Source organism: Muscardinus avellanarius (assembly GCF_963383645.1).
Source record: "Muscardinus avellanarius genome assembly, chromosome: 9".
In the NCBI taxonomy this organism is placed as follows: domain Eukaryota; kingdom Metazoa; phylum Chordata; class Mammalia; order Rodentia; family Gliridae; genus Muscardinus; species Muscardinus avellanarius.
The window spans coordinates 53237967-54391399 of NC_137795.1; the positions used below are offsets into that span (position 1 = coordinate 53237967).

The 1153433-nt window shown below is 35.6% G+C and overlaps 3 protein-coding genes and 1 pseudogene across 14 annotated transcripts in view; 1 reads left to right on the forward strand and 3 right to left on the reverse strand.

The window, feature by feature from the left end:
- Positions 1-71686, reverse strand: part of LOC308266790 (cadherin-related family member 3-like) — a gene marked incomplete at both ends in the record, with an annotated part of 136443 nt that extends 64757 nt beyond the window's left edge. The window contains 13 exons of the mRNA XM_080701189.1: positions 2136-2292; positions 4862-5042; positions 9414-9559; positions 10219-10331; positions 13937-14028; positions 18282-18464; positions 20441-20586; positions 22798-22901; positions 24643-24765; positions 26319-26413; positions 32863-33033; positions 38721-38888; positions 71617-71686. Of these exons, the coding sequence (XP_080557315.1) occupies positions 2136-2292; positions 4862-5042; positions 9414-9559; positions 10219-10331; positions 13937-14028; positions 18282-18464; positions 20441-20586; positions 22798-22901; positions 24643-24765; positions 26319-26413; positions 32863-33033; positions 38721-38888; positions 71617-71686 (1749 nt within the window). The remainder of the gene's footprint in view (positions 1-2135; positions 2293-4861; positions 5043-9413; positions 9560-10218; positions 10332-13936; positions 14029-18281; positions 18465-20440; positions 20587-22797; positions 22902-24642; positions 24766-26318; positions 26414-32862; positions 33034-38720; positions 38889-71616) is intronic.
- An 86063-nt stretch (positions 71687-157749) lies between these two features.
- HGF (hepatocyte growth factor) lies at positions 157750-234193 on the reverse strand (the record flags this gene model as incomplete). 2 transcript variants are annotated; one of them, XM_080701119.1, is made up of 18 exons in its annotated part: positions 157750-157926; positions 160622-160767; positions 160894-161000; positions 161958-162104; positions 163267-163341; positions 166854-166950; positions 168116-168154; positions 175562-175695; positions 179390-179492; positions 187862-187989; positions 191101-191275; positions 207339-207457; positions 209141-209261; positions 215494-215621; positions 221232-221346; positions 223100-223212; positions 226569-226734; positions 234106-234193. In XM_080701119.1, 18 exons carry the CDS (start codon positions 234191-234193, stop codon positions 157750-157752), a joined length of 2178 nt encoding a protein of 725 aa, XP_080557245.1. The 2 variants fall into 2 exon arrangements, with proteins under 2 accessions (XP_080557245.1, XP_080557244.1); XM_080701118.1 differs by having other exon boundaries at positions 215494-215636.
- A 190288-nt stretch (positions 234194-424481) lies between these two features.
- Positions 424482-931500, reverse strand: CACNA2D1 (calcium voltage-gated channel auxiliary subunit alpha2delta 1; the record flags this gene model as incomplete). 10 transcript variants are annotated; one of them, XM_080701702.1, is made up of 40 exons in its annotated part: positions 424482-424598; positions 434468-434550; positions 434886-434995; positions 437505-437634; positions 438092-438147; positions 441320-441372; positions 441462-441614; positions 442687-442758; positions 444795-444833; positions 445210-445277; positions 446432-446518; positions 447388-447491; positions 448144-448206; positions 449210-449297; positions 450821-450918; positions 459914-459974; positions 460643-460663; positions 461880-461956; positions 468732-468793; positions 474123-474194; positions 475156-475227; positions 479715-479771; positions 482699-482773; positions 483051-483125; positions 485207-485284; positions 489509-489598; positions 490793-490842; positions 491210-491288; positions 504154-504258; positions 509974-510132; positions 539868-539967; positions 541591-541641; positions 543566-543635; positions 563990-564121; positions 598423-598552; positions 615754-615795; positions 649176-649235; positions 805266-805382; positions 827448-827529; positions 931406-931500. In XM_080701702.1, 40 exons carry the CDS (start codon positions 931498-931500, stop codon positions 424482-424484), a joined length of 3333 nt encoding a protein of 1110 aa, XP_080557828.1. The 10 variants fall into 10 exon arrangements, with proteins under 10 accessions (XP_080557828.1, XP_080557834.1, XP_080557832.1 ...); XM_080701700.1 differs by lacking the exon at positions 424482-424598 and adding an exon at positions 432566-432700; XM_080701708.1 differs by lacking the exon at positions 479715-479771 and having other exon boundaries at positions 475156-475212.
- Positions 783090-783690, forward strand: LOC308266654 (CDGSH iron-sulfur domain-containing protein 2-like; annotated as a pseudogene). The gene is made up of 2 exons: positions 783090-783191; positions 783386-783690. The product of its transcript is annotated as a CDGSH iron-sulfur domain-containing protein 2-like (transcript).
- Positions 931501-1153433: the final 221933 nt, after the last annotated feature.

Below are 1153433 nucleotides of genomic sequence, written 5' to 3' on the forward strand. Positions count from 1 at the left end.
GATTCCCCTTTTACTACAATATACATGCCAATGTATGACCATAAAAACAAATCAATTTCATTTTTACACTTAAAATTTTTATATCTAAATTATAGCCATTTGTGAATTTAAAATTCAAGCATTGTTGGGAGGCCAAATTCATTTTGTTTTTCTATTTCTCTAATAAATATTTAATTAACTAAGCATTAAAATTGTGTCAGTTTCTCTTCCCTGGTTGCTGTAGCAAGATTAGAATATTTCCACTGAACTTAATTATTCTTTGAAATTAATACTATTTGTCTAATTATAATACAGTTTGGAAAGAAGGGAAAGGGGATATATAATCAATAAATGATTTTAATTGAAATTAATATTCCATAATTTCTAGAAAAAGGTAGGTAAGTTCACCATTGGATATTCTGTTTCAATGGTTTTGATTCTACAAATTTTGTGACTGGTCAAAATTTTAGAGCAGGTCCAACACAACAATTTTTTTGTTTGTTTGTTCCTGTATGTTCTGGGGCTTGTTTTATTCTTATTAGAGGCTGTTTGAATAGGAAGAAATTTAAAAAATATTATATAGTGTCATAATGTTTACATTCCTAATTGAAAAGTTTATATTATATATTTGACATATATCATAGTACATATATTCATTATTCACAATATCAATATAATATACTGTTACAAAGATACATCTTACTATTTTTTTTTCTTGCAGTACTGAGGATTGAACCCAGGGGTATTATACCTCCGAACTACACCCCCAGCACTATTTTTTTATTCTTTATATTGTAACAGGGTCTCTCTGAGTTAGAGGCCCTCACTATGTATCTGAGGCTGTCCGCGAACTGTCTTAGCCTCCCAAAGCTGGGAGTACAAGTGTGTGCTACCACACCCGGCCCATTCTACTATCTTGTTCATATCAATACTATCTTTCAGCTGCAGTGAATTATGAAAACGTGACTCTGATGTATTTGACAGTACTTTTTCACTAAATCCTGTCGATTTTTATGCAATTATTTCACAGATTAACTTTGTTCATTTATAACTCATTTATTCAGCTATAGACAAATATATATCCAACCAGTCTAAGTATCTGTCATAGTACTGGAATAATAACATATTTTTTCTTTCACTGTCTAATTTGAAAGATATAGAGATGGTAGATGGTATTAGTGTGATGGTAGGAGTGACAGGAAAATGTTGTAAGAACCCAAGGAGAAGCACATGATCTATACCTAGGAAAGAAAAAAACTAGGGATGGCTTTCTAAAAGAAATGTCAATGTAAAGTATTTAAGATTGTGTAAAAGCATGTAGGTAAAGCGGACACAGAAAAGTGGGTGCATTTTCTGCCACAATGACAGCATGAACATCAGGATTGCGGTGCACAGCGAAAGACATCAGAGTATTTTAAAGTTGTAGAAATAATTCCACACCTGAGTCAGAGTGAGATAGCAAGTGCTAAATAAGACAGGGGTTTGTATGAAAGGCATCTTGGGTAGGAGTCTAATGTCAACTCCTTAGCATAAAAATGAAGTTAAAAAGTCCTTGTTACTTACGACTTACTCATCCAGTCCATAAGGGATTTTTCATTAGGTAATTAATTGGTCAGATAGGCAACTTTTATCACTATGTTGTCCATAATGCCTAATTTAACTTTGTCTACTCTTATAAAAAATATATGAATATAACAACATATAGTCTGACTTAGTGCTAAAAACTTGTAATAAACCTGTGTTTTCTGAATTGATAAAATATTTCAGTTTTTGTATGTTCCTGCATGCTGTAATAAAGTATTCACATTTATTTTATTTATATAGTATGTTCAATAGTTACTTAACATTTATTAAAGGTAAATTCAACACATCCCAGAGGAATTAACAGTATTTTATCACAGGACCATTTGTTCTAGGAAATTTCTAACCTTCCTAGTTCAGTGCCCAAGGTCAAAATTGCATTCCGGCATTCATCCCAAAGCAAGATATGTTGCTGGCAATTTAAGGTTCAGTTGAAAATCCAGGAACAAATTCTGCCATCAGCTATTTGAACTACTGTAGTTCATTAAGAATTTTGTAATAATAAAAATACAATGTTTTTTCTATCTAAGGTTAATCACAGGGCCACAATCTAAGAGCAGCTTTAAAATACTTACTTTTAGTTCATTGTTTGTGAGAATAAAGGTTTTGTTTGAAAAAGTATCCACAATCAAATGATAAGTTATATTGTTATTGGGAGCAGTTCCATCATTATCTGTACAACTTAGCAAGACTAGAAGAGTTTCAGGTGGGGTATTTTCAGGAAGTTCAATTCTGTCATGAGCAAAATATGAGAAAAAATGTAGAATAACAAGTTAACATAGATTGGTGCAGTTGATAAAATTAATATAAAAGACATTTCAAATTGTGCTCACATTTTAAATAATCACTTTGGCCAGTAAGAAAATCACAGTGTTGGCTAAAAATTATTATTATTATTATTTTGTGGCACTGGAGATGGAACCCAGGAACAACCAACCTCCAAGCTACACCCCCAGCCCTATTTTTTATTCTTTATTATGAAACAGAGTTTCACTGAGTTGCAGAGGACCTCACTAAGTAGCTGAGGCTATCCACGAACCTTGATCCTTCTGTCTCAGCCTCCCGAATGCTGGGATTACAAGCATGCGCCACCACGCCCAGCTGAAAAATTACTTAAAATTTGTCATCCTTGCAGAGGCCAAAGGAAATGAACTGCTATTATGTTGGGTTAACAGGCAGCAAATTTAGTAAAATATACTTATTATTGTGCCACAGATTCATGATTTTGTATTTGTAGCAATCTCCTGAAATTAGTTCAGCCCTGCTTGTTCCTCTAGGCAGATACCGTATCTTTGTCTCCAGTTTTGAAATAAGGTAATGGAGAACTGACTATTAAATTTACTTATGAGTGACCAGGGACTGTTGATTCTTACCAATATTCATATTTCCCTCCATATTTCCTGGTTTCCCTACAACTCCTGTTCTTGGATCATGCCAGGTGCACTGGGACATAAAACAGGAAGGGAAAGGCTATCAGTTCTAGGTAATGTGATTCATATTTGGAGTACCTTCCCATACTCTCTTCTTTTTCTCTATTAACTTAGGAGAAAAAGTAACAACATGACAAAGGCAGATCATTAAATTAAACTGAGGTCCGGAGTGACAGCAAGGAGTGCTGCAGTGTGCAGCCAACAGATCTGTGTGGTTCTTCTCATAAGAAGTGAAGAAATGCTTACTGGGTTTAGCCAGTTATAGTTCATTTTTTTACAGAAATTAAGTGGTGAGTATTTTGCCTAGTACAAACAACTATATTTTCCTCTGCTTTAAAGAGAATGTTTCTAATTTAATATTGAAAGTATTTAGGGATAAAAATAGTGAAATAAGAGATGAATTGTCCATTAACATGAGAAACATTCTAGAAACAATTTTTTTTTGGTGCACTGTAGTTATACATCTAAAGGAAGTACAGATGGTAGAGGCATACAGGCACACATCACTCATTTAGCCCTTCCTCACTTTCCACCTCATTCCCTCTCCCTCCCTCCTCATGTTTGACATTGATATGTAGGAACATTTTCTTCTAATATTTCCTCAACAAGACTCTAGACAAGCCGGGTGTGGTGGTGCATGCTTGTAATCTCAGGATTTGGGAGGCTGAGACCTGGAGGATTGTGTCTCGCGGACAGCCTCAGCTACTTAGTGAGACCCTCTGCAACTCAGTGAGACCCGGTTTCAAAATAAAGAATAAGAATTCTGTAGACTATCTGAAATAAAAAGTGAAGGCAAACTACGATTGAAGTGGCTGCAGAATTATTTCCGCTATTGACTTTTTAGCAGAAAAACTCTAGCAAAAAGTTTCCACACTGAAAGTTGATTCTCTTTATTTTAAATTAAATTTATATTTACCTGATACATAAAATATGAAAACTGTACATGCTTATGTGTACTATGTGATGTTCCAATACATGCATATTTATTTCTCAAACATTTGTCATTACTTTATAGTGAAATTAAAAAAAAATTCTTTGAGGTTTAAATACACCATGACTTATTATTATCCACAGTCCTTCTACTATGCCACAGTACTACCCCAAACTACTTAATTCTATCTAAGTATATAATTTAATACTCGCTGATTAACCTTTCCCCATTTGCCTTCCCCCAGTTCTCTCCCCATCCTCTGGTAACCACTAGTTGACTATTCACTTCTATGAGATCACAAAAGTTGATTTTTAATGTTCAAAGGAACAAAGGCATTATTTGTATATATGGCTTTTTTACTGTTTTATTACTATATAGTTATCAAATACATGCATTTTTCTATAAAATGTTTTAAGTAGAAGACAAAGGCAGACCACCCAAAACATTTCATAATTTATTATAAAGCATCATTTCTGCTATCAAATGAATATTCTAATTAAAAAGGAACTTTTATTACTCAATTTGAGAAAACGTCTAAATTCTACAGCATAGAATTGGCACCAGTCCCATCTAGGTGATCTTTTGGTGCTGGACATTTCTGTGGTTTCCCTCTGCTTTTATCTATATTCCAAATCTGAAATATTCTAAAATATGGCACCATGTGAACATTCAAAAAACTTCAGATTTTAGAGCACTTGAGATTTTAATTTTATTCTTTTTTGAGAACAAATAAAGAAGATGGGTGGAAAAAGAAGCTGCATATTGTCTGAAAATAAAGATGAGAGGAAAAAGAAAAAGAAGCTACATATTTTCTGAAAATAAAGTAAGGAACGAATGAAAAGGCACCGCCTCAATCCAGGCACGGTGTTGTGCTTACCTATCTCTTCTGTTCCTCTTTATGTAAAAATCTGTAGGCCACAAAATCGCTACCATAACTTACGTGTAAATGTCCTGGGAGCACTGGGGAAGATTGTCGTTCACATCTTGTAGAGTCACAGTGAGTGTACCCGTTGTTGAATGAATTCGTTCATTGTCATAGGCCCTGAAATATAATATCCAAGACTTTGGGGTGGCTGCATCTTCATAATCCAAAGGGTAGGCGGTTATGACCTCCCCTGAATCTAAAAGCCAGGCAGATGAAAATTTATTTAGCATTCATGTCATGAGTAAGTTATGAATTAAAATAATGGCTTGAATCAAATAGTCCTAGGACAAGAAAAAGGTCAGTTGCTGACGTGATAAAGTTCACCAGCTAGTCACATTTGTGATAAGTGAGAAGTGGGTGTTGGGTAAGTATCAGAGGGAGACAGAAGGCAGGCAAACTACCTAGGTCAGAAAATATTTATGGGAGGGCTATGACAGTGGTGGGGAACACACAGAGAGGTTCAGCTCTCCGTAGAACAGTGAGCACAGGAAACCCAGGGTGAAGGTTGGGGTGTGTTGGGGCCAGCAAAGTGCATGTGAGTGGAGTGGGGGACCAGTGGACAGAGAAAAAGCACAAAGACAATTGGTAATATCTTAATTGACAGTTTCCTTTGAAATCATTTTATTGTACTACATTTACATTGTGTGTAACCTTAATGTTGAATGCACTCTCTCCTTTATGTGGTAGGTAAATATAATTGATGTTCAACATCATTTTTGATGTTGGAATTTCTCTAGGCATTTTGGTTCTCTGGTTGAATACTTAGGAAAAATTAGAGGATAATATTTCCATATTGTTTCCATTTTTCTAAAATTTTATCTGTTGTCTTAATCAATGAGGTCATTTTGCTGGATATACATTTTTAACTTTCATTCTGTGTCTTCAAGTTTCCTAAATATGTTGCTTCATTAACTTGTGAAAAAATGTTATAAAATTTTCTTTGTGTGTGTGTGTGGTTTGTGGGTGGAACCCAGGGACTTTTCTACCTCTGGGCTATATCCCAGTCCTATTTTATACTTTATTTGGAAACAGGGTCTCATTAAGTTGCTAAGAGCCTCATTAAGTAGCTGAGGCTGGCCTCGAACCTGTGTGATCCTCCTATCTCAGCCTCCAAACACGGGGATTATAAGTGTGCACCACCACGCCCAGCTAAAAGGTTTTTTTTTTTCTTTTCAAATTTGATTATCAATATATTTGAAGTGGCTTTGCCTTTTGCACAGGAGCTCAAAATTTTTTAAGTTAACCTCTAACAGTTTATTAGAAGTTGCCTCACATTTAGTCATTTTGGATTAATTTTCCCAAGAATCTCATTGATCTTTGTTAATTGTAACTTCAAATCTTTTATTATAGAAATGTATCTTTTATCTTAATAATATGTATGGGAAGGGGGAAAAGGGCTTGGATCCAAAGAGAAATGTAGGAAGTGCTGTGGCATGTATATTACTATCATTCTGAACTTCATAATGATGTGTAATCACAATGTAGCAATAAAAGTAAATTTAAAAACTAAGATTAAAAAATAAATTTATTTTTGAATTAGGTGTTTGAGTATTCATTATCCTCATTGTTTTTTTTTTGTTTCCTTAAGAAATTTTAGACTACATCTTCAAGCGCTGGCACTTCTCCCTATCCTCCTAAGTTCTCATATCTATTTTTAATAAAATTATTATATTATAAATAATCACAAACTTTTATAAAATATTGTTTTTTTCTGAAAAATTGAGAATAAGTTGCTTAATGCTTTATCTCCCAATGCTTTAATGTCTATTTCCCCAAATTATATAATACAAACATCAAACTCAGGTAGTTAACTACACCTAATAATGAGAGTCTCATTCAAATTTCATTGACTGTCTCAGTTTTTTTTAGAATAAAAGGTCCAGTATGAATCACAAATCGTCATGTCTCTTTAGTCTCCCTCAGTCTGTAAAAGTTCTTCCGTATTCTCTTGCGTTTAGTGACTTTGACCTTTTTAAAGATGAAAACCCAGCAATTTTGGAGAATTTTCCTCCAATTAGATTAATCTGACGTGTGCTCATGATTGACTCAGGTTATGGAGCTTTTGATTAAATATCATAGAAGTTTTCTACATTCTGTTTACAATGCTATCAGCTTGTCTCATTACTAAAGATGTCCCTTTTAATTACGTGGCTAAGCAGGCATCTGCCCGTCCAAAGTTACTCTTTTATCCTGTGGAACTAATAAGTATTTTGTGGAGAGGTACTTAGAAACTCTGTATATATCCTGTCCCTCATTAAGCTGTCAATTTATTTATATGTTTCTGTCTCTATGGTTTTGGGATATTCTATTTTATTTGATGGGTTATAATCTACAACGATTATTATTTATTTTTATTGATATAGAGTATTTGAACATCTTTATGGATCAAGTTTGGTGATTTTGCATGAGCATACAATTTAATTACCAAATCAGGGTAATAAGCACTTCATATTCTCAAATATTATTTTATGTCTTGAAGCCTTTTGTATTCTTGTTGGGTTTTTTTTGTTTTTTTGTTTTTTGTTTTTTGTTTTTTTTTGGTGGTACTGGGGTTCCTGGAAGCCCTACTACCTCTGGGCTACATTCCCGGACCTATTTTATATTTTTATTTGGAAACAGGGTCTCTTAAGCGCGGCTGGCTTCGAACCTGCGCGATCCTCCTCTCTCTGCCTCCCAAGCATGGGGATTACAAGCTGGCCACCACGCCCAGCTTCTTCTTGGTATTTTAAAATATAACACAATGTTATAACCAGTGGTTACTCTACTGTGCTATGGGAAAACAAAACTAATTCCTCCTATCTAATTGACTTTGGGGGGGCCCCTTATCTAGCTTTTTCCATCCCTCTCTCCCTCCACCTTTCCATCTAGTGATAACTATGCTACTCTCTTCTATGAAACTGACTTTTCAGTGTCCACAAATGAGTGAGAAAGTGTGGTTCCTACCTTTCTGTGTCTGGCTTACTTACAGAAAGATATTCAGTTCCATCCATGTTGCAGCAAATGACAAGATTTCATTTTCTATTACGGCTGAATAGTATTTTATTGTACATATATGCCACATGTTCCTAATTGCCTTAATTTGTTAGTAGATGCCTTTGTTGGTTCCATATGTGATTATTTCTTTTAATATTTTAAGTGTCCTAGCATTGATTAGGGGCAACAAATTATGGGTAGTTTCTGTATATTATTGACACACCCTTATCATTCTTTGGATATGCTCTTGCCTTTTGGCTCATCAAATATTTTAACTACTGCAGTCTCAAAAAAGAGCCATTTTTCTAGGGAGATCTTGTATGAGAAACTGGTATTTAGAAGTCAGTATCTGTACTAACTAGGCATGCTCATGGCTATTGTGATATCATGCTCTTAAGATCTTTCAATGTTCATGTAGACACCGGTGCAGAACCTATTCATTTATGTTTGTGTGTTTTGTATTCACATGCAGTTACATCAATATTTAATTGTGTCATTAAATAAATGTATGAATACTAAATTAAATATTCTAAATTAATTCTGATACTTTCAATTTCAGTTCATCCCTATATGGTTCATCCTAACTTTATTTTATTATCTACATTATAACTCACATTTTCTGCAGGATAAATCAGTCTTATTTATCTTTAATATAGTTATTCTATCAACACCTTTGTATGTAACTATTCTTTTTTCTCTGCTGCCATATCTCTCTCCACATCCTCAGTTTAGGAACCCTTCTCTTTCTCTGCTTAAACCCTGACTTGCCACTCCAAGCATCCCTTCATGGGTCACCTTCCCTACCCACTCAGATTCTGACTCTCTACCTGGGGCTCTTTTTATTTTTAGGATATGACAAATTGCATTTATTCCTATCCTTTTCATGTGTGAGAAAATGGATTCCCTCTTTCTTATTTCTTGCTTCATGCCTAAGTTGCTGGAGGTATGAACTGCTGACTTTTCTCCCTGTGAAATTTATTTAGAGCTACAAATGTCCTGATTAAGCAAACTGAATTTAAGCTCAGATTTGCCACAAACATTAGCTGCATGAGTTGGGGCAAATTAAGATTCCTTTCCAGGAGTTATATGTAATATAGAGACTTTGACAATAAAATCCCCAAGAGGGTTATTGTGTATAAGCATGTGTGATACAGAATAAATATTCAATTTGTGTTAACTAGTATTCTGGTTTCCATGGGAAAATTTATTTCTCAGAGGGAAACTGTACAGTAAAATCTCAGGGAAACTGTTACGGATCTGAATTGTCTGAGAGTTTCCCGCAGCAGACAAATTCTGATGTTTTTACTGCTTTTAAAAAGTTTCAGTGGTTAAATCCTAGTACTTAAATATTTAGATTACTCATTGCTTACGTAAGGATGGGACCCTCGTCATTAACATAGACCATTTCCATACTTCTAAGAAGGAAGGAATGACTACTTTTTACATCATAGATATATGCTAAATATATGGCTAAATATTTTAAAGATTGTTTCATTCTGATAGAATGATAACAAGGCTATGAGTCTTATTTTTAGTTACAAAAAGACTTTATATTATGCTTTCTGAAATGATTAGCCACAAAACATTATTTTACCTTCATTTATAGAGAATTCTTTCTGTGCACCTATGAATTCAAAATGTACTGAGTCCCCTACATCTCTATCAGTCGCAGTTAACTTAACCAGCTTCGTTCCAACAGGCAGATTTTCATAAATATTAATAGGTGCATCTGGCATGTATCTGTGGGACAAAAGAGAAACTTTATCATTCAGTGTAAACAAAGTCTCTTCTCATCTATGTCACTCAGCAAATATCTTAGACTCCATGTGATATATATTTTGTAACAGTTTAAAACCACTGACCTGCAACAGTTTGTAAATTGTTGTATATTTCAGAAAATGTTTATGTATTATAGAATGAACTTGAATTTTTTTTCTTTACCTATACCCTTTCTCTACTTCTTCTAATGACTAGTAAATTATACTTTTTTTTTCCAGATAAGAAAATGCCAGAAACACTTGGGCATTCACTCTTTCGTCTCATATGCCTTTGTAAGTATTTCTGTCTAAGCGTGTATTTATTGCCCAGATTCTATCAGACGGCCAATGGAATTTACAACATGAACACATCAGTGTACATTTTCTATAGTACTTTTGATTATTAGAACCAAGCAGCAGGAAAAAAGGAAACTTTGCATTTTATGCCACCAAAATATTATCTCCTGTAATCTACTAAGCAAACTACAGAGTTGACTGCCTTTTGCTTTCTAAAATACTTTGAATAATTGTAAAAAATATTGAAAATAAAAATAACAGCAAAACACTGATATTTGTATTGCTTTTAAAAAGTTTCAGTGGTTAAATCCTAGTACTTAAATATTTAGATTACTCATTGCTTACGTAAGGACGGGACTCTCGTCATTAACATTCTGGATGTTTATAGTGATGATGCCAACACATGACTCCAGTGACAGCTTCTCTCTGCTCCTCACAGCAATTACTAACTGGAAATGCTAAAATACACAAGAGAAAATGGAATTTTTTTTTTCTTGAGTACTTAACATATGCGATTTTCCTTTACATAAAATATGCTTTAAAATAAAAATAAAATTTAAAAATAAAAATAAAATGTAAACAATTAGAAGCAAAAAAATGTAGACCCCTTTCAAAAATACCTTAAAATTGTTTTCTGAAAGGGATAACTCTGCACTTTCTTTTGGATTATTCAATTGATGCCACCTCCCGATTGTTATGATGGAATTGTTAGGATTCCAATTGTTATGAAGTTTAGATCATAACAATAGGAGTTTGGGTAAACTTAGACTCCTTTCTAGGAGTTCTATGTCATATAAGGACTAGAATAGCCAAATTCTGAAGGGATTATAGTATATGCAAAGTGCATATTTTTATTGTGATCTTAAACAAAAACAAAAAGTACGTTTAAGCTGGGCGTGGTGGCACAGGCTTGTAATCCCCGTGCTTGGGAGGCAGAGACAGGAGGATCTCGCAGGTTCGAAGTCAGCTGTGCTGGTTTAAGAGACCCTGTTTCCAAATAAAAATATAAAATAGGTCTGGGAGTGTAGCCCGGAGGTAGAATGGCATCCAGGAACCCCAGTACCACCAAAAAATAATAAGAATAATTTCTTATAATCATATTTCTCATTAACATGTTCAGAAAACAAGATTAAAAAAATAAAGATTATGAATCATTATAATCAATAAAAGGATTTTGCAAAGTTCCCATCATCAAGATTAAGATTCTAAAGCAATACTCTCCTATATGGCCATAAAGAACAATTAAAAAATGAATACTTAGCAATAAAATTCAAGGGACTGAGGATGTTTACACAGATGGTATGAAAGAACTGAATGGACAAAAATACAAAATCTTATTTAAGGATTGAAATGAAGTTCTAAATAAATAAGTGAACCTGCCAAGTTTATGGATGATAAAAATGCCAATTCTCTCTGGCATAATTTATAAATTCAATGCAATTAAAATCTAAATGTCAACTGGGATTTTTTCAAAAGTTAATCCTGAACATTAAATGAAAGAATTAAGGCATTTTTTTAGGAGTGAATGGAAAATAGCAAAGTCAACTATATGAGACATGATCCTATAATACCAGAATGAAAAATTAGAATCAACTAGCCAGATGTCTTGGAAAATTAGCTATTGCTTTTTATTTTGCTTTAATTCTAAAATAATGAAAAAGATTCTGCCCATAAATGTTAGCAATTTAGGGAGTCATGGTTACAGGTAAGACTTTAAAAATATTCTTGATAAATATACTATTGGAAACACTGAGAGTAAAGTTTAAAGAAACTGGAAAACATATGAAATTTAAATGGTCCCATTTCCCAGAATGATTTAGTAGAAAAAAAGATATGTTAATGTTTTTTTTTATCCCCTTATACCACTCTGTTCTTTCCAAATATTTGCAAATTTGACCAAGACAATGAGAGGAAAAAGGAGTCCAGGTGTCTACAATGAAATAAAGCCAAAGATGGATACAATTCTCCAGATAATTCAAGACTGAGACGTGCAATCTTATTCAATTGCCTGGAACATTGTCTCAGTGCTAGACTTTTTAGTATAAAGAAAATCCCTTCAACTTTTATACACACCTATAGGAACACACATAAAAATTGAAATAATGTTTCAATAAAATCTAATAAAAAAGTCAAATGAAGCAAATTAGTATCTAATTTATTTTTGTAATGCAAATTTATACTTGATTTAGGTGAATATGAAAAATCAAGTACAAAAATTTAGTAATTTTTATTTTTAATTTTGATATATTTTAATTAATTTTCATTGAAAAGTACTTAAAGGTATTTATGATTTTGACGTCTACTTTAGATTTGGTCTCACCTTAGGATTTGTTTCGTAGTCCAGAGGTTCACTGGTTTTAGAAATGACACCATTACGTGTATCCAAAGCAAAATAGTCAGTGGCGTTAGTTGAAGAATTTAATATTAAAAACTTTAAGAAACCACATAAACATGTTAATACATTATTGGAAAAGCATGAATTTTGAACTGACAGTTTTAATGCAATTATTTGGCAAGAACTACACCAAAATTAATTTTGTGAAGACAGTGCCCGTAAATAAAATCTGCACTTACTTTTAGTTCCAGACTTCAAAAACATTCTCTCACATTTTTAGCTGTGATTTTTCCATTGGTTTTTATACTTACGTACTAGAGCATTTTTGGTAAATAGCTGTCATTGGCTTCATAATTACTTTCTAGTGTTGCATTTACAACTTTTTCCAATATAAAAAAGGCACTTTTTCCAATATAAAAAAGGCACCTCTAGTATATTCAGGAAGTATAACTAAAGGAAGACTATGTACTGAATTATTTGGAAGATATCATTCGATCTCATTGTGTATTGATTTTTTGTACCAGAAATAAAAAGTACTGCTTCAGAAAAATATATCATTTTTATGGTGATCAGTATGTGCCTTTCCAGTGTTGGTCACCCATGCTTATAACTGGGCCCAGATTCAAGATTAATATTAAAGATTTTTTAAAAAAATTATAAAGAAACTAAATAATAAAATTTACATACAAATTCTAGTTTAAAGAAAAAATAAAACGTGGGAGATACGATATTCAATGCCATAACAAAAGTCATAACCGCCATTTGGATGGACATATTAACTTACTTTTGTCTGTAAAGGAACAACCAACATTGGCTCATGTTAGAATTAAAGTCCATTGAACATTCTTATAGCAGAATATCCTTTTGTTTCTTCCCTTATTATGGTTTTGGATTTGTAAAAAAAAATTATCATTTTCTGAGTTTGTTTTGTCTCTTTTTCCTAATGACTTTCACAATAAAATCTAAATATTAAAATAACATTTACAGAAAATATACATGTAAACACATAATAAAATTGAGATTTATGGAGACAACCAAATGGAGCCTCTGAGCCTGGTAAATAAGATATTTTACTTTTTCTGTATTGTCTTCTGTCCTCAGTCTAAAACTCACATGAGCAAAACACATAACTGTGCTAATCAATGCCTTGTTATAATCAGGTCACCATAAAAATCATATAGAGAGACGTAATTCTCCAGAAAGCTGGTCCTCCTAATTTTAGCTTGAACCATATTCCCAAGTCATCTTTATAAGCCAAATTTTTATAACAAGCATGAACAAATAGAAAAAAACTGATCTTGTTCTATAGAGAATTCGACTGAGTAACTAAATGAAAGACAGAATATTCTAATATATTAATATGATTTATAATTTATAACCAAGAAACCAAAATGTTTCCCTCAATGTGTAATTAGATTACAGGTCATATTATACCATAAAATTTTCTGAGGAAATACAGTGATGGATAAATTATCTTAAATTTCTTCTTTACCCCTCTTAAGCTGTAACCATTTTGTCATCTATTACTTATTAATTTTCTGTTCTTTATGAATTATTGTGAAGATATAAAATATCCTTTGTCCAAACTATGTGTATAATAAAGACAATATGGCATATTAGAATGAATAAAAGAAAACAAACAAGAAAAGGACATTCTATCACTGTGTAGAAATGTAACAGATAAATTATTTTTATCAAATTAGAAAAAAATGATAATTAAAAACTTACTTCAACTTCTTGCCCTAGATCTGGATCTCTTGAAAGAATCATATATATAGGAGCAGAAGCAGGAACATTTTCAGGAACAGACACTGAAGCACCTATATAATTACATTCATCATGAAAAATAATTTAAATACAAACATCCTTTGCTTCATACAGGTACCATAAGTCATTGTGCTATAAGAATTTCTACTTCAAGCAATTCTTTCTTTATTCTTTCTTTTACTTTTTCTTTTTTTTTTTTTTTTGAGACAAGCTCTTGTCTGGCCTTGAAGTAGGACTGTAGGCATGTGCCACTGTGCCTGACTTTCAAGCAATATTTTTTAACTATAGTTGTTTCAGAAAGAGAAGAATATTAATTCTCAATATTTATGTTTAAAAGAACCTACATAATTCAGATTCATATTTCTGAATTTAAATTCGGGGCTAGTATGTGAAATGGGATATAATTGTTCAGTATCTGGCACATTAGTGATCACTAAGGTATTTCAACTTTGAAATACCTTTTTTAATTTTAGAATTTTGCAATTTTATTCCTTTTCACTGTAATATGAAAAAATAGAACACAGACAATGAATCTTAAAGTGGTTCTTTTTTTTGCAGTACTGGAAATGGAACCCAGGGGTATTCAACCTCCGAGTTACACCCCCAGCCCTATTTTTTATTTTTTATTTTGAAACCGGATCTGAGTGAGAAAGGACCTCACTAAGTAGCTGAGGCTGTTCACGAACGGGATCCTCCAGTTTCAGCCTTCTGAATGCTGGGATTACAAGCGTGCGCCACCACACCCGGCTTAAATAAAATTTCATACATACATATCTCACAAAAGTTCAAAAAATGCTTTTCTCTTTTTCCAAACATTCATTGTTCTTTATCTTACTTTCAGTGTTATCACTGTGATTCGTGATTCTACCTCACCCCAAAATCAAATAACACAGATGCACACACATTTACAACATTGGTAGTTTCTTCATCTCTTATGAGATTCTAAAAAATGATACTCTATTTTTGTGTGTGGCACTGGAGATTGAGCTCAGACCATTCTACCTGCAAGCTATGCCCCTGGACCTATTTTTTTTAAATCTTTATTTGAAACAGGGTCTCACTAAGTTGTGGAGGGCCTCACTAAGTAATTGAGGCTAGCCGTAAAGCTGTGGTCCCCCTGTCTTAGCTTCCCAAGCACTGGGATTATAAGCATGCACCACTATGCCTGGCTGTTATCATTTTCTCAAAAAGAGGATTCTTGCTTACTGTGCACTAAGTCTTGGATATCAAAACCAGTGAATATTATATTATAATCTAGATTAGGCCGACCTACAAAACTGTTATTTCTAAGGGTGTTAGGGAACAAGTTTTGTTTGAATGAGACTTTCTTATTTTGAACCTCTGTTTCAAATTAAACATGTGCAAGTAGATTCTCCAATTTAGGTATTTCCTCTAATTATGACAATGAGATAATTAAACACAGAAAGTTAAATATCCATGTGTTAAATTAGTAACTTGAAAATCTTCTCAATACCCTTTTTGGGGTAACTTCATAGAGACCCACAGAGTTACCCTGAGTATAACAGAAGGTGATTTCCCATTTCTCTTCTGCCCCAAGGACACAACCCTCATGATGGAAAAGAGGACATCATGATCTTGACAGTGCCTTAGCAGTTTATGTTGGCCCAGCTAAGTCTGTGGTAGAAATGAGGTCACCACGACCTTCCCATGATCCATGTGTATCTTTTAGAGTTTACTATAATTTGGGGATACTCAAAGGAAATCACAAAGAACATCACATTGTTTCAAAGTGATCCAAAAGATGTTATCTTCACAAACATCAAATGTGAAAACTGGTTCACTGTTAGAGCTCACCTAGGGCACTTTTTCTTAAATTTAGCCTCTCAAAAGGGATGCTTTGACATGATTTCCTACTTTAGATAAATATGTTATTACCCATATCAGAAGTTATGTTTTGGGTGATGTTTCCAATGATGGAGATGAGTTAATGCTTGTGATAAATGGTAGATGGCAGCAGTAGACAGATATCGAGTGACGATGGGGGAGAATTCTAATGAAGTGTTTGTCCCTCATTCCACTTGCTCGGCTTTCTTTTCTACCTATTGTCTCCTACTTAATGGGGTGATTTCTCTTAATGAAAATAGGGTGAAGAAGAAAAGCAATAAAAAAGAAAAGGTAGAAGGAGTAAAAAAGGGTTTTATCATGGCAGATAGTTAAGTGGAGTTAGAAATAAATGAGAAAAGAAAGTAAAGATTAATGGAAGACCAGACATAATTGTAGAGATCCAGTTGACCCAATAAAAATTAAATTAGGACAATCTGCTTCTGATATTCAATTATGTACCAGGTCTCAGTGTATTTGAATGTTTAAAAGATTGTATTTTTAGCAAATTTTCATGAAAAACACAAACACACATAAAGGTGAGGTTGAGCAACAGTATATGAGGTTGCGATTTATGTGGCCCAAAGAAGAATACATTTCATTATTTTATGTTGTAAAGGTATACAGATTCCAACTGATAGATTATTGTTTTATGAATTGAGTAAAGAAATAAAATCTAATTCATAAAATTTTACTTCACTCCAAAAATTCCAGGACTACATGTATTTTATTTATACCCAAAACTACATATTTTAAATCTACTAATATTTATATAATTGAAAACTTATTATAAGCAAGTATTACTTTTAGGGGCTCAAGAATATCAGCTGGAATAACTACACAATATTAGATATAATGATTATTAATTAAAAGCTGAAATTTTATCACTAAAGCTATAGTTTTGAAATTGAAAAACATTAAAAACTAACAGTAGTATATGCTTTTATTTATTTATTTATTATTTTATTTATTCTTGGTAAAGAATAATTTAGTTCAATTGCTTATTTCTTGATTGAATTATTTGTTTTTTAGTGTTGAGTCTTTTATAAAATTTGTATATTCTAACTATTAATTATATATTGAAGAAAAGCTGGCAAAGATCTTCTCTCATTCTATAGTCTCATTCTTCAGACTGGATAGTTTCCTTTGATGAGTAAAGACATTTTTATTTAATGCCATTCCAATTATTAATTATTGTTTTAATTTTTCCTGAACTTTGAGGGTCTTATTGAGGATGTTTCTACCTGTAGCTATATGTTGGAGTGTTTGACATATGCCATTCTCTAATAATTGCAAAGGCTCTCATCTAATTTTCAGGTCTTTGACCCATCTCAAGTTGTGTAGAGTGAAAGGTAGGGATTTAATTCCATTTTTATCCAAATGTATAATCATTTTCCCCAACACCATTTATTAAAAAGACTACCTTTTCTCCAATTTATATGTTTGGCACCTTTGCCAAAAAATCATCTGGCAATAAGTGTGTATTTTTTTCTGCATTTTTATTCTGTTCCATTAGTCTATGTGTCTGTTTATGTGCCAATACCATGCTATTTTTATTACTATAGCTCTGTAGTATAATTTGAAGTCAGGCACTGTGATGTCTCCCACATGGTTCATATTGCTGAGAATTGATTTTGGCTATTCTGGGTCTTTTGTTTCTCCAAATGAAATTTACAGTGTTTTTTCTAGATCTGTGAAGAACAACTTTGGTATTTGATAGGGATTGCATTGACTCTGTAGATCACTTCTGGTAGAACAGACATTTTGATATTTATTCTGCTCATCCAAGAGCATGGGGGATCATTCCTTCTTCTAGGACCTTCTTTAGTTTACTTCTTTAGTGTTTTATAGACACTTCACAAAAGAAGAAATACAAATGGCCAATAGACACATAAACATATTCTACATCACTAGCAATCAGGGAGATGCGCATCAAAACTACACTAAGATTCCATTTCATTCCAACAGAATGGCAATCATGATCCATGGCATTATGGCCCAAGCTTATAATCCCAGTACTTGGGAGACTGAAACATGAGGATTACAGGTTTGTGGCCAGCCTCAGCTACTTAATGAGGTCCTCTACAACTTATTTGTTGGAAGGCCCTATTTCAAAGTAAAGAATAAAAGAAATAGAGTTGGGGGTGTAGCTTAGAGGCAGAATGCCCCTGAGTTCAATCCCCAGTACCACACACACTACACACACAAAATGGCACTCACTAAGAAGTCAAGAGCCAGCCGTGGTGAGACAGGGTCTCACTGACTTGCGCAAAGTAGCTGAGGCTGGCCTCAAACTGCAATCTTCCTGTCTCAGCCTCCCAAATGCTGGGATTATAAGCATGCGCCACCACACCTAACTTTTGCTTCTCTTTTATAAAATCAAATAGACTTGAACTATAATTCCAGTTTTTATTTGCAAACTGTATTACTGTGTCATTTCATAAATATTTATAGTAATGTTAACTTATACCTGTTGAAAAACTTGAATCACAAGAAATAGGATCATCTACATTTTCCACAAAAACTGTAAACATGTAAGTGCCAGTATTATTTCCATTATCTGTGGCCTCAATTTCCAAAGAGTAGGTTTTGGAATTATTTGGGTTGTCAAGATATAAAGGCTGAAGAAGAGTGATTATACCTGTGACTAATTTTAAAGAAATAAAATGAAGAATTACCAAACTCAAATAGTAAATTCATGTTAGTTTCCTTAAATAGATGTTTTAATTCATGAAGTAATATATTTTCCATTCATAATAAAAATCATGTTTAATAATTATCCATTAGAAATATTTCTTTAAGAGCTTCTTCTTATTTATACTTACATTTAAAAAGAATTCTACATCTAAAATTGGTTCATCATATTCTTTTCCAAGTCTCTAAATTGTCATTTATTTGTTTGCTATTTTCAAAACGTCAAACACAAATCATTATTTTTAGTACTGGGTATTGAGCCTAGGAGCGTCCTACCTCTGAGCTATATGCTCAGCCTGTTATATTATGAAACAAGGTCTCACTACCTCCCAACTACTGAGTTAAAAGTGTGCTCTACCACATCCAGTTTGTATTTTATGTCAGTTACATACTTTTGAGCCTGAATCATTTCAAAACTTTAACCATTCATTCCTTCTGTTTTTAAGTTAATCTTTTACATAAAAGATGAGAAAAGCTGGACATGATGGCACACGCTTATAATCCCGGGGTTGGGAGGCTGAGACAGAAGGATCACAGGTTTGTGGCCAGCCTCAGCTACTTAGTCAGGCACTCTGCAATTTAGTGAGACCCTTTTTCAAAAATAAAAAATAAAAAGTAGGGCTGGAGGTAGAATGCCCCTGGGTTCAATCCTTGGTGCCACAAATTAAAATAAAATAAAATAAAATAAATAAAATAAAATAAAATAAAAAGAGATGAGAAATGAGCTCAGAGGTCAAATTGGGGAAATTTTGCATTTTTTTCTCTCTCTCCCCTCCCTCTTGACTCATTAATTTGAAACTATCCTGAATATCTTCTTAATTGCCACAATTGCCTAAATTGCCATTAGCTTGTTTCTTCCCCCACTAGCATTTGCATTATGAAGGTAGATTCATCAATTTTTAACAAGTCTAAGCATTTAAGTAAGTAACCTCAAATATTGTGACAATGTATGTGTCAACTTTATAAAGTCAAACTATATTTTTCAAAATTCTATTTCTTTCATGTTTCTGGCTTTGGTGGATCACAAGGGAGAATCCTGACCAACACAGAGGATAGAAAAGTAGCAGGAAGTAATTTTCTTTCTCTCCTAAGTTTTGACTTCTCTCCTACATCACTATGGGCATAATCTAGCTGCAGCTGAGTCTGTAATTATCTGACCTATCTCTAAAATTTATTTCAGCTTTTGTGACTTCTAGAAGTGGTGTGTATATTCAGCCCTGTGGTGAAAGGCTCCAGCTTCTGTGAGATACCAACACCACCAAGGTGAGAGGCAGTAAGAATCATTGGCTATAATACATGCTTGTCAGATCCAGGTTTACTTCTGTGAGCTAGTCTACCCTATGTCTAATCATCTTCTCTTCTTGACTCTCTGCTTTGTGGGATTCAAGCTCTAGTGATATACCCAGTTACAACAGCCTGTCAGACAATGTGTAACCAGCTCCCAGATTAAATTCATGTTTCTGTTTGTCTGGTTGGATCCATGTTTAATAAAATCAGGCACTAAGACAGCCCATAAGAGAGAAATTCTTCTGACAGTAATCCAGTTCGCACTGACAAAATTCTACCCACAGTCAAGTATCCAAAATCATGAAGAAATCCAAATTTCTACACATGAAATTGAGATGACGACAGATATGACTTACGTGCCCCACAGTTTATAGGGATTTCATCAGAGCCTTTGTGCTAATTATCTCCAAAAGATGATACCCAATTACAAAAGCAAAGCTCTATGTCACTCATTATTTCATAAGAATGCCATTTAACAAGTAGGGAAACAGCATCTATAAATACCACACATTCTTGGTATGTTTCTTCTCCACAATTAATTTTGAAAGAGTAGTTTTACCAGCCCAAGTTCTAAAGAGAGTGCAGAGATTACATAATGATTATTGAACCAAAGCAAGCTACAAATATTTATCTAAAACTTACAAGGGTCCAAACCAAACATTTCCTGCTGAGTTTTAAAAGAATAAGTGATGGTGCTATCTACATCTCGATCGGTTGCTTTTACTCGTGCTATAATTTCTCCAATGGGCATATTTTCAGTCACATTAATAGAATCCAAAGGAAATGACCTATAGAAAAAAAATGATGATAAAAAACTGTTGAAGATGCAAATTTACAAATTCTTATACACATAATTATTGTTATGATAACCTGAAACTTTTATATCTGTGATGAGACCCCTCCCTCTTAAGAATGTCAATGTTCCAAAGCTCTTTGTGTGTGTGTGTGTGTGTGTGTGTGTGTGTGTGTGTGTGGTACTGTGGGTGAAATCTAGGGGCATTCTATTTCGGGGCTTTGGTTCTTCTGTCTTAGCCTCCTAGTCACTGGGATTACAACCATGCACCAACATGTCCAGATCATACATTAATTTTCCATATGGTGCATGTCCCAAAGTATTACTTATTATTCTAAATTTAATAAATCAACTGTCTTTTAAAAAATCAAGAAAATAAAATTATTAGTCTTCTATATTTTCCCAAATATTTAACTGTTACTACTTCTTATTCTGTGTGTGTGTGTGTGTGTGTGTGTGTGTGTGTGTGTGTGTGTGTGTACGGCAGATGAAACCCAGGGGCATCCTACGTTCAAGCTACAATGACAGGCCTATTTTTTATTCTTAATTTGAAACAGGATCTCACTGAGTTGCAAAGTATCTCACTAAGTAGCCGAGGCTGTCTGCAAACTGCAATTCTCCTGTCTCATCCTCCCAAATGCTGGGATTACTAGCGTGCACCACCACACTCAGCTTTACAAAGTTTTTTTTTTTTTTTTTTTTGGTGGTACTGGGGGTGGAACCCAGAGGCTTTCTACCTCCGGGCCATACTCCCAGACCTTTTTATATTTTATTTGGAAACAGGGAAACAGGGTCTCACTAAGTTGCTGAGAGCCTCACCAAGTAGCTGAGGCTGGCATCAAACCTGTGTGATCCTCCTGTCTCAGCCTCCCAAGCGCTTGGATTACAAGCGTGCACCACCACGCCTGGCTTTACAACGCTTTTTAAATGATGCAAAAATTTAGTTGTGGCACAAAGTTACTTAGTTTTCGCATATACTTTAACTTTCATAATAGTCTTTTTTATTTGTATTTTTGGTACTAAGAATTGAACCCAGGGGTATTCTACCTCTGAGCTATACTCTCAGCTTTTCTCTATTTTGAAACAGGGTCTTCCTAAGTTGCTGAGGATCTAAGTTGCTGAGGATGCCTTTCGACTTGCAATCCTTCTATCTCAGCCTTCCAAGTACTGAGATTACAGGCCTACACTAAATGGCCAGATCAATCATAGTCTTTGATATTATGTTAGATATCATGACATAAAATAAATGAAAAATGAAACAGAATAGTGTGCTTTTATTATCCCAGGCAGATAATATATGAAGTAGTTGCAAGTGGAACACAGAGACTAAATATATCCATTTTCACCTTGTTTGGTGTGATAATAGATTGTCCAAATCAAGTATTGTATTACTCTTAGATTGGAGTAGTCTATTTGATTACTATATTTTGAAGTTTAGTAAAACATCTAATTTGTATTCACAATCTGCAAATGCCATTGAATGCTACAATTATACCTCAGGAATATTAGAATTAAATAGTTCAGATATTTTAAGCTATATATATTTTATTGATGCCTTGTAGTTATACATCATAATGAAATTCAAATTGATAGACTCCTATAAGCACACAACAAATTTTGGTGTGTTTCCCTCCTACCTCCCTGTGCAAGTGAATGTGATTGGTAGTGATACATTCATATGCAAACATAACATTATTTTTTTGTGTGTGTGATACTGGCGATTGAACCAGGGGCATTTTACCACTGCTCTACATTTTATTTTTTATTTTGAAACAGGTCCTTGCTTAGTTGCCCAGGCTGGCCAAGTACCTACAATTTTTCTGCCTCAGTCTCTCAAGTTCTGAGATTCCTGGCATGTGCCACCATGCCAGCTATTATCTATATTTTATGATCCAATTTTTATTTAAAATTATTATATTTACTAAAAATCAATAAAATCATTTTTGAAAAACCTTCAGGAAAATTAAAAATAAAAAGGCACACCAAAGCCTTTTAACAACATTACTACTCTAAATATATTTGCAGTATTTTCTGATGCACATTTACTTTATTTCTGCATATGCGTTAATTATTGATGTATTGTAACAGAACTTCATAAAACACTTTCCATGTAGTTACATGATCCTTACTATCATTATTTATGATGTATATAAAAGTTCACTCTAACCATTCTTCTGTGATTACTCTTTGAAACAAGTATGCTTACTCAAATTGGGGCTTCTCATCATTGAGGTTTCTAATCTTGATAATAAGCGTCCCTTGACAGAACAGACCTGTTGTATCTGTTGCCCTCAGTGCAAGCTGGAAACCCTGGAAAAGAGTTTGTGGAAGCTTTATGATATGTTATTTGCGAATTGATAATACAGATATGCTTTTCAATATGTCCCTATTGAGCTGGGCATTTTTTCCTCCACTTATATATAGATTTTAAACTTTTCTTCCAGGTAGTTAGAGTGAATATAAATGTTTTTGTACATGCTAGATTAGTAGTAAATTTTGAAATAGCTTCAGTTTATATGCCATTAAATTTTATAAAGAAGTCTGTGGAACTTGGTTGCTTACCTAAATATAGATGCCATTGAATCCAAAGTAAGAACCAATTCTAGATTCAACCATAAACCCAAAGTAACACTATTGACAAAGCAGGCTGCTTTGTGGTAAACCCTAGAAATGAACAGGAGCTACACTTTTGGATCTAGGGCATGATGTAGTTTCTGAAGTGTAGAGAATGTCATCAGATCTCAAATATACTCCTCATCAGAATATATTTTAACTCATAAATATTTATTTGTATGAACAAGTTTCTTTTTGAAAACACAAACAAAACACCACTGAGATAGTAAGAGATTCACTACACTTTATACAAGCATTCAATAACCCCCAATAAATACTAGGCTCCATGCTGAGTGGAGGGCTGGCAATGGTTGTTCCAAACTTCACTTACAGAACATAGTAGAAATTTGGTTGAATGTGAATGAAGGCCATAACAGAAGTGAGGCAGAGAAAATCAGAGGAATAGATTCAAAAGCTTAAATACATAGCTCATATGCATGGCACCATTTTGTCCAAATACCTTTAATTGTATATTGTACTCCTAGTACTCAAATCACTTAAAAGCTATGTAGCACTGGCCTCCTTACCATCCTTCCATTTTCAGCATGTCCAAATTGAACTTTAAGAAGAATTCATTGGCTTTCTCCTACTTTTGTTCTGTCAGACTAGAAAGATTAAGATCATCTTCAACTATGATCTCTTTTTCTTCCTAAATCACCATTAAATCCTCTATTTTTATTATACTCTCTTGAATTTTCCTTTCTGTCCCTATTTTCTCAGCCACCTTATGGAGTTATTACATTTAGAGCTATTTCTGAAAATAGAAATGTTTTTACAGTAATATTGATGATAACAATAAAAACATTCATTATGTTTCAAACTTCATACCTCATTGCTGTGTGGACAGACTATCCCCATAATCACTAGCTTGTTTCTTTCCAGTCAGTTGTTCCTACTAATATGTCCTTCATTTACCACTTAAAAAAAATACCCAAAATGCTTTCTTTAAGTGATATTCTCATAGGACTCTCAGAAATTGTCTTCTTTCTTACTATGCTAAGTGAATCTATAATTCACCTATGAGATTTACACTTAAATCTTACCCTGGTTATGTGTTTTAATATTCTGAGGCAGGGACCTCCAAATAGTTTTATATGAAAAGTTCACTGTTTTAAGTTTCTTTCATTTCTTTGAAATACAGAAAATTTTAAATTTCAATGAGTAAACAATATGGTTTTTCCTCATTCAAAAGACATTTAATTTTTTTTTCTTAAATTTCTCTAGATATATCTGAAAAGTTACGACCTGATGTCTATGCATTCCTAACTATATGGTTGAATCTAGACTTTCAGTTAACTTACAAATCAAAGCAAATGCATAAATTTTATAGTCTCACAAAATATTAGCCTCTTTCAAATAACAGCATATCTAATTTTCCATAGTCTAAGATTATTTTAAAATTTTTCATTCGGTATAGAAAAATGAATCTATTAATTACATGATATCCAGCATCAAAGTCCAAGGGATCTTCACCTTTCAAGCTAACAACACCACTTACAGGATCCACTCCAAAAGAGTTTGCTCCACTCTTTGGTCCAGATAACTGTGTTTCAATGGTGTACTAGAAAATAAAATACACATGAATCACACTAAAATAGATGAAAAGCACGAAAGATTATTAAGGTACAACTATGATCTACCTGATATTAGAACTACTTACCTATTCTTATTCACAATAAAGGAAAAACAATTTGTCATTTAGCCTGTTTATATAACCAAGTATTTACTGCTTTATAATAGAATTGTTTAACACTCTATGTTTTTCTAAAGAAATTTAAAAATATTTAATTTTGATTGTATAAATTAATACAGCTCTGAAGGAGTATAACCTCATCACTGTTCAAATTGTATAAAGTGAAGCAAGAATTGTGAGTAGAGAGGATTTTCAAATATTAAGGCAACTGAATATATATATAGCTTGTGATTTATGTTTTTCATTTCACTTTTATTTGATAGCCGTTCTTAGAAGAGGTGAAAGTGAATAAATCTATTCTGAAAAGTATCTTAAACATTATTAAGAGAAGGTTTAATTACCCTCTTTAATCTAATATGCATCCTGTCTTCTACCAACATAATTATTTCTCAAAACACTGAATTTTAAAACAATCACCCACTTACCTCTCTCATGTTCCACAAATGACAGAACTGGTAATAACAATTTTTAATGGGTCACAAGTTTTTTTTTTAATCTATTGAAAAAATATCATCTAGTAGGAAAGATTTCATGTTTCTTAATTATTTCATATTGGCTACTCTACAAAAAATATTATTGAAGTATTCCACAGGAATTGTGAGAACTTTGACAATGGCATTTATATCGCTGAAGCTTAAGAAGGAAAAAAGTGTCTTATAATTGTGATAATCAAAGAAAGAAAAGATTAAGTGACTTTCCTCAGGTTTACGTCTCTGCCTAGCAGCAAAGCCATAACTTAGCCTGTCTGTGACGACCCCACCATCATTTAGTGCTCCATTACTTCATACTGTGAGTTACTAAATTAAAAGTAGTAAACTACTTCAGTACATTTTCAGAAAGAACATCTGCAGGGAAAGCATGATGATTTTTGTAGTCCAAAACACAACCAAACTCTCCAGATAGAACTTTATAGGTTATTTTTATTTTGCCAAATCACTAAGAGATTTTATAACCATGAATCAATTATGAGAACAGCATGTCTCTCTGAGTTAATCACTTATTAATTAGGGTACTGAAACATCAATACACACATATGTGAAATGCTATATAATGTATATAACATATATAATGTATAAAATAACATTCACATGTGTCATTGAAATAACTAGAAATGTAAAACAGTTCTGATTAACATCCAAAAGGCAAAGCCCCAGTTTTGCCTCACCATGGACGTCTCCATTGTAGCCCTCATTTCCATGAAAAGTAATTGTATCATTTTTCTGCATATCTCAAGAAAATATCTTCTTATAAAAATGGTATTTTCACATTAGCACAAATATTACATTAGTGTGGTTGCTGACTTCATTAGATGCTCTTTAATTATCAAATTATATTAACTATATTTGAAAGAAACCTCCATGGCATTGCTCAGCATGTCTGCGGAAGCGATATATGCATCTCCCACAAGGATGGCCACCTACCACCAGCCTGTCACCATTTGCGAAGTCCTCATCTGTGGCAATCACTCTATAAATTGACTGAAATAATGGAAAGTCCTCACCAATTTCCAAAGTAGCTGTAAAGTAAAAATCAACATATTGTATAAAAAACTGAAGCATATTAAGCATTTATTTTCTCTTTATATAATAAAAAGAATAATATTAATTTCATATTAGATTGTAGGACTCAAATATTATTTTGAGGTAAGGTAGCAGACTGTTTTATACTCATTTCTCTCTGTTGGCTTCTTGTCATCCTTCCTATCCCACAAAACACCTTTTCCTTACTTCCTAGCACTATCTGTGAAAATTACAGCTTACCCAGTTACCCTCCAACTCTCACACACCTAACTCTCCCCGCATCCTTGCCTAAGTGTAAAAAATTCATCCCATAATACAACATGGATGACACATCCTCAGTGAAGGTCCAGGTTAAATTATTTGTCTTATTGATTTCTAGTTTATTATTTGTGCATATGATGGGGTGTGTTTTCTAATGGCCTATAGGAATATAGACTTGAAATAAAGATTAATTCAAGTTGAGTAATAAGATATTTACTTTTTTATTCTTACTACATCATAAGACCAAATGTATATGTTAAGATAAAGTTAAATTTTAACAAGCTGTCTAACTAAATTTATTTTTCTAATTTAGTTACATTAAAGTGATTTGGGGATAGCTGAGGATAATATTGGCTACCTAGAACCATCTCTTCTAATATTTTCTCCAACAACAATTTAGAAAAAAGAAGAAATGACACTATCCAAAAGTCATTCTCTTACCTTAACCTGACAATAGAGAATGACCAAAAGTCATAGTAACTTTAAGTAAATTTAAAAGTAATATTAAAGAAACAATTTCAACAAATCCTAGTAAATAATTTCTCAAGTTCCATACCACTATGAGGTCTTTGTAAACACAACAGTCTTGTCCCAAGCAAGAAAGAACCCAGAAAAACTGGAGGTAAGAGCAAAAACTAAAGGTCACAACAAAACTAATATTGCTATAAAATTATCAGAAAGGCCAAGTATACCCAGCCTGGATCAAACATATTTTTCTTAAAGACAAATAAAAGAAAATATTGATTTCAGATAATAAGTATTTTAAAGAATAATGGATAGAGTAAATTTGGTATACAGGTATATAGGCATATAAAACTCTTTTTTGGCTCAAATGACCAGAACTTGGAGCTTAAAATCTTTTAAACATTTTAAACAGTTACATCAGTGTTAGATTTTGTGAAAGTATATTATAAAGAGAATTATTAGAGAAGTAACTACTGAACTCTCAATGCCCTAAAGCAAGTCTCTATTTTATTTCTCTTCAACTTTCTACAACAGTTATTTCAAGTTTTGTCTTTTAGCCCCAAACCTCTTACCACTTTCTTTCCCTTCTATCTAATTACCCAAGGGGTGGTAGGGGTAGACTTTTAGCTTACCACACAGAATAAATAGACTAGAGATAGTTGACCTTTTCTCATATGACTTACAAACCTGCTTTTATTCACACATTATTTTTTTTAAAGCAAAAGGAAAAAGTCCATTACTAAGGGTGACACTGTTCTTCGAGAGGTACCTTTGCTTGTCCTTCTTAGCTTTATCTCCTGCTTTCAATCACTCCCTCACTTTTGTCTAAATTCCCACTAGCAGTTAACATGCTCAAGTTTCTTTCATTAGGAAAAAAAAAAAATGCCCTTGACTGTAAGCACACTTTAGCTATGGTCTTGTCTTTCTTCTACCCTTCAGGATCAAGGCTTGTATATTTCTTCATATCCTTCACCATGTTTAGTCCTCTCTACAAACAGAAGGCTGTTCCTAAAATTTATTAATGACTACTATGTTGCAGACCAATGGACATTCAGTGCCCATCTTACTTGATTTCTTTTCTATATTTAAACAGTTTTTCTTCTTATCTTGGCAGAAAAAGAGCATTGCACATCTGTAGAAATTGCCCTAAATCTTTGAGTACCCCCAGAAAAATTGTCTGGGAAAATTAAAGTTGGCAAGTTTCCTGAATATCCATTAAGTTCTTGGATCAAACAAAAACTTTATTACAGCCTTTAAATCCTAACCAATAACATCTCAATAATCTCCAGTCTCCCACAGGCACCTCTCTATTTTGTCATTCATGAGTGCATACTTTATACCCAACATATGCTGGACAAAGCTAGCTAGGGAATAGAAAATAGGTGGTTGGGCCAGGCGTGGTGGCTCACGCTTGTAATCCCTGCGCTTGGGAGGCGGAGACAGGAGGATCGCGCTGGTTGGGAGCCAGCCTCGCTGGTTTAAGAGACCCTGTTTCCAAAATAAAAAATATATATAAAATGGGTCTGGGAGTGTAGCCCGGAGGTAGAAGGGCTTCCAGGAACCCCAGTACCACCAGAGAAAGAAAGAAAGAAAGAAAGAAAGAAAGAAAGAAAGAAAGAAAGAAAGAAAGAAAGAAAGAAAGAAAGAAAGAAAGAAAGAAAGAAAGAGAAAGAAAGAAAGAAAGAAAGGTAGGTGGTTGGGAGACTCAGGGCCTTTGGTGACCCTTTAAGAGTCTAAGAACCCAGGAGAGATGAGGAGAGATGGCCTGGTTTCTCACTCTTTAGACCAATATAGAAAGAAGCGGGGGAAAAAAAGAAAACTATGAACGGATTCCAGTTACTTATATAATCCATAGCTAATATTATTATAGAAAGTGAGTGTGTGTCTTGTTTGCTTTGATAAATAACTGCATATGGTTATCAAAGAACACTACCTGTAATAGTAGAACTTAGTAAAAGGTGATTTTGTATCAGCAGAATGGAGCAAATATTATATTTCTGAGTGTAATCATTGTTCCTACTATAGTTCTTAAGGAAATAAATGTGATATTTGAGCACAGTATAATAGATTTACATATGCAAAAATTCTGTTTTATTTTTGTAATCAATTTTAAAAACTAATTTGCCTTACCTAAGGAAATAAATAGTTCACTTTGTTTAACTTCAAAATAGTAAAATTTATTTTTTATATTTCTAAGGAAATATGTAGTTCACATTCATGAATTTCCAAATCAAGGGATAATAAATGAATACTATATTTTAATTGCTATAAGAAAATTCCTTTCAAACACATACCCCCAATAAACTGAAATCCACAAATCACTAATACTTTTTTGAGAAATTACATTGCAAGCATAATTTCAAAGGAGAAAAATGAAATCTTTAAGGCATTTTATTTGTTAAACATATACATTAATTAAAATTATAGATATATTATAAACATATAAAAGTTTAAAAGACATTTGAGTATATTAGACTGGACTGATGGTTTTTCATTAATTCCACCTGTGCTTTGATTCTATAGCTTTTCTACTTTCTCTTTCATGCATCTTCAACCTCCCACTCAAGTGAATTCTCTCCATTCATTTATAAAATAACACAAATGTCTCCTTGTAAAAAGTAAACCAGACACAAATCTTGAAATTCCATACAGTTCTGCCACTAATTTTAATGCAGACTTCTAAAGAAATGTTTTCTTTTTACACAATCTCGCTGATCAACCTGCTCCGTTCTGGATTTCCCCCTTATAAGACCCATAGAGTGGTCCCCAGACTCATTCGTTATCATTTTCCCCTATATCAGTAACCAAGTACAGTAGAAATTTTAATTCTCCATCCTAGTTGACTGTGGAATTCAGTCTATAAAGCACCTGGCACTCTTAGGAAAGACTCTGCCTTTACCATTCATGGCCTGCCTCCCTCCTTCATCTCCTACCACTTCAGCAGCTCTGTCTTAGTCTCTTTGGCAGGCTATGTTTCTTCCTCACGTCATTAAGTGTAGGAGTTCTTCAAGGCTTGGCCCTAGGCCCTCTTTTATTCAAATTCTCTGCTGTGATTGAGTAATTTTATCCAAATCCATGGTTTCAATTACAAAACATTTATAGTCCCAGGGAAGACCTCTGAGCTCAGCTGCTAACTGAAACTTCTCCTTTGAGATAACAAAGGCATATCAAACATGACATGTTCAAAAGTGAACTCCAGATTCTGGTCTTCACATTTGATCTATGTCTATCTTACTGGAGGACCTCCACACCAGCTATGAAATCAGAAACCTGAGGGTCCTCTCTTCTTTTGTATTTAATTAGTCATCAGATTCATTTCCTATTTAAATATTTTAAAACTATCCTTTTCTCTTTGTTGCCATCACCTTCCTGGGCCAAACTACGCAATCCCTTCCTTAAATTACTGAAATAATATACTAACTGGTCTTTCCTTTTGGTTCCATAAGTATTTAACCACTTATGAGCTGTCTAGATGTATGCCTAGTTTTGTATGCTTTATGACCTAAGAATAATCTTCACTATTTTCAATAAAATTATTAAAATGGCTTATAAGTCATTTAAGACTAATATTTTGCGGTGCCCAATTTTATATAAAATTCAGGTTTCACAAATAAAGTGTTTACAGAAAACACATATACCTACTTGTAATAGATTGTCTATTGCTGCATTATTGCTACAATGGCAGAGGTGAGTGATGGAAATAAATACCGTGCATGGTGCTCTCTTCAAATACTATAAGTTACAATCATAAGAACATTCTCAATACCATGTTATTCGTGTGTGTGTGTGTGTGTGTGTGTGTGTGTGTCAGTGTGTGTGTGCACGCGTGCTATTGGGGGTTGAAGACATATACCACCACCCCTGTTTTATTTTTTATTTTTAAACAGCATCTCCTTAGGTTGCTCACAGTCTTTCTAAGGCTGTCTTCAAACCTGCAATACTCTTATCTCAGCCTCCCAACTTCTAGGATTACAGGTGTGTGCCACCACACCCAGCTTTAAATTGTGTGTATCATATGATGGCTCTACATCTATGCTAAAAAAAAAATTATATATATATATATATATATATATATATATATATATAAATAAGACAAACACTCATCACAATATCCTCACTTAAATGGAAAGCAATGGTCAGAAAAAGTACATAACAGAACCAAAATATTTCAGGATAACATTTTATGGACAAAAATAAATGCAAATATACAATTCTGAGTGGTTTACCTGTTAGCCAAGCAGAAAAAGTCATTCACTGATATTGAGTTATTTATATTCTACCCCACAGGAGGATATTCTATCCGCTCTTTACCCACCATAAAAAACTATTCTTCTCATTAGTAAACCTGCAGTACATAATTGTAGTAATTGTTGTTACTACTATGATGCTATTAAAATGTTGTCAATAAAAATTTGTAAGTTTTATTTCCTTTCTTATATGACCACTATATAAATGATGTCCTCCATCTTGTTTTTTAGTCTGCAAAGCTTAGAGTATGCCTTGTCTAGCCCTTTACAGTGTTTTTCCCACTTTCACTTTTTTCCCTTCTGGACAGTCCCCATACTCAACCAGATGAGTCTGATTAAAACACCTTTCTGCTTAAAATACTTCAAAGGATTTCCACTACCCTTAGATAAAGGACATACATTTTTAAAACATCATTTAGTACCTTCTAGTAATCATTACTTAGTATTCTCTCCATTTCAATCATAGTAGACTTTACTTATCCTGTTATTCTTTTTTATATTTTTGGTCACCAAGCTTTATTCTGCCCTCAGGCATTTGTACATACAGTTCTTTGGGCAACACACACTGTTCCCTCTCACGCTTATTTACTTTTATCAGAGTTTACATCTAAGGTAAATAGTCAGTTTAGAGAGTTTCTCTTAAGTCTCTGGCTTGGCCAACCCCCTCACAGAAAGACACATACTATTTGCTTTCATGATATGAATGTCTCTTATTTTCATTATCATAACACAATTAAAATGTCATATTTATTTTTGTATTTGGTGGCTGTCTCCCCACTTTGTGCTTTGAACAATTAAAAGAGTATGAACCTTAAAGATATTAAGATTATTCTTTTTGGTATTTTCATAAGTAAAAATACTAATTTCTATATTAAATTATCAAAGCATCTTACTCATTTTTCTTCTGCCTTATTCTTTCACAGCAAATATTTTGAAGAGCTATTTTTGTTTATTTAAATGCATTTGCTTTCAAATTTCATATATATAAAGTTAAAATTCCTACATAGTAAAACTGTTTTCAATCTATTCCATAGAGATATTATGTTTCTATAAACATAAACATGAGCACAAATTTACATATATTTATATGAACACACATTATATATGTGTACATAATAACAAAAAAAAAATCACTGAACATTTCTACCTGAAAAAGAAGTAGTCCTATCCGGGCGTGGTGGCGCACGCTTGTAATCCCCGCGCTTGGGAGGCAGAGACAGGAGGATTGCGCAGGTTCGAAGCCAGCCGCGCGCGCTGGCTTAGGAGACCCTGTTTCCAAATAAAAATGTAAAAATGGGTCTGGGAGTGTAGCCCGGAGGTAGAAGGGCTTCCAGGAACCCCAGTACCACCAAAAAAAATAAAAAAATAAAAAATAAATAAAAAAAAATAAAAAAAAATAAAAGAAGTAGTCCTGGTGTTTTTCATTGTAGATAGCTATTGAAAGTAACACAAAGGAAAATGATATATCGTACCTGTGCCTGAAGAAAACTGAGGATCAGCAGTACAATCTGGAGGTTCAGGAGCATCAATAATATTAATGGTCAAAACACGTCTCATGGGTCCTCCAGTATCTACTATAAATAGAAACCTTATTGGGTCCATTTCATAATTAAATATTTTTGAGGAAGTGATTACCCCAGAACCTAGTAAAGAGATGATTAAAAAATTATAGTTAGCATCAAAATACAGAAACATATATTCTATATCTTGAAAGATGGTAGAATCACATATTTTAACTTTTTTGTAAGGAATTTAAATTAAAAATTTCATGATCTACCCAGAGTTATACTATTAACATGCATTATATTAATCTTGAATGAAAGAAAAATAAAACCAGGAATGAATATATTCTTTATTTTTACATTTTAGTTGCTTTGAAAAGAAACATGAGGATATGCAAATAGAGTTCCGCATGGTGGCACATGCTTGTAATCCCAGCTCTTGGGAGGCTGAGACAGGAGGATCACGTAGGTTCAAAGCCAGCTCAGCTACTTAGTGAGGCTCTCAGCAATTTAGTGAGACCTTCTTTCCAAGTAAAATATAAAATAGGTCTGGGAGTGTAGCCCCGAGTTAGAAAACTTCTGTCCCATCCCCACTACAACACACACACACACACACACACACACACACACACACACACATGCAAATGGTAGCAAAAGCTAATTGTTTTCTTTTCAAATTGTTTACTATTCAGATATATATTTTCATAAGCTGATTTTTCTCTTAAACATTCTCAATCAAAATAAGTTTCAAAGATTACAGGGAACATCAATAACAGATCATACTGTGAGCACATTCTTATCTTTTATAATTTACTCATTTATTTATGGATGTATATTGGGGATTCAACCTAAAGCTTTGCACATACTAGGTAAGAACTGTGCCACTGAGCCAAATCCTAAGTCCTTTTTTCCCCCTGTGGTATTAGGGATTGAACCAAGGGTCATTATACCACTGAACTACACCCCCAGCCCTATTTTCTTTTTATTTTGAAACAGGATCTTATCTCCTGAGACTGGCATTAAACCTATTAATCTTCCAGTCTCAGGCTTCCAAGTACTGGAATTGAAAGTATGTGGCTGGGCGTGGTGGCGCACGCTTGTAATCCCCGCGCTTGGGAGGCAGAGACAGGAGGATCACGCAGGTTCAAAGCCAGCCGCGTGCACTGGCTTAGGAGACCCTGTTTCCAAATAAAAATGTAAAAATAGGTCTGGGAGTGTAGCCCGGAGGTAGAAGGGCTTCCAGGAACCCCAGTACCACCAAAAAAAAAAAAAAAAAAGAAAGTATGTGCCAATTCCTGTCATTTTATTAATGAAGAAAAACAGTTTATTGCATATTCATAAACAAACTCATCAGCTCTATAAGTTTATCCTAAAATGATAACAAAGGTTTGGCAGAATTTTGAGCTGACACCAAGATAAACTTTAGCACCAAGAATTCTCTGTTGTCAAAGGAAGCATATTGCTTTTTACCTGAGTCTTAAAGACAGTTTATGTGAGCTAAGGAACAAAATTCAGCATTGTATTTATGCATATGAGATTTCTATGTATAATGAGATGTCTTGGTGTAATAACCTATTACAAAGCATAATGAATTTTATCCAAGAATGGGATGACAGGTGCAGGTGTGGAAAAAATGTTGCATAGAATTCTTTAAAGATAGTTGGCCAATTTCATGGGAAGTGAGATGTTCTATTAAATGTCACAAAGAAGACAGTAAAAGGAGAGGGATGTGGGGCTAATGTGGGTTTTACTGTGATAAGAAAGGATTTAAAGGCTACTTAAAATTTCATAGAAGGGAACCACCAAAGAAGAGATGTCGGGATCCAGCCCAACAGTGGTGGGGCTTGATGAGATGATGAGTACCGACGGCCCGATCACCACACGGAGCCGGGAGATATGTCAAGCAAGATCTCATTTATTTATCTCCAAGCAATCATATATATAGCACCAAACCACGAGGGGAATTCCCATGGGAAATAGCCTAGCCTATCTGGGATAAAGATCACTAGCACGTAGCTCATGGCCAATCCCAGGCCAGTACATGAGCCATTCATGTGTGCGGAAACTCCTTTAAAAGGAAAAACTGCTCAGTCTCCCCACCTATAATGAGTAGGGAAACCACGCCTCCATAGCTTCCTCCAGGTGCCATCTTACCCCTTTTCTGCTGAATCACTTTACTTAAAGTTTTGCCTTAGGCTGCAGGCCACTCAGGCCAGGGAGGCTGCATCTCCTTAGGTGCTGTATGGACACACCCCATCAAAGAGAAAATATAGGGAAAGGGGTATAATAAGTGCAAGAAGGCCACTGAAAAGGAGGTAAAATATGGACCCCAGAACAAAGATGAAACAAATGAAAGTACCCAAAAGAAAGCATACATTTTTGTGACAAGAAAGCTGACAGGTAAATTGAAAAAAAAAAAAAAATCTTAAAAAAAACAAGTAAAGAAATTACTTCCTGGCTGCTTATATTTTTTTCTGAAATATGTGACTTGATTTTATCTGACAAAAGAAAATATTTTAGGAACATGAGACATTTGAGATGAAACTGGAGAAAATTTAAAATAATCAACTTGACCAATGAGAGAGAAATCTGATTTAAAAAATTTTGAAGGATGACCAGAAAAGCATTTTGGACCACGTATAACTGAGAACCACAACTATGCTGGTTCATGTAGTTTTCTCCAACAGTATTCATTAGCCTAGGCATAGCAAGAAATATGAAAAATTATATTCCTGTCATGTTGGAGTAATCCAGGGGGAAATTCTCAAGAAGAACCATAGGCCCAATTGCCTGTGGACATTGTTAAGAAGTTGAAAGATGCAACATAATGAAGAGAAGGAAGTTAGGAGATGAATGACTGAAGGGAAAGTAAAGGGACTGGTAACCTTAGTGATAAACACAAAACAGTATAGAAGTGATAACTGAATTATAGAGCTGAAAAAAATGTAAGATCGAGATTCTGAGATGAAGAGTGCAGAAATAAATTCCTTCGGGGTGCTAATGAAGTGCTGGCTGCAGTTATGAGAATGTGTGAATGGAAGAAGAGTTTTTTTTTATTTTTTATTGGTGCATTATAGTCATACATCTTAATGGAGTACTAGATGGTAGAGGCATACATGCACACATCACCCAATTAGCCCTTATCCAATTCTGGCCCCGTTTCCTCCCCCTTTCTCCTTCTCATGTTTGGCTTAGCGATTGACTTTGATATTTTTGTTAATATACATCTTGTACATTAGGGAATTTCCAATTCAAGATGAATCAAAGACTTGGAAATTAAACCAGAGACCTTAAGGCTCCTTAAAGAAGGCATAGGTCCAACACTGCAACACATAGGCACAGGTAAAAACTTCCTCAACAAAAGCCCAAAGGCTGCTGGGTGTGGTAGCGCACGCTTGTAATCCCCGCAGTTGAAAGGCTGAGACAGGAGGATCGCACAAGTTCAAAGCCAGCCTCAGCTACTTAGGGAGAACCTTTTTCCAAATAAAATATGAAATAGGTCTGGGAGTATAGCCGGGAGGTAGAAAGCCTCTGTGTTCCATCCCCAGTACCACACACACACACACACACACACACACACACACAACCAAAGGCATAAGAAATTAAAAGGTGGATCAATATGTGGGATTGCATTAAACCGAAGAGCTTCTGTACAGCAAAAGAAACTATTAAGAATCTCACCTGAGTGGCAACAGAATGAGAGAAAATTTTTGCCCACTACTTTTCCAACAGAGAACTCCTCACTAAGAAATCAAATAATGCAATTTTTAAAAATGGGCATGTGAACTAAATAGACACTTCATGAAAGAAGAAACTGAAATGGCCTATAAATGGATGAAAATTGCTCAACATCAATAGCAATCAAAGAGATGCAAATCAAAACTACCCTGAGGTTTCACCTAACTCCAACTAACATGGCAATCATTCAAAGCACAAACAATAACAAATGCTGGTGAGGATGTAGAGAAGTGAGAACTCTAATGCACTGTAGTAGGATTGCAAATTAGTGAAATCACTTTGGAAAACAGTATGGAGGATCCTCAGAAGAATGGGAATTTACCATATGATCCAACAATACCACTTCTGAATATTTACCCCCCAAAAAAGAAGATTATTTTTTTAAGTCACAGAGATTTAGGTACAGGGTTTACATTGGATACAGTAAAGGGGCTGCTGGGAAATTCAAATAGAAGCGCTCAGAGTGATGTATGCAAGTCCCCAGAGGCTGAGGGGGGCATGATTAGTACAGTGGTAAGGAGCCAAATATCCTGAATTTCAAATGAGCAAGGAAGTTTCCAAAGTCAGTCAGAAAAGTGGTCAGGAATCAACTTCCCAGGGTGATCAGCCTCCTGACCCCCACTTCCGGACACAGTGATAGATGTGTAGGAGAAGGAGGATTTTCAGCATGAGCCATGCTGTGCCACCTCCTTCTGATGACAAAGTTTGGCCAAAGCCCAGAGGTGGTGCTCAAGAGTCTGGAGCTGTGCTCTGCCACCAGTAAAGCATTCCATGAAAGGGGTTCTGGGTGGCAAGCCAGACATAAAACTATTTCTATTTTCAAAATCATTTTAGTAAATTTATCAGTCAATATTTTGACAAGTAAATGCACACATATTTTAATAGCTACCTAAAATAGAAATAAAGCAGCTATGCCAATATACATCTCAGCTTAGGGCTAAATGAGTGATGTGTGCATAGATGTCTCTACCGTCCTGTACCTCATTAAAATGTATGATTACAATATACCAATAATAATAAAAAATAATTCCGATCAGTTAATTATGTATGTGAATGTAGAAACTGTATTGAGTAAAAAACACTGTGGTAAGAAAATTAATTGATCCTGTTTAAAAGGACATCAGGAACATCATTTGTATTTGTAACTGACCTTGTTCAGATTCTCAATCAAAAATAAGTTTTGTTTTGATTGCTGTTGTACCAAGAGACACTGTCTACCTTTTCACTGAATCTACTGAGAATCTATCCTACAAACTATCTGGCTAGGCATGGGATGCTATGAGAACAAAGCTGAATACATATTTTCTGCCTTAATCTATCCATACTTTGAGGAAAACTTTCAATTTACTTGGCAAAAATATTTTTAAATTGATTTTCTTGAAATTAGTACAAAATATATATTCTGGATCATTTTCATATATTTTTAATTTTTTTATTGGTGCATTGTAGTCATACATCTTAATGGGCTACAAGATGATCAAGGCATATGTGCACACGTCACTTATTTAGCCCTTCCCCAATTCCAACACCATTCACTTTTCTATTATTCAAAGGCTATTTTTTTCTCTGAAAAAAATTAGATAACTTGCTGGCTAACAATGGAAAAAAATGTATTTCTTCAGGAAACAACATTTGTGGCATTGTCTGGATGTCATGACTGTTAGGCATGGCAGGAAATGGGAAGTTGCTTTAGAAACTCTAACTATTGGTGTGGTGGTGCATTCCTATAATCCCAGTAGCGGGGAGATGGAGACAGGAGGATTGAAGGTTCAAGACCAGCCTCGGAAATCTAGTCAGACCTTCAGCAATTTAGTGAGACTCTTGGCAACCTAGCAAAACCCTGTTTCAAAACAAAAAATAAAAAGGGCTGGGGGAGTGGAGATAGAATGACCCAGGGTTTAATCTCAAATTATACAGAAAGAAAAGAACAAGAAGGAAAGAAAGAAAGAGAAGAAAACAAGAAATAAATTCTAGCTATCTAAAGCAAAGTTTGACCAAAAACCATATTATTTCGATGAAATTAAGGCCTAAACTTTAAAAGTAATAGACATAAGATGAATAAAAGTATATAAATGCTAAAATTCATTTACTTGGGTCAATGATAAAGTCCTTAGTTTTGTTTAGAAAGCGGTAGGCATCTGCTTTTCCAGCCACATCTTTGTCATAAACCCGACTTAGTTGTGTTCCAGGAAGCATGTTTTCAGGCAAATTCACTGGGTTAATTAATATCTGAATTTCTGCTCCACCGTAGGAAAACACTGAGAAGACAATACAGGAATACTTAAGTAGCACCAAGAAAACAAAAACTTTTTTTAAATCAGGAATTGCTTTATACGTCTGTATACGTAGATTACACTGTAGCTGAAATTATAACTGGGAAAAATGTTCCTTCTAAACTGAGTCAAGGTATATGTTTTTCAATTCATATATCAACATAGTGTTTGTTGTTGTATTATACACAACAAACTAGGAAGAAAGAACAAGTTGAGATCCCAGCTTTACCATAACTTTAGCATAAAATTTTCGATCAACATATATATTTAACAATGCCATGTAGAGTGCTTACTGTCAAAAATTAGTTGCACTAACTTCCTCTTTTAGTTTATGGAGAATTTTAAAGAATTTTGCATGTTCATTTAAGCAGTATTTTAATATAATGCTTATTGTGTTTATGTTTAAATTGCTAGTTGAACAAAATTAATGTCTTTTCTGCTTTAAAATGGTTAATTCTTTTCATTGATTTTGTTAGAAAGAAGAAGTACTGTTTTAAGTTTAGTTCTAACTTATAAATTGCATTATACTATACTGGTAGAGTGAAAACCAAAAATAGGCATATCCTGAAACTCACTCTCAGAATATATAGTATGACTAAAAGAAAATACAAACTGAAAGATATTATTTTAATACTAAGCTATTGTTATCTAATACCCAAAACAATATCCTAGTGTTAAAAGTTATATGTTAATCACTTTTAAACTCTTTATTATACAATTAAAAATATTTCAGGTAGCAAGATAAGCTACACAAAGAAAACCCTAAAGAAAAAACACTACAAGTAGAATCCTAAATAAAATAATTCTAAATTGTGTTGAGTTCTATTCTTTAATCATATACATGAGCACACACACAAAGAATGCAAGAGTAAAGTTAAGAGAGAAATATTCAATGAATTAAAAGAACGACAGTAGAGATTCCAAATTCTTGACTAACACTTAAACCTACATTTCTTAAAATCAAAGAGAACTTCAAATTTCAACAAACCTGTGCATAGTAATAAAGTCCTGAGGATGTTCATATTTAGTCTGGCTCGTTTACGGTCCATGGAAATGCCTACCAACAAATGCTCAGCTTTGGCTATTTATATAAATTGAATAGTTATATAAATTAAGCCGACAAGTCAATAAGCTCTTACTCAATATTAAAGACAATGGTGGTATTCTATTTAACTGAATGGTTACGTACATGGGTCATCTTTCAGCTTCTGTGTTTTCATACAAATCTGGTGAGATTACCAGCAAAGCCAGGATCATTATATATCAACAATCTGTCTTGAAGGTTGATGAGGGGTATCCTATGGAGAATTTTTGGCAAGAAGCCCAGGTGATTTGCTCTTTAATCCTTGTTGACCTAATAAGAAGGTGCTTTGTAAGTAGAAGAGAGTTATTTTTAATATTAATCTTGTCAGTGGAATTGATGTGAACATTAAATATCCATGGGAGTGTAGCTCAGTGGTAAAGCACTTGCCTAGTATGAACGATGCCCTGGGGCCAATTCCCAGCAGTACAAGATAAAAAAAAATAAAGTTAAATTATCTTGCCAAGACAAAGCCCTGTGGGAGCCTTACTGCTCTGCTCCCCATCAGATAAAGGCTTGCTTTCACTCTGCCATCCAATGTTGAAGGAGTGGCAGAGGCAATCCCGTGGCCCAGTCCTCAGGTACTGGCCTGCAGGCAGCAGTTGCAGTGCTCTGCCCAGCACCAGGTTTCACCTTGAGGAGGTCTGATACTAAGTTTCAGGTCTTCGGCCTGGACTTAATTCTCTCTCCCTCCCAAGCAGTAGACAGCTCTCTCCTTAGGCAGTTTAAGATTGAGAAAGGAGATGGGGACATATTTTCCTTCCTGCATCCTTCAAAGCATCTTTTTGTATTGTTCTTCTAAAATCAGACACTGTGGTCTCTTATATGATTTCCTTAGCTCTTGTGAAGGTAGTTTGGTATGTAAATATTGTTCATGTTGTTCATGTTGTTACCTGTGGGAGATGATGGCTTCACCTCCTCATTTCTAGTATGTTTGGAAAGTTTGTCATAAACATTAAAAACTCTCCTAATATAAATTAGAAATACAAAAATAAATTTCAAAATATAGTAACACTAAGCATGGTGGCACATACTTGTAATCCCAATAGTTGGGTAGTCTTTTTTTTTTTTTTCAGGTCTAGGGATGGAACCCAGAGGCATTCGACCTCTGAGCTACACTCCCTGCCCTATTTTTTATTGTTTATTTTGAAACCAGGTCTCACTGAGTTGCAGAGGGTCTCACTAAGTAGCTGAGGCTGTCTGCGAACCACAGTCCTCCGGTCTTAGCCTCCTGAATGCTGGGATTACAAGTGTGAGCCACCACTCCTGGCTTCAATAGTCTTTTTGAAAATCTGTTTTAAAATTTAAACTAATTCCTTGATTCATTGACTAGAATAATAAAGTTATGTTGGGTGAAAAAAAAACTTTCATATTTTATTCAAAATGCTAAGAAAATCAGGATGATAAGCAGCACTATCTATTTAGCATAAATTGTGCTTTAAATGTTAAGTTATAGCCAGGAATAGTGGTAAACACCTCTTATCTCAGTACTTGTGAGATGAGACAGAAAGATCAAAGGTTTGAGGCCACCTTCACCAACTTAGCAAAACCCTTAGCAACTTAACAAAACCCTCAGCAACTTAGCAAGATCTTGTTTCAAAATAAAAATAAAAATATCTGGGGATGTAATTTGGAAGTAGAATGCCCTGGGTTCGATTCCCAGTGCAAAAATAAAAAAAAAAATCCATGTTAAATTATTTTGCCATTAGAATCGCTCTACCATTGAGAACAAACCAAGATATATATGATTCAATCACAGGGCTAGAAAAATATTTTGAAGTATATTCATCCTAAATCTGTGATAGCAAAATTTACCCAAGAAGCCAGGCATGATGGTATATGATTATAATCCCAGTACTTGAGAAGATGAGATAGGAGGATCACAGGTTTACAGCCAGCCTCTACAACTTAGTGTGGCCCTCCATGACGTAGTGAGACTGTTTCAAAATAAAAGAATAAAATAGGACTGAGGGTCTAACTCAGAAGTAGAATGCCCCGGGTTCAATCCCTAGTACCACAAAACATACACACACACACACACACACACACACACACACACACACTCACACAAATTACTCCCAATCATTTCTGTAAGTAAAAATAAATTCCATTAATCATGTAATATAATCTACAAACTTTTTCTAACTCTAAAAATGAAATAGAGGTTGGATTAAATTATGCAAGTCAAATTCTATGAAATGTTTGTATTTGAAGGCTTCTGTGGGATTTCAAGTGTAAGGTAGACTCAGTGGTTGGTTAAGCTTCCTTACATTTTATCCAGGTCAGGTTCACCTTGAGTGATGTGTTAAGAGATCATTCTCCACAGGTTTCTAGCATTTCTGCATACCTTCTGAACTTGGGATTTTTGCCATTTTTGTTTTAGCTGCTCTTCAAGGATATTTGTATAACAAATGTTCTTGAGATATAGTATCTTCCCCTAGAACAAGGGGCTGATTTATTCTCTAGTAGAATTAAGTCTTCCTCAGCCAGACTTAGGGTCCCTTTTAAAGATTCCAGTTCCCTAAGTTTAAATCCACTGCACGTTCAGGCATAGGGATTTAAGACTTAACAAGTGTGAATGCATTTCCATTTCCATGAGTAATAATGTTCATTATGTCCAACCCAAGAGTCTTCTGTACTGTACCACTGTACCAGTGAACCCGAAAAATCTTCTCTCCAGTAGAAACTATGGCAAAATCCCAGATTCTTCACAGTTCTTTTTTTTTTTTTTTGGTGAGGGGGGGGGGTACTGGCAGTGGAATCCAGAGGCATTCTACCTCTGTGTGACACTGCCAACCCTATTTTTTTTTTATTGGTGGTACTGGGGTTCCTGGAAACCCTTCTACCTCTGGGCTGCACTCCCAGACCTATTTTTATATTTTTTTATTTGGAAACAGGGTCTCTTAAGCCAGCACGGCTGGCTTCGAACCTGTGCGATCCTCCTGTCTCCACCTCCCAAGCGCGGGGATTACAAGCGTGTGCCACCACGCCTGGCTAGCTCTATTTTTTTTATTCTTTATTTTGAAACAGGGTCTCCCTGAGTTACAAGGGGCCTCACTAAGTAGCTGAGTCTGGCTTCGAACCTGCGCAATCCTCCTGTCGCAGCCTCTGGACTGCTGGGATTACAAGCGTGCACCACCACGCTGGGCTTTCTTCACAGTTCTTTACCTGAGAACCCCAATGACTCTTAACAGTCACAAAAAAAAAAAACCCATCATTTTGATGCAAAACCAGAGCAATATCAAAACCTGTAGAAGAGAAGACATTTCTCATATGAGCTGCACCTTCATGCTACAAACATCAACATGTGCTAGATTTTCAAGGAAGCAATATAGTTCAGCACGTGTAATCAGAGGCACCTGAGTTGAAAGGGCTGTTTCATCTATGAGTCATTATTGTGCCTTCTCTGACATCATTTGTTATTTATAATATGTACAAAGTTACACTACGAAATACCTCAGCACCATCAAGAACGATGTATGAGGTAATATGTAAAAGGAACTCACACAGTATACAGTGCATGAGAAACAATCAACAAATATTTGATATTGCTTGCGTTACTCATTATATAACTAAAGGTCTGGAATGAAATTTTGTAGACCTTCACATTATATACCCCATGAGGCTGAGATTTCAGTATTTTCGGAAGTAACCTATTCTATTCTGAGTTCTGTTCTACATCAGCACTAGCAGTAATATTCCTACGTAATGTTATAAAACCTTCCCTGCAGAATTAAAGTATCTTTATACATGTATCTACAGGAACTTCTTATGAACAGCTGGTAACTGTAGATGATTGCCTGCATGGGATGATCCATCCTTTGCACCCATCATCAAATAGTACTAATTTATAAACCTCATTATGTCACTTTTCTTCCTACAGAAAAGAGTCTGAACTACTTAGCATGCAGAGTGTCACGTTTCACTCATTTCTTTTTCTTTCTTGTACCACAAGCCAGTAAAATTGATACTCTTTCATATTTTCAACACTTTCATTCATTTATAGATATGGTTCTGTGCCGAGAAATGCCTCTCTCACAAGGATTTTAACCATTTTTCAGGAACCAAATCAAATATCACTTCCGCAGTGAAGCCATTTATGACTTCCCCAGGATAGTAAATCTCTCCCTCCTACTACCATCCAAGAGTCTGTACACACTATTATAGCACCTATAACATGAAACAGAATGATTAGCTTGCATGAATCTTTCCCTAATGTCTAACTCATGTTTGTATTCCACTGCTTAAGACAAGGACAAGTTTACTATTTTATCTGTTTGATTTTTGACTAAACTAATGAATATGAATGTGTCTGTTATGATAATATGGAGTAAATCCTATCTTAAGAGCTTACCCTTTGAAGTATGTTTAGTCTCATCGAATCTTCTATTAAAATCACAAACTGCAGCAATCACATTCTGCCAACCACACTGTTACCTGAGTTCTTTTTGAAGTGAACCTTTCCTCTGCTTGGAACATTCTTGCCTTGAATGTTCACAGGTCTTGATCCATCAACTCCTTCAAGTTTTTTTTCTCAATTATTATTTTTCTGAGGTTAACTTGCATGATCTGATTAAAATAGCAACACTTCATTTTCCCTATTCTTGATTCATTGCCTTTTTTACATAAAACTCATCATCTTTTAATAATTATACAATATGCTGTGGTGTATAATTATTAAAGTATAGTGTGTGTTATCTGTTTGTGTTCTTGATCATGTAAACTATTTTAGGGAAGGGACATATTCTTTTTCTTCAACAAGGCTTCTCCAGTAACTGGAAGAATGCTAGGCTCGATTAATTTTTTTTGTTTAGATATTTTTATGGCGTATTGAATTGTATATGATAGTAAAATTTGTAGTAGTACATTCATACATGCACACAGAAGTATTTGGTCTGTTTCCTTTCCTGTGTTAATGTTAATATCGTGTTACTTTATGATATTTATCTGTACTACCATGATGGACACATTTTTGTTCCTTTATTCAATTTTATGATATTTATGATATGATATTTTATGATATTTACCCATACTACTGTGATGAACATATTCTTGTTCCTTTATTCATTTTTATGATATTTATGATATTTATTTATGATATTTGTGATATGATATTTTGTGATATTTATCCATATTACCACGATGGATACATTCTTGTTCCTTTATTCATTCCCTCTCCTACTACCTCTCCTAATCCCCTTCCATTATTCTCTGGTCCCTTTCCTAATTTTTGTGAAATCTCATTTCTTTCCTTTTTTCACTTTGGCTTCAACATAGGAAAAAAAAAACACACCTGTGACCCTTGCTATTGTGAGTCTGTTTTATCTCACATAGTATGATATTCTCCAGTTCCATCAATTTTCTTGCAAATGACATAATTTTGTTCTCTATGGCTGAATGAAACTCCACTGTGTAAACATATCATATTGTCTTTATTCATTTGTCTGCTGACAGACACCTAGGCTGGTTCTATAACTTGGCCATTGTGAATTATACTGCTATAAACATAGGTATGTCTGTATCACTATATAGTATGATGACTTCAATTCTTTTGAAAAGATATGAAGGAGTGTTATATCTGGTTCATATGGTGGTTCTATTCCTAGTCTTACCTAGTCTTTTGAGAAACTCCCATACTATTTCCATATTGGTTGTATTGATTTGCAGTCCCACCTACGGTTTATCAGTGTTTCTTTTCCCCATTTCTTTGCCAGCATGTATTTGTGTTAGTATAATTGATGACTGCCATTCTAACTGGATTTAGATGAAATATCAGTGTAGTTTGAGTTTGAATTTCCTGATTGCTAAAGATATTGAAAATTTCTTTATATATTTTTGATCCTTTGTATGTTTTCTTTTGAAAAGTGTCTGTTTAGTTCACTTGCCCACTTATTGTGTTATTGATTTGTTTGAATTGTTTATATATTATCAATCTTAATCCTCTACCAGAATAGCTAACAGATTTTCTTCTGTTCTGTAAACTGTTTTTTTATGCTTCTTATATTTCTTCTGTTGTACAGAAGTTTTTTAATTTGATTTAGTCTTATGTATTAAGGCTTTGTACTGTTTTTTGAACTTTAAAAGATCTAAATAATCCATCTGGTCCTGAATTTTTGTTTGTTGAAAAGATTTTTTAGCCACTATTATTCACTATTATTACCTATTATGGCCTTTTAGTTTTTTTATATCATTTCAACTTAAGTTGTATGAATCTAGAAATCTATCCATTTCTTCTAGAGTTTCCCATTAACTGGAAGACAGCTTTTTCAAATAGTTCTTAATGATCCTCTGGATTTCTTTGATATCTGTGACAATATCTCTGTTTTCATCTGTTTTTATTAATTTGGATCTTTTCTTTCTTTTGGTTAGTTTGGCTAAGAATTTATCAATCTTGTTGATCTTTTCAAAGAACCAACTTTTTGTTTCATTGACCCTTTTATTGTTTTTATTATCTCTATTTTATTAATTTTGGATTTGATCATAATTATTTTCTATATTCTGCTGGCTTTGAAGTTGGTTTGTTTCTATTTTCCTATGGTCCTTGAGATGAACATTAGGTTGTTTATTTAGCACCTGTCTGATTTTTTTTGTAGCACTCATAGCTATAAATTGTCTTTTTAGAACCACATGTACAGTGTTCCAAGGATTCTAATATGTTGTATCACCATTTTCATTTTATTCTAAGAATTTTTAATTTTTTTCTCTGATTTCTTCTTACTCACTTATGGTTCAAAAGTATATTGTTCAATCTCTATGTGTTTATATAGTTTTTGTAGTTATTTTTCCTATTGATTTTTAATTTTATTCCACTATGATCTTATAAGGTCATAAGAATTACATTGAAACATTTTTATTTGCCTACATTTGCTTTGTCACCTAAAATATATTCTACTTTGAAGAAGATTCCATAAGCAGCTGAGAAGAAAGTGAATTTGGCTATTATTAGACAGAATACTTCTTAGGGATATGTTAGTTCCATTTGATTTATAATATTTTTTAGATCTAAAGAGACTACCAAGTTTTCGTGTGAATGACCTATTTAATGAGAAAAATATGGTTAAATCACCCATTATGCTAGGTGTGGTGGCACATGCTTGTAATCCCAGTAGTTGGGAGGCTGAACCAGTAGGATTGCAGATTTGCAGCCAGCCTCAGCTACTTAGTAAGGCCCTCCACAACTTAGTGAGGACCTGTTTCAAAAATAAGAAAGAATAAAAAATAGGACTGGAGTTGTAGCTCAGAGGTAGAATGCCCCTGGATTCAATCCCCAGAGCCACAAAAAAATAAATAAAAATAATTAAATAAATAAGTCACCCATTATTGTTGCATGGGGATCTGAGTCTTTAAGTCTTATATTTATTTTATGTTAATAGGTATGCCAATGTTTAAGGCATAATTATTCAGTATTGTTTACATTGTTTCCTATTATTTATTTGCTTGTTAGATTGTCCCTAAGAGTATAAAGCAACCTTCTTTGTCTCTTCTGGTAAGTTTTGACTTGAAGTCAGCTTTGTCAGATATAAAAGTAGATATTCCTGTGTCTTTTTAGACAGTTTGCATGGAATATAATTTTTCATTCTTTCACTTTCAGCTTGTGATTGTCTTTGCCTGTAAGAAGAGTCTCTTGCTAACAGCACACAGTTAGATCTTGATTTTTAATTCACTTTCCCAGTCTATGCTTTTTAATTGGAGAATTGAGGCCATTTATATTCAGTGCTATTAGACAGATGTTTGTTTATTCCTGCCACTTTGATTTATCTGTAATGTTTCATTTAGTTCTATATTTCATTTGCTTAACTGATTCTAGGGATATTCATTAATTTGTGAGCTCTGGAGTTCACTTTTCATTTCTACTGTGTGTAGTAATTCTTTTTTTTTTTTCTTTTTCTTTTTTCTTTTTGTTTGTTTGGTTGGTTGGTTGGTTGACTGGAGATTGGGAGATTCTACTTCTGAGCTTCCAACCTTCACCTAAACCCTATTTTTAACTCTTTATTTTGAAACACTGTCTCACTAAGTAGCTGAGGCTGGCTATACTCCTGTCTCAACCTCCCAAAGTACTGGGATTACAAACATCTGTCACCATGCCTGGCTTTGTGTGTAGTAATTCTTTGAGTATTTTCTGTACTATCTGTATTTTCCCCATAAATGTTAACAATACCTTTAGCCTATGTCTCAGATCCCCCTGCAATTGCAATGATTTTTAAATTTGGTGTAATATTTTTACAGAATTCTTATATATTCCTATCAGATTTACTACATTTTTCTTTTATTTACTACTTTTTTCTTTAATACTTCTAGAATGTTCAAAGCCAACCATTTTGTATTCCAGCTCTGAGATTATGACTTCTACATGGTCTACTCTATTTGGGAGATTTTTTTTTTTCTTCCCCTCAATGCTGGGGATTGAATCCCGGTGCATTCTACATCTGAGCTACATCTACAGTCTTATTTTTTATTTTTATATTCTTTCTTGTCCTCTTGGAAAAGAAACACCAGAATTTCTGGGTCTCTGTTTGACCAATATTGAATTTCAGTGAATCCCCTTAGTTACCTGCCTTACTGAGAATCAATATTCCTACTGCTTTAACTATGAGTCTCAGAGCAACTAGAAAATACAGGCTTCTGCTACTCAGCTGTCTTTACTCTCTTAATGATTATTTGAAAGAATTACTTAAGGAGAAAAAACTATGACAAATATTTTCACATCATATTCATTCTGAATTCAATGTCCTATAAAAACTGCTTTAGAAGGCCGGGCATGGTGGCACACACTTGTAATCCTCACGTTTGGGAGATTGAGACAGGAGAATCGCACAGGTTCGAAGGCAGCCTCAGCTACTTAGTGAGGCTCTCAGCAACTTAGTGAGACACTGTTTCCAAATAAAATATAAAATAGGTCTGGGAGTATAGCCTGGAGGTAGAAAGCCTCTGGGTTCCACCCCCCAGTACCACCAAAAAGAAAAAAGAAAAAACTGATTTAGAGAAGAGTGAAAGAATTTGATTTATGATATTGAAATGAATTTTGGAATGCCTCTAACACAGATTTAATGTTCTGCCTAGGTCCTGTATGGATAGCTTGATCAATTGATTCATGGGTTCATATGTTTGTCTAATGACTATGTTATGAATATATCTATATAAAACATTTATCTAATGTATATTTATGCATCACATCTATCTATATATGTATACACATGCACATATATCACTTAGCAAATATTTGATGTGTTATCAAAGTTACTTAGGATACTTTATTAAATAACTCAAAGCCTGTAGACATCCAAATCTTACAACCCACAAGATGGTAATTTAAATATTTTTGAAAGTAGCCTATTCCATTCTGAATTTTGAGTTTAGGTAGACAGTTGTTAGATAGATATAAATTGATGCATTTGCAGCTGGGCATGGTGGCACACACTTATAATCCCAGTACTTAGGAAGCTGAGACAGAAGAATCGCACAGGTTCAAAGCCAGCCTAAGCTACTTAGTGAGGCTCCCAGCAACTTAGTGAGATCCTGTTTTCAAGTAAAATGTGGAATAGGTCTGGGAGGGTAGCCCAGAGGTAGAAGGCCCCTGGGTTCCATCCCCAGTATCACAAAATTAAATAAAATAAATTGATGCATTTGTACCAAGTTAACATCTTTATTTAACATTTAAAATTGAAATATTAGTAAGTATATAAGATATCCAAACATTAAGTCCATAACCCATCTTTTTCCTATCAGTGATTAGCTGTTGGCTTCTTTTGGAATATAATACTTTTAAAGCATCTTTGAAAGTCAAGAACTAAGATAAGCAACAGAAGGACCGGGTGAAAACAGTCAATTAATTGGTATGTTCTGGTGAGGCAGAAAAGAACAGAGAGAAGCTGGGAAGGGAAAAAAAAGAGGGTTGGCTCTGTTACTCATCCTATGAATCACTGGTTGCGTGCCTGAAAAAATACAGATCTTTCGTGAAGAACTCAAGGCCTTTTGAACCAAAGGCTTAAGTAACCCTTGGAGGAAATGATAGTTTATAATTGGTTTTTGAATTATTATTTAATCTTATAACTAGTACAAATTCCCATCCATCACATGAATTCTCTCATATGTCAAACTAACAGATATAGATAGGAGTTTAATAAGCAGCAGTCTATTTCCTGCTTGGTATGTTTATTTAGGACCACACAATTTCTTTTAGTAGGATTATAAGATCACTCAGATAGTTGCTTGTTATTTGGTTGGTCAGTGAGATTTTAATTGCCTTTTATTCTGGAGTATCCCAAAACACTTCAAAGAACTTAAAAATTATTTAAAAATTGCTCCTTACTTACCTCAGTTAGAAAAGGAATACAGTTAAGAGACTCTCTTTTTTATTTTTATTTTGTTTTCTTTTCTGACTAGTATTTATGTTGACAAATAGGGAATGAAGGGAAAAATCAAGGGCAAATGATGTTTTTTCTTCCCTTTTTGTTTTTCTAAAATGCTTTTAAACAAAGTTTCATTTTTGATGCAGTTTACAAAAGTAGCTAGGCCTTGAATTCTTAAAGTTATGAACCAGTCTATGGATCACATCCAATCAACCTTTTACAAATAAAGGTTGGGAGGGATTTTGCTGGAATTGATACAGACAGTTATAAAGACTCAAAATTAATTACACTTGTTGCTCAACTTCCTGAGAAGCCTCTTTTAAATCTTTTAATTCTTTCATGAATTTGGAAAGAATATCACATAGCTAACCTTTAATTTGTCCTTACTCTTTTTGTTTGTTTGTTTTTGGTGGTACTGGGGATTGAACCCAGGGACATTCTACCTCCCAGCTATACCCCCAGCCCGATTTTTTAAACTTTATTTTGAAACAGGGTCTCATTAAGTTACAGAGGGCCTTACTAAGTAGCTGAGGCTATTCATAAACCCGGATACTCCTGTCTCAGCTTCCCAAGTACTGGGATTACAAGCATGTGCTACCACGCCCAGCTTGTCCTTACTTTTAAATGGTTGGCATATTTACATTAATGCCAAACAGGTAATGGTCTATTCATTTTTTCTTTCTCCTTAAATCTTTACCAATGACTTCCTCACCATTCTATAGTTTTCATAATATATGCATGTTTTCTTGACATCTGCTTTTGAATTTTTTATATATACCCTGTCTTTGGGACAGACTATATGGATATTTTCTTGATATCTAATATATATATATATATATATATATATATATATATCCTAATATATATATATATCATCTAATATATATATATCATCTAATATATATATATATATATATATATAATCATCTTTGAAACAGACTTGAGCCAATACAAACAGTGTTAGTAATTTTCTTATTTTCTATTTTAAATATTGATTTATAGAGGCATTCATGTTTCTGGAATATGTACCTTTCAATTATTTTTTTTTGTTGAAGATTTAAAGAAGTTTATTAAAAAGATAGAAATACAGAAAATAGTTACAGCCCCATGCCAAAATGGTATGAGGGGAGAGGATGACCCAGGCCAACTCACCACTCCCCGTACCTTTCAATTATTTCTTTTTTTAATTTTTTTTTTCGGGTGGTACTGGCGGTAGAACCCAGAGTCTTTCTACCTCTGGGCTATACTCTCAGACCTATTTTATATTTTATTTGGAAACAGGGTCTCACTAAGTTGCTGAAAGGCCTCACTCAGTAACTGAGGCTGGCTTCAAACCTGTGTGATCCTCCTGTCTCAGCCTCCCAAGCGCTGGGATTACAAGCGTGCGCCACCATACCAGGCAGTACCTTTCAATTATTTCTGTGATTACTGGTCACCACCTTGTGTATGCCACCCTTGCATAATTATCAAGCATTATTCCCCTCTCAAAACTAATATTTTGAAGGATAAACAATAGTGTCTCACAATGAAAATATCAGTTATCAACAGATCTTAATCTTGTACTGCCTAGGTAACCTCGCTGAATTTCTACCTCATCCTAATTTTGTTTATCTTTGATGACAACAGGCCAAAAGTTCCTTCTCAGGTGGGCTAGCTAAGCAACACACCTCTGACTTCATTAAAATCGATCTACATGCTAAATAACATATACCCCTAACGCTAGCCAGATAACAGTTGCCATTATTATGACCAGAAAGGACAATAATAATAATAGTAGAGAAACAGAGGTAGCCTGAATTCCCAGGAGATTTCCACCTTTTCCAGAAAAATACATGAATATTCCTCTCATATATATATATATATATATATATATATATATATATATATAATCTTTGAAACAGACTTGAGCCAATACAAACAGCGTTAGTAATTTTCTTATTTTCTATTTTTTAAATATTTATTTATAGAGGCATTCATGTTTCTGGAATATGTACCTTTCAATTATTTTTTTGTTGAAGATTTAAAGAAGTTTATTAAAAGATAGAAATACAGAAAAATAGTTACAGCCCAGAAAAATACATGAATATTTCTCTCATTTATTATTCCAATCTTTCTCTTCATTACTTTTACTCAACCCCTAAGGGGTTGAGAAATTGATTTGTGATTTTGTCTCCTTCCTCTCCTATCCTTGGTCATGAATAAAAGTCTCCTTCACTCCCTAACTGGTGCCCAATCTTGTTATCAATCCCAAAATTTTGAGAGGAAAAATGACCTAGTTTGGGGTAAAAAAATTGGTAATATAATTTGTTTAAACATTTTATATTGATATAATATAAAAATTTCTGTACTAACTGGAAACATTTTCAATTTTTTATATTTATACCTAATTGTAAATATATATATATATATATATATATATATATGCTTACTAAGTGGACAATGTTTATTAAATCTTGAACTTGAGCAATCATGAAGAATACAGTCTTCTTATTTCCCATGTATAAATTAACGGAGGGGCAAAAGGGACAACATTTAGGCAAAAGAGATTAAAGAATAGTCAGATATATACATATTAATAATATGTTAATAAAGTAGATGTGATCATATGATTAACATTCATATTGAGCAGTGTTCATAGTTATATAAAGCATCACTATTCTCAGAAATTTAAATATTTTTTGTTTCACCACTCCCAATAGAATTTTCTACTCAAGCAATACAAAACTTCATATTTTCTCTAGTACACTCTTCTGTTTTAAACCACTCAAGTTCTGGTCACTATTTCCAAATAGTAATACCATCGCACTTATCAAAATAAAACTTAATTGTTTGGGATATCTCTCTTTTCTATAACAAGTTATGAATATTCATAACAAGGGATAATTTATTTTTGTTTTTATGCTGTGTGTCTTGTACACGATTGCAACTCAGTGAATAATGAAAAAATAAATGAATGTATGAATTATAATAATGAATGGATAACTAAATCAAGGTGTGAGTGAGCCACTAGTGGGTGATGTTCATTAAATCTCCAACTAAAGCAACCATGAGGAATGTAGTCTGTTTATTTTTCATGCATAAAGTAACCATAAAAGGGACCACATTTAGGTATTACAGATTAGAAACTCGTATTTACTTTAAGTAAAATGCCAATAATTAAAAATCTGGAAGCCGGGCTTGGTGACATGTGCTTATAATCTCAGTTCTTGGGAGGCTGGGACAGAAGATCTCAGGTTTGCAGCCAGCCTCAGCTACTTAGTGAGGCCCACTGCAAATTAGTGAGACCCTGTTTCAAAATAAAGAATCAAAACTAGGGTTGAGAGTGTAGCTTGAAGATAGAATTCCCCTGGATTCAAGCCCCAGTACCCCCCGCAAAACAAAAACAAAACAAAAAAAAAAAACCTGGAGATTTCACATAAAAATTACAGAAATCGGTTTCTACTTTACCTAAAATATCATAGATTTGGCAATATATAATATGCATTTCTACATGAAAACTCTTGGCTTAAGTTAGAAAGTATCTGCACTTTAGTCTGGTATTCAGTCCTCATTTCTACAATCTTACATATAGAAGATCTCATTCATTACTAGTGCATGAATTTTATGCCCCCAGAAATCAGTAAATTTCCTAAGAGTGCTAATCTGAAATTGTTTTAAATTAAACATCATCGTTCTCAGCAAGAAGGAATAATAGACATTTTTTAAGAAAAGAGAAGGAGTGAATAAATATGTAAAGATCAGTTACATTTAAAAAATAAAAAGAATGTAGAAGGCCTTATTTGAATCTTAAAAGAAGCAATATAAATCAGGTGTGGTAGCAGATGCCCGTAACCCAAACTAATTGGGAAGCTGAGGCAGAAGGATCTCAAACTCTAGGCCAGCCTGGGCAATTTAGTGAGACCCTGTCTCAAAATAAATGTAAAAGGACTGGGAATATAGCTAAGTGGCAGAGCTAGTAAGTGCAAGGCCCCTGGGTTCAATCTCTAGTGCTGCAAAAAATAAAAAAAGGAGGAAAAAGAGGAGGAAGAAGAGGAGAAGGAAAAGGAAGAGGAAGAAGAGAAGGAGAAGAAGAAAGAAGAAGACATGATGATGATAATGATGACGATAATGATGATTATAATAATATGCAGTGCCTAGGAGCCTGAACTTTGGATTCAGAGATCAAGGGTAAAGGGTGATGAGCTGAGTGCCAGGAGTTCTATCTGACTTGCAGGTCAAGACTAATCAAGGATTTCAGAGATTAAAACTGGGCCAATCAGGGCCCAGATGTAAGGATCAGTCTCGGCCCATATCTAAGGACCAACCAGAGGAGTGGCAAGATATATAAGCTGGCCTCCTGAAAGCAGGGAAATGGAGCAGCAGGAAGTGGAACAGAGGTCCGCAGCAGCAGAGCAGTGGTGAGTAGAATTGCCATGCCAGCAGAGCCTCACAAAGAGAAGCAGAGAGAGGAGCAGAGGCCAGCTCAGAGGAGCAGCTGTGAGCAGGAAGAGAAAGCAGCAGCGGTGGTGATAGCTTAAGGCGATGCTTTCAAAGTTGTAGCAGCCGAGGCCCAGTGCAGGCACTGGGGCGTGTGAGCCTTTGGAAAACCCTCCCCTGTGTGGGAGTCCTGCAGCCTTTTCCTGTTTCCTTCTATTAAATGTTGTACCCTGATTCATGTGTTTCAATCCAAAAGCTAAATCTTTTGGTTTTTGGAGACAAGAACTGAGGTAGGTGGCAGGTCAGGGGCTGAGACCTCCTCTTTTCACCCCAACCTGTACTGGTTTCTGTTTCAGGGTGGTATGGAATCTCCTACTAGATCTGAGAAACTGTGAAGAGCAGGCTGTGCTTGGCTCTGAGTTACTCCATGATGCACAGAACAGCTATTTTAGGCTGTGTCTACCCCGAGTTTCTCCATTGTTGTAAAGCAGTAGTTTGGCATGAGTTACTCTATTGGAGAGCAAGCTCTGAGGTAGAGTGACTCTTTAGCTTGTTAAAGTAAACAAGCACTGTCTGCCCCGCACAACCATGAGGCACAGGATGATAAATAAATTAAATGTGCTAATACATAATGCATGCCTGTGATCTTTCCAAATTATATCAGAAGGACATAGACATGTGAACATCTCAAATCATACCAAGAACACCAGAAACAGGAGCTTATTGACCACACCAGACCACTAAATGATGTAACCCCCCTCACCCCTACCATGGCCATGGCAGCATCCTGACCTCGTCACCTGGCCACTGGCCATAAGCCTTATCCAGGAAATTTGCCACAGAGACAAACCTGGGGTTCTTTGTCCCTGGGCTTCAGCTCAATGTGGGTTCTCCTGTCCTGGATGAACAGGCAAGACCCAGTCACTTCAAGCTGACACTGAAATTGCTGGCCATCTGGACCAGACTCTAGCTTGACAATTCCACAGGATTTTGGTAACACTCTTTTATCTGACCACCAACAGTGGCTCGTACCCTATCTACTCTCTGCCCTTGCGCCTGTCAATGCCTCCTGAACCTCTGTGCTGCTTTAACCCTTTCAGTAACCTAAAATAAGTATGTTGTATAAAATGCAATTTAAGTGCTATAGACTGGAAAATTAAGACTGGAGTCAAAGAAGTTGTAATTGCTTTGGTCATGACACCAAATGAACCAATAGTATTTTCAGTGAATCGCCACCAATGAAAACTGGACAGCTTGAGTTTACTGTTATTAAATAAATTCTGACATTGTGGAAAGAAACACACATGTATGGTCAATGTTAATGACATAGTGTTCTCACCGCAAATTGCCTATCTCTCTGAGGCTGAGTTCTTCATCAGAGAAATAGGAGTAATAATAATTATAACAGTTTGAATTTACCTCTTGTTTATTGTCAGCATTACAGATCACAGTTTATATGCATGCTCTGTTGAGGGTAAAGGATTTGGACTTGTCTAGACATACACAGACATTTCTAATCATCCAAAAAAACAAAAAATACCTGAGCCCTACAGAGAGAAGGAGGGCAGGCAGAAGGTGAAGAAGGTTTGAGAATATCTCTGAGAGTCAAGGAGAACACAAACAGCAGTGCTGGATACACCTCTGACAGACCCGTCCCCATTTTGCAGCACTGCTTTGTGTAAATTAATCATCTCAAAGGCTTAATCTTTCTTGCCTTTAAATGTGTATGATGTATTTAGACAGGGCAGTAGGTTGCAGATAATCCACCTAGAGATGATGGAAGATATAGTAGAAATCGGCATATAATGTGGAGATCATTTTACCCAGCAGCTGCCCAGAAGATAAAAGGTGATGTGAAGGTAGCAAATATATTCATGAGTGGCCTTGAGACACTTTCAGAAGGAAGCTTGAGGGTTACTTTACAGATAGCGCATATCCTTTGTGATAAGAAGAGGCCAAGGCCAGAAACATTTTTGTGCTATTGAACTTTCTTTTTATCCCCTCTCCTGGGTATAGCAGAGGCAAGTTTGCATCCACCAAAACCCATGTCTTGTTTTCCTGGGTACACAGCTAGAAGAGACATTTCTGAGCCTTCCTTTCATTAGGTGGGGTCAAAGGGATGTGGGAGGAAGTGCTGCCCGCAGTTCCAGGCCTGGCACATAAAAACATCCAGCATGAGCCTATAAACTCCCTCTGATGATCAAATACAGAAAAACCTTCAGTGTTCTCTGAGCCCTCCTAACTGAATTACAGGATTTTTAAAACCTGAGTCCCTGGATGATGCTAGAGAGAGCTGTCCACCACCAGAAACTACACATCAGACTTGAGTGGGAAAGAGACTTGTATTGCATTAAGCCATTGGTATTGGGGGTTACACAGCCTAACAAATAAAACTAGTCAGCCAAATATTCTGAAATGCCATCCCTTCACGTCTTTTCAAAAAGTTGGTTATTGTTCTGACTCTATGCAAATGAGGGGGAAAAAATCAAGGCCAGACTATCTGAAACCACAGGCAGTCTTTGTTCACAAGTATGTAGGTATGCGATCTGTCCCCTAGCCAATCGTTACTTCAATCCTTGCACTATCTACCTGAAAACTATCAAGAGCACTGTCTTTTTCAGTTCCCCGTCTGAAAGAAAGTAGACATGTTCTAACTTCCATTTCAGCAGTATTGTTAAAAACATCACTGCACACTCAAAAAATCTGTCCTTTTTTTTCCCCTTAAAATAGGGTGTTGACCTCAAACAAAAACGGGTTTAGGCTACATCTACATGGGTGACCATGTGTGGCATAAAATAGACTTTCCAGCATGCGCTTATTTGGCAATGACTTAAAAGTACAACCAGATGTCTGCATGGAGAATAGCTCTTTTAGCCACAAATGTTTCCAATTTAAATACATTTGTTTTGACTCTATTTTGCTGCAGATGGAAAACATCCATTTTCTTTCTTTCCAGTGGGGATAGACAGTGAACGAACATTGGCAAATCTCGTAGAGAATGATTACCAGTGTAGACAAAACTTCAGTGAAAGTCATATTTCCATAAGGAGAATTTTTAAAAGACAACTTTGCATTTTAAATATGTTGGACCTTTTAAGAATATTTTTCCCCTGTAATTTGTACCATAAGTCCTAAACATCTGTATGTGTTTGATCCTAAGGAACTATCTTACTTTTAGTGATAAGTCAAATGAATCTATTTAGAATGACAGCCTAGCTTCTGGCTATACCATCAATAGCTACTGAGAATAGATATTTAGGATGTTATCAAATGTGTGTTACGTGAAAGTGTTTTATCAAATTTGCTTGCAACTGGCAGGTTGAAACATAACAGGAATGTAAATAACATAAAAATAACTGAACAACTTTTCTTATTTTTTAAAGAGCAAAACCAATGTGTACGTGACAAAGTCTAAAATGATCTTGGCAAGGGTACACATTCTGTTTTAAGAGCCGGGGACTTATATTGTAACTCATAAAGTACAATGTTTTCTTTAACCAAATTATCCTTAACATTGGTTATTTTAGTTTAACTTCATGTTCTGTGAGAAGCTTCCCAACGATTTTACATGAATATTCCCTGTTTTAGATATTTAAATGAAGAAAAAATTCAAATACTGTTTGAGCACTAAAATTATAATTAGTATTTCCCCTCAGAAAGTACAATTTCTGTCAGCCAAAATATAACATTTCCATAGATTGTTATATACAAATGTTTTTAAATATGAGCATAGCAACATACAAATATTAATTTTAAAATATTTTAAAATATAAGTCCTTTAAAAAGGAGTTAGAAATGTTAAAATGAAGATTAATTTTATGACAGTCATTAGATTGATGCAAGAATCTTTCGAGTGTTCAATTTATGATGTCATTCTTTGAGGAAAACATTCATATCTATACTTTCAGTTTTTCCTACTAGATAGCATTAATCTGTATTGTGAGATGTCATTTGTTTATCTTTTCATTAGATTTTCTAATGAATTTTCAGTCAATTAAAATTTCAGTCAATTAAAACAATGTCATATTCTTAAGAACCACTCTACTCACTCTTCATTCAATGTATGCTATTTAATATTTTGTCACTCGGTGCTTGATCAGTTGGGACTCAGCTATAGGATGTTGTTCTTACCTGTGGGGAGAAATTTAGGTTTCTCCTAGATTCCAGTTAAAGAAAATCCTGGAGATCTCATCCCTGTTGCAATCCTCTCCAGTGGCTCTCCCAGTTTGGTACCACTGGTGAAAATTTTACTTTTACCATACTACTGAGCTTAACATGATTCTGAAAGAGTCATAGATGGTTTAGATGATGCATTAGAATTACTGTTGGCTGGAAAAAGCATAGACTAAAGAATGCTTTTTAGCAGCATAGTAAAATGGACTTTCTCAAATTATCTGATATAATCTGGAAAAAGGAAATGGCAATATTTATCTGCTTTTATTTTTCCTCAATAGCCATATTTTGTTTAATTGATAAATTTAACATACTATATATGCTGGGAGTTTCCAATGAAAGAAAAGTAAAGAAGACAATCTCTTTTTTCTACTTGAGTTAAATATTGATTATACTGCATTTAATGTAAAAATCCAATAGGTCTATATTTTTTCTAAAACATTGATTATCTTATAGTTACTATAAAGCACTGTTAGTAGCAATATTTTCTATTATAAAATATATTCCTTGTGTTCTTATTTGTTGATAACTTGAAATATCTATCTTGGGTTTAAGAATAACTTGTCCCTTTACTTAAATAATACCTATGCCTATTTAGTACATTTTATAATAAAAGAAAAAATTTTTCTCCCATATCTTGACAGTTAATTTTTTTACTTTAAATATGACAAAAATGTCAACAGGACACTTAAACAATCACCATAGAGTTATTTTTAACTGTTATTTGAAAATAAAATTTCTAAAACTAGAGGAAAAATAAATACTTAAAAATGTTTTCCAAGCCAGGTGTGGTGGCATACATTTGTAATTCCATACATTTGTAATAATTTGTACTTGGGAGACTGAGACAGGAGGATCACAGGTAAATGGCCAGCTTCAGCTACTTAGTGAAACCCTCCTCAACTAATGAGAATCTATTTCAAAATAAAGAAAAAAAGTAAGGCCGGGTGTGTAGCTCAGAGGTAGAATGTCCCCTAGGTTCAATTTCCAGTAAAACACACACACACACACACACACACACACACACACACACACATATTTCATTCAATTATCAGAATTATTGAGATTTTTAAATTAGTTTGCAAAATTGTCTTTTTACCTGGTATGGTTTATAAATCAGTTCCCAGGTGAATAATATGAATTTGCTCAAATAATTTCTCTTTTATTGTCATTGTTGTCTTACCCTATGAGATATTAAAGGTTTAAATATCTATTGAAAAGTGAGACCTTTAAAATAAATATAAAATATAAAATGTCTATCCTATTAATTAAATTTTTCTTAGAATGCTTAGTTTCACTCTGGCTAATGTAATCTAGACAGGATAAATTTTAATATTTCTGAAATTATTCATATGGCTTTTACCTACTCTCATAAAAGCATATGTGCCCTTTTTAAAATCAGAAATTTATTGGGGTCTAATTGATATTTTATAGTACCTTATAGTTATAAAATATAGTCAGACTATAAGTTTATGGTAGTTTCATTATGATCTGTAGTACAAACATTGAAAAATCCATGTTCCTTGCTTTCTGAAAGTAAAAAAGAAAATGGTTAATTTTAGGAATTTCAAATAGGAATAAATTTATGACATCATTTTACTTTACAGTACAATTTTTAAATGGTTAAGAATTGTTGTGAAAATGTATGGCAAAAAACACTACTCTAATCAATGCAGTAAACAGTAGTTTCCATTCATAAATGACAGCATGGACCAAAGGAAAGTATTAGACTCTAAATCTGGTATATGGTGACCAACAATGAGCGGTCAAATTGGAAGATCTTGACTCAGTAAAACTAAGTAACCATAGGAAGGAAGTTAAAACATACTATAAGAGTAATACAGTGTTAAACACATGAAAAACATGGTCCTATAACTTCAGAACACTTATGAAATTATTGCTATAATGCACTGAAATCCATGTAAAATTGTATTTTCTATGTAAGACTAAAGTTTTCAGGACAACGAAAAGGAAATTTCAGGAAAATGAAAATTATCAGGACCCATGAATAAAAAATATATTTTAAAAGTCCCCAAAGTAAATGAGATTTGAAAAAGGACTCAAAAGGATAATTGAAAGAGTGTAAACTTGATAAGCAACAAATGCTTAATTTATTACTAATCTTCTTAGTCATTGATTTCTATGTCTATTTACATAAATTGAGTTTTGGAGAAAATAAGACAAATCAATAAGACAAGAGCCATCTAGAAGTGAACTTAAATTTTGTCTCAGTTTTCTTATAAGTTCTTATTCAACTATACCTTTTTCACCTCTACCAACACTTCACCATTTTATTGCCCAAAATAAAAAGAACACACATTTCAAAAATATATTCTCAAATTAGTGAATATGACACTCTATTCTTGTTTAGTTGTTTGTTTGTTTGTTTGTTTGTTTGCGGTGCTGGGGTGGAACCCAGGTTTTTTTCTACCTCCTAGCTATACTCCCAGGCCTATTTTATATATTATTTGGAAACAGGGTCTTAGTTGTTGAGAGCCTCACTAAGTAGCTGAGGCTGGCTTCGAACCTGTGTGATCCTCCTGTCTCAGCCTCCCGAGCGCTGGTATTACAAGCATGCACCACCATGCCTGGCTATTCATTCTTAGTTTCTACACTAGATAGAATTATTCAACCATAAGTTTGTATCAGTTGATAATGAACATGAAAATTACTAGAAATTTATTGAAAATGGGAGCTAGATAATAATGTAATTGTTACCTGGTTTATGATGAAAATCATAACATTATGACATTAGGCCTGTTGGTGGACTACAAGTAATGGACAAAGTATTACTCCTATATTTAAATAATTTATGCTGAAAATAAATGCAAACGCTTAGAAATGAAAATTCAAATGTCAAGGAAATGTGTCCTAAAAAGCAGAAAGCATGGATGACAGTCTTGCGATAACATTAACATACCAATTTTCTACTTTGGGCAAATAATTTGATTTCTCAGTTTTTCTACTCTAAAGCAGAGATAATAAAATCTCTATCCCAAAATTTTATGTGAATTAAATGAGATAATTTATGTAAAGTTCTTATTATAAAAGTAGACAAATCTAGGTAGAAACTAGTTAACAAAGGTGGCTGATCCTCTTCACAGTAATAATGCATTTTAAATTATTTGAGTAAGTACACGCTTTGTACTGTGTAGATAAGCCTTAAAAATATGTAGCACATGATGCCATAACTATCTGCTTTTGTATTCATGTGGTTATAGATACTAAATTATGCACATAGGCCAGTGCTTGTTAGCTGAGATACACAAGCATATTCTGGATTCTTTGAGTGACTAATAATTATAAGCAAGCACAGCAACACCTTCAATGCCTCTGCTTGCACATGTGTTTATAATCTTGTTAGCACTGTTAGCAATAAAAATTATAGCACTGAACCTATTGATATGATAAAAAGCAGCTATCCCATATATGTTATTAAAGTCATGTTTAAATATTTCTATAAGTATAAAGGATAAAAACCTTTTTTCAGTGAAATTCACAGTATAAAAGGTTTAAATTTGGTGTAATTAATATGACAGTATTATAATATGTATTTTTAATGAGAAAAGAGTAGAGAAAAATGCAAAATGTTACCAATATACTTAAATGAAATGAAATAAAAATAATTTGACACTGTACTTTATAAAAGGACAGTTGTACAATAATTCAAGAAAAATAAATTGTTAGACTTTATCTACTAAATTGTATGTGGAAAATATATTTTGAGAATTAATTTATTTTTTAGCAATATATCAAATTAAATTTGTTTCCAAACCAGACGTGGTGGTGCATGCTTGTAATCCCAGCATTTGGGAGGCTGACAGGAAGATCATGGAGTGAGACCGGTACAAAATAAAGAATAAAAAATCGGGTAGGGGTGTAGCTCAGAGATAGAATGTCCCTGGATTTCATCCTCATTACCACACAAAAAAAATTAAATTAGTTTCCATTTGAATGTCTTTATTATTTATAGCTAAAAATAAGTTTTTGGTGCATAGTTATATTTAGTTATAAACATTAAGAGTTTTTGTTCTATTCTAATTATAAACAGTTTATTATTTTGTAGTACATTATGAACTGTTTTAAATTTTGTAGAGAAAACGATCATTTTATTTTATTTATGGTTCCCGCTCATCAGGAATTTAAATAGGCCACAGTGGGAATTGCTGGTTCCGCAATGGCTCAGGAGGTTCAAATGGCTGCAGGTGACTTTAATTGAGTTATGTCTAGAATCATCTGGAGGCATCTTTCTCACACATCTAGTGCTGGTAAGAATCTAACAATCTCTCATCTGGGACTATCAGCAAAAGTGTCAACATGTATCCTCTTAATGTGCTTGGGTTTTCTCAGACACAGTGGCTTCAGACTTCAGACATCATCACTCAGAAATCCCAGAGCAATTTAGCTAAGAAATAAGGTTCCCAATCTTTTGTAAGATCCACATAGCATTACTTCCACCATACAATATTGGTCAAAGCATCAGATCACACTCAGATGTAAGGCAAAAGGACTTAAACCGACTTCTTGGTGGAAGAAATGTCACTTTGTCATCTTTGTTTTAAAGTATACTAGTGTGCCCTCTAACCATAAATATATATATATATATATATATATATATATATATGTGTGTGTGTGTGTGTGTGTGTGTGTGTGTGTGTGTGTGTGTATAATCTTATTAGCTTAATATACTTATCCTCTTCCAAGGCACAGTGATCAAGCTCATGGTCAGGAATTTCATCATTTAAATCAGAACCAGATATAGATGAGATTTCTCAAATCAGTTTGTTACTAAATATTCATTTAGTTCTGACCATCTCCTACAACCACCACCACATCTGACATTCAATGGTGAAATTATGTCACAAATACTTTTTATATTGTTTTATAATAATTCCTCAAAGCATTCGGATTTGCCCGTGAATTATTTGATTAGGACCCAGGTCTTCTCACTGAAAATGATTATCCACAGAATGTGGCTCCACACAAGCTATACTTTTTCTTCTTGGTCTGTGTTCACATTTTAGTTTAATGCTTATAAAAGTTTGAAAATATAAAGACCTTGGTTTTTTTTTTTTACTATCTGTATCTCTCTCAATCCAATCTCATCTAATTTGTTAAAAACACTGTCAGTTTTTATGCTTAATTATAATTTACTTCATTAGACAAAATCCATATTCACAAATATCTTCTACTTAAGTCTTTCACTATTTTAAGTCCTAATTTAATGGGACTGTGGTAAGACAAAGCCCTTAAGGTTCTTGGAAATCCAAGCATTTAGTAGTTTCTCCAGTCTACCCTTAAGAGTCTTGGGAGAGCGAGGTGTGGGATCTCAATTAAGGTGTTCTGTTTTGTTGTTGTTGTTGTTCATTTTGTTTTGTTTTTCTCTTAAATGTAGTTTTATTTTTACCCTAAGCCATGTTTTCCTGGTGATGTTATGGGTCTGATCACTGGCTTGAGATGGTTCTTACTTTCAGACTCCATTGCCTGAGAAAAAGTTCTAAGTTCTCCAGTTTTGTTTGTTTGTTTGTTCTTTGTGGTTTTGTTTGTTTCTGTTTTCTTTTTCTTTTTTGGTCCCACTTTTGCCCGCTATGATGGTGCGCCCTTCTAATCCCAGTATTTGGAAGGTTCTCTGCAACTTAGTGAGACCCTGTTTCAAAATAAAGAATAAAACAGGATTGGGGGTCTAGATTGGAGATAGAATGTTCCTGGATTTCATTCCCAGTAAAACACACACACACACACACAAATAAAATTGAAGTTTGTTTTTTAGTTTATATTTCTATTCTAGAACTTTATTATAAGCTGGTAGAAGAAACCAAGTAATACCTTTGGCATAATGGTTAGAATTTTCTTAGCTATAATTTTTATTACTTCAGGTACATATTTTTTTAATGTTATTACATGTGCAAAGGTGCCAAATTTTCTACAATCTGACGAGAGAGTCCCCTTTCCTCCAGGTTCCAATAGCATGTTTTGCAATTATTTTCTACATTTTAAATATATATTCAAGGACTGGCAGACTTCCATATATTTGGTTCCTAAACTAGCATGTTACGTATTTTTAAATAAAACTCCCGGTTTTTTGTTCCATTATCAAATTCTAGTTTTCTATTTCTGTATAACAAGTCCCCAAATGGAAAGAAACCAACCATTTTATTTTTTCTCATTATTTTACACTTCAAATTTTTTAAATAGAGTTCAGTGGAGAAAGCTTGCCTCTGCTTCATAGTTCTTGGAACCTACCTCAGCTATAATGAAAAGAACCACAAGCAGTAACTTAAATGACTGGAGACTAGAATATCTTGAGTCTTCTATGCTTGCAAGTCTGGCACTTGACCTGGGAGGATTCAGACACTAGACATAGCTGGAATCCTTTATTTAATAGAAACGATAGACAAAAGACTCCACTTGACTTGGGCTTCATTACAACATGAAATTTTTAGGGTACTCAGACAGACGTTTTACATGATGACTCAGTTTTCTAAGAGTGTTCCAATAAGTGGTAAAACCTGTGTTAGCCATTTATATATATCTAACTTTAAAAATCACATAGAATAACTTTTATAATAGTCTTGTGGATCATGTAGTCACACGCTTGATAAAATTCAAGAAGTAAGAGGAGAATTTACTTTTCTATGGAAGAGGAGTCAAACATGATGGAACCATGTTCTATAGCCACCATAGTAATACATAAATAATAGAAAAATAATAGTAATAAACTTTATGTTTTATAATACAAAATAAAATCCTATGTGTATTCTTAAAGTACATGCTTCATATTTTTAAAAAATTATATAGATTTTTATGTGAATATCCATCTAAAGATATTTCTTTACTTTTATATATTCAATTTGGATAGATAATGCCACATACTCTCCAATACTGAATTGATAAAATTGTGAATATCTCAAGTATAGGCAATTAAATATATTTACATAGGTTATATGTAATATATATTAGTAAACTTATTAAAAACAAATAAAAATTCAAAATACTATACTCTTTTTATTAGTCTTCCTAAATAATCAAAGTACAGTCTTTTCTGCTATCTCTCTCTCTGACTTACTCAACCATTCCAGTTCTTTTATATTTCCTTCGTGCTTGAGAAAAAAAAAATAAAAAAAATAAAAAGTTGGGGACAAAAGTAAATAGGAAGTCTCATATTAATGTTTTAAATTAAAGGTTTTATTAAAGGCATCACAGAGCTAGAATTTTCAAGGCTAACCACAGAACAAGCTGGGCATGGTGGTGCTCTCTTGTAATCCCAGTACTTGGGAGTCTGAGACAGGAGAATCACAAGTTCATGGCCAGCCTCAGCAACTGGTGAGGCCCTCAGCAACTTAGACTGTTTCAAAATAAAAAATAAAATAGGGCTGGTAGTGTATCTCAGAAGTAGGATGTCCCTGGTTTCAATCCCCAGGACCACAAAATAAGCAAATACACAGAGAAGATAAAGACGCATAAAATGGCTACAATTTTACTCTCTTCTTCAAGCCATTTCTTACTCTAAAAGCTGAAGATGAAGAGTAACTGGGCAAAGATTTCAACAGAACCAGAATTTCATAAAGAGGATACTCATAAATCCAACAGGTTTTCAGATGAGACTGATGATTTACATCACAGGAAGCAGAGTATAATGAAATTTTATCAGGTTTCATCATCATCGAAGCTATATTTGAAAAGTGTTTATAAATTAAGAATGTTGTCACAAAAGAGGAAACAAAAATATTTACTGTAAAAAAGAAAATTTAAAAATGTATTAAGTAAAACAAATAAATTAATAGAGGAGATTAGGTAAAGCTGAAAAGTGACAGCAAACTGAAAAACTGAGAAGATATCTATCTAAAGTTACTAAGGTATGTAAGCATGAAATAACCCCCAAAAAGTATTATAAAAACATACATGTTTTTAAAATGTCTAATATATGTATAATTTGGTTTGTAGAAGAGGAAAATTTGATTTGGAAGAAACAATATTTGAATAAAAAATAGTGAAGATTTTCTAAGGTTGACAGAAAATAAGGCACATATTAAGGAAACACTACAAAAACATGAGTAAAGTCAATACAAAAAAACTATTACTAATGACATAATATATATTTGCCTGAAACTAAATAAAAAGTGAACATTGAACAGTAGTCAGGAAAAATATATATATTTCAGCATCCAAGGATAAAAAATGCTCTATTTACTAATTCTCCAATTAAAAAAGTGGACATCACAGAGAAATAAAATTAATGTATTTTTCAAAAGTTGTAAAAATTTCCAAACTAAAAATCTATAGCCATGAAGGTTTTATAAAATATCATAGAAGAAAAACTTCATGAATTTTTATGAAAAAAATATTTAGAAAAATAACCTTAACTACTGAAGAATAAAATAGTATATGGCCTTCATCAATATTATGAATTTCTATTTCTATTCATTGGAAGATGCCATTAGGGAAATGAAAAGACAAGCCCCAAAGATTAGAAAATGTTTTTAGTGTATACATATATAAAAGGACTTTAAGGATATTATACTATAAATATTCCTAATAGTAATTAAAAAGAAAATCAAAACAAAAAATGATTAAACATTTGAACAGATACCTTACAGAAGTGTGTGTGTGTGTGTGTGTGTGTGTGTGTGTGTGTGTGTGTGTGTGTAACTGAGGATTGAAACTAGAGGCATTCTGCTTCTTATCTACACCTCCGGCCCTATTTTTTTTTTTTTTTTTTTTTTTTTTGCGGTACTAGGAATGGAACCCAGGGGCATTCTACCTCAGAGCTATATCCCCAGCCCTACTTTTATTCTTTATTTTGAAACAGGGTCTCACTGAGTTGCAAAGGACCTCACTAAGTAGCTGAGGCTGTCTGCAAACCATGATCCTCCTGTCTCAGCCTTCCAAATGCTTGGATTACAAGTGTGTGCCGCCACACCTGGCTCGTTCCAGCCCTATTTTATTAATTTTGAAACAGGGTCTTCCTAAGGCAGAGGGTCTCACTAAGTTGCTAAAGCTGTTTGCAAACCTGTGATTCTCCTCAGTCTCCCAAATACTAGGATTATAGGCATGTGCCACCACACCTGGATGAAAAGTTCTTTTAATATTTAAAAATCCACCAATAATATTAACTGTATTAAGAAAATGTAAAAAAAAACTCTTTGAGGTGTTGAAAAATAATTTGGTAGCAATTATATGACATAAAAGTCTTTGTAAACTGTAAATATAAAGGATTTTCTACATAAAACCTATAGCAAACATAAACTTATAAAAAAAAAAGGTGAGAACTTTTCCTTTGGATGGGAAAAACTAAAATGCTATATGATATCATTATTTTTTAACATTCTACTTAAGACTTTGTCTAGTCAGTAAAAAGATGGCAAGTAAAAGATAATAATGAAAAAAGAAACCTAGTTGTCACTTATTCCAAATGAAATGAATTTTGCATGAGATAACTAAATATACCTATAGTAAACTGTTTTTAAAAAATAAGTAAATTTAACAAGTTCACATTATAGAAAAATTAATTATAATACCCTAACCCAGGAAAATTTTAAATTTAAAATTTTTTATTTGTCTTATTAAGCACTACCTATAAAAACATAAGACACCTAGGAATGGGTCTTATTAATGTTTTGCAAGATTGCACAAGAAAAATAAAAACCACCATATTTTGCATTCTAAAATCTAAGTTGAAATGCAAAAAGCTAGAACAGAAAACCTTTAAATAAAAAATGGAGGACTTATTCACTGCATATCAAGTATTACTACAAAGCTATAATAAATATAATTTTGCTTAGTGTAAAACATTAGAACCACTGTATTTGTACATTTTTATCTTTAATTTCTAATATAATAAATATTAGTGGATATGTGTTCATTAGGTAATAATTTTTTCTCTATAAAGTTAGATATATTTTGTGTATATATATACTCTAATTCAGTAAAAACTTTATTAACATAAATAGTATTTAACATGAGAGTGAAGATTTTGTCTTCAGAGATAATTATCTTTTTTCATTAACATACAGATGATTTTAGATTATAATTTTTTAATCTAGATTATCATTCTTAGAAAATGAATAAAGTATATCTAAAATTAGAAATATCAAACTTATTTCCTTTTTATTACTTCTCTTTTCCATATTTAATCATAGATGGAGATTAAAAAGCATTACTAAAGCTTTCATCATTTTTATGAGGTAATTATTTGGCTGTCTTTTAACCATTCTGTTATCTGAATAACAGCAATATAATATGGCAATGATATATTTTTTAAATACAATTTCATATTGGTAAGGCAAGCTGATCTTAAGATTTTCGGCAACAGAGATATTAGTTCAAGACAATGAAAGATTATCAACGAAATACACTAGAAATACCCTGCAAGTTTTCTAGGTTCTGGTCCAATGTATCAAACAGAATGATCTGTAGTCTTGGATATAAAAGATTGGTACTTTACTTCTAGGAATAGAGAACAAATATTTGTTCCTTCCTAAGCTATACTAGGAACTGTCCATATTTACATTAATGTTTATCAATATGACAGTGAAATAGGTGAATATTTTTCCTCTAGAATTTAACATAGAAGAGGCTGTCACCCATCATTACTCTGGCCAGAGGGCAAATATTAGCCTTTATTGTCAAAGCTGGTGTCCTTCAAATCCATCCTAAACCTATCAGTCACCAGAAGTGATTTTAAAGATGTTAGATCTCTAATCATGGCACAGTTATTATTCTCTTGCCACTGTAACAACACTCTTTAAAAAGTAACAACCTAGCTGATGCTGACTGAAAATGAAAATATTCCATAAATAAGTTAACACTGGGGATTGTTGGTGGCCCCAAAATGATCCATAAACAAAAATATATGAGAACTAGCATTCTATAAAGTATTCTCTTAGCCAAAATCCTGTCCATTTTCATATAATCACATTTCAGCAAATTCATCTTTTGGATGATCTAATTCTCTCTGGATGTAAGTGATTCTTCACTTGGGTCTCCTGATTTGGACACACTTATGAGGGTCATATAACACATTTCATTTTTAGTTTATAGGAATTTGAACAGTCAGATTGAACAACTAGAGGTTGAAATTTAAAAAAAAATAAGAAGGCTTTTCCCTTTTTTTTATACTTTTAACATTTTCTCTCAAGATCCAACATTTAACTTTCACTGAACAGCAATCTCAGAAGTATGCCTCTTAGTCAGTTCCCTAGAGAAAATGGTAAACCAATAAAAACAGAGACAGTACAATCATTTTTGGCACAAGAACATAACTTATTTGAAGACATCAGGAAGCATCAATAAAATGTAGTGATGCACAAGATAAATGGAACTGTAATACACTGTAGAGTTATAGATTAAAGAGTGTCTCTTCTCCTAATATACACGTCAATCTAACAAGGAGATGGTCTAAATCTCCCTAGTGTCTATCTGGCCATGGGGTCATCCTGGGAAGATACAGTACAGATTATATGGACATCCACAAATAGAACACTGAAAATAAACAGAGGGATTTATGTCTTCATGGATTTCAAGAGATAAAGTTTCAATTGGAGAATTATAGTGTTTAGCCTTGTAGAATGTCACAGTTTTGAGAGTTAAGAAATACCTTAGCTGAAACAGCCATTTATGAAATACTTAACTCCTTAATATAAAAAGAAAAAAGAAGGAAAGAAAACCCCAAGTATTGTCCTTTATATTTAAGAACTTAAAGTGAAAGGAAAATGAATTAGGTGCTCCAAGACAATATCTGTGTGATAAGTTGAGCCTCAAACTAATTGAGTTTTACAAAGTGAATACTCATCTCATTTATATATATATAATTTTTGGGTGGTACTGGGGGTGGAACCCAGAGGCTTTCTATCTCCGAGCTATACTCCAAGATTTATTTTATATTTTATTTAAAAACAGTGTCTCACTAAGTTGCTGAGAGCCTCACTAGTAGCTGAGGCTGTCTTCGAACCTGTGTGATCCTCCTGTCTCAGCCTCCCAAGCATGGGGATTACAAGCATGCACCATCACACCTGGCTTTAATATTTTTATTTTGAGTTTATTTTCTATTTTAAAGTTTAAATGTGAAAATATTTATTAACATTACATTTTAAAGTAGATGATTTTAATAAATATTAGTAAATCATATTCAGCAGACTTCAACTTCATTTTATTTTGAATAGTGTCACTACTCATAAAACAAATGACATAGTATCATTAAAATATATTTAATCAAAGAAATAACACTTAATAAAGTTTTTGCACTTACCAGACCATTTTTTAAAAATATAAGCTTGAGGGGAGAGATTCAAAATGGTGGCTTTGGGACACAGCACAACTCAGTAGCTGGAACAAATAAAATTCAACTACCAAGAAGGCAAAATCTAGACAAATAAATAAACAAACAAACAAGCAAACAAAGCAGCGGAAGATATTCACAAACAAAAACACAAATGGGAAACACCAGCAGAAGGACATCCAATACTCTGAATGTGAGATCCACTGCTAAGTGCCCCAGCATGTGACTGACCTGGTATGGCGGCCAGTGCCACCTCAGGTCCCTCAATTGCCAGCTTCAGCTCCACATCCCCAAGAAGTTCCAACAAGAAATCCTAGAACTTGAAATGCAGAAAGTGGTGGCAGAGCTCCAACATCTTAAGTGACCAGCACTACTTTTCAGGGACACAGAAAAAGATCCAAAAGCCTGTGTGCTCACCAGAGGTGGCACCTGCAGTGGCGTACTGTGCTCTCCAGAGACCTGGCCCACAGGACAGCAAGGTAACCATGTTGCATTACTTGTTACTTGGCAGAGAATGGCCCAGAGCAGCCGTAGAACCCTGGCAGGCTAAGACCTGGCAACCCAACCTGGAGGGATTTCAGTTAGAATCTCCAGAAACAAGGAAAGGCCCATTGAGCTTGAGGCACAGTGCCTGAACAGGGTCACAGAGGGTCACTTCAAGACTACACTGGACCCCTCTGCTCTTGCGAGTAGGGAGGTGCAGGCCCAGGGCGGGAAGGTACAGAGCACAGGGACCTGAGATCACAGAGCCCAGGGTGGAGAGTGCAGAGCCAGGGCTGGAGAGCTTGAAGCCCAGGAACTGGGGGAACAAAGCCCAGTGCTGGAGGGCATGAAGCACAGGACTGTAAAGTGCTGAGGCCAGGGTGGGGAAATACAGAACCCTGAGCTTACAGGGAACTCATTTACAGTGACAACCAACACCCTGACACCTAAGCACAAAGCTGTCAGAGGTGAGAGGATGCAAATACTCATAAAATTGGTCAAAAAGCTAACAATATGTTACAGAGTAAATGAGAAACATTGGAATATATTCCAGAATCTACCACAGTGAACATTCATGCAGATATTATATGGGCCTGGGTCCTATATATGTAAATTAGCAGGACTGCTATTTTTTTGTTTTTTGCTTTTGTTTTTCTTTCACACTGTCATTAAATCTTTTTGTTCCTTTTTGTTTTTATTCCTTTTTTCTCCTTTTTGTCTTCTGGGGTTTTTTTTTTGGTATTTGATTTATAATTGTTAATTTTTGTAACTTGTTTTGTTACTTTATGTATATTTGTTTGCTCCTTCCCCCATTCCTTTTACAAACACTCCCTCTAGCCTATCTACTCTGTTCTCTCAAAACATTTTTCCCCTTATTTTTTCTCCTTGTTTTATATTCAAGCTATTTCATCTCTCCATACCTAAATAGTCTGGACTAACTACAAGAATCCTATTATCCAACCTTCTCTCATTCTCAACTAGATACTATCTTATTATACTTAAATTCTTACTCAACTTAATCATATCATCTACTTTACTGGACTCCTGTACCCATCATCCCAGATCCTCCCCCTTACCCAACCATTGAAAAAAGCACTGCTTACCCAAGCATGAATCTGCTGACACTTCTAAATTTCTATTACTAAGATTGGATCAGACAGATTACCCACAGAATCACACACAAAAATGAAGATGCCAAAACATCAGAAAAACAAGTCCAAGAACCCTGAAAATGTGAGAGCTAGAAACATTGAGGAAATAATGTAAATCATGAATACTGACCTACAAGAAATGCAGGAAAGGAATTCTGAAACCTGATCTCCAATATGATGAAAGGCCTCATAGTAAGTATACAAGAAATGAAAGAGGAAATTGAGACATTATAAAAGAATCAGAAAGAGGCCTGGAATGAAGTGAAAGAGTGAAAGAGTCAATAAATGAAATGAAGACAGAAATAGAAAGAAATTCTGGAAGATTAGATGAAATTGAAAAAAGAACATCACTATAAGAAGACAGTTCATTCAAAACCAAAAGCACAGTAAACAGCATACAGAAGTCATTACAGCAATAAAACCTAAATATCCAACAACTATGGGACAACATGAAATGTCCTAACTTACAGAAAAAAGGCATTGAAGAAGGGATAGAGGTATAAACCAAGGGTATGTGTAATCTCTTCAGTGACATAATTTTAGAGAATTTTCCAAAAAGGGAAAGAGACATGGACATACATGTTCCGGAGACATAGAGAATGCCATTAAACAACATCAAAGAAGGCCCTCCCCATGCCATCTAGTAATCAAAACGACCAACATAGAGGCCAAGGAAAGAATCTTAAAAGCAGTAATAACAAAAGAATTGGTGACATATGGGGGAAAAACAATAAAAATTAACCCACACTTTGCAATCAAAGTCATGAATACCAGAGAGACTCGTGTGATATAATCCAGTGCCTGGAAGAAAACAATTCCTAACCAAAACTGGTATATCCAACAAAGTTATTATTCAAAATTAATGGAGAAATAAAAGTGATTCAAAATAAGCAGACTCTAAAAAAAATCCATGAATACAAAGCCAACACTAGAGAAAATACTTAAAGAAATAAACCATAAATAATAAAAAAGAAGCAAATTTCAGAACCAGAGAAGAGATGAAGTTGATCATTCAGGCAACTAACAAAGGAGAAATTACATTATATTAAACAAAATTAACACAAAATGGCATGAAACAAAAATCATTTTTCAATAATAACCCTGAAGGTCAAAGAACTTAACTCACCAAATAAAAGACAAAGACTGGTAATGTGGATTAAAAAACATAATCCAAATATATTCTGCTTGCAAGAAACTCACCTTACAGCCAAAGACATTCATAGGCTGAAAGTAAAAGGATGGAAAAAGATATATCATGTTAATAGAGACCAAAAACAGGCAATGGTAGCAATGCTGATGTCCAATAAAACAGATGTTAAGCTAAAACATCAGAAGAGACAAAGCAGAGAAATTCCTTTTATTAAAAGGAACACTTCACCAATAAGATATCATGATAGTAAATGTTTATGTCCCAAATGTGGGTGCACTCACATTTGTTAAAAGAAAAAAAAAATCCCTTCAGGACATCAGATCTCGAATAGTCCCAATTACAATAATATTAGAGACTTTAACACCCCACTCACACCACTAGATAAATCTTTAAGACAAAAGATAAGTAAAGACTCTTAAGAAGTAAAGAAAACTATAAACCAAATGGACCTAATAGACATATACAGAATATTTCAACCAGGAACAACAGAATACACATTCTTCTCAACAGCCCATGGAAGTGAGGAGACATCACCTCAGACAGTGAGGAAATTCAAAAGATTATCAGAAACTATTTTGAAAATTTATACTCCAATAGACTTGAAAACATGAAAGAAATCGATGGATTTCTAAACACTTATAACCTACCTAAGAACCAAGGGACATATCAGCCTAAACTAACTAATAGCAAGAAAAGAAATAGAAACAACAATAAAAATTCAGCCTTCAAAGAAAAGCCTAAGCCCAGGCAGATTTGGAGCAGAATTCTACAAAACTTTCAGTGAAGAACTAATACCTCACAACTGGTTCTGGAAAATTAAAAGAGATGGAATTCTCCCAAATTCCTTCTATGAGGCCAGTATTTCATTAATACAAAAATCAATTAAAGATACTTCAAGAAAAAAATGACAAAGCAATATTGTCGAAGAACATAGATGCAAAAATTCTAAATGAAATATAATTTATATGTATTGTACACCACGACCAAGTTGGTTTTATCCCAGAAAAGCAAGGATGGTTCAACATATGCATATCAACACATGTTATTCACCACATAAATAGAACTAAGAACAAAAAACACATGATCATATTAATAGATGCTGAAAAAGCATTTGACAAAATCTAATACCCATTCATGTTAAAAACACTGCAAAAATTGCAATAGAAAGAACAGAAATGTATTTCAACTTCATTAAAGCAATATACAATAAACCTGAAGCAAAGATCATATGGAATGGGGAAAAACTGAGATAATTTCCTTTAAAATAAGGAACAAGACAAGTATGACCACTATCACCACTTCTTTTCAATATAGTCTCAAAACTCTTGCCAGAGCAATAAGACAAGAGAAGGATATGAAAGGAATTCAAATAGAAAAAGAGGAATTAAAATTATTCTTTGTTTGCATATGATACGATCCTTTATCTAGAAGACCCAAAGAACTCAACCAAAAGACTACTGGAACTGATTAACCAATTCAGCAAAGTTTCAGGATACAAAGTCAATCTAAAGAAATCAGTTGCTTTTCTATATGCTAACAATGAATCCATAATAAAAGAAATAAAGAAAGCAATTTCATTCACCATAACTTCAAAACCAATAAAAATAACTAGGAAAAAACATAAAGACGTAAAAGACCTCTACAATGAAAACTATAAAACATCAAAGAAAGAAATTGAAGAAAATCTTGGAAAATGGAAAGATCTTTCATGCTCATGGATAGGCAGAATAAATATCATCAAAATGGCCATTCTGCCAAAAGTGATCTACAGATTCAATGCAATTTCTATCAAAATACCAATGACAATGCCAGGCTTGGTTGTGCACACTTGTAATCCCTGTACTTAGGAGGTGGAGACAGGAGGATCGCGCAGGTTTGAAGCCAGCCTTGCTGGCTTAAGAGACCCTGTTTCCAAATAAGAAATAGGTCTGGGAGTGTATCCCAAAGGTAAAAGGGTTTCCAGGAACCCCAGTACCACCAAATATATATATACCAATATATACCCCAGTACCACTATATATATATATATATATATATATATATATATATATATATATATATATATATATACCAATGACATTCTTCATAGACCTAGAAAAATCAGTCATGAATTTTATATGGAGAAAGAAGAACTAGGCAGGAGGCATCACAATCCCTGACTTCAAATTATACTACAGAGCAATAGTAGTAAAAAAAAAAAAAAAAAAAAAAAAAAAAACAGCATCATACTGGCACAACAACAGGCACAGAGACCAATGGAACAGAATAGAAGATACAGAAACAAACCCACACACTTATAGTCGATTGATCTTTGACAAAGGGCCAAACTCATATGCTGGAGAAAAGACAGCCTTTTCAACAAATGGTGCTGGGAGAACTGGTTATCCATTGATAGAGTGATGAAGCTAAATGCTTACCTCTGACCATGCACAGGAATCAACTCAATATGGATCAAAGACTTGGAAATTAGACCAAAGACTGTGAAGCTATTAAAGGAGGGCATAGGCTCAACACTACAACATATAGGCACAGGTAGCAACTTTCTCAACAAGACCTCCAAAGTGCAAGAAATTACAATAAAACTTAACAAATGGGATGGCATCAAACTAAAAAGTTTCTGCTCGTCAAAGGAAACCATCAAGAACCTACAGAGAAAGCCTACAAAAATGAGAAGGTAATTGCCAGCCACCACTCTGATAGAGGACTAAAATCCAGAATATACAAAGAGCTCAAAAGACTCTACACTAGCAAAACAAATAACTCAATCAAGACATGGGCAACCAAATTGAATAGACACTTCACAAAAAAAGAGATAAAAATGGCCAATAGATATATGAAAAGATGTTCAACATCATTAGCCATCAGGGAGATGCAAATCAAAACTATGATGAGATTCCATCTATCCCCAATTAGAGTGGCAAGCATAAAGAAATCAAATAACAATAAATGTTGGTGAGGGAAAGAGGAACTTTTTTACACTGTTGGTGGGAGTGCAAACTAGTTCAGCCATTATGGAGATCAGTGTGGAGATTCCTTAGAAAACTGGGAATGGATCCATCGTATGATCTGGCTATACCACTCCGGGGTCTTTCTAAAGGGTTTAAAGTCAGAGAACTACAGAAACATATACACACTCATGTTCATAGCAGCAGAATTTGTAATAGCCAAAACATGTTCCACATATAAATAAAATAAAATATGAAAAAATACTAAAAAAAAATAAAAGAGGCTGGTAAAGTATGACCTATGAAACAAATTTGATCTTGCTCCTATTTTATAAATAAAGTTTTATTGGCATATAAAAAAGAAATACATGAAGGAAAGCAATGGAAAATAAGGTTTTTTTTTTTTCATAAGATTTGTTTGTACAAACACATCTTGGCTTTCACTCCTCATTTCTAGTGGTAAGAATGTCCTCTTCTTGATGCAAGGAGAACATCTTTCTTGCAAGAAATTTACACCGTTTCTTTTCAGTAGAAGAGGGAGGTCAGAAAGCCTCTCCTGCATTTGCTTCTTCTCAATTGTGTTCAGCATGAAATAATCAATATGTGAAAGTGACACATTGAGAGTAAAATAAAATATGAAAAAATACTAAAAAAAAATAAAAGAGGCTGGTAAAGTATGACCTATGAAACAAATTTGATCTTGCTCCTATTTTATAAATAAAGTTTTATTGGCATATAAAAAAGAAATACATGAAGGAAAGCAATGGAAAATAAGGTTTTTTTTTTCATAAGATTTGTTTGTACAAACACATCTTGGCTTTCACTCCTCATTTCTAGTGGTAAGAATGTCCTCTTCTTGATGCAAGGAGAACATCTTTCTTGCAAGAAATTTACACCGTTTCTTTTCAGTAGAAGAGGGAGGTCAGAAAGCCTCTCCTGCATTTGCTTCTTCTCAATTGTGTTCAGCATGAAATAATCAATATGTGAAAGTGACACATTGAGAGTGACATTTTTAATCTTTTCAGAGCTAATAAAAAAAAACAAGAGAGGCAAAAGAATTACAGTGGTAGTTAACATCTATATTATTTATTTTAATTAGAACTTTAGATTCTAGTGTCACATTCAGCACACAAATGACAAGAATTGTAAAGATATTAGCAAAAAAGAGAGAGAGGCAAACAGGTTGGTACACATAATCCCAGTATTTTGGAGGTTGAGACATAAAGGATCACAGGTTCTCAGCCAGCCTCAGCAATTTAGTGAGACCCTTTATCAAAATAAAAAATAAAAAGGGCTTAGAGTATAGCTCAAAAGTAGAATACGCCTGGATTCAACTCCCCCTACTATCAAGAAAAAGAAAAGAGGTTTCAAGGTAGTCTTAGAATTATTAGACCTCCTGAAAAGCATAAAATAAATGAAATTGAACTTTATATAGAAAAGAGGGATAATATTTCAGTTCAAAGTGTAAAGGTCCTTAAGAAGTTTCATGCTGGTGGTCAGACTTCAAAGCCTGAGCTTTTTGTGGGGAAAGGGGAATGCATTCTGAACCAGTCAACCAGTTGGACCTGGTGTGCTTTTACTTCAGCCTCCAAAGCATGAAGTGCTCTGGAAGTAAAGGAGGCCATCTACCAAGGCATCTCTGCAAATCTGGGTGTTTCAGACTAAGGAATCTGCAACATAGACCTTGAAATAGCTCTAGAGTCTATGTTATCACATATAGGATCTTATAAAAGCAAAGACAACTTTACCCAAGTGTGAAATACAACAAACTTCTCAATCATCCATTGTAAATGTCTTCCAGATTTGATAATGGGAAACTTAGTCTTCCAACTTATATGCTCACTCATACACAATTCACTGGATCCTGCCCAGCAGTAAATACTGATGTATAACCCTCAGGGTACTCCATTAAAGAACAGGGGCACTGGAGAAATTGTCCTAAATCAAAGCAGAGGAAAACGAAAGAAACTACTTGAGTAATTAATTCAGTCCTTTATTCTCAAATATAAAAAAATAGCCTAGGATCACTAGATAGGGAAAATAAAAATTCTAAATAAAAGTGACCTGGATACAATAAACTCAGAAACAAAAATAATTCAAAGAAGAAAAAAATTATTCAAATTTTTTAATTAGTATAATCATAGATATAATTAAATTATCATTTAATATCAATATCATTTAATTTTAATTACCACTATGCTCTGGCCATTATGTTAAGTGACATAGTATTCATATATATAATTTATTATAATTATAATAAAGCTGTGACATATTATTATTCTTATATTATACAAAACTCAACACATTAAGAGTCAGTTGTTTTGTTTTGTTTTGTTTTGTTTTGTTTTTGGTGGTACTGGGGATGGAAACCAGGGGCCTTCTACCTCTGGGCTACACTCCCAGACCTATCTTAAGCCAGAGAGGCTGGCTTCGAACTTGCGTGATTCTCATATCTTTGCCTCCCAAGTGCGGGGATTACAAGCGTGCGCCACCACGCCCAGCGAGTCAGTTTGTTTTTAAAGACAAATTATTTAATAAAATTGGGCTCTTAACCTATATATATATCACATCCCTTAAACAAAATAGGCTATTTTGGAAAAATGTGCTAACAAATTATAAATATACTAGCAATTAAAAGTATGACTGCTGAAATTAAGAAAAAAATTGTAAACCGGGTGTGGTTGCACACGCTTGTAATCCCTGCATTTGGGAGGCTGAGACTGGAGGATCACTGTTCGCGGACAGCCTCAACTACTTAGTGAGGCCCTCTGCAAATCAGTGAGACCCGGTTTCAAAATAAAGAACAACAACAAAAAAATAGGGCAGGGGGTGTAGCTTGGAGGTCGAATGCCCCTGGGTTTCATCCCCAGACCCACAAAGAAAAAGAAAGAAAGAAAGGAAGAAAGAAAGAAAGAAAGAAAGAAAGAAAGAAAGAAAGAAAGAAGAAAGAAAGAAGGAAAGAAAGAAAGAAAGAAAGAAAGGTTGTATAGTAGAGTGAATCAAATAAGTGATATACAAGAAAGAATGCAATAACCCATGCAAACAAATCAGAGACAAAGACATGGAATACAGCTATGGAAGAGGCAAAGGAAAGATTAAGGAATTTCAGAGGTTCAGAGACAATGTAGGAAAAGAACATTTAAAAAAATACTTGAGAATGAGATTTACTGAAATGATCTAGTCTATAATCAGTACAATTAATAAAAGCAACCCTAACCAGCTAATTAGAAAAGTATTTTTCCAGCCCCCTCATCTGACACCCACACGCACAGTTCTCAGAATTGTTTCTTTTTTGTGTTTTCTTCCAAATATAGTATGCATATGTGTAAAAAGCTTTAAATGTGAATTGTCATTTTTCAAGAATGTTTAACTATTGAAATGAACAAAAGCTTAGGTAAGTTAAACATATAAAAAATCAAAGAAGCATAGCAATATTCTTATTAACAATACATAACTTATCAACAAAGTAACAGCCAGTTTATTTTTAAATTTAAGAAATAGCCAGTAGTGAAAGAATAACATGAAGGAGCATTTCATTATGCATCGCTTTATTTGAAAACATCAGTTCCCAAAAGATACAGACTGAATGATTCATAAGAATTTCTCAACAAAAACTTAATTTCACATAGGATTTGTGAAGGGAGGGAGAGTATTGGCAACTGAACCTAGGGGCATTTTATCTCCAAGATATACAACCAGCCCTATTTTTTGTTTTGTTTTGTTTTGCTTGTTTTGTTTTGAAACAGGGTCTGACTAGGTTACTGAAAGTCTCATTAACCTGGTGAGGCTGTCCTCATACCTGCAATCCCCCATCTCAACCTCCAAAATACTAGAATTACAGGCATGGTCCACCATGCCTAGCTAGGAATTTTTTGTAAATATAAAAGTATAAATTTTTCTGTAGGTTCAAAGTGATTTTATCCAAATGCTATTTAAGTACAGGTGAAACTAAAATAATCCCTCGTCAAAGAGAGAGTAGATACAGAGAAAGTCTCTTCTGGAAAAAAAATGGACATATCATTTTTAAAAAGAAAGGGAGTGCCAAGCGTGGTGGTGCATGCTTTTAATCCCCGTGCTTGGGAGGCGGAGACAGGAGGATCGCGTAGGTTTGAAGCCAGCCTTGCTGGCTTAAGAGACCCTGTTTCCAAATAAAAATATATAACATAGGTCTGGGAGTGTAGCCCAGAGGTAGAAGGGTTTTCAGGAACCCCAGTACCACAAAGAGAGAGAGAGAGAGAGAGAGAGAGAGAGAGAGAGAGAGAGAGAGAGAGAGAGAGAGAGAGAGAGAGAAGGTGCAGCTATAATCCTATCTACTCAAAAGTCAGAGGCAGAAGGATTTTATGTTCCAGGCAAGTCTAGTCAATTTAGCAAGACTCTGTCTAAAAAAAAGTTTTAAATGCTGAGAATGTAACTCAGTGGTAGAGTGTGCCTGGGTTCAATCCTCAGTATTGGAGAGGAAGAGGGAGAGGGAAAAGGAAAAGGGAAGAGAGAGAAGGAGAGGAGGAGGGAGAAGGAGAGGGAGAAGGAGAGGGAGAGGAGGATGAGCCAGATGGTGGCTACTGAATAAGACCCTTCATCTTCAGTCTCCATACACCAAGATAACCATCAGATTTCCTTCACAAGAGCTAAGAAAATTAGATAAGAAACAATAGTGCCTGCTTTTCATAGAGTAACATGAAAAGACTAACTGAAGAAAGCAGAAAGGAAAAAGGTACCTGTATCTCCCCTCCCACATATTCAGGCATTCCTGCATGGAAATAGTTGCTTCACACTTGGAGGAAGAAGAAGAAATGAATTCCATCCCTTAGGTTTGAAACCCAGCAGTGAGCAAAGACCCATTCTCTATTACTGGGACAATATGCACAGACTGAGCTTCTGGAACTGCCATAGGTCAGGCTGTTGAAGGCTTCTGTTAGCCCTCTTCCAATCTCACTTAGCTGGGAACAGGACACACTGGGAGGCAGGGCATGAAAACTAGCACGAGGCTTTGTCTCAGAGGCCAGTACCAAGGTGAAACTCAGCACCTGGTAGAATCTGAAGGCACGCTACACAGGCGAGAGCTCACAGACTGCCTCTAGGCCAGATCTGGGAACAGGTAGAAATCTGTGAACTGATGGCAGAAATGGGGAATTTTAGTTTGCATTATTGCCAGACTTGGAGTGGGGCTAATACACAATCTGCCCTCCTCTTTAATCTCTGGGGGTTCCTTGTGCTTAAGGGAAGTAAGGTGTCACCTAGCTTATCCTCAGTCTTGGTAGACAATGGACTGTATCTATGACCAATCCCCCTTGAGCAGCCAAGTTATCACCAGGAAGTACCTGCACATAGGGCTCTAAAACTGCCTTGGCACAAGGCAGAAACCCAAAGCATGATGGAACAGACTAATGTTTTAGATTGCAATACCACCAACTGTGGTGTGGTCCTCAGTGTACACATGGGCTATCCTTGTGCCTATGAAAGTTAGGTGATATACACAACTTAGCATTAACCTAGGTTGGTAAAGGAACTGTCTTCACCAACCCTACCTGAAACTTAGGCAGAAGTGTGGTACAAAACCCCATTCACTGGAAGTAGGAGAAAGTCGTAAGCACAAAATTTTGCCCCAGAACTTCATGCTAGGCTTGTAAAATCTACCACTGGACAAATTCTTATAGCCCTATTCCTCCTGGCCTACCTGTGAATGGAGCCTCTGAAATAGTTCCACTGCCAGGGAAATATATACAGTCCCATTGCACCAGCGTAGGTTAAAGCCAGCATCACCTATGGATGACTGTGGTGGTCTTGAGCCCTGAGTTCAGCTCAGCTCTAGGCAGCCCATAGCACTGTGGGCCTTGGTCCCTTTGTGTTGTTTTGACCTTAGAAGGTTGTAGGCCCAGAGTGTAACAGAGTTTGACAATGCTGGTGGCCAAAGATATGGCACTGGACTCTGTGGTGGGCCTGTCTACCATGACTCTGCCCAGAGCATAGCAGATTCTGAAGTATCTTTCCAGCAGAGGCCAGTAACTATGGATAAGATATATAGGCCTAACCCATCCCCAGGGAAAGGCTTTTGAAGATGGACTACTCTTTTGGGTACTCTCCTTATATATTCTTTTTTTTTTTTTTTTTTTTTTTTTTTTTTGGTGGTACTGGGGTTCCTGGAAGCCCTTCTACCTCCGGGCTACACTCACAGACCTATTTTATATTTTTGAAACAGGGTCTCTTACGCCAGCGCGGCTGGCTTCGAACCTGCGCGATCCTCCTGTCTCTGCCTCCCAAGCGCGGGGATTACAAGCGTGCGCCACCACGCCCGCCCTCTCCTTATATATTCTAAAACTTATACCAATAGTGTATTGGGGATAAAATTGGATTCGATTTTCCTCTTGTATTAAAGCAGTGATAACACATCAGTATCAAACTCTCAGTAAACCTGGACCTGGTGCCATCCAGTGTTGAAATAGTGGAAGTGACTATAGGCTCAGAGCAAAGAAAACAGCCTGCTTAAATTGCTGAAGAGACAGGCACAAACAAAACCACATAAGAACAACTGGAAGGAATGGCTAGTCCTTCAGTTTCCAAATGATGTCACATGCCAACAAGCATCAATAGCTGGCAGGAAACAATGACCTCACCTAATACTCAAAATAACATGCCAGAAACTGACCAGATACTCATCAGTATGAGAGACCCAGAAAATTTAAAACAGCTGCATTAAGGAAGCTCAATGAGCTCAAAGAAAACACGTAGAAATATTTCAATACTCTGACAGAGAAACTTAACAAAAAGATGGAAGCAATTTTCAGAAAATTAAACAGAAACTCTTGAGCTGAAAAATATACTTAGTGAAATTAAAAACACGATGGAAGGCATCAAAGGCATCAATAGCAGGATAGATCAAAGAGAAGAATTGGTGAGCTTGAAGACAAGAAATAACAACAGAATACTTCCCAAACCTACAGAAGGATACAAACACCCAGGCACAGGAAGTCAGAGATCACTAGTCAGATCTAACTCAACCAAGTCTACCCTAAGACGTCTTATAATCATGCTCTTATGAGTGAAAGGTAAAGAGAAGCTTCTCAGTGTTGGAAGAGAAACTCAGAGAGGTAACTGAATTCCCCTGACAACAGAAAACTTACAGGCCAGAAGAGAGTAGCATGAAATTTTCATAATTCTGAAAGAAAAAATACTGTCAAACAAAAATACTATACCCAGCAAAGCTGTCTTTTAGTAATTAAGAAAAGATAAAAATATTTTCAGACAAAAGCTGAGAGAATGTATTACAACCAAATTTGTTCTCCAAGAAATTAAGGCCTTCAAACCGAAGGAAAAAAGACATTAGTGAATAAGAAAAAAATAGAAGGTAAATCCTCACTGTTAAAAATTATTAGAAAAATTCAGAATGTTCAAATATCATAAGTACAGTATATAAAACATCCCTATCTTTATCATGAAGATTAATAAAATAAAACATTTAAAATAATAATGACTCAATGTATTAAGAGATAGATAATATAGAAAAATGTAAAACAGAACATTAAAAATGTTAAATATGGGGAAAATATAATGTAAGGCTAGAGTTCTTTTATTTTTCTTTTTTGGTGCATTGTAGTGATCTTAATGGGATACAAGATGATGGAAACATTCATGCACACATCACCCAATTACCCCTTACCCAATTCACACCCCATTCCCTCTCCTTCCCTCTTTCTTATGCTTGGCTTAGTGATTGACTAATATATTTGTTAAAGTACATCGTGTGCATTAAAGAATTTCCCTCTTTCCCCCTCCCATCCCCTCAGGTTCTTTATTTGCTCATCTATAGAATCTCCTTCTTCATGTAGAGTTGTGATAACCCTTTTCTCTCTAGCTTTCACATATTAAAGAGAACATTAATTTCTTATTTTTTGTGACTAATCTCACTTAGCAGAATGTCCTCCAGTTCCATCCATTTCCCTGTAAATAATGTACTTGTGTTTTTCTTTATGGCTGAGTAAAATTCCATTGTGTACATATCTCACAGTTTTGTAATCCATTCATCTGTTGATGGACATCTTGGCTAGTTCCATAGTTTGTCCATGGTGAATTGTACAGCTATGAGCATAGATATGCATGCATTAGTTTGGTAGTTTGGTTTCCTTTCTTTTGGGTAGATACCCAGAAGTGGCATTGCTGGATCATATGGTAGGTTTGTTTCCATTCTTCTGAGGATTCTCCATACTGTTTTCCAAAGTGGTTGCACTAATTTGCAATCCCACCAACAATGTTTTAGAGTTCCAACTTCTCCACATCCTTGCCAGCATTTGTTGTTATGTTTTGAATTATTGCCATTCTAGTTATTTTTAATATTAGTATAATTTCACTTGTTCTTTTGTTTTTTATTCTTATGTTAATGTCATTTTAAGTTGCTATCATTTCTTTTTTCAGTTTCCATTTTTTCCTTTTTTATTATTTTTTATTGGTGCATTATATTCTTACATAATAATGTAGATTATATTAACAATGGCATACATTCACATAATACTTGGTGTCCACCACCTCTCCATTTCCCTCCTTCTAAATACCAAGTATCCAGGTTAACAATGTTATATTCACATGTATACACATAGTCACAGGTAGCATTTTCATTAATGAACCACAGCCTTCTTCCTCCCCTACCTTTTCTCCCTGGCTTCACTGAAGAGCTCCATTATCTGAAGTCCCTCTGGTATTCCATAGCTCAAGCATATTAGAGAAAACATATGTCTCTTCTCTTTCTGTACTTGGCTAATCTCACTTAACATAATGTTTTCCAGGTCTTTCCATTTTCTTCTGAATGACATAATTTTTTCTTCTTTATTACAGAGTAGAAATTCCATTGTGTATATTCCTCCAAAGCTCAAGAAATTAAAGAAAGAATTAATAAGTAGGATGACATTAAACTAAAAAGTTTCTTCTCATTAAAAGAAAACATCAAGAATCTAAAGAGAAAGCCTACAGAATGGGAGAAGATCTTTATCAGTTATCACTCTGAAAGAGGGTTAATATACAGAATATACAAAGAGCTTAAAAGACTTTACACTAAATAACAAATAAATCAAGAAATGGGCCACTGAAATGAATAGACACTTCACAAAAGAAGAGATACAACTGACCAATAGATACATAAAAAAAATTCAACATCATTAGCAATCAGGGAGATGCAAATCAAAACTACACTGAGATTCCATCTAACCCCAATCAGAATGGCAAGCATAAAGAAGTCAAAAAAACAATAAATGTTGGAAAGAATATGGGGAAATAGGAACTCTTCTACATTGTTGGTGGGAGTGCAAACTAGTTCAGCCATTATGAAGATCAGTGTAGAAATTCTTTAAAAATTTGAAATGGATCCACCGTAGGATCGGACTATACCACTACTGAGTATCTTTTCAAAGGGGTTGAAATCAGAGAACTAGAGTAATATATGCATACCCATGTTCATAGCAGCACAACTCATAATAGCCAAACTATGGAGCCAACCTGGGTGTCCATAAACAGATGAATGGATTACAAAAACATGGGAAATACACACGATGTAGTTGCTATCATTTTAAAATAGGTTGTTAAAATCAAAAGATGACTCGTGATCACTACAAAGCAAAAGTCTATAATGGATATATATATATATATATATATATATATATATATATATCACACATTTTCTTCATTCATCTCTTGATGGACACTTGGGTTGGTTTCACAATTTAGCCATTGTAAATTGTCCTGTAAGTTTTCTCTCATATGGGAAAGACAGAAAGAAATTGAGAAACCAAATGGACTTTGAATAAATGAGGAGAAAGGCCAGTAGAATAGTAGAAGAAGACTGGTGAAAGGAGATGGGGAGGGGAAAAAGAGATGAAGAAAACAGTTCAAATAATCCTATGTGCATACATTGTCATCACTACCAATGTCAATAAATGTGCAGGAAAGATGGGGGAGTAGAGGTGGATATGGAGGTGAACACATCAAGTACTGTGTGCATTTATCTATATATCATTCTTAACCTCATTTTGGTGTACAATTACAATGTACAAATAAAAATATTTATTTAAAACACTGAATATTTTAATAGATTAAAAAAGACTCAACCATATATTGTCTACAAGAAACTCACTTCATCTCTAAGAACACACTTGGACTGGAAGTGAAAGTTTGGAATAACATTTAATGCAAGTGGAACTTAAAAGAAATCAGAAATAATCATCCTTACATCAGATACAATACATTTTAAATCAAAAGCTGTAGAGAAAATTAAAAGGTCATTATGTAATGACTAAAAGGACAATTAAACAAGAGAAAATGACAATTCTAAACAAATATGCACCCACTAGTAGAACACCAAAGTATATGAATATGGTAGTAGAAGTAGAGAGAGAGAAACAGAGAGAGAGAGAGAGAGAGATACAGAGAGAGATACAGAGAGAGAGAGAGAGAGAGAGAGAGAGAGAGAGAGAGAGAGAGAGAGAGAGAGTCCAATTCTTAATAACTGGGGAACCTTTTAACACTCAACTCTCGGCAATGAGCAGATCATTCAAACAGAAAATCTACAAAAAGCAGAGTTAAATTGCACCCTACATTAGATGGACCTAACAGATATCTACAGAACATTTTGTATAACAGCTACAAAATGTACATTTTTTTTCTCATCAGTACATGAAATCTTCTCAGGATAGATCATATTATGAGGTCATAGGACATATCTCAACAAATTTATAAAACTGAAATCATAGTAAATATATTTTATACAAGAATTCAATAAATCTAGAAATCAATAACAAGGAAAACTTTTTAAATTATACAAATACAAACTAATTAAACCACTTACTTTTTTTTTATTTTGGTTTTAATTGTACTAGGGATTGAACCCCGGTGTATTTTACCTCTGACTTACACCCCCAGTTTCCTCCTTTTTTTAAATTCTGAAACAGAGTTTCACTAAATTGTGGAAGTTCTCACTAAGTTGCTGAGGCTGGTAATAAACCTGAGATTCTCCTGTATCAGTTACCTAAATATTAGGATTACAGGCATTTGCCACTATGCCTACTTTTTTTTGAATAGTTAGTGGACCAAGAAAGAAATCAAGAAGAACATATAAAATGTCTTGAGACAATTGAAAATAAAGACACACTATTCTAAAGCCTAATGAATGTAGTAAAAGCAGTACTAAGGGGAAAATTTATAAAAATCAATGTCTATATCAGGAAATCTGAAATTCTCAAAAACCTATTATTTCATCTCAAGAAACTAGAAAAGTAAAAATAAAACATCTAAAATTAGTAGAAGAAAATAATACTAATCAGAGCCAAAGGAACAAAAAATATTTTTTTTCAATAAAACAAAGAGCTGGTTCTCTAAAAAGATAAGCAAAATAGACATACTACTACAGAGACTAAGAAAAACAGAAAACAAACCAATCAAATTAAAGATGAAAAGAGAGATATTATAGCTCACACCAAAGAAATTCAAGGAATCATTAGAAATCATTATGAGCAACTCTATTTCGACAAATCTGGTAACCTAGAAATATGGACAAATCCCTAAATATATACTTTCCCAAGACAGCATGATAAAGAAATAGTTAACCTGCAAGCAAAGACAAACTCCATGAGTATTTATTTGTGAATTAAAAATACATTCTAATGAATAGGCAAATACTCAAATATAAAACCTGTGAATAATGAAGATTGCTAGATGTGAAAAATTCATAGGTAATGTATAGAGAGAGGAAGATGCCAGGAGAGTGAGGAAGGGCTATGAAATTTGATTTCTCAGCTTAGGAGTTTTAACCTAGAGGAATTGGAGTGTACAACAAGAGCATTCAAATATTTAAACTGAATGATAAGACTGTGTTTCTGTTTTCTTTTTTTTTTAATTGGTGCATTGTAGTCATACGTCTTACTGGGGTAAAAGATGGTAGAGGCGTACATGCACACATCACTCAATTAGCCCGTAATGATCACTCTATTTGTGTTGTGTGGGGGAAGAAGGAGTGGTGAGAAAGATGTTGGAGACTTATGAGTGGGTTATAGCAGTGATCCTAGAAAAAAGTATTGAGGCCCATACTGAGGTAGTGACAGTCAGCATTATGCTAGGGGCTGGATATGGTGCCTGACTCTGTGCAAAGGATAAATTAAGAGGAAAGAAACAAAGATGATTTTTATGATAATGTTAGTACCATGAACGGAGACAAGGATCAAGGGAGACAAAAACAATTTCAAGGAGAAAAAATTAGTGGGAATTATGTTTAGCCAGGTTGAATTTTAGTTGTCAGTGAGATACACGGGTATACATTTTTAAAATTTTTAATATATAAATCATTCTCTATATGAAATTAGGTAATGGGAACAAAGCTGACTTCTGAGTTAACAAAATGTAATAAAATAAAGCTAAGAGGTTGAAGAAATTAGTAGAATATGTGAACGAAATGAATTTTCTAAAAAATGAGTAGAAAAGTGAAAAATCATGAGTATTATCATTAAAGCTAAATAAGAATGGGTTCCAACACGTATGAAGTGAATAGTAATGTTAAGTATGGCAAAAAAGTGAAATAAAATAAGCTCAGAAAGACATCCAAGAAATTTGGTAGTCAAGAAGCACCAGGAGACTCGAGTACAGACTCTCACCATAATAAGAGCCAGACTGGTGTAGACTAAGAGGGAAACATATGGGAAGAAAGTCTAGACAGTCTATTTGTGATCAAGCACATAGTTTCTGGTTTGTCAGGTTTCAAATTTCAATTCCATCATTTGAAAGCTATAGTAGTGTTTGGCAATTGATTCAATGTCTGTGTTTTTGTTTTATCATCTGCCAAATTGTCTCAATAATAGTAATTAACTATTATATTTGAGTGCTATCATAAATAATGCATGGGAGGTGATTAGAATATTACCTATCAGAGTAAGTACTTAATATATATTTAAAAAGATGCATTCCAGCCTGACGTGGTGACGCACACTTGTAATCCCCGCGCTTGGGAGGCTGAGACAGGAGGATCGCACAGGTTCGAAGCCAGCCTCAGCTACTTAGTGAGGCTCTCAGCAACTTAGTGAGACCCTGTTTCTAAATAAAATATAAAATAGGTCTCAGAATATAGCCCGGAGGTAGAAAAGCCCCTGGGTTTCACCTCCAGTACCACAAAAAAAGATGCATTCCAATAACATATTTTATAATGAGTTTACTATTAAAAGATACACAACAAACAAAAAAGATATGTTGAAATTTTATAGACTTTTACTTATTTATTCATTTATTGTTTGATGCTAGGGATCAAACCCAAACCCAGGGACATTCCACCTCTGAGCTACATTCTCTGGTCTTTTTTTTTTTTTCTTTTCTGTTTTTCTTTCTTTCTTTCTTTCTTTCTTTCTTTCTTTCTTTCTTTCTTTCTTTCTTTCTTTTTTAATAGGGTCTAAGTTGTTGAGGCTGGCCTCAAACCTATGATCCTCCTATCTCAGCATCCCAAGTACTGGGATTATAGACATGTACCACCACACCTGGTAAAACTAGAAACAATCAAAATGTTCCTCCACAGGTGAATAGTTGGGCAAATTGTAGTAACCCTTATGATAAAAATACTAAATCTGCAAGAGGAAACTTTTTTTTTTCAACACTGAGGATTGAACTCAGGATCTTGCCCATGCTAGGCAAGCATTCTACTACTCTGCTACCTCCTCATATTATTTAATTTTAAACCTATTTGCTGAAGAAGAAGGAAAGCATATCTTGTATAAACATATTTCTGATATAGTTACACTGTATACTAATTAAGATGGACAAAATAAATGTTTATGAGAATGTGAACAAAAGAAACTCTTACTCATTGTTGGTGGGAATGCAAAATGGTACAGCCACTTTTAAAGACAGTTTGGTGACTTCATAAAAATAATTTAATATACTTTTACCATGCGATCCAGTAATCACACTCCTCAGTATGTACCCAGAGGAACTGAAATCTTATTAGTACAGGAAAATTCACACACATATGTTTATAGCACTTTCATTTATAATTGCCAATATTTGGAAACAAGAAAGATTTTTTTCAGTAAGATTAAGTAAAAAAAAAACTATGGTATATCCAGACAATAGAGTATTATTCAGCTCTAAAAAAATAAGCTAAAAGTCCTTGAAGACATGGAGAAATTTTAAGAGCATATTATTAAGAAAAACAATGCCAGTCCAAAACAGCTGCACACTGTACAATTCCAACTGCATAACATCTTGGAAAAGTACAATCTCTAAAAAGAGGGAAAGGATCAGTGGTTGCCAAGGGCTGGATGGGAAGAAAGGGAAATGTATAGGCAAGTAATTTTTAGGGCAGTGAAAATACTCTGTATGATACTATAATGGATATATATCCTTTTACATTTGTCCAAAGTCATACAGTATGCAATACTGAGATTAAACCCTGTTAATATTAAACTAGAGACGGTGATTCTGATTTGTCAATAGAGGCTCATTAAGTGTAACAAATGTTCTATTCTGGTGGGAAGTATTGATAATGAGGGAGGCCAATCACATTGGGGGCAGGGCATATACAGGAAATCATTATCCACCTAAATGTATCTATGAACCTAAAATTTTCTTTAAAAAGTAAAAAAAATAAAAATTAGTGTAGCCTTGTTTACTGTTAAGTAAACAGACAGCAGAAGGTTTAATTGTGTTATATACTTCAATTTCACGGAACCAGTATTTATTTTTAGCTTTGAAATCATGTTCCCTCCCAAGAGCATTTGTATTAATTATGTATACTCAACTTTAGCAGTATCATCTTAAAATAAATTTTATACCACACAACATGAAACTTCACATCATTATGTTATTTAAACTTGATGTTTTTTAAATTTTCAAATTTAAAAGAAAGCAAGATAAATTATACTGTTGTTTTATTCGATTTTCACTAATCAAAATGTTATGTTTCAATGATTTATCCTTTAGAATCACAAAGTGTTGAAATTTTTTTAACATTGTGGGTTTTTTTGGATGCTGCCTTACCATGAAACTGCAATGTTTTAAGTGTGAAAGCATTAGAGTTTCAAGTTTGATTTGGTATGAGTATTTTCCTTTGGCAAACCTTCAGCTTCAAAGACATAGATGCCTATTTGTGGTTTCTTAGAGTTTTGAGCCTCTTTGAGGGGGAAAAAAGATTGGCATAATATGGTCAAAACTATCTTTGTGGGGTGCTGGCAGGTAGAAAGGGAAACAGACAAGAAAAGACTGAATAAACAAAAGATTCTCCAAAAATGTCCCAGGAGGAAAAAAAAAATCATTCTTTGACCATGTTAAACAAAATATCCATATTAGGTACAGTTCATACTTGACAAAACTGTGCTTAATATTTACTTTAGCTACACTTACCTTGGTATTAATCCAAGCTATTCAGTCATCTATTTCTGGAACTTACTGTTAGAGCTGTCTTTACATTAAAAAGCATCTCATCTCTCCTGAGCAGTCCAATTTTGTACCAGCAGAAACTTAAGCTCAATTTTCCTAATACATAATTAGAAGCAACACCCTTCTATTCTACATCTGTCTAGATAGATGGGATTTTTTTCATTATGGGAATCAAGATCCCCTTTATTTTTGCAGTCTAATATTTCAGTAAAAATTACTCAGGAGCTAATACGTATGATAAAGAAAATTTGTTCAAAGATTCCATTGTGGAACATTCAATCTGAAAGAGTCAGGTAAAAAATAACTATTTTTTATTATAGCAATTAATCTAGTGTTATTATTGCACATTTTTTAAAAATTTTTATTGGTGCATTGTATTCATACATCTTAATTGAGTACAAGATGGTAGAGGCATACATGCGCACAACACTCATTTAGCCATCCCCCAATTCCTACTCCATTTCCCCTTCCCTCCCTCCTTCTCATGTTTGGCCTACTGATTGACTTCGATATGTTTGTGAATGTACATCATGTACATTAGGAAATTTCCCTCTTTCCCCCCTGCCATCCCCTCGGTTAGGTCACCTTGTTTGCTCATCTATGGTTTCTACTTTCTCATCTAGAGTTTCTCCTACGACCCTTTTTCTCTCTAGCTTCTGCATATGAGGGAGAGCATCTGATTTTTACTTTTTGTGACTGACTAATCTCACTTAGCATAATCTTCTCCAGTCTCATCTATTTCCTGTAAATTTTGTAAATAAAGTAAAAACCAGAAAGAGTAGGCATGAAGGCCATATAGAATAATGATCACATAGATTACAAAATTGTGGGATATACATACAATGGAATTCTACTCAGCAATAAAGAAGAACAAAATTATGTCATTTGCAGAAAACTGAAAGGACCTGGAAAGCATTATGTTAAGTGAAATTAACCACTCACAGAAAGTAAAGGGTCATATGTTTTCTCTCATATGTGGAAGATAGGAAGTAATTGGGATACCAGAGGTTCTCCAAATAATGATGAAGAAACTTGAATGGAGCCAGGAAGGTGGTTTGAGGGAGAAGATTGAGGATCATCGAAGGAATTACTACCATCAGCTTTATGTACATATGTGAGAATACCACTGTCAATCTCATTACCCTGTATGGGGAAGGTGGGGATGGGGCGGAAGCCAGGGGAAAGCTCACCTAGTGCTGTGTGCAAGCATGTCACTGTCAACATGATTTGCATTATGATATGAGACTATAATGTACCATTAAAGTATATTAATAAAATAAGAATAATTACTTCAAGGTATTCATGAAATTGTAACAAAGCCAGTAAGTCTAGAGATAAAACTTTTCTGGTGGGAAGGGAGTTGGAATGGCATGTTGAGGTAACCATGGGATAAAGGCAGGAGTTACATCATACAAAATGCAATACTCATTAAGATATTTATTGAGTGCTAGTTTCCAGGCACTGTTCTAAATCTACTTTTAAACCCACTGAATGTTCACAATAACTATAACTATAAGTGCATTTTTATTCCAATTATATAGAGGAAGAAATTTGGCACAGAAAATAAAGGCACTTTCCCCAAATTGCGGTGTTAGCAAGCAGGAGAACTAAGATTTGAAGCGGCTCCAGAGAATATTTCTTAGCCAAGAGTTTTTCATTCTCACTGACTAGACTGCTGGGTGATGCTAAGGACTTCACATCAGCTTAAGTTTACTTCAGTGCATTTTAAAAAAAACAGCAGGAGAGGCCACTGGATACTTTCAAGGAAAGCAAACAAAATTGAGACTTTTCTTTTAAACCATACTCTTAATTGTTGATTAGTGAGTAGAGCCAATGAGCTCTATGTGGCTATCACAGTTTTCTAGAAGTGCAGAATTAGCAGCCTTGACTCAAGAAATAGTAGAGACCAGCACTATAGAAAAGTAGACTTGAGAGCTACTCATGAACTCAATTTAAAAACAGTTGGTGATTGGTTATATCTGATGATGGTGATTTATTAAAAAAAGACTTCTGGGTTATTTTCATAATCTTTGATACCTAGATTTTTACATATATATCTGTGTGTGTCTTACCCAAAAGATTATAAAAATTATATATATACATATATATATATACATATATATATATATATATATATATATATATATATATATATATATCTTACCCAAAAAAGTGAACATATTGACACATACAAATACATACAGATGTTGTCACCAGGTGGGATGGAGCATGCCTGTGTTTCCAGTACTTGGGAGGCTGAAACAAGAGGTTCATAAAAAGGGCAGGTAGGGCGTGGTGATGCACACTTGTAATCCCAACATTCGGGAAGCTGAGACTGGAGGATCGCAGTTGGCGGACAGCTTCAGCTTAGTGAGGCCCTTTGTAACTCAGTGAGACCCTGTCTCTAACTAAAGAATAAAAAAATACATCTGGGGGTGTAGCCTGGAGGTAGAATTCTCCTGGGTTTCATCCCCAGTACTGCAAAATAAATAAATAAATAAATAAATAAATAAATAAATAAATAAATAAATGGGCTAGAGGTACGGTTTGGAGTTAAAATGCTCCTGGCTTCAATCTCAAGTGCCACAAAATAACTACATAAATACATAGTTTTCATAATTCATTTGGTTAAAAACTACATAAAGCACTTACAATGGACAAATTAGGTTGAACAAGGATTCAACTTAAGAAGTAGTGCCTTAAATATTTTATGTATTATAGATTACATGGTAACATTTTTCTAGCCTAGTACTGTATATTTATAACCTGAATTGCTCAGAAAGCTACTAAGAATAGGACTCTTCTTATTTATACTGCAACTATTCTATTTCACTGGACTATAAATCCCATGTTGGTAAGTGAACTTGCCTGTTTTCATTCCTATCTCTCTAGCATTTAGAAGTCAACTCAGGCCATAGTAATACCCTACTAACATTCGTTTTAAAAAATTATGATTTTACTGGGTTTTTCTCTTGTATTTAAGCACACAAAATAGCATCTAACTCAGTCACATCTTAATTATACGTCCTGGAAGGGCCCAAAGGATAAGACATGAATACATACTTTGTATAATCTTACTGGTTGAGCTGTAATGAAGTAAATTATAATAGACAAAACTTCAGGGCTTGGGGTGTAGTTTAGTGGTAGAGCATCTTTCTGCCATGCAAAACACTTTGGATTCAATCCACAGGGAAAAAAAAGAGAAAGAGAGAGAGGTGGAGAAAGAGAGAGAGATTATTCCACTGAGAGAATGAGATTTATTCCACTGAGAATAAGTAAATAAATAAATAATAAAAAGTATAAAAATAAATGAATACATTTGAATAGAAAAAAGAATAACTATATGAAGCTTTATAAAATGTAAAAAGTAATAGCAGCTAGGAGGCATTATAAGAGATACAAAGGCAAGTAGGACTCGGGCTAAGTTGTGCAGACAAAAATTTCTCATTAGGATAAATCCCCAATTCTTCATGATTCTTTTTTTCATATAAATATACATATAAATTTCTTTTTATATTTTATATTTTTACTATTTATTTTTATGTGGATCATATTGAAAATGGCATACAATCAGACAGTGCCTGGTGCCCTCTCCCACACTTCCCTTTCTCCCTCTCCCAACAATGAGTGTCCAGGTTGACCATGCTACATTCATACTTTCATATCTTCGAATGTAGCTCCTCTATTAATCAGCCTCAGCCTTCTTCCTCTCCTACCCTTCCGTTCTAGCTTTACTGAGGTTTCCCCTCCATTATCTGGAGTCTCTCTGGTCTCTCCAATACTCCCTAATTTGGGCATATTAGAGAAAACATATGTCCCTTCTCTTTCTGTGCTTGGCTGGTCTCACTTATGTTTAATGTTCTCCAAATCTTTCCATCTTCTTGCAAATGACATAATTTTGTTCTTCTTTAGTACTGAAAAGAATTCCATTGTGTGTATTTCCTATAATTTTGTAATCCATTCATCTGTTGATGTAGACCTAGGTTGGTTCCATATTTTGGCTATTAGAATTGTGTTGCTATGAGCATGGGGATTCATATGTTACTATAGTTCTTTGATTTCAACCTCTTTCAACTCAGGAGGGGTATAGCTGGATCATATGGTAGATACATTCCCAGTTTTCTAAGGAATCTTCATACTGATCTCCATTATGGCTGAACTAGTTTGCACTCCCACCAACAGTGTAAGAGTTCCTCTTTCCTCATATCCTCACCAGCATTTGTTGTTATTTGATTTTTTTTATGCTTGCCACTCTGATTGGGGTTAGATGGAATCTCAATGTAGTTTTGATTTGCATTTCCCTGATAGCTAATGATGTTGAACATTTTTTCATGTATCTACAAAATGGTAGATCTTTATCAGCCATCACTCTGATAGAGGGCTAATATCCAGAATATACAAAGAGCTTAAAAGGCTCTACACTACCAAAACAAATTACCCGATCAAGAAATGGGCAACTGAACTGAATAGACACTTCACAAAAGAAGAGATACAAATGGCCAACAGATACATGAAAAAATTCTTCATCATTCTTAACCCAAGATATTGAATATGTAACTAGTACAGGCTAATCAGTGGTTTGTTGTTCTGGGAAGTCTAAAGAGGGAAGGTAGGCAAAAATTGTACTTGAGGACAAGCTATCCAGAAATGAAAGGGCTGAAATCACAGAGAAAACAAAATTATAAAGAGATGAACATGTAGTTGTGACTGATTTTTCTATAAGTACATCCCAATCCCCAGTCTCTATGTGGTAAGTGGTCAGGAAGACAAATTAAAGCAACAGAGCTAAGCAAACTTTAACACCCACATAGTGCTAGGAAAACAAAAACTAGAGTTAGGGGGCCTAGTAAGAAGGAAGGTACTTGGAACAAAGCCCAGGCCCTCAGCCAATATTTGTGAAGGCTCTCACAATAGGAAAAAAGGCAGACAGGATCTACCTTCACACGTATTGCAGTATAGCTTCAACTAAGTTGATGGTAATCTGCTCCTATTCTAACATTCTACCAGACCAACAAAATCTTCCATGTAACAGGACAATAGAGTCCAGAGGATAAATAAGTTCATATGCGAATTATTCAGTCAACAATACACACACATCAAGAGGATCAACCAACCATAAAAGCAGGAAAAAGAACTAAAAATAATGTTATTGGAACGCTGACCACATAGTCCAATCTTCAAATATAATTTTTGGCTTCAGACTTCCGGGAAGATGGCGACCGAGAAAAGCGGGGCTTAAGAGTCCCGCTAACAACAAATATCCATTACCACAAAATCAGCGCCTTTCAAAGCCAGAAAACAACATCACCAGAGAAACAAAAAAAATCACCAGGCTCCAGAGAGAAAGCGGACTGAGAACAGAGCCACAGAGGAGATCCTCACACCCGAGGACGCGGCAGACGCGGCAGCAGCGCCATACTGCCGGCGAATTTATGGGACGGCCACAGCAAGCCGAGGGGAGCTGCTGCGGAACAGCCAGGCGGGATTTCTCGGTGCAGAGGACATCTAAAGCTCCCAGTGTCTGAGCTCAGCACACGCTGCAGGGATTCAGAGTGGAAATCAAAACCAAGGAAAAAAAAAAAAAAAACGCCAACCCAACAGCCGAGGGCGTAGCAGCGGCGCCATATTGCCACCGGCGGCAACAGCACCGAATTCACTACAGCTACATCTGCGTACTCAAGAACAGTGAGTCAAATTGCGGGCCACAGAGGAGAAATCCCAGTACTGTACTCACTGGGACTTGACCCAGTGAGAGAGGGGCGGTGGCAGAGATATCACACCATAGGAGAACGTGCAACCTGGCACCCCCCACGGTCTAAAGCAGCCTCTATCGACTCTCTGGGTCGGAGACTCTGTGATACAACCCAGTAAAGGAGTAGTGGGGTCTGAGATACCACAGACTCGAGATCCAGAGCACCTTAAGTGAAGTCATAGTGACCCAAGGGAAGAACCCAGAGAAGGCACAAACTTCCGAAATCATGGGAAAGAGGAATAATACTGGAGCAATGAATGCTCACAACCCCACAACATCAGAACCCGATAAAACAGAAAATCAGAGATTTCTAGAAGATCAAATCAGGAAAATAACTGTAGAAATAATAGAGGTGCTTCGAAAAGAAATCAGAGAGAGCCAAAAAGAGATAAAGGATGCAATTAATGAAGTAAAGGCCTCAATTCAAAGCACAAACAACCGATTAGAACACATGGAGAACAGAATCTCGCTCTTAGAAGATGATCATTCCAAAAATGAACGCATAGTTTCTAATCTAGGAAAAAATATCCGACAGCAGGAATCTGATATTGAAGAAATATGGGCCCATTTTAAGAGAGCTAACCTAAGAATAATTGAAATAGAGGAGGGAAAAGAAAGTGAAACCAAAGGGATCAACAATCTCTTCAAGGAAGTAATAGCAGAAAATTTTCCAGACATAGAGCAAGAGGTCGATACGCAGGTCCAGGAAACTTATAGAACTCCCTTTAGACAGGATCGGAGAAGAGGATCCCCACGCCACATAATTGTCAAAATGACCAATGTGGAAGCCAAGCAGAGAATCTTAAAGGCAACAAAAGCAAAGGGCCAAGCGACATTCAGAGGCAAACCAATTAGAATCACTCCAGACTTCCCAAACCAAGTTATGAGAGCCAGAAGGGCTTGGAGTAACATATTCCCAATTTTGAAAGAAAACAACTTCCAGCCAAAAATTTCCTACCCAGCAAAACTTTCTATCAAATTAGATGGAGAAATAAGAAGCTTCCATGACAAACAGAAACTGAAGGAATTTATATCTTCAAAACCAGCGCTAGAGAAAATACTCAAAGAGATTAACTACAAAGAAGAAATAGGTAACACACATCAGAACTAGAGAAACAAGATTTTCTATCCAACAGACAACTAAGATTGGTTATCTGTGGAGATTCATTATTTATGTTAGTCTGTTACCTATCTCTAAAGGGTATTGTTTGCCTTTATTGTTGTTAATTTTTAGGATTTCTAGTTGGAATATTAATATACCTTCAGATATAGCATTTGGAAATATTTTATCCCATTCTATTAGTAACTGTTAACTCTGTTTACATTGTCTTTGGATATACAATATGTTTTTTTTTTTTAGGGAGTTTGTATACTCTTCTGTTGCCTGTGCCATTGAAATCATAACCAAGAAATCACTGCCAATTTCAATGTTGTGAGGTTTTATGACCCAGATTTTCTCCTAAAAGTTTATAGTCTTAAGATTTATATTTAGGTCTTTTATCTATTTTGAGTTAATATTTGTATATGGGATTAGGTAAGGGTCCAATTTTATTCTTTTCCATGTAATTATTATTTTTCAACAATATTTAGTTAAAAGATTATTATTTCTACCACCAAATGTTCGTGGAAACCTTGTCAAAAATAATGACAATATAGGGAAGAATTTAGGTCTAGGCTTTTATTTAACTCCAATGGTTTATATATCTGCCTTTAGAATAGTACTACACTGTTTCAATTATTGTAGCTTTATATGGTTTGAAATCAGAAAATATATATCTTCTAGCTTTGTTCTTTTTCAAGATCGATGTGGGTACCTAGAGTCCATATTCCATATTAGGATAGATTTTTTTTTCTGAAAAATAAATATATAAATATACGATAGTTTCACCTAAAAAATAGAAAAAAATAGATTCTCTGGTAAGAAAGAAAGCAAAAAGAAATATTGAAATGTTATCTTTAAGTCATCAAAAGCTTGGTATCAGACAAATGAAACTGTTATGTGAGATTATCATTTTTAATTTTGGATAAATTGCTATAATACTAGATGTCAACTACTAAGCCAAGCATAGGAGGGGGGGATAGGGAGAGAACGGGATGGGGATCGGGTGGGGGCTGACTGGGCAATGTGTGCATGTATGTCTACAAAAGTATGTATCCCACTATGATGTATGAATACAGTGCACTAATTAAAAATAAATATGAAGAAAAATAAAAATTAAAAAAAATATATATAATTTTTGGAAAAAACCTAATTTGTTCAAGGAAATTTCTGAAAAAAACTAGAAAACTTTACCTGGTAACTTCAAACTATGGAAAAGAGCCAAATTCTAAGAGAATAGGTACATTTTCTTACTTAATAGGTATAAGAGTCTCAGACAGATAGGAGTAAGAAGTTCTAATATGTCATATTCTATAAGAGGATGATAATAGTCCACAGTACTACACTGTATAATAAAAAATAGCTGAAAGTGAGAATTATTAGTGTTTTCATCACAGAAAATGAATGCATATGATGATGAATAACAAACATCCCTGAAACATCTTACTTATAGCCCAGGAGTAGTAATAGCAGCAGCAGCATTAGGTTTAGTAGTATTTGTGGTGCTAGGGATAGAATTGGGGGCATTGCACATGCTAGGCAAGTATGCTACCACAAAACTACATCTCTAGCCCAAAATATGTAATTATTATCTACCAAACTAACAAATAAAACTATTCTGAAAAATACTGAGAGTGGATATTGTGTGTTCAACACAAAATGATAACAATGTGAGGTAATATATATGTTAATAGGCTGGTTATAATTATTCTACAATGTAGATAAACTTAACATCATATTGTACATAAAATACATATAAATTAATCTAAGTTAAATAAATAATTTTTAAAAAATAAAGAAACAAATGGAAACCCTGAAATTGAAAAATCATCAATAAATGAGACTTTCACCCAAATACACAGTACAGAAAAGGATTAATAAACTGGAAATTTTGGTCAGAAATATAGTTAAAACTGAAAACAGTTGAGAAAAAATAGTAAACAAATATAAGAGTATAGAATCATACTGAAAGTGAATCATAGTGAAGATTTCTGGCATATTTGATAATTTAAATATTAGAAAAAGAAGTAATGAATAGTGGGCAGAGATAGTATTTGAAGACACTAGCCAAAAATATTTTGACAACTAAATTAGACCATCAAAAACCAATCAAGAAGTTCTACAAACATGAAACAGGATAAATTTAAGAAAGTGTTACTTAACTCTACTTAGTAAAATACTGAAAATCAAAGACTAAGAGAAAAATCTTAATAGTAAACATTTTTAGAGGGTCAATGATAAAACTGACTGATGACATTTCAGTAGAGACAATGAAAGAGAAGGGAAATTGACATTTCTAAGTGATGACATAAAATGAATGACATGCTAGAATTTTGCCTAGATTTTGACCCAGAAAGGATAAAAAGGATTTAAGGTTGGCTGTCTTGGAACAACAGTGAAATCCTCTTCAAAACTTGGTTGAGGAAACACTCTCTTAGCCCTCAGCCCCATGCCCTAATGCACCCCAAGAAGTCTCAGAAAGACTATATGAGGCTTGGTTCTGGCTCTAGACAAGGGAACACGGAATGCTTACTCATTGAGAAGTGACATTTTTATTCTGTCACCCTTTTCTTCCATAAACATAACATTCCTTCAGTTCTGTCCTAGAAAAAAAACTCTATTGGCTTCCATAGGAAACAAACCAGTGTCCTCATTGGCTAAGCTTCTCTAGAGGTGTGACTGTAGCTGGAGAAATCATAATCTCTACAGTGTCCCTAGGCATGAATGATAGAAATGGCAGATTCATTAAGTAGAATGACCGCTTAGTACCAAGTCTCACTTTTCTACAATAAGCCTCCCTGTACAATTCAACTATTCATCTTCACTTCTGCCTACATTAATTAGGCAATTCCAGAAACTCCAGCATCAGCACCAGTACAAGCTTTAGTACTCTATTTCTTGCCCACTCCAGTGCATCCATAATATGACTATTCAAAAAGACTAACTACCATCTTTTTCTGCTTTCAGCATTTTCTGCTTTCTGTATGAGAAGCTTATCAACCCCTTCAAAGAAACTAAAAAGACTTATATCAGCAGTACCCTTCAGTGTAGTGAGTGGAGGTGCCATGGATGGCTTATTGGTTATAGGGCTTAGCCATTTGGCAGCTATGATCTGCCTGTCTTGGGTGTAGAGCAGTAGTGTTTCCTACTGTAATGGGTAAAGGTGACTCGCCTTTGTTATTTGCTATACAGGATAAAGCAAATGATGAAAAAAAAAGTTTTGTGATGTACAATAAGTATTCAAAAGTCAATATTTGGCTAAAACTTGAATTTTTCAAGGATAGATACATCAGCTTCATTGACCAATTTGTCTCGGGAATTATGATCTGGTCAATGTTGAGTTAGCTTAGAAAATATTAATACATGCTTTAGCAGTAGAAATTGTGGTGTTCTATAGAAAGCTGCCTAAATTTAAAATACAGATTGCCAAATCATGTTTGAATACAACGGACAAACTCATTAGTCTGTGGATTTGGTAAACATTTTGATTCAGTTTAATAATTCTTATATAAGATACAAGAAAGCCCTTATGCCATGAAGACTCATCATACAGTTACCCTTAGCATTCTACATCCAGCAGCTTCTCTCGGCTTTTTTTTAAAAAAAGGCAAGTGAAGCCGGGCATGGTGGCGCAGGCTTGTAATCCCCGCACTTGGAAGGCAGAGACAGGAGGATCGCGCAGGTTCGAAGCCAGCCGGGCACGCTGGTTTAGGAGACCCCGTTTCCAAATAAAAATGTAAAAATAGGTCTGGGAGTGTAGCCCGGAGGTAGAAGGGCTTCCAGGAACCCCAGTAGCATCAAAAATAAATAAATAAATAAATAAATAAATAAGGCAAATGAAAATTTATGTAATACTGCTGCACTATGATACAGTATGGGTATCATTAGCAAATTAGAGAGAGAGAGAGAGAGGAGGGGGGGAGGGGGAGGGGGAGGGGGAGGGGGAGAGGGAGAGGGAGAGGGAGAGGGAGAGGGAGAGGGAGAGGGAGAGGGAGAGGGAGAGGGAGGAGGAGGAGGAAGAAGAAGAAGAAGAAGAGGAGGAAGGAGGAGGAGGAGGAGGAGGAGGAGGAGGAGGAGGAGGAGGAGGAGAGAGCGCTCCAGACAGCGTTTTCAGAAGGATGCACATTTTTTTTCCAATACAAGCTCCTTAAATGATACAGACTCTCTTGGGTCTCTTGGGATCAGTATGGAATAAGTAGTGCTAGTTAGCTATTCTTATTTTAGATACCATCTAGCACTTCATGAAAAGTTCTGTTCAAAATCTAGAGCTCTAAATTGCTCAAAAACAAAACAGGTAGATAATAAAGATACAACAGGGATTTCAGAAGCACAGAACTCTGCGTCCCTGTACTCACAAAGCCTTGCCATTTGCCAACGTGAAGCCCAAGCTCCTTCAGCACTTTCTCAGGACCCACAAAGGAACAGAAGCTTCAACTATCACGAGAATGGTTTCTTGGGACCATTCAGGCAGCTGAAGGAGCAGATGATTTCTAGGGTAATGACTGGTTTTAGATCGACAAATGAAGCTGCAGATGCCTTTGTAATCAGGATGGGAATTCTGTACCACTACTATTTGAGCATATGACTCCACATAATATCTCATTTGAAAAGAAAAATATTATGTTCACATGTATTTCCACCACTTACAAGGTAAAATATTAAAATTTTGCCCTAAATTATTTCACTACAAACTGTAGAATTGAGTACATTTTGAACCTATATATTTGACTGCTGGTGTAAAAAGTGATATTTTAAAATCTTATATAAGATCGAGAAAAAGACTAGAGAAAATTATTTTTCTGTTTAAGTGTTGTTTTGTGGTAAGCACTGGAAAGTCTGAAATGCTCTCTGATCCGGATTTGCCTTGGCAAATATCAAATTTCACTCAAATGTTGATAAAGTCTATAAAGAAAAATTTAAGTCAGAAATAAAATTGTGTAAACTGAATCAGAAACCTTCAATATGAGTTTTTAGATTTTTTGTGTGAATGAACAGAGTTAATAAAGTTTAACCATATTTCGGAATAAATGCATCATGCTTGAAGCTGACTATAGTTTTTATTTGGGCCTTTTTGAGCAAGTATCATAGCACTGTATAAAAACTAAATTTGTTCATGGTAATGTTATTCAATACTGTTTCTATGGAATATGATGAAAATATCCATATATAACATAAGGAATGATTTTACTGTCTATGCCTGAATATAAATTTTCTCTTTGACTTCAGTACAGGAATGGAATGATACATGTTCTTCCAGTGGGAGAATAGTATTTTAGCAATAGGATTTATCTTTTCTATTTAGCAGTTAAGTATTTGGGATTTCATGGAACTGTTTCAGGAAAGGATGGTGTTTTGCAAAATGGGCAGATTGGCTTTAAAGTAGGTTATTTGTAACTTTTTTAAAAAAAAGCATATAAAATTTATTACAGATGTTTTATATATTTGAAAGGAGTTATTCATCTCATTCCCTGTGTTATTAAAAAATTACCCTGTTTTAAACAGACTTCTTCTAAAGATGCTGTTCAGGCAGAGAAAAAAAAATCCTTGCAAGGAAAGCATAAAAATTTTAAAAAAAGAATAAGAAATATAAGAAAGAGCAGCAAATAGGCAAATCTGAATTAATGTTGATTCCCTAGAACAGCAATAGCCCAAGTGTGAATATATCTAACAAAAAGAACATAAAAGATAAGAAAGGAGTAAAAAAGAGATCCATGTGAACTAAGTCCATTGCATTAGCTCAAAAATGATGAAAATACAAGTATATATCACACTGTTGTAAGGTCGTATATTGTTATCCCTAAGGTAACTATCAAAACATAAAATTCAACAGTGTATAATGAATAGCTATCGAAGAGTAGAAGAATCCGGTCATTAAAAGAAAAACATTCTGAATCCCTGAGGAAGAACAAAAGAAGGGGGAAATGTAACAAAGAAGAAAAAAGTGATGTAAGGAGATTTAAAATAGTAAAGTGGTTGTGGAGGGCTAAATGTGTTTATTAATAATTGCTTTAGCAATGTGTAAATTAAAATGTCCCATAAAAAGACAGATTAACAGACTGGATTATTACATCCATGATTACATTCTGCTTTTAAGAGCTATACCTAGCCAGGTGTGGTGGCACTCGTTCGTAATCCCAGCCTATGGGAGGCAGAGACCTGAGGATCATGGTTCTTGGACAGCTTCAGCTACTTAGCAAGGCCCTTTGTGACTCAGTGAGACCCTGTTTCAAAAAACAAAATGACTAAACACTAGGGCTGGGAGTGTTGCTTGGAGGTACAATGCTCTTGGGTTCCATCCCCAGTACTGGAGAGAGAGAGAGAGAGAGAGAGAGAGAGAGTGTGTCCTTACATCTAAGGACACAGACATTTTGAACTTTAATACTTAAAAATTATTATCTCTGAATAACAAATACAAACAAGTTCATATTTGTTGAGACAAAACCAGATTTTTCTCCATTTACTCTCCTATCTGAGATATCACTGTGTCTTCACTTTATATTTTGGACTTATTCTGGAGTTCTATAGTTGCAAAAAATAGTTGCTTTAATCATTAATTTTAATATTAATTATCATTTTTAAATGTATTACCATTTTTTAATTTGTTGGGTAAGGAGTTTATGTTGTGATTATCTTATTTATCCTACTAACTCTGGAACTCCTTTAGAAGTGGGGCACATGAGAGACTCATTAAGACTCTAAAGTCCTGGAAGAGCCACAGTGATTTTCATGGACGAGAGCCCAGGCTACAGATGCTTAATGTGCTCACGTCTACCCAGGCATCGAGAATGTCTCTGGCTGAGATGAAGTGGAATAAAAAAGCAGGGAAATGAGTTTTGGATTTTAATTTCTTTCAACTTTACCTCACGTTGTCAAGAGAATTTGATTTTCTTTTCTCTTTCCGTCATTCCTACTTTAAGCTAGCAATTACAACCTTGGCCAAAGTCAGCCATTTAGGTCTCCAGAAATATTGGCCAAAAATAATTTCTAGACTTACATGTTTGTGACTGAAAAAGTTTATTAAAACAGTAATAATATCCAAAAAGTGTAGTACACAGACACATATATTTGTAGGTTTGTATAATTCTATACATTATATATTTTTCTGAAGAAGATAAAAAAATAGATATATACCACTGATGAGTCTTAATGATTATATGATAATGCTAATAACATTTTAACATTACTGGTGAGAAATGTTACTATATCAAATTGTGGTATTTGGGGTCTGTTTTCTGATAATTAAAGATATAAAACATGATTAAGCGTTACAGAAGAAATTTAAATATTTGGGGAGTACTGAACATTTTGTCTGCTAAAAACTTTTAAAAATTAATTCTGTCTCTTAGTTTTGCTTTTCTTACCTTTTTAAAATATCTACAAGCAGCTTTCCTTTCTAAAATATTGCTAAATGGACCCATTTGTTTTTCCAGTGTTTCCCTGGCACAAACTTGGAAAAAGGAAAGAAAGCTGATTAAAATTAATTTAGTAAAAACAATTCTAACAACAATAGCTACAATTTTAATAATAGTAACCTAAGTGCCAGATGCTGTCCTAAGAACTTTCAAGTGCTATTTCATCTTCAACACGCCAATGTGAGGTTTTACTCTATTACATGAGTTAAGTACTTTGCCCCAAGCCATGCAGCTGTTTCTAAGATTAGTAGTAGAGCAGAGCTAGTTTGTAAAAGACTTTTCAAATTTCAGAACCTGGCTGGGCACTTTTGACAATGTTATTACATGATTGTTTTTAAACTTTTTAATGTATTGTTACAGTAAAAAGAAAACTCTACTAGGATGATATGAATTTGAACACGGTCTAAGAAATTACTATCCTTGGGATCTTATCAAACTTTTGAATTTGATACTAACTCGTTATATACATAGTTATGTAAAAGAAGGTACCTGGGCACTGAGGATGTAGTTGGAAAAAGACAACTAGGTCTCTGCTACCCTGGAGACTACATTATAGAAGGGAAGATGTATAGTGATTAAGAAAATATAATGTTAAGAGAGATTATTTTAGCTGCTAATTGCTTCTTGGTCTCAATTTTCTTTTCTATGAATTGAGAAAAAAAATGCTACTTACTTCATGACTGCTAATGATGCTTAATAAGATAATATGTGGAAAACATTTCATGCAGTAAAAATTGCAGCTTTCTTATGGCTACAATAAAAACATGTACTTAGCTTTTGTTTGAATCTCTCTCTGTATATAGTTTCTTTTTCTGCTTGTAAAATAACACACACATACTTTAACAAGATTTAAAGAGCATAAAAGACGTTCTAAAGCATTACACAATAGGAATTTCAGTTTATCCTTGAAAATCCAGCCCACTCCCCCCATGCCTGGTAGAGTGTCCCCAGCATTAACAATATGCCGTTGTCTATTCAAAATCTTTTCCTTCATTAGTAGCTTTCAGGAATTTAAGATAAATATTTGCATAAGAAAGAGTTTTTATTGAAATGATCCCAAATCAACATATGCTTTGTCATTTGCAATATTCCCCCTAGGAAGTAGGATGAATAATAAATGGCCAGCCAGATGTTGGACTTATTTAAGTACTTAACAGAGAGTTTATATTTGAAGCATTTAGCCGTAACCAAACTTCAGCTGTGTTTTTGTCTTAAAACACATATTTTCTCTAACTTAAATACAGAGAGCTTCAAACATCTACTTTGACTCTCTCTCTCTCTCTCTCTCTCTCTCTCTCTCTCTTTCTTTTGGCTCAAGTAGAATTCAGTAGTAAGAGTGTACATAGTTAAAACATAGTAAAGAAAACTCAATAAATTTTGCTTTAACCTGACATGATAAATGATCCTGCACACAAGGAACTAACTATAGGTCAGCAGTCGGCTTAGTACATGTATGGAAGCATAAGATAAGCCTTGTAGCACCCTGTACTGGCCACAATCACACAGAATATTTTACATTTACAAATTATAAATAAGTAGGAAGTTTTACTCTGTGTGGTGTGTGTGTATGTGTGTGTGTGTGTGTGTGTGTGTGTGTGTGTGTGTGCGCGCGCGCGCGCGCGCTTTGCTGTGCTGGGGATTGAACCCAGGGGCATTCTACCTCCAAACTACACCCCCAATCCTATTTTTTTATTCCTTATTTAAGTGTGTGCTACCATGCCCAGTTTACTCTGTGTGTGTGTGTGTGTGTGTATGTGTGTGTATATATATATATACATATATATATATATATATATATATATTTTTTTTTTTTTTTTTTTTTTTTTTTTTGGTGGCACTAGCGTTTTCCTGGAAGCCCTTCTACCTTCCAGACCTATTTTATATTTTTTTAATTTGGAAACAGGGTCTCTGAATCCAGCGCAGCTGGCTTCGAACCTGCAATCTTCCTGTCTCTGCCTCCCAAGCGCCGAGATTACAAGCGTGTGCCACCACGCCCAGCTTACTGTATATTTTTTAAAATCAAATATACTGAAGGTTTTATTAACAGTAGTTTTATATCATGTAGTATGTACCAGGCCCTGTTTTAAGGACTTACAAATATTAATTCATTTAATATATTAATATAATATATATAAAAATAATTGGGAAAGTTCTAATACAATCCTTATTTCACTGATAAGGAAACGGAGGACAAAGAAATAGAATAAATTTTCCAAGAGTATGTAAATAGTAAGCTGGATTTACCACTATAAGATGAGTTTGAGTCAAAGTTCTTAACCAGCCAGGCATGGTGGAAAATGCCTATAATCCCCATATTTGGTAGTTAGAAACAGGAGGATTGCAATTTCAAGGCCAGCCTCAGCAATTTAGCAACTGTTTGAAAATTAGAAATGTTTAAAAAAGAGTTGAGAGTGAGTTGAGAGTGTACCTCAAAGGTAGAATGCACTGGGAACAACTAATACCAATACTCCATAACTTGTTCCAGGAAATTGAAAGATGGAACTCTCCCAAATTCCTTCTATGAGGCCAATATCACATTAATCCCCAAACCAAATAAAGATAATAAAAACACTTCAAGAAAGGAAAACTACAGACCAATATCCTTAATGAACATAGATGCAAAAATTCTAAACAAAATACTAGCTATACGCATTCAAAACTATATCAAGAGAATAATACACCCTGACCAAGTCAGTTTCATCCCAGAAAAACAAGGCTGGTTCAACATACGCAAATCAATGCATGTTATTCACCACATAAATAGAACCAAGAACAAAAACCACATCATCATAGCAATAGATGCTGAAAAAGCATTCGACAAAATCCAACACCCATTTATGTTAAAAAACACTGCAGAAAAAAAATTGGGATAGAAGGAATGTACTTCAACATCATTAAGGCAATATACTGTAAACCCAAAGCCAACATTATATTGAATGGGGAAAAACTGCAAGAATTTCCTCTAAAGTCAGGAACAAGACAAGGATGCCCACTATTACCACTCCTTTTCAATATAGTCCTTGAGACTCTTGCTGCAGCAATAAGACAAGAGAAGGAAATCAAAGGAATTCACATAGGAAGAGAGGAATTAAAATTATCCTTGCCGGGCATGGTGGCGCACGCTTGTAATCCCCGCGTTTGGGAGGCGGAGACAGGAGGATCGCGCAGGTTCGAAGCCAGCTGTGCTGGCGTAAGAGACCCTGTTTCAAAAATATAAAATAGGTCTGGGAGTGTAGCCTGGAGGAAGGAGGGCTTCCAGGAACCCCAGTACCACAAAAAAAAAAAAATAAATAAAATTATCCTTATTCGCAGATGACATGATCCTTTATCTGGAAGACGCAAAGAACTCAACCAAAAGACTTCTGGAGCTGATTGACAAATTCAGCAAAGTCACAGGATACAAAATCAACCTAAAGAAATCAGTGGCTTTTCTTTGCGCCAACAATGAATCCACGATGAAAGAAACAAAGAAAACAATTCCATTCACTATAACCTCAAAACTAATAAAATATCTAGGAATAAACCTAACCCAAGATGTAAAAGACCTCTACATCAAAAACTATAAAACATTAAAGAAAGAAATTGAAGAAGACCTTGGACGATGGAAAGATCTCTCGTGCTCATGGATAGGCAGAATAAACATCATCAAAAGGGCCATTCTGCCAAAAGTGATCTATAGATTCAATGCAATTCCCATTAAAATACCAGCGACATTCTTCAGAGACCTAGAAAAATCAATCATGAACTTTATATGGAGAAAGAAGAAGAAGAAGAAGAAGAAGAAGAAGAAGAAGAAGAAGAAGAAGAAGAAGGAGGAGGAGGAGGAGGAGGAGGAGGAGGAGGAGGAGGAGGAGGAGAAGGAGAGAAAGAACAAAACAGAGTTCTTATTCACAGCCCTCTGCTGCCTCTTATTTGAAAAGCATATGGACTCAAGGCGTGGTGGCTCAGTACTTGAGAGGCTGCTGAGACAGGAGGATCCCAGATTCAAGGATAACTTCAGAAATTGAGCAAGGCTCCAAGCAACTTAACAAGACCCTGTTTCAAAATAAAAAATAAAAAGGGCTAAGTGTATATCATAGAAGTAGAATACCTCTGAATTCAATCTCCAGTACCCTCCACATACACACAAAGAGAAGCATATGGACAAGGTAAATTACAGGCAGTAAAAGAGAAGTCAAAGTTGGCTATTTAATACTACAAATCCCTGAACTTTTGCTGTCCCTAACTAAAACCATTATTCCTCATGAGTATTAATATTCTGAAATAATTCTTGTATTTTTAATAGCTTTCATTTGATCTACTAGAATTCAGCATGATTATGCAAAGAAGAATGAAATATTACTTTCTAGGAAGCAAACGATATAGACACATTAATTTTAATGTTTATATATATTTTAGTCAGATATTTTCAGGAAAAAATAGGACATAAGGACTTTGCATGTAACATCAAAAACAAGATGCATTTATGAGACTTGGCGAATAACAGTTACATAGTATACAAACAACTTTCTAAAAGAAGATTGGGTGTACTTAAATATTGACCTTAAAGTTCAAGTTTTTCTTAATTTGTAGTTCATCATATTTTCCTAGTATATTTTAACTATAATTTGTAACTATCAACTAAAACATAAGAATAATTGTTTATTTTAGACAACAGAGAGTTTAGAACCTCTTGTCCATAGACTAATTAATAAAAATCTTTGGAAAAGGAGAAAAGAACCAATATCACAGAAAAGAAAGAAGGCTACTTGAGCTAATTAATAAAGAAAGGATTAACCAGGCATGGTGGCTTGCATTTGTAATCCCAGTACTTAGAAGGCTGAGACAGGAGGACAGCCTCTGCAACATGAGGCTCTCTGCAACTTAGTAAGGCCCTATTCCAAAATAAAAGAATAATACTGGGCTGAGAATATAGTTTAAAGGTAGAATATTCCTGGATTCCATCTCCAGTAGCACGCATGCGTGCGCACACACACACACACACACACACACACACACACAGGAAAAGCCAAGGCCCACTGAATAAATTACTTTTCACACTAACTCTGGATAATTTCACCAACATAAGTAGGAATGAAATTGCTTTTGATTACTAGTACATTTGCGTTATTATCACCAGTAATTTAAATAAATCATTAATAATATGTATTTACCTTTGTGAGGCCATATGTGTTGTTATGCTATATTTACATCATATATGAGTGGCCCTTAATCCAGGTCAACTACTTGTCAAAGCAAAATTTTTAGACTTGATCAAACATGATTCACATAAAGCCACAAAGGTCTTTATAGATACTTGGAAGTTGCATTTTGAGTTCTTTTTACTTAGTGTCTATACAAAATCCATTGTTTATAGCAACTGATGAATCTGCCCAACCTCCCCCTTCCCCAGTCTATTTTCTTTATTTTTTATTTATTTATTTATTTATTTTTTGGTGGTACTGGGGTTCCTGGAGGCCCTTCTATCTCCGGGCTACACTCCCAGACCTATTTTTACATTTTTATTTGGAAACAGGGTCTCCTAAGCCAGTGCGCGCGGCTAGCTTCGAACCTGTGCGATCCTCCTGTCTCTGCCTCCCAAGCGCGGGGATTACAAGCGTGCGCCACCACGCCCGGCTCTATTTTCTAAATCTGTCCCTGAGATAATCAGAAGACAGCCTACCCAAATATTGTTAGGTACATTTTCTCCTTGGAATAGCTTCCCTGAAATGGTTCTTATGACAGTATAATTATTTTTAATTACAAGAAAAGAACAATAATACATAGCATGAGGATCTTGAAAAGAATATTGTTCATTACTTTCTTTTTTATTATTTTATTGTTTTTTATTATTATTTTATTATTTTATTATTTATTGGAGTACAAGATGGTAGAGGCATACATGCACACATCACTCATCTAGCCCTTCTGAAATTCCTATCCCATTCCCTCCTTCTCTCTCATTTTCATGTTTGGCTTAGTAAGTGATTTTGCTATGTTTATGAATGTGCATCATATACATTAGGGAATTTTCCTCTTCCCCCTCCCTTCACCCCTGTTAGGTTGCCTTACTTGCTCATCTATTGTTTCTCCTTCATCTAGAGTTCCTCCTGTGTGACCCTTTCTCTCCCTAGCTTCTGCATATTAGGGAGAGCATCCAAATTTTTGTGTGTGTGACTGACTAATGTCACTTAGCATAATGTTCTCCAGTTCCACCCATTTTCCCACAAATGATGTAATTTTGTTCTTTATGGCTCAGTCAAATTCTATTGTATACACATCTCCATAGTTGTTTTTTTTTTTTTTTTGGTGGTACTGGGGTTCCTGGAAGCCCTTCTACCTCCGGGCTACACTCCCAGACCTATTTTTGCATTTTTATTTGGAAACAGGGTCTCCTAAGCCAGCGCGCGGGGCTAGCTTCGAACCTGCGTGATCCTCCTGTCTCTGCCTCCCAAGCGCAGGGATTACAAGCATGCGCCACCACACCCGGCTCCATAGTTTTATAATCCATTCATCTGTTGATGAATGTCTTGACAGGTTCCTGAATGTCAACCATAAATCCATTGTAAACAAAATCCAGAAAACACTTCCACTCAGGTTAAACACACACACACACACACACACACACACACACACACACACACACACAACTTAGGAATAAACCTAACAAAGGACTTCTAAAAAGAAAATTATAAAACATTGAAAAAAGAAATCAAAGAAGACCTTTGGGGATGGAAAAATATTCTATTTTCTTAGTAGGCAGAATATAAAAATGGCCATTTGTCCAAATGTGATCTACAGGTTCAATGCAATAGCCATAAAATTACTGGGGTCATTCCTCCCAGACATAGAAAAATCAGTGTTCGTTAATTTAAAAATCTTTTTTATTGAAACACAGATGATTTATTTTGGGGACGGGCATCATGAAGCACTGTGCCTCTTCTGAGTAACTTGACATACAAACTATGTGGCCACCTCTATTTTCTTCTTCAATTGGTTTGACTTTAAAATATAGCTGCCTCCACTTATCAAGCTAAGGTGATTCAAGGCAGAGTTCTGTACTCTAGCCTCCGTGCTGACTATTCTCTTTCTGACACTGTTTCCCCTGGAAATGCTTCCTCATATCCACCTCTAATTTGTGCTACTGTGTGCTTCAGGGCTCTCCCATAACCATTTTCATCTTTCCCTGCTCTGACCTTCAAAGGAGGACTGACTCCTCAAGACTCACTTCTCAGCTCCCCTCCTCTGGGTTTCCACTGTGCTCTGTCACTAAGAGGCACAATGGGAAGACTGGATTCCCAAGAATGGGAGAAGCCAGGGGACTTCTCCCCACATCTCACTCTTTCTCTAGAATGCAGTTAGTGGCCGCTGCCTCTACCTGGCCTTGGTTCCAGTGGTTCTGGCTCCGCGTGGAGACTCTAGCCCTCCATCCCACCAGCACACCTTCAGCACCTTTTCCTGCCACCTAAAGGATGCAGTTGCCTTCTGCTGTTGTTAATTCCTCTTACATCACCATCCCCTCTTCCCGTGCTCCCCATCCCCCGTTGGTTTATTGCCTATGTCAACAATTTTTCACTTTATTGAACGTAATTAGTATAATTTCTGTTCTGATTAAATCCTGACAGTTATCTTGTTGAACATCCTGTTATTGTCATATAAAAATCTCTTACATCTTTTTGAACTATGACAGAGTCTGTATTGGTATAGAGAGAGAGGAGAAAGGAAGATATAAAAAAATACAGAGAGAAACAGAAATCAGAGACAGAAACCAAGATTATTTAAATATCCTGAATTTATAATGGCTATAAACAGATTTCTCAGACTATCTCTTAGCACTTCATTCAAGATTTTTAATTCTGTAATCTTTAAATTCCATAATTCTTGTTGCTTCCTTCATTCTTGTTGCTTCCCTCACGTTCTTTGTAAATTATTATAATAGAATGTTAAGGTAGATTATTTAAATATCCTGAATTTATAATGGCTATAAACAGATTTCTCAGACTATCTCTTAGCACTTAATTCAAGTTTTTTTAATTCCGTAATCTTTAAATTCCATAATTCTTGTTGCTTCCTTCATTCTTGTTGCTTCCCTCAGGTTCTTTGTAAATTATTATAAAAGAATGTTAAGGTATCCGATTTATAAAAAGAAAAGATTAGGTGGTTTTTATATGACTGTGAAAAGAACAGAAATCTTTTAATACTTTCCATTTCTCATTTGGATTTATTCCAAGCATTTCTCAGTCTTGCCTAAAATAACATTTCTTACATACTCTCACATTTTGAGTCAATTCAAACATTTTGTACGAAATCTGATTTTTTTCAAAGAAAGTCACACTTGTTTTCTTTTTAATGTCATTAATATTAATCACTCCTGGAAGGCCCTGATATTAACATGTGGGGAGTCCGGTGGTGATATTATAAATCTGTTTAACCTTGTAGCAACAGAACAGCTGTCTTATTCCATATGTGCTCCAGATATTTTTCCAGAGTCCTGTAATGGGACATACTTGTATTATTATATACACACAATTTTAATGTGTTTGTTAGGAGTTTACATTTAAAAAAAAATTAAACATTCCTTCCTGGCATGCCATATGTTAAGAAAAAGACCTGTGACATAAAAGCCGTGGCTCTTCAGTAGCAGATGTATGTCATAAAGACCTTGGGTTTCCTTTTGTTAAATATTTGTGTCACATTCACACCACGCACTGAACTCTCAATAGGCAGTACTGGTTTTTCCTCCACACAGATCTTTGCTTAGTAAGCATTTGGTAGAGGCAGCTACACTCTTATTTTTTGCCAAATATTAATTATCAACATAGAAATGAGTAATTACTACCAACTAAAATTTTAAACTAAATTACTACCAACTTAAATTTGTGTGATAAAGATTCTCTCCTTTCTCAAAAGAAGGGCTAATGTTTTGCAGATTGGTAATTATTTTCACAGTTAGTAATTATGATATGTATTACATTACAATATTTCTTTTTTCATGTTTTATATGTTTTTCTCTAATTTATTTATGTTTATACAATGTTATCTGCCCATAAGATTTTGTGTAAGGGTTGGGGTATAGCTGAGTGGTAGAATACTTGCTAGCAGGCATAAGATGCAGAATTTCATCTCTAGCAATGCCAAAAAAATTTACATATTTTGGAAAAATAAAATAAGTATAAAAATAAGGAAGAAATCTTATAAAATTAAAAAATAAATTTAGAATTATAAATGGAGAAGTTTCCAATCCATTTTAACTAATTTCTAGTACTATGTGAAAATTAAGACCTAAGAAGGCAAATATTGTGTCATTTGCAGACAAAAGGATGCCAATTCATGTGTAAAAGCATATTTTTCTCCAGAATTTAACTGTGAATGTATGTATTTATTTTCCATGGTATTTAATGGCAGAGTAAACAATATCCTTAAGCACAAAGAAGATATCTTAAAATTAGTCACTATTATACCAATAATACCTGCTTAATTACAAATTAATAAAAGACATGGCACTACTGTTTAAATGCTTGATTCTTAAAAAAATAAAGGTGTTATATTAATATAGATGACTAAGACATAAAGTCTACACACTTTGCCTTTTTAACATGCCTGTAATCCCAGACATGGAAATTTTAATTACTTAAAATTTCACTAGGCCGGGCATGGTAATCACCAAAGGTAGAAGGGTTTCCAGGAAACCCAGTACCACAAAAAAAAAAAAAAAAAAAAAAAAAAAATTTACTAAGACTTAGAAATGTATTCAAGTGGGTGGTTAAAAATAACCATTAGAAGCCGGGCGTGGTGACGCATGCTTGTAATCCCAGCATTTGGGAGGCTGAGACCGGAGGATCACGGTTCGCGGACAGCTTCAGCTACTTAGTGAGGCCCTCTGCAACTCAGTGAGACCTGGTTTCAAAATAAAGAATAAAAAAAAAAATAGGGCAGGGGGTGTAGTTCGGAGGTTGAATGCCCCTGGGTTCTGTTCCTAGACCCACAAAAAAATAAAATAAATAAAATAAAATAAAAATAACCATTAGGTAATACTAAAATGGCTTACAAGAGTGTTTGCTAAGTGCTGGGTGGCAATCAAAACCTAACTGAATGCTCAGTATATTTTCTCAGATTTGTTGCCAAAGAAAAATCTATATATTCTATATTTCACAAGGAAGGAAGAGAAAGTTTTTATTATCCTTAAAATCTTAGCAATTGGCTGGGCGTGGTGGCGCACGCTTGTAATCCCCACACTTGGGAGGTGGAGACAGAAGGATCACGCAGGTTCGAAGTCAGCCTCACTGGCTTAAGAGACCCACACAAATCTTAGCAATTGAATATTTTGTTTTAAAGGCAATTCAGATTTGATATAGGCATTGGATATCTGCAGTTAGATTTAGGTCTTTATTTAGTAAAGACCTTTGGGTCCTCCTACATACTTTGAGAAAATACTTTAAACAATAGAGGTAGGACAAAGCAAAACAAAAGTTGAATAAGTGTTAGTTCTGTATAACTCTATGTAGAATAAAGAATTATACTAGGCCATTATGAATTACACACCAAGGCTCAAAGATGGGATGGTTTTATTTAAATCCACTGATTGAAATGTTGCAGAGCACATACAAGTGTAATCACTTTGATTAATCAGAACAGACCAAGATGCCTTTTCCAGTTATCGATCAGGCAACAAGCACAATCTCAACATAACTCCACTAGCTAGATGCTTTAGGTGGTACGTTATATTACACTTACATCTTTATTTAGTTCACTGGGATATTAACAATTGACAATAGAATAAATATGAAGGATGTGAGGGAGTAGTCATTTGGAAATATTGAAGGTTGGAGTTATGTCTGCATGTGATTAAAAAAAGAATATACAGAATAAAAGATAGATGGTAAGGATAAAAATTACTTAAAATTTGTGCAAAAAGACAGGGAAAGAATGAGACTATTTTATCAGCATTTAAAAATTGTCTCTATCCTCTGTTGACACTACTTCAAGAGATTTTAAGATATTATAAAAAAGCAGAAGATAATTACTAATTTATCATATTTCCAAAAGCAATTTAGGTTAAACCCAAAGATTTTCCTGTTAATTACCAAAAGGTACCTTGTTCTATTAAACTCTCCTTGTAACTGGTTTGAAAGACTCAGAGAAAATAGCTGAACACGTTTAGTTGAATAAAATTCCTCAAACTGCATTTACTTATTTGTAATTTTACTCTTAAACTATCTTTGTTGTGACAAAGTAATTTTTTATATTTCCTGCTGAGAGTATTACAATTCAAAGAACTGAAGTGAAATGTTAAGAAAAACTGAGTTCTTTATTTTTAATGGCATAATTTGAAGAAGAAAAATTCCTTAAACAACTTCAGTTGTGGCGATAGTAATTCCTAAAGACTTAGTCGAGAAATGATTCTAGCTTCCTTTTCTTCATATAAATTTAACTTCCTTGCAGTCAACTTTACTTCCACCCAACACCATGAATCAGAACTACCTTACTACTCCCTTGCTATCTGTTGTCACTAATAATTTTACTTGGGAAAAAATCACAACCATGAAATGTAAGGTTGTACTAAGAAAAAAACATTTTGAAAATTTATTTATTTATTTATTTATTTATTTATTTATTTATTTATTTATTTAGTGGTACTGGGGATGGAACCAGGAGGCATTCTACTCCGAGCAACACCCGCCGCCCTATTTTATTTTATTTTGTTTTTATTCTTCATTTTGAAACAAGATCTCACTGAGTTGCAAAGGGTAACTGAGGCTGGCTTCAAACCTGCACGATCCTCCTGTCTCTGTCTCCTAAATGCTGAGATTACAAGTGTGTGCCCCCATGCCCAGCTACATTTTGTAATTTTATTTTATTCTATTTTATTTTATCTTATTTTATTTTATTTTTTGAGGGTCCGGGAATGGAACCCAGGGGCATTTGACCTCCAAGCCACACCCCCTACCTTAGTTTTTATTCTTTATTTTGAAACAGGGTCTCACTGAGTTGCAAAGGACCTCACTAAGTAGCTGAGGCTGTCTACGAACGGCGATCCTCCAGTCTCACCCTCCCGCCACCACGCCCGGCTACATTTTGTAATTTTAAACTGGAAGTATTGCTTAGATTCATCTATCAGGTATTTCTATTCTGGGCAAACTCAGGCCCCAAGTAAAATGCAATAAAGAAGCAAACTTATATTCAAGGATTGTAATCCCCAAAGAATAAGGATAAGACATATCGATAATGACATTGACAATGAAGATTACCCCAAGAAAATCCAACACAAAAACTGCTTACACAGTACAGAATCTTTATATTTCAAATGCTTAATGCAATGCAACATTAGTTCTAAAGTAAACTTAGAAGTAAATTGAAGATAAAATGTTTCTTCAAGCCAAAGTCCAGTGAGGAAGTGCTACCGGAAGTTAAACTTGATGACGTCCTTTCTCTGAAGGTACTGAAACATAAATTCTCAGCATGTACTTGTGATCCCAGTACTTGGAAGGCTGAGACAGGAGGATCCAGGTTCCCGGCCAATCTCAGGTATTTAATGAGACCCTCTGCAACTTAGACCCTGTTTCAAAATAAAGAATAAAAAATCGGGCTGAGGATGTAGTTTGGAGGTAGAATGCCCCTGAGTTCCAACCCCAGCACCACCAAAATAAATTAATTCTAAATTCATCTTAGATATCCACTCAGTAATCATAAATAATTAGAGGAAAAGTGTGGTTGAATATATTAATAAAAGGAAAGGGGTGGTGAAAAGAGTAGTTATCAAAATTTTTTCTAAAAAGTAGTTTATTTCAGCTGGACATGGTAGCACACGTTTGTAATCCCAGTACTTGTGAGGCTGAAACAGAAGGATCACAGGTTCAAGGACAGCCATAGCAAGTAGTGAGACTCATCAACCTAGTGAGACCCTGTTTCAAAACAAAAATAAAATAGGGCTCAGGGTCTAGTGTGTAGGGTAGAATGCCCCTCAATTGGATCCTGAATACCACACACACACACACACAAAAAAAAAAAAAAAAAAAAAAATTCTCAGCATGTAGATTTATAGACATGTATGTTCTAAGTTCAAATCATGCTGTGCTTTTGAAGGCAGTTATTACTACTAATCTCATTATTATGCATGTGGAGAGGTGGGTAGCAGTATGGAACCTGAAGGGAAACACATGAAGACCTGTGTCTATGTTTATTTCTATGAATTTGAGCCTAACTATGATGTATAACTATCAAAAATGAAATACATGTTCTAGTTTAACATTTGATCTTATAATAGGATTTGGTTTATGGACATATATATTAATGAACTTTTTAAAAAAATTTATTTAACTAGGCAGAATTCTCTTTTGCTCTGAAAAAGATGAAAAGAAGGTAATTTTGCTCAGGCTTTCACTGGCCTCGATCTTCCTGTCGCAGCCTCCCCACCACCAGGATACAGGTATGTGCCACGATGCCTATATCAGACTACAATTCATAAATAAAAGTAAATAGAAATGAATAAAATAAAAATTACAAGGGATAAGTATTAAAGAAAGAAAAATAGTGTCTCTCTCTCTCTCTCTCTCTCTCTCTCTCTCTCTCTCTCTCTCTGTGTGTGTGTGTGTGTGTGTGTGAACTAGGGAAGTCTTAGCAAGAAGTTTGAGCGAGGAGGATTGCATTGAGTGATTTTTTTTTTTTAATTTGGAAAATAAACTACTGCTCATAGTATAAAAAAATTTGTTTGCTGACTTTCTCACTGCTGGTATTTTTCTTTTTCTCTTCTTTCATGTACCTTTTTCCTTTTGCATTCCCTTTTAAGAAGGAATGAGAACTTGTATTGTCTTTCTCCATTAGGAGCCAAGAATGTACCCTGAGGACTTTCTGCGGAACTCTCATTTGCTGGAACATAAGTTAAAATCTAGCAAATGGATTTATCAATGGATACAAAAATAAAATATAGATGTTTCTAAGCTTAATAGCCTGTACTAAAACATTAGCACCACTTTCTTGATCAGACTAATGGAATATACTGGACATTATTTCAATAACCAGCTTAGTAATAATGCCAAATTTCAAAGGACCTTATATTTATAACAGATAAGTGTGCACTACAGTTGCATTTGCAGTTGATTGAAAGCTACATTGGATCTTATGTCATTCTTTAGAGAGAATTTTACTTTTAGATTTATTTTTTTGGAGGGGGAAATCAAACAGCTGCTTTTAGTTTAAATAGTTTACTCTTGCTAAAAGCCATGACAATCCAGAGACATTTTTCTATCAAGGTTTATCTGCACTTGTTAAAGTTGAGATAAAAGACTGCCAAATTTTCTGCTTCAAAAGAGATAAGAACAAATGGAACCACAGACTGCTCATCTATCATTAGCATGTATGGTTTTATAGAACAAAGTAAAAATGCATCTATCTCTGCTGAGAAAGAGGATACATTTGAGTTAGATGGAAAAGGAAACATCAGATATTTAATTTCAAAAGGTATTGACACAGGTTTTGTGAGAGAATACTTCATAGCTTATAATAAAATTCTAAACAGAGTTTTTAAGTAAGTTTTGAACTTCACTAGATTCAGTTACTTTACTAGACTCAGTTGTTTTAAGGGTATGTGAAGCAAGGTGATATATATATATATATATATTTTTTTTGTACTGGGGGTTGAACCCAGAGGCATTCTATTTCCAAGCTATACCCCTACCCTGATTTTTTTATTTTTTGTTTGGAAACAGGGTCTCACTAGGTTACTGAGCACCTTGCAAAATTGCCAGGGCTGGCTTTGAACCTGCCATTCTCCTGTCTCAGCCTCCCAAGTACTGGGATTACAAGTGTGCACCACCATATCCAGTACAGGGTGAATATTTTATTTTATTTTATTTTATTATTTATTTATTTATTTATTTATTTATTTATTTATTTTTTTGGTGGTACTGGGGTTCCTGGAAGCCCTTCTACCTCCGGGCTACACTCCCAGGCCTATTTTTACATTTTTAATTGGAAACAGGGTCTCCTAAGCCAGCGCGCGTGGCTAGCTTCGAACCTGCGCGATCCTCCTGTCTCTGCCTCCCAAGCGCGGGGATTACAAGCGTGCGCCACCACGCCCGGCTAGGGTGAATATTTTAATAGTCACTCATCATTATCCTAATGCTTAGGATTGAAACACAGTGATTTTTCTATTCAAGATTTGCAAAGCTACTCTAGTTTAATTTTTTAAAATTACACCTTAACTTCACTATAATGTGTAATTGCTACATACTTTTAAAATTTAAATATTATTGATACAAGCCAGGTGTGATGGCGCACGCTTGTAATCCCAGCATTTGGGAGGCTGAGACGGGAGGATCGTGGTTCGCGTACAGCCTCAGATACTTAGTGAGGCCCTCTGCAACTGAGTGAGACCCGGTTTCAAAATAAAGAATAAAAAATAGGACTGGGAGTGTAGCTTGAAGGAAGATGCCCCTAAGTTCAATCCCTAGTATCAGAAAAAAGAATTGTACATATTAGTATGGTATCATATTATATTTTGATATATTTATACATTAAATAATTTCAAATTTAGTTAATTATGTCTTCTTAAACACAAAATTTATTTTTGGCAAAAATACTTAAAAACCTTTTTTCTAACTTTTTAAAAGCTGTACCGTACCTTGGCATTATCTATAGTTGCCCTGTTGTGAAATGGACCACTAGAACGGCTTTCCCCTATCTATTTACAAGTTAGTACCCGATAATAAACTTTTCATTCTTCTCCCCAATCTGATTCCCAGCCACTGGTAACTACCATTGTACTCTCAATGTTTATGAGGTCAACTTTCTTAGCTTCCACATATTAGCGAGACCCTGTGGTGCTTGTCCTTCTGTGCCTGGCTTATTTCACTTAATATGATGATCTCCATTTCTAAATGTGTTGTCACAAATGACAAGTTTTTATTTCGTTTTATGACCAAATAGTATTCCATTGTGTATATGAATGTAAAATATCTCTTTATCCATTTATCAGAAGATGGACATTTAGGTTGTTTTCATCTCTTCATTTCAAAAAGTATTGACACAAGTTTTGTGAAAGAGGAGAGAATACTTCATAACTAATAACATAATAAAATTCTAAACAAAGTTTTTAAGTTAGTTTCGAATTTCACCAGTCTCAATTGTTTTAAGGGTATGTGGGTTTTGGGGGATTTTGTTTTGTTTTGTTTTGACACTGTGGGATAAACCCAGAAGCATTCTATTTCCAAGCTACACCCCTACCCTGATTTTTTTATTTCTTATTTGGAAACGGGCTCACTAGGTTACTGAGGGCCTCGCTTAGTTGCCAAGGTTACCTGTGAACCTGCCATTCTCCAGTCTCTGTCTCCCAATAGTGCTGCAATGAACATGGAAGTGTGGATGTCTCTCTGATATAATGATATCATCTACTTCAGATATGTCTTTCACATACACAGTAGTGGAATTTTGGGGTCATATGGTAGTTTTATTTTTAGTATTCTGAAGAACTTCCATGCTATTTCCCATAACAAATTATTATTTACATTTCTATCAACAGTGCACAAGCATTCTCTTTTCTTAATGCCCTCACCAGAACTTCCTATCATTTGTAATTCTGAGAATAATCATTTTAATTGGGGTGAGGTGGTAACTGGTTGTGATTTTGATTTACATTTACCTGATGAATTACTGATATTGCATTTTTTAATATACTCTTTGGCCATTTGTATGTCTTCCTTTAAGAAATGTCTACTTATATTTATTGTTCAATTTCTAATTAGAATTTTTTTCTATTGAATTGAGTTCCTTATATATTCTGGAAAATAATTCTTAATGAGAAGTATAGTTTGCAAATTTTATCTTCCATTTTGTATGTTTTCTTTCACTTGGATGATTATTTCCTTTGATATGTAGAAGTTTCTTGGTTTGTTTTAATTCCATTTGTCTTTTTAAAAATTTTCTTTCCTATGATTTTGGGATTTTATCCAAATAATTCTTTCCCATTTTGATTTACTGAAACATTCCCCTAAGTTTTTTTTCTAATAGTTTCATAGTTGCAAGTCCTTTGATTAAGTATTTAATTCATTTTGAATTGGTTTCTATAACCAGTTTATAAAGAGGGGATCTAGTTTTATTCTTCTGCATATAGATAGCCAATTTTTAAAATACCATTTACTGAAGGGACCATTCTTTCTTTAAATGTGTGTTCATAACATTTCTGTCAAAAATTAGTTGGTTTTAAGCCAGATGTGGGAGTGCATGCTTTTAATTCCAGTACTTGGGAGGCTGAGACAGGAGGACCACAGGTTTGTGGCCAGCCTCAGCTACTTAATGAGACACTCCACAACTTAGTGAGATCCTTTTTCAAAATAAAGGATAAAAAAATAGGGCTGGGAGGTAGAATAGGGCTTAGGGGTAAAACTTCCCTGGGTTTAATTCCCAGGATTGCATATATATATATATATATTACACACACACACACACACACACACACACACACACACACACACACGTGCGTGTGTGTGTGTGCACATTCATGTTGGTTTTAGATGTGTGAGTTTACTTCTAGATTCCCAATTATGTGCTTGGTCTTTATTTATGTTTTTATACCAATACCATGATGCTTTAATTACTATAGTTATATAATATAGAAGTCAGATAGTATAAATCCCTCCTGCTTCATTCTTTTTACTCAAGATGGCTTTGGCTATTTGGATGGTTTATTTTGTTTTATTTTGGTTTGGTTTGGTTTGGTTTGATTTCATACAAAATTTTAGGATTTTCTATGAAGAATGTCACTGGTATTTTGATAGAGATTGCATTGGGTCTGTAGGTTTCTTTGTGTAGTATAGACATTCTAACAATATTGATTCATCCAATCCATGAAAATAGCGAATATTGTTTATACTTCTGTTACGGTTAGATATAGATGTCTCCTAGAGTTTCTATATTAATGTTCAGAGGTGATATAATCAAGTCATGAGGGTTTTAATCTCATCAATATATAAATCCATCCTAATGGATTTACTGAGTAGTAACCTAGCTGGGCGGGGTGTGGCCAGAGAAGGTGGGTCCCTGGAGATGTGGCCTTTGGGATTGTGCTTTTGTCCTTGAATGTCCTTGCTTGCCTGTACTCTCTTGCCCTGGCCTCCATGATGTGAGAGCAGTGCCTTGCTCTCTCCCCTCTCTTTGCTTTCTGTCACCATGCCTTGAGACACACAGACACTGATCTCATAAGGACTGAACCTGAAATCTACCACACAAAAAAAAAAACTATGACCAAATAAATATTCCTTCCTCTAAGCTTTTTGGTCAGACTTACTGTGTCCGGCAGTGATAATTTTTTACTGAGACAACCTCAACAGTATAATTTTTTGATAACTGTTAGCATTTATAAGCACTCACTTAAATATGAAGAAAAATAGCTATTGCAAAGAATTGTACAGATAATATAGTTTGGTTATGCTATGCACAGAGAATCAAAGGACCAAAAAAGGAAAATATTTTAAGGGAGAAGGTATACAAAGATACAAATAATACAAATGCAGTGTGATAGGGATTATGGAAGAAAAACAACAATTAAGCATTGTATGGACTAGGCAAGATCCATCCAGAGGAAAACTTTGGACCTGGGACTCGAAGGATAATTATTATTATTCCACAGAGGGAATGAGAATAGGAGAACACATTTTATGTAAGCATCATAAATAAAAACAGAATCATAAAAGGAAATTAGGAGTTTGTGAACAAAAATACAATGTGACTTGGTCACACATCATCAGTTATTGGAAAGATCTGCTAGAAAAGTTTTCTTGAACCATAAAATAAAGAGGTAGAAAGAGATCAAGAGATGTGTGTATAAAAAACTGAGATGGGTCTTACATGATGTAGTAAAATTCTTGTGTTTGTAACTGTGATCTATAAGAAATCACTGAAGACATTTAAGCTGTGAAATAATATAATGAGTTCTGTAGAGACAACTGCAGTGATATTGGGCCATATGAGAATGTAAAGGAAATGAATTACCTAAGAACAAGGTTGTGTTAATTTTACCTTCCTCTTCCTCATTTCAATCAAAGGACATTTCTGTCCTTCATGTTTCTGGGAGCAAGGAACAGCATACTCTGGTTGGACTATTGCAATGGTTCTGATGTGATTTGACTACAGTAAAATTCAGGATGAAGTTGGTTGCTTCTGTGTCAGTGTTGGAAGGTAGGGCCTTTGAGAGGAATTGATGTGTTTCTCAAGAGACTGTGTTATGTTTTTCAGGACTAAAATTCTTTTTTGCAAGAATGGGTTATCACAAAGCATCTGGCCGCCTTTACCTTCTCTTTTTTTTTTTTTTTTTCATGCAGCTACTTACTTTTCTGCTTTTCTATTCTGCATTGTAATAGCATGAGGCTCTCCCTAAAAGCCCAACAGATTAGTTGCCAAGTCTTCAGCTTTTCAGAACCCTGTGCTATATGAACCTATTTTTCTTGTAAATTACCCAGTCTCTAGTATTCTTTTAGAGCACAGAAAATGAACTAAAGCAGTTACTTACCTGTACTCATTATAATCTCATCTAGCCCTGGCTATAGTAAAATGAAGAGTGATAGGTATGTATACCTATAATAGAACATTAGAGTTTTTTTCCAGGAAAATTTTTTTTTTCAGATATTGCTGCTAGGGAATATTTTACTTGAATTACAAGCACAAAACTACTTTCAACTTTGAACAAACCTGGTGGGAATAAAACCAACCTGATGGCTTAAATTATAGATAATAATTAAAGAAAAATAATATATTGATTTCTAATAGAATTTTATCCTCATTTCCAATCTTCTTTAAGACTAGCTCCTTCCCATTTCTAACTTTTATTTATGTGATTTATGGTAGTTTGAATGTAAAAATGGCCCCAGATTTATTTTCCCCTTCCTTCTACCTGTATCCTTTTTAATGTGAATGTTTTTACTTCCTCTATCAAGAGGTGAGACTGTTCCCTACTCTTTTTATTTAGAATATCCTTATAACTTGATTTGTTCAGCAGAATGGGACAAAAGTGACTATGGGCCATTTTTGAGCCTGGATCAAGAAACCTTGCCATTGCCATCAGAACAGACCCAAGGTAGCTCACTGGAAACTCATTCAAGCTCTCAAATGGAATTTGAGAGATCATGTGCGGCTGAGCTGAAACATCCTAGGATGATGGAAGCTGACTTGCCATCAATAAATAATTATCAAGCCCAGCCAAGGTAATCCAAATCCAGCTCAGATCAGGAGGACTGCATACCTAACCATAACTTTACAAAGCAAAGGACATTTTTTTGGTGTTTTATTCCACTGATAATTTATGTCTATTTCTGTTGCAGCATTATTGTGACAGTATATAGTTGATACAATAACAAAATATATTTCTCCTTTTTTGAATAAAGTAGCTAGATTTAAGATTCTGACACAACTAAATAAATACTAATATAACTTATTAAGAAGGCATTTCGGTAGCCTAGGTGAGATTTCATAGCCTGAATCATCATAGAATGTGTAAGACTTTACCATTAAAAACAAATGAGGGAACCTAAGACTGCTCTGAAAAATAGGCTTAAAAAACAACTGCTTGGCAGGTGTGGTGGTGCATGCTTGTAATCCCAGCATTAGGGAGGCTGAGACAGAAGGATCACAGTTCACGGACAGCCTCAGCTACTTAGTGAGGACCTTTGAAACTCAATGAGACCCCATTTCAAAATAAAACACAAAGAATAGGGCTGGAGGGGTGTAGCTCGGAGGTAGAATGCCCCTGGGTTCCATCCCATCCCAGTCCTGCAAAAAAAAAAAAAAAAAAAAAAAAAAACCCTGCTAGGCAAGCAGAGTATTTCACACCTATAATTCCAGTGACTTGGCAAACTGGGGCAAGAGAATTGCAAGTTTCAGGCAAGCCTGGAAAACTTAGCACGACTCTGTCTCAAAATAAAATAAATTAATAAATAAATAGAGTCATCAATAGAGCTCAATAGTATTATGCCCTTGGCTTCAATTCTCAGTGCTACAAAAACTCTTTTGATGGTAAGGCACAAAACTTATTCTACGATTGATGTGGATTGGGAGTAAAAGGACATGATGAAAAATAATGTCAAGTTTTCAGTCTGAAAAAATTGGATATTTAATAACTAAAACAAAAAAAAAAACAGAGAAAGGGGCTGAAAAAAAGGGTAAGTATAATTTAGTTATATTTTAGCTGATATCCTAAGGAACATACAAGAGAAATCAGGAGAAGAATATACTTTAAAAAGACCATGTGTTTTGAAAACATGAGAATTAAGACAAAGAAACAAAAAATGTCCACAACTCAACAACAAAAGAGATCATAAATACAGAACTGCAGAAAATGCCAGGGGAAAGATTCAGAATTTTAATTTTTAATATAATCAATGCCATTAGAAATGGAATGAGAGAACATTTAAAGGATATGAAAGAACATAGCAATGGAGAACGCAAGGTCTTAAATAAGAACCAAAAAGAGTTCCTGATTGAAATGAAGGAGACAATAAGTGAAATAAAGTCCTAAATAGAAACCACCTCTGAAAGACTAAGCCAAATAGAAAATAAAGTCTCACTCTTAGAAAATAGCTTATTCAAAACTGATTACATAATCAACAATATACAGAAAAATATGACATAATCAGAATATTCAAGAAATATGGGGTAATATGAAATGACCTAACTTATGGGTACTAGACATTGAAAAATTCTAGAAACACAAAAGGAGATCATTAGCAACTTCTTTTAAAAAAAATCAGTGTAACTACTCAATTACTGAAAATCAAATGATATGCATGTATAGGAGACATTCAGAACAAGAATGTCAATGAGACAAGATTAAAGAAGATATAACAGTAGAATAACTTCTCCACACCATATAATAACCAAAATGACTACAGAAAAGTTAAAGAGAAAATCTGAAATTCATTTAGTGCAAAAGAACAGATGATATTCAGGAACAAAACAAGAAGAATGACTCCAGACTTCTCAATCTAAATTATGAAAACCAGGAGGGATTGGTATGATGTACTCTAGACCCTGGAAGAAGACGACTTCCAACTCAAAAGAATATTTTAATGTTTCAAGTAATTATAGAAATGTCAAATATGATGGAGTGTAAATATAAAATAACCTTAATGCAAAGGAACTACAGGATAAGACTTATTTAGAAATATAACTCATATATTTATAAATTTTAGTTATACATAACTCATTTTTTTATAAATATAACTCAAAGAATAGTATGGACTAGTAATGATTTAAAGATTCAAACTGAAGCAAGTAACTGGTCCTGATAACTATGGGAATGACTAAGTATTTTTCAAAACTTAGTCATTCCCATAAAAACTCATCAGGACTTTTTGCATATCAGTCTAATACTTACAAATGTCCTAACTTCATGCTTTTCTATATATCAACTTGCTTTAAAACTCAAACCTACCCATTCAGAAAAAAATTAAGGTCACAATCTTAGAATAATAATTCTTATGGTTTATTTTTTAAGTGGCATCTAAAGTAATCTGTATACTAGTGCCAAGTGAATAACTCAGAAAACAGTGCCCTCTATCATCAGATTAACTATACAACTTAGAGGAAAGATTTATTTTCTTATAGTTTTGGGTTCAGTCCATGTGAGGCGAGGGAGCACGGATCTCAGGGCATAGCAATGAGCATCAGAAGAAGAGGGCATGTGGTGTGCCTCTCATATCATGGAGGCTTGAACCCAAAGAGGGAGCAAGGGAAGGAGGAACCATATATAACCCCCAAGGATGCATACCCAGGAAGCCACCTTCTCCAGCCCCACTCTACAGTTCGAAGCCACCATCCAGATAAATCCATTACACTGAGTTTATCCACTGCTGGAATTACAACACTCATGATTCAATTACATCGACTCCAAAAACCATTTTATGAGCTCTTCAAGGGACCATTCTATATCTAACCACCATAAAACTGAGAGAGGAGAGAGAGAGAGAGAGAGAGAGAGAGAGAGAGAGAGAGAGAGAGAGATTCAATAATATCTGATAACTGATCAGGTGATAGAAGTAAAGCTATTTGGCATTATGTTATACATTTTTATTGGTACTGAGGTTTCCTGGAAACCCTTCAGGCTACACTACCAGACCTATTTTTATATATTTTTATTTGGAAACAGGGTCTCTTAAGACAGCAAGGCTGGCTTCAAACCTGTGCAACCCTCCTGTCTCCGTCTCCCAAGTGCAGGGATTACAAGCGTGTGCCACCACGCCCGGCATGTTATACATTTAATATGTGCTGAAAGTTATTTTAAGTGCTTTGCCAATGAGAATAGGGTGAACTGTCTTAATTTCATGGAATTATCCATATTTTATAAATGAGAAATAGGACATAAAATCTAATCAGATTGCTCAGGTTACTCAGCCCAGTAATTTTTTCTAAAAACAGCTGGGTAGAATAAAGAATTGATATTATTATAAGTAAGGTAACTGTAATTGGGCAATGGGATTTTTGTAGTGTTTGGTGGTATTAAATCCAGCAATGAACAACTATATTTGTTTCTTCTAATCAAAACTAACCTCTCTTCTACTACAATATGAATTTTACTATAGAGTTTCTCTTAAAGAGTGGCTGTAAATTGAGAATTAAGTGACAACCAGTTGAGAATAGAAGTAGTATATCATACCTCCAAGTATAAATTCTGAAGAAATTGAGCCAGAATATGTTGTGTGGGCATTCTATCTTCTGCCTATCTATTTGTATTTTTCAGGAGTTAATAAATATATACTATGTACCCACTCTGTTAAGTACAAGGGTTACAAGATAGTACAAACATCTCTCTACACTCATGGAGTTTATATTCTGTCACATAAAGAGAAATACTTGGTAAGTAAACTAGATATTTAGTGTATTTGGTGATTTTAAGTGATATGGGGAAAGAAATAAAGCAGTTAAAAATGTGTGTATGTGTGAGAGAGAGAGAGAGCGAGAGAGAGACAGAGACAGAGACACAGAGAGAGACAGAGACAGAGAGACAGAGAGAGACAGAGAGACAGAGACAGAGACAGAGAGACAGAGATAGACAGAGGAGCTTGGGATTGTAGTTTGCAATAGTATATGGATCAAGAAAAGGTCTCTTTAAGAACTTTGCATTTTTTTAACCAAGATCTAAATTAAGTTATGAAATTACTGAAGAAAATGCAGTAAGTGCAAAGAGAATAGTAAAAGAAAAGTCTCAAAATTTAGAGAGGCATGGGGGAAATATATTAAGCTAGATGAAGTAGAGAAAGGGCTGGAAAGCTTTGCCAGGGTCTACGAAGAGGAAGCAGAAAAGAACTAGCCAATGGCAACTGTCTTTTAAGTCTTAGTGACTTCATTTGCTGGTTATTGTGTTTTGTAATATGCTTGAGTTCTGGTCAGACAAATTAAAAACTAAATCCTCCTTAAGGAAAAGTTAGGGATGGTTTCAATAGAATGAGGCATGGCATGAAAAAAGGCAAAAGGATTCACCTGGAGGCAGTCTTATATTATAGATAGGCAAATGAGGGATCATTCTTCAAATCACTCCAGTTCTTGCCAGACTGTTTTCAAAGGATGGCTTTTCCACACTGGCTTATATGTGCTACCATCATATATGTGTCATCATATTCATATTGAAATAAAGCCTATACTATGCTTACATATAGCACCTATTTTCTACTACATTATGAAATAGATGAAGATAAGATATTTATTTTTAAATTTTGAGTTTTTAAATTTTAGGGGGTACACAGTGTAGCTAAGTTGTGCAGGCTGGCCTTTAACTTGAAATCCTCCTGCCTCAGCCTCCTGAATAGCTGAGATTACAGACATGAGCCACCATGTCTGGCTAGGATAAGACGTTTAAACTCGTAATAATTAATAATTACTTTCTTAGCATCTTCTTACTTAAATATAACCATATTTTAATAAAGTGCTGAGTTTCAGTTTATAGAAATCATTTGAAAAAAGCTGCTCATAAGAGGAAAATAGCTTCCAAATATAGGATATTATTGAAATGAATGGAAAGTTTCTTTTTCTGAAATCATAGAGGAGGGTACTTATAAAAATGAACCAAAAACAGCTCAAATGTCATCAAAATCCAATAAAAGAAACACTGGAATGATGCTCCAATGTAGGTTTACCCAGAACTAGGATATAATAGAGAAGATATAAATGCCATGAACTATACAAGGCTATGATTCCTTAAAAAGAAGGCAGAGGACTTTTTCTTAGGTCTTCTTATCCCCAACAAAGCCATGTGAATAATTTGGACCAGTCAATCTCTGTTGAGTTTATTGAATTGCTCTATAGTAGAAACAGACATCTACCTTGCAATCTCATCTATTTCATATCAACCCTTAAGTGAAAATAGGCTACTACAGTGGATAAACCTTGAAACAGAATTCCTATTATATGCAGGTATTGAAATCTGCCCAAAAGATGCAGATTTATTTTGATTAAAGCTGATCAATATTCTTTTCATAGATTTAGTAATTTCTTATTTTGTGGTCAGCATCGCAATCTAATCGTAAGAGAAGTAGTCTTTGGTACTTCTCACATTACCTGAGCACTTTCAGGCCAAGGGGCTAGACAGTAGAAAAGAGAAACAGAAGTCACAAACACAAATGTTATTTTTTCAGAAGTCTGTTTTATAGTATAAATAAAAATATAACTGTAATATGTTATTATAACATGTACTATGGTAAAGGAATATCTAAATTGCTATAGCAGCTGATAAAAGAAAGTGATTATTCTCTCTGAAGAAGTCTACCAGGGATCCTCAGAGGCATTAGAAATTTAATAAGATGTGATATGTGAATTTAAGGTCATCACGGAAGATGAAGCAGCATTTGAGAAGACATATGCAAAGTTGAAACACAATATGTAATATTTAGAAAATAAAAATTAGTTCTGCCAAGATACTGGAATTAGGCAAGAGGGGACAAAAGGGTTTGAGTTGCTTTTAAATATTGTTCAGATTAGATGCTTTAGGTAATTGAAGCCGTTGGAGGTTATAAGTTAGATAATTAAATGTTATATTTAGAAAGATAAATCTTTGGCCAAGATAAGACAACTACTATTCATTACAAACACTTAAGTAAGTAACATTAAAGTTTATAAAAATTAAAGAATATGTATACAAATGCATTCAAATATTATTACAAACATTTATTATCTTTGGTTAGTTTTGTTTTCTTTATAATGCTGAGGATAAAACCCAGGGCTTCCTGTATACTAGGCCAGAGCTCTACCACTGAGCAGCTAAACGTCTCCCAACCCTATCACCATTAGCCTTTAACCTTTGGAATGAGTTTTCCCTTTTGTGGGTAAAATAACCATAATATACTAACTTACATGACAGCTAAACAACATTCATACAGCACTGGACACATTGAAGATATGCAATAAACACTTTGCCACCAGTGAGTTTTTTTCAGAGGTTGGTTATGAAAAAATAATTTATACATTTAAAATTTCTAGCAAAAATCTGGCATGTGTAAGCACAATGTTTCATTTTATTTTATTTTTTAATTTTTATTTTTATGATTATGTGTGTGTGTGTGTGTGTGTGTGTGTGTGTGTGTGTGTGTATAACTGGGATCGGATCGAACCCAGGCATATGCTACCTCTACGCTACACCCACAGACCTATTTTTTATAAGTTTCATCAAGCCTCATTAAATATCACGGGCTGGCTGTGAACCTGTGATCTTCCTGTCTCAGCCTTCCAAGTTACTGGGATTACAAGTGTATACCTCTACACCTCGCTCATTTCCTTCTTTTTTTTTTTTTTTTTTTTTTTTTTGGTGGTGGTACTGGGGTTCCTGGAAGCCCTTCTACTTCCGGGCTACACTCCCAGACCTATTTTATATTTTTGAAACAGGGTCTCTTACGCCAGCGCGGCTGGCTTCGAACCTGAGCGATCTTCCTGTCTCCTGTCAGCGCGGGGATTACAAGCATGCGCCACCACGCCCGGCTGCATTTCCTTCTATTTTTAACCATAATAAGTGAACATTGATATTTTAGTTATAAAATGCAAAAAATAACTTGAAAATATCATGGACATTTGAGAATTAATTTGCATGACTAATTTAAAAAGCAGAAGTAATAAAGTATTACTATGTGATAGTAATTCATGCATAGCTTTTAAATGAATGTTGATCTCTATATATACAACTGACAGAATATTTCAATAATAAGAGACAGAAGTAGCCTATAAATGTAATAGCTGAAAGTTGTATGTGATTTAATAATGTGGAGAGTCAAAAAAGAAATTACAGAATATGTGTAGGCTGATCACATTTTACAAAAAAAAGTACATTGTTTTATAAATACAAAACTATTTCAAGGTTATATGCCAAACTGTTGTATCATCTCCTTAATAACAAGTTACTTTCAACTTTACCTTTTATTTTTCTGTATTCTTTGCATTTTTCATAGTCATAGCATGCATTACATTTGTATTATATGTACAGAGTGCTAATACATACCACAAACATATCTGACCAAGGTATTTCATTATCTCACACTAAGATAATACATAAAAGAGAGCAATAAAGCCAGGCATGGTGGCACACGCTTGTAATCCCCGCTTGGGAGGCTGAGACAAGAGAATCGCACAGGTTTGAAGCCAGCCTCAGCAACTTAGTGAGACCCTGTTTCCAAATAAAATATTAAAAAATAGGTCTTGGAGTATAGCCCGGAAGTAGAAAGCTTCTGAGTTCCACCCCCAGTTCGAGAGAGAGAGAGAGAGAGAGAGAGAGAGAGAGAGAGAGAGAGGGAGAGAGAGAGCGCCCTAGGTCACAAAAATGTGAAGGGGAGTGGCAGCTTTACTTATATGAAGATATAACTGACAGCGAGGAAGTCCAGAGAAGGTGATGAAGAGACAGACAGAGCAGGGCTCCACTTCCTCCCGCTCACCAACAAATGCAGCCCCACCCACTGCTGTGCAGGGACAGGGAGGGCACTCACTGAGGCTTAAAATTAAGTGAACAAAGATAAACATCTCCTTTTATTCCACATAAAATTAAAAGCAAAAGAGGACCGGGGACTGTGATGATAAACAGCATGAAATTAAACTCAGCACATCACACCTACAGCCACACAGGATATATTATCAGAGACTGCAGCTAAAATTAAGACAGAAAGTCTGCATAATTTTTAAATCATAAATTAAAGGTATAAGATTATGAAAGAGATTAATATGAAGTCATAAAGAATCTCATGCTAGGTTGAACAAAGTAATGTTGGCAATATGGAGGGGGGAAATTAATATGAGATCTCAGATTTCCTCTTCTAAGCACTTTGTGAACATTTTGTGTTTAAATATGTTACATTTTTTGCCTAGATAAATCCCAAGGCTGAAAGGGAACATTTGAAAAAATGCAAACTAAAATGTCCTCTAATTCAATACATGATGTATAATTTTTGTCCTAAGTTAATTCTCATTTTTCCTAAGAGCAACCATAGAACCCTTCCTGTCAAATCCTACAAGCCATATTTTTTATATTGAACATATGTACACACACATATAACACAAAGTGATAAAATTTAGTAAAAGTCATCAAGAAGACTCTGAAACTACTCCTTTGTTCATCATCTTATAGATATGATGTTACCATTTTGGTTCATTGCCATCAGTAGTTTGCTTTTTAACATTTGTTTCACACATGTTATATGTAATATACATGTTATATGTTTATGCATACATACATATATAATTACAAGCATTTACACATATAACTTCAGAAATATAACATATTTTAATAGCAACAAATAGATCTATATATCAGTACAATTAACCATTCTGAATTTGGATATTTAGGTTAATTTCGGTATTCGTGTTTTATAAAAATTCTATGATAAATACTTTTTCACTTTTCCTTTTGTATATATAATTGTTTTCTTAAGTTAGATGAGTTAGCATACTCAGCCTTCTCTCTAGAATCAATAATAATTAGAATAATAAAAAAGTCTCTGACACAACTCACCTTGGCCCAAACCCGAATTGGCCAGTGAGTGGCAAGTCAGCTCTGTCAACACCTGTTCATTTACAATTTTTGTCTGTCTGCATTTGAATTTTAGTCTTCTACATGAAACAACTATTTATTTTCTTACTCTGCAAAATTTTATGGCTTATTGTGCACTATAAGTGATCAATTGGTATGTGAGTATTTTAATATCCCTTATTTTTGGTCATATGAAATATGTTATCAAGCCAGATAGTGTGCCATGGTGATAAATAGATGAATATATTAGTAGTTGTTAAAACTGTGGCTTATTTCTCTTCACACTACATATCTATTGCACATGAAGAGGACAAGGAAAAGGCCATTGTCAGAACTAGGCTGAAACATTAGAATTGTAGATGAACTTGGAAGTCAAAGAAGATCTCTCCCCATATCTCTCTCTCTCTCTCTCTCTCTCTCTCTCTCTCTCTCTCTCTCTCTCTCTCTCTCTCTCTCTCTCTTCAAGGTGCCAGTATGCAAACACACTTATTCAAGTGTGTTTACAAACTTTTTCAAGTGTGTTTGTATACACACTTGATATTCAATATTCAAGGTGACAGTATTCACCAGCACAATATTCAAGGTGCCAGTATACAAACCACACTTTTTTCTCATACTTTGTAATTGGAGATTAAATTCACGCAAACCAGTTTTGAGTACAGTTTACTTTTATGTGTGAAGTCCTTCAGAAGTAATCATCTCTTTAATCCAGCAATTATTTTTTCTGGAGCTTTAAATATATAAAAGGAGATTTCAACTTCTTTTGTCTGGATCATCTGTTTGTTTCAATGAAATAGCTAAATTTCTTTGGAAAAATTGGGGAAATGTATTTTAAATTGTATGATTTTAACTTTGTTTTAAGGAGCATGTGATATTTATCTGGGGAGCCCTGAGGACCCTGAAAGTAACAGAGAGTTACTGTTAGAAGTTACTGTTATTCACAATGTTCCCTGGCCTTCCCTGGGGGAGGATTATACTGTCTGTCTCACTGATGCAGGCTGGGCCATGTGACTCACTCTCATCAATGAACTGTACACAAAAGTGATGTTATTGCCTCTGGGCAGCCACTTTAAGGCCGGTCTTCAATGCCAGCTGGCAATGGTCCAGTGTGAGGCGGCTCCATCAACCTGGGTGAGCAAAGCTTCCTACCAAATTACTAACTGGTCTGCAGAGCTCTCCACATCCAAACTGGCCGGGTCTACCTCCAAAGGGAAATCTGAATCTCTGCCATCACTCTCTAAACTTGTCCAGACATGTAGTCCTTCTTATTGCTCAAAAATCTTCTAAGGATGTGTCACTTCATCTCCTTTGTTCTTGTATTCCTTCCCCATAGAGCATGGCTTTTTTCCTTTTGGTGTTTTCTATCTCTACTCAAATATGATCTTCATGGAGAAAAAGCATTTCTCAGATCATAAATCTACTATGTCAGGCTCTCTCCTCTGATTTAACTATCTCCCTACTTTTATTGGTTTCATTTCTAAAATTGTTGTTGGATTTTTTTATATTTGTTTACCTATATCTTGCATGATTCATTTTTGTTATATTCTCAATGCTTAAGAAGGTACCTGATTCGGGACAACTCTTCAATAAATGTATGCAGGTTAAATTAATGAATAATATAACTTGGAGCAGGGCTGAATCTCACATTCTTGAAATAAATGTTTTATTATCTTGTTAAAATTTTATTGGCTGGGCTTGGTGGTGCACGCTTGTAATCCCAGCATTTGGTAGGCGGAAACTGTTGGATCGCGGTTTGTGGACAGTCTCAGCTACTTAGCGAGGCCCTTCACAACTCAGTGAGACTCTGTTTCAAAAAATAAAAAAGACTAAAAAATAGGACTGGGGGTGCAGCTTGGAGGTGCAATGCCCCTGGGTTCCATCCCCAGTACCGCAAAAAAAAAAAAAAAAAAAAAAAAAATCTTAAGTACCAACCAGCACAGAATGAATTAACTGCTTGAAATAAATACTTAAAAATATTTTTCAAATATTTTCAAAGTATTCTAAGTATTAAAAAGTAAGGAGGCAGCCAGGCATGGTGGTGTACGCTTATAATCCCTGTGCTTGGGAGGCAGAGACAGGAGGATCCCGCAGGTTCGAAACCAGCCTCGTTGGCTTAAGAGACCCTGTTTCCAAATAAAAAAAAATATAAAAATAGGTCTGGGAATGTAGCCCAGAGGTAGAAGGGTTCCATCCCCAGTACCACCAAAAAAAAAAAAAAAAAAAATTAAGGAGGCAAAAAACTCAAATTCACAGAAACAACATTAGCATATATGTCCAAATAGTTGTTTTAGCTCTTTCATCTCAATGTCTCAATGTTATAAAAAAATGAAAAAAAGAATGAAAATAAAGTGCAGGTCATGAAATAGCAAGATTGAAAAATCTGTTCTAAGAAGCAAAGACTAGATGTACACCACTTACTATTTATCACTATGCCTGTTCCCTTTTGTTAACTTGTTGGTAAAAATAACATATAAAGATTATTATAAGATTTTTTTTTCTGGTGGTGGTACTGGGAGTGGAATCCAGGGGCTTTCTACCTCCTAGCTATACTCCCAGACCTATTTTATATTTTATTTGGAAACAGGATCTCACTAAGTTGCTGAGAGCCTCACTAAGTAGCTGAGGCTGGCTTCGAACCTATGCAATCCTCCTGTCTCAGCCTTCCAAGCTCAGGGATTACAATCGTGTACCACCACGCCCGGCTAAGATTAAATTTGAATTACATAGTCACTTTTTAGTATAGAGTCTATCGCATGGGAGTAACTCAATAAGTAATGACCTTTTATATAATCTTAACTAAATAAGCTTCAAATTGAGAGTATATTAAGCACATTATTCACAAGTAAATTACCTCATTATAAATAAAATTGAAAGTCTATTTGATAATGAAAAATTAGTCATTAAATTAGATATACATTTCAAGAATTTGATCACTTTAGCTGGGTGTGGTGGCATATGCCTCTAATCCTAGTATTTGGCAAATTGAGATGGGGGCAGGAGGGGTCATGGGTTTGATGCCAGTGAATAGTGACTTAGCAGGACCCTATTTCAAAATAAAAATAAAATAGATATGAAGTCTTGCTCAGAGTTAGAATTACCCTGGGAAAAATCCTTAGTAAAACACACACACACACACACACACACACACACACACACACACACACAGAATTTGACCACTGTGAACTAAATTCCTCTTTTCTTATGAATATATAAAATCAATGTAAGAAATTCTATAAAATATTAACCTTGCTGAGCGTGGTGGCGCACGCTTGGGATCCCTGCGCTTGGGAGGCAGAGACAGGAGGATCATGCAGGTTCAAAGCCAGCCATGCTAGCTTAATAGACCTTGTTTCCAAATAAATTATAAAAAATAGGTCTGGTAGTGTAGCCTGGAGGTAGAAGGGTTCCATCCCCAGTATCACCAATAAAATAAAATAAAATAACTAAAATAAAATAAAATAATAACCTTTAGTGGCATTTATAATTTATAAAAATACTGCTGTTTGAATCACAGGTATATAAGTATTTTTAATTTGAATATACATAGTTGCTAGAAAATGCATAAAAGTATTATTCCAACTTTCTTTCCTGTATAAACTCCAACCATCATAATTATCTGATACATCATCAAATCACATGAGTGTTACTTGAAGTACTCATGACCAGATGTTAAGTATAGTTTTGTCTTCTTAACTTTAACAAGATATTGTTTAGTTTTTTCTTGTCTTTTTAAAAAAGCTCACTGATTGATTGCACATTTTCTTCCCACAAAGTATACAAAGTTGGTTACAACAAAAGTATACATAATAAAAATAGATATGTATTTAAATGAAATTTCAGGACTATGGTCATATGAAAACAGAAGTCAAGAAAAGAAACTTAGGGATGTGAATTTTCTTTGGCAAATATTCCCACACTCACTCTGGATCACTGGGAATATTTATTGAACTCCTTCCAAACACCTAATTGTCCCTTTATCTAGCACAACTCTATCACTTAAGTAAAGTTCTGCTGTCACTAGGTGAGTTAAATAATTGCTCTCTTCCCACCCTCACCATCTATTCCCTGCTACATGAGCAAGAGAAAACTATATGCTAGGGTTCCTTCTATAGAAAAGCAAATCTTTTCTATCAGAGTTTTCTAGTCCCCAAGCCCATTCTCGGCGTTCGGTTTAGAACCTCCTGTCCTTAGCTGGGCTCGTGGAGTCTGAGATACTGACTACATTATGGCCAATGGATCGTGGGCAGAAGCCTTGCGTAGGCTCCTGGGATGTGTTCTGAAAGGGAAGTCTCCTTCCTGCCTTCTTTCCTCATCCTGGCTGGCTGGTGACAGATGTAATGATGTGAACTTGAGAGGACAATTTGGACACAGAACAAATTTGAATGCCAACAATAATGCAATCATAAAATGGAACTCCAGATCTCTGATTTGGAGCTCCCTGAAGTTATCACGCCAACTCTGACTCTTTTCTCCAAATTGCTTTTATAGAAAAGGACGGCAAATTATTATTTTGAATTTTTGTCAATTGTAGCCATACCTAATTCTAACTGATAAACACATATCCATGGGATTTTTCTTTTATACCAATAAACAAAATACTTAATATATAAATACTTTACATTGCAAACAATAACAAAATGCACAAAGGTATAGTTTTTTTTTTAAAAAAAAACCATACAGATGATGTTAAAAACTGGCAGAAAAATTAGAGTAATCTGACTATTTCTGATTAACTAGAAATGTAATATTAAAAACACCCAAGGGCATAGTGATTTGTAAAGGCATTTATGTGTACATTGTTCTAAACTGCATTTTATGAGAGGGGAAGAAAAATATCAGTATCGATGGTCAAATGGTAAACACTTGCTTTCTCTACAGTCAGTGAGCACACTAGGCAAGTTAAGATGGGGATTGTGACACTCCAGTGACAAGAGACCAGCTGTGAGAACAATATTTAAGAAGTTTTACCTGCAACTATGTTCAAACACTACATGGACTAAACCCAGTTAACAACTGCAGAGCTGAAATCCCACTGCTTCAAGGGAAAATGGATTCTTTAAGGATACCCATGTATAAAGGAATGAAAGCTATACTTTGCTCACAGAGAATGGGGGGTGGTAAGAACTGAACAAGAAAGGAAGGTCCTAGCTGGTCAGCTGGTTAGGATAAAAGCCAAGAGAAAACTTTCTAGGATCAAACATAAAATCCAGGTTGGATTTAGCAAGCAGTGGAGAAAATGGTAGACAGAACTATTTGGGAAGAGTATTGGGGGAAGATGGAACACCATGAAAGTTAATGAGGTAGAAACAAAAATACAAATAAAAAAATCAAACAGAATACATCATTATTCTTTTAAGGAACTACCAGGCTATCTCTTTGCCCCAAGCAGATCTAACCAGGAAGGACGAGGTGCGGGACAGCAACGAGTCACTAAGGGACTTGGTCTCTTTGCTGCCACAGAAAGCCACAGGACTGCACTGTGGGCTGCCTTTTCATGTGGAGCTTTTAAATGTATCCTCCAGAAACCCCAGAGGAGGGTGGCTGGAGGGAGAACCAATTTAGATTCAGCCTTTTAAGACACAGAGGCATTGGCGAGAAGTAACAAGGGCTTCAACTAGGCTAGGAAGGCAAAAAGAAGGAATAATGATCATTTTCAAGATATACTTAGGAAGCAAAGTGAGAAGCAGCAGGAGATGCACAGCTGAGCTTTGGGGAAGTAGAAGAAGGAGATGGGCCAGAGTTCTTAGCGTGAGCACCCAGGGCTCTAGTTCTGATGATTTACAGATATGCTGCTACAACTGGAATAGAAAGGAGTACACATTAGAGAAAATCTAGGCTTAGAAAAGGAACACCTTGATCTGGCTTTGGAAAAATATGATTTGAAGTATCTATTGGATGTCCAGGTGGAGAGATGATGCATGAGTTTGTCTTTCTATGTTAACCTCGTAAGAACATTTTGGACTCCAAATATAATAAACTCCAGACATAACACTGTAAGAGAGGTCCAAAAAAGTTAGCTAACTAAAGCATAGGCCATATTAGTATGATGTTAATAAAACAGCATTTTTTCAGTTTGTCTTTACTGTTGCACACACACACACACACACACACACACACACACATAGATAAAAGTCAAGACAATACAGCTGTAGATCATTGATGACCAACCAAAGTGATAAAACTTCAAATTATTGAGATATCTTATTTCATGAGGGAAAGACATTGCAGTTTCCAGAGGGGTCGTAAGAATGAGCAAGTGTTTGTTCTGTTTTCAAACATGTGAACATCTTGAGAATGCTCATAGATAATTCAAACTGAAAAGTTAAGGTGTCTGAGAACATGGAAGCCATGTGTATAATATTGAGAACTAAAAGTACTATTTAATAAACCTTTCATCCCAACCTATAACCTTGTATTTGGGTTACACAGAGCTACAGTTTCACACTAGTCTATTAAGGACTCATCTCCCGGGTTACACAACCACAGTATACCCTTGGCCCTCTTTGAATAAGAAAGAAAAAAAAAAAACAGTTCTAAATCTGTACACAAAGCCTATCTCCTAAAGCCATTTTAAAAAATAAGTCACCTCTTGAGGTCAGAAACTTTTGCAGGTTTCTGCCTTGGTTAGCCAGGCAGTAACCCTTCCCCAGGGTTTGGAACATACAGCTCTGTGCTCATTATTCTGCTTTAGGCTACTGCTTGTTACTCACTCGTGCTCTTGCTTCTTCTTTGCTAAGCATTTTAACTCTGCTTCTGCCAACAAATCAATTTTCCAGGTTTTTCTAGGGCTTCTTCCCAGTCAGGAAGTCAAATCACAACCCAGATGAGGGAAGATGCCAAAGAAGTCCACCTTGGCTTGCTCTGTATGCGGGAATTAGCTAACACTGCACCTGGACTGGCTCTCTACCAGGCCTGAGTTTTGATGGATTTAGATCGTCTCTGTCTGTTTTATGCTCCTATAACTGAACACCTGAACCTGGATGATTTATAAAGAAGAGGAGCTTATTTATGGATTTATATTCTAAAGGGTTGAAGTCTAAGATCAAGATCAAGATATGATAAAGGTCTTTTTTATGGTTTCATAAGGTGGCAGGAGGTATCTATGATGAGAGGGTGTGAGAGAATAAAATAGAGAGAGAAGAAAAAAGAAGAGAAGAGAAGAGAAGAGAAGAGAAGAGAAGAGAAGAGAAGAGAAGAGAAGAGAAGAGAAGAGGGCCAAAGTAATTTTATATAAGGGCATTATTCTGTTCAGCCATTTATGAGGACAAAACTTTCATGACTTTATCACCTCTTGAAGGTCCCACCTCTCAACACAGGCATTAAGGATTAAGTTTCTAAGACCTGAACTTTAGGAAATACATTCAAATTATAGCAAATTGTAAGATAGATTGAGCCTCTCCTTTTCTCATGAAGTATTTAAAAATTTTGTTGATCATTCTATATATTTATTCAATGCTGAAGTTCTTACAAGATTTTTATTAAATTTCAATATTACACATTTTTCATATGTGATCTCACTTTTAAAATAATGAATACTAAAACCAAGGTTTTGAAGTTAAAAGGTTGTAGATCTTGTTTTTGAGGCTGGCTCTTTCTCCAGTTGTGTGATCCTGGAAAAATCACTATAGTTTTTGGTTCTCTATTCTGTATAAAATAAAGAGTTGATTTTTTAACATGCCTTTGCAGCTATCAAAGTTTATGATTCCTCATAATATATTGAAAAGGAACCCTATATAAAAGACAAAGGAGAAGAAACCTTAGTGGAGTGAGGAAGGGGACCTAACTGAGGGACATGGGAGGAGAAAGACAGACTTGAAGAGAGAAACACTTCGGTGGATATCATGTACATACACAGATTTATCAAAGCAAATCACAGCGTGGAACACGGGAAGGTGAAATCAGGAGGGAAAAGGAGGAGGCTGGTAACTTGGGGAGGGTTCAGCAAATGCTGTGTGCATGTATACCTCTATCACCCTGAACCTCCTCATATATCCCGATATATGATTACAACACACCAATAAAAAAGGATTATAAAATATTGAGAGGTATGTCTCTTATGCATAAAACAGCCTCTGTTATCTTCAGTGAAGGCAGGCAGCATTACTGCTTTTCATTGTTTCAGAAAAATTCTGAGGTTTGTTTTTTTTTTTTACCCATTGGGGCCCTGAAAAATTTCTATCCCTGCATGCTTTTCCACAGTTCTTGTTATTTCTGACTCACACATTTGTTGTTTCTCTTTGTCAACGGCTATATACCTCTTCTCCATCAAAGATAAAGAACCTCCCACCCTGCTAAACCAGCCCTTACCTGATAATTCTGAACTCAGTAGGAGTGAGCACTGTTAGCAGGTAATATTTCCTTTCTTCATTTTTGGAAACAAGGAGGCAATGCCCCTGTGACTGATGTTTCACAGAGCTTTGAGAAAAGCCTGCCTGAAAAGCCACGTGACCTCTGAATAGCTTCTTGCTCATATCCTGCCTAGATGATGGCAATGTTATTATTGTTTAAATAAGTTTTTCCTCCTTCCTACTGTTCTGGAAAATAATTAAATCAAATGTTCAGTAGACAGGATAGAAAAAAGGGGTCAAGCAAAGTTAATATTGAAAATATACCCCTAAATGTCTTCTTATTACAAGCTACTTGAACACTTCATTTTTTAAAAAACATGGATATAGTTGTACAACCTGGCTGTGTGAAGTTGTAATTATTTGAAGAGATAAAACAGAGCCTGGCAAATAGTAAGTGCTAAGTATTATCTATCATGATTAGGTCATCTTGAAATAAAATTAAAAACTTACTAAAGTAAGACTTTTGTCATTCTCTTACTAGCAAAAGAAAACGTTATATATCTTAATCTTTAAAATTGTTAGTGCTCTCACTGCTGAATAAAATATTTTATTACATTAAAAATAAATACATAAATCTCTCTGAATCAACCAGATAGATCAAAAGAATTAAGGGAAAGAAAAGAAGAAAGGGAAAGATTTAAAAGCTTGGTAATCTGGAAAATTTGAAGAAAGCAGAAGATTTTTAAAATAACCTTTAGCCAGGCGTGGTGGAACTTGCTTGTAATTCCAGCATTCAGGAGGCTGAGACTAGAGGATTGTGGTTCAAGGAAGCCTCAGCTACTTAATGCCCCTGGGTTCCATTTCTGGTTTTGCGAAAAAAAAAAAAAATCTCTTAACTTAGTTGAATAACTAGTAATGTGATGATAGAAGAACTCATAAGATGAAAAAAGTATATTTAAATTGCCAGAATTTAAGATTATATTAATCTTCAAAGATAAAGGTGGAATGAGGTGAAGAACTTAATAAAATACTGCAATATGTTGAAGAAGCTGTTCACACTTCTCAGGTAACACTCTTAGGTTTCTGTTTCTTGCCTGTTTCCCAGATTTCTCTGTATTTACTAGAAGAGTAAAATTCAAGCTTTAATTAATTACTATCATATTTCAAGCACCTAGCACTCTCACAGTAGGTGCTGAATAAACAAATATTGATATAAAACAGAAATGTATGACAGAAGCCAACAGAAATCACCTCCCTAGTATCACCACAAAAGGAGTTTCTCTACATATATATATATATATATATATATATATATATATATATATATATGTATTTTTTGGGGGGTGGTATTGGAATGGAACCCAGGAGATTTCTTCCTTTGGCATACACTCCCAGACCTCCTTTATATTTTATTTGGAATCAGGGTTTCACTAAGTTGCTGAGAGCCTCACTCAGTAGCTGAGGCTGGCTTCGAACCTGCACGATCCTCCTATGTCAGCCTCCCAAGTACTGGGATTATAAGCATGTGCCACCACACCCGTCTGTGTCTCATATTTAAACAGTTAAAAAATGTAGAAATCCTAATATATTTGTATTTTAGAACTAAAGGAAAAAATCTATACTCATTCTAAATATATGAGTTCCTATCCAGTACTGAAAAGTAAAATGTGCACAAATATAGACCTAGCCCATGTTCTCATGGAGCTCACAATCGAGTAGCAGAATTGACTATGCAAATAACAATTCCTTTAACTAAAATAAGTGAACTGAAATAGAAGTGTATCATCCTTTGGAATGTCACTGGGTCAGGAGGGTGGGTGGGGGATAACTGGTGACTCTCCATCTGAAAGATGAATTAAGAATTAGTCAGGCAAAAACTGTGGGTGGAGGGATTAAATGCAGAAAGCATAGCAGATTTGAAAGTTAAGGAAAGAGTTTAATCTATTCTTAGAACTGAAAGTGTTCAATGAATGTGAAACATAGGAGGCAAAAGGAAAAGAGTGATTGATGGAAGGAATAGTCAGGAGCCATTCATCGGGGCATGGTGGCCAGTGGGAAATCACTGAAGGATAAATAGAAAATGGCACAAAGTTACATTCTTTAGTGTATCCTAAAAATTGGATAATGGGGGTGTATGTGGAGGCACGGTCTTAAGATTATTGTCTCAATGAAGGCTAAAGAAAATCATGTGGTTCGAGTATGTTCAGGAGGTACAATTGAAGTCTTGGTGGTAAACTAGATGTAGGAAGAGTAACACAAATAGATAAAGGGAAATTTGATGGTTTGAGGAAAAGAGATGGATGTACCCTTCATTGAGGAAAAAGAACAGCAAGGAGGAATTGAGCTTCGGTTTATGGTACATTCAGGTTAGAAGTTGAGAATACATCTGAGCAGAGGTGGACAGGAGACAACGTGCCTTCATCTCTACCTGCTGCTTCAGTTCTTTCTCACTGAGCTGCCTTACTGAAGTCCCAGCCAAATCCAACTCTAAGATGTGGCAGTGAAAAGATGCTATAGCCTTTAACGGTAAGAAAGGTGGTGGAATATTTTAAAGAGAAACTTGTGTGTGTGTGTGTGTGTGTGTGTGTGTGTGTGTGTGTGTGTGTGTGTGATATTGGGGATTGAACCCAGTGGCATTCTACCTTCAAGTTACACCCCCAGCCCTAGTTTTTATTCACTGAAACAGGGTCTTACTAAGTTGAAGACAAAGCTTTTTGTTGTTGTTCTTTGTTTGTTTGTTTGTTTGTTTGTTTGTTTGATTACTGCTGGTCAAAAAGTACAACCATTTAGTTATAAGATGAATAAGTACTGGAGACTCAATTAATTATATAAAAATACAGTTAATGATAACACATTATAGACTTGAAATTTGTTGAGAAAAGAACTCAAGTGTTCTCATTTCAATCCCCCATCCCTCCAAATGTGGTAAGGATGTGAGGTGATGAATATGTTAAGTAGTTTGAAGACAGTAACCATTTCACAATGTGTATGTCTTTTAAATATCATGGGTAGTTAGCCAGGCGTGGTGGTGCACGCTTGTAATCCCCGTGCTTGGGAGGCGGAGACAGGAGGATCGCTCAGGTTCGTAGTCAGCCTCGCTGGCTTAAGAGACCCTGTTTCCAAATAATATAAAATAGGTCTGGGAGTGTAGCCCGGAGACAGGAACCCCAGTACCACCAAAAAAAAAAAAAAAAAAATCATGGGTAGCACTCTAAATATATACAATTGTTATCTGTCAATCAAGTCTTAATAAAGTTTGGGGGAAAGGGCATCATCAAAGAAGATTAACAAGTTAAAACAAAAGAACAAGGGAGTTGAAAGGGTAAAACAGAGCAGTGCAAATATAGAACTGCATTTATCCACAATGCTTGTTAACTGCGGGATGATTCACTTCATTTAGTTTATGAGTGGCTTTGGGAAATACAAGTAATTATGATTAAGAAAAAAGGACCTAGTAAAAGAAAAGAGTGCTGTAGATCTTTATTGCCCTTACTTTGGGGATATATAGATGTCAAATCCCATCCATTGTTTTAAATATGTGCTTTTTTTTTCTCATATGGTTTTTACTTGTCTTTCTTTCACTTAATTCTCTGCTTCCAAAAGTGGAAAGTATAGTAGATAAAGGGATATTGTGATGACAAGAAGATGGGAAAAACTAGGTAATTTGGGGAAAATATGAGTCTTATTTAGTGGTACTAAAATAAGACTATCTTGTATAACCAATTTTGCTTTTATGTTTTTTAAAAGGAGAGTTCTTGTAGGTGATACATGTATGTTAAAAATATATATGACTCATATCTTCCTAAGTATTTAAATTTTATTCAAATTGAGTAGAAAAGAGAAAAACATGTAAAAAGTTTATCTGAGAAATTTTGCCAAATAGGAAGATTTAGTGGAAGATTTTTTTATATTGGAAAAAATATTGAATATTATAAAGACAATTGAAATCTCAAACCATGTAGTTACCACTGTCTCCCATTCAAAAAGTATGTAAATGAAATTTTCTGTACTGCATTTAACAGAATTCTAATGCCTAAGGGTGAAACATAATATTGTCTTTGTAATTTTTCAAGTTCTGTAGTACAGCAACTGTAAAAAATCTGCCATATTATGTTCCTTTACAGAACTTCAGCATATACATGAACATCTGAAGGGTCTTAATTATTATGTTGCCCAATGGCTTGAATAAGGCATCTGAGTATAGTCATACTTATTCAAGCCCTGAACATTTAGTTATTCACAGTGCAGTTTTAGCTGCTTTGGAGAATTGTGTTCCATTAGAGATCAGTTTGGGTAAAGCTAAAGCCAGGGAAGAAATATTTTCTACTCTAGGAAATGTCCTTAGTTAGAGGGTTTATGGATTTTCTTGTTCATTTGTGTATTTTCCAACCTTCACAATTGAGAAGTACTACCTGGTACATGAATTATCTAACTGAAATGTTTATTTTTTTTTCTCAAATTCTTAATCAAAAGGATTTGAACATTTACTCTTAGAATAGCCTTTCAAACGGGTGGCGCACTCGGGAGGCGGAGACAGGAGGATGGCGCAGGTTCGAAGCCAGCGGCGGTGGCTTACGAGACCGTTTCCAAATAAAAAATATAAAAATAGGTGTGGGAGTGTAACCCAGAGGTAGAAGGGTTTCCAGAAACCCCAGTACCACCAAAAAAAAAAAAAAAAAAAAAAAAAAAAACCAAAAAAACCCCTTAAAATATAGAAAAATTAAAAGAAAAATCCTACCTTTTCTTTGTCTCATTTCATTGCACTATGCTACCTATGCTGATTCCTCTGTTAAGAAAATTCATAACATGAAAACCTTTTGCTAATAACAATGTTGATGTTGTAAAACTTTATAATGCACAGCAGATGACAAACCTGCATATAAGTAATGAGCAGACTAGTGTTGACTCAGAGTTTTTGCAATCACTGATGTGATCCTTTCCCCCTCAAGATTATGACATCAACTGTTCATGGAAAAACCCAGATGGGAAAATGTTCACAACATAATCTAAACCGTATTAGTTTGAAAAAGTAAACACCTTTATCCATAAGCAAACTAAAATCTAGTTGTCTTTTTATATTTTGGATTACATTTTCAAATATAAATATGCAAACTTTTAAGGTTGATAATTCTTCTCTTTTGGAGGGAATTCTTCCAAACTCACCTTCTAAGGCTAAGATTAACTTGGTACACAAAACAGATAAGGACACACAGAAAAAGAAAGTGACAAGACATTGCTTATGAACACAGATGCAAAAATACTCAACAGAATACTAGCAAACTAAATCTAACAGCAGATTTAAAAAAATCACTCACCACAATCAAGAGGAATTCATCATAAGGATGTAAGGATAGCTGAACATAGGCATATCAATAAAGGTTAACACACCTCATCAATAGAATGAAGGACAAAAGCCATATGTACATTATTAGAAGTGGAAATGGTATTTGATCAAATTTAACATTTCTCAATGATAAAAACTCTCAACAAATTAGGTATAGAAGGGATACTTCTATATAATAAAATTATATAAAATTAGGCATGGAAGGGATACTTCTATATAATAAAAGTCACAAATAAGAATCCAACAATTAACATCTTGTTGAATGGAGACAAGCTGAAAGCTTTCTATCTGAAACACAAAAAAATCCAGAAATAAATCAAAAGAGATGAAAATTTTACAATAAAAACATTGATGAAAGAAATTGAAGAGGACACAAAAAGAGATGAAAATGCATCATATGTTCATGGACTGGAACGATTATTATTAAAGTGTTCATACCATCAAAATCAACCTGTTAATTCAGTGCAGTCTATTAAATTAGCAATGATATTCTTCAATTAAATTCAATTCTGAGATTTATATTGGGACCATAAAATTTCCTGAAGAGCCAAAGCCATCTTTAGCATGAAGAACAAAAGACATTATACTATGTGACTTCATAAAATAACACAAAGCTATAATACTCAAACAGCATGGGATTGACATTAAAAAAAATAAACCAATGAGACAAAATAAATCAAAGGTGCTAAGGACATGTATTGGGAAAATAATTTTTTCATGCCTTCTTTTCCAGAACATCAAGGGATGATGGTCTACAGCCAACACATTTTGACTTCCCTATATCTCCTTTCGATCAGTCAGTATGAGACTTCCAGTCTCTGGGTAGGCAGGGCCTTTTGCCCTTTCTCAGCATTTAAGAATCTATAGACAATCGAGAGCCAACAGAATGGGAGAAGATTTTTGCCACCTACACCACTGATAGAGGACTAATAACTAGAATATACAGAGAACTCAAGAAACTTGACACTAAGAAAACAAAACATCCAATAACAAAATGGGCGAATGAACTAAATAGACACTTCACAAAAGAAGAAATTCAAATGGCCAATAAATGCATGAAAAAATGCTCAATCTCACTGGCAATCAGAGAGATGCAAATCAAACTACCCTGAGATTTCACCTAACTCCAACTAGAATGGCAATAATTCAAAACACAAACAACAACAGATGCTGGCGAGGATGTGGAGAAGTGGGAACTCTAAGACATTGTTGGTGGGATTGCAAATTAGTGCAACCACTTTGGAAAACAGTGTGGAGAATCCTCAGAAGAATGGGAACAAACCTACCATTTGATCCAGCAATACCACTGTTGGGTATCTACCCAAAAGAAAAGAAACCAAACTACCAAACTAATGCATGCATATCTATGTTCATAGCTGCACAATTCACCATAGCCAAACTATGGAACCAGCCAAGATGTCCATCAACAGATGAATAGATTACAAAACTGTGGGATATGTACACAATGGAATTTTACTCGGCCATCAAAAAAACCTCAATTACATCATTTTCAGGGAAATGGATGGAACTGAGATTAGTCAGTCACAAAAAATAAGAAATCAGATGCTTTCCCTAATATGTGAGAGTTAGGGAGAAATGGGTCATAGGAGAAACTCTTGAAAGAGGAAATCCTATAGAGGAGCAAACAAGACAACCTAAAGGAGAAGAAAGGAGGGGGGAAGAGGAAAATTTCTAAAACACACAATGGACTTAAACATATCGAAGTCAATCACTAAGCCAAGCAAGGGAGGGAGGGACGGGGAGGGAATGGGGTGGGAATTGGGTAGGGGTTAAACCAGCGATGTGTACATGTTTGTACACACAAGTTATTTACCCCAATAAGTTGTATGAATATAATGCACCAATAAAAAAATTTTTAAAAAAGAATCTATAGAATATACATTCTATAGAATATAGATTCACTCCCATCTCCAAGGATGGGGAGAGGTAGGAAAAGAGATGGGGGACAGTTGGTCAAAGAGATGGTCAACAGATTCCATGTTACAGTTATTTAGGATCAAGAAGTTCTGATGTGGTATTGTACAGTAGAATGGCTGTAGATAATGAATTTGTACTATATATTTCATAATAGAATGCTTTTATCACATAGAAATGCTAAGTGTTCGAATATATATATATATATATATATATCCTGATTTGAACATTATACAATGTATATATGAATCAAACTATCACATGATGCCCCCAAAATATGCACAATTTTAGATGTCAATTTTAAAAATAGAAAAATACTTCTTTTTCCAGATGAATCATCTAGTGAATGAAATAAACCATTTAAAAATGGCCCCATACATGAATTAACATTTAAATAATGCAGTTAAACATAAACTCTTAAACTTTCTAACTCTCAGTGAGTCACACAATTTTTACAAAATTAAGAAATATCAGAAAGGCTTGGTAGCTCATATTTATAATCTCAGTATTTGGGAGAATGAGATAAGAGGATCAAAATTTTGTGGCCAGCCTCAGCAACTTAGACCTTCCTTAATTTAGTGAGACCATGTTTCAAAATAAAAAGCAAAATAGAGATGGGGATGTAGCTCTGAGGTAGAATGCCCCTGGGTGTTCTATCCCCAGTACAACACACACATACACACACACACACACACACACACACACACACACACACGCATGCACACATGCACGCACGCACACTCTCTCTCTGCTTCTCTCTCTCTCAACATTGTTGAGCCTTAAAAAAGAATGAAATAGATAATATCAGTTATAAATTATGTTAATTACTATTATGTGTGAAGCCCTGTGGAAAATAAAGAATACACAAATATTAATAACAAGACAGTGCAGTTATCTCCACTGAGTAAAACTGGTGAAACAGTGTAAAGCAAAATGAATCCAGTGAAGTCAGATCATCATATCAAGGGGCAAGGAAGCATCAGCACTGGGGCAGGATGGGGAAGTGATGACTTCTGGGTACGGATGCTAAGGATGGAGTCTTAGAAAAAATAAGGTCACATTTGAAGGTTTTGGGTGTTCAAGAAAAGCAGGTAAACACAGGTGTGAAATTTAAACATGAAAATATGTTTACAAATGATGAAAATAAAGTTTTGAGTATTCATGGATATTTGAGAGTGATAACGTCCATAGTCAGTCTGAAGTTAGATTGCATATCAGAATCATTATTTTTATGTTGTCTAAGTTCTAAGGCATAAATGCACATATAAATAGCCTATAATCAAATACATTTTTATTATATAAAGCAAAGGTGATTTTATTTCTTTTTTGCTGGATATTTTCTATCTTGATAGATGTGCTATAGGCAATAGCATATTCTTTGTAATACCATAATCTCTGCCTCAATTGCTCCAAGTATCCTTTTTTTTTTTTTTTTTTTGGTGGTACTGGGGATGAAAACCTTCTACCTCTGGGCTACACTCCCAGACCTATTTTATATTTTTTATTTGGAAACAGGGTCTCTTAAGCCAGTGAGGCTGGCTTCGAACCACCATGATCTTCCTGTCTCCACCTCCCAAGCTTGGGGATTACAAGCATGCGCAACCACGCCCGGCACAAATATCCCTTTTATCTTGAGGTACCCTCGAATTTTACCTTTCATGAATAACATGCAATGGAGACTATTTGTATATGTAAAGAAATAATATAGGTTGTGTAGAATTTTTTTTTACGGGTCTTTAGATGGAACCCAGGGGCATTCAAACTCTAAGCTACACCCCCTGCCTATTTTTTATTCTTTATTTTGAAATAGGGTCTCACTAAATTGTAGAGGACCTAAGTAGCTGAGGCTGCCAGAAAACTGTGATCCTCCTGTGTCAACCTCCTAAATGCTGGGATTACAAGTGTGTGCCACCCACGTCCAGCTAAAATTTATAATATTTATTTTATGTGGAAGACTCATAATTTGGTTAAGAGAGGGCTGTAGATAGCTATTTTGTGATATTATAGACCAATGATAAAACAGGATGAAAAATAACTCCTGGACTAAAATATAGGAGAAATACAGACCAAAGTGCTTTTTTCCAGATCTTGCAAAATAGTGACTAATTAGGGTATCATAATAAGAGTGAATAAATAAATTTTATTTATTAAAATCAAACCCCAAATATATGCAGCTTGTTTCAGACTTCATTGAGAACTTGTTCAAAAACCACATCATAGAAATGTTTTTCTGACTGTTCTACTTTAAAGGGCAAATTTATGTTTAGAATGGAATGGAGTAGAATTTAGAAAAAAAAGAAACTTAAAAAATTAGAAAAAAAGTATAATTTAAATAATCCTACTGGCATTGTAAATGATATATATACATTCTGTTTTACTCATAATCATTCATTATGGCCTATACAACTTGATACATTATCACTTGCGATCACTATGCTAGAATAAGTAAGAGAGCTACTCTTTGGGGTGAGATAATATAATTTAATATAAGGATGTTATATAGCTCTTGTTTAGATTATTGATAATTAGTTCTTCCAATTTAAATTAAATCAATTTATATATATATCCCATTATTCAATGAATATTTTGAAAAAATATACCAAACTGATTAGATGACTAATTTAAAATCACTTTTCATTAAAAGGAAATTAGGTAACTGTTCATAATACTATTTTCTATATAGTGGCAGATTATAGCATAGCACCATTTCAGTAAATATAACAAAAGACTGTTATACGGTTGGAGAAATCAGTGTATAGAGATTGATGCTTTACTGAAGATCACTGCTACTGCCATGACAGCAGGTAGGAAAAAATAAAATTTTGTGTTAGTTCTATAAGCAAGCTATATATTTCTGGCAATAAAGTATATGTAATTTCCGTCAATAAAATCAGTGTTATTATTGTTTGTTTTCTGAATTAATGTCTTAGGATAAATGCAACCTGGCACATAATTACAAAAGAGAAGGGAAGTATTTTGATAAAATATTTTATTATTATTAAGAATAACAATATAATCGTGGTTATAAAAATAACAACTTTATTAACTACAGAAACTTTATAATACAAGTCATAACCACAGTGTTCCCTTTTTGGGTAAGCATCCAGCTATACCACTCAATAGGCAGCTTATCAATTTTCTATTTACACACAAGACAAACAATCATAATATCCACAGTATTCCATTTTCAGTTTCCTAAAGACAGAAACTTTCTGTGCAAATGGAAATGAACCTACTTAAAAGTTGTGCTGTCAAGAATTACAGGATCCAGAAAATTTTGACCATTTTGTCTTTGTACTGAATTCTTGCTTCTAAACTCAATTAAATACTGAAAGGAATTTTTCATATTTAATCACAAAAATTTATTCATTAAATTTGTTTTAGAAAGACAAATATTATATTTTACTCAAATTAATTTATTTTTCAAATGAGTTTTTCTATGACTATTAGACATAATAACCAAATTTTTGAACTTCAAAAATTTTTTTGTAGCAATTTTTTTGAACTTCAGCAAATTAATTTAAGGCTCTTTTTTTGTTTGAGAGCCTATAAAAACTTTTTACCTTGTGATCTCTGTATTGCAAAACTAGTATTTATTTTTTAAAATGTTTTGAAACAGTAAGAAAATGTCTGACAGCAATTTCCCACTTCTTGACAGTGTTCATTTCAAGAGAATGTTGTGGCTATAACATTCACGTTGTATAGTACCATTGGTACCAACAAGAAATATTCACAGGAATAAGTGAAATACAATTTTGCTACCACATGCCGTTATTGTTATTTTTCTTGCCTTCCAGTGTCTCACAGTCCCATAGTTTGAAACACTTAGATAGCAAGCAAGAGCCCATTAATACTAGAGACTGACTCAGTATGGACCATTTTACTGAGGATCCTGCCCGCAGTAAACAGGTAAAAGTCATCAAACATTTTACAATAAAATTAAAGAAGTATACAAAATGCTTATCATTCCTTCTGCACAGCAGAGGCATTATGACAAATATTTTAATTTTACATTTCTATTTCTGGTAGACATAAGAAAATGTCTACAATTATAACACCATATAAAGATTATTCAAACAGCCAAAACAAAAATAGCATTGAAAACTTTTCACTTAAAAGGCCCTTTTTTTCAATGACACAAAATAAAGTGATTTTTGGATATATTCAGGTTCTTTTCTTTCTCTTTTTCTTTTTTTTTTTTGTTTTTATTTTATTGAGAGAAAAATACCCAGAAAATAGTATCTTTCACCAGAGAATAGTGACACAATTATACCCTGTCCTACCACCTAAAATAACATGAATCTTTTCCACTTAAATTTTCTTGTCAATGCCATACATTTTATTCTATTTTAAAGGAAATCTCCCAACATGAGAATTGCTTTGTATACCAGGCTTAATGATTTATTGGCATTGTTTTTTTAACCCTTTAATAAAATGAAAAACACTGAGTTCAAAATGTCTAAAAAGTTAGCTGCATCTTGTATCTAGATAATTCCTACCTCTCTTTCCATGGAAATTCATAGAAGACATGAACAACGTATTTTTAGTGCATTTTTTAAACTATTGCAATTGTCCTAAAAGTTTTACCAATATAATTTATATGTTACTTAATAAAAATTTGGCCAGTTTAGCAAGAAGAAATTCTGAGTGCTTTAATATCTTGACAATATATACTTTTGACATTTCAATGTGTTTTTATTTAAATGGTGTAATAGATAAGGGAAAGAAAAGTACAACCAAGTTAAGATGATGTGGACTGGTGCTAGCTGGCTTTCACTTTGTTTTCACTATTTCTTGATATTAGCACCCATCTTATTACCAAAAAGTACATAGCACGATTTTCATAAACATTTCTAGATTTGCTGCCCTATCCTCTGTGGACTAAGTTCTCCAGTAAATTTATAACTTTTTTACTCCAGACTGAAAAGTACACTAGAGAGCTCGTAGTCCATTGCTTCAATTCTTGGCCATAATAATAATGATTTAAGAGAACTAAGTCAGAGAAATGGGAAATACTCAACTCAAAATATTCTAATAATTATTATTTTTAATTATTCATTTTTTACAGAAAGACTTTTATGAAAATTCAGAACCTATCTTGTTATTTTGTGTGGTTCCTTTTCTCAATAAATATGTGATTATTAACTAGTCATAACAAATAGAATAATCAATATAACTTGTCAGTTATCAGATGGAATGTAAAATTTCTTTTTTTCTTTTTTTGTAATGTAAAATTTAAATGAATATTTTCCACAGCATTAGAAAAGAGCTCTGTTAAATGAAATGAGATAAAATCAATATATCTTACTAAAGTATCTTGATAAAGTTTGATTCAGTAGATTCATCTTTACTTTTAAAAAGATAAATTTGGATATAGAGTATAGACAAAAGTCCCTCTTCTTTTTTACTTTATTTCAATAAAGCTTTAGTAAGCTAGAAGTCTTCCAAGCTGAGAAAAGTATTTTCTCTTTTTTTTTCTCCAATATATACTTTAATGCATGATTTTATGTGGGACTATTAGCAAAACTTTGGAGACATGGAAATTCTCCTCTTAAATGAATTCTTTTAAAAATTACAGAGAGTTAACTAGAAGCCAATCGCAGCAGCAAGTCTTATAATTAACCTACTTAAATACATTTTAATGGCCACAACACTTTTAAATTTCTTTAATTAGATACAAGTTTGAAAATCTAGGAAATGCTTTAGAAAAATAGACCTGCATATATTTTGCATAAATAAGTGGCCCTAAATTTAGGAGGAAAGAAATAATATAAATACACATATTACTCTCTTCCCTTTAAGAATTAGAATATGCATGAAATAACTAGGATAATAAATACATGTAAACACCTAGATTAAATGTCATATAACCCAGTGGGTCCTGACCTCACTTTAAATGCCTATCATTGGAGGTCATCTATAGATTATGTACAGAGGAGAATTGCTTCTATGTTGCATTGTGGCTTAAAATTTCTATTGGTCCTTAGAAATTTCTATTTTATTTTCTTGCAGAAGAATTACAGATACATACCTCGAAGCTATTTAGGGATTATACTAGATGCACTATGATTTAAACTGTAGTGCATGGCGCATGTGTGCCCAGGCATGTGTAATGGGTATGTGTTTTTGTTAAAAATGTGTTTATGTTACCACTATTGCAGGATACACGGCAAGAAGAAATGAATACTAACATATGGCATATGAAATGTAATATAACTTAATATCGAGTTACAATTTAGGAATGCAAGGTATAAATTGTTTTGGTGAGGTTAAAATGTTTAACTTATGTTTTATTCATCCTTAAGAAGGTAACCTTGGAAAGCAGCATAGAGGATATAATTGATCTTTTCCACTGACTCTTTTGCATCCAGCAAAATACCTTTGCATTTTTAATCCATTCAAGTATCTTCAGGAGATATGTTACTGCACTTGCATGTACCTTAATTCACTTCAACATTTACAAAATAACACTGAGAAAACAAAACAACAGAAAACACCCATATATATTAATGAGTATCTTAACAAACATGACACTCAAGTAGTTGTTTTAGGATTGTTTCAGGTAACATTTTAACTCCACATTCTCTGAAATCTTCTTGTAAAATTATCATGTATTGATGGACGCTTCAGACACACTTCAGCTATGACTGTTGTACCTTATATGTCAAAATTATCTTGTGTATCCACTTTGCATAATATGCTACTCGGACAAATATTCCGGGACGATTTGGGATGGCGCATCCACGGCCAGGAACAATGACACCAAGAACCATTCTCATTTTGTGTTGTTCACAAACAAGTGGGCCACCATAATCCCCCTGGGAAAAGACATGTAACAACACACAGTATTATTTTAGAAATAAGTAAACAGAACTTATTAACATGATCCTATGTGGATCATGTTATAGAGGGGTATAACTGCAACTTAAATAAGAATAGATAAAAATGGGTGTATTAGTCCTTTGGTTGTTTTTCTGTGGAACTAACCAAGTAATACTGGTATAAATACAAAAATTAAAGTGGTGTGTGACATGTAGATGTGACACACATATAAGAATGATTTGCTTGGGCTGAGTATATAGCTCAGTGGTAGAGCGTTTTCTCAGCATGCCTAAGGTCCTAGGTTTGACAGCCAGCAATGCAGACGGAAGGGAGGAAGGGAGGAAAAAAGGAAGGAAGGAAGGAAGGAAGGAAGGAAGGAAGGAAGGAAGGAAGGAAGGAAGGAAGGGAGGGAGGGAGGGAGGGAAAAGGAAGGAGGGAGAGAAGGAAGGAGGGAAAGGAAGGGCTTTTCCAGAGTATCTGTGTGCCTCTTAAAGGGTTCTTTAACTTTAGTGCAGAAAACAAAAAAATTCACTTAATAAAGTTAATTTTAGCCAGGCATGGCAGCGCACGCTTGTAATGCCAGCATTTGGGAGGCGGAGACCGGGGGATCACAGTTCTCAGAAAGCCTCAGCTACTTAGTGAGGCCCTTTGCAACTCAGTGAGTCCCTATTTCAAAAATAAAAGACTGAAAAACAGGGCTGGGGGTGTAGCTGGGAGGTAGAATACTCCTGGGTTCCACCCCCAGTATCACAAAAAAAAAAAAAAAAAGACTGTTTAGGACTATTTTAAATTTCCCTAAAACTGACGTGGCCAGGTAAAACTATCACACAAAATTTAGTTTTTCAATGCAGGTGGAAAGAAGAAAGCTATGGATATTCTACGATGAATAAAATTGCCGAAATATACTATCAAAGAGAATAAAAATGTTGTTCTAAGAGACTTTCTATTAATTGCCTTTGAGACAATAAAACTGATTTTAAAACAAATGCACCATTGATTCTAGATAGGAACTCTTGGAGCAATTCACTTAGACTTTCAATAAATGTGATGATCTTCCAACATATAAACATTTTAGAAATTCCTCCTTCAAGCTTCTTACAGTGGTTAAATTACTAAAGTATATATATATATATATATATATATATATATGATCTTCTAACATAAATATTTATATATAAATATTGATATTTATATATAAATATTTATATAAATTATATAAATATTTATATTTATATATTATATATAATATTTATATATAAATATTTATATGTAAATATTTATATATAAAGTATATATATATATGATCTTCTAACATAAATATTTCAGAAATTCTTCCTTCAAGCTTCTTATAGTGGTTAAACTACTAAAGTGCATATATGATGTCTGCATTTTCACACACTAGGGGATAAATATATTTTTGAGATGTTAAGTCGATTTAAAGTTATTCAGTCCTATCAGTAAAGATAAAATAACAAATGTGGGATAGGAGGACAAATACTTCAATGCTAAAGTAAGGAAATTAAGAATTTATAGTGATGAGTCAGATTAAAGGCTATGCCTGCAAGACAGCTGTTTGGGCACTGTTAGTAATGTTAGTAATGGCAAAAAGGCTAGGATAAGTACATAACTTTCTAAATAACCTCTTTGGGTCTAGCTCAAAATATCTCGGCTCACAGAATTCTTAGGGTTTTTTTTTTTTTAAAAGTATGTTTATTTTTTTTTCCTAGTACATTTTTTCCTTGTTATAATCTCCCCTTGCTATCCTTCAGTAATATTTATTTTCTGGAAAGACACCAAATCTGAATGCATTAATGAACACATAATCTATGTCTAACTATATCACTTTCAAGCAGTTCTAAGCTCTTTAACTCAGTAAATGTTTTCTCTTTAAGAAGAAAATCTCAGAACAAGGTATATAACATACTCATTTCAGTATACATGCCCATACCAAGGGCATACATTTTCTCATGTACCAAAGTACATTTCACTATTATTAAATTCATTTCCTGTTTTACTGCACAGAGTGTTCAAAATGCCATATCTCTGAAGCTGGGAGAACATGCTTCACACGCTCAAAACGCATCTAAAACAACAGTCAACAGCTTGTCTATGTAAAATGGGGATAGGAACCCTGCCAAGGTACAAGAACTCTTGCCTAAGAAATGAAAATGTCCAAGCTCTTAAATTCATAAACTCTGACCTTTAGGCTTGTTTTAATAGTATTTGTTCACACACACGCACACACACACACACACACACACACACACACACACACGTCTAACTCAAAGCACATTTAAATTTTAAAACCAGGTTCCTAATATTATTAATGGGGTTCACTTAGGGAGAATTTGGGAGGATAAGATGAATTTAGGAAAACATTACAAAAATGCAAACTATTGTGGCAAAAAAATTAAATACTTCTAATCTGTACAGCTTTCCCTTATTGTTCTGGCTATATTCGTTCATTGTTTTTTTGAGAGAAAATGTCATAGTTTGTTATGAATGAAACATATGTTGTCTCATGATTAATTAAAAGAAATGCACAAAATAATGCACAGTTATTTTTCAGTTCCTTTCCCCTAGAACAGGTTGGTATAGAATTGTATCAATTTGAGAGAAATAGACAAACATAAGACCCATGAGAAATTCTGCGATCAGTCATATACTCTTTATAAAGAACTTCCTTTTTACCTCACATGGCCCCGATCCAATCTTTTCAGCACCAGCACATATTTCAGACTCATTCAAAGTCACCTTCCCTTGATGATGCTGGCTGCATTTCTCATTCCCCATTATGTAGAGATGGGCCACTCGCAAGAGACCATCAGAGTTGATTACTGGAATGGTGCAAAAAATATACAGTTCATGAACACAGGGCAAAGCAGAGAAAAATTAAAAAATACAAAATATATATATATATATAATAAATAGGATATTGCCTCATCTTTTAAAAAGTAGCTTACATCCAGTATAGCCCCAGCCATAAACACTGCACGTGGTTTTCTCAGGAATCGTGCATCCATAGTTAGGTAAATCAATTGTACTAACAAAGTCATCCAGGACAGCAGGTCTGAAATGAGAAAACATGATAGTAAGACCTCTCAAATAAATTAAATACAACATTAATGTGTGTGTGTGTGTGTGTGTGTGTGTGTGTGTGTGTGTGATGTTGTTTAGCCCAGGGGCATTCTACCACTAAGTCACACCCCCAGTTCTATTTCATTTTTTATTTTGAAACATGGTCTCACTATGTTGCTGAAAGCCTTGCTAAGTTGATGAGGCTGACTCCAGATCTCCAATCCTCCTGTCTCAGTCTCCCAAATACGGGGATTATAGACATGAGCCACCACAGTAAGCTCAATATTAAGACTTAAAATGTAGAAAAAGAAGAAACGTTTAAGATATAAGAAATGTCTAAGATATAATGACTAAATTTGAAGTAGATATTAGAGGAGTCGTTTTATTACTAATATTGAGGAAGAAATGGTCACTATATTTGTTTAACAAATCATTATTTTGATTTTAACATCACTAAATGTCAGTTTTAAGGTATGCTAATCACACTGTAGGCCAATTTCATTTATTCATACCTGAAGATTTTGCAAGTCTGTTTTTCCACATGTGCCCACTCACATATGTGTATACACATATGATATGACACATATGTGTATGCATACTGATAAGAGGCGATAATAAATCTACAGGAGAGAGACAAAAATAGCCTTACAGCTAAAGAACAATATTCCCAATAATTCTATTCTCAGTTAAAAATACAAAATCTTCTTTTTATTTATTTATTTATTTATTTTTGGTGGTAGTGGGGGTTCCTGGAAGCCCTTCTCCTTCCGGGCTACACTCCTAGACCTATTTTATACTTTTTTTATATTTTGGAAACAGGGTCTCTTAAGCTAGCGCATCTGGCTTCGGACCTGCATGATCCTCCTGTTTCCGCCTCCCAAGCGTGGGGATTACAAGCGTGCGCCACCACGCCCAGCTAATGCAAAATCTTCTAAAGGAAGGAACTAACCTAGCAAGTTTCAGTAAGACCAGATCTGATCCTTCAGGTCCATACACCAGCTGGGAAACATTTAGAACCTGTTTGCGCTTCTCATCTCCTCTTCCATGGACATCATGAATTCCGAGCCACGCTTCATAATCTTTCAAGTCTTTGTTTCTAAATTAAAAAAAAAAAAAACATGGCAGGTAAAATAGGATTCCAAATTGTATAATATTGTACAGATGTACTGTTGTTTTAGTTTAAAAGGGTGCATCAATAACCGAAGTTTACAACTTCACTCCAAGTATGACAAAGAGCAATGTTACGAGAGATTCTAAAAATTACAAGCATATATGAGAAGAAGGAATATTAAAAATTTTGAAATTTTAAATGGCTATTTTCAAAACACTTTTGATTATACTTGGTAGAGAATCACTTGTGAAAATTCTTGGTAAAGTCCTTTACTTGAATTATAGTTTTATAGAAAATTTTGCTTTTTCTCAGTTGTGTATGTATTTGGTTTATTAATAAGGGTTGTACTTTTAACGAACAAAATCAAAGTGACCTTGGTGAGAACTGGAAGATAAGCATACCAATGCTTCCTGCTTATCTTTTCTGTAGGCTAATTTTCTTTGAAAATTACTCCCAGGATGATTCTTAGGCTGGTTCTACATACAAAAGGAGATGTGAGGATTGAAAGAAGTTCCTTGATAGTTCAGATAAAGAATTTCTATCTAGGCATAAAATGCAAGTGAGAAGTTGAGATATAACTTATTTACATAATTCAAGCAAATATTTTCCCAAATCAGAGTAATGCTGATCATGAAAAGAGGTGAATCGAAGGTAGTGCTGAATACAAAAATACCAGTGAGTCAAAGTTTCAGAGGCTACATTTTTAAAAGAAATTTATTAGTTCACTCCATGCTGGTGAAACTTTGTCAAATAACCTCACCTCTAAGCTTTTTTAAAAGCCAGGCAGAGCCCGGCGTGATGGTGCACGTTTGTAATCCCCGCGCTTGGGAAGCTGAGACAGAGGATTGCACAGGTTTGAAGCCAGCCTCAGCTACTGAGTTAGGCTCTCAGCAACTTAGTGAGACCCTGTTTCCAAATAAAATATTAAAAAATAGGATGGGAGTATAGCCCAGAGGTAGAAAGCTTCTGGGTTCCATCCCCAGTACCCCCCCCACACACACATACCATACACACACACCACACACCCACACCCACACCCACACACACACACACACACACACACACACCACACACACACAGCCAAGCAGAAAGCAAACATTTTTAAATGTTCAAAACAAATATCAATGTTTAAAAAGAAGCATTTTACCTAGCAGGAAAACACTGTCTTGCAGTAAGAACCCAACTTTCCTTTATCAAAGATCCTCCGCAGATATGTTTATTTCTGTGAGAAAAAGGAAAATGAAACAAATATTATCTCTTTAGATTGTCGACCAATTCATGCAAAACTCTTACCTCCATTTTTTTAAAATAAATGCTCTAGCCAGGCGTGGTGGCGCAGGCTTGTAATCCCCACACTTGGGAGGCTGAGACAGGAGGATCGCACGGGTTCGAAGCCAGCCTCAGCTACTTAGTGAGGCTCTTAGCAACTTAGTGAGACCCTGTTTCCAAATAAAATATAAAAAAAGGTCTGGGAGTATAGCCCGGAGGTAGAAAGCCTCTGGGTTCCACCCCCAAGTACCACCAAAAAATAAATAAATAAAATAAAATAAATGCTCTAGACATGAAAATGTAGAAATTAACTCAGTTGGTATAAAATGAGCAGTAATCCTTTTATCTGAAGCAAAGTATTTGCTGACTGTAATATTAACATTTTTCAAATGTGATTACAATTTATTAAGCTAATTTTACAATTTATATTTATATTATTTTATTTATATTTATGCATATATACATAAATTTTACACATTTAAGTATATATACATCTATCAATGTGAAATGCAAAATGTGCTACCAATATAGGATAATTAGAATTAAAAAATATACCTGTTTAAAATCCAGCATTTGATTTTAAATTGATTGATTTTGATGAGAAATGCAAACTTGAGATTTTATTTAAACACTGAAAACCATCCAGTGGTAGCAATAGTTATCAGTTTTATACTATTCTATTCTTTCCCTACCATTATTTGAAATGTTAAAATATAACTGGGTTTGGATAAATGTGTTTGTTCAGTATAAGACTATCAACATAATATTTAATTTATAAAATAAAACAATTTGCAAGACAAATAGCTAAGAAACTTAAAATATCTAGAGAATAATAAGTACTGGTGCATCTTTTTACTAATATCCCAAATATGTAAATTTTTTCTTTTTTGGTAGAAACATAGAAAAGTACTTCTTTGCACAATTAAAATTTCTAAAGATTACAGATATTCAGGGTTGTAGAGGTGATACTAGACTATTCCCAGACTAAGACCACAATTATTTATACCCTTTACCACACAGGAGGATAAGAGTATATCTTGAGTTTAAATTTCTATTCCCAGTATGTGTTTTGGAAGAATAATTAAACAGCTGTTGTTACTGAGAACTTGGATTTATTTTTTAAAAAACCATTTTTTTCTAAGAGTTTATAGTACTCTGATATGAAGAAAACAATTTCACTTGCATCCCCAAGAGTGAAGACTATCAAATGAATGATCTGGTACATCTCTCAGTTGCTAATAATAACTTCCCCCACCCTTGATTATGAGTTAGCAAGAATCAGTAATTAACTCAGAGATACGGATTTTTAGAACATTTTAAGTGATAAATAAAATTAAATATCTAACAATCATTTTCTAATAAAGAACATTTTCTATATTAATAAAATTAAACATTTTCCAAATTTTAGTCTTATAAAATCTTATATTACCCAATCACCTCCACATTCTAATTAGCTTCATAATTTTATTTTAGTACTACCTACCTAGAACTATCATGTACTATATACTAGAGCTACTGTGAAATTACTGGCATAAATGTTAAATCCAATGAATTATTTTTTTAGTTCCTTCAACCGTCTCCTATAACATTACGGTGACCAAAAGTCATATATATCAAAGAATGTAAAGTCCGTGCTTGTCAAGAATTAGTTTATTCCTAAAAGGAATTCAGTTTCAAGTCGTCTCTATTAGATTTTAATGTCACTGTGACTTTGTAGTAATACGATATATACTCGTGTTTTGTGAATATTATTTTTGAACATGTTAAAATCACTTTTGTATACATACTAATGGTCACACAGTTGAAAAATCCTATAACCTGAGACTTACTTTGCTAATAAAACAAATAAAATTTTAATAGCATTTTATTTTACTTTTTAGGTATTTTTATATACCTTTACTGGTGCACTATAATTATATATCATAGTAAAATTCCAAGTGACAAACATGCATGCAAATATACTTTATCTACTTTGGAGACTAGAGGTGAAGGGAGGAGGAGGGTTTAATCAAAGATACTCAAGTTGGGATTTGAAGAATGAGCAGGAATTTTCATATGCAAAACATGCAGGAAAAAACGTAACATGAAGTAAGAACAAGTGCACAGAGACTTGGAAGGAGAAATGTAAGTGTCTAGAAGGCAAGAGAAAATGTAGCTAGGACCAGGCACATTTTGTGTATGTTATATAATGAAGTTCTGAAAGGGATAGATAGGCAGATATCTTAGAATTCTAATGACCATACAGAACATATTTATATATTTATATATGAATGTGTATATATATATATATTTATATATGAGAAGTAATATATTTTAAGTTAAATCATATTTTCAATATTTAATTCTTATGGCATAATTACTAAGCCTAATTTTCTATTATGGTATAATGCAAAGTGACTTTATAGAGAACATGTCATTGATTCTTAGGAGCACTGAGAAACAGGCATATTAAAAATTCTTAGCCAGGTGCAGTGGTACTTGCCTGTAATCTGAATACTTAGGCTGGTGCAGGAGGATTGCAAGCTTAAGACCAGCCTTAGCAACTTAGCAATACCTTCAGCACCTTAATAAGACTGTATTTCAAAATGAAAATGGGCTAGAGGTGTAGCTTGCCAGTAGAATGCCTGTGGGTTCAATCCCTACTGCCATTAAAAAATTTTCTTAGCCCCACTGATAAATACAAAGCTGTTAAATTACTAGCTTACTAGCTATTAATTACTAGCTATTAAAGAGGTCTGTTAATCTTCCTCTTAATCAAATCTTCACTTTCTTTTTTTTTTTTTTTTTTGGTGGTACTGGAGGTGGAACCCAGGGGCTTTCTACCTCTGGGCTATACTCCCAGACCTATTTTATATTTTAGTTGGAAACAGGGTCTCACTAAATTGCTGAGAGCCTCACTAAGTAGCTGAGACTGGTTTCGAACCTGTGCGATCCTCCTGTTTTAACCTCCCAAGCGCAGGGATTACAAGCGTGCGCCACCACGCCTAGCCGAATCTTCACTTTCAAGTTTTTCATTTTTGAGAAAATAAAACCAATGATAAAATATATGATATGATTATGCATAGATGTGTTAGAAAATAAAGTCATAATATCTTGAATTAGAAATTAATAACATATGTATGATAATTACTATGGTGATATTAAGGTATAAGAAGGTTTTCTGTATGATTGCCTTTTGCTTAACCAGAACCAGACTAAATTTTAAATTTCCAAATTGTATTTGGAGCCAGGAGCAATGGCAGTTTCAAAATATTTTAAAAGGCTATCTCTGGCAAAAACAAAAAGCAACATAAAAAACAAATCCAGGGTTTACAACTTTGAAAGAATATAATCAGTCCCCGAGATGATCTCCTCTGCTGAATCTCCCGTCAAAGGTACAGTCCATGGCCATGTGTGACTTTACTGCTGGAAATCTGGCTTTACAAATAGTTTGGATATACATGATTTTTGTTTACTAATAATTACCTGTATTTCAAACTGACCATCCAACCTACATTTGTTCGTGTTGGAATCCCATTTACAACTCGCAATTGTTTTGTTTTGGCGCAAGATATTACAGGATCTGAAAATAGGACCAAACATAACATTGTGAAATAATCAATACCTCTTAGTTTTCTTAAGTGCAAACATTAGCTAGACAAATGTAACTACTGTAATTTTTTGTCAGAACATTTGGGGGGAAAACTATTATCTGACTAAAGTTTCATATTAAGCTCTTATCACTTGCAATCCACATCTTTGTTTTTGAGTGACAAAGAAACATTCATCAACTCAAGGCAGACAGAGTGTCTAGGAAAGTGACAATGGCTTTGCTCCCCATGTATTAAGAACATGTGCCTCACGTCCAACACTGATGTATTTCTCTCACAAGCTTCATCAGAAAGTGAAGCAGCACCATTCACAGTGGTTACTTCTAAATGTCAATAGCAATTAACAGCCAGAGTGAGACAAAACAAAACTTTTTGGTTATTCTGAATTTCTACATTAGGAATGTCCAGTTATTCTGAAACATTTTACCAACATTATATGAAGTTGTATCCAAATGACATTAATAGATCCAAATTATGATGTCCAAATGACATAATTCATAATTCTTTGGAGGAGATATTTGTTGTCCTGACCCTCCTCCTTGCTCTTTGACTTGTTTTTTGTACTCTTCCCTAGTCTAGAATAGATTTCCATTTGCTTCCTTAGCCTAGGGCGCAGCAGGTGGTATTTTAAAACAAAACACTTGAGAAACTTTTTTCAGGGAAGGAATATTTGAAAATCAAAAACAAGCAGCTTCTACCAGATTCTTAGACTTAGGAGCAACAGAACTTCTCGGATGGCATCATCTTTGCCTAACAGACTGTAGGGTTTGCAAAGAGCTTTAAAGATAAAGGCAAGCCGAACCATGGAATGGCTTCCCAGTCCCTGGCTTCACCCTTTCTGACTTTAGCATCCTGGTTTCATTTGGAGTGCTGTGTATATAAAAGAAGTAAACGAATATATAAGTGCTCTTTACAAAGTCATAGGAAATATCTCCCATTTTTTGAGAGTCAATTTTTCCTATTTAGGATTCAGTTGTCTTTGAGTATTTTTTGCCTACACATAGGAAAACACATGCTTAAAAATAAAAATAAATGGATTGAAGTATTTTGAATATGGATGTTATAATAATAATTTTTTTCTATGAAGAATAATAATGACATCATTTGTGACACACAGAAAATCAGATATATACTCACGGTCTAAGTTGACTATTGTAGGCGTGGTATCACCTTCACCTATAAATATAAATATTTAAATGCATACATAATTCATATATACATATTTCTCTCTATAAAACAAATCAACGCATTAAATTCAAGTATTCATGAACTAGATAATTTACTAAAATGCTTGACATTTTATTAAAAGATAAAGCATAACATTACCTTTTGAGTAACATTGTATCATCTTCTGTGAACAATATTGGGAGTGTGTGCTTATTACTGGGAGAAACATCTTATTTTATGACTATCGAGGCTCTCAGATATGTGGTTGCATGAAAATTGGCTAACTGAATTATACTGTTTTTTTTTCAAATTTTATAAGGTTTAGTTGAATTATTGATTTTAAAAATCAATACTTTCCTGAATCCAACTTATACAGGGTAAGTACATTATTTTTATAAACTGTGGAACATTTATCAAAACTGAACATGTAGCCAGGCATGGTGGTGCACACTTGTAATCCCAGTGCTTGGGAGGCTGAGACAGGAGGATCACACAAGTCCATTCATTGTTATATAAATTCTAATTTAATATTTTAGTGCCTTTAAAATTAAGAAGAAGAGCCAGGCATGGTGGCACACGCTTGTAATCCTAGCGCTTGGGAGGCTGAGACAGGACAATCACAAAGGTTTAAAGCCAGCTTCAGCTACTTAGTGAGGCTCTCAGCAACTTAGTGAGAACCTGTTTCCAAATAAAGTATAAAATAGGTCTGGGAGTATAGCCCGGAGGTAGAAAAGCCCCTGGCTTCCACCCCCAGTACCACCAAAGGAAAAAAAAAAAAAAAAAAAAAAAAAACATGTGCTAGATCTGAAACTGTAACTGATAAATGCATATATATATTTATATTTATAATAATCACTAAAAACAAATTTTCTATAACACAACCAACTTAGAAATCAAATATACAAGTATTGTCAAAAACAATAAATTTATTTTTGAAAATTTAAAAAACACATTTGTAAATGACTCATAGGTCAAAGAGGATATCACAACAGAAAGTATACACTATTTAGACCTCACAACTTTAAATGACCAACTGCAAGATGTAGCCAGTCTTTATTTCTTTCTTCCTTATTTCCTTTCTTTTTTCTTTCTCTCTCTTTCTTCCTTCCTTCTTTTTTTTTTTTTTCTGTGTATTTCTGGTTCTGGAATTGAACCCAGGGTTCAATTTCCAAAGCTAGACAAGGCTTCTACTACTGCTTTATATCCCTAGGTCCACAACCAGTCATTTTTACAGAGATTTGTGATGTCAACTGTGTTCAGCAAAAAAGAAGATACATTATGTATAAATGGGTAATGTTCAGCTCAGAGAAGTAGAAAGAGAACAGGAAAGGGAAAATACTACAAAAATTATAAAAATGTTGAAATAGAACATAAAAGCTAAAATAAGGATTCACAACAAGCAAGAAGCTGGCTCTTTGAAAATAATTTAATATAAATTTTTCCTGCATTTCACATAGTCATGTATTTCAGTTATGACTACTTTCTAATTCTAATTACTGACCTTTTAATTATTGACCTTTTAACAGCCTGGGTAAATAGTGAGATTCTCTTAATCTTTTTTTTTTTTTTTTTGGTACTGGGGAGAAACCCAGGGCCATTCTACCTCTGAGCTACACCCCCAGCCCCAATTTTTTTTCTTTATTTTGAAACAGGGTCTCACTGAGTTGCAAACGGCCTCGCTAAGTAGTAGCTGAGGCTGTCCACAAACCACATTTCTCCAATCTCAGTCTCCCAAATCCTGGGATTACAAGTGTGCGTCACTACGCCTGGCTACTTAATCATTTTAATAACATGCCTATCTGATACTACTGTTTCTAGAATGGTTATATTAATACAGAACCATGAACTGATGCTGATGGGAGGATCTCTCCGGCTCCTCATGGCATTCTCACTGGCTTTTAACTGCAAGTAACCATCCCATTCTACCGAAATATTCAACATTGTACACAACGGACCTTCCATTCATTGGGATTATTGTTCATTAGTGTCTGCTTGGGCCTTTTCTATACAGCCACCATTTTTTGTACTGTAATTTGAGCAAATCAGTGCTTCTTTTTTTTTTTTTTTAAATTTACTTATAGTTTTATGTGGTTGAGGATACTTGAGACTGCATATGCTTCAGAAACCTCTATAAGAATTATAGAAGATAGAAATTAACATCATTTATGGAAAAACAGGGATCACAAAATGTTCTGTTGCTAAAATATTTCAAAGATTGTTTTATTCCAGATGTTAGTAAAAAAAAAAAGTATAGAAAGAAAGAAAACACTAGAAACTACATATAAATTCTACCTAACTCCTCATAATTTACTCCTTTCTCATGACCTTTTTCATGGGGTTTAATTGCTGCAAAAAGAAAGGCTTAGAAGATGCTAGGATTTTGGAACTACATATGCAATAATGAATGAGACACATGACATTTCCTGAAGCTTAATGTCTAACTGTTCAAAATTGATGGCATAGAGTTCAGTCGGGCACTGTCTAAACCAAGCTGGTTGTTAATCCCTGGAAATGCTCTGAGCTCAAACCAGCAGCAAAACAATAATGGTACATGGATTCCTTTTGGAATAGATGCAAATTTGATTGTTATTTATGAGAATACTCAAGAGAATTAATACATTCTAAACAGTTTTATTTATGTCCATTTTCAAGAGTTAGGTATTTTAGAAGAATAAAAGTAATGGTGAACATATAAATTTCATTGTTGCTCTTTCCCTTTAGCTTAGTACAGGGGAAGATTGTCTAGAGGCAGTTGAGGTTAGAATTTCAATTCATGGTACAAAGTAAGATCACTAGGCATGGTGGCACTTGCCTATAATCCCAATACTTGGGAGGCAGAGACAGGAGGATCACAGGTTATAGAACAGCCTTGGTAAATAGTGAGATTCGCAGCAGCCTAATGAGATCCAGAAAGAGAGAGAAAGAGAAGGATCAAGGCAGAGTATAGTATTAGAACATCGGGGCTACTGTTTTTTTCTATTCCAGTCAATTATTTGAAAAATTTAAATTTCTAGATATTTCTTCTGTTATAATGCCAAAGAATAAACCATTCTGTCCTTCATTGCATAAGAAGTCTTCTATTTCAAAGCATCAAGTTATAAGGTCAACAAAGTGATCAGTTGATTAACATGGTACTATAAATTAAAATTTTAAACATTTGTATATATTATAAACATGGGGTTTATAATTAATAGATTATTAGGAATTTTTTTTTTTTGCAGTAACCAGAGATTGAACCCAGAAGCCTTCTACCTCCGAGCTACACCCCCAGGCCTATTTTTTTATTCTTTATTTTGAAGCAGGGTCTCACTAAGTTGCAGAAGGCCTAAGTAGCTGAGAGGCTGGCCACAAACCTATGACCCTCTTGTGTCAGCCTCCCAAGTACTGGAATTACAAGTGTGCGCCATGATACCCAGCAATAATTAGTAGTTTTAAAACAATAATGAACACTCGCTTATTTTCCTCTAATTCAATACTTCTCATGCCTTAGAAAATGCTGAAATTCCATTTAATATCAGATTTCTCACAATTCTGGGTTTCTGAGTTTTTATAAAGCACTATAGGTTCTACCAGTTATACTTTCAGCAAAACTTTGGGGATTTATTTCTAGGCTATTTCTGTTTCACTCGCAAATGCTCTTGCTTTCCCTCCTCTTCTTTTACTTTTCCATTCTCTCTACCATATTATGTCTAAAAAAATAAATGTGATATAAATCTCATTTTTATTGGTTCAGCTTACATTTTATGAAGGAAAACATGTTAGTGATAAAAGTTTTGCCTATGAAAGAGTGTGTGTGTGTGTGTGTGTGTGTGTGTGTGTGTGTGTGTATTCACACATACCCGTGCATGTCTGTGCATCTTTTTGGCCTTAGAACTAAGTGTGGGCTTTTATTGAAAACACAAATAAAGATATCTTTACTGTATTCTTAATTTTTCAAGACTATTTCAAGCTTTATGAACATCACATATTTCTCCAAGCAGATAATTGTAGTTCAATTCTTAATGTATATATTAATATATATTACCTACATAATTATATTGGTTGGCAATTGTTTATAGAAATACTTCCCTCCAATACTGGAAAGGTTTTGAGGTTAAGAAACAGTGCCTTTATTTTTGTACATAATCTTGTATACATAATAGCTGCACAAAAGTTTCAAATGAATGAATAAAAACAAAGATTAAGTTTTTGAGTGCTTATACAAAATAAAAATCATAATAAAGTTAAGAAACTTGCCCAAGGCACTTATCGAGTGAAGGAACTTGGATTCTTAGTTAATCTGATCTAAAACTCTTAACCACTATCCTCCCAGTAGCCAATACTTGAGATTTTCTTAAGACACTCTAAATGTGTGTGTGATTTGTGTGTGTGTGTTCACATACACACATACAGACATTCCTGAAATTTGTTTTAGAATATTTGATAAGCTTAAAGTATTTGTTAAATATTATTTTGTAAGTATTTTAGAAAAGCAAATAAACCATTTACATGTCTTGTGAAAGAAATGTACAGTGTGAAAATGATTAATACAGTCTCCGAGGTTAAATAAATAATAAAAACTCAAATCTTCTGAAGATAAATTTTATAAGCCTTTCACCAGGGAGAAAATATAAATAAATTCTGGCTATAAATATTAGTTAGAAAAATGACAGTGTGAAAATATTTATTGAAATTAATGTTCAGTATCCATTGAAATAAAAATGAGTTATCTGCAAGAGCATTTAATCAAATACTAGCAACACTCTAAAGTATTTCAATAGCACATTAGTGATTTATATTTCAAAATGTTAGTAGAAAATTTTAGGGGGAAACTTTAAAATTATTACAGTGCTATATCTCTTAAATTCATAAACCAAATCACAGGGCCCTGAGATCCTACAGGACTGTTTTACTCCTAATGATGCCCATGTTCTAGACTGAACTACTATGATTTTTACAAATGAGAGATTCCAAAGGGAAAAAATAGTAACCTATTTTAGAAGCCAGATCACATTTTTCACTCTTTTTAGATCACTGTATATAATATGAGTTTCCATTACTCTTAATCATGGAGACTTCACAAAAAGGTATGGTGAGGTAAAATTAATAGTTAGAAAACATAAAGCTGGATATAGCTCAGTAGTAAAGAGCTTGAATAGCATGCATAAGGCCCTGGGTTCAATCTCCAGAAACACAACACACACACACACACACACACACACACACACACACACACACACCGTTATAGAATTCTCTGGAGAAGAATATTTGTCTGTTTATTTGTTTGCTTGGTGTTAAAACTTGGAAGACATCTTTCCCAGAAGGATATATTTCAGGACCTATGCAAACCTTAATATGGGAAAAATGGCAGAACATTTAGTAAAACAGTAATGAATTTGAAAGACTATGATCACAGTTAGCGAAATAAAGATATAACAAGAATAAATACAATTTTGTTGCAAACATATAAGGTGTTAAATTATTAATTATTATAAAGAACTCCTCAGTCAATTGTAAAATAAATTGAGAAAGCCAAGTCTTAGTTATTAGTATGCTTTACTAGCAACACATTTAAGAAATTTGTATTTTTTTACTGCAATTTAATGAAACAGGACTTAGGGTGAGAAGTTAGCACTTTAATTAACATAAATTTTATAAAATAATTTATACTTTATCTACACTTTATTTTCTACACCAAACATTCTACCTTCAATCTAATCTCTCTTCTTAGAGTAGGTATTTTGCTATTCTCAAGGAATTTGCTACTGGCTTGTCTCACAAGAAAAACTCTTAAAACAAGGTTGTTGCTGGGCATGGTGGCGCACGCTTGTAATCCCCGCAGTTGGGAGGCTGAGACAGGAGGATCGTGCAGGTTCGAAGCCAGCCTCAGCTAGCTTCAAAGATCCTGTTTCCAAATAAAATATAAAATAGGTCTGAGAATGTAGCCCGGAGGTAGAAGGCCCCTGGGTTCTATCCCCAGTACCACCAAAAACAAAAACAAAAACAAAAACAAGGTTGTTAGTGAATTTATAAAAGTATGACCTTTTTTAAACAAGAAGGGAGTTTAACAGCATGGTTAGGCATGTTTGTTGTAAACACAGAGCTATAGGTACACAGTAAAATAAAATGTTTTCTTACCACTGACTGAGCTTTACAAAAACCCTTTTCTTTCAGTCACATATTGAAGACATGGTCCCATTACAATACATATTAATATATATACCTCAGTGTAGCCCAGTGGGATATTTTGCATCACTCCCTCAGGGTGGGAAACATTGGCAGTGTCTGGAGATATTTCTTATTGACATGCCAGAGGAGGAATGTTGCTACTGGCATCTAGTGGGCAGAGGCCAGAGATACTGCTAGACATCCCACAATGCACAGCAGCTTCCCACAACAAAGAAACATCTAAACCAAAATGTTAGTAGAAGACAAGCTGAAAATTCCTGATTCACATCCTTATTATTATTCCTTTGGGTACATTTTTCCAAACTGACTTCCAGCCAGGAATTTCAATTTACTCAAGGTAGCATAGAATTGAGCGTGCCTGATTATTCAAGCTTTCACTAAAGTTGATATTAACAGTCATTTTATTATTTGCCAACTTGATAAATAGAAACAATTACTCATGAATTTTCAAATTTTTCTTGCTAGTTTTTAATATCTTCGCTTATTTATTAATCATATTAAATCATGAAGATTCATTTTCTTTATCATTCTCCAGAGTTTTTATATCTTCTTCTTACTGATATACAGGTATTCTTTTATATGAAATATATGATGGGCATTCTATATAAAGTATATTAAACATGTCTTACATATTTTATATGTATCTTTCATTTGATGCATTAATACTCACTTTTAAAAATCATTTTGGATTAAGACGCCAATGCTTTTTAGTCTCGAGTTAAAATTTGAGATGGAAGCACTGTCAGGTCAGGTCTTTTCATGGGCCTTTTAGAGAACTAAGGACTTTGCTGAGAGCTATGTCATATCCAGAGACAGAACAGTCCTGGCTTGGTAGGTCTTTTTAGCCCAGCCTAATTAGAACTATGACCATTTATTGTTTCTGGGTTCCAAGTGGGAATCTTCTCAGAGAAGAAAAACTTTAAAATGTCAAAATTCATTGTTGTCTAGAAGCGAGATCTTAGCAGACATGCATGATGGAGAGAGAGAGAGAAGAGAGGAGGGAGGGAGGGAGGGAGAGAGGGAGGGAGGGAGGGAGGGAGGGAGAGAGAGAGAGAGAGAGAGAGAGAGAGAGAGAGAGAGAGAGAGAGAGGCTGTATATCTGTGTGCTGCTCTCTGGACAACATCTCCATTTTAAAATTTACTCCAGAGTACTATATAATTTACATCTCTGACAAAAAAAAATAATTTTAGTGGAGATACAGTACATTTAAAATACTTCAACTGAAAAAGATCATTAAATGTACTTACACCGAGAGATAGGGCAGTAATCCCAAGGAATGAGAGGATTCCCCGTGTAACACCAGGGGCCGTGTGCATCGTCATCCGGATTCCGGCAGTAATTCTTGTTCAGTTTACTAGCATCTGGCTCCCAGAAGATGTGACTACATGAAAACAAGATCAACATGAGAAGGTGCTTATTCTATCCAAGAGAACATTAATATTGAAAGAAGGTATAACATAGCACATTACTTTCATCATACATACAGCACAAATGTCTACTTGATGTGAATTCTAGTTACTGTATTATGGATCTGTTTTGTTGATGTTCTTACAGTTTGGAAGCACATTTTCTAACTTGTGAGTATGGAAGAGGACTCTGTGATTATTACATACAAAATAATGAAAAACTTTTATGTTTTTTATCCTATTTAATAATTACAGTGGCAAGGTAGCTATTCTGTGCATAGAAAATAGGTAAACAGCAAGTAAAACCAAGCTCAGTGGTAGAGCACTTGCCTAGAACGTGTGAGGCCCTGAGTTCAATCTCAACACCCCCCACCACAAAAATAAAAAGCAGGCAGATAACAAAGATCACACTTAGAAAATACGTAACATATAGAAGCTATTATAAAAGTATTTTTATGTTTTAGGTGCATATAGATCACCATTAACAATATTACAACAGCAAAGAAGAAAAAAATGTATGAAAGTTTGATAATAAAATGCTAATGAAATAATTAAATCTGAAAATTTCATGGGTCATATTGTTATAAAATGTAATTTTATGATAGACAACTGAATGACTTTTAAATATTCCAAGCTTATGTCTGGAAATTTATTATTAAAGAAGAGCAAAGCCAGGAGTGGAGGCACACGCTTGTAATCCCAGCATTAGGGAGGCTGAGACCGGAGGATCGCGGTTTGCGGACAGCCTCAGCTACTTAGTGAGGCCTCTGCAACTCAGTGAGACCCAGTTTCAAAGTAAAGAATAAAAAATTGCACAGAGGGTGTAGCTCAGAGGTAGAATGCCCCAGGGTTCCATCCCCAGACCCGCAAAAAAAAAAAAAAAAAAAAAAAAAAAAAGAAGAGCAAAAATTCTGTATGTCACTTTATAAGACAATGCCATTTTTAACATCAATATTTACATTTATCTCAGTAACATTAATGAAATCAAATTCTACATGGCTACTTCTGACCAAGTCATGAAACTATAACTGAACATGTTTTGTGTTATTAATTACTATGATTTTGGAAAACAATTAATGCATGATTTTATTTAAATTTGAAAGAATTTGAATGTGGAAAATTGTATTATCTTTTCATGCCCAGTGTTATGCTCCAGGCCAATTACAAATGGTTAACACATATGGTATTTACTATGTGCCACATACTGATATACTTAGAACAGTCTTGTAAGGCAGGATTTAAAGCTAGACCATATCTATTACATTTGAGAAAACTGACAACTGGAGAGGATAATTAATTATTCTAAGGCCACATAGCTTGTAAGCAATAGACCTAAGGTTGAAAACTTTCTGTATTTAGTACTCCAAATTACCATGATCCACCTTGTCTTTGCATAGTTTGTTCTTAAACCAAAATGCTAAGATGCAAATTACTCATTCATCAATGTCCTACGGATTGTTTCCAAATAACTTTTAACTACTTTCCCAAATCAAGCCTAAATTCAGTGTATTATTTATTACTGAGATTCCTAAATAAATATATCACATATTTCAAGTGGCATGCTAGTTAATATTTCACAAATAGTACTCTGAGTTATATGTATATTGGGGAGAAAGTCCATATTTGTGAAAATTTCAAGCTTCTAATGTGAAACCACCAAAGCAGTGCTGGTAAGATATGGGAACAATGAACTCTCACAAGTCCTTACAAACTGGAATCCACCTCACAACTTCCACTGACTGTTTCAAAAAATGCTTTTAAAAACAAGTGTTGGAATCACTACTTAATTTGAACCATTCATTCCTTGCTTATGATTTTTTTTTATAAATCCTTTTAACACTTAGGATAAAATTCAAATTCCTTACCTCTTCTCATGCTGCCCATGGAGAACTATTTATGGACATTGACTAAATTACCAAATTACCAGCCTTACCAAAATTCTTTCCTATTTCTAACACTCGAATTCTCAAGTCTTTTCACAAGCTGTTCTTTCCACCTGATGCTCTCTGCCCCCTGTATTTCCTCCGGTGAACTCATTCTCATCATGTCTGTTCCAGCTAATTCCCCTCCTTTAGGAAGGCTTCCTGACCTCAAAGTCTGCATTAGCATTTTTTTACATTCTCATATAATTAAATAGTCTATTTCATGATTTTTTTTATAATATGGTATAAGCATTTTCCAGTTTGCCTGTAGTCTCTAGCAGGGGGTGAGATCTGTGAGGGCAGAACACTGATGAATCTTTAAAGTCCCACAACTGCAGTGTCCAATATGGTAGTTATTACTCATAATATGGCCACTGAGAAATGGATCTGTGGCTAGTCCAAATGGAGAAGCGCTCTTTGTGTAAATATACACAAAGCTCAGGTTTTGACCATGAACCATGAAACAAAGAACACAAAAGATGTCCTAAATAAGCTTTCTATAGGATACATATTGAAATGAAAAAACTTTAGCTATATTGGATTAACTAAGATATATTAAATGTAATTTTGCCTATTTATTTTTACTGTTTTAAAGTGACTACTAGGATACAGAAAAGTACATATTTGGCTTGCATTTTTGAGCCACATTATATTTATGCACTGGTTTAGAACTATTATTTGTTGTGAAGTAAATTAATTGAAACAATATCACCCATTGTTGAATATATTTTGAAAAACAATAGTCTTTAAACTTAAACTGTAGTGAATTGACTGAACTTCCCTGAGCCCCTAAATTCTTATTCACATCTAGAAATATCTTTCACATAGAAATATGGTGGCCAAATGACAGACAACTCATATAAAGCCACCATGTTTAGGCATTTATTAAATCACTCTCATTTTATGTTTTTTAAATCTTTTAGAGCATACATTCTAGAATATTTACGAAAAGTCTGGCTTAGGTTAAAAGTATGTGTCATACTGCTTTTGTAATTTTATAAACATTAGCACTATTGCTAGGAACAAGTGGATGTTACCCTCTTTGTGTGTCCAATATACAAATCTATAAATCCCTGAAATACATAAATGTCCTTAAATTATAAATTTCTATAATTATTGCAAAATTTTATATATTAAAGATATACAAGAAAACCTATTTTTATTTATAAGTTTTTAATAGTTAAGTAGCTACTTAAGGTCTCTCTACATGATTATTTTTTGAAACTTATTAATCAGAACATAATATTCCTTCAATATCAACTATTTGAAACACCAAATATACCTCATAATTATACAGTCGTAAGTTATGTAACTTGTTGATATGATCATATGCACTGTTAAAGTCCTAACAACTATAGTGTCCAATATAGTAGTTACTAGCCATATGTTACTAGGCATATATTTTGATTCCATATTTTTCAAAAATATGGAATAATTCCATATTTTTATATGAATATGATTCCATATTTCAAAAATATGGATGCAAAATATATACCCACTTTTTGTTGATGCTCTGTATAGCACTAGTAGTACAGAACATATAGTAAATGCTCAAACGTGCTGAATTGAATTTTATATTTAGAAGTATGTTGCATATATTTAGAAGTTCTACAGAAAAATCATTCTAATTACTTTTAATAGCTTCCTATAATAAAACAATAGAGAAAAATAAGAGTGTACATATCTGAATATAGATATCTTCTGCTATTGCTACATTCTGTACATGAAAAGAAAGAAATGTACACACCGGTGTAGGTCTTCCATATTCTTGTCCCACATTGAACATGTTAGTCCTGATCTTGTTTTGGATAAACTGCCCATGTAATTTTTTCCATTCCCACGATAACAATCTAGACATAAAATTTTTTTTAAATTAATGAATATAATGGAGGATAAAGCAAAAACATTTTACTATCATGTGAAAGCATAAAAATTTAGCATAGTAATTAAACAAAGTAACCTAAAGTATAGAAAAATTAAAGACTTAAATACATTCGATTAAAATATGTCTGTTTTTTGCTGGGCGTGGTGGCACATGCTTATAATTCCCACACTTGGGAGGCGGAGACAGGAGGATTGAACGGGTTCGAAGCCAGCCGCGCTGGCTTAAGAGACCCTCTTTCCAAATAAAAAAGTATAAAATAGGTCAGAGAGTATAGCACAGAGGTAGAAGGAAACCCAGTACCACCAAAAAATAAATAAAATAAAATAAAAATGTCTATTTTCAACCTAATGTCTATTCAACTAAAATGAATATACATACAAATTAAAATAGTAAAACAGTAAGCCAAAAATCAAAGAAGTACTTTAGGCCACAAAAGGATAATTTTTAGAAATATATATACATATATTTCCTAGCATTTTCTTCTAAAAGTTGCATTCCATAGAAAAGCTATCAGAAGAATAAAATTAATCCAGTCACATTACTTGTGCTTTTGTTTTTGTCTCTTAGGACATGACATCCTGAATCATTCAAACCAGCTGTTTCACGAATGCTCATCAATTTTAATTTGTTCAATAATTTAGTCATGAATGAAATCAAGTTAAATGCAATTGAGCATTACAGAGGTGGTGTTTTGTCCTCAGAGCTTTACAGTTTATGACACATGACATCCTTGTGTTTCATCACTTCAGATGCATTTTGTCATTTTGGTTAAGTGATATAAAGGAAAACCTCTTTGTATTTAACATTAAAAACAACAAAAAAAAGTCTGCTGGTGCTTTTGAAACTGAATAAACATCCTGTTGCCAAACAAATTTTTACAGAATGGCTTAGGCATACTTGAATGGATTTTTCATGAATCCGTTACAACTGTGCTGGTTGGAAAATGTTTTTTTCTTTTTCTCTGTGTGTATACTGAGATTGAACGTTGGGGCATTCTTCCTCAAAGCTACACCTCCAGCCTTATTTTATATTTTATTTGTAAACAGAGTCTCGCTATGTTTCTGAGGCTGGCTGTCAATCTGTGATCCTCCTGTGTATCTCCAAATTAACTGAGATTACAAGCCTGCAACACACACCTGGCTGGAAAAATGGCTATTTTTCTATTTTATTTCCCTATATTTATTAGTTGGAATTCTTTTGTAAATAAGTTTTTCTTTTCTTTTACATTTAAATATTAGAAATATAAATGTATCTATTGTAGCAGAACTAGTAATATAAAAGTAGACTCACTTTTTGTTTGTTTTATTTTATTCAATGCAACATATCTATTCCTGTTATTCATTTTTAGTTCTCAAAATGCTCAATTGGCCAGTGGAAGCCACTTTTAATTCACTCCTTTGCCCCTTACCATGGCCCATAAAGTTTTATTTTTCCTTATCTTAAATTGATCAATTTGTGTTTTATTCACCACTGATAGAAGTGTTTATATTTTTTAACAAAAGATGTAATCAGAAATCAGGTTCTTTTGAAAATGTAGGTTGCTTTTTCATATATAAAACTAATAATATTCATGATTTTTAAATAACACCAAAAATACTTAAAGAGTGACTTCATCTATTAAACATTCCTATTTTATATGAATATTACTGTAGTTTTGACTGCAAGATATAAACTATAATTCTGGTTTTAAATCTATAAATGTTAATCAGCATTATTATTATTATTATCATGTATTTAAATTTGGTAAAACATAGCTTAATTTCATTGTTTCAAATTTTTATGTGATTCTAATGAATAGTTTATAAATCCTAATGAAATGGATTCAATTAATAATTTAATCATTTCTCCTGAGAATGAGTTAATACAGTTGTAAAGAAATATAATAAGTGTATTTAACTATCATATGTTCATATTCTTGGGTCATATTTGCAACACTGCTATAAGAAATTTGAGCTCAAATATAAAAACATTAAATCAAATAGAATTTAATACAGATAAAATAACAGAATATTTTCAAATTATTTTGATAATTTGATAAACATTTATAATTTAATGCTGACTCAAAAGAAAATATATCAATTAAACATTTTTCTATGGCAATACTATCTTTGTTGTTGTATTAGAAAAGTATAAACTTTTGAATGTTAGGTAGTAAATTCTTCAGATGGATTTTTACTGATGTAAATAAATGTGCAATAGTGCATTAGCATTGCTCTTTTACACATTTTTGTTTTGTCTAGCTATATTTTTTGTCTTGGTGAACAGGTCTTTCCCTCCACCAATGACAACTTATTATTTAAATATGGGCTATCAAGCAGATTTTTCTTAGCAAATTTCTTGTTTTAAAAGTCTTTGATCCGGGCATGGTGGCACACAGCATTTGGGAGGCTGAGACAGAAGAATCGTGGTTCATGGACAGCATCAGCTACTTAGTGAGGCCCTTTGCAAGTCAGTGAGACCCTGTTTCAAAATAAAGATTAAAAAAAAATAGGACTAGGGGTGTAGCTCAGAGATAGAATGCCCCTGGGTTCCATCTCCAGTACTGCAAAAAAAAAAAAAAAAAAAAAAAAAAAAGGTTTTTGGCCTAAAAGGAATGCTGTTATGATAAGACAGAGAATCCCCATACACCACACATTTTCCCTTCCTTTAACACATTACATCACTATGATAAACTTGTTACAACCTTTGAACTACTATTGATGCATTAACTGAATTCCATACTTTGTTTGAATATTTTTAGTCTCCTACCTAATATTTGTTTGTGTTCCAGGGTCCCACATGATACCATATTACCTTTACGTGTGATGTTTGGTAACTGACTCTAGATGTGACAGCTTCTCAGGATTTGTTTGTGATACTGACAGTGAAGAGAATTGGTCAGGTGCTTTGAAAAATATCACTCATTTGGGTTTGTCTCATGTTTTCCTTTTTATTAGATGTTGGTTATCAGTTCTTGAGAGGAAGATGGGTATTTTTAAGCACTTCCTAATTTCTACTCAGTTCTTGAGAGGAAGATGGGTATTTTTAAGCACTTCCTAATTTCTACTCCTCTACTCCCTTTCAATGGACATGGCTAGGCAGTGTATCCGTGTGTGTGCTTGTTTGCAGATATTCTTCATGAATAGTACTGATTCATCCAGCTTCAGTCTGCCATTGGGCTCTTCCTTTCTTCCACTCACTTTCTGTGTCTCCTTTCTCCTGATTTCAGCTAACATCAATGTTTGCTCCTTTTCTCAATTCTTCAATGCACAGGCAATAATTTCAATAATTTGCTACATGGCTGCTGCTTCCTAATACAACAGTAAATCTATAACTTTTTGCACTTTAAGTGCAAAATGCATTTACAGTTATTTTACCCATAAATATATATAAATATTACCCATAAATGTATATATCAATATACAATTGATCATTTGTTTCAAAATAATGATCTGGATTTTTTTCCTTTCTTTTTAATAACAGCTTCCATTTGATACACAGATTGATGTATGACGTGTGTGTGTGTGTGTGTGTGTGTGTGTGTGTGTGTGCACGTGCGCGCACGTGCACGTACCTGGTCACATGCATGCTACTTGGGATTGAACTCAGTCATTCTACCTCCAAACTATATCCCCAGCCTTATTTTATTTTTTATTTGGAAATAGCATCTTGCTACATGGCTGAGGCTAGCCTTGAACCTGTGATCAACCTGTCTCAGTTTCTCCAGTACGGGGATTACAAGCATATACCACCATGACTGGCTTGCTTCATTTTGATATTACTTTTTGGATCTTTAAACAATTAACATTGGTAGATTTTCAAACTCTATGAACATATGTATCAAAGAAGTGTCATTTTGGTTTTTTTCTTCTGTGACATTCCATTTCTACTCCCTATCTAACACTGCAAGAAGTGAGTTTCTTGTTTAGACCACCTGGGTTTTTTTCCCTACTTTTATCTTATTGATGGTTTATGTGTTTTGTTTGTTTGTATTGTTCCGTTTGGGTGACTTATAAGTTACATCATAGTGAGTGGATTATTTTCTTTACTTTTTAACTTTTCTGGCAAAACTAAGTAGATACACAGTGTTATGGCCAGATATAGAGTCTCCCTGCAGAGCTTATGTATTAATGTTCATGATTGATATGGCTCGGTCATGGGGGTTGTAGTCTCATCAACAGATAAATCTATTTCAATGGATTCATCTGGGTTGTGGCCAGGGCCTGTAGGGTGGGGTTGGAGAAGGTGGGTCCCCAGGGGTGTGGCTTTGGGTTTATATATAGTGCCTCCTTCCCTTGCTTGCTTTCTCTGCTTCTGGCCTCCTTGATATGAGAAGCTAGTGATCTTACCCTCTTCACTTCCTGACGCTATACCCTGAGACCCAAATGCCAGCTTCACTTGGACTGAACCCAGAATTTTCAAGGAAACCATAAACAAATAAATCTTTCTTTTTCTAAGTTGTAAGGTCAGGTGTTTTTATTATAACAGTGAGAATACTGACTGAGACGCATAATACTGATAAGACATGAATATGTGAATCTATGTGTGTATTTAAATATTCTATGTATATATTTTGTATCACATTTTATTACTGAAACAAATACTTCTATTTATAGTAGCATAAAAAACATAACTGTTTATGTATTCTTCACCCTCTTTTCTTCCTTAAATAGTCCATATACACCTAACATACTCCATATTATTTTCTGGAGAGGTTTCTTTTATGTTTTACAAGTTTGCAGTATCCCCGTGCAGACCTCTTCAACGGAACATTTGGTTTGTTTTACTATTACACATAATAGTGCCATAAAAACATTATGCACATGCTTTTGCATATTTTTAGAATACCAGAGAGTGGTATGGTTGGACCAAAACCTATAAAATTTCCATTTTTACATTTGGATTTTTATCTAGTTGGAATTTATTTTCAGATATAGAACAAGGCATGAATTTCATTTTATAATTTATTTCTAAGAGGTTGCCTTACTGAGTCATTGTTATATTTTTAAAAATTCAAATTTCATCTAGTGCCACATGTTTTCATTTTTTAATATAATAAATATACGTACTTACTTGGGTTTATTTATGGACTTTGTGTTTTATTCTAATTGTCAATTTCTTCAAGTGCTATAATGTTTAATTATAAAAGCTTTATAAAACACTTTGTGGTAGATGTGGTTTCTCTTTTAATATTTGAGCTCATAAATAAATGCTAGTGATATTTGTATATTAATTGTATATTCTTCTGCCACAATAAATTGTTATTGTTTCAATTCCATTTTCTAGGCATATTACTATAATATAATTTGCATAGAAATCTTCTACTTTGTCTTTTCCAATCAATATACTTCTCAACTAATTGCTTAGAATGTTATCTCCAATACAAACGTTAAAGAAAAAACAATGTCAAATTATATTGACATTGTTACATAGTAACAGAGATAGTAGAAATACTTGTTTTTCTTTGGACATTTGTGAAAATTCCTTTAATATTCCCTTACTTAGTGCTGATTTTTAGCTGGGCATGATAGCACATGACTGTAATCCCAAAACCTGGGAGGCTGAGACAGAAGAATCACAGGTTCCGGACTAGCCTCAGCCTCTCAGAAACCTTTTAAGATCTTGTTTCAATAAAATAAAATAAAATAAAATAAAATAAAATAAAATAAAATAAAATAAAATAAAATAGGACTGTGGTTGTAACTTGAAGGTAGGAATGCCCCTAGGTTCAATCTCCAGTACCTCCAAAAAGTAGTGATTTTATGATTGATGTTTATGCTAAATATGGATATATATGCTAAGGGAGTTTCTGTTAAATGAACATGCATGAATATGTGTACACATGCACATACATATATATCCATTCACTAAAGTATATATGCGATTTTTTATTTCGTACTCTATGGAAAAGAATAAGAGCAACATCCTTTTATATATGTGTATATAGATTTCTATATAGAGAGAGAAACAATAAGAATAATAAATATGGGTGATAGGTAAATAGATGGATAGATAACAATGCACACCAGTAAGGTGCTAGTTTCATACAATGACATAGCAGTCAATTAAAATTTCATAGCTGAATGTTGAATTAGCTAGCAGTGTTTCTTTTTTTTGCAGTACTGGGGGTGCTGGGGGTTGAACCCAGGGGCATTCTACCTCCGAGCTACACCCACATCCGTATTTTTTATACTTTTTTTTGAATCAGTGTCTCACTAAGTAGCTGAGGCTGTCCAAGAACCCATGATCCTCCTGTCTCAGCCCCCCAAATACTGAGATTGAAATCCTGCACCCCCTCACCTGGCTCTAGCAGTGTTTCTTGAGTACCAAGAAAATGTTTCTTGAGGTTTATGCTTTCTGCATAGGGTATGGCTCACAGTGTCTAACACACTTTTGAGTGTATAGATAGAATCTATTGTTAATAAATAATATATTAAAAATAAACTCAAGGGAAAATACATAATAATGTAAAAGTCATTATAAAGAGAGTGAGATTCAATTTCCACTGGGCCAATTTAAAAATCTGGGCAGGGCTGGACATGGTGGCACACTTTTGCAACTCAGTGAGACACTGTTTCAAAATAAATTATAAAAATAAGGCTGAGAGTATAGCTCGGAGGTAGAATGCCCCTGGGTTCCATTCCCAGTACCACACACACACAAAAAAAAAACCTGGGCAAATTATTTAACATTCCATAAAACTAATTTTATTCTACTATTGAATAGATTTATTACATATAAACTTTATATCTTCTTAACCTCAAAATACAAAATTATATTTTACAAAATTATATTATAAAAATTATATTTTACAAAAATTATTTTATATTTTACAAAACTTATATTTTATTAATTGATTCTTTTGTGTTTATATATATATGTATATATATATATATAGCTTAATACACACCAGAAACTTTGCAAACAATTGTTATAATTTCCTTTGATCACTTGCAAATTACCAATAATTGTTCAAGTGAAAGAGACAGGGATGCAGAAAACTCAGCTGGTATCAAATGCCCCTTAATTGTTGGTTTCCACATTATTTCCCACTGGCCTTTAAAATCTGCCAAAGAATAGTGAAATTGACTGAAAAGGGACTCATACCCTTTCCTCTACAACTCTGTTTTCACAGTTACTCATGAGCAATGGCACCACAGGAAGAGTTAAAAGATGAAAAAAGTATGCAAAAGGCAATGAATCCTTTAAGTGGAGCTTTGAGTATGCCTGGGGTTATTTTTAGGATAGTATTGGACTGACCATGACCATGACCATCATTTTTACATTTGTAAAAAGAGAATATGATTAACCATTGTCTTTCTCAATTATTTTACATTAACAAATATCTAGAGCTCAATATTATTGTAATCGTTAACAGGTTACTTTTTTTTTTTTTCTTTAGCTGACTTCAATCTGACATTTCTATCTCGCCCCGGAACAGTTTTCTTCAAAGCATCTGTGTTTGCAAGTGCAATGGTGATTTGTCCAAATCCACCACCACATCATCTCCACAAGTGACACCCAGGTAAAAGTCACCTTCATCTCTTGCTTTTAACAACTACCTCTGTAGTAATCTGGTTTTAACTTTGGTCGAGAATTCTGGCAATTTCCAAGGCAATGATCCAGTTAAATCCAATGATCCAGGAATGATCCAGTTAAAACGTTAGTAATTTCCAGAGCTCTACCACACAGTCCTTTCTCTTTCAAAGTGCAAATCCTTACTGTTCGTATAAGGTCGATGCAGTTTTAACTCAATTTCCTTCATAACCGCATCTCCTGATACTGTCCATCTTGGGCATTCTGTCCTAGCCATAGTGATATGCTTTATTTATTTATTCATTTATTTGTCTTTAAGTTGTCAGGGACTCTCTTATCCCATACAATTGCCTTTAAAGTTTCCTCCTTCTGGAATGGTCCTTACATACATATGCACATGGCACATTTTATTCTCTCACTTTTTTCCTATCCTTCATAAATATTTGCTTAACATATGAGAGCTTCCCTAACCATGAAAATATTAATAAGCAACACCTCTCTACTTCTACTCTGGGCTGAAGAGCCCTCTAGCACTTACCACAAACTTATATAAATAGCCAGGCAACCTTTTATTTTTTTCTTTCGCATGTTTTCTATCTGTTGGAAAGTAGTTCATTAGAGCCAAATAACTAATATTTGTTTATTGTTGCGTCCATGGATATGTAAAGAAAATCAAACTTCAGATTCAGTGATTCTTCTTGCTAATCAGCAAGAACAATACAACCAGATGTAGCTAGCTCTTCCGTGTAAAATGTACCCTCCATTAAGGCATTTCTCCTGAATGTAAGCATGCCCACACTGCAAAATGTCAGCTGTTACCTTGTCCACTTGACACGTCACATTTTGGAATTTGGGAGCAGTAGCCAATTCGGATGTTTGGATCAGTGGTGAAACACCAGGGTGACTCAGCCCCATCTGGATTTCGGCAATAATTTTCTCGTAGGTCCCTATGAAGAATAAAAATGATAATAACATGAATTGCCAGAGTCTGACGCTGATGAATTTAGTGCTATTACATTTCTAGAGTCCCAGAACATGTACATGGTTTGGGAGTTAGGATAGTTATGGCAATTTGGAATTTGGTATACACAACTGACAGTGCCCGAGTTGCTGAAATAAATGTTGTCAGACGTCAGCTTTCCTTCCTCCCACTGGAGTGTCACATACACATGACTGCTGCCCAAAAGAGAGTAACAGTACCGCCACATTCTTCCCTCTTGTTCTCAAGGTTTGAACTCTGGACTGCTACCCTTTCAAAAACCTGGCTGCTTATTTATTATGTTTTCGTGGAACATATGTAACATAGAAACAAATATGGGTGTTTTTTTTTTTTTTGCAGAAGAAAATTGATTTCTGGTTGCTTGCATTTATGTAAGGGAAATTCAAACTGTTCAAATATTTGCCACATAAAATGATAGTTATTTCTTCTTTGAATTTTCTACTTTTTTGACATATTTAATATCCTGCACAAATTCCTTTTAATTACAAAGTAGTTCTTTCTTGACTTAGAGATGTTACAAATATTTCTATAAAATTATGGTCTAATTATAGTAAAGAAAAGTAACTATAAAACAAGTTGTCAGAATAATAAGTACATTTTAATCAGCATTTTAATTACAAATTTAGAGTTCCTTATGAGAAAAAAAACTTACGCTGATATTCTCTGTATTTAAAAAGATTTCAGTGATTTTCAATCTTAATAAATTGCTCACATTAAATAAAATATGAAATTTGTTTACCTGAAATATGCTCTTTGATTTTAAATAAGAATACACTTTCTTTTATCAATTCCTGGATAATAATTTAACTAGATTAATATTCAATTATTGGAAACTATAGTACTTGTATCACATAGGTCTAATTAGAAGCACTATAATTTTGTTAATATCCAAGTGAACCAACAAAAGAAATTGAAATTGTTCTAAGAAAAGAGTTTGTATTTGCTTAGAAAATCAAAAATAGCTATATCCTATCAAAGTAGATCTTAAAGCAAATTGTTATTTATTAAAGGATTTGGGACAATAATTTATAATAGTTAAAAGTATTGTTTAATAAATGTTTGTATAATAACCTATATTCAAATATGTAGAATTCTTATAAAACTATTAACCAAAATAAGTGGAGAAAATCTTTATTTCCTTTAAACCAAGGTATATTTATTTTGCAAAATGTATGTTCATATAAAATATATGCATTAAGTTTTACATAAAATTTGTGCAGGTTTATCACTTTAGATAAGTACTTATATTTTTAATTTAAGGCAAAACATTGCTATCTAAGGCTGCCAAAAGTCTCAGTTGAGCCCACTTTTGGAATCTATTATCTTGAAGTACCTTTTTTAGTCAAGATTTAAATATTTTCTTTAAGTTTTTTCAATTTTCTTGAAAAATAAAATTATTTACAATTAGTAAAGTAAATTGATAATGTTGATTCATCACTAGCAGTTCACTTTCAGTATTTCAAAAACTGTCATTTGTGTAGTTTTGATATTGGGCAAATAGTGTTTAATAGAACTAGAGGCACCTAATATTCCTCTGTCTTCCAGATTATATATCGTAAATAGTAAAAAATATTCTGAGCAAAATGTTGAATCACATTTTAGTAGTATGATAACACATCTAACTCCTTGTTGTTGTTATTTGTGTTTAGCTATTTTGGCCAAATATCTAAATTAAACAATGAATGGATTAAATTCTAGTAAGATATAAAATTTTTTGATAATATTTATTAGGAAATCTACAAATTAAATTTCTACAATAATTCTCCTTTTCTTACACATGAGGTTCACTAATTATTTCCACATACACAATTTCTCATTTGGCTATTACTGGTTATTAAAAGTTAAGAAATATGAATGGTGCAGACACCATCTCCTTTGTTTCTTACAACTTATCTTTTATCATTCCCTGTGCTTTTTCTACTTTGATATTTATTTCTAAGGTGTAGAAGACATGAGTCAGGAATAAGGAATGTATTGTGAGGGAAATGAGGGAAATAAAATCAGAATCACAGCTATAAATTTTATTGTTATAAAATAATGAAAATTTGCAACACATATTTACTCTCTAAAAAAATAAATTACTGAATGACAGAATTCGTACACACACACACACACACAACTCTTCCTAGTGGATGGATCACTAGTGCTTGAAGTTCTTCATTCTGCAATGTTTGGCTATCTTATTAAAAGTCAATTACATAAAGCCAATATATGTTATTTATAGGTGCTATTTCATCAAAGCCACGGTGAATGGCATGTGTGTTATAAATTCCAAAAGCAATCATGTTCCTCCTAACAAGGTAGACAATTTAAAAACACATGGCACTGTGATGGTGCCTATCCAATGAAAGCCAAGTGGTGAAGAAAAGCCCTTGTGGGGAAGGCACTTAGCAACTGCAGATCTGATACTCCGGGCCAATCACTTCAGCTTGATTCATCTAAACAATTGTTTTACTTCTCCACTTTTCACAAAGATCCAAAAACAATTTTAAAAAATTCATTTACGTTATTAAAAAGAATCTGTTCATTAATCTGTAAGGCTGAAATTAATAAGTTTAAAAGTTGATAAAATCAAGGTGTATCTTTCTTGTAAGAAAAAAGGCTAACCCCCTAGCCTAAGCTAATAGGAAAATTTAAGACACTTTGTAATTAAAAGGAATTTGTGCAGGATATTAAATATGTCAAAAAAGTAGAAAATTCAAAGAAGAATGAAACATTCATGATTATCATTACTATTAATTGATTTATTAAATAGACATTCGAGAACAAAGCTATGAGCAGAAACAACTAAACTATATGTTTCCTAAAGTATGTCAGTTCAACCCACTGGGCCAGAATTTCATAGAACACTTTTTTAAAATGACCATTTGAGGTCAAATTCTAGACTGAAGAAAACAAAATAACTGAGTAGAGAAATAATCTCCCATTTTTACTCTTCATTATAGCTGGGCACAACAAGGTTGAGTATTACTAACACAGAAATCAGTAAAAAGGAATTGCTTTGTCTCATTTCTCCCAGTGCCTACTGAAATATATGACATTCACCTAATTTACTCACTTGCACTTAAAATTTTCAGGAGTTATGTCATGCTGGTGAGGATACTGGGAATCCCATCGCTGACACGGAATTCCATTCCAAATGGTATTGATGGTTCCCCTGTAACCTTCTCCTTGACCTTGAATGCATTCAGTTGTTTCCGTAGGGACATCAGTATCATTCACAGTACTGTGAGCTATTGGTAGAAAGACATATAAACTTAAATTAAATATTTCAACATGTCATTCGCTTCTTAGAGTCCCCTTGCATTTGTGTTACTAGGGTTTTTTTGGTTACTTATGTCTTTATAGTAATTAGCTGGAATAAGAAATTTAACTTACAATTATCTCCATTTCAATTATTCTTTCATTTCAACCCTAAATTTGCTTATTTTTATACTTTTATTAGTACATTATAATTATACATCATAATGAGGTTCAAAGTGATACAAACATCCCTGTACGTGTCACTTCATTTATTTGCTTCTGCATTCTTTAAAGGCGTTTTATTTCCATTGATCGCTATATCTTATATGTACTTAATACAACTACATATAAGTACTTATAAAGTACTATGACCTCGGAAATGATTATACAACTATCCCTAAAATCAAATTAATACATACAAAAGTAGTACTGCAATTACCAGGATTTTCTTTGATATTATATATCTTATAAGCAAATACATTAAGTTTTACTTTTTAATCAATTTGTTGGTATTAAATTAAAGCTCTAGATGAAGAAGCAAAAACCATAGATGAGCAAATAAGGACACATAACTAAGGGAGACAAGAGGGAGGAAGAGGGAAATTCCCTAATGTACATGGTGTACATTCACAAACACATCAAAGTCAATCACTAAGCCAAACATGAGAAGGAGTGAGGAGGGGAGAGAGAATGGGATGGGAATTGCCGAAGGGCTAAATGAGTGATGTGCGAATGTAGGCCTCTACCGTCTTGTACTCCATTAATATGTATGACTACAAAGCACGAATAAATAAATAAATAATTTAGTTGTTCCTAGAAAGACCTGTTTCCTGCTTTTTGTTTCCAGTCTAACTTCATTGCTTTTCATCTTTCATGAAGACCATGTAACCTTCAGCAATTAAGTTTAAAAACATTACAAAATTTAATTTCTACCACACCGGTCATTATGCATCATAATGAGGTTCAAAGTGATATAAACATCCCTATAAATGTCACTTCATTTATATTTTGTGTTTATTCATTCGCTTAATCAAAATGTATCTCAAAACATTCTAGAATAAATAAAATTCATACATCTCAGAGAATACGGTTTGAAATATTCAACGTAAATTCCTAGCTATCTGTATAATCTAAATGGTCATAAAAGATGTGTCTGGATAAAACTAATTTTAAGGCATTTAAGGCAGTTTAAGATTCAAATAAATTTATTTGGTTTATTTCATTCTTGAATGAGATATAACTCCTATATAAAAGAGAGGTGAACATGAGATATGCCTTCAAGAATTAGATATGCTTAGGAAAGTGTTCTATCTTAAACAGTGTGAATTTAGTCTAATGGCTCTTAAATTTTATTTAAATTTACTTCTCTCAAACAAATAATTGCTACACTATGCAGCTGAGTGTTTCATTTCATTAAATTCTGTGAACTGTGCTTAGGCAAACCAAGTATAGCCTAGGTGTCAAGTTATTCTATGAAACTTTGTGAATAAAAGGGAGAAAAACATATCAGTGAGCACCACCACCCCTGGAATATGGTGTGCACTAATGTCCACTCATTTCTCTTTAATTAATAACTTTATTTAACTCATTTAAACCTGCTTACACGTCACATTATCTACTCCGAAGAAGAGAAATATCGCTCAAAATAGCCGAAACTACCAAGGAATCCAATGGAGGTGAAAAATATCCAGAGATTGACCTATAAAGTGCTAATTGAGAACCGACAGTCCAGAAAAGCAATATATAATGATATCAGTAATATAGATTGATTGAGAAAGAACAAAAGTATTAGATTAGGATAAATTACTTGTAAAGAAAAAGTTGGTGCTAGTTTACAAGATCCTTTATGATTTCAATATTACCTAAAGGTTTTTGATGAAATACAAAATAAGATGGGTTTCATCAATCCTGAGGAAATATATTTCATCAAAATAATCAAGGAACTGGGCATGATGGCACACACTTTTAATCCCAGTACTTGGGAGGTTGAGACAGGAGAATCGCAGAAGTAAAAATAAGTTTGGGGGTGTAGCTCGGAGTGCCCCTGTATTCAATCCCTAGTACCGCTAAAAGAAAGAAAGAAAGAAAGAAAGAAAGAAAGAAAGAAAGAAAGAAAGAAAGAAAGAAAGAAAGAAAGACCTGTAATCCCAGAATTCAGGAGGTTGAGACTAGAGGATCAGGGTTCACAGACAGCCACAACCACTTCGTGAGGCTCTTCGTAACTCAGTGAGACCCTGTTTTAAAAAAAAATTTTAAAGACTGAAAAATACAGCAATGGGTGTAGCTCAGAGATAGAATACTCCTGGGTTCCATCCCTAGTATGCAAAAGAAAAAAAGTTAAGGTACTATATTTCTGGTGATGTACATTTTCAATGATTTGAAGAAACTGTGTAAGAAATGTTTTTGAGGGGTGATAATTCTAAAATAGGTCACATTTGTACTGATATTTCACATCCACTTATAAAGTGCTGATAAAAATGGAAGCAAAAATAAAAATGCTCAGGAATTCTTCAACTAATTAGTCTAATACTATAAAAAAATGTTTCAATCCCTGCACATTGCTATGGCTAGTTTAAGGCTTGTCTTCCCTGAGGCACAATTTGATTGTTGTGGTGCTGATGTTAGGACTGGGAACTTTTGGAGGCCATTAGGTCACAAAGATGAATTAACATGATACTCAGAAGAGTGTGTTTATGCTTTTGAGCCATTATTAGGTGCACCTTTTCCTTGTGTTTGGCCTCCTCCACATGTGCCCACTTGCTCTTCCAATATTCTATTTTGTTATAAGCAACTCCACCCAGGTTTCAATATTAGACTTCACTCAATCTTAGACTTCTAAACTCCAGAATCATGAGCCAAAATTAACCTGCATTCTTAATAAATTTTCAAATATATGGTATTTTGTTAGAGCAACAGAAAATAGACTCAGACACCAACTTCTTGGAACATGGTCTTGGATAACAAACTTGTGACTCCTGTTAGTACTTGAGAATCCTGACAGTGGAAGGAAGCTCAGAGTAGGGCAGCCAGTACAAACATACTTCCATTAATCTTTTTACAAACTTCCTTGTCTGCCTTGAGCACCTTAATTCTTTTATATCCCTGCTTGATTGTGTATGTCTCGTTTTGTTTGCTCATTACTGAACCATTCTCCTCAAGTGTACCCTGGTACTGGTACTGGGTACACTTGTACCTCAGTACCCTGGTACTGGGCACATGTAACCCAGAGACCCATCCTCCATGAACCCAGATGTCAAACAGGGCTGCCAGGGGATAGAAACAGATCCATCACATCTCTGTAAAATTAGTTCAATGCTGTTCATCCAGTATCAACATACTTTGTGCCTTGGACAATAGTATGATTTGCCAGATGTCAACCAAGACCATGAAAACAAGGAAATAATAAAATATTTGGTCATAATTGGGGATTTGGCCATTGTCCGATGGGTTTTCTAAATAGGGAAGTTTCACAGAGTTGTTTCTTCTTCTACGTGAAGGTAACTTCACATTGCAAAATGGTGCCTGGGGAGAAGGAAGGTAGTAAACATCGCCTGCAGTACTAATATAAAAATAAATATCAAATATCATTTCCAGAATGTGTTATTAGATAAGAGTGATTGGAATTTCCAAGTAATTATTTATAAAGAACTTTTGAAGTTATACTTTTCCAGAAATTATCCATGGTAGTTAAAATTCAAAGCAACATGTGGAACCTAAAATTCAAACATAAGTTTAAATGCATTTTATTGAAAGGGAGGTTATTAAGGTGAACAAAAATGTTGGATCTCATTAGGAAATCAATAACTGGCATATGCAATTAGTACTTTAAGCAACTGAGTTAGAATTAGAGGAATAATAGAATTTAGACACAAATTGAGGATATAGTCCTTATTTGAGGGCAAATCTTTAAATTTAAATTATAGGAGTCTCTGAGGCAAGAAATATCTACATTATAAAAATACTAACTCAAAGAAAAACCATTTGTTTAAAAATATTGCAAACAATATTCCAAGGTTGACTTATTCAATAAAATATTTGTCAAGTTCAAAGACTCATTAGTGTTAACTCTGTATCTCAACTTTAGAGGTTTCCAAACAGATTTAATTGAACAATATTTTACTTTTAAAAATAATAATTATAATATTTTCACCATTTGAATCCATTATGTTGAATTTTTTTTTCTAAACTTACATTAGTATATCTTAACAGCCCTAACATAAATTTATCTTAAAGAGCTACTAAATATCCACTCACATGCTAAAAACCAAAGTTTTGTGTCTAGATAAATAAATTTGGATTATTTGACATATTCTAATTTGAAAGTAGAAAGTAAAACGTTTTTGGAATTTCCAAAGGTACAGAATATAAAAGATTACTGATATGAATAAAAATATGTTATATATAAAAATAAAACTTTTCATTAGAGCTGGGCGTGGTGGCACACACTTGTAATCCTAGTGCTTGGGAGGCTGAGAAAGGAGGATCACGCAGTTTTGAAACCAGCCTCAGCTACTTAGTGAGGCTCTCAGCAACTTAGTGAGACCCTGTTTCCAAACAAAATACAAAATAGGTCTGGGAGTGTGGTCCGAAGGTAGAAAGCTTCTGGGTTCCACCCCCAGTACCACAAAAAAAATAAATAAATAAAATAAAATAAAATAAAATAAAATGAAAACTTTTCATTAGGCCTAGACAAAAATGTAAAAATTTTCAAAAATATTATTGGTTTTAATCTATTATCTTACTAAGCATCTATAACTATATAACTTGGCAATTTTACTTTTAATAAAATATATTGGAAATATTTCTCATGATTTTAACCTCATATTAGCAGATTTCAGCTAGTATTTTTCTTTAAGAACAAAGTGTCTGCTGAAATCAGTGTATATGCATTTATCTCACTTGCCATTTAGAGGCTAGAAGCAACCTAATAAATGAAAACGACAAAATTCTGGTGGCAATTTATAGAATAAATAATATGGGTAAATAAAGGTTTATTGGTGCTACTACAACTACAATATTAGTTTATTTAGTTATCTTGGTAATTTTATTTATAAATAAGAGTTACTGTGAGACTTCATGAAGATATTTAATAAATATGATCTGATGAAGACCACAGTAAATGATTTATGCATACATAGACCATATAACACTGATATAAATGTTGAGCTTTGTTGCGCACACACTTAGTATCTAGATGAAATGAATTATTCTTTAACTGCAGTAAAATGGGCTCCTCCTACACTAATGTATAAATATCACAACCTGGTACAAAAACAAAATAAAGGCTTCACAATAATTGATTCAGAAAGGGTTATTAAATATTGGGAAAGGCATTCCTTTGTACTTAATCTTTTAACATGGGAGCAGAGTAAGGGAAGGTTTTGAAGAGTCTCCAGTGGCCAAAGGAAGTGTTAAAAAAGCACAGAAACATTGCCAAGTATCAGCTGAAGCTGATCAAGTTGAGATAAAGCAACATGTTTTTAAAAATACAGCATCCCCACATACCGAAAGATTTTTGCAAGTATGTGTACGAAGTTCACACTGAAAATACCAGGAACTCTACTGAGAGTTCCTTACAAATAAAATATTTTTTCCCGGGGTTTCATTGGTGACCACACTTTGGAAGCAGATGCAAAGATATTTATATGATCCTCAGTGGCCCATGAGTGAAGGAATGTTTTCCTTTGATGATTGACACGAGGTTTTCTGTTTGGAAACACTTTAAGGAAAACAACATTTGCTATTGAAATTTTCACTGTTTTCTTGAAAATGACAATATACAATGCATGCCTCTGAGAACATTAATTTCACTTTGATGGTACAAATGTGCTGTGATCTCATTGCTATACTGTTTGAGGGTATTTTAAAGTTTGAATAGATTTTCTTGAGAGGGGAGCATTAACTGTTATTTAATTTGGGGGGGAAGTAGAACGAGATCACTAACAATAAATCTGATCAATTTTGTCTTTGAAGGGCTGGCCAAAGACCTGATGGAGGTCTGCGAATGGCAGCTTGAGAGTAGAAGTGCACATGTGTGTTACAAAGAGCCACTTCTAGGGCTTTAGAAGTTTTATATGGATGATAAGTAAATCCTCACATTTAGAGTCCTTTCCCTACCCCCAATCCTGACAAAAGAAAATTCAGATTTCCCAATAGAGATAAGCTACTGCTGTTCTTTCTTTTTTTTCCTGTAGATAAATACAAGTTATTTCACAGTCCAGTGGTAAAATATCTGATTATCACTTAGAGTTGTTCAACCCAACTCACTGCTTTTTATTCTCAGCTACTGAAGAGCAACTGAAACATAGGGTTTCCATGATGATGGTACTTGGAGACTGATAGTGTATAAAGCCACTCTCAGTACTGTGCTCTTTGGGCCACCAAGGGAAGGATCAGGCTCACTGTGAATGTAAAGAGCTTTTAGTTTTAAAATTGACATGGGAAAGTAGTAAAGACCTCCAAAGTACAAACCTCAAATTGCTTGCACGTTTGCTTTCCATGAGAAGCCAGGACTCGTATCTGAAACTTTTCCCTGGACTTTGTCCAAGTCTTTTCTAGTACAAAATGCTCAGGAGACAAGACTTTCATGAAAGGTCTTCAATCCTATAGTCCTACTCCTTAGAAGATGACTTGGAAAAGACGTCCAAGTATAAGATTTTTCCCTCGAGAAAGGGTATTGATAGCATTATTTTCTCCTGACTCAGAATATAAGATTCTTTTCTGAATCCCTATTTTGGCCTTGGATTAATTAGTAAAATTCAATGACACAAACAGCCTTCTTTAAGAAGGAAAATAATTTGTTGTAGTTATTTTGCTAGTATACATGCATGTTGATTTTTTAAGCTATATTATTTTCAAATAAAGCTAATATTTAATAAGAGGAGGATTTATGCTGGGCCTGGTGGCGCACGCTTGTAATCCCAGCATTCGGGAGGCTGAGACCGGAGAATTGCAGTTCACAGAGAGCCTCAGCTACTTAGTGAGGCCCTCTGCAACTCAGTAAGACCCGGTTTCAAAACAAAGAATAAAAAATAGGTCAAATGCTCAGAGGTCAAATGTCCCTGGATTCCACCCCCAGACCAGGAATAAAAAAAGAGGAGGATTTATTTCTGTATTTTTTAACAATAGCAACATAATCGGCATTAGTCTGCTCATGCTACTGTTACAAAATACCACAGACTTGGTAGTTTAAGCAACAATAATTTATTGTCTCACAGTTCTGGAGACTGGAAAGTTCAAGGCCAAAGTGCTAGACAATTGGATCCTAGTGAGGGCTCTTTTCCTGGATTTTAGGTATTGTCTTCTTGTCCTCACATGAAGAAACAAAAAGAAAAAGGCAGATGTCTCTTCCTCTTGCTATAAATCCATCAGTCCCTCTTAGGGCCCATCCTATAACTTTTTATAAAATTGTTTTTTAAAATACCTACATCAGGGCCGGGTGTGGTGGCACACGCTTGTAATCCCAGCGCTTGGGAGGCAGAGATAGGAGGATCGCGCAGGTTCGAAGCCAGCTGCGCGCACTGGTTTAGGAGACCCTGTTTCCACATAAAAAAGTATAAAAATAGGTCTGGGAGTGTAGCCCAGAGGTAGGAGGGTTTCCAGGAACCCCAGTACCCCCCCCACACACACACAGTAATAATAATAATAATAATAATAATAATAATAATATACCTACATCAAAATATCACTTTGGAAGGATAGGTCTTCAATTCTTGGATTTTGAAGGAGATATAAGTCATTCTATTACATATCTTGACTAGAAATTTTAGCTATAGAAGGTCTGCCTATATAATACTTCTAAATGGCTCTGGAAACCTAAGCATCTAGAATTAAAAAAAAAAATAAAAACAGGAGAAGGAAGAAGAAGAGAAACATAGAAGTAAAGCAAGATAAGACTTGTCTATTTCAGTGGTAAAAGAAACGTCATCAAGACAATGGCAGCAAATAAACATAACTAGTCCAGGAAAGAATAAAACTTAAGGACGAGTTGAGATAATGGGAGGAAAATATGAAGCAAACCTTTCTCTCATTTTTTATGTGGAAATCAAGAATTATAGAAAAAATACCAAGAAAAAAAATTAAAAATATCTGTTTTCTAGGAAGATAACATTCATTTATTCAATACGTACTCAAGTGTTAAACACCGGGGAACAAAAACAGACATGGTTCTTTTTCAGTTGGAGGTCATAAATTGTGATAGAGAGACTTATAATAAAAATAAAATGAATTAAAATAAATCAAAAATCAAAAAAATGTTCAAAAGTAAATATAAAAGGCTGGGCATGGTGGTGCAGACTTGTAATCCCAGTACTTGGGAAGCGGAGGCAGGAGGATTTCAAGTTCACAGCCAGCCTCAGCTACTTACTGAGGCCCTCTACAATTTAGTGAGACCCTGTTTCAAAATAAAGAATAAAAAATAGGGCTGGGGTATAGATCAGAAGTAGAATGCCCCTGGATTCAATTCTTAGTACTTCAAAATAAAAGTAAACATGAAATCAAGACGTGTGCTCATGAAAAAAGAGAATTATGATGGTATGAATATATAACAAGAGACTTAACCAAATCAAAATGGTCAAATTAAGAACTGATAATGAAGGCAATGATAGCTTAGCTAAAACTTAAACAATGAGTAACTGTCAGTTAGGTGAAGCAGGAAGAAAAAAAATTTGAGGCCGAAGGGATGGCAGGGAACTATAAAGGAAGTCTAATTAGAGTACATAAAAAATATGAGTTACAGGAATAAAATTATTGTGGCTGAAGCAGAGAGTAAGAAAACATGGAGAGAATGGTGGTGGTATATGAGGTCACATGTAGCTTAGAGATGCAGGAGAGGAGTACATGGTTATTTTGTTTTATCTTATTTCCATTCATTCTAAGATGAATGGAAATTATTGAAGTATCCTTAATTATGGAATGTGTGTGTCAATGCGATATGTGCTAAGAATGAGGTATGATAGCATCATATTTTTAAAACATTTTTACAGTGTAGAGAAGAGATTAGAGAGGGAAGATAGTGGATCTAGACACTACTCCCTTCAGAAGGCCATTCAAAGATTCACAATAAAAAACAATGCTCTCCTGTATATAAGAGACAGTAAGGATGTGAAATGTTATATTTGAGGGTATATACAGAAGAGCTGAAATTGACAACCCTTGGTGAGGGGTCGAATGTGAGGCATAGAGGAGAAGGAAAGGTCTGGGATTGCTCTAAACCTTTGGGTTTTAAACTAGGTAAATGATGATACCAATTGTGCAAAGAAGAATCTAAAGAGAGAATACACACTTCTGTAGGATTAAGAAAATCAGAGAAAAAGATAATGCTAGAAGAAGTCTCCAGATTGCTGGTGGTGAGAAGCTGGAAACCATTATAACACCCATCAGATATATCCTAGTTAATGAACTAGAGTGCCCCTCAGAAGGAACCATCCCAGCATTGCATCATGTGACACCTAGCAAAATACCATTCTCAGAGGGTCCGAGGTCCTCAAGATCCTTTCAGGGCCCCAGGAAGTCAAAACTACCTGTATAATAATATCAAGGCATAATTTATATGTAGTAGATTTTCCAAGTGCCATGTGACATGTACATCCCCAAAGACTAAAGCAGAAGCAAATAAAGGACCCAGTTGTCTTCTAGTAACATCTTACTAGAGGCAATTTATATCAAATTGTAAATACAATCTTACATTAAAAGATTTTGAAAAAATCCTACAATGCTACTATTTTCCCTATTTTCTGGGAGTTATAGATATTTTTATTAAAATATATTAATAGCCAATGAATCTAATATTATTATTCTTAATGAGTTAACTTTTTTTAATTTTTATTTTAAGTATTGAGTTATATAACCCATACTGAAAGTTTCAGGCACTCAATAATTTTAAAGAATATACAGGTATGTTCAGTCCAAGAAGTTTGTGAAACAATTTAAATGAACAATAAGATTTTCTAACGGACATCAGTCACAAGGGAGATTTTCAATTGCCAGATACCTATCATAGTTCACTTCAAAAAAAAGAAAAGAAAAGAAAACAAGTAGGCTTAACAAATTATTTCCCTCTAAAAACAGTTAATTAATATGTAGAACAAACTGTTATTAAAAATATGAACTTATTTACAGGGGAAATCCATGAGAAAATCATTACTTCATTGAGGCACTATTTAGAACTTTCAAATCTTGTTATGTGTTTGCAAGGTTTCTTCAAATGTCATTATATTCAAAATTTTGCTAAAAGTTTTATATAGCCAAGTATTTGTTGGCTCCTGGTATCGGAGCCGAAGTTCCCTTAGAAGAATATAGTAAGAGATCAGGCTCAGAGGCCTGTTCAACACCCAGCACAGATTTGTAGACAATGAGTGACATTTACCCTCCACTTTCAATGATGCACTGATCTTAAGATAGAAGCTTGGACACAAAATGAGAACAAACTTGGCCATTCAGCAGAAGTGGAATCAGAGCGGATTTCAAACTGGTACTGAAAAGTGTGGATATCTCAATAACAATACAGTGTTTGCTTTTGCCTTAGTCGCTCCTGTTAATGCTTTGAAATGTCAATTTTATCATAGACCTTGTTCCATCTCATTCACTTCTGTATCCCCAGCATCTGGAAAAGTTGTTGACTTGTGGTAGCTGCTCAGCAAATATTTGTTGAATGAAAGCTATGCAGAAAGGGGCAACCAACCCTCTTTTGGTCCAATATATGTTTCCTGAGATGTCTTTATGCACAAGGCTTTTGCGGTCACTATTTATTTGCTTATGAAGTTCCAAAGCCTCATACTGAAAACTAAATTTACAAGTGCTATTAACATCTCAATGTAAGTACAATTGAACATATTTTCTCCTCAAATAAACAATAACTCTAACATATGCATCTACATAATAACTTGGGATATATTTTACTATATTTTATTGTATTCAATTTGTCATGATATCCTGTACATTCTGATTCTTTAATATTGCGGATATCCTTCCTCACATTGTTTTTCAGTTTTCTGCCTTCCTTTAAACTTCATTTATTTTTTACTGATTTATATTTTATCTATTTTATGAAACCTTTCATCCCACATTCTGAAAGATTTACATATATAAAAATTAAAATTTAAAATGTCCTGTGACTCTGATGTTGAGACATAATTGCACATACCTATGCATTCACACACACACACACACACACACACACACACACACACACATAGATGTGTATATGTGTATTTGTGCATATACATGTGTATATATTGACTGGATTGAGTTATACAATTATTAGTAGTCCGTAAATAATAAAGAGCATGAATATCTGTTTAATGTATATTTTTGGTGTTACTGGGGGTGGAACTGAGGGGCTTTCTACCCCCGGGCTGTACTCCCAGACCTATTTATATTTTATTTGGAAACAGGATCTCACTAAGTTGCTGAGAGCCTCACTCAGTAGCTGAGGTTGGCTTTGATCCTCCTGTCTCAGCCTTCCAAGCCCTGGATTAAAAGCGTGCACCACCACGCCCAGCTCATGTTTAATGTATTTTTAAATATTCCTCTTCTGTAGCCCCCAAATTTTCCACATCCCAGGGCAATGTACTTTATCAATCTGCTTTTTTTTTTCTTCAGTAAAATAGTAAAGAGATATGGCAAAGAAAAGGAGGGTGTTGAACTTTTCTCACTTCTGAATAACACATGCCTCTCTGGCTGAGGACTTTGAGGGAAAAAAAATGTATGGAAGTAGAGAAGCTGGATCATGTGCCCCTTAAGCTATTCATGCCCACAGATCCCTAGAAGAGTCTGTGTCCCCTATGTGGACACTAGTTAGGAGTCCACTATTCCAAATTATATATTAGTAAGACCACCAAAAACCTTGCTTATTTTCAGTGTTTCTCATGACCACTTATTGGGCTACTCTTGGATCTTCCTTGATCTGCCTCTTCTCAATTAAATTTTTCTCATTATCCTCCATTATTCCATGATTACCCCATGTCCTACCTATATTAACTTACTCGCCATGTCTTGAGTACCAAGAGGCTGGTCTACCTGCTCCTGTCTGTGCATCTTTTCACACTTGCCTAATCATAACTATTTTGTAGAATTGAAGTGAAAATTACTAATACTAGATAGTATATGACACTCTTCTGTAGTAATGACACTTTAGATTTTCTTGTACAGTCATTATGTAGTGAAACAATAGTTTAAAAACTCCTCTTCAAGCCAGGTATGGTGGCACACACCTGTATTCTCAGTACTTGGGAACCTGAGACAGGAAAATTGTAGGTTCAAGGAGTCTTAGCAATTTAGCAAGGCCCTCAGCAACCTAGACTCTATTTCAGAAAAAAACAAACAAAAAAGAGTAGGGATATAGCTCAGAGTTAGAACGTCCCTGGGTTCTATGCCCAGTACTCAACACACACACTCCCTCTTCATCTTTCAAGGTAAGTGAGACAATTCTGTTCTCCTTTTCAAAGGTGTTGACAACCCAGAATGAGTTAAGCTGGTCTAGAGTAAGAAATAATCAGAAAGTTGGCCCAAGAATGTACTACTGCATTTAATTATCATCAGATGGTCACTTATCTGTTGCAAACAGTACAAGAGAATAGGTGTGTGACCCCTAAAATCCCTACCAACTGGCATACGCATTCTGTATGATCCCCTTCCCTGAGTGTGGATGGAACTTGTGAATATATTTAGGCAGTTACTTTTGTGATTAGATTATGCTATACAAATAAGACAGAGTGATTTTTCATATGTAATTATAGTTCCTACTGATCGATTTTAAGTCAAACAAATGGGAGACTATAATTATGGTCCCTATTGATTTTAAGTTAATCAAAAGGGAGATCAATCAGGTGAGCTCTTTAAAAGAGTTTTAGAGGTTAAAGGCTCAGGGCAGCAGGGACACTATCCCACTGGCCTTGAAGAAGTAAACTGGCATGTTGAGGAGAGGGTTGTGTCTTAAGGAATATCAGACAGAGTGAAGGCTTCATTTAGCCTTACACCCACAAGAAACTGAAATCCATCAACAACCAATGAGCTTGAAATGGAAAGCTGAGGCTTAAACGTAAACCACAGTCTGGTGAGCACCTTGACCATCACTTTAGAAGACCCTGAGCAGAGAATTCACTTGAGTCCCAACTGAATTCTTGACCCATAGAAACTAAAAGATAATAAAAGCATGTTATATTAAGCCCCTAAGTATTTGGTAACTTGTTTTGCCAGAACATAAAGCTAATATATGTTTGAAACCATCACCAAATTTCTCAGTTTTGAACAGCTGGCTTTATCACATAAGTAAGACAAAACATTTGAAAAATATCACAAAACATTAATTTTCATACTTTCTAGAATCTCTATTTTATTCATTTTAATAACTAACCTTTTGATATCTCTATTATATAAACATATATGATAGTTTGTAAACTATAAGTTGTCATTTGGTAGAATAGTTCTAAACTATTCTTAAAGCTCAGGAGATTATTTTAATTTGAAAGATAAAGTTTTGGCTCACAAAATCTACTACCATTTCTTAGAATTAACATCCTATAAACTATAAACACTGCATTCTATTTAACACAGTCATCAGAATTAGCGCATGTTACTTGAAACAGTATTCCTTCCCTCATTGGAATCACCCTTCAACTAAAATGATAGATATTTATGCAAAAACCCATCATACAATTTAAAAGAAAATTGAGCCAGGCATGGGTGTGAACATGGAAGCTAGGGAGAATTCTAAATGAAGCAGGAGATACTATAGATGAGCAAATAAGGTGACCTAACTGAGGGGATGAGAGAAGGGAAGAGGGGAATTCTCTAATGCACATGATGTACTTTAACAAACATATCAATATCAATTACTAAGCCAAACATGAGAAGGAAGAAGGGGGTGGGAATGGGGTAGGAATTGGGTAAGGGCTAATTGGGTGATGTGTGCATGTATGTCTCCACCATCTTGCATTCCATTAAGATGTATGACTACAATGCACCAATAAAAAAAATGTTAAAAATAAAATAAAAATAAAAAAGAACTGTTGCATGTTACTTACATAATTATCCATTTCCTCTTTGAACAGAAAAAAGGGACCTATTTAGTAGTTAGGTATTTAATAGCTAGAAACTGTCATATTTGTCTTATTTATTTTTTCTTCCAGTGCTTGATACCCCTCTGTGTGTGTGTGTGTGTGTGTGTGTGTGTGTGTGTGTGTGTGTATATATATATCCTTATTTAGATTTAGTAGTGGGGATTGAACCCAGGGACATTCTGCCTCCAAGCTACTTCCCCCCCCCTTTATTTATTTATTTATTTATCTTAATTTTGAAACAGAGTCTTGCTAAGTTTCTGACAGTCTCCCTTAGCTTTTGAAGCTGATCTTGAACCTGTGATCCTCCTGTCTCAGTCTCCCAAGTACTGGGATTACAGGTGTGCACCACTGAGCCAAGCACAATCTTTAAAAGAAACTACTCTAAAAATTCATTTAGAGCCAAAAAGAAGACAACACTTGGATGTCTTGCTGTTTACATGCCAGCTAAAGGGTAAATGTGAAAGTGAACGTGTGCCAGTGTTTGTTAATGTGTGTACATGTGCGTGTGTATGTGTGTGTTTATTCTGGTTTTATTCCAGACAAGATATATAAAAGTACCTTAAACACAAAAAGCAAAAGGGAAACAGCTGTTTTATTGTACCTCACTGATCTAGAATGAAGGGGAAAGATTAATGTGATTAAACAAGTCAATGAGTGGAACTAACTCAATCTATACAGAGAGATGTTGTCACAACCGTCATCTTTTATTTTAAAGGACAAAACAGATGATTCAATTTCCTTGGAACATCGTGTTTTATTCTGAAAGGCTTCCAGATTCTGCAGTCATTTCACATATGCCACACACATATCCCCTTTCTATGGTTTTACGAGCTGCCCAAAACATTCCCTTTTATTAGTATGTCTAAATGAAGAGCGATTTTAACCTGGGAGTACAATACTGGGAATAATATTAAGTTAAGCTTATTCAGAAGAATGCCCCTCATCAGGCTGCTAAAGGAAAATATGTAAATATCTTCCCAAGCCCTTATGATTGTATGTTTTACTTTGGCTGCTGGTACCTGATCTTATGTAGATGATTTATCTTTATCTCTCTATGTGCATACAATATTATGCCAACTTATAACATTATCACGTATTAATATATTTATGTACTTGTGTTCATCTGAGAGAATTTTAGATTCCACTTGAAAAAACTAAACCTCTAGTCACAAAAACATGTCTATATTTATTTATTGTTCAGTATCATTTCAAAGAAGAGTAAAAACTTGTGTTAGCCACATGAGAGAGGACCCTACACACAAGTTTAAATGCACCAAGAGTTGTGTGCATTTGTCTGACATTTTATACCTTAATGTGAAGTAAAATCAAATGCACCAAATTAAAAAATAAAAGTATGCATAAAGTAAAAAATAAGCATTTTAGCATAAATTCAGGAGAACTAGAAAAGAGCCTAAATCTAGAAAAATATTATAAGAACTGCTAAGAAACAGGTGGAAACAGAATGTAGGCCAAAGAAGAATCAGCTTTTAGAAATTAAAGATTTTAGTGAGAAGATTTTATTAGCCTCAGTTTTCTTCATTGCAGCCTCCCTCTGCCAATCACCTAAAGTGGTTCCAATCAGTTGGGATCTCATGTTATGTCTTTGGGGATAAAAGGTAGGTAAAGAATCCAGAATTAAAAGTGAAGAATCCAAGGTCTTAACTTTTACTGTCCTAATAACTGTGATACTGCACATAGCCCCTGTTATTTTTCTCCCTTTGTGGGCATTTTCTTGTCCTTAATAACAATAGAATATTTAGCCTCTTACTATATGCATGTTTTATGTGTGTACATTTATGTATGCATTCGTTTCCAAATGAGGGCTCTGAAAATTCAAAAGATGGGGTGGGATTGTGTAACACATTCTTAAAATATTAAAATGCACACATTAAAACATTAAGGAAAACAGTTGTTAGCCTGTCTCACTAATAACCACCGGCTTAGATCCAGTCTGCAAGAGGAAAAGGAAGCAATAAATTTGACCCTAACTTACCACACATTTTAATTGCGCAGTACTCCCAGGGGGTGTCAGGGTCAAGAGTATAGCACCACGGCCTCGGCTTGCCATCAGGATTGCGGCAATAATTATCATCAAAGCCCTTGTCGGGATATCTGCAAACCACACCAAGAAAAGTGTCACGTAAATCTGCCTAGAAACACCCCCCAGCCCTCAGCTCACAAAGTAACTTTCCACTGAGTATGGTGGATAATACTAGCTAAGGAAAGTGCAGGTTTTGTATCATTGGCCTTGCAAGAACTGTAGATCATAAACTACTGAATATTCTACTAAACAGTGTATCATCCTCTTTGCTAATAAGTTAGGTACATTTGGTAGCTGTCTACCAGTTAACATCCCAACTAAATTTCTTTCTCATAGAGCTCAATTAAAGACAGATTCCAAAAACATGACCCCGTGTAGAATGCTCATTAAGAAAACAGGTCCTCTTCTAGGATAGGCTCAAAGTTCAAACTGCAAGTTTGGTTTCAATAGTTCTGTTACTAATGATAGCTCAATTTTGGAAATAGAGCCTTTCTAGGTCATGCCCTCACCTCTACCAGAGCAAGAGACGAACTCCATCACACCACTTTCTCTACATCCCACCTCCCTTTAAATTAACAGAGTCCTGAATCGATGACTTGGTTTTAATTGCTACCATACCCCTTCTGCTCCTACTTAAGAGACTCATAGACTTACCTTCAAAAATAAACCAAATTTTAATTCCATTTAAAAGAACAACAACAAGCAAGAACTAACAACAAAACAACAACAAAAAAACAGAGAAAAAAATACCTTGAAACTTAGGAAGGTGGGGATTAGTTTTTCTTTGTTAGTATTTGCATTTTTTTTACTAAAATTGAGAAATTTGGGTTCATTTTAAAACTTTTATATAAAATGACAACAACAGAAAAGACAAGCCGGGCGTGGTGGTGTATGCTTGTAATCCCAGCATCCAGGAGGCTGAGACCAGAGGATCGCGGTTCGCGGACAGCCTCAGCTACTTAGTGAGACCCTGTTTCAAAATAAATAATACAAAATAGGTCAGGGGGTGTAGCTCAGAGGGCTCTGAGGTCAAATGCCTCTGGGTCCCATCCCCAGCCCACAAAAAAAAAAAAAAAAGTTTTCTATTGCTGTTGTTAACTATTTTAAATCAATTTTTTTTTCTGGAAAAAAAAAATGTAGACTTTGCCTGCCTTTTCCAAATTACCTGACTACATTGACATCTTTAAAATATACCAACATAAAGGAGCCAAGGAATTATTTGCCCCGTCTTCATTCACATACAAGAATGACTTACGTCAAGGTATCCCACATGTGACCCAGAGTATCTGAGTCTCAGGAGATGCTGCTCTAGAAGGATATTTTCTTGCTTTTAGCAATAATAATCCCTCCTCCCACAGGTCAGGCTTGTCAAAGTGGTTGTTACTGAATTGGTGTCCTTTTTTTTGCTATAAAAGACAAAGTCTCTGTACAATTTCTATATACTCTGTACCCCCACTAATGGTCTTGTTTCAAGACCTTCCTAATTTTAGGAACTGAACCTAGTTAGCCAAGACCAGTGGAAAGTATAGCCAACATTCTTATCATAAATCCCTTTGCTCTAAGACTACCTCTTCCAAACATAAGAGTTCCAGCCACATTGTCGGAAGAAGCCTAAATACTCAAGGGAGTTCAAAATCGTGTTTTTCTGCCCTATCAGTAAAAAATCATATAAAGAGAAATTTCTGTCTGTAATGGAGAAAATAGCAATAATTTGCACAGAGACTTACTGGAAGCAAGATTCGGTGGTATTTTACCTTTCAGGCAAGAATTTGTGGCGGTGCGGTGTCTGATGATCCCAGCGCTGACAAATCTTTCCTGATTCTGTATGATCCATGGGACCTCGATAGCTTTCCCCATTGCAGGTCATGCATTCAACTAGTAAAATTAAAGCATGGCACATTATTTGTTTCTGACAGAAAAATCAAGAACACCACTGTTTCATTGAAAGAACAGAAATTTGTTTAGCAAACACATTTTAGACATCCCTATGAACCATCTGAACTTCAAATCAGTGCCTAATATTCATAAATGTTGGAATGACATACATTCAATGGAACTCATTATATAGTTTAAGTGGAATTTGTGTAATTAGTGTCATACAGAATTACCATAAGGCAAGAATGTTGTCTAATTTTTCATTAACTCTCCAAAACGTACATAGAAACTGGAACTATAAGGTTGAGCCCTGGAGATTTTTCCCTTGTTGATCACAATGCAAGGATCCCAGTGTCTGTATTTTCTGCACAGTAGTGTTTCTCTCTTAGCGTGGCCCTCCAAACACATACACATTAACTCCACAATTTAAACTGAGCACATGGCATATTCCCGTGGTTAATGCTGTAATCATGAACCAATATATTTATTTATGAGAACAGCTTTGAGTAGAAATCTGGCACTCCTAAGACCACAGGTATCTTTTTCCTTAAATTCCATCTTCTTTCTGTTAGTGAACATCCATATTGTAGAGGCTGGACAGACTTACATTCTTATCTAGTTTAAGCCAGAAACTGACCTGCTATTGAACTCCTTGTACCCATCCCTTTAAAAATGTAGAAGCTAATCCAGTTATGCAGGACCTTCCTGATGATTCTGTGAGGTTAATTAATTGTTCTCTTCTGGCTGGTCTCTTATGTCACACTGAAAACTCTGAATCACATCAACTAGCTGAAAATGAGACTTCTCAAACAGGAGGTTGATTTGTAGCCCAGCAAGCATCCTGTGAAATAAATCATTGCTTGGCTCTCATAAGAATCCGGAAAGTTTCCTCAAACACATCATTTGTATCTTGTGATTACTGATCATATAACTTTAGCTGAAGTGGAAAGATACCAATGTTTAGTTTTATCCATTGGAATCTAGCCTAATGGATATTGGTAGTAATTTGGTACATAATATTAGAATCACTTTAGAACCTTTTATTTTTATAATGTAGCAGGACATTATTAGCTTTCTGAAACATATGGCCCACCTACAGGCTTGATCTACCTACTTCCTCTCACGTAGATTAATTCATGAACTAAGACAAGAGACCAATTCAACTTTTCCTCATTTGATACTGAGATTGTCCAGAATACAATCAACAAGCACCTGACCCATGAACCAGAGGGGTCCAAGAGCATATCGATAACGGTGCTCAGGTTAGCCAAGGTCACTCCTACATTGAAATGCTCAACATAGGTCATGCATCATCACATTTCAGCTTTCCATTTGAATGCGGTGCGGATTTATTTAGTTCCCTTTTTTGAAAGAATGCAAGATTTTCATCTTCAATGAAAAGGGTGCAGCATTTATCACTGCTCTTTGCTGCTTTGTACTGAATGGAAAAGTAGACTAGGAGCTATGGTCACTCATAAAAGATCAGCATCCAAATGAACAACGTCTACTCTTTTCTGGTACTCAGCAATCAGAATGTGTCTATTATATTTCCTTCAGCAAATGTGGTTTGCAATGGTATATCACCTTCTAATGAGCATGAGTAAAATATTTTTCTAGGAAGTGGTACTATGGGTATTATTATAATACCTTCTTCTTGGACTTATAGATTTTCTATTAGTTTTAAGAAAAAAATAGCTATGCAAATGAAATGGATAGTAATAAGATGATTATTTTCCAGAATGAGTGTGTGATGAATCGATACTTCTACAAGCATTAATGTGCATAAAAATCACTGTCATGTTTTGATAGAAGGCAAACTCTGATCAGTGGGTCTGGGTTGGGGAATTAATGATAAGTTCCCAGGGGATACTGATGCTGCTGGTGATTGCATTTGAGCTCAATCTGTGCAGCAGTTTGGAGAGTGTGATCTTTTCTCAAACTCAAAGTGTGTGGTGTTAATAGGTTTTCAGGAGAGACTAGATTTTACTTGGACCTTGAATTATCGATGAGAGTTAGATAAGGTATAATAAGAATTGCAATAAAATGTTACAGAAATATTAACTAGTATGCTATGTTTGTAATAAAATGAAGAGTTACAGTGTGGTTATGGGCCAATGAGGTAAAAATAATAAGTAAAAAAAGATAGTAAGCACGATGTTAGACTTTGGAAGGCAATGAAATTTATTGAAATGAGACTTAAATGTGTCCTGTGATAGAAATGAGAAATGAGATGTCAAAATATCATTACTATGTTTTTATATCTATTTTAATTATTACTTATTCTGTATTATACAGTGATTGTTACAGTGAAGAAAACAAGGCTCACACAGATTTTAGAGACTTACCTAAAATAGAATGTGTCAACCTTTAACCTGGAACAAAAGTCTTCTTACCCATATACTAGAGTTCTTTTCCATTGCTCCAAATCACCTGTTTGTCCTACATCCTTTACTTCATTTTTACAAATTTGAACTGGCCATACCTTAAGATAGACTGATAATAATTTAGGAACTTGTTATCCTTTTCTCTTTAAAAATATTTCCCATTGCCTTCTGCCTTCTTCTTTACAAAAGTAGGTTATCCTACTGACCAATTCTTACTGATTGGAGGACAGAGAAAAAGGGCTCATGGAAAGTAATTAGAATAGCTATCTCTTACAAGCAGGTAAATGGCTGAAAAGTTTGTTGTTTTAGTATTGAATCAAACTCTCAGGTCAGTCATAAAAATTACCTCAAAAAAGGCAAAACTTTGAACTCACTTTTCGCACTGGTGCAATTCTAATCATGTTATACATTTTCCTAGCTCAAAGTCAAGCATTGTAGGTGGCAACTAAGTCCATTTACTCAAGAAAACAAGAGAAAGTGTGAACTATGTAAAAGTATAAGGAGGTGAGCACTGTCCCTTCAGCTCATTATTGAACCATTACAGAAAGTTATCTTTAAAACACAAAAACAAAAGCAAAATACTGCACTGTGTCACATAGACTATATAATAGTTTCTGTTCACAAGTACAGTATGCTTAGTTCTGGCCTAAATTACAGTAGAAAACTACAAAAACTACACATAAAATATAAATGGGATCAATTTAACATCTTTATCTTACTAATTAAAATAAAAAACTGTATACTGCTCTTTTCAATATAAAATCACATATGTTGTGAATTTACAGACTAAAGCAATTACTTTAAGTATCTGAATCTATTTTCAGTCAGTGTTTATTTTATTTCAGTAAATGTAATCTCTCAGAAAAATCCATATATGAAATTACTTCAGCAAAACTGAATGATTAAATTATGAATAGTCTCACAAATGCACATTTATAAAAATAGTTTTATTTAAATCTTTGTTTTTAAAAATATTTCTCCACATAGAACATGGAATTACACACATAAAGTTATGACAGTATTATTTGGGATTTTAAGATACTTTAAAATAATGATTATGGCTTAATTAAAATGTATTTAACTGAGTATTTCACAATCATTAAAAATGACATCTGTTCCAATGACTAACTATTATTTTAAATCCCAAACAAATACTAAAGCAAGAAAATGGATTTTACATGCCTCAACTTTCTGTAGCTTTTTAATTAAGCATTACTTGGTAGTATTTTCTTTACATAATTATGCAAGGTTCTCTATTAAGTTGACAGGTGAAATTGTACATATTTTGTCATGTACAATATGATGTTTTAAAGTATGTATACATTATACATTGTAGATTGATTAAATGTAGCTAATTAACATATATTTTAGTTCACATGGTTATCATTTATGTTCTGAGAACACTTAACATCCAGTCTCTTTACATTTTCAAGAATACAATAGTTATTAACTATAGTCACCAGACTGCACGATAGATCTCTTGAATTTATTCCATCTAGCTCACTGATATATTCTAAATGTGATAAAATATTAGTAATTTTCTTTTAAATGGTTAATGTATTTCAAAGTTTTAAATTACAATAAAATAATATATCAGGTATAATTAATTTATAAACCAAAACTTTAGACAAATTTCAGATAATCATTCAGTCAAGAATTTAATATAGTTACAAAATTTCTAAATATATATGGTTGTATATATCTTTTTTAAAAAAGAAAAGTCTAAGGTCTGACCACAGGTGTCATTATTGTGTAATTTTAAATATTCAAAATGATTGGATAATTACTACCTCATTTATGCATTCTTTAAAGCCTGCCATATAATAAATTAGCATCCATAGAAATGATTTACCCATTATGCTCTTGAAGCATTCTGGATTTTGAGATTTCTTCATTATATATGTAATTTGGTAGACATATCTATATTATTTTTATTTTGTATTATCCATTTTATAAATAGCTCTTTTTCTCTACTAATATATTGACAATGCTGCTTATTTTGGATCTTCTTCATTAAAATCCTGTTAAAACATTGATCAATTAAGCTTTTATTTAAAATATTGCCATTCAATCCACAATTCCTGAAATATGTTTAGCCTACAGGGCAGGTGTGGATTCATTTTCCCCAAAGGAGGGCTATTCTGCGATTGTCAGGCCTGTAATTGCTTCCAGAAAGAGCATATCTGCAACCTCTAGTGCCACGATGACTGAAGGCCTCATGTGCCCTTAATACCAATGAGCAATTATGAAAGGATATTAGAAAGTCACATCCTAATAAGGATAACTGAAAGTATGTTTTTAAATGACTACTTTTGTAGCACTTTTTTATTCTACACCATCTACCAATCTAGTTTGATAAAAGATTCTTTGTGAAAAACAGGGGTTGAAACTCACATTCCCACAAGGACTAGGCAGGGAATATATGTGCTCAACTGCATAAAGTTTGATCAAATTACCTGCCTTTGAAAACACTTTGCCAAGTCAAATGAGACCCATAAGTAATACTCTTCCTCATCAATGACCTTCAGTCTCAGAAAACTGTGATAGTGGAGATTCCCCTAAAAGTAGCGGGGTTTTTTCATGTGTAAATGTAAGACAAATATTAATTACAAGCTTATTCATACAAAACAGACTTGTGCATAATGTTATCACAGATAAGTTTATTTTTAAAAGAAAAGAAAACAATGAAGAAGTTATAGGGAACAGATATGACATGGAACGAAAAGTAAGAATTTACAAACAGAGATGGAACTGGCTGTGGCACATGAAGTCAAGAAGTTTAAATTAACTTACAACAAAAAAAAACCACATTTACCTTTCTGGTGACAATTGGCTAACAATGACCTTTACTTGTCATGTGATAATAATCAACTTAATATTAAGAGACTATTCATAGAAAATATATTTCAAAAAATATTTGTTTAATAAACAAGTAAGATATCTTACTATAAAAATTAGACAGCTCTCCAGCAGCCCCTTCCCAAGTACTTCAAAATTCTAATAAATTTGTAAAATAACTTAATCTAGGTCTCATTTGGATTTGGGGGATTTTAGAATTTTCAATAGAATTGAAAAACCCAGCTATATTTAGAAACCAAATAACTAAGAAAAATGGCACCACATACAAGGTGTTACTGAGGTGGTTGTTCTTCCATCTGTTGGGTGTTTGATTTTTTTCACTGCAAATGTAAAGACAGTGCCCTTTTCACTCTGGGAACATGAAGAGCACAGTCATGATTTAGGGCGCCTGCCTTCTAGGCAGCGTGGGATTCTTTGCTTTGATCTCTTCACATGCTATTTTGAATGGCACTCGGTTGCAGTCTATGTGCCAAATTGTGTTCAAGTCTCATTCTCACCAAAACCTACATGGAAATTTCGAACTTCCAGTAACCCCTGCATATTCTCTTCCAGGTTCACAAACTTTGGCCATAATGCATCAGAATAGTTTTGACCCAATTTCCCCAGAAGCTTATGCTGGATAAGTAGAATTAACATTACTGATAAAGAGCTAATTTCATTCAGCTTCTTTCAGGTGCACTATGGGAGCACAGACTTGAGGTAGGAGAGCTTAAGATAGTAGGGGACTGAGCCCACTCTTATTCTCCCCAGAGAGCTGTCTCAGGCTGACATTGAATTTCAAACTAATAACTTGCTCCATTACTTTGCATTATTCTGGTGATTGTCAGATAGCCTGTAAAACATTGTATAAGAAAGCTCAAAGCATTATCTATGGTTGCATTGAACAACATGTTTATTGTAATCGATTGGTGTCTATTAGCCCTTAATGTGAGTTACAGTTCTACACACAGGGGAATAGAGTGCCCCACACGGCATTCAGGTTCATTTACCTTCTGAACACTGAGGAATGTCACAGACTTCGTAGCGTACCTCTGGGTTGCTTGTGAAACACCATGGTCCCCCTTCTTCCCCTCGAGGATTTCGACAGTAGTTTTCCTGTAGGTCTTTACCCCGATAGCTCGAAGGCAAAAAGCTAGTTTTAAAATGATAATCATTACAGTATAAGAGCATGCAACTTTATTTTTTACCTCCTTATTTTACTAATTAATTAGAAAGTATGATTTTCTTAGGAGCATAGAAACCCTTTTAGACTATCTCATATATTTTAATGTATCTTAAATTCTGCCTTTTTTTTTTTTTTTTTTTTTTGGTGGTACTGGGGATGGAACCTTTCTACCTCCAGGCTATACTCTCAGACCTATTTTATATTTTATATGGAAACAGGGTCTCTTAAGCCAGCAAGGCTGGCTTCGACCTGCGAACCTGCGCAATCCTCCTGTCTCTGCCTCCCAAGCGCGAGGATTACAAGAGCGCGGCACCACACCAGGCAAATTCTGCCATTTTTATGCATGCTTAAAATACTTGAATTTTAATAAGGTTCACCTCACTGAACATTGCTATTCAACATCAAGTGAAGAATTATTGGCCTTTAGATTTTTCCAGTGAAGAATTATTGGCCTCTAGATTTCCCCCAAAATATTGTATCATTTAATTGGTGCGGTATAAAACATAATTTCAGTGTTCTACTCAAAGGTGGCCAGTGCTTGGCAAAACCACTTGCAAGAGAGCTGAGAACTCTCTGCAGTCAGCTTTGAGATGTCACTGTACTAGTTTTCCAGGGTCGTACTTGTTTGTTTCCTTATAAAGAATATCTCCCTTGCTGCACAATTAAGCAAATTGATGCAATAGCACAAATAAAGAATCCAAAATTGAATTAAATCTGAATTCCAATTGTAGTTCTTTTTCTTACTGTGAGACCCGAGCCTCTTGGCTTACCTACACACACTTACACAGACACACACACATACATACCATCTACACACACACACACACACACACACACACACACACACACACACAACACACACACACTATAACCATAACTCGTAACATCTTATACCTTGTATGGTTGTTTTAAGAAGTTCACAGAGATGATAGAGTGATTGACAGCTAACAAATGCTATCTATGATTAGGCACACTCCATTCTGCAGTCTCTACTATATCATAATATAAAACAATTGCTTAGTATCTCCAAAAATTTTGGTAATATTCACTATGATTTGGCCTTCATGCTCCCGGAGATAGATCATAATAGTATACCATTGGGTGCTGAAACTTCAGTACATTACTATCAGTTTAAATTTTTAGCACCTTTAGTGAGATCTTTGTTACCAGCATAAGAAATTCCAACATATCAGAAAAGGCCAAAGCCTTTTTATTCTTTTTGTATTGAACTATGGCATCAGACTGAACAATGCTACACTTGTCTGCTAGACTGCACAGAAAAATATTTTAAAAAATGAATATACATCTTATGTAACACCAGTAAAAACAATTATAAAAATCATATTACATTTTCAATATTCCATTAGGTTTTTGTTAAGGATCATTATTTCTACTTTTACCCATCTCAGAGTTATACATGTACTTAAAGTCCAAGGATTCTAATCTTACTAAATTTGATTAAAATGTGTTTCTACCCAATGAAATACCTAATTAGAAATAGATATGCTAATTATCCTAAACTGAGCAGTCATTAACCCATATATGTATAAATCAAAACATCTTGCTCATCTGGGCTTGGTGGCTCACACTTGTAATTTTAGTACTTGGGAGGCTGAGACAGGAAGATCACAGGTTGCTAGACTTGGCAAGTAAGTGAAACACTCTGCAACTTAGTGAGACTCTGTTTTAAAATATGGGGGTGTAGTTAAAAGGCTGAATGTCCTTGGGTTCAATCCCCAGCACTACAAAACAAAAACAAAAACAAAAATTCATGCTCTTCCTCACAAATATGTACAGATATTATGTGTCAATCAAAAAAAAAGAAAAACAAAGACAATTTTTTTTTTAAATATGCTGCAACACAGAGTGAATACTAGCATGCACCAAGGACCATGAAACATTTTCCAACAAAATTCTTTCATTTGAACATGAAGGTACACCACAGTCAGGTCCTCAGAAAATACAAATTAGTGGTTAAATAGTTAATTCTAAGACTAATATAAGTAAATGTTTTCAAGCCACCAAATTACATAAAAACCTATGTAACACTGAAGTGTCTCTAGGTAAAGAGATTATACCTTCCTAATATTTTAAGTATGGAGAAGCAAAATTTTAAAAACTAGGTCATATGACTGACAAGCATTAGCATGTAATTAAAGCTCATAATAATTTCAAAGTTTCTAATGGTAATCAGTTTTCAAAACAAAAGAAGCATTTGCTTTTTATCATACTGTTAGCCCCATCATTCCAGAATATTATGGTATATCTGCTATTGTTTATGACATTGCCTGAAATTTATGTTATTTCATTTTTGGTACTTTTCCAAATTTTCATAGTAAATTTATAAAAAATACTTGTTCTTCTGACAGAATCAAAACTGACTTTTGCTTTATATATTTTCATGAAGTGATGTGCTAGCTAAATTTACTTACGAAAATTCTGCTGAAATTCTATATTATGAAAAAAAAGACTGGTAAGAACAAGTTATTGTTAATCACAAAACCTATATTGTTGTCTCACGTCTATCACATGATTAGTGTCCGACATATGTCCTTAGACAATCTATTCACTGAGTTTCAATTTCTTTACTTAACCGAAAAGAATTGAATGAACAAGATTATTATAGATTGCACTTTTCTGTGTCACCTTTTGTGTTTAGTTTACCGAAGAAATTAACTAGTGCTTTTAGCGCATGTTCAATACATACGTATTCAAATCTATACTTTTAGAGAAGATTTTTGTTCCACGTATACACAAAGAAAGAGAGAGAAATACATACACTCTTATACACATATACCTTTCTAGGGGTGTTTTAATGCCACATTGAAGCTTTGAAAAGTAATGAATGCATCAGTCAAAATTTAGAAGAAAAAGCACAGGTGGGAGAGATGAGTGAGAAAGTAGAAATTAAAGTGAGAAATGACCAAAAGATGAATAAAATTTTCTCACTGGAATTAATAAGATAAAAAAATATAAAGAGAAAGGATGGGCTTTCTTCCCCAATACAGAACCAATCCACATCAAATTCCTCTTTAAGCCTCAGAAGTTAAAGAACAGTCTGGTCATCTCTTCTCTTCATTCTCTGGTGTTCACATTAACTGGTTTTCCTATATCCCAGGGCATTTAGCCTGACTTCCTTAAGCATCCTATACTTGGCCAAGAGATGAAGCCCGCTCCGCGTTTTTCATGTACAGGTGTTCGTTTGACAAACAGTCATAAGAACCTATTGAGCACAAGGCCTCTGACTGTCTAAGCCATGCAATAAGCTTTTATTCACACATACTATTTTTAGTTTTCTGTCCTTCCTTTTTGTAAGGCTTTAAGAGAGATAAATGAAGAAATATTTAAAATTGGGCTATATCCAAATATACTTTGAAATATAAACTGGGTCTTCTGGGTGCTAGCCTTTCTTTTCTTTTAATATAAACTGTGTTCATAGGGAACATGATCTATTCCATCATCTGCTTTATTAATGAATACTGAGTGGCTTTTGAAGGGTATAGATGTAGATATCAGGTCACTTGATTTTGTGGCTAAGCTTCTATACTAATTTCATCATCTATCATCATCTTTTCATTAAGCCACTTATAAAATATTTCAATTTAGGGGGTCAACAATAAATCACTCCTTCAGACAGAAGCATAGTTCTTCTTCCATTTCCATAAAATCGATTTTTAGTTAACACTTAACTTAAAAGTGGTAAGCTAACATGTAGATATCCAATGAGCTGCTAATTGGTGAAAATTAAGTGTTGCTCCCTTTGAATACAAAAAAGGATTTGATTAATAATGCAGGATTCTCTCAGCCATAAACCTCTATATCACAAGGAAATATTCATTGGTAAAATAGCTGATTGGACTGGAAGCTAGTTCCCAGGGAGATCTATTTCAAATTTACTCCTCTAGCAGAGAATCACAATCATAGAGAATTTGGGTTGAAATAAGACCTCTACTAGGTCAGTGCAATGTACTCTCCCAGACTGAAGTGTATTGATTTCAAATGCTATTCCTTTGTTTGTGAAAACTTAGATCTACCTATTTAAATAAAATTTTTTCTTCCCTATACAGTCTCTTAAGAAGGGACAAAAACAGTTACATCGTTCATTTTATAATACAAAGATAATACCATGTTTCATAAGTGTTCCTATATAATTGTTGGTAACTAATTCGGGGATATTGCTTTCTGTTATTGAAATACTGTCGAGATGATCAGCTTGAACCCTTAACTAGGTTGTGTTAATTAGGCCAAGATCATAGGCTTGTATTCAGTATGGAACAACTAACTCTTTTTTTTATATGTGGGCCATTAACTTATCCTGTTTATTAAAGCAAAATCAATCCTCTTGCAAAATTATGCTAAAAAAGTGAAATGAAGTGAAAAGTGCATCTATCAAGGCAAAGATATCACTGTTATTGCAAAAAAATAAATAAATCACAGCATGTGTCCTACTGATAAGCCAAGTGGCTCATGCCTTAGGGTTGTTAAAAGCAGAAGTTAAAGAGTGAAGCTGGCTGGGCTTATATTCTGGACATACCACTTACTAGTGTTGCATGACTTTGAAACCTACCAAGTTCTTGGTGCTGAAATGTCACCATGTGCATAAAATAGAACTATAACAACTGCCCACTGTGTTGTCCTCATGAGTATTACTTGAAATAAACCAGTAAACTGCTCAGGAAACGAAATCACACAGTAAACTCAATCTCCCAATGCATTTACTAACCAAAGGAGAGCTAATTTTTAATGACTTTAGTTCCTGTTAAAATTATCTGTGTAATAAGTCTAGAAAACTGCAGCTATATTTAGTTCTCTAGGCAGTATTAGGTATATATGTTTGTCCTCCATGGTGATTAAAACTCTCAATCTAATGAGCCTATGAATATTACATTTACTGGTCTTGAAATAGTATTCATCTGTTATAAAAAAAAAAATATGCCACAGTGTAGACATTTAATTTCCAAGGAATGAGATTTCTCCAGTCTTTAGGCAACAGGAAATGGGAAAGCTGGACAGGGTAGGAGTGAGCTTCTACAAGTAGGGTGCAACTTTGGAATCATCTGGGTGGCTTAAATAAACACTGGTATCTCACCCCCCTCCCCCTTAGAGGTTCCCATTGAATTAGTTTGTGTTTCCCCTGGTGCTGGGATTCTTCCAGGATTGTAGTAGGCGATTTCAATATGCAGGCAAGTTTGGGATCTACCAAGGTTAAAGAACAATCAGCTTCTCTAAGGTCAGAGTATGATCCATTTCTGATTCATCTCAGTCAGCCTCTTTAGCTGCATAGTGTATTTTCAAAGGCACAGACAAGAAGAAAAGTATTTTTCCCTTAAATGATGTTTTCATTATTTGCTCACCAACACTAAGGCATTAAAGTAAAAAAATATTAAGCCACATTTTAATGAAAAACTTGTCATGATTTCACATAAGCCTTGGCCTCATAAAATTTAGCAAAGTTAGCTAAGATGTCACAGAACTATAAGATCACTCTAAAGGACTAAGGTGAGACTATTCGCACCCAAAAAAGAGAGAGGCTACAACCTCTGTTCTTCTTGCTGTTCTTACCTGTGCTCGTGAGGTATCATGGAATTCCAGGGCTGGCACTTGATGCCACTCTTAGTGATAGATACTGTTCCCTTGTAGTTGCCTCCTTTACCAATGATGCAGTTTCTGATGTAGTCTATGGGAGCAAGTGGAGAAAAATGTTATAATGATGTGAAACACATGCTGGATTTATTGAAGAGAAAAAATACAATAAAATTCCATTCAAACCTGTAAGTAATTAACTCTTGTAAACTATTTCAAATAACACTGGAAGTTCTCGCCTAAAGCTTCTACTGGTATTTTCAAAATAACACATTTCAGAATAATTTAAAATAAACAAACATGCAGACTATAGACTATTGAACAGTTTTAACTTTGCGAGTATATTATACATGGAAAACTACAAAGATTAGTCTCAGCTCTTAACATACATTAGTGTATATTCAGTTACCCCAGCAATTGTGATTTGCTCAAATATAGGCATAGGGAAATATTAAAAACAAAAAGTGATCATTTTTTAAAATCTCTTTTGAATTAAATGAAGACAAATTGATGTCTCTTTAATCCCTATAAAATTGTGTGGATTTTTGTATATACATGTGTGTGTCTGAAATAATTACATTAGGTTGATTATTATTTTACTACCATTTCAACTGCTCAATTATAGGTCAACTGAGTTTTAAGAAACTGTATATTCCTTGAGTGGGTGTGGTGGTGCGCACTTGTAATCCCAGTACTTGGGAGGCTGAGACAGGAGGATCACCAGATTCGAAGCCAGCCTCAGTTACTTAGTGAGGCTCTCCGCACTTAAGTGAGACCCTCTTTCCAAATTAAAATATAAAATAGTTTTGGGAGTGTACCCTGGAGGTAGAAGGCCCCTGGGTTCCATCCCTAGTACCTCAAAAAAAAAAAAAAAAAAAAAGAAAGTAAGAAAAAAGAAATTGTATATTCCTATCATGCAGTGCTTACAAACTAAAAGAAAGATTGAATAAGAATGTTCATATGTTAAATCATAAATTATATTTAGGAATTATTGGAGTTTGTAGAGATTATCTCACTTTCTACTACAAATTTGCTTTTATTTAAACATTAATTCTATCAACATGAAAATTATCTCTATATAGTGGCAAATATCAAAATTTAATAGGACACAGCATGTTTGCTTAAAAACACTACTATAAAATAAATGTTATTTTCATAAGTACAATCCACAATTTTGGATTGTGTGATTGGAGATTTGTAAAATTTATATTTATTTAACATTCTGTAATTATTTCACTTATATAATTCTGCCTTTGAACAATACAATGTGAATGCAATATCAGACCATGAGAATAGACAAATTAATAACTGTTATTGTCTCAATTTTTCTTTTAACGAATGCTTAACAATTTCATTGGCATATGGTTTTAACCCTTTTTTAAAATTTTCTTAAGGTATATGATTAAATATAGATCCAACCCATTTATTCCAAGTTCTCATATCTTATTGCCATCAGCAATCATCAATATGGCATTAGTTATTCAAAGTTATTAAAATTAAAATTCTGCAGCAAACTCAAAATTCACCACAATATATTACATTTTAACTTAATAAAATAAGGAGACACTTCTAAAATGAGCATGAAAATCATACCAGTTCCAGGAGGTAACAATTTTTTAAAAATTGAGAGAAGAAGAAATCTAGATTATTGAAAATTTGGAACATGCACTAAACTACAATACTAAAAATAGGATACTATTTTCATCAGTCTTAATGGGTGAACTAACTGCATAACAAATCAGCATAGAATAGAAAACTCAGTGGGAAAGAACACTAAGGCAGGACATTATCCATTAATTAATTTATACTTTATTTCCTTGTGCAATGTTTAGGGAGAAATCAGTTACCTTTGTTTTCATAGAGGTCGGATTCATGGCCAAACTCCTTTTTCACTCCACTTGACATGCTATTGAAAGGCAACCAAAGGCATCTCTTTCTTGCTTTATCAAAAACAAAAGCCCTGAAAAAAATATCTGAATGAAAAGAAGGAATACTACTATTTATACAGTTTAAAGATCAGTTACATGATTTACCAAGGAGAAATATATAAAAACAGAAGCATTATTGCACATGCATAACAAAAATATAAAAGATATTTGGACCTATCATTTTGATGGTCAAAAAAATGAAATTTTCACAGGTGTAGATTTTATATCAGATCAAATGCTACTTGGAATGTTCTTGTGTTATTCTAAATTATTTATAGAAAAATAAGGGCTTTAACAAGAAAAGTCAATATGCAACACAACTACCTAGATTTATTGGTTTTTTTAAGTGCCCAACAAGTTGGAATTTTTTTTGTTGTTATATAAAAATGATTGTATTTGAAATATTATGATTAGCTTCAAAAGATTAAAACTGTATAAAATATATTCTTACATGATATTTTCTAAAGTGCATTAGGCAGATCACCACCCCAGGAAATTCTCCTAGGAAAGAGAGATCTAAAATCAAGTGTTTGAAACTTTTTGTACTTAATATTACTTCTTGGTAAGTTATAAAATACTAAAGCTCATTAAGGGTTATGAAAATATTGCTATGAGAATAATCTTATTTATTCAAGTGAATGTTTTCTATATAAGTTTGTTTACATAAGTATTTTTAATTTAAAAGCTATTATTAGAGAGTATGTTTTTAATATTCAGTCTTAAAGTAGATTACCAAAGCCATGTGATCCCTACAAGTAACATTCTGATAGCTAAGAATTGTGCTGATTTTTGTTGTTGGTCACTACAGCAGTCTTATCTAAAGTAAAATGATAAATATCGGCCTAAAGTAAGTACTAAATTTTTTTAAGTAATTTTAACCAGAAAAGTGAATACAGGATTTACAGTTTGCTGATCTCATTAACCCTTTTTTCTCATTACACTAATACATTCTCTCAGAAAAATATTATTTATTATTATTTTATACTTTTGTGTGGCGTGTTCAAAGCTGTCAGATTCTATGAATCACATTTTCTTTCAAGTGTGACTGTAAGTAATTATTTCAGCCTTATTTAAATTACCATCATTTCAAAAAGAAGTCGTGTTTTCTCTATTTTCTAGTTGTTGATTTGAGGAGGGCAACTCAATGCCAGGTAATTTTTTTGACTGGATGATAAAATTTATCTTAGTCGACTTATGAACTAAGAGCTTTCTAAAGTCCTTAGAATCAGGCATTGTAGTTTTTTTCCTGCCCAACAAAGAAGAATTTAAATTCCTGGAAAATCTATAGTGTCAATACCTGCTCAAGAGGTAAGGTAAGAACGGCCCACCCCTCTCCGCTCACTTCACACGCGCTTCCACAGATCTTTATTGCTATTTTCTAAAGAAATTAGTGTGGTTTTTGTTGTTTTTTTTTTTAGTGATTATAACCCACATAATAAGTCTGGAAACAAGATTTTGTGACACAGTAAGAACCTAATTTCAGAACAATATAGCATATCCACTCACAGATGAATAATTAATGTTTTTAAAATACAGATAGGTAATATTACATGCAGTTTTCTGCATGGGTTCTATACATTTGGATACTAAATATAACGCTACAGAAACATTTTAGGAAAAAAAATGAAACTTCACATACATGGGGTATGTGAATATTTCTTCATATAGTTATGTGTCTTGTCCAGTGCAGTAAAAATCACTTCAGTCTCCAATAAATAAATGGGGAAGGTGAAAAGTGAGTGCTAGCAATACTTTTTGTGCTTGTGGACCTAAGAGAAGATGTTTTCAGGGTCTAATTAGAAATCAACAAGAAGACACAGCTCTCCCTTTGCATTCCAACCCTGAGAAAGGAAAACATGACTCCAACCTGCCCAATTGCAAAAAAGAACATCTCCATAAATCTATAGAGCTGTGATGCTAACTGAAAGTAATGTTTCCTAATTTATTTTGAACAGTCTTGAGGCTTTTATACAAAAGACAGAGAATGAAACAGAATAGTCATAGAATTATAACAGAATTATCATACGTGCAAAGTCAATTCCCACTTCCCTTGCCAGAAAGTATCTCCCTGAAAGTGATGGTTGGCTATAAAAATAGAAAGAGATAGTCTCTCTTCTGCCTAAGTCTGTTGAAGACCTCTTCTGACCGTACCCTTTCTAGCAGACCCTTAATGCTCATTTCTCTAGCACAGTCCAGATAAAATTAGGACCCTTTACCATGATGTTACTAAATCCTGTGTTCACATCACATGTCACTATTCAAATGCAATCAACTAGAATTTGAAATTTACAAAATTTTATGCGCAATCTTATTTTTAAAAGAAAGTAATAGTGAATAAAAGAATAGAAAATACAGTACTTTGGGGCTGAAAAAATATCTCCAGTTCAAGACCAGCCCTAGCCACTTAGTGAGACTCCACTTCAAAATAAAAAATAAAATAAAAAAAAAAGGACTGGGGATGTTGAATGGAGGTAGAATGTTACTGGGATAAATCCCCAGTGCCAGAAAAGAAAAGAAAAAAGAAAGAAAAGAAAAGAAAAGAAAAGAAAAGAAAAGAAAAGAAAAGAAAAGAAAGAGAACACACACATATAGTAAATGAAATAAATGGATGTTTATAAAAAAAAAACAACAAAAAAAAAAAAACAAGGAAACACATTTTCTTTGGGCAGTTTGGGAGACTTTTGAGATGAAATTATCACTTCTCAAGCCCCAAATTCTGTCTTGTCCTCTGGGATCACTGGCAAAGTAGTCAGGAATTCTTCCCTGTGAGGTCACACAGGGACTGTCAAAAGATAAGGAACTGAGCCCCTAGGGCCTCTTTGAATGGCTCCATCACTTTTCACCTGAAACTTCATCATTATTATCCCCTAACTTCTTTTAAACAGCCTCCACTGCTGACACCAATCCCTTTCCTTTTTTATCTAATTCTCTCAACACCTTTTATTTAAATCTCTAAAGACAATGATAGAAGTTGCAGTAAATATTGGCTGCTGCCCAATTTCTAGCCTGCAATTCCTCTACTCCTCTTGCAAAGGAAGAAAAAAAAATGTTTCTTCTTAGTAGAATACTTTAAAATATTGGAGAGGTAAAAGTAAATATCATTTGATTTTAATTCCTCAAACTTAATAACTTGAGAAAACAACAACAAAATCCCTAACCAAAGCCACCCTGGAGTTGAGAGGGCAGTTTTTGTACTCCCATTACAAGCCATACTTCTAACTAAGAGATAGGTCTTCTATTATAATGAGTAAAAACTAGACTCTAACTTAATTTAAAAAGCCAAGTACATCCAGTACAAAAACACACACACACACACAAAAAAACATGATTATAAGGTGGACATGCTATATTTAGGAAATTATCTTAAGAACAAAATGAAGTAACTTACTTGCAAGTGAATGGAAGACCTTTATTCCTAATACATCTGTTGGCACACTGGTCTGCTGTGTTCATTTTTTTGGATTTAATCTTCAGCATTGGGTCCTCATTAATTAGAGTCGTCTTTGCTGACTTTTTGAATTCATGCAGTGTATTTCTTCTTTTCTTCTGTCCCTCTATTAATGCAAAATTAAAAAAAAAATAAACACAGGAGAAATATTTTTTAAGTCTCACATAGAAAAAAAAAATGTGCGTAAGGATCATTTGTAAGATAATGTTTTTATCTAACTATATACTAGCTCTCCAGAGATTGAGATTGGAGTGAGGTGGGAATTAGTGGAGAGCAAGAGAAGAGTATTGTAATCAGGGAAAAATATCTTGTCATGAAGAGTCACTCATCTGCATTCTTTCAAGTGAAGAATGCATTTGAAAATTAGAAAAGAGTTCACTGTAAATAAATAAATAAACAATCCTAAATAATTATTGAAGAAACAATAAGGATACAGTTCACCTTAAATAATATTTTCCAAACAACAAGCAAGCAAATATCAGTGCCAGAAGTATACCATGTCATCCTTTATGCTTACATTTTTTTATTTCTTCCACAATTGGTTTTTATTTCAGTTAGAGTATTAATTAGAGAAGCCAGACATAGACCAGTGAGAAACTCCTCACTAAAAACTGTACAGAAGACAAATTCTTCTAACTTGCTTTTCAAATAATTTTATACTTTCCATATTTTAGCCCTTCACTTTACTACATAAATGTTTTCTGTGCTTTTGGACATTATTTCTTAGTATCAAGGAACTGTTTGTCTTGAAATCAAGCCAAATGCTATAAATCAAATGTATGTAAAATTTCATCCTTTAATGTAAGAATGTCATTTTTCTTCATGCGCATACAAGACCCCTAGATAACATGAAGCCTCCTATTAAAAACTTGAAAAACAGACTTAAAACATCCTAAAAGTCTTAATCTTATGGCTAGCTTGAGAATTCAAGAACTTGTTTCTTTATTTTCAGTTTTACCAAAGTCATCCCAACCTAACAGTGATCACCATCTTCATAATATGGACCAAAAGGTCCAACAATTATATAAGAAGTATGGAAGTGATTGCCCCTCACTGCCTCTCAATTCATTTGAGCACCCTCCTTCTCCTCCTTCTCCTCCTTCTCCTCCTACTCCTCCTACTCCTCCTTCTCCTCCTTCTCCTCCTTCTCCTCCTTCTCTTCCTTCTCCTCCTTCTCCTCCTCCTTCTCTTCCTCCTGCTCCTCCACCTCCTCCTCTTCCTCCTCCTCATTCATCTTCAATAGCAGCAGTAGTAGTAGTAGTTAGTAGTAGTAGAAGTAGTAGAAGCAGAGCTGAACACAGGGCCTTTTATCTCTAAGCTACACTCCCCACTCTTTTTATTCTTTTATTTTTGAAACAGTGTCTTGCTAGGTTGCTGAAAGCCTCACTAAGTTGCTGAGGTGGGCCTAGAACCTGTGATTAACTTGGTTCAGCCTTCCAGGTGCTGGGTTTACAGGCATGTACCATCATGCCTGGCTTCATGTGACACCCTTATCAAAAAGATAGTAATAATACATTCATTTTTAAGGTGAAGAAACAAAGACACAAGGAAAAAAATTATTGCTCAGTTAAGATCTTAAAATGAAAACCCATCTGCCTGGCTTCAGAACTACCACTCTGAATCCTTTCCCATGCCATCTATATCTAAAAATTGCTAAGAATGTATGTGGAAACATGATTTGTAAATATTTTTTGAAGATTTGGTTCAGAGCTATCAATTGAGAAACAACTTGGATAGTAGAGCACAAAATGCATTCTTGGTCTTTATATGTGGTGAAATTTGTCAAGAACAAAAAGAGTAAAACTTTTTCTGCAGAAAATTAGGAAATATGCCTAGCAGAGTAAAGTCCCAAGAATGGCATCATACCCTAAGTGTGCCAGCAACCACTGGCTCCAGTTGGTTTACTAAACATTCAGATGCTACTCATTAATGTCTATCCTAACCTGAAGTCTATAATAAATAAGAGAAACCAGGAGATATTCTCAATTTCTGGTTTTCTGTAAAATTTCAAGACAGTTTCTAAAAGACTAGTAATAATTCCTATAATGAAGTTTTCATTTTTAACTTCTCTTTTTCCATAAGATGAAATGGCTATGGTACGAAAGATATAACTTAAAGTATAAGCCAAGTGTGGTAGCACACATCTCTAATTCCAGTACATGGAAGGCTAAGATAGGAAGATCACAGATTCAAGGCCAGCCTCCATAACTTTGTGAGACCCTGTTTCAAAATAAAAAATAAAACAAAATAAAAAGGGATGGAAGTATAACTTGGAGATAGAATGCTCCTGGGTTCAGTCCCTATAAACGTGGAGCCAAATGGCTTGCTTAACTTTGGCAGACAGATGATAATTCTGGCATTATCATTGGCTTGCCAAATGACTTTGTTTAATTACCTGAAATGCTAATATACCAATTTCTCAATCTAGAAAACGAAAGTTATATTAACAACAAAGAAAAATGAGTTAAGCTATAATCATTAAGTAAATATTTGGAAATAAATTTGGATAAAAATGTTCTGCATATGCAAAATTTTAGTTTTGTTTTTGAAATTTCATTCCTTTATATCTGATAGAAGGAGAGCCCACAATTCTGCCAACAAAGAAAGACTTTTTCTTTTCAACTTTTGTTTTCTGTCACAGAATTATATTAATGGAAGATAAGTTTTTCCCCCCTTTATTTGACTATTTCTTTGGTGCTTTAAAATTTTTCTAAACACACTAATTTGATTCTTTGTACAAATGTGAACATTTCCTAGAAATAAGTAGTAGTTAATTGGTGAAGAAAAATCTATTTTAGGAAAATCTGTCCACCAAAGATTTATGCAATATGCATAAATATATATATATATATGTATATATGTTACATATATACATATATATATCAAATGATTTCTTTTAATTATAAATATGGATTAAAATTGGCCTGATGGATAATGTATTTATTATACATGCCTAAGAGAGGAGCATACAAATAAATTAAATAAGCCTAAGACTCATTCTTAATGTATTTCAACAAATACCAATTAAAATAGAACCCCTAGCCAATGCTCTAGACTCTTTTCTTAATACCATGCACTATGAATGTAAGAAAGGGTCTGTCTTCTGGAAGAAAGAGATTTCTGTGGAATTCTTGGTTGTGTTTAGTTCTACATGTTCTCAGTCTTCCTACTGAAATGTGTTACTGTGTGGCTATATATCATTAAAAAAAAAACAGTCTAATCTTGCTTGCTAATAAGTTTTCCATAAAGTAAATAAACATTTATTTGATAATAAATAGAAGTAAAAAGCTTATCTGGGGCTAGGAAGCTAATCAGGAACAGTCAGAACCAGATACCAAAAGTCCCTCCTCACTACTGACTTCTCATGACACATGAACTTTCCCCTACAAGTCAGTCATTTATATTAGGTCAGTAACTAATTACTAAAAGATTTAAACTTCAAGCTAGTTTTATGACATGTAATTTACACATTTATGAAATTAATTACCTATTCAATAAGAGAAATATTCAAAACATAAGTCATTTGAAAACAGCATCTGAAAATAAAAAAATTCTTTGGCTTAAAATAGTTTCCATTTTATCTTCCATATGTATTAACAACTGATGCTTGTTTTACTGAAAACAGTTAAAAGCCAATTTTAATTTGGGAAAAAAAACTCAAAAATATCTTTGGTTCAGACTTTCCCCTATTATTTTTGTGGGTGACAGTTGAAGTTTATAAACAACATATTGAAATGAAATCAAAGGGTGAATAATCACTGCAAATTTGTTCTTCTCTCCTGCATTTTAAATTACAACTCCTTTTTCCTTCTTCAACCAGTATGGGAAAATATTCTAGAAGCTATATTTCCTGATGAACCTGAAGTCCCTATTTTAGAACTGAAATAATTAGTATCCTAGTGAAAACCTACAAACAGAAAGCAGGGTCAAAAGTATAAAGGTGTTTGAAGAAAGACACATTTCTCCCCCTGGTCTCAGGGCCTCACACTCATTTCTCTCAGTACCTCATATATTTTCTTCTGTGTGGACTAACTATTGACTTCAAAGGAAACCATGCAAGGAAAGGATTTGCAGGGTGTAGAAAGAAGCAGGAATTTGGCTCCACACATTCTGAGAAACCTACCCACACGATTCGTGATTAACAGAAGTGGCAAGATGTTAAGATGAAAGTATACAAATAATTAATGAAAGGGAAGAACTGTAATTGGAGGTTTTAAACTCCTCAGATACAATTCCTAGTGCCCACTTATACAATCTAAGACTCAAATTTCACTAATTGACAATTATCTGTTCTTTAGAGAAGGCAACCATAAAACAAAGATGTCAAGAAGACTTCATATGTACATCAAATGTTGCTATTTGAGAATCATATCATAATCTCCTCCAAGATGTATAAGGTGAAGTGATCAGTGGGAGGCTCAGTCTCTCTCTCTCTCCCTATCTCCCTCCTTTTCCTTTCATCTGCTTCCTTGTTCTGGGTTTTATTGGTCTACAGACCCAATCCCGGGCTCTGCCTTCACTGCCCATTTTACCTGTACCTCTCCCTCCATACAATAACTGAAGCAATCACATAGAAGTACCACTTCAAATAGGATCTTGTCAATGCAAAACTGTCAGCTGCTACCCACAACCTTCCCTCTAGAGACTACGCTGTTTAGGCGGACATTCAAGGCTCCCATTCTACCCCATCTTACTTTTCCAATCACAGGCCATTCTCCCTCTCAGGCACCCAGGAGAGCTGCCACAAAAGGTTACCTTCCCTTACTGTGTGGAGATCTAGGGTAACCCTAGTACTTTCTCACCGCCATACTTTTCCCTACTTGTATTCTCCTGACTTAGGTAACAACCACATTACCACTTATCTTTTCATATTGTTGGGGGCTATATACCTCCTAAACTTGATTTGATTTACTAAGCTTGGAATGAACTATAATGTAGTTGAATCATAGTATAAAAGTATTGCTAACACAAAGGGTTTTAAAATATCTAAATCAAAAAAATTTTAGAAGTAAATCTCAGTTGATTTCACTATGGCTGGCATCATTATAAAGAACAGTTAAAAAAAATCATCTATCATACTAATAGACTTGGTAGGAATCAGAGCTTTGTCCCTTACCTGACAAAGATAATAAGATAATTGAGGTCTTTAAACCTCAATAATCAAATGATGCTAATCTTATTAGAGCTAAACAAATTTGACTTTAGAACTTGTTCCATAACAGTTGCTCTACAAATATAGGTCCCTTTCCCATTTGTGCGACAAAGACTTTTAGACATTAGGTGCTCATTTAATGCTTCTTTTGTTACAGAAGATTAGATATTTGTTCCCAGGGTAAGTGGGAATGAATAGAGGGTAACTCTGTGCTAAACAAAATAAGGAGCACTTGGGTCAATCATATTGAATATTTCCTAAGAAACTTTTTCACAAATTATTTCTATAATGCATTCTGTTTCTCATTGCTGTCAAGTGATTATAGTATCTACTGCTCTTCTAGCAATGTGTTGGTTTTTAAAAAGAACATTCAAAAGTATATCAGAAGCAAGTATCAACAACTCTAATGTTAAATTATTTATGACATAAAAAAAACTTGCCGGGCGTGGTAGTGCACACTTGTAATCCCAGCTTTTGGGAGGCTGAGACAGGATGCTCTCATTCACAGACACCCTCAGCTACTTAGTAAGCCCCTTGCAATTCAGTGAGACCCTGATTCAAAATAAAGAATAAAAAATAAGGCTGGGGATATAGCTCGACCCTGGGTTCTATCCCCAGTACCACACACACACACACACACACACACACACACACACACACACACAATTCTAAGAAGTGTATCCATGTTTTTCATTTTGGAGGCTTAAAAAAGACCTATCGAAATAAATTTGCCACCCAAACAAAGGTGTATCTTCTTTTGAGGACATTTATATGATGACCCACTTTCGGAATTATTCATAACATATATCTAATTCTCAATTGGCTTCTCCTTGCCTGGCAACACACTCGGGCTGTTTTCTCCCTACACTCAGGAAACGCAGTCATTTCAACATTAGCCAAAGTGAAATATAATTACAAATGTATACCTCCTGCCAAAACTCCGTAACGCATGCCAAAAACAAATAGACATTGTCTATGGTTGATCTACTGTTTGGGTTTTCCACACTGTGCTCTCCTTGGGTTAACTCAAACAATTTCAGGTAACTCTCTTCTACTTCAGTACAGCAATATTTTAATCTTTCAAGAGGAAAGCCATCAAAGTCCTAGCCATGATTTCAACTTTGCTCAAAAATCTCCTAAACCAGCAACATCCTAGAGAATCCATTTTGACATGACACATCTCAAGAATAATAACCTGCATGGTTTGAATTACCTTCTTTTTCACCCTTCACAAATCTTACCTACATGCTTTTAAATTGACCCTTTTCAAAAGGTGTCATTTTCCAGAAGGATCACTTCCCCAAATAGAAGAAAGCCAGGAGGGTTAAATGATTTTTCTTATCATTTGGCAAATCTGAGAATTTTTTTGACCCTTGTATTATATCAAAAACTAGATCAGGGGTCTGATAAATTTCATATTTAGCTTATCTCAGAAGACACTGCTAGTTCTGTTTTATATAGTATAAAAGGCCATGTCTGCCAGCGGGGAGTGTATTCCATTCTCTGTTGGCACCCCGGCCACCACAATGACAATATGACCAAATACAGATGTTTCCTCTTGTCCTGATAACAGGAGAAAACTTCCCAGTGCATAAAATTAGATCCCTAAACGTCTAGGCAATATGAACTCCTAAGCCTGCAAACCCAAGGGAGAAAGTGGGAGACTAAGAGCAACAATTCCACAGCTTTAATCCCTGTCACACAGCTCTTGCCTCTGCCCGGCCACTGTAGACTCAGGGGGCAGACATCCATGCCCAGAAAGAGCTCAGAAGACAGACTTTCTCTTTCATTTTTATAACATGCATAGACTCAGAGTCTAATCTTCCTCCTGCAAATGAAAATCTGTATAAGGTCATAATTGGGATCTGATTGTGGACTAGATGATGCCCATGTAGTGGACTGTCACGGGGAATATCCACTGGAAAAAGGTGGGTCTCTGGTGGACTGAACATGACTAGCCCCTCTTCAGCCCAGACTCTCCAGCTTCTCAAACTTGTACAAACCAGCAAAGTTGCAGCCAGTCTTAGCACTTCACTGCTATCCCTTAATTCACAATTGTTAAACCAAATGAGATGACACTGGGTGGGGGATTAGAAAGAGCACCTAGGGGGTGTTAATTATCATTTTAAATTCTTTTCAAACACAAAAAGAATGTCAAAAGAAAGCATAATGAGAGGATTTGAAATCCCATACCACACACTGAGTTAAGCCGGGGTGTTCGGAATAGGGCAGAGAGCCTGTTAGAGGAAAGGGGAAGGTTAGCCAGAAAGAGTTGAAATTTAATAATATTAATAATAATATAATAATAATAATGGAGAAACGAACCTGCATAGGGGATGGCGATGGGGAGCAGGAGGAGGTGTAGGAGGACGTGCTGCAGCAGCAGGACTGGCAGGAGTTTGGTCACCCACATGGTGCTGCGGGACGTGCTGGCGGTCCCAATGGAGAAGATGCCCGGGTGGAGAATCCCTTTCGGTATCAGTGCCTAGAAGAGCCAGTCCGCTCTGAGCTGCTTTTTATTGCGATGAGCTAAGTTTGTTGTGTGATTAACTGGAAAGATCTAGGTCTGAACTCCCTCTTACGGTAAGAAACTGTTTAACAACAGCCCTTTACTCTCTTCCAGCCCCCTCCTTTCCTCACTCCCCCCACCACAACACCCAACAGATCCCACCCCCCTCCACCGCACCCCCCCACCCCGTTTCAGAAAGAAACTTACAAAGAAAAGGTCACCTGGCCCGAGGCCAGCTTCAATTTGGAAGCTGGAGCTCCAGATCCTAGTGGCTCCTATCCGAGTAGGGAAGGGAGGGAGCAAGGATCAGCCCAAAAGCTAAATCAAGGCACAGGCAGAGGACCAATTCACTCAATTTAAACAGGAAAATACATGTGTTTACATATCTATTTGGGAAAAGAGGAAGGGGAAGCTGCATGAGAAGAAAGCCTTTCAGCCAAATGTGCCCTCTCTCCTAATCTGTCTAGTTTCACTGCTGGAGCAATCTAGGGATTCAAATCACTGACTCAGGTTCCCTGGGGTTTTAAAGACAGGGAGAGAAGAAGGAGGGGGACGAGGGGGCTCAGCCCTGGCTGATCCAGCCAAGGGAGAAAGAAGTTAGGTAAGAAAGGGTGTGGTGTTGTGGGTCACAAATAAAGAAGTAAAACCCAGCACTCAGACTGTCAGGTAGGAAAATTGCCCTGCCCGAGGGGCTCAGGGCAGGTAGCAGCTTTCAGACATTGTGCTAAATAAACTCCCAGGTCACTACAAATGTACCCTGAAGTACCTAAAGGAAACCTGCGGAATTTATCTGGTGATGCTCTCTCAATATGTCTAAGAGACAGCTACTGGCCATTGCCTATGCCTGATAGACAAACAAGCTATGGTTTCTTGTCCTTCCTACACACACACATCCATACATGTATTATATCTGTATGTATGCACTTTCTAAAACTAATCTCCACTGGAAATCCCTCAAGCTATTTTAATTCCTGAATACTGAATATATGTCTTTCCTCCAGCTCTCTTCTCCTGCACACACCCACCAGCTTCCCAAAGCTGAGGTATGGTGCGCTTGCATGGGGGCGGCGGGGATTCAGAAGTTATATCGCATTTCAGTGAGATTATTGCCCAGACTTCTCGTTTTATTCTGAGGATTTCACTTTGCGACTTGAGGGGGATGCTGTGATTACTTTAGGCAACAGCTTGCTTTATTTCTAATGGATTTCGAGGAACCGTTTCCTCTCTGTATCTCTGAGATGAATACCAGTGAGAATGAGCATCTCTGTGGAGAGGGGAAAGAGAAGAGAATGAAAAGTGGGAATGATTCCAGAGTAGGGTGCAGCTGTTCAGAAGGGATGGTGGGCAAAATTAAAGTCAGCAGCAGAGCAGCCTGCCCTCCACCTCCACAGACAATTCCTGTTTCTCTTCTGGCAGCTCCCTCACCTCCAGAAAAGGAGACAGGGGAGGTTGAGGAAGAGAGAGGAGAAGGAAGGAAGGAAGGGAGGGAGGGAGCAAGGAAAGAAGGAAGAAGAAAAGAAAGAAACCTTCCTAATAGATCCCCGTGGTTGTTGGATACCTAGAGAAGGGAGGGCTTAAGAGAATTCCTTTTGAAGGACCTATTTTATATGACATTATCCTATTGCTCATTCTTCTCTTTTATCAGTTTTCTCCTGATAAAAACAAAACCAAGCAAACTTAAGAATCATTTGTCAGCCTCTCTCTGGTGTTCCAAGCATCCACTTTACTTTCTTTTCCTGTCCATTATGATTTTGGGAAAAACTCAGTTTGGTGTGTTGCGGATCATGACCCCGATTTACTCCACACCATTTCTTGTGCTTTGTTGAGAATTAAAAGTGTTTTTAAAGAAGGCTAGATTTTGCCGTAAGTCAATTCTTGTAAGGAAAGAGTAAATAAAACCAGAATTTCTATTTATTTATTGTTCCTCTGTCTCAGAGAAAGTAAAATCTGGGCTCAAAGCATACTTGTAATTATTGTTATAAACTTAGGGCAAAATAAATTCAGGATAAAGGATTTAAATCAGCATCAGGGTATTGGAGAAATTTGTTTATTAGATCACAGATTTTCAAATTTTTACTGACATATTAAATATAATAAACATAACTTTAACCTATTTAAAATTATGTATTCATATAGCTTTTGAGAGAAGTTGATTTCTCTTCATTGAAATCATAGCTAATATGCACTGAGCTTTCAAGTTAAGCACTCCTTTAAAACGTCTTTCTTGCAATGAACTTAAGAATTACTCTCATTTTTATAGTTGAGAAAACTTAATTGTTTTTATTCTTAAATAAATTGCCCAAGATCCCAATAAATATGTTGAATAAAGATCCCAATTCATATCCATAATAAATATTCAGGTGTGATCATCAAATAGATTGTTCACAACCCCACTGGATGGAGTAAATGTCCTCAAGTCCCATAAGGAGAAAGAATTATGTGTTCAAGATTCTAATTGCCAGAATTAGTCTCATGGGAGAAAAGATCTCTCCAGAAGAAGGTCCGAGGAGTTCCCAGACAGAGGGGGGAACTCGACTCAGGACCAGCGGGGTCCTTAACTTACGTGATGATAAGAATTTCAGCGCGTGTCAGTAGAGGCAGACATTTATTTAGGAAAGCAAGAAATGTACATTCAAGGGAGAACGTGTATCATCTCCAGAGTGAGAGACACAGCTGTAGGGCTCCTGGTTCTTCTTTTAAAGGAAACCTGGTGAAGGGTGGGTACGGAAAAGTATGTGAGGATGACATCAGTTTGGTGATCACAAGATAGTTGATGGCCATCATCCGGATGCTTGATATTGTCTCCATCGTCTGATCAATAGATAATGCTGAAAGTTTCCTAAATTACAGGTTTCTCAATATATTGTATCTGTCTTGCTTAAAGTACTTATCGAGAGGGTCAACAGTACACAAGGTAATTATAGTTTTTGGTTAACTTTAAGATTTATAGATTTCACAGGAATTTGGGAATGATAGGCCTGGGAGAGAAAGCTTGCTTGAGGAAGGAAGTTATAAAGAACTTTAGCATAAATATTTTCATTTTAAAGTTATATTTTCCTCATCCTTTCTTTATGATGTCTCCTTTCTACCTATTTCTTTTATTTCCCTCATCCTACCTTAGACTGAACGTGTAAGAGATGCTCAATAATAATTCACAAAATAAACAGGGCGTAGCACACTTCTGTAATCCCAGCTACGCAAGAGGCTGAGGCAGGAGGATCATAAGCTTAAGGCTAGCCTGGACAACATAGTGAGACCTCACTACACAGAAAAATTAAAAATAAATAAATAAGCCAGCATATAAATAATTTAAAACATTCCAAATCTATAATGGGATATTCAAATGAAAATAAATTGATTATGTTATTATTTTACTTGTCCTGATAACATATTATCTTTGCTCTTTCTTAGTCATAACAACTTGCCTATCCCTTACTAATTATCTTTATACGCCTTAAGTGTCAATTAATCGCTTTGTATAAATCCGTAAAATATGTATGTGAAAAGATTTTGACAAAGTGAAAATTTGTATAAAGAAAATACTTTAAATGCCATAGTTTCATAAAGATTTCAACATGAGTACTCATTGCCATTTAATATAATTTCAAATCTGTCCTAATATCCCAGATCTCATATGTATCATATAATTTAGATAGACTGAATGGAAAAGTGTGCATTATTGTACTCTTGTAAAACATGCACTTGGTTAGATTCACACATACACACACATATTCTTCAAAAATTTATATTTCTCAACCACAAGTGATATTTGGTATATTGCAAATAAGCTGATCTGATTGTGATCTACACACCACTGATAAGGTTTATGCTCTTGGATTAGTCATTGTATTCATTAAGTGCCTGGGGCTGGGATATAGTTCAGTGGTAGAGCACTTGTCTCTCCTACAGTAAGCCCTGAGTTTTATATAAATAAATAAATATATATATATATATTTTTTTTTCCAGATGCTCTTCTGTTTACTGCGATTCTCCTTTAGATTTAGTTTAGTCATAGAGCTAGTTCTGAATCCCAGCCGAGATAGCAATGAACAAAAATAACTAGTCTAATAATAAATTTTCCTACCATTAGAATGAAACACTGTGTGCCAGATAGTATGCTAAACACTTCCTAAGTCTTATCTCACTCACCATTCCATTTTCACCCAGGGGAAAAGAAAGAGGCATTCATACCTAAGAGGTATATATTATCATTGTCACTAACTTACAGATAAGGAGATTGAGATTTAGTTATGGTAGTAACTCTGTTTAGGTTAAACTGTTAAGAAATGGATTCCAAGCCACCAACTGTCCAGTTACCAAGTTACAATCATTAAACACTATTGCACATTGAAAGAGATCTGGATCAAAAGATTTTCAACATTCTTTTCAGCTTTAAAATTTTATTATTCTACTTATTGGATTCTTTAGTGATCCCCATACATCTATATAACTTTTACCTTCCTCATCTAAGAAAGCACCTGTGCTGTCTTTGGTGTTACTATCTCCCCCATGCAAACACAGCTCCTCATTCATTCCCTCTTTGCTGGTTATACCTTTCAAGTGGTCATTTCTCCACCTCTAGGCTTCACTACCTAATAATTCTGTTGACTACATTTAATGTAGGAAGCAACTGCAAAATTCATTGCAATTTGAATCATACAGAAAATATGTTGTAACAGATGAAGCAGAAACAGAAAACATAGAATGCTGCAAGCATGATGGCACGTTGAGTTTTTAGAATTACTAAAACGTGAGTACAATGTTGATGCAGATATGTAGACCTGTGCTGACTAATAGGTATCCATAGTTATTTGTGGCTATGTAAATTCCAAGCTTAGTCACTAAAATGAAGAAAAATTAAAACTAAACTTCCTCCTTTGGGTTCAATAGCCTCACACATTTTTTAGTAACTCCCACAGTAGATAACGCAGACATAGAATATTTCCATCACTGCAGAAAGATCTCTCAGGTAATGTTGATGTAGTCTAAGATGATTGGTGCAAACATCACCTGAATGTGATTATGGGCTCTACCAAAGAGTCAAAGCAAGACAATGACAGTGAATGAGGTAAGAAGATATAGATATTAAATATTATCTGTATATGGGTTCCATTTTAATTCGAAGCCATACACTTCCTGTCAGTTTTTACACAAAAGGAACAAGAACAGCTTTTTCTTATTGAACAGACAGTAACAATGACAGGAGATAGCTCCTTGTTGGAAGGATAGGTCATTTGCAATACAGACACAAGTAAAATGACACATGGGAAATGATCATGAGAACATATTTTTAAATATTTTTAACAAAACACCTGTCTACTATAAAACGTGATACAATCCACATAGTCTAGACTCTGAGGATGTGGCAAGTATTTGTCTTATACATAGGACAAATGGCCCTTATTCAAACAAGTGACAGGACTTTAGGACACACTATAGTCCTAATGTAAAGTTGCTTTTTAAATTAATTCAATATTCATTAACCATTAAGGGACATTAATAGTGACTTAACTGCATCACAGACTCAGCCACTCACCCATGACTTTTGCCACACTTCCAGGAAATTTGTTGCAGAATCTGTGGTGAGATTCAGAAAAATGATAGTAAGAGTTAAATTAGATCCTCACCAGGTAGGAATTGTCCTGTGCCTAAAAATAGCAGTTATTATTTTTTCTCTAGAAATATATCATATTTACTGAAGTAGAAATAACTTTTCCACTAATATTTCTAAAGCAATAATATCATAGTACTCATTATAAGAAATAAATTCTTCTCAAACCAAAAGACAATCATGACTCGGCTTTGCCTTTGAGGAGTAGAGAAGAGATAGGCGTTGAGAACACCAGGAAATCTGAGCTGAAACTAAACTCTGATGCTGCTTTTCAGTTTTCTTTTCTGAGCCTCGAGGGACCACTCTCTGAAGCCAGGGGGCCTCGTTAACTGACACTCATCACCTTGTGCTTAGAGGACAGCTTTTATGTATTTCCAGGTGTTGGCTGCTTGGTTAAATCTGGAGTGCCCCAAGCTTATAAAGCCTGAGCAAACCACACCTGGCATGCTGGACACATGCGTAGAAGTAAAATGCATGATTTGGGGGGAGTGAACTTCTTTTCTCTGATGCTGGAATTCACCGATAAGGAGAGCATTCATGTTAAGAAGACAAAAATATTCACAATATGATCCTTTTCAATGCAACTGTTTAATCCATTCATTTTGCATCTTGAAAGCCACATAATAAAATGGAGGTTTCCTTTTTACTATATGTACATGTTGCATGTTTATTGTGGTCTTGGGGATATCTGAGGGCAACTCCTTTTACCAGATGGCACTGACTACCGGGAATTACATTTCAAACTTGGGAGGAAAAGGCTCCACCTGGTGGAGCACTGCTTGGTGTATTTGGTGGGGAGAGGGAGGCGGCGGGGATTACAATATTCTGTTTTACAGAACTCATTTGATGTATTGGCCCTTTTTTTTTTTTTTAAGAATTCTTTAAAAACCTATTTAATGCTCTGATAGTGTGGTTCCATATAACATAATAATAATTTATATCTGGTCTATAATGAGTAAGAAAGTACTGTTTAGATTCTTTAGGAAAATTAGACTTAAGTTCCTAATCTAGGACCCCACGAATTCTCATTCCAAGTAGTAGGATCTTTGGCAGACTTCTTACTTCTCTAAAGTTTAGGGATATTTGTACTCAGTGGATTCCTGGAGACATTAGAGAGCTAAGGGACTATCAAATCTACATGAAACACAGTCTTTTTTCGAGCCATGGAGACTCATATGTGAAAAGGCAAACTCATGGATCCTGAAACTGCCTACACTCTTTAATTACTTAATCTGACTACATTTATATGCTTTTACAGTTCACAGTAGTGTTAGAGAGAATATAACAAAATTGCAGAAAATGCCAAGTGCAAAGGACAAATGAAGTATATTGCTCAATGCTTTAATCTAATCCAGAAAGAAGGGAGAAAAATAACTAGAATGAGCCAAATGTTCTCACGCTGAAACTCTAAAACAGAATTATGCTTCGTATATTGGATAGGTGATGACATTAAGCAGAACACCCACTATGGAGAACATTAGATTATAGCTTCTTTTTAAAACACTTTTTTTTTTAGGACTGGAGACTTAGTTCAGCAGTAGCATTCCCATTTACCATGGGTCTGATCTTCAGTACCCCCCGTCAAAAAAAAGGGGAAAGAAGGAAAGAGATTTTTTTTTTCTTTTGCTTGGATAAAAAAAAAAACATGTTTATAGAGTTTGCTCAATCTTTTTTGCATGATTACTTCATTAATTTATTGGTTTTATATAAATAAGAGAAGCTACAGCCTTTTTATTTCTGAGTAAAGTGCAATATCTTTTTCAACTGTCTCTGACAAGTCCCCAAATCATGTGTTTATCCTAGTATTTCTTATATTTAAAGATATAATACCTTTTTTCATGTTTTCACTTTTTGGATTTTTCCTCAGTGACATCTTAACTCTCCAAAGTAGTGTTACATCTCATAATTCAGTATTAGTTTAAGTATTATCTAAAAAAAACTTTTTTGTTTTGTTTAATTTTTAATTTAAGATTTGTATACAAAATATACCTTTAATTTCCTACCACTTCACATTTCTTGTTATGAATTTATTTCCTTCCTAATGTACACAACAAAATAGAGCTAAACCCAAACCAGCTGGTTCAACTCTTAATTATACCACTTACTAATTGAGAAAAGCTGCACAGACTACTGAACTATACTCATTTGCAAAATGATTATGATAAGAGTTGCAGCAGTTATGTAGAATTATATTTATTGTATAATTACAAAAATGATTGGAGAATAGGCATGCAAAGCACTAGGGGCATATTTAGGAACACAATACAATTTTAGTTATTATTATTTTTGTTGACACTGAAACATTTAAGACATTCTTTTGTCATTTAATATCCCAAGTAGAAAACACCAAAATTAAAATGCAGAGCGAAGACATGGTCTTGGCACAATGATATTAGGAAACCCCTGAGTGTTTAACAGTTATTTAATCCAAAGTGTCTGTTAAAATCTTATAATAAATTTTAAGTGAAACCAAATATGAACTTGTTTCCCATATGTATCCATGTAACTAATGGGGAGGAGCAGAAAAAGCCACAAATCCCATTTTGTAAAATATTGCTAGTGAAAAATTATACATAAATAGAATAATTTTAAAAGGCAAAAAGTCATGAGCACATTTAACTTTGCATTGGCGTCTTTCCTAGGTAAATGTCATTAAAATTAAGTTCTTGAATTTACTTAAGAAAAATTTAACATCCAAAAACTAATAGAATTTGTATTTTTGTTCCATTCAATCAGTAAAAATAGAGTAAATACCAGCCTAGCTGGTGGCACATGCCTGTAATCCAAGTACTTGGGAAACTGAGACAGAAGGATTGCAGTTTTGAGGGCAGCTTCAGCAAGTTAGAGTGATTCTGTTTCAAAATAAAAGTAGCGGACGTGGTGGCGGACTCTTGTAATCCCAGCATTTTGGAAGGCTGAGACGCTAGGATCGCGGTTCAGCGACCTAGCATCTTAGCTACTTAGCAAGGCCTTTTGCAACTCACTGAAACCCTGTTTCAAAAATAAAAACACTGAAAAATAGGGCTGAGGGTGTAGCTCAGAGGTACAATGCCCCCTGGGTTCCCCAGTACCTCAAAAATAAATAAATAAATAAATAAATAAATAAATAAATAAATAAATAAATAAATAAATAAAAACTGGGCTGAGGGTGCAGCTTGGAGGTACAATGAACTTGGGTTCAATTCCCAGTACCAAACACACACACACACACACACACACACACACACACACACACACACGTACTAAATATCAGTATGCTTTGTCCGAAAGATTCTTTCTGACTCATTTTCTCAGTGCTAAAATGTTATCTGAATTTTTTCTCTTCTAAAAGAATTCAAACTATTCATTCATTATGTTTAAACTCACAGAGTACGTGACTGAATAGATACTGCCCACCTAATAAATTTGAACCTAGAGCGACATCTGGCATCTTAGTAGCTACCCAAAGCTATTTAGACTCTACTCTTGAATAGTAGGTTTATTCAGTTTCACATAATTATTCAAAAAATATTAAAAGATAATAAGTTCAACATTTAGTTTTATGCATACAGATAACACATATACACAATATCCACATGTGTGTACACACATGTATCAATGTATAGTAAAAACCTGTTCATCAAAACTACTACAAACTAAGGAAAGCCAGCTTAACATGTAATACTAGTTTTTAAATTTTCCTTCCTCCCTCCCTCCCTTCCTTCCTTTCTTCTTCCAGTACAGGAGTGGGGAGAGGGATTGAACCCAAAAGCCATCAACTTCTCAGCAGCACCCCTAGATCTTTATATTTAATTTTTGAAACAGGTTCTGACTAAGTTGCTGAGGATCTTATTAAGTTGCTGAGACTAACCTGGAACCTGGAATCCTCCTGTCTCCATCTCCCAAATTCTGGGATTACAGGCATATGTCCCGCACCTGCCAGAATACAAACTTTTTAAGCCACCTAAAATGTATCGCTTTAACAAAAGAAGAAATTGAAACTAAGAGCAGAGTTTATTTTTCAAGAACTCTTAAGTATTCCCATTCTCTGACACATATTTTTATACATAATTTAATACAAAACCCAAGATCCATGCCCATCGGTGCTGTTTCAAGATCGAGTTTGGCTCTAATAAATGCTATTCTAAATAGTGTATATGTTTTAGCAAAGCTTGTGGGCTATTAACATATACTGGCATTAAAATTAATTTTTACAATTATAACAACATTTAATAATATATTTATAAGCATATACTTATAAACTCTTGAAATAAGTTTACATTTATTTGGCTATAGTCAAATGATGCCTGGTATTCTAAACCTAAGTACATTTTCCTTATTTCTTCATTGCTTTATTCATCCCTCTATCCATCTATTGATTGAGACATGGAGCATTCTGCCAAGTTTTAAATATAACACAGTGATATTTTATGTTGAAGTATGCAGACAATAGCTCCCAAAGATGTCCTTGTCCTAATCTTTGGAATCTGTGGTTATGATATGTGATTACTTTGCAGAAGACACTTTGCACACATGTACTCAAGAAAGACTCTGATATGAGAGATTACCCTGGTGTGTTAGTCAATTTTCTATCTCTATAACAAAAAGACCTGTGATAATCAACTTATATAAAGTTTTATTTTTGCTGATAGTTTTGGGGGTCCCACTTTATGATTAGGCTTGACTCACTGCTTTGGGCCTGTGGCAAGGGGGCACATGACGGTGGGAGTGTGGGCAGAGCAAAGCAGCTTGCCTCATGGCCAGGAAGCAAAAGAAAGTGAAAAGGGGGCCAGGGTCCCATCTCTTCAAGAGCATATTCCTAATGACCTAAAGAGATCCCACCAGGCCACCTATTAGGTTCTATCATCTCTTCATCGTGCCAGCCTGGGGACTATGCATTTAACAGAGGGGTCTTTGGGAGATACCCCAAGTCCAAAAGACAGCACTGTGGTTATCCAGGTAGGCCTGTCGAATGAATCTTCCAGATCAAAGAATGTCTCCTATGTCCAGAGAAATCTTTGATGGCTGAGAAAGACTCAGAGGAATGGGAAGTTGCTGGTTTTGATGATGGAAAAAGGGAGCCTCAAACTAAGAAATGTGGACCTCTGGATGTTGCTGAAAACAGCCTCCAAAACTAAACACTGTCCTGAGGTCATCTTGATTTTATCCCAGTGAGACCAATGTCAGATTTTAGACTTGTGCTAAGATAATACAGTCATGGAGCTGTAAGCCAAGTTTGTAGTAGTAATTTGCTATAACGGCAATGAAAACCCAAAATATATGTATATCTTACCTCCCTGAATATATATATATATATATATATATATATATATATATATATATATATATATATATATATTTTTTTTTTTTCAGTACTGGTGATAGAACCCAAGGGCATTCTACCTCCGAGCTACAACCCCAGCCTTATTTTTTATTATTTATTTTGAAACAGGATCTCACTGATTGCAAAGGGCCTCACTAAGTAGCTGAGGCTGTCTGCAAACTGTGATCCTCCTGTCTCAGCCTCCCAAATGCTGGGAATACAAGAGTGTGCCACCACATCCAGCTTTCCCTGAGTATTTTGTAAGAATTAGGTCTGATATTTTATGTCATGTTTACAAATGACCTGTTTTACACTTAAAAGTATTTAAAGAAGTTTGACTGAATGATTGACGTAATAACTTTTTTTTAAAAAGAAACTTTGTAGAGCTTGGGTTATTCTGGCAGTCTTAACCTCATAGTGATTTTGCTTTGCCCATTGCAATGATACATTAACCGTTCTCTGAGAGAAACATTTTGCAATGTGTTGTTTATTCAAGTAATCAGGAGAAAGCCCCAAAATTACACTTGACATTGCAAGAAGATTAGCAAACAATAGTGCTATTTTGAAAGACAGAGATCTGTATCTTTGAAAAGGGAAGTTGCAAAATTGACTTTTCTGTTATCTATTCAGATTCCTTAGGAAGGAGGACTTTACAACTAGTATTATCTTCACTGAAGAGGCTTTTATAGGTCTGGCTCTTCTCCAGTCCAAGTTTATCTGATGCCCTAAGGCTTCCCAGAGCCTCCTCTGGGATGGAGATCCAAACTTCTTGTGCAAAATGTTAACTAAAAAATTGATGTAGCAGAGAGAAAAATAAAAGCCAAAGAATTTATGTAAAAGGAACAGGAAAAAGTTATTAAAACTGGACAAAGTCTGTCAAACACAAATGGATCTTGCTAAAAATCCTCGCCACATCACATCCTCTAGGACCTGTGGGTATAAAATGGGTAATTGAGTATATTTTTATTCTCTTCTTCTTTACCTTGTTGGCCCATGTCCTATGACTTGGCTGACCATTGTATTTACACATCTTACTACAAACATAAATCATATGTTAAACCCTACTCCAATTTTTGCACCTGCCAGGAAATGACATTAATAATCATTGAGTACCCAGTGTACTAATAGATATGAGGTCATTTGGAGAAATAGGATACATATTCTCCATTCAAAAGAGGAATTATCTTCTACCAATAAGCCTAGCAATAATGACCTGAGTATATCCACTAGAGATTATATATTATACATAAGAATATATATTAAAATTATTTCAATATTTTTATACTTAATTTTGCATTTCTGTTATTTGTTTTATATTTCTTGTGATTTTGTAAAAACAGATGAGTAGGTAGAACTGTTTTTTTCTCTCTTTCAAATACCCTAGTATTTACGCGTTACCATAGCTGGTCAGTAATATTTGTCCTCCAGTTATTTAGGCTTGCGTTATTATTTTACGTTATTATTTTCACGTGCAAAATTACTGGAAATGTCTTCATGGCTTTTTTTTTTTTTTGGTGATACTGGGGTTCCTGGAAACCCTTCTACTTCCAGGCTACACTCCCAGGCCTATTACATATACATATATATATATTTTTTTTTAAATTTTTTTAAACAGGGTCTCAAGCCAGCAAGGCTGGCTTCAAACCTGCACCATCCTCCTGTCTCTGCTTCCCAAGCGCGGGGATTACAAGCATGCGCCACCACGCCCAGTGTTAGAAAATGTCATTTTTATTAAAGAAAAGTACATGGGAATTCCCTGGACTATCTCCCCTATTGATTTTTCTGTACATTTTTAAAATGAACTCCAAACCATAAATAATATTAAAAAATTCTTGAAATCACTATTCTATGTACATTTTATAGGTTATACATTTAAAATATATTAAAAATATTTGTGACAAAGATAATGAATAGCTGCTATTTGTATCTCACTTAACAAACGAGATATTGAGTTTCAATACAAATATGGCATGTCTACTATTAGTCCCAAACGTTCTGCTTCTGAAGACTATAGTGTTAATCCCTAGAAGAACAAAAAATAAATGATGGCACAGAATCTAGGGATACAAATAGGGGTTTTCTTCTCATTTGAACTTGAACTGGAATTAAATGTGAACAATTAAGGGAAATGTGTCCATTACTAATAAAACAGATTTTTCTCCATCTCATAGGTAGCAGCTAGATAGTCAATTGGTGGATAAGTCAATTGACTTGGTCATTACCCAGGACGTCCCTATCCTCATACACTTTTGCATTACTTTTTTTCTTCTGAATGTAGTTACAAGTTTCTTGAATATTACAGTAAAGCATTGATTTTAGAATCCTAATTTATCCATTGCTGCTAACAATATATTCAACTACCCTTCATCCAACATCTCTTATTTCTTCAAACACGGGAAATCCACAATCATTTGAAGCGGTTCTTCCTCTCATTTACATGTTGTACTGTTAGAAAAGTCTCCTTCTCAGTGATCTGAATGTGTAGTCTGTAGCCACAGACTACACATTCCAAATGCATGAAGATGTGCATTGCATCATAAGGTGCTCCCCACACCAGTCCTTTCAACTCTTTATTCTCAGCTCATGCTTAGGTTCAAATACCCTCTTAAACGATGAGGGCTAAAGGAGACCAAAATACCAAAAACATCAAATCCACCAAGAGCGGCCCTCCAATGATCTCTATTGGCCAACTAAAAATCAAAGAGATGTAAACTGGATTTAATGCTTACAGTGCAGAGCCTGCCATCTCTTGATAGGTGATTATATATACAGAACTGGGAAAGAACGTTCTACCACACCGTATCACTTAATCCCATAACAACCCCCTGAGGTGGGTGTTGTGGGGAGTAGAGCATCCTATTTCCATCTAAATACAAATTTTCTTTCTCCACATCTTGCTCACTGTGGTCTCTCAGTGCCCACTCAGTATCACTTCTTCAGGCAGTCTCGTGAAACTTCTTTTACATACTTTGTGGGTATTTAGGAGCAATAAAATATAAAGTGTACATAAATATATTTTATAGCAGTATTAAAATGATGTAGTAAAACCATTCCCACATAATAAATCCTCATAAATGCAATAATTTTCAAGTGTTATTTTCCCATGTAATCTTTTCTTTAACTCATGTTTAGAAGGTTATGCTAGCTCATATATTTGCATATGATTTGACTATATAATATTAATAGGTAACCATTTGGTCATATAATTTTTTGCTGTTTTTCTTAGATGAAATCTACAATAATTCAGAAAGATACATATCAGTAAGTTGGAATATGAAATTTAAAATTACACAAAAGAATCCATAAATCACAAGGGAAAAGCCTTTGAAACATTTACCTACATTTAAGACCACAGATCCTTATTTTTCAACTGAAATAAAATTTAATTATAATACTATTAAGATCAAGACTAACTGTCCAATAATGTGTTTCAGATTAACTAAATGACACCTTACACTCTTTTTATATCTACTCCAGGAACCCCCTGATCTTCACAGTTCACAAAAAATATAAACAGACTTGTCAGACCTCACTAAATTTATTAAGTTTTGGCAGAATGCCTGTGCAAAAAGAAAAGGAATTATGCTTTGGAAGAGAATTTAAAATGAGTAAGAAAAATAACCTCTTGAAGTCACCCAGCAGAGCAAGCAGGTTGCAGTCACTGGTAAAATAATGAGTTCCTTTAGCATTTATCTACCATATACTTAGCCATTCTATTCTTTAAAAACAAAGTTCTAAAATGGATTTGCTACAGCTTGAATTTGTTTTACTCTGGCAGATATAATAAAAATCTCACTGGGATAAATTTGTGTCATTAAAATGAAAGAGAAAAAAAAATTCTATAAGATGGTAATGCCCTGGTGCATTAAATTTGTTTTCACCTGCATCTTGAGTTTATATAATACTTGATTAATCATCCTTGTATTATGTTGGTTAATCTAATCTTAAACATAAAATATTGGACCCTGTCTACTTCAAAATAAGTAATAAGAAATAGGTGTGAAGTGTTCTATCATATTTGTAAATATAAAATGCACTTAAAACACCATTCTTTAAATTTCAAATTTTGTATGTCATGATTTGCATTTTCTTTATTCAAAAGAAATTAAAAACATACTGATGAAATATGGACACAAATATACTTTACATATTAAAGATGAGTGCAGGTAAATCATGCATAATAAATTTACAAATCATCTTTAAAATAATTGATAATTTGGTATCATTTTTAAAAGACTTTAAAATTCTATTGCTTTATTTTAATTCTTTATTTTGAAACAGGGTTTCATTGAGTTGCAAAGGGCCTCACTAAGTAGCTGAGGCTGTGTATGAACCGTGATCCTCCTGTCTTAGCCTCCCAAGTACTGGGATCACATGCATGTGCCACCATGTCCGGCTGTATTACTTTTTATTTATAAAAATTTTGATAACTGCTGGGTGTGGTGGCGCATGCTTGTAATCCCTGCGCTTGGGAGGCAGAGAAAGGAGGATCGCGCAGGTTCGAAGCCAGCCGTGCTGGCTTAAGAGATCCTGTTTCCACATTAAAAAAAAGGTATAAAAATAGGTCTGGGAGTGTAGCCGGAAGTAGAAGGGCTTCCAGGAACCCCAGTACCACCCAAAAAAAAAAAAAAAAAAAAATTTGGTAACTATTCATTAAAACTTTTCGACAAGGTTCTGTTTTTAAAAGACAATTTCCTTAAAATTTAGCAACTCAATATATTGATTTTAAAATTAAAAATAGTTATTTATATTTGTATTGGTTCATTGTAATTATAGATCACTGAAATCCAAAGTGATACATAAATACATGCACACAGAAGTTGGTAAATTTTTCTCAGGATCCCACCCTGCTTCCACTTCCTCCTTCCCTGTACTTGTTGGTGAAATTGGTAATGACACCTTCGTGTATGGATATATGCTTATTTAAACTGTTCCTTTCATTAAGCCTCCTGTTTTCCCTCCCAACCTCCCTTCCCCAAACCCCTTTCACTATTCTACTGGTTTCTCTCTTCATTTGACTAAAGTCCCTTCCTGGGAATTGAGCCTGAAGGTACTCTAGCTCTAGCTACACCCCCGGCCCTTTTTATTTTTTAATTTGATCTTCCTAAATTGCTGAAGGGTGAGATCTCTCTAAATTGCTGAGACTGTCCTCAAACTTGCAATCCTTCTGTCTCAGCTTCTCAAGTACTGATATTACAGATATGTGCCACCACGCCCATCCTGACTGAACCCGCCCACCCCTTTTATTAAGTTTTCCTATGTTTTTTTCTAGTTTCCATATATGAGAGAAAACAACACGCCCTTGATTTTCTGAGACTGGCTGATCTCACCTAATATTTTCTAGTTCCATCTATTTTTCTACAAATAGCATAATTTTGTTATCCTTTATGGCTGAGTAAAATTCCATTGTGTGTATATACATTTTTGTTATATATCCATCTATTGATGAATACCTATGTTGGTTCCATAATTTTTCTATTGTCAATTGTGTTACTCTGAACATGATAATGAATATATCAGTAGTACTCTAACTTTAATTCTTTTGGAAAGATAATGAGGGGTAGTATAGCTAAGTCATATGGTGGTTCCATCCCTAGACTTTTGAGGACCTCCATAAATTAGTACAACCATAGTATAAGATGTTACAGAGCCCCATTTGTTGAGCGCCAAAAACTGTTACTGTGGCACAGTAAACCAGTGTGAGATTTAGCCACGGGTTCTTATTCTTGGCTATTTTAGAAAAGAATAGCCAGAACTCTACTGCTATAAAATTAAGCAATTTTATTATTACAAAGGCAGAAAGAAAGAGATAGAAAGAACTGCACTAGAGGTGCAGTGGAGTAACCTGAAAATAAGTTACTGAGGTTTTGAATATACAACAGTTTTTATAGCCGGGTGCCATGGTGCAGGCTTGCAATCCCAGTATTTGGGAGGGTGAGACAGGAGGATCACACAGGTTCAAAGCCAGCCTCAGCTACTGAGTGAGGCTGTCAGCAACTTAGTGAGACCCTGTTTTCAAATAAAGCATAAAATAGGTCTGAGAATATAGCCTAGAGGTAGAAAAGCCCCTGGGTTCCACCCCCAGTTCCACAAAACACACACACAAAAAAAGAACAGTTTTTATAAAGATACATTATCCTTCATCTTGCTCAACCAAGAATCTTCTGACCTAGGTGTAAACCTGCCCAATAACTCCATACATGTCCCTTTTTATGATTATGGGAATTATGATTATGGGGATTTCTTGCTTGGCCAAAAGCCTTCCTGCCTTGATGCAGGTGTGGGTCTTTGTTAGGACTGGGATGTTTAACAAAGTCAGGGGTCACGTGGTATCTGCCCCCCCCCCCTTGACAGAGAGGCCTGTACCCTTCTGCATCTGTACCCTCCTGCATTCGTGGGGAATTTTAACCTATCTACTACAAATTGTTTATTATGTAAACCTGTCTTTAAAATATGAGGGCCTTAGGCCTCAACTTTTCTGTGTATACTTGCTAATTACTTTTAGTGAGGGAACTCTGCATTATAACAAGCTGCCTGAGTGCCTGGCAGCAACCAGGCCCTGACGATTCTTTTATATTTGGGGAATTAATACATGTTGAAGCCATTTCCCAATACCTGGCACATATGAGAGTTCCTATTTCAACCCCACCAATAGTGTATGAGAGTTCCTACTTTGATAAAAAATAATTATCCTTAAATCTTATTAATGTTGCTTGCTATCTATGTTTATAATTAACCTAATTTCTTGCGACTGTGTTTAATATATATATAGTACCTAGTCCCAAAAATAGAAAATATGACTATTCCAGATGTACTTATTATCAAAATGAATTGTTAATGACAAAAAGGTAAATCACTTCTGAAAACAATACAGATGCATAAATTCTTTATTTTACCATAATCCTTATAACCAAAACAAAAAGGTGCTAACATTAAGATGCATTCTCTTGAATATATCAAAGCAAAACATTTTAGAATCAATAGTCAAAATGCAAAGAAATTTAGAGACTAAACTATTGAGGACTTAATTACTCCATGAGTTATAGATTGTTTTACCAAAATAAAGTTTAAATTGTAATAATTAAAATGTAATTTTATTTTCTGCCAAGATAAATAATATGTTCATTCTTGCTAATCATTTCTAGCTGTTGAACAACTATTAGTGTTATATTTATTTCCAAATAGGGCCACTGATTTCAGATGAAGATCATTTGCCATAGGCTAACTATTGTGCTCTAGTGTAAAAAAGACCATTTAACCATTCACATGCCATTCTTACACTTTTTCTGTTTTTATGCATTTATTATATTATATAAGATATGAAAAGAGACATATAAATTTTATTTTAAGAGCCTCACAATGGAAACCAAGGATGTTTCTCCTGGAAATACACTTCTGGAAGAAATAATAATGGGTTTTGGAAAGAGACAAAAAGATGTAAAATCTGGCCCACCACTTATTCACTGGCCTTGAAAATGTGGTAACTTATTTTAACCTGTTTCCTTGGCTTATAAAAAGAGAATCTATAAAATAAAAATGATGAACTTCTTGCATAAGATTTTTATGAAAAGTAAGATGTCACACAAAAGAAATGTAAGTATTTAATGGATATTACATATCATCCTGTGTCCCTTTTGATGATGTAAAATGTTTTGCTCAATTATTTTTTCTTTTCCTTATAGCCTCCATGTCAATACCTGATTCAAATCTTTCTCATTTTGCTGGAATTTTTTTTAATATGTGAATGCAGCTAAAATCTAATTTTGTATATCTGTGCCATAGGCCCTGTAGTGATTGAATTAAGACATAGGGGCGTTTGAAAGGTGATTAGGTCATGAGGGTAGCACCCTTATAAATGAGATTAATACTCTTCTGAAAGAGACCTCAGAGATTACTCTCTCTTACTTTTGCCATGTGAGCATTGAGCAGAAAGTTGCCTTCTGTGGATGGGAAAGCTGTCCCTCACCTGGCACCAAGTAGGCTGATACTTTATTCTCTGGGTTTTCAGCCTCCAGGACTGTGAGACATTTCTTTTGTTTATATTCCACTCAGTTTAGCCCTGGGTAGTGGTGCATGCTTATAGTCCCAATATATGGGAGGCTGAGACAAGAGGATTGCAGATTAGCAGCCAGCCTCAGCTCCTTAGTGAGGGCTCTACAACTTGTTTCAAAATAAAAACTTAAAAACAGGGCTAGGAATGGAGCTCAGAGATAGAATGTCCCTGAGTTCCATCCCTAGTACCACAGACACACCAAAAAAACACAAAACAAACAAACAAAATAAAACACTCAATTTAAGATATTTTATTATAGCAGCACAAACAGACTAATATCATAACTGAAAAATTTAAGATTCTTCTTCTTCTGCCTCTAGTTTTCTCATATTTAGCACAAGGAAATTCAAAAAGCAGAGCAAGGAGCCTGGATTTTTTTTTTTTTTTTTTTTTTTTTTTTTTGCCTAGGTTTGAAAAGACTGAAACAGTCATTGAGAATATGGCAAATATGGCGTTGGGTATTCAAGTTTTGATTCTTGCCCCACCACAAATAGTGGCTTGGAAATGAATGCCTACGCCCAGTATCAAGTAGGAGAATTCTAGTACCCTGTATTGAAGGGGGGGGGGCTCCTTTTTCAGTAAACTGTGATCTCCTGGAGATCAAAGCCAGGTCTCATTTAGCTCAGTATCAGTAGTGTCTAGCACAGTTTCTGGAACCTGGAAAGTGCTTAATAAGTGTGCATGTTTATTTTCACACGCTGATATAGTCTTGAGTGAATTTCCAAATTAAAGAGGGCTGTCACTGAATATGAACCATCAAAACCTCATTATACCGCCTACGTTTGAGTTTCTAAGGGCACCGAGGTTCACACGGAGAAATCTGTGACCCCTGGCACTGTGTTGCTTGAGTGGCTGGCTATTCTGAAAGGACTGCCATGGCCGAGCCAACTGGGAGAGGAGTCCTCAGCCTGGTCCTGTAAGGCCTATACCACCCATGATCGGGAGCCTGGCAGCTTCTCCTACAGACTTTGCCAACAGAATGACTATCATATCAAAGAGCAGGTCATAGTCATCAAAGATCAAGAGAAGATCTGTTTTTCAAGTTTTATTCCTTGAATTGGACGTTCTAGCTAAGACGGGGTTTTACTGTGGTCACTTTATTTGTTTGGGGGTGTTTTTGTTTTCTCCTTTTGTTTTGTTTTTCACCAAGTTCAAGGCTAGAGAAGTGTATCACCCATAAAGTAACCCCAGCACTTCATGCCAGAGGAATTTCTGACAAAATGAATGGTTTCAAATGCAATAGCTAGCTGACCAAGTTCCCAGCTTGCAATCTCCCTGGAATCTACAGTCTTGGATTAAACCACTGCACAAAGCTCCTCACTCTGATTCTTCTGCCATCTCTATTGTCCACTCCAATCCTATGAATCTTCCAGGCAGAGTTAGCTAATTTGGACAACTAGATGTGTGGTCATCCTTAAAAACTATTTTGTTCTCTTCCTTCCAAATATAATTTTTAAAGAATGTAAGTAGAAGGTAGCAAAGCCTCCTTAAAAACTCCAATTCAAAACACAGCAGAAGGAACACAGGAAGTTTGACAGAGTAATTGAAGTGATTACATGCAAAGCGCTTTCCCATAATCAGAGAGTTTCAAAGAAGGGTAGAGGGTGATTGACAGTGTTGGCCACCCTTGAAACTACCTCCTGATTGGAGGGAATAATTACAGGCAGGGAGAAAGAGACCCAGAGCTCTACATCTCTGAGGGAAGAAAGGTTATAGTGGAAAATAAAGTTTAAGAAAGATTATAGTGGAAAATAAAGTTTGGAAAGCTCATAAATCTTCTTCCTGGGGATGTGAAAGCAGGAGTCTTTGCTACACTGACCACAATAGGTTATCTTCTGCTTCTTTTTTCTTTCTTTCTTATTTCTTTACTGAGCACCTTTTCTTTTTGTTTATTCTTTCTTTCCCTTTTCTTTTTCTTCTTTTGCTCCAGATTGCCAAAGGATCAAAGGATGTGATGTTTTGAAAAGCTATCACATGAATTGTAAACCTATAAACAGTTATAAGATATCATTGTGCATACTAAGTTTTCAAGAAAGGTACTTAGGGCAATATGACAAGCTATGATTTCAGATCAAACTTGATATCTGTCTGCTGGAATGTACACTTATATCCATGTATGTGCCAACTGGAGCAGCAGGGCAATTTCAGCTAGAGCAGCCATGAGGCTTGACTCTTGAGTTGTGCAGAAATCTGGGAAAGCACTGGTAAGCCACTGGCCTAGGAGAATGTGTCCATCTCTCTCTGTAAGCTTTCGGTGTTCTGGCCCTGCAGAGCAAGCTATTTTCTTTTGTCTTTGAAATGTGTCTTTCTTTTTATCCTCAATTCTGCTCTTCCATATCATGCTTTTACCTAGAATTCTTGACCCTTTTCTTCCTTAAAAAAAAAATATTTCCAACTTGGAAAAAAAATTGACCTACATCTTTTGATTTCCCAGAATTGCCTATATAAACTACTAAAAAGTATTACTTCGTTGCATAATATTTTTATGTCACTTACCCCACCTATGAATTTCTCGTAACTCCCAAGAAGCTCATGAGCTAAGTATCTATATTGTTTGGAGTATTTATTATTAGAGCCCAGCTACTGGAGTTCATTTTAGAGGACTTGAATTCTATCTCTACCATCTATTTACCATGACCAATAAAGAAGCTCCTTACCATCTCTACATTTCATTTTCTTCGCCTATTAAGTGGCAGTCATTGTAGCAAATAGCCTAGATGGTTGTTTAAAGAGTTAAATAAAATTAGGAATGCTTAATGTTTAGCAAGGTTCTTGACACGTACTGAACACTCCATTTCAGCTACTATTACTCTTATTGGTATTATAATTATTTTCTCAGGAAAGTCTAACAAAATGGAATTCTGTTGAATAAAATACAGAATAGGTCTATGCCCCACATTCTTTCCCAATAAGAAAAATGGAAACTTTTCAGAATGTCACCCATTCGCAAGAATGCATTGCCAAAGCCAAATGGGAGAGATTTAGAAAATCTTGAATGGAACTGGCTAAGCAGAAAGTATCTTAGACTAAACAACAAGCTTGGTAATGCAGGCAAATAAGGAACTAATAGGAAAGTACTGGCTTTGAAATTCCTGGCCGGCCATGGTCAAGTTGGATGAGCAGAAAGTGATGGGGCCCAGCTGCCTTTTTCGCCCCTCTCCTTTCATTTTGCAAGCATTTTCTTAAAATAGGTTTCAGGTCAACAGCATGTAGTCTTACCTTTAAGTCTTCTGTTCCATTTTATGGTCAATTCATTTTTAAAGAACTTCAGTAGGCCCTATAAGTTAATTATGGGTGGCAGAATTTAACAGATCTAGAAAGAAATGCAGAAATTTGCATGTTTTTAGAGACACAGATGGCCAGGTCCTCTCAGTGTAGATACTGGACCGTGAGTTATGTTGTTTGTGTTATTATGGTAACAGAGTGATGAGCTGTGAAATACTGAGCACACTTTAGGTTGCTACCAAACAGAAAACAGCGTGAGATTTGCAAAATGAAGCATTTCAGAGAGTACAAACACAAAGAAGCACCTTAAAAGTATTCTTCCTTTCGGCTATATTTAGATAAGTATTTTAATCTTGTTTGATTTTTCTCATTTCAGTTGACTCAGCAATACTGTTAATTAAAAACTATAGGCCTGCTGGGTGTGGTGGCACACGCTTGTAATCCCCGCACTTGGGAGACGGATACAGGAGGATTGAGCAGATTCAAAGCCAGCCGCTCTGGCTTAAGAGACCCTGTTTCCAAATAAAAATATAAAATAGGTCTGGGAGTGTAGCCCAGAGGTAGAAGAGTTTCCAAGAACCCCAGCGCCACCAAAAAAAAACCCAAAAAACAAAAAACTATTGGCCTTTGGCCTGGCACTGTCTTCAGTGCAAAAAGTGCTACTTAATAGATAACCTATATCTTAATAATTTCATTCTATATGTGATACATAAAATAAAGACAAACTAGCCGGGCGTGGTGGCGCACGCTTGTAATCCCCGTGCTTGGGAGGCGGAGACAGGAGAATCGCGCAGGTTCGAAGCCAACCGCGCTGGCGTAAGACACCCTGTTTCAAAAATATAAAATAGATATGGGAGTGTAGCCCGGAGGTAGAAGGGCTTCCAGGAACCCCAGTACCACAAAAAAAAAAAAAAAAAGACAAACTATAGAACCCCCATCTTTAAAAAAAAAAAAAAGAGCTGTAGAAATGGTTTAATTCCCTGGAAACATTTATGATGACAAGAGTAAACACATTTTCCCAGGCTCTGTATTTACTGGATGTTATTGGGGCAGAATAGAAGAAAAAAGTAAAAGGCAGAAAATTGTTCTTCAGTTATCCTCACTATTTTTAGAAGCTAAAAAAAAATCATAGGACAGGATTAACATCATAAATTTGTTGAACTTTTTCTATGGCCCTGAACAGTATAATCCTTTGGTATGCAAAAAAATATACATATCAGCCAACAGCTATTGAGCTCTTTTTCTGTGTGCCAGAAATTGTTCAAAGTACTTCACACATTTAAGGACTCAAAAAAACATGATGAAGTATATATTATCTCCCATTTTGCATCTGAATCAACTGAGGCCAAAGGATGTTAAATGGCTTTTATAATATCACACAGCTACTAAATGGTTGTAATACGTAGTAATCTGCATCAGCAGCCAACTTTTGACCATGAAAAGAAGAGAACACTGAAATTTTTTTTGTGAAGTTCTCAGCTGTTTGGTATCAAAAAGAAATTTTCTTTGAGTTTCAACAATTCCTATTTATGTTTGAATGAAACAAAAATCATTACCAATAGACCAGATTTTTCCCCAATTTTTAAATCAATTTTACATTAGGAGTATATGCAAAAAAAAAACCCTCTTGAATTTAACACTTGGCATTTATATATGGTTGATTAAAACTTAATATTTTTTCAAATACAACAATCCAGGGAAGGGACTTTTGAGAAAGATTCTTCAGATTTCTTCCTGCTTTTTTCTCTGCACCAAAATACTTCCCAGGCAGCCAAGCATATGTTATTTGTCTACTCAACCAATTGGAAAATTGTGGCATGGAGAAGATAAGAAACTTGCCCCATATCATTACACTGGACTTTCAAATCGCTCTTAGTTCAGTCTCTTTATTCCTACCCCAGAATTCTTTCAACAGCTTCAAACTACCTTTGTCCATTAAATAGCATCTAATATTCTGGAAAAAGACCATAAGACTACTGCTGCCTTTTGGTGTTCATGTGTAATGTTTCTGATTTGCCCAGTGTGTGTCCTTCCCACCCAGCATGAAATTTCAGGTTCAAATCCAGCATCTATGAATCTTCTCCCAAGGGTGAGCTGGAAGGGCCTGGGAATTTTTCTCCCTCCAGGATGAACTTTGAGCACTAGAGGGTACGCCTTAGAGGCCCGGCAGGACCAGGCTGAGGCTCCTCTGAGAGCAGTGACCTGAGCTGGAGCCTCTGGCTTACTCTTCTTTCCTGTCTAGTCTCTACTGTTTTCCCACTTTCCCCCAGGGGTCTTCCTTGATAACTCACTTATACCTGTATTCCTGTTACAATGTCTGGTTCTGTGGAAGTTAATCTAAGACAGACCTATTTGTTTATTATTATGCGTATTGTTATTATTGTTACAGTAACTAAAATTTCACTTTCTCTACAGATCCCTTGACTGCTGTTACAATACTGCTTTCATATGTCACATCCTACCTCCTCCTGAGACCTGGACTAGGGTGGGCAGTGACTGAGCACCATCCATGCGATATAGACATTTCTAAAGTCCCTCCAAGGTCCAAAAGAGAATGACTTGTCTTTTCTAAACACTCGGATGCATTTCTGTATCTGTTAGTATACATTTCTTAAGAAACATCAGTCACCATAACTTTTTCCTCTCTTCTATGTCCTGTATTAGATTGATTAGCAAGACCTGCTCATGGATTTTGTTTGGCAAATCAAACAGAATTATTATTGCATTCCCTTTCCTTTCTGTAGGAAAACAGTATTAGTTTACATTCTTGCCATCCCTTTCTTAAGCTATTCCAACAGTGCTCTGCATTCATCTCCATTATCAATGCTCACACTTGTGTCAGCATGATCTGGAAGTATGATCCTGGCGTTTCTTTGGCTGAGGAACTCTAATGACTTGCCAGAGACTGGGACACAAGCCCTTTTTCAGGCCAGCTCGAATCAAAACCTCCAGCAGCATCTCAGGACAAATCCCTCCACACAATGCCAAAGCCAAAGGTAGTCAGGAGTGCTGGGAAGCTGCATGAGTGTCCCTGGCACTTTACACACAGTGCAACGGGGCAGTGGACAGTTCACCTGGCCTGCAGAGCACTTCTCCAGGATGATCTGGTTTCTGCTCTTTCTCTTTCTTTCTTTTTGTCTTAATTTTGCTTATTGTTTATTTGTGGTATGGGGAACTGAACCCAGGGCATTCTACTACTGAGCCATACCCCCAGCCCTTTATTTTTATTACTTTTATTTTTGAAACAGGATCTCACTAACTTGCCGAGGGCCTCACAAAGTTGCTGAGGCTGGCCTCAAACCCGTGATCCTCCTGTTTCAGACTCTCAAGTACTATGACACCCTGCTTCCTGCTCATCCTTATAATCCATCACCTCTTCCAAATTACCTTCTTTTTCTTCCCAAGAAAAAAGTCATTTTTCCCTTCTTTTTGGTAAGTGGGACTTGCACATATGCTGTCATTTGATCTGTCTTCTGTGGTTTGTCTCTCTCTAGGACTTCAGCGCCTTGAAGGCAAGGCTTTATTAATCAACCATGTTATTTTCAATGTGAGGCACATACTAGTTAAGCAAAATTTGAGAAAACACATGGCAAATTTTTAAATAAAGAGGAGTATATAATTTTAATTTTTTCAATGAATTCTGAGGCCTTCATTTATGGAATTCTGCTAAATTATGATTTTGAATTTGGAAGTTTGTCTAATCTTCATGCCAACTCCAGGAAGCCCCTTAACAAAGTCACTAATATGATTCACCCACAATCTGTTTGGATATATTTTGCATTTTACCTTTTGTTTGCGGAGATAATATTTTCTATTTTCCAGATACTATGGTAAAACAAACATATGAAGGTATTACTACCAATCTCACTATTACATACAGGGAGAGGTGGGTAGCAGGGTAGGACTAGAAGGAAATCACAAGACCTGTGCACATGTCTGTTTGTAGGACTTTGGACCTCACTAAGATGTATAATTATAATGTACCAATAAAAGTATTTTTTAAAGTGAAAAAAAAAAGAAGACAAAATTTCAGGGTATCACCCAAAACCCAAACCAGAACAAACAAAAACCTATTGGGGCACTAATCAGCTTTTACAAATACAGATGGTGCAGCAGCAAGCCAGGGGGAGCCTGTAATCCCAGTGCTTGGTAGGCTGAGGGAGGAGGGCCACAAATATGAGGTCAGCCTAGGCAATTTAGCGAGATCCTGCTTCAAAATAAAAAGGGCTGAGGCTGAACCTCAAACATAGTGTGGCTCTAGGCTCATTCCTCAGTGCCAAAATTTCCTTTAAAAAGTAGCAACAGCAAGAGAAGCAACAACCTGTGAGAGTGTGTCCATTGCAAGCCAATTACCAAGAGGGAAGATCTGTAATAATAATAATAATAATTATTATTATTATTATTATTATTGCCGTACTGAGGATAGAACGCAGGAGCATTCTACCTCTAAGCTATACCCCCAGACCTATTTTTTTATTCTTTATTTTGAAACAGGGTCTCACTGAGTTGCAAAGGGCCTCGCTAAGTAGCTGAGGCTGTCCACCAAATGCTGGGATTGCAAGTATGCACCACCACACTGGGCTCTGTAATTATATTTGAACAAACCTTTTTTGTTTTTTGGAAAGCTCTTAATATATGTTTTAGTAAACAATGCTCATCTAACTTAAATGTTAATGTGGTGTGGGGGGTGGTCACCAAGTGCTGTGTGCATGTATGTCATTGTCAACATGATTTATACTATGAGAGTATAATGCACCAATAAAAGCACATTAAAATACTAATGCAAATTTCACATGTAACTTTGCAAAGAACAAAAAGAGAATCTTCGGTGGCTAATAATTACATTAGGCTTAATCTCATTAAATATATCTCAGATGGTGACCAATGGTTAATCCAGATTTGACTCTCTAGATTTATTGTGTAATTCTAGATTAAATATCTTACTTTTTAAAAGTATCCTTTTATTAAAAATAGGTTAAACATCGTAGATTCTGCTTTGAAATTCATTTATGTACAAAATAATATAATTTTCTTCTAAATATTCTTTGTTTCAAGTAATTCTTTGATTTCACATAAAATAAAGATAGATGTATAAATTATTCTCAACTTCATTTGTATATGTGTATATAGAGTGTTTATATATAATATTATACATTATATGTATATTCAATATTAATATATAGAAAAAGAAAGACACAGGGGGAGCACAAGAGAGTGTGGGGGCAATGCTGGGGATCAATCAGCACCTTGCACAGCCTCCTAGTTACTATAAATATTGTACTATATCAGTATAATCAGTACTATAAATATTGATTTTATGTATGTGGAATTAATATGTATGTGTATGTGCATACCCATTATCTATATAGAATGTCAAATGCATAAAAAATCAAAGATTTTCAGAATTAAATGCTAACATATTTTGCCATGACTAAGATTTTCTGTAACCTTTACTCCTGATTGAGGAAAACTTTAAAATGTATGTGTTGAGAAACACATTTTTCTCTCTCTTTTTTTTTCTTTTGGGTGGTACTGGGGATGGAACCCTTCTACCTCTGGGCTACACTCCCAGACCTATTTTATATTTTATTTGGGAAGAGGGGCTCTTAAGCCAAGGAGGCTGACTTTGAACCTGCGCCATCCTCCTGTCTCCGCCTCCCAAGCGTGGGGATTACAAGCATGAGCCATCATGCCCGGCCCAAATTTTTCTCTTTTAATAAATTTTTCTGACAAATTTTGAGCTCCTTGAGTACTACTGTGGAGAAGCTTACATTTTGTTACATGAAAATGCAAACATTTTGCTGGGCGTGGTGGTGCACACTTGTAATCCCCACACTTGGGAGGCGGAGACAGGAGGATCTCACAAGTTCAAAGCCAGCTGTGCTGGCTTAAGAGACCCTGTTTCCAAATAAGAAAAAAAGTATAAAATAGGTCTGGGAGTGTAGCTCAGGGTTGAAGGGTTTCCAGGAACCCCAGTACCAAAAAAAAAAAAGACAAAAAATTTCAGGCATAATGCAGATTGTTCTGTTAAGTATATGCTATGAGACAAATGGTAGGAAATCTTGCTCTCAATAAAAGTGTAGATGTCGCTTGGAAAATGGAAGACATTAGAAAATATCTTTAACTTAGAAAAATGTGTTTATTTCTTAATAACTGGAAAAAACTAAATAGTGTTTATTTAATTCATTGTGTTATAGCCCTGTGTTGAAAGGGTTAATCATTGATTTCCTTAATTAGACAGTGGCTAAATAGAATCTTTGTACAAATTTTTAAATTCACTTAACCAAGGTGGGTTAAGAATGCTCCTCTAGCACCAAAACATAAGACCAAAATGTAAATAAAAGATCAAAGACTTCACACAGCTGGCCAGGGTGGCCTCTCAATTCACACCAGGCCTGATTGAACAGTGAGTGAAATCGTGTTTAATAGCTATGCTGAGTGTCAACGTCACCCTGGAAGCAGTGTTGGTTTGTAGATAAGGAAAGGAGAATAAGAATGGGTCATAAAGAAGGGGAGCTGATAATACCAGTAAAATTCCCAAGAAACATTTATCCAACTGGTAAGAAAAATGATTTTGGTTTTAAAACTTATTTCAGCCTTTATTAGCAGATTCATTTTGCAGACAATGGCTCTAAACTATTTCCTGTATTAGAACACAGTTTTATTTTTGAACAAAACCACAGGACATTATCAAGTAACCTTAAGTCAGATTTGACACACTGTGCACTATCACTTCCCCTCTTTCAATCAGGCATGTGAATTCCAAGTCACTTACTAGGGATCCAGAGCGAATTATGTCTTGCTTACATAAAATCGCTTTATGCATTGAGTTTTCAGTCATGGAATCATTTCAAAGAACATGGTGATAAATATGAATTGAATTTTTCCAGAATGAGATTTAGTCCACAGAGCAAAAATGGGTGGATCCCACAATTTCAGAAATAGACCATCCCCCACCTCTTCTCTTTATAATACCCTTTAAAGTCTGTCTATAATACATCTGGTGTTTGTTCTCCTAGACTGAAAATAACTAGTAGACCACCAGTAATTTAAATTGTACCCTGTTCCAAGGATATTTGACATGTGGTCCCTTTGGAAGAACTAATGCAAAAAACTGGCTTTAACCCTGGAAATAAGGTTACTATAGACTAACAGAAGGTTGCAATTAACTAATATCAAGAAGGTTAACCTGCAAATTTCTCTCTCAAATACAAACTAATCTCATTTGTAAGCCATTTTATGCAGTTACAGAGAATGAAATAGTAAGGGTTATAATGTTTAATTTTATATTTGGTTTCTTTTCTCTGAAAAGAAAAATAAGAAGGAAATGTCACATTAAGTTAATAGCTACCAGTCTACCAAAGAACACACACACACAGTGCATTTATTTAAAGCTTAAACTTTATAGATAGATGATAGACACACACACACACACACACACACACACACAGAGTTTTTAAAGACCACATTTAAAGTAAAAATGGTCTTTAAACTTCATATTTTGAAGTCTTCCTTCATCATTCTGACTATAATTTCCTAGTAGAGAAAGAAAAAAAAAAAGACTCTTTGGACAATTAGAAGGTGAAGGGTTAGAAAATTTAACCAGTTAAAGATTTTGTACATTAGGCAAGTAAAGCGCAATTCCTGAGGAGACAGGCTGCAGTGCATGCAGACAGTTACTGGAAAACATGAACTAGAAATCTGGTTTACTGATTCAAAGTCCAGAACACTTTTTTTTTTTACAATACCATAGTGTCTCTCATAAACTATTGTGCATGTAGCTCTGTAACTGACAAAAATGTGGGCATACTTAACCTAGATGGTTAAAATAGTAGCATATAAACATCCCTGACACTATTTTATATTTCTGGCATAAAAATATTTTAGAATATTTTTTAATGAAGGGGTGAAGCAAAGAAAAATTTTTCTAAATGAAGAAAGTAAATTATTTACTTGCATTTAAAAATAATAACAATCAGGTCACAAAGCACTTAACATTTTCCTGTAATATAAAGAATTATCTTAGTTTCTTGTTGACAATTTAAACAAAGTTCATGAACTTAAATAGGAAGAAACAGGCTACTATAATATCCTATTCATTATAGTGCTGTCTCTCTGTCCATGACAGTATCAGTAGAAATCGTTGTGATATTTTCTTTTTTCCTCTGTTGCTTGGGAGAACATTATAGAACCACATGCCACACTAAGAAAGGAAAATAAAATAAGTAAGACAAAACGTGAACCTCACAGAGTATTAGTTTATAGGACAAAAATACAAGAAATATATATAAAATGATAGAAATAAACATAAAATAATCTTGAGAATAAAAAGTATATTGTGAATTCTAGTCATTTACATTTATTCTTAGTGTAGCATGACCATGTTTCTTGGGTTTTTTTTGTTTGTTTGTTTGTTTGTTTTTGGCTCTTGAAGGTTGAACAATCACCTGTCTTTTAAAAGTAGATCACTCACTTATTTTCTCCATGTAAATATTAAATACTGAAACACAACCAACAACACCATTAAATCCTAAAATTATAAATACTTTTACATTTAGATAATTCTGGATTTTAAATAATATATTCAAAATAAACAAGACGGAATAAAAAATTTGACACTAAAAATGTAACTAAGTGCAGATATGGGGAAAGGGACGAGCACTTAAAGGATTTAAAATGATGTCACTAACAATAAAGTTAATAATCCACTTAAATAAACTTAGCATTTTGTAGAATTGACAATTGTAAAAAGTAAGAATATTAGAACATTTCACCTTTAAATTATGAAACTTCGGCATTTTTCTGAAAATTTATCACCACTGATGCGTCGATCATGAGAAGTACTAAAACTCAGAAAACATAATAAATACAAATAAAGCGGGGCACAGTGGTGTGCACCTAACATCTCAGTACCTGAGAGGCAGAAACAGGAAGATCGCAGGTTCAAGGCTAGAGTACAATAACTTAGGGAGCCTGTTTCAAAATAAAAACTGAAGAGGGCTGTGGGTAAACTCAGAGGTGGAATGCCTTTGGATTTAATTTCAAGTAGCACTATAAGCAGGTAAATAAAATAAAAAACTATTCAGCAACACTTTCTTCTATGATAAAGTAAATTTTCAAATAGATCTAGGCTACCTTTATTTTTGACCCAAAGTCACTCTATGTGGAATATATTAAATTGTATTCCAAGTTCTTTTCAAGGTCTGCAGAGAAGTTATCCTAGAAGTAGAAATGATAAAGTAGCAATGAAGCCAGTGAGATATTGGCATGGCTCACTGCTTCCATTTCTTGAAACATATTTTTTCTCATCTTTAAACCATGGAAACCAATAAGTATGTTGCAGCGTTCTGTTGATTCACAAATAATATATGTGAAATGTCCGATGCAGAAGGGTAGTTTAATAAATGATGGCGAATGTTATTAATGCGATTGGGGAGCATAGGCTCAACAATAGCATGGGAGAAACTTCTCAAAGAGACAAGGAAGAGAAGATGACACAATTTTGCTAGGTTTGGCTCCATTAAACATCGACTTGGCAAGAAAAAACCCTTTGTACAATTTTTTTTTTACACAGGTGCAAATGCATGATTTATGCACTTATAAATAAATCTGGCTTTACACATGGTTGACTATGTAAAATGGGAATTTTTTTTTCCCAAGGAATTTGAGATCCTGGTATGTGTGCATAAAGAAAGTGGAACTGTCGAGAACCAGTCACAATTGGTATTATGGAAAAAATGTCAAGAAAAGCTTGAAATATTCAGAAAAACAACAAAACAGGAAAGCCGCCTTTCAAGGGACAGCTTACTCACATATCTAGTATTTTAAACAGGTAAAACTCCATTTTCTCTGCTCAAATCACAGATGATGGCCTGTACTCTGGTCTACAAATCCTCTTTCCAAACATCTCAGTCTGCTAAGGAACCCAGTTTGAAACAATCTTTCTGGAAGTATTTTGATAATAAAAATATTCTAGTCAAATAGTTCATTTAAAAGTGTCCCACATTTCTTAAGAATGTATCTTCTTTGTTATTCAAAAAAGATTATGCTCTCCAATTTACTTACAAAATAACTCACCATGATGCATAGTCCCTTGATAAGAGCCTGTTATAGAGTAAATAACTGAGTTTTGGGCAACGACACCCGGTTTTGTTCTATTTACAATACAGCTGATCCTGGTTAGGTCATTTCATGTCTCTAAGCCTTGGTATTCTTAAGTGTCTAATGAACAAAATGTTCTCTATTTCAGTGGAGTGTTGTAAGTTTCCAATAAAAAATATACATCACGGCTTGAAATAATTATAATATTCATATTTTGTGCTGTAACCCTAATTTCTACAGTCAGGTTATACATTTTTCTTCCTATTCAAATTAATCACTGACTTTTTGAAAATAACTCTTTACTCATTTAAAAGAATCGAGTATTGTAGAATTTTACACTTTTAATAACAAGTATATAGTTATATTTTATTGGTAGAACTCCAATATATGACATGCAGAGGTTCTTTCCGTTGAAGCATGCTTTTTCATTTTACTGGCATCAGTAGTGCAATTAGAGTTCACAAGAACCCGGTCACTTTTCATGTACATGCTCAGGAATGCTAAAAGGAGTATGGGAGTAGACATTCACCTACTTGGTTTTTCAAAGGCCAATTAGCAGATATTGGCCAATTTTATACTCAAAGAAAACTCTGTTGTATCTTTAAATATATTTCATGGCCATAGGTTCTTTTGTTTTCTATTTGTTCTTCCAGTTATTATTATTATTATTATTATTATTATTATTATTATTAATGCATGTGGTTATCTCTTGGAATCTTTCTGAGAGCACTCAACAAGGATTTACTCAGGTGTGGTTTTGTGTTCTGAGCAGAGCCTGCTTCATGTGTTTGCAGCCTGTACAGTTTCCCAGGGCCCCATTTCCAGAGGCTCTTGGTTTACTGTTCTGGGGTGGTTCTCACCACACTTTAAATAATTTTTGAATCAGTGTATCCACGTTATTTTCACTCGGCTCCTTCCATTTTGTGGCTGGTCCTAAGGCATTCTTTCTTCCTGGGCCAATATTATGTTACTTTTCTTGTTTATTTTGTTCTGATTTTTGTTTTAGTTTTGTTTTCTTTTTTCTTGGTTTTCATCTGTTTTTGTTTGTTTGGGGTACTGGGAATTGAACAGAGGGCATTTTACCTCCAAGCTACACTTCTAGCCTTTTTTATTTTATTATTATTATTTTTATTTTGAAGCAAGGTTTTGCTAAGTTGATGAGGATCTTGCTAAATTGCTGGGATTTCAGGGGTGCACCACTCTGCCCAGCTTATTCTCTGGCTTTGATGTTTCTTCTTGTAACTCTCTACTAGTAATCTGTGGTTGCCTATCTACTTTCTAAGCCTGTGGCAATAATTTTTTTTAAATGCTCTTGTTTTATCTTTCTGCAGGATTCTGTCTTAAAGTGCTCAGACCTTTCCCTCCCTATAGAGATTTAAAGCTTGTTCTTGAGACATTCAATTTCTACATAGAACAAATTTCTAATTAAGGGTGATATTGATACAATTATCTTTCAAGTGAGGGTCACTCCAAAGTACAAATGAAAGCCATCCTTTCTCTATCCTCCCCACATGTAGCAGAATACAGCTATATATTTTTTTTCAAAATATTCACTTTCTATGGTGTTCTACCCATTATTTTATCATTAAACACTCTAGCAAGGAATTTAGAGCAAGTGTTAAACGATGTAATATACTAAGATTGATCTAGAGTAAGAAATACTTTTTTGAAGAGAAGAAATGCTTAAAGCAAGGCGGTTCAGGCATAGAAAATACCGTGGAAACTCAGGATATTTTAGCATTTATCGTGGGCATGAGAAAATGTTGGCTCCTGTGTGTACCCACACATACATATGCAGATACCTCCTTCTGCATATGTTTAATGATAGAGCAGATGCCTTGAGGAGCCTTGGAGATATATAGAAAAGGCTAGGAATGCTAAGAAAAACTATTAAAGTGAAGGCTCAATTTTCTCCGTCTTACTTTTACACTTGAAGTATTAGTATTTTAAATGCAACTTTTCCAGGATAACACCTCATTCAATGTGGCAGATATTATTTAAAATTGTAGTGAAATAATATATGAGCTATTACGTATATCATTGTTTATAAATATGGGTGATATGCTCTAGCACTTGCTTGTTCTTTTTATTATTATTATTATTTTTTTTTTTTTGGTACAGGGATTGAACCCAGGGGAGTTCTAACTCTGAGTTACAACACTAGCCCTTCTTTTATTTTTTGTTTGAAACAGGCTCTCACTAAATTGCTGTGGGTCTCACTAAATTGCTCAGGTTGTCCTCAAACTCGGGATCTTTTGTCTCGGCTTACCAAATACTGGGAATACAGGCCTGCACCACCACACCCAGTTTTAGCTTTATCTTTTAGTATACATTTCCAAAAGTAAATTCTATAACTAAAAAATACTAAATTAAAATCAGATTCTTGCCCAAAAAAAACCATTTTCATCTGAACAGCTTTAATGACCCAATGAACATCCCTAATCGTTTATATATTTGCGTGAGGCACATAAATATGCACAGCTGAAACATATATCTAAATCTCACAATTATATATTTAGATATCATGTATGTATATACATACATATGTGTGTGTGTGTATTTGTGCATTTATATATGTGTACCTCAATTATTTGTATTTGTAGTATTATGTATTTGTAGTATTTTTCCCGAGAGCGGAGAAAGACGACTCAGAGATATCATCAAATTCTAATTCTCACATGGATCTGAACTTCAAAAATATATTTTAGAAAATTGTTCCTTTCCAAGAACACAACGCACTGACAGTAAATGGGAAATAGTAGGTGGATGTGTTTAAGTTTCTTACCTTCATTACTCATATAATTCTATTATCATTTTCATGAAGAAAAATATATGACATTTAAAATTTGGAGGTATGAAAGTTCAATTTATAATCCTAGGCTGGAAATATCCCATAGATGTCAAAGAGTCTGACTGTTCTTTTAAATAAAGTTATTTTTAAAAATTACACACTGAACTTTTTACATCTAGCAAGTGGGACTAGTAGAGGATTTGAGTACTACTTTGCTTTTAGTGTATCAATATGGAGATATTTATTTAGGTACTGAGAATTGAACCCAGTGGCATTGTACCTCCCAGGAACACCCCCCAGATTTTTTTTTATTTATTTATTTTTTAAGCAGGGTCTTCCTAGGTCGCTGATAGTCTCTCTACATTGCTGAGGCTGTTTTCAAACCTGTGATCGTCTTGTCTTAGCTTCTCAAGTACTGGAATTACAACCATGTACCACAACTAGCCAGTATCTAAATTTTTGGAAAAATATATATTAGCAAGAAATTACTTATTGTCTTTGCTTTTTTATTTTTTAAAATATATGCATAGTAAAAAAAATTTAAATTATGCTATATAGATCAAAAAGGTATATTTATCAAAACTTCCAGCAAAAGCAACTTTAAATTTTCTTTGAAAGCTTTCTTATTTTTCTTAAATGATAGGGATCTTCATCTGTAGCTTCAGTTATGTAGTTCTTTTTCATATGAACTTTATACTAGAGAATAATTTTCAACATGCATTTTCAAAATGTATTTAATTTTATACCAAAGTATATTGGGAGCTCTGATTTTGCATTTATTTTTATGTTCTTTTAAATAAAGTCATTTTTAAAATGAACACTTTCCTCATCTATTTTATTTATTTATTTATTTATTTATTTATTTATTTATTTATTTTTGTAGCACCAAGGATTGAATCCAGAGGCATTCTACCTCTGAGCTACAACCCCAGATCTATTTGATTCTTTATTTCAAACAGGGTCTCACTAAGTTGTGGAAGCCTCATAAGTAGCTGACACTGGCCGCAAACCTGCAATCTCCTGTATCAGCCTCCCAAATACTAGGATTACAATCTTGTGCCACCTCCCAGCTCCACGTCTATTTCTTTTCTTTTCTTTTCTTTTTCTTTTTTTTTTTTTCTTTTTTCTTTTTTCTTTTTTTTTTTTTTTTGCGGGTCTGGGGATGGAACCCAGGGGCATTTGACCTCCAAGCTACACCCCCTGCCCCATTTTTTATTCTTTTATTTTGAAACAGGGTCTTACTAAGTTACAGAGGGCCTCACTAAGTAGTTGAGGCTGTCCACAAACCGTGATCCTCAGGTCTCAGCCTCCAGAATGCTGGGATTACAAGCGTGAGCCACCACACCCTGCTGTGCACATCTATTTTAAAACAGCTACTGAAGGTCTCCATAGGAATTAAAATCCCAAACCCTGAAGTCAGATTTAAATCTTGGTTGATCTTAACATTTGGGTGATCTTGACATCTTTCTGTTATAATTATAATTTAGTGTACCCTCCTTATAGGGAGTTTGGGAGGATTAATGAGTGTGAAATATACTGCAGAAGCCCTCAATTAAAGTCAAATATGATACTGCCACCATTGCTGTTGCTGATGCTTCCTGTATTGGACATTGATCCTGTTTGGATTGACTGTGCACCAATCTATTTCCCCTCTTGTAACAGTACATTAATAGCCCTTGGGGAAATTACCATTCCCCACGGTGTGTTGCATTGGTGCAATTGTAACTGAAGATTTCTGCTTTCCCACTAGGGAAGCCAGTGTGGTCTCTGGAGGTGCCCAACACCAGAGTCTTCTTTTCACTGCAGACGCCTATGTATCCTTCTAAGCTCAGCTCTTCTCTTCTCCCCTTCCTTCCCTTCCTTTCCCTTCCCTACCCTTCCCTTCTCTTCTTTTTTCTCTTATCCTCCTCTCCTCTCCTCTCTTCTCTACTTTCCTTTCTTTCACTCTCCCTCTCTCTCTCTTTCTCCTTTAAGTCCTAAGCATCATATAGATATTGAATCATGTTTTAAAAATATCTCTTGTTCTTTTGCTTTTTCCAAGTGGCTCTTTCTATAACTCTCTCCCTGACCATGATGAGTTTACTCCTTCCTCCTTCACCTTTCTCCTATCCTCTGGCCTGAGATCACCAGTTAAAGTGTTTCATTTTCTTCTGATAAGTTCTGTCTGGTGCAATATGCAATGTTATCAGATTATTAAGTTTCACTCTGGTTTCAGTTCAATATTCCCTCTCCCCTCAATGTGGTTAATTTGCTTAACCCTATTTATCTTGGATTCAGTAAGGTCTAGGGGGACCTAGATATTGCCATGGTGGGAGGGGTGGAGCAGAGGATGATAACAAGGGAAGGAAAGCAGCTCGATAGCTCAAGTGACTGCCCAGTAACACTGATCACAGAAGCAAGGATGAGAAAAGAATTGGATTCACACATTGAAATGCTGGTGCCTATGAGAAGCCCTAGCTCTCTGCTGTCTAGACATAAGTCACCTAGTGGTAGTTATAATCACAGGGATATTAGAAAGGTGAGATTTAGCTGAGCATGGTGGCATACACCTGTCATCCCAAGTCCTTGGGAGGCTGAGACAAGGGGATCTCAGGTTTGAGGCCAGTTTCAGCAATTCAGTGATGCCATCAGCAACTTATGGAAATCCTGTTTCAAAATAAAAAAGGCTGGGGTTGTAGTGTAGATTTAGAATAACCCCTAGCAACAAAAAGAAAAAGAAAAAAAAAAAAGAAAGAGGGAGAGACTTAATAAAGGACTATTGCCTGACAGAGGTTGTCAGGCTGTGTCAGCTACTGAGACTCTAGCTAATTTTTCTTTTTCTTCTCTCTTTTTTTTTTTTTAAGGCTCAAGCTGTTTATTCAACCTATCCTTTGATTCTAAGCTCCCTCCTATCTTTCCAGTATTTTGGCTCAAGTTACCCTGACATTGTTTCTGTTGTTTGAAACTGAGGACAAAACAAATCACTACTTTGAAGTAAAATAAGCAACTCCTAAATACTGGTACTAGATTTGTTTTCCTGGCATGCTACTGTGCTTTGCATAAGATAATTTATTCATTTCTTTTTTTCTGCATGAACATTTAGGCTAGAATTTGTTCATGACTACCAGAGGTACCTTGAAGCTAAGATTTGGAGGGGACAAAACAACACTCATTTTCTCTTGTTTTTACTTTTTGTTTTAATTTTTATTACATATTTTTCACATATTTGTTTTTTATCTCCAGTTGCTTCTATTATACTGAAATGAATGAATAAAAACAAAACTTTAAAGTATTAAACCAAGCCAAAGATAAAGACGGTGCACTTTATGTCAGATCATTAAATTATTACCCATTTCCATTTATTCTGCTATTTTCCCACACAGACACAAAAGAATTAACTGTAAAAACATAAATTTTTATTCAATGTAATAAATTAGTTTTAAAATTTCTTCTATCAGATTTCTTCTAAACCTGATATACATATTTATTATAGGCATGAGACTTCAATGTCAGTAAGCCAGATTATCATGAAAATTTGCACAATTCTTTTTTCCCTTTGATATTCAGTGTCACTAGACCCTTTTCTTTATATTTAAACTCTTCAGTGACACTCACTAATGATTAATGACCCACTGACTCGCAACATGAAAGTCACCGAAATGCCTTTTCCCTGGAGAGCAATTATTCTATGGAACAATATCCCCTACCTGGAGTATTGAAGTCCCAAAGCTTGGCTGTTAAACTTGCAGTTGTAATTCGTGAAAAAGTCCAGAATGCCAAGTTTTGAACTGCTGGAGATTTTATGCACAGTCTCATTTTACTAGAAACAACTTATTTCTTTGCTGTCTTTTCTTACAAAGATTTTGAATAAATAGCAGAAAAGGCACAAAATTTAATGAGATGTTTTTCTATTTAAGTCAAAAGAGATCTAACCAGGAATCTGTTTCTTCCAGCGTTTTTTTTTTTCTTTGTGAAATTATACTGCTGACATGAAAAAGAAATATAGAAATTCAAATGCGTGTATGTAATCAGATGTTCATCTATTTTTGATATTTCAGTGGGATAAGACTATTAAGAAGAAGATACAGCACACGCTTCAGAGTTACGTTTTGAAATAGGAAACATTTAAAAATAGAATTCTAATAAAAATTTCCTTGAAGTAAAGGCTTTCCTGTTAGCATACATCCCTTGTCTGCAGAATATTTAGCTCAGGATAAGTATATAAGTAAAGCTAAACTCAACAGACATCTAAAATCTAAAGAAGCAAGAAACCTCCTTGAGATATTTCATATTGCGGGACACCTGATCAACTTTTTCTATATGCCTATAAAAACAGTAATGCCTGTAAACTGATTCAGTCAATTAGTCGAAATGTTACTTATATGTACCTTTAACTGTGTTGATCCTATGAAAGTTACAAGTAATGTCAATCTCACTCAAGAGTATTTAATCTTATGGCAAGATAAACACACTATAGCAATTAGAACTCAATGAAGGAACAGAGCATATGATACTGATGAAAAATCATGACTTCAGAAAATGGAGAAATTATTAAGGATAGAACATAGGGGACAATGATTTTGAGCTGAGCTGAGCCTACAATTGTTACAGTTTGATAAAAAGAAACAAAGTGGAGAGAAAATGAGAACAATTCAAAGCAAAGTTTTGAAGCCAAAATAAGGTGACTTGTGAAGGAGAGTGGTTGGAAAAATGACCTCCCTTGCGTTTAGAGTGAATGCTGGACTGTCATAGAAAGTAGACTCAAATTAGAAAGACCCAGATATCCCAGAAGAAGTGTCTGAACTAGCGAATGGCTGTAAAACTGACGGGTCACTGATCTGGGGCCAGAGCGGAGGGTGATGGACTGTAGGCAAGGGAGCCCTCCTAAGACTGTCAGTAATTTACATCTAAGGTGGTGAAAGCCCAGGGTAGTGAGGTAGCTGCAGAAACAAAGCAGGGAGGGCAAAGATGTGGGAATGACAGGGCTTGGAGACAGATCGTAATTAGAAGATGAAGGAGAGGAAAGAGTAAAAGATCACTCCAAACTTTCTCATCTCATTCAGATGACTAGAAGAATAATAGCATCTGTGAAAGATAGGATGCAGTTAGGACTTAAATTAATGTGATGGAAAGACAGTGCAGTGGTGAAACTTGACAAGCAGTTATAAATATGACTCAGGAGAACTACTGAAAGTCCAAGCTATATACATACATACTTACATATATACTTGTGATATTAGATAGTCATCCAAGAATAGAGAAATGATAGGTAGGTAGGTAGATAGATAGATGATAGATAGATAGATAGATAGATAGATAGATAGATAGATAGATGCATGCATGTACAGAATTCATGAATGAATGTAATGGATTATAAAACAGGAAAGCAGGAGCCCTAAACGAATATACATTTTGACATAAGTAAAATCAAATTGCCTTACTTAGAAATCGTATTTATTCAAATTGTGCATGTCTGAGCTAGTCAATATATGCGGGTCTGTGACTTTGCACATCAATCTCCTCATCTATAAGCTGGAAATATTTGCCTTGGTCCTTCTTAACTAAAAGGAAAACCTCTAAACTTCTTAATCTGAATTATGCTTCACATTCAGAAAAAAATATATCAATCAGTCAATGAATAAAAATGTATTTTTTTATTTGATCCCTTGGAATTTCGCTATGACATATAATTGTATTACATCAATAAAATTCTTTTATTGAAGATTTAAAGAAGTTTATTAAAAGATAGAAATACAGAAAATAGAAATACAGCTCCACGCCAAAATGGCATGAGGGGGTGACTCAAAATGAATACACCCTTACATCAATAAAATTCTAAAGACAAAAACTTTTGTGTGTTTGCATGTTGTACTATCTCTTAATGATCTAAAGATAGGTGGAATATAAGCTAGGTATGGCAGTTTCTGACTCATATGCACGTTTATATTTGTTATTTATTCCTGGATACCTCAACTAGCCAGCTGTGAGACCTTCTTTCTGACTTCCCTTGTCTCTTATCCCACTGACATCCAATGTGTCTAATACAACTCACCACCAGCTTGTCCTGCTTCTCCCATTCTGGAGAGCTGGGGAGATGAGTGGAACATGGTGGTACTGATAGCTGTGTGATGAGGAACAGGACTGAGAAGAGCATGCACTTGTTCCTGGATATCAACAAGTCATCAGCAACCGAAGTATCACTTGATTCTCTTCCTGCAGTAGAGGAAATGGAAAAAGAGAAGGAAGAGGCAAAGAGGAGTTATGGAGGATAAATTACAGGGAAAGGAGAGATGAAGGACATGTTCATTTCCATCCTCTAGGAATCTTTATCATTTGGACACTTGACTCCTATTTCACAGCCATAATCGCTCATACTTGAATCCCTCGTCTCCTCTGCCCTCTTTGTTGAGCCCTTGATTTGCCTAATTTTCAAGTTTAGAGTGTTGAAGGCAGTGCTGCCAAACTAGAGAAGGAAATGCTACTTTTTATCATTACCTATCACCATCTCCTCAGACATAAAGAAATGGAATAGTAAAAAAATAAAAGAACCGTGTTTTTCTGACCCTCACACTATTATGTGATCTCCCTGGGCAGCAAATTTTACTATATATATTTTTATAAAAAATTAGTGCTGATTTCACGATGCTATATTTGATAGATTTTTCATTAGTTAAAGCTTCAGATTTCTGTTTTATATTGCTCTGTTCATAATATGTTTATTATACATTCTTAATTTTTATGTTAGATCCAGTGATTGCTATTTTCTGTTTTCTTGCTTTTAAAAGTGCTAAGCCAAAGCAGATATAGAAACATTTATTCTGGTTCCAACTCTGCCACAGTGGCCTTTGGCAAATTACATTTACTTTGGTCTTTATAAATATATTCTATCTCTGAAATTCAGTTACCTCAATGTAAACTAGAGATAATAATATTCATTGTATTGGGCTCTTATGACCATCAGGTTGGGTAATATACTTAGAACACACAATAATTATTACTGTTAGATGATAGCTTTAGGATTCTATTTTCCATCACATTTAAGGAGAAAATCACAAATATATTTGGGTACAATTTATCTTCAATAGTAGATAAGATAATGAAATTGGGACACCAAACCACATTATAAATTAAATAGTATTCTTAAATGTAGAAATCCCCAATTTATAAATATTTAAATTATTTTTGAATAGAGAAGGTATTTTAAGATGAAATATAGATGGATAAAAATGGAGTAAACAGATGTCTAGAGCCTCCTACAACTAGAACTCCATGTTCTTAGAAGAAAAAATGGTAAAGTCACCAGTACCCCTTGTGCACTCTCTATAGTCCAGAGCAGAACCTTCCCTTTTCCATTTATCACCTGCTGTATATTTAAGCATTTTGGCCTCAGTATGAAGACAGCATTCAGGGAACTGACACAGAGGAAATATTTGGTGCTTACTTTTGTGAATGTAATAGAACACAACTACATGGTTTCACTATTGTTGCAAAGAAACTTATAAGTATTTTTCATACATTTAACATTAGTTTTTATTATTATAATTATACAGATTAAAAGGAGAAATTTTAAAACTTTATAACATAAACAATAATTCACCACCAGAAATTGTCTTAAATATTTACATTTTGCACACATTTCTCTCTTTGCTCTCTCCATTTTAATACATTGGTACTTATTTTATGCATAGAAAAATTATAAGTTGCATTACATTCAGTTAAAATTTAAATAAATATTTTAATAATGGAGCTATGTAATAGTGGACATATGTATGTTTTCTTTTTTATAAATTTTACCTAAATTTTGATAAACTTATCTTTCTAGAGGAATTTCTATACTTAAAAGACAAGATACATTATTACATGTTATTTATCTGAATGTTAGTAACATCATTTTTTCCTATCCTGAAGAAAACAAATATGGTTTCCTGTTATAATTTTTGTCATAAAATATATTGTGCAAATTATTCACATTCTGCCATATATTCCGGCTACCAAAAACACTGAGGTAAAAAATTAGATTTCCTCTTTTCTAGATTTTTATATATAGACTTATCTTTATAAAATATTAATTACAGAGTCTTTACCATGTTCAGAGGTAAACACAAAAAAATCTATAAGCATTTCATTAAGGCAAAATTAGCCACCCTTCAGGGCAAGTTATTTAGTTTCCCATTGACTTAGTTGTGAAATTTAGCTAATAATTCCTTATTTGTGTGGGTGGTTGTTTTGAAGGAAGGGTGCTAGGGTTTGAACCCAGGGGCATTCTACCTCTGAGTTTTCCCCCTAGAAGTATCTTTTTTTAAATTTTTTTGAAACAGGGTCTCACTAAGTTGATAAGTCTTAATACTTGCTGAAGCCATCCTCAAAACTTCAATCCTCCTGTCTCAGCCTCTCTAGTACTGGGATTATAGACATGGGCCACCATGCCTAGCGAATAATGCCTTCTTAACAACACTGAGTTGTTAGAAGCAACCAAAAAGGCATTTCATGTGATGAGTTCACCCATGACCTAGTGTAACAGTTAAGCACCCCTATCATGCATGATACTTCCTTGGAAACTGGTGGGCAAGGGCAGGTATCCATGTTCACAAAACACACATAAGTACACACACACAGACCCTACACCACCACCCTGACCTTCCCCTTCCCTCCTTAGTGTTGAACCATGCAATAGCACAATCCTAAAAAGCCTGCAAATATTTTCCTTTAATGACTCCACAGTTTATAAAGACAAAAAAAGGTGCACGTTTACATAAACAGCAGAGGAATTGAATGAATGTTCTCTTTGGGCCTCTCACAACTTACTCTACCACTTGCAGTCATATAGTGAGGCAGGCACAAGGTCTGCCCTCTGCATTGGGTCACAGGGTGAGGCAGAGGCTCTGTCTTGGGTTCTTATCAGCTGATTATAACAGATTCCACTCAAGTCTGCTTTAGAAAGAGCAGGGATCTAATGGAAAGTCATTCTGTCTGCCATGTGTCCCTAAACATATTTAAATGAATGTTAGAGAGCGATTAGAAAGAAAAGAAATGAAAGAAGTCCAGCTTGATTGCTTCTGTGCTCTGCTGCTCTGGGATTATAGGCAGCCTGCTGGAAGGCGCCTTCATGCTCATGGGAGATGCCTTCTTAGACTTTTTAAAATACAGTTTCATCTAGAACTGAAATGAGACAAGACAGGCTTGAGACTCGACTCCCTCAGGAATTAGCACTGGGTGGGGGTGGGTAGCTTCAGATGTTGTCACATCAGAAATGCTGAAGTTAAATTAGGGAACTCAGCATGAGTTTATGACAAAAATATATCTACAATGGCACAATCTTTACACTTTGGTACTTTTCTAAAGCTGGCTTTGCCACGCAGGAAAAAAAAAAAAGTGCACTTTTAACCAAAACCAGAGCACTGTCCATTCCAGAGGAAGAGACACAGTGATAAGTGCTCTCAGAATACCCTTGGCTTCTTAGGGATATGAGAGTTAAAGATACATCATGGCGCGTGCCTGTAGTGGTCAGAGCCAGACGCTGAGCTTACCCCACCAGTCTCTCCAGATCATGTGGTCCATCCAAGCTTTGCGCTGACACAAAGATTGCTTGCTGATGCAGCAGGATTATTTTTAAGTATTATTTAATAGTCTTGAGTCCCTTGTTGAAAATAGAAAAAGAACAAGTGAGATAAAGAATTCCTCTTTTTGTCATAAGCAAGGCAATACATACCTGGAGGCTCTGACCAGCCCACCAAGTCCTGATGTATTAAAGCGCCAGGAATAAAGTTCCATCCAGACAACTGTTGTGAATTACACAAAGGCAACTTTACATCCAAAGTAGCAGCAAATTCGATATCCAAAAAAGAGTGTCTGAGCCGGGTGTGGTGGCGCACCCTTGTAATCCCAGCATTGGGAAGCTGAGACAGGAAGATTAGTGTTTTGAAGACAGCCTCACATCCTATTTAGTAAGGGCCCTTGCAACTCAGTGAGACCCTGTTTCAAAATAAAGGATAAAAAAAAATAGGGCTGGATGTGACTCTCAGAGGTAGAATGCCCTGGGTTTCATCCCCAGTACTGGGGAAAAAAAAAAAGTGTCTGTTCTAAAATTTTGTGAAGAAAATCAGTCATTGAATAAATGGGTCAACCTTGTTTGCCCTAATATCCAATGATTATTAACACTATTTATAAGTTCAATATGTGTATACAAACACAGGGAGTAGAATTATTATAGCCAGCACTGTTGGTCATTGAAAAGAAAGCTATGTTGAGGCAACATTGTGTGACTTCTAAGAGTCTTCATAATTTTACAAGTTCCTTAGGGAATTATCTGATTTTCATAAAAAGGAAGAGAAAGTTCATCTGATCCAGGTACCAGGAGTAAGATTCAGCAGACATATTAGTTTAGCTCAAAGTAAACTCTGAATAAGCCAAAATAACCAATGGTCAACTTACAACAAAAAAATGCTATTGCTCTGGAGGTTGAAATCATTATCCCATGTGATGAGCTGATTTGCTTTCTGTTGGAAATTGTCATGGGATTCAAATCATAATTTAAACTCATAAACATAAAGTCCCAATGAAACAAATGACCCATATCATCTAAGCAGAATGCCTATCTAGGTCACTGGGGAGTTTATTCTCATTATGGATTATCTAGTGATACCTGCAGATTCTGAGTAGATCATGGAAATTGTATTTTAAAAGCATACCAGACAATTGTCAACACCCCTTTGTGGTTTGGAAAAACCATCCATTATGTGCTGGCATCACTCAAGGACAACCAAATGTGTCCACTTGCACATTAAGGACACACTAGCCTCCTGATGATATTATATCTCACTCCTGTCCCCTGCACACAGCTCTATGAGCACTACCAATGAAAATCCTTCTCAAAATATCTATGGCAGAATAACTTTCTGCTATATTTTGGATAAGTGTCCTCCAAGGCCTATATGTTAAAGGCTTGGTCACCAGCCGGTGGTGCTTTTGAGAGGTACTGAAACTTCTAGAAGTAGGTTCTCAGTGGGTGCTCTTAGAGGTGATACTGGGATCCTGGCCTTTCCTCTTTCTCTCTTGTGTCTTGGCCACTACAAGGTAAGCAAGTGTCCCTTCATGCACTTCTTTCTGCCAGAATGTATGGACTCACCAGAGGCCCAAAGCAATAGGGTCAGTGGATCATAGTCTGAAATCTGACATGGTGAGCCAAAATAAACCTTTCCTCTTTATGACTTGATTATCTCAGGTATTTTGTTACAGTGACATAATGCTAAAATTGCTACACATTTTTTTTTCTAACTAATGCTTTCTTTACTTAAATCCATTATTATCTTCATTTGATATTGCTGCATCATGGTATCTGGAGCTTCTGCTTTCTTAATAGAAGATCCTCAAATAACAGTACTGCTAATAGAGCACTACTTAATATGTATAAGACCCAATACAATGAACTTTACATGTATTCTTCTCTTTTAATCTTTAAAATTGCCCTGAAAATTATCCTCATTTTGCTGGTAAAAACATTAAATTTCAGTGAAATTAATTGGCTTGCCCAAAGTAAAACTCATAGAAAAATGGTGAGAGTAGAAATAAAATATATTTGGGATTAATTTAAAAACTAATGCTAGAGCTGGGCATGGTGGCGCACGCTTGTAATCCCTGCACTTGGGAGGCGGAGACAGGAGGATTGCGCTGGTTCGAAGCCAGCCTTGCTGGCTTAAGAGACCCTGTTCCCAATTAAAAACAAATATAAAATGGGTCTGGGAGTGTAGCCCGGAGGTATAAGGGTTTCTAGGAACCCCAGTACCACTAAGACAATAAAAAATAAAAACTAATGCTATAATTTCTAAGCATATTGCCCTAAATACTAGACTTATGCCTCAACTAAAACCAGACATTCTTAACTCACTGATATAGCCTCAGTCTCTTTTTATCCTCATGTATTAGCTATCTAGAGACTTGAGATAACTGTCTAACAGTGCATTTGACTGTCTATACAAAGTATTGTCCATACAAAGTATTCAATGATTTTATTCTTTCATTAATTTATTTTAAGACAGCACATGGCAATTTTATTAGTTTACTCATACATATGTAATAGCATTAATATACTTATGAAACATGTATGAAAATGTGCTCTTTTTTCACATTAAATAGAAAACATTTAAACTCTCAATCTTAAAATACAAGAGGCCAGGATTCCTCTTTTTCATTTTCCTTTACTCCCTTCTTCACCTGTGGTAGAAAAGTAGAAGACATCGTTGGTAGAGAAGACATCTTTGGTAAGAGGAGAACAATATTAGCAAAAGCAAAGCTAATTTTGCTTTTATGATACTCTCATGGGAAACATATATAAAATATTTAAAAGCTCTTCCACAATGAATAATAAGGCATAACTACCTGCCTGCCAGGAGCACTGCCTAGAGTATCCATTACTGCAAAAACATTTTCCCTAAGGACCAAGTCATAAACTGGGGAACTTGGCAGAGAATCGGAAAAAGGTAAGGACATCATGGGAAAAAGAAAGAAGACAATGGACAAAAGACTTCAGAATATTGGAAAAGGATTCTAATTGCACTGCACATTAACATAGTAGGAAAAGAAAATAAATGTTTGGCACTATTTAACAGTCTCTAGACTTCTTTAATACTCCTTGTTATCTATAATGATGATTTTCTTCCAGTAGAAGACTATACCTAAACATCTTGCCAGATATTGAAGATATAGCTAAGAGGTTAACTTGCATTCTTCACATTTGCTTTTAGCAACTAGTCCAAGGATAAAAGTGGTATCACTAAACCTCTAATTTTGTTACGTTCTCTCCTCATAATTTTTGTTTATTTATTCATTTGTTTGCAGAACAAGGGATTGAACTCAGTGGCAATCTACCACTGAGTTGCACCTCCAGCTCTTTTTATCATTTGTTTTGAAAGAGCATCTTACTAAGTTACTGGCCTTGAGCCTACAATCCTCCTATTTTAGCCTCCCAAGTACTAGGATCATGGCCTGCACCACCACACCCAGGATCTCGTCTCTCCCACAGCCAGGATCTCATCTCTTAGTTTCCCAGAAAGTATCAATGTTACTTGGCAAATGTCCAAAGGGAAAAAAAGTTTCATTTTACTTCCTCTCTAATTTCATATTTGATTTTTCTTCCCAATTTATTCTGAAAAGTGCTCTACTTTCTTTATTCGACAAATCATAATGAATAGCTTCTATAAGTCTCAGATATAATGATCCATCTGCCTTCTAATTAAAACTTTGCCACTTAATGAATTTGTAAAAAAAAAAATACTTCACACATTGTTTGAAGTCTCTACTTTTACTCAAGGTTTTTCTTACTTTTTGCATGTCTTCATATTTTAGTCCAAAAATTAAACATCTACTTTGGTGGGTTTTTTTCTGGTTTTTTTTTTTTTTTTTTGCGTTACTGGGGATGTGGGGATGGAACCCAGGGGCATTCTACCTCCAAGCAGCACTCCCAGCCCTATTTTTTTTTATTCTTTAATTTGAAACAGGGTCTCACTGAGTTGCAAAGGGCCTCATTAAGTAGCTGAGGCTGTCCTTGAACCAAGATCCTCCTGTCTCAGCCTCCTAAATGCTGGGATTACAAGCATGAGCCACCATGCCCGGCTTGTATTTTTAAATTGAGGTTAAGATTTACCTATTAGTCTTCGTAGATCCTTCCCACTCTAATTCTTTTTCACTCTTAATAAACTCATCTATGTTTCTATAGCAAAGTTACATAAATAGATCTTTAAAATATCCATAAGAGATATTCTATTATAGCTTTCTATCTAATTTTTTGGAAAATTACTTTTTTCCTGTTTTTGTCCCTATGATTCTGGTAGAAATCACTTCAACCCCCTGCCTACAAAACAGACACATGACCCAGATCAAAGTCAATCATACTAAGCTTCTCTGGCCACAATAAATAACTTAGATGGGACTGATGATCCAAGTGGTGAAGACAAAATTCCACTTTGAAGTTGATATGACTACTTGAGAACAAAGTGTTTCTTTTCTGAGATCTCAGTTACTAAACATCATGTAACTTTGTGGGTCACTTTTGCCACTGTTTGTGGGAAGCATGTCTCAGCATGAAGTGTTTCAAGAGTCAAGAACAACCAAGAAGAGGAAGAAAATGAGTCCTAAAAGATGATTTGACCCCCTAGATCTATCTGTGTCTAAAGACACTTGTATCCTTAGATATTTTAGCTATTCTTGCTAAAATATCTATGGGCATTATTATGGTCAAACTAGTCTGGGTTGCATTGCCATCATTTACACCCAAAAGAGTCTGGATTCATACATTATGACTGTCTATTTCATAGCACAGTAATAGAAATTGCCTCTTTTACACTGAAGACTTGAAACAAAATGAGTACTTGACTTGCTTTCTGATTTAAAAAGCAGAATCAGAGCAGATCAGGGTGGCACACATCTGTAATCCCAACACTGGGATTCTGAGATAGAAAGAGAACAAGCTTGAGAACAGCCTCAGCAACATAGCAAGACCTTGTTGAAAAAACAACAAAAAAGTGTCAGGGGTATAGCGTGGAGGTAGAATTCCTCTGGTTTCACTTCCAAGTACCACAGGGGGAAAAAAAAAAAAAGGAAGAAAAGAATAAATGAAAAAGCAAATAAGCTGGGTGTGGTGGTGCACACTCTCATAATCCCAGTACTTGTGAGACTGAGACAGGAGGATTATGGTTCCAGGACAGCCTCAGCTACTTAGTGAGGCCCTCTGCAACTTAGTGAGACCTTGTTTCAAAATAAGGAATAAAAAATAGGGCTGGGGTTGTAGCTCAGAGATATAATGCCCCTGGGTTCCATCCCCAGTACCATATAAAAAAAGTAAATAAATTAAGGAATACTTGGGGGATTTCTTTCAGTACTGGTGTATTTCTTACAGTAGTCCCAGTTATATCAACAATTTGGATGAGTGTTGAGTGGGGTTATGGTCACTCAGAAATCCTTACGATGGCTTACTCAACTTGGATGGATTTAGTAAATATCTCAGGGCAATTAATACTTTTATTTACTTCTTAACACCAAATGATATCCCTCAGATCCTAAAGTTATTTTAAAAGGCATATGAGATGGCGGTTCTGTGTGTTCCCCTGGGATTGAGTTTCATGGTCTAATCAGACTCACCATTAACAATCTTCCTCTGGACAGAACGGAGCTAATAGAGTGTGATGAGAGAGTGCTGGCCTGTGGTTCAAGCTGCTCTGCAAGTCTGCACATGTGGATTCCATTTTCAGACCTATGATTGATTTACTTTCTGACTATGGCAAACCCTCCATTCTCCCATATGATGCTTATCAACAAATGGTGTCTGCTCAACTCATTTATTGAGAAAATATAACCACATTTCAGAAATTTAAAATTATTCTCCATGAATATTTTTTATTTTTACCATAATGCAGTTCTGCATTGTATGATATATTACCTGATCAACAGTTACATGAGGCAGTTATTTAATTTAATTTTGAAAATGTAATATCTACTTTTTTTTTTTTTGCAGTACTGGGTATTGAATCCAGGGGCTTTCTACCTCCAAGCTACACCCTAGACCTATTTATTTACTTGTATAAATTTTTTGACTTTTTGATAAAATAGTATTTCTATAATTATACTTCTTATATCACTTATAATATCTGCTATAAAAATGGATTTTTAAGGATGAATGGTTTTAAACACTCCCCAGGTTTTTTCCCCCTATGGATTGTGACTCAAAGAGAGATAAGTATAGAACAACTGTTTATCAATTTGACTTATTGACTTGATTTTGATAAAATAACCATCAATTTCACATTTCTTTAGAGTAAAATATATATTATATATAGTAATATATGTGTTCATATATGTATGTACAGTAAGTGTGTGCATGTATAATCTTCAAATACAAACTACTAGAAGAAGATAATATTACTTTGGTATTCAGTTTTCTTTTATAGTATATAAGTTTGTGTTACCTGTGTCGATAAATGTTCTGGGCCATGGAAACAGCTTAGAGTCTCTGAATTATTGTTATACATTAAGTCAAGAGGTAGGACAAATAATCTTGAGACATACTTTAAGTTATTTACTTACTTTAAGTTATTTACTTACTCAAAAATTGATTTTAGATGATAGAAGAAATTAAAGACATAGTCATCCATAGGTTTTCTTTATTTTTTAATATTTATTTATTTATTTATTTATTTATTGGTGGTACTGGGGTTCCTGAAAGCCCTTCTACCTCAGGGCTACACTCCCAGACCTATGTTTACATTTTTATTTGGAAACAGGGTCTCCTAAGCTAGTGCGCATGGCTGGCTTCGAACCTGCTCGATCCTCCTGTCTCTGCCTCCCAAGCGCGGGGATTACAAGCGTGCGCCACCATGCCTGGCTCTTTGTATTTTTTTTTTTTTAAATCTACCTGTTAAGGTTTAGTGGATTCGTAGTTCAAGCTATGTTGATTTACTTACTTATCTCCATGTTATGGAATACATGATATTTACCAGTATTGTCTGCTCAAGGGCTGGAAAAGAAAAGTTATCTGAGAAATTGTCCAGGCCTGGCATGTTGGAAAGTGTACTAAATCAATGTATCTGCAGCCAATTGTTCCTATGGCCAAAACTTTGTTCATTATTTCTCTTCTAGGGCAATTATTGTTATTTAAAAAATATTTAGTTATTTCTATTTTACTGTAGGGTTATCTTCCATTTCTCCTAGGTTTTTAGTTATTTACCTGTACTTTTGCAAAAATACACTAAATATTATTTAAATTACCTCTGTAGCTATACTTTTTATCCTTTGTATTTTATAATCATGTATAAATTTCTCTCATTTTATTTCTTCGTTTTAGTTATTTTATTTTAATTGGGCTTATTTATTAATATTATGGCATTTTTGATTCATTGTTTCTGCTTTAAACTATTCATTCCTCTCATCCTTCTTTCTTTAGGTTCACTTTGTGATCTAGTTCTATCTTCTGTTAAATGTTTACTTCGATCTTTTACATTTAATATGTATCAAATTAAGTAGTATTCAAGTATACTACTGTGAATTTTTAACTGAGCAAAGTTCAGATCTATTTTATATATATTATATGGAAGTAGTTTATTAACTATTACATTTTAGATATATTTACATGAATGTTCTGAGATAGAAACCAATATTTCTCAGATAAAGAAGTAAAAGTATTATAAAGCATATAAACTATTTCTGGAGGAAAATATCAAAAAACACTCTTCCATTAGCTAAAAGAAAAATTAAAAATGCATGCATGTTATGTCCATATATATAATAGCTTAATGTAAATATATATGTATATATATATATATACACACACACACACACACACAAATATGTAATTGTTGAATAGCTTTTTATTTCATTGTTTTTATCAGCTCTGTACCATACTTTGGAATGTGTTATCCAAAAAACTTTTTCTAAATATTATAAAATAATTTTTAATGACTTGGTATTTCCCCACAGATATATATATGGATCAACCTTTTTAATTATTATATATGTTCATATCCTTTTGCCTACCATATTTTTCTTGAGATAAAAGATAACTTGAGTTAATTGACTATTTTACTAATTTTGGATAGATGCATCTGTGAAAATTTGCAGCTCCTGCTTTATAAATTTGATTATTTTCTTATATTTCTCAATTATTCATTCTCCAACCCAGGCACATTGCTTTTATTCAGGCTTGATGTTAATCCTGCACTCACTGTAAATCATCTTTTCTCTAACTACTTTAAAGATATTGCCCTTTCTGTCATTATTTTAATTTTTAGATATGCATATTTTATTTTTTCTAATAACCACTTATTTGTTAGTCCTTTAATAATAAAATTTTAACCCCAAGTTATTTTCTTGCTTCTACAGTCTTTAGTTTAAATTGATGTTTTATTATCTAATTTTTCTTATTTTTATTGTTTTATTGATTTTGTATTCTTTTGCATTTCCCTTAGATGTGACAATATTTTTTAGGATCGTGTATAAATTCTACAATAAGTTTTTTTAAACCTATATAGTATTTTAAGTTCTTAAAATTATGGGATTTTTTATCTTTCTTATTTTCAGTGTAGGTAGTTATATATCAATACAACTTTTCCATCTTTATTGGAGAACCATTGGTGTCAATTTTAGAGGATGAGAGCTGATTATTGCTTTTTTGTATTTCTTTTGTATGTTTGTGATCTCATTAAATCAGAAAAAGCCTTTTCAGGGAAATGGATGGAACTGGAGAACATTATGCTAAGGGACATTAATCAGTCACAACAAATAAGAAATCGAATGTTCTCCCTGATATGCAAAAGCTAGGGAGAAAATGGCTCATAGGAAGAACTTTAGATGAAGAAGGTGCTATTATAGATGAGCAAATAAGGTGACCTAACTGAGGGCATGGGAGAGGGGAAGAGGGAAACTCTCTAATGTTCATGCTGTACATTAACGAACAACAAAATCAATCACTAAGCCAAATATGAGAAGGAGGGAAGTGAGGGGAATAGGAAGGGAATCGGATAAGGGCTAACTGGATGATGTATGCATGTATGCCTCCACCATATTGTACTGCATTAAGATGTATCACTACAATGCACCAATAAAAAGTTAAAAATTTTAAAAAACAAGCTTTTTATTTTAAAAAAAAATCAGAAAAAAGCAGTTTCCTCAGTAGAGGCTATATGTTATCATAATTCACGGATTTGATTTCTAATTTTTAAGTTTTTTTTTTGTGGTACTGGGGGTGGAACTGAGGGGCTTTCTACCCCCAGGCTGTACTCCCAGACATATTTTATATTTTATTTGGAAACAGGGTCTCATTAAGTTGCTGAGAGCCTCACTGAGTTGCTGAGGCTGGCTTCGAACCTGTGTGATCCTCCTGTCTCAGCCTTCCAAGCTTGGGGATTACAAGCATCACCACCATGCCCGGATAATTTTTTAAGTTTTATACCATCAATTTAGAGGTTTCTCTTGATCCAATAGAAGATATATTCAAAGACATTTAAATATAATTTTTTTCTTTTGGTGGTGATACTGGGGTTCCTGGAAACCCTTCTACCTCCAGGCTACACTCCCAAACCTGTTTTATACTTTTTCTTTGGAAACAGGGTCTCTTAAACCAGCAAGGCTGGCTTCAAAGCTATGTGGTTCTTCTGTCTCTGCCTCCCAAGCTCAGGGATTACAAGCGTGCGCCACCACGCCCGGCTTAAATTTAATATTAAAATTAAATCATGATGCTTCCATCTTCACTGATTCCAGAGAAGTCAAGTTCCATCCTTTTGTTAATCTCTCTCCAGCAGTAAGGAGTCCACTTCCCTCTTAGCCAAAAAAGATAAAAACATATAATATTGGTAAAGTTCAAACAGCTTTCTTTGAGGCGCTTCCTGGCACACTTGCACAGCCACAGAATAACCCGTGCAACTCATTTTCTGAGTTATACTTCCACTGAACAATATAATTTTTATTGTTATTGACCATTAATATTCAGTGTGGCCTCTGTTGCTTCTCTGTCTGCAAAAAGACAAACACATTTATCTTTAATGAAAAATTCTTATGGTGATGATGACATTTGCCTTCTCTTCCCCTTAGCTATCTGTTTGCACTTAGAATTAATTACCCTGGAAATGAGCCTTGCCAATCATTTAACCTGAAATAATCTCATTTTCCACAGCTCCATCAAAATCCTGGGAGGTAAAACTATTGAAACAAATGTCCTTAGTATCCACAATGATCGATCCACCAACATATTCATTTTCTTTTGAGAATATCTATTTTACTTTTCTTTACTCTAGGATGATGAGGGGATATTCAGGTCATTTAAAAAAATTCAACTATTTATTTTAAAATGTCTATATGCTATGATTTCTTCGAATCTAAAGACAAGGCTATTTCTTTAGCTTTTTCCTTACTCATTTGTCCTGGTCAAGCCAAAATATCATTTTAGTTCATGTGGTATTTAATTGTGAACAGCGATGGCTGGAGGATTTTAAGGGTCACTAGGTCCAGATGTTTGGTCATTAGTCACCACCATATAACCCTCCTTCAATATAATAAATATGGATAAAATAAGGAAACACTTCAGCCGTCAACAAGATTAGTGTTCAAGACTAATAGGAGCCTGATTTCTGCTTTTCAACTTTGTTAACATTTAACCCTTTGAGGGCAGAGGATTTCACTTGAAGTAAATCTCTCCTCACACACTCTGCTTTTATTTTCTGAAGTTTATATACCTTCATTAATGGCATGTCCACTCACCAACGAAGTGCAGGCATGCTTTTAAGTATTTTAATACTTTACATCACACTTCATATCTTTTTCTTAACAACATATTGGAATGTTTAAGAAGGTGTTTTTGTTGGACAGTCAGGTAATTGTCTGATAAAGTGACCTATGTCTGTGGCTAGGGATCACCCTATTTAAAAAATTTATAGTACAAAGTGGGCTGGTCTGTACTCCCCAACTCCCCCAAATAGTAAAAAGATTATTTCAAAATTTTTTTGTCTGTTTAGATTTTCTTTTTATGTTTGGTCTTCATTTAGAAGAAAAACAATATCCTATAATTTCTTTTTATCACTCATGTAGTATTTCTCACTTGTTGTAATAGAAATAAACACCTGCAACCATATGGGACAAACCTTTAGCTAGTACTTTGAGGCTTTTTTTTTAACTTCTGTAGGTTCTTCTGCAGTAAATAGGGATAAAAATAACAACAACTATGTACCATGTACAGTTGTGTGGATTTAATGAAATTATATTGGAATTCGATTAATATTAATTTTATTACTTGCATAGGTATAGGAAAATATTATAAAACATATTCTTGAAAATCAAGTACATACTTGAAAAAGTGAATGAGATTGTTGGTTACAAAGTACAAAGTAATGAGTTTTAATCCTCTTGCTAATGTAATGATCTCACCAATGGATGATTTTGCTGTTGTTCTAGCATTATGTATGCCTCTAATGTCTTATCATTTTAAATTTTATTTTTGTATGAAATTTTTAATTTTTTATTATTAAGTATCACCTTAGTTCCTATTTGGGGAAGTGTTTTTTCTGTCAAAATAGTTCTCATTCTGTGCTATTAGTAAATTACTTGAATTCTAGTTTTAACTTCAAAGTAACCATTTCAACTTGAATAAATAAAATAATGACACAGTAAAACATGTCTTGTGCTAGTATATAAAGTTTATTAGATATACATACAGAAGTATATACAGAAATATATACATTCTTATAAACATTTTTTATTCTGGTTTTATTAACATTGAAAAATAAAAATGGTATATATTCAAGGTATATGATCATTTAATAGATAGATGTATAATGATTACAATAATCAAACTAATCAACATATCCATCTCTCCATACAGTTATCCTTCATGTGTTGTGTGCGTGTGTGCGTGTGTGCGTGTGTGCGTGTGTGTGTGTGTGTGTGTGTGTGTGTGTGTGTTGGGGAACTGAGGACACTCAAAACCCACTTTCAGCAAATTTCAAGTAAGTAATACATTATTATTAATTGTGGTCACTAGGTTGTATATTAGTGCTGCATAATTTATTCATCTTCTAAATGACCATTTGTTCTTTGTTCTTTTACAATATTAGGGTTTGAACCCAGGAGCATTCTACATCTGAGCTACACCCCAGACCTTTCTTCATTTTTTTTTAAGAGGGTCTTGCTAGGTTGCTGAGAGTCTCACTAAATTGCTGTGGCTGGAATCTAACCCGTGATCCTCCTGTTTTAGCTTCCCAAGTACTGGGTTTACAGGCATGTGCCACCACCACTGAATTGTTTCCCCTATTTTTAACAGAAGAAATAAAAAAGCATACACATGTATTTATATAAATTTGCATAGTATAGGAATCCTCATAGGAGACATACAGAAGGGCAGAATCAGAGTCAAATACGTAGGTGCTGAGTCCAGCAAAGTAGCAAATTGTGGAAATGTGACAGGGCAAAGGCCTTGGGAGTGGGCAATTAACCAGGTAGATAACTGACTTGAAGAGCAGAATTAGCTTCACAAGGTTGGTTTATACAGCTTTCTCATGCTTTCTCTTCTTTCTCTTCTTGCTCTTGCTCCATACAAAGCCTATTCTGTGTTCAAATGTTGCCAGTAACACTCTTCACAGCCAATTTCCCTAGTTCTGGTAGACCCGGGATCCTGCCTTGCATTTAGTTGTTCTGACTCTTTGATCTCCTCAGCCTTTGTGTTTCAGGAACTTGATGCTTTGTCTAGAACAGACCCAATATTTGCAGCTATCCCTCAGTTTAAGTAGCTTCCCACTTTTAAGTGGGACCATAATGCCACACCACCAGGCTCTGGACTTTACAATGTGGGGCCCTTGGCAGAGCGCTTAGCCTGTGGCAAGCTGTGGCAGGCAGGGGTTTACTAAGCCAGGGAGGTGAGGGTGAGGAGCAGAAAGAAGGGTGGCGGGACTGCTGCAACTCTGCTAAGTTTTAGCCCCCAGCAGAGGGCCTGCTGGCCCTGGCAGGTACCAGGTCCAGGCCATGGTATGTCTAAGATTCGGCCTCCTGCACAATTTGTACCCTTTGACCAACATCTCCTATTTCTTTCAGGCCCCACCTCCTGAAAACCACCATATGGAGTATATTTTTGATAATGACACAATGGCACCTGTGACCTTCCTGAGTAATAATTATTAATTCTCTGTTTCTCTGCTCCAGAACTTTAAGCCTGGTCATGTGAAAATGATGGCTCTCCCAGGCCTTTGAGCCCTGCCTGTCACCAGAGCTAAGTAGCAACATTCCAGATAAAATAATGGTCCAACTAAAAGAAAGCAGTAAGTAAACAATAGATCAGCTAGTCCAGCTGAGGTGTGGAGGGTGTCTATTGACCAAATTCCAAAATAGCCTCAGAGTGCCTACTCTCATTTTGAATTTTATGGTTTTCTTGTGTTTCTTTCTCTAGTACCACTTTTTCTCTTCCCAGTCTTTCTGTAATTTATTGTTTGCTCCATAAAAATGACAATAACTATTTCGGCACAGGGCATTTATATAAATAGATAGAAAGGTAATCAATTCCTATGCCGATTATATGATCCTAAACGGCCTCATTTCTGTCTATAAGTAGCTGCATTGTTCGTTTTCTTTTTGAAATGTTTTCATATTTTAGTAATTCAATCACCTTTCAGCTTTACTTAAGCACTGAACTAAATTGTTATTTGCTTATGTATCTATAAGCTTTACTTTTAAAAATCACTTCTTAATCAAGATATACAAAATGGTTATACTTATTAAATGTGTAGTATACATGAGTATCAATTGCTCATAGCATTACACACATATATGCATATCAGTATGCAAATTAATCTCTATTAATATTTATTTGCTTTTATCAATTTAGAGAGAGATTTTTCCAAAGCCTGTATCTATCCTTGTACAGCTGGAAACATTGTCACAATTTGTGTAATGCATTGCTATGAGGCTAAAGAGAATATATCCAATTTCTTCTTCAAATGTCAACCAAATGCTTTATAGAGTTTTATTTCCTCCGTCTTCTCCTATAACCCTCTTAGTGAAATTATTAGTACAGCTGTCTGAAAGATAAGATTTAAAGACTTCAAATGTTTCCTTGGCCTTAGCATGGATGCCTCAGGAGACTTCCCATCAGATAGGTACATTGGATTAGCACAGCCTGTTTTCCTACTACATTCTTGAAACAGAACTGACAGTCTCAAAATAAGGAGGAGGTGCACTTCAGGATGTGCATGGAATTTAAATAGAAGACATATTTTCACCTTACCCATAGGAAGGAGTCCAAAATAAGTTATCTAAGAAACAATTTCATACCATTCCAATGAACGAATGGGGGTCAAATGGAATACTTAGAGGTGGCAAGCTCCTATCAAATGCAATAAATTCTTGCAAAATGAAAAGAGAGGTTTAGTGGTGAAAGAAATTAATGTATAAGATTGGTGAATCTATCAGTCCAGACATAATTCTGTGTCTAGGATGCTTGGCCTATGATAGCAATCCTGACAGCACACACTCTGACCTAGTTTTATCAGAACATATATTTCATGGAGGCCAGGTTTATCGATCTTGCCGCAGTGAGGCATCATGAAAACTAAGATGTAACCCTCAGCTCCTCAAGAAAAGTAGGTTACTGATGAATGCTACACCTTTCGTTTTTCACCAACTGAGACCTGGGGGTTTTTGTTTGTTTATTTTAACTCTGAATCGAGTGGTAGACTGGTAATACCCCAGAATTGAGAAATACAACTCTAAGTTGAAAGGTAAAAATATACCACAAATTGTACCACAAGTTAAAGGTAACATTAACTCATAAAATAATTAAGAAATAAAAGCAAATATAAATAATTATATTACATGTTCCAGTTATGTGGGGGGAGAATGAGTCTGAATATGACACATGTTATGTTTTGGATTACAAAGATCTTTTTATATAGCAAAGGAATTTTACATCATGAAAAAAAAATAGCTTTTGTAGACTGTACTTTAGCTTCTGATTTAGTGTATGTAGGCCCCAATTGAGCTAATTATATCATTCAAATGAGATACCGCTACGTACTACAAAATCAAGAAATCTCACACAACAACCTGTACATGCATTTTTCACTTCATTATTTTAATAACAAAATGTACATTTTAATACTTGTGATGCAAAAGTGTGTCTAAATATATCTTGTTAACCACTTCAGACCATATAAGAAGAAATTTATTTTAAGTTATTTCCAACTTGAGAATTTTTTTTTCAGTACTGGGGATGGAACCCAGGAGAATTCTACCCCCCGAGTGACACCCCAGCCCTATTTTTTATTCTTTATTTTGAAATAAGGTCTCACTGAGTTGCAAAGGGCCTCACTAAGTTGCTGAGGCTGTCCACAAACGGCGATCCTTCTGTCTCAGCCTCCCAAGTGCTGGGATTACAAGTGTGCACCACCACACCCAGCTGAGATTTTTTTTTTTTAAGTAACTAAAAAGCCAGGCATGGTGGTGAACACTTGCAATCCCAGTACTTGGGAGGCTGAAACAGGAAGATGGCAGGTTGTAGTCGGCCTCAGCAACTTAGTGAGGCCTTCTGCAACTTAATTGAGACCATGTTCCAAAATAAGTCTGGCGTGGTGGTGTATGCTTGTAATCCCCGTGCTTGGGAAGTGGAGACAGGAGGATCATGTAGATTCGAAGCCAGCTGCACTGGCTTAAGAGACCCAGTTTCCAAATAAAAAAATATTTTAAAAATCGGTGTCTGGGAGTGTAGCCAGGAGGTAGAAAGGTTTCCAGGAACCCCAGTACCACCAAAAAAAAAAAAAAAAAAAAAAAAAAAGAATAAAATAGGGCTGGGGGTCTATACCAATTCTATTTATCTGAAATAGAATTCTCCTGAGTTCAAAAAAGCAACAAAAGGATATAAATACCTGTATATAATACAGCATTTATTGTTTAATATAGGACATTTGATTTCTGACTTGTAGGTCACCATGTAAAGAACTAGGAAGACATCACCTTCACTCAAATATGAAAAAAGCTGAACAAATTGAAAATTAGCAATTATTCTAAGATCAGAGAATTGAGGCCACAAGTTAAACTATTACCCTGAAAACTAGAAAGATAGACAAGAAAATTCAGATAATAACAGCTTACATGGTGCAGAATCTTCCAATCAGACCAATATTGGTAGGAACATGTTAACCTATAATTGATGACTTGCTGGAGGTGCAGTGTAGACTAGCTTGAGAAAGAGCTAGAAACCCAAGGAGGGCCAGTCTTAGGGGAAACATTCACATTTCTGTGAGTTTTCCCTCACAGAATGAGATTCTCACTATAAAGATATGAGAAAAGGTACCCATTATGGGGTGGGGGAAAGGAAACCATTTTGAAATGTATCCAGAGCTCTCTGTTTCTATTAAATATTCTGGCCCCAAGAAAATTGTTTTATCAGAGACTAACTGATTGGGACTTTACCAAACCAGAGACTGGAAATACCCAGTAAAGGCTCACTAAAAGACTGAGACCTAATCATAGACCTGTAGAACAACACCCCTCCCCACTTCACCGTAACTATAGCATTTCTATGTAATAACAGAAATGTAACTAAAGGAACTGCAAAATTCAAACCTTATGTAAAAAGTCTCTAGAAAAACTTAGAAACCACATGCAAGGCAAAATTTTGAACACTAATACAATTTTAGTCCCTAACACCATAGCTACAGCAAACATAAACACAGCCTAACCCTGAGACAGAAAAACATAAAATCTTACAGTAAAGGTCGATTTACATCAGTTCCTTTTTCTTAATAATGCTGTCTGGCTTTCAACTAAAAGTTACAATACATGCTAAATGTCAAAAATCATACTCTGATGAGGCAAAGCAAGCAGGAGAAGCAAACCAGATATAGCAAAGATTTTGGAATTATTACAGTAGTAATTTAAAATAACTATGATAAATATGCTAAGAGATATAATGGAAAAAGGAGGACAATAGGAAAAATAGATGAATATGATACACAGAAAGATGGAAATTCAAAAAAAGAGTTGAAATGAAATGATAGAGATCAAAAATACTGTAACAGAAATAAAGAATGCTTTTGATAGTTTGTCAGCCGACTAGACACAGCTTTAGAAAGAATCAGTGAGCTTGAATATATGCCAATGTAAACCTTTGAAACTGAATGCAAGAAAAAAAGAATGAAGATGGCACAGTATTTCAAATAATCAGGATTATTGCAATATATATATATATATATATATATATATACACATATATATATATATACACACACACATACATACATACATATTTACAATGGGAATATAAGAGAAGAATAAAGTAGAAGGATTTTTTGAAATATTAATGGCTGAGAATTTTTCAAACTTAATAATAAACACCAAATCACAAATCCAGGAAGCTAAGAAAACACAAAGCAAAATAAATACCAAAATTCTAGATACATCATATTACATCTGTGGAGACTCAAAGGCAAAAAGAAAATCATAAAAGAAGCCATAGAAAAAAATGTTTTATCTATTGAGGGAATATATTTGCATTACAATTACACTTAGAAACTATTAAGCATGGGTTATATGCTATAATTTGGATCTCAAATGTTCCCAAAGGCCCATCTGTTAGAGGCTTGCTCCCTGACTTGGTGTATTGAGAGGTTGTGTCAACTTTAAGAAGTGAGGACTGTGGGAGGACTTGGGTCATTAGAGGCATACCCTTGAAGAGAATTGTGGAACCCTGCTACTTTCTTTCTCTTCCTGGTCATGAGGTGAACAGTTTTGACCCACCACACACTACCTATCATGATGTGTTGTCTCACCATAGGCCCAAAAGCAATGGGGCCAAAGAACTAAGCCCTTCAAAGTTGAGCCAAAATTAACCTTTTCTTTTTATACCTGATTTTCCTCAGGTATTTGTTACAGTAGCAGAAACTGACTAACACACCAGCCAAGACAAAAGAGGATGGGAAATAATATTTAAAGCATATATTTAACTCAAATAATTATCTCAATCCTATGTAGCAGATTTATATATATGTTATAATTTATACTATATGATAAAATATAATACATACAATATATTATATATTAAAATATATAATATACAAAAACTCAAAAGCCTATATTATACACAATTGTAGTTCAAAAGTGAAAGCTAAGGACTCTCTTAAACTGGGCATGGTGGGCACACTTGTAATCCCAATACTAGGGAGGCTGAGATATGAGGATAAAAGGTTCATGGCCAGTGTCAGCTACTTAATTAAGTCCTCCACAACTTAGTGAGACCCTATTTCAAAATAAAATCATAGCTGGGCATGGTGGCACACATTTGTAATCCCAGCACTTGGGAGGCTGAGATAGGAGGATCACAAAGGTTTGAAGCCAGCCTCAGCTACTTAGTGAGGCTCTCAGCAACTTAGTGAGACCCTGTTTCCAATTAAAATATAAAATAGGTATTCAAGTATAGCCCAGAGGTAGAACATCACCTGGGTTCCACCCCAGTGCCAATAAATAAATAAATAAATAAATAAATAAATAAATAAATAAATGTTCAGAAACTCAATTTTACACAAAACAGAGGGCAAGAATTAGAGAAGTAGGTAAAACTAAAAATCTTTTATTTTTTATTTTCAATCACTTTAATTCATAATAAATTGTTTAGCTTAGAATACTGGCAATAATGCATTTTATGGTTATAATAGTAATATTATTAGTAATGGAAGAGAACAATATAGCATTATTTATATTGGCTGTTCATGCATATTCCGAGCACAAAGGCAACTCTAAGTCAGTTATTTTACATGTTTTAACTCACATAATTATCACAATCCTATGTAGCAGATATTTGTATTATATAATTGATGTGAAACTATGCATAGTTTAGAAAGCCAAATTAAATTTTTCTGGATGAAAATATGAAGGCACACAGAAATTAGCTAATTCACACAACTTCTATATAGAAGATTCACAATGTTAGTGCATCTCAACCAACTTCAAATTCCTGTATGTTCTGCCACAATTTCAAGATGCTTTCTATTTATGAGCTATCTTTGAAAGAAAGACCAAGAAAAGTGGGCAAGGTGACACATGCCTGGGAGGCTGAGACAGGAGGATCACAAGTTTGAAGCCAGCCTCAGCAATCTAGCAAGATCCTGTTTCAAAATAAAAAATAAAATAGGTTTGGGTATGCAGTTCGGAGGTAGAACACTCTTGGGTTCAATCCCCAGCACCACATACATACACAGAAAGAACCAAGGAACTCATAATTGAATATTCGAAGAACATCAACTTAAAGATATCAAAATGTTAGACTGGAAGATTTATGCTCTCTGAGAGGTGTGTCTTCATTAAATCCTTAATAAATGTTTACTCACTGGGCAGAGAGCTGCCTTGAATAACACGGTCCTCTAGTATTTCTGTAACTTCTACTTCCAGATGTCATGTGATTGTTCTCATCATTTTTAAATAGTTAAAATGTTATAACTTTTGCTTTTATATTGTTTTAAAGTTTATGAGTTAGTTTTTAAAACTACCCTCATAAGTCCTAATTATGCTCTTTGATTTAAAATGTTATTTTTGCTATGGGGTAACACTGGAAATAATTGAAGTATGTCTCGTTTATTGTCTGGGTTAAATAATTTCTATTATTTTTCTTTTTTGATGGGAGGTATTATGATTTGAATTTTTTCACCTGCAACGCTGAGGAATAGTTCCAGATTGGTAGTAGAATAGCTCTCTACGTCACTAAAACAAAAATCAGCTCTCAAGTTTAAAAATCAGAAAATATCACACAATATTGCATACTTTGTGCATTTTGAAACATTGTTGAAGTTTTTTTTTTTTTTTAAACATTTTTGAAGCTCCCTAGAGCGAAGACCTCATGGGTACTGGGGTAGTCCCAACTTGATTAGGACAATGTCTCCCGCTTTCCCAGCTCTAACTCAGTCCAGAGGCAGTGGTCATTTAGCACCTGGGTATTTCTGTGGATCCCCTCCCCCCCAATTTGTTTCTGTTCCTTTCTTTCTTTGCTCTCTTGCTTTCTAATTTTGGATCTGCTTCACTCCTTTGCATGTCATGCTTGTTACCTTAGACAATAAAATGTGTCCCTACACTCTATGTCACTATGCCCCATAAAACTTTATGTCTAGAACTAATTACAATACAGCATTGTTAGACCACCCTCTCAGATCTTGATGGGTAGTCCTATGTGAAGATAATTGTATTACATTTTTTGGCATCCAAAATAAGCTTATATTAAATTCACAGTCAAGTAAAACCCTCAAGGCTAGAGACCTGCTCTCCACACAGCTGGAATTCCTTAAAAGCCACCTGCAGACTCCACAGCTCTCCACACCCTAGTGGGAGAGTTGGCGTGTTAGCTAACAGTGAGACTAAACATAAGTCACCCCTGCGATGACCCGTAGCTATGTTCTAATAACTCAGCTTCTACCTTCTTCTCACTAAACTTTTATTCTCATGACTGAGTCCCTACCTATTCACCTGGGGAGAAGCTCCTGCTTGATAATTTGCCATTTCAAGAAATGTGCCTGGTCTCTAAGCCTTAGCAGAGTAATTAATGTTGTTATTGGCTATAAAAGCAGGCTTCAATCAGGCGTGGTGGCTCATGCTTGTAATCCCAGCATTTGGGAGGCTGAGACAGGAGGATTAGCCTCACTAAGCTACTACTTAGTGAGGCCCTTTGCAACTCAGTGGAACCCTGTTTCAAAATAAAGAACAAAAAATAGGGCTGGGGGTATAGCTCAGAGATTGCATGTCCCTGGGTTCCATCCCCAGTCACACACACACACACACACACACACACACACACACACACACACACACACACACACAGAGTAAGCTTCACTGTATTTCAGAATGAATCATGTGGCTGGATTTCCCTATACCCCAGCATTGTCTTTGCTGTTCTTCCTGTTCTACCTGTTGGGTTAGAGATGCCAGCCCTAGGTCTAGCAGGCAGAGCCAGCGCAAGGTCCTAGGCACTTGCTAAGAAGCTCCATGGGACTTCTGTTAGGAAATAACATTTACTTTTGTTTTATGTAAATGGGTGATTCTTTGTACTATAACAGTTTGGCTTTTAGTTTTTACTAATGTAAGTATATAACTATTTTACATTATCATAGTGTCACATTCCCAAATTAATACAAAAATTTTATAACACTCAGGTTTCCAATTTTCTTTCCTTTCAGTTACCATCAAGTTCCATATTGTTTATTTTGGCTCTGAAGTATAGTTTATAGTCAAACTTTTTAACTGACATATGAAAATTATACATATTTATGGGAGTACCATGTGATGTGTGTGTGTGTGTGTGTGTGTGTGTGTGTGTGTGTGTGTTTTACTGGAGATTAAACCCAGAGGCATTGTACCACCCAGAAATTTGTTGTTTTTTTAAAAGATTCTAGGTTCCTGAGAGTCTCACTTAGCTGCTGGCTGGTCTTGAACTTGCAGTTCTCTGTTCCAGTCTTCCAAGTACTGGGATGACACGCATGTGCCACCTTGTCTGTTTTTCTTATTCACCACACCTGGATCCACGTGATGTTTTGATCCATGTACTTGTTGCATAATGTTCAAATCAGGATATGTAGATCTATTTCTTTAAACATTTATTATGCTTTGTAGTGAAAACTCACATTTTTAATAGCTTTTTTGAAATATATGCTACATTCTGATTATCTACAGTCACTCTGCTGTGCAATAGCTTTAGCTTTCCATTTCATATGATAAACCACTTTTCATCCTTAATATTGCCACTCAGTATATCACATATGCGCTCTAGTTTTAAAGCTTCTGAAAATCAATAGTTATCCCTTTATTATATGCAAAGTAAAGCAAAATGATAAGGTGGCTCCCTTCTATAGGCAACTTTCTGGGTGAATCTTTTTCACGATTTCTATTAGGCCCTGGTTTTAGACTTTTATACTTCTTAATGTAACATTGGTGTTTTAATAGTTGGAGAATATTCAATAAATAAATATTGTTCGTGGCCTTTAAAAATTCTGAATGAGGACATATGCCTGTAATTCCAGTACTTGGAAATGGACACAAGAGGATAGGTTTGAGGCCAGCCTCAGCAACTTAGTAAGACTTTATTTCAAAATAAATTTAGCCGGGCGTGGTGGCGCACGCTTGTAATCCCCGTGCTTGGGAGGCGGAGACAGGAGGATCGCCCAGGTTCGAAGCCAGAGACCCTGTTTCCAAATAAAAGTATAAAATAGGTCTGGGAGAGTAGCCCGGAGGTAGCAAGGGTTTCCAGGAACCCCAGCACCAAAAAAAAAAAAAAAATTTATTAAACTTTTAAAAAAATGTCTTGGAGCATAAAAAAATTAAAAAATAAATATATTAATAAATTAATAAAAATTAAAATTGAAAAAGTCTTGGGGTGTAATTCAGAGGTAGAATGCCCCTGGGTTCAACCCCCCAGTACCAAAAAATTAAAAAATAAAAATAAATAAAGTTATGAATTCTAGCCGGGCGTGGTGGCGCACCCTTATAATCCCAGCTCTTGGAAGGCAGAGACAGGAGGATCACGCTGGTTTGGAGCCAGCCTCGTTAGTTTAAGAGACCCTTTCCAAATAAAAAATATAAAAAAAATAGGTCTGGGAGTGTAGCCCAGAGGTAGAAGGGCTTCCAGGAACCCCAGTACCAAAAAAAAATTATGAATTATAATTTTTATTAAACTACAAATAGTCTAGGTAGAAATGCCAGGAATCTAATATATATGAAATAAATATTTGAGTTGTAAAATCCACAGAACTTGCAACAACTTTATGATAGTCAATAAAAAGTACCTAATTCAAATGATTCTAGAAGAAAATTTTGACAAATATTAAACTTTTCCAAAAACATGCAATGGATTTCAACCAAAGGTGACCTTTTTGTTTGTTTGCCAAGAAACATTTTTCAATGCCTTGAACTAATTTTTATTGTCAAATTTGGTCAAGGTATGGGGATTCCTGTTGACCTCCAGTAGGCTAGAATGCAGTTCCACATTCTCCTATAGGCAGGATAGCCTGACAGCAAAAAGTTTTGACTAAAAATACCTCAAAAACTTTAGCAGAAAGAAAAAATAAATAGAAGGCGTTATTTTTTTAATTTTTATTTTTTGCAGTACTGGGAATAGAATACAGGGACATTCTACCTACAAGCTACACCCCCAACCCTATTTTTTTATTCTTTATTTTGAATCAGGGTCTCACTGAGTTGCAAAGAACCTCATTAAGTAGCTGAGGCTGTCCATGAACCGCGATCCTCCTGTCTCAGCCTCCAAAATGCTGGGATTACAAGTGTGTACCACCACACTTGGCTGGTGGTATGGTTTGATATAGAATATTTCTTGAAAAGTTCATGTATTCATTTAGAGTTGATGTAATTAAGTCATGAGGGTTGCAACCTCATCAGTGGATAAATCAATTGTAATGGATTTCCTGGGTAGTGAAGTAGGCAGTTGGGGTGTGGCTAGAGGAAGCATATTACTGGGTGGTGTGGATTAGGGACTATATTTATGTCTTTGAATCTCCTCGATTACTTTCTCTTGCTTCCAGCTTCCATGATGAGAAAGTAGAGTCCCTTTCCTTCCTGCCACCATGCCCTTAGCTTGGCCAATGAGCACAGCCTCACATAGACTGAAACCCTGAACTGTTAGCAAATCTTCCTTCCTCTAAGTTGGGTGGTCAGGTTTATTGGGTCAGCGTGAGAATGCTGAGATAGTTTTATTTTTTTATTTTTGGTATATATTCAAAAACAAATACAATTTTAAAACTAAAACTACCAAAATGATTACAATAAAATTATGAACAAGACTTACAGTTACTGGTGCAAATTTAACAATAAAAAATAAGCAACTTCAATGTTCTTATTAAAGCATCATGACAAAGTCTTTATTTCAAGAATGGATGGATAATTCAATAAGAAAAAATCTGGTAATCATATATAGTTTCAAAATGAAAAAAAAACTATTTCAACATATCCCCAACAACATTCCACAAAATTCAATATCTAACCCTAATTTAAAAATAATAATACTAGACTAATAATTGAAACAATCTTTCTTAACATGGGAAAGTATATATCTTATGTTCAAAAACCAAAAATAATATTGGATAGTGAACTACTAGACACATTTCTATTAGAATTAGAAATAAGAAAACTGTGATCATCTCCAGTATATAAGTTATGCTCTATACTATAAACATAGTCAAATGACTGAAAAATTATAGATAATTTTATTAAAATTTTTTAAATAACTAACATTTGATATCAAGAATACTGAACTAATAATTGTGAGTTAAAATCATTCTATTCGCATTATTTTTAATAAGTTTACAATTTAAGCTGCCTTTTTCTTGGGATTACCTCCTCTCTCTTTAGTAACGTCCCAACATTGTCATTGCAAAATAGAGATGTCCTCTACGTGCTGCTCTCTAGATCTTTATAGTTTCTCTGGCCATTTGTTCATTTCTAAACCCATTATTTGTCTGTTTATAGATGTAGCTTATAAAGGTTCAAATGATTTGAAGTTATTCAACTAGGTGTATTGCTTTCCTACAAAGAACTAAAAATAAAAACAGATATGTGAAAGATCAAAAGAAAGTTTACTCACTAAAGCAAAGTAAAACAAACATTTTTTTTTATTCTTGGATGGGGAGATCCAATCAATAACTGTGGAAGTCTTTTCCAAGACTAATAGATACAATTCCACAATGCCGTTATCATGGCATAACGTTCAACAATGACTACTGTGGTTTATGTGAGAAACAAATCCAAAGAAACAGGATAACTATTTAGAAGAGTAATGCAGCCGGGCGTGGTGGCAAACGCTTGTAATCCCGCTTGGGAGGCAGAGACAGGAGGATCGCGCAGGTTTGAAGCCAGCCGCTCTGGCGTAAAAGACCCTATTTAAAAAATATAAAATAGGTCTGGGAGTGTAGCCCAGAGGTAGAAGGGCTTCCAGGAACCCCAGTACCACCAAAAAAAAAAAAAGTATAATGCAAAGGATCTTCCCATCAGAGAGTAAAAACACAGAAAATAAGAGCTGTTTCTAATCAGAAGAAACAAGAATAAACACATAGATGAGCAGATGAAAGTGTAGCAACAAATTCACAAATGATAACATTTTAATTGAAAACTATTAAAAATTATTCAAAAAAATGAAGCCAGTTATACTTCTATTTTACACACACACAATTGTTGAACAATAAGAGAATGTCTGTTTTTTATTATTTTTGAGGTACTGAGGATGGAACCCAGGGCATTCTACCTCTGAGCTACACCCTGAGCCCTATTTTTTATTCTTTATTTTGAAACAGGGTCTCACTAAATCTCAAATTTCTTGGTAATATCATTTACTTTTGCTTCATGAAAACACTTTTAAATAAGGCATGCTTTCTTTCATTCTATTAACTTGCTTTGGTTGGTCACAAATTCCTGGGAGATGATCAGTGGTTTTACCATTGATTCTTCACTGTCATTTCCATCATTTCCTGTAGCACGTGGCCTTTTGTTTACTTGCATGTTTTTGACTTAAAATTCTTACAAACATGATCATATATTCATATGATCAATAATATGATTATATATTCATATGATTCTTCTCATTTCACTGACTAGACTAAGAAACATGAGGGCAACTACCATAACAATTTATTTACACTTTTTTCTAGTACACTCATTATATTTCCACCTGTATACTTAAAGAGTATTAATTTCTTATACAAAAAATAATTACCGCCAGGCATAGTGGCGTACGGTTGTAATCCCTGCGCTTGGGAGGTGGAGACAGGAGGATCACGTAGGTTCGAAGCCAGCCGCGCTGGCTTAAGAGACCCTGTTTCAAAATAAAAAAGTATAAAAATAGGTCTGGGAGTGTGACCCGAAGGTAGACGGGCTTCCAGGTACCCCAGTACCACCAAAAAAAAAAAAAAAATTACCCAGATAGGAGAAATATAGTCATGAAGAAGAGAGGAGGATATAATAGAAAAATAAGAATTACAACACAGTTAATAAACTATATTGTACAGATGGAAACACACCTCTGAATTATAAAGTGGTGAGAACTAGGTATATCCTGACAATAAATCTAGAAAGTCCAGAGTATTCAGAATATCTTGGAATTATCTAATATGGTCTTTTGCATTTCCATTAATGTTATTTGATATACACATTGAATAGCACATTTTTTTTTTTTTTTTTTTTTTTTTGGTGGTACTGGGGTTCCTGGAAGCCCTTCGACCTCCTGGCTACACTCTCAGACCTATTTTATACTTTTTTATTTTTGGAAGCAGGGTCTCTTAAGCCAGCGCGGCTGGCTTCGAACCTGCGTGATCCTCCTGTCTCAGCCTCCCAAGCACGGGGATTACAAGGTGCGCCACCATGCCTGGCTTGAATAGCACATTTTAAAAAAATTCTTGAATATATGCATATATGTATATTGAATTAGTTTTCAAGTTATTCTATTTATAGTTGTTCAGGATTTTCAAAGTGTTTTTTAAAATCAAGAAATGAAATTACATATATCTGACTTACACAAAATTTAGACCATGTGGAGAATTCATATGTCTTCATTTTTTGGGGTGTGTGTGTGTGTGTATTGCTGGGGATAGAACTCAGGAGCATTCTACCTCTGAGCTATACACTCCATATTTGTGTGTGTGTATGTGTACTGGGAGTGGAACCCAGAGGCCTTCCACCTCCGGGCCATACTCCCAGACCCATTTTATATTTTATTTGGAAACAGGGTCTCACTAAGTTACTGAGAGCCTCACTAAGTAGCTGAGGCTGGCTTCGAACCCATGTGATCCACCTTTCTCAGCCTCCCAAGCACGGGGATTACAAGTGTGTGCCACCACGCCCGGCTACCCTCCATAACTATTTATTTATTTATTTATTTATTTATTTATTTATTTATTTTTGAGACAGGGTTTTTCTAAGTTGAGGAGGGCTGCTGAGATGCTGAGGCTGGACAAAACCTGTGATTCTCTTATCTCAGCCTCCCAAGTACTGGGATTACAAGTGAGTGCCACCATACTCAGCTTCATTTTTTGTTTTTTTGAGAAGCCCTACTAAATAAGACTTGCAGTTATAGAATATACTCTATACTCAGTTGAATTTTTCCCAAATCAATTTAATGGATTTTTGGAAGTAGAACAAGAATCTCATTATATAGAGAGAAGCAGCCAAACAACGGAAAGACTTTAGTCCAAAGGTGTAAAGTCATTTGCAGCATCAAAAGTATTAGCAGGGGGACAAAATGATTATTTTCAGGCTGGAGGTTCTCTCACACTTTGAAAATGTGTTCTTCACTTGTATTTCTTGTGCTCTTAGGAAACTGTAAACTTTACTAATTAAGTTTTTCATCCACTGTCAGTTCAGTAAAAAGTCAAGCTATTATGCCACTTAAATTGTAAAATGATTAAATCATACAACTTAGAAAGAATGCTTCACACATGTAATCACAAGCAATGTTTTCTCATTTCAAAATGGTTTCAGGCTATTGTATAGCTAGTCAAGATGGTCCTATCTAGTCTGTTTATTTTATTGCTTTGTTACACTTGACAATAAAGAACATACTTATTTTTTAGTAGACTTTGTGTTTATACTATGAGTATTACTGATCTTCAAAAATACTCACACTTTAATGCCTCTTTTAGGTTAATCCAAAGGACAAGAGTGTTCTGTTTGCTGTTTGGCAAAAATGGTATTTTGCTTATTTTGAAGAAACCTGTGCATTCTTTAGAGAGTGGGTTTTATTTCTGAGAAAGACTATAAATATTTAGAAAGATAATATGCATAAAAGGACTACATGAAGTATAAATTAAGCAAGAAGTTTTCTACCATCCTAATGTCTTAATTCTTATGTCTTATGCATTACACATTTTTCTCCCCTTCCTTCAGCAGAATTATATCAAACTTCCCTCCCTTCGTCTCACATAGGATCGACTTTTTACTAGTTATTAATCAATGTATCCATTTAGTTTATTTGAGATAGAGTGGGGGAACTTACCTCATATTCTAAATTTTTAACTTTCTTAGTTTTAAGTAATGGGATAAAAGCTGTCATTTCACTGATATTTTTAAAAATACAACAAATCTAGTTAAAGAATATATGATTTGATATGTTTTTCCTTTTATGGTTCTTAAATTCCTGTCCCCATTCTCACCAACCTACAAATAGACAATACCTAGATTTACAGTCGGAAACATCAGGTAATATAAAACACCCTTTGGAATCAAAGAGACCTGGGTCCTAGTCTTGATTTTGCCATTTTATGTCTGCAGGATTAGCACTTGAGCTACGTGTCTCAACATCAGTTTCTTCATCTGTCAAGTGAGCATTCATTGTTCTGAAGCTTAATATATCACCTATGGCATTTTGAATGCTCTGTATATGAGTATTTTTTCTGTAACAAGCTATTCTTTTCAGTGGGCGGCTATTTTTAAAAGTGTTCATCTTCTCTAATGGTACTTATATGATAGGAGTTATAAACCCTTTACCTTTCTGCCTCTGCAAAAGGGACCACATTATATGACAACCAAATGCTTGTAAAAGTTCAAAATGAGATAGTATTTGTTTGAGATTTTTTTGTCCTGCAGACTAATTTGGATTTTTGATGTTCTTTGATTTTGCTTGAGAGAAGATGATAACTAATAAGAGATTGAACTGTTTACAGTTTAGTTTATCCTCTGGTGTTCATTAACTTACTGTGGGCGTTGTTCTTTTAAAAGGCCAAGGTTCACGGTTCTGTTTTTTAATTGCAATTCGCTTTTTCCGACTGCTTCCAGGAGCATCGGCTTTATCTTTGCTTGTGAGATTTATAGCGCTTCCTTCCATCGTCAGTTTGCTAATAGGCAGACGTTGAACTCCCCCGAGTCAACGCTGGGAAATATGAGCAGTATGTAATTGCTACAGCTGGAATCGCATTCCGCTTCAGAAGCTTCTTAACAGCACTCTCAGATGTGTGAATATCCATTAGTGACCCAAGGGGATTACTCCCTGGCACCGAGTTTACCTTTACGAGGGGCCTGGATGATGAGACTGTCCCTTCCCATAAGCAGAAAGCCAGTCAAAGCCAAGGGTTTGGAAGTTGGTGAATTCAAAATGAAACTGTTGTGGGAACAGAAAGTGCTTGTAAAAGAAAAATATTCAAATGGAAAACCATAAAGTTTGGACTTGGGGTACGTAAGTTTAATATTTATGTTTGGTAAATACCTCACATTTTTATCAAAACATCCGAGGACACTAAGGCTCAGTAACTTGATTTGATCTTCCTGTGACTGTTTATGTGCATGAGAACTGACAGCAAGCAACACTGAACTTTCACTTCCTGTTCACTCAATCAAGGACAGCCAATGCTGGAGGATGACTCAGTTGCTCCTACAGCAACTGCCCTTTAAGGAAAAAGCTTCCTGATTTCACCATGGCTCTTTCTAAACATTTCTACTTTTCCTGCCCACCCCCAACAGTGCTTCAGCTTCTCTTTTTGCAGCAACGTCTCAAACCATGCTCCCCTAGATGGTTTAGCAATCAGAAAGTCCTTCAGCTTTCAGATTAAAGGTGAAATCTTCTCAGCAGACGTGCCTATTTTATGAAGTGGTTCAGGGATTCTCTTGCATGTACCATGCCTGAATTGTACCATTTGTACACGGAATGGAAAGAATGCTGATGTTCAAGTAAGATGTACAGTGTGAGGATAACTAAAAGTACACTGTAGGGTGACATTTATGATATCAACTAAGAGAAGAAGGAGTTCCAATAAGAATTTGAGGAGTACGTGGCTACATGGTACATCATTCACAACTTCCAGGAGGAATTTTTGCTTCTAGTAGCAATGTATTCTATTTAGTACTTGTATAACAAATATCAGATTTAATAAGTACAGCTGATCATAAGATTTAAATGAGTCTGTGATCAAATGAATGGATTGAAATAAGGACCATACAATTAGAATGAGAAATGTCCTTGGCCAAGAGTAGTGCCTTGTGTGTTTAGTGAACAGATTGGTATTCAGATTTCATCCATTAGAGCATGTTTCTAAACCCTGGCTGCACATTAGAATCACCTAGGGAGCTTTAAAAAAAATGTTGCCTGAGCCCCACCTCCAGAAAGGCTGATTTAATTGGTCTGTGGTGAGCCTAGGTATGGGTATTTGTTAAAAGCTCCCCAGATGGTTTTAATATTCAGCCAAGGTTAAGAATCACTACAGTACCATCTTGTAGGTAGGTTCTTAGAATGACTTGCAGATTATGGGAATGAGCTTTACTTTCTCTTTTCAGTCAATTAGGAGGAGGAAACTGCAAAATAGGGGGAAAGAGAAGAAATAAATATACTGTGATTCTGACACAATTATTTAACTATAGGTAATATGTATTGAGTTCTTAGTGGATATCACATATTCTATTAAGTATTGATGCTATAAATAGTGAGAATAAACAGGCTTGTGGTGTTTAGAGTCTGTTGAGAGAAAGCAGACATTAATCAAATAAAACAAATGCATATGGAATTATAACTCTCATAGAAGCCATGAAACAAAGCACTGTAAAAAATGGGTTCTTCTATATTCCTTGGGAGATATGGATTTCCCAAGAAAATAATATTTGAATTGAGGTCCCAATTACATGCAAAGGTTAGGAAATATGTAAATAGAAGACAGATGGAACTATATGTGCAAAGACCCAGAGCCTCTAAGGGCTATTTACTGAAAGTAAGATTGTCATGTTAGAGATCAAGGGGAAGGTTAGTTTGATATTTGCCCAGTGAAAAAGATGAGTCTGTTTGTGCTTGTTCATTATGTGGGAACTGCTAAGGCTTTTGATTACTATCTTAAAAGAAGATACAAATATAAAGGATTTTTAAGAAGACATGACATATTTTTAGATGTAGATTTGTACTAACCATCTAGTGAAGGAAGTGTATTGGGAGGAGATAAGAGTGGAAAAGAGAGACTAATGAGGATAGAAGCTTGCCTTACGGAAATAATAGTTCAAATGGAGAAAGGTGAATGATTCCAAATGGGGTTTTTAGGATGGCCTGTAATAGGGATGTAAATCTGTTAAAGAAGAGGACCATATTTATGGAGAAGATGACAAATGTTTTATGTACATTCTGAAATAGATTTATGTTATATTATCCAAATGGAAGTATTAAGTAGGTTGTGTTTTTTGTGGGCTTGGAGCTCAATGCAGACTATGTTAATGGAAAATACAAATTCAGAAGTCAGTTTCAAATAAAGTGAGTTAGTTAATGCCATTAAATAAAATTTTCTCTGGAGAACTTACAGAATTTAAAGAGTAGATATCCTAGGACTTGGTCTTTAAAAATATCCAGCATTTTAACAAGAATAAAATCAAGGGAAAATGTCTAAGTTTACATTAAGCTCCTCCCTTCTTATTTTCCTGAATTTATGATCAAAATACAGAATTTTAGATGAAGTTGGAATCAGTTAAATTAAAATATTGTCACTGATGTCTTTTCTCACTATCAAATAGTTTATCCAAGTATAGATTTATAGTAGTTTTATAATAGACCGATATACTGCTCAGGAAAAAATGGATGATTAAAAAGGGAACTCTTGTGCACAGGTATCAACTCAAGATGGATCAAAGACTTAGAAATTATATCAGAGACTGTGAAGTCATTAGAGGAGGGCATAGGCTCAACACTCCAACATATAGGCACAGGCAGGAACTTTCTCAATAAGACCTCCAAAGCACAGGAAATTAAAGCAAGAATTAACAAGTGGGATGGCATCAAACAAAAAAGTTTCTTCTCATCAAAGGAAACCATCAAGAATCTAAAGAGAAAGCTTAAAGAATGGGAGAAGGTCTTTACCAGCCACCACTCTGATAGAGGGCTAATATCCAGAATATACAAAGAGTTCAAAAGAATCTACACTAGCAAAACAAATAATCTAGTCAAGAAATGAGCAACTGAATAGACACTTCACAAAAAAAGAGACAAATGGCCAATAGATACATGCAAAGATGTTCAGCAGCATTCGCCATCAGGGAGATGCAAATCAAAATTATGCTGAGATTTCATCTAACCCCAATCAGAGTGGCAAGTATAAAGAATTCAAATAACAACAAGTGCTGTCGAGGATGTGGGGAAAGAGGAACTCTTTTACACCTTTGGTGTGAGTGCAAACTAGTTCAGCCGCTATGGAGATCAGTGTGGCAATTCCTTAGTAAACTGGGAATGGATCCACCATGTGATCAGGCTATACCACTCCTGGGTATCTTTCCAAAGGGGTTGAAATCAGAGAACTATAGTAGTATATACAGACCTATATTCATAGCAGCACAATTTGTAATAGCCAAAATATGGAACCGACCTAGGTCTCCGTCAACAGATGAATGGATTGCAAAATTATGGGAAATGCACACAATGGAATTCTATTCGGTAATAAAGAAGAACAAAATCGTGCCATTTGCTAGAAATTGGAAAGACCTGGAGAACATTATGTTAAGTGAGATCAACCAAGCACAGAAAGAGAAGGGACATATGTTCTCTCTAATATGCCCAAACTAGGGAGTATTAGGAATACCAGAGGGACTCCAGATAATGGAGGGGAAACCTCAGCAAAGCTAGAATGGAAGTATAGGCTGAGGTTGATTACTGGAGGAGCTACATTAAAAAATGTGTAAAAGTATGAATGTAGCATTGTCAACCTGGACACTCTTTGGCAGTGGGGGAAGGGGAAGCAGGGATGGGGGGGGAGAGGGCAATAAGCACAGTTTGAATGTATGCCATTTTCAGTATGATCCACATAAAAACAAATTAAAAAGGGAAATGAGAGACTTTAAAATTACAATAGCACACAAAATATCATGAAAATTAATATGAATCCAATATGCCATGTGCTAGTAATTATGGACCAATTGGTTCATGTAAAAAGGGGGGAAAATAAGTTATTCAAAGCAACGTTTTGTATATCATGGGGTATAAAGTAAGTAAAAGTATATCATGGGGTCTACAGTAAGTAAAAGTATATTATCTGCTTGAAAATTACTGATAGATTTTGCATGTTGTTGACACATATATATATATATATATATATATATATATATATATATATATATATGTATGTATAATGTAATGCATATGTTAAGTAGCTTGATATATTCTTCAATGTATACATATTTCAAAACATGTTATAAACCATAAAATGTACCATTTTAACAGTCAATTAACAATAAGTGGGTGTGGTGGAGCAAAACTGTAATCCTACTACTTGAGAGGCTGGGACAGGAGGATTGCAGGTTTGTGGCCAGCCTCAGTTACTAAGTGAAGTCCTCTGAAATTATAGATACCTTGTTTCAAATTAAGAATAAAAAAAATAGGGTGAAATTATAGATACCTTGTTTCAAATTAAGAATAAAAAAAATAGGGTTGTTGGTGTAGTTCAGAGGTAGAATGCCCCTAGTACTCAAACTCCAGTACCACAATAGTAAGTAAGTAAGTAAGTAAGTAAGTAAATAAATAAATAAAATTTAAAATAACTGAATATAAATCAGATATTAGTCATTAAAACAGTTAAAAATACTTTAAACTTTATTTTTAAATTTTTTTTATTGGTGCACTGTATTCAGACAATCTTAATGGAGTACAAAGTAGAAAATTTAAAATAAAAATAACATGTAAAAATCATATGCTAAAAGCAAAATACTATATACTTGCTTTAAAATGAAATATATCTGGGCATATACACATTTGGAGTAAAAATATCTAGTTATGGAACATTGTTTGAAGTAGTTTCCCAACACTGGCCCTGTTGACACTTGAGGCTGGATAACTTTTTGCCAGGGCAGACTGTCCTGTGTATCTAGGATAAGTAGCAGTACTCCTGGCCTTTACCCACTAGATACCAGTAAGACCACACACTAACCTAGGTTGTGACATCCAAAAATGTCTCCAAATAATACCAAATATCTCCTGGGGATAAAATAACCTTTGGTTAAGAAATGTATAAAAAGAAAATTCCATTTATGTAAAAATAAAATTTGGTATTCTGTTATGTGCATATGTGTGTTGATTAATTACTGGAATAAGGACAGTTTGAAGTATGTACATGAGATAATATACTTGAGGAAGTGATGTAGTGATAATGGGCAATATGGAAGCAAGGAATACAATTTTTACTTTTGGAAAGAAAACAGATAAACTGATAGGTTGACTATTGTCCATTTTCATATTATAAATACCTGCACCATGGTTGATTTTAGCTTCAATCATGTCACTGAGTCTGGAGTGTAGAATAAATTCACAAAATTGATTCTTCAAAGCTAGTTCGAGCCAGCTGTAGCCCACAACTAGATCTAATATATAACAGATGACAAAATAAAGACTCTAGAGACCATCCAACTCCCATAGTCTCATTGTTCTAGCAATTGGATCAACTGAAAGAAAACCTAGACATTCTCATGAACCCTGTGCTGTTTTAGTTCATCACACTAATAAAAGTAATGTTCACCAGTAACTCTCAAGGTGTGGTCCTGAGACTATCTCTCAGAGTATTTCTGTAGTTTTTAGAAATGCAAACCCAACAGTCTTCTCAGACCTGATGAGTTGGAAAATCTGGGATTGGAACTCAGAAGTGTGTTTTTGAGCTTTCCAAGTGATTCTGATACATACCAAAGTTTGAGAGTTATAGTCCCAGATGATGATCATGTCTTGATTTCTGAGGCATTTGGTGCTTTTCAAAGATTACCCATAGACTGTAATTCTAATAGCAGTGTAAGATTGCTTGTTAGGAATATCCACCAGATAGCTTTGTTAGATTAATCTAAGAGAAGTTTCAAATTTTAGGAATGAATTATAGTCCTGATTTATTGTGTTGATTCTGAATGTAGAAAGAAATTGTCCCAAACTAGGACCTGTAGAATAATAACTTGTTGAATAGAAAGGCTAGTCTACAGAAAGAAAATCAAAATGTTTCCAAGTTTTTCAACTTAGCTGAAGGAACAAAAACTCCAAGAAGTTACTGAGGAATCTTATGCGCAACCCTACCCTGGATTTTTCTCAATGCTATGGTTTCCTCATTTTTGCATGCACTTAAAAGTTAATATATTTTATATAACACATAGTCTCTTTCATATTTTTTTCAAGTTTTCCACTTGGAATTCAGAAATTTATTTGTCACTACATCCCCTGCAAAGCCAGGTGATGTGTCTTATATATAGTAAGTAGATAAAAATAATAACCAAAATAAGGAATCTACATGTAGAAATCTCAGAAAGGTAATTAATTTAATCAATATTTACTTTGATGTATCAGAACAATGGGAGGCACCAGATGAAAAGATAAAGAATGCAATTATAGAAATTATTTTACATTTAATGTGTAAAATTATATGCTGAAATATGTTTTTAAAATTGATTCTCTAATAGTCTCACTCTCTAAATTTTTATAGCTAGATAGAGAAAATGTTTATCTTCCTATTTGTGTGTCAAAGTGGAGAGACACTATTTTGCAAACAATAAAATAAAAGCTCCTACTTTTAATAAATACATTAAGTGAATATGTAAAACGTAAGAATAATATACTACATTTACTATCAAGAAAGAAAGAAAATAGAGGGGAAGATGAAGGAATGAATAAATGAACAAATGAATGAACAAATACATGGTGATTATAGATAAAAGTGATGTACTTACTTGGGTATAATTCCATCATTTATATTCTTCTACTTCCAATGGACTAACTTATACAGTTAGGAAAGAGTGTAGATACTAGAACAAGATGCCTGGATTGAGTCAGTTCTGCTAATCATGACTTCATAAATTTATTTCATATAGGTCTCAATGTAAAAAATATAGATGACGATAATACCACAAGGTGCTTCTCGAAAGACTAAATTTTTGACCCAAATAGAGCAGTCAGCATAAAACCAGATTATAGTTCCTGCTTCAACACTTATTGGCTGTTATTCTTATTTTACTGTAACTTTTCCCCCAACAGCCATAGTAGCCCAATTACATAAAATTTAGATAAGAAAATTCTAAGGGGTAAAAATTAAATTACTTAAAAATTAGCCAGATGAAGGAATTAAATATTTTTAGTTGTCATAATTAATTTGTGGCTATGTTTTTAAGAAATGTTCTTCTTTTAGAGAGAGATTGAAATACATGTGGAAGGAATAATATGTCTTGGATTTGTATGAAAGCAGTGTGGTTGGAAGGATTAGATGCACAAAAATGGACATGTTGACATTAGAATATATACATAAGGGTTTCACTTAACTATGCTCCTTTGTTTTGTATATATTTGAAGAATCCATAATAAAAATAACTAATAATAATAATAATAAATGAACTACCTGTTTCTGAGATTTCATTGTTTTTGCCAGTCTTTGAAAATCTTGGCTGAAGTAAGACACAAGTGCCTCACTTGTGTGCCTGACTTCAATAGTTGCCAAAATAGAGAGTTCATAGATACTGGGGAAGAATGTTTGCTTTGTTAGAACCTCTCTAGTAGTAAACAAGCATATCCCCCTACTTATATCCATAAGAAATGATTTCATAAACATTATGAAAATAGAACACATCATATATTAATGAATTAACTTTCCAGTAAATATTAATGACAATAATAATTTTGTAGCTAAACCATTCAATAATCTATTAGATAGAGAAGACTGGATAGATGGAAATGGCATATTTGCATATTAATAAGATAGCCAGGAGTAAGAAAATTTCAATATAAACTTGTATCACAGCAAAGAAAATATACCAAGTAGTGGCCGTAGGACAAATTTATCAAGATTATTATAAAAGTAAATGATTTTCCAAATTTTTACAAATTTGATCTTTGGAAAAGCTTTTTAAGTAAGATTTACTCTCTTTGAGATCCAAAAGGAATATGTATGGATTACATTGAACTTTATATAACCGAACCAAATCCTACATAAGGATTTAAGAAAGTTTTTTAATCTTCTCAAAATAAATACATCTCAATAGAAAAACACATATATTAGTTCCAATTCAAAATTAATTTTTAAATCTTTTATTGATTAGATTTTTATTATTTTTACCAAAGTAAGATTGTTCTTGAGACTTTGTAAACATTTAATGTAATTCATTGTTAAGTCTTTGCTGCTGGGAAGGAAAATGTTTAACTCTCAAGGAGTTTAATGATAAGAGAATATTGGACTTCAAAGTCACTTCTTAAAGTGACTTTGGTAACTGATGTGCTTTAAATAGACATACTCTTACAAATGTCCTAAAGGGGCCTAAAAATTTTAGCTTTATCTTTTATAAATATATGACTTTCTGACAACCAGACACTGGTAATTAATATAGATCCAATGTAAACAGGAGAAGCCATAAATCATAGTATGTTTCTTAAATGAGTTTAATATGTTTTGCATTTCAGAAAACCTGATACATGTTAATCTTTCTAAAATAAAGCAAATGAAGCCTACTCCATTGAACTTGAGGTATCTTAGCATTATTATTTGTGATGGTTGTTTAATTTGGTCATTTAAGCAAGTAAGGAGAGCCACAAGGACAATTTCCTAATTTGTGAAAGCTGTCATCTTTAGGAGAATTTATCCTAAACTATAATCTAATCCTGATAATCAGACTATAGAAAAGCAGTCATCTTCCTTTAAAAAAAGGGAAAGATTAAATCTAACAATATTGTTTTTTACAAATATTTTCCATCATGATTTTTATGAATTTATCCATACTTGTGGATAAACTTATGACATTTTTCTGTTAAAATGGCTACTTGCATACAAATTGATTTATTTGCAAAAAATATTTCAAGAAACCACAGAGAGTTATTGTTTTTTTAACCTTACATTCTCATTTTATGACAAAGAGTTTAATATCCATAGGTATTTTCCTCTAATGTTAAGGCTAATAATTTATGAGAGGAAATAAAATATGTCCAGACTCAGTCTGTAAGGAAAAAAAAGGGGGGCTTGTAGTTTTGCAATTTGGGGATGGATTTTCCTTTCTCAAACATATAAAAATCCCCTCTCAGCCCACATGGAATCATTATAAGATGTTACTCACCATTAGTGATAACCCTTGACTTTTGTCATGCTGTCAAGTGGTAGGCTAAAAAAACAAGTAGCTTATATTGTGATACGATCACATACCCTTTCCAGCTAGATTTAGACAGTATTCGTGTTAAGTTACATCCATTCATCATAATGACATGAATAAGAATGATGCCGTAAAGGAGACAAACTCCTGAACTCCAAGTCATTCTCCTTTGTTTGGATACTTTGGGATCTGGGCTCCAAATTACAGAAAAACTTCAATTTGGCTGACATACTAAGTAAAACCTGACAATATTGTAAATTTACCCACTGTCTCAAACTATACTTCAAAATTTTATTAATTATTAAACTTTATCATCTCTTTCAATGTTTTTATGCTCAAGTGATCCATGAAATCAGAGCATGCCATTATCACAGAAGGAAGTGGCAAAAAAAGACATGCAATATTTAAAAAAAATAAGTCCAAACATCTTTATTATACAAAGCCCATCCAAACTTGGAGTGCTAACCCCCAAGATATTTGTTTTACCCTTAAAAAGAGTAAATGTTAGCATATGAACACCAATCTAAATGCTGTGCAAATTTATTTAACTCTAAAAAAGATTTACATTTTATCAACCTTACCCTTTGGTGTCCTTTACACACACACACTGACAGACTTTCCTAATATGTTGACTCCTCTCTACTTTATATACCAAAGAACCATTTACTTCCATGTGGATTTTTTTTTAGAATAAAAAAAGAAGTCTGTTTTCTAAAATTTTTTAGTTCCCAAAATAGGAAGATAAAAATATAAAATATAATTTTGATGTCTTAAAATTCTGATTGAGAAATAACATTTTGAAGGCAAATGTGGTAGCTCATACCTGTAATTCCAGTACTTGGGAGGCTGAGATAAGAGGATCTCAGGTTCAAAATCCCCCCTTAGCAATTTAGCAAGTCCCTTCGCAACTTAATGACACCCTGTTTCAAAATAAACAAATTGAATAGGGCTGGGAGTGTGGCTCAGAGTTTGAAGGCTACTGGGTTCAATCTCCAGTACCACAAATATTAAAAATAGTGATAATAATAACAACAATACTGATAATTTGAAGAAATCATGCAAAAAAAGATGAAGAAAAATATCAGGAGAACCGATTAAATTTATTAATGTTGTATTATATGAGCAGACAAGTATTGTTTTGAGTTAATGAGTTATGATGACTGTAATCCAAAGAATTATTGCAGTTTTGTAAAACAATTAGCATAAGTAGGTTTAACCTCTAAATCAGTGTGATGGAGAAATTTATTCAATAGATGACTTTTTCATTTAATTAATGATCAGAGTTTAGTTTGTAATATTTTTAAAATATTTTAGCCCTATGATTATTTTTAACTATACCTCAAAGGTATGAATAAGAACTCACTGGTGATATATTTATTATGACTTATAGAGAAAGTAGGTATTCAAGCAGTCTTTTTCATAAACTATAGGATCATTCTCCTATCTAGAATATGAATATTTAGAAAACTCCCTCCCCAAGGGTATTTTATAACCCAGTCTCTGGTAAATAATCACTCTATAGATCATGAATTTTTTTTATTAGAAGTAAAACAGATAATATCTAAGTTCCAACCTAATTGAAAAATAAAACAAGGAACTATTTCCTTGCCTTAAATTTTCAAATCTCATGGAGGAAAGGAAAATTCTCATTTGTTACTTAGGCAATTTTAACAGCAAAGTCACATAGAGGGCTATGAAATTCTACTGAATATATATATATATATATATATATATATATATATATATATATATATAATTTTTGCTTGCAGTACTGGAGATGGAACTCAGGGGCATTATATCTTCGAGATATACCCCCAGTCCTATTTTTTTTTTTTTTTATTTTGAAACAGGGTCTCACTGAACAGGGTCAAAGAGCCAAGATCCTCCTGTCTCAGCCTCCCTAATGCTAAGGTTACAAGTGTGTGCCACCATGCCTGGCTCTATGATAATATATTATGACTATCATTTCTATATTGTGAATTCTAGATTAGTATTTGTAGTGGGCTAGTTTTTAGCCATACAAAATATGTCTGCATACTCTTTTAGGAATCAATGAATGTGATTATTTTTCTAGGTAAAAAAAAAAAGAGTTGGGGGAGAGGTTCAGCTATAATAGAGTTAAGAATCTCCAGACAAGACTGTCTGGATTATCAACATGAATCCTAAATCCAGCAACAAGTGTCCTTATAAAGGAAGCACATAGAAAAGCATGAAAAAATTGGAGGTAATCAAGAAAAAATAAAGTCTGAGATTATAATTCTGCAGCCACCAGCCAAGAAATGCCTGGAATCTGTGGAACCTGAAACAAACAAAGAAACAAACAAACAAACAAATAAAAACAAGGTCCTCTGAAGCCTGTGGAGGGAGATAAACTCTTCTAGCTTCTTTTTTAAATTTATTTTTAACTTTTTGTTGGTCATACATCTTAATGGAGTACACGATGGTGGAGGCATACATGCACACATCACCCAATTAGCCCTTACCCAATTCCTGCCCCCTTCCCTCCCCCTCCCTCCTTCTCATGTTTGGCTTCTCATGATTGACATTGATATGTTTGTTAATATACATTAGAGAATTTCCTTAATTACTAATTTCTTGGCTCCAAAACTATGAGAATATAAATTATATAAATCGCTGAGCATGGTAGTGCATACCTGTAATCCCAGTACTTGGTTTGCTGAGACAGAATTGCAGATTAAACGCCAGCTTCAACAACCTACCAAGACTTTCAGCAATGTAGTGAGATCTGGTTTCAAAATTAAAAAAATAAAATAGGGGTGGAGATGAAGGTCAAACATAGGATGACCTTTGGTTCTACCTTAGGTACCAAAGTAAAATCTGTAAGCCACCAACTTTGTGGCAATTAAGTATGGCAGCCCTAAGAATCTAATACAGTGCCCAGCCATATGAATTAAAGAAAATAACATTTTTCAATTGTAATTATAGACCAGTTGCTCAGCACAAGCAATAGACTTATCTTGGTCACCACTAAATATAAAATGCAAGGCATATAGTAGATGCTAATAAAAATGTGTTGACAAATAGTAGATATCTTTTCTTTTACTACCATAATTTGTATAAAATGTAAAACTAAAGGATAGAAAGTAAAACAAATATTGTCATGGGAATTCAAGTGTTTTCTTAAATATATTGAGGAAGTGCATTTTCAGTGTCTATAATGTTTCAAGTTTCTTGGAAGTATGGGATGAACAGGAATCAATAGCCTGAAAGAGAACCTTACCTGTCCATTGTGAAAATACATTGTGTGATATGTGTCTTTTTCATGAAGAGAAACTTTATTTTGAAAAGATCAGGAACTTATTATAACTTGCTTTTGTCATGAATGAAACAACACAAGAGTTAGACCCTTTCTTTTCATCCACCTTACCTGTATTAGTTTTCTAGTACCATATTAGTTTATTACCATAAACCTTGATGGCTTAAAACTTCCATTTATTGTCCCAGAATCTATGAGTTCTCTGCCTCATCAAAAAAAAAAAAAAAATCAAAGACTCCCAAAGCATATGCTTATTAAACATACCACTGTATTAATTTAAAGTTTCCATCTCCTGATGCAATTTGGCACCAAAAGTTAGTTCCCAGGTATATTTTTGAAAGGTTCCAATCCAGAGTGCCCATTGTACTCTAAACCAACTAAGCAACAGATGTGAGAATCAGATGAAACTCCATATTTTTTATTCATTTTAACTACAGCTATATAAGAAAGTGAACCTCAATCTCTAGAACAAACTATGTCATTCTATACTTCTTCCACATGATTAAAGATGCTTTACTGATTCATACATAGGTCTGGGAGTGTAGCCCGGAGGTAGAAGAGCTTCCAGAAACCCCAGTACCACCAAAAAAAAAAAAAAGAAAAAAGAAAAAAAAAGTGATCATTGTAAGTGATCATTCAGATGCCTTTTCTCCAGTAGGAGATGCTCTAGATAATTAAGAGATATAGAAACCTATAGGTAGACCACTTAGATTCTTAAGGTCTGGTCGAAGACTCAAAACCATATTAAAGTGTAGGGGGAAAATAGTGGCCACAAATGGAAGAAACACTTTCAAAAGTACTTGCAATGAGAGAAGATATAAAAGTACTTATTAAATTGGCAAATTAATTGATATTTTACTGCTCATTAGATTAGCACTTTGTTCAAATATGAATCGCAGCAGTTATAATGTTGAGATATATATATATATATATATATATATATATATATATATGTTACACTATATTATGATCCTCTTGGAATAGGGCATCACTCCTATTCATGTTTTTATTAGTTGTTATTATTATTATTATCATTATTATTATTATTATTTTGGTGGTACTGGGGTTCCTGGAAGCCCTTCTACCTCCGGGCTACACTCCCAGACCTATTTTAGTTTTGGAAACAGGGTCTCTTAAGCCAGCACGGCTGGCCTCGAACCTGCGTGATCCTCCTGTCTCCGCCTCCCAAGTGCGGGGATTACAAGCGTGCGCCACCACGCCCAGCAGTGCTCATTATTATTGATGGCTCTATGGCTACTCAGAGAGATTATATTTTGTAAGTAGGCTTAGAGAAAAAAGAAAAATCTTATCTAAAGTAATTTCAAAAGAGACTACCAGTTTTGGTGGAACTTTGTATGAAACCATTAGTAAGATGGCCTGGAGAAACACACTGATCAAGATAGATGGGCACAGACTAAATCCTATCATCCAAAGGGACGTTATCAACATAAGCTTGATTTGTATTGGTTTTGTGTTAAAGATAGTCCAATTTGAACAAGGCAAATCCAGCAACTAGAGTCATCAGGGTATCACATTGCATTGGTTAAGAGGGCATGGTTTTGATCCGGATTATTTACTCATTTTTTAAACTAGTCACCAAATGAAAGTAGAGCTAGAGAGTACAGGGACCAAAAGACAAGGACTAGCCTGCCAAGGATCCAAGTTTGGGTTTTAAGTCTAACAAAGGAATTTGAGGGCTAATTAAGAACTGTAATCAGTTAGTTGTGGGGAGTGACTGAGAAGGCAAAACTCTGCCTTAGGGGGCTTTCTCACCTCACATTCAGAGTTCAGACACAGAAACTTCTGAACACAAAGGTCTCATCAGGTATATGTAAGCATCTCAATACAAAGCTACACAGGTGGCTTGGCTTTCAGGCTAAACACAAGTGGGTATAAACTTGAAAGATGTTTTAAAGATGAATATTGAATAAAACTTATAAAAAAACTTTGGAATAGACAGTATTAGTAGTTCCTAGAAATGTATAGCTCCTTTAAGAAATGACCAAATCATTACAAATTTTTATTGTTGTATAACTTATATTATTGAAAGAGAACTGTGTTTCTTCTGTGGTCTCAGCTTTTCTTCCAGCAAGGCAAGATTCAAATATGATTAATTATGTGTTTTATTTTTCTAAGCATCTACCATATATGAACTTTTAATTTCTTACTTTGCTCTGTCATGGACTTAAAGAACTTTACTACATTTTCCCCTTACCATAGAAAAATTGTGAACAAAATGTTATGATTGTTTTATTATTAACTTCTCCAAATTTTCCTAAACTCATCTGTGTGGCACAGCCTGATCATGAATCCTACTCCTTCTCTTCCCAGGAATCCAGGAAGAATATGTTTCTAGTCTCCCTTGAAGTTAAGTCAGGGTCATGTGACTAATGTCTGGCTGCTGGAAGGTGGCTGGAACTAACATTGGACTCTCCTGAGCCTATATAGTTGCCCTCTCTCTGTTCTATTTCAACTGTTACCCTGGGGGTCATATATTCAAGATGTGTGACAGGATAGAGAAGACTCTGATCCTCACTTGCCCAACTCTTGCCAGACTCTGATGTGAGCAAGGAATAAACCCTTCCTGTGTTCAGTCATTGAATTTGCATGGGTATACACTATAAACAGATAAGAGGCAGTGAGATGAAAAATGTACTGGTACACTAAAGCCAAAAAACAAAAAAAGAAAAATGTTCTCAAATTTACAGTTGTTCTGTTTGAGCTGCAAACATTGGTTACACTAACTAAAATCACTAAAAATAGTGAATATTTTATATATTTTGTTCTTATATACAAGCTGTAAAGAATAAAAAGGCAACTTAAAGTTTTCATAAGGAAACCTGAAGCTTCATTTTATTCTAGAAATGATGAGAGAATGTCAAAGCATAATGGAATATTTACTAGCTCATGCTTCAGGAGGGAGAATTTGACCCAAATACTACTTTTAGTATCTAGAAGCCTGGTGTTTTAATGGCCAAAAGCAAAAGCAAACATAGTGCTGTGTCTGAATTCAGTGTCCACTAGAAAATGAAACTTCAAAATGAAGCTGGGACTCAAAAGGATTAGTTATTCAAGACAAACAAAAAAGAGAATCTAAAAAGTATCGCTCTTTCGCAGTGTAGTGGCTCATGCCTTTAATCTCAGCACATTGGTGGCCAAGGCAGGAGGATTTTGCAGGTTCAAGGCCAGCCACAGTAACTTGGCAAAACCCTCAGCAACCTAGTGAGACTGTGTTCCCAAATAAAAAATAATAAGGGCTGCGTTATACTCAGAGTTAGGATCCCTCTGGGATCAACCCCCAGCACACACACACACACACACACACACACACACACACACCCCTGAGCTCCCTGTCTCCTGTTATAATTATAGAAAATAAAAATCTTCCCTATGCCAGGATTTTAATTTAAAAATTTGCACATGAGAAGTAAAAACCTCATGCTCTCACACAACTCCCTGCACATGTCACTCTGAATGACTGAGTGGAGGGGCTGGCAAATAAAATTTGGAAAATCACAGTAAAAAAAAAAAAATGTCATAAGAGAAACACAGTCAGCAAGGCTCTAAGACACCTTGTCAGATCCTTCAAGCCAGTTTGTCAGAGGAGGTACACATAACAAAGTTTATTCTGTCACAGCATTAAATTTTTTTAAATTAAAAGAGTATTTTTTCTCACTAGTATTGAAAGTGTTCACTTTTAAAAGCCTAAAAAATGTTGCTGTTCTTCCTTATGGCTAAAGAGAAAAATGGATGGAACTAGACTATTTTAAACTAAGTGAGTTTGCCCCTCTCAGAGAGTCAAGGGTATGTACATTTTCTCTAATATGTGGAAGCTACAGAGAAAATAGGGAACAAACAGAACTTCCAATAAATGAGGAAAGAGAGAGGCCAGTTGAATAGTGGAAGGAGATGGAGGAGGAAAAAGACCAGGGAGAAAACAAACAAGATTTATGAATTGAAGAAAAAAGAGTATTGAGGATCAAGGAAACAGTTCAAAAAAGGTTCTGGCTGGAACTACCAATCTCTACTCATCTCGCCAACAGGTGAAAAAGAATGGGGAGTGGGGTGAGATGTGGAGAGAAATACATCATACATGATTGTATGCCTGTATCACTTTGAATCTCCCTAAGATCTTTAATTACAAATGCACCAATAAAAGTATAAATCAGATGGACTGGGGGTGTAACAACCCAAAGGTAGAATACCCTTACTTTCAAACATCAGTACCACCGGAAAAACAAAAAGGATAAACCAAAGCCTAAACAAGGAAGAACTTTTTATTTTATTTTTTTTTTGGGGGGGGGAGGATATTTTAGTTCTTTCCTAGGGCTGCCACAGCAAATTACCAAAAACTAGTTATTGAAAACAACAATAACAAAGCTAGGCGTGGTGGTGCACACTTGTAATCCCAGCATTTGGGAGGCTGTGACAGGAAGATCACGGTTCCCTGACAGCCTCAGCTACTTTGTGAGGCCCTTTGCAACTCAGTGAGACCCTGCTTCTAAAATAATGAATAAAAAATAGGGGCTGGGGGATGTAGCTCAGAGGTAGGATGCCCCTGGGTTCTATCTCCAGTACAAGAGAGAGAGAGAGAGAGAGAGAGAGAGAGAGAGAGAGAGAGAGAGAGAGAGAGAGAGAAGGGAGGAAGGAAGGAAGGAAGGAAGGAAGGAAGGAAGGAAGGAAGGAAGGAAGGAAGGGAAGAAAACAACAACAAAAATCTCACAATTTCGAAGGTAAGAATTCCAACATCAAGTTATTGAAGTTATTGGTAAGGGCCATGCTCCCTCCAAAGGAGGGAAAGAAGACTCCTTTTCCTTCCCTAGCTTCTGTTTTCAGCCCTACTCCCAGGACACACACAGTCCTTCACAGTCCTTGCTTTATGACAAATGTTAGCCTCTGCCTCTTTCTTCATACGGCATCATTGCCTATGTCTCCTCTGTGTCTCTGCAAGTCTACATTGCTTCTCCTTATAAAGACACCAGCACTGAATTTAAGGCCCACCTAATCCAGTATGACTCATCTCAACTTGACTATATCTGCAAAGGATGTGACCTCATTTCCAAATAAGGCCCTATTCACAGATACGTAGATACCTGGAGTTAGGACTTCAGCATAACTTGGGGCAGGAAGGGTATGATTCAGTCCACAATACATGAAGGACTTTAACTTATTTAGGTGGGGGAAGGAAAAGAATACAATTAAGTTCACAACGGACATACATATTTGTGATGATTCAAAAAATAGTCTCATAGTTCGCAATCGAGGATTTGTAATTATCAAGATGTAAAATGTTCATGTTCTTGTACAAAATGAGTGCGTTTTGAGATATATCTTTTCAAGTAGTAATTGGAAATAAGAAAAAATAGATACAAAGCTATAGAGTGAGATTCATATATAATAAAAGACATCCTTTAAAATGCACATTATTTATACAGTATTAAAGACTTTCAATGATCTATCAAGTTACTTTTTTGTGTATATGGTGCTGGGGGTAGAACCCAGAGACTTTCTACCTCCGGGCTATACTCCCAGACCTATTTATATTTTATTTGGAAACAGGGTCTCACTAAGTTGCTGAGAACCTCACTTAGTAGCTGAGGCTGGCTTCGAACCTGTGCAATCCTCCTGTCTCAGCCTCCCAAGCGCTGGGATTACAAGCATGTGCCATCACATCTTGGATCAAGTAACTTTTAATACATACTAAGGACTAATGAAATAGTTTTAAAATGATATACCACACTTTTCCTTCTAGGTATAATATTCATGTTAAAAGAGGTCTTTGTTGGTGCCAGAGCCTTTTATTTTTTCTTTTATATATTTTTATCAAATCTTTGCCAATGGGCATACATGTGTTATTTTTATAAATCAGAAAAGTAAATAGGATACTGTTGTTTAAAAACCACCTGCTTTTACGCACATTTTGGCTTCAGTGACCTCTCAGTCTCCAGTTACAATAAACCCTATCTGTTCATCTGTTTTTTAGTCTTTTGTTTTTCTAAATTGCAATCATGTCTTCCTTCAGGATCTTTTGATCAACACTGTTATTGTTTTTCCTGTCCTACTGAAATAATATTGTGACTGCAAACCTGATGAAGTTAATAGAAAGTGATTCTGAAAAACATGTACTTAAAAACATTTAGAATGCGACAAAAACATAACATACTCCAAAAGCATGCTGAGAAGTTCAGCTCTTTTGAGAATATGACAAAGAAGGAGAAGGAGAGGGAGATGGAGAGGGAGAAGGAGAGGGAGAGGGAGAGGGAGAGGGAGGAGAAGAAGAAGCAGCCGGGCATGGTGGTAGACGCTTGTAATCCCAGTATTTGGTAGGCTGAGACAGGAGAATCGCAGTTTCACAGCCAGCCTCAGCTACTTAGTGAGGCCCTCTGCAACTTAGTGAGACCCTGTTTCAAAATAAAGAATAAAATAGGGCTGGGGGTGTAGCTTAGAGGTAAATGCTCTTGAGCTTTATCTCCAGTAACACACACACAAACACACACACAATGTAGACACAAAACTGTTATAAAATGATAAGTATATTGTTTGTGAAAACACTCTTCATCTAATATTATTACATTATAAAATGATTACATTGAAATTATAGTTATAGAAAAGTATGTGAACTTTTTTTTTTGAGGTACTGGAGTTGGAACCCAGAGGTATTCTTCCTCTGAGTTACACCCCCAGCCCTATTTTTATTCTTTATTTTGAAACAGGGTCTCATTGAGTTGCAAAGGCCCTCACTAAGTAGCTGAGGATGTTTGTGAACCGCAGTCCTCCTGTATCAGCCTCCCAAATGCTAGGATTACAAGTGTGCGCCACCATGCCGGGACTTAGACAACTTTTGGGTACTTAAGTTGAAGAATTTTAGTGGCGTCTGAAATAGTTTCATTTTGCAGATATTGATTGTGCACAACATTACGATCCTGTCACTACTTAGACACCAGAGACTTAGCAAAGAGCAAAACAAGAAGTTTCCTGTTTCATGAAGCTCTTATTCTAGTAGAAGAGACATATCATAAACAAAATAAATAAGTAAAGAATGTAGTATATTAAAAATGATATTGCAAAATCTGGGTGTGGTGGTACATCCTTTTAATCCCAGCATTTGGGAGGCTGAAATGGGAGGATCGCAGTTTGTGGACAGCCTCAGCTACTTAGTGAGTGAGGCCCTTTGCAACTCAGTGAGACCCTGTTTGCAAATAAAAGTATAAAAAAAATCAAGCCAGGGGTATAGTTTGGAGGTAGAATGCCCCTGAATTCCATCCCCAATACCGAAAAAAAAAAAAAAAGTTATTTCAATCCAGGAGTGGTAGTGGCACACACTTGTAATCCCAGTACTTGGGAAGCTGAGACAGGAGGATTACACAGGCTCAAAGCCAGCCTCAGCTACTTAGTGATGCTCTTGGCAACTTAATGAGACCCTGTTTCCAAATATAAAATAGGTCTGGGAGTGTAGCCCGGAGGTAAAAAGCCACACACACACACACACACACACACACACACACACACACACGATATTGCAGCCAGAAGTGGTATGCATACCTATAATTCCAGTAGTTGGGAGGCTGAAACAGAAGGATTGCAAGTTTGAGGCAAGTGTATAGAGCATGTGGTATAAAACAATTTTTAGGAACTCATCAAGGACTTATTTTAACATGCCAGCATATAGCTCAGACAAAAACCTCATAAACAACTTGTTCAGACATACCAGTATATTGCTTCAGAAATATGGACACTTTGTTGTTTCTGGATGTGTCAGCACAGAGCTTAAACCAGCACTTCTGTATTGTAGTCGATAATGGACACTTGGATAATGAAATGCCTTCTCGCCTCGGATGGACTTACATCATCAGTATATTTGGACTGCTGACAGTAGTCAGACAGGTTCGATAAGCCTGAATAGGCTCACCAAAGACATTGGGAAATGCCCAGAAAGTCCTATAAAGACATTGGCCTTCCTTTGAGCGGCATACTGAGCTTTGCTTATGCCACAACAGTCTTCACCTGTGTATGACCCTTATTCAGTGACTTGGTCTGGTCCTGTCTTCTTGTTGACAGAAGATCAGTGTGACTTTTGACTGGCTCGGTGTCCCAGAGGCCAAGTCCTGCATCTCCTCTTCAGTTCTTAGTCTTTGTTTGTTAGTCCCCACTCCCTGGTTGTTTGTACTGTATTATTTTGCGGATTATTGGAAGCCTTGTAAGTTTTAGAATTTATGTGTGCTATTTAGCACCTGTATTAGACCTAAATTATTAGATTTGCTGGTGTGAAGTATATTGTTTGATGCTCATTTATTGCTAAATGGCTTTGGCAAAGTAGCCATCCAGCATCTGAACTTAGCTTAACTTTACTTGGACAATTTCCTGAGAAGTTCCTTTATGCTTTAACCTTTCAGGCTTGAATAAACCTGGTCACATTGTAGAATGACACAAATAGTGTGTGACGAGATTTACTTAGGACCATGTCGCCCTCATTGCTCACAATAGGGAGCAATTTAGCCAGACCCTCGGCATCTCAACAAGACCCCATTTCAAAATAAACAAAATAGGACTGGGGATGGAGCTCAGAGGTAGAATGCCTCTGGGTTCAATCTCCAGAAATAAATGGATAAATAAATAAGTTTTTGCTATGGAGAAAAAGGAAGCCTAAACAAGCCTTGACAAAAGAGGAGTGTTGCAGTTTTTAGTAGGATTCAGAGTCAGAGAACAGTGCTAATTATACCCCATTTGCTGATTCATATCTATTCTCCATATATATTTCTGTCCTGTTATGTGACCCCAGGAAAATGACCTATCTGCTTCATTAAGCAGGAGCTCTTGTCTGATATGAGTTGAGTTTAGAGAATAGAAATTATAGCAGAAGAAAAGTGAGAGAAGTCTGGTCATCTATTTCTTCCAACCACACACCAGGGATCAGGATCTGGCAGTGGCTGTGTTCTACCATCCTAATCATGGTTACCTTGGGCACCTTGATTAGCATGAACACAGCTCTTGCAGGTTTCTCTTAATAGTTCCCTCCCTTGCTTATGAAGCCTCTAGTCTCTTACCAGGTGAGTCTTCCCAAATTCAGCTAAGATCAATGGCATTTTATCTCAGGGCGCATACAGGCCTTTCAGTGATATTTCCCAGGTGTTCTTCCATCCTCTGTTGCTTCCCTTTATATTTTAACACCTATGGGCATCTCAGTAAACTATTGAAATACCCCTTTGAGTATAGTTTTCTGTCTGTATAGTTCCCAAACTGTTATTTTTACCCACTTTGGCCCCATGAAAGAGATCTGGGACTATTGCTGTCATATTTGATGGATGCAGAGAATCTCTGTATTAGAATAAAACAGGTCACTGCTAATGCATGGCTCTCATAGATGCCAGAATTATTCAGACTTTTACTCGTGGTGGCAAAATTTGTTGGTGGAGGGTCATGCATTTGCATAACTTGTGGGCTTTTATCACTCTGAAAACAATGACTACATTGGTGGAAGGGGGTAGGGGAAGCAAGGTGGGGGGAGAGGGCACCAAGCACAGTCTGAATATATGCCATTTTTAATATGTTCCACATAAAGTAAATAAATAAATAAAGACTAAAAAATGACATGGTGACCTAGCCTTTATTGATTAATATTATTAAAAAAGAGAGACACACACAAGTTCAAAAAAAAATTTTTTTTTTTTTTTTTTGGTGGTACTGGGGTTCCTGGAAACCCTTCTATCTCCAGGATACACTCCCAGACACATTTTATATATTTTTTATTCAGAAACAGAGCTTCGAACCTGTGTGATCCTCCTGTCTCTGCCCCCCAAGTCCGGGGATTACAAACATGTGCCACCACGCCTGGCCAGAATTCAAATTTTAAAGTATGAGTATAAACTGGCTGTCAGGGAGATGTACAAGAATTGCTTTCACCACAGAGAAGATATGGGTGAAACTACATGCCACGGCCTAATTTCTAGGGTTAAAGACTTGCATTGAGAATTAAATTAGCAATACCTTAATCTCTTCTGCCAAGAGAAGAAGGACACGGGCTTAGTAGGAATAGTACCACAACATGTGATATAGGGACGTGTGGCCAGACACAGACAAACAAGATAAACCACAGATGACTCAAGTCTTTCTTAACATTCCCAGTTAACATTAACTGCCTCCTTTTCCCTCGTATAAACTCTTGGAATCACTTCACCAGTAACATGGAGTTACAGATTCTCTTAGTTGTCACTCACACCAGTTCTTTTTTGCCTCTGGGCCTACAGGGAGATTTATATCTTAACACAGCCCAGACATAAAAGGACAAAATTGGTCCAAGTATGAGCTAGCTTAAATAGCTCTCGTGCCTATTTGCATTGTCAGGAGTTTGAGCAACATAGGCAGAAATTATTTACAAGAGAACTAGAGCAAAGCAGATAAGATGCCACTGATCTTAGCTGCATTTGGGAAGACTCACATGGTAAGAGTTTAGAATGTTGAGAATATGTAGGTCAAACATCGGGAGTAGAGTGAACAGACTACTTGGTTCATTATACAAATAAAAATTAACCTCAATGGCAAAACACTATCAGAATGAAATTCTTCCTGCACTGTTAATGTAAGGAGTGCGAAGGCCTGTGAAATGTGTGAGTAGATCTACTCTGTCAAGTTGCTCAGTCACCTCCTGCAGTGCTCCTGGGAAGGCCAAGGGATACTGTGTTTTCCAAAGCATCAGTAAAAGCTTTTTTAATTGGTCTTGTGCTGACTGTCCTCCATAGTCCAAAGATAATGGTACAAAATGATGGATGGAACTGATACCCTTATATATAATGTTTACAAGATTCCTGGACCATAGGTGCAAGAAGTAAACTTAAAGCATCAGATATATTGTGGCCATAATTATTTGAAAAATGACTGCAAAGTAGCTGGGCATGGTGATGCACACTTGCAATCCCAGTACTTGGGGGGCTGAGACAGGAGGATTACAGTTTTAAGGTCAGCCTTAGCAACTCAGTGAGACCATGTTTCAAAATAAAAATAAAATAAAACAGAGATTTGGCTATAGCTCATGAGTAAAATCTTCCTGGGTTTTATCTCTATCACTCACATACACACACACACACACACACACACACACACACACACACACACACACTCCAAGCACACGTGCGAGTGCAAGCACACACTGTGATGTTTCCAAGAGTTTTTACTATCAACGTCCATCTTAGTCTTTCTTAAATGGAGGGTTTGGTGGCAGAGATGGAAATACACAAAATTTTTGTGGGGGAGGGGAGGTTAATTGGATACTAGCTCTTCACTGAAGGTTAATCTGTGGAAATCTAAAATGTCACTAATATCCATTGACTAAAGTGGAGATGTATTGAAATGTGATGATAGAGTCCTGGACTGCCTTACATTAGAGCCAGTGACTCATGCTCTGAGACTTACTAGACTCAAGCATGAACAGTACAAATGCATTTATTTTATGTGGGAGCAAAACTCCCCCACATAATTACCTGACTACAGAAAAAAAGGTGTGATAAAAAATTCTAGTGGAAGGCTCTATAAATGTGCTGTCCATCTGAACAAGTATAATCAAAGCAACACTACACCTCTAGGAACATTACAGAGAATAAACACCATCATTAATGGCACAAATAATGTAGAATTTTTATTTCATATTCTTTCTTAGCTTGATTTTTTTTATATAGGATTGGAAGATAGGTTCTGAATAATGACTAGGAATTTTCTTAAAGATGATCAGGAGCTAATCCCAACTTCTCTCCTTGATATGATCGGAATAAATCAGTATATGATACACAGATACTGAAATATAAATCATTGTCTTTGTGATTCTCCTCAATAAAGATAAGTTGAAGTAATTTGCCCATACTGGAAAGATAGAAGAGTTTTATTTGCTGGATGCAACATTCATAACAAAGCAAGCCCAGTAGATAACTAAAGCACCCTAACATGATGTCCTTGTAAGGGACCAGCTAGATGATTGTGGTTCCTGTGAACTAAGATATAATGGAGAAGAGTTGACAGAGCCCTGAGGCAACATACATACACTATGTAACATACATACACTACACAACTAACATACACTATGACTCTTCCAATAACTTCTATTTATCTTTGTTAATAGGAATACCTCCTTTTAAACAGTCAATCTGTTTAATCATGTAAATTAGGGCTGGATTGTAGCTCACTAACAAAGCGTTTGCCTGGCAAGTACGCCTCCCTGGGTTCGATCCCCAGTCCAAAAAGACACACACACAAAAGAAGACCCCCTTTAATATCATGTAAATTATATATTGGTATAGCTATTATTTTTAAAAGAATAGATTTTGGAAGTGGGAAAGGAATTGTGCTTATTCTCTGATAATTCTGTGATTATTTCTCCTCTGTGCTCAGAGGCTCTCCTTTCCAGTGAGCATCACCTGTTCCGCTCTCCTCTTTTTTTTTTTTTTTTTTCATTAATAAGATGGGACCCAGGGTCACTGTACCTCCAAGCTCCTATTTTTTAATCTTTTTGTTTATTTGTTTAATTAATTAATTAATTAATTTTTTGTGGTACTGGGGGTGGAACCCAGAGGCTTTCTACATCCGGGCTACACTCCCAGACCCATTTTATATTTTATTTGGAAACAGGGTTTCACTAAGTAGCTGAGGCTGGCTTCAAACTTGGGTAATCCTCCTGTCTCAGCCTCCCAAGTACTGGAATTACAAACATGCGCCACCACGGCCGGCTTAATCTTTATTTTTTGAAACGGGTTCTCACTGAGTTGAAAAAGACCTCACTAAGTAGATGAGGCTGTCCACAAACCTCAGGCCTCAGGTCTCCGCCTCCCGGATGCTGGGATTACAAGCGTGCACCACCACGCCTGACTAATCCCCTCTTTTCTGTCTGAGTTCAGCTAATGTGAGACCCCAGCAGGCAATCTTAGGACATTAGGAGAAAGATACAAAGGTATCGATTCTTTTTACTCTCATCTGATGTATCAGACTTACTGCCTCTGTGAATCCAGCTGCAGTTATAAACTTCAGTGAAGTAAACTCTCTTAAAACCACAGCTCTTTGCTTTCTGAAAACAGATCTTCTCCCTCTTACATTCACATTAAAGATAATAATGGATTCTCATTGTGTCTTTCCCCAGGTGCTATGCCACCTGGCCAACGCTTCCTTTTTGCTTAAACCTCCCCATTATTTTAAAATTAATTATATTTTTAAAATATGTGTTTGTACTGCCAACCATTTTCTGCCAGAAAACTGTTGGACACACAAGGTCTTACCCAAAAAGAAAGAAGGTAATATTTGCAAAATAGTTGGGTATAGTGATGCAAATCCCAGGATTTGGGAGGCTGAGACAAAAGGACTGTAGGGTTGAGGCCAGAATAATTTAGGGGACTCTATTTCAAAATACAAAATAAAAAGGGCTGGGGGTGTAGTTCAAAGGTAGAAAAACCCCTAGGTTCAATCCCCAGTGCCACAAATAAAATAATAAAATAAAACTAAAAATAAATTTAAAATGTTCAGAGTGTAGTTCAGTGGTAGAACATGATAGCTCGTGTCCTTTTCTTCGCCCACAGGACCTCGCAGCGGGGACAGTAGGCGAAACCCGGGACCCGGAACCCGGAAGCCAGAAGCAAAGATATTGTGAGACTGCAGATGTCAGGAAAGAATGGGCATTCCCATGCTGCTAGCTCCACCCCAAGACCCCCTGCTGTGTGACTCTGCAGACTGCAAGGCTCTGCTGCTCAGTCATCAGTCCCTTCCTTCTACTTGGTCATCGGCAGATCTCACCTGAAGATGCCTATTGATTTAGTAACTTGGCTGGTATTTACCTTCTCTGCCACTCCCCCCCCCCACACACACACACTCAATTTCATTGTTACAGAACACACTTGAGTTCAGTCCCCACTATCACACAAAAATGAATAAATAACATAATTTTAAAAAAGTTCTGGAAGTGTAATTTAGTAGAACAGATTCAATCCCAAGTACCCCCACACAAAAAAATTTACAAAATATTTTAATAAAGACAGCATACAATATGGATATTCTGGGAAAAAGTATTTTCTACAGAGCTAAGAACAAATGTTAAGGCCTCAGGCAAGAATATAATGAGCTAGCTTGCTTAAGCATTAAAAAAGAAAGTGTAGCTGAAGTAGGAAAAGCAAGTGTAAAGTTGTAGGTAGTAAAGTGGCAAGAGGATAGGTTGGTTCTTACCTTTCAGTAACCCAAAAGTCAGTGTAGGAATCTGACTTTAAACAATTCAGTGCTATTGGGAGGCTTAAATTCAAAAGTGAAATGATTGAACAAGAATGCTCTGGATACTGTGCTAAAGTAGCCCTGCAGGCAAGTGTGAAAGACATAGTTACAATAATCTTGTGGTAAATTCAGGCTAAGGATGATTGTAGCTTGGATGTAAGTGGTAGCAGACTAGATAATAAGAAGTAGTCATGATTGCATGCATTTTGAAAGTAAACTCCAAAATAATTGCTTATTGGAGAGAATATATGGAAATTTAATAAGAGTCAAGAATGACTACAATAATTTCTTCCTGAGCACTAGAAAGAATAGATTTTAACTATTCTTTAAACATTAACTGAGATGCTTTTTGAATTACTCAAAAGGGCAACAGAATACTATTTTTTTTATTTATTTATTTTTTTTGCGGGTCTGGAGATGGAACCCAGGGGCATTCGACCTCTGAGCTACACCCCCTGTCCTATTTTTTATTCTTTATTTTGAAACCGGGTCTCACTGAGTTGCAGAGGGCCTCACTAAGTAGCTGAGGCTGTCCAGGAACCGCGATCCTCCAGGTCTCAACCTCCCAAATGCTGGGATTACAAGCGTGCGCCACCACGCCCTGCTATACTATTATAATCAGTACAAACCTTAATTCTTCTGCAGAAACTTGGTATTTTGATGGATATTTCTCTTGTGAGATACATAAATATATTTTATATTTTTTATCATTTTATGAAGATTCTCTAAATACCAAAGTAGTTGACATTTTCATAACTTATTCATGTTTAGTGTAAACAGAGTTTGTGTACTTTTTATAATACAGCGTAAGAGGCTGTGTAGACCAAAAGAAATTGTTTGGTAATGGCTACTTGGTCTTTAGAATCATTCATCAAAAAAAAAAAAAAAATGTTAGAAGCATTTCCCAAGACTGGCCAGGACTCTGAAGATCATAAAACATACCATCAAGAGTACTTTTTGTAAAATACAAGAAAAAAAGACTGTGTGGTTAGGGCACTGACGTCAAAGCAATGATATGTCTCATAAGAACAGATGCAAGTTTTCAAATATTTCATAATTTAAAAGCATTGTTTTCTTAGAAGTGTTTCAGATTACAGTAATTAGAATCTCATGTCTCTTTAGAAAATCCAAAGCTATTGCTGTAAATGGCTTTACAATGTGCATAGATAAAAAATGAGCATGGTCAAGGAATTGTGAAGATATCACTTAAGGCTCTGTGTTTTCTTAAAAGTTAATTGAACTTTCAAAAAGAACTATATCATTTATGCAGAGGCAACTTATGTACACTAAATATGATTTTTTAAAACAACAATTCTTCACAGGTGGACTCATCAAGGTAAGATGATGAAGTAATATAATGTTGGTTTCCATACCTTCCCATGCAGGCTTTGCTGCCACCATCATGGAGGAAGGGATGATTCCACAAAGGTTCCAGAGGCATTCCCAGTGAGGAGAAGGGGGAACACAACTCAGGATTGGTAGGATCCTCAGCTTAAATGGCACAAAAGAATTGCAATACAAATCAGTCAGAGACATGGACAGAGGTTTATGTAGGAACGCAAGAAATAAACAATCAAGGAAGCCTATGGGCCATCTTTAGAGTGGTAGCCACATTTTGAGTTTCCATGGCCCTTCTTTTAAAGGAAACTTGGTGAAGGGTAGGTGTGTGGATTTTATGAACATACTTTCCAGATCTTAGAAGAATGGCATTGGTATTTTGATAGAAATTGCATTGAGTCAATAGATCACTTTAAGGAATATGAACACTTGGACAATGTTTATTTTGTCAAAAGGAGGTTTTTCCATCTTCTATGGTCTTCTTCAATTTCTTTCTTCTGTGCTCTATAATTTTTATTGAAGAGGTCTTTTGCTTTCTTAGTCTTATTTATAAGTTTTTGTTGTTATTGTTTTTTGTGTACATCTGTGTTTGTTTGTTTGTTTGGGGCACTATTGTGAATGAAATCGTTTTCCAGATTTCCTTTTCAGTGGATTCATGGTTGGTATACAGAAAAGCTATTGGTTTTTAAGTTAATTTTATATCTGACTACTTTGCCAAAATTTTTTCTTAGTTCTAGAAATCTTATGGTTGAGTTTTTTGATCTTCTAAATATAGGATCATGTCATCTGCACAGATAATTTTATTTATTTTTTGTTTCTGTTTAGATCCCTGTAATTTCTTTTTTCTTCCTTATTTTTCTGGATAGAATGTTAAGTACTATATTGAATAGGAGTGCAATAGTGGACATCCCTGTCCTATTCCTGATTTTACAGGAAATACTGTTAGCTATTTTTCCATTTAATATCATGTTGGTTTGGGTTTATCATATAATACCTTTATGAGGTTGAGGTGAGTTTTTTCAATCCCTAATTCCTTCAGTATTTTTATCATGGATTTTTTCAAATGCTTTCTTGACATCTGTTGAGATGATCATGTGCTTTTTGTTGTTTTTTCTGTCTATGTGATTTCTATTTATTCCTTTTCTTTCTTCTATCCTATTTCATCTTTCTGCCCCCAAGACTTTGAACCCTTAATCTTAAGAGTTGGTGAGGAGCAAAGATCTTTCTCCTTATGGCTGTCTCAAATTGACAAGGGATGATGGCCCTTCCTAGCCAGGGGTCTAAAGACTCATCCTGACTGATCTAAAGGAAACATAGAGTTATTAAGATGGGTTGTAATCTTGCTATCTTGTTGGCATGGAATTATTGTAATCTGGCAGATACAAATTTTCTCACAAGATTACGGAGGCAAGGGAAAAACAATGGGAAAAGGAGAATAGGACTCATAGTTCCTCCAGTAGCTTTTAGGAATAGGAACATTTGTTTATTTATTTATTTGTTTGTGTGTTTGTCTCTTCCTCTTCCAGTTGTACTATCTGCTAGGATGGGTCAGGCTCTTGCTGACCACATGGCTTCCTTTGAAGCACTGGGGACACTCCCCTTTCCAATGACCCTTCTATTCACATGATATATACCCGTTGCTCCTAGTTTCTGGAGTCTTCATAATATCCTTGAGCAGAAGGTGAGGCTACTAAGGCTGTTCTATTTGCACTGAACTCTTATGATGCTCTACTAGGTCCTACTAGATCTTCTGCACATTCTTAGGGTCCTCAGAAAAAAAAGAAGTTCCTTATGAAAAAGAATATCCCTAAGATTTCAAGTAATTTAGGTACACTTAGGAATTTATATTATAACAATGACACAAAAGCTTGTGGAGAGTTTTAAGAGAATCTGAGGACATTCCTTAGTAGACAAATTTTAGGCAGATAACAAAACACATCTTAAGTACTCCAATTGCTGCTCTGTGAAGGTAGAGACATTTTTTTTCCAGTTAGACAGAATCTATAGGTTAGATATTTATCTTGACAAAGACCAGTGGTCAGACAAGGAGGAGGACTCTTTTCTTCCTGACTATACCTATTTAAAGTGATAAGATAGGCTAACTTATTTCCCCAAATATCAAGTACAAATAATAGAAAAAAACAATATACTTGAGTTAAGGCAAAGTTTCAAGAAGGCTGCTTAGCCAACAGTAACTGTATATGACAGAATGGTTTTGCTAGAGCATAAACCATGCAATTACACAGAGATAATTCAGAACCTATATGTACAACTAAAGCTTAGAGAGTTATAAGATTTGATGGTAAGGTATATCAGGTCTCACAATGTGCTTGTAAAAGTAGTTTTTTCTGCCTTTTACAAAATTCCTTCCAAAACGATGTCTCGGGAATATTGCAAGTTTGATGAAATGAGAAGCTACACTTGACAGTGGGAGACCAAGACCTCAAATGTCTCCTCTAGTCAAGCAGTTTATGTTCCCTCTGACCCAGAAAAGGGTATGTTGGTCTGAAGGTACTCCCTACCTTCAGTGCTTATTTATTTATTTATTTGGTGGTACTGGGATTCCTGGAAGCCCTTCTAACTCTGGGCTACACTCCCAGACTTATTTTTTATACTTTTTTTTTTTTTAAAACAGGGTCTCTTAAGTCAGCATGGCTGGCTTTGAACCTGCGTGATCCTCCTGTCTCTGCCTCCCAAGCGCAGCGCGGGGATTACAAACTTGCACCACCATGCCTGGCACCTTCAGTGCTTTATTTATTTATTTATTTATTTTGGTGGTACTGGGGGTGGAACCCAGAGGCCTTCTATGTCTGGGCTATACTCCCAGACCTATTTTATATTTTATTTGGAAACAGGGTCTCACTAAGTTGCTGAAAGCCTCACTAAGTAGCTGAGGCTGGCTTCGATCCTCCTGTCTCAGCCTCCGAAATGCTGGGATTACAAGCGTGCGCCACCATGCCTGGCAGCCTTCAGTGCTTAAAAAAAATGTAGGCTTTGGCCAAGAAAAACGGAAAGAAAAAAAAAATTAAAGGCAATCTCCTTCAAGTCCCATAGGTACTGGCTTGATTCCCTCCCACACCCCCCACTAGAGATGGAAGCAGCCAGAGGCATTCTACCTTTGAGCTACACCCCTAGCTCTATTTTTATTCTTTATTTTGAAACACTGCCTCACTGAGTTGCAAAGGGCCTCATTAAGTAGATGAGGCTGGCAGTGAACCATGATCCTCCTGTCTCAGCCTCGCAAATGCTGGGATTACAAGGGGTGCCACCATTCCCAGTTTAGTGGCTTATTTAAAATGACACTTTTTTTTCTCTTAGTCTTAAAAGGATCTGAGAAGCCAGGAGTGGTGGTGTAATCCTAGTACTTGGGAGACTGAGATAGGAAGATCACAGGATGGCAGTCGGCCTCAGCTACTGAGTGAGGCTCTCTGTGACTTAGTGAGACCTTGTTTAAAAAAAAAAAAAAAGTAGGGCTGGGGGTGTAGCTCAGTGGTAGAATGCCCATGGATTCAATCCCCAGTACTAAAAAAAAAAAAAAAAAAAAAAAAAAAAAAGAATCAGGGAGGTGGCTCCAGGGAGGTGGCTCACCCTTACATTTCAAGCATAGTTAGACAAAAGGTTTTAGCAATCATGGGCTCAGAAGCCTAAGGGACATCCTTCAGCTGCAGAGTTAGGAAAAGAAAGAAAAAGGCAAAGGGACTACTGAGCCCATGAGTAGCTTTAGGGTTCAAAGACCCTAACCAGGCCTCCAGGGGCAGCATCAGCTACTGCCCTATTGCCCACTTGAATCTACATGGCTTAGGGAGTTTCTCTGCCATGCCAAACAAATAGCCCTGGCAAAGAGGGCAGACCAAATTTATGGTCTTTTGGTCCTTGATTTCTCTCTCTCTCTCTCTCTCTCTCTCTCTCTCTCTCTCTCTCTCTCTCTCTCTCCCCCCCCCTCACACACACACACCTTCAAAGAAAGAGAGAGAAAAAAATCATTTTAGTACACTTACCAAAGTCAATGCCTCTGATATACCCATTCAGGCCACTAAGAGATGTCACTGGAGAAGGGTTACATCTGTGAAGGGTCCTGAGGAATTCCCAGTAGAAGGGAGAAGGGAACACAACTTAGGACTTGTAGGGTCCTCATCTTACGTGACACAAAAGAATTTTAGCACAAGCCAGTAAGAGACATGGACAGAGATTTATTTAGGAAATTAAGAAATATACAACCAAGGAAAAATGCTGTCCATCTCCAGAATGGGAGCTGCATGGTGGAGATTCATGGATATATATATATATATATATATATATATATATATATATATATATATATATATATATTTTGGGGGGGGGGTCTGTGAATGGAACTCAAAGGCATTTGACTTCCGAGCTACATCCCCTACCCAAATTTTTATTTTTTATTTTGAAACAGCATCTCACTGAGTTGCAGAGGGCCTCACTAAGTAGCCGAGTCTGTCCACAAACTGCGATCCTCCTGTCTCAGCTTCCCAAATGCTGGGATTACAAGTGTGCACCACCACACCCGGCTCATGGCTCTTCTTTTAAAGAAACTTGGTGAAGGGTGACTATGGGAAGGTTGTGGGGATGACATCAGTTTGGTGATCACAAGCCAGTTTATTTCTTCCTTTCTGTCTTTTTTTCATCTATTACTTTTAGTTCTTCTACCTCATAACCATTTCTTCTGAATATGATCCTTTCAGATAAATTTCTTTAAACTCCACTTCTAACTACCCAGTCGTGCTTATAAGATCTTTCATATCTCTATTCAATGCATACATTCCGTCCATGTTTATTATCACTTGTATTATAATAGTTTTTACCTTAAATTGCTCTGAGTGGTTCTGAATACCAAAAGATGTCTCTGAATGAAGCCCCTTCAGGGCTTCTTATTGTTCCAGAGATAACCCAGAGTCCTTAGACATTCCTCAGTTTTCTTCAAGGCTTTCATTTCTGACTCCTGTTTATCTTTGCTCATTCATCTACCCAACCTTTCTCTCCCTTCCCAGACCTTAAATTCCAACAACAACAACAACACCAAAAAAAAAAAAAAAAATGACAAAGCTGAAAGAAACCTCTCTGCCTTTTGCTTTACCCTACTGTCTTCTTTGAATGTTTCCTGTTCATCACATATACACTCCCTAGCCTTCGATCTTAAAACATTCTCTCCACCATTTTTCTTTTATTTATTTATTTATTTTGTCTGTATTGGGGATTGGATCCAGAGGCTCTCTTCCTCTGACCTATACTTTCACCCCTTTTTTATTTTTTATTTTAAAACAAGGTTTCACTACATTACCCAGGCTGGCCTTCTGTCTCAGCCTCTCTCTACCAGTTTTTAAACTAGAAATTGTATCCTTCAGCTGAGCATGGTGGTACACAAGTTAAATGCAAGTACTTAGGCAGCTGAAATAGGAGGATCAATGGCAAGCTCAAGGCCAGCATAAGGTAACTTAGAGAAGACACCTTGTTTAAAAATTAAATAAAACAGGGATGAAAGTATAGCTCAGTGATATTGAAATGGGGGGGGGGGTTCTTGAGAAGAAACCTGGTGTTTCATCAAAGATGAAATGGAGTTTCTTGAGAAGAAACTCGGCATTTCCTTACTGGGTTCTTGTCTATGGTGAGCGAAGAATGATACCCGCAGACCGCAGGAAGGGGAGGAAAAGGTTTATTGGAAGCAGCAGGGAATAGGGAAAAGTGGCCGAACACCCCATAGGGGCTGTCAGAACTCTGGGGTCCAGAAGCTGCCTTCAGGAAAATACTTGAGAGTAGCCCAAGCCGAATGCCTTCAGTTGCAAGCTGCTTTCTTCCAGAGTCCATGCGATCTGCCAGAAAAGAGGTTCAGGTCACCCCTAGGGGCCCTGGTCGGCCTTTATATCCAGCAGAGGCCTTCAGGTCACTACCTGAGTGTATCCCGAACTACATGCCCTCAATAGCACTCTGCCTTCTCTCAAAGTTAACGTGACCTGCGAGAGAGAAAAGCTCCCCAAAGAGGAGGGGTTACCCAGAGGGAAAAACCGTCCTGGTGGCTGGTCTAAGGTTTTATAGATGTCTGCGTGTCCTCTGTTGGTTGTGATGAGTTTGTGATCCTGGGAATTCTGGGAAGCAGCTCTCAGAATTTGCATGTCCTTTGAAGAGTCTCCTTTTAGTAGGAGTGTCAGACTTGCTCCAGTGATGTCTCCTGAGTTTGTTGATTAGTAACCAGATGGTTTTGTGAAGTTTTGGTCCTTCTTATGTCTGAACCTTGGCATCTCGCCCCTCAGGAAATTAAGGTTTTTCTACCAAGGCCTCTTCCCTATCTGCCTATTTCCTTTCTATCTCCTCATCCCCTCCTTCCAAATAGGGAACCCTAACTGCTGTTAGGTAAATGGGGCGACGACCATTCTTAGCTTCTTTCTGCTGTAAGGGGGTGTTGTGGGGCAGTGGCAGTTAGGACCCCATCGGAGGTGGGCAATCTAGATGGCCACGGTAGACTGGGGCTTGGAAATTTATGCAAGGCTTCATTTGAAGGGCCATTTATAGCTTGAAATTTTTTTTAAACGAGAGGAGATGAACTTGGTTAGCATGTTAAGAAGACATGGACCAAAGATGAGAATGACAATTAATATGATTAAAGGGCCCAGAAAGGGCAGCAGTCATGAGGTAATGGATGGAAAGATATTTTGGATCTGTTCCCATATTTGAGGTGACAGAGATTTCGCAGCTCATTCTTGTAGCCACTTAGTTTGTCTTAGAATGACCTCAGTTTTAGTTTCTACTGTTCCTGAGGAGTTTACATATGTGCAACAGGAAGTATTAGCAATAGCACAAACTCCTCCTTGGTCAGCTAGCAAATAATCGAGGGCTAGTCTGTGATCTAAAATCATGTGTGCCAATGAGTCTAAGGATCTTTGCATCTCCCTAAAATTTAGTTCAGTGTCATTGGCCACTTGAGTCACTGAGGTAGTTAAATTAGCCACTGAAGCTGTGTTTAGGGCGATTCCTGCTCCTAAACCAGCAGCAATTCTTAATTCTGCAAAAGGAATAATATTAAAGACAATGGATATCATATTTGACCACATACCTTAAAAACTGTATGTAAACCCCTGTTGCTGAACTCTAGCACTTTTCTTTTGGGAATATACAAACTTATTAGAGAGCCTTATTAGAAACCTCCACCCTGTTAATAATGCATCTTTATCATATATGCAAACATACCACAGACACTCTGTAACTTACCACAAACATTCTGCAACTTGCTTTAACTCCTTTGATTTTTTTTTTTTTATCCTGGTCCTTTCTTTCTCATTTGGGACAATCTTAGGATAAAACTTATAATCAAACATTTTACCAAACTTTATAACTTGCTTTTTCAGTCTCATAAAATGTTCTTTCTCTGTATTTACCAACATATAGACTCTCTACATTTGTCTTTTGTTGTTATATATAAGCAAACCCAAAAAAAGCATATCATTTAATGTTGTTCATATACCAGTAATTAAAAAAAAAAAACATTTAAAAGACTTAGGAGTTACTTTAAACCTTATGTAGTTAAGAGCATTTTAAACCATTGTATTTTGCATTTTAAGCATTGTACTCCCCATGAAGATTCATTATTTTCTTATGAATAAATAGCCTTGTGGGAGACAGGCAAGACCTAATATAGGGGGGAGATACTGACTGAGTGATGGGTCTATTGTTTTAGATCCCACTTGGTCTCTGGGTAGGAGAGAATTTGTAAGACATTACAAATTTCTTTGGCCTTGGGGTATTGTCAACCCCAGATACAAAATAGAAGAGACAAAGCAAGCAGAGAACTAATCCCTGTATTAAAAAAAATCAATATTTTGCCTCTCACCTCAAGAGCTACCCAGGCTTTCTCCAGCTGGTTAGAGGGCTGATCAGAGGGGCCTGGCCAAGTCTTGGACATCCTTAGTCCTCAGTCTTTGAGGGCAGCCACAAAGGTAGCTGATGACCTCACTTTGTTTCAGAGGTGAGGGCAGCATGCTTTGTAGGGGTGGCATAGACCATATGCAGACAGACTCTTTGGGTAGTCCTCAACACGACACCCAGGCACCTTTATCATACTGGCAGGTATAAGGCCTTTAGCTCCTTCCCTCTCTGTATAAGAAGCCTTTGGTATCTCTGAGGGGGCAAAGACTTATTACCCAATGCAGGGCTATTAAACGGGCCTGTCCCTGTGTCTGCATTTGTCTCCTTATTTCTGTTATTGAGACATTCCAAAGGTCAAACTTAAAAGCTGATTATTGGGAGCCTTCATTCCAGATACACAATAGGATATGTATCTCATTTTTGTTAGATCAAACATAATAGCCAGGTTTTGAATTTTATTTATATATCTATAAGGGTTTTCTGCACATTGACCCATTTTTACACTGGCCTTGCTCTGGTAGTCCATTGACCCAATTTTATACTGGACTACACTGGTAACTATAAGTCCATGTGAGCTAACAGTATTGACAAAAATCAGATAGTTTTATCTTTTAGATGACAACATTAACAATTTTATAATTTTAGAGAACAACATTAACAATGAAAATAAATGTGTTACCTGACCATCGACTGTATTTTTTTATACAATAAGACATTTATTCAGTCAGGACAAACAGATTTGTAAACCAGGTCTTAAGGCTAAGTCTCTGAATTAAAAGAAAAATATCTTATTGGTCAGTTTACATACAAATATAAAACTCATATACTTGTAACCTTTAACTTTTGAGTTTTGAAATCGTTCAGCACATTTAGATGACTCAAGATACACAACACATTTAGTTTTTAGATATACATTTATGGTCATAAGTATAGACACAATTTGTTTACTTACATCAACCCACTAACTTATCCCGTCTAATAACCAGCCAGTGCATTGAACCATCAATTTAACAAAACAAATCTTTAGAAGGACATTACAATTTAAATATCTATTACTGATGGGGTGTGTCCATACAGCGCTTAAGGAGATGCAGCCTCCCTCAGCCTGAGCGGCCTGCAGCCTAAGGCAAAACTTTAAGTAAAGTGATTCAGCAGAAAAGGGGTAAGATGGCGCCTGGAGGAAGCTACAAAGGCGTGGTTTCCCCATTCATTATGGGTGGGGAGACTGAGCAGTTTTTCCCTTTTTACCTTTAAAGGAGTTTCCGCACACATGAATGGCTCATGTACTGGCCTGGGATTGGCTGTGAGCTACGTGCTAGTGATCTTTATCCCAGATAGGCTAGGCTATTTCCCATGGGAATTCCCCTCGTGGTTTGGTGCTATATATATGATTGCTTGGAGAGAAATAAATGAGATCTTGCTTGACTTATCTCCCGGCTCCGTGTGGTGATCGGGCTGTCGTCGGTACTCATCATCCCGCCAAGCCCCGCTGCTGTCGGGCTGGATCCCGACATATTACCCGGAAGACAATAAGATGGTAGTTGTCTTAACCTGAAGAAACCAAAGTGTGTTAATTTTTCAGTGACAATTTTGGAATTTTTAACAAAATTAAACCTTTAGCAATTTAAGCCACATAAACTAAGGTGTTTTCTTTTTCTTTTTCTTTTCTACTCATTTAACAAACATTTAATAAAGTTTCTTTTAAAAACAAAAAGTTGCTGGGGATTGAGTCAGTAGCAAGAATAAGCCTTCATATGTAGGCCAAACAATAAAATATTTTTCTTTGTCTCTGAGCCGTCAGGCTAGAGATATAATTTTGCTTTAAACATTGACCTTGGTCAGACAAAGCCAACCCTTAGTCTAGTTAACACCAAGTGTTAAAACACAAACACTTGCACTTAGAAAAACTATCATAAATATTGTTATAACAGTTTAGGCTAAAGATAAAAACAAGCTGTATTAGTCCAATATTAATTACCAATTAGACAAAGGAATTTTAGTCTAAAGCCTCTATAGCTTGTAGGACTATATCTCTGTATTTAAAATTTTTATTTAAGTCAAACATAAACAATTTTTAGCAATTTTGAGTAGCATCTAAAACTGCCCTTCTCTCACTAGTTGTGAGAGTTTGATCCATTATTAATTTTACATCCCACCAGGAAAGATCAAAGGTCTGAGTAAGTTCCTGAAACTTCCCAATATATTTATCTGGATCATCTGAAAATTTTTCTAGATCAGCCTTTTCTGATCTAGGGACCCTGAGTAGGGTGGAAAGGGTGGTGCTGAAGGAACATTGGGTATATCTTTCTCCTTTTCTGGAGTTTCTGGGGGTGCTACTGGTGTTTGAGTTGTTCCAACCAGTGTATTTACATGTTGTTAATCTTCTCTTAAAGCCAGGACTAGTTGTACATAAGGCAGTTCAGCCCATTTACCCTCCTGCCTGCAAAAGGCATCTAATTGTAAAATGGTATTATAATTTGTACTTCCCTTGGGGGGGACAGCTTTCACCATCTCCCAACTGATATTGAGGCCAGGCATGGGTGAAGAAGAAGGCCAAACACTTCTTCTTCAGTGTCTGGGGATAAGGGTTTCCAGTTGCTCAGTATGCAAAAGGAGTGCTGCTACACTTCAAAGATGGGTGGTTTCCCATCTGAAAGACAGGGGGAAAAAATGGCATTCCATAATTTCTTCCACCATTCCCAAATCCCAGAGCATCCTCTGGGCTCGCATATCATTTCATGCATGGCCATAAACGAGTATGCTTTAGCCTACCGGAATCTATCCATGCTCTACCAGCATGACTGGAACTGGCATCTGTGGTAGGATGTCAGCAAGCTGGATTCAGTACCCTGACGACAGTCGGCACATGCCATGGTGCATGTACCCCTAGTGCCTGCCCGTGGGCCCTAAGTTCCCAAGAGAAATTTAGCTGAATAATCCCAGTTCCACCCTAGCTGAATAAGCCCGGAAACTTTGTTAGATGAGGAGAGGGCTCTGGAGGGAACCCTGGCGAGAGTCTGCTACATTTTGCGTCCCCAGCTTCAAAACTTTGTTCCTTCTAAAGTAAGCCCGATGTTAAAGCACATTTTAGGTTACCGATCTTTCCCTTTTTCTATTTCTTTGGAGAGGGATTTCTGATATTATCTGTGAGCTACATTTTCCTTCCAAAAGTACAAGGCATCTCCACTAGGATCTAGTAAAGGCACAACTAGTTAATCTCTGCTCGGATCGAGTATTACTGAAATTTTGAGCAGCTATAGAAAACATCCTGCAGAAAAACACTAGGAAACCGAGAGATTCACGCAATTACTCACCCTTCCGTAAATTTTTCAATGTCTTGTCCCATCTGGGTCGCCAAGATGAAACACTGGGTTTCTTCTCAAGAAACCCCCCCATTTCAACATAATTCCCTTGAGTTCAATCCCCAGTGCCCCCCACCAACCACACACAATGTTGCATCCTTTAATAAGACTTCTTTGACTGACTCCTTTTTAGGTACATCTTCTGTCACACCATGCATTTCAATGTATTAATCACTTTATTCTTCCAACTGACTGGATGTTTCTTAACTGTCCTCATTTTCATTTTATTCCCCAAACTTAGTAGTTCCCCTATTAAAAATATGAAGTTGATTCAATGAAATAAAAGTTTTTATAGAACATTTTATTTCTTTTTTGTTATCTGCAAAAATTAATAAAGTTGCTAGCACAGTAATGAATAAAAATTAATATTAACATGGGAAGGTTAAGTCTCTGTTTCCCTCTGCAGACCAGTTTTCCCAATGTAATAGCCTTAGTACAGAAGCCACAGAGATTAAATAAAAATCAAATTATTTTCTTAAATGATTCAACACCATCCTTTTCTTCAACCTCAAGTCCTTACACCACAAGTCCTTACTCAAGCCTCCTACATAGCCTACAGTTTTCTGAGTGCTAGAAGAACTTCAGTTCTTTACATGACCCAGTGCCATATTTAGTTTTTACTCAAATAACTCTCAAAGACACTAGCTGCTCTGGGCTGCCTATCTGAAACATCAGCTTTTTATACACACCTGCAGCTTTCTTTCTTTGTTTCTTTCTTCTTTCTTTCTTTTTTTCTTTTTTTTTTTTTTTTTTTAGGTACTGGGGAAGGAAACCAGGAGCATTCTACATCTGAGCTACAACCCCAACCCTATTTTTTATTCTTTATTTTGAAATAGGTCCTCACTAAGTTGCAGAGGGCCTCACTAAGTAGCTGAGGCTGTCCAGTTGCAGAGGGCCTCATTAAGTAGCTGAGGCTGTCCGCTAACCTGATCCTTCTTTCTCAGCTTCCCAAGTACTGAGATTACAAGTATGTTCTTTTATTTATTTTTTTTCATATTTATTTTTAATTGGTGCACTGTATTCATACATCATAGTGGGATACATACTTTTGTAGACATACATGCACACATTGCCCAGTCAGCCCCCACCCGATCCCCACCCCATTCTCTCCCTATCCCCCCCTCCTATGCTTGGCTTAGTAGTTGACATCTAGTATTATAGCAATTTATCCAAAATTAAAAATGATAATCTCACATAACAGTTTCATTTGTCTGATACCAAGCTTTTGATGACTTAAAGATAACATTTCAATATTTCTTTTTGCTTTCTTTCTTACCAGAGAATCAATTTTTTCTATTTTTTAGGTGAAACTATCATATATTTATATATTTATTTTTCAGAAAAAAAATCTATCCTAATATGGAATATGGATTCTAGGTACCCACAATGATCTTGAAAAAGAACAAAGCTAGAAGATATATATTTTCTGATTTCAAACCATATAAAGCTACAATAATTGAAACAGTGTAGTACTATTCTAAAGGCAGATATATAAACCATTGGAGTTAAATAAAAGCCTAGACCTAAATTCTTCCCTATATTGTCAAGTTATTTTTGACAAGGTTTCCATGAACATTTGGTGGTAGAAATAATAATCTTTTAACTAAATATTGTTGAAAAATAATAATTACATGGAAAAGAATAAAATTGGACCCTTACCTAATCCCATATACAAATATTAACTCAAAATAGATAAAAGACCTAAATATAAATCTTAAGACTACAAACTTTTAGGAGAAAATCTGGGTCATAAAACCTCACAACATTGAAATTGGCAGTGATTTCTTGGTTATGATTTCAATGGCACAGGCAACAGAAGAGTATACAAACTCCCTAAAAAATAAAAAACATATTGTATATCCAAAGACAATGTAAACAGAGTTAACAGTTACTAATAGAATGGGATAAAATATTTCCAAATGCTATATCTGAAGGTATATTAATATTCCAACTAGAAATCCTAAAAATTAAAAACAATAAAGGCAAACAATACCCTTTAGAGATAGGTAACAGACTAACATAAATAATGAATCTCCACAGATAACCAATCTTAGTTGTCTGTTGGATGGAAAATCTTGTTTCTCTAGTTCTGATGTGTGTTACCTATTTCTTCTTTGTAGTTAATCTCTTTGAGTATTTTCTCTAGTGCTGGTTTTGAAGACATAAATTCCTTCAGTTTCTGTTTGTCATGGAAGCTTCTTATTTCTCCATCTAATTTGATAGAAAGTTTTGCTGGGTAGGAAATTTTTGGCTGGAAGTTGTTTTCTTTCAAAATTGGGAATATGTTACTCCAAGCCCTTCTGGCTTTCATAACTTGGTTTGGGAAGTCTAGAGTGATTCTAATTGGTTTGCCTCTGAATGTCACTTGGCCCTTTGCTTTTGTTGCCTTTAAGATTCTCTGCTTGGCTTCCACATTGGTCATTTTGACAATTATGTGGTGTGGGGATCCTCTTCTCTGATCCTGTCTAAAGGGAGTTCTATAAGTTTCCTGGACCTGCGTATCGACCTCTTGCTCTATGTCTGGAAAATTTTCTGCTATTACTTCCTTGAAGAGATTGTTGATCCCTTTGGTTTCACTTTCTTTTTCCTCCTCTATTCCAATTATTCTTAGGTTAGCTCTCTTAAAATGGGCCCATATTTCTTCAATATCAGATTCCTGCTGTCGGATATTTTTTCCTAGATTAGAAACTATGTGTTCATTTTTGGAATGATCATCTTCTAAGAGCGAGATTCTGTTCTCCATGTGTTCTAATCGGTTGTTTGTGCTTTGAATTGAGGCCTTTACTACATTAATTGCATCCTTTATCTCTTTTTGGCTCTCTCTGAGTTCTTTTTGAAGCACCTCTATTATTTCTACAGTTATTTTCCTGATTTGATCTTCTAGAAATCTCTGATTTTCAGTTTTATCGGGTTCTGATGTTGTGGGGTTGTGAGAATTCATTGCTCCAGTATTATTTCTCTTTCCCATGATTTCAGAAGTTTGTGCCTTCTCTGGGTTCTTCCCTTGGGTCACTATGAGTCATATGGAACTATGAGTTCCATATGGGTCAGTAGTATCTCAGACCCCACTACTCCTTTACTGGGTTGTATCACAGAGTCTCCGACCCAGAGAGTCGATAGAGGCTGCTTTAGACTGTGTGGGGTGCCAGGTTGCACGTTCTCCTATGGTGTGATATCACTGCCACTGCCCCTCTCCCACTGGGTCAAGTCCCAGTGAGTACAGTACTGGGATTTCTCCGCTGTGGCCCGCAATTTGACTCACTGTTCTTGAGTACACAGATGTAGCTGTAGTGAATTCAGTGCTGCTGCCGCCAGTGGCAATATGGCGCCGCTGCTATGCCCTCGGCTGTTGGGCTGGCGTTTTTTTTTTTTTTTTTCTTGGTTTTGATTTCCACTCTGAATCCCTGCAGCGTGTGCTGAGCTCAGACACTGGGAGCTTTAGATGTCCTCTGCGCCGAGAAATCCCGCCTGGCTGTTCCGCAGTGGCTCCCCTCGGCTTGCTGTGGACATCCTGTGAATTCGCCGGTGCCTCCGGCAGTATGGCACTACTGCCGCGTCTGCCGCATCCTCGGGCGTGAGGATCTCCTCTGTGGCTCTGTTCTCAGTCCGCTTTCTCTCTGGAGCCTGGTGGTTTTTTTTGTTTCTCTGGTGATGTTGTTTTCTGGCTTTGAAAGGCGCTGATTTTGTGGTAATGGATATTTGTTGTTAGCGGGGCTCTTAAGCCCCGCTTTTCTCAGTCGCCATCTTCCCGGAAGTCTCTCAAGTATGTTCTTTTAATACCTCTTTATAATTCCTCATGCTGACTTGCAATTTTTGTTTATATTGACTCCCCTAATTAGAATATAAACTCAGAGACCAGTCATGGTGGCACACATCTGAAATCCCAGTACTTGGGAGGCTGAGACAAGAGGATCAAAGATTCAAGGCCATTTTCAGCAATGTAGTAAAAACTCTCAGCAACCTACAAAGACCCTGTTTCCAAATAAAATAGGCCTGAAAGTATAGCTCCGAGAGAGAGAATGTCCTTGGGTTCAATTCCCAGTACCACAAAATCATCATCATCATCATCATCATCATCATCATCATCATCTCAGTGACAGCAAGAAATTATCTTATTAACAACTGTATTTCTAACACCTTAATAGAGCCTCACATTTAATAGATGTTCAACAAATTACTTCTAAAAGAAAAGAGATAAATATTTTAAACTAATAATTTTGTAAAAACCACTTTAAAGCAATTGCATAGATGACTGCAGTTGCCATATACTCAATAGAATTGGGCATGCAGTCATCAGTCTTTTAATTAGACTAAAATAATAAATGAGTTAATTGTTAGATATGATGCTATACGAATAACTTTGTCAAAATTATATTTTAATATGTTATGAATACACTAAAGATTTTTATGGTTTAAACCACAATGATAGTGGCGGATTACAGACACAGGATGTTTATTAAGTACTTGAACTTTTTTCCTCAATGTTTATATTTTAACAAAGTTGTTCCTGGATATTTATTACATAAATATTTGTTGAGAATTGACCATTGTAAGCACTGTGGACATAGCAAGGACCCCAGCTGGGACAATAATGATATTTCATTCCCATCCTTGGTGGCTCAAGTGTTCACAAGTGTCTCAAACTAGCTCAGGCAGAATCTTTTGGAATAATTTTTAAACAGGCGAGGTAATCTCTTTTCTCTGTAGCTTCAGAGGTGGGAGTTATTGAGTACAGAGCTACAGATGGCTATTTCATCCACCATGTGGAGAAGCCCATCTGCAGTCAAAGATAATAAATATGAGTCACAGAAAGAAATAGACATTTGTGATAGACAAAAGCCTACAGGCATTAGCTATGTGTTCTGAACTGCTCTGACTTCGGACCCATACTTTCTGAGGTATAAATGGTCACCTCTTCCTGCTGTCCTCTGCACTACCATAACACATGCCCAGACCACTGCTAGTTATTCACTAAGCTGTTGCAAATTGGATCTATTTGACCCAAGAAGTTCTGACCAACATAATGAGTATTCATAACAGAATGCTTCGTTTTTAAAAATTGGTGTAATTGAGCCCTATATTCTATAAGACAAAGAATATAAAGATAAACTTGAACACAGAATTTGCCTTAATATATGAATTAAAAATAACATAAAGCTGGGCGTGGTGGCACACAACTTGTAATCACAGTGCTTGGGAGGCTGAGACAGGAAGATTGCACAGGTTTGAAGCCAGCCTTAGATACTGAGTGAGGCTCTCAGCAACTTAGTGAGACCCTATTTCTAGTAATATATAAAAACAGGTCTGGGAGCATAGCCTGGAGGTAGAAAGCCCCTGGATTCCATCCTCAGTACCACACACACACACACACACACACACACACACACACTCACACACACACAAATAAATAACATAGTACATGAATTAAAAGTAACAAATATTGTTATACTATTAAGGCTAATGGATGGATATTGGGAAAACAGGGAGCTGTATATATTATATATTGTAGTTTTTGTTTGTTTATCATTAGCATTTAATGTTATTTTAACTAAACAAAAATATAGAACTATTTAAAAGTTAAAACAAAGGAAGTAGACAATTACCTCTTTATTAATTTAAAGCAATGCAACCTTTTCTGAAAATGCGAAGGCTGTAAATCATAGACTGGTAAATCATAGGTGTATATTTGTTAGCCAAGCTTTTCTCTTTATACAGGGAGTAGAATGGCAATATCATTTTGATCTTTTTTAAGTTGTAACAAGTTCCCACAGAAGGCAACCTCAGAGAGGTAAGAGACATTTCTAAGACCAATTGTGAATTTAACTACAGTTGTTTTATGTATTACTATTGATGAAAGAATTTAACATTATGAAATCAGAGGTGTGTTGTCAAAAGAAAAGGAAAACATTTCTTCCTGGGAACAAGAGAAGAAACAGATAGGGTTACCCATGGCTTATATTGTATAGAGACAAATTTTGGTTGAATATCCTTTAAAAGACATCACTATAGACAGAGGGTGAGGCTGCAGTCACTGTGGCTCACCTGCGGTGTGGTTTCATTATAATTGATACCTGTAAAAACTGGTCGGCTGGACATTTGGGGTTTAGATTCTCAGGAAATACAATCAGATTTTCTGGATGTTGCAATGAATTAAATTCATGTACAGACTATAACTTTTCTTCATATCAAGCACTGATGACACATAGGTATTACTTATACCAACTTCTGATTCCACATCATGTGGACTCTTGTACCAAACAGTGATAAAATATGATAGAAATGAATAGGACTTTTTTTTTTTTGGTGGTGGTGGTACTGGGGTTCCTGGAAGCCCTTCTACCTCTGGGATACACTCCCACGGGCTACACTCCAAGACCTATTTTTTAACTTTTTTTTTTTTTTTTTTTTATGTGGAAACAGGGTCTCTTAAGCCAGAGAGGCTGGCTCCAAACAAGTGCGATTCTCCTGTCTCCGCCTCCCAAGCTTGGAGATTACAAGCATGTGCCACCACGCCTGGCGATTGAGGACTTTTAAGTCGTTCAAATTTGAGTTTTAAATGCTGATCATGCTGCTTATAAACTTTAGGACTCAGAGCAAATTATTTGCTTTATAGTTTTCCTAATAAGATTACTAATGGGTAGCCTACAGAGTTTTGTGGTGTGTGTGTGTGTGTGTGTGTGTGTGTGTGTGTGTGTGTGTGGTGTTGGGGATTGAATCTAGGATTAATCTCTCTTCAAGCTGCACCCCATCCCTATTTTACATTTTACTTGAAAACAGGCCCTCTCTAAGTTGCTGAGAGCTTCTCTAAGTTCCTGAGGCTGGCATAGAACCTGCGATCCTTGTGTTTCGTTGCTGAATTTAATCATGAAGGGTTTGGCATAATAGGCCCTAGGTAAGCTAATGTCATTGTTGTCATTACTTTATGTAAAACCCAGTTCAGTTATACTGCAAGAGCCATTACTGAATAAAAATCTCATGATAAATAGTGACATAATTAGAGCAGAATCTCCTTTAGAATTTTTCTATGAACAAATACCAGCAACAAATAGAAAAAAATCATTATTTTTGTATCTATTTTGAGAATATAGTTTACTCAGATTATTAAAGTGCTCTGTTAATTCTAGTAGAAGTATAATGAATTCATTTTGACTACAGCAAAAATTAGCATAAGTCTTAAACTCTCTGAGAAGATGCCTATGGTAGAATTATCTGAAACTGCAAAGCTAAAAATATTCATACTTCTTGGAATGCACTTAAAATGAACTGTCCACACTTTGCGTGTAGGAATTTACTAATTTTTTTCCAATGCATAACTTCCTTGAAGAAGAAAGTAACTTAGCTGTTTAAATAGTAAGAATAAAATAAATTGTTTCTTGAAGAATCAAGAAATTGTACCTTAGGTTTCTATCATGTATTTGCCATAATACAAACCTAATTCCCTGGCTTATGTGATTTTTCAATTTTTTCTAAAAGGCCACCAAGTATAATTTTGAAGGTCTAGGTCAGGGGCCATGTCAGTGACAGTTATTATCTGAAGACAATTATACAGATGACAGGCAAATGATGGAAAAATAGAGAAAACTATGTTTGTTATAGAAGACAATAGCTTTGTAGACAATTTAGGAGGTAGAATAATGTCAATGACATAATATCAAGTGAAAATAAGACATGCAGGGTAGTTTCCTTGGTGAAAGATAGAAAAAGAATGTAGAAAGTTAATATTTTGGAATAGTGGTATTAGGATAATTCTTATTTTTCTATATATTTTGCTATTATTCAGTTTTCAGAAGTTCATGTATATATTCTCCTTTAAATTAAACATTAAATTAAATAATAGCATATGGCAAATGATAGAATATGATTTTTTCTAACATTTATTTATATATATATAGAGAGAGAGAAGATAAGGTTTATGTCTTTTTTCTTTCAGCTGATACTAGCTTTTACCTATTGCAAACCAAATCTAAACAAAATAGCTGTGAAAATGTGCAATAAATGTTCATTATATAAGCAATATTAATAAGATTAAGGGTGTTTGGTCATAACCGAGGGGATTGAAATATATGACACATATTTTTCTTTTTATTCTCACATGTGTTTATTTTTTGAAATTAGTTTGATAGTTTTTGAGGTTAATGGTAGCATGTATGGACAGTTTTTAAGTGTTTAAAAAGATATACCAGAATTTTAGGCAGAGCTGTGTTCCCTGTAATGGAAATAACACAGAGAAATTTACATGCTGTCTTTTCAAGAATGTCCAGTTGCCCTCCTGCCTAAAATTAGGCTTGCTCTCCCAATCAGAAGTAAGTTAGCATGGTAATAGTCAACAGTACAAAACTATGAAAATAGAGCCCCCAATTTAAATATTTTCTGCTAAAAATATTTCCTCATGTTCAGAAGGTTTATTGTTTCGATTGTGTACACAATTTCCAGATCTTTTTGTTCAAAGCATAGGAACTGAGTCCTGTTTGTTCACTTATCAACACATTGTTCTGATGGTACTAGTGCCGTGTGTGTGTGTGTGTGTGTGTGTGTGTGTGTGTGCGCATACTTATGCCTGTGTATGTATGTTTGTGTTACTAGGGATTGAACACCTGGCCTTTCTATCTCCGAGCTATACCCTCAGCCATATTTTTGCGGGACTGGGGATAGAACCCTGGGACACTCAACCTCTGAGCTACACCCATGCCCTAATTTTTATTCTTTATTTTATTTTATTTTTATTATTTTTTGTGTGTGTGGTACTGGGGATGGAACCCAGAGGCTTTCTACCTTTGGGCTACACTCCCAGATGCATTTTATATTTTATTTGGAAACAGGGTCTCACTAAGTTGCTGAGAGCCTCACTAAGTTAGCTGAGGCTGGCTTCGAACCTGCGTGATCCTTCTGTCTCAGCCTCCTAAGCACAGGGATTACAAGTGTGCCACCATGCCCGGCTCATCTTTTAATAGTTTAACCTGTGCCATTTTACAAAATATGACAGAAAAGAGATCTATAACAAAAAAATTTACCAATTAATGGCTTACATTAAAACTAAGAGAAGACAATATTTTTTCTGAGGTAGGACAGAAGAAGTAAAATATTAGGTAGAAAGGAGACAAATTGGGAAGGAAAGGAAAATATAGTTTTAAAATCTGGGAAGCTCATATGTCTCACTCCTATAGGATGTGTCTTAGGCAGAAGCCTGCAATAGCCCACACCCTTAATCACAAGAGCCCTTAAGCCACCTAAGATTCCTGAGAAGCCTAGTAAACAAAGGATCCTAGGAGGGACAAGGTCAGATACCTCTCAGCCACCACCCATCCATTATGGGGGTGAAAGTCCAGAGCCCAATGCAGTCATGTGTCTCTAGTCACCCTACACTCTAGGACTCCTATAAAGGAAGGATCCCAAAGACCCCAGTGCCTGCCTCCATGCTATCGAGCCTCTCATGTTTCCAGATGGCCAGGGTTTCCTTTGAACCTGTATCTTTACTTTACTTGAATTAAACCCCCCACCTTTATTTCTGACTGGTCTGTGTTGAAATTATTTTCACCATGTAAGCCAAGAACTCACAGAAGTTATCGTGTTCTCCATGACATTTCCAGGTCCTCTGTGTGTGTGTGTGTGTGTGTGTGTGTGTGTGTGTGTGTGTGTGTGTTTCCTTTCTCATTAGTGCACCTATGTATGAATTCCAAACATTAATATTTAATTACACTTAATAAGCTATGGGTTGCTGGGCATGGTGGCGCACGCTTGTAATCCCAGCATTTGGGAGGCTGAGATGGGAGGATCGCAGTTCTCGGACAGCCTCAGCTACTAAGTGAGGCCCTCCGCAACTCAGTAAGACTCTGTTTCAAAATAAGGAGTAAAGAATTGGGTTGGGGTTATGGCTTGGAGGTCAAATGACCCTGGGTTCCATCCCCAGACCCGCAAAAAAAAAAAAAAAAAAAAAAAAAAGCTATGGGTTAATGAAGGAAATAACATTTATAAATTTGGCTTTTGTTATACAAATGTAATGAATAATTCGGAGGCTGAATCAAAGGAAAAGAGCAGCACTGAGTTAGATCAGGAATGGGAATTAAATGGAAGGAATAAAAGTGACCTATCAGGAGGCTATTTAATGTAATTCAGCTGGACTTCAGAAATTCTAACATAACACTGTAGGGGAAAAAAGCACAGGTCTTCTTTTAGTTCCTCCTCTCTCTCTTCCTTGCAGGAAGGATGTGGAAGAACAATAGTTATTCTTCATTGAGGAGTTACCTTCTTGGGCGCCATAAGTATATTATTCCTAGTCATCAAAAACAGTTGAAAGGAATTATCAGTCTGGCATAGTACATACTTAATATGTACCTATTATTTTTCTTATTAGTTTTAAATATTTATATAGGTTGCAATAGAAAGTTTCATGTGACATATTATATCATTTTCACCTGCCAAGTCAAAAACGTGTTTTAAACAAGTATGTTTAAAATAGGCAGTGATGTTTTAAATGTTCTCTTCAGCTCTAAAAATTGTCTTTCTGGTGGAATTTATAGGTCTTGAACAGCTCTAGTAACATTATTATGACCTGTCCTCATTTCACTTTCTCCCTAGGTCCAAGGAAATTTTTACTCCTCTATCTCAACCACAGATATTTCCTTTGCCTTTGGTCATTTTGTGAATTCTCTGTCTTCCCAATTCCCACAACAGACTTGCTTGCCAATCTAGGCCTCATATTGCTGCCTATAAATAAGAAAATATGAAGTACAAATTGAACACTCAAACAATTTTCTTTACTAAAAACCCTAGGTTTGTTAAATTAGAAGACATCAATGTTACCAAAGCAGCCACAAAGAAGATATTCATTCATAGTACTTTCAAAGACTTTTCTTTAATTCTGCAGATTTCTTTTTCATATCTATGGTCAAAAGAAGCAGAAAACTCATTTGTAATTTCCTATTTTGTCAATAGCTTTATTGAAAAAGGAGTTTCAGCTGATGCCAATATTCTGTTCACATGGACAAAGTTGTTCACAGAAAGGTCTCCACTGTCACCCTCATTGCCCCGAGGCAGCCTTAACTATAATTTTCTTCATTTAAAGACATCGACATGCTAGTCTTTCAGAAATACCGTTTTTTCCAGCATAAGAGATACTCATCCTAGCCTCTGATAGGGTTGACACAGTCAAGCTTTCTCCATCTGTTCTGGGGGAAGTCTCTGCAGGGACAGTTTTTATAATAAGGCTCTTTAGATTTCTTAGGTGATGATTTATAACCACAGACCTTCCTTTTGAATTTTTTTATTCATATCACGAGTGGTTCATAGCAGTGTTAATGTGCTTGCCCATGTTATATTTATGGTCATGTATGGCAGTACTCCTCACACTTCCTTTCCATCTGACTTTTCAACCTTCTTCATCGTCTTGGTATGTTTATTCATACCAAATTTTCCACAGATTCCTTTGAGTGTCTTTTCACTCTCATAGTTCTGGACTGTCAGAGCCAGTCTGCAAAAGAGGTCAGCCAATTTGAAACTCAGCTTCTGCAAAGTAAATCTCAAGACTATAGAGCAAGTGCTCACTGGATCAATAAATCTGTTCTCAATAAATAATGTATTCCTACTTGACCAATGAGAAAATGTTAAGAAGCGAGTCTCAACTTTCTCAACAAAAAAGGGTGTGCCATAATCTATTCCTAGGTCTTACAGATTTTTTTTCTGCTTTTCTCAGTCAGTAACTGCCATCAACAACTACAGGATATTCTTGCTTTTTCGTGTCTGAGATCATGTTTGTGACAGATGCTAACTGATCTTAGCACCCTTTCCAGCTGAAACAGAACCTAACCTTTCAATATGTCTCAAAAGACATTCAAATAGAGACACTGGCAAGTGTCTAGAGGTAATTCTCAGAGAGCTAGTTTCAATCACACACTTGAGAGTGTGCTCTCTCCTTAAAAAAAAAAAAAAGCATACCTCTATTTACCTGTAAACTGGGAGCATTTGACTAGAAAAATCTCTAGTCAAAATTTATTTATTTTTGATACTGAGGATGGATCCTAGGGCATTCCACCTCCAAACTATACTCCCAGCCCTATTTTATTTTTTATTTTGAAATAGGCTTTCACTAAGTTGCTGAGGGTCCTGCTACATTGCTGAGGCTGGCTCTGAACCTGGGTTCTCCTGTCTCAGTCTCCCAAGCACTAGAATGATAGGCATGTACCACCACTCCCAGTATTACACTGTAATCTTATAAAGATTACTAACCTATACATTACCAGAGAATGTATAATTTAGATGTACCTAAATATTTTCCATGAAAAAAATATTAGAATTACAATATGTTTACAGTACAGAAGTAGTGTTAACTCATGAACTTACATTCACGCTGTAACCTTCAGATACTTTTCCTCAGGGTGGAAATTTCTCATGCTTGATCACAGCCCAAAGATAATTTTGTCCTGGAAAACACACACCATATCTTTGTTCATCTAGAACTCCTGTCCTGTATGTGAAGAAATAGGTGGAAAAAATAAAGAAGAGCTGAAATAGTCCATGTGTCTGGTCTTTACTGAAGCATATTCTCCTGAGGAAAACCATTTGAAATATGTTTTACAAATTGCATTTTTAATGGAATGTATGTAGGATGAGGTCAGAAGAAATTCTTTAGTTATTTCTTTGAAGTCTAATGTTTTAAAAATAATGCCAATACTGATTTAGGGATCTTTCAAAATTACATAACTGTGGTTTAGTGTTTTGCTTTGTAACATAAAGGTATAATTTTTTTCTTCTTCTTCTTCTTTTGAAAGACACCAGAAAAGCACTGCTCTGAGAAATATCTTTCCCACTCCCTTGCCTTTTGGCCAAAATATGACCACATCTGTCCAGAGCTAAGGAAGCTCCAGCCACCACGTGCAGTCTCTATGCTCTCAGCCCGCAGCCCAGGAAATTACTACCTGTGTGGGCAGATCCTTAGTGTATAACTGCTGTGTTCCACAAAATTGAGGACTCAGGAAAAAAAAAAAAAGATATTTTTATTTCACATAAATACCCACCTTTTCTGAGGTTTTATAGCCAGGATAATAAACAAAGAGGAAAGTTGGCAGGGTATAGCTTTTGCAAATGAGAAAAACCAAAACCAAACCAAACCAAAACAAAACAAAACAAAACAAAACAAAAAAAAAACGAAAACAAAAAAACATAGAACACCCTTAATGACACCTTAAACTATTTTTCAGTAATAAAAATAAAATACATTCACAAAGTGAAAATTGTGCATCAGCGTTTACTCTTCTGTCACCTCAACCCTAACTGGTATAGTTATCTCCACTCTACTCTACGGATGAAGAGATCAAAGCACTGAAAAGTGAAACAAATGATGCATAATTACAGGGATTCGGCAGTGGTGTTGAGATTTGACTCGGAGGTTTCTAACTCTGGTTCAATAGCTCCTGGATGCTTCTCTTACTAAAATAGATCTATGCATAAGATTTGTACATTTCTCTAGAGTCTTCACAGCACCAGATATTACAGTATTATAATTATTGTTTTAGTTCTTTATAGCAAGAACGAAGGAGATGGGGGTAGTTTGATATCTAAAGAGAGTTAGCTTTTAGCTTTAAGCAAATAATATTTTTTTAGAAATTCTTTATATCATTCTCTCCTTTGTGACACCCCATGACTCCGTGCTTTAAAATCCAATTGGGCGACAAATGGCAAAGTCCACCACTTGCGATCTGTCACTTTTTTTTGCACCTGATCAGATAATTTACTGTAGGACATGGCAGGGCAGAAATACAGAATTTAGACATTCTCTTTGTTAAATGTCCCACAGTGCCTGATTTTCCAGGGCACATTGGAAGACTGGGTTTCAGGGGAAATGAGAGCTGCAGACCTACAGATGCCATTGAATCACCACATGTCATTATTCGTATCTCCAGGAAATGTGCCCTCCTATTTATTACTGGGGGACTGTAGAAGCAGCATCATTTAGAAATCCATATTGGCATTAATAGATGAACAGCTCAGAGGCTGAACGTGTAAATATGATGTTTTCACATCTTTCAAGTAGTTAGTATTTTAATTCCAGTCTAAATGTATGAACAATTATCAGTAGATAGTAGCTTCAGAGGTATTTCCAATGGATCTGTCTCAGTAATCTGTGAGTTACTCCCTCACCCTTCTTTACCTGGAAGTGTTCAAGTCAAGGATGGTATCCATTTTCTGGAATAGTAATAGAACATCTCTATTGAAATGAGGCATCTGGAATGAGACAACATAAGAATACTTTTGTTATTCGTATTTGTAATTCTGAGAAATTTCATTGCATTTGTATATAGATATAAAGAAGAGTTTACAGCTTAATTATGGGTTTTAAATTATCTGGAATATAATTTAAGCCTAAACCAATTTCCATATGAGCAATGCTAAATCGAATTAGGTTTTTCAAAGAAAAAAAATTCTGGCTAGATTCCCTGCAGCTAATCTATATGGTTATGCCATGTGGTTAGGAATAGGAAACACCTGTCTCCCTGCTTGCTAGCACTCACTTAACATGATCCCTGGCAAAAACAGTTTTTTCAGCCCCAGTCCAATTCACCAGAGGCCATTTCAATATAGACTATTTCAACTTGTATTACAAACCATCAGCATTTAACAATTTTCAAGCACTTTGTGGATATGAATCATTATATGGTCACCAGAGGTTTTAAAACTATTGTTCTGAGGTCTTCTGAAAGAGATCATTTGCAAATTTCAAATTCATTGGGATTTCAATACATAAAGTACCTTATTTTTACATTTTTATTGTCATAGAGAGAATATATTTCACCTTGCAAAATGGAACATGTATTTCTAGTTCTTTGTTTTTTTTTTTTAAAGGCATAAATTAAATCTATTGTAAGAGTTTTAAATGTCAGCACAATACATTTGCCTTAGGGCTTTTAGTTTCTTTTTTACCTTTTATAGTGCTTAGAAAAAGAATCCTCATATTCAATATCCCACTCAAGTTTTGGCTTTGAATTTTGCAATGCAAAGTTTGACAGTTATATCCAATACACATACCTCAGATATGCTAACAATTTCACCTTTGAAAAATGAGTATTTGGATTTTTTTAATTGCCATAGTTTCATAATTGACTGCCTAAGTTGACCAAGTAAACAATGAGTTTAGACAATTGTTTTACCTTTCCCTTGGGTTATGAGTATACTCGTTTTTAAAAGAAGGGGACTGAATAAATAGATCAAACTTATTTTACCCCAACTTAAGTGAGTTAAGAGTCAAGTGTTGACTTTAAAATAACAAATAGAACAGTATCTATTACTAGATATGAAATAATGTACATTTATTATACATTTGTAGCTAATCACTCTGTAGGGCTATTTGACCATTTGAGAGAGTTGTTTTCACCCTTGATTTCAATACAATTTTCTACCTATGCACCAGACAAAATTATTTTTGATTTCAAGTAAACACAGTGTAGCTCTGGCTTTTAATCACTATTACATAAGGTGCCTTACTATTAAATTGTAATCTGCATTGTGTCAAGCTTTATGATTGGCTCAATTTAAAATGTTAATTTGACAGACATCAGCATATTAGCACACATTCTGAATGAGAATAAAATTGTGTGTGTGTGTGTGTGTGTGTGTGTGTGTGTGTGTGTGTGTGTGTTACTGGGGATTGAACCCAGGGGCAATATACCTCCAAGCTACATGCCCAGCCTATTTTATCTTTTATTTTGAAGCATGGTCTCACTAAATTGTGGAGGGTCTCAGTAAATTACTGAGGCTGGCCTTGAGCTGTGATACTCTTGTCACAGCCTCCCAAATACTAGGATTACAGGCATGTACCACCATGCCTGGTTTAAAAATGCATGCTAATATAGAATAAAATTTGAAAATCTACGTGTAAATATTCTATTGCTCATCAATTTGTCTTTGCCTTTATTATGGGAATAGAGCTAAATATATATATATATATATATATATATATATATATATATATATATATATGTCAACCAGACAGACAATAAGGCAAATTAGGAAATTTAGGTAGATAAGAGTTAGAAATTCTGGCAGGTTGCTGTCTTCTTTAAAACTCCTCCAACCAAGCCGGGCGTGGTGGCGCATTTGGGTGGTCCCAGCATTTGGGAGGCTGAGACCTGGAGGATCGCGGTTCCTGGACAGCCTCAGCTACTTAGTGAGGCCCTCTGCAACTCAGTGAGACCCGGTTTCAAAATAAAGAATAAAACAAAATAGGGCAGGGAGTCCAGCTTGGAGGTCAAATGCCCCTGGGTTCCATCTCCAGACCCGCAAAACAAACAAACAAACAAACAAACAAAAAAACTCCTCCCACCAAGCAAAGACTTAGAGTAAGTTTGGGGACAATTAATTGTTCCAATAATAAGGCCAATTCATGGAAAAATAGAATTTCAGGATAAAAGCAGCATTGTGTCAAAAATGACTTCCAATGTGCAGTTCTCTGGGCATAAATTGTACTAGTAGAAGGTACTAGTAGAAGTGGCCAGCCACGTGTAAACTTCTTCATAAATCTCAGCCTCTCTCAATAAAGATCCTTTTCTAGACCCAGATACTTTTTTTTTTTTTTACCAGCTCTAAATGTATTGCCATTGTGGTTTTCTATTTGATTATTAATCATTTTGCTTTGCAAAACTGGGGATCAAACTCGTGGCCTCATGCATGATAAGCAAGTGCTTTACCACTGAGCTGCACTCTCAGTCCCGTGGTTTAAAAAAGTATATGATACTTGAGAGTAATATAATTACCGAGAGAAATATATTTCAGATAATATAGCTCAGGAGAATGAAAGCAAGGTTTTATCCTTATGTATAATATTTAGCAAATAGACATTTATCAGAGTTAAAATGAATTCTTGAACCACCCCATGCCTCACTATTTTAAGTGGGAGATAAAAAAGGAAGCAGGAAGAAAATAATAAAATTTTCTTATACATAAAATCTTAATCTTAGGAAGAGAAGGAAAGGAAGGAAACACATTTCTAGGGCAATTTGGATGAGATAAAATTAAAATTCTTGTTATTAGATTTGACTCATTTTTCTCTGCTAAAACTGAAAGGTTTGGACCTTCTCCCTGAGCAGAGGTTTAATAAGATTCTACCGTTACTGAGCTCTCAGTCAACGGATGGTTGTAAAGACACAGACAGATATAGCTTATATTATTAGCCTTTCCAATAGACACAGACAGATATAGCTTATATGATTAGCCTTTCCAATAGATATTTGGAGGGGGTTATTTACTGATTGATTGATTAATTTACTGTGTGTGTGTGTGTGTGTGTGTGTGTGTGTGTGTGTGTTAGTGGGGATTGAATCCAGGGGTATGCTACCTCTGAGCTATATCCCTGTTTTTATTTTTATTTTGAAACATGGTCTCACTAAGTTGCAGAAGGCCTCACTATGTTGCTGAGGCTGGCTGTGAACCTGTGATTCTCCTGTCAGGCTCCCAAGTAGTGGGATGACAGGCATGCACCATCATGTCCTGCTGGAAGGTTATTTTAGAGATACAGTAGTGATGAGCTATCTACTCTCTTTTTAAGTTATTTGGTAACTATAATTATACATAAAATTTATTGTGCTATATTTGTACAGGTATATAACATAATTTGGTCAATTTCATTCTACAGTACCTCTGCTTTTCCACCTTCTACCCTCCCCTCCAACTACTTCCTCTGCCTTTTCCTTCCATTTTTATGAGATCCCTTTTTTGTTTATTTATTTATTTATTTATTCATTTTAATTTTTTGGTGGTACTTGGGGTTCCTGGGAACCCTTCTACCTCCGGGCTACACTCCCAGACACCTATTTTTTATATTTTTATTTGGAAACAGGGTCTCTTAAGCCAGTGAGGCTAGCTTCTAACCTGAGCGGTCTTCCTGTCTCTGCCTCGCAAGCGCTGGGATTACAAACTTGTGCCACCATGCCCGGCTTAGTGTTGTGTGTGTGTGTGTGTGTGTGTGTGTGTGTGTGTGTGTGTGTGACTTAAAGCTGTGACCCAAACCAGCTGAGTCAGTATGTTAAGAATAGTCACCTACTTGCCTGGCTGGCATCCTCTGCAGGACCAAGGATGGGCAGGTGAAGAGCGAACTTCACCATCAAAATGGCTTTGACTTTGCATTTAAGGGTAGGTTTGCGAGTCTGACAAGACTGTGATGGCCAACCCTTTCACTACTCTCTCTGCAGACCAATGTGGGTTGAATAAGTCCTTCCACTCCTTCCAAAACTAACTGTCTATGTGCTGGGGCACAGAAGTGGGGAGCTGTGTAGGATGTGTCAGCTTATCCTCAAGCACTTTCTTCTTCTTTTAATTCGTTAATGCATATTTAATGACTATTAAGTCATTTTAGGGGCCCATAATTAGAACAGATAAGTATATACATATGAAGAATGGCTTTTTATTCAAAACAGTTTTGAAAATAGTTTTAAAAAATAAAGAGAGCTGGGCATGGTGGCATATTTGGGAGGCTAAGACAGGAGGATTACAGGTTTTTGGCCAGCTTCAGAAACTTGTGAGGTCCTCTGCTACTTAGTGAGACCCTGTTCCTCCAGCACTTTCTGAACTTAGGAGAGGGGGCATGGGAGCTTGGCTTTCCATTTGGCTCTGATCTGATCTAGTTTTCTGCCCCTGTCACCCACTTCTCATTCCAAAATTCAGACTGCCAGTTTGAAATGGAAGCACCATTTGTTGTTCTCTGTTTGAAGACTGAATTACCAGTCACTCTGAGCTTTCTCCAGACTGAGGCCCTGTCTCTCTTCTGTGCCCAGATTGTCTCAAGGTAAGGACACCTGTTGATCCAGTGAAAGGTAGAACCTAAGTGGTTGGTTGATCTCAGGTACTCAACAAGCAGGTACTTTAAGAACAGGGCAAACAAAAAAAGAAAAGAAAAGAAAAGAAGGAAGGAAGGAAAGAAAGAAAGAAAGAAAGAAAAACAGAGAAAGAGGTGTGAGAAACAAGTGCAAACTGCAGAAATCCTAGTTTGCTAGCTTGGGAAGTCCAAACAGAGAGACCCTTCAATCAGTACTACTCTGCTCCATTCTCCTCAGTTTAGGGATTGCTGGGTCTCTCACACTAAAGGCTCCCGGATTTTCTCCCAGCTGGGATTAGCTCTGCTTCTCTGAGCTTATTTGCTAAGACTGCAGGTAGGTTGGTCTGGTTCTGTTTTTCTTAAAGTTGGAAAAAAAACTGTCATTTGGCTTTTTGGAGTAGAACTTCCCTTCCCCCACCGAGCTGCCGCATGCCCGACAGGGCCACCATCTGTTGTCTTTATTAATTCTCTTTCTATTCTAGAAACCAGTATTTTTGGGTTCTGCCTGGTTGCTAGCTCACGGAGTTCCCTGAATGTCTTCCCACCTTGGTTTTCTGCTGTAGAAATGCGATTTTAAGTCGCTTTCTTCCGCCATTTTTTTTTCCTATTCCACTTTCAAAGTGAGGAAGTGCAAAAAAGAGACTGGACAACAAAGACCCCAATAAAAATTCAGCCCAGTCCCAGGCTCCCAGTCTCTTTTTGTCCTTCCTACTACTTTACACTTTAAGATGGTGCAAAGCAGGCTGGGCGTGGTGGTGCACGCTTGTAATCCCCGCGCTTAGGAGGCGGAGACAGGAGGATTGCAGAGGTTCGAAGCCAGCCGTGCTGGCTTAAGAGACCCTGTTTCAAAAAATATATATAAAAATAGGTCTGGGAGTGTAGCCCGGAGGTAGAAGGGCTTCCAGGAATCACAAACAAACAAACAAACAAACAAACAAAAAACCCCCCAAAAAACTTTTTTTTTTTCTGTACTGGGGATGGAACCCAGAGGCATTCTATCTCCAAGCTACACCCCAGCCCTATTTTCCATTCTTTATTTTGAAACTGTCTCATTGAGTTGCAAAGGCCCTTACTAAAGTAGTAGGTTAGGCTGCCCTCAAACCAACTGCCATCCTCCTGCCTCGGCCTCCCAAATGCTGGGATTACAAATGTGCACCACCACGCATAGCATGTACCACCACCACACCCAACTAAGAAATTCTCTGTGATACAATTTAAATGGAAGTTTAGCTGGGCATGGTGGCACGTGCTAGTAATACCAATACTTGGGAAGCTGAGAGAGGAGGATCACAGGTTAGTGGTCAGCCTCAGGCAACTTAGTGAGACCCTCTGCAACTTAGTGAAACTCCTTTTCAAAATAAAAAATAAAAATAGGGCTGAGGGTGTAGCTCAGAGGTAGAATGCCCCTGGGTTCCATCCCCAGTACCACAAAAAAATAAAAATAAAATGGAAGATTGTTTTCTGTGTAAACACTAGAGTGCATTCAACATAACTGTTTTGGTTAGTATTTTTCTCTCAGTCTTATAAGTAATATGGAGTCTCCTGAAATATTTAAAGGTTTGTTTATGTTAACTACAGGAAGAGGTAGTAGAGATAAACAATATGTCAACTTTCCAGTGTTAAAAATACGTCACCAATATAGAGAGTTTATACATCAGAGTCACCACAGGCAGGAATTTGAAAGCACCTTGGGGCCCAGAAGGCCCCTTGTGAAGAAGAATTCTGCTCAGGCATCTTAGAACTAAAGTGTAGATTTCTGTTCATCTTCTGTCCAATATAGAAAGCAGCAATACAGAATACCTTGCCAAAGATGATGTCAGCCTCAAAGACAAAAGAAAATATTTGACAGGATTTCAAAGAAATGTCTAGAGAATTCAGCTTATCTGGAGAAGTGGCTATGAGAACTCACTGTTCTCTGTTCTACTTGCTAATGCATACTTTTGTAAGTCTAGGTTTTCTACAGTCGGCTATCAAACAGAAAGTGGTCAAAACTTACTTACTTGTCAAAAAAAAATCATGTCTATTGCCACATAGAAAACTTTTCACCAATTCGCATTCTATTCATAGCCACATCAATAGTTTTTATATTCAAAGTTACCCAAAACAGAATTTAACTCTAACTTACATATCTTTAACTTAGTTATATTTTTGAGTGAAATGAAAATATATGGTAAAATAATTAATGAAAGACTTTTTTTTTTGGTGGTGGTACTGGGGTTCCTGGAAACCCTTCTACCTCCGGGCTACACTCTCAGACCTATTTTTATATTTTTTATTTGGAAACAGGGTCTCTTATGCCAGTGTGGCTAGCTTCGAACCTGCGCCATCCTCCTGTCTCCGCCTCCCAAGCGCGGGGATTACAAGCGTGCGCCACCACGCCCAGCTAATGAAAGACATTTTAAAATAGAATTTTAGAGTTTTCAGGGTTCTTTGAAGGAAATAACTTTCAATGTAATACAATAGACTTAATGTATATTTTTATGCTTTTGATCTTTTTTAAAGAGACTGGAGTTTTGGGGTACTTAGCTTTGTTGTGCATTCTTTGTGAATGTTGGCACTTTATCAAAAATTGCTGTTTTTAAAAATTATTTTATCCTCCACATACCTTCTTTTTTCTTATATTTAACTTATTTGTCCATACATTCTTCATCATATCACTACACTAAAATATTTTTTTAGATTTGTTCTCTACTTCCATGATTGCATTCATTTTACTTTACCATAAAATTCTATTTTATATATATATATGTTTTTCTATGGTAGTTGATTGATGTCTTTTAAAAAATGTCTTTAAAAATACTGGACTAAATATAGACAAATAAGATTCATCTTAAGTAGGGACAATAAGTCAATTTTTGTTGAATAAAATAATATACAGATTTAATACAGATTTAAATTAGGTTTATAAATTTTCTGTGTGCTCTGCATGACACCTGTCCTATTTTCTTATTTTTCTAACTTTCTGCATCTTTACACTTTTCCACTAGAAGTTGATTAATATTATAATGTGATTTTTAACCTGGAAATTTCAGAATATTATTAAACATAAATATTTATTTTTAAAATAAACAAAGTGCCACTTGATTTAATACCTGTGCCATATAGATAACATTATGCTTACTCTAAATATTAGGTTCCTTCAACTTTGATAATAAAATATATATATTTAAAACATTTCTTTTTATTAACATGTACTAATCACACATATTAATGGAGTTCAGTGAGCTATTTCCACATATGTATGCAGCATGCACTAATCAAATCCAAATACCCTTTATTCACCCTCACCATATAACATTGTCTTTCCAACCTATACTCATCACTATTCTACATTTAATTCAACAATTTAAAGCTTCAATCTGTAAGAGAGAACATGTGGTACTTGTCTTTACATATCTAGCTTATTTTACATACTGTATTATCCTCTAGTCAATTCATTTTGTTCCAAGTGACAATATTTAATTAATCATTATGGCTGGAAAATATTCCAATATGTATTAGGATATACATATAATATAAATTAATCCTAATATGTTAGAAAAATATATAAAGTTATTTACATTATACTCCTTTAATGTTCATCTGTTGATAGGTATCTAGACTGATTCCACATCTTAGTTATTTTGACCAATGCTTTCATAAACATGTCATACAAATATCTCTTTTGTATTTTGGTTTTGTTTTCTTTGGATATATATTCAGAAGTACGATAGCTAAATCATATTGTAGAATTTAATTTAATCTTTAAAGTGTTTATTCTGATATTGATGGCTTAAAATATAATTTTTTTACTCTGCCACCAAAATTATATTCTAACATCTTTCTTGCCAGTATGAATACTTGTTTTTCTCTTAATTGCTATCTTGCATTAACAAGAAACTGAAGCATAATTTAAATAGAAGTAGTGACAGAATATTCTTGCCCTATTTCTACACTAAGGGGATTCCACCAAGGCTTTTATCATTAGATATATTAATTCTAGGCTTTTTAAAGATGTTATTATCATATTACATATTATATTAAGCATTATATTATTATATTATGCATATGTATCAATATATTATATTATATAACAATATATTTATTATATATTATTTTTATTTATTATTTTTTGCTGGTGCATTATAGTCTCACATCATAATGTGGATCATGTTGACAATGATATATATTCACATAGTACTTGGTGCCCTTCCACCCCCCACCTCTGCTTCCCATTTTCCCTCCCTCTCAATACTGAATATCCAGGTTAACTATGTTATATTCTCATGTATACACAAATTTGAATGTAGCTTTTCCATTATTTAAACTCAGCCTTCTTCTTCCCCTACCCCTTCTTTCCGGTTTTGCTGAGGTTTCCTCTCCATTGTCTGAGTCCCGCTGGTATCCATAATACTCACTAGCCTGAGCATATTAGAGAAAACATGTCCCTTCTCTTTCTGTGCTTGGCTGATCTCACTTAACATAATGTTCTCCAGGTCTTTCCATCTTCTTTTGAGTGTCATGATTTTGTTCTTTATTGCTGAGTAGAATTCCATTGTGTGTATTTCCCATAATTTTGCAATCCATTCATCTGTTGATGCGACCTAGGTTGGTTCCATATTTTGGCTATTACAAATTGTGCTGCATGGGTATACATATGTTACTATAGTTCTTTGATTTCAACCCCTTTGGAAAGATACCCAGGAATTCCTATTTCCCCACATCCTCGACAGCATTTGTTGTCATTCGACTGTTTTATGCTTGCCATTCTAATTAGGGCTAGATTTGGAATCTCAGTGTAGTTTTGATTTACATCTCCCTGGTGGCTAATGATGTTGAACATTTTTTCATGTATCAATTGGCCATTTGTACCTCTTCTTTTGTGGAGCATCTATTTACTTCAGTTGCCCATTATTAATTGGGTTGTTTGTTTTGCCAGTGTAGTGACTTTTGAGCTCTTTGTATATTCTGGATATTAGCCCTCTATCAGAGTTGTGGCTGGTAAAGATCTCCAATTTTCTAGGCTTTCTCTTTAGGTTCTTCATGGTTTCCTTTATAAGCAGAAACCTTTTAGTTTGATCCCATCCCACTAATTAATTAATTAATTAGTTAATTTTTGCTTTAATTTTCTGTACTTTAGAGGTCTTGTTGAGGAAGTTACTGCTTGTACCTATATGTTGGAGTGTTAAGCCTATCCCCTCCTCTAATAGCTTCACAGTCTCTAGTCTGATTTCGAAGGCTTTGAGAGGTAAGGATTTAGTTCTATCTTTCTACAGATGGATAGCCAGTTCTCCCAGCACCATTTGTTGAAAAGGCTGCCTTTTCTCTAGTGTATGAATTTGGCCCCTTTGACAAAGATCAATTGACTATAAGTGTGTGGGTTTGTTTCTATATCTTCTATTCTGATCCATTGGTCTGTATGCCTATCATTGTGCCAATACCACGCTGTTTTAACTACTATTGCTCTGTAGTATAATTTGAAGTCAGGGATTATGATGTCTCCTGCATAGTTCATATTGTGGAGAATTGCTTTGGCTATTCTGAATCTTTTCTTTCTTCATATGAAATTCATGACCGATTTTTCTAGGTCTATGAAGAATATTGTCGGTATTTTTATAGGAATTGCATTGAATCTGTCGATCACTTTTGGCAAAATGGCCATTTTGATATTTATTCTGCTTATCCATGAGCAAGGGATATCTTCAATCTTCCAAGGTCTTCTTCAATTTCTTTCTTTAATGTTTTATTGTTTTTGTTGTAGAAGTCTTTTACGTCTTTGGTTTATTCCTGGGTATTTTATTGGTTTTGAGTTATTGTGAATGGAATTGTTTTCTTTATTTCTTTGATTGTGGATTCATTGTTGGCATATAGAAAAGCAATTGACTTCTATATCAGTTGATTTTGTATACGTCCACTTTCTAAATTGGTTAATCAGTTCCAGTAGTCTTTTGGATGAGCTTTTTGGGTTGTCTAGATATAGGATCATGTCATCTGCAAACATGGACAATTTTAATTCCTCTTTTTCTATTTGATTTTTTTTTTATATCCTTCTCTTGTCTTATTGCTGTGGCAAGAGTTTCGAGGACTATATTAAAAAGGAGTAGTGATAGTGGGCATCCTTGTTTTGTTCCTGGTTGTAGAGGGAATTCTTGTAGTTTTTCCCCTATTCAATATGAAGCTGGCTGTGGGCCTATTGTAGATTGCCTTTATGATATTAAGGTGTGTTTCTTCAGTTCTAATTCTCTGCAGTGCTTTTAGCATGTTGGCTTTGGGTTTATTGTATATTGCCTTAATGATGTTACGATATATTCCTTCTATTCCAATTTTCTGCAGTATTTTTATATTATATATTATAATAGGAAAAAACTAAGGAAGTTTTTTCTATTCCTAGTTTTCTCAGTTGATATTTTAAATAATCATTGCATATTTTCAAGCACCTTTGTATATAAACTGAGATCATTTTTATTTCCCATTTTTATATCTTTGTTTTTAAATATTTTATTTAAATATTTAACTGACAAAGCCTTATACATAGGCTACAATTTGTTAATGTGATCTAAGTATGCATTGTGAAATGATTACCACATTCCAGATCATTAAAACGCTCATCATATTGCATAGTTATCATTGTGTGTAAGTGTATATATGTGTTTAGTGTGTGTGCGTATGTGTAGAAAACACTTAAGATTTACTACTCTCAATATATTTCAAGCATCTGATATAGTATTATTAATTATAGTCATCTGGCTGTACATGAGATTCCTAGAAATTGGTTACCTTTTAACCAACAGTTGTGGTCTTTGGCCAGTGTCTTCCCGTTTTCTTCGCTCCTAGCAGCCACTGTTCTACCATCTGCTTCTACCTGGAAATGAGACCACACAATATTTGCTTTTCTGTTCCTGGCTTACTTCACTGAACAATCATTTATGACAATGTCCTTCAGTTTTATCTATATTGTCACAAACTATGGGATTTTTAACACTTTATAGCAGAAAAAAATTTTATTCTATCTAAACACTAAATTTTTTTATCCATTCATCTATTGAATGTCACTTAGGTTGTTAATATACCTTGGCTATTGTGAAAAACACTACAAAGAACATAAAGTATGAATATTTTTTGAGAAATTGTTTATATTTTTGGACATACATTTGGAAGTGAGATTGCTGAATTATATGATAGTTCCTCTTTTTAATTTTTTGAAGAAACTCTACACTGCTTACTATGATGGCTATCTAAATTTGTACATCCACCAATAGTGTACAGGGGTACCCTTTTATCCATACACTTTCCAACACTTAACTCATATTTTTTGTAATAAACATCCCAGGAGTTGTGAATTGTATGTCATTGTGATTTTTAATTTGTACTTTTCTGGAGATTAGTGATTTTGAGAACTTTTGTCATGTAACTGTTGACTATTTGAACATTTCTTTTGGAAAGAAAGTTTCTTTGCCCACTTTTGAATTAAATTAAATTATTATCAAATTAAATTATTTTTATTTACTGTTGAGTTCCTTACATATTTTATATTAACTCCTTATCAAATATAAGACTTAAAATTTTTTTCTTCCATTCCATAGGTAAGCTTTCATTTTGTTGTTTTCTTTGTTATGCAGAAGCTTTTTTGTTTAGTTTCATTTATTTTTACTTTTGTTGCCTATAATTTTATGCCATATACAAAAAACTCTTGCCAGGACCAATGCCATAAAGAATTTTCCCTATATTTTTCCTAGAGAACTTTAGTTTTATATCTTATATTTGTCTTTAATTAATTTCAAGATGGTTTTTGTATATGGTGCAGGATGAGTCCATTTCATCCTTTTGAGTTTGAATGTTGAATTTTCCCAAAACCACTTGTTAATGAGAGGATCGTTTCCCCAGTGTGTATTCTTGGCACTTTTTCAAAGATTAGTTGACCTTTTATGCTTAGGTTTATTTCTATGCTCTCTATTCTAGTCCACTGGTCTCTATGTCTGTCTTAATGCCAGTATTATGGTGTTTTGATTAATATTGCTTTGTATCATAGTTTGAAATCAAGCACTATGGTGCCTCTTGCTTTGTTATTTTTCCTCAAGATTGTTTTGTTTTGTTGGGGGAGGGGTATTTTTTTGGTTCCATAAGAATTTTAGGATTGCTTCTTCTATTTCTGTAAAAAATGTCATTAGGATTTTGAAAGGAATTCTATTCAATCTGCAGATTACTTTGGGTACTGTGAATATTCAACAATATTGTTACAAAAACATGGATAACCTTCCTTTAACTTGATTCTCTTTCAGTTTTCTTCAGTTACTATTTTTTCAATATACAGATAATTAACCACTTTAAAATTATATCCAGATATTATATTATTTTTATGCCTTTATAAATGGAATTGCTTTATTAGTTTCTTTATGCATAATTTGTCATTAGTATGTAGGAACACTACTAAGTTTTGTATATTGATTTTATATCCTATACCTTAGCTGAATTAATTTATTGGCTCTAAGTTTTTAATGAACTCTTTAAGATTTTCTATATGTAAGATTATGCTAAACATTTTACTTCTTTCCTTCCTATTTGTATGCTCTTAATTTATTTCTCTAATGTAATTGCTCTGGCTAGGATTCAGTATTATATTGAGTAGAATAGTGAGCGTAAACATCTCCACTATTCTTAGAGGAAAAGCTATCAACTTTCTTCAGAGTATGGTGTTTGCTGTGGGTTTGTCATACATGCCCTTTATTGTATTGAGAAACATTTTTTCAAGACCTTATTTGTAGAGAGTCTTTATCACGAAAGGATGATGAATTCTGTCAAATGCTTTTTTTTCATCAATTAAGTGATTTTTTTCTTCATTCTGCTAATGTCATCAAGCTTACTGACTCTCATATGTTGAACTAGATTAGCATCTCATGGGTAAAACCCACTCAATCATACTAAATGATCCTTGTATTGTCCTGTTGAGTTAGGGTTGCTATTCTTTTATTAAGGGTTTTGCCTGTGTTTATCAGAGATAATAGCCTGTATTTTTCTTGTAATGTCCTTACATGACTTTGATATGATGGTAATACTGGTTTCATAAAATAAGTAGGAAAATATTCTTCCTGTGAAATTTTTTGCAAGAGTTTGAGAGAATTGGTGCTAATTTTTAAATACTTAATAGAGTTCAACCTCTGTGAAGCCATCCGGTCCAAGCCTTCCACTCCCAGTTGTTGGGACCAAAAGAGAGGTTGATTACTGATTCATTCTCCTTACTCATTTTGGTCTGTTCAAATTTTCTATTCCTCATGATTTAGTTTGGGTAATGTATGTGTGTAGAAATTTACCCAATTCTTCTAGTTTATCTACTTCATTAGCATATATATTTTTTATAATAGGCTCTTATAATTCTTTGTATTTTTCTAGCACCCTCTTTTTATTTATATTATTTATTTGAATCCTCACTCTTTTTTTCTTGGTTACTCTAGTCAAAATTTTATCACTCTAAAAAATCCTCAACTGTTAATTGTGTTGACCATTTCCATTTTTTTCTTATCTCTATTTCTATGCTGATTATTGTCATGTTATTTTCTTTCTTCTTAGAAACTTTTGGCTTAGGTTGTTCTACTTTTTCTAACTGAAAGGTGAAGATAGGTTGCTTATTTGAACCGTTTTTCCTTAATACAGGTATTTATCATTATAAATTTTCTTCCTTAAATGTCTTTCACAATATCTCATAAATTTTGGTATGTTTTTAAAATTTCATCTAAAGTGAACTTTTGATTTTCTTTGACTACTTGATGATTCAGAAATGTATTCTTTAATTTCCATATATTTGTGAATTTTCTGATTCACCCAGTTATTTATTTCTAATTTTATAGCACTGTGACCAGAAATGATTCTTGAGATGATTTCAGTATTCTTAAATTTGTTAAGACTTATTTTATATCTCAAGATATGATCTATCCTGATGAATATTCAGTATAAGGTTGAAAAATTACATTTTTCTCAAGCTGAGTTCTACATATCACTTTTGGCTCCACAGATGTTTGCTGCTTCTTTATGGGTTTTCTGTCTGCATGATTTCATGATTTCATTATGAAAATTGGGATTTTAAATCCCCTTACTGTTATTATACTGCTGATACTCTCTTCATTTTTGTTAACAGTTGCTTCATATATTTAAGTGCTCCATTATTAGGGGCATAAATATTCACAATTATTATATCATTTTAATGAATTTACCCTTTATAAATATAGATACATTTTTGTCTCTTGTGGTAGATTTTGCTTGAAATTCTATTTTTTTATAACTATGCTTATTCTATTCTTTTTGGTTTACTGTTTTTATGGAATATTTAATACCTCTTCACTTTCAGTTTATTTGTATAGTTAAGGTTAAAGCAAGTCTCTCATAGACAGCATATTTTAGATCTTTTTTCTTAATATATTCAGCCATCTTGTCATTTAATGAGAAGCTTTAATTCACTTACATTTAAAGTAGGTATTGATAGGCAAGAACCTCACTATTATGATTTTGTTCATTGCTTCCTGGTTGCTGTTTCTTTGTTTCTTTTGTCCTTTTTGTCTTCTTTTTTAATGTGTTGTTTTCAGTAATTCTACGTTTTGTTTCCTTTTTTAAAAAAAATTATGTGTCTACTAGAGGGTTGGGTTTTTTTTGTAGTTACTAGCAGGACTTAAAATAATCATTTACAGTTATCTTTTTTAGGCTAATAACATAATTTTAATCCCATATGAAGACTTTACACATTTATTCATTATTTCTCCCCATACATATATTTGTGATAATGGTTTTATACTTTATGTTATTTTATGCATTAAAAACATAGATTTAATTTTTTATTTTTAGCATATATACTAGAGTTTACAATGTATGCATCACACTTTATAGTATTAGAATATTTAAAATTTGAGTATTCTAAGTTTACTTATTAGTGAGTTTATAGTTTCACACATTATGTTGTTAGATAACATCTTTGAGTTTTAACATGAAGAACTCTCCTAAGTACTTACCATAAGGCAGGTACGGTTTTGGCGAATCTCCTCACCTTTGCTGACAAATGTGTAGCTCTCTTTATTTCTGAATGACAGCACTGTTGGATATAGTATTCTTGATGGATAACTTTGAATATATTATTCCTTCTGGCAAACAAATTTTTTGTTCAGAAGTTTGCTGATAGCTGCATAGAAATTCTCTTTTGTGTGATGAATATCTTTTCTCTTGACTATCACAAGATTCTCTTTTTCTTTGATTGCTACAATTTGTTTATAAGGCATTTCAAGAGTGTCATTTTTTATTGATTTTCTTGGGATCTATTGAGATTCATGAATTTTAATGTCCAACCCATCTCCCATTCAAGATTCTTGAAGTTTGCTGCTGGTATTTCTTTAAGTAAGCTTAATTTCCTTTTCTCATTCTTTTCTTCTTCTGAAACTCACAGTCTGTATATTTGTTTGTTTGATGGTGTGCCATAGGTCTTTTATACTTTCAGAACTTATTGTTTGTTTTTTCTCTTTTTATATAACTATCTAATTTTAAATTTTCAGTCTTGAGCTCAACAATTCTCTCTTCTGGGTGACTGAATCTACTTGTTGAAGCTCTTTATTGAACTTGTTGCTTCTGTCATTGTGTTCTTGAGATACAGGGTTTCTATCTGATTATTATTTTTTTTTAAATTTTATTTTATTGGTGCACTGTATTCATACATCATAGTGGGATACAAACTTTTGTAGACATACATGCACACATCGCCCAGTCAGCCCCACCCGATCCCCACCCCATTCTCTCCCCATCCCTCCCTCCCATGCTTGGCTTAGTGGTTGACATCTAGTATTATAGCAATTTATCCAAAATTAAAAATGATAATCTCACATAACAGTTTCATTTGTCTGATACCAAGCTTTTGATGTCTTAAAGATAACATTTCAATATTTCTTTTTGCTTTCTTTCTTACCAGAGAATATTTTTTTCTTTTTTTTAGGTGAAACTATCATATATTTATTTTTCAGAAAAAAATCTATCCTGATATGGAATATGGACTCTAGATACCCAAAACAATCTCGAAGCAAAAACAAAGCTAGAAGATGTATATTTTCTGATTTCAAACCATATAAAGCTACAATAATTGAAACAGTGTAGTACTGTTCTAAAGGCAGATATATAGACCATTGGAGTTAAATACAAGCCTAGAGCTAACTTCTTCCCTATATTGTCAAGTTATTTTTGACAAGGTTTCCACGAAGATTTGGTGGTGGAAATAATAATCTTTTAACTAAATATTGTTGAAAAATAATAATTATATGGAAAAGAATAAAATTGGACCCTTACCTAATCCCACATACAAGTATTAACTCAAACTAGATAAAAGACCTAAATATAAATTTTAAGACTATAAACTTTTAGGAGAAAATCTGGGTCATAAAACCTCACAACATTGAAATTGGCAGTGATTTCTTGGATATGATTTCAATGGCACAGGCAACAGAAGAATATACAAACTCCCTAAAAAATAAAAGAAAATATTGTATATCCAAAGACAATGTAAACAGAGTTAAAAGTTACTAATAGAATTGGATAAAATATTTCCAAATGCTATATCTGAAGGTATATTAATATTCCAACTCGAAATCCTAAAAATTAACAACAATAAAGGCAAACAATACAATTTAGAGATAGGTAAAAGACTAACATAAATAATGAATCTCCACAGATAACCAATCTTAGTTGTCTGTTGGATGGAAACTCTTGTTTCTCTGGTTCTGGTGAGTGTTACCTATTTCTTCTTTGTAGTTAATCTCTTTGAGTATTTTCTCTAGCGCTGGTTTTGAAGACATAAATTCCTTCAGTTTCTGTTTGTCATGGAAGCTTCTTATTTCTCCATCTAATTTAATAGAAAGTTTTGCTGGATAGGAAATTTTTGGCTGGAAGTTGTTTTCTTTCAGAGTTTGGAATATGTTACTCCAAGCCCTTCTGGCTCTCATGACTTGGTTTGGGAAGTCTGGAGTGATTCTAATTGGTTTGCCTCTGAATGTCACTTGGCCCTTTGTTTTTGTTGCCTTTAAGATTCTCTGCTTGGCTTCCACATTGGTCATTTTGACAATTATATGGCGTGGGGATCCTCTTCTCCGATCCTGTCTAAAGGGAGTTCTATAAGTTTCCTGGATCTGTGTATCAACCTCTTGCTCTATGTTTGGAAAATTTTCTGCTATTACTTCCTTGAAGAGATTGTTGATCCCTTTGGTTTCACTTTCTTTTCCCTCCTCTATTCCAATTATTCTTAGGTTAGCTCTCTTAAGATGGGCCCATATTTCTTCAATGTCAGATTCCTGCTGTTGGATATCTTTTTCTAGATTAGAAACTATGCATTCATTTTTGGATTGCTCATCTTCTAAGAGCGAGATTCTGTTCTCCATGTGGTCTAATCGGTTGTTTGTGCTTTGAATTGAGGCCTTTACTTCATTAATTGCATCCTTTATCTCTTTTTGGCTCTCTCTGAGTTCTTTTCGAAGCACCTCTATTATTTCTACAGTTATTTTCCTGATTTGATCTTCTAGAAATCTCTGATTTTCAGTTTTATCGGGTTCTGATGTTGTGGGGTTGTGCACATTCATTACTCCAGTGTTATTCCTCTTTCCCATGATTTCGGAGGTTTGTGCCTTCTCTGGGTTCTTCCCTTGGGTCACTATGGCTTCACTTAAGGTGCTCTGGATCTCGAGTCTGTATTATCTCAGACCCTACTACTCCTTTACTGGGTTGTATCACAGAGTCTCCGACCCAGGGAATCGATAGAGGCTGCTTTAAACTAAAGGGGGTGCCAGGTTGCACGCTCTCCTATGGTGTGATATCTCTGCCACCACCACTCCCTCACTGGGTCAAGTCCCAGGAGGCACAATACTGGGATTTCTCCTCTGTGGCCCGCAATTTGACTCACTGTTCTTGAGTACGTAGATGTAGCTGTACTGGACTCGGTGAATTCACTGCTGCTGCCGCCGCTGGTGGCAATATGGCACCTCTGCCACGCCCTCGGCCATGAGGCTGGCGTATTTTTTCTTCTCTGGTTTTGATTTCCACTCTGAATCCCTGCAGCGTGTGCTGAGCTCAGCCACTTGGAGCTTTAAATGCTGTCTGCGCCGAAAGATAACACCTGACTGTTCCGCATCGGCTCACCTCGGCTTGCTGTAGCCGTCCGCTGAGTTCGCCGCTGCCGCCGGCAGTATGGCGCTGCTGCCGCGTCCTCGGGCGCGTGTGTCTCCTCTGTGGCCCTGAGCTCTGTTCTCAGTCCGCTTTCTCTCTGGAGCCTGGTGGTTTTTTTGTTTTTCTGGTGATGGTGTTTTCTGGCTATGAAAGGCGCTCTTTTTGTGGTAATGGAGAATGGTTGTTAGCGGGACTCTTAAGCCCCGCTTTTCTCGGTCGCCATCTTCCCGGAAGTCCCTCTATCTGATTATTTTTGTGGTTTTTATTTTATAATTACACTTCTAATTTCATTCATTCATTTTTTCCTCATTTTTTCTTCTCTAAGATGATTTTTAAAATTATTGCTTATATAGTTTGAAGATACCTATTTCTTTAGCGTATGTTACCTTTGGTGATGCCTTGTTTGCCTGATATAATTTTTTTTTAATTTATGCAGTCTTCTGTTGATGCCTGTGAATTTTTTTTTAGTTTTGAAACAGAATCTTGCTAGTGTGCTGAGTCTTACTCCTTGCTGAAGCTGTCCTCGAACCTACAATCCTCCTGTCTCAGCTCTCAAGCACTGGGATTACAAGTGTGTACACTATGCCAAGCGTTGTCTGTGCATTCAAAGGCTCAAACACTTCTAGTTTTTAAAGACAGGTTTTGGGGGATAAATATATTCTCCTGTTGGTTGATGAAATTGCTTTGGAGATCACTGTTGAATGAGATCCGAGCTAGTTATGTGGTTACTGCTGCGTCTACAGTGGGTTACACAATTTGCCGGCCTGTTACCAGTGGTTGGATATGAATTTCTAAATGGGTTGGGCTACCAGTGAGATAGATCTTCAAGCCTATCTCTGGGGGCACAGATGAATATGTGTCAGCTATTTAAATGTTTATTATTTTAATATGTATATAATTGATTTGAATTTCCCTAATTAAAAGTAGTACTGAATATAATTTGATAAATTTATTTTTATCTGGATAATTTTGAAGTTCTATTCAGATCTTTTGCCCACTTTTTATTTTGTTTGTTTCTCCTGAGTATTATTTTTATTTTTTATGGGTACAGTGTAATAATTCATCTTAATGAAGTCTAGTATGGTAGAGGCATACATGCACACACAGCCCTTCCCCAACTTTTACTCTATTCCCTCCCTACTCCCTCATGTTTGGCTTAGTGATTGACTTTGATATGTCTGTGAATATACATATCTATGCTTATAGCTGCACAGTTCACAATTGCCAAACTATGAAACCAGCCAAGAAGTTCCTCAACAGATGAATGGACTGCAAAACTATGGTATATGTATACGACGGAATTTTACTCAGCCATAAAGAAAAACAAAATTTTGTCATTTTCAGGGAAATGGATGGAACTGGAGAACATTATGCTAAGTGAGATAAGTCAGTCACGAAAAGTGAAAAGTCAGATGTTTCCCCTAATATTCAGAAGCTAGGGAAAAAATGAGATATAGGAGAGACTCTAGAAAAAGAAGAAGAAACCTTAGATGAATAGAGAAGATGACCTGACTGAGGGATATGGGAAGGGGGAAGAGAGAAACACCCTAATGCACATGATTGCCATTCTAATTAGGGTTAGGTGAAATCTCAGGATAGTTTTGATTTGCATCTCTCTGATTGCTAATGATGTGGATCTGTTTTTCAAACATTTATTTGGCATTTGAATTTCTTTGTGAAGTCTCTCATTCACTTGCCCATTTTTATTGGGTTATTTATTTTCTTGATGGTGAGCTGTTTTTGAGTTTCCTGTATATTCTAGATATTAGTCCTCTGTTGGAGGAGTAGCTGGCAAAAAAAACTTTTCCCATCCTGTCGGCTTTCTGTTGAGGTTCTTGATAGTTTCTTTTGCTGGACAGAAGCCCTTCAGTTTAATGCAATCTCACATATTGATGGTTCTCCTTTTAATTTTTTGTGTTTTTGGAGTATTGTTGATAATGTTTTTACCTACTGGCCCACAGCCAACATCTTATTAAATGGAGAAAAACTGTGAGAGTTTCCCCTCAAAAGAGAAACAAGGGAAGGATGTTCACTAGCACCACTTCTTTTCAATATAGTACTTGAGACTCTAACCAGAGCAATAGGCAAGAAAAGGATACCAAAGGGGCACAAACAGGAAAAGAATAACTAAAACTATTCCTATTTGCAGATGGTATTGTATTATTCTTAGAGGACCCAACAAACTCAACTAAAAGGCTTACAGAACTGATCAACAAATTCAGGAAAGTGTCTGAATTTAAGATACACACTAAATCTTAAAATATAAGAAGCTTTCCTGTGTGTCAATCATAAATCCACTAAAAAAGAAATCCAGAAAACACTTCCACTCAGGATATCATATACGCACACACACAAACATACACACACACACACACACATACACACACACACACACACACACACACACACATACACATGCACATGCATACATACATACATTACTTAGGAATAAACCTAAACAAGGAGGTAAAAGACCTCTATAAGGAAAATTATAAAGCATTGAAAAAATAAATTAAAGAAGACCTGTTAAGATTAGAAGACCTTCCATTTTCTTGAAGAGACAGAATGAATATCATCAAAATAGTCGATCTTCCAAAAGTGATCGTCAGAGTCAGCACACTACTTATTAAGTTACTAAGGTTATTCTTCACAAACATAGAAAAATCAGTCCTTAAATTCATTTGGAGCAACAACAAAAAAAAAAAACCCAGAATACCCAAAGTAGTTCTCAGCAACAAGAACCATGCAGAAGGCATAACAATACCTGATGTTTAACTGTGCTACGAAGCCATAGTAATAAAAACAATATGGTATTGGCAAAAAAACAGACACATAGACCAATGGAGCAGAATAGAAGACTCAGAAACAAATCTGCCCACTTAGAGCCAATTGATTTTTTTTACAAAGAGGCTAAAAACATACACTGGAAAGAAGACAGCCTCTTCAACAAATGATGTTGACAAAACTGGTTAATAAAATGCAGAAAAATAAAGATAAACTCCACTATCTTACCCTGCACAAGAGTCAATTCATGATGGATCAAAAACCTGAAAATTAGACCAGAGACCTTGTAGCTACTTGAAGAAGACATAGGTCCAACACTTTAAAACATGATTGAGTTTTAGAAGTTTTTTGGTTCTATATTCTAGTTCAATGCCTTTTCAAATATATAATTTGAAAACATTTCCTCCTAGTCAGTGGCTTATCTTTTCATTTTCTTGACAAGGTATTTTTTGGCATATAAATTTTTAAAAATTTTTAAGTGTCTAATGTCTACTTTTTTGATCATTTTTTCATAGATATTGCAGTTGGTACTTTCTAAAAAACAATTGCCAACAATGGGTTTTTTGTATGTTTTTAAATTTTTCTTGCCTCACTAGCTAAGACTAGCATTATGCTAGTGAATAAGAGTGGTGTGAAATGGGACAGTTTTGCCTTGTTCTAGTTACAAAGATTTTATCCAATATTCCTATGTACTTTAAGGTTTTTTGTTTTATATTTTGGTCTAGAATCAATATATTTTGTAAGGTAGGAGTTACATGCTCGGGATTATTGTTAATTCTGTCTTGTTGCATATGGACATCTAATTTTTTTAATACCATTTACTAAAAAATTATTCTGCCCCTACTGAATTGTGATGAAAATTTTGTTAAAAAGAAAACTCTTAAATATATTTGTGTGGATCTATTTCTGGGCTTCTTATTTGATTCCTTGATAAGGTTGTCTCTGCTTCCTCTAATACCACATTGTGTGGATTGCTGAAGCTTTAAGAGTCTTGTAGATGAAAAATATGGGTTCTCCAACTTTGTCCTTAATCTGAAGAATTGTTTGACAGATCTAGTTTTTTTGCCTTTGCATATAAATTTTAGAATCAGCTAATCAGCACCTACTAAATTCTTGATGTTTTTTAATTACAACTGTGCCACATACACACACACACACACACACACACACACACACACTAAGAATGTGTCTAGTTTTTTATCTAATTTTTGTGATGCATTGAAGTTATTCTGGAGACATATTCTATTTCTATAATTTATCTTTTAAAATATTTTATATTCTCAACAACATTAAAATGACAGAATTTGCAAAACTATATTAACATTTTAATGTCTAATTCATAAAAAGTGAAGATCCATATGCTAATTTTATGTCAGACTATATCTTTAAGATATGATAAATGCAATTTATCCCATAAACTGGAAAAAATGTGGACATTTAAATGCTGTCAAATTCTTCTATAATAATTTCTTCAATTAGAAAATTATTTTCCACACAGTAAGGCTTTGTATTGCATGGCTGATTCTAATGAAAGAAAATTAAATTTCACAAATTCCTGAGACTGCTATGTCTTTTTTTCTCTCTATATATTTTTTATTGGTGCATTGTAGTCATACATCAAAATGGAATACAAGACTTGTGAGGATATACAGGTCCAATTAGCCTTTATCTAATCCCCATCCCATTTCCTCGCCCTCCCTTGGTCCCATGCTTTATTTGGTGATTAACTTTGATATATTTGTTTACATACATCATGAGTTTTAAAGAGATTCCATCTTCCCCCATCTCATCTCCTCTGATTGGTCACCTTAATTGCTCCTCCATAGGGCCCTTTCTTCAACTAGATCTCCTATTAACTATTTCTTCCTAGTTTTTGCATATTAGGGAAAGCATCTGGTTTTTTATTTTCTGTGATATTTCTCTGTGTATGCCACATTGCAAGTTCTGATCCCACACTTGAAGGATCTGGCACCAGCCTGGCCACCCAGCAGACTCTAATCCCGGCCTTGCTGGTTCCAGCACCTGCCTTGCCTCATGACAGGCCCCGATCCTGGCCTCACTGGCCCCGCCACTGGCCTAACCCATCTGCAGGCTCCAATCCCAGACTCGGAGGCTTCAGCACTGACCTTGCCTCACAGCAGGCTCTGGTCGTGGCATCACTGGCCCCGGCACCGGCCTAAATACTGGGTAGGCTCTGATCCAGGCCTCGGAGGCCCTAGCACTGGCTTTGCCTCACAATGGGCTCCTATCCTGGCCTCACTGGCCCAGGAACCTGTCTAAACTCTTGGCAGGCTCCAATTCTGGCCTCAGTGGCCCCATCATCGGCCTTGCCTCATGGCAGCCTCTGATCCTGGCCTCGCTGGCCCCGGCACTGGCCTAAACACTGGGCAGGCTCCGATCCCAGCCTCGGAGGCCCGAGCACCAGCCTTGCCTCACAGTGGGCTCCAATCCTGGCCTTGCTGGCCCTGACATTGGCCTCACCCCTTGGCAGGCTCTGATCCCAGCCTCAGAGGCCCCAGCACTGGCCTTGCCTCACGGCAGGCTCCAATCCTGGCCTCGCTGGTACCTGCACTGGCCTAACCCCTCGGCAGGCTCTGATCCCGGCCTCAGAGGCCCCAGCACCAGCCTTGGCTCATGGCAAGCTTAATTCTGGCCTCGCTGGCCCCAGCACCAGCCTCACCCCTCTTCAGACTCTGATCCCGGCCTTGGAGGCCCCAGAAACAGCCTTGCCTCAGGGCAGACTCCAATTCCGGCCTTCCTAGCTCCAGCAATGGCTTCACCCCTTGGCAGGCTCCACTCCCAGCCTCAGTGGCCCCAGCACCGGCCTTGCCTCACCGCAGGCTCTAATCCCAGCCTTGCCTCATGGCAGGCTCTGATCCCAGCCTCGCTTGTCCCGGCACCGGCCTAACTCCTCGGCAGGCTCCAATCCCGGCCTCTGAAGCCCCAGCACCAGCCCTGCCTCATGGCAGGCTTTGATCCTGGCCTCACTGGCCCCAGCACTGGCCTCACCCCTAGACAGGCTCTGATCCCAGCCTCAGATGCCCAGGTACCAGCTTTGCCTCAAGGTAGGCTATGATCCCTGCCTCACTGGCCCTGGCATCTGGCTCACCCCTCAGCAGGCTCCGATCCCAGCCTCCCTGGCCCTGGCACCAGCGTAGCCTCCCGGCAGGCTCCTATCCTGGCCTCAGAGTCCCCGGCACTGGCCTTGCTGTGCATCGAGCTCTGGTCTCTGTCACTATGAGCAGGTCTTATACAGATGTACCCTTTTTTTTTTCTTTTCTTTTCATTTTTTGGTGCTACTGGGATTCCTGGAAACCCCTCTACCTCTGGGCCACACTCCCGTAGGCCTATCTCTTTTTTTATATCTATTTTTATTTGGAAATAGGGTCTCTTAAGCTAGTGAGTCTGACCTGGAACCAGCGTGATCCTCCTGTCTCAGCCTCCCAAGTGTGGTGATTACAAGGGTGCACCACCATGCCTGGCATTTTTTTTTTTTTTTAATATGAGAAAGCAGCATATGTCTTTTGCAAAAGCTGGGAACCCAAATATCTAGTGGCAATAAATTTTGTCTTCCCTCCAAAGGCAGAGGTCCACAGCTTCAGTTTGGAGAGCAGGCTCTGCTGTTCCACATGCACCCTGGCCTCCCACTCTGTGCCAAGGAGCACGGTGGCCATGACTGCTGATGACTCCCAGACCACGCAGCATATAGGCCCATCCCAGCTATGCAGGGCTCCCTCTGCTACCCCCCAAATCCTTTTGCCACTTATCATGTTGTTCAGACTTCTCAAGCATATGTGGCAGGAGCAGTCAGTCTACTTTTGGGGAGATTTCCTCAAAAGCTCAAGGTGGACTGGAATGGATCTGTCTACCCCTCCAAATTCTACCTTTGGGGCAATTTCTTCAGGAGATCAAAGTGGGTTGCATCAGATCTTTGCCTCTCAAAAATAATAGTCTCCACCTCTGATGCCGGTACCAGCGCCAGGGCCACCAGCTCTGCTGGCACCATTGCCCCGCCGCTCCACTAGCGCCGCAATGCTACCAGTGCTGCCATGCCCCAGCCTTCTACTTGGCTGAGCTCCTTCCTTACATGATATGATGTCCAGAATTCTTAAGCTTGTGCAGCAGGGTCAGTCCCCCTTTGCAGGGATTTTTTTTCCAAACATTCCAGGTGAATTGGATAGTTTGTCTGCATCTCCTGAGTCCTGGCTGCTGCCACCACCATCTTGGCCCCTCTCCAATATATTTTTTTTTTTTGAAGAGGTTGTGAGATCGAACACTCAACAGCAATGAATTTTATCTCCCTTCCAAGAATGGAGGCCCACAGCCTCTCTGCGAAGAGCAGGATCTGCTGTTAAGAGCGCACCGCAGCTCTGGCACAACATAGCAGGGCACAGCGACCGGGTGCATTGAGTTCCTACCTCCACCATGCCCGGATCATTTTACTTACAAGGTATGATGTTAAGGGTCCCCAACATGCATGGCTGTAGTGGTTTTTTCTCTAATCCCTTCTGGGATGATCTTCCAAAAATCACTTTTCTTGCATGGCTGGTGCCTCGTTGTCATCGTGCTTCTAATTCTGCCGCTATCTACTCTCTCTCTCCTGTATTCTAGATAGGAAGTCGTGACTGGAAGTGTCTACTTAAGTTGTCCCAATCTGATATTAAACTAAAATCTGGTGTCCAGGGCTTCCCTGGGGAATGCTTATCCTTTTTGGTGGCTGTGATCGCCACTGCGACTGCAGACGCCGCCATCATTTCTCCAGACTGTTACATCTTAACAGAGTCAATTATGATAATTTTATGTTTGATTCATTTTTATTGACTTTCCATTCTAATTAAATAAAATTTTATTGACATAAGTAGCTTAATTTGGGAGACTATAATGAATATCATGATCAGGCTTATAGTTTTAAGAAAATATCTTTGAAGCTGGGGATATTGAATAATGTGTGATTACAAAAAATACATTAGATAATCTTTTTTTCCAGTCTTGATAGTTTTATAAATATAATCTAGAAAGTAGAAAATGAAAAGATTCATTTCCATTTTATACATAAATTAGTAGCTGTGATTGCCTCATTTAGTTTTTCTTGAGCATCATTTGTAGGTAATTTTTTCTTTTTCTTTTTTGTGGTATTAAAAATAAAACCAAAAGATGAATCAATACATGGAATAACATGAAACTTAAGCAAAGGAAACTATCGAGAACTTCAATCCAGAGCCAACAGGATGGGAGAATATTTTGCCACCTATTCCTCTGATAGAGGACTATTATCTAGAATATACAGAAAACTCAAGAAACTCAGCACTAAGAAAACAAATAATCCAATAAAAAATGAGTAAGTGAATTAAATAGACACTTCATGAATGAAGAAATTCAAATGGCTGATAAATGCATGAAAAAACATCATTGGCATTCAAAGAGATGCAAATCAAAACTACCCTGAGATTTCACCTAACTCCAACTAGAATGATAATTCAAAACATAATCAACAATAAAGGCTGGTGAGGATGTGGAGAAGTGAGAACTCTAAAACATTGTTGGTGGGATTGCCAATTAGTGCAACCACTTCAGAAAACAGTGTGGAGGATCCTCAGAAGAATGGGGACAAACTTACCATATGATCCAGCAATACCACTTCAGGGTATCTACCTAAAAGAAGGAAACCAAACTACCAAACTAATGCATTCATATCTACGTTCACAGCTGCACAATTTACCATAGCCAAACTGTGGGACCAGCCAAGATGTCATCAACAGATGAATGGATTACAAAACTGTGGCATATGTACACAATGGAATTTTACTCAGCCATAAAGAAAAACACAAGTACATCATTTACAGGGAAATGGATAGAACTGGAGAACATTATGCTAAGTGAGATTAGTTACAAAAAATAAGAAATTGGATGCTCTACCTAATATGTGAAAGCTAGGGAGAAACTGATCATAGGAGGAACTCTAGATGAAGAAGGAGATTCCATAGATGAACAAAAAAGGCAACCTGAGGGGATGGGAAAGGGGAAGAGGAAAATCCTCTAATGCACATGAAGCATATCAAAGTCAATCACTAAGCCAAGCATGAGAAGGAGGGAGGGAGAGGGAATGGGGTGGGGAATGGGTAAGTGCAAATTGGGTGATTTGTGCATGTATTTCTCCACCATCTTGTATCCCATTAAGATGTATGAATACAACACACCAATAAAAACTTTTTTTGGAAAAAAAAGAATAAAACCCAGGAACATTCTACCTCTGAGCTACACTCCTACCACTATTTTATTCCTTTATTTTTAAACACAGCCTCACTAACTGCAGAAGGCCTCACTCAGTTGCTGAGGTTGGCCACAAACGATGATTCTCCTGCCCGAGCTGCCCAAGAACTGGTAATACAAACATGTACCACCACATTCAGCTTGCAGGTCATTTTAATCTTCCACATTTGTCACATCCATTTTATATAAAAATGTATCCAGTGTCAAAAATGCATATTTATTTGAAAAAGTAAAATTTGATCTCTTTTACCTATAACCTCATCTTTCTTTGGCTCTTATTTACTACAGAATATACTGGCTCAATGAGTAGTATAATATGCTTTTAATGACCTCATCTCAGTTCCTGTATAATTCCTCAAGGGTGATTTCTGTTCCTAACACTTCATTGCAATCACAGTCATTAGGTCAGAGGTTTGCTGTTTCATATTTACTTTGCTTAATCTCATCAGTGTCATTAACTAATAGATCAATGTTTCATCTTTCTTTTCCCTTCCCCTCTACTCTTCCTTTCTCTCTTTCTTTTTTTTAATTTTCCCTCTTCCTAATCCATTTCCCTTATCCTCTTGAGTGAGATTTCCTTCTTTATTTATGAATTACTGATTCTGGGCATGTATATAAGGTTAAAATAGTTATTCATTCTTCAGGTAACTGTATGTGAAAAACACGTACTGTGAAAAAATATTCCAGGATGTTTAAAAAATGCTTTTCATATGGCTTGAATGCCATTTCTGTATCTTAGTTGAAAAATGCCTTTCTTAAAATGAATTTTAGTGATAAATTAACCATATTCCTCAAAGGGTGTAAAATGAATGACTTCTTCTGAAACAAAAATGAATGAATACAATGCCATTGCTTGTTAATTTAATATTTTAGAGGTAATTTTTCAAACTTTTTCAGTGGCCTAGAGCCAAGTTCTGTGCTTCAGGATAGAAAATCTATTTTTTTCTAAATGAACAGTATGGACTGGCAGTTTACTTAGAGGAGATAAATGTTTAATGTGTTTTCTTTTCTATAATTATTAGTAATGATATAGATCAACTATAAAATATAAAAAGAACTCTTTTGTGAAGAATAAGCTTTGCTTCATCTCTGTAAGATAAATATGACTTGTACTCATAGAAAAACAAAATTTAAACTAAAATGTTGTACTATACCACATCAGTCTTAAAAGGCTTACTTATGTCTCAACCATATGGTTAAATTTCAGAAAAAAATAATGTCATCTAGATATATGATTTTAGAAAAAAAGGTGTTTTCATTTTCTAGCTTAAAATATTGCTATTCTGAATGTTTTTCTTCAAAGTTATGAATATACCATACATCTAACATAATACCAGTGACTTATAAAATTGTAAATGATTTAGTGTTTGAATAAATTAATTATGGGTGTCAAAATATGGAAAAAACCTACAAAGCATGTAACACACTATTAACTCATTCTTTTTTAATGCTTTAAAACAGTGCATCTAAATTATTTCCTAGGAAAACACATTATTTCAAGATAGGGAAATGAAGATCAACTAAAAAGTTTCAAGGTTTACGGATAATTCATATGTAAGAAGAGGAGATAAAGATTATACCTTTACTACAGCAAATATAAAAATGCTTACCCCAGTTTCCACTGCAGTTAAATAAAAATATTTTATCAATATTTCATTCTTTGTGGTGGTGGTATTGGGATCCTGGAAGCCCTTCTACCTCTAGGCTATACTCCCAGACCTATTTTATATTTTTATTTGGAAACGGGGTCTCTTAAGCGTGGCTGGCTTCGAACCTGCACGATCCTCCTGTCTCCACCTCTCAAGCGCAGGGATTACAAGCGTGCGCCACCACGCCCGGCAAATATTTCTGTTTTTGAATTTATAGAAAGAAAATGCATTGTTTGAAAAATTAATGGATGGAAGAAATAAGGTCAAGAAGGGGTAGGCTTTGAGCAGTGAAAGGGAGGCCTATCAAAAGAGAGAAAACTGGAAAAATATGGGCTAAATCCAAGAAACAATGCAAGTATCATGTTGTATTTAAGAACATATAATGTCAGGACAAGTAAGAGGAACAAAGTTTTTGGTCATAAATGCCTTCAATTAAAATAACTTACAGGCTTGCTTTTCATGTGTGGAATTTTAAAAGAAGGTAGAAAAATCAAGGACAACACACCACAGCTGAGACTTCTATTTATAATTTCTCTGTGACTGTATCAATATTAGACAATACATTCATTGGAAAAGTAATTCCTGCCTGGACAAATAGCCATATTTTTCTGAGATCTCTACTTTTTCTTTTGTGGTTCCTTCTACACAGCCAAAATATCATTGTTAAAATTATTTTTATTTAGCCAGGCATGGTGGCACACGCTTTTAATCACCGCACTTGGGAGGCAGAGACGGGAAGATCGCGCAGGTTGAATTCAGCTGCGCTGACTAAAGAGACCCTGTTTCCAAATAAAATTATAAAACATAGGTGTCTGAGAGTGTAGCCCGGAAGTAGAAGGGTTTCCAGGAACCCCCGTACCACCAAAAAAAATTTTTTTTATTTATCATTTTATGAAAGAAGTAATAGGTATTTGGGATATTTTTGCTTATAAACCATGAATTAGCATGTTTAATTCAAAAATAAAATTCTGAAAGAAAATGCTGTTTGTATGTGTTAACTTTCAAATTTTCATCATACTTGACATCTTCATTATAGCTTTTATTACTCATACAACAAATTTTTACGTTCCTTCATATCAATTTGTTGTTGTTGTTGTTGTTGTTGGTACTGGGGTTCCTGGTACTTGTACCTCCAGGCTACACTCCCAGACCTATTTTATACTTTTTTAAAAATTTTTATTTTTTTATTAATTTATTTTTTAAATTGGTGCATTGTAGTCATATATCAATCACACTGGAGTACAAGACTTGAGAGGATATACAAGCACACATCATCCAATTAGCCCTCCTCCAGCCCCCATCCCATTCCCTTCCCCTCCCTCCATCGCACACTTCTTTGGTGATTTACTTTGATACATTTGTTTATGTACCTCCTGCGTTTTAAAGAGGCTCCGTCCTCCAGTATTACATACCCTCTGATTGGTCACATTCATTGCTTCACTATAGGGCCCTTTCTATAGCTCAACCTCTTCCTGTTGCCCTTTTCCTCCTAGTTATTGCTGATTAAGAGAAGCGTCTGATTTATATTTTCTGTGATATTTCTCTGTGCATGCTGCTTTGCAAGTACCAATCCCACTCTTGATGGTCCCAGTAGTGGCCTGGCTATTCAGTGTACTGATCCAGACCTCGCTGGCTCAAGCAGCGGCCTTGCCTCATGGGAGGCCCCAGTTCTGGTCTCACTGGCCCCTGCACCGGTCTAACCCCTAAGCTGGCTTTGGTCCCGGCCTTAGAGGCCGCAGGAGTGGACTTGCCTCACGCCCCGCTCCGATGCTGGCCATTGGCCCCTGCACCGGCCTAACCTCTTGGCAGGATTCCAATCCCGGCCTCGTTGGCCCCAGCACCAGCCTAACCCCTCGGCAGGTTCCGTTCCCGGCCTAGGAGGCCCCAGCACTGGCCATGTCTCACAGCAGGCTCCGATGCTGGCCTCACCTCACGGCAGGCTCCGATGCCGGCCTCGCTGGCCCCAGCACCGGTCTAAGCCTTCGGCAGGTTGTTATCCTGGCCTCGGAGGCCCCAATACCGGCCTTGCCTCATGGCAGGCTCCAATGCCGGCCTCGCTGGCCCCAGCACCGGCCTAACCCCTCGGCAGGCTCTTATCCTCGGAGGTCCCAGTACCGGTCTTGCCTCACGGCAGGCTCTGATGCCGACCTCACTGGCCCCAGCACCGGCCTAACCCCTCGGCAGGCTCTTATCCCGGCCTCGGAGGCCTCAGCACCAGCCTTGCCTCATGACAGGCTCCAATGCCGGCCTCACTGGCCCCAGCTCCGGCCTCACCCCTCGGCAAGCTCCAATCCCGGCCTGGGAGGCCCCAGTACTGGCCTTGCCTCATGGCAAGCTCTGGTGCCGGCCTCGCTGGCCCCAGCACCGGCCTAACCCCTCAGCAGGCTCTGATGCCGGCCTCGCTGGCCCCAGCACCGGCCTAACCCCTCAGCAGGCTCCGGTCCCATCCTCGGAGGCCCCAGCACTGGGCTAACCCCTCGGCAGGCTATTATCCTGGCCTCGGAGGCCCCAGTACCGGCCTTGCCTCAAGGCAGGCTCCGATGCCGGCCTTGCTGGCTCCAGCACCGGCCTCACCCCTCAGCAGGTTCCGGACCCGACCTCGGAGGCCCCAGCACAAGCCTTGCCTCATGGCAGGCTCCAATGCTGGCCTCGCTGGCCCCAGCATTGGTCTAACCTCTCGGCAGGTTCCAATCCCGGCCACGGAGGCCTCAGTAGTGGCCTTGACTCACAGCAAGCTCCGATGTCGGCCACTGGCCCCGGCGCCCACCTAACCCCTCAGCAGGTTCCGATCACTGTCTCTGTGGTTATTATTTCAAAGGTTCCAGGTGTAATATATCAGATCTCTGCCTCCCCTGAGTATTGGCCACTGGCATTGCCACTGCCTCCACCATTTCAAATCCTTCCCAAGCTCTTTTTCCACTCTGAATGTTGTCCAGTGTTCCTAAGCATGCGTGATGGTAGCATTCGACATTTGGTGTAATTTCTCCAAAAAAATAAAGTTGGTAGGATCCGGTTTCTGCTTCTCCTGAATACAAGTCTCCACCACCATCGCGGAGAACTCTTTCAACACCGCATTTCTCCTTGGTCTCCGCTAAACTCTCTCCTTACAGGTGATGTCTGAGATTCTTAACAATATAGAGAAATAGCAGTCCTCTTTCACGGCGAATTTTTCCATAACTTCCAGTGCATTTAGATAAGTTTTGTCTGCATCTCCAGTGTTCTGGCATCCATAATGGCTTTCTTACCTCCTCTCCAATATTTTTCTTTTTCTTTTTCTGTTCCTTTTTTTTTTTTTTAATAAGAGAAGACAATATATGTGGTTTGAGGAGGTAGTGGGATCAGGCACTCAGTAGCACTGTAACCCTGTAGGTTTCCCCATGGGTCCAGAGTGATCTGCCCTACTCCGCCTGGGGCCCAGGGGCCCACGATCCGGGCCCCAGCTGGCGTGCACCTCGAGACCCCTGTCCGGAACCCAGGGTACTGAGCCCGGTTTCTCCAGGGGTCTGGCATGTTACACGGTCTGACATGTTACGCGCATTTCGGCCCGGGGCCCAGAGTCCCGCGACCCGGGCCCCATCTGGTGTGCCCCGCGCGCGACCCCCGCCCAGAACCCAGCTACTTACTGGGCCCGGTTTCTCCAGGGGTCTGGCGTGCTACGCGCAGTTCGGCCCGGGCCCAGGGTCCCGCGACCCAGGCCCCAGCGACCCCCGCCCAGAGCCTACTTTTTTTTTTTTTTTTTAATTTGGAAACAGGGTCTCAAGCCAGTGCGCTGGCTTTGAACCTGCGCGATCCTTCTGTCTCCACCTCCCAAGCGCGGAGATTAAAAGCATGCGCCACCATGCCCAACCATATCATTTTTAAAAAAATATTTTTATTATTTATTCTTTTTTTCAAGTGTTAAACTTTTATTTATTTGTATTAACTGTACATAAAATATTTCTTATATTAATTTTTCTTTTATACAATTTAAGTGGTGCATTATAATTATACAAGATATTGAGATTCAAACTGATACATTTCTGTTTGCACACATCATCTTGTGTGTTTCCCTCTAGATACCATCCTGCTCAAAGCCCCATCATGTATATATAGTGAGATTGGTAATGATATACTCATATACAACTTAACATTACTTGGCCTGTTTCTTTCCCATGCCTCCTTTCCCCCTTCCTTTTCTTCCCCTCCCATCTCCATCCACTATTCTGTGGTTTCTCTTCTTTATCTGAGGTCCCTTTTCTTCCCTCTACTCTCTAGCACCACATTTGAGAAGAAATATAGAACCCTAACTTTCTGAAACTGACTAATCTTGGTGGTGTCATATTCTCCTGTTTCATCCATATTCCTGAAAATAACATAATTTTGTTTTTCTCTATGGCTGAAAACTCTATTATGTGTCCATGCCATATTTATTATCCATTCATCTGTTGACCTAGTTCATGCCATAACTTAGCTATTGGAAATTGCATTGCTATAAATAGGAGTATGCAAGCATCACTATAATCCTTTAACTATTTTGTAAGGATTCTGAGGAGTGTGTAGCTGGGTTATGAGGTGGTTCCATGCCTAGTCTCTTGAGGAGCCTCTGTGCTGATCTCCATAGTCCTTGTACTAAATTACAATCCTACCTCACTCACAGTATATAATAAGAGTTCTTATTTCCCCACATACTCTCCAGAATTTGTTATTGTTTGTATTCCTAATGATTGTCATCCTAACTGGAGTTAGGTAGAATCTCAATGTTGTTTTGATTTCCATGTCTCTGATTACTAATTTGGTTTAACTTATTTCTATTTTTCTAGGACCTTGAGATGCATCATTAGATTATTTAGAATATTTCTGGGATTGTTGCTATTGTTTTTGTTGTTATATGAGTACTCAGTGCTAAATATTTTCATCTTAAATTTACCTTTATAGTGTCCCAGAAATTTGGCAGGTTGTATCTCTCTTTTCAATAAATTCCAGGCAGTTTTTAATTTCTATCCTCCTTCTTTGATCAAGTCCTCATTCAAAAGTATATTTTTAAATATGTGTGTATTATTAATTTTCCTATGGTTCTTTTATTTTCTAATTTCAGTCCTATATGATCTGAAAAGATGCAAGGAATTATAACAATTTTTTTTGAGCTTGCTAATACTCACTTTGTGGTCTATATTATGGTCAGTTTTGGAGAAGGTTCCATGAGCTGCTGAGAAGCATGTGAATTCAGCTGTTTGTTGAATGAAATAACTTCTAGATGTTCATAAGATCTATTTGATTTATAGTATTCTTTAGATCTGAAGAGTCTTTACTGATGTTTGCCTGTATCATTTGAGAGAAATATTTTAAAGACTTCCAGAATTATTGAATTGAGGTCTATGTATTAATGTCGAGTAGTGCTTGTTTTATGTATGTGATTGTACTGACATTTGAGGCAAAAATGTTTACTATCCATATATCTTCTTATTGGATTGCTCCCTTTATCAGTAAGTAGTTACTCTTTTTTGCTTCTTAAGTATTTGAGAGTAGCTACCCCTGCTTGTTTTCACTCTGCATTTGAATGGAGTAAATTCTGTAGATACAAGGTTATGATGATTTATTGTCTTCTTTTGACCCTTTTTCTCATGATTTTAGTGTTGTTATATTAGGACCACTGTTTTGGAGTTTTCCTCTTTCTATTTGTTTGAAGTATGTTTTCACTATTAGTTATGTCTTACTAATTAGTCTTGTGGTGAGGGTATATATTAGCCTCAAAGCATCTGATTCTTATAATAAAAATGTTAAATATAGTCCCCAATACTTCTTTAAAAGGGTATAGTGCATGCAAATAACAATGGTATTTTAAAAGCCTAGTCTAACACTTTTTTTTTTTTTTTTTGGTGGTACTGGGGTTTCTGGAAACCCTTCTACCTCCGGGCTACACTCCCAGACCTATTTTATATTTTTTTTATTTGGAAACGAGGTCTCTTAAGCCAGCCTGGCTGGCTTTGAACCTGTGCAATCCTCCTGTCTCCGCCTCCCAAGCGTGAAAATTACAAGCATGCACCACCACGCCCGGCAAGCCTAACACTTTTTAACATATACAAGCAATTATTTCTGTGGTCCTGGGGATGAAACCTGGGAGCATTGTATCTCTGAGTTACATCCCCAGCCCTATTTTTTATTCTTTATTTTGAAACAGGGTCTCACTAAGTTGCAAAGGGCCTCACTAAATAGCTGAGGCTGTCTGTGAACTGCGATCGTCCTGTCTCAGCCTCCCAAATGCTGGGATTACAAGCGTGTGCCAACATGCCCGGCTAAAAGTAGTTGTTAATTATCTCTACTGTTCTATGTTTCAAAAGAAAATACCATGGAATATGATACTGGGAAGGCTGAGTAGATTGAGCTGTTTAGTGTACATTAGATTGATTTTGGAGATGGAATGTAAAGGAGGGTACTTAGAAAAAAAACTGAGAGAAAAAATAACTATAATAGGGGAGGAGAGAGATACAAGGGTTAAAATGTGGGGAACAGTATTAAAGGGGGAATAGGAACTTATATGAAAGTGAAAAAGAAGGGTTGGGAGAACCTAATTAATTGATGTAATACTTAGCATTTAATGTAACTCTAATGCAATATACAATGTGAGAGGACAATAGACATTAACCAATATCAAACATCCCATGCAATTCTTATCAAACAGCAGCTAAATTTTCTTTCTGGAAATATTGAGCTACCCCACACAGTGGAGAGGGTTCTATGTTGTGAATGTCACTATTTGGAAGATCTGGATGCCCTCCTCCTCTGTCTGGCCACTTCCACTGGGTCCCATGGTAATGGTAAAGGATTATTGCTTATTTACCAGAAGACCCAAGTGCTGGTTATCCTTCTTTACCTGTCCAAATTTCATTTCTGTCTACAAGGAATCTGTTCTTTGCTCCATTCCCCAATAGTTTGCTGGGGAGAAGTGGGGGAAGGTATGTGGAATTCAGTTAATACTCTAGCCCTTCTGATCTTTGAGATTTGAGAGAGTGAAATTTCTATTTTCAAATCACTCTCAGCCCCCACCCCACCCTTTCATTCAATTTTTTTCTTTCCAGCCTTAGGCTGTCAGTTTTAAATGGATATTAATTTTATCCCAAAGAAAAGGAAAAAAAAAAACAGAAGAAAAGAAAGGAGAAAAAACTAAAAAAAGAAAATAAACACTCTGCAGGTAGTCCAGGCATGCTGCTGGTTGGCAAATTCTAAACAAAGGGCATCTTCCAGGTCTAACTAGTTCCAGATTCCAATTATTTCTGTCTGGGGACAGCTGCACTTTCTTTACACAGATATCTCAGGATTGGCTGGACTCACTCAGTTCAGGTCATCAGAGTCCCCTCTTGCCTCATATTGGAGGCAGGGTCGTCATTCTGTATTTTCTTAGGTTCCAGGAAAATTATCTTCTGAATTGTTGGGAAATTGACCACCACTCCAATCACACACACACACACACACACACACACACACACACACACACACACACTGTGCTCCTGTGACTCCAGAGCCAGTTCTTGGAGTCAAAACCTAGAGCTCTATGCCATCTGTACACCCTGCTGCCAGATTTTTGCATTATCAAAACCCCTTTCATTTTAGCTTATTTTTTAAGGGGTTCTTATTTTTTTTTTCTTTTTTGGAACCGGGGATCAACCCAGAGCGCCACACCTGCAAAGCAGGTGCTTTGCCACTGAGCTACATCCCGGGCCCCAAACCCCTTTCATTTCTAGAAATCAGAATGTGTTTTGCCTTGTTGCCACTTCTGAGTTTGCCACCAGCTTTTCCTAAGGTTTTCCACCTCAGATGAAGCTATAGAAATAATTCTCTAGTTCAATTCTGAAAGGTGTTAAAATTCTGTGTGTTCCTCTGATCTATTTTTCTCTTGTATATTAAATTTTTATGTATCGATTTACTGTACAACCCATTTATAGTAGTCTCTAGAATTTAGCTCATACAATATCACCAACACAAAATAATTTTACTTTCTCCTTTCCAATTTTGCAATTTACTTATCTTTTCCGCATTGCACTAGTTATCTATATAACATCAAAAAATATTTTTTGGTGCTGGGGATTGAACTCAGGGGCATTCTACCTCTGAGCTACATACCCAGCCCTTTTTTATTTTTTATTTTGAGAGAGGGTCTCATTAGTTTGTTAAGGCTGGCCTAAAACATGTAATCCTCATGTCTCAGCACCCTAAGTACTGGAATTATAGGTTCATGCTACTATGCCGGACTCAAAGTTACTCTTGAGTTAAAGTGTCGCAGTAACTTTCTTAGGTCATTCTGAATGTGTGTGTGTGTGTGTGTGTGTGTGTGTGTGTGTGTGTGTGTGTGTGTGTGTGTGTGGTATATTTTAGAATGATGAACAAAGTGAATGAAATACCTACAAGGTATGTGTGTGTGGGGAGAAGATGGCTTATGAGAATGGTTGGATGTGGTGCAGATAATTTATAGTAGGAGGTGTTTCCAGAAGTAGCCAAGGAAGAAGTAGCATCGTGCTCTTGCTTTTTCCTTGTTTTACCTGCCATTGTTTGGTTTTCTGTCTTTTTCCTAATCAGTTTCTGATGCTGAGGTACCTCATCTGCTATGGACCTAACCCCCCTCCACCTATACATGGTCTTCCTTTAGGACTAAGGGTCAAATGTGTTTGCCTTCTCAAATGTTAGATTTGGTTTCCATTGTCCTCTTGATTTCACTGATCACTCCTGTGAATTCTGGAGTGACCATTGTTCCCTCCCTGTGTATCTCATTGTCAGTACTAGAGCTCAAATTCCCATTGGTACTGGGTCCTAATCCAATGTCTTATGGCTTACCAATTCAAGGCTAAAAATTTAAAATGGCCACATTACCCACTAGTTTATATTTTTGACTACAAAAAATTACATAGAAGCTACAAAAATTATAAATGCTTAGATTTCAACACTAGATTTCTGATTCTATTAATTTGAGATTGGTTCTACTACTACATAGTTTGTCTGTGAGCTACTGATACTAAATGACTCAAGTAAATAGTCTGTCCCCCTTCATCTTTCTGGCTGACCTCTGACACTTCAAGGACACTAGTAAATGCATACAATACAGAGTAGCTTGGGTCTATCAAATATTTTTTGTCCATTATTCTCTGTATTACCCACCTAGTAATGTTCTGTTGCTACCCTGGCCTACCTTTTAGCCAGTTCAAGTCTGATAAGTGGTTGCCTTTTGCTCCACCTTATGTAGGTGGTGAAGAGAAAGCGTAATTCACACTTTAGTAACTTACATGGGTAGTTAGTGACAAAAATAGTGCCAGAAACCAGGTGCAATGATTTCTAGACATCTGTTATTTGCATTTTGTCTGACTGCATCTAACTTAGCTCATTATTTATTTTGATATGTTCTAGAGTATTGTCTTTCTCCACATTTGGTCCTAGTATACTCACTAAATATAGACTGGCAATTATTTACTTATTTTTGTACATATTCTCCCTTTGTATACATATCTCATTTTGGACAATGCTGAAAACATCGTGATTTATTATTCTACATAGTAACTAACATCTGGAGTTAATTAAGTCTAACTCATATACCACATGCTATAGAAGCTGGATAAAATTTTATTGAAGCTAGGCAAACATTGGTAATATAATATGTAACATGTATAGGCTCTTTATCACAACTAATTTCACATGTCTTTGTCTTTGGTGCTCTGAAAAGGCATAATCAGATGATTAGACAAATCATGTATTTTTTTTTAAAGACCGGTTTTCCTCTCATCTAGGTTTCTGCAATTACTTTTACAATAAATTACAAATTGTGAATTATTTTTATACTCTAATACTGAAAATATCTTGAAAATATAAAATAGAAAACTATGATTGAAAGTGTTACATACTGGTGTTTCTCATAAGAAATCATGCCTTTATCGTTTTTTATTTCTCTTTAAACCATAAAAAAGCAAACAAAAATTTTTCAATATATATTGTGGTTGATAAAATAAGATAATTTTCTATCTTAGAAATAATCTACCTAATGTGAAAGGACAAGTAAACCATTCATCTGTTGATGGACATCTTGGCTGGTTACATAGTTTGGCAATTGTGAATTGTGTGGCTATGAACATAGATATGCTTTCATTAGTTTGATATTTTGGTTTCTATTCTTTTGAGTAGATACCCAGAAGTGGTATTGCTAGATAAAATGATAGGTTCATTCCCATTCTTCAGAGGCTTCTCCAAACTGTTTTCCAAAGTGGCTGCAAAAATTTGCAATCCCACCAACAACTTAATAGAGTTCCCACTTCTCTACATCTTTGCCAGCATTGTTGTTGTAAGTATTTTGAACGATTGCCAATCTATTTGGAGTTAAGTGAAATCTGAGGGTACTTTTGATTTGCATCTCTCTGATTGCTAATGATGTTGAACATTTTTATCATACATTCATTGGCCATTTGGATTTCTTCTGTTGTGAAGTATCTATTTAATTCACTTGCCTATTTTTTGGTTTTTTTATTTTTTTTATTGGTGCATTGTATTCATACAACTTAATGGGGTACAAGATGTTAGAGGCATACTTGCCCATTTTTTATTGGGTTATTTGTTTTCTTGGTGATGAGTTTCTTGAGTTCTCTGTATATTATACACAATGGAATTTTATTCAGCCATAAAAAAAGAACAAAATTACATCATTTACAGGGAAATGGATGGGACTAGAGAACATTATGTTAAGTGAGATTAGTCAGTAACAAAAAGTAAAAAATAGGATGTTCTTCCTAATATGGGGAAAGTAGGGAGAAAAGGGGTCATAGGAGGAACTCTAGACTAAGTAGGAGAAACCATAGATGAGCAAATAAGGAGGCCTAACTTTAGGTGGTAGGAGGGGGAAAGAAGGAAATTTCCTAATATACATAATGTATATTCACAAACATATCAAAATCAATCACTAAGCCACACATGAGAAGGGGGAAGAAGGAGGTGGGAATTGAGGAAGGGCTAAATAAGTGATGTGTGCATGTATGCCTCTACCATCTTATACTCCATTAAGATGTATCACTATGCACCAAAAAAATGCACCAAAAAAAATTTAAAAAAGAAAGGATAAGTAAAAAATTCAAATACAGGAATTTAAAATTATTACAAGATATATTTCTATAGATTAAGGTATACTAGATGTGTACATAAAATTTTATTGTGTAGTAGTTTGATCACTAAAAATTTTAGGCAGTATCATATGTTTGGTCTAGGACAAATAATAGCAAATATGGTGACATTCAGTGTTCTACTGTCTAATATAGTTGGACTAAAATGAAAAAATAAATATAAAATATTAAGCTCCTTAAGTCCCAATCATAGGAAATCACACTCTAATGGCATTATACATGAAGGAGAGAGGTAATCTTAAACATCACAGACCGGATGCTTCCCCTAATATGAAGAAGCTAGGGAGAAAATGAGTCATAGGAAGAACTCTAGATGAAGGAGATTCTATAAATGAGCAAATAAAGTGACCTAACTGAGGGGATAGGAGAGGGGAAGAGGGAAATTCTCTAATGCAAATGATATACTTTAACAAACATATCAATGTCAATCACCAAACCAAACGTGAGAAGAGGGGAGGGGGAGGGAATGGAATAGGAATTGGGTAAGGGCTAATTGGGTGATATGCGCGTGTATGCCTCCACCATTTTGTATCCCATTAAGATGTATGACTACAATGCACCAATAAAAAAATTACAAAAAAAGTTACAGATATAAAGTAGAGAACTCCTTGAAGTACAAATTACTCAAAATGCAAATTTAGGATTAGTTCCTATTAAAATTGAACTTTCTCACATTTACCCCGGTTATTATGTGATATTATACTTTAATTTGTTTCATCCAAAATCTTGTTTGTATCTTTGCACAACAGTGACACTACCTATTTTAGTTTTTAATAAAACTATAGTTGTAGCTAAGTGCCAAGATTCTTGGCTACCACCCACACAGAGATCAGAAAATTTCTGAATAGGATGCAAAATGTGCTTGAGATGATGGAACCAGTATACTTGAAGTGGAATGGGGCAAAGTAATTCTCTTGCTAAGGATATAAAAGAATAGTCCAAACTGTATTGGAAAACAGCTGAGTTTTAGAGCTCAGACACTAAGAAGGCAACCAAACTGACAGGCAGAGCATCACCACACTCTACTTCAGAAAAAAAAAAAAAAAAAAAAAAAAAAAAAAAAACTAGATATTCTCTACAATGAAAGTAGAGACCATAAATTATTTCATCTGGGTCTATAATATTGCAGTGGAGATAGTGGTCAATATCTTGTGCTGGCCAGACACAGGAAGCTATCTTTCATCATCGCTCCTTCCTTTTATCAATAAAAGAAGCAAGAGAAGCATGCCAAGGGCCTCAGCTTTAATTCTTAATAAAGTGAGTTACTGCCGGGCGTGGTGGCACACGCTTGTAATCCCGGCGCTTGGGAGGCAGAGACAGGAGGATCGCGCAGGTTCAAAGCCAGCTGTGTGCGCTGACTTAGGAGACCCTGTTTACAAATAAAAATATAAAATAGGTCTGGGAGTGTAACCCGGAGGTAGAAGGGCTTCCAGGAACCCCAGTACCACCAAAACAAACAAACAAAAAAAAAGAAAGTGAGTTACCTTGAATAGGGCAGATAATTATTTCTGCTATCCAATAGATATTGAGCTAAAAATAATTCCAATTAGAAAGATATGTAGTTACAACGGATCAAATTGTAATTGGATTTATTTTGTAACTTCAACATTGAAGAACCTTATAAACTCTCTTAGCATTGCCCTGCTAGCTTCTCACATTCAGGATTGCCTCTGGTAGGTCTGAAATTATTATAGCCAACATTCATTTATGACTTTTTGTGCCTAAAATACTGTACTAATCACTTTGTGGTACAATTCTAAGCACTAAGACTGAAAGTTCTATTAAGCTTCAGGTACTATTCTACTGTGAGATCTGTTGTTGTTGTTGTTGTTGTTGTTGTTGTTGTTGGGTTTTGGTGGTACTGAGGATGGAACCCAGGGGCCTTCTACCTCTGAACTACACTCCCAGACCTATTTTATATTTTTATTTGGAAACAGAGTCTCTTAAGACAGCAGAGGCTGGCTTCAAACCTGCGCGATCCTCTTGTCTCAGCCTCCCAAGCACGGGGATTACAAGTGTGTGCCACCACACCCAGCTTACTGTGAGATCTTAATAAGCAAAAGAGATAACATTATTATCATTATTTTGTAGTTAAAGTAATTGAAGCATCTTAAATAAACTGCCTGAAACTCATGTTTTATAAATTGTAAAGTCTGTCTATAGAATTCATGTGCTTAAATATTACATCATACAGCTATTCAGGATGGTTGGTTTCATTGGAAGCTCTAAGTATTTTCTTTCTCTTTTTGTTTTGGTGGTACTGGGGTTCCTGGAAACTTTTCTACCTCTGGGCTATACTCCCAGACCTATTTTTATACTTTTTTATTTGGAAACAGGGTCCCTTAAGCCAGCGAGGCTGGCTTCAAACCAGCTCAATTCTCCTGTCTCTGCCTCCCAAGTATGGGGATTACAAGCGTGCGCCACCATGCCCAGCTAAGTATTTTCTTTTTAAAATTTTTTTTATTGGTGCATCGTATTTAAACATCATAATGGAGTGAAAAACTTGTGTAGACATAAATGCACACATCACCCAGCCAGCCTCCAGCCAGCCCCCACCTGTCTCCTTCCCCATCCCTCCCTTCCTTGCTTGGCTTAGTGGTTGACTATGATATGAATAAGTACATCATGTGCTTTAAAGAGTTTCCTTCTTCCTCCCTCCCATCCCCACAGTTAGGTTGCCTTATTTGCTCCTCTATAGGATCTCTTTTTTCACCTGGAGCTCCTCTTATGACCCATTTCACCTTAGCGTTCACAAATTAGGGAAAGCATCCAATTTATTTCTTTTTGCAACTGAATAATCTCGCTTAGTATAATTTTCTCCAGTTCCATGCATTTCCCTGTAATTGCTGCATTGTGTGTTTTTTATAGTTGAGTAAAATTCCATTGTGTACATATGCCACAGTTTTTATTTGTTTGTTTGTTTGTTTGTTTGTTTGTTTGTTTGTTTTTGGTGGTACTGGGGTTCCTGGAAGCCCTTCTACTTCCGGGCTACACTCCCAGACCTATTTTATATTTTTATTTGGAAACAGGGTCTCTTAAGCTAGCAGCTGGCTCTGAACCAGCGCCATCCTCCTGTCTCCGCCTCCCAAGTGCGGGGATTACAAGTGTGCACCACCACGCCCGGCGTCACATGCCACAGTTTTGTAATCCATTCATCTGTTGATGGACATCTTGGCTGGTTCCATAGTTTGGCTTTGGTAAACAGTGCACATGCATTAGTTTGGTAGTTTGGTTTCCTTTCTTTTGAGTAGATACCCAGAAGTGGTATTGCTGGATCGAATGGTAAATTTGTTTCCATTCTTCTGAGAATTCTCCATACTGTTTTTCCAAAGTGGTTGTACTAATTTGCAATCCCACCAACAATATTTTAGAGCTCCCACTTCTCCACATCCTTACCAGCATTTGTTTTTGTTTGTGTTTTGAATGGTTGCCATTTTACTGGGGGTAAGGTGAAATCTCAGGGTAGTTTTGATTTGCTTCTATCTGATTGCCAATGATGTTGAGTATTTTTTCATGCATTTATTGGCCATTTGAATTTCTTCTTTCATGAAGTGTCTATTTAGTTTGCTTGCCCATTTTTATTGGATTATTTGTTTTTTTTAGTGTTGAGTTTCTTGAGTTGTCTGTATATTCTAGATATTAGTCCTCTATCTGAGGAATAGGTGACAAAAATCTTTTCCCCTTCTGTCGGCTCTCGATTGAGGTTCTTGACAGTTTCCTTTGCTGTACAGAATCTCTTCAGTTTCATGCAATCCCACATATTGATTCACCTTTTAGTTTGTTGTGCCTTTGTGGTCTTGTTGACAAAGTTTTTATCTGTGCCTATGTGTTGAAATGTTGGACCTTTGCCCTCTTCAAGGAGCCTCAAAATCTCTGGTCTAATTTCCAAGTCTTTGATCCATCTTGAATTGACTCTTGTGCAGGGTGAGAAAGTGGGATTAATTTTCTGCATATGGTGAACCAGTTTTGCCAACACCATTTGTTGAACATGCCATCTGCAAACACAGATCATTTAACTTTTTCCCCTATTTGTACTCTTTTACTTTCCTTCTCTTGATGAAATGATCAGGCTAAGATTTCAAGAACTATATTGAATAGGTGTGGTGATTGTAGTAATTTTTGTCTTCTTCCTGATTTTAGTGGAAATTGTCCCTATTTCTTTTAAATTTAAATCAAATGTCTAACTGATTACCTTAAATTACTAACCAGATATCTAAGTTGGAACTTTTTATATTTCAAAGTGATGGTTACATTGTGGGATTTTAAATTCTACTCATTGTCTCTTATGTCAATTTTGTTTTCCATTATACATTGTCTTTCTTTTATTTTTCTCTTTCTTTTATTTTTTTTTCTTTTTCTTACATGGAACTCCTAGTACTGAAATGTTGGATGCTTAATTCTTGGGTATAAATGTCTATACTAGAATGTTTACTTTTCATTAAAGTTTTTGAGTAGTGGGATAGGTAAAATGGGAACAGACTATATTTTTGCTGAAATGACAGACTGCAAAGCTTAGTAACTTTTGAGAGTGGGGAGTGACATCTCTCCTCCACACCTCTTCACTCTGGACTACAGGCTAATAAAGCAACCAGTATCTCAAGGTTGCTGGCCTGTGATGGATGAAAGTAGGTTATGTGGTGGTGCACGCTTGTAATCCCAGCTTTCGGGAGGCTGAGACAGGAGGATCATGGTTCACGGAAAGCCTCAGCTACTTAGTGAGGCCCTCTGCAACTCAGTGAGACCCGGTTTCAAAATAAAGAATAAAAAATAGGGCAGGGGGTGTAGCTCGGAGGTCGAATGCCCCTGGGTTCCACCCCCCCCCCCCAAAAAAAAAAAGAAATGTTGCCTGAAAAGAACTCATGTCACTTTCTCTAAAAATTCACTGATCTCAACCAGTCACATGATGATATACAATGATCAGTGAATTAATTACTTTGGAAATGAATATGAATGACTTATGATTTCCCTATTCAGGACTAGTATTAGTGAATCTGTATCTGGCAGCATGTATCCCATACATACACATTCACTGAATTTCAGTCCTGTTTTTTATTTCTATACTATCTCATACCAACTCTGAGACTAAAGTTTCTCTGAGTCTCTCTTAAGTGGCTTCTAATTTGTTCTTTATAGTATATATATTTATAGTAATATATATATATATATATATATATATATATATATATATATATATATATATTATGTGTGGTACTGGGGTTCCTGGAAGCCCTTCTACCTCTGGGCTACACTCCCAGACCTATTTTTTATATTTTTATTTGGAAACAGGGTCTCTTAAGCCAGCGCGGCTGGCTTCGAACCTGCGCGATCCTCCTGTCTCTGCCTCCCAAGTGCGGGGATTACAAGGGTGTGCCACCACGCCCGGCTATAGTATATATATCTTATAACACATGCCCAGTAGGTTGTAGCTGCTTCGCTGGTCTCACCTAATGAGTTTTTCCTTTTACCTCAGTGATGCTCCCTCTCTACTTTCTGTTCTCAAATATTATACTCTTATTTTTATTTAATTCACTGTAATTATTCCAGTGGCACCTTATAAAGAATAGTGCCAAACTACAGGCACCATATATGTATAATCTGCCATCTTTAATGTAAAGTGTGAACACTTATTTTTCAATGTCATTTTTTATCTTACATTAAGATTTACCTAAGTATATGAGGAAAGTGCTTCAAGTGTTTAGATATTATCCTTTTACCATTAATCACAAATGTAGTAAAGATCTGTTAGTTCTAAATTTAATAGGAAATTATAATATAAAAATGTTAAACCTGTCAGGCATGGTGGTTCAGGCCTGTAATCACAGGATTTGAGAGGCCAAGACAGGAGGATTGCAGGTTCAAGGCAAACCTAGACAACTTAGGAAGACCCCATTTCAAAATAAAAATTACAAAGAGCTGGAGTGTATCCTGGAGGTAAAATGCCCCTAGGTTCAACCACTAGCTCCCTCCACCAAATGTTAAACACAGTGTTACGGTGGGATTACTAGTCCTCCTCAGTCATGGTAGTACACACCTATAACTCCAGTACTTGAAAGGCTGAGACAGGAGGACCGTATGTTCGAAGCCAGCCTCCTCAATTTAGTGAGGCCCTCAACAACTTAGACCCTGTTTTAACATTTTAAAAAATAATAATCCAGGCATGGTGGCACATGGTTGTAATCACAGTGCTTGGTTTATTATTTATTTATTTATTTATTTATTTATTTATTTATTTATTTATTTTTGGTGGTACTGGGAATGAAACCCAGAGGCTTTCTACCTCTGGGCTATACTCCCAGACCCATTTTGTAACATATTTGGAAACAGGGTCTCACTAAGTTGCTGAGAGCCTCACTAAGAAGCTGAGGCCGGCTTCCAACCTGTGCGATCCTCCTGTCTCAGCCTCCCAAGCACGGGGATTACAAGCGTGCGCCACCATGCCCGGCAATCCTAGTGCTTGGGAAGCTGAGACAGGAGGATCGTACAGGTTTAAAGCCAGCCTCAGCTACTTAGTGAGGCTCTCATTAACTTAATGAGACCCTGTTTCCAAATAACGTATAAAATAGGTCTGGGATATAGCCCAGAGGTAGAAAAGCCCCTATAATAATATAATAATATAATAATATAATAATATAATAAATGTGGCTGGGTTGTAGTTCTGAAGTAGAATTCCCCAGTATAAAAAAGGACTACTGGTCCTTGTCTTGAAGCTTAGAATTTACCAGGAAAGAAAAATTTATAAAAGAGGCATAGAGTTATAGAAGATAAATCTATTTTATCTGATAGATGCAGAAACATCCACAGAGGATAAGTAATATTTAAAATGAATATTCCTCTTGTTTTTTATTATGCCTTTTTCATATTCTAGTTGCTTGTTCTGCAAATAAGTCCATTGAAGCTAAGTGTAGGACATTTTGTGTGTGTGTGTGTGTGGTACTGGGTGTGAAACCCAAATGGCTTTTCTACCTCCGGGCTATACTCCCAGACCTCTTTTATAGTTTATTTGGAAACAGGGTCTCACTAAGTTGCTGAGAGCCTCACTAAGTAGCTGAGGCTGGCTTTGAACCTGTGCGATCCTCCTGTTTCAGCCTCCCAAGCGCTGGGATTACAAGCGTGCGCTACCACACCCGGCTAAGACATGTTTAATTTTTCACTCGGTATTTCAGAAAATTCCTACTTGATATTTGAGGTTTATTTCATAACTGCTATACACTGAACATGATGCCCTAAAATTGATACCCTACTCCCCCATGTGATAGTATTAGGAGGTATGGCCTTTGGAAAGTAATTGTGATTAAATGAGGTCATTTGAATGAAGCCCTGATGAGTGGGATTAGTGTATTTATAAAAGTCACTAGAGAATCTGCTTCCCTTTTCTGCTCTCTTGCCTTGTGAAGCATAATTCTTTGGTCTGCATCCCAGAAAAGGGCCCTCACTAGAACCTCAACTCTGTTTTCTACTCTTTGAAATGTGAGAAATAAATGTCTATTGTTTATAAATTACCCGTGTTATGTTAATTTGTAGTAGTGGCCCATTTTATCTAAGAAAGTGATCTAAAACCTGAGACATAGTTTTGTTATATAGAGCTTACGTAAAGAAGCAAGAAAGTTAATGTGAAAACAAACACAATTTAACAATTTCGTTAAAACATTTGTTATACGCTTTATAAGCTCAGAATTTTTTTTTTTTTTTTTTTTTTTTTTTTGTAGTGGTACTGGGGTTCCTGGAAACACTTCTACCTCCGGGCTACACTCCCAGACCTATTTTATATTTTTATTTGGAAACAGGGTCTCTTAAGCCAGTGCGGCTGGCTTTGAACCTGCACGATCCTCCAGTCTCTGCCTACCAAGCCCGGGGATTACAAGCGTGCGCCACCACGGCCAGCTATAAGTTCAGAAATTTAGGTAAATAAGATTGACATAAAAGAAATTTCATAGATTAAAACACTCGGTCTAAGTACACATTTGTTGCCAACTTTTCTTTTTTCTAATATACTATATCTAAACCTTTGACTTAAAGTGTTATTAATATGCTAACTCCAAATATCTGTATTTTTACCTTCTAAATTTTTCTGCTGACTGTAGACTTATAACTGTCCTAACCTTGTTATTCCACAGACACCTACACCAGACCTTGTCAAATAAACTCATTATTTGAGTTCAAATCCAGCCCTTCTCCTAATATTCCTTACTTAATAATGGCTTTGTCAAATGTCTAGAACCATGGTGAACATCTAGCTCAATGTATTTCAGAGACTTTATTGCCCTATAAAAGTATGGTTAATATTTGAAGACTCCTTTGATATTTATTTATTTACTTATTTTGCAGGTCTGGGGATGGAACCCAGGGGCATATGACCACCAAGCTACACATCCTGCCCTAAGTTTTATTCTTTATTTTGAAACGGGGTCTCACTGAGTTGCAGAGGGCCTCACTAAGTAGGTGAGGCATTCCATGTAACACAATCCTCTGGTCTCAGCCTTCCAAATGCTGGGATTACAAGGGTGTGCCACCACGCCCGGCTTGGTATTTATGTTTATTTTTTATTTCCTTTTGGTTTCAAGTATTTCATTCACCCTATTGGTGAGAGATGGGTTTCTACCATAGGATATGGGTATGGATGAACAGATAATACACACCATTGGACAGATGAAATTGACAGCAGCTCATAAGTCACATATACTAAAAACCTAGAAGAGAAAGATATTGTACGCCAAATGATTCCATGTGAGGCTGGTACTCAAGAACAGATCGATCAGTTAGTAGCTATGGATGCCTTTGACATAGCTAGAGGGTGGACTGCTCTCTATTTCCAGCAGGGTAGAAGGGAAGTGATTGTGTAATTCCACTAGGCTGGCAGAGAGAGAACTGAAACTATTTACTCAAAGATAGGCAGGAATGATTCCTAGTTCATCTGATAAGGGTAGACCCTAAGTCCCATGATTTATGACCTTATAAGAGACATGGAAGAACCACCACCACAACAACAACAAAAAAAAAACCCCCACAGATTTAGGAAACAAGACAGAAAGTATAAGTACAGAAGTATGATACTCCATGCCGAGGAAGGCCCAGAGCACCAGAGGCTGGAAGAGTCAAGAAAGGATTTCCTCTTTAAGGCTTTGGAGGGAGTGTAACTCTGCTGACAACTTAATTTTGGAATCTGACCTCCAAATTGTGAGAATATAAATTTCTGTTATTTTTAAGCTATGTACTTTGTGGAAATTTATGGCAGATTTAGATGACTAAGATAATATGTAATCCATCCCCTGAAACTAAGGGATAAAGCAACATTAAGAAGTTAATGTCCTTTAAGAATAACAACAAAGATTTATATACTGGTAAGGAAATGTTAGGAAGAATTTTCTTCATTGTTCTTTGGGTTAAGCTTAGTAGTTTTCTATATTTCTCTTTAATTTATCAAACACGAAGATCAGAGCATTCCTAAAGACTTTTCAATATATTATTTTTATGTACATGTTGATCTTACCATCTAGAAAGCATACTATAAAGCTTTCATAATGAATATTTAAGAAGATCTTGGAAGAAAAATAAAACAAATGACAACTTGACTCACTGATCCTTTTAAAACACTGGAATAATTGCTCACTGGTTGGAGGATAGTAGAGCTCAGAAGGTTGATGGAATTTTCTCTGTGATTACTATACAGGGAGAGATTAAGGAGGAGGTAGCACCCAAATACTCACTTGCCTAAGTTCAGTGCTTTAAATACTCCAGTGCTGTAGAATTAAGATATCCCTCATCCTAACAGTAGTGAACAATTGTTTTGATCAGTGGGCTCCAGATTCCTAACAAGTCTTCAGTACCAGTTCAGGTCCTTGCTATGCCATGAGCAAATACAGCCGGGTTTCAGACACCACAGCATTGCATTCCTTCCTTTGTATTTGCAGAAGTGACTCAGACATATTCAAATCAGGAGCAATATAGCTTATGAGGACATTTTAATTTAACGATTTAGTGTAATTTTGTACCCTAATAGTATCCTCTGGGGTAAAATGGTGCTGAGACATCTCTGTTATATGGAGATTATTAAAACATTCACTTGAAGCCAGACGTGGTGGCGCACGCTTGTAATCCCGGAGCTTGGGAGGCAGAGACAGGAGGATCGCACAGGTTCGAAGCCAGCCGCGCGCGCTGGCTTAGGAGACCCTGTTTCCAAATAAAAATGTAAAAATAGGTCTGGGAGTGTAGCCCGGAGGTAGAAGGGCTTCCAGGAACCCCAGTACCACCAAAAAAAAAAAAAAAAAGAAGAAAAGAAAAGAAAACTTTCACTTGAATATTGAGGTACACACAAAATACTTTCAGAGCAGAATTTTAATGTTTTGGGTCAACTTGAACCTATATATTGTCAAATTTAGCTTAATCATTCCCTTGTTTTTATTCATAATTTTTCTGATTCTCTGTTCTTGTCTCAGAGCATTCTTACTTCCATTAAGACACAATAAAATATATGCAGAAATATTTTACTGCATTATATAGTTAATTAGTCAACTGTAGGGCTATAGTTTAGCTTTAATCTATGTTTAAATATATAGAGAAATGTATATATACATGCACAGATTCTTGTATATAATCTGCACTTACCTGTAATCAATAATATATACTTCCTGAGATTGCTTGGCAATTGTTTTTGTTTTCTCCAATTTAAAGCCATTTAGGTGCAGTGGCATTTCATTGCAGAAAGTTCAAAATGTCAAGGCAGTAATGAACTAGTTTTCCTTAAAGAAAAAAGTTGCTACAGTTTTGCCTAATTATAGACCAGGCAGTATTTGAGATAGGTTAAATATAGTTAGAGTCAAAAATTTTCTTGCCTCGCTTGTATTGTTCATCATAACTTATTAATCATCAAATCACATTGCACCTTTCCATTCATTTTCTTTTCATTCCTATCAAGCATCTATGATGTCTTGCTCTCCATTAGCTGAGAGCCACTCAATGTCTTTCCGAAGGTTTGCTGACTTTAGGGTTTAGGAAAAGAGAAGGAATCCCCCATCAGTAACTTAGTGGTCATATATTAAATCAGACTTCCTCCTGAAACCTACTTGTGTATCCTAGCTTTATTCATTTATTTACTTATGTTGAAATCATTGTAAATTTCTTGTTTACAAATGACCCGTCTGATTTGCTATTTTGTAACTTTGGCCTGATTACCTTTTGCTGATCCCAGAATTAATTCTGATCCAATCTCTGTGACTGGATCCCTTCTTCCTATTCTAACTCCAGGATTCCAGAATAATTAAAAGTAAAACAAAAAAGTAGTACTAAATTCTTAAGTAATGAGTGAGATCGGCATAGATGCTGGTTGATAGATCCTACTAGGTTCTCCTAATCTTACATATGATTGTACTAGGTAGAATGATGCTAAATTATTAAAGTAGAAGAAGCTACCTGGAAATTAATTGGGCATCTTAACCATTAGTTAAACTGAGAAGAAAATATTATTTAAAAATCAACTAAAGCCGGACGTGGTGGCACATGCTTATAATCCCTGTTCTTGGGAGGTGGAGACAGGAGGATCTGTGCTGGCTTAAGAGACCCTGATTCCAAATAAAAAATATAAAAATAGGTTTGGGAGGGTAGCCAGGAGGTAGAAGAGTTTTCAGGAATCCCAGTACCACTAAAAAAAAATCAACTAAATGATTGACTACTAGAAGCATTCTTATTCTGACAATACTAGAGAGGGAGAGGAAAAGGGAAAGGAAAAGAGAGAATGAGACAGTGATTGTTAGATTAGGTATTTTTTTTAAAAAAAAACATTATTTATTAAATTTCTTTTATATACCTGTCATATATCATAGACAATTGATCCAAAGACATTGCAAAGGAAATGTTGTGGTGATTTATAGTTAAAGGCACTAGTGCACTGAAGTAGTAAATCAATCCCCTATCATAACACTAGTGAAACTCAAAGCTATAGTAGAAACGTTTTTAAATTTTGAAGCCCACACCTTTTTTTAAAAGTATGTCACATTTTATATCTATGTATCACACACAGATATGTTATATATTATATATAATATATACTTATATGTGTGTGTGTCAATGAGTAGTCACTGAATATTTTGAACAGAGGTGAACTGTAGAAAAATGAATGTCATGGAGGATGGAATGAAGTGCAAGAAAATCCAAAGTAGGGAAACCAGTTGGGAAACTTTTAAATAGTTGAGGCAAGAACTGCTGAAAGTCTGAAGCGAGAAAGTAGTATTGGATATGGATGCAGTGAGGAATGAAAAGTATTCAAGAGATAGATTTGTTAGCATATAATAACTTAATGACTCTAAACTTTCTAGCTTAGGTGGCTTTGCATCTCTGATGAGGTCTGAAGATGAAGAGTACAGAAAAGGGATATGTTGAAAAATGGCTGGTAGTTACTTTCGTGGTATGTTGTATATTACACACACATGGGCGCACACACACACACACACACACTTATTAAATGGTAATTGGAAATTTGGCCAGATAGCAGATAAGAAAGCAGGAATAAATCGATACCTAATAACTTAGATGAAAATAAGTAGATAACTAAATATACACCACTCCAAACATCAATATTTAAGAGATTAGGTTAGTTGGAAGATCTTGAGCAGAAGCAGAAATAAGATGAAGTAGAACAGGAGAAGAGTAGAAATAGAGAAAGATAGCAGAGCACTGAAGTGTGGGGAAGCCCAAGCTTTAGGGAGATGGAAGTTGATACAGCATTTTGAGATTGGAATGGGAAAGAAGGGGTCATCAGGAGCAGCTCTAGGAGGAAGGTAGAGATGGGATTTCGGGAGACTGAGAACTAATGTGGTGAGTGAGCACAAAAATTTTTCTACAAGGCTTGCAATAAAAGGAAACAAGTAAATGGATGAGCAATTGCATTTTTGTTGCCAGAAACACATATAGGCCCATCAGGGAAAGAAAGTTCCTTGTATACAACCCCAAGCTCGGATCTGAAGTCAAACATTGTCCCAGAGCGACCATCTCCATCTGCCTCACCCTTGTTTCATCTTTGTCTGCTGTGCTCCAGATGCCTAATTGTTTCTGACATTCGGACAAAGATACCCTAGACAGTATGAATTTTGCACTATCTTCCCCAGCTCCATCGCAAAACCCAGCTCAGCTTCCATCAGGCTTCTGCCTGCCATCAACTCTATATAACCAAGCTCTTTTATTACAAAATGCTTTATTAGAATTAATAATATAGCTTGTGCTATATTTGTGATTTTCATTGTTGTATGCCCACTTCCCAGCAGAATGAGAAATATAAAGTTCTGACAATATTTCTCACATTAGAAATCCTCTTAAAACCAAACTTCTCTAGGTATTCCTGAAATCAGCAGCATCTGAATGATGGCGCTCTTGAGGTAAGAAGTAAAGGCCCAAGCAACTTTATTAAATAGTAGTAGTAGTAGTAGCAGTAGTAGTAGTAGTAGTAGTAGTAGTAGTAGTAGTGTGTGTGTTGTATTGGGGATGGAAGCCAGGGGCTTTTTACCTCTGAGCTATATCCCCAGACCTATTTTATATTTTATTTGGAAATAGAGTCTCATTAAGTTTCTGCGAGCATCATTAAGTTTTTGAGACTGGCTTCGAACAGGCAATCCTTCTGTCTCAGCCTCCCAAGTACTAGGATTACAAGCATGCGCTACCCTGCCTAGCTCTCTTTTTGTTAATTATGTACAATTATTTATTTAGTAAAAAGAGGGAATAAAATGGATAAGAAAGATAGAGATGTCACATAACATTTCCAGACTGGGGAAATGAGATGCAGATCCAGACTGCCTAGTGGCAGAACCTGGGATTTCTACCATGTACCACATCATCTCTCTTGCCTCAATCAGATTTCTTTAAAGCCCTATAAATTCAGATGAACAAGCAATCTGAAATAACTCCTCTTTTAAGAGAGTTTTCAAAAGTTGTGATTAGCTTTCTATTTTACTAAGGAACAGCCATTATTTAATCAAATGACATATAAAGAAACCAGATTGTCAACTGATTATTACTAATTTATTTTTACTTCTGATATTATTCACCATAAGAATGAATCTGATTGACAAGGTTCTCTGATATTTATAGAAATCTGTGGGTCAACTGTATGAGACACTTGATATCATTATGACTGAAATGGGAATAGAAGTGTTTGTTAAAAGCAAGTATGCTAATAGTGGCCCCGATTATTAACCACAGTAAACGAAAACTTTACTATCAGGTATATGCAGCTATGTAGTCTACATCCAAAGAGAAAAAAAAAAAAGAAAGAATAAAACATAGCCCTGAAAATATCACAGTCAGGTTAGAATCATAGAGTATGTTAAAAAAATTCTGTTCATAAAATGTTCAACTAAGTTGAACTAATAATCAGCATGTAGATAGGGTTTTATGAATTATAATTCAGACAGCCAGGCGTGGTGGCGCACGCTTGTAATCCCCGTGCTTGGGAGGCTGAGACAGGAGGATCACACGGGTTCGAAGCCAGCCTCAGCTACTTAGTGAGGCTCTCAGCAACTTAGTGAGACCCTGTTTCCAAATAAAATATAAGAAAAAGGTCTGGGAGTATAGCCCAGAGGTAGAAAGCCTCTGGGTTCCACCCCCAGTACCACCAAAAAGAAAAAAAAGAATTATAATTCAGACATAAACTGCCTCAGAGTTTCCATGCCTACTGTATAATTCTGCCCCCAGATCGTGTACTCATGGATGTATGAAACACTCCAGATTCTGAGTTAGAGTGGAATATGGATATCAGTATTTAAAACCAGATAACAATATCTCCAATAGGATTTTCTGTTATGCAGTGTTTTATGTTTGTTTGTTTGTTTGTTTGGTACTAGAGATTGAACCTAGAAGCATTCTACCCCAACCCTATTTTTAATTTTTGAAACAGATTGTGGCTAGGTTGTTGAGAGTGTTGTTGAGAGTGTTGCTACATTGTCCTCACACTTGGATCCTCCTGTCTTAGCCTCTCACATACTGGGATTATAGGCATGAGCCACCACACCCAGCTACAGTCAGTCTTGAGAACCATTATATAGGGCACATTTATTCTTGGGCAAGAGCGTTCTTTGTTTGCATCTTCCTGTCTTTGTATTTTCAACACGGTATTTTCAAGTACTCATTCACAATATTTTTGAAGTAGTCTCTCCTCTGGAGTTTCCCTTTCTCACCTCACTCCTCTGGGGATTCTACCTTGTTCTCTAATTTGGGAGACTGTACCATTGATCTTAATGTTAAACTTCAGAACCATTAAAGTGATTTCAGCATTCTCCTCTGTTGCAATATAAAAACCTGTGAATCATGAAGTCGCCTCATTTTTCTCTTCTGTATATTTCAAAAATTGGTCCCCATTTCACTATCTACCTATTTTATGCCAGTCAACAAATTTCCTCATCTTAGCCAGTCTCTTAATTGATCTTCTTTCTTGTATGTATTTCTACTAATAGCCCATACTTTATCCTGAAACACAGTTATCACTGTACTTTGTCTGCCTAAAAAATATCTTCAGGTGGTTTGTGTGTGTGTATATGTGTGTGTGTGTGTGTGTGTGTGTGTGTGTGTGTGGTACTCGGGGTGGAAGCCAGAGGCTCTTCTACCTCCGGGCTATACTTCCAGACCTATTTTTATACTTTATTTGGAAACAGGGTCTCACTAAATTGCTGAGAGCCTCACTAAGTAGCTGAGGCTGGCTTCAAACCTGTGTGATCCTCCTGTCTCAGCCTCCCAAGCGCTGGGATTACAAGTGTGCGCCACCACGCCCGGCTTCAGGTGGTTTCTAAATATCTAAATGTCCCATATAATCTGGAGTAGTCCAGGCTCTGGTTCTGAGTCTTTCTAGCCTGTCTCCTATTCTACACACAACCCTCCAGCAGCACCCTTGTGCTGAGCTACTTCCAGTTTCTTGCATGCCTCTTCGTTCTCCCTCTCTCCTCTCTCCTCTCTCCTCTCCTTACCTGGCCAGCTTAGTCTTTCCAGGTTACACTAAAACTTGTTTCTTTTCTGCATCATAGTACTTATGATGGCATTGTAAATGCTTATTATATTATTAATATTCCCAGTCAGTATTCATAAGGGAAGTTACTGTTCTTTTTTAATCTTGTGTTAGTCTCTACTTCTAACACTTCAGATGAATAAGAAATGACTGAATGTTTTAGATGACAAATTAATTATTAGAAAATTTAGTGTGCCAGTACAGCATGATTATGATGGCCAAGAAGATGATTGTGATAATCAACCTAAATCCTAATGGACGGCATTGTTAGGTGCTTACCCAGTGCTGTGCCTTGTGCTGCATATTTTATATTAATTGTATAATAGTATATTTTATATTAATTGTATAATAGTAACTACCATGTAGTTACTATTATTACTTATATTTTAGAGGTGAGAAAACAGAAATTTGGATATACATATCCTGCATGGTTCATAGCTATCAAGTGGTTGTTGATAATCGTTGGTAGTTGTTCACAGCTAGTAAGTGTATATAAATTGTGCATGGTTCATAACTAGTAATTGTTTCGGTGGTTGAAACAATTATTATAAACTATATAGCATAACATCTTGAAGGTCATTTTTTCTTAATGAGGAAAAAATTCTAGAAAAGAGAAGTCCTTCCAAGCACAGGAAATTGGCAACCTGGATCTAATTTTACTATAACCTATACATTGTCTTTATATCAATGTGTTATGGAGCTGGTGTCTGGAACACTGTCATAAATAAAATTGCTAACTCATACAGCTGGGGTTCCTAGTCCAGTTTTGACAAAAGATGCTGGTGGCCTTGGACAAGAGTAATTTCCTCTAGGCTATAGCATGTGAAAAGTGAGCACCTTTAACTTCTTGGGCTCTGTGTTTTAGGATCTATTACCGTCTTAATTTATTTTTATCTTTAGCATTTTGTTTTCATAGAAACTTCACACTATAGAACAATGAGAACAACATTTTAAATCATTCATCCCTAACACAGAAAGTTCATGATAAACCTGCTTATTTTTAGATATCATTTTAAAGAAACTAAAAATATTTCAAGTGACCCGCAAATGGTATAGTTATGATAAAGAATTTTGAAGGAAAATTATCTATATACCCGGGGCAATTTAAACTTTGTAAATATTTTGTGAATATATTTTAGCATATTAATTATAACTCATAATCAGATGTAGGAGGCTAGGTTTATACTATGAGACTTTAGTGGCAGAAAATATAAAACATGACTTCTATTATTTGGCAAGTTACATTAATTTTCTAATTATGATTGATATAATTTCCTTTTTAAATTGAGAAAATAGTGAATTCATGCAAATATTAAATAAACAGCATTGTTGAGTTGTATATCAATTTGTAGGTACTTATATAGATGTTCTATCATGATTTAAAAATAAATAACTCCCAAAGGGAATAATTTCACAGTGAGATTTGGAAATCACTCAATTCCTTGAATTTATTAGCATCTCCTTCCAATAATTAAAAATCAGCAGTAGTGTGAAACTAGAGGTCACAGATAATGTTCCTTAGACATCTAAAATTCTAAGGCCTCACTTAGTACAATGCAAATAGAAAAGGCTTTTATACATGTATCTCTGGATATACAAACCAATATTTGAATTCCAGCTTAATAAATCTACGAAAAAAGGGCAGTAGTAGATGTTTGTTCTGATTGTTTTAAATGGTGGTGTTCTAAGGGAGGAAGAGGGGACAAAGAAACAGGCTTAATAAAGACAAATTGATGAGTAAGGTCTCTAGCAGAGAGGTGAAGGTGGGATCTAGATGACATATGGAAGAAATGAGGATCTTGGGAAGGAAAAAGTACTGAAGAGATGAATTGGTAGAGAATGAAGCCAGATGTTCAGAAAACAAATATTATATACTTTATACTCGTGTGTGTGTGTGTGTGTGTGTGTGTGTGTGTGTGTGTGGTGTTACTGGGGATTGAACACACAGGGGCATTCTACTTTCAAGCTAAACCCCCAATCCTATTTTATTTTGAAACAGCCCCCCCCCCCCCCTAGAAAGTAGGTTAATGACAGTCTCACTGCTTGTTGAAGCTGTCCTCGATCCTGTGATCTTCATGTCTCAACCTTCCAAGTACCGGAATTACAGGTGTGTGCTACCATGCCTTATTTACTTTATACTTTTAAATATGTTTTTTCCTCTAAAATGCCTTGAACAGACATGGGGGCCAGTAACTGGAGCTATAGCTCAATGGTACAGTACTTGCCCAGCATAGATAAGGCCGTGGATTTGAGCCCCAGCACTGGAAAAACAAATCCAAAATGGGGGCCAGATTATTAAGTACTCTTCCTCACCAATACTTATATAATTCATTCTGTCTCCATGTACTTATTCTTCTGTGTCTTAAGGGAGTCTCCAGGAAGAAAAAGTAAAGTAGGCTTACTTTATACTATCTTCCACATGATGTCAGCACCATTGGTTTACTAAGTTAATTTAGGGAGGTAATAGGTGGTATAAATGTGAGATAAATCTTATTCAGCTTCTCTATAAATCTCTTTATGTTATACTTGATGCCTCAGCTGTTTTTGTTTTTTGCTATAAAATAGGAGAAATGTTTTAATGTTAGGTATATAAAAGATATGCACATTTCAGAGATTCTAAGTGGCTTCTTTCAAACTACTTTCTCAAGGTCTTTAAGAAAAATAAAACCTTGTTTTTGCCCAAGAATTTTCTTTTCACAATACTATGGTCTTATTTTTAAGTTTCTAAACATTTGCCTTGATGGAGAAAGCATAGATGAGAAAGATTACTGTTACATAAAGAAATGCATTTATAATTATATAAGCATTTCATAATCCTAAATTTTATATCCATAATCCAGAATTTTCTCCACAGAAGACCTGAGTTCTTATGTTTATGACATAAGTTTCTATTTCTTGCAAAATAATCTTTAAAAAGCAAAAAACCCAAGCTGTGTGGTGACTTTAAATGATAAACTTTTATTCTGAATATACTGTTTTTGCACAAGATTTAACACAACATTTTCTGGGATTATAAATATTTTATAACAGTATTATACAAATTTTTACAAAATGTTTTCATCAGGCTAGTTAATTTCCACAAAAGTGTCAAGAGAACATAATAAAGGGGAGAAAAGAGCTATTGTTCACAAAAGCCACTTGGTCTTTTGCATGGATGCACACTGAGCATTTCGTCAAATGTATCTGTAAAAGCATGATCCAACAATTACACATCACAACAAAAAAGACAGCTTTGTCAGGTCATGCTGTAAACTCAATTGGCATCTATACAGGACAGTATCCCATTAGTCTCAGTGGAATTTCTTTGAGATAATTTTTTTTTTTATGGGCACTAGAAATAAGGTAGAAGTAACTATTGGTAAGGACTAATTCTTGAACATTAGATATTGTTGTCTTAGTGATTTGCTCTTTACAGAAATGTACCATGAACGATAACAATGTTAACATTCTGCTATAAGAAGCAACACAAGTCTAGGCAATAATAAAATATTTGGAATTGGGGAAAGTGAAAAAAATATCACAAAATTCATTTTGTCTCACTAGTCATACTCTACTCCCTTAGATAATTTTGATGTCATCTAACATCAGTGGAACAGCTTGAGAGTTTATAAATTAAGACATAGAATTTAAGCTTTGGTGAAGATGAGATAAAGATTTAAATGAGATGTAAAATACAAGGGAGCATCAAATAAGCAAGTAACACTTGGGTTGCAAAGGTCACTTAAAAGGGATACTGCCTATTTGAACCCCATAAGGCCAGTTTTAAAGGTAATAAAAGGAATATATTATATATAAGAAAACTTACAAATGGCAGCAACACTGTTTTCTTTTTTTTTCCAAGTTAAGCAATAATACCTCAAGCATTAGAAACATGAAAAAAGGTCCTACTAAAATCTTATAGGCCCAGGACCTAAAAATCTCTTCAAACAAACTTGCTAACTATGTCATGTTAAAAACCTGTTACAAATATGGACCACGATTGGTGTTTGGCAGTAATGCTGGTTGTTCAAATAAAGAGACGAGTAATGCAAAATTCTTTCCTGTTGCTCAACACCAATACAAGACTTATTTTGATTTTGCTTTCGTGACAAACTACATTGAGCTACACGAGTATAGCGAAAATTAAGTAAGTAAAAATGGTTTCAAAGTATTTTATTGACCTCTTTTAGTGTTCAGTCTTTGGAAATCGCTATTAATTACAGCATAATTTAAGTTCTTGTCAACAGAATTCACAGGAAAATAGTAAATCCGATACAACAATTTGATAAGTGTTACTGTCTTTAAAAAAAATGTGCTAAGAGCATGGAGACTAGTATCTGCCATGAAAACAACTTTTAGCCAAAGAGCATGTTCTTACCCAATTTGTAACCATGTCTTTGGTTGACATGTCATTAGATATAGAATCAAATAGGGCCCTGCCAAGAGATGCCGAGTTTAACTGTGATTAATATGACAACACAGTTGATGAAAATGTACCACGTAAATGACATTTGCTATGAAGATATAGTTAGCAGACTTCAAACATAATTTTAAGGTAGTTTGTTGTATGCTGAAAGCAATTCAATTGTTTTAATGTGCATCATTTATATATACAAACTAACAATGGTATATTTTGATAACCCACTTCCCAACACTTTCATGATTTAAAATGATCTAGCAAAAGTTAACAATAAGTTTTAAATATTTGATTAACAAACAACATGATTTAAATATATTATTTTTTTAAATTACTTTGGTGTTTTTTTTAAATGTCAATACAAGTTATGAATGGACTACAAAAATCACAACAGTGCATTAGAAATAGTAACTGATGTCAACTCTTAGAACAATAGTTGGCGAAGTGATTCTATCTTCCCTCCCCCCTATTTTAAATTAAAAAATCTTAAATAAGGAAATGTACACAAATGGTACTTAGGATATATTCATGATAGGAGGGAATTACAAATGTATGCAAGGCTAGAAACAAATATATCTTTTAAACATTACTAAAGAATTTTTTATTTTTGATATGTGGAATATATTAAAGCATGCTGGATAATGTAAATAACATTGATTTTTAAATGAAACAAAAGAAAAATTTCCAGCATATACACACACCAAATACTTGGCATGTTTGAATAAAGAAAAAAATTCATTTTACCATAAAAATATCAGCATATTTCCAGCCTTCAGTAAAATTATTCAATATTCTTAAAGTTACACATTCATTGTTTTTACCCTTTCTTCAAATACTGTTTATTTTTGAAAATAACTTTTTAAAAGCATAAATAATATTTTGCTACCATATATCTATAATGAAATATCCGATTTACTACACTAACCATTTTCACCAATGAGGCTGTATAAAAACAAATTTTATTATTCACAATCAAGTGTTCATGTGCATACATACAGATTCAAGGTTTCCTATTTGTTCAGATTACTGTAAAACCCTCATCAAATCACTTGGAAATTTTGGTCAAATGATCCTATCATTTAAAATGGGGGGACAAAAGTAGCAGCAATTTTGGGATTGTACATGCTACAATTGAAATGAACAAAGAGGAAACCTAGGATGAATCTTCTTTGAGAACATATATGTACTTTTCAAAAAATAAATGTGTTAAATCTGATTTATGTACTTAAAATATCTGTACATAGGTTTTCAGGCAAAAGCACGAATCTGTATAAAATCCATTATTTCTCATTTCACCATTTACCTAACCCAATCATTCAGCATTGACATTGCACAGTATATTCAGAGTAGTTTAACGTTTTCAAAGATGACTTAAGTGCATTTACACTGCAAGGTTCAGATTCTTACATGACAATATTGTCACTCGGTTAACTTTTCAATGGACTACACTCTACAGTAAGAGAAAAAACCGAAAAGTTAAAATAGCAGCATCATGCAAAATACCCTTGGTAACCAAAGTTTGTTTATCACAAGAAAAACATCCCCTCCCCCCAACAAGCTTGTCTTAGAGCATTTTTAAATATCTGGCTAGCACTACATAACTGTACTGTGAACAGAAGGAACATTACATCGAAGAAGTGAAGGGCTTACATTGATGAAGAAATATGTCACATAATCAGATTTTACCCTCAAGCACCTTTAGTTTGGTAGTTTCCTAGTTATTATTTTCAAACCATCAATTCATTACACCACCAAATTTTAATTGGTCATCAATTATGTTTTGTTTTTGGCAGAAGTCATTCTTCATAAGGCATTTTATTCATGACTAATTTTTGGTAAAAAAAAATAGTCATTATTTATATTTCAACAGTTTAGACCAATGTTAATTCTCTTTCTCTATAACTACGCAAAGCAGGAACTTTCGACAGAATAAAGTGAAGGCAAAAATAACTCCTTCTCCCTAGAGATTTTCTTGGTAAAATTGCAGCGAGTTGAAATTCTAGGTCAAGATCAACACATTTCTTATGATTCATAAACAATTGTATGGGGAGCCCTTTTACATATAATCACCAACAATGCAACAACAAATGCCCACGTTTTCCAATAGAGCACATATAGAATTTTGCTTTGATGTTATACATAGATGATGCAGCATTCACACAAATTTAAGGATCTGACACCCTGACATGCAGCCAGTGGGTGCCTTATGAATCTGTGCCTTACAGTTACACCATGGTATAGGCCCAGCTAATGTTCTGCTGATTGGACAGTTGAACCTATTGAAATGTAATTGAGGGCTCATGAGTTGGTGGGGTCTGGAGTTTAATTATGCAGAATTTGGTTTTGGGAGGTCACAATAGGTAGTGTCTGCTGCCAGATACCAGCCAAAGTAGTACAAACTGGACTCCAAAGATAGACCACAGGGAGGGATTTAGTCCAGAAACACCACCACAGTCAGTGTAGTCCTCCTGTTAGAAAGAAAAGAAAAGGAAAAACCTTGAAAAACATTTTGTAAGATATCTTTCAGATTAACTCACGCTTTGTCTTTTTTGTGTGTATGTGTGGGTCTGGGGTGAAACCCAGGGGCATTTGACCTCTGAGCTACACCCCCTGCCCTAGTTTTTATTCTTTATTTTGAAACCATGTCTCACTGAGTTGCAGAGGGCCTCACTAAGTAGCTAAGGCTGTCCGCGAACCGCCATCCTCCGGTCTCAGCCTCCTGAAAGCTGGGATTACAAGCGTGCGCCACCACGCCCTGCTACACTTTGACTTTTGAACTCACCTTCTAACACTGCTTTAACTGCAATTCATACAAATAACATTCACCTAGATTTTACTATTCAGAAATTTTGGACAAAATGACTTCCTAGAACCATTTTGACAAATGCTTTAAGTTTTTAGTTGTAGGTACTGATGGTTGTGAAAGAAAAATAATAATAAAAGCGGTTTTGAGCAATATACCAATTTCTAAATAAAAACATGTGCTGTAATGGTACCAAAAAGTCCCATATACTTATAAAGGCAAGAAATGAAAATAAAATATAATCATGTTTTGTAATTTTTAAGAATTATGATCTTAGTCATTTACTCCACATTTATTATATCTAGTTTTCAAGGTGAACATATAATGTATATATATGTAGCACCTGTTCCTTCATTAAGAAGAAAAGTATAATAAATACTTGAACCATAAACAATGAACAGACATTCTGAAAATATATATCCAAATTAAAAACTAAACTAGGAAGAGAGGTTTATATTGTTTAAAGAACAATGAAATATTAGCAATGAATATACCTACTTGAATTTCCTAGTGTAATAGTACCTCATTTGGTTCCCTACTAATATAAATCTTTACTTTTTATTGTTGGGTTCCATATTTTTCCCATATTTTTTAGTTCTTTTTAATGTAGTGAATTTCATTATAAATACTCATGTCTAATCATTCTCATAAACATCTTTTAAAAATTCACTAATCCAAGGATTCACTCTTCCAAGACCCTAAGCTTTCAAAATAAGAAATTTGCATTTTGTTGTTCAACAGAGGTTAACACTGGTTAATAAGCCTGCCATTTAGTAAATTAAAAAGCATTTTTTTCTTGAATTGTATTTGAAGGCAGAATAACTTCTATTTGCTAATTAGGTAAAGAGAAAGCTGAGACAAAAAAAATATCAACAAAGGAAAGTTTAGTATCCATGGTTATTTCTCAATTCTAAACAGAATCATAAAGTGCTTGATTTTTTTTTTTTTGGTCAAATGTTCTTGAAAAGTAAGCTAGCATGAGGTCCATATATAACATTCCATTCTTGAAATATTTTCTCAAATGTCTTTGGCTTATGTACACTTGCTGGTTTTCTTTGAACCCTGTGTGTGGTTAGTCTCACTCTTGACTTCACCTCTTTCTCTTTATGTTCTCTAGGTGTCTGACATTTCCAGGCATTCCTTCTCTCTTCTCTTCCTTTTTTATACTGTTTCTAGGTGGTTAAATCCAATCCTACGGCTTCAAATTTCATCTACTTACTAATAACTCACACCATTATACCTTTAGCCCTGTATTCTCCTCTGCCTTCCATATTACTGCCTCTTCTCTTGTTTGTGACATGAAAATTTCAAACTTTAGCCCCATATAACTATTCTTTTGCCTATCAGTAAAGGACACTTCTAGAATAGTAGCTCATGCCAAGACTCCAAGTCATTTGAGATTCCTTTTTCTCAACTGAATCCATCAACACACCCTCTAAATGTCCCCAAACTGATATTTATTACAATCTAAGCTCCAAGTTACCAGCACTTCTTGCCTATAATTCTGCAAATGCTACCCTACTTGTCTCACTGCTTCTACTCTGTTCTTTTACAATCCCTTCTCCAACCCAGAGATCAAATCCTTTCACACACTGTTCACAATATTTAATCATTCTCAAAGCAAAATCCAAATTCCCTACTAAGGCAATTCCCTACAAAGGCTTCAGTGGGTCTGGAACCTGGCTGCCTCCCCCCCTTCCCTCATTCTTCTCCTCCTTCATATCCCTTCATTCTACTTCAATAACACGGTCTTCTTTTCTAAGAACCCAAGTGTGGTTACTGTCTCAGGTCTTTTGCTCTTCTGTTTGTTTACATACTTTTCCCTTCAGGTAGGAGACCCAGATTAAAAAAAAAAAAAAAAACAGGTAGTAGTTACATTTAAATTTCAGATTAAAAAAATAATGTGTGTGTGTGAGGTGTGAGTGTGAGTATGTATGTGAGTGCGTGTGAAGTATATAACACCTACAAGAGTGGCATAGTTCAGAGTGCAAGTATTTGATAAATAAATAGCAGGCACTTGATGAAGTGATACACACACTAACTAATTAGAAAGGTTGCAAATATAAAATACTATGTAAAAAGCCTGTTACTTAGGCAGGACAAAGGATTGCTCCTGGCTAAGAATTAGTTTGGCTGAATGAAAAACTACCACATGTATTCAATTAATTTATGTATAAAAGATGCATTTTGTCAAGGAAATTCCTATTAATGTAAAACACATTTAATTTTTTCAGTATTGGGGATGGAACCCGGGGGCATTCCACCTCTGAGCTATATCCCAGCCCTATTTTTTATTATTTATTTTGAAACAACGTCTCACTAAGTCACACAAGGCCTCACTAAGTAGCTGAGGCTGTCTGCAAACCACCATCCTCCTGTCTCAGCCCCCCAAGTACTTGAATTACAAGCATGGGTCAACCCACCTGGCTGTAAAATGCTTTTATATATTCTAGAAAGGTATTATGGGGAAAAACGGGCTTTCTGACTCTTCAATGTTTTTGTTTGTTTGTTTGTTTTTATTTTTTGGTTCTTTTTTGGTGGGTTCCTGGAAGCCCTTCTACCTCCGGGCTACACTCCTAGACCTATTTTTATACTTTTTTATTTGGAAAGAGGGTCTCTTAAGCCAGCACGGCTGACTTTGAACCTGCGTGATCCTCCTGTCACCACCTCCCAAGTGCGGGGATTACAAGCCTGTGCCACCACGCCGGGCTCTCTTCAAAGTTTTTATTTTTATATATTTGATTTTTTTTGCAATTCCTCTGTATGATGATGAGACACACGTTTCAGTTTGGGAGATGGTAGGTTAGATAAGTTATTTGGAGTCCCTACATCTGCATGTTGATTCACAAGGAAAAAATCTGCCCCTTCAGTTTCCTGATCATGTTTTCTCAGGCTTTTTGCATGGTACAACCACATACAGTAAGACTAGAAATTATGCTGGGGAAATGAATGGTCAGATGCATTTTTAAAACATTCTAAATAAAAAATGCTTAGACTGTGGGAGAAACTTCAGCAGTTTCTTTATTAAATAGGGAGTGAAATTCCACTGGCACTATGATCACATCAGTCCATATGATTTGTAAAAGATAATTGTAGTAGAAGCCAGGATATCTAGTAGCAATATTATATGTAATTATACTAGACTACCTTCTAGGGTACGTCTCTCTGAAGATTACTAGTAATGTAACATTTGAGAAATCCTTATTCTTTTTCCTTCTCCATAACTCATTAAAAGAATAATCTATAAGACCATGCATATTAAAGGATAAAACCTCCTCAATTTACTTTTGTTAAGCAAGTAAGTATTGCTTGCTCTTCCTTCTATGTCTTTCCTCAACCAGAATCTGGCAACTAATGTACAAAGAACATAATCTTAATTTATGTAAATAATTTTTTTTTCAGTATTGAGGATGGAGCCCAGGAGCATTCTACCTCCGAGTTACATCCTCAGTCCTATTTTTATTCTTATTTTGAAACAGGGTCTCCCTAAGTTGCAAAGAGCCTCACTAAGTAGCTGAGGCTGTCCTTGAACCACCATTCTTCTGTCTCAGCCTCCCAAATACTGAAATTACAATCATGTGCCACTACACCCAGCTATGTAAATAAATTTAATATGACCTTTCCCCGAAGAAAGTGTTTTAGTTATTTGGCAAGAGTTTTTGCTCTTTCTTGTCAAAATTTTAGTTATCATTTGATTTCCTCCAAATAGCAAATCATTTCAGTAAATAATGGCTACCTTTGGAATTTAAGTCTTCTAAAGTTACCACAGCCTCAAAGAAAATTTATAATTAAAAATGTTTAGATCTGGGCGTGGTGACACATACTTGTAATCCAAGTACTTGGGAGGCTGAGACAGGAGGGTAACAGGTTTGTGGACAGCCTCAGCTACTTAGTGAGGCCTTTTGAAACTTAGACCCCATTTCAAAATAAAGAATAAGAAAAAATAGGGTTGGGTACAGTGTAGCTCAGACATAAAATGCTTCTGGGTTAAATTCCCAGTACCCCCCCCCAAAAAAAAGAGTGATGTGTGAATGTATGCCTCTACCATCTCATACTCCATTAAGATATATAACCACAATGCACTATTAAAATTTTTTTCCTAAAGATTAGGTCTTTGTATAATCTACAATAACTCTTCTAATAGAAATAATACCCCTAACAAATAAATTTCTCTCCTACATGGCATTTTAACACCTTGACTACATTAACCCATGAGATAGGCAATGTTTGGTGAACTCTTTAGGTGGAGAAAGATTAATGAACATACATACACATGGACTTATTTATGCATATTCTTTTTATGTACCCCATAACATGCTTTTGTAAACTGGGTTTATATAAAATAAGAAGCTTTCTCATTGGACAGATTATGAACTTAAATTGCTTTGTTTGATTGATCAACACATTCAGCTTTTTCCTTGGTCTTTTGTTGTTCTTTACCACTTGAGTTTTCATAAAACCCTCATCAGAAGGTATCATTTAAATACTTGTGTTTTGAGGATAGCCTCATGGAATGCAGCTCCATAACTGTATACCTAAAACCTATATTCTTTTTGGATTCTACAGGATGCAAGGTGCCTTGCTTTAGATATTCAAAAGACAGTGTGTGTGCATATCCAGCAGGCACACGTTAACTTTTTGCTGCTATTTACATGTGGCTGCGTAACTAAGGGACAAGCCTTCTGTCTTGGAAGGCAGGAGCCCAAGCACAGACCAAACATTTTGTTTGGTAGACACTGAATTTGAGCAGAGATCTCATTAAAAAAAAAAAAAAAAAAAAAAAAAAAAAAAACCTATCCCATTTTTGCTGGCTATGGAACTTACATAGGTAAAATAATTTGCATTCAATGTAGAAAAGTTGAAAAATGAGTAAAACTAAAGCTTCAGTTTTACTAGCTAATAATAAACTCTACAAACAACTTGGGTGTTGCCTTTTGGTACTATTGGTACACTCAAATACATAACATTAACAAATACATATAATTATAAGTGTCTACTTGTATTGTATATTGCATGTTATTACTAGTGTCCTTGTCTAACTTGTGTATACAGCTGTTATGTCACTTGGGGGGCATAAAAATATTGCTATTTTAAAAAATATTTTGTTTTATGGTATATTTTCATTAAACAGTGGTAGCTCAAAAAGTACTTAGGAAGCTGGGTGTGGTGGCACATGCTTGTAATCCCAGCATTCAGGAGGTGGAGACAGGAGGATACAAGTTTGTGGACAGCCTCATCTACTAAGTGAGGCTCTTTGCAACTCAGTGACACACTGTTTCAAAAGTAAAAGACTAGTCAGGCATGGTAGAACACACTTGTAATCCCAGCACTTGGGAGGCTGAGACAGGAGGATTACACACATTCCAAGCTAGCCTCAGCTACTTAGTGAGGCTCTCAGCAACTCAGTGAGACCCTGTTTCCAAATAAAAGAGAAAAGAGATCTGGGAGTGTACCCCAGAGGTAGAAAGCCCCTGGGCTCCATCCCCAGTACTACAAACAAACAAACAAACAAACAAACAAACAAATAAATAAATAAATAAATAAATATAAACTAAAAAGACTAAAAAATAGGGTAGGGGGGTGTAGCTCTGAGGTAGAATGTCCCTGGGTTCCATCCCTGGTACCACACACACACACACACACACACACACACACACACACGATACTTAGGAGACAGGCATTGTGGCATAAGCTTGTAATACCAGCATTCAGAGGACCACGGTTCATGGACAGCCTCAACTACTTAGTGAGGTCCTCTGCAATTTAGTGAGATCCTGTTTCAAAATAAAGAATAAAGCCTGGCATGGTGGCACATGCTTGTAATCCCCACGCTTGGGAGGCTGAGACAGGAGGATTGCATAGATTCGAAGCTAGCCTCAGCTACTTAGTGAGGTTCTCAGCAACTTAGTGAGACCGTTTCCAAATAAAAATATAAAATAGGGAGGATAGCCCAGAGGTAGAAAGCCCCTGAGTTCCACTCCCAGTACCACCAAAAAAATAAAAGAATAAAAATAGGGTAGGGGGTTTAGCATGGAGGTTGAATGCCCCTGGGCTCCATCACCAGACACACACACACACACACACACACACACACACACACACACTACTTAGGTATTTTAAGTCTAATTAATAACCTATGAATCTTATCTAAAATTCTGTGATTGAGAAGAGTAAGCTTTAGAATCAAAGGTGAAGAATGTTAATTTTTATAACTATTCTTTATGTATATAACATAATAATTTGGTGCCCTAATGCTCTAGAGTTTGCTCTTTTCTATTATAACTACCAATAGAGATAATTGCAGGGGCATAAAATTCCATTATGGTTTTCTTATTAAAGTGTTCAACTATGTGCTTCTTTAAGGGATTGATGGTGTCATTATTTCATATAGTTTCCTATATACCAATTTTAAGAAGGTGTGTCTGAAGAAGGATCATTAATTTTGGTCTTTTATCTTGATTATTAAAATTAGCTAGAATAACTATACTTTTTTGTCATGAAAGTCATTATTTTGTAATCCTAGAACCCATTTTGTTATTTCTGAAATGCCCTCTACTATTCTCCTTTCCTCCTTCCTCAATGGCTCATTCCATTCTTAGTCATAGCCACATCTCCATCTAGTGGTTTGCTAATCAATGAATACCTGGAGATCAATGAAGAAACCAATGCATTACAACAGATGAAACACTGAACAGAAACGAAAACCTCAAACATCTACTTAGCAACGTTGCTTCTAGGATTCAAATTTCTCAGAAGATTATTAATTATAAATTTGTTTTAGATACAGTATTAAATAAAATGAATAAACCTGTATACCTGATCTGTTCTCGTTTCAAATAATAGAAAATGACACTGATATAATTAATGGAAATAATACAATCTGATATGTGATAAAATCAGAAATAGAGATAAAATCAGATAAAATTAGAAATTAGAAATACCTATACTGAAATATTTCAATAAGAATATCAATACTTGAAGAATAAAATTCTAGAATGGTATTCAAACCTAATTTGTTAAAAAGACAAGAAAAACTAGAATAACTTTCAGAAATTCGGAAATAATGCTTGATAAAATTTAAATGGTTTATTAATTTTACATTAGTATTTTTATTTATTTTATTTATTTTAATTTATTTTTATTTTTATTTTTTTGGTGGTACTGGGGTTCCTGGAAGCCCTTCTACCTTCGGGCTACACTCCCAGACCTATTTTATATTTTTGAAACAGGGTCTCTTACGCCAGCGCGGCTGGCTTCGAACCTGCGCAATCCTCCTGTCTCCGCCTCCCAAGCGCGGGGATTACAAGCGTGCGCCACCTTGCCCGGCTACATTAGTATTTTTAAATAAATGAGGTGACTAGCTATATTACTTATTTTTCTATAGTAAAAGTAAGATATCATGAAACCTCTATACTTTTGTCCACATTGACTTAAACTTTACACAAGAAACTTACAAGAAAATGATTTTTAAATAAATATAATAAAAATCGATAGGTTCTGTTTACCATGAGGAACTTGTGTCCCATTTGAAATTAGCAATATATAAAACAACATTAGTACTGGAATTTTAATAACTTTGTTTCAAGATACTTATTATTGTGGATTTAGGAATATGGATTCTTTTCTAAAATTTCAAGCCAAAAACAAAAAGAAAGAAAAATTAGAGAAAGTGACTGACCATCCACACCACATGAAAACTTGCAGTAAAATGAAGATAGGAGCTGACATCATGGTACAGGCACGACTCGTTGTGCATATAAGTTGATCCTATTAATAACGGGCAAAGTAGCAAGTACAGGAAAAAGAAAGAAAACACAGAAAAGAAGACACACAAGATGAGATTTCATGCAATTTGCTGGCAATTAGCAGTTAATGTGAGCCTCCATCCAGAGCAGATTCACAGTGACCATTGCAAATAAGCATTACCAAAATACTCCGCCGCTAAAGGAACGGTATTAGCACACCAAGCTACTGAGCGAGAGCTGTACTTTCACACACAACCTTATATAGAGTTTGTAGCAACTCAAATTGTTGGGAATTTTTGTCATAGTTAAGTATTTTTAATGCCTTGATTAAATGATATAGCCTCCTAGGATGAGACTATATGGGGTAAGAGGCATTTTATATCATCTTTCAAGTCCATCTGAGTGAATTTAAGCTATCTTTGTGTTGCGGAAAGTTGGTGAAAAACAGTTGTTGAGTGACACTACTCTGATGAGCCACGCTATCTTTGGGGAATGATTTGACCCAGGCAAGAAGACTCCTGAAGGTGCAGTAAGTAGACAGAACAGGGGTCCTCACATCTGGATTTTATGGTAGACTTACTGGGTAAAATAAAAAAAATAACTTCGATGCAAGTTTGAACAATTTTTTTTCTGTCAAGAAGAAAAGTCAATACTCCTTAAAGAGATGGCTAGGATTTCCTACCTAACATCTATCTGGTGGTTTTAGCCCTATTCCCCGTCACTGATTTTATTTCTTCTTTGCTCCATTTTAAATTTATATTTCTAATTTCTCTCTCATATATATATATATATATATATATATATATATTGTGTATGTATATATACATACATATATGAGTAAATGAACCTATTCAAATTAAATAAATACCTCTAAAAACAGAACAATCAATGGATGTTTTGACATGTTTTTAGAATTATCCAATTCATGTTTTATTTTTGGATGCCCAATTGACATGTGAAGGCCACTTAATGCAAAGATACAGCATAAAAGTCAGAGAATTGGGGAATATTATGTTCAAAATGAGTAAATGAATAGAGATTTTTATGTGGCATTCAAGTTTTTTAATAATTAAAATAATTTTTAAAACATAAAGCTGATGTATACATGGTAAGTCAGAATAGTATGTATTAGAGAAAGACACTTGAATTGTAGGAGAATAGTGATATATCTTTAGATAACATATATTAAATATGCTTTGTAATATTTTATCAAAATAAACCTGTATACTTGATCTGTTCTCATCTCAAATGATAGAAAATGACACTCATATAATTAAGGAAATAATATAATCTTATATGCGATAAAATCAGAAACCATGTAAAAGAAAGTGAAACTATGCAATATTAGGAAAATAGCTATATAATAGGTTTTTAAATATATTGAATGAAGACTAAAACTAATAAATATTATAATAAATAACTTTTATATTCTCAGGATTAGGATATGAACAGGCAATATACATGCCATAAATAAATTATAAAATACTATGAGTTACTATTTCTAATAAGAAAATCTTTACAATCATCACATTTGTGACCCTGCATCATTAGTTAATCGATGTCGAGTTGTGTTTGAAAGTACAACTTCTGTGGGAAAGACAGAAGAAGCAGTTTTAAATTTATAAAAACCATGAAAAGTATTGAAATGAAAAAAAAGTTTATCTACTGGTGAGTACATCACATTAATGAGCAAAACTATGGTTATGACATTATGTTTGAGCTAAAATTGCAGTTTATCTCAAGTTCCTGTAGACCATTATGTTTTCATCCAGTAAAAGTGTTGCCTTACCAAGACATTGTTGTCAAAGCAGACATCAGGCCCTTTTCGGTATCTGGGTTGTTTAACCATATCACAGGGATCAGGACCATCAGCTAAAGAGACTTGTTAAGGAATATGAAGTTATTATTTTTTTTCACAAGCAAGCAAGAGATATCTATGCTATTACTCTCAACCACCATATCAAATGATGTTCTTGGGGTGTGGTGAACTAAACTATAAATTCTCCCTCTCATAGTATATGCATGACTAGCATAATCAGTTTTGACATTTGAATAGAGTTTTTTGTGAGGGGTCCTTTCCGCCTCCGCGGGGTGATCATAGAACTAATATATTTTTCTCGGTATGAACATAAACAATGTACCAAGGTTAAAAATAGATTGCTTCAAGATGATTTTCCATTGCAAACATCTCCAGTGTCAAAGGATACAAGTCTGCTCTGCTTGTATTAGCAGCCGCGTGTCACAGGGACATGTCCCTTTGCTCTCAACCATTATGAATACTAAGTTGGTGTTCATAAGCTTTTCTACATGAAAGATTCTGCAAAATAAATGTTAGAGTGTCATGTAAGATAAAAAGTATCTTTGGGGAAAAGAATGGAAATTTTCAAAGATTAGCATGTATTAAAAAGAAGGGCAAAATATGACACTGAAACAAAAAGCAATACTGTAATAAATAGTACAGCAGAATGGGTGAGATTTTACAAAGAAAGATGACCATGATTTTATTCATTACAACAAACATATTACTTCTCTCAAATAATAAGAAACAAGGCTTATTAGAATTTTTAAGTATTAGTCTTCATTTCAAAATAAGCACTATTGTTGAAACTCAGGAAAAAAGTTTTAACATGTTTAAAGACATAAAAATGCAAAAGATGCTTTATTTTGCAGATATGAACACTGTAAGAACAAAGTGGCTAAATGTCTTGTTCAGACTAAGGGCAGAATAAATTCTAGGTTGATACTGCTCAACGAGCTTTCAGTGAAGATAAAAATGTTTTCTGCAAACCGGGCGTGGTGGCGCACGCTTGTAATCCCTGCGCTTGGGAGGCAGAGACAGGAGGATTGCCGCACTGGCTGAAGAGACCCTGTTTCCAAATAAAAATATAAAAAAATAGGTCTGATAGTGTAGCCCGGAGGTAGAAGGGCTTCCAGGAACCCCAGTACTACCAAAAAACAAACAAACAAAAAAATGTTTTCTGCTTTGTTCATTATGGTAAACATTAGTTACATGAAGTTACTGAGCACTTAAAATGTAATATTTTAATTTTATTTAGTTTTAATTGAAATTTAAATAGCCACTCATGTCTGGTAACTCCTGCACTAGACAGCACAGATACAATCAGGGACTTTAAATTCCATCCCCAGTCTTAGCCACACCTTAAGCTGATCCTGTCTTCCCGTGCAACCAACAACAAAAAATGTAATTAAATTTCATAAAAAGTAATTATTTATGATCATATATTTTTTTCAAAGAAGCAGTACTGTACTTCTTTCCACCACACTCGAAATACAAGCATAAAGCAAATCAAATGGGACCATGATTCGATTAAATGTCTACATTATACTGATCTAAAACTTACAGGTTAACTTAGTGAATTAAATGTACATTGCTATTACTGGACCTCAATTAATGAAAAGTTGAAGGACACTGAAAGAAATTCCATCTGATGTTCCCACTGCACGTACCACAACTCTATTTTCTGAAGCTCGTACCTTGATATGCTCATCTCTAAATTAGACAATCTACATTATTCTGAGTCCATGTTTCTCTTCTCCCCTTTCTTCTCCTATTCATACCCTCTACCTCCTCCTTGGACAGAGTTGTTTCTGAAAGTAAGTCATAAAACATACTGACCGTGTCAATTAAAATTCATTATAGTTTTGGTTAACCCTTTCTTTTTGTTTTAACTGTAATGACTATTATGGACTATTATGGACTACTTTTCTGAATCCCCAAGCTACTATTGTAGCACTTACACAATCTCAGATTACATCACCTCCTCATGTTTCCTCTTCTCTCTGTTAACATTTCTTTTGGATTAACCTGCACCTCATCTCTAAAAATAAAGTGTCCCAGCTCTGTGTTTTGTAAGCTATGATTTGGTGTTTCATTCTCAGGGACCCTGTGGCAGGGATTATCACGTCCGCTCAACCCTTCTAACATCTCCACCTTGGCTTCTTCTCTATCCCATTACAACCAATTAAATTTTCCATTTCTTAAAAAAAATTTAAAGATGTTTTATGAATACTGACTAACATTAACCATGACCTTAGGAAATATTTTTATCCTAGTTCCTTCAGTTTCAAATCAAAGCTAACATTCAATTCTTTATGTCAGAGAAGACTAGAAGTAAAATCAAACCAAAGAATACCTCCCAGAATGTTCTTCTCTAAACTTATTTAGTTACTATATATGAAAAACTAAATAAAAAACAACCCTGTTTGGCTTAGGATTACTAAATAAAATTAATATTAGAATGAATATAATTCTTTCATATTCTCCATTATAGAAAGTTTTAAATATGGATTATTTTAAGTGAAAAATACATTGAAATATGACTAAAAATTTCTTTGCTGTACCTAAAAAGAGAAGCAATCATCTTGGTCATATCATTATCATCATTATTATTATTATTACTATTATTATTAATTATCATAAGTACTGGGGATTGAACCCAGGGGCATTTTACCTCTGAGCTAAAACCCCAGCCCTATTTTTTATTTCTTATTTTGAAACAGGGTCTCACTAAGTTGCAGAGGGCCTTACTAAGTAACTGAGGCTGTCTGAAACTGAAATCCTCCTGCCTCAACCTCCCAGGTACTAGGATTACAAGGAGATGCTGCCACACACAGCTCACATAATTATTAAAGTTAAACTAATCACAACATACCAATGCCTTAAAACTGTAATTTTAAGACTAACATTTTAAAGTTAAAACAATTCCATCTCTGAATCCAATCTCCATTATTTTCTGTAATGATTATAAAAGTCAATGAAATTTCCTAAAGAAACAGGAATACTCCAGACATAAAGGAATGAGTACCTCGAACAGTTTCCACAGTCTAATACGCCACTGAATGTTTTACTATCATTTTCAAAGAAATACTGGGTTTGTTCAGTAATGCAGCTCTGCTTTGACAGGGAAGCGGTGAAGTCCTCATCCTCCATCTCAACTGTAGGAGTCAAAACAAAGACACCACCATGAGGGGACTGGACACTATAGTCAGCCCCCTAGAGCCTTCATTTCTCACAGGACAAAATTAACATGTTAAACCTAAAGCTATGATTGGCCCATTTACTGCTGTGTAACACTCCAAAAGTCCCTAAGATGTGTTCAATAAAGACCAATAGAATAAATTAATGTAACAGCTAAAAAAACAGAGGCCAATGTGAACTAGGAAAGTTTCTGAAATATTTGATCAAATTTCAGCCTACCAAAATGTCACAGAGAAGATCTTAGTGTCTCTTTCCATCCACGTGTGTTGTCTCTTACACACACACACACACACACACACACACACACACACACACACACACACACTTTCTCTTGGAGCTGAGTGAACTAACCACATCCAGAAAGAAAAGTTTGATTGCCATTATGACAGTAACAGTATCTGAGCATTTACATACCTGCTTCAAGTAGCCGTGGAAAGGTTAAACTCAAAAGAAACTGCTGCAGAATAGACCTGCATTTTAAAATGAATAACTGCTATAAGCACAGATTTTTTCTGATAAAAATCTGAGTATTTTTATATGTAGACATACATATAAATACATACTTCCTTCTTATTGGTTTGGGAAAATTTGAGCATTTTTTTTTCATTGAAAGGTTAAGAATGTTTTTATGTATTTCTTATACAAAATACTGTAACTTCTTTTTGATCTGTAAAAGAAGTCATGAAGTCAAATGCATTTGGGACTAAGTATGGGACACGTAAGCATGAATACATGATACTGCGGTTCTAGAGAACTAGTAACTCTAAGAAAGAGCATGTTACTGTTTCAGCAGATAAGTTTTTACATACAGGATTTTCTCATTTTGTTTTTTAAAACTGGTGAAATAACAAAAACGACCTGTCCATTCTACTGGCTTGGATTTGTGAGCTAGTTACAATACAAAAATATATTTGAAATAACAGAAAATACTTTATTTTTTAGAAAAAGTAGGGGTTTCAATCTAAAATAGGTTTACTATGTTAATGAAATGATAAAATTACTTAGTTTTAGCTGGGAAAATGTCAATGTTAAATGTCATAGATCACTCAACATAGAATATGGCTGAGATAATAAAGTAGATTGGTGACAAGTAAAAAAAAAAAAAAAAAAGAGGGTGATTTAGTTCGAAGTACCCATGTTACCCCTGGGTAACATGAGGCTATAACTATCTTCTGTATTTCTATCTATTTTAATAAACTTCTTTAAAAGAAGAAGAAGGAGAAGAAGGAGAAGGAGGAGAAGAAGAAGAAGAAGAAGAAGAAGAAGAAGAAGAAGAAGAAGAAGAGGAGGAGGAGGAGGAGGAGGAGGAGGAGGAGGAGGAGGAGGAGGAGGAGGAGGAGGAGGAAGGGGAAGGGGAAAGGGAAGGGGAAGGGGAAGGGGAAGGGGAAGAAGAAGGAGGAGGAGGAGGAGGAGGAGGCAGAGATAACCAGCTGGGCTGCTGGTGCACGCTTGTAATCCCAGCATTTGGGAGGCTGAGATGGGAAGATTGAGGTTCGCAGACTGCTTCAGCTATTACAGTTACTACTTAGTGAGGCCCTTTGCAACTCAGTGAAACCTTTTGTCAAAAATAAGAAATAAGCCGGGCGTGGTGGCGCACGCTTGTAATCCCCGCGCTTGGGAGGCAGAGACAGGAGGATCATGCAGGTTCGAAGCTAGCTGCACGCGCTGGCTTAGGAAACCCTGTTTCCAAATAAAAACATAAAAATAGGTCTGGGAGTGTAGCCCAGAGGTAGAAGGACTTCCACGAACCCCAGTACCACCAATAATAATAATAATAATAATAATAATAAGGAATAAAAAATAGAGTTGGGGATGTAGCCCAGAGATAGAATGCCACTGGGTTCCATCCCCCATACCACAAAAAAGGAAAAAAGGAATGCACAATAAAGTTGTATTAATATTAGTACATTATTAATGTGAAAAAGCACATAATACACAATGTACACAGAACATGTGAATTATATTAGTTTATATTACATTTATAATTACTATATTAATTAACTGAGACATGGGGCTTGATAATAATTTATTTGCTTCCAGTGAAGCTACCAGGAAATAGTTTAAGCAGAATTTTGGCTTTGTGCACTGACAGTGAATCTGGAGGCATCTTCCTTGACTGCCTTCAGACAGAATATTCTGCATTTTCGGTTTACATGACCAAATTATTAATTATACAATTGGGGCTTTTCTTTTAAGAAGTTTGTTTTCAAGTAAGCTTGTTAAAGGCATGAAAAATAGGATAAAAATAAAAGTAGAAGATTGATGCTTCTTGCCCAATAATGATGAAAGGGTGTTCACTGGTTGACCGCCAGTGCTTGTACATGTGAGGAAATTGGCAACTAAGATTTAAAAGCGGTATTGACCTGGTGGTCTGAATAGTATGCTCTGTTGTTTAGAGAGTGGTAGCAAAGGAAATCGAATTAGAATTACAATTGAGAATATTAAGGTTAATATTCCTCTCAATTTATTGGGAATGGATAATAAGACTTTATAATCAACTAGGAAATATCATTCAGGTTTAATATGGGGGTATAGTTAGGAGGTTTGGAGGTATATAATTGTCTGGGTCTCCTAATAGATCTGCGGAGAATGAGACTAAAGTTAGAAGAAATAAAATAAAAACAAGTCTAGCATCTCTTTGACTATACAGTAGGGGTCGAATGGAATTTGATTGGAGTCAGAGGTTATTCCTGGTGGGCTGTTTGATCCTGTCTCATGAGGGACAGAAGGTGGACGATTATGAGGCCTGAGATAATAAACAGTAAGAGAAAATGGAAAGTATCAAGGTAGTTTTATCTACTGAGAATCCTCTTTGGATAGAGGATACATTCTCCTAGGCTAGTGCCAAAGTAAGGGATAGCTGTTAGGAGATTAGTAATTACTGCAAATAGTAGGAGATTTCCAATACTTCAGGTTTCAAAAAAAAAAAAAAAAGTAAGAACCATAGCAAAGGTCTCATCCTAGGTAAACGAATGAGTAGGTAAAAAAATCCTAGACTCAAGAGGTGGTTTAGAGACTTGATTAGCAAGAAATGTGATCTCCCAGAAGTTGCCCAGTGCCTCAACAGACAGTTTAAATGTTTTATTTTCATAGGTGGCAGGGCACAGGTGGGGTGAGGAAGGGAGGGAGGGCAGGACCAGTGAAAAGAAAGAACTGGATTTATTTCAGCAACCTGATACCTCTAAGACTTTGCCAATCCTTGTATTAATAGTAAAAGGTAGAAAAGTTAAGTCATCCTGTCATAAATTGGATTAATGAGGACATCTTATTTGGATATTAAAGTCCATAAATAATAACCTTCACAGATCAATATTCCTAAAATGTAAGAAATCGTGTATAATATAAAGAAAAAAATATAACTGAAGTGTTTCAAAAGAACTATATTTTAGCAAAAAAAAAGTCTCTGAAAGAGGCTAAAGTTTGCTTGAGCAAACAATTGTTTTCATATAAACAAACTGAATAATTTTAAGTTTCACATGATCATTTAAGAAATATGGATATTTCCAAAATGTGCAATAGGAAAAATAATAATGATGTTCATAATAATTGACCCATAATGAAATCCATATATTTACAAAATGCTTTCCTATTGGAAAACCCCTTTTTCTCTTTGTCAATAAAACTAAAAAAATTCGGACTTACCAGGCGGCAGCAGTAGCCCACCAGCCAATCTGTAATATGTCTGCTATCGATGGCTATCAGAAAGAAAATACAGAAGTCATTACATGGGCCGATGCTGGTGCGCCCCCTAAGAGGGACTGATGGAGCTGCGGGTAGTACTGACCACATATGCGGAGCGATGTCCTGCTCCTTGCTTTGGTGCAGCACCGGGCTCACACACTGACTGGTAATCGTAAGATTTGTTAAAAGCATAAAGTGATATGTTAACCAGGTGTCTCATCAGGCTTGGATCAATCTCTCCAAAGAATCGTCCAATCTGGTAAAGAAAAAAAAAATATAAAGTTTCAAATTTTAGATAAATATGAACATCTGAACCAGTATGGTGGAAAGAAGGAATAGAAACTGAAGTAATGCACAAGCTTAAAGACAAAAGCCAATGAGAACCCTGCATGTGGCAATGTGAAAGGACCAAAAGGACACTGGGTCTCCTCATGGCTTAGTTTCTGTCTCTGTCTGTCTGTCTGTCTCTCTCTCATTCTGTAATTCGGGATGGAATGACGCAGATTTACTAGCCATTGCGGTAAAAACAAATGCTGCAAAGAAGTTTCTTTCCTGTCAGAAGTCAATGTCAGTAAGTGAAAATTTGGGGCATATACCTTTTGTTGATGAGTTGTAACACCAAAGAATGTATTGCAAAGAGAGAGCTGGACATTTTTTTCAACCCAGAGCAAAACAAACACGTGAATATTAGAAAGTGTCTAATAATTTACCTTTTTTTCTCACCAAGGTAAAAAATATCTTAAAGTACAAATGCAGGTAACTATTCCCAGCTGACCTAGAGTCAATAAGACATTCTACGTAAAAATAAAAAAATAAAAAATAAATAAACAAATAAAAAAGAAAGCTATACCTCCTAGGTGAGTCAAATAGGGCAAAACATGGGAAATAAAAGACTTTAGTTAAAGTGTTCAGAGTTGCAGCTATATAGGCTAAAGAAACCTAGAGATCTAATGTACAACAGAGGACTGTGTTAATAACATTGCATTGTATATTGGAAATTTGCTAAGAGTATATTTACATGCTCTTATCAGGCCAAAAAACAAAATAGAATAATTTTCTATATTTCTAAAAGTTGAAAATTTAATATCCTTAACTACATATTCTAAAGGTAGCTATTGATAAGAAAAATGAAAGTCAATTAACAATCATAAAGAAAGATAGTTAGCATCCATCTCTTAGCGGTTACATTATCTTATGCATTTTAGATTTTAGTTTGTGATAGAAGTTAAACAAAGCATCAACGTTTATAATGCTTAAAGGGGTTTTGTAATGTTGATTAGGAAAATTTATATTAGAAATCCTGAGTCTGTCCTATTTCAGTTACATACCTGATTAGTATAATCGTCATGATTTGCCATCAAAAGAAATCCACCATCATCCAGAATCACACAATCCATTACCTATTAAAATAAAAATACCAATTAATACATTTTTAGGATGGTTAAGAGACTGCAATATCATTATTATATATAGATGATTAGAGCAAGAAAAATAGGAGAAAAAATCAAGTGATTATATATTCTCTTCAGCATAAATGTTTAGGAAATTCCGATCAAATTAAGGACATACATATTTTAATATCAAATCATCACCCTTGATAAACTACCACCAACTAACCATCCATTTAAGACTTACAACTTGGAAATAAATAAATATTTGGAAGAAAAAAAGACTGCCAACTTTGAGCAAATTCTAAAAACAAATCAGAAATATAATTTTGATCACTTCATGGTCATCTAAATGACCCAGAAAACTGGAGAGATGTATTTGATAATATACTTATTTTATCATCTTAAACACAAAGATTTCAAGAAGAAAACATTTAAAAATATTTTAGTGATTATTCTTCAGAAAAAAGAAAAAAGCAAGCAGCATAATATTACGACTATTTTATACTTTTGTATTAAAAATATTTGGTTGAGCCAGGCATGGTGGCTCATGCTTGTTATCCCAACATTTGGGAAACTGAGACTGGAGGATCACGGTTCACCTTAGGTATTTAGTGAGGCCCTCCGCAACTTAGTGAGACCCTGCTTCAAAATAAAGAATAAAAAATAGGGCGGGGGGGGTGTAGCTCGGAGGTTGAATGTCCCTGGGCTCCATCCCCAGATCCGAAAAAAAAAAAAAAAAAAAAAAAAATTGATTGGATAAGTAGAGATTTGGAAGCAAAAAACAAAACAAAAAATTCTTGTGGCTGAGGAAAATTAAAAACTTCATTCACCTCAAAATACAGAAAAAAATCTTACCCCATTTAAATTAGTAAATGTATGCAAAACAAGTCAATTTATTGAATAAAATACAATTAAATACATTGTTCTCAAAGTTGTAAATGTAATATGTTATATTTTCCTAATGTGGAAGCAACTTATAGAACTCTTTGCTCTAAAAATAACTACTACTGTATGTAAGATGAGTAAGCAATAAAGTAATTAAAATTATTGGCTTATAAGTTTGCAGAAGCAGGAGTGATAACTAAGTTTCCCTGTGAAATAATATACGATACACATAGAAGGACTAGAGGAGTGGAGTTCATCATCATTTACAATTATTGGAGTGATTTATCTAATATTCTACTTAGAGTATCTTCAATTTTTGAAAAGTCAATCTACATTTTCTTTTTTAACTTCTCAAACAGAAATGGAAGTAATACAAGGCAATGTATTGACAATCATACTAAATAGAATTTTATAATAAAACATGTAATTCCAGAGTTAATTTTTTCCCCATCACTATGTTGTGATCAAATCCAGAGAAAGTACAAAAGATGAGGGAAGACTGCCTTGGAAAACAAAATGAGGCTTTGGTTAGAAACTTCCCAACATGAAATACAGGGTTTCTTTTTATATAAAAAGAATCTAACACCATTGAGACTGAAGAAAATACTAGCCTATTGACATGACTTTTTAAAAATCCTTCCCTCACTAAAAGTTAAAGTGTAGGAAGTAGAGCTGGAGATGCAGCTCAGTGGTAGAGCACCTGCCTAGCATGTGTAAAATCCTGGGTTTTATCCCCAGCATTGCAAAAACATAATAGAAATATAAAATAGGAATTAAAAGTACACGAATTCAAATATAATAGTCAGTTCACATTTCCACTTTTTTTTTCTTTTTGGCAGTCCTGGGGATGGAATTCAGGGGCATTCTACCTTCAATGTACGTCCCAACCCTATTTTTTATTCTTTATTTTTGAAACAGGATCTCACTGAGTGGCAAAGGGCTTCACTAAGTAGCGGAGGCTGCCCTCAAACCTGCAATTCTCATGCTTCAGCCTCCCTCCCAAGTATTAGCATTACAAGCATGAACCATCATGCTGGGTTTCATATTTTTTAAAGCACTTGATTAAAAATTCCTGCATTATTTTATTGTTGAAGTCATAGCAAGCAACAGTAACAAAAATATTGTAGTTAAATTTGTTTTAAAAGAATTTTCTTACTTACATCACTGTTTCTTTTGCAGTCACAAACAGGGCCAGCACACTGAAAAGATAGAAATATAATAACCATATTTGTTTTTTAAGAAGTTGTATTTTAATTATATTGTTATATTAAAATTAGATATTTTGGAATAATTTATCTAGTATAAAATATGTTTAAATTGTAGTTTAGCCCATAGAAAAAGAAGTTACTTTCATGTCTGAATCAGAAAATATCAATTAATATCTCTAGTAGCATTTAAAGTTACAAATAAAAATAATATTTTTATTTATTGACTAAACAAAAAACTGAAATTCACATTTCTATTTCATTGCAGTGGCACTGAACATTTATTTTGCCATTTTATAAATTTTTCTTATTTGATTTTAAAAGTACAAAGGATAGCAGAACAATATTTCAAAAAAATAAATGATCTTACCGGATCCCTGATTGAGGTTTTGGTGAAATTCTCTATCCAGGAATTTATATCAATTTTAATTCCAACAACTGAAAGAGTAATTTGAATTAATGTAAAGGCACAATTAACTATAATACACAATTTTCTATATGACCGTTTAGATAAATTACACAATAGTAAATAAATGTTGGTTTTGAATAGGATGATTTTTTATAGAGATAGATTTCTTGGGATCATCATTAAGAAATAATGCTAACAGCTCTTAAAATATTACAAAATCTTATTTATATTCATAAAACTGTTTACAGTTTACTCATTAGTCACAACCTGGCCAATTAAATAATACTGAAAGGGAAAGCCTTATGAACATGAGATCATTCAAGGCATGTATTTTAAGAGGCTTAGCTTAACCCCACCACTGCTTGAAAACAGTGCTTATAAAATACTTGTGGAAAGAATGGGTACTGGGTAGCAAGTGGGCTGGAGAGGGGGCAAGTCAATGGGTGGCTGAGAGAATAACTGATTGGCAAATGAGCCATCCACTAAAGGAAGAAGTGAATCCATGTAGTAAAACCACAGCAGGGGTAAAACTGCTCTCAGTAGCAGAAAAACAATCTCTCTTCTTTTCCCATTTGGCCTAATGTAGGCTTAAAAAAAAAAACTTCAACACTACTGAATTGTAAAATAAAAAGGTTCATTTATAATATTCATCCTAATTCACTCCTAATTCTTACTGATTCTCAGTATTATAGTTTTTCTTTGCTTATTTGATATTTTTACCAAAAAGTCATTTTTCACATATTTTATTGCATATTTTAACGAATCCCTATCTTTTTATAAATACAAATAATATAAATATGATAAATATAAATAAACACAGTAATCTAATGTAGAGATATGCCATAATATATATCTTTCTCCAGTTATGGAAACTTAACATTTTATGTTTAAACTACTGAAAATATATATGCCCTTGGTCATATACCTTTGTATATATTTGAAAGTAGGAGAAATTTCTAGAGTAGGATGGCTAGAGCAATCTAAGATTTAAAATTCTGTACTTAAAAATTTGATGTTATACTAAATTTATTGCATAAACTTATTAAAAATACATAGACACCTATTTTTTGAAAATTTCTTAATTTTATATATAGTACCAATTTGATTTCATCCCTAATTTTATAAGTATGTAATATAAGTGTTAAATTTTGTGTTTATGTGCATAATATATATATATGCTTACCTGCGGGTTTTAGAAGTTTTCCTTGGATATATATTTCTACAGCCTTGCTTATCATAATGCCTGATTCATAGGCACCAGGTCCACTTTCTATATATATATATGTAAAAAAAAAAAGAACAAGGAAACAAACCAATCTAGATAAATCGTAATACCAAATTTCTTTTAGTTAATACAAAAGGCATGGTGTTTTTCTTTAAAATTCATGTAAGATCAATGAGAGGTGCATATTTTTTTTTCTTTAGTATTCTTTCTTTTTTTCATGATAGTTGGAATTTCTGTAAATTGTTTTATTTTCATTTAGAAATATAAACTATTCATCTTGGTTTCATTTACTTCCACAGTATGAGAAGTACACCAAACCTCTGCTTTACAGCGTTAGCTAAAATATCGGGGAGGCTATTGAAGATAAATTCCTGTGCCTTTTAAATGTCCTTAGGGAAAAGAAACCCCAAATTCTCTAAACTTTAGTTTTATCATTTCTGAAAGTGGGAGTTAAAATAAAGTATGCTCAGAGATACTGAAGGACTAAATTAGAAAATTTTTTTAGGAAAGAACCTGATAACATTTTTTAAAAGAGGGGCTATTATTTTTATAAATCTACATTGTGTAATTAATATGGATAAGATGCAATTAGTCAGCTTACTGTACTTTATTTCATTTATTAAACATTCTCCAATGTGTTCTCAGTTGTGACATGAGGGATTATCTACATATGGTTCTATTTATTATGCATGCCCACTAGCTCTCCCTAATAGGAGGACTTCTTGTGTATGCATTTACCTCTTTACCGAAATGGATGTTTCTTTTCTACTTACCTAATGCCTTGCAGTATGTATGCTTAATAATGACTATTCTGAACAGTTAACATAAAATATAGTGATTCGGGGGAGAGTAGGTAGTAGTGATCATTTGTTCAAAAAGTGCTCGAGAAAGCTCAATTTCAAAGCAATACTTACTGTTGAAGTAGGGAGCAGTGAAAACATAGTTATCATTATCCAGGCTCCTTTTGTAGAAGCTGTCCTCATATGTCTCTGGGTTTTCTTGCCAATTTTCCCCGGCCCTAAGGAGGAAGTGGCTCGTCATTTGTATTCTTTAAAGTACTTTATAATGTATTTTTCTCTTTGTGAATACACTGAGCTTTACACCAAGATACGTCTACACCTCAGGTACGGCTAAGAAAACCAGTGGTAACTGATAGCATGACTGATACTCATTAGTAAGCAGTACATCAACACTATATCATATTAAGAACTAGAAAAACTGACTCCCTGTTTTCCTCTGCTGTTTGCTAGTCAGAAAATTATGGTTAAGTCAGTTAATAGTTAAGACAATTAATATTAATAAACTCTGGTGCCCACTCAATCCTGTTCTTAAGATAAACAGCCCAGTGAAAACACTGATGTGCTACATACGTGTTGCTGATAGGTTATTATCATTCTGTTCATTTAACTCATTTGGCCTGTTTCAACCTCTCTTGAATTTCATAATAAATATATGTGACTAGCAACAAGATCACTGAAGAATCCTATGACATAATTTTTCAAGGAAATGGAAATACTTTAATTATGTAAACACTTTAAATGATGACTCCAATATAATCTACGTACAATAATCACCTTCTCTGAAGAATGGCTTCCTTATACAGCAATGTACAGATCCTTGGCACAGTATTTGGTAATGTACCTATTTTTACAGATGTTATATGAACTTACTCTTTGGGATAAACTCTGGTAATCCCACCATCAGTCACAACAAACCGCGCTTTCACTCCCTTGCTGAAATAAGACAAAAAGAGGAAAATTTATTAAACTTAAAGATTCTAATTTAGGTGTTGGTGATGTAAAAAAGAAATAAAACAAGATCTTAAAGGAAACCAAGATAAATATATCAACAGGTGCTAAAAAAAAACCTGTTTTAATAACTGGGGTGTCTACGAAATAAATACTCAAAGGAAGTAGGTTTGAGCAGGGCATCTCATAGGGAATAATGATGAAGCTGCATTTTGAAGATGTAACAGGAGTTCACAGGGATGACAGAGGAAGCAGGAAAATACCTCATGTAGAGCAAAAACTCCCTAAAAGGGAAAACTGCAAAGAGTTCTGGTATTTGGTGTAGGAAAGGCAGAAGCAGAAAAAGAGAAACAGAAACAAATCATGTTTCACATACAAGCTTCTTAAAAATAGCTCGTGAACTGTTTTTATATCCGTGCTATAGAGCTCCATCTTTATCTTGAAATTAGAACTACATGTTAGAACTAAGATTCTAGTAGGTATATACTGTATGAGGAAAGGACTGGGAGTCTCAGGTAGAAGAATGAGAAGCACTCAAGACAGAAAAACAGTTTCTGTAGTTTCTTAAAGATGTGAGTCTTTGGACCTTGACTATAAAGAAGAAAACATTCTTCAAAAGATTTAGCCTTTTGTGATTGTATAGAAATGAGGTCAAGGAGAGAACAGAAATAAGAATCATATTCCGATTTCTTAATTTCTTGATTAGATGTATGCTAGGTACTGTTAGACAGCCAGGTAAATATTCACTAGAAATCCTGCTTTGCCCCAAACATGGCTATTTAACTTCATTCATTCACACTGAAGGGTATGACTGAGTAATGATCAATATTAGTGCTAAAATACACCCACAGCTAAGAATTCAAGTAGTAATGTAAAAGGGTTTGCTTGAGAAATTATTACTAAATATAAATAATAAACTTCAAATTTATAGACCAATTATCAAAAAATTTCCCAGCAAGAAGCTAAACTAAAATGAACAAGTACTTACATATTTTTCTGCTTACTCCAGTAATTTTGGACAAGTTCATTCGTAAAGCCTGCATCCAGCAATACTCTATTAATCAAATCTGTATTACCTAACACAGAATAAAGATATGTTCAATTATATTCACATGGTTTTTTAATTAGGATGATAATGAAACAAATATATTTTGCATTCTCAAACACAATTTAGATGATATTTCAGGAATTAAAAATATGTTACATATTCAGTTACATATTCAGTTTTCTATAGGTTTGTTTTGCCTTGTTTTTTGAGATATGGGTGGAATTAGCAGCAAAAAAAGCCAATTCAAGATTGAAAAAATTGTTTTATAGAAATTAAAAAATTTAAAATTAAAACTTCAGATTAAAATATTTTCTGATCAAAAGGATACCTGAAATATGGCATGTTAAGAAACAATGAGGAACACATCCTTTACATTGGCTTTTGGTTTTGTTCTGTACATTAGTATGATGGTTCTAAACCCATGTAATATCATGGCTAAAATGGCTATAAAATCTCATAGGATTGTTAATTCTGAAAATATCAAATAAAACACTAAATAGAAGTTATTTTCCATTTTCATTGTGATTTATTTAATAAGAAAAGGTGGTTTAATTCATGCTCATTCCAAAGAGAATATAAAATAATCATGGAATAAGTATGACTTTATGAAAATATTCAATAAATACCTTTTTTATTTTAGAAGAGGCAAGGAACAGAATAATTATGAGAGACCAGCACTATTCTGAGACTGGTTTTGGGACTCTTTTCTGTAATTACAATTCTATAAACTTTCAATTCTTCACAAGATTATATAATCATCTCAAATATTTCTATTAGGTTATAGCGGAGTTAGAAAAGAGATGAAGTGAGATGAAGGAAGAGATTCAAAAACAGAGCAAAAAAGCATGGATTATACTGAAAGTATTTTGTTTAATCATATTTAATCATATTTGTATTTTCATAACAACTAGAGACAGTGAACAAAGGAGAATGATCCCAATTTTCATGGTATCTTGACAAACATTTACGATAAACATATCATTGCTAGGAGTATGAGAGTATTAGCTACTTTTGGTATTGAATTCAAAGACTATTCAACAATGTTATTTCAGTTCTCTTTTTGAAATGTCTATTGATTAGTAACAGGACACAAACGATGGCACAAAATATCAAGTAGAAGGCTCAGAGTGAGCTCACACTGAGAAAGAAGCTTTGCAATTCTGTTACGGCAAAATCATTGGAGACAAGTGCCTGTAACATTTTCAGAATGATTCTTTGAAGCTACTTGCTAATCTGTGCTTAAGTGTGTCATAATCTGTTCTTAAGAAGTCATTTCTTCTTGTATGTAATAAATATGAACTAGAAACAGCTTTATGAATATCGAATTTTCACTTTTGGTAACTAAAAAGTGCTTTACTTAAAAAAAGAGAAGGGAGGAAGGGGAGAAAAAAGATCAAATTGTTACATTTTATCATTAAATTTCATAATATATAAATAAATTAGTACCAATAAACTAATATGATTATCATATTGCCTGAAAATATGAAGCAAGCTTTGGTCACATAGGGTATAACCAGATTGAAGCAACTTTGCAAATTAATGCATACTTACATGATGGGTTGTTTGGAGTTTTTCTATCAATAAATTCATTGAAATTTAAGAGAAACTCAGTATTGTTATCTGATAGCTTAAGGTCATTGCAGTAATCTCTGAAAAATATATTTAGGACATTGGGTATTAAAATCAAAACTTTACAAGGTAATCATTGGCAGCAGAAACATTGCTTTTCTTTTTTTTCTTTTTCAATAGTTGCATTATTGCAAGCATTTGAACTTCCTGTTGCTTCTGTTTCTTCATCTCTATAATGGGACAATAGTTTGTCAATAAATGGTAAGATTATAGCTAATACATAATAATCGCTTGATCTCTGCACAGTGGCTGATCAATGAATATTAGCTTTTGTTGTTCTTATTGAACTATTACCATTGCATACCATAGATTTTGCAGTTCTCACATAGTAATTAAAACATAAATTTTAAAGTACTCATTAAGATATTAGTAAGCTCATTATTGCCAAAATTTTTTGAAATTACTGTATTTCAGGACAGTGAAAAAAGTGACATTGTTTTATATATTTGCAAGTATCTTTAATTCCTGATCAAAGTGACAGATATTCTCTGTATTCAACTAACTGCAAGGTTTTCTTTTGGTACATAAAGAAACTATATCCTGCTAGATGTAGGCAGTTAAAAGCACAGTATTATTTAAATATTCTTTTCAAATATACTGTCTATTCTTTTGATAACATACTAAAACTTGATTATTTGCAATTTCTTGATAGCTATAGAATGGAATCTAAAACACTAACAGTAAACTTTTATATTAAAAATTCAATGATTTATCTTATATCTGAATGAATCTTTTAAGCATTTATAACATCATTAATTGACTCTTTGGAAAATATGTGCAGAACTTCCAAAAAATTACACATTTCATTATACAATATTGAAAAGTTTCCTCCATTAATATTACCACTGACCTCACTGGTGAGGTAAATTTGTATTGGGAAGCTGTTTTGCTCATACTAATAAATACAACTTTCTCTACATTTTGATATTAAGCTTAAAATTTCAAATTTTGTCATTGGCAACAAGTATGGCTCACTGTTTTCTTCAAAATAAAAGTATAACTTGACTTGTTAAAAAATAGTCTCTTGATCTGTCACACCTGTTCAGGTAGAACATTTCATTAAAAATAAGGCAAAAATAAGCATTTGATTCGGCTCCCAATTTAAACAATCACACAACTGCTTTTCTTTCCAACATCCAAGTCATTCTACTCTGTCTTACAAAATGGTTTGGAAACTATGGCCAGATGTGCTTGGTACCTGGCTATAATCTTAGCTACTTAGGAACTGAGGCAGGAGGACTCTGAGTTTGAGGTATGCCTGGGACACTTAGCAAGACTCAGTTTCAAAAAGTTTTACATGACTTCACCTTACTCGTTCTTGACAGAACTAAATTTGACTTCTTCCCACAATGGCCCATGAGGTCAACCAAGCCTGGAGATAAATTGGTGCGGCGGGTCTTGGAGTGTTTGGAGAAGCACAAAGGACAATGAGAATGGCTTAGGATGCTGTTCTACCAGCATTTGGTGTTCAGAGTAGAGTTCAGGGAATACTTATTAGTAGTTCCCTGTGGAACCAGTGGGCTGCTCATATGTTGGAGGAAACTTGGGCTGCCACCAAAATCCCAATTTAATGTATCCATTAGGCACACAGTTTCTATTTAAAGGGCATTTTAAAATTACTCTTCTTTTATTTAATCTGAAACTAACTTTATCAAAAGGTATTCAGTAGAGCACGGTGGTGCACGCTTGTAATCCCAGCCTTCAAGAGGCTGAGACTGAGTTTGTGGACAGCCTTGGCTACTTAGTGAGGCCCTCCACAACTTGGTGAGACCCCGTTTCAAAAATAAAAAATAAAAAATAGGGCAGAGGGTAGAGGGTGTAGCTCAGAGGTTGAATGCCCCTGGGTTCCATCCCTAGATGTGCAAAAAAAAAAAAAAAAAAAGGTATTCAACATTATAAAGGTAAGGAAACAAATTCAGATGTTATAAGGTTTCCCCAAAGACATTTAGTATCTCCTCTTCTCTGAGGATAAGCTAGATATTTAGATCTCTAATTAGTGGGTTTTTATCATAAAAAGAGTGTGCACTTTCACTGTGACAAAATTCAAACCTCACAGCAACTAAGCAACCTAACCTATCAATAGAAAGCTTTTAGTGTTGTGATCAATCAGTTTAGACATTTTTTTTTAATCCTTGCTGGCAGGTCTGTGCTCAACTTTGAAGTAGTCTAAAGATATCATTGACCTTCTTACTGATATTTAGTAATGCCAAAGCTACAACAATGTCAAAAACTGTTAGAAGCCAGGATGACAAGTATAAATGGCGGACAGAATGGAAACATGAGGAACACTGACGGTGTGCCAGCGAGATAGGTTCCCTGGTGATAAGAATGATCCAAAGGACAGAAAACACACACACCACAGAAAGTCTGACTGTAAGAAATATCTGAGACATGAACGTGTGGCTAGACAATGCTGTTAGTTAGCCTAATGACTGTTGCTGGAGGGCTGGGAGCTGGAACGCTCAAGGTAATCTATCACCATTTCCTAGGTTCTTGTCCCAAGGAACCCACCTGTGGCAGGGGTGGCAGTGTAATGAGTGTGGTGAACAAAACTAAAAGCTTCTGAAGACCTTCCTGACACATGACTGGGTGGCAATGCTTCTCCTAAGAAGAAGAGTTACATATAGTGTACATTGATCATTAGGTAATCTTTCTTAGAGAATAATCTCTGAGAGTACATGAGGTGTCACAATGTGGACAGGTTCAGAAGCCTTTAAGTGAAAAAATAAATTTCAATTTGCTGAACATGTTCTCAAGGTCTAAAAGTCTTTTGGTCATTCTGGGTTTTTGATTGAGTGGGATTTATAAAAAAAAAAAAGGTATCGAAGCTAAAAGAACTATGGTGTGAGAAATTTGACAAATTACTGAGAGAATACTGAAGTGTGAGTTTGTTCTCATTTTGCTTGATAGATTTAAGTAGGCCATACATCATATGTAACACCTAACTATATGTTGTTAAACCTATTGCCATTTCTTTCTCAACCTAACTCATCTTTATTTCTGATTATCCAAGAAAATGGTACAACTAATTCTTACCATTCCTATGGCTGGCTGTATGTCTCTTCAATGAAGGAGTCACGCTTCATGCATCTACATTCCTGATACTTTACCTTCATAGTTTTAAAATGTAAGAAAACCGCAAACAGTGCTAATGAATCTGGATCAAACAGCTTAATTTATTTAGCAATCAACAAAACTGTTTACTGCTAAAATTTACAAGCTGTTTAAAGTGTTTTAAAATAACTACTTAAAGAGCCAGGCGTGGTGGTGCACACTTGAAATCCCAGCATTTGGGAGGCTGAGACCAGAGGATTGCGGTTCGCGGACAGCCTCAGTGAGGCCCTCCACAATTTAGTGAGACCCCGTTTCAAAATAAAGAATAAAAAATAGGGCAGAGGGTATAGCTCGGAGATTGAATGCCCCTGGTTTCCATCCCTAGACCCGCAAAAAACAAAAACAAAAACAAAAACCTACTTAAAACCCATTATTAAATAACTCCTCATATAACTGCTACTACTTCCTTCTAAAGCTTTAAATAATAGCTAATGATTATTTGCAATTCAAATTCACAGTGTACAAAGAGCTATGATAAGTAATTTGCATGGATTATCTTTTTCAATAATAATAATAACTCTATAAGGTAGATAAAATTTGGCAAAGAAATTAAGGTATACAGAACATGAGGAACAGCCACAAAAAATCAAGATCTATAAAACAAATCCAAATAGTCTCACTCTAAAGCTTGCTATATTATTCCTCATTAAAAACAGTGCCAGAACCAGGCAAGCTGGCACACACCTGTAATTCTAGGACCTGGGAGGCTGAGACAGGGGGACTGTAGGTTCCAGGACAGCCTCAGCAAGTAGTAAAACTCTATCAACCTAGCAAGGCCCTGCTTCCAAATAAAAAGTAAAATAGGGCCTGTGGGTGGGGAGAGGGTAGGTTGGAGGTAGGATGCCTGTGGGTTTAATCCCTAGTACCACATACACATACACAAAGAACAAAACAATAAAACAAAAACTGACAGAAAAATTATGTGACTATCACATATGTCTGTCATCTCTCAGTTTTTTCTTTATCCCAATTTTTCTTTCATTTTATTTTTCACTACTATCTGAATACACATTCAATACTCACTTTTTCAGGAAATCTTCCTTATAAAAATATTGTACTCAGATGTACTGGATGTTTCTTTTATATCACTTAGCATTTACATATTCAATGCATGCACTCATACCCTAGAGTAGCAAGGAAACGGGCTCAAATACCATTTTATTTAATATTCCTAAAGCTTTGAAATGGATAGTAATAATTTATTCTCAGGGTGTTTGAGCAGTAAATAAAAGAAGACATGTACAGGGATTAATACACTAATTAAGGTGGATACTCACTGGTTTGCCCTACAAGCTACATTTCTTTCCTTCTCGGGTATTTCCTCCTTACACACACTTGTGAATTCCAGTCTTCTAGTATCTGTATTGATATTAAATATGACTTAATTCACAGAAATAGTTTAAATCTAATCTCTGATGGACTAGCCAAAGCCATTGCCTATGAATTAAGAATTGGAATTGAGATCCATTTATCATCTCTGTGTGCAGCTGGACTTACACCATCTTTTCTACTTTTCTAATGGTGGAACTGTAAAAACCAGTCTTCCTAGTCTGCTGTCTAATAATAGAGGGAGGAATGGAGAAGCTTTCCATATAAAAATCAGATCTGAGAGAGACCGAATCTTGTCAACATAACAGGCCTAATTTCAAACTTATTTTCCGTATTTCCAATCTTCTTTTCTATATGAACTTTAGGAGTGCTATGTTACTCTTATGAGGAAAACTCTTTTTTAGCTAATGTTATCTTTAATACTTAAAATATAAAGGAGAATATTAATATTGAGAAAATTGTTCTTTTCAGTTCAAAGTGGTTTTAATAGTTTTAAATTGCTAAAAATACCAAAATGCAAGTTGCTCAATTATGTGTATATAAATAGTCCTAATATTATTTCAGGTATTAATGTTAGTCTTTTGATTTTTAAAAAACATTCTTCATAAACTTATAAGTCTTCCAGCCATCAAATGTTCTTTGGCACCTACAGTGAGCCAGAAAATGGATTTGATATTGGGTATTGTGAATAAAAATGAGATCTAGACAGTGCTCTGGCAAGGAAAGTGCAGGTTTCTAAGAGACAGTCAGCAAAGATATATAATCCAGTGAAGAATTCCCCAGAATAAGTTTTGGAATTTGGGAGGGTGTGGAGAAAGTATATGCATAGTACAAAATAGAAAATGGAATTAGTAGAAGGAAGATGGTGAAGAAAAACAACAACAATAAAAACAACATTTTGTAACTGAGAAAAATTTGGTATGTCTAGAATTTAGAGCAGGGGAGGGCAAAGCTTTCCTCAGAGGGCCCCGAGGTCAGTGATTAAGGCTCTGTGAGCCATAAAGTCTATGTGAAGACTGCTCAATCCTGCTTTTCTAGCAAAAGCAGCCAGAGACAAAGTCAAAACAGATGAGTGTTGTCATGCTCCAATAAAACTTTATGCAAAAAATAGGCAGCCACTGCAAAGTCTCTGGTCTTATTTCTAGACCCTTTATCCATCTTCAGGATAAAGTTAGGGTTTTTTTCTCTTGTACAAGGTGAGAAGTTAGGTTTTTTCCCATTTATCTACCTATGACTAACCAGTTTCCCAGCACTATTTGTTGGAAACACTATCATTTCTCCAGTGTGTCTTGAACCCCTTTTTCTATGATCAAGTTGTTATAGGTGTGAGGATTTGTTTCTCTGTCTTCTGTTCTACTGTTCTATATGTCTGTTTTTGTGCCAATATTGTGGTGCTGTTTTTATTAAAATATATCTTTGAAGTATAGTGTTAAGTCAGGTATTGTGATGCTTCCAGCATGGTTTTGGTTGCTATGAATTGCTTTGGATATTTTGAATCTTTTGTTTTTCCACATAAATTTTAGGATATTGGTTTTTTTTAATATTTTATTTGGAAACAGGGTCTCACTAAATTGCCGGGAGCCTTACTAAGTAGCTGAGGCTGGTTTCAAACCTGTCTCAGCAGCCTAAACTCTGGGATTACAAGCATGTGCCACCATGCCCGGCTTTTGTTTTGTTTTGTTTCTTTTCAGTGAAGAGACTTTGCAACTACAAAAAAAATAGCATAGGACCAACTCTCCAACACATAGACACTGGTAGTGACTTACTTATAAGACCCCAAATCTCAGCAAATAAAACCAAAAATCAATAAATGGCATTGCATCAGACTAAAAAAAACTGTGCAGCAAAGCAAACTATCAAGAACCTAAAAAGAAAGCCTACAAAATAGGAAAAAAATCTTTGGCAGCTACCCTTCTGGTAGAGGATTAATATCTAGAACATATAAAAAGCTTTAAAATTCAGTATTAAAAAACAAATAACCCAGTTAAAAATAGGCAATGGATCTTAATTCACTTCTCAAAAATATTAAACACAAATGACCAATAAATGTAGGGAAAATGTTTAACATCGTTAGTAATCAAGGGAATGCAAATCAAAACTACACTGAGATTCCATCTAATTTAAATTAAAATGACAATCATCAAGAAAAAATAAATGCTGGTGAGGTTGTAATGAGAAAGGAACTCTATCCTGTTGGTGGGATTACAAATTAGTACAACTGCTATGGAGATCAGTATGGAGGTCCTGGAAATAGAGAACTGGAAAAGACTAGAAATAAAAGACTGGGACTAGCCAGGCATGGTGACGCACGCTTATAATCCCAGTGTTTGGGAGGCTGAGACAGGAGGATCGCACAGGTTCGAAGCCAGCCTCAGCTACTTAGTGAGGCTCTCAGCAACTTAGTGAGACCCTGTTTCCAAATAAAATATAAAATAGGTCTGGGAGTATAGCCCGGAGGTAGAAAGCCTCTGGGTTCTACCCCTAGTACTGCAAAATAAATAAATAAATAAATAAATGAATGAATGAATGAATAAATAAATAAGTGACTGGGAATAGAGCAACCTTATGACTTAGCTATAACACTTTTGGGGATCTTCCCAAAAGCATTAAAGTCAGACTACCACAGGCACACATGCATTTCCATGTGTATAGCAACTCAATTCACAATAGCCAAACTACAGAACCAGCCTAGGCATCTAACAACAGGATTATGAAATTATGGTATATATACACACAATATTATTCTATTCATTCATAAAAATAACACAATTATGTCATTTGTAGGAAAATGGATGGAATTTCAGAATATTATGCTTAATGAAATTAACCAATCATGGAAAGGTAAAAGCCATATGTTGCCGGGCGTAGTGGCGCATGCTTGTAATTCCAGCATTCGGGAGGCTGAGACTGGAGGATTGTGGTTTGCAAACAGCCTCAGCTACTTAGTGACGCACTCCGCAACTTAGTGAGACCCTGTTTCAATAAAACAAAATAAAAAATAAAAAAAACAGGGCAAGGGGTGTAGCTCAGAGGTTAAATGCCCCTGGCTTCCATCCCCAGACCCAAAAATAAATAAATAAATAAATAAATAAATAAATAAACTATATATTTTCACTTATATGTGAAAGCTAGACATAAATGGGAAGTGAAGAACTCAGATAAATATGAGACACTAGGAAAATAGGGGAGAAAGAACCAGGAAGAAAGGAAAAGAAGAGAGAAGAGAAAGGGAAGATCTGATGAGGGTAACTATACAAATAATCCTTTGTTCATACATAAAGTTATTGTATCACACTATCTATGGAAAGGGTGGGAGTGGGGTGGGAACCAAAAGAAACACACAATGAAAGCTATTCCTGTTAGGTTTACATGTGATACTAATGTCTCATATTGAAATATGTACACAGGGAGTCTAGAATCAATACATTTGATCCTGTATGATAATGAGATGTCAATATGCCACTTTTGATGTTTATATTTGTTAGGGCCATGATGGAAGCCATTACTCTAAACTGGGGGCAGGGAATAGACGGGTGGTATGAATGTAGACCCAGATGAGAATTGAAGAGAGCCTAGGCAAGCACCCTTTGCAGCACTCTCACAAGCGTGACCAGCTGAAACAGAGCTCCTGAGTCTGTGACACACAGCCAGCGGAGGCAGAAAACCCCATCAGTGACATAAAGTAAAAGGAGGCAAGGAATGCCAAAGGGTGTACTCAGCAGTGTCCACACTGACGGCAATTCAAAGAGGAGAGTTGCTCACAGAGCCCAGAGTCAGCATTGTTAACCATCACTTCTCAAGATGGTACATGTACTCCTTTATTTTTAAAGTAGAACTAGAATTCAGAAATATGCTCATGCAGAAATAAAGAGTAAGAACAATTTTTATGAACCCTCTTTGGATTCTTAAAGTAATTTCTTTAAGACTTGTATAAGGGTAAAAATTGGCAATAAAAGCTTCTGCATCTATTTTTTCAATGATTTAGCCTGGATTCATAGAAAAATTAATTTGAATGCTATATGTCTCCTAGAAGTAGGATTAAAAGCTTTAAAAAAGCAGAAAAAAAGATTACCTTTGGATTATTGAACAGTTTCAAATAATTATAAAAAAAAATAAGAGGTAGGAGTAAAAGTTGTATATTAGAAATAGGGAAAAGAGATTATATGAGATAATTAAAATTGAGAAAATAACATTTATATGAAAAAATCATGTGAGAATATTATGCAGATAAAGACTTATATTCAGAGTACTTTATGTGTCTGTCCACACTCACAAGTATAAATTTATAACTCTTGATTACTACTGAATGGACTATTTGTTCCACAGTAGCAAAGCCTATATCTGTTTATTCACAATTGCATACCCAAGTTAGCATACTACTCAACACGTAGTCATTGTTCAGTAAGTATATGAATGAGTAAATGGATGAATAAACAGGATACTGTACACTGTTAAAGTCATTGTTTCTTTTGATTCTATAATTTGCCATATTAGTCTTAACCTCAGTTCAGAACATCTGTTGAAGGCCTTACCCAACCATAGATGTGATAAAAAAAGGACAACAAAACTAACCTTGGTGCTAAGAATGTATAGCCAGATTCTTCAAAATTATCTGGCTTCAAGGTTTCTGAATCTGTAAAGATGATATCATAGGATTAGATAAACCATACTGAGCATATGTTCTAAGATTCTATGACAGTAAGAAAGCATTATAAAAAAGAAAGCATTATAAAGACTACCTAGCAAAAAAATTAAAAATAGACCACTTATATCCTAAAGTTTAAAAAATTAAACTATAAAGGTCCTTAATGCTTCCCAACATGAATTAACTTCATTGCGATTCTGAAAGTTATATCAGACAAAATGGTATTAATTTTTACTCCATTTACTATACATATTACATCCAAATAGCTTTTAAAAAGAGATTATATCAAGTTCTCATCAGGTACTTTATTTTAAATATCAGTAGAAAATTTTATCAAAATTATGATACAGAAATAATTTTAACTATTAATGCATTTAGTGAATTAGTAGCACCATTCATATTAGGTATGAGTTAGTAGGTGAAAATATTAAAAAAGAAAACATGATTTGAAATCTAAGAAAACAATATGAAACAGGTGGCATATAAAATCACAATCTTATTCTTCTCCCTATTTTAGCACCTAAGGTTTGAGTAATCATGGATGAAAATCTAGCAAATGAGAAGCACAGAGGATAATATCCAGTAGGAGCGGAAATACCAGTGGAAATGTCAAGTGTACTTAACAGAAAGAAATTGAGCAACAAGAAAATACTTGCCCTTCATTTTGCCCTTTTTTGCTGTGAAAATCCATCAGAAAGAGAAAGCAGGGAAACAAAAAAAAAGAGGGTAAAGCAAAGGGGGTCACAAACAATATTTTATTCAATGATTTTTCTTGAATAAAAATATTGTGCATAGATCAAAGGTTCATTTATGTACAGCTGTAGTCTGGGAAAAAAAGGCACATATTTTTGAAGGCTGGAAAGTATGTCCTGTCAATTTTACTAGATTACCCTCTCTGTACTGTGGTTATTTCAAGGGTCTGTTTTGCAAAGTGGTTGATGCAGTTGCAATATCAATGTCAGCCTATTAACAGAAGCACTTACCAATCATCAAAGACTCACTAGGTACCCCTCATTTTTCAAGTGAAAAACTAGCTCATGCAAAATTGCTGGTTGTTAAAAGACCATCATATCTATCAAGTGAAGTTATAAATATACATTTATAATATGCCACAAAATACTATGAATACCCAGCCTGCAGAAAGCAAAAATGAACTGATAAAGAAATGTAGGAAACTATGGTTTACTTTAAAGTCAGATGTAAATGATGTTTTGGTTTTACTTACTCCTAACAGGAAAAATTTAGGTGGTTAATAATAATTGAAGTGTGCAAAGGATATGATGGTCATTTTACTTTACAAAGTCTAATCCCCCCAAACAAAGATTAACAATGACTTGAAATATGCACTAGTGTTAATAATTACTCCACATTCCAAAGGATGCTTATGATGCTTGAAAAGAATGAATCTATTTGAGTAACTGAGACATTAATTTGGATTATGAAAAGAAAGTTAATCGCCAAGCACAGTCTTATTCTGGCCAGATGCAAAAGAAAAAAAATAAAAGATAAGGAAAGGAAAAGCTGTACTAGCACAGTGCCATGAGTTGAGCGCATGTTGATAATTAGCATGTGAAACATTTCACACCAGCTACCAGACCCTTAAAACGACAGCAACAGAGGACACAGCACTGCAATGATTCTATGAGCACATAGCAAGGCAGGGGAGGGGGGTGGGGACTGCCAGTGAGACTGGAGTACCTGCTCATATTCTATCCATATAGAATATTTCTTGTTCCTTGCATGTTTGGAATGGGTTAGAATCATTGCTGCAGATTTGGTAATAACACCTACTAAAATATATAAGCCTTGGGTATTCCAAAATCTAGACGTATTAAACATCTGAGACTAGGAGATATAACAAATAGACCCTGACGTTGCTTTCACAGTACTTACATCTGGCCTGAGTTATTGTCTCTTCTATTTTGGCTTTTATATAGTAAAAACTGTAGGTTGGTAATACCAAGGCCAAACTGCAATAGAAACAAGAGAAGCATAAACACAAACAAACAAACAAAAATGAAACAAAACTGAAAAAAAAAAAAAAGACACATCAAGTTCATGGGAAAATCCAAAGATCTTCCTCATGGGAAGGAAAGGACATATTACTTTGACAAGAAAATGCACTCAGCAAATAGAGTACTTAATTTCAGTTTTGCCATACAGAGTTATCCAACTCTATATTGTAGGAAATCAAGAGACATGGAAAATAAGCTACGAAATGCACCTGTAGTTAGGTGAGGAAGGAACATCATGGGGTCTCAACTATTTATCAAGATTATATCAACATACTATTAATTTTGATTAAAGTAAAACATTAGGTATATTTTTAAGCAAATAGATACCATCTGGATATCTCTCCTTAATATATTTAAAGCCTTAGAATGTTTTGTTCAAGATACAATAAAAAATACCAATGAGGGAATTACTATTATTACTGTTGCAAAATCCGTAAAGTCTTTTGAAATATATTCCTTTTGGGGGTTAAATATCTACTATTTTAAAACTCTAATTCTTGGGCAAGGAATTCAGTCTGGGTTGGTGGGAAAATCCAGATCCTTTACAGCACTCATAGAGATTGTTTAGTGGTTTGTTACCCAATTGTACACTTTGGACATACGATTTGTTTCAAATTTGTTTACTGTGCATATTTCATACAGTTTGGTAGACTGTTATGTTATTAAGTACATCAGAAAACATATATTGACTTCAATAGTTTATGAGAGTCATCAAGTTATTCCAGTCTCATGGTAAATGTCTTAATTGGAGGACTGTTTCAGTTTGGCCAAAGATTTGGCTAAATCTTGGGCCAAATTCAGAATTCTCTAGACACAAAAAATGTCAAACAAGCCTGCCATTAAACCTCACATTAATGACTGAAAGAAACAGTTTTCAGGGAGGAAATCTTACTTATTTTGAAATTTCCATTTAATAAAATGTGTGATGTTTTAGATTGGTAAAAGACTCAGATTATAGCTGGGCATAGTGGTGCACGCTTGTAATCTCAGCATTTGGGAAGCTGAGAAAGGAGGATTGTGGTTTGTAGACAACCTCTGCTACTTAGCGGGGCCCTCTGCAAGGCCCTCTGAAACTCAGTGAGACTCTGTTTCAAAATAAAGAATAAAAAATAGGGCTGGGGTAGGGTGTAGCTTGGAGGTAGTATGCATCTGGGCTCCATCTCCAGTATCACACACACACACACACACACACACACACACACACACACACCCCTCAGATTATGCAGTTTCCAATAGTATGTCTGCATATTCTATTCTCAGACTGGCTAATATGCCTGTGTAGCACATAACTAATGATCCCATATTCACATTAACAGTTGTAAATGGCTTTGCTATGTTCTGAATATAGAAACTTGTGATAGGTGAAAAGATGAGAAACAATTTCTAAGAGGCCCAGTGTAACAACTTTCAAAAACAAATATTTGATTAAAATGACCATTGAGTCATTCAACATACACTTTTACTATTTACTCCAAATTTTAGTGACATAGGAAAAGGTGTGTGCTTGTGTATCCGAGCACTGAGGATCAAAATCCAAACTAAATCTCATTGTGCATCATTTATGGACAGTATAGAATAAGACAAAATATAGAATTTCAGGTTTTATTCTTTACAAATGGAAATGTTAAAAATTTGCTCTATGAGAAGGAGAAAAGCAAGGGATTTTTTCCTAAAATTTAATTATCTTTACACAGCAAAGCAGCAAAATGAGTGGATGCTTATTACCTCCAGTCCCCAAATCTTTTACCATCATTAAGTAATTCATAGGCTTTCCTTATGGGAAAAGGTCAGGGAAATAAAATGTTATGTAGATTTAATGAAGATTTCTACATTCATTTTATAGGTAACTTCAAGCTAAGGCAGAGATTAAAATTAAAATAAGCAATGCAATCAGTCTGAAAGCAAGATGACCTTTCATGATTCACTTGCCATTTGGAAAATGTAGAGCAGAATTACTGAGCATTTGAAGACTGTCTCCCACAAATTCCTCTCAAGGGAAATTAGGACACTTTTACTGCTCCATCAACATTTATTGCTAAGAGAAACTTCTAATTAAAACCAATGACATTCTATCACGTAACTGCTACAGTCTCACCCTGTAATCTTGGGTTATATCTCATCCACTTCAAAAAGCAGTGTGGAACCCATGAAGGACTCAGTTGATGTTTTTAAATTGGTATGTCCAATGTACCTTTTGCTGGCCTACAAGACTGATGCCGTTATTCATAGCTACAATTCATTCTATAGAAAAATGTAGTTCTACTTATTTCCGACTCTAGCTAAAAGCCATTTCTTCCACATATTGCTAGATAATATCTTTACCAACATTTCCAGTCAATGGTACTATCATGTACAATGTTTGCTGTCTCTCTCCATATAAAGCCAACATACCAAGACAACTTAATTTCCTTTTAGAGATTAAAATTTAATAAAGCAAGTGGCCACCAGATGGATGGTGGAGCCCATGCAATGTTTTTGTGACTCACATAAGCAAAGGTAACTGAGTTAAGCAGAATATAGCGTACTTTTCAGCTCAATCATTTATCTCCAAAGTAAACTTTTCATTAGAAAAGATAAAGCATTCTATTAAAATAATTACTACCTTTCAAAATATGGTACTTAAGTTGGATCAAGGTTTAGGGAGCTAGAAATGATCTGTTTGGAATTTGGTACCTCATTCATTACATCAAAACATATTTTTTTCTTTGATTTAAATGTGAGATTTTGTTCTCAATTGTTATTTGTGGATGTATTTGTCTAGAGATTCAGGGAAGTATTTATAGTGGAAGTAGATTTAATTTAACCCAGAGTTAGAGACTTGGAAAGAAAATGTGTGAGGAAAACATGCAAAACTGAAGGATTCTCTTCAGAAAACAATGAAGAAAGTGGTAGAAAGAACAGGGTTGGGGATGTAGCCCAGTGGTACAGCACTTGCCTAGCATACTCCAGGCCCTGCTTTAATCCCTAACACTGCAAAACAGGCTAGAAATGTGTAACATGAATCTCAGCTGTGGAAGTCTAAAATTAATGTTTTATGAATAGGGAATGACATTGAACTTGAGAAAACAATGATATACTGCCCTCACAGTATATCATTCCTGAGTCTTTGAGAAAAAGAGGTTGAGTGTAGAGGCCACTTGGGAGACAATTATGCCTTTAATCAAGGTATAATGAGAATTTTAAGTACCCTAAAAGTGGCCTAGGACTATAAAAGAGCCAATCATCACTGCTGAATCACTGTCAGGGTGAGGAGGATGCAGGGCTCCTAATGGAGATTTTGTTCATATAAACAACAAAGGTATACAGCAGATTCCCACCTGGTATGCCCAATACTTTGTTTTATAGCAAAAGCATCTCTCAAGAGAAGCCTCCCAGATATTCTTTCCATTCATATATCTTGATAACTCCTAAAATATGTCAAAATTTCGAAAAGTAATGGACTTGTGTGTGATATATCAACATTCATATTTATGTTCTCTTCTTCTATATCTTCTCTATAAGCCATTCCAAGAATAAAAGGAGACAAGGTTCTATGATAACCACATGGTAGCTCTACAAGCATCCCCATCACTCCAGGTCTCCCTAAAATGGTATCCTTATGTATGGGGAGTTAGAAAAGAAAGAAATGGCTGACTCTACCCTCAGTCTATTAATTTCATATAAATATATAATCAGAGACCTCCATGCTTGAAATATTGCAAAGGAAGTTTTGGGTGTCACTATGTGAACTTGATACGATGAGACAGAAATAAAATTGTCTTCAATTAAAAAATTCTTTGAAGCCGCACATGGTGGCGCAAGCTTGTAATCCCCATGCTTGGGAGGCTGAGACAGGAGGATCACCCTGGTTCGGAGCCAGCCTCAGCTACTTAGTGAGGCTTTCAGCAACTTAGTGAGACCCTGTTTCCAAATAAAATATAAAAAATAGGACTGGCAATATAGTCCAGAGGTAGAAAGCTTCTGGGTTCCACCCCCAGTACCACACACACACAAAAAGAATTCTTTGACAGCCGGGCGTGGTGGCGCATGCTTGTATTCCCAGCATTTGGGAGGCTAAGATAGGAGGATCGTGGTTTGTGACCAGCCTCAGCTACTTAGTAAGGCCCTTTGCAACTTAGTGAGACCCTGTTGCAAAATAAAGAATAAAAAATAGGGCTGTGGGTGTAGCTCAGAGGTAGACTGTCCATGTATTCCATCCCCAGTACTGCAAAGAAAAAAAAATTCTTTGATTTCTTCAAATTGAAATTCTTCCATTCTATACATATTTGCTAAGTGTGTGCCACTCATATGAAGCGGGCGACAATCCCTTGAACTCTCAGAACTTCCTAATGAGAGGAGATAAGTGATAATCAGTATACAATTATATATATGTTTCACATGTATGTGTTTGTGTGTCAAGTCTAATGGAGATAAGGTTATGGAAAATACCAAGCAGAGAAGGAAATGCTAGTGTGGTGAGGCCCTCCCTGTTTTAATTAGTGTTGTTGGAAAAGGATGGAAAGTAAGCAGATGTGGAGATGAGTATATGACTATCTGAGAATAGTCTGGTCACTTCAGGAACATAAGCCACGAGGCAGGAGACAGCAGTGTTTACAAGGAGTAGCAGGGAAAACAAAATGGCTTAACCAGAGGTGCCCAGTGGGGAACTGAGATAAATTCCGGTAGTTGGTCGTTAGTGAGGCCAGGTGGTTTAGGCCGTTTGGGTCATGACAGACTTTGGCTGCTATACTGACTGAGACAGCAAATTACTGGGAAGTTTTGAGCAGAGTGAAGTGGTCTAATTCAAGTATTGAGACTGTTCTTTTTATTGTGTTGAGAAACAGAAATAGAGATAAAAAGATATCCAAAGTAATAATGTAAGCAGTTACATGCTGTGGTGGGATTGCAAGTTTTCTCTGACCACTTCTATTTTTCCCAGTAAAAAGGAAGCAAAAACCTCCTCTGAGAGAAAATGGATGAGGAGTGTTAAGGGTTTGAAGAGAGAAAAGAAGTGATCAAAGTCATCGATAAGCATCATAAATTTCTTGGATCATTAGGGTCCCCTGGCATCATGAAGGCTTACTTGAAGTTCACAAAGTTAAGTAATATGTGAGTTTGCAAGTGCTTTATTTTAGCCACTTTTAGTGAAGTCCAGTGTTGGTAATGATCTGAATTTAACCAAGACTAGCATTTTCCCTAATTCGAGTGTGAGGTAGGGACTTGGTAGGCAGTGAAAAGTGATGAAAGGCTAGTTGATCTCATGTCTCAGTTGAGTCAGAGGAATGTTGTAGTTGGGCTATTGGGGGGAAGTATAAAGTTAAAATGTAGTAATCTGAAAGTTGAACAAATCTCTAAGATTATGAAAGTTTTGCCGATGACACTGTAAGAGTTGCAGAACATGACTTTGGAATAGGTGGCTAAGGTAGAGGGATAACAAGAGAGTAGAGAAGGTCAAAAAATGGGGAATCCAAGTACTAAAAAATTCATCTATATCAATATTACTTAAAGGTGTTGTCTATGAGCCACACCCACTTGCCAGCTATTACTAGCCCATGAACAGAAAAACACAGAAGTTGAGAATAAGCATTTAAAAAAAAATTGCAGCAACTTGACAGACTAACTTTATGTCTGTCATAAAATAAAAATTCTGAGCCAGGCATGTCAGGTGCACACTCATGATTCCAGTGCTTGGGAGGCTGAGACAAAAGGACTGCAAGTTCAAGGTCAGCCTCAGAAATTTAGTGAGACCCTTAGCAACTTAGTGAGATTGTTTCAAAATAAAATAAAATAAAGTGCTGGGGGTTAGCTTGGAAGTAGAATGTCCCTTGGCTCAATCTCAGTAGCCCCCCCCTCCCAAAATGATCTTGTGTTCTTAAACTCTTTTAAAATTTTACAAATAAAATTTTGTCTTGCTTTACATCAGTGTGGGCATGTTATAAATAATTTGAGTAACACTGATCTACATGACTATAGAAGAGGGTAAAATGAGGCAATCTTTCAGGAATGATAGGGGGTGACTGCTAAAATGGAGAAACAGCAGGCAGTGTAGTCTGGTGACAATGAGATTTAAAGATGGGGGTTTTCAAAAGGAAGAAAAGAAATGTCTACCAATAAGAACACACTCATATAACCCTTGGTATTATGAAGCTGCAGGAAGCAGGACCACCATGAACTCAGAGGAGAATTAAAGCAAGAAAGTAAAGAAAATGCTAAATTTGAAATCTGAAGGGTATCCTCTAAGAGATGACAAGCTGTCCAATTGTCTAAGGTCTAGCCAAAGGGATGGATCTGGACATTACTGCTTTACTATTCGGTGAGGATAAATTATACATCAGACAAGCATTTGAAGCCAGACACTATAAAGAAGAAATCAGCTTGAATTTTTAGGTTAATTTCCAACCTAAGTGTAAATAACTTAAAGAAGGCAGTTGTAATGATAACTATAAAATAATATGGGGATTTTGTCAATACTTTTTGCTAAAGTAACAAAGTACACAGATTAATATCACATATGTTTTCAATTTACATTTTATCTGGCTAGCTTCTTTCTATCTTTTCCAATTTGAAAATCAGCTCATAAGTTTAATATATTTTATGTTGGAGAACAACTTTTTATTGAAAAATATATTGAACAGGGCTTACAAAAATACAAAAAATTAATTATTTGTCCATGTAAAAACATCTATTAAAAGTTAGAAAAGGACACTGAACTGAACATTTACACAGAGCACATATAAATATAGTCAATTACCTGTAATCTGTACCATTGACAGGAGTCCATGTGTATGTTCTATTTCCTTTGTCAATATATCTCTGGAAAAAAGGTTGACATGTTTATTTCATAATACAATATTTCATATTTGTATCAACTTATATGAAGAAAGAGCAGTAACCCCCACTTATAATTCTGTAGCCATTCAGTATGCTTCTTTATACATTTATAATATATTCTACATTTGTTCTGTTATGGGTGTGAGTAAAGAAAAATTTTAGTGCAGAAATAAGTATCCACATGATTAATTTAAAGAGTTAAAGTATAAAATCATAACAGTTTAGGCCAAAGTACAATCATAAAATCTTTGAAGACATTTCCTGAAAGAATATAAATTTTAATAATGAAATGACTATGAAATTTTAGACACGGCTCAGGCATTTCCATATTGGAGTATGTTGGAGAGTTTTTGGTGATATCAAAAAGTGAATGCAATCACTGTGTCTCAATACAAATGTTTGGTTAGCACAGTACCTTTTTATTATGGTACAATTATAATAAAAAGGCTCATTAGTCAATGTCACTGGAGATTAGGAAAACACCTAAGTCCACTGGGGAAAGGAAGCACAGAGTTAAAAAACTTCATGGACATAGATTCTCTTTATATGACGCTATTGAAAATTATTAAAGACATTCTCAAGTTTTCTTCCATTAGATACAGTGATGGCACTTACACAACTTTTTTTTTTTTTTTTTGGTGGTACTGTGGTTCCTGGAAGCCCTTCTATATCTGGGCTACACTCCCAGACCTATGCTTTTTTATTTTTGGAAACAGGGTCTCTTAAGCCAGCGCCGCTGGCTTCAAACCTGCGCGATCCTCCTATCTCTGCCTCCCAAGCGAGGGGATTACAAACGTGCGCCACCACGCCCGGTTCACTTACACAACTTCTAATGTTTGCAGTTATCTCCAGCTTCATTATCTTCATTGAAAAAATAAAATTCATTGAAGTGTTACTCAGTGTTAATCACTACGCTAAGTATCTTATTGACATTTTTCTAATTTTTCTAATTTACTCAAACTCCTGGAGTAGATCTTATTTCCCATAAATTATTGATGAAATAAACCTTCAAGAGGAAGTTAGGAGTTAAATTTTCAAGGTAAAGAATGTATGAGACAGAGAAAGGCATGAAGCCAAATCCATTTTTCTAACAACTACATAATGCTGCCTCTATACGTCAAACACTCCTACTGCTCTGTGTGTATGCATGTGTGTATGTGTGTGAGTGCATGTGTGTGTGTACGTGTGTGAGGGGATCTCTAGACTAGTAAAATACCTAAAGGGTTTAGAGACAATGTTTATATATTTGCTGCTACTCGTGAAAATATTGCAGACAACATAAGATTAGGAAAATAAAGAAGTTGTTTTTCAATATTAGCAACAGAAATTATAATCTTGTTCAGTGTTCAATTTGTAACACAGTAATCAATAGGCGATTTTAAACATTGTTAGTATCTAGTGTTTTTAGTCATCAAATCTATTTTCCAACTTTATACTAATTGTGGGGATATTTTTACATTAGCTTTTTTAGAAAATTATAACAAGAATAAATATATTTAATTCCAACATTTTCAGTATATTTCTGCATGAAACAATACAAATGCATTCTTATTTTACACTGAGCATCTAGTTGTAATCAAAGGACCTACTGATGGAGTACATATAATAAACGTAAACTATTTTTATATTCAGAATAAACGTATGCAGGAAAGTTTTAACTCAGTCTCAAACTTTTTTTGGTTAGTAATATTAAAATCCATAACAATGACAGTATAAGATAATAATTTGCATACTGCATTTAATTTTTTATTTTTATCATATAATTTCTCATTTATTCCATATATTTAAATTTTGCAAATAATTGGATTCCTGAAAGACAACTGTGAAAAAACTATTTACAAATTAGCTTAAGACAGGTTTTGGTGAAAAAAATATTCAATAAATCAGACATGAAGAAAGGCACTGTAGGTTACATTTTGTGTGAGGAATTCACAATTATTTATTTATTTATTTATTTATTTATTTACAGTACTGGGGATGGAACCAAGGGTCATTGTACCTCTGAGCTACACCCGCAGCCCTATTTTTTAGTGTTTTCATTTTTGAAACAGGGTCTCACTAAATTGCAAAGGGCCTCACTAAGTAGTTGAGGCTATCCGCGATCCTCAATCCTCCAGTCTCAGCCTCCCAAATGCTGGGATTACAAGTGTAAGCCACCATGCCCGGCTAGGAATTCACAATTATTTGTGATACCTAATGCTGAACTTTTTGAGATGTGATTATCTCACAATAAACAAAAAAAATGGTATAAAAAAGCTATGTGATTTCCTGCAATGACAACAAAATATAATGAACTTCTTACTTACTGTCTGGCCTCAGTCTATGTAATTCAGCTACTGAATAAAATCAGTAACACAGTAATTTGAAGGTTAGTACATACACAAATTTATCTGTGCCAATCACAATGTTGTGCACGGGGAGGCTGAAAGAGTGGGGTGGGAGCTGGAGGAGGGTTCACCAAGTGTTGAATGTATATATGCCCTATCACACTAAACTCAACCATAATATATAATTACAATGCACCAATAAAATAAAAAAGAATAAGTTTAGGACTTATATGTTGTCATTATGGATTATACTATATAATTTTTATGAATATACCCACGATTTTAAGGATGTGTATGTTTATGTGAAAAAGTATAAAGTCACTTAGCAGATTAGGAATAAAAGTCAGTTTTTTATTTTTTGCCAATAATAAAACTACATATTTTGCATATTTTTCCAATGGCCATTTCTTTACAAATAGGGTCCTCAGGGATTGCTAGATGATGCTTCCTGTTTATTCACTTGTTCTGGGATTTACCATCTTGCCAGCACTACAATTGCACTGTATTATAAATGAGAACAGCTTAGTAAGAGCTATGGTTTATGTATTCTGGAAATACATGAAGACAATGTATTCTGATACATTAGCAATAAAATCTAGTTAGAGCCGGGCGTGGTGGCGCACGCTTGTAATCCCAGCATTTGGGAGGCTGAGACTGGAGATCACTGTTCACAGACAGACTCAGCTGCTTAGTGAAGCCCTTCAAAACTTAGTGAGACCCTGTTTCAAAATAAAGAATTAAAAAATAGGGCAGGGGGTGTAGCTGGGTACAGTGGCCCTGGGTTCTATCCTCAGACCCACACACACACACAAAAAAAAAAAAAATCTAAAAATCTAGTTAGGAGCTTGTTCAATATGATTTTGTGGGTTTGTGGTGGTGTTTGCTTGAATGAACATAGGACATATGCAGTGATATCATTGATAATTCAAATTCTTACTGAAGTAATTTTGAATGAGTAAATCTAGTTTTCGAGAAACAGCTGATACTTAGTTTGTGATTCAGGAAAACAATATTTACATCAGAATGGTATAAAATTTGTATATGAACCTTAAAAATCTTCTATACTGTCCACTAAAAGAAACAATTAGTACTTTTTGATGTTATAGAAAATTTGGTATACTCTCCACATATCCATTCATCTATCATGATAGATTTTGAATAAATATCTAAGAACTAATTACTTTTCCAAAAAAAAGAGGAAAGTAAAATAAGTTCACTCTACTTTGTGAGCATATTTTGCTTTCTGCACCTTTATACTTCTGTTTTATAGCTCTATAACTTTTACTTCTTAAGAGATGCTTACTAATGTCTTTAGGGAAAACTAATGATAGCTTTATTTTCTATCTTCTCATAGACTGACAGAGAAAAAGCTATGCTTAGATACCAAGTGCTGTGCACATGTATGTCCTATCACTCTGAACTTTATTATGATGTGAGATTACAATGCACCAATAAAAGTATATTAAAAAAAGAAACATCATGCCTAAAATATCTTTCAGTCACCATATAGAGAGCAAATACATAATTTTCAATATCTAATCTTAAAATTAAAATAATGTATGTGTACTATATTGTAATTGTGTTGATCTTCTATGAACAGTAAATATTGGCAAATAAAAAGTTGTCCTCATTCACAGAGTAAATAATAACTTTTCCTGAGATCATACACAGAAATCAGGAAGGAGGAATGGTACTGTAATTGAAGATTAGGAGCGGTATATATGCTTAATAGTACAGCTGAGCAAAAAATCCAAAACTTAAGATGGGAAAATATAGTTTGTATCAGTGAATATTAGTCAAAAATAATTTTAAAAATAAAATTAAGGAAGGAAAATATCAATATGAGTAAATAGAAAGAAAATTATTTTATAAACTGAGAAAAGATTGTGCCGGTTAAAATTTTTGGAACATAGAGAAATCACCAGAACTGTCAAATTGTTTACATCTTTCCTCCAGGGAGTGGGGGGAATAAAGAGCATGGCTCAAATCTAAGTAAATACTGAGTTGATATTTCATAAAAACTGAAACTTATATACACCTCCTCTTGTGTTCTAGCAATCGACTGAGTGATATTAAAATGAGAAAGTGTGTGCTAATGAAGGAACATATTTACAATGTAGGTCCTTCTTAGGGAAAAAGCTGTCAGGAATTTGGAAGAAAATATATGCCTAAAAAGTATGAGATTTTGGAAGAAAGAATATGTTATATACATAAAAGCTTTAATTAAATATCCAGGCACAGCTGCTTCTGAGTCACATGTATATTTGAAACACTCGAATATGTGAATGTCTGTTGTTATTTCACAAATGGGTGATTTGGATAGAAACCCCCCTCGAACACAAGAGCTCTTACATGTACACAAAAAAATAAATTTGGTAAATAATCCAGAGATTAATGGGGGCTGTCGTGTTACCACATGATTTAATTTCAAACTGAAATACAGGAAAATTATGAAATACGTAAACAGTAAACGAAGATAAATCAAGCCAGAAACAAGTAAATAAAAACTAAAAAAGACAAAACAATATATGGAACACAACAGAACATCAGCATGCATGAATCATTTAAAATGTATAGCTATTTAAATATTAACTTGAATTTTTCATTATTGCTACTGTCTAAAGCATGACATAAATTTATTTTGTGTCCTATTTCTTATAATGATAAAACATATAAGCATACCATAACTTTCAAGGATATATTTTTTAAAGAATATTTTATTAAAGACATAAAAATACATCAAGAAATCTAAAGCATTATTACATATTAAAAACGCTAAAATATCTTGGTGAAATAGTCATCCATCTTTGAAGTACCTTAAAAACTCAAGAAAATTGTTCACCAGAGACAACCTTGTTTTATAAGTATGTACTGAACTGAAAGACAAATATTTCAATAGAATATTTAAATATGGTATTCTAAGACAAACTACTAGTATCAATTATTCTTAATACATTGATTTAAGAATAAGCCTGAATTCTTACCTCATCTTGAGATTTAACCAGAGTTCTGAAAGTTTTTTCTCCACTTTCTCCGTCTATCATTTTATTTCGAATCTAAGGAAAAAAATAATGCAATTACATATTCCAAACTAATGTACCAATGTATGATTATTAAAATAATTTTCAAGGGTTTCCTCTTTTTTGTTGTTTTTTCATACTGGGGATTGAACAAAGGGCCATTCTACCTCTCAGCTCCAAGCTATACCCTTACAACTTTCTTTCTTTTTTTTTTTTTTTTTTTGGTGGTACTGGGGTTCCTGGAAGGCCTTCTACCTCCGGGTTACATTTCCAGACCTATTTTATATTTTGAAACAGGGTCTCCTAAGCCAGTGTGGCTGGCTTCGAACCTGTGCGATCCTCCTGTCTCTGCCTCCCAAGCGCGGGGATTACAAGTGTGCGCCACCACGCCCAGCTACCCTCACAACTTTCTATTTTATTTTTAAATTTTGAAACAGGGTCTTGCTAAGTTGCTGAGGCTGGCCTGCAACCTGTAGTCCTTCTGTCTCAGCTTCCCAAGTACTGAGATTGTAGGTATGTACCACTATGCCCAGCTCCATTTTTTTAATTATCAAAATGATTAACTTTCTTATTATTAAGAATGTCAGAGAAAGTGACATGATTTGGGTTTTGAAATAAATTACAAATTTTCTAAGTTGACTAAGGCATGGCAGCTCCTCTTCTCCTTTTGCTCATTATGTGGTTGGACTCCCTCTAACTTTTCTTTCAACTGTGTAGCAACATCCATCTGTATGGTTTTTATTGAAATGTGTTTATATCTATATAATTAAAATAGCTCTACTTTGAAAGGGAGTAGGAAAAATTAAAGTCACATCCAACTTAAAATATTTATGTGTTCCTCACCTGGATTTGAAAATTTTAAAGGAAAAAATAAATTGATCTTTGTGTGTAAAGTACTAAGAGACAGCCCAAGGCAATGTGGCTGCTGAACAGACACTTGCAGTGTCGAAGATGGGGCCTCTGGTGGGGCTTCCTTTGACCTACACACCACACTCACCTCTACTTTGATATCGTTCTCTAGCTCTGCGTCAAGGAAATCCAATGTGACTGGCTCCTGAGATTTGGGGTTCTACACAGAAGATAATAATGATTAAGTACATATTATATTATATAATAATTCTGTATATGGATTTGATAATTAAATATAAATTCTGTGAAAAGTACTTACCTAAGAATGCAGCAGACACATAGCAATTAATTACCAAATGAAAAAGTCATTGTGAATGTTGTATAAGACACTGCATTTATAATCACATATGCTGTGGGAATATAACTCCCAATGTTCTTTCCTTTAATTAAAATGACAGAGGTACAAAATATGGCAAAATGGCAGTTAAAAAAGAAGCAACATGTAAGCATACATGTTGAAATTTGAATAAAGAAACAAAGAAACTGCCTAAGGGAAAACACTTTTTTGTGTGTGTGTGTGTAGGTCTGGGGATGGAACCCAGGGGCATTTGACCTCCAAGCTACACCCCCTGCCCTATTTTTTATTCTGTATTTTGAAACCGGGTCTCACTGAGTTGCAGAGGGCCTCACTAAATAGCTGAGGCTGTCAGCGAACCACGATCCTCCAGGTCTCAGCCTCCCGAATGCTGGGATTACAAGTGTGCGCCACCACGCCCGGCAAGGAAAAATACTTTTCAACCCTATTGGGATTTTTCAAGAAATAGACTCTATGAGAACTCTACTTTCTTCTGAATATACGTTTAGGAAAAGAAGAAAGTTTGCTTTATATATTCAAATCTCAAAAATTTGTATTTTAATAGTTCAAACTGAGTCAAGAACTTATAAGATAAAATTTGTGATCAGTAATAAGGACTTTACTAAATATTAGCTGTGGTGATTAAAGTTCAAATAGAATAATAAGCCTAGGTCCATTAGATATTATTTCCTATACTACCATCTACTGCTCTTACTGGTATGTAATAATTAATAAAGTTCACTGTGGAGTAAGATTGATTATTTATATACTTATATTTAAATGATTAGCCAAGAAAATTTACCTCATATGACATTTTAACTTTAACAATCACTAATTTGATAAAGGTACAAAATACATTCATTTCATATAATACTTGCTAAGCAATAGAAAATGTCATGAAAGAATTTTGAAGATCACTAGAACAATAAAATCATAACATGGAATTTTATAATTGCAAAATTTTAGAAAGCAGATTTTTTACTGCTTAACACAATAAATACTACCAAAATCTGATAATTAATTAGATAGCAGTAATAAGTGCAAATTATGCTGGATTAGTGCAAATGTTGCTGGAATTTAAAAAAAAATCAGCCACCAAAAGCTGTCCAGATTACCGCTATTTTAAACGTTGTTTTTCGGAGAGTCTTTCTAGGGCTATTTTAGCAACAATCAAAATGGGTTCAAATTGAGCATATCCTCTTTAGATGTGGACTGACTGACAGTACACTGGTATACATTTATTTTATAATTATGACAAAAATTATTTCCTTCAATGGAGTAACTACATTTAATGAAAATTTTTTATTCTCATGGTTTTTAATGAATGAGCATTCTTGAAAGCAAATTGAAAAATAATATTCTTACCTATGTCTTTTTATTATTTATTATTTATGTTGCTGTATTGGGGATGGAACCCAGGGGCATCTACATCCGCGCTGCTCCCCCAGCTCTATTTTTTTTTTTTTATTGTTTATTTGAAACCAGGTCTCACTGATTTGCAAAGGGCCTCACTAAGTAGCTGAGGCTATCCGTGAACCTCCATCCTCTGGTCTCAGCCTCCCGAACTCCCGAATGCTGGGATTACAAGCATGTCTCACCACGTCTGGCTATTTTTAAATATTATTTATTTATTTATTTATTTATTTATTTATTTATTTATTTATTTATTGCAGTACTGGAGGTGGAACTCAGGGGCATTTTATCTCTGAGCTACACCCCAGCCCTATTTTTTAGTCTTTTTACTTTTTGAAACAGAGTCTCACTGAGTCACGAAAGTCGCTAAGGAGCTGAGGCTGTCTGCAAACTGAGATCCTGTGGTCTTGCTTCCCAAATGCTGGAATTACAAGTGTGCACTACCATGCCCAGCACCTCTGTCTTTTAAAATGAAAATATATTCAACTAAAAAATATCTTACTATCATCAGAAAATTCTGTAATACCAAAAATAAGTACTAGATTTTTTGAAGGTGAAAATACCATTGTTTGGAAAGCATCTTTTTGCTTTAGAAGCAAACACCCATTTGAAATGTAGTATATTATTATGAAAGTAAAAGCTAATAACAAAAACCCTTTGAATCCTTTGTTTAGAAAATGAAACCTAGAAAGCCCCTAAAAAAATGACAGTCTAATGTTTCAGAATGGCTTACTTAAATTTCCATGAAATAAAACCATCTTAACACAAACACCACCTTATCAACATTAAAAACTTAACAAACTCACTGCAACACAAAGTCAAAGGAATCAAAATGATAAAATGAAAACAGAAATAAGATTTATCTTACATGCAATGGATATTGCATAGCATGACCAGACCCAAACAGCATGCGGGGAGGAGGCATTATCAGGAAGAATTGGCAAGATGGAGATCATGTCCCAGTCCAACATACAAAGACACAGAGAAGAAAATGAAATCATGAAAGAAAAATGTCAATGCATAACTAGTATTTTTAAATGGCAATCTGGCTGACCACTTTTTAAGAAATTGCCCACAGACATAGGGACCAAAAAATTCAAAAGCCATTCTTCTTATAAGAAGACACCAAGACAGGCTTAAGAAAAGAAATCCATTTGTTCCATGGACTCTGCATGCCCATTATTTTTGCTTATTATAAATATCTACTCTTTTTCACTTGAAAATTTTGACATTATTTGTGGAAATAGAATTAAAGGCAGCATGCAATGCTAACAAATTTTAATTGAAAAATAATTAGTAGTCAATATAATTACAATATTCTGTAGTTCAAAAATGTTTCCCAAATTGAGAAGTTTCAGGTGGTTGCTAGCTTGCCATTTGGGGTTTTCTTAGAATGAAAACAAAAATAAAGCAAACCATTATTCAGATTGTTTTTAATGATAATATTACATGCAATATTCAAGTTGTCTGCAAAAATTAAAATTCCTTAAATGCACATGTCTGCACAAAGCATAATTTCAGGTAATACATAAAAAAGACACATGCAAGGAGAGCAATGAAATAATATTTCAAGAAAGGCATACACCTCATTATAATCTCTAGGAATCACAGAAGATCTGAAGACTCATGTACAATTACATGAAAGATTTCTGTAGCATTCTAGAGGGCTGAAAGGGGACTAGTGTTTCTATCAGTGTAGTGTTTCTGTACTTTAGAACAGCCTGACAAGTCTAAAAAACGATTCTGGCAGCCAAACTATAAGTTTCAGGACACACTGCCCAGAAATAATTTCTATGTTACATTTCCTAGGTAAAAATATCGGGTAGAGTAGATTAACACTGAATAGTTCAATTCTTCTACTTTACAGATGAATACACTGAAGTACTATAGAATTTATGAATGGCTCAAGAATACAAGGGTAGCTATCAGTAGAACCAGACTAGAACTCAATTTTACCAATTCACTGCTTATAATTATCTTAACATAATATTCCTTGCCTGCTATAGATTATGTCTCCAATTTATTTTAAAATCAGAAATGGTAGGCTTACATAGAACATCTTAAATAATGTTGAATTTCCTTTGAAATTCTGAAATACTCTTTTTTTTTTTATAATGAGGATTGAATTTAGGGGCATTCTATCTTCAAGCTACATCCCCAGGCCTACTTCATTTTTTATTTGAAACAGGTTCTCACTAAATTGTTGAGGGTCTTGCTAAGTTGCTGAGGCTGGCCTTTGAAATTTTGATCCTCCTTATTCAGTCTTCCAAGTACTGGAATTACACGCTTGTGCCACCATACCTAGTTGAAATTCTGAAATACTCTTAAGCTGTAAAATATATCTTCTTACACTGAGTATTTTAATGTACTTACAGGAATATTTATATGCATGATAACTTTCAAGTTTTTGCCAACAGAGAAATGATTTTGCAATGAGTTTGCACAATAATAAAAATTTGCACTATTTGTTTGCGATTTTGGACATTTTTATATAGCTAAAAAGAAACTGCTCTAACTTCTAATTTCAAACTACAGCTTTAGGAAAAAGAATGTTGGCTTAAACTTTCTCGTTCATGGAAACTGTCATATAGGAATTGTATTTTTATTTGCACTTAAAAGTCAATTTTACAGGCAAATTGTTAGGATCCCATGGATTTGACATTAATTTCATAAGATATAACAAAATTTTTAGAAGCCATCATATTATAAATATTCTGCTAAGATTAGAGCATAATTTACTTAGCCGTCTTTAGTTAGCCAATGCACACCCTCTACCATGATTAATAATAATTTTGCTCCATTTTAATGAGAAATGATACCCATTTCCATCTCATGCTCTATAAGCTTGATGCCAGGAAAGGCAGCTTTAGTCATAAGCTTGATCTCAACTCTGATTTCACAAATTTGAAAGCACTTCTAAGTCTACCTCCATTCATTACCTGAACATTGGGTCTCCTTTTTCTTAAATTAATTGTTGGTATACCTACACCAATAGGCTGAAGCAACAGAAAAATGGTAATTTATCATGCTACATATCAACATAGGTAAGGGATCTTTATTATAATCAATTTTGGTCAGCTATCTCCTCGATCAGAACAAGTCTGATATAAATCCAAGTATTTGGTAAGTACCATAGAAATCATGATGAGCAAATATGCAAAATGAAAGTTTAAATATAGCATATGTATATTGCAGTACTAGGGATGGAACCCAGGAGGATTCTACCTCCAAGCTACACCCACAGCCTTATTTTTTATTCTTTATTTTGAAACAAGGTGTCACTGAGTTGCAAAGGGCTTCACTAAGTAGCTGAGATTGTTTGCAAACCATGATCCTCCTGTCTCAGCCTCCCAATGCTGGGATTACAAGAGTGTCCTACCACACCCGACTTAAAAATATTTTTAATGGATGAAAACTGTTATCCTAGTAAGAATCACTTTTAAGAAAATGATTGCTTATATTTGCCTACACAAATATTTATTTGGGAAGTGGTAAAGACAGTTTTTCTCATACACTTCCGAATATTCTTCTGATTAAAAAAAAAAAAACAGAAACCAGAGATTAAGAAATAGAAATTGTTAAAATTTAACCAAAATATGATCAAAATATACAAAACATACATGTTGCTAATGTCTTCTCCAGATTCCTATGTTGTAATCTTCACCTCAAAGTTGATGGTATAAGGAGGTGGGAGATTTATGAAGTACTTAAGTTACGAAGTGTAGCCCTAAGGAATAGGATTAGCAAACTCTATGACAGAGGCTTGAAGGGCCCCTGGCCACTTTCTACTTCTATTGTGAAATTAGAGTAAGAAGATGCCCGTCGATGCGTGAGAAGATGGCCATCTGTGAGGAACAGGCACTCATCTACGATGCCTGAATCTTGCTCTCCCCAGCCTTGAAAATGAAAAGTAAGTTCCTGTTGTTTATATATCACATAGCAGCCTGAGTGGCCTACCATTAGAGGAAAGTGAAAATTCTTAAACATTTGGAGGTTAGTGCGTTCATTATCTAAAAGGATATCAACTATTATATATATTGAACTAATGGAAAATTCAGCCATAGCAATGTTTACTTTAAATACTAACTTCTAGAATATAGATTACACACAATTTTCTATATAGAAAATATTTATCAGAATTGATCAAAATGACATCTCTAATAAACAGACCTACTCTGGTTATTTATTTATTTATTTATTTATTTATTTATTTATTTATTTAGTGGTACTGGGGGTGGAAGCCAGGGGCTTTTCTACCTCTGGGCTATACTCCCAGACATATTTTATATTTTATTTGGAAACAGGTCCCACTAAGTTGCTGAGAGCCTCATTAAGTAGCTGAGACTGGCTTCAAATCTGTGCGATCCTCCTGTCTCTGCCTCCCAAGTGCTAGGATTATAAGCGTGCGCCACCACGCCCATCTTACGCTGGTTATTTTAATGAAACAAAATGGTAGAATGAAAAATAAATTCTGAGATATATCAATCTACATATCATGTACCATTATTCACAAGATAGATATCATAATATTGATCTTAGTGATGAGACTTCACAAGCATATTTAATTCACATGCATAAATTTCAGAAAAAAATAGTATGTTGGCTATTCAGACTTATTTTCTTTTCAGCTTTCAAAAATTATTACATTTAATACGATTTTGCACTCAACATCGATTGTTCTTAATTATTCATTTGAATACTTAAATGATAAAATATTCTGTGCGTATGTGTGTAAACACCTGTGATTGCTTGCTTGCTTCCTTTCTTTTTTTATGTGGAACTGGGGATGAAACCTGGGGCATTCAATCTACAAATGAGGCTATGTCTCACTAAACTGCTGAGGGCCTAAGTTTCCAAGGCTGGCCTTGAACCTTCAAGTAATCTTCCTGTCTCAGCCTCCCAAGTACGGGGACTGCAGGTGTGAATCACTATGCCTGACTGTTTTCTAATATATGACTAATATTAAATATTCATGACTGGGGAGAAGGAGATAGTGTACATAAATCTGTTTAATAATAACTTAAACATGTTAATAAAAGTGCAATTACTTAAAATTTTTTCTAATTTTATATCTAGATAAGTTTGTCATTAACGCCATTTTAAGCATTACTGAAAAGTAATATGATTTGGATGAGACTTTTTACGTTCGGGCTACACTCCCAGGTCTATTTTCTGTTTTATTTGGAAACAGGGTCTCACTAAGTTGCTGAGAATCTCACTAAGTAGCTGAGGCTGGCTTCGAACCTGTGCGATCCTCCTGTCTCAGCCTCCCAAGAGCTGGGATTACAAGCGTACGCCACCACGCCCGGCTTGGGTGAGGTATTTCATGAAAATATTTTGTTTCTTAGGAAAACTGACATAAAAATAAGAATGAGTTCATCCATGAATGTTATGACTTCTAGATTAACTCACTGGTTAAAAAAAATACTTATTTCTGAAGCAAATCACATTGATTTTATTTATTGAATTTCCTATCTATCTTTAAGAACCTGACCAAAAGTGAAGAGAAGAAGAATACTGAGAGATGGGTGGCAGAGATAATTACCAGAAGGGTGATGGCAAATGTGGCCTGAGTAAAAAGAAACACTGGTAATGTGTAGGCGGTCCATACCCATGTCTGGAGCAACACTGCCTTAATCAAAGTTGCAAGTGAGAGGAAGAAAAATGGGTCTCAGGAGGTGAATTAATGATGGTCTTTGAGATAAGAATATTCATTCAGCTAAATTGGTAGAAAAAAACAAAAATTCTTTCATGTTTTCACATTTTATAACCTGTGGTCTTGTCATCTAGTGAGGAAGGCACAATACAGACCCTTATTTTGTATTTAATGCTATAAAGTGAGTTTTAAAACCACAACGCCATTAAGAACTTTAATAATTAATTTTACAAAATAGTAATCACCATGAACAAATTATATACATACCTTTGGCTGAAGATTCGGATGTAATAAAACATAACCATTAGGATCGATTGCAAAATAATAGCCATTGGGACAGAGCTGAAAAGTAATCAGAATGTTTAGGTAGGAATTCCTGAGTCCCAATCAAATTCACTTTAAATTATTTGGTTAAACGAACTGACTTATAAATACACATTTTACAGCATTCTGAAGGTAACATGGTATCTCTATATTTTACTTTAAGGATGCTTTTTATCATTAAGATTTTTCAATAACGGTTGATAATTTTTGAGAATTACTTGTGTTTAATGGATGAGCTAAATTAGTACACAGTTCTAAAACCTGGAAGGTTACAAAACATTGAACTGCATCTTACTGTGAAACGTGGTGTCAGTCTTTTAATATCTTCCAAAGACACATCGACTCCCATCACTCCAAGAATCAGCTGGTTCTATAAGAAGATGGCAAAAATTTAGGGCATTTTATACCAAAACCTTGTATATTTCTATTCAATATTATATATGTTCCTCCTTTTGCTCTAGTTATCTTCGATACTAGCTTAAGCATGTGTGTAAGTGTGTGTATAGGACGAGACACTTTTTTGGTGTTAATTTATAAGGATTCTTAGCTTTGTTCTCTACAGTTTCATTATGATTACTTAACTTAAACAAAATCTTGATGACTGAAGATAAAAATAAAAATATGAAAATATTTATACCCTTTTTCTCCTAATATGCATTGAGTTGCTATCCTAGAGTCAGCAGCTGTAGCTGTGTTTACATGTACACACTGACTTTGGGGTGCACTATGAATCACAAACCACAGGAATGTCCAACTTACAGATTGATCAGTGTGGAGTAAAGAAATACAAGATTTTTGTGGGTGATAGTACCTCTGTTTACTATCATCAAAGTTTATGAGTTTATTGGTAATGAATGAATCCTCAAAACGCTGCTGCTAATTGTTGCTAGCAACTTCTAAATACCAAACAATTGGCATGATAGTTTTAGTTGTACATCCAGAAGCCTATGTAGTGAGTTGCTCTCATAATATCTAAGGGAAATAAAAAATGTAAGTTGCGACTCAGGCATGGTGGGGCATACTTGTAATCCCAGCATTCAGAAGGCTGAGACAGGAGGATTGAAGTTTGCAGACAGCCTCACCTACTTAGGCCCTTTGCAACTCAGTGAGACCCTGTTTCAAAAATAAAGAATTAAAAATAGGCTTGGGGGTATAGCTTGTAGGTAGAATGCCCCTGGGTTCCATCCCCAGTACCACAAAAAAGCAAACTGCATTAAAATTTACAGTCCAGAAATAAATTTGTTTTAAATTACAAAGCGATAAATAAAATTGTGTTTACAAATAAAATTATAAATCCCATTAATAGGTTAAACAAAAAAACCTCTTTAAGCTCTGTGTAGGTACAGAAATAGTGAGAGTTATGTCAATAGCAATGTTCTCTTATAATGAATTAATCCTACTTTGAACAAAACTCACAAATTAAACATGCTCATTAAGAGGCGATAGTGATCTTTTAAACACATATGAGAAAGAGCTTGAGAATTACTCCTTTATGAATTGCAATATTTAGAACTCAGATATTTCAAAATGATCATGGGCCACTAAAGAGAAATAACTAATGTTTTATATGCTACATTATTAAAATAAGAAATTCAACTGAGATTTTTAATAACTGAATAAACAATGTTTTAGTGCAGTAGACTTCATTAAAACAAACTACAAAAAAGTATTCCTCCAAATCAGAAAAATCACCTACATTTATAAAATAAATATTTAGTATTAAAAAATCTTAACTTCTACAGTCAAAAATTCATTCCAAATCAAGCTAAGAAATAGGTATGCAACCCTACTTATATATAAAAATTATTTTTAAAATATAAACAAAATAAATATGAGGTATTTTTAAAATAATTATCTAGAACTTTTAAGTAGGTAGCATTTTATTGCATTGACATTATTACCAGTGTTATATAAATCAAATATTATTATGAAGTTCATCAAGTATGTTTTCTGTATTTTATAAAAAATAAGAAAAGAGAAAGGACTATAAAACACATCCTTAAGTTACAAGATAACTAAACAACCACTATTTGGGAGCTGGAAGAGTAAAGACTCTATACGCGTACCTATGTACAATTGATAAATCATTATGGTTTTAGTCTTTGGGTTTTTTTCCCTGAACTCCATGGAATCTTAAATGCATTTTAAAAGTGAGTGTAAGATATTATTGGCCATTTGTCATGCAATTACTCCCAGTGTCTGACTTTGTATTCTCATCAGGTCATAATTAAGTAGCTTGAAGCTGGGTCTTGACTCTAGGGCAACAGAGAGTTTGACCTGAGTTTACTTTTTCCCAGGTGGTTATCACATAGGCAGCTGTTGCCAGTGACCTCTGGCCTCACAAGACAGTTTCGCTGTACATATTTCCTTATAGAAATATCTTGTCCACATTAAGCTTCATCATCACAGCTTATCATTTATTATTATTAACTTTATCAATTAACTTTTAACCTTTAAGTTTGTCTTATTTTCAAATTGGCCGGTTATGTTGAAGACCGGAAGAGTTCCAGTAATGACAAGTCCGAGTTCCTAAAAATAGATAGAGAGAAAAAAGCAAATGAGAGTTACAGTTTCAACTTTGCCCTACTTCTTTAGCCTTTTGTATCTAAGGCTTCACTTTGCAGTTATTTTACAAAGAGACACAAAAATGAGTAATTAATTCTTTCAAGAAAAAATCAATGAATAGCTCTCAGAAATAATAAAGACTTATGCATCCATTGAAGCATGTGATATTTAAAATAATATCAAATGAGCATTGCTAATAAATAGAATATAATCAAATTACACAAATAGACAGTAGCCTCTAAATATTTCAGTAATTCTGTCCCCTCTTTTGAGTGATAGTTCACATAAAATTAGGGCTCTCCATAAGTAGAGTAGTATTCAATTATTTTTAATGACTTTTTGTGTCTTCATTCTAATTTTGTATGACCTAAGTCAAAGGCTTCATGCAATATAACAAAATGTGTAGCTGAATAACATGATAAATAGATGAAATATGAGATTGATACTGCCTTTCTGGAATATTATACATAAATATTATGCTGATCAAAAGAAGTAATATTACTTCTAAATATCCTCTCCCAAATAGATATTTTTTGACAAAGTTAAATAAAGTAAAAAATACAACTGTAAACATCAAATATTAAAGTTTAGTCATGAAGCAGTTTTGCATAACAAAAATAATGCCACCTTATTTATAAGCATATAGATATTTCACATATTAAAAGAATCCAGTGATTATTATAAGTTAGAAGTTGCTTTTATGTAGTTGAAAACTGTGGACATAAGATATACATTTTAACCACTATTTGATGTTGAAAGTACATTTTTAACAAATTAGTCTTTAAGAAAATTTTGAATTTGTTAAATTAAAACAAATTATCAGTCATCTCTGAAAAACAACCCCAAATCCAAATTTAGAGAAATCTGTTCTAATTCTAGAAACAGCACAGCCTTATAAAGAAAACGTCTTAAATATACTGTGGCTAGCTAGATGTGGTGGCATACACTTATAATCCCAGTACTTGGGAGGCTGAGACAGGAGGATCACAGGTTTGTGACCAGCCTCAAAAAGTTATTGAGGCCATAATAAATGGCCAGGCATGGTGGCGCATGCTTGTAATCCCCGCACTTGGGAGGCTGAGACAGGAGGATTGTGCAGGTTCGAAGCCAACCTCGGCTACTTAGTGAGGCTCTCAGCAACTTAGTGAGACCCTGTTTCCAAATAAAGTATAAAATAGGTCTGGGAGTATATCCCGGAGGTAGAAAGCCTCTGGGTTCCACCCCCAGTACCACCAAAAAGAAAAAAAAGGTAAATTAACATTCCTGTTGAAAACTTTCCACCTCAATAAGGTCATATTATAAATTAATTCATGAAGCTGGTACAAAAAAAGAGGTAATTCAGTGAAAATTACTTTTAGTGAGCTTCTATTTGAATTATCACTTATATAAATAGCTTTAAAATGGTACCATGACAAAGTAGATATAGATTCATTTTTTCTTTGCATTACTTTTGCATTTGTACAGAAAGCTATCATTTGCTTTTAAAAGTGGTAATATATACCATAAAATGAAATCCTAAATTACTAACATATTAGATTTATGATAATCCTGGATAAACTCATTGGCATCCAATTTCTATTTTTTCCTAATTACAAGAAAACAAAAAAATGTACTCTATTCCCAGTGCCCTTACATGTTTCTAGACAATAAAAAGAAACAAGATTTTGGCTTCTTTGATATTTATTTGCTAGAGCCCAACTCTTTTCATATCTTTTATTTATTTAAAGAGTCTCACTTTTTCTCCCCAATAAAATGAACTCTCCATAATACTGTTCCATTCTTGTTTCTATCTTTCTATATTATCTCTCAAGGTAACCATGGTGTTATTCCTTCAACCTACCCAGAACTTCCAGAAATTTCATACTATACCTTCTTTGTGTGGTTTTGCTCCTCACATCAATTACAGAAACCATACTTGGACTCATATATTCAACTAAAGTGTCACTATTTTTAGCTACAATCCACAATACTTCCAGATATGTGACTTCTTTATTTTTCACGTTATATTTATTAAATTTTCTTCAAAATATTGTACTGTTGATTTGACCAACATACATTTTGAACCTGCTATATGCAATGATTACAAAGAGCAAGAAATATATTATGGGCCACTTATCATTCTCAAGACAGGTAAAAAGAATGCTCTCTGTGTTCACTGAACAGCCAACTTCCGTGCCCCATTTCTTCTTTTTCTTTTAACCTTTAGTTTCAGCTTGTAAACAGTACATGTAGAACCAACTTTCCTCCCAATGTCATTTGTGCTATCAGTGAGAAGCTTAATGGCAACACAGATATTCCGGTTAATGAACTTGTGGTCATAGAAAATACAACAGAGTATAATTATTGATTCCTCCTATCACACACAGTCCTGTGATGGGTTTGAAAAATGGAAACATGTGGGCTGCAGTAAGAGATGACCATGTGACCTTAAATAAATAAGTGATGTCAAGAAGGGACACTGGACTGTACTTTTAGCTAAGACTTGAGGTAAGCAAGCTCCACTTTATCTTTTTTAGCATGCAAGACTGCTGCTAATAGTGCCTATTTTTCTTCTAACTTCCTGTATATGTTTATTTTATAAGAACCGAATGATAACTAATTCCAAACGGACTGTATTTTGCCCTCTGGGTTCATCATTGCATTTAGAAAAGAAGTAACAGCACATAATTGGGCTCCAAGTAGGCCAAAGGGTATTACTGAATCAGCATTTACTCCAACATATTGTTTCAGTAAATCAATAATGAAGCTTTTAAATTAAGATTAAGCACACGGGTAAATATTAAGTCTTATAGTTACTTATAAATTTCATGTTGGGAAGGTGAAAATAATATAAAAACGGGATTTCTCAACTTTGGTCTTACTGACATCTTAGGCTGGGTGACTTTCTCTTGTATGTGTGGGAATTGGGGCTATTCTGGGCCCAGTGGAATGTTTAGCAGCATCTGGCCTCCAACTATTGGATGCCAGTAACAACCCCTTATCCCTCAGCCATGACAATGACAAATGAATATAGAAATTTCCAAATGACTTGTGAAGGGCAAAACCACCCCATTTGAGAACTTCCATTTTAAGTAGGATGAAAGACCTGTACTAAAATGTACACTGTGCAATGGATAATTTAGCACATGCATGCCATTTCACACTAGATTTGGGCACTTCAGTATTATATTTCCATAAAAATGCATGGCTCTGAGTCTAAGTCTGAGCAAGAGATTGTATATGAGGAGGTTATTGCATTTGTGATAATTTCAGTGCAGGGTTAAGATTTTTGCCTATCTAACCCAGTGTTCTCCTGAGCTTTGATGAGTCTGGCTATAGTGGTGAAGGTTGTTTGTGTTCTTACTAGTGGACCACTCCTTAAAAATACTTTGTTTAAAATCTTTGTTTATTTTTTTCAGTGCTGGGGATGGAACCCAGGGGCATTCTACCTCTGAGCTAAACCCCAGTCCTATTTTTTTTTTTTTTTTTTATTTTGAAACAGGGTCTCATTGAGTTTCAAGGGGCCTCACTAAGAAATAGCTGAGGGTATCTGCAAACTGCAATCCTCCTGTCTCAGCCTCCCAAAGGCTGGGATTACAAGTGTGTGCCACCACGCCCAACTCCCTTGTTCAAAATTTGCAGAAGTGAGTTTTCATTAATATTACAATCAGCACTATTTTTACATTAAAAATTCAAAATGTTACCAAAATGCCCATAAATTCAACATTCTAGGCTGAAAATTCTACATGCACAATGGATCAATTACAAAATAAAATAATACTTTCTGCTTCTTTATTACATACAAATCTAGGATTTTGTTGAGTAAGTTCTAACAAAAGTGCTTTCCTTTCTTTTTTTTTTTTTTTTTTTTTTTTTTTTGCGTCTGGGGATGGAACCCAGGGGCATTTGACCTCCAAGCCACACTCCCTGCCCTATTTTTTATTCTTTATTTTGAAACAGGGTCTCATTGAGTTGCAGAGGGCCTCACTAAGTAACTGAGGCTGTCCACAAACCGCGATCCTCTGGTCTCAGCCTCCCAAATACTAGGATTACAAGTGTGCACCACCACGCCCGGCTCAAAAAGTGCTTTTGATAGAAGGGATTTTAGGAAGGGTTAAATGAAGGGGAAAAATGTCACCTAGAACAAATAGAAGTCAACTGTGTGCTTTTGTTAATAACCATCTTTCATTGAACAACTAAGTCTCTTACCAGTGCATCCAAGTACACATTTGTCCACTGGACTTGCTTAGCTTTGTCACCTGCTAAAACCATTGGCCTTCCCAGAACATCCAGATATTCCTATTTGTAAAAATAAAAAAATAACAAAAATGTAGCAGTTCAAAACTAGAAATATTGTGTTTAAAAAAATTCCCACGGGGGGAAATAATCTAGATTTGAAAATGAATCTGGAAACAAACTATTAAGGAAGTGAGCATATAATAATCATCTAATTCCTGTTTTGAGTATTCCACAATTAGAACATCTACATACTTCGAGTCAACAATATTCATCTTATTTTTACATTAGACCTACCTCAGTTTTTTGCTAGTAACAATCAGAGCATTGTTCTGGAAAGGTACAGCCAATGATAACTGAAATACGTTCCTTACGAATTGCTTCATGTTGCTCTAAACTATTTAAAGCCCTGTGATTTACTGTGTGAAATTGCACAAATTTGAAATAATAAAGCAGCCACATACTTGCTTTCATATCACAGATTGTTTGGCTGACATTCAAAACTACATTTAAACATATCAAAAAATAAATGAAAGATTGTGCCAAATCTAGACATCAGACTCAAATGTAGCTGCTGTTTCATTTCAACATTCGGTGTGCTCTGTATTCACATCCTCAAAGGCCATGTTACTTATGCTAAATTTTGACTTAGTCTGCTTTGTAGATTCTCAGCTATGTTTAAAACTGAGCAATGATTTTAAACAATGTATGAATAATTTAAAATAACATATGTTAAAATTATCTCCATTACCCAATTCTACAAAAAGTTATTTCATAGACATTTTCAACTGAATGATGTTAGAAAACTCATTTTCTTGTAACTTTATTCTATATAGATAAATAGTTCTGTAGAGGTTACTCATGAATATTTAGGTCCTAACTAAAGCCTTGTATAATTTATCCAGAATAATTATTTTTTAATATTATATATGGTTAAAAACTCATTTAAATTATTTGTAATAGAATTGAGATCAGATTAAATGAGATCAGGTGACTAGTAAATTTTACTTTATTCATTTTTATGCTGTTTTTAACATCTAGGAATAATAATGTATTCTTGTTTATTTCATATTTTACCTGAGTTTTGTAAGTTTGAAAACACTTGGACTTTAATTAAATAAAATAATACATTACCATGATACAAAGCATTTTATATTGTTTTGTTTTTTGCATAGTCTTTCCATATTGAGTACATTCCAACTGGAAAAAATATCTTAAACTTTGGAAATATATTGTAAAAATTTTAAATAACCATACCTGAGTATTAATTCTTATTGCTCCAATGGAAGGAATTTCATAATAATAACCTGAAATACATACATATTTATATCCATATTATAATAAAGAAACACAAAAGTATTTTATATCATTGAAGGAGAAAGGGTTATTCTTTTTACTTTTAAATTGATCAAGTAAATAAAATATAAATACAAATTTATATATCTTTAAACATATTCTTTTATAAACTACCAATTTTATGATCAGATATCTATATTTTTATAATATAATGCTAATGTCAATATTTGTTGTATGTGTATTCTCTATTGAAAGCATGTCTAGAATCTTATTGCCCTGATTTCTATATGTTAGCAACAACTTTAAATTATTTTAAATGAAAATGTAGACCTAATGACAATGGCCAAAACATAATTTATAATAAAACAGATCTGTTACCTTTATTTTCACAAGCCATCCACTGAATTGGTCCTCTGTCATAATTATGCTGACCCACTGAAAACGTGAACACACGCACCTGGATGAATTAGCAAATATGCATCCATTAGGCTGAATAAAATTGAACTGAATGGCAAGATGAAATAGCTAAAGCAGTAACTGCCAAATTTAAATGAGCACTTGTGTATCCTGTACCATGTCCCAACCTTGAGCAGGAGTGTGACTGTGACTTTATTACTAGAAAATACATTGTTCAGGTCCACTTCAATCTCGCCTTTTTAAATTTGTCTCATGTGATTAAAATATATTACCCACATGCCCAGTCACAGCAATACCATTTCCCAGTATCACAGTTAGGTGGTGATGAAAATGTATACAAAAATATGTTCAGTTGCTTAAAGAAACTAAGTCACCACTAAGTTTTTTGTTTTGTTTTGTTTTGTTTTGTTGCTACTTTCACACCATGGAAATATATAAGACACACACATACAATTATGATGTTAGTATGTTACTCGTTTCCTAGAAATGGTGGCTATCATAGAGAAACAGGTACCCATTTTAAACTCTGAGCTTCTCTCTAATTCATGTAGAGTAACTATTTGAATTGGTGTTTTCTAATTGCTTTGTCTATTTTATCTTTTGCCCATGGTTCAGAGCACAGATCTCAGCAATTTCACATCTGTTTCTTTTTATCAGTCTTAGCCACACAAATCGCATCCTTAATAGTCCCTGTCCTCAAAGCCTACACTGGGTGTTGCTTTCTCACTTGTTATGATTTCATTCTAGCTACCCGTTAAGTCATCTTTCAGGTTTGCCTTAGCTAGTTATGGACAAGGCCATTTCGTGGACACATTTGGGTTTTAATCTCCTCAAACTCTGAGGAGAAATGACTGCATCTGGATTAAAGGCAGAAGAGCTCCCTTCCTTCTATCTCAAGGAATTCTCCTTGAACTGGGTTTAACTGACTTGACTTCAGCTGGGTCATTTTAGCAGGTTCTACATATTTCAAGGTCGTGTTACTGCTTACACTGTTGCACTTGCTCTTAAAAGAAAACGTTGACCACCCAAATTGATAATTTGATTTGATGGCCTTATCTTATTTCTCACATGAACTCAGAGCAGGGGGGACTGGATCCAAATGTTTCAGAAAGCAGTTGGGTACGTCCTTCATAACTAACGTCTGAATGCATGCTTTAACCCTTCAATTGAAGCACACCTGTGTCTACATGTTACCACTAGCTGTGTGTACTGTTACCACAACAGTACCATAGGAAAATATTTTCCATAAGATACTTTTCAGTATAATAAATTAAATAAGACTAAGTGAATTATAACTATGACCCTGGACGACAAGCACTTCTAATAACATAGAGGTTACACTTAGACACCCACTGTGTGCTCATTTCGACTGATGTTATCATTCGTATAGTCCAAATAAACATTTAACTTAGTCAAAAATAAAAAAACCACAAAAACCCAATCCAGTAAAAAAAAAAAAATGACTGGTTGCTTTATTTGTTTTACTACAAAAGTTTCACCTAGCTCTTCTGTTTGCCTACACGGAGCCTTCAGAGGTTGTCAAAATTAAGGAATTTGGAATTAGGTCTGGGTATGAATGTATATGTTCTATCACATTTAATTACAATTTTGCCTCTTTGTTCTTTTTCTCACTCACAGAAGCGCTTGGCTACTTAAATGTTAACCGATCATTTAGATGTGAGCTAATCATTAACTGATGGAATCACATGAATATTATGAATGCTTCATTTCTTTCCCTTGTCTCAATTTTCGTTTGCATTGCTACAGACATTTTAGTGATAATGTTTTCCTGAAATTTTTCTTTCAAGTTAAGAAAATCTTAAGAAACACAAATCCAACCTTCTTTTTATAATTTGTGCAACTCAACATTATATGTATCTTATCATTATAATAGTTACAAAATCTATATTTTCCTCTTGGTTTAAGTATACACAGTCATATATCAGAATTTTATAAATTATAATGGATTATCTTGTAAATATACATACATTTCCCTACCCCTGCCTCTACCTAGTACTAGGAATTGAACCCAATGCCTTTCATATGCTAGGCAAGCACTCTGTGATGGAGCTGCATCCCAAGTCCTTTCTATTTGTCAATTTTTTAAGGCAAGGTCTTATTGGGTTACCCAGGCTGGCCCTGAACTTGCACTTCTTCTCCTTAGTGAGTAGCTGGGATTACAGGCATGCATTATTATGCCGAACTCTAATCATGTTTTCAGTTGAGAAAAGTTTACTATAAGTCACGAAAAACTTGGCATTTACTGTTGTACCTTGCCATATTACAATAGAAAATCAATAAAAACATTATTTCATTCCCAGGAAACATATCATTGTCTTTGCTTTATACAAAATACTGCTAATTATGTAATAAGATTTCTAACTTCGAATCTACAAACATTTGCCCTGCACATTTTGTAGTGTATGCAGGCAGGTAACAAATTGGTGAAATTTAGAAGAAGCCCTGTGACACCAATTTTCGACTTGGAATAGTAGGTTTTATTCCTATTCTATACTATATTACTGCCACCCCGTGGAGTAGTCAGGGAACTAACTCTGAAATTTCAGATGTCCAAAGCCACAGATGACTAGTGTTCTTCTGATATTTTCTATTTCTTCAAATTTATAATTGTTGTTTATTCACAATTTTAGAGAAATAGAAACATACTGATTACTTGAAATATGCATAATTTAAAATTTAAATTAAATTATATTGTAGATTTTTTGTGTACTTGTATAGCCTAATATAGAAACAAGAAGATAAACAAAACAACTCAAAAAAGTCACAAAAGTGAAATATTTCATTCAAAATTTAAGTTATGTACAAATTATTCACTTTTGACTCAGTATCACAGCAAATTCAACTTTTGTAGAGAAAAATTATTTTACTCATGCCTAGGATCACAATTATAACCAATACTAATTCACGTAATACAGGCACACTACAAATTTTCTAAGTGAAATGTTCCCAGAAAATCAGTTAAAATCAGTTAAATTAACAATGTGAATTTAAATAGGTTCTTATTTGAAAATGTTTGCGTCTGTGAAATTTTCATCATAGGGTCACAATGCTATACACAGTCAAAAATGGCTTTGTCAGATATTTTTCACAATACTGAAGCCCAGGTCTTCAAAAAAGTGTGGAAAAGAGCACTGAATAAATGTTGAATTGGGCTCAACAAATTCCAAGATTGCATGACTTAGCAACTACTGTATGGCTTTACAAAAAATTAAAATATTTATTAATAAAAAAGTGACAAACCAAATGAATGATTTCTTTCTAGAGAGACTAAAGACGAGATTTGATGCCATCTCACTTATGTAAGTTAATTTGTTACAATATTTAGGAAGCACAGAGTCTAAAAGGGACTAGTGGTCATCTTGTACTTTGTATTTTGGGCTGTTTCATTATATTTATAGTAAATTTCTTTCTTTCTTTCTTTCTTTCTTTCTTTCTTTCTTTCTTTCTTTCTCTCTCTCTCTTTCTCTCTTTCTTTCTTTCTTTCTTTCTTTCTTTCTTTCTTTCTTTCTTTCTTTCTTTCTTTCTTTCTTTCTTTCTTTCTTTCGTACTCGGGATTGAACCCAGGGGCATTCTACTTCTAAACTATACCCCCAGCCCTAATTTTTATTCTTTATTTTGAAACAGGGTATCACTAAGTTGCAGAGGACCTCACTAAGTAGCTGAGGGTGGTCATAAACCTGTGATCCTCCTGTCTCAGCCTCCCAAGTACTGGAATTACAAATGTGCACCATCACACCCAGCTCATTATGTTTTTATTTTAGTTTGTGTAGAAATGCTCACTGAAGATGAATAAAAAAAATTTCAGGAAAAAATAAAGCTACTTAATACACTTGTATAAGTAATATGCTATGTTATTCCCAGAGAATTTAAGACGTTCTTATAATTCTTGATGCATGCTTAGACAGAAAAGCATATTCATGCGCCAGGTGTGATGGCGCACGCTTGTAATCTCCATGCTTGGGAGGCAGAGACTGGAGATTTGAAGCCAGCCGTGCTGGCTTAAGAGACCCTGTTTCCAAAAATAAAATAGGTCTGGGAGTGTAACCCGGAGGTATAAGGGCTTCCAGGAACCCCAGTACCACCAAAAATAAATAAATAAATAAATAAATAAATAAATAAATAAATAAATAAATAAATAAAAGCATATTCATTAAGGTAATAAGAATTTGGGACAAAGGTTTAATAAAATTAAATAAACTAAAAATCAGTCATTATTAGCTGTAAATTTATCTAATTTTACCTTTATTTGTATAAAAATTAATTTTCAACAGTTATTCAAAGATAATGTGAAACCTGGCTTACTTGACTAAAGAAAAACCTCATAATTAACAGAAAATATGGTTATTTAAAATGTATTACTGGTTTGTTCTATATTCTATTGGTTTCTAACATTATCCTATGTTTCTGAGTTCTGCTAACCTGTTATTTTGTTTTGTTTTGTCTTATTGGTTGAATGCTAAAATACTTTTCTTCACTTAAGAGTTTTCTAAAGTCACAGGGTCAACTTATTTTAAAAAGCCATAAGAATTTGTTTCCCAGAAGAACCCATTTACTGGAAACTGTCACCTCAACAATTATCAGTTACCCAGAGTTTAAGTTTAATTTACAACAGGCAAATCTCCAAAGAATAATGGAAGTGAGTCTGTGAAGAAAAGAAGCCAATAAAATTAAAATAAAAACTTCAGCTATTAAAAACATGTTAGAAAAATGATATCAGAGATGGGTTTATTAATCTACTTTGGAGACTAAGATTCTTGGTGTCAAGCCTATGAAAACACTAGACTGGCCTGAATATTTTAGGGGAAAATTCTACAGTGGTTTTCATAATTCACAAATGTACTCAAACCCAAAGTGTTTAAATACCCCACACCTCTAGTTTTAAGCAATAATTAAAAGTGTCTAAGTTCACCTTCCACACTTAATTTATTTTATAAAGCCCAATGATCTGAAAGGTACAAAGCTCGGATGATCCATCTTGGCCTGTTGGAGCTGGGGGGGAGCATCTCCTTGAGGGGTAGGTAAAGTCTTTCTGCCTCATTAAGAGGAAGTCTCTGGGGGGGGGCAAATGTTCCAGGGCTGCCCAAGAGAAAGACGCAGACAGATGACCACCCAGGTGTGTTCTATATGAGGCTATGAAATTTAGGTCATTAAATTCCTGAGGCTGCCACTTAGCTGGGAATTTTAATAAGTATTTTCATTCTTATTTCCACAATGGAGGCAATGATGGCTAACTATGATGCCCATGCTTTTTTTTAAAATCAAGATTCCAGTCACAAGGCATTTACATTATATAGAAAATTATAAGTGCTATTAGATATAGTACTGAAGATGGTGTTGACGATTACAGCATTATCTCCTGTAGCCAAAGTACCAGAATTTTCTATTTTGAGCATTAGCCTTTCAAAGCTCAGAAAGAACTTAAAATAACACATTTCCAGATGTGTCAGCCTTTAAGAATTCTTATTTATTTATTTATTTATTTATTTGCAGTACCAGGGATGAAACTCAGGGGTATTGTACCTGCAAGCTACATCCCCAGCCCTATATCAATTAAGAACTTGAAAACTCAGGAAGGTAATATGATTCAAACCTGAAGAAAACCTTATCTGATAAGATTACTCTTAATGTAGGAAATGGATTCTCAATATTAATTTTATACTAAGAGTAAAGAGTATAAGTAAATGCTGTTATAGACAAGGACATGCACATATGTAACAAGCATGTCTTTTAAATTGATGATACCTATACTGGGAGGGTCATGGTGATGCCAGCATAAATAATACATTTGTTTTTAGGAACCAAGATGTAGCTCCTATTCAAAAGCTGAAAATCTTAGAAAGTGCTAGAAGTGTGAAAATGTCTAAAATAAAAGCCTTTAGAAGAAGCATAGTTGCTAAATGCTATGAACTATTTAATGGGTTAAATGCCCTTCATTATCACGTGTTTGAACATTCCCTTCAAAAGAGTTCCTTTTTTACTGATGGAGAAGCCATGCTGAGAGCTCGTATGAAATGCAATGAGTTCTCTTCCCTACCATCTGCTGAAAGTCGACAGTGTTCACTCTACCCATAAAAACACAAATGTATATCCAGCCATTTTTTCATTTAGTTTTATTTATTTATTTATTTATTTATTTATTTATTTATTTATTTATTTATTTATTGTGTGTTACTGGGTGGTGGAACCCAGGGGCTTTTCTACCTCTGGGCTATACTCCCAGACCTATTTTTATACTTTATTTGGAAACAGGGTCTCACTAAGTTGCTGAGAGCCTCACTCAGTAGCTGAGGCTGGCTTCAAACCTGTGTGATCCTCCTTTCTCAGCCTCCCAAGCGCTGGGATTACAAGCGAGCGCCACCACGCTCAGCCTTAGTTTTGATTTTTATAGACTATAGGATATTTCTTCTCTCTTTTTGAGCTCTAATAATAATAAAGCAAATATTTTCTCAATTTTTCTCTAAAAGTATATTCCTTAAGCTGAGTATCATGGCACATGACTGTAATATTCTCTACTCAGGAGGCTGAAGCAGGAGGATCACAAGTTTTAGGCCAGCCTGGGCAACTTAGCGAGACCCTATCTTAAAACAATATAAAAAATACTTAGGGATTCACCTCAGGGATAGGTTATTTTTGGGTTTAATCCCTAGGACTAAAAAATAGTTTCTTTACATGTATTAAAATAATGCATATTCTTGAGCAATTATATCTTTAGCCCTATATTCTTTATACGAAAATTTCACATTTATCATGTTTTTCCCATTTTCCTGCCAATTCTGTTTGAAGTTTTCATTTTATTGATTTTGAATGCCATCTCATTTCCCTTTTCATTAGTTCTGAAAGTTAAGATTCAAAAGAACTGTTTTCTAGCTGGCTAAGCAATGTTAAGTATATATTGCTAAGCAACTCCTTTGCTGTTCTACAGAAAATCATATACATTTAATTTTGCTAGTCCTGGGAATTATCTTTCAACTCTGTGTCTGGTTTTACTTTTCTTTTTCATTTGTTTGGATTCAATGATAGAGTTCGTTTTTAGTTCTGGCACCATATTTAAGGACGGCTCGTACACATGGGTGAGCTCTAAGGAATGGCATTTTTGCAGGTACAGATTAGACAGTGAGTGTATTTTAATTTGTAACAGCTGTGTGAGGAGATTAACATGGATTCAGATTTGAAGCTGTACCTATCTATAATCAGGTAGATGAATTCCCAAGAGCAGTACATTCCACAAAAGAACTCAAACATTTTGTTCTGATTCACATGCCTTTTGGCTTCTTTAAATATAGCTGTATCTATAGCCTCTTTCATCGGATCTCCAGATACACCTCATCACACCTACCTGAGCTTCTCTGAGCAAATTTTGATCCATCTGGATGAAAAATGAATGTGAATGAAGCATTTGGCAGCCATATTAATATCATAGAAGAGGCATGGGGGAAAGCAAACTTCAGACGGTGGTTTTCAGGGTGCTTCTTTTTAAGTTCACAAAAGGTTTAAGACTTCGCCACTTTTATATATTTTTAAAATATTGTCTCCTGTGGTAAGAATACTTTAACATGAAATATACCTTTTCATCATATTTAAGTGTATTATTTTTATAAAAAACACAATGTTGCATAGCATATCTCTGGAACTTACTCATCTTGCTTAAGTGAAACTTTGTGCCGGTTGGTTAGAAACTGTCCCTTTCCCCAGTGCCTGGCGACAGCCATTCCACTCTTTGATGCTGTGAATCTACTGAATTTTTAGATATTCTATGTATTGAGAAACATATCATACTTGCTTTCTTATGAATGGCTTATTTCACTCAACATAAAGTCTTCCAGGGTCAACCCTGTTGTCACATACTACAGAATTTTCTCTTGTGTTAAGGCTGCATTACATACATTTCATTGTGCTTCCGTGTCATTCCTAGTAAATCACTACATTACATTTAAGTCATATTTCAAACCAACATAGAAGTCTTTAAGCCGTTTTGAGTTGATTTTTAAGTGTAGTGTCAGCTAAGGATCCAATTTCATTCTTTTGATATTGATATCCAATTCCTGCAACATTTACTTCAGAGGTTCTCCATTGTGTATTCTTGGCAGTGTTGTTGAAGAACAGTTGACCATAACCCATGAATTTACTTCAGGGTTCTTTATTCTGTTCCATTGGTCTAAATGTCTATAATGTTCTGTTTTCTTTATTACTGTAGCTTTGTAATATAGGAGGAAGTATGACGCTTCCAGCTTTGTTCTTTTGTCCAAGATTGAGTTGATGATTTATAGTCTTTTGTTTTTCTCTAGTAGTTTTAAATTTTTTTGTTTCTATAAAAAATGGCATTGGGATTCCGACAGAGACTGCATTCAATCTGTATTTATCTTTGAGTACTACAGACATTTTAACAATAGTAAGTTTTCTAAACCAAGAACATGAGATGACTTTTCATATGTATGTGTTTGCTTTCATTTTTTTTCTTCAAAGTTGTATAGTTTTTAGTATACAACTATTTCACCTCCTTAGTTAGCGTTATTCTTATTTTATTCTTTCTAGTACTATTGTAGATGGGATTGGTTTCCTAATTTCTTTTTCAGGTAGTTTGTTAGGATACAGAAACATAACTAATGTTTGTATGCTGACTTTCATAATTTTTTTTTTTTTTTTTTTTTTTTTGCAGGTCTGGGGATGGAACCCAGGGGCATTTGAACTCCGAGCTACACCTACTGCCCTAATTTTTTTATTCTTTATTTTGAAACAGAGTCTCACAAAGTTGTGGAGGACCTCACTAAGTAGCTGAGGCTGTCCAAGAACTGCAATCCTCCAGTCTCAGCCTCCGAATGCTGGGTTTGCAAGCATGTGCTACCACATCTGGCTTGACTTTAATAAATTTAATAATTTTTTTCTCCTTGACTCTTTAAAGTTTTGTATATACTTAAGATCATGTTGTTGCCTGGCAGGGTGGTGCATGCTTGTAATCCCAGCATTCGGGAGACAGAGACTGGAGGACCGTGGTTGGCAGACATCCTCAGCTACTTAGTGAGGCCCTTTGCAACTCAGTGAGATCCCATTTCAAAAAATAAAATGACTAAAAAAAATTAAGATCAAGTTGGTTGCAAACTGAGATAATCTCCTTCTGTTCTTGATTTATGGTTTCATTCCATTGTGGTCAGTAAAAACACTTGGCATGACTTCAATCTTCTTAAAAGATTAGATTTTTAAAATAAATGTATTTTATTATGTTTATATAGTTGAATTTTATGTTAAGCTAATTCTGTTATATTTAAATTCTTTACAACAAGGAAATAATAGATTACTAACACTATTTCAATAAGCAGAGTTTTATTGTGCCACTCCTTTATAATTATGTTTTTCTGGTAACAGAACTAATGCTTTCAAATTTTATTACATATTTTCAATTCATTTACTGTCATGTATTAAGAACTATCACTGAAGTTGGGAGTGGTGGCACATGCTTGTAATCCCAGCAATTGGGAGGCTGAGACAGGAGGATCATGCAGGTTTGGAGCCAGCCTCAGCTGGCTTAAGAGACCCTGTTTCCAAATAAAATATAAAATAGGTCTGGGAGTGTATCCTGGAGGTAGAAGGCCCCTGGGTTCCATCCCCAGTACCATCAAAAATAAAAAAATAAAAAGAACTATCAGTTAATCTGTACATGTGGCTGGAAAGCTACAGATCAAAGTTAAGTAAGTTACAGGGCCAATACTGTAGGACCTAGTATTTCAAAGAGGGCCAGAGGATAGATTCCACAGGTGGAGTTGAGAGAGGGACATGTATGGCTCTGTACAGTACACTGTGAGAAGAGTGGCCAGTGATCTGAGCAAGCCTGAGTGGGACAGGCGTATGAGGGTCAGCTTCCAGGTGATAAGGCTTGCTCTGAATTTTGAGCAATAGGAAAGAGCTATTAAATAAAACATGTACATTATATCTTAGATTAATGCATTTGCATTAGCATTCTCTTATGACTTTTTTTTTTTTGAGGTACTGGGGATTGAACCTAGGGATATTCTACCTCCAACCTGCACCCCCAGACCTATTTTTATATTCTCTCTCTCTCTCTCTCTCTCTCTCTCTCTCTCTCTCTCTCTCTCTCTCTCTCTCTCTCTCTCTCTCTCTCTCTCTCTCTCTCTCTCTCTCTTTCTTCTTTTCTCTTTTCTCTGGTGGTACTGGGGGTGGAACAAGGGGCTTTCTACCTCCGGGCTATACTCCCATACCTTTTTGAATATTTTATTTGTAAACAGGGTCTCACTAAGTTGCTGAAAGCCTCACTAAGTAGCTGAGGCTGGCTTCGAACCCGTGTGATCCTTCTGTCTCAGCCTCCCAAGCACCAGGATTACAAGCGTGCACCACCATGCGTGGCTATTATTTTTAAACAAGGCCTCACTAAGTTTCAGAGGGCCTCCTGTCTCAGCTTCACAAGTACTGGAATTACAAGCTTGTACCACCATATTCAGCTCTCATGACTTTTAATTCTGATACTTTCTAAGAAGTATTAATAGAATCAAGTTATCACTTAAAACTAGTCAGTCTGTTAATAGCTCAATTCATTTATCAATTTTCTTAAAAAGAAATAGCTCTTCTGTAATACTGTTTGAGAGAGAGAGAGAGTGTGTGTGTGTGTGTGTGTGTGTGTGTGTGTGTGTGTGTGTGTGTGTGTTTTACAGGGGATTAAACCCAGGGGCCTTTTACTTCTGACCTAAACTCCCAGGCCTATTTTTTTATTTTGAATTAGGGTCTCACTAAGTTGCTGAGGATCTACTACGTGGCTAAGGCTGGCCAAAAACCTGCAATTCTCCTGTCTCAGCCTCTCAAGTACTGGGATTACAAACATATGCCCGCTACCATGCCCAGCTTCTTCTGTACCACTTAAATCAAGAGATTAAGAAAAAAACAACAACTTAAGTTTGTATTAAACAGCATAATATTATACATAGGCAGCGTGCAAAGAGTTAAACATTAGAAAGATTTTATTAATTTGAAGTTCTACATGTGTCTATAATTTCAATTTTTTATAATTTTCGAATGAATATTGGCCAAAAAGCACCTGAATGTTTCAAAGTGTCCCCAAAATTTCATCAGTACTGTATTCCCTTATGCACAATATTTTGTCTGCTAAACCATCTGAGCATATCAATTCATATTCCATTGCTCTTTTAACATGCATAAACAATTCATGTGTGTTCCTCAAACACATGAAACAATTTTTTAGAGCTAGTGATGAGCCACATCTTTCTAAATGGTCATTTTTAAAAACTTTTTGGCATAAGAATGCCAATTTATTCTTTTTGGAGGCACATAAACAAAATATTCCTGCAGACCAAAAAAATTTGCAAATTTTAACAACCATTATCTTATCTCAACATGGGGATATAATGAAAATTTCCATCATTAGCAGAGTGAAAAGTTGGGTGCAGTGGCATAGCCCTGTAATTCTAGCTACTAAGGAGGCTGAGGCTGGAAAATCCAAGTTTGCGGCTAGCTTGAGCAACAGAGGAGACTCCAGCTCAAAAAAAAAGGCAAATCAAGTTGGCATTTTACCCTGCAGTCTTCTTATGGATAAGTGATAAATGTATAGTTTTAAATATATACATTTTTTGGAATTTATGAAACATGAAACATAGATTATCATTTCTCATTATGTTTTTTATGGATTCTGATCATTTTAGGAAACCAGGTTGAGAATTATTGTCTGACTGTACAATATGGGGAATCAATAAAAATTAAAATAAACTGTGATCCAAGTACTTCTAAAAAAGATAGTCACTGTTTTTTTCTTTTTCTTTTTCTTTTTCTTTTTGGTGGTACTGGGGTTCCTGGAAGCCCTTCTACCTCCAGGCTACACTCCCAGACCTATTTTTACATTTTATATTTGGAAACAGGGTCTCCTAAGCCAGCGCACGTGGCTGGCTTCGAACCTGCGCGGTCCTCCTGTCTCTGCCTCCCAAGCGTGGGGATTACAAGCGTGTGCCACCACGCCCGGCAATAGTCACTGTTTTGATAGAAGACAGTACTCTCAAAAAAGTAAGTTAGGTGTTCTAACTAAATAAATTGGTTGCTCAACTAGGTTCCTCTTACTACAATACTTTTCACAATAAAACAAATATTAAAATAAATATATTCCATTTATAAAACACTGATCTTCACAATCTTATTTGCTTATTGGGATAGCATTCTTTTAAAAAATTATACCTATGTAAGGATTACTATTAAATTCTGCTTTGAGACAATGGAGTTTTCCTTTCTTTTTTTGTGGTACTGGGGTTCCTGGGAGCCCTTCTACCTCTAGGCTACACTCCCAGACCTATTTTTTACATTTTTATTTGGAAACAGGGTCTCTTAAGCTAGCGCGGCTGGCTTCGAACCTGCGCGATCCTCCTGTCTCTGCTTCCCAAGCGCGGGGATTACAAGTGTGCGCCACCATGCCCGGCAAGAGACAGTGGAGTTTTCAAATGAGATGCACTTGTTTCTATTGTAAATTGCTTTTTGCAATTATAAAAATATATATCTATAGATAATACTTGGAATATTTAAGAAGTCACTGAGTATCACTAGTATTTTTAATAATTAAATGATATAATAAAGTTTTATCCAATAAAAGGTTAAGTTGTTTATCAATTCTCTTTGATTTCTTATTTATAACATTTTCTTTTACAGACACTATGCAAAAAAATTAAAAAGAAACTATAAGTCCAAGTTATTTTCTTAATATATTAGTCATGTGGTATGTGTACATCTTATGAATATAATCTCACAATCCATAATTATTGTTACTTTTCAATTGGAACTAGTGTTCTTAACTAAAAAGTCTCCCCTCACCCACCTCTACCCACTATCTGTTTAAAAACCACCTAGATATCAAAATTAAAATTCTATAAAAATACACTCACTTTTTTGTCTTTATTGTACTTGGCGAATATTTCTTGCGCTCTCTCTTCTCCTCCATCCGTGAACAACATGATTATCTTATTGCAGTTAGCTCTGGAAACATTATACTGTTAAAAAAAGAAAATAAAATTTGCCTATCACTGATAATAAAATACATTAAAAACTAACCAATATGGAAAGAACAGGAATAGATTGCAAGTAGTGAGAGAAATATCTGCTTAGTAATTATATTCTAAGAACCAGTTCCCGGGCCGGTCCAGCCCACCCCACACAGGGAAAACCCTTTAGCCCAAATGGATCTCACTACCTCCCGTCTTTATATCTCTGATAAAATGTCATCCCATTAGTGAGACTTTTCATGACAACTATATTTTGTGTTCTCTTTCGTAAACTGCATTTTTCTTCATGATATATTAGATTTTTTCATCTTGTATACATTTTATTTTTCTGTGTACTTATTGATGGCTTTTCCAACGAGTTCCATAAAAGTAGGAGATTTTATCTTTTTTGTTCAGTGTTGCTTTCTTTCATTGAAAATCAGTGTCAACCACTCAATATCTCTGTGATTGAATAGTAAGTAGATTTTAAATTGGATTCAGTAAGTGGATTTACAAGTGGGTACATGAATTTTATTCCTCTATAACTAGCAGAGACAAGAAAATAATATTAACTAAAACATTCATATCTTTTCACGTGTAATTTCCATCTATTTATAAACAATTATTTCTTTCTTCTTCAGTTATATTCAATTACTTAATTCTTACAAAATGACAAGACTCTTAACTGATACCCTAACACACAGTGATTTTTCATTCTTTTGTAATGCTGAGACCCGGTCCCAGAATATCCTTCTGTCCTCTCTCAACCTGCTATGCATATTCTATTATTAAATGAGTCAATCTCAGTGGTAAGTCCTCTTAAACTTTCAGGTCTCCAAAAGAGTTGGATGCAGGAGAAGAATAAATTAGCACTAAAGAATCATTAAAGTGAACAACTAAGTTAGACAGCTGGACTTCTTTGTGGTACGAAATTATCATTTTAAATTTTCTATTGGTAGAAAATGTATTTGCTTAAATTCTGAGAAAAATAGGTCACATTAATTTATGGATGTCCAACTTCTTTGAAGATGTCAACCTTTTAGCTCAGTACTATCCAAAAGAATTTAAAGTGAGTCTAATATGTTATTTAAATTTTTCTAATAGATACCTTAAGGAGAGTAATAAAAAGTAGATAAAGTTAATTCTAATAATATAGCTTATTTAGCCTAGACATCTAAAGTCAACATGCAATCAATATAAAAACTACTGGGATAATATGCATTATTTATTTTCATAATAAGTCTCTAGACTTTGGTGAACATTTTATACTCACACCCATCTCAAGTCAAATCAGACATTTCAAATGCTCAACAACCACATGTGTTTGTGGTTACCATAATTGGACAGCACAGTCCTGGCCTTAAATGATTAATATTTTTAAAAATCATTAATTCTCCTTTAGTGTTTAAGCTTATCAAAGTCTATATTCTCATTTTTCAAATAAGTTAAACTCTATTTTCTGGTGTAAAAGCTATTGGAGCCAACATTTTTCTCTGTTGGTGAAAAGATCCTGTTTCATATAATCTCACCCCATCGATTGAGCCATTAGGACAGTGGCAATAAAAGCTTTTAATGAAGCATCATGAAAACACAAGTATTGACTAATTCATTTGTCACACGCAAGTATGGTACTTATCTTTGAAGATAAACTGCCGGCAAATTTGATTCTATAAAATGTTACATATATCAAAATATTTTTTGAAAGGAGCCTATAATCCCTAAACTAAATTAATTTATTTGAGGATTTTTCTTTTTTATCTATGTAAAGTGGACAAATAATATTACCTAAGGAACTGCTTTGCAATAATGATTAAAAATAAAGTTTTTACCATAGGATATTGCTGAATTTTTCGAAACACTAAAAGGTATAATTATTATTATTATTGAATGTAAATGCCAGTGTAAGCTAACATAATAGTTCTAGCCGGTCATTTGCATATTTGTGGAAATAAATGATTATAACCTTTCCCAGGAGAGAGAGCTGTCAGGGCAGGAACACAAGGGAGAATATGAGAAAATACAAAAAATGTTTTGCTTCTAACATCGTTTTCCCTAGGAGTAACCATCTTGGGATTTTGTGTTAGAGTATCGTATATTGTAGCACATTTTCTGTGGGTTTCCTAATATAGAACTAATCACACAGTGACAATAATTAAGATAACTGCCTTCTAACAAATGAAGCAAAATAGTAACTTAATTTAATGACATTACAATTAGTACAGTTGGTAATTTACTTTAATGTGGTATTTTAGAAAATACTTTGTCTATTGTATCCTGTGAGGCCAATCATAGTACAGCATCTATCATGTATACAGTCAATAAAAGCTTATTTGAAAAATGCATCTCAATATATTAGATAACGTTTTATAAAATGCTACCTAAAGATTATTGCAAATACCTTAATTTAAGGTTTACTGTTTGACTTAATGATGTGTCTAAATCTATTTCATACCTTTTTAAGAGATTTTAAAGGTAAATCTCACAAAAGACAAAACAATAGGGAAGGGAATAACATGATAATAAGATATGTTAAAAAGAAATAACAAATATGCTTCAAGTTTGAATACGGTGAGCCACGATATTTGAGAAAATAATCCAAATAAAAATCTCAATACACATGAGATATGTGAAAATCAGAACAGGAGACCTAGAGAATATTTGAGAACATATTAAAAATCATTTACAACCCTGGTAGATCAATAGGAGAGAGGCAATGGGAGTTAAATTATATTTTACCCATTACTAGGAATCAACCTGGAAGTTAAAGTGGACTGTCTATTGAGATTGCCTCTGAATATTCCTTCAGGATTGAGACCTCTGATCATCTAACTATTGAAAGCTGGACAGGAAGGAATGAAGTGAGGCAAATTAGCAATATTAAGAAGAGTAATTAAAATGTAATATTTAGAAAACTCTAATCCTGACTCAGGGGAAAAATTTCTTAAAAAAGAAAATTTGTCTTCCTTGACTAGAGAACAAGCATATCTTAACCTAATGGCCAATTAAACTTAAATTTCAAAGTTTTGAGCTTTGGGATTTTATTAATCAAAATACACTATGTTACAAGCACATTTATTTGATTTATTTTGCCAAAGATAATCTCCCCTGAAAATGGCAGTGTTGAAGGTCTTCATTTTCCTGTCTCTTTACTTACTTATCTAATGGTGTCTATTAAAAAAACATGGCCTCCAGCCAGGTGTGAGAGTGAACACTTGTAACTCCAATTCTTGGTAGGCTGAGACAGGAGGATCACAGGTTTATAGCCAGCTTCAGCTACATAGTGAGGCCCTGTGCAGTGTAGTGAGACCCTGCTTCAAAATAAAGAATAAAAAATAGGGCTGGGGATGTAGCTCAGAGGTAGAATACCCCTCGGTTAAATCCCTAGTTCTGCAATAAGACAAACAAACAAACAACAACAACAAAAAACAAACAAACAAACACATGGCCTCCAACTCAACATAACTGAAAGCAAGCTATCTCTGGCCCACGCCACCTCAGTCTAGGTTCCTGTGCCACCCTCACCTAGGAGTCCAGTTCAGAAAATCTGGAGTCACCTAAACCGCCCTGTGGTTGTCACCAGCCACTCCAGCACCAGCCAGGCAGGTACCATGTCTGTCCCGCTACACCCTCTTCACTTCCGTTCCCACTCCAGCATCTCTGAAGCAGCTTCTCAACTTAGAACACTCCTGGGCCATATCATTCTCAAACCACAAGCTTTTGGTTCACTCCTCAACTCTTCACCGACTGATACTTCACGGGCTGGTCTTTCTATTCCTATCACTGTTGTGTCCCAGCCAGACCAACACACTGTTCCCTTTATCCTGAAATGATTTTCCCTCTCTCTTCTACTTACATAGATTCTACTCAATGCTGAAAATTTCATTTGGGACAAAATGGCACCCTTCCCGAACCTCCTCAAGGTACCGGAGCCTCTCCTCTCTGCCGCTTGAGCATACACATGTAAAGTCCCGACAGGCACTTTTCCATCACACTGTGAATGGTAATTCAGCACATTTTGCTGAACCTTCTTGAGAGCAGATGGTCTTTTCCCCTCCTATTCCTCTTTCCCTAACACTGTGACAGGAAATTTAGAGGTACTCAATAAATACTGGCTGAAAGAAGGCACGAATGAGTAAACCAATCAGACATCTCAAAAACAGTTCAGAATATTCACTCAGGGAGAACTCAGATTTTCAGAAAAGACTAAATGTCAGGGTTCATTTACTGAATATTTATTCAGCTCATTTATTCAGCAAAAATAGGAACAGTGAACTGACTCTAACAGATACGGACTACTCATCAGTTACAGAAATAATGGTCATGAGTCCAAGAGTGATCTGACTACAATTTGCTGTGTGCCAGGTTCTCTGGGTGATCCTACCCACAGCCCTCTGACTCGGTGCTGTAGTGACCCCCCCCCCATTTAAGGGAGGAAGGCAAAGTGTGAGCACAGAGCGGTGAGGCCCTCACTCAACCATGGGGACAATAGTGTCATAGGACAGACGAGAACTTCAACCATGGCCCTGCTTTTGCATAGCTGAACTGAATTAGAGGAGGCCTTTAAAAAGCACACAGTGTGAGACGTGCTGTGCTGCGGGCAGTGAGCGCGCAGGCCCGGCGCCTCCATGCTGACCCCAAGGGGCACAGAGGCCAATCTTCACTAGAAGGAACTTTAGCTCTAGGACTTGCCTTCCTGTTCACCTTAATGCCCACCATTTGGACTGTTTTGTTCATTTAGGAACAACAAACTTAAAGACTCAAACTAGATACTTAAACTTATTTGATGATTGAAAGGAAAGTGTCCAGATAAATACTGTAACTATAAATACTGTACCAACTGAGAGGGGGAAAATGACATCCTATGTGGGTCAACTAATTTTCACACCATTATTCAAAATTCAATCAAATGAATAGTTTACAGATGATTTTTGATGGGGACAAATAATCCTATGTTCATATATGAAATTATTAACACCAATTTTAATATAATTTATTTTGGGGGAGGGGAAAAGAACAAGGTAGGGATCTGAAGGGAAACAGACAACAAATGCTATGTGCATGTATGTGTCTTCTTTTTTTTGTGGTCCTAGAATGAAACCCAGGGGTGTTCTACTTCAGAGCTACACATTCCCCAGCCCTTTTCTATTGTCTGTCTGTCTGTCTGTCTGTCTGTATGCATGTATGTATTTAGTTGTGCTGGGGATTGAGTCCAGGGTCTTGCACATGTTAGGCAAGCGCTTTAATACAGAGTTACATAACAAGCCCTTATTTTTTTATTTTGAAACAGGTTTTTGCTAGATGGCTGAAACTAGGCTAGCCTCAAACCTGTGATAGTCCTGTCTCAGCCTCCCAAATACTGGGTTTATAGGTGTGCACTACCACATCTGGCTATACACATATGCTTTTATCACAATGAACACCATTATGATGTATAGTCATAATGCACAATTTAAAAAAATAGTTTGAATAAAATGAGGGAAGAAGAGATGTATAGGCAAAAGATATATACTATACTTACATTTTGAATTTTGACTTAAAAATAAAGAGTTCAAAGATTTCTGCTCTCTGGACATATCTGCAGTATGTATCCATTTGGTACATCTGCTTTCTAAATAAGTTAAAATAGCTCTGTTATCTAACCCCAGATAATGAAAATTGTCAGGATGCTGAAATTCAGATACAACCATTCAATGATAGAAGGAAAGGCATAGTATCACTACTTACATTAAGCAGCTGCTCAAAAGCAAAACTGAAGCCTTTTTTATAATCTGTTATTCCTTTTGCTGTGATGTTATTCACGGCATCTTTCAACACTTTCTTATTTCTTACATTCGCTTGGACAAGGTGCTGAAAGCAGCTTACGTCCTGAGCATTGCTGTTAAACTGCAAAAGAGAAAAAAATGTATAAGTGAACATTAAAACCATCCATACAATTTCACCAAATTGACCTTATTGCATGGCTTCTCCTTTCTAAAGGGAGAGTATCCTTATAACAAAACGCCCAAGACCCAAAGACCAAATAGTAGTGTCCCTGTGAGCCTCCAACTCACACTCCTAACTATGCAGGGTCACCTTCTTAAGGCTTGGTTTCCCTGCTTACACATTTGGGGTTGGAATTATATGAAGTCCTTTCCTGTTCTCTAATTTGATATCCATGTAGACCAAGAAAAAAAGAAAAGAAAAGATTCCACAATAAAAATACTCAGTTTCAGCCAAGCATGGTGGCACACACTTGTAATCCCAACATTTGAGAGGCTTACACAGGGAGAATCACAGTTTAAGGACAGCCTCAGCTACTTAGTGAGGCCCTTTGCAGCTCAGTAAGACCCTGTTTCAAAATAAAGAATAAATAATAGGGATAGGGGTGTAGCTCAAAGGTAGAAATACCTCTGCGTTCCATTCCCAGTACTGTGAAAAAAAGGGAAAAAAAACCATATTCAGTTAAAAAAAAAAAAATGGTATGAGATGCCTGCCCAGGATGGAGGGAGAAGGTAAGAACTTGTAATTTTCTCTCACCAGGAAAGTTTGGCTAGAAAAATAATCCACAGAATGACAACAATAAATAGTCATTTTGAAATGTAATAATGGGGTCCTTCCTACAGGGGACTAAAACCAGAAATCAATCTTCAAGAATCAAGAACAACTGGCAGCCTTTTAGAAAGATCATTCTACAGATTACACAAAGAGCACACAGAAATCCTGGAGGTGAGGTGAAAGGCAGGTAGTGATTTCACCAAGTCAGTAAAACTGAACTCACATGGCTCATTGCATATTTCCAAAAGAATAAAAGCAACAGGAGTCCTGCAATACAAAGGAGTCCCGCAGTACAATCCAGAACACTAAGAGGAGTGGGGGAGTCCATCATTTATTAACTCTACTTTGTGGAGGTTCTTCAGGCCCCTGGGGCTTAGACTGTCACATGTGCAAAATGAATAAAAATGTTCTTGCTAAAAGACAGGGGACTGGCAAGATAAGATGCTGAATGATATTAACAGATTGAAAATATATAACTCTATGATTTTAGTGGGTGGATCACAAGTGGTTACAGAGTCTAATAAATATAGTGCAGCATCTTTTTTTTCTCTGAAGATCACTAAGTTTAATTACAAGGTACACTGCAAAATTCATCAGTCTGCTAAGCAGAAATTCATTAGCAGCCAAGATTCTTAGTAAATGCTTTTAGACATTAAGTAAGTTAATCACACATACACACACACTCACATATATCATATATCTACAAGCAAACACTTATGTGGTGTTTACTATGGGCTGACTTGAACATTTACTCTAGAAACAGTAATAATTTCTTCTTTGCAAATGCCTTGCGAGGTAAGCATTATCATTATCCCCATTTGATCCATGGGAAACTTAAGCATAGAGAACTTAAATAACTTGTCTCTTGTTACATAATTAACAAGTGATGAGAATCAGGATTCAAACTGGCACTGTGGCATGAGTTTGTGGTTTCAACTACTGCTACTCCACCTCTCAACATGGTAAAATCAAAACTGGACATGGTGGCACACACTTGTAATCCTAGTACTTAGAAGCTGAGATGGAGGATCATAGCTTCAAGGCCAGACTCAGCAACTTAGCAGAGCCTGCAGCAACTTAATGAGACCCTGTTTCAAAATAAAATATAAAATAAAATAGGGCTCAGAGGTACAATACTCCTGGGTTCAAACCCCAGTAAAAACACACACACACACACACACACACACACACACACACACACACACACACACTTGATTAGTTCCATCAATAAATATACTAGTTTGATCTGGGAGACAATTTTTGGAAGGAATTTCCATGTTGGAGCAATAATTCGGGGACAGTACCTAAGAAATTACATTTCATTTCCTCTGAGGTTAGAAAATTTTTCCACTGAAGAACATTCCAGCCAAAATTAGATCAACACATGCAAAGGCCCTGGTGTTGAGTGTTGATGGCTTTAAGGAAACAAAGAAGTTCAGTTTTATCACATATGAGGGCCAAGGACAGGTGATCCGAGAGGCCAGCAAAGGCTAGATCATGTGGGGTCTACTGGGGATGCTAACAAAGTGGGATTTTATTTTCTGTAAAACAGAAAGTTGCTGGGAGGTTTTATGCCAAACACAAAGTAATTTAATTTAAAATTTTAAGAGATCCCCCGAGCTGCTATGTGGGAGATAGATTGGAGTTGAGCAAAATTTTAAGGAGGGAGAGAACTTAGGAGGCTTCTGCAGTCACCTCACTATGATATCTAGTGGTTTTGTTATTGGTGGAGATGGTCAAAACGGGAAGGACTCTGTCAGATACATGTTTGAGAATCAACAGGACGTAGAGGTGAACTCCACATGGGCAACAGAGTGGTTGGTATCTTGAATAATGGCCAGTTACTGATGCTGCCTCTGTTCCTCTGGAGTACTGGCTGGCTCGAGGTCATTGAGGAACAGGGAAGAGAAGCACTGAATTTGACTTCAGTTGAAATTTCTATGTATATGAGATATGTAAGTGGAGATGTCAAGAAATGCTAACATCTAAAGCAGGTTCGAAGTCAGCTGCGCTGGCTTAAGAGACTCTGTTTCCAAATAAAAAAGTATAAAAATAGGTCTGGGAGTGTAGCCTGGAAGTAGAAGGGTTTCCAGGAACCCAAGTACCACCAAGTAATAATAATAATAATAACAATAACAATAATAATAAAATAATAATAAAAGTATGATGCTCAAACAGAGTTGTGACTATAGATTTAAGAAAAAAAATAGAAGGATTTGCCATAGGTATTTGGCCCAAAGCCATGTTAGCCAAGATGACATAAAGCACGAGTGCCTGAAAGAACTAGGAGCGAGTTCCCAGGGAGACAGGAGGGAAATAATGATGTTGGACAGTCTTGGATGATGATGAGGAGGAGGAGGATGGGACAATGATGATGATGATGATGATGGTGTGTGTGTGTGTGTGTGTGTGTGTGTGTGTGAGAGAGAGAGAGAGAGAGAGAGAGAGAGAGAGAGGGAGAGGGAGAGAGACTCTCAAGAGCAAGATATTAGAGTTCAGAGCTAGAAAAGATGGAGGACTTAAAACTGTTCACTGAATCTACCCACTGAATCCACCTACACTGGGTGGGCAGTTTCTGTGGGAGGTAGAGCAAATGAATGGTGGTGACATGTTCCCAGAAAAATCTTCACAGCATCTTATCTGGAAGAAGAAGAGAGAAACTGGGTGGACCTGGGGTCAAGGAAGGCTTTTTTAAAGCAAGAAGTCACTAAAGCATGAGAGGATTGCTGGTGAAGAGAGAATGGAGAAGGAGACAGCAGGAAATAAAAAAGAGTCATGTCCAACACATTTTGGAGTAAGGAAGGAAGGATGGGATCCAGAGGGCATGCAGGAAAGTCCCTTTAGGAAAATGTAAGTCAATGTCATTACTCTAAGGAGAGTGGGAGCCGGTGTGGGTGCTGGGGAGGCTTGAAAGGGGGAGAGAGCTGCTGCCTGGGGCTCTGTCTTCTTACGCAACAATGAGAAAAGATGACTGGGTACCAAGATCTGGAGAGAAGGGAGATGGAACAGGAAGGAGAATGTCCTCTGAGGATAAATAGAAAATCTTTTCTCATTTTTACATTAAACATAACTTTCAAATATATGAGATGTATGATAATAATGTTCCAATATATTTGTTTACTGTTTTCTATACATGCAAATGTTGAAGACATAATATTTTCAGTTAAGCAACCAGGCTCACTCCCTCATCCACTGACCTTTCATTCTATCATAATTTGATCCATTTTATTCTTTCTCTAGGTACTCAAATATGAGAGGAAAAGGGAAAATAAAACACAATGAGAGATCTCCTGCACTGTTGAGTTAAAAATAGTTTGCCAATAGATTAATAAAAAATATCTCATCTTAGAGAATTATTAGAAATGGTTACAGGAAATGTTTTTAACTGATTTACTCCAACCATGAATCATCATAAAGGTACAAGTTATGCAGAAAATGAGTACTGAATAATGTATTGCTCCGGGTCTTTCATTTGGCCTTGACCTGCTTTTAACACATAAAACTAAAGCATCTCATGGAGTTCCTTTAGTACAAACTGATTAAATATAAATTCAATTCACTAAATACAAATTCAGTGGTGTATAACAGAAATATTACAATTACACTCATAATAAAACTCATAAATAATGCTGAGGACGGAATAACTTAAAAAGTATAACTCTCTATAGCAAATCTTTTAAGAAAGTGACCACAAACTTTAAAAGTTGAAAATTAAATCAGAATCTATTTCAGATGCCTTATACTAACCTGCCTTCAGAAAAAAAAACCTATACCTATATACATAACTAGGTTAATTTTCACAAACTAAAGTGAAAATTTTGGTAATATGCACCCAGATATCAAAACCACATATTAAAAACCCTTGAGCAAAAGTATAATAGTACAGCATTATAAATCTTTGAAACTGTACATGTGAATGAAATTTTCAGACAGATTTTATTATGAAAACATTTATTTGCAAGTTGTTGCAGTTTAGATCTGGAGCATATCTCAAACCCCTGTGTTGAAGACTCAGTGCCCAGGGCAGGCCTGTTTGAGTGGGGCTGGGAAAATACCTGGATCTTGAGGGCTCTGACCCTATGTGTGGGTCAAGGCATAGAGAGATTCCTAGCTGACTGTACTCCTGGGAAGGGGTGGAAACTACGGGACTTGGGACCTAGCTGAAGGGAAAGGGTCCTTAGAGGCGTGACCCTAAAGACTGTATCTTATTCCTGGTGTTTGTCTGTCTGCCCTCTGTTTCTCTCATGTGATACAGTGGTTTGAAACAAGAGCTACAGCCCAGCTCCCTTTTGACATTTTGTCTTGAAACAGGGTCTCTCTACACTGATGAGGTTGTCTGTCCTCACTGAGATCCTCTTGTCTCAGTCTTTCAAGTACTAGGATTACAGGAGTCAACGACCATGCTCAGCGCTCGCTCTGTCTCTCTGTCTCTCTGTGTCTCTCTCTCTGTCTCTTTCTCTCTCTTTCTCTCTCTCGCTTTATAACATGTACCAGTTATCTTCTCACATTTTTGTACATTTTGATATTTGTTATTGAGTTATTAGCTCACATAGCAAAAATATGTCTATTTTACCATCAGTACTTGGCATTTAATAGGTGAGCTGTAAATATTTACTGAGTACTTTATTATTTTTAATGCCTTGGATGTGAGGTTTAAGAAAATTAGCAGATAGCATAGACTTATAAATAGGTCAATTGTTTTAGCTTTCCAATATTTTGGCAATTTGTAGATTTATAAATATAAAATTTCTTTCCAAACAGACACTATTAAAATAGTAAAATGAACTGGATGTGGTGGCACACACCTGTAATCTCAGTACTCGAGAGGCTGAGACAGGAGGATCTCAGGACAGCCTCAGCAAGGTAGCAAGACTCTCAGCAACCTACTGAGAAAACTCTGTTTCAAAATAAAAAATAAAGCCAGGCGTGGTGGCGCACGCTTGTAATCCCCGCACTTGGGAGGCGGAGACAGGAGGATCACCCAGGTTCAAAGCCAGCCTTGCTGGCTTAAGAGACCCTGTTTCTCAATTCCCAATTAAAAAAAAAAAATACTATATATATATATTAGGTCTGGGAGTGTAGTCTGAAGGTAGAAGGGCTTCCAGGAACCCCAGTATCACAAAAAAATAAAATAAAATAAAAATAAAAATAAAAAGAGCTGGAGGTTTAGCTCAGGGGTAGAATGCTCCTGGGTTTAATCCCTTGCACCACACACTAAAAATAATAAATAAAAATAAAATAGTCAAATGAAGATGTATACAATAAATAGTCAAATGAAGATGTATACAACACCAATCATGGAGTCTGGAATGCAGCAGATGTTAAATAACCTGCAACTCCATCACTTAAAAATCATTCAGTAAAATACCTTAGTATGCTAATACTGAAATCAGTACACATTAGAAATTAAGGACAAAGATTCTGACAAACAAGACCAGTTTTAGTGAGCTTTAAATAAATTCACTCCTGGGATGACACTGTTTGAATAGTTCTGAGAAAACCAAGTTCAGTGGATTTAAATGCTTCCCAGCATCATCCCACCTGTATATCAATGCTCAGTGCACAAATCCAATTATAAGACAACTCAGGCCCTGGTCAATTGTCAATTTCTCAAATTGAGTAAGCTACAGTCTTGTTTTTGTTAAAGCAGTATATGACTCTGTTCTGATGTCCTCCGTTGAGTAGGAAACAATTGCCCAAATACTTCTGAGAGGGGCACTCTCCTGGACATCCCACAAGGCCCGGATGTGGACAGGGAACGACTGCCATCACCTGAGAGGCAGAGCACCTCCAAGAAGCAAGAGCTCTCTGTCTAGGAAGAGCAAGGGAAACACGGCGTGTCTTCATGAGTGTGTCTCTTTCTGAAAGGGTGAAGGGCTCAAGGAACATTAAAGCATTAAAAATTAGGGAGAAAAGAAGCCCCAAAGATATCTTCCATTTGGAACAACTGAGAAAGCGGCACGGCACACTTAACCTTTGCCCACTCAGCCTGCCTTTTTATACCTACTTCTCCCGCTCACAAAGCCTGTTTTTTGCCCCCTCCTGGATTCTAGATTCTTACAAAGGCCAGCTCACTACAGGGCACTTTGCACAACGTTTAGTAAAAAAGCAATTTTTAGGGGGCAAAATGGGTATAATTTTGCCCACATGGCTTATAATTATTTGGTTTTTGAAAAATTGTTCAGTATCAATTTATTGTTAGAGCATGCCTTAATTTCCTGTTTTTATGTCAAATATATATGATTTTAAAAAAACTGTGACTTCAAGTTATGTTGATGAACAGAGAAAACAAGTATTCAAATCCAGATCTGAGCAAGGAGTGGTGGCACACACCTGTAATTCTCATACTTGAGAGACTAAGAAAGGAGGATCACCGGTTCAAGGTCAGCCTCAACAACTGAGCAAGGCTCTTGGAAACTTAGTAAAACCCTGTTTCAGACTAAAAAATAGGATGATACTGGGGTGTATCCTGTGTTTAATATCTAGTATCTAGTACTACACAAACACACACAAAAATCCAGACATGCTTGGTTTAAAACATGAATAATGTTTTAAACTTAAAAAGTACTAGTGAGTCAGGAATGGTGTCACAGACTTATAATCCCAGTACTTGGGAGGCTGAGATAGGAGGATCATAGTTCAAGGAAAGCCTCAGCTACTTATTGAGAACCTGTTTCAAAATAAAGAATAAACATATGGCTAGGGGTATAGCTCAGAGGTAGAATGCCTCTAGATTCCATCCCAGGTATAGCAAAAAAGTATTAGTGAATTTCTTTACATAAGTTAACTATACCAAATAACATAATAAATTTATATAATTAGTTTAAATTAATGATCTAAATTTAATGTAAAATTTTGCATAAGCATATCATAGATATATATTTTGACCACCAGATGGCAGTACAGGAAAAGTGAACAAAAGCACTTCAAAGTCTTAGTTGTGTTATGCATTATATTCCTATTAAAATAATTTTTTAATTTACATTATTTTTATAGAAAATTGAAACTAAAATTTATATAAAACAAATTGATTATTATAAGATCCAATAGAAATAGCTGATAACATCTATCCATATAGATATATTGAAGATTAACTTGTTTTATCTATTATAAAATCAGTTTCCAGAAATATTGTGCCAATTTAAGTAAATCTATGCCAGTTTTACTGTGCTTTCACAAACATTAACATTTTTATTTGCTAAGCTGTAAGTAAAAAGGACATTTCAATATTGAAATTACTTGGATTTTTATTGCTAGAGAAATAAAACTTTTCAGATATTAATTTTCTTATGGTTCCGTACACTGTAAGTTATATTTTTATAGATTGTCACTTACCTTTTAATTGGAGCCTATGAACTGAATTATTTACGGTTTTAAGTGATTTTTGTATTTAAAAAACATATACTTAACCAAAGAACTACATATTAATAACCAGTATTAAAATTTCATGAGGTTTTGTTTTTGTGTTTTGAATTTTTTATATCTTGGTGTTTAGTCATGGTGAAATTTATTCTTCCCAGTATTAGGAGGCAACAAATAATTTTTTTCAAATATCCAACTTTTGTGTGTGTGTGTGTGTGTGTGTGTGTGTGTGTGTGTGGTACTGGGGATTGATCCCTGGGGCATTCTAGCTCCAAGCTACACCTCCAGCCTGATTTTTCATTCTTGTTTTGAAACAGAGTCTCCCTAAATTGTGGAGGGCCTTACTAAGTAGGTAAGGCTGGCCTTGAACCTATGATCCTCCTTTCTCAGCCTCTCAAGTACTGAGATTCAAAGCATGAGACACCACACCCAACCTCTAACTTCTCCCTTTATTAAATAATTACTGGCACATGACTGGTTCTTTATAAAAATTAAGACTTAGTGGAGGCAGGAGGAGTGTGATGGAATGTGAGAGAAATTATATCAAGAGCTGAGTACATGTATGTTTGTGTTACATTGAACGTCACTAATTGTATAACCGCAATGCAGTAATAAAATTATTTTTTAAAATTAAGATTTTTGGCATATAGCTAGAACTTCACTTCTTTTATTCTTTAAATTATTTCATGAAATCTTTTTAATATTAATAAAAATTAGTTAACCTTTAATAAGAATCACATGCGTCCCAGGATAAACAGTTGACATGCATTTTTAATATGGTTCCCTTTGGATAGATAGGCAAAGTGCCCAGTATCACACAGTCACCAAGAGTCACGGCCCGACCTCAGGTCCACAGCACCCAACACACTTTCCTCCAAGGTCTTTCATCACTTTTGACTTACATTTGAATCCTAGACAAGCAAACTGCCACATCTTGTGACAATATGTTCTCTGCCTCTGTCTTCTCTTTTTGCCCGATTAAAATTATATTTACCAATAAACTAGAAAAGGTGACATCCTCACCTGAGTCTGCTTTTTATTCCAAGAAGAATTATTTTTATTTCTACATTTTAAGTCTTCTAAATATACCTCATATATTTTCTTCTATTTCAATACAGACCCTAAATACATAATTAAAGGTGCTACTAGTTAATTCATGATTTCTGTTAATTTTGTTAATGGGATTTTAAGCTTATCAAATCCTTGACAGAGAAAACCAAGTGTGGTCACCTTCTCAGCTGGAGAGGGCATGAATATCCTCACACCAGACCTCTCCAAACTGGTCACTCTTGAGTTTAAATTGATGGTACTGCCCCCAACATTGGCTCCTGGCTCATAGTGTCCTTGGTCCATTGTATAAAAACAAAACATATTGATGAACAATTTTGACTATTCAACTCATTTTAAGAAAGCCAGGCCCTGGCCAGACCTTGCTGCTGATAAGCATCACAGACATAACTGACTCAATTACCTCCTCTAGGCTTCTGTTCCCTCTTTTTTGAAATAAAGGATTTAACTGAATCACCTGGAAAGCCATTCAAGCTCTTCCATCTCAAAAGCTAACAATCACACAAAAAATTACATACATACGGAATAATTCTGTATGTGCCAACAAAAAACAGAATCAATATTGACAAGATGGAATTCTGCCTTGTTATAATTATACTATACTCATAATTATGAAGACAAGACTTGTCTTTATACTAATGTTACAATTATAAAGGCAAATGTTTGCCTATAAATATAAGTGATCATGCACCAGAAGTTTTAATAGTTTTATTTTTAAACAAATATTACAATTAACTGGAATCATGACATACTTGAGAGTCTGTTAAAATTCTCTATATGCACTTAGAATTTTAAACAGTTGTGGGTATCTCATCTTCTACATCAAATGTAATTTGTATTTAGCTTCCCAGCTTATATACACTTGACATTTATATTTTTTCAAAAAACTTTTAATCCAACCATGGTGCAATTCTATTTCCATAGCATTTGTCCAAGTCAAAATACAGGCAGCTGTCTTTGCTGCTCCATCATTCTTAAAATATAATGGTATTATTATTTCCATTACAAATATTTTTTTTATAAGCCCTTTGGAAATTTGTTCTTTTTTTATTTTTATTTTGAAAGAGGGTCTCACTGAACTGCAAAGGGCCTTGCTAAGTAGCTGAGGCTGTCCCTGAACAGTGATCTTCCGGTCCCCGCCTCCCGAATGCTGGGATTACAAGTGTGAGCCACCATTCCGGCTTGCCTTCTGGAAATTTGAATGCTAACACCTAAAGACAAAATCTTAATGAAATAGCCACCGTGATCACATGCGATTTGATCAGTTTATCTTTAACAACAGTGAAGTGCAAACCTAATCAATATGGTCTATATTTTCATAACAGCTGAATTTGATCACTTGGAAAAATTTTCCTAGTTAAAAAACTACCACATCTCAGTCTGCTTGAACACAGAGAATGATATACACATATCAAATATGTTCACAAATTAGACATGTTGCATTAAAGATAGAGTAAAGATGATTTGGGTTATATAAGAAAATAGCATTAACTTATTGATGATTTAAATGTGTTATAAAATCTTGGAATGTACTTTTCAGCACTGTTAACATTAATAAAATAGTCAATTTAGTAATGACAACTATGTGCCCTCCGATATTCTACTGTATTGTAAGAGTTGCACAGAACGTTGTCTCTACACTTAATGAAGCATAAGTTTCTGGGGAGTAGCGTTACTATGGAGATCAGTACAGAGGTTTCTCAGATTTGTAATGAAACCACCATATGACCTGGTGTATGATACCTCTTCTGGACCTTTCTAAAGGAACTGAAATCAGAATTATAGTGATACATATATATACATGTTTATAATGGCACAATTCACCATAGCCAAGTAATGGAACCAGCCTATCAAAAAGTGAATGGATCACAAAACTGTGGTATATATGCAGGAGACAGATTTACTCAGCCACAAAGAATAACAGAATTGTGTCATTTCCAGGAAATAAATGGAATTTGAGAATATTATTCTAAATGAAATTAGCCACTCTAAAAAAATAAATAGTTGCCGGGTGTGGTGGTGCACACTTGCAATCCCAGCATTCGGAGGGCTGAGATCGGAGGATTGAGGTTCGTGGACAGCTTCAGCTACTTAGTGAGGCCCCTTGCAACTCAGTGAGACTCTGTTTCAAAAATAAAAAAAGACTAAAATAATAGGACTGGTAGTGTAACTTGGAGATACAATGCCCCTGGGTTCCACCCTCAGTACCACACACACAAAAAAAGTAAGTAAACAGTTGTATTTCTCTCATATGTGGAAGCTAGATAGAAACTGGGAAACAAGGGCAACCTCAGAGAAGCAGAGACTCCAGTAGAGTGATACAGGGAACTTAAAAGAAGAGACAGAGATGTAAAGAAAGAAACAGCTGAAATCATACTGTGTATGTATATGTATATTACATTACCAATGCAACCTTAAAGACATGTACAGGGAAGAGGAGGGAAGAGGGTGGGATCTGAGGACATGCTTCAAATGTTGTGTGCAGGTATATTCCTATCATTCTATATTTCAGTATGATGTCTAATTACAATGCTCCAACAAATACAAAATAGTAAAAAATAAATTTAAAAAAACAGCTAAGGAAAGGTACCAATGAGGATTGAAGAAATTAAGTTTGATCTAACTTGGCTCCACTGAGATCAAATACACATAATAGAAAAACAGAGTGTGATTATAAGTTAATGAAAAAAAACTAAATAAAAAGATAACTACTGATAGGTCAGATGATTAAGTAGGGAAAAATTCACAAGGGGCAAAAAACTATTTTAAAATATATTTTAAAGGATAATATAAGCATGAATCACTGAGCAAAACATTGGAATGGTGAATTAATTGTGGGGAAAAGTTAATGCCAATAGTTATATGTGAAATTTGTGAAAAAACTTATTCAGATGTTATCATGAACTTCTTTCATTCTAAACATTAAGAGGGGTACAAGATGGCGGAAAGGAGGTAAGAACCAGGTCTCAACTCCTTCATGGACAATAATCAGAATGAAAGAAAAGCTGATCAAAGAGGTGGTGAAAGAGGATAAGCGCTCACACAATACTGGAGGGTGAGGAGTTTGGAGGTACTCAGTAACTGCGGATACTGAAACATAAAACAGGAAAGAACTGGTTGACTTAGAAACAGCACCGACAGGTACAGGAGGGGCAGCAGGGTAGTGAAGGGAGAAAGTTGGGAGGCCAGACTGACAAGCTTGCCTGGGACGCAGTGGTAGAAGAGAAAGTCAGGCTGAGTTAAGTTGGTCAGAAGCTGCTGAGGCCCTACTGACCCAGAACTGCTTTGCTCTTCTCAATTTGCTGGCAGAGAGCTGTGGTGGTCAGCCATCTTGCAAAGCTTGTATCCAAGCTTATAGCTCATGAAGGAATTCAATCTCTTCAACCTCATCCCAAATAGAGATTCTAGTAGATAGCATAGGAAATGGCTTTGAAGTAAGCTGGCCCAGTTAGCTGAAATTGGAAAATTAGGAGCTGAGGTCACTGAGCCCCCCAAGTAGAGGGGGGTGGGGCAGATTTGAATGTGCAACATCTGTGGGGAATGTGGCACTTCGGGGGCAGTGGATTCTAGCAGCCCCTGAGCAACTCAGCTTAACATCTGTAGCTTTCGATGAGCAGTTATGCCAGAGGGGAGGCTTAGAGAGAGCAGCCCATCCTTCTGAGGCTGGCAGTGGCTGTGAGCACTGTTGACAGGGAGGACCGAGCCTAGAAACCTGTGAGCAGGGCTGTCTCAGGCCCCCTCTCTATGACTCTACCAAGGAGGCAGAGACTAGAGAGTAGCTACACATGGGAAGCCCACAGAGAGGGAGGGCGGGACCTGGGATCAGCATAATCCTCAGCCACCAGCTGCCACCTCATCTCCACTACCAGCACACTTGTACCCAGCCCTGAGCTCCACCCACTGGCCACAGTCTTGCAACCTGACTGGCCTCTTCATGCTGGATTCCAGGTCACCCTGTGCTTTTGCCATGTGCCACCTAGACCAAGGCACAGACACCCACCAGGGGAAGCCCTCGCCTATCTTTATAACTACAAGAGGATAGAAGTGTGTCCATTTTATACTGAGAATGAAGGCATGTAGGTTCCCGAATGTGTGTGTGAGGCCTGACAGAGAGGAGAAGCACCCCCACCAGCCGACCAGAAGCACAAATTCAAGAAAAAATGATGCAGGCCATCTCCAGAGTGAGAAATGCATTTCAAGGATTTATGACTCTTATTTTTTTATACTTATATTGGTGCATTACAGTATAATATTATAATGTAATTCATAATGATATAGTCACACACATACACTTGGTGGGCTTTTCCTGGGCTCCCTCTCCATTTCCCATTTAGGGTATTGAGATGGACATTGGTATTTTCACATAGGTATATATTGCCAATGGAAGTGTTTCCTTTATTGATCCTCTTTGCCCCTCACCTCTTTTTCTAGAACCCTTCCCTGGGTCCACTGGAGTTTCTTCTCCATTATCTGGGGGCTCTCAAGCATCCCAATTACTCCCTAGATTCCACATATGAGAGAAAACATATGCGCCTTCACTTTCTGTGACTGGCTAATCTCACTTAACATAATGTTCTCCAGGTCCCTCCATTTTCCTGCAAATGACATTATTTTATTCTTGATTGCTGAGTAGAATTCCACTGTCTGTATATCTACCTAAAATTTGGTGAAAGGTAGGTAGAGAAGGTATGTGAAGATGACATCAGTCTGGTGATCAAATGCCAATTTATGATGGGCTGGTCATTTTCAGGATCCATTATCTGATAACAGATAAATGGAAAGTTCCCTGAATTATAGTTTCTCAAGATATCATATCTGTCTTGTTAATAGTACACAGGGTGATTATAGTTTTGTTGCTGTTGTTAACTTTAAAATTTATAGATTTTTAACTAATTTGGGGCTAGTCTTGAACCGATGTTTCTCATGCCTCAGCCTCCCAACTACTGGGATTATAGGTATATGCCACTATACCTGTCGATCTATGCCCGGCACTTAAACATATTTATTTATTTATTTATTTATTTATTTATTTATTTATTTATTTTTAAATACATAGCCGGGCGTGGTGGTGCATGCTTGTAATCCCCGCGCTTAGGGGGCTGAGACAGGAGGATCGCACAGGTTCGAAGCCAGCCTCTGCTGGCTTAAAAGACCCTGTTTCCAAATTAAAAAAATATGTAAAATAGGTCTGGGAGTGTATCCCGGAGGTAGAAGGCCCCTAGGTTCCACAGAAAAAACTTTATGAAGCTCATCATATATAAGCCTCCTAGAAAATGGGGTTCAATGTTGGAACACATACCCTCTTTCATATAATTACTGCAGCGACATATCATTAATGGACTCAAACTCAAAGGAAGAGGACTGCAACCTGTAGAGAGTTCCTTAGAAGTGGTTAAAGAACTCTGTATCTTGATACAGTGGACAAAATTGCCTAGAAACACACACACACACACACACACACACACACACACACACAGAAATATGGTGAAAACTAAATATAGTGAGTTGTCCAATTAACAAAAATTTATCAATGCCAATTTCCTCCTTTGACCTTATATTGCTATTACAATAAGATGTCACCCTTGAGGGGAGTTGGGTTAAAGGGCTAGGGGACCCTAAATACTCTTTTTTGCAATATTTTATATCTATAAATATCATAAAAATAAAGTCTTATGAAAACTAAAATTAAAATTTTTTCCATATCTAAGTGCATGTTTTTTGAGTTATAATGCATATGTCAAAATTCTCTAGATGCCTTTTTAGTCTCAAAGGAATTTGTTGAAATGGAATTTTGTTTGTTTAATAATTAAGATTAAAGTATAGGCATTTAAAAAGCACTTATAATATTCATTTGTATTTTAATTTCTTTTGAATTTTTAAGCCAACTAAATACTTCAGAAAAAATATGATAATTTAATTTAAATAACTGAACAATTTTGCTCTCTCTAGAGTTCAGGCCAGCAGAGGTCATTCTCCTCACTTTCATTCAAAATTGAGTGAATAAATATAATTTGAAAAATCTTAGCCAGCAAGTACTGAAATACATGTGGTCTTTTCCAAGTTCTCCTCAGCAATTAAATCAATAACATTTTTTTTTTTTTTTTAAAAGCTCAGTTCAAGCCGGGCGTGGTGATACACTCCTGTAATCCCAGCATTCGGGAGTCTGAGACCAGAGGATCGCGGTTTGCGGTCAGCCTCAGCTACTTAGTGAGGCCCTTTGCAACTCAATGAGACCTGGTTTCAAAATAAAGAATAAAAAATAGGGCTGGGGTGTAGCTTAGAGATAAAATGCCCCTAAGTTCCATCCCCAGTACTGAAAAAAAAAAAAAAACCCAAATAACAAAAACAAAACTAAACTTCATTACCTTTCAGTTACTATAATCTCTAAATTTTTACCTTTTTAAAAAAAAAGAGTAGCCGGGCGTGGTGGCGCATGCTTGTAATCCCCGCGCTTGGGAGGCAGAGACACGAGGATCACGCAGGTTCGAAGCCAGCCGCGCTGGCGTAAGAGACCCTGTTTCAAAAATATAAAATAGGACTTCCGGGAAGATGGCGACCGAGAAAAGCGGGGCTTAAGAGCCCCGCTAACTACCAATCTCCATTACCACAAAATCAGCGCCTTTCATAGCCAGAAAACACCATCACCAGAGAAACAAAAAAATCACCAGGCTCCAGAGAGAAAGCTGACTGAGAACAGAGCTCAGAGCCACAGAGGAGCTATACCGGCCTCAAGCCCGAGAACGCGGCAGCAGCGCCATACTGCCGGCGGCAGCAGCAAATTCACCGGACGGCTACAGCAAGCCGAGGTGAGCAGCTGCGGAACAGCCAGGTGGGATTTCTCGCCGCAGGTAAAATCTAAAGCTCCCAGTGGCTGAGCTCAGCACACACCGCAGGGATTCAGGGTGGAAATCAAAACCAAGAAGAAATATGCCAGCCTCACGGCCAAGGGCATAGCAGCAGCGCCATATTGCCACCGGCGGCAGCAGCAGAGAATTCACCGAATCCAGTACAGCTACATCTGCCTACTCAAGAACAGTGAGTCAAATTGTGGACCACAGAGGAGAAATCCCAGTACTGTACTCCCTGGGACTTGACCCAGTGGGGGAGTGGAGGTGGCAGAGATATTACACCATAGGAGAACGTGCAACCTGGCACCCCCCCACAGTCTAAAGCAGCCTCTATCGACTCTCTGGGTCGGAGACTCTGTGATACAACCCAGTAAAGGAGTAGTGGGGTCTGAGATACTACTGACTCGAGACCCAGAACACCTTAAGTGAAGTCATAGTGACCCAAGGGAAGAACCCAGAGAAGGCACAAACATCCGAAATCATGGGAAAGAGGAATAATACTGGAGCAATGAATGCCCACAACCCCACAACATCAGAACCCGATAAAACAGAAAATCAGAGATTTCTAGAAGATCAAATCAGGAAAATAACTGTAGAAATAATAGAGGTGCTTCGAAAAGAACTCAGAGAGAGCCAAAAAGAGATAAAGGATGCAATTAATGAAGTAAAGGCCTCAATTCAAAGCACAAACAACCGATTAGAACACATGGAGAACAGAATCTCGCTCTTAGAAGATGATCATTCCAAAAATGAACACATAGTTTCTAATCTAGGAAAAAATATCCGACAGCAGGAATCTGATATTGAAGAAATATGGGCCCATTTTAAGAGAGCTAACCTAAGAATAATTGGAATAGAGGAGGGAAAAGAAAGTGAAACCAAAGGGATCAACAATCTCTTCAAGGAAGTAATAGCAGAAAATTTTCCAAACATAGAGCAAGAGGTTGATACACAGGTCCAGGAAACTTATAGAACTCCCTTTAGACAGGATCGGAGAAGAGGATCCCCATGCCACATAATTGTCAAAATGACCAATGTGAAAGCCAAGCAGAGAATCTTAAAAGCAACAAAAACAAAGGGCCAAGTGACATTCAGAGGCAAACCAATTAGAATCACTCCAGACTTCCCAAACCAAGTCATGAGAGCCAGAAGGGCTTGGAGTAACATATTCCAAACTCTGAAAGAAAACAACTTCCAGCCAAAAATTTCCTACCCAGCAAAACTTTCTATCAAATTAGATGGAGAAATAAGAAGCTTCCATGACAAACAGAAACTGAAGGAATTTTTGTCTTCAAAACCAGCACTAGAGAAAATACACAGAGATTAACTACAAAGAAGAAATAGGTAACACACACCAGAACCAGAGAAACAAGAGTTTCCATCCAACAGTCAATTAAGATTGTTTATCTGTGGAGATTCATTACTTATGTAGTCTTTTACCTATCTCTAAATGGTATTGTTTGCCTTTATTGTTGTTAATTTTTAGGATTTCTAGTTGGAATATTAATATACCTTCAGATATAGCATTTGGAAATATTTTATCCCATTCTATTAGTAACTGTTAACTCTGTTTACATTGTCTTTGGATATACAATATATTTTTTTTATTTTTTAGGGAGTTTGTATACTCTTCTGTTGCCTGTGCCATTGAAATCATATCCAAGAAATCACTGCCAATTTCAATGTTGTGAGGTTTTATGACCCAGATTTTCTCCTAAAAGTTTATAGTCTTAAGATTTATATTTAGGTCTTTTATCTATTTTGAGTTAATATTTGTATATGGGATTAGGTAAGGGTCCAACTTTATTCTTTTCCATGTAATTATTATGTTTCAACAATATTTAGTTAAAAGATTATTATTTCCACCACCAAATGTTCGTGGTAACCTTGTCAAAAATAACTTGACAATATAGGGAAGAATTTAGCTCTAGGCTTTTATTTAACTCCAATGGTTTATATATCTGCCTTTAGAATAGTACTACACTGTTTCAATTATTGTAGCTTTATATAGTTTGAAATCAGAAAATATATATCTTCTAGCCTTGTTCTTTTTCAAGATCATTTTGGGTATCTAGAGTCCATATTCCATATTAGGATAGATTTTTTTTTCTGAAAAATAAATATATAAATATATGATAGTTTCACCTAAAAAAATAGAAAAAAAATATTCCCTGGTAAGAAAGAAAGTAAAAAGAAATATTGAAATGTTATCTTTAAGTCATCAAAAGCTTGGTATCAGACAAATGAAACTGTTATGTGAGATTATCATTTTTAATTCTGGATAAATTGGTATAATACTAGATGTCAACCACTAAGCCAAGCATGGGAGGGAGGGATGGGGAGAGAATGGGGTGGGGATCAGGTGGGGGCTGACTGGGCGATGTGTGCATGTATGTCTACAAAAGTTTGTATCCCACTATGATGTATGAATACAGTGCACCAATTATATATATATATATATATATATATATATATATATTAGGTCTGGGAGTGTAGCCTGGATGTAGAAGGGCTTCCAGGAACCCCAATACCACCACCACCACAAAAAAAAAAGAGTATATAAGAGGAAAGGCTTTTGGTTCTTTTAGTGGCCCTAATTCCATATCTCCTTCTTGTATTTTTTTTCAAGATTTAAAGGAGTATATTAAAAAGACAGAAATACAGAAAGCAGTCCCAGCCCCATGCCATTCAGGAGTAGCATGGGGTGGGGGTTCAAATGAATTCACCCTCCTTCTTGTATTTTTTAAATTCACCACCAAAAGAAGTAAAAACTCCAAAATAAAAATACCTACAAATATTCAGAGTATTAAAAATTTCATTTAATACTGAGATTATAAAATCCAAGTCAGAGGTAAATACAAGTTATAACAAGCCCCAGACAGATGCCTGCTGAAATTGCTAAATGTCCCTCCTTAATAAGCACTACTTTCCTGATTTCCTCTTCTATAGGCCATGAAACCTGCCTGCTGCTGTGCATACAGTTAGTGTGTTAAGAACTACTGTGTAGGAATTACTTGAGGACTTGGTGATGTCCATTCTCAGTGTGTACATTTTGAATGGAGGTTGAGAGACTGCATTTCTAAATATCGCTTAAGGGAACTGCCAGACCATGCTCGGGCTGCTTGCCCACAGGCTCCAATTTAAGAAGCAAAGGTATAAAGTACAACCTTCCTGTTAATTTACATAAATGAGCTGTGGATCAACATAACGTTTTCCTGAAATCTAGATGGATGGCTCTTTTATACGAGATGAAATGAAGTTACTCTCTCCTAGATTTCATTTGTTACAAAGCTCTGTTGGCATGCTGCCTGTTTTTTATTTATTTTTCGCTCAGGCAAAAAATGGCCTGTTTTGTAAGGTGTTTTGAGTTTTGTAGGAGAGTAGAAATCCCTTCTAAGTTCAAACTGCAAAACTTACTCCTAACTGTAAAAGAGAAAAGTTGATGTCTAGAACACATCACACATATTTTAGAAGGAAAACTGAAATTTAAAGTACTTAGGAGATGAAACAAATAAAGTCATGCCTTAACTTGCCTGTACAGTATAACCCATATTTAAACAAATGCTTACTCTGATATTAGTGTTAAACAGTTAAGTCAGGAACCATGAAGGATCTGAATTTTACCCTACTTGCAAGGTAACAAATTAGCTTCCTACAGTTTCATAGATAAGTGGGGGAAAAAATGCACCCCTCTGGGTCAGAGACAAAGAGTAGTTTGTTACTCACAGCAGTGGTGGTAGCCAGGATCTTTGTTTGCACAAGATTATCAATTCCCAATGACCACAAGGAAGGACCAGGGTCACCTACCCAGCCAGGAAGGTGTGATTCAGGCAAGAAATCCTAAGTCATGATCTGTATTAAGGCTGCTGACAGCCTACCTGTCCTCCCCTAGAGACAGTATCTAAATTACTCTGCTTTACAAATCTCTTCAATGAAAGAGGAATTTCTTTCTTTACCATCTCTAGAAAGTACAAAAACCTCATCTAATTGCTTTTAATGGTTAGAATTGAAGAAATATGACATTCATGAAGAACTGTCTCTAAAACTTGTTAGAAAAAGTATAGGAAGATGATGGTAACAACAACAACAACAACAACAACAACAACAACAACAACATCAAAATAACCAGAGCAATGATTACAATGTATAAGCACTTTTCATATGATGTTTCCTTTGGTGTTCAATGACATTTTGGCATGTATGATTGAGACTATTTTATAGAAAAGAATGTGGAATTTATCAAAAGCCTTAGTTACCTAGTAGGAGGTCAGATAACTAATAGATTCAAAGGTTGTACATTATCTGTGTGTAGATCTACCAGAACATATAATAGCAGGATTGTCTGATAGGAGTGAAGAGTAGGCCATAAAGGGAGGTGAGCCTTACTAATCAAGTCAATGCAGGTAAGATGGTCATCCTATCCTGTTGCTTTTTACTCAACATAGAAAAACAAATACGGTTTCCCTAATTCATGTACTATGGAAAACAAACTGAAAGACTCTACCATCTTCACAATATCATATTCAGAGTTATTTTTCTTTATTTGGAAACATAAGTACAGACCTGTCTCACCAAGATACCTGCATCCAGGAAATCTACAATCTTGGTTGGGGTAGGGGAACAAAGTAACATGTAAGGCCAGGATTCCGGAACAGGGCTCACTTTTCCTTCCCACTTGGCTTGGGATTTCTTTACCTGCATTTATGGACTACTACTTCTAGAACTGTTGTTTAGTGACTATTATATTGGCAAAAGATAAAACTTTCTTTTCTTGTTTTAAAATGTTCTCTCCTAATATTATACTTTCAGGGATCATTTCTATAGTATGTTAAAGTGTTCTCTCCTACAAATAATTGCAAAGTATTAGATGTAATTATGTGTTTGGATTATATTTATGGACTATTTCTTTCCCTGGTGAGAAATCAAAGACAGCATTTTATAATCACCATGAACTAGAAAAGCTTCCAGGAAGAAAAGGGACTTAAAGGACCATATCATAATCATAACATTTGTATCTAAATTTTTAAGCAAGGAAACTTGGTTTGGAAGATTTTCTTCAGTTAACTTTTAACATGGTATACACAATCAGCACACATTTTCTTTTCATCCTCTCTGGGCTTGCAGTATTTCACCCCTAAAACATCAAACTTCCTCACATCCATAAACAAATTCAGCTCCCTGTGTCAACATTTGAAATTTCGCCTGTAAATCAGAACATGCTGTGATTGAATTGCTGCTCCTATCATCTACCACTTCTTCCATCAAAGCATATAACAGGATTAGTGAGAAAACAGCTACATTACCCTTGCATTTACACTTTGCCTAACAGCAGGCTTCCTTTCTGCAACAAAGAACAGCCCTGCAGACAAAGGAAACGCTTGAAAATGCTGCCACATTCATTCTGACATCTTCTGTGTGACTTAGGCATAAAGATTACTTTTTATTTTAAAAAAAAATTATACATACAAATTTAGAAATAAGAAGCTGCTTGAGCATTCTGTCTGGTGGTTTCAGGCAAACTTGGAAAAGTGTTAATGTAGATCATACTATAAGTTCCTGGGTGAGCACAGGGAGGCAGGTCCAATTATTCCCTTGGTGTCTTGCTACTTACTACGCATCCTTAAAGTTACATGAGCTCAAAGTTCTGCTGCGCTTTCCTAGTCTTTCAAACAATTTCAGAAAGAGAAATAGGAAAAAACAATGCAGGCATACTTGTGTGCACAGATGCATGCCCTATGATAACATGCGTACATTTTATTTTATTTTATTTTTAATTTTTTTGGTGGTACCGGGGATCCTGGAAGCCCTTCTACCTCCGGGCTACACTCCCAGACCCATTTTATACTTTTTCATTTGGAAAAAGGGTCTCTTAAGCCAGCAAGGCTGGCTTTGAACCTGCACGATCCTCCTGTCTCTGCCTCCCAAGCGAGGGGGTTACAAGTGTGTGCCACCATGCCCGGCCACATACGTACATTTTAAAGTTTTCTTCCCTAAGATATTTCATGCTATTAAAGTGCTGGTTTTAATTAGAAGGGTATATATGTTGAAAACAAAAATATAACTTTAAGCAAAATGCTGTATAAGAATTGTCTTTAACTGTATCAATATCAGGTCATTCAAACCCAAAATAAAGCAAAGTAGGTACCAAAAGTGATGAATTCCTTATAAATTATTTAGTCAATTTGTTGGCACCACATATTATATAAATGCAAATATAAATGGACAAAGGATGAAGTTTGATAGGAGGAAAAGATGCATGGAAAATGAAATGAGTAGACCAAAAAGATACTGTACTGAGGCAGAAATATATAATTTAGATATGGTGTTTAAGTGCTTATCTGCAAATATAAAGATAATCCAATTCATGGATGCCTTTTCAAGCCAAATTAACAAATTTCCTTAAGGAATTCCTATACAGAAGCACAAATAGCATCTTATATTTCTTCAAAAAGGAATAATTAATTTATATTTTAAGAAGCATTTCTGTTGGCTTTTATAACCCAGTTACTTTTATCTTGTATTAGAATTTATTTCAGTTTATCAGCTGTAAGTATAAAATCAGCAAACTTATTTTATATTTTATCTAGAAGATTCAGCCTCATTATTTTTAATTAAATTTACAGATATAAATGAAAATAACTATACTCTCAATTCTGTTTTCTTCCTTATAACAGTTGATAGAACTCTTTTTCTTTATCCATAAAATTAGAATATTATAGTATTGAGTATAGTATATTATTATAATATAATATGATACAGTATGTTATTCAGGAGTATTACTATTATTATATTATATTACTATTATATCTCATAGGATTGTTTTAAAAAACTAAACTAGTTATTATTGAAAAAAACAGAATAGTTTCTGCCACATAAGCTGTGTGTGTGTGTATGGTCCTATAATTACCCATCACCTAAGATGAAGTTGAAGATTAATTTACAAATAAGAAAAACTGTGAGCTGGGTGTGGTGGTACATGTTCATAATTCCAGTACTTTGGAGGCAGAGACAGGAAAACTGCAGATTCACAGCTGGTTATAGCTACTTAGGCCCTCCCAACTTAGTGAGACCTTGCTTCAAATCATGTCATTCCCAAGAAGATGGAAAGACCTGGAGAACACTGTTAGGTGAGATCAGCCAAGCACAGAAAGAGAAGGGACATATGTTTTCTCTGATATGCCCAAACTAGGGAGTGTTAGGAATACCAGAGGGACTCGATAATGGAGGGGAAACCACAGCAAAGCTAGAATGGAAGGGTAGAAGAGGAAGAAGGCTGAGGTTGATTAATGGAGGAGCTACATGTGAATATATGTAAAAGTATGAATGGTCAACCTGGATACTCATTGTTGGGAGGGGGAGTGGGAGCACCAAGCATTGTCTGAATGTATGCCATTTTCAATATAATCCATATAAAAATAAATAAAAAATAAATAAAATAAAGAATAAAAATATGGCTAGGGTATATGCAGAGCTAGAAAGCCCCCTAATCCCCCAGCTTCAAATACTAGTATTGAAAAAAAATGACTGTGAACAAACATCTACTTTGGATCTTACCTCTACCAGTTTTATGAAAGGCAAATCTATGTCTGAAATGATATGATCACTTAAAATTGTTCAGTGAGGCTTTGGTCTTAAAAATTAATGATTATTCAAAAACAATAAAATTAAGCAAAGGGTATGGCTAACAAAATATTCAGAGTACAGTTAACAAAACAAAAATCAGTCTCCTTTTCATAAATAATAGCCATAAACAACTGAAGTAATAAAAAAACCAACTAACCAAGCCTAAGAGAAGGTAGGAGCTGAGGTCAGTAATAAACTTCTCTGGGAATAAGAAATCACTGACTTCATGTTTCAAATATCTTCCTGTGATATTCGTCGTATAATTTCCATGAGTTGTGAATATTTCAATACTACTCTTTTCTGTTTTGAATATTTGAGATTTTCATAATTTTAACATGAGATATCAAGATGCATTATTTCCTGATCAAAAGCATTCCCAATTCTTCCAACTAGTAATATATTCTACTTGCCCACATATTTTTAACTTGCATGTTCAAGACACATCAAGTGAGTATACCCAAGTTAGGATTTACAAAGAGCTGTCAGTAAAGTCTGTATTAATCTGGTTCATAGAAACTACAGGGAACTTTTAAAATTGGATTTTTTAAAAAATTATGTTTCTTAAAAAGTTTTTATTCTTTAAGATAGTCTGTAAAATTTGTCAGTCACTAAGAATTCCAGTATCAAATGCCATTTAAGTTCTTTAAGTTAGGAAAAAAAAATTGATGGCCAAATACTCATTCAAAGGTTAAAACTCATTCAAAGGTTATTCAATAAGAAATTTTTCAAAACATATTTATCAACACCATTATCCAGTTTCTAACTCTGGGTAAATGCTTTATTGCCTCATCAATATTTTCATTCACACTACCCTAGTCTTTAATATCCTATGACTGTGGGAAACCCTTGGCCACCGCACATGGTGGGTTAGAAGTACCAGGGAACAACCAGGCATGGTGACGCACGCTTGTAATCCCAGCATTTGGGAGGCTGAGACCAGAGGATCGCGGTTCACGGACAGTCTCAGCTACTTAGTGAGGCCCTCTGCAACTCAGTGAGACCCTGTTTCAAAATAAAGAATAAAAAATAGGGCAGGGGGTATAGCTTGGAGGTCAAATGCCTCTGGGTTCCATCCCCAGACCCGCAAAAAAAAAAAAAAAAAAAAAAAGAAGAAGTACCAGAGAACTGATGACCTTTGGGAGCAGTCATTAGTGCTATGTTCTCCAACACATTTTTCTTTTGGATGGAATACTTGTCACTTATATACCTCTACTCGGGTCTCCAGAATTACCCAGAGGAGCAAGTTCCACTCAAAGTGTAAACTGGTTGATAATGTATCATTTACTAATTATCTTCTTTATTTTAATCTCCATAGTTCTCTAATAGTGTTTTCTTGAATTAATTTACAAATAAACTATTTATACTTAAATGCTTGATTCAGTAACTATTTTGAGGGAATGCCAATGTAATTTGAAACCACAGTGGGTACTGGTAAGCAGATCTTCAGGACAGAATTATAGACTTGATCATACACCAAGCAGATGACAACAAAGACCTCTTGGTAACCAGGTATACAAGTCAGAATTTAAGCCAAAGAAATTTCTCAGATGATGTAGCATCCCTACTGCTAAGATACTGTCTGTTGTGATCTGAACAGAGTATAGATTGAAGGAGAGCCACATCGCCTTTAAGAGATACAGGAGCAGTAGTAATCATAAAGCTAAAAGTTGGTTGGCTCAGCCAACTATGGACTGAAAACAAAGTAAGAAACCCAGAAGGCTTTGGTGGCAGTTAATAAAGAGATTCTCATTCCCTGTTGTGGAAAGGTCAACATGTACTAGAAATTAGACTCACTATTTGCTTTGAGGATGTGAATTATAAAGGAGGCTTGAGTTAATCAACATTTTTGTTGCTGTGACAAAAATGCTTGACAAACACAATTTAGAATAAAAAATATTTATTTGGAATGCACAAGTGTAAGGGTTTTAGAGGTCTATCCATAATCAGTTGGCAGCCAGAGTAGAAGGTCTCAGAGGAAGGGCCTCAAGGCATGTAAAAGGAGGAGAAAACACCCTCAGCTCAATGGTGGAAGGATTAAAGAAAAGAAGAGGAAGTAGCATACAGTCACCAAGGCCACACGCCCAGGGAGTCATGCCCTCCAGCCATGTTCTGTCTCTGAATCTGGCTGCTTTGCCCACACATGAGGTTTTGGGGAACATTTTAAAACCAAACCATAGCAAGGCCACATTCATGGCCTTGGCAGATCTCTCTGCAAAAGTCAGGGTACTAATCAGCAAGAAATGAGACCATAAATCTAGCATAAGGATATATGAATGGATGTGCTGTAGAATGGTGGACCTCTGGATTCCCCTGTGCTTTCTGGATAGATAGACATAACTCATTCCTCTTACATAAAGGTACCAGCTTATCTATTCTTAGACATGAAAAAAGACATTTGTCTTTAGTCTCCTTGATATAATTCCATCTCCTCTCATGATTCTAGGTTACAACAAGGCCAGCTCTCAACCCATCTAGAAAAGTATAGTTTTTTCTCCCTGAAAACAAAAAAAAAGAAAATATTCAACAGGACCTGCAGAGTCTATGAAGCAACAGATATATGAACATGCCAGGTAATGGGTATTAAGGGGCTCTGAGGCAAAATGCATGTGTGTTGTGAACTTGGTGTGGAGAAACTAGTAGCCTGAGATAAGAAAATACATGGGGTCTTGTGCAGTAGCAAGTGGCTTGGCTGGTTGGTGAAGGCCCCAGAGGTAACAAGATTGGAAGTCCTTTCTCAGGCAGAGTTTTAGAGAAGAAGCAGAGGTTCGACCTATAAGAGAAGGCAAGAAGTGTGCTCATATCTATGCCTCATGCCAGCATTCAATAGAGAGCATTATCAAAGAGAAAATATTCCACAATTGGATGGGTAAGATGATTTGCACACTGATAGTGAACACAGCTCTGTATGTGATTAGTGTGGGGCTTATAAGAATGACCTCAGAATGGAACAAATTAGCAGGGGCAAAAGGGAAAAGAGAGAAAGAGAGAGAGGGAGAGAGAAAAGAAAAAAGGGGGATGAAGAAGAGAAGAAAGACTAAGAAGAGAGAGGTTTGGACTGTAAGCAGGAGCTCTTTTTCACCTATTTTGATGTAGCTATTGTCATAAGTAAGAAGCCACCTCACTGGGGATAGTCAAATACAGGGTCTTCAATATGGCAATACCTCTCAAAGAAAACATGATGTCAGAAAGTACTCCACTGAATGCTCTCTCTCTAGCGAAGAAGTACATTTTGTTTTTCTTACTACTGGAGCATATTCAAGCAATGGGATTCTTTTTCATACTACCTAATTAAGCATCATTAATCTCAGAGTTTACAAGTGTTTGATTTATGATCATGAAGATATAACAGCTTCTCAAAGAAGTAACTCATTTTATAGTCAAAGAAGACCAATAATGAACACAGGACCAAAGCATCCACTCAGCCTACCACAGGCTGGATCACTAGAAGATGCCAGCCTGATGACACAGCTTCCAGTTTAGAAAAGATGATCTGTTTGGGATGTTGTCATTCTAAATGCAACCTGAGTTCTGAACTGTGGTTCTCTGTACCATGGTGCCCTCTCCTGAAGTATGTTTGTACCAGATCATGACAAAACAACAGTTAAATTTTCAAAAAGTTTTAAAGTCAATTGACCTCATACTGGTAGCTTGTAATTTTCCATCATGTATTTATATCATAAAAACTAGCAAATGCTACAAATCAAGTTTTCCCTTCTGTCCCAAGGGCTCTGCCTCCAGAAAATAGAATGAATTAGTATGAGAATCAAGGCAGGGAAGGGAAATAGGAATGACCTTGTCACCATAACTCAAAATAATCTACTTGGGGAATTTGTATTTCCTGTCCCCTCAACTTCAGACTCCGCTGGAACGTATATTCTGCTTTTCTAGCGTATGTGTTTGTGTACGTGTGGTGGTGGAGGGGTCATACGAGGGTTAGATATAGCTTCACTAAACCTAAATCTATAGTTATATACTATCTGAATGTTTTAGGTTTTTTATACCAGTAAACCAACATGAAAAAAATAAAAATTAAAAGACCTATCACAAGGGTTGTTACAATACAATGTGGGTGGGTGCGTGGGTGAATGGTAGGACGATGTAAAGAACTCAGAAGATTCATTCAAGCACTTCCATATTTGGAAATAAGTATAAATGGGCACAGCAACCACCGATTCACAGATCTCTGGGGAAACAAAAAAAAATTGGGCCATCCCACCAAGCAAGCTTCCAGTATAAGAATTGACCAAAGATATAGGAAAATTATTAGAGGAGGAAAAAGATGAAAATAAATTATGACCTTGCTTCTAATCCTCAAAGTCCACAAGCTGGTGTGCCATGATTTTCTATTTTTTAAAAGTTGTGGCCACTTTCCATCTTTAGGAATCACTGACTGGTCAGAGTGGACCCTTGCCAGCTCCTAACACCTAGCATCTTCCACTTTTTGTTTCAGTGCTCCCCCTTGTGGCCAGAGTCTTTTCTGCCCCACATGTGAGAGGCCAGTGCCTAACACCTCATTTGGTTGTGGGCAGAATAACTCTAAAGTGAATAATTTAAATGGGTTTTGAAATTTCTTAGAACAATTAAGTTCCCTTAAATTAAATAAAGATCCTTGAATGGGTTTCCTCCCTTCCCTACCTCACTCCCCACTCATTTCAATGACAGTGTTTCCTGTGATCACCTCCCAAATCAATTATTAACACTTGAATCCGTGACTGAGGGTCAGCTTCTGAAAGAAAGCTATTAACCATATTTAATATCTATTGTTTTTACATAAATTTCAGATACCAAATCTGCACTAAGTATATGTTTAAGCCTCTCTCTTGCTATGTTAAAGATAATGCTTTTTTATAGTAGTTCCAATGACTTTATAACTGATATGTTTAAATACAAATAAGGCTGAATAAGCATCTTCCTGATCATCTTATTTGAAATATTGAGCATTATGCATTTTACTTGTTTGAGTTTAACTGAAATAAGTGGTGAGCGAACACACAGGGCCAGGTTGTAAATCAGACTGCAGTGAATCAGAGAGTGGGCAGTGCCACGTTTTATGAAATAGTGTCAAGGATACAGGCAAACCAGAAGATTCTAAGATCCACATGAAGCAGACAGAAGTTCTGGGTATGAAAGATGAATGGCCCCTCAGTTCCTTTCCTTCTGTGTTGGAACATCTTTCTGGCCCTTGTGAAATGAGGCTTCTAAATAAGTTTCACAGGGTTCCTTTTGAATTTGTTTTAACTACAAAATATCTCAAAATCTATTTCTCCAGAGTGTTATCATTTGCAAGACATTTTCCAGTGATTCTTACATCACAGATATTCAGTTCTATATACTATAGCCACTCTTAGGGAGGAATATCCAACTAAAAGCATTTCAGAGAGAAATTGTTTTCCTTTTGATAAATACCATTTATGTAGTTACCTGGAGCTTCAGTTGTTAAGAGACTATACAGGGAGAACAGTCCACTGCAGAACATATGCTTTACTTTTTTCCTCCCAAGTGATTTCAGAGATAGACCCACTCTCATTTATTCAATACAAACAACCTCACCATCAGTAACTATTCCTCCCTCTATAACCACTGAAAACGTGATATGATATCTACTAGAAAATGGCCATAAAATACTTTGCCTCAATTCTACGCTTACATTCATTTCTCTTGTTGCATTTGGTTCAAAGTTCAGTAATTTTTGGCTATAAGTAAAAATTTCTAACATAATTCTGGGCACTCTCAATTGTCAATTGGTTCTTGTGCTATTAAGCAAATCATAATGCAACATGGATATCTGTCCAGGATGAAAATGAGAATTATATTGAATAGAAAATCATCATAAAATTATGCCACCAAAATGCAGCTTCCTAGGAGTTCCCAAGGTGTGAATGAATGAAGGGGGTAATGTAACCTATTTAGATTCCTCTGGGGGAAGGATAACAGCAGGAATGCTTTCCTTCATATTCATTACTTTAATTACTTTACTCAGGGGTAAACCCTTAGGAAGATAGAAAGGACCGTGACGTGGAAGTATACCAGTAACTGAGATAGGATGGCTTGCTAAGACAGTCTTTTCTTAATAGTATCAGAGATACCTCAAACTATTTAAGAAAAAAAACAAAGTGCCCAAGATGGGGGGGGGGCGCAAAATTTACAGTTTAGTTCTAGAAAACACAGTTGTCTTATACTTACTGAAGCGACATTCACAAAATCATCATCTGAGAGAGTTTCTAACATTTCGGAGACGGACGTTCGGATAAGTTTAAGTGTCAATCCACTGACACTTCCACTCCTGGGAACAGACAAACAGGTCCACACATGTTACCAGTGACTTCATCAAAAACAACGAAAGGAAATATCACTTTTTCATGAACCCAGAATCATTACATGTAATGTTCAAGTAATGCACTTGTCTTTAAAAAATCAGAAGTCTGATTTTTATGTACCAGAAATTATGAGTAATTTTGCCTTTCTTTCCTACCAATATCAGTACATATTTCTAAATGAAATTATCAAAATCACATCAAAGTAACAATTTAAAAATAAATACTCATAGCACATTCACTCATTAAGGAAATGTCAAACACCAGCTCTTAGGCACATTAGAAGCCAGGGCTTCCGAGGTTAATAGGCATAGCCATTGTTCTAGGAAGCCCAGAGCTTGACACAATTCAGCCCATAACTATGAAGCCACATAACAATTGAATAGATTCATGAATAGATTCATGGGCAAGATGCCTTGTTCTGCATCTTAAAACAGATATCCACTAAAATTTAATTTTCCTGCTTGTCTCTACATAGTCTACAAACCTCTAGGACATCCCTCTATTTGCATGGTTCCTCTATTGGCAACTAATTCCTAGCTATATACATCACAGACTTGCATAGCTTCACTTGAAGCAATGTAACAAATAAATAAAATGACCAATATACAGCCTTCTAGAAATTCTTCTTGCACGTCATTAACATGTCCCTTTTAAAAGTCTCAGTAACAACATCTGATTTAATATCTATCTGTTTTGTGCTCAAGTATCTAAAAGTTTATTGATTATTTTTGGGGGGAGGAGTGTATTGGGATAGAACCCAGGGCTGCCTGTATGCAAGGCATGAACTCTACCAAGGACCAACATCTCCAACCCCTGAGAGTTAACTGACTCATTAGTGACAAAGTAAATGATTTTATGTTTTTGGTAGCAAGACCTGCATAGTGTTAGCAACTCTACTTTAATATTGATTAAAATGTAATCCAAATGGGAAGCAAGTATGTAGAGGGTGTGTGTGTGGGGGTACTGGGGGTGGAACCCAGAGGCTTTCTACTTCCAGGCTATACTCCCAGACATATTTCATATTTTAAATGGAAACAGGGCCTCACTAAGTAGCTGAAGCTGGCTTTGAACCTTTGCGATGTTCCTGTCTCAGCCTCCCAAGTGCAGGGATTACAAGCATGCGACACCATGCCCAGCACAAGAAAGTACAGTTTTAAAAAAGCTCAAACTTTTGCCGGGCGTGGTAGCACACGCTTGTAATCCCCACGCTTGGGAGGCGAAGACAGGAGGATCGTGCAGGTTCAAAGCCAGCCACGCTGGCTTAGGAGATCCTGTTTCCAAATAAAAATGTAAAAATAGGTCTGGGAGTGTAGCCCAGAGGTAGAAGGGCTTCCAGGAACCCCAATACCACCAAAAAAAAAAAAAAAAAAAAGCTCAAACTTTAAAACTATGTCATAATTTACCACTCTGATATAAATACAGGTCTCGTTTTCAATAAAATATTTTTGCTGGTTTTGTTATTGTCTTAATGTGGCTTCTTTGATTATTCTTTTTTTCAATCTATTGTATATTTCTTATGCTACACCTATTACTGTGACTTATAAACCTCATGTTCCAAGTATGCAAATAAGTAATATTTAACTACTCACACATCAACCAGAATAAGCATGTCTTTGGGGGATGCAGCTCCTTGGATGTACCTAAAACAAATAAAACATAAATATTTTTTCTTTTTGAACATATCAAATATTGCTTTTTATAGATCCCTGAAATAAGATATTTTCCAAGCAAAGACCTACTTCCATTCAATCCCAGTAAACAATGGCCTTTTATTCACATTCTGCAATGCCAGCTTTAAAAAGCTATATTTAATATTTAGAGATGTCAAGGGCATGGTAATTAAAGTGTATTTTTCCTGATACTTATAAAAAAGAGATACATTTTTAATCCTAACAGTGAAGGAAATTAACTTCCAAAGAATACTCTTCTGAAAAATAAAATTATCCTAAACTCCAGTGGCTGACCACAAATTTTTAGTCACTCCAGTGAAAATCAGATTTTCATACCTTTAAATACAAAATGGAAACGCAAAAAAGTATAGATGGTCAAGGAACTTAAAAAAAAAAAGCTATCTACACAGGATTACACGTTTAAAGCATAGTTAAAAACCTGCACCTTTGCTTGTTTCTCTGTGAGAAAAGTAAATTGGCAAAGTTGCAAATCTATTCTTATGGGAGACAAATGTAGTTCACACCTAGCATCTAGCAGTCCTGCTTCTCAGTAAAGTAAGGAAAGAACAGGCCACTGTTTGCTTCTCAGGGCTGGCACCTAAATTCTATGCCCCTCCACCCCCATCAACCAATTTCTAAATTCAATCATGTGTTATGTCTTTGCCTACAGTCAACAACCTATGGCTGCACAGGAATACAGCAGAGAAAAATTGTCAAGAATGTTGTATGGCCGGGCGTGGTGGCCCACACTTGTAATCCCAGCATTAAGGAGGCTGAGACTGGAGGATCACAGTTCGCGGACAGCCTCAGCTACTTAGTGAGGCCCTCTGCAACTCAGTGAGACCCAGTTTCAAAATAAAGAATAAAAAATAGGGGAGGGGGTGTAGCTCAGAGGTCAAATGCTCCTGGGTTCCATCCCCAGACCCACAAAAAAAAAAAAAAAAAGAATGTTGTATGTATTAACATCGGCCACTATTATATATGGCTGGTATTCATATAAATTGCTACTGGGATATGTAATAGGGCATCTTACAAGCCTTAAACATGTGTCTTTTGAATAAACCACTATGCTGCTTAGAATGTATGTGAACCCTAATAAAAAATAATTAGAAATAATTTAAAATAATAATAATCTCAGTGTCCAATAATAGGGGATTTCCTAAATTAGTTACCATATAGTCTTCTTTTAAATGATGTTTAAGAGTCTTTTCTCATGAATGTGTACTCAAAGGTACTAGTATGATAAGAGTGGGACGCAAAGCACTATATTGTATGTAATGTGAACTCATTAAAAGAAAGATATATTCACACATTAAATATATTTTTCAAAACTCAAATAGAACACATTCAACAGTAAAAAAAAAATAGTTGTTACCCACTGAGTCCAGTTATGGATTACCAATAGTTTTTGTGTTTTATACTTGGAAAATGAGTTTCTTTAGTAATGAGGAACAAATAAAACTTTTTCCTGGAAAAAAAGAAAACCTAACCTATAAGAATATAACTAGGGGCAGCTCTTTCCTTGGGGCCAGTTCTCATTAGTTTACTGCCACAGGCAAACTATCTCCTACTCTATGTCATCTCTCTGTTAGAGCTCTACTCCAAGCAAATGTGAACCCTTCAACAGAAATCCCACCAGCTAAATGAAATTCAGAGCTAAAACTGAATATAAAACTTAAAGTTGTCCATTTGAAATGAGCTTCATAATTCAATACTATTAATCATTCCCACCTCATCACTTTAATTTAACTTTAAAAATACTTTAAAAAATATTGGAGCACTTTTCATAATTAGACAGTAGTTATACCAATAATGGAAAGATTACTATTATTTTATCAAAAATTATAATGTCTTTTTGTCCACCTCATCTTTAAGACCAGGTGAATATCCTTACCAGGGTCTTCTGCGTACATCATAAAGGTCAATCTTGTTTGGAGTTCTACTATTATCAACCCACGGAGAAGCTAAAAAAAATACAGAAATTAAGCCAATGTACTATATGTGCCCTATAAAAATAATATAAAATTAATAAAACATATAATTCCACTTATTTATACCAATGTCCAAATAGATACATGTATGCCTCTACCATCCTGTACCCCATTAAGATGTATGACTGCAATGCACCAATAAAAAAAAATTTAAAAAGGAGATAAAATGTTTTCCTCATTGTTTTCTTTTTGAGATGGAAAACAAAACAGCAGTACAAAAAAAATCAATACAAGTAAATTCTTCTTTTATTTTTTCACATTATTTCAAAAATAACCTTCAAAATAGGGGTTTTGTGGGTATTATATGTGTCTAGAGGCTACACATTTTCTTTTCTCTCTTTAAATAGAAAATTTGTCTTGATATAAAATTTATGTGCCATTAGTAGAAATTGTGCTATCAATTTTTTGATCCTAAATTTTCATTCAATGCACTCCTGCAGTCATGGTCTAAATATGATTTTTTTTAGTCCATTATGATAAAATAACACAATTTTTCATCTTCATATCCATATATTTGATAATGGGCCAACCCATGTTGAAGTTACAATTAGAAGGTTAAATTATAAAGCAACTCCATAAAAACTGCTGTCTTTAGATATATTTGAATGATATGAAGAAATCCAAATATAGAGTCAGTGCCTTGTATTAAGTTTCATTTTGTAGTAATCAGAAAAAACTTTTTAGTCTAATTGCATTGATTTTTAAATGCAATTAATTTATACTTATTCTAACTGAAGCTCACTTACTTTAATTAAATGCTTTACAAAGCTTTACTTGTATGTATACCTTATAGCTAATGCAGAAAAACAAAGGCTGATGAATTGGATGATAATTTTATACCTAAGACATTCCTCTCCTTGAAGGTGTGTAGACATATAACTCTCAGGAAAATTCCTAATTCATATGACTTATGTGCCACAATCTATTTTGCCCTTTTCTTTATTGAGCAACTATGGAAATTATAAAGAACTTTACTGAGAATAAAGTTTATTAGCCTACTGAGATAGTTCATCCAATTATAGTATGTTTAAAATATATACAATGAAGTCCCTCCTTGACTATGAAATTTCTTTCCTATTAGTGGCTATATTATAAAATGATTAATTCACTTTAAATGACTAATCACATTTACATGAAACAGTAAGTTTAAATATAGCATTCCCCTAAGAACCAATTACTGACACAGTCAATGTAACTGATATGGTAAATTTACTTAATTTTAATTCTTCCAATTTGCATTAGTAAAAACTAAGTACCAGTGGTATAAAATATCATTTTTTCTTTCATAGCACTAGAGTTAAAACATAAGTGTAATGAAGAAAATAAGAAATAAGCTGATAAAAAATCAGTTCACTTTCAACCATTCTTTTGGAATGACTCTTAAGTTAATGTTTTAGTAATAGCTCAAAATTTAAACGAATTATATTCAATACTATCTTATGTGGAATAAATATTTATTTCCTCTCAACTCCAAATGTGCCCTTTTGATTTGCTCTATGAAAATGTATCTGGACCCTTTGACTACTTTTCTTTTACCAGCCAGCACAATGTCAGGCTCTGTTAGCATAAGATACAAAACACTGAATGAGAAATGGCTGTGGCTTCCAGGCTGTGACTTGTCAGCTCAGGCTCTTGTGGTGTGTGCAGCTCTATTGGTATCTCTCCTGCAGTACACATGTCTTCTCTAGAGTTCAGCTCTGGATGTGCTGTGGTTTCCCCACTTTCCCTCTGCTCCTGCGTCTTGAACAGTCCCAGGCCCCTCCTGGCCAGCACCAGGTACAAGCATTTCTGTAGCATCTCTGCTTTCAGTGTGACATCTGGAACCCCAGAGCATGAGTTGTCAGCACATCCCATCAGGGTGGGTCACAGAGACTTCTCTGCCTTCGTGGGCCATGATCACATCCTTTAGAAGAAAGTCTGAATCTCAGGCCAAGGGAATGAGGGGACTCAGGGCTTTTCCTTGGGCACTCTACTTCAGTGTTAAGTGTGGATACCATCAGAGTTATATAATATAGTACCTGGTGTTCCTATATTATTAGAGTTCTCTGTAATTTTAGCCAATTCTAGTCATTCCCTCACTGTCTCAATCTCTGTTGTAGTTCATAATTCTTTATCTAAAAAGTAAACTTGCCCTGTTTCAAAACACTATGTTTTTTTTTCTCCCTCCCTCCCTCTCCTGATTGGAGCAAGACTAGTACAAATGTCTCAAATGTATGGAGTTGAGAGAAGTGAGATTAGTTATCATAACCAATACAACAGCATGAATTGAAAGTGGTCAGCAATTAATTTGATAAATAAATCAATGAAATGTGAACTTAAAAGTTTTTAAATTAGATTTCTGATTTCCTTATAGAACACATTCATCCAGGATGTATTTTCACTATTACAACTGCTAAATTAAATAAAACTGATATGAGTTATTATACTCCATAAAATTTATATCTTTCTTTAAAGAGAAAAATTAAAAGGCTATAATTTACATTAAGAGTCAGACCATTAAATTTTACTCATTTATCATCTTAGGTAGTTATATTTTAAAATATTAATGATCTTTTGTAAGTTTTCTGAGATATTTATTTTTAAGTAATACCCTGTGATTAAACTAAATTAAGATATTTATATTATAATAAAATTAAGCATAATTTCTTCTGTGATACCATTGTCATGAAAAATCTCATTGTGATATTTATGTAGTACACTATTTATATAAGCTCAGAATTACAGACGATCAAATAATAAAATTGCTAATAACCATATGCTGCGATTCTCTGAAGTAATCAGTTTTATAACTTGCACAGTGAAACTATGCATCCTGAAAGGAAATCAGAGCTTCTCAAATTTCCGCAAAAAGTGAAATATTCTCATTTTAGATGTCTTTTAGTGTTCCGATAAAAGTTTTGATTATAGCACAGAGGAATAGAAATAGCCCACAATGTGGCCAATTCATTGCTGAATGTCATCATTAAATATGATAATGGGCATTTGTGGGAATGTTTTTCCTCTTATCAAAAATAATTGCAGATGTGCCTTTCACCATATCTACTGGAAGACTATTCTACTTCACATGAGAGCTAGGATGTTCTATAGTGGCCACCGAGTCAGTGATTTAAGCACGTGTTTATCCATTGTCTCAGAATACTGAGTCGTGTGGTAGAGAAATACTCTTGAGAAAGTATAAATTTTAGAGCCATTTTATAGTTAACATAATCTAGGAAGAATAGGAAAGTGTGTGTTTTTCATTGTACTTGCCAGGAAATAGTAAAGCAAATAATAATGCATTGAGGATCGACTCTTGGAGGACCACTGCTTCAAGTGGGAGCTGATCACAGTTTCCATTCACAAGTTCAAATGTATTTTTTTTTTAGCACTAACAGACTTCACATTTTTAGTCTTAAAAAATAAAAAGAAGTAAATTTAATATACTAAAAAATGTTTTTAACATAACTGGGCATAGTGGCCCATGCTTGTTATCCCAGTACTTGGGAGGTTGATACACGAGGATTGCAGATTTGCGGCTGACCTCAGTAACTTAGTGAGAACCTCTGCAACTTAGTGAGACCCTGTTTCAAAATAAAGAAAAAAAAATAGGGCTGGGGGTGTAGCTCAGAGGTAAAATATCCCTGGGTTCAATCCTCAGTGGTACAATTAAAAAAAAAAGGCTTTAACAATCAATCCTGGACTTTTTCCTGGTTCTAATTGATAGATCATTACTTTAGGGTTGCCTCAGTCATCTCCTATAAGTATTAGTCTGAATTGACAAGTCAAGATGATCGATTATAATTTATTTTTAAGCAGAAATCGCATCAAATTAACAGTATTATACCAAATCAAAAATACACATCAAATTGTATAGCTTGCAAATTTTCAGAAATCTGAGTTTTGCAACCTGACTTCCATCCTAGATCAAATTTTCCCTAATTTTTAATCTGCACCATAGCACCACATTCAGTTCCAGACAGATGAGTCTCCTTACATGAGTGTAGACTATGTCTTTATACAGAGGTACCAGAAAACAACTGACTCTTTAGATTTTAAGTTATCCTGGAAATACTGAAAACATTCTATATTAGTTATGGTGATGCAAAATGCCTTAAAGTACAATCTCAAATATTCTATATCTTAGCACAGCAAATCTATTTCTCACTCATAAAAGTCTAAGGTGGGTATTATGAGTCATGAATATGAGATTCTGCTTCAAATTGTTATCAGATATCTAAAACTAGAAGAGTTTTGCCTTTGTCAATCCTTGATTTCCAAAGCAATCCAGGGCCTTGAGCATGCAGCTGCAGAAAGGAGCAAGGGAATCTGGAGAAGGCAAACCCAGGCCATGACAATCACAGGCTTAAAGTGACACTACTTTTACACATATTCTATCAGTGAGAAATAGCCCCACAGTCCTATACAGACACATAGGAGATCTAAGAAATGCTGTCCCTGGCCAGGCAGTAATTTCCAGAGGTAACTCCCCATTGAAACAGGAGGACAGAACATTGTGGGTAGCTAACACCCTTTCACACAGATGCAGACGGACAGTTTAAAAGCCAGTAAAGTCCACTAAGACATCACATTGTCTGTACTTAGCAAGCAATGTCTTCAAATAAGCCATCCCTGAGATGAGGAAGACGGGAATGAGATTCAGAATCTAGAAAATAAACAAAAGATACCTAGACTGAATTTTAAGATGAGGATCTCTTACATAAGAAATTCACTGGAAGAAGATAATTAGAAGCTAACATGCCACTGTTGTTGATGTTTGAATTATTAAAGAAACCACAAGTCATCAGAAGAAGCACTGTAATTGTTTGAACCCTAAAGCAAATTTTGGGCTTCAAACCTGCAACAGAAAACAGCAACGAGCTAGCAAAGCTATTTAGCCCCAAGCACAGCCCGTCCGTGGTGTCATGGAGCATTTAGACAAGTGAGCAATTCCCGCTGAACACTACCAAAAGCAGTCAGATGGGCTGACAGAGAAACTTGTTTTATTCAAGTCAGGAGGCCTTTGCGTTCCTTCCCTGATAGAACTGGTGAATACAATGGATCCCTGATTGCTCTGTATTTTTCAGTCTATTTTTCCCAATGGTTGTTTTTATTGTAGTTACTCAGTGCAGGAGACTGCTGTATATTATGTATTTGGGAAGGAATTGGAATGAATAAGGTAGACAAAATAGCTAGTGATCTGCTACATTTTGAGATTAAGTTAGGCAAAGTGAGGGAATTACATACGACCCGGAGATCCTGGATTTGAGCTGCTGTACTAATGTGTTGGGACTTTGGGCCATTTAGGTGGAAGAGATGAGTGTGCTTAAGAAATCGGGGAAGTTTTTGAGAAGATGTTTGAATTGCTAAAGGAATAAGCTGGACAGGGCAACAATATGCATTTCTTTTTCTAACATCAGTACCCTTCACTTATTAGTTGATGGCCCTGACAGAAACTATAACGAGTGTCTTTGCCATCACATAGAATGTGAGCAGAGTGGCCTATGTCTAAGTCATCAGCTGTACCACTCGCCTTCTATTAACTGCCCCTGTCCTTCTTCTCGTGGACTCCACTTTGGACATGCTAGTACTGAGCCAGTCCTTATAATCAGGACAAAAACCAAGAAAGAGCAGAGAAGAAGAAATTTGCACTGCCGAATTTCTTAGACCAGTTACCTTAACCAACTTGGTTCTCTATAAGGTGGAGTTTTACTTGAGAGTATAACTATATAGCCCTCTTGTAAGTAACTGAACCAATATCTTGATATGAGCCAAAACTTTTCTGTTGAATAAACCTGGGTGAAGATTTAAAGCTAGGAGGATTCACAGAAAGCAAGATCCTTGTAGTGGATTTAAAATCTGCTTCAGTGCTTTTCTTCCACTTGTAAGAGAGCTTATTTGACCCTCAGAAACAATTTATTGCTTCATAACATTTATAATGCTAGAATTAGATAGTTTTGATGTCTGCCTTATAGTTTACATTTCAGTAATGGATTTGGGAGTAACATATTGGTAAATGGCCTTAAGATAATGGACATTTCCAGAACAAGTTTATAAATGCTGAATGACTAAAGCTTTACGACTTGGAGCCACCAAAGAAATCCACAGGCAGAAGATAAAGCCAGAAGGCAGTCATTCCCACCGGGTGAATGATAATGTAATGGGGTCTATTTCACTTATTGATTAAGAGCTTGCTGCTCAACTGGCATGTGGCTTATTTTTAATATGCTTTTATTGGTGCACATAATTATACATCTTAATGAGGTGCAGAGTAAGAGAAACATACATGCACACAGCACTTGGTGTATTTTCCCCTGATCAGAGTCCACTCCTTGCCCACATGTTACTGAGACGCGTACTGATAAATTTGTATATGTACATAGCATTTTTTTGAACTGTTTCTTTTATCAAGCCTTCTTCCTACTTCCTCATCTTGCTTCCTTAATCCCCTCCCATTATTTTTTTTTTATTGGAGACTCCCCTGATTTATATGAATTTCCTTTGGTTTCAAATTTCTCTCTAGCTTACACATAAGAGGGAAACCATGCAACCCTTTACTTTCTGAGACTGGCTAATCTCACTTAGCATGTTTTTGTGTTTTATTCATTTCCCTGCAAATGACATACTTTTGTTCTTCATCACGGATGAGTAAAATTCCATTGTGTGCACATACCAGTTTCAAATTCCATTCATCTGTTTACGGATACCTACACTGGTTCCATAATTTGGCTACTGAGAAATGTGCTGCTAGAAACATAGATATGCTTGTATTACTATAATATTCTGATTTATTCTCCACCCCAGCCCCTTCCGTCCCTTCTATGGTACTGGGGATTGAATCTTGGGGTGTTCTACTTTTGAGCTATACCCCTAGCTCTATGTTTGGTTTTGGAAACAGGGTCTGTTTTTAATTACTAAGGCTGGCCATGAACCTGTGTTCCTTCTGTCTCAGTATCCAAGTACTGGGATTACAGTGGTGGACTTACAAAAGTTAAAGTGTTACATCAGCTTACTGACTGAAGAAATGAAGAGCTGGAGCCAGGAAGTCTGAGGAATTTATCTTCATGGCATGATTTGGCCATGAACTATGTTTTCTTTTCTTTCTTTTTTTTCTTTCTTTTTTTTTTTTTTTTTTTTTTTTGGTGGTACTGGGGGGTGGAACCCAGAGGCATTCTATCTCAGAGCTATACTCCCAGACCTTTTTTTATATTTTATTTGGAAACAGGGTCTCACTAAGTTGCTGAAAGCCTCACTAAGTAGCTGAGGCTGGCTTCGAACCCATGTGATCCTCCTGTTTCAGCCTCCCAAGCGCGGGGATTACAAACGTGTGCCACCACATCCGGCTTCATGAACTATGTTTTCTGATAAACACACCTAGAGTTTAGCCCTTGTGTTATTCTCTTCTGAACTCTGGGAAAAATCAGATATTTCTGAATGCAAGTACACTCTTTACCCCCTTGATGGCAAATAAATAAAACTTCATTTTTCTTTTTCTCAAAGACTTTTCTCAACTATCTGATCTGTGAGTTGCCGCAAGAGCTGAGATTTTAGCAACAATAATAGGAAAATCTATTCTCATCTCTCCTTTGAAACTGTCCTCTCTGGTTGGAGGTAGCCTAGTGTAGAACTAAAGAAGAGCATACAGTATACCTGAATGACTCACTGTATGCATGGATTTAGATAAAGTACTTAACGCTTCTCAGTTAAATGAGATTAACAATTCCACTTTCAGTAATTACTGCTATGATCCAATGAGCTATACATATATAGTTGACACATAAGAAAAACCTCATAATGTGTATTTGATGACAGTATTAATGAGTCACTAGTTACTTATTATAGACTTTTAATAATAAAAGACTTTTAAAAGTGTTCTTAGATTTTAAACACTTACACGTGTTTTTCTATGACTTGAGTTTTAATCATGTCATTTTCCCATCCTTCTCCTTCTCTGTGATGTAGACTGTTGTCATTTTCTAGGAATCCAAAAACTGACTTTAGCCCACAAAACCCTATGGAGAATACTGGGGTAAGTGAGTGGATGGGACAGACAAGATGGCTAACCCCAGGACCTAGAAAGTAGCAACTCTGTTTCCTAATATTTTTCCACCCAGCCCTCCCCCTTGCTTCATTTCATTTCACAACTAAATTTTTTGAAATTCTACTTCAACACTCTTTTGGTTCTCATACCTATCTATGATCCTTACTTGTTTATCCAGCTTCAATTAATAAATATTTATTATCCATTATAAGCATGACTCTGTTAGATGTTATGAAGTATATGAATAAGTAATGAACTATCTTTACCTACTGTTGCATATATTGTTCTACATGGAAAAAGATTGATCTAAAATAATTTCCAAAGGAAGACAAAATGTGATCACTGTTGTAAATATAGATCAAAGCCAAGTTCTCAGAGAATGAAATGAAGAAAGATTCCTCTTGGGAAAACCTTCACATGGAAGGTAGTGTTTAAATTCTATTTAGAATTACAGCTAAGATGTACACGACCTGAAATAGGTTCTAGGAACAAAACAGAGATTTAACAAGAAAGATCCAATTTATAGGAAATAAAATGCAAAGGGGAAAAAGCTACATAAGGGTATATAATGAAGGCAGAAATAGGTACTAGAAATAAAACTGGAGATGCAGGAAGAGGGAAACTCCTTAGATGATCTTAATGGCCAGCTGTCATTAAGTGGACAATATCTTGTATAATCTTACCAGAGAAATGATACTCCAACCTGTACCTCAGACTCAGATCACTTTTTAACAATCTTATTAAATCTCTTCTTGTATTCCACTGTAATACACTTATAATTTTTATAATAACATTCTCATATTATTATAATTTATAATTTTTCCGTGTCATTCATCTGTATGTCATTCATCTGTATGTATCTGCAGGAAGAGGGAAACTCCTTAGATGATCTTAATGGCCAGCTGTCATTAAGTGGACAATATCTTGTATAATCTTACCAGAGAAATGATACTCCAACCTGTACCTCAGACTCAGATCACTTTTTAACAATCTTATTAAATCTCTTCTTGTATTCCACTGTAATACACTTATAATTTTTATAAAAACATTCTCATATCATTATAATTTATAATTTTTCCATGTCATTCATCTGTATGTATCTCCAGAGAAAAATGTTCTTTCTGACATTAGAATCCTCAGTATACTTCACTTACTTCAGAAACAGGAGCATTGCATTGTCTTCATCAGTCTCCCTTTTCCCAGACTTCATGACGCTGACTTAATCAAATCACTTTTATATTTTAATTTTGTATCTAGGCAGTGAGACTCAATGTTCAGGATGCTAAGATGATATCACTCGCTAGAGAGTGGCTCTTATATCTCCATGGTAATATTCCCAGAGTTTTCTTTCACTTCTTTTAAATAAGCAATTGACAGAAACTCATATGGAGATAGATGGTATTATGACAAAGGATAAACCTCAGAGTTTTAAAATTAAAGCTCTATTCTGTGGTTTGCTGGCCATTCTGCAGATGCCAGATGGCCCAGGTAAAACATGTTCACACATATAGATGGCTAGTTTTCTGTTAGAAGAAGTAGCAGTTAAGAAGGACAAGTTGTATGGTTCCATGGAATATTCAATAAAGTAAATGGTATCCAAAGAGATTAATCATTCAGATCATCCATAGGTCACCTTTATGCGATCAGTATTAAGAGTGGATACAGTTATGAGAAGGATTTACTAGAAAATCATGTTAGATATAAATCACTTAGAGAAAAATCTAAACTCTGAAAAAGAAACAAGTCCCTATTTTTATAAGCAAGTAAGTCCAATTAGATGAGAGTAATGATATGTTTCTAAGAATAAAAACAAATTATGACTCTATGGAAGCAAACTGTTTATATAGGCCAATAAATCTTAGATGACAGTGATAATTATATATTTCTTTAAAAAGTTTACATTTCCTATTCCTAAAAAAAGTACATAAGACATCCAAATTATAGTCAAAACCTTTAAAATTTTCTTTAATCAAATACACTGAACATACAATGAATTGCAGAGCAGAGTTGATTGTATTCATCTGAAAATGAATAGCATAAGGGACGGGAATTTAGCAATACATAAAGGAAAAATGAACAGAATGAGAGATATTTTAGAAATTTAAAACAGCTTAAGTTTGTTAGCAATACTTATTTACATATTTTATATATGTGGGTTATTATTTTGAGGCAAATTACCAGCACTACCCAATTTTCATACTAGCATCCTATTTAACTAACCTAAACTGTGAACTAAATAATTCATTTCATCACTTTAGCTATGGCTGTATCCTTAGTTGACTGATAAGTGAGTAACTAGTTTAATCTTCACCAATAAAATATAAGACTCAGAGTTGAGATTATTCAAAAGGCGAAAAGCCGGGTGTGGTGGTGCACGCTTGTAATCCCAGCATTTGGGAGGCTGAGACCGGAGGATAGTGGTTCGCGGACAGCCTCAGCTACTTAGTGAGGCCCTCTGCAATTCAGTGAGACTGTTTCAAAATAAAGAATGGAAAAAAAAAGTGGGCAGGGTGTGTAGCTCGGAGGTCAGATGCCTCTGGGTTCCATCCCTAGACCCGCAAAAAAAAAAACCCACAAAAAAACCCCCAAAAAAACCGACAAAATGAATTACAGAATCATTTCTGTAAATCAGGGTTATTTGAGAAGTTCAAAATAGAATGATATTATTTGACATAGGTACATGATGTATGTACCACACACAATACTGATGGTATATAGCGGAGCAAATCACATATTCCAAATATGAACTTAGTACATAGATGTAAATAGAGCTACTTGCACCCTCCTGTTAGCACCTCATATTACTTTTCTGGTTTTTACTCCCCAAATATAAATACTTCTGATATATTATTTCAGTAAAGAGACAAACATCCTCATATCTATTCATATGCAAACTAAAAATACATAGTTTGTTTATAATTTAATATCATTAAATTTATGTAAATCCTCTGATACCTTCTGTATTAAAAATTGTTCTTTACTTCCTACTTGGTCTTTTGTTCACATCTTTGGAACTGTATATCAGATCATTATGAATATAAGTACCTCTGATCAGGCCCAAGTCTTTTTCCTTCCAATAACTATAGGATTCTGCTCTCTAAAGTGTTAATGATATTTGGATACAAGTTAAATTCCAAGCCTTTCTGATATTGAAGGCCACATGATCTGCTATTATTAAGCCTTTTAATTTTATATTACTTTTTTGTAACAATGACTCACTAGCTTTCAACAATACATGTTCATTAACTTGTTTTGTAAGGCCTTCAATTCTCTCTTTTTGCAGTACTGAGGATTGAAACAAGAACCTCATGCATGCTAGAAAAGTGCTCTCCCATTGAGCTACATTTCCCAGCTCTTTTTATTTTTTATTTTGAGGGAGGGTCTCAATAAATTGCCTGGGCTGGCTTTGAACATGTGATACTCCTGCCTTAACCTCCCAAGTATCTGGGAATATAACGGTGCCCCACCACACCTGCCCATTCACTTGATTTTCAGTCCAGAGTTAATAAACTTTTCCCATGACTATTCAATAAATACTTCTCTGTCATAACTATTGTAGGAAATCTATCTGCTTAATTTGCTTGACATTTAATCACTTTATGATCTGCATCACAATCTAAATTTCAAGATGCATAATTTCTCACACTTTAATTAGATTTAATTTTTCCAAAGAAAAAAATGTTTTAAAACACAATCTTTACATAATAACCAAGACAGAAATGTTCTTTGTTCCCTGTAGCTTCTTTCCCCTTCTTATTACAGCTTCTTTAGCTGCTTTTTAGCTGACATAGCTATTTCAAAGGAAAGTGACCTTAAGACTACTAAACTCTATCCAACATCATAAATGAAGAAATGCTTTATGTGACTTCTAGGTTGTTCCCTCAGAAAAAGGGGTGATACTGTTCTTTGTCTATCACATTTTTATCACTGTATAAATAAAATTTGACGTTGATTATTACTTTTTATGCCAATAATTGTTAAAATTTAGGATTTCTGTTCAGACTGTTTTTAGCTACCAATTATAGAAAATCCAAAAACAATTTTTTACACTACAGAAGTTTATATTTCACTCAAGTCAGTCAGTAACACATAGATTGGGGCTGGCAGGGCGCCTACACAGAAACGAGGTCCACACTACCATCTCACTTCTCTGTCATCTTCTGAGTGTGGCCTCTGCCTCAAGGCTGACCATTGTAATTTGTGCTGTTTTTTTAAAAAACAAATAAGACATGTTTATGGAATATAGTCATGGGAAAAGTTTATTAACTATGAATTGAAAATCAAGTGAATGGCCAGGTGTAGTAGGCCACCTGATTTGCTATTAATAAGCCTTTTAATTTGATACTACTTTTTCATAACAATTATATTCATGACTGGGGATTGATCACAAGGGAATTCTATCTCTGAGTTTCATCCCCAGATTTTATTTTTTTAACAGAATTTTACTATGCTACTGAGACTGGCCCTTCCTTAACCTGTGATCCACCTATTTCAGATACCCAATGTTATTTTTTTAGTTTTAAGTTTTTTGAGTTTTTTTTATATATATTCTAGATATCAATTCTCTATCTTTAGGTGTTGCTGGCAAAGATTTCTGAAAATAACTAAAGTCAAGATACTCTAGTGATAACATGCACACTCATCTTTATAGAGTGCCGTCCACAGAAGCCAAATTATGGAACAAACCCAGGTATCTGTCAATAGATGAATGGATAAAGGTAATGTACACAATAGAATTTTACTCAGTCATAAAAAAAACCAAAATATGTAATTTGCAGGAAAATGGATGCAACTGGAAATATTATGCTAAGTGAGATTAGTCAGTCTCAGAGTTAAGAGTGGTATTTTTTTTTTTTTTTACATGTAGAAGCTAAATAGAAAAGAGGAACATAAGGGATTTTAATGCAGAAGAAATGATATGTAGAGTAGTTGAAGGTAGTTAGAGGAGAGAGGGAGTACTGAAGAAGGAAACATTTTAAATAATACTATGTCAATATGAGAAGGCATTACTACCAATCTCATTAACTCACATAGGGAGGGGAATGGGATGTGCAGGGAAATACACAAAGAGGTGTATGCATGTATGTTTTAATACATTGAACCCCGATGTGATGTATTACTGCAATGTACTAATGAAATGATTTTTAAAATAATATAAATTTTATTATTGCTTAGATTTTATTTCCTTGATGGAAGAAATTATACATATCTTCATCACATTCTAGGGGTTTGAAACAGAAAAGCCACCAGGCAAGGTAGAACATGCCTGTAATCCCAGCATTTGGGAGGCTAAAACAGGAGGATTGTAGGCTTGAGCCCAGCCTTAGCAATTTAGCAAGGCCCTCAGCAACCTGGCAAGACCCAGTTTCAAATTAAAAAATAAAACAGGGCTCAAGTATAGCTCAGAGGTATAATGCACCTGGGTTCAATCCCCAGTACACATCCCCCACACACACAAAGATGCATAAATGATCACTTTCTAACAATCTAGCCATGAAGTCCTAAAATTTTTAAAGTGTAAAAAGTAAATAAAATAAAATTGGCTAGAAATCTATCACATGTGTCTTTAACGACTAAACTAAAGATGATTTTTCGGGCGACTCATCTCATATGGTATCTGATGTTTAAAACATTCTCACGCTATTTTTCCAAAAGTGGCACACAATTTAAGAACAATTGGCTACACATATGGAAGGAAAAAAAGTCACTCAACAAGTTTTGGGTTTATACTGGTTGTATTGAATTTATTCCAGCAAAATTCTAGCAGGTACAGCAACTAAGACATGACTCAGAGGTCTGTTGAATACTAGTGAAACTTATATAAGGTTCCTTTTCTTGTAATCCCATGGTTTTCTTATGAACACATGAAGTAAAGAAAGAAAGAAATGATTAATAGTTCACATATGACAGTAAATGTCATATGGGGATGAAGTAGAATCTTGCTTTATTTCCTTTGTAAATGCAACTAATTATCTAAAAAGAGTAAGTGCTGCCTACCTTGGTATTTCAATGAGCCACTGACTTCTAATTACAATCCCAATTATTGCAGTAATTGTTACAATTTCAGGAGACTCTAATAGATGAAATGAATAGTTTTACCTACAGTTTTGTACAAAGCATAAAAGTTCACAAAAATTTGATGACTGTAAAAGAAGTTTTAACAGCTTTAAAGTAAATTTATATAAATCAATTAAGAGCTCCAAAGGAAAGAACTCATAAATGGAACAATTTTTTAGTAATCACATTCATTGACTATGGCATTAGAAACTGTTTCCAGTATTTTTTAAATTATATTTTACTTATTTTAAGTAACATAGCATAACTATATATTTATGAAGTATAGTATGAGGTATTGATATATGTGTACATTGGATAATGATTAAATACTTGACATATTTAACACCATAAATATTAAACTTACTTATTTTTTTAATAAAATTTTTTATTGAACATAAATTGTATACATTTAAACTATATTTGGTGCCCTCTCCCACCTGCCCCTTTTTTTCCCTTCCCCCCTCCCACCAATGGTTGTCCAGGTTAACCATGTCATATTCATAATTTTACACATATTCAGATTTAGACCCTCATTAATCAAGATCAGCCTTCTTCCTCTCTTATCTTTCCATTCAAACTTTGCTGATATTTCCCCTCCATTATCTGGAGTCCCACTGGTATCCTCTGTGTTTCCTAGTTTGGGCATATTAGAGGAAACATATGTACCTTCTCCTTCTGTGCTTGGCTGATCTCACTTAACATAATGTTCTACAGGGCTTTCCATCTTCTTGCAAATGATATAATTTCCAAAGGGGCTGAATTCAGAGAACTACAGCAAAATACGCATACCTATGTTCATAGCAGCACAATTCGTAATAGCCAAAATATGGAACCAACCCAGATCTCCATCAACAGATGAATGGATAGCAAAACTTTGGGAAATACACACAATGGAATTCTATTCAGCCATAAAGAAGAACAAAACTTACTTATTTTCTAAGTGAAAACACTTAGAACCCTTGCTTCTAGTTACTGAAATGCCTACTATCAGATTTTAATTAGAGTCACTCTCCTGTAGAACAGTAAAATTTATCCTTCCAGTCTAATTGTAATTTTGTATCAATTGACTAATCTCTCCCTATCATTTCTTCAGCTCTACTTTTCCCAGCCTGATTACCACCCATTGTAATCTATCCACTTATGAGACTGGCTTGGATTTTTTTTTTTTTTTTTGGTACTAGGGATTGAGCTAGGCATTCAACCTCCAAGCTATACCCTTATTCCTATTTTATTTATTTTGAAACAGGGTCTCACTAAGTTGCTGAGGGTCTTGGTTAGTTGCTGAGGCTGGCTTCAAACCTGCAATCCTCCTGTCTCAGGCTCCCAAATACAGGGATCACAAGTATGCCTAGCAACATGCCTGGCAGAGTTTCAATTTTACCTATCTTTAGCTAGTCAAAAGCCAGTGGTAAGAGGAGGGCTAGTCACTCTAGTTATTTTGCAAAGCAAAGACTGTGCTCTTAGCAAATGGTAAAGGTCTAGATGCACAGTAGATAATGGTAGTGTTTACCCCAGAAATCAGATTGTTCAGCCATCTCATGCTACTGATAAATAAACAGGTTTAGAGGTATAATATAACTTGGTTAAAGTTTTAAGAGGATGTCAAAAGTAATTTTTAGATGAAGAACTCCTAGTATCACTAGTTACCTATCTTCCAAATTGGGGAGAAGAGGAAGGGGGAGGATGTGAAAAAAAAGAGACATAGAGTAAAAATAAAAAGAAAGAGAGTATTGGCATCAAGGATTTTCTTAGATTACTTGTATATACATAAATCAGATTAGAAGGCAGATTGATGTTCAGGCCAAGAACAGATACTAGAGACCTAACTTACACCAGTTAACAAACAAACTGCTGCTGAGAATGGGCTCTGGAGAGTGCCATATGGGTCGCCAGTGTTTCCATGTATCCTAAAAAATCTGATAAATAAAAATTAGGAGGATAGTCAATTATCCTTGAATTTCCCCTACATCAGGGGAATATGATAAGAAATATATTTAATGATTTTTATTCTCCTAACAATTCTACAATTTACCCAGGACAATCCCTGAGGTTTCTCAGCTGAGGTCAAGAAGAGTTTTCTGAAGTTCACTACCATATAAAATGCTAGAAGTGAGATTTAAACACTGGCTGACTCCAGAAGATAATTTCTTAACCCTTTTACAGTGTGTGGTTCCTAAGTAGAATCTAAGCAGTGAATGAGAATATTTTTTAGACTCTGTTTTACAACATTTTTTTTTTCTTTGCGGTGCCAGGGATGGAACCCAGGGGCATTCTACCTTTGAGCTACACCTCTAACCCTATTTTTTATTCTTTATTTTGAAACAGGGTCTCACTAAGTTGCAAAGGCCCTCACTAGCTAAGGCTAACAGTGAACCCCAATCCTCTTGTCTCAGCCTCCCAAATGCTTGGATTACAAGTGTGTACCCCATACCTGGTTGCAAAATATGTTTAATAACTGTAGCAATAAAAAGTCTCTTGGGAAAATTAAACAGGCAGCTGACAAGATTAGATAAAAAATTATAAAATCCTGCATTGGGGAAAACATATAAAATAGACTGATCCTCACAATTTTGTGCAGTGATGGGCAAGGTGATTTTCCTATACCACAAAAGTAGACACAGAAAATAAGACAGAATGTTGACAGTTAGCCAAAAAAAAAAAAAGAAAAGAAAAGAAAAGAAAAAAGAAAAAAGGTAGGACAACCAGTGAAATTTCAATACAAAATAAATCCAAGCATTTGTATGAGTCATACTAAATGGTTCTTCAATGTTTATCTGAGATTTAAATTTAACTGAACATCTTTTATTTCTCTGGCCGCCTAGAGGCAACCCAACTTAGATCCCAGGCCACCTCCATTCTGTGGTGTCACTGCCCAATATTATGGCTGAGTCTTGTGTAAGTCTCCTTTCATATTTCTGTTTTAGCTTCCTAGTCAGCTGTTTGTTTAATCTTAACTATGTGGGGTTTTTTCAAGTCTTAAGCTGGGTGTTGGTAAATTATTCTAGCCGACATGCACCATTGTAGAAATGCCTGGTCTTTGGGGGTTTCAAGGTGCTTTTCATCATATTATTCCACTGATCATACTAACACCTAGATGTTAAAATAAGAACTTATTAGTGTCTTTTATTTTTCAGGTTTGATGACTAGGACTCAGAAAGCTCAGGAGACATACTCAAGTCCTCACTGTCAGGAGGGAGATCCCCGCAAGAAGGCAAAGCCTCATATGTGAAAATCCAACTAGTAAACATAGCACATGCTATATTTTGTTCCTATTCAATAAAATAACAAATGATATTATCTTTTATATTTATTTTTAACCTTTGATTTAACAGACAGTAAGCAGGGATGACCCACCCTATATTAGTTTGGTTTGCATCAAGTGGTAAAAATCAGACAGAGACTTATTGTCTATTCAGAAATTAATTTTTTCACTTTAAAATATCTTTAAGCTTGTTTAAAGTGTTAAATGTGTGGAAACATTTCTGAGCATTCACAGAATCATATTATTCCACTTTTAAAATAACATTGTCTTAATGTCTTTGCTAAATAGACTCGGTTTTGTTATATTATTCTTGTAATAAAGACCAACGCAGTGAGAGAGTCACAAAGATTGAAATTGCATGAAATCTCTTTCATAACAGTAAAGAGAGCCATGTTAAAAACAAACTTCTTTCAGGCAAATGAACTGAGCCTCACAGTTATCCAGTAAGTAATTTGTCTACCGAACCCTTATTTAAAAATTACACGTTGTGCTGGGCACAGGGTTGCTTCCAAGCCATCACTCTGGAAGAGGACCACCTGGATTCAACTAAATTAAGCATCTAAATATTTTTTTTCCCCAATATGAAGTAAATGAATGTCAACACATCTGAAAATCTCTAACTAGGATTAGACATTTTATCTTCCACTTAGCACTTAAAATTAAAGAATTATAGAAGATGATTTATTTGTAAGTTAAAAAGGTAAGTGCAATTTGTAAAAATATCATCTTTGAGAACTGTTAATAACACAACCTATCTTCTCTCCTATCTCTGGACCCACACCTTCCCTCTCCTCTTTCGTCTGTACACTTCCTTTCCTCTCTTCACACATTTTCTCTCTTGTGACCTTCTTTTACTCTTTCTCTGCATCATCTGATTCTAGGCTTTTGTTTTTTCTTTGTTATTCTCATTTTCTATCACTTATTGTTTTTCTCCTTTTCACCAGTCTTCAATGAGATATTTTTTAAGTATATAGAAGCTACCTGCTGTTAATTAATATATTGCACAGAATATCAGATGTCTAATTTCTTATTTTTAAATTTGTCCTTGAAAGTGCTTTGTAAGACCTGATGTAATTTTAAGGCTCAATATATCAGGTTTATTATGCACATGAGTAGTATTGCTTTTTACTATTTTTTATAAACTAAAATCTTCAATTTTCTGATATTTAACGTGCTAATAAAGAAATAGGAGTTTTGGAAGTGTTATATTGTAGTGACAAATATTTCTGTAAGTAAAATGCTAACATCAAGACATAAACGATGTGATAATTTTGCCATGTCAAATATTAACATTAATGTTTTATTACAACTCATGTTTTCTAATATCTAATAAATTTGGTTTTCCAAAACATTGGATTTCTGGGGGAAAAAAGTAATAATTACTGATCCTACCATCTGATATTTGCAATCACACAGAAGTTATAAAGTTAATACCTAATTCGAGAACTATTCAGCCTACTCATACCCTGGTGCTTTTACTATTTGCTATTATAATACTGTTAGTTTTAAACTAATTTTCATTTCACCCCTTTTTACTACTGTGAGTTTTTATAATGAACGATTGATTCAATTTGTTAAAAATGCTTAGAAAACCCATGTCTCAAAAAGAATTCCTTGTTTAAAGCTATACTTGGGTCATTCAAGGCCAACTTCCTTCACGTGTGTCCCATAATTCAGGTCACACATTCAAGAAAGAAAACGCATTATGTTTTTCAGCTTGTTCTCCAGGGGGAGAAGTTAAACATACCAACAGAAATTTCACTTGAAGTGTTCTCAATAGGTTCTCAGAATGTACTAGTAATTAATTTTTCATTTTGTTATTGAAGTTGTTGTTTATTTCTTCTTACTTTCCTTTGTAAGAATAAAGAACATTACAAAATGTCTTATTTTAAATTAAGAAATACATTCATCTTCTCTGAATATATACTATTGCTAAGATGTCTTCACAATTATTCAACTTAATACATAAAAAAAAGCTCCATTTCTGGTACTTCATGAAAATGAGGAAAGAGACCAGCAGAGTAGTGTAAGAGATTGGGAGAGGGAGGAGGGAGAGGGAAAATGAGGCTTGAGAAAGGAAATGGACCAAATGAATGTATTACTATGAATCTCACTAGCATGTATGGGGAGGGGGCGAACAGAGGAAAATGGATTGACATGTGTGCATATATTACCATATAACTTTGAATCTCACTATAATGCATAACTGCAATGAAACAACACAAATTCAAAAAAAAAAGAAAGCTTCATTTCATTGTGATTTCATCTTATTCCCTATCATATCCATTTTAACAAATCCACATTTACTGATTTTAAAAAAAGAGCACTAATATTTTTACTATGAATTTCAAGCAGAAAACAGAAATCTACAGAAATATATTTCAATTAGCTTCTTCAAATTCTATTCACTTCTTTAATGTGAGTTACAGTTTTGTCCATACTAAGCAGCTGGTACCTTATCTCCAAATTGTCTTAGGACTCATAGTAACATCCCGTTTCAGGTACACACCTAGGAATAACTGCCCACAGTTTCACGGCATCTTGACCTAATCCCAGGTACGAACTGCTCTGGTCACTTCTTAAATGTTTCAGTTCAAAGTGATTTTGATCAATTTGAAGCCAAATATCTTTTTTTATTTTTTAATACTTTTATTGGCGCTTTATAAGTCTCGTATCAGAGTAATAGTGACATACATGCGCACAGCATGTGGTGAGCTTCCCCTTACATGATACTGAGGTTGGTATTGTCAAACCCCATCTTTATTTTTCCCCTTTTTTTGTGCTTTTACTGGTGCATTTTAGTCTCACATCATATAAATTTTGTTGACAGTTACATATATGCACATGTTCTTGGACCAAATATTTTTTTCTTTATACAAGTAGCTGATATAATCACCATCTTACAAGAGAAGGAGACAGAGTGTACAAAAGAAACACAAAAGCCAGTACTTAAAATGTTACCTGATAATGAAGGCATCATTAAATACTTACCTGGATAATACCGGGCCAGGCCAGTGGCACTGCCAAACACCTGCCACAGCAATGAAGGGTCTTCTTCTCGATTTTTTTTGAAAACTTCATCTAAGGCACTTGTCCAGTTGAGTTCATTTAACACTATTGTTGCTAACAAAAAGGAAAAAATAAATAAATTCATTCAAATTAACAATTAAAGCCGAACCTATCTTCACTTATTTATAAACTATCTTCATTTATTTATAAAATAATATTATACATCCTTGCTGTTCTACCTATAAAAGTACTTTAAATCTATGGCTATCAACATGTTTTGGACACAGAATTATTTCTCCTAATAAAATTTACATGATAGTGGTTCTACTGATATTTTGGAATTTAGGACTAGGTAATTCTTTGCTCTGGGGCTATTCTGGACATTGCAGAATACTTAGCAGTATCTCTGGTCAACTAGCTAACTGTTCCATTCCCCCAGTGGTGAAAAGCAAAGATACCAATAGATTGTCACAAAGCCCTTGGGAGCAAAATTGCACTAGACTGAGACCTACCAGGAGCTACACAGAGACATAAAGCAGGAGGAGAGTTGGGTGACAGTCCTACCCATCTTCAGAATCAGTACTGAGAAAACCTACAAACATCTGAGGGCACAGTTCAACGTCCTCTTCCACTACTAATGACACTCTGTGGTATACTAACATAAATAAGCCTACCATCAGAGTTTTTAAAAATCATTATACAATAACAAGAAAATGTATGTAGTTTGATAAAGAAAAAGTCATCAGAAGGCTTGACAATGTGTTAAAAAGATAGGAACTAGTGGATAATTTATCACTAAATTCAGGAAGGAGAGTTTTTGTTTGTTTTGTTGTCCTGTTTATTTAATTAATAATTAGAGAATAGTGCTAATAAGGTACAGGTGATTTATTTTGATACTTATTTATAATTATTGACTTCTCTTGAAAGGTATTACAATCACATATGTCAGTCACTGCAATGAAAGAAAAATCATTATAACATAGGGTACAAAATAAGTTAAAATTCTATATAATTTATAATTGTGGTTCTGCATGATAATGGCATAGTAAATTTAACACATAAAAAAGTTTAATCAACATATCATATTTTTCCTATACATAAAATGGCATAGATAATATCATGTCATTTTTGTCTTTCTATATAAAATACATTATCATGCTTCAAGTAGATTAGGCCACTCTGTATTTGCGAATCTCAAGGAGGTTACACAGAGCAAATGTTTTTAGGATAAGGACTGAAGATAATACTTTATTTTCTTCCATTTTTCCCCCTGGCACCACAGAAAATAAAGCAAACAAAACAAACATGGTTAAATTGGGCATAAACTTTTATAGAGGTAAAGGGGAAAAGTTTTTTCAAGAAAGATGCACAGAATATATGTTTTTGAGGTTTTTATTGCAGAAAAAAAACAAAAGAAAAGTGGAGAGAAGAGAAGGGAAGGGAAGGGAAGGGAAGGGAAGGGAAAGGAAGAGAAGAGAAGAGAAGAGAAGAGAAGAGAAGAGAAGAGAAGAGAAGAGAAGAGAAGAGAAGAGAAGAAAAACAAAAAACAAGGGAATTGTAAAACTGTTCTGGGACCAGCATCTTGGTGCATTTCTCATTATTGAAAACTAACAAGATTTTCATCTTTATGGATGTGATTACTTTCAGAAAGATCAGTTGTGTGTATGTGAATATTCATGAGCTGGGTCAGATCCACAGTGCCTCTGAGATACTGGAGAATTCATATTCAAGAGCATGATCCAATAAACACTAAGTGGCCAGTTATATGAAAATTTATATTCACATAGATAACCTGAGCTGATACTCATCATTCATGAATATTTATATTAATATACAAAACATCACAGAAAAAGGGAAATTGTATTTCGTTAAAAAACATTCATGTCTTTTATAGTAATATCCTACTGAACAAATAATGATGTTTACTTATGATACAGATAGACTTCATTAATCCTCAATCTATTCTATCTCTTCAATTTTCTTGTTTTTTTAATTCACATCAAGAAACAAATGGCATCTAATTAGTTTTAATAAAGTTTTGTTTTCATGGATAAATTTTTCTTTATTTGATATCTTAACAATTATTAAGTATCAAGTACTGATTGTGAGTTCTACTATTCTATGCTGGGTAAAAAAGCCAAGCTCTCAAATAACCCTATTTTCATGGCAATATATTTTATAATATAAATTTCATACAATTTGAATTTGTTTTTTAAGTAAGCCATTATTACTGTAGATTTCAAAATGTTTTTCTCAAAATATGTTCATCAAAAAATGAGCAAAGTACATAAAGAATATGCAGTCTAGCCATATGAACTAATTTTATTTTTTATTTTTTATTTTTTTATTGGTGTATTGTATTCATACTTTTTTGTTTGTGTGGTACTGGGGTTTCTGGAAGCCCTTCTACCTCCAGGCTATACTCCCAGACCTATTTTATATTTTTTTATTTTTGGAAACAGGGTCTCTTAAGCCAGCCCGGCTGGCTTCAAACCTGTGTGATCCTCCTGTCTCCACCTCTCAAGCGCGGGGATTACAAGCATGCACCACCACGCCCGGCTGTATTCATACATCTCAATGGGTGCAAGATGGTGGAGACATATATGCTATGCACACATCACCCAATTAGCCTTACCCAGTTCCCATCCCATTCCCTCCCCCTCCCTCCTATTTTGTCTTAGTGATTGATATTGATATGTTTCTTAAAGTATATCATGTGCATTAGAGATTTTCCCTCTACCCCTCCCACCCCTTCAGTTAGGGTATCTTATTTGCTCATCTATAGAAAGTTTACTCAGCATGAAAAATTGGTACTGTGTATTTATTACATTACTGAAATTTATTACCTTGATGATACTAAGTGTATGGATGTGGCAATTTTTTAGGGTATTTATTTTTTAGGGTATTTTAATAAGGACATTTAAATGCAATCATCATTTTATTAGTCACAATCTCTGAATATATAAAGCCAGAAATCGAAATAACAAGGAATTATCATGGGAATGCAAAACAAGCACAATCTCTTTAGAAGATGTTTTGATTGTATCCATCAAAACACACACAGTCTTTACTCCAACAATTTTACTTGAGGAGACTTAAACTAGACATATATGGATCTGCATTCTTTAACCAGAGAATTTTAGAGCAAAAGTCGTTCATTCAATTATGCCATTCAAGTTACTGAAGAATCAAAGGAAAATAGGATAAACAGTTGCACTAGAAATTTTTTTTCTCAAATTATACTGAAAGTAGCTAAAGATGTAAAAGAAACTGCACAAATAATCAAAGCAAACAAATAAGCAAAAATGAATGCTATTGTAGGTTCTTGGTTATTTAGCTATAGTTTCTTGAACCACATTATGAATAATCTTTGAGCAATATACATATATTATTTTGATATCTGAAACGTACAGGCTTCAATTATATTTATTTATTTGTTTGTTTGCTGGTCTGGGAATGGAACCCAGGGGCATTCGACCTCCGAGCTACACCTCCTGCACTATTTTTTTATTCTTTTATTTTGAAAAAGGGTTTCACTAAGTTGCGGAGGGCCTCACTTAGTAGCTGATGCTGTCCACGAACCGCGATCCTCCAGTCTCAGCCTCCGGAATGAATGCTGGGATTACAAGCATGCGCTACCATGCCCGGCTCAGACTTTAATTTCATATACTCTTACTGGTGCATTGTAGTCTCAGATCATGATGAAGTTCAGAGTGATAATGACATGACTTTTCTATAACTCATATAAAATTAAATAGCTCAACCAACAAACCTATAATCTCTATTTGTGAGGCTGAGACAGGAGGATCACAGGTTCAAGGTCAGTTTCAGCAACTCAGCAAGACTAAGTCCCCCCCCCAAAAAAAAAAGTTCTGGGGGTGGGGATTGTAGCTTGGAGGTAAAATTTTCCTGGATTCAATCCTCAGTACCAATAATAATAATTAAGCTAGAATTACTAAAGCTGCCAATATTGTTTTATCTCCATGCTATTAGAATACTTAGGATAAATAATCTGAAATTACTGGGTAATCTGCAGACAACTGAAATAATAACTTAGAGCACAAGACTGCCATACTGAAAGAAGTTTGTTCTTTCCTTGATATAAATTCTACTACTATCACTTTCATTATATTTACATGTATACTATCAAACACTCTCTGTTTTTAAACTTAAGTAGAGTTTCTTTTTAAATTTTTTATTGGTGCATTGTATTCATACATCTTAATGTAGTGCAAGATGGTGGAGTCATACATGCACACATCACTCATTTAGCCCTAACCCAATTCTCATCCATTCCCTCCCCCCTCCCTCCTTTTCATGTTTGACTTAGTTATTGACTTTGACATGTTTGTGAATGTACATTATCTACATTAGGAAAGAGTTTTTTAAAATGACTATTTTAGTTACAAATGGGTTTAAAAGCCAAGTGTATTAGAAAAGTTAAAAATTATTGTGAGAGATCCTTTATTTTACATCACAAAGAATTTAGGTGATTATGTCCATTCTCTATCTTCAGCAAATACTTTTAATCTCTCCCATTTTCATGACATTATAATTCTAAAAAATTCTTCTACAATGAAAAAATAAAACAAAATTTAAATTCCTAGGAAATTACATGTTTTCAGCAAATATTACTGTTTATTATTCTTTCATATAAAGAGTCTACACTAGAAAATTACAGAAATGTCATATTAACCATCAACAGGTTATTAAAAGCATTCAGTTTTTACTGCATATTTTAGACTTCAAAATGAAATCATTTCTGGGCGTGGTGGCGCACACTTGTAATCCCAGCATTCGGGAGGCTGAGACTGGAGGATCACGGTTCGTGGACAGCCTCAGCTAATTAGTGAAGGCCTCTGCAACTCTGTGAGACCCGGTTTTAAAATAAAGAATAAACAATAGGGCAGGGGTGTAGCTCAGAGGTTGAATGCCCCTGGGTTCCATCCCCTGAACCCCCCCCAAATGAAATAATTATTATAGCAAGTTACAATATTTATTTGAAAGTCCAGAGCAAGAAGACAACCTTAGAAGATAGAAAGACCTCCCATATTCTTGGATAGGCAGAACACATATCTATAAAATGGCCATACCACTAAAGCAATCTACAGATTCAACTCAATCTATATAAAAATATCAATAAAATTTTTCACAGAGCTAGAAAAAAAGTTCTAAAATTCATATGAAAAAACGAAAGACTCAAAATAGCCAAAGAAATTCTCAGCAATAAGAACCACATTGGAGGCTTCATAATGTCTGATTTTAAATTATACTATAAAATTCTAGTAATAAAAACATCATGCTATTGGCATAAAAAGAGACATATAGAACATTAAGATAAAATAGAAATAAAATAAATAAATCCTCAGTTTATAAATGGTTGATTTTCAAAAAGTATTCAAAAGTATATTGTAGAAAACTTTTTTATCAACAAGTGGTGCTGAGAAAACTTGATATCTATATATAGTAGAGTGAAATTAGGCCCCAATCTCTTGCCCTGCAATAAAGCCTACTAAAGATGAATCCAAGGCCTGGAAATTAGAAACTTTGCAATTACTAGAAGGGGGCACAGGACCAAGTCTCTAACATATAGGCAATGTCAGATACTTTTTCAATAAGACCCCCAAAGCTCAGTAAGTGGGATGGCATCAAATTGAAAAGCTTTTGCATAGCAAAGGTAACAAGCATCTGAAAAGAGAGCCTAAGGAATTAGCAGAAAATCTTTGATAGAGTCTCCTTGATAGAGGATTAATACCTAGAATATAGAAAAAATTATGAAAACTTAACACTAAAGAAATAACTAATCAAAAACTGAGCAACTGAACTGAGGATACACTTCTCAAAAGAAGAAATACAAAGGGCTAGTAAATATGTGATAAAATGTTCAACAATATCAAAAATCAGAGAAATGAAAATTAAAAACTATGCTGAAATTCTATCTGACTCCTAGGATGGGAATCATCAAAAACACAAACAATAATAATGGTTGGCAAGGAAATAAGAACTTTTATACACTGTTGGTGGGACTGTCAATTAATATAACCAATTTTGGAGATCAGTGTGAAGAGTCATAAAAGACTAGAAATGGGAATACCATATGACCCAGCTATATCACTCCTCGGTACCTTTTCAAAGTCAGAATACTATCGAGATACATGCATATTTGCATTTATATCATTTCAGTTCACAATAGCCAAATTATAGAACCAACCTAGGCGTCTTTCAGCAGATGAACGGATAAAAAAGTATGGTATATATACACAACAGAATTTTATTTGGCCATAAAGACGAACAACAAGAGTATGCCATTTTCAGGAAAATTAAATATTATGCTAAGTGAGATCTGTCAGTGGCAGAAATCAGGGGTCAAATGTTTTCTCTCATATGTGGAAACTAGATACAAAATAAAAACAAAAGAGACTTTAGATAATTGAGAAGAGTGACCAGCTGAATAGCAGAAGTCAGTGGGGGAGGACGGTGAGGAGGAGAAAAGAGAGAACTAATGAAAGAAATAGCTCAAATTATGCTATGCCCCTGCATGAAGGTCTCACTACCAAGCTCACTATTATGTTTAGGGAGGGGTGAAGAGCGAGGCAGGACCTGAAGGAAACAAACCAAGACAGGCGTGCGTGTGTTTGGATCATTTTTAACCTTACTATGATGTATAATTACAATGCACCAAGAAAAGTATTTTAAAAAATCAAAATTCGCCGGGCATGGTGGCGCTCGCTTGTAATCCCCACACTTGGGAGGCGGAGGCAGGAGGATCGCGCAGGTTAGAAGCCAGCCACGCTGGCTTAAGAGACCCTGTTTCCAAATAAAAAGTATAAAATAGGTCTGGGAGGGTAGCTCAGAGGTAGAAGGGCTTCCAGGAACCCCAGTACCACACACACACACCCACACACACCCCCCAAAAAAAATCAAAATTCAAAGTACTTTCACTACAGGGACGTCATTAAGAATTAGTAGCCAAATAATATTTAAATAGGAATTTCAAAGTAAATTGCCATTTTAAAAGAACTTCAAATAGTACTTGACTACAAACAAACCTTTTTCTATTCAGAAAAATGTATTGAATATATTTACTAATACTTATTTCTAATGGGTTTTCTGTAAATTGTTTGGCATTATTTATATTTAATATTTAAATCACATATTATATGTGATATTATATTGTAATATGCATTATATTTACAGCTGCTCTTTACCCTGGGCAAAAAGTACTGTTTTACATTCATATGAATGCAAAGTTCTTGCTTGAACCAAGATTATAAGTATCTGAATCTATTTTCACCATAGAAGATGAACTAATCAATATGAATCCAGCCTTGAACCTACAAACACGAGCCAATTGGATAAGTATCTTATGTCTACTTTAAGAGTATAATCAGTTTTAATTTTCTGTCAACTTTTACAAAATGAAGATCTTTTTCCGATAAAAAATTATATTCTGCAAAAATTCTTTTGTAAATGTCCAAGGGCAAACCTACCAAGAGCAACAAATGCTTGGAAAGCAAACCTTGACTTTAGGGCCTCTATTTTAAATGGCATAATAGGATTTCACTGATAATTGATTCAAAATGCCAAGCCTACATCTCTATCATTCATCTACTTAGTGTTCAAAAACATGGCCTTGGTATTCGGCAACTCTCTCTTTCAGAGTATTCTATTGTTCAGCCTGGCTTCTCAAGGGAAGAAAGAAAAATCCAATTTGTGACAGTACAAAAGAAGCACCTTATATTTTCTGCTAATTCTTCTAAAAGTACACGTCTCTTCTATCTATGCCTTGTTTATGACATTGAATACAGAATTATCGAGAGCCCTGAATTTAATTCTTTTCTGCACACTTCAACCCACAAAGTGATTCTTTATTGCTCCCTTTTAAGTTTGAATTAAATTTGTATTGTTTGAATGTATTCTTTTGATTTATTCAGGGTTCACGGCCTCACCATGCATTGAAGGCAAGATACCACTGTCTCAAAAAACCTCAGTATTGTAAATGTCAGCTACAGCTTTCTGTTTTTAACAGCTTGAGCTATCACTGGTATACAAAAGGTACATAAAATAAAACCTAAAATGATGTTTTCAGGCATAAATACATTGTAAAATAATCACCACAATGAAGTCAATTAATTAATGTATCTTTCATTCTAGAAAGCTACTGTTTGAGTGTTGGGGGGATTTTAAAACGATCATCTTAGTAAATTACAAGTATACAATCCTGTATTGTTAACTATGCTAACCTTGCTTATGTTAGATATCCAAAACATACTCATTTTGTACCCTTAAGTACAGCTGTCTAATGAAACAGTTATATGTTAGAATAACATATTTATGATTTACTTAATATAAAATAATTTTGATAATTTTGTTTAATACTGCAGGTTTAAATCTGTGTAAGGGAGGGGTCAGATTCTAACATTATTTTTAACAGTGTTAAATATCATACAGCAAAATAAGTAAAACAAGAGAATTGTTCACAGCACTTACACTGCTATTTTCACTTAATAATACCGCTGTTACTATATCTTTGCATTGAGATATAAACCAGCAAACTAGCATATGTTAGGTAAAGTATTGCCACTAATTACAAATAAAGTTAGAAATACAATATTTTTGAGCACTTGATGCCGGTAATATACATTATCTTGTTTATCTTTTATTATGACACTTTGAGGGGGATATTAGTATTATCGTTCTTACTTACGACAAGAATAAATACTAGAAAGTTTATTCAAAAATAACACAGCAAAAATTATACAGATCATGCTCAAGCAAGCGTGATTAGATTTGAAAATTTATATACTTATGAACTGTGTATTTCTAAACTTTGATTTCACACTGAACTCTTATTACCTCCTACATTTTTAAACCTGAAAAGGCAAAACTAAAAGTTCTTCAATTTTTATCAACTAAGAGTGATGCTCATCCCCAGGGAAGTTTGTAGCAAAGTATATAGACATTTGTCATGCTCATAACTAGTGGGATGCTATTCGCATCAAGTGGGTAGAGGGTAGAGATGCTGTAAACAACACATAATATGTAAGTTAGAACCACAACAAAGAATTATCTAGCCTAAAATGTCAGTAGTGCCAATGTGGAGAAACTCCTCTGAAATACATCTATAAACACAAGACAACAGATTCCCTTTAAAAGCATTATCAATGAACAATGTTAATAAAATATCACAGTAAAAGCATATCATTGTGGCCTACAATTGTAATCCCAGTACTTGGGAGACTGAGACAGGAGGTTCTCAGGTTCAATGACAGCCTCAGCAATTTAGTAAGACCTAGTTTAAAAAAAATTAGGGCTGGGGTATATCTTAGAGGTAGAATTTCCCTGGGTTATATCCCTAGTATTACTAAAAAGAAAAAAAATTAAAAAAAACAATATAAAACTTCTTCCAAAGTAAACATGCTTATAATCCCATTATTTGGGAGGCTGAGATGGGAGAGTTCCAGGTTCTAGGAGAGCTTCAACAACATAGCAGTCTAACAATACACTGCCTCAAAACAGAAAACAACAAAACATAAAAAGTCTGGGGGCTTTTGGTGTACAGAGGTAAAATGCCCCTGGGTTCAATTCCCTGTGCCAACAACAAACAAACAAAAATAAATAAATTTCTTCAAATGGAAAGTGATGGATTTTTAAAAAAGTATTATTTAATGATATAAGTTATGTCAGTATTTTGGTTGGAAAATGTTTCATTTTAGTTCCAGAAAATTAAATACCTTCCCTAAGAGATTAACCATAAAATATTATCTAAAAGAACAAGGATTTCAAAATAAGTTTTTAGTGTTATTAAATATCACCCCTTCTACCACTTTTATTTTTGGACAATCACAGACTATCAGAGAGTCTTTAGGATTTTTTCTTTTTAGATTCAACTCTGTTAGGTCTGTTTTGGTTTATACCTTTGATCTTAATAGCAAATGTTCGTTTCATACATAGTAAATAAGGTAGTCATTAAAAGTGTTGCATTTAACAGATGAGTTGAGCCAGATGTCATTAATTTTATTCATCAATCCTAATCTCTAAAAGAAAGATGTTAATAAGAAGAAACCCACTGGTCCAATTAAGGGCAGAAACAAAAAGAACCCACTTTAAGGACTAGACAGTGTGCATAAATATTAAAATGGGAGAATCTTTTTCAGTGGATTTGGCTAATGGAATCTCATCTAATCCCAGTGTAAATGAAAGATTAATAAGGCAGAGGGAGATGGGAAGAACAAATCTAATCTCTCTAATCATGTCTCAGGCACGGGAATCCACCCCCCCCCACCACGGCTGGGCAAACAGAAGGCTGCCCGGCACAGGAGGACCTTGATGAGGAGATAAACCTTATTCCTGCAGTTAATTTGGTACAAATATTAAAAGGCTCTTGTCCTTGTCGATTCGCTAACCCCTGTATTACTGGGATTTCTGGCCTTGCTCCCTCTTTCTTTAGTTTCCCGTAGATTGAGCACCTGGCCAATGCCCAGGACACAGCTGTTCTGTTTTAATGAAATCTGCAAATTGTGGAGCACACAGGAGGAGCTCAGGGAAAAAAAAAATCCACTTCATTATTAAAGACGGTAAGAATAATGCAAGGGAAATAGAAGACATTAGGATCAGATATCATAATTATTACTGAAGGATTTAATATCACTTTAAATAAAATGAAAATTGTTTGTAAGAATTTTTGAAGGGGATTGTAGGGATTTTGTATCATAAATTCCCTAAGAACAGAAAGCAAGGTAAAATTTTGGTTTTCTTCTTCAAGCATTTTAAGTTTTATTTTCATTTCTAATATTATCAAAACCAAATACATTAATAGCAACTTTGGTTGCCGTGAATTTCAATCACTGGCACAATATGTCACTTAATCATTTAACTGTGTTCCTATGATGTCTCTCATCTGTAAAAGAATGAACATTGCCTAGACTACACAGACTACAGGGATGGTGTGAAAGTCAATTAAGTTTATGAAATTATGAACTCAAATTAGCAAACATAACTTTAGTACAGTTCTTTCTTCAACCAACTTTAAAAAGTTGTAAGGTACACAATTTATGTCTCTTATTAAATACAGTTTATTCGTACACATTAGTATATAATTTTACCATTCTGCGTTTTCTTGTCTGTGAACAAAAACACGTTTCTCTTATATGCAGAAATTAGAAGTTAATTCTGTTTATTTTGTGTAATCACATTATTTCTTGCCCATCTTCCTGTTTTAAAGCTCTCACATTGTAACATATTCATTAGAGTCAGAGAGTTGAAATCTTTTCATTTTATTTATTTATTTTTTTGCAGTACCAGGAACTGAACCCAGAGGCATTCTACCTCCAAGCTACACCCCCAGCCTTTTTCTTTTTATTTTGAAATGAGGTCTTAGTACATCGCTGAGAGTATCACTACATTGTTGAGGATGTCCTTAGACCTGAGATCTGATTCTCCTGTCTCAACCTTCCAAGTACTGAAATTATGGGTGTGTGCCACCATGCCTGACTAATATTTTCACTTTAAATTTGGGAGCAATTATCTAATTTGTAAATATAAATAAAAAACTTGGAGTAATGACCTGAAAAAGATAATATAATTCTTGATATGACTTCATAAAATAATTTTCATTAGAAATTTCAAGATGGTAAATAAAAATATAAACACATGTGTTAAATCTCTTTCTATATATTAGGTTAATATTTCAGTATGCACACCACCTGTTAAGATTTTGAACAAATGAAAGCAGCTAAAAATGCTCGAGAGATCTTTTCTTTAAATCTTAAAAAGGAAAATAAAATGTGAGATTTAAAAAAAATGAAATTTGAAGCCAAGAAGAATGAATATGCAATTTGGGGCCAAATTTAGAGGGTTTTTTTCCCCCCGTGCATACTGTACATTTTCTTGTTAGTGGTGCCTTTTTCTTTGAGTGAATGATCATGTCAATATATGTAGTGTGAGCAAAGATTATTCTCACCACCCACCCACTCTTAGTCTGTGCATCTTTTCTGCCAAAGTAGCCCTTTGCCCTTGGAAAGTCTTTTGACTTTTGTAAACCACAATTTACTCATTTGCACAGTGGGAATGACAGTCTGCCTCACAGGGCTACTTTAAAGACTACATGTACTCCAAGCACTGCTGGCCCTTTAGTAACCGCATAGTAAATATCACCTGCCTTTATCAGTCTAATTCTTAACACCCAACATTTAAAAGATATTTTAAATTTATCTTGATGGAGCACTTCTGATTTAGCAGCTAAGAGGCTCAGATGAGTGATTAAAAACTGGCATTCTCTCCTTTCTTCAAGGAAACTCTGCCCTTCTTAGTCCAGCCCTACATTACAGTCCAACAACAATACTTAATTTTATTGTTATGAATCCCATAAAGAAAATGGAATATAGATCTTTGAAGTAGCATCCCATTGTTATAATAGATGTGTACATGTATATATATATATATATATATATTCTAATGACTGCATGACATATTCTATAACTTTTGCAAGGAGATAATTTTTAAAATGCAGTAATCTGAGAACTGAAATCAAACCACATTAGTGAATTCTGCCTTGAGTGTAACACTGACATAGAAAAACTCTTGTGGAAATAATAAAAGTGTTAAAAATTTAATGGGCATACCAGACACAATACATTGTGTATGTACACAGAAACGCATAATTACACACATACACGATCTGATTAAAGCAGAGAGCAAAAACTCTGAGAAACACAGACCAAATTAGATATGGAATATTTCTTGCCTTTCTCTGACTGTCAAACTGCATAGGGAATTTATTATCTCCATATAAATCTGGATTGCTGAATGCACGAAGAAGGATCAAAAAGTACTGGAGTTGACTAATGAGATACGGTTGAGGGAAGAGGATAACAAGGCTCCTGGGGACAAGGGCAATATTGTCAATGAAGCGCACACTGCTTGGTACTTAAGGGCGTGTGTCAACCAGTTTCAGAACAAAGAGTTGCCTGGTGATTTTAAGATGCAAAGATCAGATGCACAGAAGCACACAGGACATAGAAGTCAGCGACAATCAAGAACAGTGATCAACCTTTAGCTTAAACACCAGTAATGCTTCACAGTTCAGAAGGGAAAAAATGCATCCCAGAAGGTGTACTGCAGATTATTACATGAAAAAGTCATATTACAAAAATATGAATTATTTCTAACACTACTTTTAAGACGTGAGGCTAATACTCTTAGGATATCTTTGTTTGCACATGTATAGGCAACTGTTCATATATATATACACATACATATTTTGTCATGTATTCAGAAATACAAAAACAAAAATACACCATCAGTTTTCAGGGTGCTTATAATATAGTAAGCATGATTACAGTTATAGACATATTTAATTTGTTTAAGTCCTAGCTACTGCATTGCTCAAAATATCTCTTAATATTAGAAACATAATTCTTTTTCTATTCTACTGAATTGAGCACTTTTAAATTTTAATAAATTGCAAGTATTCCTCAAATCTATTAATTTATCAGTCAAATTGAAGAAGTTTAAATCATTCTGACATAGCTTTAAGTTATATAAGTAATCCAACAACTGGTTAAAACAAGTAGCACTTTTTAAAATGATTTCTTGGTATCTGGTGCTATGTACCAGATACTATACTAAAGAACAGCAAACAACCAGGACAGGCTATTTCTAGGTCTAATGTCCATATGCTCTTTTCTTGCTCCATAGCTCGACTCTGTCAGGGCTTCTGCAATAACTTTTAAGTAGCCTCCCAGCTTCTTATTTCAGCTTATTTTCACCCCTTCTTGCTAATGCTGCCACAGTATTCAGATGCTTTCCTTAATTACAAGTCTTGAGTTTTTCTCCCTACAAGTGGATCTCTTATGATTGGTTTCTGCCCATACGTCCAGCCTGCTATATCTTCCCTGCATAGTTAGCATGAGTTGTAATGAAAGACTTTTGCAACACATCCACAGAGGATGGGATGTTTACTCTTGCCTCCCAAGCCAATGCCTATAATGTCGTCTTTGCCTGGATTGCTTTTCCTTCTACTCCTGCTTCTTAAGCGTGTCCCTTCTTTCGTATCTCGGTTTAGCATCACCTTTACAACATGTTCTTTCCTTTTCTCCACTTTTCCACCTCTCATGTAGGAGATAATAAACTCCCTCTGCACTTTCCTATAGCTTTTGTGTCACTGTTAAAAATCCTCCCACATTTCAGGGTCCTTGTTTATTTGCATGCCTTCTCTTTATACTGTAAGTAGTTTTAAGATAGGCACAACAGGTTATAGTTCCCTGTTGCCCAAAATAAAGTAGGAGAGACAATGGAATGTGATAGACCTGCATTTCATACACACTTGTACAACCTCGAGCAAACTATACAACTGGAACTGCCTCTAGTTTTTCAGGTGTACGATGGAGAAAGATTTATTATAAATAAAGTTGTTATAATAAATGTGATCTTATACTTAAAATGCCCAAGAGGCATTCAAATAACAATACTTGTATGTTTAAGCAACATACATGTTTGATAATGAATAATAGAGTAGATGAATATACAAATTGTTACTTGCCCATGTTGGGTCATATTTTTAAGTGAGGGCTAATTTTTAGTTAATGGTGAAAATATCCTATTTTATTAATCATCTTTCTTCATGGCACATCATAGCTGAGCAAGTAAAAATGGTCCAGCATTTACTTTCCTCCCTACCAGACCATGATGATTGACCAATAGTGGGTATTTTCTTAATTGGAGAGGTTTCATCATTCTAGTACAATTTTCAGTTTTCCTTCAAGTTCTATAACATATCAACCCTTTTATTTATAGGTATTTTTAATAGTCTGGTGTAAAGAGAGTGACCCTTTGAAGGAGTAACTATATCTAAGAAGGTTTCCGTTAAGTATCTTCTGGTCTGTGTGCCTCATTTCCTATTCAGTGGGTTTCTGTACAACACATATATTCATCTGACAAAGTTTTATTGTGCATCTATTATTTGTTGGGTGCTATATTAACTTCTTGATCAAGAATAATCAAGTTTTCTCTTAAAGGGCCAGATGGTAAATATTTTAATAAGTATTCTTTGTGGTCCACATGATCTATGTCACAAATACTCTGCTGCTGTAGCAAAAACAAACACAAAAACAAAAAAACCCATGTACGGCACTTAAGCTAATGGGTGTGACCTAATTCCAATAAAACTTCTTAACAAACATAGGCGGTGGGCCACACTTTGACAACTCTTTCTTCAGAGCTACAGGGCCCCATAAATTCAGAAAGGAGTTCTAATACTCCAGTAGAGGAGAAAACAATCAGCAAATCAATAGACTATTGAAGAGCAACTCAGTGTTCTTTAAAGAATTAAAACTGGGGATGCCCTCGAATCAGACCAAGTGCTGCTTGAGTTGTCAGAATGTTCACTCTGGGAAAAAAAAAAAGTATTTCAAACTGGGATTTAAAAGACAAAGAACTATTCAGGGGAAGACCAATGTCGAGAGCATTTTATAAAAGAGTAGACACTAATGATACTGACAAGTAGAAAATGCCCAAATATCAGCATGCTGGCATTACAATCTAGTGTGATATTTCAAAGATAGATTCTCACAGTTTTCCTGCAACACCAAAATACCCAGATAGACTCATTTGGCACAAAGGAGTAGCGTGAGAGATTAAAAACGGCTTGTATATTTTTACTGTAGTAGATGTTCTTTAGAAAGGAGAGTTAACTCCAGCATTTATTTAATCATGTAAGAAAAGAAAATTGAAATCCATATCCATCTTTTCACTATCCCCTTACCATCCTTCCAAACCTCTAGTAACCTCTATTCTATTCTATTCTAAATCTTAGCTTTTTAAGCTTCCACAACATGCAGTATTTGTTTTTCTGTATTTGGTATACTTCATTAAACATACTGGATTTCAATTCAATCCATGTTGCCACAAATGACAGGCCTTCTCTTTTTATGGCTAAATAATATTTCATTTTGTATATATACATATCCTTATACATTCATATGTCTAATATTCCACAGCACAAAAGGGTAATTATAACCTATAACAGTTAATTATACCTTTCAAGATAGTTAGAAGAGTGTGAAGGTTTCCAACACAGAGAAATGATATTTGAAGAATGTGAAATAATAATTATCCTGATTTGAACATTAACACCATATACATGTATTTAATTAAAATAATGCATCCTATAAATATGCAAAACTATGTCAATCAAAATGAAATCTTTCTTTTCTCCTCAATTTTTGAAAAAGCCTTGTCTAGAATTTTGGCATTCAATTCAAATTCTGACCACTCTTAAATTACTCTAAGTTTACTAGAGAATACAAAAGGATAGGTCAAAGCATCTAAATTCAATATTGCTTTGTACCCCAGACCCTAGTAACACCACCAACCTATCAGAAGAAAAGTAAATGTTTTGAGCCCTAGGGTAGGAGTCATGGTCACAAAAGTCTTCCTTGAAGAGAAGACACACAAACTTTTATAGAAAGAGTGGAAAGGCAGTGGAGGGCTACACGGCTGAACTCATAAACTCTCTATGCAAGGCACTGAGGCAAAAATAAAAAAACAGACATAAGGCATTGCAGCAGTTGGATTATCCAAAATGGTAGGATGGAGGGAATTGAGTGACAATGATGGGGGTACAGAGATGTAGTATCATCCTAAGCACTAAACACAAAGTGATTTTATCCTGAGAATTACAGAGTCAAATGAGGCACTGTGGAATGAGACTTTTTTTTTTTTTAATGCAGGTTATGGGTAAACAAGGTAAGACAGAAGCCTGGTGCAGTCAGAATGGTGAGAGATAATAGTCTAGGCAGTTGGAGGAGACGGAAAAAAAAGGAAATAATGGGCAGGCCATGGTCACAAAAGATGGGAAAGGAGAAAAGAAGGTTGGCATTCTGCTTTGGTACCTAGGCAGTGCTATTACCCAATATATGAACAAGGAGGAGCAGTGTATATGGGGCCAACTAGAATCAATTCAAGTTTGTAAGAGGAGGTGACTGTGAGATATCAATTCAGGCAATTACCCACAGAAAATATAGTAATGGCCCTTTGAGATATCAATTAAGTACTTAGAGCAATTTAAGAGGGATCAGAATTTATTTGAATTGAATTCCAAAAGTCTAGGCAAAGATTTTTTTTAAAAATTAAGGAGGTATCAATTTAGGCAATTACAGAGAGCAAACAGTCATGACACTGTAGCTTATCTCTGAGGTCAACATGGAAGCTCAGATTTGGGACTCATTGTTTCAGTGACAGCTATTGATTGAGTGATGTTACCAATAAATAACAACAGTAGGATATATGGATCTGCAGGTATTAAGATGAGCCTTATTTATTAGAAGCACATTGCTAAAAGGAAGCCATATGTGCAGAACTTTTGTGAACAAGAACAACACTGTTCCTCATACCAAATAAGCAGTGAGTAGCATGTTTTAATATTTACAGTTTTCATTTGGCAAAAAAGGCCAAATGTGCCTTTCAAAATACAATTTTCAGATGTATATTCAAATAAACATACTGATTATAAATTCAATGCATTGGTCCATAATTCAGTCTATCAAAGAGATCATACAAAAAGATGCTGACACCAATAAAAATATTATCTTCTAATACATTTTTTTTAAATGTTGTCTTTTTCAGAGTAGTTATTGATGTAAATCAGGTACCCAGGGATACAATGCCTGCATGTTTATATGTGGAGCATTTTGACTACCACATGCTGTGAACTTGGAGAAGAAGCAATCTCCCTGTGCTGCCCTGAGAATGATTCCTGAGGAACTCCATTGAGCCTTCATGCTCATGTAGGGTCTCAAGAGACTGAAGCTTGGTGGTTTCATCATCCATCCTGTACACCATAACATTCTGCCACAATCGTCACATTCAGATTATAAACGCATTTCAAATTGCTGAACATACTTTCCTCGTCCTCACCATGTGGCTCTCCTCTGCAATTCACATGCACCTCTGATTTCTGAAATGATTTAAACCTGCATCTGGAGCTCTGAACACACAAATCCAACTGCCATTGTTCATCAAAAGACAAGAATGGCAAGGTTTAATTACTCAGAAATATATCAGGCTTTTACTCCTAAAAAAGGAAGCCTCACCTGACTTTTCAGTAAAATTTAATACCAGAACGTTTGTCATAAGATGAAAAATCGGGCACATGTTCAATAAAATTAATTTTAAGCAAATTGTTATCATTTTTTGATATAAACATGGATGGCATATTGAAATGAATTTTATCGTTCTGCCCCAAATGTTCTCTGGCTTCATACTAGTCTTACTCGTGTTTATAAAAGAAGCCTTTACTAGCCTGTCAGTTTGTGTTCCATTTCAAACTGATGGAAGCCAGCATCTCTCACAGTCTTTGTCAGTTCCTCTGGCCTTTCCAAACAAATCTGAAGCAAAGCCTCTGCGTTTCTCTGTCTGAACCAGTTGGAATTATTTTATATTCATCCTATTAATACATCAATCTTCCATTATTTTGCCTTTCTAATTGTTATTTCTAAACGCAACTATTTTGGGCTACAACCACAACCCTCAGCATTTTAAGATTTATTAGAATACTATTTTGTAATTTTTTCTATTTTTATACTTTTATGGAAGCATTATAATTATAAACCATAGTGAGATTCACAGAGACACAAAAATACATACACATCCCTTCATGCATTTCCCTCTGAATTCCACCTCACTCCTCTCTCCTACTTCCCTTATATCTTAGTGAGATTGGCAGTGTTACTGTGATATAAGGAAATAATATTTCAATTGCTTGCTTCCTCATTATCCTTTCCTCCTCTCCACTAACCTCCCCAGATCCCTCCTCTTGCACTCTTCTCATTTATCTGAAGTCTCTTTTGTTTCTTATTTTCTCTGTAGCATCAGCATATGAGAAAAAACACAGGACCTTCAACCTTCTGTGACCAGCTAATCTCAGTATAATATTTTCTAGTTCCCACTCACTCTGCAAACGGCATAAGTGTGTTCTTTATGGCTGAGTCAAAGTCCACTGTGTGTAAATACCACATTTTCTTTAATCATTCAGCTGTTGATGGACACTGTAGTTGGTTTCATGATTTGGCTTTTGTGAATTGTGTTGCATTAACATTGATATGTATGTGTCACTATAGAATTCTAATTCTTTTGTAATGACACTAAAGAGCGGTATACCTGGGCCATACGTGGTTCAATGCTTAGCATTTTGAGGAACCTCTCTCTGATCTACATAGTAGTTGTACTACTTTACAGTCCCACCAAGAGTGTATATGAGTTCCTATTTACCCACCCTCATTGGTGTTTATTATTGTGTTCTGAGGATTTGCATACCATTAAACAGAGTAGTAAGACCTTCTGTTAAAAATTGTGTGTGTGTGTGTGTGTGTGTGTGTATGTGTGCGCGCGCGCACACGCGTGCGCGCATATGTGAATGCACACACATGAAAGAATATCACTATGGGCTGAGCATATTTTATTTTTATTTATTTATTTATTTTTGGTGGTACTGGGGTTCCTGGAAGCCCTTCTATCTCCGGGCTACACTCCCAGACCTATTTTTACATTTTTATTTGGAAACAGGGTCTCCTAAGCCAGTGCCCGCGGCTGGCTTCGAACCTGCGCGATCCTCCTGTCTCTGCCTCCCAAGCGCGGGGATTACAAGCGTGCGCCACCACGCCTGGCCTTATTTAAACTGATTTATATTATAATCATAATCTCTAGGGTTTAATTAATTTATGGTATTCAATTATGACAGCTTTCTGTATACTTTGCCTAATGTTGCATTTTTTAAATTTTCAACTGCAATGGAAATGAACTGTTTGTAACATCAGCTAAGAGGCTTCTACTGAATGTATTTCCTCAAGTCCAAGGGCATATCCCATGATACTTTCTACCACTTAGAACCTATCAGTCATTTAATAGAAAATTTACTATTGGAAATCAGATAAAAATCAAAATTTATAGTCTAAAATTTATATCTTTTATCAAGCATAATAAGTTTTTCACAGGTATTGTTAATATTTGGGGACCACTATGATTTGTTCACTAAAATGAAATTTTCCTTTAAACCCATAGCTACTGCTATGCCCATTTCTAAACAAATTTCTTCTTCTGTAGTTCAAAATAAAAACAAATAAATTTGTTTACTATCAAAATATTAAGGTGTACTTTGTTCATATTGATACTTTATTTAAAATTTGAAGAAATGTACAGTTTTCTGGAATTAGTTCTACACAAATTATATTCATATATTAAGAGTTAGACACATGTACAATGATGAAAAATATAACAACGATCCAATTGTAAATTTTAAATGTCATATAAATATTTCAGGTTTCAAAATGTTTTAACCAAAATATAGTTTTGAACTACTCTTTTTATTTTGGGCCAAGGTTAATTCTAAAAGTAAGTTGTAAAGTTAAAATACTAGAAATAACAAATGTATATGCAAAACTATTAAGGAAGTCTTAGTTGGACTTAATAGGATACAATAAAACAAATTTTTATTTAAAAATTTGTTATTTTTAATTTGAGAAAGTGAGAACTTCAAATAACGAGTAGCAAATAAAATACAAAATAACTAATTTTATCCATTTAACCTGTTTCAATGAGAAAAATATTGAAAATATATTTCATTAAAAAGCTAAGGAGTAGGAAATGATCATTTTAAATTATAAATGGAAAATGGTGATATCCAAATAAATATTTAGATAATAATTATCTAGCAAAAACATTGTGCCAAGGTTGGCATTCATGAGAATATTATAATACCTCAAAATATTATAGTGAGGCTTACAGAAAATATACATACGCAATGACTGGATTGTTGTTAGGTTATTATTAAACCAATATTTCCTAGTCTTATTTTTTTTTAAAGCTTAAGAGTGGAGCTAATAAATAAAGGGGTCACAAATTATTCTGGAATATAAATGTTCTCTAGGTTATAAAAGTCCTGTGATTAATAAACTGTGAAAATTAAGTAGAAAAGCCACATCATGTATACAGAATACCATCCGCATGCAAAGTAGTTTCTTTAAAAAACACAGCCTTCTACCAGCTACTTGTGCCAGTCTCCTGGAGACTTCTACTAACACCCAAAATGGCCTTTTTACTACCAGGGTACTTCCAGATGATTAGGTGATGACCCAGAGGTATATAATGACAGCTGATAATTACAGATTTGAAAGTTTAGTAATGAAACTTTTGTCAGTCATGTCTAGTCTGGATCCATATAAAACTGAACATCCACATAGCTTCCACTTACTATCATTTACAAAGAACAAGAAAAAACAAAATATAAGAATGCAACATGATTAGCTAGGCCTTTGGTGCTACTTCAATATATTCTATAATTCAAGTAATAATTTTTAAAAGTGCATGTATTATTCATTAAAAGTTGCATAGTACTAATGACAATAAATATTAACTAAGTCCAATCTGACTGCTTGGATAGTTGATATCCTATTTTTAAAATCTGATCTTTTTATCTTAAGACAAAATAATCCTGAAATCTTTAGTCCACTTAGTCTTTCTCTTAGAATTTTAGAAATATTTTAAATGACCTTTTATCTCTATGGAGACTTCTCAGTAAGATTTCATCTATGAAGTAAAACGCTGGATGATTAATAAATTCTCATCTCAAATTCCATATCTCCATTTTCTCTCCAATTGTCAATCCCTTTTTAATTTGCTGTGAACAGTACTGTCAGTCTGTTTTGAAAGCTATTCTAATTTAAGATTTCATTATCTCTCTTCTTCAACCTTTCAATGGCCTGTCACTTGTTATACTCGTCATAAAAGCTAGCCAAGTACATTTCTAGCTCTCAATTTATAAAGCCACTGAATTGTGCACACATCCTTTTTACTTGTTCTCTTTGTATTACTTTCTAATTTCCCTTTAGGAACAAAAAAAGACTATGAATTTTTGTTTATATTCCCACTAAACAGTACAGAACATAGCAATAACGAGGCATTTTACAAAATCACTGAATATTCTAGTTTAAAAAATTCTCAGAATGATTTTTTGTAATATCGCACCTAATAAACTCTGAAAAGCACAAAAAATTAATGAGCATATTGTATAATTCTTGAGCCCCTCTTAAGGAAGGGCTTTGAAAAATATCAGTTCTGATCGATGTTTAAGAAAAAATATTTGATTTCCTTTTTGACTTTTGTGTGCACTAGACCGAGTTCTAGAAAGAACTTAAGTCACATGCATATAGGGGGAAATAGTTTCAACACAAATATAAGCCATGTATGAAATACTCTTTTTTTTCTTTTGCAGGTAATAGTGCTTGGAATTGAACCCAGGGGCATTCTACCTTTATGCTACACCTGGCCTTTTTTTTTTTTTTTTTAATTTGGAAACAGAGTCTATCTAAATTGCTGACAGCTTCACTAAATTGCTGAGACCTAAGATCATCCTGTCTCAGCTTCACAAGTACTGGGATTAAAGTTATTCTCCACCATGCCGTAAATCAATCAATTAATTAAATACACAATTGGTTTCTGGAGCAAACCATTCTTGGGATCTCTGTGGGCTCTGTCTTATATACTTAAGTGACTATGTTGTGTGGGTGCTGGAAGAGCTCTAGGGAAAACACGAGGTACTCTGAAAGCAGCAAGTATAGGGCCAGTGGCATTAATCTACTCCCAAGTAGAACTGCTAAAATTTTCAAAGCAAAGCAAAACAAGAGAAAGCCAATAACTTACAGTCACTAAAAGTGGCTCAAGTGGTACAGGGCAAGAAAATACAGGTACAAGCAAAGGTATTATACCCATTTATAAAGGTATTATGGACTATGTCTAAAATTCCCCATTATAAACATTTGATGTTTTAAGGCTATTACCCCACGCCAGTACTCACTATAAGGAGATGATTACTATCCAGACTACACTTACAAAAATAGAAAATGGAAGACACCCAAACAGAGGTACAGCTGGGTGAGATGGCACAGATCTGTAATTGTAGTACTTGAGAGAGGCTGAGACAAGAGGATTGCCAATTGGAAGACAGTCTTAACAAAGTAGTGAGACCCTCAGCTACCTAGCAAGATCCTATTATAAAAACAAGAAAAATAAATAAATAAAATTTAAAAGGGACTGAGAGTGTAGTTTAGAGGAAGAATGTTCCTGGATTCAGTTCCCATAAAACACACACACACACACACACACACACACACACACACACACACACACGTGCACGCGCACACCACCCCAGAGGTACAAAACTAAGAATCCTTTAAACATGAGCAAAAAGACCAAAAGTGCAACAGTAAATTCCAACGACCCCATAACAATGGAAGTCAATGATAGAAAGGTACAGAAAATGCCAGAAGGAGAATTCAGAATTTTGATTATTATGATCAAACAGCTTAAAAACAAAATCAAAGAGTATATACAGAAGTTATTTATTGATATCAAAATAACATGTCATTAAAGAAACTGAAACAATAAAACTCTGGAGAAATTGAAACTTTGAAAAAGAACCAAACAAAAACCCTGAGAATTAGATTTAAAATTTTACAATTATTAGAAAAGGACATAGGAGCTACTCTTTAACATATAAACACTATGGTTGAGACTTTTCAATAAGACTCCAAAGCTCCACAAATAAAACTAAAAGTCAATAAACAGGATGGCATCAAATTGAAAACCTTATCCACAGCAAAGAACACCATCAAAAGTCTTTTTACCATCATCAAACAGGGTCACACAAATTAAGCCTACACTGAGATTTCATCTCACTTCACTTAGAAGGCAATTGTCAAGAATTCAAAAAGTAATAAATGCTGGTGACATGGAGAAATAGAATTTTTATATACTACAGAGGGGCTGCCAATTAGTATAGCTGCCATGGAGACAAGTTTATGAAGGTCCCTAAAAAGACTAAGATAAAAGCACCATGTGGTCTAGCTATATTACACCTCAGCATCTTTACAAAAGAATTCAAGTGAGAATACTCTAGTGATACATGCATATCTATGGTTATAGCAGCACAACTTATAATAGCCAAGTAAGGGAATCAACCTAGGTATCTGTCAATAGATGAGTGGATAATGAAACTGCAATATATACACACAGAGGGATTTTACTCAAGAATAAAAAACAAAATTGTGTTATTTGCAGGAACTAGAGAGTATTATGCTAAGTGAGATCAGTTTGTCTCAGTCAAGAGTGAAACAAACGTTAGTTTTCTCTCATATGTAGAAGCTAGAGATAAAATAACAAAAGGGGCATCAGATAATTGAGGAGAGTCACCAGTAGAACAGTGGAAAAGGACATGGTGGGGGAGGGGAGAAATAAGAGTTGAAACTATGCAATGCTCATGTAAGAAGTCTGCCTGTTATGAAGGGTTATGCAGGGAGGGGTAAGTAGCAGCTTTGGACCCAAAGAAAAACACACCAAGGCCAGTATATATGTTTTTTTTTTTTTTTTTTTTTTTTTTTGGTACTGGGGGTGGAACCCAGAGGTCTTCTACCTCCGGGCTATACTCCCAAACCTATTTTATATTTTTATTTGGAAACAGGGTCTCACTAGGTTGCTGAGAGCCTCACAAAGTAGCTGAGGCTGGCTTCGAACCTGTGTGATCCTCCCGTCTCAGCCTCCCAAGTGCGGGGATTACAAGCATGCGCCACCATGCCCGGCCAGTGTATATGTTTGAGAGACTTTGAACCACACTATGACATATAATAATATAAAAATAATAAGTTCCAAGTTAATTTTTTTTACCATGTTGCACACCAAACCTAAGGCCTTGCACATGTTACACAAGCACTCTACTACTGAGTGTATCTTTAGTCCAATTCACTGAAAGTACAATCAGGTTTCCTATGGACAACAGAATTTCCACTGGCTACTCCTTACATATTTGCCCAAATTTGCAACTGATGAGATACAGTTTAATGAAATATGATGTAAGAAATATACAATAAAACATTAGGACTATGCAAGGTTTCAGTTCTCAGTTTTGGTGTAGTAGCATCTAACACTGGCATAAAGCATGTAGACCCAGTTCTGGCCTAAGCTACCCAACAGGTGAGGACCATCCTGTTTCTTCCCTTTCCCTGGGCATCCTCTTCCTGGATTAAAATCCACATTCCTTTTTCTTGGGTTAAAATTCACATAGTAACTAGGAAACCACCAGCCCACTGCAGGCTTCCAGGAGCTCTATCTAGGGTAGGGAATTGTCATCAAAACTAACTCAGATTTAGAAATTTGACTATTATCTGGAGATAGACATTTTATTTCTGATGTAAGATCTTTTGATTCTTTTTTCATGACTAGATTGAATCAAGCGATTTTATTATTTTAGAATCACCAAGAAATGCCGGGCGTGGTGGTGCACGCTTGTAATCCCCGCGCTTGGGAGGCGGAGACAGGAGGATCGCGCTGGCTCGGAGCCATCCTCGCTGGCTTAAGAGACCCTGTTTCCAAATTAAAAAAATATAAAATAGGTCTGGGAGTGTAGCCCGGCGGTAGAAGGGCTTCCAGGAATCCCAGTACCACCAAAAAAAAAAAAAAAAAATCACCAGAACAGCATCTCTATGCAAGGTCATCCAATGAAAAACTTTAAGAGTCTAACAAAATAGATTTGCACAAAATCATGTCATGCTTCTATAGAGAGCCATATAGAACAAAGATCATAATTATAAAATATTTCCACTTATTAATATAAAATTATATAAATAAATATTTATGTTACATGATTTTTATGTTACATGGTCACATATATATGGAAAATAACAGGTAAAACAAAAATTTTGCTTATTCCTGGCAGAATTTCTCTGAGCTTTTAAATATTAATACATCTATAAATTTTCAAAGAGGGAGCTATAAATACAATATTATACAAGTTTATTTGACCAAGAAACCATTACTTATTTGATATAATTTATTACTATGGCATAACTTAGAAAATGTGGCATGTTTTAATGAATACCTGCCAATAACATGATGTGTGATCTTAAAGATGGATGTAATGGACATATAAATATCTATATAAAAGAGCTGAGTGACCTTGCAGTAGTAGCTAATAGCTAATTTACAAATTTATTTTCAGTAAAACCTATTGTTTTATAAACATTATACATATTACTAAGAGGAACTCCTTTGTCTCACTGACCTGAATATAGAACATCTAAAAGAACTTAAATTTAGTAAGAAATACATTTAGCAGTCTAGATATTTGAGAAAAATATGTAAATACTTAGTGCATTTTTGGTTTGTGTTTGTACTGGGAATTGAACCCAGGGACATTCTACCTCCAAGCTACACCCCCAGCCCTTTTATTTATTTACTTTTGAAACAGGATGTCCCTAGGGTGCTGCATTTGCTAAGGCTGTACTTGAACCTATGATCCTCCTGTCACAGCTTCCCAAGTACTGGGGTATAAATGTGTGTCACCACACCGGCTTAATTAGAGCACACACACACACACACACACACACACACACACACACATATGAGAGAGAGAGCATATATATATAAGAGGAATACATTTCAATACATATATAGAAATATACACAAAGGATATACAAGTTTTATATTATGATTTCCAATTTATTTTAATGTACCTGTGTCAATTTCATTAAAATAGTCATAGACTTGAAATATTGGGACTTAATGGGTTAAAATATTTCTCAAGTTTCAATTAAGGAAATAGAATTCTTCACAATTTCAATCAAGGCAAGAGTATGCTAAACTGTAATCAGTTGGTAATATGTAGAGGCCAGTATTATCTGCATAGACTAGTACCAGATGTCAGAGTGACCCCAGAACCATCTTAGACACAGGGCGCTGTGATCTAAATGAGAACACAGTCCTCAAGATGTTACAATACTGTTCTGCCTTCTCTTTAAATAAAATAAACCCTTCACAAACTACCTAAATTTTAATCTCTACATCTGCAAAACGTAAATACCCTGGAGTGGCCTTATGAAGATTTATTAAATTATTCCTGATATATTATTGAATTATTCCTAACATATATTCCTACAATTGCAATTACATATCCTTTCAATTCAAGCCTCTTTATCTTTTGAGTTTGGTGAGTGACATAGAGCAAAAGAGTGTGACTTTGTCTCAAAAAAAAAAAAAAAAGAGGAGTTAAAGTGTATAAAAGGGCCCTGCAAATTCAAATTTGGTAACCATGTATTTCTAAACCATATACTGTGGTATAAAGTATGAAATGCCAACTTAACTTTTTCATGGCTTGTTTTATATCTATTTTTAAGACAATGTTTAAAGCTATAGAACTTTTTCCTGTAATAATAAATTGGTATCTTGTTAATTATAGGATATTATAACAAATATCATAGAGTTGATGGCTTCAACAAAGAAATATACTTTCTCACAGTCCCGAGGACTAGGAAGTACTAGATAAAGGTGACAGTCAATTGGATTTGTGGTGAGGGCACTTGGCCTATTGACGGCTGCCTTCGTGTGTGTGTGTGTGTGTGTGTGTGTGTGTGTGTGTGTGTGTGTGTGCATGCACACGCACACGTGTGTATATGTGTGCATGCTGAGAGAGCTTTCTCCCCCTTTTTTATAAGATCATCAACTTCTCAGGTAAGAGTCTCCTCTTTAGGAACTCACTTAACCTCAATTAATTCCTGAAATCCCCATCTCCAAATACAGTCGACTTTCAACATACAAATATTTTAGAGGATGGAACAAAATTTCAGTCCAAAACAATTTGTGAAACCTTAAAATTCTTCTAATTGTTCTATTAGTCTATATTCCTTAATTAGTTAAAAGATCACCATCTATATGATTAGAAGAGCATCGTGCCTTTGTCCTTTGGATATATATGTGGTCAAGTTTTCACCATCAGAAAATGAAAACAGTAGTGCTATCTGTGCATATGGACATATTACTGAAACATCAATAGAGAAAGATAATAAAAGTGCCAACTTTATCTTTAGAAGTAGAATTGCTTCTTTCTTCCAGAATTATTAAAATGATCAAATTATCCTAGCCTAAAACCTATGTTTTGAACCGCAGACTTGTTCTCAGTGGCCTCTTATGATGTTCTTACCATTTCACTCACTGTTCTATTTCTAATGAGGAGCGATGCTAATTATTTAAGCTAATCCTTTTATTACAATAGATGATCATTTGCTACAGAATCAATTGTACTTCTTAAGAGTGCCCTTTCTTAACACTTAATCATGCAACTAGAAACCTGACTCACATGCATGGCTTTGCAATTTCAGTATCATTTTAAAAAGAAGAAAAGCTACTTTGCTAGTATTATAACCATGATACATTTCACTGACAGTAAAATATTCCAGTTTTTAAATTCACTTAATATAAATGTCTATATCATGGAATGATGAACCCTCCATAATTGTTTTGTAAATTATCTTCTGTACAAAAGTCAAACACAAAGCTTAAGAACACTCTGTTGCTGAAAACATTTTTACTATTGTATTTTGATCTAAATAATTGTGATGAATACTAGCATAGAATATGATCACTCTGAAAAATGTCAACAGGTTGAAAGTAGATTTTCTAGGTCTTCTTGATCAGAGTATTGAGTATATTAGGAAATCTCACCTTTGTGGGCTCTGGGGATGGCTCATGTACTCAGCTCATAATAGAATGAAGAACAGTTTTAACAAGAGCAAGTCACATCTTGTAACACCTAAACCAATGTCTGAATACTTGTTTTAATTTCCAATATATTCATATAGGACCTGTCAAAACATATTTTCTTGAAATTAAATAGTCATAAAACTTAAGTTTAATATAGCATAGAGTAAAATGGTAATAGTGAATACTACTGGAAAATATTGTACCTTTGTATTCATCTTATTTTACTATTTAAAAATTTAAAAATTAGAAAATAGAAGTATTTCCTATTTGATAGATTCCTAATGCTAATTACAGATAATCCTCACTACAACCCAATGAGATATATTCGCTTCCTCTGCAGGTAAAGAAGCTTACTATGTAATTCAGAAATAAAGCCTGGATTTTTATCCACCTCTTCAAGGGTCTTATTCATGTTCATGTACAAAGCCAAATCTTCATAAAATGACTCTTTCATTTTACCAAAAAATTGCACATAATGCCTGAAATGTTAACATTTTCGAGGTTCAGATAATCTGTGTTACTATAAAATAATTAGAATTACAAGGTACAAATAATCCTTAAAGTGTCATTTTTCAAAGTCCAACTTAATTACCATATTAACTATTTAAGAAACAATGAACTTAAATAGTTCAATAATGCAAAATTAACAAAAATGGAAATTTTTGGAAGTGATAAAAATGTACCCTTCATGTCCCTTGTTTAGATTCCAAATATAATCTAACATTTTAATAGTTCCTGTGGCTGCAGTGAAGACTTATATTCTACTGTATGCTTTATAATTTTTATTGATGTGTTGGAAAGAGATGTATAGTAATGTCAATATTATACAGAGAATACTTACTAAAATATCTAAATTCCTCAAAAGTTTTTATTTCTTCCTTTAGAATTTTTGATACATAGTTTGACTTTTTACTACAGTATTTGTAATTTATCTCTATTGTTTGTCTTCTAGCATCATATAGAAATGCCAATATGTGATACAGTGACCTGGGAAGATGACATATTTGCTTTATTCTTTATTAGTTTCTTAAAAGAAACTGATAATGTACCAAAATGAATGATATCTCCTATGGTGTTTTAGTTTATAAGCTTTGAAAATTTATGAAAGTAACTTCTATTATTCATATGCTACAACTTTATGTCGTTGACAGAGGTGCTTTGAAGATTTCATTAAAATAAACATAAAACAACTGGATGCTTAATTTGCACCAATAGATATATAGTACAGCAATATTATTAGTCATCTAAAATACTCAAATATGCTGGGTGTACTCAAATATGCTGGGTGTAATGAAGTATGCCTATAATCCCAGTATGTGGAAGGCTGAGACAAGAAAGTCACAAGTTCAAGACCAGACTCAGCAACCTAGGGAGACCCGTTTCCAAACAAAACTTTTTTTTAAGAACTGGGGGTTATAGTTCAGAGATAGAATGCCCCTGGGTTCATGTCCCAGGAAAATACACACAGACACACACACACACACACACACACAAATATTATGTCATTTATCTTATCATTATATATTATTCTTTCAATAAATAACTTGCTTTAATGAGAAAATATTTTCTTCTAGATTCTTTTGTCTTTATAAGTGCGACTGGCTGATGGTTACATTTATATCTCCTTTTTCTTCTTTTCTGTGCTATGCCTTTTATTTTTATGCGTCAATTTTCATAATATTTTATTTTTTATATTTTTATATTTATATTTTATTTTTATGAGTCAATTTTCATAATAAACCACCAGTTTTTTCCACTATAATATTTTGCTATAAATTTGTATGTATTTTTATAATTTTAATCTCCATAGTTTGTAGTTCAACATATTCCTTCATCCTAATTTTCTAAGAGTCTTGAAAATTTTTCTTGTATTATTAAAAACTTGTTCTTTATGGCTGAGTAAAATTCCATTGTGTACATTTGCAGGGAAATGGATGGAACTGGAGAACATTATGCTAAGTGAGATTAGTTAGTCACAAGCAATACGAAATCTCTCTTACTTAAAAAGTAAGATGCTCTCCCTAATATGTGGACGCTAGGGAGAAAATGGTTCATAGGCAGAACTCCAGATGAAAGAGAAACCATAGATGAGCAAACAAAGCAACTTAACTGAGGAGGATGGGAAGAGAGGGAAATTCTCTAATGTTCATGATGTACATCCACAAATATATCAAAGTCAATTACTAAGCCAAGCATACAAAGAAGAGGGGGGAATGAAGAAATGGGGGAAGGGCTAATTGTGTGCACTATGCATGTATGCCTCTACCAGCTTGTACCCCATTAAGATGTATGATTATAATGCACCAATAGAAAAATTTTTTAAAAACTTTGAGTTATTGATAAAGTATTGTGTAGCACATTTTCTTTAAACTTTTAACATTTGTGCAAGAATACCAAATATCTGAAGAAAAGGTAGCTTCATCTGTCTATATACTTTATAGAGCTGTGTAGTCAGATAATCTCATTACACTGAGCTTGTCAATCTAAGTATATTTTATTCTGCAAAAGGTATTATTTACTTTGTTACTGTTGCAATGATAAAAATACAGTGAAATAACAAAATCTAAGTATAAACTATTACTTATAGCTGTATGCACTTAAGACAGGGAAAGACCTTGGAACAAATGAGTTGCTAAGACTTAGAGGCAATCATCAAGAGCTACCTACAAAATTACTGGCAAAGACTAAGCAGTCAGCTTTTGCTCCATAAGTAACTTAAAAGTATAGTTGCTGTATATTTTAATAGTAGAGAATTATACATCAAGATAAATTACAATGGCAGTATTAGTGACTAGTCATTTAGAAAAGCAAAGACTTTTAGTAAAGTATAACACTTCAAAAGCTAATACAACTCTCAAAAATTCTGTCTTATCAAAATTAATACATCTTAGTGATAATAGTATGTTCAGATTTTTATTTCTAAAATAGTAATAATAACTGCTTTGTTAACATTACAGAATACATCAAAAGACAAAATTATCTGATTCCTGAAATGTTTATAAAAATTGAGGTTTCTTTTATTATTTTTCTTTACTAATGTGTATTTTTGAACCATAATTATTATATAAATATCAACATAAATATTGATATTTAGATAATAAATATTGATATTTAGAAAACATAAATTTCTATTGAAAACAAAAATAGCTCATTCTATAAAGATATTACCTAACTGGATTTGAAATAGTACAAGAATTATAAAGGTCTCTGATTAAAAGCAAATTAGGTCAGAATATTCAGTCTATATTTATTTTCTATCCTCATAAACAGATAAATGATATTTGAAAATTAAGTATGGTTTGAGCACTCTAAAATTAAAAGTAATAAACAATAAAATTTTCAAAGTTGGAGACATTCAGATGGAGTTTTCATTAAATAGACTACTATGAAACTTTAAAGATATTATTGAGCAAAAAAAAAATCCCATTTCAATTCAAGAGACTTTTAAAAGTAATCACATTTGGAGAAGTTGAATATGAGATTTCTACTAAGAAGGTAGCTACACAATTTTCATTAAGTGTAAGAAAAGGCTGTTTGCTTCAGTTAATCCTTCAATTACAGTGTACTTTCATATTCATTAAACTCAGAAACCTAGAACAATCCTCTAAATCCGATATGTTCCAATGAACTGCCTGAAGAATACCAGTAATTATAGAATTTTCCAGATCTTGTTGACATTTCTGATTTTGTTCATTTACTCATGTAGCCCAAAAAGCTGGAGATGCATTTTAAAGGGGTACATACAGCACAGGGTGAGAAGATCACTGGAGATTTTAAAAAAGAGAGTACCAATACTAAGAAAAATAAGACTTAAAACATATTTCAACTGGTACCTTATAATATCTAAAATCATTTAAAATATGATCAAATTTCAAAATAATATTTTACGACTATTAAATTCATTCTTTGCAGATGTTTAAATTGGAAAGATAAGCATTTATACAAAGTCAAAATGCATAGGAACTGGGCATGGTATGCCTGTGATCCCAGGACTTGGGAGGAGGTAGGATCACAGAAGGATCACAGATTCACAGTTGGCCTTAGCAACTTAGTGAGGTCCTTTGCAACTTAAGAAAACTCTGCTTCAAAATAAATAAAATAGCCGGGCATGGTGACAAATGCTCGTAATCCCAGTATTAAGGAGGCTGAGACTGGAGGATCTCAGTTTTCAGATAGCTTCAGCTACTTAGGCCCTCTGCAACTTAGTGAGACACTGTTTCAAAATAAAGAATAAAAAATAGGGCTGCGGGTGTAGCTTGGAGGTCAAATATCCCTGGGTTCAATTTCCAGACCCTCAAAAAAATAAATAAATAAAATAAGCTGGGCATGGTGGCATACATTTATAATCCCAGAGTTTGGGAAGCAGAGACAGGAGGATCATGGTTCCTGGCCAGCCTTAACTACTAATGAGGCCATTTGCAACTCACTGAGACCTTGTTTTAACAATAAAAGAATAGCCAGGTGTGGTGGCTCACACTTGTAATCCCAGTGCTTGGGAGGCTGAGACAGGAGGATTGCAGGATCAAAGCCAGCCATGCTGGTTTAAGAGACCCTATTTCCACATTTAAAAAAAAAAATGTATAAAACAGGGCTGGGAATGTAGCCCATGGGAGTGTAGCTGGAGGTAGAAGGGCTTTCAGGAACCCCAGTACCACCCCAAAATTAAATAATAATAATAATAATAATAATAATAATATAATAAAATGAAAGAAAAGAATACAATAAAAAATAGGGCTGGGGGGTAGCTCAGAGGTAGAATGCCCCTGGGTTCAGTCCCCAGCACAAAAACCAAATCAGCAGCAATAGAAACCTCATAGGATATATGTATATATATGTGTGTGTGTGTGTGTGTGTGTGTGTGTGTGTGTGTGTGTATACTATATATATATATATAGTACATACACATATATGCATATATATTTTTTCTTTCTATTATATTTTGCAGTACTGTGGATTGAACCGAAGTTTTTCTATCACCCAGCTATATCTAAAGTCCTTTTATGTTTTTCTATTTTGAGATAGGATCGCATGTCTTCCTCACAGATGATCAGGCCATCCTTGGGAGAATTCTAAGTTGTTATTCTAGGGCTATGCCCTCTTCAGTGTATAGTGTCCCAGAATATCACTGCAACTTTCTCCCTGTTTCTCCCCTAAAAGTCTGATTCTTTCTGAAGTCTTCTCAAGTGCTACTTGTAGTCAACATGGTTTTCTATTTTTTTATTTTATTTATTTTCCTTTCACACAATTCTCCTACCTTCAGTCCACAAAATATTGGGTAAAGGTCTTTTTACTTATATCCTAGGGTACGGCAAAGACAGATGAACAGACATGGGCAGAAGTGGTAAGAACTAAAAAGTCTAAAATGTACAACCTCTTCCTTAACCATTTTGTATGTTGTATAAGATGTGTATGTGGAAGCATAACTGCACTATTTTTATTTCCAAAATATATCTATATATTGTTTTAAGTACTAATACCAATTGAGAAGGCAGGATTATTTTCTAAACAATATATTAACAAGAAATTTCCATGGTCACAGACTTTCCTACAATTAGTCATATAGTAAGACCATATGAACATAAACTGTTTATAAAAGTTAGAGTTCTTTTACATAAATAACTTTTCCCTTCTCCCAATCCAGAGATTAAACCCAAGGCCTCAAAAATGTTAGGCAAGTGTTTTTCTATCATTGAAATATGACCTAAGCACCTTCCCAAACCGCTATATAAGGTGAAATAAGTGTCATGCTTGCCCCTATTCTGTTTTTCAATTATGGGACGCATAAAAAGAAGAAAGCACAGTATCCCAACAGTTATTCATGTTCTTTTACTTACATCCTTCATAGATGTCAGTGGGAATGTGGACTGCTGCGTGCTGATAGGATATTTGTCGTCCAAAATTAGCATCCTCGATGAAAACAGGCTTAATTCTCTGGCTGCCTGGCTCGCTGTCATTTTTTTCAGGCTACACAAGAAAAGATAGATAATAATTTTATAACTTATGCTAATGGATATCTTCACATTCACTTCTTTATTGGTAAATGTTCTTCAAAAACATATCTAAAAGAATATTTTTTATTTGTTTGTTTATTCATGCTAGAGATTGAAAAAATGAGCCTTCTACCTCCAAGCTATACCCCCAGCCCTTTTTATCTTTTATTTTAAAACAGGGATTTACTAAATTGCCAAGGGTCTAGCTAAGCTGCTAAGAGACTGGCCTCAAACTTGCAACCTCCTGGCTCAGCTCTCAAGTACTGAGATTACTGAGCCTGGGTTTCTACAAGAATATTTTAAAAGATAGTCCAACAATGGCATTGGAAACACAAAATTCCACTGAAGTGTTAGTGTTGTTCACGTTAAATCCTCTTTATATTATTAATAGTATAAAAACTGCTCTCCTGATTTTTTTCAATTTTAGATTCATTTCAGGAATCATTCAGAGCTTTATACGTAATACATATGAAGTTGTATGTTTAGAGAATAGAATAAGTGACTGTAAATACAAGTAAATTAAAATGATCCACTTAAAATAAATTTCACCATTTATGCTACTAAATTTATACTGGGCAGTAGAGGATAATTTGACAACTAATGGTGCACATAAGACAGCAATAAGGTCACAACAGAAGATTATGTCACATTATCTTTTTTTTTACACACTTTCCATTTCATTTTCTGCTTTATAGTTAAAAGGAAGAGAGCCATTGTAACTCTAAATATAATTAAATTCTAACTTTACCAATTTGTTTCCTAAGTTGATAAATAGGATTCAATCAATAAAGATTCAAGCAAATCTTGCAGAAGTTTAAAGTTGAAAATTAATTTCCCATCTGTTATAAACATGCCCTTGAGACCCTGCTGCCCTTCTCACACCCCAAAGGAAAAATGCATCTATAATTTTTAAATGCCTATTAAGAACTTTTCAATTTCAAAAAATATCATTTTTTTGTGTATGGTACTGGGAATGGAACCCAGGGGCTTTCTACCTTCAGGCTACACTCTCAGACCAATATTAATATTTTATTTGGAAACAGGGTCTCATTAAGTTTCTGAGAGCCTCACTAAGTAGCTGAGGCTGGCTTCGAACCCGTGCATTCCTCCTGCCTCAGCCTCTCAAGAACTGGGATTACAAGTGTAAACCACAATGCCTGGCTAAAATATCCTTTTAACTCTTCTCCAAAAATTAAATCCAGACCTGCATTTTCAATTCCTTCTCTAGAGAGAATGTTTTCAATATTCCAAAAGTATTCCCCTCAAAACGAAAAAAAAAAAAATTACAACTTTTTTTTTTTTTTTGGTGGTACTGGGGGTGGAACCCAGAGTCTTTCTACCTCCGGGCTATACTCACAGACCTATTTTATATTTTATTTGGAAACAGGGTCTCACTAAGTTGCTGAAAGCCTCACTCAGTAGCTGAGGCTGGCTTCGAACCTGTGCAATCCTCCTGTCTCAGCCTCCCAAGTGCGGGGATTACAAGCATGTGCCACCATGCCTGGCAAAAATTACAACATTTTACTCTATTGGGGCACACTCACAAAAAAAAACACTTAGCAGTACAATGCAGCGAGACACATGACAAAGGGGAAAACTGAACTGAATATCCAGGAAATGTCAAGCAGCAGCTGGAAGAATATGGCAAGATCACGAGGTCAGCAGATCCACAAGGAAGTACTGGTGTCCAACTTTTCAAACAGTCTTGAAAGTTTAAATGATCAGCTAACACACACACACACACACACACACACACACACACACACACACACACACACACATGCACAGAGACTTTCTTAGAAATAATAGACATTGATATGAGCAACATGGCTCTTTGTATTTTTAACTATGGCTTCTCAAGCACCAGGCATGAGCCATTCATTAAGGAAATCAACTTACCAAATTACTTTTATAAATGGAACATTATTGAAAGAAAATATGAGCATGCTCAGTACAGAGAAAGCATTTCATGAAACTTGTGCTACAGTGAGGCACACCTGAGTGTGGGATACTTACATATAAAATGTGTTATTGGTAAAAACATTTGGGAACAAAACACTTTTATATACAGGTGAAAGACACAAATACGTAAATGTTTTGCCATTGAAAACTCAATTTATGGGAGGCAGAGACAGGAGGATCACGCAGGTTCGAAGCCAGCCACATGCGCTGGCTTAAGAGACCCTGTTTCCAAATAAAAATGTAAAAATAGGTCTGGGAGTGTAGCCCGGAGGTAGAAGGGCTTCCAGGAACCCCAGTATCACCAAAAAAGAAGAAGAAGAAGAAGAAGAAGAAGAAGAAGAAGAAGAAGAAGGAGGAGGAGGAGGAGGAGGAGGAGGAGGAGGAGGAGGAGGAGGAGGAGGAGGAGGAGAAAACTCAATTTGCAAAGCAGCAAAAAACATGTTTAAAGTCTAAACTTTGGCAAAATACCCACATGCAAGAATCACTAATCATTCTTTCTTAAAACAGAGGTAGGTGTGTACAATATGAAAAAGAAGAAAGTAGAGATATAGGAAGGAAGACGGCAAATGAAACTACAGAGCAAATTAATGCCTTACCTAGCCTTCAACACAACTGCCTTGGTTAAAATGGTTAAAAGAAAAAGAGTGAAATCTGAAGTTCTCATGCTTGAATCCAACTGTGGTTTTTTATCATGTTTAAGATTTTAACATTGATTTGTATTAATGTACAGTTGCTAAAATATATGAAATAAAAAATGTGTGCTCTCCATGGCATTTTTATGGTCTGCATTATGTTACATGAAATAGGACAGGCCCAGAGGAAGGACTGCATGCAGAATCTAGAAAAGTTGACCTCAGAGAAGTGTAGAGTAAAATGTCAGTTACCAGAATCCTAGGAGAGTCTAGGGGAAGGGATGGGAAAGGGTTGACCCAGGAGTACTAAGTTACAGTTAGATGGGAGGAAGAAGTTCTAGGGTGCTACTGTGTTGTAGGATATGCAGAGATCATGATAATGCACAGTATATGTCAAAATCAAGAGGGAAGAATTTGAAAATCACCATAAAAATAATGTTTAAAGGAAATATATTTAATTTTTTATTTTTTATTATTTTTTGTGATACCTGGGATGGAACCCAGGGGCATTCTACCTCCGAGCTATACCCCCTGCCCTAGTTTTTATTCTTTATTTTGAAGCAGGGTCTCACTAAGTTATGGAGGGCCTCAGTAAGTAGTTGAGACTCTCCACAAACCACAATCCTCCAGTATCAGCCTCCTGAATGCCACCACGCCTGGCTTATATTTTTTTTTTATTTTTTAAATTTGTTACTGGTGCATTGTAATAATACTTCTTAATGAGATAAAAAATGGTGGAGACATACATGCACACATCACCCAATTAGCTCTTACCCAATTCCCATCCCATTCCCTCCCCATGCTTGGCTTAGTGGTTGACTTTGATATATTTTAGTACCTCATGTGCTTTAGAGAGTTTCCCTCTTTTCCCTTCCCATCTCCTCAGTTAGCTCGCCTTACTGTTCCTCTATAGAATCTCTTTCTTCATCTAGAGTTCTTCCTGTTACCCATTTCTCCCTAGCTTTCACTTATTAGGGAAAGCATCTGATTTTTTATTTTTTGTGACTGACTAATCTCACTTAGCCAAGATGTTGATCAACAGATGAATGGATTATAAAACTGTGGGATATGTACACAATGGAATTTTACTCAGCCATAAAAAAAAACATAATCACATCATTTACAGAAAAATGGAGAAAACTGGAGGGCATTATGCTAAGGGAGAAATCTGATTTAAATGTGTCCGTGTATTGGAACATTACAGAATACCCCATTAACATGTGCATTTTTAAAGATTTTATCTTTTAGTTAAAAAATAAGCTTAGAGGTGGGCATGATAGTGGATGCCTGTAATTACAGTACTTGCGAAGATGAGACAGGAGGATCACAGGTTTGAGGACAGTTTCAGCAAGTAGTGATAGTCTGGTCAACCTAGTAAGACCATGTTTTGAAATAAAAAATAAAATAGGACTGCAGGGTATAGATCAGAGGTAGAATGCCCCTTCCCCTGGGTTCAGTCCCCAGTAACACACACACACACACACACACACACACACACACACACACACACACACTTAAATTTTATTTATTTTATTTTTATTTTATTTTTATTTTATGTGGCTCATATTGAAAAGCTTAATTTATTTTATAAAAATCAGACTATTTATGTAATAAAGAAGCACCATGCCATGTCTCAGGCATTCATATCAGAAATTATTCATGGTAAACTCTCTTAATCACATAATTCAATTTAATATAAAAGTAATTTATGAAGCTGTTGTAACTTAAATCCATGCTCAATTTCAGGAAATAGATTTTTTTGTTGTTGTTGTTGTTTTTCTTTTTCTTTCTTTTCTTTTTTCTTTTTTTTTTTTTTTTTGTAGTACTGGGGATTGAGCCCAGGGACATTCTACCTCTAAGCTATACCCGCAGTCCTATTTTTTATGTTTACTTTTGAAACAAGGTGTCACTAAGGACATGCACCTGTGCTCCTCCTGTTTCAGCCTCCCAAGTACTGGGATTACAAATGAGTGCCGCCCCATCTAGCTTCAACAACGTGATTTATAGCAGCTTCTTAGCAGGACTCTCTCCTGTCTCCCAAGGATGCCCCTGGCACAGAGTAGCAGAGCACAGTGACACCTATTCCAGCTGTGGACCATATTGGTGCACTGCATTTAATTCAGCTTTTAAAAAATACCAAATGTGTGGCATTGCATGTGGAACCTAAACTCACTTTTCCAGATAAGTAAAACTTTCCTTATCTGGAAAATACTAAAATAAGTGTGTGCCACAAAGGATTATTGTGAACTTTATATGCTACACAGCATATCAAGGATTTGCTGCCTAGTATAGAATGAGCATATATATGCCAGTTCTTATTATAACTCGATCCAAATGTACTGCACCCAGTATAACTAAGTGATTTATTTTAGGTACGTTAAAAAAAACTGAGTAAACTGATTATCTTACAGAAGAAATTAATATGCTATCTCTATGACATCATCTATTTGAGGACTCTATATCAACCAACATCAGAGCCTAAAATAAAAGCTACATGTTATAAGATATTTTTTTCAAAAGTATTAGAAAACAAACCTAAATCTTGGTTTTTAATAATAAGAATAGATTTTATCTTTGTTTAGTGCATATTTCTAATAGCTCATTCTAGAATCACATTTATTTTTGTAAAAAATAAAATCATGAAAGATCGGGCTTTTTAAAAAGACATTTAGATAGAACATTATGTTAGAATTAATTTTAAAATAGACAATACTCGACTTAGAATAAAATAAATGGCAACATAAATATGCAAGGAATTCAGCTGACTGGCCAAATGCCCCAGACAGGTCAAATTTTTTAAATGATCAATAAAATCAAATAAATAAATCAACTGAGTTTAATGACATGAGAACTGAGTTGAACTTCTTTCATTTGGATTTTAGTCAGAAACATAGATCTTAGAATTAGGTTAAAAAGGGTTTGTAATGATCTGCTTTCTTTTTGCTTACTTTCGGAATTAAGAAAAGAGAGCAGCTTGCAGGCACAACTTGAGCCTTCTGAGGAATTTACTTCACTAATCTTCAGGGAACTTAAAGATTTATTGGAACAGATGTCTCCAAAAACCTAAAGACCCAAATACATTTCAAAATGATGGTGCATTTAAATGTGAATTTTCGTAGATAATTATTTTATTAATAGTTTTTATTTCATTTTATCTTGACATTTACTTTTTCTTTAAAAGATCAATATATAAAACGTAAAATAACATCAAGATAAATGCCTGCAGTGTGTCTTATATATTTTTCTAATTTTGAAAAGGCTCAACTTTTTTATTTTATGTGTATTATCTTAAAGTTTTTCACATGTATAAAAGGCTTACATTCACAAAAATAAAAAAAAACCTCAATCTAATATTGCTTCATTATTGCTAACACATTTAGACATACAAAAATTTGGTGACAAAGTCATTTCATATCAACCATAAAACAATTATAATATTTTTTAGATTGCACTCATTAACATCTCTCATTGTAAACTAGAACTGGGTAATGTTCTAAATGCTTTGTGTGTGCTAACTTAATCCTCACAATAATACCATGCAATTACTACTACTATCACTAATTTACAGGTCAAATGAGTGAAAAGGAGATGGTGTGACTTTGCCAATATCACCTAGCTGGAAAAGTGCAGAGTTAGGATTCCAACCTGGGTAGCAGCAGTCCAGTGAAGCATCTCCTAGCCATCACAACCTGCTATCTTCTAGGCTTCAAAACAACATACACAGCAAGTGTAACTGCATGCCTTGTTGCTTACAGGGAGTAAAGAGCTGCATATAGACATATTTAGGAATGCAATGTCACACCTCTACATTAAAATATTTAAGCAGATAACATAAGAAGTAGTTATGGGGACTCAGTCTTTTTTCTTCCCCATATATTTAGAATATTGTTCCTACCCAGACACAGTGGCTTACACCTATAATCCAAGTACTTAGGAGGCTAAGAAAAAAAAAAAAATCACAGGTTTGATGACTGTCTCAGCAAGTAGTGAGATTCTCATCAACCAGGTAAGATTCTGTCAAAATAAAAAATATAATAGGGATAGAGGTGTAGCTTAAAGGTAGAATGCCCCAGAGTTCAAATCCCTGTGCCACAAAATAATAAAAAATTCCTATTCCCAACAAAAAGTAAATGAAAAAAATCTTAAATTGAAAATTGAAATATTATACCAATTTTAATGATGTATCCCCTTTGGACACACAAGCTAACAATTATTATATTTTCTGGTTATACATAAAATGGGACAGAACTTTAGTGACCATGGCATAATATAAGTCTGAGTTTCTCTTTGATTCACAAATAAGAATGAAAACATAGCTTTTATTGATCTAGACTTGGAACCCCAAGCCCTGATTTTTATACCACATATAATATGAAGACATATATCTAACTTTGCTACTACTTTTTAACAGAAACTAGTTTGGGATATAGGGAAACTACGTGTCTATTTTGATGTTGCTCTTAGGCCTGACAATGGCCTGGGAACCCAAGAGAAGGAGCCAAAGCAAGAGAATGAGCATATATGTCCACTGACACCACCATCTTTGGAGCCAGCCTGTTAGGTAAGCAAAACAGAACAAATGTTTATCTTTTTTTTCTATATAGCCAGCCCCTTTAATTTTTTAATATAATTTTATTGGTGAAACCACTTCAATTGACACCATGTACATAAACAAAATTATCAATACCAATCTCAATATCCTACATGGGGAGGAAGAGGGAGTAGAGTGGAATCTGGAGGAACACTCACCAATTTTTGGGTGTGTATATGTTTCCATTACACTGAACTTCACCATGATATGTGAATAAAATGCATCAATACAAATTATTTTAAAAATAAATGTCTGCTGGTATGGTGGTACATGCTTGTAATCCCAGCATTTGGGAGGCTGGGTTTGAAGGACTTTGGTTCGCGGACAGCCTCAACTATTTAGTGAGGCCTTTTGCAACTCAGTGAGACCTGTTTCAAAATAAAGAATAAAAAATAGGGCTGGGAGTGTAGCTGGGAGGGAGAATGCCCTTGGGTTCCATCCCCACCACACACACAAGTAAAAGAACCCGGGCGTGGTGGCGCACGCTTGTAATCCCAGCATTCGGGAGGCTGAGACCAGAGTATCACATTTTGCGAACAGCCTCAGCTATTACTTAGTAAGGCCCTCTGCAACTTAGTGAGTCCCTGTTTCAAAATAAAGAATAAAAAAATAGGGCAGGGGGTATAGCTCAGAGGTCGAATGCCCCTGGGTTCCCTCCCCAGACCTACAAAAAAAAAAAAAAAAAAAGAAAGAAAAAGAAAAAAACATGTTTATCCTATTAACTATTTTAACTATGGTGCACAGTTAAAAGTTAGCTTGCCATTTCTTCTCTAAGCTTTGCCTCTACCAACTTGCAACAGAGTATTTTCATATTCCCAGTGCGTGCAAAAATTTTTCTACCTAATTTGCAAATATAGTATCTTTTTAAAAAGTAAACGTGTTGTCACTAAATATATATATATATATATATATATATATATATATATATATTATTATTTCCTCATGTAAGTGGAAGTAAGGGAGTAATGGGATGCAAGAGAGACGTTAGATAATGGAGGAGAAACCCCAGTGGTGCTATGGAGGGGGTCTCGGGGAAGGTGGTGAGAGTGCGTAAATTAATGAAGGAAACACTTCCATTGGTGTTATATATACAATTTGAAGGTTTAAATGGCAATCTCAGTATCATGTATGAAGACAAGAAGGGAGCAGGGAGGGAGTCCGGGTAAGCTCATCGAGTGCTGTGTGCATGTATGGCCCTATCACTCTCAACTACATTATGATGTGAAACTACAATGCACCAATAAAAGTATATTTAAAAATAGTATTAGCATTAAAGGATACAAGTTTAGCAAGCATTACCTCAACACATACTCTTTAATACGAAAGAGACAAAAGAATAAGATCCCCTACCTCAAGTGGCTAAAAGTTGAGCAAAGAACATCAAATATGGCATGCATTAACACGCTACCACTAAAACCAGGAACGTGTTACAAGTTGCTTAGTGCAACCATTGGAAGAAATGTTGTTTGCCACCTAGGAAAATCTAAAAAGGCTTCAAGAAGAAGTTTTTCAAACTGCTTTTTTGAAGCATACTTAGCAATTGATTAAAAAATTATAGGACGTCATCATCAGATAATTAGAAGAGTGAATATGTTAACATTAACTTAGTGTGGGTTAACTAGACACAATAACAATTGGGTTAAGTTCTCAGTAAGGCTTATATCCTTCCATGAAAATGGGGGCTCACCAAATAATTTAGTCCAGTTATCCTTTCATTTTGGTTTCAAGAGGAAAATCTGTTTAAATGACCACAACCATATTTTTTAACATACCATACATTCCTCGGGGGACATTAATCCTGTTCCCATCTCAGCCACTGCTTTCACTAAATCTGGCTGTCAGTAAGTATTTATTTTATTGCCACAAGGTGAATATAAATAGAATTGATTTAAGTAGAGGAACATAGATATAAAATGTCCTTGAGGAACTATCTTAAACAAGAGTCCTTGAAGAGCTTCTATCCTTATGGCTCCCCAGAAGCAGATTCAGGTACAGCTAATAAGGAGGTGACAGTCTGAATAAATAATTGATCACCTTTAAAAACTTGTTTTACCTTCAGGTGAGGATTTATATTGGATAAAACCATTATAATGGATAAAAGCAACACTTTTACATCTCATTCTTTATATACAAATGTGAACACTTGAACATCTCATTCTTTATATACAAATGTGAACTCGGTAATAGGTTTGCAAAAATGCATATGGAAAACAGTAGAAATAGGAGGTTCTAAGTTTGGTCCTGTTTTAAATACATCCTAAACTCATGGCCTTCTTTGTTTGATTTATACAATTTATGAAAGCTACTCCTGAATCCCAAGCTCCTGTCATTGGACACTACCCAACTTTACCTATATGGAATTCCTTAGACTTCTATATTATCTTAAAACATTTTTTAATGTTGCGTAAATGTGAGAAGCCGGGGACAGTAAGACAACAGGGAGTGGTGGGATTGTGATAAGCTAGAAAATGTGCCACAACCAAAGGCATTTACACTCATTTTGTTAGCAATGTCTTAAGCACACCAAATTATATTTGCATTTGAATCTAGCCTTGCCATGTATATGTAATTTCACACTTGTTGGGAAATTTCAGCCACTTATTTTTAAATTCTACTTCTAAGCTAAACATAAGACTCTATTCTAGGCCACTCTACTAAGCAGCCAAATTAAATATTTAACTGTCTATGAGAGATTTCTTCATGGATATCCTTGAGAAATTTTTTGGTAAAAATGTTCTTGACTTTTAAAAATCTTTGCCTCGCCGGGCGTGGTGGCACGTGCTTGTAATCCCCGCTCTTGGGAGGCAGAGACAGGAGGATCGCGCAGGTTCGAAATAAATAAATATGTTTCCAAATCAAAATTTGGAAATTAAATATATTCCTTATAAAACATATTCCTTAAACTATATTCATTAAAAATATTAAATATATTCCTTATAGCCCCAGTGAAAGAGCAAGTGATTTATAAAAAGCAGACATAAAAAAAACTGCTAAAACCAAATTCTCCTTAGTTGAAATACTAACAAATTTCACAAAGTGAATAATTAATTAATTAAGTTCACAGTGAACCTTAGGAATATTCCTAAAATGCAAAAGGGGAAAAAAAGAGAAAAATTAGGGAAATAGAGATAATAAAATTTTAGGTCAAAATGCAGAGATATCAACCATGAATTATATATTTACAGATATCAGGTCAAAGTATATGTTAAAGAATCATCAGAGATTTAGGTCTGCAAAGAAATCTGTGTGTAGTGTCAATTTTGAAGTTCTATACTAGTTGAGGCAAAGATTTTTATTATTTATTTTTTATTATTATTTTTTTGTGTGTGTGGTACTGGGGTTCCTGGAAGCCCTTCTACCTCCGGGCTACACTCCCAGACCTATTTTTACATTTTTATTTGGAAACAGGGTCTCTTAAGCCAGCAGCTGGCTCCGAACCAGCGCCATCCTATCTCCGCCTCCCAAGCACAGGGATTACAAGCGTGCGCCACCATGCCCGGCAATACTATGGTATTTTACATTTACTGAGTCTTGCATAGATTCATCCATTCATTATTTTCTAGTTTATAAACTTTATTTTATTTATTATTATTTTTTTTTGTGGTACTAGGGTGGAACCCAGGGGCTTTTCTACCTCCAGGCTATACTCCCAGACCTATTTTATACTTTATTTGGAAACAGGTCTCACTAAGTTGCTGAGAGCCTAAGTAGCTGAGGCTGGCTTCAAACCTGTGCAATCCTCCTGTCTCAGCCTCTCAAGCGCTGGGATTACAAGTGTGCACTACCACACCTGGCTCTAGTTTATTAACTTTAATTAAAGACTGTTATGTCCATGTACAGATATATTTAAGAACAAACCCAATTACCATGTATAATCAAAATGCACCAATAAAAATCATTTAAAAAGACCTAATGTTAGCACTAAAAAACAGATGATACAGCAGGAATTTTAGTTTTGTTGTGTTTTTCCCAGCTGTTGTCTTTGAGCTGTCATATTTGTGATTAGAGGGTAAAGAACGATATAAACCATTTGGTATAATTTTTGGATAAAACAGGCATTGAGTAAGGGCAAGTGTTTTATTTAGGGTGTATATTTAAATTCCAATCCTTAAGATCACTGACATTCACACAGGTCTGGGCTGAGGTTGGAGTGGTGATTAAAGGGACTCCTCAAAAATGGAAATATGAGGTCAGGCGTGGTGGCGCACGCTTTTAATCCCCATGCTTGGGAGGCAGAGACAGGAAGGTCGCGCAGGTTCGAAGCCAGCTGCACGCGCTGGCTTAGGAGACCCTGTTTCCAAATAAAAATATAAAATAGGTCTGGGAGTGTAGCCCGGAGGTAGAAGGGCTTCCAGGAACCCCAGTACCACCAAAAAAAAAAAAAAAAAAAAAAATGGAAGTATGGAGACTGGAAACAGGATATTTCTTGGAATAGAACTATGAATCTGGTATTCTTAGGCTACTTTTCAGTTGCCTAAAATGAAACCACAACTTAAACCCTTTGATTAATAGGGCAAGAAAATTTTACTGGGTGATTATAATGTGCTAAGAGCTATGTCACTGCTATTAAGAGACAGAAACTGTCCTCTGGGAACTTATAATCTATGGAGGGAACCCTAGGGAATAATTTACAAAAACTAGTTGTGTCTCCATGAAGAATCTGCCATTTCATCACTAAAAATGATAACTGCTTAAGAAAATTTCTGGTAAAGTTTCTGCAAAAAGTAAGTAACTATTTGAAGATCTTGAAAGTGGAAAAGATTTATGAATATACTCTAAGAATATTATCATATTTACACATATATATTTGAGAGCAACATCTGAACTCAGATGATTATCTTGGGGAAAAGAAAATGACAGATGGAGAAGCAGTGAAAAATGAAGAAAATAATCACTATTCTACTAGTCAAAGAAACTGTAAAACAAATTATCTGCTAATGCAGAACTGGTTAAAAAAAAAAGTTAAAATAGTAACCAGAGGCTCAGCATTTATAATCTTTTGCAGAAGGTATACATTAAAATAAATGTTTTCTCTCAGATATTTATACCACTAAAATATATTAAGAATAAATTCACTAACTGATAATGTATCAATATTTAGTTCCAATACTTAGATATTAGATGTTGATGTATAAGATGGCAACAAAGATACACTCTCAAATGACCAAATGACATAGAAAAGCCAGAAGAAATAACACTGATGGTAAGCCAAATTCAAACTACAACAAAGTGATAGCATTATAATTTGAACATTTTATATGTAAAATATCAAACACTGTATAAAATTATGAATATATACTTTAGTTTATGTGCAAAAATCTTATTTTAGTCAATATTAGGATGTTAATTATTCTAATATTAATAGAAACACTTAACAGATAAGTCACCTGAATCTCTCATAGCTGATAAGAAAAGAAGCCTTGGCAAATATGATTTTCATATGTGGAATACAAAAAATATGTGGGGGCAGACTCCAGTAGTAGAAAACAATTTTAATGTGTTAAATTATCTTTTAACAGAATGTTGAGAAGTCTTTGAGGAAATAATTACTTTGGACATTAGTGACAGCAGTGGAATTTGGCTTGGTCCTTCTTGTAAATGATGTTCTACATGAATAAAAATGCATTAAAATATCTAAAACCTTGGACCATAAAGTATCAATTTTGGGTATTCTAAAATAAAGCAAAATGTCAATGAAAAATATTTTTGTGCTAAGATATTTATTTGAATGCAAACAATCAAAAGGGAAAATTAAATTTCCTAGGTAGAAACATTAATTGTATTGTATTATAGCAGCTGAAAACAATGATCTAATATATCAGCTGAAAACATTTTCACAGCACAGAAAATGATCATGCCACTTAATAATTTGGTTACTTAAAAAAATCATGAAAGTAAGTAAATATATGTGTGTGTGTGTTGATTTCAAAAAGCTTAAAATGCCCTCAGCTGGTTTAAGAGACCCCTGTCTGTAAATAAAATATAAAATAGGTCTGGGATTATAGCCCGGAGATAGAAGGCCCCTGGGTTCCATTCCCAGTACCACCCAAAAAATAAAAATAAAAAAAAAAATAAAAATTTTAAAAAATATAAAAAAGCTAAAAATGCAACAAAAATAGTACATTTACAGTAGGTAAAAGGGTAATAGTTATTTTTGCCTTCCATTGACTATTAAATTTCATAATGTTGTTGTGGTTCCTATACATGCAAGTATATTCTTTATACAGATACATATTCTCATTTGATTCCAAACAATTCAGAATTAAAATGAACTTTAGGGATCACCTTTTCAATCATATCATGTCTATGATGAAAATATAACTTTTAATTTTAATAGGTTTTAATACCTGTTAGGAACATGATTTTTTTTTTTTTTTTTTTTTGCGGGTCTGGGGATGGAACCCAGGAGCATTCGACCTCCGAGCTACACCCTCTGCCCTATTTTTTATTCTTTATTTTGAAACAGGGTCTCACTGATTTGCAAAGAATTTCACTAAGTAGCTGAGGCTGTCCGCGAACCAGGATTCTCCAGTCTCAGCCTCCCAAGTGCTGGGATTACAAGCATGCGCCACCTTGCCTGGCTAGGGACATGAATTTATCTCCAATTTCTATTCTAGTTCTCCTTAGACTATGCAACACTTATTGCAAATTGTTCTGGCACAATTATTATTTGTATATAAAGAAATAGAAAATTTTTCTTGAAATGCTTCCCATAATGTTAAAGTTTCACATTTAAAAGTTGGTATTTTGCTATTTATATGATTTTGGTAAATTTTCTAAATTTCACATTGGGCCTAAAAAAGAAAATAAATCATTGTGTAGGAATAATTACATCCCACAGTGGTATTTTACATATGTCAATAAGAAAATAGAAAAACTAAAAGAAGGGGCATGCTCAATAGCTTTATTTCCATGAATTCTTTTCTCTGTGATAGAGACTGTTATTTGAATATGTGAACTAACTCTTCTAAAGGCAAACTATGGAAGAAAATATTGAGGACAACTCAAGTGCTCCAAATATATAACTTGTGCACTTTTCCACTTGTAATGGGCATGTATGCTAACTTTGAAGCACTGTGATTGAAAGCAGGATAGTGCGTTCTAAAAAGTCATCTTTACATTTGTGTATAAGATGGTTAACATTTTAAAAAAGAAAAATGACCAATTTCTATGTAAAATAAAATTGTTCCAAATATGATAGAATTTGATACAAATAAATATACTTTTAGGGCATTTTGTGTTACCTGAGTTTGTTCTTTATATTACTCCTACATCATTAAAATGATATATGTACTCATCATAAGAAAGATATCCCTAGCAAGCCACTATATGTCTAGAAGGAAGAAAATGCCTTTAAAACCATTAGTTCTTTATCTATTAAAGGGAAAAAGTAAACCTTACTTCAATTATAGTGTTATTTTAAGAATTAAAATAATTTGTATAAAGTGGTTAGCAGTAATTCAGGCAAATTTAATGTTCAATTAACTTTGGTATTAATAAATATTAAGAGTCATGATATAATCTGGGGAGCTGTGACATTTCAGCAAAGTATATTTATTGTGATTTTTAAATACTAACTCTACTTATTTTCTTTTTTCATATTCCCCTTAAATCTTTGGAGGAAATTTTGATAGAATAGTATAGAAATGTTTTGATTCAGATTGAAAGCATGTAGATAAAAAGAAATTTTATTACATTCAATTATGTTTTGCTCCCTGGTTTTTGTTTGTTTTATTTTGTTTTGTTTTGTTTTGGTGGTACTGGGGTTCCGGGAAGCCCTTCTACCTCCGGGCTACACTCCCAGATCTATTTCATATATATATATATATATATATATATATATATATATATATATATATATATATATATATATAATTTTTTTTTTAAACAGGGGATCTTAAGCCAGCAAGGATGGCTATGAACCTTTGCGATCCTCCTGTCTCCACCTCCCAAGCGCGGGGATTACAAGCGTGCGCCACCACGCCCGGCTGCTCCCTGTTTTATATCAGGCTTTAGATGAATACTTAATGTTTAGGCGGACCTCAACAAATATCCCAAGAAAGAGAAGTAGAAAGAGATGGAATACTTCAAACTTATTCTATGAATCCAACATCACCTTGATGCCTAAAAAAATAAACATATCTTAAGGAAAAGAAATTACAGACCAATATCCTTGATGAACATAGATGTAAAAAATTTTGATAAAATAATAGCAATTCATATTCAATAACATCAAGAACACAGTACACCACAACCAAGTTAGTGTCACTCGAGGGACACAGAGTTGGTTTAACATACGGAAGTCAGTAAATGTAATCAATCCCATAAACAGAACAAAGGACTGAAGCAACCTGATCTCAATAGATGTAGAAAAAGCATCCGACAAATCCAACATCCGTTCATGCTAAAAATGTTGAATAAATTATGGGCAGAAAAAAAGCATAAAAACAATATATGATAACTCCAAAGCCAACATGATACTGAATGAGGAAAGATTCTCGATATCATTCCCATCCAATGTGGTACTTGAAATTCTAGCCAGAGCAATAAGGCAAGGGAAGAGAAGTAAAGGATACAAATGAGAAAAGAAGAAAGTGAAATGATCTTTATTTGAGGATTACATAATTCTTTACTTAGAAGATCCAAAACACTAAATTAGAAGTATTCTATGGCTGATAAATTTAGCAAAGTAGCCAGATAAAATATCAATTTACGAGTCAATTTTTTATACACGTTCATAAATCTACTAAAAATGAAAGCTAGAAAACAATACTATTTGGGGGTAAATAGTTATATGTAGATTTAATTTTTTATGCAAATGGCAAAACATGAGAATTTAAAAAATCTAGGCCATTTCCATTACTGGAAATTGGTCACTTCAGACTGTCTCTGGAACATAATTTCTTCATTCCATGCCATGTTTTCCACTACAGAAAGGCAGTCATTTCAGACCCTCTTTTCTCTGGGACATAATGCCCTTTAACACAGCCTTCTTTTATAATGGCACCCACTAACCTAAAGAAACCTCTTATACTGCTCTAAAAATTAATGTATGCTTTAGTTTAAATTTTTGAAATGTTTCCACCGTAACTGAACTGTCGCCTTTGTGTCTATCTAAACATAAGAATACTAGAAGTGACTCACTAGAGCTAAAATAATGCATGTTCTTAAATAATTTAAAAGATAAATTTGAGCCATTCACTTAAAAAGTCCCAGGGATGTGGTGAGGATTTGGCTCAATAGTAGAGCATTTGCCTAGTGTGCACAAGGCTCCAGGCTCTGTCCCCAGCCCCGCAAGGAAAAAATGGCTTATCACATAACCAGTGTTTGAAAGATTGGAACAGTAGGATTAGTTGTCACATAGCTCCTGGGATATCATTCACACTGGAGTTGAAATAAATGGATTCCCATAGTGTGTGCAATTTATACTAGACATATGTAGTGATCCTGGTTACAGAAGCCATTCAGAGATGGATGGGTTCTGATCTCTGTCTTCCAAGTTCCTAATGTAATGCAGATCATGTAATTAAATGCATTGGACTGAAGTACAGAGTGCAGTGGAAGTTTGGATCCAGCAAAACACATGGCACTTCTACGGAGGAAAAAGCCAGTAAAAAGTTGTTAAAAGTAACATAAGCAGCTGGGTGTGGTGCTGCACACCTGTAATCCTAGTACTTGGGAGGCTGAGACAGGAGAATTGCAGGTTTGAGATAAGCATCAGCAATCTAGTGAGATCCTGTTTCAAAACCAAAAATATAAAGAAGCTCTAATGTCTAGCTTGGAGGTAGAATATCTCTGGGTTCAATTCCCAGTGCTCCCCAAAGAAAAAAATGTCATATAAGCCTAAAATTGATCATTATCTTGCTATGTTTCACTAGTATTTTATATAATCTAAAAATTTTTGAAAACAGTCTGACACACTCATTTTGCTCTCTAAGACCAGTCATTCTATTATAACCAAGAATTTAATGTAAAATTTGTAATACTCACATCAAGATCATCCTTAGCATTGTAGTACACAACTTCATTGCTCTACAAAAAAAAGTAAAGAGGAGTACATTATTGATTGCAGTAAGAAAATTACTGGATCAAACACTGATTTCATGTTATGCATATTTAAAATAATAACACCTTGATAATATTCCATTCACAATATAGTCCATAGAAATCTATAAGGATTAGCCAATATTTTCTAAGAACATTTAAAACAGTATATCAGTGGTATTAGAAAGGCACATTTTGCATTGGGAAAAAGATCTTAGTATAGGACTGAAAATAAGTTGTCAAGTAAAAATATGTATCAAATGTATCAACACATGCAGGTAAACATACACAAATAGATTAAACACTAAATGGAATAACATAAGAACCAGGTAAATAAATATCTAATAAATCCTTTGTTGAACTATGATATTTTAAATATAAGTATATATAAGCATAATAATGCAATATATGATTACATATATTTTAAGTATTAAAATGATACTTGAAAGCCAGGCATGGTGGCTCACGCTTGTAATATCTGTGCTTGGGAGGCTGAGACAGGAGGATCGCGCAGGTTTGAAGCCAGGCTTAGCTGGTTTAAGAGACCCTGTTTCCAAATAAAATATGAAATAGGTCCGGGAGTGTAGCCCGGAGGTAGAAGGCTCCTGGGTTCCATCCCCAGTACCACCAAAAAAAAAAAAAAGAAGAAAAAAAATGATACTTGAAGAAATATGTTTCTATGCAATATTGGCAGAAATTTCTTTATGAGGTTCAGATGAGAAATCAAAAGCAACTGGATTCAGATAACAAAAAATCAGATTATCCAACACCCTAATATTCTCATATTCTAGCAAGGTGGTGAATTAGCATTGGCTTTTAGCAAAAATTAATTCAAACGGACAATCCTTCTAGATATCAATGTTGCTGAAAATATCATAAATATAAATTAGGGCTACAAATTGTGTTATAGAGGGAAAATGGAAAAGAACAAAATACTATCAAGGAATTTAAAATTCTTGTCTCTCAGGCCAGCCAATGCACTGTAAACTAATCTACCTACTTTTTTCTCCCTTTCCTTTCTCCTCCTGAATTGATTATAAATATAGTTCCTCTTCTATGTTGCCAGAGCTAAGTTGAATACTATGTAAAGAAGCATTTCCTCTGCCTTTTATTTTTTTAGCTTTTTTATTGATGCATTAATAGGCATAAATCTTAATGGAGTACAAGATGGTAGAGACATACATGCACACATCACTCATTTAGCCCTTCCCCAATTCCCACCCCGTTCCCTCCCCGCTCCTTCCCTCTCATGTTTGGCTTACTGGTTGACTTTGATATACTTAAACATATAAAACACTAAAATTTTATTAGAAGCAAACACAAAATACAGATTTTTAAAGGAAATTACTAAATAAATTCACTAAATAAATGCATATAAAAGTGTTTTGAAAAAAATTACTAGTTGAGATAATAGATATCATATGTAAAAAGGGATTCCATAATCATGACATTAGAAAACAGAGATAAAACTGTCACTTTTTAGAAGAATCTCACAAAGCTTTGCTATATAACTGTACTTAAAAATCTCCAGGAGGAAAACATACTTTTTTTTTTAATTAGTTGGCACAGAATTCAGCCTGTGCCTTTTCTGTTTCTTTGGAAAACACACCATTAGACTGAAGATACAAAAAATGTATGTCAATGTGATAGCCAACAAAAAAACTATATAAATATTAGAATATATAATTCATAAAACTACATGAAGTCCATGAGCTACAATTTCACTTAGAATCAATAGAACCTCGAAAAGGTATCATTTGATTTTTTAAAAAGTATCTGGAGAATCTTAACATGCAGAAAGTTCTAACTTCTGAAACATTTCATAGCATTAATTTTGTAATGAGTTAGAAATAAAATCAGAACTTATCATACATACAAAACAAAAGAATCCACCTGAGACCCAAACCTAATTACTAGTTTATTGATTTTACTGCAACTCTGTAATTTATACTTAAGAGACAATCTTCAGTTCAGAATGTGGATTCCAGCAAACATTAGCACACTGAGTAAGTTTATCCTCATTTTAGACTTCATTTTCTGCCCAAGTCTTGCTTATCTTTTCAGAATTGGAACATGTAGAAAACAAAGTGAAATGGCATTAAATTTTAACCAGTCCAACATCATCTTTATAACAGATATAGACATATTTTACACACTTATTGCTGTGCCAAGAAATATATTGCAGTATATGAGTTATAAGAGAATAAGTTAATTATATCTACTCCTATCCCCTAGGTAAAATAAATATTGGCACAAAACAACCTGTCTGTGTAGAATTACACTTGGCTCATAGTAGACTGATTAAACTGGTTAGTAAAATTTTTAATATGTTCAACCATGTAAAAAGTAATTATTAAGCCGGGCGTGGTGGTGCACGCTTGTAATCCCAGCATTTGAGAGGCTGAGACCAGAGGATCGCAGTTCATGGACAGTCTCAGCTACTTAGTGAGGCCCTCCACAATGTAGTGAGACCCTGTTTCAACATAAAAAATAAAATAAAAGTAGGGCAAGGGGTGTAGCTCAGGGATATAATGGTCCTGGGTTCTATCCCTCAGACCTGAAAAAAAAAGTAATTACTTATTAAACCTAAAGTTAAGGTTAATCCATACACTATCAGGAGAGAGTATAACTATGATAAATAACTGTGATAATAAACTTGATATAAATATTTGATATAAATTGATTATAAATTTATTTGATATAACTTGATTATAAATATTTTGATTCGAATAAGATGCATTATGCATGAAATTAAAATAAATAAAAATTAAAGTAAATATAATCTAAGTTTAAGAATATCCAAATTACTTTTTACTCTCCTACATTTTACCCCAAACCTGTTACTTAACTCCTCTTTCAGAAACAGTATATTTCTTCTAAAATTTATTGGAAAAAAATATATATATACTGATGTTTATTTAAATCTTATACATTTGCACATGCTTTCTCTATTTGGAAAGACTTAATTCCACAACTTGGCTTTCTTAATGCCAACTGAAGAAAAATGCATTTGTAGATATATGGATATATAAGTGTTATGTAAAAATATCTGGATATATATATGTGTTATATAAAATATATTAAGATATATACAGCTATGTTAAACTAGTCATAAAATACTACATGCTAAAAATTCATACTCCTTGGAACTGTCTATATATATTATAGTTTATTTGTTGCCCAAAAGATTTTTCTCCCATTCTATAAGTTGTCCCTTTATGCTCTTGATGTTTCTTTTCTACAGCAGAAGGTTTTAAATTTTATGTTATCCCATGTATTGATTCCCAATTTTATTTCCTGAGATTCAGGGATCTTATCCAGATAGTTTCTGCCAATGCCTATATGTTGGAGAGTTGGTCCTATGTTTTCTTCTAATATTGTAAAGTTTCTGATTTAATTTCCAGGTCTTTGATCCATTTTGAGTTCATTTTTGTGGAGTGAGAGAGATAGGTGTCTAGTTTTTCCCAATGCCATTTGTTGAAAATGATATATATATAATCATTATATATATAATCATATATAATCAGATATATGATTATAATGATTTTATATATATACACACACACAAATACACACACACACACATATGTATATGATGTTTGGGTGGTACTAGAGATTGAATGCAGGGGCATTCTACCTCTGAGCTAAACTCCCAGCCCTATTTTATATTTTTTATTATTTGAAACAGGGTCTCACTAAGTTGTGGCAGGCCTCATTAAGTAGCTGAGGCTGGCCTGCAAACCTGCGATCCTCCTGTCTCAGCCTTTATATTTCTATTTTAAAAGAGGTCTTTCTTAACACAATGCTCATTTTTTACATGGTCAAAATATATACAAAAACAAATATGTTTTTATGGAAAATGACAAAATGGTGAAGCACTTAATTAAATATATATACACACACAAGTTAAGAAGCTAACACAGACTTTAGAGAATATGTAACTACTTATAATCAGTGCTAGGAACATTTTTCTTTACCTCTTGTTATAAATATGCTTTCATTTACCAAACCTAAAACTTTCCATTGGTAACATGCACATTTTATTATTCTCTTATTACATGTGACTGAAAAGTTCAACTGACTAATTTGATTATGAATAGACTCATAAAATAGATAAAAATTTGAAGAAAGTGTAAATGGGTTACAAAGTCCTCCTCTATGGCAAAAAGGCACTAAATATTTGCAAGCATTCATAAAGCATTTAATTTTTATAACCATATGAGGATATTTTTTCAATCCCAGTTCATCATATTTTCTTAGAGAAAATTGTGACAATTTTTTGGAATTTTTGATTAGACAGTTTCAGAATTATTTGGCACAGAAATTATTTTAAGTATGAGTTTGAGAAAAAATTGTAATTGGGTGAAACAGCAATTCTCTTTCATATCATATTTATATTTATAGCTTTATTCCCTACTGCATAAAAATATATATTAAGATGTGTGCAGCAACATTAAACTAAATCAGTCTTCAGTAAAGCAATTGAAGTCACTGAATCACCAAAATATATCCAGAGTCAATCTTAAAAGGAATGGGATAAGGAATAATTTTCAGGAATAAAAGGCAATTTACACTAAATCAACCAAATTTTCTGTTCTGATGTTGTAGAGATGAATTTGGGATGAAAGAAACTCTGTGCTAAAAGAAAATTGGGGGAAACAATTTTATAAACACAACCAAGTGCTTTAAGGGGCGTAGACTCTGTCCCCTGCTTCCATTCCATTTGGTCTTTGTACAAGATGTATGGCTGCCAGAATCAGCAGAGGGAGGGAGCCATGTCCAACTAGCTGAGCACATTATTTGCCTGACTTTCCCCGTGCTATGTGGAACAAACTCTAATGAATAATATTTGCACAGCAACCACAAGGAGCAAGTTCTCACCCTTCAACTCATCTGTAGCAAGAAACTGATGAAACTAAGCCAAGTCTTTGGCCTGTTGTACATGAAAAGTCTCTGACCATGCTTAGATGGCATGCTCACATTAATGGAAATTCTCCCAGCTTCCAAAATATGTGAGAATTAAGTATTTTAGGTATTTCAGACATTCTTTATTGATCAGTGAGATACAGAAAGATAAAGAAGAGAAGTATTCTTAATCACTTGTATATGCTCAGTCAAAATTCCCTCCATCTTCCCTCCAAAAAATATATAGTTATACCAATATGATTTAAAGCTATAATTAAAACTCTGGCATGCAAACTAACCACCATCAGCACAGATGATAGAACAGAATCATCTTATGTCTCTATTATCCTTCTGCCTAAATATTTTAGTGAAAATTATTAAGCATCTTAGAAGGCATTTCTTATTCAAACACAGAGGCTTTCAGCAGATTGTAGGGCATTATTTGCAATATGATGGAATAGAGCCAGAAACAGCCTCAAACTGGATTCATGGATTAAACCTTTGGAGAGCTATTTTTCCTAATTTAAGCACCACCACATGACAAGAACAAATTGTTTTGTTTCTGATTTTTAACCAAGTAGTTTGGTTATTTATTATCTCCTTGAAACAAATTTGCCCAAATGGTCCCTGCTAATATAATCCTTCTGGCTACTGAAATTTAAAACCTCCCCTAGCAAGTTGAGAGATAAATTACTTTAGTCTCCTCATATCTATTGGGAGTCAAAAATTAAATCTGGGCAAAGTAGAGTATTCCATCTTAAAAATGTATATTGTGAGTGACAGTTACTTTCCTATAAAAGTTGGCCTCTGGTGATTAGTTTATGTTAAAAAGTTTAGGCCTAAGTACTAAGCTTACATGCAATTGAAACCAGAGGCATTCTACTACTGAGCTACACACTTAGTCCTTGGTTGTTGCTGTTTTGAAACAGCTACTTGCTAAGTTTATGAGCTTGACCTTGAACTTATAATCTTGCTTTCATTTCCCAAGTATTGAAATTGCAGGCAAACACCACTGTGCCCAACTCAGGACAAATAATTTATTATTTTCTTGTTAAGTTTGTCAAAACTAGATTTCTAGCTCCTTCAATTAACAGCACTTAGAGAAATACTATATGCCTTCCAATGTGTTTTCCATTTCACTCTCCTGTTACTAACAGTCAATTCTATCTGCTTGGACATTTCTGTTGAGGCATTATGAAAACATATCTGTTTCAGAAGTTGTCCTTCTATCCATTTCCTGATGCAAACTGATCCTTTTTCCTTAAGGATTTAAGGATGTCCTTAAATCTTAAATCCCTTAAAATTTTCATCATCTTTTTTTTTCTGTGTCCATCTATTTATTAATAACATTCAAGTTGTTAGCAAAGTATGATAAATATTTGTGAAATAAAAATCCAAATGTATTATGGCATAAAAATGTTGTTTAAAACTTAAAATTCTAGCAGAAGATTAAACATCAAGAAATCCAAAAGGATCAAAAATTTCTAGCTCATAAAGACAAGCCATTTTAATATTCTTCTAACATTTCTCCAATGATCTCAAAGTCAAAACTTAGCTCCAACTTAGTATTTTGTGTATAGTGTATCAGCAAGTCATTATTTCTAAAAGTACTTCTATCAATTTCATCACATCAACATTCCACTAGATTTCAGTTGCATCTTAAAATAATTAGAGCCAATCATGGTGGTGCATACCTGTAATTCTCATACTTGGGAGGCTGAGATACGAGAACCACATGTTTGAAGACATACTAGGCAAGTAGTGAGACTCTCATTAACCTGGCAAGATTCTGTTTCAAAATAAAAATACAATAGGGCTGGGGGTATGGCTTGGAGGTAGAATGACTAGGTTCAATCCCTACTACCACACACACACAAAAAAATAAAATTTAGTTATATGTTTCAATATTACAGTTTCTGTTTTAAAATATACAATTAAAATACCATTGTTAACGATGCTGTTCAATGATCTATCGGGTATAATGGAAAAATGTAATTCTATCCCATTGGTGAACTCAGGAATTTCATTCATAAGAATAAGTATGTAGTTAAGCTTTGTACCATGTCAAGCCCTTACAATGGAAACCTAAATTATCTTCCCCCCTTAACCTTGGCCTTTTTTCCCCAAAAATTTTACTGCTAAAAATAAACCAGAATTTTAGATAATATTGATCTCAATTTTGTGTATTAGAAAACTATGTCCAACAGTAGGCAATCTGAGTCTAACAGAGGTCTTTTGGTCCCAAACCAGATACTTGTCCCTCCCATCTCTCTACCCCCATATACTATTACTAATGCAGGAATGAGCAGCCTTGTGGAATCCTTAATATACTATACACAGTTTATCTAGTAATGAAAATAATGTTTACCATTTGAGATACATTTTGTGTTCTTCATTTTGTTTTATAATCTGTTAACAATGCAAACTTAATTGGATTCCAATTTCTTTACCTTAATGAAAAAACTGAAAAACAATTTTGGCCTCTGTAAGCTTACTTCTGTAAACATTTTATCATAGTTATTCCTCAGGTAATTCTCATTATATGTTCTTAATATTATAGGGTTTTGTTATTTTTTAAGTTTCATTATGATTTATGTAAAGTGAGGGTAAATAGAAGTATTACTTACTGTCCCAGCACATTAACTAAGCAACAAACTAAGCCACCAAAGAGGAGTCATCCTATCAAAAGATAGTAGCTCCAAGCTGGGTGAGTGATACATGTAAATAATCCCAGTATGTGGGAGATTGAGATAGGAGGATTTTAGGTTCAAGGCCAGCAAGAGACTCAGCCAAGTAGTGATCTTTTTAATTTTTCAAAATAAAAATAAAAAGCTAGGTTTACCTCAGAACAGTCTGAGTTCAATCTCCAGGACAAAAAAAAAAAAAAAAAGAAGAACAAGAAAAGTAATAGATTCATAGATCCACGTGTCTTTATTATGTTAAATACTTAATTGCCCAGAGGGATTCCAGCCTCAGGATGAACTATGAGGTGAGTAACACAATGGAAACAAATACTTCTAACATTCACCAAAAGAAAAATTTACTTCTACATAAAAGTATGTGCTTTTTAAAATAGGAGAGATGATAGAATTGGTCAAGTTTGAGCAGAGACTGTTTTCGTTGATACTAGCATAGTGTCTATAAAATTGAACTGCTACTGAGTAGAATGATAAATGGATAAATGAGTACCATACGCCTATAAGAAATCCTTAGAGATTCTAGATTAAAATAAAAAATGTGCCTGTTCAGAGACACGTGTATAGTCATACAAACAAAATGTTCAATACAGGCTACTTTTGCTCTTATGAGAAATTTTAAGTAGATTCTGATTTCAGAGTTCCTTGACTCTTGAACTTCAAAAAAGATCAATCCCCTTTAAACATTAAAAGCCACATCAATTTATTTCTTCATTTGATAAACTTTAATAGGAATCTGCCTATAAGCTATTCTGGTGCTCCAAATGATATTAATAAGTATAAAACTTAAATCATAGGAGAAAAGCAAAAGTAGAATATATGAAGATAAATATATTATTTTCTGCAGGCACAAAATCTCCGAGGAAACTCAAACTAGAATTGAACATTGTGTACACACATCCATAATGCAAAGAAACTTGCTCAAATCTCATTTAATCTGTAACTTCAATGAAGCTTTGGGTATAATCATCTAAAGCATTAATATTTAATCCAAAAATATTTCATTTTTGTTCTCCTTCCTATTGACTTAGACAACTCACAGATCTTCTTGACTCAGAATCAGGTTAAAAGGATTTGATCACATATATTTGAGATCTTAGCAAAAAAGTTGTATTAATTTGTCCAATGATTATTAGCACCAACTTTCCAAATTAATCATATTCCACCTCAGGAAATTATCATGCTAAAACTAAATACAAAGACTCATGGTCAATAAATTACTGAATATAAAATAATATGGCCAAAATTAGAACCTCAAAGGACAGTAAGTTGGTAAGTAGATCAATTTAACTTCTCTTTCATTGGGCATGAGAGACTACATAAGATTGAAAAGATCTGTGAGGACAAGAAATAGCCATTATGTGCTGTTTATTTATGTGCTGATAATATTTACAGATATTATCACATAAACCTGAAACAATCTTTAAGAAATGGAAGAGGTATGATCTTTAAAAATGATAAAAATCTAAAAAACATTATGCCATGTTGCTCATTGGCTCCCCACTATTTTTCTCTACTCTCTCTCCACTCCCATTATTGAGACAATAGGTCACAGCACTATAGATAAAAAGAGGTAACACTGAAACAAATACATCATTGTTTAGCTTGAATGTCATATAATACCTAAGTCCCTTTAAGATGATAGTCTTAAGAGCTAGAATTGTTAAAACAAAAGGAGAAAAAAAAATTATGGATAACTTTAAGCAGGCCCAGTGGCACACACCTAAATCCCAGTGACTCTGGAGGCTGAGGCAAAAGGATCCCAATTTCAAGGCCAGCCTGGGAAACTTAGGGACTTCCTATCTCAAAATAAAAACATGAAGAAATATGGCTCAGTGGTGAGCACCCCTAGGCTCATTCCCCAAACACATACACACACACACACACACACACACACACACACACACACACACACACACACACAATTGATAAAGCCAGGAAATTTAAACAATGAGTCACAGATAAAAAGAACTCAGGCAATGCAACAAGAAGCACTTGTCTCCATTAAAAAAGGATTGCTGAAAATTATCTGCATTGAAGTGAGAGGTAAAAAAGTTGAAGGGGAAAGCAATGTATGTATATATGGCCTGGATCATCTTATGGACAGAAAATCTAGTGGGGAAATGAAAGAGATGTGTTTGGGTTCTAGAGAAGGGCATGTGTTAGACTTTCTACTGGAACTATGAATACCTTTCTTCATCACAGACACATGCAGGGAGCTTTCCTTGTTTTAGAAAACTCCCCAGTTTTTGCACCCAACATTAACTGCTGTATGGAATAGATGAGTTGAAGCCTGATGGAAAGATCAGCTATCTCCACTTGAAGAGATATATGCTGGGGGTTCAACCCAGAGTCCAGATCTTCTCAGGTCTCAGACGTGTGTGTGTGTGTGAGAGAGAGAGAGTGTGTGTGTGTGTGTGTGTGTGTGTGTGTGTGTGTGTGTGTGTTGCTGGCGGTTGAATCCAGGGTCTTGAGCATCCTAAGCAAGCACTTTACTTCTGAGTTACATCCTCAGCTGGTCTCAGTAATCTCTACTTAATTTCCTGCCTGAGGCCTGCCAGAAGCTAGGGGCCAGTGGCTGCTGAACAAACCTGCTGCCCTCACCAGGGTTTAGGAAATATTTGCTAAATTCATTTTGTCCTCTACAAACAAGGTTCTTTCTGGACTGGTTTATCCAATTGTTATAATTTGGATTAACCAGAAACAGACATTAAGACTAGGACTTGAGCACAGGTAATTTATTTGAGGTATGACACCAAGGAACACAACTAGAGAAAGGATAAGTAGGTCATGGAGACAATCCAGAGCATGGTATGTAAAAGAAAAATGTGACTCAGTTCCCCTGGGAACCTCTATAATACTATACAGACTATTATGCATAATCTCCACATCCAAAAAAGATGAAGAGTCAAGTTTAGTATCCACCCATACCAGTTCTCACTGGTTGGGGGTGTTTATGTCTGCATTCTCACCAGCACAGAAAGCCTTCAAAGGCTAGCACTTGCAGATCTTGCAAGAGGAAACTACAGGAACTCTGCCTGCATGCCGTCTGTGTGTGCTGGGATGTGGTAGGGAAACAAGAGCATCTACTGTGGGAACACAGTGAGTGCCTTAGAAATATTTACTGAGCATAGGACTAAGCAAATGACTAAAGCAAAAATGACTATTGGTTCCGACCAGTTAGCAGTGTGACTTCCCCAAGGCTTGGGTTTCTCCTCTATTCAATGGGTTGGCTGATGAACACTGTAGAATCCCTTCACCTATAGGTAAGATGTTTCTACTGAATAACTGCCCTGTCTTAGATCACAGAAGACCACTTAATGGCTAGGTTCATCATTTATTTTCTGAAATCCTTTGATTAGTTTGCTATTTTTTTTATGTGAATGTCCAACAGAACTTGAGACATTTTCCCCTTTAAAAAAAAAAAAGACATAGCCTTTTCTTTTTATTTGAAATCTCTGACATCTTCTGTACAAGCACATAAAACTGGAAAAGAAAGAACCTATAATCATTATTTTCCCTTTGGTCTTGAAAGGTCAAGTCTAACTATATTCTTTTATCCCTGAAAAAACAATAACTGTTTTGCAGGACAGATGTTTAAGATAACATCCTTAAGTTTGTCTACATCATCTATCTCTTTGTGCCTACCAAACACAATCTGGCAGTCTCTCTGTTATGGCATATATTAAGTACCACAAATCAATTGCTGCTACTTTCCATTAACAAAATAAAATAGCACTCATTTATAGTTAACTAACATAGACATCATTACATTTTTTATTGGTATTGAGGATTGAACCCCGAGACATTCTACCCCAGAGCTACACCTCTAGTTCTACTTTATTTTTATTTTGAAACAGGGTCATGCAAGAATTATAGGCATGTATCACCATGCCGAGCTACTGTGGTTTTTTTATTATTATTATTTAACAGGGGATACACATTATGGTTAATTTGTAATGCTCTGCAAAACTAATAGATAAAATTACAAAGAAAGGAATGCTATAGAAGAAATAAATGAATATTTTAGAAGTATTCCATCCTATTTGAATAATAAATAGCTGCTTTGGAAACAAAAATTTTTAGTAGCCTCTATTTTATTAGCCTAGCTTGAGTAACTGTATCTAATTAAGTTATACTTCTAATAGGTTTTATTTATTCAAACTGTTCACTGATTTAGATCTAACTTGTTCCTAATTAAAATATGCATCTTGTAATCCCAGAATTCGGGAGGCTGAGACCAGAGATCATGGTTCGCAGACAGCCTCAGCTACTTAGCAAGGTCTTTCATAACTCAGTGAGACCATTCCAAAATAATAAAGACTAAAAAAAGGGCTGAGGTGTAGATCAGAGGTACAATGCCCCTGGATTTCATCCCCAGTACAGAAAAAAAAAGTTTATATATATTTGTTAAAATGTTAATTCCTGAAAGGAACAATCCAAAGATTCTCAACAAACTCTGAAGATTCAATGCAGTCCTAGTTAAGTTGAATACTTCATTCCATCTGTTGTCCCCTTTTTTAAGGGAGAGGCAAAAAAATTCTGTGGAACAGGCTTCATTTTAGGCATATTTTAATAAATTACTCATTCTGGTTTTCTTATTGCATTCTTTAGAATATCATCTTTCTTTTTATAGTATTAAATAAAAACCTTTATGATTAACAAAGAGTTAGACAAATTGTTTCAAAGAAAGATGGAATGGCGTAATGCAAGTGTACTAAATTTAGAATAAAAAGACCTACATCCCATTCCTTGGTCCAATTCTCAGCCTAGGGCAGTAAAGAATTAATCTCTCCAAAGTTGTTTTCTTTCTCATCAACTGGGCAAAGAACTCCAGTTTCAAAATATTGCAGTGATAATTTAATATTATGACTTACCTGAAGGAACTGCAAATTTTAAGAAAAAATATACATATCAAATTCAATGTCAAACCTTTAAAACAATTATAATCAAGGTTCTTATTAAATATTAATAATATGTTCATTTAATGTTATACAAACTGAAAAGTTGAAATAGCAAAAATTATCTGTTAAAACCGTTTTTAGCTAAGGACAAATAATAAAATTTAGATAAATTTTAAACAATAAATTGAGATTTTTAAAAAGATGAGCTGATAGCCCAAATTACGCTATTTCAATCTTAGGAAGCTGATGTATAAAAAAAAAAAATTTACAGAGACATAGAGCCAATATAGAGTCGTCTACATTTCAAACTATGATTGCAGATGTGTTGGTGAACAAAGAAACACCATCTACATGGTCATCTTTTTTATCATCCTGCCTTCTTTCTAGCACATAAGAAACCCAGGATGAAAAATATTTTACATTTAAAGAATCAAGCAATTTCAAAGGCAATATCCAGGTGAGAGGAATGAAGGGAATGTATTAGCACTTAATTAACCTTAACAGATACCAGAGAAATTTCCTCTCCACAAAATTAGAAGGCTGGGTGTGTTTTTTTTTTTTTTTTCCTCCAGTATGTTATAATTTGGACTACCTCCATGGATTTCTTGTTTAGTAAAAAAAATTAGCAGAAACTCCCAAGGGGTACACATAACAGCAGATAAAGTGAAATTATTATCTAAATTTTACATTGTTAATCTAAATGTATCAAACTGTGTCAATGGTACAGTGACATAATGATATAAACACAAAAATCAAGCCTGAAAAATATTAACATGTATCATTTGCATCATAAATACACAGTAAAGGTAAATTGGTCTAGTATTGCTTAGAGATTGCTTTATAAGAGAAATTAAGAAAAGCTCAACCTAAGATATTTAATATGAGATTATATTTTCACTTTTTAAATTAGGTTGACAGATAAATTTGTCATGTATCTCAAACATGAAATTTTGAAATATATTTACATTACAGCATGACTAAATCTAGCTAATTAATATGTTACCTTATATAGTTATGTTGTGTTAAGAACATTTAAAAATCACTTAGCATTATGCAAGAATACAATATTTAGAAAATGTTACTATTTATAATATAGGTTTGTCAGATAAAACACAGGACATTTAATTAAATGTGAATTTCAGATAATGTATTTTATCTAGTAAAAGCATGTTCAAACTTTGAACAAAAGTTTGCAAAAGACAGAATTGTTTATCTGAAATTAAAAAATAAACAGGTATCTAGTATACTATGTGTGCTGAATCTATAAACCTAAATTTAAAAAGTTAGAAGATAATATTATATCCTACACATATATATGTATGTATGTTTGTGTATACACACAAGTCTGCACACATAAGCATATATAATTATTTCTGATAGCTCTTCAAATTTAATGCTGCAGAAATTTATAGGGGGGAGAAAGGTGCTCTACCACTGTATACTAGTTTTGAAATTGAATCTGAAACAATAATCTCAAAGGAGTGATGTGAAAATTACAAACCCTTCTCTAGCCTTAAAACATAACTATTCAGAAAGGAAAAGGGTGTGTATGTGTGTGTGTGTGCGCGTGCGCGCGTGTGTTGCAAAGTTGAAATAACTTGTCCAATATGTCTAGATTCCTCAGGGATTCATGGAAACATTCAGAACTATCTAAGATAAAAATTCTGAATACTTAAAATTAGTAAGCTAAAGGCAAACTAGTTATTTATAAACAAAACAAGCAATCCTGCAAAAGCTATGTGACATATTATGTATGATTAATAGCATAAATATGTTTTTGTTCTTAGATTGCACTTCCAAATAGCAACTTTAGTTTATACACTCCTGCTTGGATTTCTGTAAGAAGATAATTGCTTAATTCACCAATGAAAGCTTCTCATTGTGCCATTTTTTCCAATCTTCATCCAAATGATGCATGGATCTAGAGTGGTATCTAAAACTGACAAATTATATAAGAGAATATGCTAGATTGTAGGATATTTACATGTATAATGTAAAATTACTTATGCCAAAACATCACATTTACAGATTCAAATGCCTTAAAGCCTTTATGTACAGATTTCACTGATGTTTATTTGATGACTCCTTGATATTTAATTGACCAGTCATTGACTTATAATTTGATTGTATGCAGAGATGTCAAGCTGAATTTGAAAAGCTCTATTATTTGTCTAAATCACTCTCTATCCACCAACCTTCATGAAACATCATTGTTCTAATATATATGGTTGCATTCTTAGAGCAAACTACAAAACCAGCTATTGAACCAAACAGAATAAATATTTCAGCAATAATAATTAAAATAAAATGCTTAGAAGGAGGAAAAAGAAACTGTTACAGAGCCTGTAATCCCATAATTAAGCATTAAATTTAGCCTTAAACTTCTTGACAGACTGGGAAAAAAGGAGATCATGATCAGTAGCATCACTGTCCTTGTCTAATGAAAAGGATAAATGAGATTTTGCCGAGAGCAATAAGCTTCTTCATGTAATCAAAGCCTGTAAAGCAGTGAAGAAACATAATGGGTGTAGAGTCAAAGGTGGTTTTCTTTTCGGCAAACACCAAAAGATTCTTCAAATAGTTCCCGCCTCTTTTTCTCCACAGACAGAATACATAATAAGTATTATATATTTGTATAAAAGGCAATAGATAATGTCTAATATCACCTTCTTTGAATTTTAAAAATATATTTGCAAGTGCAAAAATATAAGTGAGATAGTTAATAAATATGTTTTATCTGAGCAGAGTGGCACACACCTGTAATCCCAATATATGGGAGGGTAACAGAAGGACTGCAGGCTTGTCAACCTCAACAACTTAGACTCTTAGCATTTAAGCAAGACATTTTTACTGAAATAAAAAGGGCGGGGGTGAGGCTTTAAGGTAGAAAACCCCTGTTTCAATTCTTAGTACCTAAAATAAATGTATGTTTTTTTCGTGTTCAGAGGAGGAAAAAGAACCCGAACTAACCAGCACTCATGTTTCTTTCTAGCAGTAGAAGATAAAATATGCACCAAAAAATACACATGATCACATAAAACCTGAAAAGTAAAAGTGCCAAATTTAAGAAGATATAAAATGTAATTCAAATGATGAATACCAGCTGACAGTCATATGAAGTAAAACAAGGTAAAAATACTGAAAATGTGATATCCATTTATTATTTAGTAAGAGAATCTACATCATGCAATACTCATCACAAATATTAAGGTTTACGTTATTATAATATATAGAGGAAGAAAGTGAGGTTCAAGAAGATAAACCAATTTTTCAAGGGTAGTAAACATTCAAAGTTAATAAGTAAATTTCAAAAGAAATTTGAACCCTAGTCAGTCTAACTAGTCTATCTAGTTAGTCTCATAGACTTCCTCTAGAATCAATTATCCCCCATTTTCATTACTAATGCAATACTATTATACTAAGTATTTTTATATTGGGTATAAATTTATTGATAAACAATGTAAATGTTATTATGAAAATACTATATTTTTAATCTCTCAACTTCTATATAAAAATGTTCCTTCCCAATGTGCTCTGCAGGTGGTATTTTTTGCCATTAGCAAAAGAAAATTGGTTCATCAAAATTAGATTTTTTTTCGGGTCTGGGGATAGAGCCCAGGGGCATTCAACCTTTGAGCTACACCCCATAACTTATTTTTAAAATTTTTTATTTGAAACAGAGTCTCACTATATTGCGGAAGGCCCCACTAAGTAGCTGAGGCTGTCCGTGAACTGTGATCCTCAGGTCTTAGCCTCTCGAATGCTGGGATTACAGGTGTGCGCCACCACACCTGGCTCATCAAAGTTAGATTTTACTAAATGTGGTCTCTGCTTCCTCCAGGCTCCCTGACTGTTGCCAATCAGCCCAATTATAATGCTGAGGAATAAAGAAAGAAAAACAGGACAAAGAAAAGGAAAACAAAAATGAATGAAAAACTAAAATTTCACTGGCAAGAGGGAATCACTGTGCTCATTACTAGATATTTGACTAGAAAGCAACTGAAACAAACAGCTCAAAGTTGAGAAGCTCAGAGATGTAAGTCAACAAAAAAGTGCATGATTCACAACAGATGAATTATGGAACCAACCTCAACACCCAGACAGAGATGAACGCATCAAGATAGTATGTTGGACATACAATGAAATTGTACTCAACCATAAAGAAGAATAAAATTATGTCATTTGCAGAAAAATGGATGAAACTACAGAATATTATGCTAAGTGAGATTAGTCAGTCTCAGAATTTCAAGGTTTCCAGCAGGTTGGGATCCAGAAAGAAACATACCAAGTGTCATGTGTCTTTATATTTTTATTACTTTGAACTTTATTGTGATGTATAATTACAATGCACCAAAAAAGTATAAAACTAAAAATACTACTATGTATAGATAAAAACGTTCAGCATGGTATATTCACTTTGATACTCTCAAGTCATTCATTAATATTATTACGCCTTCAACTCTTAAAACACTGTATTAACTAAAATATTTTTTAAAAGATAATTGTTTAGAACTACAAAATTTTTTTTATTAATTAAGACATGGTACTAATACCAAATAATAGAAAAAAATTACTCTCAACATGTAATAATATAACATCTAATTGTTTAATTTAAAAAAATAATTTTAAATCTGTACACTCTGTGATTAATGTAATTTTCCACACTTTTGGTTTAATTCAGAAAACCCAGCTTTAAATTTACAGTCAGTCCAATAATACCTACTTAATTACTTGTTTTATTGACTTCTCCCTATTCTAAGTTTCTATTTACTATTGCTACCAGTTAGCCTAGCAGGAAGCTCTTTGTAACCAACTGCCTGGTCACAAATAAAGCCCCAGGGCACCTTGAAAGCAGTTCAAGCTAGAGTAGTGTTATAGATAAAGCCTTCCCAAGAAAGAAGGGGAAATCAATCTTGAAGCAACTCAGAACTCGGTTTTAGTTTTCTGTGTAATCAACTTTCACTCTATAGTTTCAAATAATGTAATGCTACCCTACTTCCTTTAAGAAAGAAAACCATACATCTTCCCAATTTAGATTAACCACATCTCCCTAAAACATATATAAATAATAACCAAATTTTTTAGTGTAAAATCAAACATATTTTTCTCCCCCAAAAGGATTCTTATGCACAATATAAAGTAGTGACCAAGCTACCAATCACATTTTTTTTTAAGTGAGATGAGGAAAGAGATTGAAATAGAAGGCCAAGTTGATTTCTTCCTTCCACAATTAAATGTGATTAGACTTTTTCTCAAAAGTCTGCTTAAATTTTAGTTTCCATATTATCAGATTGAGTAGCATTGACATACCTAAGTAAACATTCTAAGAAACTACACAATAAATGTCTGATACCTTTGCAATAAAAATATTTTGATGAATTTAATGTGCTCAACAGTGGCCTTGGAGTTTATATCTCCTGAATAACTTTAAAGCTCTTGGAAGATATGACTCTTTGGCATTCTCAAACACAGCTCTGAATTACAGTACAATAACCCTTGATTCTGACTTCACAAAGCTTTCAGTGTGGCCAAAGGATGCTCTTATAGCTAGACCTTGGCTTTTCTTGTCAAGGCTGTTTATTCTGAGACACAAAGTCTGGCTCAAGATCATTTATAATCATCAACTAAATATCCTTGACATTTTAAGAGTACTGAGAAAAGAAATATCACAAATAGAACATACAAAACCCCCATAACAGAGAATCTAGTCTTCTAAACTTCCAATTAGTCTCTTGAACGCATTCAGATATGGAAGGAAAAAGTGTATGACATATGTCATACTTTTATTCATTTGTGGATTAATTACCCATGCCTTCCACTATTGCTTCTTGCCACCACAAATAAAGAAAAGACCGTAAGGTAAAAGAAACCATGAGATTAAAATATAGGTTACTGAATTAATAAAATAACTATGATTCAGAGTTTCAGGGCAAAATAAAATTGAGAAACTTCTGGGAAGCCTCAGGATTAACATCTACAATATTAAAAGAACAGAAACACTGATGTCCTCTGTCAGGTTCCTTCATCTCCCTCTGGCCAAACCAATAGGCTTATGTCATCTTGAATATACAATTTGGTCATTTTCACTCAGCACAAAAAATGGAAAAATAAGTTCAGTCACAGAACCAAGTATGTACTTTAGATTTATAATAGCTTAGATGCTGAAGCCCATCCTTTCCAGAGAATAACTAGTTTTCTTAATTTCAAGACCAAATACCTTAAGAACATAAACACCATAGATATTCAAATCAAAGTGATAAATGTAAAATTTATTGGATTTCACCAATTTTTAGTGTTAATATAATGGAATTCCAATGTTAATGCAAGCACAAAAATTGCTGAAAATGTTTTCAGGATATTTCAAGAGCTTAAAATAGTGGTACAGAATATCTATCTATCTAGACATAAAACAAGAACACAATTTATCAAAATGAATATTCTTTCTGTGCTGCCCTTACTGCTTAATATTTCACATGTATGTATTCATTGTGAAAAATTTTAAAAGTATGTTTCAAAAGGGAAATAGCACTATAGCACGCCGAACTGGTCACAATGAAATATATTGATTATGTATGTGTGACAGGTATTTGCGGAAGGCAGCATATAGCATGCCTTGCATATATTACTACAAAACAAGTAGGACAAATGTAAATTAAATTGCATAAGTTTCAGTTATAGTTGTTTAGTCAGCTTTGGAATATCCTGTTGTTTTTTGGGGTTTGGGGTTTTTTGTTTGTTTGCACTGGGGTTCCTGGAAGCCCTTCTACCTCTGGGCTACACTCCCAGACCTACTTTATACTTTTTTATTTTTGGAAACAGGGTCTCTTAAGACAGCACGGCTGGCTTTGAAGCTGCGCGATCCTCCTGTCTCCCAAGCGCAGGGATTACAAGTGTGCGCCACCACGCCCAGCTCAGATTCAGTTTTAAATAAAGTGGCATTATTTACAGTTTCTTTAAGCTTGATTCTCTTCAAATACCTTCAAACACTTTACATAAATTATTTCTAATAATTAACAAAATAACTCTGTGGTTAAAACCAACATTATTCCCATTTATAAAAAAAACTATAAAGATTAAATAATGAAAAATTACACAATGGGAATAAATTATTTCTGGCCTCTCATGTGGTAATCCTATTTCTTAAAGTATGTTACATCTAAATATAATGTTTTTTAATTGCTCTATGGCCTCAAAGATAATGTCAGACAGTATTAGACAATGAAATATCCTATTGGATGAAGTGAAATCAGAAACACACTGTGCTGTGTAGTGTAATCAATGTCTCATGTGCAAATGATAACTGTAGAGCATCTATTTAAATATCACAGTATTTATTTTCAGTTCTGTGTATTGTATTAGTTTACATTAATACTTTTATTTTTTCATATTTCCTAATAAGTTGTTTAAAAGTAGAATTTAGAATAACTTGCTGATGTCTAGGAAATAAATATTTCCAGAAATACTTTTGGATATTTCCTATTTGGGTTTTTAAAATGGACTTAATTCTACTACTACCTATGTTCCTATTTTTTCTTATTAAGTTCTACCTGAAAAACATCAAAGTAAAAATAAATTCCAATAAATGAAAGCAGCAATCATCCTATTTCAACGATACAAGTCATAAACTAATCAAATTCACCACGTGTCTTACGGACTTCTCGAACACTATAAACTTGCGGGAATGCACAAAAGAGTTTATTTGTAAGGAGCTTGAGACCATTCACCTATCTGAAAGCGCTGAACTACCTTAGCATCTTCTACTAATCTGCCCTCTTCATCTTCCATCAAATCATTAATTCATTTAGAGATACAGAAACTCATGCATGGCCTTTTTTTTTTTTTTTTTGAAAGAGGAAAGAAAACCAAACAAAAAAAGAAATGCTAAAAAGTAGAATTAATACCCAGAATTCTTCACGATCTCAAAGAAATTACAGACTATTCTTTAAAATGGTAAGGGGAAAAGGCTGGGGGTGGAGGAATGAAGGAAAATAAAGCAATGGGATTTGATTTTGGAAAGCAACATCAGCAAAGAAACTGCAGAAATGTAGATATTTTTTAAAAAAGGACAGATAAAAACAAGATTAGGGGAGAAAGCTGCACAAAAACAACAAAAGCAAGGATGCATATGGAAAAAGAATTATTAAAAACAGGCTTCAAGAAATCATGCAAAATGAAATAAAAAATGGCAAAAAGATTATATAATAAAGAAGATGTCGCTAATGGAAAACAGAAAAGTGGTTTCAATCAATGCCAAGTAACATTCTTGAAGAAAGCACAAAACATACAAAAATGTATTGGAAAAGTCTCTGAAATAAAAGTTAAATATGAAGATGAGAAGCAATCAACAATTATAAGTATCATTCCTAGTTCAACTTCAAGAATGAAGGAGGCATAATTATGAGACTTGTGGAAATAATCAAGTCAATTTAAAATGGGATCTAGGGGCTGGAAATCAGCTGATATTAGACTTCTTTACCACTATCAATGACAGAAGACATTGAGGCAATGACCCCAAAATTTTAATAAAATAAAAGCAAACAAACCCAGAGTTTTAAAAATCCAAATTAAACACCCTTATATTCTCAATCATACAAGAACTTGATGAATAGAGGATCCCTCTATTATATCAAAATACTCTAAATCCAATAAAATTATGAATTCAAAAACAATAAGTCAGTAATTTGTTATTATTAATCAATATAAATTTTGTAAATTTCTCTTGAAAAAACAGATGACAATAAGTAGAAAAATTAAACATGATGCTCACAAAATATAAGATACATCTAATTGTAGAGATCTGGGAAGATCTTAAATTAATTTTTAGTTAATTATCACTTGAATTTTTAATTTAATGATTTAAAATTTTTTCAAAACAAGTAAGGCATTATTCTTTGAGCAAGCTTGATGATTGTTGATATTGTTTTGGTATCAACTAATCCCAAATAGATGTTTTTGAGTTTCTAATTGCTTCTTGTAACATTCGCTTTTATATCAAATTTACCATTTAATTTCTAATTTTCATTTTTTTAACCCAAGGCAACATACATACTAGGCTAGTACTTTAATTCTAAGATGCATCCGCAACCCATTTTATTTTATTTTATTTTATTTTATTTTATTTTACTTTTATTTTGAGACACTCTTTTATATTGAGACAGTATGAGTTGCCTAGGCTGGCCATGAACTTGTGATCCTTAGTCTCCTGAGTAGCTGGGATTATAGATGTGTGCCACTGTGCCCGACTCAGTCTCTCATTTCTAAGCTTTAGAACTGCATATGGATTCTTTTTATTCTCATAACTAATAAGTAGTCCTGTTAGTGGTGGTCATTCTTCAGTCTCAATACACATAACAGCCACACTTACACTGGTTCACTGCACAGGGATTCACAGTGTCTTGGCTCCATCCTCATAGGACCTAGTGACTAAGAATCTGGCTGGGAAGGAAGGAGGAGGAGTATGAGGGGGAAAAGAAAGCCTCCAAGTCATTCTTCTAAGATTCCCCACAAGAACTCTCCTTGCATGGGACAATCACCATATCAAATATAGAGCATTTTTTTCAGCATAGTAATGTTACTATTTTTAACATATGCATGACACACAATATTACAATTCTATCATCAATAATTTTAACATTCAACAAATACTGAATGCTCTTTTCATTACCCTGTTTCTGGACCAAAAGGTCTTCAATTAAAAAAAAAGAAAAATTTTACAACTGTTATTTTAAACCTGTGCTCATAAAAACTTCACATTTTATATAATTAATAATATAAAAGTAATATTTTGCTTTGTAAAATATACTAGTTACTTGTGTTGTCTGGATTTTATTATTGCTATGCTATTGCTACACAGACACTTTTTTCATGACAGCTTGAGGAAGGCAGCTCATTGCTTTCAAAATTCACATTTGTAGCCGGGCATGGTGGCACACACTTGTAATCCCCGTGCTTGGGAGGCGGAGACAGGAGGACTGCTCAGGTTCGAAGCCAGCCTTGCTGGCTTAAGAGACCCTGTTTCCAAACAAAAATATATTTTAAAAAAAAAAGGTGTCTCAGAGTGTAGCCTGGAGGTAGAAGGGTTTCCAGGAACCCCAGTACCACCCCCCCAAAAAAATCACATTTGTATTACCTATATGACTGTTTTGATATTTAATTTCTTGGTTTCAAATTTTAACATATGTTCATCTTAGTACTAAAGATGTTTGCATCAGAAGAAATGAAAAACTGCTTTTCTATCACAAAATTGCTTGTTGATTTAAAAAGAAACAGTATCATTCTCTTTGATTCAGCTGATAGACTAAAATCTTGTTTTCTCTGTATCTGGTGGGTTCTTACTACAGGAAAAAAAGAAGCATCTCTCCATTCTACTTTAGGATAATGGCTGGAGCCCCTGTGACAAAAAGGATAGTTAACAAAAGAAAAACACACTGATTTAGAGTTTGTGACATTGGAGCTTTTATAAAGAAATGAGAAGACAAAGTAAAACCTGAGATTTTTTTTATGGTGGGTTTGACAGAAAAGTGGAAGCTTATAGAAAAGTATGATTGGCTAATTAAGTATGATTGAATGGTAACACAATGGAGAATACCTATCAAGGCCTGTTTGTATCTTCCCTGTCCTTGATCCTTAAGAAAAATGGACGTTCCTTGTCTCTGAGATAGAAAGGGTTCCTTTCAAGTGTGTGTGTGTGTGTGTGTGTGTGTGTGTGTGTGTGTGTTTTACTGGCAGATGAACCCAGTAGTGTTCTTCCATTAAGCTGCATCTTCAACCCTTTAAATATTTTCATCTGTTTCAAGACAGTCTGACTAGGAGGCTGGCCTGGATATTAGTATTCTCCTTCAGCCTCCCTGGGACTATGAGCCTGAGCCACTATGTCCTGCCACATGAGGATATTAAGACCTGCTTTAGCAAGAAGGGGTGATCTTCCTGCCTCTGAAGTATTCTCCAATTGTTTTTGCCAAATATATTTTAAGGGCATATGTACTAAACTTTATCATTATAATTCTTTGAGTTTGTAGATACCACATAGAATAGTGGATTTTTTATTCAAAATTTGGTTAATATGTTCAAGATGGTTCTGTCTGAAGGACCAAAATGTTAAGAGTGGAGATAAAGAGAAATGAATGCTGGCATGATATGCTGGAATTGGAGCTGATGAAAAGTGCCATAACAAGATGTGGTTATGATAGAAGGAAAAATTAAAAATGACTCCTTAATTTGGGGCATACTAACTGAGGAGACAATGAGATTCCTTGAGAAAATTAACAGATGATCAGGCTGCAGGGAGAGAAAAGTAACAGTAACAATGATTGAGCTGGGTCTCACTAAGTTGTGAAGGGCCTCACTAAGTACCTGAGGCTGGCCATGAACCTGCGATCCTCCTGTCTCAGCCTCCTAAGTACTGGGATTAAAGGAGTGTGCCACCACGCATGGCTCAAAAGTTTCTATAACATCGTATCATAGTAATCAAATCCAATATTAAGATCTAGTTATATACTTTAAAATAAAACTTGTAACTGTTTACTGTATTTAGATATTCTCTAGGTTGTCTTTCTTAAGCCTCTAAGTTTAAACCAGAGACTTCTCCAGAGTTCCTTCTATTTACTTGGAGATTATATATATACTGTATTTTATATATAAACTGTATTATATATAAACTGTATTTTTAATACAAATAAAAAATAATTTTTAATAAAAATAACCCAAACTATGACATTTTTACTAAGTCCTCGTTTCCTATCAGGACTCAGCTCTCCTGACAAGCTTTTAAAGTCCACAGGTATTCCACTAGGAACTATACTCCATGGACCACATAAAAAGCCTGTTATCTCTTACATGGCTTCCCTAAAGTCCAAAGAGTTCCCGAAAAGACTATGAATGTTACCACCTATGATCCAGTTATAACATTCCTTGGCATTCCAAAAGAATTAAAGTCAGAACACTGTAAGAATATTTGCAAAGCCATGGTTATAGCAGTACAATCCACACTAATCAAGGTATGAACCAATTTAAATGTCTGTCAGTAGACGAATGGATAAAGAAAATACGGTATATACACAGAATGGAGCTTTACTAAGCATGCAGAATAAAATCATGTCATTTGGTAGAAAATGGATGGAATAGAAGTGGAGAGCATCATGTTAAGCGAAATCAGCCAGACTCAGAAAATCAAGTACCACATGTTTTATGTCATATGTGAAAACTGGGGAGGAGCCAGGGTAGCGGCGCAGGCTTGTAATCCCAGCATCTGGGAGGCTGAGACAGGAGGATCCCGGTTCGAGGATAGCCTCAGTTACTACTTAGTGAGGCCCTCTGCAACTCAGTGAGACCCTGTTTCAAAATAAAGAATAAAATAAAATAGGGCTGGAGTGTAGCTGAAAGGTAGAATACTCCTGTGTTCTATCCCCAGTACCACACACACACACACACACACAAAAAAAAAAAAAAAAAAAAAAAAACCTAGGGAGAAAAAAAGCAAAGAAAAGGGACTTTATGAAAATAAAGAAAGAGACTATTAGCATAGTGGAAGGGACTAGGGGAGAGGGAAATGGAGGGACAAAGGAAGTACGGTGAAGGAAACAGACAAAATAGTGTCATGTGCATGTATGATCATATCACTACCAATCTCACTATCATATACAGCTACAATACACCAATAAAATTAATTTTGAAAGAAAGTACTAAGTTTCAATATAGCATCAACCCTTCTGGCGAGGGGGTAAAGCTTTTGGGCCATATTTTCAACCTCTGGAACAGTCTAGCAAATCCATTAACATATCTATATCTCTACTGAACTGAAATTATTCCAGCATCTCACGTCATTCTCAGTGCAAAAATTATCTCTGGAAATAGTCTTAATTCCACAGGGTCTAGTCCTCAAGAACGTCCAATAAATGGAAATATGCATGGTTTGGCACTCTCCAACTTCCTGGGGAAAAAAATCTAGAGACCAGGCCCCTGTATTAAAATGATCACTTGTGAAGACCTCCCAATGTGCTGTGTGTGTGTGTGTGTGTGTGTGTGTGTGTGTGTGTGTGTGTGTGTACATTTAATTCAGGACAATTTATGGGACATGTAAACATATACAGAAATAGCATCTTCTTTGTTCCACCTACACTATGACAATACAAGTTTAGAGTTGGAAAATTATAAAGAATCACTTATAATGTATTCAATTGCTAGAGGTCAACTGACTGTTTCTTAAACAAGAAAAACATGTGAACAAGAGATCATGGGGACATTGAAGAGATGAGGTTAACAAAAGAAAGACTTCCATAGAAAGGTATATTTGCTCTCAGAGAAGTTTTAAATGATAAGCTGTTTTCCTCAGGAATTTTGTGCCATATAGTAATTAAAACTCACAAGGACTGGGAATAGGGTCATTTGCCCCACAGTTGCACAAAGCACACTATATCTCTAGCTCAATGAAATCTCAGTTTGGGAAGTAGCAAAAAAAAAAAAAAAAACAGTAGGAGGAGATGGCAGATGCTTACAAGATTTAGTGAATATCCATCAAGGGACTGTGCTAACCTGCTTGTGACCACCTGTGACACACCTGGGGTTTCTAGACATTCTTTTCTTGAAAGATAAATAGTGCTCATAGAAGCCAGGAAGAGGCATTGCTAAGCATGTCACATACAGACGTGCTTAGCAATGGTAGAGTGAAAAGATTTTAAAGAATTTGCTATTCAAAGGGACTATTTCACTTAAACTGAATAGCAGATTGCAAGTTATTCGCAGATCTGAGATTTGAAGTAGACTATGTAACTCTGAGCCCAGTTCTCCATAACTATGCTACTATATGGCCAAATACATTCCTCAGTACGTACGTATGCACATACATCATCCATACATTCAAATACCTAAAATGCAGTTCAAACAAATTTTTAATAACTAACATCTACAGTAATGTTTACAAGTAAAAACAGATGTCCCTATATTTACAAGGAACTGCTTTTGATTTAAAAATGATAAACTACAGACTATTGTCCGTCATGTAAAGCACAAAACTATAGGCATGTGTGTGTGTGTGTGTGTGTGTGTGTGTGTGACTATGGACTTAATTTTTATTGGTGCATTGTATTCATGCATCTTAATGGGGTACAAGATGGTGGAGGCATACAGGCACACATCACCCAATTAGCCCTTACCCAATTCTCGTCCCAAGGGCATTCTATCTCCAAGCTATCTCCTCAACCCAATTTTATTACTTATTTCGAGACAGGGTCTCATTAAGTTATGGAGGGCCTCACAAGTTACTGAGGCTGGAAGCAAACCTGCAATATTCTTGTCTCAGCCTCCCAAGTACTGGGATTACAAGCATGCACCACCATGCCGGGCAAGACAATAGCCTTCTTGGTAATACATTAATTACACTTCTCATCCCCAGGAAGTTTACATTGTAGTAGTGAAAAAATACACACACACACACACACACACACACACACACACACACACACTGCAGTATATATGAGCATTAGTGGAACATGTACAATAGCATATCCCAAACTTGCCAGTGAAAACCAAGAGAATATTGGCAAGAGAGAATAAAAATTTCTAAGCAGAGATTTTCAAAAAATTTAAAGGTCAGCCAGGCATGGTGGCACATGCTTGTAATCCCAGCGCTTGGGAGGCTGGGACAGGAGGATTGCACAGGTTCCAAGCCAGCCTCAGCTACTTAGTGAGGTTCTTAGCAACTTAGTGAGACCATGTTTGCAAATAAAAATATAAAAATAAAGGTGGGGGGAGGATATTGCCCAGAGGTAGAAAAGCCCCTGGGTTCTGCCCCCAGTACCACAAAAAAAAATCTTTTTAAGGTGAGTAAAATGATATAATTTTAGGGAATCAAGTAGTTTATTCTGTGTTGGGTTTGGAATCTCAGGATAATAGTAATAGCTGCTGAGATGCTACAATAGAAAATGATCATGAAGGGCCTGGTGTACCCTAAATATAGGCTAAATGGAGAATCATCAAATAATTTTTTGGTGGTGGAGCTAGGGATTAAATGCAGGGGCATTCTTCCTCCAAGCTATACCCACTGTCCTATTTTTTATTTGGAAACAGTCTCCCTAGCTTGCTAAGAACCTCACTAAGTTGCTAAGGCTGGCTTTGGACATAGGATCCTCTTGTCCCAGACTTTCAAGTACTGGGATTAAAGGTGTGCACCAACAGGCCAGATTCACCAAAGACTTTTAAACAAGAAGTGAAATGGATAGAAGCTTATGGAATACATTCACACTGAATTTGCATTATATATAAATTATAGTAATTTGTAATGTTTTTATATTTTTGTTCTGTTGCCCAGGAATTAATATTGTAAACTCTCATTTTAATGCTCATAGTGGTATTAAAATTTTTAATAAAATGAAGCTCAAGTTTTAAAGAAGTAATATCTGACTTTAAAACCCTCTTTGGACATCTACAATTTGGTGCCAACTGTTGGCAGTAACTAACTCCAGATTCAATATCAAGGAGGAGGAGTCTGGCTGGGCATTCTCCATGGCTGAAATTTTCATAAAATAGTCAACAATTCCAAAAAATCTCTCAATTACTTAGCTCTATTTTCATAATCTGAATCTTGGGATGCTGAGGTAGTAGAATGGTCTAGAATAACACAGACTGACACCTCTCTCTCTCTCTCTCTCTCTCTCTCTCTCTCTCTCTCTCTCTTTGCAGTACTGAGGATAGAACCCAGGGGCATTCTACTTCCGAGTGACATCCCCAATTCTGTTTTCTATTCTTTAATTTGAAACAAGGTCTCACTGAGTTGCAAAGGGAAGTAGCTAAGTAGCTGAGGCTGTCCACGAACAGTGATCCTCCTGTCTCAGCCTCCCAAATGCTGGGATTACAAGCGTGTGCCACCACGCCTCGCAGGAGTGCTGGCTCTACTTTTTAACTTTTTTTTATTCTCCCTGAATGGAGAGGGAAATGGAAAAAATTTTCCCAGCCCTCCTGATACCTAAATTTGCATTACACAGAACAAACCATCACAGTGTTTCACTAAGGAGCTCCTCTACTATCTCATACTATCCTTACTTTGGGTTTAATTTAAATCATAAAAAGTAATGTCAGAGAGCTCATTTATAAATCATAAAAGTATTAAACATGAGTCTAATGGTTTGGACTAGGTAGTTTTTAAATATCTTGCTCACTTTCAATACAAGAAACAAAAGATATGGGATATCATCCAGGATATATAATAATAAAGCCCATAGTCATTATTTTCGACTCTAGTATGTAATAATATTATTATCATATTCACTTATATTTGATCACTTACATGAAAGGACCATAAAAGAGCCTGACTCCTGTCTATTAAACTGGTTTCCCAGAATATTTAGGTAAATCACTTTTCCATTGTTGGCTCTTTTATCCATCTTGATGAGGATAGAGTCCCAAGATTCTTAAAAGAAGCAGTGATAAGGGACTGTATCTCTACTAGCAAAAATGTTGCAAAAACACTAAATATGCAAGTGGTTCAACCAGAGGTAGAAACTTAGACGATCAAGCCAGAGCTTAAAATAATTTTGATGATCTATTAAATTTGTTCATTTATTTATTAAGACACAATGCCATTTCCACAATTTTTACTCATGGAAATCAATTCTGTCATATCCAAAGACCCATACCAAGTTTTAATATAAAATCGTATTTTTCTTTACATATTACCCAAACAATTGTTTCCCCATTCCATATATACATAATTGTGCTACAATTTACAAGAATGATGCAATTTGATGAAATGAATAAGGATAGATGAAATAAATACATTTCAATGCCAATTTCACTCACATAAACACAAAATTTTAATTGTTATAATTTTAAAGAAGCATTTCAGAATATAACTTGGCAAAGTGATTTAAAAATTATAAAGTTGAAATTATACTGAATAGCTAAATTGGCCTGATTGACACTCAATAACATCCAATCTCACTCAAAGATATTGCACCTTATAATTTACTTTATGAAGCCAAAGCTAAAGCAGGCTCTTCAAATGTTTTATTTACTGGCCACTTTCTAGATGTCTGCACTCAGCCTGCCTGGTAACAAGCTGGCACTAATAAGCCATTTCATAAAGATCCCAGTTATTAAAATACAAATTAGGCACCTCTTATGTTTATACATGTGTAAGTACAATTAATATTGCGGGCTTAGTTAGAAATAAAATTGCGTTGGTTAACCAACCATAGCAATGCAATCAAATGAGATTTCAAATGCAATTGGAAAGGATCTGTTTGGTAGAAATAACAGCGACTGTTTCATGCGGAACAATTAGTTTTCCGAGCTCTTTTTCTTCTTCTCCCACCTGCCCATAATAAATAATTTGTCCCTCAGAAATGACATGAAATGTCACCTTTGACACCCCTAAGTTGCCTGGAGACCTAGAAGGCAGCTGGTAGACATAGCTTATTTACAAATATTGGTTTGAACTTGTGAATGCATCACCGCATAAATCTTAATCCATTTAGAGTGAACTCCCTTTGTTCCCTCAATTCAGTTGGGAATTCGTGGAGCCAAGGGAGAGTCTGAATTACACGAGCCCTTTGTTGTTGCCAGCACATCACTGCTTTGCCTTCAGTTCTTGTTGTTTATGAGATTTCTCTACATTACACAGTGGGGAATGTTAATCAACATTTTGCCCAAGTAATATTAATGAAACTTGTTCACTTATACTGGAGGGAAGAAGCGGAATATTTATATTTCTTTTTGAAATGTTAATGTACCTTTTAGAAAATTATTTCCGCCTTCTAACTCATCTTAGTGTTAAATTATTAAAAGATGGCATTAAAGAACCATTGCACTGGTGCAAATAGTTAAATACCTTAAAAGATGAAAGGATTATCGAGTTTAAGTGGAGGACCTTTTGCAAGATGGTAGCATTTAACTTCAAACTAAACACTTTCAAATGTTTGGTTAAAACACTTTCAATTTTGCAGCTGTTTCGTATATTCTGACAAAGTAAGGAGAGATTTAATGATGATTTTTGCTTTTCAACCACCAATATGAATTGTATTTTGGCCTTTAAGGATTTATTTAAGGAGAATATCTCTATCTATGGGGAAAAAGCTATATCTAAGGGGGGGAAGCACTATATATTTCATTAAAAAATGGAGAAAGATTATTATATTTTTGTGTTTTTTGAGCCTTCAGATGAGGCCATTTTTATTCAGGTTCTGTTCTCCAAACACAAAACCATCATTACCTCAATGTTCTATCACCCCATTGTATTTCAAAGGACAGAGTTATTATGAGGAGTACGTATGGCTGATATGTTAAGAGATGAAAAAATCAACTCGTAATGTGTAAACTGTGGCAAAGATATATCTTGTGAACATCGACAGTCTTCAAAAAAGAGAATGCAGAAAAAATGAATTGATGAGGCTCTAAATTGCTCTAACTTCTTTTCCCTTAAAAAAATCTCTTTTGATGTCAAGCAATATATTCATACGTCCAAAATAAACTGTAAGGTAACCTAGAGGGAAATTTAAAAAAAAAATTTTTCATGAATTCTCCCATATGGTGACCACTATTTTCTCAGAACATCTCACACTTGCTGGGTAAACTATTTATTTTCTATTTGCCCATTTAAGATCACTAATGACATTTCTGTCATTGTAGCTCCAATTTGTACTCTTGCGTGACTTTCTAGAAGAATAGCTACTTAAACATATCCTCTGAGAGAATGTATAATAAGGGTTGTATTTCAAGGAAGTTTTTTCCTTGACATTTTGATATCAAACAAATAAAAACATAGCTTAAAATTGTTTTTGCATCATAATCTAATTGCCTTCTTTGTTCTTGGAAATAAATGAAGTAGAATGAAAGAATGTCTTACAATTAATGATGGCTTAAGTTCAATAAAGTATGTAATAGCTAACATGCATTGAGTTTTGTATTATAAATAATGGTCACTTATTCCCTCTATTAAGGGGAAAAAAATCACTCGCAAAATGTTGACTTAGTCTTAAAGAGCTCAATACTAAAGAGTTTACAAGATATCTAGGAAATGAAACGTTATTATGAAAAGAAATGCAATAAAAAAGGCATGAGTATAATACTACTTTTCAAATTACTCTTTTATAATGATTAGCCAAAATATCACCTAATGATTTTAATAAAAAATCAGGAATTTTTTGAATAGAAAATATATAACCTATATTTGTGAGGCTGATTTTGTATAATTCGAATGCTCTTTTGAGTCCTGCTAACTACTGAAGATTCAAACTAAAGCACCAACAATTATCCAATATTAACACTATGCAGAAAAGAAATATTTTGACATTTATACTTCACAGTGCTTTAACCATACAACTTCTATGAAAGGAGGGGGGAATAATTTTCATTTAGTATTAGTTAACCAAAATAATATTTATATGAACAGACTAATTTTATTTTTATTTAGACAGATTATTAATCTATTTGGATAATTTTTTGTCTATTTGAGAAACAAAATGTCAAATTTATTTTCCTTACAGATAAAAGCAAATAACTAAATTATAAACCCCTACACTGGGTAAACAAACAATATGACTCTATATTCAAGGACGTATGTGCTTTAGTTAATCACTGATTATTTTTCCTTTATATGTTTTGGTTGACTGACTGACCTTTATTAATCTCACTGTGATAAAAAAAAAATCATGGTGAAAACAGTACTAACAAGACACCTGAAATTCAGGCAATATGATCGATTTACTGGAAGGACTGAACAAATTGACAGCTGTCAAATAGAGACAAAAGTCATAAAGACTAGGAAATATAAATTAGTGAAAAATATAGTAAAAAGTGAATCATATCAGAGCATTAATCATGGAAGATTAGCTAACTATTTAAGTGAATGAAATATTTTGTGTACTTTCCTTTGATATACAAAAAAAATCAAAAGTTAATTCCTAAACCTTAGTTTAGCATTCTATCAAAGCACAACTTAGTTAATGTTAAATTTGACACTTTTGTTTTATAAGATACTAGAAAGTGCATTCAAGTTGTCATATTCTAATCCTTATAAAACACTTCTGTTTTATAAGATACTAGAAAGTACATTCAAGTTGTCATATTCTAATCCTATTATAAATAGGGTGTGAGGGCTGGGGGAGAGTTATATTCCCAAAATGAGCTGTCAAGAATTTTTTAGCAATCAGGAAAAAAAACCCAAACATTTCCACTGTAAATGAAATAGTTCAAATATATAACTAAAGTACTTTAGCTGACCATTAAGGACAGATTTTTTCACTGTTTCCTTTTGCTGTAAGAGGGTAGCCAGATGCTGTAGACCAAGCCCATCAGAAGGAGAATTTCTGCTATTTGTATAATTTAACTAGTATCCCTTGGAACACAAGTGTATAAGGAAAAAAATGCATGCAAAACTTAATGCCAGCTGGCACTTCTAAAAGTAGGCCAGAGTAGAACTGTACTTGTAGCCAAAGTGAAGCAAATTAAACTTCAAGAGGTTTAATATATTCATCCTCACTTTAAACACTGCCCACCATCAAGGTGACTGTAAGAGGCATACTGCTTCTCAAAGTAGTTAAGCACAACTTGTTTTAAAAGTAGGGTATTCATATTACCTGTAATGATTATTCAAATATTGTAATTTAATGCTATTTTGAATACATCTTATAAATACCTTTAGGTATGGAAGAATATTTTAAAGAAATTTTGTTTAATATAAAATTCAGCAAAAACATTTCTAACTCTATTAACCCTGAATATCCAAAAGCATTTTAAAAAGAGAAGAACAAAGTCTGGCTCTTTTCTGGTCCTATGACACCATAAAATTACTACAGATATTTTAACATTATCATAGTTATCCAAACACAAAATGTCATTTGACATAAATCAAGTAGTTATAAATCGTCCTTACTGCAAAATCCTCCCTCCACTGGTGAGCTGCTTGAACTTTCTCCGCTTCCAAAGCCAGGCGCTGAAAAAGAAACAGTAAATCTTAGAATTTAAATGACCACATGAAAATGCAATTGCTGTATAAAGTACTTGGGTTTTCTGATCAATTATGTGGGCATTAAAAAAAATCAAAAGAGACGCCTTATTTATGATTCATAAATTCTAAATCATTTGGTAATTTACTCTACTAAAGTAGGGCTACGTGTATTTACTATTTGGCATTAAATAGCATACTATTTTTCTGAAACACCATGGCATTTACTACCTCCACTGTCATCAGCAGAAACGTCTCTGGCAGTGCTTTCACTGACTATTATTTCAGTTTTTAGAAAAAGTTAGAGCTGGGTGTGGTGGCACATGCTTGTAATCCCAGCAATTGGCAGGCTGAGCCAGGAGGAACGTGGTTCATGGACACCCTCAGCTACTTAGTGAAGCCCTCCACAACTCAGTGAGACCCTGTTTCAGAATAAAGAAAATTGGGCAGGGAGTGTAGCTCGAAGGTCAAATGCCTCTGGGTTCCATCCTCAGACCCACAAAAAAAGAAAAAAGAAAAAGAAAAAGAAAAGAAAAGAAAAAGTTAGAATGAAGAAGGTAAACCAGACGTGGTGGTGTACACTTATAATCTCATCATTTGGGAGGCTGAGACCGGAGTATCGCGGTTCACAGACAGCCTTAGCTACTTAGTGAGGCCCTCTGCAACTCAGTGAGACTCTGTTTCAAAATAAAAAATAAGAAATTGGGCAGGGGGTGTAGCTCAGAGGTCAAATGCCTCTGGGTTCCACCATCCCCAGACCTGCAAAAAAAAAAAAAAAAAAAAAAAAAAAGAAGGTATATTAATTTTTGTAGAATCCTGTTTTTAATAAATACCTTTATAGATGCATTTCAATATGTGGAAAGAAAATGGCATTAAGGAATGAATAAGTATTTGCTAAGTGCTATACTAAGCATCTTTTTTCCCCATTACTGGGCATGTGAACCCAGGAACAATCTACCTCTGAGCTACCTCCTCAGCCATTTCTTTTAAATTGTATTTTGAGACAAGTTGTTCTTAAATTGCCTGGATTGGCCTCAAACCTGGTTTCCTCCTACCTCAGCCTCCCAAGTAGCCAGGATTATAGGCAAACACTGTGCCAAGACAATACCACCTTCTTAATAGCATATTTTGTTCTTACAAAAAGCCACAAAAAACATACTAATGTCCTTTTTGCCAAGTACATTCTCACTCGTTTTAGAAGTGTGAGCACAACCCTCCAGGATCTACACACATGACAGTGACTGTGTTCCACATTCACTCTACTGGGCTACAGTGCTTGGAGAATTCTGGGCTGACATTTTCCTGGGCACATTCATGATGTATTCCATTAGGTTCAGCTGGAGATAATGTGTCCAGTGTTCAATGGTTATTTTAGAGGTAAATTTTGTCCAGTCTCCAGTACTTTAGACTTTTCTCTTTGCACCTCTGTTTCACTCTCACATTCTCATGTGAAAAGCCTTTATAAAGAATAACATTTAGTGAGTAAGAACAGAGTGGGAAATCAGGCCACCAGAGTTTAAATACCACCAGCCCCTGCTACCTAGTAGCTGTATAGCTATGGTAAAAGTTAAGTTTCTTTCCCATTTTTCCATTTTTCTTATGTGAATAATGTGAAAGCCAGCCCCCAAGATCGAGACTATATATATATATATATATATATATATATATATATATATATAATTTTTTTTTTTTGGTGGTACTGGGCTTCCTGAAAGCCCTTCTCCCTCTGGGCTACACTCCCAGACCTTTTTTATTTATTTGGAAACAGGGTCTCTTAAAGCCAGCGAAGCTGACCACGAACCTGTGGGATCCTCCTGTCTCCACCTCCCAAGCGCGCGGATTACAAGTGTGCGCCACCACGCCCGGTGAGTTACTATATATTGAACAGTACCTGGCACACAATAAGCAATACTCATGTAAGCTATGGGCTTTGAAGAGCAGTTATGGTTGTGATTGTTCCCTGTATCCCCTAGAGAAGATTGCTCTATGCCAAGTTTAGCTGGGGCCTGTGCCACACAGCTGGAAGACAGTGGCAGAAACAGTAGAAACAACATATGTAAATGCAGAAAACTTATTAAGAGACAGCAATTGTTAGGCTGGGTTTTGAAGGCACATAAATCTCACTGTGGTTTATGATCACTCATTGTGAATCTTCTTCGTGTGAACTCTTCAGCGGAAGTCTCATCCACGCTGGATAATACAAACACCCCTTCAGGCCAGTTTTTATATTACTGTAATGATTTCTATCCCTGAAATTTAAAACTATAATCTGTTCATTTTTCTAAGTTACTGCATATGTCTTCTCACCAATGATTATATAATATCATCAAATGAGGAATTCCTATTTGAAAACTCCTTAGGTGAAATGAAAGAAAAATTATCCAGACTGTCCCTAAATGTCAATGGTTTGGGCTCTTTGTTGATAGGCAGAAATGGAAGAGAAAGGAGTTAATAAATGTGAGAGATTGTACCAAGGAAGAGGTACCAGAGAAGGGAGTTTCTCTGCCCCTATTAAAAAAAAAAAAAAAAAAAAAAAAAAAACCTACCCTAAACAGAGCAAAACAAAAATACAAGTGTAAACATTTTGGTAACACTGTAATACTTTCACAAACTCAACATAAAAATGTAGTAAAAAAGATAATAAATAAAAAGAGAAAACAGTGAAAATGGAAGCAATTTTATAGGAAAATTTTAGTATGACAAGAAAAAATGAGGAAATAAACATGAAGGCATATTTTTCACAAAATTCAGAATGCATGTTTTCCTTCATTGGTAAATAGCAGTATTTGAGCAACTAAACTTTTAGATGTATGGGATAATTATTATACTTTAATAATTTTAAACAGATTTAAACAAAACCCATTTTTAGGTTAAGAAAAAATGAAATTTTAAATGCATTTCTCTCTTTGAGAGAAATATTATGATTTTCCTTCCACAATACACAGAGGGACAGTGCTGTCCCAGCAAACAAAATTCAATGATGGATGTTTAACCACAGAGACAGGCATGTTTTCAAGAAAGCAGCTACAACTCTCCCAGGCCCTATCCTCCTCTGGAAAAAGGGCATGAGAAAGTGAAAGTTGACTAATCAGACACAGACTCACAAGGTCTATGAATATGAACACAACCCATGATTAGTAAGCTATGATTTGAGTCCTAAATGTCTACCTGGATCTCAAGTGTAGAAGGACCTTTCTCAAGGCAGCACTGTTCAGAGCCTTTGGGAGGTCGCTGCAAGTTGCTGACTCTGACCTTGTGAATGGACTGATCCACTTATGGTTTCATAGCTCACTGCATTTGCAAGAATGGGCTTTGTTATGAAAGTGAGTCTCTCTGTTTGCTTCTGGCTACCAAGTGGCTAAAGCAGCCTTCACCACACATACCCAACACACATGCGCTCCTACCATGAAGTCCTACCTTGTTACAGGCTCACAAAGACGAGGCCAAGGGACTGATCTGATAGTTTTGAACCCAACCATCTATACAAACGTCTTTCCACCTTTTGTTTTTCTCAAATATTTTGCCACAGCAATGAAAATCATATTAAAACAATATGCCATAAAGACAGTAACCATCAGAGTTAAATATTTCCGGAGACGAGGAATAACAATGACAACAGAAAAGGAATCTACTGGGGGAATGGAGTCCAAATCAGTTTTATTTTTATGATATATATCATAGATTATATATAAATGTAATTTATATATTTTAATTTATGATTTATATAATATATACATGATATATATAAATATATATTTGATTATATATGCTACACCCCCAGCTGGATATTTTATTCTTTATTTTGAAACAGGGTATCACTAAGTTTCAGAAGACTTCACTAAGTAGCTGATGCCATGAACCCCAATCCTTCTGTCTCAGCCTCCCAAGTACTAGGATGACAAGCATGTGCCACCACGCCTGGCTTATGTATGTGTGTGTATATATATATATATATATGCTAAATTTATGAAGTAAATGCCATGTGTTATATCATTCTGAAAAAATTTAGAAACCTAGAGACATAAAGGTGTATGCATTAAAAAAATTTTAAAGGTTGGTTTGATAAGTGAAAGTTGTGAAATTTTATATTCCCTATTTGGAAATCTAGAAATAAAGCTTTCTGACCCCAAAGCTTAGATTCATTCCATAAAAACCACTCTAGTTCTTAAAAGAGTCCATCAAAAGTGATAGCATTAGACATTTACAAATATATATAAAAACAGTAGTATTGATGACCAAACACTGGTAGAAATCTATTTTAGCTTAATAAAAGATTTGGAAACCAAGTTTTTAAGGTTCTAATGAGGAAAACAAAACAACCACCAAAAAAATATTGGATAGTATGTGACTTTGGAAATTGTTTTTACAAAGCTCCTTCCTCAAATCCTGAGAGATTATTGATAACCAGTGAAAAGGCTTTTGATATGCAGTGGTCTGTAGAAAAAAAGGAAAGAAAATAGAAGCAGCTTATCAGATGATAGAAAGATCAGCGCCCTGGAAGGTCTATTCATCCTCGACCTTCAATTTTTGTCATGTCTTTTTCTTTTCCACTAGCATTGAGTTTTGTCAGGTGCTCGGAAATCTAATAAAAGTGATATAATTATGCAGTGCATAAATATATAATTCTACCATTCTAATCAATGTTTCTCTTAGAAACAGACATTTTTGAAACCTGTAAATAATTTACTTCCTAGGCTATAAATTACAGGTTAGGATTTTTCAGGTTTCTGATGTATTTAATTAAAAGAAATTTCCTTTTGATAGTTTTGAAAGAATACTGTCAGAGATCATATAACAGTTTCCTGAGACTCCAATAATGTTTATACTCATAATTTAAGTATTAAGTATTGACTTAGAGACACAATTTAAACACATTCCAAAACAATTAATTTGGCTAATATGTGTCAAAATTGTTCTTCTTCTCAATAAGGAGTAATAGATGTACATAAGACTCAACCAAGTAAAACAAGCCTGCATGTGTTAATGTGATTAATGTTCAACCCTTTCACACCTAATAAGGATTAGCAAATTACTATATTCTGCCTATGTTGACAATCTAATTATCACTCTAATGAGTTTTAACATTTTTCATCAAAAGGTTCTTAACATATCAAAAGAATGAGGAAGATACTCATTTAAATGGCCTCACAATACCTACTGATAACTCCAAATTTAGGTGAATGAACACACCTCTGTGTTCTAAAAAGAATGTACAGAGCCAGGCATGGTGTGCATGCTTGTAATCCCAGCATTCTGGAGGTGGAGACCATGGGATCCTGGTTCACAAACAGCCTCATCTACTTACCAAGGCCCCTCACAATTCAGTGACACCCTGTTTCTTGTTTCCTTTTCTTTTTTCTTTCTTTTTCTTTTTTTTTTTTTTTTTTTTTTTTTTTTGCAGCAATAGGGATAGAATCCAAGGATATTGTACCTCTGAGCTACACCCCCAGGTCCTATTTTTTTAGTCTTTCATTTGTTGAAAAGGTCTCACTGAGTTGCGAAGGGCATTGTTAAGTAGCTGAGGCTGTTCCTGAAAGGCGATCCTCTGGTCTCTGCCACCTGAATGCTGGGATTACAAGCATGAGCCACCACACCTGGCCCTAACACCCTATTTAAAAAAAAAAAAAAAAAAAAAAAAAAAAAAGACTAAAAAATAGGGTTGGGGTGTAACTCAAAGGTAGAATGCCCCGGGGTTCCATCTCAAGAAGCTCAAAAAATAAATAAATAAAAAGAATGTACAGGTACTATCAACTACTTTGGAGCTATGGAGCTACTTCTTCTGAATCAGCCATATCAGGTTCCCAATCATGATGTTGCTTCACATTAACTATGGAATTTTAGGCAATAAATTGAAATTTTTTCAACATTTAGGATACTACCTTACATATTTTCTATTTGGTATGCTAAACATATCTATTTTAAAAGCTTTTCTTCCATTTGAACTTTACATCCATGACTTCATAGAAGAGAGGACAACTATAATCATAGATGGCCCCTTCAACATGGAAATATGAATAAGATGGATGAAATTCTTTAGCGGTCCCTATATTTTCTCTGAATTTCATCTTGCAGAAAGGATTCCTGTCTGTAGACCCATGTGGTGAGTTAAAATATATACAATTCTGGAAATAGCTTAATATAGCAGTCAATGTGAGCTGAATTTTATTTTATTCTATGTTTACCATAGAGAGAATAAAAAGAGTGGATCATTGTGTTCTGCTCTCGCACCTTATTTCCTAGAGGATCATGGTGAGGAGCGATAGTGAGCCGTGACATTTCTACAGCATTTCTGATGCTGACAAGGCAGTCTTGAAGACCTCAATAGACATAATACCTCCATGAATATTCAGCATCATATTCCATAAAGGAAATATGCATCTCTCTCTCACTAACTTTAAACATTGCAACCGCTTTAAATTTATACATACATGTGTCCAGTAGACTTTTTCCTAATCTTTCTAGCAATTTATTATATACTAATGAACAAAGACTTTACCATGAAAATACATATCAGTGTACAGAAATTGCTGTATATTTTAAATCACATCTGTTAAGCTTATATTTTGTTTACAGTGTTTGTAAATAAATATTGATAGTATTTCAAAAAAAGCTCTACTGGTTAAGGAAGCCGGATTGGAAATTGGGACTTAAGGTTAAAAAGTTACAAAATGTGAATGGCCTAACCAGGATGAGTTAAATTTGATACCTTTCAACATACTAACTAGATAAATAAATATGCATCTTGATGGAGGAAAAGGTTGCCAGAGAAGGTGATGTGCTACTCCTGAGCCAGGCAATTCAGGGAGACCATTCTTACCAACAACTAAGCATAGTGTGTGCGTGCTTACATTTAATACTGAAACATTCACTTGTAATTAAAGTAAAACCACAAACACATTTTAATCTGTACAAGGCGCAGTGTAAGGACACAGACTGAATTTTTGATGGTTTATCACTTTCTTGCAGTTGATTTCCTTCCAGGTTATGTGAGCTAAAACTCTCATAAACAATATTTTTTCTTCCTGTGTAAACTTTTAGAAAGCATAATATATGCAAAATGTATAAATACAACTTGCTAAAATCAAGCCAGTTGTGATTTATATTTCTATTTGTGGCCAAGTAAAAAAAAAATAAAACTTTTGGAACATGGCCCTTGGATCCTACTATGTAGACTTCAGCCTGGATCTTGCCATATTCAATAAATGCTTTTGAAATTAACCACAAAGCTTCAAGTCTAATCTTCAGAGATGTAATTAGCACCCCCTCCCCCCCAAAAAATTGGCAGAGTCTTGGAATACAGAAGCCTACTAGAGTAGAGGATATATCATCTAGTGAGAAGAGCAAAACCACTCTCAAGGTGGTTGTGAGAGTAAATAATACACAATAGATAATTACCATCACCTATCTTTGGTTCTATGGAACAGATTAATCAAATAAATGATTGTTCAACTGAATGTAATTTCCACATCAGTGCTAGGCTTTGCCACCTGCAAAGAATCTCCTGATAATTTGTTGAACAAACAAGGACATCAACAAATCTCTCAGCCCCGCCACCACCCAAAGATCCTGATGCTATACCTAATGTCTGTCATTCTTGCAGATCTCCAGGTTGAAAGTAGCACATTTCCTAAGACTGAACCTTAAAAATGCTGTCCTAGAGACTAATACTGTAGAAGTATTAAACTTAAGAATTCAGTTACTCTTTGAGAAACCCTGTTCTAAATAGAAATACAATTTGAAAGAAGAAAAGTATCCCCCTGCCCTTCACTGGTGCCAGTTTACAGGCTCATGACACTTAGAAAAATATGGATGAAAATGTGGAAATAATCATTAGCAGTGTTTGCAACTTTGTCTCAAAATTTATAGCTAGGTTCATGATATCATCACTGTTCACGTTCCTGTTCATTATCAGGATATTTTGAGGGATGTTCTTATTATTTTCTGAACAACAAAGTTGTCTTCCTACAGAACAAGCATATTGCCTGATTAAAAAAAAAAAAAATCACCCAACTCTTAGACACTGCTAAATTAACTCAGAAATTAGTGGAATTTAAGCTAGGTGTGGTTGCACATGCCCCAGTACTTGGGAGGCTAAAACAGGAGGATCATAGGTTCAAAGCCAGCCTCAGAGACTTAGTGAGGCCCTCAGAAAATTAGCAAGACACTTTAAAAAAAAAAAAATGCAACTGAGCCAGGCATGGTGGCACATGTTTGTAATCCCAGGGCTTGGGAGGCGGAGACAGGAGGATTGTGCAGGTTTGAAACCAGCCTCTCTGGCTTAAGAGACCCTGTTTCCAAATAAAAATATAAAATAGGTCTGGAAGTATAGTCCAGAGGTAGAAGGGTTCCCAGGAACCCCAGTACCCCCCCCACACACACACACAACTGAGGTGGAGATTGGAAGTAGAATGTCCCTAGGTTCAATCTCAGGTAAGGGAAAAAAGGAAGGAAGGAAGGAACATAGATTAGTAGAATTTGGGGACATGGAAGGGATCCAGGTTAGTGCATGAAATTCTTCTACCTTATGATTTTAGAATTAATCTATAATTGGTTACTTATTCTTTAAGTATTGAACCCTTAAAATTCAGACATCAATGGTGGTGAGATCATTGTACAGAAGAGCAAATTTGAACAATGGAGAGGAACAGGAAGAGAGAATATGTATTTATTAAAACCAGACTGGTGCTTAGCCCTGCTGATAATCTACTCTGGAGTCTTCCACAGTTGAGATATAATAGCGAACTGTTTACACTGAGAGATCCTGCACTCAGTGAATGCAAACAATACATCCTTAGTTACTATATCCTGCTAATTCCAAGGGCGATTTTCATTAATTTTTAGACAATTCATTGAAAAAAAAAAACCCTGAATTTAAGTTGCTTTAAGTTGGTTTTATTTCACTTTGTGACATCTCCTCTATGTGTTTAGAAGTTATTTTTTATGACTATGAGTAATTAAGAAATAGTAAAAACAGCTCTTCCACTGAGTAGGTTTAGGACCAGTGGCAAATCAAATAACTTCCACTTCAATTTTTCAACTATAAAACAAAGATTATAACAGTGAATATAGTGTGTTATATTTCAAGAGTTAAATACAATACGATTTGTGTTTATTGAGTAATAAACACAAGCTATTACATGTTAAAAACTGAGGTTCAGAGAAATTATGAAACCTTTATGTTATAATTAATAATATGATGAAATCTTAAAGCTATTATTACCAGGAAATATTACAACCATTTCCAAAGGGGAGCAACAGTCATCTTAAATCCTTTCTGGAATAAAGAAAATTATTAAGGAAGGCAGATCTTTGCAGAAAACAGAAGCTTTAGAAATAGTTTGGCTATTCTACCCTGAATCACTCCCACTTTCAATCACCATGTTGGAAGGTAATTCTCCACAGGTCTCTCATACTTAGGTATGTTATGTGAATAGACAGACAACTACACACACACACACACACACACACACACACACACACACACACACACACACGATTGCTGAGCATTCTACCTTTGAGCTATATGTCCAGCTCCTTTTATTATTTATTTATTTATTTATTTATTTATTTATTTATTTATTTAGCTAGCAGTACTGGGGTGGAAGCCAGGGGCAATCTATCTCCGAGCTACAACCCGAGCCCTATTTTTTATTCTTTATGTTGAAACAGGGTCTCACTGAATTGCAATGGGTCTAACTATCTGAAGCTGTCAGCAAACCACGATCCTCCTATCTCAGCCTCCCAAATGCTGGGATTATAAGTGTGTACCACCACACCCAGCTTTGTTTTTATTTTGAAACAGGGTCTAAGTTGCTAAGGATCTCTCTAAGTTGCTGAATCTGGCCTCTAACTAGTGATCCATCTTAGCCTCCCATGCACTGGGATTATAGGCATGTGCCCCTGTACCTGGACAGAGACTATCTTTTTAAAGATATGTGTATAGGAAAGTCATTTGGAAGAGAGACCTAGCCTCTCCCTCCAAGTGGAGGACAGATCTCTGTATTGTCTAGAAAAGATAAAAGTAATCTTTGGGGGCAATTTATATAGGTATGCTGTAAGGCCCCTTAAAAGATCTGGGGTCTTGCTGGGTGTGATGGTGTATGCCTACCATCCCAGTACTTGGGAGGCTGAGATAGGAAGATTACAGACTCAAGACTAGCTTCACCAACTTAGTGAGGCCCTCAGAAAATCAGTGAGACTCAATTTCAAAATAAAAAAAAAATAAGGCGTGGGTTGTAGCTCAGAGGTAGATGTCCCTTAGTTCAATCCTCAGTAACACACACACACACACACACACACACACACACACACACACACACACAAACACCAGGGTTCCCAGGCTGAGGTTTTCTAGGCTATGACACATACTCACTGTGTGTGAATTAGCCAGTTAGGCTACTTAGCATCACTCTCATAGGTGTGAGAGTCAGAGAACAAATGAACTCTGAAGCTCAAGGTGCCTGTTGTGCTGGGAATCATAAAGTTATTTGTGTCTGACTCAGAAACACTTCTGCATCCATTAAATTGTGGTTGGCCAGTTGACTAGCTTGCCAATAAAAAAAAAGAAAAAAAATCTGAAAGTCTACTTGTCTTGACACAGTATCTTGAGATTTTTATAATGAATGCTTTCCCTCTGATTTGGTCTTGCTGCCTCTTTCTTGAGAGTAGCCATAAACCAAGATAGCTCCTCTCCAGGAGAGCCCTGACCCGTGAGAAAGGAGTTGAGATGCTGCTTCTCAGTAGGGTGGGAATATACATAAAACAGAAGCTATTTATTACTAAAAGATCCAACAGAGGTTAGGGCTGCCTACAAGAAGCCAACAAGATATCAAGAGGAGATGGAGAGCTCAACTCAACCATCAGGAGAGAAGAAAGGTGTCCTGAGGGACCACACTTTGATAAAGGTTCAGGGGCATCAGCCCTTAGCTTTCCAGTGAGGACTATGGATTAGCTTGTTTGAAGAAAACTCACAAGAAGGAAGTGAGGTGTCATTTATATGACCCTGGTGTTGACAATTAGATTTATTATGACCAGTAGCTGTGGGATGTATTGAGTTTTTAGGTCAGGAAAATGAGAAATAACTGGGCCCTATTGCAAAGAAACACACAGGGAAGGTTTGTCACTAGGCCAAAGGAACAGACCAGGACTGAGTTAGAAACTACTATGTCAAACCTAAAAATGGTGCCAAGGGAGTAAGCATATTAAATTGTGATACATTTGGCTCTGATTTGCTTGTCTAAAGCACAGAGTCATCTTCCTATCTATGCCCTCACCATCAATTAAAGGACACCCTCTTATCTTGTCTTTGGAAGTTCCTTACTGACCATGCATTTTGCACCTAAGAATCTTGGTATCTCTACACAGTGCTTCTCAGACTAGCTGGAAAACATCAACATTGTAATTTTCTAAACATGAAAAAATTTCTAAACCTACCCTAGACCAAAAAAAAAAAAAATATATATATATATATATATATATATATATATATATATATATATATATATATAATTTTTTTTTTCATTTGCAGATCTGGGGATGAAACCCAGGGGCATTCGACCTCCAAGTTACACACCCTGCACTTTTTAAAAAAAAATTATTCTTTATTTTGAAACAGGGTCTTAGAAACGATTCAGATGGGCCCTATCAATCTATGGGCTAGACAAACTCCAAGGATTTCCGATAAGCTCTAAAGAAAGTGAATAAACCCTAGACCTATAACACTGTTCAAGCAGAAGTTTTATATCATATTATCAGCAAGCTTTCATAGCTGGGGGAAATTTAAAAAGCAACTACAAGCTATTTGTTTTAAAGTTCTTCTTTTGAAAAATAAACTTGGTAAATAAGATATAATGGAGTTGAAGAGGTAAGACAGAAGCTACTTGTTGGGTGGGTACCAATTCAGAAATATATTCATAATTTAAAATCTTATTGATTATTATGATTTGATGCACTTCATCTCTGAGACAATTAACTCTGGTTTGAAATGGTAAAATAATTTAAATAAGTTATATTTTGCTTCATAGGCAAGATATGTAGAACAGCATAATATGCAACAATCACATTGGGACCTACAGAGATATTGTTGAATCTTCAATATTATAAGAAGCACAGTTAGCACAAGTAAAATATCATTTTATAATTATCTTTTATTTAATATATGCATACATCTAAATTTACATATGTATATATGAAATGAAAGATAAATGAAAACAGTGGTAAGCAGGAAGAAGAGGAATAGCCCATCAAATTATTTGGCTAGCTATAGTAAAAAAAAAAAAAAAAAACCTAACTTAAATGGCTTATCCTATCAGAAAAGGACCATTTCTTTTCTCATATAATGTATTTTCCAGTTTTAATCACTAGGATGTTTATCACTAAAATTCCTCTTTGATGGTTCAAGAATTTTTAATCATCTAAATTATTAACTTTCAAATATACTGACAAAGAGACACTCTATCATTTTCCACTGATAAGGAGATACCCGCAGACATCAACTGGTACACAGAAATTTAAAAAGCTATAACAATCCAATAACCTCCTCACAGTACTTGATAACTAAAAATATAACATTCATTCAGCTATTCTGAACATGATTCTCAAGTTGTTTGAATTGTTAAAATTTTGTGCAGGGTTTGGTCAAACATTCAAAAAACACACACACATTGTCGTATAATACACACACACACACACACACACACACACACACACACACACACACACTGACTTTGAAAATACTAGACAACAGCTGGGCATCTTGATGTAAGCATGCTTGTAATACCAGTACTAGAGAGGCTAAGACAGGAAGATTAAAGATTTGAGGACAGTCTCAGCAAGTAGTAAGTCTCTCATCAACCTACTGAAACCTTGTTTCAAAATAAAAATAAAAGATAGGGCTGAGGGGGTAATTTGAAGGTGGAGTCCTGGGGCTCAATCCCGAGTACTTAAAAATAAAGGGAGAGAAAATATGGGGACAGAACCCTTCTATTTCTTCATCTGTAAATTGAAGTCAGTAACACAGATTTCTTTTTGTTTCTTAGAAATTAAGTAAAATATTTGTAAAGCAAAAAGCAGTAACATTGTAGTGAACATTAGCTATAATGAATTAAGGAGCAGGAAAGGCCAAAAGGATCCCTTTATCTTGGTGAAGTTACACAGGCAAACAGACATACATCACTGTGGTCTAAAGACATGAAAGTGTTCCCAAAATTCTGTCAAACTGTTTCAGCCACCTTCCAAGTTTAAATTTGTACAATAATCGGCATCTCCAGAGCTCTTCCTACCATCTCCTACCCTTTGTCTCCATTACCTCAGGCTGCTCTTTGGCTGGAAGCTATTTATCATTCCTGCCTTGCTATTTTAATTTCTTTTTGCTTTTAAATAATTTACCTTTGAGTTTAATTAACTCACATAGGCTGCTGATTTGAAGAGTGGGCTGTCTTAAAAAAAGAAAAGTGTGATCTTTGACAGGCACATTTTCTGTTTTGCTAATGTTGCTATGGAAACACTTTTCCCCCTTATTGTTAATACATGGGAGGGTGAATATATCACATTCTGAGTAGCTAAAGTGTGTACTATGTGTCCCTCACACTGTATAATCTTTCCTCCTAGGAGTTGAAAAAAATATGATGGTGTGAAAATCAATCAATCAAACTAGTAAAATATGCAATTTACTAAGATTTTCAAATATAAGAAAAATTTGCTACTAATCAGGAAAAAAAAATGTCATTCTTGTTTTTTCTTTTCTGGAGAATTTTTTTTTCAGTACTGGGTTGGAACCCAGGGACATTATACCTCCGAGATACATCCTCCAGCCCGAATTTTAAATTCTTTATTTTAAAACAGGATCTCACTAAGTTGTGGAAGGCCTCACTAAGTAGCTGTGAGGCTGGCCATGAACCTGTGATTCTCCCGTCTCAGCTTCCCAAGTACTGGGATTATAAGCCACCACGCCCGCCCGGCTGGAGAAAGTATTTTTAAATACTGTAAACTATCCAGTAGATTTTTCCAACTTCATTTTCACTGGAACAATATGACCATTATTTCTTTTATTCTCAAGTAAGTTTTTGTTTTTTTGTGGTACTGGGGGTGGAACACAGGGGCTTTTTTCTACGTATGAGCTATACCCCCAGACCTATTTTTATTATACTTTATTTGGAAACAGAGACTCACTAAGTTGCTGAGAGCCTCACCAAGTAACTGAGGCTGGCTTTGAACTTGTGGGTTCCTCTGTCTAAGCCTCGTAAGTGCTAGGATTACAAGCATGCTCACCACACCCGGCTTTCAAGTAAGTTTTAATAAATTCAGTAAAACGTCGAATAGCTAACATTATGAAAGATTCCCTTAATATTTTTCATACTATTACCCCATGACTATCTGCTCACATTTCTTATATATGACTTCTAAGCAGTGACAAAATTTTAAGCTCTTGACTCTCAAATGCAAAATTCAGTAAGGCTTCTTTCTGGGCTTTTTAAAGAAAAATTCAGATACTATGCCCATTACACAATATACATTATATATTAAAATATTAATAGGTAAAATGTGTGTAGTACTTTATAATTTATGAACTTTCTTTTACATATGGTATCTTAGTTGACCATTACAATTACAAACACACACACACACACAGACATACACACACACACAGACACACACACACACACACACACACACACACACACACAATAATAATAATAAGTCTTTACTAAGAACCTTTCAGGAACTATCACATGTATCTTTCCTACAAATTTAATATACCATTGGTTCCCTTTTTGTGGGGAGCCATTAAGTACTTCCCCATGTCCTTGGCCATTGTGGGGAACCATTAAGGTCTTCCCTTTATCTTTACTAAAAGAGTACTTCTAACTGTCTGGCCAAGAGTCAACAAGGTGTGTTGTCATGCAATTAAGATTCTCTCAGAACAATTGATGCTTTTGTTCTGTCTGCTAGATAAGATTAGGTTTGTATTGTACCAGGGTATTGTTTGACTTGCCTGTGATATATGTACTTTGGACTTGTCTTACTTGTATTCCTGTGTAAACCTAAACTAGAAACTATAAATAACCACAAGAGAATAAACCCAGGGTTGGCCCAGTAGAGACTGTGGCCCTCCCATGCTTGCATTCTTTAATCTTCACTTCTCCCTTTGGAACAGAACTTTTGCCTGCTGGCTACAGCACCTTTTTTTTTTTTTTTTTTTTTTTTTTTTTTTTTTTTTTTGGTGGTACTGGGGTTCCTGGAAGCCCTTCTACCTCTGGGCTACATTCCCAAACCTATTTTTTTGTATTTGGAAACAGGGTCTCTTAAGCCAGCGCGGCTGTCTTCGAACCTGCGCATCCTCCTGTCTCCGCCTCCCAAGCGCGGGGATTACAAGCCTGCGCCACCACGCCCGGCCCCAGCACCTTTTTAAATCTTGGTACTAAGAAATGAACCCAGTGGCATTCAATCTCTGAGCTATACTCCCAGACCTATTTACTTACTTACTTATTCATTTATTTTGAAACAGGTTCTCAGTAAGTTGCTAAAGTGGCCTCAAGCCTCTGGTCCTCCTATCTCAGCCTCCCAAGTACTAGGATTAGAAAAGTGTACCATCCCCACCACCACCACACCAGTCCATCAATTTTACAGACGAATAAGCAGAAGTTAGAAAATTTAAGTCCCCCTAAATCACAGGCTACTCAGTGGTAGAGAATCTGGAATTTGAATTTGTAATTTCAGCATTTGGGAGGCTGAGACAGGAGGATTCTGCAGGTTCAAAGCCAGCCTCAGCTATGTAGTGAGGACCTTTGCAACTCAGTGAGACCCTGTATCAAAATAAAGAATAAAAAATAGGGCTGGGGGTGTTACTCGGAAGTAGAATGCTTCTGGGTCCATCCTCAGTACTGCAAAAATAAATAAGTGAATAAAGAAGTAGCTGGGCATGGTGGCACACGCTTGTAATTCCAGCACTTGGGAGGCTGAGACAAGAGGATCAGGGTTCGTGGCCAACATCAGCTACTTAGTGAGACCCTCCACAGCTTAGTGAGACACAGTTTCAAAATAAAGAATAAAATCAGTTGGGGATATAGCTCAGAGGTAATATGCCCATAGGTTCAATCTTCAGTACTGGAAAAGAAAAAAAAAGTATTGTGGGAATTTGGTACAATGTCTACCTTCTACATAAACAGTAAATTAAGTTTTTAACAATCAACAAATTTCAACCCTGTGAAAGGAATGTTTGGGCTATAGTATTCCAGTTTTATTTAATGCAAAAGCAGAGGTTTAATGAGATTATTCAATGGGTAAGCAGAGTAATAGAGACTCATGGGTAGTGAATGCTCCAGAGAGATTTAGCAAGCTGCACATGTGTATAATTTTTTCCCTGCTTGGTCAACAATGTTCTAAATTTCTCCACCTAAGATCTGCTCGTTTGAGTTAAATTTGCAATATCTCTTACAGAGTGTTCATAAATAAAAACATTTATACATAATCACCAGGAAGAATATTCGTACCACCAACTGTACTGTGAGTGAGTGCACCGCATTGTTTTTAGAGAGGAGACAAGATGCTAGAAAATGAAAAACTACACAAGGGTTTAAAAGCAAAGAAGAAAAAAAATGGTGATTTTAGAATAAGAGGGATCAACTAAATGTGGCCAGTCTGGATAGCAGAGGAAACAGGAGAGTAGCAGAACACTACTGAGAATAAGAGGATTACGAACAGGGATACAAGAAAAAAATGAAATTGCACAAAAGATGTTTCTGGATGAAAAATTCATCCAGAATTTGATTTATTGAGTTGTTATTGAGCTCCTTCTGGGCTAGCTGATAAAAATACATAGATGAAAACAAGAAAAACAGTTGCATCACAGCCACTTGTAACTTTCCTTTAGGAAGAATGCAAACTTTTTTAAGTCATTAATTAGAGGGCTACATTAAATACTGAAACAAAAAAACTACAGAATTTATTACAGATATATTTCAAAAATAAATTATTTCCTATGAGCTATCATTGCAAATAATTTAGCTAAGTTTATGTCGCCTTTGAAAAAAATCTCCATCTTAGATTTGGCTCTCAAACCATATAATGTTCAATCATGAGAAATGACCATTTTTGGAGTCTTTAGTGGACGGCTTTTAAGAGTCAGAGACACAGAATTTTATAATTGAAAGTAAACAATATAAGGGGCTAAATGATACTGTTATTCATCTCCACAGATAATCGTCTCCAGGGCAAGGTTGTATTGCTCTTGTTCTTTGCATGAAAAATTCACTTTATCAATTAGTTTTTCTTTAGCTGGAATGTGAGCCAATGTTTAATTGCTTCATATCCATAATTGTATTAACTATGAATAAACTGTTTTACAAAAAATCTGTTCTATGGCACAAAGGAGATTAATTACTAAAAGACAATAATAATCCTTTGCTATCAATCAAGCATGCAGGAAAGCATGACTACCTAATGAGGATTCGGCTTCATTAACTTTCCTCAGATCTCATTTGTAATATGAAACACCACCATATATTCAATTCCCAGAAAGATAAATTTAATCAACCTGATAGAGTGAGGATTTGTTTACACCACCCCTCTCTATGACCCTCTTTTGCAATCTCATGTTCATTGCAAACTGAAAGACTATCCCATCAAATATTCTCTGGCAATGCAATGGCCATTCTCCATAAAATAAAAAAATCCTCCCAATGTCCTTAAATCCATCACCATTTCCTCTTAGCATTATAAAAATATATATATATATATGTAGCCAGGTATGGTGGTGCATGCTTGTAATCCCAGCATTGGGAGGCTGAGACAGGAGGATCCCGATTTGCTGCCAGACTTTGCTATTTAGTGAGGCCCTCCACAACTTAGTGAGACCCTGTTTCCAAATAAGAATAAAAATAAAATAGGGATGGGGGAGTAGCTCAAAGGTAGAATGCCTCTGGGTTCCATCCCCATTGCCACAAAAAAAATTTATATAAATATATATAAAATAATATATATATATAATTTTGTATAAATATATATAATTTTATATAAATATATATATTTACATATATTTACACACACACACACATATATATATATATATATATATATATATATATATATATATATTCCTCTAAGATTAGCAATTGGAAAGGATCTTAGAAGTCCTTGAGCCCTTTACTCTCATTTTACAGTTTTACAGTATGGCTAAGTAGATTATATAAAGAACCTGTCTGGGTACTGACAAGTCAATAAGGCAACAGAAAAATCTTATTCTTAGAAAACAAATAATGCTATTGAACAATATCAAAAAATCAAAGCCTACATTCCATTGTATGCACAGGTAAACAACCAACATTTAGTCAATATACTATTAATAGGAGCCACAATAAACATTACACTCATAAAGATAAAAGTTCTATGTACAACTCCAGGAACTTTGTGATCTCTAAAGACTAGCTTTTCTTTCCTCATCCCAATCTCTACAAAATCTTCATATTATATAATTACTTAATAGGGACTTATAAAGAAAAACCAGAGTAAGAAGTTCAAAATTCATTAATTAGAAAATGGGTGCTTATTACACATTTATTTATTAACAGTATATTTTATACATTTTAAGATACATTTTTGCATCTGTCTAATGTAAGTATTCTCACATGCATGTTTATTTAAATATAGTTATCATTTATTTCTAGTCTGGAAGATCGTTTTTTCAAAAGCTATTAGTTTAAAAGTGTTTTTGCGGTATTAGCTTTCTGATAAAAGCTTTGAGAGCTTCCCAAAGCAATCTGGATTTATCAAGCTGCTTTTCAGCAAAAAGAAGGTGTTTAATTAGGTTGTCTCACACTTCCTCTAAACCTGAAAACCTAATCACCACCTTCTAACTCAAAGAACACAAGTAAGTTGCTTTGAATATTATGCTGTATAAAACCTTTGGTTTTTCCCTTCCACTCATTTTCACCTTCTATCAGGGAAGACTATGACTTTGAAAGTGTTTTGTGTTTTTTTTAATCAAAGAAAATTTTAAAGAAAAAATCAGAATCACAACATGAATAAGCCCTTAATTTCCTTCTCTTGTTAATGAGGCAGATGGATGTACATGAATGTGTGTTTACATGCATGCCTGTTTCTGTGCTATAAACTTCAAGCACAACTAGACTTTTGAAAACAGCAAAGAAAAGGCAAAATTATTTGCAACACTAAGGTATACATTTCAAAGAAATAGGTTGCAACATAAAACTCTAATCAGATCTGCTTTTCTCTTAATTAGAACTCATATTTATCTTAGAAATACAAAGAACGATTATCATTATCTACTAAGGCTGTACACACCATGCCTCTCCAAAAAAAAATTCTCACCAAGTACTACAGGGAACTTCTTAAAGCCATAATGCCAGAAAATCATGTATTTGAAAATTATATTTTACTCTTCTTTTTCTCTCTCTACTTTAATCATGCTATAAGTTATGTAACTTTAGGAACCAAGATAGAGTCCTTCCTTCAAAAATTTTACAATTTAGTTCAGAAAAAAAGAGAAGGAAAAAATTTAAACAACATAACTTTGTATCCTAAACTCATTTAATAGTAATAAGATAGCTAAAAGAAAATAAGATAGATATGTTCTACATTTAGTCATGTAGAACTCTTAGGTAAATTCCTAACACTGTCAACAGTATTACTTGTGTCATGTTAAAAAAAAAATAGAAACTCAGAATAGGCCCCAATTCACCCAGATAAATAAAAACAGGAAATATGCATGCATAAATGACAGAAAGTTCAGCTCATCTCCAAAGATGGGAAACAATCTAAAAAAAAAAAAAAAAAAAAAAAAATGAAGGCCTCACAGAAAAGAAAGACTGACGAAGGGTTGGTCTTCATTCCCAAATCCAAATGAAAGCTGGAGACTTTTTATTTAAACTTTAACTTTATAAGTACTGAAGTGTGTAATGAAAGCCAATAATATACAGGTTTGAATATTGTCTTAATTTTATTATTTTTTATATGTTTTGGCATCAAATTATAGGAATCGCAAGCTAATAATAACTTAGTCCCAGAAGCCCATTCGTTTGTTAGTAAACTGCTAATACAAAGTAAAAGCAATTGTTAGTTTGAGCCAGTCTACTTACAGCGTAAGCCCTTTGTACTCTGGTTGTACAAAGCTGTCCCCATGACAGAGGTTACATTCTGCTATCCAAGCATTGCTTATTAAAATGATGGCACTACCCAGAAAATGAAAATAAATAAATGAATAAGTAAATAAATAAATGATGGAGAGTCCGTATGGAAGAAGCAAAATGTAGAAAGCTGGTGCAACGTAAAATAATTGCTACCAATAATGAATTTCTTTCCAAAGAAAGTAAATTCTATTAAATGCAAGCCCATCTTGTTTAGCTGTGCATTGATTTGAACTTACACAAGTTTGTGAACCAAGTTAGGATAACTCAAAAATTTGTGAAACAAGTTAAAGAAAACAGAATTATTCTACACTAGGGGAAATGACATTACATGTCATGGGGCTGGCATATTCTGGTTTTCTCCAGTCATATTTTGGAGTCAAATGTCCTGAATTCCCACAGAAGACATCAAGGTGGCAGGAATAAGTAGAATAAATGGAGTAAGAAGGCAGTGGGAATTTCTCATCTTTGAGGGAGTTTTGAAAAAAGAAAAACTTAAATATTTGAGAAGTTTAATTTTCAATTTAATGTTACTTTTTTTTGGCAGAGTGCTTTTTAAATCTTTCCCAACAATCTTTGCTATTACACTCATAATCACTTTGGGACACAAAGGAAGTATACAGTTTCTTTTGGACCACTAAAGCATATAATAAAGAGATCACAAGCGAGAAAGCAATGGTTTGACACAGAAATCGCATTATTATACTTTTTTTTTTTTTTTTTTTTTTTTTTGCGGGTCTGGGGATGGAACCCAGGAGCATTCTACCTCCGAGCTACACCCCCCGCCCTATTTTTTATTCTTTATTTTGAAACCGGGTCTCACTGAATTGCAGCAGGCTTCACTAAGTAGCTGAGGCTGCCTGCGAACTGGGATCCTCTGGCCTCAGAATGCTGGGATTACAAGCGTGCGCCACCACACTTGGCTGTTTATTATACTTTTTAAAAGCCAAAAAATCACGAGGAAGGACTTTCTAAGTGAAATGTTGAATGCTGAGTTTGAGATCTGTGGATGTGTTGGAATCTAGAAATCTATTTAGCAATCTCCATAGTTTGGGATGAATAACTTGATCTTAAGGAAAAGAAGGTATTGATTTGGTACTCATATACTTCAATATAAAAATCTTTAATTTCACCATAAATAAAAAGAATATAAGAAGAACAACAAAATGTCAAAGGTAATTTTTTTTAAATATGTTTTTGTCAGGATGGAATTTTTGTTTAAGGATGGATTTTTTGTAAGAAAGAACACAACCAGTAAAGAAAACAGAAAGTAAAAACTCAAGATGCTTCAGATTTGGTTCAATAAGTAATAAGTCAGGAGGAGAAATAAAAATGAAGAAGGACAAGTATTAAATAAACTTTCTTTTTTGAAGGGCAGAGGCAGCTGCCTAGCAAATTGCCTTATCTCTTTAATAGGCTGCATTGATTTTATATTGATTTTCAAATGCTAATAACTTGAACAGTCATTCCTTTTAATTTTTGCAACATGTGATATGTATCCTACACACACACACACACACACACACACACACATGCACACAAACATACACACACACACACACACACACACGATTTTCTGTCTATAACTTTTGATTATGACTTCAGAAAGTATTCTTCTCTTGTACAATAGAATCTATTCTGTCCTATATAGAAAATATATATTGGTTAATGCTATTTGATCATACTATTTGAAACAAAAAGTTATTATATCAAGGTCACCTTAAAATCAGTTAACTTGGAATTAGTTCCCATTGGTTCTGATGAGGTAGGATAGAAAAAATAAAGTTTTAGATAGAAAGGACATGAAATTGGGAAGGAAAGGACAACATAGTTTTAGGGTGTATCTTAGAGGCTTAGATGAGCCAACACTTTTAATCACCATGGCCTCTTTCCTCACCTGAGATTCCTAGTAAACAAAGGGTCCAGGAGGAGGAGGATACCACCACCCATCAGACCTACCCATTGCCAGGGGAACCTGAGGACTAAGAGGAAGCCCAGACCTCCACAGTGGGACCCTACCCACCAGCTCAAGGGAGTTCTATAAAAGAACTGAAAAAGCCACAAAGACTCCTTTTATTCTTTTTGCTGGTTTTTGTTGTTGTGTCTTGTTTTACTTTTTGTTCTTGCTTTGGCTTGGACACCCTCCATCCCTGAAGATGGCCTCCCTTTCCCCTTGATTCCCTCATTTTTCTAATTAAAACCTCTTCCTTTATCTCTGACTGGCATGTGTTGAAATTTTTTCACCACAGAAGTCAGGAACCCACAGAAGTCATTGTGTTTTCTGATGATAGTTCTAATTCATAACCCACCCCAGCCCCTTGATATATTTTGGGCCAAACCCTACTAGTGAGTGGTGGGGTTGATCTCAAGAAACTGTGCAAAGGTTCTGGTTAGATGTGCACTGAGAACTGTATTTTACAAGAGCTTTAACCCCTCATAATTCAAAATAGTCAATGAGGACAAACAGGTGGAAGAAATGCTTAAATTATATCAGTACTAGGCACAGCTAGAAATTTTTCTGAAATAACTCCAAACAATACACATTTATACATTATTCTTATTACAATGGCCACATGACAATAGAAAATTAATCTATTCTACCATGTGTGTCCAAAATAGTCCTAGGCAAACTGACAAATATCTGAGATATTTTAATAGTTTTTTGGAATTAACAATAATTACTCTCATAGACTGCCAAGTCTTTTGAGATTCGTGGGTTTATAGAAATATTTTTAAGTAAAAAATAATTTAGCATGAACACAAATGAAATGTCACATTTATATAGTAGAATTTAAAAAGTCTAAGCAAACATTTATTACCCTTAAACACACCATAATCTATGGAAATATGCTATATTAAAGTAATTAACCATTTTCTGAATAATTTTGCAATGTTTTGGAAACCTTACAAACTCAATATTATTTAGTTGAGTTTCTTTCCCAAAAGTCCATACAAAACTCAATATTTGAATAGTAAGACTTATTAAGAACAAATGTATCTAACATGCTGGGCAGTTATAGTTGATATGTTTTAACTTTATCCTTCATTAGCTTTTTTATAACTTGAAAGTGCATTTGCCACTACTGAGGTAAATAATACATATGTATATATACATATATATATATATCATTGCTATCATAAAATAATATCTATAACATCAGTGCTTTCAAAATGTTCTCCTTATGTATTATATATTAGCAACTTTTTGTCATCAGATTGTTTAATAAAGGAATACATATGCATAACTTTTCATAGTCACTGTAATCTCACTATAATAATTGTGTCACCCAAAGTTTAAGGCTACAAACACTTTAACATATAGAAACAAGAAATACCTAAAGGTCAGAAAACATTAACGAGAATCAATAAATGGGATAGCATCAACTTAAAAACTTCTACATAACAAATGAAAACAATGGTGTTGGCAGAAAGCCTGCATAATGGGAGAAAGTCGTTGTCAACAAAGGATTAATATTCTGAATACATAAAGAACTAAAAAACTCAACACACACACTCCAAGGAAAACAAATAACTAAATCAGATGAACTGAACAACTGAACGGACACTTCTCAAAAGGTATACAAATGACCAACAATTATATTAAAAAAAATATTCTATATCCTTAACCATCAGGGAAATGCCACTCACTTTAGTTAGAATGGCATTCATCAAGAATATAAATAACAATAAATGCCAGTGAGGATGAGGGACAAAGAAACTCTTATACACTGTTGGTGAAATTGTAAATTCCTACAACCACTATGGAAATCAGTATGATGGTTTTGAGGAAACGTCTGGGAATGGAACCACCATATGACCTAGCTCTACCACTCCTCGGTATTTATTCAAATGAATCGGAGTCAGCAGACTATCGTGATATGTGCATAGCCATTTTCAGCACAGCACAGTTTCCAATAGCAAGGTTATGACACCAGCCTGTGTTCATTATGAGATAAAAAGAAAATGTGGCATAAACACACACACGCACAAGAGAATTTTATTCAGCCATACAAAGAATACAATTATGTCATTTACAAGAAAAGGACGGAATTATAACACATCATGTTAAGTGAAATAAGCCACACTCAGAAAGACAGGTATCACAGGTTTCCTCTCATATTTGAAGCCCAGAGGCAATAAATAAATAAACAAACAAACAAACAGCATGAAGTACTGGGGGCATGGTGTTGCATGCCTAAAATCTCAATACATGGGAGGCTGAGATAGAAGGATCTCAGATTCAAGGCCAGTATCAGCAGCATAGGTAGATCCCCAACAACTTAGAGAGACCCTATTTCAAAATAAAGCTGAGGGTGGGGTGTAGCTCCAAAGTAGAATGTGCCTGGGTTCAACCCCAGTGCCAAAAAAAGGAAGAAAGAAAGAAAGAAAGAAAGAAAGAAAGAAAGAGAGAGAGAGAGAGAGAGAGAGAAAGAAAGAAAGAAAGAAAGAAAGAAAGAAAGAAAGAAAGAAAGAAAGACAGACATTAGGAGGAAAGTAGAAGGGAGACCATCATCGAAGTGGGTCAGAAGGAGGTAGGAAGCAAGGGTATGGAGAGGTATTGGGAAATGAAATTGGTCACATTAGGTTACATGTAGACACAAATATGCCACAACGAGTTCTATTATTCTATATAGTTAATGTGCTCCAATATAAAAGTAATAAAAAATGTATAAGGTTACATTGTTGTTCTGGTAACAAATCCAATTAAGTGAAGTAGTTATTGTTGAATTAAATTTCTAAAACTAACAACCTTATTAAAGTAAGATTTGAAAGTAGCTTCTAAAGGCAATACTTATCTAAACACAAGTTGGTATCAGTCACTGGAAGAGTCTGAATCATCCTTCCATGCTCCAAAGAGTTGGGCTAACAATCATCATGAGGTGCCCCTGGAAGTCAAGTCAAGGCACAAGAGAACCTTGATTGTCTCAAGTTGGCCCTTAAATATAACACTTCATTTTGCTTTATGCCAAAAACAACAAATAAATTTCTGGAGAGTATGGAAAAGATGTCATTAGTTCTTCTGCTGGAACAGCAAAGCAATCATCTTTCCATAATTTGTGGATATATACATATATGCACATGGGAACACTACACAAGAGGGGAGGTAACTACCTGGTATAAATCATACCCACTTTTATTTAGCTCTTTATTTTTAATTTTAATAACTTTATTGGTACATTGCAATTATGAGATTAAAGGGGCACATTTATATATGCCCACATCACCTAGTGTATTTCCCTCTAGATCCCAACCCACTCCCGCAACCTCCCTTCCCATACCTGTGAGTGAGATTGGTCTCAATACCTTCACATTATTTGATCTGTTTTATTCCTCAAGCCTCCTAAATCTTTGTCTTCAAATGAATTCTAGCTATTAAGCAAAAGTTATAGCAGAAACATTTAACTCTTAACAAGTGGAGAGGGTAAATAAATATTTTATTTATTTATTTATTTATTTATTTATTTATTTATTTATTGTGGTACTGGGGGTGGAACCCAGAGGCTTTCAACCTCCAGGCTATACTCCCAGCCCTATTTTATATTTTATTTTTGAAACAGGGTCTCACTAAGTTGCTGAGGCTGGGTTCGAACCTGTGCGGTCCTCCTGTCTCCACCTCCCAGCGCGGGGATTACAAGTGTGTGCCACCACTGCCGGCTCGTATTGTATTTTTAGTTGATAAATATTATGTTTTAATGAAAACATTAAGTCTGAAAACATGTTCAGACATTGGGAAAAGGCATCCATAACAACAACATTGGGCAAAGAGCAAAGGCAGAAAAGAGAATAGAGAGGAAAACATTTCCTGTGAGGGAGGACTGAAAACCCCATGATAAAAAATAACACTCGAGTATATTATATCCATAAAGGTACCTGATTATGAGGGATAAGCGGTGGCATGGTTTCCATTTTACCAGCATAACAAGAGGGAGAGTCCAAGTAGTCAAATGATGGCAATCATAAGTGCACGGGCAGCACTGTGAATTACATATTCATACCCTCCCATAAAATGTTTTGTCTGCATTTTTTTATATTTTCAGTTCCTGACTTACACTTTAAGTTTTTTTAATTAAATTTTATCTTATTTCAATGATTTTATTAACAGCTTAACCTATAGGCTATTCAAGACACTGCATTTAGGGTCAAGGATGCAGATATAAAAAGAATGTGTGTGCTGAAGAATTACATGATCTCATAAGGAAAACCAATAAGACCACCAACCACAATTTGGATTGGTGAGTGGCCTGGGGGAGTACGTGCTGCACTGTAAGAACACATAAGGAACACCTAATGTAAAATTGGGGTGTTTGTGACAATTAGGGGAATTTCTACTGAAAACTCTTCCCTGAACAGTATATTAGGATTTAATAGGTTAATGGTTTCCCTTCTATTTTCATAGTTCATTAGTTGACCCATTCACAGATTTGTTTGATTTAAAGAACCAGAGAAAATAGTTGATGAAAAGGAATGACAAAAAAAACAGAGTCAGAAAAAAAGAGATAAATTAGAGAAAATTATTACATTTAGGGAAACAGTCTCATTTGCCTGAGTCAAAAATAAAGAAGATGGATGAAGATGATTCAGGGAGGAGAATAGATTGAGCAAAGAAACTGACAATATTCTCACCTTTATAGTCTCTTAATAAATATAGTTGCTTACAAATGAAAGGAGCTATGGGAGAATAGAAAGAAAATACTACAGATTTGAAATAATACATATTTTAGAGAACTGAGTTAGGGCATTCTCTGCATATAAACAGATTTCAAAACTCCCATTTTTGAGAAAAATATTCTTTTATCATTTATTTTTATAATTTTATTGATGCATTATAGACTCACATCATAATGTAGTTCACGGTGAAAGTGACATATATACACACACCACTTGGTAAGCTTTCCTCCACTCCTTCCTCCCTCTCCCCTTCTCAAATACAGGGTATTGAGGTTGATATTAATATTCTCACATATGTATATAATGTCAGTATAAGTGATTCCTTCATTGACTCTCCCACTCCCCACTCTTTCCCCTATACCACCTCAATGGTTTCACACGCACAAATAACTTATTTTATTCTATGAATTTTTTAATATATCAAAGTATTGAACAATACCAAATTGATGAAAAATTGTTAGTTTAAGCACTTAAATTGTCCAATAAATTCTTTGATTAATGCAGGAAAGAAAATAGGTTACTTCTTTAGGGATTAGAATATACAAAGAAAATCTTTTTTAAGGATACTTCATTTAAAATATTATTGTAAAAATACAGTATTTGGGAATGTTCATACACAAAGTCTCAGACTTCAAAGTAATTTATAAGCTGAATGGGACATTTTCATCCTTTTCTTATCAATAGTTCTCTGAATAATATATATGATCTCTTAGGAGCCTGAGAATAAATTTGTAAAACAAACTAATTTTTCTGATTCAAGAATTTAGAAATCTTTAAAATCATGTATGTGTCACAACTTTGTAAACCATAAATCACAACATAAATGTAATATACTATACTTCGGACTTGAATTGACAGGCATACAATTTTCTAATATGTGAGGAAAAATATAAAACTACAAATGGTTCTTTTATGGTGCTGTAGAAATTACTTTTAATATACTGTAATACATTCTAAGCACTTTAGAAATTTAAAAGGCTTTGTTAACCCCAATGATTCTTCTTCACAATTTCCGCTATGTAGGATGTAGCATAGGCACAGCACAACAAACTAGAAACTATCTTTCAGAAAAATTAAACATACAACTCTACAATTAACTTTAATACAACATTTAGAAAAGAAAGAAACCTTTTATCCTTCTAATATCTTTTTAAAACTATATTTATATATTTGGATATATATACTAGCATGTGTTTATAATTATATTTAACTTAACCTTATACTGTTAGTGATAGTATTTACAAATGTGCAGATCTGTATATGATACATTATATAGACATATTATACACATACACACTATATATCTTTCCCCATATATGTGAGTTTTTGCTTATAATATGTACTATATATACTTATATCATGTATAGTTCAAATATATTTATATACTCATACTTACACACACGCACAAGGGAGGCGAAAGAGAGGATGAAGTGTGAGATTAAAAAGAAGGAAAAGATATGCAGCACTTTTTTTCCGCATGTTGATACTTTTATTAAAATTTCAGGGTCTATGCTGAATCCAGGGTACAGAGAGAGGATTCCAGTCCCTGTCCTCAATGAATTCATTATCTATTGAGCATCTCATTTATTTCCATATTCCCAGTATGAAAATAACAATAAATGGTTATTTTTTTGTAAACAAGGCTTGGTGCCTATCAAATTTTCTAAGGTCTTCTTTGATTTCTTTTTTCAATGTTTTATAATTTTCCTTGTAGAGAACCTTTAACCTCATTGGTTAGGTTTATTCCTAAATATTTTAATTTTTTCGGGGGGATATAATGAATGGAAGTGTTTTCTGGATTTCTTTTTCAGTAGATTTTTTTTGTGTGTGTGGTGGTACTGGGGTTCCTGGAAACCCTTCTAACTCCAGCTACACTCCCAGACCTATTTTTACACTTTTTTATTTGGAAACAGGGTCTCTTAAGGCAGCCCGCTGGCTTCAAACCTGCGCAATCCTCCTGTCTCCGCCTCCCAAGCACGGGGATTACAAGCGTGTGCCACCACCTCCGGCTAAAAGCTTATTTTTTTCAGATTGATTTTGTATCTAGACACTTTGCTGAATTTGTTTATTAGTTCTATAAACTTTGGCTGAGTTTTTGGTCCTCGAAGTATAATATCATGCCATCTACACATAGGGAACGATTCAGTTTTTCTTTACCTATTTTTACTCCTTTAATTTCCTTTTCTTGCCTTATTGCTTTAGCTACTCTAAACTATTATATAGAAAAGGAGTGGTGATAGTGAAAATCCTTCTCTTGTTCCTGTTTTTAGGCAAAATTCTCACAGTTTTTCTCCATTTAATATGATGTTGGCTGTGAGCCTATAGGTAAAAACTTTTTCAACAAGACAACAGAGGCACAAGAAATTAAAATAAAGAGAAATAAATGGGATTGCACTAAACTGAAGAGCTTCTCTGCAGCAAAGAAATATCAAGAAAGCCAACTTAAGTCAGTCAATAAAGCATTATGCTTTGTGAAAAAGAGATATTTTATTTATTTTTATTTTTTTATTTTAAAAAAATTTTTTTGCAGTTCTGGGGATGGAACCAAGGGGGATTCAACCTCCAAGCTACACCTCCTGCCCTATTTTTTATTCTTTATTTTGAAACAGGGTCTCACTAAGTTATGGAGGACCTCACTAAGTTTTAGCTGAGGCTGTCCGCAAACCGCTATCCTGTGGTCTCAGCCTTCCCAGTGCTGGGATTACAAGTGTGTGCTACCACGCCCAGTTTGAGATTATTTAAATTCATATGTATTGTATGATTTTATTTTGTGAAGTATAAAAATAAGAAAAATAAATCTAGTGGGCAGAAATCAGAATATTGCTTGCCTAGAGTTGGAGACAAACTATAGCTATATTCTTCAGCAGAGAAAAATGTCACAACATAGACACTGGCATACACACACACACACACATATATGTATTCCAACAACTGCAGGAAAATATGGCACAGAAATCACTGATATCTGCTTAATCATATTTCCTTATAGATCCAAATAGAATGAATACATAAACTAGCAAAAAAAGGTTATACAAACAGAAATTAGAGTGAAAATACTTATGCCCCAAACACTAAATATATAATTTTCATTGAAATTTTTATAAATACATATGTATTCATGTATCATAAATATTAGCTATGATATGATAATAAAAATTTTTAATTTTTGCTTTTAAATCATTATCTGTTATCTTTTCTTTAAGTAATATGCATTTATTTTCATTAAAAAGATGTTCATATCATAAAAAAGCAATAAGTATAGCAATTGAGTCAAGCCTTATTACTTATTCTTTGCAGTTAATCTCTTGGAGTATTTTTCCTAGTACTGGTTCTATTAAGAACCTCAACAGAGAGTCAACAAAATTGAAGGACATTTTTGCCAACTATAGAGGATTAATATCTAGAATATAAAGTGAACCCAAGAACTCAGCACTAAGAAAACAAAGAAATGAATAAAAAAAGTGGGCAAGTGAACTAGACACTTCACAAAAGAAGAAATTCAAATGCTCAATAAACATATGAAAAAATGCTTATCATTAGCAATTAGAAAGATGCAAATCAAAACTACCCTGAGATTTCACCTAACTTCAACTAGAATGGCAATCATTCAAAACACAAACAACAAATGCTGGTGAGGATGTGGAGAAGTGGGAACTTTAGTACATTGCTGATGGGATTGCAAAGTAGTGCAACCACTTTGGAAAATAACATGGTGGATCCTCAGAAGAATGGGAATGAACCTACCATATGATCCAGCAATACCACTTCTGGGTATCTACCCAAAAATACCAAACTAATGCATTCGCATATCTATGTTCACAGCTTCACAATTCACATTGCCAAACTATAGAACCAACCAAGATATCCATCAAAAGTTGAATAGATTACAAAACTATGGGATACATACACAATGAAATTTTACTCCACCATGAAGAAGAACAAAATTGTGTCATCTGCAGGGAAGAGGATGAAACTGAAGAACATTATGCTAAGTGAGATTTGTCATGCAAAAAAAGTAAAAAAATCGATTGCTTTCCCTAATATGTGAAAGCAAGGAAGAAAATTAGTCATAAGAGGAACTCTAGATGAAGAAGGAGAAACCATAGATGAGCAAATTAGGCGACCTTACTGAGGAGGATGGGAGGAACGAAGAGGGAAATTCTCTAATGTAAACGATGTACACATTTATATTTACATCATTTGTTACATATATTATGTTCACAAACATATCAATCACTAAGCCAAACATGAGGAGGGAATGGAGAGGGGATTGGGAAAGGGCTAAATGAGTGATGTATGTATGCCTCTACCGTCTTGTACCCCGTTAAGATGCATGACTACAATGCACCAAAACAATAAATAAATAAATAAACTTTAAATGCCATTATTTTGACCCTTCAATATCTTATTGTTTTTGTTATTAAGTACTACTAATGTAGGAGCATACCCTGTTTACAGATCATTTTTCACTTATGAAATACATTTCTGGAAGAGTGTAAACACTAAATTGGCTAAAAGACATTCTAGGAAGAATGATATGTGTAAAACCACAGAGTGATTTAGAAATGGGAAAGCTCTGACTGAAGTCAGTATACAGTAAGAAAAACAATGAGATAAAGAGCTTTCTAAGATGAGAGCAACTGGGACTGGAAAAATGACATTATATGTGCATACATGCATATGCATGTATGTTATGCATGAGTAGTAGAGATGTGCAGTTTTAAAAGAATCTCAAAGTGTACAGGGCCAATAATTATTCAAGTATCTCTATTTCTAGGAGACACCATTCACTTCCAGTGTTCCTTGTCATCCACTCAAAAAAGCTGCATGCGCGCCCAATGGATGCCAGGCCTTGGGAGTGATGCTTATGGAGAAGCAATGTCACGGGCTCACCACCAATGTAATCTTTCAGGTCAAGAATGGTTATGACTCAATTAGCTTAGCTTACAAGGACATCTGAGAAGAAGTAAGATAATGACAATCACTTTTATAGTATATGTAATTTCAAATAATGGATTTCCCTTTTAAAAGTACTTTTTTGGGGGGGTGGTACTGGGGTTCCTGGAAACCCGTCTACTTCCGGGCTACACTCCCAGACCTATTTTATATTTTTATTTGGAAACAGGGTCTCTTAAGCCAGTGTGGCTGGCTTTGAACCTACGGGATTCTCCTGTTTCTGCCTCCCAAGCGAGGGGATTACAAGCATGTGCCACCACGCCCGGCTTAAACGTACTTTTTAAATAGATCCACCGAAATATAAATTCAAGCAATATAATGGGTAATTGTTGCTACTTTGAGGCATTGAAAAGCTTAACCAAGGAGCAATGATACTATCTAAAGTAATTCCCATTAAAAAATCAAGACTGACCGAATCAATTTGCTCTAGTCATTTTCATCATTATACTTTTACATATGCCTTCCCCAATTTTTTTTCAGTCTGATAAATGTACAACAGTAAAAATTACTTTTAAAAGAGCAGCTTATTAAATTTGAAGAAAGAAAATCTACATAGAATGCTTTTATCTGGAAATTTCTCATTAATAGATAAAAGAAAATTTGTTTCTGAAGTATGTGGTATTTCGATTAATCATAACTTTAAACCATATACTTAATAAAATGACATCAATGTGGATTTTATGGTGTTTTTCAGTTCATGATATTAAATTCCAGTCTATTATTTCCAAACTATATTACTAGTTCGATGTGAATGAACTAACTGTATTTAGGCTATAGTTATCATATAGCTACCATTTGTTAGAAGATGACTACTGTGTGTGTGTGTGTGTGTGTGTGTGTGTGAGAGAGAGAGAGAGAGAGAGAGAGAGAGAGAGAGAGAGAGAGAGAGAGAGATTGTTTTTATATTGAAAAATAGTGTTAGCCAGGCATGGTGGTGCACACCTGTAATCCCCGCGCTTGGGAGGTGGAGACAGGAGGATCATGCAGGTTCAAAGCCAGCTGCGTTGGCTTAAGAGACCCTATTTCCAAATAAAAATATAAAATAGGTCTGGGAGTGTAGCCCGGAGGTAGAAGGGCTTCCAGGAACCCGAGTACCACCAAAAAAAAAAAAAATATAGTGTTAAAAATGGACAATTTTTTCATGAATGAGGAAGGCAAAAGAGCCAAGTATACCATAACCATTAAGTCAAAGATTTATGTTATACTAATTATAATAACTCAGCAAATAACTATTTTATTTTATTGTACTTTACAATTTGTCAAATGGTAGCAATAATAATCTTGTTAAAATATTCAATAAACAAAGTTGGATACCTGGATACTTAGAAAACAAAAAATATTAGCTCCATTCAAATCAAATATTTAATGTATTCTATAAAATATGCAAATTTAATTTCAAAAAGTGCAGTTTCTATTCTGTTTCTTTAGGCAAAGCCTGAGGCTTATTATCTCTTTCCTAGGTCCCAGAATAGCAGGAGGTAACCATAACATTTGGTGATAAGATTTAATAGCAGGATACCAAATTTAAAAGATGATAATGTTTCAATAGTGACATTACTAACTTGGAAAAAATAACAGTGAATAGTGTACATTGAAATGTATAGAACTATATACATCTGTTCTTATGGGTGCTATGGATAAACATCAAAACAAGAATAAGGAATTATAATCATTTATTTATGGTTCTACTAGTCTTATTTGTAATATTCTTTAGAGAATAAATGTTTTTCTAACCATAGAACTATAGACTTGTTAATAAAAACAAATGAAAACAAAAAATGAAATATACTGGCTGAAATTTAAACATTTATAAAATTATGAGACCTTCCTTTTCTAACAGGTCTGGTGACTATATTTGTTCTCCACAGAGGTATTATTGGATTTCTGGGTGGAACATAGCCTTCACTGAGAGGACCAAAGCACATTTTTGACAACTCCCATGGTAGAAAGGAAGAGAGAATAGAAAGCTGGGAGATTTTGCATCAGTCCCTGGACAAGAATACAATACAAGGTCTCTGAAAGCAGCAGGCAGAATCAGCATACCTGGTGCTATTCCAGCAGTTCTGTGATTCAAGGCAAATTACTGTTCTTCCCTGCCTCCTTTAATTCCTTTGTAGGGTGCATTTAACAATAGTTGCCCTCAAGCATCTCAAAATCACTGTGTCGGTCAAAGGAGACAGTGAGGATAAAAAAAAAAAACCTACAAATTACAAGGGCTGCCCCAAATTATAACATTTTATTTAATTTACAAATGATCCACTGGGTACTTTTCAGAGACATAGTTTAAGTTAAAAAAAAAAAAGAACTGTGTGTTTGTCTAATTTGGACACAGTGTACTAATTTGGAGACTGGTTTTTTCAATTACAAGGCCAGAAGCAGTTCTCATCTTTGACCCTGTGCTGTAGCCTTAATGAGGCTGCAGAGTCACCTGCTGGTAGCTCCTCAGCTAAAGCAAAAGCAGCTGGTACTTGCAAGAAATTTAATAACCCCTTCAAGGTCTATTTTGAAAACTCCAGTCTGCTTTTAGTAGCAGCAACATTATATATGACTATTTAAATTTACTTCTATAGATTTAGGAAGTTTTAGATATTTCCATGTCATAGGTTGTTTTCAGTGTTTCTACACATATATACAAAAAGGCACATGTTATATTGACAGGCAGGGCATATTTCAGCACAAAACCAACTCTTTTCTTCATAACTGAAGTTAAAGATCATCTCTTGCCCTCCTAAGAGGTGTATAAAGCTATCTACCTTTTAATGGGAAATAACAACATGTCACATTCTGACTTGTTATGAACTTTTGCCAAATACCTATAGGGCATGAAAATGTGGCTGTCACTTTTTACAAAAAAAAAAAAAAATGGTGCTTCTATAATAGACTGATAGAATTCAATCCATGTTAATAATGCAATGATTATAACGAACAACTCTGTTTTAGATTAGATCTTTATAGGCCGGGCGTGGTGGCGCACGCTTGTAATCCCCGCGCTTGGAAGGCGGAGACAGGAGGATCGCGCTGGTTCGGAGCCAGCCTTGCTGGTTTAAGAGACTCAGTTTCCACATAAAAATGTTAAAAAATAGGTCTGGGAGTGTAGCCCATGGGAGTGTATACCAGAGGTAGAAGGGCTTCCAGGAATCCCAGTACCACCAAAAAAAAAAAAAAAAGATTAGACCCTTATAATAGTTTTTTAAATTTTTAAATGTTTAGTAAGGATACATTTTACATATGTGTGTGTGTGTAAATATATATACACAATATAAATACAGAATAGTACTTGGACTCTATTTTTGACATGAGGTTTTATTTTACAGTATTAATGACTTCATATCATTCGTAATTTATCATAAAACTATAGGACTTTTATTAATATAGGCTAACTGTTCACTTTATTTTTTTGTTTGCTATTTCTGTATCACACAGGTTACATGCAAATAGTTTGAATTCAAACATAAAATTATAATTAGATTAACACTTCTATGCTCACTTTCCAGGTGTCTCATGGTAAAAATTATATTTTTGAACAAAAATTTGATCATTTAAAATGAGTAACCTATTATTAATCAGATGCTAAATCTATTAGTCAAACTTCCTTCAAATTTTTTCTGCAACTGTTATTTTTCTTAAATGAACTACTGAAATCATCCAGCATCCTCATTATCCAGTTGTATCAGCCCTACTATATCAATTTTCAGTTAGATAGGAGAAGTAAATTCAAGCGATCTATTGCAAAAATTGTTGACTATGGCAAAAAAAATGCACTCTCAAAATTTGTGAAGACAGTAAAATTTAAGTGTTATCATTACAAAAAATAAGAATGTGAATCAATGCATGTTTATTAGCTTGATTTAACCATTTCACACTATATACATATTTCAAAACAGCATATACATGATAAATATGTACAAATTTGTTATTAATAATTTCTAAATCCAACTTATAAACAACAATGAGCCCCAAAAGTTGCCTTACAAAAGTAATTCCTATAATTTTCATCAGTGAAGCAACTTCAGTATCAATCACACACATATGTGTGCATATACACACACACATCCACATACACCTTTAAAAGAATGCCTACAGAGTGCATTTCAATCAAATATATCTGGGGAAAATTAAATCGGGAAAAGGAGAGGCCCTTGCTGGATTCTCAGCACACAGCAAATTGTCCCTGCTGCTACTTTTGATTCTGTGAAAGCTGTCATAAATCTTTGTCCACTGATTCACTTGCATTTGGCATAGAGGTTGGCAGATTATTTATCGAAGAGATTTCTGTCAGACTGGGATTAAGATGTCCTAAAACTTCCCATGTGGGCAATTCATCACAACACCATTTAGAGAGTGAAAAGAGAGTCACAATAGACCTTGGTAGCAAAGTGGAAGTGAGTGATAGGTGAACCACAGCCCCCAGCTTGATCTAAAGAAAGCAGACAACATATACCAAGGGTGTCAATCAAACTGCCTCATAAGCTGCCTCATGAATACGAAATAGGGAACAAACAGATTGGTTTTTCTTTCCTTGTTCCCAACAGTTATAAGAAGATGGATTCCAACGCTAATGAGCTTGTTTCTGTATATATGCCAGGAAAGTATATATGCCAGGAAAGTTCTATCTCAAATTCTCTCTTATAGTCAAAGAAACAAAAACAGGCATTATTTCTGAAATAATGGGGGTTGTAAAATGTTTTACTGTTGCCAAATTGCTCCCTACATAGCCAGTGGCACATTTTTGCATTTTTGAATCCAATAAATGTTGCTTCTTTGTTTCTGTGAATTAGTAAACTCAAGTGTATTTCTTATACTTTCAGACCCACATTTACAACAGTACCTAAAAACATCTCTAGTGTAAGTGTGAATTTTAAATCGTCATGTTACACTTAAATTTTAAAAAAATTAAAAAGAGCTGCTAGCTATAAGCAAAATGTTACTGTGCACCAAAATTCTTGGTGGAAACCAGCAATGAATAAGTTAGCAAAAATTTCTGAACCAAAAAATAAAATCAATTCCTTTCATAGATGCTAATGTAAACAAAATTACAGTACCCAAGAACAGCACCTAGCAAAATGGCATGCATATTCAAGTATTTCATAAATAAATGAATTGAGGACGTAAGTAATAATAGATTCATTTTTGTTCTGTAAGGATAATCTAGAACTGTAATTCTAGTGTTCCTCGAAGGATTCCTCATATGCTTTATTTATTGCCTCTGATATATTATAGATATGCTCAAAGAAGTCACTATAGAAGGAATAAATATCTTTGGAAAATAACCTTTCAATTTTCAAGTCTCCTGAACTGTTTCTAAAATGGTGCTTTCCTTATAAGATGTGAGTTGAAACTCTCTCTGCCAGGCCAGAGAATTACAGGAGTAGTAAATTTTTACCTCGACCTGTGATTTTAGTAATAAGGTATTGTAATGTAGAAAGAGAGTTTAGATTATTGGATAACTCTGTGAGGTCAAGGCACTAGGTAGGAGTTACTAGAAATAGAACTGTGTTCATGGGTAGAAGGAAAACAATCAGATTAGGATGTAGAAGATGGATTTCTGCATACCTATGACTATCAGACAGCTCAGAATAAGTATCAAGGGACTTCAAATGTGCACATCCTCTGAGCTCAGTTCTCTCTGTTTCTAGGGATCATCCTAATTAGGTAAAGAAAAAAATCTACTGCAAAGACATTCAACAGAATTGTTTCAGCATTCTCTTATTGTTTACTTCTTTCCTATTATAATTTCTTTCTGTCTATCCTGGGGATTGAACCCAGGGGTGTTCTATCTCTGAGCTATACCACCAGCTCTTTAAAAAAAAAAAAAAAAAATCTCCCTTGTTTTTTTTTTGCAGAGGGCCCTGTTAAGTTGCTGAGGCTGGCTACAAACCTATAATCCTCTTTCTAGTCTCCCAATTACTGGGATTACATTACAGGCATGTGCCACCACACCCAGCTTCCTATTACAATTTAAAACTGTAAACACTTTGAAATAATATGTTTCCAATACATGTTTATATAATTAATAGTATAAGTAGCTATGTATTAGAATTAGTAAAATGGTAATGGTAATCATAATAGATTAAAGTACTGAAGCTTTTCTATATCCTAGGGGCACTGTGCTAAGAGCTTTAGCAATTTTTATTTATTTATTTTTTATTTTTTTTTGTGTGTGTGTATGTGTGTGTGTGTGTGTGTGTGTGGTACTGGGGATGAAACCCAGTGGCATTCTACCTCTAAGCTACACCTCCAGCCCCATTTATTCTTTATTTTCAAACAGGGTCTCCCTGAGTTGCAAAGGGCCTCACTAAGTAGCTGAAACTGTCCACAAACGGCTCTCCTCCTGTCTCAGCCTCCCAAATGCTGGGATTATAGGCATGCGCCACCATGCCTGGCTGATAGAAAGTCTATTATATAGACTGTACAAAATACTTTCATTTGTTTTTGTTTTCTGCCTATACAACATCTCTTTTTTGATAATACCATCACAATTTTTATTATAAGACTCCTTCTAGAAGTCCATTATTCAATCTGCTTTGAAACAGGACTATTTAACTAACAAGACACATAACCAGGACTAATCAACACACCATCACCCTGATGACAATGATGCGTACTGGAATAGACAAGGCCTCAAGAAAGTTTGTCATATCTATCAAATAAAAACAGAGAATTCTTAGTTAAATTTAAATTTCAGATATAAAATAAGTCATGCTTAACATGATATGTAATGCCTAGGTCGCACTTAAAAAGTATGATTTAGAAATTTCAATAATATCAAGTGCTAAGACTCAATCCTGGTCTTATACTAAACCATGAGACAAGAGGCACTTTGATTTTCCCTGTAATTAATAACTGTGTAGAATATAAACCTATGGTGTTACTGGGCCCATCTTTTGTTCAACACGGGGAAATGTTGCTGGGGAATTAAGCCTTCACAGAGAATAGCAGAGCCAGGGTCTTCATGACTTCATCTGGACTCCTGGATCCATCATGACCAAATCATTGGGCTTTACAATTTGTCTGAATTGGTAAAACTCAAAAGTACATCTTTAATTGAAATGTAATTTTTTGTTTATATCACATAGACTGGATATATACTGATCTAATATGTCATTATTATCCCCATAAATCAAAAAACAGGCATAATTTTGATAGGTTTCAGAGAAAATATGTGCTAGATTTGGAATTTAAAACAAGAAAATCTGGGTATAATATTTCAGCTTTTAAACAATGTTCTGGACTGTTTCTTTTTTTTTAAAAAAATAACATGATAAATAGTTTCTTGGAAAAATATTTACACACACAAACTCAAGGATAGATACCCCTTGAGAAACCAGTCCTTTTTAGCTGGCAGAGCAAATAAATAGTCCCTTGGGTATATACATGAGTCATATATCTAGATCATTACACCATCAATTAATATAGAAGAAACTCAGCTCTCCTTCCTCACTTGTTTGTATTTCTATATTTTCTTGCTCCAAACCACACAGATTTGAATTAAAAGCTCACTATAAAAAACATAATATAAAACAAAATCTGTTTTCCATTAAACTTCCCTTTGATTACAATTGTTGAAGAATACTCCTTAAAAACACTCATTTGATCATGTCATTCTTCTGCTTACAGGCAAAGTATATGTTTCCTATGCTGACATGTAAGAGTTTCCATTTTCTGACCATTGTCTACCCTTTTGTCCCCATCTTTTGTCATTCTCTGTTGCATTCATTGATTGCTTATACTGAAATTCTCGTGCACGTGTACATGACCCACACAATTATTTGTTTGCTAGACTGGTTGGTTGATTTTGCCTCAAAATAGCCTGTACCCTTCTTTTTACCTGAAATGCCCTACTCACTTCTCTACCTGTCTTAGTCGGCTCTGGCTGTTATAACAAAATACCATTAACTGTGCAGTTCTTAAGCAAGCGAAATCGATTTCTCACCATTCTGGAGGCTGGAAGCCCATGACCCAGGCTCCCGCAGTTTCAGTGTCTGAAGCCCTGCTTTCGCCTTTCCGGTTCATGGGTGGGGCCTTCCCAACTGTCCTTATGTTAAAAATAGACTTGCTCACTCTCTAGAGTTTATAAGGGCACTGATTCCAGTGAGGAGAATTCAGCATCTTGGGACCTAGTCACTTCTTCGAGGCCTTGCCTCCTAACATCATCACATTGAGGTTTAGGATATTAAAGTATACATCGGAAGGGGTGCGTTAAGTATTCAGTCCATCGCAGCACTGGCATAATTCCTATAGACATTTGCAAAGAAAACTCATCTCTCTCCTCTGAGAAAGCTTTCTTTGATTAGTTTATTATCAACCTACATTGGTAAAATACCACTTTTCTGTTTGTGATAGAAGAGATGCTTCCATGCTATATTGCACCTCCTCATTAAGTGGTCCTTGCATTCAGGACAAGCAGCTATCTTCGGCTGAGGGCCATCAGAGGTGACTTCCCAGAACTGAGAGAAAAAGGGCTTTAGTACTCCTGGGTGCTCTGAGTGGGGGACATAGCAACCAGTACCCAATTTGGAGGTTCTGAGAGTCTGAAATTAAAGTATATTATTACAAATCACACAAAATATTCTGTAATTTATACTAGTAGGCATGTTTTAAATAAAAAGCAGCACAAGTGTTTGCAGTAAATCCTTAGAAACAATGGCTTCTGTTCATAATATATAAAGATTACTCCCTGTGGCAAATATCAAGAAAATCATTTAACACTTAAATTTCCTAGTATGCCTTTGAGCCCTAGAAGGGTTTATATACCACCAAAGGGTTTAACAAACATAAAATATCCTAAAAATAGACTAAGTCCTTTCAACTATGTCAACTGTCTATTTCTTTTGGAGAAATACTAACAAAAAGAAAAATCACTTAAGTCAGCATTCCAAAGAACAATTAATTTAAAGACAATTTTACAAAAGCAGTTATTTATATATCAGAACCATAGGAGTAAACAAGAAATCTTATAATTTCATTTCAAATTTGTCAAGAATCTGATCTGTTATTTCATTTCTCATTTCTTAAAGAAAAATAAAATATGTTCTTCAGAAACTTACAACATGATTGCACATTAAATGATACTATCCAATATATAATATAATTAAACTCTATTGTGATTATTTTATAAGTTAATTTATACCTATTTACAATTTTTTTCTATTAAACATTTTCATTTATTTATTATATCCTGACATGATAGGCATTTAAAATAAATTTCATTAATATTATTTCTTTTCAATCCAAAATTAACTTAATAATGTAATTTAATTTCTTTAAATTACATTATATTTTTTCTTGATTATGATTTTTTCTTTTATACCAAAATATCCTTGACTGCAAACATTTTCTTAAAGAATAATTCTAAAATTTTTTCACCTAAAAAGGAAATTTTTCTAATTAGTTCTACTAAAAGTTTTGTATCGTGTTCTTAAGTAAAAGCATTTACTCTATAGAGGATTGCGGTTCGCGGACAGCCTCAGCTACTTAGTGAGGCCTCTGCAACTCAGTGAGACCCAGTTTCAAAATAAAGAAAAAATAGGGCAGGGGGTGTAGCTCGGAGGTCAAATGCCCCTGGGTTTCATCCCCAGACCCGCAAAAAAAAAAAAAAAAAAAAAAAAAAATCAATCAGAAATTTAATAATAACATAAATACAATACATCTTAATTGTACCTGGAAACTAACTTAGTCAAAATCCATTTTGCCTCAAATTAATATTTGTTTATTTAGTTCACTTTTTCATTTTATGATAGATTTCTTGACCAAATTTTCTGATGCCAAAACTATGGCTCTTCTATGTGCTGTATTGCTATAAAGAGATATTGTCTACCCAAAAGAAAAGAAACCAAACTACCAAACTAATCCATGTGTATCTATGTTCATAGCTGCACAATTCACCATAGCCAAACTATGGAACCAGCCAAGATGTCCATCAACAGACGAATGGATTACAAAACTGTGGGATATGTACACAATGGAATTTTACTCAGCCATCAAAAAAAACTCAGTTACATCATTTTCAGGGAAATGGATGGAACTGGAGGACATTATGCTAAGTGAGATTAGTCAGGCACAAAAAATAAGAAATCAGATGCTTTCCCTAATATGTGAGAGTTAGGGAGAAATGGGTCATACTTTTAACTCTGTTTACATTGTCTTTGGATATACAATATTTTTTTTATTTTTTAGGGAGTTTATTTACCCTTTTGTTGCCTGTGCAATTGAAATCATATCCAAGAAATCACTTCCAATTTCAATGTTGTGAGGTTTTATAACCCAGATTTTCTTCTAAAAGCTTATAGTATTAAGATTTATATTTAGGTCTTTTATCTATTTTGAGTTAATATTTGTATATGTGTTAGGTAACGGTCCAATTTTATTCTTTTTCATTTATTATTATTTTTCAACAATATTTGGTTAAAAGACTAGTATTTCCTCCACCAAAACTTCATGGAAACCTTGTCAAAAATAACTTGTCAATGTTTGGAAGAATTTATCTCTAGGCTTTTATTTAGCTCCAATGGTTTATATATCTGCCTTTAGAACAGTACTACACTGTTTCAATTATTGTAGCTTTATATGGTTTGAAATCAGAAAATATACATCTTCTAGCTTTGTTCTTCTTTGAGATTGTTTTGGGTATCTAGAGTCCATATTCCATATCAGGATAGATTTTTTCTGAAAAATAAATTAATAAATGTATGATAGTTTTACCTAAAAAAAAAAAAAAGAAAAAAATATTCTCTGGTAAGAAAGAAAGCAAAAAGAAATATTGAAATGTTATCTTTAAGTCATCAAGAGTTTGGTACCAGACAAATGAAACTGTTATGTGAGATTATCAATGTTAATATTGTATAAATTGCTATAATACTAGATGTCAACTACTAAGCCAAGCATGGGAAGGAGGGATGGGGAGGGAATGGGGTGGGGATTGGGTAGGGGCTAACTGGGCGATATGTGCATGTATGTCTACAAAAGTATTTTCTTTATACCACTATGATGTATGAATACATTGCACCAATAAAAAATAAATTAAAAAAAAAAGAGATATTGTACCATGGCCTTTAAATATAGATCTCTTTATCTATACAGTTGTGTAGTTTCAAATATACTAATTTACCACAGAGAGATACTATTAAATGACAAGTATATATTTTAAATTATCTAAAAGGAGCTGGGTGTGGTGGTGCACACTTGTAATCCCTGCACTTGGGAGGTAGAGACAAGAGGATCGCGCAGGTTCGAAGACAGCCTCGATGGCTTAAGAGACCCTGTTTCCAAATAAAAAATATAAAAATAGGTCTGGGAGTGTAGCCTGGAGGTAGAAGGGTTTCCAGGAATCCCAGTACCACCAAAAAAAAAAAGAAAGAAAGAAAATTATCTCAAAGGAGCAGTGTGACAGAAAAGACGTTTTCATTAATAGTATGTCAGTCCGAGATCAATTTGAGGAATTCCAAGTATATTTAAAAAATCCAATAATAAGGTCACAAAGAAACCAAAAAGAAGCAATAAAACAGAGAAAGTAAACTATTTTCTTATCTTGAACAAAAGGTCTGTCTTTGTAAAGTCCTGTTGTGTTAAATTTCTGTGATAGCATACTTTAAAAAAAAAGACTGCTTTAAGCCTTCCATCCTCCTCACATTGAATCTTTTTTATTTCAAATATTCCTTATATTGTTTAAATTCTGCACCACACACACAAAAATCCTTCAAGACAGAATAATAACCGTAGAATATGAAGCAGTTTATCAAAATCAATTTGGCTTGCTACATATTCATGAGATATTTCATTGTAAATATTCCAAACAAAAATCAAACTGCTAATTTATTCTTCTTTATATAAGACATTCTGGAGCATAAAGCATCACAATAATATGACAGTTTACTCCTAAGAATGGCTTTGTCTCATCAAGTGTTTCAGCTATCCAAAGACGTAGCCACGTTAAGCTACTAGAGCACAATGAACTCAAAAGTAGAAAAGAAAAAAAAGACATAGCCAGGATAGCTCCACATATTAATAACTAAAAAGGAGAAAAGAACAACTATTAAATATATCTGATGAGCAAAAAATATACCTAGCAACTTTCCCCTCCGGTACTAGGTATTAAACCCAGGGTCTTCTGCATGTCTCGCAAGCACTTGACCATCAAGCTGTAGTCCAAGCCCTAAAATCTCAACTTCTTGATTTTCAAATTGATGTAAATGAATATTATTCAAAGGAAAAAGGGAAGAACTAAAAAACATTAAAAAAAAAAGCTTAGGGAATCTTCCCAGTAATGAATTTTTCATTAGGTATTCTTTTTTATTTCAAACCAGTGTAGAATTATCTTACAGTCATGGCCTTTATACAGTCTTTATACAGTACCATTTCCTTTCGCTTGATGGTTTCATGACACCTGCCCATCTTCATTAAAAACAAAAGCTTGGGATCTTTTTATTCATATCATCTGTCTGACTGGCCTAGTATATAAATGATTGTTAAATGGTAAGAAAAAGAAAATAATAAATAAAATGAGAAAAATAAGCTGAGAGCTATTAAAATTCAGAATAATGTAGGAGCAACATTAGTAAGTACTCTTTTGCTTTTAAAGGTATTTTTCAAATGTTTCCTCATCATTGATGTCACCATGACCATTATCAGTCAACATGGCTAACCTGTATTAAGAATTTTTTTAACATGGGAAAAACTACCCCAGACCTTCACCAAGAATAGCATATTGAATTCTCAGAATAACACTTTCACATGTGTACTCTTTTAATCCTTACCCAAGATAAAAGAAAACAGATGCATAAAGAAGCTTATGCTCTTGTTCAAGTTCACATGACTAATAAGCAATAGTAAACCTAGAATAAATAGAAAGCATTTTCCTCCAAATTTTGAATTATTAAGTCTGAAAATACTGCTTCCTTAGTAAATAGTAAAGTAATATGCAGGTTTTATTCTAGATTGTTTTCTACTTGGTCATATTTCTTGGTAAAAATAATGATGCCTTATTATAAAATAAAATCATAGGATATAACATGCATTTAAAGATCTTTCCAGTTGTAAATTTATTAATTACCAGGAATAAAACATAAACCAAATAAAATTATTTCATTTCTGATTGTGTGTGTGTGTGTGTGTGTGTGTGTGTGTGTGTGTGTGTGTGTGTGTGTGGTACTGGGGTTCCTGGAAGCCCTTCTACCTCCGGGCTACACTCCCAGATCTATATTTTTATATTTTTTTATTTGGAAACAGGGTCTCTTAAGCCAGTGCGGCTGGCTTCGAACCTGAGCAATCCTTCTATCTCCGCCTCCCAAGTGCGGGGATTACAAGTGTGCGCTACCACGCCTGGCTCATTTCTGATATTGAAGCAAAATTTTCTTTTTCTCTAGAAGAACAGAGAAATAGTCACAACACATCTCAGTCTTACATGTATTCTGTCTTTTGATAGGATGTGTTGCATTTTTTCGAGAAATTTTAGGTAATCCATACAGTTTATATTATGTGAGGAGCTAAGGAAATTTTTGAACAGTAGTATATTTTGCATTATGTTAAGAAATATCTAATATTATAAAAATAAAAAATTAACCTATAGTTCAAAGTAAAGAGTATGAGTAGGAAGGTTTTACCCAAATGTTTTTCATGGGATTCTCCATTTCAGGGCAGCTTCTTTCCTCTATTGTGTGATGCAAAAAGTATTTGTAAATTATAAAAATTTATCAAAAAAGATGTTATAAAAATTTATTAAATTGAGCTGGGCTGTGGTGGCACATGTTTGTAATCCCAGTACTTGGGAGGCTGAGACAGGAGGATTGTGGTTCGCAGTCAGCCTCAGCAACTTAGTGAGGCCCTTTGCAACTCAGTGAGACCCTGTTTCAAAATAAAGAATAAAAAATAAGGCTGAGAGTGTAGCTCAGAGGTAGAATGCTCCTGGATTCAATCCCCAGTACTGCAAACAAAAAAATTATTAAATTGTAAAATGATAATGTAGTCTAAGGAATTTCAATTATCTAAGGTAGTTACTTATATACTTGTGAAAAAATATTAGAAATGTTTTGGGGATCCTAAAGCCTTATGAGACCAATAGTCTTCATTCACATGGATCAAAGCAAATTGGTCAAAATTCTATGACTATGAAGCAATTTGACAGCCTTTAATTCTGATAACAATATTATAATATATCATATTTTATAAAATTTGTATATATCTTTAAATTTTCAAATAAGCATACTTGAAAGAATATGTAATTATTTTTTGAGTTTCTGGATCACAATCGGCCCTTTCTAACTCCACAATTCTCTAATTACAATATTAACAAGAATCCTAATCTTTAAGTTTTCCAATATTTTTGCTGCTTATATGTAACCTTTAAACATAAATCAATTAAAAAACCATCCACTATGTCTTGTATTTCTTTTTAAACAAAAATTATACCTATCAGTTTAGGTTATATTAATCATTAATGACTATAGAAATATTTTAAAGACATTCATTTTCACTGAATAATAAGACCTGTTTCAAACTTTCCCATTAAAAATTTTTATAAATGAAAAAACTGCCAGAGAAGTGAACAAGGTAATTTTAAGTCTATGCATGCTTAAACAAAAATTACAAGCTTGATTCTCCATTTTAACTATATTTTAATTAAGAAGGATCTAAGCAATTTTCTCATCTATGCCTTCTGATTTAATTTTTTCTTATCTTGATGAGAAGAAAATGTAAATATCTGTAATTAGTGGAACCTAGCAAACAGTAGAATATTCATGCAAAATGTTTTAGAGGTGTAAAAAAGTCTACAGGTTGTCAGTTAAATATGTAGGATGTTTATAAAGTTATTATTTTATCCTTTTATGATAAAATTATTATTGTATGTTCATTAATTTTTTTCTTTAAAATCAGAAAGCATATCTTTTGAAAATAGCAAAAGTCACAGTTATTAGTAGAAAACCCTGCATAAGACAAGGAGTGGCAACACTTTTGTTTCCACTTGATAATAGAAGAAAGAGAGCACAGCACTAATTCTGTCAATATCTGTATATCTGGAAAAATTCAAGCATCTGTTCTTGATCAATATAAAGAAGAATCTGAAAGTAAAATATTTTTGAGCCGGGTGTGGTGGCTCACACTTGTAATCCCCACGTATGGGAGGCGGAGACAGGAGGACTGCACAGGTTTGAAGCCAGCCAAGCTGGCTTAAGAGACCCTGTTCCAAATAAAAATATAAAATAGGTCTGGGAGTGTAGCCCGGAGATAGAAGGGCTTCCAGGAACCCCAGTACCACCAAATATATATATATATATATATATATATATATATACATATATATATATATATATATATATATATGTATTTTTTTTGAGAACTTCATTACACAGGTCTGATGAAAGCCAACAGAACAACAGAACTTATTTTTTAAAATCTACAAGATGCAGATTTTATAATCAAATATCAGTATGGCTCTAGTTCAAAAAATTAGTTGCCTGAGTTTAGATGGGTTTTACTGTGTTTAGTTGAAATCAATGCTTATATAATTGCCATGAGCAAAAATTTTGTTACACCTGAATTTCTCAAATGTTTTAATCTCATGACCCACTTAAATTTTTTAATTACTAAGAACCCTAAAAATCCTTTGTGTGTTGCCAGGCATGGTGGTGCAAGCTTGTAATCCCAGCATTTGGCAAGCTGAGACCAGAGGATCGCAGTCCTTGGACAGCCTCAGCTACTTAGGGAGGCCCTTTGAAACTCAGTGAGACCCTGTTTCAGAAATAAAAAATACTAAAAACTAGGGCTAAGGGTGTAGCTTGGATGTACAATGCCTCTGGGTTCCATCACCAGTAACACACAACACACACACACACACACACACACACACACTCCTTTGTAATGTTTGGTTTAAACCTATGAATGATTAATAAATTTTAAGCTGAGAAATTTAAGCTAGTATTTATTGATTTAATAAAAATAACACAATTACATGGTTAGTGACATAGTTTAGTGAAAATTCAAATTTAAAAGAGAAAATACTAATGAAGGGAGTGGCAGAAATATTTCAATGGCCTTTATAAATAATTGTAGATAATCTATTGTGGTACTACACTAAAACTTACCAAATGGAAATTTCTACTTTTCCATAGGCTACTTCAATGTGGAATCCAAGACTATATCAATGAACCTGCCACTCTTTGTTACATGAAAACTCAATGGTCTATCTTGTACACAAAGTATAACTTGTATTACTAATTTTTCCCTCACAGATTTTTAACACTGCTTTGAAAAACTGAGATTTTCCTAGGACACACTTTGAGAGCCACTGTACAATCAGTCACTAATTTGCCCCCACCCCACAAAACAAATAATAGAAACTGTATCATTGTACCTATCTGACAGTTAATAGAAAAGCAGAACTTCAGCAAAATTAAGTAACTAACCCAAAGAAGCAAAGTACTAATCCCATCAGAATCAACATAGGAATGTCCACAAGCAACATCACAACTAAAATAATCCTCACAACATTCATTTCCTTGTAGGGTTCATAAAATCATTCTGATCTACTGTTGCCATGTGTAAAATGATTTGTTACGATTCACAGAGCATTTTTTCCTGTCATGTTAGGAAAGGGAAGAAATAAGACAGAATCTATTTCCCAGTCAGCCCATACTCAAGAGTTCCTATGGGTCTGAAGAGACACAGTTCCCTGTCTTAACAGAAACTGTGTGAACTGTTCCTGTTCATCAATCATGGAGTGGCTGTTTACTTGTCTTCAGGTCACATTTCTCTCCACATGGCATCTAGGTCTTTCCCCTCAGCAAAGCTCAAATGTGCAATGACAGATGAAATTTCTGCTCCTATTTGGATGTGAAATTTAAACTTGAGTTGGGATGTCACATTGTTGGAAAACAAACTTATACCACTAATGGGGCACATATTTTATGCTTGATTAGTTTGCTTAATTGCCCCAAAATATACCATCTATTTAATGGCCAGGACATAAAGGTAATCCCTAAAACTATATAAATAATTGGTCTCTTAATGTAACACATAAATTTTATCCAAGCAATCTTCTACATTGTTGGAAAACAAAGGTCAAATATAAAACATATGCTAAAATAATAGAAATATCAGGAGAATTTATAGGGAACAGTAAGAATCCTGAGCAGACATATTTATTTGACAAAGAATATATGCTACAGACTTTGCTGATCATGGAATTAAATTACTCTGGGTGTAGCAAGAAAATCAGAAGATAAAACAGAAAAGTACAAATTAAAAACTAGCTTTATTGACCTCACAAAATTAGTCAAATGATTTAACTTGTCTATTTCAACACACTCATTATAAAAGTAATCTAATTAATCACTTAGATTTTTCTGCTGGGTCAAGTTCATTAAATCTGGTGTTAAATCTGAGATTCCTGGACCATCAACAAAAACAGGATTCAGAAGCTCCATTAATCATTATAAATTATATGCAAAAACATTGTGCAGACATTTAATATTAATTTTACTGAGAGAAAAATTTCAAGGCGATCCATGACTAATACACATTAAGAAAAGCCTTTTCAATATAATCCGTTTGAATGATTATACTTGATATTTATATATTTTATGTGCATACATTCTATTAAAGAAACACTCTTAATACCTAAAATCATGCCTTTTTTTTTTTTTTTTTTTGAGGACACGACCATCCAATTGCATAAAGGAATGCCTATCCATTTATTTTGTTGACTTTGGTAATATGTTGAGTAAAGAAGGGCATTGTTTTTTACTTTTATTTTCTTTTTAAAAATGTAATTTCTTTCTTTTTTCCCCCCCGAGTACCAGAGATTGAACCCAGTGGCATGCTACTGCTGTATTACACCCCAGGCCTTTTCTTATTTCAAGACATGGTCTCTCTAAGCTACCCAGGCTGAACTCGAATTTGTGATCCTCCTTGTTTCAACTCCCCAAGTTACTGGCATTACAAGCATGCACCCTCAACAAGAATGCACTCCCGAGACACCTGGTCTTAAGGAAATTTCTAAAATGGAGTCAGTGACTTACTCATCATTTTCAGTGTAAATATAGACTTACCACAGGACTATGCAGGAAAATTAAGTGCTATAATATTTTAGTAATATCTTTCTGATTCATTTAATAACACCTATTCTAAAACCATAGAGTCCATGTTAGGAAACCCAAAGTAATTATACTTCAGTGATTTTATGTGTTAGTTCATATTTTAGATAATTGTTTGTTTATTAGATCTTCAATCCATCTTAGACATGCTTTGCAAAGCACAGGTGAGTAACAATTTCATTTGTAGTGAAGTAACTTTCTAAAGCCAAAGACTCACTGATTCACAAAAGAACTAACAGAGAAAAAAAGCACCTCTAGCTCCCTTAGACCCCCAAAGCTCCCTCTGAGGCTCCAAGGGCCCAACTTATCATTCCAGGGCTGCCTCGCACTCTGCTATGCATTTCACACATATTTTCTCATTTGTCCTCACAGCAGCCCTTTAAGGTAAAGATTGAACAGAGGCTACATTTCAGATGAGATGAGCAGTTATTACCTAGACCTGCTTTCTGGGATGAACTGTTTTCCTGTTGCCAATCCATTCCAGAGAAAGAAAAGAACTGGTTTAACTTCTCAGGCAGGTGCTCAGGCTCTGAGACATTCTGTCATTCTGCTGGCATATGGGCTCTTCAGGGGATCAATTAAAAAGCAATTGAGGTATACAACCATGGGAGTAGGCTTCCTGAGTACAGAAGATAAAGATGCTCGCTCAGCCACCCATTATATTAGAAATTAGAACAGATCCATGGATGCAAAAGGCATTGCAATCTAATGGGAGAAGAAATAAATACTACGGAATTCAGAAGAGCTTGATCCTATACTGTTAGAAATAGAAAACCTCTTAGCTGACTCCATTAAGGGCCAAATCATAAAATTGTATACTTGATTATACCGGGATATTGTCAACATTTCCTTTTAAAAGAAGAATCACTTGATTTGAGTCCTGCTCCCAGTTTCACTTATAGTATGAAAACTGTTTGGGAAGCCCTACTCTTGCATTTATATAAAATAGATAAAAGAATTCTTATCTGCAGAAAGAAAATATAAAAACTTATACTACCTTGATATTAAACACTAAAAAATCTTGGCTACAGATTAGTAAAATTGAAGGGTTCATTAAAATGACAATTTAGACTACAGGATATCAAAAGTTGAAATATAAGAAAGCAAAATGAAAGCAAATTTATTCATTCTAACTGAGTTTGAGACTCTGTCTGAAAGACCATGATACAGGCTTGGAGGAGTTGCAAATGAGTCAGCTGAAACTATTCTCCTGGCTTTAAGTGGCTCACAGAGAATAAAGAAGAGGCTTTGAGAGAGGAGATACACAAGTGCAACTGACATCCAAAAGGAAAAGACATTGTATCAATGACACGGTTGAGAGTTGGGTATTGATTCTGCAGGAGGCTCAAGTATAGGTGTTCATCTCGACAATGATGAAACGGATCTAAGTGGATCTATGTATTAGATTCGTGATTGATTTAGCCAATTTTAAAATTACAGACCTATCAGTAATAGTGAGGAGTTTTGGCTTTGTGAATAAATGCATTACTACAATGCAGAAGGGAAATCCATTAGAATAGTCTAGTCTAATAAAAAATATTCCACGATATCAGTATTAGCCTAGTTGTTAAGAGCAGTAATTCTGAACATGAATTGACCAGCTTCTGCTCTGTCATTTATTCCAGGTCTATGATTCTTTGAAACTTTGAAGCCAGAGAGACTTGGGACTTAGATTTCTTTGAATGTGATTAAATTATCTTTTTCTCCTTTTTTTGTTTGTTTTGTTTTGCAGAACTGAGGATGAAACCCAGGGGCATTCTACTTCCAAGCTACACGTCGGCCTTATTTTGTCATTCTTTATTTTGAAACAGGGTCTCAGAGTTGCAAGGGCCTCAGGAAGTAGCTGAGGCTGGTTGTGAACCACGATCCTCCTGTCTCAGCCTCCCAAATGCTAAGATTACATGCATGAATCTCAACTTGGCTTTTTTTTCGGGGGCGGGGTATTGAGAATCAAATCCAGGGCCTTACACATGCTAAGCACATGCTCTACCACTAATCTTTTCCCCTTATATTTATTTTTTCATTTTAAAAATAAACTGGTGAATATGCAGATATATACAGATATATTTATATATGAATATGCAGATATATATAAATATATATACATACTCCCAGTATGCAGCACTCAGACACATTATTTCAACAGGGCATTCAAATTAAGTGGGATAAAGGGTATACATATAGCTTCCCCTGTTTTTCCTCTGCCAGAGTAGAAATATGTGCAAGGCAGATTTCTGCAATGGGCCCCAAGAGTGTGGGTAGGGCCAGTAACTATGTGGGATATCACTTGAGTATGCTGGATACCACTCATGTTTTATTATAATCGTCCCCCTTTATCCATGGGGGTAGGTTCCAAGACTCCCAATGGATGCCAGATATGGTAGAAAGTACTGAGCTCTATATGCTATGTTATTTTCCTGTGTGTACATACCTATGACAAAATTTAATTTATAAATTAGGTACAGTAATATATTAACAATAACTCATAATTCCAGCACTTGGGAAGCTAAAACTAAGAATCTCAGGTTTGAGACCAGCTTCAGCAACTTAGTGACATCCTCAGCATCTCAGCAAGACCCTGTTTTAAAATAAGAAATAAAAAAGGGTTGGGAGTGTTGCTTGGGTGTTGCTCAATCTCCAGTACACAGACAAAAAATGAATAATTGCTAATAAGAAAAAAGAACAATTGAACAGTCTACTGTAATAAAATTGTCAGCATCACTACTATTATGCTTTGTACCATTATTATGTAAAATAAGGGTTACCTGAGAAGGAGCACTGAGAGACTATGACAGTTAATCTGATAACTTTCATGGCTACTAATAGACTATTGGTCAAGTAGAGTATCTAACATGGATACACTGGACAGAGATGATTCAAATCCCAGAAAGGATGGAGTAAGACAGCATAGAAGTTCACCACATTCTTCAGAACAGCACAAAATTTAATTTGCATGAATTATTTATTTCTGGAATTTTTCATTGAATATTTCTGAACTAGAGCTGATCATAGGGCACCTGAAACCACAGAAAGCAAAACTGGGAACCATGAACATAGCAAAAGTGAAGGGATTTGGGGTGAAGCCAGCCTAATCATGTGCGTACATTTAAAGAAGATCTGATAATCAGACATTTGTATAGCAAACTTTCTCTTAGTGACTTTGAAGAAGCAAATCACCCTGAGTTTTATAGCTGCAAAAAAATAAATTATTCCAACAACCTGCAAACCTGGAAGAGGACCCCAAACTTGATGAGATGATAAGATGCTGCCTGGTAAAACCTGAACAGAAGCCTAGAGAGGTAGGGCCAAATGCATTACCTACAAAAAACTATTAGGTAATAAATGTGCACTGTTGTAAGGCCACAACATTGTAGTATTTGGTTATTCATCATAGAAAATTAATACAAGGTCAGATGAAGTCTTGTTAGCAATCACTAACAAAAACAATTTAGTTCTTAGATTATTTCTGAATTTTGGAATTATAATTAAGGACTTGAGTACCTATAATTATATGTTAGATAAAGTAATTAACACATTAGTTGTTATGCACAAATTATTTACATGCTATGAGTTTTGATTTCCTCATCTATGAAACAAAGATAGTAACACCTACCTCACAGGATGTTGATGAAAATTTAATAAAATAGCATATACACTTGATATCATACTTGGAATTGACATCACATAAGAAACATTAATATGAGTCTTAACTTCATATCATTTTATCTAAACCAGGAATCTCAACACTAGCCATACACCAAAATCACATGAGGATCTTTAAGATTAGCGAGGCTGCTCCAATTCCATTTCACTTATACTGAGATGTACAGTGGTAGATCCAGTCCATGACAGTTTTGTTTATTTATTTAGTTGCTTATTTATTATTCATGGTACTGAGGATTGAAACCAGGGGTGCTCTACTTCTGAGCTATATCTCCAGTTTTGTTTTATATTTTTTAAATATATTTTGGTACTAAAGATTGAATCCAAGCCAGGTGTGGCAGTGCTTGCTTGTAATCCCCGCGTTTGGGAGGCTGAGACAGGAGGACTGCAGTTCAAGGACAGTCTCAGTTACTTAGTGAGGCCCTCTGCAACTTATTGAGACCCTGTTTCAAAATAAAGAATAAAAAATAGAGCTGAGAGTGTAGCTTGGAGGTTGAATGCCCCTGGGTTCCATCACCAGCACTAGGAAAAAAAAAAAAGATTGAATCCAAGGGTGCTCTACCTCTGAGCCACACCTCCAGTCCTATTTTATTTTATATTTTAGTTTAGTTTAGTTTTTGAAGCAGAGCCTTGCTGAGTTTCTGAAGCTGGCCTCAAATTTGCAAATCTTCCTTCTCAGCCTCCCAAATAACAGAATTACAGGCATATACCATCATATCTAGCATCCGTCTAGCAATTTTTAAAGCCTCTTAAAGAGTAGTCTCTCTGACTGAGAACTACTATTCTAAATACAACGTCACAGAAAGTCCTAGCTTTGGGTAGGGAGTGTTCAACAAGGGGGTATTTTTGAACAAATTCACCCTCAAGTAGTAGTATGCCCTAATTGTTTAACTAGATAATATACCTCCCACATTACATGAATAGTCATCCTTATAAATCCCTCTTACTTTAGTTTGGTAGGTATGGGCTTAGATTGATTTAGTAGGTCATTTCTTGTAGTTGAATTAATATTGGAAGAAATGACAAATTACAACTACAACCTCCAGAACACAAAAGACCGATCTTAGATCCCAGATGCACCGAATGTCTGGCCCTTACAGAGCATATCACTCTCTGTGTGCCCTGGCTAATGACTCCATTTCCACATGGTTCCTAAAATGAATAGACTGAATATGGACTGTGGTCAGACTACGTGTCACATTGAACTGACTGACTAGGAAGCAACCAACCTGTGAAGCCATTTTGTATGGTTTGTAGTTGGGAACTAAAAATAGTGCTACTATGAACATTCTAGTGCACGTGTTTTGGTGATTTTGTTTCCCCAGGACATGCATCGAAAAGTGGAACTAGTAGTATCATAGTAAGTGCACATGCTACATTTTGAAAGATGCAAACATTAGTCTTGACTTAAAAACAAAAATCATAAGAACCATGTATGCACGTCCAACTAAAATTAAAGAAGGAATTTAGTATCCAAATAAGTACAACCCAAAGCGTGCACATTGTGAGGCTTTTTTTTTTTTTTTTTTGGTGGTACTGGGGATCAAATCCAGGGCCTTGTGCATGCTAGGCACACTCTCTCACCCTGAGCTACATCCCCAGCCTTCCAAATCTTGTGTTTTCTTTCAGCTAATGCTATTGCAAGACTGTATTAAAAAATTTTACTATACTGCACATGTTTTGCTAGTTTTCTTTCTTCTAGAAATATACAGACTAGTTTATATGAATTAATTTACATCTTATATATACATTCATATGCTTTCTGAAAATACCAGTATAATAAAAGCATCCTTCACTTTCTTTTTACATGGTTTAAAAAAAGGAGAGAAGCTGGCATCTTAGGAAGGCCTAGAGTAAGAAGGACAAGCTTCTCCTTACATAAGCTGCTTGAGGCAGGGACAGGTCAAACTCATCCATAAATTCCTGAATGTGTACCTCTGCTACATAAAAGGCTCTGGCTGAATGTTTGTGGAATAAATGAATCCTCAGAAAGCCATGTCAGCAAATGTTCCTCTCCAGATGTTCTTTTACTGAGTTGGTAGAACACTGGATAAAATTCAGGAAATCACCCATCTGAGCCCTCCTTTGGTTGTTAGCACTCTTTGCTTTAGAACTCAGCACTGGTAATCTGACCACAGGTCCATGGGAGGCCAGAAAGGGCTTGAATTTAAAAAGAAAAGACAGCAAATGCTTACATTTTGCCCTAGGAACACAAATTGCTCACCTAAGCGCCTCATAAGAGCCATCTAACCCCAAGGTAGGATGGAGAGTAAACCTGCTCCTTGATGAATGCAGCTCAAGGATTAGTCAGTCACAAAAAAATAAGAAATCAGATGCTTTCCCTAATAGGTGAGAGCTAAGGAGAAATGGGTCATGGGGGAACTCTAGATGAAAAAGGAAATCCTATAGAGCAGCAAACAAGACAACCTAAGTGAGGGGATGGGAGGGGGAGAAGGAAATTCTCTAAAACACACAATGTACTTAAACATATCAAGTCAACCACAAAGCCAAGCATGGGAAGGAGGGATGGGGAGGGAATGGGGTGGGAATTGGGTAGGGGTTAAATGGGTGATGTGTACATTGTGTATGGCCACACACGTTTTATACTCCAATATGATGTATGACTATATTGCACCAATAAAAATTAAAAAAAAAAAAAAGAATGTAGCTCAAGTAGTTCCTGAGAAGAAGCAACAGTTAACAAAGGTGATGTTTGGGTCAATTTTCAAATACATGTTTTGGAGAGAACCAAACAAAGAATTCCAAGGCAAAGCCCTCATCTTTGTAAAATTTTAATATATTGTCCCCTTCAAAAAAAAAATAAATAACATTGGCCGGGCATGGTGGCGCACGCTTGTAATCCCCGCGCTTGGGAGGAGGAGACAGGAGGATCACGCAAATTTGAACTCAGCTGCGCTGGCTTAAGAGACCCTGTTTCCAAATAAAAGATATAAAATAGGTCTGGGAGTGTAGCCCAGAAGTAGAAGGGTTTCCAGGAAACCCCAGTACCACCAAAAAAAAAAAAAAAAAAATCACATTGCATTTTAAGTAGAAATCAGTGCCAGAAGGAAAATGTTCCAGTTCTGATTACAAAAAAAGAGTAATTGTCCATATATTTATTATGAATTCTATTTTTCTTAGTGAAAAGAAAAAAACTATAACAATATTAAAGAAACATTATCACCTAGATTCTATCACCTTAGCTCAAGAGATATTTATATTTTTCCTAGTTCTTGTAGACTCTATTCAAATATACATTTCTAATAAATCATGGTATTCATACACTCTTCAAAATTTACTTTTCCTCATGTACCATGATCCACAGTATAACAAAGTCTTCATAATATTAGATTTTAAATTACATAATAATCTGGTCACTAGATCAATTATAATTCTAACTACTTTATTAATGTGTGACTTTTAGATGACAGATAATTTTTTACTCTTTGCTTTGGCTTTTAGCATTTTTCCTTTTTAGCATTCTTACTTGTATTGCTGGGTATATTTTAAATTAGATACCCAGTAATAACAGTATAAAGCTAAATAGTATGTACATATTTCTCGATTATAAAACAAATTACTTTCCTAAAAAAAATTTCCATGTATACAAATTTAAATGGCCACGATATTAAAATTGAGAGCAAATAGAATCCCCAATTAGGATACTATCCTTATTTTACCCATACCCATATCATATTGATGAATACCATATACAAAATAAAGATTACTCTAGCTAATGCTTTTCATAAAAGGATGCATATTTTAAAATAACAGGTTTTAACAAGGAAAAAGTAATTAAAAAGAACAAGTGTTTCCACTTTCAGATTGCCAGTAAGTTAGAAAATTTGCAAATTTTCTATAGTAAATTAAGAAAATTCCTCATGAGGAAAGAAAAGAGATTAATTTTTATTGAAAATACATCATGAGCCATACTTTGTGCCTCTCCAGTGTCATATTTGATACTGTAAAATAACACTTATTGTACCCATTTTTACAAATTAAAAATATAATATTAAGACTGGCTCAAGGTAACATAGATTCTGGGTAAAAGGAATCTGAGGTACCTGTATAATTAAGTATATTCTTGAGAATTTTATTTTATTTTAACATATCAATATTGTCACAACGTGAATATTTTGATGTTGTACAGGCATTACCATATATTATTTTGCTTTTCAAAATTAGTCTGTTGATGAAAATAGTATACATGCATATAAGCAGTAAACTTTAGCAAGATAAATGTATTCATACGATTCACTCATCAAAAAATAGAAATATCCCAGAAATGTCCTCTAGTGCTTTACGTTTTAACACCAAAGACTAAGTTTGCCTTCACAGACATTTAACTTAGCAAAGCACGAGCAATTCTGTGTGACCTTCATTCATTTAATTTCTGGTAACTCATTTTTTTCCAGAAGATAGAAGCTCATCCATACCATGAGATCAAGTTGAAGGAACCTGAAGAGAACAGTAATGTGGGATTGGCACCAGTTGGCACAGCCTAGAAATACCTGCCACTGACACACACTGCGCTTACAACAACGTTGTTTCCTCTCTGCTCTTACAACCATATCAAAACCAAAAGATTGTGTTGCACTGAAACTCACAGACAGTAGTTGCATTCATATAAGAGGATCTATTTCTGCTTAGTTCACTACCATCTGTTTTTATTTGTAGAAGCCAAAAGACTTATACATAAAACAATCTTATATAATTTGTCACATACTAATTTAGAGAGCAATTAACCCAAATGCTGATTATCTTTTCTAAGTATATAGGGTTGTCTTGATAAGGTAAGATGCAAAGCCTCAAATGCAATATTTTTCAGTATAAATCTTTTAAAATATTATCACAATTGAACAACTGACAAGAACAACTGCATATTCCATATATAGTGCAATTTTAATTTTTAAAATTATTTAGGTGATGTATTAACATGAGACTTGTACAGCACCATGTGGTATTTTGGCACATGTACAAATTGTGTAATATTTAAATCAGGATAAACATATGTATGTCCTTATGCATTTATCATTGCTTTCTGATGAAAGTACTTAATATCTTATCTTTTCAGCTTTTTGAAATATACTGTATATTATTACCTATGCTAAACTGTGCTAAAGCATACCAAAATTTCTTACTTCAATCTAATGATAACTTCGTGCCCATTGATCAAACTTTCTCCATTGCTCTCTCCTGTAATAAATTATTAATTGAAATATATGCATTCAGAAATATACCTCCTATCAATTTCTTTGATTCTTATTAGAATATAAAATACATACTGAACAAGAGGGAAAATTAAAAATGTATTTTCATTAGTGTTTAGTTTCTATGAAATAGCTGCATATGCTTCCCCTAATAGAAAGTCAAATGAATCATGGGAGGAACTAGAAAACTACTTGAATAAAATATTTGAAATTAAATAATATTAAAAATGCACAGATATGCTATTTAACAACTTCCTATCTAAGAAGTTGTAAGTATTAGATTATATATAATAAAGATTCAGTATTATAAAACATCATATTATTTTGTGTGTATTATGCTAGGGATGGACCCTGGAGCCCCATGCATGAAAAGAAAGCATTCTTAAGCCAGGTGTGGTGGTACATGCTTGTAATCCCAGCATTCCTGAGGCTGAGACCCTGAGTATCTAGGATCTTGGTTTGTGGACAGCCTCAGCTACTTAGTGAGGCCCTCTGCAACTCAATGGTTTCAAAATAAAGAATAAAAAATAGGGCAGGGGTGTAGCTCAGAGGTCGAATGCCCCTGGGTTCCATCCCCAGAACCCCCCCCCAAAAAAAGAAAGCATTCTACCTGTAAGGTAGTTCCTCAACCCACAAAATACTTCTTTTTTACTATCTTATTAATATCCCTAAACTAAAACATCATAAAGGATGGAGTACAAAATGTAATAATTACCCAATTTGTTTGCATAAGCCAAAATAGTTATGCTAATTAGTCAATCAACTGAATTTTGAAGCCACAGCCTTAGAATTTTCAAGAACATCATTAACACACACACACACACACACACACACACACACACACACACACACACACACAATTCTGCAATCTTAAGAATTTTACATTATTTGACCACAAGGGGGCCATAACTATCTTCACATTTTTAGGCAAGCCAGGTAGCAAAACTGAAAATGCAATGAATCAATCCTTTATAATCAAGTTGTTAACATGAAGAAATATTTATTAATACAAAACTCTGATTTTTAAATGAAATGAATAGGGAACACATTTGTCTGTCCCATGCATGTCACATATTTGAGAAAGGATACTTTTTCCTTGTATGATCTCATAAAACAGGCACATCCCTGCACTTTGGGAATCTATTATAATAGACTTATACTTTAAACAGAGTTATTTAATACGATGGTTGGGGAGAATTACTAATAAAGCCACTAGTGTTCAGGTGCTGCAATTTCTCACTTGGCAAATAATGAGAGCATCTCTCCTCTATTCTAAATTAACCCAGTGACCTGAGGTGAAGCTTGAGAACGAGTAAGATTACCAAAACATGCTCCCCAGGCTCCACGAACAAACTAAAAGAAGAAAATGTTTAACAAGGGGATGCTAAGAATCTGTTCCTTTGTTTTTTTGTATTTTTTAATTAAAATTACACAACAGATGGAGTGGTAAGCTATATAAGGCAACTAAACATTTTGCTCAAATATTCTCTCTGGTACAATCAGCAAAGTCTACTCCTCTGCAGATAAAAATGTTATAATCCTCCTCTCCTAAAGGACACACTCCACAGCAGTGCTACTGTAAAGCAGAACTAACCCAACTGTCCCAGCAGGGGCGCTATGAAATACTTTATTTAATACTTTCAAATATGCCATCCAGTACACTCACTACAGGCAAACACTTCTATTGAAGGGAGGGGAAGCTCTTTGCTGGGCAAAAGAAGCAGATGAATCCCTGGGTCTAAGATCCTTTTGCATTGCCAGTAATTCATTCCACTCTCACACATCACTTCAAGTGTTGTTATACCAAGAAGTACCAATAAAAGTAGTAACAATGGAGACACAAAGGAGAAAACTTCATGTAAGAAACACTATAAACAGTGCTACCTTCACACACCAGGTTAGCAATACCAATGTCAATATATGTGAAGGGAGGAGAAAAAAGGTGGGTTCCAGGGGGAAACACACCAGGTGCTGTGTGTGTATGTTTCTATTACGCTGAACCTCATTATCATGTCTAATTACAATGCACCAATAGAAAAAATGTGGAACTATGCAAATATTCACCCTTTTGAAACTATTAACAAAAGTTGTGTATACAACTCTTCTACCTTTAAAATTTCAAACCATGTCTTTTATATGAATTCTCATGATTTTGTAATGTCTTGATTTTACCCAAGTTCTTCTGGAGTTTGCCTCAAATTCCAAACACCACTGCTTAACTACCCTGCTGGTTGGGTGTTTAGGTTTAAAGAGATAGTATTCGGACAAGTCAATGGGCAGTAAAAAAGGACACAGAAATGGCCTGCGTGTACTACTAGAACTTTTGCATGTGTGGCCCCAATGATGTCTTCATACTAAAAAAGTGGCACCAACAGGACTCATCCCCCTCTCTGTCCCATGGAGCTGTACTTACCACCTGCCCTATGTATGGATGACTATGTGCCAGAAACTGTGGAAGACCTTTATATCAGTTAAACCTATTAAGCCTTCCAATAACCATACATGAAAGGCTAACAATTGAACAGAGAGAACTGAGGGGGCCAACTTTGCCAACAATCTCAGGTAGCAGGAGGCTAACAAAAGACACTTGTCAAGAGAATTCACAATGTAAGAAGAGGCAACAGAGAAGAGAGGGTTGGCTTCATTAGAAACTTCTACCAACTTACCAATAAATATCAAATTGTAGGATGTGAAACCCAACTTCCTAAGCAAAAGTTATTTTCTACCCAGACTTTAAGAGGCCCTGGATGCATTCTGTTTCATAATAGTGTTGGCTCATTCCCTTGCAATAGAAAATGGATACAGGGTGATTGTAAGAGCCAGCCTGCATTAAAAACAGTGTTGACCAATAGTATACAGTGGCCTGGGGAGTCCAAACTGGCACTTGCTCTTGGCGTGTGTAAGGAATGAACAGCAGCTTTCCTACTTGTTTTTCAAAAGACCTTCAACAAGTTGCACTTGACATTCACAAAAGAGCACATTCTCTGTGATAATGCTATTTTTCTCTTTAGTTTGAAATTAAATGTGACATTCATAATTTAATCTCTTTACCCGCCAATTGTAAAGCAAGAAAATTGACTTAGAGTAAGGATTTTCTTCACTGATTTAAATTAGAATGGGGAATTCAACCAAAGCTATTAAGAGCTTTTGTCCTTTCTTTTTAGTAGTGTTATTACATTGGGATTTTCCTAAAAGTATCCAACTTGATTATTTAACAAAAGAGAAGGAGAAAAGCAGTACTTTAAGCTATTTGATTGATATGTTCTCAACAATGATATGCCCTCACATATAGTAGTTTCATGTCATAAAACTAATGTACCATCCACTCTAAGTGATTTTATTCTCAATTTTAAATGTTTATATTGAGGAACAAACTAAAACAATTAATAACCCAGTCAGCATGAACTTGTTAACAGTGATCTGTTTTCTCATCATTGGTTAAATCCCTTTACATTTCTAAACAGATATATATATATAGATAGATAGATAGATAGATAGATAATTTGTAATCATACATCACACTGGAATACAAGACTTGAGAGGATATACAAGCACATATCATCCAATAAGCCCTCATCCAATCCCCATCCCATTCCCTCCCCCTCCCTTGATCCCATGCTTAAGTGGTGATTATCTTTGATATAATTGTTTACGCACCTCATGAGTTTTAAAGGGATTCCATCCTCCCCCATCCCCTCCCCACCAATCCAATGCTCTTTGCTCTAATGTTTCCACTTAAATCAGATACTATCCATGTTAATAATAAAAATTATTGCACTAGTTCCATGTCACTGTGGTAATAATGAACATATTTTAAAGTGTCTTTTTCCATTACTATACTTATCAAACACATAGAAATTAAATAAAAACAGAGAAATAGAAAAAAGAAATAGAAAAAAAATGGGTTCTAAAAACCTAAAAACAAGGTTTTCACATCCCTACTCCTAAATAAAATTCAAAACACTAATACTATTGGTAAGCCTCCCCCTGCCCCTAAATCTTACCATTCAGAGTAAAGTCAGGAGATAAACAGCAAATCTAATTAACAATTCTAAAGCTAGATCATTAAATTTTTTCCAAGCACAAGATATCAGAGTTACTGGCAAAAATAAACCTACATACAGAACTGGTGTACTTCTATCTTGTGATTTAGGTTGATTTATGTCCCACCCCATTTTTCTTCTGTGACTTTATTCTACTCTGCTATTAGGCATGACTAGTTTTCCCCAAGCCTTACATATTTAAGTAATTCATATATTTTACATTCAAATTATGAACAATTTTTACTTGTTACTATTTTGATCTCCTAATGGAATTATTTTCTAAATCCAAACGACAGACTGCAACTAAAACAAACATTAAATATAAGGCAATTTACAAACACATGGCAGAGAGCTTTCAAAGAACCAAGTTGCAATATGCTGCACCCCGTAAGTGTGCTTACAGGATTTATTGAATTCCTCACAGCACTATGTGTTGGATATTCCTCTTGATGTTTTGTCAGTATCTCAACATGAATCCGACACAGAAGTACTAAATCATTAAACACAGCACTAGTAACATGTGTACGACTGGCTGCTTACCTAGAAACTAAAGATGTGAAATAAAAAATAAAGAACTATTAAGCAGAGTTAGGATGATATAAGCATTGTTTGTCATTACTCTTGTTACAGCTACTTATATACTGACATTTTTTCACAAGGAACTTCATAGATAACCTGATTTTGCTCTCTCAACCACTTACTAATTTCACACATAGTATGTACTAGCTCCTTTTGTACATGAGGAAATTGAAAAGTGGAGGCCCTGAAATTTTGTCACATAGAAAATCACATGACAAGTTTCATACTGAGAAGGGAATGGCATACAAATTGTCTGTGTTCTCAACTAGTGTCCAACTACTGCATCCATGTTCAACTACATGTGACAAACTCACCCTTTCTCATGCTGTCAGCAGCACGTGAATGCAACTAACCTTTTGAATATGTTCTCATTTCTGAAGCCTCAAATCACATTAAATCCAATCTTAAAGTAAACTTAAAAGAACAGAAAAACTACATCATACCATTGGGCATACGCAAATACACAAGAGAGCCATTAATCAGTCACATTAGGGATAGTCCTAAGCAAATGAGGTCTCAAGTGAAAATATCCAGACCAAAGTCACTGAACTTGAAAACGCCTAAGATTCCCAAGGGTTCAACACAAATGAGGGCTACAGGCTGGAGCTTCACTAAAAACATCACAAATGTAAGAATATACAACAGCCAGAGAGGAGCACATTCAGCCTTCTCTAAGGTGATTTCCAAAACCTTTGCAAACCTTTCCTATCATAAATGTTTATGGAGTCTGTCCTAGAAAAGACCTCTCAATATTCATGGACTAGAAAAATAAATGACAATCTACTATAAAATTAATAGTTCTTTGAAAAGATTTGTTTCTAATTTATCAGAAAATAATGGACACATGTGAAACACACTGGTACACACAGGTGTGTCGTCTCCTGTCCATGGCTTTTCCCTGATGCACAGGAACCAGGTCCAAGGCTCCAAGGTTCATACGCCCACTAGTCTTAAATACACATTTCATTTTTTTTCCTATAGCCTATCTTTTATAATTTGTTAATCACTAAGAATATGATATTTTCGGTGAATTTATATTTCTATTGCATATAAAGCAGTGGAGCTTTGTATTAAGTTTAATTTAATTTTTAAAAAATATATTTATGGCAAATTGAGGAAGCATCTAACATAGCTTAAGATAATTGCTAACAACCTCAGGAAGAAGTTTAACTGTTTTTATACTAGCCATCAGAAAATGTCTATCAAGTGGTTTCATAAATAATCTCTCTATATTCTAGATCATACATAACACAGAGTCTTGATAATTTTTAACAAAGGGCCAATGGCTATGGGTCTTTAATGTTGCAAGTCCTTGTACCTTAAAACTCTTCTTGATTTTGGCCTCAGTCCTCTACAGGTTTCACTCACAAAATGAAAATTTTTAAAAACCAATGCTATCTATTCAAATTCTCTTTATAGCTGTCTTTTTCAAGATAAATTGAAAACTCTTTGATATGGTATTGTTGCTACAAAATAGAAGGAGAGATCATTTCTTCTTTTTTTGTAGAGTTTCTCTAGGCCACCAAATTACTTTTGTCTGTCTCAGCCTCCTTAGTACTAGGACTACAGGTGTGTGTTACCACACCAGGCTTCATTGCTATCTTTATGCCTACTCTAGCATAGATATTCATTAAATGTTTAATGAATGTAAAACTTTCATTGCATAATGTCATACATAGAGTTGGAATATGATTAATCTATGTGGACAGGTTAGATGCCACCTGAAGATAAACGTGGCAATCAAATTCCTTCATCTTTTATTCTTTTTTTTTTTTTTTTTTTTTTTTTTGTGGTACTGGGATTCCTGAAAGCCCTTCTACCGCCGGACTACACTCCCAGACCTATTTTTACATTTTTATTTGGAAACAGGGTCTCCTAAGCCAGCATGCGCGGCTGGCTTCAAACCTGCGCAATCCTCCTGTCTCTGCCTCCCAAGCACGGGGATTACAAGCGTGCGCCACCACGCCTGGCCCTTCATGTTTTATTCTAAAAACTAATCACTGTATCTGAAACACAAAAGATGTGCAAAAGCAATCTCTGCTATAAAGAAGAAAGGCACTCAATTACTGATATTTTGTGGTGTGGACATTCTGAGGTAAGCAGAAGACTAGTAAGTCATATATCCCACAGATAAAAAGAAAATGGCAACATGATAAAAACTCTAGTAATAATCATGATTATTTTTACAATAATATTTTAGTTAAATCTATCTCTTTTTTGCCCTACTCTTTTTAAGAGAAACAGAGTAGTATTCTAAAGATACTATTTTGGATAGGAAAATAAAAATACTGGTGAGTATGTTGCTAGTGAAGAGCTGGATTGCACTGGCCCTAAATGACAAGGACTTCATCAAGTGAAGCTAGGTGTTGGTCAAACAAGATAAATTCATAGTACTTTCTAAATTTATAATGTATTTAGATTATTCTTCTAAAAATAATCAAACCTATATGAAAGTACCATAGGAAATTATAAGGTTAACTAAAGATAACAATTATTCAATTAACTAGTATTTGGGGGTGGTAACTCTGTATTGAATCCAGGGGTAGTCTACATTCATGCTATATCCAAAGCCCTATTTTATTTATTTTTTTTAATCAATTTTCACTAATGTGTTGAGGTCCTCACTAGGTTACTAAGGCTGACCTCAAACTTGTTAGCCACCTGTTTCAGCCTCCCAAGTGTATCGCAACACCTGGCTAATGACTACTATTTTAATATTCAGCAGATCTCACATCCCCTCAAAACCCTTACTGCTATAATAATGCCTCTCTTAGTTCTTTCAAGTTTATTCTTATTAGTAAAAATAGTAGCTAAAAGTAATATTACTGCTTATTGTATTTATTATAGTAAATTTTTATTCTCCTTAAAGAACACTCATGTAGCCCCCAGGCTTTTTATTAAGAGATAAAGAGTAGTTTTCCCAATATCTAACATGAAGGTATCAAAGTCTATATCATTAAAGTCCTGGCAGAGTTTCCACAGTGGTAATATAGCAGAAGCCTAAATTATTATATAGCTTTGTCTTTTTTTTATTATATTAGAAGCAAATTGCATTTTCCTTTCTAGTAACTTACTTCCTAAAAGGTAGGAGGGCCAGACTGGAAGTAATTAGCTTATCTTAATTAGCTTATCTGCAGGATGTACTAGATCTTATCTATGAGAATCTGATGTGTACACACACATACCCCAAACCAACACCACAATGGGTCTAGTTTTCTGTTTCTTTACACATGTATAAAAGCTCAGCCCCTCCATGTTCATTCTATGGTTCATGGTAAAAAGATAAAAAAAATAAGAATATAAAAGGCATAACTATATAGATAGTTGTGATATGTGAATAGCTAAGCAAACCTTAGCTATGAATTGACATTGCAAATAAAGATAGCAGCTAAGTATGGTGGCATGCACATGTAATCCTAGTATTTGGGAGGTTGAGACAGGAGAATCACAAGTTCAAGGACAGCCACAACAATTTGGTGAGACTCTCAGCAACCTAGTGAGACATAGTTTCAAAACCAAAATAAAGAGGGCAGGGGTATAGCTCAGAGGTAGAATACCCCTGGGTTCCATTCCCAGTACCACAAAAATAAATAAACAAATAAAAAAGTGAAAATAGTGCTGAGTTGACTGTGCTGAGGAATAAACACGATTTATAATTTTAGGCTCTCCTGATAATTTATGGACTTAAAGAATCCTCCATGCCGGGTGTGGTGGCGCACACTTGTAATCCCCGTGCTTGGGAGGCAGAGACAGGAGGATTGTGCAGGTTCAAAGCCAGCCTCGCTGGCTTAAGAGACCGTTTCCAAATAAAAATATAAAAATAGGTGTCTGTGAGTGTAGCCCAGAGGTAAAAGGGTTCCCAGGAACCCCAGTACCACCAAAAAAAAAAAAAAAAAAAGAATCCTCCACTTTGAAGTCTTACAGACTAGGGTTATATCCCACTCCCAGCACTCATACACCAGCTGTACCACTCAGGCAAATCTATTACTGACCATGAGTCTTTGTTTCTTCCTCAGTTAAACTGGAATGACACCACTGACCTCCTGAGTTAATTTTGATTATTAAAGCAACTGACATCTCTGGAAGCAACAGGCTCTCAATATATGTTATATCTCTCTACCTTCTTCAACCTCCAGATTTAATATAGACAAATTCAGGAGAAGTCCAAGTTTAAATGTTGGCATCAGTCTATATCTGAGTTTAAGAAACTACTAATCTCCTCATGGGAACATAAAACATGCAATGAATTATAAAATTTCAAAGTTAAGAGGCAATTACAAAGGTAGCACCGACCTGGTAGTATAAACATATCAACAAATCCTCACAAACCACATTTTCTATTTTCTGTTGCCTTATATATCATCGATATATCAATAAATTTGCTTTATAAAATTTTTAAGGCACTCTTAGATTTTTATTTAAAAGGTGTTTTAAAGTATAAATATCCAAAATGTAAAAATCAGAATTAAATTGAGATTAGATTAACCTTGTGATTTAAATCAGTCTTTAAAACCCCTTTTAAGTTGGTCTGAGGTCTCAATTTGACCAGTTGTGTTCTAGAACTGATATTAGTCATGTACGCATTAAAATAATTTTTCAGATTTTCTTAGAATTACCTTGTTTATGAATCAGACACTAAGGAAGATTTATTAATGGTTTACAAAATATAGATTCTTATTCAAATAAAACCACATCTTCATATTTTAATATTTGACCTGAATAAATGTTTTGCTATTCTATACCATGTCTTTCTCTATGTAAAATAAAGTAACTACAGAGAGCATCATGCTAATTTGGACTTTATTTTTCATTGATTAAGGGACTTCAGGACCTCCAAAGAATTGTATTTCAGATGTGCTTAAGGTCAGACAGCTGAAGAAACATCAATACTCTACAACAAAATTCCAGACATCCTGGGAATACTTACCTTAGGACTTTGGAATCAGTCTGAGGATTTTTGACAAAAGGGGTCTCTGGAGATCTGCTTATACCCTGGCAAGCTCACTTTTCAAATCCTAATCCCCTAGTAATTCTAGAGTGCTTGCTGGGGAGGGGTGGGTATTATAGACAATGGAAGAGAAGAGAGGGAAAAACTAGGTCAGGAGAGCTAATGCTTACCCACATTATTTATATAGAATTAATCTCAACGTTTAGGACAAATATAGTAATGTCAACAGCATACATTTAAGATAATATCCAGCTAGTAGCAGAAATATATGCTGCTATTGTTATTCCTATAGGAGTAAGCCTACCTCACTATTCACAGGATTGTCCTACTGGAAAACTCTGAGTATAGGAGAAAGTATAACTTTCTGGGCCACAGAACAGAACTATGATAGCGCCTCCTCAAGGGCATTTAATCCAGCTAATATTGAACTTCTAAAAGCATTCTCCAAAAACTTCCCAATTGCTTTGCCTATAGAAGGAGGATAAAATCTGTCACCAAAAGAATGTTATGAGACTGAATAAGAAAAGAAAGGTGAAAATGTTTAATATCGTGCATGATGAGTTGGATTAGGCATTAATTGATATTATATGAATATCATTAAACTGCCAGTAAATGAATTTTACTGCCAAGAGTAGAACGTAGTAGCATAGGGCAGTGTATAATATACTAAAATAATCCAAAATATGAAATGCTTTAATCAATTATCTAACTGATCTGAGACATTATTATCCCCATCAGATTATATTAAATGATGTAAAACTGAAAAAAAAAATTAAACAAAGCCAACTACATGCAGTAGCTACAGGTATCATAAGCAATTCTCAGACTGTGAGAATTCACATGTCACTTGTCAAATATTCAAATTCAGTATAACTGTTTCATTTTTCTTTTAAATAAATAATTTTATTTGTAGTTAAGTTATTGATATTCATTTCTACTAGTGACAGTTTTTAGCTGCATCTTTTCAAATAAAGACTACATTTTTTCCCCTCTACTCTAATAGCATTCAGTATTGGACATGGGAAGACCATTCCTCTGTCCAAAACAAAAGCTCTCATTCAGCAAAGAGTAACAGGAAATAGATTTTGACTGTATAATACAGAAAAAATCCTTCTTATTTTTTGTTTTCTATATATTATGCACATCTACGAGTTTCAAGTGAATTTAATAAGTCCAGCTCATTTTGAATTTATTACAGAAATAAAACTTTATAAAAGCAAAAGAATATTTTTCTATATTTCATATAACCTAAGACTATCCCTTATTTAGTATCATGACTAAACCCATATTTAGTATCATGACAAGGAAAAGTTCATTGTACCATAAAATATCCATTTTGTTTTAAAGCCCCAAATCAAGATTCAAGAAGACTTGTTAAGTATTCAAAAGTTGTACATCAGCTGGGCGTGGTGGCACATGCTTGTAATCCCAGCATTTGGGAGGCTGAGACCCGAAAATCGCTGGTTCATGGACAGCCTCGGCTACTTAGTGAGGCCCTCCACAATCAATGAGACCCTGTTTCAAAATAAAGAATAAAAAACTGGGGGTATAGTTTGGAGGTCAAATCCCTCTGAGTTCCAACCCCAGACGTGCAAAAAAAAAAAAAATTGTACATCTAACCTTGACTAGTTATGATACCACAATATTTTGGTATATCTTAAGCATGTATTTTTACTTCAAATATCAATTTAAATTTTGCATCAAAGCATTTAAAATTGAGCTGTTTTGGTATTTGCTTATAGTGAAATCATCTTTAAAGATAGTATATGAAACTAGACTTTCTTAAATCTTTATCTCTTTTTTTTTTTAAATTATCCCCATCTCACTATGCCTTCACCATCCCCCTCCACAAGCACCAATACAAAGCAACTTTTAAGCCTGGCACAGTGGCACATGCCCATAATCTCAGTACCTGGGAGACTAAGACAGGAGACTGAGGGTCCAGGCCAGAAAACAGTTATTTAGGGAGTCCCTATTTCAAAATAAAAATAAAAAAAACACCAACCCTAGGCAAAATCTCCAGTTCTATTAAAAAAAAAAAACTTTTGTTTGTTTACAATAAGAGTACTAGCTGATTTTAGTGATAGATCCCATAAAAAATTCAATTCTGTAGTAGAGTTTATGCTTGGTAAAGTTTAGTGGTTTTTTGTTTTTATTTATGTTTTCTGGTACTGCTGATGAAACCCAGGGGCATTCTATCTCTGAGCTACACTCCCAGCTCTATTTTTTATTCTTTATTTTGAGACAAGGTCTCACTAAATTGTAGAGGGCCTCACTAAGTAGCTGAGGCTGTCTGCAATCCCACAATCTTCCTGAATCAGCCTCCCAAACACCGGGATTACAAGTGTGTGCTACCACGCTCAGCTCCTGGTAAACATTTTTAAAAGATGTTTTACCTATGATTGAGTCATATCTTTTCCTATAATGGGGAAAATAAATCCTCAATTAGAAGAACTGATTTGCTATGCAAATATTTCTTCATTATTTTCCATAGTTATTAGTATATTTTCCATAGTTATTTCCATTATTAGTATCAAATTATTATCAAAACAGTCAATAATTCCTAAATATTTACTATTTTACAAGCAATTTGGTAAGTGCTTGACAAACATTGTCTTTTTAAATCCAATCCCCACAACAAAGGAAGGCATATGCACCTGGAGGCCAGGTAGCTTGTCCACTCTGACACCTCACTACAGAGTATAGCCAGAGGAAACCCCACAAAGACAGACTTCAAGTCCCTTATTTTTCTCCTTTATTCTCTATAGGTTCAAATAGTGGAGTCACAGAATTATTTACATTCAGCTCTAGCTTTTTAATTTTTAAAAATGGATAATGGTTCTTATATTTAAAGGTCGAAATTTCCATTTTCAAAGGTGACCCAAAATCTCATACTGGCTTCCTTAGTGGAACAGGAACCAAAGACTTTTTAAGGATTTTCAGGACTAAGCTCAATGTTTTTTTAACCAGGCTAATTTAGAGGTACAAGCCTTTTCAAACTTTACTTTGATTTGTATCCTTAAATGAGAGGGGAAAGAGATTTCATTCATTAATTAATGTGCACATTAATGAGATCATTTATGTATTTTATTACTTTTTCAAAGGCACTGGGTTTCTCAAGGGAAAATGTTTCACAGAAACAAAGTATGCCCTTGTTATTAAAATTGCCATTTCTATCTCAATGGATAAATACTTAATATGTATATTCATTTATTAGAATTTTAATCAGCTTTACGTTCATATCCTTCATGATACTAAAGGACAAATTATCCATATCTGCCCAGAAATCTTCATAGTTATCCAAAAGATTTATACAATCCCATAAGACAAAAGGAAGAAAGTGAACTTGAGAGGGAAAGAAATCTAAAATATTAATCATAGTTGCATCTTAAGACAGTCTTAACAAGTCTATTCTTATGAGCAAACTGAATGTTTAGGTTTAGTATAATTTTCTAAAGTAAATCAAATAACACTAGCCTTTGTTAAACTGAATTAAGTAATGACAAATGCTTAAAACCTATGTGGAACTAACACCATGACCAAATACCTTGACATCAGAAGAAATAAAAAAAGAAATGAAAAAGAAAGAGAAAACTAAAAACAGTATAAGCCTAGCATGGGCCCATGTTTGTAATCTAAGTACTTGGGAGGAGACTGAGACAGGAGGATCACAGGCTCGAGGGCAGCCCCAGCAAGTAGTGAGACTCTCATCAACCCAGCGAGACTCTGTTTCAAAATAAAAATAAAATAGGGCTGGAGTATAGTTCAGAGGTAGGATGTCCCCTCGGATGAACCTCCAGGACCACAACAAAGAAAAAGGGAAAAAAAAACAAGGTAATAAGATCAGATGAAAGAATATTATTCTTAAGAATCCAGTTCATTACTTAGAAACCCTTGATCAAGTGTCCTCTTTTATATTTTCTCCATAGAGACTAAGGCTTAAATTATTTTAATGTATTTCCATATCCTTCATCTTATTTGATCTTCATAAGTACACTGCGAGTGGCTTCCATATATTTTCCTTTCATCATACAAAAGGAACTTACTTTTACACAGTGTCTTATATGGAAGTGGGTGGCAGTACAGCCAGCGGTCAGCCATTGTATTAATTTGTTTTAAAGTATATGCTTACCTTAAGCATATGTGCATATGTGTGTGTGCGAATACCGAGATCTCATTATTGCTATTATGCATCTACTCCTTTATATAAGAATCTTCTGGGTCATCTCTTTTCCTTTAAGTTTTATTTACATATGAGACATATACGATGTGGAAATTGGAGACAAAAATATTCAGTAAAATTCAAATGCCAGAGAAGTTTTTTTTTTTTTTTTTTTTTGGTGGTACTGGGGTTCCTGGAAGCCCTTCTACCTCAGGGCTACACTCCCAGATCTATTTTTACATGTTTATTTGGAAACAGGGTCTCCTAAGCCAGTGCGCGCGGCTGGCTTCGAACCTGCGCGATCCTCCTGTCTCTGCCTCCCAAGCGCGGGGATTACAAGCGTGCGCCACCACGCCCGGCAAATGCCAGAGAAGTTTAAGAGAAAGCTTAAGAAACTTAAGGAAGACTTAGAAGAAATACAGATAATAAAAATGCAATGCTAAACAATAGAAAATTTTAATTTACAAATGTGATTTCAGGTGGGTTCAGGTACATACAGATCTTTTAAATAAGATCAATTGATGAACTAACAAGGCACAGGTGTATTTCTAAAAAAATGTTGTGATGAGGGTAGCTGCCAGAGTCACAAATGCAGAGCAGTGCTCTATGGATTTCATCCCAGGTAAGGTGCATAGGGCATCTGCTTGACAGCCTAATAAAGTGCACGCTTAGAGGTCTGTGTTATACAGTAGCTAAAGATCAACTCATTAAGGCCACTTAAAAAGCCGTATTTCCAAAGTCTTTAGCAATCTCAACTTTCCAACTTTAACATGAACACAACTACCAGTATCATTTTAAAATACATAATATTAGCTAAATTCTGCTTCCTCAGACAATTGCAATGTGCTTTCCATCAAAATATTTGGTCATTACTGCCTCCCACACATGGAAAAAAATAGAATAAAAAAAAATGACTCCGCTGATTTTTTTTTAAGTACCAGGGATTGAACCCAGAGGCATTCTACCTCTAAACTATACTCCCAGCCCTATTTTATTCTTTTCTTGAAAGAGGGTCTCACTAAATTGCAGAGAGCCTTCCTAAGTAACTGAGGCTGGCAAGAAACCTGTAATCCTTCCGTCTCAGCCTCCCAAATACTGGACTTACAAGTATATGCTATCACGCCTGTCTCAGCTGATTTTCTAACGAAGCATAGAGTATCCTCGAGCATGTCCACGAAGACATGGCCCAGCTGAAAACAAACCATAAATATAACATGATGCCTGTATGCAGTTCCAAGGTTAAGACTTACCAGGCTATGGAACATTAAGGGATCCCAGTGTAGGTGTGTCTTACTCAGATCACCCTCATCACAAATGAGGCAAAGTTCTCTGACTCCCTTAGGCTTACAGCTACTCAGCCTTGTACTGCTGCTGCATTATTTGTTTTTCTCTTGGATAAACCCTTGGATAATTCTTGATTCTTGCAGAAGTCTCCATTACAACTTTGAAATTAACCTTTAATGGCTTCTAAGAGAAACAAAACCTTTCAGTTTGGTGTTTCCCAAGATGCATTAAAAATCCTAGTAATGAAATAACACTATATATAAATGCACATGTATGTGTGTATATAGATGGAGAAATACTATATTAAATATATTTATACTTCTTTATAATATAGTTACATAAATTTCTATTTATAATATACTTATATTTACATAATATACTTATATTTACATTATTATATGTAATATTACATATTGCATATAATATACTTATATTTACATATACATAAGTATAATATATTTATATTATACTTATATTTACATAGTGTATGTGTACAATAAAACTCACAAGTATACTCATTTTATAAATAAAAAGTAACCCCAGGCCGGGCGTGGTGGTGCACGCTTGTAATCCCCACACTTGAGAGGCAGAGACAGGAGGATGGCGCAGGTTCAGAGCCAGCCGCGCTGGCTTAAGAGACCCTGCTTCCAAATAAAAATATAAAATCGGTCTGGGAGTATAGCCCAGAGGTAGAAGGGTTTCCAGGAACCCCAGTACTACAAAAAAAGGAACCCCAAATTTGGGAAATAGGCAAATATTCTTAAATATTCAGTAATTGACAATAATAAACATTGCAAACACATACATGCACATATATGCACACAAAGTGTAGAAAACTCTGGAGTTTTAGAAAATGCCCTTTTAATTTTTTATTAGTGCATTGTATTGTACATGATGAGATTCATAGTGATACATCCACATATGCTCCTAACATTGTTCTGTTTCCTTCCCCTTGTCTCCCCTTTTCTTCCTCTCCTTCCCCCTGATCCTCTTCTACCAATCTACTGGTCACTATATTTTTTTTTTTTTGTGGTACTGGGGTTCCACCTTATTTGGAAACAGGGTCTCTTAAGCCAGCGCGGCTGGCTTCGAATCTGTGCGATCCTCCTGTCTCTGCCTCCCAAGCGTGGGGATTACAAGCGTGCGCCACCACGCCTGGCGAGGCTATTGATATTTTTTCAGTCAGGCTGATCTCACGTAGCATGATGGTCTCCAGTTCCATCCATTTTTCCTGCAAATGATATAATTTTCTTTTTCTTTATGACTCAATTGTGTACGTATAACGCATTTCCTATATCCATTTATCTGATGTCAAACACCTAGGATAGTTCCATAACTTGAACGATGTGAATTGTGCTGCTATAAATATGGATATACATGTATCACAATAGTATCCTGATTTTCGTTCTTTTCTAAAGATACTGAGGAGTGGTATAGCCAGGCCACGTGGAGGTTACATTCCTAGCCGTTTGAGGAACCTTTATACTGACCTCAAGGTGTTCCTACTAATTTACAATGCTACCAACAATGTTCTTTCCCCCCCCCCCACATTAAATCTTAGCATGTTTGTAATCCCAGCACTTGGGAGGCAGAGACAGGAGGATCACAAGTTCGTGGCCAGCCTCAGGAACTTCCTGAGTCTCCGCAACTTAGTAAGATGTTGTTTCAAAAAATAAAATAAAATAGGTCTGGGGGTGTGGCTCCGAGGTAGAATACCCTGGGTTCAATCCTCTGGACCAAACAAACAAAGAAACAAAATTTACCAGGAGAACACTATGTTTAGTGAGAACAGTCAGTCACAGAAAGTAAAGGGTCATTTGTTTTCTCTCATAAGCAGAAGCGTGGGAGTAATGAGGATACCAGAAGGACTTCAGATAATGGAGAAATTCCAGTGGAGCAAGGGAGGTGGTCTAGGGAAAGGGAGAGGGAAAACCAATGGCAACTTCAATATCCAATATGGGGGAGTGGAGAGAGAGCAGGTAAAAGCCCGCCAAGTACTGTGCACACGTTTGTCACTATCACTGAATTACATTATGGTGTGAGACACTAATGAGCCAATAAAAGTATTTAAAAAATAGTTAACACCAAAAAAGCAAAGAGCCCCATCAACAAATGGGCAATTGAGCTAAATAGACATTTATCAAAAAATAAAATAAAAATAGCCAACAAATATATGAAAAAATGTTTAACCATCTTAGCAGTGAGGAAAATGCAAATCAAAACAATACTGAGATTTCATTTCACTCCTATAAAATTCACTTTAAAGAGGAGGTTGGCAAGTCTTCATTTTTCACTGATGAGAAACAGGTAACCTCAAAGAAGAGGTATATGTGTGTTTGTAGTGTCTTATAAAAGTCCTGGCAGCAGCTGGACGTGGCGGCGCACACTTGTAATCCCAGCATTCGGGAGGCTGAGGATCGCGTCTTGTGGACAGCCTCAGCTACTTAGTGAGGCCCTCTGTAACTCAGTGAGACCCGGTTTCAAAATAAAGAATAAAAATCTAGGGCAGGGGGTATAGATTGGAGGTATAATGCACCTCGATTCCATCCCCAAACCCGCAAAAAAAAAAAAAAAAAAAAAAAAGTCCTGGCAGCTGTCACAAGCTTTGAGAAACAAGGGAGATGGGATGTTCTCAGCAGAGTACAAGTAGAAGTTTTAGGACCCCCAGCCGTATTACCTTGCTTTCTCCTCTTTTATGTCTATGGGAGATTTTAAAATGAAGACTATGATTTTGAAATGATAAAGTATGTTATGTAATTTATTTCACATTAAAGTACCCATCTGTTTAAAGCAATAACTGGATGTGTGGCTGGGAAGTAAACATGGGAAGACCTAAGGCTCCTCTCAGGCCACTGAGCTGGTTGTCATTCTGTCATGGGAAAAGGACATGGATTGACTTTAACGTATCAGTATGGTAAAATAGTTTTTTAAAAATATATTTTAACTCAAAGTAGAGGAAGTCCATAATCATCTTCACATAGTTTGCCAATTTTCCTCAAGATAAATTAAGTTGGTGATTTTTTAACATTACAAATCCATTGTTCAATAAAACTGAGATTTGGAAAGAGGTAAATATTATATAAGGAATAAATCTGTATTCTATGAAATACAGAGGGGAGAGAGGCCCTGAGCTCTTCAAACATCCACTTTAATACCTGGTAAGAAGAAGCTATGTTATCCTATTTTAGAAAAAAAAAATGGAGCCAGGGAACAACATAGATGACTGAAAAGGCCCAGGTCTAAGCATATGTACTAAGGAATATATATATATTGCCATTAATCTAACACCTTTAGAACACCAGGCAGGCCAGCAAAACATGTCTGCAAGGGATGCACAGGCTGGCGGAGTCCAGTGGTAACTCTATTGTGGATCCTAAGTTACCATAGGTTCTAGCTGTGTGTGTAATAATAAACACAATCTAATGACAACAATAAAGGATTTCATGCAACAGAGGAATGATGCCCACTCAGCAGCCAGGCACTCTCTTTGATTTTCTAAACTGCTGGCAGGCTTCCACAGAGCCGCCTGTATCTCCCATGAGAGCTCTCTTCCCTAATGGCCCTAGACTGATAATTGGGGTCAGAGGCACTACTGGTGACCTGAGAAGAGAAGGAAGCGCTCTGGTCCACCCAGCAACTGAACCTCTGTTGACCTTACTTGAATTGTGCTGTTTATTTCCCCCATGCACTTTGTCTCACATATTCATTTAAAATAGAATCTGGGTAATTGTGAACATGAGAAAGGCAATATCAGAATCCAAGTTTTCTTTTTCACAGCTAATGCTCTGAATAACTGAGTTATTTATTTTCAAATTAATTGAAGGTGACATTGTGAACCACAGTAATATTTTTTCTTGTACCTGATGCATTTGAATCATTATTTTTTAGTCAGTTTTATATATTCAGCATGGTATCAGAATGCACCTGCATCTTAATGACAAAATCAGCATGAATGTAGTATATGTACAACCTGCTATAGTACTACTCAGTGGTTCTTTGGACACATCTATCCCAAAGATGCTCAAATTGAGAGAGTGGAAAAAAAATCCCCCTTAAAATTTAATACAGAGACTTTGCCAATGTGTCACAGGAAATGGAGGAGAAACACTATAGATAGAAGAGGGGCAAAAGATACTAGAAAATGTTTCAAAGAGACAGTTACTGTAGAGTCTTAAAGAAGAAATGGTGGTTAGGCATTTGAAGAAAGTAATTTGATGACAAATTCTATGTATAAGGACTTGTAGAAACAAAAAGAATTTGGTGGCAATCAGTGAATATGAGATGACCTGGGTATTCTCTGCAGAATTTTAGGGCTTGGTAAAACAGCAAATATGGGACCAGACTGATGATGAGGCCAAAAAGGTATGAAGAGGCAGGTAAAGACTAATTTTGTCTTGCTAATAAAAAGAAAGCCATTTCCTTGGCTGACCTTTTCTATGATTTGGTGTTATCTTTAACACACTGTCTCCATCTTATAAAAGGGTTTGCAACAGAGCTGAAAATATCTCCCCCCCCCAGGTAAAAGGATAAATGTCATAGTCTAACAACCATCAAATTTCCTAAGTTCAACTACTGCAAAATCCTTCATGTGATCTCTGTCATGAGGCATGTGTCTTATACTGATTAGCCTAAGTAGATGTTACCTGAAATCCTGAACTGGCACATTTCAGACCATCAGAATGTCAGAACGTATGTCTGAAACTATGTCTAGCATCCATCCTTCTTAATCCTATCTAAACTTTACGGCTCTTACAACATGAGAGTTTTGGAAGGGCAAAATGAAGAAAATGAATGGTGAACAGTCAGTCAGCAAAACGATCTCCATACCTTTTCTGTTTTTTGGTGGATTTTAAAGAACCTTTACAATATTATGTGGAGAAAAAAAATCAAAAGAAAGCTGACTTTATTAAAAAAAAACCTATTTTCACTGTGGGAAAGTATTTTGTTTCTTAAATGCCATATAAGTAAAAACGTAATTTCTTATTGATATATCCTGAAGATTATCCTCCTTTCTACTTCATCACGTACCTTGGTACATTCAAGGCAATCCGTAGAGATCCATAGTTAAAGGCATTAATTATCTTACGAGAGTGACCACTATTCCAGAAAAAGTCCAGGTGGCCATTGTTACTGCTTAAGTAATAAGTTTATGTGCTATTGATCACAAAATTAAACAAATATTAATTTTCATTCACCATTATATAAGAAGATGATATTGTTTTACTTTTTTATTTTGCCTTCTGGTTTTACATTGCATTTTTCCAAGAAATTAAATGTTAGCTCTTTTGTGTGTTGTTGATTTTTTTTCTTGAAAAAATTTTTACAAGTGCTTTGGTTTACTGATAATGTCAAACATCTGTCAGTTTAAATATTGCTTTCTACCAGTATCATTTTTCCCAAGGGCAATAGCAATCAAAACTCACTTACACTTTGCCATAAGAATATCTCAGTACTTGATTTAGATATTTTTAAGAACCTTTTTACAGAAACTTTTAAACATTAAGAGATTTTACTGTGTATCTATTTAAATCAAGCATATATATATATATATATATATATATACATTTAAATAAACAGAGCTAACAATAATAAGCAATCATAAGAAGCAAGTCAGATATCTTTATGTGAATTCAAACACCATTAAAGCAGGGAAAATAATAATGTTATTTTCTTATATTCTGCCATATCTCCCATCTCTCAATGCCATGATGTAATAAAAAAAAGTACTGAACAATATTAAAGCCAGAAGCCACCTGCTTCTTCCACCTGCCTAACTTCTACATTTTTAAAGGATCTGTGCAATGATCAGCTTACTAGCACCTAAAATAAGTTGCTACTTCAACATCAAAAGACTAAAAGATTTTTAAATCCTGTTCTAAGAACAATCACAAAAGGGAACATAAAGGAATGTTTTGGGAATGAGAAATTGACTTTGTCTTTTTTATTGGGGGAGGTACTTGGGATTGAACTTGGGTTGTTCTACCTTCAAGCTATACTCATATATAATTTATTGACTTTGAAAACAAGATCTTGCTAACTTCCTGAAGATCTTGCTAAACTGAATTCACTGGCCTCAAATCTGTAATCCTACTATCTGAACCTCCCAAGTACTGGGATTACAGACAGTGTACCACTTAGAAAAGTTTAGAAACGCTGAGCGTGGTGGTACATGCTTGTGATCCCAGTATTTGGAGGCGAAGAGAGGAGGATTGTGGGTTTGAAGACAGCTTAAGCAAATAGTGACACATTTATCAACCTAGTGAGACCCTATTTCAAAATTAAAATTAAAAAATAGGGCTGGGGGTATAGAATGCCCCTGGGTTCAATGTCCAGTACCAAACACACACACACACACACACACACACACACACACACACACACACACACACAAATTAGAAATTACCACAATCTTGGTAGGATTGTTGATGACCTAACTTAAAGTGCCTATCAAACTCACTGAATTTCACACTTAAGACCTAGCCCTTTCACTGTAAGGTACATAAAATTAAAAACCCACATACAAAGATATATATAAAATATTAGTATAATGTACTGACATGAAGTTGTGACTAGATCCTTGTAAAGCAACCACTACATTAATCCAAGGACTGTGCTGCTGTGAAAGGGCAGAACTAAAATGTTCTATTTGTTTTCTCTGTGGCCTTTCTTTGGTATGTAAGTGATTTGCTGTGTCCATGCCCTCTCTTCTTCCCAGAATCATATATTTAACACATTTTCCCAGCCTTTTACATGCCATATATTAGACCCACCAAAATAACTCCCAAGTAGAAAATACCTCATACCAAGGAGGAATCACACAGCAGTAGATGGGACAAGAGACACCAGGACCCACCAGAGGCCAACTCCCTAGATTCCTGCAGCTGACATTTAAGATATTTTTGTCGGTATACATTTAGTTGTAGAACTACAAAAGACACAGGTGATAAAACCTAATGAGTCACCACTTTATTCTTATAGGATCCACTGACTTTTCATTACCTACATTTGAATGTCCTTCATTCTTCTTCTGAGATTTACTGTATTTTACTTCTTTGGTAGCACAGCAATGACTGTTTTCCAAGTACATCTTATTTTTTTTCTAAAATGAAAATGTAAGTATTCTTTGGGAAAGTCAAAATTTTAATACACTCCCCCCCTGCAATAACAATAACCATTAACATTTATTGGATCACTAATGACAGACCAAGCATTTTACAAACTGCTTGATGTGGTATTCGCAACTGTGCTCTGAGGTAGTCTTTCTTGCACTTATTTTTTCCAATCAGAATCATAAAGAAAAGAGGTTAAGTTACTTGCTGTTAGTAATATCTATTAAGTAGTGAAGCCACAATTTAAAAAGGAGCAGAGATGCCAGGCCATCTCAGGACCCTGCCATTTGTACTCCTCTTAATTAAACATGCTCATTCATTTGGCATATATTCATTGAATATTTACTGAATTTATACTCTATACCATACTTATCAATGAAGATAAAGAGTTCCTGATCTCACAAAGTTCCTAAATACTAGATGTGACAACATTAAAAATATTCCAGCAGTGTGATAAGAACTATGTTGTTTAGAAGAGAAAAAAGAAGCGGGGAGGTCATTAGGAATCAAGAAAGGCAGGCTACCTTAACCCAGATACAAACTGATAGATTTAGGGGTTGGGTTGGGGGACAGAGAGAGACCAAACTCTAGAAAGGTTTGATGAAAAAGAATCCAAATTTAAAGATAAGAACACAACCTGATTAATAATAAAATCATATTCAAAGGTCAGGCAGAGAATATGGACATTCAAAGAAAAGTAAGAGTGAGTAGATTAGAGAGTTAAAAAGAACTGATGGAGAAGATGGGCTTATGCTGGAATGCATGTTCTGTTTGCCTTTCAAAATAATTTTGATGTCCTATGAATGGAATATAAATGATTATGGAATCTGGGATAGAGACATGAATTAAGTTTTGAAATTGGAATAGATGGAATAGATGACTGGAAGTAGTGTGGAAAATGAGAAGAATCCAAGAGCAGGTAGAACCTAAAGGACCAAGGCCACTGGAAACACAGGTCAGAAGTGACCAACGCATCAACTGAGGCAGGTGTGAGAGCCATAGCGGGATTTATTTTAGGCAAATTTATTATTAGGCAAATTTATATTTAGGCAAATTTGATAAATTTAATAAGCAGCTCTTTAAGAGAAAGAAAGAAGAAAGGGAGAGAAATATAAGAGGAAAGTATGGATTGTTATAGATTGTGTATAATTCCATGTTCAAGAACATTAATAAAAAATTGTCTTGGAAAGATGGTTTCATGTTATAAGATAATCTATAAAATGCAAAACTGATAAATATCTTAATATACGAAAGTAAGATAATGCAAAAGAATTTGAAAAGACAAAATATTTGAATACAAAATGTATTAAAGTCCTAAATAGTGTTTCATGTAGAAGTCTTATCATATTTTTCACCTAATAAGTTTTATGGTCCCAGATCATGTATTTCATCACATGATATTTTTACATTAAAAACAAAATGCATTTTATATTTATTATCCACGAACTTAGAAGGTTTTAGAGCAAATTCCTTGAAGCAACTGAAGCTTGAGTTTAGCTGGTTCCCATATGGCTAAGAAACATGAGATCAGAATATTTTTCAGTAGTAGATTTTTTTGGAAAGGTCTTTTTTTTCCATAACAATTCAGTTTGATGAGTAGTTTCACCAATCCTTGAACTCTGCTTGAGGAATGTTTCTATTCTGACTTTAAAACAAACCAACATCAAAAAGTATGCCATCAACAGAACATACAACTAATTATTCATTCTCATTTATAATAAGGAAATACAAAATATAATTACTATCAACTAAGGAGAGAACCATTAAAGATGATACATCATGCCATGCGTGGTGGTGCACATTTGTAATTCCCGCACTTGGGAGGCGGAGACAGGAGGATCGCACAGGTTTGAAGTCAGCCGGGCGCGCTGGCTTAGGAGACCCCGTTTCCAAATATAAAATGTAAAAATAGGTCTGGGAGTGGAGCCCGGAGGTAGAAGGGCTTCCAGGAACCCCAGTACCACCAAAAAAAAAAAAAAAAAAAAAGATATATCATTAAGTGTTTAAAGGAATCATATCCTCACTCTCTTCTGACCTATCTCATATATGCCATTTCATTTGGATAATTTTACTCTGTCCTTCCAAAAATAAACGTAAAATCAACAAAACAGCCTAACATTTAGCATAAATCCCTTGAATGTTGTATGTTTTCCAAAAATATGTTTAGTAGGGAAAAAGTGTAGTGTGCTATGTTTATAACAGTAGGAGGAAAAGAGCCATAAAAGGTTGCTTGTTTTTATGTACCTTTTATTAGTTTGCTTTTTTTTAAACCTTCTTTGTTTTGCCCTATTATCTCCTTTTCTCTTCCAGCTTTATTGAGGTATCATTGACAAGTAAAACTGCATAAATTTCAGGAGTACATGTGGAGATTTGATACGTGTTGTATAATGATTACCAATTTAATATGTATTGTATAATGATTACCACAATCAAATCAATTCACACATCCATCTTCATGCACAGTTACCATCAGCCAGTTTTATGTGTCATCCTATTATTTCTGTTGATAATTTCTGATTGGATTTTTGGTAGACACTCCAGATTTAAGACCTAGCAGTAAAAACATTTTCAGCCCTTGAGTTCCTGTGGCCTCTCTTTGTCTAAATAAATGAATCATTTTCAGAGCTAGCCAATACAGTACCAGTGATATGCTTTGAAGCAATAATTATGGGAAGTATAACCGACCACGTAGCATTGTTAATATCTATAATGTTGTGCTTTCATTCATCTTGTTTCTAGCTTAAAGTACAGACACAAGCTGTGGGGGAAACTGGCTTAGAATGACTTCATAGAGTAAAATTCAGAACTTAAGTTATTGCATCCCAGAGCTGGGCTTTTAGCTTTAGAGATTTAGAGTTCTGATTCTCAGTACACTTGCTGTGGATCCATCTCTCAGGTGAGTAGATATAAAACATTCTACATCTACTGCATTTGAAAAAATCCCAAATCGCTGATCTATAAACTCCTAATTAGCCTGACCTTTGCAGCTTCAACTTCACCTTATCCTAACTACCTCCTTTCTATACTAAAACTGGCCTGTTCAGATTGTTTGGCTTTCTTTGCTTGAGAAAATGTTCTTCTCTCACTTGCTAAACAAATGCTTCTAGGCTTTGGTTTCCAGCTCAAATGTTACCTTCCCACTCCCAGTCTTAGTTCCCTTTCCCTACACACCCAGTCACTCAGTGTCATTTTATAACACGACGTTTATTTTCTTCAGTGTGTGTGTGTGTGTGTGTGTGTGTGTGTGTGTGTGTGTGTGTGTGTGTGTTGGTACAGGGTATTGAGCCAGGTATGGTATACCTCTGAGCTACATCCTCAGCCCTTTTTGTTTCTTATTCTGACACGACAGTTGTGCAGTCTGGCCTTGAACTTGTGCTCCTCCTGCCTCAGTCTCTGAAGTTGCTGAGATTAAATGTCTGTGCAAGCCTGCTAGACCTCCATTGTGTTTTACTCAATGTGAATGTATCTTGTCTCACCACTCTAGAATATAAGCTTCTTAAGAACAAGCAAATTGCCTGTATACACAATACACAACAAAGCATTTCACAATAATAAATTATTAATATTTCATTGAAAAAAGATAACTCAGTTCAAAACTTTCATGATATAAAACTGTCAATCATAGCTGGGTGTGGTGGCGCATGCTTGTAATCCCAGCGCTTGGGAGGCTGAGACAGGAGGATAGCACAGGTTCGAAGCCAACCTCAGCTACTTAGTGAGGCTCTCAGCAACTTACTGAGACCCTGTTTCCAAATAAAATATTAAAAAATAGGTCTGGGAGTATAGCCTGGAGGTAGAAAATCCCCTGGGTTCCACCCCCAGTACCACAAAAAATAATAATAAATAAAAAATTTTAAAACTGTCTATCGTAAACAGAAAATTTGATTTCCTTGATTACCATAAGAGAATATAACATGTGTTATCTCCACAAATGCAGTAATTCTTCAGAAGTCAAATAATAAACAAAAAATGTTTTGTTTTAATTTTATTTTATTGGTACACTACAGTCTCACACCATAATGTGGATCATGTTGACAATGTCATATATTCACATCGTACTTGGTGCCCTTTTTTCCTCCCTCCCAATACTGAGTGTCCAGGTTAACAATGTATACACATAATTTGAATGTAGCTTTTTCATTGATTAACTTCAACCTTTTTCCTATCCTACCCCTACGGGCTTTGCTGACATTTCCCTTCCACTATCTGGAGTCGCTCTGATATTCCTAATAGTACCTAGTTTGGGCATATTAGAGAAAATATATGCCCCTTCTCTTTCTGTACTTGACTAATCTCACTCTCCAGGTTTTTTCATCTTCTTGTAAATCACATGGTTTTGTTCTTCTTTATTGCTGAATATAATTTCATTGTGTGAATTCCCCATAATTTTGCAGTCCATTCATCTGTTGATGGAGACCTGGGTTGGTTCCATAATTTGTCTATTGCAAATTGTGCTGCTATGAACATGGGTATGCATATGTTGCTGTAGTCCTCTGATTTCAACCGCTTTGGAAAAATACCCAGGAATGGTGTAGCTGGATCATATGATGGATCCATTCCAAGTTTTCTAAGGAATCGGATCACCACAGAGGCAAAAATGTATTTGAGGCCTTACTTTGAATAAGGGGTCTTGGCTGAACCAGAGTTAATGGAAGACTGGTGGCATAAGTCTATAGAAAAGCACTTGCATAGCATAAGTGAGGCCCTCCAACCATACAAAATTAAAAAGAAAAACATTAATAGAAATAATTAGAATATAACAAGGGCAAAAACAGTCTATCCAGTGTTACCTAAAAGTCAGGCCAAAGGATACATATCCCCCTCTAGAGGTAATGCTGCATCATTCACTGGCAACTGTTTTTTCTGATTTCCTTTCACTAAGTTACAAAACCTTTCAGCTTGGTGTTTTCATACTTTAAGTTAATTAAAACACTCATTTGGTTACCAAATCAGACATTCTGAGTCACTTGGAATCATGCTCCAGTCTCTCCATGCATACATGTGCCTATGTGTATGAATTAAATTTTGGCCATTAGAGTTTTACTTTTCCAAGCTATAGAATGCTTCAACTCTAGCTGCTAGGTATTTATAGAATATACAAGTGTATACATTCATTCTTAAGCCAGGCATGGTGGGGAACGCTTGTAATCCCTGCGCTTGAGAGGAGGAGACAAGAGGATCGCGCAGGTTCGAAGCCAGCCGCGCTGGCTTAAGAGACCCTGTTTCAAAAAAACATATATAAAAACAGGTCTGGGAGTGTAGCCCGGAGGTAGAAGGGTTTCCAGGAACCCCAGTACCACCAAATGAATGAATGAATGATAAATAAATAAATTCTTAGCCTATGAAATTCACTGTGTATGTTATAGTACATTATACAAAAGATTATATTAACTTTGGCCATAAATAACAACAGATTTTGTAGAACATGTAATCATTGCATGCTTATATGGATGCAGGAAAATAGAGACATATATTGCTTTTACACATTCAGTGTATACCTCAAAGAAAGAATAAAGAATAGCAGTAGACAATTATGAGAACTTTTTTGTGTATGGTACTGGGGATTGAATCCAAGGGCATTTTACCTCTGAACTACACCTCCAGATCTATCTTATTTTTTATTTTGAAACAGGGTCTCACTAAGTTGTGGAGGCCTCACTAACTTGCTGAGACTGCCCTCAAATCTGTAATCCTCCTGTCTCCGCCTCCCAAGTACTGATATTACAAGTGTGTGTCGCCACATCTGTTTGATGAGAACTATTTTTAAAGTACTGTTGAATATTTCATGATGAGTGTAGTCTCCCTCAGAAAACCTTAACTTACAAATGAAAGCTTGAGGGTAAAGAAACTTAAACTATCTATTAGGGAAACTATAATAATATTATTCTGACAAATGAAAAGCATGAAGAAGTAAAGCAATATGAATGTCTAAGGCATTTAAAATTTGAATAAAAAATTCAACTCAGATATATTGCACAAAAGAATGACTTACTTGGCAAATGTTCTGCTTACACTATCATGACTACAAATAATAGGCTCTATCACAAGTTTCAAAGATTTAAACATTTCACTGAAAATATGTGTTGATATTTCATTAGATATGAAATTCAGGATGAAGCTAGTAGTAAGGAACTTAACCTGAATTGTTGTTATAAAGTAGCAGGGTTTTGTTTGCTCCTAATGCTACCCAGATTATACTACAATGTCTTTATTTTCTGTTTACATGTCAAGATCTGATGACACTTTTCATTACCAAGAAGAATAAAGTTTCTATGAGCTTCAGTCAAGGAAAGCGTTCATTTTTCCCTCCACTGTTAGACTGAGGATGGTAGCTTATATGAGGCGCTTCAGCTGAGCAGATCTCTGCTCCTGGAAAGAACTGGCAGGGAACCCAGACAGGATTCTGGCACCAGGCCCACAGCAGTCTATATTTTCACCACCAATCATATACATTACCCCTGTCTTGACACTGAAAACACATATTCTGTGCCAGTCATCTATTTTCAGGAACAATGCTTATGCATCTTGATTTCCATTTACAACTGGCAATTCAATCTACTGAATTAAATCACACTCCTCATTTTGATTCAAAGCCAATGTGGTAATGCCTAAAATGTGAACACAGATGCTGGGTGAAGAAAATACAATCACAATTTAAAAAGGAGCTAATGAGAGTAAGAATCAACACTCCAGCACTATGTATACCCTAAAACAGGTTGTTAGACCAGAATAATCACAAATATTTCTATCCTCCTTTCTTAGTGTATTATTCTCTCATTTATGAAACTAAGTTGTGGGGATATAGTAATTATTAGTAACCTGGATTGTCTGCTACATTATTAAAAGATACACTGGTCTGTGAAATCTGAAAATCTGGGAAGCTGGCAATTAACTTGGAAATAAAGTAAAAGAAAGAAGAAACATATTAGCTAAAAGGGAATAGAGAATTTCTATGAATAATACTTATCCTCCTTGTCGCTTTGTCTTCTTGGGAAAGATTAGAGCACTTATAAGTCCATCACCTTTGAAGAAGGAGCCAGCAAAGTGGGGGATTAAAAATAAAATATAGCAGTAATGGCTTGTGAAGGGAGACCCCAGCTTGGAAGAGTTGAAAGGCAAATGCTTTTGAAAGCAAGTGAAGCCATTAGCTTCTAGGAAAAGAAAAGACACTTTTTCTGAGACTGGAGAAGTACAAATGGGTGGAGATAAAGTTTAAAGATAATGGATTTGAAAGAGAAAGGAATCCAGCATTCCACTTGGATAAAGTAAATCATATACTTGTATAGGGATAGAGTGGAGTGGGGGTAACTAGGGACTGAACCCAGGGGCATTCTTCCTCTGAGCTACACCTTCAGCCATTTTTTATTTTTTATTTTGAAATGGTCTAAGTTGCAAAGAGACTCACCTAAATAACTAGGTAGACTTGAACGTGTGATCCTCCTGTCTCAGGCTCCCAAGAACTGGGATTATAGGTCTGTGTCACCATGCCCAGCTAATCAAATACTCTTCATTATAAAGAATATATACTCAAATTTTATTTTTCTTCTCTTCATTTTCATCAGACTATGGTTCTGTTTTTACTCACTCCTTCTCCCCATTGAGAGGAGAGAAAAATAATACATCTATGAGTTTCAGTCAAAGAAATAGCTCCTTTGCCAATCTGAAAACATATGGCATTGCCCAGTTCAATGGGCAAGTGTATACACTATTTTCCTTCAGAAGTATTTCTTCCTGTGAACATTCCTGGGAGGCCCATCATCCGAGCCCACTCCAGACTTCCAAAAAATTTCACTGGGTCAGCAGGGCCTACAGAACCTAAGTTCTCAATTCATAACCAGAATTGTTCTGACAAATTTTCAATATATAGTCCAAAATTAGTATTGCCTGGCCAGGTATGGTGGCATCTCCCTGTAATCCCAGCACTTGGAAGGCTGAGAAAGAAGGATCGCAGTTTCAAGGCCAGCCTCAGGAACTTAGCAAGACCCTTGGCCACTTGGTGACACCCTGTTTCAAAATTTAAAATAAATAAAAAGGTCTCAGAGGTAGAATGTCCTTGGATACAATCTTCAGTACAAATGAATGAATGAATGATAAATAAATAAAACTAGTTGTGTGACTCTACACTGTTATGGGTGTGACTCTATCATCAAGAAAGTGCCTTTCAAGGCATTTAAATATTAATCACACTCCTATTTTCCAAAAATAATGTTCTCCTCTTTGTTCAATAATCAATCATCTGACCTAATGGAGGAATCCATAAGTCAAAACTTTTGAAAGTGTAATTTCAGCCGGGTGTGGTGGTATATGCTTTGTAATCCCAGCACTTGGGAGGCCGAGATAGGAGGACTGTGCAGGTTTGAAGCCAACCTCAGCTACTTAGTGAAGCTCTTAGCAACTTAGTGAGACCCTGTTTCCAAATAAAATATATTAAAAAAAACTAAACTGGAGGGTAGAAAGCCCCTGGGTTCCATCTCCAGTACCACAAAAAAAGTGTGATTTCTACTTATTAGAATTACATTTCCATTTATAATTTCTTAAGAAAGTAAAATTATATGTTTCTGAATATAACAGTAGATACATTGAGCTAAATGATAAATGGTACATAAAATATAGATGGCCAGTAGGTAGATACATAGGTACATTAGATATATAGATGGCAGGATGCAAAAATGGAAGGATGGATGGATGGATGGATGGATGGATGGATGGATGGATGAACAGCCATAGGATTCGATGGATGACTTTGGGATTGTCATTTTCAATAATTGTAATCTTTTCCTATCCAGAAAAAGACCATTATGTGTGGCTTTAGAACAAATAGTTTAGGTTGTAAGTAGGTAAAATTATTTTATTTTATTTTTTCGTGGTACTGGGGTTCCTGGAAACCCTTCCACCTCCAGGCTACACTACCAGACCCATTTTTTTTTATACTTTTTTATTTGGAAACAGGGTCTCTGAAGTCAGTGCTGCTGGCTTTGAACCTGCGCGATCCTCCTGTCCCCACCTCCCAAGCGCAGGGATTACAAGCATGCACCACCACACCCAGCTTTTTTTTTTTATTTTAAATTATACATATTTTAGTGTCCCTGTTAGGTATGTATACAACATTCAAGTCACATCTGATGTTTGGACGACTAGTGAGCAACGTACACATTGAGTTTATAAGGACGAGGGCTGGAATTTGAATGTGAATTATTCAGTCACTGAGTCTAACATAAGGAACTTTATGCCCCTTAGTAGCCTCTCAGTCTTTTGAGGTGGGCATCCGGGACTCTTCCTCATGAATGAGAATAGTCAGGGACTAAATTGGCAGAATATGCTACAAATTTGAAGAGTCCAAAGGTCACTAGAGATATAGTCTTTTAATTGTCAAACAGGTAATGCATATCATCTGAATAAATATTCAGAGTATTCAAGGAACTTTTGAAAAAAAAATAAAGCTATCCTTTTCCCACATCATGGTAATGCAACAGCTCTGAGAAACACTCAGCCCGTAACTTTAGTTCAAAGAGAGCACAATTTCTAGAGGCATGGTGCTTAGTTTATTGGTGGTTCAAAGTGAAAAGATTATTGGAGCTCTTTGATCAAGTATTTTTTAAATACATACCACTTTCATTCCTAAATGCTACGGGGTTTAAAAGTAAGTAGAAAGAAATAATCATCCAGGAAGAATGTTGAATTGATAAAGAACTAAAATTCAGGCCAGGCTTGGGTCACATGCTCATATAGATGGAAACATAGAACCCTTCCCAAAGGCTGGACACTCTGTAGACACCAGTGGTTATGAACCCTGACTCTAGACCCCTACTCCTTATTGCTTACGTATGGTTTGACTCTGCCACTTATTAACCAAAGACCTTCAGCAAGTTACTTCCTCTTTCTCTGTTTTGTCCTGGGAACGTTTTTTTTGGGGGGGATCTATTAAATTCAGATAACGATGTAGGTAAATTTTAAGTTTGATAAAATAATTAACTGAATTCATAAGTGGAATTAGAATAGTACCAGACACTGAACAAACACATGTGGTTATTATTAATAGTATGATCATCATTATTATTGGCAATCAAACTAGGTTCTCATGTAAAACAGTAATTTCCCCATAAGAATTGACAATAAAGCCAGAAGGCAAAAATAGCACATATTTACTATTTGGAATTAAAGGTTTCTCTGAGCACTGTATCTATACCTAAGAAATAATAAAATAATTCAAGCAAGACACAATTACATAATGCTAACCCTAAACAAATTTACGAAATAAAACTTTAGAAATATCAGACTCTTAAGTTTATTATCTAATAGACATATGGCAAAATTTCACTAAAAGTTTTACATGTACTATGGCATTTCATCCTTAAATACCACCATGTGAACACAAACTATGTGCACCAGCTTATAACTAAAAAACTGGGCTTTGTAAAGTTGCATAACTAGCCCAGAGTTGCTGGGTTGATAGAAACATGTTGAGTTCTAGTGGCTTCAATTGCAAAGCTTGTTTTTGAATATCTCTACCAGAATTGTTCAGTGTATCCAAGGAACATTAGTTTTAAACAATAGCATATATGAAAGTTTGAAAAACGTTGTAAACAGGTTACTAAATGTAGGACCTTTTATCTTTGATGTATTCCAAAATTTAATGAGTTTATGAAGAGAAATATATATTAAAAGTGTGAATAAAATTATTGGACCACTTTATTTATAAAGTGTCTTCCAGAACCTGGGCACAACAGAACACACTCTCACTGGCATGCTCTGCACCTGTCATAATCTATTCTCTCCTTACCAGTATGTAAGTGTGGTTTTGAGAAACTTATCTCCAGATTTCTCATCCTACTCTAATTTTCTTTTTTTGTTCTCAGAAATTCAAGGGTAACTGAGGCCAAACTAAAGCATAACCCACTACCATGGTATCTTCATTTTAATATCGTTGAAGTATTCTTTTAGGCCTAATGGATGAGGGGATATGTATTAAAGAGAGGGAGTACTGTCTTTTCAAGCATGCCTATAATCACATCAAACATGTAGTCACTTCACCTATATATAAATACAGTATTGTACTTAATCATTTTTAATCAAATATAAGCAGCCACATCACACAGATTATATGCACTGCATGGAGAGGAGGGAATGTCAGAAAGACAAAAATTTAATTCTAAGTGGAAAGTTAGAGTTAATGTTTTTAGGTGCTAGTAAAAGTCTAGTTCTTCACTTTCATTGGCCTTGGCTTTCAAAATGGGTTCATCTTTCTTTCCTAAACGACGTACTTGGAGGCAATCAATTTCAAATACCGCTTTAGTTTTTAGCATTTTAGTATTTAGCATGTTTTTTAGAAGTTGACCAAACTGTCCTTTCTTCTAAAAATGGCAAAACATGTGATGTTTCCGTATTGACAAATGAAAAGAGGAAGTAAATATTTACTATTGATAGTGCTTCTGTTATCATTGGTACTGTATCATGTAGCACCCACTCACTTATATGTAAAATTCTGGTGGAGGAGACTTGAAAGTTTCACATTAAAAAGGACAAACAGAGTGAGAATATATATTCTTTATAAATAAATATCACTGTGCTTGGAAAAATGCTTTGATTATATTTGGATATAGATAAACAGAGAAAAATGTAGCATTAACTCAAATGATTAAATCTCAATGGTGTTGCTTTAAAAGCATTGCCACCAATTCAAAAATACTCCCGGTGATATTTGAGTTTAAAAAAATAAAAAAGATTGCCATAATGACAGAAGTAACACTGAAATTATGATATAACTGAAAATATATGATAAGCAATATTGATTATTTATAAAGAGACTATGTTATTTTAACACAGTCTCCTTAGAAATATCCTAAAACAGACATATTAAAAATGAAAATATACAAAGCACGGTATACATGTGTGTTTGTGTCACTTTGAATCTCGTTATGATATATAATTGCATTGTACCAAAACAAGTATTTCTTTAAAAAAAAAAAGAAAACAAACATATAAGCACATTTAACTATTTTTAGGTTTAATGCCAAAATTATTAGCCATTTTTAATGGAGAAGTACAAAAAGGTAGGTAAAGCAAAATAAAATTTACTTTTTCTTTAAATGATGTGAATAAAATATACATGAGAATGATGAGAAAAAGAGAAAGGTTTACCAAGCTCAGTGAAAAATGAAATATGCCTTAATATGCTATTTCCCCCCACCCAAAACTAGGCTAAAGCTAAAAATAAACACAATATGAGGCTCTTTTCCCTCTGAAAATGTGGAGAATATTCTAGCTTAACATTATTACATAGGCTCTTGCTGTTTTCATAAATTGCATTAGGTCTATAAACTTATTCTAACTGGCAGATTTTTTAAATGATGCTTATGTTTACAGATCCTAATGCTTTGGAGAAAACAGACACCCATTTCCATTTCTTTTGCTTCCCAACATCTCATGCTGGTGACAGATGTTTCTGAACTATTTCAGTGTCCCTGTCCAAATAGAAAATGCAAACTTAACGATCCCCATGTGTGTATATTTGTGGTTCTAGTCATATCTTTATATATCCACAAAAAATTGCTCCCCTTGGTAATTATATACCTATTCAATATTAATGAATTATTGGCAGAGAGGGATCTTTTATGTACATATACACACACACAAAAGATCAGTTTTTACACATTATGATGATTAAAGATACACATATTTTTCAACACAAATGGCCACAGTGTTTTATATAATTTTCTTTTAGAACCCCTAACTCCATATGCTTATTTTCAAGGCATATAATCAAGGTATCATTTATTGTGAGTGAGGAAAAGAAATGCAGCTTAGTGTCAGCCCTGCTGTCTTTGACTAATCTGCAAGCCACCCACTTTAATGGCTCTTCATAAATAATTCAAATTTTAATTATGCTGCCAGCCTCTGACCTGAAGAGAAATGAAGAAAGAAAAAGAAAAGAATGGACCAGGGAAAGCATATCAGTCGAATCAAATTGTGCCTCCAGTAAATGACTCGGGGTCTCAGAGCTCCACTTTCCGACTCAAGATGCACCTGCTTCCTCATCTAGGATTTTTTAAATAAAATTAGTGTCACCCAAGATACACCACTGATAATGAGTTGTTCGCTCAAAAATGAGACATTTTGCCCTTTTCTAAAGAGCTTTATTTCTCTTTATCTGTCTATCTAAGTATATACAATCATAGCTGAAAACATATGCCTAGATTAGAACAGGCTCGCCTAACTAGAAATCTCATCACTGGTCCCAACTTCAGGCTCTGTCTTCTCTCCTGGAAAGGCACTGAGGTGCATCCTCATATCAGACATGCTCATATCCCTGCAGTGACACATCAGATCTTTGTGTTATTAAAAAAGAAACACATAAATCTTCTTCCAAACCTAGGTCTGGTAAGTTATTGTGGGAGAAACTATTGCCAGATTAATGACTGGCTGAATAGACTTAGGAAAATCTAACTGCATCTGTCACACAGAAAGCTGGCCAAGGTGGATTTGACAGGCGATACATGGCTGAATGATCTCCTCCCACCTAAAAACATCTTTTAATTGCATCAGGTCTCTCAATCCACAGCCGAGCATCTGCTCATTAGAACCAAGGCACTATTTCTAAAATTGAAATGCTAAGTTTCACTGCATATAATTTTCTGAATATTTCCCTGCAATTTTCCTAAAGCCATGTAAACCCAGTCCTGTTTGATGTAAGATCTCTGGGGCCAAATATAACCCATGAATATTAACATTTTTCCTCTTTGGTATTTTTTTTCTTTTTGGTATCTGTATAGTTTTTAATCCCTCTATTTAACAAAGACCACATTTGGGTTTCAATAAAGAAATCCCCAAATCCCACTTTAAATAGGTCCTTCTGGCTGACTCTGGGGACTCACAGATATATTTCCAGAAGTTGATTTTATCTGCTCTGGGTTACTTTTCAGCTTTTACTGCAAACCCTCATGAAAAGTTTGGAAAATATATTGGACTATAGGCAAAAGTACTATTGAGCTATTTCAAGGACCAATTTATCTTAAAACTATATCTTATTCATCAAACACCTCCCTTAATTTGTAGCTTATTTTTATTTTAGTACTTTAAACTTTTGACTTTTCAGTTCACTCCCTTCTTTATTTTTCTCTTCCCTTATCCAGGATTCTAATCTGAGAAAAGACAGGCAATACAGGATCTATAAGTTATAGATTTGTTAACCTATTTTAATATGGCCAACTCTATTTAGATGATGATCAAATGTACTCTAACTCATTAAATCATCTATTTCATCTATAAAATGGTATATTTATTTGTATGTATGTATATAATGAACCAATTCTTATAAAATTATATTGAGACAGTATCACAGGAGTCATTCAATTGCCTGGAAAAGAGCCACAAAAGCATTTCCATTCAATAAACTAATTTGAAAAATGAAAAAGAAATTGCCTGGCCTTTAGATAATAAGGTACATCTCCTTTGTCTTTTTTTTTTTTTTTTTTGCAGTACTGGGAATAATTGAACCCAGAAGCATTCTACCTCTGAGCTACACCTCCAGCCTTTATTATTAATTATTATTATTATTATTATTATTATTATTAATTTATTTATTTATTTTAAACAGGATCTCACTAAATCACAGAGGCCTCCCTAAGTAGCTGAGGCTGTCCCCAAACCTACAACCTCCTGTCTCAGCCTCCACCATGCCCAGCTTCCTTTGTCAATTTGAAATCCAGGTTTTGACTTAAAATTCACAAGTACAAGATCCTATTGATTACCAGTGGACACACTCATTCTTGAGTAGCTACTATTATAAAATATCTCTGTGTCCGCTGACTTAAATAAGAATATTCTTCTTCAAATACTCGTAAGTCAATCTTGGAGATAATTTTGTGAAAGAAGTTGTGAATATACTACCATAAACATGTAAAATAAACTATAACTACTGCAGAAATCAACTCATAAAAAGCATCTCAGCTGGGCGTGGTGGCGCGTGCTTGTAATCCCAGCATTTGGGAGGCTGTGATAGGAGAATCACGGTTTGTGGACAGACTCAGCTACTTAGTGTGGCCCTTTGCAACTCAGTGAAACCTGGTTTCAAACTAAAGAATAAAAAGTAGGGCTGGGGGTGTAGCTCAACAGCTAGAAGTTCACAATCGATGTGTACAGAATCCAGAGAACATAATACTGACAAACTGATTCAGATACAAGACATTCAAGACAAATAAAAAACCTCCCCCAATATTAATAATATATTTTTCAGTGAAAGAAAATAAAAGTTTGTGGAAAAGGCTAAGACCAATGTTTCAGGTTGCATTTCTCTATGAAGAGGATAAACCTCTCTATATCTATTTAAATAAGCTTACTGGCATTTGTGTTTATGTGCATGAGTATGTGTGGTGTGTGTGTGTGTGTGTGTGTGTGTGTGTGTGTGTGTGTACAGCGCATATGTAAAATGCCTTTTCATATAATTTTCCCATTTTTCTTTGAAATGCTTATTGATCTGCAAAAGGTCTGACTTTCTGATACTATGATACAGTTCTTGAGTTAATTATTTATGCTCTAGCACCAACTAAAATTAGGTCCAAATCAGGAAGATAGTTCAGATTAATTTGCTTGTGAACAATTCATCTTAAGATGTTCAATTATAGTGCCTAGACATATAGCATGACTGCACAATGTTAGTGGAACCTTGTCTCTTTTTTCCCATTAGCCTGAGAGTTCCTTGACTACAAGTATCCTAAACAGTGATATTTTTTGTATGACTACCATCTCACATGTTTTCTCCTATATAGTATCACTATATGATTATCTGTCTACACTGAAGAAACTAAAGCTCTTAAAAGCTGACCTTTTTAAACCTATAGACCCCAAAAGCTGAATTTTTAGACCAAAATAAATTCAACTAATTAATGAGTAAGAATTATTTTACTAGAGCCGGGTGTGGTGGCACATGCTTGTAACCCCAGCATTTGGGAGGCTGAGACAGGGGGATTGCAGTTCGAGAGCAGCCTCAGCTACTACTGAGTGAGATGCTTTACAACTCAGTGAGACCCTGTCTCAAAATAAAGAATAAAAAAGTAGGGCTGTAATAAAAAAAAATAGGGGTGTAGCTCGGGTGTTATAAATTTTAAAGTTAAACTTTGTCTTCTTAAAAGGAAATTCTGGCTGGGCGTGGTGGCACACGCTTGTGTGCGGAGACAGGAGGCGGAGACAGGAGATCACACAGGTTTGAAGCCAGCCTCTCTGGCTTAAGAGACCCTGTTTCCAAATTTAAAAAGTATAAAAATAGGTCTGGGAATGTAGCCCACAGGTAGAAGGGCTTCCAGGAACCCCAGTACCACCAAAAATAAATAAATAAATAAATAAATAAATAAATAAATAAATAAATAAATAAGGACACCTGAGAAGCTAAAATGGGCTTTAGAGAAAACAGGAATGAATTTAAGAGACACTGAGTCAAAAAATAAGAGGGCACACTTAAAGACGGGGAAGAGAATAAAACAGTCAGCAGCCTTTCCAAGCAGTAAATCTGAAGAGCCTGCTAAACAGATTAACAGGAAAAAAACAAAGAAGAAAAGGATATCCAAAGGGAGGCTGGTGAGAGGAAATTGAAAACAAACTGTTTCTTCTGGCCAGAGTCAGAGCACCAGACAAAATGGCATGGAAAATTGCCAGAAAGTACAAGTCGTTTTTTAATCAAAAAGTGGATGCCCCTGCTGTATGGTCTTTCTTGGTGAAAAAGGCCAGAGACCAATGGATTATTCAGTTGAATACAGATTAACTTCTCTTCCCTCAACTTTCCCACGCAGGGACTTAGCATGACCTTACAGGTCCCCTCTCTCTTCTCCCTGTGCAGAACTGTTTGCTCTCAAGCTGCTTTCACGTTCCTGAATTTCTAAAACTCCAGCCTCAGTGTCTTGCTGCAAATGATTTTTTTAAATTTTAATTAATTTATTTTCAAAAATGTTTATTGGTGCATTGTAATTGTACATGATAATGGGATTTGACTTTGCCTGTTTCCTTCCCAGCACGCCCCCTTTTCCTCCCATACCCCTGCCCTAGATCCCCTTCCATTACTTGACAATTCTCCATCTGAATTTTCATGATATTCTTTGTTTTTCTTCCCTTTTTCTCTCTAATCTCCATATATAAAAGAAAAAAATGGACTCTTGATTTTTTTGACACTGGCTGATCTCTCTTAACATGATCTTCTCCAGTTATATCCATTTTTCTGAAAATGACATAATTCCATTCTTTATGGCTGAACAAAACTCCACTGTGTGTACAAACCACATTTTCTTTATCTGTTCATCTGGTGATGGACACCGAGGTTGGATCCATAACTTGGCAATCGTGAATTCTGCTCCTCCAACTCATTCTGAAGTCCTTTCAGCCATATGCTCAAAACACTCACAAAGCTACCCATATCAACTTATAAAAGTAATCATTCTTATCCTCCTTTCATCCTTTTAATAGCTCCCCCATCGCGATAGGGCAACCTTCACTGAAACAATAGCAATCAGGGTTTTATGACTTTAATTCTCACGATGCTAAAAAAAAAAAAAAAATCACGATTTTACAAACAAGTCAAAATTCAAATATAGATGTGTCCACTGTTGGGACAAAGGCTTCCCAGGGTACATGCTATGCTATACAAGACTCTTCATTACTGATCTGTCTACTTCTCCAACCTCATGTCCCAGTATTTCCTTCATGCATCATAATTCTGTGGTATGAAACACCTGAAATTCTCTTGGGCCTTTACCTCAGGAGCTTGAGAATTCTTCTGTATGCTTCATGGTACCTGCGCTTCCGTAACAAAGGATGGTTTGTTTGACAATCCTCCCCAGTGGACTGTAAGTTCCTTATGGCAAAGATATTGTCTCTCAATTCTATATACTTTGATATTTCCTAATCCAATGTGTGGAACATAAGCGGTATTTAGTAAACATGTTCTGAGAGAATAATTGAGGCATAAGAGATACCAGGAAGAAAGTACCAGAAAATGAATTAATCCCTTCACTTATATTTTCCCATCCTTCCAACTCTTAGCATTTTTTCTATCTCCAGTTCATTTTCCTTTTTATTAAAATACTACAATAGATGAAAAATGTTGACAATCAACTGAAATATTACTGCAATATTCACAAATAAAATTTCTCTAAAAAAACTTAAATAATGTTCTATATAATAACAGAAATCAGCATTGAAGGCTAATGTTTATAAGACAAACAGCAGGCACGTGGCAGTCTGCTGCCTCATATAGTTAAATAGTTCTACGTTGCTGTTTTGTCTCTCGACTGAATTTCATTTATATGAGCCATGATTTGACTTCCCATCATATTATGTACTTAAGCTGTTCCTTTCTCACCTATTTCTGACGTTCCCTGTTTTTCATTAATTTGTTAGTCTTTATTCCCATATCTCCATGCACTATATTCAATAGCTATCCACCACCCCAACAGGTGGCCACTCTTCTGATCTTTGTTACCAGATAATAGTTTTGTCTGTTCTTGTACTCATATATATAATCATATAATATGCAGTCTTTTTTGTCTGCCTTAATTTTGGCTCTTCCCTATAACTGTGAGATTTATAACTGTTATTGGGCACAGCAGCAGTCTGTTCTTTTTTACTCTTGTGCATTATTTCAGTTATGAATATGAATATGCCACAGTTTTTCTATCTTTTGTTAAAAGGACATTTGGGTTGCTTCCAAATAAGGGCTATTGTAAAAAGTAAAACATGTCTTTGCATTCTAGGAATTCTAAGAATTTCTGGATCATAGGCTAGATTTTCCAAGTGACAGTTATATAATGGACATAAGTAATCATGACCAATGTACTTAAATTCCAGTTGCTCCTATAATAGGTAACGCATGCCATTGTGAGTATTTTTAAGTTTTTGGCCAATATGTTGAATTTGGTCACAGACTTTCTCTTCATTACTAACCTCTTTTTAACTACTCCTTTAGGGCTCACTAACTGTTTATTACATTACTGCCTCCACCTAACTACTCTAATACCCACCATCAAATCTGTTCTATTTCCCTCATAATCATCTTTCTTGAATTATGTTCTTTATTTAACTACAAACTACTTCTCTATCCAAACATCCTTTGTGGTAACTTCCCTGCTGCCAAGTTCCCAGTTCTTTTGAGTCTCTGGTTCTATTTCCTCCTTTCTACATTATAGATAGAGTGTTTAACCACAGATTGAGCTGTCTGCTTTTGCTTTTTGAAATCAATTGCCACCTGAGTGAAACTACATTTCCCACACCACAGTCTTTCTCAGAAGTATCAATTCTCTAATTCCACGGGCTGTCAGTTATAGCAAGAAAGTCCAGAGTCATCTAAAATTCACCATATAGAAAATAAAGTCACTGCCTTGTCTAGGCCCTAGCTGCCTTCTCGAGTTTCCCCAGAAGAGTTTATAGTCAAAATACCCGTATTCACCCAGTTGCTCAATCTTAAAATGTTGAGTCATTCATTCTTATGTTTATTTCTCCTTTTGTGTAGCAAATAATTAAATTATCTTGATTCCTCAACAAAATTGATTTCTACTCTTTATTCCACAGAATATTCTTATTCCATTAGGAAGAAAATTTATAAACTTACAGTTCTAATTGCTAATTTTAAATGTGTTTCTTTTGGTCCTCAAACTGTCAAAACCACCATGACCATTATAAAGTAATAACCATGGTGTCATAACTTTGAAGAATACATGTTCTCTTGTAAGCGTGAGAAATACCAGGCTATTGTATTTTCCTTATTTGAAAGTTGAGAGGAAATTAGCTCTAGGTAGACATTAATAATTAGAGCAATGAAGATAAAAAGGCATCAAAGTAAGGTAAATGGGAGGCCAGGGAAGCTGCCATTTATAATACTAAACTCTAAGAAACATGCCAACCAAATAGCAAAAATCCAAGAAATAGTTTCTGAATGTGTAAGTGCTATAATTAATGTCACACTTAGGATTATTAACTATTGCTGATTTTTATACTTCTCCCACCTTTTGGCTCAAGGATACTATACTTTCTAATTTTTCTTCCTAAACTTCTAATCAGTAGTATTTCTTTATTCACTGGAACCTGTCACTACTGACTTATCCTTAATTAAATACAATAAAGAATCTTGCAGAGTGGAGAATGGGGTCTATGTAAACAATGGGGGGGGGGCTGAGTGTCATACTAAGGCAATGTACTTCCACACTCAGAGCATACTAAAATACAAGCCCCATGAGAAAGGCAATTATTTGTTGCTTTTTGTTTCTAACCCCTAAATCAGAACCTGACATATATTAGGCACTCAATAAATAAATAATTGTTAAATATATGTATTTATGAATGATTGAATGAGGGAATCGTTGATTCATTTTGTTCCAAGTTTTCAGAAAAAATATTAAAGAAATTGAAAAAAAAATATGCCAAATGTAATTCTGTGCAAGGACACATACTGTGACCTAAAACATGTATCAATAAAAGTATAACAGATGACAAGTTCTTGCTCTCAAGCCAATCACACATGCAAGCATTAAGTAAATTTGGTATAAAATATACACACAGCTGCACCAATGCACAGTTCTCTCCATCAAGCAGCCAGCTCTCTGGTGCTGCCAATTAAATTTCAGTGTAAATTTATTACTTCAATTAAACATCAAATTGTTCTTAGACTGTACAGCAGGATTCTTGGCTCTGCCACGTAGTTCTCTGAAAAAGAGCTGGAAACAACGCTGCATTGAACTCTTTTTCTCAAGTAATCAAAATCTCAATACCGCTCCTTCTTTTGTAGCTATGTCTTTAAATTTAAACCAGTCTCAGAGCACTGTACTCAGCAGTGTTTTCCAATTATTTAACACTTTTTAACTTCTCTGATCCTCTGAATAGGTAGCACAGCTGTTCACCCAAGGTTATGTGGAACCCCATGTCAGGTTGTTCTCTGATTCTATCAGTCCCAACGCAGCTCTATCATTATCCCTGGAAGGAGTCATTCTGCAGAGATCCCATAGTTTATGTACGCTTTTCGTACACTCTCCAGTGGGACAAATACCATCTAGCTGGCTTTACACTGTCATTTCCATTGAAAACCCATAATTACTTTCCACAAGCAATCCTTCACCCTGCCAAGCCGATTAAAGGCAATGCACACTGAAAGGCAGAGAGTGGCAGTGCTCAGACATCTTATAAGCAACAGGGCAGGAGCACACACACAGTAAGCACTAAATAGTTGTTTTCAGATGATATTATCTTTGTTCTTTGACAGATAATATAATTAATGATCTTCTTATAAAGCATAATAGACTGTTACAGTATGGCTTGAACAGACCAAAAATAGTTTTACTGGTACAATTATAGCCTCACATCATAATGTAGTCCACAGTGATAGTGGCATGCATGCACACAGCACTTGGTGAGTTCTCCCCTGGCTCCCCCTCCAAACTGAGATTGCCATTGGTATTCTCACATATGTGAATAATGTCAGTGGAAGTGATTCCTTCATTGATTCTCCCTCTACGCTCCCACCCCAATGTTTCCCTGGACCACCTCTCTGGCCCACTGGCATTTCTCCTCCATTTTCTGAGATCCCTCTAGTATCCTGATTACTCCCTAGTTTCTACATGTAAGATAAAACATATGACCCTTCAATTTCTGTGACTGGCTAATCTCATTTAATATAATGTTCTCCAGGCCTATCTATTTTCCTGCAAATGACATAATTTTATTCTTTATCACTAAGTAGAATTGCATTGCATATACAGTCCATAATTTTGTAATCTACTCATCTATTGATGAACCTGGGTTGGTTCCATAATTTGGCTATTGTGATTGTGCTGCTATAAACATGGATATGTATGTATTACTATCATATTCCGATTTCAGAATATCTTGGAAGGATACCTGGGCATGGTATAGCTGGATGGGATGATATAGTGGATCCATTCCCAATTTTTTGAGGAATCTCCACACTGATCTCCATAGCAGCTATACTAATTTGCAATCCAACCAACAATGTAGAAGAGTTACTATTTCCTTACATCCTCACCAGCATTTATTGTTGTTTGCTTGATGACTAACATTCAGCAACTAAATAATCATTTATGTGTTCACATATATTGGCAGGCAAAACAATCAAACAGGAAATTTTACTTTATCATATTCTCTAACCAAATTGAGTTATTATTTTGGCTGATTAGCGTGAACAGATTTTTTTTTTTTTTTTTTTTTTGGTGGTACTGGGGTTCCTGGAAGCCCTTCTACCTCCGGGCTACACTCCCAGACCTATTTTTACATTTTTATTTGGAAACAGGGTCTCCTAAACCAGCGCGCGCGGCTGGCTTCAAATCTGCGCGATCCTCCTGTCTCTGCCTCCCAAGCGCGGGGATTACAAGCGTGTGCCACCACGCCCGGCGTGAACAGGTATTGAAAGAGTGTTTACAAATAGTATCAACAAGAAGAACTTAATTTCATTTAGCTAAACTTTAGAGTGGATACCTGTCACCAGTTTTATTATTATTTCTGGACAGTTAAATACCTTTTTATGTTTGGAGATATAACATATAAATTATGTAAAAGGTAGTAGGAACACCCAAGTGTAGAAATCAAAATTCTGTTTTACCTTTAACCTCCTTTGCACCTGGGATCTGGCCAATCACTTTGATCCAACCAATCGGATTGAGGGGCTTACATTGTTTTACTGACCAAGAGAAGCAGGCACAGTGACACGTCGATCCTGATCAGAGTCATAACATAGGCCTCCCAAGCCAGCCAGAGCAGTTCATGTGTCCAGTACTGACAGGAGCAGGCTTAGTCATGACATCTACATTCAGGAGTGGTGGCATATATATTCTCTCCAACTTCACTTTTAATGTGATTTTAAATTTAATACTTAATTCTGTGAACTATACAGTATAGTTCAATAAATATGTCTACTGTTTAATTCAGCCTCTCAGTAAATGTGATTTCAAACTATAAATCCTTACTAGGACAACTTCCCAGCAGTGTGTACTTTGATAGATTTTACACTAACACCCCCCTTTGTTTTTTAAACACCAAATGATGTTAGCCATTTAGAGCTAATTAAAGGCGTACTGCCTAGTTTTATCAGATAGAAATTTCACATTCATCCATATACCAGTATCAATATAATTCTGTATTGGAATAATTTGAATACCTGATTGTATCTTGCCCATTTAAATCTCATAAAATGGTTACAGATTAGAAAAGTAAAATTGTTAATACTATGGATAGAAGCACAAATATAATTATATAAATAAAATTGTAATAATGATAGAAATTTGATATATTAAAATTGATCAATCTTTAATCTCAACTGAAGATATATGCATATATCAAGTAGATGTAATTGATATATAATTGTATTCATACACAGGCATATAAATATACATATATATTTGAAGACTGTAACCAAGGAATAACTGAATTTATTAAAATTTTAGACCTGGCCACATATTCAACTTTCAGTAATAATCTACATACAAAAACTAGACAATAGCCAGGCATGGTGGTGCACACTTGTAATCCCAATACTTGGGAGGTTGAAACAGAATGACTGCATGTTCCTGGCCAGCCTCAGCTACTTAGTGAAGTAGCCTCCACAACTTAGTGAGACCCTGTTTCAAAAATAAAAAATAATAGGACTAGGGGCTTAGCTCAGAGGTAGAATGTTCCAGGGTTCAATCCCCAGTACCACAAACACACAAAAAAATAGAGATTGCCTGTACATGTCAAACTTATTAATACAATTTTTATGACAGGTATAAGGCAACATAGAATTTTGGAAATATCAAGATTTATCTAATAGACTGATGTTAATTAACAAAACTAAATGTCTTTCTGACCAAAAAAAGTACCATCTTTGAGATAAAACCAAGTAAGTTACAAAAATGGTTGTTAAATATTTTATAAAATTCATAAATCCTCTTCTCTCATTTCTTTGGGTAAAAAATGTAAAAATTAAAATAAACATTAATGATAACTCACAAAATAATGTAAGCCAATCCCCACATTTAAAATTGTATTAGCTTCATAGGAACAGGAGATTCAAATTCTTAAACAAACCTTACTGGAGCTGAGAGCAGTCATAGGTCAGCTCTACCTGACCAGCACAGATGAGCCTGTGTGGGCATCATCATAATATAAATTAGTTCTCAGGTGCAAAGGTTTCTTGGAACTTGACAAAACCACCTGACTTCTAGCTCCTGGCATCCTCCCACTTACCCTCAGCCCCAATACCAACATTTTCTTATTAAGGTAATTCCCTGTGGCTGATAGGTTTACCTAATCCAGAGAGGTTCTGCATTTTAAAAGAGGATCAATAAATGGAATTCAGAATATTCCGGAGAAATTGGGTGATCCCAGCCCCTCTTTTCCATTCAAGGTTAGGATTTACCCATTTCCAGCAATAACATTCACTGACAGTAGTATATAGCCCACTTCTGAAGAGTTCCCAATCCAAACTTTAGGAAAAGACATATTTTGTATATTAAATGGTCAAACAGAGAATCTGTTTATCAACCAATTAGGTTCTACTTCTCAGAAATCAAAATGACTCTCTAATAATGTTCTTTCTGAGATATTTCCTTATTGCCCACTAATAATTCTAAATCTCCGAGGCCACAAAAAGATAAAAATCTCTTGTCCAGGTATATTCTCACCTCAATGAAGATAAGTCTACATGGGATTGAATTTAAACAAATTCCTGAAGGAATATCCAATCTCCTCTTCCCACACAACCTAATTGTGAGCTGCAGGGTTCCTGTAATCCTCTTTTCCTTTCATCGAATCTTCTGAAAATCTGATCTGTTAAAGGGACTTGTAAAAATTCTGTCTCTTTGCTTGGTGTGGTGGTACACACCTGCAATCACAGTACTTGGGAGGCTGAGACAAGAGAATTGTAGGTTCAAGACCAGCCTCAGCAACTTAAAGAGATTCCCAGCAACCTGATGAGACCGTTTCAAAATAAAAACTTTAAAAAGGGCTAGTAGTGTAGCTCAGAGGTAGAATGCCCCTAGATTCAATACACACACACACACACACACACACACACACACACACCACAATTTACCTCAAAATAATTATGACACATAATGCTTATGATTTGAAACCTCACAGCTTTATAATTATTTGTAAAAAAAACTAAAATGTAGGTGGGAAATTTATCTCAGTAGTAGAGCTCTTGCTTAGCATATAGGAATTCCTGGGTTTGATCCTCAGTACCAAAAACAACAAAAAATAGCCATGCAATATTTTTTGTATCTTCACATTGAAGCAACATGAAAAAATAGTCAGAGTGACTGAAAAAATCAAACATATTAAAACCTTATATTCGTGTATTAAGATAAAACTCAATCTTGTGAATAAGAAAAAGACAGCAGTTAAAGTATTTCACTTTAGCTGGGCATAGTGGCACAGGCTTATAATCCCCATAGTTGGGAGGCTGAGACAGGAGGATTGAAGGCCTCCTCTGCAATACTGAGACCCTGTTTCAAAATAAAAAAGAAAACAGGGCTGGGGGTACAGATTGGAGATAAAATTCCTCTGGGTTAAATTCCTAATACTCCAAGAAAAATGGACAAAATATTCTATTATGAATTATAAATGGGAAATCCTACCTATATATTCTTGGTTGTTAGACTCTAGCCAGCTTCTAATTTGAGGCATTTTTCAGTACATAAAAACAGTGTCTGTGTACATTCTCAGAAATAAAAATGACTCTCCAACAATGTACACGTTATGCTTCTAAGGGAAAGATATATATTTGAGTGACAAATATATTGTGAAATCATAATTTTCAGAAACCCAGGGACAAAAGAACTCCAAGAGATAAAACGCAAGGCTCAAGAAACTAATAAGGGAGTTCTGTGGCACTTCCTGCTCAGGTTAATATCTTCCCAAATGAAACTTTGATGCATGTCATCTTAACATATCCCAAAGAATGCCCTAGCCTGTCCTCTTACTCCCACATCTGCAGTTTTTCCCTTATGAATGCCTAGAAGACAAGTCTGTCTATAGAAGAAGCTAATGATCATTCACTAATTTCATTCACTTAAATTCAGATATTGGGCATTTTCCCCTACTTCTAATTTAAAAACCAAGTTAGGATCCAAAAATCTTGAGTTTAAAGACAGTAAAAGTCTTTTATTTAATCTCATCCAACCACTTACACATTGACATAGTGAATCTGACTGCCAATAAATGGAAGTAAGGCCAGAATAGAGCCTCCTGATTTAGAACCCAGGTCAATTTCTTTCCATAGTGCCAGGTGTATCACTGAGTTTCATTCAGCTTCAAATAACTGAAAATCCAACTCAAATTGGCCTAGTGAATAAGAAATTTACTATATTATTAAATAGAAAAATCATGTAAGGAAAGAGTCAGCTTTAGTTGACTGGCCACCTCTGTATCATCACCAAAGAATCAAGTGAATGAGGATCCAGAGGTGCCCTGCAGGTCTTAGGAGAGCCTGGCCACAAACTGTGGGAAAGGGATGTTTCTCTTCCTTACACAAGTGCGGAGGAAGAGACTTGAGCTCTGCACTGATAAGACTGCCTCTGCACCAGTCCTGTGGAAAATGAAAGGCCATATGTTAACCATCCCAGTCTTGGGTTCTTATAAGAACCAGTCACTTATGTCTAGAGACACAGGGCCACGTCAGCAACTGGCTGGTGTCATCCAAACCAAACAGATGATACAGGAAAGACAGAGGGGAACTCATTCAACAGAGAGCCACAATGTCTACCACATAGGACAGTGTGGTGCATAACTTTTTTTCACATAAATACTTACTAATTACCATCTGATAGAAAGTGAATGCTCTCAATTATATTGAATTTAACATAGCTTTATAAAGCAATATCATCCCCCAAAACTCGTTCTAAAATATGTGCTGTATATAAAATTCAGTTTTGACTTGCCTTTCATCTTGTTTGCACAAATATTCATAAATAGAAGTGTTGATCCAAAGGGAAATATTATAAAAAGATATCATTTTTTATATTTTATATCAATATGACAAATGTAATATGAATATAAAATACATATGTAGAATTATAAACTGTAATATGCTAACTAAAATAATTTATAAATTTAAAATATTGCAAATTGAAAAGACCTTATTTCAATTTTAAAATGGTACTTTCTACCAGGTATGGTATGTCTGTCAATAGTCCCAGTACTTGGGAGGCTGAGACAAGACGGTAACAGGTTCAAAACCAGCCTCAGCAACTTAGCAAGACCCTGTTTCAATATAAAAAATAGGACTCAGGGTATAGCTCAGAAGTAGAATGCCCCTGAGTTCAATCTTTGGTATAAAAAAAACAAAAATAACCACAACAAAAAAAAAAAGAACTTCCCTCTATAAATGTAGACTTCCCTCCTGCAATAACTTACAGAGATATTTTATTATAGCAGTCTCTAAAAATCTTCACAATATTGAAAAGCAAGCAAAAAAAGTCCATCCACCAAAGCTGCAACTAATCTGTTGTTGCAGTTTTGTTGAGAAATATCTGCACCAAAAAGAAATAATCATGTTCCAACAAGTTCCAAAAAGAAAAACCTGTGTCAGCATGTGACCATACATCCAAACCCATAGGGTAACCCCTCCTATGGGTCAAGGGCTGGTGTGGGAGAAGGAAGTTCTCGAGATTTGAGGTAAATTCTCAGTGAAACAAGGGCATGTTTGATTCTCTATACACTTAGCTCAGATGATTACAGCATTTTATTATTTATAAATATATCCCCATTTTTACATTTACATGGGAGTTATAACTCCAATATTGATAACAATTATTTTTTGTAACTCTGCTTTATCAAAGAAAATTTGGTGTAAATAAAGTTGTAAAATGGGAGAAAACTCACAGAGGGTTACCTATAACAATATCCCAAATAATAAAATGGATTCTAAAGTGAGTATACATGTTTTAGGTTATTTCTAATCTGTTTTTCCTTTATTCAAAGAGATTCTGTAAGTGCAGTGACAACAGTGGAGGATAAAGTCTCTCAGGTATTCCAGGCTCATTCCACAGCACATTATAAATTCAAACACTGAAATTTGCCCAATACAAGAATCTTGCCACAAAGCTGGGGATATAGCTCAGTGGTGGAGTATGTGACCAGCATGCACAAGGCCCTAGGTTCAATCTCCAGCACCCAAAGGTGGGGTGGAGAATCAAATTGAGGAAAATTGTCGATGCCATCCAGGGCAAGAGCCACTATACTTTCAGAAATTTTCAAGTATCTAACTTTATAACCAAACCATAATTTCAACAATTGAGAGTTTTTGCTTCCTACACTTCTTACAAACTACTGCAGGAAACTTGTTTCTACAATTGTATTTTGAGCATATTAGACTTCCCCTGAAGAGTACCAATATGCCTTCTGCCTTAAAATATTGAAGCTGGAAAAATTCCATTTCAGATAATAAACAAATAGTATAACATTCTTTTCTAGCTTGTGTTTCAGAATCTGATCTGACCTTCCCAAAATGTTTTATGATACACTTGCAAGGTTACCTTCCCTAAAACGCCCTTCTCATGGTAGTAAAAGACAACTCAATGCTTATTATGTGCAAAACTGTTCAGGGTAAAGAACAAAAAGAAAATCCAAGAAAGATTCATGGTTTATGATTTTGTAGACTTTAAAATTTATAAGGAGAAAATAGATATTTATGCAGGTACTGCAATACACAGCAAACTGTCATAAATCCTAATAAACTTGCTAAAATGGAATAGTATGATGGGGATTAAGATATTAATGGAGACTTACAAGACAACAATATCTTTGAATATGAAAAGCAAGCTCACAAGAAACTAGGTATTAAAGTGACAAGATTTGGGGAAAACAGGACAAGGGGGTAAATCTGATAAAACTATAAGAACAATCATGAATCATTTCCAGTTTTAAAAGACTGGACATGAACTTTTAGTACTAAATAGCACAAGAAAGGGAAAATAAACTTGGGTGGTGGCACACACCTATAATTCCAGTACTTAGGAGGCTCAGACAGAAGGATTGCAAGTTCAAGGCCAGCTTCAGCAACTTAGTGGGACTCTTTCCAAAAAAAATTATAATAAAGTAAAAAGGGCTGAGGACTATAACTCAGAGGCAGTATACCCGAAGGTTTAATTCCCAGACCACTTCCCCACAAAAAAGTTTAAAAAAAAAAAGACAGAGGAAAATAACATTAATATATGCAAAAAAGTATGACAATCCACAAACAGATGGAACAGAACTAAAAGTCTATAAACAAATTTGCAGATAGATGGTAAGGTTTTTAACAAATGAGGTCAGTATTCTGGAACAATTAGCTAGCTATTTGAAAGGGAAAATAAAAAAGTAAGATTCTCACCTCACAGCATGTGCCAAAACCTATTCAAGTAGATCAAGAAGCTGAATGTAAGGGTGGCGGGGGGAGGGCAGAGAAACTATGAACGCTAAGCTAAAAGAAAAAATATTTTGGGTTAAAGAATGCCTAAGCAAAGCAACAAAGATAAAAACTATGAAGACTGATCAACCTATATAAATTAAAAACTGAAAGATACAAAATGTAATACGTATTACAAGCTTCATGTACGACAGTCCAGAGCTCCAAAATTGGGGGCCATGCAAGTTTATATAAAATCTGTTTCTAGAGGCTGGATAAAGCTATTGGTGCTGTCCGCGTATGTGTTATTTCCCCTCCTGTTGTGAAGGTTTTATAAGGGCACTAATTCCATTTTGGAGTGTATAGTCCAGTGACCTAGTCACCTCCGAAAAGCCCTACTTCTTAATACCATCATTTTGGTGGTTAAGTCCATCATGAATTTTGAAGAAAAAATATCAACATTTAAGCCATAGCAATAGTATATAAGTTGCTTGGGTTGTCTTTGTACTATATATCAGACTCAAAGAAGTCCAACCTTTAAGCAAACTTGATTTTTGCCTATGCAATTTTTTTTTAACCAAACCAGGCATGGTGGCGCATGTTTGTAATCCCAGCACTTAGGAGGCAGAGACAGGAGGATCTCATAGGTTCGAAGCCAGCCTCAGCTACTGAGTAAAGTTCTCAGCAACTTAGTGAGGCCCTGTTTCTAAATAAAATATAAAATATAAAATAGGTCTGGGAGTATAGCCCAGAGGTAGAAAGCCCCTGGGTTCCACCCCTAGTACCACATACACACACACACACACACACACACACACACACACACACACAAAGCCAAACTCCTGATTTTTATCCACTAAAAGTCTTCTTCCTTTGTATAACTCGCAAATCCCTACCTTAAAAGGCCCTTATAAAATAAGCCCAGGGCTATTTAGACGTCAAGATGACATAGAGAGCTCTTCGGACTTAGAAACCCATCCTGAGCACTGAGTAACAGTACCAAGACAGACAAGCTTCCTGTCTGATTCCCCTCTCCCCAGGGAGTTCCCTGGCCTTCCTCTTGTGGCTGCTGGCTGGGTTCATGAGCATCTGCAGGGTCTCCTGCTGTGAGGGACTTGCCCCCACCATGCAGTGCCAGCCAAGTGCTGTGCAATCAAAATCTTCATTGTGCAGTTTATTAAACTGCCTCTCATGACTCTAATTCCTTGATGAGGTCCAAAATCATTCTGCAGTCCTAACCAGGGTACTTTTCACAGACTGAGAAGTGTCATGGTACACAGTACTTGGCCAAGAAATGTTAATACTTTATTCACTTGTAAAATATAAAAACTTTGACTACTTATTAACTCTTCAGTTCTTGGAAAACTACAGAACCATTTGGATGTCATGCAGGAAGAGCTAAGAAGGTCCAGAGACAGGAGGATTCGGGATATATTATGACAGCTTTGGCTTGCAGTGCATTGACTGGGTCTGCTCTGATTAGTGCGCCATATAATAAATGGTTGAAATAAAACCCTTTGGGGAGTAAAAGTGAGTGGCATGTATAAATATACAAGATGACAGGCAAAACCAGGACTTTCCCTGGCAAACTGAAACATACGGTTACTCTAATTGTTTTGGCAATAACGTAATACAGAGAAGGAGACTGAAGCCTCCGGGTGCCTTAGATGAAGAATATGCGTTATGAAGAACCTTTCCAACTTGGTGATGGATTGGATTAAGTACCGAAAATAGGCACACTTGATAACGCACAATTAGGCAGATGTATTTGATTGGTATTTAGTTCTATTATTTGTAGATCAAAGATGCAGAAGATGCCACTGAATTACTCCTTAGGAGACAACAGTATTTCCCCAGATTATACAATAGCAATGTTTGTTGCTCTTTTTTCCCTTTGTTTCTCTTCCCCTTCTATCTCTGCTTTGCTATTCCCCCCTTATACCACACCATTGTTTCCCCTTTCCTGTGTCTCTGCTGTATCTACGTTTGCAGTATTTTTGTGTCTGCCAATAGCTCCTATGAAGGTTGCCATCCAGTGGTGCTGGTCACCCAGAGAAGAACCTGAAGATGTTTCTGTGAGCAAGGGCTTTGAGCAATTGAGAGACGCACCCTTTTAGGAGGCAGGTTAAATAGCAACTATCCAAAGCCTCTGGTTTTCCATTTTTCCCTCTGGCCCCATTGGTGCTGGTCCTCTGCTGCCTTATCCTCGTACTCTTTGTCTCTTTCTTATACCTTTGAGAAATAAACTGACTTATAACCATCCACAGGAAACTTTAAATCTCCAGTATTTACTAAAGCATATGCATATCCAAACTGTCCACCTAACAAATAGAATAATCCATTGAAATGGACACATACTTCCACCCAGGTTAATAAAAAAGATATGCAAGTCTCTTGTAGCTTTTTAGAAGAAGCAAAATACAATTACAGAAACTTCTCAAGGTGATTTTATCAAAATCATTAATATTCTAGTATTGATTACTGTCCAAGTTTCTCAACTTCTACATTCTGAGTCATTGACTCTGACTATTGATGAAAAGTGGCCAGCTGGGGAAAAGTAGATTAAATCATGTCTCGATACCTCATCTGACCTTAAAAAGCTTTAGTTCATTCTGACAAAAAAAGAAAAATAAAAGAAACCAAATAGAATGATGTTTTATTAAAACAAAATTCCCAGCTTGCCATGGTGGTACCACCTGTAATTCTAGTACTTGGGAGGGGATGAGACAGGAAGATCACAGGTTCAAGGACAGCCTCAGCAAATAGCAAGACTCTCAGCAACATAGTGAGACCCCGTTTCAAAACAAAAAATTAAAAGGGCTGAGGGGGGGGTAGCAAAGGGCTGGAGCATGGAGGTAGAATGCCCCTGGGTTCAATCTCTATCACCACAAAAATAAAATAAAATCCCCAATTGATTTTTATTTCCTCAGCAAATTGTTTTTCTTGAGTATTTATGTGTGTATTAGTGGGAGGGGATCTGTTTATACAAATGGAATGGACTCCACGGTCACTGGAACATACCTGATGTATCTACAGGTTTCAAAAGCACAGCCGGTCCAAGACATAAAAATGGTAGGCAGGTGTTCTCTATATCCTGTAATCTTTAACAAGCACACACATATTAAAAGAATTTTTTCTCTTCTTAATCATCAACTGCTTTAATTTAGTTAATTTAGTATTTATTATTACTGTCCACTGAACGTGTGTGTGTGTGTGTGTGTGTGTGTTTTATTGTACTGGGGATAGAACCCATGGGCATTCTACCCTCCAAACTACACCCCCAGCCCTATTTTTTATTCTTTATTTTTTGAAACAGGGTTTCACTGAGTTGCAAAGGGCCTCACTAATGAGGAGCTGAGGCTGACTTCAAAACACAATCCTCCTAAATCAGCCTCCCAAATGCTAGGATTACAAGCATGTGCCACCAAGGCCGGCTACCACCCATTTATTTTTTTTAAAGTAGATTTCCAGAAAATAGCTTCAAGATCTATTGCTCAATCACTAGCATATAAACCTAGCCTAGTCTTTTTGCTTTTTTTTTTTTACACTAGATAAATTCTTGTTTATTTAATAAAACCAATGTCTCACTAATTTAATTATATTTAGGTGGGGAGCAGTCTTAGTGGTAAGGTCAGTAACCCAAAGAACATATGCTCTATTTGGCCAGGATGTGCTAGAGAAATAACCATTTTGAATTCTATTACATTTCCTCTCATTGCACAGCGCTGTTTGTTTTCAGTTTTCTTTCTCACATACAGCATCTGTCCTATATGCTTCACTGCACTGTCTTTTCCATAAAGAAAATGCAGCTGAGAAAATGAATATCAAATTCAGAGATCCCAAGAGAGCTGACCCAAATTTTCAAATGATAGCATTAAAATGCACTCTCTGCATTCAGATCTAGGGTATCACAATACGATTCCTTAATGTTTCAAAGGGTATGTATTCTAGCCAGTTACTTTTGACAGGCCTTTAAAAAATAATGCAGATAATTAAAATAATGAGAAAACAAATTCTTGACTAGCTAATGGCAAATATGAAAGGAGAAAGCCCTGAGAGTCAAAGACTAGGAATAGAACTTGTTTATATTCTTACTTTTACTTTGTTTATAGACTCTCACCTGCCATACTTATCTCAGGATTGTATGTGGAGCAGAGTCATGGTTCCTGTGTGCTTGACCTGTGCCTGCACTATGAAATGTTATGAAGGCTGGAGGTACACCCTTCCCAAGTACTTTACAATAGGTCTTCAAATACCATCGATTCAACCTTCCTAGAGTTGTCAGTCTTCTTGACTATCAAAGCTGGCTTCCTCTTCCTCTCTAATAAACACACACAGGCACACCTGAGTGGTGAGCTTCTTTATTAAGAGTTACTGAATTGGTAAGTTTTATCGAGTAATCTAGGCAGATTAGAAATTATTCCTACTTAAATATTTGTATATGACAAATACGCACCTGTCTCTCACAGACACAAGCTTAATATTCCTTATCTGCAAGGAATCTGATGCTAACTGAGCAGGTTTTCTTCCAGTGTTAATTTTAATTACGCAGAGCAGTGGGAAGCTCTTGGTAATTTCCCACCTGACAACTGGGACCCAAAAGAACAGCTGCCTATGGTTTTATGCTCTTATGAACACACTGGATATCAGAGAGTCAATAAGCTTAGGCGTGAATTCTCTGTGTGCTCCACTGAGGTTATGAAAATGAAGCCTTTGGAGGACTTCAGAGGGAACCTGCAGCTGAGAATGATGTCCAAGCCATGGTGCAGAGAATTATGACGGTCACAGATCTCAGAGGAGCTGCAGGAAGGGAGGCTCCCTGCTGTAATGAACACAGCCCGTAGTTAAATAATAAATCACAGTCATATAGCCAGCCTTCAACAGTCACTACCTATCAGAAAGTCACCATGACCACACCGTGCAAATATTTAGTTCCACGCAGTTGTGTATCTCTATGGGAGCCAACTAAAGTAGCTGTCTCTTTGTCCTTTCCAAAGAAGATGATGAATGCTATTTGTTTATGATGAACTGAAAGTCATAATGATACTATTTGCATTTATCAAATGCAGAAAGTAAAGTAAAACCTGGTTATAATCTCCATATCTGAATATATTCCCTAGCATGACTGTAAAAATCAAGGGCTAAACATATACATAATTTAGCACAAACATCTTTTGACACCTCACATATTTTCTTCTTTTGCAGAAGAACAAAAGGCTTGCTGGATGAATACACGGCATCATATTTGCTTTCTGATATGTCAGTTCAGGATACAATGAGCTACATGAATTATTCATTTTGAAGTTGCATTTGTTTGTGGATAAAAGTTTGTGAAGACTCAGAATAAAAAGGTAGGTAAAAATGGGACTAAAAATGGACACAGAAAAAAAAGACCATTTCAAAGAATGTAACCAGCTACACAATTCAGTTATAAATTTAAAGTAAGTCAAAATCTCTAATTAAAATAAAAATGAGCTGGGCGTGGTGGTGCACACTTGTAATCCCCATGCTTGGGAGGTGGAGACAGGAGGATCATGCAGGTTCGAAGCCAGCCGCGCTGGCTTAAGAGACCCTGTTTCCAAATTTAAAAAAAATATAAAATAGGTCTGGGAGTGTAGCCCGGAGGTAGAAGGGTTTCCAGGAACCCCAGTACCACCAAAAACAAATAATAAATAAATAAATATAAATAAAAATGAAAAAGTATGAGTTAAAGCACAGTGTTAAGGCACAGAGAGAAAGAGAACCACCGTTTAACTAAATAGAGCAGAAACAGTTAATTTATCTTGAACCTCAATAAAAACACACTTGGCCAACTGCAGCTCTAAAATTGTACCCATCTATGTGAAAATTCTAATATTTACAGTCTTTTTTTTATTAATGTAACTTAAAAAGGAGAAACTTTATATCCCTAGTAATTAGCTGAATATCTGGCATAATCAGTGATTACTTAAGAGTGCTGAGTGATAAATAACCTTAACAACGGCACAGCAGAGTATAGGACATGATACATCTGGCCAGGATGAGAGAGAGAGAGGAGAGACGGAGAGACAGACAGAGAGACAGAGAGACAGACAGACAGACACACACACACACACACACACACACACACACACACACACCAAGGGGTATCCTACCTCTGAGCTAGATCCCCAGATGTATTTTACTTTTTTTATATATATAATTTTTTTAAATAGGGTCTCGCTAAGTTGCAAAAGGCCTCACTAAATTGCTGAGGCTGACCTCAAATCTGCAATCCTCCTGTCTCAGCCTTCCAAGTTCTGGGATTACAAACATGTAATTCATTTATTTGCAGCTACTCATTACATGAAAGAGATTCATTATATTTTCAATTAAATTGTACCTTTCCTATACAATATAGGTATTTCATTCAAACTATAATCAGTACTACAAATGCTATAAGAAAAAACGGCATGATTTTTAAAAAATCCTGCCATACCCCTTCCCACTCTCAATTCATCACAGAGCCAACAATTTTCAATCACTTTAGCTTTCTTTTGTTATACACCTCCATTTTCAAATATAACATGCTAAAACTACCATCCACTTTTAAAAATTTTAGATAACAACCAAAAAATATCTCCTACAAAACTAGTTTAATTGTCTTATGTCACTCCCCTTCTCAATACCTGAACACTCACACACACACACACACACACACACACACACACGTGCACATTCTTCTTTTTTTTGTTTCAACTTTTCCAGTTAACAAATTTTAGGCAGTTCAATATTCCGAGATAACATTATGATGATAATGGTCATTGCTCATAGCTAAGTAATACAGTAGAATATAATAACATATTATTTCTTTCTTTACTAATGTTTTTATTTCCCTGGAGTTATACATTCTCAGACCCATTAAAAGAAAAGTCAATTGCTTCCATGGGTCAAACACATTAAGAAGTACCCTGGGGCTGAATGGGCGATGTGTGCATGTATGTCTACAAAAGTTTGTATCCCACTATGATGTATGAATACAGTGCACCAATAAAATAAAATTAAAAAAAAAAGAAGTACCCCTGCTTCATTTTTTTATAAGTCATCATTCCCAGATAACTCCCCAAATCCTACACCTGTCTGAAGTGATAAGTTCTCCTGGTCCACTGCTCTGCTGAAATCTATGCAGCTGCTTTGCCTCTTTTTGTTTTCAATTCTTGGGTTAAAAAGAAAACATACATATTCCATTATTGTTTGTACTCTCATTTCGTTAGAGCACTTCCTTTTGTAGCATCCTGAGAAAAAGTGCCAGGGACAATAATGTTTTGAAAGTTTGCTTTGTCCCATTTTAAACATAACTGATAGTGTGATTGGATATGTAATTATTGTTTAGAAATTGTCACCCCATAGAATTTTGTGGGGTTTTTTTTTTTTTGTGTGTGTGTTTGTGTTTGTGTAACTGGGGATTGAATGAATCCAGAGGTATTCTACCTCTGAGCTACACTTTCAGCCCTCTTTTTTATTCTTTATTTTGAAACAGGGTCTCACTAAGTTGTGGAGGGCCTAAATAAGCTTTTGGAAGGTATTTCACATTGCCCTTTTAGCATTCACTGCTATTACTAAATTAGGGTATTGCTTTTTTTTTTTTTAAGCATTGTTTCAATGCAGTCCTTTTTATCCTCTCTAGAGCTGGAAGATAGCCTCATTAATGTTTGTGTACTTCTTGCCCATGCCTTTCTCATTCATGGCACTTCTTACTTAGGGATTCCTTTTAATGTGAATTTTAAGTATTTTAGTTATGGGAAATTACACAAAGTATATATAGTTTAAATAAATATTTATATGAATACATGAGTATGTATCTATAACATGTTAATACATGTGATGAGACTCATGCATATAAACATACACATACCTACAAAAAACATGCACATTCAAAATAATTTCCTCCTTTCCTCTTATAGTCTTTTCATTTAGAAACCTTGTTTTATTTTGGGCATCCTAAACTCATCTAATTTCCTGTAACTTTGTCTTCTATTTTCTGTTTCTTTGGCCTTTTGTCTAGAAGAAATTTTTTAACTTTAACTTTCTTACAATCTACCCAATGATTTTGTTTCTGTTAGATATTTTATATATTCCCTAAATATTTTACGTATACTACATATAAAATTAGTATCCATAAAACATATTATGTGTTTGTATAAATAGCACTCTGATCTTATTACAAACACGAAAGATCTCTAATATATTTCCTACAGTTTTTTAAGCTTTCTTCTGTTTCCTGTATTGTCTTAGTTCCTGTTTTTGTTTTTCTCTTTTTCTTCTTTATCCCATTTATCATTGTAACTTTCTCATGTTTCTTATGTTTCTTATGTTTGAAGGAGCTTTCTTCAAACATATGGAATCTTTGTCTATCCATATTTTAAAGATATGATATTGAACAACTAAATTAAAGCCCTTTGCATATAAACAGGCTTGCTGATCTGTGGGCTGTACCACAGGTACTCAGTTGAAAACACCCCAGGCATTTATTTTGTTAAATTACAAAATGTCATCTCTGTAAATTTCCTCTCTCGGGCCAAAAGCTCCTGAAATTAAGTCTTCAAATTCTTATCTAATTCTGGGATTTAAAAGGGAAGGAAGTGAGAATCTCAAAGCTCAAAGTAAAGACTTCATTTAATTCTAAAAGAGTTTCTCCTTAGAGATTCTTCTTTTAGAATGATGAGTCACATATCTCTTATATCCTGCTATCTCTGAGTTCAGAGCTCCCTGGGTCCGACTCAGAGCTGACCTCAATGAGGGAGATCTGGGAATGGAACTTCTTTTAAAAATTTTCAACCCATCTTTATGTCCTTAACCTTGTTTTGTAGCCCCCCTCTTTTCAAAGACACTTTGTGATTCTGGTTTCTAAAATATTTCACAATTCTGAGATGTAAATGAAATTATTTCTCAATATAATTTGTTGTTACTACATATTATCCCAAAGTAGACACTTAGATGCTGTCTCCAGTCTTTAAGTTAATGATCATCATTCCACCTCTAGAATTCTGTTAGCATGGCTTATCTAACATTGTTTTTTCTCCTCTAATCTTTTTCTTCACAGATTTAAGCTTTTTTTTTAATTGTCTTAATCTTATTGCAGCAGGGAGTGGAAAGAATAGTGTTAAATATGCCTGTCCAAAACATCACACTTAATTAGAAATCTAGCAAACATCTATTTTCTTTAGCAGTAACATAAACTAAATCAGCTATATTTTGATATGGCTAAATAACTACTAATTTCTTAATACTTGAAAGTATTTAAATATTGAAAGTAATTCAATACATTATAGTCACAAAATTTTTATGTGAAGGTAAGCTATAAAAATAGAAACATGAGAAAAATTTAACATAATATCAATTCTCTTTATCACGAGTCTTCTCTTCAATCTAGGAATTCAGAGTTATTTGCACTTGAAATTTCTATGTGGTAGCATGACTCATCATTTATTTTTATAAAATAATTGGGTTTTCTACTACAACAGAAATGTAAATTTTTTGTACTCTGAGATTAGCTATTTAATTCTTGGGAGAGAAATGTATCTCAAGATAAAAATTAAGCCTGACATGTTGGTGCATACCTGTAATCCCTGTACTTGGGAAGCTGAGCCAGAAGGCTGGCAGCCTCAACAACTTAGCAAGATTCTTAGCAACTTAGGCAAACCGTGTTTCAAAATAAAAAAAGGTTGAGGGTTTAGCTCACAGGTAGATCGTTTCTGAGTTCAATCCTCAGTACAAAAAGATTTTGTAATTGGCTAAGCCATATCATTAAGAATTTCCTAATATTAAAAACATATTTCATATAAATTAGTTATACAGGAATCTCTTGTAAGAAAACACATGATTACCAAAATGTACAGTAGTTGTATCCTGGATGCCCAAATACGTACTACAAAATTTAAATCAATAGTCTACAAATTAAGTATCAATCTTATGATTCTGAAATGCCATAATGGTATTGACTATACTAATAAATGTAAGAGCTTCTGTTTTTAGTTCACGTCCTTCTACCTACATTTCATATGGTTAAAATAGTTTGTTTTTATAAGGTGATAGAGTCACTTTATAAAAATATAGACTATCCCAAAAATATCAACTGCAGTTAACTAGTAAACAGAGACCTAATAGTTTTAATTTGTTCATTTGTGTGTATATATATGGTACTAGAGATTGAATTCAGAGGGGAATTCTACCTCTGAGCTACATCTCTAGCCCTATTTTTATTTTTATTTGGAAACAGGTTCTCACTAGGTTGATAAGAGTCTCAGTACTTGTTGAGGCTGTCATGGAACCTGTGATCCTCTTACCTCAACCTCCCATTTACTGGGACTCCAAGCTAGCATCACCATGTCTAGCTTTAATTTGTTAATATTTTAAATGTTAAATTAAAAAAGAAACAGAATAAAGACTTCCCATATGATTATAAACTGCAAAAACATTTTAAGGTGAGGAAGTAAAATTTGAGACCTCGTTTTCAGAGGAACATATTAATACTTTTTTTATTCATTCCTCAGTTATTAAGTAGATGAAAACAAACCTTAAACTTCAGAGCTATTGTAAAAAAGAGCTTAATACAGTAAAATAACACACACCAGATGATTAAACACTGAATTATAAAGCATCTGTATCAACTATGGAGATGTTGATAAATAAAAAGTACAAAATTTCAGTTACGTAAGAGGAATGAGTTCAAGAGATCTAATGTATAAACTATGTGACTATAGTTAACAACACTGTACTGTATTTTTAAAAATTGCTGAGAGTAGATTTTAAGTGAAAGGAAATGTCATGTTAATTAGCTTGGTTTAGACATGCTGTAATGTATGCATATTTCAAATCAGTATGTTCTATACCATAAATATATACAATTGTATATACAATTTTTATTTGTCAACTAAAGAACGTATTAGCGGCTGGGCATCGTGGCATGTGCCTGTAATCCCAGTACTTAAGAGGCAGAGTCAGGAGGATCACAGGTTCAAAGCCAGTCTTAGCAACTTAGTGAGGCCCTCTGCAACTTAGCGAGACCCTCTTTTAAAATAAAGAATAAAAAATAACCTTTGCGGTTATAGCTCAGAGGTAGAGACAGAGTGCTGGTCAACCCCCAGCACTGCAAAAAAAAAAAAAAAAAAAGTAAATAAAATAATATACATATATAGTTTATATAGATAGCAGGCAGATAGATAGATGATAAATTAAAAAGAACACCCAGACCATTTGTTACTAAGCATGTCCAGAAAAAGCAAATTATCTCCCAACTTTACTGTGACTCACAGACATTTTACTCTAGGAGGATTGTTTCAAAATTTAGCAGGACAGATGATTTAGTGATTTACAGAGTGTGAACATCAATGAGTCACTATTGTTATATAACACAGGACTACTTTTGACAGCAAAAAGGAGAAAAGGATAGAAAAAAGTGTGAGGATACTAGATTAACATGTAGATATCGAACAGGAAGGGCTGTCTCTCTCAGTGACCCTTTTTAAACAAGGCTAACATCGCAGAGCATTTCTGACTTAGGAATCAGCTCACTGTGTCAAGCTAAAATTCTACGGCATTAAACATCCAATTGTTGTAAAAGAAGCTTAGGCTACCATGATTGATCAGCAGAAAGGTACATAATTAAAATCTTCTTAAAGTAGCAAGGATTTTATTGAGTTGAGTGAAATTAGGACCTAAGAGACTTAGTTGCACATTATATTTTTACAAGGATGTCTGTTTGAAACCCTCAGTCAAACTCCTATTCACTATATATGTTTTGATTTACAATGGAATTCCACATTCCTTGACCTACCCCAGCCCCTGAAAAAGGAAGAAGAGTTCATCATTCTTTCTTGTATATCACCACTGTGCTTTATAAGTTCTTTATGGTTTCATTCAGTACATAGTATTCTAATTATCATTTGTATATACACATAAATATAATACCAATCATATATGTGCATGAAATTCCTGCATCTCTAACATGTATAAACCTGGTTTACAGTCAGCATTCAACAACTAAGATTTTAAAATTCAATACTTGATTTTAAAACGGTTCATGTATGTAGAGAAAAACTGACTACATATCTGCAAAGATTTCCCCAATTTAAAGATCTAGGATGGCATGATACTTTTACTTTTTTCTTTTGAAGAATCTCATATTAAAATGAATGATCCTATACAATCATATGACAATAATTTTTTTTGGTTTGTGTGTATGGTTTTGAGGATTGAACCCAGGGGCACTCTACCTCCAAACTATATCTCCAGTTCTTTTTATTTTATTTGGAAACAGGGTCTCACTAAGTTGTGAGGACCTCGCTAAATTGCTGGAACTGGCTTGAACCTGCGATCCTCCTGACTCAGCCTCCCAACTACTGGGATTATAAGCATGCACCATCACACCTGGATACAACAATTTTGATCATTGATATGTGACATAAATATCTTCAGACTACCAGTGCTGAATAAAGATACTGCCCCCTTAATTTTGAAGGGTCTTGGAATGCTGGAAGACAATCTACTATTCGAAGGTAATTTTTATATAATTAGAAGTGTATTATAAATGTTACAACATATAGAAAAAAATGTGCAGAACTTGGTATACTAGCAAACTTCACTCAGAGTCAACACTCCCTTTTAAAAGAAATTACATAAAGTTTTATTGCAATTATGGATTATAGGAGGGTCCTTCCTAAATATATATTTCTAGAATGCAGTGGCTACATTTATTTGCAAGATTTGTCTTTAGAGTTTTTAACCTAGTTTTTGTCTTTACCAATATCTATTTCCAATGGCATTATTTAGTTTACTTATATACCACATACTCTCTGGAACGCACCCATAACAAGGTGCCGAAGCTAGCAATAAAGAATTTTACTATAAAACAAAATGAGTAGTAATCAAGTAGTAACCATCTTTCTAAACAGTGTTGTTATTAAATGTGACCCTACAATAATTGTCCATAATTATTCTTGAGATGTGTATATATCAGGCAGAACTTATTGCCAAGGGATACTTTTGGGGGGATACTAGGAATTGAACCCAGAGGCATTCTGCCTCTGAGCTATACCCCCATGTCTATTTTATTTTTCTGAAGAGAGTGTCACTAAGTTTCAGAGGGCCTTGCTAAGTTGCTAAGGCTGGCTGCAAACCTGCAATCATCCGTCTTCTAAAGACTGAAATTATAAGCATGTGCCACCATGCCTGGATCAAGGGGTACATTTAATTAGAATAAAGTAGAGTAAATTGAGGTTTTAATAAAAAAATTTTCACTAAATATATTAAAACAAAATTACAAAATGTATCACTAATTATAAAAAGTTATTCAAAGAATTTTAAATTGATTCAATAAAAAGCAATGGTTGCAGCTGCTGTAGAATCCCAAATATAAATTAGTTACTAATAATTAGCATGAATTTTTAAAGTGCTCAGAAGGAATGGCTGTAAATGTTCCAGTCAGTATTCTCACAGCTATAATATAAAGACTTGACCATGTAAATTAGAGAAGAAAGATTTATTAGCTCACAGTTTTAGAGTTCTGTCCATGTGAGGCTGGGACTGCAGATCTCAGGGCATGGTGGCAGGAAGCGAGAAAGAAAAGGAGAGCACATGAGCTGTGTTCTTCACATCATGGGGGTCAAAAGCCAGAGAGAGAACAAAGGAGTGTGAAATCATACATAACCCCCAAAGCCACACACCCAAGGACCCATCTTCTCCAGCCTCACCCTACCAGCCTAGGCTGCCATCCAGACAAATCCATTATAATGGGATTATAACCTCATGACTCAGCTATATGAACACCAAATACCAATTTGTCAGCTCTTCAAAATACCATTATATATCTAACTATAACATTCTACCCATGACCCCTGAAGAGCTCATGCCCAGTTCAATATGCAAAATGCATTTAGTCCTCTCCAAGAGTTCCCAAAGTCTTAACAGTTCTAGCATCACTGAAAAGTCCCAAAGTCCAAAGTCTCCTCTAAGACCCAAGGTAAACTCTTGTGAGCCCTAGTAAAAGAAAATGAAGATCAAAATAAAAGCAAGTTACATGCATCCAACATAAAATAGCAAAGAGTAAATATGTTAATTCCTAAAGGAAGAAATAGGGCTACAGAAAGAAATAGAATCAAAACAGTAGCAAACTCCATCAGGGCAAGCATCTAATCCAGGGGCTCCATTTCTGGCATTTGGGGCACATGGCAGTAAGACAAATCCTCCAAAGGGCCCTGGCCCTATGGCTTGCTAACTGAATGAGAGATCACTGGCTCTTCCAGCCTGGCTCCAGGCTCACAGCTTGCTGCCTTTCCTTGTGATCACTCCATATTCCTGGCATTTCTAAATCTCATGGTTTTTTATTGCAGTCTTGGCTTCACCTTCACATTTTCACAAACTGGCCCATTTGGGCCTACTTGTAGGGACTCCCATGCTGCCACTTGCAGCCTGGCTTCCCTGGCCTTCCTTTGAAATCTGGGAGTAAGCCTCCATGGCCCCCCTTTTTCAACAAAACCAACATTACACAAACACCTAGATGGGCCACCAACAATAGAGTTAGCCATGTCCCCCTTAATCACTGCTGCTGGGGCCTTTTCAATCACAACTGGCCCAAGTCTATCTGGGCAACGCCAACCCCAACTCCATCTATTACTTTCACCATGGCCATTGCTGGCCCCACCTCCATCATAGCTACTGCCTCCTTCTTCCTCTCAGCCATCTTACTTCATTCCACCACATCATCTCCCAGACCACAAATGTGCCTTTCTGGCCAAAGTGTAAACCTATAAAGTCTTTTCTTTGCCCTTGTGAAATTCACTGTGAAATTCCCTAAATACAGACACCAACATCCATAATGCAGATTGGATATTGTGCTGTTTTGAGATTTCCTCAGCCAGTTTATTATCAGTCCATCATCTTTAAATTCATCCTCATGCAAAGTTTCAGCCCATGGGCAAAATGCAGATAAGTTATTTTCCAAAGTATAACAGATGTGGCTTCTACTCCACTTCTCTATGGAGTCCTCTTTGCCCTCTGAAATCTCCTAAGCACAGTCTCTAGAGTTGGCTTTTCTAGGAACATTCTGGCCTGTGCAATTTCTTTTCATAAACCAGTTCCAAAAGCTCACAAAACACATGGTCAAACTTAGATATAGTCAAGACCCCACTGCCCATACCAATTTCTGTTCCAGTCAGCATTCTCACAGCTATAATCTAAAAATATGGCCATGTCATTTAGAGGAAGGAAGATTTATTAGTTCATAGCTTCAGGGTTTGTTGTATGTAGACCTCAGACCTCAGAGCACAGAAGCTGGAAGCAGAGAAAAGAAGAGCACATGGGCTGTGCTTTTCACATCATGGAACATGGTCAAACTTAGATATAGTCAAGACCCCACTGCCCATACCAATTTCTGTTCCAGTCAGCATTCTCACAGCTATAATCTAAAAATATGGCCATGTCATTTAGAGGAAGGAAGATTTATTAGTTCATAGCTTCAGGGTTTGTTGTATGTAGACCTCAGACCTCAGAGCACAGAAGCTGGAAGCAGAGAAAAGAAGAGCACATGGGCTGTGCTTTTCACATCATGGAGGCCAAAAACTAAAGAGAGATGGAAAGAACCATATATAAACCCCAGGGTTACAGTTCCAGGAACCTACCTATTCTAGCCACCCTTTTACTGGCCTAGGCAAGGAATCAGATAAATTCTTTACAATGGATGTATCTGCTGCTGGGATTACAACTCTCATGACCCAATTACATCACCTCCAAAAATCAATTCACGAGTTCTTCAAGAGGCCATTTTATATATAACAGTAAAGAACAGTATCATAAGTAAACATTTTCCATAAAAGTGAGAATATGAGGACAATGTAGACATTCTAATAGAGTGGTATCTTTCTGTAATTATTAACATATAGTAGAGAAAAAGACCGCAATTGCCACTGAAAGACAGTCATAGTACAGGGTCACATTATAAAGCCCTTTCTTATTTCTAAGCTTATATACTTTAGGAACTGTGAAAATTCAGGTTTTCAATTCTTTAATTCTATTAACGTGAATGACATTTTCCCTCTTTAAAATTGAAAACTAGACTCATGAAGTAATTTTTTAAATTTCTAATACTTTAATTAAATTTGTAATACCATTTTATAGTGTCTTTTATAATATTGCAAGTTGAAGTGTACATAGTGGCAAATGTAAAATCATATTTTCTGACCAATTAACTGGAAAAAAGATTCTCTACTTATATGAATATGTTAACACTAATGTTAATATTTATGTTAACATTAAATATATACTACATATAAAATAAAACTTGATTTTTCATTAAACTATTCTCAATGCTTTATGGGGGAAGAGTGGTTAGGATTAAAGCTTTACTTTAGTTATTGCTGTTCTGTTTCATTTTGTTTATTTTGTTGTTTTGTGCAATAATTGTGTTCTCAGAAATAAGAGCAATGACTCTTTCATCTAAAAAGTGATAGGACAACTATATAACCTCAGTGTTCTCACTATTGTTCCATTAAAACATTCACTTTTCTTATTACATGAGTAATAATCCTATCAAATAATCATAATTCATATTGATTTTATAGCCCTATAAATGGTATAGAAAAAACAGAAAGCTGAGAGACCATTAAAGAAACAAAACTGTATTTTAATCATTAATCAAATTATCAGCAATTACTTCTTTCAAAATTTCAAATCTTTGTTTTAATAAAGATTTTTGTGTAAATGGGAATGTACAAAATAAAATGTACATTATTTTTGGCAATATACTTTTTTTTTTTTTTTTTTTGCGGTACTGGGTATTGAACCCAGGGACATTCTACCTCTGAGGTCCACCCTTAGCCCTATATTTTTTATTCTTTATTTTGAAACAGGGTCTTAATGAGTTGCAAAGGGCCTAAAGTAGCTGAGGCTGGCCACAAACCCAGATCCTCCTGTCTCAGCCTCCCAAATGCTGGGATTACAAGCATGCACCACCAAGCCAGGCTTGGCAATATGCTTTTATGTTATATAAGGAGACTATGCTTAAAATTTTTCTTGCCGGGCGTGGTGACGCATGCTTGTAATCCCCGCGCTTGGAAGGAGGAGACAGGAGGATCACGCTGGTTCAAAGCCAGTCATGCTGGCTTAAGAGCTTAAGAGACCCTGTTTCCAAATAAAAAAAATAGGTCTGGGAGTGTAGCCCGGAGGTAGAAGGGCTTCCAGGAACCCCAGTACCACAAAAAAAAAAAAAAAAATTTTTTTTTCTTGAATATTTTATAAATTTATAAGATATACTGAAAAACCTGAATATAATTGTGCCATTTTTATTAGAGCCTGAGATTTTTAGGGGAATTTTTTGCAATTTTATATCATATCATATAGAACATTTTATTTAATATTTTCAATTGTGAAGTAGCTGATATACATATCTTCAAATGATAATCTACAATGTACGTGAAGTCTAGAAAATTAGTATGCTCTAACGTTGGAACAAACTTTCAGAGATTTGAGGATGTATAATATAAAATCTTTGAAATTTATATAACCTTTATGATTTCTAATTATTATAATTTATTCAAGTCAATAATCAAAGATTTGGGAAATGACTATATACAACGATATGAATCCCAACATTATTTAATAAATAGACAAATAAGAGTCAAATCTAATCATCTACTAAAGGGGAAATGTGTGTGCAAAAGATCATTCAAATCAGCATTAAAAAAAACCATGTCATAAAGAAATAATTAAAATACTGGAAAATACATGAAGCACAGTGAAATGTACAACATAATCTATGGCTAAAAGCATTATTATTAGTTTCATGTCATCCTGACTACTACCAATTAATTTTGTTATCTTCAGAAAATTATTTATATGAGTTTCTGATAACTGTTCTCTAAAATGATAATTGTGAAGATTAACTGAGACAGTACATTTGAATTTAAACAATGTATTTTGTGAGATAATGTTAAATGAATGTATGTCTACAGTGTTTATTGTCATAACCTTAATTTCAGATGTAAATATTTCTATACGAATAGTAAAATGATGTATCTAAAAAATATAAACCAGGGTTATCTCTGAGAAAGAGAACTTAAAATATTTCTCTTTCTACTATTTCCAACATTGACATACATTTTGCAATTTTATAATTACTACTTTAGCCAGGTGCAGTGGCACATGCCTTTAATTCCAGTATATGGAGGCTGCAATAGGAGAATTGTCTCAGCAGCTTAGCAAGGTAAGCCTCTGCAATTTAGGGTGACCATCTGCAACTTAGGAAAGCCCTGTTTCAAAATGAAAAGAAAAAAAAAATAAGTTGGGCTTAATGGTGCACGCTCATAATCCCAGTGCTCATGCTCGTAATTCTAGTATTTGCGAGGCTAAGACAATAGGATCCTGGTTCCTGGCCAGCCTCATATACTACTTAGTGAGGCCCTCCACAATTCAGTGAGACGCTTAATACAAATAAAGCATAAAAAATAGATCTGAGTGTGTAGCCCGGAGGTAGAAAAGCCCCTGGGTTCCAGTCCCAGTAACACACACACACACACACACACACACACACACACACACACACACACACGATAAAAAATAAATAAAATAAATAAATAAATAAATAAATAAATAAATAAATGAGCTGGCATGTAGCTCAGAGGTAGAATGCTCCTGGGTTTAAGCTCTAGTCCAAGAATAATTAAAAAATACCATGTTTAATTAAATAGTGAATAAGCCAGACCAGAAAGTCAAGAATTGTATGTTTTCTCTCATCAGTGGAAGAAAGAAAGATAAAAGAAAATGACAAAGTATATCAGGAAACTAGAACAGAAACCAGTAAAGATAAAGGAAGGTGATCAGAGGAGAGAAATGAGGAAAAGTAATAAGGATAAAACTGGTCAAAGTATACTATGTGTATATATGAATATGTCACAACAAATCTCAATACTGTGAATAGTCATTATGTGCTAATAAAAATGATTAAATCTTAAAAAGCAAAGTATTAATAAAATAAAAGCATATTGTTTATTACTTCAATAACTTATTTACATATATAAACACATAGTTTAAAGTAAAAGAATATATAAATTATCATGTTAAGCTTTTTTTTTTTTTTTTCTTCAGTACTGGAGATGGAACCCAGGGGCATTCTACCTTCAAGCTATAGGCTCAGACCTATTTTTTTTTTTTTTTTTTTTTTTTTTTGGTGGTACTGGGGTTCCTGGAAGCCCTTCTACCTCCGGGCTACACTCCAGACCTACTTTTTATATTTTTATTTGGAAACAGGGTCTCTTAAGCCAGCGTGGCTGGCTTCGAACCTGCGTGATCCTCCTGTCTCTGCCTCCCAAGCGTGGGGATTACAAGCATGTGCCACCATGCCCGGCTCAGACCTATTTTTTATTCTTTATTTTGCAGGGTCTCACTGAATTGCAGAGGGCCTTACTAAGTAGTAGCTAAGGCTAGCTTGGAACCAGGATCCTCCAGTCTCAGCCTCCCAAATGCTGAGATTACAAGTGTGAACCACCACACCCAGCTTCATTTTAAGCATTTTATATTTATATCCAATACTTGTATAGAGGAACACATAAGTTTCTAGAAGAATCAAATGCATAATGAATATTTACACTATTTGTTCTCTTTTCATTTCCTTTTCTTTTTCTTTTATTTCTTTTATTTATTTTTTTGGTAACAGAAAAATTGAACCCAGGGGGTTCTCTCCCACAAACTTATATAAACCACCTTTTTTATTTTGAGACAGGATCATGCTAACTTGCCTAGATTGGCCTCAAACTTGCACTCCTTCTACCTCAGCCTCCTGGGTCACTAGGATTACAAGCATGAATCACTGCTCTCAGTTCTGTTTACCTTAATGTTTAGGTTTCATTTATATCTGACACTCAAAGGATTAAGAGTTGCCAAAAAGGCAGGTAAATAATTTTGCTTGCTTGATTTTATTTAAATTTTTTCTACATTAGCAAAATTTGCCGTCATAGCTCAGTTGAAAATTGATGGGAAGAAAAGATATATTTGTCTTCATTAATTTTTTACAGACACTAAAAGAACTGTACTTATGGTAAAAATGTTAAAAGTATTTATTCTCTAGTGAGCTGTATGTGCTGGTCATTTAAAAAATATTAAAAAACCAAGTAAGGTTGTTTTTATCCAATTCTTCTGTATACCAGGATGAGACTTGTGGCCATAACATTATTCTTTTCCTTAGTCATGATTCTTTTTTCCATAATATTACTCTTTTTTCCATAGTCAGTCTACTACATAAATGTAGTGACTATCAACAATATGCAGGAAGAATTACAAGAAAATGTAACACTAGTGAAGCATACTAACTCTGTATTAGCAATTTTTTCAGCTCCCAAGAGAATAAATTCATTCAAACCTTTGTATGATACTTTTCCTTTAAAAAATATTAGAACCTTACTTAACTTGTTTTGTGCTTTGGTACAAAAATGAGTATTTACTGATTTTAATTTGTGATTCTTAAATAGTAGCTCTTCTGACTCAAAACAAATGTCTAGTCGCCATAGCAGCAGTAATACTAATATTTTAATTTGGCGCAGAAATGAATGAGATAACCTTGCCCATCATTACACCAATGACAATGTGATGGCTCTGAATGTGACTGATGTTAATGATGGCTTCGGCAATCTGTGTTTCACCACCCCATTTCATATTGCAATGTGAGGGGGAAAAAGAATATAACAATAGTTTTGTTGCTCCTGTTCTAGATTTTTAAGCACATTTCCTTCTTATATAACATAGTCAGATGTGGATAAGCAAAGGAAAAAAAGTCTATAAAAATGTGAATAGAAATTAATGTTTTTCTATAGATTTAAAAACTTTCAGGATTGGATTTTTCATGTTTACCTTTAAGCAATGCTTTCCTACTGATTAATGACATGGCTAGAGTTTTGTATAATTTACAACTACGTAATATAATCTAAAACAGATATTTATAACTGAACATGAAGACAGATTTATGGTTTCCATACAAAGTTTACATACTTACAGTCTAAGTATTTTTCACATATTTAAAATAAGGAACAACAAACTTCTACCATTTTGTCACTGATTAGAATTTCCCTTGGTGAAGAGAATTTCACTTAATTTCAGTGGAGAAAGATCTGGAAGCACAGTGAATTGAATGTCTCCCTGGTCTTCTGCCCCATCTCCCTGTCGCTCCATATCAATCAACCAAGCCAATTGCTTCTGAATGATTTGCTTCTCAAATCTCTGAGCAACTCATTCTATTAAGTTATGTATCAGTTTCTTGAGGGCTGCCATAACAAGGCATCACATACCACACAATAGAAATTAAATTTTCACTATACTGGAAGCTAGAAGTCCAAGGTCAGGAGTCTGAGGTGCTGGGAGTTAGGAGTCCAAAACATGAATTTAAAGACACACCTCAGCCAACAATATCCAGGAGAAAGAACTCTATAGGACTTACTTCCCCAAAGAAACATAACATTTACTGGAACTTGCAAGGACAGGGAGGATGCTAAAAAGTGGGAGACTCGGGAAGAGTCAATGCTCTGGTTTGAGTGTGGTTGGTCCACCAAGGGTTCATGTGCTGAAAGATGATATTCAGTGCCACAGTATTGCAGTAGAAGGTTTAAGAATTGAGGCCCAGTAGAAGGAGACTAGGTCATATTTGGCTCCACTCTCATAACCAGATTAATGCTGTCTCCAGGACTGAGTCAAGTCTTGTTAAAGTGGATTGTTAAAGAATGTCCACTTGGCCCTTCTGCTTCTCTACCATGTTTAGAAACAACCAAGAGGCCTTAGTGAGAATGTGGTGCCATGCTACTCGGCTTCCCCAGTCAACAGAATCATGAGTGAAATAAATCTTTTTACTTTGTAAGTGACTTAGTCTCATGGATTTTGTTATAGCAACAGAAAATAGGCTAAGAGGACATCTGTTGTCTCCACTCCAAACCCAAGCAGGATATTAAGATTTGACATGTGCAAGTTGATTTCTACAAGTTTTACTCACTACTTCATAAAAAGAATAGTGTGTATGTGTTCATGAATAATGTATGAGTGAGAGTGAGAGAGTGTGTGTGTGTGTTTGTATGAGAGAGAGAGAGAGAGAGAGAGAGAGAGAGAGAGAGAGAGAGAGAGACACGAGGGAAAGGACAGAACTAACACTGAGGGAATATGAGTAAATATAATAGCAATTTTTTATTGATTTTGAAACTTTGTTATAAGTGTACAGTTAATTTTTTCTCTTTTATTTTATATTTATTGGAGCATTATAGTCATACATCTTAATGGCGTACAAGATGGTAGAAGCATATATGCACACATCACTCATTTAGCCCTTCTCCAATTCCCCCCTATTTCCTCCTCTTCCCTCTTTCTGATGTTTGGCTTAGTGACTGACTTTGATATGTTTATGAATGTGCATCATGTACATTAGGGAATTTCCCTTTTCTCCCCTCCCATCACCCCCAGTTAGACCTCCTTATTTGCTCATCTATGGTTTCTCCTCCTTAGGACCAATCTAGGGGGAAAAAATACAAGAAGGAGATAAATAAGTAGAAGTGAGTTTTCTCTGCTTTTGAGTCTCAGAATGTTCAGAAACAATCTAGGTGGAAGAGGGCTGACTACACTCTTTGTTACAACATGCATTCTATCATTGTCTTTGAATGCTGCAGGATTTCTCTAGTAGGTATATTTCAATAACCATAGTAAAGCACCAAGAGGGACTTGGGGGGCTGAGACAGGAGGATCACTGTTGGAGGACAGCCTCAGCTACTTAGTGAGGCCCTCTGCAACTTAGTGAGACCCTGTTTCAAATAAAGAATAAAAAATAGGCTGGGGTAGAATAGCTTGGAGGTAGAATGTCTCTGGGTTCAATCCCCAAAACTGAAAAAAAGAAGAGTGATAAATTAAAATCATAAGCCTAGAAGATAGGAGATCAGGTAGACAAACAAATATATTTCAGTGAAGTAGAATATAAAAAGGAGAGGGATTAATTCATGAAGAAAATACATACATGCATACATACATACATACAGGGCAAAATTCAAATCAAATAAATCACTGGTTTCAGAATTTTGAAAAGTAAGCAGACTAATTAAATAAGAAGATGATCACTATGAATATTATTAAATAACTGGCCTAGAAGCTCAAGTGCAAGAAATTCAAACTGAAGAGAAATTAAAGGACAGAAAAGAACAAAGGAAAAGCTAAAAGATGAGATCTAAGAACCCAGTGTACATTGCATATGGTAACACAGTACAAAAGCAAAGACTTTAAGTACCTATTTGAAAGTACTCCTGAGCTAGAAAAGGCCTGAATCTGATGATCAGAATTGCTCAGAGTTATAAAGAGGAAGGCCTAGAAATGCTGCTCACCTGGACAGATCATGGGAAAAATTTTATATCCCAAGAAAAAGTAAAGGTCTTACAAGTTTGAGATATATTAAACATGCAGCACTGATGGTAAAGAACAAGACAGACCTTAAGCATTTCTCCTGAGGCATGGAGTACAGAAAACTAAAGGATCACATCAACATAATGCTGGAAGACAAACCTGTGTCTGAGATAAAGGTACACTGCATGATAATACAAAATATCAATGCTGGTACCTTATTTAAATACTAGGGTCTCGGCCCCGGCATGCGGAGAGGCGCGAACGCCGCGGCCATGATGGTCCTGGAAAACGTGGCCCACATTGTGAAGGTGCAGCTCCCCGCCTATCTGAAGCGGCTCCCGGTCCGGAGAGCATAACCGGGTTCGCCCGGCTCACAGGGTTTCACTGAATTGCAAAGGGCATCACTAATGCTGAGGCTGTCGGCGAACCGAGATCCTCCTGTCTCAGCCTCTGAAATGCTGGGATTACAAGCATACGACAGCACACCCGGCTAAAGCAGATACTTGTAAACCATACTCCCGGACTGAGTAACATAGTGAGGAAATCAGATACTGAGATCCTGAGTCTTAAGTTTCAGAATGGCTTCGGTTATTGCCCTTCCTTGGTGTACTTGCACTACTTGGCTACCTTGCAGTTGGTCCATTCTTCCAGAAGAAAATACAACAGAAGGACAGCTTGATAAATCTTAAAATACAAAAGGAAAATCCTAAAGTGGTGAATGAAATAAACATTGAAGATTTGTGTCTTACTAAAGCAGCTTATTGTAGGTGTTGGCATTCTAAGACGTTTCCTGCCTGTGATGGTTCCCATAATAAGCATAATGAATTAATAGGAGATAATGTGGGTCCACTCATGCTGAAGAAGAAAGAAGTATAATAGTTGTGATTTAGGATCTGTTCAATTGTGTGCTATTAAATCTTTTAATAGGCTCATTTTTTGTGTGTAGAAAGTCTTAATTATTACTACTGATTGAATAATTATTTCTGCCAATTTTCTTGCTACACTACTGTTTATATTTGATACTTTGCATAGTCAATCATTTATCTAGAGATTAAATTGTCAAGCCTTATTCTGACTTAAAAAATTAATGTATCTTCCAGCAATAAGATCAATACTTCTGATTTTAATTGAGAAAATCTAAATTTTTGCAATGGATTCAAAAGATGTTTCTTTGAATATTAATATTTCAACAGAACCTGTACTTGAAAATTCCCCCTTTACTGTTACATATATTTTTATTATATTGCTTTTGTTTTGATCCTTTGAAGTGGTTTTATACCCTTTTGGCCATCCACACACTATGCGCTTTATGTGAATTAAGTAAATATTGCCCTCAAGAATTACTTAAGGTTAAATAAAACAGTGCAACTCATAAAAAGAATAAATAAATAAATAAGTAAATAAATAAATACTAGGGTCAATAAAAGACTGTACAGCAGAACATCCAAATCGCCAGAGAACATGGAAAGAATAAGATCAAGTTTTTCAGTTGTTAAGCTAAGTATGGACTAAATTCTCCTATTAAAGGATGAATATTAAAATACTAATACAAAAATTTAAAACTCTAAGTTAGTTAAAGTAAACACCACTGTAAAAATAGTTAAGAATATTGCAAATAAAGGACCCAAGCATGGCGGACACCCCTGTAATTCCAGTACTTGGGAGGTTGAGACAGGAGGACTGCAGCTTTGAAGCCAGCCTCAGCAACTTAGCAAGGCCCTCAGCCACTTAGACCCTGTTTCAAAATAATAAAATAAATAAAATGGGGCTGGGTGTATAGTTCAGAGGCAGAATGCCCCTGACTTCAATGCCTAGTAACACAAACACACACACACACACACACACACACACACACACACACACACAAATGCAAATAAAGAAAAAGATAAACATATGCTAAAAAAGGACTCTTAAAATTTAACTTGTTAATTAAAAATAAAATGTTACCTTCTATTTATGATATCAACAAGTAAGAAAATTAAGATTTTAGAAAATTAAGTACTGAATACAAGATGAAAATCATATTTTTCTACATACTAATTTCATATATTAATCAACTAATCTTTACAGATATTAGAATCATTCAAAATGTTCTCGATTTTTTTAAATAGTTTTAATTCATCACTCATTATACCTTGAAAATTCTGGGTAAAAAATTTCCCCAGAACAATGTCACAAATAAAAAAAGTGCTTTTAAAATTACAAATTTATTTGTTTTAAGCCGGGTGTGGTATTGCACACTTGTAATCTCAGCATTCAGGAGGCTGAGACTGGAAGATCGCGGTTCATGGACAGCCTCAGCTACTTAGTGAGGCCCTTCGCAACTCAGTGAGACCCTGTTTCAAAATAAAGAATAAAAAAATTGGGCAGGGTGCAGCTCAGCAGTCAAATGCCTCTGGGTTCCAGCTCCAGACCCGCAAAAAAAAAAAAAAAAAAAAAAAAAAAAAAAATTGTTTTAAAATCTATACTTTTAAATTTTAAATGAAATCACTAATAATTAAGAGAAATAAATAATAAATAAGGTAGCTTTATTTAATGTAGTAATTAATTTGAAAGTTTAACTGTCTTAACATTTAATATGCTATTCTAATTATCACAGGGCAGAACTTTTTCTTAAGTTATATTTCTGAATACTGCTTATTTATACTTAAATATATGTCCTTGACAAATCAGTTATTTTGTCTAATCTCCTTTCCCCCCCCTCCCCAGTACTAGGGATGGAACTCAGGGGCATTGTAGCTACATCTCTGGTCCTATTTTTTACACTTTAAATTTTTTTTAAAACAGGGTCTCACTGAGTTGCGAAGGGCCTCACTACATAGCTGAGGCTGTCCGAGAACCATGATTCTCTGGTCTCAGCCTCCTGAATCCTGGGATTACAGGCATGCATCACCACTTCTGGCTATTACTAATCATTTATATAAACATTAATTGAAACTGAAAAAATAGTATCAAATATTCTAACTCTTACTTGTTCCAATACTAGTTCTCCTCTCTTTCCAATCTCAGCTTTTCACAAAGTCTGATTCCTTAAAGAGACATGTTAACCTATATATATAATATATATATATATATATTATATATGTGTGTGTGTGTGTGTGTGTGTGTGTGTGTTTATAATCGTCAGTACATGGGAGGCTGAGATAGGAGGATTTCAAGTTCAAAATCAGCCTCAAAAACTTAGTGGGACTTTCAGAAACCTAGCAAGACCTTATTCCAGAACAAAAAAAATAAAATAGTGCTGGGGGTATAGCATGAAGATAGCATGCCCCTGGGTTTAATACCCAGTACCAAATAACAAAAAGTAAAGACATGCCTATAAGTCTTTTCCCCTTTGTTAAAAAGAACCAAACACAATAAAATGGCATTGTATTTTGACAGAAAAGAAAATGAAAACAATTTTATCTGTTACAATATAAATCAAAATATCTGATTCAGGAATACTTAAACTCCTAATTCCACAAAATGAATCAGAAAAGAATGTACCAATGCCATCGAGGACACAGTAAGCAGACTCTGTCTTTCATTTGTTAATGTTAGTTGTTTATCATATTATTTTTAAAGATTAACTGAACCAATATACATAATTCTGCATTGATATAAACTCCAAAGGATACCCAGAAATCTTTGGAGGTTCACTGTTTCTTAAAATGAGTACATTGTTTTCTTTGTTAAATGCTGTCACTAGAGAAGTGGGAAATTACTATTGTCACAAAAACACAACAAAAATGAACACTGCCAGCTCCCTCTGTAATGGACGCCTACTTTTGTGGCAATAAAACACAGGCAGATCACAGAGAGGCCTCCCTCGCGCGTGTGCTGAGAGGAAAAGTATGGCCTGCCTTGACAGGAACTGCTTTTAAGTCTTTAAACTGTCCTCCTTCCTGTATTTATTCCATGGGCCTCCTCTGCAGCTGAGAAGTGTTGTTTCAAGTCAGTGAGCGTAGCAAAAATACTTAAAGGAGAGCCGCTGAGAATCTGCAGTAACTAAAATGTAGTAACTTTTCTCAGGGCGGGCATTCTGTGCCACTCGCTGCTTCTTAATATGCTGATTTAGCTTCCAACAGTGAGGGGGCAATTGGTGTGAAATGTCAGCTAAGGACTGGAGACTGCCACGGAGAAGAGAAATTTGATAGTGGAAGCGCAGCAACATTAAGCAGCCCTGATTTTCCTGGCCTGATGACTAGTGAATATTGGCATCACTGAAATTAAAGAAAGCAATTCCCAGCAGATAGCATCGTTTGCAGAATTATAAAGCCCCCGCAAACAATTATTTGGAGAAAAAGAACGACAGTGAATACATTAAACATCTATAAATCTAATGAAGGATGAAAATGCGAAAACATTTTCCCTAGTTCTTCATACTCCACGGATAAACTCATCTGCCTCCATGTTCCACTCGCCCCACACCCATGATGCCTCTTTCCTTTCTTCTTTAGTGGAGTATGAGGTCTGGTCTTTTAACTGTATGTATGCCCTGCATTTTCATTATCTGTAATTAAAATTTGGTTAATTAGGCAAGCCTTATGCTTAGAAGTGCAAATGATTTCCTGGCTGTGTATCTTTGCCTACATCAATACTTTAGAAGAGCTAGTAAAATTCACTTCTTTGAAATACAACTGAGCAGCACTAAAAAAAGAAAAAGAAAAAAGAAAAAGTTCCTGGCTTCATTGGTTATAAAAGTGAATATCTGCATGGTCTCTAAGCTCAAGTTCAGAATAAAAGCTTTGATTAATTTTGATCTCTATACTATAACTGTAAGCTTTAATATCTAGACAGAGTTTCCCCTACAACATTCTCAAAACACATTAAAAAAAAAAAACTGGTATAAAAGTCCCAGCATAGTGTGTGGCTTGCAGATACTTGAAAAGTATGGGTTTTCATATATATACCTATACTGTTGCATTGAGCTTAATAAAAATGTGTGAGATTTATGATCTCTATTTTCATGTCCAGACCAATCTACCACACTTGCAAATACTTAATCCAGGTTAAGTAAAGCTAGAGAATAAAAAGGTTAGAGCGCCCTTCCTTTGCTCTCTGCATCCCTTCTCTTCTCTTTCATTCTCTTCCTTTATGCACACTATGATTAAATTAAAACAATTACTATTATTTTTTACAGTAGGTCTCATATAAACTAAACAATATAATCTCCTTTTTTTTTTTTTTTTGGCAGTACTGGAGATGGAACCCAGAGGCATTCTACCTCCGAGCTTCACCCCCAGCCCAATTTTTTATTCTTGATTTTGAAACTGGGTCTCACTGAGTTGTAAAGGGCCTAAGTAGCTGAGGCTGTCCATGGACCATGATCCTCCTGTCTCAGCATCCTTGCTGTGATTACAAGTGTGTACCACCACGCCCACTTTATAATCTACTTTTGAAAACAAAGGTACCAACCTAAAAATACATGACCTTGGATAATATGCTTAGAATTTTCTGATTCTGCACTTACTTTCTCATCTTATCCCACTGTATGACGATTAGAGGAGGTGAAAGATCACGAACAGGAGGAAGTGGAGGGAAAAAATGAAGGAGGAGAACTAGAGAAAATAGGATGGTATGTATACAGTGCTCAGCAGAGTGCCTCACACATAATAGATGCAAAGCAAAAGAAGAAAAAATACTCTAAAGCTTGGGAAATAAACGAATTCAGACACAAATCCTTGGGCAAGTTACATCTATACATAGACTCTTAATATGAAGTGTGCAAACATATTGTAAGATTAAGTAAATGCAAATAGAGTATTTAACACAATGTCTAGTATATCATAAACCAAAAATTACTGCTACCGTAATTATGCTATTGCTATGTGTTATATAAAATATTTTATATATCTTTAAACATTTTTAACTTAAATTTAAAATATCATTACTTTACTAAGAGATTGTGCAGATTATGTTCATCTTACTGGATATAATTATCAGGTCAGAATATAGTTACTAACAAAGACATTGGGGATTATAATGCTGTAATAATCTATTTTGATGTTGCCAGTTTAAAAATGCCCATTTGATGCATGCAAAGTAATTTAATGAAAATTAACACTTCTGCAAGAGTTAAAACTTGTTAGGATGAACTGCAAGCAGGAATGGCTATTAAAACATCCACATTTTTTTAAAAAAATTATGTTCCGAACACATAAATACCATAGTGGGTAATTTATTTAATTCTTTCCCTGTGTAAGCACAACATTAGATACAGGGCATTAAATTCATTCCAAACTCTCTTGTAGAAACTGAGTCATTATTATTAATTATTGGTCCTTTATATCAACAGACCAAAATTTCTCAGAAAAGCCAGAGTCAACAGTCAGGGTGACTGTTTCACAACAGACTAATGTTTATAGGAGTAGCTGTAATAACTGGGGAGTAATGAGCCCCTGGACTGAATGAACAAATTCACCAGGAAAGCAGTAGACAGTCTTTTGTGACTAATGCCTCAGCTGTCAAGATAAAACTTGATTTTTGCTCTCAACTGGGCTTTGATGGTATCAGTTGCCCTAGAATACAAGGACTGCCAGCAGCAGGGTCACACATTCACAGGGCTGGCAGTCTGCCTGTGATTGGGGCAACATATGCAAGACAGAGGATATGAGCTGGTATCTGCAATCAAGAACTACAACTCAGAGGCCCAGCATTTTTTTTTTTTAAATAAATCTGGAAGACAGATGTTAGCCCCAAACAACCTGTTAATTTGAACTGATTATGCTGCCAACAATAAAGGCACTAATCTACAGAGAAAAGTATGAGCTTCTGACATTATTATAATTAGAAATATATCTCTCATTTATAGAGAGTCTCTGAGAGTCTCTTAGTAAGACTAAGTCCTACTTACAGAACTGTATTGAACCTTTGATACTGAACCAAACGTGACCTGCTCTCCCCTACCTAAGTCTATCAAAAGAAAAGACATATATTTTAAAATAAATAAAAGGAAAGAGTTAATACAAGAATTAAAGATTCTCGTTTCTTAAATAATATTCCATTTCTTTGAGGTACTAGGGATTGAACTCAGGAGCATTCTACCTCTGAGGACACCCCTCTCCATCTCCTTTTTGACTCAACTATTCCACTTAACATAACTTGTTTGTGTGTGGTGGGGGTACTAGGAATTGAACCCAGGGAAATTTTACCTCCAAGCTCCACCCCAGCCCTATTTTACTCTTTATTTTGAAACAGGGTCTCACTAAGTTGCAGAGGGCCTCACTAAGTAGTTGAGGCTGGCCTGGAACCTGTGATCCTCCTGTCTCAGCCTCCCAAATGCTGGGATTACAAGCGTGCACCACCATGCCCAGCTTATATAACTTAATTCTAACAAAGTAATCAAAAAGTTTCCAACATCTATGTAAAAAAGTGCCACTTGAGCATAGTGGCGTAAACCAGTAATCCCAGCAGCCAGCCCACAGTTAGTGAGACTCTGCTTCAAATTAAATATAAAAAGGGGCAGGGTTGTAGCTCAGTGGTACAGCACCTCTGGGTTCGATCCCCAGCACCCTTCTCCATAACAGATGTGCCATACACAATATTAGTATCTTCTATATCAAGAATAATGAAAAAGCTGAATTTCAATTAATAGAATGCAAATTAAGTAATAATATATAAATATATTAAAAAGCTTTAAAGATTATTTAAGTTAATACCTAAACCTATAAAAATCTCCATGAAATACCAACAATACACACAGACACACAGGTCCTAAAGAATGGCTGTCGTGTGTGTGTGTGTGTGTGTGTGTGTGTGTGTGTGTGTGTTTGTGTGTTTTACTGGGACTTGAACCAAAGGGTATTCTCCCTTTGAGCTACACTCCCCCTCCCACTTCTCCACTGAACTTTTTGTTTTTTATTTTTAAAACAGGGTTTCACTAGGTTGATCAGTCTCCCTATGTTGCTTAGGCTGTTCTCAAACCTGCAATTCTCCTGTCTCAGCCTGCCAACTACTGAAATTATAAGTATGCACCACCAGGCCAAGCTGTCACCAAACTAAAGAGATAGTTTTTCTCTGAATGGTGAGCCTTTAGAGTATTTTTGCTATCATCTTATATTACTTTTTTTTTCCTGGTGCTGGGAGTGGAATCCAGGGCCTCTGCCTATTAGGCAATCTTTCTTTCAATGAGCTCTACCCTAAGATTTTATACTGTATTTTTATTGTTTAAATTAATAACTATAAATAAATACTTGTATAATAATACACATAAATATAAAATATCAGAATTACCTAATTTCTATTATCTAACATAAAGCACAGAAAATAAAGTAACTTTTGCTCTAATTAGATTATATACAAATGAAAGGCTGTTAATACACAGTTATACTTTGCTTTACTATATTTACTCTACTATAAAAGTATAGCAATTGACTCTGGACACTATTTTTCAAGAAAACTGGAGAATAAATATGCATTCCAAAATATAGTATAAAAGGAAACATTTTTAAATAAAACAGTTCACTAGGTTATGTAACACTAGCCTATTGTTGGAAAGCAGAGACTCAAGTTAGGGATGCCTGGGATTAAATCTTCCTCTATCTGACACTTAAGATTTGGAGGGCTTTGGCCTCATTATGCAACAGAAAATTATATAGATTGTAAAAAGATTGTTTCTGATCTTCAGACACATTAACATACCTACCTCATAAGGTTGTTCTGAAGATTAAGTTTGATAATGTGTTTAAATCTTTGAACACAATGTCTGGCAATCATGATTGCTCAGCAACCAAGAGACAGTCATGATTACTTGCCAAGAACACTAAGCTATGACGAGTTGATGAAAGCTCTTATCACCCCAACACCACACATGCGCGCGCGCGCACACACACACACACACACACACACACACACACATACACACACACACACAGGAGAGAGAGAGAGAGAGAGAGAGAGAGAGAGAGAGAGAGAGAGAGAGAGAGAGAGAGAGATTGATTCTCATAGGGGATTGTGTCAATCACATTTCAAAATAAATGAGACAGAAAACAAAATAGGCTTAAATTCTTAAGTTAGACAAGGATAAGAATGTTAGAAATAATTTCTTGAAACCCAATCTAAGCAACACTAATTAAATTTTATACTTGTAGAATCTTAATCACTAATATTTGAAAAAAGAACAGCCAACTCCTTAACTTTAGTGATTTGGATATTTACCTGCCTGAAAGCAAAGAGCATAAAACTGAATTCCCAAAATTTATTCAGGATTTATGATTCTACCATACTTAAATTAGCAGAACATTCCATCATGCAAATAGTAAATTGTATTGGTTTTAAGAAAGGCAAAGACAACTTATTTTTTCAAACACAGTTCTTGATTTCACACGGTCCAAAGAATGTGGAGTGAAGGGTCAAAAGAACTCAGGTGTGTATGTATTATTTATTTATAGAATGCCAGAATTATATTGGACATCTCACAAAGGGCTTCTGCCTTCATGTTACTAAGTGAAAGTTAAAAAATGAATTCACACAGTAATGTTTATAATTCAGTGGAAGGATAATATGAGGTTAAAAGGAAAAGCTAAATATCAACAGACAGAAAAATAAATTAAACAGTATTTAGGAATCAGAACACCACTTTAAATTCCCTATTCTATAAATGGCAAAATAATGCTAGCAAATATTAGTTGACCAGATTGTATGAATTTATGGGGTACCATGAAATTCCCTTATGTGGATCAAAGGTTCAGATTAGCACTGTTTCTCAATACAAATTTATTTTATGTAAAATACTATTGATCAGAACATTTCTTTTGAGATAGTATCTATTTTATAAAAATAAAAGTAGAGTGACACATGCACTTTTTGCCTTACTTTGGGATTATCTTTCAACAGTCATCATAGATTTCATACACTTTCAAATAAAGTCTGACAATTCTCATCATTAATTATGTACTACATAAGTAGTTAAGAATTTCAAATCCCACGTCCAGCTTTTCAGCTAATCAATTATCTGTGTGTTGGACCAGCCAGCTTCCTGGGTGGGAGACTGCCCACACTCAGAAAGACCCCGGGTTGTTTTAATTCTCTGCTGCTGCCATTTTAAAATTTCTAACTTTTTTATGGGGGAAGGGATAATAGGGATTGAACCCTGGGGTATTCTATCCCTGAGACACATACCCAGTCCTAATTATTTTTTATTTTGAAACAGGGTCTCATTAAATTGCTGAGGATCTTGCTAAATTGCTGAGACTGGCCTCAAATTTGTAATCCTGCTGTCTCAGCAAACTGTGTACTAGGATTACAGGCATGTACCACCATGCCCAGGTCTTGACATACTTAATTTATTTTTTTATTTATTTATATTTTTTGGTGGTACTGGGGTTCCTGGAAACCCTTCTACCTCTGGGCTACACTCCCAGACCTATTTTTATACGTTTTTATTTGAAAACAGGGTCTCTTAAGCCAGAATGGCTGGCTTTGAACCTATGCGATACTCCTGTCTCCGCCTCCCAAGCATGGGGTTACAAGCGTGCACCACCATGCCAGGCTGAAATGCTTAATTTAGTATAGGCCTCACATGTACATTTTTAACTAGGCCCCACAAATTATGTAGTTCTTGCCTGTGTTAACTTTGCAAGTCATTAACCTCATTCTCATTTTCCTCAGTGTAATCCACGAATCCACCATCCCTTTCCCCCCTAATTTAAGTACTGTGTTAATTGAACTTACATTATCATTGTCAAATTGTTAATAGAGTGATGCTTCAGTTGATACTATAAATATCACTTTCTGGCAAGCATGGTGGCACATGCCTGTAATCCCAGTACTTGAGAGGCTGAGACATAAAGATCCCAGGTTTGATATCAGCCTCAGTAAATAGTGAGACTCTCATCAACCTAGGGAGACTCTGTTTCAAAAATAAGAATAAAATTAAAAGGGCTGTGGGTATAGTTCAGAAGTAGAATGCCTCTGGGCTCAATTCCCAGTACCACAAGGTAACACATACATACACATATACGTATATACGTACATATAGCACTTTCTAATCCTAAAGTTAAATTAGGACTATGAGAAAATCCTATTTTCAAAAGTGATTTCATTTAGTAGAAACCTTTCTTTGTCTGAGCCCTGCATTTAAAAATTAAATGGACTATACCATTAATTGTACTTTTTATCTCAAAGTAAATTTGACATCTATCCTCTTTTCTAAAGTATCTTTGTTCAAAAAGCCATTTAGTGCTGGCAGTACTTCGTAAAATAGAGGAGAGAGAATGTACTCTCTACCACTGAATTTCCAACAGAAAGTGTTATTTAAAAACACTTCACTGCTAACTTTTAAATAATATATTAACCTGAAGAAAATACTGTAAAAATTAAAATGCTGAGTGGTAGAGAGTAGCCTCGCAGTTGCAGGCATATAGATCTGTTTACTCCTTAGTGTGATACAAGAGCTCATAAACACAACACCTAGTTCCCACTGCTATAATTACTTTAGATTTTAAAAATCCATAGAGATGCTGCTATAGTACCCAACCTAATAAAGAAAATGCAGCATACCTGGAACTTACTATTGAACACAGGAACAAATGGTATCAAGAAATACAGGCACCTTCCATTTTAGTCAGCAGCAATGGACTTCAGAAAAACCTGATGTTCTGAGAGAAAATTCTGATAGAGCATTTATTATTTTTAATGTCCAAACAATACATAATGTATTTGCATCAGTCCAAACCTTCAGTCAAGTTTTCAAAACCTCAACAAAATAGTAAAATATACACTTACAAGAGAGCCAGTTGTGGTGGCGCACACTTATAATTCCAACATTTGGGAGGCTGAGACGGGAGGATCGTGGTTTGGGGACAGCCTCAGCTACTTAGGCCCTTTGCAACTCAGTGAGACCCTGTATCAAAATAAAATAAAAATAGGGCTGGGGGTGTAGCTCAGAGGTAGAATGACCCTGGGTTCCATCCCCGGTACCACAAAAAACAAAACAAACAAACAACAACAACAAATATATATATATTTACCAAATGGCAAGATATGCTAACAAAAGCAACAAACTATATATTATAGTTTCAGTTGCTACAAACATCACTTCCTTATCAAACAGCAGACAAGAATGTCAACAGACAGCAACTGGTAGGTCTACCTGGCCTCTCACATGAGCAACTCCTTGGCTGGCACCCGGCCTACACTTCAAGGCATCTCCACATAATTCTAATGTTTTAGTAACTATATTTGGAATCAAGACTCTGCTTATACATCACACTTAAAAATACTGAATTTGAATAATATGAATGTAAATAGTTGCTTTAGTAGCATCAGCAAAAACAAACCAAAGAACACAGCCCTCTTACTGAGAGTTCTGTCTCATCTATGAAGATTGTATACCAAAAAATTAAGGGGTGCTGTACTCAGAAACCATTAACTAAAAATACTGTGCAGAATATGTCTGTATTTCAGTTGACTGATAAAATGCCTACACTATTCTCTAGGTAGGTGGTAGGTACTGCAGGGCAAACAAAGCAGATAAAGATGTTGACTTTAAAGGACTAAAACAAAACAGTACCATGGGAGCCCATAAAAACATTATCAGTGTGGCTTTCAAAGTTATAATAGATATGTGCCGCGTGCACGGCATGCTGTGATGCAACTGGACAAATGACTGATGAATCCACTTGGACTATGATCACTGAGATGTCAGAGAGGAAAGAAATATGTTGCAAATGCTAAAGGATGGATAACCTAAAATCAAGAATTCAAGTCCACTCTACATCAAATCTGGCAAATTTATTTAATCTTCCTTGGTTTGGGATTTACATACTTTGAAAATTAAATAAGTTACTGTTACCAAGTTTTAAACTAATGAGAGGGGAAGCAAGAGAACACCATACACCTGAGACCACCATGTGTCTTTCTATAGACACATACACCTGAGTTTGAATTCTTCACTAGCTGCTTAAGATGGGGCAAACTACAGAACTTCCCTTGAGTCATTGCTTTCTTATCCATAAAAATCGGAAAAATTATACGAACTTGACAGAATGAAAACTGTGTTACAACCATATAAAAAGAAACTACAAAAGTGTCTCATCCATAACAGACTTTCAATAAATGACAATTATTTCCTTAGTATTAAAATTTTAAAACCTTCAAAACTTCCATTTAAATAACCAATTTATTTACTCATGCCTCTACCTTATTACCCAGAAACTTTTTTAAAAAAGCATCGTTTGCTATAAATTCTTTTTCCACTGTTTCTTATAAATTTAAACTTTACTCATATAAAAATGTCTGCTCCCTTGAACTCTTCATTCTTGACTATGATCAGACGCGATTTGTGGTTTCTTATACTAAATCTTTAATACCTTTGATGTTTACAAAATTTACTATGCCAATCCTCAATCCTAGATAAATTCAACACTCTTTTCATTCTACTACTATTTACATGGTGCCAACCCTTGTTAGGGAAGTTCCAATTGTTTATGAGTATAATCATCATATCAAAGATTGAGACTACATATAAAAAAGGTCAACAGAAATCAACGTTTGCTTTTCTCTCCTGTTTTTTTAAAATTAATTTTCTCTAAACTCTCTTCCCTAAAGCTCATATTAAATCTGGATAAAATATGACAGAGACACCAGCTGCTTGGACACATATTTTAATTAGGAGTACTCCAATATTGTAGAGGTAGGATAGCCTACTGAAACACCACATTTCCTTCTCCCACTCCCAAACACTTGCAGCCAAAATTTGGCCAGTGAGATGGCCACAGACACAATAGAATGGGTCTTCTGGAAATCTCTTGAGCTACCCACCTAAAGATTTCTTCTTACATGATGAAAAATAAATCTACAGTCTGCTCAAATCCCCCTTAAGTTGGTTTGTCTCATAATCATATTTGAATAAGATATTAAGCCTTACAACTTCAATGTTTCCAAGCACATAAAACTTTTATATCTAAAAATAGTCTCAGAAATATTTAATAGTCTGAAATATTTAATCTGGTTTTAAAACTGAGGCCAAAACTTAATTTAAAATTCATTTAAGACAGGTGTTAAGCACATGTCTGTAGACCTCAATACTGAAGAGGCTGAACTAGGAAAATCACTTAAGTCCAGAAGTTTCAAAACCTGCCTGGGCAACAGTGAGACCCAATCTCTTAAAAAAATAATAATAAAATAAAATAAACAAAAACTAAGAATCAGCTGGGCATGGTGGCACACACTTGTAATAGCAGTACCTAGAAGGGTAAGACAGGAGTATTGCAGATTTGCAGTCAGCCTCAGCAACTTAATAATGACACTGTTTTAAAATAAAATAGAAGTATAGTTCAGAAGTAGAATCCTCCTGGGTTCAATTGAAGGAAAGAAAAAAGGAAGGAAAGAAGGAAGGAAGGAAGGAAAGGCAGGAAAGCAAGAAAGGGAAGGGAAGGGAAGGGAAGGGATGGGAAGAAGGAAGGCAGGCAGGTAGGCAGGCAAAACTTAATAATGATAGCCAGGCCCAGTGGCACATGCTCATAATCCCAGTACTTGGAAGGCGGAGACAGGAGGGTAACAGGTTAGAGGCCAGCCCAAGGAAACTTTGGGAGACCCTTAGCAACTTAGTGAAATCCTGCTTCAAAATTAAAAATTAAATAAAAAGGGTTGGGTTGTAGCTTGAAGGTAAAATACCCCTGAATTTAATCCCTATTTAAAAAATAAATATATTAAAACTAATAATGGTAAAATGAATAAAAGTCATGTTTAGCCTCTTGCCAGCTTGGTACTATTTCCAACTACAACACTTTCAGTGGGAAGTATACACACTTCTACATTGCCCACCCTCTGAGCTTCTCCGGCTGATCCCAACTAACCTCACAGGCCAGCTCACAAATGGTGATTCTAGCAGTCATACTATAAGAAAACAGGCAATGGAAGACAGTTCTTAATCATTCTGATATACTGCCCCTCTTTAGAACTGTTGGGTCCTCCACAGGGACTTGTTTGTCTGTTCTGGCACTTTCCTGGATAGTTCTGAAATACCTAGACATCAGACTACTACACTGTGGCTGTCAAGTACAGCCCAACCATCAGGTCCAACCTGACAGTACCTATCTACCCTCTTTCTGTTGAACAAATATTGCCCCTTCCAGAAAGCCCTGTTGGGTCCAGTCCAAGACCAGTTCCATCCAGTAAGCTCCACTTCTGCCAGGTTTACATAAAAGCCTGTGCCTCCTTGCTCTGCTCCTGGGTGGGCATCTTCAGCCTTGGTGCTTTGCTTTCAGCAGCCATTGGCCTGTGCCAAATTCACATTTAAAAAAAGCAACTGCAACTAGACGAAATGAGGACTACCTCTATGACTCAGAAGAAATAGCTTTCTGGATAATTCTCTCAAAGACATTTACACTAAAATTAAAGGGAAGGGTAAGTACATTCTACCCTGAGAGGGATAAAATGGCACAATACTTCACTCTTTCTCTAGGAATTTTTCTCTTGGTCGCTTTAACTTGCATAAGTTTATACCCTCAGGACAGACTTGGGGCTAATGATCAAAATACATATACCCATATGCACATACATACATACACATACTCACAGAATTTTCACACAGCTCTGAAATTCTGTGACACTTAGGCTCTCACTTTTATTTATCTTTATTTTTTCTTACAAATTATGTTTATTAAACAAAGTAACAATACAAGGAGATAAGGGAGGATGTCTGGTAGGTGCCAGGATAAAACTCTTATTTTACTTTTCCTATATACTATTTTTTATCTTTATGTGGAACATATTGAAAATGGCATACATTCAGACTGTACATGGTGCCCTCCCCCCTCCCAACAATGAGTCCCTCCTTCCCATGCTTGGCTTAGTGATTGACTTTGTATATGTTTGTTTAACCCATCATGTGCTTTAGAGAGTTTTTATATTTCCTCACTAAAGTCCCTAGAGATAAAGAATAGAAATCTGCATTTTTATGAAATTCTACTGCCACTGCTGACATATATGAAAGATAAAGAACTACTGGCCAAAGAGCTAATGAAATATAGGAAAACTATATAGTTAAATAACAATAATTTATACTTTCTAGAAAAAAATAAAATCTACTTAGTCATTTTAAAACATTTGCCATTTTCCTTTTTTCATTATTTATTCATAAGCTGAATATCAGGGTTGAATTAAGAGTTAGGGCATATCACAGTATTTAAAGGCTTCATAATAGAGCAGTTTTAATTAAAGTTACCAGGACAACCAGAGAGAGATGATATGCCATAATTGGAAAAATGTCACTAGAAAATTTTGTTTATTATAACCTTGATCCTATTTGCTCTGAGCATAAAATCTTGAAACCTTTTTTTTTTTTTTTTTTTTTTTTTTTTTTTTTTTTAACTGAGCAGATCCCTTAGTAAGGCTGGTTGGTGAACAGAGGCACCATGATAGGTTGAATTATTTTGTTCAAAAGGTTCTCCTATGAGTTGTTCATTAACACTTGTAAATATTTCAGCCTAGGTCAGACAAAAATGAATGCTAATACCAATGTTATATGATTGCTTCTTATCTTCTTTTCTTTTTGCTATATTTAGGATGGAACCCAGGAGCATTGTACCTCCTAGCTATACCCCCAGCCCTATTTTTTTCTTTTTTTAGTCTTTTTAATTTTGAAACCGTGTCTCACTGAGTTGCAATTGGCCTCGCTAAGTAGCCGAGGCTATCCATCCAGAATCCTCCGCAATCTGCAATCCTCCAGTCTCAGCCTTCCAAATGCTGGAATTACAAGCGTGCATTACCACACCCTGCAAATGTCTGAAAAATAGTCATTTAGCAGATAGATTTAGACACAAGGTCACTGAGAGGAGCTGGATTTGTAGATAGCAGCTCTGAAACTGAATCCTACCCCATGCTATCTCTAAAATGTTGAACAAAAAAGTTTTGTTGTTTATAAAATAAGAATGCATAAACATTTAATGTGTCTACTTCACAGGATTCTTAGAGACTTGATGCAAAAAAAAACCAGAATAATAACACAATTTATGTAGTTTTCCCTAAAAAAAATCAAGTCAAAACTATTTAAGAGCAAAAGTCCATTTTACTATCAAAAATTATTATAGTGCAAAAGCAGTAAAAAAATAAAAGATTTTGTTTTAATCTCTCAGCTCTTACTAAGGCTGGCTGATGGAGCAGGTTAAAAGACAACAGTACGAATAAAATATCAAAATAATTGCTGAAATTGTAAAAAGAAAACATTGGGAGAGCAATTTAGCTACTACATAAACTAAATCATAGGATAATAAGTTATACTTGAGTTTTTAATCAATAAGATATCAAAAGACAAAATTTAAAATTTAATGTTTAAATAGATATCATTTTATGCAAAATAAAATTTGCTGTAGATATATTAAAAAGCAATAATGCTACTAAAAATTCAGTTGTTAATTTCCTTTCAAAAAATTAAATATCATATGTAAACTGTTGCTTTTTTAATATTTTTTATATTTTTATTGGTGAATTATAGTCTCACTTCATAATGTAAATCATGTTGACAATGACATACATTTTTTCATATTGTAAACCTCTATTTTTAAGGATATCTTATGTTAATAACCTTGATACTGAGGAATAAAAGTTTTTAAGTTATTCAAACTCTTAAGTGAAAGTTACTTCAATATTATATATTTTATTTCACTGAAATATTTTTTGAAAATGACTAATTGATAAGGTTTCAGTAAAAAGTTCATAGCATTCCAGAATACTCTATGAACTGGATTATCCAATTACTATTAATTAGTCTGAATGAACAATAGTTTACAAAATACCTGGTCATCATTTCCTCCTAGTTATGATTACAAATTTCTTTTCTTTTTTTTTTTTTTTTTTTTTTTTGGTGGTACTGGGGTTCCTGGAAACCCTTCTACCTCTGGGCTACACTCCTAGACACCTATTTTTTATATTTTTATTTGGAAACAGGGTCTCTTAAGCCAGTGCAGCTGGCTTCGAACCTGCGCGATCCTCATGTCTCTGCCTCCCAAACGTGGGGACTACAAGTGTGCGCCACCACGACCGGCTGATTACAAATTTCTAAAGGTCAAATAGTATAGTTTTATAATAAGTAAGAATGCAGATCTTGAAGTCAGAAACATCTGAATACGAAACCTCTAACATTTTTGCTGCTCAAAGTATGGTTTCTGTACCAGGCATATGAACATCACTTGGGAGCTTATTAGAAATTTGGTATCTCTGGCTCAGCCTACTGAATAAAAATCTGCATTTTAATAGGATCCAGAAGTGATCTGTATGCATATTAAAGTCAGAGAAGCACGGGCACACATTACTTATTAGATACATTTTCCGGAGCATGTTTCAGGAACACTCAAAATCCCAGCTGTCTCAATTGAAATATGAGACTAGCAATGGCATCTAGACAACGGTATTATTGTGAGAAATAATTAGAAAATGCCACTTATCAATAAACACTCAATAGTATAACTGGTGTTAAATTCTGCCATCTACCTCAGATATGTATATTCACAATTTTTCCACTCTCTTTCACATAAAACAAATTGGTACAGCACACAATTAAAATTCTTCAATCCAGATGTCTCCCTGAGTATAAACCTACAGCAAAAAGACAAGTGAATTAATATTTCTTCCATTCATTTACAATATAATATAGCACCTGTTTTACAATTAGTCTTAAAATATTTCTCTACTAAATATTTTCTCTACTAATGTGTTTTCTATATTTTTGGAATTACAGAAATTAAATAAAGAATTTAGTTTGAACACAAACATGAATCTTTCTCCCAGACAAAAAAAATCTAACTAATTCTATGTCACTTAGCAATTGTGCCTTCTGTATTCTGCCATGATGCACCTCTGATATTCACTGTTTCCCCCACACCATCTCAACAATGGACCAGGTGTCTTGAGCTTCAACTACAAATGAAACACAAGAAAAAGCCTCAAAGGGCTCCCACTTTAACACATCTAAAACAAGATGCATGCTACTATATTCTACAACCTTTTCCAAGGAACCTTGATGTTCAAATTTTCTGCTTCCAATATTTAGAGAAAAAATACAATCTAATAAAATCAATATAAACAGAGTTTCAACTATCATCAGAATATTGGTAGCCAAAGTAGAAAGACACATTAATCTTATTAGATAAGTTTCTATTGGAAACATTTACATTTCTAATTTGTGTGTGTGGGGGGGGTGCTGGGGATGAAACCCAGGGGCCTTCTACCTCAGGGCTACACTACCAGACCTATTTTACATTTTTATTTGAAAACAGGGTCTCACTAAGGTGCTAAGAGGGCCTCACTAAGTAGCTAAGGCTGGCTTCAAACCTGTGAGATCCTTTTGTCTCAGCATCCCAACTACTGGTATTACGAGCATTCCCCATCATACCCAGCTACATTTCTAAAATATTTAAAAATTGTACTTACATCTCTAAAATTAAAGATAATAATTCTTTGAATTGACCAGCCACCAAATGTTATCCTCCACTGGATTACTGAATTACACATTTAAAAATAAAATATTTCAATTTTTAGTAATATGACATACCATATACTCCAATAGATCACTCTGCTATATTACAAGATTCTGGATACTTTCAGAATAATAATAAAATCCAGAAGTAGTGGCACACACTTGTGATAGCAGTACTTAGAAGGTTGAAACAGGAAGATCATGGGTTCACAGACAGCCTCAGCTACTTAGTGAGGCCCTCCATGACTTAGTGAGACCCTGTTTCAAAATAAAGAATAAATAGGGTTGAGGGTGTAGCTCAGATATAAAATGCCCCTGAGTTCATTCCCCAGCATGACAAATAATAATAATAATAATAATAATAATAATAATAATAAAGATTTATAACTGCCTAAGAGAACAGAGAAAATGTTTGAGGGCCAAAATATAGACAAAACATAGCAAGCTAAAAATCTGAACTATGTCTGACAAGTAAAATGAAAAGAAATGACATCTTGGGAGAAATACCTGTAACAGTGCTAAGATCTACAGAAAAACAGATGCTAAACTTAAGCTCCATCATTTTATCTTAAAAACATATATAATAACTATGAAGAAAAATTTAAATGTCATTGAATTTTAAAACTTTATCTTACTTACAAAAAAAGACAAAATATAATAAAGATGTTAGTTCTTCCCAACTTAGTATAAGTTAATATAATACCAATCAAAATCACAGTAAAGATTTTCCTAGATAATCATATGCCAAATCAATAATTTAGATAAAAAGTAAAGGTTCAGGAATAGTCAAGATCCTTATGAATAAAAATATAGCCTCACAGATACCTAGCTTAATTAGTAGAGGTCACTGGGAGAAGACAAACTACTTAATTAATTGGCTTGAGAAAATTAGCTGGAAAAATTAATTTTAATTAAGACCTAAGATTATATACTAATATCAATTAAAAGTAAACTACTTAAATATGAGCTAAGAACCATGTAAAATAAAATGTTTTAAACTATGTGTAAACACCAGGGCAAGGAGGGATTTTGTAAACAAAACACTAGAAAATACTAGTACTTAAAGAAAAGTTGACTTTGGCTACATCAAGATTAAAAACTTAAATAAATGCATGATAAAGTCAATAGAAAGCCACAAACTAGAGAAAGGTGTTTGCACTATATAAAACTACCATTATTTAACACCAAGAATTCGTAACCTACAAGTCACTGAAGAATAAAAATATGCAAAAGATATGAAGAGATATTTTATATGTTTTAACATTAAATGATGAATGATAATCACAAGATGATTTCCTTTATTAGTAATAAATAATGGTATCATTTTATATTCATTTGTTTACTTATAATTTAAAAATCTAGGGAGGCTTAGACAGGAGGATCACAGGTTTGAAAAGCAATGTACAGAATTATTACAAATAATAATTTGTAACAATATGTAAATAAATCAAGATATATATGCAGAAGATAATATTTAAATATGAATACAGTGGTCCCCTCTTATCCACAGTTTTGTTTTCAGTTATACATGCTTAAATATAATCTAAAAATATTAAAAGAAAAATTCCAGAAAATCATAAATCTTAAATTGCATACCATTCTCAGTGGCATGATAAAATCTCGCTTCATCCTGCTTCAGAACATGAATCATTCCATATCTAGTGTATCCACACTATATATGCTATCTCCCTGTTAATCACTTAGTATATAGCCATTTATAGTTATCAGTTCAACTATTAAAGTATTAAGTGCCTGTGTTCAAATAATCTTTACATGAAAGCCTAATGCTACTTCAAATTGCCTATCACATTCATTTTATTTCATTTCATCACACAGGCATGCACAAGAAGGGTGAATACAGTAAAATACAACACTGGAGATAGGCAGAAAGACCACGTTCACATAACTTTTATTATAGTTTATTGTTATCATTGCTCCCTTTTATTATTACTATAACACATAGGTATACCTTAAAAAATATAGTATAGTCAGACCTCCATATTTATGAGTCCTGCATCCCCCTGGATATTGACAGATCACTGTATAGGGTTCAATAATAGCCATAGTTTCAGGAATCCACTGGAAATCTTGGATATATCCCCAGCAAATAAAGTAAGATTAATATTTAAAATGAATTCAAGTTAAAAGCAAGCATACAGATATACTGTAAAAATATAGTTCTGATGTAGGAAAACAAGTTGCTGAGTAATACACACAGATGATATAATGTTACTAAAGCTCAAAAATAAGCAATAGTCACTTTTTCACCATTGGGACCAAAATATCTCACAAGAACAGTATAGAGGGACAGGTTTATTGGGGCTCTTATTTTCAGAGATCCAGTCCATAGTCAGCCAGCTACAAGGCAAAAACATCACAGCAGTGGGTGTGGTAGAGAAAAGCTACTCAGCTCCTGGCAGCCAGGAAGCAGAGAGAGAGATCGCAAGGGGCCAGGGACATAGTTCACATCCAAGACCAGCTCCTCCAGCCATGCCCACCTCTGAGCCTCGCTACACTGGAGACCAGACTTTCAACCCATGAGCTTTTAGGGAGACATTGCAGATCCAAACCATAACAATAAAAATATATATCTTGTTTAACAGAGAAGTTATTTAAAAAAAAAAAAAGGTGATTAATCAACTGGCAAGCTGGACTCCTCTGACAGGAAGGAGAATGATGAGATAGGAGAGCACAACAGTCTAAGGGGTGCTAGTAATACTCAAGTGTTTTATGTTGCATGATAGACTTAATTGTATTTATTAGGTATAGTAATTTGCATATGTATAAATATATGTGCATATTAATTGTGTATATTTTTCCATGTTGTATAAAAATAAAAGTTATATAAAATAGGCTTAATACTCAGAAAAAAGCTATGATTATTTGAGGTTCCTAATAAAATTATACCCCATTCTTTTATTAACACATTAAATAAATACAATTGCCAAGGTAAGGAAAGCATACCAAAAAACCTCCAAATAACGCATGAACAATAAATAATAGGTAACAAGCAATGGTAAATAATGAAAGAGCAGATCTAATTTAAACTCACCACCAGGGCTTTAGATCGGTTGCTTAGAAGTTTCTCAATATCCCTGGCTGCAATTTCCACAAGCTGGCGTGCATTATTTGGCTCCACAGTATATAAATCTTGGTATTTCTCATAAATCTATATAAGAAGAAAAAAATAATAGCAACAATAATTGCTTATTTGGGCTCACAGATTTCCATTAGAACTATAAACAATTGATTAAAAAGATCCACTTTTTTCTTTCTTTACTTTGATATATTTGAAGTTTGGGTAAAGCTAGAAAACACATATAAATAGGTAAAATTTATTTTAAGACTACCAGGTTGCTAAAATAATTTTGCTTTAGGTTGCAAAATAATTGTACTGAAACTGTTTGCAATGTGCAATTTTGAGGTTTAAAACTATACCCCCCATCCCAACATCACAAGCTGTCAGTAATTGGAATTAACTTTTTAAGAAAAGGTGAACTCAAGCCTGATGTGGTGGCACAAGCCTGTAATTCCAGTACTTGGGAGGCTGAAACAGGAAGATTACATGTTCAAGAACAGCCTTAGCAAAACAGCAAGACTCTCAGAAACCTAGCAAGCCTGTTTCAAAAATAAAATTAAAAGGCTGGGGATGTGACTCAGAGGTATAAAATGTCCCTTGGTTCAATCCCAGTACAAAAAAAAAAAAAAAGTAAGATCAGGGAATAAAATTAAATGTCGTTTTCTGTATGTCGCTGAATCAAACTATACCAAAATGAAGCAAAAGAAAAACTCAACTTTATTTCTGGCTCACCTCAACTTCTGCAGGATTTCCCTGTGTGGCAGAAGCTCCACCTGGTTCACACACACAGCCTGCACACCCCCAGCAGGGGAGGAGTTAAAAAAAGGAAGGAGGCAGGCAGCAGTGTTTGTGGCTGAAGGGCTGAGCTGAGAAGGAAATCCCTTATGCATCCAACAGATGGGATGTACATGCATGACTAAACTATCTTTGAAAGCCAAGACCTGGCAGGTTTTTACTGTTTTAGGAGAAGTGAATCCAGGCACATACCGGAACCAGTTCAACCCTGCTTTTTTTCTGGCACAACTCCAGCAATCTGCTTTACTACCAACAGGTTCTACAGACTGGTCCCAGCTGAGCACAGATGCTACTGGTGAACACGGCTTCAAGCACACAGAAATATGTACACTAACACTTATCTATCACAGGGCATATTAGTTTTCCATGGTCTTATCATTTGTTACTTAAAAGATTAATAGTTAATATTTGTAAAGATTTTAATCTCATTTTACTCCTAAAGTTGATTGATAGATTCAGACTCTGAGGTTTTGCCCATACTCATTAAACATTGCCCTTGAAGGTTTTCATTCAAATTATGCAAGGCATAGAAATTTAGTGAAGAAACACCATACTTGGTCTCATCCACAATTCTGCATATTACTGGATCACTATGCTTTCACGGGAGAATTACGGAGTCCTGTTATAAATGCCCTGCTTATTGATGAGGAAGAACTCCATCCAACACAAAGCTCTCTCTTTCATTTAAGCCTAAGAGGAGATGCAGGAACATGAATTCCTGAATAGATTAATTGATTTGGGTTACAAATAGATAAACCTCAACATCACTTAAATTGATCCAGGATATTTAGCTCTTTGCAGAAAAACCAATAAGAGCTAATTGGTATAAAATGTAGTTGTGCTTCCTACCATTAATATCTTGTTTGTTTCTCTACAGAGTATAACCTCCTTTCTGTAGTGTAGGAGAAACAATATGTTTCATATTTGATGCCCCATATACAAACATGTACATGTGCCAAATATATTACAAGGTGCTTAAAAATCAATAATTATAAATTAATTTTAAGGACATACATTTCCTCCTCATATTTATATATTCTCTCAAATTTTATTTTAGTATAATTTTTATTTTTTTATTTTATTTTATTTTATTTATTTATTTTTTTTTTGGTGGTACTGGGGTTCCTGGAAGCCCTTTTACCTCCGGGCTACACTCCCAGACCTATTTTTACATTATTATTTGGAAACAGTGTCTCCTAAGCCAGCGCGCACAGCTGGCTTCGAACCTACAGAATCCCACTGCCTCTGCCTCCCAAGCGCAGGGATTACAAGCGTCTGGCACCACGCCTGGCTTAGTATAATTTTTAAATACCTAAGGACTTATTATCTCCCATCTGCTTAACTAATAATAAATCTTTATAAAAAATTGTTCTATATATAAATATGTTCTATAGAGCAGTTTTGCTCTATCAACCAATGCTGCCATAATGTGCAACCTTGCCATACATCCTAAGCCATGTGGACATCAGTCATGGACTGGAACCTTCAAATCTATGAGGCAAAATAAACTTTCTCTTTATAAATTAATTATTTCAGGCACTTCATTATAGTGAGGGAGGCTAACACAAGAAATAAAAACAAAACCTGACTCACAAACATTAAACAGATGAAGGCATGGAAATCTAGAGCTCAAGTATAAATATCTGACTCTGTTGTTTTATAACTACCCCACCAAAAGAACTAGCTCTTGCTTTCTGCTTTCTAAAAAGACAATATTCTTTGTTAATATGAGCTTTGTGAAGGCTCCTAAAAAATTTCCTGATATATGTTCAGAAAACAAATTTCAGAATAGAAGTTTTCACATAGATTTTTAAGATTATCTGATACTCTTATGAGTATATATATACATATATATAAAACACACATATATAACATATCTATATATTTCTGCTTTCATAACCAACACAAGTCACATTTCTATGATATTTCAGATATTAATATATTAATATTAATATATTAATATCTGAAATACAGATATCCCAAAGATATTTACTGAAAACTAAATATTTCTCCCAAGTTTTAGGGAACCTACTTTACATTATTTTTAGGTGTTGCACATACATTTTATTATTTATTCCTTTTACGAAAGCTAAAAAAATGCATTTAGTTAACCATTATATTAGGATAGGTTAAGGTTCGAGACGATCAGAGTGGAGTAAGCTTGAGTTTTGCTTCATCATAAAAGAAGAAACCACTTCCCAAAGCAGCAGAAGGTGGGAGGTACCTGGCACAATTATTAATATTAATATATTAATATTAATATATTAATATCTGAAATATAATCTAGAGCCAGGCGTGGTGGCACATGCTTGTAATCCTAGTACTTGCGAGGCTGAGACAGGAGGATCGAAGGTTCATGCACCCAGCCTCAGCTACTTAGTGAGGCCCTCTGCAACTTAGTGAAGCCCTGTGTCCAAATAAAGAATAAAAAATATGGCTGGAAATGTAATTTGGAGGTAGAATGCCTCTGATTTCCATCCTCAGTACCACTAAATAAATAAATAAATAAATAATAAATAAATAATAAACAAACATAGTCTAAAGTATCTTTTATTTGTCTGTCTAAGCTTACCTTCTTTTTTTAAAAGGATTATTTGCTTTATCATTTTACCTATTTTCTTTCCTAAGAAAACAGCATGGTGGAAATAATATAAACTTTTGACACCAGACAGAGCTCCATTCAAATCATGACAATACCTCGCATCCTATGTGACACTGGTCTCTGTTTTTTCTACCAGAGAGAATGAAGCATGTAGAGAGAATTTAAGATGGGATGTCTTTCCTCCTCCTGACTGACACACTAATGTACTTCAGTTTTTCTACAGTTCAAGTCCTCCTACTGCTACTCTTGACACAGTCTTGACAAAAAGAGTGCTTGTCACCTGCATATTCTTTCTTAGAATCTTAACTGGCTTTAATGTTCTTTCACTGCTACACTGAAAGACTAAGTTTCACTGTGATAACATAGATTATAGTTGTCTCACCTTTTTTTCACTAGAGACTTCTTTCAAATCTTTGTTCTAAATTAAGTCTATAATTCTTAAGAGTATCTTCAAAATAATACACTTCAAAATCATCTCAAATGTACTACCTACAAAGTGACATGCGTCACTTGATATAGGTGCCTAAAAACTTCCCAAAGAAACATTTTGGAAATTATAATACATACTATTATGCCATGAAATTATTCTATGAAATAATACAGATATCCCAAAGATATTTACTGAAAACTAAATATTTCTCCCAAGTTTTAGGGAACCTACTTTACATTATTTTTAGGTGTTGCACATACATTTTATTATTTATTCCTTTTACGAAAGCTAAAAAAATGCATTTAGTTAACCATTATATTAGGATAGGTTAAGGTTCGAGACGATCAGAGTGGAGTAAGCTTGAGTTTTGCTTCATCATAAAAGAAGAAACCACTTCCCAAAGCAGCAGAAGGTGGGAGGTACCTGGCACAATTAGGCAAAGAGAGTCTGCAAAGACACTCTATACTTTGAGCCTCTCTTGGATTCATCAGGATGTAGTGTTATAAGAAAGCTTCTTAAGATAAGCAAGAAAGGAGCTGAGAGGTAAGAATCAGTACCTCTGCAGGAAGATAGCCTTATGGCAGGATCAAAGGAATCCCAATACAGAGGTTAAGTGATGGGCACTGACTGAAAAAAAGGTCCAGGTGAAAGATGGTGGTGGAGAGCCAATCAGAGCTGAGGGCCTCTAAACAGGAGGAGGAGAGGGGCCAAGTTCTTAGTATCAATCGCACTCAATTTCTATGTCAAGAGAACAAAAGAAAGCAAATAAACCAGGCATCTTCTTTCCCCGCACACCTAGTTGCCAAGGAGCAAAGTCAAGAACATTAGAGAATATTAAAAGGAAGGTGGAATTTAGGATTGAATGTTTAATTGATCTCAAAAGGCTGTTTTGAACTGGAAGAGACTAACCTTCAAGTGGTAAGATTAATTTTTCCCTGATAGGAGATAAAAATGGCAACGTATAAGCAAGTTAAGTCAAATTTTTGCATATTGAACCTGAAGCATGTATACTTATTTCCTTCCCAGGGAACTTGTCCTGGACAAGCAATGACGACTTCTTCCATGTCTACAGCCATCTTTCTGAGGCAAGTTTCTTCTTTTGACATCCAAAGCTCCTGATGAAATAGGAGATCAGAAGGTTCCTTACACATACTTGGCAATGTTCTCATGTGTGGCTTTGCCTTTGCCCCCAACTAACTGTATCAGAACTTATAACTGACTCGCAAGAAACAAAACACTTAGGGGCTTATGGGGAGCTAAGAAGAAAATATTTGGGTAAATTTATCAATAACACACTAAGCCAGATCTTTTCACCAAAGGACAACAGTTGTATGAACTAGCATGGCTCAAGGACATGAGCAGGAGTAAAAAGACTAGTTGGAGGAAAAAGAGTATTCCAATATACTGAGCAACAGAAATGGTGGCTGTGGTTGGTAAAACAATACATTCCCAAAGATATTCACATCCTAGTCCTCAGCATGAAATTAAGTTTGATTAATCCCATGACGAATCATAAAGGTCCTTCAAAATGGAACAGCTGAAGATGTGACTAAGGAAGAAAAACCAGACATGGCACATAAGAAGAAATCAACCTAACAACTGCTGGCTTCCAAGATGGAAGATGGAGTAAAGAACTAAGGACAGGACATCTGATCTATGGAACTATAAAATAATAAGTCTGCATTGTTTGAAGCCTACTAAACTAATGGTAATTTATGGCAGTTGCAACAGAATTCTAACACAACGAGTTAGTAGCTATCCAGAGCTCCCTCCCAAGAGTCAACAATAACTGGAGCTGACTTGGTTCTGGATCATCTTCTCACTGAATATACTAGTATCTAAATACCCTTCTTTCTTGCTGAAACCCAAGCTCCTACTGACTTCTCTTGACTCTGCTACTTTTTAAATAAGTAATTCTACAATAAATTCCCTGAATGATTCATGTTCCTAAAAAAAAAAAAATCCTAAAAAGGCCTCATGCTTTAAAGTTGTGATTGACAGTAATCTTTAATTATTACATGCATTTTTATTTCATTCATCATTGGATTCTAATGAATATGAAAGACGAACTCCATTGTGAGAAGTGATCATTTTCCAGTAGGCTTTAGGAAGTAAAGAAATAAGCTCAGGGTCACCTTCATTATTGTTTGAAGTTCTAAGAAGAAAGTCTAGACGAAAAAGCTAAAAATATCCAAATGGACGTGCATATACTGAATAAAAGTGTGGATGACGTGGATGACTAAACATGGTTCTACTTTATTAGAATGAATGGAGAATTAAAATAAAATATTTTATCTCCTCCATCCTAATTCATTTTCTTCACTGGCTAACAGGAGTCAATTCAGGTATCTTCCATATATTAATATAGGCAGAAAAGAGGTTCATTGTCTCCACAGCTGATTTAGATACCCATAAAACCAATTATATTAATTTTTGTTAAATTTTACAATGTGAAATAGTTTGTGAGTTATGTTAGTTGTTCTTGTATTTGTTTTTAATAAGAGCTCCTTGGACTTTTGAACTACTTGTTCCCTAGCAACTGAGAATATCTTATTATCTCAAAGTTGTATTAACACAAAAGAATATAATGTTCTTTCTGGATCACTTTCAAGGGCCAAAGTTCCCTTAACTAAATAAGTATTACAATGATTCAAAGTACAATAAAAAAATCTAAGATGCCCAACATAGAAATTGAGATGGGTGAAAATCCTTTCATCTGAAGCAAAGAATAACTAGTGTCTACAAAATCAAATTGTATTAGAATATAATTGACCAACGAAGACAATAAAACCTTTTTCACCTATGAAAATTAGCCATGTTTAAAAATTACATAATATGTTCTAATTAACCCGTGATCTGTTCAACCTCTTTAATCTTCCCTTTGCAGTAAAATAGTAAATAATGCAATCTCTGAAATAAATGTCAAGCATTTTAAATGTCTTATTCTTTAGTTCTCTTTAGTATATCATTATTTGGATTTATCTTCATTGAGTAAAGAACTAAGGCAAATATAAACTAGTAAAACACATTAATCCAATGTAGTCTATGTAAATCTATGAAGCTATCGTACTCAATTTACAAGAAGCATGGTATCACATTAATGTAGTTAAAAAGGTCACATTTTAATATGCATCTTCATTTATGTGCTTTATAAAGCACCTAAATAAAAAGGCTACAGCCCTTTTTATTCTTTAGTCTACCTTTGAAATTTTTATGACTAGATATTTCTATTTTAACTCTAAGCATATGCAAATATAATCTAATATAATTTTTATAATTATCATGTTTATTATATATTTTCTATTTCCCTTAGCCAGAATATACATTTCAAGAGTAAATTATTTTATCTATATTTTCACTGGTACTTACTCAGGACACTGTACAGTACCAGGCACAGTACATACTGATTTCATAAATAAGTGAAGTTATACTAATACTGGTTACTATGTCAGGCTTTGCTATTGTGAATGCTGACTTGTAACAACTTCTCTATATTTTAAAACCAATATGAACCTAAAAAAATAGCTGAGTAAGATGCTATGCATTTACATACTGGAATATAAATAGAACAACTATACAATAATTAAAATAAAAAAGAAAATTCACAAAAAAGGTAGTGAGCAATATGAGGACAAATAATGGTGTTCTAACTAACAGATACACAAACTTACGTTGTTAGAATTTAGAGCAAAGTAAAAATCATATGGGTTATGATAGTCAAAACAAAGGCACCATCAATCATCACAGTATGGAGGAAATGTGTGCTTTGGCAAGGGATGGAAGAGGTCAAAATTTGTGTGATCCAAGAAATTACTAGAAAATAAATCTGAAAGGGAAATTGAGGATAATTATGGAGAGTTATAAAATCAGTATATAAACCGGGTGTGGTGGCGCATGCTTGTAATCCCCATGCTTGGGAGGCGGAGACAGGAGGATTGCACTGGTTCGGAGCCAGCCTCGCTGGCTTAAGAGATCCTGTTTCTAAATAAAAATATAAAATAGGTCTGGGAGTGTAGCCCGGAGGTAGAAGGGCTTCCAGGAACCCCAGTACCACAAAAAAAAAAAATCAGGATATTGGTATGTACTACTCTATTCTGCAATCAATTTCAACCTATTTTAGGCTAATAATATCTATCCTAAAACTACTAGTTCCTACAAAGCAATTTGTACATAGGAAAAGTTCACTCTAAAAACTAGAAAAAGACAACACGCACATACACACACACAGTTACATGCACACACAAATATACACACATAATTTAGTCATAATTTCAAATTTATAGTGTATACTTTTCCAATAGTAGCTATACCAAGCTGTCATTTACTTAGCTGTTCTATTTTTTTCTCTTTGATATGATATAGATTTTTAGCTATGATATAGATTTTTAGCTATGATCATATTGCTACATTTCAAATAAGGTATTATCTTTAGAAAATATATTTAGGAAGAATGAAGTCAGAACTGGTGAACCTTCCATGGCATGTACTGCTGCTTGCCCTAGTTCCTATTAATAAAGTCATGATGGCGATACTTCTAAGCAGTAGATTAAAGATAAAAGAAAGAAAGAAAACAAGTGATAATCATAAAAGATGCCTCTTAATTTTCTCCATACTATACATAAGAACAAGTGATTATATTTAACTGGAAATATCGATTGTTTTCTCAAATAGAGAAACCAAACTACAACAAAGACTAATAGGCATATGAAAAACATTCACAGCAAGATTTTTTTTCTTCAGTTTTTACAGTAAAAATATTCCACATATAAGGTAAGTTATATAATAATTTTAGATTCAAAACAAAGAAAATATAAAGTATAATAGTAGCTATTTACTTGTTTTTCATTTTTATGTGTTTTTGTGTACTGGGGATTGAACACAGGGGCATTCTACCTCTGAGGTATACCCCAGACCATTTTACTCTTTATTTTGAAGCAAAGTCTTGCTATGTTACTGAGGCTGTCCTTGAACCTACGATCCTACTGTCTCAGCCTTCCAAGTATGGGATTACAAGTACACCCGCCTTTTAACCAAAAATTTCATATGCAATTAAAAATGGGAGAGAAGCCAGGCGTGGTGGCACATGCTTGTAATCCCAGCTTTTGGGAGGCTGAGATAGGAGGATCACTGTTAGGGACAGCCTCAGCTACTTAGTGAGGGCCTTTGCAACTCAGTGAGACCCTGTTTCAAAACAAAGAATAAAAAATAGAGCTGGGGGTGTAGCTCAGAGGTAGAATGCCCGTGGATTCCATCCTCAGTACTGCAATAAATAAATAAATTAATTAATTAATTAAATGTAAAAGTGGGAGAGATCACTCTAGATTTTACTAAAACTGAATTTAAAAATAACCATAGACTGCTTATTTAAATGTTCTAACCTCAAATGACCTAAATTAATATCACTGAGATCAATTTTAAAAAGCAGTGTTATTAATTTGCCTTTAACAGTCATACATTTTGGGGGGGTTAATAGGTTTTTCTCATACTTATAGTCTACATCATAATGTAGTTCACAGTAATAGTGACATACACACACAACTGTCATAACTTATAAACATACTTTTGTAAATCAAGCTGCTACCTAAGAATGCTTACATAACAATTTTACAAATTTATATTCATTTACAGAATGCCACCCACTTACCCTTACCTTGAGCTCTTCAATATTTCTTTTTTTCTGTATAACATGTTTATTTTTATAGTTTTTATATAACTATAAAACCAATAGTTTACAAATTAAATACCAACTAACTTAAAATATAATAAAATTCAAATTAACTATATTTTTTTCTTTTTTTTTTTTATTGGTGCACTGTGTTCATACATCATAGTGGGATACAAACTTTTGTAGACATACATGCACACATCGCCCAGTCAACCCCCACCCGATCCCCACCCCATTCTCTCCCCATCCCTCCCTCCCATGCTTGGCTTAGTAGTTGACATCTAGTATTATAGCAATTTATCCAAAATTAAAAATGATAATCTCACATAACAGTTTCATTTGTCTGATACCAAGCTTTTGATGACTTAAAGATAACATTTCAATATTTCTTTTTACTTTCTTTCTTACCAGAGAATTTTTTTTTCTATTTTTTTAGGTGAAACTATCATATATTTATATATTTATTTTTCAGAAAAAAACTCTATCCTAATATGGAATATGGACTCTAGATACCCAAAACGATCTTGAAATAGAACAAAGCTAGAAGATATATGTTTTCTGATTTCAAACCATATAAAGCTACAATAATTAAAACAGTGTAGTACTATTCTAAAGGCAGATATATAAACCATTGGAGTTAAATAAAAGCCTAGAGCTAAATTCTTCCCTATATTGTCAAGTTATTTTTGACAAGGTTTCCACGAACATTTGGTGGTGGGAATAATAATCTTTTAACTAAATATTGTTGAAAAATAATAATTACATGGAAAAGAATAAAGTTGGACCCTTACCTAATCCCATATACAAATATTAACTCAAAATAGATAAAAGACCTAAATATAAATCTTAAGACTATAAACTTTTAGGAGAAAATCTGGGTCATAAAACCTAACAACACTGAAATTGGCAGTGATTTCTTGGTTATGATTTCAATGGCACAGGCAACAGAAGAGTATACAAACTACCTAAAAAATAAAAAAAAAATATTGTATATCCAAAGACAATGTAAACAGAGTTAACAGTTACTAATAGAATGGGATAAAATATTTCCAAATGCTATATATGAAGGTAAATTAATATTCCAACTAGAAATCCTAAAAATTAACAACAATAAAGGCAAACAATACCATTTAGACATAGGTAAAAGACTAACATAAGTAATGAATCTCCACAGATAACCAATCTTAGTTAACTGTTGGATGGAAACTCTTGTTTCTCTGGTTCTGGTGTGTGTTACCTATTTCTTCTTTGTAGTTAATCTCTTTGAGTATTTTCTCTAGTGCTGGTTTTGAAGACAAAAATTCCTTCAGTTTCTGTTTGTCATGGAAGCTTCTTATTTCTACATCTAATTTGATAGAAAGTTTTGCTGGGTGGGAAATTTTTGGCTGGAAGTTATTTTCTTTCAGAGTTTGGAATATGTTACTCCAAGCCCTTCTGGCTCTCATGACTTGGTTTGGGAAGTCTGGAGTGATTCTAATTAGTTTGCCTCTGAATGTCACATGGCCCTTTGTTTTTGTTGCCTTTAAGATTCTCTGCTTGGCTTCCACATTGGTCATTTTGACAATTATGTGGCATGAGGATCCTCTTCTCTGATACTGTCTAAAGGGAGTTCTATAAGTTTCCTGGACCTGTGTATTGAACTCTTGCTCTATGTTTGGAAAATTTTCTGCTATTACTTCCTTGAAGAGATTGTTGATCCCTTTGGTTTCACTTTCTTTTCCCTCGTCTATTCCAATTATTCTTAGGTTAGCTCTCTTAAAATGGGCCCATATTTCTTCAATATCAGATTCCTGCTGTCGGATATTTTTTCCTAGATTAGAAACTATGTGCTCATTTTTGGAATGATCATCTTCTAAGAGCGAGATTCTGTTCTCCATGTGGTCTAATCGGTTGTTTGTGCTTTGAATTGAGGCCTTTACTTCATTAATTGCATCCTTTATCTCTTTTTGGCTCTCTCTGAGTTCTCTTCGAAGCACCTCTATTATTTCTACAGTTATTTTCCTGATTTGATCTTCTAGAAATCTCTGATTTTCTGTTTTATCAGGTTCTGATGTTGTGGGGTTGTGGGCATTCATTGCTCCAGTATTATTCCTCTTTCCCATGATTTCGGAAGTTTGTGCCTTCTCTGGGTTCTTCCCTTGGGTCACTATGACTTCACTTAAGGTGTTCTGGATCTGTAGTCAGTAGTATCTCAGACCCCACTACTCCTTTACTGGGTTGTATCACAGAGTCTGACCCAGAGAGTCGATAGAGGCTGCTTTAGACTGTGGGGGGGTGCCAGGTTGCACGTTCTCCTATGGTGTGATATCTCTGCCACCGCCCCTCCCCCACTGGGTCAAGTCCCAGGGAGTACAGTACTGGGATTTCTCCTCTGTAGCCTGCGATTTGACTCACTGTTCTTGAGTACGCAGATGTAGCTGTACTGGATTCGGTGAATTCTCTGCTGCTGCCGCCGGTGGCACTATGTCGCTGCTGCTACGCCCTCGGCCGTGAGGCTGGCATATTTCTTCTTGGTTTTGATTTCCACTCTGAATCCCTGCAGTGTGTGCTGAGCTCAGCCACTGGGAGCTTTAGATTTTACCTGCGGCGAGAAATCCCGCCTGGCTGTTCCGCAGCGGCTCACCTCGGCTTGCTGTAGCCGTCCGGTGAATTTGCCGCTGCCGCCGGCAGTATGGCGCTGCTGCCGTGTCCTCGGGCGTGAGGCCGGTTATCTCCTCTGTGGCTCTGAGCTCTGTTCTCAGTCCGCTTTCTCTCTGGAACCTGGTGATTTTTTTGTTTCTCTGGTGATGGTGTTTTCTGGCTATGAAAGGTGCTGATTTTGTGGTAATGGAGATTGGTTGTTAGTGGGGCCCTTATGCCCCACTTTTCTCGGTTGCCATCTTCCCGGAAGTTGCCTCTTCAATACTTCTTAAATACTTCAATATTAACTTTTTCTTAAATACTTCAATACTTCAAACTAGAGCAGTTTTTCAATCTCAGTGCCACTGTTATTTTTTACCAGATGATTTTGTTGTGGGAGAAGGTCCCATGCATTGTAGAAGGTTTAGTAGCATATCATTGGTGAGTGTGTGTGTGTGGGGTGGAACCAGGATGGAACCAGAGGCATTCTACATCCAAGCTATATCCACAGCTCTACTTTTTATTCTTTATTTTGAAACAGGTTTCCACTAAGTTGCGGAGGACCTCACTAAGTAGCTGAGGCTGCCTGCAAACCTGTGATCCTCCTATGTCAGCCTCCCAAGTACTGGGATTACAAGCGTGCACCACCACACCCAGCTATCACTGTATCATTGTTCTTTATGCCAAGTAGATGCTACTATTACACACACACACACACACACACACACACACACACACACACACCTGAGTTATGATCCTCACAAATGTTTCCCAACATTGACAAATGTCTTTTGAGGAACAAATTTATCCCTACCTGGGAACTGCTTTGCTAGATATATATTTAGACCTAATAATAATTTAGTTCACAACTACTAGCACAACTTAAAAAATGTTAGTTGATGATTGATAATGGAACAGAACAGTAAGGTAAAAAGAAAAGAGAAAGGAAGGAAGGAAGGAAGGAAGGAAGGAAGGAAGGAAGGAGCGAGCCAGCCTGACATGGTGGCACACACTTGTAATTCCAGCATTTGGGAGGCTGAGACCAGAGGATTGCAGTTTGTGGACAGCCTCAGCTACTTAGCGAGGCCCTATGCAACTCAATGAGACCCTGTTTAAAAAAAAAAAAAAAACTTAAAAATATAGGGCTTGGGGTGTAGCTCGGGGGTACAAGGACCCTAGGTCCCATCCCCAGTACTGCAAAAAATAAAAAAAGAAAAAGAAAAACGAGTTTTATATGCTTATTAATAAAATACTGAATGTCACCATAGATTACAGTTCCCCTTGGAGTTAATTCTGTCTTGGAAATAAATATATATAATTAACCACTTTTTTATTAAATGTTGCTTTTTTTTTTTAATCTCCAGTAGGGAGGGGAGTGAAAGGAATCAATATTCTTTCAGGTAGTATATTTTGCTCTCAAAATAGATTTCTTTCTACTTCAGACAGAAAGAGAAATAGAGATACAGAGGATGAGGCAATATTAAGTTGCCTATATAATTAGAGAAAATGACTTAGTTAGAACTTTTCTGTGTTGAGGGGTAAAAGACAATTCTGAATAAAACAAAAATGTGAAAAAAATAATAAGCAGCTAGATTTTTTACCCAAAGCAAAAAGCATGTAACTTTTCCAAAATAGATATTATTGCTTTCACATTTCATTTTATATTACCTTTTATCCATGAGGGAGGGAATGTGTTACTATTGATCTCAGTTGACAAGAAGTTAAAGGGAAATATAATGACCTGCATCTACTTAGTTCTCCTGGGACCAGAGGATCCTCAATCTTTTTTTTTTTGCTGCCCTGATTCCCTAGTTAGAAGCATCAGTGATTAATTATGTTCTGACTTTGAGTATCTTCTTTTGCAAATAGACTAACAGATTAAACTTTCTACAACTGAGAATATGAATATTTTATTTACATAAGATGATGTGACCCCAACGTCAAAGAAAAAGCATTCATGAGTTATCCACAAAAAGAAATTTTCATAACTCAAAGCAATTATGTAAATACTAACTTAATTGAGAGCACTAATGAATACTCAATATTTAGACACATTTCATACTTCTATCTTAAAGCAGTATATTGAAATGTAAAAATACTGATTTAGATATAACTTTAACTTATGAAATCATAATGGCAAGTGAAGGCCAGGAAGCCCTGTGATAGTGTCATTTCATAATATTTCAACCTGTATAAATGAATGGCCAAAAATTAATTTACATATTTTTTCAAATATATTTCCTAAATGAACCTAACATTTTAGAAACTCAGATAGCCTAAAATATTACACATTCATATAGGATTTCCATTTAAGAAGTAAGCTTCACAACAAAAAGTTGACATGGATCTTATTATCATTTCAACTTTCTTGGCTAACCAGAGGGACACGATAATCTGTTAGTAAGAAGCTGGGATGCCCTGAACACCCTTTCTTGTCAGTATCCACCGCACAGCCTTCAAGTGGCTAAGCAAAGAAAGTATGGAGCAGTGTCAGGCAATGTGGGTGAACATTTCAAAATGCACATATGACTAAACCCTAGAGGAATACATTGAACCTTATACATACACAGGACATGAGTTTTGGAAGTTTTCCAAATCATCAGCAAAAGCCCTAAGAGATATCTGATACATAGATAATGAAAGGAATAAACCAGGGAAGAAAATGTAGAGGCTTAGATTAGTATCAGGAATATACTGTGCCTCCCAAAATGGAGTGGAGTGAAACAGAGGGTGAGTAAGGCCTTTGCTGTGCCCAGGTCCTGGGGAGAGGATTGGGTGATACCAGTGAGGCACCATGAGCACAAAATCTAAGGAGTTGCTGACTCACTCTGAGGCTCAGGCAGACTGCTGAAACTCAGAGCAAGTACCTCCTCAAATTCTGTACCCCAGGCACTTCACTGCACACAGGTCCCTCTGGGCCTCTCTCCACTCTACCCCACAGCCACCTGTCCCCTGCAGGGAAGATAGGTCTGTTTGGAATAAGAAGAACATTTACCTCTTTCAAAATATAGCCTTACTCCTGCTTCCTAATATCAAATGTTTTCCTTTTGGAGGAAGAGTTACTAAAGAGTTAAGCGACCAAATGCAAATAATTTCTTAATGAAGAAGAGGCTACAAGAAAGTCCTAAAGTGCTCCAGGTAAATATAATGTGCTTACTTTGCTGTAGTTCAAGTCCCCCAGGCAGAGCCAATCAAATGTAGCACCTGAGGATTTCTGACATATTTACAGACGTCTGTTTCCTTTTCATGTAACATTTTGCAGATTCCAAAAGCATTACACAGAAAAGACAAAACAGTAATTTCCACTCATCAATTTATTTTTAGAAAATCTTTTCCTGTAGCACATCTTCATTACTCTAGTACCCACTAGTTTAGAATATTTGATGTCAGATATTGGTCATTATTTAGGAAAATCTTTATGGTGAAATATTTTTCAACAATTTTAATTTTAAAATGATTGCTGCTAATGTTCATGAGCTTAAAGACACTGTTTTCAAAACTATTACAAACGCTTGTATTTTTAAAATGTTACCTACTCATGAATAAGTCATTAGCTTCTCCCTCTCTACTTAACATAGGAATTAAGAGTATATGTGTGTATGTGTGTGTAGTAGAGATAACTATATTTTACATTCTATAACACTATAACTAAGATTGTTTTAAAAATACACACATTTTTTAAAATCTAAGGATTTTTTCTTGATCTAAAGAGTTTAAAATTTATAACTGCAGCTTCTGTTCTGTGTTATATCCTTAGTAGATTTTTAGATGTAGGTCTTTTCTTGGTCAGATAATAATGCTTGGCAATAGGGCACTATTATCTCCCACTATTTGTTCTGTTTGTCGCATTGTGATAGAATTTTTTGGACACGTGCTTGCTAAGACACAAACGCCATTTTTTGTCCCTTTCTGGTTGGAGATGACCAACTAAGTTCTCAATACTGCAACATGAACAAAAACAACATTCAAAGAAGTCAAAAGTGCCCTGGTAGTCCTGGACTGCTCATCTCTAAAGAAAAATATATGCTCATCTTGTCTCTGTCACATCAGCTCAGCCTGTATCCAAACTAGTATAATGCAATTCACTCAAATAAGACAATAAATGAATGACATTTGTGAGGGTCTGATTACATGTCAATAAATAGTTCATATAGATTTTATCATCATCCAAACAATTCCAAGACATTTAGTATCTTGGCCAAAGCACAAAGATAGTAATTGGCAGAACCAAGGTATAATGTCCTAAAGATATTTTTTAAGAATATGTTATACCTTAGAAAAAGATATTGTGTGTTTTCTTCTATTGGAAGTCCATGACAACAAAAATCATAGCAAATGTACTTTCTGTTCCATTCTTGGCAATTATTTCAGTGGCTGCACACACAAAACCATTTCTGTACACATCAATAAGAATGGAAAATTTAAATTATGCATGTAAATTTAGATCTTGGAATTTCCTTGCACGCTTTTATTTGAAGGAAATACACAAGGTATGAGTAGATAATGTTGGTGATAGAACTTTGGTTTCTAGTTTATATCTTTTATAAAAAGAGCAGTGTAGTAACTTTATACTAACTGAGGATCTGCTGACTGGCTCAAAATACAAGTATGGGTATAAAAATATAAAATACTAACATATATTCTAAAGCACAAGATAATTATTTTTTATATTTCAGAGTTTCAACCTGTTTTAACCTTTCAGAGAATTTTTTTTTTTTTTTTTTTTTTTTGCGGGTCTGGGGATGGAACCCAGGGGCTTTTGACCCCTGAGCTATACCCCCTGCCCTATTTTTTATTCTTTATTTTGAAACCGGGTCTCACTGAGTTGCAGAGGGCCTCACTAAGTAGCTGAGGCTGTCCGCGAACCGCGATCCTCCAGGTCTCAGCCTCCCGAATGCTGGGATTACAAGCGTGCGCCACCACGCCCGGCTTCAGAGAATGTTTTCATGCACACTGAAGATAAAGATGATGCTCATAAAACAAGGTAGTCCTGAGGATTTATGAGGCAATGTACACAAAGGGTAGTGTTTTAATTAATAGGGAGAAAAGTGAAACACCTTCAGCTGAAGTTTAAAACATTGTTATATATTAAGTAAACTAAAAATATCATAAGGTATAATTTCTTTCCCGCAATTTTTTTCTTGCCTCAATTATTTCATCTACTTTGTTGATATGCATATGCAATTGATGGATATATGTATCTTCCCAATGAATGGACAATGGAATAATTCCACAGTGATTTTTTTTTTTTTGGTGGTACTGGGGTTCCTGGAAGCCCTTCTACCTCCGGGCTACACTCCCAGACCTCTTTTTACATTTTTATATTTGGAAACAGGGTCTCCTAAGCCAGCGCGCACGGCTGGCTTCGAACCTATGCGATCCTCCTGTCTCTGCCTCCCAAGCGCGGGGATTACAAGCGTGCGCCACCACGCCCGGCATCACAGTGATATTTTAAAACTATTAACACATCAGAGACAACACTACTAGTTAAAGCTTCGTCACAGTTAATCTTGAACACAAGAGAGACAAGTAACCCAAGCAAAAGTCTGTTGTGTGTTGAAGTTCTTTAATACTATTTATCAATTTTCTTTGGGCTACTAATTAATGATCCTGTAAAGTAATTCTCATAAATTCCTACATATCTGTAGAGACCCTGAAAAAGTACAGGTTGTCAGTAAGGACATGATCCCACTCACCGTGCATAGCAGCAAATGTGTATGTGGTTATGTTGTTTATGACTAGGCAAAACATAATATGCATGCAAAGGTTACACTGGCATGAGCATGTGCCATTTTGCCCAGAACCCTATATAAGGGTTCATTACAGTTCAACCTGCTCCAGTGACTTTGGGAATCAGACATTTGCCTTCTAAGCAGTATGATGTATATGTATACATTTCATATATATATATATATATATATATATATATATAATAACTGAGTATATTCTGTAAGTGGACATATTACAGGGACTGATATGCAGACAACTATTGGAAAATTCTAGCTGCTGTGTGGGTGGTAAAGACCATCACTAGAGGACATCCCTATTATGCTCCCTTACAACTTCCCCAAGCCACAAGGATTATGAATGTATGGCAGTACAAGTTACTGGGGGGGCATGGGGAAATTAGATAAAGATACTAAAGCTAGAAGAGGTAAGTGTAATTCTCCACACTTAATAGCCCATTCAACTATACCATGTGGCCAGTGCAAAAACCTGATGGTGTATGGCAATGGATTATTCGGACATAAAGTACTACTACCCTTGCATCCAGTGGTACCCAACATTTCAAAACTGAGAGATCATCTATCTCATGAACTTAAACAGTTCTATGGTGTCGTTGATTTGGCAAACGTCTTTTGCTCCATTGATAATACTCCAGAGAGCCAGGGACAATTTGCTTTTACCTGGCAAGGGTGCCAATGTACTTTTTTGGTATCACCCCAGGAATATCTGCATAGTCTCACTTTGTGTCACAGTCTGGTGGCATAGGATTTGGTCTCTTGGTGGAAGCATGAGGCTATATGATCATACCATTATACTGATGACATTATGCCAACCTCTACTTTTCTTGCAGAACAAGAAACAAATGCACACAGCCTCCGAGCTGCTCTCCAGGAATGAGGGTGCCTGTCAATGAAGACAAGGTCCAGGGACCTGGATATTCTGTCAAATTCTTGGGAATTGTCTGGTCCGTTAAGCAAAGGTGATATCCAAACAAGGGATAGAAAAGATGCAAGCCTATCCTTAACCAAAAATGGTCAAACAGAGCTCTGAATGGTGACTCTGTGCATGTTTTTCTCACTGGAGATGTGACCACCAAAACCTCCCCTGCAACCATAGCTGGCCACAGACAGGGCCCTCTAGCAGTATTATTTTGGCAATTTGGCTCATTACATTGATTCTTGGCCTTCATGTAAAAGCCTAGTTGCACCTGTGAAGCCAGGAAAAATAATTACATTCATTAACTTGGGAAGAAGTATCAGTTCCATAATGTTGACTTTCTGTCCAGGGACCTACTAAATTTCTCCACATTTTCATCTTCTGGTCCTCACCATACATTCAACACTACTAATCTGGATAGTTCAGTGGTAGAACCTATCATGCATGAGGCCCTGAGTTTGATCCCCCAAACCAAAACCAGAATCAAACTAAACCCAAAACAATGGCCCCCTACCTTTATTCTGCTCAAGTCCAACATCCTTCTGCATATTTTTACTTTAAGTTCCTATAGCTAAAAAAAAAGGTGAACCTATTTTGCCCACATCATGGATCTTCTCTCTAAAAAATTAGGCGTATGGTTTCTAGTATCTTATAAAGGGACACTCCTCATAAACACTATACTTGAATTATGCTTCCAGCAGTGAATTCTGTTCAGTTTCTAACACACATGCATGTGTAAGTGCACATACATGTTATATAACATACAACTTTTATTAATAATTTATTTTTCTGTCATTGTATTAAGGTGTGTGTCTCATCGGCAAAAACAAATTAAATAACTTTCATTCTACTTTGTCATTATTTTCAAATCATATGATTAAACCAATATGTTCAGTCTAAAGTTATCTATGCTTCATAAAACATAATAGAAAATAGGTGAGACTTTTTGGGGGGGGTGGTACTGGGGTTCCAGGAAACCCTTCTACCTCTGGGCTATACTCCCAGACCTATTTTTATATTTGGAAACAGGGTCTCTTAAGCCAGCAAGGCTGGCTTCAGACCTGCGCGATCCTCCTGTCTCTGCCTCCCCAGTGCAGGGATTAGAAGCGTGCGCCACCACGCCTGCCGAGACATTTTTCTGATTAATGACTTATTGTGAAACACAGCAAGAGAAGTTTCCCATAGTAACACTGAAAGTAACAATGAAGTCAGCAAAGCAAGTGGTTTTCGAGACCAGAAAAACACTGCAGGAGAGACAGAGAGCCTCTCAAAAACAGTTTATTTTTAATCTCAATATACCAATAAAAAGACTCATATAATTTATAACCAGAATCTGTCATTTGACTTTTTTTTCTACTTGTTGTTGAAAAAAGCTGCATGTTCAGTCAACTTAAAGGGCTTTTGGATAAAAATTAACAAATAATATTTGTGGAACTTCCACAAATCCTATTACTATCCTACACATTTCTACATTCTAACATATTTGCCCCCCAAAAATTAGTGCTGATATGAAGTATCAGCTCACAGTAGCTTTCAGACATCTTTGCATCCCCAGCAATGGAGATATTTGATGAGTAGCATCAGTTCTCTAAGGAGAGGAACAATTTCTTTGTCTACCCTAGGTAGCCGGCACATTGCTGGAACTGACTATGTGCTCAGTGAGTGTCTATTAGACTTGAATCTGATCACTGGTATTCACAAGAAACATCTCTCATTTCCAAATATGTTCCTACCTCACAGATACAGGTTACATATCCCTTATCCAAAATTATTGAGATTAGAAGTACTCTAGATTTCAGAGTTCTTCATATTGGGACTATTAGCACATACATAATGAGATATCTTGAGGATGGCACCCAAATCTAAACACACACAACCTAATCTTAGGTTTGCTAAACATACTCTTGGCTTAAAGCCTATCACTGTTTTATAGAGATTCTAGAATAAACTTTTAATTGCTTACCAGCAGTTCCTTATAAATTTATTTATTTATTTATTTATTTATTTATTTTGTGGTACTGGGGGTGAAACCCAGAGGCTTTGTACCTCTGGGCTATACTCCCAGAGCTATTTTATATTTTATTTGGAAACAGGGTCTCGCTAAGTTGCTGAGAGCCTCACTCAGTAGCTGAAGCTGGCTTCGAACCTGTGTGATCCTCCTGTCTCAGCCTCCCAAGCATGGGGATTACAAGCATGCACCACCACGCCCGGCTCTCTTTATGAATTTTAATTTGTATATAAGTTAACTATATATTCCAGTTTTTCCCAGAGATGCATGTTTACATGCAAGTAAAGCCTTCCTATTTTGAAAATGCGAAATCCAAAATGACCCCAAATCTAAAATTTTCTAATTACCTGGGATGGCTCCCTCAGTAGAGAATCCCACATCTGGCCCCACATGATGGGTCATAGTCAAAACAAAACATATACTAAAATTATTTTCTAAAATTACCTTCAGGCGGTCTATATAACTTGAATGTAAAAATACATGAATTGGGCCTTAATCCTAAATTTTTGAATCACATCAATTCAGACAATCAAAGGTTCAAAAATATTTGAAATCTTAAACAGCTCTTATCCCAAGCATTTATATTATATATCATATGTGAAATTTCTTTTATAATGCTTCACCTAATTAACCCAGCACATTTTTAGAATAAAAGGTGTCATTGCATCTTATGAGAGGACTTCCAAATTATTCCATCAGATACAGATAGAGCCAAAAAAAACATATTTAACTAGTAATGAATTTTACAGAATATATACATATATGTCTATATCCAAGTAAAATAATCTGTTAAAATGCCACACAAATATATATATTTCTGTTACAAACTTATTGTGCACATTCCTGTCATTTTCAAGCATTGTCTTAGAGTGATTTTCACAGCCAATTCAGAAATCATAAGAAAAATCATCTCTAGTAGTGTCTCCAGTTCTTGCACCAAAGCTTTTATTACCCTGATCTCAATGACTCCTTCTATTCTCTAGACATAGCTATAAAAACTTTTCAAATATTTTCAAAAATAAAACCTACCCTCAAAGAACAAAGATGTGTACCCACTGAGGATACTCAAACCTTTATAAGACTTGAAGTCATCACCATATGAGAAATTCTAAAGTATTTTCTGAAGAATAGTAATAAGTGCATGACACTCCAATCTGAATTTGAGGGGAGTATGCACATCAAAGAAACTAAGTAAAACTTATATGAAAACTATAAAGTTTGGCAGGGAAGTTTCATTCTCTCAGAATTTCACTACCAGATTCACATGAGAAATCATACCATATCTGTAATACATTTATGCACTTTTCTAGAAGATAGAAGTGCACTCAAATTATGCAAAAGATGAACAGGTTTCCCTGGTAGATTTTACTCACATCAACAAGCTGATTGACTCCACTTGCTGTTTTTGCTAATGTGACAAGGTCTTCTTGCATCTTATCCACCCATGACTTGATACTACAGAAATCAGAAAGAAGAAATGCTACGTCAGAACCTGGCAAATAAAGACCATATACTGATATTTTATATCCATGGTTCAAATACCTCTTTAAGTTGTCTTCAATCTTTCTGTCTCCTCCTATGCTCTCACTATATGTCCACCCTCCCAGTCCTCCTTCAAATTCTAAAATCATTCAACCTTGATGTGCACGCATTTTTATGATGCTAAAATGCATGCTGAGCAAACAGAGAAAAAGGACAAGGATGTCTTACGCAATCTGAGGGTAAACGTTCATATTTTTATTAAAATTCAGTTACTAAATAAAACATTCGACACTTCAAATTTGATATTTTTACTAAGAAGTCCTCTAAATACAATAGAAAGATAAAATGCAGTGTATTTGGAATATGCAAAAGTAATTCCACCATCCAGGGATAACCACTCTCGGCATTTTGACATATTCCCTTCCAGTCTTTTAAAATTCTTTTGCATGCGCTTGGGAGGCGGAAACAGGAGGATCACACAGGTTCGAAGCCAGCCGCACTGGCTTAAGAGACCCTGTTTCCACATAAAAAAGTATAAAATAGGTCTAGGAGTGTAGCCCGTGGGAGTGTAGCCCGGAGGTAGAAGGGCTTCCAAGAACCCTAGTACCACCAAAAAAAAAAAAAAAATTATTTTGCATGGTCGTTTCCTTTATATCCTATGATAAATATTTCTGCATACCATTATAAATATTCTATATATATTTCCTTTTAATAGGCACTTAATATTCATTATCTCTACATTGCATACTATACTTTTTTTTTTTTTTTGGTGGTACTGGGGTTCCTGGAAGCCCTTCTACATCCGGGCTACACTCCCAGACCTATTTTTATACTTTTTTTTTATTTGGAAACAGGGTCTCCTAAGCCAGCACACGTGGCTGGCTTAGAACCTGCGGGATCCTCCTGTCTCTGCCTCCCAAGTGTGGGGATTACAAGCGTGCGCCACCACGCCCGGCTGCATACTATACTTAACCATTCCCTTTTATAAAAGAACATCATCAGCTTCTACTATGAATTACATGCAGTAAGTATCTTAGTCAACAATGTAACAAATGTTTATCTCCACAGCTAGACTCTTAAAACTGGGAATTGCTGGATTAAAGCTGAAATTTTAAGGTAATGGTATTGACTTAAAATTATGATCAAAATATGAGTCCAATCTTCTTCAGGTATATTATGTAGATTAATGGAATGGGCATCTTAAAATATAAGCTATGAATATCAGCACATTTTAGAAAAACCTCAATCCATGTTCTATCTCATTTTTCTTAGCATTAGAAACATCTCCATATAACACATAATTTTCCTCATTCAAATAAATATAATTTAATTTTCAATTCCATCATTTATTTTCTTTTTGAATCCTCACAATGTAAATATAAGTATGTGTTTTGGCTGAAAGTGGTAGCATATAAAATCCTAGCTATTTGGGGGGGCTGAGGCAAGAGGCTCACAAGCTCAAGACTCGTCTGGGCAAAATAAAAATAACAGAGTTGGAGATGAGAGTTGGTTGAAGAGTGCCTTCCTGACATACATGTTGCCTTGCATTATATTTCTAGCACTAGATACACACACTCAAAAAGCATGTATACTTTTCTCTTTAGGCAAATATTAAGAAACATTAGTAACCTAGTAAAAATAATAAGAGATGGTCTATATTTGAATTTGAACTTTTCTCTATACATATATGATTTGTATCATAGAAACTATTATATGTATTTTCCTTAAATATTAGAGAAGAATTATATTAGTATATCATGCTCACCAATTTTTTTCAGATAACTATAAATGCAATGAAATAAAAATAAATGTGTAATAAAAACATAATATAGAATAGGGATCTAAATGAGGTTTAGGTAAAAATATAAAAGAATAATGAGCTGACAAAAAGGAAGAAAGAAAGCTGAAAGTCATAAAAAAGGATGAAGTGCCTTAGAGAAAAACAGTCATGATTTATGTGTGAAACAAACTAGTTAGTAAATAAAATAAATTAAAAATAGGAACACTTCAGTACAAATAAAACAAGGAACATTTATTGAGCCATGCTGTATAAACAGGACGGAAAAAGGTAAATGAATATCAAGAAGCAAAATAAAATATAAATTTACAGAACTATTAAAATGAATGGTGCACATAATGTGATTCTGATATTACATTTTGTAGTATTTATGAGCCGGTGCATATATTTCAACAATATTATGAGCACTAACCAATCAATATCCTTAATATTGCTATCAGATAAATATAATTGTGCCCCATTTTTATAGTGAGAACAAAAATTTATGGTGAAGTAAAGGTAGGAACAAAGAACACTGGCACTATTTCCTAATTCAGGTCAGACTCTTTCATGTTGTTAAGCAGCTACTGAGTAAGTCCTAGAACCGAGAGACACTGAATCATTTCTTCTCAAATAAGTTCCTGACACTGACCAATAGTAAAAAAGAGTTATACATCCTGGTAGCCAGGAAACTGAGAGGCAAAGTATAAAGTATATGCATATGCCTGTGTATATGTGTGTGTGTGTGTGTGTGTGTGTGTGTGTGTGTGTGTGTGTGTGTGTGTGTAAGGAAAGAAACTGAGTTCGTGACTGAATTTTGATCTATGCTAAACTAACCTGAAACATGAGTTCCACTTTGACACCTATGGGCACTGTCACTACCAATGTGCATTGAAGTGAACTTATTGGGAGCTAAAAAAACAATTCAGGACCTGATCAGTCTTCTCCACTTCACTAAGAAGCTGTCAGGAAGACTTTAGATAGCGAGAATTATTTTTCATGGGTATGAGGTATTACCTGGTTTGCCTAAAATATTACATAGGCATTCTGCTTTTCAACATTGAATTAAAAAGTCTAAGAAATAAGATTCTATTCACTATGAAACAGAAAATTGCAAAAGAGAAAATACTCTTATATGCAAATCATATCAGTCTTTGTCTTAATAAATTGTCAAGCACACATATGTATTTATATATGTATAATCACTAAGCAATATTTTTATTAAATTTATCCATATAATACTATTAAAACTTGGGAGACATTACAAAGGATGTGGCATTTTTGTGTAATAAGAAAGCAACATAGCACATCACTAGGAAGAATTTGTTCCTTGCTTCTTGTTAACCCATTCTACAATTACTACCTTCACTTCGAGAAGATACTTAAAGATAGAGGTTAAGTTGGGGTTAAAAATGGGTCTGGTAAGTCAGGTGTGGTTGCACATGCCTGTATTCTCAGGAACTGGGAGGCTAAGAGAGGAGAATTACATGTTGGAGACCAGACAGCAAATTAGTGAGACCCTGTTTCAAAATTAAAAAGTGGGGCCAGAATAGCTTTCTTAACTTCTTAACCTCCTGAAACATTTAAATCGCACTCTAAAAAATAATGGAGGTATAGTATTTTTAAAAAAATAAGATGCCAGACAGTAACAAGATCAAGTAGGTGTTTATGAACCTATGAAGAACGTTACCTGATGCCAGGGATAATGGCTTAGTGAGAGAACAGAAAGTGAAAAGGGAGGATCTAATTTATAGATAGATAATTTATAGATAGATAAGAAATAAGGAAGCCTCCTAGTAACCTTATGGTGATTAAAGGGGACAGGAAATGGAGGGGAAGACAATAGGAGCCATCAGCCCATCAGAAATTCTCAAGTATGGACAAGATTCCATGCTGTGTTGAATAAAGAAAGTGAATGGGATAAAGTATTGGCAATTGATTCGGGGACTTTCTCAGATTGTGATAGGGTGTTTTGATATAGACAGTATGGAAAAGGAAAATGTAGAGGGACACTGATGAGTTTTATTTGTTTGCTACGCTGGGGCTTGAACCCAGACCCTTGCACATACTTAGGCAAGAGCTCTACCACAGAGCTACAGCCCCAGCCAATTTAAGTCTGTTTTCATTTATTTAATTAAAGTTTTTTTTTTTAAGTCAATAGGGAATTGAAGGTACAAGGGTTCAGAGCTCTAGAAGGGAATTTAAAGATTTGGCAGTTACAATGTATATAAGGACATAGGTAAATCTTCCAAAGAAAGTAAGCAGAAGGAGGAAGAAAATAAACAGTAGTTAGAACTGCAGAAAATAACATTTAAAGAATGTACAGAGGAATCTGAGTAGTGGCAAGAGAGACGAACTAAGAACATTGGTACTAAAACCAGGCCCGGTGGCACATGCCTGTAATCCCAGCATGTGGAAAGCTGAGGCAGAAGGATCGCAGGTTGGAGACTATCCTCAGCAACTTAGGGAATCCTGCGTAACTTGGTGAGAACTTGTTTCAAAATAAAAAATGAAAAGGGTTGAAGATGTAGCTTGGAGGTAAAATGCTGCTGGGTTCAACCACCAGTACAAAAAGAAAAAAAAGAATAAGTGGTACTACAGAAGCCAGAGGCAAAAAAAAGGTTTCCAAAGAGAGGACAGACATTCACCAAATAAAGGGAGAGATGCTTATCCACATTAACTTTCCTAGGGGGAGAGAGAAACAGTGCAAAGATTGCAAAGTAATGGGGAAATAGGAGTTGGGCCTTCTTTCTGTTTATCATTATGTCATGAGTGTATTCATAAGCTGTTGAGATGGTTCTACTTTACGGTCTTTATTTCCTTTGCGGTAAAGGAGAAAGAATTCTCTGTTCAGAGAGAGTAGGTATTACAGTAGAGTTAAAAGGAACAGTTCCCATGTGAAAGAAGAAAGACAAGTAGAGAAGGAGAGATTAAAAACTGAAGGGAGAATATATAATTTATTGAGAGTGGGGTGCAAAAAATGCTACCCCAAATACAGCATGTTGGCATTTGACAACACGGCAAAAGCAGAAAGGTCTCTCTGACCTTCTCCCTCTTTTTTCTCCTGAAGAATCAGGTGATGGACATCCTGCCCTAAATCCAAAGGGAAGAAATGTCACACAGAAAAGTCACAAAGAATCTGAACAAACAGGCCTGGTTGGGTCCCCCCTAGGTCATCACCATTAGATCATATCCTTTTGTCCACCAATTACATTTCCACAATACTGTCCATAAAAATACACAGATGTCCTTGGGAGTGTGTCCGTTATCTGAAGATCCCTACATCACTTAAAAGCTTTATTTCATTCAATTAATTTATATGCTTTTCCCTAGTCAATCTGTATTATTTAATAGGGGTACCAGACATGAACCTTGCAATACATGAGGAAAGCAATCTTTTCTCCCCTATGACAAAGCAAAGCCTTTCAGAAGTCACTAGATTCTTAGGCTTTTCTTGTTCACCTGCTATACACCAAACAGTGAGAGAGCAGTAATAAGAGATGAATTAACAAATGAATAGACACTTCTCAAAAGAAAAAAATACAAATGGCCAATATAATTGAAAAATGTTCAAAATCATTGGCAATCAGGGAAATGCATATCAAACCAATACTGAGATTCCATGGAACTCCCACTAGAGTAGCAAGCATCAAGAATACAAACAAAAATAAATGCTGGTGAGGATAAAGAGAAATAGGAACTCTTACACACTATTGGTGGGACTGCAAACTAGTACAGCTGCTGTGGAGATCAGTGTGAAAGCTCCTCAAACTCTCTAAAGCATATAATGTACTTAAAGAAACATATCAAAGTCAACCACTAAGCCAAGCAGGGGAAGAAGGGAGGAGGAGGGAATGGGGCGGGAACTGGGTAAGGGCTAATGGGGTGATGTGTGCATGCATGCCTCCACCATCTTTTATCCCATTAAGATGTATAACTACAATGCACCAAGAAAAAATTTAAAAAAAAAACTGGAAATGGAACCACCATATGAACCAGCTATATCACTCCTGTGAATCTTTTCAAAGAAACTGAAGTAAGAAGAGTGTAGTGACACATGTAGATCCCTGTTATAGCAGCACAATTCATGATAACCAGACTATGGAACCAGCTTGGGTGTCTATCAACAGACAAATGGATGAGAAAACTATGGTCTATACACACAATGGAATTTTATTCAGTCATAAAAAGAACAAAATTAAGTAATTGCATAAAAATGGATGGAACTAGAGAATATTATGGAGAGCAAGATTAGCCAGTCTCAGAAAGCGATGGGTCAAATGTCTTCTCTCACACATGGAAGCCAGAGAAAATCTGAGAAACTAAAGGCACTTTGGATGAATAAGGGGAGATGCTAGTAGAATAGTGGAAGGGGTTAGGAGGAAAGAGGCAGAGAGGTGACATGGGAGATTTTATGATGAAAACAGTTCAAATACCCCTAAGTTCATCTATAAACAATATCAATTTCAGTATTATGGATGGGGAGGGTGAAAGAGCAGGGTGGGATCTGGAGGGAAACACACCAAGTGCTGTATTGCATGTATGTTTTTATCACACTGATCCTCGTTATGATGCATAGTCAATGCACCAATAGTAAATAATAAGAGAAATTAGCAAAACAAACAAACCTAACATGGCTAGAAGATAAAAGAATACATCTATGGAAAGCAGAAGTAGGAAGAAAACTTTTCAGATAAATGGATATAACTAGAACAACTGGAGAAAAAAGATAGTTCTATTTTATTCATCTCTATGTCCTTTGTAATATAGGTGGAAGAGTCATTTTCTGAGAGCTAGACAGTAGGTATTAAAGTAGGAAGTGAGAAAGAAAGCTGGAGGCTTAAAAAGAGTGACTGGAGAGTACTTAAGGATTTGCACTATACCGGAGGTCATCGGTTTCTGTTGGTACTAATCAGCATGGCTGTGTGAAGGTCTCACCAGTACTAGGTTGCAGAGAACATGATCAGAGAAAAAAAGGCACTCAGACGAATGTGGAGCAGATAACAGCAGGTGGGAATGGAGGACAAGAAAAAGTGCACTGAATGTCCAGACAAGTTCATGATCTCTACTGATTCTAAGTGAAAAACACTACTAAAACATTCATTAAAAGGTTTTAATACACTCATAAACAATGCTTGTTTTCTAAACCCTTTTTCTATGGAACCAAAAAATTCTAAAATAGCATTTCTAAAAAATATTACCAAATATTCAAAGTACTGCAAATTTTCAAGTCATCCTCATATTTTAAAAACTTAATCAAACAGCCATATAAAAAGAATATACTGAAGAAACTAAGGGAAGACAGTGGTGTACATTTTTAAAAATCTCATTTTTTATCACTTGAAACAATATACGTGTGTGCAAGTGTGTGTGTGTTACTGTGGATGAATCCTGGGTGCTTTCTACCTACAGGCTACACTCCAAGACCTATTTTTATGTTTTATTTGGTTATAGGGTCTCACTAAGTTACTGTGAGCCTCACTAAGTAGCTAAGACTGGCTTTGAACCTATGCAATCCTCCTGTCTCAGCCTCCCAAGTACTAGGATTACAAGTGTGCGCCAACACACACAACTATACATGTATTTTTGAAGGATAAATTTCTAATAAGACAGATTGCTATCAGAAAGTTTAACAATTTGAAAATCTTTCTCTGAGAAATCAATATATAGGCAGGTGGTGTGGTAGGACAATCACAGTATTTTAAAGGCTGACAGAGGAAGATCACAGGTTTGGGGCTAGCTTCAGCAACTTAAGGAGACCCTCATTAACTTAGTGAAATCCTGTTTCAAAAATAAAATGGGCTGGAGGAATAGATCATAGATAGGATGCCCCAGGTTCAGGAAGGAAGGGAGGGAGGAAAGGAACAGACACTATAATCTCTAGACAGATCAAATTTATTGAACCCATGACTATCTGGTTATAGATAAACAACACAACTTGACTAATAGTTATATGGTTTTCACAAGATAACACATTGGACTTTGATGTTGGTGATGTTAAGAGCATTTAACCTTAATTACTGGAAATATACATTTGTTGGCATCAAGTCTCAGGTGGTACCAGAGGCTTCAATGTTATAGATAACTTGTATGATAAGAAGTCAGAAAAGTAAGAAGAATGGATGGTATATGCAGAGGAAAACGATGAGAACCTCTAGAGAGTGGGTCAAGGCATACATGCAACAGGACTATTCCTTACCCTTTTCCTACCCATGTTCCCTGCTGGCCTCCACCGGCCTCTTGAAATCCTGTCTGCTGTAGCTCCTGTGACCCAATTTCTTGATTTCTCCTCTATACGGTTATCATCTGGTTCATTTTAATTGTCCTAAACCCAAATACAGCCATTTCTCAACATCCTGCTTTCATTCCATTTCTTCACCTCCTTCCTTCTTTCATTTGAACTTCATAAAAATCTCATGCTTCAATTATCACCATCACCATTATCCCTAAATGTGAATTCCAAGTTCAATTCAACTACCATTTGATCACTCCACTTGAGTCTCACCATTCCTTTTCAAACATACATAAAGCTGAATTCAACATCTTCCTGCCTCTCACTATGAACCCTGGTTCTTTTTGGTGGCAAAGCGTCTTACCTGTCATCCATGTTCATAAATTTTATCTTATCCCTCCTATAATCCTGTTATATAATAGTATCTCAGCATCTTTTCAGCACCTGTTATCTTAGTTTATACCATCTCAGTGTTAAAAGTATTTTAATATGCATTCTCACAGGTAGTATCATAAAATCTAGTTAGATAAAAAAAATAGAGACAAGAAAAGTTTAGAAGAGTTACGCAGCCCAACCAGCCCAACCCTCTTGCTTCTTATTTTCAAGACCTACTTAAACCAAATTCACACATTCCCATGCATGTTGGCTTTTCCTTTTCCACATCCAGGTTTTAGCTTCCATGTAGAATTAATCTCCCACCTCCATTGTGAATTAATAAATCTTCCCACATACTCCTCACTTCACTTTTCACAATCTCTCAAACCCAGAATATTCACTTCTGTATATTAAACTCCAAAAGCACCTTAGCTGCATTATTTGCTTACATCTGTTACATCTAGCCAGGTGCGATGGTGCATGCCCGTAATCAAAGTACTAGGGAGGTTGAGACAGAAGAATCCCAGGTTTGAAGAGAACCTCAACAAATAGTGAGACTCTCATCAACCTAACAAGACCCTGTTTCAAAACAAAATAGGGCTGAGGGTGTAGCTCAGAGGTAAAATGTTCCTGGGTTCAATCCCTAGTACCACTAAAGAAACAAACAAATAAATAAATAAGTAAATAAAGATTGTTCCACTTCCATGATTAGCTGAATATACTTTTATTTTCATTTGTCAATGCATCCTCAACGTTTCTACTAGAATGCCTTGAATATGGTAGGTACATAAAAATGTGCTTAGTAAGTAGCAAAATGTATAGAAATAAAATACAACTATATTATTATTTTTTAAAAATCACAAATATCTTTGCATAATACCTACCTTCTCCCCATATCCCACATAAGAAAATAATAACTGCTAGACATACATATCAAGAGTACTCATTTTCTGACTAGTTACATAATTTTGAAATGTTAAGCCAATACTTTTAAGAAATTATTAAATCTCTAGAGGATATGACATAAAATTCTAAAAATTTAAGTGCATATTGAATGCCATAGAAAAAAAATAAATTGTATAGTCTCTGTCCCTATTCTAATTCATTATAGAGTCAACAGGCACTATGTTTCCAAAAGTTTGATGTTGTCTATAGTTCAGTGTAATTTGAAGCATTCACTGAGATACCTCTACAAACGGAGGCAAATATTTTATTGAATGACTATAATAAACTAATGTCTTCTACTTCATGTTATTGTACAGACATCCAAAACTGTAAAATGCACATTAAAAATTCACATTTCAGTAAGTTTGAGAGAAAAAATAAAAATTGCCCTTCTATATATTGTTCCTTTTAAGGTTGGACTTCTCTGTAATATCACTTTCACAAAGGTAATGCATAGTTCAGATAACTACTTTCAAAGAGCAAAAAGGGGAAGATGCTAATCCATTTCATTTTGTATGCATTTGAGGAACATCAAATTCAGAAAAGCACAAATTAGACCCTTTAATTGATTGTAAAGTGTAACAGTTGAGTACAAAATGTCAGGTCTTCACAGTTATCTACTTAATTGTTGTTTTTTGTGTTTTGTGTTTTGTTTTGTTTTTGCGGGTCTGGGATAGAACCCAGAGGCATTTGACCTCCGAGCTACACTCCCTGCCCAATTTTTTATTCTTTATTTTGAAACAGGGTCTCACTGAGTTGCAAAGGGCCTCACTAAGTAGCTGAGGCTGTCCACGAACCGCGAGCCTCCAGTCTCAGCCTTCCAAATGCTGGGATTACAAGCGTGCACCACCACACCCGGCTTACTTAATTGTTTTAAAGTAAAGCTAAAGAGAATTTGCCTGGTTGGAACACTGAAGTCAGAGTGATAGCTAAGAATTGTTATAATAGGTCCTACCCTAAATTAACTGTCCCTCCTTCCTGTATTTGATGTGGATTTGTCCTGTTGAAAAGAAAAAGAATAGTATGTATAATACTACTGCAATTCATAAAATAGACATCTTTCTTCCAAGTCCTTCTGAACTTATTCCACTAGCAATTATCAAAAAGACAAAGGAAGAAGGGGAGATACACAGTGGAGAAAAGAGGAGGAGGGCTTGGAACAGTGAGGAATGAACAGGAAGGGTGGTGAGAGAAAGAGAAATCATACCATCAGGGCCTTGTCTAAATGGCAATTCTCTGCCTAGGCCACTAGTTTTAAGAAATAATCTTATTTTTAACTCAAGGGAATAAAAGACATAGTTATGCCTTGTAGAGCTGGGAAAAATTAAAATATCAAAAGAGCTAGCAAACTGACCATTTCAATCATGCTGGTATTTAAAAAGCATAGTCATAAATTTGAAATAATAAGATCATATATTTCAAAAGGCAAGTGTTCCACTTGCTATAAATATTCTAGTTGAGCCAAACTGCTCCTATTTTTGTTACATAATAAACCACTCCATGTCCCTTTAGCTTGGTAAAAATAACATAAGTCAAAGATGTACATAACCTAGACAGGCGTATTTGCTAAATTTATATTTCTATATAGTAGAACACTGTGCGTGCACACGCGTGTGTGTATGTGTGTGTGTGTGTGTGTGTGTGTGTGTGTATTATAAATAAGGAGCTTGGTATCAACATTAAATCAAGGGATTATATGTGAAAGGGTTGTCATGCCAGGAATGTTAGTTTCCAAAATTATTCTCAATTTAAACCATTTTCAATACCACTGCTGCTCTGCTTTTAAAATGTTATTTCAACTTGAGAAATACTTTAGAACTATTTAGAAATACTTTTAGGACTATTGAGAAATACATTTTTGTCTAGAGTAATCCTGGGAAATGCAGAAAGGGATATGATCCTGCTAATAAGGGTGGAAAGGTAAAGTACTTGTGAGTAGAGAAACAATTCTAGCACCAAAATCTGATTCTTAAGCAGTTCCTGTTTCTCTGCCCTCATTTTTTTTTTGTTGTTGTTGTTGTTGGCCTTTTCCTACATGTGTGTACTTAATTCACTTTGTAAATAATCATGTTCACGATTCTCAAAAGCAAACTTTCCTTATGACATGTAATTTTCCCATCATTTTGGATTGGTTTTTGTTTTATGAAAACATTTAAAAAATATTGTCTAGTTAATACTTTCTGCCTCAGCTGTGGCAATTTGCTACCATCTTCCAAACAGATAAGTAGTATATTTTAGGGCTGGTATTAAAAGAGTTTCACAGATCAGCTAGAGCAGCGAGTGTCCTCACATGTGGGATTTGCTCCCGAAGGCCTGAGACTGTTTTTTTATCCGTCCACATCACAGTTAGTTACAACCTCCAGCACAGTCGCTGTGTGGCCGGGTACCAACTGAGGTGTCCCACATGGCCACACAATCTGCTGCTAGTGTTTCTATGAACCAAATGAGCTGAATTTCTAATTGCTCATTATAAAATCTCCATTCATTTTATTGAAGACCTTCTCTTTCATTATTCATCTGTATTTTTCTGTCATTGTAGATTGTTCAGAAAATTTATTTTAGCCTAATTCAAGCATGTAAACATTATTTAATAGTATGATAAAAATTCCTCATTTCCTTTTTTCTCAATTATTATCTGAGCAATCATAATATTTCCAGTGTTGCAAAATACTCTAATGAGTATATTGGGATTTTGACCTAAATGGTCAATCTACTTCCCACAAAGATGACCGTCTCCAGTCCCAGCTAGTTTCACTGGTTTACAGACATGCCAGGTATGTAATGTTCTTTAATTCTGTTTCCACTAGTTGAAATCACCTTTCTTAAGACTCTTCAGCTCTCAAAAATCAGTCTTAAGTTTGTGCTTCAGGTCCCTTTTCTGGTCCATCAAAGTTCTCCAAGTTTCATAAATCTTTTTCTCTAATTTTCTAAGATATGAATAGCCTGTCCTACCAAATATCACATATATTAATATACTGTCTTCTGTAAGTGCTATTTCTCCAACAATATTTAGCTTTCTTGAATAGATGGGAATTCATTAACAGTTCTGTAATCTAAGACTATCTCGTGTTGTTCTGAATGTACAGTAAATGCTCATAAACAATGGATCTTATCCACTGAGCATGTATGTGCCAGGAGCTATGCTAAACACGCTATATAAATAAATTCCTTAATTCTCACAAAAATCTACTAAAGTAGATTCTAGATACTACTTTACAAATAAACTAAGGCATAAAGAGGTTAAATTGCTTGCCTAAAGTCACAGTTGGTAAGGGGCAAGGCAATTTGCCCCTAGAAGACAATGAACTGTAATTACCTTAATAAATGCTAATTCATGCAGTGATCCACAACATAGTTTAGGTCTCATTGCTACACTTCTAGAGTAACCCTCAACTCTCCTGTCATTATAACTTAGAAATGCTTCCCATTTTGTATTTTATATACTATATGCTAGAGTCCTAGCTCCAATGTCAGTTTCACAGATTTAAAGAGAAAAGGTGTCATTTATAAAAGTCTTTAATTTTATATGACAGTAGAAAGTTATAGTTAGAAAATGAAGATGCAAATAATGAGAAACCCAGGTATTTTCTTCCTTTTAAAATTCTCTGTGGTGCCGGGCGTGGTGGCGCACGCTTGTAATCCCCGCGCTTGGGAGGCAGAGATAGGAGGATTGCGCTGGTTCGAAGCCAGCCGCGCTGGCTTAAGAGACCCTGTTTCCAAATAAAAAATATATAAAAATAGGTCTGGGAGTGTAGCCCGGAGGTTGCTTCCAGGAACCCCAGTACCACCAAAAAATTATCTGTGGATCCAGGTGTGATGGTACATACCTGTAATTCCAGTAATTGAGAGGTTGAGACAAGAGGATGGAAAGTTCAAGGCCAGCCCCAGCAACTTAGCAAGATTCTCAGCAACCTAGTGAGACTCTGCTTCAAAATGAAAAATTAAAAGGGTTTGGGGTATATCTCAGAGGTAGAATGCCCCTGGGTTTGATCCCCAGTACAAGAAGAAAAAAAATCCCATGGAAATATGTATATGAATTCTTTCTTTTTTTTTTTTTTTTTTTTTTTTTTGCGGGTCTAGGGATGGAACCCAGGGGCATTTGACCTCCGAGCTACACTCCATGCCCTATTTTTTATTCTTTATTTTGAAACCAGGTCTCACTGAGTTGCAGAGGGCCTCACTAAGTAGCTGAGGCTGTCCGTGAACCACGATCCTCCAGGTCTCAGCCTCCTAACGCTGTGATTACAAGCATGCGCCACCACGCCCAGCTTTGCATATGAATTCTTAAGTAGTATATTTTTATAAGTTTTCATCAGAATTATAAAATTAAACAAGCATGACTTATTTGCACCTGAAATTGTACTGCTTTTATTAACATAAAAATGATACTGTAGTCAATGTTATGCATTAAGTCCACAGCAATGGACTTACATTCATGGCATGCACACATTATTTGACATAAAGTCACAGGTTAAATGTAGAGTCAGCCTTCATGTGTTTCTGAATATAAAATATTCCAAAAGCAACATTAAGTTCTCTGACATCAATGGGAAAACATGACCGGACTTCATTGTTTTCATGACACAAGTTCAAATATACAAACAAATGTAGGAATACATAAGCCAGGGTCCCAAGTGTCTCTTGTAACATTCTTTTAAATACAACCAATACTGTAATTTGTCTGACAGCTGTTCTGAGACAGAGTTTACTTAACAACCAAAAGGCTGTCAATGCACATATATTAATTTGCAAATGAGAAAGAAAATAACTGTTTTCCTCAAGACCATCAGAAATAAATATTGCCAAGCCAGGCATGGTGGTAGGGCATGGTGGCACATGCTTGTAATCCCAGCATTCGGCAGGCTGAAACAGGAGGATCAGCGCTCGCGGCCAGCCTCAGCTACTTAGTGAGGCCCTTTGCAACTCAGTGAAACCCTGTTTACAAATAAGGAATAAAAAATAGGGTTAGGGGTGTAACTTGGAGGTAGAATGCCCTTAGGTTCCATCCCTAGTACCACACACAAAAAAAGAATATTGCAAGGTTAGTGCACCTCGAATACTATTATTCTTTTATCATTATGTACAGGGTTCTAGAGAAATAGAAATGAATCCTTCAGAAAGGAAATAGCAAATATTTTTCCAGCTCAGAGAACATAATTGCCTTTACCCCTTTTCGTCCTCACAAAACCAGAACGTGGTTCTCTTTGACCCTCTTTGCCCGAGCTGTAACATACACTGCTCTCCTGTTCCCCTCTGACTGTCTGCTCACACTGAACCAGAATTCCAAATGAAACATTGCTTCTTGAATAGGAATTATAGCCAGCTTCCTTTCCTGACCTGCTCAATGTAAACAAAACATTAACTACTTTTTTAAGTCAAACTTTTTCACCAATAACATAATAAAATACAAATTTGTGTTTAAAAATGAACCTATGTTAGCTGGACATAGTGGTGCACGCCTGTAATTCCAACTACTTAGGAGGCGAAGGCAAGAGGATTGAAGTTCGAGGCCAGCCTGGCCAACTTAGCAAGACCCCATATCAATATAAAATACAAGAGACTGAGGACAAAGCACAGGGGTAGAGCATCCATGGCTTCAATCCCCAGCACCAACAAAGACAAAAACAGGAATGAATTTATGTTAAAAAGAGGTCAAATACACAAAGGTAGAGAATAAGACCCTAGATACCATGGGGTAGAAGGAAAAAATGGAGAGGGGAAGACTAAAGAATATAAAATAGCAAGTACACAGGATAAACAAGTTTAGACATCTGATAAACAAATGAGGTCTAAAATTAATAAAATTGTATTTGATTATATTTTCTTAAATAAGATTTTAGTTGTTAAATAAGATTTGTGTCATACACAAAAATTTAACTATCTGAGATGATAGAAAAATATGTTTCACTATGGTAATCATTTTAATATATATTTGTATTTTATAACATCAAGTTGTAAACTTCAAATATACATGATAAATTTTATTTTTAAAAAAATGAATTTTTATGTTTATCAAATGGCCACAGCTGAGCGTAGTGGCACACCCTTGCACTTGGGAGGCTGAGACAGGAGGATCGCACAGGTTTGAAGCCAGCCTCAGCTACTTAGTGAGGCTGTCAGCAACTTACTGAGACCCTGTTTCCAAATAAAATATAAAAAATAGGTCTGGGAGTATAGCCTAGAGGTAGAAAGCCCCTGGGTTCCACCCCCAATACCAACAACAACAAAACAAGCAACAAAATATAACTTTTAGCATTATCAAATAATCCTTTACAAAGAATGTAAACCACTGGTGAAGGGTTTATATGCATGCCAAACACAGGAAAACAAATCATCTTTAAATTCTTGTTTAAAATATCAACATTTTAATTATTAATTTTTTCAAATTATATAACATTTGTTGAAGTGTCAGTAACAATATCATATAACCTTTTATGCATTAAAGGTTGAAAAGTTTGGTAAAAACCTAGGCAACTGGGTGAAAAATAAAGTCTCACATAAATGTTAGCATATTATATAGCTAAATCCAGTGGAAGCTTCTATGCCATATTGCAAGTAAATTAAAAACATGCTGAGAGACATAATTCATGTATGCACACAATTGCTGAAGAGACCTTTTTAAAGTGAAATTAAAACATTTTTTCAAATTAAAGATTTAATATCAGATAATTCACTACAGCTAACATAAATAATTTTTTAAAATTTGCAATGTTAAGTATGTAGTAGTCCCTTATCAGGAAGTAAATGGCAAAGTAATTGCTAAAACTTAAATCGCTAATATAAAATTGGAAATAAACACTTAAAACCACAGTGGCTGCTCTCCTCACAGGTCTCCCTTATTCTGATGGTTTATTTGGTTTACATTTAAAATAATTATTCAGTATTTAGCAACAAAGATCTAGAAACTGGCTCACATGGAAGCATTATACAAACAGGTAGGAAGCACCTCCCAGGCCCCATAAAATAAGGATGGTACTTTGCTTAGCTTGTGGTCCCTGCTGTAAAATACACACTCATGTAACTCACCTTTACAGAATAAGGAAGAATCATGAAGCAGCCAATGACATGAATTAAACATCAACATTCTGAGTGAATTGTTGCAGTCTCCTAATTTTTTCATTATTAGTCATTCTGTCACTGTTCCTAAACCTCCATTTAGAGCACATTTCAATGTGAATTTCAACAAGCAATTTTAAAATGGACCACCCTGTATTGTAATATTCACGTCAAAAGATCCCAGAAGCTGAATCTGTGAATCATCTGTGACTCAGCAGCCTCCCACAAGCCTGGTAGCACATATATTCTGCCTCAAAAATGTTCCTTCTGTGGGAAAGAGGCTGAATGTGTTCCTCAATGCTAGATGTGAAATACAAAAGAACTTGAGTACATGAAGTCTTATTAGAATTCCTTCTACCTGCGCGAGGTCACCTGTGAAGGGAAGAAAACACCCAACCCCCAGCACATCTCTAGCTGCCCAAAGAACTGTGTTTTCTACTATCCACAGTGCATTTTCCCAAAGCTTTGGGTCTTTCTCTCTTTCTCTTGTGTCTCTTTAGTATATCAAGACTTTGAATGTCTTAAACTTGAATCTCTACTGAGGTTTTGTCTCCAATCAATGCTAGTAATAAACATTATTTTCAGTTCTAGAAACTATAGGGGAGGAAAAGAAAATACCTCGGACTCCTAGTCCAGTTCCTATTTAATGGAGGCCTCCCTTACACGCTATACATGAAAAACTATCCTATCAATTTTCCCCAAATACTTCCAGTGGTAGGCATGCACTTACAACCATTTCTTTTGGGATCAAAACTGTACAAAAGTTCTGCTAGGTGCAAAATAAATTATGGTGTATTTATAAATTATTTATAAATTATTTAGACAGCTAGGAATAGTGGTACACACTTGTAATCTCAGTACATGGGAGGCTAAGACAGGAGGATCTGGATTCTCAGCCAGCCTCAGCTACTTAGTAAGGCCTTCCTTGTTTCAAAATAAAGAAAATCGGGCTAGGGGTATAGCTCAGAAGTAGAATACCTCTGGGCTCAATCCCTAGTAGCTGAAAAAAAAAAAATTAACAGTGTCTTCACATATCCAATCACTAATGCCCACCAAAAGCACACAAAATGACATATATGTATAATTTTTTATGCCAGGCACTGTAGCATACACCAATATATAATTCCAGTGTCAAGGAGAATGAGACAGGAAAATCTCAGGTTCAAGGCTAGCCTCGGCAAGTTAGTAAGACCCTCACCAACTTAGCAGGACCCTGTTTCAAAATAAAAGATAAAAAGGACTTGGGGTACAGTTCAGAGGTAGAACAACCTGGGTTCAATCCCTAGTATCTCACACTCACACACACACACACACACACACACACACACACACACACACACACACACACACTATATCTTAGTAAGACCCTCAGCAACCTAATGAAACGCTGTTTCTGGGGTTTGTTTTGTCTTTTGGTAACTGGGGATTAAACCCAAGGCCATGCACTTGCAAGACAAGCTCTTTGCCACTTTACAGCCCAAGACCCTGTTTCAAATAAAAAGGGCTAGGGTGTAGCTCAGAGGGAGAATTCTCCTGGGTTCAATCCCCAGAGCTAAAAAAAAAAAAAAATTGGCCTAAGTGATTAAAGACCTATTCAAGAGTCACTATAGTCATAGCCACTCATATATACAAAGGAAGCTGCTAAAAGCCTTAAGAGGTTAAGAGAAATGGCTTAAAATTTCTGTTTAAAGATCTCCACTGGTGTGTATGGTGTGTGTGTGTGCGTGTGTTAGTTCCTGGGGATTGAACCCAGAGGCATTTTGCCTCTGAGCTACATATCCAGCCCTACTTTATTTTATTTTTTTTTTTAAAGGGGGTCTAAGTTGCTGAGGGCCTTGCTAAGTTTTTGAGGCTGAAAGGGAACCTGCGATCCTCCTGTCTCAGCCTCCCTCCCAAGTACTGGGATCACAGGCTGGCACCACTGTGCCTGACTTTCCACTCTGTATCTATTTTCTTGCACCGGGATCCCAAAGTTCTCCCATACAAAATGCCACTAAAATGGGAAATTAACTTGGTTTTATTTCTTTAAGACAATTTGTTTAAGAAATAAATACAGTACCCTCCTTTAAGCTAATAACAGAGTTCAAATTAAAACCTTTTCAGACTCGCTCCATCACATTCTCTCTGCTAGATTTTTCCTAACCCATGGAAATAATTTTGGATCACTTTGAGAGTGGTTCATATTCGCCTCTGCCAGGATTGTGGTGGAGGGTTTCTAATTGTCATCCCAACTGCTCTGGGTCTCTGCGTTCACTCCTGTGATGTGACAGAAGGGGGAGTGTGTGGGATGAATGGGCAAAGCACTGGGGAAAGAGACTCCATTGTGCCTTCACAATGTCATTCCTCTTCAGTGCAGACAGCCAAGGAGAGCGGCGCCCGGAGGCCCAGGGGAAATAACATGTTTCTGATTAACCAGCTCTCCCTGAATTAGTAATACAGCCACCTGGTAGTAGACAAGACTAAGGGAAGGAAAATGAAATGGAAAGAATTGAAAGAGATTCAAAGGAACTAAAGAAAAAATGAAGAAGTGAAGAGAAAGCATGAGTGAGGGGAACACACAGGCATTGGGAGTAGGGAGGAAAATAAAAATAAGAGACTCAAAATAAATGTACACTTTGAGAAGTGAATGTTGAGTTTGCCTAAAAAGGTGAAAATTTACTTTTAAATATTTGAAAACAAGTAGGCTCTTCATCAAATAATGTACTATTTAATGAACCACTACTCAATTGAATAGTCACTGCAACTTTTAATGGATGCAATTAATAGTCCTATAGATTAAAATGGTATCCCTTCTACTCAAATACAATACAGCATGTGGTTACGTTGTGGTCTTGGGATGTGTGTGTGTGTGTGTGTGTGTGTGTGTGTGTGCATGTACATGCAGTTCCTGAGGATACAAAACAGGCCTTGTCAATGCTAGCCAGGTGCTTTACCACTCAGCTACACCCCCAGCCCTACTTTGGTTTATTTTACATGGAACTGTGAAAATGACTCCGTCTTACAAAACTATTTTATTTGTAAGAAAGGAGTTTTTGTTTACATTCCACCTATTGTTAGGAAAAGAAATGTCCACTGATCTTTACAGCCTTTCAGTGGAGACAAGAGATTCACATAACATTGACTTTTAATGTGTAGATCAATGACAGATCCACACACAGGGGTGGTGATTTGTTTATAGCAGTCATTATGTTTGCTGCCTACCGAGCAATGGGCTTCCTATTTCTGCACCTCTACATTTTAGCTACAATTAATTATATTTGAACATCTCCATTAAGAGGCACAGTTTTGATGATTTAATTGCTCTTAATACTGATGTGCTACAGCACATGCTAGTCCTGACCTACAGGCAGTCACCCTTGACACTCTCCTGAGGCCTTCTGCTTGGCTACTAATGGGGGGGGGGGGTGGAAGGGGGTGGTTTATTTGCTTAACAGTGAGTTCCTTTAACACAGTACATGCCTGACAAGAAGAGCTGTGAGTAGTCTAGCCACTGTAGGAGAGGTCTGGGTTTCTCTCTAAAATCCTGACCCAGGGTCTTACTCCCCGCTTCCCTGAGCCAATGAACTGGGGAAATCTTAGCCCTGATAAAGGAAAATGAAGAAAATGGCAAATAAGACTGGGGTGTGATCACCCTTTTCCTAGACTGTGAGCGTCAGCACAGATGTGGAGGCCCAAGTGCACACAGCAGGAAAGAGGAAGAGGTTCAGATCTCTACCCAGGCACTAGATGTAGCTTCGAAGCATATTCCTAACAGTTGCTGCTGTTCGTTCTGCCTGACATTTCCTCCCAGCCCTAAGGTGGTTAAAATCACCACCTCACAGAAGCATCCCTGGCCACACTCCTTAAACTTGCTACACTCACCACTTTGCACCACCTCTGTCCTGTACATCAGGCGCCGGTTGTTTCTAGCAGTACTCTCAAGCCCTTGCAATTATTAGATTTGCTTGTTTACTTGTGTTCAGTCTCCTTTCCTTGCAGCAGAATGTAAAGAGTACAGAAGACGGTCTTTCTCACTGGAATCAAAAGCACTTCGCTTTGCACTAGGATGAACTGGCTGTCCAACAAAATGTTAATTGAGTAAATAAATGAATGAATGGCTCCTGGGGGAAGCAAAAAGCACAGTCAATTTTGTGTATCGGCAAAGTGTGATAAACTAAACGTCTAGTGGAGAAGTATGGCCTTAAATCCAATAACTTTCCCTATTTTCTTAACTAGTAGGATGGAGAGGGATAAGTAAAATAATCTTGGCTGACACACACACAAAAAAAAATCATAAAATTCTCTTAGCATCTCATATAAATATACTTCTATGTCTGCATATTCATACAGATGTGCATAAAATGATTGCAGGTCCTTCCAGAGTGAGGAAGTAAATAAATAAAAAGACCACTATTTCCCCCACAGTAAAAATTAGAAAATCCAGCAGGGATGGAGACATTGCATCAGCAACTTCGGTGGAATCAGGAAGTAAGGGCTTGTGGACTCTGTCCGCTGAGGCACTGACTCTGATCCACCACAGACTTATAAGGAATACTACACATCAATGCTAATCAGTTACCTACAGCCTCAGCTGCTGCTTTGGTTATACAACTGCAAATGCTTCTGGTCACTTCCAGCAACATAAACCCAAGGGACTGCACAGGCATTCCCCTGTAAAGTTGAAACATTGGCAGAGTAAGATAAATACTTAGAATCTTTAGAGAAAAAGCCAAACAAATAGTGTGAAATTACACAGGCACTATTTAACATTGTTTTGCCAGTTGCTAAAATTGCTTTTAAAAGCTCATGAAGTTCTGCAAAGCAGGGTATTGAGATCATATTTGATTTCTCATTCAGAGGCACATACAGAATTTGAAATTAAAGTTAACAATCTCTCTGCATTTCTAGACTTGTAACAAAAAATGTACCATTTTATTGTACTTCACATCCTTAGATTATTAGTTTTAAAGAATCTGTTACCATACGTAGTTGACATATGCGCTAATCTTGCTTCAATTTCTAGGTCATGGCTAAGGGACTGGCATTCTTACTACTATTAAACTAATAAATTAAGCCCTAAAAATTTCTCACTCATAATAGCTAGAGCCTATCATTGTATTCCCTCTTCGGGAATTTCCGGGGACATCACCAGTAATTTACATTTTGAGTATTCTATACAGAGCCTTTATAAACCAGAACCTCCCATATTTCTAATTCAGTTTTCAGTCAATATTTCTTTCTTTTGCTATATTTAACAATGATTCTTCCACCATTCTCCCTCTAGAATAACACAAGTTCCTCTTAAGATCATTTGGTGTAAGTTTACAGAAATCTGAAATAGTTCGAGTAGGGGATGTTACTAACAGCACTGAATATTCGCTCTTGTCCTAAGGTACAGATTTACCTACTTTGTTTCTCCCTACAACAAATCTTTTCCTTGAACTCCTCCTACAAAATTTCAGTCTTAATTCTTTATTTTTTAATTCCTGTAACTCACTCCAGGACACTGTATAATCTACATACAACTATAAAAAGGGTATTCTACTTCATAGTAATCACTTGACTTATTAAACTCTCCACTGAATTTTAAGCTCCTTGGGGACAAGGGTGACTAAGGGTGACTGGTGCTTGGCACATAGTAGGAATTCATCAAATGTTTAATGAATCAATGTTAATTCTATTACATGAAGAACTGGCCTTGCCATCACTTTTCCCAGCAGGGCTCATCCCTGCAGTATCCTACTAAGTGGTTAACTGACTTGGGCCTCCTCTGCCTCCAGTACTTATGTGACTCTTTATTCAGAGCAAATATTAATACTTGATCTTTGAAAGTATCATCAAAATTTCTTTTTGGTTATTAAATTAATATATAGTGATTAAACTTGAGAAAACAGCAAAATGCTACGCTTCTACCAAAATAGGCCCAAGGAAACAGAGAACATAAACTGATCTCATATGAGAGCACAGAGGACCCCCCCAAAAAAAGTACATAAAACACTTCTACATCAAATCAAATAGAAAAAATTTTAAAATAATCATCTTGACTGAAAAAACATTTATTGCAGAAAGAAATAGAAAGTTCAATCTGATGATATCCCAAACCCTTCACATGTTACCTGTGAGAACTTTGACAATTAAATAACCTCTCTGTCCCTGTGTCATCTCATGTGGTTGTGAAATTAAAGATTAAAAACATATAGAGCAATGCCTAGAATATACTAAATAAACAAATGATGGTTGAAATTGTTATATTATTTTCAAGCTGTAATTAAATTGAGATTAACGCCAGGTGTGGTGGCGCACGCTTGTAATCCCAGCATTTAGGAGGCTGAGATCAGAGGATTGCGGTTCACGGACAGCCTCAGCTACTTAATGAGGCTCTTTGAAACTTAGTGAGACTCTGTTCCAAATAAAGAATAAAAAACAGGGCAGGGGGTGTAGCTTGGAGGTGAAATGCCCCCAGGTTCCATCCCCAGACCTGCAAATAAATAAATAAATAAATAAATAAATAAATAAATAAATAAATAGAGATTAACATTAGAAAAATCACCTAGTAATTTCAATAAATGTTCCCCAAAATGATTTTAATAGTATCCAATTTTTATTCTTGCTAAAAAATAACAAGTAAGTAAAAAAGGGAAAGAAACTTCCCCAACCTAATGATTATTATCTAAATGATACAAATAATTTAAATATTCTACCTAAATCAGGAATAAAAAAAGAGGTTATTCACTCTCACTGTTACAAAAACAATATAAGAGAGACGGAATTATTATATTAGGACAAAAAAAGGAGGCATAAACATTAAAGTGAAAAAGAAATATTTTCTTGATATAACATGATTTTCTAGATAACAATCCAAGAGAATAAGCTGGAGGAATGCAAATTAACACATTGCCAAGTACAAAATTTTACAAAATCTATATTAAAAAATGTAAACAAAGCCGGGTGTTATGGTACACACCCGAAATCCTAATATTTAGGAGGCTGAGACCAGAGGATCACAGGTTCCAGGGCAGCCTCAGCAAGTAGTGAGGCTCATGAACCTAGTGATACTTTATTTCTAATTTAAAAAATAAAATAGGTCTCAAAGTATAGCTCAGAAGTAGAATGCCCCAGAGTTCAATCCTCAGTAACACACACACACACACACGCACACGCACACGCACACACACACACACACACACACACACACAGTAAACAGTGTGCCAAAAACTAAAAATTATTAAAAATAACAAAACTTATTGAAAAAACTCACAAATAGCCAATTAAACAATAAAATACACCAAAATATCTTACTGCAAGTTAAATAAATAACACTTTAAAACATTGACAAACATTGGAGAGATATGTATGTTTGAAAGCAAATCAGGGTATGTTTTTCATCATGAAGAATACCCACTTATCATACCCTAGGGCTCTATCATAAGAAAATGTTCTGAGATATTCCCAAAGTAGTAAGCCTGAGGATGACCCTGGGACACTATTTAAAACAGAAGACAAAGGGAATCTAAATGTTTATTTCTATATAGTCAGACATGTTAAATAGGCTATGGCACATCAATTTCATGGAAAATGCAGAAAAGATGGAATGAAAATTAAAGGAATAAAATAATTAGGGAGATGGTCTTAAAATCTTCAGCAGAAAAGCAAGTCATAGTAATACACAATAATGTATACATAATAATGTATACATACATAATAATACATTATAAAGTAATAAAAATAGAAATTTGAAAGGCTAATTCATACCTATTCATAGGAAGAAATGGCTCACCAACATAGTTTGGGGGCATTTCCCCACTAGCAAGTGATATAACAAAGTGGTTGGTTAAACTCTTTGGTTCTGGGACCTACATCGTGGTGTTAATCCTTTTTAGTTATTTTTGGGATGATGTGAGTTAGTTACTTCATCATTTTAAAAATTATTCTAGCCGGGCGTGGTGGCGCACGCTTATAATCCCCGCGCTTGGGAGGCAGAGACAGGAGGATCGCGCAGGTTCAAAGCCAGCCGCGCGCGCTGGCTTAGGAGACCCTGTTTCTAAATAAAAATATAAAAATAGGTCTGGGAGTGTAGCCCAGAGGTAGAAGGGCTTCCAGGAACCCCAGTACCACAATATATATATATATATATATATATATATATATATATATATATATATATTCTAGTAATAGCACATAACTCATAGTGCCCTTGGGAGGACTTTACAAATAAAGTGCTTATAACAGTATTTGGTACTTAATAAGCCTTTATTAAGTTTTTGTGTTGTACTACAAATCTAGAATCCTAAGAACTAAAGCTTAAGGTGGAGAAATAAATGTACTGCTAATCTGTAGTCTTAATTTTTTCAAGTAACAATTATTTACATTGGAATAACTGTATCCTTGATATAGAACACCACCAAAAAAATCATTTGTTCTAGATAGATTAAAAAATAACTTTCACATTAATGAAATTCTATGGAGTATTTAATGTGAATTTCATTACAAGACTATAGGCCTGGAATGTTGTACTATTGTTTTTCATTTTTGTGCTTTTATTAAAATTCCCCTCAAATTTTTCCCACATTTAATAATCATTCTATTATTAGAAAAAGAAAATGAAATTAACTGATCCTCAACTTCATATAATGAACAAACGCATAGAATAAGAAGCTTTAAAACTGTGCATTAGGATTTATATATTATCTTTCATATGCACTTTTATAATCTAAGGAAGAATGTTCAGTCATGGCATTAATTTACATATAACTTGTTTCAAGATAACTTTTTTTTTTTTTTTTTTTTTTGGTGGTACTGAGGCTCCTGGAAGCCCTTCTACCTCCAGGCTACACTCCCAGACCTACTTTTTTTATATTTTTATTTTTGGAAACAGGATCTCTTAAACCAGCATGGCTGGCTTCGAACCTGTGCGATCCTCCTGTCTCTGCCTCCCAAGCGCAGGGATTACAAGCGTGCGCCACCAGGCCCGGCTTAAGATAACATTCTCAAAAAATAAAAATATGACAAATAAATATGAACATAAAAATAAACTATATTCGCCTTCATTGTTGAATTTCCAAAATTTCTGAGTAATTTTAGCATAATTATTCCTGCAAAAACCTGTCTGGTCCTCTGGAAATTAGCATGCAATTCCTCACTGTATTTAAAGATATGCATGAATCAGTACGCTAATAAATAACTTAGAGAATTGATTCAGACAAAGAAAATAGAAACAAATTGAATGAGACAGTACCTCATCTGTATAAAATCATATCAACGTGCTCTCTTAGGAGGTGGGGTTTTTATTTTCTAATCTTATCTAAAATATAATAGGCGTATAATAGGCTACTTGTAATCAGATTTAGAAAATAATTTGCAAAGATATGTCTTGAAAGTTGTTTATAAAATTCTAAATAGTTTTTAACATTTTTAGAAGCAAGAGAATTGCTTATAGTTTCCTTTATTTATTTATTTATTTATTTTTCCAAGTCTGGGGATAGAACCCAGGGGCATTCTACTTCACAGCTACACCCACTGCACTATTTTTTATTCTTTATTTTGAAACAGAGTCTCACTAAGTTGCAGAGGGCCTAAGTAGCTGAGGCTGTCCATGAACTGCAATCCTGAATGCTGGGATTATAAGCATACGCCACCATGCCCGCCAATAGTTTCTTTTAAATATACTTACATTTTACTATCTTAAGATAAAATGTTTAAGAAAAATTACAAATAAAAATATGAACAATATAAAATTGAGAACTGAGTAAATTTTAGAATCACCATGTTCTTAGTAGACCTTAGTAGACTGCCTTAACCAACTTAACTCCTTTTCAATTGGAAAAGAAGCTTTTAACTGAAGTTACTACAACCAACAATTCTTTATTCACCTTTTGAATATCATATTAACCTTATTATTCTTTATGCTTTGTTACATGTACACCATAGTCCACAAAGGCACTCCATATATGTATAGACTAGATTAATATATGAGATCATTTTTTTCCTCAAGCAAGCCTCAACCACTATGGTCTATTTTTAAGAACTTAATTTTCTGTGCTGTCAATTCCTCCTTTTTAATTGTTACAGGATCTCATCCATAATGCATAATTTTATTAAAACACATTGTATTGCCTTGTGACATAGCATGCCTTATCAAGTAAAAATGCAATAATCTTTGACCTCAACCCACCCGTTAACATCAATAAAAAATGAAATTTATGCCTACAAGCTGGCTAGAAAGGCTTTTAGACTGAGGCACTAGTAACTCCCCAGCTAACGTAAAAAACATTTACCTCCATAAAGATTCTCCATTCTATGACAAATCTTTTCTTTGTGTTCTCAAGGGCTAGAATTATCAATACTCACTGTTATTCAGTTAATAAGTCTATGTATTCATATATCTATATTCTACAAATAAGTTCAGTGTGATCACACAGTTAAAAAGTAATAAAATAAAATAAAAACATGCAGTTGATGTTTCATTTGCTTCTATCTAGACACATCTAGGAGAAAAGTGAATTATAATTTTAAAGAAGTTAGCTTCAATATTAATCAGGGCAGTGTTTTCTAAAGAACACCCTCACAGAGACAAGCAGAGTATTTAACAAAAATGGTATTACCCATGGGAAGCCCTCCTTCTGTTGCCAGGAAAGGCTGACAAGGGTCACTCCACATGGAACCAGACCTGGGTGACATTCAAGCAAACCAGTTCCAATATAGCTCACTTTCCAGGGAGCGTAACATCCCTTCTCACAGACAATGTAAATGTTTTAAGGTCAGAAGAACACAGTGCCTGTCAGAGTGTTCAGTGTATGTTAAAAAGACAGGTAATTTACAGACAGTCTCTGACATTTAAAAGGGAATCATGCTTTCACTGCCTTCCCCTCCTCCAACTTGACACCTAATTAAGCATCAATACAAAACAATATAATTGAACAGATGTACTAGTCATTAACAGGAATTACCCATTCTCCTATCAAACCAGAGTGTACAGAGAGGGCTCTATTTGTAATAGGTTGACTTAATTGCCTGAGAATTCCCCAGAGAAATACAAATGGATCAAGACATCTAACACTTGCACATGCACACCACCCCAGACAAAAACTAGCACTCCTCAGCTCCCATCCGCACCTTTGTCACTGTTACATCTACCTTTGCAAATGAGAATTTATGGCATCTACAATCGGCACTAGGAGATCAAATAAGCAGATGGAAAAATATATAAAGCTAAATGAAAGGTAGCAGAATTCAGTTCCAGCAACACTACAAAAAGGTCCTATGCAGCAGTACTTTTCAAAATGTATAAAATGCAAAAATGCATAATATGTGCATTTTAAGTAAAAATAGAGCACACTAAAGAAAATTTTTTTTAAAAAACATAGTAAAAAAGAAAAACACAGTCTGAGGAATTTTATATTTTGGCAATTCACTATGAGACATTTGTTCCATCACAAGGATCTGATTCACAATTACTGCAGTAGTATGGTAAGTTTGATTAAATCAGCTATAACCATCATTGCAGGGAGTTCAGAAATCCTAAAACATGTCAACCGATTCTCCTCGCATCATGATGCGAGGCAGAGAATCCAGAAAGTTGACACAACAGAATATCTATCTGTCCATCCCTTTGATTACAGCTCCTTCTCGAGTATCTAGAATTTGCTGATGAAGTTGCTCAGTTTATACTTATGCAAAACCTTTCTCAACAAAGTTATTTGGAAAGTAGAAAATAGGGATCTCTGTTTAAGAGGTTAATTTTGTAGCTGGATTTAGAACGTAGAAGACAGACTACAATTTGCTAATCCTCAACAAGCTAAGTGCATTAATGTGAAGGAATATAAGAGATTTACTTCCCAGAATAAGATATTGAATCTAAATTTCTGGGGTAATGCAAATGAAAGTTGGCATTCTCAACTGCATTCAGAGAGCTAGAAGAAAAAAAGGAGTAGAAAAGATATAGAAATCCAGTGTTTAAATTGAATGTTCACCACACACACACACACACACACACACACACACACACACACACACTCACACATGAGTTAGATTTATCACTATTCTATCTGTTCTACCCCATTCTCCACAAGTCTGTGGTAATAAAAAACAAGCCCCCATCAAAGAGCCTGCTACCCTAGATTCTAACCCAGACCACCACAGGATATAAAGGCAGAAGTCCAGAGGTGATGCTATCAGAGATCACATCTACGCATACTCAGAGGCAGGAAAATTTCCCAGCCATATCATCAAATCTCTCCTACTGGACCAAATTTTCTGTCATCCCAGAGATAGGAATAGGAGAAAGTAAGACATGGAGGTGTATATTATATGGCTAGTTGCTGCCTCTTCCTATATAAAATGTTTCCAGTGTGTTGCCCCAGTTCAAAGGTGCCTCCTCCCCTCCTCCGCTTTTCAGAGCACATGCTCTACACTATAAATCAGACCACCTAACCAGGCAGTGCTTTCAACACTTCTCACAATTCTGGTTTTTATTATTATTATAAAGTTAATGAACATTTCGTGTTCATTTGCTCCTCCACAAGGACACAGATTTTTGTGGGCAGAGCATGTGCTGCATTTTGTCGAATTCAGCTCAGAGCTTAGTAAATACACTCGATGCCCCTCAAATATTATTTATTTCGTTACAGACCATCTTAATTGCCTACAGCCCTGAACAGCATGTCTGTGAAGTCTCTGGGGTGAAAATCAGTTACTGGTGATCGCCTCAGGCTCCTTGGCTCCAGGAGGAAGCTTAATGATTCAAAACACACCGGCTGCCCATCAGTGGGATGAGAGGGCCTGCCACTGTGTTTTTGTGTCAGTGAGAGCTAGTGGTATAGAAAATACTTGTCACATGGGATCATCAGGGCCTTGAACACTCTACCTCTTGTGAAATATGAGAAATCTTTTTTTTTTTTTAAAGTCTCATTTTGTCCAATTCATCAGGTTGGGAGGTTGGTAAGAAATTAGATCCCAAACACTACCAAAGGTAGTCTTAAGTTCTCTATTATACAGTTTTAAATTACTAGGGGCTTTTAGAGGTGATTTTTCCATCTTGCCTTGTGTCTTAAGCAGTTCAATAAATACCTGTCACTCGCACGCTAGAAATGAAACCAGCTCTAATGCACACCACACCACTCTTCTATTTTGCCCTATTGTTATCATAACTATAAAACAGCCAGGTACCTGACAGTGACAGCGCAATGCTCATGATTTCAGTAGATTTTGTCCTCGAGTCTCAGTACGGGGCTAATGGTCTCCTCAAACAGAAACAACCAAGAGGAAAATATAACATTTGAATATGAACTATATATTCTTTTCCCAGTAAGTAAACAACAGATAGTCCAAAACAGCAGGCATCTTATTAATTCAGTAGGGTCAGCAATGGTTAAACTCTGTTCATCTGAAAAGAACAGTTTCACACCTCTTTTCCAAATATATATATAATATATATAATATATATTATATATATATTTCTGAGGCTAATTTACAGAAATTCACGTAGGTCAGAACTTTAAATCTGTATATGTACAAAATTTCCATACAGTCCAGAGCCCACGTACTCACCTTCTGATACTAACAAAAAAAGAAAATATTTAGCTTTCAATGCTATTTCAGCCCACAGTTGATGAAAGTGAGCTATATTGAGCAACGTTGCCTTATACTTTTAAGAAAATATCTCAGACAATAGTGGAAAACAGAAACAAAACCAATACAATTTCCGAATAAAATGCTGAAAAATGAAATGAAGGGCTATTAATTCTTTGCCACTTGAAGATTGTTTTCCACCCTTTGGCACACTGAGATAATTATATAAACATGACATTATATTATACATGCAGTTTTCTTACTTCAAAACTGTTCTCGAATGTATTATCGATTGAAGTTTCTGTACATCATGTCAAATCACACACACACAAAACAAAACAAAAGTACCTAATTTTCACTGAAGCTAATCCATTACTCAAGTTTTGTCAAGGAAATTCTAGATGAAATGTACAAAACTGCCAGGTTTCATTCCTAATAAAAATTGATTCTTTTTTATTGGGGTCATATAGTCAGCTTTTAAAATCTAACATCACTTTCTTGGGCCAAAAATTTAACATTCCAGTTATTGATTAAAGCTTCTGAGTTGCCTTGGAAGGTATTAGATTCTCTTTTCTGTTTAGATCAGGAGAGCTGTGTTGAATCAATGCAACCGTAGCCATCTGTTGGATTCAGCTCTCTGTCAACTTGCCTCGGCCCCTGTTCTACCTTCAGAGATTGTGAGGCAATATGGCTTAGTGATTTAGGAAAAACTGTAGAAACTGCAGCTACCACTCATGACATTAAATAAATGCATAAGTAAATATTTTAATACAGGAACAAAAGTCCTTGAGAGAGAGAGAGAGAGAGAGAGAGAGAGAGAGAGAGAGAAAGTCTTTAAGATAGACACAGAGAGAGAAACAGAGACAGAGAGATAGAGACAGAGATGGAAATAGATTATTTTGGCTTTCTCTGCTTTACTTGAAATATCTGTGTCTTTACTTCTGAATGAAGCTCACCCTTCACTTTGCTCTACCTAAAGAATAGGTTTGATAATTGTATTGGTTCACAGGAGAATTTCTGATTGGCCCATGAATACCAACAATCAGGAGTCACTATGGTACAAAGGGCAGGGATCCCTTAAGAGAAAAAGAAAATCTCTTGTACCTTCTGCGTTTTGCCAGATGATTATTAGGCTGCAGAATAAAGCACTCATGTTCTCCTTTTTCTGGTTATAAGAATCTGGATAAAAAAGAAAGTGTAAGTCCTCTTGCAGACTTGTGTTTTTTTCTCTCTCTGTTTTGCTTCAATTTTCACTGTTTCCACAAATAATTAAGAATTTAGGTCCCAACATTTCAACTCCCATGAGATTATTTGCAGCTAAGCCAAAAGCTCCAGAGACAGTACTGAGCTATGGTTACTTGTGAAGATTCTGTGAAATCAGTAATGTATTTCCTGACCTAAGAACCTACATTTACAATTCTTTTAGAAGGTTAAAAACAAAACCAGTGTTTCATAGAGATTCATACTTTTCTAGGTCTCTCTTTGAAGTATCAAAATGCTTTATTCTAACTCCCATCATGATAAACTTTGAAGAACTCTTAGTAAGAAAAAGGATTGGCCTACTTACTCTGCACCATTAAGTACTCAAACATGACTGCTAAAAGACCATGACTATTTGGATCCATGTATGATTAAAGAAAAAACATTAAACATATGGTTGATATTAAAAACAAAATAAACTCCTACAGGCATCTAACTCAAACTCTCATCCAAATTATGTACCTAAATGTATTGAACTTTGGTTTGGTATTCTTACTTTGAAGTTCAAGGTTAAGTATTAGAAGAGTTGGGAATTCCTCATGTTTCATACCCAGTTATATTTCATTTTTTCCAGAATTCGTTCATAATTCTTGTTGGGCTTATATTGAGAACTTAATCTGTTTTTACCTGTTTCTTGATTCTTCAACTGAAAGGGTCACATAATCTTTCTGTGAAATATATCAAAATTAACTTATGTGTCCCACTTTCCTCTCTTTCCCATATGTCCATTATTCTTTCTCCTTTCAATTTTTATTAGTTATAATTTGGTTTATAATTTTATAGTACCTTTTATTAAAAATTTAGTTTAAGAACTCAATTGTCTATCCAGGCTTTAGACAATACTTCTTACTCCCTAAATGTAGAAAATTAAAAAAGAAGTTCCTAGCCGGAAGCGGTGGCGCACGCTTGTAATCCCCGCGCTTGGGCGGCTGAGACAGGAGTATCGCACAGATTTGAGGCCAGCCTCAGCTATTTAGTGAGGCTCTCAGCAACTTAGTGAGACCCTGTTTCCAAATAAAGTATAAAAAATAGGGATGGGAGTATAACCCGGAGGTAGAAAGCCCCTGGGTTCTACCCCCAGTACCACCAAAAAAAAGAAAAAGTTCCTTACTACATCCATTTACACCATACCCCCCATTACCAAGGTTCTCTCCACTCTAGCAATACTTTTAAGTTGTCAATGCTTATTACATTAACATTCTGTTCTTCAACTACAATTATTTCTCACCACAGTTTCCATGATGCAGAGGGTTTAACTTTCTTTTGGAGGGGGGTATTTTCTGTTTGTTATTAAGGCATGGTTCATTTCAAATCTCAAATTTGAAATTTGATCCCCCCCAAAATAAAATAAAATTAAAATAGAAAAATCAATTATATAACCAATTAGGAAGATATAAAAGGTCAAATACATCTATCACAACTCCAGCTTATACTTCCAGATAATCCATAACATCAGTTTTCTGTCGATACCTCCTTTATACCAGAGTCCAAACATAAAGGGAAAATATTCCATTATTATTGGGTATTTTATAGGTTTGAAGAAATCATTCCATTTTTCATGTGATTGAATAATCCAAAACTATTATACAAAGAGAATCCCACTGAAACTTCAGATACTCTCTTAGCCCACATTTTTATAAAGACAGGTAGCCAGCAGGAAAGGAGACCCATAACAAGCATTGTGATTATATGATTTGAATTTCATAAAACCTTACAACCTGCCCACTACTCACTTACCATTAACATATATAAATATGTTTCTAATAAGCAACTACCTTCATCATTAACCTGGTGAAGAAAAACATAGTTTATAAAAAATAGTTGTAAAATAATACTTTGGAGAATAGATTTTATGTAAATCAAAGATGTGTTCTTAGACTACAACATCTTAAAATCCTACAAAATTCCGTTTACTAAATTTGACTTTGTTATTTTAACCCTTCTAGTTGTAGAGAGAAGTTTACAAAAGCTAGCAGTTATTAGTCTTCAGTAACGCATGCATTAAAAGCCCATAGGAAGACTTTCTTTCATACCTAAATACCAGGAATAATACTTGAGCCCACCTATTCAATTATTACACTACTCCCTTATATAACTTATATATCAGACTTATTTCTCTTTTTACTCTGGCTTCTAAAGAGCTCAAAAATGAGATCAGCAAGTATTATGTTTTTTATAAATGTTTTCTTTCAAAGTATCCTGCCCACTTGCCTGCATCTTCCTTTTCACTATTTTTTTTTTCTATTTTTGGCATTGAACCCATGGGCATCCTATCTCAGAGCTATACCCCCAGCTCTATTATTTTGAAACAGGGTCTTGCTAAGTTGATGGGGCCGAGGCTCACTTTTTAAGTCTGTGTAATTTTTTATTTTTATTTCCTATTTTTATTCATTTAAGTATTTATACAAATATAAAATACTTAAATTTATATAATATTTATAAATATAGAAACACATTTCCTAAATGGAATCACATGCAAGGCTATAAACACACACACACACACACACACACACACACACACACACACACTGGGTAGAGAGATAAACTCCCTGACTTAAAAAAATTATCCTTAACAAGGATAAAATGAACCCAAAACGTAATAAAAATAAAGCTCAAATTGAAGCTGGGTTACACACATACAGCTTTCTAGTGAGAAAACAGGCAAATAGGTTGGGTAACTGTGTATCGGAATTCTTTTTGATTTGCGGAAGTTTCCTGGTTGTCTGGATGGCTACTTCTGAAATTCATTAGAATGAAGTGAAAGAGAAACAGAAGCCACCGGTCTTCCGCCGGCTTCTCATCCTCCTTGGTCAAGTGGCAGTGTCAACTCTAAAGTGCCCTTTTGTTTTCTTTGTGTGAAGTCATTCGGGATCAGCTTGTGACTTGCTTGGGCATGTTTCCCAGCAGTGATCCTGGGCTGCCCATTCACTGGTGACCTGCACCTGCTCTTTTCAAGTGTGGCACCAAAAGGGGCTGAGGCCCAAACAGAGGCATGCTGGCCCATTCACCAAGACCATTCAGAGAAGTGTTAGGGGAGGGGCAATGGGCGGGGTGGCGGCCCTCCAGAGAAAAAAGGAAAGTGACCCCTTAAATCAGAAAATGACCTTCTATTTGTCATCCCTTGTCTAAGTAAGTGTCAGGGGACCACCTCCACCATAATACGCTTTGTGACGCCCTAAATGTTACACAGCCTAAAATGGTGCTTCTGAAAGGATTCCATGAATTATTGGTATTTAAGACTAATTAAGTGACATGTTTAGATATCTAGAGAGGATAGAGAAATCTCTTGCATGGCTGCTGCTCATAAATATTTACTGTCTGTCCTAAAAACAAAAGGGTAAATATATTTGAAAATATTCCTGCAGGAAAATATATGATGGTAGCAAAGGACTTGAAAATGATTTGCATTTTTTTTTCAAGATGACACTGCAATTCCTCTAAGTCATCAGTTTCATGATTGTAAAAGAATAATTCATACTGATATGTTATTTAGGAATCCAAAAGTCACCAAAATGTAAGCAATTAGCCACTAGAAATATTTGTCCATTTACCAGGTAAAGCACATCACTGAACAGAAAAATAATTCATAATTCATGCTGGCTATTGTTCTCCACCATATGAGTTTATAGGAATTATGTTTGAGCTTCTTTTACTGAGATTTTTAGGCCACTGATCTGTTCCAAAAGAGAAAAATAGGCCCTGAGGCTACAATTCCCACCCATGATACTTATGGGCAAGCCCATCAGCTGCAGGGCAGCCACTCTGCACCAAAAGCTACCTGCCATTCAATCATTCATATTCAGCTTTCTCTTGTCTTGATGGGAAAGGAAAGCACCGAGAGAAATGGAGCAGCAAATATGAGGACTAGGAAGGAAGAGGATTTTGAATAGTTACCAAAAAAAGAAATCACAGAAAAATGATGATATTTAAACTAATGGATGTAGGGAGTATATTCAGGAGTTCTAATAAAAATGGAGAGCACCTTTTGTGTTCATCCATACAGGAAAAAATTAGAAGCAAATATGTTCAAAAAAACATAGAGCTCAGTGAAGCTCTGAATGAAAAGAGGTTGAGAACATTTGAACAGGCTGTTTTAATCGCTTTGATTGACCATGTGAGCTCTGTTATGCCCTGTGCCCATCTCCACAGGAACTTTCCTCAATTTGCCTGTTTCCTTTATCTGGAATTATGTATGCCAAAATTAATGTTTATTTATTAATATATACATGCTAGATTCCTATTTTACTCAAAGTTCTTTTCCTGTAAATTAAGATGTCCAATGTTGACATTACTAATTATTTTACAGCTACTTATATGCTATTTACAGCTAAGCATGTAGACAAAATTTTCCACATTTGAAAAACCAAGTGATTTTTTAAAAAAAAAACTAAGCCAAAGCAGTCACTGGAAAAAAATATGCAAGTCTATTTGAAGTATATATCTACCACATATAGTCAGTGAGTGTGGGAAATACAGAATGCTTAAAGAGAAGAACTAGTCACTTCTCAGTTATAGTATGAACTTTGATTTCTCAATTTTCCACTTTACTTTCACTACAACCCTAGAGAATTAACTTTACAACTGAAAAAGCTGAGGGTATTTTGGTTTTGGTTTGCATGCCATCGACTGAATTAGGCTCCCCACCCCATCCCATCCCATCCCCCCCAAAAAATCCATATGTTGAAGCCCTAATCCAGCATGACTGTATCTGAGACCTTTGGGAAGTAATTAGAGTTAAGTGAGTTTAGGAGGGTGGAGCCTTTATAATGGGATTCGTGGCTTTATAAGAAGAGGAAGAGAAATAAATTACCTTTTCCACTGTCAGAAAACCCATCACTGAGACAGATACCCCCAACCAGAAAGGAGGCCCTCATCAGGAGCCCAATGGGCCACCTTGACCTCAGATTTCCAGCCTCCAGACCCATGAGAAACAAATGCCTGTCACTTAAGCCACCCAATTTCTTTTATTTCATTACATCAGAACTTACCATATTAGTACAATTGGTTTGTAAATTATTTTGAAGTGAAAAGAAAATATAAATCACAGCGGACAGTCAAATGAAGAAGAGGAACAAGAAATACTTTTGTCAAGAAAGAATTTTTTTATATGAAATACTGCATTAAAATGCTACAGATTTAAACATATATATATATATATATATATATATATATATATATTTGTTTGCCTTATATATAAGTGACAAACATGAGTGATTGAAAAAATGATAGTTTCCACATGACCTTAAAACAGAAGTCCAGGCAGAAATCCACACAAAGTACATTTCCCTGCTCAAAATAGCAGGATGGGGATTTTTTTTACTGAATGCTGATGAAAAGCACAAGGGGAAACTTTAGGACATGATGTAAGAATCAATTAATGCATGTAGATGGAGCATAAATCACAGTAATGTACTGAAATGCTCTTGCACCCTTAGGGCCCTGCTAAGATACAGGCCCCACATAAATGCTGTCTCCTCTTTGTACATTAAGGGCTCCCTCCTCCTCCTTCAACATCTCTTAAGGAACTTCACTAGGGCGCAAGACAAGGAATTTAAGAACTGTCCGCCTTCCCTGTGGATTGCAAGCCCTCTGAGAGAGGAATCGCACTCAGGTTGTCCCTCCCTTTTTCCTCCAGCTACTGGCTGTCCAAAAAGGCTGGCGTGTTCTCTCCCTCTGCTGAAATAAGGGCTTGGAATTTCAAATGAAAATAGACCATAAGGTACCTATGGAAGGAATCACGAGCTTCTTAGAGAAAGAGACTTTTTCAAATAAATCTCAGCTTCTCCCCCTCCACCCTCTACCCATAGAACCTACAAATGTTTCCCACTGGTGCTCAAAAAGAGGAAAGGAGCACAAAAGCCTGGTGTAAAATACAGTTGGCTTAGTTCTATTGTAGTTGTCTTTCTGCTACATGTTAGTTTAGATGGGTTTCACAAACCACTCTGGGAATTTCCTGTTTCTGTAATAACTATATTGTTTGTTTTCCAAAGGATTTATTTACAAATTGACTTATGGCACAGTAGAGCAAATGCCACCCACAGAAAATACATTTTCTGATCTTGCAATTAAGTATGTTTTATCGTAATATTAACTAAATCCTGGCATTATTATTTAGCCCTACAGTTGTAAATGGTTTAGAAATAACTAAAACAGAAGTTATTAGGTAATGTAAAAAAATATTTTTAGAACTGGGCATAGCAGCACATGCTTTTAATCCCAGTACTTTGGAGGCTAAGACAGGAGAATCACAGGTTGTTGTTGGCCAGCCTCAACAATTTAGTGAGGTCCTCTGCAACTTAATGAGACCTTGTTTTAAAATAAAAAATAAAATAGGGCTAAATGTGTAACTCAGAGGTAGAATGCCCTTGGGTTCAGTCCCCACTACCAAAAAAAAAAAATATATATATATATGGTTTTTTTTTTGGGGGGGGGTTGAATGTCTATAAATTCCTGAAATCTTTTGCAAAGTCCCCTGAGACCACCAGCTACCATTTAGCCAACAGCAGCTTTTGCCCATCCAAATAGCAATAACAACTGGAATAAGATTCAGCAAGAGGAAAACAAAAAATAAATTAAAAACCATAGCACTGCATTTCTCTCGCTTTTAATCAGCCAGAGTCTCAATCCTTATTTTGTGCTTCATTCTCCTGTGGAAAGTTTTATATCAATGCAATTGCACATCATTAGAAAATACAAAATATACAATACTTTTGAGACACATTTACACATGATATTGAGAAAAGAAATTAGCTTCTGTTTCAAACTACATTTTATCACACTAATCATAACCTTCTGAAGCTAAGAGACTGCCCATTAAGAACCAGCACTTTGCAGAAATACACAATGTAGTTAGAAAGAGAGAAATAAAATATAGTCACATACCATTTAAAGACTATATGCAAAAGTGTCAAACTCACTGTTGTTTAGTTATAAAATTATACTATGATAATTTTAACAAAAGAAAATATAATTTTATCTAGGTAATTAAGTGAATAACTTCTTCTAAGTTATTCTTACATATTCCTACATATACTTTTAATGCACATAAGTATAAAGCAATGGTAAATTAAAGATGTTATGTAGAATGTGGTCAAAAATAATTGTGAAAGTTTAATTATTAATTATTGCACTTGAGATAGTCCTTGAAAATAATCATATCATTTCAGTGGCCAGATGTCCTTTATAAATCATTAAAGAACCTTTCTATGATGGCTACTCAAGTAATAAACATTGTTAGTCCTTCCCCTGAAGGCCTTTTTCTTTTTTTTTTTTTCTTTTTTTTTTAAATAAATAGCCAAAGGCAAGAGTACTAACAAAACTGGATGCATTTGTGACAGATCTCTTGGAAATAAGTTTGGTTTTGTTACCCTTCAAAAGTTGAAGTTCTTAACTGCAATTCCAATTCCCACCCACATCCTTTTTAAAAAGGCTTGTTCTTAAATAGCATTATATTCATGAAGTTTAAGATCAATCAATGCTGGATCACTGAAGATCGGGTCTGAATCAAAATCCTATATTTTAAGCAACATTCTTAGCTTCTTTTGCACTATTAAATGTAATAATGCTTCCTTAAATTCAAGATGTTTAATCATGCTGAGAAGTATGGAGGGTGGCCAATTTCATTTATGAGGTCATAAAACACTGATATGATCCAATAATGAAAGGTACCATGAAAAGTCAGGTTTCACAATTCTAAATGAGCCCAATTTTAATTCTCTGGGATGTTCTGATGATCAAGATGAATAATTTTGTTCAAACTCCACTCTTTCATATTATTACAGTCATTTTCATTTCAAAATACTAGAGAACACAGTGGCAATAGTTCCCTTATTTTCTTAGCTAGATGCAAATGAAAAGTAGCAAAGGAAATTAAAATACATTAGAATCACATAAATTGTTCAGGTTCACGGTGACATTCCCTCAGTTCAAATGTAAATCTGGTCTAATCTCCACATCTTTCTACTGGCAAAATTGTCTTCCTTTTATATGAAAATAGGAAGGAAGCACTGCGTTTTACTAATAAATTCACTTTTGCTTACAAATTAGCAAATATTCTAGAAATGTCATTATCCTGCAGGATCAAAGGAGGCTGTAGTTTATTTTTGCTTTGTTTGGCTACTTTACTAGTGGTTCAATGAAGGTGTGACAAAGTAGAGAACAGATGGATTAGGAAATCAAATCCAGATGTTTTCACCACCCGGCTTCTTTCCTGAAAGTGAAGCTCACAAAACTGTGAAAATAAATCCAGGTGAATTTTTCATTTTTCATGGTATGCTCGATTTTACACAAGATTCATGGCAGTCATGGTATCTCTGCTCTTAGAGGCTCTTGGAAACCTGAGAGCATAGCAGCAGGATACAATGGAGGACATGGGGGGTGGGGTGGGGGGCAGCGAGCAAATCCTGGTGCATTAAAGAGCACCAGACCAGGGCTCCACTGCCCCCAGAGAGGTATTTTCAGAGAGAAGGAAAAAGCAACTGTCTTACTGTGAGCATGAGGTTCTGACAGTGTTCCTCATTTGCAGACAGCATAAATTTACTCCACCGGCAGCATGTCAAACTCTCATCTCCAAGCATGACCCTCTCATAAAGCATTGGTGTTCTATGGCACAGTGGGATGAAGATAATTACCAGCAATGCACCAAAACATCTCAAGAGTTAGAAGGGAGGATTTTGAATATTCATCATAAAGAAACCATAATGTTAAAGATAATATGCTAATTGCCCCAATTTGATCATTACTTAATGTATATTAGAATTACCACATTCATCAAATCTCATAAAAATACAAATATGTGTCAGTCAAGAAAATTAAGAGGCAACTAAAAAGTATTTTTTGTTGTTGTTGTTTGTTTGTGTTTGGGGTAATGAAGATTGAACCCAAGGGCATTCTACTTTTAAGCTTTACCCCCAGTCCTATTTTATTTATTATTTTTAAAGAGTTTCACAAACTTGCTGAGGCTGGCCTCAAACCTGCAGTCCTCCAGTATGAGACTGCCAAGTACCTGAATCACAAGACTGTGCCACCACAACAGTCAAAAGATAAATATTAAAAAGAAAAGTGAAGATATATACAAACATAGATATACAATATTTGATCCTTTAAATTTTAATTTATAGAACAAAAAGAAAACATACAATAGAAAAAAAATTTTATCCAGAATAAAAAGATAGATTGCTTTGTTTTGTCTTTTAATCCTTTTTGCTTCTTAGGAGTTTCTTAGTGGGCCCTTTGCCTTTATAAAATGTTATCATTTGGGCTCTCGTGTCTACATGCACAAATATCTACAGGCATGTACTAGAAGTCCTAACACTTGGAATGCTCACATTGGTGATATTTAACAAACACTTCAATTTAATATTATTTTATAGACTACATATACTTTTACTTTATAAAATATTATTTTTTTCTGGAGTTTTATTTCATTTCCCTTCATACATATGTATTATTTAATAAAACAGCATTTAGATGATTAGGATCCAAAACAGTATGAAATATCATCCCTATTAAACTGATCTGTCTGCCTGTTCCAGAAGCTTTCTAATCATGATATTGTCCCACTTTGCTGATACCTAGGTCTGATGCCTCATTCTTACTTGATGAGTAATATAGGAACTGCCAGACTCTTTCCCCATCTATTGGTAGCAATATCTAATTTATCCTGTTACTGAATGAATAATATGAATCATCATATGTAAAAAGACCTCTCCAGAGTGCCTTATATATAATAAAAATTCACATAAATATAATTGTCTTGAAGTTAAAATTCTAGTGCAAAGGTTTCATATATTATAATTTATTGGTTGATAAGTTAAATTCACCTCACATGTTCCTTTTTTGTCATGACGTTTCTTAAAATGTGCAACAGAAGCCTAGAGAAGAAGATAATTAGAGTTGCCAGGACTTTCTCTGGGAACAGGACAAAACAAGCAAAATGAAGGTGAACTAGTATTCCAGAAACTAGCAAAGTTCTACAGAAAGGGCAATGTCCTGTGGATTATTGAATGACAATCTGGAGAAGGCTCTTATTTACACAAAGGTATTGAAGGTATCTGTAAAAATAAGACCCTTCCTCTATCACAAAGCAGGGTAATAACTCTTCCTATGCAAACCTTTCTACTTTCTTGGAGTACAAGAAAACTATGGAGAGTCTCAGATCATTAGCAAGCCTGAAGCTGTAACAGAACTGAGGCTGGACAGACTAGAGATTCCTTAAAGCAGATCCTAGGGACTGTATCATCAAAAAGAAATCATCCTAGGAAGGACGAAACACAAAACAAACAGCGAAGGATGCAAACATCTAGTTCTACAAAAGCAATTTATCGAGCAAACACAGTAAATGTATACGATTCCAGAGATCCTAGGAATCCCTGCTCCCATCTCTCTCATACAAATGACTTATAGATTAGCTTATTTTACTTGAGGTATTTACAACTGGTTATACTATGGCAACATATACAACAAATATGTACAAAACTGTGTCCAATACAAAGAACATTAATTACTAAACAGACGAACACAGTTATAAAAGAGGAAATACTATTATTTTAAATGACCATCATAGAAATTATTTCAAAAGAAGTGGGTTTTGTTTGTTGTGGTACTAATTATTGAACCCATGGGAGTCCTACCTCCGAACTATGCCCTCACCCATTATTTTTATTTATTTTCAAACAGGGTCTTACTATTTTGCTGAGGCTGGCCTCGAACCTGCAATCCCTCTCACATTCCTAAATCCTGGGATTACAGGCATGCGCCACCATGCCCAGCTAAAAAAAGAAGTGTTCTTTTGTGTGATGTAGGAGCACCATTACTAACGAAGGTGTCACTTGTGGGTGATGCTATTATGAGAGTCACCTTTTTTCCCCACCAAAAAAATACAACAGAGCCTCTGAATTCTTTCCTCTTTTAAGGCACACAATATGGAAAAGCAGAAAAGAAGGCCAAAACTCTGCCAAAAAGAAGTTGTACATTTAAGCAAGACAACTAGCTCATTAACAAACATCTCCATCAATATCTTATCCTCTGCTGTTGGCTACATACTTGTCAATATTGGACATCACCACTGTTCATATAACATAGAAAATCTCCAAAGCACAGAAAGCCAAGGTGAAAAAATGCTCATTCAAAGATTTTTTATTTCTTTTTGTGTGTGTGAGTGTGTGTGTGTAGAATTCAGGGGCATCCTACCTCTAAGCTACACCTCCAGTTTAATTTTATTACTTATTTAAAAATAGGGTTGCTGGGTGTGGTGGCGCACGCTTGTAATCCCCGCTCTTGGGAAGCTGAAACAGGAGGATCGCACAGGTTCAAAGCCAGCCTCAGCTACTTAGTGAGGCTTTCAGCAACTTAGTGAGACCCTGTTTCCAAATAAAATATAAAATAGGTCTGGGAGTATAGCCCGGAGGTAGAAAGCCACCCCCCAATACCACTAAAAAAAAGGAAAAAATAGGGTCTCACTAGGATGCAGAGGGCCTCACTCAATTGCTGAGGTTGGCTTCAAACCTGCGATCCTCCTATCTCAGCCTCTCCAGTACTGGGATTACATGTGCGCACTACCACAACCTAATAAAAGATGGTTTTAGAATCTGACAACACACTAACTGCACAAGTATATAACTAGATGGAAGCAAGTTATATAACCTGCATACTTTACGTGTCAGGAGAAAATCCTCATAATTTCTCATAGTGGCTTGATTATGATGGCAAATCAAGCAGAACAGTCTCCACTTCTCTAATTGACCTGACTTTGGCCCAATCATCTAATTTCTAGAGCATAGATTACCCAGGTTATACTGCTTAAATTCACAACAGTAATTTATTGTTGTCTATCCTATAAAAGGATATCAATTTTGTGGCAAGCCAAGGCAGGATATAGAACAAAAATATTATATTTTCTTTAAAATTTTTAAATGCTTTCCAACACAGATTTTTTCTAATGTTTTGTTTCATTTCTTTGCACATACTTAAACCAAGTGGAAAGCAGGAGGTGTTTGCATAGGTAAGCTGGTTGTCCTCCAAGATGAGATTTAAAGGGGGAGACTGAAAAGACTAAATTTCCTTTCTAGCCTTAATCCGTTCTTTCTTACTTCATATAAACTTTTCTTTTGCTTTAACTGTTCCTACATTGAAAAATATCTCTGTAAAGGATGCCAAGTTAAGTCACTAGTAGTCGAGAATGAATCTATTTAATAATATGATTAAAAGAATAAAAAAAAAACTACCTGAACATTAGAATCTTTGGTAAAAGATAATTACTCATGGCCATGCAAAAATCCTACTTAGAAAAATGTCTCCCTTTGGATGTAAAAATCCAGGTACCTCTATAAGGAAGTCATTAGGAAAGAGAAAAGCTAGAAACTATTATTTATTACCCTAACCTTCAAAGATAAAGTTCTTCCTCCCTTGTTATTATCTAGAGGTTACATCAATTTGATGGCATCACTGACTTCCATGAAGTTTGAAAACATGAGGTAATCATTTAGCTCAGTTCTGAAAGATACAAACACAGTAAGAAAGAGGTAGCAAGGAAAGAAAGGAGGGGAAGAGGAAGGGAAGGCAGACAGGTATGTGCAGATATTTTTACCTTCACTCCTCTTTACAACTAATTCACTTGCAAGAGAAATGACAAAAAGAAGAAATGAAAGAGGGGTAAGATGAGAGGAGGGGAGGAAGCTTAATGCCTGAGAAAAAAAGGAGAAAATGGGGGGGGGGGGATGACAGAAGATAAAAAGAGACAATGAAATTAAATGATCTATATTAAATGAAATCTATCATTATAGATGATAAGTCAGGCAGGCAGGCAGGCAGGCAGGTAGACAGACAGACAGACAACAATGAATAAACAAAATCACTGGCCGGTTAGGTTATGTGCCATGCATATTTTTGTTTGTTTTGTTTGGGGTACTGGAGACTGGATCCCCAGGGCACTCTACATCCGAGCAACACCATCCCATCTTTTTTTTTTTTTTGGTGGTGGGGGGGGTGTCTCCCTAAGTTCCTAAGAAATCAAGAACTATTTATTCTTTGAGGCAAAGTAAAGTAGATTGAAAGTCACTTGGAACTTTAATTAGTGAGAAAGTATGTAAAGTCAGAGTGCTCTCCCTCTCCCTCTCTCTTTTATTTATTTATTTTTTAATGGTAATGGAGATGGTACGCAAGGGCCTCCTATCTCCAGGCTATACTCCCAGATCTATTTTATATTTTATTTGGAAACAGGGTCTCACTAAATTGCTGAGCCTCACTAAGTAACTGAGGCCGGCTTCTAATCCGTGCAATCTTCCTATGTCAGCCTCCTAAATACTGAGATTACAAGCATGTGCCGTCATGCCCAGCAAATAAACAACTTTTAGATGCTAATATAATTTACCAGATGGAGGGCCTACCTCCAAAACCCCAACTACCTTACCTTCTCATTCCTTTTTTATCTTCAGCTATAACAATAGATACTAATTAGGAAAATTATAACAGTAACAGCTAGCATTTCCTGTATTTGCTAGTTGCTACTATTTCCTGAACCTGCTAGGATAGACAGTAAGTGGGCCTTCAAAGCATCCTATTGTGAATAATATAAGCATTTCATTATCCAAATTTATTCAGTATTTGTTGAATGTTCATGTAGAGCCCTATTTTAGACATTAGGAATACAACAATGAATGAAAAAGACCCCCCCAAAAAAACTTTGAAAGGCTGTTTGATCTGGTAAATTGAGCCCAAGGGACATAAAAGATGCTTGCCTGGCATTGCACCCCAGTAAGTGACAAGATCAGTGTTGAGCAATCTGACCCCATGATACACTCCATGACACCATGTGCTTTCCTGCTGTGGAAGTGAAGCACACTTGCCAGGGGTTATTTGTAGTATTCTGCTTTGCAAATTTTAGATTTTTCCACTTAATGTACTAGTGATAATTTTATATGAAACAATAACATTTTTAAAAACCCCTCTAAGCGTATATCTATACAAACAAAAAAACTTCAATTATTATAGCTCTCTCATTTAAATCTATTGACAAGACATGTATTCTCAAAATTATCTGAGGAAATAAAATGAATATTTTGTTCATTGATATGAATAGCTGAGTACAATCAATACCCTCTTTTGGTACAACTAATAGTCTAAAGGAAGTTAGACTATTAATGTACATCTATCTGCAATTATATACTACAACACCTCAGATCATGGTCAATGTTTAGCACTAAATGTATATTTTCTCAGCCTACAAAAATATTTCATCGCAGAAAGAACACATAAATTGGAATCAAGAAAACTCAACTCTTCTAAGTCTCCATTTTTATATGAGAGAAAATAAAATGGACACGAAGAAACACATCTGGCTTTCATTTGATAAAGGAAGACAGTATGTGTAAAAATGCTAACCCCATTATAGAACGCAATGTTTATCATTTCCTCATTTCAGAATTACAGATATTACAGATTTCTGTGGCCTTTCTAACATAATTTTACTATCTTTGGTAATTATCCATTTTAAAAATTTATGTATAATTCAGGATAAAAAGGCACTTCCATTTACTCTTTAAACCAACCTCAAAGTTGGTAACCATTGTTTTCTAAGTTAAAATGACCTTCTAAACTGCCACGGGGGTCCTTTATTATCTATGCTTTTCTTTCCAACTTTCAAGTGTTATCTAATTGCAAGCAATGCACAGTACTGGGCATAATCATATGGGTTTCATAATCTGGATCTTTAAAAATTAAGAATATTTAGACCAGTCTTAAATTATCTAAACTTTCTTAATATAATTTCTCAAGGTTGATTTACTACTTTGTGGCCACAGAGCACATCTGCCCTAGGGATGTCCTGCACATAAAACTACTTCTTCACATCCTAATACCTATTCTTCCATTTTTTATATTGCTCTTCATTTCTATCCACTATACTCTAAGGTGAAGATCTTATTTTGAAGCTTGGCAGCCTGGCAATGGTCCTGCTACCACCTAATTCAAATAATAAAGGCAATCTATCATAAAAACAAAGACTTTACTACTCAAAATAAAAATGTCCCAATAATTAGATAGTAATATAACTGACATGAAGGAAATCAAGCTGTTTATGGAAGTGAAAGTTAGATACATATCCTCTAAATTTTATAATTTTAGAAACTAAAATTTATTTAATTTAAATATAAATATATATACACATATGTGTATACACACACATATATATATACACACATATATATACACATATATATGTATATATACATACACACACACACACACACACACACACACACACACATATTCCCTTTTTTTGGTGGTACTAGGGATTGAACTCAAGGATTTTCTAACTCAGAGCTCCATCTCTAGCCTATTTTTTTTTTTTTTTTTGAAACAGGGTCTCACTAAGTTGCAGAGGATCTTACTAAATTGCCAAGCTAGCCTCAAACCTGCAATTTTCCTATCTCAGCTTCTCAAGAACTGGGATTATAGGTATATGCTACCAGCTCCCACAGCGGCTCTAATTTATATTCTTTAGCTAAAAGCAGAAGTCTAATAAAATTATACTAAACTAGAGATTAAAGCACATTCACATCTTTCTTATACTGGAAACTTTTTTTTTTTAACACATACACTGAGCGCTTCATGTATTTCACCAATTCTAGAATTTCAGTAACAGTGGAATGCTCCTTCCAAGCCCCACCCACCCCATTCCACATTACCAATGAAAATCCTTTGGTTTTGGAAGCGAAATCTAATTAGAAGCTTTTTATTCACTACTTCATTTTTTCCCCATTTGTTTTTTGGTTTTGTTCATCATCAGACTTGGTCTCTCTAATTAGTAAGCTCTCTACCCTCACATGATTACTTGGTTATTATATCTGTAATTGAAATTACAAAAAATCTTGAATATTCTTTAGATTCCTATGGTAATCTAAGCATATATCTTTTTCTTTTAACATAATTTTATGTGATGTACTTATATATTAGTCTCATAACTATTCCTTTGGTATCCTTTTGATCCTCCTTTTGTGATTATATTCAGACATTTTACATATTTGTATTTATAAAAATATTTTTAGATTTCAAGTTATCGCTCTTAACCATGTTCATTTTTGCCCAGAACTAAGCCCTTGAAAATGTAGAATTCTATGCTGAAATATCCTACACATCAGTAGAAAAACACAAAGACAAATCAATGATTACAATACAATCCAATAAAAAAGGGTTTTTCAAGATATTTGTACAAGCCGGATGTGGTGGCGCACGCTTGTAATCCCTGCGCTTGGGAGGCAGAGACAGGAGGATCGCGCAGGTTCGAAGCCAGCCACACGCGCTGGCTTAGGAGACCCTGTTTCCAAATAAAAACATGTAAAAATAGGTCTGGGAGTGTAACCCGGAGGTAGAAGGAACCCCAGTACCACACACACACACAAAAAAAAAAGGTATTTGCACAAACAGCAATAGTATAAAAGGTGGCAAATGATTCCTCTGAGAGCCAAACTTATTGAGTATATACTTCCATGGTAAGCACATATGATCTTCCAGGTAAGCACATATGATCTCATGTGATCATCATGACCATTCATTGTGACAGAAATAATATAAAAATGGAGCACATGTTACAAAATAATCACACACATGGAGAGACTCAAGATTCTCACCTAAAAGACAAAATGGCTTTCAGTAGATGATTTAAAAAAAAGAAAAGAGCAAGTGAGGTGACAGATACCTACAACCAATATCTTTTGAGTATATAAGGGCCGGGTGAGAAGCATCCATGGAATAAGATGAGACATGAGGAGAAAGTAGTCCAGGACAGGGCATCACAGGGAGGCCTTGTCCTCTTACACTTCACCTAAAAGTCTAACGATGAAGTCATTGCTTAAACATTTAGAGGGGCTGGGATGTAGCTCAGTGGCAAAGCGCCTGCTTTGCAGGTGTAGCGCTCTGGGTTTGATCCCCGGTTCCAAAAAAGACAAAAAAAAGAACCCCTTTAAAAAAAAATAAGCTAAGAACAAACAAAAAAAAACCTTTGACTTCCGTTTACTGTCGGCCGCCGCCGCGGCGTTCTCGGAGAGCCGCGGCGAACCGGCAGACGGAACCCGGGGGACGAAAGGAGGGGCGGGTGGAGGGGCGGGCAGAAGGGGAGGAAGTCCATCTTGGAGACGCCAGTCTGGACGTTCCCGCCTCCTCAGACACCGTCTGGTCGGATCCGAGAAGGGTCACCGCCTCCTCCAGCGAGGAGAGGGGGGCGGAGCCCGGCTCAGGTGGTTGACTGTAAGCTAAAAGATTGGAGAGGGAAGAGTCCAGATGGGAAAAGAAGGAATTTAATTGCTTAACTCTGCGGGAAATCTCAGCAAACTTGGGAAGACTGACCTAGCCACCACAGCCAGCTTGGTGACCTGTCAGGTCTGGGGATGGAACCCAGGGGCATTTGACCTCCAAGCTACACCCCCTGCCCTATTTTTTATTCTTTATTTTGAAACCAGGTCTCACCGAGTGGCGGAGGGCCTCACTAAGTAGCTGAGGCTGTCCGCGAACGCGATCCTTCTGTCTGAGCCTCCCGAATGCTGGGATTACAAGCGTGCGCCACCACGCCCGGCATCCTTTCTCTTTAAATTAGCTTAAGTGGCCTGAACTTGAACAAGAAGAACAAAGATCGGACACGGGACCTGCTGCAGATACAATCTGACCGCGGACCAGAACGCTGAGCCGCGGGCTGCTTTGGCAGCTGTCCAAGGAGCTGCCTGCCCGATATTTCCACGGCAAGATAATCCGGGAATAAAAACGGACTTAGGACCGCATCCTAAGCAGCGAGCAGCACCCACCAGAACTCTGTCTGCCCACCAGCGACCGGATCACATCGGCACAGAGACTCACACGGATTCCTGCACCAAGACAGGTACCTGAGGGCGCCCTAGTAACTGGGGTCCTAGCGTGTGCGCAGTCGCAGTCTCAACCCCCCACCACGGGCTCAAGCCTCAGAGCACTCTCCTCGCGCATCCTGCCTGTCCCCTACTAGTAATCAGTGCCTGTACACTGCCCTCCTAAATTGGAGCCTGCTTCTGTGGCTAACCCCTGCCACCTTGCCAGAGCCTACCCTCCAGGCTGCAAAAGCACTGGGAGACCCGGAAATCTCCTTGGGGCACCCCCAGCCTCTACGTCCCGCGGGACGCAGAGACCATTGCTGGACACCGCACACTGGACCCTTGAGCACCTACCCTGCACCCCTGGCCCACCACGGGGTATTCCCAACCTCCTGGTAGCCAGATGCTTAGTTATAAGTGAGAACACAGCTCAATACACCTTGGAAGAACATACCAGCAGCAATAGACAGCTGCACCCACTCTCACTAGGGTCCAGTATTAACAGTGCATCCAGCCTGCACTCTTGGAATAGGCAGAGCTCTGGCAGTAAGTGTGGCCACCCAGGAACCAGCATTCATTTGCCCAGGGCACATCTTGGGACCACACCGGCTAGCCCAGCTGGAATTTCCAGAGACACAAGAAAATCCATCGGGCCACAAAATCTGCTCAGGACCTCAGGGGGAAGTTCCAATTACACTTTAGTCACTCTCCACCCCTGCTGTAGGGAAGCACAGGCTGGAGGCGAGGGTGGTGAGTGCAGATGTGCTGACCACAGGTTAGAATTTCGCAGAATCTGTGAACTGTACAGAATCAAATAACAGTGAAACCAGACACCCGGACACATAAACCTAAAGCAGCTAAAGGAGAAAAAGGTGTCCAAACACCCAGAGTGACTTAAGAAGATAAAAATAGAGTACAAAGAAAACTAAGAGACATTGGACGGTATCCTGAAAGCTACCAAGCAATCAGATACGCACATATTATATGGACCTGACCCCATATGCGTAAATAAGGAGGACTGTTTGTTTTACTTTTAATGTGGATGTTATGTTTTCTTTTGCTTTTAAAGTGCTTTTGTTTTAGTATGGTTATTGCTGATTTCTTTTTTTTCTTTTTTTTTTTTTTTCTTCTTTTAATCCAAACTTCTCTTACTTTAACTTGTTGTTTTATATATATATACATTGGATAGTTTGCCTTATTTTTTTATTTCACACGGCTGCTAGTTCCTTTTATTTTATTCCTCTTCCTTTTTCCTCTCTCTTCCCTTTTCCTTCCTTTTCTTTCATTCTCCTCCTTTGATTGGTTTACCTTCCTTTTTCTTGGATTACATAATAGTCTTGGTATCTTGAGGGGATTCTTTTTTTTTTTTTTTTTTTTTTTTTTTTTTTATGTCTGTCTGCTCCTACCAGCATCCCTATTTACAAACCTTCCCACACTAACCTACATACATTTCCCCCCCAAAACTTTTCCCCATAATATACCTCATGGTTTAAAACTCAAAGTATTTTTTATATCCATAAATACTCTACTAACAACAAGAGTCCTAGTAGTTAACTCTCTCTCATTCATAGCAAGTTATTACTTTATCATACTTAAAGTCCTTCTCAACCTAACATATCCTCCACCTAATCTGACTCCTTTACCCATCACCCCAGCTCCTCCCACATCACCCACTTTCAACACTGGAAAGGCTCAGCTGACTGGCCGATACTCCTAAACTCCTAATATTAAGATTTGACTAAACACATTACTCACGAACGATGGGTAGAAATCAGAAAAACAGGACAGAGAACACTATAAATATGAGAACCAGGAGTTATGAAGAGACAGCAGAAATCACGAATACTGACCTACTAGAAATGCAAGAAGGGGAGTTCAGAATCTTGTTGTTCAATATGATGAAAGGTTTTAAAACAAGTATAGAGGAGGTTAAAGATGAAATAGAAACACTAAAAAAGAATCAGAAAGAGGTCTGGAATGAAATGAAAGAGGCAATAAGTGAAATGAAGACAGCAATAGAAAGAAACTCTGGAAGATTAGATGAAATGGAAAACAGAATATCAATATTAGAAGACAGTACATCCCAAACCGAAAACACAGTCAGCGATATACAGAAATCTTTACAGCAACAAAACCTAAACATCCAGCAATTATGGGATAATATGAAGCGCCCTAATTTACGGATAATAGGCATTGAGGAAGGGATAGAGGTACAGACCAAGGGCATATGTAATATCTTCAAGGAAATAATCTCAGAGAATTTTCCAAATATGGAAAGAGACTTGAATCTTCAAGTACAGGAGGCATACAGAACTCCACTGAGACAGGACCAAAGAAAAACCACTCCACGCCACATAATAACCAAATTGACCAGCATAGAGGCCAAGGAAGGAATCTTAAAAGCAGTGAGAACAAAAGGACAGGTGACATATAGAGGCAAAACAATAAGAATCACCCCAGACTATACAACCCAGGTCAGGAATGCTAGGAGAGACTGGTACGACGTGATTCAGACCCTGGAAGAACATAACTTCCAGCCCAAATTAATCTATCCAGCAAAACTACTATTCAAGATCAATGGGGAAGTCAAAGTCTTTCAGGATAAACAGAATCTCAAAAAATTCATGAATTCAAAGCCAACACTAGAGAAAATTCTTAAAGAAATAAATCATAAGGAAGAAAAAAGAAGCAGACTCCAGAATCAGAGAAGAGAGGAAGTTAATAAGTGGGCCATTTAAGTAAAGAAGAAAGATCACAACACCCAAGAGTAGACAGAACACAAAATGGCAGAAAACAAAAAGCATATTTCAATAATATCACTTAATGTCAAAGGACTTAACTCACCAATCAAAAGACATAGACTGGCAATGTGGATTAGGAAACATAATCCAAACATATGCTGTCTGCAAGAAACTCACCTCACAGCCAAAGACATTCACAGGTTGAAGGTGAAAGGATGGAAAAAGATATACCATGCCACCAGTGACCGAAAAAGAGCAGGGGTAGCAACCCTGATATCCAACAAAACAGACTTTAAAATAAAACACATCAAAAGAGACAAATCAGGGCACTTCCTTTTATTAAAAGGAACAATACACCAAGAAGATATAATGATAGTAAATATTTATGCCCCAAATGTGGGTGCAACCACATTCGTAAAACAAACCCTTCTGGACATAAGATCCCAAGTAGACCCAAATACAATAATTCTGGGAGACTTTAATACGCCTCTCACACCACTGGATCGATCTTCGAGGCAAAAGATGAGTAAAGATGCTTTAGAACTAAAGGAAACCATAAACCAAATGGACCTAATAGACGTTTTCAGAGTATTTCAACCAGGAACTACAGAATACACTTTCTTCTCAGCAGCCCATGGAACCTTCTCCAAAATAGATCACATCCTGGGACACAAAGAAAATACCAGCAAATTCAAAAAATGTAATATAATCCCATGCATCTTTTCAGACCACAATGGAATAAAAGTAGAAATCAACAACAGGAAACTCGAAAGAAAGTATTCAAATTCATGGAGAATGAATGATACACTACTAAATGACGAATGGGTAAGAGCAGAAATTAGGGAAGAAATAAAGAAATTTATGGAAACAAACGAAAACAGAGACACAACCCACCAAAACCTATGGGACACCATGAAGGCAGTACTAAGAGGAAAGTTTATCGCATTGAGTGCCCACATAAAAAGGATGGAGAACCACCAAGTAAAGAACCTAATGAAACAACTCAAGGATCTAGAAATTCTGCAACAATCCATTCCCAAAGCCAGCAGAAGACGAGAAATCATCAAAATTAGAGCAGAAATAAATGAAATAGAGAACAAAAAAACAATTCAAAGAATCAATAAAACAAAAAGTTGGTTCTTTGAAAAGATTAATAGAATTGATAAACCCCTGGCCAACCTAACCAAAAGAAAAAGAGAATCAACTCAAATTACCAAAATTAGAAATGAAAAAGGAGATATCACCACTGATAGTGAAGAAATTCAAAACATTATCAGAAACTACTTTAAAAATTTATACTCCAATAGATTTGAAAACCTGGATGAAATTGACAGATTTCTAAACACAGTTAACCTTCCTACACTCAACCAAGAGGACATAGCAAGCCTAAACCAACCAATAACAACCAAAGAAATAGAAACGGCAATAAAAATTCTTCCACCAAAGAAAAGCCCAGGCCCAGATGGGTTCCCAGCTGAATTCTACAAAACCTTCAGTGAACAACTAATACCAATACTTCATAACACGTTCCGGGAAATTGAAAGAGATGGAACTCTTCCAAATTCCTTCTATGAGGCCAGTATCACATTAATCCCCAAACCAAATAAAGATACCTCAAGAAAGGAAAACTACAGACCAATATCCTTAATGAACATAGATGCAAAAATTCTAAACAAAATACTAGCTATACGCATTCAAAACTATATCAAGAGAATAATTCATCACGACCAAGTCGGTTTCATCCCAGAAAAACAAGGCTGGTTCAACATACGCAAATCAATACATGTTATTCACCACATAAATAGAACCAAGAACAAAAACCACATCATCATAGCAATAGATGCTGAAAAAGCATTCGACAAAATCCAAAACCCATTTATGTTAAAAACACTGCAAAAAATTGGGATAGAAGGAAAGTACTTCAACATCATCAAGGCAATATACTGCAAACCCAAAGCCAACATTATATTGAATGGGGAAAAACTGCAAGAATTTCCGCTACAGTCAGGAACAAGACAAGGATGCCCACTTTCACCTCTCCTTTTCAATATAGTCCTTGAGACTCTTGCTGCAGCAATCAGACAAGAGAAGGAAATCAAAGGAATCCACATAGGAAGAGAGGAAGTGAAATTATCCTTATTCGCAGATGACATGATCCTTTACCTGGAAGACCCAAAGAACTCAACCAAAAGACTTCTGGAGCTGATCGACAAATTCGGCAAAGTCGCAGGTTACAAAATCAACCTAAAGAAATCAGTGGCCTTTCTTTATGCCAACAACGAATCCACAATGAAGGAAACAAAAACAACAATTCCATTCACTATAACCTCAAAACCAATAAAATACCTAGGAATAAACCTAACCCAAGATGTAAAAGACCTCTACAACAAAAACTATAAAACATTAAAGAAAGAAATAGAAGAAGACCTTGGAAGATGGAAAGATCTCCCGTGCTCATGGATAGGCAGAATAAATATCATCAAAATGGCCATTCTGCCAAAACTGATCTATAGGTTCAATGCAATTCCCATTAAAATACCAGTGACATTCTTCAGAGACCTAGAAAAATCAATCATGAACTTCATATGGAGAAAGAAAAGACCTAGAATAGCCAAAGCAATTCTCAATAACAAGAAACACGCAGGAGGCATTACAATCCCAGACTTCAAACTATACTATAGAGCAATAGTAGTAAAAACAGCATGGTACTGGCACAAAAACAGATATACTGACCAGTGGATTAGAATAGAAGATACAGAAACAAACCCACACATCTTTAGTCAATTAATCTTTGACAAAGGGGCCAAACACATACGCTGGAGAAAAGACAGCCTTTTCAACAAGTGGTGCTGGGAGAACTGGCTAGCCATTTGTAAAAAGATGAATCTAAACCCCTATATCTCACCTAACACAGGAATCAACTCAAGATGGATCAAAGACTTAGAAATTAGACCTGAGACGGTGAAGTTAGTAGAGGAGAACATAGGTTCAACACTACAACATATTGGCACAGGCAGTAACTTTCTCAACAAAACCTCCAAAGCTCAGGAAATTAAAGCAAGAATAAACAAGTGGGATAACATTAAACTAAAAAGTTTCTTCTCATCAAAGGAAACTATCAATAACCTAAAGAGGAAGCCTACAGAATGGGAAAGGATCTTTACCAGCCACCATTCTGATAGGGGGCTAATATCCAGAGTATACAAAGAGCTCAAAAGGCTCTACACCAACAAAACAAACAACCCAATCAAGAAATGGGCAAATGAACTAAATAGACACTTCACAAAAGAAGAGATACAAAGGGCTAATAGATACATGAAAAGATGTTCTTCATCACTGGCCATCAGGGAGATGCAAATCAAAACTACACTGAGATTCCATCTAACCCCAGTGAGAGTAGCAAGCATAAAGAAATCAAACAACAACAAATGCTGGCGAGGATGTGGGGAAAGAGGAACTCTTTTACACTGTTGGTGGGAGTGCAAACTAGTTCAGCCACTATGGAGATCTGTGTGGAGATTCCTAAGAAAGGTGGGAATAGATCCACCATATGATCCAGCTATACCACTCCTGGGTATCTTTCCAAAAGGGTTGAATTCAGAGAAATACAGCAACATATGCATACCTATGTTCATAGCAGCACAATTTGTAATAGCCAAAATATGGATCCAACCCAGATCACCATCAACAGATGAATGGATAGCAAAACTGTGGGAAATACACACAATGGAATTCTATTCAGCCATAAAGAAGAACAAAATTTTATCATTTGCAAGAAGATGGAAAGCCCTGGAAAGCATCATGTTAAGTGAGATCAGCCAAGCACAGAAGGAGAAGATACACATGTTTCCTCTAATATGCCCAAACTAGAAAACACAAAGGATACCAGTAGGACCCCAGATATTAGAGGGGAAATACTAGCTAAGTTTTAATGGAAAGATAGGAGAGGAGAAAGGCCGATCTTGATTAAGGAGCATCTTCACCTGAACATGTGTAAAATTATGAATAAGACATGGTTAACCTGGCCAACCATTGGTGGGGGGGGGGGAGAAAACGGGGGCGGGGGGAGAGGGCACCAAATATAGTGTAAATGTATACTATTTATGTTCAATAAAAAAAATTGTTAAAAAAAATAAATAAATAAATAAATAAAAAAAAATAAAAAAAATAATAAAAAAAAAAAAAAAAAAAAAAAAAAAAAAACATTTAGACCATTTGAGGCTGTCATGAAACCACAGCTAATGAAGTTAATGAAGTGTAAAAAAGTTCACTAGCCGCTGAGCATAGTAGTCCATTTGTGTCATCTCAGTATTTGGGAGGCTGAGACAAGAGGATTGCAGGTTCCAAACCAGCCTCAGTAACTTAGCGAGACTCTCAACAAGCTAGACAGATTCTGTTTCAAAACAACATCAATGGGGGGGTGGGGGTAGCTCAGAAGTAGAATGCCCCTGGGTTAAATCCCCAGTACCACAAAAAAAAAAGAGAGAAAAAAAAAAAGAGGAGGAAGAGGAAAGTTCATTAGCCACATAGCCTAATCCTAATAGGTAGGAAAGAGACTTAAAATAAGTGAGGGAAAGCCGGGCATGGTGGTGTACACCTGTAATCCCAGGACTTGGGAGGTCAAGAGCATCACAGGTTCGAGGAGAGCCTAAGCAGTTTAGCAAAACTCTCAGCAGCCTGGGGAGACCCTATTTCAAAACAAAAAAAAAAAAAAATTAAAAAGTATGGGGGGTAGAGCTCACAGGTAGAATGTTCCCTGGGTTCGATCGATAACCAATAATACACACACACATGCACGCACGCACTCACACACACTTAAAAAAAGAGTAAGGAAGAAAAAACATAGTTGAGGGAGAAGGACTGCTCTCTCTTTATGATCTTCATTGCAGCAAATCAGGCAGTTTCCTACTCCTGTAATTTCACTGTCTTTGCCACAGTAAAGACAAACATCATCCCACTTAGGAAAGCTTGTTTTAACAATAGAGTTTTCAACTAGAGAAAGAATGAGTTTATATTTTTAATTCCTTATTATGTGTTGAAAAATCTATGTGTGTTTATATATATGTCCGTGTAAATGGCATATTTAGGCTAAGATATTCAGATAAACAAATGCCGTTATTTAGACACAACAAATAAATTCCATCGCAGGGACTTTCCTCAGTTCCGAGCGATGTCTCGTTGTGTTAACATGGCAGTTTCTCTTTTCTTTTTCCTAGTTCTTTCTTTTTTCTTTTTTCTTTCCATCCTTTTTCTTTCTTTCTTCCCTCCTTCATTTCATCTTTCCTTTCTTTCAATATTGTTTGTTCCTTCTTCTTTCTTTTAATTATAATCTGAAAGATATTTTGACAATGGTACAGAGAAACTTCTACATTTAAGCCACCAATTCAAATCTGGTGAATTATAGTTTGGATTAATTAGTATAAAATGAAACAGAGTATTTATTCTCAGAAAAGTCACAATCAGCACTGAAAAGCACTCTATTTCCATTCCATTCTTTATCGCTATTACAAGTTTTCAAAGTTATTTACAAATTGAACTAATCACACAAAGCAGTAAAACGATTTTCTAATAATGTTTTTTAGCATAATAAAACATCTGCAGATTTATATCCCCCCCCCATTTTTAATTTTTGTGTGTGTGTGGTACTGGGGTTCCTGGAAGCCCTTCTACCTCTGTGCTACACTCCCAAACCTATTTTTTATATTTTTTTAATTTGGAAACAGGGTCTCTTAAGCCAGCGCAGCTGGCTTTGAACCTGCCCAATCCTCCTGTCTCTACCTCCCAAGCGCGGGGATTACAAGTGTGCACCACCACGCCCGGCTACATCACCCCTTTTTAAATGTCAAGACAGGGAGACTTTATTTGCAGTTTTAAGTCACGTTAGGCATCGTGGCACCCACCTAAGTCTCAACACTTAGAAGGCTGAGAGGAAGCATGATGTGAGTCCAAGAGTTCAAGACCAGCCTTGTCAACATAGCAAGATCCTGTCCCAAAAAACAAATATAGCCAGGCGGGAAGGCTGAGACAAGAGGAACACAGATTCGTGGCCAGCCTCAGCTACTTAGGGAGGTTTTCTGCAATTTAGTGAGGATCTGTTTTAAAATAAAGAATATAAAAATAGGATTGGAGGCAAAGCTCAGAGGTAGAATGTCCTGTGTTCAATCTCCAGTACAAAAACAACAACAAAATTAAATATATAGAGATATATAGTAAAATTTTGAAGATATAATAAAATGGAAGACTTGGAAAAGAGAAATCAAAGATGAAAAATGTCATAATATTGCACTGAAGAACATCCTGGTAATATTGAAACCAAGATCTGCAGTTAGTACCTGAAGTAATGACCAGACTCTAATCATAGACAGAGCCTACTAAAAGTCATTTGCATTCTAATTAATGCAAAGACATATTTGAGGAACATTAACACATATATATTTGCTTTAATTAGAATGCTTTTGGTGACAAGAGACAAAAAAGCTCAAATTTCTTGCACAATTAATGATATTATTTTTGGCTCACTTGCAAAATCTCTAAAAGTAAAGTGGAATTTTTTTTTTTTTTTTTTTTTTTTTGTGTGTGTGGTGGTACTGGGGGTGGAACCCAGGGGCTTTCTACCTCCAAGCTATCCTCCCAGACCTATTTTATATTTTATTTGAAAACAGGGTCTCACTAAATTGCTGAGAGCCTCACTAAGTAGCTGAGGGTGGCTTCGAACCTGTGTGATCCTCCTGTCTCAGCCTCCCAAGCACAGGGATTACAAGCATGCACCACCACGCCCGGCTCAGTAAAGTAGATTTTTGAATGTAGTTTAAATTAGGACCCCCGTTCTCTTTCTTCACACTTATTTTCACACTGTCTTTTTCTTTGTATGATGTCATCACAGTTTCACTTAGCAGCAAAATCATGTTGCTATCCTGAATACTTTGTATCCCACATAATCCAGAAGAGAAATTTTCTCTTACCTACCTATTCAACAATAGTCTAGGCCATCATGCCAGACTAGCTTGAGTGTCATTCCCACTGGTGTCAAGAGGGAAGGGACTACACTGATTGCCATGGAATCAGCCCACTCAAATCATATGGAGGCTACACAGTGGGAAAGACTGAAAAGAATGCTAGGTAAGAAACCCAGTGTCCTCTTCAATATCACTCCAAGGCTGACAATGGTTTATTGTTCCATTACCTTGCAGGAAAAAGTTTTTTAAAAATGATCTCTAAAAAACATTTCTAGGATTTATAGACATTTATAAACTTTTTGAGCTTCCAATATTGCCCATTAAATCCAAGCACACTCCTTAGCAGGTACAGTGACAAAATAAATATCCAAGGTATATGAGAAATATATTAAAAATGTAAGTACTGAATAGTTCTAATAACTGTGAAAGGATAAAATCTAGATCTGTTAACTCAGAATTCTTTCTCCTCCTTTTATTGGTCCTCCATCCCTAATCCCCACAATTAGATCAGTAGCCAAAGAAAGACACCAAGGACAGAACAAAGAGACAAACTCTTAGAACAAAGTTCTAAGTAAGTTCTAGAAACTCTAGCCAAATGAGAGAGGGAAGGAGCTGATAGAAGTCAGTGACCTGGAAGAACCTCGTGGGCACAATGAGGAGGACACAAAGTGACAAAGGTGAGTAGCCAAGAGATCATGGCAGGGACTGGATGTCTACAGATGTGCCACGGGACAAAGGTCAGAACAGAGGAGCTTCATTCAAAGACTGTGAGAGGAGCCCTCCCTTCCCAAGGCTCAGAACTGTTAGGTCTTCTCCAGATCAGAACTGTTACTCTTGGTTTCAATGGGTTGGAGAAGAATCCTTAAATCACTTGAAGTTAATTTTTAAATAGCTTAAACTTTCAAGATGAAAATGCTATTCCGTCATAGGGGAATAAATGTAGTTATATGTCTTGCACACTTGCTTTTAATGTGTACACATTACATAATTTTACTTAAAGCAGTGCTCTACAGTGGACACCATTTGATACATTTTTAAACTAACTCATTATCTCATCCCCTCAGTTTATAAAACTACAGAAAAGACAACCACGAGACCATGCACCTTGTCTCATGCAGTGTCACTACGCAGTCAGCAGAAAAGGCATTTGCTGGAACAGTGAGTCCAGAGAGAGAGCAGTGATTTGCCAAATACGGCCCCTTGGAGCACAGAGAATTTAGGATTAGGTTTCATCATTTGTTGCTGTCACTCAAGGATTAACTCTGTGTTTATTTGGGGGCAGTGAGTAGAGATTTAAATAGAAGACTGCAAAGTATTCAAGACAGTTTCCTCCCCTGACTTAGCTGATCTTAAGAGTTACTCTGACTACACTAGAATACTTTAAGATTGACAAAACAAAATTCTATGGGTATTATAATATTCTGTTGAGATTACAAAGTCATATTTATATTATTTTTACCATTTTTTAAATCATCAAGTTGGTCATTTAGAAGTTCCTGGAGGGTCTAAATATAAATCACAGTCTGCGTTCAAAGATAAATGTTTGTAATTCAAACAATAAGATGTAGGCCTCATCAACATAATAGAAGTAACATAAAAATAAGAGACCAGTCATATAGTTTTCTTTTAAATGTATGTACTAAATGTGTTAAAACTTAGCAGAATGGCCTAAAAATACATCGAATTAAGATTTTAAAATAGATATCTAAGGTAAGATATAAAAACAAGGAAGATGGCGACCAAGAAAAACGGGGCTTAAGAGCCCCACTAACAACTAATCTCCATTACCACAAAATCAGCGCCTTTCATAGCCAGAAAACACCATCACCAGAGAAACAAAAAAATCACCAGGCTCCAGAGAGAAAGCAGACTGAGAACAGAGCTCAGAGCCACAGAGGAGATACACCGGCCTCACGCCCGAGGACGCGGCAGCAGCGCCATACTGCCGGCGGCAGCTGCGAATTCACCGGATGGCTACAGCAAGCCGAGGTGAGCCGCTGCGGAACAGCCAGGCGGGATTTCTCGCCGCAGGTAAAATCTAAAGCTCCCAGTGGCTGAGCTCAGCACACGCCGCAGGGATTCAGAGTGGAAATCAAAACCAAGAAGAAATACGCCAGCCTCACGGCCGAGGGCGTGGCAGCGGCGCCATATTGCCACCGGTGGCGGCAGCAGAGAATTCACCGAATCCAGTACAGCTACATCTGTGTACTCAAAAACAGTGAGTCAAATCGCGGGCCACAGAGGAGAAATCCCAGTACTGTACTCCCTGGGACTTGACCCAGTGGGGGAGGGGCAGTGGCAGAGATATCACACCATAGGAGAACTTGCAACCTGGCACCCCCCACAGTCTAAAGCAGCCTCTATTGACTCTCTGGGTCGGGGACTCTGTGATACAACCAAGTAAAGGAGTAGTGGGGTCTGAGATACTACTGACTCAAGATCCAGAACACCTTAAGTGAAGTCATAGTGACCCAAGGGAAGAACCCAGAGAAGGCACAAACTTCCGAAATCATGGGAAAGAGGAATAATACTGGAGCAATGAATGCCCACAACCCCACAACATCAGAACCCGATAAAACAGAAAATCAGAGATTTCTAGAAGATCAAATCAGGAAAATAACTGTAGAAATAATAGAGATGCTTCGAAAAGAACTCAGAGAGAGCCAAAAAGAGATAAAGGATGCAATTAATGAAGTAAAGGCCTCAATTCAAAGCACAAACAACCGATTAGACCACATGGAGAACAGAATCTCGCTCTTAGAAGATGATCATTCCAAAAATGAACGCATAGTTTCTAATCTAGGAAAAAATATCCGACAGCAGGAATCTGATATTGAAGAAATATGGGCCCATTTTAAGAGAGCTAACCTAAGAATAATTGGAATAGAGGAGGGAAAAGAAAGTGAAACCAAAGGGATCAACAATCTCTTCAAGGAAGTAATAGCAGAAAATTTTCCAAACATAGAGCAAGAGGTTGATACACAGGTCCAGGAAACTTATAGAACTCCCTTTAGACAGGATCGGAGAAGAGGATCCCCACGCCACATAATTGTCAAAATGACCACTGTGGAAGCCAAGCAGAGAATCTTAAAGGCAACAAAAACAAAGGGCCAAGTGACATTCAGAGGCAAACCAATTAGAATCACTCCAGACTTCCCAAACCAAGTCATGAGAGCCAGAAGGGCTTGGAGTAACATATTCCAAACTCTGAAAGAAAACAACTTCCAGCCAAAAATTTCCTACCCAGCAAAACTTTCTATCAAATTAGATGGAGAAATAAGAAGCTTCCATGACAAACAGAAACTGAAGGAATTTATGTCCTCAAAACCAGCACTAGAGAAAATACTCAGAGATTAACTACAAAGAAGAAATAGGTAACACACACCAGCACCAGAGAAACAAGAGTTTCCATCCAACAGACAACTAAGATTGGTTATCTGTGGAGATTTATTATTTATGTTAGTCTTTTACCTATCTCTAAAGGGTATTGTCTGCCTTTATTGTTGTTAATTTTTAGGATTTCTAGTTGGAATATTAATATACCTTCATATATAGCATTTGGAAATATTTTATCCCATTTTTTTAGTAACTGTTAACTCTGTTTACATTGTCTTTGGATATACAATATTTTTTTTATTTTTTAGGGAGTTTGTATACTCTTCTGTTGCCTGTGCCATTGAAATCATATCCAAGAAATCACTGCCAATTTCAGTGTTGTGATGTTTTATGACCCAGATTTTCTCCTAAAAGTTTATAGTCTTAAGATTTATATTTAGGTCTTTTATCTATTTTGAGTTAATATTTGTATATGGGATTAGGTAAGGGTCCAACTTTATTCTTTTCCATGTAATTATTATGTTTCAACAATATTTAGTTAAAAGATTATTATTTCTACCACCAAATGTTCGTGGAAACCTTGTCAAAAATAACTTGACAATATAGGGAAGAATTTAGCTCTAGGCTTTTATTTAACTCCAATGGTTTATATATCTGCCTTTAGAATAGTACTACACTGTTTCAATTATTGTAGTTTTATATGGTTTGAAATCAGAAAATAAATATCTTCTAGCTTTGTTCTTTTTCAAAATCGTTTTGGGTATCTAGAGTCCATTTTCCATATTAGGATAGATTTTTTTTTCTGAAAAATAAATATATAAATATATGATAGTTTCACCTAAAAAAATAGAAAAAAATATTCTCTGGTAAGAAAGAAAGTAAAAAGAAATAATGAAATGTTATCTTTAAGTCATCAAAAGCTTGGTATCAGACAAATGAAACTGTTATGTGAGATTATCATTTTTAATTTTGGATAAATTGCTATAATACTAGATGTCAACCACTAAGCCAAGCATGGGAGGGAGGGATGGGGAGAGAATGGGGTGGGGATCGGGTGGGGGCTGACTGGGCGATGTGTGCATGTATGTCTACAAAAGTTTGTATCCCACTATGATGTATGAATACAGTGCACCAATTTAAAAAAAAGATATAAAAACAATTTAAATGTATACAAGAAGAGTCATATTTCCAAAGCTGGGGGATATTATTTCTAAGAAAAGATACTACAACATCCCTGGCCCCCAAATATATATATTATATACATATACTGATCTATAGGAGCAAGTAACTAGGAAAATGAAAGACAAAGTCCAGAATTATCCTGTGCTGCATGGTCAATAGAAATGTTGATGTAATTCAGAAAGGAATTCCAAGAACATGACTTAGTATGTGTCTATGGTTTAAATACTACAAATTGTAACACTATAAGTGACCACAATTGGAATTACTTTTAAAGTACGGGGATTATAGTCTGAATGATGTCTATTGAAAGATAGTCTATGAACCATTCTCAAAGAATGTCATATCCTCTCTTCCCACCTGTAGGTATACAGTGTGGACAGATGCCTATGCTACTTATGAAAAAAAGAGAAAAAAAATAGGTTTTATACTTTGGAGAAGCCCTGGCTCAGTAATCATAACTTTGGTATTTATTTTATTGTCATTTGAGAGGAAAGTCCTTATCTATTTTAGTCTTTAAAGAATCTTTTATCTCATCAGTTTGTTAATTTTAGATTTTCTGCTTTCTTTTTAACTTTATCCAGGTAATTCCTACCCCCCAAAAAAAAAATAACTATTCTGTAATTAAAATGAATCAACAGTATGTTTTAGTACTTTCAAATGATAGGTCCAAATATTTGAGAACAATCATATCAAGTGTTTCATATTATTAAAGAGGTCAGTAAGGCAGATCTGTGGACAGTAAAAGTTTTCTTTCTAACCAAGGAATGTGACTGACACAGAGAGCTCCATCACAGTGTAAATTAGCCACTGCATGAACAGCTGCCTTTAACTCTGCTCAAATGCATTATCCCAGATGTGCTCACCACCCTAACCATTCTCACCACCAGAGAGCCCACTACTAGCTACAGAAAATAGTAAGAACTTCCGTTGCTGGACTTATGAAAATAATAAAAATTCTATCATATATTCATGATGATTTCTAAATATATTCATTAGTAAAAACAGCTTTGCTATATAAATGAAACAAAGCAGCGGTTATTATGAAAAATGTCTCCAGTCTGTAGATAGGGTTTGGTGGCAATAGTGTTTGTGAATTCCTGGGCATAAACTTCATAGTAATCTCCTCTGCTGGGCAAGAGCTCCAGGACATACAGGTTTAGAGCACAACACAAAAAAGCCCAGAAGAAAGTTGGATGCTTGATGAAGTCAGTTTTACTCTACTCTGAATATAATACTGATACTGACTCATCATTTTCTCTCAAGGAATGTCTTTAATCAAGAGAGTCAATCCAAAAAATATGTTGGTCAAATCTAATGGGTCATTAGAATTTTCTTTATGAAAAAAATAGAAAATTACATAATTCAGTATAAAACTTATTATGTATTGAATTATTCTTGTTTTATGTAATCCATTGTAGCATAACCCTCAAAATGTAAATTATGTTTATAAACATAAAAAATGCAAAAAGTGATATCTTTCACAGTCTTATATATCAAGTTCATAAATAGAATGTTTTTTTTTTTACTATGAAATGAATTTATTTCCACACAGAGGAAAAACTAATGTTATTCAGTACAGTAGGCTATAACAGCCTTCTCCATATTAACTCATGGTGACAGAACTAATTTTAAGAAATTTGTATGAAATAAAGCACAAAGGCTCAAAGAACACAGAGAAAAAAATCAATAGCAGAGAAACATTTTAAATGACTGTTCCTTTTTCCAGGTAGGCAGTTTTATGTGAGAGAATGGAAAACACAAACACACAGAGATGAATACTTTTGACACTCTGACTGTTCCTACTTCTCTATTAATCATCTAATTAAATTTTGCTCACTCTTCCTATTATGTTTTTCTCCCCACCCTTCTTTTTATTCCTTCATCCTCTTGAGTTAGGACTGTTTGGGCCACTGCAGTAGCCTTAGTGATCCCTTTGTAGACTTCTCTCCCCCAGGAACAAATCACTGTCACAATTGGGCATACAAATTATGCAAGAAGGACCCAAGTATCCAACAGGCTGGTTCAATAATAAGGCACGTAAAAGGCAGATGCTAAGTCATATTTATCTTTATCTTCAAATTATGCAGCACAGAATACTACACAAAGACAGTCCTATATTTAAATGCTCATTAATGAAACTATTTTCCAAGGATTATACACTGTGTAGATCACACAGTAAGTAGTGTTGTTGTTACTGTGTGTGGTATTGGGGATTAAATTCAGGGGTATTCTATCTCTAAGCTACACTCCCCAACGCTTTTTTTTTTTTTTTTTTTTTTTTTTTTTTAATGAAGCAGGGTGTAGGTTGCTAAGGGCATTGCTAAATTGCTGTGGCTAGCCTCAAACCTGTGATACTCCTGTCTCACTCAAGCTTCCCAAGAACTGGGATTACGGTAATGTTCCACCATGCCTGGATAATACTTTATAGTTTTTGAATAAATCAACATTGTTGTTGAACTGACTTACAGCCTATATATCCCCATGAGATTAGTCTTTTAAAATACTTAAGACATGCCGGGCGTGGTGGTGCACGCTTGTAATCCCCACACTTGGGAGGCGGAGACAGGAGGCTCGCACAGGTTCAAATCCATCCTCTCTGGCTTAAGAGACCCTGTTTCCAAATAAAAATATATAAAAATAGGTCTGGGAGTGTAGCCCGGAGATAGAAGGGCTTCCAGGAACCCCAGTACCACAAAAAAAAAAAAAAAAAACAAACCTTAAGACATTCTTCCTTCAAAAATCTTCCATGGCTCCCCGCTCCTATCCAGATTAAATCCATTCTTTTGGGCAACACCCAAGGTACTCCACAGTCCAGCCTCTTCCTCCTACTTTATTCCATTTTCCTCTCATTATTCCTTTATACAGGGTGGCTTGGCAGAGTGAAAGGAGAGCTGCTTTTGAAATCAGGATGGCTGCTGGACTGTGTTTAAATACTGGCCTCATAACTTATGAACTATGATTCTGAAGAATCTTTTGAGCCTTATTTTTCACCAGGTAAAGGTAATTAATTCCTGAGGGAAACTGTAAGCATAAGACTATGAAATAATGCACTTAGTACATATGGCTTACCGTAGATGACTAAAAAGAACTATTAATGCTGTAATGACTTTCTTTTTTCAATAAAGTTGTATGATCCTTACCTCTGTTTAATATTTTCCAACTTCTAAACTCAAGCCGGAAAATTAAATATACTATACTTGCACCCAAATACTACCAATTCTGTAAGGTCATAACAGAAGCTACCCTGTTACAGATAAACATCATATGAAAGTACCAAAGAGTTGTAAACACAGGCTAATCACCTAATTAACAATGGTCCCAAGACAGTTTGATTCAACAAAGAATATTTATGTTCAGGGAGAAGGCCAGACAGTGCTTTCAAATTATCTGCAAAGGCTGGGGAAAAAAAAAAAAAAAAAAGAAACCCAAAACCTAAAGCCTTAAGAGACAGGAGAATGTAGTGGAAAAGACAGCAAACTTCATGCCTGGCAAACCCTGCAAATGGCAAACCCTCTGCTCTGAAATCTCGATGACTACACAAGCCAGGAGCTGTTGCCCTCTTTCTGCTTTCACCATAGCACTACTGTACACTGCTATGAATCACACAGCTTGGAATGTTAATTATTTCTTTAGCTATAGCTATTAGTTCCCCAGATAATAATTCATGGATGATGTACAAAAGGTCAGCTCTCTTAGTCACCCCATTAGTGCTTTCTACATAGTAGGTATTCATAAAATATTTGAATGACTATTCTGTGTAGGTTATCAGATAATGAAGGTCATGTGACTTATTTTTTTAATTAATGGTACTACTTTTAAAAATGTTATTTTCTGCAAACTATGCAAGCAAAATTAGAATGTAGATAATTCTGAATGTACCTTACAGATTTCTCCATTTTTATAAAACATGAGATTTCTTCTAATAGTCTCGCAGTGCTGGAAACTGAAATATTAAGAAGGAATGTATGTGCCCAAGATGATTAAGGAACCGGTGAAAACAAATTGTTACTGTTGAGTTCTCTAAATCAGTGGGTAGCAATCTGGGCCACACGATAATATAAACCAGGTAATTTTTTTTTTAATAAATGCCAATGGCAGACCAATTACCAAAATTTCTAGGGTAGGACCTTGGTAGTTGGTGATCCTGAAAACTCCAGGTGATTCAAGTGAATGTCTGCAGTATAAAAGCATTGTACCCCACTTAATTCCAATGAACAAGTAAATTGCTGATAGTTCCTAAGAATGTCATTGTCTACGGTCTCTTCTGCTCACTATTGTTTTCAGAGTTTTAAATATTTAAGTTTCTCAAACTGTGATTCTTTTATGTTGTCATTTGTTTCTGTGTACTGGAAACTGAGCCCAAAACCTTGCACAACTAGGCAAACACTCTACCAATGAGCTACAGATTTTTTTTTTTTTCAGACAGGGTCTTGCTAAATTACTCCAGCTACCCCCAAACTTGACTTCCTGTTAGCCTGCTGAGTAGCTGGGAATTACTTAGCTTGTAAAACTGACTTTTTACAACACATTTTTTCTACTTTCTTTTCCTGTAAATAACTAGCATGCTCTGGATAAATCTCAAAACAATGCTTACTCTAATTTTTGCATAAATATAAATGAACATGCATAAGTGGGGGTGGGGCATACCAAAAAGTTTTAGCCTGCACTTGACAGTGGGCTACAACCCCAGCCCCAATGCCTAATTTTAATAAGAAAAAAAAAAAACACTGCTTTTATTATACACATAGGAAAAGTAGTATGGGTATATACAGTCTGGAGCTTTTGTGATATCAGAATGGGTTGTGTAAGAGAGGACTTCAAATATACCATTTCATCCTTTCCTTATGAATCAATCCATCACAGATGATTATCTAATCCAGTCTTTATTAAATATTTTTTTCACTCCTATATCAGTATCTATCTAATATTCCTTCATTTTGATTGGCTTAGCCTTAAAAAAAAAAAAAAGAATGCATGTTAACAGGCAGTAGAAAAAGTACCTCTTTTATGAGCTCAGTAGTCTGAAGAAGCAAGCTGCACCAGGGGTGGCAGATGCCAGGTGACTGGCTGGCATCACTTAGAAAGCCCCTCACACCTGTCGAAGGACGCAGACTCTGCAAGAGGAGGCCAGTGTGACTGAGCAGGCATGAGGGGAAAACAATGCTCCCAACTGCTGTTGGCAGAGCTCTAAAAATACACCTACAAAAGCACCGGGAAAGCAGAATGAATTCTTAACACTTGTACTCTTCTATTTTAGTCTGTTACGAAGCAGGTGACCTCAGCACCAAGTGATGAGCCTTTTAACTTTCTATATCCCTCATTTCAGAAATGATCCTCATGACTGAATTCATTCCAGCTGTTCCAAATTCATAATCGTAAAAAGAATCTTTTTTTAATCTTTCAAGGCTACTCTGTCTCTCGTAGGATTACATTCTAAAATAAGCTTCTTTGATATTCGTTTTCCTATTTTACTTTGAAGATTTTTTTCACATGTATTATTCTGGGAGAAAAAAAAATGTTTATTCCATTAATCCTTTTATGCATTTAAAGGAGAAATCTTACCTCAAAAGAGTTTTAAAAGCCATCCCTTTATGTAGAAAGACAACAGCCAAAATGTCCTCCACTTAAAAATTACTGGTCTAGAGAAACTGTAGACTTGTTAACATCTTTAATATTCCCTCAAGTAAGGTCACCCTTATTTTAAATGCTAATTTAAATGCTCTGGCGCCCATGCAGTTCTGCATGAGAAGGCATCAGAATTCAGTTGAGCAGATCTGAGTTGGAGCCCTGCTTCCACTACAACTGTCTATGTAGTTCAGAGCTAATTATTCAACCACTCAACAGTTCTGTTTCTTCATTTATTAAAAGAGAACAAAAGTGATGTTATTCTCTGTTTTATGGGGAATTAATGTCATTGTTAAATAAAATACTATAAAGCACTCGTCTACTATTTGGCATCTAGCACTCAAAAAATGCTAACCAATTATTCTCAGTGCTAACAACAAATTATTATTGTGATTCAAAAGATCTAGAAGTGCCGGCGGCGTGGTGGCGCTCCCTTGTAATCCCAGCATTCAGGAGGCTGAGACAGAAGGATCATGGTTCACTTCCAGCCTCAGGGACTTAGGGAGGCCCTTCACAACTCAGTGGGACCCTGTTTTAAAAATAAAAAGACAAAAAATGGGGCTGGGAGTGTAGCTTGGAGGTAGAATGCCCCTGGGTTCCATCCCCAATAAGTACAACAACAACTACAACAAAAAAGATCAAGTAGTGATTTTTAAGATATGTTGTTGAGCCGGGCTTGGTGGCACACGCTTGTAATCCCCAAGCTTGGGAGGTAGAGACAGAAGGATCGCACAGGTTCAAAGCCAGCCTTGCGCTGGCTTAGGAGACCCTGTTTCCAAATAAAAAATATAAAATAGGTCTGGGAGTGTAGCCCGGAGGTAGAAGGGCTTCCAGGAACCCCAGTACCACACACACACACACACACAAAAAAAAAAAGATATGTTGCTGATATTTTAATATTTTAAAATAAACACATGATATTTATATCCAAGAACTCCAAATCAACATCTTTTTTCGATGTAGGTATATGGACATCTTGTCCTTTGTTTTTCTCACATATGGAACAGAAAAGTTTGTAAGAATAGAAAATATTTTTGTTGTTACTGTTTGTTCCTATGTTGTAGGCTTCACTGAAGAAACTTTGGTAATTTGGGATAGTTTTCACAACAGAATAGACATGCATAAAAGAGGTCTAACTTGTTGAAATGTTAAAAAAAATTATTTCACTGAAATTGGAGAGCACTTCAGGATGTTAAACCACTTACCTCAAGCCTAAACTAAAAAAAAAATCTCTCTCTCTCTCTCTCTCTCTCTCTCTCTCTCTCTCTCTCACACACACACACACACACACACACACACACACACACGGACTCTAGCTAAATCTCAGAGAATGCAATTGAGTTCTACCACTCAGCTAGGTGTTACTGAGCACAAGAGAAATCATTTTAAAAAGTAAACTCTGATTAAAAAATAAAAAAGGCAGTCCTCATCTCGCAGGCATTACCTTTAGGCACTGGATCAGTCTTAAAAAACTTTTAGTCATCATATTCATGTCTGCATTTGTGTTTAAAGTTATACATGTCTAACTCTTTTTTGTTTTTTGAGGTACTGGCAATTGAACCCAGAGGCATTCTACCTCTGGGCTGTGCCCCCAGTCTGCTTTTTGTTCTTTATTTTGAAACAGGGTCTCACTAAGTTGTAGAGGGCCTCATTACGCAGCTGAGGCTAGCTACAAACCTGTGATTCTCCCGTCTCAGCCTCCCAAGTGCAGGGACTACAAGCCTGCACTACCATACTCTGCTTGTCTGTAAGTATTTAAAACATTTTCTCTGATCTGTTTATCAAAAAACATAGGAATCATCTGTTAATTTTCTGGCAAGTACTCTTTTAAGAACAGCAGATAGTAGGTATAAATATACTAGATTGATTCTCACCTTTACTTTTTAGACCACAAATCATCGACTCTTAGTAGAAAGTCATGCAGAAATCTATGTTAAAAATACCTGGAATTCCAGAAGGTCTATTTAGAATGAACAGTATACATATCCTTTGAGATTATCAAAATATTTTGTTAAAATTCGAAATTATCAGAAAAGTTTTCCCAGTTTGTGTTAAAGGCAGAAAGTGATGGGAGAAGAAAGCTCTAAAATGTTTTTACACCTTTTAAGTAAGCATGCAATATATATATATATTTTTTTTTTTAACTGTAATCATTCTATTCTAAGACTAGAGAAGTATTCTACACATGCATATACTACTTTTATCTATTTACAAACTGAACAATTTTTTGTAGACTACAGAAGTATTTCTTGAGCAACTTTTGCAAGGCATTTTCAGTCAGATATTTCTTAGTCAACAACTTCTCATCTTGCAGATTTTGACTGAGGAGCCACTTCTACATTTGTGCCAAAGGAACTTTGTATTAATTGAATCATCTCCCCACTCTAATGTCTAACATTTACCCAAAGGAAAATAGGTCATCAGCAAGTTTATTTCTACTCATGCCCTGATTTCCCTGCCAAAGAAGTGATGCGTCTGCATTTCAGCGTTGGTGAGAACTACCTCTTTTGAGGGCTCCCTTCTTCTGCTTGGCAGCTCATGACTCCTCACAATGGCCAACATCACCTGGAGGGGCATCAGCACCATACTTGATATTGGGCTTGGCTCCCATGCCCCATTATCCCTCAGGAAAATAAATGGAGCTTGTTCTTTTTTTCATATTTTATGAGGGAAAAATTAATGCTATCAGTCTTTCTAAAACGGCTCCATTTTTAAAATTTTTTTTATTTTTATGGCAAAAGGCTTTAGCATGTATATTTTCCATTTTTAATACACTTTTATTGGTACATTGTAATCTCAACTCATAATGAAGTTCAGAGTGATAGTGACACATATATACTCACAAAAGTTAGTGAGTTCCCTCCTGAATACCACCCCACTCCCTGACCTTCCCTGCACATGATATTAGGATTGGCACTAATAACTTCATTATGTGGATAGCGTCAATATAACAGAAGGGTTTCTTCATTAATTCTCCCTCCCCACCACTGCCACTCTCTCCTAAACCCTCCCTTCCATCACTCCACTGGGGTTTCTCCTCCTTTATCTAAACCCTTTCTAGTACCGATTACTCCCTGGCTTCCACTAATGAGAGAAAACATATGATTCTTCATTTTCTGTGACTGGCTAATCTCACTTAGCATAATATTCTCTCTTAGATCCATCCATTTTCCTGCAAATGACATTATTTTGTTCTTCTTTGTTGCTGAGTAGAATTCCATTCTGTGTACATCACAGAATTTTGCAATCCATTCATCTGTTGAGGGACACCTAGGCTGGTTCCATGATTTTGCTATTGTGAATTGTGCTGCTATAATCATGGATACGCATATATCACTATAATATTCTGATTCCATTTCTTTTGGAAAGATACCCAGCAGTGGTACAGCTGGATCATATAGTGGACCCATTCCCAGTTGTCTGAGGAACCTCCACACTGATTTCCATAGCAGCTGCACTAATTTGCAATCCCACCCACAGTGGTTAAGCAGTCTGATTCCCCACATCCTCACCAGCATTTACTGTTGTTTGATTTCCTGATGACTACCATTCTGATTAGGTTAGATGGAATCTCGATATTTTTATTTGCATCCTGCTGATTGATATTAATGTTGCATATTTCTTATATATTTATTGGACATTTTTATTTCTTTTTTTGTAGAGTGTCTATTTAGTCTAAATTGTTCATTCCTTTTTTTTTTTTTTTTTTTCCGGTACCAGGAATTGAACTCAGGGGCATTCTACCTCCAAGTAACACCCACAGCCCCATTTTTAACTCTTTATTTTGAAACAGGGTCTCACTAAGTTGCAGAGACCCTTACTAAGTAGCTGAGGCTGTCCTCAAACCTGCAATCCTCCTGTGTCAGCTTCTCAATTGCCCATTTCTTGATCAGATTATTTGTTTTTCTAGTATGAAGGGTTTTTTTAAGGTTTTTATATATTCTAGTTGTTTTTATTTTTGTAGTTCTGGGGATTGAACCTAGGGGCATTCTACTTCCAAGCTACACTACTCAGCCCAATTTAGTTTTTGTTTTTAAATAGGGTCTTATTAAGTTGCTGAGAGCCTAAGTTGCTGACTCTGGCCTTGAATCTGTGATCCTCTGTGATCCTCAGCCTCCCAAGTACTTTGAATTACAGGTGTATACCAGGCCCAGCTTCTCTTCAGACTTCTGATGGTTTCCTTTACAGCACAGAAACTTTCTAATTTAATGTCATTCTATTTTTATTCTCATTTTAATTTCAAATCATGAATCTACTGAAAAAGAAATCCAGAAACAATCCCATTCACAATAGGCTCAAAAATTAAAATAAAATTCCTAGAAAGATAGTTTTTCAACAAATGGTTTTGAGAAAACTGCTTATTTATTTGTAGAAAAATGGAATTAAACCCCAACCTCAAAACCCTGTACAAGTCAACTCAAAATGAAATTAGACCAGAGACTTTGCAATTACTAGAGGAAGACATAGGGCCAATGCTCCAACATATACACCAGTAAGAACTTCCTCAATAAGACCCTCCAAGCTCAGAAAATTAAAAATTTTTTAAATTCTTAATTACAATCAAAATATTATTAAAAAACATTTTAATTAAATCATAGCTAGGTGTGATGGGCATGCTTATAATCCCAGTACTTAGAAATTGAGACAGGAGGACTATAGGTTAGCAGCCAGCCTCAGCAACTTCCAGAGGTCCTCCAAAACTCAGTGAGACTCTGTTTCAAAATTTAAAAAAAAAAAAATGGGGCTAAGGTGTAGCTCATGGGTAAAATGCTTCTGGGTTCCATCCCATGCCGCATATTAAAAACATAAATTAATCTCTTCAGGTGGTCGATGTAAATTCTCAATATGTTACTGTTATAACTATCCTACAAGTATCTAAGGTATACAATCTTGCTCTGTTGGCTTTATTTTTTCAGGAGCTAACATACTGCCTGAACTATGGCTGGAAATGCCTATTAAATTATTTTATTAATAACACACATATTTATACACATAACCACTATTTATTGATGGGTATAAATATATATTCATAGGGCTGGGAGTGTAGCTTAGTGGTAGCATGTGGAAGGCCATGAGTTTAATTCCTGGTACCAGTATGTATGTGTGTATATGTGTATAAATTAAATATAAATATATATATATATTCACACATATATATACACACTATAATATACATACTATACATATATGTACTATATAGATTTAGTATATATTCTCTGAATTATAGTATATGTATACATTTGAAATAAAAATACATTTTTAATTATTAGTAGAAATACAGTATCATGTGTAACATTTCAACTTACTTTACATCTGCCAATTTTTTTTTTGTTTTTGTTTTTGGTGGTACTGAGGATGGAACCCAGACAGGCTTTCTACCTCCGGGCTATACTCCCAGACCTATTTTTATAACTTATTTTTATAACTTTATTTTTGGAAACAGGGTCTAACTAAGTTGCTGAGAGCCTCACTAAGTAGCTGAGGCTGGCTTCGAACCTGTGCAATCCTCCTGTCTCAGCCTCCCAAACACAGGGATTACAAGCGTACGCCACCCAGCAACATCTGCCAAATTTTTTAACCAATGAAATACTAGAATATTAAACCAAGATTTAAGTAGTAATAAAGTGAAATTTTTTCTTGGCTGGAAAAAACTAGACCTAGAAGCAATTTATGGAGCAAAATCATAGCGGACATGTAAACTACATGATGTCTAAAGTGCATTTCACATACAACATGAGCTCAAAAAATTTTAAAAAAGAAACAGAAAAAAAAAAAGAGAAAATCCTGAAACACAACCTATCACCAACCATGAGTATAATGTTATACAAATCCAATACAGAGAAAAGAAGATGAAGAACCTAATGTCAAATATAAACACAGTGTGCTACAGTGTTCACAGTATTTCCTTATACACCGCCTCATTTAAATCATACACGGACACACTGAGCTGGGCCAGACAGTGAATTTGAATGCATTTTACTGATGAGGAAATGGCAACTCAGATATTTAGTGCTGTCCCCAAGCATCCATGACAAAAAGCCCAAATCACATCTGTCCCTACACATACACCACTGCTTAAAGGAAACATCAGACAAAACAGACAAAATAAATAGTGGAAAAGACCTACTACACATAACTCTAGATGGTGAGCTACCAAGTTTTAATTGGTAGAAAGCAAGAGCAGCAATCAGTGTTAAAATCATGTATCGAGCATTCCAACCGGAGAGGCTGCTGAAAGTGTCAGGGCCTGAAGAGGATGACCCAGTATTGATTCAGCCTGCAGACAATTCTGATCTATTCTGAGAGGTATGTGTGTCCAGAATATAAAAATATATTCTTCCAGAAGTTGAACTTAGTACTAGCCAGGCATTGTGGGACACACCTGTAATCCCAAGTGCTAGGGAGGCTGAAACAGAAGGGTTGCAGGTTAAAGCCAGCCTCAGCAATTTAGTGAAGCTCTCAGAAACTTATTAAGACTGATTTTAAAAAATAAAATAAGGCTGGGGGAAAGGGTAGCTCAGAGGTAGATTGCCTGTGGGGTACATCACCAGTAAAAAAAATAAAAATAAAAATAGATGGGCATGGTGGCGCACACTTGTAATTCCAGTACTTGGGAGGCTGAGACAGGTGCATCGCGGGTTTAAGGCCAGCCTCAGCTACTTAGTGAGGCCCTCCGCAACTTAGTGAGACTCTGTTTCAAAATAAAAATAAAAAATTAAGCTGGTGGTATAACTTGTAGGTAGAATGTCCCTGGGCTTAATCCCCATTACCACAATAAAATTAAAAATAAAACTTTCGTACTAATAGTTCAAAGCGTTCCTGACCTCTGACTCTACATGACCCTGGAAGTGCCTACCTCTGTGAACTTGAGGGTTTAAGGCAGAGTATAGCTGCCCAGTCATACTTATAACCACATCATTATCATTCTAAATATGCATACTGTTCTCTTTTTTTGTTGTTGTTTGGTAGTACTAGGGATGGAACCCTTCTACCTCCAGGCTACACTCTTAGACCTATTTTATATTTTATTTGGAAACAGGGTCTCTTAAGCCAGCGAGGCTGGCTTCAAACCTGCAAGATCCTCCTGTCTCTGCCTCCCAAGCGCAGGGATTACGCGTGTGTCACCACGCCCAGCCTACTGTTCTCATTTTTAAATGTCCCCAAATAAAAGGTACTTTAACATATTACCTTATTTAAAAATAAGGAAAAATATTTTCTAATTAAACTAGCCTTCTATTTTTTTCATTAAACAAATCTTTAAAAGCCTAAAAATTCTCTTTATTTCTTGGGAAATCTGTCTGGCAGAAATCATCTCATTCAACCATCACACATTTTCCAAACCTGGAACAGATCCATTGGTGGTGTGCCAGAGAAGAATACAAAAGATAGGTCAGCAACAAGCCCTTCTCTGCACAAGAATGCTAGAAAAACACCCTAGATATCAACTCTACAAATTGCATGAAATGACCTAAAATTGGGCCTGTAGGACCTAAAAGATAAGCTATGTGCATGTGTGTTTATATCACATTCAGTCCTACTGTGATGTATAATCACAATGCACAACTAAAAGTACTTTAAAAACATAGTGTCTAAACTAGGTGTGGTGGCACATGCATATAGTCCTAGTACTTTGGAGGCTGAGACAGGAGGATCACAGGTACATGGCCAGCCTCAGCAACTTAGTGAGGCCCTGTTTCAACAATAAAAAATAAAATAGTGTTGGAGATGTAGCTCAGAGGTAGAATGCCCCTGGATTCAATCCCTAGTCATACACACACACACACACACACACACACACACACACACACACTGTATTTAGAATTTCAAACATAAGCATTCAATGATAGCTGTTTTAAAATTACTTTGAAAATTTTATCTCATCTAAAATTAAATCCTTATAACAACTGTGTTATATAATAATAGTATAATCATTAGGCTGTAAGTGACTGAATAGACACATCATAAGAATCTCCTCATAGCAGCTCCAAGAAGATGAGGTGTCTGGATTAGTTTGCTAGGGCTACCATTAACCAAGTACCAAAACCTGGGAGGCTTGGAGCAACAGCAGCACACTGCCTCCAAGTTCTGGGGGATAGACTTCAGCAGTACTGTGCTCTCCCAGTTCTTGGGAAGGATCTATCCAAGGCCACTCCCTGGCTGATGGCCCATGGAAGCGTAGTTTCACTTCTCCACACAGAGCTGTTTCTGAGCGTGCATCTATGTCCACATATACCCTATTTAAAGCTGCACATCATATTGGTTTACCTCATCCTAACTAATTACTTCTGCAAAGACCTTGATTCCAAATAAAATCACATTCTGAGGAACTGGGGATTACTACTTCAAAGTACCAATTTGGGGGGCCACACATACCAACCTATAACCAGAGTCCCAGGCAGGGGATCAACTGTAGTCTCATAAAAAAGGCCTAAAACAGGATTGTTCTTGATACTAACAGTCTGTGTAACTCAGCATTTCACAGCTGTTTACAGTTTTTGAATTCCTATTATAAAATAAGACATACAGTAATTATTTCATTTCTTAGCACATGTAAGGGAAAGAATGTATCCAGGATTTCTCAATCATTGTGGTTTATTAGAGTTAATATACCTACAATCCAGACATATTATAGAATTTGATAAATATACATTCCCTTTACATATAACATATCAACATTAGTAAATATATCATCTAAATTGCCTCAACATGGCACCATGCAGTAGACAACAAAGTAAAATTTATACTGAGGAGAGAGCCTCAACAATCGGTGCCATATACTTTTTGTCTGAACCTGGATTCTTTTGAACGTGAAAGGGCATTATTAACAATTAGGCTAAACAATAGGCAAAAGCTAACCGAGTCCTACAGGATGGTAAGCAAAGAGTCAAGCTGAAATAAAGTGTCAGCTGGCATAGGTGTTGCCAAATTTGTAGTAGGGAAGGGAAAGGCAGTGACGATTGTTTCCATGTATGAATATTCGGTGTCTAAAACAGAAAAAAATGTGTAGAAACATTAAATTTTTCATATATAGTAAGAATGCAAAATACTTAAGGTTTATAAATAAAATGATGATGTACATGGGAGAAGAGTCACAGAGAAGATAATACTAAGAGGAGATACTAATCAGATAAAAATGGCTCTGTCTAGCCTCTCTTAAGTCAGCCAGAGTTAGAAGAGATCTGAATACTTCAGGAGCTCTACTGAGCCTAACCAACTACAGATTTAAAATACTGTTATTATTTTTTGGAGGTGGACAAAAAAGAAGCAGAGAAATTACTTTTGGGGGGGAGGGGTCTGGGGATGGAACCCAAGGGCATTCGACCTCAGAGCTACACCCCCTGCCCTATTTTTTATTCTTTATTTTGAAACTGGGTCTCATTGAGTTGCAAAGGGCCTCACTAAGTAGCTGAGGCAGTCTAAGAACCTCATCTTTCAGTCTCAGCCTCCGAAATGCTGGGATTACAAGGGTGTGCCACCACGCCCAGCTGAGGAATTGTATTTTGATAGGATAAAACAAAAAGGATTATCCTGAAACAGAGAGTCTGGGTTTCCATTTCCCCTCTTGTAAGAGCATTGCATCCCCTGCTAACAGCATCACAAGGTGCTGTCGGGATTACCCTAGGTCTACACAAAACCACTTTGCTGTCTTTCTGGTTAGTGTGCAGTCCTAAAAGAGAACAAACGTTCTCCATTTATAGAAAAAGTAGATGGGCAAAAACACCCAGTTATTCTTTTCCTACTCGTATAGAATGTTTTCAGTGCCTATATCCATTCAGGCCAGCCTTAAAAAATTTCAAAGCCACATAGAAGACAGATCACTATAGGCGTACAAATAAAGCTTCAGAGCACCCCAAGTTTGTCCCAATAGTGCTCTTGCAGTTTAGGGGTCTCTGTAATTGTTCCCCTCTGAAACAATGAAATACTTTCAGCCAAGAAAACTTCATTAGTTTGCTCTGTAGTTTTCCCAGGTGAAACAAATACCCTTCGCAAGAGTGCGTGTCCATGTTAATTACAGTTTGCCCACAGGCCACCCTGGCAACTGTCCAGCCTCCTGGTATCTACAAAGCATTTTATGCAGTGCACACAAGGACAGGATAGATTGTCTCATTTCCGTTCCAGGCCCAGCGGGAAAGAACATACACCAGTACCCTTCTGCTAAAGATATGTTTCACTGCAAAAAATTTCTTCAGGAAATTCACAGATCTCCAGGAACAGGGGAATGTTACTCCTGTACGGTTGACTGTATGTTACATAACTGTACTTCCTGCTTCATCAAGCACTAAATTTAACGGCTTAATCTAGGAAATATTTTGAATTAATCAATTTACCTGTTTTAACATGTTACAAGGGACTAATGAATAAAACTCATTGATGCAACAAAATGTTCGCAAAATGCAAACCCCACATCAGGATTTAGTGGGTGACACCACTGGTAACAGGACCAGAAAGCATGAGTCAATTAATTGTGCAGTCAAGTGGACAGCCTTGTTAGAAAAAAACCTTAGACCACACGTTCCTAACCAGGGATGATTTTTGCCCCCTAAAGCAATACCTGGTGTCATTTTAGATTGTCATAATTTGAAGAGGGGCTGCTACTGGAATTTTCTGGGTTGAGGCCAATGTTACTGCTAAACATGCTACACCATCCTAAGGCTGTCCCTCACTTCAAAGAATTATCTGATCCAAAATGTCAATAATGTGCAGGTTGAGAAATTCTGCCTTAGGTTATGTGGAACAATTCATGTTTTTGTATAATTCCCATGTGGTAATACTATCTCTCATACGTGCATTTTAATAGGACTTAATAAAATTTTTCACCAAGTTTCTCTGTTACATTTTTTAATTTGTCAAAATCATAATTATAAACTATTAATCAACAAATGCTACAAAAATTTTATTATGATGTACAAGTAAATACTATACACTTAAAAGTCTAGCATCCATCATGTTTTCCCAGACTAAGGATTGTTTGGAAATATGAGTGTGATTAACCAGCCTTCTTGGTATCTTCCAAAGTTTATCTATAAAATCCAAAGGTAAATTGCATGTAAAATTAATTGAGAGTTCCAAAAACCTCTTAATTCCCATGGTTCACCCTACTACCAACTTAAATTTTGTTTCCCTTATAAGGTAAAACTTACTTGCACTGCTTTTAATCTACAACATTACTAAAAGGAAAATTGAACAACTCATTGTCAGACAGATACATGAAAAAAGTATTCAGAAATTTACTTTACATAAGAGGTGGAAATCCAGTTCTGTCTATTTAAAAGAAAATGCTAGAATATCTTTCCTTGGAATGATTGTTTTAAGTATTTTGAAATCCTTGTCTTATTTTTTATATAAACAACAGTTTTGTGGAGTGTATGCCTTTGATGAATATATAGTATTTTTGTGGAGCAAATTTTTGATCTTCAATATAAATGACATAAAATGGAAAAATCATAGCACACAGAAAGCAAAATCAGGCTACACCTTCCTCCAGTGCTGGCTCCTCATTTAGTTCTTTTAAGTCTATCACTCAACTATTCTTTATGCTTACTCAAGTACATATCTTTCAAAACATATATCCTAATGATCTGCCTTTCTTAAACTACTCTACTGGTATTCTGCTATCTATGATTTTATAAAATATTGCCCTTGATTTACTATTGCAAAATACCAGGCATATTCAGAGTAGTCCTTTATTAACCATACTCAGCTTTGTATCATAACCACTTTATTATAGGTGACTGATATTTATCTAAAATGTTAACTTTTTCAGAACAAAATCTGATATTCTAAGGAAGAAGTAATTGATATTAGAAAAAGGAAAACCCCAAGAAATCATTATTTGAAAACCTGCTCCCTAACTTAATGCTAAGACATCTGGAGCCAACTTTTAGAGGTATATATCCCAGAACCTCTTCTGACAATGACTAGCAGTTGCAGTCAAAAAGTAGACTAGACCTGCAGAAAAACTATATATATGTAGTATTTAATCAGTCTCTATATATACTTTATATATACTTTTTATACTTATATATACTTTTTATTTTTTTATGGATCATATTGAAAATGGCATACATTCAGACTGTGCTTGGTACCCTCTTCCCCGCATTTCTCCTCCCCCTCCCAACAATGAGTATCCAGGTTAACCATGCTACATTCATACTTTTACACATATTCGAATGTAGCTCCTCCATTAATCAACCTCAGCCTTCTTCCTTTCCTACACTGTTGGTGGGAGTGAAAACTAGTTCAGCCGCTATGGAGATCAGTGTGGAGATTCCTTAGAAAACTGGGAATGGATCTACCATATGATCCAGCTATACCACTCCTGGGTATCTTTCCAAAGGGGTTAAATCAGAGAACATGCATACCTATGTTCATAGCAGCACACTTCATAATAGCCAAAACATGGAACCAACCTAACCTACATCTCCAACAACAGATGGATTGCAAAATTATGGGAAATACACACAATGGAATTCTACTCAGCTATAAAGAACAAAATTATGTCCTTCGCAAGAAGATGTAAAGATCTGGAGAACATTATGTTAAGTGAGATCAGCCAAGCACAGAAAGAGAAGAGACATATGTTTTCTCTAATATGCCCAAACTAAGAAGTATTAGAAATATTAGTGGGACTTCAGATAATGGAAGGGAAACCTCAGCAAAGCTAGAATGGAAGGATAGGAGAGGAAGACAGCTGAGGTTGATTAATCAGTCTATATTAAAAAAAACTTAGGTGTGCTAACAAATTGCCTTTAAACTTGGGTCTCAAGAAGTTGGGCATGGTGGAACACACCTATAGCGTCAGTACTTGGGAGTTTGAAACAGAAAGATTGCAGGTTTGGGATTAGCCTTAGCAACTTGGTGAAACCCTGTTCCAAAATTTAAAAATAAAATAAAAAATCCTGACAGTATAGATCAGAAGTAAAATGCTCCTGAGTTCATTCCCTAACATCCCCCGTCAAAAATAAAATTGAATCTCAGAAAGATTTTCCTTTCCAGTTTGGGAAAGAAGGTCTATTTTGAATTTTTCTTTGAGCTGAGGCTGTCCAAGAACCATGATCCTCCTGTCTCAGTCTCCCAAATGCTGAGATTACAAGCGTGAGGCACTACGCCTGGCTATTTTTTACTTTAAGGTCATCTCACTAAGTTGCTGAGACTGGCTTTGACCTGCAATTCTCCTGTCTCCCCCTGCCAAGTATTGAAATTACAGGCAAGTGCCACCACTCTGGACCTGTATATATTCTTTAAGCATACTTTATCTTCTTTATACTCCACAGAGTCTCTAAAAAATGCCTAACCAACCCCTAACCAAAGCTGGTTACATTAATACTTATTTTTTTGGATGTGAAGTTTATAAGACAATAACATCTGGCTCCAAATGCTGACACCACATTTTTGTACAAATTGTACAAATTAAACTAAAATGTTCATGTATAAGGGTCATCTTATCAAGAAGCTTTAAGTCATGTGCACATAAAATATAATAACAATTTTTATTGCAATAACGAACTTTAATGATTACCAAGGTGTCAGACAATTTTTATTGGTAAGATTTCAGCAGGTTTCTCCTAAAATATGGCCTCTGTAATGTTCTAAATTGTGCAGTCTTTCTTTTTCTTTTAACTTTACAGTACTAGGAATTGAACCCAGGGCCTCATGCATGCTAAGCATGTACTCTACCATTGAGATACATCCCCAGCCCTTACCTTGTCTTTTTTGAAGATTTTCAAACTATATAGATATAGCTATAATTTTTACTATATGAAATCTATTAAGTTATATGGGAATTTACAATAAAGTAGTTTTGTGAGCTTATACTAAAAATCATTTTCAAGAGAATAGCTGCTCTGGGAAGACCAGCAAGAGTCTGTGTAGCACTGTTAATATCAGTATACTTCTTGACCGAACATCCTATTATCTGGAAGATGCAGCAACCTTACCAAACGATATGGTGCAATTCAATTAGGTTTAAGTGAGCCACTAAAAAGCAGAATAAGAACCCCTCAAGAGAATCTTAAAACACATAACTTTGATTTTTCCAGAAAACGAGTTCAATTTAATAACAGTCCAGAAAAACTCTATAAAAAGTCCTTGAGACAATTGAAATGTATAGTGACAGAAAAAGAATTAGAAAATACTACATGGAAATAAACTTTTTTAAAAAGGAAGATAAAGCCGGGCGTGGTGGCACACGCTTGCAATCCCAGCAATTGGGAGGCTGAGACCAGAGGATCACGGTTTGCGGACAGCCTCAGCTACTTAGTGAGGCCCTCTGCAACTTACTGAGACCCTGTTTCAAAGTAAAGAATAAAAAAAAAAATTAGGCAGGGGGTGTAGCTTGGAGGTTGAATGCCTCTGGGTTCCATCCCCAGAGCAGCAAGAAGAAAAAAAAAGAAAAAAAGAGATAATTTTGTTCTGTCTATTGATATTTACATGCCTCAGTTTAAGTTTTGTTCTGTTTTGTTTTTTGTGGTGTTAGAGATTGAACCCAGGGGCATTCTATCTCCGAGCTACACCCCCAATCCCAATTTTTTTATTCTTTATTTTGAAAAAGGGTCTCGCAAAATAGCTGAGGCTGACCATGAACCTGCAATCTCCTGTCGTATCCTCCCAGGTACTGGGATTACAAGCGTGCGCCACCACACCTGGCTCAAGTTTTTTACCACATGAAATATAAGAATGTTTTTGGACACCAGCTTGTCAGAAAAAAATAAAATCCCCAAACAAGTAGAAATAAGGAAAAATATGCTTTGTCAAAAAAACAACACATTTTTTCATACGTTTCAGTTCCAATGTGCATGGGTACCTGGTCAGAAATGGGAATACACAAAATGAAAAATTCTGCAATTCTTACTACTTACTAAGTGAATGTTGTTGTTGTTGTTTTTTTGTGGGGGGGGGGTGTCTGGGGATGGAACCCAGAGGCATTTGACCTCCAAGCTACACCCCTTGCCCTATTTTTTATTCTTTATTTTGAAACAGAGTCTCACTATGTTGTGGAAGGCTTCACTAAGTAGCTGAGGCTGTCCGGGAACTGCGATCCTCTGGTCTCAGCCTCCTGAATGCTGGGATTTCAAGCGTGCGCTACCATGCCCGGCTCTAAGTGAATGTTTGAGCCGAGGAAAAATGATATATTCTATTCTTTGAAAACTTTTAATTGCTTTTTGCAAGGATATATTATTTGATTGGGATGTGTTTCAACAGTGAAAATATTTATGCTTTTATACTTTGGCAAACACTCTTGAATCTAATATATCTGGAGATTTCTATATAGCCCCACTAGCCCCAGCCCCCTAAATATTTTTTCTCTCTCCCTCCCTCTTTCTCCCTGCCTCTTCTGCTCCTTCCCCTGCCTCCCTCCCTTTCTTCCAGTCTAGAAAAACTGCCCCAGTTAGGCATTAGTACATTTTCATTTTGATTCTGACATAAGTTCTTTGCAGAATAACCAGCTTTGTATCCATCTCTCTCTCTTTATTTTTAAAATGAGTAACCCCACAATCCATCAAAAGGGAACAGCTAAGTTCACATTAGCTGATTTACTAAAGCGATCACATAAAAAGTAGGTATCCTTCCTTTTATTACTGTATCAAAATAAATGCTCTGCTGACAGCAAGTGTTTGGACTCACAGCAAATAGTAAATGTTCTACAGAGAATAAACTAAAGGCCAAATTTGCTTATAAATAACACAAAATTCTGGTTAGAAACTGCATGGAACAATTAAATAGGCAGCTTTCCTCAAACCAAATGATTATGATGACTCCAAAAAAAAAAGGCCATGGCTATTCAATAACTAACCTCGAGGACAAGCTTTTTTTTTTTTTTTTTTTTTTTTTTTTGGTGGTACTGGGATTGAAACCCAGAGGCTTTCTACCTTCGGGCTATACTCTCAGACCTACTTTTTATATTTTATTTGGAAACTGAGTCTCAGTAAGTTGCTGAGAGCCTCTCTAAGTAGCTGAGACTGGCTTCAAACCTGTGCGATCCTCCTGTCTCAGCCTCCCAAGCGCAGGGATTACAAGCGTGCACCACTACGCCCGGCTCTTTTTTTTATTTTTTTTAATTGGTGCATTGTATTTATACATCATAATGAAGCAAAAAAACTGTATAGACATAAATACACACATTACCCAGCCAGCCCCCACCTAGTCCCCACTCACGCCCTCCACGTCCCTCCCTCCTCTCATGCTTGGCTTAGTGGTTGACTATGATAAGTACATCGTGTGCTTTAAAGAATTTTCTTCTCCCTTCTCCCATCCCCACAGTTAGGCATTTAGACATAAAATCATTTAATGCAAAAACTTCCATTTCAGCTTTTTTTTTTTTTTTTTTTTTTTGGTACTGGGCTTTTCTGTATGTGGTGCTGGGATTGAACCCAGGGACATTCTACTTCTGATCTATACCTCCAGCCCTTTTATTTGGAAACGGGGTCTCACTAAATTGCAGAGGGCCTCACTAAGTAGCTGAGGCTGGCCACGAACAGAGATCCGCCTGCCTCAGCCTCCCAAGTACTGTGATGACAAGCGTGTGTCACCATGCCTGGCAGAACTGAGCTTTTTAAATACCACTTTCAAAATGAAACAGCAATTTTACTATTTTATGACCCAAATCAATTAAACTAGAGCTACATAGATTGTATTGAGCAGATCCTGCCGGTCTATGAACTGCATAGATATGAAGAATGTGGTATCTATGTGTGAATGTATAACTACCAATTTTGCTAATAGGCACCCAGAGGTGGGTAGCAGGATAAGATCTAAAGGAAAACACACCAAGATCTGTTTACTTGTTTAAAACAGTAAATTTGCACACGCTTTGTTTGTTTGTTTGTTTATTGGTGCTGGGAATTGAACCCAAAGGCATTCTACCTCCCAGCTACATCCCAGCCTGATTCTCTTTTATTCTTTATTTTGAAACAGGGTCTAAGTTGCAGATGGCCTCACTAAGTAGCTGAGGCTGGCCACAAACCCAGATCCTCCTGTCTCAGCCTCCCAAGTACTGGGATTACATGCATGTGCCACCAGGTCCAGCTCTCAATTTGTTTATTTCAAAACAAAATTTATATTTTGCATATATTTTATTATTTTATTTTATTTTATTTTTGGTAGTGGGAACTGAACCCAGGGGCATTCTGCCTCTGAGCTATAACCCCAGCCATTTTTGTTTTGTTTTGTTTTGAAATTGGGTCTCGCTAGGTTACTAAGAGTTTTACTAAGTTGTTGAGGCTAGTCTCACACCTATTATCCTCCTGTATCAACCTCCCAAGTTCTAGCATTACTAGGCTGCACCACCACGCCTGGGCTATCTTTTTGAATTTCATTTTCTATGAGTTGATTTTCATTGAATTTCACAACAAGACATGAAGATGGAATTACCCTGGGGATGCAGCTCAGTGGTAGTGTTTGCCTAGCAAGCATGAGGTCCTAGGTTCAATTCTCAGCACTATAAAGAAACAAATAAAAAACAAAGCAATAGATATGAATTTTACTAAATAAATAAATAAACCCTGCTGCTTTAGCACAATTACTGTGAACAGCACTATATTAGCAATTACTCCAGCCAGAATCCCCTGGTGTTAGTAAATTAATTAGTGCTGGAGGTATAACAAGACAGATCCTCAACAAATCAGGCAACTAGCAGTACTTTGGAAACAAAGTGCCTGGGTGCACATGAGCCAGCAAGGGAGCACCTGAATGTAATACACAGGGGCCCTCCTTTTGGGGCAAACATAATGACCACCCGGTACTTAAGTACTATAAAAAACCATTTTATCATCATTTTTTCTTTTAAAGCAGTATTCACCTAAATCTGCTCACTTAAGAGGAGAATCATTAATACTTAACAAATGAGAACATTAAGGAAGTTTCCCATCCCATGATACATATAAAAAAAAAAAGGTGCTGGTTAGTATTTTAGAGAATCACCTAGTTTATACAGGCAGGAAAATACATGGACCTCAGGAGAGACTCACATACAAACTTTAACTTGGAAATATATCTTAAACATTTCCAAATAATTGTTTTATAATTTTTTTACATATTTATTGACACTTATAGAAATAAATTGACTTAAACCACAGACAGAACATTCTTCTTTGTAGAAGGGGTAAAGTTCAACTAACTCATTTTGACAGCATTCATAATGAGTAGTTAATGACCTACTGGAACTTCCTTCCATACAGAAGGATCAGAACCAATGTACCAAAACAGTTTACCTGGAGGTAAAAAGATGACAATTCATCTGATGCTTCAGAGTGCATCCCAAGTTTATGGACTCTCTATAGTGGGAAAGGAATAAATAGTCCTATTTTCTATTTTTTGGTATATTTATGATGCTTGTCTAATAAAACCTGTGGTAAGCAGAATTCTAAGGTGGTTCTCCTGATTCTTCAACCTCTAGATAACCTGTTTCTTTTGAGGCTGGGTTGGACCTGTGATTAGGAAGCAATGTCAGTTCCATCATCAGGTTACACTACATGACAATGGTAAAGGGATTCTATAAACAATCACCCAAATCACTTGACTCTGAGTTAATAAAAAGGGAGAGTATCATGGGTGGATGGACTTAATCAATTGACAGACCTTAAAAGAGGGATCATATCCTCTTTCCCAAATAAGAGATATTCTTGAGTGTCTCAAAGTAATAAGCTGCCACATTGAGAGAGGACCTTCAATAGGGCCTCAATAACCACATGAACTTCAAAGAGGAGCTGACCAAGAAGGGACATAGGGCAGTCAAACTCTCACTTGCGGCCTTGTGAGACCCTGAACAAAGCACCCTCAAGACTTCCCAACATGAAAATTGTGAGATGATAAATGGTACTGTTCCAAGCCATCATGTTTGTGGTAATGTGCTATATAGTGTAGAAAATGCCAAACAATAAGAAATAAGTAAATAACTGCATATTACTGGATCATAAATATATTGTTCATTTTCTCTAACATAACAAAAGGTGTTATGAAGATTCTATCTAGTTTGTATTGAATCGTTTAATTTTAGTAATCAGTTTTTGGGTTCTTTTGTATAGTCTAATTTGCATCTCTTTTTGCATACCTGTTGAGGATTTAACAGCTTGCTAACTTCTCTTATTTTCTCTCTAGGAGGAAAGCTAGTCAGTGGGGCACAATAAAAGGCTCACATCAAGAATTCTGCACACATACCACTTCTGAACTTTAAAATGATTTATGAGCTATACTATAAATTCTTGAAAATTTAGAATTGATGTTTCCAACAGTATAGTATAATTGATTTATACTGTTTTAATATAAAAGGGCATTTTAATTCTTGCCCTTTGAGACTATCAAGACTGTACATGATTCAAAAAGAGGACTGTAGCAAACAATGGCCACAAAAGAATTATCCATTCTATGCCTTTCCTTTTATCTGGTCACTCAGAAATGTGTTATTATCAACGATCATTGTTGCGTATACTTTCTATCCATGTATTCACCATAGTCATAGTCTATTTTCCTTCCACATAAAGTCAAGACCCACTTTTCATAAACTGATAATGCTACATCTCTATGGCCTGTCCAAAAAACTGATATTCTACGCCATATTGTCTTTTGACCGATATCATCCATTTATATATTTCACTGTCCCCGATTGCCACATCTCATTTGTTGCTAGAGAAAATACCATCACTGGATTTTTTTCTTACACTTGTCTCAGAGGGTCCTGATCCCACTCACCCAAGTAATTACACAAGATTTAGAGATCTTTCAAGAACCAAATTGCAGCCAGGCGTGGAGGCGTATGCTTGTGATTCCAGCGCTTGGGAGGCAGACAGGATGATCGCACAGGTTCGAAGCCAGCCTCAGCTACTTAGTGAGACCCTGTTTCCAAATAAAGTATAAGTAGGTCTAGGAGTATAGCCCTGAAGTAGAAAAGCCCCTAGATTCCACCCCCAGTACTCAAAAAAAAAAAAAAAAAAAAAAAAGGAACCAAATTGCTAGCTATTTCAGACTCAGGCCTCACAAACTGATGAAGTACCTGTATTACAGGTCTTTGGAACATAGCTTCTATTTTCTTTTCTTACAACTCATCTTTAAACTTCTCCTCACAGACAAACCTGGACAGCCTCCAGCCAGGGGATTTTTGACTTATGCTTTGTAAAGAAACATTTCATAACCAAGCATGGTGGCATATGCCTGTCATCCCAGTATGGATGAGGCTGAGACAGGAAGACTGCAGGTTCAGGGACAACCTCAGCAATATAGGGAGACTCTCAGCAGCTCAATGAGACACTGTCTCAAAATGAAAAATAAAAGGGGCTAAAGTTGTAGCTCAGAGGTAAAATTCCCCTAGATTCAATTCCCAAACCCCCCAAATATTTTCATAATATTAATTTATTACAATATAAAATATTTGTTCATCTCAGAAGAACAAAAGAACCATACTACGTTACATATAATATAAAATGGAAATTATTATTTATATAGTTTTAAAGTTATTATTTTCAGACAGATTCTAACAATTACTAGAAATAAATTTTCAAGTGAATATATCAAGAGCCTCTTGCAGAGAACAAAACCAAGTGACAATAAACCGCTCAAATTATTTTTCTGCAAACAAGAATGCAAGGTCATTGGCCTTAATATACAATATTTAATGAACCCTTCAATCAGATGCAGAAACAAGCTTAGTTCCATTACCATGCTTTAGTGCAATGTGGTGGTAGCATAAAAGTGTTAAAGAAAGAAAAACACACAACTGCCACCAATTTTGCTTTTAGGTTAATCATGAGGTAGGAAACTAGCTTGGGGGTGGGGGTAAAATAACCTTTTTAACAGCATACCCACAGGCGCTGGAACGCTCAAATACCAAGAAAGATCTAATTTATGGTCACTAGACACATGAATGGCAATTATATAACAAAGAAGACCAAGTTTCTAAGAAACAGTGGGGAGGTGAGCAATTAGATGTACAAGGTGCTGAGGCTGGCAGTTCTTCCTCACAGGATGCTACCAAGATAGGTCCCACCTTGACTTGATGTGTGAAGCAACAGGAACCCAGGTCACCTCCTCCACTATATTCTCTGCTTCTAATCAAATTATATTTTTTCAGAGCTTCCTAGGTGCCAGTATTTTACATCAGTTAACATTTTAATCTTGTGAGGCTTCATTCCTCTCCCTATGAAGTTCTACCTGTGAAAGCTAAGCTTGTTCAAGTTCCCCCAGCTAATACATTAGAGATCTGAGCTTTGAATCCACCCTGCTAACCCAACCAGCCAACTTCCAAGAGATTTAAACCATCATGTTCAAAAGCACTCACTTTCTAAGAAATTAACTTCTCCTCTCTGTCCCTAAAATGGTGCTTGCCATGTAACTTTTTCAGAAGAACTGGAAAAAAATCCCTCAAATATTTACCCATTCTGTGGTTCAGATGAGGAAACCTGGCTAAAAAGGTGGCAGGTAGACTGTATGTGTTTTCTGTTCAGAAGTGTAAGCAGGTGCTCGGTAGTCAATTCAAGGCACAGGAATGCAGCTTTGATGATACTCAGCATGGATCCAGCATCTACAGCCATTAAAAATACAGGAGACCTGCGCATCTGGGCAGGAAATCTGTCTTGAACTGTCTGATGATGTTTTTCTTTTTACTTGGTCTTCCCCTTCCCATGCCCATTCCAAGGAAGACTCCCCCACCCCTCAGTGCTCTAATCTGCTTAATACAAAAAGCATAAGAGATTACTTAGAGAAAATAATCCTTAATAATCTCCACAGATCCCTCCAGGAGTGGATTAGAACTACAAGAAAAACCTCTAGGTCAAATGGCTCCACATTAGAATTTAAAAAGATGAAAGAAACTAATTCCACTCTGTTCAATAAATTCAGTGGAAGATACATATACAAGTACCGATGGGCTTTCATGTAAACCTCACAATTTCCTCTAAAAAGTGGGGAGTGGATACTTTTTTACAGTATTAAAAATATTAAACTTAAGAAAATTCACTTTCCAAAATCACTCAATCTGTATCAGACAAAGGATCTAACTCAAAACCCTGATTCTTCCCACCAAATTACACAGCCTACCTGAGGCATCTGAACTTAGAAGACAGACTGGCACTGCCTTTACATAAATATCAACACACCTAGCAATTGGGGGGGGGGGCGGCACAGGGAGCTAAGCACAGAATGCATAGCTTAGAAGATGTGAATGAGTAGACTCAAAGGACTAAATAGGCAAAAAATTAAAACTATAATCAGCAAGCATCCATCACATCTATGGTGATATTTTCATTACTACTAATGAAATCTATAATCCTTTGCATACATAATACCATTCTGGCTGGTACAGAGCATGTTTAGGTTTTCATAGCATCTTCTATATATGTTTATTGTACATATATAAGATATATGAGCCCACATGTATATTTTATTCCTATTCTATAAATTTTCACCTCACATAAATTATATTTCATGTATTTGTATGTATATATACAGACTTTATATATGTGTGTATGTGTATATATATATATCTAGATATATAGATATATATGTATACATGTAATTATCATTGGGGTGCAGAGGAAATGGAAGAGGAAAAGGCATAGATCCTGAGCTGCCTGCTTATCTCAAGCTTTAAATTCCTGTGTGTAAAATAAGAATAGAATACAGGGGGCCAGGCTTGGTGGCACACACCTGTAATCCCAGTAGTTAGGAAGCCGAGACAGTACAATTGCAGGTAAAAGAATAGCCTCAGCAAGAAATGAGACTCCCATCAACCTAACAACACCCTATTTCAAAAGAAGAGTAAAAAATAGGACCAGGAGATTTAGGTCAGAGGTAGAATGCCTCTGAATTCAATCCCTAGTACCACAAAAAAAAAAAAAAAAAGTAAAATAGAATCCAAGGGCAATATACTTTACTTCTGGGAAAACCCAGAAAGCACAGGACCAAATCCAAGTTTCATGGCCCTCAAATGGCCCCTCTGCCACAGTCATTTACACCCAGGGACTCAGCTGGCTTTTAGACATCACACAGACAGGTTGTGTCACATTTGATAATTTAAGGAGATGGATGATCTCATCAAATTATCATGCATGGTTTAGTCCGTGATGAGTTACCGTTCCCCTATGTTTACTTATTACCATTGAGAATTAATATAAATTTTAAACAATTACTCACCGGTAGACCTTTGTACCCATGTATCAATCCCCTGAGAACTAAGCTACACATGCACAATAAAATTGTGCCTCATGAAAGTTAATTGTGGTTGCTACATTCATTTCCACAGAAAAATCAAGCATTCAGAGTGTTTAATTTAGAGCAATCTACACACCCGCCACTGTGAGTACCTTCCTGAGGCTTCCTGTGGCCTCTTTGCTCAAGTCTTCTAACATTTCTGCAGATGCAAATATAAGTCAATTCTAATAGAAAGGTTGGTATTTTTAAAGTGACAAAATCAGAAGAATTTCACACATTCTCTTCTGTGGCAAATGTCAAAATGACTGCCATAAAGAAGCGGGTTCTTGGCACTAGAAAACTTGCTGCTTCAGTGGTTAGGATCAAGTTGGACTTGATTAATACCTTGGTATTAATAGCCAAGGTATTAATGAGTAGCTTAATGCAAAACATCTATCTTCCCAAATCATTCAAAATCTGTAGCAGAAATGTTAAGTGTTTCACTGCTAGGGCCAAGAGAATACTGTTTGTGAAAGACCCAACCCCAGCTCTACTGAAAAATGAGGGGAGGGGTTACATGGGTGTGACTAATCACTTGGATGAGTCAAGTGAAAATTGGCCTTTTGGGGTCAGCTCTTGGCAGATTTTTGCAGACTTCTGTATTGGCTGCTAAAAATGGAACTTGTCTCAATTTTACTATTCTGAACTCGACTGGTAGGGTTCGATGGAATCATTTCTCTCAACACCGGGGGTAAACTGCTTTCAAATCTGTTTTGAAGCTAAAAACTTACATCTTTGACAATGAGAGGTTATCAGTCGCAAAGTCATGACTTTAAAAATAGATCCATCTTCTGTGTCACAGTACTCATCCCATAGGTACTGGCTGAAATGTCAAGACAAAACACACCAAACCTCTTTCATTTTGCTTTCTTCCTGGCCCCTTTGAAGATATTGGTTGTTTCTTTAACCTAAGATATAACCCTTCACTCACTTACCCACCCTAGTCCACTTTAACTTCACTGCATTTTCCAATAATTTCATTTTTATGAAAGGCTAACCATGTTTTACAAGATACAGGAGTATATGTTTTACTGGGGATTGAACCCAGGAACATTGTACCCCTAAGCTACATACCCAGCCCTTTTTATTTGGAAACAGGGTCTTCCTAAATTGTTGGCAATCTCACTAAGTTGCTGAAGCTGGCCTAGAATCTGCAATCCTCCTGTCTCAGCCTTCCAAGTATTGAGATTACAGGTGTGCACCACCATGCCCAACTTAGAAGAGACCTTTTAAAGGCCTGATAAGCATTCATTTTTCCATTTGCTTCCAATTTTCTTATGGCCAAAATGATATATCAGCACAACAATCTAACTCAGAAAACCACAATCATCAACTTGTGATCTCAAGTACCACTAACAGCCTGGCCGTTAAGTTGCTCTTAAAAATTCCCCATGCATTCTATCATTTGATCCTCAAAATAAAACTAAGGAGGATGTGGGATACAAGAATAAAATTATTCTCATTCTACAGTTGAGGAAATTGAGACTTGTAGTTAGTTCTGCTTTCCTTTACACTGACTTCTTTTCTCCCTCAGTCTTTCTGTCAGACTATACAGCCAGGTGAGTTAAGGAATGTTAATACCTGGAAGCACCTGCAAAGGGTATGTGCGCACGCATACACACACACACACACACACACACACACACACACACACACACACCAGATAAGCTACACAGGAGTCCAGAACCAAGGCATTCAAAAATCAATCTTTATACTCCAAATTTAAGTTTCCTTATCTATGAAACAGACATAATAAGAACTATCTTAGAAGACTGGCTTAAAAGTTGGATGGATTTAAAACATGCAAAATATTAATTCCCAATACCTGACATATAAGAGATGACAAATGTCAGAAAGTAATATTACAATAGTAATATTACTAATATAGTAAAGGATGATTGTTAGTCACTATCAGTGTTTAGACACTCGGCAAATAGACAAGTCAAAATTAGCTCAAATAAACTTTGAATAACTATAGGAGAGAAAAAGAAAAAAGTCATAAAATGGAAATAAATAGCCCACTCAAACTCTTTTAATCTCTTGCCACAAACCACAAGGGTGGTTTTTCCATGGTGCAAAGGTACCAATGAGATCAAGATTGATTCTTGGATCTGCTGGCATTTGTGATCCTAACCATTCATTCATTCATCTTGGAAACAGCAAACTGCTGTGATGGTAGCTGTCAATAATTTGTAGACCTTCAGGAGACCTGAGATTCCACAGTAAGGGCTGACCAGGGACATGCTTTACAGGAATAGTCTGTCAGTGGTTTGTTATCTTATTGAGTATATTCTTTTATTTTATTGACAAGAATTTGTTTCAGTTCAAACAACCAAAAATTGTACACTGGGCAGAGACAGGTGGGGAATCACCCGTAGAGTCAGAGCAGTAAACCACCACAAGCTACCCAAAACTCAATCAATAAATAATGTTAAATTGCCAAAGGCAAAAACTATCTGTTCTTTTTGTTTGTCATTCATTTCCTTTTCAATGGTATCACTGTAAAATCTTTTGTCCACAAGCACTAATTAAACCTAGTAACATCATATAAAACTACATGGAACTCCAAGACGATCAGCTTTCCTAGGAAAGAAGTAAATGAAAGACAAAAGAGGATCAAACGTTGTGTCCAAAGGGAATACGGCAGTGAACTGGAATCTTGTTACTACCAAGTACAAACAACTGGTGCATGCTTCTCTAAATTTGAGTATTACTAATGTGTATGTATTACACTTCTGAATCATGTCATTCCTTCTTGAGAATGAACTATGTAATTTGGAACACTGCTCCAAAATCATCTCCAGTAAATTAAAATTGCATCTATCTTATATTCGACCATCTGCTTTAAATCCCAAGGCTTTTTCCTGCTTCAAAAGTTACTTTGCAAGACATTGCTTTGAGTCTGATCCCTTCCTCACCTGCCTCTCTCAGAACACTTGCTCATCAATCAGGACCTCTTTCGTAGCTTTCATCTCCCAGCCCTTTGGTCTGCTTCCCCTGATGTACTCCAATTTCCTCTCTGGTATCGCTTACTGAGCTACCAGTACAACCTTTCCCATCCTCTAGAGCCTTTTCCTGGGAATTGCCTCTTCTACCATCCACAGTAACAGCCACTGGCCTTTTGTAATGTAATACCTCCAAATGAGATGGACCAAGTATACAGAAATAGTCCAAGCTCAGAAAACCACAGTCCCTTTTCCAAATCCCATCTCCTGGCCACAACTAACTGGGTTAGTTATCAATAGCCATCTGGCTCATCTTCAGACTATCGACCCACTTGTTTGGGTGGCTACATTTTGGTCTAGGATTTCAGACTCAAGCTGGCTCAAAAATTCAATGGAGAAAACATAAATCCCTTGCAAGCATTCAATACCACAAGCACTGGGAAGCAGATAAAGCCACTACACAAGGAAAAAGAAGAAAGAAGACAGGCACAAAGAAAAGCAGAGGCTGTCTTGAGAGATGATCCTAGGGCAATCTTACCGTTTTCTGTAGTTGAAGGCACACACTCGGCTTTAACTTCCATGATTGGTCATCCAGTTCCCCCACCATGTAAACATATGTTCCTTTTTGGCTTATTAAGACAGTTCTATGGTTTTCTTCCACTTAAAATCCTAAATATAACTGCTATTCTGAAAATTAAAGAATCTCAAATAGCTTCACCTGCCTTCCTCTACTTTTACACTCTCTCTCTCTCTCTCTCTCTCTCTCTCTCTCTCTCTCTCTCTCTCTCTCTCATTTATTCACATTGCTAAATTCCTGGAAAGAACAATTTGCCCTTGCTCTCTCCACAATCAATCAACTCCACTTGTATCAACCCCTCAGACCACTGAAACCACACTTCTGTGCCCAGCACTACTGAAATTATTTCTTTATGTCACTTGCCTTATGACCTATATAACGGGGCCATCCTGTTTGACCTCTCTATAAAATAAAATTTTAGGTTAAGGTTCTTCCTTTGAAACACACACTTGCCTATCACAGTGGATACTAAATAAATATTAAGCCAATAAATGAACAAATCCTAGTTCTGGCTTCAAGGATGTTGCTTTCCGAATTTTCCTCTAAACTGCCTTCAGATACATATTTCCAAGGTCTTCACAAACATCTGCAAGACACTAAAAACTTAAATTGCCCAAGAGTGAATCTGTTCCCCAACCACAATACCAATCTGGTATTCATCTCCTCTTCTCTAGTCTACAAAGTTTAATGAAACATGATCTAGCTACTAAAGGTCTTTGCATCATCCCCAATGCTTCTAACTGCCAAATCCCATAATTACCCAGGCCTAAAATTTTATTCCTACAGTATATTTGTATATTTCAAAGCTGTTTCATTTTCACACTGTCACAAGTCTTTTTTAGAACAGGAGCATATCTTTTCCAGTGAAGGCCGGAATAGTCTACTAACTGCTCTCATTACCTCTGCCACTAATACGGATGCTCTTTTAATCCATCTACATACTATGATGCAAAATCTACTTTTTCTTAATTAAAAAATTCCAACAGCAACATAGGCTGAAGACAAAATTTTGTGTTTTGGTACCTAGAGCAGAGCTACTACAAATATTCATGTGCTGTGAACACTGTCCATTCCCTTCTAAGATCTTGATTCAAGAAATATATAAGCTAGACTCAAGACAAGTTTTATTAGCATCTCTTCCCATCCACAAAGCCCAAGCCTAACAGAACAGTGCATGATGCTTTGGGTGATGCTTTTTGGACATAGGATGCGCCTTTTGCTTGGTCGTGCTTTGATGTGTTCTTCTGTTTCATACTCAGCCTGGAGTTGCAAATGTCTTCCATGGAAATTAGCCTTCCTTAATTTGTATTCTCAGCATGTAACTTGGTGCAGTACATAATTTTCACTAAATAATAATAAATGCATTAATGGCTAAACTAAATTATATTTGGTATCATAAGTATTTGAAGCAGATGATATTAAAAGAAGCCATGTAAATTAAAACTGTTTCTAAAAACAAGAGATAATGTGTACTCAGAGGTCTAAATATTCTTATGTATGCTACTTAGAAAACGCCCCATCTGTAAGCTATTTCATTTTTTATAATTTAATGGGGAAAAAATGTACTAACAAAACCTCACTCTTGACAATTAGCAGGCAAACTCTTATTACAATGATATACCAATATTACTTATCAATGAACCAGTTACTCGGAGTTGTACTTTAAAAGTAATAATTTTTAAGTACTGTTTTTTTTTTTAGATCTGGAAAATTTTATTATCTTTCATCTCTAAGGTAAAGTTTGAATATTTAGGCCTCTAAAAATGATTTTTTATGCTTAGTGCACAGCATTTCAAGCATAATCAAGCTGATGGAAAATGGGGGGAGGTAAAGAAGATAGGGAAAATAACCAATTGCTACCTTTTGCATCTTTAACATAATTCTGGACATAGTAAATCTGAGGACTCTTTTCTCTGCCCCACTTTTCTGCATTGCTCCTCACAGCATTTTCACAAGGCCTGTTGATCACATTCTAAAAACAAGAGATCTTCCCAGTGTGGATGACCCCATTTATTTTATTGAGCTATTTCTCTTTTAACTCTCAAAATAAGTCTTTATTGTTTATTCCTTTATGTAGCCTAGTAGTGTGCACCTTAGAAAGGAATCATTTTATTAGTTGTTTCCTGTCTTTTCCCTAATTATCCCCACAATGTGCAGGCAAATATCAAAAAAAAAAAGGTGTCTCAACTGTTTGGCATTTTTTGATGGAAGTATTGATTATGTGCTATAGATTTATCTGTACACCTAAATTTCTCAACAATTTCCCTTAGACAGAAATGTCTAGTAGTAAGAGGAAGTCCTCTCCAACAGTGAATGTACATTCAATTAAGAAGAACCTAAACTTAAAGTCTGGTCATGGGTAACTTTGGAGAAAAAAAATCCTCACTTGATTTGATGTCCTATGCAAATAATAAATCATAATTAATAGTAATTGTGTGCAAGTATATATATACAGGAGAAACTAAAAATGAATTACTTGAATAAAAGAACCCAGGAATTATTTGTCATCATATGGCAGGAAACCATTGTACTAAATTTTTAATTACTCAGGAAAAAGAACCTAAAATACAGTATGATTATTCCCAAAACTATATCATCTAAAATGGTCAACATTATTATTGTCTACTGCCATCATTTCTAGCTTAAGTTATTCTTCCACTTACAATATAGAATTTTAAATGTATCCTAATTTTTTAATCCACAGAGCATATGGTTTAAGAAAAAATCAGCAGAAGCAAATGTTAAAATAACATTTAGCCAGAAATATCCCACATTTATATTCAAAGAGAACTTCAAATATTGCTTTATATATAACAGTCTTATTTTGAATTACTGAAATTAAAAATGAAACTGCCGGTACGTGGAGGCCACAATTTTTAATCCTTTTCTTGTTCATAATCTTGTTAGAATCTGTACAAAAAAAATGGCAAATTTTAGAAGAGCAATGGCCACTTCCTTGACTCAATTTTTTAAAATATTACTAATAACAGTTTATCCCTGTGTATTGAATTACTACAAAACACATATTACAATACACATTCCTGTGTATTGAATTACTACAAAACACAAGGAAGGATACCTTAAAAGTTTATATATTACAAATAAAATTATAAATCCTATGCACATCTGCTTTAATTTCTAAAATATCATACTGCCAATTATATTTCATACTTACAAACTTCAAAGCATACTATATCTAAATCAAAAAACTAAATTGCTTATTAGGCAAAAAAACTTTTTAACAGGTGACCAAGATCTCAAGTGCAACAGTTTCTTTCCAATACTTGTTTTACTTAAAAGATGACACAATTATCTTTAAAAAGCATCATTTTTCTCACTCATTAATTAAAACTCTTCTTTGTAGGATGTGGACAGTTTTCAAGTTGTTGTATACAATGTCTCACTTGATTAACAAATTATTCTTAAGTGCTAGTGTTAAAAGAATACTTTGAGAATCTCACACCATGAAACTCACTAATAAACTTACCTTACAGAGTTTTTTCTTTTTTTTTTTACTGCAACAAACCTCTTGGAGTTGAAAAACACGTGTACACACATACATGCATGAATGTTTGCCTACATATTACCTACTAAATAGAATACCATAATTATATAAACACAAGTTATTTAGTTGTGCAATGTTAATCTTTTGGACTCTCAAAGACAAGATGGGTAACAGAGCCAGTCCACCATATTTTTCCCTCACCAGGTGCTACCAGTTTTACTCCACTGACATTGAAGTGAATCGCATTATTCTTTCAACTCTGCAAACCATGTGATAATCCCATTTTCAGTTTTAGTACACACAAAAGAAACATGAATCCTGTGCAAGCTTCGTGGTTGGCCTTCAAGGCCCAGTTCCAGGTTGGGGGGGAAAGCAACTGTATGAAAGGCTGGGAACAGTTGTGGCCCTACTCAGTCAATGAAAAGAAGGATTGGTAGACACATGTCCTGGCATTGCAGATACACACGACAAGCATTAAGTAAAAGCAGTAGACATAATGGACCAGAATCAGTTCTCCACAACAAGCAGCTTATGTGCTTTTTGAAATACTACCCCAAAGGCTCTTTTAATGTAAATAATGGGAGGCCATCACTTTAATATATAATAAAATGCTACTCTTTAAAAACACTGAAACAAACTTTTTTTTTCTTTAATATTCTAGGTAGGTTTATGTTGGAACTATTTATGTCCACACACATAACACAAAAGAATATCAACAAATTGCATATGTCAAAAATATATTCCATTTTACCCAAATAAATCTCTAGTTAAAAATTATAGTTTGGAAATACATAATAGGAAATATGATGTGAATTAAGAAGAAATGGTTACTTTCTTGGAAATTTACTTCTGTATTCAAAAATAGGGAAAAAAGAGGAAACCTCATTCCTATATTTTACACAAGGATACTCTAGAGTTTGTTTGGGGAACATTTCCTAAATTATTCTAAAAATTCCTAAACGCATTGTCCTTCCTTATGAATATATACTACTAAAAGTAAATACTATATTCAAACACAGTGCATTATTTGCATGTTTTTATGTTTTTGGCAAAAAATATGCGAGTCCTAGAAGAAAGAGTAATTTATTGCTATTGCTATCTATATTGGAGAAAAAACAAAAACGAATTTATGCAGCCAGGTTTCTTTGAAGAAAGAGAGTGATAAGTTTTTTATCTTTTGAAAATGAACTACCTACTTTATATTCTGGTCTCTTATGTATTTATTAAATTAAAATTAATAAAAGATGAAAATATAGATATACTTGATTTTCTTTTTATTAGCCATAACAAGCTTAGATTCTTGTATCTTTTCAAAATATATTTTTAGATTATACTCATTACAACCCTCCTAATGCTCACTGAAATGCAAGCACAAATAGCTGCATACATACCTATGTACAATAACAAATGTAAAATTATGTCACCACTTATATAAAAAAAACCTAATGTTGCATGCTTAAGCCCACCCCTAGAGAATAATAAATGCTGTTTTATGGGTAAACTAAAGAACAAACTGAAGATCTAAACAAAGGATTTATGAATGCTCATTGTTTTATTTTATATTTAATATATTTTCACATTTTATCATAATACACAGTTCCCTGTGTATAGAATAGCTTTGTTACTTTTAATGCTTAGAATAGATATTTACTCCAATGTCATGATATGCAGGAATTTCTTTTCTATAATCTTAAAATATAAATTTGTGTAATAACAGAAAAAATAACATAAGTGTTTAATTTTCAAAAGCTCTGTTCTTTTATAAAATTTTATTCTCTTATTTCTTGTATGTATCTATTTTAATTATGTATATTATTAAACAGTTTATATTAAAATCTCCATATATAAATGGGCTTTCAGCCAATTGTTTTTGACTGGTCTTTTGATATGACAGATAAAAGTTTAATATGAACAATAAAACTAGCATGCTTTTACAAATCTAGATTTACAAGTAGATTCTAAAATAAGAACATATTTAAATTAACATCATAGATGTAATCTTAAAATTTGAAAACACATGTGTTTTAATATATGTGCCAAGAAATTATTTCTAGAAAGCTGCACTTTTTGAAAACTACATTTTAAACCACCACTAAAAATGATGTATTTCCTACTTAAACATAAATCAATATGTATTCGGTGGCTACTATCACATCACATATTTGTTTCATACCTTGTCAAGACAAATATTTTTGAAAAAAAAACAATCTAACTCAGAAAAAGTATGGTATCAAAATTTCTTTGGTGAAAAAAATAAACTCCAGTTATTTTAGTATTAATTCTTAGGATAGTTTAATTACTATTTTAATTCAGAATTATATGCTATAGAAGAATGTTTGTTAAACCAACAGCCAGAAAACTGAAGTAGATATTTAGAATGACAGACTATTTATGTTTTATTATAATAAAACTTAAGCCCTGCATACCATGGTAAACAGTACTAAAAAAAAAAACTTTGAAATACTAATTGTAATTCAAGCCCAACTCCAATTAGAGCCTAATTAGTTTTATAGTGTGTTAATGGCATGTTCTTCCTCTTCTGATAAAAACTTCTCATATTACTTTTTCTCTAAAAACTAAAATTACCAGGAAAACAAAAGAATCTATTAATAATTTCCAGAGAAATTTATATAGAGAAGCATAATTTGCCTTTAGTGATTACTATAATCTTTGTACTCAGCTTTCATACATTTGAATTTTTTCCAAAAAGTTTGAGATTTATCCTGATACACACTGCATATGAAATATCTTCATGCATGAAGAGCAAATGGCACCACATCTTGGTGAAATTAATGCCACATTTTTAATTTCAGAAAGTTTATTCTGAAATCTAACACATGGCAGTTATCATTTCTCCTCTCCTCAGAAGGTGGTGGTACTAACTTTTCAAATAAATAACAGCAGATGCAAAAGCCTTCTACTATTACCTACAGGAGCTGGGTTTAGCTTTACAAAATCTTTTAAGTTCTTATTTCATGAAATAATAGTTTCATAATAATTTGAAATATCTTGTTCCCACTGTAAGAAAAAAACATTCAAATCCTTTCAATGACAAAAAAAAAAAATGTGGTGCCCTAATTCCCATTTTAGCCCACTATTTATTCTCTTTCTTGTATCTCATGTAAGCTTCTGACTATGAAAACTGAGTTATTTTAATTTAAAGAAAACATTTATTGTAGATACTGTTCTTGCAATAGGATTTTTACTTTAATATTTTTCCACGGTATTTTCAGGAATAGAATGTGGTCATTTTTTGTATTTTGAAAACCCATAGTCTTCCCCAAATGTGATGATACATTCCCCCAAATGATAGAAATACTGCTAAGCTGTCAATCTAAAACAACACTTTTAAAATGTGTGATCCGTACACATTTAGAACATGACTCTTAAAAAGCCTCTACTTACTTAACACAAACGCAAACGAGTCACTTGAGGTCTCACTTAATAGGCCATGCTACAAATAAGACTTGAAATCAAATAAATGGAAGTGTGATTTCTTAATAAAAGTGAATGATTTTGAAGCATATTTTTAAAAAATTTTCGCACCTTTTATGTTTAAAAAAAATCCAGAGGACGCTTTGCCAATAAAACAAAGATCTACAGATGACATTTACCCTTCTGCTTCTATATAACAAAAGAGATCTGCAATCATTTTTATGGAAGATTATCTAAAGAGTAACGTTACTGTAAATCAATGCCAAAAAAAAAAAAAAAGACACTCCCCTTCTACGGGTTAGAACGTGCATCCTCTAGATTCTCGCACCGACACCTGAAGTAATAAGTACTTCCAGCTGAATCCTAAATAACAGCTTCAGGGTTTGAGCCGGCAAAGGGGCACTGTCGGTACCCACCAAAATCTCCAATATTCAGCACTCGACTAACAAAGGACAGCAAATAATTCCCAGCAGCATAAATACCGGGAAGGCTACCTTGGGCTTTGTTTTTGTAAAATGCATTAAAGTGACTCATCCACTTAAGATTACCTACTCTTAGAAGCTTGAAAGTAGCTTCAAGAACCAAAATAAATGTTTTCCCAGAATGCCTGATAGGCTATTCAGCGCACTTAAAAATATGTATATATTTATACGTTCCACTGACTTTGCTTCTTTATTGCAACCTAAGAGAGAACTGTTAGATTCCATTCCCTTCCTGCCTTTCACCGCTCTGCTTCCAGAATAGCAACGAGTTTTTTTTTAATTTAAAAGTTATTTTAGAAATGTTAAAAATAGGAGAAAATTGCCGGAGACTGTAGAAACAGCAGCCCCTCTCTAAAAGAATAGGGGTGCTGTTCATTCTAAGGACAGGAACCGCGCGTCTGTCAGCCCGGAGGTGTTTCCAGTGAGGGCCGGGGAGCTCCGCTCGCCCAGCCCGGTCCCCGCGCGCTCGGCTGGGGAGCGAGCAGCTCCGGGTCGGAGAGGCCTCAGGTGCGCGGGGACGCGGGACCTGAAGGAGTCCGGGCACTCCCGCCATCAGAGAGCATCCTCCCGGGCCCGAGCGCGAGAGAAGTCCGAGCTCCCCGGGCGAGCCTGAAATTGACTATTTGTAAAAATACTCAGCCCCCAAACACAACTTTTCGTGGAAGTGGGTTTGATGAGAGCAGGGCTGTGGCTGGAAACTTTTCACCCCCCTGAGTCCAGTCCAACTCTCCGGTCTGGGGCATCCTCCTGGACTCGGGCTGAGCCGCGGCGCCCGTCGGCGGGGCTCCCCAGGAATGCGCCCCGCTCCGCCCCGCGCCCCCCGCAGCCCCGGCCCGCGCCCCCCGCCCGCCAGCCCGCCGACTTACGTGACGGCCGAGGGGAACGGCTCCTCGGACGTGGGGCCGATGAGCAAAGATTGGAAAAGTGTCAGAGTCAAGGCCAGCAGGCAGCCAGCAGCCATCTTCGCCATCGAAGATCGATCCCTCCCTCCCAGGCGGGGAAGGCGCCGGGGGCGCGGGAGCGGGGCGCCCCGGCCGGAGCGGGGGGCCGGGGCTGGAGCCGGAGCCGGAGCCGGAGCTGGAGCTGGAGCTGGATCGGGCTGGAGCTGAAGCTGGAGCTGGGGGTGGAGAAGGGGCTGGAGCTGGGGAAGGGTCTGGGGCTGGGGCTGGAGCTGGAGCTGGGGCTGGGGCTGGAGAAGGGGCTCGGGCTAGAGCTGGGGCTGGGGCTGCACCGAGCGGGCGGGGGCGCCGGCCACTAGCGCGTCTGGGCTGGGGCGCGCCGCGGCCGCCTCGCCTCCGCCGCCATCAAGGGCGACTTTGGAAAGAGACCTGGGCCCGCCGCCGGCGCCGCGCTCTCGCCCGCCGCTCGGTTCCTCCCGATTTATCCGCGGTCGGCGGGGCGCGGGCGGGGGCGGAGTGGGCGGCGGCGCGGGCGGGCGGGGGCCGGCGGGGCGGGGGCGGCGGCTCGCCGCCTTCGCGGGCTGGGCCGGGCGGAGGGAGGGCGGGGGGTGGGCAGCGGGAGGGCCGGGCGTCAGAGCTCGGCGGAGGCCGGCCCCGAGCAGCCCTCCATACAAGGCAGGAGGAACTCCGAAGTCGGCGTCGGCGGAGCGCGGCGTGCGCGGGGGCGCGGGGACCGGGGACCCCGGGCATCCACGGCGCCCCGCGCCGGGCGGGTCTCCCGAGGGTATTTGTGCCCCCGAGGGCCGCGGTCCCCCGGCCCGTCTCCCAGGCGCAGAATCCGCTGCCTGCCTAGGGATCGTGAAGGGATTTGACAACGAATGTAGGAGGGGTTAGTGTTGCATTTTTAAAGCACCACTGTTCACGCTCTACCAGGTGGCACTGTTTGCCTGAGTGCGCCAGAGGTTACAGCCTTTGGCGGGACCGCGTACGAATTGTGCCAGAGGCCCAGCGCCCAAGCACCACTGGACTCGGCTTACCTGACAGCCTCAGGGGCCCGGCCAGGTACTGACAGAGAAGGATCTGATGATGTAAAAATCTTCCTAGCCCTGAGGTTCGCTTGGAATTCGCCATCTAGGGTGGACCGAAGTGTGGGAAGGGCTTTGCCACATCCTAGTGGGGCTGCCTCCAAAAGGGTCCTAACGCTCTGCTCTGGGCAGGGGGCTGCCTTGCCTGACAAGGTTGTCGCAGGGCAAATTCACTGTCAGTGTGATGGCAGAAAAAGAGTAAGCGTCAGGAACAGGTGGCATCTGCGAAATGCGCCTGAAATGTGGAGGAGGAATTTGGGGAGTGGAGAGCGCTGGGGAGTGGATTGCGGGCTGCTTTTACCTCCACCCTCTGGAGAGAGGTGGCAGGATGGGCGTGCACAGGCCTTTTAGACGACTGAGGTCTTGATTAGGCCTCCCCGGCCCAGTACAGGCCTTCTTCCAGTAAGAACCCAGTGAGCCACGGGTAGAAAGGTTTCCTTAAGCACCTTCAATTCCCAAGGCGCATCCAGCAGTCGATGAGAAACCACGTTGCCATGAAGGGCAGAAACACACTTCCTGATGAGAAAATAAATGACCATCCTGCAAAAGCGAAAACTCTGAAAATATCGGATTGACTGTATTTTTTTTTTATTTCTCCCTTTCCTGGGAGGGGCTTATGAAAGAGAAAAGACCCTCATTGATTCAGAATAGATTTTCTAGCTCTCTGAAAGCAACTTCCCCAGGCTGATGGTGGTGATGATGATGATGGTGGAAATAATTAGCCAAATTTTAAGAGTACATGTGATCTTAGGATTCTTGGCCCAGTGGCTTTTCTTCCCTTCCCCTATCTCTCTTCTTCTCCTGCCTTGTTTTTCTTTGTTTTTTGTTTGTTTTTTTATGGCCTGTGCATCTCTATCTAAGCTCTTTGTTTCTTTCTTCCTACTCTGAGTGGCTCCACAAAAGGCACCCCAGGGCGACTTAAGTAGTTTGTTTTGCCACAGGGTGTAGCAGCAAGAGCTGCACCAAGGTAATGCGATTGAGAGCTAAGGAAGAATATTTCATATCACTTAAGGCAGGTTTCCACACCAAAATTAGACAGCCAAATAGCCAAGTACATCTTTTTTCAGTTTTTTAATGATTCAAAGGTAGAGTTTCTTCCCCAGCATGAGGACGAAGAAGAAAAGAATTAGATGCCCATTATTGTCTACATGAAATGTTGGTATCACAATTGACTCAGTATATACAAATAATATATTCTGTCAATTATTTCATTAATGACCCTGGTTTCCTACTATGGTGCACCGTTTCTAGGAGAAAAGGCTTAAAGAATGAAAGAATGTAATAAACTTCCTGAGAAGGTAAGTCAAACTTTTATTATTAACTTTGCCAGCCTTTGAGCCAAATCTCAATTTCTTTGGATCACTCTGATGAAGCACTGTGTTCTCCAATATCTGAAGCTGTGGACGAAAGATATTGCATCCACAATTCTAACTGAAAGGGATGGTTATCAACTGAGAGCCTAAATCATTGTTTAATACTCCGAGGTGAGGCTTGCTACTAATTGCTTTTTATCAGCATAAATCTCTTTAATGAGGATATTTAAAAGGTGATTTTTATTTCTTACACACAATGTCTAAAAAAGGTCATCCCAACAATGGAGTATTATATTACTTTTGTATTAATTTAGCTTCTACAATACACGTTTCTTTTGCTCAGTTCAGTTATTTGGGGGAAATTCTATGAAAATCAGATCTCATTCCATTAATTATAGTAAAATGTTGCTAAATAACCCAAATTTGCCTTTCAAGATAAAATGTTTATAAGCCATAAAGATTGATGATAAAATTCTTGTTGCATTATGGCTATAAATGAGTAAAGAGCCACAAATCAATACCTACTATTCACTTACGAGAAAGGACTTTAATTTGAAAATAAATGAGTGAAGTATTGCAGGAGATTTTGGATCTAATCATTTCTGAAGAAGTTTCGAAAGAAGACAACTCATGCAAAATAGAATTTTACTTAAAATGATTTATGATTAGAAACTTCTATTAAATTCTCAGTTGTTATTTCATATAAATGAAACCCAAATTTAAAGACAAATGGACAGAAAGCTTCCACTGTCTTATCTCCTTAGGAAATACTATTAGGAGACGGGAGTAAGGAAGAAAACAACCCACAAGTATCAATTCCCAGGAGAATGGTTAAGGGACTGTGTAGTGTTTTTTTTAAAGTCAGAGTTCATATATGGTATTTTTAAAGTAAAGCAGCACATAGAAGCCTTCGCTTAAGAAAATGGAAAAGAAACAGTTCTAAATTAAGAAATACGGTCAAGTATTTCCCACAAACAAGACAATGGTTTGGAGAGAATTTTTTCTTAGGTCAAGTAAAAAGCCTAATAACAGATATGGCATTGAGCTTTTGAAGAAATACTTTTCTAAATGGACACCAAGCAACATTAAACACATATTGATTAGAGATTTAGTATTCGCCCATCAGAATCCTATACTGGCAAACACATATTAGCTTAAGTTTTGAGACAAATCACCCAGCAGTTTAGTTTTAGATTTGGAGAGAGCAATAGCTTTTATGTTATTCTACTTCACATCTCTGCTAATCGTAGAATGTTCCAGTCACAATTTTTCTTGTTTTATTTTTGTTCTACCTTGCCACTGCACAGCACTGAACACGAATACATCTCATAGCTGGAGTGGGGGGAGTCATGCTGTAGGCATGACTTCCTATGTATTTCACTCTCAAATAAATATTTATTTCTTATCTATTTCAGTGATATATAATTCAGAGGTAGAATGCCCCTGGGGTCAATCTCCACTACCACCAAAAAACAGGAGAGGGTAACAAATCTAAAATGCTTCCTCTTTTGTTCTCTTTCTCTCTCTCTCTCTCTCTCAAATTAAAATGCTTGTTCTTTTGCCCCCCCCCCCAGCCTCTCTCTCCAAAATTGAAACTAAACTGCTTGGCTTGTTCTTGTGTTCCATCCCCCCTTCCTCCCTCCCTCCCCCCTCTCTCGTGGTGTGTGTGTGTGTGTGTGTGTGTGTGTGTGTGTGTGTGTGTGTGTGTTTTGTGTTTTGGGGGTAGATGGATATTAGGGATTGCACCAGGGGCATTCTACCTCCATTTCTGAAACTAAGTTACTGACATTCTCCCTCCCTTCATTGCTGAGGCTGTCCTTGAACCTGCAGCCTCTTTGTGGAAGCCTCCAAATATTGGAATTCCAGGAATGTGCCACCATGCCCTTCACAGTCCTTCTTTACTCCATAAATAGAGGCAGAGCTTTGTGTGTGTGTGTGTGTTTGTTTTTTTTTACTATAACCCAAAGCAGAAAGTATATAAATTCTGTGTACTTAGGGCTATATAAACAAAGGACAGTAGAATTTTTTTTTATTTAATCAGATATTCACTAGTAACAAAAATGCAATGAGTAGTGGTCAGTAAGAGGGGGACAACACTAAAAACTGAAATGACTAAGCCTAATGGGAATAACCTTCCCTGAGAGAGAGATCCTCTATCAACATTCCTCTGATACTGGTTTTCACACTCTTTAACACCATAAAACATCATTCTAACTTAGACTATTTCTATGAAAATGTGGATATGTTTGGAACAAATTCAACTTCTAAATAATTTAACTCTGTAAGTTGGAATATACACTGAATTTCTTAGATAGGTGCCCATAAAATCACAACAGGATAATTTTGCTAGAAATTTCTCACCCTGCAGTAAAACAACAAAGAACATGGGAAGGAAAACAAAAAGGCATCTTGGTTTTGTTGACCTGTTCTCTTTTCTTGGTAGTACTAGAGATTGAACCCAGCGACACTGTACCTCTGAACTATACTCCCAGATCTTTTTTTTTTTTTTTTTTTTTTTTTTTTAAAACAAGGTCTTAAGTTACAGAAGGCCTCGCTAAGTTGCTGAGGCTGGCCTTGAACCTGCAACCCTCCTGTCTCAGCTTACCAAATACTAAGATTCAAACATGTGCCACGACACTCAGCTCCTAGTTTAGATTTGTATGTTTAAGATGCGATCATTATTACAAAGAATACATGACCATCAGGGAACTTGAGAGTTAAAAATGATAAATTCTATTGATTAATGAGTAAAATAGAGGTCATGTTATTTTTTTCATTTATCACAGATGAGAAATGTTAACTTTTAAGTTTGTAGTTTGAAACATTTGAAAATCAATATAGAACAAATATTATCCAGTAATAGTACTTTTTTCAAGATTTACAAGTTGGTAAGGTATAATTCTGAAGGGTTTTGATCATTTGGCAAAAAATTCTGTAATGACTAAAACTAAAGAATAATATTGTATACTATCTAATGCTCTCTCATGCTTTTATGACCAAATTAATATTATTTAAACATTGCATAACTTTAAAGCTAAACACAGAGATATAAACAATTCTTTTCTAAAATAACTTGTCCTAGCCAGGTGTGGTGGCACACACCTGTAATCCCAGTAGTTGAGAGGCTGAGACCAGAGGATCACAGGTTCATGGAGAGCCTCAACAACTTAGTGAGCCCTCTGCAATTTAGTGAGACCCTGTTTCAAACATAATAAAATAAGGTTGGGGTGTAGCTCAGAGGTAGAATGCCCCTGGGTAACACACACTCACACACACACACACACACACACACCTTGTGCCATTTACAACTGAAATTTATATATGTTTGTTTTCTTTTTCTTAGTCCCAAGTCTAAATTTTTCAATACGGTGATCCATTCTTTAAGAATATGATTTCCATCTCAGAATGTCCATAGCTAGCTAGAAGAATTGATTTAATAAATTTGGCCACCTTTGTAAAGACGGTCCAAAGGAAAACCTTAAGAGCTTCAAGTTAAGTATTTTATTACTGGAATTTTGTAGCAAATCTGTTACAAAGAGTTGAGTGTATCAGCCAGGCATGGTGGCACACACTTGTAATCCCAGCATTTGGGAGGCTGAGCTGAGAGAGGGGATCGCGGTTTGAGGACAGCCTCAGCTACTTAGTGAGGCTCTTTGCAACTCAGTATGACCCTGTTTCAAAAATGCCCCTTGGTTACATCCCCAGTACCAAAAAAAAAAAAAAAAGAGTTGATTGTATCTTTTGCCAAAATAACATTCATTCTGTACTTATATTTTATACTGCTCGTGTATTTGCTGATTAATTTTTAATTTGAACCAAACAACCAAATGCATAACTTTAAAGTATTAAATGAATGACTCTAAAATGAAGGTTTTTGTGCTTATTATATTCCAATGACATTAAATAATCTAGCTGACATTTATAATAATTGTAACTTTAGTCATATCAATTCACATATGATTAGCAGTTATTATTTGTAATACAAGCAAGAGTAGTTTTAGTTGGGAAGGCTATGTGTATATTTAGTATCCTCTGTGTCTTTCTCTGTTACTATCTGGTTTTTCAAAAGATTGTTGGACAACTCTTTGGATTTCCTATTACTTTTTCTTTAAACATCACTTTTATTTCTCAACATATGTAAAGTTTTCCCCATTCAACAAGAAAGTACTTGTGATAGATGAACTGTCACCATAAACCTAGTTACAACACTGCATCCACGCTTCAACTGAAACCTTAACAAATGCTCATGATTCATGAGTGTTCAGGAACAGAACCCAGTTGTGTCCATTTTCCTTTTTTTCTCCAAGTTAACCAGCTGGCCTGCCCCGCCCCTTCCCCACCCCTTCTTTTAATCTTTTTCTTTACCGACAGGCAATAGCAGAGTGTCTTTAAGACATTACTAAAAAAGAAAATGACTTTTTTAGAAAATAGGAAAGAGAAAAGGAAGTAGAAAAATTAGAGAAGGTAAATATAAAGTCCCCAGAGAGGAGAAAAATAGAAACATAAAGGAGGATCAATAAGAAGGGAAAGAAATATGTTTACATAACACAAATCAACACTGTGTGTGTGTGTGTGTGTGTGTGTGTGTGTGTGTGTGTGTGTGTGGTACTGGGGACTGAACACAAGAGCATTCTATCTCTAAGCTACACCCCCAGTCTTACTTTTTTACTGTTTTGAAGCAGGGTTTCATTAAATGGCAGAGGGCCTCACTAAGTATCTGGGGTTAGCCACAAATCTGTGATCCTCCTGTCTCAGCCTCCCAAGTACTGGGGTTACAAGTGTGCACCACCATGCCAGGCTAAACAAAATTTAAAGAAGAAAGATGTAAAACAGAGACAAGAAACCTTGAAGGTCAAAACCGAACCAAACTGGTAACATAAATGGTGCAAAAGAGTAGGGCAACTCAGTTTTCAACAATGTTCAATCAAGTAAAATTTTTGTTGATAAATATTATATCTTACTAATATTACTACCCTGATTTTATAGAAAATAAAAATAATTGTTAAAGATCCTTTTTCTAATCTAAATGTTTAAATGGGTATAATGTTAATATTTGATCACTTTGAAATCAAAAGAGTCAATGATATTCAAAGCACTGTATCAGGTACAACTATTAGAACATAAATTGGCAAATTTTCTATGTATTTTATATATACCCATAGCAGCAAATCAGATCATCTAACGTTTAGAATTCGTGAGGAGAGGTACTTGGGATTGAAGAACCCCAGGGTCATTCTACCTCTGAGCTAAACTCCCAGAACTCTTTTTATTTTTTATTTTGAAACAGGGTCTTGCTAAATTGCTGAGAATTTTGCTGTTGCCAGCACTGTCCTCAAATCTGTGATCCTTCTGTCTCAGCCTCCCAAGTACTAGGATTGCAGATGTGGGACACCATACATGGCTCATTCAGGATTTTCATATGAAGTAGATAAAACATAATCCATTTTATATAGAATATTTATATATAATTATTTGTTATAATCAACCACTAATGGACTTTAACAAATCTGTATTCTTTTCATTATTAACTTTCAGGACCACTTTTTACTTTGTACCTTTTTTCAGATAAATTCACAAATAATGTTAAAATGTAAATGGCCTACCCGGGCATGGTTGCCCACACTTGGGAGGTTGAGACTGGAGAATCTGGGTTCATGGCCAGCCTCAGCTACTTAGTGAGGCTCTTCACAATTTAGAGAGACCCTGTTTCAAAATAAAGAATAAAAAAGTAGGGCTTGGGATGTAGCTCAGAGATAGGGTGCCCCTGGGTTTAATCCTCAACACCACACACACACACACACACACACACACACACACACACAAATGTGGGTTAGGTTGGAGGGGTAACAGAGACTTTGCTGCTTCAATGACCCTATTCCCACCTCAAAAATTGTTTATGGCTGGGAGTGCTGGCGCACGCTTGTAATCCCCGCACTTGGGAGGCGGAGACAGGAGGATCGCGCAGGTTGGAAGTCAGCTGTGCTGGGTTAAGAGACCCTGTTTCTACATTTAAAAAATATAAAAATAGGTCTGGGAGTGTAACCCGGAGGTAGAAGGGTTTCCAGAAACCCCAGTACTATAAAAAAAAAAAAATGTTTATGTGTAGAAAATGTTCAGGAGCCCTAGACTAATTATCACCAATCTTAGGCACCTCTCATGTCTTAAATTAATTAGTTTTTAATAATAAAAGCATAACTAACTTATATCTTAGTCATCCAACAAATACTCATATTCTTGATCCCAGTTATGCTGTTGATTCTTGAAATTATACCCTTAACTGTGGGTAAATATACTGCCATGCAGTGGCATGTCAGAAATGGCACAGACACAGCTTAGTACAAAACTTACCTTTGGCATTTATAAAAGAGCAGCGCTCTGATCTGAGCCCAGACACTCTTGCTCAGGTACTCTGGCTCTTAACCACTACACCATACTGGCCGTCTTCTTTCTCTGAGATACATGCCAAATTACTTAGCTTTCCTGAGCCTATTAAAACATGAGAATAAATGCCACGAGGGTTAAAGGCCCTAAATTGTGTGTGTGTGTGTGTGTGTGTGTGTGTGTGTGTGTGTGTGTGTGTGTTACTGAGGATTGGACACAGAAACATTCTAACTCCGAGCTACATTCCCAACCCTTTTTAATTTTTTTTTGTTTCGTTTTTTATGTTTTGAATAGGGTGCTCAGAGTCTCACTCAGTTACTGAGGCTGGCCTTGAACCTGTAATTCTCCTGTGTCTGTCTCTCAAGTACTGGAATTATAGGCATGTGTCACCATACCTGACCCATAATCTATATTCATGCCCAATTCAGGGAAATTACAGAACAAATAACATACATACCCATGCAAGGTGACAGTTTTTTTCCATTGCTGTGAACTCAAGAATTGAAATCTATCTATAGCAAGTTAACTAGCTGTAAGAACAACTCACTAGTCTATGGCATAGATTTAATGAATGTCATAGTGTACTTACATTCAAAGGAAGTACCATTATTTCTTTCAGTCTTTTGAGATTTGTTTCTATTTATGCTTTAAAATGTATATAACATATACATTGACCAATGATCAAAAAAGTAGAGATAATTGATTTAGAAAAATGCTATGAAGAATAAACAATTATCAGGACACAATTTAAACAGAAAAATATAACTGGAAGAAAATAGTTATTAGAAATGTATTATAAAGTTTTTCTCACTTTATGTATGTATTTATTTATTTCTTTTGCCGATTTTTATTTATTTAGTGGGGGAGGGACTAAAGATTGTACTCAGGGGCATTCTACTTATAAGCTGCACCCCAGCCCTTTTTATTTTTAAATTTAAAATAGGGTCTCTTTAGGTTGCTGAGAGTCTCTCTAAATTACTAAGGCTGGTTTTGAATCTGTGAACCTTCTGTTTTAGCCTCCCAAGTACTGGAAATATTCTTCTCCAACTTATATTTGACAACTTTATTGATAAATAATTAATATGCAATTACAGAACCCACTTAATGTATGTTCCAGTGGCTTTTGGTATTATACAAAGATTTTCACTATATTTTTTATTTAAAATGACTAAATATTAATGTAATCAAGCTAGGATAGGAGCCAGGCATGATGGTGCACGCTTATAACCTCAGTACTTGGGAGGCTCAAACAGGAGGATCACAGGTTTGCGGTCAACCTCAGCTACTTAGTGAGGCCCTCTGCAACTTAGACTGTTTCAAAATTAAGAATTAAAAAATAGGGCAAAGGGGGGTGTAGCTTGGCGGTAGAATGCCCCTGCGTTCAACCCCTAGTTTCGCAAAAGAATAAAAATAAAAAAATAAATAAGTAAACTAGGATAGTATTTGGTGAAACCTACAAGTATTGGCTACATAGAAATGTACATATCGGTTGAACTTAACATTAATGTTAGATTATTTTTATGACATAGGCATTTAAGTCATACTAATTCCTTATGATTAGGGTTTGTTCATTCATATATATATGTAAAACCTTAGCCTCTCTTCTCCATATAATCCACCTTAAGCAATTCATCACTATAAGAAGATTGTACTTATACTGGGCGAGGTGGCACAAGCCTTTATTTGAGAACCTGAAAAAGGATGGCAAATTTAAGGCCAGCCTCAGCAATTAAGAAAGACCCTTAGCAACTTAGACCCTATTCCAAAATAAAAAATAAAATAGGGCTGGGGTATGGCTTGGAGGTAAACTGCCCCTGGGTTTAATTACCATTTTGAAAAAAAAAAAAGCTTGTATCTAAACTTATTTGAAAAAAATAATAATCATTTGGGTTCTCTGTGACAGATGTATATGAAAACAGTAAACTTATAATTCAGTCTGGCATGTGTACCTATTTCTTTATTTGTATCACTTACATATATACACGAGGTTTATTTGGTGTTGTCATCTTTTTACTTGTACAAAGAAAATAGTATTTATGATGTTGAAGTATGTAAAGCTGTAAATGACATTTCCATTCATCAGATACACTGGCTCTGCTTCTACACTTAATCACTGGCTACAGATATTTATTGCTTTATGCACTGTTCTTCCATAAACAGCAATACCTCAGTAGAACACTTTCATACTACTGATTATTTTCCCCTTTCAATGGAGATGTGGAAAACAGAAACATTTTGTAGAAATAAAATATTCTCACTGAACCAAATAAGAAGCCGTAGAAAAGTTAATAAGGCAATATTGAAAAAATCGGATCAATTATTTCTAAGTGTGACTCATCTTGATATTACCTAATGCAGGTTCACAGCCAACCTCAGCTACTTGGTGAAGCTCTCTACAACTTAGTGAAACCACATTTCAAAATTAAGAATAGAAAATTGGGCTGGGGCTGTAGCTCAGAGGTAAAATGCCCCTAGGTTCAATACCCAGTACCAAAAATTTTTTAAATAATTTTTCTTCCTAGAAGGAACGTAAAATGAGGCAGCTGGTTGGGAAAAGATTAAACAGATTTACCATGTGACCCAGCATTTTTACTTTGAGGTAGTTATCCAAAAGATGAAAACATAGGTTTATATAAAAACATGTATATGAAATAGTCATAGACAATATTCATAATAATAGAAATGAGCCCAATGTCTATCAACTTATGGATAGACATAATGTGGTACATCCATTCAATAGAATATTATTTGGCAATAAAAATGAAGTACCAATATGTGCTACAACATACGTGGACTTTGAAAACATGCCCAAAGAAAGAAGCCACTCATGAAAGACTACATATTGTATAAATTTATTTACTTTAAATGTCCAACTAGACAAGTCCATAGAGACAAAAAATAAATTAGTATTTGCTTAAGCCTGGGGTAAAGTGTTAGAAATGGAGGCAGTGGTACTTGCTAATAGGTATAGTTTCTTTTGGGGGTGATATGTGCTATAAGGTTGATTGTGGTTATGGTTGCACAAATTTTTTAAATATTCAAAGTATTGAATCTACACTTGAAATACCTAGTAAAATTACTAGATTGCAAATCTTGTCAGCAGTGTTGCCTTTAGTCAAGTACCTGGCTGTAACAGGCAGTAGTATATCACAAGAGAAAGAAAGCAGGTAGGTAAAAAGTCAAAAGCATTAGATGAAAGAAAAGTTGATGAAAATTTGATATTGTATCTGTTGAAAGTAAACCAAATAAAACTGAAATATGTCCTGATTATACTCCTACAGACCAATATTGATGACTTGGAGGAATACATTTGTAGAGGAGGCTTGTTTTCTAAGCATTCTCTAAGGATACAGTCAGCACCAGGAAAGTGAGACCCAGGTTGTGCTGAGCTGGTGCTAGTAGAAAACTCCAAAGACAACAAAAGGCTGCAGTTGTAACCATTGAAGCTACAGAAGCCCACCTGCATGCTGGTAGTTCTTCAGCCTGAACATGCATCATAAATGTCTGTTAAAGCTGGGCGTGGTGGCACACGCTTGTAATCCCAGCATTAGGGAGGCTGAGACCAGAGGATCGTGGTTTGCGGACAGCCTCAGCTATTTAGTGAGGCCCTCTGCAACTCAGTGAGACCCTGTTTCAAAAATAAAGAATACAAAAATAGGGTAGGGGGCGTAGCTCGGAGGTCAAATGCCTCTGGGTTCCATCCCCAGACCTAAAAAAAAAAAAAAAAAAAATGTCTGTTAAGCCTACTGAAACACAAAACACTGGTCCTCAAGCCTTCAGTTTCAGATTCTGTAGATCTGGGTAGGTCCCAAGAATTTACAAGTCTAACACATTTGCAGATAATAATGATTCTACTCATGAGGGGGCTACCACTTAAGAACTACTTGTAAAAAAATTTAAAAAGCCACGTACGTGTGTGTGTGTGTGTGTGTGTGTGTGTGTGTTATACACAAAATGATTTTTTAAGAATTTGGAGGTGATGTGAGGTGGGCTAGGAAAATGGAAAGATATAAGAGAGAAGACATATTGAATACAAATCTGTAAGCAAATTAACTTAGAACAAAGCTTCTAACACTGGGGGCCATCATGGAGTATGGTGAGGATGGTGATTCAGTAAAGTGAGCATTATTATCAGGCATTATTGTTAACACATTAGTTCCTGAGTTAACTCACCTGTCAGATCTACCAGGCCCTTTCTTGTTTCAAGGTCACAAACTGGCATATGGCAAAAACAGCCCAGACACCGATGGAGCCAAGTTGGAAGATTGCCTTTCTGTGAGAATGTTCCGATGTGTCAAAGACGTCATCTTCCTTAAACGTGTATTTTTTCTCCAGACCATCCTTGTCCTCTACTTGGTTTAAAACTCTACTATCAAAGTTATTACATTAGGTTGGTTAGGAACTACGTTCTATTACACAAGCCATTCAGGCAGAAGCACTTCTCCCATAGACACATACATATCCATTGCCACTATTGAGCACCAATTAATCAGGTGAAATTGTTATCTTGGAAGATGTCCAAACTCTTTGCAAAGTTATTTTGATCTGGGTAAGAAAATCAGTATGGTTTTGGTTCAGTGTAAATATTTCAGTCTGAGAATGAATGATTATGACATGTTTATCTGATGAATACAAATAAGAAAATAAGATTTCTTTAAATGTGATCTTGATGTTTCTCAAATCTACTTTATTTGAAACTGAAAAAAAAATTCATCCATTCTCACTATTTCTAATAAGACTGAGCTTCATATGGGTCACAGAATTTTTTCCTGAGACAGGAGCAACAAATAATTTTTTTATTTTGGTTAAAAATAGGAATTGGTCTTAGTGTCATGGGAAGAAAAGTAATCTGAGTATGCCAAAGTAAATGTGATTATAGAAAGAACAAAAATTTAATAGAAAAAATATAGAATTGTAATTCAGCATTTCCTTCTATAAATCCTGAGTTTTCCAAGGAAACTTGACCATCTGTCAATAGATGCTTGTGTTCCTTAATTCTACTATGTCAACCAATAAGAATAAAGTAGTATAAATGCAGAGACTGAGAGTAGCAAGAACAAGGATTGGTTTATAATAAGACTTAACGAGTTTATCTGGGCTAAGTAGTATACACCCGTCATCCCAGTACTTGGGAGGTCGAGGCAGGAAGATCAAAGGTTTGAGGCCAGCTCATAGTAACTTAGACCCTGTTTCAAAAAATAAATAAATAAATAAATAAATAAATAAATAAATAAAACAAGACTAGAGATATAACTCAGAGGTAGAATGCCTGTGGGTACAGTTCCCTGTACTAAAAAAAATTGTATTTAAATTAAAATTTAATAAACATATTGACTTTCAAAAATCATTCTCAAAGACAATGTATTTTACTTTATTTTTATTTATTTATTTTTTGCGGGTCTGGGGATGGAATCCAGAGGCATTTGACCTCTGAGCTATACCCCTGCCCAATTTTTTATTCTTTATTTTGAAACAGGGTCTCACTGAGTTGCAGAGGGCCTCACTAAGTAGCTGAGGCTGTCTGCGAACCATGATCTTCTGGTCTCAGTCTCCCAAATGCTGGGATTACAAGCCTGTGCCACCATACTCGGCTTGTATTTTACTTTATAATGAATAATGAATTTAATTGTAAATATCAGATAATTCACTATTACACTTAGAATCAGATTATGTAAATTGGCAGGACAATTTATTGGGTTTAAATTAAAGCATAAGTAGCTGGATATGGTGGTGCACACCTGTAATTCCTATAATTTGGGAGTTTGAGACAAGAGGATCCTGTTTTGGGGACAGCCTTAGCAAGTAGAATACCCCTCGGTTCAATTCCCAGACACACACACACACACACACACGCACACACACAAAAGCATAAGTAATGTTATTGAACTGCCTTGACACTACTAAGGAAATCACGACTCTGAAATGATATGGCTGCTTTAGTGAAAATTTTGAAACTAAATGGCTAAATGGGCTAATTCTTTTTTTTTTTTTTTTTTTTTGGTGGTACTGGGGGTGAAACCCAGAGGCTTTCTACCTCCAGGCTGTACTTCCAGACCTTTTTTATATTTTATTTGGAAACAGGGTCTCGCTAAGTTGCTGAGAGCCTCACTAAGTGGCTGAGGCTGGCTTTGAACCCATGTGATCCTCCTGTCTCAGCCTCCCAAGCGCGGGAATTACAAGCGTGCGCCACCACGCCCGGCAAAATGGGCTAATTCTTGTTCTGATATGCTTACTATTTTTAAGTATTTTTACCCACTGAATTATTTTTATTTATACCACTTTTATATAAAGCAATAGTTCTGATGCATAGTTAGCTATGTGAGTATGTTTACTCTAATACAAAACTAATTCTAGCTTTCATCCTTAGAGCTATTTGACAGGATTATATTCAGACATACCTTAATATAACCAAGTCCCTTAAAAATAAAAAGTTGATTGAAGATCATGCTAAATAATATCAAACAATGTATTGTATGTAGTCCTTACTTTTGAAGAAACTTTCAACAATTTAACAAAATATGCATTTCTATATCTAAATAGCTGCCAATTTTAGTTCTGATTAAAATAGTCCCAGAACCTGTTATTTATGCACTCATGCTATGATTTTCACAAACTTTAGTATTTTACAGAATGGGAGAAAATTTTTGCCAAGTACTCTTCTGATAGAGGACTAATATCTAGAATATACAGAGAGCTCAAGAAACCCACCGCTAAGAAAATAGCCCACTCAAAAAATGGTCAAGTGAAACAAATAGACACTTCACAAAAGAAAAAATTCAAATGCCAATAATTGTATGAAAAAATGTTGAACATCATTAGCAATCAGATGCAAATCAAAACTACCCTGAGATTTCAACTAACTCCAATTAGAATGGCAATCATTCAAAACACAAACAAAAAACAACAATGCTGGTGAGATGTGGAAAAATAGGAATTCTAGTCCGTTGTTGGTGAGATTGCAAATTAGATTGCAATTTTTGGAAGACAGTATGGAGGGTACTCAGAAAAAAGGGAATGAACCTACCAAATGATCCAGCAATACCACTTCTGGGTATCTACCCAAAAGAATGGAAACCAAACTACCAAACTAATGCTTATGTATCTATGTTCATAGCCACACAATTTACAGTTGCCAAACTATGAAACCAGCCAGGATGCCCATCAACAAATAAATGGATTACAAAACTATGAGATATGTACACAATGGAGTTTTACTCAGCCTTAAAGAGGAACAAAATTGTGTCATTTGCAGGGAAATGGATGGAACTGTAGAACATTGTGCTAAGTGAGATTAGTCAGTCACAGAAAGTAAAAAAAATGCTCTCCCTTAATATGCAGAAGCTAGGGAGAAAAGGCATAATAGGAGGAACTCTAGACGAAGAAGGAAAAAACATAGCTGCACAAATAAGGTGATGAGAGGGAGAAAGAGGGAAAATCTCTAATGCACATGATGTACATTCAGAAACATGTCAAAGTCAATCACTAAGACAAACATGAGAAAGAGGAAGGGGAGAGGGAATGGGGTAGGAATTGGGGAAGGGCTAAATGAATGATATGTGCATGTGTGCCTCTACCATCTGTACTCCATTAAGATATGTGATGACAATGCACCATAAAAAATTAAAAAATAGGTGAAACATAAATCCATTCTAAAGATTTAAAAAAATTTTTTTATAAGATTGCACCTTTTTTTTTAATCTGTAGGGAATTTCGTATTAGGTTTACATTGATTTCAGTGTCAAATAAACCTTTAAATGTTAGTCACTTAGCATACAAGAAAAATAAATTTTGTTGCAATCCCAGTGCAGGCTTGCTTGTTTCCTAAGGGTAATTTAAGGAGCCAGCCTTTTTCTAGCAGCTCCAAGGTCTCCTGGGGCCCTGGAATTCTTTGCCTCCAGACAGAAGGATAAAGTGACGCTGGATAAGAAATGTCCTTAACAGCTTAAACACAATGCATCTGCTCTTCTCTTGAGATAACTCAACCAGAGGTTGACATATGAGGTCCCTGCCTGGCCAGTAACTTTCCATAAAAGCTATGAAAATTAGGCATAAATTTTGGTGACAAATGGCTGTCTCCGCCACAGTCAGGCTGTCATAGGCCTGTGCTCTCTTTTCTCCAACATATAAAAGTCTCTTTTCTTTTAAGCTAAGTTCCTGCCCATCCCTTTATCCAGTTCCCTGGATAAAGGATCCTCTGTCAAGGATCTTTCTGTACTGCACAGTTCTCTCTGCTTCATCCAAACATGGCTCCCCAGAATCCAGCAGCCTTGAAATGACAAGTTTCCTGCCCCTCCCTTCACCACAGTCCAGAGTATAAAGATTAGGCCTTGAAAGGGTTTTGGTAATAATTCTCATTTGCAAGAGGAACCATGAAGTGGAAACACAACAGTTGCTGTTCCTTAGGGATGGATCACAAAATCTTACTGAGCAGACATGGAAAAGAATACCTACTTCAGGAGAAGCTCTATGAGACCCCAATTTCTGTCTCTGAGAAACACTTTTTTTGTCACGTATTGTTAATGGCTGCTGCTTCCGGTTTATGGGAGGTTTGTCTTTCTCCACTATCCTTAATAATGTTTTCTCTGCAGCGTTTGTATTTTTGGTTATTTATAAGAGCAGTACTAAAAATCAAAGCATCCTCTTTGGGAGCTACACAATTCTGATTAATTGTAAATTGAGAGGCTGGGGGTGGGGAAGAGACTCTATTTTAGGCCAGACTTGTGTTCCCTTTTGTTTTTGTTTTCTTTTGTTGTGTGTGTGTATTACTGGGAATTAGACCCAGAAGCATTCTACCTCTGAGCTATACCACAGCCCTATTTCTTCTTCTTTTCTCTCTCTCTCTCTTTCTTTCTTTCTTTCTTTCTTTCTTTCTTTCTTTCTTTCTTTCTTTCTTTCAAGTTGTTGAGGCTGGTTATGAACCTGTGACTCTTGTGTCTCAGCCTCCCAAGTACTGGGATTATAGGCATGTACTACCATACCTGGATTTTTTGTTATTGTTTTGCCCTTCCTTCCTTCCTTCTTTTTCTTTCTTTCTCTCTCTCTTTCTTCCCTTTCTTTCCTTTTTCTCTTTGCGGTTGGTGCTGGGATTGAACTCAGGGGCTTTCTACCTCTGAGCTACATTCCAGCCCTATTTTGCTTTTCATTCTGAAACAGGATCTCACTAAATGTTCTGACAGCTTCACTAAGTTGCTGAGGATGGCCTCGATCTTGTGATCCTCCTGTTTCAGCCTTCCAAATACTGAGTTTACAGGTGTGTGCCACTATACCTGGGTTTTGTTCTCAATGATAGAATCCTCTTAAACACTTGGAGATTTCTCATCTAATTATTCCATCAGTAATAAGTAATAATAATCATACTTGAAATTCTTTCTTAAGTATGATACTCAAGTTAGTGTTGGTTTTCTTTCTTTCTTACTATCATCTCCCTTCCTCCCTCTCTCTCCCCTGCCCCCTAAATATTAGTTATCTTGGGGCCATCAAAAATTATATATTTATTTAAGAGTGAAACATTCATAAACTAGTTGTTTGCCATAGCACAGTACTTTACATCCTCTTCTTTCATGAGCCTCCTCTTGTAAAAATTCATGAACCAAATGAAAAACAGTGAACAAACATTTTCATTATTGATTTTTTTCTTCTCTACAGTTATAGGTTTGGTAGGCATGAACTTTGCTTATTAGGTTCTGCTGGTGACAATTTGACCAAATGTTTTGACATTGCTTACTAAAGATCTCTATCTTCCTTGTCTGTTACATTAATTTTTTTGTTGTCTCCTGACCACTGAACCAATACTACATAGATTTTTGTTCTGCTAGCAGTCAGTTTAAGGAATCAATTTCTATATTAGTTTGAGACTATTAACTGTTGTAACAAATGGCACACGTTTCAGTGGCTTAAACAAGCAAACAAAAACTGGCATGTCTTTCTCTATTAACATTGTAATCTAAGCCAGGCATGTGGCACACACTTGTAATCCCAGTACTTAGAAGCTGAGACAGGAGGATCACAGGTTTGTGGCCAGCCTCAGCTACTTAGTGAGGCCCTCTGCAACTTAGTGAGACCCTGCTTCAAAATAAAGAATAAAAAATAAGGCTGAGAGTGTATCTCGGAGGTAGAATGTCCCTGGGTTCCATCCCCAGTGCAAAAAAAAAAAAAAAAAAAAAAGAGAGGGAGAAAGAAAAATAGTGCAATCTAGGGATTCATGCAAATGTTACCAGAAAAAGAATTTCTATCAATCCCATGGCTCCAATCTCCTTAAAACTCAGAATTATCTGTAGAAGTGGATAGAGAGAAGGCATGTCTTCTTTTAAAATGACTTTGTATCAAAGCATTTCATAGATATTGCTGCTCACATTTCACTGGAAGAACTAATGACTAGCTTTTTCTAAGTACAGGAGCTTGCCAAAGTAGATTCTATGCTATGGGAGGAGGGCTTCCCATGTTGTTGAACAGTTAGGTGTCTTGCTACTAATGCACAGAATAGAAAGAATAGATAACTACTGCCTCTATAGGTTATGATGCTACATCCTGGGAGGTAGAATATCAAGTACAAAAATTTGAATTTGAGAAGTGAGCATTTTAGCAAGTGGTGTAAATGGAAACCAGGAACACATACCATTTGCAAAGGTCTGTAGTAGATCCCGAAAAAGAACACATACACGTACATTGATCCCCGTCCTCTCAGACCCTAAAATTTAGTAAAGGAAAGGCATTGAGAATAACACATTTAATTACAGAAATTGAGAAGTGCTATAAATGGAAAGTGCTTTGACGAAGTTCAACAGGAACTCTTAATATTGATTGATTTGTTAGTAAATAGTTTCTCAGACGAAGACACATAGAAGATAAATTATATTTAGCCAAGTGAAGAATGTAGTAAAATAAAAACATTCCAACAAAGGGGACAGCATGGGAGGAAACTGCAGCAGTTTTCAGGTAGAATGAGGTGGTTTGCAGAAATGCAAGGTTTCAGTTGAAAACAACTATAAAAGTCACATAAAATATACAAAGGCAACAAAGTTCTGCTAAATCAGCCAGGATAAAGGGGCCCAGAGTCTGGAGTACATGGAAGTGAGCCAACATTCCTCAGAAAACTGCCTGCGAATATGGGTTTGCCTGGCCAAAGAGGACAGAGAAATCAGGACAGATTCCAGTGTCTTGCAAGGCTGAAATAAAAGGAGAGAAAAAGAAAGAAATTGAGCAATTTGTGGAGCCAAGATCCTAGAGAGAAGAGAGGTTGGAGAATTCGGCTTGATATATGGCCAGTTTAATAAACTAAGAAGAAAATTTCTGAAAAGTATACAAAATTCTGAATAGTTTCACTATGCTGAAAGGAGAAGTATTAGATCTCTGGACCTTTTATGAAGAGGGCTGAGACATATTTTTCAAAGCACTATAGTATATGCCCTAAGCAAAGAGAAATCCCGAAGTAGACAAAATACTACCAAAATCTTAAACCAGAAGTGACTGTATATCAAAGGGATCAGCCTCAATATATCTTACTAGAGTTAGAAAAGGGAAGATACATAATTTTTAATCTTTGCAGGTTTTTATTTTATGTCAAAGATTCAGCATTTAAGCTGGGCATGGTCGCACATGACTAATCCTAGTACTTGGCAGGCTGAGACAAGATTGAAGGTTCAAGCTCAGCCTTAGCAACATAGTCAGACCCAGTTTCAAAATAAAATATATTTAAAAAATCATGCTGGAGCTGGGAGTGATGGTGGTACTTGGGAGGCTGAAATAGGATTGCAGGTCCGTGGACAGCCTCAACTGCTTAGTGAGGCCCTTTGCAATTCAGTGAGACCCTGTTTCAAATAAAGAATAAAAAATAGGGCTGGGGCCAGGCATGATAGTGCAGGGGTATAGCTCAGAGATCCAATGCCCTTGGGTTCCATCCCCAGACCCACAAAAAAAAAAAAAAAATAGGGGCTGGGGGTGTAGCTCAGAGATAGAATGTCTCTCCTTTCAATATCCAGTGCCACACAACACACACACACACACACACACACACACACACACACACACACAATTATGTTGGGTGTGTAGCCTGGGTCGAATGCCCCTGGGTTTAATCCATAGCACCAAAAAAAAAAAAAAAGGAAAAAAATAGGTTCAACATTTAGTCATACAGGTTAAACATGTTAAAAGACAGAATTATTACAAACATTTAGAAAACAAGAGAAGAAAACTGACTTAAAGTAATCAAATTAGTGGAGGAGGCATATCAGCATATTAAAATAATTATGATTAAGAAGTTAAAAAAAAGAGAGAACAATATGGGGAGAAACTTCCAGAAAATAGAACTATACAAGAAAACCATATAGAAGTTTTAGAACCAAAAAGTTGCTTTTAACAGCAGATGGGACATGCAAAATTTAATATTAGGAATAAAGGTCTATAGAGAATATTCAAACTAAAGGATAAGAAGAAGGAGCAGCAGCAGCAGCAGCAGCAGCAGCAGCAGCAGCAGCGGCAGCTGGGCGTGACGGCACATGCTTGTAACCCCAGCACTTGGGAGCCTGAGACAGGAGGATCGCAGGTTTGTGGCCAGCCTCAACTATTTAGTGAGGCCCTCTACAACCTAATAAGACCCTGTTTCAAAATGAAGAATAAAGAATAGAGCTGAGAATGTAGCTTGGAGGTTGAATGTCCCTGCGTTCCAGGTTCCATCCCTGGTAACACACAAAGAAAGAAGGAAAGAAGGAAGGGAGGGAGGGAAAGAAAGAGAGTTCCAGAAAACTATGTAATAGATATGCGGGACAGAATAAAATCAAACGTGCATGTAATTGTAGTCTCCCAAGAAGGTGGGAGAGAATGAGGCAGAAGGCAAGACTGAGAATTTCAACACTGATAAAAGTTACCAGGTCAGGAATTTCAGAAAAAAAAAAAAAAACTGTGAAACTCGGTCAGTTTAAATATAAATAAAACCACATTTAAGCATATTATACCTCATTGCTAATAACCAGAAACAATGACAAAATTTTGAAAGCAGTCCTATGAAAATAAAGGGCCAGAGATAGGAAATAGTTTGTCACATTCAAAGAAACTTCTCAAAGGCCAGTGTGGTTGGACTTCCTTTGAAAATGATAATAATTAAAAGAAGAGGAGAAATTCAAAATGAGACTGCAAAAGGAAGAAACAAAATTCATATGGTTTTGGAGAGACCATATGCTAGAGATTTTACATTTTAGAGTAATGGAAAGTTATTTTTTGTGTGTGGTACTGGGGAAGGAACCCAGGGGCATTCTACCTCTGAGCTATACCCCACCCCGATTTTTTTTCTTTTAAGAATTTTTTTTATTGAACATAAATAGTATACATTTAAACTATATTTGGTGCTCTCTCCCCCCCACCCCCATTTTCCCTTCCCCCCTCCCACCAATGGTTGTCCAGGTTAACCATGTCATATTCATAAAAAATATGGAACACTTCACGAATTTGCGTGTCGTCCTTGCACAAGGGCCATGCTAATCTTCTCTGTATGGTTCCAATTTTAGTATATGTGCTGCCAAAGCGAGCACCCTATTTTTTATTCTTTATTTTGAAACAGGGTCTCACTGAGTTGAAAAGGGCCTCACTAAGTAGCTAAGGCTGTCTGTGAACCCGGATCCTCCTGTCTCAGCAACTCGAATGCTGGGATTACAAGCATATGCCACCACACCACTTTTGAAGGACTAAACAGAAGAATGATTATACATATATTATATATATAATATATACAATAGTTTTTCTCTCTAGTCCCAAGGAAAATAGATGCCAGGGGAGAGGAAGAAAAGCATAAGAGACCAGGAATGTGGTTAACATAATTAGGAGCAAAAGGACATTAAAACAAGATGAAAGTACCTTTAGCATTGCTAGGGCCCAGGTTCAGAGAACAGCCAGGAAGCCTGACTGGATCCTAGGTCTCCATGAGTTGAATGTTGTTTTGAAGAAATGTTTTTAATGGAGGATGCTGGGTTCTTGCAAAGTGTGAAAGCACCGGACTGGCCCCGGGATCAGTGAGCAAATTACCCACAATAATCTCTGGGTAATAGAGTTTGCCACAGTGAGGACCTAGAGACAATGACACTGCCAATAGGCAACTAGTCAAAAAGAGATAAAGAATGTAGCTGGGCTCATGAAAGTTAAGGAAATGAACAATTATTAAGCATTTACTCGTATCCCATACTGTATTCTATGTTTTATATGTCTCATCTCATTAAGTTATCACAATGATCTTGTAAGATCTTATTTCCTTTATATGGTCAAGAAAATTAAAAATTCAAGTAATTTGTTGAGGTGAAACAGAGATTGAGAAACTTGTTTAGAAAAGCAATGTGGCACCTGGAATAACATGAGGTCACTGACTTTGAAGTCTTGGTGGTGTGTCCAGTATATTCTGCTCGAACAATTATTCAGTTCTTTCTCAGAACCTCATCCGCACTTTTCACTAAGGACTAAGGTCGAGGGGGATTTAGATTCTACAAAATTTGGGTAGGGAAGGATGCAACTGGTTCTGTCCTTGGTTGTGAGATTAAGGAAGAGTATATCATCAGGAAAGTGGTTCAGTTACAATGACACTTCTGGTCATTTTTCCCCAACTTAGTGAGTCATCTATAATTTTGTTTTGTCATGACTTCTATTAACTAAAACAATAAAATATTAATAAGCATATGCAATTCCACATAATCAGGTCATCACAATGATATAAGAAATAAAATGAGAGATGGCTTTGATATATAGTGACATTTTAAAAAAATACATAGAATCTTGTCATTTTTTTCTTGTTTGTAACTTTTAGCAATTAGTGCTGTGTACATATACAAACTTGGCACTGCCCTTAGTGAGGTTTTAATTCAGACTGCACTGAAAATATGGAAGAGAGTATTATCCAATTTTATTACTTAATAAAATATTATTTAATGCATAGCAATTTTGACTCATAAGACTTATTTTTTGGGGAAAAATAATATGTAGTAATGCATGAAAACACATTTTTAAAATGTTACCCAAATTCATCTCATGAAGGAAGACTAGTTTTGAGAAAAATCAGGAAGCTATAAAAATTTTTAAGAAGTAAAAGGCAAGACTGTGATAGACTTATAATCTTATAGCTCCTGAAACAGATGGCTGATTTCCATGAAACCAAGCAATATCTCCATAAACCACTTAGTTGTACTCTAGAAAACTGAAGGAGGTGCATGGAAGCTTTGCCAGAAAAGCTAGAAAACATCAATCTCTCATTATCTGGGGACCATGATTCTTACAAAACCCTAGATAACATGGTGTTAAGAAATTAGCCTGTCTGGAGTGGGGATTCATAGCCCTACTCTCCTACCCATTAGTGTGCAACTGTTTCAAATACACTGGGATTTTTTTTTTCTCCAGTTGAGTAATGTAAAAAATACAAGTAACAGTGGATCTCATCCCTTAGAATTTAAACTGATATATGCAAAACTGAGAATGCCATGTAAAAAAAATAACAACTTCATAAACATTAGCTACTCTATCACCACCACTGTCACCACCATCATCACCACCACCATCATCATCCTCATCATCATCTTTACTGTTATTGTTATATGTCATCATTACCAGCATTTCTCTGCTTTCTGCAAATTTCCCTTTGGGATTTCCAGTTTTGTCAGACTACTTAAAGCTTGTATTCTGTATTTTTTAATTATTATTTTCTTCTTTGAATTTTCCAAAATTTTTCTTTATTCTTCTACCTTTTTGTTAATTCCTCCCTATCTTAAAGCTCTGTATGTTTAATTATTTAAATTTACTATTTGAAGCATACAAAATAATATTCAGAATGTTTAATAAGTGACCATAAGTCAAACACTCCCATTCCCATGGGAATAGGAAACAAGAATATTACGAGTGTGTTCCAAAAGCCTTTGCCTTGGTACCATCCTCATTCACCATAAATTCATTATCTTGAACTTTCTGCTTGTGACTAATATTTTTTTGTAGAACTAAGGATTGAACATTGGGTCACTTTACCTCTGAGCTACAGTCCCAGTTCTATTTTATTTTTATTTTGAAACAGGGTCTCGCTAGGTTGATGATAGTCTTACTACTCGTGAGGCTGTCCTTGAACTTGTGAATGTCCTGTCTCAGCCTCCCAAGTACTGGGATTACAGGCAGGTGCCACCGTGCCTGGGTTCTATCACTACCTTTAAATCTGTAAATATTTTTTTAATCTCTTACATCTTGTATTGGAATCAGTACATAAATTAAGGTTGTACGTTTTAAAACTTAGTACACATTCAAGTGTACTGTTTCATTTTTATCTTATTTCCTCTCAACTGTATCACTCCAAGGTAGATTCTTGCTGATTTTAGCTGTAGATCACTCGTTATTATTGCAGTCTAGCATTTCAATTTATAAAATTCACCACAATTTACTTTATCAATTTAATTATTATTAGACCTTTGTGTAGTTTCTAATTCTTTGCTCTCACCAACAGTGCTTCCGTACCGATTTCTTGGTTCACTTGTTTGAGAATTTCTTTAAGATATATCCTAAGAATTAACTGTTGGGTAATTCAGTATGTTTAATTTTACTGAATTATGCCAAATATTTTTACAGTAGCTATCATGGTATACATCCTCACCACTGCTAATTGGAACATAAAGAATTGTAGATATGTGAAAATTTGGTGTTGGGTATGGTGGCACATGCATTTAATCCTGGTATTTGGGAAGCTAAAATAGAAGGATTGCAGGTTTTAGATCAGCCTCAGCAATTTAACAAGATCCTGTTTCAAATAAAAAATAAATCCGGGCATGGTGGTGCATGCTTGTAAGCCCCGTACTTGGGAGGCTGAGACAGGAGGATTGCACAAGTTCGAAACCAGCTTCAGCTATTGAGTGAGGCTCTCAGCAACTTAGTGAGACCCTGTTTCCAAATAAAATATAAAATAGGCCTGGGAGTATAGCCCGGAGGTAGAAAGCCTCTGGGTTCCACCCCTAGTACCACCAATAAATAAATAAAATAAAATGACTGGAGGGATATCTTAGAGGTAGAACACTACTGGGCTCAAGCTGCAGCCCCCCCTCCCCAAATAAAAAGAAAAAACTTGTTTACTCCAGAACTCTGATTACATTAGAAAGAATTCTCACTTTCTTTTTTTGCCCCAGCAAAAATCTTAAGTGATATTTATCTGGAATTTAGGACTTGAGGGTCCCTAGTACTTTGCTGAGCCTAAGACATATATTGTTTTATCATAGTCATCTTATAATTTCATGTTAGAATATAAAAATATTGCAAGTTCTGTAATAGTTTGCAAGAAGTTCAAATTTTCAGTAAACTAATTGGACTTCCCATGGTCAAGTTTATAAAAAAGATTTTAAAGTATATAACATAGGGATCCATTATGGCTAGACAGTTGAACACTTGTCATCTCTGTTGAACAGACTACTTCATGAAGATGTTGACAAGCTAGAGCACAGTCTCCAAAGAAAGGAGAGGGATCAAGTGTACACAGATTAAATTTCTACACCTCAGTTTCTTGGAAGTGGTATATTCAGATATGCTGGTAAAGCAGGGCATGGAGACTGACTTGTGTCAGGCAGCTATGTAATTCTACTGGCAAGAGCCAAAATATCACATTAAAATTATGCACTTTCTGTTCAAACTATATGCGTCCAATATATATTTCAAATAATTAAATACATAATAAAAACGAACAACTTTATTTAAGATTTCTTTTCACAGAAATTAGTGTGGATTCCTGATTAAAAGTATAATCTTTGGTCCCATAAATAAAATATTGAGAGAAACTCTTTTAGTCTTTCGTGTGTGTGTGTGTGTGTGTGTGTGTGTGTGTGTGTGTATGTACTGGGGATTGAACTGAGGGGCATTCTACCTTTGAGCTGCATCCCCAGTCATTTGTATTTTTTTACTTTGAAACAAGGTCTCATTAGGTTGCTGAGTGTGACTCTAGGTTGCTGAGACTGGTCTTGAACCTGCGATCCTCTGTCTCAGCCTCCCAAATACTAAGATTACAGGCGTGCTCCATCGTGCCCATCTCTCTTTTGGTCTTTGTTACTTACAATACACAATATAAGGGCTTTTCAAAGGAGAAAGTTAAAGTCTGTCTATGTGTGCATATGTGTAGACACATACATATATACATATATATAAATATATGTGTATGTGTGTTCATTCTGTATATACTTTTTCTCTATATGTATGCCTATACACATACATATTTGGTGGGAGTGAATAGTTGAAGATTGCTTGGGAAGCAAGAATTCTTGCAAAATTGTTAGGCTCACAGAAATTCCATTCAGGCTGCCAAATTTGCATTAGTCCCGCCCACAGTTTGAAATGTCACCCCACCCTCTCTTTGCCATCTGCACCACCACCTACTGATTCCTATGTCTCTAGTCGTAGAGAACAGAAGCATCTGCCTATGACGGGCACATTCAGAATTGCCCCCCAAACACAGATTTACATGAAAAATAAAAAAATTATTAAAGCTGAGACAGAATATATATATTTTTAGAGTCAGAACTTTCCCAGTTTTCAGGCTACCCGCCCCCCTCGATTTGTCCTACTTTATAAGCACACAAAAAGAGGGCATTTTATGATAGATCTAAAATCACTTTGATGGATTAATATCATAGAACCTGTGAAAATCTCTTCACGTGTTGCTAATTGAATGATGCAGCTATTTTCCTCTGATGACCTGCCACTTAGTAATTTAATCATCCAATATATACTTTTCAGGTTATAAAGTGTTTGCTAGACAATCAAAATGTTTCTCTACTCCTGAAGATCATAATCTATTGCAGTAATATCTAATCAAAGCATACTGTGTGGCACATAGAAAAATTTTAATTTCCCAATGCCAAAAAGAGTAAACAAAAAATGAAATTGCTTTTAATAATATACTTCATCTTAATATATCTAATATATCTCAATATATCATTTAACATGTAATTAATACAAATTTATTATTGTTGTACTTTTTTCTAACAGTACTGAGAACTGAACCCAGGGGCATTCTACATCCAAGTTATACACCCAGACCTATTTTTTTTTTTTTTTTTTTTTGGTGGTACTGGGGGTGGAACTCAGAGGTTTTCTACTTCCTGGCTATACTCCCAGACCTATTTTTTTTTAATATTTTATTTGGAAACAGGGTCTCGTTAAGTTACTGAGAGCCTCACTAAGTAGCTAAGGCTGGCTTTGAACCTGTGCAATCCTCCTGTCTCGGCCTCCCAAGCGTGGGGATTACAAGCGTGCGCCACCACGCCCAGCTAAGACCTATTTTTTATTCTTTATTTTGAAACAGGGTCTCACTAAGTTGCTAAGGGCCTAAGTAGCTAAGATTGGCCACAAACCTGCAATCCTCCTGTCTCAGCTGCCCAAGTACTAGGATTACAAGTGTGTGTGCCATCACATTCAGCTTGTTGTAATATATATATATATGTTTTCAAAATCCTGTGTGTATTTTATAGTTACAGCACATGTCAATTTGGATAAGCCATGTTACAAATGCCCATTAGCTATATGTGGCTAGTGATACAGTGTTAGATAGCAGAGGTCCAGTGAATAGATAATTTCTCCTCTCTATAAGGAGGAAAATAGTAAATACGTATATAATCAAAATATGATGAGGTGTGTTATCAGGGAGATTATCTAGTCTTGGGAAACTTGGAAAGTTTCTCAGAAAAATTTTAGGCTAAGGACTGATTGACTAATAGGAGTTATCATGGCAAAATGGAGAAGCACAAGGAGAGAGGAAGAGATTTTTCAAGCCAAACAGTTAATTACATATAGTGAATGAATGTTTAAGATACAATAGGAGTATGGAAAATGGAGTGATTCTCCAGTTAGGAAAGAAGGTGAAAGTTTAACCAGACAGGAAGAGCGAGTAGTAGTTTGTAAAATGGATGAACAGGATTGGGAAGAAGATAGGGTTTCTTAGCTAAAGCTCAGAGTTGTGAAACGGCAAAGCAATGTGGTAAATTGGATAGAGCACCCTTAGGCTACCTTATCACTGTATCTCACATGATGAAGACACATTACAGGCATCTTGTCCTCTATTTTTAAAAAATACTTTTTATTGGTGCACTGTAATTATACAATATAATGAGGTTCAAAGTGACACAAACATGCATGCATACAGTACTTGGCATGATTCCTTCTAGATCCCCCCCCCCGCCACCCCAGACATGTTAGTGAGATTAGTAGTAATACCTTCACATATGGAAGTACATTATTGAACTATTCCCTTCATCAGGCCTCCTTTTTCCCCTCCCTAGGTCTCCCTTGCTCTCTTTTTATAAAGCTACCAGTTCTATTGGATCAGGGCTTCACCCTTATGAACTCAGCATTAATCACCTCTTTAAAGATTCTGTCTCCAATGCAGTCACTTGTTTGGGGCTTATAACTTGGGCAGTGGTGCTGGGCAACTCAGTCCCTGGCCTAGCTGAAGGAGCCTAGGACACTTCTCCTCCGTCTCCATGTGCAAACTGCCTTAGTTCCTGGAACTTGTTCCTGAACAAGAGTAATGTTGGAAAAGCCCCCAAATATCCTGTCAGCCTTGAAGCAGCTACAGATCTACATTTTTTTTCTGCATATATCTATGATCTAGATGACTACATTTTCAAAAAATTGACAAGGTATCAGATTCTAGTTATCATAGTCTTGAAAAACAAAGAAAGCCTTGCTCCTTGGTTCCTATATTCCTACTCTGGCACTTCTGGACTGGTACCCTGGTATTCCTCGGTCTGTTAACTTGTCTTTTCTTACCTTTCAATTCCTATAGAAACTTGTCTTCTCATAATAAAAGTCAGTGCCTTAAAAGAGGGACACACATGATACCTTCTTTATTTCTTGAGTTATTTGTGGCACTTGGAGATTGAACCCAAGGACATTCTACCTTTGAGCTATACTCCCAGACCTTTTGAATTTAATTTAATTGTGTGTGTGTGTGTGTGTGTGTGTGTGTGTGTGTGTGTGTGTGTATGTGGTATTGGGGATGGAACCCAGAGGCATTCTACCTCTGAGTTATACTCCCAACCCCGTTTTTTAATTCTTTATTTTGAAACAGGATCTCACTAAGTAGCTGGGGGCCTCACTAAGTAGCTGAGGCTGCCCATGGACCACAATCCTCCTGTCTCAGCCTCTTAAGTACTGGGATTATAAGCACACGCCACCATGCTCAGCTACCACTAGAACTTTTTATTGTTTGGTTTTAAAAACAGGGTCTTGCCAGTTTGCTGAGAGTCTAGCTATATTGCTGTGGCTGTCCTTGAGCCTGGGATTCTCCTGTTTCAGCCTCCCAAGTACTCATATGATACTTTATCACATTTGCAACCCCCTGCTTGAGTCTAACCAGCTTTCAGATTCTGATTCGGTTCTATTAAACTATATGCATTTGTCAAGGCTATCTTACATGCTGCCTCATTAATAAAGCTTGTTTTAATTTTATCCATTGGAAATGACCCCTCTTTTCTTTGGAATTACCTTGTGATTAACCCATAATTTTTACATAATAAGCTTTTTTCCTTGTCCAAATTTTGTCCTATGTTTTCTGTAATAAGAATTATAACTTGCAAGCCGAGCGTGGTGGCGCATGCTTGTAATCCCAGCATTCAGGAGGCTGAGACCAGAAGATCGCGGTTCACAGACAACCTCAGCTACTTACTGAGGCCCTCTCCAACTCAGTGAGACCTGGTTTCAAAATAAAGAATAAAAAATACGGCAGGAGTTGTAGCTCGGAGGTCGAATGCCCCTGGGTCCCATCCCCAGACCTGCAAAATAAGAAAAGAAGAAAAAACAGAATTATAACTTGCAATTGACACACTATAGCCTGAAAAGAAAAACATTTATCATGATGATAGGAAAGGTAGGCATTTGTCCACTTTGATTGTGATCATAAACGAGCCTGCTGATAAAGCAATATTTGATGGAAGACTGGAACCAGGTGGAGGAGAAACTCATAAGCCATCCAGGGCAAAAGGGCTTTACGGGAAGGGTTCTTGGGTCCTGATGCATGCTCTGCTTGCCTCAGCAGAGGAAAACCCAGGAGGCCAGTGTGACTGTAGAGGAGTGAGCAAGACAGTGAGTAATTGGTGAGCGAGTCAGAGAGGTACTTAGGAATCAAATGAAGTGGGGCCTCCTAAGATGTAATGAAAGGTTTGGAGCATTGTGAAGCCATTGTAGAATCTAAGCAGCAGAGAGACACAGTATGACTTTTATCTTATTAGTATACTGATAAATGTGTGTAGTATACATGTGCATAGAGCAGACTAAAGAAAAGGAAAACCAGAATCAGGGAGACCATTTAAGAGACAACTGGATACAGTTGTCCAGGCAAGAGATGAAAGAGGTATATAGTGTAGTAGTGGAGACAGGTAGAAAGCAACCACATTTAGATGCATTTTGAATTCAGAGACACACTTGCTGAAATTGAATGTTAGCTTAAGAGTGGGGTCAGGAGTGAAGCCAAAAACTCTGAACCAAACATCGGATAAAGTGAACATTTATTGAGATATAAAAGGCAGGAAGAAGCCAGGTGTGCGGTGTATGCCTATAATCCCAGTACTTGGCATGCTAAGACAAGAGGATTGTAGTTTCCAGACCAGCCTTAGCAACTTAGCGAGAGAGACCCTATTTCCAAATTAAAAAATAAAGTATTATGTGGGTTTAGCTTGGAGGTAGAATACTTTTGTGTTGAATGCCCAGTCTCAACACACGCACACACACACACACACACGCACGCATACCTGCACACATGCACATGCACACGCACAGGCAGGAGGAGTAGATTTGAGATAAGAAATAGAACACAATTTCTAATTTTAGTATGTTAATTCTGGGAAAGTATGCCAGTTTGAAGTATCTAATTTGTCATCCAAGTGGTAATGTTGAACAGGCAGTTGGGTAGGTTTGGACTGTAAATATGAATTTGTGTTTCAGGTTTATACACTGTTCTCCAGGTCCTTGCTAACTTCTGCTGTATTGTGGGTTCTCTCTTCATGTTGCTAATGAGAAAGGATCTGACCCTTAGTAGCGTCGTTCAGCTGCCTCTAAGCTTCCTTTTCAAGTATTTCACTTCTACTGTGAAAGACTCATAAGTCCCTTTCTTCCTCACCCTTTTCCTTTGCCCTGGGACTTGGGTCTAGGACCCACCCTCCTTCAGTAGTTGGGAGATTCAGGTGTAAAACCCTTCATTATCTTTCAGGATCTCTTTCTGCTTCCTACTCCAGAAACGTCTCTAACTCATCTCCCTCAACATGTGGGAAGGCTCAGGTTCTTTACTTTGCTGTGAAGACCTGCAGACTCTAGGTGAGGAGGGAGAGCGGGAGGGCTAGAATCTTAGTGTGCTAATGGCAGTTTACAGAATTCAGAAAATTATTTTCTTCTCCAAAATCACCCGGAGTTTAGATAACTATCTTGCAAGATACATACATACATATATACATATATACATACACACACATATCTATATATCTATCTATATCTATCTATCTATCTATCTATCTATCTATCTATCTATCTCTCTATATATATCTCCTGCTTTTGTTCTTGAACAGTTACTTCTTTTTCTTTAACACCTGAACCCACTACAAAGAAAACAATTGATCGGGGAGAGATTATATGGCCTAGATAGATGAAAGAGAAAATCACATTAACATATTTCAAAAGATTGTAATACTTGTTACATGTGTGAAAGCTGTACAATTTTTTACATTCCTTTTAATATGCTATAAGCTCCTTCAGACATTGATTTTTGTCTCACTCATTTATTAATTAATTGAAAAACTATTTATTGAGTGCAAAGGAACTGTTCTGTGTGTTATATACACAGTGGTGCACAAGACAGCTGAGGTCTCTGGCCTCAGTGAGTAGTACTGAGAAAAATAGGACAATGGGATATTCAATGTGGCAGGGGAGATGATTTTTATCTCAGGTTGTAGGGAGATAAAATTGCAAGTTTTGGTAAACACGGACATTTATTATCTCACATAAAACATGAAGTTAGATGCCAGAAAAGTTTAGGGAGGATTAATTCAAAGTGCATTTACCTTGTCATTTATAGAAATTCTTTCTGTTTTTCTTTTCTTTTTTCTTTTGAAATTTTTAATTTATTGGCCAGTTCTTGCCGCCTGGATATTCTCAAGACTCCAAAAATAGCTAAGAGAGTCTTAGGTGTCATTTCAGACAGTAATCTCCTTGTAGTGTTATGGTTTGGGTTTAAGATGTCCCCCCAAAAGATCATGTGTGAAAGCATGCCCCCCGTACTGCAAGGATCAGAGGTGGGGCGTGGCGGTGGGTAGGGGGAGGTGGGTCACTGGGACCTGACCTTGGAGGCTGTAGATACCCTAGTTTCTTCCTCTCCCTCTTTCTATTTCCAGCCACCATGAGTGAGAGCTGCTTTCCCCTGCCTGCCACGTGCTCTGCCTCCGTGGTTTCTTCTTGGAGCCAGCCCACCATGGACTGGAACTTTGAGCCCCAATCATTCTTTCTTCCTAGGCTGTGCCTGTCTGGTATTTTGGTCACAGAGATGAAAAAGCTGACTAAAGTAGGTAGTAAGTGTGGGCACTTTGAGGTCTGACTGTGAGGGCTAGCCCTCAGGTCATGCTACTGGAGGGCCGGGAACAAAGGAACAAAGAAAGAAAAATACCAACTCATCATTGTCCTGCCCCAGGATGACCTGGCCACTAGCACACAAACTGGTAGCTTATATGACTACTCCTGTTTCCTCCTTTTCTTGTCCTATACATAACCCCTAGCCTCTGAGGAGGTGGACTTTCTGACTCTTGTGGGCTCTCTCTTCAAGCAGCTGCCTCCTTCTAGGTTTTATTCTTAAATAAAGCCTGTTCCCTGTCATCACGCCATGTTTTCTTTGCCCCCATATATCCCAACAGTAAGGGTATGGAAATAATATCAGAGTTCTGTATTCAAAGAGGCATGGCTATGGAATATGTATCTAACAGTGTCTGCTACAGGGAGTGACTGATTTGGAAGGACTGGGAAATCCAAATAATTTCTCAGGGATAAAATTAAACTAGGAGCTGACTGGTGAGAGAGATGCAATGCTGCAGAAATATGGGAAAAGAATATTCCAGGCAAAGCAAAGAAGTGAAATGGATCCAAGATGGGGAAAATTTTGATGTGCTTGAGGAAATGAAAACAGCATGAAGTTCAGAGAATATCTGGGAGAGTGGCATAAAAAGAGGGCCCAGAAGTAAACACTTGATAAACCTACAGGCTCTTGTAGGTTACTCTAAGAAGTGGGTTTTATTCTATTGGACATTAGAAGTCATTGGGATTTTTTTTTTTTTTTTTTTTTTTTTTTTGGTGGTACTGGGGTTTCTGGAAGCCCTTCTACCTCCGGGCTACACTCCCAGACCTATTTTTACATTTTTATTTGGAAACAGGGTCTCCTAAGCCAGCACGATCCTCCTGTTTCTGCCTCCCAAGCGCGGGGATTACAAGCGTGCGCCACCACGCCCGGCTCATTGGGATATTTTTAAGCTGTTATTAAATAATCACTCTGGTTGTCATATAGGTGTGAGCCACAGAGACAAGAATAAGCACATTCAAAATGCTGAATGTAGTGGTTCATGCTTGTGACCCCAGTACTTTGGGGGGCTGAGACAGGAGGATCAACAGTTCAAGACCAGCCTCAGTAACTTAACCAGACCCTGTATCAACATAAAAAAAAAAAAATCGGGCTGTGAGTATAGCTCAGCAGTAGAATGCCTCTAGTTCAATCTCTAGTACCATAACACACACACACACACACACACACACACACACACACACACACACTCACTAGCTCATAAGCATTTAAGAAGTCAATGTAGTGAGACAGGCAAGAAATGATAATAGCTAGAACAAATAGTATGTAAAAGAGAGTGAGATGATGCCGGATATATGTTGGGGATGATGCAAACATGAGTTACGAATGGGTCATTTATCAAAGTTATGTAAAAAAAGGAAATAAGACATAACTTCTGGGGCCTGAGCAATTGAGTTGTTATTTTTGCCACTAACTAAAATGAGTTCTTGAGGGAAAAAACTGAGCTTTTTGTCTTGGGGGAAATCTAGGACTTTGTTTTTGGATATGTTGAGTTTGCCATTCTAATTACATCCTAGTGGAAATATGAATAGAAAATTAGATATAGGAGCCTAGAGATCTGGAAATTAAATCTCTTAGCCAGATATATAATTTAGGTTATTTTAAATATGGATTAGATTTTAATTTGTGGGACTGAATGAGATCACCTAGAAAAAAGTCCGGATGGTGAAGAGGGTTAAAAACTTTAAGGACATATTAAAATTTACAGTTTCATCGTATGCATAAAGTTTAACAAAGTGGGCTGGAGAGGAGCTACTCATGAGTTAAGAGAGAAACCATGACATTGTAGAGTCTTGAAATTGAGAAAAGGAAGGGATACAGGACTGGCAGTCAGTGGACGCTGTCAGTACTGGTGAAAGGTAGAGCCAAAGAAAGACACAGATTGACCGTTGGCTTTGGCGAAGCAGACCTTGTTGATGACTCAGGTAATAGCCATTAACACAGCCAACTCTACGTGTACAGATGAGTTAAAGTGAATGTCTGGTCTGCCTTATTTTTTTTTTATCTCACCACTGTGGCAAATTTTGATTATGATAGACAAATAAAATGTAAACAGTTCAAATCATCATAATAAACATCTTTACTCCGATGTAGCCTTGATCAGCCATCCTTATAGAGCTTTATTTGACATATTGTTGGGAGAAATTCACCATAAGTCTCTTGGATTTCTGTACCTCTTGCTAACAGAGGTACAGAGCCTTTGTTCTGGACTGTCTTGCCAAAGATGTCTATATATGAAATAACTTTGGAAGATGGATATGGTTTCTCTCTTTGGAGCAAAAAATAGGTTTATATACAGCTGTGCATAAGTAAAAATAATATTGCTTTACCAGGCAAAGGTCAAACAGACTTACTGTCATTATAAAGGATCTGTTCAATAAGCTTAGGGTTTCTCTTCAATAATGCAACCTACTGCATGTAGAGGTAATATCTGCCCCTCCTTAAATCTGCCTGTGGGAATTGGGCTCAGGCCTAAAAGCTGATCCTTTGGAATCAGCTGCTACATACAATGAGTAAGAATCCTTTGTTTTGGCTTAGGAGTCTTACATCTTCTGTCAGTTATCATATAAATATAGCAGGCTAACTTGATAGCTTGCAAGTACTGAACTCATACATGTGCCTCAGTGATCAATTTCAACCTTTTAATATTTAACCTCCATAATTCTTCCATTACATTAAAATTTTGCTTTATGATAATTCATAATGTCTACTTGCAAACCTTCACTAAATGAATTTTTTTTTTTTTCGAGATACTGGGGATAGAACCCAGGGGAATTCTACCTCTAAGCTACACCGCCAGTCCAATTTTTTATTCTTCATTTTTGAAACAGGGTCTCACTAAATTGTGGAAGGCCTCATTAAGTACCTGAGGCTGTCCGCGAACCACGACCCTCCAGTCCCAGCCTCTGAATGCTGGGATTACAAACATGCGCCACCATGCCCAGCTAACTAAATAATTTTGACTGCCATTTCCATGAGAAAACAAGGTGTTATTTGTAAACATCTTGTGCAATGAAATCTTGTGTTATCATAGGATTTCAAAAGCTCTTCATAGATTCTACCAAAATTTGTAGTTAATATTTTACTTTTTTATTGAACTAGAAATAGAAATAGTTATGACATTTATTTTTTTTTATAATGAATATTGCTTTGAGCCACAGGTAGTGGTGAGTCCCTATAACCTCAGTACTTGGAAGGCTGAGACAGGAAGATGACAGGGTTGAGAACAGCCTCAGGAACTTAGTGAGGCTCTCAGCAATCTAGTGAGACTTTGTATCAAAATGAAACTTAAAAAGAACTGGGGATGTAGCTCAGAGGTAGATTTCCTCTGGGTTCTAAATTCAATCCCTAGTACCAAAAAAAAAAAAAAACTTTGATAATACATGCTGACTTATGTTTAGAACAATAATTTACGAAGCTAGAGGAATCTTGGTGAGTTTAATATCTAGTCTCTACTTTTATCTATGAAAAAAGAAAACCAACACATGCTTTGTTAGTTACAATAGGATTTAATTTAGTCTTCTGAATGTCATGTAATTTTTTCCTCCATAGTTCTCACTATTCTCTATTAATTCCTTAATGCTGAGGAGGAACATTCTGAGGAATAACATATAGTAGAAAGGTGAATTATGTATCAGGAATGTGAGAAAAAGCCCAAATATATAGAGGCTCACAGTCACCCATGACCTGCTATGGCAGTAAACTCTACTAAAAACAAACAAACAAAAAAACCTTGAATTTTTCAATTATGTTTGCTTTTTTTTACTTTTTTTTATTGGCACACTGTATTCATACATTATAATGGGATAAAAAAACTTGTGTAGACAAACATGCACACATCCCCCAGTTAGCCCCTACCCTACACCATTCCCTCCCCCTCCCTCCTTCCCATGCTTGGCTTAGTGGTTGACATCTAATTTTATAGCAATTTATCCAAACTTAACAATGATAATCTCACATAACAGATTCATTTGTCTGGTATCAAACTTTTGGTCACTTAGACATAACATTTCAATATTTCTTTTTGCTTTCTTTCTTACCAGAGGATATATTTTTTTCTTTTTTTTTTAAGGTGAAACTATCATACATTTTTTTTCCAGAAAAAAATCTATCCTAACATGAAATATGAACTCTAAGTACCCAAAACAATCTCGAAAAAGAACTAAGCTAGAAGATGTACATTTTCTGATTTCAAACATTATAAAGCTACATTATTTGAGACAGTGTAGTACTGCTATAAAGACAGATATATAAACCAGCAGAGTAAAATAAAAAGCCTAGAAATAAATTCTTCCATATATGGTCAAGTTATTTTTGACAAGGTTTCCAAGAACATTTGGTGAAGGAAATAATGATCCTTTCACTAAATATTGTTAAAAATAATAATTACATGAAAAAGAATAAAGTTGGACCCTTACCTAACACCATATACAAATATTAACTCAAAATAGATAAAAGACCTAAATGTAAATCTTAAGACTATAAACTTTTAGAAGAAAACCTGGGTCATAAAACTTCACAGCATTGAAATTGGCAGTGATTTCTTGGATATGATTTCTTGGATATGATTTCAAAGGCACAGGCAACAACAGAATAATCAAACAAACTTCCTAAAATATAAAAAAAATTGTACATCCAAAGATAATGTAAACAGAATTAAAAGTTACTGATAGAATGGGGTAAAATATTTCCAAATGCTATATCTGAAGGTATATTAATATTCCAAATAGAAATCCTAAAAATTAGCAACAATAAAAGCAAACAATACAATTTAGAAATAGGTAAAAGACTAAAATAAATAATGAATCTCCAAAGATTTTAACCAATAATCACATGAATATATTCTTCTTTGCTTAGTTGTCTGCTGGATGGAAAATCTTGTTTCTCTGGTTCTGGTGTTTATTACCTATTTCTTCTTTGTAGTTAATTTCTTTGAGTATTTTCTCTAGCGCTGGTTTTGAAGACATAAATTCCTTCAGTTTCTGTTTGTCATGGAAGCTTCTTATTTCCCCATCTAATTTGATAGATAGTTGTGCTGGGTAGGAAATTTTGGACTGGAAGTTGTTTTCTTTCAGAGTTTGGAATATGTTACTCCAAGCCCTTCTGGCTTTCATGACTTGGTTTAGGAAGTCTGGAGTGATTCTAATTGGTTTGTCTTTGTCACTTGGCCTTTTGTTTTTGTTGCCTTTAATATTCTCTGCTTGACTTCCACATTGGTCATTTTGACAGTTATGTGGCATGGGGAACCTCTAAAGTTATGTGCCTCTAAAGTTATGTGGTGTGGGGAACCTCTAAGTTATGTGCCTAAAGGGAGTTCTATAAGTCTCCTGGACCTGTGTATCTATCTCTTGCTCTATGTTTGGAAAAATTTCTGCTATTTTTTCCTTGAAGAGATTATTGGTCCCTTTGGTTTCACCTTCTTTTCCCTCCTCTATTCTGATTGTTCTTAGGTTAGCTCTCTTAAATGGGCCCATATTTCTTCAATGTCAGATTCCTGCTGTCCAATTTTTTTTTCCTAAGTTTTAAATTATGCATTCGTTTTTGGAGTGATCATCTTTTAGGAGCGAGATTCTATTCTCCATGTGGTCTAATCGATTGTTTAGACTTTGAATTGAAGTCTTTACCTCAATGATTGCATCCTTTTTGTCCTTTAGACTCTAAATTCTTTTTGAAGTTCCTGTATTATTTCCACAGTTATATTCCTGATTTGATCTTCTGGAGATCTCTGAATTTCTTTGTTATCAGGTTTTGATAGTATGGGCTTGTGGGCATTCATTGCTCTATTGTTGTTCCTCTTTCCATGATTTCAGAAGTTTGTGCCTTCCCTGGGTTACTATGACTTCACTTAGGGTGCTCTGTATCTCAAGTCTATGGTAATCTCTGCCACCGCTACTCCTTCACTAGGTTGGACTGCAAAATCTCAGACCCAGGGAGATTATCAAAGTCCCTGGGCATGCAGTACAGGGATTTCTCCTTTAGGGGCCTCAATTTCACTCATGGTTACTGTGCATGTTGATCAGGAGCTGTGGAGGGCCCGGTGAACTTGCTGTAGCTGCTAGCAATATGGCGCTGCTGTCATGCCCTCGGCTGTGAGACTGGCATATTTCTTTTCTGGTTTTGAGCTCTGTTCTGAGTCCCTGGAAGGTGTGATGAGCTTGACCACTGGGAGTTTTAGACGTTCTTTGTGTTGAAGGAACTGCTGAATTACACCCGAATGATCCGCAGCTGCTCACTTCAGCTCCTTGTTTACCTTTCCTCTCTGGAGCCTGGTGCTGTGAGGGAAGATGGTGCCAGCGTGGCCCCGCTGCTGCATTGTGGGCTTGATTTCTGGTCTCTGGTTGTTCTTCTAGTCTTTTTTTTTCTCTGTCCATTGTGTTTACATTTTTTATTTCTCTGCTGATGGCATTTTCTGGCTAGGAAAAGTGCTGATTTTGTGGCAATAGTTTTAGCAGGGCTCATAAATGCTGCTTTTCTCGGTCTCCATCTTCCTGGAAGTCTTATGTTTACTTTTTAAAAATTTTATTGAGTAGGAATCAAAAGATTTTTTATAAGTCATTAGCAATTTAGGGGTGTTGGACACTGTTATCACAATTGTAACATCATTTATTCCTATTTGGTTTGTTCTCTGGATGAGTCAATTGAAAGAATCAAATTAGTATGCAGGGTACAAGCTTAGGTGCTTGACTCCCCACATATAAACAAATTATATAGTTGAGACATATATATATATATATATATATATATATATATATATATATTTTTTTTTTTCCCTAAAAACATGTTTTGAACATATAGAATAAGGATGTTTCTATAACTAGAAATATAACAATACATTTAGCAGATTATGAATCAATTTATTTATTTATTTATTTATTTGGTGGCACAGGGGGTGGAACCCAGAGGCTTTCTATCTCTGTGCTATACTCCCAGACCTATTTTATATTTTATTAGAAACAGGGTCTCACTAAATTGCTGAGAGCCTCACTAAGTAGCTGAGGCTGGCTTCGAACTTGTGCGATCCTCCTGTCTCAGCCTTTCAAGCGCGGGGATTACAAGCGTGCACCACCACGCCCGGCTGATGAATCAATTTAGGCTGGGTTGAATGGTCTGTATTTAGTTGTTCTTACAGAGAAGATACAAATTAAATTTTTATAATTACCTCTTAAGCCCATTAGCAATCTTTTATTTAATGTTTGAGGGTTCATTTTATTTCTTTTGAATTCATTAAAATTACACAAGGAAACTTCCTTATCAGATTTTCCTTTTATGTATAGCCTTATTTACAACTCTATTGAGCCAGCTTGATTTTAGGAAAGATTGGTTTATATCTCCATCTACCTTGACAATTTTGTTTTAAATCAACTCCAATGAGCTTCTCATTTTACTCTTATTTCAGGGCCATAAAGCCACACTGAGTAATCGGCACTAGAAATGATATCTAGCAACTTCTTGATATTTTGCTGGCAACTGGAAAGTTTATCCACTACCATCTAAACAGTGAGAACTATTTTTACTGACATCAGTCATTTCTATGTTTAAATGAGAAGCCACAGTGTGGAGAGCCTGTGCACAGCAGGCAACAACTGCTAGGGCAGAGTCATTTTTTCCTTTAAATTAGCATCCTCGTTATGTCCTTTTGCTCGTTAAGGCCACTTCTGGTGTTGGCTAAGGTCATAAGCCTTTTAAATATACTTGAATTTGTGCAGTTAAGAAAACATTGGTAAACAGAAAAATATCCTTATTGAACTCTTCCTGATTTGCATAAACAGCTGATCTTTTTGAAAATATATGCAATATATTAACATGTGGCATCTAATAGAGACTGAGTATATTAACAAGCTTTTTCCTAAACATACCAAAGATGCCAGTTATTATTTAATATGTAGGATTCAATTTCATGGCACAGCTAAATTTAGATGCAATTTCATTACTCATGAAGAAACAAACAAGCAAAATGGATTTCTCATGTAGAAGCCAGTAAAAGTGAATTTCTGTAAGATCACCCTACATTATCTTTATGTCTTAAGAGCTGTGGCTGGAAGCTCAGTGTTCTGTCATGTGGCCGCTGTACGCTGAATTCAAAGGCTTGCTCATTCTGACTGTTGGTCTTATAGCGTTTCCTGCTTTCTGGTTATATTTTGACGCCTTTCTCCAAGGTGATATCACCCTTATGTCATTTTCTTTGTTACTGAATACAACTGAGAAGACCTTAATAATAAGGCTCTGGTTTTCCTTAAGGAAATTTTGGCTCACTGCTTCAGTTTTATACCCTCATGCCCTGCTCAGTTGCTACATAGTCACTTTTATCTTGGCTATATGCCATTACAGTACCTACCAATAATTAAAACAAATGTTCATAGCATTGCCGCTGACTGTGTGTGTATTAATATTTTAATATTTCTTGATAGTACTGGTCATCATTATACTGAGTGAAATCAATAAGGGTTAATTTGTCTTAGATTGTTAAATTATGGTTAGTCATATTTCTAAAATGTTGGTAAACAGATACATATGTAGCACTTAATCAGAACATTGTTATTCACTAATGGAAATTTATGTAAGTGTCTTTTCAAAATTAAATGAATTCACTGAAGTGGGAGTTAAGATGTTATCATAGCAAACCTGTTCACAATTTGGTAGGATCTTTAAATAGGTCATTTAACTGCTTTCGACAACTGGCTTTATAAAATTAAATTATTTGCGATAAGCTGAATTATACACAAAAATCACATTAACCTGTTTTATTTAAGTATATTTATGAACACTTAATTTTTTGTTAAGTTTGAAACAAATTATGAAAGTTATGATTCATACTTTGTGTATAGGCACTCTATATCAGTTGGCCTTCTCTTCAATTCTTACCAAACAATCTGTTGCAAACACTGGAAACATTACAAGGGTAAAATTAATCTTCTAAAATTGCTCATCTTATATTATTCTATCGTAAAAAATTTAGTGAGTCTTAGTTTTCTCTTAGACTAAGAGCAAATACCTTAAATAGTCATGCACAACTTTGCACAATCTGTATCCTACTTCCGTTATAAATCTTATCACCCTCTATGCTCTCTCATGGTTACAATTATATTAGCAGAACTAAACTATATGATATTTATTCATGAATTTTTTTGGTCAAAAATACATTCAACTATTTTAATTAGAATTGATCTTATTTAAGTAGTCACCTTTTTTTTTTTTTGTACTGGGGGTTGAACCCAGGAGAATTCTACCTCTGAGCTGCACCCTCAGCTCTATTTTATTTTTTATTTTGAAATAAGGTCTTACTAAGTTGTAAAGTCTGGGATTGAACCTGCCATCCTCCTGTCTTAGCCTCCCAAGTACAGATTACAAGTACAGATTACCGTGCCTAGCTAGTAATTTTTAAATTTGTACATTATTCTGTGGATTTATAAGCTTTAGCTGTCACACATTCCTTTTAAATCGAGACATATATTTTTAATTTCAAACTTTGAAGTAATACTAGTCATAGCAATGAAAATGAACACACCACTTCATGTTTTACGATTTACAAAATGTCATCTAAAACATTGTCATTTTTAATTTCCAGAAAACTCTGAGATGTGGCTCAGATACTTTTAATTATATATATAATATATATAATATATATAATATATATATATGCATATATTTATTTATCTCAGTGCTGGGGATCAAACCCAGAGCTTGGGCATAGTAAGCAAGTACTCTATGACTGAGCTACATCCTGAGCCCATTATCTTCATTTATTTTGTTCTCTTGATACAGGATCTCCCCATGTTGTACAAGCTAGCCTCAAACTTGGGATCCTCCTGCCTCAGCTGGGATTATATGTATGTACCACTAGTTATCTCCACTTTAAAGAAACCAAAACCAGAGCTCAGAAAGCTGACACTCATTTGATATACATGAGTGGCTGACTTAGATATAGACCCAATGTTTTGTAAAACTTAGTCTAGTGAACTTTTTGCCCATTACAAAACTGCTCAATTCCTTCAGCATCACCAACATTATTATTATTAGATAAAAAGTGGAAGATAGGTGAACAAATTATATTTGTTAAATACTATTATTAAATTAGCATCATTAAATAATAATGATATCATTGACTAATATTAATTTAATTTTATAGACTAGAGAAAGCAAATGTGAAAATTGAGATGTAGAAAATGCCATTTAGTCCTTTTGATATCTAGAGCAATGAACCCTTGATTTCACTCAGTATACACTTTGAAATCTCATGTAAATAGAAAAGACTGTCATAACATTTTAACTGCCTGCTGTTTCCAGGTAGCAGAACTTGACCGCTGCTAAGTAATCAAAGCCCAAAGCTTCCATATATATGGTAGCAATAGTACTATACTATATATATATATATATATATATATATATATATATATATATACTGCTAGACTTCCTGAGTAAAAATCCTGGCCTCTTCTTGAGATCTTGAGCAAGATACTAAACCTTTATGCTTCTCAGTTTATCTATAGAATTGAGATAATACTAGCACCCACCATGTCTCCTTTAAAGATTGGATAACTTCATTCATGTTACACCCTTTGAATTGTTCTTGGTATAGTTAATAAGTTCACTTATGCTGTGCACTCTAGACAGCAGAGCACAGTTCAGGGATATTGGCTATCATCAGAATCATCATATACATCATCAAAAATAACAATAAAAAGCTTATGTGAAGCCAAGTGTGGTGGCCCACACTTGTAATCCCAGCATTTGGGAGGCTGAGACAGAAGGAACACGGTTTGAGGATAGCCTCAGCTACTTAGTGAGGCCCTTTGCAACTCAGTGAGACCCTGTTTCAAAATAAAGAATAAAAAATAGGGATGGATATGTAGCTCAGAAGCAAAATGCCCCTGGGTTCAATCCCCAATACCAAAAAAAAAAAAAAAAAAAAAAAAAGTATGTGAAGTAAATACTTGTAAAATTTGAAATGGAAGCATATACATGAAACAATACACATCTTCCAAAAGAAGTTTTAGGTTAGAAATAGAAGAACCCAAGGATGCCTCACTGGTTTAATCAAATTGATTTAGGAAAGTCTAATTTATGGTTAAAATGAGGACAGGCTGGAAAAGCCAATGAGCCTTGGTGACATTTAAAAAATGAACTTGGGATTTATTATGAATTATAATCAATCCAAACATTCCTCCTAAGTGAATTGCCAGAAGATTTCCATTTTATTACAGAGATCGTGGTTATGCTTCTATAACAGACATCATACATTTAAGTATTGGTTTGTTTTATCCAATTAAATCGATTAGATTCATCTAAGTGATAAATAATCAAATCATAGTAACTGAAACATAAGTAAACTTAGCTTACAGTTTTTTTTTTCAAATAAATCCCTTCAAAAATAGGTAGCAAAATGCCCGTTGCAGAAAGGTCATAGAAGAGCTATGACTTCTGGTTAGTTGGCTCAGGTCAAATTATCAACTCATCTTTGTAAGTTATCTCCAAGTGTAAGTATGGCTATTTTTTCCATAATGAAATTTACTGAAGATAACTAACGCATTTAAATATGACAAATTGTCATATATTGATTAAATAAAATGTTGTTTTGCAGAAATATTTTCATTTGAAATTGTGGCTGTGTTTTTCATTTCCACCCTCTAGTGGCCTTATGCCAATACTGCATTTTCCCTTAGCCATTTTTATAGTCGATTCTACTTTCTTTGGCTAAAATTTGTTTTATAGTGGCATGTTACAGGACCATATCTCTAAATCAATGTGTATAAATTTTTCAGTCTGTTCTAAAATACTACTTTCACTCTCATAGAAAGAAAGTGGACTTATTTTATTATCTGTATAATGTTCATAGAATCAAGATCTGTTTATATCTACATCTATATATCTATCTATATACAGAAAGAGAGTAGGCATGGAGAACTTCACAAATATTTCATTAGAGTTTCTAACCTTTAAGAAAAGAAAGAGTGCTATTTGCTATTTGTTGTCCTGATTTGCATGCAAAATGTTTTAAAGGATGTTAGCAATAAGGCTTTTTCTTGTAGATCATTGAGTTTGGAAAGCATTAACCAAGACTTTTTGTTTGCTTACCTTTATTTTTGTCTCTGTTCACCATTTAAAGCATGGTAATTAATTATTTAGCAAGATGTAAAGATATTTTTTCATCTTTATTACCTTGCTACATTAACAACCTCAGCAACAATTTTAAAAACATCTCCATGAGACATGAATCATAAGGCCACATAAATTCCCCAAATGACAAGCCACTATATCAGAATCTTAGGGGTGGCATACTCAAAATTTCATAGAATGAGATGATTGCTCAATGACCAGCCTATTTCCTCTCACCTAATAAAAAATTAAAAAGTCAAAATGGAAAACACAGCTGGTTATCTGAAGTCATTTATACAAGAAGATGCACTGTAAGTAATGGTAGGACCTATGTCCTGGTTTGTTTTATACCTGTTGTCACAGTTTAATTTTTAATGAGGCCCACTTTTACTTTCAAAATGTTCTACTTTAATAATGAATTATGTTGTCATTTTGCTTGTAAGACTTTAGTGGCTCCTCAGAATAACCTATCAACAGTAGCACATCACACTAAAATCACTGAGCCACTAGTGAAAGTGGCCAATACCAAACACTATGATTTAATTGTAAGCCACAGAGACTTTATGGAAAACAAGCAAAAATGAATTTCTTGGACACATATAAAGCAATTCATCATGAAGAGAAAACTGAAGAACCAGTATCCCAATGCAAAAGGAATTAGGATATATCCCAGAGACCAGATAACAGAAACACAGTTTCATATTTTGCTTTGGAACCTCATGGTTTGTGTCATTCTGCCAAGGTATCAGACTCCAAGGACAGGACATCTATCTGATTTGGTCTTTGATCATGTGTTTCTCTCAAGGATAAAAAAGGTCAGGTCACTTTAATTGGCAGTTCTGCCAAACTATATGCAATAGGAAAGACAGAACTGGAGTGAAGTAGAATGAGAGACGATTGGGCAGGAAAGTCACAAATGTCCCCCATAGAGTCTTGAGAAATCTCAGGGAGGATTCAACTGACATGCATGATGCAGGGCAGTGAAAAGTTCCCTAAGAGACTTGAGTTCATTCTTATGAACTATGAAGACAAGTATAGTACCATTTTTAACTAATTGTTTAAAATTTCTACATTAGTCTGCTTTTGCAAAATCTCCCCACAGGTAAAAAGAAAGAGGCAGGCAATGAACAACTGCTGTCTTCATAAACAAGTCATCACTTTTTAATTGCTCCAAATCTTAAGTTTATCCTTTGATTTATGGATGTAGTGACACAAAAGGGAAATGAAATATCAAAACGTGTTTGCAATCCATATTTCTCAGTCTGGCATTTAATATCCTCTGCCATCAGATTCAATTTTATTTTATAGTTGTCCTACATATATTCAAATATCCTGGGAAATATATATATATGTGCCAATTCCAAACACGTGCAGTATTTTCTTGATCCTTTGCCTCTGTTAAAACCACTTTCTCATTACCATATTCAACTGTGACATTTTCTTCAAGGGTCAGCTCAACTCATAATTAGACTGGACAACTTTATCTTGCTATCACAAGTCAAAGATAACTATCCCGTATAGTAAAGCTTTCTGGCAACTAGTCTTGCAGAACTTAAGTTTCGTATGAATATGTCTTATACTTTTTATGACATCCTAAGTTTTTTATTTCCTTTTCTGTGGTGCTGGAGATTCATAAATTTATTAATAGGCAGAAATTATTTTTCATAGTCATAGGAGTGTGCCTTGACCTTTGTTGACCGAGTACAAGTCTAGGTTGCAAGCAGCAATAACTAGCTTGTACAGATAAACCTAGATAATTGCTATGCTCTATATCTTTAAAAAATACATTTTCAAAATAATTTACCTACCATCTTTGGTAAGTTGATTTGAGAAGGTTGCCACACTTTTAAAATAACATTGAGATCTTAGCCAGTTAGGTCAATTAGCTCATACCTATTTACAGATTCAGAATGTGTGCCCTTCTCTTATATGACCCTTGTTGATGTAATTTAATGTCCTTTCATGACCTGAAAACCAGAGTGATAGTAATTTTTTGCAATGACAAATCTTAAAAAACCCATGCATTTTAATCATTCAATTAATTTTAATATTTATATTTAACATAATGCAAAAAAGTATCCCTTTAGTTTTTTATATTAAATGAGCTTTGTATACTTCTCCTGGTTTTACTACAATATAGAATTGCTGACAAATCATCGGGCTTTTGGCTGATTTTATATAAATCTTTGACAGAGCTTGGAAAATATCCAAAAGAAACATACAATTCCTTTATTTAAAACACTCTATTGCTGTTCTAAATTTATTCATATAATTATTGCCATGGTATCCTTATGTTCCAGAATTTTTTTGCTAAAAGATGGTACAATATTTGATAATTACTGATTTTTGTTATCTGTAATGGCATTGTCTTGTGCCTGAAAAGCTACGTTATTCTACATACACACACATTGATGGAAGATAACTAAGGTGTGTGTGTGTGTGTGTGTGTGTGTGTGTGTGTGTGTGTGTGTTTATAGGTCAAAACTTTCTTCTCTTAATTGGTGAGTCTACACTTTAATAGTAACTTTAAGATGACATTGAAAGTTCCATGATCATTTAGTACTCGCTACTAGTGTTTGTTCAACCATGCCACTCTCATGCCTTTAAGACTTCTCTAGTTAAAATTTTGAGGTGTGTAATTTTTCCATCTACAGTAAAATCTATAGAATCTTTGAAGCTGTACACACTTATTTGAACATCTACTCTGACCATTCACTTCAGATAAGCACAGTTTTTATGATTTGACATATACACATGAAACTGTTTAAAGCTGTGGCACTGTCAGGTCAGGAGTGCACACAATTCTCTAAGTATAAGTGACAACGTAGTTATTGTGCTAGTGTTCACTTACTCTATCACAAATGCATATGCTTTAGAAGTTCAAGACACCATAATGCCCAGAATTGTGGCCAGGATCACATTGTGACTATCCCAGTATTTATTAAGTATAAATATTGAGTATATTGTAGAAAGGTCTCATATCCACAAAGGTATCTGTAATTGTTTTATATTGGTTTCATTGCCCAAAACTGCTCAAATGTAATGTTTTTCTTTGAGGGAAAAAGGCATCATAATACAGAAAAAAACAAAAAAATAAATGTGACTCTTCAAACATGACTGCATCCTTACTAACCCACCTAAATTTACCAAGGTGGCATTTGCCTTCCTATCTCTTGACATACATTCCTGTTACAGTACAATTGGTTATGACCTTACATTAATTAGGTCAAATCATGGATTAGGTAAATATGTACCAGATGGTTTAATTCTTTCCCAAACTCACTTCTAAATGGATTTGATAGTCGAGCATGGTGGCACATGCTTGTAATCCCAGCATTTGGGAGGCTGAGACAGGAGGATCCAGTTTCATGGACAGCCTCGGCTAGTTCGTGGACAGCCTCAGCTACTTATGCAACTCAGTGAGGCCCTGTTTCAAAATAAAGAATAAAAAATAGGTCTGGGGGTGTAGCTCAGAGGTAGAATGCCCCTGGGTTCCAACCCCAGTACTGAAAAAGAAAAAAAGAAATGGATTTGATATGCATAAGTTATATGAATTGAAAGGGTGATACTATAGTCAAGGTGGCCTAAAGAACAGAAATTTATTTTCTCACAGTTCGGAAGGCTGGAAGCCCATGACCAAGGTGTCAATAGGTTTTCTTTTACCTGAGGTCTCTCTACATGGTTTGTCGATGACTATCTTTTCTCTGTGTCCATGCCTGGCCTTTTCTCTGTATATGTTTATCTCCTGGCATCTCTTTACACGTTCTAATCACCTTTTTTTTTTTTATAGGAATAGCAATAATATTAGATTAGGGCCCACTCAGTGAACTCAATCTTAATTACCTCTTTAAAGGTCCAAATCTATTTATCTATCTATACACACACACACATACACACACACACACACGCACACACACACTCATATATATATTTACACACACATATATACACATATATATATACATACAGTACATTTATATATTATATGTCTCATGATATATATTAACATATGCTGTATTTTATGTTTTCATATACATATAAAATATAAATACATTATATACATATATGTTCAACTTTATCACTTCCTAATTATCTTAGAAAAAACAAGTTTCTCCATATACTTTTTTTTTCATGGTACTGGGATTCCTAGAAGCCCTTCTACCTCTGGGCTACACTCTCAGAAGTATTTTTTTATATTTGGAAACAGGGTCTCTTAAGCCAGTGGGGCTGGCTTCGAACCTGCACGGATCCTCCTGTCTCTGCCTCCCAAGCACGGGGATTACAAGCATGCACCACCACGCCCGGCCCATATACTTTCAATTTATCACCCATCCATACTTGTTTTATCAGCCTGTTTCCAATAGATTCCTTTCATTCTCAAGAAAGGGGAGCTCTAGTAGAAGCATTACTAAGCATAATGGTTTTCAAACTATTTTGTGGAACCCTCTGGGATTCACAAAGTTCTGATGGTTATTTCACTTTGAATGCATTTTTCACTTAAACATAAATGCATTGTTGTTAAAAATTAAACTCAAGTCCAACTGGACCACAGTGAAAGCCAGTCATGTTTAATGGGTACTTCTATATCCATTTATTTTTTTGTGTGGACTCTGTACCAGTGCATCTCCTCACACCTCTGCATAAAGTTAGATTCTTGCAAAAGTGCAAATACTAAGAAAGTTATAGCTTTGTATGATTTTTAAAAGACAGTTCAAATATTATATACTTTTTCTCATGTGAAGCCCCTAAGGAGGCACAATCCACACAAGACAAGCTGTGGGTACATTTGCCCAGGGCTTGTTCTCCTAATAGCTCTCCAGACAGTCTTGCTTACATTTTACAGGAGAATATCTAGCATCTTCATGATTTGACACTTTAGTTAGTTTTAGTACTGATTATCAGAGAGGGAAAATTCTTACCTGACAATAACATTTGGATTGATTTTTGATCTGGCCAATCCCAAATCCTTCAGCCTTCTGGGCAAACTTTACTTTTAATATTCAAAGAATAATTAAAGGAGCCCCCATCTCTCATATTGTGACTAGCTGCCTAGTATTTGTGTTGCAAGTGGCAGTGGTTTGGCGCTAATAATCTTAATAAAATTTGTTGATATTGACAATTAGAACCCAGGTTGAGGCATACACACACAAAAGGGCAAAACTTTAAATTCAAGGCTAGATTTCGCTGTTTGTGGACATCTAATTAACCAACTCTCACAGTGAAATTTCTCACTGGTCATGTATCTCCACACTCTACAGCCTTCTGCTCTGTGCCCGAGGCCTGTTCTCTTCTCTTTTCTCCTGATTTCTCTACTTTCTCCTCAAGGATCCTCAGCTCTTTAACCTCAGTCCCTTGAGTTATAATTAAACAATTTCTCTTATTTTCCTGGGCAGAGGAATAGTTCACTTTGAATTTTGCCCATTTCTTCCCAAAGTGGTGTTGGTGGAACTTAGTTTAAAGGTCAAAGAAGTTCTTTACTTTATAAAATGAGTAGGAATATTCCCCAATTTAAGTTATACTAATCCTTCATATGGCAGAAAGAACCGGCCCAGTATTTGCTGTAGAGAGTACTGTAGTGATTTTTTTTTATCTTTTTCTATTCATATTTTTGGTGAAATACAAATATCCATTAAATTTAACACATATTATTTAAGAATAAGAAAATGCAAAAAATGACAATGAATATAATTATGATTATTCTCAAGATAAATTATGCTATCTCTAACCTTTAAGTAGTGTTGAACACATTCAAAATAATATATAAGATAAAATTTGTGATAAATAGGACAAATATTTTATATAAGGTCACTCAAAAAGAAAAATGTATAATGATTATAACTTGTCATGGATATTTTCTACTTATGTAGAAAAATATGTATATGTAATCATATATGTTTTAATATTTTGTAATTATATAGTATATGACTTGTGTTCATATAAATATAGAACACATAGAGATGAATATAGATACAGACATATGTTTATATGTAGACAAAGAGATGAATATAGATATAGACATATATTTATATGTAGACAAATCTTTTCATTTAGTTGTAAAATACATATAAAGCTTTTGTATACTTTATTCAGTAAAGTATTTTAAAAACATTGAAACCATTCTTCACTCTATATAACTCACATTCTTCACCCTATGCCTCCATAAATCATTTATCTTTACTTTCAAAATATTTTTAGAATCTGACCTTTCACATCATCTTCTCTGCCACTACCTGCAGTGATTTCTATACCACCTGGCATTAGGTCAGACTTCATAGGCTAAGGGCACAGTTCTTCATAAGACTTCTCTTACTTCAGACAACAGCCACAAGCTCCGGGTTTCCCAGGAACACTCTCTCTTCTGAGCAACTAGTTACACATTTCACAGTTGCCCCTACTTCCTTGGGTTTGATAACTCACTAGAACGTATGACTGCATTTGAGAAAGCACTAGACTTCCAATTATTGTTTTATGATTGCAGAAGGGTACAAATCAGGATCAGGCAAAAGAAGAGACAGTCTTGGTCAACATTTTTGCTGCTATTCAAGACAACTGGCCACACAACTTAGAGGAGGGAAGATTTATTTGCTCACAGTGTTTTTGGCGATTTCAGAGTTTCAGTCCATGTCAGGCTGGGTTAACTCCTGTGATGCTCAGGGCATGGACGCAGGAAGCAGAGGGAGAGAGCAAGGCTCTGCTCTTATATCATGGAGGCTGGAAGCCAGAGAGCAATGAGCCAGCCAGCAAAAGGATTCAAAGACAAAAGCGCAGTCCCTAAGGCCACACCCACAAAGACCCAACTTCTCCAGCCACACCCTACCGGCCTAGGTCACCACACACTAAATTCAATGCAATGGATTTACCTACTGATGAGATCAAACCCTCCTGACTTAATCACATCAACTCTGAGCATAATGCATGAACTCTTCAGGGAGTATCCTATATCTATTCATAACAGACACACAGGGCGAGTGAGTGCTGGGATGGTGCCCAGTACAAAGCATCCTGTGTCTTCTCCCTGCTGAGGGGAGACATTTCACTCCCCCAGCAGGTCAGTGGGTAACAATGTGCATGGTGTTGCCAAACAGGGAAGCTCACCTGAGTGTCGGCCTCCAGAGCTTTTATTGGAGTTTCATTATAGGCGTGAATGACTGAACTGTTGGCGCCCATGATTAAACTCAATCTCTAACCCAACTGTTCTTTCTTGATGGGGTGTGTCAATATAGCGCCTAAGGAGATTCGGCCTGAGCGGCCTACGGCCTAAGGCAAAACTTTAAGTAAAGTGATTCAGCAAAAAAGGGGCAAAGATGGCCCCTGGAGGAAGCTAGGAAGGCGTGGTTTCCCCATTCATTATGGGTGGGGAGACTGAGCGGTTTTTCCCTCTCTACCTTTAAAGGAGCTTTCCACACACATGAATGGCTCATGTACTGGCCTGGGATTGGCTGTAAACTACGTGCTAGTGATCTTTATCCCAGATAGGCTAGGCTATTTCTCATGGGAATTCCCCTCGTGGTTTGGTGCTATATAATATGAGTGCCTGAAGAGAAATGAATGAGATCTTGCTTGACTTAACTCCCGGCTCGTGGGTTTGTGTTCGAGTCGTCGGTACTCATCATCTCTCCAAGCCCCGTCAGCTGTTGGGCTGGATTCCTGACACTTTCTCAGAGATCAGGCTCATAGGTGGTTCAAAGCCCCAACCCTCTAATCAGATGGCTGTTCATTCTGTTTCAGATAGCCCTTGTTCTGAGTCATTCTTGCATGTTTAAAGTAGGGGCCTATCATGAGTCACCTGGTTAACATAATGTAAGAAGGCCCATCATAGGAAACAAAAAGCAGTTCTATCACTAAGGAAATTCTGAGGATTTAGAGGTTACCTCCCAGAAACCAGGGACCAAGGCAAGCCATACTTAAACTCTATACTTCCTCAGCCCAAAACATCATTATCTTTTACCTGGACTACTATAATAACCTTCTATCTACTATCCCTCTTGTTCTCTTGCTTTCTTTTAGCCCAGTCTCCACATATCAGCTGAAATACTCTTTTCAAAACTTTGGTTGAATCATGTCATTTCTCTACTCAAGACCTCCACTGGCTGCTCAGTTTGTTCATAATCTCAGGTTTTTCATAGTAAATGGGGTACTACATGATTGGGAACCTATCTGAACTTTTTTCGATCAGTCTCCTCACCCTTCACTCTTCTTCAGCCACAACAGTTTCCAATTATTCTCAAATATTCTGTGCTGTTTTAGCAAAAAGTGTTTTTTTAGTTATTCCCATAGCTTTTCTCTTCCCTCACTGTTGGTGTATTTCTGGCCCAATAGCAAAGTTGCACTGACTGGTATGTTGCTCAGAAATACTCTTTCTGGTGATGCAGAGTCTGACTACTGTAAGTTTCAACTGAGATCATGATCGTAAAGTATAAGCAACTAAACAAGTTAAAATTTCTAAGACTCAATATGTTTCAATAAACAAACTTTAGAAAAATTTGGCTTTCCAACTGAGATCAGAGTTAGATGCCTGCTATTTTCTTTGATGATATTAAATGTGTTAGACTAAGAAAAAATATGTGGAAATATTTTTTCACCAGTTAGAAGAAATGTAAATGGATGAGGACTCAGTTATTGACTGAAATAACAAATTAGTAAAAAGAAAAGAAGTTAGTGATTTATTTTTTAAATAATATTTCTCTGTTTTTCAGTCCAATCTTGATATTAGTATATGCATGTCATGAGATGGTAAGGTGAAACATTTAAAATTGATTGGCAAACATTTTTTTTTTGTAATGGGGAAGATAATAAATATTTTCAGCAGGGCATGGTGATATATGCCTGTAATCCAAGTATTTGGGAGGCTGAGACAGGAGGATCACAGGTTCAAGGCAAACCTCAGCAATTTAACAAGGTACTCAGCAATTTAATAAGGGCCTGTTTCAAATAAAAAAAAAATAAAATAAGGCTGGGATGTAGCTAAGAGGAAGTACATGTTTGAGTTCCAGTCCCAGTCCCGCCCCCACATATTTCAACTTTGTGGGCCATAGGTCTCTGTCCCAACTTTTTAACTATATCACTATGCAAATATAAACAAGATATAAAAAGTAGGTATCACTATGATGCAATATAACTTTGAATACAAAAAAAAAAAGCAGTTAGGATCTAGCCTATGGGTTGAGCACCAATAAAAAAGATGTTATCATAGCCTGGTGTGGTGGTGCATGCTTATAATCTCAGTACTTGGAAGGATAAAACAGGAGGATTGCAGGTTTGTGGCCAGCCTCAGCTACTTTGTGAGTCCCTCCACAACTTAGTGAGACCCTGTTTCAAAAATAAAGAATAAAAAATAGGGTTGGGGGTGTAACTCGGTGGTAGAATGCTCCTGGGTTTTATCCCCAGTACCACAAAAAATTGTTAAAAAATATATCATCGTAACTGCTATTTGTGCCAGAGAGAACTTTTTCAATGCAGTAGTTAAAAAGGAAAAAAATTACTCAAATAAATTGGACACAAAAGGTCATACAGAACTTCTAATTTCTGATCATATAATCTTACTATACTCATTGATATAATGTAGAGTAAATAAAGTTATAAATTTGCACATATAAAATAACTTGTATTTTTGGTGGTACTGGGGGTAGAACCCAGAGGCTCTCTGCCTCCAAGCTATACTCCCAGACCTATTTTATATTTTATTTGGAAACAGGGTCTCACTAAGTTGCTGAGAGCCTCACTAAGTGGCTTCCAACCCGTGCGACCCTCCTGTCTCAGCCTCCCAAGCGCGGGAATACAAGCGTGCCCCACCACACTCAGCTTAAAATAACTTTTTATTTTTGGACTTCTACTCATAGAAAGGCGGAATACATGCATTTTAAAAATGTATCTCCCAGTAATTAGAACTAAAAATTTTAGATATTATCTATAAAAATAATAGGACTCTGAAAGGCAAAGTAGACAAATCAGTTAGAGATGTTGGGACCAGAGAAAAGGTGTGGTGGTAAATTTCCTGGGTTTTCTTTTCACCTCATATATCCCAGATGGGGTGCGGGAAAAGCAGCAACTTGGAAATATAAACAGATGCAGATAAAAATAATCTGAACAGAAACCTGTTCTCTGTACCAAAGGCTGAGGACATGGGCACCTTGGTAAGAAAGAGATCTTTTAGACAAATGATAACTGTTCTCCTACAGCCAAATACCAGAGAAATTACAGCAGACACAACTCTTCTTCCATGACAGCAAAGGCCAAGGAGACAGCGTAGATTTCCACCCTGCCTGGCTGAAGCAAAGGGAGCTGGAAGCTTCTGTCCTCTGTGCAGTTAAGGGTTCCCCTTTCCACAGAGGCAGTGGAGACCATGGGGACCATGTACTTTCTTGTGGTTTGGATGTGCTTCCCAAAGTTCATGTTTAGGGATTTTAATCCCCAGTACAACAGTGTGGAGAGGTGTGACCTTTTAGATAATTGGGTCCTGAGGGCTCTAACTCATGAATTAATGCTGTTATTGTGAGTATGTTCCTGCCAACTTCTTTACCTCTCCTCTCTTTCTTTTTTTCCTTGCCCTTTTTTGTGGTGTGCATATTTTGCTTTTCTGCCTTCCCCCATGAGATGAAACAAGCACCTCACTCTGGACTTCCCAACATCCAGAACTGTAACAAATACACCCTCTGGCTTTTAGGAATTACACAGTCTCAGGCATTCTGTTTTCATAGGTCTTTTGTTATCTGCTACAGTAACAAGGTACCCTTTCCTTTTCTCAATGAAGTGCTGTCAGAGAACTAGTAAAGAACCATGATTTCCCCCCACACCCAGTGGTAATGAGGCCTCCTCATTATCAGTTGTTGTAGCTGCAACTTCTGCCTCCAACAGTAAGAAACCACTCTTCCCCTTCCAGGGTCCCACCCTTCCTGGGTCTTTGTATCAGCAGAAGAAAGCCAGAAATCCCCTCCTACCCTGCAGAGTAAAGGACTGCTCCTTTTCTAGTCTCAATGGAAGCTGAGTAGGAACTTGGATTTCTGTATTATCTGGCAGTGACAAGATGGCATCATGCTCCTGTGTTGCTACCACTGTCAGAGAAAGTCAACTATGAAACCCAGGGTCTTATAACATAATACTCCAAATATTCAGGCTCTAAACTGGGCGTGGTGGTGTACACTTGTAATCCCATTGCTCAGAAGGCTGAAATAGGAGGATTGCAGGTTTGTGGCCAACCTCAGCTACTTAGGCCCTCTGCAACTATTGAGATCTTGTTTCAAAATAAAGAATAAAAAATAGGATTAGGATTGTAGCTCAGAATGCCCCTGGTTCAATATGCAGAACCAAAGAGAGAGAGAGAGAGAGAGAGAGAGAGAGAGAGAGAGAGAGAGAGAGAGATAAAAGGAGAAAGAAGAAGAAGAAGAAGAAGAAGAAGAAGAAGAAGAAGAAGAAGAAGAAGAAGGAGGAGGAGGAGGAGGAGGAGGAGGAGGAGGAGGAGGAGGAGGAGGAGGAGGAGAAGAAAAACAAATATCCAGGCTTTGTTTTTAAAAAGTCACATATCTTAGCCAGGCGTGGTGGTGCATGTTTGTAATCCCCGCACTTGGGAGACTGAGACAGGAGGATCACACAGGTTCGAGCTATTTAATGAGGCTCTTAGCAACTTAGTGAGACCCTGTTTTCAAATAAAATATAAAATAGAGCTGGGAGTATAGCCCAGAGGTAGAAAGCCTCTGGTTTCCACCCCAGTACCACACACACACACACACACACACACACACACACACACACAATCCCTAAGAAAGTCGCATAGTTTAAGAAATAAGAAAGTCACAATTTGAATTTAAAAAGACAACTGATAAGCAGGGTGTGGTGATGCAAGTACTTGAGAAGCTGAGACAGGAGGATCACAGGTTTGCAGCCAGCCTCAGCTACTTAGTGAGGCCCTCAACAACTTAGTAAGACCTTGTTTCAAAATAAAGAATAGGGCTGGGGGTGTAGCTAGGAGGTAAAATGTCTCTGGGTTCCATCTCCAGTAGTGGGGGAAAAAAGACAATTGGTAATACATATATTTAGATGACAAATATGTTAACAATATTTGACAAAGATTTTAAGGCAGAAAAAAATTTAAGAAATACTTTAATAATCATCACAAACACAGTTGAAATGATAGTGAAAGAAGAAAGTTCCAGAAAAGAAACAGATAATCACAGCAAGAAAAAAGAAAAAGAAGAACCAAATGGGAGCTTTAGAACTAAAGCATGCAATAACTGCAATAAAACCTCAATCAATAGTTTAATAACAAAATGGAGGGCATTGAGGACAGAATCAGTGAACTATAAGAGAAAACAAAACAAAAAAATCCATTGGAAAAATAGAGAAAATGTGGATTTAAATAATTAACAGACCCTCAGGTGCAGGTGGGACGGCAGCAAAAGATTTCACATTCATATCATCACTGTAATAGAAAGAGACTAGAGAAAGAACAGTGATGGGGTGTGTCCATACAGCACCTAAGGAGATGCAGCCTCCCTAGGCCTGAGCGGCCTGAAGCCTAAGGCAAAGCTTTAGGTAAAGTTTAAGAACTTCTGCAGTAAAATGATTCAGCAGAAAAGGAGCTAAGATGGCGCCTGGAGGAAGCTACAGAGGCGTGGTTTCCCCATTCATTATGGGTGGGGAGACTGAGCAGTTTTTCCCCTTTTTACCTTTAAAGGAGCTTCTGCACACATGAATGGCTCATGTACTGGCCTGGGATTGGCTGTGAACTATGTGCTAGTGATCTTTATTCCAATAGGCTAGGCTATTTCCCATGGGAATTCCCCTCATGGTTTGGTGCTATATATATGATTGCTTGGAGAGAAATAAACGAGATCTTGCTTGACATATCTCCCGGCTCCGTGTGGGGATCGGGCCGTCGGTACTCATCATCTTTCAAAGCCACGCCACTGTCGGGCTGGATCCCGACAGGGCAGGACTTGAAAGTACTAGAAAACATAATGACTGAAAACTATTAGCTTATCTTGAACAATAAGGAACTTTCAAAAATGAAAAGTAAAAACTCACAAACAATCCAATTTGAAAATGAACTCAAGATATGAAGGCCAAATTAAAGTGAACTTTAAGAAGCTTAAATTCCCTGAGTTCTACATATGAGTGACCACAAATTAAGAAAAACTCATTTGGCAGTCAACTCCACTTCCATAGAGCAACTAAGAAATAGACTCCATGTGATCAAATGGCTATCTTTCTGCATACCAATTACTTTTGCACCAAGTGTTGTGTGCCTGTATGTCCCTATCACTCCGAATGTCACTATAATATGAGACTACAATGCACCAGTAAAAGTATATTTAAAAAACAGTACATTGAAGTGGTGTGTTTTCCCCTGAGAACAGTTGCCTTTCAGAGGATTGTATCTATTGAACATAAAATGCAATGACAAGAGAAATAAGAACAACGGTTTCAAACATCATATTTTTATTTATTTTTTTGATGGTACTGGGGTTCCTGGAAGCCCTTCTACCTCTGGGCTACACTCCCAGACCTATTTTATATTTTTATTTGGAAACAGGGTCTCTTAAGCCAGTGAGGCTGGCTTCGAACCTGTGCGATCCTCCTGTCTCCACCTTCCAAGCGCGGGGATTACAAGCCACCACGCCTGGCAAACATCATGTTTTAAGATAAAATATTTAGGAAAATTTTACTAAAAGATATTCATTTATTTGTGACTTTTAAGTTTGCTTGGCACATTGTGGATTTATATCCTCCATCTATCAATGTAAATGTATACCACTGATAAAGATTGTGTGTCTGGATAATCCTTATGAGGAATAGCTATTAGTAATGTCCTATTTAACATTGATTTCTTTGGTTAATTTCAGCCATACATTTATTTCTACTGACTACTTGGCATATAGCAGCTTCAGTAAGAGTCTGTGGGAGATAAGTATTTGAATTTCACTATACCAAGCTAAATAATTCCACAAAACTTCTTTGAGAATGTTCTCAAGGTTAAATTACTTCACATGATTATTTAAAATTCAGTTTATTTTGTGGTTTTTTTTTTTTGTGTGTGTGTGGGGGGTGTCTGGGGATGGAACCCAGGAGCATTCAACCTCTGAGATACATCCCCTACCCTATTTTTTATTCTTATTTTGAAACCGGGTCTCACAGAGGTCCTCACTAAGTAGCTGAGGCTGTCCGCAAAATGTGATCCTCTGGTCTCAGCCTCCCGAATGCTGGGATTACAAGCTTGCACCACCATGCCTGGCTTTAAAATTCAGTTTTAAACAAAGATTCAGTCAACAAATATGCTAATAGTTTTTCTTATATACAAAAAATGGTCCAATTTTGGAAATATCTATCATGTATATGATAAAGTATAAATTAAAAAATAATCATTGTCTCTTACTCATCTTAATATTCCCTTCAGGTCTACTCACAGTACTTTCCACCTACTAGATAATATATTTGTCAAAAAAAAAATTCATGAGAGTGAATAATGTTCGTTTTCCTTGTAACATTTATCCCAGGCTCACCTACTATTTTAGAACTATATTTTGTTTAATATTTACCACTGGAGATAAAACTAGCTCACTTATTAGTATTTTTTTTATTAAAACACCAACAACAAAACAAACCAAGATGATGGCACACATATACTCCTAGTACTTGGGAGTCTGAGTCAGGAGGATCTCAGGTTTGGGACCAGCCTCAACAATTTAGTGAGAGCCTCAACAACTTAGGGAGACCCTCTTTACCTATTTCAAAATAAAAATTAAAAAGGAATCGGAGTGTAGCTCAGAGGTAGAATACCCCTAGGTTCAATACTCAGTTAAAAAAAATGAAGAAAAAAAGCAGTCATTGACATCTTAAAATCTTAAAAGTGTTTATCAAGGACAGAGTGCTATCTGAAGCTGGCCTGGACCTTACAGCTGGCTATGTCACTGTCCAGCTGAACATAAACATTTTCAAGGAACATCAACATCAGATAAGTTGTGCCTGAGATCATAAAGTGAGACAAAACTAGGTCACTTCATAACTTTAACCAAACAGACAAATGCAAGGTCACTGTGTCACCTGAAAACTACCATACACTCCCCTCTCTCAGCATATATAATTGCTTAAAAAAACCCAGCCAAAGACAACATTATCCTCATTCTAATCAGTCCTCTCTCTCAAAAATATTTATTAAGCCACCCACTTTTTCTCCCCCAAATCACCTCTAAGACAGATGTGATCTGTGTTGTCTGGGGACTAAGAGTTCAAGAGTATCTTTTTTTTTCTTTTGTAAACTTTTACATGTAAAAATTTTTGAAAGGAGCCAGGCATCATGGTGCACACTTGTAATCCCAGTTCTTAAGAGGCTGAGACTGGAGGATCACAGTTAGTGGCCAGCATCAGCTACTTAGTGAGGACATCTGCAACTTAATGAGATCCTGTTTCAAATTAAGAATAAAAAATAGGGCTGGGGGTGTGACTCAGAGGAGAATGGCCCTGGGTTCCATCCTCAGTATCCCCCCCCAGAAAAAATGGAAAGAACAGAAGTAGCCATACAATCTCCATGTAAATATAATTGTTAACAGTTTGCTATGCTTGATTCTCACAACGAAAAACATGCACATTTATTCCTGTCATTAAACATGCTTCTCCTAAGAATAAAAATCATTTCCTGAATAACCACAATATCTTTGAGGTAGACAGAATAATGCCTTTCTCCAACAAAGATTCCATATCCTAATACTCAGAATCTGTGAATAAACAATTTACATAGCAAAAAGAAGTTTGCAGATGTGATTACTTAAAAGCCCTGGAATGGGAAAATTATCCTGGGTGATCAGGGTGAACCCAAACGAATTATATAGGTATTTAAAGGAAAACCTTTCCCTGCTGTGGACAGAGGGAGATGTGATACACAATAATGACAAGAGAGATGCAACATTGCTAACACAGAAGATGGATAAAGAGAACCCCAGAGCCATGACCATCAGTGACCCCTAAGTGCTGAAAGAGGAAAGGAAATGAATTTTACCTTAAATCTTCTGAAAAGAACATAGCCCTGTCAGTGTATTGATTTCAGTTCAGTGAGACCCATGTCAGATTTCTAACTTCCCATACTATGAAATAGTAATTTGTATTGTTCTGAACCAAATTTGGAACAATTTTTTTACAGCAACAATAAAAAAGAATGCAATGGTTTTCAGCAATAAAAAGAATACAATATTTTTCATCCATTTGGAAGAAAATGAATAATAATTCTACATAATTAGTATATAGTCCATAGGAAAATTTCCTTTCCCCCAAAATGTCTCTTGCAGCTTCTCCCAGCCCTTAGATCCAGGATCCAGTGAAAGCTTGCACATTACATCTGGTTGTCATGTTGCTGTAGTCTCTTTTAAACTAGATAGCCTTTGTTTTTCATGACACAGACTATTTTACTGAAGAGTTCAGGCCAGCTGTCTTAGAGAATTTCCCTTATTTTAGATTTGCCCCAGTGCTTTTCATATGATTAGGTTCAAGATGGATAATTTCTTGGCAAGGCTACTTCTCAGACAATGATGTGTACTTTTTATTACTTCAAAGCAGGAGATTTAAAAATGTCAAGTTGTCCAGCTGTTGGTCAGGTTAAATTAAGAGTATGTGGTTGAAGTGGTGACTACCTGATGATGTCATTGTAAAAGCTATGACTTCATAATGGTCCAGTCATCTATGGGCCAATATTTTGAGAGTTGTGAATGTCCTGTTCTCTATTTTTCACCTAGTGGCTTTATCGTTGATTGATGACTCTTGCCTGCACTAGTTCTTACATTGGGAGTTGTAAAATGGGTTACTTTTCTCATTGTATGACTCTTTTTACAATTCTGCAGTGGCATATTTTCTAAATACAAGTTTTCCGTTCTCCAGCCATTCCCTCTCCCTTTCTGTCTCTGCCTTTCATCAGTAAGTTTCCTTAGGCAATTAGTCACGGATTGTTTATAATCCATAAACCTGTTAAACACTGTGCTCTTTTGAATCCCATTAGACTTAGAGAATTTCCTTACTTTCAGGTACAGTAGGATGCTTCCCTTTTACATGTCCAGCTTCAAATGTGGAATCATGCACTTCTGCAAAGGAGAAGGATTTCTGCTTCCTTTTGATGAGAAACAGAATTTGGAATTCAAGATGTAACCTTATTGCTCCTTGTGATGAAACAGGTTACTGTGTTTTTCTTTATAATTTTTCACCTCCGTATGGCCCTAGTCACACCTCATATGTTTTAATATGAAGTATTTTATTACTGCTATTTATAACATTTTAAGTTTTTATTGTGTTTTCTTTTTTCCTTTGAGACAGAGGGTTTTGGGAAGATGATTGTTTAATTTCCAAACCTATGGGGATTTTCTGGCTTTCTTTTTGCTTTTGATTTCCAGATTCATAGGATCTGTAATGAGAAATAATGCTTGGTGTTATTTTATTTTTGTTTTTGTTTTTGTTTTTTTGGGGGGTGATACTGGGGTTCCTGGAAACCCTTCTACCTCTGGGCAACAATCCCAGACCTATTTTATATTTTTATTTGGAAACAGGGTCTCTTAAGCCAGCGAGGCTGGCTTCGAACCTGTATGATCCTCCTGTCTCCGCCTCCCAAGCGCGGGGATTACAAGCATGCGCCACCACGCCTGGCATTGGTGTTATTTTAGTACTTTGAAAAATGTTGAGAGTCACTTGGCCCAGCATATGGTTGATTTTGTTTTGTGCTCTGTGTGAATGTGAACAGAATTCAGTTTCCATACTTCAGATGCAATGTTTATCAGTATTTAAATCAGGTCAACTCTCTTAATTATGTAGTTAAAATCTGATTTTTGTTTGTGCTATTAATTACAAAGAAATAAGTGTTAAATAGTTTTCAATACTATGAATCTACTAGTTTTATGTTTCCACTTTAAATATCTTGAGACAATGTTATTAGGTATATAATAACTATATTACCCAATTGCTATATTACCCAAGTAAATTAAATATTTAATTATGAATTGTTCCTATTTATTGATAGTAAAGCTTTTACCATATACCAATATAGTCATATCAACTTTCTTTTAGTGTTTGTATGGTTGAATAGGATTTTTTCATCATCTTAATTCTGATCTCTCTCTCTCTCTCTCTTTTTTTTTAATAATAACGGCTTTTGCAAACAGCATAGATTTTTAAAAACATAGTGCTAAGAGTCGATTCAAGATGGATTAAAGACTTGGAAATCAGACCAGAGACCTTGCAGCTCTTTGAAGAGGGCAGAGGTCCAACACTTCAACACAGGCACAGGTAAAACTTTCTCAACAAGACCTTAAAGACACAAGAAACTAAAAGGTGGATCAATACTCGGGATTGCATTAAACTGAAGAGCTTCTGTACAACAAAGAAAACTATCAAGAACCTCAACAGAGAGCTGACAGAATGGGAGAATATTTTTGCCAACTATTCCTCCAGTAGAGGACTAATATCTAAAATATACAAGAACTCAAGAAACTAAGTGCTAAGAAAACAAATAATAAAAAATAAGCAAGTGAACTAAATAGACACTTCACAAAAAAGAAAGAAATTAAAATGACCAATAAATGTATGAAGAAATGAACAACATCATTAGCAATCAGAGAGATGTAAATCAAAACTACCCTGAGATTTCACCTAACTCCAACTCGAATAGCAAGCATTCAAAACACAAACAAAAACAAATGCTGGAGAAGTGGGAACTCTAATACATTGGTGGGATTATATATTATTGTATCCACTTTGGAAAACAGTATGAAATATCCTCAGAAGAATGGGAATGAACCCGACTGTCGGGAATCCTGCCCGACAGCTGACGGGGCTTGGCGAGATGATGAGTACCGGACGACTCGAACACAAACCCACGAGCCGGGAGTCAAGTCAAGCGAGATCTCATTTATTTCTCTCCAAGCAGTTCTTTATATAGCACCAAGCCACGAGGGGAATTTAGCCTAGCCTATCCGGGATAAGGATCGCTATCAGGCCGAATCTTCTTAGGCTTAGGCGCTATATAGACACACCCTATTACTTAAAGCTTTGCCTTAGGCCATAGGCCGCTCAGGCCAAATCTTCTTAGGCGCTGTATAGACACACCCCATCATATCCCCCTTTTTCTTTTATTTTATCGGGACTGTGCCTGTCTTAGGTCGTTCCCATCGAGTACCATGAATTACCCGTCATTGGATAGTACAGATCATGCTGTACTTCCTGTCTTAGGTTTCCATGGACCCTGGGAATCTTACCCGTCATTGGCTACCAGCCCTTCAACATGCTTTGATTTTCCCCATCTGGGGAAATTGTAAGGTGGGAGAGGGGTGGTCGTATTCAGAGCGCCAATCCTAAGATTTATTTTCTGTGCTGGCAAGTCTTTGGTAATGCACTTCTATTAAAATCACAGGGGTCTACGATGCACAAAACTATGATAAATAGCAAGGGGCCCAACAAAGGAAGAAAATAGGGCAAAAGTCCATGAAAGCCGGTCCAGAACAGATCCTCCTGAAGATCTCCTCGCCACCTCTCCAGATCATGTTGGAGCTGCTTAATCTTGTCTTGTTCCTGCAAAAACAAGCAGATGCCTCTCTTTTCGGCTATTAATAAATCTAATATCCATCTTTTTGTGATATCACATAGGCTAGGGAATCTAATTAGGCTTGTAAGTCTCAGACAATTTCTGAGATAGACTTAACACCATCAATTATTCGGAGGGAGTCTCCTATGTAACTCAAAGGCCATCCCAAGGCCAGCCACACCCATGGCAGTTCTGGCAGTAATCTCCAGGCCTACCACACCCATGGCAGTTCTGGCAGTAATCTCCAGGCCGATTAAGAGCAGAATGGCTTGTACTGCTCTCCTTTTTCACCCCCCCAATCAAAAAAAAAGGGGGGGATGGGCATTGATTACTTCTCAAGGATAATATTTATATCGGAGAGCAGGGAGGCAAGGGAGCAAAGGCCTGCATTTAATATTTCCCTTGCCTTACCTGCGTCTCCAAAGCCTGGCATACTATACCGTATTTGCAGGTACAGGATGACGAACATTAGGGTTTTCATGACTATCTTCTTTTCAAATAAAAAACAAAGGACTAATTTCAGGGATTTCCTCTTCCCTGGAATCATAATTACCAGTTATTGTAGGCAGGTGTTTGATATCTCTTGCTGGGACCCAAAGTGGTCTTCTATCATCATAGGGGAAGACACACCCAAAGCCCCTTCCTGCAGTTATGAGGGGATCTGGGCCCCTCCACATTCCTGTCAGGGGATCTCTCCATTTTACTTTGATGGAGGAAAAGGGAATCTCTGTGGTCCAATGCCTATGAAAAGGGGACAGGTTGGAGTCTTTTGAAAAATTTAAAATATTTAGGGTTAATAATGCTTTTCTTAATTGATCATGTGGGGGTAGTAACTCCCCCTTTTGTTTTTGTAATTGAACCTTTAGGGTATGATTATATTTTTTTTATTAAAGCTTGTCCTTTTGGGTTATATGGAATGCCCGTAGTATGAATAATTTTCCATAATTGTAGGAAGGAGACGGAATGTTGACTAATAAAACAAGGGCCATTATCAGTTGATTTGTTTAGGAATATCAAGAATAGCAAAACAATGAAGAAAATAATTTATAGCATGTTTTGTCTTTTCTCCCGAATGAGCTGAGGCCCAATTAGCCCTGGAATAGGTATCTATAAAAACAAAAATATACTTAAGTTTTTCAAATGGTTGAAAATGAGTTACATCCACTTGCCATAATCCACTGGGGCGTAGGCCTCTCATATTAACTCCGGACGATTGAAGGGGGGGGTAGTTGCAAGATGGGTTGACATGATTTACAAGTGCGAACAATTCTTTTTAAAATCCTTATTAGGGATTTGAGGATATTTGTGTTTTAATCCCCTCCAATTTACATGGGTTAATCTATGAAAATCCATGGCCTCTTTTACAGAAAGGGCTTCAACTTTTGTGGAGGCCAGTTGATCAGCCATGGCATTGCCATTGGACAGTAACCCGGGTAGGTTTTGATGTCCCCTAAGATGTTGAATATATATTGGATATCGACGTTGTTTAAGCAGACATTGTATTTGTATCATTAAAGGGGTAATAGGGTTGGCATCTAATTTAAAACATTTAAATATCCCTATTACTGGTACCAGTATTTTAATGTAAAATATAATAAAAACAAGGGAATTGCAATTCCAAAAGCACATCCTCTACTTTCACTCATTTTATATTCCCACAGACCGGTCCTTTTTATATTTACATATGACTAGGATCCGTAATATTCAGTTTTAGATTTTTATATCAGATTTAAATCTGTGCTGTTTAGCCACAGATTTAAACATTTTCTCTTGGGGGAAGGGAATCCTTTTTCAAGGAGCTTCAGCCTGATAAGAGAGACAAGACAACTTAAATATCTTTTTAACTTTACAGCACAGGCCTGCTAGATGTAGTTTCCTCCCCCCTTTCTCATTGGATGAGTGAAGAGTAGGATGCTGACAGAACTTCTCTCTGGGGCTGGAAGAAATCTTCCAGCGGCCGCCCCCAGGGCAGTTTGCTCAGCCTCCCACCAGCTCACTGTCCAAGGTCTAATTAAAAGGCAAATTAAACACACAAAATAAATGCACAGTACTGAAAAATCTTTTTCTTATGCAATCTGATGCAGAACAGAGGCCAGAAGCTTTCTCCGACCCACACCTCATTTTTTTTGTCCTTCAACAGCCTATCACAACCACCATACATAAAACAAACTAATAACAAATACCACCTTCTATTATCATGGGGCAACTATTCCAACACTATCACCTTAAACAAAACACTAAAAGCACCATAGAAGACAAAACAGTATCATAAAACTTTTACCATGCCAAAAAAAATGCCACCTCAAACAAACAGAACACAGAACATCATTTTTACCTTCCCCAAGGACAGCCGGGGTTCCTTGCCCCATTGCCAAAATTAAACACAAAAAAGAGAAAACAAACCAAACAAATCCACACGCACACCAACTTTTTAACACTAAAGCTTTGTAATCTACTAAATTAAAGCTGTTTATACAGATATCTAACAAACTATCCTACTAAAAAGAATTATTTACAACCCAGCTGGTACAAGCATCCTGATAAGAAACACTCAAAAAATGACACTTAAATGAACCAGACAAAGAGACACAATTGGCCCTTAACCAAACTCAAGATAAAGCCTCACCTCTCACCGAAAAACTCCCAAAACCAGTCGAAGAAACACAATTAGCACACAAAATGGAGCCCCTCCTCTTTCCGAGAAACTCCTAAGACCAGACACAATTGGCCACCTCTGGCAAGTGGCCCCAGATGGCACCCTTCATGCGGTACTCAAACCCACAATCGCTTGGCACCCAGATGGCTGAGAGTGGGACTCTAACCCACGATCCTCAGACCCAGATGGGACGTTTCCGAGCGTCCTCGGAGGTCCCCAGACTTCCTGGGACGTCTCCCAGGGTGGCAGTCGGTTATCATGGACACGTCTGTCGTAACCCTCCTTGCGTATGGGACTCTAACCCACAATTGATCAGACAAGGAGTTCTGCGCCAGTGAGCACCACTGGTGCAGACAACTGCAAATACCAGAAGGCAGCTGCTTACCACTATAACAGAAACCAAAAGTATAAAAACCAAAAATTACAGAAATTAACACAGCCGGCAACAGGAGACAAACAAGACAGAGACAAACAGATACAAGTCTTACCTCCAAGGGGTGTCTCGTGGAACTTGGGTGGTCGCCTTTCCCGGCCAATGCACCAAATGAAAGACCCCCGCAGAGGGGAGACCCTCAATCAGCCTTGGGATAAGCGACGTCAAGAACACACGAGAGATTTTATTTTCCTTGATGCAAAAGCAAAAGGTAAAGATTTATTAGGGAGCCAGAGCACTGGGGCCGACTCGTATAGGAGTTCGGCCCCAAGCGACTAAAATTGAGGGTATTTATAGGGAAAAGACCACCAGTTATGGGGGGTTTGGGCCAAGTTACATGCGTTTAACTATTAGCTGGCTGTTTTAACTATTAGCTGGCTGCTAGGGGCTTATGATTTTTCTTCTAAATGGAGCCTTTCAATTTGAGGATATTTGTGTTTTAATCCTCTCCCCATGGCCTCTTCTACAGATAGGGCTTGAACTTTTGTGTAGGCCATCACCCGTCCCTTTTGAACGGCACTCACCCATCTCCTTAGGACTTATTGTCCCATGTGCGATTGCTGTTGTTCCAGCATGCCAGAGACTGTTTACCTTGGAGACCTGCTGTGGCCCAGTGCGAAATTTACACCCTTTCCCCCTGATTTTCAAGGGCCAGCGAGAGCTCGCTGGATGCCACCGGAACCGCGATGCTTTCCAAGGCACAGGCCCCTCTCTTGGGGCGAACCCATTCCAGGGCGCCCTGCTCTTTACAAAGAAAAGAGAACTCTCCCCGGGGCTCCCGCCAGCTTCTCCAGGATCGGTCGCGTTACCGCACTGGATGCCTCGCGGCGACCATCTCTGCCACTTCGGATTTGGGGATCTGAACCTGATTCGCATTCGATCAGCTCTAGTATCAATTAAATATTTGGAATTTTTATCTCCAATTGTGACGACCATCTTGGGTTTTAACCCATTTTTTACCGGGACTGGGGGAAGCCCCCTTGGGAGGTTAAAAGCTCCTCCTTTTAAGTTAAATTTGGACTGGCAGTCCCGGGCCCAATGAAAACCCTTAGGGCATTTGGGGCAGGGCTTCTGGGGAGTTTCCCCTTTCTTCCCGCCTCCCATAGGAGGCGTAGCCTGGGACGGGCACTCTCGGCGGAAATGGCCCTCCCTTCCGCATTTGAAACACTTGGGGGGGGCAACCCTTGATTGCTGCATTGCCTGTATCAGAGTCTGTAGGCCCTCCCGTTGCCCTTCCTTTACCGCAACTCTGATAGTTTGAAGTTGATGGCTCATAGAGCCAACGTTCCGAGAGGCCACGATCCATCTCTCTAAAGTATGCCCCTTCAAACCCGCGCAGGCCAGCCTATGGTCGGCTGTCATCCCGTTCCACACAAGCATTTTAACAAATTTGTCTCTTAATGGACCAGCCAGAAACTTCCTCTTAAGGCTGTTATACACTCTCTCTATAAATGTAGGTAGATCCTCACCGGGCTTTTGAGTGATTGCCGCAATAGGGGTCTCAGTGGGCCCATCATCTAATTTCCTCCATGCCGCCAGTGCCGCTGCTCTAACCTGATCCTGGTATGGGGGGGGCAAGGCCGCCTGTTGTAGGCCTGTGGTATGTGGCTCGGCCGTCCCCGTAAGCATGCCGTAGGTTAAGGGGATGGCGGGATTGGCGTTCTGATTTCTTTCCCCCAAGATTCGGCATTCCTCCTGGTAATAGGCCATCCATTTCATAAAGAGCGGCCCAGGGAGAACTGCCTTGGTTAGGTTTCTCCAGTCCCGGGGGACTAAAGCCTGATGGGCCAGCCCTTCCACTAGGGTATCTGCCCAGGGGGAATTGGGACCATCCTCCGCCACTGCCTTTCGGAGCTCTTTAAGATCCTGCGGTTCCCAGGGGTACCAGGTGTCTGGATGGTTTGTTCCCAGGTTGACGTTGATGGGAAAGAGGCCCACAGTTCCTCCGGCTCTCCCTACGTCAGCATAGAGCGGCAGAGCAGAGGGTATGGAGAAGGAATTTGTCAGGGAAAGGGACTGTGAGGAGTCCTTGGCGTCCCCAAAGTGATCGGAGGGATCGGGAGGTTTTTTAGGGGCTTCGGGACCAGAGGGGGGTGTATCCTCGGCAGCCCCCTTTTTCGCTGGCTTGGGGATACGGTCAGCGAGTTTCTCCAGGAGTCGCGGGGGAAAACAACTTTTAAGCGCGGAGACGGTGGGGAGAACCGCAAGGGGGGGGATCTCCCCTTGCTCTGTCTGGGCTCTCCTAACCAGCCCCTCAACTTGATTCCAGGTATCCCAATCATAAAGATTACTTTCAGGGAGCCATGGGGCAGTTTTTAGAAGGTACCCCCAGGCCTGGGTGGCTTGGTTATCAGCAAGATTAAGTCCTCGGCTCTTGAGAACGAGTCGAAGGGATTCTAGGGCAGGGTCAGGTTTAGAACTGGACTTCCCCATATTAATACCCATATTAATATACGGGGGGATACTCACCCGAAGACCGATTGCTCGCCAGCGATTTCTTTCGTTAGGGGGTGAAGAGGGGGGCCTCACACGGGGCACCAGACTGTCGGGAATCCTGCCCGACAGCTGACGGGGCTTGGCGAGATGATGAGTACCGGACGACTCGAACACAAACCCACGAGCCGGGAGTCAAGTCAAGCGAGATCTCATTTATTTCTCTCCAAGCAGTTCTTTATATAGCACCAAGCCACGAGGGGAATTTAGCCTAGCCTATCCGGGATAAGGATCGCTATCAGGCCGAATCTTCTTAGGCTTAGGCGCTATATAGACACACCCTATTACTTAAAGCTTTGCCTTAGGCCATAGGCCGCTCAGGCCAAATCTTCTTAGGCGCTGTATAGACACACCCCATCACCCACCATATGATCCAGCAATACTACTTCTGGGTATCTACCCAAAAAATGGAAACCAAAATACCAGACTAATGCATACATATCTATGTTTATAGCAGCACAATTCACAACTATCAAACTATTGAACCAGCCAAGATGTCCATTAACAGATGAATGGATTACAAAACTGGGAAATGGATTACACTGGGAAATGTATGCAATGGAATTGTACTCAGCTATAAGGAAGAACAAAATTATGTCATTTGGGAAATGGATGAAACTGGAAAACATTATGCTAAGTAAGATTAGCAGTCACAAAAAGTAAGAAATCAGATGCTTTCCCTAATATGTGGAAGCTAGGGAGAAAAAGGGTCATAGGAGAAACTCTAGATGAAGAAGGAAAAACTATAGATGAGCAAATAAGGTGACCTAACTGAGGGAAATGGGAGGAAGAGGGAAATTTCCTAATGTACATGATGTACATCTGCAAACATGTCAAAGTCAATCACTAAGACAAACATGAGGAGGGAGGGGAAAAGAGGGGGCGGGATTTGGGGAAGGGCTAAAAGATGTGTGTGTGTTTGCCTCTACCATCTTGTGCTCCATTAAGATGTATCACTAACATGCACCAATAAAGAATAAAAGAAATTAAACAATAATGATCATTAAAAAAACCCTAGTGCTAATCTTTATTAAAGGGAATGTTTAGACTACTTCCACTTAACTATAACTTTTATCATATTTGATTTTGAATCTACATTAGTCTTTGTCTTCTATTTGTCTTTCTTCATTTCTTGCCTTTTAAAGTATGTTTTCTTATTACTTATATTGTCTGTTTCATTTGACCAATAATTATATATTTTTTCATTATGCTTTCAGTGGTTACTAAATGATCACACCACTGACATATTTTTAAAAAATCAGTGCAAACTAATACTTTCAGCATTTCTCAGACAATTGGGAAATGCTAACTCCAGTTATGCCATTCTTGCTTTATGTGTCATTATTATCACGCATTTAAACTCTTGAAGACATTGTTTTTATTATTCTATGAAGTCAGTGTTTCCCCAGATTTACCCTTCTTGTTTAATCTTCTTGTTCTTCATTCATCCTGTATCTCTGTGCTGCCTTATATATGTTTTAAGCCAGTAAATGTGTGGTGATATGTTATAGCAGCAATAGAAAACTAACACAGTCTGAGATGACGTGTCCTAGGCACAGATCATGATTTATAACTGGAACACAGACCTACTCACCAACTATTTGATGTTATTATTGCTGTTTTATGTAATATTGACAATATAATTTTGAATGTCTGAGAAAATTTCAAACAGTAGCTGTAGCCAGAATTGGTCCTGAAATATTGATAAGCTAAAACAATGGGTAGTGCCAGGTAGAAGGAACAATATTGGCAAAAAAATATGGTAATGAAATAACTCCAGGCTTGCTGAGTAGGAGGTTGTGCAATCTTTTCTCTGTTGAAAACCTTTGCAGTATATTTAGTGATATGTTGGAAACATTTTTTTTTTCAAGAGTTTAACCTTGAAGGCAATTAAATTACAAGGGGAAGAGTTCAAGAACAAGGTACCAACTCAATACTAAACATCAACAAAGAAAGTGTAGCGGACAGAGAAACCCTGGAATGGGTAGGGTCGGAGTCGCCTGAGGGCTGGGTTTGGGTCATACTTCTTGGGCACGCTTATGAATGTATGTAGCAGTATTGATTAACACATATATACCAGTGTACTAAGGAAAGAAATCATTTAGAGGAAAGTCTCATTAAGACATGACTTATGGTTCAATTTAATTGCAGATCTTCCAAGTTCTAGAATAAAATATGCTATCTTCATTTTAGTCTTAGAATCTAGGTCAGTGTTTTTACTAATGGTCAAAAGGGGGGAGGAGATATAATTTGAATGAGTTTTATACTTTTATTTCAACTTAATGATGAACAGGAGCTCTGCAGGGAGGCCAAAATGGGTGATATTTGAATTACCTGCAAAGATAGGATAATTGGATGTGTACACATGCGTCGACATAATCTTAGGATATAGTGTGCATGTTGACAAGCCTGGAATGCTCTAGTGATGGTGATTATTGCTAGAATATGAACCCTGAACTTCTTATTCCTTGATTAGTGTCTTTATGCTGTACCAGCTTTCTGGTTAGAAGTATTAAGTAACTAATACTATTATTTTAACTACAAACCAGAAAATATGTCTACCTCTAACTTTGCTGTTGTTGTTGTTATTCTTATTATTATTATTTGTAGTTATACTGAATTAGCAAACATTTCTATGAGTGTAAATCTTAAAGAGGTAGATACCAAAGAAGTAAAAGTATTTGAAATAATTTAGAAAAAAATAAGATCTTATTTTTGTATCAGCAAGGATTCATATCCTTTTACTTGTTTTGAGCAGAAGATTCATGATCTCTTCCCACTCATTAAACCATGATTGCATTTTCAGTCTTTCAAGAGTTCCTAAATGTCATGCAGTTTTAATATGATATTTGTTTGTGTGCATGTATATATTTTAGGAAAGGTGTGCCTGCTAATAAATTTAAGACAGCATGACAGCATTTTATATGTCACGTAACCTCAGTATTGTGAAATATTGTCATGGTTACCTGGAAAACAGCAGGATGTATGTGGGTGAAAAATGAAGTTCAAACAGTGTTAGAATAGACTCTCTAACAGAAACAAGAGTATGGACCAAGAGAGGAAGGTGGAGAAAGGTAGGAGAAAGTGTGAAAAGACCAGAGTTCAAGTGGTTTTACAATAAGGAAATGGCTGAATAATTATTTTTCTGTAGTCATGATCTGATAATTATTCATTTCAAATGACTGTATCTTAGAGATTGCTTCCTTTATGGAAGCAGCTCCAGAACAAATTGGAGGTAAGAGAAAAATATGCTATGAAAATAAGGGTATTATTCAAGGGTGTTCATTAGGACACAATGTCATCCTCTTTTGGCATCTTGAGATTATTGAAACACTTGATAATCTAGTTTGTGAAAATTAGAACATTTACCTAGAATATTGAGCCGCTTTAGTGATTAAGGTGTCTGAAATGGATAATGATAATTTGTTGCTTATAATCTTCTAAAAAAATAAAGTTTCATTCTACAGTTACTAAGTCTTAGTGCTTAGATTTGTCAAAATTGAGGTTGATTTGATAATTTGCTTGTTTCATACTTTTCTCCAGCGTGTTTAAGTAGAAATATACTCCTATATTTTTACAGTACTCTATGAATATACAGGAAAAGAGGATGGCTAAAAGAAACTGTGTTTTTTAAACTTAGATAATTAAAAAATAAATTCAATGATGTTTTCGCTAGCCCTTAGTAAGTACCAATCTACATACATAGTGGAGCAACAAGAACTAATAGAATATTATATCTGTCATTAAAATCTCACAAGAATGAACAAGAAAAATGCCACATAGACAAAACAGACAAAATGACAGACATGATGAGCCCCATGTTAGGCTGAGGAACAAAGGGGTGGGGACGTATGTAGAAGAGCAGTAAAAAGAAGTTATGTTCATACACAAAAATTATTAAAAATAACACTATGAAACAAGTTCCTTTATTATTTATACAATGAGTAGGACGGTTTGTATTTAAAATAATTTCCTAAACATTGTACATAAGAGAAAATATAAAACTAGGAAAATTATGTCACTCAAAATAAGCAACACATCCTTGGTGAAAAATTTAGATTCCTTCAATCTGGTGCTTCCAGTTTAACAGGTCTACTCCTTTTAAGTGATCTCATATTGATATTTTATAATGGGAAATTATTTTACTTGTCCTATAGACAAAACCCTTTTACAAATACTGTGTATATAAAAATAGGTTAAATTACTCAAAAATAAAAAATTTGCCAAAATTATGCAACTTTTATGAAATAGGATCAGATTTATAAAAATACTATGGCCATGAAGTTTAGTTAACTTTTCCCCAGTAATATTTTAGTACTATCATCTATGCAGTTTCAGTTGATGCTCAAATATATTGGAATGAAACTGGTAAGAAAGAAGCCACAGTTACCTTATGTCCAGAAGAACAGCCTCAAGCTGCAACTGGATGACTTTTCTCTAGGGTCCAATTATAACAGAGCCAATTATGTTTTGTCCATAACCCACTAAAGGTAACAGCTTCTAGAGTCCTTATTAAAGTGGAAAAGGTCCTGAAGCCCAAAAGTGAGACAGCCACTATGGGCCATACCTAGCTGTGACCTGGCTATTTTTTTTTTTTTTCATGGTACTGGAGGTGGAACCCAGGGGCTTTTCTACCTCTGGGCTATAATCCCAGACTATATATAATTATATATTGTATAATCCCAGACCATCCATCCATATATATAATTTTTTTTGTGGGTCTGGGGATGGACCCCAGGTTTCTACCTCTGGGCTGTAATCCCAGACACACACACTCTCTCTCTCTCTCTCTCTCTCTCTCTCTCTCTCTCTCTCTCTCTCTCTTTCTCTCTCTCTCTCTATATATATATATATTATATATAAAATATATATACTATATAATATATATAGTATATATATTTTATATATATATATATATTTGTGTGTGTGTATGTGTGTGTGTGTGTGTGTGTGTGTGTGTGTGTGTGTGTGTGTCTGGGGATGGACCCCAGGGGCATTCGACCTCTAAGCTACACCCCAAGCCCTATTTTTTAATTCTTTATTTTGAAACAGGGTCTTACTGAGTTGCAGAGGGCCTCACTAAGTAGTTGAGGTTGTCTGTGAACCTCAATCCTCTGGTCTCAGCCTCCCAAATGCTGGGATTACAAGCATGTGTCACCATGCTCGGCTCCTATTTTATATTTTATTTGGAAACAGAGTCTCACTAAGTTGCTGAGAGCCTCACTGAGTAGCTGAGGCTGGCTTTGAACCTGTGCAATCCTCCCAAGCACTGGGATTGCAAGCGTGTACCACCACGCCCATCTTGACCTGGCCATTTTTTGCTGTGACCTCACAAGTAGTCCTTGTGAGGGAGCCTCAAGCACTGGCTATATAAAGCCCTAGCCCAAGCTGTTTCTTTTCTTTCTTTTTCTTTTTTTTTTTTTTCTTCTCCCATAACTATACGGAGCTCTTGGTGTGTAAGACTCAGAGTTAGTTAGCTTGTTTGGCAGTTTGGTGGCTTTGAATCTGATTTGTTGATTTGGGCGCACGTGTGTGTGTGTGTGTGTGTGTGTGTGTGTGTGTGTGTGTGTGTTTAGGGTGTGTTTTTGTTGTAATTTTGTTGGTGGGTTTGTTGTTGTTTTGTAGGTAGCACTGCTAGTTGCTTAGTTGCTATTGTGGCTTTCTACAGACAGTGCTAGGAGAGAATGGTGAGGCAAAGCCAGGCCTCTTGCCTAGATCTCCCTGTGAGTATGTCCTCAAGGGTCATTATAGATTCCTGAAGGACATCAGTGAGGGCGGCTTCACCCATGTCAAACTGGCCCACCATACCCTCACCAGGACAGAGATGGCTGTAAAAGTTGTGCCTAACACCAGGCAAGAGACTTCTCCCTCCTTCTAAATGAAATATAACGAGGACTAGAGAGAGCCCACATGTAGTCCAGCGATTTCAGATTGTAGTTACTACCTGGGAATGTAGCCCGTGAGCAGGGGAGAGCTGCCCACTGGCGTGGGGGAGGACAAAACCCAGAGGCTGTTTAAGCAGGTCCCGCATGTGGTACACTATTGCTATAAGGAGGGAGTTGCCCAAGGGGACCTGAAGCTGAGGAACATCCTGCTGAACAACAATAGTAATGTTAAAGTCATAGACTTTGGGCTGAGCCCCAAAGTCATGGCTGGGTAGAAGATGAAGGTGATGAAGGTATTCTATGTCACTCTCCAGTTCTGTGCTGGATCAGCTGAAACAATGTGGCTCCAAGTTGGACATCTGGAGCCTGGGTGTTTATTCTACTTTATTCCTACTTTTTACCTCCCTTTTAATAGGACCACTTTGGAGCAGCTGAAGGAGCCAGTTGTGCAGGGAAGGTGCAAAGGGTCCTTTCACCTTTTCGGTGATGCACAACGTATCATCAATCAATTGTTGACTGTGGATCTGACCCAGATCTGACCCCAGCCAACCAAATCCTGGGGCACCTGTGGCTGAACCAGGTTGACGAATATTCACTAACTCCTCCAAAGCTATTCCCCCAACACCTGAACCCCACTGTCACGAGAGTCATAAGTTATCTGGGTTATGATCCACACTGGACCTGGCTGTCTGTGTTGAAGAGAACACTTGACAGTGATATGGCCACGTACTTAATTGTCCATTGGGCCACCTCTATCTCCAGCAGATAAGCTCCCTCCTGGTTCCTAAGGAGCCTAAGGAATATGCAGGAAGATTCCTGGCTCTAGTCCATGACCAGCCACTTTGTAGGCACAGTCTTTATTGGATAGTCACCTTGGTCAGGGATGGCTCTGGACTCTGAACAGGTAGATCATCCTTCACCCCAACAGAGCAACACCAGCAAGAGTAAGAAGTGGACTGAGAATGTTGTCAGAGGCTCGTTACTCCCCCTCCAGTCCCCAGTGCTGATTCTCTTTACTATCAACAACCCAGCATGGGGTTCCTACTGTTGCTCCTCTAAGTTCCCACCATGGCTCCACCCACTTTAAGGACAAGTCCAGGTCCTCAGTAGACCTGGGGATCTTGGTGCCCATGCCCTGCTGACCTTATCATGTGGGCCTGTTCTTCCCTCTCCATATTGAATGGTCCAGTTTGCCATAGGTCCTCAACCCTCTGTGCCTCTGCATATGGTGTGTCCTTCCTGAGAAGCCCATATACTGATGCCTACCCAAGCTCACTGGGCTCCCTGAGAAGGAGCAGAAGTAGATCCCTCTGCAGACATCACGGTCCAGCTGGGAAGATAAGACAGTTACCTCACTATCCACAGACAGATCCCTGTGTTCACAGATACAAGGGAAGAAGGACACACACAGCCCCACCCATGACAAATAGTAGCTCAGGTGTTAGGATAGCTTCTGAAGGAGGAGGGTCTCAGAAACCCAGGCCTGGGTGTGACCAAATGAAACTTGGAAAAGACATTACAGACAAAGAGAGCCAAAGATAGGGCACAGGGGATAGTGGAAGGGTCTGGGCTGTAGAAGGCAGCTGAACCAGCCCTTATTTCCAGGACATTCCTTGCTAGTACATTCTGTTTTAGGTCTCCTAACTTAATCACCTCACAGCTGGGCTTAGAAGGCTGGATCTCCTACTGGGAACATCTCTTCTCTTCTTTGACCTTCAGGCCTTGCCTGGTGGGGCCAGAAGCTTCCTCTTCTGTCCCTCCCTATTCCAGGCTTAGTTCTGCTAACAGCTACAGGCTGCTGTCAGCTTGGTTAGTAATCTGATGATTTGGCTTTGGGGGGACTTGTGCATACAAATATCCTTCTGAAAATCTGATGCAGTTCAGGGGTGGGAATTGTAGGACCACAACCCCTGCAGGCTCCCAAGACTGAGTCAAAATAAGGAGAATGTGGAATATGTTAGCCTTTCAAGTAATGTCAACTTTACAGTAACATTAGAGAGTAGACTGCCTACTCAAATTATGCCATGGTTCTCAAGGTAAGAACCAATGAAGGTAAATATTTTCAATCAATGTTCAATTTTTTTTCTTGCAAAACATTACAACTCTTTTCACTGTTTCTCCATTTTACCAGTACAAAAAACAAAGTCTTTTAAGAATAGGATTCTAAGAGCTCATTTGGAGCTTATTGACCCAAAATCTATACTATTGTTTTGAACATGCTGTGAACAAAAGCAAATATATCACTGCACTCTCCATGCTCTCTGGTTCTCATAATTGGAAAAAGATTCAGAGAGCAATATGAGCGTTTGCAAAAGAGAAAATCTTTTCTTATGAGTTTTTAGTGTAACTTCTCTTTAAAGTGGATTAAGCTGTCATTTTTTCCCTATAAATAAAATCTTACTGTTTAATGCCAGCTGGTTGTTCTCTCTCAGAATGTAATTTATAATGGAAAGACAATACTCTTGTTGAAGAATGAGGTTCTTTTCCTTTGTTTTCTTTTTGTTTAATATTATAAGCCTTCTAATTCTTGCTTTGCCTTTCTAGAACATATGAATAGAAAGCATTCCATGATAACCAGAAGAATATTTAAAAATTTATTAATAAATATTTTACAATAGATTTAGAGCCATAATTATAGAAGAAAAACAAATTAAGAAATCCCTCATTTTAAATGTATTGAGTTTGAGGCCCACAGATGTTCAGTAGTCGAGATCTCTTGTGAAGGTCAGAAACAAGAGTAAGATTTTTCTAACAAACTTTTTTTTTCTTCATTTGTGGTGGGAAAACATTTCAGTTACATATTTGGACACATTTTAATTAATTAATTATTTAATTGATTGATTTTTTTGTGTGGTACCGGGGATGGAACGCAGGGGCATTCTACCTCTGAGCTACATCCCCAGCCCTATTTTTTATTCTTTATTTTGAAACAGGGTCTCACTGAATTTCAAAAAGCCTCACTAAGTAGCTGAGGCTGTCTTTGAACCACGATCCTCCTATCTCAGCCTCCCAAATGCTGGGTTTACAAGCGTGCGCCACCACGCCCAGCTTAATTTATTTTTTAATATACTTCCATTGGTGCATTGTAGTCTCACATCATAATAAAGTTCAGAGTGATTAGGACATGTATGCATACAGCACTTAGTGAGCTTAGACATATTCTTAAAAAACAGTAACCAATCCCTTAGTGATTCTAGGTCAACAGTGTAGATTGAAAACTTAAGGCCCGGTGTTGTGGCGCACGCTTGTAATCCAAGCATTTGGGAGGTTGAGACAGGAGGTTCATGGTTCACCAACAGCCTCAGCTACTTAGGCCCTTTGAAACTTAATGAGACCTCATTTCAAAATAAAGAATAAAATATTGGCCTGGGGGTGTAGCTCAAATGTAGAATGCCCCTGGTTCCATCTCCAGTACCATAAAAAAAAAAGAAAAAAAGAAAAAGAAAAGCAAACTTAAGTATATCTTTTCCCATCCTCCCAACAACATTGCAATAATAGTGACAAGTTCTAAAAAAAAAATGTATCCTACTACCAAAGAGAACAGGAAGGTGGAGTATCAGCAATAAGAAGTTTCTTCAAATTGGAGGAAGACGAAAATTAGACTAAGACTGCCAACAGATAGGGCAGGCTGTGGGAGTCCATTGTTCAATGCCGACAGAGCAAAAGAAGAGGAGGGAGTCCAGATTTGAACATGGAAATGTCATGTATTATGAGCACTCGGCACTTGACACCCCCTCCCAAACCTCCACATGCAGAACAGCCTGCTGCCAGCACCTACCCAGTGAAGCCTCCAGCAGAGCACAGTTCCCTAAATAGCTCAATAGAACTCTGCTAAGAAAGAAAGGAGCTAATTTGGATGTTGGCATCTCAGAGTAAATCTCCTCTAGTTCTGGAATTTAAAACTTACCCTTTTTTTTTTTTTTTTAAGCATTCTCTTCCTAACCACTAGGTCCCTGACTCATTGCCCTTGAAAGACACAGACAACATACTCTATTCATATAGAGAAAACAAACATCCCTTTCTCTTGCCTCTTCTTAATGAATCAATGACCAAGCTATTATTAATATTATATTTATGAACATATAATCAAGATATTTGAAATTAAAAAGATTTTCCTAAGGAGAAACCAAGATAATTTCCAGAACCGAGGATGACTTAAAAATAATTATGTAGTTGCCGGGTGTGGTGGAACATGCTTGTAATCCCCGCGCTTGGGAGGCGGAGATAGGAGGATTGCACAGGTTTGAAACCAGCCTCTCTGGCTTAAGAGACTCTGTTTCCAAAATAAAAATATAAAATAGGTCTGGGAGTGTAGCCCGGAGGTAGAAGGGTTCCAGCCCCAGTATAACCAAAAATAAATAAATAAATAAATAAATAAATAAATAAATAAATAAAATTGTGTTGTTAACAAGCTCAGTGGTGCACACATGAAATCCCAGTACTTGGGAGGCTGAGACAGGAGAATTTTAGGTTGGAGGCCAGCCTAAGTAATTTAGTGAGACCCTACCAATCTCACTATTATGCATGGTGAGGAGTGATAGCACTCGGGAAAAAAACCCACACCAGAATCTGTGTGTATGCTTGTTTGTATGACTTTAAAATTTATTGTGATGTGTAATTAGAATGCACCAATAAAAGTATTAAAAATAAAAGTTATATAAGATTAAAAAAATTACAATTATAAAAGGGCTGGGGGTGTAGGCCAGTAATAGAATGCCCCAGGTTCAACCAATCCCCAGTAACACACACACACAATTGTTCTACTGTCGTTAGAGACATCTAGAAAGATATAGCAGCCATAAAAATCATTACATTGCCGGGCGTGGTGGCGCATGCTTGTAATCCCCGCGCTTGGGAGGCTGAGACAGGAGGATCGCACAGGTTCGAAGCCAGCCTCAGCTACCTAGTGAGGCTCTCAGCAACTTAGTGAGACCCTGTTTCCAAGTAAAATATAAAATAGGTCTGGGAGCATAGCCCGGAGGTAGAAAGCCTCTGGGTTTCACCCCCAGTACCACAAAAAAAAAAAAAAAAAAAAAAATCAATACATATAAAAGTATCAGTTAAGGAACAGAAAGAGTTACTGAAAAGAAAATGCATAATTGACAAACATAAATTCCATATGAAGTTTGAAAAAGTAAAAAGGTCTGAAAATAGAGATCAAAAGAACAAAGCTAAAATAAAATAAAAGAAAAAGCTAAAATACAAATGATTGTCAACTTAATGGTCGTGATACTTGAGTAATGAGGTTCAAGTAGACCAAAGTAGGAAATGGAAAGGTGAAAACAGGAAAAATTATCACAAAAGGAAAAAATACAAAAAGAACAAACAAATGTTCAGATTGCAAACTTGACCTGGAAGGCTCATGCAAATGAATAAAAAAGACCTCAGGAGGGATTTCAGAAACTAAGAGTAGGGAATACCCATGCATGAAATAGTATCCCACTACCTGGGAGGCTGAGACAGAAGGATCACAAGTTCAAGGCCGGTTGCTACTAATTTAGCAAGACCCTGTTTCAAAATAAAAAATAAAATTAAACAAGACCTGAGGGTATATCTCTGCCTTAGAATGCCTCTGGGTTCAACCCCTACTAACAAATAAAAAAGAGAAAAAGAAAAAAGTCCAGTTAAAAATAAATTGCAGTAAACAAAAACGCTGTCAGGAAACAGAACATGCTTTCTAAGTTATAGTAAAAAATGTCTTCCTTCAGGAAATTGCACGTGTTATAGACTTGATCTAGAATGTTCCCCAAGTCTGTGTTGAAGATTTGGTACCTAGTGCAGCAATGTTCATAGGTGATGCTTTTAGAAAATGGGTGGATCATAAAGGCTCTAATTTTATCAGTGGATTAACCCATTTGATGAATTAATAATTTGAATAAGCTATTGGGCAGTGGGAGGCAGGGCGTAGCTGAAGTAAGTAGGTCACAAGGGGAGTGCCCTGGAAGAGTACATTTTGTATCTGGTCTCTCTTCTATCTTTTCTGTTTTCTCCCTCTCTCTCCCCTTTTGCTTTCCGGCTGCCATGATCTGAGCAGCCTTCTTTTGTTACCCCTTTTTGTCATGATGTTCTGCCTCACTCCAGGCCCAGAGCAAAAAAGTCGGCCGACTTTGGACTAAACTTCTAAAACTGTGAGTCAAAATAAATCTTTCTCCCTGTAAGTTGTTCTTGTCAAGTATTTTGGTCACAGTGATAAAAAGCTGACTAACATGACATTTAAGCAAGATTTGAATTAAGTAAGAAGAGAGTGACCTAGATATGATATTAACATTATTGTTCCCAAAGTGCAAAGGTCCTGAGGCAGGACTGCACTTCGGTATCAAGGAAGCAAGTGTGATGATAGGAGATGAGCCAGAGGAGGTGTGAACAGAGAACAGGCTTGAGGAGGAGCTGGCTGCCAGATCATGGCAAGACTTCACGTTCTATTCTGAGTGGGATATGAAGATCAGAGGCGTTTCAGATAGGGAAAACATGATCTGATTTACTTTTGTAAAGGATTAGTCTGGTTGCTCTGTGAGGAAGATTATGAGGGCAGAGACAAGGAAGGAAATAGGAGAACAATGAGGAGGTAAGAGCAGGTGCAAATAGACATAATAGTGAAAGTGTTGAGAAAATATTGAGCTTGCGTTATAATTCAGAAGTTAGAGCTGATAGGATTTGGTAGAAGGCCAGGTGTTCTATGTGAAAGAAAAAGCATGGTCAAGTATATCTTCAAGATTTTCATTTTAGCAACTGGGTAAATGGTATGGGCATTTATTTAGATATAGAGAAAGAATATAATGGGTCCTGCAAGTGAACACCTTTGATACCAAGGTAATTTCCTCTGTTATAGGATTTAAAAGTCTATGAGAAAGCTCAACCATGATTTGACTTCTACTCCTAAGCTGTGTTAAGTCTTCTTCTTCATAGCAGTGCATGTAGGAAGTAATTTTTGCTGCCTTAAGAAATAGAAACAAGTATACTTTTTGGGAAAGAGAACATCTGTTACTATTTCAAAATATAATCAATATAATACGTATGTACAAGTAGACAGGCATATGTATATAAATTACATATGCATTCTTTTTAAAATATCCAGGAAGGAATAATATAAACTGAGTAAAATAGTTTCTTTGTTTGGGATCTCTAGAAACAAAACATAAGACAATTGGGTGTCTGTGATTTTTTTTTGGGGGGGGTTTGGAGGGGGTTGCTGGGGATCCAACCCAGAGACAAATGTGCTCTATCAGTAAGCTATAGCCCTGGAAGCCTGTGATTTTTGAGGGAGTGATTTTCAGGGGAAAAAGCCCTAATCATATAAGGGAGTGAGAGATATAGGATAGGAATGGAAAAGGAGCTAAGCCAGGTAGTGGTCTCAGTAAATACTAGATTGAATGTGGTGGTGGAGGAAACATTTGGAGCATGATTACACCTGAAATTTCTTTTACTTTGAGAAAAGAAGGCAGGACTTTTGTGTTACTCTATGAGACAGTCATTGGGAAGTTATGGGCTGTCTTAGAAAAAAGGTGTCTAATCTGTTGGGTTACATGTTAGCTGAGGGCACTTCTCTTGAGAACAGGACAACCATGAACTTTTAGTAGCTAGCTCTCAAAACAGCTAGAACTTGGGTACACTGGTCTGAAAAAGAGGACCTTGGTGTAGTGATAACTGGGAACAAGTAAAATTCTGAACAAATTACCCAAAGTGCAATACATTTAGTTATTACTAAAGAAAAAACCTCCCACTGACTAAATTCTAAAGTACCATCTCTCAATAGCTATCAGGTAAAAGCAAAATTCACAACTAAACTATGTGACCAAAGCTATACTCAAAAGGCACATTAATTTTATGAAATAGATATTGCCACCGGCAGCAGCAGCAGAGAATTCACTGAATCCAGTACAGCTACATCTGCGTACTCAAGAACAGTGAGTAAAATTGCAGGCCACAGAGGAGAAATCCCAGTACTGTACTCCCTGGGACTTGACCCAGTGGGGGAGTGGCGGTGGCAGAGATATCACACCATAGGAGAACATGCAACCTGGCACCCCCCACAGTCTAAAGCAGCCTCTATCGACTCCCTGGGTCGGAGACTCTGTGATACAACCCAGTAAAGGAGTAGTGGGGTCTGAGATACTACTGACTTGAAATCCAGAACACCTTAAGTGAAGTCATAGTGACCCAAGGGGAAGAACCCAGAGAAGGCAGAAACTTCCTAAATCATGGGAAAGAGGAATAATATAGGAGCAATTAATGCCCACAACCCCACAACATCAGAACCCGATAAAACAGAAAATCAGAGATTTCTAGAAGATCAAATCAGGAAAATAACTGTAGAAATAATAGAGGTGCTTCGAAAAGAACTCAGAGAGAGCCAAAAAGAGATAAAGGATGCAATTAATGAAGTAAAGGCCTCAATTCAAAGCACAAACAACCAATTAGACCACACGGAGAACAGAAACTCACTCCTAGAAGATGATCATTCCAAAAATGAACGCATAGTTTCTAATCTAGGAAAAAATATCCGACAGCAGGAATCTGATATTGAAGAAATATAGGCCCATTTTAAGAGAGCTAACCTAAGAATAATTGGAATAGACGAGGGAAAAGAAAGTGATACCAAAGGGATCAACAATCTCTTCAAGGAAGTAATAGCAGAAAAATTTCCAAACATAGAGCAAGAGGTTGATACACAGGTCCAGGAAACTTATAGAACTCCCTTTAGACAGGATCGGAGAAGAGGATCCCCACGCCACATAATTGTCAAAATGACCAATGTGGAAGCCAAGCAGAGAATCTTAAAGGCAACAAAAACAAAGGGCCAAGTGACATTCAGAGGCAAACCAATTAGAATCACTCCAGACTTCCCAAACCAAGTCATGAGAGCCAGAAGGGTTGGAGTAACATATTCCAAACTCTGAAAGAAAACAACTTCCAGCCAAAAATTTCCTACCCAGCAAAACTTTCTATCAAATTAGATGGAGAAATAAGAAGCTTCCATGACAAACAGAAACTGAAGGAATTTATGTCTTTAAAACCAGCACTAGAGAAAATACTCAAAGAGATTAACTACAAAGAAGAAATAGGTAACACACACCAGAACCAGAGAAACAAGAGTTTCCATCCAACAGACAACTAAGATTGGTTATCTGTGGAGATTCATTATTTATGTTAGTCTTTTACCTATGTCTAAATGGTATTGTCTGCCTTTATTGTTGTTAATTTTTAGGATTTCTAGTTGGAATATTAATTTACCTTCAGATATAGCATTTGGAAATATTTTATCCCATTCTATTAGTAACTGTTAACTCTGTTTACATTGTCTTTGGATATACAATATTTTTTTTATTTTTTAGGGATTTTTTATACTCTTCTGTTGCCTGTGCCATTGAAATCATATCCAAGAAATCACTGCCAATTTCAATGTTGTGAGGTTTTATGACCCAGATTTTCTCCTAAAAGTTTATAGTCTTAAGATTTATATTTAGGTCTTTTATCTATTTTGAGTTAATATATATATATTTTTTTTGGTGGTACTGGGGTTCCTGGAGGCCCTTCTACCTCCGCGCTACACTCCCAGACCTCTTTTTACATTTTATATTTGGAAACAGGGTCTCCTAAGCCAGCGCGCGCGGCTGGCTTCGAACCTGCGCGATCCTCCTGTCTCTGCCTCCCAAGCGCGGGGATTACAAGCGTGCGCCACCACGCCCAGCCTTGAGTTAATATTTGTATATGGGATTAGGTAAGGGTCCAACTTTATTCTTTTCCATGTAATTATTATGTTTCAACAATATTTAGTTAAAAGATTATTATTTTCACCACCAAATGTTTGTGGAAACCTTGTCAAAAATAACTTGACAATATAGGGAAGAATTTAGCTCTAGGCTTTTATTTAACTCCAATGGTTTATATATCTGCCTTTAGAATAGTACTACACTGTTTCAATTATTGTAGCTTTATATGGTTTGAAATCAGAAAATATATATCTTCTAGCTTTGTTCTTTTTCAAGATCATTTTGGGTATCTAGAGTCCATATTCCATATTAGGATAGATTTTTTTCCTGAAAAATAAATATATAAATATATGATAGTTTCACCTAAAAAAATAGAAAAAAATATTCTCTGGTAAGAAAGAAAGTAAAAAGAAATATTGAAATGTTATCTTTAAGTCATCAAAAGCTTGGTATCAGACAAATGAAACTGTTATGTGAGATTATCATTTTTAATTTAGGATAAATTGCTATAATACTAGATGTCAACCACTAAGCCAAGCATGGGAGGGAGGGATGGGGAGAGAATGGGGTAGGGATCGGGTGGGGGCTGACTGGGCGATGTGTGCATGTATGTCTACAAAAGTTTGTATCCCACTATGGTGTATGAATACAGTGCACCAATAAAAAAAAATTTATGAAATAGTGACATTATTGAGAGAATAAAAATATACAAAGCATTCAGCCTGAAAAACTTTAAATAAAGACAAAACAAAGAAACAAAGATAAGAAGCAAACCAGAAATCAATCAATTAGAATATTTTTATACATTATCCCAGAAAATAAGTTTTCTCCACATTTTAACATCTCTAATATGCTGTTTATATACAATAAATCACATATTTAAAAGTATACAAATTAAGTTTCAACATAGGTATATACATCTGAAACCATTGCCGCAACTAAGATAATAAAAAAAATGTCACTCTGAAGTCTGAAGTCTTTATACATTTGTAATCCCTCTCTGACTTCCAATCTAGACAACCAGTGATCTGTTTCTATTATTGTACATTTTTATTTTTAAGATTTTACAGAGCATATCTATAAAATAAGACATTTTTATGTCTTAGCACAATTAGATATTTTTATATTGTGGTATATAGTAATAATTGTGTACTATTTCATTTGTGTGTGTGTGTGTGCATAAAATTCATTTATGTGTCAATGAACACTTAAGTGGTTTCCAGTTTTGAACTATTACAAACGAAGGTGGTCATATCAGGAACAAATCAAATATACCTATGCTCACTACTTTTCATCGATGTTGGATGGAAAGTTCCTCAATTCAAGGGAATGACTAGGTTTTCCTTCTCTGTACTTCATTCTGGCAATTCCCTCTCTGCAGTAAGTTTGGGGTAACTGTAGGGTTCACCTTTTCTTCCTTGTTGAGAGGTAATTCTACAGACCATTTCTACCCGTTTTATGATAAGCTTTTGTTCTACACTTCCTTTTCAAGAATGTTTATAATAACAGCCTTGGACACAAATATACTGTCTTCTTCTGAGGTGGAATATAGTTTTGCTTCAAGACAAGGAAAATAAATACAATTCCTTCCTCAAGAACAAAGATTGGCCAGGTTTGCTAGTGGGCATCTAATAAGATTGGAGAGGGATGATGATTTGAGCTCAGGTAGCTCTCCTGCAATGCATCTTTAATGTTGTACTGAACAGGTAACACTTGGTTCTTATAGTGTCACCTGTGGGAACTAAGGTTTGGGACATCAGCACCAAGTTGTCACTATTGCTATAAGTAGTAAAAAGTCTAAATCCATTGAGGTACATTGTCTCTTCTGTCCCAGTGTATAAAAGCAGGCAAATCAGCCTGGCATCTGCCCCATGCTTGGCCATGTGACATCCTCTCTCTCTCAGACACCACTATCCTGTGCTGCCTGATGTCAAAAGTCTGCAAATCATTGTTTAATATACTTTCCATTGATTTTTAGTGTTATAATTGCATAATGGGTTTTTCATTGATTCTAAGTTGTTTCAGATGAGAGAATAAATGTAGCCCCTATTATTCTATCATACCCAGAACCAGAAGTTGTCATATGGATTTTCTTCAAAGAAAAACTAATAATAATAAAAAACTAATAGATACTTGGCAAATCCATTCAGTATAAACCAGAGGAAACAAAAACTCACAGAATTAAAAATGAAAAATCTATGTAACATATTCAAAAAGGATAAAATATAGGATGATACTTATGACAGACACGTTTGCCTGGCAACTTAAGATATATCCTCAAACTTTTACCTTTAGTCCCTATGGCTGTCCACATAACATGTATCTGGATATAGAGTCATAATCATTATCCAGAAGTGTGCAGTTTAGTTTTCCCAAGAAAAGTGTTTTTTTCCTTTGTAGCATAAATTCATGGTCCACTCCATTCACTTTTTCCCGCTTCTCGTTTTCCTGCATGCCACAGGGACACAAATGAGAATAAAACATGCTCAGTAAAGATGGCAGAACAGAAAAATAGAAAGGATATGGGTCCTTAACGACATGCCTTAGCAGTTGTACCAATACTAGATCACTTATGTCACTTTTCTTTCTAGATAAAAATCTGTTTAAGTCAATGGTTTTGCATTTTCTCTTATATGTAGCCAAATATATTACTTGTAATAATCATACAGTGTCTTACAATTTGCTCTGCTTGCAAGCTAACCAGTGATCCTGCCACAGTTTCATGGATGTTAGCAGATGACCGAGATTTCTGATTTAGAGACAAAGCCCATTTATTACGCACACCAGGAGCTAAAGTATCATTTTCTTGTGCCTGTTCCTCAAACTCTATCTCCTACAAGGTGTTAGAAGGAGGGTGTTACAACACAGTGGGTTATCTTATAAGAGGGGAAACTCAAATAGTTTGTAATAGGCTGCAGGCAAATCTGCTAAACCATTGCATCTGTGGGAGACATCTGTATTACAGAAATAATAAGTAAATTAAAATAAATTTTAAAGAAAGGAACTCCTGCTTTGAAAGAAGACAGGATCTCTGTATTCCAAGGATGCTTCCATGTAAGCGTCCTTTAAAAGACTGTACAGAAAAAAATTCATAAACTTTACAGAACCATTGTGGAGAATTGCAAATTAAGACCTCTTTTCATAAGGCATGGAGAACTGTGAAAGACTGAAGGAAAATTGTCTTCTAAAATTCCTAATATTAGATTTCTGTCCTTTAAATTTCCTTAGTCACATTGAATGTGTCTTTAGTCACAATGAAAATTTCAATGTGACTAAGTTTCTCTGAAAATTATATACTTAAAATAAACTTCATGCTTAAATATTAGACAAAATTAACAGTTGGAGAAACTGAAAATAGTTACTGAGAAATTATCACCTCTTCCTTTATATCTTGTCTCTTTCCTCCCCTTCCTAAATAAATTGGTCTCAAAGTCGTTAGGTGGCTCATAGAGAAAGAGTATCTGGAGTGGGGTGGGAAGAGGCATATCACAAAGTGAGGTGTTAACTCAAGCAGCTGTAGGGGTGAACTTATGTAGAAAGTCAGAACCTAAGTGGGGTGAGGAAAGTGTTTCTTCAAGGGACTGTGAACTGGGGGGTCAAAACTCAGGCAATGTAATCACAAAAGATGGCCCAAGCTGGTCAGGAAGGCAAATCCACATTGAGGGGCTCCAACTTTGCCAAGATGGGCATTCTTACTAAGGATACAGGAATCATTGTGAAGAATCAGATCCAAGGTTCCAGGAAGGGGAAGGCATGTAGGAATATGAAAGAAGGGTGACAGGGGAAACTGGGAGTTCGGTTAGATATAGGAGCTTGAACAAATAAGAAAATGTGATAAGAGTCAAAGGAATCATATTCCTCAATATCATAGAAAGGAGATGGAAATATTGAATGGGAGAAAAATGAAACACATCCTGTGGCACTGAATTATAACTGGATATATCAACATGACCCAAGGGTTTCTGACATGTAGATACACAAAACAATATAGGTGCAAATTGTTTGTGTGTATGTGTGCACGAGTGTTTCCAGGCATACACCCATTCCCTAGATATGTTCCTGTCTGGGATTAATGGTGCCCCAATAAGATAAGCAAACTTAGAGGGCAGCTCATGGCTCCTCTAAGCCATTTCTGCTAAAAGTGACCATGACTCCTGAAAGAAATGGTAATTTTAGGCCTCCAGCAAGAAAATTATGAGATGAACCTGGAATATCTTGTGTGAGAGACTAAGAAATAAAGAATGAGGGGACATGTCAAGAGGACATAAACATCAGCTAAAAAGACTTCCCATTGGTCACATAAGAGACAAATGGGACAACTTCATGGTATAATAATGGGTTACAACCCATTAAATAAAGAAGAGAAATATGAATCTATACAGAAACTAGTAAGTTCAAATAACTTAACTAATGGAAGGTATGATGTGAAATAGGATATCTGCATAGCTTTGAAATATCTCCACACAAAATATCTACTAATTTCAAAAAAAGTGTAAATTTACAGTGGATAGTCCTGGTAGCCATCATCTTAATCAAGTGGTCAAAGTGAGCCATCATTAGCGATGGGAAAAACTGAAACCATGTGTTACACAAAAAGATACAAAGATGGGGATATAGCTACTTCTGCATCCTTTCTGTCAGAGATACACAGCCTGAATCTAATCATGAGGAAACATCAGACAGGTCTGAATTGAGAGGCATCCTGACAAAATAATTACTAACTTTAGCAATGTCAAGGTCATGAAAATCAAAGAAAGACCAAAAAAACCCTTCTAGACTAAGGAAGACTAAAAAGATGTAAAATTAAGTGCATTCAGTAATTATCAACTGAATCATTTGGCAGAAAAGTCACCTTAAAACAGACAGTGACACTTGAATAGTGCCTGTGCATAAGTGATGAAAAATTTTATGTGTTCATTTCCTGATTTTGATGGCTATATTGTAGTTATATAGAGGGAAAGTCCTTATTTGTAGGAATTACACAATAAAGTATTTGAAGCTTATAGAATATCATTTTGGCAAACCAGTTTTCAAATTATTTAAAAAATTTATCTGTAAATTTCTGGTTATTTAAAAAACATAAAATATATATTGACTCAATATATTCTCAAAATAATTCTGAAAGCAGTTTGATTTTATGCTTTCAAGATACATTTTTCATATTTTACAAGAATATATGACCTATAACCTATACACTGTGCAGAATCTAGACAAATAGGAATAACATTTCAAATTGGTTTATGAAGTTATCATCATTCTGACACCTAAATGTCAAAATATAGTATATATGACATAGAAAGCAATTACTTCTGTGAGTATAATAGCAAAACCTAAGTAAAATCCCACCATTCTTAATTACATAGTAAATCATCGACATTTAGGCTTGAGACCAGGAATAGATCTATTTAAAATGTAATGATTAAAAGGCTAAGCAATGAGGGAAAATACACATGGCCTTATATCCTTGGTTGCTTACCAGCTCAGTGAAGTTGGATAGGTTCTCTAATTTCTGTAAGCCTCAGTTTCTTCTTTACTAACCTGCTTCATACAGATAAGGGAAATAATTGAACTATGCATATATATTATATGTATATACTCATATATAGGTATTCATGTATCTAATCAGAAAACCTGAAGAGTGGTCTCCTTTGGTTAGAAAAGAGCACTTAAAGTATAATACTTAACCCAGAAAAAAGTCACATATGGGCATGTACCCACATGTACAAATCCAACTAGCACTAAAGTGATAAGACACAAAACTGTGAGAACCATCCATTACCGAGTTACATTTCAGTCAAGATGCTGGTCAAAGATATAGTCGTCTGAAGGCCTGACTGGCACTTGTTTCCAAAAAAGTTCTATTTCCAGTGTTGCCAAACCTCATGACTATCAAGGTAAGAATACCTCTTGGAGGAAGGCTTTAATTTTTCTTCAAATGAGACTCTCTTTAGGTCTCTTTTTCTATCTTCATGGCATCCTACCTGGCTTTCCTGACATTATGCAATTCAAGAGAATAAGGCAGAAGCTATAGAACTTTTTATTATGTAGACTTGCAGCAATTCATCACTTCCAAAGTAGTCACATAGACCAGAACTGCTTTTTTGTGTGTGGGAGGGAGGGGGATTATACAGAGTGTGATATCAAGAACTGAGGATCACTGTGAGCCCTCTTAGAACCCGACTACGACACTATTTTGAACCAGTGGCCAATGCTTCCTTCATCTATGGTAAAACTTGGAGTGAGCAACTATTGGCTGACTACATAGCCTTCCCCACAAACAACCTTTTGAAGTCATATCCATCTACTACAAATCAAATGAGAGCAGCTGATAATTCTTGATTATAAAAAAACTGCCTCAAGGCCAGGGCAGCTTGTTTTGTTTATACAACTCAGATTATGCCAATCAGTACATCCTTTTTTTAAAGTTACCTTCGAACAAGAAGTTTCTAATATGTGTTTATTCTTTTGAAATAAAGTATTATAAACCCAGAAGTGGTTTCCAGTGGGCAGCTTGTAGTGTAAGAGAAGTGATATAAAAATAGGTGAGACAGAGAGAATATATATTGTGCTGGTTAGTGGTCAGTTGCCTGTACCATATCTATTTTCTCTTTTAAAATTCCTAGAAGATCTATATTTCCCTTGGGTGGTATCATGGATGTTGATGCCTCTCCCAACTTGTAAAAAAAGCTACATAATCAAGGCAGAGCTGATAATAACATTCCATCTGTGAACACAGTTATGGCCTGAGGCATTGTGCACACTGTGGAAATGTGGCCTTAGTGAACCTCAGAGTTTTAATGGTATTTAGCCTTTCACAGCCTGGCTTGGTGATTCACGCCTGCAGTCCTAGTAGTTCAGAGGCTGAGATAGGAAGATAGCAGGTTCAACTCCCACACCAAACAATTTAGCCAGACCCTCAGCAAACTGATGAGACCCTATTTCAAAATAAAAAATAAAAAGGACTGGGGGTATAGCTCAGAGGGGCCCTGGATTCAAGCCCCAATATCTCACTCACACACACACACACACACACACACACACACACACACACACACACGAAGGCGTGAGAATACAGATAGCCTTGGGATCTTGGGAATAATTGACTACCATAATGGAATCAGGTTTAGGATAAAGCTGGTACTGAGAAAGGCAGAGGGAAAGAACAAAAAAGAAACTTTGTCCTTGCTGATATGTTACAAATATCATGGCCAGTTTCTTATGAAGCTTCACCCCCCCCTCTGAACTTCTCAGTTATATAAGCCAACATAAAGTCCTTGAACCTTATGCTTTGGAAATCTAGGAGCATTTTTATTTTTCAATTATAAAAGCATAAAAAGACTTTTTTTTTTGAAGAGTATTGGGATTAGCTCATCTATAAAGGTTTTATAAAATTCACAATTCTGCTGGGAGGAAATAATAATCCCCAGATCACTGGACGAAGCCTAATGTGAGAATATTTTTAGTCCTTGTATCTTCGCATTCTTGATTTACAGAGCTTCTTGTCTCTCTCCTCATAGTTTCTAGGAGAAGGCCTTTAATTATCCAGGCTTCCCCTGCAGTGGGGCTACTTTTCTCCCCAGATAATCGTCAACCCAACAAAAGGCTCTTTCTTCCGGCTTGCATAAAATACTTTGAATTCATGTCTATGTTGCACATAGATGTCTTTTCTCTATTTTTCAGTGTTTTCCTCCTTAAATGTTCCATTTAAAATAATTCTAACCCACAGAAGTGTTGAAAGAGTATCACAAAGAACATCCATAAACAGTTTTCCTAGATTGACGGTTGATATTTTGTCATATATGCTTTCTGTCTCTCTTCTACTCCTGTGTGTATAGATGCACAAATGTACATAATCATGCACAGTTACTTATCCACAGCTGGGTGCTATTCCTTCCAAAATCTAGTAGCTTAAAATGCAATTTATTGTTATCATCCATGGTTCTGTGGGTGGACTGGGATCGGTGGACGCTTTTTGCTTAGAATCTCTCATGCAGTATACACTCCATGGTGTCTGTGGCTAAAGTCACCCATAGGCTTCAGTGAGCTGAACGCCTAGGACAGTCCACTCCCGCAGCTGCCATCTGTTGACTGACCTAAACAGTCTTCTGATGTTTTCTTATTATCTTTCTAGTTGATGTTTTGGCATCTGGGAATCTGCTGACTGGGGAAATAATGCCCCTGCTCTCCTGAGGCTAGCCAATTCTTAGAGATAGCGGACCACTTGGCCAATCTGCTTTCATATGCAACATGATCAATTCAAAGTCCATATTCTGAACCACCTCCTACTAGTGAACAGAATGTAGCAAATATGAAAGAATTTTCCAAATATTAAGGTTCTGAATCACTTGGTTTGGGTCCATCAAGAAGGAGATAATTTTGAGTGAACCAATTTAATCAGGCAAATGCTCTTAAAATAGCATCTAGGGCTTCCCTGAAGTGACAGACTTTGCATATTTGATGCATTAAATGGTCACATTGCAGAGGACCAAGGAGCAAGTAACTTCAGGCAGACTCCAGGAAGCACAGGAAGTTTTTGGGAAATGTGGGTGGCCTTTGTCACCCAAGGCAACCTCAGCAACCTGCTAGCCAAAAATCTTACAGCATCTTTCAATCTTACAGTCACAAGGAAATAAAGTCTGCCAAAATCCTGAACGAGCTGGGAAGCATATTTTTTCTTTGTCAAGTCTCTAGATGAATATTTAGCCCAGTGAACTCACTATAGCCTTGGGAGAGGACTAGCTCTATCCTACATGGACTTGCCCCACAGGAAGTATGAATTCTGTGCCTTTTACCATTGCAGCAAGGGAAAATGAATGTACCACAATTAAACAGCAAGTAAAACAAACCAGTTATACAACTTCATTTCTAGTATAATCTCATTAAATAAATATATGCTTATTGAATATAAAGATTGAAAGAAAATAGAGCAAGCCATTAAGTCTCTGGAAGCTTGAAATAGAGGTGATTTTTAGAGTCCTATTACTACTTTTGTGTATCTTACACATTTTGTATGGTAAAATTTTGAATAGCTGCCGAGCTGGTGGCTTATGCTTGTAATCAGAACAGAGGATTGCGGTTTGTGGACAGCCTAAACTACTTAGCGAGGCACTTCGTAATTCAGTGAGACTCTGTTTCAAAAACAAAAGAACTGAAAAATAGGGCTAGGGGGTAGCTCGAAGGTACAATGCTCCTGGGTTCCATCCCCCGTACTGCAAAAAAAAAAAAAAAAAATAATAGAAATGATCAAATATTGAAAAGAGAGAATTGTTAAAACGAAAAAAGTAGTAACTTTCATGGAAAGAGTCACATGGCCAGTATCTAGACCTGACTGTCTCTAAATGGTCTCTCAACATTAATAACTTACCTCTGTTGAAGTAAAGGTAAATGTGTGTGTGTGTGTGTGTGTGTGTGTGTGTGTGTGTGTGTGTGTGTGGTACTGGGGTTGGAACACAAAGGTGTTCTACTACTGAGCTACACCTCCATCCCTATTTTATTTTTTATTTTGAAACAGTCTCACTATGTTGCTGAAGATCTTGCTAACTTGATGAAGCTGGCCTCAAACCTGCAGTCCTCCTGTCTTCGTTTCCCAAGTACTGAGATTACAAGCATGTACCGCTATGTTCAGCTTCCTAATATCCTTTTAATGTCTACAGGTGATTTTATAGTCACTCCAATAGTCCAAAAGATATATTTGTCATATATTTTAAGCTTAATGAGTACTTAATATTTGTATATTTTGGCCATCTTGAATTTAAAGTGGAAGCCGGATGTATTGGCGCACCCTTATATTCCCAGCATTTGGGAGGTGGAGAACAGAGGATCGCGGTTCACAGACAGCTTCAGCTATTTAGTGAGGCCCTCTGCAACTTACTTAGACCCTGTTTCAAATATAAAAAGGCTAGCTGGACGTTTGTAATCTCAGCATTCCGGAGGCTGAAACCAGAGGACAGAGAGAGGATCGTGATTCACGGACAGCCTCAGCTACTAGAGAGGCCCTCTGCAACTTAGTGAGATCCTGTTTCAAAATAAAGAATAAAAAATAGGGCTGGAGGTATAGCTCGGAGGTCAAATGCTCCTGGGTTCCATCTCCAGACCCGCAGAAAGAAAGAAAGAAAGAAAGAAAGAAAGAAAGAAAGAAAGAAAGAAAGAAAGAAAGAAAGAAAGAAAGAGAAAAAGAAAAAGACTAAAAAATAGGGCTGGGGGTGTAGCTTGGAGGTACAATGGCCCTGGGTTTCATCCCTGATACCGCAAAATAAATAAATAAATAAATAAATCACACAAATATCATTAGAATCATCAATCTGCTACTATTAATATATCCCTTGAATGCATTACATTATTAATACTATTTTAAAATTTCCCCTACTTCTAAAAACTTTAATAAATATGCCATATTTTTAACATTGTCTCCATTTTAAATGTCACATAAATATGACATATTTTGATACTTTAAAGAAGCCAAACTAGTTAGAATAGCACTTCTGAAAGTAAATCTTATCTGTAAAGCTGCAATGGATTTTAAGACTATTTAAGAAATGATTTATTATAAATTACATAGCAATAAGTGCAAGAAAAATGTCTAATATCATTACTCAGAAATAGGTCCTATTTTTAGCTCCCTTGAAAAATATTCAGGGTCCTTAATTTAACACTTAAATATATGTGGCAATCAAACAGGCCTAGAAATAAACATGCATTCTTTTTCTGAATTTTGCTCAATACTATTTAATTAAATATATGAGTTTTCACTACTTCTTAGAAAGACAAAATTACTGATGTGAATATATTACTTATATGGGTTTATTATATTATTTACCACATTGTTACTCAGTTCTTTTGTGCTTCATTTTTTTTACTATGGCTATGATAAAGAAATCATGCTTTGAAATAATACTGTAAAATCAAATCATTTGAAAAATAGAATTAGAACAAAAAATATGAAGGAATTAAGTATTTGATGTGTTAATATGCAAATTTCAATAAATTATAAGATTTGTCCCTTCTAACTTGGTATTTTCACAGAAATAGAGAGCCCTAAAGTGGTTGCCCTTATTGAAGAACCCAATATATATGAGAATTTTTAAATAAGAACAACTTGCCATAGGAGATCTTGAAATGTTTGAATTTCTTATACATATCTTTTGAGGTATTATATATTTTTAAGGCTAAAATTATGAAAGGAAGAAGAAAAACATATATCAGTATCAACTGAGAGCAGTATTGCCTCTACTTGGCTTCAGGGCCTAGATAATGCTACCAGCTCCAATGTCTAAGTGATTACCTTTTGCTCAGTCCACCACTTCATTAAAAATGCTAAACAAAATGCCATTTATTATCTTCAGTTTACTTTTCAATACTTATTTGGCATGTCAAATCTCCAGTGTTCCATGTAATAACTTTGAAATGAGTCTATTAATCTATATACTAGTTTATTCGTGGCCCCTGAGAGGGAGAAGTACATTTGGTGCTGCTATAACCTAATATCAAAGACTGGAAAGGTATCATAAACAGAAATGTATTTGTAAAAAGTTCAAGCTGGGCATGGTGGCGCATGCTTGTAATCCCAGCATTTGGAAAGCTGAGACTGGAGGATTGCAGTTTGTGGACAGTCTCAGCTACTTAGTGAGGCCCTTTGCAACTCAGTGAGACCTTGTTTCAAAAATAAAAAAGACTAAAAAATAGGGCTGAGGTGTAGCTCAGAGGTAGAATGCCCCTGGGTTCCACCCCCAGTACTGCAAAAATAAAAAAAAAGTCCAAGGTCAAGAGGCATCTGGCAAAGGTCTTCCTGCTGTATCACCCCATGGCAAAAGGTAGAAAGGTGAGAGAGACAGACAGAGGGACAGACAGACAAAAGAGGAGTTGAGCTCATTCTTTTATAAAGAATCCACTTCTAAAGTTTTACTCAGCTAAAAGAAGAATGAAATTTCCATTTATAGGAAAATGGATGGAACTGGAGAAAAAACATGAAATAAGTCAGACAGACTCAAAGTTTTCTCTCATATGTGGAAGCTAGAGAGAGAAAAAAGAATAAAAAGGAATTTCATAAAAGTAGAAGAGAGAACGAAAGAGTGGAGGAAAGAGACCAAGGAGAGAGACTTGGAGAAGGGAGGTACCAGAAAATTAAATTGACAAAATTATGTCATGCGCATGTATGAATATTTCACAGTGAATCTCACTATTGTGTATAATTATAATGCATCAATAGAAAATTAAAAGAAAAAATCCCACTCTCTTGAAAATGACATTAATCTATCATGAGAGAATACATGTGGCCTTATCACCTCTCCTTTAGGCCCCACATCCCAACACTTATTGCTTTAAGAATTAAATTTTCTTTTTTTTTTTCTGCAGTACTGGAGAAGGAACCCAGGGACATTCTACCTCCAAGCTACACCCCCAGCTCTATTTTTTCATTCTTTATTTTGAAGCAGAGTCTCCCTGAGTTGCAAAGGGCCTCACTAAGTAGCTGAGATTGCCAGCGAACCATGATCCTTCTGTTTCAGCCTCCCAAATGCTGGATTTATAAGTGTGTGCCACCATGCCTGGCTCTTGGATTAAGTTTTCAATGCATGCTTTTTGAGGTACAAATTCAAATCCTAGTATGAAGACTAAGATCATTATAAGGATTTTTTGGTAGCCTTCTTTCATATTTCTTTTTTAAATGATTGGGTGATAAAAATAACATTGAATAATATGTGCATATTCAATAAAAACATGAACATAATGACATAACACTCTATGAAGTTTTAGACACAATATTAAAAAAAACTATAAGATAGTCGGGCATGGTGGCACACACTTGTAATCCCCGTGCTTGGGAGGTGGAGACAGGAGGACTGCGCAGGTTCGAAGCCAGCCTCTCTGGTTTAAGAGACCCTGTTTCTAAATAAAATATAAAATAGGCCTGGGAGTATAGCCCGGAGCTAGAAGGGTTTCATCCCCAGTACCACCAACCAACCAACCAACAAACAAACAAACAAACAAACAAACACTATAAGCTATATCCTATTATAAGAAAACCTGATCAAAGGTAGAACTAAATATTTTAGATGAGTAATCATTGAGTCATCCCAATAATTTTTTCCTCATAATTTCATTGATCTCTCAAAGAGAAAAGAATTAATATGCTAATGATACAAGCCATAAACTTGACAAAAACCCAAGTAATAATTATACCCTTCCCTTCTTTTTTCTTTTTCTTTCTTTTGTTTTTCTTTTTGAAGTACTGGGGATGGAACCCAGAACATCCTACCTCTGAGCTACATCCCCAGCCCTATTGTATTTTTTATTTTTGAAACAGGGTATCACTGATTTGCAGAGGGCCTTGCAAAGTTGCTGAAACTGGCTGAAAACTTGGATTTTCCTGTCTCAACTTCCCAAGTACTGGGATTACAAATATGTATCACCATGCCTGCCTTCCTTACTTCTGTAAAAGAAACTTTTAATCACAAATAGTCATAAAATACTATCCTTTATGACAAGGACAATATATATTTTTTCTACCTAAAATTGATTTTTATTTTAGTATCATTATAGAGCAAGTGTTACAGGTAAAAAACAGCCGCTTATATCTACATCATTTCAGTTCAAATTTGTGTGAGCATTTTAGGCATGCTGAGTTTACTAGTAGCCATTTCTATAAAAGAAAAATATTTTAGGTTATAATTTTAAAGATGTCTTCTCTAGTCTAGGGCCTGAAATTTTATTTTAAATGTGAAAATGGACAAAAGCATAATAATAGGGATACATATGACACACAGAAAGAAGAAAATTAAAAAGGAATTTTTAACATCTAGAGAGAAATGCCTTCTTGCTGGAGATCTCATCATTAGTTGACTGTGTCTTAAGCTAAGCAAGAATAATACTGAAGGCTATTAATCATTCAATTTTCACAGCAGTGCACCAGTATGAATTTAGTTAGCAGAGCCACTTGCATTATTTTGACACATTAGGGGAAAAATTGTTCTGTCTAATTGGCCTTCAAACTCCCACTTCCACCAGGATGGTGTGTTAATCTATTATTATTTTGCATGATATGCGCTATGTGGCACATCGTGAACACAGCCTGCCTTCAGATCTGCTAACGAAGTTTCATTGTGCCGTCCACAGATTTCTCTTAATCATGTGCCTCTCTTTGCAGGTATTAGAAAAGCATACATCTTCAGAGACTTTAAAGCCAGACATGCAAGCTAACATGGCATTCTTTGTGTACACCCATGTGGAATGGCACTGTCCAAGTGGTGGATACAGTTTCGAGGAGTATACATTGACTTCAGTGCCCCAAAATACCTGTTTTCATCATTTCATTATCTTCAAGCAGAGTTATCAGTTATCACTAAGAGTTATCACCAAGAATTGTACAGTGTTCAGACTCTAGTAAGTCAAGATAAATTAACATGACTTCACCGACATCATTTAAGAAACATGGTACTCGTTCCTTTTATGGCCACGAAATAACCTTTGCTTACGTGGAAACTGCTGCGCCTATTGAATCTCCTTAGAAGAAAGATTTGAAGGTGCTTTTTAGGTTTCTAACTTCTTTCATTCAGTCTCTCACTGTTTCCTTGATCCCATCCCTTCTCATGCTTTTTACTTATCAAATGAGAAGCAGTCAGGGAGGAACTCTAAATTCCCCAACTAAATGAGACCCTGTCTATATCTATACACAGGCTTTCCATCCCTAGTGTCACGGATGAAATGTCCCTGTACTTATCAAAGTCTAACTCCAACTTCTCTGCTTTAGTTCTGGATCACAGCTCTTCTTACCTTCTTAGAGACTTTGTTCCAATATTCTCTTCCTTACATCATTAGTTTCTATCAATTGACTGGGTTGTTTCCATCAGCATTCAAACATGCTTTAGTGTCATTAAAATAAACTCTTCTATCCCTAAGTCTTTTCAACTGTTTCCCCTTTACTCCTTTTGTCTTTGCAAAAACAACCAAACAAACACTCGGAGCTGGGTGTGGTGGCACATGTTTCTAATCCCAGCGGTTGGGAGGCTGAGACAGGAGGATTGCACAGGTTTGAAGCCAGCCTTGGTTACGTAGTGAGGCCTTCAGCAACTTAGTGAGACCCTGTTTCCAAATAAAATATAATAATTAAAAAAAAAAACAGATCTGGGAGTATATCTCAGAGGTAGAAAAGCCCCTGGGTTCCACCCTCAGTTCAACACACACACACACATACACACACACACACGATACCTATGATTATTGTCTCCACATTTTTTATGAGCATATATTATTGGCATTTTCTTCTTATGTCTAATTCTGCTCCATTTAATTTCTGCAGTTATGAAACTTACCTCAGCATTATAAAGGCAATATAGGATAAACCAAAAGAAAACATCATACTAAGGTGTAAAAAACAAAACATTTCCTTTAAAATCAGGAACAAGACAATGATGTCTACTGTTATGACTCCTAGTCAATAAAGTACATGTAATTTTAGACAGAGAAATTAGGCAGAAGAAGGAAATTAAAGTGATACCTAAAGATAAAAAGTAGTGAAAATATCTGTGTTTTCAGATGACATGATTCTGTATTTAGAAGATCTGAAAAAAACCCCAACAAACAAACAAAACCCCCAAAACCCAGAGGATTTCTAGATATTATAAAATTCAGCAAAACAGTAGGATACCAAATCAACATACAAAAATCAATAGCTTTTTTATATACCAATAATAAATCATCTGAAAAAAATCAAGAAAACAATTCCATTCACAAGAGCTTAAAATAATACTTAGGAATCATTCTAAGGAGGTAAAAGACCTCTACAATGAAAAATTATAGAACACTAAAGAAAGAAATTGAAGAAGTTACTAATCAATTGGAAAAAAGGCCCCTGTACTTGGAAAGGCAGAATAAGTATTTTCAAAATGGTCATATTACCCCAAACAATCTGCATGTTCAATGCAACAGGCAGAATAAGTATTTTCAAAATGACTACATTACTAAAAAATTCAATTTCTATCAAAATACTAATGATGGGCTGGACATGGTGGTGCACACCTGTAATCCCAGTACTTGGGGGACCAAGACAGGATTGCAGGTTCGAAGCCAGCCTCACCAATTTCACAAGATTCTCAGTAACCTAGCAAGAACCTGTTTCCAATAAAAAAAAAATAAAATAGGGCTGGAGGGGTAGCTCGGAGATTGAATGCCTCTGGGTTTAATCTCCAGTAACAAAAAACTAATCATATTCTTTACAAAACTAGAAAAACTAGAAAAGAAAACCAAGCAGCCCTAAAATTCATATAAAAGAACAAATGTCCCAGAATAGCCAAAGCAATTCTGAGCAATAACAATGCTGGAGGCATCAAACATATATGATCTCAATTTTTTTGTACTAAGGATTGAACCCAGGGGCATTCTAACTCTGAGCCCCAGCCCCAGCCCCAGTCCTATTTAATTTTTAATTTGGATACAAGGTCTTGCTAAGTTACTGAGAGCCTGCAACCCTCCTATCTCAGCTTCCCAAGTACTGGGATTACAGGCATGCACCAACAAGTCTACTGCATGATCTAAAATTATATTACAGGCCACAGTAACAAAACAGTATGGTAATTTCATAAAAACAGATTCAGTGATGAATGAAATAGAACAGAAGATACACAGACAAACGCTCATAGTTATAGCAAGCTGAACCTTGACAAAGGTGTCAAAAATGGATGTTAGAGAAAGCCTTCTAAACAAATAGTGTTGGAAAATTGGATGCTCATATGTGGAAGAATGAAACCAGATTTTCATCTCTCACTCTGCACAAAAGCTAATTCAAAGTGGGTGAAAGATCTAGGAATTAGACCAGAGACTTTGTAAATACTAGAAGAAAATATAAGTCCAACTCCCCAACAAAGCCACTGGTAGAGACTTCCTCAATAAGATCCCTAAACGATGGAAATAAAAAAGAGAAAATAGAACAGCATCAAATTAAAATGCCTCTTCATAGCAAAGTAAATAATAACACAGGAAAAGAGCCTACAGAATTAAAGAAAAAATTTACTAGCAATTCCTCTGACAGGATTAATATCCAACTTAAAAATCACAAGAACAATTCAATTAATAAATGTGAAACTAAACTAAACAGAAAAAAAACATTTCTCAAAACTAAAACAAGCGCCGGGTGTGGTGGTGCACCCTTGTATTCCCAGCATTCGGGAGGCGGAGACGGGAGCATCACAGTTCCTGGACAGCCTCAGCTACTTAGCAAGGTACTTCCCAACTCAGTGAGACCCTGTTTCAAAAATAAAAAGACTTAAAAAACAATAGGGCCGGGGGTGGGGTGTAGCTTGGAGCTACAATGCCCCTGGGTTCCATCCCCAGTACCATAAAAAAAAAAGGCCAGCAAATATATAAAAAATTCAACAACCACACTAAGATTCCATATCATTCCAGTTAGAATGTCAATAATCAAGAATACAAATAATAAATGTTGGTGAGGATGTGGGGAAATAGAAACAAGTATACACTGTTGTGGGATTATAAATTAGTCCAACCACCAAGGAGATCAGTATGAAAGTTTTTTTGAAAATGAAGAATGGAACCACCTTATGACCCAGATATACCATTCCTTGCATCTGAAAGAATTAGTCAGAATACTATAGCAGCATATGCACACCTATGTTCAAAGCAGTGAAATTCACAATAGTCAAGTTATAGAACCAAGCGAGATGTCTATTGACAGATAAATGGATAAAGAAAATGTGGCATATATACACACAATCGAGTTTTACTCAGCTATTAAAAAGAACAAAATTATGTCATTTGCAGGAAAATGAATGGAATTGGGAACATTGTACTAAGTGAGATAAACCAGGCTCAGAAAATCAAATCAAGACTCACATGTTTCTTCTCATATGTGGAAGTAAGAGATATGAAAGGAAAGAAAAATGACCTCTTGAAAATAAGGGGAGAGATCAGCAGAATCATGGAAGAGGACTGGCAGGGGGAAGAGGGAAGAGGAAAGGAAAAGGGGCGGTATGGGGAAGGAAATGAACCAAATAATGTTATGTGCCTATATCAATGGATCATTAGGAATCTCACTATCATATACAATTACAACACTTCAATTAAAATTATTTTTTCTGTAATATGCCCAAACTAGGGAGCATTGGGGATACCAGAGGGACTCCAGACAATGGAGGGGAAACCTCAGCAAAGCTGAAATAGAAGGGTAGGAGAGGAAGAAGGCTGAGGTTGATTAATGGAGGATACATCCGAATATGTGTAAAAGTATGAATGTAGCATGGTTAATCTGGACATTCATTGTTGGGAGGGGGGAAGAGGGAAGAGAGGGCACCAAGCACAGTCTATACCATTTTCGATATGTGCCACATATAAATAACATAAAATAAAAACTATTCTTAAAAAAGACTCATACTTCTCAGGGAACTGGCTTCATTGATTTGTTTCTTAGGTCAATCTATTTTTTTTCCTGCTTTTACTCTGCTACAGTTTGAAGATGTCCCTCAAATTTCATGTGTTGGAAGCTTAAACCCCAAAGTCTCATGTTAATAGTATATGAGAGGTGTGATCTTTTGAGAGGTAGGGCCCGTGGGAAGTGGGACATTTGGGAGGTGATTCAAATGCTCATGAATGTATTTATTTGTTCATGAAATAATGGGTTAATGAGTTATTCAGAGAGTTGTTTTAAGATTGAATTTTCTGTTAAATTTGCTCCACTTTACCATGTGATGCCCTCTGCCACATTACCATGCAGCAAGAATGTACTCACCAGATGCGGGTGCCATGCTCTTGGACTTCCCAATTCCAGAACTCTGAGCCAAAATAAGAGTGTTCTTAACACTGAGACTCGGGTATTTTGTTATAGCAACAGAAAGAGACTGACACATAATCCATCAGCATTTAAACATACTTCAATTTAAAAAATATATATAAAACTATCTTTTAGTCCACCGACCTTCTCCAGCTATATCTTTCATTCTATTTTATTACAAAAGACTTGGAAGGAATTCTCTGTTTTATCATGAAGTCATTCTTCACTCCCACTCACTTCTTGATTCATTCCAATCTGGTTTCTTCCAACCAACAGTTTCATTGAAATTGCAGTTGCCACGGAAATTGGCAATTTCTACATCAGTAAATCAAATGAGCACTACTCAGTTCTTATCTTGGTTTGGTGCCTAGAAATATTTGACAATCTTAGACACTTCCTTTCCTGAAAACTTTGTTTTGCTGACAAAAATGGTGATCATGGCATACCTAACAAACAAATCCCAGCACTCAAAGCTACTCAGAATCTACCCCCAAATAAGTGATTTTACCAATTATTATTTCTATAGAAAACCACAATAGAAAGATTTCTAAACTTTTGTTTTAATACTAAAGGTTGAACCCAGAGGTACTCTACCTCTGATCTACAATACTAGTCCTTATTTATTTATTTATTTTATTTAAAACAGGCTTTCATTAAGTAGCTGAGGGTCTTACAAGGTTGCTGAGGCTGGTTTTAAGCCAGTAATCCTCCTGTCTCAACTCTCAAATGCTAGGATTACAGGTGTGCACCACCTGTAAATTGATATTTTGAGAATATAGTATGATCGTAGATCCAAGACTTGCCTCCTCTGTACCTTTTATAATTTCAACTTTTGTTTCAAATATTCTTACTAATTCATAATGCCAATTTACTTCATAGAGTTTTAATCAGATTGTGAACTACTTAAGAGGTGATTCCATATGTTTAAAGAAGTATATTCCTTTTATTTTATTCAACTTTGTATGGACAAAACCTTAGTTTTTTTTTCTTTCCAAAAACCAGTTAATTAGAATGCTGAATAGAGTCTGGAAATAGAATTCCTGAAAACCCTAGCTAAAGAATGTTTATGTAGTTGAAATGGCAGCATTTTTTTTAAAAGAAAATTCTTGAGCCCAAAGGAATTAATTAAAAGTGAATTACAATAATGAAAACCAGGGTTAGGTAGGACTTGATGGATAAGACATTTTAATGTTATAATAATTAGCTACAGTCTAATAATTCTATTATATACTTTAGAGCATTCGGATTCTCATTGCTCATTTGTAAGTAAAACATTTTCCAGCCACATAAGTCATTAATAAATTAAAATTCTTAGTGAAAAAATTTTTAACAAAAATACTTTGGGCTTTCTCTTTGTGAAGATTCTTTTAAGAAATAGTATTATTATCAAGAAAAGGCCAGCACAATCACAGATTTTTGAAAATTGACTTATCACCCTTATTGTGTCTGTTGGATGGACTTCTTTGGTTTTAGCTTCATAGCAATAAAGAGAATTTTATCTTAAAATGAAAGAAAATATTACTGTTTAGGCTTTAACCAAAACTCATGATAAAGATATGCTCATAAGAGTGAAGCATTAAAATACCTTGAATGGAGACAGTCTAAGGTTGTGGTGGTGAAAAAGATAGCTGGACAAGATTTGATATTATTTGATATTCCTCTATTGATATTAGAGGGAAAACACCCATTGTGTGTCTAATATCACCTGCTTGTTTTCACCAAAAACCTTTGTAAGAGACAAGAAAAGTATTAGGTATAATTTATAGCAATGTCAAGTCTGTTGTATTTCTGCATAAGTTAACAAAGCATTTGATTGTGAACTATTTGCATTTTCTACTGATTTTTTATTAAATTGAATTGAAAACTTAGATTATTTTGAAGCATTGATTTCAAGACAGAAAAATATCACTACATAGCAATTGTACTGTGGAATATGCTAGTGTTAATTTCTCTCTTTGAAATACATGTAGACATAGTACACATGCACAAAAATGGCTAAAGTTCAAAGGACTGAAAATATCAAGAGATGGCAAGGATAGTTTAATAGTTTGGATTTAAAGCATTCCCCTACCTGTCACAGAAACAAGGTATCAAAGTTGGAAGCAGGGCTTCGTTTGCTAAGAAGGGGCCACTGAAGGTGTGGCCTTGGGGATTATATAAGGCATCTCCTTCCCCTACTTCCTATTTCTGGACTCCAAGATGTGAGAGTGGAGCCTTTTGTTCTACCTCGCTCCACAGACCTTTCCAGACACAGATTGAACCTCTAAATCTCCAAACATTGATCAAAAAGATTTTCCTTCCTCTAAATTGTGTGGTCAGTTATGTTGGATTACAGTAGTGAGAACATCGACAAACAGATAATTAAAAACTAGAAATCTCATACATTGTTGGTGAGTTTCATACACTGAACCTGTTTTCTGAGAATGCAAAATGATATGAACAACTTGAAAAATAGTTTTGCAGTTTCTGATACAGTGAAACACACATTTACTGTATGATTCAGCAAATCACCCTAGTATTTATTTATTCAAAATAAATGAAAACATATGACCACATAAACACATATACATGACTATTCATAGCACCTTTATTCACAAAAGCCAAATATTGGAAAGAACCCAAATATCCATCATGAAGTGAATAAACTGTGATGTATCCAATACAATGAAATATTACATGGTAATAAGAAGGCATGAAGTACTGTTACATATCACAGTATAAAATGTATCTGAATAACCATTGTGCTATTTTAAAAAAGACAGAAACAAAAGATTACAGACTGTATGATTTTACCATATGAGATTCTGGAAAAGACAAAATAAATATATAGGACAGAAAGCACAATATTATCTGTATGATGCCAGACATAAAGCTATGTAAGAAAAAGTTTGGAGGAGAGGAAATATTTTATATCTTGATTGTGATGGTGACAACAGGAATGCCTACCATATCAAAGCACTTTAAAAATGGGTACAAATTAGTGTTTTCAAGCTAAGCAAAAAAGTTGATATATTTTAAGAAATTAAAAAGAATTCAATTAGAACCTATAATCTTGAAAATATTTTCTTTACACAAACGGATAAAAATTACTATGTGGAATAAATAAAGAACACCAACAAATCCATTAAAAAAGAAAAATAACCCAATGGAAAAGTAGGCAAAGGAAGTCAACAGCTAATATCCAGAATATGCAAAGAGTTCAAAAGACTCTACACTAGCAAAACAAACAACCCAATCAAGAAATGGGCAATGAACTAAATAGACACGTCACAAAAGAAGAGATACAAAGGGCCAATAGATACATGAAAATATGTTCTTCATCACTGGCCATCAGGGAGATGCAAATCAAAACTACACTGAGATTCCATCTAACCCCAGTCAGAGTGGCAAGCATAAAGAAATCAAATAACAACAAATGCTGGAGAGGATGTGGGGAAAGAGGAACTCTTTTACACTGTTGGTGGGAATGCAAACTAGTTCAGCCACTATGGAGATCTGTGTGGAGATTCCTAAGAAAGGTGGGAATAGATCTACCATATGATCCAGCTATACCACTCCTGGGTATCTTTCCAAAGGGGTTGAATTCAGAGAAATACAGCAATATATGCATACCTATGTTCATAGCAGCACAATTTGTAATAGCCAAAATATGGAACCAACCCAGATCACCATCAACAGATGAATGGATAGCAAAACTGTGGGAAATACACACAATGGAATTCTATTCAGCCATAAAGAAGAACAAAATTATATCATTTGCAAGAAGATGGAGAACATTATGTTAAGTGAGATCAGCCAAGCACAGAAGGAGAAGATACATATGTTTCCTCTAATATGCCCAAACTAGGAAACACAAAGGATACCAGTGGGACTCCAGATATTAGAGGGGAAATACTAGCTAAATTTGAATGGAAAGATAGGAGAGGAGGAAGGCTGATCTTGAATTAAGGGTTGATTGATGAGGGTCTACACCTGAACATGTGTAAAATTATGAATAAGACATGGTTAACCTGGACAACCATTGGTGGGAGGGGGGAAGGGAAAATGGGGGTGGGGGGAGAGGGCACCAAATATAGTTTAAATGTATACTATTTATGTTCAATAAAAAAATTGTTAAAAAAAGAAAAGAAATTAAAAGTTAAAAAAAGCAAAAACTTTATATTCTCTCTCATATGTAGATTTTTTTAGAAGTCCCCGTGAATGTAGAATTGTAATTATTACAGGCTGTGTAGGGTGTGAGGGAGAAAGGGATAGAGGGAAATTGGAAAATGGGTACCCAAACACAATTAGAAGTAATAAGTTCTAGCAGTCTGCAGAACAGCAGGGTAACTATAATTTATAATAACATATTATATATTTTCTGAGTAAATAGAAAATAGGAGCTTGAATGCTTCAAACACAAGCTAATTATAAGGAAAGGAAATGTTAATCATTCTGATTTGTCAGCATATATTTGTATATATATGTCTAAATATCACATTGCATTCCATAACTACAATAGTTATGTTAATCAACAAATGTAAAGAAGTATTTAATATATAAACATTAACTATCCTGACATGGTCATTATACATTGTATATATATATATCTATTACTCTGTATGACAGAAATTTTATACAATAAAAATAGTTAATTTGATAACAAATAGAAACCAAAATTATTGGGGTCTTTGGTAATGTTCAAATTCCTTTAAGTGTGGTGTTCTGTTTCCATGGGTGTTTTATTATGTTTTAGGATACACATTTATGTAATATATACACATTTGTCATTTTTCAAATACTCCATTATAAAAGTTAAAAAAGGAACAGCCATCAACCCATACATTTCATCTTATATGCATTCTTATCTTACTCTCTTCCTACTTAAAATATAATAGTACATCTAACACTTTAAAAATAAATCCTTCTAGATAGTCCTTTTTTTGTCTTTCAACTTTGATAGAAGTTGAAAGATAAAGAAGAAAAGCTATTTATGACAATTCAGGTTATGTGTTCTTGCTGTCCAAACTTCCTGTAATTTTGTTTATTATTGTCTATTAAAATTACAATATATTCTTGATTGACCCTCTCCCTTTACCTTTCTTGAGGCCAAAAGACCTTTTTTTTTTTAGCTTTTCATTGAGCTCATCTGTCTAAGCCAATTCTATCCAATATTGGCTTAGACATCAGAGCTCAATGAGAAGTTAAACAGAGTAGTCTTCTTCTGTGCTATCCAATGTAAATTTCTTCGATGATGGAAATGTTCTATATATTCACTATCTGTCCATATGGTAGACACCCACCATATGTGGCTATTGAGATTTGGAATGTGGTGAGACTGAAGAAGCAAATTTTTAATTTTATTTACTTTGAATTAAGTTAATTGTAATTAATTTAATGCAATTTGAATATAAAAAGCCATATGTGCCTCTGTATTGGACAATGCTGGCCTAAGCAATAACATCTTGTATTGAATCGAATTAAACATGAAACACTTTGCATATACCTTAAAATGTGTAAGTAAAATAAAATAGAGGAATAAAGAAGTGGTTTATACTTACTGTATATTTCTCTTAGAGGATTTTACAGGATTAAGGATTTTTTTAAATAAAATTGATTCTTAATGAATCTGATTCTCTTATTATGTAATCACTTTTTTGTGTGTGGTACCAGCGATGGAACCCAGGGGCACTGTACCTTCAAGCCACACACCCCCCAGCCCTAGTTTTTAGTCTTTTTATTTTTGAAACAGGGTCCCACTGAGTTGCAAAAGGGCCTTGCCAAGTAGCTGAGGCTATCTGCGAACCGGTATCCTCCTGTCTCAGTTTCCCAAATGCTGGGATTACAAGTGTGCACCACCAAGCCCAGCTGAGGTTATTACTCTTGATAGTACTTATTCTCTCAGAATGTAAAAGGAAGCTTATTAAACAGTTCCTTCGGATAACTACTGTTGTGTGTGAGATTAAGAATGGAATCCAAGGGCATTCTATCTTTGAGCTATCCTCCAGCCCTATTCAAAAAAAATTTTTTTTTTAAATTTTGAAACAGGGTCTTGCTAAGTTGTGGAGGGCCTGAGTTGCAAGTTACCTTGAACCTGCAATCCTCCTGTATCAGCCTCCCAAATATTGAGACTAGAGGCGTGTGCCAACATGCCCACCCAGCTTCTTTGGGTAAATTTGAATGAATGCACATTTAATACTATATTTCTAATCAACCATATATTTACATAGCTTTATACAATTTACTACAATTTATACCAATTTACTACAATGGTAGCTGTTCTACCTAACAAACACTAAGTAAATGATGCACATACTTTTTTTTTTTTTTTTGCTGTCAAAGGACAGAAACCCTAAGTCAAATTAACTTCAGAAGAAAGGGAAACTGCTGGCTTACAGGGCTTACATGACTGAAATGTTCAAGGTAAAGGTTCCTTTAGGGTGGATGAACTCACACTTGGGATCTGTCTTTGGGTCAGTTTTCAGTGAGTGAGTGAACTCCATCTCAGATACTGGGTATGGGCATTGTCAGTCCCTGTTCTTTGTTATCAACTCCACAGTCCTATGGATGAGGGACAATATTCTTTTTCTCATTTTTATTACTAATTCTGAAGATTTACACCAATGTGAACCACTAGAATATGTTGATGTTGAAGACAGAGGAGTATAGCAAACTCCTCTGAGACACAGTTGGACTAAGTATAGAGGAGAACAATCTTTCCTAGAAAATACAGAGTATGTTCACTTAGGGTGGGAAACATATGACAAGTGGCTAAAAACACTTAAATGTCCACGCCAGAATTGCTCTAAAGCAGTTGAGCTCTAGTTTTGAAAAGTTAGAATTAAGAACTGTGTGTGTGTGTGTGTGTGTGTGTGTGTGTGTGTGTGTGTGTGTTACTGGGTACTGGAGATTGAACTGAGGGCTATTCTACCTCTGAGCTATACCTCCAGCCCTATTTTATTTATTTTTAAATGAGGTTGTGTCAAGTTGCCCAGGCCAGCCTTGAACCTGTGATCCTCCTGTCTCCGCCTCCCAAGTACTGGGATTACAGATGTAGACCACCACACGCAGCTAAGATTTAGAAGCCCTTTAATAAGCAGGAGCTTGTTTTGCCTTTTACTGTTATTTGGAGCAATCAAAATTAAACTATCATGAAGTGTCCCCAAATAAATTTGTCTAGGGTTTTTTATTCCCTTAATTCCAGAGTAAATAATCTTGACAACTTTATTACTAATATACCCTTTTCAAAGAATATCAGTACTTTTCCTGGTTTTTGAGTGGTATTAAGTCATATACTGTTTCACTAAAACGTAATAAACTGTGTTTCACAAGAACATATCTAATTGTTATAAATTAAATTGTGGCAGCCAACAAAGCCTCAACTCTGAGCTGAGAGTACAATTATTTAACTTGTTTATTTTCTAGGTGTAGAAACTAAAACTTACTTTGGCAAAATGGCTTCTCAATCTCATTTAAAGGCCAAACTGGAACTAAAACTCATTTTCTATAGTATAGTACATACTTCCAGAATCTCTGAACACATAGTAAATATATATATATATACATATATATATATATATGTATATATATATATATTTCTGAAAAAAGAGTTCTTTTGCTAAATTTATTTAAATAATAATACTCATACATCATGAGGTGAGGGTATAAAATGGATTAAATATAAATTAAAACAGTAAGAGGAAGAATAAGGAAGCCCACAAGAAATGTCACAAAAGACCTGGGTCTTGTGGCACACACCTATATAATCCCAGTACTTGGGAGGCTGAGCCAAGAGTATCACAGGTTTGAAGCCAGCCTCAGAAACTTATCGAGGCTCTCAGCAATTTAGTAAGACCCTGTTTCCTAATAAAAAATGAAATAGAAATGGGGGCCCAGCCTGGAGGTAGAAGACCCCTGAGTTCCATCTTCAGTACCATATACACACAAAAAAATAAAAAAAAGTAATGAAAGTTTGACATTTTAAAGTGAACCGTGTATCACAATAAAGAGGGGCCACATATTCAGATGATAGAGAAAAATGTAGATGTACTCCCTGTCCAGATGTGTACCTGTAGTCATATCTAAGGAAGTGAAGCCATGCTTACTTACCACATTTCATGCTGAATTTTAAAGCCACCATCAGTAGCATATCACATGAAGGCTGTAAAATGGTATGTGTTCTTAAGTTGATTTTATGTTAGACACACAATAACATATGGTAGAAGGAGGAATTTTTATATTACCATATTATTGTTTACTTACCCAGAGGTCTCTTTACAATTCACATTTTTGTTACAAATTTGTTTCTCTGAGTCATTTGTATAAATATACTATTTACAACACTGCACATAAGATGTGCTTTTCAGGTTTCTCTTTGAAGCTTGTTTTCTTTAGGGTATTTGTTTCTTTTAAATATCAAGGGAAGTACTAAAAATCAGGTCTCATGCATTGTAAGACATGAAAGAACAAAACATACTTTAGAATAATTTGAAAATCCAATAGTTTTATTTAGCATGGCATAAATCCACTTTTAATGCAGCCATGTGTAAATTCAGACTCATATTTCATCCTTCATTTGGGTATATTCTGTGGCTCAATCATACTGACCTACTGTTATCATTTATTAAATGATACTTTGATAAGCATTGCTAGGTACTGTGCTAACCACTTTACAAATATATAATTTCACAATCACACTATGACGGAGATGCTGTTATATAATATAATCAATATAATCCTCACTTTAGTATAGAAAAATTGGAAGCTTAGAAAAATAGGTTCAAATTGTGGAGTCATCAAACAGCAAAAAGTAATAAATTCAATCTCTATAAGATTACAAGCCTACACCTTTATACTCAGAGCCATTTATACTGCCTCCTATTCACGACTCATAAACTACTACATTACTTAACACCCCCATGTCTTTAAGAAAGACATAAAGGAAAGAGACTATGATACACACTCACAAAGACACTTGGAATTGTACACTACATAATAAAGCATCTTATTGTTAGCTAAGCAAGCATATAATAAGAAATGCAAAATCAGCTTTTGGGTTTTCTTCCTTTTTCCTTTTATTTTCTTTTTGACTTTAGGTGCAAAAACCGTAATTCAACACTTATTGAATCCACAGTGTGGTGGAGTTTTGAGAGTAGCTTTTCTAAGATATCTAACTGGTCCCTGCTGGGAGGAGGGCCTGTGAAGGGCACAGAGCTCCGCGCTCTACTGCTTTCTCTCTGTCTTTTTTGCGTTCTTTCCAATTCCTTGCCCTATAAATCTCCTAACACCCTGCCTTCGTCTTGAGTTGGCAGAAAATCACTACTTGATCTGGTTCCTTACCAAGACAAAGAAGTGGAGCCCCTGGGGTTCTGGCTGCTGAGGATGTTGAAGTCTGAAGGGACAGAAGCTCCCATGGTTGTGAGGACCTCAGATGATACATCAAAAATAAAATTATGCCATTCACACTGGGAAGATTAAGCTCCTGTTAACACATACCTTATAAAGTATGTAAAGAAAGGATGTCCATATCTCTCCTAAGGACTTACATAAAGCTGCCTATACCTTAGTATTTTTGCATGGCAGGATTCAGAATGTGGGAGGTGGGGCTAGGAGTCAAGCAAATGCCTCCACCTTTATAAAATATGCATATCCTTTCTGTCGGGTCTTTCTTCAAGGATTGCCAAATACAACTAATTTTTAGAATCACTGAGATTTATTCTTGAGTCTAATTCTGCAAGTATATATTGGTTCTCCCATGTTTCTATATTTATTTATTTATTTATTTATTTATTTATTTATTTATTGTGGTACTGGGGGTGAAACCCAGGGGCTTTTCTACCTCTGGGCTATACTCTCAGACCTATTTTATACTTTATTTGGAAACAGGGTCTTACTAAGTTGCTGAGAGCCTCACTAAGTAGCAGAGGCTGGGATCGAATCCGTTGCATCTCCTGTCTCAGCCTCCCAAGCACAGGGATTACAAAAGTATGCCACCAAGCCTGGCTTCTTTGCTTTTATTTATAAATAACTTCCCAAGGGTTGGGGATATTATTTTATGCTCTTAAAGTAATTGAGTCATTCTTATTAGTAACCATTTTATACTAATATTTCTATACCAAAGTATATCTACTTCATCATTTATTACAAAAGCTTCCTGTCTCTTGAGCTACTTTAGTTTTTAGAAATGCAATTTGAAGTGAGATGACTAAATAGCAGAAATTGAATAGTTAGTCTTGGGTTGGCAAACACATTATAGTTAGTTAACGAAGACTTACCAAGCACTCATATGAGTAACAAATTGTGATGAGTGCTGTGCCAGGAGTATGCATGGGGTAGGAGGGATACACAAAGGACGAGGTGGTAAATTATATCTGCAGGAATTAGGTAAAACTTCCCAAGGGAAATAATTTTGAAATGTACATTTAAATGAAGAATTGTTCTTGGAAGTTTGAGAACCCCATGGAATGAACTTTAGACTTCATAGATAGGCAATAAGAAACCATTACAAGTTTAGCAGACAAATAACTTGACCAGATATGTGTTTTACAAGGATCTGCTTAGTAGCGATATGGAGTCAGTGGAGACAGTTGTACTGAAAACAGAAAGACTGCTAGGAGACAGCTACAATTATTTGGTAATATTAATGATAGATGTTAATGAGTAGGAGTATAAACATTTCTTTCATTTCTTTCGTAAATACAATCTCTGGGATTAAGATAAAAGTGATAAGGATGAGTTTTATATTTTCTGGAGTAAGTATCCAGACGTATGGTACTGAAATTGTGACTGAGTATAGAAGAGTAGATTTGAAGAGAGATTTAGACTTCCAATTTGAAAACTTTAAATTTGAAGTATTTCAGCCAGGTGTGGTGGCACGTGTCTGTAATACCAGTACTTGGGAGGCGGAGACCGGAGGATCCCAGGCTCATTGACAGCCTCAGCACTGAAGTGAGATTCTCTGAAATCTTGCAAAAACCTATTTCAAAACAAACAAACAAGCAAACAAACAAACAGTATCTTGGAGTTAGAATGCCCCTGGGTTCAATCCCAAGTACCACAAAATAAATGAAGTAAAATAAAAATAAACAAATTAAAGTACTTTTAGATCACCCATACTGATGTGTTCAAGAGAAATGTAGATTTTAAAGGAATAGTTACTAATTCACAGTAATATTTTCAGATACAAAAATTCAATTTTCTTGGTTTTCTTTGTTTGTGTGATTTCTACTCTCTATCAATACTTTTAATTCTCTCCTCCCCAAATTAGTAAACAATTCCTGATATAGCTTTAAAATATTTGACTTTAAAACTACCACATTATTTTCAGCACAATCCCTGGCTTATGACTGCTTGAATGGATGAATGTATAGTATAATTCTTAATCAATAATTCAAGGAATCAAGATATTTAGACATAAATGTTAAATACTAGATTGAGAGGGGAAATCACAACACATTATAGAAGACATGTTGACAAAGGGGGTGATATTTATTCAGGCCTTGAAAAATGAGTTGATTTTGAATGAGCATACTGAAGCAGAAAAAATATTAAAATTCAAGAATTTGATATGACAGCAATATTTTTACATTTATCTTTTAGTCCTATCTTGGCTATATTCAAGTTTAAAAAAAAGGAAGAAACAATCTAATCAAATATTTTCTGTATTGTTAAGAATCATCAATCTGGATTAAAAGAAATTAGAAATATGCTAGATATAAAATGACTTCTGAGCCACCAAATTATATCCAATAAAAGAGTCAGGATATGTGTTATTCTTTGGAAGGAAAAGGAATAGACAAAGAGAGAAAACAAAAACAAAATTAAAACAGCAAGAAACTCCATATATAGGCATAGCATGGGGACATGTGTATGACTGGTTGAGGCTAGCTAGCATCCATAAAAATGAACAGTTTCTAAGTGTAAACATTTGTGGAAATAAAGTGAAGATTGAGCCTAGTAAGTTCATAGCAGATACTCATATGAAATTTGTGTTGGAAATAAATATTCTGAAATTTCAGTGCTTTATAGTCATGAGACTCTTATTAAGATTAAGCATTGTCTATAATCGATATAAATAACATCAATCTTAATGACAAGGAAAATGTAAATGTAAATATGTAATGGGCAAGCAGCAAGAACAAAATCCTTTAGCAAGAGTCTGTTTCAAAATAAAAATTTTAAAACAGGCTTGGAGGTACAGAATACCCTTGGGTTCAGTTCCCAGTTCTACAAAAACAAAAACACCCCAAATGAATAAACAGAAAGCCCAGAAGCCTGTCAACTGTGTATCTGGGTAAGAGGCATTAAACCAAGAAGAACACTAAAATTTTGGCAGAGTTTTTAATAATGTTAATTCAAGTTTTAACTTTAAAATATTTAGAGCAATTTGAAATGAGATACACACATATTTATAATATCAAAACATTGTTATATTCTTTAAATGTGAGCTTCTTCATATAAAATAGTCATTATTATTTGTATTTTATTTAGTACGTTTTCTGAAAACAAGCTTTCTTTGCACGAGTAATTTATACATCACTCAAAGAGAGTTAATTCTAGGCTTTAAAATAATAATTTAGGCTGCTCTTGATGATAGAACAAACACTGAATTCTTAATAAAGACCTCTTTTGACTTCAATAGTTGCCATAAAAACTAGGAAAGAATACTTCAGTTACTGGAGTTCCAGCTTAAAGTCTTTACCTCAAAGATATTAAAAATAAATCTGTCACACAATCGCAACCGAGACCTTTCATTTTTTTTTTTTCCTCTTGAAACCCTTATTAGACTGAGTTGCTCCTGAGAGAAAAGGGAGCTGGAAGGCGCTTCAAAGGACAAGGAACTGTTGACGTGTACATAAGCATCGCCAACACTTCCCCTGGCTTTTAAAAGAAATTTCAATGACGGGCATTTAATTCTTGACAGTTTTAGTTCTAATATCATCTGGTTGACATAAAAGAGCCTCTGTCAGTTTTTAAAATGAGAAGAGCAGAATGGGATTAGAAAAGCAGTGTAACCTAAGAGTGAACTCTAACGCACTTCAAGTGGTAACGTTTTTCCTTAATTGAAAGAAGAAAATAGCAACCTAGACTATGAAAACACTGACTTTTCATATTCTCAATTAATAGTATATACATATTTTAACTTCCTCCCTCACATTCTACTGCGCATGGAAATGCAGTGTCCTCTTGTTAGAAGCTCTCTTGTTAAGTCATTTTATTTTGAACACAGTTTACTGCACTAAGCTATATTACCGACAGATTGCTTTCCGTTTCTCTGACATGCAAATAGCATCCATCCCTCCTTTGCTCCTTCCTACACACTTTTTGCAAAGTCATTAAGAGTAAGGGGCGGGGGGGGTGGTCAGAGACACCTTTGGTTTGCAATGAATAGTCAATGAAATAATATGGCTAGGTCATTTAATACAGTTGTAATCGATTGCTGCTGTTGCCTTTCCGGCCAAGCTGTTGTGCAGGAACAGATTTTTAATTAAATAAATAGCTGGGTCGGCAGGCAGGTGCGCCTGGGCAAGCAACCTGCCCCGGGATTTGGTTTGCAGCAGTTGCTTGGCAACACAACACAGACAATCTCTGAACAACAGCTGCACCCTCTGTTAGCAGCGAGCAGATGCTCACACCTCAGAGAATGGCGTCAGAAATAATGATTTGTGAAGAATAGTTCACAGAGCTCTCTAATAAACAGAAACATATTAGCGTGAGTGACAAAGGTCAGAGATATTCCAGGCTGTTATGGCGGACGTACATCTGCATCCAGTAAAATTATGAGGGAAAAAATAATGAAGAGAAAATATTACTGTTACTCTCTAATTTAAAAAGGAAGGAAAGATGTATTATGAATGAAAAAATGAGAAGCTTTGACATACATTACTTGATTGTATTTTCTCAGTAAACTCCTAACACAAGTATTTCTAGGTCTATTTCAGCAGACAAGCTTCTGAGTTTCAGAGAATTTAAGTCACTTATATAAACATAAAGTGTCATGATTTAATTTACTATGCAAATTTAAAATTGTGTGGCAAATAAGAACTAAAGATGAAATGTTTAACATATTACAAGAGAAATATGTGAAATGTAATAACTGTTACTATGAGCAAGTGGTAGCTGTGTAAATGTATAATTATATTCTTTATGTTATGTCCACAGGGACATGCTTGATTCTAATACAACCCAAAAGTTTTAGTAATTTGATTTTTTGCACTCATTAAAAATATAATAAAATATAGGACTGGAAATTTTGAATCTTTGTACTCATAAGAGCATATAATTCAGTTGTGATGAACCAGAACCCCCTACTATTTAATTCTTATCTAATTATCCCATGCCATGAACATGTGGACACAATTTTAATTTTCCTCTTGGTACAAATAAGTTGAATGAAACCAAGGTATTTTCTATCTCTATTTCGGTAAAGTAAAAAACTGCTTTAACATTTATTCTACATTTTTCAAGAGGATTTACAACTATTTCAAAGCAGTATATATGCAAGTCTCTTCCCTCAGATTTATCTGTCATCCTTTCTACACATGTGGTATGAGAACTAATATACGGAAGTGGGCTACATTATCATACAGATAAATCTGTGTCCTCCCTCACACTGCTCAGAAATGCTTTGATGACAATGTACCCATTTTTTCTTTCATGTGTGACAAATGGAGATTGAGAATAATAAAGCAGCTCTACCATAAAAATATAAGAAATAAAATTTATCATTTGATTTATCTTTTTCTAATAAACCAGTTATATTTTCTTTCAACACCATATTTAAATTAAAAAAAAACTTCCCCAATATTGTTCACTCAGCATACTATTTCTCTCTGAATCTTTAGAAGAATTTTTTTTCCTTTAAAAGCCTAAAAAACTTAATTTATCTTTTGTTTTGTTTTATGGTACCAGGGATTAAGCCCAGGGGCATTCTACCTTTGGGCTACCCCTGTAGACCTTTTTATTTTTTGTTTATTTTTTCCATCTCTTTTCTTTCTCTTTTACTTTTGTGTGTGTGTGTGTGTGTGTGTTACTGGGGATTGAACACAGGGGCATTCTACTCCCAACCTACATTCCCAGTCCTATTTTTTATTCTGTATTTTGAAACAGGGTCTTGCTATGTCAAGACTATGAAAGTTTTGCTATGTTGCTGAGTCTGGTCTTAAATCTGTGATCCTCCAGTCTTGTCCTCCCTCCCAAGTACTGGCATATGCTACCACATTTAGCTAAATTTTAAGTTTATCTTAATAGTATTTTATGTTATCACATGATTTTAAGGAAGAGCTACAGCTCTTTTAAAAGTATAAAACCCAAAATCCATCTCAACACTTTCATTTATAAATTATTTTTGATACGACATTGAGTTAATTTAATGTTGAGTGGCAAGAGCAAGTAATCCTTGTGGCGTCAACAGATAAAAAGTTGCACATACTCTAGAGAGTGTCTCATAGTTTTTTATAGGATGTAAACAAATCCAGTGAATCAATCTGTATACACACATAAAATTGAATATACTAAAAAGTAGGACTTTCAAGATTAAACTCTTAGGGGAAGGAAAAAACTCCTTTTTGAAGAGGACAAAATTTATTGATTAGGTATATCATTGAATTTGGGGGGGGGCACGCTCCTTTACCCTTAAGACAGATTTAAATGCTCAATCAATATTTTAGTAATACTCAAAAAACACTTTACTCATTGACTTGTCAGTGTTAAGTACATATTTCAGTCAAGGTGTAGGAAGTGCCTTTTCTAGTTGTTTGTTCAGGTGACTTTTTAAATACAGCAGACCGTGTAAAGAGTTTTCTGATACCATAGCTGGCCACTCTGGTTTATCTAGGGGTTTAATCTGTAAGTGGAGTGACTGTCCTATAGTCAGTCTCCTTGAAGGAGGGCACTGAATCTTTGAATTATAAAAACCAAGAGAAGCGCAATACCATAAAGTGCTTCCTCCTATGAAGTGAAAAAAATCTCATGTGTATAGAACTGTTGTCACTGGAAAGAAAAGTAAAAAAAAAAATTCCTTTGTTGTATAGAATAAAGATCCTTTTTTAATGTATCCTAATATAATGCAATAAGTCTTATCATTTTTATGGTATTGCTACAAATAAATAGCCCAATTTATTTGATCCTTAAAAATATCAAATAAACTGAACGTGAAAGATAGTCTTTATAATAACTTGCCAGTACTATTCAAAAATATCTAAATCCACGCCAGGCGTGGTGGCGCACAATTGTAATCCCCGCGCTTGGGAGGCGGACACAGGAGGATCACGCAGGTTCAAAGCCAGCCGCGATTAAGAGACCCTGTTTCCAAAACCAACCAACCAAACAAAAAGTATAAAATAGGTCTGGGAGTGTAGCCCAGAGGTAGAAGGGCTTCCAGGAACCCCAGTACCACCAAAAAAAAAAAAAAAAAAAAAAAAAAAAAAAAAAAAAAAGTCTAAATCTTGAAATAAAAGAAAGACTAAAAAGCTGTTCTAGAATAATGAGGACTACAAAAAAATTTTAACTAAGGCAACATGCAAGTTCTTGTTGGAGACTGGACTGAGAAAAGTTTATCAGTGGGATGGTTGTCAAGTTTTAAATGAAGTCTATAGATTAGGAAATTGTATTAGCTGAACACTAACTTCCATGTTGCTGTCATTTTTCTGTGCTTATATAAAATGGTAACATTTGGGGAATCAGGATGAATGGTACACAATTTTCTAGACTATCTTTGCAAATTAATTTTTTTTTCTTTTTGCGGTACCGGAAATGGAACCCAGAGGCATTCTACCTCCAAGATAAACCTCCAGCCTATTTTTTTAGTCTTTTTTATTTTTTTATTTTTTAATTTTTTGGTGGTACTGGGGTTCCCGGAAGCCCTTCTACCTCCGGGCTACACTCCCAGACCTATTTTTACATTTTTTTAATTTGGAAACAGGGTCTCCTAAGCCAGCGCCCGCGGCTTGGCTTCGAACCTGCGCGATCCTCCTGTCTCTGCCTCCCAAGCACGGGGATTACAAGCGTGTGACACCACGCCCGGCCTAGTCTTTTTTAATTTTTGAAACAGGGTCTCACTGAGTTGTGAAGGGCCTCACTAAGTAGCTGAGGCTGTCCACTAATTGCAATTCTCAGTCTCAGCCTCCCAAATGCTGGGATTACAAGCATGTGCCACCATGCCTGGCTGCAATTTTTTTTTTTTTTTTTTTTTTTTTTGGTACTGGGGGTGGAACCCAGGGGCTTTCTAGCTCTGGGCGATACTTCCAGACCTATTTTTTATATTTTATTTGGAAACAGGGTCTCACTAAGTTGCTGAGAGCCTCACTAAATAGCTGAGGCTGGCTTCAAACCTGTGCAATCCTCCTGACTCAGCCTCCCAAGCGCCAGCATACGCCACCACACCCGGCTTGCAAATTTTTTTTTATATCTGAATAATTTCAAAATAAAGAAATCAAATAATAGTTAAATATTTATTCCATATCTTCAAGTCATTGCTGAATACAAGTCGACATCCACTAAGAGTAAGCCATGTATTAAACTGTTTAATAGTGACATCATTTTCTTTCTGTTGGTGATTGAGGTTATTAAGGGCAGAAGGGAAATGCACACACTCACACACATGCATATAGATCAAACCAGAATCACTGGGAGTAAAATAGAGAGCTATAAATATTGAGACAATGGGAATGAATGGGGACTGTCTCGGGCCAAGCCATGTTGTATGGTCAGTCACCCTTGTTAGAGATTCTGTTTAGAGAAGAACTTTCTGGATTTACAGAGAAACAGACATAATAAAAACAACTATATTTCTGCTCCAACCACTTAGAACAGTGCCTCACACACAGTAAAAACTCAATAGTAGTTATTGAACCACACAGGAGCCTGGTGTGGAGGTCAGGTTCTTATGGGGGGGTGTGGAAAAGCGTTTTTCCTCTTTCACAGTTTAGTTTGAGACTGGCTAGCCCACTCAGGTAGGAAAGTTTGGGCAAACATACTTCCTGGTTTATTTTCAAAGCTGCTAACATATTCATAATCACATATATAATACAAATCGAAGGGGATGTATGCTTAGGAGAAGGTAGCTCAGAGAAAAATGGATGTTTGATTACAATCTAGGAATTTCTGAGGTTAGAAAGACAAAGTAAAATTGAGTGTCTTTATTTCTTGAGAGAAAACACAAGCAATAAGTCACTGAATATAGAAACCACTTTGTAGAGGGCAATCTAATGTTTGAATATGCTCCCTGTGGTGTGGATTAGAAATTCACTGAATACTGCAGCTCCCACACTCCCCTGGATCACACATAACCAATAAAAGCCTCAACTGTCAGTCAAGCAATTCATTCAAGATTTTGTGCTATTTTTAGCAATAAAAAGATTGCTAAGTGCTATACTGCATTATCCTTTAGTAAGTAAGACTATAGTTTTTCTCTGCTTTCCCCTTAATCAAAAGCACATATGAATACATACCTGCTGTTTTTTATGAGTCAAAAATATCAACAGCAATTTGATTGCTGTGGACTCATGATAACCCAGTTCATTCTCCCAACAGGTTGGAAGTCTCATGCATTAATTATCTATTTCTATACTGCTTAAATGGAGTAAATATTACTTTATTGTTCCTATTTATCTTTCTTAAATTAAGGTATAACTAATAAAGCTTATATCTTCTTGATAACTTATTTAATTAATGGATCGGTTGATTTCATAGTACTGAATACTAAATCCAGGGACATTCTACTTCTGAGCTATACTCTCAGTGCTCTTTATTTTCATTTTGAAACAGGATCTTGCTAAATTGCTAAGGTTGGTCTCGAACCTGCAATCCTCCAGTCTTAGCCTCCCAAGAACTGGGATTATAGGTATGTGTCATCACACCTGGCTTTTTGTTAACAATGAAGAATAGAAATGTGAGCAAGGCCTGGTGGCTCACGTTTGTAATTCCAGTACTTGGGAGGCTGAGACAGGAGGATTACAGGTTCACAGCCAGCCTCAGCTACTCTGTGAGGCCCTCTGTATTCAGTGAGACCTCTTGGGAGCTCGGAAGTGGAGACCCTGAGTTCAATTCCCAGTGCCAGAAAACAATGGAAATGTGGACATTTTTGTTTTCTGTTTATGGCTTTAATAACTCAATGATATAAGTATTGAAATATGTTTTATTTAAAAGACAAAATGATTTGTGAAAAACTCAAGGAATGGGCAGTGAGGGCTGGGTATCTTTAGAGATTAGCAAAATTTGAGAAGAATTTTTTGATTTTATAAGGAACATTAATTTATTTGTACTGGGAATTGAATTTAAGGGTATTTTACCTCTGAGCTACACCCCCAGCCCTTTTTTTAAATTTGTTTTTACTTTGAAACAGGAATTGCTAAACTGCTGAGACTGGCCTCAAATCTGTCATCCTCCTGGCTCAGCCTTCTAAGTATTGGGATTAAAGGAATGTGCCACCCACACTCAGCTAAATTCTTATTTTTCAATAAAAATAAAAGTTTGGTGTGGTGGCACAGGCCTATAAACCTGTAATCTTACTACTTGGGAGGCTGGGACAGGAGAACTGTAGGTTCCAGGCCAGTCTTAGCAATTCAGTGAGACCTTGTTTAAAAAAAAGGAAGGGGGTCTGGGGTAAAGTTCAAAGGTAGAATTGCCTTGGATTAAACCCTGTAAAAATAAATAAATAAAGCAAGCAAACAACAATAAAACACATGGAGTTAATAAAAAAGCAAAAAAGAAAGAAAGGCAAACAGAAACATTTAGACTAAGATTATATTTATCATAAATGTAAATAGTTATATAGTTGCTGGTCATGGGTTAATTATTTTTTTAAAAAAAAAGCTTGAAAGATATATTGATATTTCAGGAAAATGGCTTTTCATTTTCCCCATAGAAAGAGAAATTAGAAATTCAGCAGGCTTAAATATTTATTTTCTCCCCCTTGAGCGTACAAGTCTCTGAATTTACATTCAGCACTAGATGGTAATATTTAAAGAACTTCTGGGAGTGGAAATGAAAGGAGGACTGGACGGTACTAAATTATATTATACAAGTATAAATAGTCCAAGACCTAAACGATGTTAATTCATCAGCAGCAATGACTGGAGATTTTTTAAAGCTAACTATTTTCCTCATAACTTTTTAGCTGTCTTCACAAGTTCTGTCTTTTGCCCAAATAGTTCCCTAAAAGCACAACAAACCTGTGACCCCTGAAAACTGGACATAAATTAGAGATGGATGTGGCAATAAAGGAATAGTAGGCAAAAAGAAAAGTCAGATAATATTTCTCTTGTCATTTCTGAGTCCGGACACAAAGAAGAGAAGCGAGTTTGAAGCAGTTCATCATCCATGGAGGCAATCTGTAAACGAACAGTGTTTTACTGCTCTTAATTTTATCTGAGCCAACCACAGGTTATAGATGAAAAAAAAAAGATTCTCATTTTGTCATTAGTTGAGCAAGAATAAGGATATAAAATTGGGTCATTTGTAGTTATTCCAATTTAAATAGCTTTGCCTCTGTGGCCATCCACCACTCAGATTATATAGTCATAGCTTCCTGAGCCATGGTGCCAACTTGGTCTCAGCAAATATCATCTGTAACTTAAATACCTATCATAATAGATTGTCTTAAAGCCGGGCATGGTGGTGCACGCTTGTAATCCCCACGCTTGGGAGGCTGAGACAGGAGGATCGCACGGGTTCGAAGCCAGCCTCAGCTACTTAGTGAGGCTCTCAGCAACTTAGTGAGACCCTGTTTCCAAATAAAATATAAAAATAGGTCTGGGAGTATAGCCCGGAGGTAGAAAGCCTCTTGTCTTAATAAATCTTTTAAAGAATTAATTGCTTTCTAGTGAGCATAATACGCAAGCCAATGAGGTTTTGTTTATTTATTTTTTGAGGTACCAGGGATGGAACTCAGGGGCATTTTACCTCTGAGCTACACAACCAGCCTTACTTTTTATTCTTTATTTTATTTTATTTTATTTTATTTTTATTTTTTGGTTTGCTTTATTGCAGTACTAGGGATGGAACCCAGGGGCATTCTACCTCTGAGCTACACCCCACCCTTACTTTTTTTTTTTTTTTGGTGGTACTGGGGTTCCTGGAAACCCTTCTACCTCCGCGCTACACTCCTGGACCTATTTTTATATTTTTTATTTGGGAACAGGGTCTCTTAAGCCAGCGAGGCTGGGGATTACAAGTGTGCGCCACCACGCCCGGCCCCACCCTTACCTTTTATTATTTATTTTGAAACAGGGCCTTACTAAGTTGTGGAGAGCCTCACTAAGTAGTTGAAGCTGGCTGCAAACTTGGATCCTACTGTCTCAGCCTCCCAAATACTGGGATTATAAGCATGTGCCACTATGCCCAGCTTTTATTCTTTATTTTGAAACAGGTCTCACTGAGTTTCGGGAAGCCTCACTAAGTACCTGAGGCTGGCCAAAAACCTGCAATCCTCCTATCTCAACCTCCCAAGAACTGGGATTACAAACATGTGCCACCACACCTGGTACCAATGAGGTTTTGGAGTGAGCTGCCCTATGGATATCCAGATAGAGGTCAAGATAGCTGTTGAGTCGGGCGTGGTGGTTGTAGCCAGGAGGTAGAAGGGTTTCCAGGAACCCCAGTATCACCAAAAAAAAAAAAAAAAAAAAAAAAAATAGCTGTTGATACTTTATGGAAATAGATGCTCTTTTTTTTTTATAGAAATTACCTATTATCATTACTTAAAAAGTCTACAAGTGTCCAGGACCCAATATAGGCCAATTAAACAGACACCAGGTCTGAGACCCCAGAAATATTTCCATCACCAGATATCTGATGCTTATATCCAGCCAGGTCTGAGAAACACTGATGTAAAAAAGTGCTTTAAATGGATTATACCCCTTGGTGATGGAAAACAGGTTTCCAGCCTTTTCTGGTCTCTCCCCCACACTAGCCGTGTGATTTTGGCCAAGTATCTTCAACTAGAAAGTGAGGATGAATATAGAAACTACCTCATGGGATTCCTAAGCAAATTAAATTAATATTTGTAAAGTAGTTCAGATAATAGTAATGTCTAGCTAAATGTGAGTGTGTATGTATGTATGTATGCATGCCAGGCTTTGGGATGGAAGGGAAGGGATTTTAGAGTAGTAAAGGAGTTAGCACAGATAGCAGTCTAGAGTTTTGAGCACTTTTACTATGCTTGGACCATCTTGACATTTTTAGGTTTAGCTTGGGTTTGATCAAGAAGTCAAATCAAACAGACATTGTTGATTGTTGAAATACTTGACCCAGTTAAAGATGACTAAAAATTACTGAGACATATAACAGAAAATACCAGTGGTTCACGTTAGACCTTCGGGTTTGGAAACACTTTTTTTTTTTTTTAAACTCTTTCCTTCCTAGGCTTCATCTTCAGGCTTGTTCCTTTGATTCAAACAAGTAGGTCATCTCATGTGCGTTCCATTCGATAACTCAAAAAAGGAGAGTTCTTTCTTCCTCTTATCGTTTGAGTCTGATTTGCTCTTACTTGCCCTGCCCCAAATGGTCTTAATGTACTTCTGCCTCCCTGGTGGGAGGCATCCATGATGCAGCCAAGCCAGTTTTAGCCTCCATGATATCAGACAATTTATTGTCTAACAAGAAAGTCATCACTGAGTCCAGGAAAATTTGATGTTCATATTAATTTAACTAAATTCTCATGCTCATTTTGGAGCCCAGAGTTGAAGCTAACCCTACACAAATCAACAGGTTGAATGGGATTAGTAATCCCTGAAAGAGGATGGTGCCTCTTATAAGGAAAGAGAATGAATGCAGGGCGGGCTAGCAACAGCAGGTGGCACTGTAGACAAAGAGTAATGGTGGTATGCCTCGTTGAGAGTCCTTGAACTTGAAAACTCATGCTCATCTAGATTTGGAATGTATGTATCAAGTTCAGAGATTCTGGGAAGAATTCTTTTGTTGAACAACATTGGTCTGCTTGTTACTTCTAAATTTCTTTTGATGGCACAGCATTTAAGACTTAAAGTACAAAAAACTCTGGGCAAGAAAACACATATATCTAAACTCAAATTAAGATATGATTGCCGGGCGTGGTGGCGCACGCTTGTAATCCCCGCTCTTGGAAGGCTGAGACAGGAGGATCACGCAGGTTCAAAGTCAGCTGTGCTGGCTTAAGAGACCCTGTTTCCAAATAAAAAGTATAAAATAGGTCTGGGAGTGTAGCCCGGAGGTAGAAGGGCTTCCAGGAACCCCAGTACCACCAAGAAAAAAAAAAAAAAGATATAATTGCCTGACATGAGATCTTCTCTGGGGCCAAAAGGAGTTTTGATGGGAGAAGAGAAGACAAAAGCCAAGGCACAAGTAAATAGGCACAAAAAGCAGAAATACTGGGCTCTGGGCACACAGCCTGGTCCCCGTGGCTGCCAAGTCTGGCCTAGTCCCTGTCAGAGTGCTAAAAAACTGGCTTCCTCAGCACTTAGCATTCTGGCATCTAACAGCACTAAACGTCGTTTACAATTTCACAATTTGGCTAAAGTACCTTTGATTCAAAATCAATTCTTTGGGTGCTTATGGATGGGATGGATTGTGGATGCCAAAACAATCCCTCAATTCAATGAAGGACTTGATTGTTTGACATTATGTGGATTAAATATTGTGGTTATGGACTAATTTCTTTTGCATTAAAAGATGTTGCTTGGACATTGTGCAAGTAAGCCAGTTTTAGCTCAAGCAACTGCCAGAGTGGCCAGCAATGTACTTGGCCCTTTAAAGGCAAGATACTTTTATCTCAGAAACCTGATCAGTAAGACTATGAAAGTTTTTACTTTGTTCTCAGATACCCTTCTCAGGGTATGACTGCTTCTTTTTATTTGGCTAGCCCCGTTTGTTTCCATTTACTTTTTTTTTTTTTTTTTCTTGTGGTGCTGGGGATTGATCCCAGGGGCATTCTACCTCTGAGTTACACCCCAGCCCTCAGTTTTTTATTTTTGAAACAGGGTCTCACTATGTTGCTAAGGCTGTCCTCAAACCTGTGATTCTCCTGTCTCAGCCTCCCACATGTACACCACCATGCCCACTTCTATTTGTGCTCTTAATAGCAGTGTATACCAAATGACTTCTACACATCAGAGCTCCCAGCAGGATAAGAAAGTGTTTTTTAAAAATCAGCTTCTTTGTGGATCTCTGAGGTGATTGTTAAATCTCTGTCATGAAACGTGTTTTCCATTTTCTCTCAAATCTGTTAATTTTATCCTTCCATTTCTAACTTCTGCTTCTATTTCTTGATGTTGATTCTCAGAATTACATTAATGCACCTTTATTCTCATAAAATGTAAATCTTCTGGTTTCACTTACGTCCTTTCTATTGTGTCCTTCTCCATCTTCTCACCCCTCAGGTATAAATGTTCTCTAGAACAAATTTCCTCACCCACCTAAAGCTGAGTGAACAGCTGTTTCTTACGTGTTTCATAATATGCTATCAAAGAAAGAATCACTCTGCTTTGTGATGAGTTATTCACATTTGGTATCCTTACAAGAATTTATCAACTAGAGAAACTAAATACTATTTCTTGTCTTGTTCTCTTTCCCTCTTTTTATTTCTGTTATGCTGGGGATTGAACCCAGGCCTTGTGCTAGCTAAGCAGGTACTCTGCCATTCAAATATATCCCCAGCCCCTATTAACTCTTTTAAATTTACTACTCAGCCCAGGATCTTGAACTGAAAACAAATTCTTTACTCCTGAAAGAAGATATACAAGATATTTTGTCTGAAAAAGCGAACTAACAAAGAGCACCAGGCCCCTCCAGGCCCCTGTGACAATGGACTCAGTGTTGATGCTGTATAGTGGCTGCTCTCAAAGTAGAGAATGTGGTGCCCTTCTATGCCAGGGCTATGAAGTTGGTACCTTTGCCACCAGATAGTGCTGATGACTTGGAAACCTATGGCTTCTACTTACACTTAGGTATAAATGTATGCTTAACTCATAATTATAGTTAAGAAAGTAACTTTGGACATTTAAAAAAAAGTTAAATTTCAACACAGGTAGATTCTGATACTGAATAACTGGTAAAGCAGGGGTTTTCCTGAAAGCTCTGAAAGTTCATGAAAAGGGATAACTTAAGAAATAACATAGTAAAAATGATTCTGTGCATCATTGAAAAGGTGTAGATTCACTTTTACAAGAAAGTTACTTCTAGAAATTTGCATGGTGATGGGAATAATAATATATGAAGAAAACAATGATGTTAGAAAGGAATATTGTTGAAACAATGATCATGAAGAGTCACGAGGAGGTGGGATCTCATGCAAATAGATGGATCAACTTGGTTAGGAGACTGGAGAGTCTCTCCATGTAACAGAAGCATTTACTGTGGGTAGAGACACAGGTGGGATTTTGAAATTCTTCTTTGATTTTACTTATTGAAATGAGTAAAAATAAGAGGGTTTTTTTTTGAAATTTAAAAAGATTATGAAAATCTAAAAGGGAATTTTCTGACAGAGTGAGAGAGCAGTGAATGAATTCCATATTGAAAAATGTTCACATCATTATCAATCAGAGAGATACAAATCAAAACTATACTGAGATTCCATCTAACCCTAGTTAGAATGAGTATCATAAGACAATACAAACAATAATAAAAGTTGGCAAGGAGTGGGGAAATAGAAACTTATACATTATTGGTGGGATTGCAAATGAGTACAGCTGATTTGGGGATCAGAGTGGAAGTTCCTCAGAAGACTGGGAATGGAAATACCATATGATTCAGCTGTATCACTCTTGGCTATCTTTTTAAATTGAGTGAAACCATGATATTATAGTGCTATATGCATACCTATGTTTATAAGAGCACAGTTCACAAGAGCCAAATCATGGAACCTGAGTAGGTGTCCATCGACAGATGAATGAATTATGAAATTATGGGATATACACACAATAGAATTCTACTCAGAATTCTATTCAGAATAAAGAAGAAAGAAATTTCATCATTAACAGGAAAATGAGTAGAACTAGAGACTTTTATGCTAAGTGAGATCAGCCAGTCACAAAAAAATGAAGGGTCATATGTTTTCCCTCCTATGTGGAAGCTAGGGAGAAACTGGGATACCAAATGACAAAAATTGGAATAGACAAAAGAGGAGAAACCCCAGTGGAGTGATAGAGGAGGTCTAGAGGAGGGAAGTGCATGGAGGGAGAAAGATTTGATGAAGGAAATACTTCAGTGGACACTATGTGTATCTACCAAATTATCAATTTCAGTCTCAAAATTGTGTATGGGAAGGGGAGCAAACAGAGGGAGGGGGGGGGAAGCTCACCAAGTGTTGTGTCTCTATCACTCTGAGCTACATTATGATGCATGATTACAATGCACCAATAAAAAAAATTTTAAAAATCCGATGGGCAATCCAGCCACAGAATCTGAATGACAGGTAATATTTAACATGGTTTGGTACTCCTCCCTTCTTTGAATAGTCCTTCACATACTTTTTTGACTGTCTCACAAGTTTCTGGCTTCTACATTACCACATTCTTTGCTGGTTCTGCAACTTCTCCCTAAACTATATAACTTGATGCCTCACAGCTTGACCCTTAGAACTCTTTTTAAAAAATTATTATTATTATTACTATTATTATTATTATAATTATTATTATTTTGCGAGTCTGGGGATGGAACCCAGGTGTATTTGACCTCCGAGCTACACCCCCTGCCCAATTTTTTATTCTTTATTTTGAAACTGGGTCTCACTGAGTTGCAGAGGGCCTCACTAAGTAGCTGAGGCTGTCCGCGAACCGCAATTCTCTGGTCTCAGCCTCCCAAATGCTGGGATTACATGCGTGCGCCACCACACCCGGCAGAACTCTTTTTTAAATGTATACTAGGGAGATGATCTCAACCTTCTTATGACTTTAAAAATATGTATATGTTTAAAGCCATCAGCTACCATATTTATATCTCCAGATTGGATTTCTCTACTGAGTTCTAGATGAATATATACAACTGCCTACTTCATGTCTCCACTCAGAATTGTGAAACAGTACCTCTGAATCTTATGTCCAAACTGGAACTCCTGATGCTCCCCACTTCTTATCAAATCGGATCCTTCTGTATTCTTTCCAAACTCATTGACAATCCAGTCTTCTGATTATACATATGTAGTCACCCTTGACTGCTGAGTTTCAGCAAAGCTTATTTCCATTTCAACAATAAATATTCTCTCCAGATGGAATTACATTTCTGCAGCTGCACTTGCCATCATGTTTAACTAAGCTGCCCTCATCCTTAGACTTCTAACTAGTTATTCTTTTTTGGACTACTCTCTCTTTTCATCCATCTACTCCAGTTACACTACCCACCTTAATGTTCCTAGAACACGCCAAGCATGTTTCCAATTTAGGGCGTTTGCACTGACTATTTTCTCTGCCTTCAACACGGTTCCCTGTGTTAGCCATATGGCTGGCTCCCTCATTCTCTACAAGTCTTTATGGATGTATAGAAAAAGGTATGCAGGATTATATATCAAAATTTTATCTTTAAAGTCTGTAAAATATTCATATATACATCCTTAATTAGCTCTTGTCAGATGATAGAATTTAAAATGACTTATATTTCTATTTGAATGCTTAAATATTTTCTCAGTTTACTCCAGTGAATTTAGGATAATAACATTCTTGTATACTTCAAAACAGTTATTAAAATGGAATTTAATAATCCCATGACTTACAAACTTGTTAGTGACCCTTATTTATGTAATTAATTTGTGATAAGTATTATTTGTGATATTCCTATAACTCTGATCTCCTCTCATCCATTATTGGGTTTCATTTTTTATGTATGACTGAGGATTTAAAGATCTAACACGAGGTCTGCAATTGCATTTTAGGATTTTTGTACTCACTTTCTATTGACATGGTAAATTAGCAGAAACTCTGGGATTATTTACACTGAAATGAACATTGTAGGGGCCACTGGGATAGCAACGACAATATTAACAGTAACAGTAGTGAAGGCTTTCTATGCATCAGAACTCATCATAAGCACAGGATATAGTCAAACTTAGCCCCAAGAAAGATAAGGAAAATGGACATACAGATTAAATAAGAGGTTCAGTAATTAGCCTAAGGTTATGAAATAAATATGGCAGAAAGTTTGAATTTAAAATGAGGCTCATCTAATTTTAGTAGCTTCGTTATTAACCATTTCTACCTTTTCTGACACCCAATTAAGTTCATTTAAACGCAGAAGAAGGAAATAGAGAAACCTATCAGAGAAATTATTTTCACTTGACACCAGATCATTAATTCCTGAATCTCCTTAAGTCTGGTAAAATGTGTTGTTAAATTGTAGGTCTAATACACAAGGATAAGTCCTGTGTGCATGTATGTCACTGTCAACAAGATTTACATTATGATGTGAGACTATACTGCACCAATAAAATACATAAGCATAAGAAAATATTAGCAATCATAGACTTCTAGTCCTTCTTTCAGCTAGGTATAACTTCAACAAGTTCTTTCTATATAGAACTATAAAGAACTTTTTTTTTAAATTAATATTTCTGATTTCTTTTTCTCTGAGAACAATTTCAGCTCAGTATTTAAAAAAATAGATGGAAAGACCTGGAGAATGTTATGTTAAGTGAGATTAGCCAAGCACAGAATGAAAAGGGACATAAGTTTTCTCTAATATGCTCAAGCTAGGGAGTATTAGGGATACCAGAGAGTCTCCAGATAATGGAAGGAAAACCTCAGCAAAGCCAGAAAGGAAGCTGGGCGTGGTGGCTCACGCTTGTAATCCTCACGCTTGGGAGGCTGAGACAGGAGGATAGCACAGGTTCGAAGCCAGCCTCAGCTACTGAGTGAGGCGCTCAGCAACTTAGTGAGACCCTGTTTCCAAGTAAAATATAAAATAGGTCTGGGAGCATAGCCCGGAGGTAGAAAGCCTCTGGGTTCTACCCCCAGTACCACACACACACACACACACACACACACACACACACATACACACACACACACACACACACACACACACACACACACACACAAAGAGCCAGAAAGGAGGGGTAAGGGAGGAAGAAGGCTAAGGTTAATTAATGGAAAAGCTACATTCAAATATGTGTATACATGTGAATATAACATAGTTAACATGGACACTCAGTATTGGGAGGGAGGGAAAAGGAGAAGCAGGGGGAGGGTACCAGGTACTGTGTGAACACTGTCAACATGATCCACATTATGATGTGAGACTATAGTGCTCCAATTAAAAAAATCATAATAATTACTGTTACTGACCAGATCATAGCATGGTAACAAAGTGATTTCTCTGGTCAAAGTTGTGCAGTCCCTGTTTTAGCTTCAAAAGTCATTCCTCCTCTAAAAAATCACAGATACTTTAATGCTTAAAGATTCAGTGTGGTTGAAGGATTGGTCCAAAGATAGTTCAAAAGGAATATTTCAAAAGTTCAGGGTTAGAGGAGAAAGCTGTTTACTCTGGTGTTTTAAATTATTTTGTAAATTTGTAACTAAATAAACTAAGACCCAGAATATTAGTTAAAATATTTTATAAATGTCTTCAAATGAGTAAATCACACACAGCAATTTTGTATTATAATTAGACTCTGTTTTGCGGGTCTGGGGATGGAACCCAGGGGCATTTGACCTCTGAGCTACACCTCCTGCCCTATTTTTTATTCTTTATTTTGAAACAGGGTCTCACTAAGTTATGGAGTGCCTCACTAAGTGGCTGATGCTGTCCGCGAACCATGGTCCTCCGGTCTCAGCCTCCCAAATGCTGGGATTACAATAATTAGACTCTTAAAAGTAAATTTTATAACATATTAATAAATATTTAAAGGTTTGATTAATACATTTTGAGTTCCTATCACATCAGTAGGGTTGTAAAACTACCATGAAGATACTGAAGTCCTAAAATAAAACCTTACATATTATCCACAGATATTGCTCAAACACTGACAGCCACCAGGGCTTAGATGGCTGGTTCCTGCTCTTTCTACTGAAAGATTAAAAGAAAGGGATGATTTGTTTTTGGAGACAGTTGTCCTCTCTAGACAAAGTCCCTAGAAGCCAATTCCTAATGGCTATAAAGAGAAGAATGTCTAGAATGTGTTATAATGGTAATTACAGTCCATCCTTTAGAGAACTTTGAACATAATGAACACTGGGAGCATGGGTATTGCCTGGCTAATCAACATTGAGTTGAATGTAGGGATTGGTGCTGTTGTATTAAATATACTCTGAATTGATCATGTTCAACTCTGGGAAATGAATAAAAAATTTCCATCAAGTATAAAGGGAAATGAATAAAACTTTCTATCGAGTCTTGTTGTCTTCGTGAAGGTGCCTGAATCATGTCGGTTGAAAAGGGCTTGGTGTTTGAAAGCCTCAGCTGAAAAATCAGGAAGCTTCTTTAGACCTTTGTATTTAAAGGTACCTTTTTTTTTTTTTTTTTTTTTAAAGGAAGTATCTGTGTAGAATCAGTGAGGAAAGAACATTCATTCTAACTACAGAAAAATCCTCCCATAACCCAAGAAATGTATCTTAAAAATACAAATGCATAAAATAGGGGCTATTTTATTTCAGGGTTAGTAAGCAAAGCTGACTCCCAGCTTCCCACTCCGTGGCTGCAGGATCAAATGCTAGCTCTTCTGGTTTCTGCTGTAGTTTTGGCACCATCTGGTGGAATTTGTGCTCTGGTTTAAAAAGCAGGAAGTAGATTCTGGTTCCCGTGGCTGGAAGCCAAGGACTTTCTGGTTGCCATAGCCATTTTTAAAATCTCTCCATTACTCTGTTTTATTTCCTCAACAAGAGCCTGATCTACGAAAATATTGGAGATTAGGGGATGCACTCTCCCTTTCTCCTGTTTTTTCATATTAATGTTGAGAGAAATATAAAAGCCAGTCCCCAATCACACTATATACCAGTTGGTGGTATAACGTGCCTTTACGGAATCTATTTCTATTTATAAAGGATGGGTTGAATTTTAATCCTGGAGGCTAATGATGGAGTCACTTGCTCCTGTGGAAGCAGATATATTCTTTCTCTCTTTGATTAATTTCCTAACTGGCCATCCTTTCAATGTCTATTGTTTCTGTCTGGTATTATTTTTAAGGTCCTACTAAATAACTAGGCCTCATTTTTGCTCCATTCTTTTTTTTTTTTTTCTGTAATGCTTACAAATTTCTTGCTTTGATTTGCATTTTTTTTATCCACTTTCCTGTTTGTTTTATAACTTCCAGAACCTCTTCATCACTTTTGGCTTCTGATGTGAATGGTTGGTTGAAATTTATTTTATTATTTATTTTTACTTATGCAAATTTTTTTGGTACTGGGGATGGAACCCAGGAGAATTCAACCTCTGAGTGACACTCCCAGCCCTATTTTTTATTCTTTATTTTGAAACAGGGTCTCACTGAGTTGCAAAAGGCCTCAATAAATTGCTGGGGCTGTCCGCAAACCAAGATCCTCCTGTCTCAGCCTCCCAAATGCTGGGATTACAAGCATGCACCAACACGCCTGGCTCACTTATGTAGTTTTTATATTTTATAGTTTTCCACTGGTAAGTTAATTTAGTTTTATTCTTATATTTCTTTGACTTTGTCAGAGATTTGGAGAAGTAAATATATCTGCTTAAGTTGTCACCTTAATTGATGACAGGGAATTTCTGTTTCTTTTTATCTTCAATGGGAGAATGTAGTTACCTTTGTTCTCTTTAAGCAACCAGTTACTTCACTTATTACTCTCTTATGGACTGGATGTTTGTGTCCCCCCAAAATCATATGTTGAACCTCTAACCTCTAATGTGATGATATTTGGAAAGTGAAACTTTAAAGGTAATTGGGTTTAGATGAGGAGGGGCCCTTATGATGGGTTTGGATCCTTCTAAAAAAAGAAAGCAGGGCTTGCTTTCTCTCTTTCTTTCTCTCTGCTATGTGAGAACCCAGGTAGAAGAAAGCCACCTACAAGCCAAAAAGAGGACTGTCATTAGACCTAACCATGCTTTGAAGCCAGTTGAATGCTAACACTATTATATGGGGTTTTCAGCCTCAGAACTGTGAGATATAAATGTCTATTGTTTAAACTATCCAGGCCATGGTATTTTGTTATAGCAGCCTGAGCTGACTAATATATGCTTTATTCTTTCTCAGTTTTCTAAAGTTATAGCTTATACGATAATTTTGTTTTAACTCCAGCTTTTTCATTTCTTCTTCAAATAATTCTTGTTTCCAGTATTTGAAAAATCTCCTCTGATCTCCATCATTCCTTTAATGAAATATGGCCATTGTGATGGTCCTCTCTTGACCCCTGTTTGTTAAACACAACTCTTTGGCAAATATTATTGTACAAATTGGACCTACTCTTTCTATTTGGACAGAATAAATGCTTACTGTAATTTTCTTTTTATTTCACTAAAACATTAAGATTAATCATAAATATAAAAAGCAAGGGTTGCCATTTTTAATCTTGTACAGCAGACAGTGTAGCCAGACTTAATATGCTAAAAAGTATTCATCCTAGATGATAGTGATTTGAACATATTTTTATTTCACCTTTGCTGTGAATCTTTGCCTCACTTTACTTTTCTATGCCTTAGGTTTCTCATCTGTAAAACTAGAATGTTGGATTAAATATTCTGGTTTGTTTTAGTCCTAGGACAAACACAATAATAATCATATCCATATAATTGACATAGTCAGTGACTCTCACAAAAGGCAAAGGACTCTTCTAGGACTAAGGGATTAAAAACCTCCCAGGGAGAATAAGATAGCCATGCTGATTCTCACTTGTAGGGGGTTAACAGTCATACTAGAAAATAAGACTATGGGAATGAGATAACAGGCCAGGAGATGGGAGGCTGGGAAAGACTTCTGAGACTTTGTAGTCAGCAGAAGTGCTAGCTAGAAACGAGAGTCTACCCAATTCTGAAAACAAATTAGAGACTGTCATAGAGAAAATCCCAGGTGGTGAGGGGGAAACACATGTGTAGAAGAGTCACAGAAATAATCTCTGGTTACCTTTACCTTATTAGCATAGTAAAACACACACCCCCAGGCAGGGACTTAAGTAGGTAATGAGATTTGCAATGCATAGAGAAGCATGATGAAGAAGAGCCCAGGTACAGCTACAATCCCACCTCAACATCAGCTAACATTACGACCGAATTTCTGCCGGCCCCATAGATACATCACAAGCTCTTCCCTTTTGCTCTTTGCCTGAATCAGCTTGAAATTCTGGTCCCCCAGATGCTGCCTCCTTCTGGCTTGAGCAGAAGTTTCTAATAAAGCCTTGCCTGTGCTTCAATTCTTTCTAGATCCGGTGTTCACTTCTACAACTCTTGATTCAAGAACACAATTTTGGTAACATAATCACCACTAACTTACATAGTCATGCGTGCATCAGGAGTACTGGGACATGTTCTTGAGAAATAGGTCATTAGACACTTTTGTTGTTTGTGAAAACATCACAGAATATACTTATACAAATTAAGATTGTTACAATATCACTAATATCTTAGCGACCAATTTTTTATACATATAGTCTGTCATTGAAATATGTCATTTTGTGGCTCATATCTGTATTTACATAACACTTTATTTGTAAAGTGCTTGGAGAATGTTATCAGTTAAAATCCTAATAGCCTTGAAAGCCAAATATTAAAATTCATCATTTTACAAATAAGAAAAGTCTGGCTTAAAATGATTTGCCAAAGGGAGAAATATTGGTAACTAGAGGGGCTAAGATAAAAACCTAGGATCTCTGATTCCAAATTTCATGTTCTTTCTCCCATGCCACAGCAATTTTCTCATTTGGGAAACCAGTGACATATCTATTTCCCCCCCATCAGTCTCTCATTTAATGGCTTCCTTTTAGGCTACTCTTTTTCAAAAGTAACAAAAAGAAAATGATCGCCATTTCCAAAAACCAATTCTACTTTCTAAACATGATCCCCCAGTAAACTTGCAAGAGATTACTACAGATCTGCTTCTCAGTATCTTTCCTTCAGGAGTCGGGAGTCTTTAAATTATGGAAAAGATGCCAAGGTCACTAATTAGGAGAGATGATATTAGAGATTCACAAAAAAGTAAACTGGGCTGGCACTAGAAAGCTTTTTAAAGGAGCTTTAACTTCAGAAAGGCTCAGGAAATATTTGAGATTAAAAAAGGACACTGGGAGAGAGAGTTTTGCAATCGGGATGAGTGACAATTTTAAAACCCAATGAATTTGAGTTTATGCCTCATTCACTCCTAACAATCTGAGTAATTACCATCAATTTGTTGATCTCTTAAGAGTCTAGGTTTTCTCAACAGCCACATACATACCTACCACATCTACTATGGGGGAGCCTGAAATGCTACAAATGTCAAAAAAGCATATATTTCAGTGTCAAGAGTATCGATGTTTCCCAGTATATCATTATGTCTGGTTACACATATTATCTGGTGTACTAGACAGATCAACTGAAATTACATAATGAAATCTCTGCATCCATTAACAATTCTATGCTTCTGAATAATTTTATGGATCATAACTTTTAAGGCTATTTTAATGCTACCAATGCAGTGATAGAAAGAATGTCAAACTTTAAGCTTTAGCTTGAGAAACCCATGCTCACATTCAGTGAATTTACCCATTTAATAAATATTTATTGAGCATCTATCTACTGGTCCTTAGAGATGGGGAGGGGGGGAAACAAGTATTTTCTCAAAGCTTATGAAGTTTATATTTTATTTACACTTCCACCTACTTGTCAAATAAATAAAGCATAAATTCACTTTTTAGAAAAACCTTGCCACTGATAAGTGAAAATTTACTTTTGACTTTGGTATAAACTTCCCTTGACAACACTCACTCCCATAAGCATAGCAAGGCAAGAGATATGTTTGGCAGAGCAACTATTTATGTCCTGTCTTCTGTGTTGCCAGGGTGACGGTAGCAATATTGAAAACATTGGAGGTGGTTGTTATTGGCAAGGATCCTGACTCTCAATTCCAAATGGAAGGACTGTAAAAAGCAAAATGTAGGCTGGGATGTGGGCAGTAGACCGGCAATGGCTATACAGAGATGGAATGAATGGATTACTGGTGCTTAACCAAATGTGTATGCTATTGTTGGAGATGCAACACTCACAGGCAATATTTCCTTAATGATATTTAAAAATTTATTAAATTATAGTGATCATATAAAATATTAAGATCTTGGAAAAAGTTAAAACACTATCATCATGTGCTTTGAAAAGTTGAGATTATTTTTGCCCATTTTTTCTCTCTTCTCTCTCTCAATAAAAAAATAACTCAAAGGTATACTGGCTTTCGGTCCTTCCTTGAAATAAAAACTGAAATGTTGCCACAGTGCAAGTTCAGCTTCAGAAGGATTTTTAAAACACATTGATCGTGTACTTTAAAGGGAATTGATGATTACGTATGAACCTGGAAAGAGAAAGTTATCTGTGGGGTCTGCTGGATTTTCTTATTTGAAAGGATCACATTTTCTCAGATACCATGAGCCAGGGGGTAACTGTAATTTTTTTTTCTCTTCACCAGCTTTATTCACTCAGTCTCTAACTATCCCTCAACCGGCACATCATCACTGCATTAGTTAAAACAACAATAATGCAACAACACAAATCCTTGAGAGTGCTATGCATTGACATAGTCAAACTCTATGCCTTACAGTACTGTGTCTATGTGCTAGGCTGAGTTGGTGGGAAACAGAGAGAAAGAGACAGTGCACATTTCTTAATACTTAGATTCCTTTGCTGCAGGGTACCTTGTTTCCATTTAGGTTTTGCCAGTTATATATAATGCTGTAATATTGAAAGACAGAAGTAATATTGAGACTCTATGTGCTTGGCCTGTTTTGTTTGTTTCTGCTAATAATTGTGGTTGTAATGAAGTGAGGTTTTCCTGCAGCAAAGTTTTTGTGTCTGTTTTCTAGCTTCTTGGGTTTGGAGAGGGATTTTACAGCTATCCCTGGAGGCCCAGCCTGAAGCTCACGTCTCCAACTGTTGCAGCAATTATTTAATTACCTAGTCCTCTGTTAAATCACAGTCTACTTAAAATACCTAAAGTAGTTTTAGCTTCCTACTGTATTAAACCTTGTGATTATTTCACATGTCCTTTGCTTAACAGCCTCTAATCCTGACCTACTTTTTGTGGGAAAGTTTCCACATAATTAACATTATATTAATGAGTCTGCTTCATGACAGATCAATTAAAATTAGAGGTAAATCTTATTTTTTCAGTCTATTTAGCTTTTCTGAAATGGATTCTCTATAGTCCATTATATTTAAGAGCCCACTTCTGTTGTCCTACATTTCTCTCCATTTTATTTATTGAAATCTATCTTGCTTCAAGTTCATTCTCTCCTAATATGATAAACCTTCTGTGATTACCTAAGCAGAATCGATCTGATCTCCTTCTCAGTTATACTAAACTTGCATTTGTGTTCCTTTAGGATCCTGTGAACCTCTTTAACATCATTCAATTTCAGCTGAACAATAGTGACTCTCTTTCCCAATTTGTATCATTCATTTACCTGCCCAATATTTATTAAGTAGTTAACTATGAGCTAGTCATTGTGCTAAGGATTGAAATGAGGCATAAAACCACAGTTCCTGTCTTAATGAGCCTTATATCCTAGTAAGGTTGTTAACAATTAAACAAATAGGCCATGAATAAGTATAAAAGCATCAACTGAGCTATGTTCTATAAATAGAAGTGTTATGTACACATTACATGCGGTAGGAAGAAATCCTTGTGACCGGGGATGTCGATAAGTTTGTTGCTAAACTGGTAGTCAGTAAGGACATGGAGCCCCCACCCCTTCCTACAGAAAGCATCACTGAGTGACTCTAAGAGATTCTCCCTCATTTTACTTTGGAGGTAGGGGAGGTACCTCCTCCATAGGGAAGTAGCCTCATCCAAAAACATTCTTGAGGCTCATCACACTCATGCCTTTGACAGTATCTCTTTTACACCCCAGTGTTTTGTCCATGAATGCACACACACATACACACACACACACACACCGCACACACTTGGGAAATACTTGTATTAATTATGGACAAAATAACAGCAAAATAAAACATTTGTTGGTTGCTTATTTAAGTCCAAGTACTTTTATATTTCTGTACATCTAAGTTGGCATTTAATCTTCAGAGTATGTATTTTAAAATTCTGTATTTTAAAAGGGATACTGTAACAGTAAATACTGAGACTTTATAAAGGCTGATATATACACTACTGAGCATTTACTGTGCACTAAGTGTAGCTGTTATAATCCCATTTTTGTAGTTATTATCATTCTCATTATATCAAGGAGACTGAGGAATAGGAAGATTAAGTGACTTGCCTATGGTTACATAGTTGGTACCACCAGAACAGGACACACAGTGGCTGATTCTGTACAGCACTCATGCTATTGACCCGTCTGCTCCTTGCTGGGGCTGATCTGATCCATCTTCATAAATACTGAAAGGAGGATTCTGGATTCTGTATTGGAGGTATCATTTTAGTAAGTTGGTGTGTAGTATCTTTTTGTTTTTTACTAATTATGGGAACAAGAAAATTTTCCCTCATGTTATCATGTTGTATATAAAAAGTTTATTGTGTTGCTCAGGACATCTCAATATTTCTATCTCTTTGGGGGCAATATATACTGATAAAGGCATAAAATTTAATATCGCAAATAATAAGTATAATTAGGATTATATATGCTTTATGAATAATGAATTATTTTGTATGATCTATAGTATCAATGACTTTCATTAGTTTGGACTGGTGAAAATTTACTATAGTAAAAAGGTATAGTAAATACATAAATGTATATTTATCAAAAACAAACAATATCTCCAAGATAAATTTTGGCAAGAAGACCAGTATTATGAATAACTTATCTGTTATAAAAATGATTTGCAAAAAAGTGACTTTGCACACTCCTATGGATTTCTTTGCCATTATGTGAAAAATGTAGAAGCACCGGGGCTTAAAATAGATCCTGAGCTAAACTCTAAGGATGCCTGTGTGGGAGCATTAGGTGTCAGTAAACACCTCAAAACTCTGAAAAATTTATGCTTATTTATGTACATTTAATTTTCTTGGGGAAAAAATTTTTGCTTTTACATTTCCAGAATGTTCCCCCCCAAAAGGGCCAGCTGACTCTCTGGAGGGGCTGGGTCCGAATAAAGCAGCGGTCTCTGATAACCTGGTTGGTGTTTTTACCTCCCTCCTAAACCCCCTAACTCTATTTCATCCTTTCAGACATAAGGTTTCAAATAGACCTAATACAATTTTTATTTACTTCCTGTCTTTTTGTAGCTTAAAAATAATTTCTTGGCCAGGCATGGTGGCGTATGCTTGTAATCCCCGCGCTTGGGAGGCTGTGACCAGAGATTGCACAGGTTCGAAGCCTCAGCTACTTAGTGAGGCTCTTAGGAACTTAGTGAGACCTTGTTTCCAAAAAATATATAACATAGGTCTGGGAGTATAGCCTAGAGGTAGAAAGCCCCTGGGTTCCACCCCCAGCACCACTAATAATAATAATAATAATAATAATAATAATAATAATAATTTATTGGTAAATACTAAATTTTCTGTCTGTGGCAAGAAATATTTTTCTTGTATGTAGATTTCTGTGTTTTCAGGTTAAAATCTCACTTGGTGAAATCTTTATTACTTTCCAGAGTTAAGCACAAAAGGGGAAAGATCAGTCTATAACAGAACAATGTACTAAAACCTTAGCTAAAAAATATTTTGTAGAAGCAAAGGCAATTCCCTAAGAACTAAAGGTTATATTTTCTCATTAAGGAATCTTTTCTCTGCCACTAATAAAATTGAAAAAAAAAAAGACTTCTTAAGAGTTTTCCAAGTCAGGCACAGTGGCATAATACCTATAATCCCAGTTCTTGGGTGGCTAAGGCAGGAAGATTGAAGTTTTGTAGCCAGCCACGGCAACCTAGTGAGACCCTCCACAATTTAGTGAGACTCTCAATAAAATAAAATAAAATAAAAAAGGGTTAGGAGTGCGGCTCAGAGGCAGAACACCTCTAGGTTTAATCCCTAGTAACAAACAAACACAGACAGACAGACAGACACACACACACATACACACACACACACACTCTCTCTCACACACGCACGTGTGTGCGTGACCTTTCTGTGTTTCTGATGTGAAGTTATGTGTGTGTATATGTGTAATCATAAACACATTGGAATATTGACTGGATGATAATTTAAGATGTACAGTAAGATCTTAAATAGTTCTGTCTCCTTTCATAGATCTATCCTCTTACTATGAAAATTAGAAAAATGGGACTTTGAGGGCTTCCCCATTTCTATTCCTTCATTTAAACATTTTAATGTAATAACATATCTCATTATTCATTTATTCCCTTAACAAATATTTATTATTTACCTCCTGCCTAGCACTCTACTTATTTGTGAGGATACAATAAGGATAAGCAGAGAATTTCTGCTTCATGAAACATAGAATCTACATAGGGAGAGAGATAGATTATCACTTAAAAACTATACCCCGTGCTGCCCTGTAGCACAGTGATGACAACTCTAGAAGACACATGGTGCAGTGCCGAGGGTAAGAGGGGAGGAGCTGGTTACCCTTCCTGGAGAACAGGCAAAGCACTAAGGGGGTTTATTTCTTCGGGTCTTGAAATACATCCAAGTGTTTTCTTTTTTTTATTGTTGTTGGTTTTATTTTGTTGTCTTTAAAAAGAGACATGGGAACAAAATTCTGAGAAAATAGAAATTTATAAAGCCATAAATATTTCCAGAGAGACAATTAGAATTTTGATGTATGAAAGAGGACAGAAAGAATTCGAAGAAGGTCAAGACAGATTCTGAGATATGTGCTATGACAGAATAGAACAGATGTTTTATCCTTGAAGCACTAGAGAGCCATAGGGCAAAAATGTAAGCTGTGAAGTGAGTCTCTGACAGGAAATCTGGGCCCTATTACATTTGCTTACAAGGTAGGGATTTCTTTTCCTATACTGCCCGACATTTCATGTACCTATCTGGCTCTCTCTCTCTCTCTCTCTCTCTCTCTCTCTCTCTCTCTCTCTCTCTCTCTCTTTCTTTTTTGGTGCTGGGGATTGAACCCAAGAGAATTCTACCTCTGAGGTATACATCCCCCGCCCTGTTTTTTATTTCTTTTTATTTTGAAATGGGGTTTCACTAAGTTGTGGGTCCTCACTAAGCTGCGGAGACCGGTGGTGAATCTGTGATCCTCCTGTGCCGGCCTCCACCGTGCTGGTGTGCACCACCACATCCTCTTTGTGTGTGTGTAAAGACCAACTTGTTTATATGTTTCAGTTCAGAGATTAGCATTTGCCCCCTGTATTTTGTCTGGGTTCTTAGAGGCAGACGAGGTATACAGAACAGAGCTCGTGTTGACCTAGAAGATGTGTAGTCATCCAAGCCAAGAAACTGTCTTCTTTAGTTTGACTTCCAAATTCAAAAATTTGAAGCATGTAGAAATCTTTTTTACTTACCTAACCTAAATAATGCCAAGACATGTTCATTTCTGTAAAATAATACACATTGCTCCTCTTAATTAGCAAAGTTCTAAGTTGCTCATAAAACACATATCATTACCTACTTTATTAAGACAAATTAATTCCAGTTTCTAAAAATATGATGTAGACATTGATAAAATGAGAAAATAAAATGTTTCGGGACAAGGGCAAATGCCAGTTTTGAATTATATCTAGTGATGATTCATGGGCATTGCTATAAATCTTAAATAACAGAGCACATCTATCTTGGGAGATTGTCGTGAACATATGGAACCTTCAGGTGCTGGAGTGACTAATGACTATTTGTAGGCTAGCACGAAATTCCAGCTTACTGCTGGAGTCAACATAGGTATGTGATTAAAAACTATGTCACTGAGGGCACATTTTTTTTTTTTTTTTACTAATATGTGAACTTTAGAAGAGAAGCCAGTACTGAGTAAATCAGGCATCAAATAATCTACTTTTTCAAAATACATGTTTTTTTCTTCCCAAATAGAATGGCCATGTTCAAAATTACAAGTCTGCATAGGCATGCCTACATTTATGTGTATGTATGAGTGGGTGTGAATTTGTGTGTTTAAGTGTACATTTCATAAACCTAAGGATCTCTTATGTTGTTGTGAATGTTTCAACCAACCTTTATTTTTCGTTATCTTTAATATACCGAGTGGTTTTTGTGTGTTTTGAAAGGAACGCTTAACAGAAAGAAGCTGTCTACAGAGAAAAAGGATTTCTGACATGGCAAGATGTAATTTGACATGCTCTTTCCAGTTTTGAGCTGGATGGCTATTTTAGATACTCAACATAAAAATTTAAACTGAATACAGTGATGCTGTTAGTGAATTGTGAGAAAGAAAACTAATTTAAAATTTTCATTTCTTCAGTGCTCTTACATGGCTTATACTGAAAGCCCACACTTGAAAGCCGATGTAGCATTTCTTTTTTCCTTCAGGAAGTTAGCTATAGGGTATATATTGACTGTCTGAAATAACAGCGTTCAAACCAAAGTGGAAGGAAAATCTTTTCCCAGCAACAGGAGAGGAGAACCAATAACGTGTGGTAATCCCTGCTGTGTGCTTCTGTTCTCTGTAAAACTTAGTGTTTAGAGAGCTGCTTGGTTTTTGTTTCATCAGCCCAACTGGATCCCACTGGCACAAAGCTTTCAGTATCTGGGCATCCTTGGGAGACTCTGCTCCTACCAGTTCCTTCAGGACTCTTGCTGCTAATAGGTTATTTTTAGTTCTTAAGAACAAGAGTACCAGGTGAAAAACAAAAACAGATTGAAGGTCAGACTGTGGGGAGTTTTCAAATTTAGCAGTCAGGGACAATGGGATAGGGCAATTGTGTCCCCTTAATTAATTAATTAATAGTTTTCATGGTCTGGGAATTGAACATAGGTGCGTCCTGTCTTTGAGCTATACCTGGAGCCCATTTTAAATTTTTTTTATTACTTTTAATCTTTTTTTTTTTTTTTTTTGCGGGTCTGGGGATGGAACCCAGGGGCATTCGACCTCTGAGCTACACCCCCAGCACTATTTTTTATTCTTTATTTTGAAACAGGGTCTCACTAAGTTGCGGAGGGCCTCACTAAGTAGCTGAGGCTGTCCCCGAACCGCGATCCTCCTGTCTCAGCCTCCCAAATACTGGGATTACAAGCGTGTGCCACCATGCCCAGCTCCCGAAGCCCAATTTTATCTTTTTTTTAATTTTGAAACAGGGTCTTCCTAAGTTGCAGAGGACCTCACCAAATTGCTGAGGCTGACCTTACACCTACAATCCTCCTGTCTCAGCTGCTCATGTACTGTGATTACAGGCATGTGTCCCCATGCTTAGCTTGCTTTATGAATTGTGATTAAAAGTAGATTAAGCCTTTTGGATTCATTTTGTATACAAACAAAAAAGGAAGGAAGAACACATGTGCGTACACACAAACACACACACACACACACACACACACACACACACACACACACACACGGCCAAGCCATTGTAGTGAGTGTTGAGCCTTCTATCTATCAGACTTAATTTTATTCCAAGGAGGAAGTCAGACAATTTTGACAGGAAAAGCATGATTATTCTTGGCCTTAGATCATTTTCTTCTATGGGTTTGCAATTGGATTTTTGTTGATTTCTCCCGGGGATTTTTCTAGATGAATAATTAATTGGAGTCCGTGTCAATTTTTTATGGTCATTGAGTTCTGTAGAAATCTTCCTGGAATAAATCTTTTGATTTGTAAAAAGTGAATTGTTATATATTCTGCTATCCTTGCAGACTTAAGGTTGTCTATATCCATTCAAGATTTGTCATTAAAAACTCAATTAGCTTTCAAAGTAGAGCCACTGACACTTCTCTTCTTTTATTCTCCCTTTTATCACTTCAACAACACCCTAGAAAACTTTCATTATAGCTTGGATAGCTAGATTTTTATTTATTTTACTATATTCAGCAACCACTTAGCATCATGATCTATTAGCTTGTAAAAAATCATCTGCACTTATAAAATTTTAATGTCTTATTTGATGGAAACATTCTAAAAATTTATTCACTAAAATAGCATGTAAATAAAGTGATTATACAAATAACAAAATCACATCATCAGAGGAAAAAACTGAGATTTAGAAGCACAGAATCTATTTATGATTCTTGCTCTAAAATATGAGGGATGATTCTATAACTTTTCTTCATAAATGTTTATCATTTTGTACATTAAAAATAATCTTATTCACAGGTAATATATTATATACTTTAAAAAGTCTTCTTTCTTAAAAAGAGTCTTTTCTTTTGGGTTTTATTCTTTAAATTACTCTCTTAGATTTTGAGTTTGGTAAACTATTTTAGATTGTTTTAGAGTGTAGATAAGGAACTGAAATCTAGTTAAGTATGGGTTCAATCAGTTCTGGATATGTGATGTTCTATAATTCATTTCCTTCTTACTACTCTTTTGTGTAATTGAACTTCATTTTCCAAAACACAATATTGCTGACTTGGATTCAGTTAAGCTCATTAAAATGTACAGAAAATCTTATATGCTATTTACTATCATTATGCTATTTGAATTTTCTTGCTTTTTTCAGTTATTTCTCAAATTTTTAATATGAATGTGAATTGTCTTACTGGATGAAACATTACATTATGTTCTTAAAATTTACAATCCCCTCTTTGCCATTTTTCATAATCTGTAACATCTTATTTGTCTACACAATATAGAAACAGTTTTCCTCCATTTCTCAAATATTATATATTTGTTGTTTTTTCTATTTATTTACCATTCCTTTTACTCTTCTGCTTTTCATGTCCTTACCTGAGATTATATTCTATTCTGCCGGCGTCCAGCCCTAGCAAGAGTCGAGGTTCCTGTGTTGGTGAGAGAAAGCCAAGGTTGATGAGAGAAGAACTGTCACACGAGATCAGATTCAAGCTTCTCCATTTTATTTAGGATTTGTTACAATTTTTATATTTTCTTTTTTGGCAGAAAAGCAAGGGTATAGCCATGCAAGCACGATCTCCAAGGACAGGAAAAGTTTTAGTTTTTATAGATTTTAAGGGTGCCAGACATTTAAATAATCATAGTGTGCTTTGTCTCACTTCACAAGGCTGTCTCAAACTTAATCTTATACCTTGGCCCAAACTAAGGTCAGTTTGAACTTAATGTTTGGCCCAAACTTTATCCTTGGGGAAAAAATCTTTACTGCCTGAGTCTCTCACAAGCTACTGCCCATCAGTTTTAGTTATAAGGCTTATACATAAAATTCCAATTATATATATTGATCCAAATAATCCTAAAATAATTTTTGAAGAAAGGAATGCTAGACATACTTCGTGGGGGATCTATGCCGTTGCAGATCCCCTGATCAAGCTTTCTTAAGCTCTACATGAGATGTTGTAGCACTATTCCTTAATATTCTTCATAAGATTTTTCTTTTGTCACTACCCTGAAGTAACGGTTTTAATCCCTAAAATTTCATTGCAATTATTTAATAGGTAAATTAATTTGACAGTTCTTTCAGCCAAGTAAACTTCTTGAGCACCTATTACAGGTTGGACACTTATTTTTATTTTAAAAATAAAATATTTTTATTTTTATTTTACTTTTTGTACCTTCATTGTTGCATTGTAGTCTCACATCATAATCAAGTTTAGAGTAACGGGACATAGATGCACACAGCACTTGCTGAGAACATAGCACTAAATAAACAGAAAAAAAATCCATGTCTTAAGGAAAGTCATATTCTAATGAGACAGATCATAAAGAAAATAAATGCAAAATTGTATAATGTATTGGAAGGGGATAGGAAAAATAAAACAGAGTAAGCTTCTCGTTTCTGTTCTTTCACTTTTTTTGTCAGGTTCTACCTACTCAAATATATGGTTATTTTGTATTGAATACTAGATTACATATGAAAAGTTACACAATAATCTGAAACACTGATTATAATTCCTGTGAGAGCTGGTCTGTTCTCACTCAACTGTCACTGAAGGCTTTTAGGGTGTGAGAAAATGCCTCAGTTCATCTAGATCTCTAATTTTCCTCCAGGCCATGTCTGACAGTCAGGATCCTGCTTTGCCTCTTAGGATTAGCACCCCTCTAAGAGTTGCCTTGTGATCTAGTTGTACAATAATAATGCAGCTTTTTTGTTTCTTTTTTTGAGTGTGTATGTGTATGTGGTATTGAAGATTGAACCCAGGGGCATTCTATCTCTAAGCAATATCCCCTGCCCTATTTTATTTTTTATTTTGAGACAGGGCATCACTAATTTGCAAAGGGCCTCACTAAGTAGCTGAGGCTGTCTAAGACCCTGCAATCCTTCTGTCTCAGCCTCCCCAAGTACTGGGATTACAAGCATGCACCACCATGTCCGGTGTAGCATGTTTGTTTCTGAGCAACATTAATGAGCTGCAGGATCTTGAAGGGAAGCTAAGGCTTCCTCAACCAGGTCCTGGTTCTTGAGAGGGCAGTCACCTCAGATTTGCAACATGGATGCTGCTGTCTGTTCATGTCTCTCTGACAGAGTTATATAGTACCTCTCTGCCAGGCAGGCAAGATATGCTAACCTCATCTGAGTCAATTAAAATGTTCTTTCCTAGCTGGGCATGTTGGCTTACAGCCAGCCCCAGCTACTTAGTGAGGCCCTATGCAACTCAGTAAGACCCTGTTTCAAAATAAAAATAAAAAATAGCATTGGGGGTGTAGGTCGGAGGTAGAATGCCCCTGGGTTCCACCCCTAGTACCTTATAAAAATGTTCTTTTCTCCATCTATTGAGATGATTATATGATTTTTGTCCTTAGTTCTATTTTTGTGATAAATTGTATTTGTTAACTGGATATATGTTAAACTAGCTCTTTTCCCTGGAATGAAACCAAATTGGTTAACTTTTTGATGTAGTTTTAAATGCAAATTGCTAATACTTTGTAAAATTTTTGTAACCATGTTCATCAAGGATATTGCTCTGTAATTTTCTTTTCTTGAGGTATCTTCATTTGTTTCTTATATCAAAGGCAATGCTGGTTCTGTAGAATGAGTTTGAAAATATTCCATCTCTTCTATTTTATGGAATGAGTTGCGGAGCATTGGGCTTAGTTCTTATTTAGAAGTCTTCTAGAATTCAGCTGTGAATCTGTCTGGTCCTGTGATACATAACCATGCTTATAGTGCACAATTCACAATGGTCAAATTGTGGAACCAACCTAGTTGTCTGTCAACAAACAAGTGATAGCAAAAATGTAGTATGTACATTACATGGGGTTTTACTCAACCATAAAGAACATAATTATATCATTTGCTGGAAAGCAGATGGAACTAGAGAATATTAGCTGAGATCCTTCAGACTCAGCAAGTAAAAGTTTGGAGAGGGAGGTGAGGAAGGGCAAAAAGAAAGCTGATGAATAAAACAGTTCCAGTAACTATGTCCATATATGAAGGTGTCACTACCAATTTCGCTAATACACACATGGAAGGGGAGGATGGAGCAGGGTGGGATCTGGAGAGAAACATACTAAATGCTGTGTGCATGTATGTTTGTATCTTTTTGAACCTCATTATGGTATATAATTAGTTAAAGTATAAAAAGAAAATGAATTAAATTAAAATTTATTTTCTCATAACTTTGTGTGTTCCACACCACTTCAGTTAGTTACTACTGAAAACCATTTTCTTCTTGAGACCCAAGAAGACAAGAAACCCTCTTGCCTGTTTTATTTTCCTGTTTATCTAGAGCACCTACCCTCGGCTGGATCTAGGTGACAGGAAGTGAAAACATCTGTATATTTCTTCACTAGAAGGGCCTTTCCTTCATCTTTACACAGTTCTCAGGACCACAAGGCACCAAATCTCCTATGCCCTGAAAGGAACTCTATCACAGAGCAGCAGGCTTTGGGTCTAAAGTGTTCTGAGAGTGCTGTGGAAGAATCCTTGGTGCTACAGCTATCAATTTATTTAATAAGTCATCTTACCAAAAATAAATAAATAAATAAACAAACAAAGAAACAAATAAACAAAACCTTTAAATATTTTCCTGGAAAAGAGAATAAATTTTTACTCATTTTTCCCCAGCCCCCTTGGTCTTCACTGATAATCACAAATAGGGCTTTAATGAGTGAAATTAAAATATGTTAGTTTAAGTTTTATAAAATATTAGCCTTGATAAATTACAGAAGCACCTTTACTGAATAATATCTTCTTAAATGCAACTCCTCTGGCTTGATCTGATTGTGCCGTTTTCACTCAGGAGATAGTTTCACTAATTATTATTATATCATTATTATTATAATGGGGATTGAAATCAGAGGCATTCTACCTTTGAGCTACAACCCCAGCCTGATTTTATTTCTTATTTGGAAACAAAGTCTCACAAGATTGATGCGAGTCTCACTACTTTCTGGGGCTCTTCTCGAAACTGTTATCCTCCTATCTCAGCCTCCCAAGTACTGGGATTATAGGCATGCATCATGATGCCAGGTAGTTTCAGTATTTAAATCCCAACAATCTAGGTGAGAAGCATACTGTATTTATCACCAAAGGCAAGTCAGAAGGCACTAGTTTAAGATAAATTATGTATCAAGTATTCAAGAAATAAATGCCTCATTTGTGGTGGCGCACGCTTGTAATCCCCGCGCTTGGGAGGCGGAGACAGGAGGATCGCGCAGGTTCGAAGCCAGCCGCGCTGGCGTAAGAGACCCTGTTTCAAAAAATATAAAATAGGTCTGGGAGCGTAGCCCGGAGGTAGAAGGGCTTCCAGGAACCCCAGTACCACTAAATAAATAAATAAATAAATAAATAAATAAATAAATAAATTTGAGATAATTGTTTATTTTTTTGTGGTACCGAGGATGGAACCCAGGGGCATTCTATCTCCTAGCTACATCCCAGCCCTATTTTTATTCTTTATTTTGAAATAGGGTATCACTGGTTTGCAAAGGTCCTCACTAAGTAGCTGAGGCTGTCCCCAGGATCCTTCTGTCTCAGCCTCCTGAATGCTGGGATTATAAGCATGCACCACCCTGCCTGGGGAATTTAATGAGTTTAACTTAATAAATTTAAGTTAAATAAATTAACTCATTTATGTGATTAAAAAGATCATACCCTAGTAAGTATAACTTGATGCAAAGGAAAGAGGTGTCTTTTACTGACCACTTTTGTTTCCCACATTTGCAATAATCTATAGGCCTAGTGATGAACCACTGTGAAGAGGGGTGATGTGACAAGTGGACTCATCACATATTTTCTACAGATTTTAATTATAACCCCAATGTTTCCCTTATCTAGTACAACATTAATCCCTACTTCCATCATCAAGTGTTTATTAAGTTTAAACTCATTATTTGACTACAAAGAAAGGAATAATAAACATACACAGGGTTGGGCACAGAATAGACTCTAAGTACAAAGGCATTTTGGAAACTGGAGAGGGAGACTTGGGGGCTAATTACTTTGAGCAAAAAGAATCACAGCACTGAATGATTTCTGGAATGAGGGACTTCATTTCCATGCTGCATTAATTGTGTGAGCATTGGAGATGAACCCTTAGATTCAAATACTCTCTCTGCATTACTGGCTATAGGACTTTGAATATGTCACAAAATCTTAACTTCCATGAAAATCTATTTCCAGTATAGACTTTTATTTCTTTAATTTCTCTGCACCCCAGCTTTCTCACTTAAAAAATAGAGCTAGAGGTAATGCATACCCTGTTATGTTGTTGGGAAGATGAATCCATGTTCTAAAGAACTTTGAACAATGCCTGGTCCATATTATGCACTATATAAATAAAAATTAATGTAGGCCCAGAAACTGCTATTTTCCTACTAAAACCAATATTAGATAAATATAACACTCTTTAGTTCTATAGTGGACAAGACAGAGAAAAGGATTTGCAGAACTAAAAATGACACAGAGAACATATAAAATTTCCCTGATAATAAACATCTATAGAAAGCTTGGGGTCCAAGTGAAAAAGTACAAGCTTACTTATATTCTAGCATTGTACAGAACTAGAGATAAAACAGACAAAAATTCTGTAAACACCGTCTAGACAACCAGAAATTGTGTTTGCAACTGACAGTAATTTCCATGGCATAAAAAAGCAGCTCTTCAGATGCAGAGAGAGCAGGCTATGATCCTCCTGGGACCGAGAAGAGGCCAGGAGGTGGTGCAGAGCTGAAAGATTAAAGAAGATTGAAGTCTGAGCAGGAACAGAATGGAGGGCTATGTGTTTTCACAGAATTCTTAGCGAAAACCTCCAGAGGTAACACTAACACCACACTATGATGTACTCTGTCTGCTTCATATATAGAAACAGAATCACACACACATATATAATTATGCTTACGTTAACTACAGACGTGATTGTTTTCCATCTTGTAGAGTCCTTTGGGCACTTTTAGTAAACCCTCTTGTATAACCAGCACTTAAGGGCAACTTTTTTTTCCCCTTGTGGTGCTGGATATTGAACCCTGGGATACACCCATGCTATGAAGGTACTATACCACTGAGATACATTCCTACCCCTTTTAATTTTTTTTTTTTTTTTTGGTGGTACTGGGGTTCCTGGAAGCGATCTTCCTCCTTCTGCATCCCGAGTAGCTAGAAATACTTATTGATTGCAATGAGCCACTGCTCCCAGGTAAGAGCAACATCTTATCCACAGTTACATAAAGAGGGGTCTGACTTAGCAGAATCCTAAGACAGGCAGTCCAGATATATTTTATCTAATGATGGCTTAATGATAACTTAGTACCACACTTCCTCATAAGATTACAAATATTAATAGAAACTGTTTGCGTAGTAGGGGTGGAGTTTGTGGAAAGTAGTGCATAGGATTATTTGTACAATTTCAATACTAAACCACAAAAATTTTTTCCAAGCATATATATATATATATATATATATATATTTGTGTATGTATTATATATATGTATATTTATGTATATATGTATGTGTATGTGTATATACATATACACATACACATACACACACACATATATATATGTATATATATATATATATATATATATATATATATATATATATATATATACATAGCGGGTGGGGATGGAACTCAGGGGCATTTGACCTCTGAGCTACACCCCCTGCCCTGTTTTTTATTCTTTATTTTGAAACAGGATCTCACAAAGAAGTTGTGGAGGGCCTCACTAAGTAGCTGAGGCTGTCCACAAACTGTGATCCCCCAGTCTCAGCCTCCCAAATTCTGGGATTACAAGCATGCACCACCACAACCGGCTTGAGCATCTAAATATCATAGAAGTGATTATATTCCTTGAACAATTATGTGTTGCTATGATTAACTCTTCACACGGCTTATATAAGAGATACACAAAAATGATGTAAAACTTAAAAAGTTGTATATTTGTTAAAGTATTTCTTTCTTTTTCCTGGACTGTTTTGGTATCTTTCTTATGCTATTGCTCCTCTTATTTTGATAACCTCTTAGGTATTCAGTCAGTACCATCATTTTGATTCCTTCAGAGGGTTTTAGTAAGGCTTGCAGGTTTCTTAGACCTAAGAATATTTTCTCAGAACCTCTGAGATTCTAGATATTGAGTAAAAGGTCAACAGATTCTTTCCTGTTGTGGTGAAAATTAGATGTGATGTTTTCACAACTTTTGAACTATAAAACAATTGAATTGTGTACTTTAAATGAGTGAATTATATCTCGATAAAACTATGAAAAAGGACAAATTAATTTTTGGCTGCTTCCCTGAAGAGAATCCAAAATCTAGGTAGTAGTCATGTGTAGCTTCCTCTTTGCTAGCTCAATTTGGCTTGTTCCATCAATACAGATTTTTAAGTTCATAACTTTGAGCCAGGTCAATTCCTCAACTAGATTATTTTTCAGATTTTGATTTGGCCACTTTGTGGCATATAACTCCTTAAAAGAATTTTAATTGGTAGAAACATCAAATGTTTGGCCTTTTGGGAAGGCAGAAAGGACTGTGAGCAGACTCCCAGGAGTCCCTGTTGAATGTTGGGTGATGTAAAGGTTTGGTCCTGAGACCAGCTGCCTTGAGTTAAATGCCATCTCTATATACCCCATTAACTGTGTGGTCATGAACACAGCACACAGTCTTTGTTTCTATTTCCATCTGCAAAATGGAGGTAATAATAATGATAATATTTAACTCACTGGCTAGTAGAAAGATTGGATGAGTTAGCATATCTAAGCATTAAAGCATAATAAATAATATGCTATTACTATGGCAATCGTAAAGACTACTATTACTATTATGTGCCATTATTTACCAGTATGCAATAATTATTTACCCATCATCACTTTGTTGACTCTCCTTATATATTTGTGTGTGTGTGTGATATCGATTCATCCTTCCCGTTCTCAATGTAGTAACTACTTTCCTGCACCACTTGGTTCACTTATTTTTCTTTAATGTTTTCTTTTGCATTAAACAGATTAGAAACACACTTCATATAGGTATTTCTAAAACAAACATATAAAAACACTACACCAATTACCACGAACTTTATTATATTACACATTAAAATGATATCCTATCATTATCCATGCTCATGTTGTTTGGTCTTTATCTTTATACACACTTTATACGTTTCCATTTGAATATTGCATGTCCATACCCTTTTTCAGTTGGTTCCAGTTGCCACCTTCATCATCATTGCAATCAATATCATCAACATTATTCGTATGATTTTATTGCTCTAATGATCCAACATGACCATTCATCATCATCTTGCCAAGCCCCGTCAGCTGTCGGGCAGGATTCCCGACAACATAGTACTCTAAATTCATGATTTATCTCTGTTGTTATGAGTTCATATTACAAGTTCATATTGCTTATTTTATTTGTTTACAATTTAGTATTCTACATTATTATCCCATGTTTTTCATATAATTGTATTTATACCCAAAACTTTCCCCTACTCTGATAACAAGTCAATTTTTTTTTATACTTTTAAAAATCAGAGCCCTTAGGATATTTATCACCTAAGAAGCAGAAGTTACATTTACTAGTGACACAAATTTTATCATTAATCTAATTTCAGTTTCAGGAATTAAAAGGATAAAGTGCAGAAATTTTCCTTTTGAGCAAATGAATATCTTATTAATAAAGAATATTATTAATAGGAAAAAGTGGTCAATTTCTGTCCTATGGGAGTAAATCATTTTTGGGGTTTTTCCTTTCCTTTTGGTTTCCTTCCTTAAAAAATTAAAACAAATGCTTCACTTTTTTTTTTTCAGTACTGATGATGGAACCCAGGGGCATTCTACCTAAGAGCGACACCCCCAGCCCTATTTTTATTCTTTATTTTGAAACAGGGTCTCGCTGAATTGCAAAGAACCTCGCTAAGTAGCTGAGGCTGTCCGCGAACCTTAATCCTCCTGTCTCAGCCTCCCAATGCTAGGATTACAAGCGTGCGCCACCACACACCGGCTTCATTTTCTGATTCCATTTATTTAGTTTTTTTTGCCTCTTTTGAATATCCACCGTTTGTTGATGAATAGGTAACATTCAGTAATGCATGCTGATATGTAGGGCTCTCATTGACTTGGATTATGAAATGGTTCAGTGTTGTGACAAGTTCTTGAAAAAGGGAACACCCAATTAGATTTTTTAATTCTTTTTTTTTTTTTTTTTTTTTTTGGTGGTACTGGGGGTGGAACCCAGAGGCTTTCTACCTCCGGCCTATACTCCCAGATGTTTTTTATACTTTATTTGGAAACAGGGTCTCACTAAGTTGCTGGAAGCCTCACTGAGTAGCAGAGGCTAGCTTTGAACCTGCGCGATCCTCCTGTTTCAGCTCCCAAGCGCGGGGATTACAAGCGTGCGCCACCACGCCCAGCCTAGATTTTTAAATTCTTAAAACATCTCATCTTTATAAGAATCCATAAGCAAGTCAGGATGTGAAATTCATTGATTTTGATAATAATTACTAGTTGTGACATGAGAGTTATAGATGAAGTCCTATGAAAAGCTCTTCACTTCGAAGCTGCCTCCAGTCATTGTAACTTTAAAGGATGTGCATGAAGTCAGAGTAGATCTAACTTCTAGAAGGTTTTGTACAAAAATGACACCATACTATGCTTCTTCTGCAACAACATGCTATTGCACCATTTATAAAGGGGAGTTTATTTGATAAGATTACTGCTGCTTTACATACAGACATATTACAAAAATACAGTACACTATTTTGGCAATAGTTAATGTGATAATTACCCATCAGAAATATGATCTTGGGATCAAACAGATTTTAATTAAAATTCTGGCTTCAGAACTTACTGGCTGTTTAAGTCGGGGTAAGTTTGACATAATCTCTTTACATTTTCCCCCTTGATTTTTTTTTTTTTTTTTTTTTTTTTTTTTTTTTTTTTTTTTTTTGCGGGTCTGGGGATGGAACCCAGGGGCATTCAACTTCCAAGCTGCACCCCCTGCCCTATTTTTTATTCTTTATTTTGAAACCGGGTCTCACTGAGTTGCAGAGGGCCTCACTAAGTAGCTGAGGCTGTCCACGAACCGTGATCCTTTGGGTCTCAGCCTCCCAAATGCCCAGCTTCCCCCTTGATTTTAAAACAGGAATAATACATGCCTCTTAAAATTATTGTGAGGATCACATGGAATAAAATTTAAAGTGACAGCAAACATTGCTAACTCTCCCATTCTATAATGAGTGATTATTAAATAAGGTTTCTTTATAGATGTGTTATAGGATTCCCTAAGGTCTTTCCTCTTCTCTGAGTAGCAGTATTATTATTTGCACATCTTTTCCCGAGGTGTAATGAACTGTGAGGATCCCTGAGACCCACCATTTTTGGAAGTGGCTCATGTTCCTCAAAGGAGTAAGGACTCCAGGGGGCAGTGGAGGAGAAGGAGAGATACAGAGCTCCACGTGGATCTCAAGTGATCGCTGCTCTTCCCTTAAAAACCTGGCTTTCTCACAAGTGGCCTGAACCTGGCTTTCTCACAAGTGGAAATATTAAGCAGAATGAAAAAGACACATGGGATTATTTGGTCCAATATGTATATACTTCAATCCAGATAAAATCCTGAACATATAAGAATAACAAAATATTCACATTATTATCTCAAGTTTTTAATAATTTAGACTAAGAATTTTATTTCTAAGTTTATTGAATTATATGAATTAATTTATGTAAAGTCTTAATAATATTAATATATTTGATAACATTAATTGAGGACATTAATTTCTTTAGTGTAGTTCAGTTAATTCCTCAGAATTTGATTTGGAGGAAATATTTACTAAACAATGATGGCTCCCGTTTAGTATCACAGTGAAGGGTATTTGAGGTTTGATAAATTCTTTGTAGCTTAAAATGTGGCATTGAACATATGGTCCTTGCTCCCCTTAGTGTTGGAATGGATTATTACAGTTACATTAATATTCCTCTTGGTCTTTGGTGTTTTTTGAGTTGAATAAACATCAATAGATCTGTAAGATGCTAATATACAAACCCCTCAAATATACATAAGCTCTATATCACCATCTTGTTGGTGATACATTTATCAATCCAAATGCTATTTCCATATTGTCAGATAGCTTATAATCAATGAAGTTAACAGATTCACTCTATGAGTTCTTAATGTCAGATTTTAAAGTTATTGATGTGCTATGTGGGTAAACTAGGTAAAACAGATTGTACTCAGTATTCACATGTGCTCTAGGTTGGTTTACAGGTAAGGCCATTATCACTTTAAATTGTTTCCTTACCAAAATATGTGGGGCCTGGATAAGCTGAGTAAATCCTATTGTGTGTTTTTATATTTAAAATAATCAGAGTAGCCAGGCATGGTAGTTCATGACTGTATTCCCAGTGCTTAGGGAAGCTAAGACAGGAAGATCACATGTTTGAGACCAATCTCAGCAACTTAGTGAGAACCTTAGCAACCTAGCAAGACTATTTTCCAAAACAAAAAATAAAAAAGGGCCAGGGTTATAGCTCAGAGGTAGAATACCCCTGGGTTCAATACCTACCTAATACCCCTACCACCAAACCAGAGTTTGACTCACTATGATCCATAATGAATAAACTGACTGAAAAAGAAAATGTAGACATTTGTAAACTTTGCCTCAGTAATCCTTAAAATTTACTGGAAATTTACTTAGCCAAGAGAATATTTTCATCAGTTTTTATTCATCTAAAATTTTATAATAAATTTTCACTCTACTTTTTCCTTACATTCTTTATCTTACTCTTTTTGTATTAACACCATTCATCAAGTATTTCAGTTTTTTTCTTGAGACATTATAGAAGTACATTTCTGTGCTCTTTCAAACTAATCATGACTATATAGTTGCATTAGCCAGTGACACACAAAAAACTTACCCATTCTCTGTTGGGGGTAAATCTCTCTCTCTCTCTCTGGTGGTGGTACTGGTACTAAGGATGGAACCTAGGGGCATTCTATCTCCGAGCTACACCCCCAGCCTTATTTTTGATTCTTTATTTTGATACAGGGTCTCACTGAGTTACAAAGGGCCTCACTAAGTAGCTGGGGTTGTCTGAGAATCTCGTTCCTCCCTCCAGTCTCAGCCTCGCAAATGCTGGGATTACAAGTATGTGCCACCACGCCCACTTTTGGCTTTTCCTCCCTCTTTTTTTTATGTTGACAACAATACTCCAGATGGAGACTGCTCTGTGTTCTAGAAGTAAAGTAACACAGTGTAGAGCCCCCAGCTGATCTACAATAGGAATGGTGCATGAAAGAGAATGTAAACATTTACAATTTTAAGCCACAGGAATCTGAAGGTCATTCTTTAGCAACCTAGTCTATCATGTCAGATACTTTCCTCTTTTTAGATAAACTATTTTTGTAAACCCCCTTCATTGTTAAAATTATTATAAATGGGGCCGAAACAAAGCTCAGCTCAGTGGCAGAACATTTTTCTGACACATCGGCATTCAATTCTGAGCAACACCAAACAAAAACTAAACAAATAAAAATGTTATAACTTTTATAAAGTATTTTTGAAAAGACAATTCATGTAATTATTGGCCATGATTTGGATTATAATTGACCATCAATATAACAGAAATTGAGTTGTTTTTTAAAAACTAGTAAAAGGTTGCGAGAATTTTTTCTGGAATATAATGAACTAAATTTTGAGATGGCTTAGAAAGTAGAGATAAGAAAGCTTCTATTTGACCTTGTGCAGACTGTTATGAAGAACAAGTTACCTTTTTGATTTTTCTACTATATAAACTGGGTGTGGTGGCGCACGCTTGTAATCCCAGTATTTGGGAGGCTGAGAAAGAAGGGTTGCAGATTCATGGCCAGCCCTCAGCAATTTAGTGAGGCTCTCCACAACTTAATGAGACCCTGTTGCAAAAAAATAAAAAGTAGGGCTAGAGGTGTAGCTCAGAGATAGAATGCCCCTGGGTTCAACCCCCAGTACCATAAAAAAAGGTCTATATATATATTAGATCTATAAAGGCTCATTAAAATTTAAGCCTTAAATATAATAATTATTATACTATAGATTTATATTAAAACATGTCTGAAAAATATATCTACATATATATCTACTGTACCAGTATTGGGAATGGCTTAGGAAGATTTGAGAAAGCTCTGATTATTAATAGATATATATCAGAAATAATTGTGTCAAAATGGCAGACGTGGAGAGAGAGGCTTGGCTTCTATCAGGATGCTATTGAAAACAGCTATTGAAAACTTAGATTGACTTAGCTAAAAGTAATTAGCAAGTCAATAGGAGAGGGGAGCTAGGGCTCCTTCTTTCTAAAGACAGGGCTACATAATAATAATCTAGCTAGGATAGACCTTGACCTTCATGAAAGGAGACACCTTGCCACACCTTGCTGGGGGAGGTACCTTACAGGGACATTTACTACATCAGAATTATGTAAACAAGATGGAGGTCATGGGTATAAAAAGTCCAGTACACATGCTGTATCTTTGGGTGGTGAATTGTCTTGAAACGCACCTCCCCCATGCCATTTGCATGGGGCTGTAACTATCTTTTGTATTTCTATCTTTTTAATAAACTTCTTTAAATCTTCAGCAAGAGTCCAGGCTAAAGTGTATTTACCCTTAGCTCAGGACAAGAACCCGCGGTTTTTCTGTTTTTCTGTGTTTTTCTGTTTGGGTTTTTTTGTGTTTTGAGGGAAATTGTGTCCGGAACCCTAACAGGGGTCCTCAGGGACAGTTTCTCCAAAACCATAACATTCCCACATGGTAACATATTTCACCGTAACATCTACATATTAAAATACATCTACATATATATCTATATATTTAAAATATATCTAGATACATTTTTAAATTTATTTTATTTTTTTGACATAGATTCTTGCCATTATGCTCAGATTGGCTCCAAACTCCTGGCCTCAAGCAATCTTCTTGCCTTGGTCTCCTGAGCAGCTGATACTATAGGAATCTACCCCCATGCCTGGCTTATTTGTATTTATTTTTATACTTATTTAATTTTATCAACTAATATCTATATATACTTACTGTACCAGTATTGGGAATGCCCTAGGAAGATTTGAGAAAGCTATGATTATTAATATATTTCAAAAATTGGGTGGAGGCAAATCTGTGCAAGGACTTGGTTTCTGCCTAAAAGTAGGCAACTATTCCAATGTAAATTAACCTAGCTAAAAGCAATTAACCAGTCAGTAGGAGAGGAGAACTAGGCCTTTCTCTATTTAAAGACAGATCTACATGATTGGATAAGCTAGCTAAGATGGTAGGAGGGGTCGACCTTCACGAAAGGAAACACCTTGCCACACCTGGCTGGGGGCAGGGTACCTTACAGGGACGTTCACTACATCAGAATTACGTAAACAAGATGGAAGTCATGGGTATAAAAAGTCCAGTCCATGTGTTGTATCTTGGGAGTGGTGAGTTAGCACGGGCCACCCTCCTCCCCCCATACCATTTTGGCATGGGGCTGTAACTATTTTCTGTATTTCTATTATCTGTATTTCTATCTTTTTAATAAACGTCTTTAAATCTTCAGCAACTGTCCAAGCTATGCATATTTATTCTTAGCTTAGGACAAGAACCCATGGTAATTTTCTGGTTTTGGTCGTTTTGGGTTTTGTTGTGGTTTGAGGGAAATGGTGTCCAGGACCCTAACAGGAGTCCCCAGGAACAGTTTCCCCACAACCACATTCTCTCAAAACTGTAACACTTATATGTCTTTGTATTTTTATTTTAAATTATTCTATTAAATAATCTTAATTATCATAAATGTATTAAACATTTATTTTATCAGATAATTCCTGGAAAAAAGATAAAATCAAGAAAAAGGTATAGAAAATACACAGGTGATTTAAACAACTAAACTGTATATAATACAATAATATAATGTCTTAAATGTATAATAATTAATGTATTAAGAGAAAATAGGATAAAAGTATATGGTGACAATAACATATCAGTCTATCACTGAGTTGCAAAGGACCTCACCAAGTGACTGAGGCTGGCCACAAACTGTGATCCTCCAGTCTCAGCCTCCCAAAGCTGGGATTACAAGTGTGTGCCACCACACCCAGCTATACCTAAGTATTTAAGATATTAACTGATAAAACTATCTTCCTCTAAATTTACAAAACCCAGAACATCAGCAGAATGTATAATGTCTCCCCTTAGTCTTTAAGCTCAAGTATCAACTTGAAGCAGGATAGAAGAAATAGGCAGAAAGGAGACATAAAGGAGAACAGGAAAAGGTAACTTTAATAATAAAAAGCATGTGACAAGGCCTGATACACCCAAAGCCTCCACTGTCTATCCTCAGGGAGGTGTCTGTTGATCTGACACCAAAAGTCACACAGAAGATGAATCTCCTTGGACATTGTTAACTGTCCTTGAATAGTTTTAAAAAATGGATTCCTGCCAGAACTGCCAAGGTCAGGACCTGGAAGGTGACAGAAACCCTCTAAATCACCTTGGGACTATCTGACTGAGGTCATCCTCACATACCTCCTCCTGTCTGTGAGAACATAATTAAGACTTTTCTATTGCAGTTTTAACTTAATTTAAAGCAAACTCCATTTTGTAAAATCACCATTTTGTAACCTTATAGAAGTTTCTTTTTTATTGCAAGTTCCCATTTCCTGAAAACTGTAAATGACAATCCCTCCCCTGGCATTCCATTACATACAAATTAGCCAACTGTGTAAGACTGTGTAAGCACACTCCCATGCTCCCAATAGGAATATGGCAGAAATACGTCTTAGGGATAAACTGGGGGACTTTCTGCTCACTTGGCTTTGGTTGGTAGCACACCCTTTTTGCTAAAAATAAAATCACACTGCTAATAAAATAAAATAAAACAAAATAACAAACAAACAAACAAAATACACAGAGCTATCTGGGTATGGTGGTGCATGCTTATAATCCCAGTACTTGGGAAGCTGAGACAGGTTTGAAGCCAGCCTCAGAAGCTTAGTGAGGCTGTCGGCAACTTAGTGAGATGCCGTTTCCAAACAAAATATAAAAATAGGTCTGGAGTTGTAGCTTGGAGGTAGAAGGCCCCTGGGTCTCATCTCTAGTACCACACACACACACACACACACACACACACACACACAGTGCCATTGATTAAACTGAAAATTCTCTATGTTCAGAGGATAAACTATTTATTATTAAATAATTGTAATCATTTAATTATCTTACTATTTAAATTTCAGAACAATAAAACAAAATAATAGGGAAGAAATGCTCCAAACAAATTCCTAGAACTATTTGTTTATATCATGATTCAAAATTTGGAGTTTCCTCTTCAAAATTTTCAAATATATTTTATTTATTTTACTTTAAAAATTTTAATTGACACATGATTTTACATATTTATGGTTATAATGTGATGCAATGTATAATGATAAAATTATAATTAGCATTAGACCAGATACAAGAAAATTCTGGAAGTTCTCATTCATATGTGGAAGCCAAAAGAAGTGATTTTATGGAAGCAAAGATTAGGAGAGTGTTCACTAGGGGACACAAAGGGGATCAGAAAGAAGAGATTGAAAGAGACTGAATAACCAAAAAAAAAAAATACAGTTAGGGAGAAATAAGTTTTAGTGTTCTTTAGTGCAGAAGGGTGATTATGGTTTATAACGATTTATTATATTTCTCAAAATAATTAGAAGCAAGGAGTTTGAAGATTCCCATCACTAAGAAATCTTAAATTATGAAAGTTGAGAAATAACTGAGATAAGTCAAAATAAGGCATTTTCTCTACTACCCCTCCAAAAAAAGAATAGCTATTGGTGAATTATTTCCTTTTTATTTCTTTTTGGTATAAGATCATGAAATTATACATATATTATTGAGGAGATTTAACTATTGGCTCATTTTTTGTGTGTCCTGGGGTTCTGCTATGAATATAGTGCAATTGTGTGTGTGTGTGTGTGTGTGTGTGTGTGTGTGTGTGTGTGTGGTACTGGGGTTCCTGGAAGCCCTTCTACCTCCGAGCTGCACTCCCAGACCTATTTTACTTTTTGGAAACAGGGTCTCTTAAGCCAGCCCGGCTGGCTTCGAACCTGCGCTATCCTCCTGTCTCCGCCTCCCAAGTGTGGGGATTACAAGCGTGTGCCACCACTCCTGGCGTATAGTGTAATATTTTAAATTATGGAGGATTAAAGACCAATGTCTATTGTACACTGCATATTACCAGGTCAAAGTGGTTATATAATAGATTTAGAGCCAACTACTTTCCTTCCATTTATGTTATAACTACATGAGGCTGTGTGTATGTGTGTGTCTGTGTGTGTTTGTATGAGTATTATCAGTGGCAAAGTTTGATTAACTTGGTTGACAGTGACAAAGTTTGATTAAGAGTAAATTTAATATATAGTGTGCTTTTGATTGACAGTGGGCTATGAAATATTGTAGGATAATTATAAACAAATATTATCGAATAGAATAGTAGGATAGTTATAAACAAATATCATGGGATAGCTGTAAACAAGTACACAACCAGCTGGAAGAAAAACAGCCACTTGGACAACCTTCTAACCAATCAGAAAAAAAGATAAGCAATCTAGCAAGATTACATAGAAAAACTATATAAAGAAGGACCCAAGGTCAGCTAAATGTGAGCAAGGCATGTGTTTGCCATGGTGCCACGACCGTCTCAACTCTGTTGAGCCCAGTCATCCGAAGGGATATGCCTGAAGTGACCATTGATCATCCGGCACCATGGCCCCTGTGTCTAAGGAGAGACACAAGCCCCTCTGGCCTGTCTCTCAGACTAGGAGCTCTGGAGACCCACGAGTTGCTCACCTGGAGTGAGCCTGATGAGAACCACTAGGCCACAGTCAACAGCCTGAACCTTCACACTTCACAGATCGGACATTTGATTTGGACTTATAAACTGATAGTGAGTGAACTGTGTGAATGTGAACTTAAAATCTGTGTGTAATTAAAGGAATATGCTTTGATTCCCTATTTGTCCAGAGCTTACCAGGGATAGAAATGAACATCATATTGTGATTATCATCTTTTTGCTTTATGATCAATAAAGCTGATATTGTGAAAGACACAAGTCCTTTATGTGCCTTGTCTTACAATACAGAATGCTTGTGACAATATATGCATACACCCCCCCCCCCCACACACACAATGACTTTTTCAATACCTAATTAGATAATTCATAGGTAGTTCTTAGTTCCTTATTCCCCAGGCCCAATTTCTCCTCCTCCCCAACTTCCTTTTTCTTCCCCACCTGTTTTTCCTCCTATACGTCTCCTTCTGTGTTTGTCCATGCACCAAATAGAACCATCATTCAGCCAGTCACCCAAGTCAGAAAAATAAACATCGTGTTTCTCTGATTTACTCAGCATTTGGTCACTGAGTCCTATTGATTCTACCTCTTTAAAATGTCTAAATGTCCTTTTTCACATCTGCTGATTTTGATATGATTGTGCCTCTTACAGTTATTTGTACCTTTGTGAAATACACTCTCACCCTTAGTTCTAATATTACATTGATTCTTCTACTTAAACCAATTTTCAGCCCTTCTCTTTTAGGGATCAGTGAAAGTACTGAATCTTCAAGTTCTTTCTGACATGTTTGTCCCATTACTCACATTGGCCTAGATATTATATTTGCACCTATCATCATGATTGACATAGAGAAGGTGTATAATTTTGTTTCAAGAATGAATAAATGAATAGACTGAATGAATTTGGTAAATTCCAAGAGAGTGGATATGATTCTTTAACCAATGCGTAGGAGTCATTTCTAGTTACAAAAGTTTAGGTAAAAAGTTGCTTGACTGTTCTGCCTAAATTGTATGGTAGCTAGGAGATTTTTAAACTATTTTTATGGATTGAAAGATACAAATATTCTAGCTATCGTCTGGAAATCTAAATATGACAGATTATATATAAAGTAAGAAACTACCTGTCAATGTGGGTGTTTTCTTTAACATGGAGATATTGTTAGAGAAAGGTCCTTCTACTATAGGCAGCGTCTTCTGCTTGGGGAGGTTAAACTCAGTGAAAGAACACTGTCTGATTAAAAGACATCAGCCAGAGACGTAGCTACTTGTTTTTCTTCTTTTCTCCCTTCGTTGAACAACTGTCAGTTTGCCAGAAAAGACCTCAACCCTCACTCTGCCAGAATGTCAGGGAGATGCATATTCATTGAAGACTACTCGGGACAGGGTGAACTTGGGTGGCAGTGTTTCACTGTATTTATTTTTAGATGAAATTTATTTAAAGATAAAAAAAAAGTCTCCCTCACTTTAGGATATAATCTTGACAGCTCGGGGCGGGGGGTAAACAGTCACAAGAGGTTGCTGAGTGGAAAAATTTCAGTGGAGCTAAGTTCAAGAAGAATTTAAAAGAACTGTGCACAAGCAACATAATTACCTTTGTCACCTCCTTCAGCGTTTTAGGACTGGAACTTTCCAGTCACTAAACATGGAAGTAGAATGAATCTATTTTCATATTTCTTCTTTCACATTTATAAGTAGGAGGTGGTAAAAGACCATTATGCTGTGGTGTACTTTTCCTATTTTCTTTTTTTCTGTGAATGTGATTGGTAGAAAAAAACTGAACTGGGAAATAAAATTCAGATGTTAGATCCTGGTTCCTCCCTTACTTTGTGACCTTAAAAAATATTTCGAAAATTCAAAGCTCAAATCTGATTAATTCATACAGAAGGTATTGTAAGTATGAAAGTGCTTTATGAATGCAAATTATTATCTTTTACATAATATATATATAATGTTTTTATTGAAATTTCTAAGCATAATTATTAGCTAGAAACATAGTTATATTCAGTATAAAGGTATTAGTTACATGATTTGCTCCTAGTACAAGTATAGTATGTGTCAAAGAAGAAACAATTCTTCAGAGTAGGTCACAGTCATGCTTTGAAAATCCGTGATACTATGATTATGAGCTTGGTTGTGATATTTTTTTTCTTTTCTTGGTCCTAGGGATTGAACTCAAGGGAATTCTACCTCAAAGCTAAACCTCCATTCTTCTTTTATTTTTCATTTTGAAACAAGGTCTTGCTAAGTTTCTGAGGGTCTCACTAAGTTAAAGACTTTAAGCCTGACGTCCTCCTGTCTCAGTCTCCCAAGTACTGGGATTACAGGTCTGTGCCATCACACTCGAATAAGATTTGGATGATGAAAAGGAGTGGGACAGTTTTCAGTTATTCATATCTATTAGTTCTTTAATATATTTGAACTCTTGTTAAGTTTAGCTACCTCTATGTTTGATGTTGAGGGTAAAAGTGTGAGTTTTACTCAGTCTCTGCCATCTAGGTATGCATTCTAGTGTGGATTCAGGAAGATAAAATTTGTAATGAAAAGACTCTACATGTCTTATAAAGTCACACACACAAACACAAGTAATTGACTTTGTACAGGGGAGGGACAGACAGGTTCAGAAACACTTCACATAGGCAGGCGTCTAAAGTGTGAAGGATAAAAGGATGAGGTAAGACGGAATTACAAGTTACGCAGTCACAGTAGCATAAGGCTACATGACTAAATTCTGGCATGAAGAGAAAGCTGGTGCCTGGAGATGAAGCTAAAAATTCTATGGTGTGGATATGTGTCCTCCCAAGGTCAGTGTGTTAAAGGCTCAGTACCCAGGGTGCCGCTTTTGGAGATGGTGCCTATTAGGAAGTCCTTATGCCATGGGGTTGGGAGGCACCCCGGGGGATGGTGGGATCCTGGCTTCTTCATTTTCTTCACTTGTGTTCTGGAAGTGATGTAAGAAGTTTGCTCTGCCACATGCTTCCTGCCATTGCCTTCTGGAACACTCACCAGGGACCTAAGCAAGATCATTACATCTGCCTAATCTTGAACTAGAAACTCCCAAACTCTGAGCCAGCATACACCATTTTTCTTCATGTTTGTTATCTCAGATTTTTATTATAGAAAGCTGACTAATACACAGGGTAAGGAAAAGCTGATGATTTTAGAAGAAAGAAAGGAAGATCATGGAGAAGTTCTGATGAAATCTAATCATTATTCTGCAGATGTTTGGCTATTAAAGAATTTTAGACAGACAAATGCCCTAGTCAGGTGTGTGTGTGTGTGTGTGTGTGTGTGTGTGTGTGTGTTCTGAAAGTGACATGGAGAAGTTCTAGTGTGAAGAGACAAACATTAGGGTGGTAGGAGGTCATTGCAACAGATTTACAAAATATAAAAGCTGTAAAATAGAATGATTTTTCATCGGGATGAAGACTTGGGGGGGTATGAGTAAGTTTTTTAGAAGAACAATGAGAAGATGAGTGTGAACTGTGATGGAGAAGTCAACATCTAAGATGACTATGAAGATCGATTAATATTTGGCTATGTAATGGGATGGTAGTTATAAGTTGAAATTATTTGGAAGGAAGTTTTTAATAAGAAGTCAATATCTATTTGACCTCTGTATAGAAACAGGGATGAGAGGAAAAATATTAAAGCCATCACCTTATAAAGTTCATAGTCAAATTCATTGGAGCTGATTAAAGAACATAAAAAGATCATTGAATGTAAACATAGAGCTTATAAAAAGAGAACTCTAGGTGTATGTTTCTCATAGCCACCTTCAGATCACAGTTCTGAGGTGACAATCAAATCTCTTATGACATTAAATATTACTCTATTGAAATGGGATTAATATCATCTCACTAATTATATGTGTAGCAAAATTATGTCAATATATATTAGAATAAAATTTTAGCATAAAATCCCTAGGTATAAGTTACATAACTCCCTTTAATTTTAGGGGTTTTGTTGATCAGAGGATGGCTGATATAGGCAATCTGGGAAATATTGTTGCTTCCTACATCTTAGTTTCTTCACCACCTTACTGAACTTAATCATCTTTTTCCTGGGTTCCCTAGACGAGGCAGGAGGAAATAAGTTATCATCTAAATAGCTAGGTAAAATAATAAAAAACATATGATATTGTCTATGCATTTTTATTTAAATATTGAATTGATAAGGATACCAATTTTACCCATATTTTCTCATCTTAATAATTACTTTTGTGGAATGTGTATATAATTAGTGCTTTTTTAATAAACGAGGAATAACAAGGTACAGTTGTATTGTTTGATATCTGATTTAGAATACTAGATCACAAATAAGTTTGTGCTCTTAATTTCACCTTGCCCTTTGAAGAAAATTAGATAAGTTTGCATATATCCTACCAGTTTTAGTTGTTGGGTTCTCAATATAATTGTGTTTATTCACTAAATACTTTTCTTTCTTCACATAGCTAAATTAATTTTCAGAAGTGAAATATGCCATCTAGCTTCATATTACCTAAAAAGAAAAACCAAGAAACACTGGTCATTTTCATCTTTAATTCTTGGAAGATAGCCAGGCATAGTGGTGCATACCTGTAATCCTGGTACTTGGAAGGCTGAAACAGGAGGACAGCAGGTTCATGGATAGTCTCAGCAACTTGGTGAGATCCTGATTTCAAAAAAAAAAAAAATTATATCAGTCTGGAGGTTTATCTCAGAGGTAGAATACCCCTTGGTTCAATTCCCAGCATTACAGAAAAATAAATAAATAAATAAATAAATAAATAAATAAATAAATAACTATTGGAAGATACCTCCTTTAATAATTCCTATCTATTAGCCATTCTGTAACATTTTAGATGATCTTTTCATTACTAATCTAATACTTCTCTACATGTACCTGTTAGAGGATAATTAAAAGCCTGTCAAAATTATTCATCTTATGTTGATCAAAAGAACTTTTCCTTTTTATACTACTTACTGCTTTTATTTTAAACTTTTGAAAGACCACTTCCACCTGTGGTCAGGTGGACCCCAAGCCATCAGCAAGACTGCACTTTGTGGTGTAATCTGAAGAGTTCTCTGTTCCCAGGATGGCTCTTAGGTAAGAAGTTATATATTTTACCAATCTAGATACCAATGACTTTAGAACTAAAGGACTTGCTTCAAATGACAGGACGATATGGTCAATCAACGCCAAAGTAGGAGCTTAAATGAATGCTAGCAATTCAGCAAGCGACTACAAATCAGAATGACTGAATCTATTTATCACATCCAATTCTGTTACAGGAAATAGGCTTGATGAAATACAATAACTTAATCCACCCAGAAACAACCTGCCCTATCCATCAAGCAAGCAAGATATCACTTTCATGTTGTTTTTTTTCTTCAAGATAACTTCCTTAGAGAAATTTTTTAGATTTGTCTAAATATCTTTTCTTGCATTATCCTCTGGTAAAATAGTGGCTGCCCTCATATAGTCACTTAAGTAGGAACAATATTAGGATTCTATTCACCAAGTATTGACAAGACGTAGAAGTTAACATGAGTTTATAAACATTTAGCATTTTATGTTCATTATGCGTCTTATTAAATGGCAATAAATAGTAAGTGGCATATTTAGCCTTGCACAGAAGTTTTATTGATTGTGTAGGCAAACAAAAAACATTTTTTATAGACCACATTTTGAAGCAATGTTTCTGCCAGATTTTTCTTCATATGCAAATATGTTATATAAAAGCATCTTACTGCTGGGTGTGGTGGCACACGCTTGTAATCCCTGCACTTGGGAGGCGGAAACAGGAGGATCGGGCAGATTCGAAGCCAGCTGCCGCTCTGGCTTAAGAGACCCTGTTTCCAAAAAAAAAAAAAAAAAAAAAATAGGTCTGGGAGTGAAGCCCGGATGTAGAAGGGTTTCCCAAGTACCAGTACCACCCAAAAAAAAAAAAAAAAAAAAAAAAAAAAAAGCATCGTACATGCATAATATGTAACAGGGTCACTATTCAAGAGCTGGAAATACCATCTAAATTAATATAAAGTTTAGGTTTAAAATGCGTTAGGAAGTGCCAACACTTTCAATCCCCCAATGCCTCAGCTTAATCACGATCAGCTCTTGCTGAGGGGACCGAAGGACGGTTGCGGGAGTGTTGTTTATCTAGCTGGAGAGGATTCATTACCTCACGCATTATTTGACATGAAAACAGATGTACCACTGTCACTGCTCTGACCTCTCTAATAAGATGAACAACTACGCTGCTACATTTATTGATCAGAACAAAACCCATTCCACCGGAAATAGACAATAGATGCACACTGGTGTAAATGAGGATTTAACATCTGTTCCAATAGATGCACACTGGTGTAAATGAGGATTTAACATCTGTTCCAAGTAGATTGGCTATTAATCTGGAATCCGAAAGGACACGACTAGCTGTGTGGTAGTGCTGCCTTTTCATTGTAGGTTCATATAGAAAGACCTATTTGAATTGCTCAGTTCATGTTTTATAAAATGGGTAATTGTATATGAACCTTGTAAATCAAGGGTGCCACACTTGGCATGTATTCTACTGTATTGCATACAGAAAGTGTTCATTGTTTTGCAATTACCTCTGCTTTTAAGTATTTGTGAATATTAATTGGTGCTTATTGAAGAATTTATTCAGATACTCTTTCTGTTACTGATATGTTAAAAGTTGTACAGTGATGAGGTACAGAGTGTTTTGAATGGATAGACAGCTTAGAGGAATTTTATACTTTAGTAGTCCTAAACTCTTTTTAAGTCTTTCTACGAGTTTTATCTTTTATGATTCCTAAGGACTGGGAAAGAGGAACTAACAAATATTTAATGCAAATTGGTTATATATGCCAGTACCTTTCCCTCATTTATCTTAGGTTCATGGCTGAGGCCCCTATAACCAAGGACAGATTAACAATAAAAAAGCATACAAATGTACTTAATATACACTGTACATGACACAGGAGTCTTCACAAGGAAATAAGGATCTGAAGAAATAGCTAAAATTGAGTACATTTTGTAGGTTTGGCGGAGAGGCGTGAAAAAATATGATTGAAGGACAGAGTATGATCTAGTGGTGATAAACTGGGGGGACTATAGCCAGCAAGCCCTCTTTGTTCAGATTCTTTTCTGTGGCCCTATATCTTCAGAGATAAGGATGTGCTTTTCCTCTGATATAGAAAAGGGAGCTCTAGGCCGGGCGTGGTGGCGCATGCTTGTAATCCCCGCGCTTGGGAGGCAGAGACAGGAGGATCGCAGGATCGCGCAGGTTCGAAGCCAGCCGCACGCACTGACTTAGGAGACCCTGTTTCCAAATAAAAATGTAAAAATAGGTCTGGGAGTGTAGCCCGGAGGTAGAAGGGCTTCCAGGAACCATAGTACCACCAAAAAAAAAAAAAAAAAGAAAAAAGAAAAAAAGAAAAGGCAGCTCTCTCATGGGGGTCTCACGTGATCTGCCTAGGGAGACAGGCAGGGAGAAGGTGATGATGACACTCCTGTTTCTGAATGTAATGGCCCGATGCCTATCTCGACCACATCAGTAGTCAAGAAACAGGAATCATTTAGGAACTTCCTTAATTCAATAAAATTCATAGGTTCCCCAAACTGGTGACACTGCCTTGGAGAGCTAGAATGCTGGAATGACGGGGGAGGGGGGGGGATCATAGTCTTAGGTGAAGTGTGATTGGAAGGCACTGAGTAAAAATAATGGGGTGGTAGAGGTGCCAAGGGGGGTGCTAAGTACTTTTTTTTTAATGAAAAGTGGGTGATAAACCAATACGTATGGGAAGCTATGAAGTTAAGGTATAAAAATAATGTGTGTCTTGGAGAAGAGACAGTGGGGCAGAATGGTGGGATCCAGATATTTCCACTTATTTTAATTTTTCCTGAAATATCCCTTTTCCTAATTAAGTAGAAACATTAGTTGGATGAACACACACACACACACACACACACACACACACACACACATACACACACACACACACTCTTAGACTTTTTGTCCAAAGAGTCAAAAGTTATAAAGGAAATGAATGATGTGTTTACTGGGGCAAAAAATATGTATCAGAGATACATGAATCAATCAAGAGATTTTCAAAATGATTTAATGGAATAACTTTTGTGCCAACTCATATGCTATAAATATTAGATGTGCCATACTGAAATTGCTTTTTTCCCATAGAGATTTACTGACAAATCTAAATCCCTCAACATTCTAAATGTAGACTTTATGCAATGATAAATGTTACTAACCATCCTCTATCGTGTGGCTCATTCCTTTGTCTGTGGAGATATGCTATTTTACTAGATGTCACAAAGACAAAGTTCTCCAGTGGCCTCTCTTAGAGAATTCAATTCTTTTCTTTATATAATACCATTGAAAGTTGCTTAGTTAGAGACTGGGGATGTAGATCAGTGGTAGAGCAAGCACATCCTTACTATGTGTGAGGACCTAGGTTTTATCCCCAGTAACACCAAATATAAGAAAGTCTCATAATAAAAAGTTCCATTTAATGGAAATTATTAAGCATTTATTCTAAGTGAAAAAAATTAAATGGATAATGATCTCTACATAGGAGGCCACTCCTAAAATTTAGACATATTTTTAAAAATTAGGAACAATTGCTGCACTGGGCTCAGTGGTACACACCTATAATCCCAGTAGTTGGGAGGCTGAGAAAGGAGAATCACAGGTTACAGGCCAGCCTCAGCAACTTAACACGATTCTGTTTCAAAATAAAAAATAAAAAGGGCTGGGGGTAGAGCTCAGAGGTAGAATGCCCCTAGGTTCAATCCCACTGCTATTACTAATAATACTAATACTTTTCCGAAAAATTTCTCCATTAGTGTCCAAAAAAAAGATGGAATACATCTTTTTTTGTGTGGTTTCAGGAATGGATCCCAGGGACATTCTACCTCTGAGCTATACCTTCAGCCCTATTTTTATTCTTTATTTTGAAATAGGTTCTCGCTAAGTTACAGAGACCTCAATAAGTAGCTGAGGCTGGCTATGAACCCGGATCTTCTTGTCTCAGCCTCCCAAGTACTGGGATTGCAATCGTGCGGCTTATTACTCCATGTTCTTCAATAGTCTATTAATTTGAAAGCATAAAATATGTTACATAATCAGAATCAAATTTTAAAAATGGACCACATAAAAACAGTTTATCTAGTTTATCTCTGAGTCAAACATGCTCTAGCACAATTTACTCACCTCGGGTGGAACCCAGGGGCATTCTACCTCCAAGCTACACTCCAGACCTATTTTTAGTCTTTATCTTGAAACAGGGTCTCACTAAGTTGCAGAGGACTTCAGTAAATAGCTGAGGCTGTCCACACACTTGCGATCCTCCTGTTTCAGCCTCCCAAATACTGGGATTACAAGGGTCAGCCACAATGCCCGGCTACATCATTCTTAATTACTGAAGTTTTTCTTACAATCGCTTTAACTACAGTGTTTGCTAAGAACTTTAGAGGTGGAAGAAATAACTGAGTAGAAAGAATGCTGAAATACTATTTGTCCTCTTTTTAAATGAGGACACATCGGCCATAGGTATGATGTAGCACCTTGCCATTATGAGTATTACTATTTGTACATCCTTTATATAGAGAAAGCGGTTTTAGCTTACATTTTTTATTTGATCTTCACAATAAAATGATGGCATAGGTGGGTAGGAAATAATAGGTATTATATATATTATTGATAATCAAATAAAGAATGGAAACAGAAATTAAGAGACATCTGCAAGGTTTCATTTTGAGCAACAGAACAACAGAGACAAATCTATTAGTCCTTGGATTCAGTTGCTTGCTGCCTTTCTAATGTGCTAAGCTGCACACAGTCATTTTCTGAGGGAAGAGTAGCTGTTCTGTGGTTTATTAAGGGCACCTATGTGCTACTGTTCCTTATGATATTCATTTCAATAGCATTCTACAACTTTTGAAAGCAAGACCTACATGGGGTCATTTAAGATATTTGTCATTAGATTAAGAAGGGTGGAGACCAGAGAAAAATTTCGGGATGGTATCGTGCTAAGAAGCTACAACAAAGTTGAAGTATTTGAAATTTATATATTTTCAAAATTGTATGGAAACTTAAATAACTGTCTTTAAAAAGTTTTCCTTTGCCCTCCCCATGACCAGTGTTTTGGAAATCTGCTTATAAAATCTTCTTCTGGCTTTCCCTTCACCTCTACATGAAGGACCATATTTCCCTATCTTCCTCTCAGCAGCCTTATTAGTGACAGTGTATTACTTGGAAAGACAGGGCCACAGGTTTAGGCTGAAATTTGGGGAAATTTCTTTTACAGATTGCATTTCATTGATTGTTCCAGTGATAAATCATTATGTTTAATTCTGTATTCTTAATGCCTAGCACATTGTCTAGCACTTAGTAAATACAAAGTATTATTTAGTGATAAGCATACCAAATAAAGAACTTGCAGAATCAGTAATCTAACCACCATAGAAAATTAGGAGATATTTGTTTAATCACATATATATAACAACATCAAACTAAATTTGAATTTTGGCCTCTTCATTTTTCTATTATGCATATAATATGCATGTGTTTGAATAGACTATATTATAGATTTTTAGTACAATAATTTTGACATTTTGCTTAATCATCAATTACAATTCTCTTAAACATAACTTTCTATGTCTGGCTAATGGTCCACTAAATTATTAGGAGCATAATTTAATATTTCTTCCTAAAATGACATGTAGTTTGCAAAAATTATTTTTCAATCTTTAAAGAGAGAGAGAGAGAGAGAGAGAGAGAGAGAGAGAGAGAGAGAGATTGAGAGAGAGAGAGAATGAGCTCTGTTTTTAAAAATTGGATTATTTCCCTAGTATAGATTCCCAAAACAAGTTAGGGTAGGAAGATATAAATAGCTTTTAAGAAAGAAAAATTTTCTCAGTTTGGCTCAATTTAATTTCCATAAGTAGTGTTTGTGAACATTAGTTTCTCTGCTCTTGATATGGTTATATTTCTTATGTTAATGTGCTAGAAGAATACATCAACTCATTCAGGTTAATTGTCCTTTGCTTTCTACTTGTGAGTTCATACTTCCTGTTTACTAATCAATAATCAGTTACATTTTCTCCTTCATAAGGTAGTTTCTTTCATACATTTATTCATTCACTCAACAATATTAATTGAATGCTTAGTTTTTGCCAGACACTTTGTGACACTACAAACTTAAACTGAAAAGAAGAAAGATTTTTACTTTCAAATACTTTAGAATCTATTAGGTATGGAAAAGCCAAAAACAATATGCTAGTGTTTATCTTTTTTTTTTTTAACTCTATAAATAAGTTCTTTTCAAGTAGTTCCCACTATCTGAGAAAATACGATCCAAGACATTCTTCTTGAGGCACATTATTGCAAATCAAATACAACACATATTGATAATATGAGTTAGAACAATGAAACACAAAGGTGCTGAGGGATGAAGCCTCGCCTTTTGGTGGATAATGTCAAATGAGCCATTTAATGAAGCAAGAAATACAAAATGCCTATATTCGATTTAAAAAATGAAAATAATTAGTAATCTCTTCCCTTTATAAAACTGCCAAGTTCTCTTTGTGACATAAAGTGGTTTTTTTTTTCCCTCTCCGCGATTTTTCTTCTTTCCAAACTGCTTCACCACAATCACATCTATTTAAGATAACTACCGTCAGCATTCTATTCATTGTATTCAGTGACCACTTTTAGGACATTGCATTTTGAGAAGTTAGGGTAATTATGTACCATATTAAGGTCTATAGATCTATCTTGGAACCCACTGGAGTTGGGTTCAATAGTCTCATAGTTGTTTATGATTTACAAAGCTCTTTCCATACAAAAACGTCTTGGAATCTGCAACAAAGCTTGGTGGGGGGATGTTGATGAGTCAGTCCTCATTCAGGAACATGGTCAGGGAAAGAGCCCAAAGTCTCTGGCAAGGCACACGCTTCTCGAACTCACGGTGTGGTAAAATTCCCCTACAGTTTGCTAAATGTTAATGGTGAATGTGAATAAAAATTGATTTCATAAGGTTGGGGTACTGGAAGTTAGGGTACGGATAGAGCCACACATTTGGCTACATCTGTAGTACTAATTGAGTTCTTGTCATTTCATTTTATTACATCAACATAATATATCTCAAATATCGAACTCTAGTTAAAAGGTGTGAATATTTCAGAGTTTTTAACCACTCATTTGAAAACCAATTATTAAATGTCTCCTAAGAAAAATGCACAATAAATATTTATTTTGATGTAAAATGGTATGAAGGTGATTCCCAATGATTGTTAAATTTTAGTGTAAACATTTACTCATAATATTCTGCTCAGATTAGCTTTTCTATTGACTTACAAGTTTTAGGAATGACTTATATGGAATAAGTAATTGGGAGAGAAGGAGGACATCTGCCTGACCAGATGGATTTACTTATTAAGCAATAAATAGGATAATAGATATCACAACTGGATCATCTTCCCTTTTAACCAGATGTGTGATCTCTAGAGTAATAATTTAAAGGCTGACACATTTATTTATTTCATATGTGTTATTGAGCATCTACTCTATGACACCTTGAAGAGGTGGGGCTTAGCACAAGGCAATTAAGTCGTGAAAACAAACCCTTTATGACTATATTAATGCTGGTCTTAAGAAGTGAGTTAATGTGCAAAATATTATGGAGAAATGGGTAACAGGAGGAACTCTAGATAAAGGAGGGACCCTATAGAGGAGCAATGAAGGTGACATATCTAAGGGGATAAGAGGGAGGATAAGGGAAACTCTTTAAAGCATATGATGTACTTAAACATATCAAATTCAATCAGGAAGCCAAGCATGGGTAGGAGGGAGGGGGAGGGAAGGGGTTAGAGATTGGGTAGGGGCTCATCTTTCATGATAATTTACAAGTTTGGAGAACTACATCATCAAATTTCTATTTGAAATGTGTGTGAAAGATGGATGAGAGAGAAATTAGAGAGTAGGGCTGATTTGGGAGATGAGCTGAGAGCCCATATGTTTCTGATCTCAATAAATGGCCCACTCAACATAGGATGGACCAAAGAGAATGTACAGATGGGCTACTTTAAAGATTTGGATAGAGTGTAGGGGAAAGGCAGGGGACAACACATGAACTAGGTACTATGTGCTAGGGGATGAGGAGAATGAAAGGTAAAGGAACCTAGTCAGTCATGCAAAGAAGTGGTCTCAAAAGGAATGGTGACCTGTCACCACACAGCCCTCCTTAAAGACCGCAGAGTGAGGGAACCAGGGGATTAAATGCCAGCCTCACTCTCTTCTCTCTTTACGATCTCCTAAACAACACTGGTAAAACCTAACCTGGAACCAGAGGCAGGGTCTCCCAGGGAGAAACCTGGGAAGAGAATCTTGAAGAGCAAACTAAACACATCCAAGACTGAAGCAGTCCTAATTTAATAACATATGCAGGGTCTTGGGGAGAGCTGGATGGAGGGATTTAAAAAATATGACAAGGTCTAATTGTACCAGATGAGTAATAAGTTTATACATAATAGTCAAATATAACTCTCAGATTCTTAGTCTGAGGTGATGCAGCTAACAACACTGGTGATGTATTATCACTCATACTGTTTCTTCTGCCAATCTAGACCCCAAATTCCACCTCTGCTTATGTTCATTCTCTTTTGAAATTTATGCTGATATACCAGTTGTAACCCTTCTTGATCTTTAATCTGATGACCTTAATAACTCTACTGTTATCTGCATCATTTACTGAACACTGAATCCTACCTTGCCCTTATCTTTGCCTTCTCCTAGGTGATTAAATCCCTGTGGATTAAATATAGCAAAACCTAGGTCTTCTCTGCATGGTACCTGAGTCGTGTCATCATCCAGAACTTTTGTATTTTATAAATATTGTAGTTCTTAGTTACATCTTTAAAACTTCATCTAAGACACATGGCATATCAGTGTTCACTCTGCCAGTTATTCTTTCAGGCTTCTGCTTTGTCTAATGTCTAGACACATTAATTAAACTATGTACAAGATGCACTAATGGCTGAGAGGAAAGAGGATAATCCTGACTTTCAAGGTTAGATTCCAAAAAAACTATAAATGTAACACTTCACTACATATTTAAAGATTAGAAGTTTAGCTGGGCATGTTGGTGCACGCTTGCAATCCCAGCTTTTGGGAGGCTGAGACCGTAGGATTGCGGTTGGCAGACAGCCTCAGCTACTTAGTGAGGCGCTCTGCAACTTAGTGAGACCCTGTTTCAAAATTAAGAATAAAAAATTGGGCACGGGGGTGTAGCTCGGAGGTCAAATGCCTCTGGTTTCCATCCCCAGACCCGAAAAAAAAAAAAGAAGTTTATTCACTCTGCAAAAGGCAGAAAGCAATTCTAATTCAAGAGACTATGATGCTTAACTATATGAAATTATAAAATACAATGTATGTCAGAAATTGCACATACTTCAATACTAGTTAGGATGATGTGATGGCAGAATACAAATAATGAAGGTAATTCAACTAGGTAACTCATTTTTTTATTATGAGGGCCACTAAAATGTAAGTTTGTAAAATAATTATCACTATCAATGAATCATTTCAGTAATGTATTGCTGGGGTGTGTGCATACAGCCCCTAAAGGGATGCAGGCTCCTTGGCCTGAGCGGCCTGCAGGCTAAGCCTTAGGCAATGTTTAAGATCTTCTGCAGAAAAGGGGCTAAGATGACACCTGGAGGAAGTTATGAAGGCGTGGTTTCCCCATTCATTATGGGTGGGGAGACTGAGTAGTTTTTCCCATTTTTACCTTTAAAGGAACTTCTGCACACATGAATGGCCTGGGATTGGCTGCGAACTACATGCTCATGACCTTTATCCTAATAGCCTAGGCTATTTCCTCATTGGAAATCCCCCTCATGGTTCTGTGATATATATATATATATATATATATATATATATATATATATATATATATATGTTGCTTGAAGAGGAATAAATGAGATCCTGCTTGACTCGACTCCCGGCTCATGTGTATGTTTCTGTTCGGGCCGTCGGCACTCAACCTTCTTTATTATCCCCACCGCTGATGGGCTGGACCCATCAATGTATATTTAGTAAAATCTATAATGTGTTTATATTTATAGGTAGATAAATATATCTATAATGGCTGGGCGTGGTGGTGCACACTTGTAATCCCCATGCTTGGGAGGCGGAGACAGGAGGATCCTGCAGGTTTGAAGCCAGCCTTGCTGGCTTAAGAGACCCCTTTTCCAAATAAAATGTAAAAATAGGTCTGGGAGTGTAGCCTGGAGGTAGTAGGGTTCCATCCCCAGTACCACCAAAAAAAAAAATTTATATATATAGTATAAATATGAACAATGACCATATCTATTATATTAGCCAGTTTCTGGTGCCATAAAATACCTCAAAATGAATGGTTTAAACAAAAGAAATTTACAGCCAGGTGTGGTGGCACATGCCTCTAATCCCAATAAATGGGAGGTGGAGACAGAAGGATTGCATATTCAAGGACAGCCTGAGCAAGGAGTGAGATTCTCATCAACCTAGTGAGACCCCATTTCAAACTTTAAAAAAACATAGGACTAGGAGTATAGCTCAGAGAAAGAATGTCCATGGGTTCAATCTTCCAGTACCACCAAAACAACAATAAAAACAATAACAAAAACTTTCTTACAGTTCTGGAGGCTGAAAACTTCATGATAAAAAAAAAAATCTCTGTTATCTTTCCTTATAAGGACACTAATCCTATTAATTCAAGGGCCTACTGTTATGATCTCACTTAATCTTAATTACTTCCTTACTCCAAATACAGCCACATTGGGGGTTCGGGCTTTACCATATGAATTAGGGGTCAGCCCACAACAAGTACTTACATCTAAGATGTTAAATAGAGATAACAATTATTCTACAAAAATTATAAGCCACTTAATTAGAAAGATCAGCCAATTTTGTCAAATGTTAAGCCTTACTCTCCATTTGAAGCTCAACACTAAATAGAAAATATACTTATTACTGTTTCTGATCAAGGTATGTAGAGCTGATTTTCAAATTTGTTTCTTGCATTCTTTGCAGAAAGTTGAATTGAGTGCTTTTTTTTTAGTCGTTTTTATTTTCTTTAGCAGATGTCCAAGACAGATTTTGTAAAATAAGACCACTGATAGGTGGATGCTATTGAACAGGAACGTTGCTTTCCCTAAAGAATTTTCCAGACCAGAACAGCAGCTAAACAAGTACATCATTAACAGTTTAATGACTCTAATAGCCATAGATTTTATAGCCACACCACCTCACAAACAGCTAACATTCTACAAAATGGAAGAATAGCTTCATCTCTATCCCTGTCCCTGGAATATAGCTATAGCAGACCAGTAGCATTACAATGGCACAGTTTCCCTGGTCTCGCAAATTTAGAGAATGCCGTGTGTCATTTATCTTGTGTTGATTTTCTAGTACAAACTCACACAATTTACTTGGAATGAATGGAAATTCTGTATTGTCTACTATAGTCTAGCTGTTCCATCTTGTAAGCCAAGAGAAGCATTTGAATGGTAAATTCAGGGCTCTGCTTGCCCATCAGCACGCTCTATCCTCCGCTCTCTAGTGTGTCCAGATGGAGCTGATTTCACCCAATGTGCCCCTTTTACATTTAATGAATGACTTCACCCATTAGTGCCAAATAAAAATAAATTCTTTTCCTTTGTGAATTAACTTAGGCTTTTTGAAGCATTAAAAATATTTGAAGAAAAAGTTTTAGATATTCTTTGGATAGTATCTATTTAAATGCACCAAATGTAGAATGTCTAATTTTCCTTATATTTTTTATTTTTTTTCTCATTTTTGTCTGCTGATTACAGTGACTTCCCTAAGCTTTTTTTCACTAACATCAGTTATTCCTTTAGCCAAATTAGAATAACTCAGGTCAAGTTCTTCTTCCTCTAGGAGATAAATCTTCTATGTTAACATGTTCTCTTCCCTAGTGTTTCTTGGCAAAGGAAGGGTGGAGATCCTTGACTTCTGAAGTGTGATGATTAATGATTATAGTGAAAGTACTTCTAATTGCTATTAATGAACCGTTCATGCCTCTATCTGAGCACCTTAATCACTGCCCTGTCATTTCCTCTTTACACCTGTCTCCACCATTAAATTGAGCTCCTAGGGCAGGACTGTGTCTTGTACAGCTTTATGTTCCTAGGATCTAGCACATTGTTTGGTATGTAGTGAATAGCAGAAATGCTTAATTTCATCAGGTGTGGTGGTGCAAGCCTGTAATCCCAGTGCTTGGGAGGCCAATACAGAAGGATTTCAAGTTCCAGGCCAGCCCAGGCAACTTAGTGAGACCCTGTTTTAAAATAAAAATGACTGGGGGTACAGCTAAGATGTAGAGCCCCCTTGAGTTAAACCCTCAGGATTCTCGCCTCATATACATACCACATGGACAAACACACACTTAACTTCAAGAAGTAGTATTTGGGAGGACTTAAGGGTTTAAGTTTTCTAGAATTAGATATCATTTTGAGGTCTGATTTTGCCATGTTAAGCAAATACAGTCAAATATTGTTGTTTTTCACTTTCACTTTCACTTCTCTTATTTCTACTGCAGAACTATGATCTGTTTCTCCTCATTTTTGGAGAAGAGGAATGTAGGTCAGGTGGTTTAAATCTATCCCCACGTAGATCTGGACTGAATAATCCATGTATTTATCAACAGATGAGTGTGACTGGCTCAGAGACAATATATCCTCCAACTTGGGCTCTTGCAAGAGAGCCCAGGGAGGTTATCAAAGCTGTGGGGGAAGAGAGCTGCCTTTCAGCTAGGAGTTAAGAGAAGGGGTGAGGTAGAGTTGGAATATATGGCTGTCCTCCCAGAAGAAAGAGTATAATGTGAAAAGGATACACATCTTGATGCAAATATTTAGATTCTATCTCTGCAATTTTCAACTATGCAAATCAATATTAAAAAAAAAACCTTAAGGCATTTTGAGTTAAATTCTGATACTTGAATCCAAAGGATCATGACTCAAGTTATCCATAAGTCTTTACGATGCAGTGGCTACATGCATAAAATAGGTACAATACAGAGCAGAATTGCGTTAATGGATCTTAATAGTGTAAAATAAAGTTGTACATTACGTGTTGAAACTATAAATATAACCAATACTTTTACACGGTATGCCAAGTACTATTCTAAATTCTTTACAAATACAATCTCATTAGTCCATTATAATACCTCTTTGAGATAGGTATTTTGCTAATGAAGAAACTGAGATTAGTAGAATTAAAGAAACTTGTTTTCAGTCAGAGTTGTTAAATGACAAAGATTGGATTCAAACCTAAAGACTCTGACTCCAGAGTCTATGTTTTTAATCACTTGGCAATGCTTATAGGAAACACTTGTCTCCGTGCCTGGTACAAAGTAAGGTTCTGAAGGCTTATTATCGTTGCTCTTACAGTTTACAGCTGGTCAGTGATTGAATCATTTCTTTGTTTCTACAGCAACGACTATACTTGCCCATAGCAGGTGTTATTTTAAAGCAGTGATTCTCACATTGGCGCCTACAACAAAATCACCTGCAGGAGTAGCTTAAGCCCAGATCGGTGGGCCCACCTCCTGAGCTGATTCTCTAGGCCTGGAGAAGGCATGAGAGTAATTGACACCTCTAAGAAGATCCAGGGGGTGCTGATGCAGCTGCCACATCCACCATCACCCTGAAACCTACTGCTTTAAATTAACCTTATGAAGATGTAGAGTGGATTGTTGAGCTAAGGAAGGAAAGGAAGGGCTCAGAGAGACATTTCTTCTTTTCATAACACTGGGAGAACACAGATTTTTTTTTTTATTGCTTCTGTTATTTGAAGGTGTTATTAACCACGGTTTTTCAGAGGAATTAGTTTTTTTTTTTTGTTTTGTTTTTTTTGTAGTAGTAGTAGTAGTGGGGATGGAACCCAGAGGCTTTTTAACCAACAGGCTATACTCCCAGACCTATTTTTATTTTATCTGGAAACAGGGTCTCTCTAAGTTGCTGAGGACAGATGGTAATCATATATCATATGCCTTAGCCCCTCCTGTGGACTGAGCTCACACCTCTGGCCTCCCCAGGCAGTGATGAGGCTGATGCCCAGGCCCAGATGCAGTGGCTGGAGAAAACACTTGTGGTTGTATCATTGCCTTTCACATTCAGGGCAACAGAAGATGTGGGCAGCAGTAAGAACCTGGAAACTGCTAGTAAAATGGACACATATGGTGCCTGGAAGATAAAGGGAGTGCAAGACCAAGCTGTGGTGATAGCTGTTTGTACTGCCGGAGAGACTTTAGCCTGGTGTTCCCAACTCTAAAGAAGCTGTAGGTAAGCCTTGTGGCAAAACAGAAAGTGGGTGCACTATCTCTTCTAGGACATGGAAAACGGGTTATAGCACAGTTGAGAAAGGAAATCAAGCATCTCTTATAGTCATCAGGGAGCAGATTTCCAAAAGACCAAAATAGTACTTCTTATGAAGAAGTCAGTTACCCATGGTCTTTTGCAAAAGGAAGGGAAATGCTTTTTAAATCTTCCTCAGATCAGCTGGGTGTGGTGGCGCATGCTTGTAATCCCCATGCTTGGGAGGCTGAGACAGGCGGATTGCACAGGTTCGAAGTCAGCCTCAGCTACTTAGTGAGGCTCTCAACAACTTAGTGAGACCCTGTTTCCAAATAAAATATATACTAGGTCTGGGAGTATAGCCCAGAGGTAGAAAGCCCCTCCACCCCCAGTGCCACACACACAAAAAAATGTCTTGGGAACACTACATTTCTTTCAATCTTGATCCATATTCCCTAATCCATGAGTTGCTTGTTACTTAAACTGTTTAAATGTGTGTGTTTTTTTGTTTTTATTTATTTATTTATTTATTTATTTATTTATTTATTTTTACTGAGGCCATAGTTCAGTGGGAGAGCACTTGCCTAGCATGTTCAAGACTGGTGGGTTCCACTCCAGTACCACACAAATTATATATATACCAATTTATTGTAGGAGAGTTGTATCACAGTATTTTATATTGTGGAACCTGAAGCATAGCTATTTGTTTCATTATAGTATCATTTATATTGATACTGAACCTTTATTTAAAGACAAATAGAAAGTATTAGACAGGACACACTTGAGTTGTGTCTGTCCTGTTTTAGTCAGAAGGCAGTCATTTCATTTTGTGAAAAATAATTTGGAGACTGTAGATTTTTTTCATTAATATGAACTTTAAGCAAATAGCTTCAGTAACATTTCTGCTGATATCTACTTATCTATACTATTAATGTAAAACTAGGATACAGTTTTCTAAAGTGAGTTCTAGCTTAAATTTGTCAGTGTTTTTATGTCATTAAGACTTTTTGTACACATTTTCTAGTTGAAATGTTCTAATTCTGTTCATTGTTGTGTATCTAATGGTATCTAAACAAGGTTGGCCGGGTAGGTACTTACGGAAAAAATTCTGGTGCTGATTTAAAACTTAGTGGTTTTTTTGTTTTTTTTTTTTCAAATAAAGGGATTACCCTCTGAGTAATGGCTATGGTGATGTGAAGTAAAATCAGAAACTAATAAAATTGGTCTAAAACAGACAAATTTATCTTCACATCACATTGGTATTTTTTTCTAAGAGCAAATTTCCACTCTGTGTTTTAGTGTAGACATTGTTGGAACTTCTCAAAAGTTCTTTAATTAAATCTTCTTGGAATAGCTAATGACCATATAGCCCATGATGTATAATGCATTTAGAAATTATATATCTAACCGTATGTCTGTAAAGAAGTCTTCCTGACTAAAGTTGATTTTAAGACATATTTTAATTTCCCTATTACTTTTTATGTTATTCCTACTATGTATGTCTTTTTGTTAAACTTTTTATTAAAGTTTTGTGTTGATCATTAAAAACTGCAAATAAGAATGTAAGTATCAGTCGGATGTGATGGTGAATGCTTGTAATTCCAGCATTTGGGAGATTGAGGTGGGAGGATTACAGTTCGCCACCAGCCTCAGCTACTTGTAACTCAGTGAGACTCTGTTTCAAAATATGAAAAAGAACAAAAAAATAGGGCTGGTGTGTAGCTCGGAGGAAGAATGCCCTGAGTTCCATACCTAGTACCGAAAAAAAAAGTAAGTATTATTTTTAGCTTCTCAAAAATTAATATATTGTTTTAATAAACTCTTTCTACTACTGAATGTCACCATAAAGAATCATCTGCCTCTGTTCACACAATCAAGAGAATGTATTAACATTTATTACCACAAATGTCCTCATTAATATTTTATAGAATAGCTGGCACAGAAAGTGGCACTAAATCTCTAAAGAGCTCCTGTCTTATTTATTTTGTGCCATTACTTGAGTTTTATAGAAGCAGCAGAGGATCAGTTTGTAGATGATTCCATTTAATTTTAGACAAATTTATGGTATAATCATTATTTTATTTTATTAATTTATTTATTTTGGTGGTACTGAGGTTCCTGGAAGCCCTTCTATCTCTGGGCTACACTCCCAGACCTATTTTTATACTTTTTTGTTTGGAAACAGGGTCTCTTAAGCCAGCGCATCTGGCTTCGAACCTGTGCAATCCTCCTGTCTCTGCCTCCCAAGCATGGGGATTACAAGCGTGCACCACCACGCCCGGCTATAATCATTATTTTTAATTCACTCATTGTTATCTTTCCCATCGCAAATTAATATATGTTAATCAGAGAGAGGAGAAAGGATTTGGGTTAAAAATAGATCAGTAGCCTTTTGAAAGGCCCTTGAACATGGAGATCGTTCTCTCAAAATGTCCAGCATCTTGCTGGTTGTGGTAGTGTTCACGTGTAATACCAGTGACTCAAGAAACTGAGTCAGGAGGATTTCAATTCAGCCTAGACAGCTTAGGAATAACCTATCTCAAAATAAAGAATGTAAAATAAGTTGGGGGTCTGTAGTTCAGTGGTAGAGTTTAATATGTATATGTTGCAACATATATATATATATACACATACATACATATATATATATTATATATATACACACACACACACACACACACAACACAGGCACACACAATATTCCCTATGTTAGACACTGCTAGACATTATGAGATCTTGAAAGAATTTCCCTTTTTTGTGTCTTTACCATAGAGTGGCACTTTCCAGCGAAATATTCTTTGATGATAAAAATGTTCTATACCTGTGGCACTGTCCGGTATGATAGTCACTAGGCACATGTACCTTTCAGACTTGAAATTTGCTTACAGACACTGAGGTACTAGATTTTAGTTTAATTAATTTTAATTTATTTAACTTTACACTTAAATAGGCATGTGTGGCTCATGGTTTCCAGTTGGACAAATTAGCTAAAGAAGGTATAACACTGAGTTCATTTTCTCAGTACCCTTTTGTAAACAAGTGTGGCTATTTGTCCCCATTATGATTCAGGTGACTGCATATATCAGAGGATAGCCATGAAAGTGGAGTCACTGAAGACATAGAAATTAATAATAACAACATAACGGGAATACATTTGCTGGAAAGGCTGAGTGTTCTAATTTCTTTTTTGGGGGGGGTTACTGGGGATGGAACCCCGGGGCATTCTACCTCTGAGATATACCCCTGGTCCCCTGGTCCTATTTTTTAGGATTTTTTTTTTATCTCATTGAGTTGCAAAGGGTTTCGCTAAGTAACTGAGGCTGTCAGCAAATCGCAATCCTTCGGTCTCCATCTCCCAAATGAATGCTGGGATTACAAGCATGCGCCGCCACGCCTGGCCTAATATCTTGCTGCAGCAATTTCCTGCAGCAAGAAATAACTATCAAGAAACCCCAAACAGATGGTCGTCAACCCGCCTCTGTGTATTCACCTGACTTGAAAGCCAAGGAAGGGTTTAGTCAAGATCTCATTGACTGCCCACAGTCAGTTGATTTCCAGTCATCCACAAAGCTTGATGATACACTTGAAAAGAACTGGAATTGGAGAAGATTTAGTAGAAAAAGCAGCCTTTCCCCCTCTATGTTTCGGTCAAGGACTCAGAACTGCTTCCTTTACCTCTCTCCTTAAGAGCCCTCAATGCTGCCTGAGCCCTCAGCACCTCAGCATCTTGCACTGGAATTTGGTCCCTCGTTCTCCACTCAGAGATGATTTGCGGCCCTATTCTGACCTCAGCTACTTCATCTTCTGGTTTTCCTATCCATGAAAACTCAGTAACTGCTTGCTCTCTTGTGAAGAGAGGATATTCTGGAGCAAGTTTCAAGATCTAGTTTTCTTAGAAATAACTCAGAATCCTGATAGACTGTTTTCAACCCTAGAGAGCATGAACATGATTCGTAAAATGAGAAACACACACGCCCTGTTGGATGAGACTGATGGTAAATATTTACTTTGAAGTGGTTAAACAATAATTTGTGGGTACTATTTCTCAGGGGGATGGATCTTTCCGGCTCCAATGAAGATGATGACAGTCACTCCTGATGAATTCTAAATAGCAAGAATTCAAGTAATGACGAGATGAGTCTACTTCCCATTTTTGCTTTAAACATGCTTACTACTGTGTCATTGTTGTTATTGTTATAGTTATGTCTCTTGTTGCTATCGTCTTTCTCTCTGAAATACTTACTACCTTAGTACTCTCCTTGGCAACATTTCAATAGGAAGCAAAAAGCTAGTAATAGTCAACAATACATTTTCTAGCTTATTCCACTTTTGAGATCATGTCTTCAAGTAATAAATTAAGTATCAGAGCTGAATGTTGGCCAGTTGTGATAACATGCACTGTTTGTATTTGTTCTAAGAAGGAAGATGCTCAGACTCAGATGCACATCTTTAATAAGGCTGGAAGGGCATCAATATCTTATAAGTAGTCAATGACAGAGTGGGTAAGTTAGGACATTGTCATTCTTCTGATCAAAAATGTCTGATGGTTTCTTTTTGTCTAAAAAGATAAATCCCAAATTTAAGAACATGTATACAACATGTTTGTAAATGATACCAAAGTAAGTGCTTTGAACTGTCTGTAACATCTGTCTTTCTTGTGTTCATTCCCTGCATACTCTATCTTCTCTTGACTCTTTACCATGCAAGGAAAACACCATCTGCTTTATATTTCCCTGCCTTATGTAAACTTTGGCCTGCCTCTTCTTCTCTCCTTCTATTCTAGCAGACTGGTAATAGTTCTTTGGGTTGTAACTCTGAGCCATATCCCTTTTCACTATCAGTGATGGCCTCCACCACATTATATTATGCTTGTTATCATCTTTTCTCCTTCAATATCACTAGAACCACATTCTGAACCAGCATGGTATATACTGTTGATTTCTTTATCTATTACAAGGTTTGGCATGTGATACATGCTTAAGAAATGTTTATAACTTATTTTATTATTTGTCATAGGCCATATTGAGCTGCAGTTGAAGCAAAAAGAAAAGCCAAACTTAGTATTAAATGGTTCTGGAGAACAATCAAATTACATGCCTCTTAGATATCAGTTGTTCTTCTCCTCCACATTGTTTTCATTTCAGGTCCCATGAAGACATTACTGGTCTCAAGAGTGAGAAAGGGGAGAGGTGGTGAAAACAAAATTGTTCTTAAAGCTTCTTGAAAGTGGCCACTTTCACTTGCAATTTATTGGCAGGAGCAATAAATTTGTGTAGATATACAAACAAAATCTTTATAAATGAAAAACAATAGATATCTTAAATTAAAATATAATTTAATTGCCGGGTGTGATGGCGCACACTTGTAATCCCCACACTTGGGAGGCAGAGATAGGAGGATCGCTCAGGTTTGAAGCCAGCCTCACTGCTTTAAGAGACCCTGTTTCCAAATAAAAATATAAAAATAGGTCTGGGAGTGTAGCCCGGAGGTAGAAGGGCTTCCAGAAACCCCAGTACCACAAAAAAAACAATTTAATTTAATTTAATTACCCATAATAACTCTAAATTTATTCATAATTTAACTATATAACAGACATGGTACTAAGTACATGATTTATTCTCCTTGCAAGGAACTTGAAGTTTCTAGAAGTCAAGTAATTTAGCAGGTCAAATAGCTAGCAATGGCAGAGACTAGTATTAAAAACAGTTTAATTTGAAGATTAAACATTTTGGTCTTCGTACTGCCTTTCCTTAAAACACTTGCTAAAAAAGAAAAAGAAAAAGAAAAAACCCAACAATTACCAAGAAAAAGAGCAGAACCACTAGCAGCAGACTGCCTTTTTAAATGATGGTTTTGGTAACTAACTAGATGACAAAGTACACATGCTTACAGTCTGTCACATATCTTTATCTAGTGATGTTGTTTTTAAGCAGAGCCAATTTTGCCCAGTAAGAATCATTTGACAACCTAAGGAGACATTTTGGTTGTCAGCACTGGCCAGGGGTGGGAGAGTGGGCTGCTTGCTACTGCCATCTAGTAGGCAGAGGCCAGACATGCTGCACAACTTCTAGATGCACAGGACAGCCCCCCCACCCCCAGCAAAGAGTCATCTGGCCCCAAATATCAATTCCATCAAGGCTTAAAAACCTTGGTCTGGAATATAGACAAAATATTTAAGTCAGCTTTAAATATAAGGCTCTATTCTTAAAGTAAATGATTATAAAAAGTTTTTCTACCGTGATTTAAATGTCATTTTTATTCAATACAAATTAAAGTACCCGCCCAACATTTGATGTGTTCACATCCACCTAAAAATTACCCGATATTTAAAAAAAAAAAAACAACTAGAGCTCTTTATAAGTGTGGAAAGATAATGGCATTCATCAGGAAGGTGACATTTGGAAGAGAGGCTCTGAGCACCACGGGATTCTGTTCCTAGTCAAGGAGCTGAAGAGGCGGAAGCTGCCAAAAGCTCAGTTGGCTTTTGGAACCAAATCACGTTTTGATGCACTCTAGTGACATTTTTCTCTCCCACATTTCTACAAATGCACTTCATGTTAATTAGCTAATGACTCAAGAGCTTTAATAATAAAAATTCAAGTAAATAATCAGTCCCATTAAAGTCCATTCTATCTCTTTTGAGTTGAACTAGAATAACTTAATTTGCATACTACAGTCAGAATTATTTCCTCATTATATTAGACTCTTTTTCATGATATATCCTTGGATTATTTTTCAAGTTTCTCAGACTGATGCAAAGTTTAAAAGAATGTAGCCGGGTGTGGCGGTGCACACTTGTAATCCCAGCATTCGGGAGGCTGAGACAGAAGGATCGTGTTTCTTGGCCAGTCTTAGCTATTTAGTGAGGTCTTTTACAATTCAGTGAGACCCTGTTTCAAAATAAAGAATAAAAAATAGGGCTGAGGGTGTGAGGGTGTAGCTCGGAGGTAGAATGCCTCTGGGTTTATCCCTAGTACTGTAAAAAAAAAAAAAAAAAAAGAATGTTTTCCATTGTATTTTATGGTTTACATCTAGGCCAAATAACTAAGTAACTTATGCTTCAGTATTTTATTTACTTTTTTGAATAAATCATATCAAATGATTTGAGGAATCATATAACAAGATTAAACAAGTACAAATTTCAATATAAACATGCTTCCAGCATTTTCAGATGGTACTATGCTGTGTATGTGCTGGAAACTTAATCCCCACATTCATAGGATGATGATATTGGGAGGTGGGCCTTGATGAACCACTTAAAATTAAATAAGGTCATCAGGGTGCAAGCCAAAATGAAGAGATTAGCGGCTTTCTAAGAAGAGGATGGAGCTTGCATGTTGGCTTGCTCAGTCTTGCCGGTGGATGCTTTCTACCATGTTTGACATGGAGGACACTCATCAAATGAAGCCCCTTAATCTGGAACTTCCAAGCCTCTAGAACTGGGAGCAAAACCTTTCATTGCTATAATTGACGTAGTGTATGGTATTCTATTATAGCAGTAGAAAATAGACAAAGACAGATGATACTATTGCTTGAAGAATCAAATAATTGATGTTTAAAAATGCTGGAAATCCTTATTTGGCATTTTGTTTATATAAATAAAATAGATATGTTTGCGCAGGTCAGTTCTGGTGACATTTTGAAAAACTACCATCTTACACATGATTGACAAGCTTCTTTTGTACAGGACAAATTTTTTAAATTTTGTTGGCCAGATGCAACCCTTCCACATGCCACTGTAGCACAAAAACAGTATAAACAATATGTCAACCAATAAGGTGGCTGCTTTCCCATGAAATTTATTGAAAAAAATAAAAGGTTGCCTGTAGAATTTGCCCTGCAGAAAGTACTTGGCTGACCCTTGTTCTAGCCAAATTAAAAAAGCAATCACAATTGCAAAGAAAGGGAAATCTTTTCTTCTAATGAGACATACATACACCACAAAATCTGTAGTGGAGTAATCAAAACGGTCCATCACCTAAACCCTTCTTAGATTTTTCCTTTTATGTTCCCTTGTACCACATAAATAAACCATTCTTTTATTCTCTATAAGATATTTAAGAATTTCATGCCTGTTATGGCTATCTGTCTTAAAGTATTTAGCATTCTATCTTAAATCCCAGCTTTGTATGAAACACTTAATGTTGGAGAATGACCTTGACATGATTTGTCTTTGACCCCGTCAAGCATTATAATGTTGCAGTTGCAGGTTGTGGGAAAATCATGGGCTTCAAGGTCAGATGCATAAAGGTTTTCATCTCAGCTCTGCTACTTGTTACTTATGTGAATTTGCAGAAGATACTTGACCTCTTTGAAGTTTACTTTTCATCTGCAATATTAGATAATAAATACTTCATGGGAGTATTATGATTAGGAATAAATTAAATAATTCAATGAGATAGCACACGCAGGTACACAATGTCAGAAATTACCCATCTTTTCTTACCCATAGGGAGTCATAGTCACAAAATGCATCAAGTGAATAAACAAACTAATACGTAAATATAATGTTTCAAGGCAAAGCTGACAAGTAAAACTCTCTTCTGTTATTATTGAAAACACATGATACAGAAGTGTTAGGAAAATGGAACAAATAAGACATTTTTATGTAAACAAAACAAGGGAAATTGATAATTGTGGCATGTCATATCTGGGGGTAGAAAAAATGTATTAGGTTTCTGTTATTGTAACACATACCTGAGATAAATGTAAGGAGGAAAAGTTTATTTTGGGTCAAATTTTTGGAGGTTTTGTCCATGATGACCCACTGCTTTGGGGCCTGTGGAGAGACAGCACACTGGGTGGGAGCATATGGTAAAGTAAATTATTCACCTCATGGCTAGGACACAAAAGCCAAAGAGAGAAAGGAGAAGGGGCTGAGGTCCCAATATCTCCTCCACAGGCACACCCATAAAACCTGAGACCTCACACTAGGCCTCAAGTTTCCATTACCTCCCAATGGCACCACAGACTTGAGACCAACCGTAAATACATGTACCTTTGGGAAATATTCCAAGTCCAAATTAAACTATAATAAAAAGTATTATTTAGCAAGTGATGTGCAAACTTCTGGTAATGGAAGCAACCATCTAAAAAGGTATGTTCTGCTGGGCAGGTTGGCGCACGCTTGTAATCCCCACGCTTGGGAGGCAGAGACAGGAGGATCGTGCAGGCTCGAAGCCAGCCGCTCTGGCTTGAGACCCTGTTTCCAAATAAAAAAGTATAAAATAGGTCTGGGAGTGTAGCCCCGAGGTAGAAGGATTTCCAGGAACCCCATGACCACCAAAATAATAATAATGATAATAATAATAATTAATTAATTAATAATAAATAAAAACAAAAATATAAAGGCCTGAAATATAGCTGGAAGGTATAGCACATCCCTGGGTTCAATTTCTAGTATGCACATACACACGCACACACACACTTATAATTAAGTGAGCCTTAAATTAAACCAAAAACAGTGTGAGTGAATCTGTTCACAATATTGGAACATGGAAAGAATTTTCGATTAGATACTAACTACAAGATTGAAAAGCTTGACAATAAGTAAGTTATTAAAACAACTTTGAGAAATTAATAGTGACTTAGAAAAAACTGTTATGCATATAACAAAATGGTAATTTTTGAATTTATGAAAACTTATGCAAGCCAATAAGAAAAGATAAAAAACCAATTTCTTAAAAGAACCAGGCATTTTTCAAGAAATACCGGTGATGATAAATTGCATGCAAATGGTGTTCAAGCTTAATAACAACTGAAGAACTGCAAATTATGAAAAACAAATTGTACTTCTATTAAACTGTCAAAAATGAGAATAGTTTGATTTTCCTAGCACTGGCTATGGTGTGAATAAATGGTCTGTCCCATTCATTGTTCTTAAGTATATAAATTGTTGTATCATTTCTGGAGGACAATTTGGCAAGATCTATCAAATTTTAAAATACCTATAACCTTTGCTCACTGCTAAAGATTTAATCTATCGATATTAGAATTTGTCCACATTTGTATACAAAGATATTCAGTACAAAATCTTTTGTAAGAGCAAAATGCTAAAAACAGCCAAAATTTAAATAGATTAATCCATAATAAATGAATATGAGCTATATATTACCATAGTGATAAATAATGAAACAATGATATATATATGCTCATATGAAAAGATCTCTAAAATCTAAAATCTGTTCTAATGAAAAAAGAAAAAGCAGAGCATGAAATGTTAGAATTTCTTTTGAAAAAAATAGATTTAAAACTAGCTACAAAATACGGATTAATACACATGTCAGTAAGGGGAAGAAATCTTAAGAAACTATTAACAGTGGGTGGTGATTTGATATCTAGGTGAGACAAGGACAGGTGGTAAGCATTTTAAATTGTCTAAGCTATCTGTGTTTTCTAACATTATATAATACTTTATTATTTCTATTTGTTACAGGAGTTAAGGGAATGGTAAGGGTAGAAAATATTTTACATTTTCCTCTGCATTTTCAGGAAAAAATGAATCAGTATAGAAAATTATTTCAAGTGATGTGGATTTTACCAGAGTATTAAACACGAGGTATGTATGGAAAGAACCAAATGCTAAATAAATAAATAAGAACATAATTGTTTAGCCCCTTGTGGATTAACGTATCTTGGTTTCTGTTTGTTTTTCTGGTTTCAACCACTACTTAAGATATTTATGATCTCCTAAATATATATTAAGGAATCATTAGTTCTACATTCTCTTGAATGTGCACACATTCAATGCACTAATTATAAGTGTAGAAGTAATGTATTTATTAAAGTGCCTGATACCATTCACCAATATTTTTAACCAATAAATGGATTGGCTAATTCAAGACCTTAGGTTGGGGCTTTGAAGACAGAGATTCACAAAATATCATCATGGTACACTGAAAATCTCATTCAATTTTTTTTAAATTTTGTGCTACTAGGGGTTGAACCTAGGGACATTCTACCTCTGAGTTATACCACCAACCCATTTTATATATTTATTTTTGAAACAGGGTCTCACTAGAATGCTGAGAGACTTGTTACATTGCTGAAGCTGGCCTCAAACCTGTGATCCTCCTGTCTCAGCCTCCCAAGTACCGGGATTATAGGATTATAGGTGTGAACCACCATGCCTGGCTGATCTCACTCCATTTAATCTATGTGGTCAACACTGCCTTCAAATATTTTAAAAGGCCCATTGTATAGTTTACAGTGATGTTGTAAGGTGTCAAAGGAAATTATAGGACATAGGCACCCCTACTTCTTTCCTTGGTGCTGCACTTCAACTATTATACTTACCTTGAGTCTTCTTTTCCTTCTCCTTCTCCTTCTCCTCCTCCTTCTCCTTCTTTTTCCTTCTTTCTCCTTCTTTCTCCTCCTCCTCCTCCTCCTCCTCCTCCTCCTCCTCCTCCTCCTCCTCCTCCTCTTCCTCTTTCTCCTCCTCCTCTTCCTCCTCCTCCTCATGTGGTACTGGGGATGAAACCCAGGGGCATTCTACCTCCAAGCTACACCCCCAGCCCTACTTTTTTAATTTATTACCTATTTTTGAAACAGGGTCTCACTAAGTTGTAGAGGGCCTCACTAAATAACTGAGGCTGGCTGAGATCCCAGATTCTCCTGTCTCAGCCTCCCACATGCTGGGATTACAAGCATGAGCTACCACGCCTGGCTCTTGAGTTATGTTTTATCATTACCCACATTAGCTTTTATAAATGGCCCTTATACTTCTCAAAACTCATATAGAAAAACTATTTTTCTGTCTCTTTTTATTTTCTTCGAAAAATGAACATGTTTCCATCACGGAAACATCAATAGGGCTGGAGTAGGTGAGGTTAGATAAAGATTCATCTGAAGGTCTGACGTTGAAAGTCTCAGATCTGCCTCACTTATCATCTAATGACATCCTATATTCCACTCATCTCTATAAGTTTTATTGTCCATTTTTTATTATTAGGGAATAGCTGGAACTCAAATTTTAACACCATATTTGCTATAATAGGCTTTACAATATTAGTATTACCTTATTATTTACTCATAATATTAGACTTTATGAAATGCAATTGTGGTTTTTAATAATATTTAAGGGTTTTTAAAAATAAATCTTACTCTTGTGTATATTTGAAATGTATAGCATGATGTTATGTGACAGCAAAATGAAAGTTATAGTGAAGCTAATTATCATATCTCTCATTTCAATTACTTTTTATAACAAGAGCACCTAAAATCTATTTATTTAGCAAAAACGTCCAATATTTTATTAACTTTATTTTTTATTTTTATTTATTTATTATTTTTATTAACTTTAGTTTTTTGGGGTTTTGGGTTTTTTAACTTTAGTTTTTTGGGGTTTTTTGGGGTTTTTTGGAGTTTTTTTAATTTTAGTATTTTGGGGTTTTGGGGTTTTTTTGGAGTTTTTTTAACTTTAATTTTTTGGGGTTGTTTTTTTTTTTTTTGGTGGTGCTGGGGGTGGAACCCAGGGTCTTTCTACCTCTGGGCTATACTCCCGGACCTATTTTATATTTTATTTAGAAACAGAGCCTCACTAAGTAGCTGAGGCTGACTTCAAACCTGTGCAATCCTCCTGTCAGCCTCTCAAGTGCAGGGATTACAAGTGTGAGCCACCACGCCCAGCTAACTTTAGTTTTATATAATATTTATATGTATATATATATTTATATATGTTAAAATTAGATACCTAGATTTTTTCATCCTCTATATCTGCTATTATGTCATAATTTTGGAAAAGACTAATTTAGATGGGTATTTTCAAAGGGTTTTCAATATAAGAAGTACTTAAAGAGTCCATTAAAATAATCATATGAGTTTCTGGCATCAAACACAAACAGCTTCCTTCTTTAGGTCTTCCTAACTGACCCCAAACTCATTTTTAGATGCTGGTTCTTAGATAGAGAAGGGGAATAAAAGAAGTTGTACAGGTATGGTGGAGTACTCTTGTAACCCCAGCATTTGGGATGCTGAGACGTTTGTTCCACATTTGTTCATGATTTGTAAACAGCCTCAGCTACTTAGTGAGGTCCTTTGCAACTCACTGAGATCCTGTTTCAAAATAAAGAATAAAAAATAGAGCTGGGAATGTAGCTCAGAAGTAGAATGCCCTTTATCTTACAAGAGAGACTTGAACCAGTGAAACTTTCTGTGAATCTGACCTCTCTTGTTCCAGGCAGTGTGATTAAAAAAAAACAAAAAAACAAAAAACAAAACCTGGTCTGAATTGCAGATGTGCCCCTCAGGGACAACCTGAGATTCTGCATGCAGGGCCAGCCATTGCTGTGCTCCTCCCCAGTGACTGCAAGCCATGGCAGTTCTGTGATCCTCTATATCCGGCTTGGAAAAGATTTCAGCCTTCACACTTCTTTCTCTAAAACAAGATTTCTACATCAAACACTTCCTTCCTTTCTTTTCTCACCTCATCAGGAGAGTTACTCCTTTGGGGTTCATCAGTCTTAAGTATTGAAGGAGCTTATTTTTTCCTATATTCCATGTTTCTCCTTTCTTCAAGTTTATCTTTTCCCTTGGTCCCTCTTTTCTGCCTGCAATAATACTCATTTTTATCCTTTTATTAAGTAAACAAAATTTTAGAAATTGCTTGTTCTTTTGGCTATGAGAGGGCATAGGTCCAATATTCTGAAATATAGGCACAGGTAAAAACTTCTTCAACAAGACCTCCATAGCTCAGGAAGTTTAAACAAGAATTAATAATCGGATGGCATTAAACTAAAAAGCTTCTGCTCATAAAAAGAAACCATGGAGAATCTAAAGGGGAAGCCTACAGCATGGGAGAAGATCTTTGCCAACTATCCCTCTGATAGAGGCTAATATCTAGAATATACAACCAACTTAAAAGATTTTAAACTAAAAAGCAACCCAATCAAGAAATGGGAAATTGAACTAAATAGACACCTCACAAAAGAAGTGATAAAAATGGCTCATAAATTCATGAGAAAATGTTTAACATCATTAGCAATCAGGGACATGCAAATCAAAACTACACTGAGATTTTATCTAATCCCAATCAGAATGGCAATCATCAGGAATTAAAGTAATAATAAATAAATGTTGAGAGGATGTGGGCAAATTGAAATTTTTGTACACTCTTCGTGAGATTGCAAATTAGTACAGCAACTTTCAAGGTCAGTGTGGAGATTCCTTAGAAAACTGGGAATGGATCCACCATATAATCCAGCTATAACTCTCCTGGGTATCTTTCTAAAAGAACTGGAATCAAAATATTATAGTAATATATGCATATCTATGCTTATAGAGCACAATTGACAGTAGCCCAATTATGGAACCAATTTAAGTGTCCTTCAACAGATTAATGGATTACAAAATTATGAGATATACACACAGTGGAATTTTATTCAGCAATAAAGAAAAACCAAATTATGTACTTTTCAGAAAAAAAAAAAAAGGACCTACAGAACATTATGTTAGGTAAGATTAGCCAGTCACACAAAGTAAAGGGTCATATGTTTTCTATAATATGCAGAAGGAATAATTGGGATACAAAAGGGGCTCCAGGTAATGGAGGAGAAAGGTCAGTGGATTCTGGGAGGTGGTCTAGGGGAAGGAAGAGGGAAGAATCAATGAGGAAATTACTATTATCAGCTTTATGTACATATATTGAGAATACCAATGTCAGTCTCTCTACCACATTTAGGGGAGGTGGGGATGGGGAGGGAGCCAGAGGAAAGCCCAAATGTTGTGTGCATATATGTCACTATCAACATGATTTAAATTAGGGTGTGAGACTAAAAGGCACCAGTAAAAGAATATAAAAAAGAAGAGCATATTGTTTTGCATCCTGACTCTGATTCCCTATCAACCACTCACTTCTCAATGCATTACAATCAATATTCTGTTTTCATCACTCCCAAGAGACAACTTATGTCAAAGCACTGTGACTTGCGAACAGTAAAAAAAAAAAAAAAAAAGACTGTCTTCATTCGTGTTTTACACAACTTCTATGTAGTACTTTAAAAATATTGTTCTCTCGAATTTCATAATTTTTTTTATCTTTATTTATTTATTTTTATTTATTTCTTTGGTAATACTGGGGATGGAACCCAGGGGCCTTCTACCTCCGGGCTACACTCCTAGACCTATTTTATATTTTATTTGGAAACAGGGTTTCTTAAACCAGCTGAGGCTGGCTTCGAACCTGCGTGATCCTCCTGTCTCAGCCTCCCAAGCGCGGGGATTACAAGTGTGCGCCACCACGCCCGGCTTATTTCATAATTTTTAAAAATTTGTTTATCTTAAGTCTTACTAAGTCTCCTGCTATATCCTGGAGTTCACTTCTCAGCCACCTTTACTAGAGTTTTCTCTTACTGCCTGCTTCATAATTGTGGCCCTGGCCAGAGCTCACCTCTGCTCTGGTTTCCTTTCTCTTAGATCAAACGTAACTAGGCCCACAACTTCTGCTCCCACTGTTAGCATTATAGTCCCCAAATTTATATCCTGAAATTTAACTTTCCTCAGTTCCAAAGCTCATATGTTCAACGGCTTTGGTGACATTTCTACAGGCCTCTGTCCTAGGCAATTTGGGCTACTATGAAGTGTATACCATAGACTGGATGTCTAAACAGAAATTTACTACTGACATTGTAGAGGCTGGGAGTCTGCTGTGAGGGTGCCAGCAGGGTAAACTCTGGTGAAGGCCCTCTGCTGGGGTGCAGACTGCCAGTTTTCCTTTGTGTCTTTATATGACAAAAAGAGGAATCTAGTTTGCTCTCTCGACTCTTATAAGGTCAGTAATTCCTTTCATGAGGGCCCCACACTTATGATCCCATCCAATTGTCTCCTAAGTGTTCTGTGTCCTAATACTACCACACTGGGGGTGGTTGAGGTTTCAACATATCAACTCTGAGAAAACATAAATATGTAATCTTTAACAAATACCCCAAAGGTTCCTCAAATCCAATACAATCAAAAGTGAACAATGCCTCTGCAAATCTGCTTCAAAACTGAACACTTTCTCAGAACTAGAGACTAGTATGCTAATTCACTTTCTGAGTCAGCCAGACTCAGAAAATCAAGGGTCTTAAGTTTCTTTTCATATGTGGAAGCTATTCTACTGGTCTATCTCCTCATTTAACTTAAATTTAAGTTATATAGTGAAAGAAGCTTTGGGGAAGGAGTTGCGCAGGGGGAAAAGAAGAATTGAGGAAGAAAACAGTTCTAATAAGGCTATGTCCAAATATGAAGGTATCACTATCACTACCATGTATAGGGAGGGAGGAGTGGGGAGGTATTGTATACATGGTAGATATTTTTATACTGAATGAAGTCAGAAATAAATAGTTTGTGATATGCAAAGATAACTTCATAAATACCCTTTCCTCTACGGGATATAGAACAATATATATTTTATATATAAATTATGTTTAAAATACTAATGAATACTAATGACTTTAACTCAGTATACTAAAAATATCTTTTAATAACATACATTATTTTCCAAGACTTACATTTCCTTTAATAGCCATATCTCTTTTGCAGATTTTATTTGATCAAAAGAACTTCTTTTGTTCTTGTCCTAGAAGTTTTTATGCATGGTTTCATTTTCTTTGTTGAACTTGAAAATAGAAATTGGAGTTATAACGTTATAACCTCAAGATACATCGGTGCTGTCAAACTGAAGGCCATGTAATTTTTTCTTTGCATTCCACTGTGGTTCTTAGCATGTCAAGGATGACGAGTCACTTTCATTAAGCACTCTGACCTGGGTGTGAAAATCCAAAGATATTGCAGGGCTCGTCAGAACAGTTTAACTCTTTTAGCATCTTCTGTTTTAAAGTTTAAAATATGAAAAACAAAGAAAAAATTGTAATAACGGCAGAGTTATGGTTAATAATTATAAATGACAAGTTGTGAATGATGTTCAGTAGTGTTTATAGAAAGCAAAATCAGTTTGGATTAGGGGTACAAAATTAAATATACACAAATGGGCAGGCTATGTAAAAAGTGAATTGGCCAGATTGAACACAACAGGTGGGGAAACTGAGGGAAATAAGGTCACACTGATGGTCTAAGGGGCTGTCGGTGCTCAGGAGGAATGAATGGTTCCCATGCAGAAAGGTAGGCTCACTGTGGCTAGATTTGATTTTTCCAAGAAAAAACAGAAATATAGAGTATTATGAAGTCTCTTGATTTTTAAATATTGACAAGTGTATAAAGTATACATAAAACAAAACTAAACTAAAACTATGAGTCAGTTTCAGCTTACTGGTTACTAGGTACAAAAATCTAGGTTGGATTCTATAAGGAGGACAGCAATTCATGATCACAATATGGTTTCCATAACTATGTTTACATTAAGTTTCTTTGGAGATAAATATTTATTTTTAACTACTATATATACATATATCAGTATATACATAAACAAAATGGATTTTGGCCAATGATTTTTGGAGAATTGATAAAATGTTTAGATCATAATTTAGGACCTAATCAATCTTTTATTCAGTGTTATTAAATAAAGAAGTAAATGATTGAGGGAGCAAATAATATGGAATAAGAAAATATATTCAGAGGAAGGACTCATCATTATTTTGCAAAAGCATGTATGTTAATGTCAGAAATTTTACAAGCTATAGAAAAAAGTGATTATCGATCCACAAAAGTAAATTTGATATAAAAAGCAACAGATCACTACTAATTAGTAAGATTTAATTAACTATTATGCTATGCTACATCTTTTTAAAACTTTTTATTGGTGCGTTATTGTATCACATCAGAACGTGATGGGCTTTCCCACTTGGTGGGCTTTCCCCTGGCTCCCTTCCCACTCTTCCCTTCCCCATTCAGGGTATCGAGGTTGGCATTGGTATTCTCACATATGTACATTATGTCAATGGGAGTGATTTCTTCATTGACCTCCCCTCCACTTTCCCTAGGTTACCTCCCTGGCTCCACAGAAGTTTCTCCTCCATGATCTAAAGTTTTTCTTGTATCCTGATTACTCCCGAGCTACCAAGTATGAGAGAAAGCATGTGACTCTTCATGTTCTGTGACTGGCTAATCTCATATATAATGTTCTCTCGGTCCATTCATTTTCCTGCAAATGATGTAATTTTGTTCTTTATTGCTAATAGAATTCCACTGTGTATATATCCCATAATTTTGTAATCCATTCATCTGTTGATGGACACTTAGGTTGGTCCTATAATTTGGCTATTGTGAACTGTGCTGCTAAAGACATGAATATACATATATTACTATAATACTCTAATTTCAGCCCTTTTGAAAAGATAGATACTCATGATTGGTTTAGCTGCATCATGGTTTATCCAATTCCAGATTTTGAGGAATCTCTACAGTGATATTCACAGAAGCTGTACTAATTTGGTATCCCACTAACAGTGTAGAAGATTTCAAAGTAAGTCTGTTCTTAAGGGAAATAGTGCTAGGAGTAAATAAAAACATAAAACGGGCAATAATTAACAAATTTTTGCATATATAAAAATGCACTTGTGATTTTATATAAGTATGCTATGTATCCTCGAATGACTTTTATATTTATCATCAATATAGTGAAAAATCAGTATCAGGTTCAGATTTCTTGGCTTTAAATGTTATCTTTATCACTTAGTAAATTATCACTTAGTATAATTATGTTACTTGACTTAAACTTCAATTTTTCCATATCATAGATTTTTTTAAAAGATGAAATGAGAAGTACTTGAAGCAAGAAATGTAATATTTTAATGCTCAAATATAAAGCACTTTTCTAAAAATATACCTGCATTGACTGCTAGGCTATTTAATTTCTTGGTTCTCCCAATTTTTTTATGTGCAAAACAATATTTTAAGACCAAGGTGTTAGGGCAAGAACAAAGATGAGCTGCTATTCTGGAAATGTTCAGTTACCAGTAGAGAAAAGTAGAAATGTATACATTATAAAAAGTGTCAAGCAATGTGGTTTACATCTTAGAGAGATTTGTGAAACCCTATGGGTCAAATTAAGTATAACATTAAAGTGATGTCTAAGCTGAGCAAGTCAAGCAGAATGAATGAAAGTTTGCTGATGCAGGAAAGGAATCTGAGTGAGCAAGGAAATTGGCCACCCACTGACCACATGTATTTACATTTAAAGTTCCCAAATCTACATGGCGGGTACTGTTATTATCCCATTTCTACAGATAATAAAAATACACACAAAGATGTTAAATAACTTTCTCCAGGCCACACAGAGAATAAATAGCAGGGCTGGATTTCAGCCAGGTATTAACTCATATAGTATGGTAATTTTCACAATCTTTTACTTTTTCTTCAGGTAGTTTTCCCAATGTGAACTCAGTGGGATGATTAGAAGAGTGTTTACATATTTAAAGATGGTCATTTTGAGTAAAGGATATAAGAAAAAAAATAATGGCTGGTCATAAAAACAGTGATTTTTTTAGCTTTCATTCTGACAAAAAGTCAATTTCTTGGGTAGTCTGCGATTTTGCATAGTTGCTTAAATTTTTATGATTGACTTGTTTGCTTTTGTGCTATATTCAAACTATATAAAGATATCACAAAAGAAGATAAAATACTTTTGGCACTGTACCTCAAATTAACTATACTGATAACATTATCAAGAAACTAATAGATGGGTGTAATAGCCCATAATCCCACTACTTGGAGGTGAAACAGGAGGATTATAGGTTTGAAGCTAATCTCAGCAATTTAGCAAGACTCTCAACAACTTAGTGAGACCTTGTTTCAAAACAAAAAGAAAGAAAGAAAGAAAGAAAGAAAGAAAGAAAGAAAGAAAGAAAGAAAGAAAAGAATGTAGGGTTGGGGTCTAGTTCAAAGGTAGACTGTCCCTGGATTCAGAACGTTCCCAGTTTAAGTAAGTAAGTAAATAAATAAATAAATAAATAAATAAACAAACAAACAAACAAATAACAAATAATATGCTTTGTTACAAAATACATAATAAAATGGGTTTATAGTCAGTGAAATACATACATACAAGTGTTAATATAATAAAATAATATAATAAATATAATAAAATTCAGCCAGTGACATGAATATCTATCCTTTTTTCTTTTTTATAGTGAAGAACTGAACCACAAAAGTGAAAACAAATAGCAAAACCTCGCACTCTGGCTCCACCTTCTCTGTCCAGAATAAACAGCAAGATATGTCACCTTCATTTTCTTCTCCTGATCACTGCTGCTCTTTCTGATAAAGCAACTCTCCAAAACATTTGCAATATTGGTATTAATTTAATGTTTTTGCTTTTCCCTCTCTATTCACAGACTGCTACATATTAATAGACAATTTTACAAATGTATGCACATAGGCATCACTGCCCCCATTGCCTGGGGAGATGAGACTTTCCTTTGTTCTTCCAACTTTTTCTCACTGAGGATATGTTTTCCCTTATTTTTTTCAAAGATTAACATCTCTACTCTCACCATCGGAACTCTTGACCAAGAAAATAATATCTGCTGGGTGTGGGAAGTGGATACAGGAGGATCTTGCAGGTTCAAAGCCAGTCTGGCTGGCTTAAGAGACCCAGTTTCCAAATAAAAAGTATAAAAGTATAAAAATAGGTCTGGGAGTGTAGCCCGGAGGTAGAAGGGTTTCCAGGAACCTCAGTACCACCAAAAAAAGAAAAAAAGAAAAAAAGAAAACAAAGAAAGAAGAGAAAAGAAAAGAATATCTTTAGACAAAAGGCTGTTCAATTCCCAGCCACCCACCTACAAATTCTCACTAATCCACAGACAGACACAGAGGCCAACGTGAGCAGAGCTCTGCTGTCTGTACCAGGAGTCCACAGTCCACAGACTGGCAGCACCTTCTATTCCCAACACTCTCCTCTGGGTCCTTTGGCTTTCTGTCTCCACTGGTAACACCTGAGCACATTATCCTTGAGACTCTGCTTGCCTTCACTGCAAGAACCATCTGAGAAGTAGATGTGAGGCTGATTGCCCTTCCTCTTCCTTGCCCTATGCATTTGGAATCTTGTCCTCACCACAGAAAGTTGAAGATGGATAAAGTATTCTCTAAAGAAAGATAAAGCTAATGGGAAGATATTACAGCATTGGGGAGGAAATGGTAGCAATGTGACTTTTCTTTAGTAAGAGGGCATAACAGTATTTCAAGAGGAAGGAAAAAAAAACTTTCTAAGGAAGATACTAATTCAAATGGAAACAGTAAGATTCTTCCAGTGATTTATAATTTGGAATTATGGCATATTAGATGTTTAGAACTGAGTTGCTCTAATAGAGGTGAAAAAATATCTATTTGTATATTTATAATAATAGATACATAAATCTGCCCTGGCTTCTTCAAAATTGCATGAGGCTTGATTGATTGCACAATTATTCTTTAATTTTTTGACACTTTTTTAACCAGTAAATTGCCTTTTGAGGGGTACTGGGCATTAGAACCTAAGAGCATTTACTTCCAAGCTATTACCCCCAGCCTTTTAAATTTATTTTTTTATATTGAAACAGGGTCTTTCTAAGGTGCTTAGCAACTTGTTAAATTGTGGAGACTAGCCTCAATCCTGCAATCCTGTCTCAATCTCCCAAGTACTGGGATTACAGGAATATGCCACGCTGCCCTATAAAGTGCCATTTTGGACCCTGAGGTCCAGGCTACCTGGCTCCAACCCTGGGCGGTTGGGCGGGCGCTGGAGGGGCACCCTTAGGTGACCCCCTCCCCAACCAGAAGGACCCTGAGGTCCGGGCCACCAGGTCCCAACCCTGGGCGCATGAGCATGGGCGGAGCACCCTTAGGCAACCCCCAACCCACACACTTGGAATGAAAAAAATTTCCATCGTTACTGAGTGCATGAACCCACATCCTCCACAAACCACACATACTCTCTTCTCTCTCTTTTTTTTTTTTCTTAAAAAAAAAGGGAAAAGAAAAAAGAAAAATATTCGAGAGGGGTTAAGATGACCGAGGCAGCAGCTAAAATATTGGAGATGCAGATAAAACATATACATCTGAACTGGAACTTTTGGAAAAATTCCCTGCGAAGGAGGACTGAGGCTTCTCTACATCTTTAAGAATCCTGGATATCACCTGTAAGGAGAGAGTCTAGCAGAGACCTAGGAGAAAGGTGGTGGCGACAGCAGTGGCCGAGATGGTGGTGGAGACTTGTCTTTGGGAGAGGCAGACATCTGATCCAACCCACCCTGATCCTCTGAAGAAATTACCCCAAAGGCCGAATGCTACCATCACGCATGCTTTGGAACACTGGACATTGTGCGGTATGGGAAAAGAGCTTGGGAAAGATTTGAAATGGTGGAGACAGTCGCATTGGCAGTGGCAAGAACTCAGGGAGGCAGAGATCTGAAATAATTTACCTGGAACTTTTGAAGAAATTACCTCAGAGGTGGAATACTACCACCACACACCTCGGGAATGTGGGGCAACCTTCTGGGTGAAGAGGGGGCTCAGATCAGAGCCTGCCATGAGGCAAGGCAGGTGATGGGGCCTTCGAGGCTGGGATCGGAGCCTGCCATGGGGGTAGGTCAGTGCCGGGGCCAGCGATGCCGGGATAGGAGCATGCCGTGAGGCAAGACTGGTGCTGGGGCTTCTGAGGCCAGTTTCGGAGCCTGCCAAGGGTTTAGGCCAGTGCCGGGGCCAGCGAGGCCAGGATCGAAGCCTGCTGCAAGGCAAGGCTAGTGCTGAGGCCTCCGAGGCCAAGATCAGAACCTGCGGAGGGGTTGGGCCAATGCCAGGGCCATTGAGGCCGGGATTGGAGCCTGCTGTGAGGCACAGCCGGTTCCGGGGCCTCTGAGGCCTGGATAGGAGCCTGCCGAGGGGTTAGACTGGTGCCAGGGCCAACCAGGCCGGGTTCGAAGCCTGCTGTGAGGCAAGGCCACTACTGAGGCCTCTGAGGCAGAGATTGGCTCTAGCCGAGAGGTTAGGCTAGTGCCGGGGCCAGCAAGGTTGGGATTGGAGCCTGCCGTGAGGCAAGACTAGTGCTGGGATCTCCAAGGCTGGGATCGGACTCTGCCGAGGGTTAAGGCCAGTGCCAGAGCCAGCAAGGCCGGGATCAGAAACTGCCATGAGGCAAGCACGGAACTGGGACATGCGAGACCAGGAGAGGAGCCTGTCGTGAGGCTAGGCTGGTACTGGGGCCTCTGAGGCCGGGAGTGGAGCCAGTCAAGGGGTTAGTTCTGTGCGGGGCCAGCGAGGCCAGGATTGGGGCCTCCCATGAGACAAAGCCAATGCTGAAGCCAGCGAGGTCGGGATAAGAGTCACCTGGGTGGCCAGGCCACTACTGGGGCCGTCAAAAGTGGGATCGGAACTTGCAATGCGGCATGCACATAGAAATAGCACAGAAAATAAAATCCAGATACTTTCCCTAATTAGCAAGAACTAGGAGGAAAGGGGTAATAGGAGGAGGTCAAGTAGTAGAAAACGACCCTATTGAGAAGCAATTAAGGTGACCAATCAGAGGGGAGGGGATGGGGGAGCATGGAATCTCTTCAAAATTCATGAGGTACATAAACAAATATATCAAAGATAATTACCGATTAAGCATGGGATCAACGGAGGGGGAGGGAATGGGATGAGGGCTTATTGGATGATATGTGCTTGTATATCCTCTCAAGTCTTATATTCCAAAGTGATGTATGATAACAAAAAAATAAATTATATATATATAAATTATAAATATATAAATATATAAATATATAAATTATATATTATATATATATATATATATATATATATATATATATATATATATATATATATAAAAACAGTGCCCTCCTCCTCCTCCTCCTCCTCCTCCTCCTCCTTCTTCTTCTTCTTGTAGTACTGGGGGTGGAACCCTTCTACCTCCGGGCTACACTCCCAAACCTATTTTTTATATTTTATTTGGAAACAGGGTCTCTTAAACCAGCGAGGCTGCCTTCCAACCTGCGCGATCCTCCTGTCTCTACCTCCCAAGCGAGGGGATTACAAGTGTGCGCCACCATGCCCGGCTAAAGTGCCTTTTTGATCAGAACAATCCATTGTGTTTCATTTGCTTGCATTTGAAGATTTACCTAGTGTCATTTGATATAAGCATGTAATGAAGATATAGGGTTAAAAGGAAAGACAAATAAGAAGAAAGCCAGGAGTGGTGGTGTGTACAGATAAACAAGAAACTTACCTAGGCACCTAAGTGAGACCTTGCCTCAGAATAAACTAAAAAGGTCTGAGGGGATAGCTAAGTAGTAAAGTGCTTTCCTACCGTATGTGAGTCCTCGGCTCAATCTCTTCTACCAGAAACAAAATAAAACCCAAGAACAATGCTCAGCACCCTAGATCATCGAGAATACAAATTAAGACTGCAAAGAGATATTACCATAGACCAGATCATCAAAAGTTTAAAAGTTCAATAAAACCAAGTATTGGTGAGGATATGGAATAAGTGGAGATTTCATATATTGCTTTTGGAAATTCAAAATTGCATAACTTCTCTGGGAAACAGTTTGATGTTTCTTACAAGGTAAATATGTATTTAACATATGACTGAACAATATAATTCCTGTCTATTTACCCAAGAGAAACAAACAACACACAAAACAATCAAAACCTTAACCACTTGCACTTCAATAGCCCCAAATGAACCCAGTGCCCATCATCAGTGCAATGGACACCTGATTTATGCTGACGATGGTGGATCTCAAAGTCATTATGCTAAGTGAAAGAGGCCAGCCTCAAAAGAATACACATTGTACTTTATCGAAGGTCCAGAAAAGGCATACTAAGGTGGTTTCAAAAAGTAGCCTGGCATGGTGGCACACTTGTAATCCTAGCATTTGGGAGGCTGAGATCGGGGGATCGCGGTTCATGGACAGCCTCAGCTACTTAGTGAGGCCCTCCACAACTTAGTGAGACCCCGTTTCAAAATAAAGAATAAAAAATAGGACTGGGGGTGTAGCTTGGAAGTCTAATGCCTCTGGGTTCCCCCAGACCTGCAAAAAAAAAAAAAAAAAAAGCCAAGAAATAATCACTGGGACAGAGAATAGCATTGACTTCAAAGGGACTTGAAGGAACTTTCCATAGCAACGAAATGCTCTTCATCTTGATGATGGTGGTGGGTACATGAGAGTATACATTTACCAAAAATTCATCACTCTTCACACCTAACATGGGCATATTTGGTTGCACATAAAATAGACCTTGAAAAGAAAAGGAAAACAGAACACAGTTATTCCTTGAGGTTAATATCTAACATGTACTATTTCCTGGTTCCTTATAATTTTAGCTTGAAAACTGATTATAAGCTTTTATTGTTGCTGTTTTTGGGCATGGCTTACCACTCCAACAACACTTAGTACAATGTATTATGCATTTTAATTGTTAAAATAAGCATAGATATATTAGATTAACTGTACTTATTTATTTCAAACCATTATGTGCACATAAAGATATTTCTTGTTATGTGAATAAAACTTGTTAAGCTGTTAGCCAAAATTTATGCTTTTTTAAATGTTCTTCTAAATACTCCCAACTCAAACATTCTGGAAATTCTAATAGGGGTTAACAGGGCCAACTACATTTGGGAAAGATATTTTGAGGATTCTACATATATGAAGAGAATTTAGAAAGTACATTTATGCCTTCTCATTCTGTTAAATTTTTTACCATATGAATTCTCTCTGCCAAACATGAAATAAAAGGAAATATATCCACATTTTCCTATGAACAAACAAATATTACTACCAGAATAAGAGGACCTAATAATTTTCTCAAAGTCAGTTTGCATGGGATTAGCAGCTAATAATTTTTGAATTGCATGTTTGCCAAGATAATTCAAAAAAATTCCCTGTAATTCTTGTGCATGATCCTTTAGAGACTCTTCTTGTTTTTCCTTAGATTAAAATCTATTTTTCTCTGAAATGGATACTGCTGAGTATAGTCCAATATAAGGCTTTATAAATATTCTATTCATATTTCTCAAAAGATTTAGTTGAAATTTTACCTATGATGACAGATGGGATAAGGAAGACAGGGTAACATTTTTACTCTGCCTATATTCTGGACAGACAGGATTTATGTTCCTATTTTCTACAAAGGACAGAGGATGCCAGAATTCTTTCATGAATCTATTTACATTTGCTGTGAGAAGAATATAACAGCCAAATATTTGAGAACATTGATTTTAGGGTTTGAAAGAATCATTTTATTTTGAAACAGGAAAAACCTGGGATGATGGAAAGTTGGTATCAGTGGTATGCTGGGAAATGTTTAAAAACTAGTTCTCTTACAGTAACTTGATTTGCAGCATTTTCTAATTTCCTTGGTATAATTTCACCATTTCCCATTTCAACATCACCAATCTTACAGATTCTTAAAACTTTAACTCTGGTTTTTTCTAGTTATTATCAGCTGGCTTTAGCACACCAGTGAATGAAACATGAGATTTGTTTGTAGCAACCAATTTTAAGCTTATCAATGACATGATCAAATTCATCATCTCACTCAAAGTAGAAAATAATTCTAGCTCTTATTGCACCAAACTGAAAATGCTACTGGATTATTTCTTTAATTGTAGAAGAAAATATATATAAATAACTTTTGATTAAACTATGGAAAGAGAACTTGAATTAGCTCAGCCAAGTAGTATTGACCCTATGTAGGCCAAAGCACATTCGTGAAGGACACAGGGATATTCTTAGGCAAGGAAAGTAAGACAGTACAAAAAAAAAAAACAAAAAAAAACAGGACTTTGATGTTTGGGAAACTAGATGGGTGTCACTGTCATTCATTACAATAGAAATACAGGAGAGCAAGTGGAGAATGATTTCATGATTTCAGTATTGGTTGGCTTGAGTCTTGGTACCTACCAAATGCATAGGAGGAGCTATTCACCTTGAAGCATAGGTTAGGAAAGCTCCTCCTATGCACTTGCCATGGTTTAATTAGAACATCTCTCAGTAAAACATTAACTTAGTCTCAGACCCCTCATTTCTTATATTCATTTAAAAACTGCATGCCAATTAAATATTTAAATTAAATCCCAATGCATTTTGAGTGTGAAGCTTTAATTAAAAGTCAGTGCACTCTGGTTTTCTTATTTAAATTTGTTGCTTGAAGGGCTGCCTGACAAAGAAAGGATAAAACAGAAAATTTCTTTTGAGACAAACTCAGCAAAATCATAGATGAATTTCTTCTGAGTACTGCTGAACTGAAAATCCCTTCAGAAATAGGGGAAAAAAAATTCTTGCCTGTAATACTGCACGCTAGCTCCCTAAACTCTGCTCTTTTGATGCAGTCATTAACAGCTGCTCCTCAGCTATAGTGTTTTATGGCCTCGCTGTGTGTGACAACATAAAACATCATTAAACAAGGTAATTAGAATAAAAATGGAAAGTTCCACCTATCTTTTAAATAGTCTGTCCTTGAAACAAAAAAACCCACATAAAACTAAAGTTTCTTCCTTCCAAAGTACACAGACAAAATAAGACCCAAATTTCTCAATTGCTTTAAGAGATATAATAACTCTGAGCACAAACTACTAAAACTAGAAAATTTCAGTGCTTTATATGATTCGTCAGTAACTGAAATAAGGCTTCTAAGATAACAACCACTCTTGTGATATAGTAGAAAAGTAAAGTAAAATAAAACAGACATAAGCATATCATTGAAGAAACCATAGAATCAAGAAGAAAATTATCACTAGGGTTGGTGAAAAATTAGAAAAAATTCTTAACAGTTCAATTTTAATATAAAACATACATATAATGACACATGCTATAAAAATAACACGATGTTTTTAAATATGCTTAATAGAAAATACATTATAACTGTAAATAATAAAAAAAAAACCACTATAGAAAGAATGACTTAATTGTACCAGTATTGGGAATGGCCTAGGAAGATTTGAGGAAGCTCTGATTATTAATATATTTAAAAAATTGGTGAAAGGACTTGGTTTCTGCCAAAGAAAAGCAGGCAACTATTCCAATGTAAATTAACCTAGTTAAAGTTACTTAGCAAGTTTATAGGAGAGGGGAACTAGGATTTCCTCATCCTCATTCTAAAGACAGGTTTACATAATTGGATAATCTAGCTAGGATGGGAGGAGGGGGTCGACCTTGTAAAAGGAGACACCTTGGTGGGGGAGGAAACTTACAGGGATTTTACTACATCAGAATTACGTGAACAAGATGGAGGCCATGTCTATAAAATGGCTGTTCAGTGTTTTGTATTTCGGTGAATTTGGTCAAACCACCCATGATACCCAGGGGTAACATGAGGCTGTAACTGTCTTCTGTATTTCTATCATTTAATAAACTTCTTTAAATCTTCAGCAAGAGTCCGGGCTATTGGATATTTATCCTTAGCTCAGGACAAGTACCCGCATCTTTTATCTTTTTCTGTTTTTGTGGGTTTTGTGGTTTTATTGAGAAATTATTCCCAGGGGTCTAACAAAGATCCCTGGGGACAGTTTTCCCCAAACCCTAGCATCTTCCCTCAGACCCATAACATTAACATCATAAAATCAAATATTTAGTAACAATTGTATCACTATAAATTCTCCAGAACTACAAACTGGAAAATCAATAGTAATAATTTTGAAAATTATTTAGAAACATGACTTTGTCCTTCATATAGTTTCTGACAAATTCTATAAAGTGACTGAAGCAAATATAAAGTCTAAGATAAAGCGACCCTTCCTCCAGCAGAGGGAGATGGAAGTTTAATTAAAAAGATAATTCTTGTTTTGTTTAGGAAAATAATGTTTCAGCTTTGCATCTAGGATGAACTGAACTGGTGTGTGCATTTTCTATTTTTCTTTATTATACTTAGCTTTGATTTTGTACCAGTATTAGGGATGGCCTAGGAAGATTCAAAAAAGAAGCTCTGGTTATTTTTTTTTAAGATTTAAAGAAGTTTATTAAAAAGATAGAAATACAGAAAACAGAAATACAGAAAATAGTTACAGCCCCATGCCAAAATGGCATGATGGGGGAGGGTGGCCCGGGCCAACTCACCACTCCCCCAGAAGCTCTGGTTATTAATATATGTATTTCAAAAATCAAGTTACAGAAAATGGAGTGCAGACCTGTAAAAGGGAAGTACTGGTAGAGCATGGGTACTGCTAGGAATTAGGCAGCTGTTATAATGCAAATTACCCTCCCTAAAAGTAATTAGCAAATGGATAAGAGGGGTTGGGTCCTAGGACCTTCACATTCTAGAAACAGGTTTGCATAAGAGATGATATCTAGAGGATAGGAGGAGGGGATTGACCTTACTCAAAGGAGAATAGATACCACCACGGCCCTTGACCTTGTGAAGCATTCTGGTTTAACAGAGAAACCTAGGACCAACAGGCAGGGAATTAAGGGGCAGACTTTACCTATGTCATAGAATTACATAGGAGAGCAAGATGGAGGACTTTATATAAGTTGTGTATTTTGTATTCCCGTGACTTCATTTTGGGTCACCCCCCTATATTATTCTGTAATAATATAGGGCTGTACCTGTATTCTTTATTTCTATCTTTGTACTAATAAACTCAATTAAATCTTCAGCTAGAGTCCAGACTATTGCATATTTATCATTAGTCTGGACAAGGACCCATGGTTTTATGGGAATTGTCTCCGGGAGCCTAACAGAGATCCCTGGGGACAGTTCCCCTAAACAGTAACAGTCACCCCCAAACCGTAACAGATTTCAGCCTTACTCTTTTACAACCTGCATTGGCAATGCTGATTAAACAGATACACTAATTTATAAATAGCTTTAAATAAAACATATCAGAACAATGAAGACAAAAACAATCAATTTTAAAACATTAAAATTCCATGTTGAACATTAACAATCGACTATGTTCTGATCAATAGATTGGTCATTATAAAAATATTTCTGAAATAAGTTCAAATATTGACATGCTAGAGACATGCTGTTAGGAATTCACGTACTACTTTGAAATTGAAAGCCATGGTTTCCACTAGGAAAGAATTTACATTCTGCTTCAGGGGAACAAGATGTCTCTAACTTCATCATTCAGTGTTAAATACGAAATTAGTCATAATGTTAGCCCGAAGCTTCTATGGAGATTAGAGAGTCAGCCACACAGAAAACATTCACAGTACTCTATTGAAAAGATTGACAAGGTCCTGACAGTAGAAAGGGACATTATTTCCCCCTCACCAAAATTAAATATGTAAATAGAATATTACTATGTACAAACTTGTAAGTTAAAAGATAAAAAATAGATTCCAACTATAATTTGAATATGGGAGAAACCCTTAAACATACCTGCTTGATGCTAGTACCAGAAATCTCACTAAGAAAAATTTGCAAAGATCTTGACAGAAGATCGTCTTGAATAAATTTAGATGGAGCCTAGTCATTAGTGCGTGGTCAGGAGTTACCCTTCCTGCATCCACTTCTTTGTTAGTGCTGAACATCACTGTGCTTAGGGTGTGCTTAGCTAATATTCTATGGAGTCTTTGCTAGCAAACCTGTGGACTAAGGACAAAAGTTAGGAGCAACACTTGGGAGCATTTGGAAGGCTGAGGCAGGAGAGTCATGGTTCAAGGACAACCTCCATTACTTAGCGAGTCCCTTTGCAACTCAGTGAGACCCTGGTTCAAAACAAAGAATAAAAATAGGGCTAGAGGTATAGTTCGGAGGTAGACTGCTCCTGGGTTCCATCCCCAGTACTGAAAAAAAAAAAAAAAAAAAAAAGAAATGCAAAATCTTAGGCCACACCCAAGCCTAGTGGGTACAAATTTGAATTTTAAGGAGATCTCCAAATGATTTATATTCATATTAAACTGAGAAATACTGCTTTAAGCTCTCCATTATGAAAAAGGTGGGATTACAACCTTCCTTAAAAACCTACCTGTTTCTCACAGGATTTCTTTCTGTCTTAAATCACAATGATTTATTGCATGCCACTTAACCCTTCCACAGAAACTACTGAGTTCCAGGTTCCCTCCTGTGTTTTTAATTTTTTTTCTAAATTTTATTGAGCTAACTATTGGCTGCTAGGAAATAGGATGGATGAAATTTAGTTACCTAGGATGAGAGGAATGACCTTGGGTTTGACATACTCTTTAGTTGCTTTTCATTTTTTTCTCCACAAGTACTGTACCTAAAACAGTGAACATATCTTAGTTTTAAAGATTTATTTATATTCTACAACCCCCACTTGGCCTTAAGAAAAAAAGAGAATTCTATTTCTCTTCCAACATAATTTAGACTATTTTTTTCCCCTAAAAGTGAATTAATCACCTGGTCCTATCCCCAAAAGATGTATGTCTTAGAATAAGTGGATATTTGTAGGAAGAGTTTTTCAGATGCTTTCTCTTCTTAAAGGAGATCAAATTTGTCCCAGATGCAACAAAATAAAGTCTATGAAAAAGCCTTCCAATAACATAATGTGTTACTATATAAACATACTGAGTTTTAATAACACACTGAGCCCTGAGGAAGAACATCACACTGATAATCCCTAAAGGCAGCTCATTAGGGGAAGGAAGGGCATGTTTGTATTGCTTTTGCATTGGCCTCTGGAGTTCTTGGGGCAGGATATCAGATTCAGGACATGTTTTGATCAAATCTTTCTTTGAATTCCTCACCTTCTTTATGGAAATATAATGGAATCAGATTCCAAATAGGAACAAACAGACAATGATTACTGGTATATCCTCGTGGATCAGACATCCTCACCAATTAGCTTCCCATCCTAAAGCTGAAAGCTATATAAGGCACCTATATTACTCTCACTGCTTGTTATGTTAAGAATATAAATTATTTAAAGGATTATACCTGTTAGTATTAGTACTTAGTTTTTCTCTCTGATTTTAAACTTATGATTAAAGGTAGGATTACAGCATATCCCCAGGAGATACTTGCCTTAGAACAGTAGAAAATATTTCCAGCTCCAATGCCTTTATGATATACCTACCATCTTCTTTTCTTCAAAAATGAAAATTGAGACAAATGGCTATATACAATTGTTAAATAGACTTTAGAAAATGAAGTACATTTATCAGAATGCATACCATCAGTAGAATTTAGGATATTAGTTTATTTATCACTTAAATTTTAAAAGTAACACATTGGCATTCTCTTCCTTAATGAAACTGTGTATTATTTGAATGAGACAAAAATAATTTTATCTTTAATTTTTAAAAAGCTGTTTTATATAGCTTAGTAATACAAAGTGAACATTGTAATATTAAATAGATCTCTTTGAGTCATGCCAAGTAAATCTAAAGTGGATCATGACAACCATGTTGGCTTGTGCAGGTCTAAGAAGGGAATATTTTTTAAAATATGGTACCCTCATCAGCAATATTGATTTGTAGTTTTCTTTTCTTGAACTGTCTTTATTTGGTTTGTTATTAATGTGACGCTGGCTTCATAGAATGTGTTTGGGAATGTTCTGTCTCTTTTTCATGGAATAGATTGAGAAGTATTGGAATTAGATCTTCTATAAATGCTTTATAAAATTTGGCTGAGAAACCATCTGGACCTAGGCTTTTGTTTGGTGGTAGGCTATTTATTGCTGTTTCAATCCCTTTGGTTGCTATTGATTGGTTTAAATTTTCTATATCTTCTTGGTTCAATTTAAGAAGGTTGTATGTGTCTAGAAATTTGTCATTATTTTTTCTAAGTTTTTATTTTTTATTTACAGTTTTTCAAAGTAGTTTCTGGTGATCCTTTGGATTTCTTGCTATCTGTGGTAATGCCACCTTTTTATAATCTTTTTTTTTTTTTTTTTTTTTAGTAATTTGGGTTGATTATCTCTCTCTTTTGGTTATATTCACTAATGGGTTATCTATCTTGTTTATTTTTTTAAGGAACCAGCTTTGGTTTTTTTTATTCTTTTGTTCTCTATTTCATTTATTTATGTTCTGATTTTAGTAATTTTATGTCTTCTACTGGCTTTGGGATTAGACTGATCTTGCTTTTGAAAGGCTTTGATGCGTGCCATTAGGTTGTTTATTTCTAAACAAAATCGCAACACACATTAAAACCACATAAAAAAAAATTGTACACTATGACCAAGTCAGGTTCATCCAAGGGATGCAAGCCTGCTTCAACATTTGAAAAACAATCATGTAATTCACCACATAAACAGAACTAAGCACAAAACTTACTATCATTTCAATGGACACTAAAAAAGCATTTAACAAAATCTAACACCCATTTATGCTAAAAATACTGCAAAAATTGTAATAGAAGGCAATATACAACATCAACATCTTAAAGGCAATATATAATAAACCCATAGGCAACATCATATTGAATATGGAAAAATTACAAGAATTCCCTTTAAAATCAGGAACAAGATAAATATCGCCACTCCTTTTCAATATAGTACTTAAACTAGCCAGAGCACTAATGCAAGAGAAGGAAATAAAAATAATACAAATAGAAAAAGAAGAACTGAAACTATCTCTACTTGCAGATGACATATTAGAAGACCAAATACACTCACCCAAACACTTTTATAACTAAATAACAAAGTTAGCAAAGTGTCTCTATACAAAACCAACTTAAAAAATTCAGAAGCTTTTCTATGTGCCAACCATAAATCTACTGAAAAATAAATCCAGAAAATATTTCCATTGACAATAACCTCAAAAATAAAAATAGAAATGAACCTAACCAAGGAGGGTTTATTAAAATAAAAAATATAAAACATTAGTGAAAGAAATTGAAGATCTTAGAAGATGGAAAAATTTCCCATGCTCTTGGATAGACAGAGAAAATATCATCCAAATAGCTGTCCTTTAAAAACTGATCTACAGATTCAATGCAATCCCCATTAAAATCCCATGGTCATTCTTCACAGATCTAGAAAAAATTAGTCCTTAAATTCATATGGAATAACAAAAAATCTAGGATAGCCAAAATAGTTCTCAGCAATAAGAACCATGCAGGAGGCATCATCACAATACCTGACTTCAAACTATACTACAGAACCATAGGAATAAAAGCAGCATGGTATTCACACAAAAACAGACACATACACCAATGGAGCACAATAAAAGATTTGGAAACAAATTCACAAACTTACAGTCAATTGATTTTTTACTCAGGTGCCAAAAACATATGTGTATGGCACAAAACATATGCTTTGGCACAAAACCAAGATTTTCCCTTCAGTAAATGGCATTGGCAAAACTGGTTATTCATATGCAGAAAAATGTAAGTAAATCCCACCTTCTCTCTCTGCATAAGAGTCAATTCAAAATAGATCAGAAACCTGGAAATTAGACCAGAGACTTTATAGTTACTTGAAGAGGGCATGGGACCAACACCCAACACAGAGGCACAGGTAAAACCAGGAAGACCCCAAAGGTACAAGAAATTACAATAAGAATTACTTCATGAGATTGTATTCATTTTAAGAGTTTCTGTGCAGCAAAGGAAACTATCAAGAACCTCAAGACAGAGAAGACAGAATGGGAGAAGATCTTTGCCAGCTACTTCTCTGATAAAGGAGTAATATTTAGAAAATAAATAGAACTCAAGAAATGTACCACCAACAAAAGAAATAACTGAATCAAAAAGTAAGCAAATGAGCTAAATAGACACTTCATAAAGAAGAAATACAAATGACCAATAAATATATGAAAAACTTTTCAATATCATTAGCAATCAGAGAGCTGCAAATCTAAACTACTTTAAGATTTTACCTAATCCCAATCAGAATGGAAATCATTAAAAACACAAACAATACTGAATGATGGCAAGAATGTGGAGAAGTAGCAACTTTAATATATTGTTGGTGGTATTACAAATATGTGCAACCACTTTGAAAAATAATATGGAGGATCCTCAGAAGAATGAAAATGAACTTACCATATGATCCAGCTATACCACTCCTGGGTATCTACTCAAAAGAACTGAAACCAGACTACCATAAAAATAAGCATGCATATCTCTGTTTATAGATGCACAACTCATAATCATCAAACTATGAAACCAGCTAAGATGTCTATCAACAGAAGAATAGATTACAGGATAATGGAATATATTCACAATGGAATTCTACTTAGCCATAAGGAAGAACAAAATTATGAGAGAATACTATATTAAGTGAAATTAGTCAGCCACAAAAAGTGAAGAGTTGGATGCACTCCATCATATGCAGAAGCTGGGGAGAAATTGGGATACAGGAGGGACTCCAAAGGAGAAATCTTAGTGGAATGAAGAAGCTGACCTAACTGAGGGAGATGGAAATATGGGAAAAACGTGAAGAGAAACACCTCAATGGACATGATGTGTATATATACAAACTCACCCAAGACAATTACTGTGTTGAGCATGGGAAGGTAGGAAGGGAGAGGAAGTGGGTTGGGAATCTGGGGAGGGCACAATGAATGCTGTGTGCATATGTACCTCTATTACCCTGAACTTCATCAAGATGTGTGATTGTAATGTACCACTAAAAAATAAAATAAAGAAATATGGTACCTTAAAGATTATAAATATGGTACCTAAAGAATATGGTACCTTAAAGACACTGAACTGAGAATTAAACAGTGAAAGCAAAATTAGTCTGATAATCTTTTGTCTAGAATATGTGTGGCCTTGGTCAAAGGTAGTTCAAAACTGTTCATTACCTCAGGTATATGGCAAAAACAAATGGGGAATTGCCTCTTCACTACATGGTAAGTTTCAAATGATTTGTTTACATAATTTTCAAGTACAGTGACAGAAAAACCGACAGGAAAATAACGTATAAGTAGATCTCAGGAGGAGAAACAGCAACAACAATAAAATTAGCAGTACCAGAAAGAGTTCCAATGCTTAAGGTATTGATCATCAGATTTGAACTATAAAGCAATTATTTAAACTGTAAATAAATTACAGCAATCATTTTTGCTTATTTGTAAGCATCACAAAAAATTTTATTTGAAGTTATCCTGGTGTTGTATACATATAATCCCAGGAAGATCACAAGTTCTAGATAAATAACTTAGCAATAACCTATCTCAAAATAAAATTTCAAAAGTCTAGGGATGTAGGTCAGTAGTAAAGTGTTTGCCTAGGATGGGGGAGGTTTGATCCTCAGTGCCAGCATAACACCAACAAACAAACAAACAAACAAACAAAGAAAAAACAGCAGTCAAGTTTGAAGATATCTGCTAGAAACAGGAAAGTATATACTCATAGCATAAAAAACAAATGATAAATGTTGACTAAGAATAAAATCAACCTAGTCAAAAATAAGAGAACCCACATTTATTTGGTGCTCATTAGCATCTTAATCCTGGAAAATATGCTGAGGTTTTACAAAATAGTGGCCATATTTATAATTTAAATGCAATGGATTTGGAAATTATGTCACAAATTAGGAATTATGATCAGTGCTGATAAAAATTAAGTTGTTTTGTAAGAAATGGATAGGGTAGGTTCTGGGTCTTTGGGTAACTTGTGGGAAGCAGCCCATTCTACAGAAGGTCACCAGAGGTTAACAACTTGTTTCAG